The sequence below is a fragment of the Cervus elaphus genome, chromosome 26 (genome assembly GCF_910594005.1).
Source record: "Cervus elaphus chromosome 26, mCerEla1.1, whole genome shotgun sequence".
In the NCBI taxonomy this organism is placed as follows: domain Eukaryota; kingdom Metazoa; phylum Chordata; class Mammalia; order Artiodactyla; family Cervidae; genus Cervus; species Cervus elaphus.
Genome location: NC_057840.1, coordinates 27,704,879 through 28,858,311, shown reverse-complemented (window position 1 = coordinate 28,858,311; position 1,153,433 = coordinate 27,704,879). Strand labels below are relative to the sequence as shown.

General features: G+C 39.4%; 8 protein-coding genes and 4 non-coding genes across 41 annotated transcripts in view; 5 read left to right on the top strand and 7 right to left on the bottom strand.

Annotated features, from left to right (window-relative positions):
* The first annotated feature begins 32,933 nt into the window (after positions 1-32,933).
* On the top strand, positions 32,934-33,040 carry LOC122684544. Its single transcript, XR_006338086.1, has one exon. It is a non-coding gene; the product is annotated as a U6 spliceosomal RNA (small nuclear RNA).
* Positions 33,041-227,984: 194,944 nt separating this feature from the next.
* Positions 227,985-768,227, bottom strand: UTRN (utrophin). 7 transcript variants are annotated; one of them, XM_043888655.1, is made up of 75 exons: positions 768,093-768,227; positions 763,041-763,205; positions 662,579-662,640; positions 643,310-643,402; positions 641,971-642,048; positions 641,535-641,627; positions 637,894-638,066; positions 635,434-635,549; positions 634,554-634,720; positions 630,772-630,975; positions 629,155-629,336; positions 628,136-628,286; positions 626,536-626,655; positions 624,283-624,384; positions 620,925-621,032; positions 620,470-620,649; positions 619,104-619,273; positions 614,424-614,547; positions 610,800-610,887; positions 604,693-604,934; positions 603,865-604,045; positions 601,625-601,770; positions 600,250-600,462; positions 589,169-589,282; positions 588,249-588,404; positions 583,729-583,899; positions 582,465-582,644; positions 577,779-577,913; positions 575,460-575,609; positions 573,911-574,072; positions 573,214-573,342; positions 572,115-572,288; positions 570,110-570,265; positions 564,460-564,630; positions 559,576-559,755; positions 557,138-557,266; positions 554,561-554,731; positions 552,305-552,466; positions 551,745-551,882; positions 545,259-545,447; positions 544,183-544,355; positions 532,089-532,239; positions 530,687-530,862; positions 525,344-525,479; positions 523,726-523,875; positions 512,531-512,606; positions 503,204-503,418; positions 499,811-499,928; positions 497,437-497,642; positions 491,830-491,984; positions 474,880-475,069; positions 387,594-387,766; positions 373,642-373,798; positions 354,037-354,166; positions 339,142-339,410; positions 333,081-333,227; positions 329,967-330,045; positions 326,790-326,850; positions 304,975-305,036; positions 303,268-303,342; positions 295,518-295,719; positions 288,998-289,083; positions 283,018-283,175; positions 280,636-280,802; positions 279,603-279,714; positions 263,004-263,140; positions 256,870-256,908; positions 256,578-256,643; positions 254,650-254,715; positions 242,918-243,076; positions 242,292-242,532; positions 239,363-239,471; positions 237,794-237,892; positions 233,801-233,823; positions 227,985-229,997 (listed from the first exon to the last, which is right to left on the bottom strand). In XM_043888655.1, exons 2-75 carry the CDS (start codon positions 763,117-763,119, stop codon positions 229,989-229,991), a joined length of 10,311 nt encoding a protein of 3,436 aa, XP_043744590.1. In that variant the 5' UTR covers positions 763,120-763,205; positions 768,093-768,227; the 3' UTR covers positions 227,985-229,988. The 7 variants fall into 7 exon arrangements, with proteins under 7 accessions (XP_043744590.1, XP_043744589.1, XP_043744591.1 ...); XM_043888654.1 differs by lacking the exon at positions 768,093-768,227 and adding an exon at positions 767,420-767,599; XM_043888656.1 differs by lacking the exon at positions 768,093-768,227 and adding an exon at positions 767,420-767,598 and having other exon boundaries at positions 634,560-634,720.
* Positions 539,327-540,382, top strand: LOC122684516 (GTP-binding nuclear protein Ran-like). Its single transcript, XM_043888659.1, has one exon. The coding sequence runs from the start codon at positions 539,369-539,371 to the stop codon at positions 540,017-540,019; it is 651 nt and encodes a 216-aa protein (XP_043744594.1). The 5' UTR covers positions 539,327-539,368; the 3' UTR covers positions 540,020-540,382.
* A 56,117-nt stretch (positions 768,228-824,344) lies between the features above and the next one.
* TRNAL-UAA lies at positions 824,345-824,427 on the bottom strand. Its single transcript has one exon. It is a non-coding gene; the product is annotated as a tRNA-Leu (tRNA).
* A 16,037-nt stretch (positions 824,428-840,464) lies between these two features.
* On the bottom strand, positions 840,465-840,569 carry LOC122684569. Its single transcript, XR_006338105.1, has one exon. It is a non-coding gene; the product is annotated as a small nucleolar RNA U13 (small nucleolar RNA).
* Positions 840,570-841,269: 700 nt separating this feature from the next.
* TRNAW-CCA lies at positions 841,270-841,342 on the top strand. Its single transcript has one exon. It is a non-coding gene; the product is annotated as a tRNA-Trp (tRNA).
* Positions 841,343-843,456: 2,114 nt separating this feature from the next.
* STX11 (syntaxin 11) lies at positions 843,457-891,859 on the bottom strand. Of its 3 annotated transcripts, none has more exons than XM_043888480.1 (3): positions 891,759-891,859; positions 891,407-891,591; positions 843,457-845,501 (listed from the first exon to the last, which is right to left on the bottom strand). In XM_043888480.1, exons 2-3 carry the CDS (start codon positions 891,471-891,473, stop codon positions 844,633-844,635), a joined length of 936 nt encoding a protein of 311 aa, XP_043744415.1. In that variant the 5' UTR covers positions 891,474-891,591; positions 891,759-891,859; the 3' UTR covers positions 843,457-844,632. The 3 variants fall into 3 exon arrangements, with proteins under 3 accessions (XP_043744415.1, XP_043744417.1, XP_043744416.1); XM_043888482.1 differs by lacking the exons at positions 891,407-891,591; positions 891,759-891,859 and adding exons at positions 880,606-880,784; positions 881,303-881,547; XM_043888481.1 differs by lacking the exons at positions 891,407-891,591; positions 891,759-891,859 and adding an exon at positions 881,303-881,545.
* A 31,535-nt stretch (positions 891,860-923,394) lies between these two features.
* Positions 923,395-924,110, top strand: SF3B5 (splicing factor 3b subunit 5). 2 transcript variants are annotated; one of them, XM_043888532.1, is made up of 2 exons: positions 923,395-923,792; positions 923,899-924,110. In XM_043888532.1, the coding sequence occupies exon 1, from the start codon at positions 923,512-923,514 to the stop codon at positions 923,770-923,772; it is 261 nt and encodes an 86-aa protein (XP_043744467.1). In that variant the 5' UTR covers positions 923,395-923,511; the 3' UTR covers positions 923,773-923,792; positions 923,899-924,110. The 2 variants fall into 2 exon arrangements, with proteins under 2 accessions (XP_043744467.1, XP_043744468.1); XM_043888533.1 differs by having other exon boundaries at positions 923,404-923,796.
* Positions 924,111-962,057: 37,947 nt separating this feature from the next.
* PLAGL1 (PLAG1 like zinc finger 1) lies at positions 962,058-1,050,238 on the top strand. Of its 17 annotated transcripts, none has more exons than XM_043888044.1 (8): positions 962,058-962,183; positions 993,798-993,958; positions 998,912-998,981; positions 1,005,976-1,006,020; positions 1,019,748-1,019,821; positions 1,028,266-1,028,336; positions 1,043,756-1,044,236; positions 1,047,777-1,050,238. In XM_043888044.1, exons 7-8 carry the CDS (start codon positions 1,044,085-1,044,087, stop codon positions 1,049,005-1,049,007), a joined length of 1,383 nt encoding a protein of 460 aa, XP_043743979.1. In that variant the 5' UTR covers positions 962,058-962,183; positions 993,798-993,958; positions 998,912-998,981; positions 1,005,976-1,006,020; positions 1,019,748-1,019,821; positions 1,028,266-1,028,336; positions 1,043,756-1,044,084; the 3' UTR covers positions 1,049,008-1,050,238. The 17 variants fall into 17 exon arrangements, with proteins under 17 accessions (XP_043743979.1, XP_043743984.1, XP_043743982.1 ...); XM_043888049.1 differs by lacking the exons at positions 962,058-962,183; positions 993,798-993,958 and adding an exon at positions 994,419-994,619 and having other exon boundaries at positions 1,043,756-1,043,897; positions 1,044,039-1,044,236; XM_043888047.1 differs by lacking the exons at positions 962,058-962,183; positions 993,798-993,958 and adding an exon at positions 994,419-994,619 and having other exon boundaries at positions 1,043,756-1,043,930; positions 1,044,039-1,044,236.
* Positions 1,050,239-1,052,174: 1,936 nt separating this feature from the next.
* ZC2HC1B (zinc finger C2HC-type containing 1B) lies at positions 1,052,175-1,089,310 on the bottom strand. The gene is made up of 8 exons (XM_043888346.1): positions 1,089,064-1,089,310; positions 1,078,359-1,078,420; positions 1,075,860-1,075,979; positions 1,075,181-1,075,319; positions 1,064,953-1,065,092; positions 1,059,565-1,059,670; positions 1,052,857-1,052,941; positions 1,052,175-1,052,365 (listed from the first exon to the last, which is right to left on the bottom strand). The coding sequence occupies exons 1-7, from the start codon at positions 1,089,089-1,089,091 to the stop codon at positions 1,052,871-1,052,873; spliced, it is 666 nt and encodes a 221-aa protein (XP_043744281.1). The 5' UTR covers positions 1,089,092-1,089,310; the 3' UTR covers positions 1,052,175-1,052,365; positions 1,052,857-1,052,870.
* Positions 1,089,311-1,089,786: 476 nt separating this feature from the next.
* LTV1 (LTV1 ribosome biogenesis factor) lies at positions 1,089,787-1,105,794 on the bottom strand. The gene is made up of 11 exons (XM_043888345.1): positions 1,105,582-1,105,794; positions 1,104,512-1,104,643; positions 1,103,478-1,103,651; positions 1,097,934-1,098,021; positions 1,095,089-1,095,230; positions 1,094,476-1,094,731; positions 1,092,301-1,092,428; positions 1,091,259-1,091,398; positions 1,090,719-1,090,771; positions 1,090,330-1,090,530; positions 1,089,787-1,090,196 (listed from the first exon to the last, which is right to left on the bottom strand). The coding sequence occupies exons 1-11, from the start codon at positions 1,105,582-1,105,584 to the stop codon at positions 1,090,086-1,090,088; spliced, it is 1,428 nt and encodes a 475-aa protein (XP_043744280.1). The 5' UTR covers positions 1,105,585-1,105,794; the 3' UTR covers positions 1,089,787-1,090,085.
* Positions 1,105,795-1,112,294: 6,500 nt separating this feature from the next.
* The window catches only part of PHACTR2 (phosphatase and actin regulator 2), a 291,523-nt gene continuing 250,384 nt past the window's right edge, over positions 1,112,295-1,153,433 (bottom strand). For all 5 annotated transcript variants that reach the window (XM_043887982.1, XM_043887979.1, XM_043887981.1 and 2 more), the window contains 6 exons: positions 1,153,041-1,153,197; positions 1,148,037-1,148,092; positions 1,142,814-1,142,875; positions 1,139,862-1,139,999; positions 1,129,556-1,129,632; positions 1,112,295-1,118,955 (listed from right to left, as the gene is read on the bottom strand). In XM_043887982.1, the coding sequence (XP_043743917.1) occupies positions 1,118,940-1,118,955; positions 1,129,556-1,129,632; positions 1,139,862-1,139,999; positions 1,142,814-1,142,875; positions 1,148,037-1,148,092; positions 1,153,041-1,153,197 (506 nt within the window). In that variant the 3' untranslated portion in view covers positions 1,112,295-1,118,939. The remainder of the gene's footprint in view (positions 1,118,956-1,129,555; positions 1,129,633-1,139,861; positions 1,140,000-1,142,813; positions 1,142,876-1,148,036; positions 1,148,093-1,153,040; positions 1,153,198-1,153,433) is intronic.

Below are 1,153,433 nucleotides of genomic sequence, written 5' to 3'. Positions count from 1 at the left end.
GGGTTAAAGCCCAGTAGTTAGAGAAACATAACTCAGAGAGATGCACTTAAGATTGGCTCGTGAAACTTTGTACTTTTTAAGATAAAGAAGCTTTCAGTCAAAGTCTTGGATGTGATGAAATGAAATTACACTGAAAATACAATGATATGAGTATTTATATCACAGGGGAAACCTGGAAGGAATTCATAAGAAACAGAAAAAAAAAAAAAAAAGAAATGAATTTATGAAGTTTCTAGATGTACTTCCTAATTAAGATATATTATTAACTAAATTGTAGTTTGCAGTTGTTCCTTCCTACAGTTTCTGATTCATTTACTTCTGGTTCATTTGCTTGTCATAAATTCCAGAGTCCTAGAGTCACTGCAAATGCATCAATGAATTGCTTTTTGCCACAGTAACCTTTTATCTCACTGCTTGAGGCACACATTTCTAGGATGCAAGTTTATCTGGGATAGCACCAAGTAACTCAGATAGTACAGCCTCAATGGCAGCCAAAAAACTTTCAGCTTTTGTACAACAAATTTTGCACAATTGTACAACAAATCTTTGTACAATTCAGACAACTTCCTAGTCTGTAGCCCCAGATTTTCTCTAAATCTACCATCTACTCATTTTCTTTACCACCCTCACTGACCTTTTATTAATACTTACCCCTGACACTCAAACTCTTTGGAGACAATGGAACTTCACTTAAAATGTTCAACCAGAGAGAGAATCCTTTTTCCTTTGTTCTTTCCTCCCTTCCTTCCTTTTTCCTCCTTTCCATCAATACTCCCTTCTTTTGCATTCAATGAACATTGAGAATCAACCATATGACAGATTCTGTCTAATGGATATATATTTATAACTGTGACATAGTCTGTTGTTCAGTCGCTAAGTTGTATCCAACTCTTTGTGACCCCATGGACTATAGCATGCCAGGCTTCTCTGTTCTCCTCTATCTTCTAGAGTTTGCTCAAATTCATGTCCACTGAGTTGGTGATGATATCTAATCATCTCATCCTCTGCTGCCCCCGTCTCCTTTTGTCTTCCATCTTTCTTTCCCAGCATCAGGCTTCAGCTCTTTGCATCAGGGGGCCAAAGTACTGGAGCTTCAGCATCAGCATCAGTCCTTCCAACAAGTATTCAGTCTTGATTTCCTGAAGGATTGACTGGTTTGATCTCCTTGCAGTCCAAGGGACTCTCAAGAATCTTCTCCAACACCACAATTTGAAAGCCTCAATTCTTTGGCGCTCAGCCTTCATTATGGTCCAACTCTCACATCTATACATGACTACTGGAAAAACCATAGCTTTGACTATACAGACCATCATTGCAAAGTCTGGTCTCCACCATAAAAGATTTTACAGTTTGATGGAGAAGATAGACCCTTCAACATACTATGACATTGAAGTGAGAAGATGTGTGAACATGTTGTTTTAGGAGCAGTGACACAGATGGTCTCATAACTCTGTTAGAAACAAGAGGAACTGCTTCCAGAATGTGGAATGTTTAAGCCAGTAGAAGAAGCTGAAAAGGTAGGCAGGAGCAAGAGTAACTGTACCAAGGAGAGTAAACTTCATCCTCTGGACTGGTGATTGGCTAACACGGACGTTGGGCCAAGTCCCCATCCTGCCACCTATTTTTGTAGATAGTTTGGTTGCAATTAAGCCACTCAGTTTATTCAATTATTACCTGTGGCTGTTTTCATGTTACAATGTCAAAGTTTAGTTGAGACAGAGCTCATATGGCCCCAAAAGCCTAGGTATTCACTACCTGATCCGTTACAGTAAAAGTTTGCTGACCTCTATCACACAGCTGTGATTTGCAACTCCCCCTGCCACATCATGGTATGCAAGGAAAATGGTAACATTTGAACAGTAAGTTGGGTTAAACAGAGATGCTACTCATGACCAGAAACAACCAGTCTGGAACTCTGAGCTATGCAGAGCCCTCTGTGAACAGCTTTAAGTGGGCATGAATGTAGGTGTTTTATCAGGCTAGGACCTATTACTAGCACGTGGGTTGGGGGGAATAAAAATACCCTTTGTATTGAGAAGTCACTAGAGAATATTTTAAGCAAGAATGTATATATATATAATGTTTAGCCAGGGAAAAAAATGCAACGAGAAATTCAAAAATAACTTCCTTAGGGAAATCAGAGGTTCAAGGATTTACAGTTCTAACCAGCAAGTTGAAATCAATCAAGCAAAAAAGAAAAGCATATATTTAATAACTTTCATCTGAAAAAATATTCTATTAGGTTCCAAAGGGAGATAAAGACAGACGCCTGACATCAGCATGGAGCATGACTGTTAGCCCTGCTTCCCTCAGAGGACTGGAAATAAGGATGCCCCCTGTCTGCCTATTTATTCCGAAGCTGAGGAGAGATAGAAACCACTTCTTGGCAGCCTTTTGTGACTTGATGCTCCTGACTGAAAGAGAACCCAGAACTTTGAGAAATGCCAGGAGCTGTCTTCTGCTCACAAACAACAAGCATATTTGGGGATGACATCATCACAGCTCTGTAAGACTACCTGCTGACATTTGTGGCCCTGGATTATTCCATTTCCAGAAATTCTGTCATTAGGAATTCTAAGTTGAAGAATCCCTTATGAAATTGTAAAGATTTCAAACCCCAGAATTGGCTGAGATACTTTCATCTAAGAGCTTATTGAAGCTTCATTCACTCATGAAAGACATATTGGATACTTTCACTATTGCAGGTATTGTGCTAAACCCCAGATATCAGATAAGTCAATGGCTGCAGCTTAGTTGAGAAATAACTAGATCGGGTTCTGTAGGAAGAAGACCCAGGGGTGTGTGTGTCTGTGTGTGCATATGAGGGCATGCGAATATACTGGGTGCATGCTGGGGAGATAGCAAGGTCTTTAGACAAGAGGCAGAAACAGGGACAGAAAGCAGATATCCTAGAAACAACTTTCAGCCACTTCATACTTGGGCCTCAGGCTGTCTCTGTAAGATAATTTCTTTTTATAACACGTTACAGGAAGCAACACCACCCATGCCTCACCTGCCTGCATGAAGTATTTACATATTTTCATCAGTTTTGTTCTCAGATGCCCAATTACTAATATACCACTTTAAAAATCCAGCCATTCTGACAGCAAGCCAGGAAAGCAATAGACGCAAGAGAACGATTCTTATCAGAACCTACTGACACATGAAGTCAAAGTGGCATTTTGATCAATAGCTGCTGAGCAGCTGGGAGGTGCAATGGCCTTGGAGGTGCCACTCTACATCCCTGTGATTTTCATCATTCCTCTCCATCTTTATAGCTGCCCCTTTCCTAGTTTTAGGATGATGAAAAGGAACTAGCCAAAAAACTGATTCCTCAACAGGTAATATTTCAGTAGCTTTTGGACAACCATTTCAGGGACTATGAAAAATGATGTCATGAATTCTAGGGTGCACTTTACACCCTAGATCTTCTCAGTTTCATCCATTTGTAGTATCTCCATTGTCCTGAGACACATAAGATGCATTCTGATTCTCATCCTATTTCTTCGCTGGGAGTAAATCTGGTGTCCCAGTCCTCGTATTTGTGGACCATTAAGACTAGACTGTCTTCGAGATTATTTACCTGATAAATGGCTTACATCATACTCCAGCAATATAGCCAAGCCTTTATATAATTGCCTTGTTACAAAGGGAGCAATTTAAAGTCTTTGCCAGCATAGGGGATCATCCGGTTCAATGACTAAATTTATTCTATTAACAAGGCATAGAGTGATACTTAGAAATGTCATCTGGTGTTAAACTTTAGAAGATATGATTACATCTGATTAATTTGATGTGGTGCTTTACCATACACTCAAAAGATAATAGAGAAGTGTCATGGTATTTACCATTTTCTTGTTAATTGCTCTTTAGACTTCTACTCCCCAGAGCCAACTTACTAAACACTTGTTTCTCAGAATTTGCTTCTATAACATTCAAGCCACTTTAATAAGCATTCTTAGAGAATCTACTATAGCATGCACAAGGTATTGGGCTAGGTGCTAGGAACCCAGCAATTTACAAAATGCTCCTACTTTCTGCCCTGAAGAAGCTTGGCAGGAAAGAATGGGAAGTCGGTGGAATTGCTATCTACGTGGGTGGCAAAATATTCCCCCTTTGTATCCCAGCCCCACAGATACTATCTTGGATTTTCCCAGTCCTCTCTACCCCCAACGTCTAACCTACATGGATACTGTGATGGTTAGTTTTATGGATCAACTTGGGTAATAACACAGTGGCCGGCTGTTTGGTCAAATATCAGTCTAGCTGCCGCTTGTTGTTGTTCCGTCATTGTCATACCCAACTCTTTGTGACCCCACGGACTATGGCACGTTAGGCTTCCCTATCCTCCACTAATTCCTGGAGTTTGCTCACCTTCATGTCCATTGAGTCAGTGATGCTCTCTAACCATCTGATCTCTGCTGCTTGCTTCTCTTTTTGCCTTCAATCTTTCCCAGCATCAGGATCTTTTCCAATGAGTTGGGGGCTTTTCACATCAGGTAGCCAAAGTATCAGTGCCAGCAACAGTCCTTTCAATGAAAATGCAGGGTTGGTTTCCACTAGGATTGACTGGTTTGATCCCCATGCAGTCCAAGGGACTCTCAAGAATCTTCTCCAGCACCACAATTCAAAAGCCTCAATTCTTAGGCACACAGTCCTCTTTATGGTCCAACTTTCACATCTATATATGACTACTGGAAAAAACCATAGCTTTGACTAGATGGACCTTTGTCAGTAAAGTGATGTCTCTGCTTTCTAATACACTGTCTAGGTTTCTCATAGCTTTTCTTCCAAGGAGCAAGTGTCTTAATTTCATGACTGCAGTCACTGTCCACAGTGATTTTGGAGCCCAAGAAAAGAAAATCTGTCACTGCATCCACTTTTCCCCCATCTATTTGGCATGAAGTGATAGGACTGGATGCCATGATCTTTTTTGAATGTTGAGGTTTAAGCCAGCTTTTTCACTCTCATCTTTCAACTTCATAAGAGGCTCTTTAGTTCCTCTTTTCACTTTCTGCCATTACATTAGAAACGGTATTATTTGCATATCTGAGGTTGTTAATATTCCTCCCAGCAATCTTGATTCCAGCTTGTGATTGATCCAGCCTGGCATTTTGCATGATGTATTCTGCATATAAGTTAAATAAGCAGGGTGACAATATACAACCTTATCATACTCCTTTCCCAATTTTGAACAAGTTTATTGTTCCATGTCTGGTTCTAACTGTTGCTTCTTGACCTGCATACAAGTTTCTCAGGAGACAGGTAAGGTAGGTGGCCTGGTACTCCCATTTTTCAAGAATTTGTCACAGTTTGTCATAATCCACACAGTCAAAGGCTTTAATGTAGTCAATGAAGCAGAGTTTCTCTGAAACTCCCTTATTTTCTCCATGATTCAATAAATGCTGGCAATCTGATCTCTGGTTCCTCTGCAGTACATGAACCAAAGTTCCTAGTTCATGTACTGCTGAAGCCTACAGACATGGTCAAGTAAGATATGGCAAGATTGAACATCAACATCTTAGGAATCGGTGAACTAAAATAGATGGGAATAGGTGAATTTAATTCAAATGACCATTATATCTGTGGGCAAGAATTCCTTAGAAGAAATGGAGTAGACACTACTATGAAAGTATTTTTAACATGTGGTGAGCATTTAAATTAATGTACTTTGAGTAAATCAGATTATTCTCCATAACATGGGTGGGTCAAGCAATAAGCTGAAGACCTAAGAGAAAAGACTGAGGTCTCCTGATAAGGATAGAAGTCTACTTTTAGAACCCCCCTACCATCTCAAGATTGCAGAGAACTCTTCCCTTGTTCTCCAGTCTGCTAGGCTACTCTGTAAATTTCAGAGTTTCCATGCCCTACAGTCAATAACACTCCTTAAAATAAATCTGTCTGTCTCTTTCTCTGTATGTCTCGGTCTTCTCTCTTCATATATATATATATCCATGGGTGCTGTATTCTTTGGCTTTGGATTTGCTTTGGTCAACTGGAGGCGTAGACAAGGAGATTAGAGGGAAAGGAGAGAGTGAGGTATTCCTTGGCTCCCTTCTTGTAGGGCCCTTGGTTAGCAATGACTTTGTCCTAGTTATGGCTGTGGCACCTGCCCAGTGTTTTTTTCCTATTTTAATGTTCTACATCTCTCTTTTTCTGGGTTATGATAACTACTCTGTCCTCTCCCTTCTTCAGGCGTTGGTGCAGCTATAGTTTATTATCATTATTTACCTGGGATATTCACCACACCTTGTCAGGTGTCCTTCAATCCCATTTATACCTGTGTAAATAGTTATTTCACCTAAATTATCCTAAATGTGTACATTTGAGTGTGCCAGTTATTTCCTGTTGAGATGGTGACTCTGATTCACAAACATTCGACAAAATCTCCTCTCAAACTTTAATAAAAATAGTTTTGTAATATAGAGTATACTGGGATCCAATGAGTGGATCATTATTTCACAGTGTCTATTAACTCTTTATAGGCAAATTCTCTTCAGTGTCAGCCTATTTACAAGCAAAGGATTTTGCTCAGAAAGTTCTACAGCAAGAAGGAAATTGATTAATTGTCCAGTTCAACCATGATTCAGCACAATTTTCACACTGAGAAAACTAAATGTGGAGAGCTAAAAAGACCACTTAGGATTACACAGTTGGCATTGGGACTGATTCTAAAAACCATGTTAAACTTTAAATTGTAAAATGAAATTTTTAAGTCTTAAAATCTATGATTTCAAAAATATCTCAGATGACAAGATTTGTGCTAAACAGACTGCAGAAGAACTGCTAGAAAGTCATTGTGCAGATAAAAGGCGATCTCACTGGTGAACTCCTGCTCACGGGATGAGCCGATAGTGTGTCTTATGCTCAGTCTGCTCCGGTTACAAGCTGTTCATCCCAAAGTATTGACAGCACACCCTCTTAGCCTAAGTATTTTTGCACAAAGAACTATAACTGCTCATACACAGAGACCTCCTCCCAGCAATGATAAAGTACAGTGAACAGATAATGTCATTGATGCCTTGGCTGGTAATCAAGGTTTGGTGAATTATTAATAATAAAATTGCACTACCGGTTTCCATCTTTTCTTATTTCAAATATTGTCTGTCAATATCTGAGACCATATTAACATTTATAATTTCTGGTAAATTGGACAATTTACTAACTGTTATGGACTGAATGTTTGTGTCCCTCCCCTGAAATTCATATGTTGAAACCCTAATTCCAAATGTGATGGTATTAGGAAGTGGGGCCTTTGGGAGGTCATTAGGGTGATGAGGATGGAGTCCTCATGAATGGTACTAGTGCCTTACAAGGGGCAGAAGAGACCAGAGTTCTCCCCTTCTGCCAGGTGAGGACATAGGTGAGAACCAGGAAGGAGGGCCTCATCAGACACCAAATCTCTTGGTGTCTTGATCTTGGACTTCCCAACCACTATAACTTTGAGAAATCAATGTTTGTTATTAAACCACCTAATCTATGGTGTTTTTGTCATAGTATGTTGACTGAACTGAGACACCTATCTAAAGTAGACATTATTTCTGAATATCTTAATGTAGCTATAATACTTTACACCTGCGCAATTCTCTCTTATTAACATTTTCAGAAATTTGGAGTAGACGTATACAAAACTACATCATATATAGTCAAGAACTCAGAGTAGACTTTTTCGAAGGCCTATAAAATATTTGTGCAAAGGAACACAGCAGCTACCCCCACTGAATTCTCATAACCACTGAACAGCGGACGGGGCTCCCTGACACACCCCTACCTGTCTTACCTGGATCAAAACCACTGAAGCTGAAGCTGCTGTACTTCACTTGCTAATCCCCGAACCAGGCAGCCCTCCCTCACTGTAAGAAAGAGATGCAGGCTCGAGGGGAAAAGAGTTCATTTAGATTTAGATAAGGCTGAGAATCCATCTGAGCCCCAAAGCCACGGGAGGCTCTTCCCAGCTGAGGGCCCAGGCGCCTACATCTCTGCCCCGGAGAAAAGGGGCCACGGCTCCCGCTGAGCGGGAAATATTGCTCCTCTTCATCCCTCCCTCCTCCAGGGCCTTGTCATGCCTGCCACACACTTTTTCAATATAGATTAAACACTTGTAATTCCATTTTTAGTTAAACTGTATTTTGTCAGCTCCCAGGTGTTTCCTCCCAGACACCAGTGTGGAGATGAGCTTGTGATTTATCTTCTGAGTTCTGCACAGGATAACAGGAAAAAAGAGCTGTGTGTTGAGGGGTTTGGGGGGGAGAAATGCATGATCATTTAATATAAAGGAAATGGCCCCTGGCCTTTGCTTCTTTATCCTCAGGCTGCGCAAAAATCCACCTCCACAGGAATATGATACCTGCATTGTGTGAAGTCCAACACATGTTCCAAAGGGTCAAGAACCACACCCTTGTAGTTTCAGGTGCTCTAAACAGGTAGGAAGAAAGAAAAAAAGATGAAATAAAGGAAGGGGGAAAAAAAGGGAGGGAAGGAGAGAAAAATGGAGGAAAGAAGGAATCAAAGAGGAATAAGGAGTTCACATTTTCATACAGTTCATTTATCTGACATTTATCAACATTATTGAGCACTGTGATAGGACCAAGCCAACTTGCCGCTACCTCTCCACCCTATTGGAAGGGAAGGAAGCTAGTACACACTGCATGCTTGCTATGTGCTGGGTGTCTCGCATATTCTGTAATAAAAATAAGAGCATACATTTATTCAGCTCTATGTCATGCATTTTGGGGACACAATTTATGTACTTTCATTTAATGCTTACAACCTTAAACAGGTAGTATTATTATCCCTGTTTAAAAAGAGGAAAATGGAGGATGCCCTGGGACTTCACTAAGTGTCAGAACAAAACTTTGAAACTGGGACACTACAAAGTCAATCATCTTTATTTTTTTTTATCTTTTGATGTTTTTATTTGAAATCGACATATGTGCTGTGCTACAGATTTTATTTCTTTCCTTCTACTTGCTGAATATTATATTTTTGAAAATTCAGTCACCTTTCTTTGTATGAACCCAGAGCATCTTGTCTCTGGAATCTAGTTTTCCAGCATGAGCCCCCACCTTCTGACTGCCTTAAGAATGTTTTAGTCCTGTTTTAAAACAGAACTAAACAAACAAAAAAAACTGAGATTGGACCTAAGTTATCTAACTTATAGAAAATCAAACTTCCATTGAGTGGGAACAGGATCTGAACCCAGTTCTATATGATGCCCAAAGCCCAAGTTCCATCTGTGGTACCATCTTAACTACTTGATTTCTGACTGAAATCACTGTGTTTGTAATCGAAAAGTGCTGGGTGATGGAGACTGAACTGCAGTGCTCTCATCCCACCCCTCCTGCCCTCTCCCATACACAAGTCTTCTAAGAAGTTGAACTTTGAGTTCACCTACACGGCCTCCTCATGGCCACAACTCACCTTGCCTGTATTCTGGCTCTCAGCCTCAAGACCATGAAGTCCAGGATCCAAGAAAAGAGGGTTCCAATAGTCATTCAGCAGTTTTGTCCTACAGTAGACCCAGACATGCAGCACTCCTGACATTCCTCAAGCATCCATTCCACAAACATTTATTGATTATCCCAGTATGAACTATGATAAGTCTTAAAGCTACAGAAATGTGTGTAGTGCAGTGAGAACTGCCCACAAGAAAAGCCAACATCCAGTATAGAAACAGACATGCTAACCAAACATTTACAAATAAATAAATTCCTGGGGGCTTTAAGTCAAGTCTAGATTCTATAAATTAGATCTAAATGGAGGTAGACCAAGAAAAGGACAGTAGATGTCCTAGAGGTCTCAGAGAAGTTCCTTCAAGACAGGAAGTAGCCTATCTTGAAGGAAAAGAAATAGTTTCCCAGATCTAAAAGCAGAAGCTTTTGGCAGGGACCCTTCACATGTGCAAAGGCAGTAAAAGGACACACGAAATTCTAGAAACAACCATAGTTCCATGATGGGAGTGGGATGTAGGGAGACAGGCAGGATGATGTCCTGTAAACACTTCTTGACTGTATTTTATAGGTCACAGAGTCAGTAAACAACCTAAATCCCTGGTTGCAACTCGAGCGTACTAAATCCATCACTAGCTCTGCTTGGGGGTGGTAGGTAGGCTCCAGGAAGCGGGGTGTTCCACAGATGCGTCTGCACCATCTCCCTTAGATCTGGACGGAGGGACCGGAACTAGGCTTCCCAGGGCCTCTTGTCCCTCTGATACGCTACAGTCTCCCAGCCAAAGTGCTGACTGGCCATCACAGCTTCCCTGGCTCAACTCTCCTCTCTCCCTTCCTCCTGGCAACACTTTGAATCTAAAATAAAATCAGCTTCTGCCCATAGTGAGTAATTACAATAATAATGGCATTTCTAAGAGCTTTTTGTCTCCCTCCCCCTTTCTGTCCTGTGGCGGCCCCAGGGGATGGATAAACTCAGCGAATTTTACATGATGTGAAAACCAAATCATTTACCCAAAAGCTGCCTAACGAGGTTACTTTGGAAAGGAACACTACTCATAAAACAGAAATCAAAATGCCAAAAGGCAGAGGAAGAAATGTTTCAATAGTTGCATTCCTGACACCCACAGGCAAAGAAAATACAGAAGGACAAGAGATACTTAAAAGTAATCAAAAAGCCATGATATTATTTTAAGGCAGATCATCTCACAGGTGAGAATATAAATAAGAATAATTCTTTACATCTCCAGAGCGGCATAGCTCTTAGCTTTTCCAAAAATGTTTTCACAAATACCATCTCAGTTGAGACACACAACTATTTTGTAGAGAATTCATACTCAGAAAAACTAGGGGTCAAGTGTTTAAAGAATTACCCAAGGTCATGTGACCCATAGTGCTAAAACCCATATGAAAAACACGACTTTCGCCTCACGGTCAGCATTCTTGTGATAAGCTGAATTTTCCCCTGGAAGAAGCTTTTATTATTCCACAGACATATGATAGTGCTGATTATGTGCCAGTCAATATTCTAAGTGTTTAGGAATATTGACATATTTAACACTGATAACAATCTTGAGGCTTGGAGAGATTTAGTAACTTGTCTAAGCTGCCACAGCAGAGCCAGGACTTGAGTTCCTAAGGTCGGATTTCAGAAAGACACCTTGTAACCACTAGGTTTTGCTGCTACTCTGAGTTCACATTCATAATTTCCAAACAAAGAAAAATGTTTCATCTCTAATCTATTGTTTACTTACTTTCTAAAGACTTTTTAGAGGTTCACTCTTGAAAGTTCTTCAAAGTCAGTGCATTTTAATGTCTTAGACCACAGGATCCTCAAGGCCCTATCATGGGATCTTTGAGGTTAAAACTACCTTTATAATAATACCAGAACATTATTTCCCTTTTCACTTTCATTCTGTAGACAAGTGTACAGTGAAGGTGTCCAGAGGTTACCTAATGTATGATATTGAAGTAAGTTGCATACAGAAACAGATAGGATAATGCAGCTTTCATCTATTAAACCAGACATTAAAGTCATCGGCAAAAATGTAAAACAATTCCACTCTTCTCACTAATTGTCTTTCTTTGGAAAAGCAGTGATTTTTTTTTCATTAAAAATATGTAAACATGTAATGGGTTTATTGTTGCTTTTCAAATAAGTTTATTTAAAATTTTTCATTTTTAATTTCCAGTAATGTAAATATCAAAAGATAATTCACATGGGGTCTTCGATGATTGAAAAAGTTTAAATGGCTCCTGAGACCAAAATGTGAGAATTCATCATTCAGTACAGTCATGCACCTCAGAGAATCTAACATGTCCATTGTTTTCCTGTTTGAGATTCCTCCTAGAGCTTTGGCCCTTCTGATCCAGTATGTGTGAAGTAGTTGCTCTGTCTCTCTGATACATGGGACTTTCTCTAATGTGTGCTCAGTCATTCAGTCATGTCTGACTCATTATAATCCCACAGATTATAGCCCACCAGCCTCCTCTGTCCATGGAGTTTTCCAGGCAAGGATACTGGAGTGGGTTACTGTTTCCTTCTCCAGGAGATCTTCCCGACCCGGGGATCAAACCTGCATCTCTTGCATCTCCTACATTGGCAGGCAGTTTCTTTACCACTGTGCCACGTGGAAAGCCCTCCTCCTTCCTTTAATAATTAACTCCTTTTCCTTCCTCCTGTGTTGAATGATCTGTTTCATGGATAATATGTCTTCCTCTTTATTGAGTAGTTGTTCCATTAGCTGGACAGGAAGAGCTGTAAGAGATGTAAAAATTTTTTGAGAACTTGCCCATATAAAAATGAATTTATGTGACATTTACATTAGTTTTTCTTGATAAAAAATTCTAAATCAAAATTTCCCTTTGGTGTTTTTAAAATCACTGTCCCATTATCTTCCAGCTTCAATGCATTGTTGAAAATCTAGTGTCAATCTGATGCTCAGTCCTTTTTGGGATATCTAGTTTCTCTCCTCCTTAGCTGTATGCAGACACTGTGTGATGACAGAAGTCTTTTCTTATTCACTGTGCTGGGCACACAATGGATCCTTTCAATGTGGAATCATAGTCTGTATTACTTCTTGGACAATTACCACCCCCCACCACTATCATTTTATGATTTGTTTTTGAAATTTCTACTAATCAAATATTGTGCCTTCTTGATTGCTCCTATAAATTCCTCTTTCCCTAATTTCCATCTCTATATTTTAGCCCTACTTTCTGGGAGTATTGATCAATTTTTGCATTCCATTCTTCTATAGATCTCTCTGAAATGTTTACCACCATGTTTTTACTTTCTAAAAGTTCTTTCTTATTTTCATTACTTTTTTTTTTACAGTATTCTCTTTTCAATTAATGGAAACAACATCTTCTGTGAGAATGATCAATTATAGGTTTTTAGATGACAAGAGTTTCCTGGGGTTTTTTCCATTTATTCTTCTAAAATTTCTTTTTGTTTATTTTAGTTTATTTCATGTTGGAAGCTTTTCTCAAGTGTCCAGTACACTTGGTTTGTCACTCATATTTAAGAATGGGGTATTACAGATTACAGATTTAACACCTGCTTTTTTTTTTTTTTTTTTTTTTTTTGAGAACATATTTTTTTTTTTTTTTTGGTCATACATTGATATGAATCAGCCATAGATTTGCACGTGCTTTTCTGTGTGGTGAGAGGAATGACGTGCTTTTGCAAGGGTGCCACCAAAGTAGACATATCAATTGCTCTTTTTAGCTAGTAAAGAAAAGCTGGAGGTCATAAACTTGGTAGGCAGTACTCTGGGAACAAGGTGGAGAGAAGATGATATGGCAGAGCAATTAATGTCTCTATTGTAGACTTTATTTAATCCTTTGATTTTTTAGAAGTTGACTCCTGCTTTTCAGTTTTCCAGGTGCTATATACTGTTATATTGAGTTTGGAGTCTTATTTTATTCTTTGTTTTTATTTGTTTGGGTCTTGGTTTTATTTTTTAGATAAAATACACAGCTAGTCTTGTAATCCAACTGTAAAAAGTTTAAAGTTATGCCAATTTAATGCACAGCAGTAGTAGAGATGGGAATATGGTTGAATGGACAAAACCACTGATCTTGCACCTGAATGAGGCTGTCATGAAGCTATAATGATATAGAATCAAACTATTAATAATAATACAAATTTTTTTTTGGAAAATGGTACTTACTGTTTTTCACTATAATAAATGCCACAGAGGAGGAGATGGATGATATAAACATGAAAGCTTTCTGATGGCACTAGTTTAAATGGATGAGAAATATAGTAGTCACAAGGGATCTTCCCAACAAAGACTTACCTCAATCCAGCAGCTGAACTGTGGTCTTTGGCTTTATTAAATATTGTAATTATTTCCTCACTAAGGTGAAAGTGATGCCATCCAACCATCTCATCCTCTGTCGTCCCCTTCTCCTCCAGCCCTCAAGCCTTCCCAGCATCAGGGTTTTTTCAAATGAGTCAGCTCTTTGCATCAGGTGGCTAAAGTATTGGAGTTTCAACTTCAACATCAGTCCTTCTAATGAACACCCAGGACTGATCTCCTTTAGGATGGACTGGTTGGATCTCCTTGCAGTCCAAGGGACTCTCAAGAGTCTTCTCCAACACCACAGTTCAAAAGTATCAATTCTTTGGCACTCAGCTTTCTTTATAGTCCAACTCTCACATCCATACATGACCACTGGAGAAACCATAGCCTTGACTAGACGGACCTTTGTTGACAAAGTGATGTCTCTGCTTTTCAATATGCTGTCTAGGTTGGTGATAACTTTCCTTCCAAGGAGTAAGCGTCTTTTAATTTCATGGCTGCAATCACCATCTGCAGTGATTTTGGAGCCCTAAAGAATAAAGTCTGTCCCTGTTTCCACTGTTTCCCCATCTATTTGCCATGAAGTGATGGGACCAGATGCCATGATCTTAGTTTTCTGAATGTTGAGCTTCAAGCCAACTTTTTCACTCTCCTCTTTCACTTTCATCAAGAGGCTGTTTAGTTCTTCACTTTCTGCCATAAGGGTGGTGTCATCTGCATGTCTGAGGTTATTGATATTTCTCCCAACAATCTTGATTCCAGCTTGTGCTTCCTCCAGCCCAGCATTTCTAATGATGTACTCTGCATATAGGTTAAATAAGCAGGGTGACAATATATAGCCTTGATGTACTCCTTTTCCTATTTGGAACCAGTCTGTTGTTCCATGTCCAGTTCTAACTGTTGCTTCCTGACCTGCATACAGGTTTCTCAAGAGGCAGGTCAGGTGGTCTGGTATTCCCATCTGTTTCAGAATTTTCCACAGTTTATTGTGATCCATGTAGTCAAAGGCTTTGGCATAGTCAATAAAGCAGAAATAGATGTTTTTCTGGAACTCTCTTGCTTTTTCGATGATCCATCGGATGTTGGCAATTTGACCTCTGGTTCCTCTGCCTTTTCTAAAACCAGCTTGAACATCTGGAAGTTCATGGTTCATGTATTGCTGAAGCCTGGCTTGGAGAATTTTAAGCAAATACTCACTGGACATGGGTTTGGGTGAACTCTGGGAGTTGATGATGGACAGGGAGGCCTGGTGTGCTGCAGTTCATGGGGTCGCAAAGAGTTGGACACAACTGAGTGACTGAACTGAACTGAAGGTGAAAGTATCCAGTTGAGAAGTGAGAGAAAAAAAAGAGAGGTACAATGAAATATTATTTTTTCCTCTGAATACTGACTTTATGATGAATTTTTTAAATTGTGTGTTTTGGTTTTTTGTGTGTGGTTTTTTGTTTTTTGGTTTTTTTTTGGTCATGCCACATGGCTTGTAGAAACTCAGTTCCCTGATCAGGAATCAAACCTGGGCCCTTGGCAGTTAAAGTGCTGAGTCTTAACCACTGGACCACCAGGGAATTCCCTTTAAAATTGTTTTATTGCACTAATTAGGTTAGATTTAGATTACACTGAGTGTACAATTCGATGAACATTTCATGTGTGTATACTTACGGAACCAATATCTTGTTAAGACAGAAAACATTCCCAGAATTCCAGAAATTTGTCATGTGCTCTTTTCTAGTCAAATCTTCATTCAGGAGTAATTACTGTACTGATTTCTAAATCTATAGCTTAGCTTTGCTTATTCATGGACTTCATAAGAATATAATCACAGTTTGTACTCTTTTGCTTCTGGCTTCTTTCACTTTTGCATTTTATTTATGTTATTTTATCTATGTTATTGTGTGTATCTGGAATTTCTCCCTCTTGTTGTTTTTTTCTTTCTATTTAATGTTCCATTATATGAATATTCCACAATTTATTTCCATTCCTATTGATGGAGAATTTTCTTACTGTTTCCAGTGAGGTTATTATGAATAAAACTGCTATAAATACTGTTGCACATGTGTTTTTATGGGTACATGCATTCATTCTCTTGAGCATATCTATAAGAGTAGCATTGCTGAGTCATAGGTTAGGTATATGTTAATTTTGGTAGATACTGCCAAACTGTATTCTAAATATAATTGACTCTCGTCAACAATGTAAGAAAATTTCAGTTACTCCACATCTTCTCTAATAGCTCTTCAAACATATACATTTATTCATATGTTCCAAAATTATCCTATCAGTTGATTTCATTCCATCAAATTTAAATTAATACCAATTCACTGAAACATCCTGATTGCAATGATTAGCTTAGGATGAGTTTGCCATAATAGTACCTACCATCCACTCTCTAATAGCTAGAGTTGCATACAACACTTCTATTAATGAATGACTTCTGGGACTTTTTTAGTCTGGCACTTTTTACACCCTATGTTACTGTTAATTCCTTGAAGTGTCCTTCAACACTTTCACTTTATGCTTTTCATAGAAGAAACTTTTCAGACTGAATCACAATTATCAAATCTAAATTACTGTTTCTCAACAAGCAGCTTTTTATTTCTTGGTCACCAAGCTGATTTTTTAAATTGATTCAATTACTTGAAAGAATATGGAAGAAACTGTGATATATCTACCAAATGAGAAAATATAGATCAGGTACAAAGAGTCCTATAACACTCAATAGGCTTTTTTTTAATGCCAAAGGGGAATTATTCCTGTAAGAAGAATTCTGCCGAGTGAAGATCTTTTCTATCATCTGGAGGAGATTATTCCATGTTTCAATCGACTTTTTTCCATTGCTCCTCTTTCCCACTTTACATGTAAAACTGCAAACTTGAATTTAATTCCAATAAATCAATTCTTAATTTCTTATTCAGATTGAATGAGCTCATGAAGAGGGGCAGCTACTTGGTTTAACTTAAAATTTTAACACATGATTTAGAAAATTCTGTTATAGGTGAGCTGTTCTTTTTTAAAAGTATATTGTATTAACATGTTTAACATGTCCAAAAATGGTCACATAAGTCATTCTTGAATCTTTATGAATAACTATAAATAATAAAAGGGAAGTCTTGTGGCAATATCAAAGGGTCACAAGAAATGGGCTTGCTTGTGTCTTTACAAGAGGTCAACTAAGTTAAAAAATATGTAACTAGATTCAGTTTGTGATCCTAGCTTTTAGGTTTGGCAATTTGACTTTGTCAGCACACAGAGAATAAATTTATCTCTTACGTCTAATTCATTCTAAGTCAAACTCACAGAAGGCTTGTCCAAAAACCAGAATTATAATTTATGAATTAAAAATGAGAAGTGTAATGGTTTTAGTGCTTAGAACACATCAGCATTTTCATTGCATTTTCCCCCAGTAGACACAAAAGATAATCATGAAGCTGTCTCATGAGCAAGGGAGTTATAGTTAAATGTTTCCATAGCATCAGACTCTGTAAACTCAATGCCTGCATTTCCACCTGGAAAATAGTGAAGGATACTTTGCCCAGGGCACCCCTTCCTCTAGTTGTGCAAATTGGCTAAGATCAAGGGTAAGCAGCAAAATTACTTATTAAAGAGCATTAATCAGTTTATAGAACCTTGAAAGGGCCAGAGACTTGGAGTCTATGAGCCCGGGGCAACACCAAATGACACGTGCAAGGATCTTGACGATGTCACGGCTTCAGACCACACAGAGCACAGACACGGCTGCTGATACCAGGCCTGGGGGTCTTACCTACTGACTCCTGAGAAAACGAACCCACTGCTTCTCACACCAGAAAATGAAACCTACTTTGAGCACCTGCTTCCTCATGTTACTTTCTTCTGATGCAAGCTTTCACTAACATGCCTTTAACTGGTGAAGCCAAGGTCCCATGACTGCTGCAAAGAAGACTGAGAGAGTGAATTGTGGCTTATTCCTTGGGTAGATGAGAATCAGGATGTGGGAAGTTCCCAAAGATCAGCAGGTTTTCAGTAGAAGTTGAGTTAGCCACAAAACATGGCAAGTACCTGTAGAGGACATTGGCAAAGTTTGGTTAATTCTGTAACTCTTTCCTCTGATGTCCAAAAATTTACTCTTTCCATCAGGGACGTGGTTATGAATATGGCTGTATAAAAAGATAAATTTTGATGAATTTTGGATTTAAGATTGGTGTACTTTATATATGTTACAGCTCAATTTTAGAATGACAAGTGATAAGCAAGGAAAAGATATGCTTTAATGTATAAGGACTAGATATTTCACCATGATCCTTCATTAATTTATTCCCTAAGTATTTAATATTTCTTTTTCCATATTTTTCTAATTATACAAGCAAAGTAAGCCCTGGTACACCTTTGGGTGTATGGCTTATTCCATGGGAGACATTATTAGAAGTGAAATAACTGGTGAGACATGATGAAATATTTTTAATCTCTTATCACATATTGCTGAATTATCAGAAAAGTTGCGCCACTATGCCTGCCACCATCAATATGTGGGTGTATTTTTTTCATTCCCCTCGGAAGTTTTATGAGTTACCACCTAGCCTATCTTTATAAAATTAATTAACAAAAAAGTTTTCTTGTTTTAATCTATACCTCTTTGATAACCAGTGCTATAAACATCTTTGAATTAATATGAAATCATTTTCTTTACTGTCAACACATGCTACCCAGTAAGCAGAGTACAGTCACACTTAGGTCATTCATTCTATTCTCATGAGATGGCTTATATAAATCTTAATAAGAGAAAGAAAGGGATAGTGCAATCTGTTCTTTAGGCTTCATTGTATCATAAAAATGTGCAAGTCTGTGCAATTTTATATCGCTCTTAGAGGACTGTTGAAACCTATTTCCAGTGCCTCAAAAAACAAAACAAAACAAAATAAAAAATGGAAAGTTGTGTTTGATGACATCATTGTCTATTTTGGTCCTTTAAGAGGGAAGCAAGTCCCTCTGGAGGAAAAACTGTGACCACAGTCTCATATGGGATAGAAGAATAAAGCCTAAGATTTCCTTAGGCATTTAATAGAATTTCAGGAAAAAGTTACCATCAACAGGGCTGTGAAATTGATTCAAGTGATATTTTATTTTAACTTAATTTTGTATTGGGGAGAAAATCAAATAACTTTATTGAATAACCCTTCAAACTAATGTCTGTCTCAGAGTTCTTACCCTTTCATCTAATCTTCTGTTAAAAAAAAAAAGAAGAAGAAGAACTAATTTGGGGCTTGGAAAGAAAAAGAGACACTTTTTGCTATTTGAACAAAAATAAAAATTCCTGAAACATCTGTTCTCATCTGTAAATTTTTCCTAAAACTTTACTCTCATTTGTCAAGTTCAAAAAAAGTTATACAAATTTAAACTGTTGTAGAGTTATAACATTAATTGAGACAGATTTTTTACCTTTAGAATAGTGAATCTTTTGATCTAGCTAGAAAGCCAGTCTTCTCTCATATCTTCCTTAAGTTTTCATAATTTTCTTCATATGAGACATACACATCTCTTTTTTCATTGCTTCATAATTAGTTAATGGGATTGGGGCTGTATTGCAAATGGAATTTTCCCCCATTATTTGCTTACCAGTCATTGCTGGTATAGAGAAGTATTGACTTTTGTGCATTTCTCCTGAATCAGATGCTCTTTGAACTTCCATTAATTTAAAATCTTTCAGCTGATTCACTTGGATTTTCCAAGACAATTTTAGACGCATTGACACTTAAGGCAAGTCATTCTACTGCAATAAGGGGGCTTCGCCTCACCCAGTTCTGAGCCTTTCATCCTCATTTTATAATAGTCTCATTTCAAAGTTGGTTGGCCCCACCCACAATGAATACACATGTGCATGTACACACACGCACAAAATCTTGCCCAAACAATACCTAAGAGATTTATAACAGTACCAGGAATAGTCCCTATCCCCATGGGGCCAGCTTCAGGTAAAACTTGTCCCAGTAGCCCTGACACTGTCGCCAAGGGCCTGGGTTCTCTGTCTCCCAGCTCCACATCATGTCTGTGTTACCCCACCCTGAGACACCCATTCCATCTTCTAAGAGCTCCAGGTTTTCCACCTGTGGAAGCCAAAGCCTAAAGTAAATTAAAGCAAATTAAAATTTAAAAATGATTAAATACCAATAGTAAAAGACACAGTATCAGTTTTGGAACTTACTTTCTTCCATTATCCAAAGAAGAATGACAGAGAAGGAGTGTTTTTTTTTTTTTTCTTCTAGAAACTTCTCCTTCATGTCTGCCTCAGCAAACATCTCACATCTAATTCTGTCCACGGGTGTGACATGAATGCCCCTGATTCAGTCACTCTACTGAGACACACGGATAGATTCAAGACAGTCAAGACAGCAGTGAGGTCAAAACCACACCCATGATGACTGAGAACGGGCATAGTGGCCAAAGGAAAGTGAGGAACAGGGATGGAAGCTGGGCAGCAAAGAACAGATATTCAGCACAGATAGCAGGTGCTAGCTACAAGCCTTTTCATCCCGTACCTTGTAAATCTATGCTTATCCAGTCCACATTTGTCTTAAGGCTGCGTCCCTTGCAAGAGTTAAAATCCCCAGATCAGTGTTCAACCGGCATGAATTCATCATTACTATGATTTCACCCTGAACAGAACCAAGGTACCAGGATGTGTTTATGATTTCCCAACTCCCGTCTCCCCTTATCTGAGGAAGTATAGGCAGAAAGCTTTATGACCAGAGGGTCTTTGGATTCGCTGTCCACTAAAGCCTCAGACTGAAGCACTATTCCCGGTTTGCCGCAGTTCCCAAAGAGTCCGAGAGGGAGAACACCAATAACTCAATGGAAAGCCACCACCTGCCACTGGAAAGCCAATTCACACTCTCCCTGCTGTTCCCCGTGGGAATACTGCTTGTTGTAAAGGATAAATTTGCTTTTAAGTAAGGGTGTGGTCTTGCTCACGCTCACGTTTGATTTCTGCCTTTACCCTGGAGGACACCACCAGGTTCTTCCAGATGCAGCTACTTCCTCTGTGACCCAGGCTCCTACTCCTCTGGACTCTGCACCTTGCTCTCAGATCCGATCATTTCCCACCAGGTCGAGTAGCTGATTCTGAACAGGCCTTATTTATCTCAGTATCCTTGCCTGGTTTGTCTGTCTCCTCTACATTACTGTTGACAATGCTATAAACATTCTATGTTCTCAAAAAATATCTTTAATGACTTGAGAACTTTATTCCCTTGGAAGAACTACATACTCCCTGAAGTGGAACAAAGCGAGCTGAGACTGTACACATTACCATGGAAGACAACCCATATTAGTCATTTCTCAGTAAACTTCCTCTTAGATTTTAATATGCACACTTCATAAAACACATGTATCTTTTTTTAACTTTTATCACTTTTTTAATTTATTGGGATATAGTTGCCTTATAATGCTGTGTTAGTTTCTGCTATACAATGAAGTGAATCAGCTTATATATATATATATATATATATATCCCCTCCCTCTTTGACCTCCCTCCCACCCTCCCACCATCCTACCCATCTAGGTCATCACAAAGCACCAAGCTGTTTTCCCTCTGCTACACCACAGCCTCCTGCTAGCTAGCTATTTCACATATGGTAGTGTATATATGCCTACAAAGCCATAGCAAACAAGATAGTACTAGCACAAAAACAGAAATACAGAACAATGGAACAGGATAAAAAGCCCAGAGATAAAAATCATGTACCTGTGGCCACCTGCTGCTGCTGCTGCTGCTAAGTCACTGCAGTCGTGTCCGACTCTGTGCGACCCCATAGACGGCAGCCCACCAGGCTCCCCCATCCCTGGGATTCTCCAGGCAAGGACAGTGGAGTGGGTTGCCATTTCCTTCTCCAATATATGAAAGGGAAAAGTGGAAGTGAAGTCGCTCAGTCGTGGCCACCTAATCTATGATAAAGGAGTCAAGAATATACAATGGAGAAAAGGCAGTCTCTTCAACAAGTGCTGCTGGGAAAACTGGACAGCTACATGCAAAACAATAAAATTAGAACAATCCCTCACACCATACACAAAAGTAAACTCAAAATGAATTAAAGATCTAAGTGTAAGACAGGACACTATAAAACTCTTATAGGAAAATGTAGGAAGAACACTCTTTGACATAAATCCCAGGAAGATCTCTTTTGACCCACCTCCTAGAGTAATGAAAATAAAACAAAAATAAACAAATGGAACCCAATTAAACTTAAAATCATATGTATCTTTAAACACAATGTTTTCCTGTCAATAATGATAAAGGGAAAAATTCATGTCACCACAAAGGATTAATCTCAAAAATATACAAGCAACTCCTGCAGCTCAATTCCAGAAAAATAAATGACCCAATCAAAAAATGGGCCAAAGAACTAAACAGACATTTCTCCAAAGAAGACATACAGATGGCTAACAAACACATGAAAAGATGCTCAACATCACTCATTATCAGAGAAATGCAAATCAAAACCACAATGAGGTACCATTACACGCCAGTCAGGATGGCTGCTATCCAAAAGTCTACAAGCAATAAATGCTGGAGAGGGTGTGGAGAAAAGGGAACCCTCTTACACTGTTGGTGGGAAGGCAAACTAGTACAGCTGCTGTGGAGAACAGTGTGGAGATTTCTTAAAAAACTGGAAATAGAACTGCCATATGACCCAGCAATCCCACTTCTGGGCATACACACTGAGGAAACCAGATCTGAAAGAGACACGTGCACCCCAATGTTCATTGCAGCACTGTTTATAATAGCCAGGACATAGAAGCAACCTAGATGCCCATCAGCAGATGAATGGATAAGGAAGCTGTGGTACATATACACCATGGAATATTACTCAGCCATTAAAAAGAATTCATTTGAATCAGTCCTAATGAGATGGTTGAAACTGGAGCCCATTATACAGAGTGAAGTAAGCCAGAAAGATAAAGACCATTACAGTATACTAACACATACATATGGAATTTAGAAAGATGGTAATGATAACCCTATATGCAAAACAGAAAAAGAGACACAGATGTACAGAACAGACTTTTGAACTCTGTGGGAGAAGGCGAGGGTGGGATGTTTCGAGAGAACAGCATCGAAACATGTATATTATCTATAGTGAAACAGATCACCAGCCCAGGCTGGATGCATGAGACAAGTGCTCGGGCCTGGTGCACTGGGAAGACCCAGAGGGATTGGGTAGAGAGGGAGGTGGGAGGGGGGATCGGGATGGGGAACACATGTAAATCCATGGCTGATTCATGTCAATGTATGACAAAAACCACTACAATATTGTAAAGTAATTAGCCTCCAACTAATAAAAATAAATGAAAAAAAAAAAATTCATGTCACCAAACCTCAGTGCAACATTATTAAGAACCTGACGTGCAGATAAAAATCTCAGTAAAAGTGAAGGTGAAAGAGTTAGTGGCTCAGTCATGCCTGACTCTTTGTGACCCCGTGGACTGTAGTCCACCAGGCTCCTCTGTCTCTGGAATTCTCCAGCCAAAAATACTGGAGTGGATAGCCATTCCCTTCTTCAGAGGATGGAATCTGGGTTGCAGGCAGGCAGATTCTTTACCATCTGAGCTACCAGGGAAGCCCTAAAATCTTAAGTTACATTCAAAATACAGCATCACACAAAATACAAAAGGTGTGGGCCTATCCCAGCTATTGCTGGTGTAAGAAAGTGGATCCTAAGAGTGGACTGTAGCACAAGGGATCCTGCAGATGCAATGACAGAGATTATCCTGGAACACATTGGTGATATGACAAGACTGTGGTAAAAAACTTTAAAAAAAAAATACAAAGTTGGTTGTTTTTAGTGTTTCTGCGTCCAACAGCCTCAACCAGCTCCCTGAAGATTGACCAGTCTTCTGTTCAGGAGCCTTTAGAGAAGCCTCAGAACTTCAAAACTGTTCCTCTGATTCTGATAGTTGCCTGAAATTGCCCTTTTTTCACCCAGTCATGCCAACTTCTTACATCACCTCTTTCCATAATCCTTGACAAACAATGGCTTCAACCCTTCTCCCCAATTCCATTCTCAATATTTTTCAACCTACAAATGACAAATAATTCATCACAAGAAATGAACTTTTTATTGTAAATTTTTATTAGCTTTTTCCCCTAACAGCTATATTTATTGCTATGTATCCATTTCTATGCCCTATCATAAACACAATATTTATGACATGGAATAAAAAGTGTACATGTTACTGCATAAAATGCATTATTAATAGTCTTACTAAGAGTTTGCTGATCAGGAAGGAATGGTTAATCTTTTTACTTCCCAACTTGTCAGCTACTTCTGCCTAGATCTTTTACTGGGTTGCAGTTATATTTGAGGAAATTGGTTGGTTGTTGTGTGTTGACATGTAATAGATGATAATTTTTCTCCTTTTAAATGGTGAGTCATATGATTTGGTTAGCATTTTTATGCAACATATCTTATTTTCAGGAACAGATTCTTATCATTTCATTATTTTATTCTGAACACTATTATATTATAATATTATTCTGGACATATTTTTTCAGCATTTTTGAAGTTTCTACTGTACTCAAAGCACTAGGCTAAGTAATACAGAGAAATCAAGGTGATTATTATGTGATTCTTTCACCCTCAAATAGCCCCAGAATAGTAGGGGAGATAGATATCTACTCATCAAATGACAATACATGTCTAATTGTAGGAAGCAACAAAACTGAGGCAGAAACAAAGCTCTGTGTAAGCAGGGAGATGCATTTATTCCAATCAGAACAAAGGATAGAGATTTGACAATAAAGCTTAAAACTATCAAGTTTAAAAAAACAAAGAAAGAGCTTACAAGCATTAACAAATGTGTTTGTGCATATTCATCACAGCTCTAGGACACTAAAGAGAATGGCAAATATGTCCAAATTCTCACTTATCCCCTCAGTAGTAGGGATGAGGTACAATTTTGCAATGTTGGTGAAAAGGGAAGTCTATTAAGAAAACAAATAGGGTAAGCAAGAATATAAATGAAATATCTACTTCCTAAGCAAATAAGTGCTTGGATTATTTTAAAATTATACATTAGTCATATGACCTTGAGCACTTAACTCTGTTGGCTTCATTTTTTGCATCTGTAAAACTGGGACATGAATTAAATGATTTCTGGATGTCTCATAAGGTAAAAATGCTATAATTATATCATTCGCACACAATTCAAATTTTTATTAAGTGCCTGCCATGTATATAGTACCATACGCACTGGAAAATATTGAATAAACATAATGCACAATACATAATGCATAATGACTTCAGAAACTTATAATCTTTTTGGAGAGCTCCATCAGTGTCAGGATCCATGTGCCCAAGTGCCAAAAGACAGTGTCTAAATAATACACAATTTGGGAATTGAGAGAACAAGAGGATGTTGGAACCACAGGAAGCATCCTGGGGAGGAAAAAAGGGACTTAAAATATTTCACAAAAGAAGTTAGTATTTGAGGATAAAATCAAGAGGAAGAAGACACCCAAATCCCCTAACTAAGGTACCCCCAAAGGGAGTGTACAGGAATCCTTAGAGCTCCAGATTGGTTTCTGGAAAATACTACCTTAAAAATTACTCACTAAAAGTAAATATCTAGGCTATGCTTCAGTGCAATTAGCAAAAACTGGTTTTCAAGTCCTTTATAATATGTTAACTTACATTTTGTTTTCTGTGAGTGCTGTTCTTAGTTTTATGGGATCATCAATTCAACCTTTGAAAGTAAATCTACAGTCTGAGGAATAACAATAATGATGAAAACCTTATGATACCTTATACCTTATTTCTAGTGTGTATTATTAATGATGGTAGGATCCGTTCGATGATTCATACACCTTCCTCCTTGAATGTTCAAGGCTGCTATTAGCTCATTGTTATAGGCATTGTCACTGGGCATACTATTCTATGAAGTGTAATGGTCTTCTGATTATTACATTCTAGCATGTGAATAAAGTACTCCATCATTTCATACATAGTCTTGAATGAGAATATATTATTATTTAAGATTTCTTAGGAAATGAGGATGAAATTTTAATATCAGAGATGCTTCAGTTAAACACAGTGACTTGTTCCCAACACAATAATCATAGATATTCATTGTACATAACAAGTTGGGAAAACTGAAAAAAACTGAAGTGACTTAGCACGCATGCACTCAGTAATGTATTTTTTTAACTCACTGACTTCATTATCTTCCTCTATCAACCTTCCTAATGAACTGTGTCCACTTAAGACTATTTATTTCCTGTCAGTCTGTCTTTTCTTCTAACTCCATAAATCAGCATCATTACAAATACCTCTGGAGACTGTAAAAGCAGGTGGATTTTTTATCAGTTTATAAGGAGTCTGAGAGCACTCAGCTGCTCATGTAAACATATTACCAAGTACTGTATAGATTCAGTGAAGTTGAACAAATTCTACCTTGAGGGAATATGAACCATGAGGAAGGTCTGGCTAATGGCTGGATCACACTAAATATCATGACAGTTTCCCTTTGAGTTCCAAATTTAAATCAAGACTTGTTCCTGATTTTTAACCTCCAAACCATGAATCCACCTTTGAGAGGCTAAATGGGAATGGAAAACCAAGATTTCAGAGGGAGCAACAGCTATAGCCAAAGACATTTAAAACCTCAATACATCAAGTCCTTCAATATCATCCTTTGCCATCACGTCTAAGGAGGCTGTGTCTCATAATTTCTAATTTGACAAGAAGCGCCAAAATCCCTTTTCCTGGATCAAGAGACAAGCTTAAGGATAAGAAAGAAATTTGGAAACTAGGTGCCATTTATCTGGACTCTAGAAGCATTGTCAATTAACATAGAGCTTCAATGAGATGTGAAGTGCAGGAACGCCTGAAAAACAAAGAAACTGTGTGCTTTTGTACATTGAAAAGGCAAGGTTTTTCATTTCATAAAAGGCATGACTAAAATTCGTTACAAGGAGGAATTACACATTTCTTATGAAAACTAGACTTGGCCGAATTTTGAGAAAAAGAATTAATTCTCATGGTCACCACATTGTTTATGCCAAAAACTTAAGCAGAAAATCAAATCACAGCTCTGTTACTGGGCAAAGATAGAACAAGAGCTGAAGCAACTGTCATTCCCTCAACCCCATCTTGCCCAGGACCAGTGGGCCCCCTTCAGCCACAAGGAGACTTTTAGAGCTGAGGAAGCTCCACTGACATCCAGCCAAGATACCTGGGGATGAGACTGGAAAGACACATGGTCCTGGGGAAGGTCTCTGAACAGTTGGGTGTGGAGACACAAAGGGTTAAAGACAGCTGCATGGGAGGAGTTAAAACATTGCCAAGGAGAAGGCTCAGCCACGTGGAAGTAATTTCGAAGGAAGATTTACCAAAGGAGCCCTTGTAGTATATGTTGTGCTGTGCTTAGCTGCTCAGTCGTGTCCGACTCTTTGTGAGCCCCGCGGACTGTAGTCCACCAGGCTCCTCTGTCCATGGGATTCTCCAGGCAAGAATACTGGAGTGGGTTGCCATGCCCTCCTCCAGGGGATCTTCCCAACCCAGGGATCGAACCCAGGTCTCCTGCATTACAGGCAGACTCTTTACTGTCTGAGCCACCAGGGAAGCCACATCCCCGTGTTGTATCAGGGCTTAATTCCATGTGATTTTATTTTGAGGAAAACAGGCAAGGAGGTAGCACCAGGAGGGCACTGGTCAAGTCCAGGAAGTGTGCAAACCTGCATTCACACCCAGACTGCGGGACTTACCTATGAGGTCCCAGAGGCTTCACCATTCCCCTGCAGAGAGGATCACTAGGAACCATGTTTTAAATCTCATAAGTCTTCTGCAAGAACATAGATTCAGTCTGTCTGACAGTGCTTAAGCAAATTTTAAATCATGTCTTGCGATGTTTTAGAATAAATTCACACATGGTAGGGGTTTGAACTGGATCATTTCTTTGTTTGCATAACTATTCTATAACTTCATTGGCAATTGTTCTAAAACTTCACTGGGTAAAAGCAGGGTCCTCTTGATTTTATTTTGTAGGACACAAAGAAGAAGAAGTGGGAGGAGGAGGAGGAATCAAATAAAGAGAAGAAGGGAGAGGAAAACACAGCACAACCACATCAGAGTACTTTATTTAGCCTTAAAAATCCCAGTGCTCCAAAGTCTATAAAAATTAGGTTGCTTTCTTTCTCTAGGCAAGATGGTACTCTGCCGCTTATCTCACTGGGCTTGAAAACTCAGAGCACGATGAGACAGCCCAAAGGGTTCCACTGAGGCTTTATTTCCTCACAAATGTAGAAACAATATCCAGAAATAACTTTCACTGCCTCCTTCTGCCTGAAGATTGGATTTTCTAATTATCCAAACCATCTTGAACACATTTAGAGAGATTTTCCAATGAACTTCTTGACATCAGGGACAGTGACACTGCAGCAGTTTCTTTCCAGAAACCTTTCCTAAATATAGCAAGTCCTTTCTGACCTGGTTTTGATGGCTGGAAGATCACCATAGTGGTTCTTTCTTCTCCTCTATGCCACCCTTGACTAAGGTCCTGGCAAGTCATTTTAAAAAGAGCTGCCATATCTGGGTGCTGATAGGCTTCCACAAAATGGGAAATGAGAAGGTCTGGAACTGTCTATCATGCAAAAGTGAAAAGAAGTGAAAGTGAAATCACTCAGTCATGTCCGACTCTTTGCGACCCAGTGGACTGTAGCCTACCAGGCTCCTCTATCCGTGGGATTCTCCAGGCAAGAATACTGGAGTGGGTTGTGATTTCCTTCTCCAGGGAATCTTCCTGAACCAGGGATCGAACCCAGGTCTCCTGCATTGCAGGCAGACACTTTAACCTCTGAGCCACCACTTCACAGTGTCCATCATGCAAAGATGAGCTCAATAAAGGACAGACGTTATGTGGACCTAACAGAAGCAGAAGATAGTAAGAAAAGGTGGCAAGGATACACAGAAGAATTATACAAAAAAGATCTTAATGACCCAGATAACCACAATGGTGTGCTCACTCACCTAGAGCCAGACATCCTGGAATGTGAAGTCAAGTGGGCCTTAGGAAGCATCACTATGAACAAAGCTAGTGGAGGTGATGGAATTCCAGTTGAACTATTTCAAGTCCTAAAAGTTGATGCTGTGAAAGTGCTGCACTCAATATGCCAGCAAATTTGGAAAACTCAGCAGTGGCCACAGGGCTGGAAAAGAACAGTTTTCATTCCAATCCCAAAGAAAGGCAATGCCAAAGAATATTCAAACTATCGCACAACTGCACTCATCTAACACACTAGCAAAGTAATGCTCAAAATTCTCCAAGTACATGAACCAAGAACTTCCAGGTGTTCAAGCTGGATTTAGAAAATGCAGAGGAACCAGAGATAAAATTGCCAACATCTGCTGGATCACCAAAAGAGCAAGAGAGTTCGAGAAAAACATCTACTTCTGCTTTATTGACTATGCCAAAGCCTTTGACTGTGTGGATCACAACAAACTGGAAAATTCTTAAAGAGATGGGAATATCAGACCACCTGACCTGCCTCCTGAGAAATCTCTATGCAGGTCAGGAAGCAACAGTTAGAACCGGACATGAAACAATGGACTGGTTCCAAACTGGGAGAGGAGTACGTCATCTAACTTATATGCAGAGTAAATCACGCAAAAAATGCCAGGCTGGATGAAGCTGAAACTGGAATCAAGATTGCTGGGAGAAATACCAACAACCTCAGATATGCAGATGACACCACCCTTATGGCAGAAAGTGATGAGAAACTGAAAAGCCTCTTGAAGAAAATGAAAGAGGAGGGTGAAAAAGATGGCTTAAAACTCAACATCCAAAAAACTAAGATCATGGCATCCAGTCCCATCACTTCATGGCAAATAGATGGGGAAACAATGGAGACAGTAGAGACTTTATTCTCTTGGGCTCCAAAATCACTGCAGATGGTGACTGCAGCCATGAAATTAAAAGATGTTTGCTCCTTGGAAGAAAAGCTATGACCAACATAGACAGCATATTAAAAAGCAGAGACATTACTTTGCCAACAAAGATCCATCTAGTCAAAGGCATGGTTTTTCCAGTAGTTATGTGTGGATGTGAGAGTTGAACCATAAAGAAAGCTGAACATCAAAGAATTGATGCTTTTGAACTGTGGTGTTGGAGAAGACTCTTGAGAATCCCTTGGACTGCAAGGAGTTCAAACCTGCCAATCCTACAGGAAATCAGTCCTGAATATTCATTGGAAGGACAGATGCTGAAGCTGAAATTCTAATACTTTGGCCACCTAATGCAAAGAACTGACTCATTGGAAAAGACCCTGATGCTGGAAAAGATTGAAGTCAGGAGGAGAAGGGGACGACAGAGGACAAGACAGTTGGATGGCATCACCAACTCAATGGACATGAGTTTGAGTAAGCTCTGGGAGTTGGTGATGGACAGGGAAGCCTGGTTTGCTTCAGTTTATGGGGTCGCAAGGAGTTAGACACACTGAGCAACTGAATTGAACTGAACTGGAACTGTCTACACCATGGCAGCCCAATACCATACATTTAGAAGTAACATACTTCCTAAAGTAAGTGGCTCTGCTACTCAGTTTCCTGTGGTCATTACTGTCTAACACTCTTACATCAATGAATTCAATGCAGGTTTTCATACTAAAGTCTCCAATCGGTTTTCCTATACTAACTCCATTTAGGGTCATGATGCTTGACTTTGTTATGAATATGTTTAAATGATCCATCTCTCTGTATAGAAAAAAATTGAACAGATACACAAATATACAATATTTTGGAGTGTTTCTGGGCCCCCTGAAGCCCATGAACTGATTCCCTAGGTGTCCATGGACATTTAGTTACTAAATCCTATGCAACCACATTGCTTCTAGAAATACTTATAACATTTAAGTTGTCTACAGTTGTAAAAATTAGCAGCTCTAAGTCATTTAAAAAGGCTCAGTCGCTTTGGTTCAAATGTGTCTTTAAGATGAGGAGATGACATTCTCTTAAAGAATGGAAGAAAATTGCCCTAAATGCCAATAACTAGACTTTAAGCATTACACATAGCACCACAGAAAACTGAATGATAGACTGTAAGAGGACAGGACACATGTCAAAGATACTTAAGAATACATTTAGATAAAGTCTCTTGCCTACATTTGGACTGAGAGTTTCTATACACTTGCCATCATTGGAATACTCAAGAATTACAAATATTTGTCATATTTTATAAACTACCAATCTGTCTTATTATACAGTCAATGTAGATAAGATCTTAATGGAATTTTATTACTTTAATACTAAATCTCACTTTATAATAAGAACATGCAGATCAACCCCAATGGCAGAGTTTTAACTATAATCTTGTATTATGTTGACATGAAGCAACGAAGCCAATAGCATATCTTAAGACAGCAAAGAGCAAAAACATACATAATCAGTAGGAAAAGAAAGGACAGTGAACCCAGAAAGAGAAAAACATCGGAGGCAGAGAAATATGAAACTTTAATCCTTTAGACATAAACTCTAATCCTAGAAAAATACAGAAAGCAAGACATGAAGGAAGATTTTAACACATAGATTTACATAATATAAAAGAAACATTTTAAAGACAGCATGTACTTATTCCAAAACCAGGAAGGTATAATATATATATACAAGGACAGCACCAGCTTAATCCCCTAAAACAAACCTCGAAATCATCATAAAGCACTTAGAATTTTCTCAGAGAATCAATTTAACTTGCAATTTAAGGTAAAGTTTAGAACTGAGAAAAAGCTGACAACCAAAATTCTCTCCGCTTGTTGGTATCAGATTTCATATCTTTCTAATGAAGAAGACCATCTGGCTTTCTTTCTTTATGTATGCTGTCTCTTCAGAAGTGGCACTATTTGCTTCTGCTTAATTTTGTAATATTCTCTCTTCTTCCTTTACAGCTTTCTTCTCAAGCATGCCTTAGAGAACAACAGTCTCTAGAATACTGCTGAATTGCATGACTTCAGAGATTCTTGGGGAAGCATTTCATTCTTTATGCTATGAGAAAAATCTTTGAGGAAAGTTATTAGTATAGTACATTAAAAACAATAAATATTTATTAGCCCAAGAGAGTAGGAAGTTGGTCTAGATTTTTTTTCCCTTCCGATTTTATTGAGCTATAGTTGACATACAGAATTGTGTGAGTTTAAGATACAGCATAATGATGTGACTTACATACATTATGAAGTGAATATCCATCATCTCATGTAGATACAACATTAAAGAAATAAAAAAAAATGCTTTCCACTTGATGAGAAGTCTTAGGATTTTCTCTTTCATGTATAATGTTGAGCTGTGACTATAGATATTTTTTGCTAATTTTAATATTATTTTAAATTTAATTTTAATATTATTTTAATGCTAATTTTGTTTTTAAAATTACGTAAAGTATTTACAAGTTTCAAAGTCAAGTCTCTGAAGATTGGTTTGGTTTTTTCTTTTTAAACTTTTTTTAGGTCCATTTTATTTATTTTTCATAAGTTTATTTATTTTTAATTGGAGGATAACTGCATTGGTCTCTTTCAGATATAGAGAGTGAAGTAAGTCAGAACGAGAAAAACAAATATCATATATTAACGTATATATATATGGAATCTAGAAAGATGGGGCTGATGAACCTATCTGCAGGACAGCAATGGAGACACAGACATAGAGAACAGACTTGAGAACATAGTGGGGATGGGAGAGGGTGGGATGAGTAGAGAGAGTAGCATGGGAAATATACATTACCATACGTAGAGAGGCAGTGGAAATTTGCCATATGATGCAGGGAACTCAGATCAGATGCTCTTTGATAACCTAGAGGGGTGAGATGGAGCTGGGGGAGGGAAGTTCAAGGGCAGGGGGTGACAAATGTAGACCTGTGGCTGATTCTTATTGATGTATGGTTTAGAATTTTATATGAGAATATTTCATATAAGGATCTATGACTTTCTCACATGTAGGTTAGAAAATATTGTTCCTGGGCTCAGAGAGCTTGCAATCTAGTCTTCAGACAGATCAAAAAGATACGAAATTTCAGGCAGTAGATGATCAATGTCAAATAAGGGGTACATACTAGTGTTCGGAGAAAGCAGGGGCTCAGGCAGGTTGGGGTAATCATGAAAAGTTTCAAGGACCAGGTAGGAACTGATTGCTCTCCACATGGATATCTGAGTATAAGATAAAGTGGATGAGTGCTCGCTTCGGCAGCACATATACTAAAATTGGAACGATACAGAGAAGATTAGCATGGCCCCTGTGCAAGGATGACACGCAAATTCGTGAGGCGTTCCATATTTAAAAAAAAAAAAAAGATACAGTGGATGAAATATTATGATAATGATTACGGAGACCTTGAACCTCACGTCTTACTCATTTTCCTGGACAAACCAGCTTACAGTCTTTGTGGCAAGTTCTACATGTCTACCCAGAGAACCAAGTTCTAATAAAAGCCCAGGGATTGAAAAATCAAAGTTATATTAAAATCAGTCTTACACTTGCTCACTCACTTTATATAATAAACACAAGAAAGAAGAAAAAAAGACTGTGGGAAAAACATAAAGTAGTAAATGGTGTATATTTAATTAGCCATTTTTCTCTTCTCAGGTGAAGTTCAGTGGCTCCCAGAAGAGATTATCATGTTTTCGTTTTTTGGTTTTATTTTTTTAAAGCTTAGTAAATTTGGTGATTCGTTACCATGCTATCTAACTGTTGGAGTACTAGTGTTTTGAAACTCAATGAAAAATGGTTTCACCACTTATTTTATGGTACCAGATGCTAGCATTTAATGCCAATCTTTCTCACACAGTGTTGGATCATCTAATGGATGTGTAATAACTAGGAATGACCCTGGATAGAGGAATTTAGGAAAAACAAAAAATACTTATGAATACTTGAAGAAGATGATAGAAGAAACATACACATCCTCTGGGCCCTGCTACTCTCTTTTGAAATTTAAATTCTGTTTGATGATTTTTGCTTTTGGGCCAGATTGAATGGAGCTGGTCTAATGAGCAGAAAAAAATGGATTCACTCATCTCAATAAAATCATAAAGTCAGAAAGATACACAGACTCCTCGCATACCCTAGATAATTTCTAATAGGAAAGTATTTAAAAAATAAATTTGGTTAAAAGACTGTATAGTTATACAATTAAAACATTTTTCCTAAAAATGTCTTTTACTATTATCAAGTAAAATTTACTAGGTTTCCAGGGCACAGATGGATAAACTAGGGGGTAATAGCATAAAGTAAGATTCTAACTCACATTTCAAACTCCACATCTCCTTTCCCCCTTCTCATTTCCTACCATCTGGCCCATAGGGAGTAGCCCTGGCAGTGAGAACCTTAACTGATACCATAAAGCACAGACTACCTGCTGTTGAAGCATTGAGGCTCCAGGGTCCTGAAATCGACAGGCACAGAATTTATCATCTCTATTCCTAAGATCTGAGGCAAACAGTAGCTCTTCTCACCCAGCTACATCAACCTGGGAAAAGCAAATCAAACCACCTCAGCATCTGACATCCAAAGACAGTGGGATTCATTCACAGGAGACTATTTTCAGTAGGCTAGGATTTAGGGCATCCCCCAGAGCAGGGATGGGGAGGTGGGCATTTCCAACAAGTTCCCAGATGCTGCTGCTGCTGTTTCTCAGGAGACCTCACTTTGAAAACCACTGGTGCATCAATAAACTCCCTTCTTTCATTATCTCTACCCACATGGCCATTTCCAGGCATGCTGAAATCATATAGAATGCCAGACTTCCTTTCTGTGGGGGCAGACTCTTACACAGTGGCACAGCATTCTCCATATCTATTTTGAAAATAGTACAGTATCATTCCACAAATGTCATTATGGCATGCATCTGTGTCTGCATGAGAGTAGATGAGAACAGAAATTGGCTGATTTCAGCAATCTGTATTGTTGTGAAGTGCCTCTTCCATGGCGGATACACTCTCGTGGGTATTAATATGCAATAGAAAGATCTTTACACTTTTTATTCATACCATCTGCCCATCAGTGTGCCTCTCCCCAACATCTCCATGTCCCCAATCTTCTCATTGCCAATCTTCTCATCTTTCTTCTTCTAGACTAGCCGACCAAACCATTCACTATTGCCCAAGTGTTTTTTTTTTTTTTTTTTTAATGTGGACCATTTTTTTTAAGTCTTTCTTGAATTTGTTACAATATTGCTTCTGTTTTATATTTTGTCTTTCTGATCATGAGGCATGTGGGATTTTAGCTCCCTGAACAGAGATCGAAACTGCATCCCTTGCATTGGAAGGCGAAGTCTCTTGCCAGGGAAGTCTATGTGTTTTATGTTTCATCCTTGAGGGACAAAGTAAAAGACCAGATGCACTGCCTGGACACTACCCATTGGGAGGGCTTTTATTATCATCTTTTTTCAAGAATATGCCTGAATGGTATCATAGTGCAACCCCTGATCATTTTCAGCTGCTCCTCTTATTAACAGTGCTTAGTCTTTTTCCTCTTCCATTAGTTGGTATGAAGGATGACTCATGTTACCAAAGATGTAGACTGAAAGAGAGCCACTAAGACAATAGTGGTGAAGAAAATGGATATCTGCTCTACATGCTAGCTCTGATTGTTTGTGCCCTTAGCTCTGTTTATGATCCCAGATGAACATCTTCCACCCTGTGAATGATTAGTTGATATACCTGATCTTACCATGTAGTAACTCTGATAAAATCCATCTCATAATGGACAGTTCTGCCCAAATGAGCACGTGGTGTCCTATGGTCAGGTGTCTGTCTCTTCTAGGGCCAGTAATATGACAGGAGTTATTATTTAGAAGATGTACGATTCTCTGCACATAATGGCATAGCCTTTCTCCAAAACCTTGTGAACATGTGCTGTCGCTTTTCCCAGAAGAACTTGGCATAAATTCCACATGCTGCATTTTTCCACCACAAATATCTACTACACCACTGTATGGCCTGACAGATCACACAGCTCAATGGCAAGGCATTCACACTGCAGACTGGACTTGGTACAAGGCTTTTGCTTGCTGTGGGCCTAACTCAAAACTGGCAACTTTTTGTGTCACTCAATATAGGTCAGAGTGTTATTCTCAAGTGTGGGATATGCTGCACCTAATACTTAAAAAGTCTACCAAGCACTGGATATTCTTCTTTATGGGAGAAGTTGCAAAATTAATAACCTATCCTTTACTTTGAGGTGATGTACTAATGTGGAGGATGTGAAGAGTCCCTGAATGTTTAGTCCCATTTCTCTAGAACACATGCGTCCTCACAAAGTTCTCCAACATACTACCCATTTCTTGCTTATCCTTGCTGTTTTACATGATATTATCAATATAGCAAACCAGTGTCATGTTCTGTAGGATGTTCATCTGATCCATATTATGACAGCTAAAGAGAGAGTTGACATAATACCGGAAAACATGGTAAATACTACCATACAAAGTGAATAAAACTTTCTGTTGGATAGAAAAGAATGCTAAGGAAAAATTCCTAAGGAAGACTGATGGCTAATGGACATCTTCTGTCAGCCCTTCTATCAGCTGGGAATAATAGTTCTGGAGAGAGATTCTGAGCAGGGCCATAAAACATGTGCACTACACAAAAATTAATATTCTAAGAATTATGAGTATTATTAAAACCAATTTTAATAAAATAATGTGACTATAGGACACTTTACTATTCATGAAGTATCTTGAAAAATTACATTTTTCTTTACAACTATGTGAGAATATTGGGTTGGGTACTATTATCTTTAATTTATAGATTTTTAAAACCCTGAGGCTCAGAGAACTTAAACTAATTCCGTATGTTAGAAAAACTATCACTTGATGTTTGATGTTTTCACAAATATCAAACATTTGATATTCATATAATTATCAAATGATAAAACGCCCCCATAACCTGACTTCAAGTTAAGAGCGTTTCCCACTTGCCTACTGAGGATTTTTGTATGATAAATAAGACGAAAGATGCAATAATAAGAGTATAACATCACGCTTTCCCTCTAGAATATGAGTGAATTCTTTTTAAACTTCTCATTAGAGCTCTGTTCTTTTACACTAAGAAATAATTATAAGGACTGACACTCAAGAAGCAGGTCAATCAGTGAATTAAGAATAGGATTATTTTTAAAGTAAGAGTACTTGACAGTTCTTGCGAGCTGGAGGGAGGCAGCTCTTCAAACTCTGAAATAAAATAAATATCTTCTCAGAGAGTTAAAAAAAAAAATCAATGCTTAAAGGATTAGAAAAGAATTAAGCAAACTCATCTTTGAAAGAAAGACTAGTACCTATACCCACGAATTTCAGCTCCAATAAGAATGAAAATCTAAAGAACAATAGTAAGCCATATGAAAGGACTTGGTTAACCATGGAAGGAGAGAACGGGTAGCTCCAGTGGCAATATTGACATTACCAAGTCAGCCCTGTTCCTATTAGAGTGTGTCCAGCCAAGAACTGACCACCAAGGCCCAGTGGGAAGCAGATTCAAAAGAGGAAAATAGATGTGAGCTTCCCTGGTAGCTCAGTGGTAAAGAATCTGTCTGCCAATGCAGGAGACAAGGGTTCGATCCCTGATCCAGGAAGATCCCACATGTCTCAGAGCAACTAAGCTCATGCACCACAACTAATGAAGCTGCTCTATTGAGCTACAACTATTGAGACCACACGCCACAGTTATTGAAGCCTGTGTGCCTTAGAGCCTGTGCCCTGCAACAAGAGAAGCCACTACAGTGAGAAGCCTGTGCACCATAACTAGAGAGTAGCCCTCACTCACCACTACTAGGGAAAAGTCTGCGTGCAGTGGCAAAGACCGAGCACAACCAAAAGTAAATAAATTAATTAAATTATAAAAAACAACAACAAAAAGAAGAAGCTGGATGTATTAGGCCATCTTTGGTTGAAATCACCAAACATCTTTGTGAAAATAACCCCTATGCTGATGTTGGCAATGATTTCTATCAATTAGTTCATTAATTTCATTGAATTCATTAATTAGCAACAGTAGTTTTCTGGCGGCATCTTTAGGATTTTCTATGTATAATATCATGCCCTCTGCAAACAATGACAGTTTTACTTCTTCTTTTCTAATTTGTATTCCTTTTATTTCTCTTCTTCTCTGATGAGGCATGGATGGACCTAGAGTCTATTGCACAGTGAGGTAAGATAGAAAGAGAAAAACAAATATCATATATTAATGCATATACATGGACTCTAGAAAAATAGTACAGATAAACCTATGTGCAGGGCAGAAACAGAGACACAGATGTAGAGAATGGACATATGGACACAGAGCAGGAAGGGGAGGATGGAACGAACTGAAAGAGCAGCACTGACGTGTATATTCTCCCAGGCTTCAGCTGGTAAAGACTCCTCCTGCAATGCAGGGGACCTGGGTTTGATCCCTGGGTTGGGAAGATCCCCTGGAGGAGGGCATGGCAACCCACTCCAGTATTCTTGCCTGGAGAATCCCCATGGACAGAGGAGCCTGGTGGGCTACAGTCCATGGGGTCGCAAAGAGTCGGACATGACTGAGCGATTAAGCACACGTATACACTACCGTGTGTAAAACAGCTGGTGTAAGCTCCCGTATAGCGCAGGGAGCTCAGCTCGGCGCCCTGTGATGACCTAGAGGGGTAGGGTGGGAGGTGGGGGTAGGAGGGAGGCTCAAGGGTGAGAGTATATACGTACACATGTATGTGACTCACACGGCTATACAGCAGAAACTAACACAACATTGTAAAGCAATTATATGCCAATAAAAATAAATTAACTTAAAAAATTCAAAACAAAAACAAGTGCTAGTAGTAAAATTCCACTACTAAAATACTACTGTCCAAGCTCCTTATGCCCACCCTCCACCAAAAAAGAAAAGGTTATCAAGCCACCATGCCTTTCTTGCATGGCAGCCAAAACATTTCATGGACACTCCCCAGCCGCTGGAATTTTTAGACTCCTAATTTTTCACTCAGTTTGTCCTTGGCACCGAGAGAGGACGAGCAATAAGTATCACAAGACCCATATGGCGGGAGAAGGCCATTTGCTCCTCACAGGCTGATGGATAGGCTGACTCCAGAAAGCTTCAATTTCCAGGAGGAATGACAAGCCAGAATCTGTGCTCTTCTCTTCTGAGGCAGCCAGGATTTCTTGAGCAGTGCTCAACCATCACAACAACCTTAGAGTAGGAAGATCACTAGAAGGAACTGGACCCAGGAAGAACGCCTCTCTCTCAGAAGGCTCTCCTTTCATTGCAACCCTGCCAATGATGCTCCTCACTAGAATCATGACTGTGAAACATCCTAACTGTACAACTCCTCCTCCAGATCAGCCTCCAGTCACGGCCAAGCTCAATAATCAGCCAGGCTCTGGCAAGGAGTACCCTACATGAGCTGGACATAATTTGTTTCAGTGTCTTGCAGAGATAGACATCCTGGGGCCTATAATGTCCTTTACTGCTTTGTAGGTGTAGGTCGAGAAGAATCAGGGGCTGTGCTCCAGAGGCAGCGGCTCCATCTAATGATGACTGAGTGCCATCTACATTCCTTGGTCTCCTCAGCTACAGCTGAACACCAGTTTTCCAAAGAATCCTCAGGCCACTTCAACATTCCTCACCAAAAGTCAGTGAAGTGATACAATAAAATAAGTTTATCAAGGAAAAATAGGAAATGTCTATTATTCCCTTCTTTCTGCCTCCTCTATACCTTTTAGTATATAACTTGATTGCTTTGCATATAGTAATGTTAAGATAATTACATGGCTAATACTCTCTCTCCCCACAAGACTGTGAGTTTCTTAAGGAGCTGTAAAAATAAACAACTCCACCCAAATGAAAAAAAAAAAAAAAAGCAAAGGTTATATCTATTCAGAACTCACTATAACAAGGGAGTCAGCAACCATCATTTGTACTTGGTAGAAACACAAATGCAGGCAAGAGAAAGCTTTATAACTGCCAAAACTGGAAGGCTTCAGGTATGCTCTGATTGGAAGCTGTTGGCATGAGCGAGCGTAGGTAGGCTAAACAGAAGTGGTGTGTCTTGTGTGATTAGTTTGGAGAACATGTTTGGCTTTCTGACTGGTCTTGATTTGGAAACAGAGGCAAAAAATAGGGATGCTGGCACTCATAGACCAAGTCTTGACCGTCCTGGGCTGATGATGCTACAGACTGTGAGTCAGATTTCTCTTGTCATAAATAATCTGATCACTGTCCTTTGTGTGTCATTCTCTCAGTCTCCCCATTTCATCCATGACACTTTTGCAGAAAGTTGACCAGTTCAGGAAAGGGTAGATATAAGGGCAGATAGATACTTTACTGCTTGAGGATTCTCTAGTTGTCTCCATATTCAATAATATTACAAAATCTTCTTGACCTTTTTGTTGCTATATCATTCTGACAATCATCTGAGTAGGCTGTGCAAATGCATTTAAGAATCTGGATAAAATACAACAAACCAGCATCGTGACCACTATGACAGAAACAAGAATAATGAGTAGCCCCCATAAGATGATTCAGAATCAGGAACTCTGGTTGCTTAACCCAGGTCAGGAGAATAAATCTTATATGCTATGAAGGTCAGCCTTAGAGAACAAATAGATTTTTTTCCTTAAGATTTTTTCCTTAAGCTTGTTCTACTTTCCTTGCACCCATTTCATTGATCCAAGTATAGCAAGAAGTATTGACAGCGTCATAGATGACACCAGAGCTAGCCAATAAGAAACAGTGTTAGAAGCTTGCATCACTACTCATGCCAACCAGTTCAAACTGATATGTTTTCCATCTAAGGCAGAGGTGATATTGTTAAAAAGCAATTTGTCTCTTTGTCTCATTACCAACACTGTGGATACTTCTCTGTTTGCATAAAGGAGTCAGTAATTCTTCCAGGGAGAGTGTTTGAATAATTAGCAGTGCCTTCATATAGGAACTTACATCTGATTTACGGAATTATAAATAAGATTTCATTAATTACAAACTTGTATTAATAAAATATCTTCTCTCAAGCTTTGGTAACTTAAAAAATTAAGTTCTCTCCATACAGAGAATTGTCAGAATACCTTTCCTGAAGTAAACAAGATATTAGTGTAAAGCAAACAGGACCAGTGTGCTGGTCACAAAGGAAGCAGCATCGTATAGGGGCACATGGAGATCCAGGGAAAAAGGAGTCATTTATGACATAAAGTTGGAACCAAGCCATTACATTATCTGGGTTACACATTTGGATCTCCATTAGTCATTTCCAAATGACAAAATGTTTGGTCATTGCCCTTCAAAGGTTGTTGAATTAAAATTTAGAATTATCGAGGATCTGATCAAGAGATTATAATAATTGGCTCTTTTTCTGGAAAAGAAGGTCACTAGCAAAGTCACAGGTTGATTTTTTTTTTTTTAAGGTCATCTGTTCTTGCAGATGCAAGTGGAAATATCACCCTATGGTCTCATTTGATGAAACCAGAATTGCCCAGAGGTTTTGATGATAGGATCTGTTGATAGATGGCATTTCTAGCAATCAGTGAGATTGAGGGGAGTGGATAGCATTTAGGATGACCTAAGAATGAAATTAGCATATACTCTAACAAATGTTATTAGGAAGGAAGGGAAAAAAATAACTGCAGGTAGGCAAAAACCAGTGATCTTTAGAAAATGATGAAAAGGGTGAATATACACAAGCATATCAAAAATAAAGCAAGAATTAGGCAGGTGTTTTAGTCCAGTGTCTTGGGGGAATCTATACATTATGTGAGGTCATTTGTTTATTTTAATGTTCTTGGGTTACAGTTTATTTCAGAAAATATGCTGTTTGGAAGGATTTCTGAGAATTCTCAGTTTGAGGTCACCTATTGGAGTAGTCTTTCAATTATGTAGAATTTCAAATTACCTCTTTAGTTGTGAAAGGTGAACCCAAAGATTGACTCCCTGGAGTTTCACTGCTGTATTTGTTGTTAACGTTATCAGATAAGGTTACTTCCAGAGAGGTTCAAGGACAGTTTTTCTTTGATGTCTCTTCCAATAGATGAAAACTCTTGGTTATCATACAGAGGCTCTTTGGGAAGATGCTGTAGGAAGGTGGCAATAGGGAACGGATATAGCACATAAGTCCCCTGTAATATTTTGTCCTATCTGCATGCAGTAGGGAAGATGAAATCACTAAATGCATGAGCCTTCCAGTCACCAACGTGTCCTCCAGGGAGTGGACCATAGGGCCACAAGACCTAGTGAGAGTACTTTGGCCAGGGAGACTCAGAGTTTCTGAGATTTTTCCTAATTTTAAGTTAAGGAAGATTTTGCTTCTTTCAACCTTTCCAGAAGATCATAGGCAGTAAGGAGACTAAAGGTCTTGAGAAACCTAGAGTTATTATTCCCCATATAGCCTGTGCCTTGTTCACTGACACAAAAGTTGATATGCCAGAGGTTGGAAACACACATTTAAGCAGATTTTTAGCATCTCCAGGGGTTGTAGATTTCAGCAAGGAAATGCTTCAACCTTTTCTGGAAACAGAAAGGCAATAACTAAAATATAGTCAAATCACATGGAGGTGGAAGCTGGATAAGATGCATTTCATGGTTTTCAAAAAGCCCTTGAGGTTTTGGTTTCTGGCTACGTCCTACCTTTATCATTTTTTCAGCAGTATGTTGTTGACAGGTGAGGCATGACCGCCAAATAATCTCAGCTTTGTTTTTTAAATTTCCCCACCAAAATTAACTTAAGATAATAACCAATTTGTCTATACCATAATGAATAGCTTCAGGCCAAAGAATAGTTTCAGCATTGGAGTGAAGAGTGCAACCAGAATTTTCCCATTCTTCCATTTACAAGCCAGAGGCTAAATGTGGGTATTTTATAATGGCTTCTTTGCATCCCTCTGGGACTTATCCTTTCAGGGATTAGACAGGATGATAATCTGCTTGTTTGACATACTGATCTGCTAGAGCACTTCCTTTATTTTCTATATTATGTCTTTTTACACAGGCCTCAACTTTTATAATAGTCACCTCTCTAGGAAAGTTGGAATGTTTTTAAAAGTTCCTTAACTGGCTTTTCGGTTCCAATGGGGGTTCTAGTAGCAGTGAGAGTCTTCTTTTGTTTCCAAAGCACTCCAAAGCCAAACGCATATCTGCTGTCTGTATATATGTTTATTCTCTGGCCTTTGGTTAATTGACAAGGTCCAGTATGTACAGCAAGTTCTCCATTAGGCTTATTTTACATACTGCAAGGTCTTCCCTGATGGTTCAGCAGAAAGTATCTGCCTGCAATGCAGGAGATGCAGGTTCTATTCCTGGGTTGGGAAGATCCCCTGGAGGAGGAAATGGCAACCCACTCCAATATTCTTGCCTGGAAAACCCCATGGACAGAGGAGCCTGGAAGGCTACAGTCCATAAGGTCGCAAAGAGTCAGACATGACTGAGCAACTGAGCATACAAGACTATATCTACCTATGGAAGAGGAGTATATTCCAAAGGGGAGTTTGAATTAGTGATAGCATGTCCTGTTTGATAACCTTCAGTTTGTTTTGAGGCATAATCCATTAACAATCAGGTCAGAGTTCTCAATAAGAGTCTCCAGTAAACACAAGCAGAGTACAGAGTTCCCCAACTGAGGCATGAGGCTCCCCTTCTAGCTGTAATGGGAAAGCGGGGGGATTCAGGGTATTGCAGTGGAGAATAATATGAGAGGGAGACAGTGAAAGAATTTCATGAAAAGTTAACTGACCAGCTGAAAAGTGCTGTGTGTTCTCAGGCAGCAGGGATGTTTGTACGTATGAAAAGCCATGAGGTCAAGCAGGGAACCCAGCTCTCGTTCAGCAGAAGTGCCCACAAGCTGTAGAGCGGCAGCTATCCTATCAGGAGTGAGGTTATAGCAAGCAGTGAGTTTCTGGTGATTCCCATGAAATTGAGTAACAACTGCAAAATCTTGTCCAGGTTGCACAAATGGACAAAAGGGCTTGTTGTAGTTCATGATATTGAAGTAAGGATGTTGAAGAACTAACTCTCTCTTGTTAGAGAAGGCCTGTTAATGCTTGGACTCTCTGAAAACAGAGTTTCTTTACTGTAGCCTTAGTAAAGTCTTAAATGCTGTTGCAATTTCAGTGAAGTCTGGCACCCATCGTCTAGAATATCCAGTTAAACTTAGAAATTCTTTTAGTAGCTATTTTTTTTGAAGGGTCTAGGATAAGTTTAGATTGTTTTTAGTCTATCAGGAAATAGTGTTCTGTCCCTCATTATATAGGTCATATCCTAAATAATGAACGGTATTCTAGCAAATTTGTCTTTTGAAACTATATGTTCATTTTCTGCTAAGGTTGAGAGAATGTAAACTGAATACTTTTTATGAGTTTCCTTGTTCTCTGAAGAAAATAGGAGGTCATATATATTTCACAGTTGACTCACAAGGGAAATTTAATCTTTAAGTATTGATTTGAGGAAACAAAGAAAAAAACCTGGGGTGTGATTGTCCGGGTATATTGTTGTCTTACTCAGGTAAAGGCAAAAAGATACTGTCTATTCTGTTCTAAAGCCACACTGAAAAAGACAATGATCTAATGTGGTAAAGCAAGTGGCTTCAGGCGGAGTTAATGACAGGGTGCTATTTACATTAAATACTATCAGGAACCAAAGGATAACAATTTTACTAATGGCCCTGAGGTCTGAATAAATTGATATCCTCATCTGTCTAGTTTTTTTACTAGCAGGACAGGAGTATTATGAAGGTTATTGAGTAATAGCCTTGCGATATAAAGCTTTCAACTATAGGTTTAATCCCTTTTTTGGCTCCTGGCTTCAACAGCTATTGGGGAAGTTTGTATAAGCTTGGTAGGATATGCCTGAATTTTGCTGTTTTGCTTCTGTTATTTTTCCTTTGTCAACTGCAACTTTAGCTCATAGTGTCAGATATGATGTAAAGATCTTCATCTGGGCTACGTACCAAATATAATGGAGAAGATAAAGGACCAGCCAGAGAAGATACAACTTGATTATGAATAAGAGTACCCTTAAGAAACTGTCCCTCTGGTGTGTATTTAATGTTATAGTTTCATTTACAAAGTATTTAATAAATCCTTCGCTATTACGTTTGCAGGGGTGGTATCACAGAGCAGGAAGGAATGTTTTTAGTCAAGGGCCCACAGGTTACAGTTAAGGACTAGGAGACAGGGAACACCTACGGTTATTTGAAATACCTACCATCTGAGTGGTGTGTTTAACTCTTAGAGAGCTGAGCAAACATAGTAAAGCTTAACATAGATAAACAGGAGGGTCTATGTCTACCAGTAATTGATGAGGCTAACCATTTATATTTATATTTAATTCACACTGAATGTTTAAAGTTGAAAATACGAAGCTCTTTTTCTTTCCTTGCATCATTCCTTATTCTTCTAAATAAAAGAATTTTTCTTCACCTTGGTTTCTCTTTGGATGAGACTACCTTTTTTTTTCCCCGGTGCCAATTCAATTTACAAACATCTACAACTCATCCTTGGCAACAGGTGGTTAGTTTGGAAGTGAGCTACCTAACAATGTGATCTATAGGACCTTAAGATTATTTGGGTTCTATCTTGTTTTTTGTTCTAAAGCATTTTAAAGATGTTCTGTCAGGTGTAATCCAGGTAAAGGGACTATTTAAGATTCCAATTTCATCTTTATTTCCAGTTCCATGTTTAACTCCATGGTCAAAATGAGATGAAAGGACTGCCCCTTCTTGAACTTCCAGATATATCTTTTTAGAAAGTATTTTATAATCTTTCTAAAAATTTCCTGTTATTTCATCTCTCTTCTGTTTGCATGATTAAACTATGGTGCAACCAAATTTTTAAATGTTTAAAATTTTTTTAAATATGAAATTATGGTTTAAAAGCATGTAATGTAAAATTTTAAATCCTTAGCTACTTTTAAGAGTACAGTTTAGTAGTGTTGGGCTTCCCCGGTAGCTTGGACAGTAAAGAATCCACCTGCAATGCAGGAGATGTGGATTCAGTTCCTGGATTGAAAATATCCCTTCGAGAAGGGAATGGTTACCCACTTCACGATTGCCTTGAGAATTCCATGGACAGAGGAGCCTGGTGGGCTACAGTCCATGAGGTTGAAAAGAGTCAGACACCACTGAGTGACTAATAGTAGTGTTAACTACATTCACATTATCATGCAACAGATCTTCAACTGATTTTTACTGGAAATATTTTGGGTATGACTTTTAGGAGACTTTGCTCTATTGGCAGGTGCATTTTTTTTGACTTTCAAGTTTACTGAGGAAGGAAGGATCCTGCAGTTCCCTTTCTGGGTCAGTTCAATCACCTTTTGCAATTCAGAATTTAGCATCTGAGATTCCAACCAACATGTATATAACTTAACATAGATCAGGTAACCATGGGTCTCACCTGCAATGCAGGAGACCTGGGTTCGATCACTGGGTTGGGAAGATCCCCTGGAGGAGGGCATGGCAACCCACTCCAGTATTCTTGCCTGGAGAATCCCCATGGACAGAGGAGCCTAGCAGGCTAAGCGTCCATGGGGTCGCAGAGTCAGACATGACTTAGTGACTGAGCTCAGCACAACCATGGGTCTAATGCACCCCAAAGAATTTTAAATTGTTCTATGAATATTTGTTGGTCTTGTCTGCATTTAAAGATACCTTAGTTATAGCTCATGATTTAGCTTGGTTCCAAAGTTTAAATTCTACAGTTGCCTACACACTTGATTCATGGGAGGGATGGATCTTAAGACAAAACTGGAGTTTCAATTCTTAAAAAAATTAGGTGATCTGAACAAGAGAGACAAAAGGGAGGAGTCCACAGAGGTATAAACAGAGAGATTATAAAGGAAAAAAGAAGAGGAATATTTGATAGTGGGAGGCAACTGGAAGACAAGCCTGGGGAGGAATTACCTCAGAAATGCGTCTTATCTTTTGATATACGAGCTTGTCAAATTGTTCATTGTCATTGGCCAAAGAGTCTTCTAGTGAAGAAATTGTTGATGAGAATTTTATTTGGAGGCCTCTGCTACCAATAAAAAATGCTGCTTATTGGACTTGAAAAATATTATTCTCTTTCCTTCTAGGGTGCCTCTAAAAACGATCAATTAAAGATTGGAGACAAGATGGCAGAGTAGAAGGACCTTGAGTTCACCTCCTTTCAGAAGACCAAAATCACAACTAAATGATGAACAAGCATCAATAAAAAAGACTGGAACCTATCAAAAATAATTGCACATTCAAAGACACAAAGAAGAAAGCCAATAAGTGGGTAGAAGTCACACTTGTAAGATAATAAAATCCCTTACCCTCTGGGTGGGTGACCAGTTCTCCCACAGGACTAAACGTTCTAGACCCACATCAGAAGCTAGATCAGGAGTCCCCAGAGCATTTGGCTTTGAAGGCCAGTGGGGCTTGATTGCTTGGGGAAAACCAGAGATTCTACTTTTGGAGGTCACACAAAAGGTCTGGCACATGCCAGAACCCAGGGCACAAGCAGTGACTTCAGAGAAGCCTGGGCCAGAGCTACCAGCTAGTATTGGAGGGTCTCCTGGGGAGGCAGGGAGTGGCTGTGCCTCTCTGGGGTCATAAAAAGCTGGTGGCAGAAATATCAAATGAACAATTGTGCTCAAGTCAAACGTTCTCCAGGTGGCAATATCAAACGAACAATCATGTTCAAGTCAAATGTTTCCCAGAATGGCCACTAAAAGCCAAATCACCCTCAGTGAAGTTATGCCATTAGAGAAATAGGTGCAAGATTTAAGAGAGCATTCATAAGAAGCGGAACTTTTTTTAACAAAAAGAGGTGATTTAGACTTAGACAAACCCGTAGCAATGGTCACTGAAAAGTGATGATTAACTACCTCATGCCTTGGGCCCCAACTAACATTTATTTGCCTCCAAACACAGACCTGACAGTCCGCACCTCCCAATAAACACCAAGCTCTCAGAACACTCAAAGTCAAGCTCTCAAATCAGGAATTAAAGATGGAAGGAGACCTCTATCCAGTTTTGTTGTTGACACATTTCTTTTTTTCTAAACGGACACTGGCTTCAGAAACCATAAACTCAATGGTTAATGAAGCTGGCTTTTGCACAATGGGCTTATACCCTATAAAGGTCTTAAACCCTATAAGTGTCTATGCCTATGTTCTATTCAGTAAGTCTCCTTATCATGACACATTTACAGACACAACCAAACATGGAAGCACAAAAGGGGATGAAAAGGAGTGGCTTGATTCCACCAAGGATGCCAAACAAATGGAAACCAATAACAAAACCCCGGTACCAAACTGAGAATAAATAGCCAAGTAACACAAAAGCAGTCAAGTTGAGGCCTAGTGCTGACTTACCTCAGCAGTGTGGATTCAACGAGCATCAAGCAGCAAAATGCAGGGGCCTCCAAGAGCATCAGACATCAAAGTGACAGGCAGTGCAGAGTGGATCTCAGTGGAACCTTCAGGAAAACTGGGGAAATAAACAAAGACCATTCAAATGAGAACAAACAGGCCTACTTACGGAGAACTTTCTATAGCATGGGAGTCAGTCACCACCACTTACATTTGACAGAGACTCAAAAGCAGGCAAGGGAGTGGAAAACTTCATAGTGCAAAAAGGAAGACTCCAGGTGTGCCTTGATTAGAGATTTGTTAACACGGGGAAGCAGGAGGTGGGCTAACAGGAAGCCAGGTATTCTACGTGATTGGTTTGGAGAACACATTTGGTTCTCTCTTGTTGGTCCTGAGCTGGAAGTAGAGACAAATAAATAGGGATCCTGGCACTCATAGACCAAGTCCTGACCATCCTTGCCTGATTGCTGCAGAAGTGTTGGTTTAACTTTCCAGGCTGGTTGCTGCAGAGATGATAGATCAAAGTTCTACTGTTATATATGGTTTATCCGTTTGTAAAAGTAGTGTCTAAGGGAAAATCCTATGACTTGTATTAACTTTTCTCAATGAGTTCTAGCCCCAATCCTGGTAAAGAACATAAGTTCAATAAATATTTGTGAAGAAGGAAGGTAATGAGAGAGATAAAAAGTCCAAACAGCAGTGAACCCTAATTAAGGATGATAAACTAAAGGAAATGTCAGTGCAATGAAGCCATTTGAGAAGATCATAGGAAACATGCCTTCAGGTGGTGTTGTTTAGCTGTGATCCACAGAAAGAGTAGTACAGAATCCTTCAACATGATATGCAACATTCTGAAAAGATGTCACTTAATCAGAGAGAAGTTACAGGATATCATGTGAAAATGAAAAGAGCCACAATGACTGGCAAAAAATATTGTCCTCCCAGGCAAAAGGGATGGTCTTTGAGGTAGTGTCTGGTGGGACTACCTGTTCAAGTAAATAAGTGTCTTTTCAACCTCTTGCCTTTGAGGAGAGAGCACTATCAGAAACTTCTGAAACATAATAATAAATAAGAAGTGGCTGTTTACTTCCAGACGGAATCTTATATTGCTCCCACAGGTACCTGAGGTAGACAGGACATTAATCCAATGCCTTTGCTTCACACAGACACCTGCATGCATGTACACCACCCACACCCCACCGCTACCCCCACGCCCACATACACACAAGAGACAGAGAGAATTTAAATAGATCCCAACATTACCTGGAGAAAAATAGTTATGGGCTCTTTAAAAAGGAAGTATCAATAAATCAGTGCCTAAGGTATCTGTGAGAGGTCAAGGTAAGAAGCTGGCAGTAAACCAGGGGAGGTTAGCAAAGAAATAAATTGTATGTTAATTTCAAATTAGCATTTACACTGGTTCCAAGCTTCAAAGGGCAAGGATCTGAGAGAGAGAAAGTAGTCAGAGGAGGAAAATTATTCATCCTAATTGAAAAAGGACTGTCTTGAGGGATTCATACTAGGGAGGAAGGCTCTTGGGATTATTGTAATCTGTCCCCTGTATCTGGCTGAACAGTATGGAAGTAAAAGCCATCTCCCCCGGGCTGAGAAGCTGGGTACCCCATCAAATCAAGTGATGGCCTAGGGCATCAAGAGATATTTGATTTTAACTCAGAGCTAAAAGGAAACCAAGGAGATTTTAATACCTTGAATGGCCAATAGCTATCTCAAAGAGTTAGAACTATAGCAATAACTTCAAAAAGTCTAAAATGATATGACAGTAGAAGAGGAAAAATAATTTTCCCTCTACTCTTGGTTGAGACCCCTGTAATAGAAGAGATTAACAAGAGAAAAACAAGTAAGTTTTTTAATATGTATACCTCATGTATGAATGGGAGACACCCAAGGAAAATTGAGTAACTCAAAGTGAAGTCTTAAAACTCCAGCTTATACATAACATCTTCAATAAAGAACTATAAACTCATGGAGAAATGACAAGAGAAAAGAAAGCTTTTTTTGACTTTCAAACGTGGCAAAATGTGGGAAGGTAGATCTATGGGAGGAAGCTAGGAGCAGACAAAGGCTAGTTAGTCATTTGTTATGTAGATTTCTCTAGGGCCTTCTACAACCTGAAGCTGTTTAGGCACTGAGGATTAAACACTAGGGATTAACTTTTGTCCTTGCTGGTGGAGAGGAGAAGGGGGACACATTTATGTGCTGCAATATCTATTTAGGCAAATAGGAGGAGGGCAGGGAATGTTCCTTGTACCTGCTTCTTCTCAGTCGCTGCAGCTCAAAACAATTCTTATTGGGCTTCCCTGGTGGCTCAGATGGTCAAGAATCTACCTGCAATGTACAAGACCTGGGTTCAATCCTTGGGTTGGCAGGCTACGAGTCTATGGGGTCTCAAAGAGTTGGACACTACTGAGCAATTAACACTATTCTATTCCTCCTCCAGGGTGACGGATTCTTTATGCCTTATACTGGGTTAAACAGTGATCTCCCCCACCCCCCACCCCAGTTTGTGTCTACCTAGGAATTATGACGGCTTCCCTGGTAGTCAGAAAGTAAAGAATCTGCCTGCAATGCAGGAGACTCAGGTTCGATCCCTGGGTCAGGAAGATCCCCAGAAGGGAATGTCTATCCGCTCCAGTATTCCTGCCTGAGAAATCCCATGGACAGAGGAGCCTGATGGGCTACAGTCCATGGGGTCACAAAGAGTTGGATACAACTAAACAACTAACAAGAATTGACTGACTAGGACATTTGACTGTGGCCTTCTTTGGAAAAAGGTTCTTTGCAGATATAATCAACATATGACCCAGCAATCCCACTTTTGGGCATACACACTGAGGAAACCAGATCTGAAAGAGACACGTGCACCCCAATGTTCATTGCAGCACTGTTTATAATAGCCAGGACATGGAAGCAACCTAGATGCCCATCAGCAGATGAATGGATAAGGAAGCTGTGGTACATATACACCATGGAATATTACTCAGCTGTCAAAAAGAATTCATTTGAATCAGTCCTAATGAGATGGATGAAACTGGAGCCCATTATACAGAGTGAAGTAAGCCAGAAAGATAAAGAACATTACAGCATACTAACACATATATATGGAATTTAGAAAGATGGTAATGATAACCCTATATGCAAAACAGAAAAAGAGACACAGAAATACAGAACAGACTTTTGAACTCTGTGGGAGAATGTGAGGGTGGGATGTTTCAAAAGAACAGCATGTATACTATCTATGGTGAAACAGATCACCAGCCCAGGTGGGATGCATGAGACAAGTGCTCGGGCCTGGTGCACTGGGAAGACCCAGAGGAGTCGGGTGAAGAGGGAGGTGGGAGGGGGGATCGGGATGGGGAATAAGTGTAAATCTATGGCTGATTCATATCAATGTATGACAAAACCCACTGAAATGTTGTGAAGTAATTAGCCTCCAACTAATAAAAAAATTAAAAAAAATAAAAAAAATAAAAAGCCTGCTCAAAAAAAAAAAAAAAAAAAAAGCCTGCTCAGACAAAAAAAAATAAAATAAAATAAAATTAAGTCATACTGGATAAGGGTGGGCCTTACTGTAATGACTGGGTATCTTATGAAGAAGAAGGAATCTGACACAAACACAGGGGAGCAGGACAGAGGCAGAGGGACTGTAGTGATATAAGCCAAGGAACTGCAAGGATTTCAGCAAGCACCAAAATCTAGGCAGGTCAAAGGAGGGATTCTCCTCTGGGGCCCTCTGAGAGAGTGTGGCCCTACCAACATCTTGATTTGGGACATCTAGCCTCCAGAACTATGAGAAAATAAAATTTTGTTGTAGTAATTTGTTACAGCAGCCCTGGAAAACTAGTACAGCCCTGAGAAGAAAACTGGATGGAATATTCAAAAATGGATGACAAATCTCAATACCTATTTATTGTGCACTAACTATGCCCCAGATTGGGTCTGCAGAGAACACAGATACATCTGACCAGATCCTGCTTTGGAAGAACTTATAATCAAAACTGTCACTGACTTTCATAGGGGAAAAAAAAAAAAATTTTTTTTTTCTCTTTTCCTTTCAATGACCCTGTCAGGTTAGCAACATAGTGGGAGAAAGATACAAGAGGATCAGGGCTGTGAGTACTCAGCACTTAGGCCACACTGCAAATGACTTGTAAACCACCGCAGAGTAAAAATAATAATAACAATATATAATAATAACTTCAGGACAAAGTGGTACAATGCAAATCAAATGGTTTCTTAAGCAGTTCTGCAGAGAAAAGGAAACTTTTTGAACCACTTTTTTCCCCCTTCCCCCAGGATTCTTTTCCATAATTAAGAAGGCCAACATGAAGCAGCGGGAAGCAAAGTGTTGGTGGGGAGGGAATTACTAATAGCAACATCAGTGCTGACACACACTTGCTAGGAAAAAACCTCTGGCATTTTTACCTATAACAAACCTGTCATCAGTGAAGGCACTTAAGAAAGCTTCCTTGCTAGTCTTCCAAACACTAGAAAAAATAATTATGGTAATATAAGGCATTTAACAAACACTTCATGAGTGAAAAATTCTTCTGCCCTGTTCCTTCTCAAATGATTAGTTCTTAGGGATGGAAATTAACTTCTCTTTGCCCCCAGAGGATCAAATTAGAGCAACTGTGTCTAGTTTTAATCCCTGAAATTAAAAAATAATAATAATTTATAAAGCCTGGAACTTACTATAGTGTTAGCATTAGTTGTTCAGTCATGTCCAACTCTTGGTGACCCCATAGACTGTAGCCCACCAGACTCCTCTGTCCATGGAATTCTCCAGGCAAGAATACTTGAGTAGATAGCCATTCTCTTCTTCAGGGGATCTTACTGACCCAGGGATGGCAGGTCAAAGGATACAGGTGTCCTATATCACAGGCAGATTGTTTACCGTCTGAGCCACCAGGGAAGATCAACTGACTATGACCATTACTAGAGTTAATTCCTCATGTGACTTTCCACATCTTCTTATATCTTATATCTTCTTATATCTTCCCTGGGTTGGGAAGATCCCCTGGAGAAGGAAATGGCAACCCACACCAGTCCTCTTGCCTGGAAAATTCCATGGATTAAGGAGGCTGGTAGGCTATAGTCCATGGGATCGCAGAGTCGGACACGACTGAGCAATTAATTTAATTAATTTATATGTTTCCAACACAGTGTAGGTTTGAGATACATCAAAGAAAAATTGCACTGCACACAGTAAAATAAATGAGGACTTTATTCAAGACCATCTCAGTAGAGGTCATTGTTGCTCAGTTGGTAAATCATGTCTCACTCTTTGGGACCCCACGGACTGCAGCACGCCAAGAACCTCTGTCCTCCACTATCTCCTGGAGTGTGTTCAAATTCATGTCAATTGAAGTCGGTGATACTATCTAACCATCTCATTCTCATCCTCGGCCACCCTCTTCTCCTTTTGCCGTCAATTTTCCCAGCATCAAAGTCTTTTCCAATGGGATGGCTCTTCCCATCTGGTGGCCAAAGTATTGGAGGTTCAGTAACAGAGAGAGATTGAACATAACTCTGGAAACCACCAAAAGCAGCTGGGTATTTGTAGCCAATGTGCAGGGTGAGGAAGTAGAAAGAAAGTTATGAGGAATTTGGTTTGGTGTCAAGGATAGAGGGACTCCCTACTAAACTGGTTTGGCAGGATTCTTGCTGAACTAGGCTGACAGGCCAAGGATAAGGCCTAGTAGAGAAGAGGGCTCAGAGAAGCCCAGCTAAAATGTAGTCAGGGAGTGAGAGTCCTTTAAGATGATACACTCAGCCAGTCTTCACGCTAACAGCGGTGTGATAGCCCAGGGTCCAAGAACTGGACCACGTTTAACTACATGTTTGATGGTGTTTGTTTTACTTTCCCTTGGTTCATTGGCCAACTGTTCAAAATAATCTAAAAATTATTTTGAAGGCGTAATTTAGAAATCACCTGAGTCATTTTTAACTAACTGGTATTTGTGAATTTATAGAAAGGCTACAATTCAAATAACTCATATGCTTATATATCAATAAAAACCATCAGGGGACTTCCGTGGTGATCCAGTGGTAAGACTCCAATGCGAGGGGCCCAGGCTCAATGCCTGGTCAGGGAATTAGACCCCACATGCTGCAACTAAGGATTTGCATGCCACAGTAAAGGACCCTGCATGCCACAATGAAGGTTGAGGATCCCACATGTAGCAACTAAGACTTGGAGCAGCCAAATAAATACATAAACTATTTTATAAAAAATTAAAAATAGCTTTCATGGTAAATTTGCTTTGTTTCTTGTTCAACAGTTGTAACACATAATGGAGAAAAGAAAGACAGAGTAGACATAAGTCAGGATGTGGATAGCCATTCTCTTCTCCAAGGTACCTTACTGACCCAGGGATCGAACCTGGGTTGAACCCCCAGGGACCTCCTGAGGGCCTCCCAGTTCTCCCCATTAGGAGAACTCCAGACTCACTGTCTGAGTTGCTCAAGGTCACATGCAGAAGCCAGGATTTGAAGCCCGGCCTGTCTGACTCCAAGATAAGATTCTTTCCATTATGCCAGCACTTCCCAAACACCAGGCCTTGGACCTGGGCCAGCTCAAAATTAAGTTATAAGCTGTCACAAGCAAAATACAAGGACAATGTAGCGGGTTGGTTTTTTTTTTTTTAAATAAAACGAATTCAATTTAAAGCATTGTTCTTTTTCTGAGATTATGGCCACTTCTAGTGTTGAAAATGTTCTTTCTGTTATGAAATGATAGTGGTTATGATGGTGATTACTTGTGTTTGTTTTTGCTTTTCAATATCCTTACCAAACAAAATTTAAAACTTGGCCAAGTTGTAAATGACACCTGAATGTCTTTGATATTTTGTCACTCATGGAATTTTAGAATCTGGAAAAAAAAATCAGCTCTGCCAAAAGGTAAGTTCCCATGAAACACAGGAAATAAGCAGCTTGGCATGTTCCTTTAGTGTTTTCCCCTCCTCCATGTTCACATCAACCTCTGAAATTTAGAGGTCACTCCAATTAAAAGAAAAATTAACATCTCTAATTGTTTCGGTTTTCTGATTTTTCTTTTTTAAAATTTTTATTGGAGTTTAGTTGCTTTCCAATGTTGTGTTAGTTCCTGCTGTACAGCGAAACGAATCAGCGATACGTATATACACACTGCTGCTGCTGCCGCTGAGTCGCTTCAGTCGTGTCCGACTCTGTGCGACCCCAGAGACGGCAGCCCACCAGGCTCCCCCGTCCCTGGGATTCTCCAGCAAGAATACTGGAGTAGGTTGCCATTTCCCTCTCCAGTGCATGAAAGTGAAAAGTGAAAGTGAAGTCGCTTAGTCATGTCCAACTCTTCCCGACCCCATGGACTGCAGCCTACCAGGCTCCTCTGTCCATGGGATTTTCCAGGCAAGAGTACTGGAGTGGGGTGCCATTGCCTTCTCCGACGTATACATATAGCCCCTCTTTTTTGGCCTTCCTTCCCACTTAGGTCACCATAGAGCACTAAGTAGAGTTCCCTGTGCTATAGAGTAGGTTCTCATTCATTTCAGTCTAGTCCCTCAGTCGTGTCTGACTCTTGGTGACCCTGGCTCTTTGCGACCCCATGAACTGAAGCACACCAGGCTTCCTTGTCCATCACCAACTCCCAGAGCTTGCTCAAACTCATGTCCATCGAGTTGGTGATGCCATCCAACTATCTCATCCTCTGTCTTCCCATTCTCTTCCTGCCTTCAACCTTGCTCAGCTTCAGGGCCTTTTCCAATGAGTTAGTTCTTCACAACAAGTGGCCAAAGTATTGGAGCTTTAGCTTCAGCATCAGTCCTTCCAATAAATATTCAGGACTAGTTTCCTTTAGGATTGACTGGTTTGATCTCCCTGAAGTCCAAGGAACTCTCAGAGTCTTTTCCAACATCAAAGCATCAATTCTTCAGCACTCAGCTTTCTTTATGGTCCAGCTCTCACATCCATACATGACTACTGGAGACTTCTGACAAAAAGTGGTCCACTGGAGAAGAGGATGGCAGATTGCCTCAGTATCCTTGCCTTAAGATCCCCATGAACAGTATGAAAATATTCTTATTAGTTATCTGCTTTATACATAGTAGTGCATATATGTCAACCACAATCTCCCAATTCATCCCGCCCTTCTTCTTCCTCCTTGGTGTCCATACGTTTGTTTTCTACATCTGTGTCTCTATTTCTGCTTTGCAAATAGGTTCACATTTGTACCATTTTTCTGGATTCCACGTATATGCAATAGTACACAATATCATGGAACACGAACAGACACCGAGGCATAGCTAGACAGGATGAGAATCAAGACAATTCTAAGGAGTAGGAGAAAATCAGCCATTGGAGGGTCTAATGGCAGGAGGAGAAACCAAAGGATATTGCTCAGACTGAGAGGCAGTATGTACGCTATTTCTTCTGCCGAGAGCACAGGCAGAATCATTATTCTCTGTGGAATCCACCTTGTTTTTTACCTCTCCAGGGCTCCACCCCCTGGAGGGATGCTCACCTTCACCCATGAGGATGCACGTTCCTCAGTGAACAGGAAGCAGAAGTACAGACAGATGAGCATTCCTGTACGTGCAAGAAGGTTTTAGTTCCCAGGTTCCTCATTTTCAAGGGCTACTATTTTTAGATGACCATTTCTGAAGATGACCAGACATCTCTGACATAACAGGAGGTGTTCTATTTTTCACTTTTGCCCGCTTGCTTACTGGATGTAATAGAAAAAAAAGAAGAAGGTCTCATTTCCTACTGAACCAAAAGAGACACTATGTCATGTTTAAGAGCCTTACAGTCAAGAACACTGGGTGTGTAATGGTCCACATTCAGTGGGTAATTCAGCTCTCTAATCTCTTGGGGCCTCTGTTTCCTTGCTTATAAAATGTGAATAATAATATTCCCCACTTAATATTGAGTCGCTGTAAGAATTGAAAACTGTATGTTCAGTACTACATAGACCTCCAGGTATATCCAATAAAGGTCAACTATTATTATACGGATTATATCTACTGTAAGTCAGATAGTTGAGCATGTCCTAACACACAATAGATAATAAACATGCACTACTAAAGAGAGTTGATTGCCTAAACTTGAAGTAAAAAATTCAAGGGGGCCTAACAAGCACGTCTAGCTGTTGTTCCACTCTCCCACTGATTGGCATCTACAGAGGATGAGGAATGATACCCACCCCACCCCATTCTCCTCACTCAAGAGACTCCACCTTTAATACAGCCCCCCGGGGTTTCCACATTGGAGTGGAGTGGAGTGTGCAGTGTTAGCTATCTGCGGCAAGAACCCTAATGATGTTGGTCCATTCTAGCCAGTAAAAATCACAGTCAAAAGGTCAATAACTCTGCCCTTAGATTGACTCAGACACTGAGAGAAGAAACACCATGACGGAATGAAGGCTAGGGCATAGGTATTATTCCTGAGCCTGGTCAGCTACTTCTATCCTTGTTCTAGGTTTTGGGTGGGAATCCATTTTCCAAAGCTCTTTCAAATTCTGGATAGTTCTCCCAAGTTTATTTCTAAGTATTGGTGTCCTTTCTTATTGCTTCCAGATTATCTCATACACAAACTTTATTTCTCTTTAAGCTATCATCAGAGTTCATTTTAAACCAAGTCTTCTTTTTCATATTAATTTTTTTCATTGTAAAGCTGATAATCTTACTAGTGTTAAGAGATTTGTGAAACATAGTTGAATTACTATGAGTGCCATCTGAAGCCAGATTCCGGAAGTCAGGGGTTGCTGAACTACAGCCAGCTGGCCAAGTGGCCCTGCAGCCTGATTTTGTAAATATGTTTTTATTGGAACACGGTCACATCCATCCATTTACATATATTCTCTATTGCTGCCTTCTTGCTACAAGAGTGGAGTTAACTAACTGGGACAGAGATTGTATGGCCTGCAAAACTGAAAGTATTTACTATCTGGTCCTTAACAGAAAAATGTACTGTTTCCATGCCTTATTTGGTCACTTGTTCTATGCATTTCTCCTTTTTGTGGGTTGTGTACAGCTGGGTCATATACATTCTGAAGGATGTTTAGCTTTCACTGACTTTCCTTAATTCAATCACCCATGAAATTTGCCTCCCAGTTAAAATCGTTACATCTCTTGTGGAAAGCGATTTGAGGGAAACATTTTAGGAGACACAGAGTGTTCACAGCCTTTGACCTAGTTATCCCACTGCTGGGAATTTATCTTAAGGAAATAATTCCAAAGAAGGAAAAAAACTTCTTATTAACTAAAGAATTATTTATAATGGCAAAAAAACCCTTTACATCCAAAAATAAGAGAATAATTAAGTGAATTATAATAATCAACTAGAAGAACTGTTAGTTATACAGTCATTAAAATGATTATGGAAACTATGCAACAATACTGAAAGTATTTATGGAATAATGTGAAGGAAGGGAAGTAGAATGTAAAATTGTATCTGCATTATGATTACAATATGAAAAACGATGTCTGCATAAGAACTAGGACTGGAAGGAACACAAAAATGATTTTTTTGATGAACTGAAATACAGGATTACTTAGGGTGGTAGAATGAAGGCTATATTTCTTTCTTCAATAAATGTTTGTTTTTATGATGTTGTTTATAAGCTTAAAAACAGAGAACAACTCATTTTTCCCCTTCCCTTTAATATTTAAAATAATTTAAGAACTGTATCAGTCATGGTCCAGTTACAAAGAAAAGAAACCATTCCAACTAGATTAAGCCGGATGGCATTTATTCCTGGACTGAGGCAATAGTTGAGGAAACGGACTCTGGACTGAGTTTCCAGAGATGTCTTGAAGCTGTCACATAGAACTGGACACCCAAAATGCTGCTTCTCCTTCCATGACCAGCAAGCAGCTTGCAAAACTAGAAAAGGAACACTGCCTCTGTATGCACTGCACCAAGGAGATGGAGCTTCATGCTTTCTTCTCTGACTGTGTAACTCAGTTCTGAATATACGTTTTGAACAAGAGCATCAGATTAACAGTACCTAAATCACATGCAAAAGCTTCCCTGGTACACTAACGAACTAAATAGAGGCTGAATAGTTGGTAAACAAGCCAGTCTCTAGTATCTACCCCACAAACAATTGCCAGGTAAAATTTGAGACACCCAGTTAAACTAGAATTTCAGATAAACAACAAATAATTCTTAGAATTTTCCAAATATTGCAAGGGACACATTGATACTAAAAAAAAAATATTCATAATCTACCTGAAAGTCAGACTTATTTGGGCATTTTCCATTTTTATTTGCTAAATATTACAATCCTACTGCCATGGAAACTGATAGAAAGTGACATCATTCCCAATTCATACGAAGTTTTGGTAATATTTATTCTCAGTTAAGGATTCCTGCAGTAGAGTACCCACAGATTTCTAATGGAAGCACTTTCTTCTTTTAAATTAATAGACATTCTCTCGCTTCTTTATAATTTCTCCCAAAAAAGGGAGCAAACAGATGTTTCTATGTTGGTTAGATTCTCGAAACCAGTCAGAAGATATCAGTGCTGGATGGCTCCCCGGAGAGAATGCATTCCTTGGAGGGAACTTTTCTAATCTACTGCTTTCTTTTAACAGATAAGTTAGAACAGAGTCAGAGCCCAGGACTCTCAGACTTGATCCTTTCAGTCAGGTGCCTCTGAAAAGAATAAACCTCCTTTATCAGTTGTGGTAGGTGCAAACTTAAGTTGCTGAGACAAAAACATGGAATCCTGATTAGCCTCTCATGATCACTGTGTGCCAGGGAAAGCATGCGCTGCCACTCAAGAACTGTGGGAGGCAGACTTCCATGGTGGTCCGGTGGTTAAGAATCCACCTTCCAGTGCAAGCAATGTGGGTTTGATCACTGGTCAGGGAGCAAAGATCCCACAGGCCATGGGCAACTAAGCGTGAACACCACAACTACCAAGAGCCCCCAAGCTCTAGAGCCCATGCTCCTCAACAAGAGAAATCCGAGTGCTGCTACAAAGATCCAGCACGGCCAAAATTAATAAAAAATAAATGAGTAAAATACTTTTTAAAAAAGCTGTGGTCAGAAAATCTCTGAACCAGGATGGCCTGGATTTTAGCCCTGAATATATTACCACCCTGCTCAATAAGCTTGAGCATGTGATCATTCTTCTGAGTCACAGTTCCCTCATCTTTAAAATGAGGTCATTAATACTTTTCCTGTTCCCTGTACAAGTTTGCCATAAGGACTGAATAAGGACACATCTGCAAAGTTTTCTGAAATGCAAGAGGTGCCATATAAGGAAGCTTTATATAGTCTCATGACTGAGAAGTACTAAAGTTTAAAATATTCAATATTCCAACCATCGTCCATCTGTGGTGGGATCATTAGACACAACACTTTCAATTCTTGCTTATCTTACCCTTGAACAAAGTAAGCCTGGGGCTTCCCAGGGGGTGCAGTGGTGAAGAATCTGCCTGCCAGTGTAGAAGACGCTCATTATGTGAGTTTGATCCCTGGGTCAGGAAGATCCCCTGGAATGGGAAATGGCAACTCACTCCAGTATCCTTGCCTGGAAAATTCCAGGGACAGAGGAGTCTGGCAAGCTAAGTCCATGGAGTTGCAAAGAGTCAGACACGACTGAAAACACATGCAATGCAGGCTTAAGCAGTGACAGAAGTCCCAACATAGAAACGGCTTAAACAAGATAAACAATTATTTATTGCTGAAGTAAATGAATTTTGGAGGTAAATGGGACTTCATGATCCTTAGGGACTCTAATTTCCTCTATTTTGTTCCTCTGTCATTCTCATCATCTGAATTTCACCTGATTTCCCAAGATCCTGATCAACCTCTAACCATCACATCTGTATTTCAGCCATCAGAGGGGAAAGTTTTGAAGAAGGCATACACCTTCATTTTGAGTTGAACATACTTTCTGGAAAGTAAACACCATTTTCACTTACATCCTGTTGCCATAATTTCTTCAAGTGGTTATATCTAATCATAGGAAGCTGTAATTTGAGATAGCCACTTGCTCACCCATAAACTGAGATCTCTATAGCTGTCAGTCAAGATTGCCTGCCACAGTAGGTAAAAACCAAGAATCTTTCCACGTGCATTAGAGAGAGACTTAGTTTGAGCTTTTATAAGAAAGCACCATAGACTGGGTGGCATATAAACAATAAAAATTTATTTCTCACAATCTTGGAAGCCAAAGTCTAAGGCCAGGGTGTCATGTCTGGTTCTCATAAGAGTCCTCTTCCAGATTGCAGACTATTCTTCCACAATGAAAAGAAACTGAAAGCTCTCTGGGGTCCCTTTTATAAAGGCATTAATCTCATTCATGAAGGCGCCACCCTTATGACCTAATTACTTCCCAAAGGCCACACTTCCTAATAACATCAACATTGGGAATTAGAATTTCAACATATGAACTGAGGGGAGGGTGGGAGTGGGACAGACAGATACTCAGTTCATTTCAGAGTAATTAAAGATTAGAATTTTTTTGTTTGAAGATCTAATTGACTTTATTAAATGACTCATGAATCAGGCAATGTCTCATCTGGCATACACAGAGGTGCTCCAAGGAGTTACACATAATAGGTTTTTGGGACAAGCAAGTCATCAGTAAGGGGAAAAAAAAAAAGAAAGCTCGCTGAAGAAAAGTAAAAGTTCAGGTGAAGACGGCTCTTCATTGGCTAAGCTGAGGTGTTTTTCACTGACTGCATTTGTTGCTGGGCAAGAAAGAGGTCTTCCTCCTGTTGGAGGAGTAAAGTAGTTGCACTTCCTGCTTGGGAGTGAAAGGTACCACTCTTCCTGTTGAGGTCAGTAGCTGACATTTTCCTGTTGGGGTAACTGAAATCTTCCAGTGAATAAAGTCAGTTAGATCTTAAAAATTATTCAGTTATGCCTTCTAGTTCAAGATGGCGGAGTTGAAGGACTTGTGCTCATCTCCTCCTGCTAGTGTTGGAGGGTCTCCTGTGGAGGCATGAGCTGGCAGTGGCTAGCTGTGAGGATGGGGGCACTGGCAGCAGCCTAGAATCTTATTTTAATCCACACACGGACTGGAAAAGCCAAATCACATTTGCTTTAATCATATAATTAAGTCATTGTCTAGCTAGATTATAAGTTCCATGTAACAATAGTACAGTGTCTGCCATGTATCTGATAATTTATAAATACTTGAAGAAAAAAAAACAACTGTTAGCAGCAAAGAGGGAGGAATCACAAATTTTATCTTTGTAGAATCAAGGCTGCCAAAAATGAAATCATTTTGTTATTGAGAAGTGAAGTACAATAACAACTTGAAAAACTGTCTAACTCACAAAACAGGTAAGCTATACTAAACTGTGACATGCAAACAAATTATTTAAGCTCAAATTTCTCACTTCATTCAGACCCATATGTTCCAAGACAAACTAGAAACTGATTTAACTTTGCCTAGATTCATAAAATCTCTAATTGGAAAGCTCCCTAGTTTACAAATTCTGACTAGTTCTTGAGAAGCCTCGCCCATATGATCAACTCTAGCCTGCAAGTACATTTCCCTAACTCCATCTTTCACAAAACACTCTACAGCTACGTTGGTATGTATCAATAATAATATTAACAGATTTAACTTTGATAAAGGTGTATTTCTGATGTTCTTTGGTCAAGAGTGATAGACTGTGTGCATGAATGCTAAGTAGTTTCAGTAGTGTCCAACTCTTTGTAATCCCATGGACTGTAGCCCACCTGGCTCCTCTGTCCATGGGATTCTCCAGGCAAGAATATTGGAGTGGGTTGCCATTTCCTCCTCCAGAGGATCTTCCCAACCCATGGATTGAACCCATGTCTCTTATGCCTTCTGCATTTGCAGGCGGGTTCTTTAACACTAGTGCCATTTGGGAAGCCCAGTGATAGGCCGTGTTTTATTAAATATCACACCTATTTTTAAAGTTTGTTTTCACAAAATTTTCTTGAGCAGTAAATATATCACTGTATTAAGAATTTTTTTCTAACACAAATTATATGTTATTTAAATCCTCCCTGGAAAAAGAGAAAAGAAATGAGCTGAAACATGGAATCAGTTCAAATAGACAATGTCAGGAGAGGGAGCAAGCACAAGAAAATAAATACTTTACAATCACTAAACGAATCAACAAATATCAACACACAAGTCAGATGAATTTTATCCTTTTGAAAAGTATTACACGCCAATATATTTGGTCTTTTCTACAAGCTTTAAATTCTCATAACTTTAAGTTTACACTCAGAATAAATATAAGTACACAATTTAATTTTGTTTCTTATAATGTATGATGGGGCATATATTATCTGAGTTTTAATTATCTCATTTGTAGAGATATTATATTACATTTAACTTTGACGAGTCAACCAAATGGCTCTCCTTTACATAATTAAAGACACTATAAAATTATATTTTATATCTGCATACTTCATTATATATAATCATTCTGCATACATTATATACTGGTGACATTCACTTTACTATGTGTAATTGTACACACAAAATCATGTTTATTACACTTTCTGAGCAATTCAAACAATTTTTCTCATGAAGTTTTGACTATATACAGTATTTGCCTGATGTGCTGATTCTAGAAATGAATCATCAAGTCATTTTTTATTCCACTGCAATACCTACAACACAGATGGGTTGATATGAACACATCAAAAGAAAAAAATGGCAAAACTGTCAACATGCAGTCAGTTCTCCATTTTGTTGACCAAATCTGAATTTTTATTCCTGAAGCCTAAGACAAGCATATTTAAACGATATAAATAGTCATAGAGTCATCTGTAGTGCAAAGAAAGTGACTATGTTAATGACAGCACACAGAAGGCCACCAGAAGATGGCAGTCTCATTTCTTTAAGGAATAGGGTGACGCTGAGACAAGTGGTTGGGACACAAGATGACAGAGAGGCGGAAGATGAAATTGTTCAGGTCACTGCTGGCTACTGCCTGTCGGCATAATTCTTTCCCCAGGTAAGGCCAATGAACTCTTGCAGAAAGTGCCAGAAACTAAAAAGCCTGACTTTCAATGCTATGGATTACACCACAAACGATTACATAAGAGAGAAAGAAAGAGTCCACAGTTCATTGGAAACTTTCTCACCACTGCCTTTTTCTCATCTTTCCTGGTGCATTCCTCTTTCATGCTGCGTCAGCACACGCGCATGCTGGGATAAAACTGAGTGCATTCCTCTGCCGTTCTTTCTAGACTCACCAATTCAAAGAGAAGACAGACTTACTGTGGTCAAGAAGAGACTTTGAGGCCAATAACCCAGTCATATCCACATTCTTCAAAGAAGATATTCCAACCTGAAATACACCTAAATCCAAAATATATATGTATTGATCAACCTCCTTCTCAGCTCTGAGGAGTCAGGCATTAAGGCACCAGATTAGGCCTTCATGCTGTGTGTCTTCAAAAACCCTCTCATTGATTTTTGTGACTTTCAGATGCACTACCATGAGCTATAGGCTGAACACAAAGAAATCAAAAATTCTAAATTGAAGTTCTATAATAGTTACCCTGCTCTTTTATTTCCTGCTTTTTTGATAAGCTGCTTCTCTCCAACCTATGCATATAGAACAGAAACAATTTGGTTTGCCCTTGAAGAATCCCTCCCCTACCAAAAAAGAACACTGACATTATTCACATTTCCCCAATATGGATTTATGTAATGTCTTTTTTTTTTTTTTTGAAGTTCCAATTTGAAGGCTTGGAGAGTGGTGAAAGCTCATATTATTAAGCACACCCATTTAATTTCCAAAGTTAATGAGTGGAGCTCAACAGATTGAGTGCATTGTATCAGAATAACTTTGATTTCTTTGGAATTGCTCTGAAACTCAGAGAGGGTATGATGACCAAATGGTGCTAAACTAATGATCTTTTCATATTAGGATCTGAAAAGAGAGAAACAAATATTGTAGCATGCATAGCAATATTGTTTCAATTTGTCGATGACAAAAGGCATTTCATCTCAATTAGCAAGTAGACTTTGTTATGAATTGCTAGCCAGATTGCTAATAATTAAAGACTCAATATGTCTTCAGTCATTATAATTGGGCAGTGATGAGAGGCTGTAAAAAGTATTTGAACTCTGTTTGCTCTATTTATTTGGGGAAAGGAAAAAAATCCTGATCTTCATAATGATGAATTAAGAAATAGAGCATATGATTATTCTGGATCTTCTGGAAAAGATATCATTTCACGGTGTTTGCCAGTAATGATACCCCAGTACAGAAATGGTCCCCAGAGGACCCCAGGCAAGTTCAAACAAGTAACTTTCCCAAACAAGTAACTCCCTGGCCCTTGTTCCAAATTCCTGTCTCCCTCATATTTTTAAAATAGGCTCACTTTTTTAAAAGTTAGCAGTTGAGAGCTTAATACATGTATGCTTTCCCATACTTCTTATACTCTCACATAACTCACCTACATGGCCAGTTTTAGTGTTTGTTTTGATTTGAGCAAACTAACTGCTTTACCATTTTGTGTTGACATTACCTTAGTCACCCATTTCTTTCTTTTCCTGCAATTTAGGTATGTGGGCATGATTTCATGCATGCAGATTATCACTAACATCAATTCTTAAAACCCAAATCAGTTTAAGACATCCATTTCCTATATATTTTATGCTGAAACCAATTGGTAATGATCTTCAGTATTTATTGATGACTTTTCCCCCTAAGATTTTTAAATAATGAGCTTTTGCCCTTGCAGCAATTTGCTATTTCAAAGTCCATGTCATGCTGAGGCTTCTTCATATCTTCTGAAAGGGCTCTTATTCACCATTATCACTGTAACAAAGAAAATGGACCCTCCTCCACACGTGGCCAACTATGCCAGGTGCTATACACAAAAAGTCAAAAGAAGCACTCTTCGGCTAGTCAGGGCTTTGTTTTAGAGATGAATTAGATCTCAAGTAGTATTATGATATGATCATTCCTGGCTGAAAATCCAGACTTAATTTTCTGGCACAAATATTACTGTTTTATGCTGATCCAGAGCTCATTCTCCAACAACAACAAAAAAAAGAGATCAGCAAGTGTTAGGGTATTTTTTGTCAGAGTTAGACAACCATTGTATTTAATTTTCTTTCACATTATACAGACTGCGTTTCCCATTTAATCCCAAACACAAAAAATTTGCCCATGTGTGACTCTAACTGACAAGTATGGCAAGACTGGGTTTTATATACTCTTACTGGTATTTAGTACAGTTGGGTTAAGAAATGATTCAGATTATAACATTTAAATCTATGATAATCACAGTTCAATTCCTATGGAGTTTCACTTAAAAGGTCAAAAGTCTATCCCTATGTTCTAGTTTATTTATTTCTCCAATCTCCTAGAATTTTAGAAAGGAAAGTATAATTTTTTTTTTAATTTTCATTTTTCTTACTGCCCTTGTGTGGTACAAATTAGTTGACTCGCAGTGGTCATTCATTCACAACGATCTGGTTCTGCTGCTGCTTAGTTGCTCAGTCGTGTCCAACTCTTTGTGACCCTGTGCACTGCAGCCCATCAGGCTCCTCTGTCCATGGAATTTTCCAGCCAAGAATACTGGAAAGGGGTTGCCATTTCCTACTCCAGGGAATCTTCCCAAACCAGGGATCGAACCAGTGTCTCCTGCATCTCCTGTATTGCAGGCAGATTATTCACCATTAGGGAAGCCAGATGAATATTTATTGAGCACCTATTTCATGCCAGGGACTATGCTACATGCTGGGGAAAGAATAGTACTCAGAGCAGACACAGTCCCTACTCCTGAGGAGCTTTCAGACACTTTAATAGACAAATTCTGGAAATAAACTCTAACAGTTCCTTAATTTTCTGATCATTTCTTTAGTAAGATATGATTACCCAATAAATTAATTATTGCATATCTAATATTTCCTCAACTCTCAGTAGAGTATTTTGGTGGAAATATTAATGATATCTGATACTTTCATATATCATTAATTCAGTAGCAAAAATGTTACAAACTGTGATCACGTCCTGAAGGTAGAATTCTTAATCTTACTTACCAAGCTGACTATTTTTTATTTTCTCTTAACTGAACAAATAAAAATGAGAAAATTTTAATTTTCTTACAGGAAAATTGAGAAAATATTTTGGCTTGAAAACTTTTTAACCTGGAGATGTCTTTTAAGAAATATCTTGTGCATTATAGTTAGGTAGTGAATGGCTTTATGAATGAATGCAATCCAGGAAAACAGAATCTTTGCTAGTTTCTTTCACTTGTCTGTTTCCAGCACATAAAACTGAGTGCCTACTATGTGTTGGCAATAGAGAAGTGAATTTATTTATATTTATATCAGTGAACTAAAATGGACTGGAGTAGGTGAATTTAACTCAGATGACCATTATATCTACTACCGTGGGCAGGAATCCCTTAGAAGAAACAGAGTAGCCATCATAGTCAACAAAAGAGCCTGAAATGCAGTACTTGGATGCAGTCTCAAAAATGACAGAATGATCTCTGTTTGTTTCTAAGGCAAACCATTCAGTATCACGGTAATCCAAATCTACGCCCCGATCAGTAACGCTGAAGAAGTTGAAGTTGAATGGTTCTATGAAGACCTACAAGATTTTCTAGAACTAGCATCCAAAAAAGATGTCCTTTTCACTATAGGGGACTTGAATGCAAAAGTAGGAAGTCAAGAAACATCTGGAGTAACAGGCAAATTTGGTCTTGGAGTACAGAATGAAGCAGGGCAAAGAATAATAGAGTTTTGCCAAGAGAACTCACTGGTCAGAGCAAACATCCTCTTTCAACAACACAAGAGAAGACTTTACACATGGACATCACCAAATAGCCAACACCAAAATCAGACTGATTATATTCTTTGCAGCCAAAGATGGAGAAGCTCTATACAGTCAGCATAAAAAAGACCTGGAGCTGACTGTGGCTCAGATCATGAACACACTGCCAAATTCAGACTTAAAGTGAAGAAAGTGGGGAAAACCACTAGACCATTCAGGTATGACCTAAATCAAATCCCTAACGTGCTAGTAAAGTGATGCTCAAAATTCTTCAAGTCAGGCTTCAGCAATACGCGAACCATGAAATTCCAGATGTTCTAGCTGGTTTTAGAAAAGGCAGAGGAACTAGAGATCAAATTGCCAATGTCTGTTAGATCATCGAAAAAGCAAGAGAGTTCCAGAAAAACACCTATTTCTGCTTTATTGACTATGCCAAAGCCTTTGACTGTGTGGATCACAATAAACTGTGAAAAATTCTAAAAGAGATGGGAATACTGGACCACCTGACCTGCCTCTTGAGAAACCTGTATGCAGGTCAGGAAGCAACAGTTAGAACTGGACATGGAACAACAGACTGGTTCCAAATAGGAAAAGGAGTACGTCAAGGCTGTATATTGTCACCCTGCTTATTTAACTTATATGCAGAGTACATCATGAGAAACGCTGGGCTGGAAGAAGCACAAGCCGGAATCAAGATTGCCAGGAGAAATATTAATAACCTCAGATATGCAGATGACACCACCCTTATGGCAGAAAGTGAAGAAGAACTAACGAGCTGCTTGATGAAAGTGAAAGAGGAGAGTGAAAAAGTTGGCTTAAAGCCCAACATTCAGAAAACTAAGATCATGGCATCCGGTCCCATCATTTCATGGCAAATAGATGGGGAAACACTGGAAGCAGTGGCTGACTTTATTTTTCTGGGCTCAAGAATCACTGAAGATGATGATTGCACACATGAAATAAAAAGACATTTACTCCTTGGAAGGGAAGTTACGACCAATCTAGATAGCATATTAAAAAGCAGAGACATTACTTTGCCAACATAGGTCCGTCTAGTCAAGGCTATGGTTTTGCCAGTAGTCATGTATAGATGTGACAGTTGGACTATAAAGAAAGCGGAGGGCCGAAGAATTGATGCTTTTGAACTGTGGTGATGGAGAAGACTCTTGAGAGTCCCTTGGACTGCAAGGAGATCCAACCAGTCCATCCTAAAGGAGATCAGTCCTGGGTGTTCATCGGAAGAACTGATGCTGAAGCTGAAACTCCAGTACTTTGGCCACCTGATGTGAAGAGCTGACTTATCTGAAAAGATCCTGATGCTGGGACAGATTGAGGGCAGGAGGAGAAGGGGATGACAGAGGATGAGATGCTTGGATGGCATCACTGACTTGATGGACATGAGTTTGGGTAAACTCCGGGAGTTGGTGATGGAGAGGGAGGCCTGGTGTGCTGTGGTTCATAGGGTCACAAAGAGTTGGACAAGGCTGAGCGACTGAACTGAACTGAACTGCATGAATGAATGTGGCCTCAGTGATAGCACAAGACTAATTCTTACTATTTATCTGGAAAAGAAAAAAAAAATCACATGAAAATCCTCAGTGAAGTAAAATTTTGTGATAGTTTAGTAACTTTTATTGTAAATACTGACTTATTTGGATTTATCTCAACCAGTTAATTTGAGGACTCTATTCCGTTTTTAAATTTCAAGCATCTCCCCTCCCCTTTAGTTTTTGTGAAATCTGTTAGTATAAGAGTGGCTTTGTTGTAAGTAATCTGTCTTTCATTTTGGCTGCTTTAAGGTGTTTGGTGTTCTACAGTTTCATTACAATGTGTTCTACAGTTTCATTACAATGTGTTTACCGGGGGATTTTTTTTTTTTTTTTTTTTAATGTATCCTGCTTAGGACTATCTTTGTTTTGTAGAATCATATCTCTCTTCAATTCTGGAAAGTTCTCCCTCATTTCTCATTGAATATTGCTTCTCCCTTTTTCAGCCTTCTCTCTCTGGGTGCATGCTAAATGTATGTGAGATCTCCTTATTCTCTTCTCCATCTTTTAATCTCCCTCACAGTTTATCTTTTTTCTAATTTTGCTGTTTCCTGATGGATTTTGCTATGTCTAGCTTTTAGTTCAAAAATTCTTTCTTTACTGTGTCTAATCTACTCAACTTATTAAATGATTCATTGAAACAGCTGTATTTTTCATTTTTGAAACTGTATTTCAGTTCTTTCCTAAACCTGTCTGCTTCATTCTAATAGTTTATTAATTTATCATGTTTTTATTTCATTTCTTCTTTTTATAACAATTTGTACTACATTTTTAAATAAAAAATATGAAACTTGATTTCTCATTATTTTAAGTTCCTAAATTTGCTTTGACATTTGATCTTGGCCCAGTGCAGAGATCATGGCCCTACAGAAATGATTCACTTTTGCATTAGTGTAGTGTGTCCTGGGGACAATGCTAATATGCATTATCATCTCAAGTATTCAAGAGGCAAACATCTTTTCAAAACAGTGAATGAAATGAGGCCAGACCTAGGGTTACAAATTCTCAGGAGTGACTTTTTTTTTTTTCCTTCTATCTACCATGGAAATAGATACTTTTTCTCACAGTCTATCTCTGCTGGCATATATATATATATATATATATATTTTTTTTTTTTCTTAGCCCATCCTTTCACCAACTGTTAGGATTCTGGTTTTATATGGAGTTAAAGTTAATTAATGTCCCATCTTACAGAGCACAAGTCTGTCTCCCATTCCAAGGGGAAGTTAAAGCCTGGTCACTAAATCCAGCAAGTGACTAAGACAGTTCAGCTCCTTGATTTTCACCTTCCTCTCATGGGAGTTCTCCCTTTCTGTCTTTAAAACTAAACCATGCAATCAAAATGTTTTGTTAAATTTTGCCTACCAACGTTTGGGAGGGGTAGTACTGCTTGTGGGTCATATTGCCGAAAAGAAGTTTTACCAGGTATTTTTAACCCTCTTTGTTATTTTACTTTTGGTCCTGACACACATTAATCGAAAGCTACCATTTTCATCTGAGTTGAAGGTAAAGAAAAGATGATAGGCAAACATTTCTCCAGTGCTGGGACATCTGTACTCCTGCCAGAAAAGATGTGAACTTCCAGGCTCCCTTCCTAATGGTACTGCTGCCTGGGCTGCAGGGTACGAAAGACGTGAAGACTGCACACGTATGAATTAACACTGCAGATCAGTCCTTGTGAATGTTACTGAATCTTTATTTCTTCCCTTGTTAACATTTCTGTCTTCCTTTCTGGTTTCCCCTTGACTTGCAATTCTCTTTGAGTCAAGGACTTTTTCTTGAGAAAAAGAATCAGATCTCATTCGATCTGAGCAACGTAGAAACATTCATTACAGGACCATACCCACAGACTCGGAGCACAGGTTCCCAAGTCACTGAGAGAGAGACAATCCGTTCCTGTTTTCAAGCACCTGTTTTTCCTTCAACCAATTTCCAGGTAAAGAGCATACTTTGTTGTTTAAAAGGAAGTTTTGTGCTGTAAAGATAGGAATAGCAATGAAAAAGGAGAAAAAAACAGTCCTTAAAAACTTCTTCCAGAATGGAGAGCTCCCAGCATGTGGAAGTCATCCAGCGCTCCTGACAAGCTAAATCAGTGGCCTAATTATTTTTGCACAGGAAAGGTGACTCAGGAAGAATATGAAGAATGTCTTATAGAAATCTGCATATTTATCTCATTCTTAAACCTACTCTTTTCAACTCCTACTCTCATATTTATGGACAAAGGAAAGGGTGGAAAAAATTTTTTAAGGCTGCATGATGTGCAGGCTGATTAAAAGTAAAAGCCAGATCTGCTGACAATTGACAAAAGATCAGGCAGTCATTTATTTAATTGGACTCCAAGTGACAGGAAGGTGAGATGATTATTGAAGAGATTAGTCCTTTGTTCCAGCCTCACTGTTTAAGTCATTTCAAATGGAAAAGGAACTTTTTCAATTTCTCTAGGACACCAGCCTGAAGAGATTTTTCAATATTCATCCAGGTAATCAGGATCAAGAATACCATTTGCCTCCCTCACAGAAAGAAGGGATGATGGGCCACTGAAATGGAAGGGCTAGGAATGTTGGCTGTATTACCTCAGCTGCATGTCAGTCAGACACAGGGAAGTGAATACTCAGTCTGTGCAGTTTGGTTCTTTGTTCAATGGCCTAAAAATATGGTTCAAAAGAGAAACACCCAACTTCCTCCCTATCGTCTTTGACCTACAGAAGAATTTAATTTCTACTTTACAACTGCTAGAATTCTGACCCAGGAGCATCAGGCTTTTGGTACAGAAAAACTGGATACTGGAAGCAAGCATATAAATATATTTTGTATCTTATTATTATTAGATTGATGAGAGAGAAAAGAATTAAAACTTGCTGAGTACCCAGTAAGTGCCAAGTAATGTGCAAGACACATTACATATTTTATTACATTCTCACAATAACTTCATATAATAATACTTCATAGGGCTAAAAATAGTTTGAAAACACTATCATTCATGTCTCCAACACTTAGGGGTTTGATTTAAAGATAAAAAATAAGAGTCGACTCCAAGTTAGAGAGCTGTGATGGTCATTGTTGTAAAGCTCAAGTGCTGGTCACTCTGATAAAAAAAATTTCTGCTCTCAAGAGAATGTTAAACATTTGCAAGGCAAACTGAATCCCTAGGAATTCTTAGCAGCTAAAGGGGCACCTTTAAGAAAGGGGGAGTAGTAACCCGTACTATAATCCTTTCATGAGAGATGACATGGTAGCATCCCACAATGCTTGATGAGTTAATTTCCACAGTATGGGGCTGGAATACATCTCGGTAGGCTAGCTCAGAATGGAAGCAAAAAAAAATCTTGGAAAGCACTGCTATCGTCAAATTAAATTTTAGTTATTAGTAATACAGGAATTCAGGCTACTCTGGAAAGGTGGATGAGAATGCCGTCATCAGGCCTTGGGACATAAGAGTGGCACTCTACAGGCTGAGTGGAAGAGTCTGGAGCTTGGAAGCCGCCTGTCCATTCACCAGTTCTCCTGTCCCAGACGAACACAGCTCTAGGAAGTTGTGGGTCCCACAAGGTTAACCCAGGAGACCTATGTCACCAGGAGAGGGGGAATTACCAGATGGTGGCCACACTGAGGTGAAGGTAGGAAGAACCTCTTTTCCCTCTTCTTTATAAGTTGACTATTAGACCACCTGCAGAAGGAGAGGATCAGGTGACCCTTGCCAGTGGTATGTATCTCTATCACTGCACAGGGTTTTATGTTTACACCCATAAAGCAAGATCACCCATTGAGCAGAGACATGAACTCTGAGCACGAATTGTCTAGATGATGGGAGAGCGTCTTCTTCTCTTGATCTTAAAATATCTCTTTCTATGTAGTGTATTAATACAGGATTCCTGAAGGGCAAGGATGAAACCAACAAGCTACTTTCAACAGAAAAATAGCAAGTGTGGTACACGGATTTTTGAAGAGATAAAATTCTCAACAGGCTGAACCGTAAAGAACACAGGCAACAGCCTTAGGGGGACAACACGGGCCACAGCTCAGCAAGGATCAGGGCAGCAAGTTGACTGATCATTTCTCTCTTTTTCCCAGGGTGCAGAAGTCTTTGCAGTAACTAGGAAGTAGCTTTACATAAAAGTCTGCCAATCTCCAAAGGATGCAGACACAACATATCTGGTCAGTTCATGTCCCAGTGCCGTCCTGAGGCCATCTTTGAATCAGATCTAGCCATGGTCACTGCTAAACTAGATTGTAAAGTCTTGTGATCTTTCACTTAATAGGTCCCACCTCCTAACAGAGTAAGCAAGCATTTCTCAAACTATACTCGATGGAGATAAAGATATAGATACATAGATATAGATATACTGAGAAACCCAAAGGAATCAGATTAAGTTTATTTAAGTCAATGATTGCCAAATGTATCCAACCATACAACTCTTTAAAAAATAACAAATATAGTCTCTTGGGACTTCACTGATCATATTTAATAAACAGTGGTCAAATGGGTAAGTGTATCATTTATATTCTCTGGGATAACTGAAAATTCAGCCTTATCTCATTGCCTTTGAGTTTTATTCATTCATTTATTCATCAAAAATTTATTCAGAACAAACTACTTGTCCATGTTATAACAATTGTTACATAATACACAGGTAAACAAAACAGATATAGTTCCTGTCATTTGGGAATAAAAAGCAGGCAACAAAAAACATCAAATGATTACTAGCAGTATCAAATGCCATGACGAAAATAATCAGGATGCCTAAAGAAATATGGTCAGAGAAGGACTGGAATGGGGCCAATCCTTAAAGAATGAGATGGAGCCAACCATGAGAAAGCTGGGAGCAGAGGCATATGGCAAGACAACTAAAGCCAGATGAGCTTGAGTGAGATGCTACTTTATTTTCCATACTGAAATCATAAATTATATTTCTGTCTATTTTAGGAACTTTCATCAATGAAAGAAACTTTGAAATTCAAGAAGTTGTCTTCTTGTTATTCTGAAAGCAAAAGTTGGGATATTACATTTAAGTTCCTTACATTATCCTGTGTTTCTTTTTAAATTAATCATCAAATTTATTTCTTGTTTCATATCCACCTACCTTGATGAAGTCTCTGTTAATGGAGAGTAAAGATCACGCCTATCTTATCACTTGATGTATCATAAATATTCAAGTATCATTTTTATATGGTTAATATAACTTATTTTTATGAATAAGTATCTTGATTCTCAGGAATCTGGGAAAAACACTACAGTATCTATGACAAATACCATCTTTTTGGTTGATATAACCTTCATCATATCCAGGTCATTGCATTTGTTTCACTTTGTTTTTATATATGAATCATTTATGTATAATTGACTTGGGACACAATTTTTAAATTATTCAATATCTTAAAATATTCTTTAAAACATGTAATAAAACTCATGGGTATATTTTTTTAGTTAGAAAAATATTTAAAGTGATTAATGTGCATCAACCATCTTTAGCAAAGGATTATCATAGCATATATATTATGAGCTATATTTTCTATAAGTAAGACTATATAAGTTTTCAAAGAATGACAATGATTGAATAAACATCATTTACATTTCTGAGTGAAAGGAAGGATGACATAAAAATAACATTTATTTTAAAAAGCAGACACATTACTTTGCCAACAAAGGTCCATCTAGTCAAGGCTATGGTTTTTCCAGTAGTCATGTATGGATGTGAGAGTTGGACTATAAAGAAAGCTGAGCACCAAAGAATTGATGCTTTTGAACTGTGGTGTTGGAGAAGACTCTTGAGAGTCCCTTGGACTGCAAGGAGATCCAACTAGTCCATTCTAAAGGAAATCAGTCCTGAATATTCATTGGAAGGATGAATGCTGAAGCTGAAACTCCAATACTTTGGGCACCTGATGCAAAGAACTGACTCATTTGAAAAGACCCTGATGCTGGGAAAGATTGAAGGCAGGAGGAGAAGGGGACAACAGAGGATGAGATGGTTGGATGGCATTACCGACTCAATGGACATGAGTTTGAGTAGACTCCAGGAGTTGGTGATGGACAGGGAAGCCTGGCGTGCTATAGTCCATGGGGTTGCAATGAGTCAGACATGACTGAGCAACTGAACTGACTGACTGATTGTTTAGTCGCTCAGTTGTGTCCAACTCTTTACGACCCTATGGACTGTAGGCCACCAGGCTCCTCTGTCCCTGGAATTTCCTAGGCAAGAATACTGGAGTGGACTGCCATTTCCTAGTCCAGGGGATCTTCCTGACTCAGGAATCAAACCCACATCTCCTGCATTGGCAGGCATATTCTTTACCACTGAGCCACCAAGGAAGCAAAAAATAACCTAAGTCTGGCTGATTGAAGAATCTAATACAATATATTCTTGAATTTCAAGGGAAACTAAGACAAAGGCAAAAGAGAACAATGGAGGAGGAAATTTAATAATGATAGATAACAATAAGATAGGAAAGCTCCAACTGGACTATTGAGCTCTTCGGTTCAATGGATTCCTGATAGAAGAAGTGCTTCTGAGATGTGGTCAGTCTATGCTGCACCATCATTGAACAAAACACTTTTTAAGATGCATTTGTTTGACCTTCACCTCATAGAGAGTAGCCCTCTCAGATCCTCTGGATAAAAGAAACTTGAGAAGGTCTTTTTGACTCCCTTAAACAGACTGCCATTTCCCCAGAGTGGTGTTCTACAACAAACCCACCATCCCCAAATCTTTAACAGCCTCCTGGGTAAGGCAGATTCAGGAAAGTGAGGCCAACGGGCAATGCATTTAAGCATGGATCCACCTGGGCTCTGAACAGGAGAGGTTGAGAAGCTTTGGTGCATTTGGTATTTTTGTCATTGTTGCCTTCTCTTTTAGATTTCCACAAAATTCACCATAACTCACAAGGAAGGAAAGCAAACAGGGATTTGGAGCCAGGAATAAAGTATATGCAGACTACTACACCTAAGCATAAGCAGCTGGTAGGATGTGGCATGGACAGAGGTCAAGGGAAAGGGAAACACTGTCAGTGTTCATGTTGCCTTTAAAACTAAGCTAAGAAATCCACTGTGGTGTTGGAGAAGACTCGCTGGACTGCAAGGAGATCAAACCAGTCTATCCTAAAGGAAATCAGACCTGAAAATTCATTGGAAAGACTGATGTTGAAGCTGAAGCGCCGATACTTTGGCCACCTGATGCGAAGAACTGACTCATTAGAAAAGACCCTGATCCTGGGAAAGATTGAAGGCAGGAGGAGAAGGGGACGACAGAGGATGAGATGATAGGATGGCATCACTGATACCATGGGCATGAGTTTGAGTAGGCTCCAGGAGTTGGTGACGAACAGGGAAGCCTCGTGTGCTGCAGTCCATGGGGTCGCAAAGAGTTGGACATGACTGAGCGACTGAACTGAACTGAAGAAATCTACATTCAGTTACTGTGACATTTCTCCTCAGCCAAGCAACTGAGTGACTAACAAGAAAATGAATGAACACTTAGGAGGAAAGATGTCTAATAACTGATAAGCCACTCTTCCATATTAGAATTAAAATATATCAGCTGATTAAAAATGCTATAATTTCAAAAAATCAAACAGAAGTAAAGCAAATATATTTGGGATTTTCAAAATTGCCATGAAATAAACAGAAATAATTCTGACAAATATCTTACTTCTAGAACTTACTTTTTGATGATGATGAAATATGTGTATGTGCCTGCATGCAAATGTATGTATGTGTATGTGTGTTTTATATATATATGTATGTATGTATGTATGTACATATATCAATTTAGTTCAGTTCAGTTGCTCAGTCATGTCCAACTCATGGCAACCCCATGAACTGAAGCACTCCAGGCTTCCCTGTCCATCACCAACTCCTGGAGTCTACTCAAACTCATGTCCAGTGAGTTGGTGATGTCATGCAACCATCTCATCCTCTATCGTCCCCTTCTCCTCCCACGTTCAATCCTTCCCAGCATCAGGGTCTTTTCAAATGAGTCAGTTCTTTGCATCAGATGGCCAAAGTATTAGAGCTTCAGCTTCAGCATCAGTCCTTCCAAAGAATATTCAGGACTGATTTCCTCTAGGACGGACTGGTTGGATCTCCTTGCTGTCCAAGGGACTCTCAAGAGTCTTCTCCAACACCACAGTGCAAAAGCATCATTCTTTGGTGCTCAGCTTTCTTTATAGTCCAACTCTCACATCCATACATGACTGCTGGAAAACATAGCCTTGACTAGATGGACCTTTGTTGGCAAAGTAATGTCTCTGCTTTTTAATATGCTGTCTAGGTTGGTCATAGCTTTTCTTCCAAGGAGCAAGCATGTTTTAATTTCATGGATGCAGTCACCATCTGCAGTGATTTTGGAGCCCCCAAAGAATAAAGTCAGCCACTGTTTCCACTGTTTCCCCATCTATTTGCCATGAAGTGATGGGACTGGATGCCGTGATCTTAGTTTTTTGAATGTTAAGTTTTAAGCCAAATTTTTCACTCTCCTCTTTCACTTTCATCAGGAGGCTCTTTAGTTCTTCTTTGCTTTCTGCCATAAGGGTGGTGTCACCTGCGTATCTGAGGTTATTGATATTTCTCCCAGCAATCTTGATTCCAGCTTGTGCTTAATCCATCCTGGCATTTTGCATGATGTACTCTGCATATAAGTTAAATAAGCAGGGTGACAATATACAGTCTTGACATACTCCTTTCTCGATTGGAACAGTCTGTTGTTCCATGTCCAGTTCTAACTGTTGTTTCTTGACCTGCATACAGATTTCTCGGGAGGCAGGTCAGGTGATCTGGTATTCCCATCTCTTTAAGAATTTTCCAGTTTGTTGTGACCCACACAGTCAAAGGCTTTGGCATATATAGGCTTCCCTATACATATATAGGCTCCCCTCATATCTCATTTGGTAAAGAATCTTCCTGTAATGCAGGAGGCCTTGGCTCGACTTCTGGGTTAGGAAGATCCCCTGGAGAAGGAAATGGCAACCCACTCCAGTATTCTTGCCTGGAGAATCCCATGAACAGAGGAGCCTGGCAGGCTACTGTCCATGGGGTTGCAAGAGTTGGACACAGCTTAGCAACTAAATCAGGATGAATCAGGTACATATATGGGGCTTCCCTGGTGACTCAGTGGTAAGGAATACACCTGTCATGCAGGAGCACAGAGGATGTGGGTTTGATCCCTAGGACGGGAAGATCTCTTGGAGGAGGGCATGGCAACCCACTCCAGTATTCTTGCCTGGAGGATCCCATGGACAGAGGAGCCTGTCAAGCTTAGTCCATGGGGTCGCAGAGTCAGACACAACTGAAGTGACTTAGCACACACACATGCATGCATGCATATATATAAACTATATATGTGTGTTTTATGTGTATGTATATATATACAAATATATTTATAAAAGGATCCCTCAGTTGATATTGTAGTATTCCATGTGGCCAAACATATGGTCTGTATACACATTTGTTACCACTTTATCCCTTAATCTTATGAGATGCACAGTGTTAGTTAGAACTTAGATGTGTCAAATGCATTGATGTCCTGGAAACACAGAATGTGAAAAGTGATAGTCTCTCAGTCATTTCCAACTCTTTTTGACCCCATGGACTGTAGCCTACAGGGCTCCTCTGTCCATGAAATTCTCCAGCCAGAATACTGGAGTCAGTAGCCATTTCCTTCTCCAGGGGATCTTCCCAGCTCAGGAATTGAACCCAGGTCTCCTTCTTTGCAGGAGAATTCCTTACCATTGAGCCACCAGAGAAGCCCAAGAATACTGGAGTGGGTAGCCTATTCCTTCTCCAGGGGATTTTCCCTACCCCAGGAATCAAACCGGGGTCTCCTGCATTGCAGGCAGATTCTTTACCAGCAGAACTACCAGGGAATGCCTGAGTACTTGCTTGACAGTGATGTGTCCTTCCCACGTATCTCTATAGAGGTCTATATATAAGAAAATGAGTCTGATTCACAGTATGACTCATCCATTCCAGCAGTTGAGTTAAAAACTGCCAGTAGTTCAATAATATCCCCTACAGCAAGACTGCTGTTTAAAAAACATTGTTGAGCACAAAGCTGAGGCCTTGAGGACCAAATGTGGTCTTTCACTTTCTCCAGATCTGACTCTTAAAGCTACCAAGTTAATTTATTTCTAGAAAGACAGAGAGAGAGAGAATAGCTGGCCTGCCCAAGGTGAGTCTGGCTCTGACTAGTCCTCAACCTCTTAAAGTGTGGAAGCAGGAGGTGAAGGTCCTGGAGAGAACCAGAAAACCGTCATGCATTTTTTTGAACACATAATTACTCTGATTACCAGTTACAAGGTGATTTAGAAAGCTAACCTTTGGCATATCTAATGTTTTTATCCATTAGGAAAGCTGGTAAAATGCATGTGCCTTCCCAGAAAAAGAACAGAAAAGATTTACAAATAAAATATTAAAAGTGGCTCTCTCTTGGTGGTGAGATACTTACATTTTATATTTTTTGTGTTCTTCTGTGTTTTTCCCAGTGGAACTACATTTCTGTAATCAGGAAAACATATTTTTTTAATTCTGTTGTTTCATATTAGCTTTGACTTTTAGTTTATGGTCATGTTAGAATGATATTCTAAGTATCTTATAAAAAAATAATACAGTTTTTTAATTGTAGTTGATCACACAGGGAAACAATGATTGATGAATTCTTTAGTGCCATATTGTTAATATAAATCTTTCATAGGAACAGGAGTGCTGATTTTCCAGTTCTGTCAGCAGTCTCTGGTTATGTTAACCGAAAATAGTCCATTTAAAACATGTTTTTTTGGAAAGAGCAAAACATATTCAGAATTCATTATTTCCCTTATTCCGTGTTTGAATTCATTGATTGACTGCTATACATGGGGTTTATACAAATGAACAAAATATAGTCCCCGACATCGAGGAATTCACAGTCTAGTGGGAGAGATTAATAAATTGACAATCACAAACAGTTATATACATATACATATACATATGCTACCAAGCCAGATTCACCTTGCCTAACACACAGAAGCCAGAAAGCTGAGACACCAAGGTTTGTAGAAAAGGGAAGACTTCTTTATAATGTAGCTGAGCAAGAAGACAGGAGAACAAATCTCAAATCCACCTCCTGAAAGGAAGGGGCTCAGGGTATTTACGTGATCAAGAATAAAGGAGAAGGGAGCTCTGAGGAGTAGGGACCATGGGAGAAAATGACTGGGAAAAGATGTGCAGGCATAACTAAACTACACATCTCTGCATGCTCCAAAGGTCACAGAGTTGACTCTTGCACGTGCCCAGTTAAAGTGTAGGTGGCCCCATCCAGTCTTAACCAGCTCAGCTGGAATTAGATGAAGCTGACTCTGGAAGACAACTCAAGCAGATGTCTTATTCTTTAGACTACCTATCACTTAGAAGATATGCAAGTCTTAAAACAACCTTAATTAGTAAGGCAGTTGAAATAGATTTGACTAATTATCCATGGTTTCATATACAATACACGGATATGTGTGTGTGTGTGTGTGTGTGTGTGTGTACATGGGCTTCCCAGGTGGCTCAGTGGTAAAGAATCCACTTGCCAATGCTGGAGATGCAGGAGATGTAACTTCAGTCCCCCGGAGGAGGAAATGGCAACTTGCTCCAGTGTTTTTGCCTGGAGAATTCCAGGCAAGAGGAGTCCAGTGGGCTATATCCATGGGGTCACAAGAGTCAGATATGACTGAGTGAGCATGCAAGTATGTATGTACACAGATACATACACACACACATACACACACTATATATATATATATATACATAGAGTTAAACTAAAAGGAATTCTTTTAAAGGAAACGTGAAAGTGAAAGTTGCTCAGTTGTGTCTGACTCTTTGTGACCCCATGGACTTTACAGTTCATGGAATTCTCCAGGCCAGAATACTGGAGTGGGTAGCCTTTGCCTTCTCCAGGGGAATCTTTCCAACCCAGGGATCAAACCCAGGTCTCCCACATTGCAGGCAGATTCTTTACTAGTTGAACCACAAGAGAAGCCTTTCTAGAGGAGATGATGCTTAAGTTGAGTACAATAGTTAACTTGGCATTCTAGAAGGGAGCAGAGGGAAAGATCTGTCCAGCAAAAGTAACAGTATTTGCAAAGCTATCAAATTACAAAATACTTTGGGGCATTCAGGAAATTTGCACTGATTCAGAATGGCTGAAATAAGGACCATATGTGAGTATGACAGAAGATAAGCCTGGAATTAGATCACAAGGATTTTATAAAACCCTTCTGAAGAAATTTGATTGAACTCTTTGGCAATGGGAAGCCATTAAGCTTGTTTATTAGTAAACCCAGAAATCTCAACATCACTTTAAATTCAATTCATCCAAACTTAACACATCTAGTTTCTCTCCAAAACTAGCTCTCATGTGGAGTTCCATATTTCAGGGAATGTCACCACTATCTGGGCTTCCCTGATAGCTCAGTGGTAAAGAATCCACCGGCAGTGCAGGAGACACAGGAGATGCAGTTTCGATCCCTGGGTCACAAAGATCCCCTCGAGGAGGAAATGGCAATCCACTCCAGTATTCTTGCCCGGAGAATCCCATGGACAGAGGAGCCTGGAAGGCTATAGTCCAAAGGGTCACAAACAGTCGGACACAACTGAGCGACTAAACACACACACCATTATCTGTGCTGTTTCATAAACCAGAGATAAATGCAGTACCCTTGATACTAAACCTCTTCGTCCCCATCTTCATCATGTTACCAAACCACTACTAAAATGCCTTTCTCTAATCATCATGCTATCTCTTCATCCACCATTGCCATCCAAATCAAAGTTACCACTATCTCTCCAGTCTCCCCCATCTCCTGCAATCTGATATTCACATCAAAGCCAGATCTGTTCAAAATGCAAATCTAATACCATCTTTACATGTTTAAAACCTTCACACTTAAAGCTTATAAGAACCTGCATAGTTAGGCTCTTGCTACCTTACCCATCTCTTCTCACCTCTCTCTGTGAACTACAGCCATTGCAGCCTCCTCTCAGCTCTTCAGATGTACCTTGTCCCCCCCTCCTCCTGCTCCGATTGCACGTTCTGCTTCCTGGTCTAGATTAATCTCCCTTTCCCCCCTCTCTCGCTTCTCTTCCATTGTCACTATAACATTCCTGACATCCCTGTGTCAGTCACATGTTCTTTGGTGTAATTACTTCATTATATGTCTTTCCCACTTGAACTCTCTGACAATATTGTATTTCTAGCATCTAATAAAGTATCTGACAAATAGTCAGTGCTCAGTCAATCTTTTTTAACACATGAAGGAATAATGTTAACAATTTGTGATATTAAAGCTTATTCTGATAGCAATATGAAAATTTCTTTGCATGAATAAGATTAAAGGTAAGGAGAGGATTAAGAGCTAAATTTCATCATCAGACTAGAGTTGATAGTTGCGTGAGTCACACATGGCTTTGAGAATGGAGGGGAGAGGGCAAATCTGAGCTGTATCGAGAAGCTGGAATCATGCTGTGTGGCTAAGATTTCATTCTAAAATCGGGAAATACCTATACGCTTACAGGAATTTCTAGATGACTGTCATAGAAATGTTTAGATGCTTCTCGGTCCTTGAATCAGGACTATCTCCTCAAAGCAGAAAGCTTAATTCATTATTAATGTATAAGTTTTTTTTTTTAATAATGACAAGATGGACTTCCCTGATGGCCCAGTGGTTAAAAATCCACGTGCCAATTGAAAGGGCACAAGTTCCATCCCTGGTCTGAGAAGATGCCATAGAGCAACTAAGCCCACGCATCACAACTAGTGAGCCCACACTCTAGAGCCCGTGAGCGGCAACTCCTGACCCCTGCAGCTGGAGCCAGAGTCCCACAGCTACCGACGTCCACACACCCTGGAACCAGTGCTCCGCAACAAGAGAGGCCACTGCAATGAGAAGTCTGTGCATCACAACTAGAGAATAGACCCTGCTCACCGCAACTAGAGAAAGCCCACTCACAGCAACCAAGACCCAGCACAACCAGAAAAATGTTTAAATAGATAAATAGTAAAATTAATTTCAAAAAAACAACGACAAGAATTATCCTAAAGTAAATTCAAGTTGGTGATATTTTGGAAGGGATGCAGTTGGGAGAGAAGAGAGCTCTCAGAACATGTGTATTTCAATGGGTTTCTTATGCAATACTGATATAACCCCACCCCTACTTCCACTTCCCCTTATTGTCCCTCTGATAAGCAATTTGGCTTTAATCCACTGGGGGTCAGAGACGACTGTTACCAGGATGCTACCTGTAGCTTCAGGAACATGTCACCTCTGAAGAGTTTTGTGGGTTTTTTTAGAGTTTTTTTTTTTTTTGTAAAGTTCATTTTAGATGAATAGAATAATATCCTGTCTCATGTATGTTAAAATGTATGTATCAGATGTCTTAGACAAGACTAAGCCACCATAGTGTAGTCTTAGGCCACAGTGAATTCCTGAGAAAATCTGACATTGTAGTAATCTATTTCAAAGGACTTAGAACAAATCTGAAGACTTGACTATGATAACTCCATGTTCTCACTATCAAATATTAAAAAACAAAATTCAGCCAAGTAAAGAATTGACTTCATTTAATGATTCATGAGGCAGGCAGCATCCCACTTACTAAAGAAAATGGTGCTTCCAGGGGTTGTACAAATGGGAAGTTTTTTAGGAAGAAGAGTAGGGCAAGGGAGTAAATACTAAAAGGAAAAAAGGATGATTTCTAGGCCAGCACATGTTTTAGGGGGGATGGCAAGGGTTTTATAATGCAGATTATCTCTTCTTCCTGTGGCGGAGGGGGGAATGGAAAGGATCCACAGGACGGATCACTTTATTGGTGTGTACCAGAAAATTCCAGACTGCTTCATTAACATTACATTTCTGATGAAGGTCAAAACTGCAGTCAGGTTAGTTGTTGCATGTAGGTTTGGTATCATGAACTTTCGAACAAGTGACATCATTTTGGACCTGTGGTTTCTTTCCTTTAACACAACAAACACAAACATCAATTCAGCTCCCACACATACATCTCTAGGAATTTTCAGTGTGTTTGCAACCCATGAATGTGCCTATTACAAGTCATTTGCAGAGATTTCTCTTTCAGTTGGTGTGCTTCTCTGTGAATGGGCTCATCTTCTTAAATGTGGAGAAACATTACAGTCATTCAAAGAGATCTGCAAGATGTCTATTAGGGATGCAAATGTGCAGAATATGGACAAAACCAGTATAGCTCCTCTTGTGAAACATTTGGATTATGGAAATTTAACTTACAGAGAAGGCACTGCCACTTTCCACTTGAGAAAAGGTTTTTAATTTTAATTTCTGCATATTTCCTCTCTTATCCCCAGATGTGGTTATGCATTTAGTCCTTGGCATTCTAATCTTCTTGTTCTATTCTATGTACGTCAGAGCTCTCATTTACTTTCTTTGCCTCACTATCAAATCTTTGCTTTTTGACTTCAAATTTACATCTGCTTCTCAGAAATTTAGTCCAGCATCTCCCACTGCAAACTGGGACATTTTCAACTCAAACTTAAGATGTCATGTATACACCAAGTACATCATTTTTCCTGTCCCACTCAGAGAAACATTTTCTATCAGTGGTAATAAACTTGGTGTCAGCCTTCAGTTAACACTTCCTATGTTGACTCATTCAGATGGGTGATCAAGTGCTCGAACTTTCTTACCATATCCTATTACTTCCCAAACCCACCCTTATCCACGGGCATTCCCTCCACCTTGCTCACCAATCACTTTCTCTGTTGACAAGCCAGGTATGGATTTCTTGCTCTCTGACTTTCATCCATCTCTCAGAAATGCTTGTCAACATCTTACCTCCCTCACTCTCAACAGATATTCAGGCTGTCTATCACAAGCTCCTTAAGCTTCTCTACTCTCCATCTCCAAATCTGTTTCTCTACTTATAAATATCTGTTCTTTTCTATTTCAAAATAAATATTTTACATTTTCAGTAGTATATCCACTTCCCTGTGTCCCAAACTCTGTTTCTGCTCACTTTTCCCAGCCTTTAATTCTATCATTTATCTCTGTAGTTCCTTCACTTTCATTCATTCAGTATCCATTAGTATTTTTTTCCTCTGTTTATAAATGTGTTTAAAAAATAAATGTGTTGAGATTTTACATTACCCAAAAAAAATTTTTTTTAAACTGACTATATCCCTTCTAGCTACTGTTCTAGCTGTCTTTCACTTCTGGGAAAAAAATATACAATCAAATTATCACTGTATAATTTATCCTCAGTGTTTTCTTCACCTAAGTAACCATTTGCCAACACATGATCAGCCATTGCACTACTAATGAAATCACACTTTCAAGATCGTCAAAAAAAATCTCCTAATCACCAAACTCAATAACCTTTTTCAGTCTCCTTTTTTCCTGACTACCCTGTATTACATACCACTTAACTGTTTTTCCCTTCTCTATCTCTTTTACCTGGTTTCCATGACATTGCCCTCACTGCTAAGCAGATCTTTCCCTAACTTTGACTAATATTTTATTGGTTCCCCAAAGTCTGTCTCTATGGCTATGTAAATTTTTCTCCATGACCTTTTATTTTCCTTCAACTGCTCCACATTCTCACTTGTTAATTTTTCTTTTCCTACTGCTTCTACTCCAGGGTTCATTTCTATGGAAACAGATCTCAAGTTTCATGTATCCAGTCCCAAACCTCTTCCCATACCTCAGGCAATGATTCATTATCACTGCATTTCCCCAAATTCTACATGCCTAAAACCAAACTTACTATCTTCATCAAATGTCTCCTTGTTTGTAATGGACCAAGGAAGTTTCCAGTTCCACATTTACTAAGTGTATTTATTCACCAAATATTTACTAAGTTCATACCTGTCCATCTGAAGATCCAAACACAAAATCAGAAACTGCTCAAAATGCTCTGTGCAAACAAAAGTTAATACAGGAAATGGGTTACAAAAGTGATGGAAGTCAAACAGGGGATGATGAGGTAACACATAGATTAGCAAAAGCGAATCTTGGCTAAAAGAATGAGGAGAGGAGATTTTAGTACAAAGTTCAAGGTTTAAGATCACCCAGAAGAAACTACAATCATTGGGAGAAGCTACAACAACAAAAAAGACACAGCTGTTGCCAGAGATGCTGCTCAAGTAGGAAGAGAGAGTGAGGAATAAGCTGAATTCTCACTTCGTTTTGTCCTCCAACGTCTGCTGATGCCTCTTTCTGGACAAACCAATCCAGAAGCCAGTGGTCATTATAACCCAGAAAATGCAGTCCACAAAAGTCACCCCCTCCCCACAACCGCAAGGGAGATTATACAGAGCAGAATCAAAGAAGAGTGAAGAATGGATCTGAGAGCAAAACAAGCCAAAGATGGGTCATGTTACATCTCTTCTTGGTTTTCCACCATATTCTATTCTCCATACATCATACCATCAGGCTTCCACCCAATATGCTGCAAGTCTTCTTTGTAGAAAGTTATTCTCATACTTTCCTCAAAAAAAGGAGACACAAAGCTACATCAGTATTTTTGTCTTAATAATTCATGAACTTCAGGTGATATGCCGTCATTCACATCTATTTTGGATGTGGTTCCTCATTGGTCTAGTGACTTGTGCACCAGATTATAAATTTTAACACTACCAGTTTCCCTTTATAAATATATATATATATATAGAAAGAGAGAGAGAGAGAAAGGAAAAGGCAAAGAGGAGAGAATATCCAGAGCTCCTGCCAGACCCATTTCCGTAACTGCTGCCAAGACCATAGCTGATTTTTTTTAAAAAGCAGTTTTATTGAGATATAATTCACATGCTATACAATTCACTTATTGGAAATATGTAATTAAATGGCTTTTAATATTGACATCAATAATGTGTAACTGTCAGCACAATTGATTTTAGAACATTTTCACTATTGCCCCCAAAAAGAAACCCTATATTCATTAACAGTCACTCCCTATTTCCTCCTACCCCTTGTTGAAGATCACCCCATTTCTCTGAAGATCCATTTTAAATCCAGTCACTCCAGCTTTCAGGCACTACTCCAGACTCTTAAATTGGAAACATTTACTGTCTGGCCTATTCATTTGGATTCCCCATAGTGCTATTCATCTTTTTATGTATATGCTCTGTTTCCCCAATTAGATTATAAGTCTCTCAAGAACAAGACCCTTGTCTTGATTGAAGAGATGGAAAACATATTTAGAAATGTAGCTGCCTCATTGAATTTAATCCTCTTTTATTTGTTCTTTGATTAACTCATATTACTGAGAACTTTTCCCCTAATGGAGATTTTCTTCCTTAATCATTTCCCCCAAGAAAATAATTCAAAACTGATGGAATAGATTTAACGAGCAAATTTAAGGAGTTCGTTAAAACACAAAAATGGAACTGTTAAGAAAAACACATCAGAAATTATTTGTGATTCTCATCTATTGCCAATATGCATTTAAGATGTGCTGGAAATGCTAATGTTTCTTTTGTTCCAGCATGACAACAGTGTCCCTTCACTGTGGTAGATAACAAAGTGTGATACTAACACAAGAAGGGGAATGAAACAGATTCATTTCCTCTAATAAATGTTAAATTTACAAGTTAAATATGGTGTTAGATCTAGTGTACTTTTAATCAATTCTTTCAAGTGTATACATAATTATATGTGGTTTTAAATATGTAAAGAAACTTTTCAGTCTATTTCTTGAGATGAAACGCTTGAATAATTAACACTTTTTAAAATGTCCTTATTTTTTTTTAATAAATGTCAGCGTTTTGGATAAGCAAAAGTTCCTTTCTATATCTGTATTTCTTTTCCTTTCTCTTCTGCTTCCTCAGTCTTTCTTCATTCTTTCCTTTTCTCTCTTCTGTTCTTACTTCCTTCTCTTTTCATTCCTCTTAGGGAAACATTAAGATAACTTCTTATATTTGTTAGGAACAACCTTGAAAAGCTAAGAGAATTTAACTGTGGAAGAGGAAGACAGTTTGTATAAAATTAGTATCAATTTCTCTCTATTTCTACATCTTACAGTCATAATGAAAATAACAGGTCATATATCCTGCTTTATATTAAGCTCTGAAATAAATCTTCACCTTATAGATTCTTACCTTAAACAGTACTTTGAAACAAATAATTTCCAAATTCGACAGCACCAGGTAACATGTCTATAGTACTTATTTTGTGTCTAGACTTGTGTAAATGTTGGAGATGTTTCACAATCTAGTAGAGAAAGACATATAAATGATAGGACTTCTTCGGTGGCCCAATGGTAAAGAATCACTTGCCAAATGCAGGGGACACAAGTTTGATTCCTGGTCCAGGAAGATCCCACAAGCCATGGGGCAGCTAAGCCCATGCAACACAGCTACTCAGCCCACATGCCCAAAGCCCATGCTCCACCAGAGAGAAGCCCAAGCACCACAAGAGTAGATCTTGCTCACTGCAACCAGAGAAGCCTGCACATAGCACCAAAAGCCCTGTGCAGCCAAAAACGAATTATTATTTTTTAAAAAGACATATAAATGAAATAATGACAGTGCAGTGATAAAAAAACACTGTCTGAAGAGCCATGGGAGCGCTCAGCACAGTGTCTCCCTTCAGCAGTATTTCTGAACACCATGCTTTCGCCGGCTACTATTCTAGATGTTGGGAATACAGTTATTTTCCTTCAAGCAAATCACAGTTAATACAAAATTACCCCACAGTATAATAACCAATTGCCAAGTTAAAACTGAGTCCAGAATGTCATGGAAACCAGAGGATGGAAGTAGGACAGAGGGAGAGATTTCAGGAGTGCCACAAAAACTGTTGAAAAGAATTCAGTGCAGAGTGGAATCTTATATGATGAGTAGGAGTAGAAAATACTGAATCTCATAAGAAAAGGGGTATGTGGAGATAGGAAGGATAAAAAGGACCATGCCGTGCAGCAAAGTTCTTCATAGAGATGTAAACAATGTGCTGCCTTAAAGGACGAAGACTTGGAATCTCTGAATTCCAAGATGCTCCTGAAGAATTTGTAAGAGACTAAACTGCAAGTAAGGATGAGAACCATGAAAGAAGCAGGTCATGAAAATCTTCTGTTCTGTGATTAAGGACCATGGATTTTATCCTGAAGACAACAGGAAGCCACTGAAGAATTAAAAGAGGAATAAGATGATCAGCTCTGTTCTTTAGAAGACTCAGTCTACTTCCTCAGTGACAGGATAGATTAGTGGATTGAGGGTTGCGGAAAAGGTCAGGAAGACAAAGAAACTCAGAAAGAATTTTTCTTGTCACTCCCCAGGTGAGAAATGCTACGCACCTGAATTAAGGCAGTGACAATGGGTATGGAGAAGAGAGTAAAAAGCTAGAGAGAACTCAGAAACAATAGTGCTTGTTTCTAATTATATAAGAAGGGAATAGAAGAGAGGAAACTCAAGAGTAATTACATCTCTGGCTTGTAGAACTTGTAAGGAACTGAGCAGAGGAATAACTGGGGTGAGAGCGGGGAGAAATGTTGAATTTTGAACATAGTATATGTGAACCAAGAGCTTCCAGATATACAAGCTTGATTTAGAAAAGGCAGAGGAACAAGAGATCAAATTGCCAACATCTGCTGGATCATAGAAAAAGCAAAGGAATTCCAGAAAAACATCTACTTCTGCTTTGTTGAATATGCTAAATCCTTTGACCATGTGGATCACAACAAATTGTGGGAAATTCTTCAAGAGATGGGAATATCAGGCCGCCTTACCTGACTCCGGTGAAACCTGTATGTGGGTCAAAAAGCAACAGCTGGAACCAGACATGGAGCAACTGATTGGTTCAAAGTAAGGAAAGGGGTCCATCAGGCTGTAAATACTCGCCCTGCTTGTTTAACTTCTATGCAGAGTCATCATGAGAAACGCTGGGCTGGATGACTCACAAGCTGGAATCAAGATTGCTGGGAGAAATATCAACAACCTCAGATATGCAGACGATACCACCCTGGTGGCAGAAGTGAAGAGGAACTCAAGAGCCTGTTGATGAAGGTGAAAGAGGAGAGTGAAAGAGCTGGCTTAAAATCCAACATTTAAAAAACTAAGATGATGGCATCCAGTCCTGTCACTTCATGACAAATAGAAGGGGAAAGAGTGGAAACAGTGACAGACTTTATTTTCTTGGGCTCCAAAATTGGTGGACAGTGACTGCAGACATGAAATTAAAAGACGCTTTCTTCTTGGAAGAAAAGTTATGACAAACCTAGACAGCATATTAAAAAGCAGAGATATCACTTTGCCGACAAAGGTCCGTATAGTCAAAGCTAAGGGCTTTCCACTAATCATGCATGGACCATTCCAACTCTCACCAAAGAATTGATGCTTTTGAACTATGGTGATGGAGAAGACTCTTGAGAGTTCTTTGGACAGCATGAAGATCAAACCAGTCAATCCTAAACAAAATCAACCCTAAATATTCATTGGAAGGACATATGCTAAAGCTGAAGCTCCAATACTTTGGCCACCTGATGTGAAGAGCCAACTCATAGGAGAAGACCCTGATGCTGGGCAAAATGAAGGGCAGGAGGAGAAAGGGGCAACGGAGGGTGAGAATGTTGGATGGCATCACCGATTCAATAAACGTGAGTTTTGGCGAACTCTGGGAGATAGTGAAGGACAGGGAAGCCTGGCATGCTGCAGTCCATGGAGTCGCAAAGAGTCAGAGATGACTGAACAGCTAAACAACAACAATACCTAACCCTGTAAGAGAACATAATGAAAGAGGTTGGTGCTGGATGTGTGTGTGATAAGGTCTTCATGGATGAGACCCTGAAGACAAGTGGAGAGACTATACAGAGTAAAAGAATGAGAGGAGACCAGAACCAAAACAGAACCCCAAGACCCCTGCAGAGGAAGAAAGAATTGACTGATAAAGGGTGGATAAGCAGTTCTGGAGAGAGTACTAGGGCCACATGAATAGTTTCAAGAAGGAGTAAATGAACATGTCAGATTCCACAAGGAGATATGCATTTATCCCTTTTTACTTTTCTATTTTTTACATTTTTTTCTACTTCCAGCCTATATGTTAACATATAAAAACTCTCATATATAACCACCAGTGCTCCATCTTTAACCTATCCTGCAAATTATTTTATTAGAAAAAAAAATCTATTTTTAAAGCCATGTGGGATGACAGAATTTGTGCTTTAGAAGGTCAGGCTAGCTGAGAGCAGTTTGGAGGTTCTAATAATAGTTCCAGAGAAGATGGAGGGAAGGGCATGCCGTCAGTAAATATCACACCTATTGAATTGATAGAATGCTATATTTAAGTAAGAGTGAAAATTAGAGGGAAAGAGTAAACGAGATGAAGGAGCACAGACATTTAGGGATATAAGGCTTGACCATCCGGAAAAGTGAGATTTGAAAAACAATGCAGGCATTGGGCTGGGGAGAAGAAAGGCAAAGGATAATGAAAAGCAATCCAGTGTGTTCTCCTGAGTGTATTCTATTTGCTTTTCACCCCAGACAGAGTCTGGTAGTTCTGGGTGCTACTCATCACATATTCCTGCCTCCCCACTTCCCGAGCATACAGTAGAACTGCACTTCTTGCCTGGAGCACCTTGTGATAAGCCTTAACCAACCTGCTGTGAGCAGGAGGAACCAGAGCACTTTCTTGCTTGTGTGAGACTCCCCAGAGCTCCCTTCCTCCTGACCCTACCTGCCCACCGTTAACTCGGCAGCTATTCAGGCAGCCTCAGTAACTGAATGATAACAATGAGCTGCTAACCCACAATCAACACAAATGCTGAATGAGAACTGGACTTCTGTTGCTCAAAGCCACTAAATTTTGGTGATACCCTAGCCTATCCTGATGGACACACACTCCCCGGGTGATTTGATAAACTTCCATAACTTCTGCTATGCACTGATGAAATCAGGTCAACAACTATAGCTTGATCCTTATTTCTAGCTGCTTTTTTTTTTTAAACTTTTTATTTTGTATTGAGGTTATAGCCAGTTAACAATGTTGTGACAGTTTCAAGTGAACAGCGAATGGACTCAGCCATACACATATATGTACCCAAACTCCCCTCCCATCCAGGCTGCCACATAACATTGAACAGACTTAGATGTGCTATACCGTAGGTCCTTGTTGGTTATCCACTTTAAACATAGCAGTGTGTACATGTCCACCCCTAACTTTAGGATGCTACAAACATTTCAAATTGAACATTCTAAAACCAAACTCATTGAGTGACTACAGTATTTTCCAAGCAGTTACCCTGTCCCAAGTGCTTATCATACCTTTTATGTAGACTATATCATTTCATTCATAGAACAATCAAGGGCAAAATATCATCATATCCCAGCTTTAGACTAAAAACTCTAAGAACAGAAAGTGGTGAAGGAGATGAAGTAAGTGCTACTAGAGCAGTAGAAGGAAAACCAAGAGAGTCAAAAGAAAGAGGAGTGATAACTAATGCTAAATATCACAGATAAGACAAAGGAGGTAGAAATAAAGTGACTCCAATGCTTTGCAATCAGGAACTTACAGGTGACTTTTAAGGAGATATGAGGAGGTGGAGAGAGTGAATCCTGAAAACTCAAGAACCTTTAAGTGAACAGAGGAGATAAGGTATCAGCTGGGAAAAGGTTGAAAGTTTCACTCTGGGGATTGTTTATAAAGAGATGCAAGCATGTTTACAGGCTAAGATGAGAATTTAAACATATAGGAGAGAGAATGAGAGAATAGTTGATGATGCAAACTTTAGGAAGAACTAGATGGAAAATGGTACCTTGAGTGCAGGTGAAGGATTTAGAGTTAGGCAAGAAGGGGGATTTGTTCTTCTGAAGTTAGGTAAGGGTAAGGGCAAGGCTACAGGCAGGTTTAGGGGAAGGAGTCAGGGTTTAAAATGATTCATAATGGTCTCCAGAATCCTTGTTAATGTGGCAAGGCCATCTGCTCAGAGTTCCAGGAGGACGGAGCAGAGGGTACACTTAAAATATTTATTTGAGCTTAGAAAGATAATGAGGTTAAAAACAAAACATTAAAGATTCAAACTGGAAAATGTTTTTTTAGAAAATAGCAAACCCCACAATGAGTGAAGAGTGAATGCTGATTCTCAGTCATAACCACCTTCTATTTAATCATTCATGAAGCTATGTATGGCAAGATGATTGGAGCTTACAAGTAATCTTGAACTTCACTGTTGTCAATAGTTTTAATTTCCTCCAGGAATAAGCTTTTTATCAGAGCTACTGATGTGTCCCTGATGTGCGATTTAAGTGATTTCCCAAGTGGGAAGAAGACCAGTCGGGTGGAAAGATCATTGAACAGAGACTTAACAGACCTCACCCCTACACCTAGCTCTATCACCAGCTAGTCAACATCTCCTGAAAGCTGCCTCACTTCTCTGTCTATGTAATTATCCACAAGAACATTCCAGTTCAAGTACTCACTTCTACTCTAGCACCTCATCCACCCATCTCCACATATATAATATAGTATAGCAACTATATTTCAGTTAAAAGAAAAAAGAAAGTATTGTGATGTAAGTGCATATGCAGCTGTGAGTAGTGTAGTATTTTACTGTAAAAGTCTTTTTTTTCTCCTTCATGCAACAACCCAATGCAGGCACTTCTGGTTGGTGAATGCTTCTCCCTTGTGCCATAGGGAGTCCAGAGACCTTCAGTCTTATGACTCTACCATTGCCTAAGGTTTCAGAGCTCACTGCATCAAGGAAGAAGCAGCAATAGACGGTTGAGAAGGCATTTCTTAAACAAAGAATGATACACATCACCTCCTTAGTGAAGTACTGATCACATGGCCTCAGCTTGAAGGAGGTGAGGCTGGTTAACGGTGGCCCTTCACAAGGCACCGTATCCCATCAACAATGCTGAAGGTGAAGCATCAGTATTTATGGCCAGGAAGCCATCTCTGCACAGCTGGTCCCTCCAGTCCAGCCCTCTTCCCATATAGAATACCCTCACTGCCTCCCCAAAGATGTCAACCCCAAGTCCCATCCAGTCACTGTATCCGGGACCACACCCAGGATCCCTTGGTGGTGGGTGTATGGTGTTCTTCATCAGGGACAGGTGAGTCTCCTTGTGGGCCAGTGACTCATAGTCCAGTGAAAACTTCCTTTGTATAAAGGGAAGAATGGTTATACTTAGCAGCCATGGCCCACAGCAATAGGGAATCTTTCCAGGAAGAAATAAGAAAGACCCTCAGCCTGAGCAATGGAAGAAATTCCAAGCTTTACTCTGCTTTTGCTTTTTCTGAGAAACTCCCTTGTCCATAGCTCTCCAGAGCCTCAGGTTCTGTTCCCTGGGAGTTTCCTTTTGTCTATTATCCTCCCTGGTCACCTCTGAACTGGGCATTGTGTTCCCTCTGTGGAGGCTACACACTGTCTTCAGCTCATGTCCTAATGGTACCTTCAGGCTGATTTATAAGCACAAGCCTTTTTCCATCCAGGCTTGTGATGGCTTTGGCAGTACAATTCCCTTAAAAGCTCACTAACCTTCTGATACAACCGTTTCTATTCAGCCTCATGTGCCAAGAACGTGTGACATTATTACCCAACATTGCTGAATACATAACTTTCCTGCTCTTTTGTCTTTCTTCTTAATGGTAGCTCCTTGAGGACACCTAAAAAATAGACTCGGGTGAGAAAGAAACATCCTTAATAAATTCTTTGTTGCCAGAGCATGGTTTCTATTTAACTACAAAAATCCTAACACATCTTTGTTCAAATTTCTTTTCATTCTCATTACTTGGCACTTTGAGTCCAGAAACTAGATTTTCCAATCCTGAAAGTCCCCAAATTTTGAGACTGTCCTCTATTACTTCTGTTCAGAGTCTCTTGCCTCTGCTCATCTTCTAGCTTCTGATGACTGTGACATTCCTTGGTTTATGGCCACCTCACTCCAGTCTCTCTCTTTAGTCACATTGCTGCCTCCTCTTATGTGTGTGTGTGTGTGTGTGTGTGTGTGTGTGTGTATCAGAGTTCTTAGAGCCTCCCATCAATATTTTTTTCACTATCATCACGACTAATATTTGACACCAAAATCCTATCCAATTCAGATTTGGTCATAACCAAAACTCACAGCTTAATAAAAGGAGGAGCATATTCAGGGCTTCCAGCTATGAGGCTCTCTGTCCCAGAATCTGCATTAATTATTAGCACGGTTTTCTATTTTCTTAAGCTACAGATGAGATCTCCATGCCTCGATGTCTCCTTGAGGGCTTGAGAATTTATTAGATAAAATTGCTCACTCTGGCCTCCTACTAAGAACTCAGAGTGAGAAGAGTTCTAGGGGCAAAAACTCTGAACCATGTCCTTGAGTAAAACAGTTAAAGTCATCCCAACCCTGCAGTTGTCTTAATAAGGAGGAAAGCGAAGGCGTGGGAGGGGGCTCTGAAAGGAGGGGGAATAAGGAGAACACCTGTTTCTTGCTCTGTTGTTTCTACTTTGGTGAAGCAAACAAAAGCCCAAGATTTTCATGTACATGAGGTTGTCTTTGTTGAGATACCTTGTCAAATAAATTGAGTCTTTAATGTGCAGAATGTTTCCCACCCCCTCCCAGACTTTCACCATCAAGAAGACACACTATCAAAGGGCTGCACACACTCAATTTCACGAACCAATAAACACAGCTTTTGCATTTATTATCATTTTCAGCTCCTTGGAAAAGAGTGACAAGAGTTATCAGGAAGATGTTCATTATTGCCAGGCTTTATCTGATGGTAATGGATGTCTGGCTAGTCACAAATTGAAGATTCCCAAATGAGGATTGGCTCTCAATTGAGAGAATGGGACTGGCTGTTCCCAGATAGTGCCTTGCACATTTTATTAGCAAGAACAGCTATAGGTAAAATTTCTTCTTTATGCAGCTTTCTCTCCTTTGATTGCCTGACTCAACAGGACACCAGCACTTCTGGTTTTGGCCCTGATACCCAGTTCATGAGAAACGCTGGGCTGGAGGAAGAACAAGCTGGAATCAAGATTGCTGGGAGAAATATCAATAACCTCAGATATGCAAATGACACCAGCCTTATGGCAGAAAATGAAGAAGAGCTAAAGAGCCTCTTGATGAAAGTGAAAGAGGAGAGTGAAAAAGTTGGCTTAAAGCTCAACATTCAGAAAACTAAGATCATGGCATCCAGTCCCATCACTTCATGGCAAATAGATGGGGAAACAGTGGAAACAGTGACTGACTTTATTTTGGGGCTCCAAAATCACTTCAGATGGTGATTGTAGCCATGAAATTAAAAGACTCTTACTCCATGGAAGGAAAGTTATGACCAGCCTAGACAGCATATTAAAAAGCAGAGACATTACTTTGTCAACAAAGGTCTGTCTAGGCAAGGCTGTGGTTTTTCCTGTAGTCATGTATGGATGTGAGAGTTGGACTATAAAGAAAGCTGAGTGCCAAAAAAAATTGATGCTTTTGAACTGTGGTGTTGGAGAAGACTCTTGAGAGTCCCTTGGACTGCAAGGAGATCCAACCAGTCCATCCTAAAGGAGATCAGTCCTGGGTGTTCACTGGAAGGGCTAATGTTGAAGCTGAAACTCCAATACGTTGGCCACCTGATGTGAAGAGCTGACTCATTTGAAGAGACCCTGATGCTGGGAAAGATTGAGGGCAGGAGGAGAAGGGGACGACAGAGGATGAGATGGTTGGATGTCATCACCCACTCAATGGACATGGGTTTGGATAAACTCCAAGCATTGGTGATGGACAGGGAGGCCTGGCGTGCTGCAGTTCACAAAGAGTCGGACACGACTGAGCAACTGAACTGAACTGAACCCAGTTCAGATGTCTGTTGGTCAAGCCATACTCTGTGATTTGTGACCTGGGCCATCACTAGAAGATCCAGGTAAGGGCTCACTCTCACCCAAACTAGATCAGTCATAGGCTGCCTCCTACACTTGGGGAGTGACATTTACTGGAGCTGAGTTGAGGTGATGCCAAGAGTTGAAGACATGCGTGCATAGTCATTCAGTCGTGTCCCAATTTTTGTGACCTCATGGACTGTAGCCTGGGGGTCTTGTATCCTGTATTCATGGGATTCTCCAGGCAAGAACATTGGAGCAGGTTGCTATTTCCTTTTCCAGGGGATCTTCCCAACTCAGGGATTGAACCCGCATTTCCTGTGTTTCCTGCATGGCAGGCAGATTCTTTACTGGCTAAGCCATCAGGGAAGAAGTTGAAGAAAGGACATTAATTTCTGCATCTGTGACTCCAAGGGATCTCCCTTCCAAACTCCAGGATCTTCTACTTTTTCTTTAATTTCATGAGCTTCCCTAATATCTTTCCAATGAATTCCTTTTCTTCTTTAAGCTAGAAAGGATTGGTTTCTGTTTCTTGCAACTTAAAGAAATCAAATTAATATTTCCTTGGGGATGTAGCTTAGAAACCACCAAGCTCATTATATTTTCAGTATATTGCTGAAAATGAGTTCTAAATCCTCCTGGAGAAGGGCCTCAACATTTTCAGTATATATATATTACCCTCCTAACTCTCTCCTCACTTCCCCTGACTCTTAAAAGCAAATTTCAGGAGACTTGAAAATTTATCACACTCTTCCTACAGACTTGGCCTGTTTTATATCAGAGTGCAGTTGGAGTCAGAGCCCCCTGACAGAAGACAGAATATTAACTAAAGCGCAGGGTTAGAGAGAATCCTGTGTTCTGGATGCTAATCCAGAAATCTCCCTTGATACCCCTTCCCACCTCCCACCCAAGGCAGCAAAGTCCCCGGGAACCCCAGACAGTGGATTTCCAATGAAAGTCACAAGCATGAGCCACAGCGATTTCTGTGCCATCCAGGGAGCCATAGGCAGGTGCTCTTCAATGAGGTCTGGATCTCAGTGCTGGAGGGGTCATTTTTCCGGGGCTCTGCCAGTCCCCTGGACAGTGGCTGCTCCTTACCTTTACCATTTTTGTACCCTAAGGTTTTCTTCCTCCTGTTAGTCAACCCTTCATTATATCGTTCTTCTGTTTACAATTTTTATGCTAAACTTTTAATAGTCTCTATGTAGCTTTTGTCTCCCAAATAGACATTGACTGACTGATATAATTAATATCATATACCATAAGTACCCAACATATGAGTCCTGTTCTGAGAGCACATTCATAAGTCCAGTTTGTTCACAAGTCCAACAAAGTTAGCCTAGGTACCGAACCAACACAATCAGTTATATAGTACTGTACTCTAATAGTCATATAATACTTTTCACACAAATAATACATTAAAAAAAACACAAAATATAGACACTTTTAATTTTACAGTGCAGTACTTTGAAAAGTACAGTAATACCAGCTATATCATCTCTGCTTTTGCACATGCTTCTGGACATCCTGGGCTTGAAATGAAGACACTGCACTACTGCACTGCATAGACTACTGCACAATAGGGTACACGAAAGCCTAACCGTTTGTAGGGCATGCACACACATGACAATGTATGCCAGACAGTGAACTAACGCACATGATTGGACATACAAGCACACGTTTGCATTTTTAAAGGTTCATAACTTGAAGGTTTATATGTAGAGGACTTACTCTATTAACATGATGGTTAATATTATGTGTCCACTAGACTGAGCTGTAAGATTCCCAGGTACTGGTTAAGCATTATTTCTGAGTGTGCCTATGAGGGTATTTTCAAAAGAGATTAGCATTTACTTTGTTTAATTAAAGTAGATGGTGGTCCCCAGTGTCAGCGGGCACCATCCAATCTGTTGAGGGCTTGACTAGAACAAAAATGCACAGGAAGGTTGAATTCACTCTCTATCTACCCTTGGCACTCCTGGTTCTCAGACTTTCAGGCTCAAACTGGAACCTATATCGTTGGCTGTCTGGCTCTCAGTTCTTCAAACTAGACTGTTGGATTCCTGGGACTCCAGCTTGTAGATGGTAGGCTGTCGGAAGTATCAGCCTACATAATCAGGTGAGCCAATTCTTCATAATAAATCTCATTATGTCTAGATATAGATGTAAACCTCTATATGTCTCAGGTAGGCATGTAGATATATAATAAATGTCATAATGAAAATAAATATATCATTGCTTCTGTATCTCTGGAGAATTGATGAATATACCTCATTTTAGAAGTGAATAAACTGAGGCTCAAAGAAGGTAAAAAAGATACCTATGGTCACACAACCACTAAGTAGAAGAGACCGAACAAGAATACCAGTTCTGTCTAATTACCAAGGCTCTCCTTCATGACCTGGAGATTCCTGTGGCCCACATAATTCTGGACACGTTCAGTAATTTAGTGGGACAATGGCAGATAATGCCTTTGGGCTTAATGTCTTCTAAACCAGTGCTCCTCAGGGTTGTCTGTGGACCTATGCCAGTTTGCAAATTGTTTGCTACCAGTTTGTAATGAGATAAATTGAATAACAGACTGATCATGTAGAGTGTTTCATATTGCTACAACATTTGTATTGGATTTTACAAAAGTATTAGGTCCATGATAAATTAATAATTTTGAGAAATAGCTAATTCCTTTCCCATAGATAGTTTTCTAAACTTTGGGCTCATTATTAAGTATAAATATACCTCTGCAGTTCTTGCTGCTCTTTGAATCAAATATTGAAAATCTATTATCAGGTATAATATAACAGGTGTATTATAGCTCATATAACTGTTACAGAATATAGATGTGTAATAGATAAAAGGTGATTATAGCTGGCATAACTGTTACACACCTATATTTGATTCAAAGAGCAGCAACAACTGCACAAAGCTACCCAGATGTAGAAATACTTTAAACCAAGATAATGTCTCAAAAATTACCATGGGGCAGCTCATGCATAGTACAGTTTGGAAGACCAGAGTCCAGTTGATCACCACCTGTCGCACAAAAATACCTTTCCTTAGATTCTAATGGATGTCACCATAGAAAGGAGAATGAGTGTCCCAGGTTTTCTTCTGCAGAAAATATAAAAGGCTTCCAGCTTCGGTCTGGTAACTGTTTCTTTGTTTGATTCTCCTTGATGATGTAATAGAAATATAATTTTAAGGGTGCAGGAAAAAGTTTTTTGGAGAGGGTTAAGATAAATTTACTAATTATAATCCTGCCTCCCTTACAAACATGTTGCATTTAACAGAATTCCCTGGTTAAACAAATGAACTAGCCACATAATGATAGCTTCCTCTTAAATGTTTTCTTAAACATGTTTAAAGGGAAAAAATATTTAAACACATTATATATATTCCTGTCTTCTTAATTAAAAGGCATTAAATATAATGTTAGTTTAAAGGGAAATAGAATCAAAGAACACAAAGACCATGCCCCTATACTCAATGGAATGGACTGGAATTTTTTTATGTTTGTTTAGATTTAGAATATTTGCCATTCTTGCTGTCAGGCTCTATTTTTTCTTAAATTATAATTAGTGTCTTTGCTTATTGTAACTGCAAGTTCTTTACCATTTGTCATTTACTTCTTTTCCACTGATATGAACTAATAAAACAAATAACCAAACACACTAGAATTGTGTCTAGAATAAGGTTTTGAATGAAAATGTGAAGTACTCTTCAAGAACTTTAGGTCTTTGACATATATCACTTGACCTTTTATTTGGAAAGGCATGTTAACCCTCTCTCAGAGATAATAAAAATAATTTATTTATTACAGCAAACTGAAATCATTAAAATAGAAAGTTTAAATGATCATTATGCCACTTCCTGGAGACAATTTCTTTCCTATATCCCAAAGAACCTGAGCAGGATTCCGGATCATCCCAGTGTGTCTGTAATTGTTCACCCAAGATAGGCCTTAAGAAGACTTTCTGATTCCTAGGAGGACCTCTCTGGTGACTCAGGGGTAAAGAATCCACCTGCCAATGAAGGAGATGTGTCTTCAATCCCCAGGTCAGGAAGATGCCTTGGAGTAGGAAATGGCAACCCACTCCAGTATTCTTGCCTGTGAAAATTCCGTGGACAGAGGAGACTTGGTAGGCTGCAGTCCATGGGGTTGCAGAGTCAGACATGACTGAGCACGCACACACGCACATACACGGATTCCCAGGAGACGTGGCTTTTCATCCCTGCTGTCTACAATGTGATGTCTTCCAAAAAAAAAAAAATCTACCCCACTCATCAGTCTCCCATCCCCAGAGAATCCAAGTTTATGAGGACAACCACAAGGCAGATGGGCACACCTCTTCAGTCTGTTGTTCCCACACTGATGTGCTGTCCATCAAATGCTGGCACTTCTCAAAACTACAAAATCATCCCCTTTTTGATAAATGTACCATATTCTACATAAAGAAATGTTATTTTCAATCTTAAGAAATCAGTTGGATTACAGTCAGTTTTTGATCAGAGGTCCTGGTAAAAATAAAACTATTAAGAAAAAAAAAAACTGTTCAGTCTTGGTTAAAATTAAGAGACAGTGTAGCACCCAATGGTATCTAATAAGCCTTGGAAGGAAGCATTCTGCTGACATACGTCTATTATAGCTGTCTGCTGGAAAGATAAAGTATAAAAGGTTTAAAAAAAAAAAAAAAGTAATGTTCCTTGAAAACAGGATCACAGTGAACAAAGGGCATTGATAAAAGATGATCCTGTGGGGAAAAAAAGTCTCTCCGTTTACACCCTTACAGGTCCTGTCTCATTATCTCTACTAAGAGCAAGCAGAGTGCTTCTGATATGTTTAACTGTTAACCATGCAGCTTCTGCTTAAACTCTCAGGAATATAACCTTCAGCCACAAAGCATGTAAAGATCACAAAGCTCATAGAACATTTTGATTTATGAAATAAAACTCACTCCTATAATTTACAGAAGAGCTCTCCAAGCCTTATCCTTGATAACTCTTTTTATTTGGATATCATTCACTACCTTCTATTAGTCAGATGTACCTCTGCGTCTAGTTTTCTCCTTGAAGATGCATGAGGTAAAAAGTGTCTGCAGATTCTAATCTAAATGCACAACCAGAAGGCCATTTTCTTCCAAGTTCCTTAAAACTAGTCTGCAAACAAAGTTTCGCTGGTCTACACATTCATTCACCAAATGATGATGGAATACCTATTCTGAGCCAGGTAAACACAGTCAGGTCTTTTTCCCCAACACAACATGTATTTAAATTTATAGACGACCTGTTGTGATGTTATGTTCTTCCTCCTCTTTGGGGGTTGAAATACAGTGATGCAAAATGAAATTGCCTCTTTTTAACATCCTCACTTGGCAAAGTAAAATGTTAACAACCCAGTGCCAGTCTCCACATTCCTATTTGCAATATTATTGCTCCATGAGGTCCAAAACGGCTACAACCACTGATCTTGCTCCTTCCCATCATCCCCAGACTGTCTATTTGTCACTATATTTTCAGCATCTAAGTCCGTGACTTCCAATTTATGTTTATTGAATAAATGATTACTGGATGGATGAATACACGTATCCATCATTCTGAGGCAGACAACTTACTGCTTAAAAAGACGCAAGTTGGACCAAACCAGGGAACCAAGGTGTGCCAGGCATGTCTAAATAGATCACATCTTTCAGTAATAATAATGATGATAGTCAACCACCATTACTACTAATTGCTTAGCATATGCTGTATTGCTGTAAGTACTTTGTGTATGCTAAATCATTTAAACCCCAAAATGAACCTCTACAGAAAAGAGTTGCAGAACCCCCTTTTACAGAGAAGAAATGGAATTCAGGGAGAAGATAAGAAATGTGCTTAAATGGAGGAGTCCCAGAGTCCACTCTGAATGACTACATTATGCTGCCTTACTTTTACAAAGAGAATGGTAAAAAATAAATAAATAAACGGAAAACAGGGACTTCCACCCAGTCCTCATCAAGCTCCCTCTCATGCGGCCTGAGCTGCAAATTCTAACTGATAGCAATGCCACTCTGTTAAATTAATCATAACATCAAGCAGCAGCTATGTTTATTTCCAAATGTTATTTGTCATAACATCAAGCAACATTTATTTCCAAGTTTTCTGCTGTGTTTTTCTAAGACACATCCCTCAGAATCTCTTCTATCCATCACAGGGCCTAGCATTATGTCATGTTCACAGTAGGTACCCAAAAATACTTTTTGGATTCAATTAAATTATTTGGGGGCTACACTAAAGCCTTTGACTATGTGGATCACAACAAATTGTGAAAAATTTGTGAAGAGATGGGGGTACCAGACCACCTTACCTGTCTGTTGAGAAAACTGCATGCGGGCCAAGAAGCACCAGTTAGAACCAGATACGGAAGAAATGCCTGGTTCAAAACTGGGAAAGGAGTAAGACAAGGCTATGTATATTGTCACCGTGCTTATTTAACTTCTATGCAGAGTACATCATGAGAAATGCTGGGCTGGAGGAAGCACAAGCTGGAATCAAGATTGCTGGCAGAAATATCAATAACCTCAGATATGCAGATGACACTGCTTATGGCAGAAAGTAAAGAACTAAAGAGCCTCTAGAGGAGAGTGAAAAAGTTGGCTTAAAGCTCAACAGTCAGAAAAATAAGATCATGGCATCTGGTCCTATTACTTCATGGAAAATAGATGGGGAAACAGTGGAAACAGTGGCTGACTTTATTTTGGGGGGCTCCAAAATCACTGCAGTGATGACTGCAGCCGTGAAATTAAAAGATGCTTACTCTTTGGAAGAAAAGTTATGACCAACATAGAAAGCATATTAAAAAGCAGAGACATTACTTTGCTAACAAAGTTCCCTCTAGCCAAAGCTATGGTTTTTCCAGTAGTCATGTATGGATGTGAGAGTTGAACTATAAAGAAAGCTGAGCACCAAAGAACCGATGCTTTTGAACTGTGGTGTTGGAGAAGATCTTGAGAGTCCCTTGGACTACAAGGAGATCCAACCAGTCCATCCCAAAGGAAATCAGTCCTGTATATTCATTGGAAGGACTGATGCTCAAGCTGAAACTCTAATACTTTGCCCACCTGATGTGAAGAACTGGCTCATTTGAAAAGACCCTGGTGCTGGGAAAGACTGAAGGCAGAGGAGAAGGGGACGACAGAGGATGAGGTGGTTAGATGGCACCACTGACTCAAAGGACATAAATTTGAGCAAACTTCGGGAGATAGTGGGGGACAGAGGAGCCTGGCGTGCTACAGTCCGTGGGGTCGCAAAGAGTTGAACATGACTTAGTGCCTGAGGAACAACAACAACAACAAAGTTATTTTGGAGTTGCTAAGATTTGAGTCTCATGCTTGACTTCTATAAACCCACATGATTGAAGGGATAAGATTAAAGCACACAGAAGCAGAGGGACAATTCCTGACATAAAGGAACATCTTGAGGGATTAAAATAAATGTGTATAAAAAAATAATAAATAAAAAAAACATGTACAGAAATCACCTGAGGCTCTGAAAACTTGATTAATTGTTTCAGGAAAATCTGGAAAATATACCAGCCTCAATAGAGCACTAAGTAAAAGCTTTATTAGGCAGTACTTTCTTGGTATACTGAAAGTGCACCATTAACAGTACTTCTTAACCACTGGCTGCTCAAAGTTACATAAATTATTGCCATGACAACTATTTCTTTAGCAATAAAATTATGAAAACTGCAATTTCCCCTACAGATAACAAAGACTTATCATTTGCTATTCACAATGAGCTTAATGTTTGCCCCTCAGCAGTCATCACAGACAAAGCATCTGTGTAGCAACACAGACCCTACCAACTTGGAAAGGAGGTGCTCTGAAAGAATTCAGGAAGAGGGCTATTTCAATTGCAAGAAGCTTTGTCCCCAGAGGCAAACACATAATAAGTGTTGGTTGGAGTTCCACACACATCCACAAAGACCTAAATTAGTCATAATTTGGTTAAAACGCACAATATTGAGGAGGGGGAAGAAAATAGTGCGCCTATATTCACAATTAAACAGCAGGAACAGTAGTAAAACTGAGGAATGAAACTCAGTCTGAAAAAGAACCCTTGGACAGTGTCAAGAGCTTCAAGGCTGAACACAGTTTTCTTACTTCACTTTGTCAATGAGCTTCATCTCTAGCCCTCTCTGCTCCTTCCTCACAGACTTTTCTTTTTTCTTCAATCTTTGCAGGCTCCTCTGAGCTCAGGGTCTCTGACATGATGCTCATTCTGTCCTTGAGGCTCTCCCCATCCACCCAGCTTCCTCATGTCACCTGGCTACCACTTACTCATCCTCAGATCTCAGACTAGGGGGCCATTCAGATGAGATCTGGCCCTCCTTACAACACAACATAGCATCCTGGGCTGAGAATCCATGCACTTCATCTCTATCATAATTATGAGGAATTAGTACAATTTCTTGTGCTTAGTATTTCTTTAACCTTGTCTTCCAACTAGAGACAAGCTCCATGATATCAGGGACACTGTCTGTTCTTGTCACCTTTATGTCCACATTACATAGCACAGCCTGTGCTCAATAAGTATTTGTTGTATTCTTGTGTTTTTAAAGCAGCCCTCCCTTTTCTTTATAAAAATGTAATATTACAAGATTTTTACACCATGATGTGGTTTGAGGATATTGTTTAAGAAATGAAACAAAGGAACAGAAAAGAGATCTTGCCTGAAAGGAAGGGAGGTTAGAATAAGCACAGTAGAATAAGCTTTAGGAGAAAAAAAAAAGGTCAAAAGAAATGGGCTAATATAACTTTTGAATTCTCTCATTTCAAAGGGAAGAAGCAATTGGTAGAGAAGAAACCACAGCATCATACAATGTCTAGATCTGACTAGAAGGAAGTATCATGCAGATAGCATAAGGCTGTCTGCATCAGCAAAGGGGAGGGGGTAGAATGAAGCCAAGACATATCTGGCAATTCCTTTGTTTAGTATGAACACAAATGTTTGTATTAATAGCTCAGGTAATGGTTTTTCAGGGAAGTATTCTTTTGACTTGACAAACATAGCTTAGTGTACCTTATTTTTTAACTCTTCATTCATTTAATAGTTTTTTTGTTTGTTTTTGTTTTTTTTCTGAGCACCCATTATGTTACCAAGTCCTGAGCTAGGTCTCAAAGATAAAAGATTAACAAGATAAAACTCACAATGAGCCAACTGGACAAATAATTATGAGACAGTGTGTCAAAGTCCTAGGCTGAAATTGATCCAAGTAAATAAATCATCCTGTGGGCTTGGCCAGAGGGAAAGGGAAAAATGTGAATGGGGTCAAGAGAGCTGTGACTGGGCAGAGGAGGCTTGAAACTGAGACTGAGTGAGTTTGTCTCTCCAACAGAGAAGGAAAAATGCTCCCAGAGAAAGAGGAATGTGTGCAAGGCGTGGGGAAAGTCTTTGGCTTGTTTGAGAGAAGAGCAGTGGTTCTCCGTGACTGGAATAAACAATGCATATCCTGGGCAGGCAATGAGCTTGGACAAGAGTGGCTAGATCTTGAAGGGCCTTGCAAGTCATGAGTTTAAAATTCCAAGACTAATGACATTCAAAACTCTTCTAAATACAGGCAAATTCTTTGAGAAAATCTTATACCAAAGCCTATAAAGTAGATAAGACCTTAGCTGCTCTGGGCTGCTGAGTGGCCAGCTGACCCCTTTCCTCCATCTCCACACACAGCCTAAGGTCCTTCCTTGAAGACCACAGACCTTTCGACACTCTGCTTGTGGACACCACGAGTTGTTAGGGCAGAAAAGGTGCTCAATAAATAAACTAGCTAGAGTCATGTGATCAAAGGAGACTTTCATTTGTAGCTCTAATTTTTGCTTTTGAGTTTACTCTGACTGCAGTGGGGAATGAACAGGAGAAGGGAAGCTAACTCAGCATGGGACAGGCATTCATTGAGCAATCCAAGGGTGGCAGGAGGCTAAATGGTGGGACAGTCTTATTTCAGGCTCACAATATTTTCCCACCCTCCCTGACATTCCCCCTTTCTGTTGGGTCTAGAGCTGCAGGGGAAAATTATGTGATTACTCCCACAAAATAAGTTGTCTGTGACCTTATCAGCCTAAGTGCAGCTGATTCCAGGAAGAAGAGAGGTCCAAAGACCAAATAAGAAGAGATCTTCCCAAAGTGGAAGGAAGACTAAGATGAGAACAGACCAGACCAAAGGCATGGGTCTGAAGCTTATACAGTTTGAGAGATCTTCTTCTAAAAAAATGAAGTTATGAACACAAACTTAGATTTTAAAATAAATTTAGAAAGATAAATCACAAATTACAAATTTTAAAGATACTTAAAAACAGAAAACATCACAAATCCATAAATACATTTTTATTGATGAACTGCCCCACACACCCATATGATAATGCTTTTGCTTACACTTTCCAGCTGCATACTCTTCTATTATTTCTTCATACGATAACCATATATTTTCTATAGAAAAGGTAGATAATTCACTATTTGTTCTATCATGGTCAGTTGCATTTTGATATATTATCATCTTTGATTATTTACTTAAAGTTTAGAAAATTTTCCTTCAGCTTACTCCTTTTTGGCAATTTGTAAATTTTAAGAATAGTCAAATTCAGGAAACTTCTATCAAGTCTATTTTATTTATGAAGTGGAAGACTTCGGGTCATTTCAAGCTTTCTTTTCCTGTGACAAATCTTACTCTTTCAATCGATGACACCAAGAGACGTTTGTCACTGTCTTCACTGTAGTGTTGCATTGTGCATCTATAAAACAATCACTGAAGTCACTTTTATGTCAAAACAACAAAGTTTAAATTGTTTTCCAATGTGTCCATGTGAGTCACTCCTCTTCATTAATTAGATTATTAAGCAATCCAAAGGCAAATTTGCTATCTTTTTGTATCAAGTCCTCTCTCATACAGAGAAAATGTTTGGCTGGCAAAAGAATTTAAAATTATTCATAGGATTTCAGTAAGAAGAGTATCATATGCTAGTCAACCAATCGAATTTGGCAAAGACAACAATCAGGTGGGGCTTCCCTGGTGGCTCAGTGGTAAAGAACCACCTGTAATACAGGAGATGTGGGTTCGATCCCTGGGTTAAGAAGATCCCCTGGAGAGATGGAAATGGCAACCCACTTCAGTATTCTTGCCTAGAGAATCTCATGGACAAAAGAGCCTGGTGAGTCCATGGGGTTGCAGAGTCAGGACATGACTGAGAGACTAAACAATGACAGTAAAGTAGTAATGTTTGGCATCTGTTTTATTTACCTAACACTTCATTTTTACACTCTTCCCATTATTTAATTCTGAAAAATGATTTGGGATAATTAAGTCACATTTCCTTTTCATTTTGACATTTTTCAATGTGATCATACAAAACTGAATCAAATGTAGTGATCTGTTCAATAAGTCTTATTTCAATAATTATTTCAATAATTATCATTATTTAAAGAACACCACTTTTCATTGTACCCTCTGAAAGACAAATCCCATTCACTTGAAAATTTAATTGGCATAAGTACTCAATTAAATGCTTAAAAATAACTCTAAATATTGTCAATAAACCTGTTCTCTCTCCTTGGTTCTTCAAGGTGTTCATTTAGTGCATTTGTATTTGATTGATGTGTAATTCAAGAATCTTCTTGTCTGTGAAGTCCTCCTGACTTTCAGGAAGTTCTGTCTAATTTACTGAAAATATTTTATAAATTATATAATAATACAGTATATACAATGTCTTATCTTGGACTCAGTAGCTGGAATCTTTTAACAGTTGGAACACTGGTTTTTTGCTGTTGCTCATAATATCTACTTGAAAAATATTTCTAACGTCTGTTGTACGTTCTGTTTAATTCTCTGTAAATGTTACTGCCATCATGATTTTAGGGGGGGAAAACAGCTATCTTCTATTAAATAGTACTATCAGGACAAATATGGTACATATCAAAGTCAGTGAATTTTCTCAATAAAGTTGTTGAAAGCCCCTCATGCTCTTGTGATTATACAAGCTTTAGTTTCAGTTGCAATAAGAGTTTTTGGTGTGCCAAATTCTGTCTTTTTGTGTCAAACTGTCTTTTACCAAAATTACCCATTATATTTTTTGGTTTCCACTAGAGTACTCTCTTTACATAGTACCTGAATTTGTGTGTAACTAATAATTCTGGGTAATCATGTATTTAACTTATCTGAAATTAAGGCATATAAAATTCATATTTATTTTTAGTCTTCTGCCACTGTAGGGACCTACATAGTTGTATAGTAATATTTCTCTAAATTAAATACAGTGGCATATCAACAAATATGAGTAGGAACTTTGTCACTGGACCACTTGTTTCTTAATGATGTTTTGCTCTGCTAGTGGTAATTTGGCATCCCAATTCATCTGGGACCCACAGACTACTTCAGGACATGTGTATGCAAGCTTAGTCACTCAGTCATGTCCGACTCTTCGTGACCCTATGGACTGTAGCCCGCCAGGCTTCTCTGTGCATAGCATTCTCCAGGCAAGAATACTAGAGTGGGTTACCATGCCCTTCTCCAGGGGATCTTCTTGACCCAGGGATCGAGCCTGGTTCTCTTAAGTATCCTGCCTTGGCAGGCAGGTTCTTTACAACTAGCACTACCTGGGAAGGTTCAAATACACTAAGATGTGAGCTAATGTGTTAGGTTTTTTTTTTTAAATGTGATTTCACACACAAAAACACCAATATTTAAAGTACTGTTATAGATTTATGCTCCACAAATATAGAAATTCTGACAGATAATGGATTTTTTTATAACTTTCATTTTACAAAGAAAATTCATGTTACATTTATGATTGTATATAATGAATCATCAAGTGTATTTCCTTATGGAAAATGTTCTGACTAGGCATCAGTAGGAACTGCTTTAACACTAATATCTGATAACTGGAAGAATTTTCCATAAAATAGCTTCTGGCTCCAAACTTTTCAAAACTCATCCTTTCTCCACTGCCTCCACATATTTCCAGTGCCTTGTTGTTATTGTTGTTTAGCCGCTCAGTCATGTCTGACTCTCTGCCACCCCATGGACTGTAGGCCGCCAGGCTCCCCTGTCCATGGGATTCTTCAGGCAAGAATACTGGAGTGGGTTGCCATTTCCTTCTCCTTTCTAGTGCCTTAGGATATATTTATATCACAATGGTCCTGCACCATTGTTTCATGGTGCTGAATGAGTCCTGGGAGGATTTCCAGAAGCCAGTCCTACACTACACCTACCATTGGCAATAACATAATCACAACCCGAAGGCATTGAGCATGATCTAAACCAACTAAACATTTCCTCAACTCACCTTCCATGCAGTGTGACTTCCAGCATGCCAGTAAATACCAAAGCCATTCAACATGAGATGGAATCAGAGTGAAGACAATAATCCTCATTGATGGTAGTCAAAATACACGATCGTATGAATACAATGTAGAGTCCTTCCAATAACCTCAGAATGGTCCCTGAAATGAGGCGCTTTGAAGCTAGTTTTAATGAGCTTTCTAATAAATCCCTGATCACGCAGTTGGTAAAGAACTGGCCTGCAACGCAGGAGACCCTAGTTTGATCCCTCGATCAGGAAGATCTGCTGGAGAAGGGATAGGTTACCCACTCCAGTATTCTTGGAGTTCCTTTGTGGCTCAGCTGGTGAAGAATCTGCCTGCAATGTGGGAGACCAGGGTCCAGTCCCTGGGTTGGGAAGAATCCCTGGAGAAGGGAAAGGCTACCCACTCCAGTATTCTGGTCTGGAGAATTCCAGACCATGGAATTCCAGATTATGGACTATACAGTCGATGGGGTCGCAAAGAGTCTGACATGACTTGAGCGACTTTCACTTTCACTTTGTTTCTAGTAAATCCACATCCTGTCAGAGGAATACAGCATCAGGATCAGAAAGCAAAGGGGTCATGGCTTGCCCAAGAACACCTCCAAGGAGAAGGGTTAAGAAGCGCTCCTGCCAAGGCTGAATTCTTGGCATCAAAACAACCCCTTGCCAAAATGAGACATGGAAGCCACATGGTCACTAACTTTCAAGGACCTCAAAAACTTGAACAGCTGCATTCTAGCAGAGAACTAGAGGGAACACTTTGAAGTTAGGTATTTTATTGCAGTTATTCTTGTCATTTCTACTGCCATTGTTGTTTTTTAATAAACTGGAAACTCCCTCGTTCCCAGTAATGACCAGCTTCTCACCAGTCTAATTAATAGGATAGGGGCTCAGAATAGACTTGATTTGACAACAAAAAAATATAATACAACTTACATATCTATGTTGAGATTATGGTTACAAATCCAGGCCCATTATTATCTCAATATTTCACATGAGATACTTGTTATTTCTAACACCATCTCAATAAACAGAGAGGTTAATAACAAACGTATATCATTATAAATACAAGTGTGACACTAGTTGAGAAAAGTATTAAGACATTATTTTTCACTGACTATAATTTCAAAGGACAGTCCATGACACCCTAAAGAGATTTATTCATGTTCTTATTTTCAGAAACAGTTTAAAAAGTGACTGCCTTTCAATTCTTTAGTTTTATTTTCTTAATTGTTTGGGACAAAAATTAAGGTAAAAATATTTCACTACCAAAAAACAGTGTTCTGCCTTGCACCTGCTTTTTCCCACGACCCCCTTCTGCTTAGTAATCAGAGACCCTAATCTGCTCTTATACCTCCATGAAAATTTCTCGATAAAATCACTATGTTTGCAAAGCTCCCCTGGTTTCTGACCAGCACTTAGAAGACAGTGAGGGTTGTAATTGTGACTTCTGCAAAGAATATTGTACGCTGCTGTTACAGAAACTGATACCTGACAAATAATCAGTTCCCAGGAAATGACCTCCCCGCATGGAGCTCCTAGTACTGAATAAAATAGAAATTATATATTGGGTGGCCAATCTGAAATGTGAAATATGTTGAGTTATTCCAGTGGGTGACATGCAAAATCATTTCAACCTGTGACTAGTACTATGCTGTGAATGTGTATCATTGGGTGGGAAGTCAAAGAATGAAAAAGGGGGTGGGATGCCACTCCAACTTCCTGGGGGAAGGAAAAACAAATTACAAGTGTCCGAGTCAAAGTAAACCATGCATAGGACAGGCTGTCAGAGATGTTTATTTTGAAACATAAGTCCCAGTTCTATTCTGCCACAGGGTAAAAATATGTAGATTTTTTTCATTCAAATTAAAAGGAAAACTATGAGTGCTTTAGCAAAATTTAAAGAAGAATAACACTGCAATCTTTTCATTTCCCAGGGAGACCTCCCACTAGCACCTCCAAGAAGTTTATGTCCTTGCAAATGTTTTGGCCACTCTGAACCTATAATATTATGTGCAGAAACTCATGTCTGGAATTAACTGCATATCCTCAGCAACTGAGGTAGCTCCACTCCGTGCTTGCTCTCGCTTCGTATCACAGATGCCTCAGGCTGGGGCCTGAAAACATATGGCTCCACTGGAACGTTGTTTCCAAAACTTAGCATTACTCACTTCCATGTTTGGCTCACTGATTTGAGGTCAAGCCCAAGGAAGTAGGAGTATCCAGGGATGGAGCTGTGCTAATGCTATGCCATGGCTCCAAGCGCACTGCTTCTCACTAGGCACAGCGGTTAAGATAGGCTTAGGCTGACACCACACCAGAGCTCACACCTGACCTCTTGTTGCTCTGTGACTTTGTTTGTTTGTTCCTCTGGGTCTCAATTTCTTCAGTATTACAAGGAGATCCAGATAGTCCATCCTAAAGGAAATCAGTCCTGAATATTCATTGGAAGGACTGATGCTGAAGCTGAAACTCCAATCCTTTGGCCACCTGATGCAAAGAACTGAATCATTGGGAAAGACCCTGATGCTGGGAAAGATTGAAGGTGGGAGGAGAAGGGAACAACAGAGGATGAGATGGTTGGATGACATCACTGACCCGAAGGACGTGAGTTTGAGTAGGCTCCAGGAGTTGGTGATGGACAGGGAAGCCTGGCGTGCTGCTGTCCATGGGGTCGCAAAGAGTTGGACATGACTGAGCAACTGAACCGAACAGAGATGATGCTAGTGCTTACCTCTTATACTAGACAAAATAATATATGTAAAATGCCTGGCTCATGATCAATGCTCAAACACTGGGGCCAATATTATTTTGGAACTCCAGATAGGTTTTCAGCTTTGATTCATCCATTCAGCCATTCTAAATAGTAGTTACAACTTATTCATGAAATATGCATCGAGCACCAGTTCTGAGCCCAGGTGCTGTCCTGGGCACTGGAGATGCAGCCATGGGCAAGACACAGCCCATGCTTTCTGTCCTGCCAGAGTCAACTCAGGGCATGTCTGAGAAGGACACGCCCTTGAAAGGGTGTGCGTTCTTCTCCTAGCCACAGAGAAATCCTCACAGAGACTGAAAAGGCATACATCAGAAACAAAGCATCCCCTTGCAATGTTTTAGAACCAAATGGAGCAAACGGCTTTATGGATTTTTTAACACTAAAGGCCATAATTCAAATAAATAAATAAATTCCGTTTTTAAAATCTTGAGACATTTCTTCAGGAATCCACATTATAAGGTACAATCTCTGCCTCCAGGCACTCCTCTCCCTCACATTTCAGAAGCCCCACTAACATGCATATACCATGATGCCTATAAACACCTAATTTTTTAAAACAACTCCAAATTCTGAGCCAATGCTTCTTATTGTTGCTCACTTTCCCATGAGGCTTAGCCACAGATGGAGAATTAACTCTTCATGCAGATCTGAACATGGCAGGCAGCACGAAGAAATGAAATTTCTCACCACAAATTAATAACATCGTTATATTACTTACATATGTACATCAGTCCCTCGTTCAACAGATTTTATTGAGTTCCTACAGTGTACCAGGTTATGCTGCAGATGTTAAACACAGAAGAGTGAATCTGTGTATGGGTTCATGCTCAGTTCAGTTCAGTCACTCAGTCGTGTCCAACTCTTTGTGACCCCATGAACCACAGCACACCAGGCCTCCCTGTCCATCACCAACTGTTGGGGTTTACTGAAACTCATGTCCATTGAGTTGGTGATGCCATCCAACCATCTCATCCTCTGTAGCCCCCTTCTCCTCCTGCCCTCAATCTTTCCCAGCATCAGGGTCTTTTCCAATGAGTCAGCTCCTCGCATCAGGTGGCCAAAGTACTGGAGTTTCAGCTTCAACATCAGTCCTAATGAACACCCAGGACTGATCTCCTTTAGGATAGACTGGTTGGATCTCTTTGCAGTCCAAGGGACTCTCAAGAGTCTTCTCCAATACCACAGTTCAAAAGCATCAATTCTTCCACACTCAGCTTTCTTTATAGTCCAACTCTCACGTCCATACATGACTACTGGAAATACCATAGCCTTGACTAGATGGACTTTGTTGACAAGGTAATGTTTCTGCTTTTAAATATGCTATCTAGATTGGTCATAACTTTCCTTCCAAGGAGTAAGTGTCTTTTAATTTCATGGCTACAATCACCATCTGCAGTGATTTTGGAGCCCAAAAAAATAAAGTCTGACGCTATTTCCACTGTCTCCCCATCTATTTGCCATGAAATGATGGGACCAGATGCCATGATCTCAGTTTTCTGAATGTTGAGTTTTAAGCATACTTTTTCACTCCCCTCTTTCACTTTCATCAAGAGGCCCTTTAGTTCTTCTTCACTTTCTGCCATAAGGGTGGTGTCATCTGCATATCTGAGGTTATTGATATTTCTCCCAGCAATCTTGATTCCAGCTTGTGCTTCTTCCAGCCCAGCGTTTCTCATGATGTACTCTGCATAAAAGTTAAATAAGCAGGGTGACAATATACAGCCTTGATGTACTCCTTTTCCTATTTGGAACCAGTCTGTTGTTCCACGTCCATTTCTAACTGTTGCTTCCTGACCTGCATATAGGTTTCTCAAGGGGCAGGTCAGGTGGTCTGTTATTCCCATCTCTTTGAGAATTTTCCACAGTCTATTGTGATCCACACAGTCAAAAGCTTTGGCATAGTCAATAAAGCAGAACTAGATGTTTTTCTGGAACTCTCTTGCTTTTTCGATGATCCAGCGGATGTTGGCAATTTCATCTCTGGCTCCTCTGCCTTCTCTCAGTTGTATGCTCAGTTGCATCCAACTCTTTGTGACCCCATGGACTGTAGTTTGCCAGGGTCCTCTCTCCATGGAATTTCCCAGGCAAGAATACTGGAATGGGTTGCCATTTCCTTCTCCAGGGATCTTCCCCACCCAGGGATCGATCTCTCAACTCTTGAGTCTCCTGCTTTGGCAAGTCTCCTGCTTTACCACTAGTGCCACCTGGGAAGAGTAAATAAAGCAGATAAATGTTAAGCCCTTTTGGAGCCTACATTGTGAGCATCAGGAATAGCAGTTTCTCCATTCTTCAAGGCACTGGCTATAGAACTCAGACAATGGTATGAACAAATCCACATTGGAACATAGACTGTCTTATTCCATCCATTCTAAGATGCACAGATGCATTTATTTCACCTGTTAACATCTCTGAAGCCAAATTGCATCCTACAGTGGGCAGACTCTTATAGTTACTGCCATTAGTGACATAGTTTGTGGGGACAGGGGGAATCAAAGCTTGATTATTCTGATAGATCAAGAAAGCACCAGTACACTAACAATAACTAATAATAATAGCAGGCAAACCTCAAATCTTACTGACTAAAGATAATAAAAGATTATTTCCCTCTCAATCTGATGCTAATGTTCCATTTTGGAGCACTCTCCTCCAAGCACTAATTTGGAAACCAGATTCACAGTGAAAATTCTCCAATCCAGGACTCTCAGTGTTTCCCTGCGGGTCTTTTCCATCTGGCCAGGCAGAAGGGAAAGAGTATGGAAGATCACGTGGGGGAGATACGTGCCAGGCAGGAAACAGCCTGGGTCACATCTGCCAACACTCCACTGGACAGCACCCAGTCACTGCACACGCCCACCTACCCTCTCACTCAGCAGGCTGGGCCTTGATAGAAAGAACAGCAATTGCACCGGAGAGTGAGAACCAGGCTCAGCCAAGAGAAACTACGGATCCTGGACTTTGCTAACCCCACGGCACAAGTACGAAAAATAGGACGCTCATCAAATGTGTTTCACTTGCTCAGTACATTGGGTTTTTAAAAGCTATTTCATGTTTTCACTCTCACTTACTCCACAAAATAACTTTGCGGGATGGGTATTTTTAGACAAATGAGGGATGAAGACAAAAGAGTTACTTATTGGCCTGATTCTATATGATATTTACTGGAGTGACCATATCGTTTATCTTTTAAACCAGAAGGAGAAGGAAACAGGGCACTCTTACTAACTGCACTGGAGAGCAGGCATAAGTTGGATAACCCTGGGTGAACTGGGATGTTTTGTTCCCTACTTATGGGGGGCAGTGTATGGATCAAATCACAAAGCTCCAGACCCTGAATCTGATGTTCTTTTCTCTACACTCTAGCTGGCCTTTCAGTCTAATTGAATCTAAGAAACACTTATGGGAAACAGTACTTAGTCCATTCTAGAGAACTATGCTAAAACTGAGCTTTTAATGGTTTCAAATAAATTTATTTGCAAAATGTAAACCAACCCCAAAAGATGTGCCATAAAAGTCATAGGTGTTTAGTCCACACAAATGAGACAAACAGAGCTTTAATTGTAGGTAATTTGGTTTTATCTTGAAAAGCCAGGGGCACGTGGGCTTCCCTGCTGGCTCAGACAGTAAAGAGTCTGCCTGCAATGCTGGAGACCTGGGTTTGATCCCTGGGTTGGGAAGATCCCCTGGAAGAGGGCATGGAAACCCACTCCAACAATCTTGCCTGGAGAATATCCACGGACAGAGGAGCCTGGCGGGCTGCAGTCTAGGGGGATGCAAAGCGTCGGACAAGACTGAGTGACTAAGCACACAGGAGAGGGCATATGGATTTAATGGATCTGCTTTAAACATGATGGAAGAAACTGGACACAACATTCCATGCTGTGGCCAGTGATTCAAATGAAAAGGAACCTGCCAGCAAGTGTATGCATGTGTGCTACAGAGATTTCCCCTGGACTTGTGAACAGAGAGACCGTTTAACTTATCATCCAAATCACAACACTTTTAAGAGTGAAGGTGTTCTAGTATTAATGTCAGGGGAACAGATATCAATTTGGACTGCCTAGGGCAAACTGGAATATATGGTCATCCTTTACAAGGGGAGGGGGCCATTACGCTCTGATGTATTTTCACCCTCACCTAGCCTAGACAGGCTCTAAGTGTGGGGCCCAGTTACCATTCATTGCTACTTCACTGGATAACATTCATTGCTACTTCACTGGTCTACCTTTTAAGAAGTGGGGCAAGAGAACGCTTCTAAAGTGGCATTTTCATTCACAAGTCTGGTGCCCAGGCTGAGATGACTTAAAGTCTGAGATGACCTCAGGATTTCCCTGGTGGTGCGGCAGATAGGAATCTGCCTGCCAATGCAGGAGACACAGGTTGGATCCTTGGTCCAAGAAGATTGCATATGCCGTGGAACAACTAAGCCCGAGCACTGCAACTGCTAAGCCTGTGCTCTAAAGCCCAGGAGCTGCAACCACTGAGGCTCGCACATCTAGAGCCTGTGCTCCACGACCAGAGAAGCCACCACACCATACGAGCAGCCCCTGTTCACCACAGCTAGAGAAAGCCCACATGCAACAGTGAAGACCCAAATGCAGCCAAAAACAAATAGATAACAAGAAAATAAACAATTTTGTAAAAGGACTGGTTCAACTAGGACTGCTGAACAGAGCATATACAAGCCGTTCTCCATATGATTTGAGCTTCTCCTAGCATGGAGACTGGGTTCTGAGTGGAATTTCCTAAAAAGAGAGAGCTGCAAGCCCAGGAAGAAACTACATTGCCTTTTCTGCCGTAGCCTCAGATATCATCACCTGACCTATAATTATTGTGATAAATGCATCCAAATTCACACTGGAAGGGTCCATTTTTAAAACTGTGATGTATTGGGTTTGCCAAAAATTTCATTTGGTTCTTTCCACTATTGTTCAGTTGCTCAGTTGTGTCTGACTCTTTGTGACCCCATGAAGGGCAGAACACCAGGCTTCCCCGTCCTTCAGCATCTCCTAGAGTTTGCTCAAACTCATGTCCATTGAGTCCTTGATGCCACCCAACCATCTCATCCTCTATTTCCCACTTCTCCTCCTGCCGTTAATCTTTCCCAACATCAGGGTCTTTTCCAGTAATAATGTGCTTTCTGTAACAATGCAGAAATTCCAAAAGAACTTTTTGGCTAACCCAATATGATGTCTCAAGCATGTCCCTTTTTCTTTCATTATATTCAGACTTGCGTTTGGGGCTAGCCAGTAAAACCACCACAGTAACAGCCACAAATTAAGCTTCATTTTTAAGTATTAAGCAAGCAAAGAGAAGACTTGTGTAGGAGAAAAAATATTGTTGCCAAAACTTAGAAGATGGTAAATAGGGCTGAGTATACATGGAGTCGAGAAAATATTGAATCCAAATCATCAACTCAGGACAACGATGGGACAGAACCCATGCAAGACCTGCCATGGGCCACTGTCAGACAAAGGTTTTACCCTCTTTCTACTCCACAAGTAGCGTAGATTCAGTCACAGCCCACTGAGACATCATTCCATAACCATGGATGGATATCACCACTGCTTCTTAATTAATCCCTATCTTCAGTCTGACAGCCAGCATGCATTTGCCTCTGTTCCTCTCAGACTAGTTTTTGAGTAAAATTAACATTCTATGACAACAAATAATTAAGTAGAACAGGGGCTTGAAATGAGGGAGCTATTATTACAGGTTTCATTCTAGGTGTCTAGGACCCTGGAACTTGATAATCCTTTGATATCAAGGACTTGATAATTCATTGTTAGTATTGGTAGTGGTGATGGTAGTATTTGACCAGGGTTTTAATGGTGATAGGGTTTCCCAGGTGGCACTAGTGGTAAAGAACACAGCTGCCAGTGCAGGAGAGGGGACTTTGATCCCTGGGTCGGGATGATCCTTTGAAGAAGGGCATGGCAACCTACTCCAGTATTCTTGCCTGGAGAATTCCATGCACAGAGGAGCCTGACAGGCTATAGTGCATGGGGTCTCACAAAGTCGGACACAACTGAGCATGCACGCTCCTTAATGGTGATAGAAATAATTGGGTTTATCCTCTTTTTCATTCTGGTCATAGAAAAGTATTCCAAAGAACCAAAAACAACACTTTTCCTCTCCTCTTGCTTGATTTTCTATCCCATCTAACAAGTAAAATACAACCCTGTTCTCCTTAGTCCCAATACATGGGAAACTGATAGAAAAATTCAAATGACTGTGTGTGTTCAAGATTCAAAGGTTTGCGTTTTCTATGAATTCCAGCTCTGCCCTTTTCTACCTATATTACCTTGTGCAACTAATCTCAACCAGTTTTCCTATCTGAAAAATGATAAGAAAAATAATATCTATTTTAAATGGTTGTGGTGAAGTTAAACGAAACTCCGCATGTAAACTGTTTAGCATATGATAAATATGCAGTAAATCAGTAAATGTTAACTGTTCTTAGCTATTATGTTTCTAGTCCCAGCTGGAGTTGATGATTTTAACTTTTTCCTCCTCCATTCTGCATAATCGCAGTTTTGAAACTTCATTTATCTCCAAAACTTTACCATTTCCATGCTCAGCCTCAGCTGATTGCTTCTATACAGAGAAAATCTTCCTCTGAGGGGAACCCAGACATTCTCAAAGCCCCTGATTGCCCAAGGGTTTAGAGTCCTGGGTGCTAGAATGCAAACTCCTGACAAGTCCCTTTTTCTCTGCCCCACCTTCCTCCACATACATGTACATTACACAGAGCATGGCAGACACAGAAGTTGGCCTGGTCTTCATCACAAGCAGCCATTCCTTGGCCAAGCTTCCCCTTGAAATGGGCCAATATATAAAAGGGATGCTTTCTCGGTGATTCAAACCACTGGGAATCTGGGAACCAGACCAAAACTTATTCTGTCAATAGTTTCCTGTGCAAACCACAACATGTCAGTGTCCACATTTTTACCAGGCACAATGGACAGGATCCATTCCAACTCTAATTTCTCATCATTATGATGTTTTAATACTTCTGAGCTGTGGCCAGTGGTGTTTTGGAGCCCACTTAGGCTGGCTTACAAGAGTTGATTAATAACTTTTTAAGAAATCTTGTAAGCAGTTGGTATACATAGCCATTATTTAAAATTACATTATGCAAACTTACATATTAAAGGAATAATATTAAAAATAAAGACAATAAACACTTAAAATGCATCACATCCTTATCATTATACTACATTTTTTCTGTTATCTCTGCCTTTGAGGTTGTTTACACCTACTCTATCTGTGTGTTATGAAAAATTTATGACTGTATGCTACTGCGTATCTCCTCCCAGCTCTGCAATAAGTGACGCTATGTTTGTAGCTTTAAATTGATCGTGGTGGCCACCAATGAGAGATTGATTTATTTTTCTGTTGATTGTCTTGACATGAGAAGTAATGAAGAAAATGCTAACAATGCAGATTAAACCTGTAAATGTCTGTAGCCATTACAGTGTGAGTAGCACAAAAAATTGAGGGCTACTGCCCCAGTATTTGAAGCAAAGAAATTGCTCACGTCACTCACACACTAATGAAGTTCTGATAAACATCTTCATTGTTTTGCTTTCAATTTAGTCTTACTTATTAATATAAACAGTATCAACTAACATTCACATCAGAACTGTACTCATTCATCAATTACAGCCATAGGTTGGCTAGATATAAACAGAGTTCAGCAAAAGTCATTCTATGAGAATCAATTGGCTATATGGCATTAGAGATAAAGAGTACTTTATGTTTTATTATTATTTGTCAGCTGTGCTACACATCCTTTCTATCACTAAGGTTTGTAATATACTTATGTACATCCATGTGTGCACGCTAAGTTCCCTCCGTCTTGTCCGGCTCTTGGCCACCCCATGGACTGTAGGTCCCCTGGCTCCTCTGTCCATGGAATTCTCCAGGCAAGAACACTGGCGGGGGTTGCCATGCCCTCCTCAGTGGGATCTTCGGGACTCAGGAATCAAACCCGCAACTCTTACGTCTCCTGCATTGGCAGCTGGGTTCTTCACCACTAGTGCCACCTGGGAAGCCCATTTATGTACATATATACGCACAGATTTTTTTCAGAGAACTTGTCATTAAACATTTACTAGAACACTACTGGTGCTATGACTGTTTCTATTGATTTCTTATAGAAGGGTCAGACAGAGCTCAGAGAAGTTTTATCTATTTTCAAATGCCATATGTAAGGAGTTCCAAAATTCTCACATTATTGATTTTTGTTTCTTCAATACTCATATGGCATCTTTTCCTTATTTACAGAACGACTATGATGTAATGAGGCTGATCTGATAATAAGCAGACCAGAGAAGCCCAATAAACAGACCGGTGCATGGTAAGTCACTTCAGTTGTGTCCAGCCTTTTGCAACCCTATGGACTATAGCCCACCAGCTCCTCTATCCATGGGATTCTCCAGACAAGAATACTGGATCGGGTTGCCATGCCCTCCTCCAGGGGATCTTCCTGACCCAGAGATAGAGCCTGCATCTCTTTCATCTCCTGCATTGACAGGTGGGTCTTTACCACTAGCACCACCTGGGAAGCCCAGTCAGTTCAGTCGCTCAGTCGTGTCTGACTCTTTGCGACCCCACGGACTGCAGCACGCCAGGCTTCCCTGTCCATCACAACTCCTGGAGCTTGCTCAAACTCATGTCCATTGAGACGGTGATGCCATTCAACCAACTCATCCTCTGTCGTCCCCTTCTCCTCCCACCTTCAATCTTTCCCAGCATCAGCATCTTTTCAAATGAGTCAATTCTTCCCATCAGGTGGCTAAAGTATTAGAGTTTCAGCTTCAGTATCAGTCCTTCCAATGAATATTCAGGATTGATTTCCTTTAGGATTGACTGGTTTAATCTCCTTCCAGTCCAAGAGTCTTCTCCAGCACCACAGTTCAAAAGCATCAGTTCTTCAGTACTCAGCTTTCTTTATAGTCCAACTCTCACATCCATACATGACTACTGGAGAAACCACAGCCTTGACTAGACAGAGCTTTGTTGGCAAAGTAATGTCTTTGCTTTTTGGTATGCTGTCTAGGTTGGTCTTAGCTTTTCTTCCAAGGGAAGCCCAGAGCCTTCCACTAATCTAAGGAAGTAGCTCTGGATTTAGGATACATCTAAAGCCAGTATCTGCTTTTTGCTTGATTATCAGTGAAGTATTAGGAGAAGGCAGCAAAATTTCCGTGTGATGCCAGAGTGAAAGAAGGCATAGGATATGCTCCTTCTCTGGATTGTTCTCCCACCAGCTTATTGAGCCAAAACCTGTGGTACACGTAGCTCTTCCTGCCCCCGCCCTACTAGGAAGATGCACAGCGCCTCTGCCTAAATTTGAGAAGGAATCTGATTTAAGCCCTGGGTATAGGAGGAGATTGGCTTCCCTGGTGACTCTGTGGTAAGAATCCATCTGCCAGTACAGGAGATGTGCATTTCATTCCCGGGTGGGGAAGGTTCCCTGGAGAAGGAAATGGCTTGGCGGGCTACAGTCCATGGGGTCTCAAGAGTTGGACACAACTGAGTGACTGAACAATGACATAGGAAGAGATGCACTGGGATGGATTGTACACAGGATCTCATATGCACCTCAGCTCCCAACAACTTGGCCAACACATATAATAGCAACAGCCCAGAAAGATTCAGCAGTCAGATGGGACAACATATTGAGAACCTAGTAGAGGTAAATTGTATATAATAGAAAAGACAAGACTCAGTGGAACATAGTTAAAGACTATAAATTCTTTCAAGGTAACAATGAAAATGCAAGAAGAGAATTGTTGGTAGCATAGGTCAGTATGAGGAAATGGAGATGCTATGATACAAAATAAGAAAAGCTTTGCCTTTAATTATAGAAAATATTTTTAAAATAAGCAATTCTATAATTTTTCCCAAGGTGAATAACAAGATTCCTTTTTTAATAGGTATTAAGTAATACAATAAGTACTGGATAACACTAAGAAAATTACAATGAGGAACTTTCAAAATGAATGATGCTTCCCTCAAGTATGTTTATTATGATTTTATGCCAATAGATTTTATAAATAGGTAGGCTAACATTGAAATTTTAACTTTTTTCCATAGGTTCATTCCATCTGTGATCATATTTTTCCTAAGAATTTCCCTTGCATAGTAGTAATAGAAACTTGAATTTTTCTGCTGTGTATTTCTCATGATAACAAGCTCATTATGTGTGATTTCACTGAATCACTTAACTGCAAGTACAGATTAAATTTCACTATAATTGAGTTTCAAGTTGTTAGATTTTTACCTACTAACCCCACAACTTAATAGGAACACCCTATTTAATAACATGTACTTTTGCAGCTTCTAAAAGGGTAGGCTCCAGGAGAATCTGGAAAGGGTATGCCTATCTTTAAGTGGTTTTTTGTTTTTGCAAATAGGTCTGTTATTCTCAAATGGAAATGAGTGAAATGTTTGATGGTTTTTAAATAGTTGGTTATAAATAAGCCTCTTGATTTTAATTTTGAATGTCAAAGTTATCATGATTTTTTTTTAGGAAAAGAAGTTTAGTTTGAAAACACTTAAACTTAGGTTCTAATGTAAAGTGAAAGATTTGTTTGATCCTCTGGAAGCCCACAGGTGGAAGGCAGTGTAAGAGGAGCCGAACACACCACAGACCTCTGTATACCCCAGACTGAAACTCTTGGTGGAGTATGGACATATGGGGAAGAGTTAAAGAGTGCTGGGTCAACTGCTGGGGCCCAGTTGTTTGCCCTGAGTGACATAATCCCAACGTCAAAATCAGGTGCTGCCTTCCCTGTACAACTGGCCCAAAAGACCCCACGCTCTCAGCAATCCTTATTTGCATGTTTTATGTCATCTAATCTAAATTTTAGATGCTGTATTTTATACTTGATTTTTTGGCTTTACCATATGAGATATGAAAAGAAAGAAGAAGCAAATTACCCTTCACTTATTCTTTTCTTCCTATTTCTGGAGATCACCAAAATAATCTCTTCTGGAGAGGAAAACCAGCCAGTTCTTGGCAACTGCATGGGATGGGCCTAATATTCTCTGTGTGTGCACTTCATGATGTTTTCATCAGTTTTACTGAAGCCCTAAGGTTTTCTTGCTTGGGGGCTTAATTTATCACATGTGAGCCCAATATACTTCATGTCACTATAGACTAGAGCTTTGGACCATCTCAGAATCAGTCCCCAAACAGTGATAGAAAAAACTTTTTATAATTGCAAAAAATTAAATATCCATCCCCAAGAAATTATTCAATTCATCACAGTAGAATTTTCTCTATGCTCCTGTGTATTATCGACACTTGGGCACATAGCCAAGCTAAAGTTTAGCTAGATTAAGAGACCACTACACTTCATCTAATGTAACACTTGAAATAAATAGTTCTCCCACACTCCTATTCAAAGGAAGATAATGAACTTCTTTGTTAATTCCCAATGATGTGCAATGTTACGTAAAGAAAGATTCTAGCAAGGATCAGGCCATGAGCCATTATCTGAATTGCTCCAAGCTATATTTCCAGTCTCAGAGAGCATTTTTATTTGAAATATTGCCTAACCAAAAGGAACTCATGAACATCTTGAGCAAACGCTAGAAAAACGTGCAGTGGGTATTCACATCTTTATTCTACAACAATACGTTCCCACCCAAGTCATTTAGAATCCTTTTTGTTCACTGAAGCTTAATACACTGAAGGGAGTCTGGCCACAGGAGCTTTTCATCAGAAATGTAATAAATTGATATAGAGTTTTACCAAACATTTATTTATAGAACATATGACTGATTTATGGAATAAGTTGGGCACAGCAGAGTATGAAGACAGAAAAGAAATCTTTATTCTTTCTCATGTCTATCTTTTTCTCTCTGGGCAATTGCTTACACAGCTTTATCGCTTCTCCACTGTCTTTTGGATAATAATAAACAGTATCATCTTTAGGTATAAAAAACGTCTGTGTTTGTGTTAGTCACTCAGTCATGTCCGACTCTCTGCCACCCTGTGGACTGTAGCCCGCCAGGCTCCTCTGTCCATGGGATTCTCCAGGCAAGAATACTGGAGTGGGTTGCCATGCCCTTCTCCAGGGGATCTTCCCAACCCAGGGACTGAACCCAGGTCTTCCACATTGCAGGTAGATTCTCTACTGTCTGAGCCACCAGGGCTCAGTTCTGTCTCATATTAAGTTTCACCTTCTCAATTGATTTCAAGTTTTTTTGACTCCTCTGACCTGAGCCTAACCCAGGCTCAAAACCCCCAGAAGAGGAGGAGTAGGCTGTTCCTGGCCCCTGTCTCTTCGTCCTCCTCTTTTACTCCCTCCATCTCACTGTGCTGCCCTTGGACTTGGGGACTTGCATTGGCAGAGGGGCTTCATAAGGGGAATGGATAAAAAGGCTCCCTGACTGTGGTAGCATCTCATCACAGTCCTCTCCTCTAATGTTGGTTCTTTCTTTCATGGGACACTTCTGAAGACTCTTTCACCCATGCCCACAGAGACTACTCCCCAGATAATCCCTCTTCTGGCCCATGTGATCTCTGGCTGAACACCAAGAAGCACTCCGCAGTCTTGCTCCCATTGCTGCTGTCTCTGCTGGGTTCTGTCTGGTATCAGGCAGCCCTTTGGAGGGGGACCCTTTTAAGGACGAAAGGCAAAACACTCAGTACCTTTTCCTGCCAAACCTGAAAGGATCGGTGGCTCTTTCTTTTTTTAAAATTCTCTTTAAATTCTTTTCATTCCCTAAGTCTGTGAGTCTGCTTCTGCTTTGTAGATTAGTTCATGTGTATCATTTTTTAGATTCCACATGTAAATGATATCATATGATATTTCTCTATGTCTTACTTTACTTATAATATCTAGGTCCATCCATATTGCTGCAAATGGTATTATTTCATTATTTTCATGGCTGAGTAATATTCCATTGTATATATGTACCATATCTTCTTTATCTATCATCTATTGATCACCTGCCATCTTTCTCTTTCTGCTGCCATCAGAGGCAATGCCAGCCAGCCTGTTGCCTTCGGACCTTCCAGGTGAGAACCAGACACAGTCTCTGGTACCCCAAAGTCTAGGAGGCACAGGTCAAGTTCTCCAAGAACTTTCCCTTCATGCTTTGCTCTCATCTGGGGTAGTCCCTCAGTGACACAGGACCACGTCTTAACGTCTATGTCATGAGAACAAGATCGAAATGGCAGTTTTCTTCCTAGCTGATATCCCAGCCAACTTTGAGATGGTTTCTTGAGCCCCTCTGGTTTTCTCTTGATATCCTAGGAAGCGCCCCTATCAGCTCCCCAGTGTAAAGAGAAGGCCGCTGCACAGTCATCCATTTGTTTACTTCAAGGACACCCTTATCTTCTGGGCATAATAGCGCATCCTTTTCAGGATGTGGGGAACTTGCCACCACTGTTAGCTTTGAGGCCTCAGCCATGAGTGAAACAGCAAGAAGAATCTTACCTAACATCCTGTTACACACACGTGCTCTATTCAGACCCCATTCTGCAAAAGTCTTTGTGGGCTTCTTTGCCTTCCTTTGTCCGTCCATCTAGGTATCTACTCAGGGTATGCATTCCTGCTGTGTGGCTCACCTTGCTCTACAATTACCTAGACTGAAAGTAATACTTTTGAATGCCAGTCATATCCCCTCATGGGCTTCCCAGGTGACGCTAGTGGTAAAGAACCTGTCTACCAATGCAGAGATATAGAAGACATGGGTTTGATCCCTGGGTTGGGAAGATCCCCTGGAGGAGGAAATGGCAGCCCACTCCAGTATTCTTGCCTGGAGAATTCCGGGGACAGAGGAGCCTGGTGGGCTACAGTCCATGGGGTTGCAAAGAGTCAGACAGGACTAACACAACTTAGCACACACATATTTCCTCAGGGCTGCTGGGAAGACTACAGGTCACACCCAGCCTGTGGCACGCTCACCAATCTGAAAAAATGGGCCCATTAGCCCAAGCTGGAAAACTGGGCTTCTTTCCTTGAAAATCTGGAAATATGTCCCACGGATGCTTAGGCTGCTGGCAGAGGAAAGAAAATAAGATCGCAGCACATAAAAATGGTTGTTAAAACAAATATAATAAGCATTCACCGAGGGAAATTCCACTCTGCAGGTGTGTATTAAATACAGGAGAGAGAGGTAATCAAGAGAAAGAGCACAGTTGGGGGGTAGGGGGTGGTGAGGTAGCAGTAAGGCTGGTGAAATGAGAGTTTTAGAGGGAGGTAAAGTGAGGATGAGAGGATTTGGCAAGGGGAGGGGCTTGCGATGCTTTGCTTTATTTCGTTTTGTTTGAAAACTCTGTGGTCTTTAGGCTTGACCAGAAAAACTGAGTGAGGAAGGAAAGGAGATGCATGTCTCCTTAGACGAAGCACTGCTTAGAAAATAATGAGCCAGAATTTTTTTCTGCCACAATTGGAAGTCCTCAAAAATAAAGAGAAAAAGCTTTCCTAGACCTTTCCACTTCAGGAAACACATTAACTTTCACATAATTTTCTTCTAAAAAATAATCTCCACGTCAGAGCAGAATTGGTTGGTAGGGAATTGACCCAGCCTAATATTATTGGCAAGGTCCAGATTCTGAGACGATGTTATTTAAACATTCTCAATAGAAGCATACATAGAATTGTAACAGTGATTTTGTTGAATTCCTACTATGTGCAAGGCACAGTGTTGGCTAAAGAGATAATTTAAGTAGAATATGTATGCCACGAGCATTAACTCTGGGTGAGCTGTAAAGAAGTAATTTCTTGAAGAAAACTTACCTCTACATTACTGTCTTCAGAAATTTCCATGTTGCATATTTAAGAGACAAAACTTCACCTCTTGATCATTCTAAATCAAGAATTTTGAATACATTTAACACTTAAAAAAAAAAAAAAAAGAGGGTGCTGGAAAGGAAAAGAAGGAAATGTAGAAAATGATATCAACAAACAGATTCGATAATTTACCATCAGAAGTTTCCTCACAGCTGCCAGTAAATCTTTTGCAGAGTACATAATTAATATTTATGAGTGAGGCACTGTAGGGCCTACATCTGCCATTGCTTGGTAATTCACTTAAGTTTCTCTAAGATTCCATTTCCTTAGTGCTGAGGTAGAATCAATTGACCCCAGTCCTTTGGGTAAGGGAGATTGGTTTGGTGTGGAAGAAAATATTTGAAACTGAAACTCTAGAAAGGTAATCAGAGGCAGTTCATTCTTCTTGGATGGCAAAAAGAAACAGATCTGCACCTGGTAGAGATTCTGGTAATTTGATCCAAGTCCAGGAAAAAGTCAAAGGCCCTCACAATAATGCCATAGTTTATTGTTCTCAAGAAGCAGGCTGACTATTCTTTCTGCCTCAGACAATAGATCTCCTTGCTGTCCAAGAGACTCTCAAGAGTCTTTTCCAGTACCACAATTTCAAAGCATCAATTCTTCTCAAACTAGTCAATCCTAAAGGAAATCAACCCTAAATATTCATTGGGAGGACTTGATGTGAAGATCCAAATCATTGGAAAAGACCCTGATGCTGGGAAAGGTTGACAGCAGGAGGAGAAGGGGTTGACAGAGGATGAGATGGTTGGATGACATCACCAACTCAATGAACGTGAGTTTGAGCAAATTCCAGGAGCTAGTGAAGGACAGGGAAGCCTGGTATGCTGCAGTCATGCAGACATAACTTAGCGGCTAAACAACAGACATTTGACTGTATTATCCCAGAGAAAGTAATTTGGGCTGTAACAATATGTGCCAGCATCCCAGGTAAACTTGTGAGGAAATTGTCTTGGTTCATCTCTGGGAAGGAGGCTGAGAGGATCTGAAGTTCCTGTCTCCATCAGCACTGGCAGGACCATGGCCCCCGTCTTGCCTCTAAACAACGAATGCCTGTGCAGACAAGAGCACAGTTTTGAATTAATAATTGGGCTAAGACTTAGGAAGGTAAAAAGGATGCTGGATGCATCTTCATGTAGAAGGTAATGGACACTCTCAAGGAAAGGTGTAGGAGACTGGAGAAAAGATTGACGGGAGAGGCAACAGAGATGAAAGAGATCAAAGAGAGAGAGAGAGTTTTGAATGGTTCGCCCTCCTTTTGAAGACCAAGTTCTTAGATAGAGATCACTCTCTTCTGAAATCTGAGCCATTAGAAATCTTCAACCTCCATCATAGTCGAGTAAGTGATGGGTTGGAGAAGATAGCAGGAAGGTGGCAAGAAGGAGGGTGATGCCCAGGGGGAAAGGACCACCTTCCCCCTCATTAGAAGAGGCTTGGTCACAGAGGGAATTGATGAGGAACTCCTCCATCCCAGCCCCAATCCCACCCCCCATCCTGGTGTTTTCTAAGCAGAACGCCCTGTGACCTACAGAGTAGAAAATCCCATGGAACTACAGAAAGAGAGAAGGCACTGCTGGCCTACATGGCTACCCACCAGCGTTTAGTAAGGAAAAGTCTTCAAGACCAGAGTAATAAATTTTCAAAGGTATACTGTGAGTATCAAATGAGACCATTTCAGTAAACATGCTTTTCACACCATAAAGTGCTACACAAAAATACTATTGTAAACCAATATCAATCACATACATCTTGATACAAAGTTATTGGTCTGGTTTCCTGTCTCTAATTCCAAAGTAATCTTTTCTTTTTTAATGCCTACAGATTATCATTCTTAGCTGAAAGTCATGTGGATTAAGTATATATTCTTTTCCTTTTCTTTCTCCCCCCCCCCCTTTGGTATGTATTCTTTATTAATCAGTTGGCTTGTTCCCAAGGTAGGCTAGGACAGAAGACATTGGAAGCCCAGAGCATAAATAAGAAGGCACTGTGTTCATTTATTGAGCTGTTTTGGAGCATCTGCTTTGTCCCAGACAGCATGAGAAGTACCAGAGACAAAAATAAATAAATAAAAGAACAATCTGTACTCTCAGGAGACCTCAGTCTGGAGGAGGAGACACAACAATTCCACTGAGTTCAGGACAGGATGTGCTAAGACAGACAATCACTCTTCTTAGGAATGGGTCAGAGACAAACACTGTATCCCAAGGAGCTGGCCTTGCTTATGTGGACAACAGGGTCAGCATAACACCCACGTCTATGAAGAGGGAGCTAAAGTTGGTTGCCTAGTGACTGAGACTGGCAGGCCTGCTGTTGCCCAGAACGAGATTACATAATTTGGAACTCCAGGTTGTGAGGAACACAAACCCCATCTAGAATATGGTGTGTGAGGAAGTGAGCAGCAAAATAATACTAAACATAAGAAAAAACAAATGTCAACCATGCAGAGTGGTTTTGTATGGTCGGTTAGAGTTTGGGCTTTCAATCATGCCACCTGTGTTTGAATTTCAAGTTTTATTCCTACTCACTGTGTGATGTTGGGCAAGTTATTTAACATTCCATGCCTTGGTTTTCCCATATTTTAAGTGGGGTTAAAGAAAGTACTTCAAAAAATTGTATTGTGGCTTGAAAAGGAAATCCCTGAAAAACTTTTTAAACTGTTCTGGCAAAAAGTGAGAGCTCCGTAAATGTTATCATTCATCAGTGTTATGTTTCTATGCTTCAGGGAAAGCTAAATGGTAAGAATTCTTGGGAAGGAAAATCCATCTCAGGCAGGCAGGCCTCATGAGGTCTGGAATATCATGAATTGGTAAGTCATTGAGAATCCATGTAGTGCTAATGACCAAGTTATTTTATTTCCTCCCCCACCTAAACCCACCTCAGCTATAGATCTATTTGTTTTCACCCATCTTCACCACAAATATGACTCAACTTTTTCCCCTGAACCTGTGTCTACTGCCTCTTTCCTTGACTTTATAGCTTCTGCCTTTCCAGCTTCTGCTTATTCTTGATGTCCCCCTCCTGCTTTCTCTCTATATGGCACTGAACTTCTCCCCCAGTACCAACCCCACTTCTCTCTGTATTTTACATTCAGATTTCCTTCGATAGGATCAAATTAGTCCCAATGTCCCTGCCAAGCAAAACAGTCCTATTAGACACTTAATAGGTGCTTGGCAAATCAGTCTCCCTTGAGCCGGGCATATGCTCCTGGGGCTTTCAGTAGTGGCCAGCAGAGGGCACTGGAGAGCATAGAGCATGGCCACTTGAGTGTAAGGACGCTCTTACGAATGCCTCCTATGGGAGGGCTTAGGCCAGAACCTCCCAGAACTGGGCACTGGCTTCCTGAAGGAATGTGAGGCTTGAACTCTACCTCACCAGTACCTCCAACCATCCTCTGTCAGGAAAAGGGAAACAAAAACTTTTTTAAGTGAACAAAATACCCATATCTTCTGAATTTCAAACACAATAATTAACATGGTTGAAGTCATTTGTAGCCGTCATATCACCTGTATTATAGAACTTGTGTCCTCTTTCATCAAAGAATCTATAATGCTGTTCTGTTAAATTTCTGCCAAACTCTAAAGGACCTAATTTTCCTTCTCAGTAAAATGAGATGATTGCACTCTGTTGATCATGACAATTGCCAGCTCTGACGCTCTATAATCTATGACTTTTTATAACATGTCCTGCACTGCAGACTACATCTAACATCTGTAGGGTCCATAGTGAGAATATCAATGGAATCACACACACATAACACAGCATAATATCATAGCACAGAAGTTCTATAAATCAAAGGGAAAAGCAGCTAAATGAAATATGCTTGATAACATACCTTTAAAAAGCCCTGGGGGGCTAAATTTGAATTCAGAATTCCTGGACTCCTTAAGAGTTCTGGAATGTGGTAGCACTGGGAAGGCCAGCCCCTGCCTGCCCAGGCCCCCAGCTTACAGCCTGTTTCCTCTTTGCTTCTCATCCCAGGCTGTTTCCCACATGATGGGGGGCTCGTGCACACACATAGCCTCCCGCTCTAGTCCATATATGCAACTCCTCCACTCCATCCCCCAGACCTCTGCTCCTCGGCCATGCCTGGGACTTAGGGTTGTGCATGCAGCCGGAGGTCTGCTTAAAATGGAGAGACTTGGGGGAGGGGGTGGCCATTTGAGCAGGGAATTTGGGGATCCCAGGAAAAAATTCACCTGTAGTCCAGAAAGGAAGGTGGGGGCTCTATGTGGGCACATCCTCTTGGCCTCCCAAACTCCTCATCTGATGAGGGGGGCCAACCAGAGTAGGGCCAGAGTAGGACCCTCTAAATCGTGGGTCCCTGGGCAAGAGCCACCCTTACCTGTGTCTTAGAGAAGGGTACTTCTTGCCAAGACTCCCTGGCCCACACCTACCAAATAAACTACCAGGTAACTGTTTTGTCCCTAATTCATTCTTCTGACCTTAGAATTCTACACAACTAACCTAATAAAAGGATAAATAGAAACACTTTAGGGAATAATGGACTTATTTGATAAACTTTTGTTTGCATTCTACTGTGTTCAAAAATGCCAGAAAGAAACTTCCTTTGTCTCTACAGTGATAAAGGATTCTTTAAGTTCCCAATCTAATCCCCCTTAAGTCTGACCTTGTAGATTTCATGAGACACCCTCACTTTATAGATTTCTGAGTCACAAATTTCAGAAATACAGCACAATGAGACAAAAAGAGGTGACATGGTTTGACCACAGTAGTTTGGAAGTCATCACACGGGGCTCAAACGAACTCTGACCAACTCCAAAGTCCAGATCCCCGGCTATTCTCAATTCCCATGAAATGAAATATGTTCAAATGACCCCTGGCCACATTCCACATTATTGGCATAAGTAAAATCATCTGAAAACATTTTAATTTTGCAAAGTAATATGTTTTATGCACAACTGAATTCCTGTGTCATGCATGAATGCAGAATGAAAAGAACTATGTCTTTAAATTCAAATCAATGGAGACTGCTCCAGGACAATAAATCCATTTATTATAGAGTAAAGTGAAAATCAGTGGAGCCAAGGGAGCAAATAAAGCCTGCTCTCTCTCAGTACAACCTTAAAATCTAACTAAGTCCAACCAAATATACATACACATACACCCACACACCCACCACACACGCACACACACACACACACACACACAGAGTACTTTCCTCCATCATGGTGCAGGCTATTGTTGAATTTCTCTTCTCTGAAATAAACAATGGAATTTCTACTTCTAAAAAATTAACTGCCCATTAAAAGAGAAAATTTTATATTCACTAATGCCACCCCTGGATAAAAAAACAATTTTTTTCTAATCACCAGAATTACAGCAATTTTGAAATTCTTCAGAAGTTCTGCAATGGCAAGGCTGCTTTGCTTTCTGGGCAAGGTTACAGATGAGCCCTGTCCCCACCTGGCTATAAGCCACTCTCTCAGCAGGCCTTCAGGTCCCCTTGTCAGGGAGCTTGGTCCCCTCTCCAGTGGATGCTTGCCCTCTCCTTTGACAACAGTAATTTAAACCCTCAATATATAGATTTCAAAAAGAGGTTTGTTAAAATATATTTAATAAATATCTATTGTGTGCCTTTCTTGTGATTAGCACTATTCTGGCTCTGAGAACAAAGCAATGAAAAAAACAGACAAAAACCTTACCCTCATGGAATGTACATTCTGATGATGGGACACAAAGAATAATAAAATAAATAAGATAGATGAGTGGTAGATGGTGAGAAGTGCTATGAAGAGAATCTGCTTATAATGCCCTAGTTATTAATACAAGTTATAATAGAACAGCTTTATCTTTCTAGAATTACAGTTCCTACATCAGGCTAGGTAGCCAGTAAAAGTAAAGTATTAATAAAATAAAAGTTATTCTTCCATAGGGAGTTGTTTGGGATGAGAGAATAACACACACAGGTATATATACACACACACAGGTACACACACACACACCCCTATTACAACTTGCATCTCAGGCTCTATAAAAACCCTTGATTCTTAGATATGAAAAAAAAAACAGTGAATTTGATTATGGGGTTTTTCTCTCCTAAGTTTACAACAAACAAACCTCATCACTGTGGAATACCATAGGAGACATGATTAAAAATTTGGGTATTATTACATCTCTTAAATTTATGACAAGTATTCCAACAAATGGAACTCCTGATATCAGATAACTTACTTTGTTGGAATATTTTGGCATTTAATTTAAGAGGAAAGAAATAAGAGAAAATAAAGGTATACCAGTAATTAAGGACCCCCAAAAAAGTGAAATTTTCAGATGATGTCCTTGGGTCTGTAAACATGTATTCCAATCTTTCATGGTTTCTGTACTTGTAACCATAATTTTAGAAAATGAAAATAAATATTCATGGCATGGAGGCATGGAAAAATCCCCCAATGTTCAAGAGAAATAGGATTATTTACACAGTATTGAATTTACTAAATACGGAGACTGCTCAGTTTCAGCTCAGTTCAGTTGCTCGGTCATGTCCAACTTTGCAACCCCATGGACTGCAGCACACCAGGCCTCCCTATCCATCACCAACTCCTGGAGCCTACTCAAACTCATGTCCATTGAGTCAGTGATGCCATCCAACCATCTCATCCTCTGTTGTACCCTTCTCCTCCCGCCTTCAATCTTTCCCAGCATCAGGGTCTTTTCTAAGGAGTCAGTTCTTCACATCAGGTGGCCAAAGAATTGTAGTTTCAGCTTCAGCATCAGTCCTTCCAATGAATATTCAGGTCTGACTTCTTTTAGGATGGACTGGTTTGATCTCCTTGCAGTCCAAGAGACTCTCAAGAGTCTTCTCCAACACCACAGTTCAAAACCATCAATTCTTTGGTGCTCAGCTTTCTTTAGAGTCCAACTCTTACATCCATACATGACCACTGGAAAAACAATAGCTTTGACTAGATGGACCTTTGTCGGCAAAGCAATGTCTCTGCTTTTTAATATGCTGTTTAGGTTGGTCTTAGCTTTTCTTCCAAGGAGTAAACGTCTTTTAATTTCATGGCTGCAGTCACCATCTGCAGTGATTTTGGAGCCCAAAAAAATAAAGTCTCTCACTGTTTGCATTGTTTCCCCATGAAGTGACGGGACCGGATGCCATGATCTCAGTTTTCTGAATGTTGAGTTTTAAGCTTACTTTTTCACCCTCCTCTTTCACCTTCATCAAGAGGCTCTTTCATTCTTCTTCACTTTCTGCCATAAGGGCAGTGTCGTCTGTGTATTTGAGGTTATTGATATTTCTCCTGGCAATCTTGATTCCAGCTGTTTTTCATCCAGCCCAGCATTCCTCATGATGTACTCTGCATATAAGTTAAATAAGCAGGGTGACAATATACAGCCTTGACGTACTCCTTTCCCAATTTGGAACCAGTCTGTGGTTTCATTTCAGTTCTAACTTGACCTGCATACAGATCTCTCAGGAAGCAGTCAGGTGGTCTGGTATTCCCATTTCTTTAAGAATTTTCCAGAGTCTGTTGTGATCCACACAGTCAAAGGCTTTGGCATAGTCACTAAAGCAGAATGGAGACTGTACATGTTCATATTAGAAAGAGCTCTACCTAATGTTAATACATCAACAAACACTCATATTTATACACTTATAAGCATATAAATTATCATAATCTGTATTATATGTCTTCATTCCAACTCAAGTATAAAAAGAGCACTTCACAAATATTGTAGAGGTCCTGAACTCTAAGACGGTAATAGAGTGCTCTCTTCACAAAAGGGAGCCTTGAATCTCTGAGCAGTGAGATGCAACACATCCCTGAGACTTTCTCTGCCTGGAGCTAGAATAGTTCTGTATTTATTGAACTTAGGAATGGATGCTCTTCCTCCCAGAATTCTAAAAGGCTGAGCAACCAGAGCACTAGGTATGAACCTAAACGAATTAGCCCTGTCACAAGCATCCTTCAATGACCAGGAGTACTAAGCCCAAACCTCCTTCGAGAAAGTGGTAGCTTTTAAACATCTGTCTTTCATACTGTGTTGTGGACAAGGAACAGATCTGCTTTGGGAATATTCTGATGCTCTGTCCTTTGTAGTGTCACTGAGAAATGTACCAGAGCACATCCAAGACCACTCAGAGGAAGAAAAGTGAATTCATAAAGAGGTCTGCCAACTGCAATACTCTGATGGACGAGGCAAGAGGGAAACATCGTTCAACTTTCCCTGAAATGGTGATTGGTTTACTCTCTGAAGCGTGAGAGCTGAGTTCCTTATGCTAGTATTTCTGCTAGAACTCTGCTGTTGCCTTTTTACATCCAAAAAGTTCCCTTTGTTAAACTTAAAATATTTGTCTTAAAAGTATCTGCCAGCAATGCAGGTTCATTATACAAGAATCCCAGCATGAGACTGAAATGATTAAGGTCATGGTTATAAACCATTTAAGGTCGTGGTTATAAACCATTCAATCTCCAAAAAGTATTTCTTGACCACTTACTTTGTGCCAGACCCTGCACAGGAATTGAACAGAGCGGTGTCTGCAGTAGAAATAGCTCCTGGCGTCATGGAGTCTGGAGTCTAACAAAAAAGGAGATAGCTGAATAATTACCACTCAAATGATGGTTATAAAAAATACATAAGATACAGTGGGCTTCCCTGGTGGCTCAGCGGGAAAGAGTCCACCTGCAATGCAGATATGGGCTCAATCCTTGGGTCCAAAAGATCCCCTGGAGAAGGAAATGGCAACCACTCTAGTATTCTTACCTGGAAAATCCCATGGACAGAAGAGTCTGGCAGGCTACAGTCCACGGGGTCGCAAGAGTTGGACATGACTTAGCAATTAAATAACACGACAACAACACATAAGGTGCAAATAACAGAATTTGGGGCACCCTACCTTTGGAAATATCAGGCAAAATGTTTCCTCCCAAAGTGACATTTAAGCTGAAATGTGAAGGAGTGAAAATTGGTCCTATGAGTACAAAGGAAAGGGTGTTTCAGGGAGAGAAACTCCAGAAAGAGGGGTGGGCAGCCTTGCAATTCACAGAACATCGAGGTCAGCGTGCCTGGTGCACTATGAGCAAAGTGTGGTGGCAGAAAACGACCAATGGACAGAAGTCAGACTCTTTATGACCCCGGTGGCTATTAAAATATTGACCATTTCCTCAGGGGCACTAGGAGACTTTGAAGGGTTTAAGAAAGAGAATTAAATGACTAGATTTTAATATTTTAAAAAGGTTGCTCTTGGGGAGGGAGGTGGGAGGGAGGTTCAGAAGGGAGGGGACATGGGTGTACCTATGGCTGATTCTTGTTGATGTTTGACAGAAAACAACAAAATTCTGTAAAGCAATTATCCTTCAGTTAAAAAGCAAATCAATTTAAAAAAATTGCTCTGTGCTCAGTCTGAGGTTTGTCCTCAAATGTGTAGAAAGAACACACAAGTCTCTTCTCTGGGCAGAAAATGCAGGTTAAATGCCAACCTATAAGGATACATTGGGCAAATGTGCTTACAGCAGGGCAACCCACCGTCACTGTTAGAACAACTTCCAAACACATGCTCCCATGACCATACACAGACTCATGGCCTGGCACATCTGTTTCTCACAAGAACAGAAATCTTAATGTGCCCTTCATTGACACTGACCAAACTATACGTGTAATAAAGTTCTCCTTGAAGGTTTTAACGGCCCATCCTGTAACTCAGGTCATAGCCTAATGTGCAAATAACTCTGTCAAAACTCAGACACCAATACATCGTCAAAGAGACTCTATTCCTCTGCCTCAGTATTTGTACCAGGAAATCAACTGATCTTTGGTTTACATCCCAATCTAGGATTGCTGATTTTTCCCAACTTCAGAGGTTGGTGTTTAGTTCTAGCATTAATTACAAAGTGTGTTCAGGAAAATCATGTTAGGCTAAGGAAGGAGATGATCTTCATTTCCTTCCTTTGACTCTCTGCATACTTTCTCATCCTTTTTTCTGGAGTCAATAGCTTAGGAAAGGGTCTCAAGCCATTCCAGGTTTTGGTTACTACCTCCATGCTCCATCATCGGTCTCAAATGTGTGGTTGTCAATCTACAACGGCCACATGTGAGCATGTTGGATTCCATCTAGAACCAACCAGCACAACTTCCTGAACACCTGAGAACAAAGGGCCGTGTTATGTCTTTAGAAGCGTAAAAGTCCTAAAAGAGTGGTTCATCAAGTGTGAGGTCCTCATGTTCTCTTGGATCCTAAGATCAAGGTGATGAGACAGAGGTTTGCTGAGCTCTGAGTTCAAGTAGTTGCCTCTGTATCATCAAGGGCCATAGGGAGACCAAGTCTAAAATCTCTTCTGGCTCCAGGATTCGGCCAGCCTCCTGCTTTAGACATTTTTATCTTATCGGATAAGAGAAAACTTTGAGTGGATGGTTTGTGAGACATCAGAACTTTGGAACTGATATTCATCAGAGTTTCACATGTTTGAACAGTGAGAAAGCCATTGCATATGAAGAGGAGTGAACAAGAAGAGTAGTAGGATTTTAAGAGAAATTTAGTGAGAAGCCAGATTATTCAGATCTTGGAGGCCATTGTAAGGACTTCAGCTTTTACTGAAGATGAAATAAGGAATCATTGCAGGCTCTTGAGCAAAGGAGTGACATGATCAGGATGATGTTAAAACTGGCCACTTGTGGACTGAGAAGGAAAAAAGGGACGAGGTAAGAACAATAGAAACAACTGAAGTAACTGTAATGAGAATGGATGGTGACTTAGGTCAGAGAGATGGCTGTGAAGAAATAAGAAATGACTGAATACTTTTCAGTCTTTCTGTGTCTATCAATCCAGTGTAGATATTACCTCAGGTTAGCAAATGATAAAATTATAAAATAAAGCAAAATAGAATTATAAGATGTTTGCTGATAGCTCGAGGCCATGATGATGTAAAATTCTGAATAACATAGTCAAAGGTTCACTCCACAGAGTGTCTAAGATTCAAACTTAATGGTGTGATCACCTGTCAGATCCTTTGACCCTTTCAGTTGAGGAAGTAAGAGTTTGGGGAGACACAACAGAGAAAGAGAGAGACAGATGGACAGACAGACAGGCAGACACAAACAAAGACTGCAGAAGTTGTGAGACTTCAGTGTAAATGTCTAATGGCCATTCGCTTCCCACAATTTGACTGTCCTTCATGGCCACCAGGCGCTCTCCTAGTCCACAGTGATGTTATTGCTCTACGTATAAACCAGAGACAGAGCAAAGGACAGAGGCACAATGCAGGTACCATTGATCTGGGCCTAGCCACGCTCCACATGAGGTCGAGAATCCTGAGAGAAAATGTAGGATTGAGAGAACCCAGCACCATGTTCTACTCCCTGGAGGAGTGCATTGTCTGGCTCCTGAGAAGAACCAGGCATATTGTTTTTCATTTCTTTCTCCAGAGTATGACAAAGGCCTCTGCTCTCTGTGGAGTCAATTTTCTTTGTGCCTATTCTCCTGGAAAACATACTCCTTCAATCATTCCCACTTTTAAAAAGCCTCTTCTGAAAGTCAAAGGGTGTTTCTCTCAACTAGCTCAGACAGAGTTCACACGCACTGCAGCTCTGACGAGATGGGAGGACTTTTCTCCCGTGTGCTCGGTCACCGGACACCCTCTCTGGTGGATTTAATCTAATTCGGTCCACCGAGGCCCCTAAACTGGCCAGTTGGTTGTCATTGCTAATTAAAGGGAACATTTTAAAGTCATTCCATGAATGATTCACAGACATATCTCAGTGTCCTTTGTGTTTGCAATGGCATTCGCAAAAGCAAATGTACTTGAAAAATGTCCCACAGCTACCAGGGACTACTTCAATCAATATTTGTTGTTTTTTTTTTGCTTGTCCTTAGCCCCGTCAGGTCACCTTCTCCTTGAATTCTGGAAGATTTTTCTCCTTTTTCTCACAATTTACTTCTAAGTTAGTCATCCCTTCACCATTTCCCCCCTAAATTCCATGATTTCTGTTCTATTATTTCTATGCCCCTTAATCCTTCGCATCATTCCAAACCATTTACCTGAGGTGACTGTGTCATAGTTGGCCATCGTTAATGTCTTTCACAAAATGATCTCCAAAATTATTTTAAATCTCCCATCACCAACTCTAAAGCCAATGAACCAAGCCCATGAAAAGCTATTAATCAACTGAAGACACGTTTCTGAAAACCATCACCAACTGGGGTGCCACAAGTTTTTCTCGGTCATAATCCAGAAGGCAAAACAATCATTTGGCATCAAGGTTAACATTTTATTACTGCACTGTCCCCCAAGGATTCTCTTAAGATTCCAGCCTGCTCATATTAAATGCTGGAAGACAGTAGCAGTCAGAAGGAAGCTTCCATTGCTTGCTTAGAATCCCATGTCTCCCAATAGGTGGCTTTCACAATAGTGTGAGAAAGAGTGCATCATCTCCTCTCGTGATGCTGCCTCTTGACTCACTTCTGCTTGGACTGACAGAGATCGGTGCCCTGGGCCGCCCCTTTCACTGACCCAGTTTTCCCCATGGCTGAGAAGAAATAGCACAGTGCTTTGGCACCCAAATTGTACCTCAAATAAAGGGAATTAAGGCTTTCTGGTTTGCCTCTTGATGTTTGGGGAAGATGCCAAGGCCAGGTACAGAATTGTCCATGCAAGGGAAGCTCAAATGCTTTGCTAAAAAGACATACCTCATCGGCATTATGTGTGTTGACAGTATATCTGTGTCTTCACAGTTTCAAAAGAACGGTGGGACAGGAAAAAAAGGAATGACCACATGGAAAGGACTTAACCTTCAGAAGGCTGTTTTATTATCAATGATGCATATTAAAAACATAAACTATCCTGAGTTGTCAGTTCTTTAAAAGAGTACCTGACATCCCTACTTTAGATTACACCTCTAACAAATCTACAAAATCAGTAAGAGAGACTAACATAATAACAAATGGCTTTTTCCCTGCATCAGCCAAGGATTTTTCTGTCCCAGAATTAGATCTTTAGATTTCTAGAGCTTTGGGCTATGGCCTTATCAACCAGACCAATGAGATTTCTAGGTTCTAAAGAAGGAGCAGGTAGAAAATAAGCCTACATGACAGGCTAATAGTTTGTGGAAGAATAAGCACCAGATAAAAGGCATGGGTTACAGGAGGACAGTCACCAGAGAAAGAGGCAATGGAGGCAAACAAGTGAGGATGAGAAGCTAATTACGGAAGGCAATTTCTCCTTCCGTTACTGAGCCAAGAAGGCCCTTCAAGTTTACTAAAAAAAAAAAAATCAATGGCTCTTTATCAGCAAAGTACACATTCACCATTCTGACCAGTCCCTGTTTTCTGCATTCTACTTCATGCTGAACTGAAGTCTAGAAACTCTTTCCTCGTGCTGTGGCACCATTGGTCTGTGGCGTACAGTGCATACGTATCCAGTTAAAGAACAAATCTTCAGGGTCAGAAGCAATCATGTCACTTATATACTCCAAATGCATTCTATTGCTGAGAAACTTAAGGGGGTTAGTAATTGGTCCAAGATCACACAGTCGCTAGGCAGAAGGGTGAGATTTAGGACCAGCTCTAGATGGTTGCAAGTCTGTAGTGTAGTACCATGCCTCATGTAAAAGGTGATCAGTCAATATCCTTTGACGGACTAGATGGTAAGAGAGCAAATAAAGTTAAAAAAATTTTTTTAATCTAAAAATGCCACCAACTTGAGAAGAATATTTCCATATTTCATTTTCTAGTTTCCTTAAAAGGATATAGGGATTCCACAACTGGATATAAGGGGAGCAAGCACTTCTTTCTAATTCATCAGAAATTAGAAATTTCCTTTTATAAGAAATTTCAATGCAAGTCATTGAAACTCGCATGCTTTTGTTTCTCTGAAAAAAAGGAAGACATAACACTAAACATTAGGTTATGCTTCTTAATTAGTTTAGAACCTTAGATGACAATACTATGCCAAACATGAGAAGAATTAACTAGAATTTTAGGACATATATTCCAAAATTCTTGATTATTTATTTTAAAAATAAATAAATAGGGAAAACAATTATGGGTGTGGTCTCTCCCACTTGAACTGGCTCTCTTGAGGTTCACTGAAGAGTCTCAACACAAAGATCCAGAGAAAAATCTAGGCGCTCCACCTATAACCTGCTCCTCCCCCAGTTACCTCAAGAGATGAAACTGGGGCTTCTTTAAGTGTGGGCTGTCAATCTTGACCCCCACACAAAATTTGAGAGAGTAAGGCTGGAAAGAGGAAGAAATGTGTTCTCTAGACACAGAGCAATGTATTATTGTTACATTAATTCTACTGAAAGAAACATTGATCACCTACTATGTGCTCTGTGTTGCATATATAATAATAAGCAGTATGAGGTTCTGCCCCCCAAGAACCTGACAAAAACCCTAATTAAATTCCAAGGTGACACTAAGGTGTTTTCATAGAATAAGGTGAAGGCAGAAATAAGGGCGGGATCCATTCTACTAGAGAAAAAGAGTTCTGAGAGTAACAAGTAGGGAAGGGCAGAGAAGCAGTGGGAATAGCAAACACAAAAGGACAATGGCATGACCCACGGAGTAGAAGTGAAGAAAAACAAATAATTTAGTGACGATACAAAGAGCTGGGCGGTGCTGGAGAGGAAGGGGACATAGTAGTGTTTGGGAAGGAGGCAGAGACTGTAGCATAAAAGACCTACAAGCCTGGTAAGAAATTTAGGTTTTAGCTTGAAACTGTGAGATTTTAAGAGATGTAAGCAGGAAAGTGCATTTTAAAAGACTTAAGTCCAACAGAGTTGCAGAAACAAAGAGAGTATAGGAAAAATCCATGAAAGTTTTGAGGGCCTACCCTGAGACTTTAACAGAAGAGAATGAAAACTATAGGCTAGATATCAAGGTGGCGAAATTGACGTGGTTTGAAAATCAATTCGATGTAAGAAGATAAAAGTCAATTAAATAGGTGATACTTCAATTCAGATGTCTGGCTTGGATAGCAAGATGATGGGTGATGCCATTTCACCATGACAGGCCAGATCTGTGTGCTGGGATAAGGTAATAATGTGAGTGTTCCACACACTGAGTTTGTGGTGTCTGGGGAATGGAAATCTGAGTGAAGGTGTCCAAGGTCTTGAATAGACAGAGATTCAGTCCATGGATCCAGATTATCATGTGTCTGCAGTTAAAACTTTGAGATCAGATGTCATCATTTAGGGATGAAAACTAAAATCTAAGGACAGAGTCTCAGAAATAGAGAAGGAATAGGCAAACGGAGGAAAGAAGAAAACCATGGAGAGTCATGTCCTAAAAGTCAAGGAAGGAGAGGCGTCTGCAGGAGGAGGGGGCATCACCACTGTCAAACCTCACAGGGCAGATGAGAAAGTATTAACAGCATCATACTGGTCAAACAGAAGATATATATATATATATATATATATATATATATATATATATATATATACACACTCATTTCTAGAAGCAGAGTGAATGGGTCCTGAAAAAGTGAAGATGAAAAATAGAAACTACTTCTCCATATGCCTGGTTGTGAAGGGGTGCCCTGATACAGGGCTCTAAGAGAAGGAATATAAGGGACTTACACAGAGGTTAATTTCTAAATGAGAACAACTTTAGCATGTTTCCGAGGTGTTGAGAAGCTAGTGAAGAGGATAAGTTTAAAAATACAGAAGAGGGGTAAATATAGAAGAGAGGAGAGAAGATGAATGAGCTTAAGATCAGCTTAAATAGAAGTGTCTTCCCCTAAGGCTGCAGGGAAAGAAGTGAAGATGTGAGTGAGCATAAAGTTTATCCCACTTCAACTTCAATTATCTTTGGGATGCAGACAGCAGCTTTACCAACTGGAAGAGGAAAAGGCAAGTGCAGAAAAAGGAGCTTGAATAGAGGAGTTAAAATCTGTGATAAACATGGGGACAGGGAGAGGAAACTGACCAGAGGCAGACAGGAATCTTGATGAGTCATGTAAATGGGTCATCTGAGACTCGAGACCATAAAAAAATCCTGATACTGAGAACTCAGGTGTGCGGTGTTCTCTAAAGGTTAGATTTATTACAAGATTTGCATGATGGAAAAACAAGGATAATCATTAAAAACTCAGAAAAGAATTTGGTTGAAGCAACAAATTGTGGGGTCTGTTCTGAATAGATAAGAATGACAAATCATGAGAATCAACAGGGAAGAAAAGACGAAAGGTTAAGGGACTAAAAATCTCAGTGGTAGTGAAGAATGAGCAAGCCTACTAGATATTTAACATGTGGGAAAGATGTGATGGATTCATAAAGGAAATTTACATATTGGCCCCACTGTCCTTTAAACCTGTCGGGTAAGGGGATGGGGTAGAATGTTCTCTGCCTCTAGAAGAGCCTGACCCCTCTTAGGTAGTGAATGGTTCTACAGCTCCTTTAATTCGCCAACATTCCAATAATCAAAATTGGCCAGTACAATACCAATCACAATTCAACCCTCATTGAAAGATGAAGCTTATCTTCTTCTTCTCCTTGAGCTAGGACTAGTTATAGCTGAGCTGCCCACCACTTGGGAAGGTACATTTCTAGTTGTTTTCTTCTCTCTTTCTCCCCACAGACCAAGCTATTTTAAATCTTGTGAGAACTAAAGCAGAGCCAAGCTGAGGGAGAGTAAGGGGGACTGGAATGTTCTTATTTGACTATAACAGTTTAAAGAAAGCTTCATGCTCTCTGAATATGGCCAGGATTTAAAGCTTATTCTTCACCCCAGTCGCTTTTGTGCCTTCTTCACAGATTCCCCTTGCGGGCCCCTCTGACTGCAATTATCATCATGGATACAATCTTCTCATTCACCTAACTACTCCCGATTCCCTCCAAATTTCTGTCCTGGCTTTTTACTGCTTGACCCCTCACCTGGCAAGGCAACAACTTTATAAAAGAAGAAAAGGAGAAAAAAATACACACACAAGATTATATATACTTACATATTTATTTCACTTCATCCTGTGAATTTAAATTACTGTCAATATTATTTCATTTCAACCTGAAGTTCCTTGAGTATTTCTAGTAAGACAGGTCAGCTAGCAACAAATTCCCCAAGTTTTTGTGTACCTGGGAATATCTTTATTTCATCTTCACTTTTGAAAGAGAGGTTCATTGTATATGAGACTTTTGAAGGACAGTTTTTTCTTTCTTTCAACATTTTGGGTATATCATTCCACTGCCTTCTGGACTCCATTGTTTTGGATGAGAAGTCAACCATTCATTGTATTGACATTCCCCCATATGTAATGAGTCACTTTTTTCTTGCTGCTTTCAATTTTTTCTCTTTGTGTTTTGGATTTCATCAACTTCACTATTATGACCTAGAAGTGAGCCTTTTGTGTTTATCTTAATTGGTGTCTATTGAGCTTCTTGGATTTGTAAATTAATGCTTTCATCAAATTTGGGAAGTTTTCAGCCATTATTTTCGCAAATATTTTTTCCTGCTTTCCTCTCTTTCCTCTTTTCCCTCTTTCCTCTCCTTTTGGGAGGCCCATTACACATATACTGCTACACTGACATTATCCCACAGGACTCTGCTTGTTTTTCTTCCATCTGTTTTCCCTATGTTCTTGAGTTTTCTCTAACTTCAAGTTCACTAATTACTTCTTTTGCCATCTCAAATCTGTTCTTGAGTTCACCTATCGAATTTCTCATTACAGTTTTTAGAATTTTTAATTCAAGAATTTTATTTGGTTGTTAGAGCCTTTTCTCTCTTAAATTTCCCTGTTTGTTGAGTCATTGTCATAATATCTTTTTTTACTTCTTTGCACATATTTGAAGTCTTAGTCTTCAAGCCTACACTTGAACCTACTCAGGGTCAGTTTCTATTAATTGCTTTTTTCCTTGAGTATAGGGTCATATTTTTCTATTTCTGTGCACGTCTCATAATTTTTAGTTGGAAAATGGACATTTTAGTTAACCTATTATAGAAACTATAAATTCTGTTTTATTTTTCTGAGGGTTGTTTTCATTTGCCTGGATATAACTGCAATGCTTAAGTGCCCACAGTGTGCACTGAACAGAACTGTTCATTTTTCTTATTATTATATATCAGCCTGTCTTTTTAGAAGTCATCCTTGTGGCTACATAGTTTTGTGATTAGCCAATAATTTGTGTTGATGATGGAATATTACTCAGCCATTAAAAAGAATACATTTGAATCAGTTCTAATGAGATGGATGAAACTGGAGCCCATTATACAGAGTGAAGTAAGCCAGAAAGATAAACACCAATACAGTATACTAACGCATATATATGGAATTTAGAAAGATGGTAACGATAACCCTATATGCAAGACAGAGAAAGAGACACAGATGTATAGAACAGACCTTTGGACTCTATGGGAGAAGGTGAGGGTGGGATGATCTGAGAGAACAGCATCGAAACATGTATATTATCAAGTGTGAAACAGATCTCCAGTCCAGGTTGGATGCATGAGACAAGTGCTCAGGGCTGGTGCACTGGGATGACCCAGAGGGATGGGATGGGGAGTGAGGTGGGAGGGGGGTTCAGGATGCGGAACACATGTAAATCCATGGCTGATTCATGTCAATGTATGGCAAAAACCACTACAATAGTAAAGTAATCAGCCTCCAACTAATAAAAATAAATGAAAAAAAAAATGACACCCCACTCCAGTATTCTTGTCTGGAGACTTCCATGGACAGAGGAACCTGGCAGGCTACAGTCCATGAGGTCGCAAAGAGTCAGATATGACTGAACGCCTAAACCACCACCATGAGGGTTAGATTACATTTGTGTATATAAAAGTAACAGTAAATTGAAAACAGAGATGCAATTATTAGTAGCTATTATAAATTGTTATTTCCATTAAGCATTTATCTAATAATAAAAGGATCTTAACATCGAAAAAAATAAATAATTTGTGTTGAGACCTTCTGACTATTGATTTATACATGCACCAGGAAGTATACTCCAAGTCTCCCTTCACTTATACTTTATGCTGCAAAAAAAAAAAAAAAAACTTGGATAAATGTAGTTTCCCAGTAGGACAAGTGTTAAGGACAGCTTATTTACTCAGCCCTTTTAGAGTTATCTCTTTTCCAGAACTGCTTTATTAAATTTCTTGCTAGTCCACTGCTTATCCTAACCTGGACCACAAACTTGGGCAAGTCTATAAGTTTTCACCAATTATTTCCTACCAAGTTCTTTACTTTTAGTAGACAGGGTTATAGATTTCTCCTCCTTCCCCAAATGGACTCTGCTCACTCTGGCAATAATGCTACCAAGTTTTGCAGCCAGCTCTAAGCTGGTAAAACTATACTTCTTGCCAATTGTGCTGAGGTGGGACAGAAGATGAGAGCAGTCCAAGCAAAAAAGCCATAGACTCCTGCTGTTCTTACCCAAAGCATTCCAATTTTGTTTAAGAATATACGCTTTTCAGGCTTCCCCGGTGGTCTAGTGATTAAGAATCTGCCTTGCAATGCAGGGCACACCAGTACAATCCTTTGCCCAGGAAGATCCCACATGCCATGGGGGACACCTTAGAGCCTGCGCTTCACAATAAGAGAAACCACTGCAATGAGAAGCCCTTGTACTTCAACTAGAGAGAAGTCCCCACTCACTACAACTAGAGAAAGTCTGTGCACAGCAACAAAAACCCAGCACAGAGAGATAAAAATAAGTAAATTAAAGAATATATGCTTCCTAAATTGTGATCTACACAATGTGGACTCTGTGGTCCAGAGCCCTGAAATATATTTCTTTTTAAAATTTTGCCTAGTTTGTCGGAAGAGATTTACCAATTTCTTCATAGTACCCTAAATGGAAGTTCCTCTAGGCTGGTCTCTTTTACAATTACTTCAAGCTGACGTGAACTGTTTGGGTACCACATTTGTTCCCTATAGTTTATGCCCTGTGATCTGCATTGGATGGGAGGCAGTACTTTTCCAAACACAGCCCACTTCCATGCCACAAGATACTTTAAGCTTTCTCAAGCATGAATCTAGCCTTAGTAATCTGTGTCCTATACCTGTAGAGATTCCATAGCAAGCTTTTAATGTGACTTTGTTACAGTTTCTTTTATGAAACATGAGATTTTCCTCCTGTAAACACACACTTCTCTCTTTTGATGGAGTGAACTCAACAAGATGTGTGTGCTAAGGACTTCTCAGGTGGTGCTAGTGATAAAGAATCCTCCTGCTAATGCGGGAGACACAAGAAATGCAGGTTGGATCCGTGGGTTGGGAAGATCCCCTGGAGTAGGAGGTGGCAACTCACTCCATGGGCAGAGGAACCTCGTGGGCTACGGTCCATGGGGCCTTAAATAGCAGTGACTAAGTGACTGAGCATACAGACTCAATAGGGTAAGTTTCTCCAAAGAAATCTAATTTTCTTTAGGCCCAATAATTTAACACTTCTTACACCTTCAATATGGTTTATGTATGAATTAAACCATGGTGACTTGACTTAGAATTCACCTTAGAAGTATCCTCCTATTGTTTTTGACCTCAACTAAAATTGAAACAGGAAGAGTCCCATTTTAACATCCTGGGTCAAGAATAATCTGATGAAAGATTTGCAAATTCATAAGTGAGGTTAGATGACACAAAAAATACTGTAACACAGGGTCTTATATATTGAGGGCTTACTTAGAACCCCAAAGTGATTATTTTTCTAATTTAGGAACTTTCAATTTAGTCCATCTTTAGAAATGGATAATATTCTTCTATTTTGAGGAAGGAAGCAACTCTCTTCATGTGCTATTCATGCAGACAGCTGATTAAATGAAACAAAACTGTCCACAAACACAGAAAGTTTCATCCAGAGACCCCTGTGGCTAGTTCACTTAATTATGCCTGTCAAGGGAAGATGCTATAGAAGGATGTTATGTTCAGAGAGCACACAGTATTATTAGTGTTAAATTTTGGCAGCCTGAGACATGATATCTTAGACTTGATATCCCTTAATGTATCACTACCTTTAAGAAGATCAAAGGAGAAGAAACCTCTCTGCCTGCCTATTTCAGAAGTTAAAAGGGATTTAGGAATGGAAGAGCTCAGCTGAAATGTAGTGAGTTAACAATGGGTTACAAGAATCTAATAATTCCTGTCTTACTTTTATTTTACTTAAGTAGGTCAGTTTTCACTCCAATCCCAAAGAAAGGCAATGCCAAAGAATGCTCAAACTACTGCACAATTGCACTCATCTCACACATTAGTAAAGTAATGCTCAAAATTCTCCAAGCCAGGCTTCAGCAATACGTGAACCGTGAAATTTCCAGATGTTCAAGCTGGTTTTAGAAAAGCCAGAGGAACCAAAGGTCAAATTGCCAACATTCGCTGGATCATCGAAAAAGCAAGAGAGTTCCAGAATAACATCTATTTCTGCTTTATTGACTACACCAAAGCCTTTGACTGTGTGGATCACAATAAACTGGAAAATTCTGAAAGAGATGGGAATACCAGACCACCTCACCTGACTCTTGAGAAACCTATATGCAGGTCAGGAAGCAACAGTTAGAAATGGACATGGAACAACAGACTGGTTCCAAACAGGAAAAGGAGTACATCAAGGCTGTATATTGTCACCCTGCTTATTTAACTTATATGCAGAGTACATCATGAGAAACACTGGGCTGGATGAAGCACAAGCTGGAATCAAGATTGCCAGGAGAAATATCAATAACCTCAGATATGCAGATGACACTACCCTTATGGCAGAAAGTGAAGAAGAACTAAAGAGCCTCTTGATGAAAGTGAAAGAGGAGAGTGAAAAAGTTGGCTTAAAGCTCAACATTCAGAAAACTAAGATCATGGCATCCAGTCCCATCATTTCATGGTAAATAGATAGGGAAACAGTGGAAATAGTGACTGACTTTATTTTGGGGGACTCCAAAATCACTGCAGATGGTGACTGCAGCCACGAAATTAAAAGATGCTTACTCCTTAGAAGGAAAGTTATCACCAAACTAGACAGCATATTAAAAAGCAGAGACATTACTTTGTCAACAAAGGTCCGTCTAGTCAAGACTATGGTTTTTCCAGTGGTCATGTATGGATGTGAGAGTTGGACTATAAAGAAAGCTGAGTGCCGAAGAGTTGATGCTTTTGAACTGTGGTGTTGGAAAAGACTCTTGAGAGTCCCTTGGATTGCAAGGAAATCCAACCAGTCCATCCTAAAGGAGATCAATCCTAGGTGTTCATTAGAAGGACTGATGTTGAAGCTGAAACTCCAATACTTTGGACACCTGATGTGAAGAGATGACTCATCTAAAAAGTCCCTGATGTGGGGACAGATTGAGGGCAGGAGGAGAAGGGGATGCCAGAGGATAAGATGGCTAGATGGCATCACCGGCTCAATGGACATGAGTTTGGGTGAATTCCGGGAGTTGGTGATGGACAGGGAGGCCTGGCATGCTGTGGTTCATGGCATCGCAAAGAGATGAACACAACTGAGCGACTGAACTGAAACTGAAAGTAGGCAAAAGGCAAGATTCATATCTCTCAGAAGACAGTGCTTCAATACTGCTAATGTTGGACCAGAAAGATTTGTTGAATGAGCATCCCAACTTCCCTAGCAATGTCTTCAATCAGAAAAGAAGACTTAAGTGAACAATCATCTATATGGTTGGGGGGAGGCGTGGGGGTAGGGGTGGATGATGAGATATGGCACACACATGCCTAATAAGCACATTTATTTTACACATATAGGAATACAGCTGTCTACTTAAATAGTTTTTGCATCTCCTGGAAACAATAAACACACTGTTAGGCAAATTCTTTCTCATGGTTTCAGTTTCTTCATCTGTGTAATAAGAGAATTTAACTAAAATCACAGATAGGAAATAAAATTTGTCCACCAAAGCAGAATGGTACTTGTTATACGAGTGCTATAAAAAAAAGAATTTTTGAGGCTATACAGAAGCCTAGGAGAAAAGTGCACTATGATGGATAAGAAATGCTTTCTATGGTCAAAGGATAGGAGAATGGTGATTTAAGCTGCAACTTTGCCATCCTTGGAAATATATCTAAGGATTCTTTAACATTCTATGATTTTATAACTCTATGTTATAGTCTGTATTATATCTTCTAGAACAAGACAGTCTGGTTTGTAAACAGAAATAGATCCACTCCACAGAGAACTGAGGATGAAACTGGTTTCATTTGTGGGCAGATCAGTCACTCATTTTTCTGATGAGATTTGGGAAAGCAGAGTGGATAGAGTTCTCTTGTAGCACTAATTCTAGACATGCTTTTCATGGGTCAAATTTTTTTCTACAGATTATATATAATCACCCCTATGAAAATAACTCACCACACTAAAATGAAATTGAATAATACCAATGATCTCATATATTTTAATTGATTTTTTAACTTTATAAAATGCTTTCACATTCATTTTTCTCCTGCATCATTGTCATTTCACAATAACCCTGTAAGACAAATATCCTTATTCTTATTTTAGGAGAGGAGTCTGATGCCAAGTAAGGTTAAGTGAATTGGTTGCCAAGACTCCCTGACTAGAGATGGTAAGTGTTAGAGGTGGCACATCAATGCAGTGCATTTAACACCATGTCCAGAGATATTTACATCACAGCTGATCCTTTTCAGGAAGTAGTTTTCAGTGGGAAGGTGAGAAAGGGCATAAAAGCAGTAGGTGCTGGAGAAGGCGGGAAGGGAGGCTGGCGGTGATGGTGGTCAGATGTTTGGAGAAGAAAAGGGAAATCAAAATCTCTGAGCCACACATCACTGACTCCCACATTTGTTTCTCAACATCCTTTACTATGTATCAACCATCACATCTACATCTCCAAGAGAACTCTTGATTTTCAGCCCACCCTTCTACCCCACCAAATCTACTCCTTCCACAGTTTTCTATATACTATTACATGGTATATTAGCCTGCTGGGGCTGCCATAACAGAATACCACAGACTGAGTGGCTTAAACAACTGAAATTTATATGCTCACAGTTCTGGAGGCCAGGGTCACGATCAAGGTGCCAGCGGGGTTGGTTTTGGTGAGAGGTCTCTTCTTGGCCTGTCAACAGTAGACTCCTAGCTTTGTCTTCACATGGCCTTTCCTCTGTGGATACAGAAAGGGTCTTCGGTGAACACCATCCTATCAGATCAGGTCCCTGATTTTATGGCCTCATGCTGCATGCTCAGTTGTGTCTCTTTGTGACCCCACAGACTGTAGCCCACCAGGCTCCTCTGTCCATGGAATTTTCCAGGTAAGAATAATGCAGTGGGTTGACATTTATGGCTTCATATAACTCTAATTTTACCACTCTAATGGCCCTATCTCCAAATACAGTCACATTGGAGTTAGGACTTCAACATATGAATTGGGGGTCGGGGGGGGACACAATTCAGACTATAGCACATGGCATACAAACTTTCACCTACTGTTCAAGCCAAAATAGTAGGCATTATCCTTGATCCCTCTTCTTCTCTCATATCGCACATCCAATCAATCTACTTTTACTATTTTTTAAAATTAATTTATTTCGTTGCTCCATATTTTAGCTGTGGCATATGGGATCTTTGATCTTCTTTGAGACAAGCAGTATCTTTAGTTGTGGCTTGTCAGATCTAGTTCCCAGACCAAAGATCAAATCCAGGCCCCCTGCATTGGGCCACCGGGGAGGTCCCAATCTACCTTTAAAGCAGACCTCTACTTCAGGGACATCTCATCACCTCCCCGGCTATAGCCGAAGACAAAATCATTTGAGCCTTCACCCAGACCACTGAGATAGCATTCTGTCTGGTCTCCCTGCAAAGCTGTCCTTTAACCCTATAAATCAGATTATTCCTCTTTGAAAGCCATTAATGTTTCCCATATCACTTAGAATTCAGTCCAACCCCTTCCTTAGGGCTAGGAAGGTCCTGAATAACCTGGTTCCTGATTGTCTCTCCAAAGTAATTTCTCCCCAGAATGTACTAGGCTCCCCCGCCACCCTGATTCTCTTGCTGGTCCTTGCACACTCCACATTATTCCCATCTCAGGGGCTTGGCCCTTTTCCCTTCCTCCTACCTGGAATGTTCTTTTCAAGAACTGCCTATGACTCACCCTTCACATCAGTGGTCATCAACATGACCAAACTAACTGAAATAGCCCCCAGACCTCTAACTATCAACCACATAGCTCACTGTTTTCAGCAACAGGACTTCACCATCCTAGGAAACTCTTGCCAAGGAAGACTGATGTGCAGATAATGATATTGCTTATTTCAGAAACTTTTCAATATTCATTTATCCAAATAACACTAGACTTCATTCAAGTAAATTAGCTGGGTTAATCACTTTCCTCTTCAATTTCAAATCCAAGGTGTGTTCAACAATCTCCATCTGGACTGACACTGAAAAGACTGCCTTAAACTAGAACTTCCAAAATTCACCAATATCCCATGTTTTCTTTCCCGACCTGGGGCACATCTAAGACTGTCAAGGCACTGTTCTTCCTTTCAGCACTGAAACTGCAGTAGTGATTAGCTCAGCTTTGCTTACTCAGTGGGTTATTTTGATGACTTGGGAGAGGAGTTGGCACTTGACTCTGCCCACCTTTCTACTTACCCTGTTTAATTTGTATTCATACCATTTATTACTAACAGATATATACATAATCATTTACTTGTTACTCATTTATTTGTTTTCCTGGAATAAAATATAAGATCCATAATGGCAGGGATATTTTTTGTCTCATCCTTGGCAGAAATCCTGGTGAAAATAGGACAATGCCCGGCACATAGTAGGCTCTCATTAAAATTGTTAATAAATGAGTGAGCTCTGTAGGTTGGCTGAGCCAGGATCAAGGAGACAAGGCACATATAGAAGCCTCCTCATATGCAGTGAGATGAAATGAATGAGCCAAGCATCTCTGGAAAGATCACAGAGGCTACAGACTTTCCCTTTGAATCCTGAGCAGCACTGAACCTGGGCACAGATGCCACAGGTGCCCCCAGGCTGGTCTCCTGTCCATTCTGGTGCCCCTGCCCCACCAGAGCAAACACAATCATCACCACTTTTCTGCTCTGCTTTCCTCAATCACCTTTATTCTAACTTTTTCCTTCCATCCAAGGAAAAAGGGACATGACAGAGCAGGGTATCTAGAAACATTTCTGGTCCTCCCTGCCCTTTCTCCTGAAGTTTGAGCCCTATATAAAACCTGGCCAGGGTGAGGCTATGTAAGAGACATATTCACATACTGGGAGGAGCATATATACTAGGGCTGCTGGGTAAAATGTAAGATGCCAGCTTAATTTTGAATTTCAGGTAAACAGTGAATCATATTTTAGCATAACAGAACCAATATTGCATGGGATGTACTTAAACAAAAAAATTAATGTGTTGTTTATTCATATTTAATTGAGTGTCCTATATTTTTGGTTGCTAATTCTGGCAACCTCAATCAATTAACTTATAAATGAAAGTGAAAGTGAAGTGGCTCAGTCGTGTCCGACTCTTTGCAACCCCGTGGACTATAGCCTACTAGGCTCCTCGCTCCATGGGATTTTACAGGCAAGAGTACTGCAGTGGGTTGCCATTTCCTTCTCCAACTTATAAATAGGCACAGGTAATAAACATAAGCAGACAACTGAATGCATGTCCCCATATATTAAGGATGATTGGAACTTTTGTCAATTATTTTTTAAAATATAAATCCCTATGAAACAGTGATTTCCCATTGAAATATAATGAAAGTACTGCAGTAAGGAACACACGCCAAGCCAATTAAGCGCATGGCCATCTCTAAGTCTTTGGCATATCTTGAGATTCATACAGGAACAAATTGTACACACTAAATAAATGCTATGGAGAAATAAAGACCACACAAAGAGAACAAGGAAAGCCTATATTCAGAGTTGCTATAGCACAGGAGTCAGCCTCTGACGCTTACATTGTGGCAGAGACTCAAATGCAGATAGCAGAATGGGAAAGCATTCTAGTTGACAAAGAGAAGGCTTTGGATGCGCCCTGACTGTAGGCTGCTGGCACAGGGAGTTGTGTGAACTAGAGCAGGAATCCTACGTGATTGACTAGGATCGTGTATTTGGCTTTCTCTGCTTGGTCCTGAGTTGGAAGCAGGGACAAAAATTAGTGAAGCTGTCAGTTATTAATCAAGCCCTGGCCATCTGTGGTTGAACGTTAGGGGTGATAGTTTGGCTTCCTAGTTGTTCCCAGACATAGTAGTCTGGCTTCCTACCAACCTGAGGTATAGCAGGGTGGCCTCCTGGATTGGTTTCCCGGGCAGCTTACTGCAGCTTGTGGGTAAGAGTTCTATTTTCTGTGGTATGGCCATTGTCTGTGTGTATATTCAGTCCCTCAGTATGAGGCTGCACTATTCAGTCCGGTAGCCACTCGACACATGCAGCTATTCAAATTTAAATTAATGAAAACATAACATTTTAAATTCAGCTCTTCATTCACATTAGCTACATTCCAAGCATTCACTAGTCCTATGCGGCTGACGAGCTACCACGCTGGACTGCAGATATAGATAGTTTAATAGAAGAGATGACAAAACACTTCTACAACTTTGTTTGTTAGACTTCCAAACTCTAGGAAAATGCAAGCACCATTATCATCCTACTGGAAAATTTCCACCTTCTCCCTTCTCCCTCTGAGTCTCATTGACGCTGTTTTTCCACAACTTTAAATCTCCATTCTCTACTTTAATCACCAGACTGTGCCTCTGCCCTCTTTTATGCTTTCCCCGTTTGCTGGGTTGATGCTTTCCTTTATTCACAAATTGTTTTGAAAAGTCACTCCAGTGAGCACTTACTGAATCATCTCACTAACTCTGGTTTTCTAGAAATTACCTTCTTTTTAGCTAGCCACAGGGTTATTTCAGAAGCTGACACATTGCTATGCGTGTCACCCCACACCAACATCCTCTGGTCCCACTGATTGGGTACCTGACCCAGCTGGGTAATCAGTCTGTCCCCTGGGAATTGGAAACCACTTCTTTAACCAGAGCAAGCAGGAGATCTTTTCCCTAGTGGGCCACTGGTCTGCAGTAAGCAACTGTTACTTGGAAGCAGGAGGTACCAGCCATTTTCTACCAGGCCATGCAGCTAATAGGAAAGTAGCAAGAGAGAGCAATGAAACAGATGAACAGAGAGAGAGAGGCAGAAATGAGAGCTGGAGAGAGGGCTTTCTGGGTCCCCTGCAGCACTGCAAGCTATTGTTCCTAAGGTTCAGCCGCTTCATTGCCCTCAAATTCAATGACATAGTCCATTATCCCGCCAATAAATTTTCTTTTTTGTTCAGAGTAGTTTGAATTGATTTTCTGTTATTTGCAAGCAAAGAGTCCTAATCAATATAAACTGTAATCAAGGGAATTTGGAACTTGCCTACTTAGACCCTTTTTCCTTCTCAAAGCAACACGAACGTGATCAGCAAGCCCTCCTTTACTGCAAGCTAGAACAGGACATATATGGTTCATTTCTTGAGAAGAAACAAGACAACACAGGAGATAATGTGCAAAGTAGGATAGGTCTGGGGGACTTCCCAGGTGACTCAGTGGTAAAGAATCTGCCTGCCAATAAAGAAGACATGAGTTTGATTCCTGGGTGGGGAAGACCCCCTGGAGGGGGAAATGGCAATCAGCTCCAATATTCTTGCCTGGAAAAGCTCATGGACAGAAGGGCCTGGTGGGCTACAGTCTCTAGGTTTGCAGAGTCAGACACAACTGAGCATGCAGGCATGCAGGATAGGTTTACTCTTAGAATAAAGTAGCTCAATTAATAATGTTTACTTCAGAAATCCTACCAGTAAAAACTGGAAAAGGGAAGGAAGAGGTGGGCATTTTCTGTAATGTTATTTAAATCATTAAAAATCTCATAATCAGTTTTTGAAAAAGGAAAAAACTAAATTCTTACTTTTTATTAATGTATTATGTATTTATTCAGTAAACATTCATTGAATATCTTTTAGGTGGTGGGGACTATAAAAGACAGAGGGATTCCTACAGTGTAATTGTCAAAAAGCTGAAATTCTTACTTTTGTATAATTATAAAATGAATGCATGTCAAAGATTTTATCCAACTCATTAACAAAGGGACTGTTGGAAGCCAGTCCTCTCTTTATTACTCCACATTCCCACACAGTGTGAGTCTCCTGAGCACTGAAAGTGACTCGCTAGAATGATAGGGAATGTCTTCTCTACCCCCAGAACCATCTGCTCTTCACAGTTGAAAGGTATTCCTCATGAAGCTGCTTGACTCCTTCAAGGCAGAGGCATCTGCTCCCATTCAATGATTCATAACTTTGTTCCTATCCCTCCCCAAGCCAAATGTGTCCATCCAGGGTAAAGATCTTCCCTCCTCCCAGAGAGGATTTGTTTACACTCTGAATAAAAACATAATCTTTTCTCTTTCCCTAGAAGGGAGGAAGGGTGAATATACCAGCTCCTATGTAAGCTCTGAGATTCATAATTTGGGGGTTTTTCATCTGTGATGCAACCTCCTACAAAAACAGGTGTAACCATCTGGCTCTCATCACTTCACCTAGAAAGGTGCTAGGCATGAGGAACCAGTGCTACACTCTTATTGCTATGAATAACGAAGGTGTGACATCCTATTCAGAGTCTAGTGTTTCTGTGAGCAAAGGAATATCTCAGATCCTTCACTTTTGACTTAATAGGAAGGAGTAAAATGTTAAAAATAGTTCAAAGAAGAATTTGAATAATGAATAGAAATATATTGATAATACTAATATTAATTATTATTGATTATATGTATATAATCAGAATAAAAAACTGCTGAAATTAACAGATAGAAAACTGGTTAATATTCTATATGGCAGTAAAACATAATATTTGTGGTATTATTTCTTTTCTTTTTTTTTTTAGAATTTTCTTTTTTTTTTTTTCTCATCTATTTTTATTAGTTGGAGGCTAATTACTTTACAATATTGTAGTGGTTTTCGCCATACATTGACATGAATCAGCCATGGATTTACATGTATTCCCCATCCCGACCCCCCCTCCCACCTCCCTCTCCACCCAATTTCTCTGGGTCTTCCCAGTGCACCAGGCCCGAGCACTTGTCTCATGCATCCAGCCTGGGCTGGTGATCTGTTTCACCCTAGATAATATACATGTTTCAGTGCTGTTCTCTTGAAACATCCCACCCTCGCCTTCTCCCACAGAGTCCAAAATTCTGTTCTGTACATCTGTGTCTCTTTTTCTGTTTTGCATATAGGGTTATCATTACCATCTTTCTAAATTCCATATATTTGCATTAGTATACTGTATTGGTCTTTATCTTTCTGGCTTACTTCACTCTGTATAATGGGCTCCAGTTTCATCCATCTCATTAGAACTGATTCAAATGAATTCTTTTTAATGGCTGAGTAATATTCCATGGTGTATATGTACCAGAGCTTCCTTATCCATTCGTCTGCTGATGGGCATCTAGGTTGCTTCCATGTCCTGGCTATTATAAATAGTTCTGCAATGAACATTGGGGTGCACGTGTCTCTTTCAGATCTGGTTTCCTCAGTGTGTATGCCCAGAAGTGGGATTGCTGGGTCATATGGCAGTTCTATTTCCAATTTTTTAAGGATTATCCACACTGTTCTCCATAGCGGCTGTACTAGTTTGCATTCCCACCAACAGTGTAAGAGGGTTCCCTTTTCTCCACACCCTCTCCAGCATTTATTGCTTGTAGACTTTTGGATAGCAGCCATCCTGACTGGCATGTAATGGTACCTCATTGTGGTTTTGAGCATTTCTCTGATAATGAGTGATGTTGAGCATCTTTTCATGTGTTTGTTAGCCATCTGTATGTCTTCTTTGGAGAAATATCTGTTTAGTTCTTTGGCCCATTTTTTGATTGGGTCATTTATTTTTCTGGAATTGAGCTGCAGGAGTTGCTTGTATATTTTTGAGATTAATCCTTTGTCTGCTGCTTCATTTGCTATTATTTTCTCCCAATCTGAGGGCTGTCTTTTCACCTTGCTTATAGTTTCCTTTGTTGTGCAAAAGCTTTTAAGTTTCATTAGGTCCCATTTGTTTATTTTTGCTTTTATTTCCAATATTCTGGGAGGTGGGTCATAGAGGATCCTGCTGTGATTCATGTCGGAGAGTGTTTTGCCTATGTTCTCCTCTAGGAGTTTTATAGTTTCTGGTCTTACATTTAGATCTTTAATCCATTTTGAGTTTATTTTTGTGTATGGTGTTAGAAAGTGTTCTAGTTTCATTCTTTTGCAAGTGGTTGACCAGTTTTCCCAGCACCACTTGTTAAAGAGGTTGTCTTTTTTCCATTGTATATTCCTGCCTCCTTTGTCGAAGATAAGGTGTCCATAGGTTTATGGATTTATCTCTGGGCTTTCTATTCTGTTCCATTGATCTATATTTCTGTTTTGTGCCAGTACCATACTGTCTTGATGACTGTGGCTTTGTAGTAGAGTCTGAAGTCAGGTAGGTTGATTCCTCCAGTTCCATTCTTCTTTCTCAAGATTACTATGGCTATTCGAGGTTTTTTGCATTTCCATACAAATTGTGAAATTATTTGTTCTAGTTCTGTGAAAAATACCGTTGGTAGCTTGATAGGGATTGCATTGAATCTATAGATTGCTTTGGGTAGAATAGCCATTTTGACAATATTGATTCTTCCAATCCATTAACACGGTATATTTCTCCATCTGTTTGTGTCCTCTTTGATTTCTTTCATCAGTGTTTTATAGTTTCAAAAAGACATAAGCTATCAGACAAATTCTTTGCCTTGCTATAGATGGGAATCATTTGTGTAACTATCAGTTTTCTGTAACTTCCACACACAGAATTCAACAATAACTTTGTAGAAAGATAAAGGTGTAAATCCATAGAGTCAGAGATAATCTTTGGAGGGTCCAGTTCAGTTCAGTTCAGTCGCTCAATTGTGTCCAACTCTTTGCGACCCCATGAACCACAGCACATCAGGCCTCCCTGTCCATCACCAACTCCCGGATTTCACCCAAACCCATGTCTATTGAGTCGATGATGCCATCCAACCATCTCATTCTCTGGCGTCCCCTTCTTCTTCTTCCCTCAATCTTTTCCAACATCAGGATCTTTTCCAATGAGTCAGCTCTTTGCATCAGGTGGCCAAAGTATTGGTGTTTCGGCTTCAACATCAGTCCTTCCAATGAACACCCAGAACTGATCTCCTTTAGGATGGACTGGTTGGATCTCCTTGCAGTCCAAGGGACTCTCAAGAGTCTTCTCCAATACCACAGTTCAAAAGCATCAACTCTTCGGCACTCAGCTTTCTTTATCGTCCAACTCTCACATCCATACATGACCACTGGAAAAACCATAGCCTTGACTAGATGGATCTTTATGGACAAAGTAATGTCTCTGCTTTTCAATATGCTGTCTAGGTTGGTGATAACTTTCCTTCCAAGAAGTAAGCTTCTTTTAATTTCATGGCTGCAATCACCATCCGCAGTGATTTTGGAGCCCAAAAAAATAAAGTCTGACACTGTTTCCACTGTTTCTCCATCTATTTGCCATGAAGTGATGGGACTGGATGCCATGATCTCAGTTTTCTGAATGATGAGCTTTAAGCCAATTTTTTCACTCTCCTCTTTCACTTTCATCAAGAGGCTCTTTAGCTCTTCTTCACTTTCTGCCATAAGGGTGGTGTCATCTGCACATCTGAGGTTATTGATACTTCTCCCGGCAATCTTGATTCCAGCTTGTGCTTCATCCAGCCCAGCATTTCTCATGATGTACTCTGCATATAAGTTAAATAAGCAGGGTGACAATATACAGCCTTGACGTACTCCTTTTCCTATTTGGAACCAGTCTGTTGTTCCATGTCCAGTTCTAACTGTTGCTTCCTAACCTGCATACAGGTTTCTCAAGAGGCAGGTCAGGTGATCTGGTATTCCCATCTCTTTCAGAATTTTCCATAGTTTATTGTGATCCATGCAGTCAAAGGCTTTGGCATAGTCAATAAAGCACTAGACAACAAAATGACATCCAGCAACTTCTTTTGCCCATGTTCAAGTCTTAGACAATTTTTCCTGAGAGTTTAAAAGAGCAAAGACAGAGATGGCTCTGACTTTCTGGAGCTTAGTCTTGTGAAAGATTGATATTAATCAACTAATTACAAAACAGGTAAATAATTGCAAATTGGTAAATAAAGATATATAGTGACATGAGAATATATCTGGGGAAACTGATATGGCTGAGGGTCAGAAAGTGGCCCTTAGTAAAAAAAATATTGTCATAGACCAAGCTTTTATATCAACTAATTACTTTTTAATTGTGGTTAAATTCAGGTGGTACAAGTCAAATGTACTGGTGATATAAGATGAAGGATAATTCTCCTCATCCCCAGTCACCCTGTTTCACTCCTGGAAAGAATTGGTATCAACAGTTTCTGGTGCATTTTTGCATTCTACTCTAAATATACACATTGTTGTTGTTTATTCACTCTGTCCTGTCCAACTCTTTGTGACCTCGTGGACTGCAGCACTCCAGGCTCCCTGTCCTTCACTATCTCCCGGATTTTGCTCAAACTCATGTCCATTGAGTCGATGATGCCATCCAACCATCTCCTCCTCCTCTGTCATCCCCTTCTCCTCCTGCCCTCAATCTTTCCCAGCATCAGAGTATTTTCCTATGAGTCAGCTCTTCACATCAGTTGGCCAAAGTATTGGCGCTTCAGCATCAGTCCTTCCAATGAATATTCAGGTTTGATGTCCTTTAGGATTGATCTGGTTTGATCTCCTTGCAGTCCAAGGGACTCTCAAGAGTCTTCTCCAGCACAATTCAAAAGCATCAGTTTTTCAGGCTCAGATTTCTTTATCGTCAGACTCTCACATCTGTACATGATTACTGGAAAAACCATACCTTTGACTATACGGAACTTTGTCAATAAAGTCACACCTCTGCTTTTTAATACTCTATCTAGGTTTGTCATATACATATGCATAAAGGCATACAAGTATTTTTACACACATTTTTACACTAAAAACTATATACCACCCAGTGCTCTGTCTTGCTTCATTTTTTATTTAACAGTTAAGTTATTTTATATCAGTACATATAGAGTGCCTTATTCTTTTTAACAACCACAAAACTGTCCATTGAAAGGATGTATTAATATCACCATTTATTTAACCAACTGGATATATTTTTAGTTGAAGAAAAATATGAGTATGACAATTTTAACTAGAATGTATGCAGTGTTACTCTTTTCATACATAAGATTCATTTTGCCCAGGTTTTCTGGGCAAAACTCATTGTGAAGACTACTACTGCTCCTTTGAATAGATATCAACCCCAGTCATCACTCTGTTAATTACTAGGGACAAGATCTTGGGCAAATTGCTTAAATTTATTTACCTAGAAAATGTGGATTATAACGCCTGCCCAATCTGGTTTGAATGAGGTAGTAATACATGTCAGTGGTTTTGAAATTTGATCCATGCAGCCCTAAGAGGTAGAAATCTTAGGACTCTGAGACACACCTTCCCTCCCACTCTCTACTACACTCTTATCAACTGAGCATCTCAGCCATTTAATCTGGTTATCTACTTTAAGCTTCTAAGTAATATTTTATCTGAAGACAGAAGGGGGGATTTTTTTTAATTTGAAGAAAACCTGGAAAATTATTAACTGTACAGTCAGTCAGTGTTAATTGCTCAGTCGTGTCCAACTGTTTGTGATCTCCTGGACTGTAGCCCACCAGGCTCTTCTGTCCATGGGATTCTCCAGGCAAGAACACTGGATTGGGTTGCCATTCCCCCTTCCCAACCCACGGATCAAACTGAAGTCTTCTGCATTGCAGGCAGGTTCTTTACTATCTGAGCCACCAGGGAAGCCTCGATTTATATTTATTTATATTTATACAGCAAAGCATAAGTATAAGGTGTCATTGTTATTATCTCTATTGGAATTGAAAAGGAATCATAAAGAAAATGGGCAATGCAATCAGGAGACCAGCAAAGCCACGGGTGCAGTAGGGATGGCGTGAGAGGTGCAACTGAACCCTCTCCCCTGCAGTGTCCCTCCCTGAGATGAGGCAGCCTTTCAAAGGCGGTCTTCTATCAGAAGCAACTGAAAAGGGCCATTTAGGGAAGAAAGCAGGAGAAGGAAACTCAATGCTGGTTTGATTACTTGAGAACAAAAGCCTGAGAGCAGAAAACTCCAAATGAATGACTAAGCAGGTACTTCACAACCAGAGTGTTAAGGGCATAACAGAATCCTAAATTGAGGTATTTTCAGTAGCCTGGGGGCCTGATGTTTTTCTGAAGGACCACCCTACTCAGCCCTTTCCTGAGAAAAGTGCATTTCATCACAAACATACACAGTATCCTAGGCTTAAAACTTCTGTAGTCTCTCTTGAATGCTATAAATTATCTTGTTTTTAAGACACAATATCATTAGTTACTGTTAGTTGCTTAGTCATGTCCAACTCTTTGCCACCCCATGGACTGTAGCCTGCCAGGCTCCTTTGTCCATGGGATTCTCCAGGCAAGAACATATATATACATGGCAAATCTTTTTCTTCCAAGTGCAGTCCATTCAACAAAGATATGCTATGCCTTCTCTTACATGGCAAATGCTGCACTAGGCATCAAAGATACAGAGGTGAAGGAGACACAGTCAGACCCGCAAGGAGCTCAGTGTTCGGCGAAGTAACCCAACAAATGACTAGGAAGGGCATAACAATTAGAAGAACATTTTGGTGAGAATTATTAGAATTAACAGGACTGAACTGCTACAAAAGTAGGAGTTTAGAACATAGACTAATAGTTAATGTGTGTGTGTGTGCTCATTTGCGTCCGACTCTTTGTGACCCCATAGACTGTAGCCCACCAGTCTCTTATGTCCATGACATTTTTCCAGGGAAGAATACTGGAGTGGGTTGCCATTTCCTACCTACAGGGGGTCTTCCCAACCCAGGAATCAAACCCATACCTCTTGCATCTCCTGCATTGGCAGGTGGATTCTTTACCACTAGCACCACCTGGGAAGCCCTCCAAGTAACTGAAAACATTACAGTGTTTGACTCAAATCTCTTCTGGTTCCACTTTCCTCTTATGGTGAAGTTTATCTTTCTAAATGCTCCACCTAGTCAATACTTACAGATTAGCTCTTGAAAAGGATTTACATGTTATTTATAGTTTTGAAACCAGTGTTACTTTTCCTAGTAAATTTTTCATTTATTAATGGTGTAATGAAACATTATTGAATTTTCTATAATGGTGAGCTCTCTTTTAGCCTAAAATGTTTGCCCATTTATCTTCTTGATCTGTTTCTTGAGATGATAATACTCTCAAGCAATGACAGTTTTAACTTCTTCTTTCTGATCTTTATACCTTTCTTTTCTTTCTCTTACTAGAAGGACTAGGACCTACACACTTTGATGGTAATCAATAGTAGGAAGAGCAGGCGTCCTGTCTTATTCATGAATTTAATGGAAATACATTCTGACAGTTGATCATTAAACATCATGTTTACCTCTGATATTTTATATCCTTTACCAAGTTAAGAGAAGCTCCCTCGGCTGTTAGTTTGCTAAGAGTTTGCATAGCTAACAGATTTACCGTGAGTTGATGTTGAATTTTATCAAATGTGGTTTTTTTTTTCTGCATATGCTTCTTCTTTATTAATCTCCAGGTATTGTGGAGCATTAATTCTAATGTTGAACTATCATTTCATTCTGCAATAGACCAACTTGTTTATGATGGTTATTTGTTATATGCTGTTAGATTCAATTTCCTGGCCTACAATTTTATTTTTTTTGTACTGTCTTTTTCTAGTTTTTATAACAAGGTAATAAAAGTGAATCACACAGCTTTAGCTCTTTTTATAGTTTCAGGTATACTTTTTATAACACATTGCTTAACTAAGAAAATTTGCAAAAATTTGCCTATAAATTTGGCCTAGTATATTTTTTGGTTGAATAGGTAAGGAAAAAATTTTTATTAGAATTTTATTTCTCTAGTGGTTAATAATCTATGCAGTTTTTTTTTTTAGTATGCAAATTTATCATTTTCCTTTAAAAATGTCTGGTCATTTCATCTATTTTCAATTTTCCCACAAATAATATTCTTTCTTAACTGATGATAAATCTGATGATTTCTTAATGTTTTTTTCTCAAGTTCTTAGCAGATACTAATTTTGACAACTAACCTGTCCAGTTTTCTCCTTGTCAAGGCCTAATATTAATCAGTCTGTGCTTTGACACACTAGCTCCTTCCAAGAATATCAGATGTTGGTGTCATTCAGTCACTAAGTTGTGTCTGACTCTTTGTGACCCCATGGACTGCAGCATGCCAAGCTTCCCTGTCCTTCACTATCTCCTGGAGTCTGAGCAAGTGGAGTCTGTCCACTGAATCGGTGATGCCGTCCAACCAAGATCTCCTCCTCTGCCGCCCCCTTCTCCTTTTGCCTTCCATCTTTCCCAGCATCACACTATCAGTGGATATTGCATAACCCAACTGTTGTCCTGTGACTTGTGACCATAAAAGCTTCTTTAAGGAGATTGTTTGTGTCCCAACTACTTAAAGAAGTAATGTAGCTTCAGCCCAGAGGAAAAATTATTTCTCCCTATTTGAATATTTTGCATTTGCAATGGCTTATTTATTCTTGTGAAGCAGGTCAAAAGCAAAGCCACATTTTACAAACAACAGGAAGACATGCAGGTAGACTATGTCATCTCTGCTTTATTTTGAATTTTAGTTTGAATTTTATGAAGGACAGGGAGCTCTTAGCTAACTTTTCAGGAGCTATTTGGGGGCATAAGGAGAGCACTCCTTTGTATGACACAGTTAAAAGTATCATGACCCTAAAGACAAGGTAATCAACAAGGAGACAGTGTAAAAGTTCTAAATGGACCCAGAGAGATGCGTTTCATTTAGAATGTTTAGTTCATGGAAGCATTCAACCAACAACACACAATAAATGTTTGCTGTCTAGAGGTTGTCAGGCAACAGTGTCTTTTTTCTTCTTGGAAACAAAAAACAAAAATCCCCTCCTCTCCCTTGAAGTGCAAGTCAACTGACTTCAAAATCCTAGATCACTCCCATTTACTTCAAATATGGTCCCTTAATCATTCTCCCTTACTCACCAATGACTTCAGCAACTCTCTACCGCACACACTCCAGCATAATTTACTGTGATTTCAACATCCACTTCTGACACTTCTCAGGTTCTGGATGTTTTTAGTTCCTATTATTCTTCTCTCAATCCCACCTGAGCCATGCAACTGATGGCCATACCTTGTCAAGAGGAAAGACTGCACTGAACTATCCTTTCACAACTTCACTCTTGCTGATTCTCAGGTTCTGTGTTCCAGTGTACTCTAACATTTCCATTCCAGTAATATTTTGACATCACTGAGCCTATGTGTGTGCAATACCTTCACTAAATAATGTGACACTAATGTGCTCACTTCTCCCTGTGGCTGTTTAGGATTCAATGCAGAGCAAACACATTTAATGTCCTTTTCCCACTCTCCCTCCTCTGAATTCCCTCAGCAACACCCAATTCAAGTAGTGCCACCTACTCCTCACCTGCACCAAATCAGTTGGATGAGCCTGCAGAAAACCACACAACTGTGGTGAATGGACTCACCTTAGTTAATTTAAATTAAATTAAATTTTATTTTACCATAAATTACAACTGGACCATTAATTTGGCAAAATAGTGCTACTGTATATTCTTCAGTTCATTCAGTTGCTCAGTCATGTTTGACTCTGTGACCCCATGGACTGCAGCACGCCGGGCTTCCCTGTCCATCACCAACTCCCAGAGTTTGCTCAAATTCATCAAGTTTGATGATGTTCATTGAATTGATGATACCATCCAACAATCTCATCCTCTATCCTCCCCTTCTCCTCCTGCCTGCAAACCTTCCCAGCATCAGGGTCTTTTCTAATGAATCTGTTCATATCTGGTGGTCATATTGGAGCTTCAGTTTCAGCATCAATGAAAAAGTGAAAGTGAAGTCGCTCTGTCGTGTCCTACTCTTTGTGACCCCGTGATATGTAGCCTGCCAGGCTCCTCCACCCATGGGATTTTCCAGGCAAGAATACTGTAGTGGGTTGCCATTTCCTTCTTCAGGAGATCTTCCTGACCCAGGGATCAAACCTGGGTCTCCAGCATTGCAGGCTGACTCCTTGTCTGAGCCATGAGGGAATCCCAGCATCTGTACTTCCAATGAATATTCAGGACTGATTTCCTTTAGGATTGACTAGTTTGATCTCCTTACAGTCCAAGGGACTTAAGAGTCATCTCCAACATCAGCATCAGTTCTTCGGTGCTCAGCCTTCTTTATGGTCCAACTCTCACATCCATACATGACCACTGGAAAAACCATAGCTTAGACTAGACAGACTTTTGCTGGCAAAGTAATGTCTCTGCTTTTTAATATGCTGTCTAGGCTGGTCATAACTTTCCTTCCAAGGAGTAAGAGTCTTTTAATTTCATGGCTGCAATCACCATCTGCAGTGATTTTGGAGCCCAAGAAAATAAAGTCTGTCACTGCTTCCACTGTTCCCCATCTATTTGCCATGAAGTAATGGGACTGGATGCCATGATAATAATTTTTTGCATGTTGAGTTTTAAGCCAGCTTTTTCACTCTCTTCTTTCACCTTTTCAAGAGGCTCTTTAGCTCCTCTTCACTTTCTGCCATTAGCGTGGTGTCATCTGCATATCTGAGGTTGTTGGTATTTCTCCTGGCAATCTTGATTCTAGGTTGTGATTCATCTAGCCTGGTATCTTGCACGACATAATCTGCATAGAAGTTAAATAATCATGGTGACAATATACAGCCTCAATGTACTCCTTTTCCAATTTTGAACCAGTCCATTGTTCCATGTCTGGTTCTAACTACTGCTTCTTGACCTGCACAGAGGTTTCTCAGGAGTCAGGTAAGGCGATCTGATATTTCCAGCTCTTTAAGAATTTTCCAGTTTGCTGTGATCCACACAGTTAAAGGCTTTAGCATAGTCAATGAAGCAGAAGTAGACATTTTCCTGGAAGTCCCTTGCTTTTTCAGTGATCCAATAGATGTTGGCAATTAATTTGGCCTCTTGTTCCTCTGCCTTTTTGAAATCCAGTTTTTACATCAGGAAGTTTTCGGTTCATGAATTATTGAAGTCTAGCTTGAAGGATTTTGAGCATTACCTTGCTAGCATGTGAAATGAGCACAATTTTACAGTAGTTTGAACATTCTTTGGCCTTGCTTTCTTTGGGATTGGAATAAACACTGACCTTTTTCAAAACTATGAATTTAGTTGGCTATATCTTTCCTTTTCTCCTTTGCCTTTTGCTTCTCTTTTCTCAGTTATTTGTAAGGTTTCCCCAGACAGCACTTTGCCTTCTTGCATTTCTTTTTCTTTAGGATGGTTTTGGCCACTACTACCTGTACAAGGTTATGAACCTCTGTACATAGTTCTTCAGGCACTCTGTCTATCAGATCTAGTCCCTTGAATCTATTCATTACCTCCACTGTACAGTCATATGGGATTTTATTTAGGTCATACCTGAATGGTCTAGTGGTTTTCCCTACTTTCTACAATTTAAGTCTGAATTTTGCAATAAGGAGTTCATGATCTGAGCCACAGTCAGCTCCTGGTCTTGTTTTTGCTGACTGTATACAGCTTCTCCATCTTCAGCTGCAAAGAATATAATCAGTCTGATTTTTGTATTGACCATCTGGTGATGTTCATGTGTAGAGTCATCGCTCATGTTGTTGGAAGAGGGTGTTTGCTATAACCAGTGCGTTCTCTTGGCAAAACTCTGTTCGCCTTTGCCTTGCTTCATTTTGTACTCCAAGGCCAAACTTGGAAGTCTCCATAAATATCCCCAAAGTAAAGTGTTCATAGAGCTTCCAGAATGCTGAATGTGGAGAGATACTGGGAGAGTGGAGCACCCAAAGGAAACATGGAAATTCCAGGCCCCTTCCCACATACCCTGCTCATCTCTTCCATCTAGATGTTCACCTGTATCCTCCAGCATATTCTTTCATTTTTATTATTATTATATGTTTCAGGTGTACATCATTTTAGTCCAACATCTGTATATATCACATACTTTTACAATAAACTGCTTCACAGTGAGTAAATTGTTTTCCTGAGTTCTGTGAACTACTTTAGAAAATTAATTATATCTGAGAAGGGAATTGGGAAACCTATTTATAAGCCATTGGTCAGAAGCCCAGGTAACAACCTGAACTAACAACTGGCAACTAAAATGGGGTTGGAGGCAGTCTTGTGGGATTGAGCCTTTGACCTGTGAGATCAGAATTGAGTTAAATTGTAGGGCATCCAGCTAGTCTTGCAGAATTTCTTGCTGCTGGGGGAGAAATAAAAACACATCTAGTATCAGAAATGTTGTACTGTTGTGTGTGTGAGAGTGAAAAAGAAACATGTAGAAGTATAGGTTCTCTTTTAAAGTAAGTTTTCTTTAACCTACCCATCTTGGGGTATCTGTCTAGGACCTTGTAAATTAAACTAATAAAATATAGAATAACAAGAGAAACACAAACAGAAGTTTATTAACATGTACATCATCAATGCACATAGGAGCACTCAGCAATAAGTAACTCAAAGGTGTGGTCAGAACTAGAGCTTATATAGCGTCTTAACAAAAGAACAATAAATTTTTAGAAAAGTGACAAGACAAAGAAAAATGAGGGACTCTGAACTTCTGGCAGTGGAAAATTGTGGGAAGGCAAATATATGGGGAAACTAATTGTAGATAGGGGCTATATGATCTTGTGGTATATAATAAATATATATTTGATCATCCTCATTTCTGGCAAACAGTGCCCAAGACCCTAGGAATTTCCTAGGCAATAAGAGCAATGGGAGAATCTTCTATTAGAAAGTTTGGTTTCTTGTCTTCAGTTCCTGAAACTGCTTCAGAGTCATAAAGGCAAAATGGGTGTCTTGTTATTCACAACAAGCCCCTTCCCACCACAACTTAGTTTATACTAACTAGGTGACTTTGGGAAATTCCCCATAGATGGAGGTGAGGGAAGGGGGAAGGGAGGTGAGGGGAATACTGGTGGCCTCACACTGGGGAGCCAGTCATGTGATTAGAGGGTTGGGACTGTTAGTTTCCCCTCCTAATTCCTGGGAGGGGAGAGGGGCTGGAAGCTGAATCAATTAGCAATGGCCAATGATTTAATCATTCATGTGTATGTAATGAAGCTCCGATAAAATCCCAAAAGAAGAGGTTCGGAGAGTTTTCAGGCTAGTGGACACATGGAGACTGGGTGAGAAGGGCACAGCTGGATATGGCATGGAAGGCCTGTGCCCATTCCCCATGCCATGCTGTATGCATTTCTTCCAGTTGACTGTTCCTGGGTTAGGTTCCTGTATAATAAGCCAATGATATTGTAAGTAAAATGCTTCTCACAAGTTTTATGAGCTTCTCTAGCAAATTAATGGAACCCAACATGGAGGTTCAAAATTGGGAAAGGAGTTATGTCAAGGCCGTATACTGTCACGTTGCTTATTTAACTTATATGCAGAGTACATCAAGTGAAATGCCAGGCTAGATAAAGCACAAGCTGGAATCAAGATTTTTGGGAGAAATACCAACAACCTCAGATATGAAGATGACACCACCCTAATGGCAGAAAGTGACAAGGAACTAAAGAGCCTCTTGATGAAGGTGAAAGAGGAGAGTGAAAAAGTTGGTTTAAAGCTCAACATTCAAAAAACTAAGATCATGGCATCCAGGTCCCATCACTTCATGGCAAATAGATGGGGAAACAGTGGAAATAGTGACAGACTTTATTTTCTTTGGCTCAAAATTCACTGCAGATGGTGATTGCAGCCATGAAATTTAAAGATGCTTGCTCCTAGGAAGAAAAGATATGACCAACCTAGATAGTGTATTAAAAAGCAGAAACATTCCTTTGCAAGCAAAGGTCCATCTAGTCCAAGCTACAGTTTTTCCAGTAGTCATGTATGGATGTGAGAGTTGGACCATAAAGAAGGCGGAGCGCTGAAGAATTGATGTTTTTGAACTGTGGTGTGGAAGAAGACTCTTGAGAGTCCTTTGGACCATAAGGAAATCAAACTAGTCAATCCTAAAGGAAATCAGTCCTGAATATTCATTGGAAGGACTGATGCTGAAGCTGAAGCTCCAATACTTTGGCCACCTGATGCCAAGAGCCAGCTCATTAGAAAAGACCCTAATGCTGGGAAAGATTGAAGGCAGAAGGGGACAACAGACGACAAGATGGTTGGATGGCATTACCGACTCAATGTACATGATTTTGAGCAAGCTCTGGGAGATGGTGAGGGACAGGGAAGCCTGGCCTGCTGCAGTCCATGGGGTTACAAAGAGTTTGGACATGACTGAGCAACTGGATAAAGCAGAATAAACAACGTGGAGGTGATTGAACCTTGAATCTATAGCTAGTTGGTCAGAAGTACAGGTGATAACCTGGGCTTGCAAATGGTATCGGAAGTTGTGGGAGGAGCAGGTAAGGCAAGCTTAGATGGTTGAATCCTTAAACTGTGGGATTAATCCTACCTGAGATGCTATCTCCAGGTACACAGTGTCAAAATTGGGTTAAATTGCAGGACACCCAGCTAGTGTCTGTAGCATTGTAACACTGCCTAATTGTAGCACTCAGCTCCTCATATGTTGGAATTGGGTGCCCAAGACCCTTGGGCTAGCTTAAGTAAAGTTTGTTACTGTTATGTAGATTCCTCTGGTGCCCTCTCTGGAACAATCAGAGTTTAGAATTACGTCCAGTGATTAACTTCTCTCTTTCCTAACAGAGAGCTGAGAGGGGAAATCTTCAAAAATTTATATCTTGCTTTTAGGCAAATAGGGAAGAGGGCAGAAATATTTTCTTGTATCTGCTTATTCTTAAACACACTCAGCTCAAAATAATTCTATGCTACAGTAGCATATTTGGGGATGACATATTCTGCTACCTATCATTTATGTGTATATGTTTCTGTGTGCACAAAGAGGAAGGTACAGGCAAACATCAAATATGGCAAAAATGTTAACAAATGTGGACAAAAGATAAATGGTTGCTCACTGAAATATTTCTTTTTACTAGAAGGTTTAAAATTTTTCAGAATAAAAAATTGGGGAAAATGTATCATGACCAGTTTAGATTAATCCCAAAAGTAAAAATATGTTTCAACTTCAGAAAAACTATACTGTGATTCTCAAAATCTAGAGATTGATGGATGGAAAAAATAATGATTTTACCAGATGTAGGAAAAGCATATATAAAATTTGATTCCACTTATGATTAAATTTTTTTTAATCTTAGGAAATTGGTATTAGAAGAGAACTTTCTTCATTTGATTAAAGATCTCTACTTAAAATCTATAGCCAGTATCATTCTGAATGGTGAAAATACCATTAAGGTAAAAATTGAAGGTCCTGGCAAATTAAACAAGGAGGAAAAAAATACATATTTTTGAAAGGAAGAAATAAAATTGTCATTTGATGCAGAATATGACTATCTACATAGAAAACCCAGTAGACACATCAGTTTCTGTCAATGTAGTGTGCTACCAATAACTAGAAATACACTTTTTCCAAAATATATATATAAATTTTGGAAAATATAATAAATATATCTAAAGAACTATAAATTCTTAAGGGTCAAAACAAAGAGGAGAGTTAAAGACAAGCAGCAGCTGAAGTGATGCTGTACCTGTATGGAACTGAGGTACATTTCTTGATTATCAAGCAGCTTGGGTTTTAAAAGACAAGGAAAAGATATGAGGCTTTGAGTTCATATGAAGGAAAAGGTTAGAACTAACAGCCTTCTTGTGAAGCCTAGACTCTTAAAGGGCTATAACCCGCATAAAAGGGTGTATTATAAAACATTATCCATGAGATCAGGGAATGACGGGTCTCTTGTCTTCCTAGAGCTAGCATCTAGGTGAAAAAATAATTCTCCCTAGAGAGCAGATACCTGTGTTCACACAAATTTGGAGTTTGAATTTATACCAGCTATGTCATCAGAGAACCAGTAGAGTGAGAAATCAACATAAAAATTATCCAAGATGGTGGTTATGTAAGCATAAAGAAATACACATATTGACTGGGAGAATATACCACTTTAAAAATACACAGGGTTCTACAAATTATGCCCTGCCAAACAGGAGTTCACCTACAGGGATACAATTCTTGATAAGCAGAAGCCACCAGGCCCAATCAAAAACAAACTTAATGCCCTAAAAACTTGAGATAATAGAATCATCAAATACAGGTTCAAAATTAAAATGATTAAATACTTATAGTAAGAATTTATACTGATTCATAAAATTAAAATCTCAGTTGACAAGTTAATAGTAATTAGGCACCAATAAAGAGATCATTTATAAAATGGAAGATTGAGCTCAAGAAATTAACTCAAAGTCATCAAAATATTTAAGTAGTTAGAAAGAGAAGTAATGAGACAGAAAGAATGAGAAGATGAAACATACACCTTTTTTATTTAAACATGGTTTGGAATGGAAGATTAGAGAATTGGGACTAGCCAAGAACTCTCTAGAGTTGACAAAAAGATATGAGTCACCAGAATAAAGAACTTTTGGATTTGTTAATCCAAGGGAAGATAAATAAAAAGAAATCCACAACTAGCATTATGAATATGTGGTGGTGGTGGTTTACTTGCTGTCATATCTGACTCTTTTTCAAACCCATGGACTGTAGCTTGCCAGCCTCTTCTGTCCATGGGATTCTCCAGGCAAGAATACTGGAGTGGGTTGCCATTTCCTTCTCCAGGGGATCTTGCCGACTCAGGGATCAAACCCGAATTTCCTGCATTGCAGGTTGATAGCTTACCTCTGTGTCACCAAGGAAACCCTCATAATGAATATATGTAGAATAGCAAAAACCTTAAAGGAAATATAAAGAAAGTACTGTGTTTTAAGATAGAATTAATTAGACTAACTCCAGATATATCAATGTCAACAACTGAAAGCTGAAAATAATTGAATAATATCTTCAGATCCAGCAAAGAATGATGAAGGTGAACAAAAAACCATTCAGATGGAAATAATCTAAATGAGTTCACTTTTCACACTCCTGGAAAAAATAAAAAACAAACCTAATCTTCAGATGGAACAAAGAATGAAGGTTGAACAAAAAAATCACAGATAGATATAATCTAAATGAGTTTATTTTTAACACTCCAGGAAACAAAAGCAAACCTAGGAGTAAGTGTTGAGATTCATAAAAGAATTACAAGTGAGATCTCAGGCAATGAAGATAAATCTACATAAAGATTAAAAACATAAACAAATAGTATCAATAATTTTGGCAATGATGAATTTTGATGGTAAAATTAAAATTATGAAAAATGACATGTAAGATAGGAAAAAAAATATCAGAATTGAAAAGCTCTATCACTTATAATTAAGGGCTTTCTAGGTAAAGAACCCATTTGCCAGTGTAGGAGATGCAAGAGATATGGGTTTGAGCACTGAGACAGGAAGTTTCCCTGAAGTAGGAAATGGCAACCTGCTCCAGTATTCTTGCCTAGAAAATTCCATGGACAGAGGAGCCTGGCAGGCTACAGTCCATGTGTTGCAAAGAGTCAGACACAACTGAGCAACTGAACACATTACCTGAATAATATCTTCAGATCAAATGAAGAATGATGAAGGTGAAAAAAAAATTAAGATAGACATAATCTAAATAAGTTCACTTTTAACACTCCAGGAAAAAAATAAAAATAAAAAGCAAGAGTTAGGAATTCACACAAGAGTTAAGAATATTAACTTTAGATTTTATGTAAATATACACATAAAATTTTTGAAGGAAACACCAAAAATAACTTTTGGTAAACCAATTTCTGAAGCATTTTTTAGAATATATAAATCCTACAACCACCCTACAAATCTAATTTTTAAGATGAGTAATAACTGTGATCAAATTACAACAGAATAAATCCAAATGGATCATAAACAAAACAAATGACGCTGAATTTCATCAGTAATCGAAGGAATTTAGATGGAATCAGGACAGTCTGACCCTTTCAAAGGTGGAAAAGACATGCAGATATGGAAATATTTGGAAAGCAGTTTACTAGTATATAATAAAATAGAAAATGAACATAGCCTGTGATGAGCAGTCCTAGTTATGGTATATAGTTTGGAGAAACTCTCGTGAATGTGCACAAGGATGTACAGTGTAGAAGGACTTGTACAAGTCAAAATTTGAAAACAACACAAACGAGAACAGTGTTGGAATGCCCTATAATGGAGCACTACAGAGACACTAATGAGACAGCAGGAGCCATGTGACACATCCACACAGATAAAGCTCAGAATACTGGGTGGAGAAATAAAATCACTATACAGCTCAATGCATACCATATTATGGCATTTATCCAAATTAAAATGTATGTTCACAAACATGTATGTGGATATATATAATAGCAGCAATTGGTTCTCTAGTATATGAAGGGAAAGCGGACAATGGTGCAGGTGCCATTAGCAAAGGACCTTAGCTGTATTTGTAATGCTTCTTTATCCTATCTTTTTTAAAACAAGCAAATATAATTAAATGTTAAACATTGCTATTTCAGGATGGTGGGAATATAGGCATTTGGTGTTTTCATTCAACTGTTCTAAATTTTTTTAATTTCTCTAATTAATTAATTTTATTTTCCTGGTTCAAGATGGTGGAGTAGAAGGATGTGTGTTCAGCTCCTCCTGTGAAAGCACCAAAATCACAACTAGCTGTTTAACAGTCACCAACAGGAGAATGCAGGAACCCACCAAAAAATGATACCCCACATCCAAAGACAAAGAAGAAGCTGCAGCAAGATGGTAGGAGGGGGCACAATCATAATAAAACCAAATCCCATATCCAATGGGTGGGTGACCCACAAACTGGAAAACACTAATACCAAAGAAGTTATCCCACTGTTGTGAAGAAGTCTTCCCACTGTTGTAAAAAATAACACTAAAGATCGTCCCAGCCTGGGGATTGACAAAAGGACTAGGAATCCTGAGGGAATCGGACCATGAAGGCCAGCAGAAATTGATTATAGGACTTCCACAGGACCTGACCAGAGACCCCAGCCTTAGAGCGCACAAACAACATCTTGCTTTCACCAAGACCCAGAGGAAAGGAGCAGGGCCCCACAGGTTGTTGTTCAATTGATAATTTGCACCAGACTCTGCGATCCCATGGACTGCAGCATGCCAGACATCCCTGCCCTGCACTATATCCCAGTTTGCTAAAACTCATGTCCATTGAGTCAGTGATGCCATCCAACCATCTCATCTTCTGTCACCCCCTTCTCCTCCTGCCCTCAATCTTTCCCCAGCATCAGTGTCTTCTCCTATGAGTCGGCTCTTTGCATCAGGTGGCCAAACTATTAGAGTTTTTGCTTCAGCATCAGTCCTTCCAATGATCATTCAGGACTGACTTCCTTTAGGATTGACTGGTTTGATTTCTTTGTTTGCTTTCCAAGGGACTCTCAAGAGTCTGCTCTAGCACCACAGTTCAAAAGCATCAATTCTTTGGTACCCAGACTTCTTTATTAGACTCTCACATTAGTATGACTACTGCAAAAGCCATTGTTTTGAGTATATGAACCTTTGTTGGCAAAGTGTTGTCTCTCCTTTTTAATACACTGTCTAGGCTTGTCATAGCTTTTTTTCCAAGGAGCAAGCATCTTTTAATTTCATGGCTGCAGTCACCATCCACAGTGATTTTTGAACCCCAGAAAATAAAGTTTGTCACTGTTTTCACTGTTTCCCCGTCTATTTCCCATGAAGTGATGGGACCAGATGCCATGATCTTACTTTTTTGAATGTTGAGTTTCAAGCCAGTATTTTCACTCTCCTCTTTCACCTTCATCAAAAGGCTCTTTAGTTCCTCTTCACTTTCTGCCATTATGGTGGTGGTGTCTGCATATCTAAGAGTGTTGATATTTCTCTTGATTCCAGCATGTGATTCATCCAGCCAGGCATTTGGCATGGGGTACTCTGCATATAACTTAAATTAGCAGGGTGACAACATACAGCCTTGATGTACTCCTTTCCCAATATTGAACCAGTCCATTGTTCCATTTCTATTTCTAATGGTTGCTTCTTGACCTACATATAGGTTTCTCAGAGGCAGGTAAGGTGTTCTGGTAGTCCCATCTCTTTAAGAATTTTCCACAGTTCATTGTGATTCATACAGCCAAAGGCTTTAGCATAGTCAATGAAGCAAAAGTAGATGTTTTTCTGGAATTCTCTTGCTTTTTCTATGGTCCAACAGATGCTGGCAATTTGCTCTCTTGTTCCTCTGCCTTATCTAAATCCAGCTTGTACATCTGGAAGTTCTAGGTTCATGTACTATTGAAGCCTAGTTTGAAGAATTTTTAGCATTACGTTGGTAGCATGTGAGATGAGCTCAACTGTATGGTAGTTTGAGCATTCTTTGGCATTGCCTTTCTTTGTGATTGGGATGAAAATTGACCTTTTCCAGTCCTATGGGCACTTCTGTTTTTCCAAATTTGCTGGCATGCTGAGTGCAGCACTTTAACAACATCATCTTTTAGGATTTGAAATAGCTCAACTGGAATTCCATCACCTCCACTAGCTTTGTTCTTAGTAATGCTTTGTAAGGCCCACTTGACTTCACACCACCAGATGTCTGGCTCTAGGTTGGTGACCCCACAGAGACCAAACCAAAACTACCTGCTAGTGTCAGAGTGTCTCTGCGGAAGCATGGGTTGGCAGGGGCTAACCACATGGACAGAGAAACTGGAAGCAGCAGTCCTGGAAGGTCCCCCTGGGCTTAAGCCCTCTTGGAGTTCTCCACTAACCCTACAATAGAACCCACAGACTCCAGGGCTGGGTCGCCTCAGACCAAACAACTAAAAGGGAGGGAGCACAACCTCACCCGTTAGCAGATAATTGGACTAAATAAAGATTTGCTGAGCAAGGCCCTGCCCATCAGAGCAAGACCCAATTTTTCCCACCACCAGTCTCTCACATCAGGAAGTTTACATAAGCCTCTCAGCTTCATCCATCAAAGGGGAGACATAAGAAGCAAGAAGAACTACAACTCCAGTGGTTAGGACAGAAACCACATTATAGAAAGTTAATCAAGATGAAAATGCAGCAAGTTATGTCCCAGATGAAGGGACAAGATAAAACCCCAGAAAAAAACTAAATGGAGATAGACAACCTTCTGGAAAAAGAATTGAGAATAATGATAGTGAACATGATCCAGGATCTTAAGAAAACAATGGAGAAGATGCAAGAAATGTTTATCAAATACCTAGAAGAACTAAAGAACAAACAAATAGAGATGAATAATATGTTAGAAGGAATCAATAATAGAATAACTGAGGCAGGAAAAAGAATAAATAGCCTGGAGATCAGAATGGTGGAAGTCACTGCCACAGAACAGAATATAGAAAAAAGAATGAAAATAAAAATGAAGACAGCCAAAGAGACCTCTGAAAGTGAAAGTGAGAGTAGCTCAGTCGTGCCCGACTCTCTGCAATCCCATAGACTATATAGACCATGAAATTCTCCAGGCCAGAATACTGGAGAGGGCAGCCTTTCCCTTCTTCAGGGGATCTTCCCAACCCAGGTAACTGAACCCAGGTCTCCTGAATTGCTGGCAGATTCTTTACCAGCTGAGCCATAAGGGAAGCCCAAGAATACTGAAGTGGGTAGCCTATCCCTTCTCCAGCAGATCTTCTCGATGCATGAATTGAACTGGGGTCTCCTGCATTGCAGGTGGATCCTTTACCAACTGAGCTATCAGGGAAGCTGGGACAACATTAAATGCACCAACATTTGCATTACAGGGGTCCCAGAAGGAGGAGAAAAAGAGAAAGGAACTGAGAAAATATTTGAAGAGTTAAGAGCTGAAAACATCCCTAAGATGGGAAAGGAAATAGTCAATCAAATCCAGGAAGCACAAAGAGTCCCAGGCAGGATAAATCCAAGGAGGAACACACCAAGACACATAATAATCAAACTGCCAAAAACTAAAGACAAAGATAAAATATTAAAGGCAACAAGAGAAAAACAGCAAATAACATACAAGGGGACTCTCATCAGGCTATCTGGTGATTTCTCAATAGGAGCTCTACAAGCCAGAAAGGAATGGCATGATATATTTAAAGTGATAAAAGAGAATAACGTACAACCAAGAATACTCTATCTAGCAAAACTCTCATTCAGATTTGATGGAGAAATCAAAAGCTTTCCAGACAAGAAAATAGAATTTAGCACCACCAAACCAACTTTACAACAAATCCTAAAGGAGCTTCTCAAAGCAGGAAACACAAGACAAGGAAAGGACCTACAGAAAATAAACCCAAATCAATAAAGAAAATGGTAATAGGATCATATACATCAATAATCACCTTAAATGTAAATGGATGCAATGTACCAACCAAAAGACATAGTCTGGCTGATTGGATAAAAACATGGGCACTATGCACTTCCACTTACCACATCACTCTGCTTGACCCCCTCTCCAATTGTATGTAATTATTTTGTATTGTTAGGTTAACCATGTTTCCATTATGGTTTGCAACTGTAATGATCTTTTTTTTTTTTGTCTGGCTATTGATTGTGAAAAATGATAAATGTACTATTGTAATTTTTGCTTAATACAATAATTGTACTGTAATTGGTCAACAGAAACTATTAGAATTCTATATCATTAAAACTACCATTTAATAAAAAAAAAACCTTTAATCACTTTTTAAAAAGTTCAGACACATATCAGAATTACCTTGGAACTTTCTGAAAAATATAAATATAAATGGTCATTTGTCATCCAAAGCTCCGGTTATGTTTCTAATGAGCAGCCATATTTAAAAACAACTGGACTATATGATTGGAGAAGGAAATGGCAACCTACTCCAGTATTCTTGCCTGGAGAATCCCAGGGAAAGAGGAGCCTGGCAGGCCATGGTCCGTGGGGTCATGGAGAGTTGGACACGACTGAAGCAAGTAAGCATGCATGGACTATATGATGATCTTTCACTTTTTTCCTGTTTGTTTCACCTTTTCTACTTCATATAGTTGTGATAACTAATTTTTGTTGATGCTGTTCATACCTTTGAAATTGTAAACTCTTGTATTATTTTGGACTTTATGTGCTAAATCAAATTACATATGGTTCTCATTAGATAAATAGATAATGTGAAATATGAGTAGGAGAAATATAATGATGGCTATTGAGAGTTTCCTATTGGCAATGGTAGTGTCTCTTAGAATACTTAGGGCCAACACCTGCTCCCTACAGGCAGGTGGTAAGGAGGTTAACATGTCATCACAAGAACTAACCTACAAGTAACAGAAGTTCATCATATCCTACATTTTCAAGACATAGGTCCCTCAGACTGGTAATTGGATCTCAGCACTTATTCAGTGTAGTTGTTTAGTCCAAACAACTTCTACTTCCTGTTTGAAACCCTCAGAGTCATGAAGACAAGTCTTTTTACTTATCAATCAATTTCAGAGTCAAGTAATCATTTGGAGACATCTATATTAAGGTAACCAGTTAAAAGCTGAAGCCAAACTATCACTCAGGCACTAAATGAAAAAAAGAAACAAGGAACTTCTGCTTTGGACACAATGCAGTAACAAATACCAAAATTCTGACCATGTTAAACAACTTAAAAACTGGATGAAATATATGAAAGAATTACCTTTAAGCACTAGACAGTAAGCAATATCAGAGTGTGATCTCTGAGAAAAGGAATCAAACATGGTGAGCACTTAATTGCTCAGGATATCTGCTTAGAAAGCACTATCTGAAGCACTAAGAGAGAAAACAAAGAATAACATGGTAGAATTGCCATTTGAGAAGATTAAATGCTTTTGAAGAAAATATCAGTGACTTGAAAACAGTAATATAGATTGTGCAAACTAAACACAGAGAGAAAAAAGCAAAAAAAATTGTCTTTAAAAAAATTTTAAAAGAACAGCTTCTTTGTGACTTCTGAGACAATATCCTTGTCTGATACACTGTAATTGAGGTCCTGGAAAAAGGAAATGGCTAAGAAAAACATATGAATATATTATAAAGAAAAACTTTCCAATTGTAATGGAGATTATAAATTCATAGTTTCAAGAAAATTAACAAAACTCAAGCAGAAGAAACAAAGAAAAACATCAAGGTGCATAATAATAAAACTGCTAAAAAACCAACGATAGAGAAACTTAAAACAACTGGAGAAAAAGAAATGATTAAAGACCTCATGTCAGAAAAAAAGAAGGAAGCTAAAAAAATAGTGTATAACATTTTCATTTCCAAAAGAAAACACTGCCAATCTAGAATACTATATTCAACAATAATATCCTTCTAAAGTAAAGGTGAATTGTACGAGATTTATCTCAGGAATGCAAGAGTAGTTAAGTACACAAAAATCAATCAATACAATATTTACACATTAATAAAATTCAAGGGGATGAAGCCACATGATCATCTCGAGGGACAGGCAAAAAGCACTGACACATGATAAAAACACTAACAGATGGAGAATAAAAGGGAAATTGCTCAGCCTGATAAATGACATCTGGGAAAATCCATAGCTCGTATGACACTCAATGATGAAAAACTGAAAGCTTTCTTCTCAAGCTCAGGAATAAGTCAAGGATGCCTACTTTCACCACTTAAATTCAACATTTTACTAGAAGTTCTATAAAACTATAAAACAATTTTGAAAGAAACTAAGGAATACCTAAATAAACAAAAAACATCGTATGTCCTTGGATTGAAATAATACTATTAAGATAACAATACTTCCCAAAGGGATCTGTAGTCAATGCAGTCCCTATGAAAATGCAGTGGCTTTTTTTCAAACCATTATAAATGCAAATACAATGAGGCATTTCCTCATTGAGGTATTTCCTTCAAAAATACAATGAGACAACACTTCAAACCCACTAGAATGGTTATACTTTTTAAAAAGGAAAGTAACAGGTGTTAGCAAGGTAATGGAAAAATGAGAACCCTCATGTATTCCTAGTGTGAATATAAAACAGTGCAGTCACTATGGAAAACAGTTTGGTGGTTCCTGAAAACATTAAACATAGTATTAGCATATGATCCAGCAATTCACTCTTAGGTATACATTCAAAAGAACTGAATGTATAGAGACTCAAATGAATACTTGTACATGAATGCTTATAGCAGCACTACTTACAATAGCCAAAAGATGGAAACAACCCAAGTTTCCATCAATGAATGAATGGATAAACAAATCACAGTATATCCATACAATAGAGCATTAGCTATAAAAAAGAATCATGTACTGATAATGTGCCTCAATAATGTACTGATATGTACTGATGTACAATAATATACTGATATGACAGACTCAAAAATGTCATGCTACATGAAAGTTAAACAAAAAAATGTCACATTTTGTATGATTCTATTTACATGAAATAATCAGAATAGGTAAGTATGTGGCCACAGATTAGTGGTTGCTAGGGGCTAGGGCATAAGAAATGAGTTATTGCTTAACGGGTCTTCTCTGGGGGAGATGAAAATGTTCTGGAAGAGGAGATAGAGATGGTTGGATAACACTGTGACTATACTAAATGCTACTGAATAGTACACTATTAAATGGTTAATTTTATGTGTTTTATCTCAGTTCAGTCGCTCAGTCATGTCCGACTCTTTGCGACCCCATGAATCACAGCATGCCAGGCCTCCCTGTCCATCACCAACTCCCCGAGCTTACTCAAACTCGTGTCCATCGAGTCGGTGATGCCATCCAGCCAGCTCATCCTCTGTTGTCCCCTTCTCTTCCTGCCCCTAATCCCTCCCAGCATCAGGGTTTTTTTCCAATGAGTCAACTCTTCGCATGAGGTGGCCAAAGTATTGAAGTTTCAGCTTCAGCGTCAGTGAAGCCCAGGACTGATCTCCTTTAGGATGGACTGGTTGGATCTCCTTGCAGTCCAAGGGACTCTCAAGAGTCTTCTCCAACACCACAGTCCCAAAGCGTCAATTCTTCGGTGCTCAGCTTTCTTCACAGTCCAGCTCTCACATCCATACATGACCACTGGAAAAACCATAGCCTTGACTAGACAGACCTTTATAGTGACAAACAAATAAATAAAACTTTTCCCAATTGCAAAAAAGGTGAGAATTCTATCAAACAAAATCTGAGAGAATTTACATCACTATAAAATCTCTGTAAACCAGTAATGGAAAGCCTGCTCAACCTCATAAAGAATGTGTATGTTTGTGTGTGTGTGTGCATGTGCAAGTCAAAAAACCCTACAACTAGTTTCATACTTAAGAGATGAAACCTAAACTCCACTTAAAATCAGGAATGAAGTAAGGCTTCTACTTTCTCTGCTTCTAATTCAACATAATTCTGAAGAGCCTACTCAGTGGAATAAGGTTTATAAAAGAAGAAGAAATAAAAAGCATATGGATTGGGGGGGGGGGGAAATCTGTCTTTTTTTGTGGATATGTAATCATGTATGTAGCAAATTCTAAAGAAACCACAAGTTACAAAAACTAATGAGTGAATTTAGCAACATCCTAAGATACAGGATAAATCAGTTTATCCTAGTATTTATCCAAATACTAACAAAATTTAATTATATTTCTAAATACTAACAAAAAACAATTGGGAAATGAAAATTTTAATATCAAAGTTTATTTCAGAAAATTATTAATAACATGGAATAGTTGGGAATAAATTTAATGAACTATGTGCAAGTCCTGTAAAATAAAATATGAAAACACTGCTGAGAAAAAAGATTTGAAAACATAAATAGATATACCAGGGTTATGAATTGGAAGACTCCATATTAAGATATCCATTTTCCCCAAATTAATCATCAGTATATCACAACCTCATTCAAAACCCCAGCAACTTCTTTTTGTCGAAATTGATAAGTATATTCTAAAATTTTATACAAATGCAAAAGTTTCAGTAAAATAACTCTAAAATGGAAGAACAAAGTTGTAGAATTTACCCTACTTGGTTTTTAAGACATTATATTAATAATACAAAAGTCAGCAAGACAATATTGGTGTAAGGATAGAAATATAAATCAATGATAACAGAATAAAGTCCAGAAAAAGACATACATATGCAGTCAACTGATTTTCTGGAATGCTGAGAAAGAAAAGCCTTTTCAACAAATGGTACTTGCATAAGTGGACAATCATATTTTTAAAAGTTAATAAAGAGCAACAACCCCTTATCTCACAAAGAAAGGCTAAAACTTTTAGGAATAAAATGCAGGAACCTTGGGTTCCCACTCTTGGGTTAGACAAAACTTTCTTAGCGAGAACACAAAAAACATAAAACATAAAAGAAAAATTGATAAATTAGACTTCCTCAAAATTTGAAACTTCTGCTATTTGAAAGATAGCATTAAGAACATGAAAAGGCAAGCTACATTCTAGGAAAAAAGATTTGCAATACATACATTGACAAAGGACTTATATCCAGAATTGATAAAGAAATTTTACACTGTAATTATAAGCCAACCTAATAAAAAGGAGCAAAATATTTTAGCAAACTAATGATGTTATTAAACATATGACTCATAAGCACATAAATGACTTATAAGAACATGAAAATGCTCTCAAATAACTTAAAAATAACTAATAAGCACATGAAAATATGCTCAACATCATTAGCCATCAGGAAAATAAGATTTTAAAGTAGAGACACCACTAGCAACTCACAAAATTAAAAAGACAACGGACATTCTCGGAGGTCCAGTCATTAATACTCCATGCTCCCAATGCAGGGGGCACAGTTCAATCTCTAATCAGGGAATTAACATCCCTGCATTCCACAGGGAGATCCTAAAAAAAAGACTATCAATACCAAGTGTTGGAGTATCACTAAGGATATAGAACAATTGCAACTCTCATTTCACTGCTGGTAAGGGTGTAAAATGGTACAATTATTTTGGAAAATAGTTTGCAGTTTCTTACAAAGTTAACTTATTCTTAAAATACAAGCCACTAATTCCACTCTTAAGTATTAACACAAGAAAAAAGAAAACAAAGATTTGTATGAAACATCTTGATTTAAAATTGCCCCTAACTGGAAACAACCCCAATATTTATTAACATGTAAATGTGCAAGATAATGGGAGCAATATACATCCAAATAATGTAATATTACTCCCTAATAAAAAGCAATAACCTAAAAAAAAAAGCAATAACCTTTCATTACATAGAATATCATGCATGAATCACACACATACACACACATACACAATGCTGAGCAAAAGAATATAGGCACAAAAGTACACACTGCTTAATTCTATTTATATGAAGTTCCAAAACAGGCAAAACTATAACTCTTTCTGTAAAACTATACAGAGAGAAGATTAGTTTCTGGAGGCTAGTACTGGGTGCTGAGATTAATTATAAAGGGCAAGAAGAAATTTGGGAGATAATGGAAAGATTTACTTTCATGAAGTTTACACAGATCTACACATTTGTTGAAACTCATTAAACTCTTCTCTTACAATTGTGTATTTTATCTTAAGTAAAGTTGTTTTAAAAAGTAAGAAAAGCAAAGGACATATATATTTAACACTACTTATGGAGTTAGGGCCCCCAAAAATGATTGAATATTTAACAACTGCAGGGGATTTTTTTCCATGCTGTCTTTGCCATTTCAGAAAATCCAGGGCATATTTCTTCCTGGCAGACAATCTGGAGCAAGAGGGAGGAAGCCATTCCTTGTCATAAAACTTTACATCATCTGATTTCCAATTACCTCATCAATTAGAGAGGAACTTTCAGGAAACCCTCAAGAGCAGAGATCAAAATCAAATCCAAGAGAAACTTTTAATTCATCATGAAAGAAAATCTCAGAAAATCAACTTGGCTGTGAACAAAAAAGAGTGCACAGGGCCCTACATCATGCTTTTAATAACCAGACACACTAGAAGTATCTTTTTTGAACATTACAAATCAAAGGTGAGGGCTGTGGCATTTCAGAAAGAAAACTCTAAATCACCTGTGGATAAGAGACTCTTACAACAATCTTTGACCTTTACCAATCCTCAGAAATCTCAACCACTGAACCCCAAGGGGCTTACAGGACAACACTGAGTCAACAGAAACACAACTGTCAGGATAAAAACAGAATTCCTCCCTTATGCTGCTTCTTGCAGGAGGTGAGGAATTTCTCTCGCCAGAGAAATTAGAAATTATTCTATCTCCAATTGGCAAATTAGTTGATTTAACAGACTTAAAGCCTATGTACCTATTTACTTAAGAGTATGATTTCAGGGTTTGATGAAAGTCTTGAGGATTATAAGCAGAGATGCCAATTATCTCGAAACTAGAGGGAAGAGGGCAGGACACAGCCTATAAAAAAATGGCAGAGCCATAGGATGTGATGAAACCCAGTAAGAGCCAAACAGGCTCAAGATGGCACACAAGTCATATCCCACCAAACCTTGAGCCTCACTACACGCTCTTGCTTTTTATCACACATCAGCAAACTAAGTGGCACAGCCGCCAGCACTAACACAGTCCCAAGGCCAAGCATCAGAGACCAGAGAGTGGGTGGCGGCCCAATTCCTGGAAATCCCTGCTCTCTTTCCCCACATAGTTGGAATAATCCTCTCACTTATTAGTCTACGCAATGTCAGCCCATAACAACTATCACACCTTATTTTGGGGTCTCTCGCCCTCTGAGATGGCTGAGACCCACCTATGAAGTGTTCAGTTCACTTCAGTCACTCAGTCGTGTCCGACTCTTTGTGACCCCATGAAGTGCAGCACTCCAGGCCTCCCTGTCCATCACCAACTCCCGGAGTTTACTCAAATTAATGTTCATCGAGTCGGTGAGGCCATCCAGCCATCTCATCCTCTGTCGTCCCCTTCTCCTTCTGCCCACAATCCCTCCCAGCATCAGGGTCTTTTTCCAGTGAGTCAACTCTTCACATCAGGTGGCCATAGTGTTTGAGTTTCAGCCTCAGCATCAGTCCTTCCAATGAACACCCAGGACTGATCTCCTTTAGGATGGACTGGTTGGATCTCCTTGCAGTCCAAGGGACTCTCAAGAGTCTTCTCCAACACCACAGTTCAAAAGCATCAATTCTTTGGTGCTCAGTTTTCTTTATAGTCCAACTCTCACATCCATACATGACCACTGGAAAAACCATAGCCTTGACTAGACGGACCTTTGTTGGCAAAGTAATGTCTCTGCTTTTTAATATGCTATCTAGGTTGGTTATAACTTTCCTTCCAAGGAGTAAGCGTCTTTTAATTTCATGGCTGTAATCACCATCTGTAGTGATTTTGGAGCCCCCAAAAATAAAGTCTGACACTGTTTCCACTGTTTCCCCATCTATTTCCCATGAAGTGATGGGACCAGATGCCATGATCTTAGTTTTCTTAATGTTGAGCTTTAAGTCAACTTTTTCACTCTCCTCCTTCACTTTCATCAAGAGGCTTTTTAGTTCCTCTTCACTTTCTGCCATTAGGGTGGTGTCATCTGCATATCTGAGGTTATTGATACTTCTCCCGGCAATCCTGATTCCAGCTTGTGCTTCTTCCAGCCCAGCATTTCTCATCATGTACTCTGCATATAAGTTAAATAAGCAGGGTGACAATATACAGCCTTGACATACTCCTTTTCCTATTTGGAACCAGTCTGTTGTCCCATGTCCAGTTCTAACTGCTGCTTCCTGACCTGCATATAGGTTTCTCAAGAGGCAGATCAGGTGGTCTGGTATTCTCATCTCTTTCAGAATTTCCCACAGTTTATTGTGATCCACACAGTCAAAGGCTTTGGCATAGTCAATAAGGCAGAAATAGATGTTTTTCTGGAACTCTCTTAATTTTTTGATGATCCAGCAGATGCTGGCAATTTGATCTCTGGTTCCTCTGCCTTTTCTAAAACCAGCTTGAACATCTGGAATTTCACGGTTCACATATTGCTGAAGCCTGGCTTGGAGAATTTTGAGCATTACTTCACTAGCATGTGAGATGAGTGCAATTGTTCAGTAGTTCATGCATTCTTTGGCATTGCCTTTCTTTGGGACTGGAATGAAAACTGACCTTTTCCAGTCCTGTGGCCATTGCTGAGTTTTCCAAATTTGCTGGCATATTGAGTGCAGCACTTTCACAGCATCATCTTTCAGGATTTGAAATAGCACAACTGGAATTCCATCACATCCACTAGCTTTGTTCGTAGCAATGCTTTCTAAGGCCCACTTGACTTCGCATTCCAGGATGTGTTTCTCTCTAAATAAATCTACTTCTTACCTATCACTTTGTCTCTTACTGAATTCTTTCCACACTGAGACACAAAGAACCTGAGCCTCAGTAAGTCCAGATGCCAGGTGAGTGATTAAAATTAAAAGACCATGCGGTCAAGTCCCAATCTAGATTTAGGTTCAGTTCAAGTCCCAGCTCATGGGTTCAAGTCTCAATCAGAAGAGCATGATCTCAATTTCAATTGGCTCCCATCACTGACTGGGGACTGTGTGGGGCAAAAAGAGTGGGGCTGGACTGGAGTCAGAGATCAGAATGATGGCTGTGTCACATGCTGAAGTATACCTGCGGAAGTCACTTGACTTCTTGTATTTCATTTTCCTCATTTGCAAAATATGTCTTCCTGGACCAGGTTCTGTAGAAAAGGAACTAGAACCTGCACACCCAGAACACACAGCATGTAGCAGGGCTGAGTGTGTGGACCTTGAGGTCATGGGTGAAGTCAGGGCTGCAGTACTACAGGGATGAAGTAAGGAATGTAGCTCAGAAATGAGGTCCCTTGCCAGGAAATTTCTACAGATAATCCTGTAAATAATCTGTAGATGAGTGTGGCTGCCTTAAAGGATCTGACCAGGTAAACAATCAATACAACAATTCAGGATCATGGTGAGGAACAAACAAGAGCATAAATGCCTATCACACTGGCTGGCACAAAAGAGCACTCAGAAAAAAACTTCAGGTGTTTGTTATGGGCTGAATTGTGTCCCTCCACCCTCCATCCTGCTTATTTAACTTATATGCAGAGTACATCATGAGAAATGCTGGGCTGGATGAAGCACAAGCTGGAATCAAGATTGCCAGGAGAAATATCAATAACCTCAGATATGCAGATGACACCACCCTAATGGCAGAAAGCGAAGAAGAACTAAAGAGCCTCTTGATGAAAGTGAAAGAGGAGAGTGAAAAAGTTGGCTTAAAGCTCATCATTCAGAAAACTAAGATCATGGCATCCGGTCCCATCACTTCATGGCAAATAGATGAGGAAACAATGGAAACAGTGACAGACTTAATTATTTTGGGCTCCAAAATCACTGCAGATGGTGACTGCAACCATGAAGTTAAAAGACACCTGCTCCTTGGAAGAAAAGCTATGACCAACCGAGACAGAATATTAAAAAGCAGAGACATTACTTTGCCAACAAAGGTCTGTCTAGTCAAAGCTATGGTTTTTCCAGTAGTCATGTATGGATGTGAGAGTTGGACTATAAAGAAAGCTGAGTGCCAAAGAACTGATGCTTTTGAACTGTGATGTTGGAGAAGATCTTGAGAGTCCCTTGGACCGCAAGGAGATCCAACCAGTCAATCCTAAAGGAAATCGGTCCTAAATATTCATTGGAAGGACTGATGCTGAAGCTGAAACTCCAATACTTTGGCCACCTGAAGCACTCATTGGAAAAGACCCTAATGCTGGGAAAGATTGAAGGCAGGAGGAGAAGAGGATGACAGAGGATGAGATGGTTGGATAGCATCACCGACTCAATGGACACAAGTTTGAACCAGCTCCGGGAGTTGGGGATGGGCAGGGAAGTCTGGTGTCCTGCAGTCTATGGAGTCACAAAGAGTCAGACATGACTGAGCAACTGAACTGAACCCTCCACCCCAAAAATTCATATGCTGAAGAGACAATCCTAGTATTTACCTCAGAATATGACTGCTTTAGGAGATTAAGCTGTTAAGGAGGATTTAAATTAAAATGAGACCATTAGGGTGGGCCCCAATCCTATCTGACTGTGTCCTTATAAGAGAGAATTTCGACACTCAGAGACACCAAGGATTTGCAAGAAGAAAGGGAAGGCCACATGGGGACACCATGACAAGACAGGTGTATGCTGTGAGGCTGCCAGGGCTAACGCCATGACAGGTAGCCTAGATTAGGAGTAGGCCTGGTTTTCTGGGGGTAACATGATTATCAAGCCACCTGGAGCCAGCCAATCAACATGCGCCTAGTAAGAAAAAGGGAACCTATCAGGGGAAAGCTGAGAAGCCCGCGAACGCCCAAGTTTGAAAAAAAGCCCGCGAAGGTTTGGGCCAATAAGATTGCCTTGCAAATTTGTAACCAACCCGCTTAAGCCAGCTACCAACTGCTCATGCACACCCTATAAATTTGGGTAACAGCTTGGTCTCAGCGCTTTCTGATCCTGCACCACTGCGTTGGATGCGGCAGAAGCCCTGGCTCGAGTCAGTAATAAACTTCCCTTTTTGCGAATTGCATTGTCTTGGAAGCCTTCTCTCTTCCCGCTCTGGGATTCGGACATCGGGCAAAACATATGCAAGCCACGGGGACAGGCCTCAGGAGAACCAGACCTGATGGCGTCTTGATCATGGGCTGCTCGGTCTCTGGAGCTATGAGAAAATTAATTTCTGTTGTATAAGCCATCCGGTCTCTGCTGTTTTGTTACGAGCGCTCTAGCAAACTAATACAGTGTTAACATGAACTGAGTCAAAAAGATGAGCTATCGGTTCAAGTAATGGGGAGTATGTATCTGTAAACAAAAATATGAGAACCAAAAAAAGCCACTTTCTCACTCACACGTGGATTCTGTAACAATAACAACAACAACAAAACAATGGAAAGAATATTTGCTAATGTTCCTATCAATAATATGCTAAATGACACATAAATATTCTTTAGAGTGTTCCTAATACTTGAAAGTCTGCTCTCTAGGGAGTAGTCTAAGGCACGAAAAGATAAGGATGGAGGATGAAATCCAAGTATTTCCCTATGATAAACTGATGATATTCTAGAACTTTCTGGGAGTTGGAGTGCAAGCATGTCCCCCTGAGCCAAATTGCTACATCCTCCACAGTGCCCCCACTGCCCTCAACAGGTTTGCCTAATGGTCCAAAGATACATGCTAGATGGCTTTAGGGGAAATCTGAATGTCCTCTTCATTTTAATCAATAGAACAATGAACACAGGTTGTTCTGCCTGATGAATCAAGAAAAAAGAACACAAAGCAACAAATGTCCTGCTTTTACTTAGAAGAATAAGGTGAATTTTGGAATTCAAAACTGGGTAGATTTCATGCTGGCAGCATCCTAGAACAGAATTCTTTCTGCTTTGAATGGCAGGCTTTTAAAAGGGAACAGGGAAAGAAGATGGGACAATTAGGCAAAGAAAGACCCCACTGAGAAAAGGGAAGATAAACAGCAGGTGGCCTCCTTGCTCCAAGGCTGCAACTCCTTCAGCTTTCTCTCCGGGGAGGGATTAGGGAGGGGTGGGGAGTAGGAAAGACGTCACAGATTGTCCCAGTGCAATGGCAGTCCTGGGTCGCTTGAGACAGCTCCCTTGGGGGAGAAACGTCTGCTTCTTGTGCTCCTGCTCTGACTGTGCCCCCGGCTCTCTGATCATGCGCATCAACATAGGCAGAACTGCGAAGGCATCTGGCATTTTCCAAACCAAGTGGGGCCAGTGAAAAAGCCACCTATCTATCATCTGTCCAGCCTGCAGGATAACTTATTTCTGTGAACCTAAGGGATATTCCTTCAGAGTAACGCAGGTGACAGAAGAATACAAATGACCTGTTTACAGATGTCAGGGCTGAACAGAGCAGCTGGCTAGGTGGACAGCATGAAATGTTGACAGATTTTAATATCTTGCTGTCTAGCCATGGGAGTGTGTACACTGACTTGAGACTCACCCACGACCTTGGAGGGGCATCTTGTCTCTCAGTCTACAAACAAAATAAACTTTAGTTAGCTATGTACAATAGAATGTATCTACCACTTATATTTTCATTCCTCAACAAGTGATTGTGGAGAGGCAACTGTGCCAAGCACTGGACTAAGTGCAAAGGAATAAATCATGAATAATTCCAGCCACTCCCCTCTGCCCATCCTCTTGCAGTGACTAAGAAACAAGCCAACATTCCTGAGGACCCTAGGTCTTAGAGATACAGTAGGAGCATCTTCCCTTGTCGAGGAGGAGAGTGGAGCAGGTTTAATGTATCTGAAACACTCTAGAAAGGGAGACTTTTTCAATATGCATTTATTTATTTTGTTGCAATTAGTTGTGGCACATAAGATCTTCAGTCTTCGTTGAGGCAGGTGGAATTTTCAGTTGTGGCCTGCCAACTCTTAGTTACAGCATGCGGGACCTAGTTCCCTGACCAGGGATCGAACCCAGGCCCTCTGCATTGGGAATGTGGGGTCACAGCCACTGGACCACCAGGGAAGTCCTACGGCTGCTTAAAGTATTGAATCAGCAAAAAGATGGTCACCAATCTGTTCAGGGTTGGCAGAATTTCAAGATTTTTTTCTTCCTTTTTTCCTTTTATATACTGTTTGGATTTTCTACAATGGGCTTGAATTATTTATTTAACTAGAAAGATATTCTGTGTTTATTCATCTTAAAATTATTGGATTGGACTAATCAGTTCTTGCCACCATCATCCTCCCCCAGCCCCCAAACACACACACCTATACACAGCTTCTCTCTTCTGTTATCTCAAAATGATCAGTAACACAGGGAGAATAAAGTTACATTTTCCTTGAAGTCTCAGTTTAGGGTGAATAAATTTGCCACCAAGTCTCTATCCCAGAGCCACACCTGTAACTCCAGAGCCTGCGCTGCTTGTTGACTCACCACACCTTTTGTCCCTCAGAGACAAACAATCCTGTGCTTCTTAATTTCCCACAGGTTTGACATGCTCTTCTATCTGGTCCTTATTTATCTTTCCCACTGTTAACTTGTTCTCTTTATTGAGATAAAGATTCATAATGTCTTAAAAGAGAGGGTGCAGATTCAACAACGGTTTCCTTTGTTTCTTTTGTAATTTCTACATGAATTCAGTCAAAGTCGGTTCCTACTCAACATGCTTAGCAACCTTTAACTAAGTTGCCGATGACATTCAATAAGCCAAAGGCAGGACTCCAAACAAAGAGGTGGAGCTAATTAAACAAAGAGGGTCTCATTTAATAGTCTCTCCATAGACTCACTGGCAGCAGTAAGTCAGTCCCTCGGGAACAAAGTTTAAACAAATCAAAGAGAGTTCTCAAAATACAAATGACAGTAAGAAGAAATGGAAGAAGAAGATGAACTTTCCCTCTGGAGAGGCAGGATGGAGTGGGAGATACCAGAAACCAGCACAGCAGTTGGGCCCTGACTTCCAGGGGCTGAAGGCTGAGTCCCATCCCATCAGGCAATGAATGGTAGCCACCCCACCTCCAGGCTGATGAGCCCTTCTTTACAGGGCCGCTGTCATGGTTCTTTAATCACCTCCCCCAGTTTTCCAGGGCTGGAACGGCAGAGACCTGTGACACTCAGGCTCAAGACCATAAGCAGCCAATTTTGGCTGGAGAATGCTGTTCTTCTAGATTCTCATTAGAAATTACTTCTTCCACACCCCAAATCACAACTTGCCTCTTTGCCACCCATTTTATGTTACTGTGGCTTTTCTCCTTTGACTCCAAATGTTACTTACCTGTAAGAACACAAAGCCTCAAAAGCTTCTCAGACAGGAGTGCTTTTACCTCCCAGAAATGTATGGCTATGTCTGGAGACATTTTGGTTGCCACTAGCATCTTGTGGGTAGAAACCAGAGACACTACTAAACATACTACAGTGAGTGCTCGGGACTACCCCACAAGCAGAGAATTATTCAGCCCCAAATGTCCACAGAGCCAAGGTTGAGGGATCTGCTCTGGAGGAAGATCAGCTTTGGGGGGCCCTTTTAGGCTCCTTGAGAGGAGGCATTCTAGAACCCAGCCTTCCATTCCAATAGCCAGACATCCTCCTCTTTAAAAAATAAAATTATGGAATTGAAGAACATAAATATTAAAATGGCCTCATTACACAGATGAGGAAGTTGAGGGCCCAAGGGAAGATGCAGCTTTCTCAAGATCAAACAATGAGGCTGGGTTGTCTGGAAACTAATGTCCTATTACAGCAAAACTTGCCATTACTCTGTCTGGCAGGCATTTTATTTTGAAAAGGAAACTAGGTTAGCCTGACCATACCCTCTGCACAGTTCTGCCCTGTGTCCTTCTGTTGTCTTCAACAGACAATTCAACTTCATTCTTCAGGCAGATTTCTGAATTATTTTAATTGATTTGATGCCTGTATCTTCCTCTACTATAGAAAACACAGCTGTCATCCCTTGTATACCTGTATTATACTACTTCATTTAATTGTTTATTACCTCCCAAGGCAACATTTTCACTAGACTGATTCTTGCACAATAAGATATCCAGTGACATGGTATAGCACTGTGTCTTTGAGCTTCAGTTTGGGAGTGACACAAATTTGGGTTCAGCATTTTGCCAGTCAATCTCCTTTTCAGTTGTTGTGATAGAAGCTCACACTATCTTATCTAAAAAATGGAATTGTCTGACTCATTTATTTGGGAAGTTCATGGTTATCACTGGCTTCGGGAAAGGATGGATTTGAGGATTCAAACAATGTCTCAGAATTTGTTTTCCCTTTCTCTGTTTTCTTCTATGGACTTTATTTAAACTAAGACTCTCTCCCCATGTAATAAAGATGACCTCCAAACCTTAGTTTCAGGCACTCAGAGTCCATACCTATGGCCTCTTTGTTCCAGCATCCAAATCAGTCAACAGAAAGGTCTCATTTAACCTCACCTGGCAAAGGAGTTGGGGAGCTCCTTTGTTCGTCAGGTTTATAACAATCACTTCAAGTGGGGAAAGGGGACCTTAAAGAAAGGAAGCATTCAGAAGCAGAGAAAATATTAATAGTTTATTCAATTTAATAAATGTTGACATCTCTCTCTCTGTTTGTCCCTGCCTCTCTGACTCTCTGTCTCTCTCTCCCTCACTCTCTCTCTATATATATATACACACACATATAAAGAGATGCTGGTTCAATCCCTGAGTAGGGAAGATCCCCTCAGGAGGGCATGACAACCGACTCCAATATTCTTGCCTCGAGAATCCCATGGACAGGATTGCACAGAGTCAGACACAACTGAAGCAACTTAGCATGCACGCATATATTTATACACACACATGCTGTGAAACTATCACTTCACTCAAGATAATGAACATATCCTTTCTCTCCAAATAAGTTCCTTCATGTCCCTTTGCAATTCCCTGTCTCACTTCTTCCCACTTTATTCCATCCCTCTCCCCAGGCAACAAATAATCAGCTTTCTGTCACTATAGATTATCATTTCCAATTGCTAAATTTTAAATAAATTGAATTATACGGTATGTCTTCTCTTCTGTCTGGCCTCTTTCACTCAGCATAATTATTTTGAAATGTATCCCTATCATGGCACACATGAATACTTCCTTTTTATAAGTAAGTAGTATTCCATTGTAAGAATGTCCTACAAGTTGTTTATCCACTCCCTACTGATAAAAGTTTTGGTTGTTTTTAGTTTGGGGCTGTACTGGATTAAATTGAGTTCCCCAAGACAAGCTTGGGTCCTAAGCCCCAGTACATGTGAATATGAACTTATCTGGAAATAGGGTCTTTGCAGACGTAATCAAGCTAAGGATTTGGGAATGCCATCTTCCTGGATTCAGAGTGGATCCTAAATCCAAAAACTGGTGTCATAAGAGAAAAGACATTTGAGACATACAGCGAAGAAGGTCATGTAAACATAGAAGAGAGCTGAGTTATGCAGTTACAAGGCAAGGAATATCAGCAGCCATCAGATGCTGGAAGAGGTAAGGAAGGATTCTCCTCTCAAGGCTTTAGAGGGTGTGACTCTGCCAATATCTTGATTTCAGGACTCTGGCCTCCAGTACTATAGAAGAGTGTATTTCTGTTGTTTTTAGCCACCAGGTGCATTGTAACGTGTTGTGGCAGGCCTAAGAAACTAACATGGGGCTCTTACAAATAAAGCTGCTAAAATTCTTGAACAATCTTTTGGGTCATTATACGCTTTCATTTCTCTTTAGTAAATACCAAGGAGTTGAATGCTAGGTGATATGGTAAGTATATATTTAATATTCTTAGAAACTGCCAAACTGTTTTCCCAAGTGGTTGTACCATTTTACATTCTACTCAATAGCATATAAGAGTTTCAGTTACTCCATACCCCTAAAGACACTTAGCATGGTTAGTCTTTTTAATTTTAGTAATAAATAGGTCCATATTATTGTGGTTTAGGTTTGCATTCCCTTAATTATTAATGATATTTAGCATTTTTCATGGACTTTTATCCATGCCACACTTTTTTTGATGAAGCACTATTTCAAATCTTCTGTCCGTTTTTGCTGCAATTTTTTATGTTCTTGGAATTTTCATATCTCTAGATATAGGTTCTTTATCAGATATGTGACTTACAAGATTGTGTTCCATTTTGTGGCTACTCTTATCATCCACGGTATCTTTATATAAACAGTAGGTTCTAATTTTGATAAAGTTTAAATTCCCAATATTTTCTTTCATGGATTGTATTATTAGTGTCATGTCTAAAAGAAATATCCCTAACTCAATGTCACAAATATTTCTTTCTTGCATGTTTTTTTTAGTTTTCTAGTTTGTGGTTTTATAGTATGTGCTATATTTTTATACAGTTCAGGGTTCATCTGTTTTGCAAATGCATATCCAATTTTCCCCATACCAGGTGCTGAAAGCCTATCCCTTCACCATTGACTTTCAAAGTGACCACATATGTAGGAGGCCATTTCTAAATTCTATCCAGTTTCATTGATTTATTGGTCTACCATCATGTAATATCACACTATCTCGATTATTATACATTTTAATAAGATTTGGAGTCAAGAAGAAGCTCTCTCACTCTCTTTTTTGACTATTCTAGATATCTGCATTGCATTTCTACATTAATTTTAGAAACAACTTGTCAGTTACTACAGAAAAATTGTGCTGATATTTTGAATGAGATTGCATTGAACCTACAGACTGATTTTAGGAGAATGGCCATCTTAAAAAAAATTGTATCTTTTTATTCGTAAACACGGTATATCTCTCAATTTGTTTAGATCTTTTTAAAATTTCTCTCAGTGATGTCTTGTAGTTTTCCACACACAGATCTTATACAACCTTTGTCAATGTGATCCCTAAGCATTTTATATCTGTCATGCAATGTTGAGTGGTATTTTTTTTTAAGTGTTAACTTACATTTTTTCCATGTATTAATGTATTTACAGTAATACAGTTAATTTCCATAAATTGATTTTAGATTGTACAACCTTGTTAAACTCACTTTTTACTTCTAGTAGCTTTTTTGGGATTTCATAGTTTCCTTATTAGAAGATCATGCCATCTGTGAATAAAGACAGTTTTTACCTGGTGGTTCAACTGGGAAAGAATTTGCTTTCAAGCACATTCAGGCTGTTGGAAGAATTCGTTTAGTGGTCACCTTTAGCTGTAAGAGGTCACTTCTAATTCCTTACTCCATGGGCTTCCTCAACATGATTTCTTACTTTATCCGGTCAACAAGAATAGCCACAGTGAGTCTTTTTGGAAAAGAGGCTTATATCATTTAACATAACAAGACTGACATCCTGAAACCTCAGGGGAAGCAGGTTATACAAAAATATAAACACTAGAAAGCAGATCACACAGGGTCTGCCTACCACAGATTGTGACATGGGATAGTAGTACCCTGGCTAAGTGTTCTGTGCTTGGGCAGAGGGCAGGTATGGGGTGTCTGTGTGTGTGTGTGTGTGTGTGTGTGTGTGTGTGTGTGCATTTGTTCCTTTCTTTCTTAAGCAGAAGGAGAATAATCAGGCCCTCTGCACAATCGTCAATTCTGTTTACAATTTTCACCTCCCTGTTTCATAAGTCAACATACGCGATGGTTAGTTTCATAGGTCGACTTGGCTAGGCTATCAGACCCAGTTATTTAATCAAACACTAATCTCAGTGATGCTGAGAAAGTATTTTGTAGATGTGGTTAACATTTATAAATCAGCTGACCCTATATTAAATGAGATTACCTTCCATAACGTGGGTGAACTTCATCCAACCAGTTGAAAGTCTTAAGAACAAAAACAAATTCCAAAATAAGAAATTCAGCATCAACTCCTGTCTGATTTTCAGCCTCCCAGTCTTCTCTACAGATTTCAAACTTTACAGACTTCACAACTACATGAACCAATTCCTTAAAATAAACCTTTCAATATATATAATCAGTTCAGTTCAGTTCAGTCACTCAGTCATGTCCAACTCTTTGCGACTCCATGAATCACAACACACCAGGCCTCCCTCCCATCACCAGCTCCCGGAGTTTACCCAAACTCATGTCCTTCGAGTCACTGATGCCATCCAGCCATCTCATCCTCTGTCGTCCCCTTCTCCTCCTGCCCCCAATCCCTCCGAGCATCAGGGTCTTTTCCAGGGAGTCAACTCTTCGCATGAGGTGGCCAAAGTATTGGAGTTTCAGCTTCAGCATCAGTCCTTTCAATGAACAACCAGGACTGATCTCCTTTAGGATGGACTGGTTGGATCTCCTTGCAGTCCAAGGGACTCTCAAGAGTCTTCTCCAACACCACAGTTCAAAAGCATTAATTCTTTGGCGCTCAGCTTTCTTATATACCCTATTGGTTTTGTTTCTCCGGAGAACTTTAACACAGCATACATTGGTTGACAATTTTCATCTACTGTTAGCTTCCTCTTCATTCTTTTCACTTTTGTGGATTTGCAATTCTCTAATGCCCCTTTACTATTGTTTTAATGGAATCTTACACGGAAAACTATAATACAACTCTGTGCTCAATCTTAAAGTGGATGTCAAGATATATTTCACTTGGTTAGGTAAAATTTGAACCTCTAATGCAAATGGGTTACATACATGCTTTTTAAAAATATGTCTCTTTAGAGTTTTCTTAAAATAATGCTATTTATATGTAAAACATAAAGGAAAAAGGAAAAGATTCATACAAGTTGTGGAATTCCAATTTCCAAATAAATTTCTTTAATATTTATGTAGGAAAACCAAGAGAGAGAAGCATAGATAGTTCTTAGGTACCATAATTCATTCAAAGAGGTCAGCTATAATCAGGCAGAAGCAGATGGCTACTTTGGTCTGTTCTGATGAGATACCCTGAGGAAATTTCATTTTCTTAACTCTTCATACAAAAAGCCAAGAAATTTGCAGCAGTTTTTCTACCTGCACAATGTATTTACACGTGAGCATGAGAGTGTTAAAAAGCAAGCCATCAACTAGACTAGGCAATTAACCCAGCCACTGTGGCTAGTGTGCATGTGGAGACAGGAAAGCATTTGGTGGTCAACAGAGAAAAGTGAACATTACTAAATAACTGCAAGATGACTTTACTATTATAAGCAGGCATGGCTTTTCTCTACCTGTTGAAGTGTAAAAATTAACATATATATAAGCTCTTTCACTGCATTAACACAGAAAAAAGAAAGCTGCATATCTATAACAGCTGTGACAGGTATGTTGGCAGGCACAGAAGAAAATCACACTTCTATTTCAAGATTATATGGCTCTGGGTAGGAAAAAAGAAAAGAAGTAACAACCCAAGTACTTGGGTACATGTTCATAAAAATTTTAAGTCTCAAAATCCAGTAATTATTGAGACACTGAAATTTTGTGCAATATTAATAACACTAGTATTAAGTTTCTTCTATATGCTTCTAAGTGATTTTCATGTACCATCATGGCGACTTCTTATCTCTAATCTCTTTTGCTGCAGACTCTCCCTAGCGTAAAAGGTCTCAATAGAGTATGCTTATCAGACCAAACCAAGTCCCATTTTATTGGTCCTGTTTCATTCCTGCTTCAACTCTACAGACATCATAATATGACTGCCATTCTCCCATTGTACTTTATTTTACCTTAAACTTCCATTAATTCTATCCACTTGAGTTCACACACATATACCTTTAACTCTTCCCCCTATTTGGCTTCAGTCTTTCCTAGCCTTCATTACAGTCCTTTCCAGACTGATCCTTTCACATCAACTTAAGCCTGAGCTTTCCGCGGCAACAGTTACTCTTTTGGTTCCCCATAAGGGAACGGTGACTTTATTTACTATTAAAGCACAGCTGATTTACAGTGTTGTGTTACTTCAGGTATACAGCAAAGTGATTCAGTTGTGTGTGTTCTTCTCCAGATTCTTCCCCCTCATGCTGTTCTTGTTGTTCAGTCTCTAAGTCATGTCTGACTCTCTGTGACCCTATGGACTGCGACATGCCAAGCTTCCCAGTCCTTCACTGTCTTCCAGAGTTTGCTCAAACACAAGTCCATTGAGTTGGTGATGTCAACCAACCATTTCATCTTCTTTCACCCACTTCTCCTCCTGCCCTCAATCTTTCCCAGCATCAGCATCTTTTCTAATGACTCAGCTCTTCACATCAGGCGACCAAAGTACTGGAACCTCAGCTTCAGCATTAATCCTTCCAATGAATATTCAACGTTGATTTCCTTTAGGATTGACTAGCTTGATTTCCTTGCTGTCTAAGGGATGCACAAGAGTCTTCTCCAGCACCACAATTCGAAAGCATCAATTCTTTGGTGCTCAGCCTTCCTTATGGTCCACCTGTCACATTGATACCTGACTACTGGAAAAACCATAGCTTTGAGTACAGGGACCTTTGTGGGCAAAGTGATGTGTCTGCTTTTTAATATGCTGTCTAGTTTTGTCATAGCTTTTCCTCCAAGGAGCAAGCCTCTTGTAATTTCATGGCTGCAGTCCCTGTCTGCAGTGATTCTGGATTCCAAGAAAACAAAATCTGTCACTGTTTCCATTGTTTCCCCATCTATTTGCCATGAAGTGATGGGACCAGATGCCATGAACTTAGTTTTTTGAATGCTGGGTTTTAATGTTGAGCTGGTATGTGTCAATGCTAGTTGTTCAGTTGTGTCCAGCTCTTTGTGACCCCGTGGACTGTAGCCTGACAGGCTCTTCTGTCCATGGAATTCACCAGGCGAAAATACTGGAGTGGGTAGTCTTTCCCTTCTCAGGGAATCTTCCCAACCCAGGGGTTGAACCCAAGTCTCCAGCACTGCAGGCAGAATCTTTACCTTCTGAGCCACAAGGGAAGTCCTCTTTTCCCTCATTGGTTAATATAAAATATTGAATATATTTCCCTGTGCTATACACTAGGTCCTTGCTGGTTATCTAGGTCCTTGTGTGTTACCTACACACAGCAACATATATCTGTTAATCCCAACATTCTAATTTATCCCACTCTCCCTTACCCCACTGGTAACCACAAGTTTGTTTTCTCTGTCTGTAGGACTAATTCTGATTTGTTTGTATTAATAAGTTCATTTATATCATTCATTTTTTTTAGATTACACATATAAGTGATATCATATGATATCTGTCTTTGTCTAGCTTACTTCACTTAGCATGATAATCTTTAGGTCCACTCATGTTGCTGCAAATGGCATTATTTTATTTTCTCACAGCTGAGTAAAATTTCATTGTGCATGTGTGTGTCTCTGTGTGTGTGTGTGTGTGTATATATATAGATATATATATACATACCACATTTTCTTTATCCATTCATACATCAACGGCCATTTAGGTTGCTTTCATGTCTTGGCTATTCAAATAGTGCTGCTATGAACACTGGCGTGAATATCTCTCTTTGAATTATGGTTTTATCTGGATATATCCCATCACTTCATGGCAAACAGATGGGGAGACAGTGGTTGACTTTATTTTTGGGGGGGCCCCAAAATCACTGCAGATGGTGGCTGCAGCCATGAAATTAAAAGACGCTTACTCCTTGGAAGGAAAGTTATGACCAACCTAGACAGCATATTAAAAAGCAGAGACATTACTTTGCTAACAAAGGTCCGTCTAGTCAAGGCTATGGTTTTTCCAGTGGTCATGTATGGATGTGAGAGTTGGACTACAAAGAAAGTTGAGCGCCGAAGAGTTGATGCTTGAACTGTGGTGTTGGAGAAGACTCTTGAGAGTCCCTTGGACTGCAAGGAGATCCAACCAGTCCATCCTAAAGGAGATCAGTCCTGGGTGTTCATTGGAAGGACTGATGCTGAGGCTGAAACTCAAATACTATGGCCACCTGATGTGAAGAGCTGACTCCTTAGAAAAGACCCTGAGTCTGGGAAGAATTGAAGGCAGGCAGAGAAGGGGATGACAGTGCATAAATTTCAGGAGTTGGTGACGGACAGAGAAGCCTAGCGTGATGTAGTCCATGGGGTCGCAAAGAGTCGGACATAACTGAGAAACTGAATTGAACTGATGCCCAAACAATTACTCTTAATAGTTACAACTGAACTGATTACTATAATAAGCATCCTTATAATTTGGATTACGGTGGTTCACACCTATTTCTTTATTGGTGAATCTGACAAGGATTCCTTGATTGCCCAGAATATTACTAGCAAATTATATTCATGTGTAAGGCTTGTCTCTGTTAATAAGCCAGCCAGTGAGAAGACACATGAGACAATCAGAGAAAGTCATAAAACAATAAGATGTGCTGAGTTTAATATAATTTTCCCTTTGAAAATCTTCTACTACCACCTGTACTCATACCTGCTCCTGAATTCCTATAGACTACTTTTCTCCTCTTGTTCCATTCTTATATATGTCAATTTTTCTGTAGATACTTCCTTTACCTTCTATTTATTCTGTCTAGTTAAGCGAGGTATAAGATCTCATCAAAGTGGATCAGCACTACACTGCTCACCCAGTAATAGACCCTCAGTGAATATGCTGGGAAATCAGCAGATATATATGAAGGATGATGGAGTTATGTCTTTAGTTCCTGTTTCTTTTTTGGATGTTTTCAGGAGGCAGAAAGAGAGAGAGAAGGTGCCAATTCTGGTCCTGGCTCTGAGCAAAATGTAAGCCCACATGTATGGTGACTGAGTATTTTACAGAACAGTATGTAGATTGGGATTTTTAAAAGTCCTGTGTCATTATTTCCTTCTATACTCCATGGTGGAATTTGTAAGAACATCACTCAGATAACAGTGAAAATAAAGGACTTGGGGACTCAAACCATATCTTTAAATATCCCAGTACGACTTACTATTGTAGCAACTAAAATTCTGGGCCTCCCTGGTGCCTCAGTGGTAAAGAATCCAGCTGCCAATGCAGGAGACTCGGCTTCAAACCCTGGTCAGGAAAATACCCTGGAGAAGAAAATGGCAACCCACTCCAGTATTTTTGCAGGGAAAAATCCTAGAACAGAGGAGTCTGGCAGGCTACAGTCCATGGGGTCCCAAAAAGTCGGACACGACTTAGTGACTGAGCATGAGCACCTAAAATTCTAATTAAAGTCTAACAAGTTAAAAAAAGAAACAAAACATAAATAACTATAGTCCCTGCCTTTCTCTGTTTTTTCCTTTTTACACACTGTAGGAAATACACCATGTTACTTAAAAACATTATGACACTAGACTTTTATTTTTGATTTGGACCATTAAATCCTTTTCTGTTTTGGTGTTACCACAGTTAAGAACATTTAAATACAGACTTGCTCTTGGAGTTTATAAGAGAGAGGTGTGATGACTGCAAATATGCCAATATTCCTGCTCTGGCTTGAGATTTCTGGTGATGGAATCAAACCTAGCCCCCCGTGGCCTAAGGTCAACCTGGTTATAAGCTAGGAATGCCCAGGATAGTGCTCAAGAGCAAAAGGTGCTGTCGGGCAGGCCATGCAGACTGTCTCTGGGTGGAATCTGGATAGGGAAATTAGAGAGATAGCCAAGGGGTGGGTAGTGAAAAGAACAGAAATATAAAAAGACAAGCAGAAACCAAAGAAAGGACCATAGTCACACATACACAAAGTCACATAGTCGCTGGACCACAGAACAACTGTGGATCTTCAAACACAACTGTTCCTGTTCTGTGTTTCTTGGACAGTTCAATCACTCTTCATGCCACTCATCTCATTGTAACCCCATTGCTGGAGGTGGCTATAATCTCCTGACCAGCGCAGGGCTTAAACCAACACACTCTTTCCTATTGTCATTCAGTGTTGTTCTTGACTCTCAGATCTAATAAAAACTTACAAGTGCCCTGCAGTGGATACGGTTAGTCACTACTTGACATCTATTCCCATCTGCAGCCTTCTTTATTTATAGAAAACCAAGATGTGAAAAGGAATTGCCTAGGAGGCTTCCAAGTTTTCTGGTTCCTAAGAAAAAGCTACAGAAAGATACATTCTCCTTTTCTTCTGGTTGCTGGCTTGTCTGAGAATGAAGTTGACACTGAGGGAAGCAAAAACGAGGGAGGACAGACCGGGTGCCTGGTGACATGCCTAAGCCATTAAATCAAGGTAAAGCCAACTCTCCTCCTAGACTTGCCAATATTCAAGATAAAAAATCCTTTATGTTTAAACCCTTTTGAGTTGGATTTCTATTACCATGTAAAATACGTAGTTGGAGTTTGGCATTTCTCCTTTTTATCAGTTGAAGATTTCTTAAAAATAAGATGATGGGAACATTTGGGGTAGGGGGAAGGGTACCACTGGATTTTTCCTACGATGGAGAAAATTCTCAACAGTTGACCCTGGCATCCTATCTCCAGACCTGAAACTTCATCCCCACTGTGCCAAGAAAGAAAAGTCAGTCCTCTGGTCCATAGCATGTCCTTCGGCCTGAGGCTCCAGGGCAAGCACCAGAGTTGGAGGCCTAAAGTACAAGAAGCCCTCAAGAGGACCAATGTCCACCCATCACATCTCTCCTGGTTCCTGGTCATCCACTTAGACCTTCAACCCTGGGACTCAAAGTAGGGATGTTAAATTCAAGTGACATGAGAGCCCAGAGAAAGGGGACATTTCAAGGTCTCTTTGTCATGTACACTTCAGTGTGAATGATTTTGTGATGTTTTCTTCAAATTGAGTTTTCCTATGGGAGAGAGAAAAACCAAAAAGGAGAAGGGGAAGGAAATAAACTTTCTGGTAAAGGCAAAGTTTTAGTCTAATAGGGGCAACATAAAAAAAAAAAAAATGCACAGATTGAGTGGCTTCAGTTCAGTTCAGTCACTCAGTCGTGTCCGACTCTGCGACCCCATGAATCGCAGCACGCCAGGCCTCCCTGTCCATCACCAACTCCCGGGGTTCACTCAAACTCATGGCCATCTAGTCAATGATGCCATCCAGCCATCTCAGCCTCTGTCGTACCCTTCTCCTCCTGCCCCCAATCCCTCCCAGCATCAGGGTCTTTTCCAATGAGTCAACTCTTCGCATGAGGTGGCCAAAGTATTAGAGTTTCAGCTCCAGCATCAGTCATTCCAATGAACACCCAGGACTGATCTCCTGTAGGATGAACTGGTTGGATCTCCTTGCGTGGCTTAGACATCTTAAATTTAATTTGTCACAGTTCTGGAGGCAAGAAGTCAGTAGGTTTCCTTTCTTATGAGGCCTCTCTCCTTGCCTGGCAGATACCTGCCTTTTCCTGCGTCCACACATGGTTGTTACTCTGTGCGTGTGGCCCCTCTTGTCTCTTTACATATCCAAATTTTCTCTTCCTCCAAGGACACCAATCACATTGGATTAGGGCCCACCCTAAGGGCCTCATTTTAATTTACTTGCCTCTTTAAAGGTCCAGTCTCTAAACACAGTCGCATGCTGAGGTTGTGGAAGCTACAGCTTCAACACATGAAAGGGTTGGGGGTGAGGTGGGCACAGTGCAGCCCACAGCAGGGATGGGGTTTGTGATACCAGTGAAAAAATCCTTCCTGGGCACCGAGAGACCACTGGCTCCCTGCAACATTTAGGAAATCTGTGCACATGTGGTAGGTGAGAGCGCAGGGGAGCTGGCCCAAGGACCCTGAGTGGTGGCCTTGCCCAGGCTGAGCTCAAAGGGCTGTGCTTTTCTCACTGTCCGTGCTGTTCCCTGCATGCCCATCTCCCTGGTCCTTCCAAAATGGAATCAGCCTCCTGGTTCAGAACCACATGAGTTACTATAAATTCATGGTTTTTAACAACAGACACCGACAGGCCTGCTGGATTTTCACACATGTTTAAAAGCCATGGGCTTATTCCCCGACTGGCCAGAATGCTGAATGCCATTAAAAATATCAGAGTCTGAGGACGCCTGTGGTCAAAGTCAAACAGGTTTTATCTCCACCTGCTGGGCAGTGCTGCTTCCCTGAATATTTATCAAAGCAGACGAGCGACATTCAATCACATGGATCTCCTCATCTGAAAATCTCTCTTCTGTGCCAGCAACCAGGTGGGATTTCTACCAAAGATTCCTCTTGCACAACAGGCTGACCTTGAACTCCACGCATTTTAGGAAAAGCAGTGGGGTGTTTCTTGCTGACCAACCAAAGTAAACATTTCCAAAACCCATCGCCGTCTGTCACACTGGGACTCCAGGTGCTGTCTCGTGGAAAACTGGCAATTAGTCATACGTGAAAACAGAGCAGGAGGAGAGCTGTGTTTCTAGTGATTATTTTCCAATTTCGGAACACTTAATGTTATCATCTATATTATATTTGCTGAGCTGCATTTTTTCCTCTTGTGTTTCCCATTGTGTTTACTTCCTAGCCTAACTGGGCTTGGTACACACAGGAAATCTCTGCCTGTCAGCCTCAGGTGGTAGACAGGAGGAGATGCCCTCAAGAGCAGCAGGGAGCTGGGCTCGAGGCAGGCAGCCATTCGTGGGCTTCCTCCAGGCTCTGTCTTCCTCTTCTCCAACTCTGCTTCACACAGTCTTTTTGCAGGTCCGTCTGACACTATACTGTGAGCCACATATATAGCCCCCTGGCAGCACCCTCCCCCTGTCCCAATCCCAGCTTCTTTGCCATCATGAGATGTTTGAACACCTGGTGACAAATTTACCATGATGCTGGGCTTTCAAAATGATCCGCAACTTCATCTGCAAGGAGCCAGTTTTCAGAATGCTTCTTTCTGGCAAGCTCCACATTAACGTCTCCAGAGGTTTCTCTGTCTATTCCCAGTGCACGTGCTGGCAGGGAAGATAAAGCCTGAATGTATCCCTGCGCCTCCAGGGACGCATTCTGTCTCCCCTAGCCTCTCTAGCTTTCTGTGAGTGAGCAATGGGATAAGGACGTTCCAACTGATGGCTCTAGATGGGGAGAAAGAGCACCCTCACCCCCAGGCTGGAAATTCTAATTTTCAATTACGTAATCAGCAAATTCAGTAGAGTGGAGGTCAGAATGTCGCAAAACAAGCAGGGTCCCTGGGTACCTCTTGTCTACTGAAAGTGAATCATGACACTTCTGTGGCAATGAACCTGAATTGCCTGATATTCATTTCTGTCACAACTAGCCTTGGGTTTCTGCCTCCAAGGGCATGTGTTCATTACAGTTAAGAGAAATGTGAAACAGTGAAGGAGAAGTGACATTCTTATCCAACCCCATGTTGTGCTCCATCAAGTTTTCACTTTTTTCCCCCACACCTGATTTTTATGGAAAACTGGTAAGAGCTATAATACTATTAGAAAGAAATAGGTCAGAACTACTCTTCTGCTTGCATGGAGGGCCTCAGCGGCAAAGAAGAGGAACCTGAACAGAGACACTACTTGCCACTCTGTCTTCCTGTTATGGGTTAAAACCTGGTCAGTACCATCCACCAAGATGGTGGATGAAAAATGAAATCAACCCCTCATCTGTCACGAGTCAGAGACAGGGAGTCTATCCTTGTTGGTAGCTTGGTGCAAAACTGTCAGTCTGACACCTTCTCATTCCTTTCTATTTTCCCAAAGTGTAAAATGATGGAACCATTTTAAATGTGTGCCATATTATACAAAGGAAGAAGCTGAGCTCAAGCCTCAGAAAAATTGCTAATAGCAAAGAAATGAAGGGAAGTTCTGTAGAACTATTCAGGAAAACGCTGGTCATCTTAGATACACACCTCTAGCCAGTTGGCTCCCCAAGTGTCTGACAAGTTGCTTGATTACAAGCTCACCACAGCCATGGGGCAGAATTAAGAAATCATTTGCTTGCCACTGAGGAACCAGAAGAGCTTCAAGAGTGTTTCTGACTTACCAGCTGATGGTCACCTCAGCCTAGCTCTACAGCTGCCTCCTGCAACTCAGGCTGCCACAGTCTCTGTGACTGTCTTACTTTCCCTCTCTGCATCCTGACATGGTTCTTGTTCCTCATTTTGCCTCTTCCTAGGAAAGCCAGTTCAGTGGAAGCATGAGTCTGAGGGAGCTGCAGTGCAGATATTTTGGTAGACGGTTCAGTTCAGTTCAGTCACTCAGTTGTGTCCGACTCTGCGCGACCCCAAAGACTGCAGCACGCCAAGCTTCCCTGTCCATCAGCAGCTCCCAAGGCAAGCTCAAACTCATGTCCATTGAGTTGGTGATGCCATTCAACCATCTCATCCTCTGTTGTCCCCTTCTCCTCTTGCCTTCAATCTTTCCCAGCATCAGGCTCCTTCCCAATAAGTCAGGCCAAAGTATTGGAGTTTCAGCTTCAGCATCAGTCCTTCCAATGAATATTCAGGACTGATTTCCTTGAGGAGTGACTGGTTGGATCTCCTTGCAGTCCAAGAGACTCTCAAGAGTCTTCTCCAACACCACAATTCAAAAGTATCAATTCTTCAGCACTCAGCTTTCCTTATCGTCCAACTCTCACATCCATACATTTTGGTAGACACATTCCTCCAAATTCCATCCAAGTGCTCAAAAAATTCATGGCAACGTTGTGTTCTCCTTGTATTTATGTGGTTTCAATGTCCACAAGGGTCATGTAGGTCAGTTTGACTCAAATAGTGAATTTTAAGGCCTGTTGGAACCTGCACGTGATTTCTCCTGATTCTTGATAGTTAGTATAAGATAGTTATACTTAGTCACAGGGTGACTAAGATCTCCACCCTGTGTCCATCTGCATTGCCTCAGTCACTGCCAAGCGACAAGCCTCACCTTTGGCTGGTAAGGGGCCGAGCTGGGACTAGAGTTTGCAGCCTTTGCCTCATTGGTAGGGGGAGTAGAAAGGGAGGTGGATAGTGGTGGTAAAAGGGGATAACCAGATAGATAAACAGGAGAGGGATCTGACACTGAGTGGGCCAACAGAGTGACATGAACTAGAGGCTCAATGCCCAGAATGTGAAGGCATTGGGGACAACATCGACCTGGCTTATCTATCACCTTGTGATACACATGAAGGAAAATTTGGAGTTCTACAAAATAAGCTGTCATTCCTAAACCTTATTTCAAGATGTCGTTGCCTCACTAGAGTTTTAACCTGACTGATGTTGAATTATGTGTGGCACTCTTGCTCTTTTAAATGGCTGCTTTTTGAGGTAAGAACACACTTTTGGAGTACGGCATATCTAGGTTCAGAGCCCAGGCTCTCTTGTGACCTTTTAAGGAAGCCACCTTGCTGAACGGGCTCTCTTGTCTGTAAGAAGGCACCAAATTACCCATCTTCAGGGTGTTCTCAGGACTGGAGCAATGTGTGTACTGAACCTAGCACAAGTGTCCAACAACATAGAAAGTGCTCAATAAAGGAAGGATATTTCAATTTCTGGTAAAGTGCCAGGGAAGAATGGATTCAGGAACCTAGAGGCAATTGAATGCATCTTCCCAATACCTGGGCTTCCCTTGTGGCTCAGCTGGTAAAGAATCTGCCTGCAATGTGGGAGACCTGAGTTTGATCCCTGCATTGGGAAGATCCCCCTGGAGAAGGGAAAGGCTACCCTCTCCAGTATTCTGGAGTATATCGTCCATGGGGTCACAAAGAGTCGGACTTTCACTTTTACTTTCTTTCCCAATACCTAGAAGCATTTAACAAGTAACCAGACTTAGAGACACATTTTTCACTGGGGAAATCATTTATGTACACATGAAGGCCTGAGCACATTTTAAACACATTTGCAAAAGTTCAGCAGAAACAGCACATGTTCTTTCTTAGCATTTTCAGAAATTATGTTGTGAAAGGAATTGCCATGATCCCTGAAGAAAACACCTAGTTCTTGTTAATCGCAGAGAAAACTGCGACCTCAAACTGAGAAATGGTCTCTCTCGCACTGCTCAGTGGTGCCTTGCTATTTTTAAAATGGATAAATAGGAAAGTTTCCTGTTCAAAGGATCACAAAGTGTTCCTTGTTGCAAACAGAAAAACTTATATTTAAAGCAAAATCACTTTCTCAGTATTAGAAAACATCATTTTTTCCCTCCTGCTTTCCATAAGGCTTAAAGGTAAATGGAGACCAGATTGGGATGATTACAGACAAATGAGCATTATAATTTCTAAGTGGAGGGGTTTTTTGTTTGTTTTTTGGTCAGAGAATTAGATCCCCTTTGCCTCTGAATTTTGACTGTGTGTGTGAGAGAGACTCAGAGACAGACTATTACTCATAAAATGGATACAGGTTTACTCTACTAAAGAGAAGATCTAGGTCCCCAAAGTGAAGTTTCAGAGATGCTTCCTTGTTAACTGAAAAATAAGCAGATACAGAGCTTTCTTAAATTCATATTCTTCTTGGGGATTATATAGATGAACTGAAAAAGAATACACTAAAATTACAGATGTGGTCTCTCATGGTGTGAGTTTAGCTCCTTCTCCCTTATCTTGACATTTGGCCCTGGCAAACCAAAATCCTCTGAAATGGAGATCCCATCTTAAAATTATATGTCTCCACTGCTACTCAATGCTTCATATTATATTCCTCATTCCCTTTTACAGTTACATTTCTTAAATGAGTGAATACAGATTATTTCCAAGGACCCCCTTACTCAATTAACCCCCTGTGATCTACATATACCTCCAGTACCCCATTAAAAATGGACTCAAAGTTTCTAATGATCTCCTAATCAATGTTCACATCTTTCCTTGACCTATAAGTCCTTTAAATGTACTGGATATCCACTCTTTCATTTTCTATACTTTTTCCTTCAAAAAATTTGATTACCTGCATTACTTTTCAACTGCGAATCCCTAGTCTTAACCTTGTTGCTTTTGCTTCAGTTTGAAATATTCAGCAATATGGTTTTAATATCTTTGGTTTTCTTGTTGATTTAGTGAGCTATATAAAATTATTGAAATGTGTTCATTTTATATTTGTATGAGAGTCATGATTTTAACATTTTAATAAAATTAAAACAATTGTTTTCTAATTCTGTGGCTTCCCAGGTGGTGCTAGTGGTAAAGAACCCACCTGCCAATGCAGGAGATATAAGAGATGCAGGTTCAATCCCTGAGTAAGGAAGATCCCCTGGAGAAGGAACTGGCAACCCATTCCAGTATTCCTGTCTAGAGAATCCCATGGACAAAGGAATCTGGAGGGCTACAGTCCATAGGGTTGCAAAGAGTTGGACATGACTAAAGCGAAATAGCACACACAAAATAATTACTTTCTAACGCTATGGGCCCTCACAGATCTCTAAAAATACAATTTGTTAATACTACTATATTTGCTAAAATTTGTTAATATAGCTCTCTGAACCTCAACTGATTTTACTAAAGAAGTTTCAAAGTAAAAAAAAAAAAAAAGAAGTTTCAGAGTAATATTTGGGGCTCAAAACATTCAGAAGAAGCATGGCAATCTATGCTTCAGCACAATTTGACTGTGTCCTACAGTAGGGGCTGTCAAACTTGAACCTGTATCAGAATCATCTCTAGGGCTCATTGAAACAAGATTTCCAGGCCCAATCCCAGAGTTTCGAGTCACTCAGTCTGAGGTGGGGCCCAAGAATTTGTGTTCTAACAAGCTCCCAGTGACAGTGATGCTGGTGGTCCAGGGACATCACTTTAAGATCCACTATGTGTAAGTAAATCTAAATTTATTGATTATATTGCTTAGAAAGATCATCCAATATTGGTCTACCCCCTTCATGGATCACTGCCTTGTCAAGACAAAAGGGCTTGCGTAACTCAGTGAAGCTATGAGCTGTGCCCTGCAGGGCCATCCAAGACAGATGGGTCCAAGTGAAGAGTTCTGACTAAATGTGGTCCACTGGAGGAGGACATGGCAGCCCACTCCAGTATTCTTTTCAGGAGAACTCCATGAGTAGTTTGGCAAGGCAGAAAGATATAACATCAGAAGATGAGCCCCCCAGGTGAGAATATGTTACTGGGGAAGAGCAGAGAGCAATTATTAAAGAGTCAGACACGACTTAGTGACTGAGCAAAACAACACTGGTCTAAAGATTCCACTTTATCAATAATAGCTCTTTTCTTTCCCATAAATTTGACAACCATTTTCTCATTTAATTAAAGTTTACTGGGATTTTTCTTAAATAGCCCATCTCCTTCACTAAATTTTACTTATATTCAAAAGTAAGTCAAACATTTGTATATTGTTTTTAGTTTGATTTGGCAAAATAAAACTACCCTTCCCACTCCCCATCCCACCTCTCATCCCTGGCAAAATAAATTACCTATTCTGGTTTTTTCTCTTAACATGAGGCTTTCTTGGACTCAAAGTACAAAAATCCCAGCATAATTTGAATAAAGTTTGTTATGTAAGATGAAAATATGTTATTTAAAACCTATTAATTGTATGCTCACTGGCTGACTTTAATAATGCTAAGTTTGCAGGCCATTTTTATCAATGATATGACAACTGCACATGCAATTGGGGTATTGACATTTTGCATATATGCAATGCTTTGAGAAGTATGAAAATATCACTACAAAATCTATGCCTACACAGCTTACTGCTTCTGTTAATGCAATTTTTACCATTAGGCCATCTTCACTAACATTAACTTTAGCATTTCACTATCTTTGTCAACATGCTTTTACTATTCCAAGAATCTCTTGCCCAGGAAGATAAAAGTTGCAAATAACTTCATTGCTTATTCCAGGAACTTCCCAAAACACCATTTAAATGAATATCACACTGTTCAACTCTTCAACAAATAGCATCAAACATCTGTTTACTCATCACAGCTCTTTAAAACCTTTGCCTTAAAATCCTTTCCTTCTTGGATCTATTTAGATTTCATCTAAACTAAAATCCTAAACTATTCTATCATGATACTTATCCAATCCTAATCAAATACCTGTACTAAAAGATCTACCTTAAACCAGACTCCAAAAGCTCATATACATCCCCATCCAAGACTCTATTAAGCAGTGCTCTCTTTCTCCATGGTGAAAAAAAAAAAAAAAAAAACTCAGCTTTGTCTTATCAAGAGGTTATTTTAATGTCTTGGGTTTTTTCCAGGAGCAAGTATTTGACAATCTTGCAATTCCTACCAACATCCAATGTAGCTCTCCTTACTATAGTAAGCCAAGACCCTTGACTAGGACTTTGCTACTCTAAGTCCCCTTGACATCCTGCCAGGGAAACTTGTTAGAAATGCACATTCTTAATCCTGCCCCACCCCAAAATTACTCAACCAAAAAACTCTGCTGATGAGTTCCCAAAATGCTGAGATTAACTTCTAGGGAAAAGGAACCCATTTTAGGAATTCTTTATTGTCTGCTCATATCTGAAAATGAACAGAGGTCCCAATATGTCCCTTTATCAAACTGGCCCTAGGAAACTGAGAAATTCGCTAGTTTCTTACCTGTCCTGGTCTCTAACCAAATCTAAGAGGACTTCCCTAAGTCTTGATTTGTTTTGTCCACAGGAGTCCAGGTTGGGAAAGATTTCTCCAAGTTCTTCCAACCTCTGAGATTAATCAGATATGGCCAAGCCATTAGGCGGGAGGATTACAGTCATGAGGTGCACAAACCACACTCTCTGACTAACCACTCCCAGACTCCTGTGGGTTTATGTTCATCCATATATACATCTGCATTCCCTCTGAGCCAGATGTCTAATTCTCATATTTTTAACACTACAACTGCAAATCATGAGCTTAACTGTCTAAATGACATAATTCACCAAGGATAATTTAGAATTACAGTAGTCACTGCAGGGGAACTTTATGATATAACCAAAAGTGTTCATTTGAGAGTGACCTTAGACCCAAAAGGGGAACAAAATTTTAAATATCCAATTTTTTTTGTAGATTTTGATTAGCGTAGGGAAGTGGCTAAAAGAAATTCAGATCCAAAGTTGCTTCCTTAAAAAAAATTCTCCAAAGCATGGTGTGAAAAATATAAAGCAATCTCTCCTTTTGATTCTCTCAAATTACAAAATGAACCTATTAGTCTTTATTGTATCCTTCTTTTCCACCAGACTATATACCTTCATTTCTCTCTACTCTAGCTCTCTCTCTGGCACTCTCTCTCTCACTCCTAGTTAGCCAGAAACCCTCGAACCTCAATTAACTCTTTATACTGCCCTCAGAACAGGAAAAAATCTCCTATGGTTGGTTTTAAGCTGAGGTCTCACTATGAGTTGAAAGCCACTGTCAAATCGTTTCCAAAGTCTATATAAGATAGAAAGAAATTTGCAGAGGAATGTAGAATAACTTTAGAAAGCAATAATCCAGGGCTTCCAGGTTTATACCAATTAATTAATACATTAGTGGAAATTCAGGTGCAGAAAATTAGAAGAATACGGCAGAATGAGAAGATCTCAAGGGTAACTGAATCAAGTCCTAATTAAAAAGGGATCTAGAGAGGCTTAGAAAAGCTCGAAATGTTGAGCACAGTCTTTTGGTGATTATCCCCAAAGACTTTTCTACAAAAATAGATTGGACTATGATATAGTCTTGTAGCAAACCAAGGCTATGTTTATTTGATATTTCAAGGACAGGCTCTTTACTATTTAGGCAAAATTTAGGAGTAGATCCTGAGGCAAATGGAACCCCAGTTTTCTTCTCGTTTTCTATCAGTGGTCTTTAGGGTTTCATATGAAAGCAAAAACTAGATTGGTAAATAGTCTTTACCAGGCCTTAAATACTATTTTGAAAAAGGCTTAGAACAAAAATAGAGTAAGATTCAGGGTAAATTATGCCTTTACAGAAAACAAAAACAAAAAAAAACAGCCAGATACTTCCATCTATATGGAAATGGCAACCCACTCCAGTGTTCTTGCCTGGAGAATCCCAGGGACAGCAGAGCCTGGTGGGCTGCCGTCTATGGGGTCGCACAGAGTCGGACACCACTGAAGCGACTTAGCATGTGGGATCCTATATGGGAAAGCAGTCATTCTATATGGGAAAAGGCCATCTACTGACGAAGCCATGAGTAGTTACTGTAAGCAGAACTGCATTGGAAAAAAATTACCTTGTGTTAGCCCAGAAACTACAGTGACAAAATGAGGTGAAAAATCAGTAAAGGTGCTCCAAGGGGGAACCCAATGTCCTGTTTCACTTTTAAACTTACAAGGAGACATTTCTCCAAGTATTCAAGGAAAGCCATGCAAAATGTTTAGTGATACAGGTGCTGTAATATCCACCTGAAATCCTACCACTGTTACACAACCTCATTGAGGAATGAACTTTGAGAATACATTCAAACAAAGCACGGAACTATTAGAATACTCAGTGGTAGGTGTCCCTAACAACCTGGCACTCCCCCATGTTCCAGCCATAACCATCAACCTCGGATCTTTAACCAAGCAACTTGTTTTCCACCTTAGTGATCGCACACACCTGCTCACTCACATGCAGTGGTTTACTGCGCAAACTGAATTGCCAAACAAAACATGCTCCTAGTGCCTTTCTTGAAGTCCCCGAGGGCCTCCTATTCATCACAACGGCAGAGCTAATCTGGACAGTGACCTGCTAATATCAGTATATCTAACCCAAGCTCACGGGCAAATCTCGAGGTACCAGACTTCTCGTGGGAAACATTCTAGGATGCGTTACTGGGGCTGGACCGCTCCAGGTTAAGACTGCCCCACAAAAGTGACAACTCAAAGTTTCACAACAGCCTCTTAGCCAGAGTTAGAGACAGACTACAATCAACAAACATACCTTGTCGCATTCCCTGTAACACTGGTAACATTCCCGTTAATAATCCACAGGACTCAATACACATCCCGCCTACCCCGGTTCCGTCGAGCCTGGGTTTCCGCCTAGACCGGAATCTGCTGAGGTTGGTTCCGCTTAGCCTGGGTTCCACCTAGCGTGGGTTCCACCTAACCCGGCTCCTAGCGTGAGTTCCGCCTAGCTCTGTTCCACCTGCTGCTGCTGCAAAGTCGCGTCAGTCGTGTCTGACTCTGTGCGACCCCATGGACGGCACCCCACCAGGCTCCCCCGTCCCTGGGATTCTCCAGGCAAGAACACTGCAGTGGGTTGCCATGTCCTTCTCCAATGCATGAAAGTTAAAAGTGAAAGTGAAGTCGCTCAGTCGTGTCTGACTCTTAGCGACCCCATGGACTGCAGCCTACCAGGCTCCCCTGTCCATGGGATTTTCCAGGCAAGAGTACTGGAGTGGGTTGCCATTGCTAGGACGGGTCAAAAATACTTGGGAAAAGAAAAGTTCATAAAGTTCCAAAACCCGAAACTTGAATTTTTCAGTTGCTGGCAACTATTTTTACAGCATTTGCATTGTATTAGATATTGTACCTGGGTTCAATCCCTGGGTCAGGAAAATCCTCTGGAGAAGGAAATGGCAACCCACTCCAGTACTCTTGCCTGGAAAATTCCATGGACAAAGGAGCCTGGTAGGCTACAGTCCGTGGGGTCGAAAAGAGTTGGACAAGACTTTCACTTTCAAAGATGATTTAAAGTATATAAGTAAATATGTGTAGGTTATTTGCAAGTACTATGCTATTTTGTATAAGAAACTTGAATGTGAATTTTGATATCCACAGGGGTCCTAGAACCAGTACTTGCAGGATTACCCATTGACAATTTTATGTGCTTGTCCGGAACATGAGGACAATTTGTTCCCTGCTTCCCTGTAGTACCAAACTCAAATATTGTTTTCTTTTAGGTGGCTCCTGAGGCTCAAATTCTACAATAATATGTCTGTGTTCCTGTTTTAGTGATCCTTTAGGTCAAAATTATCAATACTTGTTTGCCTTCTCCTGGAAAAATCAACAGTCTACCTTGACTACTGTGGCCAAAAGTGTTATTGATGCACCCTCCTTCTCTTCATAGATCTTCAACCACAACCTCAAGGATCCAAATTTCTTTGTGATTCTATTCTTATCTAATATGTGGATGACCTTTTGTTGTGTTCTTAAAATGAAGTGAACTCTAAGATTGATTCCATCTACCTGCTTATTGTTTTAGCTCAGAAAGGGCACAGGGGTCTCAAATAAACAATTTTGTCAAAGTAATACAAACTAAGTTTTGTCTAGGTGACAGAACATGACTTCTCCTGTGAAGTACATTTCTTTCTCTTAACAGATTTGGTTTTTCAAAACTTCACCAGGCCATTAATTGAGAGACAATTAAGAAGATTCCTAGATCTCACTAGCTGCTGCAGTTCCCAGCTTTTTGAAGTCTCTACATCACTGTAGGACTCAATCACATCTTCTGAATCAACCTTTTCGAAAATCTAAACACAAACACTCCTTTCATGAATTAACACTAACTTGAAAAACCTCCCACTTTATGTCTAATTATCAAGTACTTGTCTAATTGTATATATAATGAGAGATTTGAATAAGCCCTGAGTATTCCGACTCAACTTTTGTGAATCATTTAAAAGGAAATAGCTTACTATAGTTTCTATCTTGACCCAGTGGCAAAAGTCTACTCATCTTGATAAGGGCATAAGCCACAGCAGCCAAACTAATGAAGGCTCTATTAACTTGTTTTTTAGGGTCTCATTTAAACTTGACAATTCCTCATGTTGCACATTCTTTATTACTCTTTGAAAATAAACAATGCTTCTCCACAATTAGACTTACTTTCTACGAAATCCTATTCTTTTCTATCTCTATGCATCATTGTAATGTTTTGAATCCTGCTACTCTTTTACTATCATCTTTAAGAGACACTTGGGCCTCCCTGTTAGTAAAGAATCCACCTGCAATGCAGGAGACCCTGGTTCGATTCCTGGGTGGGAAGATCTGCTGGAGAAGGGATAGGCTACCCACTCCAGTATTCTTGGGCTTCTCTTGTGGCTCAGCTGGTAAAGAATCCGCCTGCAATGCGAGAGACCTGGGTTCGATCCCTGGGTTAGGAATATCTCCTGGAGAAGGGAAAGGCTACCCACTGCAGTATTCTGCCCTGGAGAATTTCATGGACTGTATAGTCCATGGAGTCTCAGGGAGTCAGACGTGACTGAGCGACTTTCACTTAACCTTTGCAAACTGTCTAGGCTCTTCAATAGGCTAGAAACTAGTTTAGAAAATCAAGACTTAGTTTTCATTATTGATAGGACATAGCTTAAAACTGGGAGTTTCCCCAGTGGCTCAGCAGTAAAGTATCTGCCTGCCTGCAGGAGACGCGGGTTCAGTCCCTGGGTTGGGAAGATCCCAGGAGGAGGCGTGGCAACCAACTCCAGTATTCCTGCCGGGAAAATACCATGGATGTAGGAGCCTAGGGCTACGGTCCATGGGCTCACAAAGAGTCAGACACAATTGAAGCAACTGACCACATTTGAACACCGAAACAGGAAAATAGGCGATTCAGAATATAGCTGCCATGTAATATGGCTCTCTAAAGGGAACAGGTGCTATTTTAGAAGGATGTTGTAATTACATCTCTCTAGACCTCTCTGGTATCTAAAATATTACTGAGATCCAGGATGCAAACAAAGAAGTTATAAATTTGAAGATTTTTGCTGATAACCCCATTGTTAATTCTGCAGGCTCTTCAGATGGGTGACTGTATTTATTCTCTTGGTTTAGGTTGTGGCTCTTGAGAAGTGGAACGCAGATTCTTATCGTTAACCTTTACTTGCTGTTTGTGTTGCAGTGTTCAGATCTGTGATCCCCAGAGTTTTGCATATTATGTGTATAGCTGCTGTCTCGTTTAATGACCCAACAAATGATTCTCCAACAAAAAGAACAGGAAAACTTGATGCTTAGGGCAGTTGAAACAGTCACCCCAGAAATATGATACTTAATTGTAACAAATTGCCCTGAAGTTGTGACTTGATCACACTTCCAGATATTAATGACCTAAGCTTTAGCTAATGCTAGAGAAGCTTAGAATTGAAAGCATCTATACCCACGCAACTCTGTCTACAATGTCATGAGTTTAGAACTCTATTTTCTTCACTAATATAGCTTTGGTATTCCTCTATCTTTATCATGGCTTTATTATAACTTCATTGTTCCAGAAACTTCCTGAAGAAAAATTGTATATGAACATGAGACTGTTCGGTTCTTTTTCCAACAGATAGCATCAGACCACTTTATTTTCCCAAATTCTTCAAAACTTTTGCTTCTAAACCTTCATCTTACTGTGCCTTTCAATCATAAACTGTTATATTCCCTGTCTGCAATCCTAATCAAACCCTTTCCTCTGACATGTTACAAAAACATCCATCAAATAGTGTTTTTTCTTTAATACTTTTACCAATAAACTCAACTTTCTCTTACAACAGGTAATTTGGGGTCTGGGGAACCAGTAGACTGGTATAACAGGGATTCCTAAGCACGGCCTATGGACCTTCACTCACTAGGTCAGGAAAAGGCCTAATCAGACTCTGGGTGATTCTGAGGATGGTGACACAAGAATCTCAAAACTCTGTGTCAACAGCATTTATCTTTTTAAATGCTGGCTTAGATTAAATTAATTAACTAATTACTCTTTGATGCTAGGCCAATTGTAGTAGCATAAATTCTGGTCCCTCTTGTTTATGAGTTTGGTTCTAAACTGTTCTGATTCAGGAACTCCACTTAAATAATTTATCTATGGGAGTTAAAACCCAAGAGCACTGACATTCGATAACTAATCTTGAGAGGATCTGTTACATTCGCAGTGCTCATTTCCAAAAATTCCTGTCTTCAATTCCTTTGTTTGTTACCAATAGTATGTGGGAAATGAATTTAATAATCTGTAGATATTTTCTCCAAACACGAAAGGAATAGATTTAGAAAATAATTCAAACAGACTGTGATGATCTAGAACATTGTTTTGCTATTTTAAAAATATGAATAGATCTGGAGGAAAATATGACTGAGTTTTTACCTGCATGCAAAAGAGCCAGATTACAAAAGAAAGGGGTTTTTGGAAGAGAGAAACTATATGCTATTTATAGCTCCACTTAACATGGCAATCATGGTGGGTTTTTTTTGTTTTGTTTTGTTTTTTACTTTTTGACTGCAAGGCCTGTGGGATCTTAGTTCCCTGACCAGGGATCAAACCTGTGTCCCCTGCCTCAGAAGTACAGACTCTTAACCACTGGACCACCAGGGAAATCCCAGTAATCTTATTGTGATTGGATAATGTTTGGGTCATTTTTAGCAGACACAAGAAATTCCAATTATTAGTTAATCAAAGAAATTTTTTTAAAAATGGTTTTAGGACACAAATTTTGGATACTCCAGCCATTCCTAGATCCTGTGATTTTTATAATACATGCCTGGTTTAGTAACACCTGCTATGCATGGCTTGTCTAGGAAGACATAGATTTTAGAAATAGAAATTATTTTTCTCTAGAAATATAAATGCTTCCTGAACTGAGAACAGAGACAAACCGTGTTGATTCCTACCCATGCTTTAGCGTAACTCATTAACAAAAGGAATATATTGGTTGTCATGCAAGATTACTTTCCATTTTAAAATCCTGAATTAATGCTGATAATTGTTTTACTTTTGTCACTTTTCTAGATTTCATGAGCTCACCACCTATGTATATTTGCAAGATTAAGACCTATGATATTAGTTTAGCATCCAAAGTATACACTGCAGAAAGTTTATGGGTTAGCAGAAAAAGAATTCTGTTGCTTAAAGCTTTAGAAATGTAGAGTGATACACAGTTAGACAGGTTTCTTTAAGGATTTCTCAAAGCTTTTATGTTCATGTGCATTGCAAATCTCCAAAGTGCCTTAGAGCATGCATTGTTTCTCAAAACTATTTGGCCAGAGAATCCCTTTATTGGTGAAATACTGCTACATGCATTGCATTTTAGAGATCGTTATCTTTGGACTACTAACGTCACCAACAAGCACATTGAAACATCACAGTGAAATTACTGCGATGTGGTTCCATAGGAAGCTGTTAATTCCACATATTTTTTCATGAGATGTAGCCCTATTTTTGGATACACAACTTGTGGGGATCTAGAATGCACTACATGTTCGTATGTGCTCTGCTTAGTCTCTCAGTCATGTCTGACTCTTTGCAACCCCATGGACTGTAAGGCTACAGTCCAGGCTCCTCTGTCTATGGGGATTCTCCAGACCAGAATACTAAAGTGGGTTGCCGTGCCCTTCTCCAGGGAATCTTCCCAACCCAGGGATCAAACCCAGGTCTCCTGCACTGCAGGTGACAAGTTCTTATAAGGGCCTGCTAATCCTCCTTCCAGCTTCCATTTCTATTATCAATATTATACCCTCTTGTTTATGTTTGGGCCAATCTACTAGATTAGGCAAGTAGAGATTTGTTCCCTAACTCTTTTCAGCAACTTGAATAAATGCTTTGCCCATTGCAGGCACTTAGATACTTTGTTTCCAATTCAGTTATAACCACTAAATTTCAAGTCAAGGAAGAATTCTGATTCATGGTTAACATCCTCTAATCAGAAAATTCCTCTTTACTTTTAAAATTGTATTACTTCATCAATATTTTGGGGATATAGTATCCAGCATGCATTTTGTTTTGCATTAAGCAGCATCTTTTCATACTGTTCATGGGGTTCTCAAGGCAAGAATACTGAAGTGGTTTGCCATTTCCTTCTCCAGTGGGCCACATTTTGTCAGAACTCTCCATCATGACCTGTCTGCCTTGGGTGGCCCTACACGGCATGGCTCATAGTTTCATTGAGTTAGACAAGGCTGTGGTCCATGTGATTAGACCATAAACAGTATGAAGAGGCAAAAAGACAGGACACTGAAAGATGAACTCCCCAGGTTGATAGGTGCCCAATATGCTACTGGAGATCAGTGGAGAAACAACTCCAGAAAGAATGAAGAGATGGAGCCAAAGCAAAAACAACACCCAGTTGTGAATGTGACTAGTGACGGAAGCAAGGTCAAATGTTGTAAAGAGTAATATTGCATAGGAACCTGGAATCTTAGGTCCATGAATCAAAGCAAATTGGAAGTGGTCAAACAGGAGATGGCAAGAGTGAGCATCAACATTTTAGAAATCAGAGAACTAAAACAGATTGAATGGGCGAATTTAATTCAGATGCCCTTTATATCTACTACTGTGGGCAAGAATCCCTTAGAAGAAATGGAGTAGCCATCATAGTCAACAAAAGAGTCTGAAATGCAGTACTTGGATACAATCTCAAAAACAACAGAATGATCTCTTCATTTCCAAGGCAAATCATTCAGTATCACGGTAATCCAAGTCTATGCTCCAACCAGTAATGCTGAAGAAGCTGAACAGTTCTATGAAGACCTACAAGACCTTCTAAACTAACACTCAAAAAAGATGTCCTTTTCATTATAGGGGAATGGAATGCAAAAGTAGGAAGTCAAGAAACACCTAGAGTAACAGGCAAATTTGGCCTTGGAGTACAGAATGAAGCAGAGCAAAGGCTAACAGAGTTTTGCCAAGAGAACGCACTGGTCATAGCAAACACCTTCTTCCAACAAGACAAGAGAAGACTCTACACATGGACATCACCAGATGGTCAACACCGAAATCAGATTGATTATATTCTTTGAAGCCAAAGGTGGAGGTTCTATATGGTCAACAAAAACAAGACTGGGAGCTGACTGTGGCTCAGATCATGAACTTCTTATTGCCAAATTCAGACTTAAATTGATGGATAGGGAAACCACTAGACCATTCAGGCATGACCTAAATCAAATCCCTAACGATTATACAGTGGAAGTGAGAAATAGATTTAAGGGACTAGATCTGATAGACAGTGCGTGATGAACTATGGACAGAGGTTCGTGACATTGTACAGGAGACAGGGATCAAGACCATCCCCAAGAAAAAGAAATGCAATAAAGCAATATGGCTGTCTGAGGAGGCCTTACAAATACCTGTGAAAAGAAGAGAAGCAAAAAGCAAAGGAGAAAAGGAAAGATATACCCATTTGAATGCAGAGTTCCAAAGAATAGCAAGGAGAGATAAGAAAGCCTTCCTCAATGATCAGTGCAAAGAAATAGAGGAAAACAACAGAATGGGAAAGACTAGAGATCTCTTCAAGAAAATTAGAGATATCAAGGGAACATTTTATGCAAAGATGGGCTCAATAAGGGACAGAAATGGTATAGACCTAAGAGAAACAGAAGATATTAAGAAGAGCTGGCAAAAATACACAGAACAACTGTACAAAAGAGATCTTCTTGACCCAGATAATCATGATGGTGTGATCACTCATCTAGAGCCAGACATTCTGGAATGTGAAGTCAAGTGGGCCTTAGGAAGCATCACTATGAAAAAGCTAGTGGAGGTGATGGGATTCCAGTTGAGCTATTTCAAATACTAAAAGATGATGCTGTGAAAGTGCTGCACTCAATATGCCAACAAATTTGGAAAACTCAGCAGTGGCCACAGGACTGGAAAAGATCAGTTTTCATCCCAATCCCAAAGAAAGGCAATGCAAAAGAATATTCAAACTACAGCACAATTGCACTCATCTCACACGCTAGTAAAGTAATACTCAAAATTCTCCAAGCCAGGCTTCAGCAATACATGAACTGTGAACTTCCAGATGTTCAAGCTGGTTTTAGAAAAGGCAGAGGAACTACAGATCAAATTGCCAACATCCACTGGATCATCAAAAAGCAAGAGAGTTCCAGAAAAACATCTATTTCTGCTTTATTGACTATGCCAAAGCCTTTGACTGTGTGGATCACAATCAACTGTGGAAAATTCTAAAAGACATGGGAATACCAGACCACCTGACGAGCCTCTTGAGAAACCTGTGTGCAGGTCAGGAAGCAATAGTTAGAACTGGACATAAGACAACAGACTGGTTCCAAATAGGAAAAGGAGTATGTCAAGGCTGTATATTGTCACCCTGCTTATTTAACTTATATGCAGAGTACATGATGAGAAATGCTGGGCTGGATGAAGCACAAGCTGGATTCAAGATTGCCGGGAGAAGTATCAATAACCTCAGATATGCAGATGACACCACCCTTATGGAAGAAAATGAAGACGAACTAAAAAGCCTCTTGGTGAAAGTGAAAGAGGAGAGTGAAAAAGTTGGCTTAAAGCTCAACATTCAGAAAACTAAAATCATGGCATCTGGTCCCATCACTTCATGGCAAGTAGATGGAGAAACAGTGGAAACAGTGGCAAACTTTATTTTGGGGGGCTCCAAAATCACTGCAGATGGTGACTGCAAACATGAAATTTAAAAGATGCTTGCTCCTTGGAAGAAAAGTTATGACAGACCTAGTTCAGTTCAGTTCAATTCAGCAGAGACATTACTTTGCCAACAAAGGTCCCTGTAGTCAAGTCTACAGTTTTTCCAATTCATGTATGGATGCGAGAGTTGGGCTATAAAGAAAGCTGAGTGCTGAAGAATTGATACTTTTGAACTATGGTGTTGGAGAAGACTCTTGAGAGTCCCTTGGACTGCAAGGAGATCCAACCAGTCCATCCTCAAGGAAATCAGTCCTGAATATTCATTGGAAGGACTGATGCTGAACCTGAAACTCCAATACTTTGCCCACCTGATGTGAGGAGCTGACTCCTTAGAAAAGACCCTGATGCTGGGAAAGATTGAAGGCAGGAGGAGAAGGCGACAACAGATGATGAGATGGTTGAATGGCATCGTGGACTCAGTGGACACAAGTTTGAGTAAACTCCGGGAGCTGGTGACGGACAGGGAGGCCTGGCGTGCTGCAGTCCAACAGGATGCAAAGAGTTGGACACAACTGAGCGACTGAAATGAACTGAAGTAGCATCGTATATTGGATATCATTGTCAATATATAAATCTGCATGGTGGGAGTGGAAGTGGGTAGAAAACAGGATACATGAGGATTGTTTGGGAAGGGCTGAGCCTTTGAAACTGTCTTCGGGCACATCCCAAGCAGCATACACAGCTGTCCTCAGTTTGCTAAGGGGTAAGCATGGTTCATATAAACAAGACTATTCTAGATTTTGATAGGCTCACTTGGGTCAGATTTAAGTTAGAATGACTTGATTCTTTCTAATGGTTTTATAATGTCATTTTATCTAAATTTAAAAAACTCGAAGTAAAAATTAAAAAATCAGTATTTTGATAATTTTCAAAATGGTTCTTAAAAAATAATGTCAGGAATTAATTGTAATTACATCTCATGGCAGCCTGGGAACTCTTCTCATTTAATTACAAATTCAACATTTGTGCTTTCTGGGTTGACAACAGGGCAAGGCTGCGGGCAAATCATCTATTAACTTTTTCTAATTAATCAAGTACAAAATTCAAAATAGTACCAAAAATAAGCTATCTGTAAAAGAATAGTTGAATCCAAGCATACACTGTAAATATTCCCAAATTATGAAAAATACATCACCAATTGGAATGGCTTCACAATACAAGATTAGTGCCACATTTGTAAGCTTAAACAAAACACAAATAAATTGCATATTTCTAAACAAATGCTTGCCAGGGCACAATGTCACATGTACCTACTCCTTTGTTCAATGTGAAGAACTTCCTATGCATTGTGTGTTTTTCCAGCTAAAAATCAACAATTTAATTGAAACACAGCTTCTGAGCAGTTGATAATAATATCCTTTTTATTCCATTTGTCATCTGGATTTTTTTTCTTTTTTCTTTTCTAATTTTACTGCCAATTCTTTTCTAACACGTCTTCTGCTTCTCCTAGGATTTGGGGCAGTGACTTGCTAAGTCTTCATGCTTGCTTTTCCCCTGAAACTGGATTGATAGCCTGGGGCAGAGGGGCTGATCTTCTTGACCTTTGTTTTAGAAGAAAAGTGAAAGTTAAAGTGGCTCAGTCTTGTCCGACCCTTCGCGACCCTTTGTGTCTGACCCACTTACTATACAGTCCATGGAATTCTCCAGGCCAGGATACTGGAGTGGGTAGCCTTTCCCTTCTCCAGGGATCTTGCCAACCCAGGGATCAAACCTAGGTCTCCCACATTGCAGGTGAATTCTTTACCAGCTGAGCTACAAGGGTTTTAGAAGGCCTTGTGAAAAGTCTACTTACTTCCCACTCCATTGAGGCAGCTGACATCATACCCAAGGGAAGGGACACTTCAGTGTTTTAGCCCAAGTCCTCTGCTTTGCCTCCCTCTAAGTTTATAAGGTGAAATTTGATGGCTCCTCCCCAACTTAGCTATACCCTTTGTTCTGTGGCTCTGCAATTTCTCTCACAACAGAAGTGGATTCTATTCCTCATCCTGAGCCTTGTAATTTGCTTTGACCAACAGAATTCAGTAGAAGTGATAATGCACCAGGTCTCAGCAAAGCCCATCTACATTCCAACACTTCCGTCATTGCACAATAAGACACCCAGTTAATTAGCTCGCTAGTGGATGAAAGAACTCAGCCCAATAGCCCCAGTCTTCCCAGTCTAGCCATCCCACACCATTCAACAGCCAGTCAAATCCAGATAAGTCCAGATGGAATCAGAATAGTCCTGTCCAGATCAGCTGACCCTCACATCCCAAAAACTAAATAAAGGTTTTATGACTGCTGTGTCACACTGTGGCGAGCAGTAACTAAGGCCACAGGCAGTGAACGTAATGTGATTGTGATTGCACCCTGGCCTCCATCGAAGGCTTGCTTTTGTTAATGAACCTCAAAAAACACAAGCTGATATCATGTCAATGAACTTGGGGATACAACGTATAGTGTTAGGTGGTGTGGTATTAGTGGCTTCAGCTCTATTCAATTCTCAACGAGTGAATTAAGAAATGACCCTGAAAAAGTTGGTCAATTGAAACAGTGGAATGGTGGTGGGGGAAGAACCAAAGGCAAACTATATTCTTTAAAAAAAAAAAAAAAAATTCTATATTGTTGTTTGTTGTTTAGTCACTAAGTTGTGTCTGACTCCTTGTGACCCCATGGACTGTAGCCCACAAGGCTTTTCTGTACATGGGACACTCTTCTTTAAAAAAAAAAAATATATATATATATATATATATATGTATGTGTGTGTCTGTGTGTGTGTTTATGTGTGTGCATGTGCATGCATGCTAAGTCACTTCAGTGGTGTCCAACTCTTTGCCACCCCATGGACTGTAGCCCACCAGGCTCCTCTGTCCATGGAATTTCCAAGGCAAGAAGAGTGGGTTGCCATGCCCTCCTCCAGGGGATCTTCTGCACCCAGGGATTGAATCCACATCTCCTGCATTGGAGGCAGATACTTCACTGCTGAGCCATTGGGGAAACCTAGATTTTCATCTACTCACCTCTGTTTTCAACTACCTACTCAATAGTTTGCTGGAAACCAACAATTGGTTCTTTAGGAATGCTTAATGTGAATATTACTTTGAAGTAGACAGGATGTTTAAAATGTATGTTCATTAGAGTGGGTCGATTTTCTTTAACAAACTATAAATAAGGGGACTTTTCTATTTCATAGACAGCTTTTACTTTCAGAATCAAGAAACATGATTCTCAGCACTAGTTCCCATGGGGTAGCTTTGAAATGGATTAAACTTCTACTAGAGTGGTAAAATCCAATGCATATATAAAAAGTACATTATTTAAGAGCTTGAAGCGGAAAGTAGATTTGAAAGAGTAATTGGCAGGTTTAACTTATTTCTTGATATACTAAGACATTAAAGAAAGGTATACTTAATACAAATGAGTGAAATAAACAATTAAATGAGAAAAAAAAAAGAAAGAATAATTGACTAAATACGAATAGCATCTAAGATATTAAAACAAAAGCTAAATAGGTTTCACATGCATGTTTTTAACATCCAATATTATTTTTTCCTAACCTTCTATCTGTAAGGAAAATTGAGAATTATATATATAAGAGAAAAGAGAGAAATATAGAGAAAGAGAAAGTGAGACAGTGAGAGTGAGAAAGAATGTATTAGGGTGCATGAGAGAAGCTGCAGGAACATATGTAGATTACCAGGATACAGGCTCTCTTTATATTTTATTTTCATAAACATACATTCAAAGTTCTAAGTCTATCAGTGAACACCACTGAAGAATATCAAAGTCATTTTGTGTTAAAATTACGTTTATTCAGGATGAAAAATACAACATGTAACCAGATTAGATGATAGTCTATGATTAGTTCTTTACCACATTTTTCAAAAGAACTACATACTTATTTCCCCTTGTTGTTACTGCAATATATTTCTTTATATTTACCATTACTTAAAATGTTACAATGTAGTGTTTTATGTAGCTTTTCCTTAATAGCAGATAGAGAACATGTTGCACACAATTACAGGCAGAAAAAAAATTAATACATAACTTTTCAAAATAAGGACAAGGAAGACACCAAATCTACAACTTGTAGTTCAGAGTTCAGGGAATTTTTTTTTTCTTTAAATAGGTATTTTTACTGGGTATGATGTGATCTGATAGAAGCTCTAGATTTTTCAAACTGCAGCGGCATAAAGCTATTTCCAACACGATGGATGAAGATGGATCTGAGGTAGAAAGGTGGTCATGGCTTTCCTCTTATATAAAACAATTTTCTTCTTCTCAAAATATCTTTACTGCAAATAGACACCCTTGCCCCCCAACCCACCCAACCTATTCTAAAAGAATAGGAATTTCTAACTTTAAGCCTCCTTCTGGCCAGATCCCAGTTAAAGAGAACTCAAAGTTAAAATGTCCTGATGTTTTAAAGCACATATGCTTCAATCAAAACACATTACTTTCACTTTTTTTTTTTTGGTTTCTTTACATTTGGTAAATGACATGGCATGTTTAAACTGAACCAAATAAATGTTGAATCAGGAGCTGAACAAAATACCTAACTGAATGCACTCAAAGGTATAAGCCAGGATTCCACCATCTAAGCATTAATTTCATTCTTCAATAGAAGCAGTGATATAGGCTTTTGATAAACATCGTTCCCAAATGCATTGGTCAAATAAAGGGTAATATAATAGCTATTCCTTCAAAAAGTAAAATGAGAGATTCATTAAATTTGCATCTGCTTTCAGAAGGAAAATAACTGGAGGTTTTAAGACTCATAGAGGGCTTGAAAATATTAGAGACATAAACAACCATCAAACTTTCTTCAAAGGGAACTTAAGACAACCACATATTTTGGTATCACAATTAGGTACAGGTCTGCTGTGTACTGAATGATGAAAATCAAGACCTGGGAACTAGGAAAAGTTGGACCAAGCCTTGTTTGTGTGTCAAAATGAAAATATGCTTAAATGGGCAACCTTTGGTAAAATAATCTTTGAGATTATTATAATTCTGTCATACAGATTGGAACATGAAATAAATAAAGAAATCAACACCTACTTATATAGAGCGGGGAGATAAAAGACAAGGGGGGAAAAAATCCCAATAGAAATGCCTGTTAGGCCCACAGGATTTTTATTGCGGTTATCCAAGTGGTCACTAAAGAAATAAGTGTATGATGTGAAGTAAAGTTACAGCATACACAGAGCTGTAGCCTAATCCATAAACATATAATATTTGATTGACATATATGATATTATTAATTTGGCCAAATCATGGAAACAAATAAAATCTATTTGGTCATGTGGCTGATGCATTATAAATAACCAAAATATAATGGTAAAAGAGTCAAAGAAACAAATGAAGTTATTGTACAAGGTTAATAAGAAGGAATGTAAAAATGTAAAATTGTCTTCTAATTCTTATGCATTTTTTCATGGTTATTAAAAAGAAGGTCTCACATTAGAAACCCCCCACCCACTTTCCCAATACTGTATACAGTATACAAATCAGTGACAAATGTATTTCCATTTCCAAATACCATTCTGTTCATTAATTTACAGTTGCATAGAAAGGGAAGAAGAAAACAATAATATATGATTATTATAAAAACAAAATATCCTTTCCTCTTTGGATAGTCAGTGTTTTACTCCTTCAGTAGAACACACAGTCAGCACTCAACAGCATAATTCAAACAGCCATGGAGCTTCTGATTAAATGGGACTTGACACTGGCATTTGCTGAAAAGGGCAACATTGTAAATCAAGAAATGTTGGTTGGCTAGATGAATACTTCACATTGCCTGTGGGAAGAGAAAATAGCACTGTCAGAACAACATTTACAGAAGGCATTACAGGTAGCAGAGACCCGTCAACTCTTAAAAAAATAAAAGTGCTTCTTTCAGTATAGACAAGCCCTCTTTTGCTATGTTTAACGGGGACACTTGACTCCCACGTGACTTTTGTTCCCGGAATGAAGTCCTTTGCTTTCATCCTAAGATTTCATAGACTGCTTTTCATAAACTCAGCTGATATAGAGAAAGTCTGGAAGACTTTTCTCTTGTTCAGGCTGGAAACCAAGTTAAAACTGAGACGATTTGTCTTTTTTTCCCCCCCTGGGAGATACTAATGTTGACTGAATTAGGTTGGTGCAAGCACTCTGTGCCCCCCTGAGGGTCTGTGGGAGGTCTCCCGCAGAACTGGTACCCTGGACAATTCCAGGGTACCAGCTGGATCCCAGCTGGGATCCAGACAATAAGAACTCAAGACAGGAATCACAGTCCAAGGGTGTGCGATGGTGCCTGTTAAAGACTCAGGGCTAATGTACAGAGGAAAAGGAAGATAGAAATTCAAGTCACACTCCGAGGAGTGGCATCAACCTTTCAGAGGTCAAATGGTTGGGTCCATCATCATTAAAACCTGTGTCTTCAAACTAAAGGCATCTTTCACTAGCTTGCTCTAATGGATATCTACATCTCCCTAAAGGCACAGCTTCCTCCATAGAAAGGAAGGACTTCTTCACATAGGACTGTTTTTCATCTCTCACCCTCCTCAGATATTGGATAGATTCATATTGTGTTTTTCAGGGCCTTTTCTCTCTCTCCTTTCCTAAAAGTACCCAGCTTTGAATCTCCTGTCATTAAACTATACCACCCACTATTCAGTCCTCTTCTGGTGTCTTAGCTCATGTCCCCTTACCTCTTGAAGAAAAAATCGCTGTCATTCACTGGTTTTAAATGTTCATGATTTCAATACATAGATGGTTTTTCCAAACCTGTGGCCTCTTAGCTCCTTGAGCTACTCTTCTCCCAGAATCTGTCCTTCACCCTTTCTTAGCCTTCCACTCAAAGTCTCAAATCTGGATGATTGCCAATACCTGCATCTCTTTCAATATTTCAATTTCAATCATCCCACTTTCTGACAACCTACCCGTACCTTTCCAGCTTACTTCCACTAGTACCCAAACTTCATTCATCCTTTGGTACTACAGCACATGGATTTTCTGTCTCCCACACCTATTGCATCCTCACTATTCTTCCTACCAGACTTGGGTTCAAGCATTATCATCACTCCTCTGCCTCTTCCCTTGAACTGTTGTACTCTCTTGGCCAAACAACTACTTCAACTTAAATGCAATACATTTCAAGTTAAATGCAATGCTCGGCCTACTCTGGTGCCTGTGCCCATGAACTTGAATGTGGCCGAAGGGCAACACATAGTCCTGGAGACAGGCCTCAAGTGAAATTCACAAGCAAGCAAGTGGTGGCCTTTAAGGCTACCTGGTAGTCACTCTATTTCCACATGCTCTCCCAAGCTCCAAGCAGCTACTGCACATCCTCCAGTCTCTCCTCATACCTCCAAGGCCTCCTCCCCATCCTCACTCTCTGCTAAAGCCCCTGCTTCTGATTCACTATGACAACAGAACAGTCACAAGACTTCTGCTCTCTGGGATGAGGTTCTTCCTTCTCACCGGCTCTCACACCACAGCCACTAATCTACTTCATATTCCCTTGTGTTCCCTTCGGTTACTAAAGATGAACCACCTGGGCTTCTCCTTAATATCTCAGCCTCTCATGCCATGAAGGCAGTAACACAATCAGAGGGTTCACGGTTTCAAAGAGATTCATAAACAAGTTCATGAGGAAAAATGTTCTCCAAAGATTTACTATGGTCTTGGGACACACTATTTCTAAGACTACCTGATAAGGAAAATACTGAAAAATACATGGGCTATATCTGCTAACAGTTCTCAGCAAATTCTTAAATGAAAAATCAAAATCTTTTCCCTTCAGAGTAACAAAAGCAGCTTTGTGTAATGCCCCAGGCATGGCTTTCAAGTCTATGTTCTGTGGTAGCTATCTGAAGTAGATGTTTGGTAGAACCCTGTCAGTTAAACCTATCTGGGTTACAGATAGTACATAGTACATAGAACTATTAAAGGCTTGAGTCGACTAAGTGACTTTCACTTTGGGCTTCCCTGGTAGCTCAAATGTTAAAGAATCCATTTGCAATGTGGAGACCCTGGTTTGATTCCTGGGTCAGAAGATCCCCTGGAGAAGGGAACGGCTACCCACTCCAGTATCCTGGCCTGGAAAATTCCATGGACTGTATAGTTCACGGGGTCACAAAGAGTTGGACACAGCTGAGCAACTTTCACTAAAAAGCTGTTAGAACACAAAAGATTTGGCAATTGGGGCATCTGGAAAAACTGACTTGGGAGGGGTCCCCCTTCCCAGACCAACAAACTGTTGTACCAAATCAACTAACATGTCAAGCAAGTTTCCTTATTTACATGGGGAATAAATCAACAGTGCTGGGCTGTGCTCAGTCACTTCAGTCTGTCTGACTCTTTACGACCCCATGACTGTAGCCCACCAGGCTCCTCTGTCCTGGAGGAATCCTCCAGGCAAGAATGCTGGAGTGGGTTGCCGTACCCTCCTCCAGGAGATCTTCCCAACCCAGGAATCGAACCCGTATCGCCACTGTCTCCTGCATGGCAGGCAGGTTCTTTATCTCCTGAGCCACCTAGGAAGCCCGCTGCTGCTGCTGCTGCTGCTAAGTCGCTTCAGTCGTGTCCAACTCTGTGCAAACCCATAGACGGCAGTCCACCAGGCTCCCCCATCCTTGGGATTCTCCAGGCAGGAATACTGGGGTGGGTTGCCATTTCCTTCTCCAATGCATGAAAGTGAAAAGTGAAAGTGAAGTCGCTCAGTCGTGTCCGACTCCTAGCGACCCCATGGACTGCAGCCTACCAGGCTCCTCCATCCATGGGATTTCCCAGGCAAGACTGCTGGAGTGGGGTGCCATTGCCTTCTCTGGGGAAGCCCGAGACCTCCTACACCTTGTTCCCCTTAGCTCATGGTATCAGAATGCGGAGAAGCACACCTAAGATCTGTCTCCTGACTATCTTCATAAGGCATGTGACTGGTCTGTTATCAACTGCACACAGGCCTCCTGAACGCATGGCTTCTCCAGCCCTGCAGAGCCGTAAACTGCTGCTGTCCACGACATATGCAGTAAGCAAGGGCACAGGTACAAAGACAAACGCTGAATAGCGTCAGAGCAGCATTTCGTGTACTCTCATCAAGCACAGGATATGAAGTAAGTGAAGAGCAAACCCAGGAGAAATCCTGTCCTGGGGCAGGGCTGGAGGCACTGCGAGGGGGCTGTGCCGGAGCGCCCGGTGCACTAGCAGGAAGCCAGGGATAGACTCCATACCGTGGTCCTACCGAGAAATGGGAAGAAAGGGGTCTAACAGGAAAACATTCTGTCCCTAAATAAAAACAGAGCATGGTTCATGGACTCTGAATGCACATGTATAGCATAAAAGAATTTCAATTCTCTGATTTCATAAGGCGAAAATAAAGCAAAAATAAAAAATCAACAGTAGCTAATCACTTAAAGTTTTTATTTTTAAATAAAGAAAAACAAAACCAAAAACTGGCCATCCTGTAAAGCATGTGGAATCTTAGTTCCCTGAATAGGGATCAAACTCTGACTCTAAGCACAGAGTCTTAACCACTGGATCACCAGGGGAAGTCCCACTAATCGCTTACTCCAAGTCATAATCTGTAACACCTAAACCAATCAACCCATGAACTCTTACCTGTGGCCCTCTGGGGAGATTTGCTGAAAGAGAAAACAAAAGCAGTCAGTTGAAGGCAGTTCTGTGGTTCTCCCGTTTTATGCATGCAAAAGTGTGAACTGCACCATTCCCAGCTGTTAAATGGATATTAATAAGAAAAAGCTTTGAGGAAGTTTTTTTTTTTTTGGCCAGATGCTTCAACAGGGCTAGTTTCCCTACTTAGCTTCTCATATCCCATGTGCTTTAAGAAATAAAAATTCCACCAAAATATGCAAAAGATATGCCAGCTCTCTCAAATCAGTACATGCTAAAGCATTCAGTGAATAATTAGTTTTGCAAAAAAAAAATCCCAAAATTTCCCACTGAAATCATGCCATATATTTGGTTTATGCATTAGAACAGAGAAAATTCTGTATATTCTCCTGAATAGTACAAATTCTGACCAAGAGGCCATTAAGGAAATGCCAGGGCCAGAGTCTTTAGTTTCTGCCACCCTTACCCCAAAGACCAGGAAGATGGTGGCCATGTGTTCGCATCAAGGAAAGAGCTAGCCTAGTCCTCAGCACTCAGAAGTCTTGTAGGAACTTCGGTTAATACTTTGCCTTCCATGGGCCGAGTTAAGAGCACGAGAGAAGTTAGAATATGGTGTCTAATTTGCCTCTGCACGAAGCAGCTCAGTTCCTTCCTGGCGGCAGAGCGCATGGTGCGGTGAAGCTGACCCAGCACTACCTGGGAGGACAGCCACCAGCACCGCTCCTCTCCAAGGCCGCTGAGGTTGCATCTCCCCCTTTCTCTGTGACACCCCACAATTTCTGAACTGACACTCAGCCCTGGGAGAGAGAGGAGCTCCACTGCTTATGGTGGGAGCATCTGTTCTGGGTCATTAAGGATTGTCCCTAATTAAACAGCATGTGACTACTTTCATCATTCTTTTCTTCCCCCCCTTTTTGAAGGGAAACAAAAAAACAAACAAACAAATCTGTGACCACACAGTAGGTGCTTCATGAGAAAAAGACAGAGCAAGAAGCAGAAGCTTCTTAAGATGCCCTGGAGGGAAAGTGTGCACCCCAGTAGTATTGGGGGGAATAATCAAGTCCTACCAATTATGTAAGTTATATCAGGGGAAAAAAGAGTAGACTTGCTTACATATGGGAATTACACTTGCACAGAACTACACCCTCTTGAGGGAAAGCTTAGTTGCATGAGCATGAAGTATATCATAGGTAGAGTTAGGCTTCTCTTCTCAGTAACAAACAGCCAAATCCAAACAGAAATCAAATCCGTTTTGCTGCAAATCAACATTTTAACCCTGTGAAAGTGAAAGTGAAGTCGCTCAGTCGTGTCCAACTCTTTGCGACCCCATGGACTGCGGCCTACCAGGCTCCTCCATCCACGGGATTTTCCAGGCAAGAGTACTGGAGTGGGTTGCCATTTCCTTCTCCCTGTAGCCTCTTAGTAAATAAAGGCTACAAGTAGCGTCTTGAACAAATCATACAAATACATATTTTAAAGAAATCAGGAAACTTTATATTTTAGTAGGTCTTAAAGTTGAGATGAATGTCGATCAAGCTCAATAAATATAGGCAATTCACAGTGAGAATATGCCTGCAGATAAAAAAAATAATTTAAAAAGCATTTGTTGGTCTATTGGTGAAAATAATATTCAGCTTACTACTAGCATCCTATATATTTGGATGACATAAAAGAAAAAAACAACAACAAAATGATGCTACACTGAAAAAATTAGTTGCAGCAGTCAGTGAAAATTTTAGTACGTCAGTTAATAGGCAACATGATTACAATTCCCTTCATTAACTCCTTGCCAGGAAGAGATGGACATGCTTGACTTTCTGCTCTGAAACTCAACGTAAATAATTAAAAGAAAACTTTAAAAGGCCATAATTCAAGGATGCTATCAGGACCAACTGGGATATTAATCCAAGATAGAGGAATTCTAAAGTGTTATGTGCAACAATATAGAGACACAGTAAGAAAAAAAAGTCATGTTTAAGTAGGCAATTCATGCAATTAGGATTTACGAATACAGTTTCATTTTAATTCCAAAAGTGCCAGGAGTGGAAATTCACTTGTGACCATGCTAATTTTTCATTCACAAAGGATCAAAAGTCAAGATTAACATGCAGATCAATTCACTGTATGCTGGTGACCAGCAATTTTAAAGTTCTCATTAGTTACAGGGGCTCAAGGGATTGGCTTGGCATTGGGAGGATGCCAATCCGATTTGTTTTCAAAAATTCTCCAAGGATGGTCAGTAAGCTTTGGGAGTTTGTGATGGACAGGGAAGCCTGGCATGCTGCAGTCCATGGGGTCGCAAAGAGTCGGACATGACTGAGCGACTGAACTGAACTGAAGCTTTGGAAATGCTAAGGCTTATTAAAGAATTTGCTAACTTGTGCAACTTACAAGGGGCAACAAAGCAAAGTAATCCGACAGAACCTTCTAAGTACTATCCAGTACTGTCAATTAAACCTTCCTTCCCAATGGGAACATTTAATCATTCATTCATTCACTCATTCAATTCAGAAATATATTGGGCACCAAATCTATGACAGGTGCTCATTTCTATTCTGCATCCATTTTTTTTTAAAGTTTAATAAATCTAGGCAGAATTTTAAAAAGTATATATTAATTTCACAAATAAATCAATTGTTTTTATTTTTATGAAAAGCTATCCCTATCTTGGGAGATTTTTATATTATCAAAGTATAAAGACTCCTTACCATCACTTAAAATGGTATTTTCTGAGGAGAGGATGGAAATGGGTGCAATGTCAGGCTGTTTTATACATACTACATATATATGATGAATAGCATATAATAGTGTGGTTCTGTGCTAAATCACCTGAGTCCTGTCCAACTCTTTGCTACCCCATGGACCAGAGCTTGCCAGATTCCTCTTTTCATGGGATTCTCCAAGCAAGAATCCTGGAGTGGGCTGCCATTTCCTATTCCAGGGGATCTTCCCAATCCAGGAGTCGAGCCTGAGTCTATTATGTCTCCTGCCTTGGCACGTGGTTATTCTTTACCACTAGGGCCACCTGATATGTAATACTAAAATCTTAGTGCAGGCTGAGTACAGTTAATCACCCCAAAATTATGAATATATTTTTAAATAATATATTCTGATTTCCTTAAAATATTATTTAAAATATAACTGTAGCATCAAGTAGTATGTATATATGTGCAGTAAACTGTTTGTTTGAAACAGCAGAAATGTTTTTGCTGACAGCTCAGCAGAAACTACAAGGTGCCAAGGTGCTGAAGACAAAATGTTTGGGGAAAAAAATCAATAAATAACAATCATATAGTTTCCTTTGGGATTTGAACTGTTTTTATTTGGTTATTTTCTGGCTCTTGGTTGTTCCTATGGAAAATTCACAGGGTCATAATCTTCCATGCTTTAAATTGTTTGGCCTTTATACAGTGACTATTTTATTCCTTGAGAAAAGAACCCCCTAACCAAAAGAAAAAAAGAAAAAAACAAAACAAAACTCACACCAAAACAAAAAAAAAGGGGGGGGAGTGAAATTGAAAATAATCCCTTTTTACATTGGAACTTCATGACATCAGAAGACAGTATCTGAAGAAAAGAGAAGAGATGACTTAGAAAAAGCTATTTTCAGAACTTGTCTGGCACACCACAAAAAACACTCTTTTGGAGAAATGCACCTTTCTTACTATGGCCTGCACTGAAGAGGATAATTTCTCCTTAAAGACAGGCTTGTTTGACGTGCCCCATGTTGCTGCCTACAGGGCAGATCAAAGGCTCTCAAAGAGCAGGGTGGCTCTGGCCCTCCACCCGGGATGTGATGGCATCCAGGTTGGGTTTTGTTTGCCTTGCCGACATATGGAAAGCCTGATTTATCTTCAAATAATGTTCAATCTCGCTTGCAATATTGCTGTTATCTCACCAAAGAAGACAAAGGGCCTCACACAGAAAAGAAGAAATGGAAGGAAAAAGCCTAGCAGTGGGGCTACGATCTTTCATACTCACGGCAGCAGGGTGGGAACGTGCTGTTGATCTGCTCCATGACCTCTGTCAGGTCCGCGCTGGTGTCGTGCGGGGGTGCCAGCAGCTCCTCTGCCGCCGTGCCTGCAGACACAAGGAACAACGGATGCTCTCAGATTCACGTCCGGTCTTCCACTAAAACCCAACTACAGGGGGAAGAAGGTCAGCACTGGCCTCTAGACACCAGTGTGAAAATCATCTCCTTGCAAAGAATCACTTTAGGGGAAAATTCCAAAATCATTTTTGCATTAATTTCTGGTAACAGAATTTTTACATAATTAAAATATATTAGATGTTTCTATAGAAAGAATTCAAGTGCCAGGGGAAAATTCACGAGTGAAAAATAAGTAATGGGGCCATATTATTTCTTAGTTAGAAATCCACTATTTTGCACAGCTATTTTTAAAATAACTTTATTTATTTTTGGCTGTGCATGTGGGCTTTTCTCTAGTTGCGGAGCACAGGCTCCAGGGCGGTGCAGATTTCAGTAGTTGCAGCACACCGGCTCAGTAGTTGCCGCTCCCAGGCTTCAGAACACAGGTTCAATAGTTGTGGTGCAAGGGCTTATTAGTTTCTCTGTGGCATATGGGACCTTCCCAGACCAGGGATTGAACCTGTGTCTCTTGCATTGACAAGAGGATTATTTACCACTGAGCCACCATGGAAACCCAAAAGTATATTTTCATAAGAGAAATATATTCCATCAACTTTTTTCCTTCCTTCTTTAAGGAGACTTCAGCGTAGGCTAGCTCACACTGCTAAAAAGTTAGAGGTATTTTATAAGATACTTTCTACTTTGATGTTTATTTTGTCTTCAATCAACAGCAAAATAATTATCTTACTTAATTTAAAATAATTTCACTATTTTAGGTTTTCCTCGGATATATGCAGCAAAAGATATCCCATTAACAAATTAATTTGGTTAAAGTATGGGGTTCTCAGTAGGATTTTAGAACTTAATTTCATCAATAACAAAATGTCATTCCAGAATTCCTGGTTGACAGAGGCCATCCTCACAGCAGTGACAGGTCCCCATTGTGACCAAGGACAGGCTAGGTGGGACTTCAGCCTTAGATGGGGTGGGTGAGGCAGAAATGCCTGGCGGAAATAGGATGGAGAAGGTAGAATACTGAGTCCCCGACCCTGGGCAGAAAAACTATATTTGGTGTGATATTTGTTAGTCGTTTATTCTGAATGTGTACAACTATGAAATTTCAGAGTCAGAAGTTTATTGAAAAAAAAAATCATTCCTAAGTCAAAAGACAAAATAAACTGTTGCTCATCCCAAAAGGAAGGAGCTCTTTTTTCTCTCCCATCAAAATTCAATTCACTACTACACCTTACACAGACAAGTGCATTATGGTTTATTATTATAAAATGCTTGCTTTTTTGGTATTGTTAAAATGGCCTTATACTCAGCTGAGATGAAAGAGAATACAAATTCCCTCATGCTTAAGGCACGTATGTGCAAGAATGTTATTTAAAATGAAAAGACAAACGGCAAAGCCGGGGGTAGACCACAGGAGAGAGAAGCCGAGTCTTGGGGACACAGACCTGCCTGGTGGAACTGTGGGCCCGGGTCTGGATCCAGCGAATAGTTCAGTGCCGACTGCTGAGGGGAAGCCCAAGGGGAGACGCCATTGATTTGCGAATCAGATTCAGGCTGGAATCACATTCAGAGGTTAGAATTGAAGAGATTCAAAAAATGATTAAAGAAAACATTTCTAACTTCCCTTCCCCAACTATGGATAATTAAATCACACAACATCCTTCACCCTCAGTTATTTTCAAATACGCTTTAACATCAGTTGGTGGACTCACTAGTGTTCAGCTGAAGACCAAACAGTCCTTCCCTTTGGATCTGAGAACTTTGAAGAATTCACTTGGTTATATGGCAGGATTTACCTATCAATGTCAGGGTCATTCCCTCGATTGTTCTATTAGTTTTATGTCAATCAAGCAATTTTGGAAAGATGTTTCATTCATCTTCAAAATTAACACTGCTTCTCATCCAGTAAATTTATCTAATTTAAAAATTATGCTAATTTTTAATTTAAATCAATATTTAAGAGCAATATTGGAGAGCGGTAAAGGGTACGATTTTGGGGTTTTTTTGTTTTTTCAATTGAAGTTGCTTTATGATGTGTTAGTTCCTGTTGTATGGCAAAGTGAGTCCTTTATACATATATACAGATATCCACTCTTCGTAAATTCCCATATAGATCATTACAGAGTACTGAATAAAGTTCCCTGTGCTTGAAGAGCATGACTTTGGATTCAGCTGCTTGGATACAGACTTGGTCACTCAGAGCTGTCTCATTCTGAGGAAATTTTATAACTATCTGCTTTTTATTTATAAAAACCTAGATTTTTTTTTTTTTTTTTTAAACTAGGGTTGATGATAACAGCATCAGCATCAGAGGGTTTTATGAAGGAGGTGATCAATTAGTATTTCTGCTGTGATTAGAAAGGAGTCTGACACACCTAATAAATACTTCACAAAGGCAGGAAATTTGAAATAGTGATGGATACACTGACAGGTACATGGTCAGATGAGAAAAGCGTGATTCATGGTAAAGGCAACGCAGAAGTTCCATTGATTTTGATGTTGTTTGTTTCCATTAAATCCATATTAGCTGAAGTCTGGCGGTTTTGCTAGTTTTTACTATCAGAGTTGAATTTTCCATCAACTTTTGGCATTCATGCTAGGTCATTAAGAAGAGATAAGAGCCTTATAGTCTAGAATAGACAGAGCTATTTAGATATCCGATATCTTGTAAAGCATTACTGTGCAATTCTGAAGGCTCATGAGCCATTAGGCAGCTCAGTCTAATGGGAGGAAGAGAGTAGGGGGAGGCGGGCGGTGAGCAGGAGAGCCTTGGCTCTCTCTTCAGAGTATCACCAGGCTAAGCAAACAAAACTTTCAAGCACAGCTGCCTTCCACAACAACTCTACCTGTGCACTAAGTCCTTAATACTCACACTTCATATTCTGAATAAGAGAGTTCGAGGAAAAAGCCATCCTTTGTCCAGGCACCAATCAGAAACATCATATTTACAATATTGACAATACAGTTTTTCTGCTGTAGGGGAGTGACATCAAGGTAAGAACCTAATATTCAAAGGATAAGAGAAAGCCTGCCAGGCCTTGGGGAAGGTCTAAATGATGCACAGTTTCTAAGTAAAGCCTCTCCCAAACAGTCTCTCACAAAGTCTGAAACAGTGACAGACATTCAGAAAGTATAAGGGGTGTTCTGTGGCCCGCTGTATAGGTAATGCAAAAATTACACTGTTTTGAATGATTCTGACAAGTTAAAAGATACTGCAAGCAACTGTGAAAAGATGGTTTTCTAAAATTTGAGAAAATCACTGGAGAGAAAGTTGTTTCTGCCTTTGATAAACACATCATTTCTGGAGAAAAGCATTCCTATTCACTGTCTAGGGGGCCCCACACTGCATGGGCCAGAGAAGAAAGCAAAAGATAGCATGAATGTTGATGTCAGAGATTCTCCAAGAGAGGGAAGTTCCAGGCCCATCGTCTGGGATTCTTCACAATAAACACCTGCTGCAAAGATATCTTCACTACTAGCTCTGTGACATGATCCCCACTCTTCAGCTGCTAGATGTAATCAGTTACTTAACTCTCTAAAGTGTGTATGTCTTTATAGATGATACTATCTTGTTATATATCATACTGTCTTATTATGGTCCCTAACAAGATTGCAGAAACTATATCTGATGCTTCTTTTATATCCCAAAGAACAGTGTGTTTCAAAATTGCAGGCTATTATCCACTGATGAGTCATAAAATTGGGTCTGACCAACACTAAGAAAGATAGAAGAAAAATGAAAGGCAAGAGGGGAAGGAGGGGGAAGGAAGGAAGAAGGGAGGAGGGGGGAAGAAAAATAGAAAGAGGCAGCATTTTTTAATAACAGCAATTAGTATTTTGTATTCACCATACTTGTATGCATTCATCATAATGCAAATTGTATTTTTATTGTCGAGAAAGTTTGCAAACAACTGCCATAAAACATGGTGCTATGTGAGGAAATAATAGCTGAAAATTAATAAACATCTGTTACTTAATTTCTTGAAAATAGTTTATGGGAAGGAGATTTTAGCATGAAGAGTTCAGGTCACTTCCTCTCCCTTAATATCCACAGATGTTTCCCAAATGTAATTTATGCAGATGTATGTGACAGGATCTTTTCCTTTAACCTATTCAGAGCTGAAACAGATTTCAGTGTTAAAGAAGAATGAGCAATTCCATTTTAAGCTGGGAAAATGCATTTTTTTTTTTTTTGGTGCCAGTGAGGATTTAATGCTTATGTTTGTAGAGGGATTTCTAAGCCAGTTGAAATCAACTATGGAGAGGAGAAACCAGAAATGAATCTTCCTACTGACTCTGGGACTGAGCCCCATGGAACGTGGGACTGGGGCAGATGGCGTGGGGACCGGGGATGCCAGGTTCCGCACACTCTACCTGCTCTAGCAGCTGCCGAAGTCGGTGGAGCTGAGACTCCAGCTGCTTGTTGTGATCTTCTAAAATCTGCATCCTAGCCTCCAGCCGACCTTTGTGCTGCCTGAGGAGTTTCGCCTCTGCTATAAGTTCTGAATCCTCAGACGTGTGATGAGGGGACACAACAGAGTCTGGAGGGGAGCCGACAGGCAGGCCCCTTCTCAAGTGCTGCTCTTTCAGCTGCTCGTATTCCACCTGCAGATTTCTAGTGGAGGGAAAACTGGAATTAGTATTGGACATAGCACCTTCTCTCCAAAACAGCTCATGAACTCCAAATGTAGCCCAGGCTATCTACTTCCTCATAGGTAAAAACATTTATTAATGAGACAAGCAAGCATGAATAAAACCGTAGCTTTAAATAAATAGATGTTCTAACAGACAGCACCCCTGAACCCTGAAATGTAGCTGTAATCTGCACCCAGCTGCCCAGTGTGCTAATGTCCTCTGAAACTTTGCCTCCACGGTGCTTCCTAGAGAGTAGTCCTGAAAAAAGAATGGGTAAGAGCATGTGGAAGTGCATACAAAAGGATTTCCCATGAGAAGTCTTCCCAGGGTGAAAGACTTCTTGATTCCTCCAAAGTCTAGCACACCTTTGTTCTTCCTCCAGGTCGGCAATGATCCGCTCCAGTTCTCCGCGTTCTTCCCTTTCTACCGACTTCAGGATCTGAGCTGGACTCTGGGGCTGGCTCACCGGGGACTCCCCTCCGAGCGTCTGGCAGTACTGCTGGATGAGAGCGTGCTCGTCCTCCCTGAGGTGACAGAGGAGACACGCACAAAGGCTCATTGGAGGTGGGTGTCGCTGGACACCGAGGAAGGAGAAACAAGGACAGTCAGGCCGGCTGCTGAGCCTCGACCGCCTTAAAACTCACCGTCCCCATGACCTTCCTTTAAAACTCTGGGAAGATAGTTTACCTGAGAGTGTATGTACACTACCCACACACACACCAACATTTCATGCTTGGCCTTGGTCTAGCATGTATATCTCACAAAACTTAGAAGAGATATTTTACTCAGCAAAGTATATAAAGTACAACACTTGAATAGTTAATATAAAAGACTTTATAGGCAAAATAAAAAAACTGAATGCCAAAAGAGTAAGTTAAAAGACTGTTAACTAAAATTAAACTGCTATAGGAACTTCTCTAGTGGTCCAGTGGTTAAGGCTCCATGCTTTCAATTCAGGGGGCGTGGGTTCCGATCCCTGGTCAGAGAACTAGATCTCACATGCCTCACATTGAGTGGCCAAAAAATAAAAAAAAAAAAATTCCTATAGTCTGAGTGTTTATTTCTCCTCCCTGAAATTCACATGTTGAAACCTAACCCCCAGTGTAAAGATGAGTGGAGGTGCGGTCTTCGGGGTGATTAGGTTATGAGAGTGGGGTCTCCATGAATATGATTAGTGCCCTTATGAAAGAGATCCCAGAGAGCTCCCTTCCCCCTATTCCCTGTGAGGGAACTACAAGGTGACAGCTATTAGCCAGGAAGGGGGTCCTCATCAGACACTAAATCCACCAGCTCCTTGACCCTGGACTTCTCAGGCTCCAGAACTATGAGAGAAAACACTTGTCATTTATAAACCATCCAGTTTAAAGTCTTTTGCAATCACTGTCCCAATGAAGTACCTGATTTCACTATCTTTAGCATGTAGTTGAAAGCAATTGTATAATGCTTTGTAACCCAAAGGGTGGTAGAAGCTGTCACATTCTTTCATTTAAATAACTTAGTATAAATTATAATTGTAGATATTTTTAAAACATCTATATTTATTTTATTTGACATTATCAGCACATCATTTCTAGGATCAATCATTCTGCATTAAACAAGAAATTCCATTTAATTCACTCTGGTTCTCCCACTTTTCTAACTACTTGTCTAATGGACTAGATGTATTAATAATGTGGTCAAATCTAATAACTGACAGAAACAGAAGCATAAGAACGTAGACAGAGTTGACATGTTTATGGGAAAGAAATGCTTACCAGCAAGCTTGGAATCCCTTCCCTTCTTTTACCAGAGATGTCACTGACTGTCAGTCGCTCAGTGTATCTGACTCTTTGCACCCCATGGACTGTGGGAACTCCAGGCTCCTCTGTCCATCGGATTCTCCAGGCAAGAAGACTAGAGTGGGTTGCCACTCCCTTCTCCAGGGGTTTTCCTGACCAGGGATTGAACCTGGGTCTTCAGCATTGCATGCAGATTCTTTACTATCTGAGCCACCAGGGAAGCCCAGAGATCCAGTCAGATCTCCTTGTAAATGTACAAATGATAGATTTCCTGGTTAATGCTAGCAGGAGAGTGCCGCTACAGAATCTCTTGGGCAGATTGTACCTGATATGGTTTTTACGGCCTTTGGTAAACAAATCCTGGAATCTACGGATGTATAGGGTGCATGCGTGCATGCTGTCGCCTTAGTCGTGTCTGACTCTCTGTGACCCTACGGACTGTAGCCTGCCAGGCTCCTCTGTCCATGGGATTATTCTCCAGGCAAGAATACTGGAGTGGATTGCCATGCCCTCCTCCAGGGAATCTTCGCAACCCAGAGATCGAACCTGTGCATCTCATGTCTCCCGTATTTTCAGGTGGGCTCTTTACCACCAGAGTCACCTGGGAAGCATGTATAGGGTAGGGCTTCAGAAAAACATCTTGTAAGTTATGTAGCAATTAGAGTATAAAATCGAGCTATCCCATGCCTGAACCCGCTCCCTCCTGTGTAATGATGTGACTATAAATAGTCCTTAAAGAGCTTGTCTGTTACCCTGGGGTCAGGCACATCCTAACGCAGCCAGAAGGAAGGTGAGTGGCACGGGCAGCCCTGGACCTTTTACTTATGTCCTGGAGATGATGAACATGCTTGATATTGGGTAAGATCTGTGACCCTGAGTCTAGCTTGAAAAATCTTACCTTGTGTTATCACAGTTTACTCTGATAAAGAGGGGACATGAAATTGCATCTGATAGGTAGTGCATTCTTAGAAAAGTTGTGTCCTGATCATTGAGATCAGAGTGATATAAAGAAGCAAATGAAAATAATGAATGTTAGGGCTGCGAAACAGCCAAAGCAAAGGTTCAAATGAGCCTCTTGTTGGTTTACATTGCTCCTTTATCAGTAAATTTCCCTAACCTCACCTTCCTTCTATTATCAAATGAATAAAAAAGGAGTAAACTGGAAATAAGAAACATAGATGGGAAGGATTGAAATAAGCTATGGCATCATCCTTTGATGACCAGTCTTGCAAAAACGCGGTATCACTGTGAAATAAATAAGGGAGCCTTGAGAAGAATCTCACACTTGCTCCTAAATTTAGAAGGATGAGCAGAAGAGGAGAGAATGGCCCCTGCATTGCTGCGGGGCAGCAGGGTTTGGAAGCGGAACGCAAAGCTCTCAGGATGCCCAGCTGGCGGAGTCAAACAGAAACGTGATGCGTGAGACAAGTGCCTGGGCCTGGGGCACTGGGAAGACCCAGAGGGATCGGGTAGAGAGGGAGGTGGGAGGGGGGATCGGGATGGGGAATACACGTAAATCCATGGCTGATTCATGTCAGTGTATGACAGGACCCACTGCAATGTTGTGGAGTGATTAGCCTCCAACTAGTAAAAATAAATGAAAAAAAAGAAAAGACAAGAAACGTGGCAAGGAGGTATGTGCATGTGTATTTTGAGGAGGGAGAGGGTATTTTCTTGATAGAGAATAAATGGGTAATTTATTACTGTACCCTAAACCTAACTGTATTATGAAGGAGCAGAGAAGGCTATGAGGCTAATGGAGCAACACCACAGGGACACCAATTAGCTGCTAAAGATGACAAGACCCTAATTCAGTAATGCTTGGAGTCACTTCACCCAATTTAAATGATGAGAAAGACTGTAATGAGAGGGGATTATAAAGTACAGATCTGATATATGGACAGAACAAATGAACAAATTAGAAAGATACAGTGTGCATTAAACAAACAATAAAATAATTAAAAAGTAGGAGTAAAGCAGAACATTTAAAATATTTCTTAGGCCAAAAACAATGAGTATAGAAACCAAAAAGACTGAGTGGGCAAAAAAGAAATAGTAACAAAAGAAAAATGCTCATATATATCTCAGTGAAAATTTTATCTCATCAGAATAAAGCATCACAAGCAATCAGCCAGAAATCGAAACAAAACAGTAAATCATATATAAAGAAGAAAAAGGTTTAGCCTCCCATTCTCCATAATATTTAGTGTCCAAAGATACCAGTCAATGCCTATAGTCCTAACCTAGCCATTCTTCTGACCAGCCAGGTTACATAAATGTACAGCAAAGCACGTTGTCCATAAGGCAAAGGAAAGAAAGAGCGACAATAATGCAAAACAGAACCAAATTAGGTGGTGATCTCAGGGACTGGAGTAAATAAGAGTGATAAACTGAAGCTCACATTGGTTTAAAAAACAATTAATTATATGATGCCTATGAGTAACTCACCTAAAAGAAAATCAAAGACCAGAGTAAAAGTTAAAAAAAAAAAATACTATAAGGATAAGATGAGTTAGAGGAAAGCCTGGTCCCTATAAGCTCTCTGGCAGACCTATGATTGGATCGTAGACCCCCACATGGTTCCTCTCCCATTTCCCCGACATTAATCCATTTATGTCCTTGGAGCACTTATGCCTTCAGGCACCTGACCTCAGGAATTATACTTAATGCTCAATATTAACACCAACTAAATATCTATTTTAGATATCTGGGGACTATCTACAGTGAAACAAATACAAACAGCTGAGTCAAAATTTGACTTGAGATGCATCTTGCTGTCGACATTTATATAGATTCACTTCTTTTGGGAAGTGTATGGGGCTTTAACATAATATTATTATTTTAAAAAATATAATTACCATCATCATCTCTATCATTATATTCTTTCAATAAGGTGTCTGGAAGAAAATTAAGACAATTTTTCCAAAACTAAGAATTTAAATATCATTCGTATATAACATATAATTTTAGTCTTAAGTGGTTTTCACAGACTGTTAGTCCTAAAAGTTCGATATAAAAATAGATATATTTGAGTTCTTAATTATAGAGTCATGAGGTACCAGATTAGAGTCATTCAACATCAATAGTGTGCCCAGTGCTAAAACAGAAAATGCCACCAACATGTGGAACTGTACCAATGAAATACAATTAGACAGAACACCATTACACTGTATTTAAGTCATGCATAGTAAATTGTCTGGATTACAAAATTAGTACTTATCCAGTGACAAAAGAACTGTGATTCATTGAATGACCTTTTGCAAGTAAGACATAAACAAAAATAACAATAATTTCCTTCCTTTAAAGATTTGTTTTGTTCCAGGCTCCAGAGTTGAAAACAGCAACACCAGTGCAAATCATGTCAGCTCCCCAGTTTGATCCTTCCACACACTACAGGTTCACTCAAGAGGGGAGGTGGAGTGAGACACCCTGATGGCAATGGCCTAAGGCAATGTCCTTGGGTTTCAGCTACTCAGATTTCCCCGGACTATCCTGGGTCCTGTCTCTTTTTGAGACGGGCCTGGTTCATTCTCTGAAATGAAAGAAAATTAAGTCGTGTCTGACTTGCAATCCCAAGAACCGTAGCCCGCCAGGCTCCTCTGTCCATGGGATTCTCCAGGCAGGAATACTGGAGTGGGTTGTCATTTCCTTCTCCAGGGGAACTTCCCAACCCAGGAATTGAACATTGCAGGCAGATGCTTTACCAACTGAGCTACTCAGGAAGCCCTGAAAGAAAATTAGTATCCTTAAAATGAATGCCTTTACAATTTCCAAGTTAGACTTTCAGAAGAAAAGGGATTAGGTTTTGTGGATTAGGTTTATGTGAGGCAAAATGCCATGAGACTGATTCAGGTCTAGGCTGAAGAAGTAGCAGCCCATGATGCATGAGGGGTCAACAACTCTTAATAATTAACCAGCTTCACCAGGTGGCACTAGTGATAAAGAACTCGCCTGCCAATGCAGGAGACATAAGAGCCGCCGGTTTGATCCCTGTGTTGGGAAGATCCCCTGGAAGAGGACATGGAAACCCACTCTAGTATTCTTGCCAGGAGAATTCCATGGACAGAGGAGCCTGGCAGTGTACAATCCATGGGGTCGCAAGAGTCAGACACAACTGAGTGACTAACACTTTCACGGAAGATGAATGCTGTGAGGAGCCAGGGAACTGGTTCCATAGACCAATTTGAGGGACAGAGAATGGCCCAAATTGCAGGATAGGATGATTGCTTCTAAAGATACAAATGACTAAAAGGGCCTGGGGTAACTTAGAATTACAAGTTCAAGTCTCAAAATCCATACCTCAAGGCAGGGGCTTTCTTTTACTGTCGACAGCTGAGACCACCTAAAAACCAAATTTGGGAGGTTGGGCCCAGCAGATGGTGAATTACAAAATCTTCTCCTTGGGTCCAGACTGTGAAGCTGGAGCACAGATGGACATGAGCAGAAGCAGAACAAGGACAGAGGGGCCTGGAAGGATCTGTGGATGCTCTGACCCTCCCACCTCCCTCACTGCAGGAAGCCCTCCCTTCCCACACCAGCTGAGGCAGCGAAGTGAGGCAGTCAGGCATGGTCAGGGGTCCCTGTGCCTGCAGCCAGGATGCCTGAGTCTGAATCCCAGCTCCACCACTGACTACGAGACCCTGGGCGTCCTCCTTCACCTTGTGGGGTCCTGATTTCCTCCTCTATAAAGTGGTGTAACAAGAGCATCATGAACAACTGAATAAGCAACGGTGGGCAAAGTGCTTAGAACAGTGGCTGCCTGGCTCTTGCATGCATGCCCAGTTGCTTCACTTGTGTCCAACTATTTAAGACTTTATGGACTGTAACTCACAAGGCTCCTCTGTCCATGGGGATTCTCCAGGCAAGAATACTGGAGTAGGTTGCCATTTCCTCCTCCAGGGGATCTTCCCAACCTAGGGATCAAACCCATGTCTCCTGCATTTCCTGTATTGCAGGCAGATTCTTGACCACTGAGTCAGCAGGAAAGCCCTGCCCGGCTCTTAGAGGAGTCTCTATCTATATCAAGGAGGAGATGGTGGTTGTTTTTGCACCATCACCATTATTATTCAAGAGATATTTAGTAATATTTCTACAGCCTTGATTGGAATAACAAAAAACCTCAACTCAAGAGGGCCTAGGGGTAAGGTGGAGAATTCAAGAGAGAAAAAATTGCAAAATTATTGTAGAAGTTCACTAACATACAATTTTTGGCTTAAGGCACTCTGAGCTGTTTTTTTTTTTAACCCTTCCCAACAACAATAAAAATTACTAATACCTTGGGATTTAAATTGCTAATACCGATGTTGGTTGCCTCAAGATAGATCTGAGGGTGATGCAGAAGAGCCAAGTCTGCCTTAGAAAGCCACTGATCCCTCATTCAAAAGTTGTTGAATTGTTAGGTGGCACTGAATACTGTCATCTTTTGTCTTTGGGGATTGTATCAGGATCCTACCAATGCCAGAGCCTTAAGAGACTTCCAGGAAAAGGCCAGGGTTAGACTATATTGCATACGTGTGTGTGCTAAGTAGCTTCAGTGTGCTCGACTCTTTGCGACGCTATGGACTGTAGCCCGCCAGTCTCCTCTGTCCATGGAATTTTTCAGGCAAGATTACTGGAGTGGGTTGCCGTGCCCTCTTCCAGGGGATCTTCCTGACCCAGAGACTGAATCTGCATCTCTTAAGTCTCTTGCATTGGCAGGCAGGTTCTTTACCACTAGCGCCACCTGGGAAGCTCATATTGCGCATATACTTCCTGCTACTACAATAAGGTCCCATAAGAAACAGATAAGCTTTGATCTAAGCTAAAAGCAAAGAAAGAACAACACCATGTCTTGATAAGGGCAGCAAACATTTCTTGCTGTATCCTATGATCCAAGATGCTAAATTATTAGATGGGAAACTTAGCAGGAGAGGCAGGGAAATAGTAGGTTTCATTCTTAACCCTGCTTTCAGGAGGAGCACTGTCAATTCAAAGGAGGGAATCAATTCAGTTCAGTTCAATTCTCAGTCGTGTCCGACTCTTTGCGACGCCATGGACTGCAGCACGCCAGGCCTCCCTGTCCAACACCAACTCCCATAGTTTACTCAGACTCATGTCCATTGAGTTGGTGATGCCATCCAACCATCTCATCCTCTGTCATCCCCTTTTCCTCCCGCCTTCAATCTTTCCCAGCATGAGTCTTTTCCAATGAGTCAGCTCTTCACATCAGGTGGCCAAAGTATTGGAGTTTCACCTTCAACATCAGTCCTTCCAATGAACACCCAGGACTGATTTCCTTTAGGATAGACTGGTTGGATCTCCTTGCAGTCCAAGGGACTCTGAAGAGTCTTCTCCAACACCACAGTTCAAAAGCATCAAGTCTTCAGTGCTCAGCTTTCTTTATAGTCCAACTGTCATATCTATACATGACTACTGGAAAAACCATAGCCTTGACTAGACGGACCTTTGTTGGCAAAGTAATGTCTCTGCTTTTTAATATGCTGTCTAGGTTGGTCATAACTTTTCTTCCAAGGAGTAAACGTCTTTTTATTTCATGGCTGCAGTCACCATCTGCAGTGATTTTGGAGCTCCCCAAAAGAAAGTCTGCCACTGTTTCCACTGTTTCTCCATCTATTTGCCATGAAGTGATGGGACCGGATGCCATGATCTTTGTTTTCTGAATGTTGAGCTTTAAGCCAACTTTTTTACTCTCCTCTTTCACTTTCATCAAGAGGCTCTTTAGTGCTTCTTCACTTTCTTGCCATAAGGGTGGTGTCATCTGCATATCTGAGGTTATTGATATTTCTCCTGGCAATCTTGATTCCAGGTTGTGCTTCATCCAGCCTAGTGTTTCTCATGATGTACTCTGCATATAAGTTAAATAAGCAGGGTGACAATATACAGCCTTGACGTACTCCTTTTCCTATTTGGAACCAGTCTGTTGTTCCATGTCCAGTTCTAACTGTTGCTTCCTGACCTGCAAATAGATTTCTCAGGAGGCAGGTCAGGTGGTCTAGTATTTCCGTCTCTTTCAGAATTTTCCACAGTTTATCCACACAGTCAAAGGCTTTGGCATAGTCAATAAAGCAGAAGTAGATGTTTTCTGGAACTCTCTTGCTTTTTCAATGATCCAGCAGATGTTAGCAATCTGATCTCTGGTTCCTCTGTCTTTTCTAAATCCAGCTTGAACATCTGGAAGTTCATGGTTCACATACTGTTGAAGCCTGGCTTGGAGAATTTTGAGCATTACTTTGCTAGTGTGTGAGATGAGTGCAATTGTGCAGTAATTTGAGCATTCTTTGTAGGAGGGAAAAGTCACCCTCATTGGGATGAGCTATCCACTGGGAGAAAAGATATTTGTTATTGTAATACTTATTCACTTTGTCAAGTCAATAATGCCAATTAAAATGAAAATATTTGGGGCTTCCCTGGTGGCAAAATTGTAAAGAATCCGCCTGTAATTCAGGAGACACAGGTTCGATTGCTGGGTTGGGAAGATCCCCTGGAGAAGAAAAAGGCAACCTACTCCAGGGTTCTTGCCTGGGAAATCGCATGGACAGAGGAGCCTGGTGGGCTACACAGTTCATGGGGTTACAAAAGATTTGGACATGACTTAGTGACTAAAAAACAACAACAAATTTTGTCAAACCACCAGACTTTAGGTCCAAAGTAGGACTTCGAAGGTTGAGTCCTTGCTAATGTTCTCACTTGAATGATCTCTGCATGTTCACAGGAAAAGACCCCCAAAACACTCAGTAGTTTAAAGTGTGGGAGAGCAAAGGACTTCCAGATTGGCTTTATCAAAGTAAGATTTATTAAAATATTCATTAAAAATATTAATGTATCAGTAACTAGACAACAATTTCTCTTTAGTGGTTTCTACATTCTTAACACTAGTCATCTAATCTCCCACAAAAGGGAAAATTTGCTTCTTGCCTTTTCCAGTATCCCAAGGCCATCATACTCCTTCACTTTCAAAGCCAGCAGTGCAGCACCTCTAAAGTCTCTTTGATTCTCACCTCTGCTCCCATGGTTACCTCTCTCTCCCAAACTCTGACTCTCCTCCGTCTTATCAAGACCTGTGCGGCTACACTGGGCCCACCCAGATAACCCAGGCTAACCTCCCCATCTCAAAATCCTTAATTTAGTCACTTGTGCAAAGTCCCTGTTGCCATGTAAAGTCACAGCCATAGGTTTCAGGGATTAGGATGTGGGCTTCTTTGGGTCCCATTATTCTGTCTACTTTAAATGCCCTCACCATGTTCCTCCTCTGTGGGACCACTTATCCATCTCCCCGCTAGCCTGTAAGATTCCTGAAGACGGCATCGGCCTTTACAGAACTGGGAGCATGTCAGGGGTGTGCTGCTGAGTGTTCACCAGCAGGTTCTCTACAAGATCAATAAACAAAAAGGCTCTGCTTTGTAGCATTTTTAATTTTTATGGTTTAAATACTTTTATTATGGCCAATTTAAGCTAATGACTTCACTGAATATAGAGCTGAAAAAAGATACATAGCTGCACAGCCCCTGACACCCCAAGAGCATAGGTAAGAGTAAAATGAGGTAAAATAGCTAAGATGTAATGAGTTCTGAGTATTACTTTTGTTACTATTTTAATCTAATCTGCTGGTTTGTAAGTATATACATGGGCTTCCCAGGTGGCCCTAGTGGTAAAGAACCCGCTAGCCAATGCAGGAGATGTAAGAGACACGGGTTCAATTCTTGGGTCGGGAAGATCCCCTGGAGGAGGGCATGGCAATCCACTCCAGTATTCTTGCCTGGAGAATTACATGGACAGAGAAGCCTGGTGGGCTTCAGTCCATAAGTATATACAAACTAATTTTAAAAATGTGTTTGTTTAACAAGCAGCTTACAAACTTCTTAAAAATTTAACAACCAGCTCTTATAACTGCCTCCAGAACACCACTGCAAGGTAGGCATGCAATAAGTAATTTTTTGGATGGAAGAATGAGTTAATATATCTCTTGACAGTATATTAAAATGTATTCAGCTGTTAGTCATATGATTATTTTGTCATTTCTCAGACATTAGTGCTAAACTTAAAAATAAAACGGTGTCTATTCTAATTTGAAAACAGGAAATACTAAATTTGATTATTGCCTTTACTTGGATCTCAAGGTGTGAAAAACACATTTAAAGAATTTAAGTTTGGTTTTAATTCGTATTTTTAAATTTTGTTTAATTCTTTAGCTATTTCTCAACCTTGATGGAAAATATGTCGATTTAGGATATTCAAGATACTTAACTGCTTTATAAGAAATACATACTAGGAGTTTAAATATGAAACAAGCATTATGAATATGCTATTACCTTGGTTTGGGAATTGTTCCAAGCACACAGTACATTAATAATAATGTATAAGTCACTACTGTATTGTTATAAAGTACTAACTTACTATTTTTTGAAATTGAAAATTGAAAAATCTCCTGAGAACTTCTATTTATAAGCTTAATGATAGTAAAACAATTTTTTAAAAATATTGACCAGGAGACATTTCATGTTAGAGTATCTTAGGTATTTCAACTTGGCTGTCTCTATAATCTTATTTAGTATAAAATACCTAAGAACCAAGTTCGACAACTTTCCTGGCAACCTTAGAGCTTCCCACCAGATCCAAACCACAATGACTGGGTGAGTCAACTAAACTCGACACTGCTGAAACCACAGACACCATTCAGAATTGAAAATGTTAATTCCAAGGTGGTGGAGGGTGGGAAAAGCTATAAAAGCAAGATGGCACATGACAGTGGAATAATCAGAGATAAAATATCTGCCAAGAAAGGTTCCTAAAAAGCATTCTAAAGTTAATGAGGCTTTTCCTAGTTGCTAATAAAATCAAATTATTGGCAGAGGAGTTAACACTTTCCAGTGAAGGGTAAGGAGTAGATGTCCAAGCCTGTGTAGGTCATAACTATTAAGTGGCAGAGATTATGGAGAAAATATGAGCATGCAGAAGGAAAAGAATTTTACAGAATGGCACATATTCTATAGAATTACATCTGTTAAATTAACAAGAAATATCAGATAAATGGAATGAATATCTATACCTGTATTTATAAATAAATAATATGATTTTCCTAGGGCAGACGAGTAGCCAAATATAGGATTTTCAGTAACTTATATGAAACTAAATAAATAAACATATCCAATTTATACTATCATGGCTTGAAACCATAAAATCTATGTAGACATTTTTATAACCACACTTATCAATTTTGATTTGGATCAAAATTCAGAGCCACAGTCAATGAAGATTACTTCCGACAGCCATAATATAAGAACCAGCTTTCCAAGGCAGCATTAATTTCATGATTTACTTACACACTTCCTGTGGTAGAGCTGCTATCAGTGAGGAAAGATCCATTAGTCCTTTCCATTTGGGCCAGTCTGAAAAACGAAAATGAAGAGGTTAGAGAATGTGGCCACATAGGGTACAGTTGATTGGTTACAGCCTCAGTGTTTCTTAAACTGTCCTAATTCCCACAAAATCCAGAACAGCTCAAATTCCCTAACAAGACGTTGAAATGAGAACAACATCTAATGTTGAGTTCTATTTCTATTACCACCGCCTTCAGGCCTAAAGACTTTTATTTTACATCATGTTATGTAGTTTCCTAGTGAACCATCTCTCAGACTCTTAAGTCAGTCTTCACTCTCTCACACATCTGATTATGTCCCTCTCCCTCTCATCTTTAAAGATTCTCCTTAACTCCTCTTTACCAAAGGACAGAATCTTACTCCTTAGCAAGTGAAAGTGAAAGTCGTTCAGTCGTGTCCAACTCTTTGCAACCGCATGGATGATACAGTCCCTGGGATTCTCCAGGCCAGAATACTGGAGTGGGTAGCCTTTCCCTTCTCCAGGGGATCTTCCCAACCCAGGTATCGTACCCAGGTCTTCTGCATTGCGGGCAGACTCTTTACCAGCTGAGCCTCGAGGGAAGCTCAGGAATACTGGAGTGGGTAGCCTTTCCCTTCTCCAGGGGATCTTCCCAACCCAGGTATCGTACCCAGATCTTCTGCATTGCAGGCAGACTCTTTACCAGCTGAGCCTCGAGGGAAGCTCAGGAATACTGGAGTGGGCAGCCTTTCCCTTCTCCAGTGGATCTTCCTGACCCAGGAATCGAACCAGGGTCTCCTGCACTGCAGGTGGATTCTTTACCAACTGAGCTGTTAGGGAAGCCCATCCTTAGCAAGTGGGCCCCACAGTACTGGACTTTAGCTTCCGTCCCTTCACTGTGACTGTCTTGTCCTTGCCCCTTTCTCTACTTGCCATTCTTTAAATAAACTGTATTCTTTCCGAGCTCAATGCTTTTAAGCATGTTTTTCCACTTTTTCCTAAAATTTCTACTTGGCCTAGACTCAGTTCAAATGTGACTGTTTTTATTATGTTGCTTAAACTATAGCCTTTTATTTATTTATTTTTTCAGGTGTTATATTTGTCCTTAAGATTTTTCACACCTTTTTAAAAAAACTTTTCATTTTATTTTGAAGTGTAGCTGATTAACAATATTGTGATAGCTTCAGGTGGTCAGCAAAGGGACTCAGACATACATATACACGTATCCATCCTCCTCCAAACTCTCCTCCCATCCCGGCTGCCACGTAACATTGAGTCGAGTTCCCTGTGCTATACAGGAGGTCCTTGTTGGTTATCCATTTTAAATCCAGTAGTGTGTACATGTTTATCCTAAACTCTCTGACTGTCCCATCCCATCATCCTTCCCCTCAGCAACCATAGGCTGAACTATAACCTTTTAAAGCATAGCCAGTTACTAGCACTGTCAATGCCTAGTACATATTTGTTAAAAGTTTGTACAATCCAATAAGACCAGCTTATACTTTTATATTGTTTGGGAACTCCAAAATAAACCTCTGTGGTAAAGTATTAGCATACATTTAATTACATATTGTAATTCATACGTACACCATCTCTTGAGAACACTTTCAGTACTTTCATTCATTGAAACTGGGTTACATTATCTAAATCCTGTTTGTACAGTGTTTGCATTCTCATGAGCTCACTAATCACATCCCATGGAGATTTACTCAGTAGAATATATTGCAAGTGTTTGGTAAAGTGCAAATTACAGTATAGAAAGATGAAAGCCCAGATTTCAAATATAATAGAATCATCACTCCTGCAAAACTACATCTCTTAAATCAAGGCATGTGAATGATATAAGATTAATACAGAAAGAAATACATTCTGGGTGGCAGTATGGTGGAGGGATCCCAGCAGAGTTTCTCACCGTGTAGCATACTGTTCTATTCTTGAATGGGTATCATCATGAAACAGCTGAGGAGACTGCGAAGGGCTGGAAGAGAGAAAGCAAAGAAACAGATTTATGCCCAAATATTGACAGATGTTACTATTACGAATGTTAGCTTAGTTAAATCATGAATTTGACATGCAAACAAACCACTAGGATTGTTACCCAGGAGGCAGAACTATTATTTTAGGATAAGAGTTTAGTAATCACCCCATGCTAGTAAAACTGATCAGAACATCCGTCTTGCGCATACGGAGCAGTGGATACTCACTCATACTGCTCCGGCCACATACTGATGAGTGTGATAGGGCTGCAAAGAGGGCAGAAGGAGACAAAAGTCATAGAACAAACACTTTAGAGCAATTTAAGATAAAAGCGGTCAGTCGGAGGGTGGGGGGTGGGGTACAGTCTCAATCATCTTCCACGCCTGCATTTGGTTGCCCTGAGGTCCACCATGAAAGAAGTCAAAACAAACAGAAATGACTGTTTATTCTAGAAAAGCTGCTATGTATCCAAGTGCCTGCAGGGGCCTTTTCACAGATATTATAGGATATTTGTTATAGACAGCAAACACATTTAAATAGTCTGATTGGAAAAAGAAAGAGAATGCTCTAAAATAGCTCAAAATTATGGGATAATTTAAAAAGTAATGTTTCATAATGTACTGGACAGAGGTGCAATCATATTTTTGTTTTTCCTGCAGAAGAAACTTGATCAGAAAGGTAAAGTTAAATACCAAGGACTACATTATATATTGATGGCAGAGTTGCAATAAAATGGAAATGTTCTGAATCTCTGCTCAATTTTATTTATCTTTCAAAAACATATTTTCCTGGCTGCAGCACATGGCATGTGGGATCTTAGTTCCCTGACTAGGAATGGAACCTGCGCCACTTGCATTGGACACTCGAAGTCTTAACCACTGAATTGCCAGGGGAGTCCCCTTTCCCCAATTTTAAATAAAATCCAAATAAAGGTGTACACGGAGTATCTCAACCTCACAGATACACTGAAAAAAGATACAGCCTAGATGCTCTCCTCTACACCTGGCCAAAATTCTCGATTATCCATAAAACTGAAAGTAATGTTGCTAGATCATGATACACTTTTATCAAACAAAATTTTATCCAGAAATTCTATCTAAGAAACTGATAAAAGGAACACTGTCTACTAGAGTCAGAGCTTGAGACTGGAACTTAATTATTCATTATCATTCCTAGCCCTGGAGATACACTCCAATCTCACAGCACTGCCTAGAAAACCCCAATTCTGTAAGAAATGTTTGAAAACAAATGATCCTAATAAAAAGTTAGTTCAAACCCTAACCCTTTTTTATTGGGGGTGTGGGGAGGTGTGGGGGAATACTGATGAATGTGGAAATTTACAAGCCTAAAGAAAATTAGTTGTCTAATTAAATAAAGTCTCCTGCAAAAGCTAATGCTGGTTGAAACAAAGAAGAAGAGAAATTTAAATTATTCTAGATCTACTTGATTCTCCTATTTCTATTATAGATACCTACTTAAGAAAAAGTTAATGATCTCATTATCTCCCACTGAAAAGCAAAAGTTGATGTCTACAAAGCAAAGATTAAAAGGACGGAAAGTCATCTTACTGGTGTGGAAAACTGAGATTCTTAGGACTTATTTCAAAAAAAGGCATTTATTTGGTCTGTGTTTGTCAGAACATTTATACTGTAAATAGACTTAATAACCCATGTATAAAATAGACATAACAATGAAAGAAAACAGTATTATTCAATAGTTTTTTTCACATCACTAGAAGTGAAGTGAAGTTGCTCAGTTGTGTCCGACTTTTTGCAACCCCATGGACCGTAGCCTACCAGGTTCCTCCCATGGGATTTTCCAGGCAAGAGTACTGGAGTGGGTTGCCATTTCCTTCTCCAGAGGATCTTCCCCATCCAGGGATTGAACCCGGGTCTCCCGCATTATAGGCAGACGCTTTACCGTCCGAGCCACCAGGAAAGTCTTTCACATCACTACTTTTCATTAACTCTGAAATACAGATGTTAAGTGTCAGATAAATGATTTTCTATACACTTTCCCTGGTGGCTCAGATGGTAAAGAATCTGCCTGCAATGCAGGAGACCTGGGTTCTCACTTTCAACACTTTCTAAAAAACACAGGAACTGCCCCAGAGATCATTTCTAAAATTCAACTATACAACGTTTGCTGTGAGCTTTAAATGTAAGAAAAATACGTGTGTGTGTGTGTGTGTGTGTGTATATATATATATATATTTAAATCTTAATTGAACTCAGAAAAGCTTTGTGAAACTGCTTGACTGGTTCTGATAAAGTTAATTCAGTTAGTACAATAGTGATTCATTGAACTAAGATAAGAATGGCAGAGGCAAAAAGCTGAACCGAAGAGTGTCTCAAAAGAAAGCTTCTTTATATATTGTGAAAATTTCTGAGAAAAGAAAATGATTAAAAATAAATAAAACTTTAGGCTTTATTGACTTCAAAGCACTTTGATTTGTAGAAAATATATTAACTGATAAGCTTTTTCATTTAATTCCAGAAGAAGAAAACTGGGCAATATTCTCCCTGAATTGTTAGAATCCATGATTAAAGGGGGTTAAGAAAAGACCAATCTCTATGTTAACCCAGACTTCATAATGCTGCCTCTCAACTGTGTTCCAGAGTGGTGTCTCAACAGGGTGTTTTGGCTAATCACACACTAATACATGAGACTCTACTAAATATACCTAATGTTATAGGAAATGCAATCCAGACTTTCTTTGATGAATTTAGAGACTTTTCAGCACCTTAAGTTCTCAGCAGACTTCTCACACTTCCCCTCTGTTTGTCTTCAGAAGTCCATCTGTCCCATAGCAGGGGTCCCAGCGGCTCTAACAGATGAAGCTTCAATGCCTTCTTCCCTTCTGCTCTTGCAGACTACAAACATCTTCACCTGCTTTATAAGACTGATCATGATCTGCTTCCTGCTTTCCTTTCCATTCTCATTTCTCCTCACAGTTCTCAACTTCTCATTCCAGTTTCCAAAACAGGGTTGTCTTTCACCTTTTGAAAATGTTTGCCTTGCTGGGAAACTCTCCCTCTCCTCCCCGGGGTAGCAAACACTGAGTTTTGGGTCCTACTGATCTTTCAGTTTGGGGATGAACTGTCACTTCGTCCCAGTCCAATGCTCCCACAACCATAATTCCACTTACTATGAGATGGTTCTTGCTACAGTACGAACTTAAAAAACCAAGAAACTCATCTATTCCACCTTAACCAATACACGCGGTAGCGGTGGTTCAGTCGCTAAGTCGTGTCTGACTATTGTGACCTCAGGCACTGAGGCCCACCAGGCTCCTCTGTCCATGGAATTTCCCAGGCAAAAACACCAGAGTGGGTTGCCATTTCCTTCTCCAAGGGACCTTCCCAACCCAGGGATCCAACCTAGGTCTTCTGCATTGCAGGCGAATTCATTACCAATTGAGCCACCAGGGAAGCCCAACCAATACCAGGGAGACGTGCCTATTTTATTCCTTTTAATTTTCAGGGAAACTAAGCTACCTTTTTAGGCAATAAATCTCACTCAATTCTCAAATTACTTTGTCACCCTTTGAGCTTGTTTCCCAGGTTTATTTTCAATGGTAATAACTCTTTCATCAAGCTCTACTCATTTATTTTGATTTATTTTTTGTGAAAAAAATCTTGCATAGTTATAAAATTAATTGAATAAACCTAAGCATGGGTTTGTTTACCTCCTTTTAGTAATAACTAATTTTCCCATAAATCCCCTCCATGCATGCATGTAAAATTACTGGATAGGGGATAAGACATTACATTTTGCAGGGATGAAAGAGAAAGAAGCAAAAGGAAATTCTAATCAGCTTCATAAATAACTTCAACACATTTACCACTTCACTGGTTTTTCTCCAATGTTCTCCTCCCACAAACAGAATAAGTGAAATCAAAATTTTTACTACCTACTCACATAAATTGTTACACCAGAAGATTAAGTGGCCCTGTACTAGAAAGGGCTCAGTAGAAAAATGAACTATACCGACTCTAAGAATACGTTCTAGGATTAAAAAAGGGAGAAAATCTGCCCAATGTATCCAGTAGCTCATAAATCTTTTTCAAAAAAGGATCTCATGACATCTGATTTAATCTTACACTCCTTTTCTTTCTCTCATTTTCCTCTCACTGAAATGCTGGTACATTCATCTTTGATGAAATGAAGCATCTTCAGCGTTACAGCCCAAAATCAGCACAGAATTACTTGGCACACACTTTTCTGTTCCCTTTTCCTTTAAGTGAATCACTCAGAATTATTAACGTCAGTCATTATTTTAACAGTGAAAGGCAAATTATCAAAACTGCTTAAAAGCAACTTAAAAGATCTATCTATCCGCATGACTCATGCAAGGGATGTAGCTATTTGGAACATAAAATGCCAATGGTTTATCCAAAGAGTCAAAAGCACATCACTATTTCAAACCTATCAAATTATCTTGTAAATAAAACCACTGTGTGATAATTCTATGCTTCAGGCACTTACTCTAAAGATTATTTAGATCTGATACCAAGATAAGCAACACTTTATCTTTATTAGGTATTCAGCATAGTTAAACTATATGTTAGATACTAAAACAAATAGGAATGTATTATTATATACCTTTCGAAAGAAAGGGAAAATAATCTATCCGCAAAACAAAGACAGGATCAAAAATATACCTTTCTTTACAGATTTTAAGTGTTGCAGGCATTTTCTTTACCAGCTGAGCCACTAGGGAAGCCCAAGTATATTCGAGTGGGTAGCCTATCCCTTCTCCAGTGGATCTTCCCGATCCAGGAATCGAACTGGGGTCTCCTGCATTGCAGGTGGATTCTTTACCAACCAAGCTATCAGGGAATCCCAAGTATTTCAATAGTGTGCCTTAAAATAAAATCATTTCAATAAAATTTCTTCTAAAACGTACTGTGGAAAAAAATGACTGGGAGGCATATATCTTAATTGTATGGAATTTGATATCAAGCAAAGTTATCAAAAAGTTTGAAGTTTTTGGTATGCTTTAAATGAGTATGTGGTATTTTTGGACCTATCTACATATATAGCCGTGTTGTATTTCTTTCTTCATGTACATCCATAATATTACCTATGGAGGGATAAAAATACCCACTTTACTTTGTCTGTAGTCTTTTTATTTCTTAGTAGTTCAACAAACTAAAAAAAAAATTGCATATAAATGTAGTAAAGCCCGTGGTCCAAAGGGTTTTATATGGAAAAAAAAACTGAACTAAATAGTCTATCCCTCTATTTTGACATCTTTGAGACGTGGACTGTCATAATACACTGGACTGCTACTGTTCTCTGATTATCTCTCATATACACAAATAAATTAACTATGAGTTTTGAAGGTTAAATGTCAACACATTTTTATAGTTCTTACTTCAGTTTTCTTTACTTTATAATGTAGAAAACTCCACCCTTCAGAGCTTCTCTTCTATAGTTACTTGAGAAGGAATATTTCTGTAACTAGAACTCCACTATTCTTTATGACTAGGAACTCTGGTGATGATTAGCAATAAAACTTAATTTTCCCCAAGATTCAAGCATAAGAAAATTGCCTTGGCAGGCATATTTATGCTGATATTTCAAAAAAAAAGTAATTCAAAGATTTAAAATCATATTTATTTTGATCTTGACATATAATTGCTTAGTAATTTAAATTTTGTTCTTGAATTTATTCTGGCTCATTTTAAAATTTCTTTTCATTTCAGGCTATAAACTATTATCCTTCATTTTATAATCCCAAAGTAATTTTGCAATCTGAAACTTTGTTTCATTTATGTTTGTAAACTCAAATGATATACTTTTAAGAAAACTTTGTCTATTACAGGTTCTATTTAAAGCTATCTCATTTCACTTCCATGTTCAAGAAAAAAGGAAATTAGAAACGCAATGTGAGATTTTGATGAGATTTCATATAGGTATATATCTGAAGCAAGGAATTAAGCATTATTAACAAACATATTAAAATAAGTAAAATGAGTGCAAAACATATAAGAAATAGTAAAAAAAAAATCCCACAAAGAGAGGAAAATGGAAAATAAAGTAATGAAAGAGCATAAATACAATAATTTGCTTTAAGTATTTTTAAAAGAGATGACCAGTGCAAAGGCGGACATATTATTACATATTTCAAAAGTTCAGGAAAACATGCAAAATTAAACCTGTGCTGACAAAAACAAACAGTCAAAATTCATGTTGCAAAGACTGATTCCAAGTTTATTTTACCTCTTTGTAGATGAAACATTTTACCAAAACACAACTTCTTTTTTGGTATCAGATTTATCTTTTGTCACTAATATAAAAGTATCAGGTATAAGAGCATATACAGATACAAGTTTAATAGTAAAATTGAACTTACGTCTCTAAGTTGTCACCTTCAAGAACTGTCTGGACAGGCAGATAGCCAAGCCGAGGATGTTTGGCAAAGTATTTCTTCGATCTGAACTTATTCTTCAGCACCTTTGTGAAGTCCCGTACATCTTCCCCAGATGTTGTCTATGCAGTTGAAAAAAATTACACTTTTCTCATTAAAATGGAAGGAGAAAACTATCTACAATCAAATTAGAGCAGATGTAAATTGATGCAATTAAATGACAACACCTTCAGTAGTTTTATGTATTTTTGGAATAGCACACAAGGTCATGAGAACACATGGCAATCAAGACTCATCATTAAATATTCCCAGCAATCCAGCAATTAGCTTATAATTTTTAATATTCTGTTGAGAATAAACAATAAGTAGATCATTTCCCCAATATGTTAAAATCAATTTTGGCAATGTTATTCATTGATTCCTGTCACTAAAAAAGCTGCAATTTGCTATTAAACACTTGATGATGATGTACTCTAGATATTATATGATTTTAGCTAAGTAATGAGGCACACACATCCTCATAATTCACAGAAGCCAGCACAAATTGTTATCTAGAAAAAGAGAAAACAGTACACACGAGAGAAAGAACAGGGCCACGTTGGTTCTCTGTACTGCACGGAATACTCTCAGATTCTTTGTTCTTTCCTGTCCATACAAACGTATAATTATTTGACATGGGACTTTCCAGGTGGTACAGTGGTAAAGAATCTGCCTGCAATGCAGGAGATGTGGGTTCAATCCCTGGGTCCTGAAGATCCCCTGGAGTAGGAAACACCAACCCACTCAATATTCTTGCCTGGGAAATTTCATGGATACAGGAACCTGGCAGGCTACAGTCCATGGGGTCGCAAAGCGTCAGATATGACCAAGTGACTGGAGCGTGCACACACGTACACATGCAGAGCATGCATTTGACATGGGCTAAATTACTAATTGTGACTTTTTTAAAAAGCATTTCAATATGACTAGTTAATATAATCATTTAGGGTGAGGTGGGCTGAAATCAACCCCCATCCATTCATCTCATTTCATAAACTGTTCTCTGAGCCCCAGTTTTCTACTCTCTTATCATTGATTCTACTTTTTATTTAGAATATGTTAAACAGACATCAACTTTGGACCTTCTGAAAATATATTCAAAAATACTGATCTGCTCAGAAACGAACAGGAACCTTGATCAGCTGACTCCTAGTTGACTATCTCTTCTACAACTAGACGGACCTCACTTGCTACAAAACAAAACCAGAGAACTTTTCTACATTAACAAACTGAGTGCTCAACAGACTGACCTACCTGCCACCTGCTCCCCCATCCTTTGCACCCTCCTCAGTCTGTCTTTTCCCTCCTGACAAGCATGCCCTGGATTCATACAAACTTGTTTTGAAAACAGAAGCTTAACAAAATATTATTTTTTGAAACAACTGAATTGAGTCAATCCTTACATGGTTTTGTTACTTCCTATTTGCTCTCATGCCACCTAAATATGTTTTCTTCTAGTAAACAATTAAGGGAACTTTTGATTCTCTATGGAAAAGGTAATGGCAACCCAACTCCAGTATTCTTGCCTGGAGAATCCCATGGACAGAGGAGCCTGGTGGGCTACAGTCCATGGGGTTGCAAAGAGTCGGATACAACTGAGCGACTAAACTACTACTACTACTTGATTCTCTAACCTTGCAGAGCAGAGAGAAAACATAAATCAGCCCAAGCTATGTATATATCAGTTTTATCTTTATTTAAAAGAATATGTATAGCAAGCAAAGCCCACATTATCGCTGGACCTTGCTATCAGACCCACAATGTCAAATCTTTTTCTGAATAACAAAGAATAAACTATATAATACCTGCATTATATAGATACAGACCCTCCCAAAGATAAAGTGTAGAAGATAAGCTACTAATGGAAAAAAAGAAAAAAAAAGAATCCAAGGCACTCTACACAGGGAAGAAGGTTGCTATGAGATGCTGGTTTGGGGGTATTTATGTCTAACCAGGCAGAACAGGGGAGAGGCGCAGATCACAGTTGGGAATAAAGAAGGCAATATTTAGAGACATAGTGCCTGGTCCTGAGAATAAAGCCAAAAGGATATAAAGGACTGCTATAAAGGACATTTGGACTTTCAGCAATGGGTATCACAGCCGCAGATCATTAAGTTTATAGATATGTTTATCCTGAATGTTTTGGTAAAAAAAAAAAAAAAGGGAAGAGGCTTTCCACGATAGAAATACAAAAAGAAAGAAGGCCCCATGCAAGAATAAGCATTTATGACCCAATTTATTTCTATGTCTGCTCTTAACACATTGTTAATATACAAGGAGATAAGGAAGTAATGGCCTCCAGCTTTTACTTGGTCTATTTTCATCAGGCAATAAAAGAGTTTATATTGCTCGGATGAGTGATTTTCAAGCCACATCCAGGTCTCTAACTCAGGCAACCCTGAGTGGGCGGGTGGGAGAAAGGTCAGGTGGGCAGGGCACCTCCTCCAGGACAGCCTACAATACAGGACCCTTAGGTATATTCTCGGTGGTGTGCAACCATCATCACCATCTAATTCTAGGATAGCATCATCACCTCCAAAAGAGAGCAAGCCTGTACCCATTAGCAATCATTCCCGCCCCCACTGCCACCCCCATCTCCTCCCCTCAGCCCCTGGCAACTGCTAATCTACTTTCTGTTTCTATGGATGTGTCTATTCTGGACATTTCTTATAAATGGAATCATATAATATATGGTTTTCTGTGACCGGCTTCTTTCACTAAGCATAATGTTCTTCTAGCTTATCTCTATTTGGGTTTCAGCGTGAACTCTTGATGGGGAAAAAAATGACATATCATCTAAAAGTACAAGTCCCGTTCCACATCACACATTCTTTAGGTAAAGACATTCACGATATGGAAGAAGAAAGCAAAACCAGCCAAGCAATAAAAACCCTTCTCTCTCCCACCAAAAAACAAACAAAAAACAATTACCTGCCTCCCAAAAAGTTATAGAAGGGGTTTCTGATAACGCTCAAGTTTTAGTTTTAGAAAAAAATCAGTGCATTCTCATATAGAGACTGCTAATGAGGAGAAAGTGCCCTCGTTATCTAAGGGCACTAAATTTGCTATCACCGTAAACTTTGCGCAATATTAAAAGAAAAAGTGAAAAGTAATTCATCCCACAGGAATGTGATTCCTTAGTTGAGATAGAACCAAGAAAATGAATTATGCCTATTTTCTCACCAAAAAAGGTTAAAATTTATTTGTACATATATGGTCTAATTTGCTATCTAATGATAGTACCTAATATTTCTCTGTTTGAAGGTGCTTGAGCAACAGTCTGGTAAAAAGGTCAAACAGAGGACCAGCCACCTAGCATAATCAATATCATCAAACTCAACTCCGTCTCCATGCTAGAATGGAGAGTTGCTCTTTTTTAAGCAAACAGCTATGGATAATATGATGTGAAGATGAAATTGAAAGGACCATTCATTACTACACAAATTATCCAGCGTTTTAACTTATCCATGCATTTCCTGAAAGACTAGGTTTTCATTTATTGCTCTAAGCAAAGAAATAAAAAGAACACAAGATTTTGTAGAGCTCAGTAGATGTAATGAGGGTGATGTGTTAGCACAGAAGTCTCACCTTACAAACAGCTTTCCTTGAATTTCTTTTTACTATCAAGTGTGATGAGACCGTCACCCCTTTTTTGACCCAAAAGGAAAGTGACACTAAGGCTTAGAGGGATTCGGATCAAGAAGGTCAGGAAAATTTGCAAACCTGCATCTGTTCACCAGACTGGCACTGTGTCACCTCTCTAAGAAAAACTAAACAGTTTTAAGTTTTGTAAGAAAAAGAAGTCACAGCCATTGATTAAAATATTATAATATTCTGAATTTCCCCTTTATTTTAAATAAAGTCCTACCAAGATACTCTGTGGCTGATTTTTACAAAATTTATATTGAAATGTCACTTTCTAATTTTAAATTGCATATCTCAGAAATGTTCAGTGTAAGTACAATTAGAAAAAAATACACATGAAAGAGAAAAAGAAACATTAAAATTACCAGTTCTTCTGTCACCCAGAGATAATCAGTCTTAAAACGTTTGGTACTGTTTTGAGTTATTTTTATTCCTTTTTATGGCAAAATAGAACACACATATAAAACTATATACAACAGACATATGGTTTAATAAAATAAATTATATGGTAAATGCCATCAAGTCAGGAAATTGAACTTTGTTGGATATTCCAGAAGACTTGTTCCAGTTACAACCCCTCCCCACCTCCATAAAACCATCATCCTCATTTTTGTGACAATAATTTCCTTGTGTTTTAAAAGTAGTTTTATCATTCCAATGTCCGTCCTTAGATACTATAGTCTAGTTTAGCTCATTTAAAAAAATATGATATATTTAAAGTCACTTATAACCTACCAGAGTTCTTCTTCATAGTGTGCATTTTCTTACAACTTATCTGTTGGAAACACAGGCAATTCGACTGGTAGCGTTTTTTCTATTGCCTAGATTTTGCTGGTTGCACATTTTTGGTGCAGTTTAGCATGTTCCTTCCAATTGGCAGCTGGATCCAGAGAATACATGAAACTCAGGTTTGCACTTCTGGCAAGATTATTGGTGGTGTTTCATAGGATTATAGGAGACACATGATGTCTGGTCATCTCGATTATGTACTCCTAGCACCTCTCATGGGCTTCCCTGGTGGCTCAGACTGTAAAGTGTCTGCCTGCAACGCGGGAGACCTGGGTTCAATCCCTGGGTCAGGAAGAAACCCTGGAGAAGGAGATGCAACCCACTCCAGCACTCTTGCCTGAAAAATTCCATGGACTGAGGAGCCTGGTAGGCTACAGTCCACAGGGTCCCAAAGAGTTGGACACGACTGAGCGAATTCACTTCACTTCACTTCAGTACCTTTCATGCTAAATGCCTATATCCATCCAATGAGGACTTTTAAATGGTGATATTCTATCATTCATTTTTAGTTTAAAAAATTAAAGACATCCTCCCCATCTGTTTAGTTACTCAGTGGTGCAGTTCAAGAAAGCAAATTACATGTTTGATTTTCTCTTTTATTGACCACTTTGCTCTGTAACGGATTGGTTTCGTATCATCTTCCAAAGATGACCAATTTTTAAATTGTTTCAAAATATCATTATGAACTCATAGATTAATATATTTATGGTTTTCATCTATTGATGAAAGGGTCAATTACAGTTGACCCTTGCACAACATGGGTTTGAACTACGTGGGTCCACTCATATACTATTTTTTTCACTGAATACGCAGGATAGCACTACACAAACTATGAATAAAGAGGACCCACTGTAATGGATTTTCCACTGTTCAGAGGGTTGGTACTCTGAACCCCTGAGCTGTTCAAGGGTTAACTATATTATCATTACTGAAGCTCAAAGTGTCCCATCTTTGGCCTGTAGGGGCCTCTTCCTGGTTGTCCTGTTTAAGTTCTAGTAAGCTGTGTATATGTTAGTCGCTCAATTGTGTCCAATTCTTTATGACCCCATGGACTGCAGCCCGTCAGGTTCCTCAGTCCATGGAATTCTCCAGGCAAGAATACTGGAGTGGGTAGCCATTCCCTTCTCCAGGGGATCTTCCTGACCCAGGGATCAAACCCAGGTCTCATGCTTTGCAGGCAGACTCTTTACCATCTGTAACAATGTATTTAATGTTGTTAATCCATCAGTCCCTAGGATGTTATTTCTCTAGTTACTTTAGTTATCTGAAGTCTGGTCTCTAAAAAATTCCCCAAGAAGTGTTCATAGGACCAATATTACCTGAGTTCTTACATGTTGATGACAGATGTCCTGTGTTCTTTGCTAGTTACTAGAAAGTTGGTTTTTCTAGATATAAAATCCTTGGTTCATATATTTTTCCCTTGAGTTTCTTAAGTATGTTCCTCCATTTTCATTTATATAAAGCATTGGTATTGAAAAGTCTGATGGTTATTTAATTTTCTTTCTTTTCTAGTTCAGTTTTTCCTTTTGTTTAAATGACCAAAAGACTTCATTTTACTTCAAAGACCAGTAATTTTACCAGGATATTCCACAGTGTTGGACACCTCAGGCATAATATACTCTTTCAGTATAGAGATTCACTTTTTCTTTTTTTTGGTAAATGGAAAGATTTTTCTCTAAGAAATAATTTTGGAAGTAGAATTGATTAGTTTTCCTTATTTTCTGGCATTTTTATTACTAGTGCTTGTTCTACTTTACCTTGGGTTTCTTCTTCATGGACTCATATTTGTCCATATTTTCCATTTTTTCTTTTCTTTCATGACTATCTTCAGTAGTTGTCATTTTCTCTTGATCCTTTATGTTGCTTTCTTCACTTCTCTTAGAGGTTTTTTATTTTTGCTATACAGTATATTCTCACTAGTTATGTTTTATACACAGTATCAACAGTATATATGTGTCAATCCCAATCTCACAATTCAACCCCTTCCACCGCCCCCCACCCCCTGCTTTCCCCTCGGTATCCTTACGTTTGTTTTCTACCTCTGTGCCTCTATTAACTTTTCTTTGAGCTTTAAAGTTCGCCTCTTATTTACCTTCTATTTTTTTATGGTATTTATGTGTTCTGTTTATTAAGACTAAAATTAATTAGTTTTAACTTTCAAAATTATTTTTCTTTTATTTCTAATTTTTTCCTGAGTTCTATCACCCCAAATATGACAAAAGGGCATACCAATCAGTTGTTAAAGTTACTTGAAAACAGCCAGTGCTACTGTTTATAATAGCCAGGACATGGAAGCAACCTAGATGCCCATCAGCAGATGAATGGATAAGGAAGCTGTGGTACATATACACCATGGAATATTACTCAGCCATTAAAAAGAATTCATTTGAATCAGTTCTAATGAGATGGATGAAACTGGAGCCCATTATACAGAGTGAAGTAAGCCAGAAAGATAAAGACCAATACAGCATACTAACACATATATATGGAATTTAGAAAGATGGTAACGATAACCCTATATGCAAAACAGAAAAAGAGACACAGATGTACAGAACAGACTTTGGGACTCTGTGGGAGAAGGCGAGGGTGGGATGTTTCGAGAGAACAGCATCAAAACATGTATATGATCTAGGGTGAAACAGATCACCAGCCCAGGTGGGATGCATGAGACAAGTGCTTGGGCATGGTGCACTGGGAAGACCCAGAGGAATCGGGTGGAGAGGGAGGTGGGAGGGGGGATCGGGATGGGGAATATATGTAAATCCATGGCTGATTCATGTCAATGTATGACAAAACCCACTACAATATTGTAAAGTAATTAGCCTCCAACTAATAAAAATAAATGGAAAAAAAAAAAAAAAAGAAAACAGCCAGTGCTAGAACACTCTGACCCCCCTCCTCTTTGTTCCCCTGAAAGCAGGAAATCACTTCCCATGTAAAACGTAGTCTCGCTGCAACAGGAGGGACAGAGACATCCTTATCAATGGAAAGAGGGACTTCAAGGCTGAGAAAGCTGTGTAAACCATCTGCTTAGATGTGTCACTAATTGGTACCCAAGCCTAAATTTCTTTGCATTATCAGTTCTTCACAAAGTTATTTTGCTGGTGTTTGCTTGTCTTAAAGGTACAGAAGCTGCTGGCTCTGGTCACTTCTTTGAGTCTCTCGTATGCACAAAATTAACATTAGATTTTCTCCTGTTAATCTATCTCATGTTAATTTAATTATTAGACCAGCCAGAAGAATCTAGAAAAGGAAGAGGTAAATTTTTTTTCCTCCCTGACAATATCTTGCAAGTTTTGTGACTGGTATGGCTTGTTACCACCTAAATTTATTTGGGGGATATCTCACTACCTAGTTTTGTTGTAAATATTATCCAGAGGTTTGGTATTGCTGTCTATCTGCTATGTATCTTTTTACATAACCACTTTACTAATGGGAGGAAAATGGCAAAGGCAAATAGACTGAAAAACTCTGAAGCCATTGCTACCACCATCTCCCCCAAATCCTTCTGGATTGATTTGTAACAATTATGTAAGAACTCACATATTCAAACAAGGACTGTCATTCAAACTGTCATTTTTGGAAATCTAATGAAGGTGAGTCACTGCGAAAAACATTTTAAAACTGAACCTACACAGACAAGTGAGCACTTACGTTTTCTTTCACTACTATGCAGCTATTAAGTAGCAGTGAGATAATAATGAAAACTTATTTGGATAATAGCAAGTAATTAGTTCTTGACTTGGTCCCTACCAACTAGTACAAATCAATTATTTAAAATGTGTTACTGAATTATAAAAGGTAGCCTGCAGTAAGTCTCTACCAAAACCCCAAAAACTCCTGTGTAAGCTGGTATGAGATGATTTTTAACTCTTGAATTCTACTTCAAAAACCAAAACTATATTCATTTTAAATCTTCTAAAAATTCCTTTGGTCAATTCATAACTAGGGATAGCAGTATTATCTAATTCTTTACCAAATACTCCCAACATCATATTTTTAACTTAACTACATATATGCATGAACAGGCTAACAGAGGAAAACAGGCTAGAACAAGGAGGAAAATCAAGGTTACATAAGAAACAATATGATCTTTGGCACATGAATAGAATAATTAAATAATATTATCTAGGTCATTCACAAGTACAAAAACCACTGTTGAACAAGATTCTCATTAGCAGGATTTACTTCTTAAATATATAGTCAATAGTCTCAAATGACAGATGCAAAGTGTAAAAAGTACACTGCATTATCATAGAGCTAATCTTCAAGACATTCCAATAGTTTTTTAAAAAATGAAAAACAACCTCTCAGCTTCGCTTTAAGTTTCAATGATTTCAACAAGTTGAAATTCTGATACACCGAATTCTATAGGTAGGATGAAATTAGTAAGACAAGCTTCAGAGCATTCTCAGTTCTAATGGAAAAATATGAAACTAAAACATTAGCATTAAAAAAATCATCAAGGGGTCAAGAATAAGTAGGGTAAATGAGTCATCCAAACAATAGATTTCGTTCAAATGTCACCTTAAAAGTGAACAACGCAATCTAAATGCACTCAACTTACTGGGAAAACAAAGGAGACTGGGCAAGAACTAAAAAAACCACTTAGGATGCTGAGGACAGAGAAATAGCAATGATGGTGCATTTTTAGCCTATTGGCAACACCCCAAGTCTCATCCGAAGAAGTAAGACTGCCAGAAACAAACTACACTAACTCAGTGGAGAGCTTCCCAAAGGATGAATCTGCATTTTCTATATTTGATGTTTACAGTCCTACGAATACATTGATGTTGGCAGGAGTAGGGAGGGGTCGACAAAACAACTATTTCTGTTTTTTCCCCTTTGTTCTTCTTGTTTATTTCTTGCCAGTGACATATTGTTTGTAAAGAAAAGAGTGATTTCACTTTTAGCTTTAAAAAGAAAACTTTTTCTGTTTTTTTCAGTAGGAAACTGATTTTTCTATACCTCTAAAAACACTGAAAATATGAAATTTAGTTTTTCCCTATATGATAACCAATAGTGAGAAGAACATTCTTGAACCTGTTGCTTTAAAAGTAACATACACTTTCTAAAAAATGCAATACGTTCTAAGTGTTGCTAACTTTTAATAGACGGTTACCTATCCTCCTCTCTTCTCACCAGGAACTCAACATGACTACCAGAACAAACTAGTCCTGTCCAAACCCAGCATGTAAGCGAGAATTTTGCCTTGATTCCGCTCCCAACAATTTGAATGCTGGAAGTAGCTGATGTTGCTGACTTTGCTAGAAATAAAATTTTACAAATATCTCATCCCTTCTCCCTAAGCTAACATGACTCTCAAAATATCTTCCTATCTGGGCTACTGCTTCAGTTCCTGATATCTGTATTTACCAATGAGCAAGCACTCTATTCACTTTCCCCACTTTCCCAACGTGGATCAGGCCACTGTCCACAGATGCACACAGCCTCTATCTTTTATTTACTTTTTCCCTTTTAGCTGTTAGTGTGGATTCTGTATTTTACTTATGAACACATTCCCCTACATCTTGTTCATAACTGCAATTTCATTCTTTCTCTTTCAGTAAATACTGATGCTCCCATGACAATACCATCTCCCCTACAATCCTTTCCATCAAGGACTTATACAATCAAACAACAAGAACAAAGGAGGTCTGTGCCATTTCCCCCTTAGCCTCAGCCTTAGTACCTATGACCAATATGCCTATCTGTTCCCCGTTGACTGCTCTTGGCCAGATGCGGCTACCATCGGCCACTTTTCTAGAGACATACTTATGATCTTCTAAATGCCATCTCATCTCTAAAACCTCCTATATCGCACTTCTATCATACACTGGGGGCTGGCCCCACCTCGGGCTTCATTCTAACTCAAAACATCTTTCAAACCTGAATTTTTAATTCATAAAAACCTTTCAGTAACTCAAACCTTCTGACTCTTGCTCCTAACTTCTTGGCCTCATTATCTTGATCTAGAGCCTTTGGTTTCTTCAGCATGAGGTTAGCCCAGATCAATTCTAGTATCATTAATACCTTTGAATCACACACTCCCTTGGCCTTCAATTCTACCTGCCATCTTTTAATTCCAAACTCACTAAGCAGTGATGGAATCACAGACTGCAAATCCTTGCCAACCAACCTCAGCTGCACTCTGTAGCAACAGAGCAATTTACTCATCTCTCGGTGACTCATGCTGGCCTCCAGTAGCGTTTCCAAATGTTTTGCTTTCTCATTCATATTTAACGCTATCCAGCTTCTCTCACTGTCAGTTATGGCACGAACTCTTATAAGTCATACATGAAATACATCATCCCCCTCTCTAATTTAAAGAACTATCTACTGTGTGGCCTAACATAAAAATGTTTCTAATTGGAATTAAATTTGGTTACTTACAACAGAGAACATAGACTTTTTTAAAAAAAATCAAATTACGGTAATTTTCACTGTGAAATTAAATGATCATTAACTCATTCCAATAAACAAGAAACTTAAAATTTGAGTATCTTGCATATAAAATGTAACTATTTTTAAAAATAAATGTTAATCCAGAATTCAAACATACAGTACACAGGTAACAAGAAAAACATGTATTATCTTAGTCTATAAGCTTATTCTTTCTTAAAAAAATATTATATATAGTCCTGTTGAATTTATCTACATAAAAGCCTTTTTTCTCTCTTTGGTTATATTTTTTCTGTATCTCTAGTAACAAGCAAAATGCCTGGTATACTCAACAAATATAATATTCCACCAAGCATACAGAAAACACTGTTTGTTAATGAGCTAACCTGTATATATATTTCCCAAATGTGGATAAATCACTAAATCCATGCACTGACTTTAAACAAATCACTTACTTTCTCTAAGACTTAGTCTCTTTTTTTTCAACTTAGTCTTTTTTAAAAACTGAGGATGAGTTAGGTATTTTCTTAGACTCTTTCCAGCTTTAATACTCTATAAATAGTATTTATGATATCAGGTATAAGCACATTCAGTTTTTGTGTACCAGAATTAACTACGCATATTAGGAAAAGTATGAATCATCCATGTCCCAAGGAGTGAAAAAGATAGTTGAAGAGGCAAAAACACCAACAGAGAAAACAATTCAAGATAACACAGAATCAAATACCAAATAGTAAAGCAAGGGCTAGTAGTCAAAACCACAGAATGACCTGTTTTGTTGAGCAGAAGGCAACAAAATTTGGGAAGATTTCACAAAGAAAATTAGAGTCATGTTTTTGTGAAAAAGTGGGATTTTCAAATGAATGGAGAGATAATGGTAACAAGCATTAAATATAGTTTATGTCATGCTGTCTATTTTAGATGAACTCTTTTTGGGCCTCATGAAAGAACTTTAAATGTACAAATCTGGATTATAGAATGGTGGAGAGGAAATAAGAGTTTTAAAAAGTCATTTCCTAGCAAAAGAAAAATTCTATTTCATTTCTGTAGATAAATGCTTTAACTATCAATTTCATAAAATATCTTCATAAATTAGGATAGCTAATTCATACACTATTAGTCATTCTACATCTAAAGACAAACACTGTCATAGATAATACAGTGTTTTTTCAAGATACATTTGAAAAAATATTTTTTGAGCTTTGAGGGTTTAAAATAAAGCTTATAAGCTTTGGAAAGCTTTTACCAACAGAAACATTCAGATTCAGTTGAAAAACAAACTTGAATGGGAAAGAAATCAAGTCAGTAATGTGATTAGGGCATTTTCCTAACCATAAGTGGAGATGTACTATAAGAAATGCCAACATCAGGATTTATACAGAAAGGTCTAATCCATTTAACATTTAAGCAGTGCTTACTATGACTGTATTGAAAAATTCACATTTGAGTTCATTTTATAAGCAGACATCAGATGAGTTGACGGAACACTGGATAACAGATACCATAAATGAATAAAGCTCACTGAAAGAGAAAAGAAATTTTGGAAAGCAGTTATATCAAGTAATTCATTACTACTTGAATTTAACAGTAGGTCTTTCAAAGATTCAATTTATGTATATTTTTAGTCATTTTTATCAAAAGTTGTGGGGTCAAATGCAGAAAATAACCTGCCCTAAGAGGTGACTGATGAGGAGGCTGCTGATTAATATTGCTATGCAAACTTCAGAAAGGGGCAAAAAACCCTTCCAGGACACATCTTCAAAAAGGAAGCCATTCTATATAATGCAGGGCAAGCTGTACTCTTAAGCATGGTAACAGTGATTTTGCAAAGACTAGCAAGCTTTGGGTAACAGATTTTATCCTAAAATGATAGCCAGAGAGTAAAATTCATCAGTGTATCCGTGATTCTCAGGTTCACCCCACTGACCACAGATTGATGCTGAAGAGCTGTAGATTTCAAATTGTGGGTGTTTGTCAAAATCTTTATGAGTTATTATTAAGAATCACTATGAAGGCCAAGAAAAATAGTAATTTTAAACACCTTTATTGAATTCATTGTTGTTGTTTAGTCTCTAAGTCATGTCTGACTCTTTTGTGACTCCATGGATTGTAGCCCACCAGGATCCTCTGTCGATGGGATTCTCCAGGCAAGAACACGGGAGTGGGTTGTCATTTCCTTCTCCAGGGGATCTTCCTGACCCAGGGATCGAACCTGGGTCTCCTGTGTTGGCAGGCAGCTTCTTTACCGCCGAGCCACTGGGGAAGCCCTGCTGACTTTGCTGTTGTTGTTCAGTCGCTCAGTCATGTCTGACTCTTTGCAACCCCATGGACTGCAGCACCCCAGGCTTCCCTGTCCTTCACCATCTCCTGGAGCTTGATCAAATTCATGTCCACTGAGTTGATGATGCCATCAGATCCTCTCTCATCCCCTTCTCCTCCTGCCTTCAATCTTTCCCAGCATCAGGGTCTTTTACAATGAGTCAGCTCTGCATCAGGTGGCCAAGTATTGGAGCTTCAGCTTCAGCATCAGTGCTTCCAATGAATACTCAGGACTGATTTCCTTTCGAATTGATTGGTTTGATTTGCTTGCCATCCAAGGGACTCTCAAGAGTCTTCTCCAACACTACAGTTCAAAAGAATCTATTCTTCCATGCTCAGCCTTCTTTATGGTCCAACTCTCACATCCATACATGACTACAGGAAAAACCACAGCTTTGACTGTACAGATCTTTGTTGGCAAAGTAATGTCTCTGCTTTTCAAAATGCTGTCTAATGACTTTATACATCTTAAAATGTGTAGTCACTTTTATACATTTTAATGTGTATTTACTTTATGATTTTCCCCATGTTGACATTAGTCCTTTATAATCAGTTTCCTAAATTTCTAACTGTAATTATGCGAATTTCAATATTTGTGATGTGCTGCCCTTAGCTGCTTCAGTCATGTCCGACTCTTTGCGATCCTACGGACTGTAGCCCTCCAGACTACGCTGTTCATGGAATTCCCCAGGCAAGAATACTGGAGTGGGTTGCCATGCCCTCCTCCAGGGGATCTTCCCAACCCAGGGATCGAACCCAGGTCTCCCACATTGCAAGTGGATTCTTCTTTTTTTTTTTTTTAGTTCTACCACTTTATTGCTACCAACCATCTCCCTCCACCCTCGTGCACACATGCTCAGTCATGTGACCCCATGGACTGCAGCCCACCAGGCTCCTCTGTCCATGGACTTTTCCAGGCAAGAATACTGGAGTGGGTTGCCATTTCCTTCTCCATGCACGTGGATTCTTTACCATCTGAGCCACAAAGGAAACCCAAGAACACTAGGTTGGGTAGACTATCCCTTCTTCAGCAAATCTTCCTGACCCAGGAATCGAACTGGGGTCTCCTGCATTGCAAGTGGATTCTTTACCAACTGAGCCACCAGGCAAGTCCTTCAATATATACTTCTCCCCGATCCAGAGACCTCGTAGTGATCAGCAGGGGTCTGCACAGCCTGATAGCTGCATTTCTCTTTAATCTCATCTCTTACCTTTCTCATTGTCTCTTTTGTGAAGGGAGAAATTCACTCTTCGTGAAACTCACAGTTTCTTTCTGTTCCTAGCCTTGCTGGTCTCACCTCCTTCCCAACCCTAGGGCCAGCTCTGTGGTGGTGTGACCTGTGCAGCTACAAAGGGGTGCACGCTCAGAGTCTCCCTGAGCTTGGCTTAATGCTCTGCTGTTACCATCTTGAAAGTCTTAGCAAATTTTTAGCAAGGGGCCCCATGTGTTTACTTTGCTCTGGGCACTTCAAATAGCCAGTGCTACCTACCACACTCCCGTTGTGCAATAATACACTCCATTTTCTTCTATGCTCCAGTCATGCCAACCTCTTCCCCACCTCTGGTTCCTCTTTCCAAAATACCCTTTGATACCAGTTCTTTACACATCCAATTCTTTCTCATCCTTCAAGCTCAACTAAAATGTTAATTTCTCCAAAAGACCGTCTGTGATTTCTTTATCTAAAGTGCCTCCTCTAATCTTCTACCTCATTATCCATTTATTTCTTTCGAGGCACTTACTGCAATCTGTAATGATCTCATTTATTTGTTTCCTTGTTCTCTGTCACATATCTCCTCCTCCCAAAAAGAAAGGAGTAAGAGAGTCAGTGATCTTGTCTATCTTAGTAGTACACTGAAGAATTACCAGAGCCAAAAATAGCATCTGACACATGGCAAGTCCTCAATATTTATTTGCTGAGTGAATGAGCATGCTAATCATAGTAATAAATGGTGCTTCACAGATTCTCTTGGCATTTTTTTCCTAAAGTTATTATGCACTGCATTCCGTCTATTATAATTCAGCAGCATTCTAGAGATTTTTTTCCTCCACATATATGGTACTTATTTATTTGACATCAGATACCTAAGAATGTCAGTGAGATTTATGTGTGTATTTTCTAAGTATTGCTGCCTTTCTGTCAATTTATGACCCAAAAAGTAACTCAATTCCCTAAGCCAAAGAAAATGTACAGCTCTACGAATAAATTTTGGTTCACTATTTGGAAAGAAGTTGAGAAATAGTTATTGACAGAAAAAGAAGATAATGTCAGAAAAAAATATTTCAGATCAAAGGAACAACAGGAATCAGTATCCAATACTAGGTGAAGCATTAACAAAGTGTTATAACAATGCAAAGTGGTGAAAATATTAGTTGCTCAGTTGTGTCTGACTCTTTGTGACCCCATGAACCCACCAGGCTCCTCCACCATGGGATTCTCCAGGCAAGAATTCTGGAGTGGGTTGCCATGCCCTTCTCCAGGAGATCTTCCCAACCTAGGGATTGAATGTGGGTCTCCCACACTGCAGGCAGATTCTTCAGCACCTGAACCACCAGGGAAGTCCAATGTAAAGTTGCATAAACCTCTTCTGAAAAATAACTTGACATGAAGTATTTTGGCCACTGACTCAGATCATCTACTTCTAAGTGCTTTATTCTATAGAAATGTAATTTATGTAATATATGGAAAGTTATTTTCACAATGATATTTATGAATGTTGCTTATAATATCAGAAAATTGAAAACAAACTAAAGGTTGAAACCTAACGGAATGGTAAAATAAATTATAATAATTCACTCCCACATTCTGTAACTAGGAAAAATGATACTGCATGACAACATGTGGGAATACTTATTATATAAGATGTTCAGTGAAAAAGCAGTATCAAAATCACAGAAATATGAAAATAAAGCCTTAAAATCAGAGATATAGAAGAATATTGCAAGGTAGTTTATTCAGCAGCTAGATTTATGACGTTTTTACTTTCTCAAGTTGTCTAAATTTTGTTAATGTAAATACAATGTTTAGTCACGTAAACTATTTTAAGTATGTCTAAAAAAAAACAACTTCTCATCACAGTATCATTTTTAATGTAGGTCAGTGTGAGCTCTTAAAAGAGTTAGCTACTAAGAATGTTAAGTTCAAAGTCAAAACATGGATGTAAATAAAATTTAATAAGTTAATTTTTCTAAAAAAAGAGTATAATTATTCTGTGCTAAAAATTTCAACACAGATGTATTTGCCTAAAAAAAAACAAGAAAAAATTATGGTTAAGCAATTTTGAAATGGACTTTTTTTCAGACAATATTAAAACTGAATAATTTTAGACACTAATGAATGAAACAGCAGTATGTTAAAAAAAAAAATAAGCAAACAATGGTTCAGTACTCACAGGTATACAATATTCCACCATTGGATAATGCAATTTGTGACCTTTTGCTGTTCGACCCGAAAAAAAGCAACTCTGGCAAACATCATAGTTAAAATGCTTCAAGCTTCTATACCTAGAGAGAGAAAAAGAAAATTCTTTGCTTTGCAAGCTTATTATATAGCCTAAAACACTCACTTGTGGTAAGGAATTTCACTCATCTGAATCACAGTGAAACTAAAAGTTATATTGGCCAGAAATGTATAGAATTTGCTTTTATAGTATTTTAGCTCCAAATTAGGACAGAAAGAATCTTAAATTTCACAAAAGAAATTAAAGAAACCATCTCCTAAGTGAGGAGGAAAAGGCAAATTTTTGTAGATGAAGTCTCTAAATCATGTTTTCATCTGTTTCAACATAATGAGATGACAAATATCCATGTCAAAAGATTTTCTATAATGTTGAATGTGAATGCAAAATGACAAAGAAAAAAGTTACGTTTATTAGCTTGACACATCAAAATTTAAAATATCACCTTTACCATCAATAAAAAATGAATCTCAAAATTCCCTGTCAAAGACTCCTTGTGTGAAAGTTGGGTTAATCTCCATCATATCAAACTCAGCAGAAGTAACATGAAGTAATCTGATTACTTCTCAGTTAGTATTTAAATGCTACTTCTTGTTTACCAAGTTTGATCTCAATGGTCTTAGAACATCACCAAATTCCATCAGGGTCATTATATACATAAAGAGTCATGCAAAATATTATGCACATGGACACTTCTGTGACCTATGTAAATATAAATTCAGAAAGATCTCTGCTTCTGGAGCCAAACAATATAAATAAGAACGATAAAAAAATAAGCTTCATGTACTGGCTAGTCGAGGGAATGCTATTTTCAGACAGATGGTACATATCAAGCATACCACTTCTTTAGGAGGCAACCCCCCCCCCAAATGGGAACAAGTGGGAAGGAATAATGGACAAACACTGAAACGACACAAATGGAACAGAAAAAAAGCCTCCTGGCACCACTGGTAGTGGAGCACCCTACCTGAATCCAACAATTGGACATTCTTTACAGATGTTGCATTTGGCCTGATGCTTTGCAGTCTCAGCTGCTGCCACGCGATGTAGAACCGGCAGCCAAACCATGGACTGTGGCTCCAGACGCATCCAATCTATAAACTCTTTCACACTTATCTCTGGCTTGTTGTTATTCTGGGCAAGAAACAAGTACATTAAAAGTGAAGAAAATGTCTCCATTTAAACTGCAGCAACTGTTGCTGCTTCAAACTCTTCTGAAAATCTGTATAGAAGTAAAAGGAGAATTACAGAACTCTTTCCAGGTCACTTAAATCACAAAATATTTAAGGTTCATCAGGGAAAAAAAAAAATTCTAGAATTGGAAAAGAGAAAAAGAAGAAATTGTCATATACGAAGAAGAAAAAAAGTCTCAATATCTTAATAGACTCAGATTAAAAAAAAAAAAACCCAAACTCATATAATTCTAGGTGCTCTTCACACAGACACTTTAAAACTATAAAACTCATTCATCTAAGACTGCAAACACTGAGAAAGTAGACTCACTGATAAGTTCCCAAACTTGAAAGCCATTGTGAACGCTAAATAAAAGCTGTTATTTCTACAGTTCTCCAGTTTTTCTTATAATTCTTTGATTGTTTTTATGTGATAGAAACAAAACACTACAGATAAAGTTGAAGACCTAATTTTTACTTGCCACTCTCCTCACCGCATTCACTTTCCTTTTTCTGTAGAAGAAACCGCTATCATACATTTGTATATACTTTTTTGGTCTTTTTATAAATTTTACTTCACATAAACAAATCCATGACCCCCAAAACTGTTATTTCTCTGTTCTTTTTCAGTCCTGGTATAACATCACACCAGGAGCACATTACCATGAATATATTTTGCAGGATTTCCAAATGTATTGTGATAAATTGTATGAAATGTCTTGGTGTCTTTTTAAATCCTAAGACTAAGTAATGTTCACATGTGCAAAATTTAATTTGTACCAACATCCATCTCCTGCTGTTGTCAAGGTCATTCTATGAACCAGCACATATGAGAATCATATTTAGAATTTTCATTTGGTATTTTTTGTTATCTCTAAAACAACAAATGGGGCTATTATAAAATGTAATAACCCATAACATCAATTCTCCTTAAAGAGATGGTGTGAGCATTTTTTCCTCAGCAGTGATAAATCACTGGATATGGAAAAAATATCTACAGGCTTTTACTTTATGCATATGCATAACATCAGTAGTAACGTTCCTAAAATGCTTTTCTATACAATAAGCATCAGAAAGAAACAAACATGCTTTTCCTGTTTAATAACACTAACTTAGATCAGTATAAAATTTTGTATATCATTCTCCTTTTGTACATATGTCTCAAAGAAAACAATGCAATTTTAACACATCTTAATATTTTTAAAAAATCTTGCCTATAAGGAGCTCAGGGCAATTTCATTCATTTATTTAATAAACAACTATTAAGCAGCTATGATGTTCAAGACACTGTAGATAGTGATACAACAGCAAAAAGAAACAGCCCTTGGTCATGGAGGTTTGTTGTTGTTCATTTGCTAAGTTGTGTCTGACACTTTGAGATCCCATGGACTGCAGCCCGCCAGGCTTATCTGTTCATGGATTTTTCTAGGCTAGAATCCTGAAATGAGTTGCCATTTCCTTCTTTGCTGATCCAGGGATCAAACCTGTGTCTCCAGCACTGGCAAGTAGATTCTCTAACACTGAAGCACCAGGGAAGCCCTCATGGATCTTAGGTTTATACAAAAGAAGAATAACCCACTAAATCACTAAACAGATAATTATATAATTCAGTATGTAATTATCAATTTTAATGAGCATGTGAAGAAGGCAGAGGAGATTCAGGTGAATATAGCAGGCATACACAGCTTCATCTGAAGGAGTCAGAGGTTTTTCAGAGGATGTGAGATTTAAGGGAAGATCTAAAGAATGAATAAGGATTAGCAATGAGAAGAGAGTTTGTGGGTAGAGGGTAAAGAACATTCTGAACAGAGGGCACATGTCCAAAGAGATGAGCACCAGAACGAAGGAACTAAAACAGCATGACTGGACAACAGACAGTTAGGGGACCAGTGGTACAAGGTGAGGCTGGGGCAAAGGCTGGGCCTAATCATAGCAATCTAGTGGTGCGTGGTCAGGATTTGAGGTTTTATCCATTGAGGGACAGTGAGTCTCCTTGAAAGGGTTGCTGTTTCTTGAATCAAATGTGCTTTAAGAACTAAAATATACACTTCCTGGGATGGTACCCAGCATCTTCCACCACCTGGGTCCAGCCCAAGACCCCTGTTTCATTTCTCAGAGCATCCTCAGTACCACTCCCCACACACTCTATACACCAACGATCCTTCCAAAACGTTCACCTGTTGGAAGCAGCTGCGAACACTGGGCTCAATATTACTGCCCCCGAAAGCTGCTACCTCCCCCAGCTGCCGAGGGATCTGGATCGCATCGTGCAGTAACAGGCCGAGCTGTCTCTGGTCACACATTTCCGTGGGCCCCGCCACTTCCTTAAAGAGATCTACAAGGAAGAGAGGCAAGCGGTGAACCTCCCATACTGATCTTTTAAGTAAAATATACCTTTGGTTGTGTGGGATGAACGATGCAGACTGAAAAGAAAACTCATGGGGACGTGCATTACATTACTTGTCTCCTGCACTCTGACAACTCTGATATTCTGTATGTTTGTAATCAGGAACTGGTTAAGTACATGTTTCCTAGAACACTCTACTGTAGTATATGAGTAAATATGAACAGACCAATAAATACAAATTTCCTTTTTAAATGGCCAATGTATGCACATGGATTCATTCAACGGTTTCAAATAGGTTTCCCTTCTGACTGAAAAAGAGAGAGCTAAAACCAAGTTTTCTCTATGACTTGTCAAAGGAATGAATGTACCTGAAGCAGTAAATCTTTAAATTTTAAAAGATTTGTTCATCAACTTTTTGTGTTCACTTCTAAATTCAGTATTTATTAAACATATGTATTTTAATTTCTTTTAAAGTTTCTAGACTCACATCTACTTTGCAAAAGAAACATTAAACAGTACAAGGAACTGTCTTTTTTTTTTTAGGGTTTTTTTTTTTTTTTTTTTTTTGCCCAGTCTCTCATTCCTTATCAATGATAAAAATTATTTTTGTTTTACTTCACTTTATGCAACAAACTACATTAATTCCAAGGTAAAAGACTTAAGAAAAATACATACTTTCATAGTTCTTAGGCTTTGCTATTCATTTAAAAATGTTTAAAAATTGTTAACATATTTCCAGCAACAAGGTTAACATACTTAAACAAGTTACTTTTGGAGTAGGGAGAAATTTCACATAAAAACAATCCACTTCATTATAGAAATGAATACTTTTTGGAAAGAAAATTTCAAGTTCTAAAAATTCAAAATTGTACAGATTCTAACGGGTTTTCATATGAGGTTTTCTAAAAATAGAAGAAAGGAGACTAAATATTTTTTGGATCCTAAAAACCATTTTCAAACACCTGATAAATGAGTATCAGATCAAAATGTATCATTCCTCTGCCCTCCCCCCCTTTTCAAAGAGAATAAGACTAGATTTAACACTGTCAACAGTAAATTTTCAAGCAAACAAACCAAGCTCAGTGATATTGACACAGTAATTATAATGAAATATGACTTTAATTAAAAGCATACATAGGGAAAGCAAATTCAATTAAAATAAATTTAATTTTTATCATTTGTTCACTTAGATTTGGTTAGAGTTTACATGTTTCTTCTCATTTGTTAAAAATAAGACCATTCTAGCCAAAATTATTTATCCAGAGTTCTTATGTTTTAATTAATTTATTTTTAATCAAAAGATAATTGCTGTACAGAATTGTCTTGGCTTCTGCCAAACATCAACATGAAACTCTCACTGTTTGCAGATGACATGATACAATACACAGAAAACCCTAAACATACTATCAGAAAATTACTAGAGTGAATCAGTGAATTTAGCAAAGCTGTAGGATACAAAATCAATACACAGAAATCACTTGCATTTTATATGCTAACAATGAAAAATCAGAAAGAGAAATTAAGGAATCAATCCCATTCATAATTGCAATAAAAACAACAAAATATTTAGAAATAAATTTACCTAAGCAGAGAAAAGAACTGCATACAGAAAACTATAAGACACTGATGAAAGAAATCAAAGACAACATAAACAGATGGACAGATATTTCATGCTCCTGAGTTGGGAGAATCAATACTGTAGAAACAGCTATACTACCAAATGTAACCTACAGATTCAATATGATCCCTATCAAATTACCAATGGCACTTCTCACAGAACTACAACAAAAAATTTCACAATTCATATGAAAACACAAAAGATCCCAAATGGCCAACCCTGAGAAAAAAGAATGGAGCTGGAGCAACCAACCTTCCTAACCTCAGACTATACTACAAAGCGACCGTCATCAAGACGGTATGGTACTGGAACAAAAACAGAAATACATAGACCAATGGAACAAGATAGAAAGCCCAGAGATAAACTCATGCACCCATCGGCACCTTAGTTTTGACAAAGGAGGCAAGGATCAGCCTCTTTAGTAAGTGGTCCTAGAAAAACATGTAGCTGGACAGCTACATATAAAAGAATGACATTAGAACACTTCCTAATACCATACACAAAGATAAACTCAAAATGGATTAAAGACCTAAATGTAAGGTCATAAATTACAAAACTGTTAAGAGGAAAACATAGACAGAACACTCGATGACATAAATCAAAACAAGATCCTCTGTGACCCACCTCCTAGAGTAACGGAAATAAAAACAAAAATAAACAAGCGGGACCTCATAGAACTTTAGAGCTTGTGCACAGCAAAGGAAACCATAAACAAGGTAAAAAGACAACCCTCAGAATGGAAGGAAACAATAGCAAATGAAACAACTGACAAAGGATTACTTTCCAAGATATACAAGCAGCTCAAAAAAGTCAATATCAGAAAAACAAACAGCCCAATCGAAAAGTGGGGAAAAGACCTAAACAGACATTTCTCCAAAGAATACATACAATGGCTAACACACACATGAAAAGATACTCAACACTGCTCATCATTAGAGAAATGCAAATCAAAACTACAATGAGATATCATCACACACTGATCAGAATGGCCATCATCAAAAAGTCCATAAACAATAAATGCTGGAGAGGGTGTGGAGAAAAGGGAACACTCTTGCACTGTTGGGAGTGTAAACTGATACAGCCACTGTGGAAAACAGTATGAAGATTCCTTAAAAAAATAGGAGTAAAACTACCATATGACTCAAAATTCTTATGATTCTCAGAGTAAACCTGTTCCTGGGATGAGGCCTCTGAAATCAATAGAGTTGATGCATACATGTAATAATAATCTCTAGAGACAGTGCACATGTTCAGCAAGATCCATCCTGCCCACCTTTCCCCTTTAGAGGAAGACAGCTACACTACTATGCCACTAGTAAGGTAAAACTACACGCAAAACAGAAACAATTTCCTAACATTCCGACATATTTCTGAAGTCTTATAGAAGTTCACATTTTGATGTTACAGTCAGATACAATAAGGAGTGTCAGGATGTGGCGATGGATCATAGGAAAGTCTCAATCTAAATATAAATAAGCAAAAAAGAGATGCAAAAGGCCATTTGAAAGCATCTTTGTAAATGTGCTCTGATGAGGCCAGGAAACCACTGAGCTATATAGCAGGAAGGCCATGGTGCTGTTAGAACCTAATCAAGCGACATTCCCAGGAAGTCACAAAGAGAAAGAGGGTGTCACAGGGTAAACACACTGACATGACCATTGCAAAATCAATGTTTAGATGGATACCAATTCACCCAGAAGAGCAGCTCTGCCCCTGAGTGTGGAGAACAAATTGTCCTGAATATTAATTCCAACAAAGAAAATAATAATGAGAAAGTGTTCTGATACCACCGGGGAAATCACAACTGGAATCAGAGATACTAAGGACCTCAAAGTAAAAAACAAGCAAAAAAACAGAGAATATTCTGAGTCTCAACACTCTCAAGAAAGATTTAAAGATTTCAACCCAAAGATTTCTTATTTAATTTCTAAATGGCATGTGTGTGCACGCTGTGTGTCCTCAGTTGTGTCCAGCTCTTTGTGACCCCATGGACTGTAGCCCACCAGGCTCCTCTGTCCATGGGATTCTCCAGGCAAGAATACTGCAGTGGATTGCCATGCTCCCCACCAGGGGACTTCCTGACCCAGAGATTGAACCCGCGTCTCTTATCTCTCATGCATTGACAAGTGGGTTCTTTACGACTAGTGCCACCTGGGACGCCCCCTAAACGGCACACTTCATGGATTAAATTAAATATCAGAGGTTTTCATTGCAGGGCTTCCTCTTCCCCTGCCACAATCTGAAACTTTAACGTTGAATTATACAGAGTATTAAGTTCAACGATATTTGTGGAAAGTGTGTCCACTGTAGTTCGACTGTATCACTACACATATGCTGAAATACCTCCTCAATTGAAAGATTATACATTTCAGAAGTATGTGTGAAGGTATGTGTGTAGATAAGAGATTTTTTTTTTATATATTGCATAGAATTTGGTTTCTGCTCTAAACCTACAGCCACCATGTTGTAACTCTTTTGGCTTTAGATGACTCTCATAATCAGCTTAAAAAATAAAAGGAGGAGGAGGAACTATTGATCTAGAAAAATAGATCACCATTACATTTTAATAGTATTCATGATAAACTCTGCAGTTGTATTTACACTATTTTCAGAGTAGGTTAAGCCCCATGACATAACTGTAACTTTTCAACAAACCCTAAATTCTTTCAGGAACACATGAAAACAGCAAATCACAGTTGATTTTAAAAAGTCCTTTTCTAATCTGATACACTGATGATTTCATTAACATTTTTCTTTCTCACTCATTATAGTAACAACATTTTTAGCTTTGAAAATGATATCTTCTGACAATTATGATGCTGAAGACAATTTAAATTCTAGATAAAGTGCCACCACGCAAAAGTCTGGGTAAAGATTTTTTCTGCATGGTTTACTGAGTTCTGACTCCATCAAGGCACCTCACCTCCTGATCCTACAATCAGCTTTTCAATTCATACAGATCCACGTCTCTTTTCATTGGCATTCTTTCCAAACTGTGTAAGAACAAGCCATCATGATTTAGCCCTGGAATTCAAAATCAAACCACCTCACAGCCGTCCCAGAAAATAAATGCATTTTAAAATGTATTCATGTTCAGAGAAGATGCAAAACTAAAATTTATAGAAGCTGAGGTCAAATAGTCTCTTGTCTGTGGTATCTTCCATTCATGAAATATCCCCCTCTCCCTGTCCCTCGAAAGTATGGATAGACGTATCTATACAGAATCACATGAGGCTATGCAAGACATAATCAAGTAACTCATATTTTATGGATATAATTAAATCAAAAATTTTACAGTAATTTGGAGACATACAGAGTTTGGAGACATAGCAGTATTTACTACCATTTATTCAACAACTGCTATTTTAGGTAATTATTTTCAAAGCAAGAATTATTAGTTTCACTCTTCAGTTGAAGATTTGCTAAGTTTCAGCTTCCTGAAATGTGAAATGGGAGTATTCTTACTACCTCTTAGCTGTTGGTATTCAGTGGAAATACCCAGCCACTAAGTGGTAGAGCTGAGATTTGAAGGCAGGTCTTCCTGGCTCCTAAGCCTGTTTGTTTCCAAATGCCAAGATGCTGACCTTTATTAACTGATGGTTAAAAGGTCACCACTGACTTATTTGCTGAATAAAAACAAATAAAACAAAAAAATTTTTTAATGTACTACTTTTAATTTTTCCACACTATAAAATACAATTATTTGTCTCACTATAACAGTTGTAGTCATCCCAATTTTCTTAAGCATTGGAAATATATGGAAATAGAAAAGGCTGTAGGTTTAGAGTCAGAAAAATCTACAATCTAATTCTAGCTCCACAATTACTGTCTCTGCAGCCTTAACTAGATTCTTAACCCAACCCCAGCATTTTTTTTTTCCAGCTGGAAGATGGACATCACAATGCCTATATTATGGGACAATCATTCTAAGAATTAAATGAGATATAGTCTGTAGTTGGTTCTTACTTCATCAAGGCACCTCACATCTTGATCCTATAAATCAGTTTTCCATTTCACACAAGTCCACATCACTTCGCACCAATACCCTTTGTCTAGCCTAGTACATGTATAGTCAAGGTTTTTTAAAAAATGGGAACCATTATTACTAGCAAATCACAAAAGTAAGTATCCAATAAGTTGTTATTATTATTATTACTAAAAACAGTACTGGTAAAGGAAAAGTCTTACATACATCTGTATTTTTCTTCTAACAGGCCTTTGGAGAGAGCGATCAATCCAATCTTCAGACTCTGCACTCTTATTTTTCCAGTCCGGCCCCTGAAATTGTAAGAATCTCAGTGTGTTAGATGCCTTTAAAACTTTATAGAGTATGTTAATTATTTCTGGATGTCTATTTTCTTGAGGGTAAACCATAAAAAAGCTGCATCTTAATGCAACTTTCTATTCAACTTTATTAATTAATGTGAAGCCCATACCATAAGTTCATGACAAATTTTAACAGTATATTTGACTTAGTCTGGAAGAATATACAGCCTAAAATCACTTTACACAACATAGGAACTAGAAAGAACAAAATAAAACAAAATGAAAGTGCTAATTATAAAGCTAAAAAGATTTTATTTTTATAAACACTGAATTAAAATTTGTTAATAATTATATATGCAATATACAAAATAGCTACTGATATATATAATATGTATGTGACAATACAGCAAGAAAGGGATAATGATGTATCTAAAAACAGATGTAAGGAAATTGACTGGAAAATTAGCTCTATATTGAGGGTTTATAACTTGCTGAATACTTAAAACACTTGGTCTTCATTGATTTTTTTTTAGCTCTGTCAATGCAGTTTCTATAAATTACTACTGCAGTTATAATAGTCAATGATCTTAAACACACAGGTGTGCAATCTTTATTTGGGAAAGTATCAAATTACAATTAAACACAAAATGTATTTAATTAACACTAGGAAATAGCTTCATATTATGCCAATGAGAGATCATTTCAATTTCACATATACTTTGGCTAGAAGAATAACTTTATGTTTAAAAGCACAGAGTTTTATTTATTTTTTTGTTAAAGAATTTTAACAAAAGTTAAAATCTTTCGTTAAAGTTGTATTTATTCTTTTGTTAAAGAACAAATGAGTTGTTTTATCAGATGTCACACTGCACTGGATCTTGGGGCTGTGGAAAGGAAAATGCAGAAGCTACAAACATTAATAACACATGATCCTTGCTGTGAAATAACACACAGTCTCAAAAAAATAAAGATAATAAAGACTGCTATCTTTACTATTTCACATAAGCAGGATCAGTTCTCAATTTCAGTTTTGGTTGTGAATTTTCTTGTTTTCCATACACAAATACAACACATTCAAAACCTGTAACTAAATGTTTACATAATTATACGAGTGCATAAAATTCAGTAATTCATAACATTTAAAAACATATAAATATTTGTCTCATTTAATTTTAGATAGTTTATTGTCAAACTGGACTTAAGTCTGACTTATTGATATTTTTATTATTAATGCTAATTGATATCTTTCATTCTCAAATTATAAATACTCAAGTAAGTTTCTGTATTCACACAATGACATATAAAGTATAAAATAAATTTATAAAAAGGAAAACATGCTTAGGAATTAGTAAAATGTATTTTCAAATAGTCCCTTGTGGAAATTCCTTGACTGTCCAGTGGTTAGGACTCTGTCCTTTCACAGACGAGGACTCAGATTCAATCCCTGGTTAGGGAACTTAGAGTCTGCAAACTGTAGGGCACAGCAAAGAAAAAAAAGTCCCCTGATAGCCTAGAGTTTATAACCTGTATTAAATCATACCCAACAAACATACTGAACCCTTGCTATGTATGTGTACAACATTCAGAACTGACCTATGAAATAACTAATACTTAAATTTTAAAATAAATAAACCCATTATAAGCAGAAATCTAAACTTTACATGCACATTCCAGTTTCTCACAATTATAGAAGTACAGGTTTCAAATTAGCCTTAAACTAAGCCATGCTATGAAGAGTGTTTCTACTTCATATTTTTAAGGTCTTTCCTAATTATCACATGAAAAGAAGACCGTGTCTGTTTTTTACCCTCCAAAACTCAGGATATTATATTCTCTGGACAATAGACTTGCAGAAAATAACAAAAGGCCGTGCAAATGGACTAGCACTTGAATATGGCTAAGGACAAAGTAAGCCCTTAAGGGGAAAAAAAAAAGATCAAACTCATACATACTGGAGGCTGACCTCCAGTCAATGGTGACAGAACAACAAAGCAACACCATCAGGAAGACTATTGAAAATGTCAATCACCCATTCATCGCACCACCAATGCTTAGGAAGGCTTACTGAGATCCCAGCACTGTTCTGTGTACCGTAAGACACGGTTCCTACCCATGCCTAGCTGGACAGGTGAGACAAGAAAACAGATAGAGAATCATAAGGAAATACAAGACCGATCTTACGCATGGAAATAATCAGGTACAAGATCACTGTGGCTGACTAGTCGTTAATGATTGGTGTTTAGCCTAAGTCGTTATTAGCCTCACAGCATTTGATAGAGAAGTCTAAAATCAGACATTGAAGACATGACATGGCTAGACCACCCTGACTAGGAGAAAGCAAATTACCATAGGAAAAGCCCAGACAAGGGAGGGGACAGAGGAAGGGGATGTGAGCACTAGAGTCGAGACCCATCAGGTACAGCAAGAACGTGCATCAAGGGTAAATGACTGATAATGTTGCCCAGGTTATATGGAGCCAGATGATAGAGGGCTTTGATATTAAATATGTTACAGAATTTGAAAGAGAATAGGGAGGCAATAAAATTTTTTAGTGAGTGACTATATTTCAGTATTTAGTTCCCTGCTAGTTTTCATAAGTTCTCCTGAAATTAATTCAGCCAGAAAGATATGTATTATACCTTATAAATAAAATTATATGCACCTTGGATAGTGGGGAAAATGCATCAAATGAGATTAATATTTTCTGCAGGGACAAAAATATTTAAACCAAATAATCCAGACTACTGCTTTAAATCTTGATTTAAATAAATTTGATTTCCATTAAATTTAAAAGGAAGATTGTAGAATTAAGACTTTTTAGCCCAGGAAGATTAAGACTGAGTGAGGCTGTGAACACATAAATGGAATCAATCTTATCTTTATATTTTCTAAGGTACTTTCTAAATATACTAGATCATTTGCCCTTCACAATCACTTATATATGAGAAGCAGAGGAGATATTTTTATCTCAGCTTTTCATCTGAAAAATTGAGATGCCAAAAATTAAGTGGTTCCCAAGTTGTAAAGCAACCAGAACCAAAAATTTGAATTCTTATCCTCCACAACAGAAGAAAATAGACTTTTTTCAGACAATTCAGAATATTAGAAGGTGGCACATGTTAAAAGCTGAAAGAAACAGTAAACAATATAATTTATAAAGTCCCATTTTTCTTAGATATGGCAGTATAGTAGGAAAAATCAAGTGATCATCAAAAAACCTGAATACTAGTTACATATCTACCACTAAAAATATACAATAGGTAGCTGTGGATAAATTGTCTTATCTCATTGGTTCAGTTTCTCAATCAGTAAAAAAAGGACAGAATGGAAGATCCTTGAAGTCCTTCTGCTTCCAGAATTCTAGGACCTTCGGTCTGTGCATCATTTGTTATTTCAAGAGCTGGCTGAATATATTTCAATAGCTGAAAATACCAGGTCTTGTTGCAACATGCTACACAAAGCAATGCAGTTTAAATAAATATATAGAAGAATGTCAGATTAACTGAATGAATAGAAGAATTTGGTCATGATACCATTTCCAAGGTTCAGAGACTTCTTAGGGGTCCATAATATCCTGGTGCATTGGATGGAGTAGATCACAGTTCTATTAGTTTCTCAAAGGAAACTAATGACTTGAAAACAGCTAATAACTCTTGTTTGAAGTGAAGTGAAAGTCACTTAGTCGTGTCTGACTCTTTGCGACCCCATGAACTACACAGTCCATGGAATTCTTCAGGCCAGAATACTGCAGTGGGCAGCCGTTCCCTTCTTCAGGGGATCTTCTCAACCCAGGGATTGAACCCAGGTCTTCAGCATTGCAGGAGGATTCTTTACCAGCTGAACCACAAGGGAAGCCTGATATCTCTTGTTTAGATAAATGAATAAGTCATAGTTGCTACAGAAATTTGGGTAATTAACTCTGGCCATCTGAGACTACCATCAGAGGAGTAACTGTTTTTTCCTTAGCTGAATTAGTGGTGCTTCTCTTCAAAATGGAAAACTCAAATGGATGGCCACTGCTCTAACCCAGCATGGTTGTTGCTGTTTCTTTGGCATGCTGTTGCTGTTCAGTCACTAAGTCATGTCCAACTCTTTAATGTCTCCTGGAGTTTGCTCAAACTCATGCCCATTGAGTCGGTGATGCCATCAACCATCTCATCCTCTGTCGAGCCCCCTTCTCCTTCTGCCTTCAATCTTTCCCAGCATCAGGGTCTTTCCCAATGAGTCAGCTCTTCGCATCAGGTGGCCAAAGTATTGGAGTTTCAGCTTTAGCATCAGTCCTTCCAATGAATATTCAGTTGATTTTCTTTAGGATTGACTGGTTTGATCTCCTTGCTGTCCAAGGGACTCTCTTTGGCATGGAAAGGGGATAAATCCTAAAAGCTCTTTTCTTTTAAAACGGAGAATTTCAAAATACTGTCTTTCTAAATAAGAAACACTTATCTCTGTGTTGCATTTCTCATGTGTTCACATTTGACGGTAGAAAATGATAATATGCCAAAATTTAACTCCCTGGAATATGAATCACAACATTTCACACACTGCTTCCTTCCCAATTAATGGCACTATTCCCTTTGGGCGGTCCAGTGAAAACAGCATATGTACATGTTACGGGCTGAGCTGCATTCCCCTAAAATTGATATGTTTCAGTCCTAACTCCCAGTACTTCAAGATGCAACTATATATGGAGAGCCTTAAAACTGGCAATTAAGTTAAAATGAAGCATATAGGGTGGGCTCTAATCCACTATGACTAGAGTTCTTAAAGAACATTAGGACACAGACAGACACAGAAGGAAAACCATGTGAGGACACAAGGAGAAGAAAGCCATCTAAAAGCCAAGGAAAGAGGCCTCAGAAGAAATGAGCCCTGTGAGTTTGGACTTTCAGCCTCCAGGACTGCGAGAAATAAATTTCTGTTGTTTAAGCTACCTAGGCTGTGCTGTGATACTTTGTTACGGCAGCCCAAGCTGACTAATACAGTGTGTTAGAGTCATAGATGATGCCGAAAAGAGGGCAATTTAACATATTCCCCAGTTCTTCCTTACAATATAGACCAAAATGCACACCTCTATCATACTCCATAGAGCTAAGGAAGTTCTTAACTATAGCTTTCTGGGACATAAAATTAAGTGAAACGTTTTGTAGATAAAACACCTAATTGATCAGTTATTTTAGTGAATTTACTACAGAAAATGTCTCTTATAGGTTTAAAAAAATTGAAGATCAACTTAACAGTGAATTAATGCTAACAGGCATGTTTTATCCAGGAAGCATAAAAATTGGAGTTAAAATGAAATGCATTAAAATGTATTAGACAAGGAGAGAGCAAAGCCCATGTTCATCATGGTAATGGAGATTCATGCTACCTGTTCTTCAGGGAGTTTCTTAAGAGCTCTCAACCACACAATGGCAATTTGATTATTAAAAAAGGCTTTGCTATGATATTCGTAAGTAATGAAAGATAAAAGATTTTTCTAACCCAAAGAATAAATGAAATGTTAATTAAATCATCCTGAAAGCTATTGTAACTATCATTTACTTCTTATATAGAATCAATCAGCTGCTTGCATTTATGAACTATCATCTATTTCCTTTCACTCTAAATCAAATAAAAAACTGACAAGCACAAATTTTCATATAGCTAATTAATGGAAAATAACTTTCAGAGTCTGAGAGAAAAACAAAAGTTCTAATTTTCTTATTTCATCTTTGCATACTTTAACCCCCTACCAGAAGAATGAATAATTCCTAATATTTCAGAAATGTCAGCCCACAGCAGGGCTTTCTAGAATTGATTATTTCACAAATGCATTGTCACATTCAAGAAAGTCAAATTAATGGCAAATGAGTCATGCTGGAAGTAGGGAGTGCTCTCTATGTAACATTAAGTATCTAATTAAATTACAGATATTAGAGTGGCCTAAAGCATATGTTATTTAAAACACAATATATACACATAACCACAATTGCAATAAATAAAGGCAATACCAAAAGAGAAATTAAATCCTTTTAACTGCCATCCAAATTGCTCTTAAGTAGTCATACAAAAAAATGCAGAGTGGATTATTATGAACCAATAAATTTTTAAACTCAAAACAATAAATATGAAATTTCATCTTTTGAAAAAATACTCTAAAAAACTGAGGAAGGAAATCAGACTTTTTTCATTAGGTTTCCTCTAGCACAGAGACTAAAAACACTACAAATCTGAAACTGAAGCAAGATCTTAAAATCATAGATGGACATTCTTTTTTGTTCCATTGTTGGTTAAGAACTCAATTTTTGGAAAGTCATTCCTTCTCAACAATTAACGTAAATATTTCCACTGGGAAAAGTACTTTGAAAGTACTTTCTTAAAAATTCACTTACAAAAATTCAGATATTTTACATTGTCAAAAAATTTCATCAAATGATTATATTTTAATGGAAAAAATGCAAACTTACGTATCATATACATTGAGTAGCCAGTTGAGACACATATCCACACAGAGAGGAACGTTGACCAGATTCTTATGCATTTGTTCAAGGCCATCATAAGTTGTTGTCAGACAGTTGATGACATCTGGAACACTAAGAAGCTGATCATTTTGGTTCAGTTTGTGCTGTTCGAAAACTTCGTTTGTTGTATTCAACTCTAAGAGATCCACTAATCAGGTGAGAAAAAGGAATATGTACAGTCACTACATTACAGAACAACATTGAAACAAAGTCCTTACAGTCTTAGTTTTTAGCTTGATTCTTCAATTTAAGAATCTATCCTTTTTAGCTAATTCCAGTTTTTAAAGAAATAAATAGCATTTCCATTTGTACATCTCTAAACTCTTCTTTTATCCACATCTCTTACATTCACACTTTTGAATCTATATTCTTGACACTTCTCAATATGACCTCATTTTTCACTCTATAGAATATTAGTTTTTCCTACTTTATTTTTCTGGTTTTCCTCTTTTCAGCCTCTTTGTACTTTTGAATGTAGGAAAGCATAAATCTCTAAGTCTATTCCTTATGGGGGATGTGTGTGTGTGTGTGTGTGTGTGTGTGTGAGTGTGTGTGTGAGAGTGTGTGTGTGTACTCAGTCGCTCAGTCAAGTCTGACTCTTTGTGACCCCATGGACTGTAGCCCACCAGGCCTCTCTACCCATGGTATTTTCTAGGCAAGAAAACTGGAACGGATTGCCATTTCCTAACCGTAACAGATACAGAGATCTTCCTGACCCAGAGACCTAACGTGAGTCTCTTGCATCTCCTGCATTGCCAGGCAGATTCTTCACCACAGTACCACATGGGAAGCTCTATTCCTTATGGTAGAACACCTAGAATATGACACTGCTCTTTTTCAAACTCCTGAGAACAGCCCACTCACCACTCTCCCATTCATTCTTTATATCACTGTGAACCTGATCATTCTTAAATAGTTTCTCCACATGCACATCATTAAATAAAAAGTTCACTGAAGATATTTAGTGCCTAAAATAGGTTCTGTAGAAAAATAATAGCTCTCCACTGCCTACTGAGTCAAGTCTTATCTATGTTCTAAGTCGCTTCAGTTGTGTCCAATTCTTTGTGATCCTATGGACAGTAGCCTGCCAGACACTTCTGTCCATGGGATTCTCCAGGCAAGAATACTGGAGTGGGTTGCTGTGCCTTCCTCCTGGAGATCTTCCCAACCCAGGGATCAAACCCATGTCTCTTATGTCTCCTGCATTGGCAAGTGGGTTCTTTATCACTAGCACCACCTGGGAAGCCCAAGCCTAATTTATAAGGCCCTCAAAATCTGGTGCCAAAGTGGTTTGCTTTCCATGACACTTTGGCAAATAAGTAACTTGTAACTAGGTAGGGATAAAAGAGGCTCACAGGCCAGGACCCCCAGCCATGACTCTCATGTATTTCCTTCCATGGCTTACTCTTCATGGATGGAAACTCTACATGGGCATGGCTGGTGCTAGAGCATGCAGAGTGGGCACAGAGCAGAAAGGAGAAGAGCCCTGCTCTCAAAAATCACCAGTCTGAGAAGGAGGATAAGCATTCTGATGACTTAACTGAAAATGCCCTAAGAGAAGACATGGATTTCTACAAGAGCTATTACTGCCAGGGGAGGAGAAGCAGCCTAGAGAAAGCTCCCTGGGAAGGTGGGATTTGAAATGGACCTTAAACAATAGATAAGACACAAGAGATCCATGTACAACAAGGAAAGAATTCCAGGAAGAGAAAATTGCTTGAGAAAAGAAAAGAATTCAAAGAAGTCTAGGCAGCTCCAAGAAATGATGACGGCAGTATGATGGTGTGTGGTCACACACGGGGCGGCATATGGTTACTGTGAGGCAGACACACAGATGGCAGGCCATGTTGGCCCAGGCGAGGCCTTCCAAGGCCAAGAGGAAGAGTTTGGACAAATAGAAGAACTTTAATCTTTTCTTTTAATTCACTTTGAGTCAATCAGTAGCTAACCGAAAACAGGAAAGCATGTTAGATTATCAAACCACCACATATCTATACATCTATTGAGTATGGAGATGACATCTAAATATAAACCTGTAGGTTTGGAAAATTACAGAACCCATGTGAACTTAAGGTTTGCTCAGGGAAACTACTGTGTTATAAAATTCTTCCCCAATCGCCATACTTAACTTTTTTTTTTTTCATACTTAACTTTTTAACATTAAAAAATAAGCTTCAGAAAAGTTTTTTTATATGTAAATAACATTTTCTTTTTGCATAATACAAAATTGTTCCCTCAAAAATATGACCTATTTTGACAGTTTAATAAAATAAACAAACAGCTTCCTTTGTATTTTTTTAACCATTGAATAACCAGTAATTTTTGACTTTTAAAGACATTTATGAAATGTGTCTACTTTAGCTGCTTAAATACCATAGAATGATTTATTTTTTTTTTCCTAAGCTATCTACGGTGGTAAAGAACAGCTTTAAAATTGTACAGATTAAAATGATTTCTAAATCAACAGAGAAGTCATTTCTTTCAACAGAGAGAGAGAATATAAAACACACACATCTAGATAAAAGATGAATCCATTTCCTTCAGATAGTAAAATTTCAGCTATTACAAAAGTAACCTGTGTAAGCATTCTAGATGGTGTCAGAAAAAAACATAAAGAACCATCTAGAATTTTCATCGTCGTTTTTACCCCATTTCTTGGCACGGTACATTATTTTCAATTATAACCTTGAAGAGGACAGGAGTAAAATTCAAATTTGTTCTTCAGAATGCTTGACAAAGAGAAGTGCGTAATAAATGACAGAGCCATAGAACTATAATTCCATACAGATATAGAGAAACGTATTCAAATGCTGCCAAAATGTTCTAAGTTTTCTGAATTCCAACACTGATTCTGCCAGCAACACAGCACCGCTATTACATTCCCACATGGCATGAAGTGACAAAAGACCGAATTCCAAAAAGACCATTTCCTGGATCAGGCTGTCCTTGAATTTCTTCTAGAAAAGTCTCCTTTGTGATACACTTTGTAGCTGTGACAGTGATTTGCCACATCCCACAGACTACCATGTCTTCAATTTTTAGTGATTTATTCTGACACTTTACCTTCGTGCCTAAGCCAGGAATACATCTCCCTGAAGTATGTCACATTTAGGTACCTTTAACGACAGACTACATTTTAATCACAGAAAATGATGCTTTTCTCTTTTCAAGGAGAGACAAATGACGGCTCAGTCATGCAGCAAATGAAATAAACAGAAGAATCATTTTCTACCAACTTTAAGGCTCTTCTTTAAACCCACAATGAAGCAGAGGGGGTTGAATGGAACTGGATCACCTTTCTTCGGTTCTGCAGAAACACACACTTTAGCATCCGACCTTGGGCTTCTATGACTCTCCAACTCTTGAAATGTTTATCCCTTCATAGCACCTTTCCTAGCTCCTCTTCCCCAGACATCTCAGGTGCTCAAGGTCTCATGTCTGCCCTTTCCCTCTATAAGCCTGATGCTCTCATTCACCTTCATTACTGTGGTTATTACTTCTCTCTGGAAGACTCTAGATTCTCTTCCTCATCTCCTGCTTGAATATCCGATCCACATTCCTGCTGCTTTGTTCCCAATCAGAGCTATACTATCTTCTTCCAGGAATCTCCACCTTAATGCACGCAAATAAAGGTCTTGCCTTTTCATGACATAGAAATCCAGAGATGGTTAGATAGGAACACTGACTTAATGGGCATGAATTTGAGCAAACTCTGGGAGATAGTGGAGGACAGAGGAGTCTGCCGTGCTACAGTCCATGGGGTTGCAAAGAGTTTGACATGACACGAATTAGTGACTGAACAACAAGGCTGTTACTACCGTCCATAGATCATTAGTCTGTAACTCTCGAGACACCCTAACACTTTCTTTTCACTCTCTGCAATCTATCAAGTACCAAGTCCACCAGTCCTTAGTTCTCCCTCCTGCTCACAGATCTGTGTTCTCATCTCCCCTCCAACAATCAGCTTTCATCGTCTTTCACCTGAGCGCTTACTTGTCCTCTGTTCCCTTGGTACTTTGATCTCAGACATCGCCTAACACGTACACCCACGAGTGGCTCTATCTCCTAACTTACGCAAAACAGAAAGCATTCTATAGTATCTTAATCTATAAAGAAAATATCCAAATATCAAATATAACACTGTGAGAGTCTGAAGAACAAACAAGTGTCACATTAGAAAAGAACTGAATCTATGAGATGCAAAATCAGGAGTGACCTAATTTGGAGTAGAGTAGCCAAGAAAGCCTGCTTAGAGATGCATGACAGTTAAACTAGGACCTAAAAAGAAAGGGAATGAGCTCTTCAGGCAGGAGGAGCAGAAAACAGAGCTTGCCCTTTCAGCATCCTCTCGAACTACAAGGGTCCACTGTGGGCCATGATGAATGAGGAGGATGGAGAGACTGGCCGTGGTAAAGGCCATTCCATGCGGAGGGCAGCAAGGCTGTTGGAAGCAGGGGGGTTGTGTCTGAATTGACATTCCTTGAGTGTGGGAACAAAGTCTCTACTGTTTTATCCCCTGCCCAATCTGGAAGCCCAATAAATGAAAGAACAATGTTAGCAACGACAGCATGCCCTCTTGGTGAGGACACTATGATGCGCGGAGATTTACACAGAGAGAGACAACTGTTGATTCAAAGCAGGTGTTGATGCAGACGGCGCAATCCTCCTCACATTATCTGTCACACAAAGGCACGCGAGGGGCGCTTGATGGGAGAGAAAGTCGTTACAGGCCATCATAAAGTTCTGGAAAAGCTGGAGGCAGGTGGGATTAGCTTGTAAATGTTTCCAAAAGAAGTAAATTTTTAACAGCATTGGAAGGGAATAAAGGGTTGCAGACAACTGCAGAGGAAGGGTCAAGGCATTTCGAGTAAACGGAAAAGATGGGAGAGGAAGGAGCAGATTAATCATAAACAGGTGAGCTGGACCAGGAGTGCCAAGGACTCACTAGGAGCTCAATGGGGGCTGAGAAAGTGGAGGCCAGGTGGCCCTGAGGACATCACCTCGAACATTCGCAATCAAACACAACCCAGCCCATTTCTAAGTGAGCACCACTAAAGGTCATTTAGTTTAGAGGTGGGAGGCATGTCTCTTCTGCTCCTCTCCAGTTTGAAGGGATGAGTTGAAGGAGAGAGTTTTTTCTTTAGGACTCAGAGAACCCACAGAAGAAAACAAGTAAATGTGTTTAATCTGTTTATCTGCCCACAAGTATTACTGAAAACTGGACCCATGTTCACAGTGATACAAAGCCATCTCCTGTCAATGGAGAGGCTTCCCTGATAGCTCAGTTGGTAAAGAATCCGTCTGCAATGCAGGAGACCCTGGTTCAATTCCTGGGTCGGGAAGATCCCCTGGAGAAGGGAAAGGCTGCCCACTCCAGTATTCTTGGGCTTCCCTTGTGGCTCAGCTGGTAAAGAATTCACTCGCAATGCGGGAGACCTGGGTTCACTCCCTGGGTTGGAAAGATCCCCTGGAGAAGGGAAAGGCTGCCCACTGCAGTATTGTGGCTGAGTCATCTGCCCTCATTCTACAGCTCATCCGGCCTGAGAAGTCCTTCCAGGTCTGTCAGCTGGACACCAGACCTGCAGCTGAGCCTTTTTCAAAACTGCTGGTACCCTGGCCCGACTGAGCTCCCTGAAATCCCTTCTGCTTGCTCCCAATTCACTTCCTCTTCCCTTCCGGCTGAACATACAGATCACCAGAGTGCACAGGCTTTTTATTTGGGAACTGGTCATTCTGCCATCCTTGCTGTGACCGCTACAATCTGCCAATCATCGTTGGCGCTCTGAGGATGATGGGCTTCCAGGCCATGTCAGCCTCTTGTCCACTCCCTCACTTGGAGGTTTTTTTCAGCCCTTCAGACAGCTCTTCCACATGTAGCTTCCACCACATTAGTCACTCAGCTGGGTCCAACTCTTTGCGACCAGACTTGCGACCAGACTTGCCAGACTCCTTTGTTCATGGGACTGCATGGGACTGCATTGTCATTCCCTTCTCCGGGAGATCTTCCCAACCCAGGGACTGAAACTACATCTCTTGCATATCCTGCATTGGCAGGTGGGTTCTTTACCAGCTGAGCCACCAGGGAAGCCCAAACATAGCTTAAGTGTTTCTTATTCTAAAGCTTTGCCTTGCTATATTTTCTTGGAATGGTTCTACACATCTCTTTCCTCAACTCTCCTCATATAACCAGCTTAAACTGTACTTTTAATTTTTACTGACCTAGCAGATTTTTAACCTTAATATATCATTTCTAAGGGTAACCTGCAAAGCTTCACTGAATGGCCTAGACATACAACAACTGTTAACAAAAGGTAGCAACAAGAATATTTGGAATTATTCAAGTTATGCTGTTATAAGCATTAAGGCACATGTCACTTTCCATATTAACTACCTGATGAGGCCCAAAAGTTCTCTAAGTAGACTCAATCATTAAAGCAAAAGAATAGAAGCTATAGATAGAATCCAGGTAGCATGAATCTATACTCTGTTGCAAAGCATTCATATTGATACTTAAATTTAGGTTATGGGAGAAGGAATAATCCTTTAGTAAAACTATCATGTGTGTGTGTTAGTCCCTCAGTAGTGGCCGCCTCTTCACGACCCCATGGATTGCAGCCCACCAGGCTTCTCTGTCCATGAGATTTTCCAGACAAGGATACTGGAATGGGTTGCCATTTCCTTCTCCAGGGAATCTTCCCAACCCGGGTCTCCTGCACTGCAGGCAGATTCTTTACCAACTGAGCTAAAAGGGGAACCCAAAACTATCATAGATTACCATTATGAACATACACTCTACAGGTTAAAGTTCATATTGATAATATTAATTGTCTCAAGACACTGTGTTACATGAACACAGAGCTCTAAATGCACACAGAATTAGGGTGCTGGAGAAGACTCTTGAGAGCCCCTTGGACAGAAGGAGATCAAACCAGTCAATCCTAAAGGAAATCAACCCTGAATATTCATGGGAAGGACTGAAGCTGAAGCTCCAATACTTTGGCCACCTGATGTGAAGAGCTGACTTACTGGAAAAGACACTGATGCTGGTAAAGACGGAAGGCAAAAGAAGGGGGTGTCAGAAGATGAGATTGTTAGATAACATCACTGACTCAATGAACATGAATCTGAGCAAACTCTGGGAGACGGTGAAGGACAGGGAAGCCTGGTGTGCTGCAGTCAGCGGGGTCACAAAGAGTCAGACAAGACTTAGCGACTGAACGACAACAATGGTCAATTCAAATTTGGATCAGGAATATAATTTTTCAGTATTTCTTTATTATATGATTGCTCTGAATTAAACTGTTCCGAACCCCATGCTCCAAATGAATCCTACAGATGAATACAAAGTACTAAAAAGGCAATGATCTACTACTTCAATTCCTTGATTTAATCCTTTTAAATTGGGTGGCAGCATAATTTTTGAAAAAGCTTTTTATGTGACTCCTGTATTTTGGTTAATTTTGTTCTCCAACTGAGAATGGCGTATGTTCATTTGTTTTACTACTGCATGTTTGCTGATGGGGCGAATAGAGCATTCACAGAAACACAGCCAACTCCTTGAGTGAGGTACACTGAAAATCAGATTAACTCGACAAACACATCACCCTCTTCATTTATCTTTGTCTTAAAAGAAAAAAAAAAAACAAGAAAGGCAATCCAAACAACAGAGTGATTAAATCTGGCAGAATAAACTCACAACATAGTGCTTTTTGGAGTCTTCGGATTTTGATGGCTGTACGGTAGGCAGAGAAGCGTACGTTATTCAGGTCAGCTGAAATGGAAAATGGAACACATTCAAAAAGCGTGCTTAGGATTATTTAACTTACACTGAATGGCAAGAATATATCTGTTCACTTCAATGATGGAAAATCATTATGTCTTTTCACATGAAAAGGTCTTTTCCTAAAATCCACAGCGTTTACAAGAAAATAATCAAATGTTCATTAGAACCATGGTGAGATACTTTCCAAAGCAATGCTCTATTGATCTCAAGAAAGCATTTTCAAACAGGAAAAGGAGGGAAATGAGGAAAGGGAAACATGGCTTGTTGACTTTCCATGACTTAATAAATACATCACACCACAGGCTGCCTTCTCTACTGCTAAGAGGGATTCTCTTCCAGGGCATTTCCCCACAAGGGCAATCGGTTTTCTGCCACCTAGGCGTCCATCTCACTACTCACAAAGCACATCTTATGTCTGTGCTCCTTCTGTCCTGCTCTATTTGCTTCTTCCACCCTTTAATCAATCTGGTTAAAATTATACAATAATCAATATTCCAATCTTTAGAAATGATAGATTAACTCCAGTTAATAATACCATATTGCCTATTCAAAAGTTGCTAAATGAATAAATCTTATAATTCTCATCACAAGAAAAAGAATTATGTAACTATGTTTGATGATGGATGTTAACTAGACTTATCATGGTGATCATTTCACAATATATACAAATATCAAATCATTATGCCGTACACCTGAAATTAATGTAATGTTATATATTATCTTAATTTAAAAAAACCTGAAAGATTTAGCATCAAGTTGAGAAAAAAAGACACTGGGATTTCTTTCTTTGTCTCCTAGAGTATCCATAAGAGAAATTAGAAGAGTTAGTCTCTAATTCTTGACATTGGCGTGCTCATTTTACAAACTAAAACAATCCAATGGTTTGTCTTTTGCTTGTTCAACCTTTGCAACTGTCCTCACTCATCCAAGAGAAAGCTCACACAGAAGCCTGATATATAGAGAGATAAAAGGAGTGCCCCCTCCTTGCTGAAATGGCAGTGTGAATGAGAGCCTTGGGGTGCCACTCCCCTTCTCCAGTGGCACTTTAGATCCCCTATAAGGAAACTCTTTCAAAGCCACTGGAACGACCTAAGAGAAGCAGTAATAATAATCAGCTCACAGCCATAGTCTACTAGAAATCTACAATGTTAGGATTCTCATCTCATGTGTTCTCATGCATTTTTATTAAAGTGAATTTAGCTTTTAATGACTAGTTAGAATGAAATTAGACAAACTAATTTAATAATATTTACTAAATAAACAGTGAGCAAAAAGTAAATATGAAGCAGTGGATTACAGGCTGCTGTACTCTATTGTTTTGTTTTTACACAAAGCTGAAGCTTAAGATGATACAATATGAGGGAGGTAAAACCAATTACACTTCTTTTAAAATCAACCTTCTTGAATTCATGCTATTGTGAACCATACGTTCTCTTAAGAAAAGTAAAATCTGTTTACTGCATTGCCCTTAGAAATTCAACTGCTTTTACATGCCCATGACATGGTCCTTTAAACATAATATGCCACGTACGGAAAACTGGTGACTAGAGTCCATTTAAGAATATACAATTCTCAAGTTGTTGAAGTCAATTAATTACTATTAACTAAAATAACACTCACCAAGGGATTGAAAGAGTTCGGTCATTTTAGGATGATCCCAACAGGTTGTCTGTGTTTGATGACTAGGAAAAAATAATAATACATTTAAATAAAAGACTGTATAAAATAGTAATTGCTATACAGAAAATATGCAAACAGAATTCTTATTCAAATTTTTAAGAATACATACAAAATTATCCCCTTGATGGGTCACTCAGGCTTATTAATGTTTTGGCCAAAAAGCTTGTTTGGGTTTTTCCAGTTATTATTTAGCCCAGTTATTATTGTTCTGGCCAAAAAGCTCATCTGGGTTTTTCTGTAACATCTTATGGTAACCTGAATGAACACTTTGGCCAACCCAATACTTAGTATATGAAACAACATTAGATTTTTGCTTGAGCAATTATATATATAGATTATATATATGTAATTATATATATATATACAGACAGTATAGATGTATAAATATGTTTTATCTGTTTCAAAAAGAATTGCAACTAAAGATTAAAACCTAGGTATAAAATGTGACTGTCACAGACCCTGGAGCCTCAGGCTTGATGTAGCCAGACAGATGTAGGCTCCAAAATAACTGTACCTGTGTCCGGCTGATGTAGATTCTCATTTAGAATAAATTCTCTGAGAGCAGAAGTGCTCTGAAGAGCCGCTTAACTTTAGGAGTCCTAATCAAATTCCCAGAGAGGGAAATGAGGAGAACTGTGAATAACACCTGCATCACACAATCCACTGAGTCTTCCTCCTCTTTAACCTCGTCTAACCCTGTGGGGATCCACTCAGACCTCACACCCTTAGAGTACAAAGATTAGTACAAAGATGATCTTAAGTTGAAGACATCTGAGAGTCAACAAATGGAGAAAGAAGCTTTGTCAGAGCTTCCTTTATCTGACTTAAAGTAGTATCTTCTAGGAAACAAGGCTCTCCAAGAAAGTCTCTCCAAGAGAGTTTCAGGGCTATGAAAAAAACAGAAAAAAACACTCACACCTGCACAAACAAATACTGTCACAGACGTTCTTATCTCATGTTTGTTCTCCTCAAGAAACACGTGTGTTTCCTAAAGAAACCTGCTGGGTCTTCTCACAGGAGCCTTTCTCTACCCAATTCTTTTTCCCTACTGCACTGGGTACATAAGCCCTAAATGCCAACCACTTTTTTGAGTTACTCATCACTGTATGCAGACTGCATTCATAAATAAACTCTTTTCTCCTGCAAATTTGCCCTTTGTCACCTCAATTCACAGGCCTCCAATAACTGAACCTGAGAGAGTGGAGAAAAAGTTGTTTCTCTTCCCTGATACGCTCTTCATGAACATCTATATTCTTCACTCCCCTTACATATGCATTTCTCTTTTGCTATTTTAATTTCATACTCTTCTTTCAGCCTCCTCCAGTTAGCCAGTATTTTTTATAAGTATTGAGCAGTTTTTTCTCATGATCCTTATCCTTTACTTTAAAAGCAAGTTTTTGTACTTCCTCTTTTTCAGTAACTTCCAAAACTAATTAGAAGTTTGGGGGAATAAGGTGAGGGTAATAGAGATCAATGCAGTGCTTAAATTAGGTTCCTTCTTTGTGTATATATGTGGTGAACAGCTCTTCAGTGGGTCAGTGGCCTTATTTAAAATAGTTTACTGTTCATTATCTAGGTCAGAATAGAGTAATAACATTTAATAGTACTCAAAAGACTTCGTAGATAACACTCAGTTCTTATAAAACTGTTTAGTAGGCTAAGTAAAATCGCACAGTACGCAAGAGACAGTGATATTAAAATACTCATACAATCAAATGTCAGGGAAATTATTTTTAAAGCTTAAGTAATATATCAAGAAGTGAGGCATGTCACTGGAAAAAGAACATAATCAATGCTTTTGTACACAAGTAATAGAACTCCCAAATAACTCATACTTTGCTTCGAAAAAACATTTCAAGTTTAGATTTGAAATTGGGTATGTAAAATGTCCTAGAAATTTCAAAATCTCAAACAAAATAACATATGTTCAATGTGAAGGTCTATCTTAGGAAGAGTTAGAAAGTTGTCTGACTCCTCTACCTGGTTCCTGATACCAACGTGAAGGCAAATATCTCCAAATACTTTGCTACTAAACACCAACCAAATCATTCTACTCTTTGACTATCTAAATTATTCCAAAGGCCATGGAAAAAGTACCAAAGTTATGTGCCCTGAGGCTTTTTTTTACTGTTCATAGTGTGGCCTGTACTGAATTGAAATGCAAAATCTCAGATTCCTAAATCGACTGAATCAGAATCTTCATCTCATCAAAATCTCAAGTAATTCATATGCACATTCAAGAGAAGTACTGACCTAAAAGACTCCTAATACAAATGAAAGTAAAACATGAAAAAGATACCTCCAAATTTTGCTAATAAAACAACTTCCTCCCTATTACCAATAAGACTTTTAAAAGAAAAGGGAAGAAAAAGAATTAAAGAAGGATTTGCTGAAAATAGAGTGCAATCCAAAGAAATTCATCACAGGTTCCCAGTTTTTAAGAGAGCCTACTAGGATTCACTGGAGCTCTTGTCTCCTCCTTGGAGTAATTTCAATCCCCATGGCAACACTACTGCTTAGAGACAGACACCCCATCGTGAAGGACCAAACCAAGGCTCAAGAACCAAACTAAAACTATGAGTAATGCAGAGCCAAACTTTATACCTAAACAACAAACAGACACACACTTTCTCTAGAATCACAAGTGTGGTGCTTTGGCAAACAACCTCTATGGAACCACAAGGGAAAAATACCAGCAAGCAGTCAGACAGAGGACTGAGAAATCAGTGAGAACACCCGCCTGCTAATGGCTCTTTTTAGTGAAGCCACCACTAAGAGTTGAGGGAACACACACATTTGGCAAACAGATGGAGGGCGGGAAACGGCACCTCCCCTTGTGAATTCAATACCAGTTGATTCATTAGGCAGAACTGCCAACGCTGAATATAAACACAGCCTCTGGTTACAAAAGTAAAACTGCAGCTTACCAAACAACAGTTTTTTTAAAAAAGTAGTAGATGCAATTGACTGTTGGATTTTCTTTCATTCTTTTTTTTAAGTGGGGGGAGGGTTTTAAAGCAAAATCCACAATCAATCCAAAGGCTCAAAGTATTTGAACAGCTGCAGACTGCTCAGTTCATCCTGCCAAAATGCTCCCAGTCCTCCCAGAGGAGGCAACCAAAACAGAATAAAAGTAGCATTTTCCCCCCAAAATAACAACAGTTTAGGTTCTGGCCAATCTCAAATATGAAAGAGGAGTAGAATTTAATATTGTACAACTTGACAAACAATGAAACAAAATTCCAATTTTGTTACTAAAAATCCTCTTTTTAAGAGGGAACCAACACAGGGTCTAAGAATAAATGAAAAATAAAAAAAATCCACCAAAGCAGCAATTAGGAGTTAAGTTCAGATCATGTGATGCAAACAACAACGAGAATATGTGACATATAACTAAGCGGTGCCTAGCCTGCTCGCGTCAGGGAAAACTGTGAAGGCCTTTGATGTGGGTCAGAAATTAGTGAGTTATACACCTGTGTGGCTGCGATTATTTTTAAGCTATTTTAAACTCTACAAAATGAAGAAAACCGATAGTAATGCAAATGATTTTTTGTCCACAGAAATGCAAATTGTGTCCACTCGAATGCAACTGATTATTTTCCTGATGGATACTGACCAGTTTCTCAGCTTTGCATCCATTGTTAGTTCATTTCAGCATGCCTTACTTAACTATAAAGACTAATATTTAGTATTCTCCTTGGAACCTGCTAGAACTTTTTATCCATTCCCTTATTATTTAGTGAATGCTCTTTTTATATTTGTACAAGTCAAGATTTTCCACAGTTTAAATTTTTTTTCTATATTTAAATTTTAAAATTTTAAAATTTTTAATTTTTTAATTGAGATACAATTCGTGGTGACTCAAGGATGAAAGAGCAGATAAAATCAAGGAGGTTCTTGGAATGCAAGAATGGAAAGACCAGACCGTTATCGCCTCCCCCCCATGTTGTAACTATTAATGGATTTCAGGTCTTCCTGAGCAGTATAACCTGTCTCCCCTCCTGCCCCATAGGGAGAAGGTATTTGTCTTACTCTTCCCCAACCCAGTACACATGCCTCATCCAGTTAGCAAATGACTTACAAGACCCCCATCCCACTCCTTGTACCCTGGGTATAAAAGTAGATTAAGGACCCCCACTCAATGTCGGTTCTCCCTAGAGTTGGCCCGCTGTTCTAACAGCATCTCCCATTCTAATAAACTTTATTTCCCTCTCATTCTGTCTCATATCTGGAAATTCTTCTCCAACCCACACCTGGACCATGACATAACGGACAAACAACACTTTGTAAGTTTAAGGTATACAGCATGTTGGTTTGATATATTTGTATACTGGAATATGATTACCACTATAGCATTATCTAACACCATTATCAGATCACACAATCATCATTTCCTTTTTTTGTGGTAAGAACATTTAAAGTCTAGTCTCAGCAACTTTCAAGTTTATCATACAGTGAAAGTGAAGTCGCTCAGTCATGTCTGACTCTTTGCGACCCCATGGACTATAGCCTACCAGGCTCTCTGTCCATGGAATTTTCCAGGCAAGAGTACTGGAGTGGGCTGCCATTTCCTTCTCCAGGGGATCTTGCCGACCCAGGGATCGAACCTGGGTCTCCTGCATTGCAGGCAGACACTTTACCGAGCCATCTGGAAAGCCCTTATCATACAGGATCAGTGTCTATAAATCCTGTACTGTGCATTAAATCTCCATTACCTAATTTTTAAAATCATCCTTCAAAACCTGGGACAGTCCTGGATTATACCTGCTGCTGCATATAATTATTAAAGTGTCCCTGTATCCATAAGTGTTCCAGTTGGGAAAACATATGACTCTATATTTTATGGACTTTGATGAAATATTAAACCAGTATGGTTAATAAGTAGCATATGCTTCTAGCTATTATTATTCATAATGTGTTCTCACAAGCCACAGAAAGGTAAACACAAATAAGACTGTGCACCAATGAAGAGAACACAAAAACTGTTGGGCCACAACACTTGCCCAGTAGATAATATAGTGAATCAATAGCACTTTACACATAATGTCAATATGATTCTGATTTCTAGGCAAAGACTGCTCTGGGGAAGATATCTGTTGAACCCATTTGTTCTCATTAGAGTGGTCTCATTTTTTTCATCAAAACATGATAAGACGGGATGCTGGATATTCAAAACCCAACACACAAACACTTTCTTGTTACTTATCTATCCAATTTAATGTTTGAAACTGGATTTTGTGGGTTTGCTATTTATCATTCCATTCCAATTTTAATTATAAAGGCTTATAAGAGAAAAAGCTTCCCAAGTGGTGCAGTGGTAAAGAATTCACCTGCCAATGCAGGAGATGTAGGTTTGATCCCTGGGTTGGGAAGATCTCCTGGAGAAGGAAATGGCACCCCACTCCAGTATTCTTGGCCTGGAAAATTCTATGGACAGAGCAGCCTGGCGGGCTATAGTCCATGGGGTTGCAAAAAGTCAGACATGACTGAGTAACTAAGCACATACATAAGAGAAAAGAATTATCTTTAGGTGAGTTAGTTAACTAAAAATATAAAAGTAAAATATAAATATGTGTGAGAATATAACGCTCTGGCTAAGACAATCGCAGAAAGAGAAATACCCCGTCTTTGCGGTACATGTGTACATGTGTGCTCAGTTGTGTCTGACTCCTTGCAGCTCCATGGACTGCAGCCTGCCAGGCTCCTTTATCTATGGAATTTCCCAGGCAAGAATACTGGAGTGGGTTGCCATTTCCCACTGCAGGGTATCTTCCCAACACAGAGATCAAACCGGCGTCACTTGTGTCCCTTGCATTGGCAGGGAGATTCTTCAAGACTGCGACACTTGGGAAGCCCAATTGCTACACAAAGTGAAACTTAATACACTAGGTGAGGATATGTAACATTCATTACAGTAATGGCCTATTATTTGAATGTGCAATTTATACCAAGTACTCTCCTAAACTCTTTCTATATGTAAACTCAAAACCAAATAATAATTCTATGAGTTTGGGGCCAATATTATCCCCACTTTACAAATAAATGAACCCAGGAAAAACTTAGATAACTTGTTCAAGGTCATAGTTTGTAAATAGTAGAAAGGGAATTTGAACCCAGATGGTCTGATTTTAAGCCTGAGTTCTTAATATGGATGTGTACTTGCACATTGAGGTTTTAAAATATTTCTGATGAAGCTGTCTAAATTTGAGTCCGAGGTCCATCATTATAATCATTACAAACAACCTCATCTCCCTTGCTTCTCTCACTCCTGGCAAAACCCAAGCATGGATCAGCTCAATTACTTGCCTTCTCTGGACCAGAGCAGCTGTGCATGAATACAGCTGGAGAAAATCACTCAACAGACTGATTTTACTTTAAATGTTTAACTTCAAACCTCAAATGTCCAAGTGCTGGCAAATGCACTGCATTCCCTAATAAAGTGCTTCCCAGAGCCCAAGGCAACAATTACCACCGCCATCTCACTCCCCAAACCTAAGTAATTTCCCTGCCTGTCTTAGTATCATTTAACTCGATCTCACACTTTATTGAAAAAACTAAAAACCATCACACTAGAATTTCTTCATCTTCCCACCTCTAAATCAATAAGCTTCCCTCCATCTGCCATATTATCTGCTTTCCCCTTTTTTAAAATGAGGAGTGACCCCTTCTCCTATGAAAGGCCAATTCTTCCCAAAGATTTCTAAATAACTCTTGTGCTGATTATCAACTCCTCTCAGCAAGACTAGGTTCAGAATGCAGATGCAGAAGGGTTGGCCATCCTTATTCTCAACCTCTCTCTCTCTCTCTCTCTCTCTCTCTCTCACACACACACACACACACACACACACTCACTCACTCATAACCCTATCTTGAATCTGCATTTTCTGCCACCTAGGACCCCTTTTGTCTTCTTTACAGATGAAGTTTTCAAATGAATAGTCCACATCCTCCGGATTCATTCAGGACTTAAGTCACTTTATTTGGATTTTAACCTCACTCCACCCAAACTGGTCCTGTCAGAATTATCAAGGCACTCCATGTTGTCGAGTGGAATGCCTGCTTTTCTGTCTTCAGCTCATTAGACCTCTCCTCATAAGCAAAGAGAAATAGGGTAGAGGCTTCAGAAGTAAGTTATCCAGTGTAGTAAACACTGAGAGAAGCTATGTAAAAAACAGAATATCCTGAATGAAGTTGATGTAGGCAAAATGTACGCTATTTGGACACCTTCTTTACATATACAAGTTATATGTAGGGATCAAGCAGAGCTCCCAAGTAATCAAATTTGCATTCAGGTGACAAAAGCATAAATACTAAAACACATTTTGGCAACCTCATGTGATATCATTTATCTGAGTAATATCTTTTTAAAGATCAAAGAGGTGACATTTTGGAATTTATAATCCCCTCAATCTTGGTTTCATCATGCATGAATATACGAAGAATATGGAATACACCTGTCATAACGTTGATTCATACTTTGTGTGCATGCTTGTGCGTTTGTGTGTGCTTGTGTGTGTGACTAGGGTTGAGCGGACTTGGGAGGAGACAGGACAGTAGATTAGGATGCTGTGTGAGGGTAAACATATTTGTTTCTCTAGTTACATCTAACTTCTTAAATCTTCACTGATACTTTCTACCATTCTCTAAGCTTTTAAAGGCATAAAATCCAGGATTATAGTTTTGGAAATCTAAGAATAAATCTAAGGGGAAAAAAGTATGAATGTCAACATTTCAAGAAAAAAAAAGAAAGCCTTTCTGTTCAAAATCCAAATAAGATATATGATCCCATGGATGTCATACAACCATAAAAAATGCCATTTGTTTGTCATGATAATGAAGACATAGCTGTAAACAATGGATAAGCTCTTGAATTCAATTATAAAATGCTATTACAAAGAAACAATAAACTCAAAATGGAGTCACTTGTGCTAAACCCCACCAAGACTTAATACCTAACCCAACTGCAGTTTCACCCTCTCCCAGGAGTGGAATAAACCATTAGTCTGAAATGTCCTGGTCAGCACTTGTGAGGGAATCTATATAAGAAGACTCTTACATTCCCTTCCCCATAAAATAAGATGACCTGGCCTGAAACAATCCTTTCTTTTCTTTGGCTAATAACTTCCTTGTTATCAGCTCCTTCCTTTCCCTCCAGTTTCTATAAAAGCCTTCCATTTTGTACAGTTCCTTGAAGCTGCTTTCTATTTACTAAATGGGATGCTGTCCACTTCATAAATTGTTGAATAAAGCCAATTACATGTGTACATTTACCTAGTTGAATTTTATTTTTTTAAAATGCACTTAAAAGTTCTCTCACGCATAGGAGTAGGCTCAAAGACACCAGCAGGTAAAGAGCTATACAGAAGCAGAGGCTACAGAATACCCCAAAATACACGTGTCAGCACCCCACGCATGGATGATGGAACAGTAAGACAAGGTTTGTTTGCATGTGTTTAAGTAAAGTAGTAGGATTAATGACCAAAGTGGATGTGCCTGGGTGTGAGGGGAGATACAGGAGAGACAGGTGACAATGGTCTTAAGGCAGTGGAAGACTGACTGCAAGAATAAAACACTTGACAAATGCAAGAGAGCCTCCGCTCTGGTGATATCTCTACGTCAGCCCAGAACTCAAAGGAAGCCCCGACCTCACCCAACTCTACCCTCCTGTCTCTTTAAGCCCTCAAACTAGGGAGAATCAGACCATCAACCAACACATAACCAACAGAAGACCCACAGGTCATCTGGGGGGCACTGGCCCTGCTGTGTCTGCCCTTGCCTGAGGATGTTAACCTCAGGTTTCTGCTCCTACCAGAGTTCAATTTATTGTTGTATCCTTTAAGTTCTGTTTTTCAAAGCTGAACGTGTATCATTTGGTTTTTTAAACAGAACTATTTTTTCTCTTTCACATTTATTTTTATTTTTTCAAAGATTTTTTTTTTAATGTGGACCATTTTTAAAGTTTTTATTGAATCTGTTACCATATGGCTTCTGTTTTACGTTTTGGTTTTTTAGCCCCGAGGCATATGGCATCTTAGCTCCCAAGGACCCATACCCCCTGCACTGGGAGGCAAAGCCTTAACCACTGGACCACGAAGATAGTCCCATTTCACATATATCTTAAATGAGAAATTAATTCTAATTTTTACTATAGGGTTGTACTGAATCTTTTACTGTTATCATTTCAGGTTATAATCAGTACAGATAAAGATACTCTATTTATTTCAGTTTATTTGATCATTATTACTTCTGCATCTTTGCTAATTGTAGTGACTATTTAAAAAATTGAATCATTACAAATTCAAGTTCAATATCATTTTTTTTTCCTTCCCTTAATGATCCCTCAGTGATCCTTCCTATGCTATATGGTAAGCCTTTATTAATTGCTTCCCTGACCCTAAAAATCAAAATGTACAGTACAACTGATGGTGCTGTTATAAATCAATGAAGCTGAGTAATCCAGAAGATTCCAAGCCAAAATTCCACTTCATGGTTATAATATCTCTGGCACCAGCAACGCATGGATGAATGACAGGAAAGATATCTTCTCAAGTCCTGAACTAGTCAATATATTTCTAAGACAATGTCAATTCCACCTAAATCATCTCAAGAAACTACTTACACTGGTAAGTACTCCAGAAGGTGCCCATTTGGGGCTGCTGCGGAGCAGGCAGTCTGCTGCTTAGTTTTCGAGTGAGCTAAGCTTCACTCCTTTGTCTGAAGCTGCCCCCAAGCCCAGGAGGTTAAGTGATCCCAAGGTACTTCATTCTCTCATAAAGCAAATTCATTCTTACCTCCTCATCAGCAGATTTGGCCCAGTGAGTTTTAAATATTTTATTTTCAATAAAAATAAAGTCACAGATCATTTCTTGTAAAACCAGACTCTCTAGGACATTCTCTTATATTTCTATTTCATTTATTTCTTTATCATCAAAATCAAAAACACAAGCCCCATTTCTGGAAAGAGACTCAAAGCATGTCCCAAGATTTCTCCACTTAAAATTCTGGAACCAAAAAGACACCCTTTCCCATCCTGATGAAGGAGGAGAGAGATGAAGGCTGCTTTGGGAAGCCTTTCAGAGAGAATTGTATCTTTCATTGTTAGAAATATCTTTGTTGTGGATTTATTTTGCTTTGGGATGAGCTTCCTTAACCTTTAAAGATAAAACGTTTTATGTTAATTTCTTTTTTGATGTTATACCTTTGTTAGCTGTGAGTTCCTGGTGAGGCTGGATATTTGAATCTCCCAAGCTGCCACTCCTCTCTGCTCTTATTAAAGGGAGAAATATTTCACCTACATCATCTAAGCAGGGTTCACAATTCCTTTAAAGAAATAAGCATTAATTCTCTCCTTTAGACTGTACATACATAATGAGACAAGTATATACAGTTTATGCAAATAAATTGCATGACTGCTATAAAGAACAACTACTTGCTCTCCAAGATTTCATTTACAACTATAAACTTCACCTTTTTTTCTAGGAATTGATGAATTAGGGCAGCAGAGGGTGCCCTTGGGAGGCAAGAAAGGGGTCCAAAACAGTACTGCAGGATTACCCATAATGAACACAAGGATGGAAAAGGAAAACATAAAAGAGGTGTAATAAATGGAGGGAAATCTTGATTTAGACCTATTCATAAGGAGGCTTTAGAAAAGGCAGAGACTGCAAGGTAGTGGTATTTGTAGCTAAGATTCATTTGTTCTGGTGAATACATTGTAAGATTAAGGAATGTCAGCTGTAGGGAAGGTGACAGGTATTATCTACATAATCAGAGATGACTAAAGTCTTCATGTTAAAGTTGGGTGTGACTACATTAGAAAGAATTAAACTTTGTACTTTAGATTCTAATGGGGAAAATAAAGCTATAGAACTGAGCTGTGAGCTTGAAGCTGTCATAAAGAGCAGAATCATCATCATCTGTACCAAGACTAAGGCTTACATGTGGGGTGTAGAGAAGCCACTGCAGAGAGAGAGGAAAGCTCTATTTCCTAACTACCCCTCGTGAAATTCTACGAACCAGGATGGCTTACTTAACAAGCTAAATAAGGTGGAGCAGCAGCTATGCTAAAAGCCCCAGGGGACCTACAAGCCAGCTTTGCTGGCCATGCTCCTCACAGATGGAAATCACCCCAGTGTCAGAAACCTCCAGACCCTGTGCATGAGAAAAAGTAGAGGAGGGCCAGACAGTCTTCTCCCCACCACCTCCGAACAGTCCCCATCCCACTGGCAGGGCCGTGGCGAACGACATTCGCTGCCTACAGAAGAGCACCTTAGTCTATTGTCAGACCACAGTGTGAACTTTCCTTAATCATATATTGTTGCTGAATTGTGTTCAGCACTTTTGCGACGCCACGGACTGTAGCCCTCGGGGCTCCTCTGTCTGTGGGATTTCCCAGGCAAGAATACTGGAGTGGGTTGCCATTTCCTTCTCCAAGAGATCTTCATGACCCAGGGATTGAGCTTAGAGGATGCCAGTTCAATCAACAGGCGGATTCCTTACTACTGAACCCCTAGGGAAGCCCTAATCATACATCAGGCCTACTGAAAATAGCTTATGGAGAATCCTATGGAAAAGGCAAAGTGCAGCCTGGAAGAAAGCAAGGCCTTACGCTAAGACAGCCCTGAACTTCACTGTTGACACATAGCAAGTGCACAATAGATGGTAACCAGTCTACAGTATTTAAGAAAGGATGTTTGCTCCTAATTTCTCCACTTGACTGCATTCCCTAAATATAATCTTTCATCCCACCCCAATTTTCAATGTACTAAAAATTTCTGTTCTCTCCCTCTTCTAATACAGAGAATAAGAGGCAGTAAATGCATACCTGTCAAGGATTCAGGCACTGGAGTTTGAATGGCAGCTCTGACATTTACCAGTTATGTGATCTCAAGCAAGTTATGTGTGTACTTAGGATTTAAGCCTTGTCTATAAATGGGGGTAATGATAGTACCTATGGGCTTCCCATAGCTCAGCTGGTAAAGAATTTGCCTGCAATGCCGGATACCTGGGTTAGATTCCTGGGTCGGGAAGATCCCCTGGAGAACCTGGAAAATCCCATGGACAGAGGAGCCTGGTGGGCTAGAGTCCATGGGGTCGCAAGAGTCGGATACAACTAAGTGACTAAACCACCACCATAGTACCTATACTTCACTGGGCTACTGTGAGAATTAAAAGAGATAACCCAGGCACAGGCATTGGCTAGCAAGTTAATATTCAAAACATATCATTTATTACAATGATCATTATTATCACCCTCTATGACTATGAATTAATATTATTACTTCTGCATCAAAAAGAGAAGAAATGAGTTTTACATGATAATTATGACATATTAAGAAAATTCAACTCAAGGCTTTTATTCATCGTTCCCTTTATACCTGAAACTCTGTGGATGTTAACTTTTAGTTGAGGAAATGAACAACTTGTACAAAGCACAATGCAGAGCCAAAAATTCACAAAGAAAGAGATCTTGATTTTACAGTATTATTGTACACTGTGAAGGCAGCAAGAGCCATTTCAAATTTTCTTAAATTGATGAGTTGGCATTGGACTATAGTAGAAAAGAAAAATAATTAGATCAGCTCTGGAAAGTCTACCTTATAAGCAGCAAGTATCATTTAAAGATATGAGCTTCAACTTAAGATATGAACAGAGGGATTTATACTATACAGATTCTTACAGTTCAGATCTATATCCTATCTTTTTCTAGAAACAAATAAGTCTTGGAACCATGGCAGTTCACCTCAAAATATTAATAGAGAGAAAGAAATGCATTGAGGAACCATCCAAGGATGTTTTAACTAACCTATAAAATTAAAATACAAAATAAAAACAACTTGTCCCTCGTATTCTCTGCCAACTTTCTTACTCTAGCATTAGAATACATAAAACTGTATACTTAAATACTGAAAATATTTAATATTTCTACTGGAATATTACTTTCTTGTTGGTCAAATTAATATATTTTAGTATGTTCCAGGAAGCTCTAGTTGCGTGACAATCATGTAAAACATGTTTCTAACATTTTTCTTCTACTTACTTGTGCAACCATGCAAAGGGAAGTATATATTAAAATCCTTTTCATTCATCATTTACTTATTAATTTATATGGGAAATAAATTTTGTTTTCATAATAATTTTTCATCTGGAAACACTGGCCTACATAACTTTATCTCTAGTGATTGATGTTCCTTCTTTATGAGGTCTAAATAAACTGTTAGGTTTCACAACAGAGCAAGTAATGGGGAACAGTCTGGTTGAACAAGTTTTCTAAATATAAGAGAATTCATTCTATATACACAGGCAGAGTTTGAAATATTTGAAAATTCTAAGACATTTAACACTAAAAATTTAAAATACTTAAGAAAACACAATCTTTCACTAACGGCATTCAAAATATTTCAGGATGCTACAATCCTACAGGCCACATTAAAAATATGGGCCATCAATGTGTTATACTTATTTTGAAATGCTAGTTATGCACCCTAGCCAATAAAATGCCAGAGAAACCAGCCTTCACTTTACCTGCCTGCCCTGTAAGAACTTGTAGACTGGGCAAGGAAACGATTCTGCTAGATTCTCCCCAAATTATAAAAATATTGATCTAGTGAAATTCTGACTTAGACAATGTAATGCTCAGGCACATTTAATTGACATGAACATACAAAAATTCCTTTTCATTTAAAACATTTTTATTCTTATTTGCTGCAAAAGTCAAAGAAAGGGGATGTGCTCTCAGAGCCTTCTGAGAGAAACACAGCCCTGCAAACCTTGATTCCAGCTCAGGGAGACATGCATGAAAATTTGTTACAGTAGCAATAGAAAACTAACACATGTACCATACAAAATCTAGAAGTCCATACAAATACAGTCCATACAGTCCATGCTGTAACAAATTCTCATCCATGTCTCCCTGAGTTGGAATCAAGGTTTGCAGGGCTGTGTTCCCCTTGGAAGGTTCCGAGAGCATATTGCCTTTCACAGCTTCTAGAAGCTGCCTGAATCCCTGGATCATGCCCACTTCTACATCCTTATATGACCTAACCTATTCTCTTCCAGGGGTCAGGAAGTGGGCATCTGTATATGGCCAGATTCTGCCTACTTCAGTATGTCACATTTATATCAAGACCTGTAATATTCAAGTCAATATTCACCAAGCAAATTAAAATTCTCTAATACTATAACTATCATTATTATCATGTGGAATAAAAACTAAAATGACACATTTGAATTAGATGATCACATTTTCTCTTTTTTTAATTGGAGCAAAACTGCTTGACAATGTTGTGTTAGTATCTGTTATACAATGATGTGAATCAGCTATATATACACACATATGTCCCCTCCCTCTTGGACCTCTCTCCCATCCCCTCGCCACCCCACCCATCTAGGTCATCACAGAGCACACATCTGAGCCTCCCAACCTAAACATCCAGACAGAAAAATGAATATAGAAAATATGGTACAGAGGAAGAGGATGGGGAGACCACTTTCTCCCCAACAAATTCATCAAAAGATCATTTAAACGCTGAGCAAATACCACAAAACAACTTCTGAACCCTGGCGGGGGACACCAGGCACCCAGAAAGGCAGCCCATTGTCTTCAAAAGGAGGTAGGATAAAATATAAAAGATAAAAAGAGAGACAAAAGAGTTAGGGACGGAGACCATCCCAGGGAAGGAGTCATAAAAGAGGTTAAGTTTCCAAACACCAGGAAACCCTCTCACTGGCGGGTTTGTGGAAAGTTTTGGAATCACAGAGGGCAGCATAACTGGGAGGAAAAAGTAAACAAATAAAACCCACAGATTATCCGCCTAACTGCAACTCCCAGCGGAAAAGTAGCCCAGGGGCGTTGAACAGGGAGGTGCAGGCCGCATTGCTCAGGGTAAGGACCGGGCCTGAATGCCCTAAGGACAATCTGAGGGAGCTAATGTGAGATAGCAACCCAAACTGTGGGAGAGCCAGAGAGATAGAGACAAAAAAAAAAAAAAAAGGAAAGAGAGAGAGAGAGAACTTTCCTGCAAAAAGCTCTAACCTAAGGCATTGTTGGTCTGCTCACAGAACAAAGGACTGAGTGAATACCAGAGGAGAGCTAGCCAGCAGCAAACCAGCCCATCCCCTACTGGAGGCAGGGAGGCAGCCAGAGCCCGAAGGCAAGGGGCAACTCGGCCCTAGAGACGGCATCCTCTACCAAACTGCGAGCAGGCTCCCAGTTGCTAACTGAGTCTTCCTGGGATCCTGGATGGTTGACATCTGCCAGGAGGATCACAGCCAGAGATCAGCTACCCAGAGGAGAAGCAGGACACACCTGAGATGGCGCTCCCACTGCGCCCCCGGGAAACCGAGAGGCTGGGACCAGGGAGGTGATAAGATGCTCCACTCCACCTGGGGAGTGTGCGCTCACCAAGCACCTGGTCACCTGAGCTGCTCGGACCTGGGGAGGGCACAAAACGCAGGCCTAACCGAGTCTGTGCCTTTGTGGAGTACCCGAGAACCTGAACCTGAGCAGCTTAGACCTGGGAAGTGCACGCAATGCAGGGCCTGATTTAGACAGTTTCTGCAGAGCAACCTGGAGCCTGAGCAGTGTAGACTGGGAAAGCACACAAACCATGAGCAGGGGCAAACCCAGTGTGGCCCAGACACCTCAAGCACTCCCCACACATGCCAGTGATATTTGTTTGCAGTGCTTCTCCACCCCACAGCACAATTGAACAAGTGAGCCTAAATAAATGACCACCTTCGCCCCCTTGTGTCAGGGTGGAAGTTAGATACTGAAGAGACTTGCAAACAGAGGAAGCCAAAATAAACAAAGAAGAGAGAACCGCTTTGTAAGTGACAGGTGCAACAGATTAAAACCCCTGTAGTTAGCATTGATTCCATTGGAAGGGACCTATAGACCTTGAGAAGAAGTATAAGCTGGAACAAGGAACTATCTGAAACGGAACTGACCCCACACTGCCCTCAACAGCTCCAGAGAAATTCCTAGATATAATTTACTATTATAATTTTTAATTTTTTTTTAAAAATTTTAAGTTCTTTATTACTCCTTTAATTTTCATTTTTAACCTACTATTACCTTGCAAAAAAAAGGCCCTATTTTTAAAGCAAATTTCATATTTTTTTAATAACTTTTGCAATTTTGTTTTGTTTTTTGAATATTATATTTTTGAGAGTCTAAACTCTACTCTAGATTTTTAATCTTGGCTTTTTGGTATTTTTAATCAATTTTGTACCTTTAAGAATCCAATCTTTAGTACCCATTTTTACTTAGGAGTGTGATTACTGACTTGATTACTCTCTCCCCTTTTGACTCTCCTTTTTCTCCGCCAGATCACCTCTATCTCCTCCCTCCCGCTTCTCTTCTCTACTTAACTCTGTGAATCTCTTTGGGTGTTCCAGGCTGTGGAGACCACTTAGGGAACTGATCACTGGCTAGATTGGTTTCTCTCCTTTTGACTGCCCCTCCTATCCTCCTGGTCACCTCTACCTCCTCCCTCCCTCTTCTCTTCTCTATGGAACTCCGTAAACATCTCTGAGTGTTCCAGACTGTGGAGAGCAAACAGGTAATTGATTACTGACTAGACTGCTCTCTCCCCTTTTGATTCTCCCTCTTTTCCTCCTGGTCACCTCTATCTCCCTCCTCCCTCTTCTCCTCTCCATGTAACTATGTGAACCTAGATCAAGGGCAGGAGGAGAAGGGACAACAGAGGATGAGATGGCTGGATGGCATCACCCACTCAATGGACATGAGTTTGGGTAAATTTCGGGAGTTGGTGATGGACAGGGAGACCTGGCGTGCTGCGGTTCATGGGGCTGCAAAGAGTCGGACATGACTGAGTGACTGAACTGAACAGGAAGAAAAACTATTAAAAATACAAACATATGGAGGCTAAACAACACACTTCTGAATAACCAACAAATCACAGAAGAAATCAAAAAAGAAATCAAGATATGCATAGAAACGAATGAAAATGAAAACACAACAATCAAAAGCCTGTGGGATAGAGTAAAAGCAGTGCTAAGGGGAAGGTTCATAGCAATACAAGCCTACTTCAAGAAATAGGAGAAAAATCAAAGAAATAACCTAACTCTACACCTAAAGCAACTAGAAAAAGAAGAAATGAAGAACCCAAGGGTTGGTAGAAGGAAAGAAATCATAAAAATTAGAGCAGAAATAAATGAAAAAGAAACAAAGGAGACCATAGCCAAAATCAACAAAGCTAAAAGCTGGTTCTTCGAGAAGATAAATAAAATAGACAAATCATTCACCAGACTCATCAAGAAAAAAGGGGAGAAGAATCAAATCAACAAAATTAGAAGTGAAAATGGAGAAATCACAACAGACAACACAGAAATACAAAGGATCATAAGAGACTACCATCAGCAACTATATGCCAATAAAATGGACAACTTGGAAGAAATGGACAAATTCTTAGAAAAGTATAACTTTCAAAAACTGAACCAGGAAGAAATAGAAAATCTTAACAGACCCATCACAAGTACAGTAATCGAAACTATAATCAGAAATCTTCCAACAAACAAAAGCCCAGGACCAGATGTCTTCACAGCTGAATTCTACCAAAAATTTAGAGAAGAGCTAATACATATCCTACTCAAACTCTTCCATAAAGTTGCAGAGGAAGGAAAACTTCCAAACTCATTCTATGAGGCCTCCATCACCCTAATACAAAACCAGACAAGGATGCCACAAAAAAGAAAACTACAGGCCAATATCACTGATGAACATAGATGCAAAAATCCTTAACAAAATTCTAGCAAACAGAATCCAACAACATATTAAAAAGATCATACATCATGACCAAGTGGGCTTTATCCCAAGGAAGCAAGGATTCTGCAATATTCACAAATCAATCAATGTGATACACCACACTAAAAAATTGAAAGATAAAAACCATATGATTATCTCAATAGACGCAGAAAAAGCCTTTGACAAAATTCAACACTCATTTATGATTAAAACTCTCCAGAAAGCAGGAATAGAAGGAACATACCTCAACATAAAAAAAGCTATATATGACAAACCCACAGCAAGCATTACCCTCAATGGTGAAAAATTGAAAGCATTTCCCCTAAAGTCAGGAACAAGACAAGGGTGCCCACTCTCACCACTACTATTCAACATAGTTTTGGAAGTTTTAGCCACAGCAATCAGAGCAGAAAAAGAAATAAAAGGAATCCAGATTGGAAAAGAAGAAGTAAAACTCTCACTGTTTGCAGATGACATGATCCTCTACACAGAAAACCCTAAAGACTCCACCAGAAAATTACTAGAGCTAATCAATGAATATAGTAAAGTTGCAGGATATAAAATTACCACACAGAAATCCCTTGCATTCCTATACACTAATAATAAGAAAACAGAAGGAGAAATTAAGGAAACAATTTCCTTCACCACTGCAACGAAAAGAATAAAGTACTTAGGAATAAATCTACCTAAAGAAATAAAAGACCTATATATAGAAAACTATAAAACACTGATGAAAGAAATCAAAGAAGACACAAATAGATGGAGAAATATACCATATTCATGGATTGGAAGAATCAATGTAGTGAAAATGAGTATACTACCCAAAGCAATCTATAGATTCAATGCAATCCCTATCAAGCTACCAAAGGTATTTTTCAGAGAATAGAACAAATAATTTCACAATTTCTATGGAAATACAAAAAACCTCGAATAGCCAAAGCAATCTTGAGAAAGAAGAATGGAACTGGAGGAATCAACCTGCCTGACTTCAGGCTATACTACAAAGCTACAGTCATCAAGACAGTGTCGTACTGGCCCAAAGACAGAAACATAGATCAATGGAACAAAATAGAAAGCCCAGAGATAAATCCATGCACCTATGGACACCTTATCTTTGACAAAGGAGGCAAGAATATACAATGGAGAAAAGACAATCTCTTTAACAAGTGGTGCTGGGAAAACTGGTCAACCACTTGTAAAAGAATGAAAATAGAACACTTTCTAACACCATACACAAAAATAAACTCAAAATGGATTAAAGATCTAAATGGAAGGCCAGAAACTATAAAACTCCTAGAGGGAAACATAGGCAAAACATTCTCTGACATAAATCACAGCAGGATCCTCTATGACCCACCTCCCAGCGTAATGGAAATAAAAGCAAAAATAAACATATGGGACCTAATTAAACTTAAAAGCATTTGCACAATGAAAGAAACTATAAGCAAGGTGAAAAGACAGCCTTCAGAATGGGAGAAAATAATAGCAAATGAAGCAACTGACAAAGAATTAATCTCAAAAATATACCAGCAACTCCTATAGCTCAATTCCAGAAAAATAAGCAACCCAATAAAAAAAATGGACCAAAGAACTAAACAGACATTTCTCCAAAGAAGACATACAGATGGCTAACAAACACATGAAAAGATGCTCAACATCACTCATCATCAGAGAAATGCAAATCAAAACCACAGTAAGGTATCTCACACCGGCCAGAATGGCTGCTATCAACAAGTCTACAAACAATAAATGTTGGAGAGGGTGCAGAGAAAAGGGAACTCTCTTACACTGTTGGTGGGAATGCAAACTAGTACAGCCACTATGGAGAACAGTGTGGAGATTCCTTTAAAAACTGGAAATAGAACTGCCATATGACCCAGCAGTCCCACTGGTGGGCATACACACTGAGGAAACCAGAATTGAAAGAGACACATGTATCCCAATGTTCATCACAGCACTGTTTACAATAGCCAGGACATGGAAGCAACCTAGATGTCCATCGGCAGATGAATGTATAAGAAAGCTGTGGTACATATACACAATGGAATATTACTAAGCTATTAAAAAGAACACATTTGAATCAGTTCTAATGAGGTGGATGAAACTGGAGCCTATTATACAGAGAGAATTAAGTCAGAAAGAAAAACACCAATACAATATATTAACGCATATACATGGAATTTAGAAAGATGGTAATGATGACCCCTATATGTGAGACAGAGAAAGAGACACAGATGTATGGAACAGACTTTTGGACTCTGTGGGAGAAGGCGAGGGTGGGATGATTTGAGAGAATAGCATTGAAACATGTATATTATCATATGTGAAAAAGACTGCCAGTATAGGTTCAATGCATGAGACAGGGTGCTCAGGGCTGGTAGACTGGGATGACCCTGAGGGATGGGATGGGGAGGGAGGTGGGAGGGGGATTCAGAATGGGGAACAAATGTACACCCATGGCTGATTCATGTGAATGTATGGCAAAAACCATCACAATATTGTAAAGTAATTAGCCTCCAATTAAATAAATTTTAAAAAAAGAAAATATGGCACATATATACAGTGGAATACTACTCAGCCATAAAAGGAACAAAAGTGGGTCATATGTAGAGACATGGATACACTTAGAATTTGTCACACAGAATGAAGTAAGTCAAAAAGAGAAAAACAGATACTGTATATTACCGCATACATATGGACTCTAGAAAAATGGTACAGATGAACTTATTTCCAGAGCATCTTCTCTTAATAAAGATGTCAGTTTGTTGACCCTGTGACTTCTTTCCCTTCATGCCTGCATACATTTGATACCAATCCACCACTTTGCTACCTTATACTAAATTTATCACAACTCAGTACATGGTAGATTATACACTGATAAAAGTATTAAGTTGTCTCAAGACAATGTAACATATATTGCTTATTATATTTGCTATGACTATGGCAAAATTATTTGTTTTTTTAAATATGAGGATATATTTCAGACCACAATAAAACCTTCATAGTTAAATGGCATTTTGTAAGCATTTTGATTTCACACACACAGTTTTTAGGAAGAGGGATACTGGAAAAATAGACTATTAGCCTTGGCACAAGTTTTGGAGATACCACATGACACTTTAGGAAAGATATAAAAGAAACTTGGCCGAGAGATCTTCACCTGACTTACCTATGGTCATAGGACTAATCTGAGACACAGTTAACTCTGGACAATAGTGAACTTTTTCTCTCAAAACGAAGCCACCATTCACCTTATATATAAAATACATTCAACTATGACTATAATCACCTTTATCACACTGTAAATCAATAACTTACACTTCAAGGGATTTCAGAAGATGTATTTTACCATTCTGCCCAATGACAACACACAGACAGGCAAGGATCATATCCTATGCAGACCTTGTGTAACTCATACAAAATTTATATAATATTACATAATATGGAAAAAACTATGTAAAAAAGGAGAAATTGTCAAGTTGACAAGAAAAGTGTGAGATAATAAACTTAAACTAATTGCAGATAATTTCTACAAGTTGAGAAAAAACTTGAAAATATTGAACTTTTTAATGATAAAACCCTGTTTCTTTTTGGTGGACTAAAATGAGAAGAGTACAAAGTACTTTTTAGATGAATTTTCTGGAAGACAAAAATGGCTTAGAAGCAATACAGTTGGAGAAACTGTATTCATTATGTCAAGAATACTTAGGAATTTTGTCCTTCTCCCTGAATATATTAATATCTGCTTTACAAAAATATCACCTATATTACCTATTGCCTAATATAATGAATTACAAATATCAGTCTTATTTTTAAACTAATTTTTTCAAATATTAAATATATATTCTTTATATCCATATAAACATATAAATTCCTTCCTATAATAGGTTTGAAATCCGGTTTTTAAAGTTACGTGGGAAAAGCCTCTTAAGTTATTAACACAATTTTATTGTCTTGGTATCATAAAGGAGAATTAAAATCAACTTACTTGATGTAATAGGGCACTTTATTATGTGAAATGGATCTTTGCCACGGCAGCTGGACTGAAGCTGGAGAAACAAACCGAGGTTATTGGAAACACTTCTAACTCTTATGTCTTACGCCTTAATGCAAAACAACTGAACATGTTTATAGCAAATTCAATGAGAACTGCTGGATTCCTATAATTATGAAATATGCTAGGCCAAACAAAGAGTGGCTTTAGAGATTCATTTAAAGCTTGGAAATATGAAACAGTACAGTCTCAATTTCTAATGCCAACTCTAATCGAACCTGTTGATATAAATATTTTTAAAAATCACATTTTATTGTTTCTAACAATCAACATTTAAAACTTATTAGAAAATACATACGCTGTATAAATTTTGATTAAGCTTAAACCAAAGTTAATTTTACCTAGGCAAAATCTAGGTATAATCTACAATCTAGGTATACCAAGATTGTAAATAGATTTCTTAAGATTGAATTTTCCAGGTCACTAATAATACTCTTCACTTTGCTTCATAGGCACAGAATAACTAGTACAAATGTCATTTAAACAAAGTCAATTATATGGATTTTAAAAGAGGAAAATTAAACATAGCCCAAAGGTTTTAAAGAACTAAGGCAATTATCTAGATAGAATAATTCTGAATACTTATTTTCATCTGAAATGCACAGGAAATACAGTTCTCTACTTTTATACACTATGATTGAGATTTTATGTTTTGTTTTACTGAGGTACAAATTTTTTACAATTCCATTTACTATTTACAAAAATTTTATTCTACATTAAACTAATTATTTTAAGACTTATTTAAGTAGAATTGTACCTATGCATCTAGAACCTTTAAGGAATTTTGGTACATAAACTAAAAAACAAGCAAATCCATCTAAAGTGTTGCAAATATCACTAGATTCTCATATAACCAGTTGTCGCTAATGTGTTTTTTTTTTTTTCTCCTGAATAGGGTGTCATAATCCTACTTACTAATATTTAGCCTTTTAAACTTTGCAAAGCATTTTCAATATGTCTGTTAACAAGGAAGCCAACAATGAGGAACTAAATATTAGACGTGAAATAACTCGCCCCAAAATAAATGGCTGAATCCAAACATGATTTCAGGATTTCGGACCACCAGTCAGCAATATTTCTATTCGACAACCCTTCCTCTCTTTCTAAAGTGTGAGCATTTCCTTCTTGAACTATGTCCATGAAAGACTAAAAGGAGGATGACAATGTGGAACTAGGTATATTAAATTTCTCATTAGAGCCAACCTCTTTTCAGCACTGGCACCAAGCTAATAGGTCAGTCTTTATTTTGTGCCTAACTAAACAGGCTCCTTTCATAACCATGGCTAAAGTTCAAGAAATTTAATAAAGCCAAAGATTTCAAGCAGCAGTGGATAACAATTACTAAATTTATTAATTGGGATTTTTTTTTGTACAATTCTCCATTCATTTTAATGATTGTTTTGATTTGAATAACTTTGACCTCCTGGACTGTCCATGCCAGGCAATGAAGGGCAATGTGCTGGAGTTTCACAATTTTTACAATGTTTCACTTGCTAAAGAGCACGAGCTTGATTTTTATTATGAAAGAATGGTTACTAGGTGAAAGTGTTCAGTTTCGTCAATACTAATAAATACATACACTGTAGAACTATACAGTCTCAAAGATTTGTTAAATTTCTCTTTACTTTGGTCTCAGCATATAGCTCTATGTTCCATAAAATTAAGTGCAAGCAATCTGGGGTAATTCATAGCTAATGAATAATGAAGCAAACCTATTTACTCATGAACATGGAGAGCATCCAAACTTTGGAAATGCACTATGGCATCCAGGTAGACAGCATATTCCAGGAAGGACTCAACATTTCAAAGATAAGCTACCTAAGAGCTCAGGTGTGTGAAACAGATATGGGAGTGATGGGGTGAGAGGGACCAGGGAGAGACAGGGAGAGATGAAACAGAGACACAGACACACACTCAGGAGAGCTGGCTTCAGCACTAGAGCCGCGTAGGATAGAAGGATCAGGAACGACTGATTAGGATTCTTGAAATTGTGAGAGTAAGAAAAGCCTGACCTTGAATTGAGGCAAAGCAAATTATCAAGCATGGCAAATATTAAAAGAAAACATAAATGCAATAAATTTAGTTGGAAGACACGATATTATTTCAGTTTTCTCTATGACTGTAGATACACAGGTACCATAATTGGAAAAATTAGCTTCACATTAAGTTTCAACCTTCACTTATTAAATTAAACTAAGTGTTTGCTTACACATGTTTTCCAGAGACAAGGAAAGGAAAGGAGTAACATTTAGAGAAAACCCTGGTGCCAAGAACTGTGCTAGGTGTTTTGTGTAACTTGGTATGTTTTCTTATTTAAATCTCAAGGCAATCAGAGAAAATAAGTATTATTTTAGTAACTTTAAGATAAAAAAATGAACCTTCAGGACTTCACAGTCCTGGTAAAAGGGAAAATTAATATTTTAATCTCAATCTGGGTGACTCTGAATCTTATATTCTTTAATTTCCTTAGCAGTGAGTGATAAAGAGCTCAAATTACTTATTAAAGATCTCATGAACAGTCAGTTCATAAGATGAAAAACTTCAGTTGAAGACTATTGCATAAAACTCTACATATGTGCTTTGGCTAAATCTGCAATATTTAATTAGAAGAAAAGCTAAGTATGATTGCAGTGAGCCTAATAGACCAGAATCTTCTCAAAGATTTATGGGGAATTTTTTTTTTTTTTTTGCTTTTTAAGTCTCCAGGTGCATTGAAAATAAACATGCATTTTTTAAGTAGGAAAATTAATTTAAAATTTTTAAATATAAAAATGATTTCTTTACTGTGAAAAAGTTCAAAATCTTTGCATATGGCATAGCAATAGGATACTATATTAGTTATTACAACAGATGGTTCAGTGAAAAACTCTAGCTAAAGATGAATTAATTTTTGCTTCACTTCAAAGACTTACCATGACCAGATGATGGAAATAGTAACCAATAAGCACTGGGTATTGATTGGTCACTGATGTTGAGATCTTCTTTATTTATATTCATCTAATAAAGCACACATAGTTATAGCAAAGGATATAGTTCCTTGAGTGAAAGTGAAATAATATGCTGATTCATTCAATTAATGAATTAACTGGAAATCAGCTTATTGGTACTTACTAGAGAGAAAATGCTGAGAGGATGGTCCAAAATCTCTATGGGCTTCCTGAAGCTGTTTAAGGCGATCATCTACAGAAACCTGCATATATACATACAAGAAATAATTTGATTTCAGAACAATGACCTTAATAATAACCTTGATTTAAGTACTATAACAAATGGTACTATAACCCAAGATATGATTACTGGTACAGACTCTTCTAAATTTGGAATCAAAGTATGGATATGAAAATAGACTCCTGACATCAAGTAACAGTAAATAGTGCCAGGTACTCTTCTAAGTACTTTATGTGAATTCTTTTAATTCTCACAAAACTCACACTGAATAAGTATTACTCCTTATAATCATTGTTTTACAGATAAAGATATGGAGACCTAAAGATGTGTTCAAGGAGATAAAGTTATTAGTATGTGGCAATGTTAGTATTCACACTCAATCCATCTGATGTCAGAATCTATGTCTTGACATTATTCAACACTTTAGTCAAAAGCAGTAACACTCTAAAGCATCTAAAGTAAAGATGCGGCCATGGGGTCAGTGGCTACTCATCTCTCTTTTGTAAAGAAGGTGGTAAAAGGGCTGTAAAAAGAAGTTTAAAATATTCCAAGGGAAAAAAATAGATGATAATGATGATAAGACATATGACAGATATAGAGGGAGAGTGAAAGGACATATAAATATGGAAAGACTTATATTCCTCCAAGTTCATGTTTATCATCTTGACTTGGGAGTATTCAAGTAGACACCAGGTGAATAATACACTCTATATATCTGTTTACACACAGTCTTAGCTCTCTACATTTTGAAAATGCGGATTTGGTACCCTGAGAAATTAACTGCAAATCATTAACAATGGCACACAGCCTCCTGACATTTCCATTTCCTTTTCCTGGTCTTTGTCTAGTAGTGCTAGTCAGGTGTTTCACTTAGATTGCCAATCTTATTTTCAGCTGCCTTTAAATGGAACGTGTGTCTCTGGCTCACTGGATACCTCCATTTTTTTCCTGGTTAGCTATCAAAATTACATTAGCAGGTACTTGGTTTGTTGTGACCAAAAGCATTCAAATGCCACACATTTACGTTCCGGAGAACACAAGGTGCTATTCTTGAAATTTAACACCACGCTCGGCCAGCATAAATCGATCTCCTCATATTTCATCAGCAGCTAACAGCTGAGCAGCCCACTCCAGTATTCTGCCTAGAGAATACTGTGGACAGAGGAGCCTGGTGGGCTGCTGTCCACGGGGTCACACAGAGTCAGACACGACCGAAGCAACTTAGCATTCATGCATGCATTGGAGAAGGAAATGGCAACCCGCTCCAGTATTATTGCCTGGAGAATCCCAGGGATGGAAGGGCCTGATGGGCTGCTGTCCTGTGGGGTTGTACAGAGTCGGACACGACTGAAGTGACTTAGCAGCAGCAGCAACATCTGAGCTATAGTGGTTACCAAGCTCAGAGATCAGGATGAAAGAATAACTTTTTCATGCATAACGTTTTCCTTGACTTCTAATCTTTGCAGATGGTAACAAAAGAAGCAGAGTGACAAGGGAATCAAGATGGACACAGCAATACCAGTATGAAGATAACGAATTGGAGAAATGAAGCAGAATCAAAGGAAATAGAGTAAAGGTCAAATGCTTCTCTGTCTTACTCAGTAGAAAAGCATGTATGAGTTTAACAGATCCTGCTTTACTCATCCCAGATTAATATTCTTTTCAAAGACAGAAAAGACTTTAATACTATATACTCATTTATAACCTCTTCCATCTCATGAAGAAAATATAAACCACTAGGTGTTTCAACAGCTGAATTAATTCAGGACCTATCATGGGGCTTTCCTGGTGGCCCAGACGATAAAGAATCTGCCTGCAATGCAGGAGACTCGGGTTCAATCCCTGGGTCGGGAAGATTCCCTGGAGAAGGGAATGGCTACCCACTCCAGTATTCTTGCCTGGAGAATTCCATGGACAGAGGAGCCTGGTGGATTACAGTCCATGAGGTCACAAAGAGACGGACATGACTGAGCAACTAAAAACACTTCACGGGCCACAGGACTTATTCAGGACCTACCATGCTATAAAATATTATACCTCTAAAATAAAATGGTTTTATGTGCTACCTCAAAATTGCATATTTATCTTGTCAAATATCACTTCAATTTAGATCCAAAACATATAAAGAGACTAGTAAGCATTATTTTTTTTCAATCTTCCACTTAAACTGGGGCTTCCCTGGTGGCTCAGAGGGTAAAGCATCTGCCTGCAATGCGGGAGACCTGGGTTTGATCCCTGGGTTGGGAAGATCCCCTGGAGAAGGGAATGGCAACCCACTCCAGTACTCTTGCCTGGACCTACAGTCCTTGAGGTCCCAAAGAGTCAGACCTGACTGAGCGACTTCACTTTCACTTTTCACTTAAACTATCCTGCTCCTTTTCAGAGGAAAAAATTACTATTATGACTCCTAGAAACTAGATACTCAATGTGTCTACAAAGACTGAGCCAAAAATTACTGACTGGAACATGTAGTGACTTACAGATACTTAGTAACACTCAACAATATTCTTCCTGGTTTGACTCTTTTAAAACTGAAATGCTCAACTACATTAAAACAACTACATTAGAGCAACTAAGATCTAAGAGCTAAAGGTAAATACCATTATACTAAAGTCTGCTAGCTGCAAAAAATGAGCAAGATACATGAAAAGCAAGCAACGGAAAAAGGATGGAGACTTTCTTAACTTTTCAAAAGAAAAAAAAAAAAACACGATTCAAGTAAGAAAAATGACTCCTTTATGAGCCATCATGGAAAGAATGTTTCTGTGACCTACCATAGGTTTCAATTACTGTGATTTATTTGACCTTTTGCAATTTTCTACAAAAATCCTATGAAGAGAATGCTATAAAATTACATTAAAATCTATATTCAAAAGTAAATGAGGCCTTTGGTTTCAAGGTACAGAAAGACAAATAACTAATGTCATCATATGCTAGAAATCCATTATTAAATACAACCCATAAAGACAGAGAAAAGGATGGTGAGTGGAGGAACAGTGAGGTAGGGCTTAAAGACCAAGGTGTAAGCCTGCATTACGAAGAGGAATCGGCTGACACCTGCAAAAGTTTCCATCGCATATTAAGGTCATCGAGCTGGCGAGACATCTTTAGAGACGGGTGTAAGTCAAGAGGAGACAGTTGACTGGATAAATCATTCATTGTTTTAACCTTTAAGTTGATTGGTGCAATTTCTTCTCTAAATGCCTAGGAGAAAAGATAAGAATAATGTCATCAGAAAAGAGTAACACAAAAGCTAGTATTCCGTATTTTCTAAATAAGTAAATAAATAAAACACCAAGATCAGCCGAGAAGTCATCTATGACACCTGCTCACTCAACAACTGACTTGACTGAGGTCTTGAGCAACCAGGACCACAGCCAGAGCCCCCCTTTATAAGCCAGAGAATATAAACAGACGCATGAAGAGAAAACTTGTTACACAAACTCATTTAAATGATTATGTACTTCCTTCAAATTTTTCATTTATACTATTTAGTCTGGAAAACATTATTATCCATTTTACTAATTTCTAGGCTGGATTTTATCTTTAACTTTCTTTCATGTTTTCCATTTTTTCATATGGATACTTTAATATTTTTTCTCTTGATGCAACAGCTTGATTTGAAATGTCTCTATTTAAAATTAAGTTAGAAAGTGGCCAGTACAAAAAGCTTTCCTAACCATAAAATCCATGCCTATTATATACTCAAGAGGTAAGTGTTCTCTCTTTCAAAGTCATTTCTGACCTTTCTTTGTGGTTAGAGGTAGGGAAGGAAGAGCAGGGTCTATCAGAAAAGAGGCAAATGAAGCTTAGAACTGACAAATGACAGTTTTGGGCAGAGTAAGAGGCCTCGTACAGGTGGAGGTTGAAGGGATATATGTCAAGAGGGAAAAATAAAACAAACAAAAAATATTTGGGTTCAGTGACTGTGATATGTCCTGTAAGAACGAACAACAAAACAATGAAAAACCAAGTTTTTCCCTTCTCTCCACATAATTTCAACCCCCTCTATGTTTATGTATCTTTTTTCCCATAAGGTTTTGCTTAGATTCCATCCATCCCTTGAAAGACTCACTGGAGTGCCCCACCTGTTGAGAAGACTTCCCAGACGCCTTTCCTATTCCAGTCCTGAAGGCCCTGCCCCTGTGTTCACCAGCTTTCTAGCCCTCATCTCTAACTCAGCCAGGGTTTCCAAGCTGCACATCTCTGGACACACAAATCAGATTTTACAGTGGAGGCATTTTTTATTGTTTTATGCCATTTGAACCACTGATTATAGATTTTACATACTATTTCTTATCAGAGCTCTTAGGTTCCTGGTCATGTAAGCATTCATATTTTAATATCTCCCTCCATATAATGGAAGCTTCTTGAGAACAGACACTCTCCAGTACTCAGCACAAAGTTAGTAATCAAAGAGGGGCAGGGTTCATTTCTAATGATGAAGGTTCAAAAATGGTATCTGAGGCAAGATTAAGTCAGTAGAGAATCTGCCTGCAATGTGGAAGACCGGGGTACAGTCCCTGCGTTAGAAAGATCCCCTGGTGAAGGGAATGGCTACCCACTCCAGTACTCTTGCCTGGAGAATCCCATGGACAGAGGAGTCTAGTGGGCTACACTCCACGGGGTCACAAAGAGTCAGACACAACTGAGCAACCAACACACAAGCCAATATAGCACCAGGAACAGAAGTGGGATATTAAAAGACAACTGAATATTTTTAATTCTTTGTTATGCTAAATATTAACTGTGTACCAAGCATACAGGTATTAAGTGTTGTGAACATGCTATTAGAATAAGCTCTCAAGTGTCATCGTTTCTGCAGTCTCCACCCCTTAAGAGAGTAGGCATACGTCTCTCAGTCCCATTTCTTCTGCTCTTTCATCACCCCAAGTTTAGCTAATGAATAATAGATGTCCAAGTGCTTTTGAATGCTATAAAGTTTTATTAAAACACTACAATATTAATTTGACTTCGTCCTCAAGCTTATAAAAAGGAAACCTTTAGCTGCTTCCCAGTTCCTCTTTTTATAACATGAAAAGGCTGAAAATAATCATTATGGTTGGTAAACATCAAAATAACATTACTAATATAATTTTGTTTTTAAAAAGAATCAGAGAATACATTTTAATATTTCAAAATTCTTGAACATGTCCAAAAGCCACATGAAGAAGTACAAGCTGGAGAGTCAGAAGAACAGATCTGGAGCCCAGACAGGATGAAAGATATAGACCTTGGAGGCAACTGTGTAAATGACACCTGATACAGTGAGCACAGAAGTCAACATACAGAAGGAAATATCACCAGAACCTTGAAGACACTAGCATTTCAAAGTCAGGCTTTGGGTGGACATTTGATTTCAGCTGTAAATAAATGATTGAAGTGGTGGGGTTAAATAAATTACTCTGTAATCAGGCATAAAGTAAAAAAGAAAAAAATCAAAATCAGAAGAACAGAAGTCCATGAAGATGTGAGAATTGCTGCTGCATGGAAGAATTCAGGTTGTGATAGTTTTTCTCCACGACTGCAGATGTTGATCATTCATGGGTTACAGAATGTATACAAATAAACAGATTCACAAATACAGGTCAATGACAAAAGAAGATGTATGATAACAGAGACATTATAGGTCTAAAGAATTCATATTTAATAAAGAAGCATGGAACATAGAAAGGGGTGGGAAAAGAGAATTTTTTAGTCTGGACTTTGAAAAGGCCCAAGTTCCCTCAGATTCAGTTAGAGAATAATTACAGAACTCAAATCTTTCAAGCTTTCTTCAGTGATGACCTTATATCACACACTAATAATCAGCTTTTAAAATCAATATCTTTGTATTTTGAAGGGCTTAAAGATGAACAATAAACTGCTAGAAAATATTTTCAGATTTATATAATTTTAAATAATAACCAGTTTTATTTCAAACGATGGTGAAAGTTCTTTAAAAATTATAACTTCAAGACAGATCTTTTTTGATCTTAGAGATGAGAAGAGTTTTATCCTTGCTACATAAAAATAATGCTTTTTTCTTGCAAGCCACAGGTAAAAACATTAAAAGCCCTTAGACAAATAATGCATTTCAGGCTTAATTTTGTTTTTGTGGTCCAGTATTTTATGGTAACAAGGAATCTTTCCATTAAGAAAGTTTATCTTTTGGGTTTTAAGAGCTCCAAACTAAGGGGCTTTCTGAAATAAAGCAAATTGTAAAATGGTTTCAGATCTGCTATGTGTTCTGATATAAAGAACCAATTTATCATGATTTGGCTGCATTTTCCCATGGGAGAATAAAATTCTATGTAGTTTTCTTTGGTATAAAAACAAAAACATCTGCGTGTGTTAAAGGTGCTGACCAGCAGCCTGTGGGCAGATGGGAAACTCAGCTCTTCTCCTGTCAGAGGTGTGTACTCCAACAGATAAGAGCGATTAAGTATAATTTAGGAACTTGAAATTATTCGATCACCCTAAAATATTTGTTTCCAGTTGCTTTGGTATATTTAATAATATTTAGCAATAATCAGAACTTATTTTCACCTGCCTATAACTTCAGGAGTATTCTTTGAGCACATATGAAACATGCCGAACTTTGAATATATTTATTTGGTTTAAAGAGACCTAGGTTTTATTTTCTTTTCTTCCTAGTAAGATGTTAAAATATTTTAATCCTTGGTCTTAAATATTAACTGTATTTTTCCTAGCTTTCCCACATAAGCAGAAATGTAAACAGAAGGATTTGGATGCAAAGATGGGTAATTTCTTCAGTCAAATGGGATTAACAAGGCCCAAATTTTTAGGCCAGATATAACTTCATTTTTCCCTCAACACTAATCATCCCATATTAAAAAAAAAACTGATGCTTTCAAATTCAAATAGGTAAATTCTTACTCAATCAAGAGGCAGTTTTGCAAACCAACAGAAAATAGTTTCTGTAATCTATTGGCTTAAAGATTTTTCAGTGTTTGAAAATCATCTTTTAAAACACAAGACGTGTGCACCTTCCAAAGAACTTATCCTATCCTAAAAAGTTGCATTTACAGTTTGCTATCTTAACTCAGATTTGTGGATACTACAGTTACATGAAGAACCTTACTTAATTCATAGGGTCACTGGAAACATGTATATTTACCATGAAAGATGGCAAGATGGCAGACCCCAATACTTTTCAATAATAAATAATTTGCTTAAAATATAATATGTAACCTTTAAAGATTCAAATTCAAATAGTTGATCAAAGTTGAGCTTAATGACAGTATTATCAATGAGGTCTCTACAATGAAAGAGAAGAGCAAGAAAGTAATCATGAAACCCTACCATTTACTAGCTGTGTGGGCATGAAGCAATATCTATAGTTTTATCATATGTAAAATAATAATACTTAGCTTGCTTGGTTGGTGTGGGAGTTAAAAAGGATACCAATGCAAACTGGCTAAAGAACAGCTCTTGGCACATACTAAGCATCAGTAAATGCTATTATTATTCCTATGTCTATACACACATATATATTTACTTATGCAATTTGCATGAGTAGGATTCAGTTTATTTCCTAGACCTTTCTTCTCTTTCTTCTCTTTCCTATTCAGCCACATGCAAAACAAAAAGGAAACTATTACCCAAAGTCTGTGCACAAAAGATGTATATCTTTTGCAATAAAAATCCCATTCACAATATGATATTTTCAGTCTGATTTTTCATCCATTTATTCTTTGTTTCATGACTACCTACTGTATAGTTTACTGCATGCTAAGCTGCTTTTGTGATGTCTCTTTGCGGCCCTATGGACTGTAGCCCTCCAGGCTCCTCTGTCCATTGGATTTTCCAGACAATAATACTGGAGTGGATTGCCATTTCCTCCTCCAGAGGATCTTCCCAACCCAGGGATCGAACCCTTGAGCCTCCCACATTGACAGGCAGTTTCTTTACCACTAGCATCATCTGGGAAACCCATATAGTTTACTATGCTATTATAAACCTCAATGGCTTCCCTGGTGGCTCAGATGTTAAAGAATCTGCCTGCAATGTAGAAGACCTGGGTTCAGTCCCTGGGTTGGGAAGACCGCCTGGAGAAGAGAATGGCAGCTCACTCCAGTATTTTTTCCTGGAGAATTTCATGGACAGAGGAGTCTGGTAGGCTACAGTCCATGCAGTCACAAAGAGTCAGACACGACTGAGAGACAAAGACTTTCACTTTTTCACAAATCCCAATACATTCTAAATCTGTTACTTGTGTCTTTTACTGCCTAAACTCCACTAATCTCTTTTCTGGATATGTTCTAGAATACAAGAGCCAAAGGGAATCTAGACCAGAAGTCTAACATCCTTAACTCTGGGAAATATGTGATCACAAACAGAATTTATAGCTAAAATAATTCTTCATTATATACTCCGACAATAAGATATAGTTGGTAAAGAATGCCCAGTGAAACAGTACACTTTTGATTAAACCTCTAAATCCAATCACCAATTTAAAAAGCAACCTGCCAGACTACATCATGTAGATGCCATTCTGTAAGATTCAGGTTGTGAAAAACACTATAAAGGAAACAATTCAGGTTCTTCAACAAATACCTTGCAGAGAAAATAAAAGATAGAGGGGAAATCTAGAGATTCAAAGGGAAGTCTATACTGCTTAGGGATTCACAGCTGGGTGAAAATGTATAACACAAAATAAAAGTAAAGTATTGTAAAAGTCACCTTAGTTGCTGTTTTGGTGGGAAGGGGAGTTCTGATGGTGAAGGGCATATGGAAAACATCTGTTGTGTCTAGAAAAGTTCTATAACCTGATTTTGGTGGATGTTGTAACAGTGTTGGCCCTGTAACAATCCTTTGTAACAGTTTATGTAATGTATGTGGCTCTCCTTATTTGTGTTATATTTAACAATAAAGTGAAGTCGCTCAGTAGTGTCTGACTCTTCCTGACCCCACGGACTGTAGCCCGCCAGGCTCCTCTGTCCACAGTGATTCTCCAAGCAAGAATACTAGAGTGGGGTGCCATTTCCTTCTCCAGGGGATCTTCCTGACCCAGGGATCGAACCTGGGTCTCCCGCATTGCAGGCAGACTCTTTACCCTCTGAGTCACCAGGGAAAGGATTTCTTAAAACCCCTTATCTAAGGCAGGGATGCTGACCATGGTTTTCTCAATGTGGTCCTGAAGTGAGTCGATGAGTAAGTCTCCTACAGGCTTCCAGCCATTCCGCACGGCCTCCGCCTCCTTGAGGTCAGCATCCAAGTCATCCATCGCTCCCTGGAGGTCTCTGAGCTTTTCCAACGCCTTGTCCACTTGCTTTTGCCAATTGCTAGTAATAGCATTTAGACTTTCCCACTTCTCTTTGACTTCAGAGGACTGCTTGCGCATGGCTTTGGCAATCTTTTGGGCTTTCTCCTCAGGAGTCAATTCTGTAATTTAGGAAAAAAAAAAGAATATTTGGATGACTGATCAACTCAACTTTCTTATAGTCAAGTGTAAATACCACCTTTCAAAGGATAGCACCTAAGCTACATTAGCCAGAATAAGAAAAACTGTCTCCATACTGCTTCTACTTATCCCTACTCTTCTCCAAAATAGACAAGAGTCACTCAGAGTAATAAGCGGCCCTGTGGTTTTGGTGACTTTTGAATTTTAATATATTTGCAAACCTTGAAATGTAGCAACTCAAGAAATAAAGCAATTTTTCTTTAGTAAAAATTTAGTTAAGTAAAATCCAAAGACAGCTTTTCGTTAGTTTTTCATTGTCCTCTATAGAAATGGGAAAAATAATTGGGAGAGAAACAGCTTTAAGTCATGAGGGAAACTTTGAGAAAATACGATTAGTTTATCCTGTTACCAAAAAAAATATAACTGACATATCAAATAACATATAACAAACACAAATAACATATCATAGATACTTCATCATCGCTGAATCTGTTTGGCAGTTAGTTCATCTTTAATACAAGGCATTCTCTGTAGCCTAGAAGTATAACACAGCCACACATACTTCAATAAAAACACAGCAAGACTTCAAGGACCACCCTAAATATTTACTAGACCAACAGAACTGGGGCTTCCCCAAGTGGTAAAGAACTAGTGGTAAAGAACCCACCTGCCACTGCAGGAGACAAAAGAGAAGCAGATTTGACCCCTGGGTTGGGAAGATCCCCTAGAGGAGGACACGTCAACCCACTCCAGGATTCTTGCCTGGAGAATCCCTTGAACAGAGGAGCCTGGTGAGCTACAGTCCCTGGGGCTGCAGAGTCAGACTAAAGTGACTTAGCATTATCATCAGTGGGACTTGCAAATTTCTGAAATAGAGTACACTTTTCAGACAGGAAAGGGCAGGCATAATGCAAGATGCTGCCATAGGACGGGGCGGTAAGACAGGGTAAGAGTCCAGAAGACAAGCAAAGGAAATAGAAATCAAAGTCAGGTTGAAAGCCAAGAGTCAGAAACAGCGATGAGAAGCTGGCAAGACAAGAACAGGGGAACTTGATGGTCGTAGAACAGACACTCTTGAAGCAGGCAGAGATCTCCATCTAAACACTCCTGAGCCTCACTACCCTTAACACCCCAGGGTGCCTCCTTTCCTTCCTAGCAGCTAGTTTGATGGTTCTCATGCTTGTCCCCTGGAAACAGAGAGGCAAGTCAGAAACATACAATCAAGGTAAATAAACTATATATTACTTTAGGATAGAAGTGCATATTCTCCTTTGTGACAGCAGCCCATCTTTCGGTATGAATCACATTAGCAACATCCACTTCACCTCAAAACATTCCACACCACTCACAAAATGCACTGAAGTTCATCAAAACTTCTGATAAGATGCACCGAAGCAAGCCCTTCTAAACTGTAACTTTTCTTCGCCACACAAATCTGTCTGCCTGTCTTTATTTAAATATTATTTAAAAGCTGAGACAAAACGGACAAAACACTTATTTTTATCTAAGTTTCCAGAAGAGCCAATTCACTGGGAAAGACCCTGATGCTGGGAAAGACTGAGGGCAAGAGGAGAAGGCAGCGACAGAGGATAAGATGGTTGGATGGCATCACCGACTCAATGGACATGAGTTTGAGCAAACTCAGGGAGATCTTGAAAGAGAGGGAAGCCTGGTGTGCTGCAGATCGTGGGGTCACAGAGAGTCAGACACAACCTGGGTAGTGAACAGTAACAACCAGTTTCCAGAAATTTCTAGACCTCAATATTTAGATGCAAACAGCTATAATAAATCTCCAGGAATGACATGGATGATGAGGCGCTTAGAAACCCAAGAACTTCTAGTGTGCTGCTGAAGGCTCTGAGGCTACGCAGAAACTGACCAATCCCTTAGCAGATGAACTGATTATAAGAAGAGACAATGTTATGATAGACAGACTGAGTATACTAGTAAAAGATAAATAAGGAAAATAAGTGAATTAGAGCTCAGCTTTAAGGACTGCTTAGAATTAGATACACAATCCAGTACAAAGGTGAGGGGAGGGAGTTAAGAATCCTGGAGAAAAAAATTTTCAAACTTGTTACAGGTCAGGGTATCAAGGTTCTTGATTAAAAAAAAAAAACTGTGAGGATAGGTACATCATTAAAAAGGCAACTTTATTTAAATCCTTAAACCTTCAAGGTTTTTTATAAATCAAAAAATATTATCAATACTATTCATATTTTGTATAAATATAATATGCTATGGATAAGAGAAAAATATCATTTTTAGCCTGATGAGAAAGGGAGTTAATAATTTTTATGATGGCAACAGCTGTACTTGTTAATAAATCACTTGAGTTTTTTTAAAGATATATTTTAAACACTCTTGTTTTATTGACTTTTGTAAAAAACACAATACAGTGCCAATTTCAGAAGAGACAACTTAATTATGATTATTCTCTCTAGATAAAGTAAAAACTGTTTCTAAGTCAGCCACTGAATAACCTGGTAGGGAGACACACAGCTTCTTTGTCCTGTGACAAAATAGCCAACTCTGGCTGTGACTTTCTGTCTTCATTTAACGTAAAATCTTTTGATTGAGCAGTCCTTCTGTGGTATTTATAATAAAATCCCCACTCAAGCAGCTACTCAAAAGAAAATTCTACATTCAATTCACCATCTGTTTGCCAGAAAGAAAGCATATTAACTAATCACAGAATCAGAATTGTTGCTCCTGTTGCAGCAACAATCTCAGTTTAATACATACTTTAAACCAAGAACAGAGCGAAGTACAAAGCCAAACAAAACCTTCCAGAACTTCTGTAAAATAGGTAATAAGAAGCAACATGTGAAATCTCAAATTATGACAATTTGTGCTAAGAGAATAAATCAAATCAAAACAGAAAGAAAGCATAAAAGATGAAAATAATAAAAGGATATCCAGACTTTTTAAAAAAACAAAAAACCTCCTGTTACTTGAAAATCAAAGGACAAAGCTTGCTTCAAAATTTACAAGTAGATATTTTGCAGTAAATTTCAAGACCCTCATGCAAGAGTGGAGAATCTCTTTGACCAGGGGTTTGGAATTCTGGTAACCTATTAGAAACCTCCCGGAGACAGTCTGTCTGTTTACTTGTTTGTTTTTAAATGCTGATCCCCAAGGACCAAGTATTAAAAGATTCTGGCTTAGTTGGTCAAGGGTGAAGGGAGGCATGGATATATTTTAAAAAGTTCCCCAAGTAACAGCAATTGTTGCCAGGATGGAGCCGCGTCAGTCTACTGGATTATAAGTTGATTTCTCTGGTCACTGCTGCTGAAGTTGGACAGAGTGTTTCCACCCCATTGAGCTGCTGTGTCATTCCCACGCAGAGCAGGGTGCCAACTACATAAGGTGGGAAAGCAAATGAAGCTTGGTGATAAGAGGGGAATCTAATTTGCATTTGAAAAGGCAGTAATAGAGGCTAAGAGACAGAGGAAACAGTAGGATAAAACCAAGTAAATTTATTGACAATTCACAGACCGAAAGCACTTTTCCTAGGTCACTTTCCTACTCCCTGGTGTGTGTGTGTCTATGTTTTCGGGAGGGAGTACTCTGCTTCACTCTCCATTCTCCTGTTCTTCTCCCTTCAAGCCTTGCAATTTATCTCTGAGGATGGGACTGTATTCATTTTTATATTTATAATTGTATTATAGGCTCAGAAGGAAAGAAACTGCCTACAATGCAGGAGACCCACGTTTCATCCCTGGGTTGGGAAGATTCCCTGAAGAAGGGAATGGCAACCCACTCCAGCATTTTTGCCTAGAGAATTCCATGGACGGGGAGCCTGGTGGGCTACAGTCCAAACAGTCAGACGAGCAACTTTTACTTTATGACTATATATTATATATAGTATAACGTGTTATAAAGTATTACAAATATTAACATATTTACTTTATATTTATATAATTAAAACAGAAACTCATTTATTGTGTTACAAAACATTTAATAAAGAGTAGATAACTGTCTTTTAGGAAGGAGAAACAGGGAAAGAGCGGAGAAAGGAATGACCAACCCTGAAGCTTTCTTTCAAGTCCAGTGACCTTTATTCTTCAAGTATGCAAATTAATTGGATGGCACTTACACCACTCTCTTCTTTCTACCCTGTATTCTACGCTTCACTGGAATACAGACGGAAAAGGAACCTGGGCCGGAAGCAGGGACTAAGACTTGCAGTCAGCACTGCTCCCATCCTGCCCTGGGCTCCCAGGTGAGCTAGATGACCTGCTTGATCAGTGGGAACTCTATGTCCTCATGCTGGAAAAAGATTTTACACAGGGCCCCTTTTACCTCTGAAATTCAATTATATAAGGAAAACAAAGCCACTGTGTGTCTCAAAGAAGTCTCACATTAGAGGGAAAAACATTTTCTTTTCCCTCTTTTTGTGTGCTTATAAATTTTATTTTACATTTAAAAACATTCAAATATATGTTTCCCCAATGAAATACCATAGAAACCTGTAGAAATTAGAATCAGTTCAGTTATTTTAAACAAAGATTCTCCACATTTGTCTTATTTTCTTTCTCAATTTTGGAATTAACACATAATCTCCATAGTGACTTCTTATTCTTAGAATTTAAAGCTTTATGTCATGCATGTTTGTTTCTTCTCATCTTGGTTTTACAGTATTCGGTCTAGAGACTAGTATGTCTTCAATATGTATATAATTACTGAATTGAAATTTTCAATTTTCTGAATGGAATTTGCAACTTTACTCTTTATTGAGAATATTCAACTTCATAATTTTAAATGGAAATCTTTCCACTTATTTTTTCTTCCTTCACCCTAAACCCATTAAAGCATTTCTATTAATTATTATTATTATTATTACTTTTTTACTGTGAAAGAGAAGGATAAAGCTTATGAAGTCATTTAAAGTATGGTAATTTCATCTCATTTGTACTGTTTGCTTACGTTTTGCATGTATCTATAATCTTGTTATATTTCATTGAGAGATAAAGAGGACATGTTAAGACAAACAAGTAGAGAACAAAAATTCTCCAGAGTAGCCTTTTCACCCCGTGGACAATTTGGTGCAAGGAAGGATTAGTTTGTATGCCAATCCAATGCTAACTAGTCATATGTTCATAGCATAGATATATTCCTTACGTCTTTGAAATTCAGTTAATATCTATAAGGCTACTGACACATGCCTGACAGAAAAGCTTCAGCAAAGGTTAATTTCTTTCTTTTTTAAAATGATTTTGTTACTATATCTGGGAGGTTTAGCTATCTCTAGAGATTTTTCACATAAGCAAACTAAGCTAATTAGCCAACAAGAATTCACAGGAAAAAAAACAAAGCTTCCTCATATATCTAGAGACCAGACTTCACTCTGTCCCTCTCTTTAGCCCATTCTGTTTTTCTGTCTCAGATGATGTTTCTGATTAAGATAATGGAAAATATGTTCTCAAAGTCTCTGATTACATGATTAAGATCAATTTAATCTCTCTGAAATGATCAGTGTTGAAGACGACCCTGCCCATTTCCTTTTCTGCATGCTGACTGGTGACAATTCATTAGTAACCAGATTACAAGTGCACCATCAAGTGCTATCATCTGATTACTGTAGTATTTCTAATTATATTCATTTAATACATTATAAGGATGACAACAGTAAGATGATAACCAGAGCAGATTAACCTGATAATATATAGCCTAAGTCTTTCAGTAGGTATATGATAAACATGATAAGGATCCATCATGCTGCCAAGGAATTTGTCAAATCCTTAAGGGAAAGAAGACAGTGAACAGAAACATTTAGGTCAAGAACTCTACAGTAAAGAGATTTAGGGAAAATCTTTCACAAATACCAAAATACAAGCTATGAATGAGAGTCAGGGGTGGAGGTGGGGTGGATGGAGAGAACAGGAACACAGACCACACGGTGGAGAGGGATAAACAGCACTTCAGAGCAGAAATCAATGAAGGTAGAGCTAGAGTCTGAATACTTTAATGTTCTACCCTTCTCTCAAAGTGGGCCAAAGTAAATAAACCTAGCATAGGGCTAAGGATGAAAAATTAAGAGACCATTAAGAAGGTTAACTGCCAAGGAAAAAGGTAGAAATAGCAGAATGGCCCTGGAACAGATCTAGCTAAGACACTTGAGACCCAGCTTTCAATTTTCTGTAATGGAATATTCCCTGAATTTCCTCATACCAATGGCAATTTTATAACTTATTCAAGTCAGTTTTGAGTGCTAGACAGCTATAAACAGGTCACTGGGAACAGGAGAGTGGTCCTGAGAGGGGCAGAAGAGAAGCTGTGAATGTATGTTCCAGGAAGGCAAGGATGTGTTTTGTTCACTGCTGTTTCCCCAGGATCTAGAACACTACAAGGTGGACACAAGGTGGGCATTCAATAAGTACTGGTCAAGGGAATAAAAAGATGTATGTACGTATTTCTTTGTTTTGGAAAATTCACTTTTAAGATCAGAGGACAGGAATCTTCAATTAAAAGTCTTGCATTTCTTGCTACACTGCTGCCCGTCTCTCCCCAGGCTGCTTCCCTGAAGAATATAGCAGCTAATGATCCATCAACTTACAAAAGAAGTCCCGGGCTTTCTATTCAAGCTTAGTGATTCTCACTAAAGAAGTTAGGCATGTCCTAGGTTAACGTACTGTCAAAATGAGAAGTTTAAAGTGGAGAATTTATTCCTTGGCTAGGATTACACTTTTCAAAAGATAGCAAAGCTTTCAATTAACTCTTGAAGATACCAGCTTTCAAGATGAGCAGCAACAACAGGAAGAAAAAAACACACTGCACTGAAAGCATTTAGTCTCCTCATATTCTTTAAGTTTAAATCAGAGAGTGACACCCCAGATGTTAATTTTAATAAAGTACATATGTGTAAATTATTGCCATCTTTTTTTATAAGGCACATGTGATTTATGCATAGCGATAATGGTGATGAAAGACCATAACAAATGGTAAACAATTAATTTAAAATCCTACGTCCATCAAACTAACCTTTGTTCTCATGTAAGTCTTCATCAAGAATTTGATAGATTTAAATTGAATTTCACTATGATGGTATTCATTAGCATGCAAAAAAGTTTTTGAAATTTTTATCCAATCAATAGGGTTACTCAACTAGTTCATTATATTTTAAAGAAAGTTGAAGAGTGGATTCAGTACAACCATCCATACATTATAGAACCTTAAAATGGGAAGGATCACGTTGCTGCTCTGAAGTTAACACTGAAAATGGAAGTAACATTATATGTTTCTGTGCTTTTTCATGCATGACAACTTTACTAATCTAATTTGGACTTAAGAAGCTAATTAAATTATTGCCTTGGTCTATAGACCTGAAAGCAATTATTTATCCTTCAAGTTTTTATACGAAAATTAAAAAGACAAAGTCTAATATTGCCTAAACACCCTCTGCCTTGGTGCTAGGAAATCAGTGAACTGGTATGTCATTCCATTAAGCAGCCTAATAGTTCAGTAAAGGAAAAGTAATAGTGAAGGAAAAAGCATTTTAACTGTTGTACTAATTTTTTAGAAGTAGACAAATATAGTTAAGATAGGTTGCTATGATAGTTAAGGCCAACAAGGGATGTGGCAAGCCTGAGTTGGTGTTTCAGCTCTGTCACATGGGTGATAGTATGCATCCAAATATCACAAAGCCTCAGTTTCTCCATCTGTCAAATGGGTGGTAAAGGACGCACACCTCAAAGAGTTGTTATGAGAATTTCAGGAAACAGTGCCTGGCAGGTTTATAATTTATTCAAGGATAAGTGTCGGTTTGTGGTGAACACTCATGTGGACTAACATTTTTCTCTTCTTCCTTCCTTTCTGGGCATTGATTCCTCTTCCATCTGACATGATGCTTATAAAGTGGGGGTGGGGGGGTGGGGGTGTCTGCCAATCCCACAAGACTCCAAGCTCCATGTTACTCAAGGTGAGTCAGTTGCTGCTCTCTCTTGAAACGTGCTAGATCTAAAGCAGGGCTTTCCCTCCCTGATATGTGATTGTGAGGTACAAGGTCACAGGAAAGTGAAGAAAATGAAGACTTGTGGAGAGAGGTAGAAAGGGCCAGCTGGGAGCTTGGTTTCTGTGACCGGCTGTGTCCTTGTGTTCAATGTAATTTTGTTATGGGGTTTAATGTGGATAAATTCCCCTCTGTGTCTATGCTTATGGAAGCTGGGTGTCTGTCACTTCCAATGAGTGAGGTTCTAATTAATAAACTGGTTATTAGGAAAACAAGAAATTCCCTGGGGAAAAACACCCATGAGTTTTACTGCCTCATTACTTAGGTTAGGTTATGTATAACTTGGTCTCATTTTATGAGACACAAGGAAATAATTACTGCCATTGTTTTTATGTGATCTTATGTTATACTGAGAATCAATATAAGAGTTACTTCTAAACTCTATGATAATTTCACTTTTTCACTCATTTAATGGTCATGAAACTTTATTTGTACAAGTTTGCTAATACTGGCACAAAACAGACTGACATAGTAGACTGAAAAACGTCATTTATTATTTCTTTGTTATATCGTAAAATATATGAGATCTCACAGAGGTGAAAAATACTCCTAATTGGCTTTCTAAAATAATATGAAGCATTTAATAATTAAAAGAAAATAGCATATTCTGAGTTAAAATATTAAACATTACTAAATATACACACAGTTGTTAAAGGTCAAAGAGGAAAAACAGTAATCCATACGTACTTTTTATCTGAAAAGTTTTTTATTAGCCATTAATTCCTGGTGGCTCAAATGGTAAAGAATCTGTCTGCCATGCGGGAGACTTGGGTTCGATCTCTGGGTTGGGAAGATCCCCTGGAGAAGGGAACGGCTTCCCACTCCAGTATTCTGGCCTGGAGAATTCCATGGACTGTATACTATATATACTATAAAATGTTTTTTTTTTCTTCTATCATTTAACATGAAACACCAGGGTGAAAAAGAAACAATGTTCAAACAGCCTTCAGTAAAGTAATAGTTGTAGTAATAGTAATGTCTTGACAGGAATAAATTTTAAAGAAGACTCAAAGGGAAATTTATGAGCAAAATAATGCAATCTTTTTTTGTCTTAAAATCAGAACCTGAGTAGAGGAAAATAGCTTTTCCACACCCACATTGACAATCATTTGTATAATTTTCTAAACACTTTCAGAGGTGAACTACACTGTTAAAAGTGTTAACTGTTTTGTTTAATAATTGCTACCATAGCTTCAACTCATAAAATACGTATGTGTGTGTGGGTGGGGGTGTGCGTGCATGCCTGCATCTGCATACACATGAGCCTGCATCTGTTTTGGGGGTAGACAGGGGAACGCAGACATAAGGCTCTAATTCCCTGTGCAATTTTGACTTTTAACCTGAACTCTAGATAACGGATAGGTGAGAAGTTATGTATATTCCCTGACTACCTCAAGAGGTGTAGGGGCAAGAGTGGGCTAAAGCCCCACAGCTGTCCTTCCCGTCTACTTAAATCTGGGACTGAGAACCGCAAAGGAGGTTGGGTGAACAAGAAAGAAGCCAAGAAACATTTGCGCAGGGTTAAGAGGCTCTAGACACTGAGAGTCAAGAAAGAGCTAGGAGGTCAGTGGCCAACGAGCAGAGGCAAAGAGAAAGGAGAGGAGAATGAAGGGATGAGCTGAAAACAAGCCCCCAAACCCAAGGTTAAGGAAGGTTACCAACACACAAGGTTGGTTGTTCATCTACTCACAAGGTAGTCCTTCATCTACTCCATAATAGCTGATGACCTTGGTCAGCACCACAGTATTTTCTTGGCCTTTGTGTTTTAACCTAATTTTTTTTAGAGGCATACTATACCATCTGCTCAATTCATTAGGCCAACTACAAAAGTGGTTTGAAGAGTACACATAGGAAGATCAGTATGAATGACAATGAAATTTTTGCTGTCTCATTGTTCTACTTTCTAAAGATATAAACCAGGTGGTTAAAATCAAACGAAAAACAATTCAGTTCAGTTCAGTTCAGTCGCTCAGTCGTGTCTGACTCTTTGCGACCCCATGGACTGCAGCATGCCAGGCCTCCTTGTCCATCACCAACTCCTGGAGTTTACCCAAACTCAGGTCCATTGAGTTGGTGAGAGCATACAACTACCTCATCCTCTGTCATCCCCTTCTCCTCCTGCCCTCAATCTTTCCCAGCATCAGGGTCTTTTCAATTCAACCTCACTAAAAGGAAATGATACAATTCAAGTCAAATTAAGTAGCTCCCTCTCACTCAAGAGAAGCAAACTATTGACAAAGCTGTGAACTTTGTTAAATTTCTATAATCATTCAGATAATTTTAGATCAAGTAAAAATTATATTGACTTAATAACCTTTCATAGGCAGAATGAGTAATTCTGGGAAGCTGAGTGGTCCAGATGGCTATATTTCATTCATTTAGCCCTATTTTTGTATGGTTGCCATTTTGGAAGGAAATTTACTAAAATATAGTATAAACTACTATGCCTTCTCTTAACTGATTTATAGTCTATCTTCAAAAATAAACAAACCACAGCTCATTGCTTCAGCTTTTCTTTTATTGTAAAAATCCCCAAAGACTACTCTGGTTTGTTTTATTTTAGAATTCTCATGTATCCTTTTTATAATTTTCTTTTTCCTCATAGCTGTCAGGCTGCCAGACATCATTTCTCACTGCCACCCTTTCCCCTGCCGTATCATTTCCATCTTGCTACATGACCATAATTCACTGGAAAACAAGTGAAACTAGTCACAACAGTGTCTAAAGTAAGAGTTAATACCTCTGAGAGAGTGGCTTTTCTATGATCTTCACTATATTTTCAACGTAATACTCTCTTGACTGCTCAGATAATTTCTCACACTCTTTCAGATTCTCAGTAAATGGGAGAGGTCACTAAGAAAGGGCAGGGCTGAGCTTCAGACACAGATATTAGTATATAGTCAGAGAGGTGACCAGGTGCCAGGGAGCAAGGAGAAGAGCTGGAGAGGAATGGATTCAGGTTGACACACAGCCTCAGTGAGTGGGACAGAATGAGCAAGGGCTGGGTAGGCGAAGGAAGAAGGAGTTGGAGATCAGGTAGAAGAGACCAATAGGCAGAAAAAAAATAGAATGGGCAATGAAGATCATTACCTGCACACCATCAGGAGAAGTTGGTGTTAAATGACATTAGTTTGGAGCAGAGAGAGGCATGAGATGCTACTAAAAAGAAAAGTGAAGTGAAAGTGTTAGTTGCTTACTTGAGTCCGATTCTTTGCAACCCTGAGGACTGTAGTCTGCCAGGGTCTTCTGTCCAAAGAATTCTCCAGGCAAGAATACTGGAGTAAGTTGCCATTTCCTTCTCCAGGGGATCTTCCCAACCCAGGAATTAAACCTGGTTCCCCTGCATCGCAGGCAGATTCTTTACTGTCTGAGCCACCAGGGAAACTGAGGCCAAATCACTGTGCAGCTTTGCATGAAGGTAAAGGAGTGCAGATTCTACTGCAGAGGCTACTACTGGTTTTAAACCAGGGTAGCAAATGCTAGCTCTGTGTTTTAAATACATCATGGTAGCATCTACCTTGATGCAGAGATACCAATTAAGAAAGTATTGCAACAGTCCTATCAAAAGATGGTAAGGACCTGAAATAGCGCAATTAATGTCAGTAGTGATTTTCAGTGTTTAAAATATAAATACTTGAAAGTTGTTAGGAGACTAGATTTTAAAAGTTCTCAAAACAAGGGAAAAAGTTGGAACTATGTGAGATGACAGATGTTCCTAGTCTTATGTGGTGACCATTTAACAATACATACAAATATTAAATCATTATGTTGTACATTTTAAACTTGCACAATGTTATGTGAATTATATCTCAATAAAACTGGGGGGAGGGGGAATTTTTAGCAGAGCGTACCTGATAAGATTCTTTTGTTAACAACTGATTATTTGGTTGAAATAATTAGTTTGCTTGTTTTTTTAACAGCATTTATTAAAAGATGCCTAAGAGCAACTCATCCAGTGTTACTCAGTAAGAAAATGAAACTCAATAAGCTATCATAAAATGCACATATACACATATGACTCTATGAGATACTAATTGGTAATAGGAGAAAAAAAAAAGGAGCTAGGAGAAAAGGTTTCAGGAGAGAAAAATCATGGAGAGAAGTATTTTCTGAAATAGTTATTCAAAAATAAAGACACAGATTCACCTTGGTTGTGTCCTTTGGTACATTACACATAGCATACTCAATAAATGCTTATTAAATAGAACCAAAAAAAAATCATACAGGTTCTCTCCGCTCTATTTCCTTCAACACTGAGCACTTTGAGTAGCATCAAAAAAGATAACTAATGTTCAAACACTCTCTGTTTCTGACAGCAGAGGTTCATAAGTCACAGTAAACAACAAAGTATAAAAGCTATTATGGGTAATTTTCTTTCATTTACTTCTAACAACAGGTAAAATCAGCCAACGTTATACAAAATAATATCAGGAGAAAGCACGGGAATGACTAATTGTAAAAAAAAACAAAACAAAAAATATCATAAAGCTACACTGATATGACTTTTTTTCCTTGCCTCCCAAATACAGTATATGAAAATGGACCTTAAAAATTCCCAATATAAGGGCTCAAAAAGCAGTATGTTTTTACGCTTTAAAGTGACTAACCACTGAGGAAGAAAATTGATAGCAAAGTGAAATTCAAGTGATGTAGCACTTTTCTACTGCTATGAAGTAACTGATTATAAAAATCTTCCCTCTATTCTCTGAAAAATATTGAGGAAACAAGGAGACGAGGTTGCAGGCAGATTTAAGGTAGCCTTTAAATTGGATAAAGTAAGACAAGTGAACTTATTTTTCTTCCAAGCTTAAAAAAACAGGCGACTGGGAAGACCCAGAGGAATGGGGTGGAGAGGGAGGTGGGAGGGGGGATCGGGATGGGGAATACTTGTAAATCCATGGCTGATTCATGTCAATGTATGACAAAAACCACTACAATATTGTAAAGTAATTAGCCTCCAACTAATAAAAATAAATGAAAAGAAAAAAAAAAACCAGGCGAAATAGCACCTTCTTCTTGCTGTATCTAAGTTGAAACGTGCTGTCCACCTTCCCAGGGCCTCATAACCTGCACCATTCAGCACGCGCGATCTCCTCACTCGTACCTCCCGCGCAGGCACAGTCCCTGCCCAGCCCCTCCACCACCCCCTGCCCCTCTCTGAGCTCCGCCGACTTGCCCTGACACACAGCTGCTCTGCTCCTCACGCTGGGCTGCGGCTTCCAATGGTTCTATCCTGACTAATCACTTCAATCCACACCCGAGCCTGCTCAGTACCCAATCCACACCCAAGCGTGCTCAGCGTCCAAGCCATTCAACCACCTACTTCGTAGCTGTGTGCGTGGTGTGTGTGCATACCTTATGTCCGTGTGTGTATGTGACACACACATAATTACATCTATAACAGAGTACCCAGAAGGCATAGTCCTCCAAAGATAGAAATAACCATCATGAACGATTTGCAGACGGTGAGAGGTGGAGACTCAACAATGATTTAGGTCCCCCGGTAGGCGGACTGGAAAAACAGCGATACTGCCAGGAGAGAGTAGTAAAGCAAAGCTTCGAGAGATGATAAGCGTGCTGTGTGTGTCTCTGTATGTACACACACACACACATACACACACACATTCCCCCAAAGGGTCAAGAAGAGAGGTATGATCCTGATGGGAAATGTATTCACATTGAAGTAGAGCTTCTCTGACCAAGGCTGAGAAGGAAAATGGCTACTTTCCAAATATCTGATCCGGTTCCAAGTACAGTCAAAGCATTTTCCAACCCTACATCCCTTACAAGTAATAAATGCTCATGAATTACACTTCTTCTAGACACAGCATGAGAAATCTTCCAGGTCTGCTTTTACTATGGAAAGTGAATGATGAGAAAATATTCTGAATGGCATGTTTATTTCTTAAAATGCATCAGCATGCTTTTATGCCAAAAGTGAAAAATCAAAATAAAGATATATGTTGGCCCCCAAGTTCATCTCTTAAATCTACTATGTAATTTATTACTGGTTGCTAGTAAGGTAGATACCATTTCAGTTTTAAGCCAAAGTACATAAACAATATAAGTTGTTAGCATCTAAATTAAATAAATTCTGTGGTCTGCTTATAAAAGAAAGGCACTTCAGTGTCTTATTTAAATTTGTAATCTTGAAAAAGAGAAGTTAAAAAACATTACTTTATAGATATTTAAATAATTTATATGTTTACTCTTATATTCTAAATACCATTCTTCTATATATAATTATTTATCATGTAGTTTAAATGTAAGAAATGTAATTTATTTCTTAAAGAAATTATTTGTAGTTACAGTATGTGTTCTAATAAATTAATTTTTCTGTAGTTAATTCCCTTTTAAACTAATGATACTGAATATACAGTCATTTCATTTTTTAATTTAAGAATCTAGGTATTTATTAATGACATATTTGACTGAAGTAATACTTAGAAGAAAAATTTTAACACGAGGTCCTGAGATTCTGTAAGGAATTTAAAGATATCAGGTCCTAAAATGCTGCAAAAAAATTCTCTACATGATTTTGGTGTTTTGTTCTTCTCATATGTATTTTTATGACATACTAAAGAAACCAGGCTCACCTGTTTTTGATTGTAGGTTTCTTCTTGGTTCTTCAGGGGCCTCAATTGGCTGATCAGCCAGGAAAACGCGAGCTTGGTCTATAGCGTTCAGGACAGAATACTCTTTCTCCTTCAACTCACGTCTCAGTGCCTTTGCAAAGAGAAGGAAAAGTTGAATTTGTAACCCAATGTGTTTACCAAGTCATGGAACATCTTCAATTAGACCACATCTGTTCACACTTGTCAAGGCAATGGCTAATCACCAGCGTGTAAGCGAGGTTACAAAATGAAAATGTAAATTCTACACACTGGAATGATGAAACATGAACAAAAGCAAAAAGATGATTCCTGTAGAAGTAACATGCAAAAACCCACCAAACCCCCCTAAATTTACAATATTCACCTGAGGGAAATTGCTAGAGTATATCTGAACTTACACAAAATGTACTTTAGGGTTATCAGATTGCTAAAATATAAGAGCCTGATCTAAGACACTTTTCTCTTATGAGACTGACTGACCAAAAAGATCACATCCAATGATACAGAAAGAGGCAATTTCACAAGTAGTAATGAGATCCTCAGAAGTGTTTTACATCCTTTGGAATATATTAAGAAAAAAAAAATTAAGAGATAGAAACAAATTAAAGTATATGAAATCAAAACTAAACCAAAGAGAACACATAAAAGACAGTCTCCAATTATCTTAAAATATATTCTATTTCTCATGCTGAGGCAATTACAGTTTTTCCCTTGTGACATTTTTCATGCAAATCTACAAGTCTCAGAACAGTTTATCTACAGTACTTTGACTGTTTTCAGTAGGGTTGAACTTTCACCTCCGCTCCTATAAATGTTTGGTGAGTAAGACTAATTGACTAGGGTTTAAAAACAACAAAACTCATCCAGTGTCTACTGCAAGATAAGAGTAAAAGAAGACTTTCTCATGTGCTATTTCAATACTGTAGCTAGATCAAAATTACTGTTATCCTGTTAAATTATGTACGTAAACACCTACTGGCTCTAATATTTTGTTTTTAATACAGTTCCTTGGCAATGCATTATGAAAACTCAACTCTGTATTTTCTAAAATATTACCCTCTAAATTGTATGTTACAATCAACCAAGTCCTTCTAAACCTAAGTATTTTTAACAGCATTTGATTTGGAGGCCATACTGGAGGATATGTATTTGGAGGCCATATCCTCATCATCCACAGTAAATAAAAACCAAAAATTCTAAATATCTAGAAGGAGAAGGAAATAACAACCCACTCCAGTGTTCTTGCCTGGAGAATCCCAGAGACAGAGGAGCCTGGTGGGCTGCTGTCTATGGGGTTTCACAGAGTCAGACACAACTGAAGTGGCTTAGCAGCAGCAGCAGCAAAAATATCAGAATAATCTTATGTAAAAAAAACCTGAACCTGAGCACCAGAAAAACACTGGTAACGAAGTTGAAAGAACCATCACAGGTGGGGAGGTGTGAGAAGAGCAGGCAAGGAGTAGAGAGAAATGGAGCTGACAGTGTTGGGTTTTGTGATAAGCATTGTAAATATTATTTGACTTATAAATTGTATACAATTATATTTTAATAAAAATTTCAAATTAAAAGAATAACAGTACACAACAACAACAACAAAAATATCAACCCATAATTTGTTGTTGTTGTTTAGTAGCTAAGTCCCATCCAACTCTTTTGCAACCCCAAGGACTGTAGCCTGCCAGGCTCCTCTTGTACATGGGATTTCCCAGGCACAGGGCGTTGGCAGGGAATGTCTCCTGAACTCCTCGGATGCGCCAAGAAAGGGAAGTAGAGGAGGCAAGGGTGGGCAGGTGGGAACCATGCCGAGTACATAAATATAAGGGGTTCAAGCTCTAATGCCAACTCACCACTCAAATATCCCAGGGAACAGCATACATTCAATATCTTTTCATATTCTATTTCGCAAATTTAATTTTGTTATTCAATTTGTTCTATTCCAATTATATTTAATTGCATGTCAGAAATGGGTTTAACTTTCAACAGCACTATACATATAATCATTCTACCGCCCTTTACCTCTCAATTAGACATAAAAGAAAACCAGCATTTCCTAACCACCTGGTGCACATTAATGATAAGATAATTAGACTCCAACAGAGTTGTTTTGTACACAGAGCTACAAAGTGGCATTCAGCTTTAGGTTCTAATATCACATGACATATATGAACTATCTTAAATGAGCATAACACTATCTAATTGGAATTTCTTCTATTTTAATGACTTTATATTTTCATTCAAAACAATCCTGTTCTCAGGCAATAACAAGTATTAGCAAGGATGTGAAGAAGTTGGAACCTTCATAAACTGATGCTGGAATGTTTAAAATAGTGCATCAACTTTGGAAAACAATTTGGAAATCCCTAAAAATGTTAAACATCGTTAACATATGATCCAGGAATACCACTCCTAAGTATATACCTAAGATAACTGAAAGCATACATCCCCATAAAAACTCACACATGAACATTCATAGCAATGTTATTCATAATAGCCAAAATGTGGGCACAACCAAAACATCCATCAACTGGTGAATGTATAAACAAAATGTTGTATATCCATATAATAACATCTCATTAGGCAACAGAAATGAATGAAATAGTGATACATGTTACAACATGGATGAGTCTAGAAAACATAACACGAAGTGAAAAAAGACAGACACAAAAGCCCATTACTATGAAATGCCCAAAGAGGTAAGCGTATATATAGAGAGAGTAGATTGGTGGCAGCTTAGGACTTCAAGGTTGAGGGAAGAATGGGTGAGTTAACTGCTCATGGGCATCAGGTTTCTTGGGGCCGGGAGTAACAAAAATGTTCTAAAACTAGATAGTGATGATGCCACTGACCATCTGGTCCCATCACTTCATGGCAGATAGATGGGGAGAGATAGAAACAGTAGCAGATTTTACTTTCTTGGGCTCCAAAATCATTGCGAATGGTGACTACAGCCATGAAACTGAAAGATGCTTGCTCCTTGGAAGAAAAATTATGACAAACCCAGACAGGGTATTAAAAAGCTTAGACATCACTTTGCTGACAATGGTCCATACAGTCAAAGGTAAGGTCTTTCCAGTAGTCATATACAGATGTGAGAGTTGGACCAAAAAGAAGGCTAAGTGCCGAAGAACTGATGCTTTTCAACTGTGATGCTGGAGAAGACTCTTGAGAATCCCTTGGACAACAAGGAGATCAAACCAGTCAATCCTAAAGGAAATCAACTCTGAATATTCATTGGAAGGACTGACAACTCATTAGAAAAGACCCTAATGCTAGGAAAGATTAAGGGCAGCAGGAGAAGGGAATGACAGACAATGAGATGGCTGTATGACATCACCAACTCAATGGACATGAGTTTGAGCAAACTCTGGGAGATAGTGAAGGATAAGGAAGCCTAGCATGCTGAAGTCCATGGGGTTGCAAATGGTCAGAAACGACTTAGCAACTGAACAACTAAATTGTTCACTTTAATAGAGTGAATTTTAATGCTATGTGAATAATGTCTCAATAAAGTAATTAAAATAAAATAATCCGTTCTTTCCCCCCCAAAAAGCCCCCTAGGTAATCTCTTTATTTATGAACCTCCATTCATACCCATCTGCAAGGTAACTGCTCATCCTGTATATTAAGTATGTTCCCACCTCAGCATTTCCAGGGACAGCTCATCCTCATGTATTGTAACCATGCATCTCTCCCCTCCATTATACTACTAGTCTTTCCAGGTAGGACTCACCTTTTAATTATTCAAATTTTCAGTGCCTGTCTAGGTATATACAGAATATATATATGCATATGTGTGTGTGTGTGTGTGTGTGTGTGTGAGTGTGCATGCTTAGTCGCTCAGTCATGTCTGATTCTTTGCAACCCCATAGCCCGCCAGGATACTCGGTCTATGGGGATTCTCTAGGCAAGAATACTAGAGTGGGTTGTCATGCCCTCCTTCAGGGGATCTTCTCAACCCAGGGATCAAACCCTGGTCTCCCATATTGCAGGCAGATTATTTACCAGCTGAGCCACCAGAGAAGCCCAGCAATACTGGAGAGGGTAGCCTGTCCCTCCTCCAGGGGATCTCCCTGACCCAGAAATCGAACCGGGGTCTCCTGCATTGCAGATGGATTCTTTACCAGCTAAGCTATCAGGGAAGCCCATATATATACTTATATATATATATATATATTTATATATATATATATATAAAATATATCCTATGTTTTATATATATAATACTTTATTAAAATTCAATGGGGTAAATAGCATACTTGCCTAATACATTATTGGGCTTCCATTGTGGCTCAGCTGGTAAAGAATCTGCCTGCAATGCAGGAGACCTGGGTTTGATCCCTGGGTTGGGAAGATCCCTTGGAGAAAAAAAAGGCTACCCACTCCAATATTCTGGCCTGGAGAATTCCATGGCCTGTATAGACCATGGGGTCGCAAAGAGTCGGACACGACTGAGTGACTTTCACTTCACATATATCCTATATATATCTCCATTTATTTCCCCAATAAATGCTTGGGGAACAATGAATAAAAGAAGGCATGATTTCAGAATTAAATTTTAAAATTTAATACACCAGAGTCCCCCAACTCTGACTATCCTAAAACACAATAATTATTGGATTCCAGTTAGCTCTGGATTATTTGAACAATCTACTTTGAAAATTACTGGTAAATAATTTTGGATGCAAAGTTAATTTTCTCTTATCATTTTGTAAGTAGCTAGATAATCTAGTAACTCAGCGATTAACTAGTATTTCACTTTGCCGTTGGTCATTGTTTTATTAATAGCAAATATCCTTTTCTCTCTCTAACCAAAGAACTTATCTCACTGAAAGAAGTGAAATAAGCTCACTTCATCTTGCTTCTTCTTTCCACATCCTAATTCATGAGGTAAGTGCATATGGTAATAGTTCCAAAGCTAGTGCAGTCATTAGACTGAAAGTAGCACCTGTTATTACCATCATATTAAATTCATCTAAACAGACTGACTTAAAACAATGACAACTTACTTGTCATGATTCTATGGATTGCTAACCTATTAGCTCTTCTGCTGCTGTCACAGAGGATTGCTCATGAGGCTGTAATCATCTGTGGTTGAATGGGATTGGAAGCCCAAAATGGTCTCATTCACATATCTGGAATTACTGCTGGCTATTGGCTGGAACACCATGGTTTCCCTCTATGTGATCTCTAATTGCCCAATAGGCTGGACCAGGCTTCTTCAACATAATGACTGGTGTCCCCAGAGGGCAGAATGAAAACTGCAAGATCTTTTAAGGTCTTAGCTTTAGAATAGCTCTATCCAACACAACTTCCTACAATGATGGAAATGCTCTAAAACTATGCAGGCCAATAAGGCAACACTAGCCGTGCATGGCTACTTGGTACGCACTTGAAATATGACAGGTACAGTGGAGGAACTGAACTTTAAACTGTATTTAATTGTAATTGATTTAAATCAAATAGTAATGGTGACACATGGCAAGGGTTACCATGTTAGACAGCATGCAAACCAGGTAGAAGGAGCTATAATTGCCAAGGTCCTAGGGAAGTGTTTGCCTGGCTTGGCAGGCTGGCACTGTCAGGACTGAATGAGTGACAGATGAGGGTAACTACTTCTGCAAAATTATTTTATATCATGAAAGTTAGAGGGAAAAACATGCTTTGTTGTTGTTACGAGAGGTATCTGTATCCTTCTTCATACAACAGAATCTGGCTATGTTGCTGACTCTGGCTTGGCTATCAGCCTAACAGTTCTCCGTTTCACAAAGCTTGTGCATTTTCTATTCTAGTACATAGGCAGAAAGACCCTAATCCCCCTCTCAGAAAAACACATGCAAAATGAAGCTTGAGCTTAAAAGCAGTAGACCACGATCAGCTGTAATAAGAGGAAGATATGGAATAATTTCAAAAAATACAATTGAAATTATATTTTAAATTATACAATTGAAATTATATTGCATGCTCCTAGGTGTTTACTTTAAGGGGATAGAGACTCAGCTACCTCAAGTCAAAAATAAATGGAGGGCACAAGGACTGTCCCATGCCCATAAGAAAGATTCAACGTCTCTGCCATCCCAAGGTGGCATGGGAATGTACAATAGAATTTTCCAACAAATATTTCCACCAACATTAAAATTTCAAAACACATATTACATTCACATAGTCTACAAAGAAGGGCTTCCCTGATGGCTCAGTGGTACAGAATCTGCCTGCAATGCAGGAGCTACAGGAGAGGCGGGTTCAATCCTTGGGTCGGGAAGATCTGGAGGAGGAAATGACAATCCTCTCCAGTATTCTTGTGTAGAGAATCCCATGGACAGAGGAGCCTGGTGGGCTGCTGTCCATAGGGCCGCAGAGTCGGACACAACTGAAGCGACTTAGCATGCATGCATGCACTGGAGAAGCAAATGGCAACCCGCTCCAGTATTCTTGCCTGGAGAATCCCAGGGACGGGGGAGCCTGGTGGGCTGCCGTCTATGGGGTCACACAGAGTTGGACACGACGGAAGCGACTTAGCAGCAGCAGCAGCCGCCAGCATTCTTGCTTGGAAAAAATTCCATGGACAGAGGAGGCTGGTGGGCTACAGTCCATGGGGTTGCAAAGAGTTGGACATGACTGAGTGACTTAGCATGAGCACAGATCTATAAAGAAATATGCCAGGCAACAAGAGAAGACCGCAATTAATAAGCCCATGATCCAAACTATTAAGGAACTTAGAGTCTAAAGAGAACACAGTACAAGTGAGAAGATGTTGGTGCCACCAATTTTTAGAGATGTATAAATAGGGCGCTGAGAAAACAAAGAGGAGCGGGGAGGCAGAGGCAGTTACAAGCAACCTCCTCAAAAATGTGTAAACTCTGTATTGAAAAAGAAATTGGAATCAGATTAAATGTAATTAGGGGGAAAGCAATTCAAGAAAACAGAATAAACCAGTAAGCTAATTTAGTCTCTCATTGTTTTCCTATTAGGTAGCTTCTGTATGCTCATTTAAACAAAATGAAGCCCCAGAACGTCAGATGGATGAAGACCTGATGCGCATATCAGAATTTAACTACTAAAATCCCAGAGTTTTCATCCTCAGCAATTTCTGTGAACCAAATACCCCTTCAGCGGAGCTCTCCTTTCCTCCCACTTCTCTTCAGTGGCTCCTGCTGTTTTCCCATGAGTGTCTGGCAGCTGAGTAAATCAATTGCTTCTTAGTCAACTTAAAATGCCTAAGGAGAGATTCTCAATGATCCTTCTGAATGGTCGGGGAACATTTCTCCACACCCACTACTAGTTCATGGGAAGGCAGGGGATTAAGGGATAAGGTGGTATAAAGAAATGACCCATGTGGCTTAAGTTAGAAAATCTCATGAATCAATCAGTTGCTCTTCATTGTCATCATGAAAGAGGCATCACTCACTGAGACAGCTGAATCACTGCCAAGGAAAGGGCAGTATTATTAGTTGTTTCTGGCACCATTGACATGGATGAGGACAGGATCCTGCAAGCTCCTTAATATGAACACAGAGTCTGAGGGAACCTAGAGGGAGAAGGGAAATCCCGCCATCTTCTCTGTCCTCAACTGGCAACTTGGTCACACTGGACTGAGAAGACGAGAATGACAAATCTGTGGGTGTGAGCTAAATCCTGGTGTCATCCCCTCCTCTATAAATAAAAAAACTCTCCCCTCTCCTCTCTTTAATCTAAAGGCATTAATCACCCACACTGTCTGTATGTGTGTGCCTGCTAAGTCACTTCAGTTGTGTCCGACTCTTTGTGACCCTGTGGACTGTAGCCAACCAGGCTCCTCTGTCAATGGAATTCTCCAAGGCAAGAATACTGGAGTGGGTAGCCATGCCCTTCTCCGGGGGATCTTCCCAAACCCGGTATTGAACCCAGGTCTCCTGCATTGCAGGCAGACTCTTTACCATCTGAGCCACCAGGCCAATCTAAAGTCCTACCCATAAATCTCGGCTCTTCTCTGAGACCAAGTTTCCTTCCTCAACTTCCATTACTGTTATTTGTGGGGGACGTACTAGTATTCTTGCCTGGAGAATTCCATGGATGGAGGAGCCTGGTGGACTACAGTCCATGGGATCGCAAAGAGTCAGATACAACTGACAGACTAACACACACACACAAGACTCTTATGTTGCTTCAGATTCTTAGAAGGCAAACAACTGTAGTGGCTATTTGTGAACCAGTGGCTATTTGTGAACCACTTGTTCCAGAATGAAACAGCAATGTAAACCTCTGTGGTGGTAAAAATGGTTAGCCAGGTTACATCACTCATCCTAACTTGGTAGAAATATCAAATTTCTTCAACTGTTCAGTCCAACAAATGGAGACTTTTTTCCTGTCCTTCTAGAAACAACAAAGTCAAACATAGCCACCCGTTCTCCCTCTTTCTTCTTTTTGGGAGAGAACTTAAGCCAGACATTAAATTCCCATGCTGACACGGAACACCAGTGTTTTAATTCTAACAATACAAGATGTTCAAGAAAAGGGGATAAAAATGAGAAGTCACAAGCAAGATTGCCATGAAACTTTTCTTCCATGCTTTGGTGGAAGCAGAAAATTGGTCCAATCAGTTGTATAGTAAGTTGGCAATCTATCAAGAGTCATTACTATGATCGTATTGTGTGAAACAAGAATTTCACCTTTGAGACTATATCCTAAGAAAATGATCCAGAAAGAGCTACAAACACAAAAGTATTCATTATAACATTATTTATGATTTAATAAATGAAAGCAACTTAAATATCTAACACGTGGAAAATATTTAGATTCACTACAGTATAGCTACTCTAGGGATCATTAAGGAAGTAACCTTGAAATATGATCTTGAAAATGACTGCATAGCAATGTGAAGAAATAGGTATAACACGTATCTCAGTGAAAAAGATAGGAAAAAACTATGGACCCTATTAAAACTGTGTGAAAGGTGAATATGTGAAAATAAAATAACCCAAAATGAAAATGGTTATATTAGAGTAGTAAAATTATGGCTAATATTTTGCCCTTTATTTTATAAGATGTGCAATAAATTATTTTCTTTTAAAAATTATGCTTTTAAGAAAAGACTGCCAAAAGGAATCAAGTTCATTTATAATGGAACAAATTACTATTTTTGAACAGCATTATTAAGAATTTCAAATGTGTTTTAGAAGCAAACTTTTCGTATCTACAGCAATCATAAAACTTTTCCATTATGTTTTATATCAATGAGAATCTAGATTTACTTATAAAATGCAATTCAGGACATCTCTGAAGCTAGAGTTACTTATAAAATTAACATGACAACATAGTTACCAAATGAGAGACTTCACATGTTTATGCCACTCCCTGTTTGGTAGGGATCTTAACTCATCTAGTTTTTTTTTTCTTCCCTATGTTTATAGCAACTTTATTCACAATTGTTTCAAACTGGAAAAAAACTCAATTATCTATCTACTGGAGAATGGGCAGAAAAATTGCATGTCAATATAATGGAACATTACTCAGCAATAAAGAGGAAGAAAATCTTTTAAGAAAAATGTTTTTATAGCCACCATGCTGTATATTATATCCCCAAAACTTATTTATCTTATAACTAGAAGTCTGTATCTTTTGACTGCTTTCACCCATTTCTACCAGTCTCTTCCCTCACTTCTGACAACCACCAATCTGTTCTCTTTATAGGTGTCAAATTTCTACACAATAGTGAGACCCAAGCACTGGGAGAATCTAGTGGTACTCAGCGCAAGAGGGTAAAATAATAAGCTATATTTTAAAATCTACCTCAACAATCAAAGATATTCCAAATCTTTTCCTCTCATAAAAAAATCTTTCCCACTCTTGTTTTAAATAATTTAAGCAGTATCAAGACAGGAAGAAGGTAACCTCTTAACTGACTACAATATTAAGGCACAAAGAAGTATAATGGTATTGATAAATTTTCTTACAACTTCAAGCATGTTATTTCCAGCTCTTGAAGAAAGATTGTTGCTTACGTTTCTGTCAGCTTTACCTTTATTAAAGATTCAGCTATATAAAGTAGAAATATCTTAAAAATATATTTCTTTTTTTTAAAAAAAAAGGGATTATAGAGAGATAAAGAGGAAAAAGGAACACTCATACCAAAGGACCTTTATTTCTGGGTATTTTCATTCACTCAGCATTCAATAAATATTGACTTAGCATCTAGAGAGCCAGAAGTAGACAAAGACACAATAGAAAATGAATAATTGAATGATTATAAATGCTATGGAAAAAGAGAAAAGCAGATGGGAATTAGAGAGTTTAGGAGTATTGGGATGGGAATTACAATTCAAGTAGAGAAGTCTAGGCTTCATTAAGAAGGTGCCATAGAGCAAACATTTGAAAGCAGTGGAGAATTAACCACATAAATATCAGGGAAAAGGCATTCCAGGCATAGAAGTCAGCATGGAGCTGTGGCTGAAGGCACAGCATGGCTGAAATCAGCATGTAAGAGAAAAACTAGTAAAATGAGGCGAGCAAGGTGTAGTGGAGGTAGGTCAGATCATGCAGGGTTTGGAAGACCATTATCAGAACTGTAGCTTTCATTCTGAATGAGACAGGAAGTCACTAGAGACTTCTGACTGATTTGAATATGAACACTCTGGCTGTTGTGCTGAGAACAACAGAGATGTACTTGGAGCTCTGAACAACTGCCAAGAAGTAACAGATTCAAATTCTATGTTCTGAACATACAGCCAACAAGATTTCCAAAAGATTTCCAACAAGAGTAACAGACTGAGTATGCAAGAAAGGCAGGATTGAAGGTGATTATTTTTTTAGCTAGCAGTCAGAATAGAATTCTATCAACTGAAATGAGGGAGACTCGTTAGATCAAGTTTTGAGGGGCAGGTTCAGGAATTCAGCTCGGACATACTAATTTGGAGATGTCTGTTAGATTCCCAGATGGGAGGTGGTATGAAAACATATAACATTTGAGAGTGACCGTATAGATGACACGTAAAACTCATCAGGAGGTCAGACAAATGAACGAACTCATTAGGAGTTCAGGAAGGAGTGAATATAGAGAAGCTGGCATGGCCTGAAACACGATGCATCTCAATTTTAGAAGGCTGGGGAAAGAAGGAGCAACTAGCAAAGGAAACTGAGAAGGAGCTACAAAATAAGGTGAAAAGAAAATCATGATATAGTAGTATCTTAGGAGCCAGGTAGAGAGACAGAAGTACTGTTCGTGAGCCAACAGGAGAGAACCAAAAATGTCACAAGTCCGCCAACATTAACAAACAGAGACGTAAGTTACGATGAGGGACATATAACTCAAGAGTCGGGGCTCAGGGTGGCTTACTTGAGAAAAGAGATGCTTGTGGTAAGTTTAAGAGGCTTTTGTTCCTGTAAAAGTGTTATTTTATGTATGTCAAAACATACATTAATGTTTTCCTTTTGGATGCAAGCAGCTCTGGCTATAAAATTTGCAGAGCCCAGTGTAAAGTGAAATTGCAAGGCCCCTTTTCCAAATATTACTAAGAATTTCAAGATGGAGGCAGCAGAGCATTAAATCAAGTGCAGAGCCCTTCAAAGAACAAAACCTTATGTGATGGTGACTGCATGGGACACACACCCATGACACAAGGCATCTCAACTATAGTAAATAGAAGTATTGCTGGTATAGCAGGCTTTCTGAGCTTCTGGTTTCAAAAAAGCACTTAACTGCTCACTAGAGAATGCAAGCAGAAAAAAAAAAATGATACAAACATAAGGAGAATCTGTTAGAACGTAATTTACTTTTCTCCCCAACTTGCTTTCAAAGCTAAATCAGCATATATGGATCTGAAGTCATTATAGTATGACAGCAAAAAAGGGCAGAAGAGTCGTTAAATTTGATAGCACTAATAAAATGACATGAAAAAAGGCAAAGAAAACAAGCTTACTTGTCATTGATATGCAGACAATTTTTTTTTTTTTTAAAGAATCTCCATAGTGTTTTAAGAGTTTTGGTTAACATCCCTGAATGAACATTTAATATATAAATTCATTTTGGTTCCACCCCATTGACATAAAAAAATGATGCTTGAATCAGAAGACTAAGTATGAATGCTAAAACTAAGATAGGAATCCTCAAGCTTCTCATAGTAATAAAACAGTAGTCTTTCCTACATTTAAAAAATATGTGCATATATAAATGTATCCCTTCACCTAGCAAATATATTTAGTGTTTACTATTACCAGGCACACTATTAGGTCCTACACTTGTGTTGTCTCTCCTTCAGCCCTGTCCTAAATATAATCAGAAAGAGAATGAGCAACATCTCTTGCTCTGTTGCATACCCCAAGTCATGCCCTGGTCAGTTTGGAGGATTTTCCCTCCAAGAGTTTTGATAACACTCTTTAGTGAATTTTTATTCCAAGGTCTCTTTCCAGCTCAAAAGCTACATACTTGCTCTATGGAGCTTTTCCAATCTTCTCAAGTACAAACAGCCTTGATTCATCTGTATCTTCCTGGCTGCACACACATACTCACATGACAGCACTTTTGATATCTACAGTAGTCACTTGTTTTTGAGCCTGTTTCTGTCCTTAGATGATGAAGTCTGTGACAGCAAAAACAGTCTTAGGAACTGAGGCATGCTCAGCACCTAGCAAGGAATGTAGCAAACATCAGGTGCAATTTGGAAGTTTCCTGAAGGAATAAATGAACTGTTATCCCTCAGCTAAATATGACCAGAGGCAGTTCACTAGGAAAGGGCTGAATGAAAGGGAGAACCGTATTGCTTGGTTTCACGGACCTTAACTTGCCTACATCTGTGGTCGACTCTTCAATTTCACCACTAGGCAGTGATAATTATTAGGTTGCTTCGCCTTTCCCTCTAAACTTAGATATTCTATGACCCTTTGAGGTGAGGTTCTCAATACCCATGTCAGGCTTGGGAGGCAAGTCAACTGCAGTCAGCTGAATGGGTGGGTAGGTGCAGACTCACTTACAGAACTGCTGTTTTTTAGGTCTTTTCACACAGTCTTTGTTTACAGACTTTAGATGGCTGTGCTTTTGATAAAAAGGAAGTCAACACAGGTGGCAAAGGCTGAAGGGGAACTTGGGAAATAATTTAATCAATTTTAGAAAAAGACTGACTTTTCACATTAGGTAACATTATAACAGAGCAAGACCTTGAAATTACAGGTTTTCAGGCAAAGAGTAGCAAGGAGAATAACATATTTAATAGGGAGAATAACCATACACACACACACACACACACACACACACACACACTGAATTTAAAGGTGGCATGTTATTGTTTTAAAGACAAAGTTCAAATGTGTTATTTTAATGAGTAAACTTGCAAATATATCTTGGCAATTCAGTTTAAGGCCCAAATGTCCTGATTTTTATATAACGAGGTTTGAATATAGGAATTAAATTGAATTAAGCAAAGGACAGAGTAGCCCTGAAGGAATGGAAAAACTCATAAGATCTTGCACCTGAATCATACACTTTCAATTATTCTTGGCGATTTCCTTCTCTAAAATCAAACATTCATTATATTGCAGAAAGAGCATTAGAGCTCTGATAACTGCCCCTATATAACTTAATATATACATTGTTATGAAAATGAAGTGCAAATACGAAAAACTGAATCTGCAATTTTATCCCAATCTTCAAGTATCTGACTGAAGTAATTTCATAACATTACAAATGAATGCTATATATATTATAGGTGTTTTCTAAGTAATTGCTGATTGAACAATAATCTCACACTTTTGAAAGTGAAACGACATATAAGGGACTTTATTTCTCAAAAAACTTTTAAAATTATACTAAGTAGAAAAATTAAACTTTATCAATTTATTCTAAAAGTTGTTAGAAATATTATATATTTTATAGTAGTAATTTATTTCAACATTGAAGGGGATTAACTTGTACCTGCATGAGAAAAAAAAGATAATATGATTGCATTGTTTGCCAAACAGAAACCTAAAATGTTTAGAGCGTGATTTCTGCTTAATGTAACAGGTTGACCCTAGATTGTAATGGGAGGCTAGTTCTGCTGGACAGTAAATAACAGATATTAATATGATTTTATTTAATTAGCTAAAACAACTCATACAGCCTATGACAGTTTTAAACAAAATAAAAATAATCAAAACTATCAAGACAGATTCTCAGCAGTTATGGGAGATGAGACCAGCCACCACTTACTGAGTATTTACTGTGGACCAGGTGCCATGCCAAACACTTTACCATCAAGGCACTTTGACTTATGATTATGATTTAACAAGTTGGCCTATGATGGGCTGTTAAAACATTGAACAAAGTATTTATTAGAATTATTGCTGAAAAAAAAAACACAAAGAATTATTGCTGAAAATCTATCAGTGTTCTAAGTCACTGGTTAAAACATCCAAGAAAGTATAGATATTTAATTAAGGGTTCAAAATATATTGATGTTTCATAATATCAGTTCCTGGGACATTTACATAACAGAAGGAAAAGATGCCAATCCATGAGTCATGCATTTCCCTGTATAAGACAGATTTTTGAGCTGAGCCTTTGCTATGGGGCTTTCTGCTTGCTCATTGCCTAGGACTGCTACATTTTTCCAGAAGCATCAACCCTACTAGCTTCTTTGCTTTTCTGCTTTGTTTCTGATCCACAGAATGTTTGTTGTATTTTGGAGCCCAATTTTGCCATGTTTAATTTTTCTGTTTTTTACATTTTATCTGTAATTGTTAGCCATTTGAGTAGATGAGGTGCTTTGAAATATGACCTTACAGTATCATTCTAACTGAAGTCTCAGAGCCATCACCTAAATATTTAAATGTATATTTCTTCTGGATACAGTCACAAGCATAGAGCATTTAGGTATAAGAATAACTAAAATATGTTACTGAAGTAGTGGCTGTGTCTTACTGCCCTCTGTATATTCAGCATCAATTTCAACATATAAGTCATTCTGTGAATAGTGGAGGTGGATAGATTGATGGATGGATGGATGGATGGATGGATGGATGGATAGAAGGATGGATGATGAAGTGACTAGCACTGCCATTATCAAAGAACAGTTATAAAAAAGTGTCATTAAATCACTGATATACATGTAAAGTACTAGAGTATAAAAATATATGTGGGACGCAGAAAACTTTGAGAATATATGAGTTCCCATAAATCAACCTCTTTGTATCTGAGGTGACTGAATACATACATCTGAGATAAGACAGTCTCTTACCATCTGCAACATTGAAAGTAGACTGGACCCAGGGTAAAGAGATGTACATATAAAATAATGCATATTTTATATTTTACGCATTTGTGTTCTTTTACTTACAAGCACTCAAATATTGCCTTTCAAGGTAATTAGATTCATGGTTAAATATATATAATTTGCCTATTACCTTTAAATAAGTTAATTAAAGGCAGTGTACGCACATTAGTTTTATGGGTTTGGCCTTTCCATGATAAGTTGTATCTTTAGTATGAACAAGAAATAAATCACCTTCCAGTTTCTAAGCTCATATCTTATCCCATATAAATTCTCAAAAATATTGTTGTTTCAATGGCTTCATCCAATTTTTTGAGGAGTCTAAGTTTGCTTAAGGAACCAATAGGCTAAAACAATAAGTGTAGGTTATGATATTAAAACTTAGAGCACTCAGACATAATGAATCTGAGGAAAAATACAAAATGTAGACACAGAGCAACTAATATTAAAAATATACTATAAAATATAAGCTTAAGTCCTAGTTTAAAGAATAACTACAACATCTGATGCTTTACTTACTATTTGTACCCTGCTACATGGTCAAATATAGTGATGATTAGAGAATATGCCCCAAAGCATATCCTGGGATTACAGGGCTTGTGTGTGTGTGTTGGGGTGGGGGGAGGGGTGGTAACTGAAACCAGGTCTACCTAAGACCATGTGCTAGGTTCAATAACTCTGTATAGTCAGGTCCAACATAAGGTGTCTCAGAATAGAGAATAATACACCACTATCCAAGTGAGATGAGCCAAAGAAAGTTTTCGGTGAACTTGAATACATACACTGCTGAGGATATGGGTTAAATCATCAGATGCCTACTTATAATTATTTTCTCCAAATTCTTATAAATCTTTGACATCATATTTTGACCTTATTGGAAGAAATTTTGAGTCACCTAACAGTTTTTTGCATGTAGTGACTCTACATCCACCTAAGGTACTGAGACACAGGTTTGTTTTTCACTTTGTATATAATAATGCCACTGGAAATTTTAATGTAAAACTTAAGTGCTAATTAAGTGTAACACCAGCACAGGTGGTTATTTGGGGCATCTGTCGGATGTGTATTTTTGTCTTGTCCATAACGTAACATATGGTGTCACTTTCTAAATTGATTTTTAAAAGACTTCTGTGCAATGACATTCAAGACTTGCATTTATGTGATCATATCTCCTGGAATAATTAACAAATCAGAGTAAATTTCTTTGTCTCTTACTTAAAAAAATCCATCTAGTAATCTCTAGATATTCTAAATGAGCATGCAGAGATTATATCAAATTTATTCAGCTTCTCTAAATAGTACTGTGTGATTCAAAATAAAGTAATTCAGACAGCCACCTACAAAATGAGTGTGAGTTTGAAATCAAATACAAGATCTCCCCTCTTTCTAAGGGAACATTTCAGAGAATAAAATATCTTGCCTAATAGTAATATCAAACCACTCAACGGTTGAATTTCATTGTTCTAGCTAGGCAAGTCAAAAGGCAAGAGTTCTTTGAAGTTAAAAAGATTTTTTAAACTTTATTATGACAATTAAAGACCTAAAATAGCAAGTCGGTAAAATATATATATGGAGAGAGAGTTTTTAATAATAGGAAAAAACTAAGAGACTAAATGCTAAATTTAATGCTAAGCATATCTGTAAAAAATTAATTTAAAAATTATTTTGTGTTATGTTTAAAGCTACACCATAATGTTATAATTGAAGAGAACTCTACAACCCATTAAGGAAAAAAAACTGGTAATAAATGTGTATATGAACTGAAACCATGCATAGATTATAACCAAGGGACCAAAGTTGGGGGTTCGAGAAATGGGTGACTAGGCAGACAACCAGAGATCTGGGACAGCAATATGCAGTTCACAGCTGAGCTACAAACCTCGTTGGCCATGATTTCTCACAGCACAGAGAAGACAGAGGAACTCCAAGGTGGAGAAGGACAAACGTAAGTTCCCCCTGACTGCCAGGCCCATGTCTGTTTTCTGTACCAGTGTCCTACTGTGTTACAAACTGCCAGATGCACATGAAGTAAATGTTAAGTATTTGATAGAAGTGAAGGAAGGAGGAAGGCAAACTCAGATATGAGATCATATGCTTCTTATAAATAAGGCGACTGGACTAAATTATTTCTTGGGTTCCTTTCAGTCCTAACAATTGATAATTCTAAGTTGTACACATACACACACACACACACACACAATTTCCTTGATAAAAAGCATCTGAAGGCCGGGGGAAAAGATATCTCCAAGTACCCAGGAAAGAAAAATCTTGCCTGAAACATAGAGCTACCACAGGTACATCCAAATGGATTTTGATTTTAAGAAAAGACTGAGGAGAGAACTCTGGCAAGGCTGAGGTTTCACTACACTTGGACTATTCTATGTCTATAGCTGACAAAGTTCAGTAAGAAAAGTAAACTAATATTACATGTAGGTGTCATATCTTTAAATATTGCCTTGTTTGTACTAACACACGGTGATTCACCCTCCTTGTAATAATTTATGTCAATTAGAAACATTACTCTTGGCAGTTAGGAAAGAAGGTTACTTTTGACCAAATGTGACAGTATTTGTAGACAGGGCTTTTAAAGAGCTAACCAAATTTAAATAAGGCCATTCATTAGGATAGGCCCTAATCCAGTATAACAGGGGTCCTAATAAAAGGAGGGCATTTTGACCAGTTTTAAGACACAAATACCCACAAAGTGGACATCATGTAAAGACAAAGGGAGAAGACAACCATCTACAACCCAAGGAGAGGGGCCTCAGAAGAAATCCACCCTGCTTGCATCTTGATTTCAGACTTCTAGACTCTAGAAAGATGAGAAAATAAATTTCTGATGTTTAAAACACCTATTTAGGAACTTTGCTATGGTGGACCTAGCAAACTAATACATCGCCACAAACGTCACTCTAAAATCTACTGCCTAAGTTATTTCTCCTAACATCTCCACCTCAGTTCTTAAAGTAAAATATGAAGTTTTCATCAAAACATTAATAATATATAATATTAAGAGAACTTGTAGTTTTGGATCATTGATAAATTTAGAAGGTAGACTATGATAAAACATGCTCTACAATCTAGAATCAACATGAACCTGTACAAAGGAAAAATCATTTCCTACCTCAAGATTTCAGTTTTAATCAAAATGGTAGTGCAGTCACAAACACATTTTATTCCTTAACAAAAACAATTCTATTAGAAGAGCTTTGTATTATTTCATTTCATCACTAATACCTGAATCTTCAAAATGGGTATATGAATAATCAATAGAAGACAAAGCTGAAAAAAGTAAGGAGACATCGATTTTTTAAATCAGTAATTTTTAACTCTTCTATCATTATTATTACAATTATCTTCCTTTTTATCTCAATCTTAGAGCTATTTCTATACTATATTCTCTTTTCAAGTACAAAGAGAAAATTTACCCAAATGGTGACTTGAATAACCTGATCACAAGCATTTGAAATATAATAAATTTCAGGATCTTATCATTTTGCATTGAAGCAACTTATAACATAGAGGACATCTTCCTTTAGAAGAAGCATATGTTAGTGTTTGTCATTTTTTAAAATGGGAACAGAGTTCTAACATCACAGTAAAATGCACAGATTTAGAATAAGAACTTGTGTTGCATGTGAAGAGTAAAACAATATAACAAAACAAGGTGATTTGCAATACATGAGAAAATGGGTATAAGGAGATATAAAATAAATGAATGGAAAGTTAATGAGGCAAACAATTTAAATAATTCAAGGACATAAGAGTCAATGTGTCACTTGATAATATTCAGTATATCTGCTTTTCAAAGTAAAAGTACAAATTTGCATAGAGATAGATATTTGAACAGAACAGAAATGCAACAAAGAGTTTAAAATCAAACCAATAAAAAAAGAGAAAGAAAACCCCACAAACCTGTAAAACCGTTTTAAATACAATGGGCTTCATTCAAGTCCTTACTTTTCTCCACTATCATTTAGTAACACAAAATAGTTTGTAATTCTTTATGACTCTGTAACTTGTCTAAGGTTAACTTAGAGTAAATATTTCCTCAATATAATATATTAACATTTTAAAATCTATAAGGAATAGATAAATTTCATGATCGGCTAAGAATAATATTAAGCTTTAGATACCTGAAAGATTTGAAAAACTATTCAGTTAAATATGAAGAGAAAACTTAATCTGAAACAAAAGGGAGCAAGGCATGCAATTTCAATAAGATGCCTAAATACTAGTAATTAGAAACAGAGGGAGGAAAAAAAAATCCTGTCATAATTGGTTCCACTAACATATTTATCTTATTTGGAATATTCGCTTCACAAAATAAAAATGAACAAAGAAAGGTACCCACTGTATGTGGTCAACTTACTTTACAATGATCATATTGGAGTTGTAAGGCTGGGACATCCCCTCCAATAGGCATTTGTTTCTTAAGCTCTTCATCTTTCATATTCAGCCATTTGATCAGTTCTTCTAAAGACGTCAGCAATCTGTTCCATTTCTCAGCACTGGCCTCCAAATGAGCCCTGTTGAGAGATAATACTGACCACATTTAGACATTTGAAATGCATCTGAAAAATTATATTCCCTCCTTTGACCTAATAATCTTGTATAACCAACTAATGCTCACATCTAAGAAAGAGACTGACACTTTATAAAAAGAATATATATTTCCTGTAAGAAATAGTTCTTTTGAATAATCTAGACTAGTCAGGATGTGTTTGCAATATTTGTCAAAAGTTAAAACATACACTTCCATGCCACAAAGGCATCTGTGAGGCTTTCAAGAAGAATGTCCATGATATAATGCAAAATTAAGCAAGTTTCAATAGTTTATGTATAGTGTATATACATATTCAAATGTAACTTTTTTCATTTCTTCTATCTATATACAAAGAGAGGGATACAAGAAATTATATGTATATAAAATGTTTAGAAAGACACATAACAGATGTAGTTACTACGGAGAGCAAAATAACCACTTAATTTTTATATATTTTGGTACTAATTGAGTATATGCAACAGGCTTATGTGATTTTTCTTTCCAAAAAAGCTAATTTTCAGAGGGATTACTAACGTCTTAATTTCTCTCATAGTGAAATAAGCTACTGAAAGCAGAATATCACCAATATTTATCTCAGAATATTGAAAAACAATAAGACATTACTTGGACAGAACACTATTTGGTTTATGGATGACTGATGTCCAGTGATATACATCCACTGTGCAAAGAAAATAATTGATCAAAAACCATTGATTGAAGTATTTATACTCTGAATCAAAGATAAGGTCTTTGTTTCAGTAAAAATTTCTGTTTTTAACACAAAGTACCTTCAGATTCTTAAATTGTGAACTTATAATTAGGGAACTTTATTTAGGAAATATATTTTTATGTGATGAATATTTAAATAAGAGGAAAGCCTTTGAAAATAGAAGTGTAAACAAAAGACAAATTTGCTAGTTACTCCTGTTAGAACCTTGGAGAAAGTCCAGTTATACAGCCTCAAGCCCACACCACATGGGTTTAAAAGGATGAATCAGTCAAAAGCAATTCAAAAGACTCAAGGAATCAGTGTTTCCTCATTCTTGCAGCAGACAGACCATGAACGTGGACTTACAAGCTAAACTGCATGAAATGGAATTACCTTGACTGTCCATGACCTTTCAGAAAGAGAGAGGCAAGGCTAATGGAGACAGACATAAGCCTTGTTACATAACAGCTTCCAAAGACTAAAGATTTACAATAGATAAAGATGACTCATTTGGGGGCAAACCCAGGTACATGAAACCTTTGTTCACCAGGCTTCACATCCTTTCATACACAACTTTTACCATAACACTGGCTTATGGTCCACACTTCCACAAAACTGCTGCTTTACTGAATAGTATGAAACAAATCGACCAAGCACAACTACTGTCTCTCAGACTAAGATTCCTTTGTGAATCTTCCCTTTTGGGAAGGGAAATCTGAACCTTTGTCTCAAAGCTAATAATAGCTTGCTCTAGAAAAAAGCAAATCACATTAGGTGATCTCAGCAGTGGATACTGAACAACATCATAAGTCTTGTTTAAAAGTTCATAATGTTTTCAGAAGAACAACTACGGATCTCTGATTTCTAGTTCATCTCTAATTCCTAACACAATGGCCACAGTCTATCACCCAATATTCTTGGATAAAAGAAAAAAAAAAGGTAGTTCTGCCATCTCTAAAATACCAATATCTGCATTCAGTCAAACACAAAAGACCAACTGTCCTGCAATCTATTTATAGTTCCATTGTCAGCTGGTTAATATAAAACAAACTCTTCAAACAACAAAATTCTATGTCTTATAAAACCAAGATATGAAATATTTTTAAAAAAATTATAAATACAGAAAGAACTTTGACATATCTTATAATTTAAAATTTTATCTTATTCTCTTGTATTTAAACTCTTTTCTGTTCATTCTACGGGTGCTAAGATTGACCTCACATTACAAACTTGCGCTGTAATGAGATCCCAGTTCTGTTCTGAGGGCCAACTTTTCTGTGTTCACATTGATTAATTTTAAGCCAAATATGTAATTACCTATCCCTGATAAATACTAATTTTATCTGGCACAGAACAGAACTAAATAATTTCAATTATGAAAGTGAAAGTCACTCAGTCATGTCCAACTCTTTGCAACCCCATGAACTATACAGTCCATGGAATTCTCTAGACCAGAATACTGGAGTGGGTAGCCTTTCCATTCTCCAGGAGATCTTCCCAACCCAGGGATTGAACCCAGGTGTCCCACATTGCAGGTGGATTCTTTACCAGCTGAGCTACAAGGTAAGCCCAAGAACACTGGAGTGGATAGCCTATCCCTTCTCCAGGAAATCTCCCCAACCCAAGAATCAAACCAGGGTCTCCTGCATTGCAGGCAGATTCTTTAGCAACTGAGCTATCAGGGAAGATATTAACTGATATTCTCTCTGCCAGTTACAAAGCATTTTGTCAAGTATATTTGCCAGTTGGTGCAATTTCTTTCCAATATTTTTAAATCCAGCTAAATAAATAAATAACAGATAAATAAATAACAGCTAGAAATCAGAAGTCCTTAGTCAATCAATAAATGCTTGAGTGTTTTGAGTGTCTTTGTGTGCAAAACACTTATGCACATACCCTGACCTCTTTATTTTAGATTATTTGATCCTGCATCTTCAATGTCTATAGTTTAATGCTTTAATCAATAACCAAACCAGACATTACATCCCTTTGAAACCCAGTTACATACTCATTGTACTGAAGAGCATGCAAAAGTCTTTTCCACTGCAATTAACTTTCTGACTGCACAGGGATAATGAAATTGATCACTGAAATCTATGGCATACAGGACCTGAATAACTCTTTAAAAAGATGGAGGAAATACATTTTTAAGAGAGATACTGAAGTAACTTTGAAATAAATAAAGATAACATTTGTGTATGTGCCTCTCAGACTCTTTCCTTTTCCATAGTAAAAAACAAGCTGATCTGACAGAATCTTTGCCTGGAAAATCTGTTCTGGTTATTCTCTGATAGATTATAAATATGTGTTTAGTGGATTACTACCATATGTCCAAATAAATGTATGCTTCTGTAGTAGCCTTCAGTGTCCTAGTTTCAATTTAATTCTTTCATCTTTCAAGATGAAAGCCTTTTCTTGGGCACTGGGTTGAATGGGTTTACAAAAAGAAACCTTACATTTGTGTTTGGTGTAGTTGTACTTCTTTAATTTTACTTTAAACATTCTGAAGCTTGTATTTTCCCAAGACTACAGATAACCAGTCATCAATCATGCTTTCAGAATCATCACTTAAAACATTTCTTTATCCCACACATATCTGCGGGCACTCACATTTTGGATAATAGACTTATTACACCCTCACCTGCTTCAGTTCATTCTTTGGGTACCTAACATGTGCAAAGCAACAGATACTTTCATTGTGCTATTAACTCAGAGTGATGTCTACTACAGAAAATGCTTCTTCTACTACAGAAAGTTACTTCTTCTAGGTTGAATCACTTATTTTACAACTCAGTAAACAATTTTAAGTGATCAGTTATTTTTGAAACTATAACATGAAAACATTTTAGAAGGTAAATAATCATTAAAAAAGGTACCTCATCATTTAAATATAGCATAAAAGGAACTATGGACAAAACTATGTATTAGTATATATTCTAAACCACTTATTCTAAACCCAAAAAGCTATTTATTATGTTTCTCAAAGAAGTATTTATTCCTTTTCCCAACATACAGATACAAAAAAAGAAAGAAATAAACAGTATAAGAGGGACATCTATTAAAATAAAATACAGTTTTCTATTTTTTTCAATAAAAGCAAACATCTATGGAGCACTTGCTCTGATATCAGGCACTACACTGTTTCAGAAATATAAAGTTCTAGGGTCAAGTTAGGAGAAAGAGAAGTAAACCAAATATACTCTGAGATAGGAACCCTAAGAACTCTCTGCAGCAACAGCTCAGAGAAGGAAGAAATTTGCTCAAGAAGCCGTGGTGAGAATTTGGAATATTCATACTTAGTTCCAAATCCTTTATACTATGTTGCTTTCATCAGGAGAACACTCAAGAGGGCAGATAGAAACTGCCCAGATATATATGTAGACAAGGAAAGATACATTTGGAAAGTAGTAGGTCTGCCAAAGAATTTGATGATTCAGATTAAGTGGAGTAAAGATATACTATCCCTTATTGTGTAAAGAAGGAATCGTGCTTGTGTTTGTGCTCACTTGCTCAGTTCCATCCGACTCTTTGCAACCCTATGGACTGTACCCACCAGGCTCCTCTGTCCATGGGATTCCCCAGGCAAGAATCCTGGAGTGGGTTGTCATTTCCTACTTCAAGGGATCTTCCAAACCCAGGAATCGAACCCACGTACCTCATGTCTCCTGCACTGGCAGGCGGATTCTTTACCACTGGTCACCAGGGAAGGCACAAAATTAAATATCCACTTTGGCATTCTTACTACACATAAACTTTTATTTCGTGGTAAAACCCACAGATTATAAATTGAGTTATAATGAAAAAAAAAACCAACCCTTCATTAGTGCAAAAATCACCAGTAACATTAAATGTGAGTTATTCCTGCTCCCAGAAAAGGAATTAAGACTGACTACGAGAAAAAAGTGGCGTTCTCAGAACTCAGACTGTTCTGAAAAGAACACCAGAGCTGTGCTTCCAACATTGTAGCCACCAGCAACATGTGGCTATTTCAGTTTAAAGCTTAAGGGGGACTTCCTTGGTGATCCAGTGGCTAAGACTCTGAGCTCCCAGCACAGGGGGCCCAGGCTCGATCCCTGATTAGGGAACTAGATCCCATATGCCGCAACTAAGAGTTCTCATGCTGCAACTAAAGATCCTGCATGCTGCCACTAAGAAAAGAAAGAAAGAAAAGGAAAAAAAATTCCATGTGCCACAATTAAGACCCAATGCTGTCAAGGAGTCAAATAAGTATTAAATCTTAAGGTAACTAAAATAAATAAAATGGGGAATTCGGTTCACCAGTTGCACTTGCCACATTGGAAAGTTGCTCAACTTTCCACACATAGCTGATGGCTACTGTAGAGAACGTGTCCATCACTGCAGAAAGTTCTACAGAAAAGCACTCAGCCAGAGGGAAAAATAAATAAAGCTGCAGAATCTTCTTCTATGAGATTTGAGAGAAGAAAATTTTAGTAGTTTTACAACATGGCTAGCAAAATCAACTAGCTTAAGTTAAAAGTGGTGTCGATGACACTGCAAAAGTGTGGTAACATCAGATGTAATGATGATGTTAAAGGTTAATCTTCTCTAAGGGCTTTAAAAAAGGTGCTCTCAATCTTTAGGAGGCTCATAAAGGGAAGGGAAGATAGAATTTTATCTTTGAACTCTGTTTTCATTAGATTTGACAATTTCACTGGCCTTTGAAACCATATGTTAATAAGGATCCATATTAAACATCATTAAGCTGATAAGTGAGGATTTAATTAACGTAATTCTAAATGACACAAATGTAACATAAAAGTTTAAGCTGTGGCATTCACATTACTGAATTTATTAGTAATTTCCAATTCACATTTTTTCCCGGAGGTAAAATATTGAATACACCATCAAAGTTCTTAACCACCTATCTTCTAGCTCAAGTTTCAAGTTACTAGATAATTTTATATCCATCTAAGTGGAATATATATTTGTAAACATTGTTTTTTGATTGCAAAAGAATAGTTGGCAAATTAGATGTCACTATTTTAAAGGTATAGTTGAAGTTATCTCCAAAGACTTGAAAATAATATTTAAGATATTAACCCAAGGCGTTGAGCCACATATAATTCCATAGTTCTAATGACCACATCGTGGTCAAAGGAGGTAATATCAAGCATTTCTTATAGGCATGTGGAATGTTCAATAAATATTGACTGTCATGATCTTTGACAGATATTCTCTTTTCTAAAAATGACGATAAATTGCAGCAAATACTTTCTGCCATGACAATATTGACTTCAGCACAATTACAAAACAATTTGAAAAAAGAATGTACAGAAAGGACACCTATCTGATAGCCTTATTTTCAGAAAAGAATGAGGCAAGGCTGCATATCACAAAGGAGATTTGGAGAGGTTTTGGGAGCTAAAGAGGAATTAAAATCTTCAAAAGTTAGAGATAGTGGTGAATATGATAGAAAATCATTCAGAATCACAATACCAATTCTAAGTAGAAACTGTCAAATTATAGTTAAAGAAATTTTGACTGATTTTCACTTTCCACTGCAACACTAGGCAGTCCAGAATTTAGATCAGGGGATAGGGAAGGTGTAGTTGACAGAGCAGCAGAGGCTGGAAAAGCAGACAGGAAGTTCAAGGAGGACAGTAATTTCAAAGTCCTGATGTTACTGAAATGGCTTATCATGAAATCCAAGCTCAGTAGAAGGGGCTGATGAAGTCTGAAAAGAGGAAAGATTTTAGCAACTAAAGATAAGGAGAAAGATGGACAAGTTGGGGAAGAAGAAGGAAAAATAAAAAGAAAGCTAGGAATTCCACAGTTGAAAATATTGGCAGATGTGCATTTTTAAACAATCTAGATGAAATATTGTAGATTCACTATATATACAGATTAAAATGATAAAGTTGGAGGACAATATATGGTAGGATGGTCCTGGTATATAAGAAGCTAACGGAGAAAGGTCCCCTTCATAAAATTCATAACTTTCATGTGAAAGACATTTGTTTTACTGATGATGTTCTAAACAAATCCTGATTTGCTACAACAGAGGGTTCTTCTGCAACTAACATGGTAAAATCAATGGCACTCAGATGCTCATGGCCTGATGGGATGTAATAAAATAAAATGTGTGTTTTGAAAACAATTTGCTCTTGCTCTCTTAAGACTGATCATCCCAGGGATGCCAAGAAAACATGGGGTGTTAACTGAGTCCCAGGCATGGCCAGATCTATGGGGCTTAGAAACAAAATGGGAATAAAAGCATTTACAGATAAAGTAAAAAGCAACAGAAGTCAAAATATAGCAAGTTATCAAGAGAGATATCAATACCAAGGATGACAGTTGAAGAAAGGATGGAGAATAAAAAGGAAGTCAGATGCTCAAATCAATGAGTGAAGTAGAAGAGTGCCCTCCAGATCAGGAAGAAGCAGGAATAAGACAGTGAGAGGGTAGAATAATGGATGTATTGATTTCTAAGGACAAGTTGTTGAGAGGTGCAAAAGCAATGCTTAAGAAACCAATGAGGCTGCCAACCTTCTCTCTTATCCCTGGGCAGGAGGGCTCTTGTTCAGCCAGTGTCTGCTGGCGCCATATTGAGAGTTTATGACTGGTATTCTAATTGTTTGCTGTCCACAGTAGTTGTTATATATTAGATTCTTCTTGTTGACTGCTGGTGAGGAAAATGGGAAAACTGAACTCTATTAGAGTGTTTTAAGTAAAGCAGGCAATTAAGAGGACAACGCTCAACTTTGGAGAAAAGTGATGAGAGAGTTTACAGAAATACAGAGGAGAATGGGCCAGTGCAAGGGTAGATGATACTTTAAAAGGAATGAGAATCAAGAACACAGAAACAAATTCATAGCGCACTCAGCACACATTATCTTCAGTAAGGACTGAAGCAGGCAGTTGGTTGGGGGTGTTGTAGATTACTCTACACGTTTGTTAATGACTTTTGTTAATGAGAGACTTCCCTGGTGGCTCAGATGGTAAAGCATCTGCCTACAATGCGGGAGACCTGGGTTCAATTCCTGGGTCAGGAAGATCTCCTGGAGAAGGAAATGGCAACCCACTTCAGTATGAGAACACCTCCCCGCCCCAACTCTTTGGGAAGGGTTTTTCCTCACTAACTAAGCACACGCTTGGATGCTTCTCCATCCCTGTAGTGGAGGGAGAGTGAGGAATCTGATTTGTAGATTTGGGGAATAACCGGACACACTTAGGTCAGCCCAATCTTCCCTTTTGAGAACAAACCTGCAGAGACTGAGTTCTTTTCTATCCTTCCATGGAGGGTTTCCCACATGGGAGACCATACTCTCCAGTAACTGCTGGTGATTCTGCCTGCTTCTGGAGCCCAGTTACCAGTTTCACTTAGCTCCCACTCTAAGCCACCTCTTATATAGCCTGGCTTCTGTCAGTAATTAACATGACACTGCTGTTCTCACTTGTTCTTACTTTTGTTTACTTTTTCTTCTGAATGCAGCCAGGAGAGAAGGATGTTAGTTCTCAGAAATTCCTAGTATTAGTGACCGAGAAAAAAGATGAGGTAGGGAGAATTTCTATGTCGTTTGAATTAATTAGTTCCAAACATAATGGTAATCAATGAGAAAAATAATAATGAAAAAAAGTAAATGAAAGTGTTAATCACTCAGTCATGTCCAACTCATTATGACCCCATAGACTGTAGCCCGCCAGGCTCCTCTTATCATGGGACTTTCCAGGCAAGAACACTGGAGTGAGTAGTCATTCCCTTCTCCAGGGGATCTTCCAGACCCAGAGCTCAAACCCGGGTCTCCTGAATTGCAGGCAGAGTCTTTACTATCTGAGCCACCCAGGGAATAGTTAACAATTATTCAGTGCTTACCATGTGTTTTAGGCACTTTATAAAGGCTAATTAAATCAATTATTCATGATGACTCTATAATGAAGTTATTCTTCATATCCTTATTTTGCACATGAGGAAATACATATTGGGTTACTAACCTCCTCCACAGTGTCACAGCTGCCAAAGACAAAACCAGTGTTTAAATTTAGGTGGTCTAGCTCCAGAGTATTAAAGCATCCTATACTTCTCTCTGAGGTGCGCTTCCTATATGAGGGCCCATTACTAAGAATAATGAACCATTCTATCTTTTTTTAATTGAGATATAATTGACATGTAACATTAGTGTCAGATGTACAACATAATGATTCAATATTTTTATTGATTACATGCCATAGTCATGATAAAATACTGACTATATTTCCTGCTTTGTACATTATATCCTTGAAACTTATCTATTGTATACCTTAATTCTCTTTACTGTCTTTAATATCATAATTCTCTTTATCCCCAACTTCCCTCTGATAATCACCAGTTTGTTCTCAGTAGTGAGTCTGTTTCTATTTTGTTATATTTATCCAATTGTTTAATTTTTTAGATTCCACATGTAAGTGAAAACATACAATATTTGTCAGTATATGTCTTTGTCTTATTTACGTAAGGATGACATCACCGACTCGATGGACATGAGTTTGAGTAAACTCCGGGAGTTGGTGATGGACAGGGAGGCCTGGCATGCTGCGATTCATTGGGTCGCAAAGAGTTGGACATGACTGAGCGACTGAAGTGAACCAAATACTTTTCTGGTCATATATATATATATCGTGGTGATGGTTTAGTTGCTAAGTCATGTCTGACTCTTGCAACCCCACAGACTATAGCCTGCCAGGCTCCTCTGTCCATGGGATTCTCCAGGCAACCATACTGGAGTAGGTTGCCATTTCCTTCTCCAGGGGCTCTTCCCAATCCAGGGATCAAACCAGGGTCTCCTGCATGGCAGACAGATTCTTTACCGACTGAGCTATGAGGGAAGCTATATATTTATATATATATATATGTTATATATGTCAGGTCATATACATGTATATTCCACAATATGTGTGTGTATAGTGGATCAGTGGTAAAGAATCCACCTGCAATGCAGGAGCCACAGGAGACATGGGTTCAATCCCTGGGTTGGGAAGATCCCCTGGAGGAGATGTGATAACTCCCTCCAATGTTCTTGTCTGGAGAATCCCCATGGACAGAGGAGCTTGGTGGGCTACAGTCCATAGGGTTGCAAAGAGTCAGACATGATTGAAGCGATTTAGCATGCGTGTGTACACACACACACACACACACACACACACACACAGTGGAATATTACTCAGCCCTAAAAAAGAATGAAATTTTACCACTTGTGACAACACAGATGGACCTTCCCAGATGGCGCTACTGGTCAATCTGCCTGACAATGAAGGAGAAGCAAGAGACGTGGGTTTGATCTTGGGTCAGGAAGATCCCCTGGAGTAGGAAATGACATGACATCCCATGCTAGTATTCTTGCCTGGAAAATTCCATAGATAGAGGAGCCTGATGGGCTACAGTCCTTTAGCTACTCTTTACAGGGCTGCAAAGAGTCAGAAGCAACTGAGCAACTGAGCACATGCACACATACACAATTATATGAATATTTATAAAAATATTATTTTATATGTGTATACATACACATATATATAATCTTCTTTATGCATTTAACAGTTGATGAACATGTAGGCTGTTTCCTATATCATGGCTATTGTAAAAAAATGCTCCTATGAACACTGGAGTGCATGTATCTTTTTGAAGTGGTGTTTTCACTTTCTTTGGCTCTATATCTAAAGTGACTGTAATCAAAATAGTATGGCACTGTCACAAAAACAGAAACGTATTTCAGTGGGACATAATAGCCAGAAATAAGCCCGTGCACAAAAGGTCAATTAATCTATAACAAAAGGCGAGACTATACAGTGGGGAAAAGACAGTCTCTTCAATAAGTAGTGTTGGGAAAACTGGACACTACCCAGGAAAAATGAAACTAGACCACTTTCTCACATAGCATCTAAAAGCAAACTCAAAATGGATTAAAGATTTAAAGGTAAGACCTGAAACCATAAAACTTCTAGAAGAAAACATCTATGCAGTATATTCTTTGTTGGTCTTAGCAATATTTTTTGTGGGTGATTTGTCTTTTTAGGCAAAGGCAACAAAAGCAAAATTGAATGACTGGGATCTCATTAAATTAAAAAAGCTTTTGCACAGAGAAGGAATCCATCAACAAAATGGGAGAAGATATTTGCTAATATGTCCCATAAAGGGTTAATATCCAAAATAGATAAAGAACCCATATAATTCAGTATAAAAACAGTCCAATTTTAAAATGGGAAGAGAAGCTGAATAGGCATTTTTTTCTAAAGAAGACTTACAGATGTCCAACAAGCACATGAAATATATCCCACATCACTAATCATCAGGAAAATGCAAATGAAAACCACAATGATATCTCACTTCACACCTGTCTGAATGGCCATAGTCAAAAACAACTAAATAACAAGTGCTGGTGAGGACATGGAGAAGAAGGAATCCTTATCCACTATTGTGGGAATGTAAATAGGTACAGCCACTAGGGGAACAGTATATCAATACTTCAAAAAATTAAAAATAGAACTACCATACGATCCAGCAATTCCACTCTTGTATTTGTCTGACAAGGTCTCTTAGCAGCTCTCCTTGTCTTTAGAACTTTGCTTGCCTAATAATGCATCCTCCATAGTTGTGTGCGAGGGATCTTTCCAAAGCTTATTTTTCAAATTTTATAATGCAGCACACTATATACAGGTGTCCCAAGATTCTCTCTTACCTCGCCCTTCACCCTTCTCTCTACTCACAATCTTTCCTCTCTGCATCATCAGCAAATGCTGTTCTCACTCACATTGAACTTCTTAACTGTTCGGTGAAAACACAGTGTTATTTCCAGCCTCCTATTTAGAATTCTTTCTCTAGTCCTCAACCAGTCCATCTGGGGAAAGCTATACATCTTTCAAGGCTCAGCTTAGCCATCACCTCTTTTTTGAAGCCTCTGATAATCATCTGAAGGGAAAGTAACCACCTCCTCCTTTGGACCCATCTTATCCTAAACAGAACGGTGAAACCTCTATGAGTAGGGGCCATAACTTAATTATGATTAGCAATGCCTCAAACTTAGAAGTTCTCATTAAATGCTTGAATCTCCAGAGATGGGTAATGAGGCTGAAAATTATTTTAACTCATTATCACATTAATAACACATTTTACTGCAATGTATGATTTGTCTTGATGCAGAAGTCCACTGACAAAAGCTTATTCTCCCATCTTCTAAAAATAACATCATTTATTAGGTAATATTCCAACAATAATTTATGAATTCTTCCTTTCCAGGTTAGGAAAAAAAAATGTGACTTGACAGGCTTAGTCAATAAAGGCCATGAGGAGTCCAAAAGAAGGTTTTTTGTCTTCATTAAATTCTCCTTTCTGAAGAACTCATCCTCCAAACTCTCAAAATTTCAGCACCACATGCACAATCTTCATCAGGGCCATCCCTGTGGCTTTCAGCTTGTTAGACTTGTTGGTTTTTCTAGAACCTCAGTGAACGTTTTTCACTGTGTTAACACTTTAAATCTTTTTATTTTTTTATATTTATGGAGAACAGAAAAGGAAAAACCAATGGGATCTGACTAGTCGAAAATTCAATTTTAAGCAAGCATAAGCATACTCTCTCAGTGTATAACACTCCCTAATTTTTCTCTCTTACTGGAAAAGAGCAGTGGGTGGATAAAGTCCAATAGGATCTTTATACAGACGCTTCCACAATCATACTACATTACCTCCTTCTTTAAGCGTAAAAAGAGGTGCAAATCTCCCTTCATGAGTCTTGAAGAATAAAAAACCTTTCAGGATTTCTCTTTCTCAGAAAGAATTTTTTTTTTTTTTTCAGAAAGAAAATTTTAATTAAAAAAAAAAATTCATTCATGATAAATAGCCACTGAAAGATTTCTGCTCTCCATGAAGTAGTCTATGAAATGCAGAAACCAGTTGAAGCAGATTCCCTGAGCCCCTTTATGTAAGAAAAAATAAAACCAGATGCTACAAAGACTTAATATAGATTAAGGAACTATGAGATTACCACATTCAATCCTCACAGTAATCATGTGGGCTAAATATTTATATTTTGATATTTAAATGAGAAAACCAAGGCTCAGAGAGACTAAGTGACTTGCTCAAGATCAGTAAGTAAATAGTAAAGTCAAATTCAAGATCATTTGGCTGAAGGTTGTACGTTTTTCAAGACATCATACTGTTTCTGAACTTTAAAATTTAAGAAACCAATCCAGGTGCAACATCCAGGTCTTTATACCAACATTCATCTTTTGTACCTTTGCTCAATAACATATTCTGTCACTTTCCACTGAACTCATATCTAGTTAGGTATTATCCACCATTCAGCAAACATAATTTTTAAATGTTCTTAACTCCCAATAATATTAATAGTTGCCACAAAGGTCATTTTTCAAGGTCCTTTCTTAGTCAACATTCTGGTTGTCAAATTCATCCTTATTTAATTTTGAAAGTGAAAGTGAAAGTCACTCAGTCATGTCCGACTCTATGCGACCTCACGGACTATATAGTCCATGGAATTCTCCAGGCCAGAATACTGGAGTGGGTAGCCTTTCCCTTCTCCAGGGGATATTCCCAACCCAGGGATCGAACCCAGATCTCCTCTTTCTCCAAATGGAGACATGTCATCAATTTTACATTTTAGTATCCATAAGTGACATGTAATTTCTAAAAGTATACCTTCAAATTGGACATACAAATAGCACAAAGAACGAAAACACATTCATTGCCAAAAGTCAAAAAGATCTAGATTCAAATCCTGGTATGAAACTAGTTAGCTCAAAAACTTGTCAAGTACTTTATATTTAGTAAGCCTCAGATACCTCATGTAAGAAAGGATTTTACTATTCACTTTACAAGGACTTTTTGAATACTAAATCAATCAATATTTGTAAAGACAGTACTTGGTCAAGGTGAACTGTCAACAATTACCAGGTACTGGTAACATCATTAGCATTACTAAGTTTAAAACGTGATATGCAAATTTATAAATAGGAACAGCCGACAAAGGCATTGGACAGTGGTAAGGCCTCTTGTTCTCTTCCTGATATGCAAAAATCATGAAAATCCTGCCCCCTTGTTATTTTTGACACTGACATCACTGACCTGATGCTGGCAGATTTTGCTTTTAAGTCATTCCACCTTTGGTTCATGTCGTCCAGTCGATGCTGAAGCATAGTTGCCTCTTCGGAATTTCCCAAAGCTTTTACCATCTTCTGCCTGTTTCCATCAATGCTTTTAAATATGTCATTGTGGGCATCAATTTCTGCCTGGATGTCCTGAACAAAAAAAGGCAAAGAGATAATACAAATATTAGATATTAGTGTCAACACTACTTGGGATTGCTGTACAGAACTGTATTCTTTTATATTCCACAGATGAACTTTTTAAAAGCAAAATAGCTAATTTTACCTTATATGATAACAAATTGAGGTGTTTTCACAATTTATACATTGAAAATAATAATCTTTAAATCTTTACAGCACTGATTTCCCCATTCTTAAAAATACAATGTATTAAAATCTACATTTCAAGTACCAACTAGTTAGATGTTCAAATTCAATGAGAAATTTTTGAAATCTTGTACAATTGTGATTGCCAAATCACTCAACTTTGCTTAATACCCAAACAAATTCTTTCTCCCCTTTCCACACAAACAAAACTTCCCTCAAAATATGAAGTTTTACAGAGGTCACTATGATATTACATATTTGAAAGTTTTTGTTACATTTAGACAAAGTTACTAATAGTTCATTCTTCCAATCCAATAAAATTCATTTCTAAATTTACAAAAGCATTTCACAAAAGTGTTTATCCTATTAAGAAATAAAAAACAATGACAAAATAGTATTTCTCCTATTAAAAAGGAAAATATTTGGTTCACTTTTATGAAGTAAATTTGAGTATAGTTTAAGTAAAATAAGAATTACTATAAATTAATAATACAAATTGGTTCAGACTTTGAGAAAGCATTTTGGCAATTTGTACCAAAAGTCTTAAAGCTGTTCAAATTACCTATCCTAAGAAAATTTATGTATAAACACATTAATCACATTGATTGTTTTTAAAGTAAAAAAGTAAAAACCATCATAATACATTAATGCTGACATACTACTGGGTTTTTAAATGGAGGATACTGTGATGTCAATTTAATTTTTAAAGTAGGTGTTTAAATTAACATATGTATTTGTAAATCATTGAACACACATACTTTAGAAAACTGTAAGAAATAAATCAGAATAGTGTAATCTCTGTATAAGAGGATTAAAGGTGATTTTAGTTTTCTTCTTTACATTTCTCTGAGCTTCCAAGTTTCTATAAAAAACAGGATTTCTTTCTGTAATTAAATAAATATAACAAATTTAAACTTTAAAATACATCCAGTCTTATGAATTTTTTAGTATTCCCCTGTTACAAAGTTGTCAACACAATTTTTTGTATTAATTTGGCAATTACCTTTCCTTCAAAATAAATGGGACATGTGGCTAACTCTAGTGTGATAGTCATTACCATGCAACTACCAAGCATGAACTTACAAATGGAAAAGCAGACACCAGAGGGGCCCTGAATTTGTGGGGTAAGTCTCCAAGGCATTAATTAGTAATGAATATTAAGGCAATGTACTGCAGAAATAAAAATTGTATTTCTGGTAATGAATGAGAATTAGTAAAAGGAGAGCAAACTCTTAAACATTATAGTTTTGTTATATGTCTCATCTTTAATTTCCCTTATAAACCTCATTCTTAAGTTTCTCCAATTCTAAATGAGCATGGTAAAAAATTAAACAGAATTTTTTCCAATACTCAGAAACCTGTTACTAGTTGAGAACTCACTCCTGATAAGCGATTCAGGTATTCCATTATGAATCAAGGCTTAGAGGACTTCCCCGCTGTCCAGTGGTTAGGCCTCAGCACTTCCACTACAGAAAGCCCAGGGTCAATTCCTCTTCAGGGAACTAAGATCCCACAAAGCACAAGGCACAGCCAAAAGGAAAAAAAAAAGCAAGAGAGGGAAACAGTCCCTCCCACCACCCAAAGAAGAACCAAGGCTTAGTGGCCAGCATCACAGTAATTGTTTTTCAAGCATCTACAGACCTAGGACACATGGAAAGCCCTTTTGTGCCTCATTACTCCAATCAGCATGGTAAAAAGATAACACTTACATGAGGCTAAGGGATAGAACTGTCGTATTACAACTTCTGAGAAAATCTGAGATATCTAGCATGACATTAATGGAGTCATATTTGAGAGGTGGAAGAGGTGGACACAAAGCTTGATGGATAGCTTCTGCAAAATTTATGCTCCAAATTTGCAAACCCATTGGTCTCTGGGTTATCTAATGACAAAGCCAAGCCAGGTCTCCCTGCAAAGTGTAATCTGAGTACACCCAGAATTAGCATTAAGCACTAAACAAAAACGCTAAGACTGTTGACTCTTCACTCTACTAGCATCTCCATCCCAGACAGTACAGAGCAGACACTGATGGGGAAGCAGTGCAACACAGCCAGACACTGATTCAAGGTTTTCAGGTTGGGCAACATTATGCATGCAAATGGAAATCTGGTTATAGTCTTAGCTTGGGATGTTTCAAATAGAAATTCTCAGTAAAAAGAGAAAGAAAAGTAAAGTTCTGCTGGAAGAGTCTTTCATGACATCTCCTGAACAACACAGTCCTATCCTTTAGAATAGAAATGTTCTGTTTTTGTATCCTGAAGTGCATTTGAAGACATCCAAAGAGATACATTAAAAGCCAAGTTTTAAAACTTAGGCTGTAAATATGTATGACAGCCATTTTTCTCAAGAAGCTCAGTGACAGAGTAAATAAGCTCTGCGTTGCGAAGGAGAAACTGGCCTCAAATTTCCTGTGCAGGTTCCTAAATATCATTATCAGTGGACCACACCAAAAATCACAAGGCAATTTCAAAACACAGTTTCCTGAAGCAGCCTATTTGCTTCTTTTCATATTAAAGAGACATAGAAAGGCATAGACATAAGATTCATAAACAGTTGTGTTTCACAAGAGCATTCCACAACATGAGGAAATTTGGATACCAACAGCATGAAGCAAATTTGGCTCCTCACATCAGATCAAGTGATGGGTTTTCCAATCTGGCCACAATTACAAATGGAGTAAAACAGAACTATGTCACTGGCCCAGTCAATGATTATAAGCATTTCTATAAAGTTGTGATTAACGGCACCAGCAGTGATCATATACTCATGTTGGAACGTAAGTTTCAATATGTGGAAAACCCTTCCACACATGAGCCTCATCAAAACTGAGGAAGAAAATCCAACAACCAGAAAATGATCAAAGAAGAAGAAACCAGCATACATTATTTTTTTAATTTAACAGTCGGTGGCATATTTATTTGGTCAAATGTATTAAGAGCTCCTAAAAACAGATAATCATCATAATATTCCTTCTATATCCTACACAGTTTCTGTTACACAGAAAAACAGATGTAGATAGACAGATAGGTATAAATAGATGGTTGTAAAACGCATAAATGAATGTTTGTATAAGTTCATCTGATTGACTAGCATATTAACCACTGCAATGCCAAGAAAACTCAGACAAATAATTAGAAGAAAATATAGCAATCATTTTGGTTAATCTCTTCATTTCAAAAATATAACATGGAGAGTCTAAAATTACTTACAAGCTTGCATTGCAAAGCCTTGCCTCAGCTTCTCACTGGAAATTGAGAATTACACATGGTTAATGAATCATGCTCCTTCATATATCCCTGTGTAACGATGCACTGGTTTTTAAAATCAAGATGCCAGCATGGGAGGCTGTCAGATCATGACCTTGATGTAACATCAAATGCCAAAATAAATTAAAGTTCTATGACAGAGGGTTGAGTCTCACTGCATAGCGGCCAGCTTGCCCTACTAATGTTCACCTCTGTCACCTGAAAGCCTCTGACCATTAAAGAAACATTAAAGCTCGAAATGCTTATTGATAATTAGTTATGGGAATGTAATCCCTCTCGAAGCACAAAGCAATGCTCCTCCAAGCATTTAACCTAAGCCAGTCATGTGCACAGAGGGGCCTTAGCAACATATTCAAGCAGTTAAACTAAGATTTGAAAACAGAATACTTCAGGAATTCATGTGAAAGGCTTGCAATGAACCTTCAAATAACATAAGCATCATGCAGAAGGTTACAGAAAGCAAAGGGTTAGAATAAAGGGATTACATATTACTCTCTAAGTAAAATAGCGGCACAGTGGTAAATCCTCCTGCCAATGCAAGAAATGCAGGTTCGCTCTCTGGGTTGGGAGGATCCCCTGGAGGAGGAAATGGCAACCCACTCCAGTATTCTTGCCTGCAAAATTCCATGGGCAGAGGAGCCGGGTGGGCTACAGCCCATGGGGTCGCAGAGTTGGACACAATCAAGTGATTGAACACACACACACACTCTAAGAAAAATACCATCAAAAGCCTTAGATGCACACTTACAGAAGAACTTTGCAGAAAACAGTTACAAGAATTCACAGAGGTTCACTGGATGAACAATTACTCTTTTTGTACACAACACCCATTACCCAGGTCAAAATAAACAACACAAATAAAGAAAAAGCATTTATTTATTTTCTTACTCAATAGTTGATATTTTAATACCAGCTTTACACTAACTGAACATTTCTCTAATGATATAACCCCTAGAGATATTATATGCAAACACTTTATACTGTAAATCACATACATTTTATTTCTTCATAAGGATCAAATAGTGGCTGTAACTATATAAGAAAAAATGTTTCCTTAGACTACAGTAAACAGAACTGTTTTAGCTCTCTGATAAGAAAAAGAAATTCAGAACAGTACCACTAGGAAGTCTTCAACAACTAAGATGGTGTTAGGATAGATTCATCCCCTTTGTTGACATAATTTTGGTTTATTCTTGCACGGCATATTTACCTAACCCTACATGGCCATTGCAATGTTTTCTCTGAAGGAGTTCTGACCCCTTTCCTGAAGGCAAAGAAGTGAGGTTAGCAAAAACTTCCCAACTACATCCCAAGGCTCAGGCTAAATCAACAAAGTTAAGCATTAGTGAAAAAGAAATCTACTGTTCCTTTCAAAAGTAAGACCAGAAATCAGAGACCATTTAGGATGGATTGTCGAGAGCCCAGTAGTATCACTACCAAAATTTCACGTTTTGAAAATGAGGGATCATGAGTATCTTTAAAATTAGGCAGGTGTTACCTAAAAAATACACAACCAAACAATATCCTCAAAGGTCATTATGTGCTATGTAAATATGCTTTGAGACAGTTTGTGAGACTTCTGGAATGGTGAGCAATTGCAGTTAGTCAGTTAATTATTACAATTAATTTGTTGATGTCAACAAAGCATTCAATTAATTATTTATAAATTATCTTTTCTTTCAATAGCTAATTTCATAAGTTTTAACCACTCTACTGATAATTATGGAAGCACATTTTGACACACAAAAGAAAGTGGTATCCCCTGGTATATAGGAGCATTTAAAAAGTAAAAAATCAATGCCAGTAATGTTTTTTTCCCATTATCTGTGATTATAAATACATGTTAGACAATAAAGTAGGAAAAAAGTTAAATTACCAAGTGGAACAAATTTACAATTAACTGCACTTGCAAGACAATTTGAAGAAGCCAACTTGAAATGATAGAGAATCAATAAACAAACTACATTTTAAATTCCAACAGAGCAAACACTGCTATCAAGAAAGATATCTTTCACAACAACAAAAAAAGGTGTTCAAAATCCTTGACTCTAAACCAACTGCTACTAAAACATACTAACATCCTAGTGAGTTAACACATAGTGGCTTTCCTTCTGAGGTGCACTTTCTACAAGCAGGCTTGATCTGCACAGGAACATGAGTTTAAGAATAGTTATCAACCAATGTTTTTATGTAATCAAACTACCATAATTCCCAAAATCAGACTGTATAAATAAAATCGAACAAGTTTGAAAACTCAAAGGCTTTTGTATTTTAAATATTTTAAACTACAGTCCTGGGGCACCCAACTTTTCAACTCCTGATCTGTGAAAAGCAGTTCTATTGCTCAGAAAGCTCTCAATTTCTTCCCCAACACAACCCTCACCATCCGCATATCAGCACACAACCTCAGTTCCTTCCTTAATTTTAAAGTCATCTTAAGTCCCAGCTTAAATGTCATTTCTCCAGAAGAAACTTCACTGCACTCAGATTAGATTATGTCTACCTCTTACACTTACTTACAGCTTCCTCCTTTTGCTCAATTACAGACTTACATAATACACCTTTGTTTAAGGTCTATTTTCTCCTACTAGGCTACAAGCTCAAAGAAGGGAGGTCTTCCCTGTTATCCATCCCATCTTTGAACTCATCCCAGTATCTGGTATATAGTGTTCACTTCTCAAATATTTACTAAATATACATTAAAGAAAGAGTAGATCTTGAAATTGGATACTGTGTCTTTCTAGAAAAAATTTTTGTAACTAGATACTACAAATGGAGCAGCAAAGTATAGCTTCAAATTATATTTTTAAATAGTGATCATCCTAAAGGATATCAAAATCATAAAGGAAATTTAGCACTGAATGCTTTCTGTCTGTGTTGTCATTATAAGAAACATCATTCCCAAAGGATTCACCAAGAGGGTGGACTTACAGAAACACACACACACACATCCTTAGAGAACTACTATTATTGTTAATCATTGAGTAGCAGAACTGCATAAATTAAAGGCAACAGTCACTCAAAACGCCACTAAGCTAAAATTGTCCATTATTCTGTCCTCTGTGACTACTATATAAAGAAATGGAACACACAGTGCATAATATAGGTGGCTCAAGTATGACAATATTAACAGCCACTAAGTCCGTCACATACTTTCTTTATGAAGTAATTTCAAGGAGAAAATTAATTCATTAAAATCAAAGTGGCAATAAAACAACTCACAGGCTAGACTTCAGAAATGTCCTTTAGCGGATCAGCTTACTGTGCCAAGTCAACTGTGAGTGTGAACTCTTTGTTTACACCCTGGTACAAATGCTCACCCCTCATCACCTGGTTGAGTGATTAGGACCTGCTTGCTGACTGGTACTTCTTGCCATAAGGTCATCCTCCCCTGATGAGAAGTTTCTGTTTCGATCTCCTCTTTAAGACTACTCTGGAGAACATGTGGTTCCCTTCAGCTGGGGTTTCCTGATCCCTGGTGAGCTGTCACCATGAGGAAATACTACAGAACACTTCCTGCAACCTGGGTCCCCAGGAACCCTGGGGACCAGGTACAATCTGCCCATCCCGCTTATGGTGGGAAACCACAATTCTGGCATCACACACTTTGGGACTAGCTAACCAAACTACAGATCCCAACCACATGCCAAACATCTATGTGTGAACAGATACCCAATGTAAGTCACAAACCACTCGATTTCTCTAAAATTCAAAAACATAAACTAGATATCCCCTTTCAATTTATAAACTGCTATCCTGAAGTTATGCTGAAGATCGGCTATCACCTGGAAATTTCACTTATCTGACCAATCTGCAACTTTTCAGGAAACCCACGACTATTGCAAGCTTGGACTCTAGCTTTCTTAAAGCCTGAAATGGCTTCAGGACTCCAGCAAAATACCTTTTTGCTCTGAGAACTCAAGCATAAGCCGTAACTATTACAGTTAATAGTTGAAGCACAGGCTGGATGAAGCACAAACTGGAATCCAGATTGTAGGGAAAATACCAATAACCTCAGATATGCAGATGACACCACCCTTATGGCAGAAAGCGAACAGGAACTAGATTAGAGTCTCTTAATGAAAGTGAAAGAGAAAAGTGAAAAAGTTGGCTTAAAATTCAGCATTCAAAAAACTAAGATCATGGCATCCAGTCCTATCACTTCATGGCAAACAGACGGGGAAACAACAAAAAACAGTGTCAGACTTTATTTTTTGGGGCTCCAAAATCACTGCAGATGGTGACTGCAGCCATGAAATTAAAAGACGCTTATTCCTTGGAAGAAAAGCTATGATCAACTTAGACAGCATATTAAAAAGCAAAGACATTACTTTGCCGACAAAGGTCCTTCTAGTCAAAGTTATGGTTTTTCCAGTGGTCATGTGTGGGTGTGAGAGTTGGACCATAAAGAAAGCTGAGCGCCAAAGAATTGATGCTTTTGAACTGTGGTGTTGGAGAAGACTCTTGAGTGTCCCTTGGACCAAAAGGAGATCAAATTAGTCAATCCTCAAGGAAATCAGTCCTGGAATATTCACTGGAAGGACTGATGCTAAAGCTGAAGTTCCAACACCTTGGCCACCTGATGTGAAGAACTGATTCATTGGAAAAGACCCGAATGCTGGGAAAGATTGAAGGCAAGAGGAGAAGGAGACGACAGAGGAGGATATGGTTGGATGGTCCAACACCAACTTAATGGACATAAGTTTGAGCAAGCTCCAGGAGTTGGTGATGGACAGGGAAGCCTGGCATGCTGCAGTCCATGGTGTCCCAAAGAGTCAGACATGACTGAGGGACTGAACTGAACTGATTACAGTTCCTGATAAGAAAAGAAAAGTGTTAAATCACCAATATTAGTATTCTCTCTAGAAGCAGATCACTAAGACTAAGGAAAAGATAAGACTAGAAACTAAGAATAAAGGGACTAAGGGAAGACTGTTACTCAGTTTCCAAAGGTATCATGTGCCTTTTGCTTTAGAGCAGTAAGCCTTAGCCTTTCCCTAGAAATGACATTTTTCCTTCCAGAGCTGGGGGGAAAATAGCTGTATTTGAGAGCTGTGAGGTAGTGGTACCTTTCCATAATATAGTTTTCCTGGCAAGGGATCAATGTAGCATAGGCTAAAAATATGAGATAGCTTTTGTGAAAATACACAAAGGATTTTTTTCAGAGAGACTTAAGTTGGAGAAAAATACACTTACGTATGACAACTTCCTAAAAATGAAATATGGCAAAGAGATTAACTTTCACATAGATTTTTATAAAGGCATCTAAAACAAAAATAAATATATATGGAGAACTTCAGATGATGAATGGCAACAAGATTGTTTCTTTGAATTTGCTCTGTCTCAAAAAAAAAAAAAAAAAAACCCTAAATCAAGCCTTAGACAGGACTAAGTCACGCTTCTTTTACTGTCAATTTAACTACTAAAATAGAAACATGCAGGTACTTAAGTTTGGGAGTTAAAGAAAGAAACAAAGGAATATGACCAGAGCTTGTAACTTCGTCAAAAAAAATGGCCAAAAGGCTGAGTCAGGTTACTAACCTTGGGGATCTGACCCAGGCTTTGGAGACTAAGGCCAGCAATTACAATACAAAAGTCCAGCTATCGCCCACAATTACTGCTTCCCAGGGGGTCTAAGTAATGAATTATTTATGTAACATATGCCCTATACCTTTTTAGGAAGAAACAGAAAAATCTATGCAAACCAAGCCAACAGACTTCTTTATGGTCATAAAGTTTGTCACCTGCTGTTACCAGCTGCCATAAAGAAAGTTTCTCTAATCTCCTCCACCCCTTCTAAATGGTGGGTGAGTTAACCAGGAACCATCCTTTATCCTCAGGAATGTAGGTGCTTAATAACATATTAAAGGGAGAGGTCAAAGTGAATCCTGAGTTAACAACTCTTCCTAGGACAGTTGGAGTGCAAGGAGAGAAGCCAGGAGGAGGGATCATTTGACCAGCAGAAGTTGAATTCTTCCATCCTCTTTTCACTGCGCTGTTTCTACCATCAGGAGGCAAGCAATGACTGCAACTGTTTTGGAAAAGCTTTCAAACTTTTCATAAAATGACGTGGTTTTATGCCCTTTTTCTCCGGCAATTGTGGGTTTGTAAGAAAAAGCCCATTATTCTTTCAGTGACTCAATACAGTCTTGCTTATGTTTGTACATTCAATGAACCATAGGGTATTCCGTGGTGAAAGCCCCTGAGTACATCTTTAACAACTGATAAGTAATTGATTTATGCACAGCAGATCCTCTGCCCCTTTTCTTTCCTTTAAACATGGGAAGTTGAAAGAAGATAGGTGTTTGGTATCCAAAAGCTGAGGAAGGCAGGAGCCCATGAGCAGCACGCTGGGGGTTTCTGTTTTGTTTAACTATAAATGTAAGGTAGCATTTGGCAGGCTAGACTCAATCCTAGAGTGTGCCAAGAACTTTCCTATGGAAAAAAAGAACTAAATGCAAAAATAAAGATCCAAGCATGAAAGCTCCACGGTGCACACAAGCACTCCGCATTTAAGACAGACCCAGCCAGAAAGAAAGAGGAAAAGTCTAGGATCAAATGGGCCATCATCCCTGGGAGGCATCCTCCCCCAACTCTCAGAACTGAAACTTCAGAAATGAGGCTAGAAAAGTCAGTGCTTGGCCACTGCAGGGAGAGAAACCTGAGGGGTATGGAAAATAAAACCCACGCCTGATGAAGTCAGACTCTGGCATGAAAACAGAGTGTTGTTACTGTTTTTTTTTTTTTTTTCCAAAATAACTTTCAATTAAATTACCAGCCGACCTGACTACAAAGGATCTCTTCTGATGTGAAATTCTAAAACTGACAGGCATCATGACAAGCCCTCCAGACCAAAGGAAAGTGCTAACTCAATCTTTAGTTGAAAAAAAAAAAATTTAGAGGATATCAAATCAAATGCCTTAGAAATTATATTAAATAATCAGAATTGATAGAGTATCTGCCATTCAAATGAAATGCATAGTAGAAAGAAGAAGACAAGGAAAGAAAGGAGAGAGAGGGGAAAAAAGTACCTTTATGAAGTCTACTTTCTGCATACCTTTTCAAATTTTGTCAGCAATTCCCGTAAGCTGAAGTTCAGACCAATCATTGTCCAGTAGCCCTTGAAGCCTACATCTTTCCGGCAAACTTCCTTCAGACAACAGCATTTAACTTCTAAAAACCGTATCTTTTCTGGCTATACTTTAAAATCCTTTGTAAAATCCTTTACAAGCCTTGCCCTTGAGCTATGGTCCATGAGCAGCAGCAGCTTGCGTTGGGACATTTTAGCCACTTCACTGAGGCTCCGGGACTTCATGGACTTCGGAGTTCACAAGGAAAAGACCTGTCGGTATGTTCTCTGCTAGCTGCGTTCCACGAGGCTGGCATGGTCTCCTTTTTCTCTGGGAAGCTTAGGAGTCCCTTCTGTTCACCTCACTAATGACCTGCAGCCCACAACTGTTCTCTCCTGGGCCCCAAGCTTAGAGTTTGGTCTCAATTACGCACAGCAAAAAAAGAAGTTATATCCTGGAAACTTGCATGAGAGAAGGCCAAAAAAAGAAAGAAAGAAAAAAAAAAGAATAAAAATAAAGAGCCAAGCATTACCAACTTCCTCCATTCACACTGGTTTCAGGAAGAAAAAGGAAAAAAAAAAAATCCTGGGTAAGGAGCCAGTTTTCAAAAAGCATGACTTATGTGGAGTTCGAACAGCAAGGAGGGCACTCGTGTCTGAAGAAACACCCGAACTCGGGACAAGAGGCCACCGGCTTGCACTCGCAGAGACACCGGCAGCCTGTGTTGCTATGGTAACCACCAAGCTAGTTTCAATCCATTTCCCTAAGTCAGGCTGTGCCTAAGGGATGCTGTGTCAGTGCAAAAGAACTAAGTTATTTAAAAAGTGGTTCTATGCACCCAGAGAAAAGTTTAAGCCGCAGGTCTCATGGTCCCCCTTGCAGAATGTGCAACAGGGCAGGCAGCCTCATCAGCTTTGGCAGCTCCCCGGGCCAATCTGACAGGAGTGTGGTAATCCACTTCTCTTTCAAGCAGTTGTTTATTATTTTAATCACCATCCTCCCTTCCACCACCCCTCACACACAGTTTGAAGTGAAGCTCACTCCCACTTCCTGGAGGTCTCCCCGCCCCAATCTGCAGTACTAGAACCTCTCAAATTGTCTCAATCCTGAATAATCACAGGACCCATATTCCAGTTCAGAGCCCACCCATGAAAACATGAGGGACTGGGAGCACAGCACCATACAAATCATCAAACAAAATAAGTGTGATCAGTCACATTATTTCTAAAACAATATTTTAACAGCAAAATGGATGGGAAAGTCTTTTTAAAAGGACAGTTTTTTTTTAATCTCATTGACTGTTTTCATGGAGGGAATCTACTTGTTTCTGAAATAAAACTTAAGTGAAATTACTCAAAATGTGAGCAATAATCAGTTACATTTAAATGTGCCCTCTATTTTGATGTTAAATTATTCCTCATACTGAAAGAAACACTATCTTCTACAAAGTTTTAAGAGTTTAAATGCTTTCAAGGAAAAAGTTGAATCCAAATGATATATTCTTTGCACTGCTCTTAGGGACATCATTCCAAGGCAAAAATGTGAATTTGTTTTTGCATTACATAGCTATTTAGTATACCAATAAAAATATAACAGATATGATCATATGAAACATACTTCTTTAATTGTGTGCAGAATTTCATCATAAATATGTAATGCTCTTAAAAGTGGCACTATCACAAATGGAAAGAATTTAATCTTAACATAACTAAGTTTGTTTTTTGCATCAGTACTTACAGCAAAGGAAAAATAACCCTGAAATTAGAATATGTATCTCCTAAAAAGCTATTTGAATTACTTAAACATCAAAATTACTAGCACCCATTTAACCATATGGAGAAAGAGATTCCAAACAAAAAGAAAAAACAAATGCTATAGGGGAACACTATACAATGTAATTACTATTTTTTGGATTTGCAAACAATTTTTCTTTCCAAGTCATTCCCAACTTATTCATATCAGTATTGAAGTAGCATGTGTTTTACATATGCAGATCTATACAAAATTTAACAGGTTTTAATAAATATTTTCATCATTTATTCATAAAAATCAACATGTCCCCAGAGGCAAGCTGGCTTTATGAGATCTCTAGTGGAATGTGTTTTCAAAGTGCCCATTTCAGATTTATACACAGACACTACAATTTCAAACACAAGTGTAGTACACTGATTATCCAGAAATTTAGAAATGAAATTAGTCTGTGCAGGGTACATCCAGAAGAAAAAAAAAAGCACTGACATCAGCATGGAGACCAATCATCAAAAACGGAGTGAAGAAACTTACATAGAAACTCACCAGGGCAGTCCTGACCTGGGAGGGCTCGGGGGCCACATGCTGAGAGCTCTCAGCAGCCACAGATAAACTTTCTACATAAATACCAGACAAAAGGAACCACCAGCATGGACACCACCTCCAGCACCATCACCACAAAAAACAAATAAAGGGGAGAGTGAGAGAAAAAAAGAACCATCTTTCTCAGCTGGGCAAACGTCCAGCTACCACCCAGGATGCTGGGTGACTGTGATCAGAGACGTGCGCAAACATGAACCCCGCCCCCCCCCAACCCAACCCCGTTCCACGCACTTATCAGAAGAGTGAATTAAATAAAAACTCTCTGTAACAGACAGGAGGAACACAGTCTTTCCCTGAAGTAGAGCCTTATGTTTAACGGGGTTTTATACCAAGACAAGAATGGTATGATTCAGTTGGAGCTCCAAATGCAAAGTTAATCTTTATGAGGGAAAGGAAGCCGCACTCTGCAGGTTAGGGTACCTTCCCAAGAAAAGAGCAGAGGGAACTTTATCAGCATGACTAAAGCTGGCATTTGAGTACTAGAAGAGATAAAGACAGACAAACCAGTCCATCCTAAAGGAAATCAGTCCTGAATATTCACTGGAAAGACTGATGCCGAAGCTCCAACACTTTGGCCACCTGATGCGAAGAGCTGACTCATTGGAAAAGACCCTGATGCTGGGAAAGATTTGAAGGCAAAAGGAGAAGGGGGATGCAGAGGAAGAGATGGTTAGATAGCTTCACCGATTCGATGGACACAAATTTCAGCAAACTCCAAACTCTGGGAGATGGTTAAGGATGGGGAAGCCTGGTGTGCTGCAGTTCATGGGGTCGCAAAGAGTTAGACACAACTTAGTGACCGAACAACAAGGGAAGAGAAGAATTCCCACGTGGAATTCAAGAGTGGGGTGTCCAGAAGTCAGAGGCTCTACCAACCATTCACCGCCCTGATGTTCCCTGCAAATGTTTGATGCTCATTCTCAGAACTGACATCCTCTGCTTGGGCAGAAAAGGGAATACTTAAACAAAGCTCCCTACTCCCAATTTCCATCCCTGGGGTACAGCAACCCGCTCAGAATTCTTGCCTGGAGGGGAGCCTGACAGGACAGAGGAGTCTGTAAGGTCGGTAGGATCACAAAGAGTGTGTCATGATGAAGCAACTTAATATGCATGTATGCATGCACTCACAATTATAAAATACCAAAAACTAAGATAGTGATGAACCTAGCTATGATGACATCCTCTTTCGGAGAAAAATGGATCACATGGAACCATTCAAAAAAAAATTTTTAATTCTCATCTAATTTTAACAAGACTGTGACTGTATCTTCACTAAAACACTGTAAAGTAACTAAAAGTTACTTTTTAATTAGTTACTTTTTAAAAGTTAGTTTTTAATTGAGGCAGAAGTGACATTAACAATTTTATTTTTAAAGGGTTAAAGACAAATTATTTTATGTAAAGTCCAAAGACACTCCATAAATTTCAAATAGCTAAATATTTAGTATATTACTCAAAAGGACTGTGCCCTATGTAACTGAGTGACACATTAGAAGTAAAACCTGTAAAATGTGACTGAATTGTTTTTAGAGCTGTGAGCACATTTTACTATGTGTTTGTTTTTGGCATCTATAAATAAGAATATTTTCTCAGTTTAAACTCTGTACACAAAATAACCTCTTGGTAATATTCCTTACATCTCCATAGTCCTTTCTGTTTTTAACCAAGCACCTCTTTGATAAATTATCTTCTGTAATCCTGTAATTATTAAAACACACGCACACACAAAAACAGGCCCCCAGTGAAAGCAATATATCACCACAGACACTTAGTAAACTGGATGGTGAAATCTGAAGCAACTGACATTTTGCCAGTCCAAACTAGTGTGCAAAGTAATTGTGCACTGAATCTTCAAGTGGAATAAACATAATTCTACTAATCTGTTTGTAACAGATCAAAAAAACACTGACTGTTCTAAGATTCTCCAGTTAAATAAATCATGTCTCAAATGCAGACAACATAGTTCCATGAGAAAGTGAAGGTTACAGAACCAGAGAGAAGAACAGGAAAAGTCAATAATGGAATCAATAAAATCTAAACCTACACTGCTTAATAAAAATGACATTCCACTGCCAAAATGAAGAGAGCTACATGTATATATGGCTTTGACAAAAACTTTCAAAGGATAAGCTAATTTTAAAATTTTTTACACTTCAAAACAGTATTTTATTTAGTTTTTTAAAAGATGACTTACTTTTTAGCAATTTCATCAAGGCAAGAAAACATTCCTTAGGGTTTGGTCAAATATAAACAAAAGGAGAAGTCTAAATGCTTTACTGAAAAACAATTTATGCCATACCCAAATAGTGGATCTTAAAGTACCCTTCCCACTAAACATAAACTTCACATTTATAAACACTGTAAAGACAAAAGTATGCTTCCTATGCAAAACCTAACAGGTTTCTCTTTACATTGATCAAGATAACAAAAAGAAAAGAAAGCCGCCTTGGGAGTTTCTAAAGCAAAGCATATGGAGGTCAATAGGTGATTACAAATAAATCAGTACATCATGGCTTTATTCAAATGAAGAGCTTCAGGCGTGGGTAGAAAAATTTACTTATTACAAAGCCATTCAGACTTAAGGAAAGATCCCGATTGTAATGGCTTTGAAAGGACTATACACAATTATCTTTTCTCACAACCTTTCTAACTTGGGGTTTATGTCAAAAATAAAATAGCTTCTAGACCCTAATCATGATCTGAAATTTCCATTCATTGTCTACTGCCTCTGCAGTTCTCTTGAGGGAAGACTACTCAATACATTACTGCCTTCTAGTTAACGGCAGCCAGCAACCCAGTCTGTCAGCTGGTAGCTATTTAAAATAATATACAGCCCTAAAGGGCAGAAGGTTCATTCTAAAATGGAGGCCTGAGCCCCCTGATGAAAGGCGGAACTCTCCTTTTATCCCAGGAAGTTTAGGCAATATGCTTGGTGCACAGAGAGTTATTTTGCACATTCATCTCTTCAATAATGTCATCTATTTTGATAATTACGCAGGTAGCAATTGGGAAATAGAAATTACAAATTGTAAAATAAAAGATTCTATATAAGATTTTCATAACCTTCAGGCAGAAGACTCTCCTGACATTTTTAAAAGCACAAAGAGCTTTTTCTTCTTGTGGGAAGTGGATGGGTGCGGTGGGGTCTGAGGAAGAAAAACGTCAGCTGATTTGCTTATGAGTTAGTCAACCAGGTGCAGCGGTCAGCCTTTAGCAACCTTCTCAATATTTAATGATTCAGAGAGTACCTTGTTAGGTGAGTAAAATAATGCCAAGATAAGTTAATGCTTCAAAACCATATCCTATATTACTCAGCCGTTAAAAAGAATTCATTTGAACCAGTTCTAATGAGACGGATGAAACTAGAGCCCATTATACAGAGTGAAGTAAGCCAGAAAGATAAAGAACATTACAGCATACTAACACATATATATGGAATTTAGAAAGATGGTAACGACAACCCTATATGCAAAACAGAAAAAGAGACACAGAAGTACAGAACAGACTTTTGAACTCTGTGGGAGAAGGTGAGGGTGGGATGTTGCGAAAGAACAGCATGTATATTATCTATGGTGAAACAGGTCACCAGCCCAGGTTGGATGCATGAGACAAGTGCTCGGGCCTGGTGCACTGGGAAGACCCAGAGGGATCGGGTGGAGAGGGAGGGGGGGGGGGGATCGGGATGGGGAATACGTGTAAATCTATTCCTGATTCATGTCAATGTATGACAAAACCCACTGAAAAAAATAAATAAATAAATTAAAAAAAAAAAACCACATCCTTCCTAAAAACTATGCAGCATCAGACAAGAGTGAAACCATCCCAGATGGCTGAACCTCACAATTCCAGATGTGTACTGATAGCGGAATAAGCAACTAAATTGCAAGGGCTTTGAAGAAGGTCCTTAAAGATTTTTAAAGAGCTTTTCCAACTTTCTGCAGACATTTCTGAGACATTTAAAGCCAAAATTAAAATACAAATTTTAATAATAAGAATGAATGTGTCAGGATAAGTCAAACTTGAAGGTGCTGTTTTCACTCCCGAGTGAAACACTGGTACTCTTCCCAGGAGAGCAGTGTTCCTACAATCTGGGTATGGATTTGAAGAACTGGACATTCAGGGAACCATGAAGAAGTTCAGACTAACCTAGTGAGATCAGAGAGGCTTCCGTGGACAATAAGAGGTGGGGCTTTTGTGAGGCTTGTAGGCCAATCCATTCAAAGCTGAGTTACTGCTTCAGCTCTGATCCATGCTCCTGCCATCTTCTTGCTTAGCATCTCACCTGCAATTCTCTGCAAAATCACGCCCCAAGCCTACTTTGACTCCTTAAGTGTAACTCACCCTCACTAGTCTCAACAATAACCAATCAATACACATACCACACAAACCTCTTATACTTACAAATATGGCTCTCTACAAAGAGTATTTTGTAGTATTCCTTTTTCTCCCTGAGGATATTTCATTTTATTTACTATCTGTATCTTTATCTCCAACCCTAGTCTGTTTACACTAAGCAACAAGTTCTACATTATGTCTTTATTTCCTCCCCAAAAAGTTTCAATAAAGTACTCTATAGACAGTGAACCCAGACAATCCATTATGCAGCTCATAATAAAACCTGATTATGGAATGAGGAATTCCTATGTTTGATAGCATTAAGTTAAGCCATTACATTTCCTGAAGATTATTAAAAGCAGCAGAGTTGACTTTTAAAAATCCGCCTAACTTGGGGCTGGGGATCATTTAGCAAAATTCATCAAACATTAAAATGCATATAAACTTTGAGTCAGAAATTCTATCCCTAGGAATTTAATTTTCAAACATGTGAACAGACATATGTACAAGGATGCACAGTAAGTCATATGTGACATGGCAAAAAGCTGAAAACAATCTAAATGTCTGTCAATAGATAACTATGTAAATAAATTATGGTGGACTCCTATAATGGAATGTTGCACAGTTTTGGAAATGACGGAGATGATTGCTATGTGCAGATAAGAAATAATCTCTAATTACATATATGTACATGGGATATATATGTATACACTAAAAAAGCAGAGATAATTGATACAGTTACATAAAGGAACAATATATGAAATACAGCAGTATTTCTGGAAAAAGATAAGACAGATACCTCTAAGAGGGGGCTGGAGATATGAGTGCCTAGAATGAGACACTTTATTTTGTCTTTTATTCTGTGTGAAAATTTTACTACAGAGCCATGTTACTTTTTCCACACAAAATTAAGTCAAGAAATAGATGAAAAATTCCCAAGTAAAACAAAATTATATTAAAAAAAATTATCTTTCGAGGTAGATCCTATTTAAAAACAGTAGCCTCATTAGACCTGAAAGTAAATGCCACTGCAGACAATCATTTTTGTCTCTGAAAGTTTCAGAAACTTTGAGGTGCCAGATGGTCAGACATTCTAGCAAATCAAACCTCAATAGAAACAAGCCTTCCACAGCAGTGGGTTGGTCAATGGTAAACTTTTCTAAAAGAGATGGAGACAAAGCCTTTTTGTTCTCATAAGTTACTCTATAACTAGTAGCTCCAACTTATTTAAGTAATAACTTTGTGTCTAAATAGGCATTGTACAATTCAAGCTATTCTTTTTCTAAGGAAACCAGTATTCCTATTGTCATCTAATACTGTGATATTCTACCCTATAAAAAATGAGGAATGCTTATAAAACCCATTGATATACACCCCAAAAAGAATATCTAGCCTGATTTGTTCAAGGCAATTGAAGTATGGCTTCACCTTTCAAACTGGGCTATGTGATCTGACCTGGTGGGTTGGCAGAGAGAGTTGGGTACCAGAGTCCACTAATGGCTTAAGAGATGCTGCAAATACAAACAGCGATTTCTTTCACGCATCTAAGTTACAAGAGTGAGAGAGAAAAGGCCGTGGACTCTGCTTTGATTGCCATGTTTGGAGTGGGTGTCTTTAACAAAATACTGCAGGAAATGTACAACTACAGCTTAAGCAACCACGGGACACCGAGATCTGGCAATTTCTTGTTTAAGGCTATATCAAATAGTAGGAGGAGGTCTATAATGTCTGTGTTGTTGCTTAGTCGCTGACTTGTATTCAACTCTTTTGCAACCCACATGGACTGTAGCCCACCAAGCTCCTCTGTCTGTGGGATTTTCCAGGCAAGAATACTGGGGTGGGTTGCCATTTCATTCTCTAGTTATCTTCCCAACACAGGGATTGAACCCATGTGTCCTGTATGGGCAGGAGGATTTTTTTTACCACTGAACCACTAGCTCTACATTAAATATTGTCAAGCCAAGGCTTTAGAGCACTATTTAAATGCAAAATTTGATCTGGCAGGTGTTTTAACTTTAAAATAAAGCTATGAGATGATTGCAGTAATAGAGCCTTTGAGAGCACAACATTGAATCTAGTATTTAGGCTTATAAAAGGAATACTGGCATCATAATTATAACCTTGGGAGGCTAAACAAATACCCAAGCAACGTTGCTACTGCACGAAACCTGTTTGGAACATTGCTTCAGAGACCCTTTTATAATTAACCAGAGAGCCAAATAATAGAACTTATCTCAGTTTTTAAAGCACACTGCCACTTTTACCAGAAGTTCTTAATACTATCATATCAGCCCTTCTATCTTTAATGATTCTTCACATCCCAACCCCAAAATATCAAAACTGTAATATAGCATTGTCCAGTAGAACTTTCTGCAATGGTGGAAATATTCTCTATTTTTGATGTATCTAAGAGCAGAATGGCCCTTACGTGGCTAATGTGACTGAGGAACTATATTTTGATTTTGTTTAATTTTAGTTCATTTTAATTTAAATGTAATAGTCACATGTGACTGGTGACCCTGCCATACAATTCCAGGTGTGATCTCCACACAATATTTTCAAGGACATGTTTTTCTAACTTTCTGCAATACAACTTTTTCTCTAGTGATAGGATCTTTTCCTCTCAAATAATAGCCTCCCTTTTCTCTATCTGTTCAAGTTTTACCCAGCCATTAAGTTCCAATTCAGTGGCCACCCTCTACTTAAAGCCCTGTATTATATAGCTTTAACGCAACAATTTTCTTTCCTCGTTGGCTATCTCCATCATGCTGCACTACCACCCTGTCTTTTACCTACAGGCATTAATAGCATGTTTTGTTTAGAGGTTGTCTTGTGAATTTGTTTTCACTTTCCTTTCACCTCATTAGATATTAGGCTCTTTGAAGAAAAAAGAGGGAGAAAAAGTTAATTTGTGCCTCAAATGCCCTGTAGACTGCTTAACATGCAGCCACTGTCCAATAAATAGTTTTTAATTGACAAGAGTAAAACAACCAGAATTTACTAAAATGATACACCCTTAATGTGATTTTAAAATTGAAGAGACAGCCATGATCTTATTAAACTCTTACATAATGTAAAAGTTACTAAAGTAGTTCATCTCACAACTTTAAAGTGAAAAATTCTAGGGGTTATTATAATTCATCTTTTCATTTCCTGAAAGGATCCCAAGTTACTCTGAAATTTTGCACTTATCTTACTCTTAAATTTCCCCAAAGAAAGATAGGTGCTAGTCCTTCGGTAAACCACTCAAGCTTAACTTCAAGACAGAAAAAGTTAATGTGACTATATTTTTAAGAGTCATACTTTAAATTTTAAAAGAAAGTGCTGCCCTCTTGTGAAATGAGGTAGAAGATTTGTCATTTTACTGACAGTTGAGTAAATACTTCAACAGGATTGAAAGTTAAAATTTAACATTGAAACAAAATGGAGTTCCTCTCCAAACTGTGTTTCCCCTGAGGTATCTTCCTCCTGCTCTTGGTTAATTTTCCAAATAAAGGAAGGATGGATCATCATGGTAAATTCACACTTATAGTATAAACTGTGATACAATGAAGGAGTGACTGGTATCATTTCACAATAATAAGGATAAAAGATTGCCGCTTTTAATTTGGAAGTACTCTTGCCTGGAAAAGCCCATGGACAGAGGAGCCTGGTAGGCTACAGTCCATGGGGTCGCAAAGAGTCGGACACGACTGAGCGACTGAATTGAATTGATTGATTGAGGGGAGAAAGGGAGTAACAGCTGGTGAAGGAACAGATGAGCCCATGACAACATGACAAGTCTGAAGTCCACTCGCTGTCTGACCCTGGGAAAGAGCTGTCTTTGAGCCTGAGGGAGGAGAAGAACAGGCTGAGCTGACTCCATCTTGAAAAAGAAGGAAACTCCACCTTGCACTTTCAGGGAGCTTTGGACTATGTAGCCATGGGGATAACATACCTATAGCCGAACTGGCCTCCCAGACTGATAAACACCGGATTCCATACCAGATTTCCCATCGCCAAAAAGAATGCAATAATCCCCTATGGAGTCAATCACCTTTGTAATCTTTATGGCAACCACTGGTGTAGGCGACAATGTATAACCAGCTGACCCTTCTGATTATGAATCATGGCTGTAACCTGATTGTATCTCCCTTTAACACTTTCCAGGCTAGGTTTACGGAATTTGGGGATGTGGGCTTCAGCAGTACACTTAGGTATATAAGGTTTTCACAAAAGTTGGCCAGGGTCCTTGGCTAAGAGGAAACTCTGCCTTGGGGCCCACCAGTGTAATAAACTGCACTCCACTATCTGCATTGTCCTTCTGAGTGAGTTTGTTTCCGGAACGCATGGCTATAGCAAGTCCACCTAGTCTTACATATAAGGTGAGTAGTACTCTAATAATGCCCCAGTTGCACAGATTTGTGTTGAGATTAAGTGAAATAGCAGAGGTAAAATAAAGTTAAACACTTGTCCAATATATGTTGTCCTTTAGTTACGCATCCATTATGTAGTACTATTAGGGGCCCACACTGATTGAAACCACCCACCCTGGCCAGGCACCATAGTAACCGTTTGCATGAGTTGTTTTATGACAGGAGATCCTGATAAGGAATACGGAACTAATAAGCCACCACCAACCAGAAGAGTTCAGGAAAGGTCAAAAGGAGACACCGCGTGTCCGTCCACTTCCCAGAATCCCTCTTGCTGGCATCCATCTTGGCTGAGCGATGCGTGCGCCACCAGGAAAGACTCTGAATTAGAATGATTGGCCAAAGACCACCCGGAAACTAATCCCATCACCATAAAACCCAAGACTGCGAGCCAGACGGAGAGCAGTTCTCCTGGGTTCCCTCACCCTCCTGCTCTCCACCCGGGTGCCCTTCCCAATAAAATCTCTTGCTTTGTCAGCACGTGTCTCCTCGGACAATTCATTTCTGAGTGTTAGACAAGAGCCCAGTTTCCCCCTTCCTGCAACAGTACTAGGTACAAAGTACCAGGTACAGTTACTAGGGACCATTTTAAAAAGCCATGAAAGTGTTATTTTGAAGGAGTTCACACTCAAAGCTATTCATGAAAATACATGAAAAATCCTTTCACAGTTTCATGAACAACAAATGTGAGCAGATTCACAATTCACAGAAATGAGCACTATAAATACTATGGACTTTAAGGATTCAATTAAATTAGATCAATTTACTAAAAGCATACTTGAGTGACAAATTTGAAGTATTTTGATCTAAGGGTACTAAGAACTACAATAGGAGGGTAAAACTTATTTAACATTACCTAATTTAGTATTATCTAATAATTTCCTCTCTTTTCACAGAGCGTGTTTCCTTTTTAATATTTCAAGATTCTAAGTTTTTTTTTTCCTTTTTAAAATATTTTTATTGGAGTATAACACAGAGGATGCCTCCTTGAGTGAAATTTCACTTTATCTCCAACACTCTCCTCTGGGACTGGGATGAAAGGATGAGAGGTTAGCAGGACAAAATAGTATATGGCAAAAGTAGACTAAGGCATCATGACTGTTTTTTCAACATTGGCAATTTACAAACCATTTTTCACTTACCCACCCCCCCACGCTGGGACACACATGCAAACAGCATACATTTACATATGAATATTAGGAACAGGTGTGCCCATAAAAGAAAGTGTTTAAAACTTGGAACATTCTTTGATTGGATTCTCAGCACACTAAGGGACTTGTCTATTTAAAGTAATCTTCAGGAAATTCTTTTGTAATGGAGAAGATCTGTCAAAAACCACCTCCTGATAAATTTGTTTTAGCAGTTTGAGTTTTTATGCATGAAAGCTTTTCTTTTTTTTAACTTGGGAAAACATTCCATTTTTTTGGTTGGTATTATGATAGAAAATAAAAGAATGTCTAGATAATGAGGTGAAAAAGTGCCTTAAGAAAGAGTGTGGATCTTATATTTAGTAATATAATACATTTTTTGGCACAGCTTCCTTTAAAAAATCTCCATTTAAAAAAAAAAACGTATAAAAATGCAGGAATGACAGTCATGCTGTTCTGTTATTCTAATTAGTTGCCTCTCTGTTCAAATACCAGACAGACACAGAGGAACCTAGTAACATTTTAGTGAGCTAATTGAGAAAAAGTCTCCAATTAAATGTTAAGAAAAGAACATTAACATGCACATGATTTATAACGTTTTAAATTAAATAATGCTTTGATTTTATTGGACTTAGGCAAAAGAAATGTTGACTCATCATACACTTCAGGGAATGCTTCTAACAAATAAATGATGGTTAAGAAGGTGGGAAAATATATGCCTCAGTAACTTTTCAAGCTGAATAAATTACATTACCTTGTAACCACTAATTTCCTTAATCTTGTAGAGGAGGTAGAAATTTGACAAAGTGAACTGTTGAGTAAGTACAGTAAAATAGAAGAAGTCGACCTAAGTCTTGTTACCATTTATCTAATCAGGTAAAACAGAATCTGTTCAATGACCCATATTAAAGATCAACAAGAAAAGGTTTTCAAGTTCAAAGACCAAGAGAAATGTGCCCCCCTAGGGTGTGCTAAATAATGTTCTCCATAAAGGTGTGTTGATTCAATGTGATGGACCACTGAACACCATTTTGACATAAATTTTTTTAAAGAGGTGCTTGCTTTCTCCCTCCTCCGCTCCCTAGCAGTCAAACCATGAGCATCTCCCACTTGCTGCCAGTCAGAACCTTGCTCCCAGCAGCTCAGAACACTCACCAACAAGGCTTTCTACCTCTTTCCCTCCCCTGACTTTTTTTTTTTGCGTCTGTAAGCCCCAACAACTCCTCTATTCAGCACAAATTTCTTAATTACCACCTTTAAGGCTGCTTTCTCTGGTTCATTTTACTTTCTCCAGATTTTCACATATTTCCCCTAACCCTTAATATTTTGTCTCCTGTTATCAACCTACCTTACTGACTTGTATTAACTATTTTGTTAGTGTTGCAAAGCACCACTCTATCATGTGGATCATATTTGTGTCATTCACCTAAATTCTTGTGTTTTCTCTATTTTCAAATTGAACTAGGTGCAAGGTCCAAGTTGGAATACAAAAATTGTCTTTAGAGCCATTAAATTTAAACACATCTTGCAAACAAAATACTTTATAATTAAACAGTGTCTAATAAGTTCTGTAACTTTTTAAAATTGAACTACAATTCTATTACATTAGATAAACAAAATTATGCAGAATAATAGGACAGACAAAATGATTCTTTTCAGCTTACTTAACTTATATTCAGAGTACATCATGCAAAATGCTTGCTGGAAGAAGCACAAGCTGGAATCAAGATTGCCAGGAGAAATATCAACAACCTCAGATATGCAGATGACACCACCCTCATGGCAGAAGACAACGAAGAACTAAATTTAAAACCCAACATTCAAAAAACTAAGATCATGGCATCTGGTTTCATCACTTCATGGCAAATAGATGGGGAAACAATGCAAACAGTGACAGATTTTATTTTCTTGGACTCCAAAATTACTGTGGATGATGACTGCAGCCATGAAACTGAAAGACGCTTACTCCCTGGAAGAAAAACTATGACAAACCTAGAAAATGTATTAAAAAGCAGAAACATCACTTTACTGACAAAGGTTTATATAGTCAAAGCTATGGTTCTTCCAGTAATCATGTACAGATGTGAGAGATGGACCGCAGAGAAGGTTGAGTGCTGAAAAATCAATGTTTTTGAACTGTGGTATTAGAGAAGCCTCTTGAGAGTCCCTTGGATGGCAGGGAGATCAAACCAGTCAATTCAAAAGGAAATCAACCCTGAATATTCATTGGAAGGGCTGTGCTGAAGCTGAAGCTCCAATACTTTGGCTACTTGATGAGAAGAGCCAACTCACTAGAAAAGACCCTGATGCTGTGAAAGATTGAAGGCCGGAGAAGAAAGGGGTGACAGAGGAAGAGAAGGTCGGATGGCATCACCGACTCGATGGACATGAGTTTGAGCAAACTCAGGGAGGTAGTGAAGGACAGGGAGCCTGGAGGGCTACAGTCCATGGGGCTGCAAAGAGTCAAACATGACTGAGTGACTGAACAAGAAAGAAAAAAATTATATAAGAATTCAATTTCATAACTGGTATGGATATACTTCTAAGACTTCAGAGAATCTATGCCGACTAGACTTGAATTCATTAGCACTATTTATTAAAAATGAGATAAAGCTGGTTTCTCTGATAAACTAAGAATTATGAAATGATAGCTACTTTTAAAAAACAAGAAAAATAAAAGACCCAATCAAAAAGGGGGCCAAAGAACTAAACAGACATTTCTCCAAAGAAGACATACAGATGGCTAACAAACACATGAAAAGATGCTCAACATCACTCATTATCAGAGAAATGCAAATCAAAACCACAACGAGGTACCATTACACGCCAGTCAGGATGGCTGCTATCCAAAAGTCTACAAGCAATAAATGCTGGAGAGGGTGTGGAGGAAAGGGAACTCTCTTACACTGTTGGTGGGAATGCAAACTAGTACAGCCGCTATGGAGAACAGTGTGGAGATTCCTTAAAAAACTGGAAATAGAGTTGCCATATGACCCAGCAATCCCGCTGCTGGGCATACACACTGAGGAAACCAGATCTGAAAGAGACACGTGCACCCCAATGTTCATCGCAGCGCTGCTTATAATAGCCAGGACATGGAAGCAACCTAGATGCCCATCAGCAGATGAATGGATAAGAAAGCTGTGGTACATATACACAATGGAATATTACTCAGCCATTAAAAAGAATACATTGGAATCAGTTCTAATGAGATGGATGAAACTGGAGCCTATTATACAGAGTGAAGTAAGTCAGAAAGAAAAACACCAATACAGTATACTAATGCATATATATGGAATTTAGAAAGATGGTAATGATAACCCTGTATGCGAGACAGCAAGAGAGACACAGATGTATTGAACAGTCTTTTGGACTCTGTGGGAGAGAGCGAGGGCAGGATGATATGGGAGAATGGCATTGAAACATGTAAATTATCATATGTGAAATGAATCGCCAGTCCAGGTTCGATGCATGATACAGGATGCTCGGGGCTGGTGCACTGGGATGACCAGGAGAGATGGGATGGGGAGGGAGGTGGGAGGGGGATTCAGGATGGGGAACACATGTACACCCATGGCAGATTCAAGTCAATGTATGGCAAAACCAATACAATGTTGTAAAGTAAAATTAATTAATTAATTAAAATTAAATTAAAAAAACACTACAGAAAAATATAACTAAAAAACTGCTGGGGGGAAAAATAGACATTAGGCCTCCAAAAATAAATGTATTCAAATATATAACTAAACATGTACCTAGCTATCATAATTTCCTCTTTATTATAAAGCTCTTAGATTTATTATTAGGTTATTAACAGTTTATAAAACTAAATAATAGCACATGTGTTATGAATTTTTTTCTTTTAATTCTTAATCACTTGGATGAGTGGTCATTATACCCTGAATACTCTGGTACTTTATACCAGAAGCTTAATTCAGTTTAGAAAATGATTGTACCTCTGTATGAAACTCTATATTTTGGATATCTGGATCAAAAATGACACAAACATCAGTCATTTGAACTAGTCAGAGAGACTTTTCCAATACTAATTTTCAAGTTCATTTAAAACAGCATAAGAGGATAATGAAAGTCGTATGGACCCACATAAAGGCCATCCCAGTATCCCAGCTCAGGTCACAAAGCAGAACCTAAGTCAGCCTGCACTTCTGGGAAATACCCCTTGTCCAGGAAACAGCATCATCCACCAATCATAATCAACCACAGCTGGCTTATCTTACCCTAGAAAACAGGACCTCGCAGCCTTATAAGAAAGTCCGACTTCTTAGCCAGTCATGTCCTTGTTTCCACACTGCCTCTTCTAAACGCAATAAAACCCACTCTTGAAGGACTTCCCTGGTGGCCCAGTGGCCCCTTGCAATGCAGGCAATACCAATTCCATCCCTGATCTGGGAAAGAGCAGCTAAGCCCCTGTGCCACAACTAGAGAATCCTAACACCTCAGCGAAAGATCCAGCATAATGCAGAGAAGATCCCACATGCTGCAATGGAGACCCAATATAGCCAAATAAATTTATACTGGGGGAAAAAAAAACCCTCACTCTTGCCCCAAATCCCTTGGGAAGAGTACCCTACTGCTTGTGAGGTACCGCACTCACTTTGTTTGACTTGAATAAAGGACATTAAACTTTAAATGGTATTATCTCTGCCCTTTGACAAAGATGACGATTAGGAATTTTTTCTTAATAAACACTGAGTTTCGTATATGTTTCTATAGGGTTTTGCTTTTCCTACATGATACTGATTCACTTCCACAATTAAAGAGCCATGCTTTTATTCACATATATATCCCTCTTTTGCAAATGTAAAAGTAAACTTACAATCGTATGTGACATATTAAAGAGAAAAATGTCCTACTGGTTTTTCTCTTTTCAGGAAGATGATGAAAACAATAACCTAATCACCAATACGGCAAGCCATGTAAAAAGTGTTAGTGGCGCTGTCGTGTCCAACTCTTTGCAATCCCATGGACGGTAGCCCTCCAGGCTCCTCAGTCCATGGAATTCTGCAGGCAAGAATGGAGTGGGTAGCCACTCCCTTCTCCAGGGGATCTTCCGAACCTGGTCCTCCTGCATTGCAGGCAGAATCTTTACCATCTGAGCCACCAAGGAAGCCCCATGGCAAGCCATAGACACTGGGGACTCAACTGTACATTCAAAACATTTTGAAAAGTGAACACGTCTACGTATGTAGAAGTATACAGCAAAAAAAAAAAAAAAGAAGTATACAGCAGTACAATTTCTGACCCAGTCTCAGTGTTGCTTCAGCATAATTGACATAAATCTTTAATAAAGCCCAATTATTTATAAAAATAAACAGGAATTTGCATATTTCCATTGAAACTATCCAATCCAACCTGCTCTTCATTGGACAAAGCTAAACTCATTGTCTTGTTTTTCCTGCATGCAATATTCGCACCTGAACCTAGACTTTGGGTATATTTGTAGTTCCCTTAAAATACATTATATTCTAGTTCTTTCTGATAAATCCAAATTTAAACTTCCACCTTTAAAATCCCCTCCCCACTTCTTCCATGAAACTCTAATTCTAAAACGATGACCACTCATCTTTTAAAATTTTTTAAATTGAAAGATAATTGCTTTATAGAATTTTGTTGTTTTCTGTCAAACATCAACAAGTATCAACCATAGGTATACATATGTCCCCTCCCTTTTGAACCTCCCTCCCATTTCCCTCCCCATCCCACCCTCTAGATTGTCACAAAGCCCCTGTTTGAGTTCCCTGGGCCATACAGCAAATTCCCACTGGCTGTCTATCTTACATATGGTAATGTGAGTTTCCATGTTATTCTCCCCATACTTCTCACCCTCTCCCTTCTCCCCTCCCTCCGTGTCCATAAAGTTTGTTCTCTGTGTCTGTTTCTTCATTGCTGCCCTGCAAATAAATTCATCAGTACCATCTTTCTAGCTTCCATATATATGCATCAGTATACGATACTTATCTTTCTCTTTCTGATTCACTTCACTCTGTATAATAGGCTCTAAGTTCATCCACCTCATTAGACTTCATCATTTTCTAGACTTTATCACTTTCTGAGAGAGACAAGAATCTTTTTTTTTTTTTTTCTTAGTATTTTTATGTGGCTGTGCCGGGTCTTAGTTGCAGAACACAGGATCTTTAATCACAGCATGTGGGATCTAGTTCCCTGACCAGGGATCCAACCCAGGCCCTCTGCATTGCAAGCCCACCTGCATTGGAAGCATGGAATATTAGCCATTAGACCACAAGGGAAGTCCTGAGACAAGAGTCTTTGATGATAGTACCTTTAACTTTTGCCTTATACTTTACCCCTTGCATCAACAAATTTTCTAGGACAATGTACTTCAACTTTCACTAATGCTGTGTGATTATTTTGAATGAAAGAGCAACTGATAAAGAGTGCTTTGGGTTCTGAGAGACTCCATGGGAAAATCAAAAGTTTATCTATGTTAATTCAGGAGGAGAAAAAAGTATTTAACTAGGCCCAGGGTTAAAATCTTCTTGATTATAGGACATCTATTTAAGAAACACGGGATTCTTGGGTGGCTCGGTGGTAAAGAATCCAACTGTCAATGCAGGAGACGTAGGTTTGATCCCTGGGTAGGGAAGATCCCATGGAGGAGGAAATAGCAACCCACTCCAGTATTCTTGCCTGGGAAATCCCATGGACTGAGGAGCCTGGAGGGCTACAGTCCATGCGGATTCAGAGTCAGGCACAACTAAGCAACTAAGAACACATGCACATATCTAAGAAGCACATCCATAACACACTGCACAGTTATAAACAATTTATGCAGGGAAGTCAACATAATAAAGTCATACTTATTTATTCCCCTAATTCTCAGGTGACCACCCTTTACACTCAGAATAAAACAACTACCCTATTAGAGAAAGATCTCCTCTTTCATGGGTTGGTGATATTGTGTCAGTGTCTTTAAAAATTTCCCAAAAAAAAAAAAAAAATTTCCCAAGATAAAGCATTTCCAATGTAAAAAGCCAAAAAAATGGGAATTTATAGAGCTCCTTGAGATGGTGGAGGAAGTTGGTAGATTTGTGACATTTTATCTCTAAAATGACCTTCTGTCGCTGCTTCATAAAGCAGCTGGAATTGAGCCTTCAGCATTGCAACTTGCTTGAGGGGAGAAAAGGAAACACAGAATACAAAAATTTAAAAGTATCCCTCCCTAAACCTTCAAAATATATTAATTTTTCCACTTGGGATTAAGAATAGAAAAAACAAAAGATCATATGAAAAAAAGAAATTGATTATGGGGTAAGTGATGTTGGATTAGCAGGAAGTTAAAGAGCAATGACTGGAAAAATCTTAATTTGACTCGGCCAACTAAGGAAAAAGAACCGAACATTTATACAATATGTACAACCTCTGCGGACTCACACAACAAATTAAATCCACACCTGTGAAATTTCCTGGCTCATAATACAGGGTATTTGTACAAGTAGTATAAATTTAAAGGAAAATTGGCCATAATAAAAAAAAAAAGTTTAGACCATGTTTTTGCAGGTTTGTAGCTAAGTCAAAATTAGCTAATCCATACACAGACACTCATTAAGAAAATATCATCACCTTTGCAAAAAGGGACATACACTCTATGCCTTGTTAAGATCTCATTAACTTGGAATAAGTTATAGTCAAAGACAAACAGATTTTACATACCACACTAGATTTTAATTACAGCTAAATATAGTTGCTAATTTTATATTCATGTAAACACCTGCATTGCCCGTGTCAAGATTCGTGAGCAATAAGATTTCTGTGAACCTAAAAGCATCAAATGAACCAATCACAAATCAATTACCTTATTCATGGAAATATTATTCAGGTCTCAAGTATTTTTTCCTTAGGAACTGAGTCCTGCTCAACTGAATTTACTGAAGGCAAGGCAAGTTGAAACTGTAAAATTAGTATTTTGTTACATTGCTTAATCTACATTGCTTAATGATATCCAGAATTCATGACTACCTTAGGACCAATGAACAATTTCAATAATGAGTTGCTATCATTGATGAGAATGTGTTAGGATCACTAGGATACTAACATTTAAGGGTGTTAATTTTTATTAATTCTCACCCTCCTCTGTTCCAGAAAAAAATTCTCTCATTTTTCTTATCAGTCTGAGATAGAAATTCTTTGTCCAAGAACTTCTGGTCTTTAAATAAAAGAGGGAAAAAAGACTGGCAATAGAAACTATTTCAACTGTATGAAATGAAAACAACTCCAGTACATTTTGGATTTCAAAAACAACAAAGATCACAGTTGAGAAGCAGCTCTTTTCAAAACATTTTGATCTATTAATATAAATATTGAGACCATGTTGGCAGACTTTCATACAAACCCCTAATAATAACAGTTGTTGAAACAACTATACATATAGCAATTTTCATGAGACCAGAGCTTTGAACAAATAAATATAAACTGTCTCATGATTATATGTCTCCCCACCTCAAATCTGGATGTTGCAAGATGCTCTTTAAAGAATACAAAAATAAAGTAAAACATTTCTTTTCTGGCAATGTCTCAGGAAATTGTAAGCTAATAATCTTAGTTGAGAATAAATAGATAAATTTTATTTATGATACCTGTTCAGAAAATAGATACAAAAGAAAGTTCAGACTTTGTCTATTAAGTAGTTTATTCTTGCAAACGCTTTCAAGCTTAACAGTAAACCATTAAGTCTCTGAAGTTCTTTAGTATCAAAGCAAAGGATGTTTGAAGTGGACTTTAGAGGGCCCTCTAAGCTACATTTATATAATGATTCAGTTAATATAATGATTTCCCATAATTGTATTATTAGCAGTATGAACATTGTAACAATCAGTATGATGATTCCACCTACAATATACTTGATAAGTATTTTCCAGTTTCTATACAAACATCTGGAACAGTGAAGATTGCCTCTCAATGCAGCAGACCCTAAATTTTCTCCTTTCTATTAAAGCAGGGGGAAATGGTACACTTGAGCTATGGTCCTACCTTCTTCCCCTCCGTTGATATCACAAAACAAACACATTTTCAAAAGATGATCCTTCCTCTACCTGAATGTAATGATCATGTCTCTTAGTTTCTCTCTTTTTTTTTCCTTAGCCTAGAAGTTTCTTTGCCAAACCATTTTTCCTAAACTCCTTTTTAATGTTAGATTTTTATAACTTTGTCTTAATGTTACCTGCCTGGTTTCTGACACATGCTGGAGCCTTTGCTGGGAATATACCCTCTCTCTCATTCCCGTGATAAGGCCTCATGTCCCTTTGGCCAGGATAATGCTAATACATTCTTCTATCTGCAGATGGCAACTTCTAAGTTTTGAGATCTCAAGGCTTGGTTAAGTGCCTCCTTCCTCAACCTAGCAACTTCCATAGCAGCTTCCTGCAGACAACCCTAATATAACCTATTACCTTACCTTCTCTGTTTACATGGCTTTGTGATTCAAGAAATAATGGCAGTAAAAGCAGTAAGACAAGAAAAAAGTAAGAAGCAATAGGGCTTGGTATTAGATTGCCTGTATGTGACAAATGATGGAGAGAAAATCTTCAAGGAGGATGCCTAAATTTCTGTCTTGGGTAACTGAGCAAGATTAAGGGGAAAAAAGGAATACAGTGAGAGACATGGATGTGGGTTTTAAAAGATCTGTGAATTCACCAACTGAAATATCTAGTAAGCAGTTAGACAAAAGAATTTAGAGCTCAAGAAAGTCAAGGTCTAGAGATAAAGATTTGAAAGTCATCAGCAAATAGAGACAGAGGCCAGAGAAGAGTGTACCAAGTGAAAATAAAATATGTTTGAGGACAAAATTCTGGAAAATTAGCTAAATATTGAACAAAGGAAAGAAAGCCAACAAAGAATAAAGGGAAGGGATAGCCAACTACAGCAATAAAAGTAAGAGTATGTGATATGCCAAGAGATGAGAACACTTGGAGAGTATTTCCATGTAAAATGGTACAGAAAGACAAAATTAGGTAAGACTTGGGAAAATGTAAGCAATAAAGTCATTGATGATCCTGGCAACCACAGCACTGATGTGGTTGAAGCAAAAGCTCGACTGCATTATATTGACAGCAAATGGGAAGAGACGATGTCAAGACTGTGAGTAGAAACTGTTTCAAGATGTTTGACTCAGAGAAATGATGAATGAATGAATGTTACAGAACAGCTTATCCTGATGATTCATAAAAACACTGAAAAACAATCTTGGCTAAGCTAACCACTAACAGATGCAAGAATATATGAATAGTAGTAATTCTAGTCCTAGTTCTTTTAATTAAATAATTGGAGTCCTACCAATAAAGTCACTGGACAGTGATTGACCAGTTCATCTCACTGCCCTCTAGAAAAGGATCAAAACCAAGAGCCACAATTTAATACATGGACATTAAGTTACATAAGAAAAAGACAATAAACCACCCACCCACCCACACACACTTCCAAAAATAACTTTTAATACTACTCTTAATCTGGAGCACTAATTAGTAACCCCAACTGAAAATCAATTCTAATCTAATTTTCCAAACAGACATATTTTAGGCCTAATTCCCTTGCTAAGAAAATGACACTGAGCTCCTAAGAATTCTATATATAAAGGCAAATGAGGACAGACCTATGTGAAATGACTTCTTTCACTGAAACAAAAATTCTAGCAATTTACCACCTGTGAATCCATGTTCAAGGAAATCACCTAGGGTCCAGAGAAAAGCGGTCCCCAAGGGTAATAAAATCCATGTTTACTACAGTCAAACCATAATACTGCAGACTCAGAGAACAACAAAATTCCATGAAATACATTTCCTATTTAAATATGTTGCCAAAGAATACAGTGTAACTATATCAACAAGGATGATAACAGATGCACAAGAGTTTATCTTAAGGATGAAACAGTTGCTACCTTTAAAAAAAAAAGAATCATCCTCTATTTCAAAATTTTTTTAAATGTTTCAAATAGAAAATCATTAGTGTCTTTTTTTTAAAAAATAATGCTCTCATTAGATTAAAAAAAAAACTTTCCTGAGTTTGTTAACTATATTAAAGTAGTTTATTTGGAGTATTTCAGCACCAACTACAATACTGAAAAAGTAGTTTCCCAAATATTATCTTGATGTTTAGAACTTCCAAAGTCATAAATTATACACAATAGCATCGAACAATAACTGGTGCATAAGGTCAAATAGACCTCTTATTTTAATAATAACTTTTCAATTCTCCCATTTACTAAAACTGCTTACATGGCTCATGTAAAGAAGATATAATAACCCACCTCCCACCAAAAAAAAAAAAAAACAAGAAGACAGAAGACAAATTAAACCAGAAAACTGGTCTTAGAATAGGCAACTGTAATTGGACAGAAGGTTCTTGGCAACTGTGAGCCCAGAGCCCCCGGCTGCCAAAGCAGACATGAAAGTAGAAATTAGTTATAGCACCCCTCAGTGTCGATTCTAAATGGGATGGGGGAAAGGAAGTCAAGATATTGAAGCATATGTAATGTATAAAATAACAACATTTCCTTAAAAGAATGTATGTGAATATAAGTGTGTGAAGTGTATGTATGTATAATAACATTTTCTGGAAAGCCACATTCAAAACTGGTTGTTCTGGGTTGCGGTACTTGGGAGATAAAGAATCACAGTGTAGGAGATATTTCACTGTATAATTTATAAGCTTTATATTTATGTTTTTCTTAAAAGAAACATATTTTATATCTCAAAATTTAATATAAATAAAAGCAGAATAATAAAGAAGAGAGTGGGTGTCAATATAATTTAAGGGCCAAATGATGCTTTTGATTCTGAACATAACATGATGAAAATAAAGATGCATGATTTCAACCACATGATTGCAAAACAGTTATCATAAAAAAAACTCAATGTTCTATTATGGTGTGAAATCAAATTTAAAGATAGCTTAAAGCAGAAATCCAACCATGTTATTTCACAGGACCAGTGAGAGATGAGAGAAAGGGCGTGTGAGAGGAAGAGAGAGGATGAATAAATAGGAAAAAAACAAGAGTTGCTCTCAGAATGACTCATAAGAAGAAAATAAAAATCCAAACACATAAAATTCATACTGTAAACGACTATATTCTCAAGTTATGGTCCTGGAGTAAACCATAAAGACGACTATGAAAATGTCTAGAAAAATAGAGAAAAGAATATTTCTGCTGGTCTAGTCTATCTTTATTATCTTCATCATTAAAGGAAAACTTCGCTGGAGAACCCGGTTAAAAATAATTAATCTCATTACAGGCATAATGAAGTGACAAATCAAATCATAGGAGTTTGCATTTCAGTGTAAGTAAAGTCGCTCAACTGTGTCCGACTCTTTGCGACCCCATGGACTGTAGCCTACCAGGCTCCTCTGTCCATGGGATTTTCCAGGCAAGAGTACTGGAGTGTTGCCACTTCCTTCTCCAGGGGATCTTCCCGACCCAGGGAACGAACCCGGGTCTCCAGCATTGCAGACAGATACTTTACCATCTGAGCCACCAGGTAAGCCCATTTCAGTGTAAGGAAACCATTAACTTGTAACATATTATACCTTAGAATTTTCTGTTTTAAAAAGTCAACATACATATATTACCATTCTTAAGACACTTAAAATTCATGTATATAAATTATAAGCAAGAACCCTTATATGGTGCCAAAAGTCATCACATTCTTATAAAAAAGTAACAGAATAACTGCCAAAGAGCCCACAAGCCAAAGAAATTCAGAATAGGCTTAAATATTTTAAAAATCTGGATAGAAAAGAAGGGCTAGCTACTAACAGTTCAGAAAACTTGACTGTACTCAAAGCAAAAAGCCTTTTAATGACAACCACAAATAATTTGAGGTTTTATGTTATTGATAAGATATTCACATTAGTTGATAATGGCCCCAAATACATACAAAAAATTACAACATATTAACCAGCCTAGCAATTTTACTCCTACATGAAATACCCAAGATAAATTACATGGTCACATTAAAAAAAAACTGTATAGGAATACTCATAGCAGCATTGTTCATAACAGCCAAAAAGAAGACATAAAGCAAATATCCATCAGCTGATGAATGAATATATAAAAAATGGTATATCCATACAATGGAATATTACTTAGCCATAAAATAAATACCGATAACAAACTACACCATGGACAATTCTTGAAAACATGATGCTTAGTGAAAAAAGCCAGTCAAAGAGCACCACAAGCCATATGAAATCATATGAAATATGCAGAATGGCAAATTTATAGAAATGGAATATAGATTCGAGGTTGCCAGGGGGCTGGAGATTAGAAAACACTGGGCACATATATATGGAATTTAGAAAGATGGTAACGATAACCCTATATGCAAAACAGAAAAAGAGACACAGAAATACAGAACAGACTTTTGAACTCTGTGGGAGAAGGTGAGGGTGGGATGTTTCGAAAGAACAGCATGTATATTATCTAGGGTGAAACAGATCACCAGCCCAGGTGGGATGCACGAGACAAGCGCTCGGGCCTGGTGCACTGGGAAGACCCAGAGGAATCGGGTGGAGAGGGAGGTGGGAGGGGGGATCGGGATGGGGAATACGTGTAACTCCATGGCTGATTCATGTCAATGTATGACAAAACCCACTGCAATGTTGTGAAGTAATTAGCCTCCAACTAATAAAAAAAATAATAATAATTAAAAAAAAAAAGAGGAAAAAAAAAAAGAAAACACTGGGAAGGCGTTAGGGGACTTCCTTTCAGAGTGATAAAAATGGTTTAAAATAGACTGTAGTAATGGGTGTGCAACTCCATGGATAAACTCAATACCACTGAACTATACAATTTAAAAGGGTTAAGTTACATGGTGTGAGAATTAAATCTCAATAAAGCTGTTAAAAATTCTTAAAAATATATTAACAAATCAAGTCCTTCCCCCATTGTACTCATTGATCCCAACCTTATAAACCCTGTATCTGAACCAACTCTGCCAGAGGCAGAATCTAAGCCACTCCAGCCATGAATCATGGGTAATTACTGTAAAGGCTTCTTGTCACCCACACGGCAGCTCTAACCAGGGACGACCAGCCCTCAGCGGATAGTCAGAAATTGATAGGCAACTGTTAACCAGGTTTGCAACAGATCACAGAGCTTCTATGCCCAAATTCTTCAATCCAAGATACTTCTTGGTGTCCTACTATCAGAATTTTTTGACACCCTTGCCCTCATGGCCTATTCACCCTACTTGTGTGTGGGCACAAGTCATTTCAGTCATGTCTGACGTTTTGTGACCCTATGGATTGTAGCCCACCAGGCTCCTCTGTTGGAGAAGGCAATGTCAACCCACTCCAGTACTCTTGCCTGGAAAATCCCATGGACAGAGGAGCCTAGTAAGCTGCAGTCCATGGGGTCACGAAGAGTTGGACACAACTGAAGCGACTTAGCAGCAGCAGGCTCCTCTGTCCATGGGATTCTCCAGGCAAGAATATTGGAGCAGGCTGCCAAGCTCTCCTCCAGGGGACCTTCCCAACCCAGGGACTGGACTCACATCTCTTCTGTCTCCTGCATTGTCAGGCATTTGTTTACCACTGGCACCACTTAGGAGAGCTCTAAATTCTCAAGTTCTTGACCACTGGGAAGACTGCACATCCACAAATCCCAAGCCTGGGTTTGTCCTCGCTGTGCTTCACCCACCAGCTTGCACACCCATCTGCAGGTGGCTGACAGCAGGAATTCCCCTGCGCAGCCTGATCTGACTGCCAGCTTATACAGATGGGCGTCTGCGGCCAACAGAATACCTATCACTGCCCATCAAACTCCAGAACCTTCCACCTCCTAAGCAGATACTAATCAGACAATATGTGAGATTACTGAACAGTTAAGTATTGATGAAACATTTTCTGAGAAAGTGCAAAATAAGATTTTTTTCATTTATTTTCAGTTTCCTGGGGTTGAATAAAATCATTTGGAAAGAATGTATCATACTGCAGGGAAGATAAAGAATGAAAATTATCCTAACAGATCACTAAAAATATCCAGTCAATCTCTCAAACAGAACTTAAGAGAATATTTGTGTATTATTGCACATTAAATGGTAGGTGTTTCTTTTTGATGATTATTCCGGTGACTATCTCAAAGAAACTGTGCATTCACTGAGAAAATGTCCTCACTGCAAAACAATGGATAATTCAACACCACAGTCCTGAGAAATAATGTATTTCTGTTTTCAAAATGGAGAAGTAGGAGATTATATTTCAAGTTTCTTAACTCCTTAAAAACTATATTATCTGACTGAGTAGGTGAAAGAATGATAAATCTACACTCCCAATTCATTCTCTTAAATGCCTCTTTGCAAATAAGCAATGAAGTATTGGCAAAGTACTAAATTATGCCATTTATTAATTGCCTAAAAGCATACTGAAAGAAAGGTAAAAGTTTAAAATGGTGTATACTGTTACACAGTATCTCAAACATTTGTGAAAGCTAATCTTTGGTATGTTCTCATTATTATCACAGAATGAAAATGAACACGTAAGTCTAAATATTAGCAGCCATTTGAGAAGTGAGTTTTCATGGTTCAATACTGAAAACAATATTTTATAAAACTGCATATCTCTGCTGTTAAGAAAGACAATATAAAGGTCTGAGGACACGGAAGCCATATTTGCTAATACTTTAGTCCTCATACTTCTGGAATTTCCCAGGGAAAAAGTAGTTAAGATAAAAACCTTTCCTTAATCTCGCTGTAAGTTTCTGATACAGTCAGCTCTCCATATCTGTGGGTTCAGCTTCCTCAGATTCAACAAACCTCAAATCAAAAATGTTTAAAAACAAAAAAATTCCAAAAAGTCCCACAAAACAAAATTTGAATGTTCTGTGTGCTAGCAACTAATTACATAGCATTTACACAGTATTAGGTATTATAAGAAAGCTAGAGATGATTTAATGTACATAGGAAGATATGCATAGGTCATAGCAAATACTCAACTATTTTATGTATATGGATCTTTGGGTTTTGGTATTTGCAGGAGGTCCTGGAGTCAATCCCCTGAAGACACCTGAGAAAACTGTACTTGGTGGGGCCAGGCGGGAGGGGAAATGCCCAGAGAATCTGTATCTGTGTGCATAAATGTTTCTCAATTCAATTTCCTTTTTTGTTTCCATGTATTTAGAAAAGACTTCTTTATTGGATACAGTTGTCATGCAGAATACAGACAAATAACTAGAAATCCCAATTTTTAAAAAGGATTTTCATATCCTTTAGAGCAGCTGGGACTTAAGTTGCTTTCTAATAGGACTGAGTCAAGAGAAAATTGAGTTTTTCCTTGCCAGAACTTTCTCTCTCAAGATACTCTGAAGGCTGGATGAGCCTCAGGGAACTCAGAAAGCTTACAGAGATGTGGTTACTAATAAATTTCCTTACGTCTTGATGTACCCTGGGGCCTCCTCAGGTCCCTCAGAAGCCAACACATCAGAAGGACTTTTCCCTTAACATCTGAATGTCAGTCCTCCAGATTTCTCAGAAAAGTTCAGTATTACTTTACCATGAAAAATTTAGCTTTTCTTCCTTCTTTTCCTTGCTTTTCTTTGCTTTTCAGAGCATTAGTATGCCATAGTGAAGTACAAGACATTATTGCCTTCCCAATGTCAACTGGAATTTCAACAAAATTTTAAACAAAATGAAAGACTTTACAAAAGGAAAAAAAAAAAGAGCTTGAAGCCCTCACAAACAAGAAATGGGAGAAGCAGCAAACTCAAGGAGAACTGACCCACAGCAGATGAAATGAAAGAAAATATTCTATATTTCCTTGAAATCGTGACAAGCCCTGCTCTCAACATCTTTGATTACCTGCTAAATTACCGTCATTTTCCAGTATCTACGCCCAACTCTCTGTTCTGCCTGCTCCTCCTTTCCAACACAAAACCAGTTTTTCCCTTAATTATTTGTTCCCACAAATTACCCTGTCGTTTCTGAATTTTAAAGAATGACGAATCATGAACCATGAATATTTTACAAGTTCTGTAAAATGAAATTTCTTTACAAGCTTCCTCTCTTTGTTCCAACACTTGGAACACAAGCTGTATGGTAAAAATATCCAAGGACCAGCAGAGCTAGAGTTTGCCAGGTGAAAGGAGTGAATTCCAGGCGGGAAGTTACTCACTCAGGAGCAGGCCCAGAACATCTTAAAATGAAGAGTTACAAATGCACATACACACATGGGTTTTTACTTCCAGTTAAGCAATCGCAGAAGTGTGTCTTCCATTCTTAGCCTGGGAGAGGGTGTCAGTTAATCAGGCTCAGCAGCAGACCAGGATTGAGAAGAGTCTTCTCAATATAGTTGGTCTGACAGTCTCTGCTCCATCGCGACCAGTGGACATCATTTCTAACACACTACATGGACAAAGTGACGAGAGAGCCAAAAGTGAAACCATAAAAGTATCTTCTTCTTCCTTTTCTCACTCAGATCAGAAGAAACCTGAAAAGTCTTCTTAGGATGCTTATTGTAAAAGATGGGGAGCTGAGTGACAGACAAGGAAGGGTGAAAATTAAAGCAAAAGACAAGAGCAGGTAGCCAAATACTGTCCTCAAGTCACTAAACAGAGGAAAAAGTATTAGTGATGTGCAGAATGACTGAAGAACACCTATGACAAATGAACCGTTCAGTTCAAAACTATTCAATAAACATTGATTAACAACCTGCTATGCATAAGCACCCTGAAGACCATCAAAACAAGACTAAGCTCCCTTTTTGCATGTTAGTCCTTCTCACAATAAAAATTTACTAATTCCCAAATGCCATTTTTGTATGCTCTACAATTTTTAAAACTGTCTTCCATTTTCCAAAGCGCCATGCTACATTAGCAGGTGTGCAATATGTCTAAAAGAACATGAATATATTAAATTCTGAAGTGCTCTTATAGGTGGGATTACTTTTCAAATATCTAAATCACGTGATAAGGGGAGCAAAGTTTCAGCTCAGGAGTGCTATAATTACACGGAAACATCTATAATGTAGTTAAAAAAGAAAGATGAAGAATTCATCAGTGCTTTAGAGACTCAGTCTCTGTATCTGAAAAATGCACGTTAGCAAGGGCTTTTAGGATTCAGTGTTGCTGCTTCTTTGCTGGACACACAGAACGGTCATCAGAGAAGTCAGAATTGTGGTCAACGCTTAAGAGAAAGGAGGCGGGTCCAACCAGAGAGGCACACACAGACAGCTTTAAAGGACTGGCAACAACTTTCTCCTGAGGGTTTGGTTCTTTTTATTATTTTTTTAAAATTTAAAAAATGTTCCATTAATTTATTTTTGGCTGTGCTGGGTCTTCGCTGCACAGGCTTTTCCTCTGAGTTGCGGAGGGTGGGGGCTGCTCTCCAGCTGCTGTGTGTGGCTGCTCAACGTGGTGGCTCCTCTCTTTGTGGAGCACAGGCTTTAAGGCATGCGGGCTTCAGTGGTTGTGGCTTCTGGGCTCCAGAGAAAAGGCTCAAGAGCTGTGGTGCATGGACTTAGCTTCTCCACAGCATGTGGGATCCTCCTAGATCAGGAATTGAACCTGCCATGACAGGCAGATTCTTTACCACTGAGCCACCAGGAAAGCCCCAGGGCTTGTTCTTATTATGATTCTTTATACTGAACATATATGCTTTATATACCATTATATATATATATATGTTGTACTGCACAATAAGAAATACACTGAGTGTTCTTAGAACACACAAAAAAACTGGTATCAGTGAGTTGTCTCATGGGAGAAAAATACTCACTACACATCCTCTCCACTTTTTAAAAAACTAAATATATGCAGTACTTTTTGAAAACTCACTAAAAGCCAATATGTTAAAACTTCACCCATACATCACATTAACATTAAGGGTAGGTCATGAAGATTTGCATTCACAGTTAAAGGGAAAGATCTCAAATATGAGAGTTAGTGTTTCTAATGCCCACATTCAAAACAAAAAGTTTTTTTTAAAAAAAGAGCTGCAAATGTAGTAACCAATTTTCCATACACACGACGATGGTGGTGGTGTAGTCGCTAAGTTGTGTTCGACTCTCGTGACCCCATGGTCTATAGCCCACCAGGCTTCTCTGTCCATGGGATTTCCCAGGCAAGAATATTGGAGTGGGTTGCCATTTCCTTCTTCACACACATGGTAATCATCAAATTTAACAGCTGTAGAGCTTTATCTCTACAGCTCAAACATTCAAGATGTATTATAGGTACAGGTTAAGTGCTCTGATTAGTTAAACCAGTCCTATCCCAGATCCTCCCACCTGCCAGGGCAGGTTGTTCTTCTCCACAATGACAGCTGATATATCCCAAGAAGATATGGATTGTGAATCAGCCAATCTCTAACCCTAGGTCTCAGAATGGAAATTAAGATTCATAGAATAAGAAACTCTCTATCTCAAAGCACCAACCAAAATAAAATCAACTGTTTCCAAGTCCTCTAATTAGATGAATCAATTTAGATAATCAGTAAGCTAAAAAATCCAGTTCAGACAGCAACCAATAAATGAAAGTTTTACCTAAGTAATATGAAGTAATATCTACTAAAGAAAAAGTCAAAGAAACGCTACAAATATTGGAAGTTCTAAAGAAGCATGGTTTCAGCAGAGCTTCTAAAGAGCAGAGCTTCAGTGGAATTCTTGTGAGATAAGAACCAATGGTTTCAGAGGGAAGTTTCAAGCACTGGAGTCCTGTATAAATTTCAAAGAAAGGGTTACCACATTCCTCTCAGGAATGCAATAATGAAAGCATAGAGATATTTAGATATCAAAAAGCATTTAGATAACAAAGGAAATATAGATTGGGACAAAAACTGTAAGAGATGAATAAAACACCTGATTAAAGTCATGTTTATATATACACCCCAAAGAATTGAATGCAGGGACTCGGGTACTGTACACCCATGTTCACAGCATTATTCACAAAACCAAAAGATGGAAGCAACCCAAATGTCCATCAAAAGAAAAAGGGATAAGCAAAGTGTCTTATCCAACATCCAATGGAATAGTGTCCACCCTTAAAAAGGAAGGATACTGACAAACGGGCAACATGGATGAATCTTGAGGACACGATGCAAAGCAAAATAAGCCAGTCATCGAAATAAATATACAGTATGATTCTTCTTTTATGAGGTACCTAGAGTATTCAAAATCAGAGACACCAAGTAGAATGGTGGTTGCCAGGGTCTTAGGGAAAAGGGGAATGAAAAGCTATTGTTTAATAGGCAGAGTTTCAGTTTTGCAAAAGGAAAAGAGTTCTGGAGATGAATGATGACCATGGTTGCACAATAATGGAAATGTATTTAATGTTGAACTGTATAGCTAAAAATTATTAAGATAGTAATTTTATATTTATGTGTGTATTATACCGCAACTTTTAAAAGAAAGTAAAAATCAGCCCATATGGTGCTGAAACAATTATTTTATAGCATACCTGTTACCAAAATTACACATATATATAATTTCATACATTTGTATACATATATAAAACCTATAATGGTTGTATATTCCCCTGATTCCTCCATGAACTACAGGCAAAATAAATGTTAATATATCCTATGTTTATGTAAAAAAACAGGAATGAAATTTTGATACACGATAAAACATTAATGAATCCTGAAAACATTATACTAAGTGAAATGTCAGACACAAAAAGGACAAGCATCGCATAACTCCACTTATATGAGATACCTAGAGAGTCAAATTCACAGAGACAAAAGCAGAACTATCAGGATGCAGGGAACGGGGAGTACTAATTCATGGGTACAGAGACTCAGCTTGAGATAATGCAAGAGAGCTGGAGATGGACAATGGTGTGGTTGCACAAAACTGTGAATGTACCTAATGTTCCTGAGCTGAACACTTACAAATGGTTAAAACGGTTACCAAATGGGGCCTGATCTGCTCAGACACAAGCCATTCCCCAGAGCTGCAAACTGAAGTGCTGGTAGCATAAATGCACAAAGTGAACAGTGGGTAAGAAAAATAACAGCACAAACTTGATGTCAGATGGGTGACACCCTCAATACTGGAGAAGACACAGCGGTGGGCCGGGCTAGTGTGGAGCAACAGAACAAAGGAGCATCCGCTCGCTTCCAGACAGCTGCTGCCATGTACAAGTCCAAGGTTACCACAACAACCAATTCTCCAAGAGAAACCATTTTGAACTAATGGAAATGAAGCGTCTCATAAAATATAGCTCTGGGGTTGTATCTTGAAGGTGGAGTACAGCTACTGAATGAGGGACTTCCCTGGTGATTCAGTGAATAAGATTTCACACTCCCGATGCAGGGGACATGGGTTCAGTCCCGGGTCAGGGAACCAAGCCTGTGCGTTGCAACTACTGAGCCCTCATGTCATAACTAGTAAGCCTGTGCATCACAATGAAGATCCTTCACAACCAAAACAAATATTTTTATTTTTAATTGCAGGATGAGAGTAGAAACCATTTCAGGTACCTATAAAACTTGGTCCTTAATCTAGTAGAAGACCTAGCATTAGAAAAGAGGTACTTTAAACTCACTGTGCAATTTTTGCTACTTGTCTGTAAAGTCTAAAATCATTTCAAAATTAAAAGAGTTTCTAAAATTTAAAAAAAAAAGGAAAAGAGGTACTTGGTGAACAGAAAATCTGCAGATAGCCATGCTAAGTAAGAATTATGGACTATTTATTACTGATGCATAAGCAAGAGCTTTTCAGATTTGTTGAAATAGTTTTTGTAGTACCTGAAAAACAAATAGAAAAGGTTAGAGATTATAGGGGGACTGGTTGAAAATTTTAAATCAGCAGTCTCATTAATTCTCTAAATAAATATCAATTACTTAATATATGTATACATATTTTTCACTGAAGTATAGCTGATTTACCATACTCTGTTACTTTCAGGTAAAGAACATACTAATTTGTCTTCTGTGTTTTTTTGCAGGTTATATTCCATGATAGGCTATTAAAAGATATTGGGCAGCATAGATAATTCTCCATGCTATATAGTAAATCCTTGTTCCTTATCTACATACATTTTAATCAAGAACTTTACAAATCTACATTCTCTTTCTTTAAAAGTTTGAGGCAGTGAAACTTTACTGGCCACTGTCAGGCCTTGATTTCTGAGATACAGCTACAGAAATATTGTCTCAAAAGAAAACTATTTACTTGGCCCAGTGTCAACGGAAAGATTTTCAGCTGGAAATTGATTTTTCCCATTTCAGTCTTAGAACTAAGGTTTATAAATCTCAAATTTTGTTTCTATTTTCAAAATAATTAAGCATCATTCAATGTTTCCTGATCATTTTTGACATATATACAGGCACAAAAGGAAGGTAAAATTTATTCAATTGATCCAAAGAAATCATTTATGCTTTGTTCCACATTGCACAGAATTGATTCTAATAAGTAACAGACGTCTGAAAGGCACTAGGAAAAATATTCAGACCAAATCAATTCACAAGTATTTTTATTATTACATTTCCTCATAAACTTGGTAGCTTTTCTCTGAACAAAGCATACCAATTTTTTCCCTTGAATCCTCAAGCTTCTAAGCCACTTCCTTTGAAAAATCTAAGGGAATTCTAACTGTAGTGGTTTTATGTCAGATATTGTTTATAAACCAAAAACAGACAAAACGCTTTCCTAACAAAGTTCAAGTTTTCAATTCTGAGAATTAACAGAGTCGAAAAGTAACAAGTATCAAATGTACACAGGAATCAAATATACAAACACCTTATCAACAAATGACCCTATCAAATTTCTCCATGGAAAACGTACACCATAAAAACACAACTCAGAATTATGTAAGTACACAGATTTTCATATGCCAGGTAGCCTGTGTGGGTATTTGAAATATCTGATGGAGGTAGAAGAGACATTTTTGTAAGAATCTATCTGGTACTGGGGGCTTCCCCGATGGCTCGGCAAGTAAAGAAGCCACCTGCAATGCAGGAGACACAAGGAGATGCAGGTTCCATCCGTGGGTTGGGAAGATCCCCTGGAGAAGGAAATGATAACCCACTCCAGTATTCTTACCTGGAAAATCCCATGGACAGAGGAGCCTGGCTACAGTCCAAAAGATCACAAAGACTTGGACACAACTGAGCGACTAAGCACACACACCCAGTATCAGTAAATTCATTTTGTTGTTCATTCACTGCTGACCTAATATTAGGATGTTTACTGTGTCTGCTCTGTATTTGAAACTTAGCTTTCTTGAGTGCTCGAATTATATCCATTGGTTTCTTTCCAGTAGCATCTCATCATTTCCTCCGTGTATATCATCTAACTGGATACAAGTCTCTCGGCCTCATGAATCTCTCGGCCTACTCATGGCATTTGGTTTAATTCCACTGCCAAAATAAATAAATAAATAAATAAATAAATAAATAACTATACTCATTGTCTCATGAAGTATTGACTTTTAAACTAAGTTCCTAACTACTCAAATGCTTTCTTAAAAGTCTTTCTATACTAGCCTAGTACTATCTTGCCAAGAGCCTGCTGGACATCTCTAGCTGGTGAGCTGACACATGTCAAAATCTCAGTGAATTGAGAGCACAACTCTTCATCCCCTCCCACTGTCCCTTCTGTCCAGTCTCAACCAACCTTAGCCTCACTTCACTCTTTCTGGTAATGGTGCTCCCGATCACGCCTCTGGTCCTCTTAGCCGAAATCTTGGAAAGCATCTCCAACTCTTCCCTCTTCTTCTCTTATATACCCCTGATAACCAGATATCGGTGACTATTTTCTACTAACTCTAACTGCCCAAATCACCTATTGCTTGTTGACTTTCACTGACATTTCCGTTCTTGTTTATTGTCTTGCCTACAGTATTAATAACGTCACCATACCTGGTTCTTCCCATTCCTTCCACCTAACCATGTTACATACTGTGGCTGGATTAATCTTTCTAAGATACAGTGAGGCTCTCTCCTTTGCTCAAAAACCTTTAACAACTTCTTTGAATCTAGAAAGCATCACATTCAAAAATTTTTACAAGAAATCCAAATTCTCTGACCTAATTCTACCCTTTTCTTTTTAATAAGTACTACTTGGTGATACTGCCTTAATCCCTTTTCTAAAACACAACCCAAACTGTCCCTTCCAACACTGGTGCCCTTTTCCTCTTTTCTACCATTCTTGCATTCCCCAGATTACCAGTTTTCCCAACTAGAAGCAGTGTCTCTCAAGTCGGAATTACTATAACACTTTGTGCCTCTCTTTCAATGATAACTTCACCCTACTTGTCTTCTTTGATTGCTACAGTGATACAGTTTTATCTGCCCTCTAAAATTCCAGTGTTTTTTTAAAGGCATCACCATCTTTCATCTTTATGTCTTTCTTTCTTCTACCAAGGAAGGATAATTTCCCTAAGATGTGCTCTACAACCTGTTGTTGAATGACAGGAACAAATTTCATAAATCTTCATTAAAAAAAGAAAAAAAAAGCCGTGAAATCTGTAAAACACTGACACAGCAAAGAATGAATTCGGAACATTAAAGCAAATATATTTCCTCTTTCTACAGCTTGCAGGGCCCTAGGACCTTTTACACCAAGAATTTCAAACAGCTGACTTAGTCATCTATTCCAAAGGGGGCTATTCTTTTTCTTCACTAAATTCTGTGTGTACCATAATGAAATTGAAAGAAACCCTCCTCAGTGTCCTAAGCAAGATCCATTTCCATCTATGAATGAAATACAAATACAACACTTTGTAAAGAATTTCAAAGATGCATTTTACATCTAAGTTCCTTAAATGATTAAAATACTTTGCAGATGTAAACTTTACTGATGGCAGTAATATTTCTATTAAGATTTATAAAATGTAGTGCCTTGGACTGAAAGGAGATCCAAACAGTCCATCCTGAAGGAAATCAGCCCGGAATATTCATTGGAAGGGCTGATGCTGAAGCTGAAACTCCAATACTTTGGCCACCTGATGCGAAGAACTGACTCTTTGGAAAAGACCCTGTTGCTGGGAAAGATTGAAGGCAGGAGGAGAAGGGGATGACAGAGGATGAGATGGTTGGATGGCATCACTGACTCGATGGACATGAGTTTGAATAAGCTCCAGGAGTTGGTGATGGACAGGGAAGCCTGGCATGCTGCAGCCCATGGGGTCGCAAAGAGTCAGACACAACTGAGCAACTGAACAGAACAATGGCAAATCAATTATTTCAACCTTTCTCACGTCACAGATGAGGAAACTGAAGGTCAGAGAACTTAAATGACTTGATTCAACTCATGCAGCTCATAAAGTCGCAAAGTCAGGACCCACACTGTATTCAGTCCTTAAGTCAAGAGAGCCACTCTGCTGAGTGATAAAATACAGCCAGTAAAAAAGTAAGTTTATATGAGAGATTCTTCTGTAATTTTCTGAAAGAAACCTGGTTGATAGGAAGCACTGTCATGGCATGTCTTTATAACACCTCTCCTACAGTCAGCCTTCTGCAGCCACAGGTTCCATATCCACTGATTCAACCAACCTCATATCAAAAGTATTGGGTGCTAAGTGGCTTCAGTTCTGTCGGACTCTGCAACCCTATGGACAGTAGCTGGCAGGTTCCTCTGTTCATAGGATTCTCCAGGCAAGAACACTGGAATGGGTTGCCATTTTCTACTCCAGGAAATCTTTCTGACTCAAGGATTGAACCTGTGTCTTCTCTCTCCTACATTGGCAGGCAGGTTCTTTACCACTAGCTCCACCCGGGAAGCCCTCAAAAGTATTAGAGAAAAGAAAATTCCACGTCGTTCCAAAAAGCAAAACTTGAATTTGCCACACACCCAGCCATTATTTACATAGCACTGACTTTGTATTTACAATGATTTACATAGTATACCCAGTATATTAGGTATTATAATTAATCTAGAGGTGGTTTAAGGTATATGGGATGATATGTATAGGCTAATATGTGCAAATAATAAGCCATTTTATATAAAGGACTTGATTTTGTTGTCCTAGGGTCATGGGTGGACCAAGGGACAACTTATATTTTGTGCTCTAAACATACCTTCCCAGTTGGTACTGTCGTTATACTAATATTATAAAATTACTAATAATATCACTCATATTAATTAGTCTTCTCCAATTTTTAAATAGAGGTGGTTCAGAATGAAATAGATATCATTTGCAACAATCATTGGCCCAGCATGAGAAAAGCCACTTTCCAAAGCAGATGGGAGTTTCTACAATCCTTTCCTGTTTTCTAGAGTGAAACTTCCTCTTTTGGAGGAAACATGTGTGGAAGATCCACTTATAAATAAAATTCTATAAATGTTCATGCTTTATTTCCCCCTGGATTAGATGATACAGCATTATAATACAGATGATTTCTAAAATACCTGTGAAGATATCAGAACAAAATACCTATTATTAATCCCATTTAAAAATAATAAACCAGCATATCTCTCTTATCAGCTGATCCCACAAATTTGTATATGGCTATTGTTCTTAAATCTGGTGTCATAATTCTACTATTTTTTTTTAATTATAGAACACCACCCTTTGTAAGACCAAAAAACAAAAAAAAAAAACCAGATTGGGGTTGGATATTGTATTTATATAAATAGCTTATACACAGAAAATAATCAACCAGTTATTAATTAAAATTTCATTAAAATGTAATAAAACACTTCATAAACAGGACGAAAATCTATTTATACCAAGATTAAGTAAATCTCTAAATGGATGTGCAAAAATAAACAGTGACTTTAAGTAAAGTAACTATACCCCCCCCCAAAAAAAAGAAGTAGGGATAAAGAAAGAAGAGGAACAAGGAGGAAAAAGAAAAGAAAATGGAAATGGGGAAGAGGAGGAAGAAAGAAAATAAACATTTCTTTTCCAGAACGATCCAGATCACCTTACCAGTTCCCTTGAGCATTTCCTGGGAAATGAAGCAATGTTTATTACACTCTCAAAATGGGATCTTTATAAGCAGGATAAAAGGCATCGCGGTGTCTCAGGTATGAAGAGAATCTTACCTATGAACACTAGGCGAATCCTATACCTTCCCTAACCAAGTATTAGTGACATTCACCTGTTTCATATACACAGATGGCCCATGTTGATTACTAAAATTTACAAGATTCTGCGTTTGCTAATAAGGAGGGAATACACAAATGTAAGAAGATAGTTTCATTATAATGAGATAAGTGCCATATTAAAGATATTAACTTTATAAGCACCATGGGAGTCCCTGGGAGAGGGTAAACTAATTCTGCCTGAAGGCACTCATAGGGAATTCTCTGAGAAGACAGCATCTGAGAGGAGCCCTGAAAGATCAGTAAATATTTCTTTCTAGAAGGCATTCTGGGCAAAGGAAGGGCACAAAATCAAAATAATGTGTGGTTCCTTTGAAGACCCATGACAAAACTGATGTACCATGTGGTCTATTCACATTAGCGATAACATAAATATTGCTCTCTAAAGTAGAACTCAGATTTCTATTCCCACTCCAGCTAATAATTATTAAATAAGAAGATAACAATTAAATAAGCATTGTCTACGCACTTTGTCTATAATAGCTCATTTAATCCTCACAACCCTAAGAGGCATGAGCTCCTATTACTCTCCCCATTTTATAGATGAAAATACTGAGGCCCAGAGAGGTTAACAAAGTCACACAATCTGATTTCAGGATGTCCTTAGAGCCATGTTCTAACCCATATACTGAAACATCAGTCCTCATGATACTACACCAGGGCAGCCCTTACTCTTCAAGCATCTCCTCATGCCTGCCTAATATACTCTGTACAAAAAGAAGGAAGGTCCGAGACCTCACACTCACCTCCCAATTCTAGTTAGAACCCTTTTCCACTTCTCTCCTTTTCCTTCTTTCCTCTCATTATTTCAGACTTCAAGACTTTTCATTTCACTCTCTGAGAATCCCTCATTCCCCCTCATTCTCATGCTAATGTCACCAACACAGCAGGAGGATTAAAAGCAAAGAGGACTGTGTCTGTGTGAGACAGAGAAATCCCTGGGCTACTTGCCTCCAGCTCCCCACGCCTCTGCAAGAGAAGGCAGATTTTCATGAAATATACAAACAAAGATGCACAATGGATGGGAAAAAGCAGTAAAAAAAAAAAAAAAAAAAAAAAGGAAAGTATTATTTGTGATGCTATTTCTCCTTCATTACAATTCAACAGGTCAACAGCAAAAATTGACTGTCTCTTAAATGATGCATTTTAAAGTGTCCTGGTTCTTCTTGCCCTTTACGAACTATGCTTCTTCAAATTGACTTTTAAAATATGAAAGGGCTATATGTTTACCAATTTAGCAGATGGTACCTTCATTAGAGCAAGAACAAAAGCTAAAAGGGTGATGGCCCAGACACACAGATTCACTTACTTACACATAGGAGTTGAAGGAACCAGAACTGGAGCAAAAACACATTAGCCAATAAAATTCAAATGGAGAGTTCAGCAGCACAGGTGGGTACTTAAAAATGACTTAAATGAACTGGCACGTAGCAGCGACATTTTCCATTCTGCAATCATGGCCATCACAATGTGTTATGATCTCTTTAAATTCACAAACCAACCCCAAATAAGTCAGGCTTGATAGAAGCAGACAGTAACTAAACTAATCATACAAAAGGTATACAATAGATTACATTGCTTTTGTATTCTCAGCAACAAGGAGAAAGAAAGGGAGACAGACAGACAGACAGACTCATATATACATACAGGATACCTGGCTTAGGGCTATGGCTCACACTTACACAATATACGTGGTGAGTTATTCCAGAGTTAAAGACCTTTTTTGTAGACACCAAATGCATTTTCTGGGTGGTCTGGATTTAATCACTCACGTGGTTTTAAAACACTTCTTTATTTCTAACTCAACTGTAATATAAACATTAATTCACAAAAGTCACACTATCAGAATTGGGAGAGATTTTAAGAGAGCATTTAAATTCTCTTCTTTCCTATGGAGTCAGTCAAACTTTGTCTTCTCCAGATTATGTGCTTCAAGTCACAGAGGCAAGATACTTTATGTTTTTGGTATATTGGCAAACTCAACCAAATTCCAAGGCAACTTTAGAAAGATGAAAGGAACTCTCCAAAAATAAAGCACATAGAACAATAAATGTATTCACCATTGGGTACTTCCTGAGAAATTTAACATGGCACATTATCACCTTTTTCCATGCAGACACCAAAACGTTTGAAGGGTAAATTGGACCTCTTCCATATTCTGGTTTAAGAGGTCGTAGAGCTATATTCTGCTCCATTTGTTAGTTATTCTACTTAATCCCATAATGGACTACATTTCTAGACTGGATAGGTATATTCTCAAATGATAATGGCATCATTTAAAGTAGAAAGTACTGCTTAAATGGCAATATTCCTGATGGCTTAAAAGCAGTTGTACTTGGCTAATGAATATGAAGTTGGTCATACTTCTATTTATTGATTGAAAAAGTTAATGTTAACTTAAAAGCCAACTGGAGAAGGAAATGGCAACCCACTCCACTATTCTTGCCTGGAAAATCTCATGAACAGAGGAACCTGGTAAGCTACCATCCATGGGGTGGCAAAGAGTTGGACATGACTGAGAGACTTTACTTACTTTACTAAAAGCCAACTAGTCTACCTGCACAATAATAAAATGTGTATATTGATCAATTTGATCTGAATTTGCTGTGTTCATTTAGTCACATAAATACCAAATTTGTAATATGCTACCAAAACTTTGAATCATTTATTATTTTAAACTTACTATGATCACAAAGCAATTATATCTAATATAACGGGCTCTTTGCTAAGTGTCAAAATGCACTGATTCCATTTTAAAAGACTAAATAGTTTAATTTCATCAAGAATTGCACATGGTCAGTTTAACTCTCCTCTTACAAATAATTCTTCTTGAAAAAAGTATAAATTCTGATGGAACATGAAGCTTATTAAACACAACATCTAAGAATGTCATACTAAATCTCTGAGTATAAATAAAATATATTTGGTGCATCCTGACTTTATTGGCCGTTACTACTGTGTTTGGTGACACACCTTCATGAATAGCTCTAACAAATAAAGCATGTAACTGTAATGTATTTTAATCTCCAAAAATTAATAATGACGGAGAAAAAGAACTGAGCAAAGGTTTTCATAGGGCCAGGTATATATATAGTAGGGGCTTCCCAGGTGGCACAGTGGTAAAGAATCTGCCTGCCAATGCAGGAGACACAGGTTCAATCCCTGGGTGGGAAAGACACCCTGGAATAGGAAATGGCAACCCATACCAGTGTTCCTGCCTAGAAAATTCCACGGACAGAGGAGCTTCACGGGCTAGTCCATAGGGCCGCAGAGAGTCGGACATGACTGAGCAACTAAGCATAGCACAAATAATTGTTTGTTAAATGAATGAATAGCTGGACAGATAAAACCAGAATGGGCTCCATTGTTTTAAATTTCATGATTAACTACTAAAATTAGTATTAAAATTATTTGAAACAAACGGATTTTGAAAATTAACTCTAAAGCTTTTTAGTCCGTGACTAAAACACAGTTAGCAATTTTCTATGTTTTGTACTTACCTAGTTTATACAGAAGTATAAATTCAAACTGAGGATTAGCTGTGTCAGAGTAGTCATATATGTTGAAGAAATATCATTAAGAAATATCACGTGCAATGAAATATTGTGCCTCACAGCATTAAGAATTAAAAAATAAGTATAATTTTAAAATTGAAAAATATTCAGCTGGCTATATTTCCAACTTTTAAAATACTGTAACATTACTGAGGAGGGGGGAGAACCTCAAATTTATGTCCCAACTCTTTTGTTTTCCAACACACGACAGTTACATTAAAAATTATTATCCTAATTCTGACTTTCAAATAGTGACATATGACTTCTCTGAATGGTCACTGTACCTTTTAATTTAGTTTGCAAAATAACCCATCTTCTGAATTACAATGTAAGTGCATTAACACTCATATGTACTCTCTTTTTAAAACATCAAGGTGCAATTTAATTAAAGTAAGCTTTTAGAGAACCAATACAATACAATCAAAGTAAGGGAATTCCCAAAGGTCCGCTAAATCTAGGGATAGATTTTGATGATCTGGAGGAATGACTGAATCGCATATTTCAGGTAATCCTCCCTAAGTTCTCAGGCCAGGGCTGAATGAATCTGAGTGGGTGGCAATAAATTTGAGATTATGCTCCCTGCAACTATACTTCCCAGTAGAATTGTTAGTCTATCTACATAGCTTATTAAATGCAAAGTGATCATGCTTAACAATCTGGCCATGAAGAACAGGGCTGATGGATATTTATAAGCAGCCAAATTTTAAAAACCACATTTCTCAAGAAAAGTCCAATTCAACTCTCCTAACATGAAGTACAGGGGCTAAGATCACTCTAATGCAAACCCAAGGACAATCAAATTCCTACAATTCATCCACAGAGAATGGTCACAACAACTTTAAACTGGAGGCTGTTCAAAGCAAATATAACCCAACACTCACATGAACTTCATGAACATAACCTCAGCATATCTAGCTTTAACACATGTGCTCTTCTGATAATGTTAAAAGGAATTAGCTGCGAAACACCTGGCACCCAGGATTCCAGGTTTGGAACCAGGGGACCAAATTGACACAACTTGCTTTTTCATACTTCTAATCATACTATTTTAAACTTAGGGACTATCAAGTGAGATTTAAAATGATGGTTTTAAAATAATGAACCAATGGTAAGGACTGAATAGCTGAATCAATGGATGGTTTAAAATATTCTCAGTTCCTGTTACTAAACATGTTATCTGCATTCTAGAGACTGCTTCTCTATTTGCCATGTAAGGTTATAATGAATACAACTCATCCCAAACTGGTATTGAAGCATTAAGAACTTAAAAGATGTGGGCAGATGGAAGACAAGAACACACTCCTATCTAATATCAACAAAAACTGCCTTCTGATTTCTCAAGAGATCACTCCCGTTGACCCTGAATGTAACCAACAGTATGACAATATTATAGCACTAGCTCTGCTTGAAAATCAATAATACAGTGTCTGAGTTGAATTCATGGTGCTTTATTCAATAGTGGATTTCTGCTCACAGATTCAAAGGCAAAGGAACAGTCAATAAAAGCCACAAGCAGTCTTCTCACACTCCTGACAGATTTCTTCACCAGTGGTGGAGCACCACGGCAGGTTGGCTGGGCTAGGGCCCACCTGCGTCTGCAGCAGAAGGTGGCACAAGAAATGCAGGCTCCCAATTCACAGAGCAGAACTGGCGTACATTTCAGAGAGACCATCCAATGAGCCACTGGGCATGTGATTTGGAGAGACGAGAGAATTCTTTTCAAATACTGGAAAAACATTCTGGGTCTTAGGAAATAGTAAGTAACTCCAACAACATAGATGGAAAGCAGAGTTTAAAATCTATTCAATATGTTCACAAGGGTCAATTTTATGCTACGTGAAATTCACCTCAATTTTTCAAATCCAAATATAAAAAGGCTATCAGTGAAAAATCTGCTAGGGAAAACGCAAATTTCCAAAGCAACCACTGATCCATGACTGAAAAAGGAAACAAATATAACTGACTCACAATTGTGATTAGCATCACAAGGCTCGCTGCTGCAGATTATCACAGTTTGGTGCTTAATCCAAAGAGATCAGCTAACAATTATTTCCTTTCATCTGTGTGAATCGTCTTTATTATTTGAAGATATCTAATAAATTCCCTTCAGATTGCAACCCCAAGCGTCACTTTATTAAGTAGTTCTTAAGCAACAATGCTAATTATAGTTAACTGTGAGAATTATCCAACAGTTCAGAGTCAGTAATTTCTTAAATGTTTCAAGATTTCACCCTGATATACTGTATGGGCCTCTATTTATCTCGCTCAGAGTAACTGAACGAAACATAGGATTAAACATGCATATCCTTAGAGCCCAATGCTACTGCTAATGAGAGGTAACCACATGGAGATCTATGAAAATTGTTGCAAGATAAGGGAACAGTGATGCAAAGGCTTTGTGGGAGGAAAGAGTTTGATGTGTACAAAAAGAGAGGTCAGTGTGGCTCAAGTGTAGTTGGCCAAGGGGACCAGAGTGATTTTTTTTAAAACAGAAAGGCCGGAAAGACAAATGGATCCCTGATCATGCAGGACCTGGTAGGGCATGTTGTAGTTTTAGCCGCTCAATCATGTCCAACTCTTTTGTGACCCCATGGACTGTGTAGCCTCCCAGGCTCCTTTGTCAATGAGATATTCTGGGCAAGAACACTGGAGTGAGTTTCCATTTCCTTCTCCAGGTGATTTTCCCAACCCAGAGATCGAACAAGCATCTCCTGCATCACATACGGATTCTTTATCATTAAGCCCAGGGAAGCCCAGGACAGATTAAAGGGTTTGAAATTTACTCAGAGTGTGATGGGAAGCCTTTAGGGTTTGAAGCAGAGACCTGGTAGCTCAGTTGTAAAGAATCTGCTTGCAGTGCAGGAGACTCGGGTTCAATCCCTGGGTGGGGAAGATCCCCTGGAGAAGGAAATGGCAAACCACTCCAGAATCCTTGCCTGGAAAATCCCGTAGACAAAGGAGCCTGGTGGGCTGCAGTCCATGGAGTCGCAAAGAGTCGGGCACGACTGAGCAACAAACAAACAAGGGGCTGCTGATCAGACTGCAGGGAAGTAATAACAGAAGCCAAGAGAACACTTAGGTGGCTACTACATCTGTCTACTTAAAACGGCATGGCTTTGACTGATTAGCAGTGAAGATGAAGAGGATGGTCTGATTGAGAACCTACTCTGAAGACAGACCGACACGCTCCCTGATGTGGACCAAATAGGGATGGAGCAAAAGACAGGTGAAAAATGAGCAAAGCAGCATTACTTTCAGGGCTTTTTTTCAAGCTAAAAAAATCAGAAACTAATCAGGATGAAGATAACAAGGTGGGATAGGGTACCACATAAGTAGAGAGATACCTACTAGGCCAGGTATCTGAAGGAGGAAGCAGTCAGGTGGGCTTTCAAGAGCTGAACGAATTAGAAGACTCCTAAAAAGAAGACTCCACATAGTCAGAAGGAATAATACTTGGTAAGGATCAGAATCAAAAGATTAGGTCCATACATTTGAGAAGCTGAATTATGGTCAAAGAGCAAAGGAAAGGACTTTTGGAAGTGAGCTGTTAAGAAGTGGGCAACTGCGAAGACCCAGAGGGATCGGGTAGAGAGGGAGGTGGGAGAGGAGATCGGGATGGGGAATACATGTAAATCCATGGCTGATTCATGTCAATGTATGACAAAAACCACTACAATACTGAAATTAGCCTCCAACTAATAAAAATAAATGAAAAAAAAGATAAAAACAAATAAATAAATAAAGTACACAATTCAATTAAAAAAAAAAGTGGGCAACTGTTCATGATATACACACTGACTGTCTCCTCACTGAAATTGATCCTCATCCAAACAGATCCAGCAGTTTGGGACGGTGGGTCAATAAAAGTATTTCTGAACAATTATAAGTTTTTCATATACTGAAACACAATAGATTTTAACACTATTTTAAACAATTTCACCATTTTTTCTGACCTTAATTTCGCCATCAATATTTTTTATCCTGCAAAGGAACACCAGGAAAAAGGGACCTCTTACGTATACTACCCAAGGTGAAACTTTCGATAAAGGAAATAAAGTGCTCTAATTTGGAACACCTTTGGAATACTTAGAATTTCTTAAAGACCCATATATTGGGATAGATGTTATTTTTGTTTAGCACCAGAACTTCTTCTAAGCTCTTGTGATTATCATACAATATAATACTTCACTGGGAAGGAAAACAATTTAGGAAGAGGTTATATTTCCAACCTTATACTGACTGCATAGCTCAAAGCACTGAAAGGAATTTATCCTTCTTCACATTTCATACCACTGTGCACAACATTCAACCACTTCATTTTTAAGTTAAATGTAACTACCTAACCCACGCTGGTAATGGAAGCTCCACCGTAGGTCAGAGGAATCTGACAACCAGGTCCCTTACATTCATTCATCTGTTCATTCATTTTGCCAGCAGAATATGCAACTGACACAGAATTCATATTATACATCTAAGAAAATATGACATTTGTATACAATTTGTACTTTTCACTCATTTTTCTCCTTCATCTGCTCTTCTAGAATCTGCCGTATCTTTTTCCTTGCTTTACTGTTTCTGTTTTAAGGTAACATTTGAATTTATGTTCTTGTTTACCACTAAGAATCACACTCAACACATCTGAAAACAGCACATTTTGGAAGCAGGCAGAGAGCATTAAACACCGGCACTGTACTGCATAATATATCATATATATTTTATTCCACTAAATGATTAATGATGGACAAACCAGGTGGCTGAGAGCACTTCTAGTGCTAAGAAATAATTGAAAATTCAGAAAAAAAGAAAAAGGATGTTGTTCCTAATAGGAGAATTCCTTCTTTCCTATAGTAATGAGGTGGGGAAAGGCAGGAGAAATGAGTAACAGTCTGAACTTTTAGTAGCAGTGGTCGATATAAAGAAAAGTGTGATGTTAAATATGTATGTATATATATATATACGCATCTTAACATGTATATATACTTTCTATTTCACAAAATATAATTAAATCAACAATTTTTTTAAGGTTCCTTTCTCAGTTTTCTGCCTCTTACACTCAATTGAGGACCCTGAAAGCTCATAAAATAATCCACAACTCAAACTCATCATCCTATCAACAAATACAAAATTTAGGTGAAACAACATAGCTAGGGACATTTCTTTGGAAAATACATGCTATCCTCATTTACTCATTAAACCTTTCCAAAAAGTCACAAATGGTGGTGATACTGTTTTGTTTTGTTTTTTTCTTTTAACTTAAACTTAGCATTTTCCATAGAGACCTTTCAATCCATTTATTGTCCACTAGGGAAAAGTACAGTATATAAAGCAGAAGGAAGTCACTCTTGTTACTGTTGTGACTATGAAAGATGTCATTTCTGAACACTTCAGACTGCCCTTACAACTTTAAAGAATCTCTCATCTTATGAATTTTTTTGCTAAAGTTCTAGTATTACTTTGGCAAAAGTTCTCTACAAACCTACTTTATTCAATATTTATTCAATTTACTTAAACATTGTTTATTCAATATTCATATTGCATGGGAAACTGACGTGGCTGTATTCCATATGCATAGCAAAGATAGTTCCCAAAGCAGATTTTGCTACTTTGCTATTTTTTCAAACACAGCTGAGGTTAACTAGAATGAATCAATGGTGAACTGTGCTACTAGGGAAAATCTGTCCTCCCAGGACTCCTGAATGGTGCTCCCCTACCATCACAGCACTTGCCTAACTCCCCTGCGAGAATGTGAGTACCAGGAGGGCAGGGCCTTTGTGGTCGAATTTGTCCATTACTGTATCCCCAGCCATAAAATGTTGCCTGACCATAGCAGGCAATGCTTTGCGAGTAAGTCTGGGAATGGATGAATAAATAAACAAAGAAGATATGCATCAGCCACCCTCAAGCAGAACCACCCAGAGATATTTTAATAGAGCAGGGTTGTTTACTAATATTAACTTTAAAAAGCCATTTTTATTTTCTTATTCTGCAAATAACCCAGCCTAATGGCCTTGCAGTGTTGTTATGAAACACAAAGGAGAGTCATCTGAAGGGCCACTCTAGTAACAACATCATTCTCAAATTCTTCCCTCCCTGAAAAACATGTTTATATCATCTATTCGTCTACCTGTCTTCCCGAGAAGGCAAGGAAACCCAAATTTTGACCTTTAAAACACTAATGTACCTCTCCTTGGATGGGGGGAGGGAAGAGAAAAGGATGAGGCTCCACTGAAAAGGCATCATCATCTTTAACTTCGCTCAATTAAGCCAAAACAGAAAAAGTTAAATATTTTCTCAAAATTTGCCTTATACTATGTTCTATGGACTCTTCAGTTGAAACGAGCAACAGTTAATGAATTTCCTCTATCGCATAACTCTGCACTTCATATTCTTTTTTTAACTTTTTATTTTATATTGGAGTATAGGTGGCGCTAGTGGTTGAGAACCTGCCTGCCAACTCAGGAGACTTAAGCAAGGCGGGTTTGATCCCTGGGTTGGGAAGATCCCCTGAGGAGGGCATGGCAACCCACTCTCCTACTCTTGCCTAGAGGATCCCATGGTCAGAGGAGCCTGGCAGGCTACAGTCCACGGGGTCACAAAGAGTTGGACACGGCTGAGCAACTGAACACACATAACTAATTAACAACGTGTGATCGTTTCTACTGCACAGCAAAGGGACTCAGCCACATGTACCCATTTCCCCCTAAACTGCCCTCCTCTCCAGGCTGCCACATAAGCAGAGTTCCCTAGCACTTCATATTCTTAAAAGAGTGCAGGAACTCACTTAAATCTGTGCTAACTTGACTCTCATTGGAACTGAATAAGATTTGGAATTCCAGAGACTATAGCCATCTTTGTGGCTTTCCACATGCAATGTAATTGCCCTTTTCAGCTTCATGTCCTCCAGAACGGAAATGACTTGGATATCTGGGCTTACTACTTACAAAAGAAAAAGAGATCTTTAAGCAAAAAATAATGAGTTCAATTACAAGATGGCTTAGATTCTGACAAAGAAAAAATATTTGAGAATAAAATTGACACCAGGACAGGCTAACAAACAGAGCTGCACAAATCATTCATCTTGAACATTATTTAAAAAAAAAAAAAAATTTTTTTTAAGTTACTGTCTTCTTTCTTTGGAAGACTCTGACCTTGTGGAATGTCTCCTAAAGTTAGAGTCTGTAAGAACACTATTGAGTATCATGACAGATAACAATTAAACATCATAAATCCTTTTCTGTAGGCAAAATCTGGTTACATTCACTGTTGTGGCTTTCAGTATTAAAACACTGTTATACACTGTGACAAAAGATATTTTTCCCAGGAACACTATCCTCAAAGTAATATTAATTAAATTGGTACCATAGTAAGAAGACGGTGAATTCCTGTCCTTGGGTCTGGTGAAGTGGCAGTAGCTTAATCAAGTTTTCTAATGTCTCTAAAGAAAGCTGAGAGCTGAAGAATTGATGCTTTTGAACTGTGGTGTTGGAGAAGACTCTTGAGAGTCCCTTGGACTGCAAGGAGATCCAACCAGTCCATCCTAAAGGAAATCAGTCCTGAATATCCATTGGAAGGACTGATGCTGAAACTGAAACTCCAATACTTTGGCCACCTTTTGCAAAGAGCTGACTCACTTGAAAAGACTCTGATGTTGGAAAGATTGATGGCAGGAGAAGGGGACGACAGAGGATGAGGTGGTTGGATAACATCACTGACTCAATGGACATGAGTTTGAGTAAACTCCGGGAATTGGTGATGGACAGGGAGGCCTGTTGTGCTGCAGTCCATGGGGTTGCAAAGAGTTGGACACAACTGAGTGACTGAACTGATCTGAATGTCTCTAAGAAAACAAATGCCTCAAAAAAAAAAAGAAAGAAAAGAAAACAAATGCCTCAGAAAAAAATGGTGCCCAACAGAGAAAAACACAGAGGAGAAGAACAAAATCTGGTAACAAATCTTTGACAAGGTTCTAGAGGAAAAAAAAAAAAAAAAATATATATATATATATATATATATAAAATTTACTTTTGTATATATATACACATACATACAAATATGTATATACATATTTAAACAGAAAGGCTCTAAAAGGAGATCAAGGCCACCACATGGTATAGTAGAAGCCCCTCACTTTGGGTTCACTAGAGGCTTGGTGGGCGATACATCCTTCTACCAGTCGGGATTCATGGGTCAGGAATCAATGGGATACATGTCAAATTAATCTAATTGACTTCACAAGAGCCAATTAAGTTTTTAAGTTTATATTGACACTAAATCTCATATATGAACTGCAGGATAAATGATCAAGATAAGAGAATATGATCAGGGGAAAATTGTGTGTTGAAGGTTGCGGGGGGCGGTGTGGATTGTTAACTGGGAGGGGATCTAAATTGAGTAGGCTCAACAACACAAAGATCCAATTCAAGGGTGCTGGATAACATGTTTATGACAATTTGGATCAGTGCTAGTTTGATCCACTGGAGAGACAAACTTTAGGACCAGATCAATTTGGAGATAAGGTCTGAAGACTATTTTAAATATAATACAATGCATTCATACAAAAATGCATATTTATTGAAATAAGAAAACAGAAAACTAGTAAAAATATTGAAAATGTCAGTACATTGCATGGCACTTAAACTGAGCATTAGCTAATTTTAAATGATTGCTTTCTCCTCCAAAGCTGCCAATATTGCCAGCAACAGATGTTGTTACTGAAAATGCTAATTATTATATGCCCTAGCCGCCATCTAGCTCTCTCTCTCTGTCTCTCTCTTTTTTGTTTTGTATTAGCAACTACATCTGTGCATGTATAAACTGCGTATGATTTGAAATTGTGTTTTGTATAGGATGACATCACAAAACCAATATAGCAAAGAGATCACTTATTTTATTTCCCAATATTAAATACTGTTTTATAAGTAGTACTGAATAAAATGAAGTTCATCTATAATCTCTGACTTTGTCACATTTCAGGTCAGTGGGTTATAATCAGAATTTATTTCCATTAAGTTCTAGTAAACAAATATCCTCAAAATACCAATGAAATGTTAAGACATGGAAAAAGGTCACAAAATACATTCCATGTTTAACTTTCCAAGAAAGAGTCACTTCAGTATGAACTTAAATATCATTAAAACAGGTATACACCTTAAATATTACTCTTTTCAGCAACTCAGAAAGGCAAACATTTACAAAGAAAAGGGAGATCCAAAATGAGACTAGACAGCTGTCTGAAACCCTAAAATAATTTCTCCTGCTTCATTTGTAAATATCTTAGATACCAAAAAACTTAACTTAACCTGCATTTATACTAATGAAATCTGAAAATGAAAATGTATCACTTTATGCCTAGTATTAAATTCAGTTGTTAGATATAAAAGATGGAAGGTTTTAAAAAACACTGCACACACTAAAGTTAAAAGATTCTGAGATTAGATACCAAAACACGGGCCTGTAGCCTTTTAAAGTAGAGGTGACACAATTAATAGAATATTGATTCATTTCTAAGTAATTTTCTACAAGTAATTGACAGGTTATTTCTTGCCAAAGTGGTGATAAGGGAAAAGTTATTCAATCATAATGAAAGAAGAGTGGGAACAGATCTGGAATTGAAGTTTAACAATGATATTGCAGGGGAAGTTCTATTATCAATGCCCTGCCTAGCAACTGATATTCTATCCTAATTTATTCCAAATACTTTTGAATATCTATTATGTGCCAATGCTGGCTATCAAGGCTGTGATTTTCTGTGCACAGCAAACCTTTGACAGATGCACTATAGAATTTTGATGCACAGAAAGTCTATTTTTGTTACAAATTTTGTACCCTGCTATTTTGAATATAACTGTCAGAAATAAGTGATGAATTGAGTAAGTCCTATGAGTTGGTACAAAGGCAATTCAATCAAGTCTAAGACCCAAGAGATAATATCAAGCTCTTGCCAAAGAGAGATCCGTGTTTACTGTGAACTTGGAAGAACTTTTTCAGTAGAATTTTATCGGGCAGTAGAATTTTACTCGATGGCAACAGAGCTGTAGGGGAGCTGAGGATAGACAATGATGCACGGATCCTTCCATAAAGAGCGCAAGAGACTAGGCTCAGATCAAATACTCGCAGACTTTAATGAGTTTTCATCTCTCTCTCTCTTTTTTTGGACTACAATTGCTTTACAATGTTGTGTTAGTTTCTGCTAAACAACAAAGTGAATCAGCTGTATGTTTACATATATCGCCTCTCTCTTGATGTATGCATACATATATCCCCTCTCTCTTCTACTTCCCTTCTTCCTTCTTTCATAATTATAATGATCTTTCTGAAGACCATTAGTGGAGAGACAACTACAACATTTTTGAGAGAGCTCCTACATTTGCTTGTTATGTAGGACTTTCGCCATGCAGAGTCTGTCTTATGGACAACTCTCAGAGACATGAATTACTACATCCCCATCCCACATCTCTGTAATCTAGGTCATTACAGAGCACCGAGCCGAGCTCCCTGTGCAGGTTCCCACTAGCTAACTATGTTGCCCACTGTCATCTACATATGTCAATCTTATTGTCCCAGTTCATCCCACCCTCCCCCCACCCCATGTCCACATGTCCATTTGCTACATCTGAGTCGTTATTCCTGCCCTGCTAGAGTTTGACATATAGAGAGAAGTCAGAAAGAGAAAAACAAATAGTTTATACCTTTTTAAAGCCATCAAAACATACTACCAAACTGTAATATTTAGAATTAAGCAACAACTACAAAATGCCCCCATCCATTACACTGGAGAGAGATGATGGAAGAAGGACAAAAGAATTTATCTTTTATGGAACTCATAGAAATAGAAAAGTACAGTGGTGGTTGGCAGAGGCTGGGAGTGGGGGGAATGGGGAGATGTTGGTCAGAGGGAACAAGCTTTCAGTAATAAGAGGAATAAGTTCCAGGCATCTATGGTATAGCATGGTGACTAAAATTAACAAATACCATATTATCAGTACATGTTATATGTCAATTATATCTTAACATGAGCCTATAATTTTATGAAGTGTTAAAATAACACTATAAATAACACTAAATTGTTTAAACTCTTAAAATCAGATCATTGATTTCTTAAGACTAGATCATTCATAGTGCGGTAGAAGTTACACCTACCTCCCACTCTTTGTTTTCTCTCATAATCCTGTGATCTTTCAGAAGACCATTAGGGGAGGGGCAACTAAAACATTTTTGAGAGAGCTCCTACATTTGTATGTTATGATGGACTCTTGTCATGCAGAGTCTGTCTACTGGACAACTCTTAGAGATATGAATTACTGTGCATACCACATAGATGTGGAAACAGGGTTCAGACAGCTTGAAAGTGACAAAAGAGAGTGTGATCAAAGGCTGTGGAATTACATGGAAAGAGAAGTAGAGATAAAGATGCAGAGGTGGACAAAAATCTATTTTCTAGAAGGCCTTATAGTTCAACCATACCTAAAATCATTTAATTCAAACATTTTGTTTATTATGAGAATATGAACATTGATACCCTATTCCTGTGTCAGGAGTGGACTAGACCCTTTCAGAATTAATTTAAAATATATGTAAATTCCCAAGAAAATATTAATTGCTTAAATAAAGCTAAGACTATGCTTGTAACTTCTGCTTTTATTTTGAGGACTAACAGATACATCTCCAAGTCAGCATCTTTAGCAAACAGTGGAATATCTGATCTTTTTCATAGATGTCAAAACGTTTTACTGTAGAAACTGAGGCATGATATTTTGTTCTCAAATACCTAGGAAACTGCTTCATAACTTCAGTGATGGAATTGCTTTCTAAGAAATTTGAATCCCATAACATCAACTAGATGTTGGCCAGGTATTGATATATCAAACATATAAAACAGCTCAAAGGAAATTGAAATTTTTTCATAGGCAAAGGGCTAGATAAATATAAGAAAAAATTCTTACAGGTAGTCAGTGATTTCAATGTAAAACTATCAAATCAACATGTATCTTAAATTATAAAATTCGTGGTTCACATGAGTATGATGAAATCAATAGTCTCATACATTCAGTCCGTTCAGTTCAGGAGCTCAGTCATGTCCAACTCTTTACGACCCATCAACTGCAGCACATAAGGCTGCCCTGTCCATCACCAACTTCCGGAGCCTACTCAAACTTATGCTCATTAAGTCGATGATGTCATCCAACCATCTCATCCTCTGTCATCCCCTTCTCCTCCCGCCTTCAATCTTTCCTAGCATCAGGGTCTTTTCCAACGAGTCAGTTCTTCACATCAGGTGGCCAAAGTATTGGAGTTTCAGCTTCAGCATTAGTCCTTCCAATGAATATTCAGGACTGATCTCCTTTAGGATGGACTGGTTGGATCTCCTTGCAGTCCAAGGGACTCTCAAGAGTCTTCTCCAACACCACAGTTCAAAAGCATCAATTCTTTGGCACTCAACTTTCTTTATAGTCCAACTCTCACATCCATACATGACTACTGGAAAAACTAGAGCTTTGACTAGATGGACCTCTCATACATTATAGGAGTATATCTGAGAACAGTTCTTGAAAGCCAACTGCCAGTGTACAACTTTTGATCCAGCAGAACTACTTATATGAATTCATCCTAACAAAAAATTACAGTCCACTAGAGTCAAATCTTTACATAGAAAGAATCCACTGCAACATTATAAGGTCAAACAGAAAAAAGTCATTTTTCCAGTTTACAAAGTACAACAGAATATCTAATATTACCATAAAAATCATGATTTTTTAATATAAAGAAATGTAAAAAAGCTTATAAATCACTATTATGAGAGGAAGAAAGAAATCAGTATTCAAAAAGACAAAAGGATGATATAAAATATGATTCCAAATTTGTATAAATATGCTTTACACAAATACATTTATACAAAGAAAAGTAAAATTAAATAGAGAAAGACAATAACTTTCCCTCCTGAGCAGCAGAATTAACTGGTAAGTTTTATTTTCTTCTTCCTTTCTTTCTGCATTTTACAAGAAAAGCACTTTCTCTTTAATATATTCAAGAGTAAAAATGTAAATGCTATCTTTAAAACTAATGAAATCTGTTTCAATTTGCCAAACAATTTTCAAGGTGGTTTGCTATATATATGCACATGTGTGTTTAAAAGCTGACTGTCATTACTGTCTTTGATGACAGTATAATTCACAGATTTTTCTGAAGAACAATTTTTATACCAACTTTTTCAAGATGAAAAACCAAGGCTCAGAAAGGTAACTGCTGTGAGCAAGGTAAGACCATTTCACTCAACACAACACAACTTTTGAGTCCAGAAAGAAAATCTCTTCACTCCCCTTCCAGGGTCCCCTCTACCATCTCTTGCTGCTTCAAAAGTAGTCATTCCACTGTATATGGGGGTGAATGGCTCCAGGACCATTAGAGTTAATAAAATCCATGGATGCTCAAGTCTCTTACATAAAAAGGCACAGTATCTACACACATCCTCTCATCTTCCCACATACTTTAAATCACCTCTAGATTATTTATAAGACATACTGTAATGTAAATTCTATGTACACACTTGTAAGTACAATGTAAATACTATGTAAATGGTTGCTGTGTGTGTGTTAGTAGCTCAGTCATGTCTGACTCTTTGCAACCCCATGGACCTTAGTCCATCAGGCTCCTCTGTTCATGGAATTCTCCAGGCAAGAATACTGCAGTGGGTAGCCATTCCCTCCTATAGGGGCTCTTCCTGACCTAGGAATCGAACCCTCATCTCCCATATTGGAAGGCTGGGGACATCACAAATTCAAGGTATGATTTTTGGAAATTTCTGGAATTTTTTTCTTTTCAAATATTTTTGAGCTGTGGTTGGTAGAATCCAGGGATGCAGAACCTGCAGATAACAAGGATCAACTATACCGTAATTCTTTATTTAACCTCCCAAAAGATGTTTTCAATGCAAAATAACATGGAGAACTATTTAAATGAGTACCTCCTCAATTCCTTCCAGCCCTAATCTACCACCCTATTTCCTGATACACACTTGTCCTAAATAGGTATACATCGGGAAATGGGGTGGTGGATTCCCAATCTTCAATTTCTGGTTTGTATTAAGGCAACACTCTACTATTTTATGTCACTTTGAGCCGCAAATGAGATTTCTCCAAGATTGCAATAAATATTTGCTAATTTTGATTTAATTGAAAGAGCAGGGAGGTTAATCAAGAGCAGTTAATCAAGAGCACAGACTACATGTTACAAATAAATAAATATGTTTTGAAATCTCCCAACAACTCTTCCAGTTATTTATAGTCTCAGAATATGCCATTCCAATTCAGTCTTAGAAAACAGTATAAAATGTGTTCCATACAATTTTCAGTAAATAAGGAGCAAGTCTAAGTTTCAAATATTACAATTTCTATCATTTCTTCACCAGATGAGAAATTTCAGTTTATCTGGCAATGCGAAAAGTATTCTGGATGTTGAGTTATAAAAGACAAAAAGCTTAAAGATAATAGCACATGTCCTGACAGAGACCACACCATATGTGATTAAGTCATATTGTATGGAAGCAGCTTTAAACGTCAACTCGTAAGAAATGGGAAAACTTAAAACAAAAAGATGTAAATATAAACAATTTTTATAAGAATCTACCAGGAGTAAATTGCTTTTGTGATAAAGTTTGTATGTCTTTCCCAAGACAGGATTAAGAAATTAAGAATTTCATCTTGATAAACTTCTACCAACTGAGAAAAATGTGAACGTCAAAGACATTAAGTCAATACCCAAAATGAAAAGGCCCTCCTCAACAGAAGTTATCAGTTCCAAACAGGATTTGGAAAATCTTATTAAATAGGGGTGCAAACCAAACTTTCCTATTAGACTGAACTTTTTAAAATAAATGCTTTCATAAAAGACAATCTTCTTTCTAATCTCTATAGGAATTACTAAACTATAACAAATGAGGGTGTCAACATTACAAATTTCCTGCCTTGGGAAGTCACAAACTTTAGCTGTAGACATGTGCAGCTTTTGTAAAAGGAAAAATGAGAATTTTAAAATGCCTTTTGTTCAAATTGAAATGACCTAAAAGAATGAAAAGCTACAGAGCAAATATTGACCACCAGGTAAAAAGTCAAGACACTTTTAAACTAGTTTGTATTTGTCACAGTCTCAAGTTAACAAAATGGGAAAAAAGCACAAAGAGGGCAGTTGCATTTTTTTTTAAAGATCCTCAACAGTTATGTCTGCAGAGTTTCAAGTAATCTCTTCAACCATTATCAGAGTAGAGTTGCTGTAACTTTTGAAACATTTATCATGAAAATATCCAAGCATACAGAATAGTTGAAAGAATGGTATACTGCCATATACTGACAACCAGACTTAACAACTGGTAAGATGTTACCACATGGATTCTAGCTGAAGAGATATATTTTATTTATTTATTTTGGGGAATCATTTCCAGATAAATCATTCATACCAACTACTTGATTCATCTGATGTCTATCCATCTCTGGAATCTATAAAATATACTTTTATAATACAGTCCCATAAAACCCCAAAATAGAATATACCCTTATCAAAACAGTTCAACCACTGCCACTATTAATCAGTGCTGGGACAAATCACTTAACCTCTCCAAGCCTCTGTCTTCTCACCTTTAAAAAATGAGGGCGCTAAACTTGAACATATCCAATGTCACCTTTGGTTATGGGCTTCCTTGGTGGCTCAGACGGTAAAGAATCCGCCTACAATGTGGGAGACCTGGGTTCGATCCCTAGGTTGGGAAGATCCCCTGGAGGAGAGCATGGCAACCCACTCCAGTATCCTTGCCAGGAGAATCCCATGGACAGAGGAGCCTGGCGGGGTACAGTCCTTGGGGTCGCAAAGAGTCGGACACGACTAAGTGACTAAGCACACAAGCACCTTTGGACATAATATTTATCATCTCAACACCACAACAAAACTGCTCTCACTGGTTTCTTCAATCTTGACATGGAACTCAGATAAATCTTAAAAAACCTAAAAGGTACAAGACACCTGGTCAGAAGCAGTCCTCTCCTCAACTCTCAGCACTGTGGATGCATTTCTGGAAACCACTCCAGCTTTAAACCAAGGATGACATATGGTACCAGTAAATTATTGAACTATTTAATTGTCATAAAGTATTGATTCTCAACTACATGAGATTTCCCGAGATTTTGGTTTATATTATAATTTCTCCAAGCATTCATTAGCTTCCTATCAAGATTCACTGCTCAGCTTTTATAAATAAGCATAACAGGTCATTAGACTTCCATTAGAAGCAATTACTTCAAAAAGAGCAAATGTTCCCTTTTCTTTCCCACCACATCACCTATTTTCCACAACGATAGGCTATGTAATAAAGCAACCTAGGATTTGCTTCAAATATTAATGCAGAACAGCAATCAGTCATTACAGTCATTAATTCAAGTTATTCACTACCTATCAAAAACCTCACTCACAAAATAGAGATTAGGCCAAAATCATCTGAGAATCATCAGAAGGTTTAATTATTGAAATTTAAGAAAGATCTTCCCCTGAGTCTCCCCAAATCTAACATGTGGCCACCAGCGTCTGAGATAAAAAGTACATAGATTATAAAAATTATGGCTGCCCTAATTTTTTTTTTTTTTTGCCATGCTGCATGACTTGCAAGATCTTAGCTCCCTGACCACAGACTGAACTCATGCCCTTAGCAGTGAAAGCACGAAGTCCTAACCACTGGACATCCAGGGAATTCCCAATGCCCTAATTGTAGATTGAACAAAAATGTCAGAATATTTCTTTTCACCAGATACTGCTGCTTCAGGGGCCATTAGTCACACTCAGAAGACATGGTCCCTTTCATGTAGCCCCAGTGGGAATCTAAGTTGTTTGGAAATAGTATGATTTTGCTGGCAGAGAATGTACCTTAAAATGGACGTTGGTTTCGTGCCCTACGAAAGAAGAAAAATGAAATGACCCTGCATTGCAGAAAGATAAGAGGTGGTTGGTATACAACATTTTGCCACCTGAGTTGAGACAAACAGAAACTTTCAGCTAACATGTTCTTCCATTATTTCAAAAATTAATCCAGCAGTCAACAGTAGTAACCCATGTGGATAATTACTGTCATGGCTTTTGTTTGCTTGGAGAATAAAAAATTACAGAAAATCTACTATTTCATTTAGTAATACTCTAGCCCTACATACGGAGAAGGCAATGGCAACCCACTCCAGTGTTCTTGCCTGGAGAATCCCAGGGACAGCGGGGCCTGGTGGGCTGCTGTCTGTGGGGTCACACAGAGTCGGACACGACTGAAGTGCCTTAGCAGCAGCATCCCTACGTAGCGAATTCATGAACATTAACTTATCAATCCTATACTATCTTTCTAAAATAAATAGAATGCATATTACTCTCACTATCTAGAAACTGAGAATGGATATACCACTTGAATATTGCAATAGATCAGACAGCAAATAAGACAATCAAATGGAGGTCTTCAGATCCCAAATTCAGCATTTTCCCCGTGATATTTCACTTTTAATATACTCTAAAGAACTAACATGAAAAACAAATTATACATTTTGTAGTTTACAAATTATTTAGCAAAGAGTGCTGGGCGTGACAACCCACTACAGCATTGCCTGGAGAATCCCTATAGACAAAAGAGCCTGGCAGGCTACAGTCCATGGGGTCACAAAGAGGCGGACACAACTGAAGCAACTTAGCACGCACTGTACAATATAAAGTTTATAAACTGTTTAACCAAAGCTACCCTAATTATTATTAACAGTTAACACATTCCAAAACTATCAGATTCTGTAAGATAAAGTCATAAATTTATCACAATAAATTTGAAAAAATTTTCCACTCTTTTAAACCAAACATTTACAGTTTCAAACTCTTACTCCCAATCTAATGCTAAAAAGTAGAAAAGGCAGAAATCAGATTAGTGGTTGCCTAGGAATAGAAGGATATGGTTTTTCCAATAGTCATGTATAGATGTGAGAAATGGACTATAAAGAAAGCTGAGCACTGAAGAATTGATGCTTTTGAACTGTGGTGTTGGAGAAGACTCTTGAGAGTCCCTTGGTGAGAGAGTTCCAGAAAAACAACTACTTCTGCTTTACTGACTACACCAAAGCCTTTGACTGTGTGGATCACAACTGCGGAAAATTCTTAAAGAGACGGGAATACCAGACCACATGACCTGCCTCCTGAGAAATCTGTATGCAGGTCAAGAAGTAACAGTTAGAACTGGACATGGAACAACAGAACGGTTCCAAATAGGAAAAGGAGTACGTCAAGGCTGTATATTGTCACCCTGCTTATTTAACTTCTATGCAGAGTACATCATGAGAAATGCAGGGCTGGAGGAAGCACAAGCTGGAATCAAGATTGCCGGGAGAAATATCAATAACCTCAGATATGCAGATGACACCACCCTAACGGCAGAAGAAAAACTAAAGAGCTTCTTGATGAAAGTGAAAGAGGAGAGTGAAAAGTTGGCTTAAAATTCAACATTCAGAAAACTAAGCTCATGGCATCTTGCCCCATCACTTCATGGCAAATAGATGAGGAAATGGTGGAAACAGTGGCTGACTTTATTTTTTTGGGCTCCAAAATCACTGCAGATGGTGACTGCAGCCATGAAATTAAAAGACAGTTACTCCTTAGAAGAAAAGTTATGACCAACCTAGACAGCATATTAAAAAGCAGAGGCATTACTTTGCCAACAAAGGTCTGCCTTGTCAAAGCTATGGTTTTTCCAGTAGTCATGTATGGATGTGAGAGTTGGACTATAAATAAAGCTGAGCGCTGAAGAATTGGTGCTTTTGAACTTTGGTGTTGGAGAAGACTCTTGAGAGTCCCTTGGACAGCAAGGAGATCCAACCAGTCTATCCTAAAGGAGATCAGTCCTGAATATTCATTTTAAGGACTGATGTTGAAGCTGAAACTCCAATACTTTGGCCACCTGATGCAAAGAACTGACTTATTAGAAAAGACTCTGATGCTGGGCAAGATTGAAGGCAGGAGGAGAAGGGGAAAACAGAGGATGAGATGGTTTGACGTCATCACCGATGGACATGAGTTTGAACAAGCTCCGGGAGTTGGTGATGGACAGGGAAGCCTGGTGTCCCTGGACCGAAAAGAGTCAGACACGACTGAGCGACTGAACTGAACTGAACTGAACTGAGGGCTAGAAGGATGGAGGAGAGGAAATAAAGAATCCTCATGAGTAGTGGGTTTCTTTTTTTGGGGGGAGCACAAAAACTTTTCAAAATTTGATTTGTAGCAATAATTGCACAGTCCCATGAATATGCTAAAAAACACTGAATTATTTACTTTAAGTGAATTGTATTGTATTGTGAATTACATCTCAATAAAGCTATTTTAAACAGGAAAATAAGGAGTCAAAGTAGAGCATTTTTACTTATCATAATAACATTACAAATCTAAAGACAAATTGAAATTTGGATTATTTATTCAACATTTATGAATACTTGCTCTATTCTAAACACTTTTAAAATAAGATATGACCCCAAATTCAAGAAATTGACAATACTTTAGAAAACAAAATGGAGAAATAGACAGTGAATTTTAATACCAGAGAAAGTTAAATATAAACTATATAAAAATTAAGTACACATAAAATGTAATGGATACTAGAATAATCCCCTGGAAATTTAAATATGTAGCCAAGTATCACTTGGCTGTGTGATCTTGGGCAGCATAAAGTAATATATTAAGGCACATTAAGAACAAAGCTCTACATAAATGTAAATGCACTGTTTCCTCCTAAATAAAATGAGAAAAATGGTAAAATAACTTCTACAATTTTATATACTCCAAAGTTTTATAAGTCTACAATTTAGATTAATGCTAGACAAACTGATTTCTATCATGAATTATTTTTCATCTTTTCTTGAAAAATTGTGTCAATCTCTCATCAACAGAGTATAACTATTTTTGTCATTATCATACTGAAATGACTCACATCCAAAGGAAGGTCATTCCATTTAAGGGAGACATTCAGAAGAACTGTTTTCTTATTTCAAAGATATGAATATTGAATAATTTCAATATTATTCAATAATTTTTCATTTTAGAATGCTATCTTGGAAATGCTCTCGATGTTTGAATATCTCCAATATTCACAAACATTTTTTCTTTAAAACTGGTCTAAATTTTGGAAAAAGTCAAAAGTCAATGACATTTGACTGGCATTCAAAAGAGTAATAAAAGTAATGAAAATATTGATAAATGAACTTCATCGCCACTTCTGATAAACAAGTACCCAATGTTCTCTGAATACAGTGAGCACACTTCTATTGCCTATGTCTTCACTCATTGAGGGGTTTATTTCCAGAATGCTCTATTCAACTCTACCTACTCTCAAGATCTCTATTAAGTATTACCTTTCTCTAAGCTCTTCTCTTACATTTTCAAGTCAAAATATACTCTCTCCTATGTTCAAACAGGTTTGAACTTTATTGAATGCTTTTGTCACATTCCATTTAGACAGTGTTTGGGTTCCCAGCACAGCATCTGGAATTCAGATAGTTTGGAATAGACTATTTGGTCCCAAAATTCAGTAAATCAGTTAACATCACTATATTTTGGTTTATATTATACAACATGGTTTCATTTTTCTTCTGAAAATTTCATAAAATAGTTTTAAATGATATCATAGAAGAAATAGAAATAGAGAAATAGAAAAGGAGAATTCAAGCTGCCAGTAGGCATGTAAATAGTTTTGCCAGGGGAAAATTTTGCAATATATTGCAAATGTCATTAAATGCAAATTTGATCCAGTTATCCTATTCTATAATGAAAATATATCCAGGAGATAATCAGGATGGTCTCAATCATTTATGATGATGTTCACCACAGAATTATCATGAGAACATTGGTAATAACCTAATTATCTAACCATAATGGATCCCTTAAATAAATTATCCTTCAATAGAATTTATATTTACCCCATTAAAAAATCACAATATAACAAAATGTTTAATGACATGGAGAAAAATTAATGGTGTGTAATGTTTAAAAAGAAGGTTATAGAATTCCAGAGAAAACCTAATCATAAACAACAATTCCTTTGCTTTTATATCACAATCACACAGGCATGAGGGTTGCCAATTGCCCAGAAGCTCCATGCTAGGTAGGCGCACACCCACCTTCATTTTTTTAAAATTCTGAATTCTGAGTAAATATGATTTCAGATAATGTTTTCAAGCAAAAAGATTCAATACTTTTGGTACAGAAACTTTAAATTATGAATTAAAAACCAAAATCAACTGTATTAATTTGTATTAAAATGAACCAATCCATCTTCTTAGACCCACAAAATGAGTCTATTAAAAAAGCATCCAATGAACAAATTTCAATAAGAACAAAGTCTTTATCCTCTTTAGAGTTATATAGCCAGAACTCAAATATCAAAATATCTTTGAAAAGAACATATTTCACTTTGCTTAAACTTCTAGGAGAAAACAACTACATCTGCACCTCACAAAACTAGCAGCAATAAAGCGTCCATTATAGATGATCTGTTTCCTCATCTGTAAATTGAAATGGTTGAACTCAGTGGTTTCCAACATCCCCTCTTGCTCCAGGATTCTCTAGCTCATGTCTTAAAGGATACTAGCAGAAATTTATATAACTGAAAATGAAATGTACATAAATTTAGAAATAATACTATTACTTAGTTAATATGACTTATCTTTCTATATCTTCAATAATGCATGGTTCATTTTAGTCCAGTATAATTCCTAAAACTATCTGAAATTAAGTGTAAAGAGACACTGAATCTGGAATCAGAAAGCCTGTGTTTAGTTTAGTTTGTACCACATATAAGTTGAGCAATTACTGACATATTTCTTAACCTGCCAATTTATAAAATCTGTTTCTCCACTTGCTAAATGGGAATAGTGACAAATTTCCTTCCTACCTAGCTCTTAAGGAAAAATAATCATGTAGTAGTTAATTAATGCCATATGTATTAATGATGAAATATATGAGAAAATACACTGTAAATTCTCACACACTCTAAAAATAAAAATAAACTGCACCAGTAGTAACAAGACTTTTTTCAGTCATGGAAGCTTGAAGTTATTTTATTGCTGTGTTTGACCACTTTTCTTTCAATTTTCTTAAAGCAAAAGTAAAATAGTCTATTGTGGAAACAATTCAATGTCTTCTTCCATTTGATGCTTTTCCAAAATTCTTACTTAAGCTTTATCTAGCCATACATTCATATTGGCCTATTATTTATTAAGAATTTAAAGGTTCTTTCTGCTTTTATAAATGAGCTTTGTTATAAATTAATCTAGAATTCCACAGAACTGAACAAACTAGAAGAAGAAAAATGAAAAGAAATCCTCTGATGCACTTCATATGCTTTCCAATTTCAATTATTTGGATTCATTTACCTTGCCCAGAAATGAATATACTTTGTGAAACTGAGCAAGCTACCATAGCATGAAATTTTCTCTATTCTTCTATCTCTACGGTAGGAGTTCTACTAATTGCCTATTTTAGAGGGCTAAAAATAAACTACCAAATATACCAAGAGAAGCAGGAAGTGCTCACAGTCACTACTAAGGGGAGTGGATAATGTCTGTACATTTAAAATCTATCAGTGCATTCCTCTTGGAAATTTCCCCTTGAAATTTAATAAACTCTATCCCTAGGTTAAACACAAATCACCAATATTTTAGTTTAAATTTTCAATACTCTAAAGGAGATCTTTTATCCGTAGTCATAATGCTATACCAATGCTGTCAAAATGGCTGTTTGTCCCCGATTTCTAGATTACAAATCTAGACTAAAGCAAATAATAATATCCTGGCTGTTAAAAAACAATTTAGAAGGCAATCCTGTAGAATGGTTTCAATTATTTTTTAGTTAATTAGAAAACCATTACCTCATATCTGATTACACTGCTTTAGCTAAAAGTCACTGATAGCATGAGTTTTCTGATTAACAAAATGTTAATTTGATAATTTTTTAAAAAGTATTTTGAGATACACGTTGACTTGAGGAGCTATGTAAAATACAGATCAGGAAGTCATATAAATAATGTTGCTGCTTTTGGAGGCCAGAAGAAAATATCTGATGACAAATAGGGAGGTAGATACTGTCTTTCTTGACCCGCCACGCTTTAAGCTGTAATCTGAACCCACTGAGAAAGAAGAAATACAGTGAGAATAAGGGAAATAAACTTCCCAGGTGTCCACACAACCTTGAGGCAACATCCCCAGCACACTGATGGAGATGGGTAAGCTATAAGTAAGTCCTTCCACATTTGGCATTTTTCTTCCATTAAATACCTCAGGCTTCACAAATTTTTTGAACTATCCGAAATGCGTTTATCATACAACCAAGAAGAGACAGTATTCATGTGATCAACTGGAGTTCTACCTCCAGGCGAGAGACCACGAGTCTGACCATTCTTGGAGTTCAAACAATATGTGTGTGATTCAATTATGGAAAGAAACTGACGGAATCTCAGGGATGACCATCAAATATCTACATCTCAACACTCAAATAAAGACAAAGTAAAGTTCTATGACCCTAGAACACTGGAGGATTTAATTATTCAACGAATGCAAATTTTCCACCTGCAAAACAGGACATTCAAGGGAGTAAAAAATATAAAATTTAGCTATATGGAGTGTAATCATTTGAAGATATGCCATTCCACTCTCTATATTCTGTAAAAATGCATAATCAGTCTTAAACATGTCATCGCTCAGTCATGTCCAACTCTTCGTGACCCCATGGACTGTAGCCTACGAGGCTCCTCCGTCCATGGGATTTTCCAGGCAAGAGTACTGCAGTGGGTTGCCATCTCCTTCTCCAGGGGATCTTCCCGATCCAGGGATTGAACCCGGGTCTCCTGCATTGCAGGCAGATGCTTTACCCTCTAAGCCACCAGGGAAGCCCAAAATCAACCTTAACTACCTCTAAATAAAGGGGGCCCCCATATGTAGATGAGAAGTGGTACATAAACTTAACTCATCAGTGAATCTGAAACTCTCTTCAGAGATTATGCACCTCTGTCATCATACACCCTTATTTTTTGGCACCATAAGCTTCCACATAGCTCTCTGTTGCCTACATGCAAACACATACACTACACACAATGCAAGACATTTGTAGACATCACCTAACAATCCCAGTTTCTGGGTGGAATCTTCCCATCTCTATTGTTCACAAAGTACTCAGAGGCAGCTGCTCTGGTACCACAGAAGACATGGTTTTTCAGAGATGACTGAGATCAGTACAGTTCTGAAAATCTGAGTCCTCCAGAAGACTAAGCTAAGAATAGTCAGTTTCACTGTAAGGATGAATCAGTAGTTACCAAAATGGTGTGTGTATATATCACATAGGAAGAAAAAGACAACCAACTGGGTTGCAAGAAGAGAACAGTAGAAAGTATACTCTACTAATATTTAATAATAAAATATACTCTACTAATATTATAATGCCATATATGTATAATTTTTAAATGAAAAAATATATGCACACATATATTTAAAATATTTTTACAGGTAGCACTACATGATCAAAAAAGTTTGGAGCTGATCAAAACCGTGTAAGCTAAAGTGAGTTATACACACACACACACACACACATATATATATCTGCAGGCAAACAAGTTACATTACATAAATAGAATTTTTTAAATGCTTAAATCATGAGGAATCCAATTTATAACACTAATTTTATATTTTTCTTATTTTTCTATAATGGTTAATATCTCATTCTACTTTACAAATAGTTGCTTTTAGCATGTCCTCAAATATTTTCATAACAAATATTTTATGAAAATTGGCACTAAGGAAAAGAATGGCACTAGTAAAACGTAAATTTATTCAGCTTCTAGTGCAAAGATTTAGTGATGAAATATCCCCAAGTAATCAGATAACAATGAAAACAAATAAAAGTCCATTTTATTTTTTAATCATTTACATTCACCTTTGCTTTTACTGTATTCTATTAGGAGAAAAAATATCTTTATAGTCATTAATATTTTAAAGGAACTAAGCAATCAAAACCAAATCTGGAAAAATTAGCATCCAGCATAAGGTGATTTTAGGTCATCAGGGCAATTTCAATGCTGTTAATTATACCTTCAAGTAAGCATCACTTATTTTTCAGTTTCCTGTCTAAATTTTATGTATGACCAGAAAGAAATATTTTAAGTGCCAAAAATACTAGTGAAAGTGTAAATAGGTTAAGAAAAGGAAAAAAGTATATTTTAACTCCAAGAGTTATAAATTCCAAGTACTTCTTTTCACTCCTTCCTAATCTTCAAAACATACAGAAAAAAAAATGAGAATATTCAACACAAATTTCTAGTTCTGTCATACATAAGCTATTTTCTTATAGATAAAAGGTATATAAATATAAGCAAAGAAAGAGATGGTATCAGAGAGGAAAAGGCCTGATGAAAGGCTGAATTTCCACTTAATATGTAAAAACAGAGATCCTAAATGAAAATTTAAAAGAGGGATAAACTGGATTTCAAAACACAAATATGAATTTAAAAGTCATTTTCTCAACACTATTTCCAATTCATTTCAGTCTGTAAATGTACTTACAATAGACTGCCTCTATTTTTTATGAAGAAACACTGCAACTTAGAACATTTCCTTTCTAAGAAACTAAATTTAGAGAATGTAGGAGGTATAGGAAGCGATAGTCATGATAGCATTTAAAATGTAAGGGGAAAAAAATATACAGTGTCTTAAAGTAAACAAACACCAAACTTATTCAAACTTTTAAGTATTATACACAGAACACTACTGATAATTAAAATACAATAAAGTACTTTTGGTTGGTATAGATATTTCACTTATGTCAGTATTTCAGATGGCAATTGTTTATAGGCAATTCTGCAACCAAAATTTTTACTTACATTATATGAGCTAATATAGTTCAGTAATTAAGATCAGTTTTCAAAATATAACCAAGCAAATAAAATATATCCATTACTAAGTGATTTATTTCCTAGTAATTTGCCACTTCCTATAAATTTCATATATCACTGACTTACATTGACACCTGCTGGAAAGTACTGGAATTGTTTATTTCTCATTTCATTATCTGGACAGTTGTTAATTTTACTTTTGAGAAAAAAAAATGTGAAAGATAAACATCTTAACTGAGAATAATGCAAATTTTAATTTTTTAAGAGAAAAAAGTAACATCTAATTCTAAACATTAAAATTGTAATGGTTTCTTTAGGAAATTAAAATCTTAAGAAGTCAGGCCAAAGAGTATTTCAGTTGGGAACTAAGTTATACAAGGACTTTATTAATTTAAGTTGTACTAATTTGGGAAGTAATTATGAAACTAAGCAAACTTCTCCAGTATTTGAACTTCTGCCTTTCATCTTAAGACCATCTTAATACCTTGATCACATGACTTAAGGAAACTATCTAATTTTGTGAAAATACATATACAAATAGATGAGAAAAAAGATCCAGTTAATGAAACAGGATGTTTTATATATTCATACTTACAGATAAAATGATAAAATAACAAGTTAGTGAGTGAGCTTTTCTTCTCTATTATCAAAACTGCCTATTTATGAACTACATAAACATTTCACCAGGATAAATTTATTATCTGAAGTGAACCAAAACACAAAACATTTGAATAAATAATATATGAATTTTTACAAGCTGTATTAAGTTTTAATGAACTTCAAATGAAAATGCTTCTATTTCTGCAAGGAATGCCCATCACCATAATCTGTCTCCTGAAACTTTTCAAAAAAAAAAAAAAATTCCAGACAGAAATACATTTAATTGGCCAAAATGTAAGAAACAACAATATATGATAAAGTTAATAGAATTTTGCTTTCCCCTGTCTAATCCACTGCCATATAATAAGCACGATTTAGGTGCTCAGACATGTCATAACGTCAGAAAAATAACACTGTCCTAGAGACAGCTGTTTGAATTATAAATGATTTTGGCTAACAGGGCAACAAGATACATTCTCAGGAATGGTACTAAGAACATGATATGAAGGAAGAATATTGTACTGCGGTGCTGGATAAATTTCTTCAGCATTCCAGTTATAACTCCCTCCTTCCTTTCTCATATCAAATCACTCCAATTTCTGACCAAAGTAATAAGAAAGTATGAACATAGTTTACATAAAACAAAACAATAGTAAAAAATATAATAGCTAACTTAACAAATACACAGAAGCTCATTCAATGGTTTATGTTTAGGATGACGTAGTATTTGAAATTTGCAACTGTCAAACAAGTTGCCTTCTCAAAGTGTACTTAAATCCACCTGTCCAAACAAAATTCAGTTCTTCATGTTTAACTATAGTATATGAAGATTCAGGAATATGGGGGATATTTTACCATGAGATGTGTTTCTCAAGATAGTTTCTAAAATGTGTTTTAATTTTTTAATTGATAAACAATGAACTATAGAGAGATGGACAGTTTTTAATGAATCTTCTCAAAGATTATTTTAAACTTTTTAAAAATCTACTGACATTTATGTAAAATTAATTGCCCATTTAGTATTAAGAACACAAGTACCTCATAGGTAACAGGTCTTAATGAATGTAGTTTTTGCTATTATTTTCTCCAAACAGTTCACTAGTCCTTTACAAAAAACAAGATTTTGTCAATTACAAAATAAAATATGCACTAAAATAGTACTTGCTCCTGATTCTGAAACAAAATGTAATTAAGCAATTCACTTTAACAGCTTCTACAGTTAGTCACTAAGAAAAGGAATCTTTCCTTGATAAGAACCCTGAAAGACTAGGTTTTAGAGCCCGAGAAACAGTAGAATTGTCTGACACCAGAGATCCTCATTTTCAATCACTCAGTTACCTTACAGAGCTTCTGATACCGAGGAGAAGAAACTGCCATCCTTTGTAAACGATGTAACAAAACCACAACTTTCTGCAGAGACGTTCTCACCACAGCCATCATTTTAAGTTTACCACACTTCTGCAGACACCTCAGAATTTGCATTATAAATGAAGAGCAATGATCATTTCCTCCCGGTCACTGGACAATGATTTGCCAGTTCTCTGAGCATGCTCGTTTCCAGGAAAGCATTTGAAAAATACAGGGGACTTAGGTGCTAGGCAGAAGGAGGCTGGTATTCCTTCAACTTCTTCTCAATTTAAAAAACACACACAAACGCCACCCAGAAAGCCCCCAGCAGATGCACACAGCCAGGACTTGCTCAGCCCAGCACGGCCAGACAATGAAGCAAGTTGCTGGGCAGGCAAACGCTGCCTGCTGCTGGGAGAGGAGAGCGCTCAGTAGCCAAAAAGGATATTAAGTGAAACATTAAAGCTGCAGATACAACGCAGATATCCCCGGGGAACAGAGATTCAACACATCACCAAGATGCATGCCTTGTAGCAGGTTTATATTAAGCGATCCAGTGGCATTCACTCTCTCACTTTAAAGAGAGATGCGTTCGCTGCCCGACTAAACACAGCTCTGGCTGTGTTCTATGGGATGAGTGAATAGAATAGAGCCCATGACAAACCTCGAGCAGAACAGAAGGGGATCTGACTCTAAGGATATCAGCCCAGACGTTAAGTGTTAATAAATTCCCTCCATGCTGGTCTCAGAACAGGACCATCTGAAACAAAACAAAAAATACATGCAGGGGACTTTACCTAACATACCCTAAAAGCAGAGTCGTCCACAGGCTCTCAGATGCCTGCTTAGCTAAGAGGAAAGCCATCAGAAATCAAATTTCGAATGTCAGGTTAAGACTCCCCTAATTATACGGTAAGGTTAATTTAAAAAAAAAGTCTGTAATTGACATTCCAAATTACCACATTTCTCCTTAGTATCTTCATGATCTTGTTTTATTTGCCATAAAGCTGTTTTAATTTTAGAAGTAAGAAATGTAAGACATGATCTATATGCCACATAGACAGAAGAACCCAGGACAGAATTTTGAGGTTTTATGTTTATGTGTATATATTTCAGACGCATTTTCTAAATACTTCAGCTTTTGAATACCACAGTAAATATCCACTGAAGTAAAGTACTGTTAGGTAATAAGCAAAATAACCCAGAATGATTCCATAACCAGGTTAAAGGGCACAGCCAGAAACAGAAGCCAGAAGTTTCTCATTATGTCCTGCTCAAATTAATAACCTGGGTAAGTCTGCATTTTCACCTTTCTGCATCATTGTCATGATTCTTTAAAAGAAATACAGCATTTAAAAATATTCGTTTCTCTTCTTTTACTTTGTCTGCCTTCTTAGTCCTTCATTTTAGCATGACTTAAAGCCCTAAAGTGGGTCTTAGAGGGTTGCGTTTATCAAGCAGCATTTTTGTGTTTCTGTTTGTCTATTTTTTTCCCCGGCAGCTGTATACTGAGAACCTATACTGCCTCCTTCTGGAGAGTCTAACAACATCAAAATATCTATACAAAGCCCAACTCGGAAGAGTTCATCAAAGAACGAGGTGATTAAAACTAGCAATTTTTTAGGCAAATATATAGAAACAGGAAGTAGATTAGTAACTATTTGAGGGTCAGAGAATTGGAAACAGAGGATTGACAGCCAAGGGTTACAGGGTTTCTTTCTGAGGTGATGAAAATATTCTAATTTGATTATAATAAAGGTTGCACAGCTCTGTGAATACAGTAAAAACAATTCAATTGTACAACTTAAAGGGATGAAATGGAAGGATTGTAGGGTATGTGGAATGTTAATAAGGCTGTTCTACAAACTGAAGTTGTAATTCCTGTCCCTGAATCAACAGGTGAAGCTTCCACAGTACAGGCTGCTGCTAAGTCGCTTCAGTCGTGTCCGACTCTGTGCGACCCCATAGACGGCAGCCCACCAGGCTCCGCCGTCCCTGGGATTCTCCAGGCAAGAACACTGGAGTGGGTTGCCATTTCCTTCTCCAATGCATGAAAGTGTAAAGTGAAAGGGAAGTCGCTCAGTCGTGTCTGACACTTAGCGACCCCATGGACTGCAGTCTACCAGGCTCCTCCGTCCATGGGATTTTCCAGGCAAGGGTACTGGAGTGGGGTGCCATTGCTACCCACTAAACACCAGAGATCTGGGTAACAGACAAGATCTGAAACAATTTAAACAACCCAAGTCTATGCCTATGGCAAAGAGGATACAAATTAGGCTGAAAGAGAACACAGGAGATAAAAACAGAATAATCCCAAAGCACATATTATTAGAGAGTAAAAACAGCAACCCCAGAAAGGCAACAGGGCAACAGAATTTTATTCAGGAAAGAATTAAAACATGTTAATTAATTGGTACTGATAAAATTTAAAGCTTATATTTTGAAATATAATTAAGGTGATGATAATAATATCTTAGAATACAGGCAGGAAAATTAAAGAGTAAATGCATTTGAATTAATAAACTGACTGGGAAATCAATAACAGACTTTCATTCAAAAACAAAACAACAACAAAAAAAGTTTGTGCATCTCTGGTCAAGTTCTCGCATTTGAATACAGATCCACAGTGACCACTGTGTGCCAGGCATCTTCTCCTGGACCCTCCTCAGATGCCTCATTTCCACACAGTCCAAATGGAATTTACCATCATACTCTGCACTAACTTGCACGGCTGCCCTGACTTTTTCTTTTCCGGTTGTCCCCGATCTCAGATTCCGACACCACCTATCAGTCTTCTTTGTCAATAACCCTTCTCCCGCCCTGAGTCTACTCAAACTATCAAGTCATTAGGTCTCTTTACCCATACTCCCTCATTTCTAGTCATTTTCATCCCTGACCAGATGGCTGGAGTATCCTGTTTGGCTGTCAGTTTTGCCCAATTCAAACACATTCTCCATAAAGTCATCAGTTAGATTCCTACAAGATCAAGTCCCACTGTATCACGCTCTTGCTTAATATTCTTAAAAGACTTCTCTTCATTGCCACCAGGTTAAAATATGAAATACCTGGCAAGTCATGTAAGACTCTCTATGATCTGGACCACTCAGCTCTCCAAGAGCTTTCGTCTCCAAAAAGATCAGGTTTTCTCTTGCCAACAGTTCTCTGCTGAGGAGAAAAACCTAACTGCCGTGCAGCAGGGCAATGAGACATAAATTCATACATCCATGTGATCATTTATTCTTATCAGAAGTGGTATGTATCATGGCATACTCCAAGAAATTAATCATCTTCCCATGTGCTTCCAAACTATGCTTTATCAAAAGTTACCCAAATTCACCTTAAACCAAACAGAATAAATTTCTTCACCTTCATGAAATATTCCCATGGCCCTGCATCCCACTGGGTTAAGATACAAAGCAAGTACAACTAGAGAATGTGTCGTGTAAGCAGTCTACACACACCCCTGGTACACAGAGCACATGCTTGCCGAGGTCCTTATTCCATCGTTTTGTGCACACATGTCCTCCACCACCATCACCACACCAACAGAACATGTGTTTTATAATTCCAAGTGCTTTTCCTCATTCTTTTTCTTCAACAAATATCTTTCCATTTCCAAATGATTTTTCATTTTTAACTGTCTGTTCACTCACACAAAACGAGAGTCATTAAAACAAAAATCCAGAAGAAAATTAAAATTCTGTTGCATCAGAAATACTAAGCAAATGGTACTAAAGCCTAAAAATCATCTACCCATAAGGTGCCCAAAGCAAAGCCACTGATTTTCTTTTTTTAATAAAGTGAAGAGAATGCTTTAAAATTAAGAGCAATTAACAAAGAAGCAAGAGAGTGAAAACTCAGGCAAACTATCATAATGTGAAACATCCAAACCATAAATAAATGAATGTGCTTATCTTTAGGTAGAGAGATGTTAATAAGCTTTTAATAAATACCCTCTTTATTATATCTTATGAGACAAAATAAATTATTTTAGCAACATTAAATTAGTTTCAAGAAGCATTTACCATTCATGTTATAATGAACTTTAGTCAGTAACCTCTTTTTCCTGATGCTGGTTGCCATAAGACAAGTAGTCCCGTCTTAGCTATTTCTATTCAGAAAGATTTTAAACATCTCTATTTACATGTATTTTTTCCACAGTTTGAATAATTCATTAAATATTGAGAAGAGTTTTTGGCTATGTAAAAATATATCCCAGGATAAGATGTATTTACAGACATTATTAAACTCCAAAATAGGTCTGTGTTTTACTGGTGCTCACCATCAAGGTTCACGTCAAGCCTCCTTTGTTCATTGTCTAAAAGTGTTACCTTCTCAAATGCACAACCTGCGTATGTTTGAGTTTAACATCATTAAATAAACTGAGTATCCGTGAGCATTACTGGGTCAGACTGATCATTAAATCATAAAAAATAATATATTCTAGCATATAGCCACATTTAGAGCTCTCCATAAGCCTGTAAACATGAGATGATAGCTAAATATCTTATCAATTAACATGTATAGTGACCTCATAGGACTCCAGAGGGTAATACAAAACACACACAAAAAGAACAGATTTATCTTCAACATTTGGCTGCTCATTCTCATTATCAAGACACAAGGGTATTATGTAATGAATCAATGAATAAAAAATAAGAAGTAATGTAAGTAAACAGATTTTTGTTGAATTAATCTTGAGAATTCAACCATCAAACACTCTAATAGTCAATAGGCAAGGGAATAAGTTATTAATAAGTCTATTCCAAAAGAGTCTTTTTAAAAAATTTATAACTTTTTAATGATAATAATTTCAAACAGAGAAAATCTGTAAGAATCGGAACTGTTCCAAGAAAGTTTCTGGACCCTTCATCCAGACCCACATATCTGTTAACATTCTGATGTTTTGAGGGAAAAGATTTTCTAAGAAAGGATTCAAAAAAGGTCATCATGCTGAATTTCATAACGATGATGTTTTAGGACCCAAGGGCAGCAGTCAGTATTTGCTTAGAATTTCCACACAGAGCTCTGCATAGGCAACAGTACGGAATAATGTGATCTCTGCCCTTGAAGAACCACATGATCAACTAGGAGAGGAGGAGACAGGCATCAGATGACAATGGATCATGAGTTCAGAAGCATCAGAAATAATACCTGTCAAAATGTTTTGAGAATGACACAGCATAAAGAAGTAATCAGATGTAAAACTCTGGTAAACAAGACTTCTCCAATGAAGTTGGTTTAAGACCGAATTCTAAGTGAGAAGGCCTGTGATTGGCAAGAATAGGTCATTCTGCACAAAGAAAATGGGAAATTCAAGGGCACTGAAGCAGTTGCAGTTGGGGCAGAAAAAAGATTCAGACATGCTTCATAAGATTCCTCATAAATTCTTTTAAAGGAAAGATTTTGTATTATCATATTTCATGTGGAAGAAAATTTGAACCTCAGACTGCATTCACAATCGTAGTTATCAAGCTAAAGACATAAAAGCAATACCCTCAAGCCTGATATTCTTAGTTGCAAACTAAGCCACAGGGCCTTTGCAGCTTTTATATTAAGTATTTATAATAAATGAACAAAGAAACAACTTCATATTAAAAGGAACTGCCCTGATAAATCAGGTTTCAATAAGGCTAACTGTAATAGGGCTTAAGATGACAGAAAATGGAGTAGTTATGAGCCTATAAGTCTAAATAAATAATTATCACTTCCATAAAACAAGGTGCTTTTTTTCCTTAATTATTAACTAAGAGTATTTTATAGACCTCATTTCTGGAAACCAATTATTCACAGAGAAGCATGGATTTCATAACTGAATAAGGTGATAGCCTCACCTTTGAACTGTAATAAATTTTGCATGTAGATGGATCAAAAGAGGATGACAAATATTAAAATAGAAGGCCCAGTTTCCCATGCACTTGCCTGCATCTGCTGTGTGAGTTCTCTGGCCAGGACAGTGTCCTGAAGAGCATTCTCCCGCTGAGAGGCATCCGCAAGCACATTAACTGTGGTTTCTGCTTCTTGTATCCACTTTAGGAAGTTCTCCAGATCCTTGCGAGAGCTTTGCACTGTCCTTAGCTCAGCCTCCAAGGCACTCTGTCTATCAGCAATGCTGCAAGTAACAAAATGACAGGCACACCTCCATTACTTACAGTGTGACAGGACACAGTAAGCGCACCCTAAAGAAAAATTAACACACAGCCTCCAAGCAACCTTTATTTAAGTACCTAAGGTAACTAGGAAATGTGTTTCTATGTGTCTTGAATAATCCTTAATAGTAATGGAATTTTGAAAGGAAGGAGTGGGTGAGAGATATAAATATTAACAAAATCATATCCATATCATAAAATAATCATCACGTTTTACAAATCGAAATTGCACATTAAGTTATTCCCCGTACATTTTATTCTTCCCTGGTGGTAAAGAATCCACCTGCAATGTGGGAGACCTGGGTTTGATCCCTGGGTTGAGAAGAGCCCCTGGAGAAGGGAAATGCTACCCACTTCAGTATTCTGGCGTAGAGAACTCCATGGACTGTATAGTCCATGAGGTCACAAAGAGTCAGACACGACAGAGTGACTTCCACCAACACTCAGAAGGTAATATCAATAAATATTCATACACGTGAATTCTAGAAAGAAGTAACATCTGAGTAAATGATTAAGATACAATCAAATAATTTAAAGGACTTACTTTATATATTTTAAACACTTCAGATCAATGCAAATTGGTTCTTTAAGATGAAATAATAATATTCAGAAGACACCAGACAATTAAGTTTTTATAAAGCATTCATTAAATCTACACCAAAAACTAAAGCATATATCTTGAAGTTGCATGATTTAAGAGATACATACACCTGTAAACTCAATCTGTAAAACTTCATGTATCTCAAAGTTCCAAAAAAGAAAACAACTTAATTTATGAATGGACACCAACAAGTTCACTCCTAAGTATTTAAACTCAAGAGAACTGAAAATATATATCCACACAAAAACTTGTACACAAATGCAGCATTACTTATTTAGAAAAGTCAAATAATAGAATTGACCATCCATCAACTGAGAGAGGATATGCTAAACAAAATGTAGTATATTCATCCACGAAATATTATCACATCATAAAAAGGAATGATATACTGATACATGCTCAATATGGATGGACCATGAAAGCATTCTGCCAAGTGAAAAACACAGATGCAAAAGGCCATATATTTTGTGATTTCATGTATATGAAATATTTAAGAGGACCAAATCCATAGAAGGAGAAAGTAGATTAGTTGTTGAGTAGGACTGGAAGGTAGAAGAAAATGGGGACTGACTTGCTAATGGTTGTGGGTTTCTTCGGGGAGTGATTAAATGTTCTGAAATTAAGAGTGTTGTGATGAAGCACAACAGGGAAAAGATACTAAAAGCCACTTGGTTGTACACTTTAAAAGGGTAAATTTCATGAACTATACCACAATTTAAAAACCAGCACATGTAATAAGATCTCATGTACATATTTTTTCTAACTGTCCATCCACTCATTCATCCATTCATCATCAACCATCCATTTGTATATACAGATAGATGGAGAAAGGTCTGGAACACTAACTTAATATTAAATTAGTTCCAGGTGCTGGATTCTAGTGTGGTTTACTTTCCTATTAGTACTTTTCTGCATTCTTTGAATTTACAATAAACAAGCATCTTATGTATCAATAAATGCATTCATTTAAAAAATGGATGAAAAATTTAAATACACATACCATCCTAGAAGATAAATGGATAGCAAAAAGAAGCACATGAAAAGATACTCAGCATCATTAATCACCAGAAAAATGTAAACTCAAACCACAATGTGATATCACTACATATTAGAATGGCTTTAAGAAAATGACCAAACCAAGTTCTGGTAACATTACAAAGGGCAATGACTGCAACTCTCACAGTTGATGGTGGGAGTATAATATGGTACAGCCATCCTGAAAAACAGTTTGGCCGATTTTAATAAAGTTAACCATGCACTTAAAGATATAAGCCAGGGATCCTATTCCCAAGTATTTACCCAAGAGAAACGAAAACACATGTCCACACAAAACTTAAATGCAAATGTTCATAGCAGCTTTATTCATAATGGTCTAAAGCTGATGATAACTCAAATATCATCAACCCATAAATAGATAAATTGGGGCATATGCATAAAATGGAATACTACTGAGCAATAAAAATCTAAATGCTAATGAAGGATGCAACAACATGGGTGGAACCTCAAATGCATTTTGCTAAGTGGAAGAAGCCAGACATAAAAGCTGCATACTGTGATCCCATTTACATAACATTCTGGAATGTCATCAACCTCATCTCAACATTTACTTTTGAAAAATCTCCAACAGTGTTTGGCTGCCTACAGAACAAATTGAAATTGCTTTCCTGGAACTCAATAATAATTCTCCATAATCTATCACTAACTTACCTCCTAGTTCATTCCAATGATTCAAATCAAAGTGGGAGGTTCCTTTTCCTTTAAAATATTCTTAATACCACGTCCACATAAAAATTTTATACTCACATAAAAATGTCCTTCTGCACAGATGAAAGAAATCAAAGATGACACAAATAGATGGAGAACTATACCATGTTCATGGATTGGAAGAAGCAATATAGTGAAAATGAGTATATACTACCCAAAGCAATCTATAGATCCAATGCAATCCCTATCAAGCTACCAATGGTATTTTTCACAGAACTAAAACACATAATTTCACAATCTGTATGGAAATACAAAACCTCAAATAGTCAAAGCAATCTTGAGAAAGAAGAATGGAACTGGAGGAATCAGCCTGCCAGATTTCAGACATACTACAAAGCTGCAGTCATCAAGACAGTATGGTATTGGCACAAAGGCAGAAATATAGATCAATGGAACAAAATAGGAAGCCCAGAGATAAATAAATCCATGCATATATGGACACCTTATCTTTGACAAAGGAGGCAAGGATATACAATGGAGAAAAGATAATCTCTTTAACAAGTGGTGCTGGGAAAACTGGTCAACCACCTGTAAAAGAATGAAACTAGAACACTTTCTAATGCCATACATAAAAATAAACTAAAAATGGATTAAAGATCTAAATGGAAGGCCAGAAACTATAAAACTCCTAGAGGAAAACATAGGCAAAACACTTCCTGACATAAATCACAGCAGGATCCTCTATGACCCACCTCCCAGAGTAATGGAAATAAAAGCAAAATGGAAACTAATTAAACTTAACAACTTTTGCACAACAAAGGAAACTATACGCAAGGTGAAAAGACAGCCTTCAGAATGGGAGAAAATAATAGCAAATGAAGCAACTGACAAAGAATTAATCTTAAAAATATACAAGCAGCTCATGCCGCTCAATACCAGAAAAATAAACAGCCCAATCAAAAAATGGGCCAAAAAACTAAACAGACATTTCTCCAAAGAAGACATACAGATGGCTAACAAACACATGAAAAGATGCTCAACATCACTCATTATCAGAGAAATGTAAATCAAAACCACAATGAGGTACCATCCCACGCTGGTCAGAATGGCTGCTATCAAAAAGTCTACAAACAATAAATGCTGGAGAAGGTGTGGAGAAAAGGAAATTACACTGTTGGTGGGAATGCAAACTAGTACAGCCACTATGGAAAACAGTGTGGAGATTCCTTAAGGAACTGGAAATAGAACTGCCATCTGATCCAGCAATCCAACTGCTGGGCATACACACCAAGGAAACCAGAATTGACTGATACACATATGCCTCAATGTTCATTGCAGCACTGCTTACAATAGCTAAGATGTGGAAGCAACCCTAGGTGTCCATCAGCAGACGAATGGATAAGAAAGCTGTGGTTTTACATACACACAATGGAATATTATTCAGCTATTAAAAAGAATGCATTTGAATGAGTTCTAATGAGGTGGATGAAACTGGAGCCTATTAAACAGAGTGAAGTAAGTTAGAAAGAAAAACACCAATACACTACATTAACGCATACATATGGAATTTAGAAAGATGGTAACAACGACCCTATATGCAATACAGCCAAAAGAGACACAAATATAAAGAACAGACTTTTGGACTCTGTGGGAGAAGGCAAGGGGGAGATGATTTGAGAGAAAAGCACTGAAACATGTATATTACTATATGTAAAACAAATCACCAGTCCAAGTTCGATGCATGAAACAGGGCACTCAAAGTCAGTGCACTGGGACAACCCTGAGGGATGGGATGGGGAGGGATGTGGGAAGGGGTTCAGGATGGGGTACACATGTACACCCATGTACGCCTGATTCATATCAATGTATGGCAAAAACCACCACAATACTGTAAAGTAATTAGCCTCAAATTAAAATAAATCAACTAATTTTTAAAAAATATGTCCTTCTGACCATCTTCACCTACCAAAATCCTTCCAGTCCTTTAAGGGTTAAGGACTACCTCCTCCCAAACCTCTCAGTCTAATTAGGTTTCCTTGCCCAGAGTTCATAAAAGGTCAAAACTCCTCTTCAGAAATTTATCACATGTATCCTGAAAAAACCCTTAGACTGTGATCTTATCTCTCTTACATTTTACTTTAACTATATCATAGAGATTTCTTGTCTTTCTCCCAGTTCTATAAACACACAATAGGCAAAAGCAGTCTTTTGCATCTCCATATTTCTCAGAGTCTTTATTATAGCATTCTGTGTAAGCTGTTCAGTCATGTCTGACTCTTTGTGATCCCATGGACTGTAGTCCACCAGGCACCTCTGTCCATGGAATTCTCCAGGCAAGAATACTGGAGTGGGTAGCCATTTCCTTCTCCAGGGGATCTTCCAGACACAGAGATCAAACAAAAGTCTCCTGCATTGCAGGAAAAGTCTCTACCATCTAAGCTACAAGGAAGTCACCATTATAGCATTATAATAGCATTTATAAAATAATGAAAATCTTTTTATAACAGGACTTTAAAATTAGCTCCCAATTACTACTTTTCAAGAAGCTACAGAGTGAAGGCCTCTAGAATATTCAGTTTGTGAATCCAGAAAGAAGACAATACATTAGGAAGCATAAAAACAAGAAATCCAACACATGGAGAAGCAAACAGGTTCTCATGTTAATGGTGAAAGGAGATCTCAGACAAAGGGTTATGTATTCAAATCGGATCTTATGAGGCCTGTCTTCATCATACCAACTGCTCTGTTTCTTGTTTCAATTTGACAAAATTAACAAGGAAGAAAGTGAAAGTGAAAGTGAAGCCACTCAGTCGTGTCTGACTCTTTGCGACCCCATGGACTGTAGCCTACCAGGCTCCTCCGTCCACGGGATTTTCCAGGCAAGAATACTGGAGTGGGTTGTCATTTCCTTCTCCAGGAGATCTTCCCAACCCAGGGATTGAACCCAGGTCTCCTGCATTGTAGGCAGATGCTTTACCATCTGAGCAAAACAGAATCTTAAAAAGTGGACAAACCCAGGTGTTGTTATTACGGATACAGTTAAGCTTGTAAAAAGTACTGTAATTTTAACTTATGTGTCATATGTCAAATATGCTGAGGTCTGCCCTCTCTTTAACATTAGTATGACATTAAAATCAACTTCTCATCGTAACAGAAAAAAAAAAAAGAACAAAAACAAATAAACAAAAAACTCCATGAGATCCTAGGAGGAGAGCTCAGAAAATCCCTAGGATAATGCCTGTGTACCAGGCTTTGAAAACTGTCTCCAGAAGAGATGTCTGCAAGAAAAATTATTAGAAGTGATAGACTGCTTAATGTGATTGACCTTGTAGGAAATTGTACTGTCAGGCCATGGAAAATGTGGGAAGAATTAGCAATAGGTGCAAGGAAAACTAAGCATATAAAAACAAGGCAATTATTAATTTCAGGTAAAATAAATAGAGAAGAAACAAAATTATAGTAAATGTCAGTGCTTGGCTGTTAATGATGCTTAGACAGACACAATACCGTCAACATTGAGTATCTGCTTCTCTAAAAATTCAATGATAAGATGATACAGACACTATGGAAAACAATATGGCAAGTCCTCAAAAAATTAAAAATAGAATTAACATGATCAAGCAAGGAATGAAAAATGTTGCCCCTAGGGAGAGGGCTGTGATGAGCAGTGAGAGAACCACTATAAGTCCCCTACACATGAACCTCAGGTTGCAAACTTTCAAAGATGCAAATGTGTGTTTCCATGTCTAGTCACAAAAGCTAGTTCACATGTCTGGCATCCATTGTATGTGCGTGCGTGTATCCTCTACAAGTCGTTTATTTTATGTACTTTACTACACAGTACTGTGTAGAGTATGGTAGTGTGGTACCTTTATTTCAAGCCCAGAATGACTGGAAACAAGCATAAAAGCAGCAGTGCTGAACCTTGGACTACTGAACTTTTCAAAGTACTGTACTGTAATTAAAAGTGTCTATTCTTTGTGCTTGCTTTTTTTTATGTATTATTTGTGGGAAAAGTATTATAAACCTGTTACAATACAGTACTATATAGCTGACTGGGTTAGTTAGGTACCTACACTAACTTCGTTGGAAGTAACAAGCAAACTGGGCTTATGAACATGCTCTCAGAACAGAACTCATTTGTTTGGAAGGGATTACTGTATTATAAATCTTTCAATTTTTAAAACATTTTTAATCATATGCATATATTTCTTTTTAATATTTACAAGTTATCCACCAGAATTTGCATGGTTGGTGGTGATGGTGTTTAGTCTTCCACCTAACCCTACCCATATTTTCAATTATTAAAACATCAACTAAAAAAAAAATATTAAGAATAGCCAAATAAAGCCTGCACCAAAAAGAGTATCAGAATTAAAGGACACATATGCACAAGTAATCAACCATGAGCAAATGATTCTAATTTTAAGAACATTCATACAAAATTTAGTAATCATAAATTTAGTAGACTATTCTTATTTTAAGAACACATAAAATTTAGTAGTTATAAAATTTAGTGAAGTAAAACACTTTCATTTTACATAATAAGTGCCCTATATTCTTAAGAATAAAGATGTACATAACATGTACATAACAGGTTATGTGGCAAACAGCTAATGTAAAACCACATCATTAGAGATCAGCTCTATTAAACCCTAAGAATGCCCAGACTAGGGAAGAAGGAAGAGGACACAAACATCTAAGAACCTCATGGGTGAAGTCAGAGAGTTATTCTATATAAGAGTCATTTATATACTTAACAAGCATGAAGGACTAGCCTAGCAGGGGAGGTGAAAAGTCTAAAATGATGCTTCAAAGGAAAAGGGAGGTAAGAGGATCATGAGCACTTGACCTTAGACAGTACTGGATCCACTGAGCTGCATTAATACCAGCAGCACACTCTGGTAACCAGCAGAATATTCTGAATTCAGAATTCAGGGCATTCACTGTAAATCTGTCAAATTATCTACTAGTCATCAGTGGGAAAAGAGATTGTCCCTTAAAAATATTCACTTTGTAGGAAACTGCTGCAAAATAACTTCTAGGCAATGGTTAAGAGACGTCTACTTTGTTGGTTACTAAAGCAAAAAGAACTGAACTGAACTGATAGTAAAAAGAATACAGGTTTTGAATTAAGGCAGATATGGCTCCACCACTGACCAGCTGTAAAAGCTAGGCAGTGCCCACCTCCTCCCACATAATTTTCATCATCCTTAAACTCCACTTGGCACCTAGGTTTTCCATGGTCTGAGCCTTGCTTATCTCTCCTAAGAGTATTTAATCACTCTAAGCCTCATGCTTTATCTACCTACAAAAATGAACCAATGACTAACCCTCAAAGTGGTCACTATTTCACATTTAGAGCTTTATTTTTTACTTTAAATATCCTTCTTCATTCCTCCCTCCTCCCACTGACTTTTCCCTTTCCGCCTGGTTAATTTCTACTTCCCTTACAGAACTGGGTGCAGACACCTTCCAAACCTATGGTAACTCATTCCACAGCATCCCATAATTTCTCTTATAGTGGCTATTAGCAGGTCATTGCTGCTGTAATGATAAATCACCACAAATACAGTGGCTTAAAACTTTTTCCCTAATTTGGTGAAATACTAAGAAATTAATTTTATTTGTAGGATGCAAATGTGCACTTTAATAATAAATGTCCTGGGGAACTTTTTTTTACCATGATCATAATCAACTAAAAAATAGTGAACATACAGAAAACCAAATTCTGTGTACAGAAGTCCAAATTATCTTCATGTTATTATAATAAATATACATTTTAAAAGCACAATCACAGTATTTATATTATGGTCTTATTTTTGAAACTAATATAAGTTCATATGATATTTCTAATAGAGGGAGTATAGCTCAAAGATATCAGTTCCCCACATCACTCATTTCATTCTTTTTTTAAAAAGTCTAGAATAGTAACACTGGACACTACAAGATAGTATAAGAATCTTTTTTTTTTATTTTCAAGGAATTTTGATTTATCATAATGCCACAAAGCAAAAAAAGTCACTAAAATTAGAGCCTCAGGAGTATGTATGCACTACATGACACCGGCTAACAAGTCACTTTTACTGCCATTTGCACACTGCTCTCAGAAGGAAACCTAATTTTACCACCTCCGCCATTTACTGGATATACGCCTTGGGGTAAACCATTCAAATCTCCAATTTTCTATTTCCATCCTTAAAATAAGGAGCTTGGACTAGCTGAGTAAAGGGCCCGTGTCAGAATCAGAATCTCTAGCGGTCCTTTGAAAACTACAGAATCCACCACAGAGATTATAAAACCTACTGGAAGAGTTTATCCAGTCTCACTTCACCCCTAGTTTCAAATTCAGCTTCATGAAGAATCACTGCACGTAAATAAAATGTTACTGATGGGAATGGATATGTGGTGCAGACAGCAAAGAGGTCAGGAAGCACTAATGTGGAAGATTCAGTCCTAACAGCACATCCAGCGCTGAATTTACACTAGTCCATAATTCTCAATGCAGAGCTCCTATCTGGCAGTCCTGGTTGCTACATCTCAAGAAAGATCAGAACAGAGCGGGAGGAAGTTCTGAGAAATGTAAATGAGAGGGTATAGCAGAAGGAACACTGGCAATGAATCGGAAATGGTTTTATGTTCAGGAAATTGTGGCTACTAGACAAAGATACAGAAGATTTTTTTTTAATCTTTTAAAATCCACAAATCATAAAGCATAAAGATAGGCTGAAAATCTAAAAGACATAAGTTTTGATGTTTAGAAGGATAATTTTAGCAGAAATAAAAAGTTTTTCTTCATACAGAAGTAACAGATTATAGAATTCTTTAGAGCAAGAAATGGTAGAGAACAAAAATATAAATAACTTCTCATAAAAGATTTAAGGAATGCATGGGTGACAAATTTATAATAGTTCATATTAAAAGGAACTGGGATTTTTAAAATGCAAATGCTTATTTTTTAAAGAGAAGTCTATTATACAAGCAACTAGCTGATAGGCTACAAAATAGCGTACAGTAATTTTGTAGCGTTACAAAACATGGTCACCCACATAACTGACATTTTTAAAATGTGATTTTACATGTTAAATAATACTTCATTTTTTAATCTATAATATATAATATTGTTTAATATGCATGTGCTTATCATTAGTCAAAAGAGTGTCTGAATGTAAATAGGTGAATCTTTTTTTTTTTTTAAAGACTTCAATGGAAAAGAATGTCTTAGCAAATCTAGAGATGTGTCTTGCTAAATTTTGGTATACTTTAAAGGTGACCTTTACAGTCACATGAGATTTAAATACATTTTTCTCTTCTAGAGTGGAAAATAGTAGCATCAGTAGTTTGAGTGGCATGTAGAAAACTTGCAATGAAACAATTCCTTAAGCTTTCCAATGAGTACCTTCACAAGGTAATTTGTCCTTTGGTGTACAAAATATCATTTAACTAGGAAATATATTAAAAGCACGCTTTAATGCAGTGAGGAAATGCAGTGGATTTGATGATGAATTAGTCACTGAAGACATTCCCAACCCTCTATGGTATTTTGTGACTAATCTTTGTTACACAGATATTGGGTTCTCATCAAGCACTTAAAAACTCACTCCATTGAATTTAAGGAGATTGTTCTAAGCTGCCAACCACATCACTTGGAAGCTTAAGAGAAGTTCCCCACCCCCACTGTATAAATATTCAAGACAGAACTATTTCCCTGTGAGGATTCAGCACACCACATCCTATTTCCCTTTTCACTAAGTCACTACAAGATATTTGATCTTCATTAGCCAACCAATACCAAACCACACCCCAACACTACACACCTTCCCCAACCTACCCTCAAAACCCTTCTTCCATTAAACCTGGAAACCTATCCTACCACTGGCAGACTCCTCAGATCAATCCCTTCACCTTGTGAAGTGAAATTGGTTTCCATAGGGCCATGAATTTATCTGCGAACTTTTAACAAAGCTTTTTTCTTTTTTCTTTCGGACCGTATATGTTTGGGGTGAAGCACTCACAAGAGAGTCTGCCTCCTTCGCATCGCTGCTTTCTAAGCCATTGTTCCCCATCTTCCAGACAAAATCCCACTCCTTCAAAACAGGAGACATTCTCCACTGTGTTCATACGCTAACCTCCATGTCCATGGAAATGGCACATAGACACTGCTCGCTGCCCCAACAATGAAGTAGAGTCTGAAATCGAACTCAAGATCTGCTTGACAAGCCACAGGCTCCAGTGAGGGACTTCGCCCCACAGGGAAAGGGACATGATAGACACCATTATCGACTAAAAGTGTCCCAGTCTCCACTCCCTTACAAATACCTTCCTCTCCCCGACTCCCTCTCGGTCTGTGTTTCATCTGCATTCTTTTGACCTACCTCCAAGTAGATACACACTGCTAAAGGGCACTACAACAGGACTATCTTCCCTTGACAGATATTAGAGATCACAAATAGGCACCCAGCACTGCCCCGCACTGAAGTTCCCCTAGGAAGCTATCTGTCCCACCCACCTAGACTCTGATTTTACAAACAATCCTCTTTCTTCAAACTTCTCACAGTCCCACCTCCAACCTCACCAAGAGGATGCCTCATGGATCATAAAGAAAGCAGACGTCATTGCACTGAGAATCTTTCAACTTCCCACCACTAAAGCGCCAGGCCACGTGTATCTACATTCATCTTCTCACTGCCTTTCTGTCATAATGGAAAAAGCATCCCAGCTCTTACCAAACTCAGTTCTATAGATCCTGCCTTCTTATCAACAGAAGGACCTCCTTCCTCTTCCTTTTTCCCCTCAGTCTTGAATCATAACTCTACTAGATCAACCCCATGAGCACATTCACAGGCTTTATTTTTGTCCATTTTAAAGAAAAGTTATTCACTTCTTTCTACCCTTCATTGCCTTCCAGGTACTACCTAATCTCTCTGTCCCTCTTAACAACAAACTTCTCTACAGATGGTCCCATAAATTGTTTCTACTTCCTCAACTTGATCTAACTCTCTAGCTTCTACTCCATCACTCCTTGAAATTGTTCTTTTCAAACAAACAACAATCTCCAAGATGTGGAATTCCAGGAATAGTGTTACATCATCTTTTTGGATTTCTCAGTTTAATGAAATACAATGGATCATTCCTTCCTAGAAACATTTTCTTCTCTCCATTCTTTCTTTAAATATTCTCTTTGCTACACTGCTAGGCTTCCCTGGTGGCTCAGACAGTAAAGAATCCACTTGCAATGAGGGAGACCTGGGTTCGATCCCTGGGATGGGAAGATCCCCTGGAGGAGGCCACTCCAGTATCCTTGCCTTAAGAATCCCCATGGTTAGAGGAGCCTGGTGGGCTACAGTCCATGGGGTTGCAAAGAGTCAGACACAACTGAGCAACTGAACTGAACTGAACTGAGGGCTTTGAGAGGCAATTAGGTCATGAGGGCAGAGCCACCATGAATGAGATTAATGGTCTTATAAAAGAAGCCTGAGAGAGCTCTCTTCTCCCTTCTGCCACGTGGGGGAACAGGAAGTCTGTCCAGAGGAGGGTCCCCACCCAACCATGCTCACACCCTGATCTCAGACTTCCATTTCTGTAGTTTATAAGCCACCCAATCCGTGGTGTCTGTTATAGCAGACTGAATAGACAAGAACACAAACCAAGAAAGTTGGCATTTTCTAAAAGTTCCATCTGTTAATAAACATTTAGAAAATGTATACTGTACTCAGTAAATCAGATCACCAACTATTTTGTCACTAATTGAAGCAGAGACTATTCAAATTGACTACAGACAAACAACTGATGATGACTCAGCCTTCCGCTCATTTAACCACAGACAGTACTGTCAAACAGACTGAAGGTCAACGGATTTATAAGGAAGACACAGTACGACAGACCAGATGATAATAATTTGGGGTAATCTTTTGTTGAGCATGTACCATGTACAAAGAACTTTCATACATAATTTTTGATCTTCACAATAGTCTCACTCATTAGATATTATGTTCTGTACAAGTGGGGGCTTACTTGGTGGCTCAGTGGTAAAGAACCTACCTGCCAGTGCAGTAGATGCAGGTTTGATATCTGAGTTGGGAAGATTCCCTGGAGAAGGAACCCACTCCAGTATTCTTGCCTGGAAAATCCCATGGACAGAGGAGGCTGGTGGGCTTCAGAGGAGTCCATGGGGACACCAAGAGTCAGATATAACTTAGTGACTAAAACAACGAACAAGAAGCAGCAGCAAGGAACTGAGACTCAGTGAATTGAAATAACTTGGTCAAAGTTCACGCAAATAAGTGAATAAAGTACAGATGTTAATCAAGGACTATTAGGTATCATAGTCAGTGTACTTTCTGTCCTGCCTATACAAACCAAGAAATGCCTTAAAGTAGGTAGCAAAAGCTGGCTTCCAGGGAATGAGGACAAAGAGAAAAATATCCAGTAATTAATGATCTATAGGATCATTTATTCTTTATAACATAAAGTTATATTGTCTCATTTCCCTCACAATATTTCAGGATAAATAACTGTGTACATGTATGTGTGCAAGTATGTGTGTATGTGTATATACATACACATATACATGAATATATGCACTCCAGGGTTAAAATAACATTTCAGATCCAACTGAGGCATCTACACTCCAAAAGTTATCATTAGTAAATTTCAACTATCATTATCTCAATGTGCACTACAGAATCTGTTAACGGGCATTAAGAAATGTAAAAAAAAAAAAAAAAAAAAATTCATTGGTGAAAAGAATGGTAGTCAAGATATGTCCTAGGCTTCCCAGGTGGCCCTAAGTGGTAAAGAATCCACCTGCCGATGCAGGAGACACAGGTCAGATCCCTGAGTAGGGAAGATCCCCTAGAGTAGGAAGTGGCAACCCACTCCAGTATTCTTGCCTGGGAAACTGCATGAGCAGAGGAGCCTGGCAGGCTACAGTCCACGGGGTCACAAAGAGTCAGACACAACTAAACACAAGGTATTTCAATTAGTTTAAAATGTCAGACACAGACCTGTTGGTTACAGAATCCAAAATATCGAGAGCCAGTAATGTTTAAGAACTAAGAATTTTTTGTACATTAGGAAACCATTATGAATGTATCTAAATGGCATATTAACCCCAACTACAGTCTGAAGTAGCAAGCACATTAATATTTCTGCAGCTAGGAACAAAGTTATTTGCACTAAGCAGGATAAATAAAAACTATAATAAATAGCCTCATGTCAATTCAAAGCATTCGGTTATCAGAGCCTATTGGATTTTGGTATGACAGATAAGGGACTGTGGACCTGTAACTATGAATGGCCAAATTACTTAGTCAAACTGCAATTCAGCCAAAACATTTCCTCTGAAAGCTGATATTAAACATCACACGTTATGCTGCAATAACAGTGTTCCAAGGCAATCTAATAACCCTTCACCCCTCCAGAATCTGGCTGCTGACAACGATGTACATTCAGAATGTGGCTGGACGATAAGGGAAAAACCACAGTATAAGGCTGTTCCATGGCCACTACAACAGGCACAATGGCCACGTTCTGGAAGAGAGTTACATTTATTCATAGCAGATGCTCCCGTATCTTTAATCAGATCAGGTTTCTAAACTCAACACAGATAAGAACCAGCACTGGAATGACAAAGATCCAAGAGGTGGGTACACAGAGACGTCATCAGCAACAGCTAAAGTTCTGATAACAAAGAAGAAAAAGAAAACTATTTTTAAAGGAAGGTAAGAGCCTGGTAGCAGGCAAAAAGATTTGGATTCCAGTCTCAGCTCTGTCTATACGAGCTGTGTGATCTTATGTCTTGCTTAACTTCTCTCTGCTTCAGTTTATTCATTGACAATGTTGATGAAAATTCTGCCTATCTCTTATGGTTGTTGTAAGGATAAAATAATACAAGGGAAGAGCTTAGCACACAGCCTGACCATGAGGAGATGGCAAATAAAATTTATACACTAAAAACAAAGCATAGAATCTCACAAAGCATAGCAACCTGAATAAATTTGCTACCAATTCTTCAGAACATGGAGAGCACCGTCACAATTCAGGTTAGAAAAATGTCATCTTGGCTGTGTGCTGTGCCTTTGAACATGTCATTTAACTTCTCTGAGCCTAAGAACATTACAGTAAACCAAATATTCTCAACGGAAGAGATAAACGGTTTTTTGGTGGGGTGAGGTGGTAGAGTAAGTGAGAAAAACTGGCTCTTTTTATGAAGAAATCATATACCTATAAAGTACCAAGAGAGATCACAGTATTACAATGTCCTGGGAGCAGGAAACTGAAAGTGTTCTTTAAGGGGGATGATAATGTCAAAAAGGTTAAGAAACACCAGTTTAAGTGAACTATAAGGTTCATGTACAGCTCTTACAGTTCCTTAATTCTATCTTCATAACAATAATGCCAGGAATTCAAAAAATGTTTAATATAGGTTCACGTACTATACTTAAGAAGGTAAGGAAAGATTTCTATATTCTAGAAATATCTCCAATTAAACAGTTAAAAATTGTAAATATCATTCTGTTTAAAATAAAAAATCCTAGCAATAGAGCTATTATTCATGCTGGGATTCTGTGAGCCACAATTTTGTTGTATTTTCTCTGCTTTATAGATAATAATATATCTAAATCATGTCTAAATATTAACATGTTTATTCATTTCCCCCTGAAATGCAGAAAGAAAAATAGAGTAAAGAGAATGACTTGTTAACTACTATGAAAATGGAACACTGTGGTCGTCTCAGCTTTGATAAATGAAAGATCACCTTGGAATATAATTCATTTTTAATTGCTTCTTCCATCTAATCTAACTACTGCTGTAGGCTGCCTTAAAATATTTACAAAGTAAAAGCAAAAAAAAGAACTGGAGTTGCTAAATAAAGCAGGCCACACATTCCAAAGTGATCAATTTTTCCAGTATTGTTTACAATATAAACAAAGTCATAATTCTTACAGATGGAATATCTGGAAACACAGGCGAAGTACGCTTAAGGATGATCTCTCTCATCCTTACGTTTGGGGTTTCTAACTGAGATACAATCGACATATGTGACTATATTAGCTTACCATGATCTGATACATGTATATACTGCAAAATGATTTGCACAGCAAGTTTAGTTAACATCCATGACCACACATGGTTACAGATTTTTCTTGTGATGGGAAATTTTAAGATTTAGTAACTTTCAAATACACAATACAGTATTGTTAACCATAATTACCATGCTTTACATTACATCCCCAGAATGTAAGTTTGTACTTTAAAGATGCTTTTAATTCCCCTTCTTCCCCGCCTTAGTTTTAGAATCCTTACTATGCCCAAATTATCTGTCACAACAAAACAAAAGCAGTTGTTCTAAAATGATAGAAAGATCAATATTACAACTATATTCTGCTTTAACCACTTCAGAGTTTTGTATTTCCTACACTTGTTTTTATCTTCTCCAGAATCCAAGGGAGACAGGGCAACATATTCATGTTCATGAACTGCCTCATAATTTTGAGCTTCCCAAAATTTACAATATAGATTCTAACTAAAAGTGACATTTTAAAAATGTACAAAATACATCCAGATCAAACTGTTACTAAACATTTGGCTTTAATTCATTACTAGTAATATGTATAATAAGTGTTCCATTTTATTCACTGCAAAATAAATGTGGTTTTGATATCAAATTAGCTTTCAGGCATTTGCATCTGAATATATAAGATGCGTGTGAAGTCATAATTTCATTTAGACACAGGTATTCCCAGTACTGTGCAGGAAGTACACACTTTCTTTTACTGAAGATGAATATAAATACACAGCCTTAAAGAGATGCTAACCACTGTTAACACTGCCTCAAATTCTAGATGTTCAAGTGACAGAAAAATTTCTCTTATAAACACATGCTATTTTAGACTGTTCCAAACATACTGACAAGACAGAGTAATGGAAAGAAAAGATAATAAATGAGTTGAAGCCCAATATACACTTAGTATATTTCAGGAGTCTAGTGTGGATCCATGTGTTCACATCCTCAAATGAGGATAACCTGGCCAAATAGCACATGTTTCACTATTAGGGATAATGTTACCCTGAGGCGCCATAATACCAAAGTGTTCCTTAACATCAGAGTACCACAAAATGTATTCTAGGCAATGCTGAGAGGCATAAGAAAATCAGAACTCATAAAATGACCACTGTCAAGGTTTAGACTTACTCAAGGAAAAACTCCATAGTAGAAATTCAATTAGCTAACGTATCACACTCTATATGAAGTGTGATAATATGAACTCAGCACAGCATAATATTTTTAAAAAATAATAATAAAATATGCATCTAGTAGGCACATCTTCTACATGCTTCCATGAGAAAGTCAAAGCAATCAAATTCTCAACTTGACAATATACACACATACACCTGCCAAGGCCTCAGCAATACCTTTGTTTTAGATTGATCCATGATGTTTTTAAGTACTCCGTGGTTTCTTTCACATTTCTCGTGTCATCACTACCATATTCTTCTAGCAGTTTCTGCAGGACATTATCGAATGCCATTACAACACCATCTCCAGGAGCCAGTTCTTGAAGCAACATCTAAGGTGTAATTTCAGATGTAATCATTAACACTGGATCATTCAGTTACAAATATGACCGAATCACTAGGTCCTTTCACAATAGGTTTTAATATGTTTCAGACACAGATATCAAAAGAAAGGAACACATTATAAGACAAATTCTCACATGTAAGCTCAAACAAAAATAATTCTGGAAGTGAAAAGTGATCAAGTACATAGCAAGTACATAGCAGATGGTGTTAAAAGATTACTATCTTTTCCTCTCTGATATATTTTAATTCCTCAAACCATTTGTCTTGTTCATTACAAATGCTATGCATCTGATCAAAACAGGAATATGCATCTCATAGGAATGAATTTACTACAGAGTTAGTTCCTCTATATGCACTTGGAGATACAGAAAGGTCTACAATATGGAAATCTTCCTGCCCCTGGATCACTATGCCTGCTTACAAAGTTAACTGTTGGGTGGATCCAGTAGTGAAGCAAGGGTTACTGAGAGTTGCCTGAGTACACTGTATTGATGCTGTGTGTCCATAGGCATTGGCTGTATGATACATGTTTTTTTTTTATCCCTGAGAGCCCCTGCATCAAGATACTCCCCATGAAACCTAAATGACTAATGAATGTTCCCATAATTTTTGTAGCAACTCGCAGAAAAATCCACCCTAGAGTACCAGAAGAACAGAACCATGCTGCTAATTCAGTTCAGTCGCTCAGTCGTGTCTGACTCTTTGCAACCTCATGAACTACAGCATGCCAGGCTCAAACTCAAGTCCATCGAGTCAGTGATGCCATTCAACCATCGCATCCTCTGTCATCCCTTTCTCCTCCTGCCTTCAATCTTTCCCAGCATCAGGGTCTCTTCCAAGGAGTCAGTTTTTCATATCAGGTGGCCAAAGTATTGGAGTTTCAGCTTTAGCATCAGTCCTTCCAATGAACAATCAGGACAAATTTCCTTTACAATTGATTGGTATGATTTCCTTGCAGTCCAAGGGACTCTCAAGTGTCTTCTCCATCACCCAGTTCAAAAGCATCAATTCTTCAGTGCTCAGCTTTCTTTATGGTCCAACTCTCACATCCATACATGACTACTGGAAAAACCATAGCTTTGACTAGATGGACTTTTGTTGACAAAGTAATGTCTATGCTTTTTAATATACTGTCTAGGTTGGTCATAGATTTCCTCCCAAAGAGGAAGCATCTTTTAATTTCATGGCTGCAGTCACTGTTTGCAGTGATTTTGGAGCCCAAGAAAATAAAGTCTTTTACTGTTTCCATTGTTTCTCATCTATTTGCAATGAAGTGATAGGATTGGATACCATGATCTTTGCTTTTTGAACGCTGCGTTTCAAAACAGCTTTTTCACTCTCCTCTTTTACTTTCATCAAGAGGCTCTTTAGTTCTTCTTTGCTTTCTGCCATAAGGGTAGTGTCATCTGCGTATCTGAGGTTATTGATATCTCTCCCAGCTATCTTGATTCCAGCTTGTGCTTCGTCCAGCCCAGCATTTCTCATGATGTACTCTGTAAATGAGTTAAATAAGCAGGATGACAATACACAGCCTCGATGTACTCCTTTCCTGATTTGGAACCAGTCTGTTGCTTCATCTCCAGTTCTAACTGTTGCTTCTTGACCTGAATACAGATGTCTAAGGAGGCAGGTAAAGGGTCTGGTATTCCCATCTCTTTCAGAATTTTCCACAGTTTAATGTGATCCACACAGTCAAAGGCTTTGGCATAGTCAATAAAGCAGAAGTAGATATTTTTCTGGAACCCTCTTGCTTTTTTGATGATTGAACAAATGTTGGCAATTTGATCTCTGATTCCTCTGCCTTTTCTAAATCCAACTTGAACATCTGGAAGTTCACAGTTCACATACTGTTGAAGCCTAGCTTGGAGAATTTTGAGCATTACTTTGCTAGCGTGTGAGATGAGTGCAATTGTGCTGTAGTCTGAGCATTCTTTGGCATTGCCTTTCTTTGGGATTGGAATGAAAACTGACCTTTTCCAGTCCTGTGGCCACTGCTGAGCTTTCCAAATTTGCTGGCATATTGAATGCAGCACTTTCACAGCATCATCTTTTAAGATTTGAAATAGCTCAACTGGAATTCCATCACCTCCACTAGCTTCGTTCATAGTGATGCTTCCTAAGGCCCACTTGACTTCACATTCCAGGATGTCTGGCTCTAGGTGAGTGATCATACCATCGTGGTTATCTGGGTCATGAAGATCTTTTTTGTATAGTTCTTCTATGTATTCTTGCCACCTCTTAATATCTTCTGCTTCTGTTAGGTCTATACCATTTCTGTCCTTTATTTGTCCATCTTTGCGTGAAATGTTCCCTTGGTGTCTCTAATTTTCTTGAAGAGATCTCTAGTCTTTCCCATTCTATTGCTTTCCTCTATTTCTTTGCACTGATCGCTGAGGAAGGCTTTCTTATCTCTCCTTGCTATTCTTTGGAACTCTGCATTCAAATGGGTATATCTTTCCTTTTCACCTTTGCTTTTCACTTCTCTTTTCTCAGCTATCTGTCCCTCCTCAGACAACCATTTTGCCTTTTTGCATTTCTTTTTCTTGGTGATGGTCTTGATCACTGCCTCCTGTACAATGTCACAAACCTCTGTCCATAGTTCTTCAGGGACTCTGTTGATCAGATCTAATCCCTTGAATCTGTTTGTCACTTTCACTGTTTAACCGTAAGGGATTTGATTTAGGTCATACCTGAGGGGTCTAGTGGTTGTCCCTATATTCTTCAATTTAAGGCTGAATTTGGCAATAAGGAGCTCATGATCTAATCCACAGTCAGCTCCCAGTCTTCTTTCTCTGACTGTACAGAGCTTCTCTATCTTTGGCTGCAAAGAATATAATCAATCTTATTTCGATATTGACCATCTGGTGATGTCCATGTGTAGAGTCTTCTCTTGTGTTGTTGGAACAGGGTGTTTGCTATGACCAGTGCATTCTTTTTTTTTCTTTTTTTTTTTTTTTTATTAGTTGGAGGCTAATTACTTCACAACATTTCAGTGGGTTTTGTCATACATTGATATGAATCAGCCATAGATTTACATGTATTCCCCATCCCAATCCCCCCTCCCACCTCCCTCTCCACCCGATTCCTCTGGGTCTTCCCAGTGCACCAGGCCCGAGCACTTGTCTCATGCATCCCACCTGGGCTGGTGATCTGTTTCACCATAGATAGTATACATGCTGTTCTTTTGAAACATCCCACCCTCACCTTCTCCCACAGAGTTCAAAAGTCTGTTCTGTATTTCTGTGTCTCTTTTTCTGTTTTGCATATAGGGTTATCGTTACCATCTTTCTAAATTCCATATATATGTGTTAGTATGCTGTAATGTTCTTTATCTTTCTGGCTTACTTCACTCTGTATAATGGGCTCCAGTTTCATCCATCTCATTAGGACTGAGTCAAATGAATTCTTTTTAACGGCTGAGTAATATTCCATGGTGTATATGTAACACAGCTTCCTTATCCATTCATCTGCTGATGGGCATCTAGGTTGCTTCCATGTCCTGGCTATTATAAACAGTGCTGCGATGAACATTTGGGTGCACGTGTCTCTTTCAGATCTTGACCAGTGCATTCTCTTGGCAAAACTCTGTAAGCCTTTGCCCTGCTTCGTTTTGTACTCCAAGGCCAAACTTGCCTGTTACTCCAGGTATCCCTTGACTTCCTACTTTTGCATTCCAGTCCCCTATGATGAAAAGGACATCTTTTTTGGATGTTAATTCTAGAAGTTCTTGTAAGTCTTCATAGAACTGTTTAACTTCGCTTCTTGAGCAATACTGGTTGGGGCATAGATGTGGATTACTGAGATATGGCAAGTTTTGCATTTTTGAGATTGCACCCAAGCACTGCATTTCAGACTCTTTTCTTGACTATGATGGCTACACCATTTCTTCTAAGGGATTCTTACCTACAGTAGTAGATATAATTATCGTCTGAATTAAATTCACCCATTCCAGTCCACTTTAGTTCACTGATTCTGAAAATGTCGATGTTCACAGTTTCTAACTCCTTTTTGACCACTTCCAATTTACCTTGATTCATGGATTCCAATTTACCTTGATTCATGGACCTAACATTCTACAGCATTTTACTTCCATCACCAGTCACATGCATAATTGGGCACTGTTTTTGCTTTGGCTCCATCTCTTCATTCTTTCTGGAGTTGTTTCTCCACTCTTCTCCAGTAGCATATTGGGCACCTACCGAACTGGGGAGTTCATCTTTCAGTGTCATATCTTTTTCCCTTTTCATAATGCTGCTATTTAGAAAAGAATATTCTGAATATAATGATTGAAATACTGATATCGTTTTCAATTGCATTCCTCTGGTTGAGTCCAAGGGCTTTGCTGATTATTATTTTTTGAGTCATTTGGTGAAAACAAATCAGCAGATAGCATAGAGAATGATAATGATAGCATAGCATAGAGATAGATAGAGAATGATCCAGAAAACCAGGATACCTGGCCACTTGATTTTTAAATTGCAATCATGAAAAGTCTACAGGTCTGAAGAATAAAAACATGCTGCCCTGTTTGAGATTTTGCTTCCTGTATATTCTATATTATATCCTTCACAAGCATACACCTTCATCTAGGCTATCTGAAGGGTAAATCAATGTTATACCAAAATATAACCTAACAACCATAACCTCCAATTCAAGAATATTTTCTATGATTGTAGAGAGGTTTAAAACAGCACTTTGAAGTACCATAAGTGTTCAATAACATCAACGCTATAATCAAACTAATCATAAAAAAGGTACTTGCTCTGATGATATTGATAAAACAGTTTGGTTATAAAGGTATTAAAAGAAACGAAACTTAATACTTGATTTGTTCACTACATGTCTGCTAAGTCTCTTCAGTCATGTCTGACTCTTTGTGACCCTGTGGACTGTAGCCTGCCAGGCACTTCTGTCCATGGGATTTCCCAGGCATGAACACTGGAGTGGGCTGCCACGCCCTCCTCCAGGGGATCTTCCTGATCCAGGGATCAAACCCACATCTCTTAAGCCTCCTGCATTGAAAGGAGGGTTCTTTACCACTAGTGTCACCTGGGAAGCCCTTGTTCACTGAGTCCTCATGAAAACTTTGGGAGATTTCATAAATAAAAATGACCTTCAACGTAAATACAGAAGGGAGCAAAAGGAGGATTCCTGAGATTCTGAAGGTGTTTTCTTTCTAGATTTTGGTTCATGGGTGTGTTTCCATCTGCAAAGAATCAGCGGGCTGTAATTCTGGAATACATGTACATTTCTACTCCTTATTATTCTGGAAATTTTCCAAAAAACCTTTCTGGTAAAATTCTTTATATAAATTTCAGTGTACATTCTAAGCACTTGGGAAAACTTTATGATAAGGGTTCTAAAAATTATGGTTAACAATAGACTAAAAAAGCATATCCCACAAATTGGTAATGCCAGTAACTAATGAGCCTTACTTACTTGATTATCAGAAATCTGTTTGACAAGTGGATCCCTTCGAGCCTGTTGAAGAATGTAGAGGCGCGCCTCATACTTTCTCATGAGCTCTTCAGTCTCCTCCCTGTGATCATCCCACTGGAGACTGTCAATAATCATGTCCTCCAGCTGCTGCCGTCTTAGCTCCACACCATGCTGAGTGTTATCCCACTGGTTCTTGACCTTTTCCACTGGAGGAGGCATTACATTAAAAAATAAAAAATCCCAGAAAGCAGCCATTAGGAAAAGGAAAAAATACATGACACCAAATTCATCATAAATAAGGTCATATGGAAAAGAGAAAGGTAGCCAAATGGTACATACATTTTAAAGGAATTTTATTATGTCTGCCACACTATATGACTGATACATTTCTGAAATCATCCTTGAAGAAAAAAATGTTGAATTAAACTCTATTCTGATCACATTAAAATATCTCACAATAAAGATATTTACTATTTTAAACTGATAAACAAAAAATTATTTTAAAAATTAATTCTTACCTAGTTTATATTTATAGAACCCAGTCTGAAGAAGGGAGATTTTGACAGTACTTTATGATATAATTTTATGACCACAGACACAGTCACTTGTCATCCTCTAAGGAAATGCTCCAAGGTAGCATTGATTTTAAGAGAAAACAAAATATTTAAGAGTTCTTTTCACATTTGTTTTTCTGTAGCATGAAACCTCTCTAAAAGGAAGTGTTTTTATATATTTAAGAGAAGCACTAAAAGTAAATGAGATTCAAGTTCTATGTATCAACAGTTTCTATTATAAAAAATCCATATTGACTCTTCCTCTCTCTTTTTTTTACTCTTTCTTTTTATTTTTCTTTCTTTGATTTTCTTTTTCTGTCCCTTGCTCTTCTCGTTTCCTCTCTCCTACTTTCCTTCCTCTTCTATTTTCAAGAGGGAGTTATGAAAAAGAAGGGACTTCCAAGATGGCACTAGTGGTAAAGAAGTCTCCAACTGGGTTCAGTCCATGGGTCAGGAAGATCTCCTGGAAGAGCAAATGGTAACCTCAGCTGCCTGGAGAATCCCTTGGACAGAAGAGCCTGGTCGGCTACAGTCCACAGGGTTGCAAAGAGTCAGACAAAACTGAACACACACACACAATCTACCAATTAATTTAAAAAGAAATAAAATGGCTCACTTAGTAAAAACACACCAACACTGTGAGATACTAAAAGTTCTCTGCTAACTCATCTCTTCTAATAACTTTGCTGGCGCCACATTCATGTTGAAATCAAAACATGTTTAAGATGGGGAACAGTTGACTTTCCTTGAGAAATATTAGGCAAGGTAAGAAAATACCTTCCAGTTTATATTCTGCCACAAATATTTATTAAGTTCCTAATTGGTCCTGGGCAGTGTGGGAAATCTTGGGGCCAAAGAGGTGAATATTTACAACTTATAGAAGGGAGAAAGAATTAATTTTGAGATATACAATGAAATTATGCAGGGGGGGAGGGCCATGGCAGGAACTAAAGATAGAAAATACAGTTCACCAGGGACTAAAAGAGGGTGGGAAAGACTTTGCAGAGTGGGTGACATTTTATCTGCTGAGTAGAATTTCACCTGGGGAGAGAAGGCCAAGAAGAAGAAAACATAATGTGAATAAAGGTAAGAAGCCTAGGAAATGTCAGGACATTATAAAGAACAGATATCGTTCAGAACAGCTACAGACAGTGCTGAGGGCTAGAGAGAGGAAGGGAATGATGCAAGCAGACAGTGATTGCCCCTACATGACATTCTTAAGAATCCTGACTGTTTTGTATGTCATACAGATTTAACAGAAGCCTTTAGGCCAGAAAGCCAATTTGAAACAGGGAACTTTGTAGCTGCTGAGTTGTACTTAATTTTTGTTTTGTTTCATGTTGTATTTAACTAAAGTATTCTCAAATTAGAGCCAGGTACAGAGGTATACAGTAGCTACTCAATATATTTTTGGAATGAATTCTGAAAAGAGGAGTTAAAAGACTTGGTAAGACTTGATTTCAGTGAATATAAAAGGAGAATGGATTTGCATTCCCATGAGTTTCTCTAATTTTTGTCTTTTTGGTTTCTTTAAAAGAAATTCTAACCTAAATGGAAAAAAAAAAAAAAGAAAACTTCAATGTATTACTAATTACTTAAAAAGTAATGTTATTCATAGTTTAAGGAACTCATAAGGGAATTAATGACAATCTTCACAAAAAATTAAAAAAACAAGGGAAAGCTATTTTATTAATAGAGATTATCAAATATCAAATTATCAAATAATATTAATTTCTGGCTGAATAATCTTCAAAAATGTGCATGTTACCATTTTCAAGGAAAGTGAATGATGCTGTATAATTTTATCTTTTAAATCTTACATTTTTCAGTGATTGCTGTTCTCACATCTGAACTGGAAGCTTTATTTTTCAGATTCTGTGCCAATGTAAAGACATAATCGAGCTGAGGATGGCGCTGTTCTAAGTCGGCCTTTGTGATCTGTCAAGACAAAATGATGGTTAAGATAGGTTAATAAGCCATACGATAAAAACACTATCAAAGCATAACTGGTGGGCTGCCATCCAAGCTGTTGTTTTCCTCCTGAAAGGAGCAGTGAGGTATCAGTGATATAGAGGAGAAAGTACAGGATCTGGAGTCAGAGGTCCCAGGTTCAAATCTTAGCTCTCCCACTTATTATCTGGATCACCAGGCACTGTAATTTACCTCTCTTGTTTCCACAAAAAGAAATAATAAAAGCACTTGCAGTTCAGCTATATCAAGTCTGAGGAGATTAAATGAAGAAAATCCTTTTGAAAACTAAAAATTATGTTCAAAACATTAGCAATGGGACTTCCCTGGTGGTCTCTGGTTAAGAATCCACCTCCCACTGCAAGGGATTCAGGTTCAGTCATTTCTCTGGGAGCTAAGAGCCCACATGCCTTGGAGCAACTAAGCCCGCAGAGCCCGTGTGTCTCAACTAGAGAAGCCCATGCCCTGCAACAAAGACTTAGTACAACCAAAAACCAAAAACATTGGCAGTGATTTCTGGAGCTGATGCTCTGCACATCTGTCCTACAACGGAAATGAAACATAAACCAATGGCACCTACAGGGTGCAGATGAGGAGTTGGAAAAATTCGAACTGGAAGAACTGCAAATTAAATAACCCTAAACACAAAGAGTCGGACACAACTGAGCGATTAAGCACAGCACAGCAAAGACATAAAAAACTGCTGCTTGAGAAAGTTTGAGTTTCTTAGGAGGGAAAAGTTAGCAATATTAGGAAAACAGTGTGTTTTAGGTATAGAACTCCCACAGAGCCATAAAGATTAAAATATACAACTTCCAAAAAGAATCCACAGCTCTTCCTCCATGAATTCACTAACTTTTCAGATTTCAATTATTCCTATAGTGTCAAGTATTATTTCTAAATGGCTTATTCACAACTTCTAATCCTAAATCACACAGAGACAGTTCAATGAATGCTGATCATTTCCTTGTAAGTGGCATAAGGACCTCTCAACACAATGTATCTGAAACTAAATCAATCAAACCCTTATCCACATTCCATTTCTTCTGTTCCTGATTTCCATTAATTGCAATGACATCATCTCAGCCACTCAGAAGGGCTTTTTTCCTTGTTTTAAGCATCTCTTGCACTATTCCCAGTCTTCTTACTCAAACAGATCATTGTTATGATCAGTCTCCAGCCACAGTTTTAAAAAGAAAATTGGAAAAAAAGATGCTTACCGATGGCTTACAGAATAAAAGTCCTGAGAGCTTTTCTTGGTCCACAAGCTCCTTCAGAAAGTGAATTGATCCGACTTCACTGTCTTCCCACTACACCTCCTTATTGCACAACTGTTGAAACATCCCTCATGCTCCCCACCGCAAATCTTTATGCACTCTGGTCCCTATACCAGGAATGTCATTTATTTTGTCTCTAAGCATCAAAATTCCACATAGTCTGCATTCCTTCACTGGGGATGTAACCCCTTCTTCATCCTGGTTCCTCTGCCACCTGGCCTGTACCTGCCCAGTGGCTTTTATTAGACTGTGCCTGGTCACATATATCTTTAATATGGGAATAAAACTGGTACCTACTTCACAAGATTGCTAAAGTGAATGAGATAATACATGTTAAATACTTAGAAAGACACCTAGCATACACTAAGCACTTTATAAGAGTTAGTGATAGCTATTATTTTATTATTTTTCATAGTTCATTCTTAGTTTCTATCTGATATATTCTTTTCAGCATCCCTAGACAACACATAACCCAGGACCAAAAATACATTGAATATGGAGAAAGAACTTTAAAATTGATATCAAATGGCATATGTACAGAAATAAAATTATAGTCAGGAGAGTCTCACTGATGATGTCAACAATTAAAAAAGCTCATTATGAAATACAGGTTGAAAAGGCACTTCAACAAATGCCTATAGGACACTAGGGACTAAATTAACACCAGTTTACATTTATACTGATAAACGGCCAGATTTGGGACGTCAGTTTTAGCTCGTAAAAAGAGAGGCTACAGCTCACATTCTTAAGCAAACAACACAAATGCAAGAAAAGCTTTATTCATCAGAGCTAGCCAGCATGGCTGACAGATTAAGAATTTTGTAAGAGGGACGTGGACTCGGCTCTGAGGGCCCGGGGGCGGACGGGCGGTCCATGTCGTGAGCGTCTTGGAGGCGACCCAGTAGGGCCGGGCCGCCTCACACCTATTGCCTCTCCAGTCAGTGAATCGGCAGCTGAGCTTCTGCGGTGTCAGCGGGACCTAGGAGTGGACGGAGACGATAACCTCGCTGAGGAAGGGCTCGCCGCTGTTCACTGCCACGCAGAGTCCCCCTAATTAATCATTTTCGAGGTCCCGCTTTCCAGACACAAGCACAGTTGCTTTCCTTGTGAAAGTGAAGTCGCTCAGTCATGTCCGACTCTTTGCAACCCCATGGACTGCTGCCCACAAGGCTCCTCCGTCCATGGAACTCTCCAGGCAAGAATACTGGAGTGAGTTGCCATTTCCTTCTCCAGCGGATCTTCCCAACCCAGGGATCGAACCCAGGTCTCCCGCATTGCAGGCAGATGTTTTACCATCTGGGCCACCAGGGAAGCCCCCAAAGCGGTTTATTAACAGAAGAGTACTGAAAATTGCAGGGGGAGGGAAGCTGTTGGGGCCATGTACTGTGAGAGGCTGGGTGACCTGCTTCAGCGGTCGGACTCTGTGATGGCTGTGAGCCTGACGCCCCAGACCCAGGGCCTGATCAGGAGGCGGGAACTGAGGTTAATGAAGCCCACCGCCATCCTCACCAACATCCGCAGAGGTCTACTAGTTGATCAAGACGCCCTGGTGGAAGCCCTTCAGACCGGGCTCACTAAGGCAGCAGCGCTGAATGCGACATACCCAGAGTCCCTGCCCAGAGATCATCCTTTGTTGGAGCTGAAGAACGTCATGCTGACACCTCACAGGGGAAGTGCAACTCATCCCGCAAGACGGACAGATGATGGAAAATTTGGTTGAAAGCATCCTGGATTCTTTCAGTGGCCCTCCTGTTCCTAAGGAAGTGCTGCTTAAATAATTTATGTAAGTTAAGAATTCAGTGGGATGAAAACACAGCAGATTAAATGGGAAAGAAACACTTTTAAAAAAAAAGAATTTTTTAAAGCTCATTCTCGCAGAGTTTAAGATAAACACAAGCGATCCAAACAGATCTTGTCTACTCCTGTGCTGTGGTGTTTCCATGACAAACCTTTAAACTAGGTACCTACTTTCATTCGCGAAATTGTCTTATTGATCTCTTCTACATCCCCGACGGTGACAATGTTGGACTTCAGCATCTGGTCGATCAATACCAGCCAGTCGGCTAGTTCTGTTATCGTCTTATCCAGATCAGCAGGAACTGAAATTTCTGAAGTACGAGGAGACGGGACAGGAATATCTGATGCAGATGATGCTAGCACCACCTTTTGGACACTGGGATGAGCTGAAATTAAAAATGAAGCAAAGTGTTAATAACACAGCAGGATAATCTGATATTGGTGATATAATGGAGATGTATGTATATGTGTATTTATGTAAATTTTAGTTTAAGTAAGTAAAATGATTGAAAGAGGTTTTTTTAAATTTTTAATTGAAGGATAATTGCTGTACAATGTTGTGTTGGTTTCTGCCATACAACAAGAATCAGCCATAAGTACACATACATACCCTCCCTCATTTTTTTTTTTTAATAATCAAAGGGCAATGTTATTTCCTGAAGTATCTATAGGACTTATGGTTGCAATAAAGCTAATTAAAGACAGTCTCACCATATTTTGGGCTTCTCAGGTGGCACTCATGGTAAAGAACCCAGCTGCCAATGCAGGAGACAAAAAAAAAAAGCAGGTTCAATCCCTGGGTTGGGAAGATCCCCTGGAGGAGGGCATGGCAACCCAGTCCAGTATTCTTGCCTGGAGAATCCCATGGACAGAGGAGCCTGTCAGGCTATGGTCCATACGGTCACACAGAGTTGGGCATGACTGTCGCAACTTAGCATGCACACAGCCTATTCAAGGGCAGCAATAACTCAAAAGCAACTAACAGGGACTAAGACTGACATCAAGAGAAAATTTTTAAAAATACATCAATCATGAGAAAGTTAGGAGTGTTATTTTATTTTATCAAGATGTTTTTGCTTTAATTATAAAGTCAATTTATCTGTAATTTTCTGTCCTTTTTTTTACTTAACTCTATAACATGAGTATTAGTCATTCTTAATAAACATCATTGTGAATACCTAGGTAATAATCTTTATTTATAGTCACTAACTTTTAGTTACCCCTTTTCTTACAGCTGGATACTTAGACTCCTCTTGAACCTTTACTTTAAAAAAGATTTGCAGATACAGTCAACTAATATTTGACAAGGGAGCCAAGAATATACAATGGAGAAAAGATAGTCTTTTCAATACATGATGCTAAGGTAATTGGACATTCACATGTAAAAGAGTAAATTTGGAACTATGTCTTATACCACTTGCAAAAACTAACTCAAAATAGGTTAAAGACTTAAATGTAAAACCTGAAACTACGAAACTCCTAGAAGAAAACATAGGAAATGAAGCTCCTTGACACAGGTCATGGTATTGACTCTTTGAATATAACACCTGAAGAATATAACTGAACAAGTGGGACTACCATCAAACTAAAAAGCTTCTACATAGCAAAGGAAACCATCAACGCAACAAAGTGAAAAGATGACATACACAGAACAGGAAAGAATATCTGCAAACCACATCTCTGTTAAGGGGTTAATACTGAAATATATATGTATTCATATAACTCATATTAAAAAATGAGAAAAATCCTATCATTTGAGACAACATGGATGGACCTTGGTATTATGCTAAGTAAGTCAGCTAGATAAAGACAAATACTGTATGATCTCACTTATATGTGGTATCCAAATAAGAAAAAAAAAAATTTCATAGGAAAAGAGATCAATCAGACCTGTGGTTACCAGAAGTGAATGGGAAGGGGGAGGGGAAATTAGAAAAGGTGGTCAAAAGGTACAAACTTCCAGTTACAAGATCAACACTAGGGATGTAATGTACAACATGAAGGCTATAGTTAACCCTGCTGTATAAGAAACAGAAAAGTTAAGAGTAAATCGTATGAGGTCTCCCTATAAGAAGAAAATTTTTTTCTCTTTTCTTTTGTTAATTATGTATATATAGAAAAGATGATCCATTTATGATAATCATTTCACAATACATGTAAATCAGACCATCATGCTATACACCTCAAACTTATACAGTGATATATGTCAGTTATTTCTCAATAAAACTGGGGGAAAAAACTAGGTTTGAAGATGCAAAGTAATAGGGTATGAAACTCAAAGTTAGTCATAATAAGCTAAAAAAAGACTTTGCAATTCTAATGTTTCCATTAGTGCCAGATGCTGAGCACAGCCTCTCACAGGCTGTCTTTGTAGAAGGGTGGAGGATGTAAGCACCTCACAAAAAAGTAGCACTAGACTAGGAAACACCTGCTGGCAGAATCCCACTCAGTTCACTTAATGGACAGGTCCTGGATATTCCTGTTCTTAGTTGCCTTTCTTGATCTTCACAGGTTCCAACACAAGACTGTCATTTTGCGCTGTCCATCTGCCATATTTTCCACTTAGACTTATGACACACACTTAAAGACACAGACTTTAGTCTTTCTTCTCTGTGAGTGAAGCGTTTAGATGACTGACTCAGTCCATTCCTGCTCACTGATTTTCAGTACAGATTTTATAAGCTCAGAAAGGCACAAGCCCTTGGTTTTGCTTTTAGAAAACCTTGCCAGGCTGGGCCCCCAGATTTGATGTGGCACATAAGCTAACTCTGCCAATGTAGGTCAAAGCTGATGAATACTTGGCACAAGGGCTGTCTCTTTGTCCTCTTTCTGTGCATCGCAGACATTTCTAACAAATTACAATTTTTCTCAATGACTTAAGATGTACCTTCTCAACACAACATTCCATAGAGCCACTGCCAATCAAAAGAAATCAGTAAATACATTAAAATCTAGCTTCCATTCATGGCTCTAAGGGACCTGAAAATTAAGATATCTTCTGGTCATCCATCAAAGTCAATTCAGACCATCTATATTAACCCTTTCCTTCCCTAAATAGTCAAGTTTTGACCTAAACTGTGTATGTGATTACTTTGCTTTTCTTCTGTCCATATGTAGGGGCTGATCAGCCATATATAAATGTTTAGATATAATATTCCAAGTTCAAAGAAAAGCTTGATAAATCAGGATCCCTCCCATCAATAAACTTAATTAACAGCATTATAGAGTGGTTAGTAATACTTTTAACGGTTTGTTTTTCAAAAGAACAAAAAGAGCTTAAAAATCATTATTCTGAAAGCTTTAAAACAAACTTTATACCTAGGTGGTTAACATTTGTCAGTTTTCAGGTAAGCTATTATCAACAGAACTTAACACAGGTACAGTTTTATCTATCAAGGATACTTTTAAATTCCTATCGCAACACTGAAAGTCAGAGAACATAAGGATACTCTTTATATTAAGGAATATTAAAGAAATTCAACAAAAGCGATTTTGCTCTTAGTCTTTGCTTACTTGTCATCTTCTAAATGAGGTCTCATGCCACTCTTTTTAAAATCTCAATATTCTCTCAGCACACCTGATTTCTTCAAGTGTTCCAGAGCCAACTCAGTGGCGCAGTCTCTGTTACACATCTCTGCTTCTCTTCTAACATACCATGTATTTCATTCATTTATGTGTATTTACTGATGAATCCCTGACACCTAGAACTATACCTGGCACATAGTAGATGCCCAATAAATATTTGCTGAATTAAAAAAAAAAAAAAAAAAGAACTTGCAAAAACAAAGCTACAACAAAACTAGAAGAATAACAACTTGTAAGATGTATCTTTTTGTATCCTTACATTTCTTTGTAATTCTGTATCTTTACATTTCTGATTGCCATCTTAGCAGATAATTCCCAAAACAGAATCACTGGAGTAAAAAATATGAAAACATTTAATGTATTAACTATTAATTGCCAAGTCTTTTTCCTTAAAAGTTGGAAATGTTTAGAAAAACCGCGACAGGTTTGTAACTTGACAAAATTATATATTCGAACTCCGATTTTAAAATTAATTTGGAAAGAAAAGGGTCAAGAATAGTCAAAACAATTTTTTTTGGATAGAGGGTTATGCCCTACCACATATTTAGTTGTATTTCTCAGCTAATAATGAATGATTAACTTTGAGTATTACAGATCCAAACATTCAAATAGACCACAAGAAAAGAGGAACCACAGAACATAGGTGGCAGAGAAACCTGACCTTGGCAGAGACTACACTGTAGATCAATGAAGAAGAATTCACTGGTCAATAAGTGGTGCTGGGAAAAGTCATGACCCATGGCTGCAGTAGGAAGGTAATAGGACAGATTTTGATCTCATATGCACCTTAGGAAAGCTAATTCTCTGTGGAATGAAAGACCTGAATATGAAAACTAAAATTGTAAAATATAGAAGAATATCTTTATGATTTCAGAGGACTAAAGGAGCTCTAAAATAAATCACAAAAAAGAAAGCTATTAATAGATCACTAATTTATAAGAATTCTGAAACTAGTACTACAAACAAAAATTTTAAAAGCCACAGATTAAGGGAGAAGGTAGGACTTCCCTGATAGCTCAGTTGGTAAAGAATCCTCCTGCAATGCAAGAGACCCTGGTTTGATTCCTGGGTCGGGAAAATCTGCTGGAGAAAGGATAGGCTACCCACTCTAATATTCTTGGGCTTCCCTTGTGGCTCAGCTGGTAAAGAATTGCCTGCAACGCGGGAGACCTGGGTTCAATCCCTGGGTGGGAAAGATCCCCCTGGAAAACGGAAAGGCTATCCACTCCAGTATTCTGGCCTGGAGAATTTCATGAACTGTATAGTCCATGGGGTCACAAGGGGTCGCAAAGAGCTGGACATGACTGAGCAACTTTCACTCACTCACTCATCATTTGCAATGCACATTCCAAACAAGGAATTAGTAACTTAAGTATTTTTTTAAAACTCAAAAGACATCAACCAAAAAAAAAAAAAAGACATCAACCAACAATCCACAGAAGAGGAAATAAGAAAGACAATAAACATATTTTTAAAGGCTAAAGCACACAGGTAACTGAGAAAAGACAAATTAAAATCAAGCTCCCTATCTCCACAGATCACATGTTCCAAATGTGATGTCTGGGGATCTCTGGGTCCTGAGAGATCTTCCAAGGAATGTGGATGCCTAAACCATAAGCATCATCATCATAAGTTATTTGCCTCTTCCTGCTCACTCTTTCTCAAATGTAAAGTGTCATTTTACTCAAGGCTACGAGACATATGATATCACAACTAAGCAAATGCAGAGGCCAATACAAGAATCCAAGCGTCTTCACTTATGCCAGAAATTTAAAGATTTTCAAAAATGTGATGCTGTCTCTTTTCTGATTTTTTCTGTTTTGGAAGATACACTTTCTTATGTTAATACCTTATAAAATATTTTATTGATAGAATGTATTTTTATTATTGTCATTTGAACAAATTAACAAACAAATAGTCTTTGAAATTTCTCAGTTTTACTTTCTAATTAGGTAAACATTGATAAACATAACACACAAACAAAAGGTCTTTGGGGGTAATCAATAATTTTTAAAAGCATACAGTAGTTCTGGGGATAAAATGTTGGAGTGCTGAGAACAACGTAGAACAATGAATGGAAAGGTTCATATTCAGCAAGTGGATAGATAATCTGGAACAACTAGTCTAGACTATAGTTAGTGAAGTAAAGTTGCCAATATTCACCATGGTCACCCCAGTAATTCACCATGATATACCATGGAGAATAACTCACCCATCATTCTGCCTGATCCTCACTGTTACTGTTTGTAGTTTTAAAAAATTGAAAACAACCTACATTATCCATCCATTGCTTCATCAACATCTATTAAGAACCTACTATATGCAAGGCACTTGACTAGATGCTACAGGTATGGGAATGTATATGACTTCCCTGGTGGCTCAGATGGTAATAAAGCGTCTGCCTACAATGCGGGAGACCTGGTTCGATCCCTGGGTCGGGAAGATCCTCTGGAGAAGGAAATGGCAACCCACTCCAGTCTTCTTGCCTGGAAAATCCCATGGATGGAGGAGCATGGTAGGCTACAATCCACGGGATTGCAAAGAGTCGGACACAACTGAGCGACTTCACTTCACTTCACTTCAAGACAAAGGCCTTGACCTCGTGGAGGTTGCATTCTGGTGGGGGTGGATGGATATATGAAAGTGAAAATGTTAGTTGCTCAGTCATGTCCAACTCTTTGCGTTCCCATGGACTGTAGTCTGCCAGACTTCTCTGTTCATGGAATTCTCCAGGCAAGAATAGTGGAGTGGGCTGTCATTCCCTTCTGCAGAGGATCTTCCTGATCCAGGGATCAAACCTGGGTCTCCCTCATTGCAGGCAGATTCTTCACCATCTGAGCCACTAGAGATGGATATATGGCATACAGTAAATCTAATGCAAGAAGTTGGAGAGAGACAGGATGGATCTTGAAGAGGGGATGTAACTGAGTTATGGTGCTCAGGTCAGGAAGGGCCCATCTAAAAAGGGAATATATGAGAACTAAGTGAAGTGAGTATGTGAAACGTAATAACTGAGGGAAGGACATGTGGATAAGAAAGAAAGAAGAAATAGCAATGATGCAAGGGCCATAAATGGAAATGTTTTTGACATATTAGAAACAGCAAGAAGACCAGTATGTTTGAAGCAGAATGAACAAAGGAAAAAGTGGTAGAAATGGGATTACAGAGGTAGGTAGCAGACAGATCATACCTGGTCTTCTGGACCATGGTAAGGGAGCAGAAATCACTTATGTATAGTGGAAGTGATTAAAAGACTGAAATCAAAGGAATAACACATCAAACTTGTTTTCTAGAGCTATTGCTTGGCTGCTATCAGAATAATTGATGAGGGGTAAGATGGCAACCCACTCCAGTACTTTTGCCTAGAGAATTCTGTGGACAGAGGAGCCTGGTGGGCTGCCGTCCATGGGGTCACAAAGAGTCGGACATGACTGAAGCGACTTAGCATTAGCATAGCAAGATAAGAACAGAATCTGAACAGTAAGTTAGGAGAATATTCCAACAATCTATATGAAAGATAAATAGTTTAAGATCAGGGAAGTAGTTGGGATGGGCCATGGAACTGGCACAAGGTGGCAATGGATTGGATATGAAACCCAGAGAAGAGTCAAGGGTGACTCCAAATCCACTGGCCTAAGAATTGGCCAAATTACCTAAGGTTATAAAGTGTCTAAAGTCATGGGACTGGTGAACAAAGCTAGAGAAGAAAGTTCTGAGGATTGAGGTATACCCATGCCACAAAATACTATACATCAGTTTAAATGACTATACTAGAGCTACAAGCATCAAGATGTATGCTAATGAGAATGATCCAGTAGAAAGGAGACAAAGAGGACCAGTTAAACTCAAGAGAAGATGTGATCCATAGCATAAGTGGAGGAGGGGATGGTCTTCGAAATGGAGATAAGTCTTCCACAGAATAGGAAGAAAGCATGTAGTTTGTGGGTACACAGGTAGGTAGGTGGAGGGAGTCGGTGATGGGAAAAAGAAGACCTCATTGAACAAACAGTACTTTCGTTTTTAAAAAATGAGATGAGGTCATTAGTAGAGAAATGAGGAGCAAAGGGCACTCAGAAGAAAGTGCAATAGGTTTGTCTTCAGTGTTGAGTGCCTATCCGAGTGTAGTCAGCAAGAAGCTAGCATGTATAGACCTCAAAGACAATACACAGGTGAAAGAAGCACTGTATGATCCCATTTACAGGAAATATCCAGAGCAGATAAATCCACCAGACAGAACACAGATTGGTGGTTGCCAGGGGTTGGGGCAAGAAGGGAAGGGGGACAAACTGCTGAGGAAGAGTTTTTACTCTGGAGTGATGGAAATATTTTCAAACTAGATAGAGGCGGTGGCTACACAACACGAGAATGCCCTTGAATTGTCCACTTTAAAACAGTTAACTTTATTTTTTAATATAATTTTTAAAAGAATAATAAAAAAAACGGAATTAAAATACTGTATAGGAGGAGCGGAATACACTGGAATTAGCTTCAGGTTTCACACTTCAGGGAGGAATATCTTATGAAGAATAAACTGCCCACCACATGGAAGGTGTAGTTTTGCTGGCAGCTTTTTGTACTTTATTTTTTATTTTTATTGTTTCGATACGTATTTTTAAATTTTTATTGGAGCATAGTTGATTTACAACGTAATGCTCTTTGTACTTTTAAATATGCATTCAAATTTTCCCTGCTCCTTTGCCATAATGATGATACATAATGATGCAAGTCACTGGCACTTCTCTGCATATCTACAGCATCAGGGCAAACAGAAAGAGAAGAATAGTATATGGGTACGGATGATGGTATTCTCAAAAGAGAAAGTGTTCTTCTAAATGATAACCTAATGTGCTTTTGCAAAATGCATCAGGCCTCTTCCCTATGGTTACGGAGTTGAACTTGAGGTGACAAAGCAGCAGGACCCAAGTGCTAATCCAACTGTTTTGGACCTTGATTGACAAAACCAGTCAGGTGCCAGGTATTTCCAGTACAAGGTATTGGGAAATACAATTAAAAACTGAATACAAACTTGGCCCTGGACAAGCTTCCCATCTCAATTGAAAAAAAAAAAAAAAAAGTCTTGTCACTCATCACTTTCTGACTCCAAAAGCGGAACAGGAGAAAGAAGGGGGGAGTAGTGAGAAGAGGGGGGAGGGGAGTAGGAGCAGGAGGAAGAGGAGGACAGAGGAGGACGGGGAGAGGCAGCAGCTGGCACACAGGAAGCAGACAGGGTTAACCACATCTGAGGCTCTGCCCGGTGACTCAACAGCAGGAGAGCCGGCCAAGGTGGTTCAGAGAGCTTGCAAAGCAGTGATTAATTAGCAGAGGTCACAGTGGCTCTGGGGCAGTAGATTGCACTCTAGTCTCAGCAAAGAGAAGGAAATGAACAGTGAGAAAACGCTCTTCATTCCCCTAAGTGATCAGCATTTGTCCACAAACAGCCTCCCTGAGATGGACACCTCTTCCGAATCCCCAACTCCTGCTCCCAGGGGTATCCAAACTTTCTTCTTTCAGTCATCATCAATGCCTAGTTACACATCTCCAGAACATGCTAACACAATGACTTACCGTTGAGTTGCTGAAAAGCTGCATGTCCCTAGAAAACTATTCCCCCAACGTCCCCACCTTACCTCTCCCCTTGCCTTCAGCAAGCTCTTTTGGAGCTCAGGTTCCACGCTGGCCTCAAGAAAGGCTAAAACTCTTACTTCCTGTGAGAGGAAATGCCTTGCACACACTAGGCAGTGAAATACATCTTGTGTTTAGAGAGGACATTCTTTTCAAACGGTTGAAAGCAGAATGATAAGTCATAACTGCATTGTGTTTTTAAATGTTTTCCTAATTCACATACAACGCTCATAATCCTAAAATTCTGCTACGTTTATAAAAAATTTTGTGAAGGAATAAACTGTATCTTACCAGCAATTCTCGTCTGAGCAACAGAACAGGGATCCTGGAAGCGTTCCTTCAGCACACCAGGCACTTCTCTGCATATCTACAGCATCAGGCCAAACAGAAAGAGAAGAATAATATATAAATACAAATGATGATATTTTCAGAAGAGAAAGCGTTCTTCTAAATGATCTCGCTGCCGTTTTCCTGACCCTCCTCAATGCCTAAGCTTCTGTGTCCACTTTCACTATCCACTGCGGTCTTGCCTGACCCCCAGCTGACATCAAGAACATCATCCAGTCCTCAGCTGGCCTGCTCTTGTACAACATTTAATGCTGCCGCTCCATCTCCCTTGATTCTCTTAGTATTTTACAATCCTGATATCACTCCCACCTCTGTGACAGATATTCTATGCTTGTCCCTGGCCTCTCTCCCTGGGTCCTGGTCTCTAATTGTTTCATTTATCAAATGGAGTTTTAAGAGACTGATGACTTTCCAAAGCAGATCTTCAGTCATACTCTTCCTGTCAACTGTATATTCAGATATGTCCAAGTGTGTATTCATCACCTGTCTCCCTGACATGCTCTTCACTCTCTGTCTTCTCTAGCTCCTGTCATTTATGCTTCTTTTCCCTGCAATGTCTTTCCCTCCAATCCTCCACCTGACTAATATTCATTCATCTTTAATAAATTAGCTTGGATATGAACTCCACAAAACTTTCCACAGCTACCACCCAAAGTTAGGTAGGTTCTCCACTTATATATTCCCACAGATACCTCCTTGTTATAATTGTTTATCTACCTGTCTCACCCACAGTGAGCTCTTTGGGTTAAGAAGCATTTTCATACTCTTGGCTACATTTCCAGTTCTTAAAATGGTACCTGGCATAAAATGAGAACCCAGCAAAATCCTACTGAGCAAATAAAAGCATGAGTGAATGAAAACTTCCAGATTAGTATTTCCTAAAATGTGTCTGTTGAAATTCTTTACATGATAAGCCTTGCTTTTGCTTGGTCTTAGATTCTCATAATTCACATAATTAGTGTAGAATCTACGTAAAGTCCTGTGATAAAGGAAGGTCTGTCTGATACTGTGCTCCCAAAGTGACCACTATGCCCTATTCTACACAAAACCCGTTGACATCCTCTGTGTTAAATAAATACATGTGCTCCCACTGAATATGCACAAGCTGAGTCTGGCATATTGGACACGGGGCCAACATGTCTGAAAAACAGCAAGGAGAGAGGGTAACAGACGAAGTCAGAGAGATAACAGGAAGCCAGAACACGATCAGCCTCATAAGCCACCTTAAGGACTTTGGCCATTACTCTGAATGAGAGGGAATACTATTAGTGGGTTTTTCTCGGGAGATTTACTTGACCTGAACAATTCTTAACAAATACTTTGGTTGCTTTGTTAAGAAGAGACGGACAGAGGGGGAACTAAGATGGCAGAGGAATAGGACGGGGAGACCACTTTCTCCCCTACAAATTCACCGAAAGAACATATGAACGCTGAGCAAACTCCACAAAACAACTTCTGACCGCTAGCAGAGGACATCAGACACCCAGAAAAGCAGCCCATCGTCTTCGAAAGGAGGTAGGACAAAATATAAAAGATAAAAAGAGAGACAACAGAGTTAGGGATGGAGACCCATCCTGGGAAGGGAGTCTTAATAGAGAAAGTTTCCAAACACCAGGAAACCCTCTCACTGGCAGGTCTGGGGGAAGTTTTCGAATCTCGGAGGGCAACCTAACTGGAGGGAAAATAAATAAAACCCACAGATTACATGCCTAAAAGCAACTCCCAGCAGAAAAGTACCCCAGGCGCCCGCATCCGCCACCAGCAAGTGGGGGCGGAACATAGAGGAGCAGGTGGCATTGCTTAGGGTAAGGACTGGGCCTGAGTGCCCTGAGGGCAATCAGAGGGAGCCAAGGTGAGATAGCAACTTAAACTGGGGGATAGCAAGAGAGAATTAAGTTGGGAAAAGCCCTAAACTTAGGCACTACCCGCCCATTTTTGCTTGGTCTTAGATTCTCATAATTCACATAATTAGTGTAGAATCTACATAAAGTCCTGTGATAAAGGAAGGTCTGTCTGATACTGTGCTCCCAAAGTGGCCAGAACGAAGGACTGAGCAAATACCAGAGAAGAGGAGCCAGCGGCAGACCGGCCCATCCCCCGCCGGAGGCAGGAGGCGGGGGGGGGGGGGGGGGGGGGGGGGGGGGGGGGAGGGGAAAGGGGCAAACTCGGCCCCAGAGACGGCACCCCTACCAAACTGCAAACAGGCTTCCAGCTTCTAACCAAAGACTTCCTGAGATTCTGGATGGTCGACATCCACCGGGAGGGTCGCAGCTAGAGTCCAGCTCCCCAGAACTGACACAAGGCGCACCCGACCGGCGTGCACGGAAACTGAGGCTGGGGCCGCGGAGGGGAGAAGGCGCACCGCACCCGGGGAGAGTGCGCCCGTCAAGCGCCTGGCTGCCTGAGCTGCTCCGGCCGGGGAAGGCACAAAACGCAGGCCCAACCGAGTCTGCGCCTTTGTGGAGGACCCGAAAACCTGAATCTGAGCAGCTTAGGCCTGGGAAGTCCACACAAAGCAGGGCCAGCTCCCTGGAGAGCAGCCTGGAGCCTGAGCAGTGTAGACAGGGAGAGCACACACACCCGCCCCGAGCGGGGGCAAACCCAATGCGGCCAGAAAACCGCGAGTGCTCCCCACACAGGCCGGTGATATTTGTCTGCAGGGCCCCTCCCTCCCCACAGCACGACTGAGCAAGCGGACCTAAACAAGAGACCACCTCCGCCAGCCTGTGTCAGGGCGGAAATTAGACACTGAAGAGACCTGCAAACAGAAGCCAAAGAAACAAAGGGAACGCTTCAGAAGGGACCAGTGCAACAGATTAAAATCCCTGTAGGTAACACCGACTACACCGTAAGGGGCCTATAGATAGAGAGAAGTGTAAGCTCAAACAAGGAGCTATCTGCAACTGGACCGAACCCACACTGCCTGCAACAGCTCCAGAGGAATTCCTAGATATATTTTTACTACTATTTTTTTTTTAATTTTTAAAAAAAGTTTTTTTTCCTCTTTCTTTACTTTTTCTTTTTTTTTTTTTAAGTCCTCTATTACTCCTCTATTACTCCTTAATTTTCATTTTTATAACCCCCCTATAACCTGGCAAAAAAAAAAAAAGGACCCTATTTTTAAAGTGAACTCCATATATATTTCTTAAATTTTTTTGTGTTTTTGTGGTTTTTTACTATTGTATTTTTAAGAGTCTAACCTCTACTCTAGATTTTTAATCTTTGTTTTTCAGTATTTGATATCAATTTTAGACATTTAAGAATCTAACCTTCAGTACCCATTTTTACTCAGGAGTCTGATTACTGGTTTGATCACTCTCTCCCCCTTTTGATTCTCCTTTTTCTCCCCCAGATCACCTCTATTTCCTCCCCCCCCCCCCCCCCCCCGCCTTCTCTTCTCAATCCAATTCTGTGAATCTCTGTGGGTATTCTGGGCTGTGGAGAACACTTAGGGAATAGAGTACAACCTAGATCTGTCTCTCCTCTCTTGAATCCCCCCTTTTCTCCTCCTGCTCGCCTCTATCTCCTTCCTCCCTCTCCTCTTCTTCATGTAACTCTGTGAACCTCTCTGGGTGTCCCTCACTGTGGAGAATCCTTTCACCATTAACCTAGAAGTTTTATTATCAGTGCTGTATGGAGGGATAAGTCTTGAGGCTACTGAAAAAATAAGACTGAAACCCAGAGGCAAGAGGCTTAAGCCCAAAACCTGAGAACACCAGAGAACTCCTGACTACAGGGAACATTAATTAATAAGAGATCATCCAAAAGCCTCCATACCTACACTGAAACCAACCACCACCCAAGAGCCAATAAGTTCCAGAGCAAAACATACCTTGCAAATTCTCCAGCAATGCAGGAATATAGCCCTGAGCGTCAATATACAGGCTGCCCAAAGTCACACCAAACCCATAGACCCATCTCAAAACTCACTACTGGACACTCCATTGCACTCCAGAGAGAAGAAATCTAGCTCCACCCATGAGAACACCGACACAAGCTTCTCTAACCAGCAAACCTCGACAAGCCAAACACCCAGCCCCACCCACTAGGAGAAACTTCCACAATAAAAAGGAACCACAGATTACCAGAATACAAAAAGGCCACCCCAAACCCAGCAATCTAAATAAGATGAAAAGGCAGAGAAATACCCAGCAGGTAAAGGAACATGAAAAATGCCCACCAAGCCAAACAAAAGAGGAGGAGATAGGGAATCTACCTGAAAAAGAGTTTAGAATAATGATAATAAAAATGATCCAAAATCTTGAAAACAAAATGGAGTTACAGATAAATAACCTGGAGACAAGGATTGAGAAGATGCAAGAAATGTTTAACAAGGACTAGAAGAAATAAAAAAGAGTCAATTAAAAATGAATAATGCAATAAATGAGATCAAAGACACTCTGGAGGGAACCAACAGTAGAATAACAGAGGCAGAAGATAGGATAAGTGAGGTAGAAGATAAAATGGTGGAAATAAATGAAGCAGAGAGGAAAAAAGAAAAAAGAATTAAAAGAAATGAGGACAATCTCAGGAACCTCTGGGACAATGTGAAATGCCCCAACATTTGAATCATAGGAGTCCCAGAAGAAGACAAAAAGAAAGGCCATGAGAAGATCCTCAAGGAGATAATAGCTGAAAACTTCCCTAAAATGGGGAAGGAAATAGCCACCCAAGTCCAAGAAACCCAGAGAGTCCCAAACAGGATAAACCCAAGGGAAACACCCCAAGACACATATGAGTCAAATTAACAAAGATCAAACACAAAGGACAAATATTAAAAGCAGCAAGGGAGAAACAACAAATAACACACAAGGAGATTCCCATAAGGATAATAGCTGATCTTTCAATAGAAACTCTTCAGGCCAGAAGGGAATGGCAGGACATACTTAAAGTTATGAAAGAGAATAACCTACAACCCAGATTACTGTACCCAGCAAAGATTTCATTCAGATATGAAGGAGAATTTGAAAGCTTTACAGACAAGCAAAAGCTGAGAGAATTCAGCACCACCAAACCAGCTCTTCAACAAATGCTAAAGGATCTTCTCTAGACAGGAAACACAGAAAGTTTGTATGAACGTGAACCCAAAACAACAAAGCAAATGGCAACAGGACCATTCTTATCAATAATCACCTTAAATGTAAATGGGTTGAATGCCCCAACCAAAAGACAAAGACTGGCTGAATGGATACAAAAGCAAGACCCCTATATATGCTGTCTATAAGAGACCCACCTCAAAGCAAGGGACACATACAGACTGAAAGTGAAGGGCTGGAAAAAAATATTCCATGCAAATGGAGACCAAAAGAAAGCAGGAGTCGCAATACTTATACCAGATAAAATAGACTTCAAAATAAAGGCTGTGAAAAGAGACAAAGAAGGACACTACATAATGATCAAAGGATCAATCCAAGAAGAAGATAAAACAACTATAAATATATATGCATCCAACATAGGAATACCACAATATGTAAGGCAAATGCTAACAAGAATGAAGCGAGAAATTAACAATAACACAATAATAGTGGGAGACTTTAATACCCCACTCACATCTATGGACAGATCAACTAAACAGAAAATTAACAAGGAAACACAAACCTTAAATGACACAATGGTCCAGCTAGACCTAATTGATATCTATAGGACATTTCACCCCAAAACAATCAATTTTACCTTTTCTCAAGTGCACATGGAACCTTCTCCAGAATAGATCACATCCTGGGCCATAAATCTAGCCTTGGTAAATTCAAAAAAATTGAAATCATTCCAGTCATCTTTTCTGACCACAGTGCAGTAACATTAGATCTCAATTACAGGGAAAAAACTATTAAAAATTCCAACATATGGAGGCTAAATAACACGCTTCTGAATAACAAAGAAATCATAGAAGAAATCAAAAAAGAAATCAAAATATGCATAGAAACGAATGAAAATGAAAATACAACAACCCCAAACCTATGGGACACTGTAAAAGCAGTGCTAAGGGGAAGGTTCATAGCATTACAGGCTTACCTCAAGAAACAAGAAAAATGTCAAATAAATAGCCTAACTCTACACCTAAAGCAACTAGAGAAGGAAGAAATGAAGAACCCCAGGGTTAGTAGAAGGAAAGAAATCTTAAAAATCAGGGCAGAAATAAATGCAAAAGAAACAAAAGAGACCATAGCAAAAATCAACAAAGCTAAAAGTTGGTTTTTTGAAAAGGTAAATAAAATTGACAAGCCGTTAGCCAGACTCATCAAGAAACAAAGGGAGAAGAACCAAATCCACAAAATTAGAAATGAAAATGGAGAGATCACAACAGACAACACTGAAATACGAAGGATCATAAGAGACTACTACCAGCAGCTCTATGCCAATAAAATGGACAACTTGGAAGAAAGGGACAAGTTCTTAGAAAAGTATAACTTTCCAAAACTGAACCAGGAAGAAATAGAAGATCTTAGCAGACCCATCAAAGCACAGAAATCGAAACTGTAATCAGAAATCTTCCAGCAAAAAAAAGCTCAGGACCAGATGGCTTCACAGCTGAATTCTACCAAAGATTTAGAGAAGAGCTAACACCTACCTTACTCAAACTCTTCCAGAAAATTGTAGAAGGCAAACTTCCAAACTCATTCTATGAGGCCACCATCACCCTAATACCAAAACAAGACAAGGATGCCACAAAAAAGAAAACTACAGGCCAATATCACTGATGAACATAGATGCAAAAATCCTTAACAAAATTCTAGAAAACAGAATCCAACAACATATTAAAAAGATCATACATTATGACCAAGTGGGCTTTATCCCAGGAATGCAAGGATTCTTTAATATCCGCAAATCAATCAATGTAATACACCACATTAACAAATTGAAAGATAAAAACCATATGATTATCTCAATAGATGCAGAAAAAGCCTTTGACAAAATTCAGCATCCATTTATGATAAAAACTCTCCAGAAAGCAGGCATAGAAGGAACATGCCTCAACATATATATGACAAACCCACAGTAAACATTATCCTCAATGGTGAAAAATTGAAAGCATTTCCCTTAAAGTCAGGAACAAGACAAGGGTGTCCACTCTCACAACTACTATTCAACATAGTTTTGGAAGTGTGGCCACAGCAATCAGAGCAGAAAAAGAAATAAAAGGAATCCAGATTGGAAAAGAAGAAGTGAAACTCTTGCTGTTTGCAGATGACATGATCCTCTACATAGAAAACCCTGAAGACTCTACCAGAAAATTATTACAGCTAATCAATGAATACAGTAATGTTGCAGGACCTAAAATTACCACACAGAAATCCCTTACATTCCTATACTCTAACAATGAGAAAACAGAAAGAGAAATTAAGGAAACAATATCATTCACCATTGCAACAAAAAGAATAAAATAATTAGGAGTATATCTACCTAAAGAAACAAAAGACCTATATATTAAAAACTATAAAACACTGATGAAAGAAATCAAAGAGGACACAAATAGATGGAGAAATATACCGTGTTCATGGATTGGAAGACTCAATATTGTGAAAATGGCTATACTACCCAAAGCAATCTATAGATTAAATGCAATCCCTATCAAGCTACCAATGGTATTTTTCACAGAACTAGAACAAATAATTTCACAATTTGTATGGAAATACAAAAAACCTCGAATAGCCAAAGCAATCTTGAGAAAGAAGAATGGAACTGGAGGAATCAACCTGCCTGACTTCAGGTTCTACTACAAAGCCACAGTCATCAAGACAGTATGGTACTGGCACAAAGACAGAAATATAGATCAATGGAACAGAATAGAAAGCCCAGAGATAAATCCACGAACCTATGGACACCTTATCTTCGACAAAGGAGGCAAGGATATACAATGGAAAAAAGACAACCTCTTTAACAAGTGGTGCTGGGAAAACTGGTCAACCACTTGTAGAAGAATGAAACTAGAACACTTTCTAACACCATACACAAAAATAAACTCAAAATGGATTAAAGATCTAAATGTAAGACCAGAAACTATAAAACTCCTAGAGGAGAACATAGGCAAAACACTCTCTGATATAAATCACAGCAGGATCCTCTATGACCCACCTCCCAGAATATTGGAAAGAAAAGCAAAAATACACAAATGGGACCTAATGAAACTTAAAAGCTTTTGCACAACAAAGGAAACTATAAGCAAGGTGAAAAGACAGCCTTCAGAATGGGAGAAAATAATAGCAAACGAAGCAACAGACAAAGGATTAATCTCAAAAATATACAAGCAGCTCCTGCAGCTCAATTCCAGAAAAATAAATGACCCAATCAAAAAATGGGCCAAAGATCTAAACAGACATTTCTCCAAAGAAGACATGTAGATGGCTAACAAACACATGAAAAGATGCTCAACATCACTCATTATCAGAGAAATGCAAATCAAAACCACAATGAGGTACCATTACACGCCAGTCAGGATGGCTGCTATCCAAAAGTCTACAAGAAATAAATGCTGGAGAGGGTGTGGAGAAAAGGGAACCCTCCTACACTGTTGGTGGGAATGCAAACTAGTACAGCTGCTATGGAGAACGGTGTGGAGATTCCTTAAAAAACTGGAAATAGAACTGCCATATGACCCAGCAATCCCACTCCTGGGCATACACACCAAGGAAACTAGGTCTGAAAGAGACACGTGCACCCCAATGTTCATCGCAGTGCTGTTTATAATTACCAGGACATGGAAGCAACCTAGATGCCCATCAGCAGACGAATGGATAAGGAAGCTGTGGTACATATACATTATGGAATATTACTCAGCCATTAAAAAGAATTCATTTGAATCAGTTCTAATGAGATGGATGAAACTGGAGCCCATTATACAGAGTGAAGTAAGCCAGAAAGATAAAGACCAATACAGTATACTAACGCATATATACGGAATTTAAAAAGATGGTAACAATAACCCAATAAGGAAAACAGAAAAAGAGACACAGATGTACAGAACAGACTTTGGGACTCTGTGGGAGAAGGCGAGGGTGGGATATTCTGAGAGAATAGCATTGAAACAAGTATACTATCAGGGTGAAACAGACCACCAGCCCAGGTTGGATGCATAAGACAAGTGCTCAGGGCTGGTGCACTGGGAAGACCCAGAAGGATGGGATAGGGAAGAAGGCGGGAGGGGGGATCGGGATGGGGATCACATGTAAATCCATGGCTGATTCATGTCAGTGTATGGCAAAAACCACTACAATATTGTAAAGTAATTAGCCTCCAACTAATAAAAATAAATGAAAAAAAAATTTTAATTCGAAAAAAAAAAAGAGAGACGGACAAAGGGAAAAGGGAGGCAAAAGGGAGGCTAATGAAGTGGCCATGGCAGGAATCACGCAAGAGAAGACGGCAATGATGATCACACAGGAACAACTCAGTGGCCATGGAGGCAGTGAGAAGTGGCCAAGTTTATGAAATTTTGCAAACCTAAGAAAAGATGAAAGAATTGCCCAGGGAATACCCACATGCCACTCAGTATCGACAAGTGTTAAAATTGCTCCCAGTGCCTTATTGTGTATCTACTCATGTAGCCTTCCATTCAAACCGTCCATCAAGGAGACAGGAATTTTGAAAGAGAAGCTGATGATGGTGACTACCGTGTTTATTCGTTTGTTTGCTTTTCACTGAGATATAATTCACATGTCGTAAAACTGAGTCCAGAGTCTTGGCACAAAACCATAAAAAGGATTCGATTACCAGTAACTGAGGTGGGAAAAGTAAACTAAGACCCCAGAGGGAGGTGGAGTCAGATACTCAGTCTTACATGTTAGTATCAGTTGCCTATTCAGTTCAGTTCAGTCGCTCAGTCGTGTCCGACTCTTTGCAACCCCATGAACCGCAGCACGCCAGGCCTCCCTGTCCATCACCAACTCCCAGAGTTTACTTAAACTCATGTCCATCAAGTCAGTGATGCCATCCAGCCATCTCATCCTCTGACATCCCCTTCTCGTCCTGCCCCCAATCCCTCCCAGCATCAGGGTCTTTTCCAATGAGTCAACTCTTCGCATGAGGTGGCCAAAGTACTGGAGTTTCAGCTTCAGCATCAGCCCTTCCAGTGAACACCCAGAACTCATCTCCTTTAGATATCGTAGATATCTAAGTACAGATGCTCAGCAAGCAGCCGTGATGAAGTCTGAGTGTGTAGAGAGGTCGAAGTCAGAGATGCAGCTGTGTGAGTCATCAGTAACAGTGACCCATCAAGATAGTAGTTCTCAAGCAGAGAGGCTAGATCAATAAAGCACCTAAATCATTAGATATAGAAGGATGGCTATCATTTTAAAAGGATGGAGAGAAAGAAAAATGACTGATATGGGTCCTGTCCAAACTAAGACAGAAACATATCTGTTCAATGTCCCAGGCAGACTTCTTACTGAGTATGTGCTCAGCTGCTCAGTCATGTCCGACTCTTTGCAACACCACAAACCACAGCCCGCCAGGCTCCTCTGTCCGCGGGCTTTTCCAGGTAAGAATACTGGAGTGGGTTGCCATTTCCTGCTCCAGGGGATCTTCCCAACCCAGGGATCAAACCTGGGTCTCTTGCATCTCCTGCATTGGCAGGTGGGTTCTTTACCACTGTGCCACTTGGGAAGCCCCGTTATGCTATGTGCCCAAGCCAAAATAAATAGAAACCTATTACTTTACCTCTGATTCAATTGCAAAAGAAGTGATGGTATGAGAAAAAGGACTTTATCTTAGTCATATTGGTAGCCACATACCACTACAACCTACTTGGAACCTAGTAAATACATGTTGAATGAATAAAACCATTTAAAATAAATCTATATATATGAAAAGTCACATGCAACATCACAAAGTTATTTTAATGCTTTCATTTTTCAGAGCATAGTTATTAGCATTTTATGCCTAATTCTAATATATATTCATTATTTAATATAGTATATAACATATAAATCTTCTATGCCAAAAAATCCCAAGTGAAGTAAGTATTCTTTGAGAACATAAGTTTCCATCTATGACAGATGAAAAAAACATAATTACCAATATGAGTAAGCATTAGTAAAATGTGCCTATATTTGGGGATACTTAAGACAGTTCCATAGTCCCACTTCTTTGAGAACAAAATCAATAAACATGAGAAAGGTATCAGAGTAATTCTTAATGCACACCTTATTCCATGATGAATTTACAGTTCTTAAACTCTCTGAAACTTTTTCTCTTTCATGTAAACTCAGACTTTTATCTGAAAGCATTTCCAATTCAGTTCTATTCAGCCACTTGAGTTTCTCAGCTTGTACTTCCATCTCCTGGGTTAAGTCCTAAAGGAATCAGAAGAGAGGTATGGTTAAAAGGTTGTCATACCAGCGAAAGATCAAGAACTGTTAGAAACCTCTATGGGAAATAGTCCTATAAATGTAGACGTTTAATTTCTTAAATGGAAAATAAACTCCTAAGAAGCCTGAATTGACATTGCTGCCGCTGCTAAGTCACATCAGTCGTGTCCGATTCTGTGAGTCCCCATAGACAGCAGCCCACCAGGCAGGCTCCCCCGTCCCTGGGATTCTCCAGGCAAGAACACTGGAGTGGGTTGCCATTAACAAACTGTAATTAATCTGGGAATGAACTCCCACTTTCAGTATGCACTGTATGAACATGAATTACTACTCCAAACTCTGCACTTCTTAACAGGGTCATATAAAATCATATTTACATTGACAACTTAATATTCTGTTCTGAGAAAAATAATAAAAATGATTATTCTAATGAAAGGCCAAAAAACCCCAGAAACAACAGAAGCCATTTTATGCGTGCATGTCTACCTATCCCAATATACTATCCTAACCCTTGAGACTGACTCCAAATTGTTTACAAAAGGCATATTCCAAGAAAACTACTGAAAGTTTTATAAAAAACACAAACAAGCTTGTTAGATACTTGTCAGATTTTGAAATGAAAACTTCATAACCACTTGCCATGTATTTTTCATCGGTATTAAAATTTTCTTTTCCGAAACACCTCAATCATATTCCTTTAGACAAAATCTCTAATCAGATTAGTGGGTATCACTTTAGGTATTCTTTGTTGCATGCATGGGTATGTATCTATACTCACACACAATTTCTTTTGTTTAATAAAAATGTGAGCACATATTTCTTATTGCTCTACAAGTACTTTAATTCTTAACACAAAAAATATAAAGTTTGTGGATATAAAAATATGGATATTTGGGTATATTATTAATAACATACCTATATACCTTTATGTATTTTTATATGTTGTATACCTATACAATTTTAAACAATTCTTGCTGGTTGCAGATCAACAAAGAAAATTTAAATAATACAACTGTGAAACAAAGTCCATAATAAGCTTCAGTAATTCTCAAGTCACTTGGAGTCTTCTTGTAGAACTCATTTTATAGATAGTAATCAGTAATTAATAATCTTCTGAACCCCAAATGAAAAAACTATACTTCACAGCATTATTATATTCTAAAATGATGATGTCTGTTGAAAACATTCCAAAATCCTTTGGTTCAATACTTAGGCCCACATGACATCACTTTTACATGAGTGAAGCCTTACCTCTGCAATGATGAAATAACAGTTGCTCCTTAAAATTAAAAAAAAAAAAAAAAAGATATTCCTCTTTAAAGTTCACCACTCTTACCACAAATACAAAACTTCTTCCCCTTTTCTTCTTTAATCATGCAACATATTATTTTTAGTGTAAATGTTCACGCATCAAAAAAGCATCAGCAAATATAGAGACAAATATATCACTTACTGTTAATTCTTGCAGGTTTTCTTCCAGTTCAGTAGTTGATCTTTTTTGTACAGCATTCTCAGCCTTTGTTAACCAACAGATAATTTCATCTAGTCTTTTTCTATAGTCCATCACCTGCTTACTTTCTCCTTTTAACCTAAAAGGACATATTATTTAAAAATACAGTCCATCACCTGCTTACTTTCTCCTTTTAACCTAAAAGGACATATTATTTAAAAATATTGAGAAAACTAACCAATTAACTAGAACATTATATATCTACATTGGATATTCTGACTAAATATGCCACACACAAAAAAATAATTATCTTAATATGTATCAATTATTTTAACATGCATTTCTAAATGAGTATTAATAGTAATGCATACATTTTGCAAGGTTATATGCAAATATAAGAATAAGATTTCTTCCTTCATTAAATTAAAAAACACTGAAACTAAAGAATGTTGTCTTCTTTCATCATAAAAACTATGTAGAAATTTAATACAAAGAACTTTTTAAAGCTAGACACCACCATACAGCATAATGGAGGCTTTAAGAAGAAAACATGAAAAATGTCTTAATCTAAAATAATAAGGAAAAATACATAATTCTCTTTGAGTACTCCATGGAGATAGAAAGGCATCATTATATGACATTCACATTAGGGGGCAACTATTATTCTACTTTATTCATAGGAAAGAAAGAGCAAGAACAAGGCAAGATACCAAAAGTGGGAAATTTTTAGAAATATTAGGAAAGACAAGAAAAATGGGAATTTGATGAGCTCATTAAAATGAGTATTATATTTGAATATAGCACCAAGTTACAAAAAAAGGGTCTAGAAAAAAACAAAGCCAAAGTTTTAAAGGACATAAGGAAACAGTCATATGAATATAAAAAAGAAACTGCCTTAATTACATCTTTTAATGTTATAAGAATAACATTTATAATTATATAAACCATCTGTCAAAAGATGAGAATATGATTAGAACTCATTTGACAAACAAGATCATGTATTTTTAAGAAAGAGTTTGAAAGCTATTTAGAACTTGGTGGCGGTATCACTTCTATAGCTCCTGCTATTAGCTGCTGGCTTAAAAATAGAATGCAATTTTTTAAATGAATTACATTATGTCATCCCTAATAAGAATTTACATTTTTATGGCTATAATTTTTTCTTTTTGATCACAAATACACCTAACACAATGATGCAATACATATAGAATAAAATGCTAAATAAATCTTATATATTTAATAGAGAGTCAGTGATATTTGAAGGAGAGTATTTTAATGTTTAAAAATCTACTAAGGGAAAGGGGGAGGAATAAATTAGGTGTTTGGGATTAACATATACACACTACCATATATAAAATAAACAACCAACAAGGACCTACTCTATAGCACAGGGAACTATATTCAGTATTTTATAATAACCTATAAGAGACAAGAATCTAAAAAGAATAGACATATATATATGTATATGTATAACTGAATCACTTTTGTGAAACTAACACAACATTGTAAATAAACTTTAATTTAAAAAAATTAATGATAATCACTACAGAATCATATCTTTCCCCAGCAGCTCAGTCGGTAAAGAATCTGCCTACAGTGCAGGAGACCAGGGTTCGATCGCTGGGTTGGGAAGATCCCCTGGTGAAGGAAATGGCAACCCACTCCAGTATTCTTGCCTGGAAAATCTCATGGACAGAGGAGCCTAGCGGGCTAGGCTAAGAGGTTGCAAGTGTCGGACACAACTTACAGACTAAACTCCACAGTATCATAAGTTTTCATTTTTCAGTATTCATCAGGAGAGAACACTGCTTCAAGATTTAAATAAATAAATAAAGCAAGCTAAATATGAATTGTTTAGACTACCACAACCCAAACAGGTAATTCACCCTCTGTATCAAAGAGTCTTTAAACAACAACTGGGGAAACAATGAAAATACTACTATTGACCTTGTGTTTCAAAAAAAAGTAGCAGTTTAAATTTCCAGTGTTTCATAATCACAACTGATGTAGTATTTTGAAAATATATGTATGAGGAAAACTAACATTATCAAGTAATTTCAATAAGACATATTTGAGTCACACAAAATTTTTATCTGCAAACTAGCTAAATATAATCTACATTTTGAATGTTATCACTAAGTAAAAACAAGTTATAAATTCATGTTCTAACAGTAGATAACAATTGCTCATTAAGGAATAACACCATAAGTTGCTGAACTGTGCAAATATTTAACAACAGACACTCAATACAAAAATAAATTGAGCTATTTCTCAGTGAGTAATAACAGTACACATAATAAGCCCATAAAATTGCAAGGTGACCCCAATTTAAGACAAATTCAAACCTAAAGTTAAACATGAATTTATGAAAACAAATACTGTTTTAGTTAAAATACAAGATGCTAGAGAAGAGGTTCATTATTCTTTCCTCTTCTCAAAAAAATGAGTGGAGCATCTTTTAGCTTCACCATGTCAGTCCCAGAAGCAATAATTACCACATTCCACAGAGATCCATTTGAAATTGATTAGGGAAATTTCTACAGTTATTGCTAATACCATACCAGCAAGTACATCATTTTCCTTAAGAAGACCTGGAATAGATCATTCTCAAGCTAGAGGGACTCTCCCTGCCCACTCATTCAGTTTAGTTGAGTTGCTCAGTCGTGTCCGACTATTTGTGACCCCCATAGACTACAGCATGCCAGGCTTCCCTGTCCATCACCAACTCCCAGAGCTTGCTCAAACTCATGTCCATTGAGTCGGTGATGCCATCCCACCATCTCATCTTCTGTCGTCCCCTTCTCCTCCTGCCTTCAATCCTTCCCAGCATCAGGGTCTTTTCTAAGGAGTCAGTTCTTCGCATCAGGTGACCAAAGTATTGGAGTTTTAGCTTCAGCATCAGTCCTACCGATGAATATTCAGGACCGATTTCCTTTAGGATGGACTGGTTGGATCTCCTGGCAGTGCCGACTCATTAGCATGACACATAAAATCCTATGGGACTCCCCACCCTGGCCCTGGTCCCCCAAGCCCTTCTCACCATCTAACCTTCACAGATTTCTTACTCAGTCCCACTATTTCATGCCTCCCACCTTGCCTATTCTGTACCTTTTCCCTACAAGACCATCCCTAAAAAGAATTTATAGGAAATTGCTATAAATTCTTCAAAACCAGCTTCAGGATCCCTCCCCTGGATGGCTAAATTCCACAGCCCATCATCCCTGAGTCTATGACAACACACTATCTTCTTATAATAATAATGTGCCCTTTAATCACATCAGATTACTTTTTCCTTTAAACATTTTCTTCACCATGGTCCCTCTGAGTTCCTTAGTCATACTTGTATCCCCTGTGCTAAATACAAAGTTCATGAATACTGATCAAATCATTCAATCAATCATTGGCAAAACTCAGCAATATCATGCTTGGAGAATAAGTCATAGGATAGCTTACAATAACAGAACTAGATATTTTAAGTGTTTAGTATCAACAGATAGGGCATAAGCTTTTTACAAAAAGTGTCTCCTTTAATCCTCATGGCACTCCTCTGAGAAGATACCCCAGTTCTCATTCACAGAGGAGGAAACTTAGCCAGAGAGCTCTGAGGTCCACCCACCTTTTACACACACAGTATTCAAGAGATTAAGCACTGTCACTAACTTTCTATGAGACCCTGGACAGTTATTAATACTTCACTTCTCCACTCTGAGCCTCAGTTTCCAAAGCTGTACAATGGATCTAAATAGCCCCCTCACAGGGCAGCTGTGAGGATTAAATGAGGCCAAATGCTGTCTTTGTCACATGGAAACCTCTCAATCAAGACACACAAACTATGATTTGACTTTTTAACAAACCACACAAAATAAAAGATGATGTTAGTCTATAAAGTTGCCAGAACTGCCCTGGTGGTCCAGTAGTAAAGAATCCACCTGCCAATGCAGGGAACATGAGTTCCATCCCTGGTCCAGGAAGATCCCACGTGCCATGGAGCAGTTAAGCACATGTGCCACAAATACTGAGCTCTCCCTCTGAAGCCCACGAGCCACAAATACTGAAGCTCGTGTGTCCTTAGAGCCTGTGCTCCGCAACAAGAGAAGCCACCACAATAAAAAGCCTGCACATTGCAAGTAGAGAGTAGCCCCTGCTTGCTGCAACTAGAGAAAAGTTGACCAAGGAACACCAAAGACCCAGCACAGCCAAAAATTTTAAATAAATAAACAAAAAATTTTTCTAAAGTAGGCAAAAGCTCTTTTTGCAACAAGCATGTATTATTTTTACAATAAAAGAGAATAAATCTTTAAAAAGTAGCCACAAGCCAAATATTCAAAGTTCAATATTTTGTGTTATGCTATAATACTGAACTTGATAAAGTATTAGATTGGCCTTTAACAAAACAATAGTTTATCACTAAAATAATATATCATCTACAGTTAAAATTATCAGAAAAAAATATCGCAGAGATTTTAAACCAAAACTATCATTAACTCACCCTCTCAAGATGAAATGCATTAAACAAAATAGGAATCATCCATTAAATCCTGACTGTCTCAAACATAATTTCAAATAATGGTAAAGCAATACATGAAATAATATATACAATGTTGAGTATTATATTCACTGGTAATCAAACATGTTTGCAACCAGAAGACACCCTAGTATGAATAATATGTGGGGCAGTGCAACATAATCTGACATAAAAACACAATAATAAATTATATTTACTATGTCATATAGATGAGGAACTATATTATGTACACAGCACTGACCTAGAAAGACATGGGGCACCCTTAGACACCAAGAATTCCTCAGTGAGACAGATTCCTCCTCAGGACCCAGAGACCCTGTCGGGAAGCAAGGGAGGGAGAAGCCCGCCCTGAAACCCCCATCTTCAGCCAGAGAGTCCAGCGTGTTTCCCCACCTACTTCAAGTTTCTATCTCAAAGTCATTGTGTCATAATAAACAGTCAGAAAAAAAGAGGAATGAAGATTTTTTTTGACATACCTGAGTAGAAAAGTTAGACTACAGATGGCCTTTTAAACATAGAAAAACACAAAAATACAGAACGTGGACAGTGGAGGTCTTAAACGTCAACAAAACTCTTGTAATGTGAGAGCAAAAAGTAAAAGTGTTAGTCACTCAGTCGTGTCTGACTCTCTGCAACCCCAAGGACTGTAGCCCGCCAGGATCCTCGGTCCATGGGATGCTGCAGACAAGAATACTGGAGTAGCCATACCCTCCCCCTAATAGCAGATGATAAAAAGAACTTGGAACTCATCATCTTGCATCTCAAAAGGTTCTGCCCAAATACCTTCACCCCGTGCCCTTGAGTTGTCACGGCTTAATCACCTTGGCCGCCGATCCTTCACTTCTGCAGCGATTGCACCCCAGCGTTGGTTTAAACCTGCCAGCTTGTCCTTCAAGAAGCTTCCATCTGTCGGGGAGAGTTTCTGTATAATCCCATCCCCCGTCCTGTTTAGTGCTGCAAAACTGGGCTGGTGGCTGCTGATCCCCTCCTCGAGTTCCTGTAACAGAGAACCACTCAAGATTAACTCCACTGCTAAATTAAACTGTTCTGAGGTAGTGAATCCATTTAGGTACCACAGCGTGGTGTCAATATAAGTGTTAGAGAAACAAAGCCTTGGAAAGATATTTTATGTATATGAAAAAGGCATTTTTAACACTTTAATTACATTTCTATCAACAGATTAAATGAAATCTATTTCGAAATCTAACCCACTCTTATGAATGTCGTCAGGCAAAATACAGTGAAAGAGAACAGCCTAATAACATAAAATAAATAACAGCTTTTTATATGGACACATAAGCATCAATCATGCTTGATTAAAGTGGATTCCTTATCCTCTAAACACGGGCTTTCAAGAGTCTCTTAAAAAAACTGTTTAAACCCTCTACTCCCATATATTATTATGTCCTACCATATGTAAGTAAACTTCAATGTGCATTTTATTGAGACATTGCTTCACTGGTCTGTAAATTTTTAAGCAATGGATTAAGGAAGGACATTTTAAAGTCAAATTTAAGTACTTCTCTATGACTCTAAAAATAAGAAAAATGTGTTAACATATTTATGAGAAAATAAAAGCATTCTCTAACTCCTCATAAACCTTCTACACTGAATATATTTTTAAAAATTAATAAAAGAGAAAATATTCTCAACAAGGGTAAATTGAAATTTTGACCATTATTTCTAACGACCTATTACTATCAGCAGAACTGACTTAGCTATTGTGTTCTATTTTCCCAAGACTGAATTAGATTTACATGAGCAGCTGCCCTGATATAACTCAAAAATAATTTACTTTTATAATAATGATCAATGATACAAAGAAAATAAGATCTCTAAGTGTTTAACTATAGAAAATAAAGGTGAGGTATACAGATATCTTTTTGTCCTTGATAGAGTCTTGAGTATAAAATTTTATAAGTTCTGAAAAAAAAAAATTTATAAGTTCTGAATATAAAATTTGTAAAATAAAATTGTTTTCATATTATTCACTAAAGAGTATTTTTATTTAAATTTCTTTAAATTCCTAATTAAAATTGAAAGACTATTTTTTCTTAGACCTTTAAAACTGAAAACTAGAACTGGAACAAAAATGACAGATTATTGGTATACCCCTGAAAAATTAATATTGTAGGCCCCTCTTTTTAAAACCTGTCTTAAATGGTGCATACTAAATAAGTCAAGTGTTCAGCAGATCCCCAGCCTCTTACAGAAAGCACTCACCTGCTGGTGTATCTTGGCCTTCTCTAAGTCCAGGCCACCATCCGGAGCAAAAGTACCAGCCAGTAACTCTTCAGCTTCTGTTATCCAGTGTGTGAGGTCATTAAGGTCACAGTGGAACTGTCTCCATTCTTCCATAGCCCTATCAAAATAACTAAGAGACAACAAACCAAATAAAATAGGTTTCCAAACTTTCCAGGACCATCTAGAAGTGATTTTCTAAAAAAGAAATTCAAATCTCATTTAAACTGAAAGCCTCAAAATGAGTGAATTCACAGCTCACTGCTCTATAAGACCAGTTTTTGTAATGGATTACTGTTAATGATTCCTCTTAGAGAAACATACATCATACCAAGAGTAAAGCAATCTGCATACACCCCTCCCCCCCTCACATTCATGCACACAGACACACACACACACACTAGGCAGCTTTCTAACTGAATAGACAGGCATCTCTGGCTGCAAAAATCAAGATAGATTAGCTGCAGGCATGTTAACCCACCCAACTTTGAACACAACAGTTCAGATATCGTGAAATGTAAAATATGATTAATTACTTTATTCTCTTAGAAAAAAAATAGGGTATTTTATTTCCAGAACACTTAGTTCCCAGATAGAACAAAACCTAAAGGCCAAAACACTTCAAAATTTCCTTGCAGTCTATTAACTCTGTGCTACAGACTGAATTGTGTCCCCCCCCAGAATCCATATGTTGAAGCCCTAACCCCTAACATGACTATATTTGGAGACAGGGTGTTTAGGGAGGTAATTAAGGTTAAATGAGATCATAAGGGTTAGTTGCTCAGTCATGTCCGACTCCTTGTGACCCCAGGGACTGTGGCCCAGCAGGCTCTTCTGGCCATGGGATTTCCCAGGCAAGAATACTTGGGGGGGGGGGGGTGGGTTGCCATTTGCTTCTCCAGGGGATCTTCCTGACCCAGGGACTGAACCCACAGCTCCTGCACTGCCGGTGTATTGTTTACCATCTGAGCCACAGGGGAAGTCCAAACCAGGTCGTATCAGTAACTAATCCCATAGGACTGTTGTCCTAATAAGAGAAAGAAACATCAGAAAGTTCTCTGTGTGTGTCTCTTTCTGTCTCTCTGCTGTCTGTCTGTCTCTCTCTCTCCAAGAGCACAGAGCAAAGACATGTAAGGACACAGCAAGAAGGTGGCCATCTGCAAGCCAGGAAGAGAAGCCTCACCAGAAGCTGAGTTCTGCTGGTACCTTGATCTTGGACCTCCAGCCTCCAGAACCGAGAGAAAATAAATGTCTGTTGTTTAGGCCATCTGCAGTATCTTGTGATGACTGCCTTAGCAGACTAACGTATACTCTGTGTGGTCACTAACCTGGTGTGTCTTACTGATCGGAACACACAGCAGGATGGGAGTAGCTGCAAAGTTCAGGTTAGGCAATGAGACAAAGACTACTAAGACTTCTATTCAAACCTAACTCATTAGAAACGAGATAAAGTCAGACTCCGGTGCTTGCCGTATCTGGAACAAAATAAAGTATGAGGAGGAAAAGCCTTCTTGGCTTGGGATCCTATGTCATTTCTGACTGCCTTTTTATTTAGAGTAGTGGTACCAGGAGAAGCTTAGAAGAGATCTCAGAAATGTTAGTGATAATACAAAATAGTTTGTAATAAAAAGGTAATATTAGTATTTTCAAAAAGCTATAAAATGGTCCCTAACATTGCTAACTCCTAAATAATGTTTATGTTTCCTTCTTCCATGAAAATCACTTTGAAAATTCAGTTAATATTTGCTGAGTGCCCACAAGGAAGCAACATTCTATTGGGCATGACAAAAATAAGAGCACTTCAAACAAAACATGATGAGAAGATATTAAGATAATCTTCACTATCATTTGTAAAAACATAGCAAACATAAATTCTGACTTCTGAGATGGTGCAGTGTGAATAGAAAATATTGCTAGAAAGGCTGCTCCAAAGATCTAAAGACTGAGAATAGAAATGTTAAACTTAGTAAAGATCATTACCATCAAAACAGAACATAAATTCCAAATAAATCTAAGCATCATACTTATAGATTTTATATTAAAAGAAAAAAAAAATGACAGAGAGATCCATGTTCAGATGGGATTCAAAGAACTGTCTCATCCTCTCTAATCCAGCCAGCTTATACGGGAGGCAGCAGGGAACTGCGAAAGACTATGGACTTCCAGAGACTCATAGGACTCAAAATGCAAGTCTTATCCCATCTATGGTTTGTATTTGAAACAGAAGCATATAAGTTTACTGTCTCTAATATTCCAACTTGATATATTCCCTCCCAAACTAATCTTACTGCAAAGAAGGCATAAAGGAGTTCTCAAAGAAAGATGTCTGTTTATTTTCAAGGTATTTATCTTTGAATAAATAACACACCAATAATAACACACCACAGACCAATAACACTTATAAAAAATTCATAGGCAAAACAGCATAGACACCTCATGTAGACAAATGGACTTGGTGATCAGCAGGTGTAATTATCACCTATAACTGACACCATGTAAGCACAGGATATTTGCCATTGCCTTGATATTCTATGAAAAACAGAATAGAAAGGACTACTCAAGTATTGCTGTAAAACTAGATATACAGGAAAGGGGGAAAATAAACATTTTAGGATAGATTACCAAGGTTGGAAGAGGAAAGCAAAACAAAAATTAGAAGTATGAATAAGAACATAAACAACTAATGCAACCAAGTCCTGGGCCAAACCAAATACAAGAGACAACCTCCCAGCAAATGAAATCTAGTAAGCATGGGAAACAAAATAATAAAATTAAAATGTGATAGAGAAGAATTTTCTAACATAAGAAAACACTATTCTTGCTCGGGCCTGGTGCACTGGGAAGACCCAGAGGAATTGGGTGGAGAGGGAGGTGGGAGGGGGGATCAGGATGGAGAATACATGTAAATCCATGGCTGATTCATGTCAATGTACGACAAAAACCACTACACTATTGTAAAATAATTAGCCTCCAACTAATAAAAACAAATGAAAAGTAAAAAAAAAAAAGAAAGAAAGAAAAAAAAAGAAAACACTGTTCTGTTCTCATCTCAATTAAAAAAAATCTAGGAAAAAACTATTTGCTAAAATTTTTATAATCACAAAAATGGCATGAATATTGGCAATCAACATAATCCACAACATCCTTGAAATTCTGCCACATTAGCCAGATGCATGTATGCAAATAGAATAACTGAAAAAAGAAGAAACATATTCACATATATAACAGATGTGTCATAAGAAAGGCTAAGAAAATAAATGTTATACCCACAGACCGAGGTGTAGACACACACACACAAATACACATAGTGCAAAAGATGCAGAAGAAAGTTACCATACATCAATTCTACAAAACGAACAAAAAAAGCACAAAACTACCAAGCAATAGTCCTAGAGAGAAAGATGTAGACAAATCTTCAAAACCTTACTGAAGACACAGAAAGGATCCAAATGAATGAAAGACTGCATTTCAAATTGACTGTTTTTTCTAACTGATTGAAATGACTAAAATTTTACTGAAAGAATAAATATAGAAAAAGAATATGAATTTTAATTTTAGAATAACTAGGGAAAATTTACTGTGGTGGATTAATAAAATGTGTAACACTTTAAAAATGAAAATACTATGGTATTAGATTAAAACTGATGGTGTAAGAAGGTGGAATTAGCAAAATTAAATAAATATAAAGTAGAAATGCCTTTAAGTGTATGACAAAGGAAATATCACCAACAATAGTGGAGAGCTGGATTATTCAGCAAAATGTATGGAGAAAATTGGCTGTTCATTTAAGAAAAATAAAGCAAAATAGAACAGATGAGTGTTTCTTAACTCAGGCTCCACAAAAAAAGTCAGCTGGGAAGTGTTCAAGACGTAGATAAGCAGGGTCTCTACTCTTGCTACTAAAGAGTTGGTGTATACAGACATAGAGAACAGACATGTGGTTGCCAAGGAGGAGGAGAGATGGTGGAGAGACAGACTAAGAGTTTGGGATTAGCAGAGGCAAACTACCATACACAGAATGGATAATCAACAAGGTCCTACTTTATAAGGAACCATAATGATAATGGCAAAGAATTTTTAAAAAGAGTTGGTGTGTAGAAACACCAAACCTGTTCTGTGAAAAAAGGCATGGGTGTTATGATAGTTCAGTTCAGTTCAGTCGCTCAGTAATGTCCAACTCCTAGCGACCCCATGAACTGCAGAGGCCCAGGCTTCCCTGTACATCACCAAATCCCGGAGCTTCTCAAATTCATGTCCATTGAGTTGATGATGCCATCCAACCATCTCATCTTCTGTTGTCCCCTTCACCTCCTCCCTTCAATCTTTCCCAGTATCAGGGTCTTTTCCAAGGAGTCAGTTCGTCACACCAGGGGGACAAAGAATTGGAGCTTCAGCTTCAACATCAGTCCTTCCAATGAATATTCAGGACTGATGTCCTTTAGGATGGACTGGTTGGATCTCCTTGCAGTCCAAGGGACTCTCAAGAGTCTTCTCCAACACCACAGTTCAAAAGTATCAATTCTTCACCACTCAGCCTTCTTTATATTACAATTCTCACATCTATACATGACTACCGGAAAAACCATAGCTTTGACTAGATGGACCTTTGTTGGCAAAATAACGTCTCTGCTTTTTGATATGCTGTCTAGGTTGGTCATAGCTTTTCTTCCAAGGAGGAAGTATCTTTTAATTTCATGGCTGCAATCACCATCTGCAGTAATTCTGGAGCCCAAGAAAATAAAGTCTCTCACTGTTTACATTGTTTCCCCATCTATTTGCCATGAAATGATGGGACCAAATGCCATGATCTTGGTTTTCTGAATGTTGAGTTTTAAGCCAACATTTCACTCTCCTCTTTCACTTTCATCAAGAGGCTCTTTAGTTCTTCTTTGCTATCTGCCACATGTGTGGTATCATCTGTGTATCTCAGGTTATTGATATTTCTCCTGGCAATCATGATTCCAACTTGTGCTTCATCCAGCCTGGCATTTCACATGATGTACTCTGCATATAAGTTAAATAAGGAGGGTGACAATATACACCCTTGACATACTCCTTTCCTGATTTGGAACCAGTCTGCTGTTCCATGTCCAGTTTTACTGTTGCTTCTTGATCTGCACACAGATTTCTCAGGAGGCAGTTAAGGTGATCTGGTATTCCCGTCTTTTTAAGCATTTTCCACAGTTTGCTGTGATCCACACAGTCAAAGTTATTGGTGTAGTCAATAAAGCAGAAGTAGATATTTTTCTGGAACTCTCTTGCTTTTTTGATGATCCAATGGATGTTGGCAATTTGATCTCTGGTTCCTCTGCCTTTTTCAAATCCAGCTTAAACATCTGGAAGTTCTCCGTTCATGAACTGTTGAAGCCTGGCTTGGAGGATTTTCAGCATTACTTTGCTAGCCTGTGAGATGAGTGCAATTGTGCGGTAGTTTGAACATTCTTTGGCATTGCCTTTCTTTGGGATTGGAATGAAAACTGACCATTTCCAGTCCTGTGGCCATTCCTGAGTTTTCCAAATTTGTTGGCATATTGAGTGCAGCACTTTTACAGCATCATCTTTTAGGATTTGAAATAGCTCAACTGGAATTCCATCACCTCCACTAGCTTTGTTTGTAGTGATGCTTCCTAAGGCCCACTTGACTTCGCATTCCAGGATGTCTGGCTCTAGGTGAGTGATCACACCATTGTGGTTATCTGGGTCACAAAGATCTTTTTTTGTATAGTTCTGTGTATTCTTGTCACCTCTTCTTAATATATTCTGCTTCTGTTAGGTCTATCCTGTTTCTGTTCTTTATTGTGCCCACCTTTGCATGAAATGTTCCCTTGGTATCTCTAATTTCTTTGACGAGATCTCTAGTCTTTCCCATTCTATTGTCTTCCTCTGTTTCTTTGTACTGATCACTGAGGAAGGCTTTCTTACCTCTCCTTGCTATTCTTTGGCACTTTGATTCAAATGGGTACATCTTTCCCTTTCTCCGTTGCGTTTCACTTCTCTTCTTTTCTTGGCTATTTGTAAGACCTCCTCAGACAACCATTTTGCTTTTTTGCATTTCTTTTTCTTGGGGGTGGTCATGATCACTGCCTCCTGTACAATATCATGAACCTTCGCCCATAGTTCTTCAGGGATTCTGTCTATCAGATCTAATCCCTTGAATCTGTTTTTCACTTCCACTGTTTAATAGTAAGGGATTTGATTTAGGTCATACCTAAGGGGTCTAGTGGTTTTCCCTACTTTCTTCAATTTAAGTCTGAATTTGGCAATAAGGAGTTCATGATCTGAGCCACAGTCAGCTCCCAGTCTTGTTTTTACTGACTGTATAGAGCTTCTCCATCTTTGGCTGCAAATAATATAATCAATCTGAATTTCATATTGACCATCTGGTGATGTCCATGTGTAGAGTCTTCTCTTCTGTTGTTGGAAGAGGGTGTTTGCTATTCTCTTGGCAAAACTCTGTTAGCCTTCACCCTGCTCACTCTGTACTCCAAGGCCAAACTTGCCTGTTACACCAGGTGTTTCTTGACTTTCTACTTTTGCATTCCAGTCCCCTATAATGAAAAGGAAATCCTTTTTGGGTGTTAGTTTAAGAAGTTCTTGTAGGTTTTCATAGAACTATTCAACTTCAGCTTCTTCAGCATTACTGGCTGGGGCATAGACTTGGATTATTGTGATATTGAACAGTTTGCCTTGGAAATGAACAGAGATCATTCTGTTGTTTTTGAGATTGCATCCAAGAACTGCATTTTGGACTCTTTTGTTGACTATGAGGGCTACTCCATTTCTTCTAAGGGATTCTTGCTCATAGTAGTAGATATAATGGTCATCTGAGTTAAATTCACCCATTCCAGTCCATTTTAGTTCACTAATTGCTAAAATGTCAGTGTTCACTCTTGCCATCTCCTGTTTGACCACTTCTAATTTACCTTGATTCATGGAACTAACATTCCAGGTTCCTATGCAAAATTGTTCTTTACAGCTCTCCACAAGATGGTGGAGTAGAAGGACATGCACTCATCTTCTTTTTCAAGAACTCCAAAATTACAACTCACTGCTGAACAACCATCGGCAGGAGAATGTTGGATCCCACCAAAAAAGGATACCCCAGAACCAACGGCAAAGGAGAAACCCCAGAAAGATGGTAGGAGGGGCAAAATTATGTTTCGAATCAAACTCCATACCCGCCAGAGATGCTTGGAGAGCTCAAATAAAACTTATGTGCAGAGTCAGACGGGCGCGGAGACGCTTCTGGAAGTAACATCGCGATGGCTGCCCAAGGAGAACCCCAAGTTCAGTTCAAACTTGTTTTGGTTGGTGATGGTGGTACTGGAAAAACTACATTCGTGAAGCGTCATCTGACTGGTGAATTTGAGAAGAAGTATGTAGCTACCTTGGGTGTTGAGGTCCATCCTCTTGTGTTCCATACCAACAGAGGACCTATTAAGTTCAATGTATGGGATACAGCTGGTCAGGAGAAATTTGGTGGACTGAGAGATGGCTATTATATACAAGCTCAGTGTGCCATTATAATGTTTGACGTAACATCAAGAGTTACTTACAAGAATGTGCCTAACTGGCATAGAGATCTGGTACGAGTGTGTGAGAACATCCCAATTGTGTTGTGTGGCAACAAAGTGGATATTAAGGACAGAAAGGTTAAGGCAAAGTCAATTGTCTTCCACCGAAAGAAGAATCTTCAGTACTATGACATTTCTGCCAAAAGTAACTACAACTTTGAAAAGCCCTTCCTCTGGCTTGCTAGAAAATTGATTGGAGACCCTAACTTGGAGTTTGTCGCCATGCCTGCTCTTGCCCCGCCAGAGGTGGTCATGGACCCAGCCTTGGCAGCACAGTACGAGCACGATTTAGAGGTTGCTCAGACAACTGCTCTCCCGGATGGAGATGATGACCTGTGAGAAAGTGAAGCTGGGGCCCAGCGTCAGAAGTCTAGTTTTATAGGCAACTGTCCTGTGATGTCAGTGGTGCAGCGTGTTTGCCACTTTATTGTATAGCTAAGCAGAACATGTGCTTAATCTTCGGATGCTGAAGGAGATGGATGGGCTTTGGAGTGAATGTGGCAGTTTAAAAAAAAAAAAATACCTTCATTTTTTGGACCTGCATATTTAGGTGTTTTGGAACACAGTTGTTTCCTCCTTGAGTTTCAAATATAAGACTGCTATAGTCACATGACAATATTGAGAGGTGGAATCTTGTTTGTTACTGTCATTCCCATTCCTTTTCGTTTAGAATCAGAATAAAGTTGTATTTCAAATATCTAAGCAAGTGAACTCATCCCTTGTTTAAATGAGCATTTTAAAACCGCTAACAGGGAAAGTTGTGCCATGTTACTATTTGAATTGCCTTTGCTATTACCACTTAACTTGATGTCATTGGGTTAAATGCTCCTAATTTTTTGTATACTTGAATCATTTCACATAACGTAATGACAAGTGAACAGTATTGTATTTGATAAGAGGTGTAAGTACTATCAATAGTTAGGCTAAAATAACACCAACCCCACCTGCCTTTGGGCTTAGGTAGTGTCACCTAGGGATGAGATTTATGTGACCTGTCAAAGGTGGTACCTGTTTCAGATGTTTCAAACAGATATCTTAATTATATTTGCATCTTATGGCAGAAGTAACCATTTTCTAATGTAGAGCTTGTCAAAGTCCAATGAAATCATACAAATGGTTGCAGGAACTTGAGGGACATCTCGTCTGTTAAATATGAATATAATTGTGCATTTACTTTTGTTTTTTGATGTTACATGTTTAATGTAAAGTTGGCATTCTAGGAAGATGTTCCATGTTTACCTGCTGTTAAGTACTCCCCAGCTTTAAAGGTTATCAAAGATTAAGGATTTCAATGGATATATCACAGCTTTGGTGATTTTTCTCTCCCCAAAGAATTTTTCTGGGTGGTGCAAGAACACCACAGGATGCTGCAGCATAAAAGTAGGTCTTAGGTAAGCCTCTTAGTGATGTGAACAGACTGCCAAACTTTCAGTAGATTAACCACTTAACGTTGTATGGTTTCCACATGTAAACATGAATTGGGTCTGTCTTGCCTGAGTTTGATCTCACTGACACCATACTGTAGCAATTAGAAATCAAGACGAGCTATTTTCCTCTTGTAAGTACTACTGTACTATAGTTCAGTTTACCAAAGTTCTTTAGATGTCCAATTATCCTTAAATGATTACTTTCCTACCTAGAAGTAGGGAAGGATCCCATTTAAGTATATGGAAAAATCGACTGTAAAGGGTAAAATTGGATACATTTTAATTTGTTAAAATATTGAATAAATATTAATAGATTCAAAAAAAAAACTTATGTGCACCAGGAGACCCCACAGAGACTGAGCCAGACCTGCCTTTGAGTGTTTGAGTGTCTCCTGCAGAGGTACGGGTCAGCAGTGGCCTACCGCAAGGGTTAGCGCTCTGGGTGCAGCAGACCTGGGTGTGGGTTAAGCCCTCTTGGAGAAGGTCACCATTAACCCCACCAGAGAGCCACCAGAACTTACATAGGAGGGCACAAACAAAAGCTTGTGCACACCAGGGCCCAGGAAAAAGGAGCAGTGACCTCTCAAGAGACTGACCTACACTTGCCCATGAGTGTCCCGGAGTCTCTGATGGAGGCATGGATCCGTGGTGGCCTGCTGCAGGGTCAGGGGCACGGAGTGTGGCAGTGTGTGCACTGGACATTTTGAAGGAGATCACTATTATCTTCATTACCTTCACCATAGTTTGGTCTCAGGTCAAACAACAGGGAGGGATCACAAGCCAGACCATCAACAGCAAATTGGATTAAAGATTTACTAAGCCCTGCCCATCAGAACAAGACCCAGTTTCCCCCACAGTCAGTCTCTCCCATCAGGAAGCTTCCATAAGCCTCTTATCCTTACCCCTCAGAGGGCAGAGAAAATGAAAACCACAATCACAGAAAACTAATCAAACTGATCACACGGGCCACAGCCTTGTCTGACTCAAGGAAACTATAAGACATGCCATGTAGGGTGACCCAAGACAACAGGTCATGGTGGAGAGTTCTGAGAAAATGTGGTCCACTGGAGAAGGGAATGGCAAGCCAATTCTTGCCTTGAGAACCCCATGAACAGTATGAAAAGGCAAAAAGACAGGACACTAAACGATGAACTCACCAGGTTGGTAGGTGCCCAATGTGCTACTGGAGAAGAATAGAGAAATAACTCCAGAAAGAATGAAGAGATGGAGCCAAAGCAGAAACAATGCCCAGGTGTGGATGTGACTGGTGAGGAAGCTTTGATAGGGATTATATTGAATCTGTAGATTTCCGTGGTTAGTATATATACTTTAATAATATTAACTCTTCCAATCCATGAGCACAATATCTTTCCACTTATTTGTTGTCTTCAATTTCTTTTATCAGTGTCATATAGTTTCCAGAGTATAAGTCTTTTACACCTCCTTGGTTAAATTTACACTTGGGTCTTTTACTCACTTTGATGCAACTGTAAATAGGATTTTTTTCTGAAAGTTCTCTTTCTGAGAGTTTGTTATTAGTGCAGAGAAATGCAACCAATTTCTGGATATTAAATTTTGTATCCTGCAACTTTACTAAATGTGTTAGTTCTAGTAGTTTTTGATGGAGGTTTTAGAATTTTCCATATATAGTATCAATCTCTTCAATAAGCAGTGTTGAGGAAACTGGACAGCTACATGTAAAAAAGAAACTAGACTATTTTCTCACACTATGTTCAAAAGTAAACTCAAAATGGATTAAAGACTTAAGTGCAAGACCTGAAGCTATAAAGCTCCTAGAAGAAAATATAAGCAATATGCTTTTTGACATAGGCCTTAGCAGTATTTGGGGGGATGTGTCTCCTCAGACAAGGACCACAAAAGCAAAACCATACAAATGGGACTACATCAAACTAAACAGCTTTTGCACAGCAAAGGAAACTATCAACAAAATGAAAGGGCAATCTGCCACCTGAGAGGAAGTTACTTGCAAATGACGTCTGACAAGGGGTTAATAGCCAAAATATGTAAAAAACTCACACAACTCAATATCAAAAAATCAAACAATCCAATTAAAAAATGGGCAGAGGCTGAAGAGACATTTCTCCAAAGAGCATATACAAAAGGCCAACAGGTTCACGAAAAGATACCCAACTAGTGTCATTAGAGAAATGCAAATTAAAACCACAATGAAATATCACCTCACACCTGTTAGGAAGACCATTGTCAAAAAGATAAGAAATAGCAAGTGCTGGTTTGGATATGGAGAAAAGAGGATCCTTGTCCACTAGTGGTAGGAATGTAAATTTGTACCACCACTATGGAAAACAGGAAAGAGGATCCTCAAAAAATTAAAAATATATCTACACTATAATCAAGCAATTTCACCTCTGGGAATACATCCAAAGAAAATGAAAACTAACTTGAAAAGATATCTGCACCTTCATGTTCACAACAGTTTTACTTACAATAGCCAAGATAGAGAAAAAACTTAAATGTCCATCAACACACGAATGGATAAAGGTGTGTGTGTGTATATATATATATATTATATATATATATATGCACTTAGCTGTAGAAAGAATGAAACCTTGTCATTAGCAACAACATGGATAAACCAAAAGGGTATATGCTAAGTGAAATAGGTCAGACAGAGAAAGACAAATACTGTATGTTTTTACTTATATGTAGAATATAAAAACAAAAGAAACAAACATAATAAAACAGAAAAAGACAGATACAGAGAACAAACTAGTTATCACTAGAGGAGAAAAGGGTAAGGGGAAGGGGCGACACAGGTAAGGAAGGATTAAGGGAAACAAACTACTAGTATAAAATAAACATGTAAAAATAAATAAATAAATAAACATGTTACAGAGATTTAACACACAGCACAGGGAATATAGTCTATAATATTGTAATAATTTGTATCTTACATAATATGTAAAAATATTGAATCACCATGTTGTTCACCTGAAACATATAATACTGTAACTGAACTATGCTTCAATAAAAATAAAGTACATATGAATTTACAGGTCTTTTAAACAATTAAATATTAATTTAATTTGCACATACCTTTTACGATCATTGTACAGTCTATTAATTCTGTCCCACTTTGCATTCAACTGAGTAAGTGTATCCCGAATCTGAATGGCTTCAGGTCCGGAAGCTTCGAGGATAACATCCGGTTGTTTTTCATGAATGACTGCAATCTGCTCTCCGAGTTTGTCCAGTTGGTCTTTGATATTCTGCAAAGATATTTTCATAAATTAACAAAAGCCAGCAAAGAGATATAAGAATGGAATCACGAGAGACCAAAAATTTATATTGAACAAGTTACTTAAAAATAATGAGACATAATTGTTGCTCATCAAAACTGGAAACTTTAAAAAAAATAATATCCAGTACAGGCCAAAGCATGAGCTATGCTACCTAATAGCTTAATAGCGGGGAAAAAATCCTCAGTGATGTTCAAATTAGCATTTGTCCAGGACATACAAAAAGCTTTAATAACAGTCTGTAAAGCTAATGAAATGTTTTTTTTTTTTAATGAAGTGTTTTAAAGCTAGAAATTACATATACTTTCAAACAACTAATAATGTTAATATTTAAGTTGTCATTTAAGACAAAACTGAGTTATCAGATAAACCTATCAACTCTATCAGCAAGTTTATTATGACATGATACAAAAATGCAATCAAAATATATGAGTCTTGATGATATCAAATAGTTTTCACAAATTACCTGAAAACTTTCAGATCCCTAATTAACTTACAATCAACATGCCATTCCAAATCTAATCACTAGACAATCAAATCGTTCTAGGTGGTAAGATAAATGCTCACATTTTACATCAAATGACAATCAAGTTTATAAGATAGGAATATGATTTGTGCATGTGTTTGATTTTAAAATATCTGTTGCAAAAAAAAAACTGTGGACACTTAAAAATCCATACCTACTATTAACAAATTAAAATTTCTGACAGCATTTCATTGGCAATATAGGAAAAGTTTGTTTTTCATACATATTATTATTTCCTTGGCACAAATATAAAAGGCTAAAGACCATTTAAGTAGGCACAGTGACAAATTCCTTGCTTTATTTCTATATTAACTGCAGGTATTCAAATGTACTGCCTGGATATTTACCTTGAGAGAATCTTCCTGAAACGAGAAGTCTTCATAGACAACAGAGCTTAGCTCTGGAGTATTAAGTGATAATTCAACATCATCCATGGAAAGTAAAACTTTGTTAATTTCAACCAGATAATCTGTAGGAAGGGGTGGTGATCTAATTCCAGGAGCGAGCTGACTTGTTCTCTGTTGAATAGGGACTGCCTGTATAGACATCAATAATAGCAATACACATCTCTTAGAATATACCCACAATGAACTGCAATAAATAAAAAACTTTTTAAAGAATCAACATTATTTTGTGGAGAAATTCAATACCATAAGCAGAAATTTTAAAACTTGCTTTAATTTTTTAAAAGTTTCCCTGCACTGCTATGGAAACCATTAACAATCTCTCTGTAGCCTGCTGTTAAAAGGCTTAAATAAGCTGTTAATGCTTGAAAGGTTTGTTTTTTTAAGACTTACACCACTAAACTCATTTAGAAAATAGGAAAGCACAACAACTCCTTTGCAAAGTTATTGAAGAAATGAGAATATGCTGCAAATCATGAAATTCTGTATGAAATAAAAATTTTAATACCATTGTTATTACTAATAATAATATACAATATTACACTCCATTTTTTAAAATTTCACAATTAGATTAAACACTTCTGGGCCTTGCTGGTGAAAAAGTAAATAAGGGTAAAACATGTATTTGTAACATAACATAGCAAATGCAATGGGAGATTCAATTAAAATAATATCCAGGCAATTCAGTATATAATCTTAATCTTTGAGAACAATAAAACACAATATGAATGCCCTACATAAGACGATAGGTCCTACCATGCTAAATTCGGACAGGTTCTAACTTAGGTGGACAATTATTTATCCTAGTGTAGCATTTTCTGTATCCCCTAATCAGAGCTTTCTAAACAGTAAAGTGTCTCTGGGATAGGCCATGAGTCCCTGGGTTCAAGTCCTTTACTCTTTGACAGCTACCATTTAATAATTGCTGTCTACTACCTGCCAATGGTCAAAGAGCATCCGACTCATGAATTACAGTAGTTTCCTTGACACTTGCATCAGATTTCTATATCGAACTTCTGAAAAACGGTCCTCCTCTGTAAACTCAAAGATGACACTGAAAGGGCTTTCCTGGTGGCTCAGTGGTAAAGAGTCCGCCTGCCAGTGCAGCAGACACGAGTTTGATCCCCGATCCAGGAAAACCCCACATGCTACGGAGCTGCTCAGCCCGAGTGCCACAGATGCTGAAACTGTGCGCTACAGCCCGAAGGTGCAACTCCTGAGCCCGTGTGCCCAAACCACCGAAGCTTGTGTGCTATAGAGCCTGCGCTCTGCAACAAGAGAAACCACTGCAACGAGAAGCCCACACAGCACAGCTAGAGAAAAAGGCTGTGCAGCAAAAAAGACCCAGTACTACCCAAAATAAATAAATACATAAATAGTTCTTAAAAAAGATGACAGTGAACACGGTCATAACTGAAAACAGTTATAATTCCTAAACAAGACCTAAAACCAAGGTTTAAAAGAGTGAATGATTAGGATGGTGGTGACTCTTGCAGTCTGCATTTACCTGTCTCCTACAATTTGATAAACTACGACTTTCACCAGTTGTTAGGCAGTCCTGGATAGCCAGGTGAGAAGCAAGTCCACTGATTTCTTAACTGTATCCACAGGTTTGTTTCTACCTGACACTAACATTAATTTTATTAGACTAATGCCACACATTCAAATTTCAGTCAGAAAACATGTCTAGGTATCTACTTGTACATCTAAGATGGCAAACTATACATTTTAAGTAAATATAAAAGAAGGCTGAAAAAAATGTGTACACTCAGGAACCAATTTTAATAAACAGATGTGAAATATTTCTTAATAATATCTTTCTTCAGATTTTAACTTTAAACAGGCCAATTTTTTGGCACATCATAAAAGGAAACTCAGTTCTTCCTCTTCTTAACTTTAAGGAAAAAGAAAAAAGACACAAAGAAAGTACTTAACAGGTTGAGTAATCATAGCAAAGGAGTGAAAAAACTGGAACCTGTTCTCCTACTTGGCTTTCGCATCTATCAATCAATGTCTTGCTCAGAGAGCCTCTGTTTTTTCAAGATCAAAAACTACTCCAGGCCTCCAGCTATATTCGATCTGTGCTTGTAGGACATTCAACTTTATAGTACTTTCCTCATTAGCACCACTAAACATCCTAGGGCAGATTGTCTTTTTCAGTCTGCAATGACTGGTGAGAGTCACGTATATACCTTAACCACCACTACAAGGCAAGGAATTCTGTGCTGTTTCTTCATTTATACAACAGGTTGTGATTCTGCAAGGTCACATGTATCCGCGTCAAGGTGAACTGGGCAGGTCAATCAGTATTGTAAATAGAAAATTCGAAGGGTTTTTCTTTTAAAAAAAAAAAACAACTATGTTCATTAAATACTGTATTCTTCTATTAATGCATACATGTATGCTCAGTCGCTTCGGTCATGTCCCACTCTTTGTGACCCCCTGGACTATAGCCCACCAGGCTCCTCTGTCCATGGGATACTCCAGGCAAAAATACTGGAGTGGGTTGCCATGTCCCCCTCCAGTGAATCTTCCCAACCCAGGGATCAAAACTAAGTCTCCTGCATCTCCTGCATTGCTGGCAGATTTTTTACCCACTGAGCCACCTGGAAGGCCTTTCTATTAATACTATACACATAATCTAGGATTTCCTGAGTGAGCCTCCATACCCTTGCAGAAGCAGCAAGGCCATTCAAGATTCAAATAAAAGCTTACTATATTCCCGAAATAGGTGTTATTCCAAGAGAGTGATCAATCAAAACACCCGAGGAGAAAAATAAGATCCTCAAGATCTAACCTAGACTTTACTTCTCGATATTTTTATTTTTAAAGAATTCAGCTAGAATACAAAAGTACAGATAAATACAGTGTAGCACTAAAATTAGACAATACTACATGATACACCTCATGTCATACAACAACCTAAATTCCAGACACATTAAAAAACTGATTTTAAATGACACTTTACAAACATTTCCCATGGGCAGTGGAGCCTGGCAGGGGCCCAAGAGTCCAACATACCTTAGCAACTAAACCATTACCACTATTACAAACATTTTCTAAGTTTTGTTTTTATCCAACCATAGGGAAAACTTGGGGCTTCCCTAGTGGTTCAGACAGTAAAGAATCTGCCTGCAATGCAGGAGATCTGGGTTTGATCCCTGGGTCCGAAAGATCCGCTGGAGAAGAGAATGGCAACCTACTCCAGTATTCTTGCTTAAAGAATTCCATGGACAGAGCAGCCTGGCGAGCTACAGTCCATGGGGTTGCAGAGACAGACATGACTGAGAACTAACACTAACATACTTATAGGGAGAACTTGGAACTAAACAGAGTTGAACATTCGTCAACTCTCTGGAGGATAAGGACATTTTTTTAAAAAACTCAAAAAGGAAAAACCTAGTCATGTGTGGCCTAAACAAAAATTTTAAATGGTTGTATATTAAAAGTAGAATAATTAAAAGATAAAAATCAATAAGATACTTTTAAAGCAAATATGACAAGGTTAACAGCTTTAGTTTATGAAGAGTTAACACATAATTTAAAATAGCAATACCCTATTAAACAAATGAGAAAAGGTCATTCAATATATATTTCAAATAAGAAAATGAGTCTTTTTTTCAGTTTACATTCAGAATTATTTAAAAGCCACCTATATTACTTTGTAGTAGAAACCATGTGAAAGGCAGTAGATGAAAAGGAAAATGATAGACAGGAGCCGCTCTGTGCTCTCAGGGGAGACTCTGGAGGTCTCTGACCTGAGGTACTATTTATATTATAAATATGGATGGAAGAGAAGGAGACACTGAGGATGAGCGTGATCTTGACTGAAAGCTTAATGTCCCTTCCCTGACAGAAACAAAGGACTCTGACTATGATGTGTCCATGTAGATTTATCAGTTGTAACACACATACCTCTCTGGGTGGGATGTTGATAAAGGAGGAGGCTGTGTGTGTATTGGGGGTGAGGGGACAGGGTATATGCAGAAACTCTTTGCTGTGAACCCCAAGCTGCTATAAAAAATAAAGTCTATTTTAAAAAAACAAACAAGAAATTTAACATCCCTTCACAATAGGCTCTGGTTCCCCACTGCCTGGCACCTCCTTCCGTTTTCTCTCTTCATCAACCTCCACCCAATTCTCCTCTCACTCCTTTTCCCATTTCCAGCCTGAATTCACAAGGAGGTTGAAGTGAAAAGTGAAGAGAAAGTGTTAGTAGCTCAGTCATGTCCGACTCTACGACCCCATGGACTGTAGCCCGCCAGGCTCCTCGGTCCAAGGGATTCTCCAGACAAGAATACTGGAGTGGGTAGCCATTCCGTTCTCCAGGGGATCTTCCCAACCCAGGGATCAAACCCAGATCTCACTGCAGGCAGATTCTTTACCATCTGAGTCACCAGGGAAGCCGAATAATGAGGTTAATCCAAATGAAAACTCACTGAGGGGAAAGTGAAAGAATTTTTTCGGCTAAAATCCTTCTCATGTTCCAGCTTTTTGTAGGTGCATACATCACACAATCCTTTCTAGGCCCTTTCTCCACCTCCTCTCATCCACATAAACTTTTTCTAATCATTTAACCGGGGGTAAAATACTGCCCACAGCATGCAGTGGGTCACTGCTCACTCAAAAAAAGAGAAAAGAAAGACAAGGAAGAAAACAAGTCCTGTAAACTGGTGGTCCTCAGTGCTGACTGAACCTTAGACTCATCTATAAAGTTTTCTTCTTGAAGTCTCCACACCTAGGCACAACCTGAAAGAATTTGATTTAACTGGTTTGAGGCTTGACTTTATTTAAGCTACTCAAGGGATTCTAATGTTCACAGTTAACAGTTTTAAAAACTATAGATTTGTAGAAGTATATAGGTTAATGTAAGAAGGATAAAAATGCTTTAATGTCTTAAAATCATTTTATTTACAATAACTAATGCTAGTGAAACCAAAATGAAGCCACTCTGTAATAGTATACATTAGTACTTTCAAAAAGCAAACGTATTTATGTGTTAAAAGTCTAAAAATTGTCTCTATTTGGGGCCCAAAGATGAAGTTCCAGAGACGAAAGATAGTTTTAAAAGCAACAATTAAACAAAGTACTATAATATAATCTTAAAAATGTTAGAAATAAAAATGGAAACAAGTATTAAGAGACAACATATTTTTCAGATAAAATAAGAAGATAAAACTCACACCAGAGAATAACAATAAAATTAGCAAGATTCAAGAGGTACTAAGGCACCAGTATATTGAGAAAAGGTAGAAAAAACCAGTATAGCTATACGATATGGGGAATGACAGTGAATCAGAGGTGGCAGAGGTCAAACCAAAGCCTCTATATATCATTACAGTGACAAATTTTGCACTTAAAGCTTTTTATGCGTTTTACAATATTCCTACACAAGTTCTTGGAATAGGAAATCATATGATCAGCCATGACTTAGGGGATGAGGAATAATCCTGAGAAAAATAACAGAAGATGGGCTGGAGTTATGAGAAGCTTAGGGAATAACTAATAGGTAAAAATCACAGAAGTCTGAATTATGGAAGGGATAGAGGATTTAGGAAGTTACTTTCCCAAGTTCATAAAACAAGTAACTGATAGAACTGGATTCAACTGCTGGTTCAGTCCCGTATCTTATTTCATTTGGACCTAATGGTTTTAATCCTTCCTCAATGTGGTGTAAGGAACAAAGCCTATGTGGAAAAGGAAATGACTGAGAAGATTTTGAGGTTTCTACCTTGAGAATAGGTAGTTTTGAAAGTAATTAACTAAGTAAGATAGGGAACAAAGTAGGAAACAGGTTGGGGGTGGGGGGAGGTAGTGAGAGGGCTAGTTCAACCTGGAACCTGTTATAAGGCAGCAGTATAAACAGATGGAGACATCCAATAGACAGCAAGCCGAGAAACCTGAATCTTCTAGTAGATTCCAACATCATCAACGAAAACTGGTTCTAGGATTACTTAACAGACCTCTAAGGAACACAGCACATTTACAACATAGCTGCAAAGATGGCCATTGAAAAGGGAGCTGGTGGTGAATCTTTTTCTAGAACATAAATCATATTTTATCAATGTCATGAATTTACTTACTAGAATTTTTTTTTTTAATGTGGTCAAGACCTCTACACATAAAATACAAAACTGAAGGAGGAAGTCACACCCCAAAGGTTTAAAACATTATCAGAAATCCAAAAGGGATGTCCTATAATAAAATTTTATGTTTCTATTTTCTTAATATTGCCTCATCCAAAAATATAAACCTATCTAGCAATACACACTAGAAAGGAGAAGGAAATACCATTCCAATTGGTTTCAGACATCACTGATTTGACGTCTCATTGATTTGAGAAATCATTTGATTTGCAACATCAAACATCTGAATGGCAAGAGCTGAAAAAGTTATTTAAGTGGAAAAGAATCTCCCCCATGACAATACCTTAGTTTTGTTGTATCTTGTGTGCAAAAGTAGTAACTGCAAACGGATCTTTTCTTTTTTAGTATCTTCCATAGGTTGATGCAACATTTGTTCTCCTCTTTGTAGAACTTCCTCGATCTGGGCTCTCTCCTCATCCATCTGGATGTTTGAAAAATATAAATTACTCAAAAGAAAAAAGCACAAGGTCAATTACTATCAGTTCCCAAGCAGAACCAACCTACAAAGTATATTATAGTCACCATATGTTTATCTGAATGATACACAACAAATGTGTGTGTTTCTCTTAAAATATTTATATATGAAGCTAAAATAGCTCATAAAGACTGCTAGTTTAGAAGTTAAATAGCACTAAGATAACACTATCATCAGAAAATGTCTATTTTTTAAGATATTATGTAAATCACATGACAAATCTTACATTGACACTTCGCAGAAAATCACATTTAAATCTGTTCTATCATGTTTGGCAGATATCTGGGTAAACATCATTAGTGTAAAGATGTAATTAACAAACAACAAAAGTGACAACACCATGGTTTTGAAAATCTCCTTGAACCAACCTTTTCATCTTCATCACTGGATTCCAAGTGTTTTTCCATAACTTTTAACATATTATCTATGTCACTTTCTAATTTTTCCAAGTCAGAGAAAGGTACACCAACTTCAAATGCTTCACTGGTGACCAGACACGGGTATGATAATGGTTCCTGGCCAATTAGCAACTGTGGAGGGAAAAACGCTCTTTAAAAAGACGGTCTTAACTTGACCTTTCACCATTAATCAGTGTCAAGAAAGAACTAGCATGTGTTTGAATTGACTTTAGTTTATTCATTCACACAGTAATAATTTTTACCAACTTGGGCATCTCTGATTACCACATTCTCCAAATTCCAGCCACAGATGTGAACTAGTGTGCAAGGGACCCTGACTGCCTGGAGTGTGTGAGGGGCATTCTGGGACCACAAACAAAACATCAGGAAACAGTGCCATGATGCAGAAGCCACCCCTGCCTTGGCCAGAGAGGAAGAAAGACCACCTCCGAATACAGAAACGTGACAAAGAATGACTCCCAATTAATGTTCTCCAGTACAGTGCCCCCTGGATTGTGATATCCAAACTTCAGAAAAGTGTATCCTTCTCAATGCAGTATTTTCAGACAATATCTATATAGAAATAGTTTCTATGGACGTGCCTAAAATCAATGTGTGTGCATGCTCAGTCGCTTCAGTCATGTCTGACTATTCGTGACCCCACGGACTGCAGCCTGCCAGGCTCCTCGGTCCATGGGGTTCTCCAGGCCAGAATACTGTGGTGGGTTGCCATGACCTGTCTCCAACAGATCTTCCCAACCCAGGGATAGAAGCCATGTCACCTAAATCTCCTGCAATGCAGGCAGATTCTTTACCAGTGAGCCACTGGAGAAGTCCAAAATCAATGTAACAGCTTTAATAAAATGAAATGCAGGAAAACTAGCAGTGTTGACTGAACACGGGGAAGCTAGCAACCTCTCTGGAAAAATCTATTTAACAGCATTTGTATGTACAACTTTCACAACAATTTCAAGGAATTCTATGAAGTGATCCTAAGGGCATATTAAGAGACAAGCAAAAAGACACAGGTAAGAGAATTTTAACAAGACAATATTTATAAAAGCACAATAAAAGTGGAAAACTGACTTAAAAACCACAACAGATCATACAATTGAATAGCTGTTAAAAACCTTGTCAAAGGAGAATAAACAAAACAATATAAAAATTTTGATACTTTAATTTCACATACATATAAGAACAGAAATACATGTCAAAATGTTAACAGAAATTATTTATGGGAAAAATAATCATTTTCTTCGTACTTTCTTTCAATCCACCTCCTATGTCTCCTATACTACTTTTTTACATTTGTAGAAAAATCTCCCATAGAGCTACTGAAAAGACTAAAGTAAGCTTAGGTCACAAGGTAAGGAAGGCAAGAGTTAAAGCAAGATTTTTGTTTGTTTTCTTTAAGTTGTAAATAATCTAAGTATATTCTTAGGCTATGAGAGATAGTTTGGCCTATTTTATCAGATATTTTGGGATTCCCTGGTGGCTCAGTGGTAAGAATCTGCCTGCAAATGCAGGAGACCCAGATTTGATTCCTGGGGCAGGAAGATCCCCTGTAGAAGGAAATGGTAATCCATTCTGGTATCCTTGCCTGGAAAATCCCATGGACAGAGGTGCCTGGTGGGCTGTAGTCCATTGGGTCACAAAGAGTCAGACAGGACTTAGCAACTAAACAATAACAACATCAGATATTTCAAAATAAAGCAAAGTTAGAGAATAGTTACTTCCTACAAAAATGAGGACCCTTCCTCTTAGATAATTTCAATACTTGAAACCTCTTCTCAAATGGGTTATTTTCTTTAATACTAATTTCTTAGATTCTCTCCTTTATTTGCACAATCATAAATAAGAACAAATGCTCCAATCAAAGAAAAGTGATAAAACCATTTTCATTTAATTTTTTGTTGTATGTATCATATAATTGGGGCTTCCCAGATGGCACTAGTGGTAAAGAACCTGCTTGCCAATACAGGTAGATGTAAGAGACGTGGGTTCAATCCCTGGGTGGGGAAGATCCCCTGGAGAAAGGCATGGCAACCCACTCCAGTATTCTTACCTGGAGAATCCCATGGACAGAGGAGCCTGGCAGATTACATTCCATAGGGTCGCAAACAGTCAGACAAAACTGAAGCGACTTAGCACTAGCACCGTATAACTATCTACCATTCAGCTACATGTGTACAAGAAAATAGCTTCATATTAAAATATAACACTTACTTTGGCACTTCTGATGTGTTGAGAGACCTTTTCAAAATTTCTGTTCAATTCCGCTAATTTTGGTTCTACAAGCTCCCGGCTTGAGCCTCCACGTGCACTCATCAAAACAACAGCTTGATCTCGGACATTCTGTACTTGGAGGTTGACATCATCCATCTCAGAGAGTAAACGCTAATTGTAAGAAAGCATGAAATTATCACACGGGAAAAATCAAAACCAAACATGGGTGCAGTGGTAACTGGGAAGTAAAGGGAGCTTAAATAAATGTCTGAGATTCCTAGTAAGACATTTCAATACCATCAATTTGAATAAGAGCTACTCATATATTTTAATATTTATTTTATTTATTTGGCTGCACTGAGTCTTGGTTGCCGCACGTGGGATCTTTAGTTGTGGCATGTGGGATCCTGTTCCCTGACCAGGTATCGAACCCAGGCCCCCTGCATTGGCAGTGTGGAGTCTTAGCCACTGGGCCACCAGGGAAGTCCCTACTCATATATTTTAAAAAAGAGAGAGAGACTTGTTCATGCTATATGGGAAGCATTTTAAACTACTCCCAGTTTATATAAAACTTTACTTCATAACTGCATAGTCTATAAGATTTATTGTGTCATTTCTTCAACCATCTTATTCTAAGAGTTGTAAAGCTTCTTGAGGCTGATAAAAGATTAAGTAGCAAGGAACAGACTTTAACTTCTTTTCCCCCTAGAAATCTTGTTTACCACCATCCTCCTTTCCTTGGTGAAGGTAAACTGATTTGGAAGTGAGTTGAATATTATCATTTAGTTTTTAACTAAAATGTACAACAACATTATGCAGTTTCCTCTGGCTAATTTCATAATGGTCATTAAATTCATTTTCAGGCCTAAGAAAGGAATGCAAATACCTGCCTCGATTTCTACTTCATTCATAAGTTTTTGAAGAGTGCTGGAAATCTCTCAGGAGTATGGCTATAGGTACATTTTGAATGAAGTATTAGCTTATCTGTACGTATCTATAAATTCTGCAGATGTTTTCTTGGTGATTTACAAGAATGAAAGATACCGCAAGGTACTCAATGATCTCAGACGTGGAGCCTAATCCACTGCTCTGAAGAATCTAAGCTTACTTGTTATGGTGGCTGAGAGAAAATAAGTAGTTTGAGGAAGTAGTTTTTAAATTAGTATATGTAGATAGAAACAGAAGAATATCAACTTAACTATGGAACTTTTCATATGTGTTCTCTTGCATCTAAATCTTATTGTCATATTAAAAAAAAAAAACAGCCACTGCTTGTCTCAAATTTTGCTAGTTGTGTACAGATTCTTGAAATTCTCTTTAAGAAAAATCAAGTGGAAAGAAATAAACACTTTGCAAATAGGTCTTGACTTTCATGAAAAATTGTTTAAAGGTTATGTTAAACGTATGTTAGTAATTTAATAAATGTAATAAATTTAATAAATTCACTAAAAGTGTAGTCCTGGAAATAAGGAAAATGTAGTAAAGAAAGGAAACTAATTCATGCTTTAAAGGTTTTACAGACGAATAATTAAACACTCTAAAATGGTTTTGTTTCACATGAACCATCTGGTGTGAAAAAGCTCTGTAACGTCTAAAGGACCTGAAATAATTGTTATTTTGCTGGCAACAGACACATTCTTTATTGTTTGCAGGTTCCTCATCAAATCTTTAATTATGCAGTGTTTCCTGTCATCAATAAACAACGTGAAGGGGAAAAAAAAGATTCATTCAGTGATGTCTGCAAAATGTTGTAAGAGTATATTTGTAACCCAGAATTCAATTGTTCATCCACATCTGATGTGTCAGAGAGTTCCAAAGAAGGATTGGTGGGGCCTGAGCAGTAGATAGAAAAGATTTCCCAGGGGAAATTCTTAAAAGTTAGGTCTGACCTTCAACTTTGAAACAAAATGTAAAAACACAGGAAAGAATAAGGGGTACTCTTGGCACTTTTCTGAGACTCTGAAGTCCCCAGAACAACAATTTCTTCTTTGCTTATCACCAATGAGTAAGGGTATAAAGCAGCTGAGCAAAGTGAAGAAGTCTGCACTTCTGAAAAAGCGTACTATCTTTTTTTTCACAGCTGATCCCTCTGAAAAGCTGGGTTGGTGGGGAATATGCAGCAAGAAATGAAAGCCAAATGCTCATTATGAAGTCAGTTTTGCTCCGACTTTCTGTAATGCCACCAAATTTTGCAAGTCATGAAAAAAATAACTAAGAATGCACTTTCACTGTTAACTAACAACGCAGCATTCAACTATGCAGCATGACAAAATGAAGACGTATTTTCTGTTTTCCTAGCTTATCAAATTACAATGGAAAAATTATGTTAACATTCCCATAATGTGGCACTTTTAGATGCCAATTCTTACCTCAGAGGAATGGAACAAAAATTTAGCTAAGACAAAAACCAAAAAAAAAAAAAGACTCATTCTCATGTTTGTCCCACCAACATAAAAGTTAATAAATCTAATGCACAAGAAACACATGTGTACAAGTAACTTGGAGTATTCCTCAAGAGAAAGGCAACAGCAAAACCTTCCATTCTCAGATTTGTTACTGATCCTCCATGTCTGCTACCTTCACAATTTCTTCTCGTTTGCTTGCTGGCTTTTTTTCGATCTCATCCAACAGTGCTTCAGCTTGATAAAGCCAGGTGCTTATGTGAGCAACATTTCCATCAAATATTTCCAACTGGTTCTGATGGTTCTAGAAAGGAATTAATAAAACACTGATACGACTATATGAAATAATTAAGACAATAATCTTCAAAGACATTTAAAACGTCTTCAAAGACCTAAGTAATGCTGAATTTCAAGAACTTCGACCTTCCTGCAAAGCTCCTCCCCAATGGATAAATCTCACTCCAAAAATTGAACAACTGTAAAAGTGAAAGTGTTAGTCACTCAGCCGTGTCCGACTCTGCAGTCCCATGGACTGTAGCCCGCCAGGCTCCTCTGTCCATGGGATTCTCCAGGCAAGAATACTGGAGTGGGTAGCCATTCCCTTCTCCAGGGGATCTTCCCAACCCAGGGATCAAACCTGGGTCTCCCACATTGCCAGCAGATTCTTTACTGTCTGAGCCACCACGGAAGCACAGCTATGGTTGGGCACTTTTTTCATTTTAATTTAGACCTCAACACAATGAAAAGTGGAAGAATAAATGGCGAAAAGTTCCTTTATAAATTTCATTTCATTTTAATCCCTATTTCTCATTCATATACTACAAATAATCTTACTGGTCCTGCCTTGATCATATTTGTTAAGAACTCATTTAAGGAACTACTAGTATAAAAAGCAATTCACATACGCTTGAATAAGATTTGGCCTATTCAAAGTTTGAGTGCTTGAGGCAGGGCCCATGTCTTTTCACCTCAGTACCATTAGCACTTAACATGACACTTGGCATAGACCTCAGTGATATTTCCTGAAGCACGATATAACATGTGATTGAGAGTATAAATTTGAAAACAGAAGCAAACACTTAAGCCAGTTAAAACAGGGCAGAATTCCTGAGGCAAAAGCAAGAATTTAGAATTTGATCAAAAAGAGTGCAGGAGCCTTATGATGAAATTAACAACTTTTAGGAAATATATTTTATAGGATGAAGTAAGTTTTAAAATAAGCAAATTATTAATGTATAATATGAAAAAATCATTGAAAAATGAGAATAAATGACATAAGAAAAGTTTTGACAATGGTCTGGATTCTAATTAAGAATTGATAAACATCAGACCAAAGTAGGTAAATCAAATGCTCTAATAGAAATAGATATTATTTGAAAGGAGAATTTAGAAGGTACAGACTGCAGAAAACAGAAGTAAGGACTATGAGAATGTGGAATAAAACTAGTTACAATGTAAATGAACATATAAAATAGTTATAGAACATATTCTATGAGCCAAGATTTCACATTTGTTATTCAACACTTAACAACTTTGCTGAGTATGTTCTTTTAACTCCATTTTATATATAGGGAAATTAAAACTTAGTGAAATTAAGTAATTCACACAAGGTTATGAAGACAGTAAGTTGTAGATGAACTCTGAATATCAATCTGACAGGTCAAGACGTAAGCCCACCAACTTCAATGCCCTATACATTCTGATTGATTTCAATAAATATTGAAACACATGATAATTTATTTTTCTCTGTTTCTATCCATTACCCAGTAACTCCATGAATTTGGAAAAAGTCCTATTTCAGGTATATCAGAAGAAATAATAATTTATAGATGAGAACTCTTTTTAAGGGAGGAGATGGTAATGCTGCCATATAGTATTCATTGTTAGTATTAATATAAGAGAAACAGAAAGCATTATGAAAGTAGAGGGTCACTATTTCATGAAATACTAGTTAGTTGTGTAGTGGTATAACCAAAGATTAATAGCATATAACATTTAATAATTACCATAATTATCATAATATCTAATATTGATTGTTTTTAGTTATAAGAACCCTACATGTTTTCCACTATATAATCACAAAAACTGTATGAGGTAAAAATTATAATAATGTCCATTTTACATATGAGAAAACTGAGATTTAGAAAATGCTTAAGTAACTTGACCAAGGTCCTCCAGTTTATAGTCAAAACTTTAACTTGGGCTATCCAGTATTAGAACCTGTGCCCTTAACTAGTAAACCAATTTTAGAACATTAAAAACATTATACATAAAAAAAAACATTATACATATAGCCTATAATAGTATGAAAATTAAATACAATATTAAGTCATTTAAAATGTTGCAGATAAGCTACATTTAGTAAGATGTTCAAGTACACATTTCTATGTATATCACAAATGGTTTATTACTTAATAGAAATACTTTGAACTCTTTCTAGTTATTATCTTTTCAAAGAAAAAGACAAACTGTAGTCTAAATGAAATTAATTCACGAGCAAAACATTATTGTGACAAACAGAAAATACGACTTGGAATTCCAATCAAAGCTGTATTGGTTTTTACGTATTGATAGGAGAAAGAGTTTCACCATGAAATCCTTCCTGAAACTTACCATCAAGGTGTTGCACCAATCCTCAGTCCAGGTACGCACCCGGCTCCACCCGGCATTCAGGACACAGAGCTTCTCTTCTAAAACAGCCTCGCTGCCCTCGATCAGGTTCTGGAGCGCAGCACTGCTCTCTGTGATGGTACTTAAATCGGCTTTTCTTTTTTCCAGATCCTTCAGAATATTCTAGAAAATAAAAATCCCAAGACCCACTTCATCTTGCAGAACATTACAAAAGTTTACACAACCTTCATTTTAAAAATATTTTTCTTCCATATATATATATATATATATATATATATATATACAACTCCCTAGATTGATTACACACGTCAGAAGTGCACAAGATTCCACAACTTGCTAACATGAGAGTTTTTAAGCTTCAAAGAAAAATTAAATATTTAATTACACAAATACCAAAGAATGTAACAATTTTAGATGTGGAAAGGTAATAATATCATTTTTTTTTTAATTTTTTTATTAGTTGGAGGCTAATTACTTCACAACATTTCAGTGGGTTTTGTCATACATTGATATGAATCAGCCATAGATTTACACTTATTCCCCAATTTAATTTATTACACATCAACAATTATCTGCATCATAACTTTAGATATAAAGAATGAATTTCATTTTCAGTAACTACAAGTGGGCAAAGCAGGACTACCCCAGAACTCAAAATTCTAAAATATTCATAGTGAATTTATCTCCTTGACTACTACAGGAAACAACTGATGTACACTATATTTATTTGCAAGGACTACAACCTGATGCAAAGAGCTGAGTCATTTGAAAAGACCCTGATGCTGGAAAAGATTGAAGGTGGGAGGAGAAGGGGATGACAGAGGATGAGATGGGTGGATGGCATCACTGACTCAATGGACATGAGTTTGGGTAAACTCCAGGAGTTGGTGATGGACAGGGAGGCCTGGCATGCTGCAGTTCATGGGGTCACAGAGTCAGACACGACTGAGCGACTGAACTGAATTGAACTGAACAACCCTGTAACTAGGTAACTTAACATATATTCTGTTTATAAACATTACAAAAAATATTTCATCTTAAGTACATCACAGGAGAAGTAGCACGTCTAAGCTTTGGTTCTGCGATTGTCATATTATGTAAAGGTAATACCCTGGATGGCATTATGATAACTTGATTCTCACATTTATAAGTTTGACCAGAGAATTATAAAGAGAATGTTGGGTTCCAAAATCAAAACTGCAAAGTTCTTTCAATCAAAAAGTAACATGCACATATCTACCCTACTGCTGTTGTACCTTGGAATAATATTTAAACAAATCATTTCAAGGAGCTCAAGTCCACATTCAGTCTCACATCATTAAATCACATTTTGAAAGATAAAAATCACAAGTTAGTCAAGATGTAAGACTCATTTGGCCTCATTAATTACTGGTATATTTATAAAGACATCAAAACACTTCTCTCAAGTAAGTGTTCTTCTCCAGCAAAGAGGGAAACAAGCAGAAAAACAGAATACCCACAGCCATACTCTCCGCAGTTATTAATTTTCTACATTCCTTCAGTGGCTATGGACTGATTGGCTACAGTAGTCTTTAAAAACTATAAGGAATAATTAACTATATGCAACTAAATTTAAACAGTACACAAACGATGTTAATAGACTTTACTGTAAAGAAAATGGCTACACTGAAAATACTGATTTTTAAGCTATGGAATAAAAACATTACATTTTGGAATGAAGATGCTATTCAAATTTTGCATTGGAAAATAATTTTACATAATTTTATAGTGTGGAAATACACTGAAGTGTTGTGAAATATGCATGGTTGTTAAATCTGACAATACAATGTTGAAAAAAATGAGTGATTATGTTACATACTGATGTTTCATTTGGTTTACTCTAATGATACGAATGTACTGTGAATTTGTGACTTGTATATACCATCTTCATTATTTCAAATCTGAAATAAGATTAAGTGGGAATTTAAGAGTGAATGGTTCCAGAAGAAATAAACATCATTACTTACTATCTTTGCCTTAAAAATGATGAGAATCAACTGAAAAACTAATTGAATTTATGTGAGTGCACAAAGATGATTAAAAATTAAATATGCAAAAATTGATATTGCCTGTGTACCAGCTATAAGAAATTGGTTTAAAATAAAAAGAAAAGTATACTTTTTACATACCAATAAAATAAATACACAAGAATAAACTTTTTGGCATATATGCGTAATGTTTACAAAGTATTATGTAGGGATGTAAGGGAATTTGGAGAGGAAATGAGACATTTACATGTTACTAAAAAGACTTAATTTAGTAAAGATGTCAATTCCCCTCAAAACAAATTTATAAATTTAAGGCAATTCAACCAAAGTTTCTAAAAGAATTTTTTTAAGAATTTAAGTGTAATAATTTTAAAATTCATATGAATATATACAAAAGAAGGAACAGAAAGTCAAGAAATCCTGTCATTAACTACATGCTAAAGTATATTATAGAACCACATATTAAATAGTTGAAGAAATTTTCAGAGGGTCAGATCAGCGAAGCAGAAAATAAGGCAAAGTAACAGACAAAAAGAATACATGAATTGAGCAGGTCAAATCAGTGAGGAAAGGATAATTACTCAACAAATAGTGCTGAGATAACTGGTAAATTATTTGGGGAAAAAAGAGTTAGAGCCTTACCTCATTACATACACCAAACTAAATTCCAGAAGGATTAAAGCATTAAAGGTAAAAAAGATGAAACTATAAACGAGCTAGAAGAGAATATAAGTAAATAATGATGTAATTTTGTTGTAAAGTTGGCCTTTCTAAACACTAAAGGCAGAAATAATTAGGGGAAAAAATTTATTCTTTAAAAAAGAAAGTATAATAAGTGTTTTAAAAATATACAGAACAGAAAGGAAACTAGAGTGGCAAAAAATTGCATCAATACAAAACATATTAAGCATTAATAATTATAACAGGTAAAGATCTCTAAATTACAACATCAAATGGTGACAGAAGCTACAAATGGCCTATACACTAAAGGAAAATGTTCTAATTAAATAACTGAGACATGTTATTTGCCTGCCCTTGTCAAAAGTTTAGTTAAAACAAGCAAGTAGAAATTCTCACTCACAGCTGTTGGGTAAAACATTTCTGAAGGACAATTTCATAACCAGTATAGACTTTTAAAATGGATACATCCCTTGACCCAATATTTTTAGAGCTAAGAATTTATCCTCAGAAAACTAATTACAAATATATGCTAAGATTTAATTACAAATATATGCTAAGATTTAACCACAAGTATACTCATCACAGCAGTTTTTACAATAGTGAAAACTGGTAATAATTTAAACGGACATGAACGGAGGAATGGGACAATAAGAAATAAAATATACAATGAAATACTATCTATCTCCAATGTGTGACACAAAATACTTGTAGATAAAAGAAAATGTTAAAGACACAACCTGCTTTTCAAAAAGGTCATGAAACACTAAATATAATTCTTCTTAAAGTATATGCTTGTGCTTGCATGTCTATATGGGCCTACAAAAAACTGAAATGATAACAGGGTATTCTTTGATTAAAGATCACTTTTGCTCCTGTCTCTTTTTTTGTATTACACTATGCAAATATCATCCAATGAGCTTATAGGACTCAAGGGACTAGTAAAAAATAATAACTTTCAAAGTGTATTGTAGAAAAAAGATGATATTTCCTTGAAAAACTTTAATTCAAAAAAATAAAGTTTAGCGCCTTTGTCAGTCATCCACTGTAACCCATGAATTCCAGTGTGTTTCACTTCCTCCATATATCCCTTTTACTCCACACAGCAATTATACATTCCACAGGCTATTAAACTGAGAACATTCTTTCTAGTGACTAACATCTTGACTTTCTTACAACAGCTAACTCCAAAGAGCATTCAAATTAAGGGATTGTATCACCCCACAACCTCAGAGCACCTCCTCCTCACACCCCAAAAGTCGACGCCTATAGAAGAAGTCAAAACTGACACCTGGGGTTTTATATAAAGCTCTGTCACAGTGCTGATCCTTTATTTTCAGCAGTTATCTCTAGTATACATGCTTCTTAGAAAATGAATTGAGAAAAAGAGAATGCCTTGGTTAAAAAAAAGAAAAACTACTTTGTGTTTCATTCAATTCTTGGTCCACCTCAAAAGAGAGAACTGGCAAATCAACTCTCTAATCTATGTGATTGCTAAGTAAATATAGGACTAGAGAAAATTCTTTGATCTTTTATTGATTTTTTTTTTTTAATTCTGTCTCTCTGCTCTCTACACCAGTTAGCTTGCAATATAAAGATTAGTTACTGGTACAAAACTTACTATAGAAGAATTAATAAATTCAGCACAATACTTTGTGAAGAATGAATACTCAAAAAATGTCACTGATTCTGAAGGTGATAGTTATACTGTGTTCAAGTACCACGTAAGTGTAATGACTACAAAAACCTTGCTGATAAGCCATGTGAGTTTAACTCTTTCAGAATCAAGATAAAAATATCTTCTGGGGAATTCCTTTCCAGTTGTTTGGACTCTGCACTTTCACTGTCAAGGACCCGGGTTCAATCCCTGGTGGGGAACCAAGATCCCACAAGCTGAGAGGTATGGCCAAAATCAATCAACAAATCTTTCCCCTATCTTAACACATGTATATGTATATGTTATTTGTATATATACGCATGCGTGTGTGTGTGTGTGTGTCTTCTGAAGATAGTTGCTTTTAAAATATTCTTAGGACAGAGATGTGGAAAAAAGAACGGAAAAAGGAAAAGAAGATATTTAGTATGAAATGGAGACAAATGACATCTACCCAGATTTCTCTGATCAAAATGCCACAGATTACACTGATAATCTTCGTGGTTCACCTGAACTACAACTTACTTTAGCCCAGGAAATTTCTGTATCCAAATCACCAAGCAAAGTTTCTGAAGTGGATTTCTGTACCAATTCGGTTTCGGTAACAGAAAGCCATTCAGAGAGAGCAGCAGCCTCTTTCTTCATTTTCCGAGCCAACTGGGATGCTCTTTCCAGATCCTGTTTTCCCTCTGTCACCTTAAAAAAAAGCGCAAGAGAGATGAACATGGGTGGAAACAAACATGGACTAAAGATCCACACAGATTCATAACCCCCAAGACATACCTAACCTTTATCTCTGGCACCTAGAATCACTTCATTCTTGCATTTCTGCAGGAAGACAATATACTGTAGTGGTTAAGTTTCAGGCAACCCTGAATTTTCATCTTAGTTCTACCACTTAACTTCCTAAGTGGCCCTGGTAGAGATAGAGCCCTCAGAAGGTTGTTACAAGTTTTTAGTGAGGAAAATATATACACAAAGGTCTTGCCCCAGTCCCTTCAACAAGGTTAAGGAATCAAAGAATAGCATCTTTCATCATTTTGAGCAGAAGATGTCTTAAACCCTCTCAATGAGGGATTCTGTTTAAAAAACAAACACATCAACATGAGGGAGAAATGGCAAGATTTTTTACAATCATACGTTTCACAATTAACCGCTTAATTTAAAATACATTAAATGGCTATGGAATACAAACTTTTATTACTATTTTGTTCTGACTGTTGTTGACAGAAAGGAAAATGAACTTAACTGACATTTGCCAGCCTCTCATATTATACTAATAAATCTACACATGTTATACAATAAAACCCTGTGATCAGAACTATTTTTTTCCACTTAACAGAACAGGACAGTGAAGCTTAAAAAGGTTACGGTCATGAGCAGAGCGGCATGACCATGAGACTGAGCCTGGTCTGACCACTGGCATTACACAGTGGTAGTCTCAGACTAAAATGATTCACAGCCTAATGCTGAGCTGACACTTTAAAGGATGTCAAACACAATATATACACAAAAACATGTTCCTGCTTTTATGTGCATGTATGTATAGACAATAATATTATAAGTAGTAGAGTGAAATGTGATGTATGGGATGAAATTTTTTAGATGATATAAAATAATATAAACTTTCTTAGATATAGAAATCAAATTTTTCTGAGTAAGTAAAATGGGATTGCACTTCTTACTCATCCTGTAAGTTTATTTTTACTCTTGCATGTCTCAAAGATTGATTATTATTCAATTCCTTCTTAGAAGCGAAATTTTTTTCCTATGGAGTTTAATTAAAATTCATGACTCTAAATTAATAGCACCTCAAGGCAGACTTCAGGAGAAAAATATTTGAATTATATTAAAAGATATTACGATACTTATCTGACTGACATGCCCAGGCAACTACACAATCATCATAAAACTTAATGCTACCAAAGATTTTGGTATACCAGGAAGAAAATAATTTACAGTTCAACTTATAACAATTTACACTCTCTTCAGCTGATCTAATCAATGCATTTTAAGATGTACTGCATATTAAATTAGGCAGTATCAAGTTGTAAATCTTTTACCTAACCATTTATCCCTTCTCCCTCCTGGAGATGCAAGCATTCCTTCTCAATAGGATCATTCCCACCAAGGATGAAACATACTCAAGCATTTGTCTGTCTCTCTCTCTCTCACACACGCACACATACACACACACACACACACACATACACACACAAGTTTCCTCCTCTGGCCCCACCTTCCCTCCCTCTCTCCTGCCTTTCCCATACAAATTCTCAAAACCATCTGTCATCCCCCATACAGTGTTCAAGCCATGACATTCTGGCTTCTACCTCCATCATTCCACAGAAATCATCTTTGCTAAGCTCAGTGATGACCCCAATGGCAAAAGATCTAAAGTATGCTTTTAAGTGGATGCCTTGTTTTTACTATTTCAGTAATATTCAGAACAAAAACCTACACTCATTCTCCAAATCCCCTCTGTCCTTCAGCTTCCCAGACCTAGCACATTCCTGGGGTACTACCACTTCTTACCACTTTTTTATATGTAGTTTCTCATGCATATAAAATACATGGTTGCACAATATGTGTTTTTAAGGTGTATACTGTAATCATTTTATACACATATATATTGTGAAATGAGTCCCACAGTTAATTAACACGTCCATCATCACACAGTTACCTTTTTCTGTGGTGAGAACACCTAAGATCTACTTTCTGAGCAGATGTCAAGTTTGCAGTTATGGAAAACAACATGGAGGGCCCTCAAAAAATTTAAAAAAGAACTACTGCTCTATCATCCAGCAACCCTACTTCTGGTATATAACAAAGGAAATGAAATCATTATTTTAAAGAGATATCTGCATTCCCATATTCACTGCAGCATTATTCACAATAGCCACTGACAAATAAATGAAGAAATGTGATATACATAAATACATACACACACACACACTTACATATATACTTTAGTTTCTCTATAAGCTCATCTTCTTCAAATATCCTCCTAAGTGATGCAATCCCTCAAAACTTACTTAATTCAGGAACTTTTCTTTTTTCACTATTGATATATCCTCTCCCTAGTCAATCTCATCATCACTGAAAATTTTAATTATCACCTCTATGCATATGACTCATAAAATTTATATCTTCATCCCAGATATAGTCTCCAGACTTGAATAACCATGAATATCTGACATATGCAATTAACTCTCTCAAAGACACTTAAAATGTCAACATATCCCAAACATGTTTATGATTTTCCATGCTTCTGCCTTTAAGTGTCCCATCCCAATGATGACACTGTGATCTTCCACATAATCAAGCCCGAAACCCAGGAGTCTCCTTCATCTCTCTCCTGCATCTCCACATCAAAGCCTCCACCAAGACCTGCTCACTTTATATCCTAAATATCTATTTAAAAAATCTGTTCATACTATCTCCAATGTCCCACCCTAGTTCAAGCACCATCATTTCTCACTAAGAGCATGACAATGACTTCCTAACTGGTCTTCTTACATCCATGCTTGCCTGTATGCAATGTACGCTCCAAACTGCAGTGAGTGACCTTTTAGAAAAACATACATCTGAGCATGTTCTCTCCCTGCTAAAGCCCTGCAATAATTACTCATTACTCCAGAGACAGAGATTAAAATATTTATCACAAACTCAAAGACACTGGTAGGATCTGGTATCATCACATCTCTCCAAAATCTTGTTCCCACACTTGTTCTCTCTGCTTTAGCCACACAAACGTACCACGCTGCCTTTTGCCACAGACCTTTACACATGATGTTGCATCAGCCTCAAAAATTCTTCCACTGATTTTGCCCTGGCTACTACGACTCATCCTTCAGATCTCAGCTTATGCACCACTTGCTCAGGGAAGCTTTCCTAACCCAGACTGGATCAAATCCCTCTTTACACATACTCCTACAGTGCTACATATATTCCTTCATAACACTTTAGGCTGATAATTTGACATTACTTTGTATGACTGCTTGATTAAAGCTTTCTTCTTTTATTTCTCACAGTTCCACTTGGCAGAGATAACATGTTTTTGCTCATCACTGTATCTCTAACTGCCTGTGTAACTTCTCATACACATTAAAGTTTAGTTGTATTGAGTGAGAAAATGACTTAACTCTAAAGCCATAATCACAGAAATTTGGTGTAAAAACCAGCCACACTGTTACCATTTATAAAATGCCCTGTCAATTAATAAATACAGTGAAAGTGAAAGTCGCTCAGTCTTGTCCAATTCTTTGTGACCCCTTGGACTATACAGTCCATAGAATTCTCCAGAATACTGGGGTGGGTAGCTGTTCCCTTCTCCAGGGGATCTTCCCAACCCAGAAACTGAACCCAGGCCTCTCGTATTGCAGGCAGATTCTTTACCATCTGAGCTACCAGGGAAGCCCAAATAATACAGTAATATTTCACCAGCCGTATAATATAAAAAGAAGCTCTTACCATATGTGTTCCAGATGTGAAATGTATCAAAAATGGTATACAGTATATCACATCAGTAATCTAATCTTGCAGAAGTGAAATCCAAATTGCCCAGGAAATGTATGACTGTTAGTAATCTCAGAGTGATCACAAAATTTCAGCTTGTATTCTCTGGGCTTGTGTAGAAACTTGGTTAATATTTAATAACCACAGAAGGGTCTAATATATTATCTAACACAGCTTTTCAATATTAATGAGAATGTTTCACTTCATTTGTTTCTGTGTTTTATCTTGTTTTTGCTTGTCTGGTTTCAGGGCAGAGATTCTCAATAAGAGAAGACGTGAAGCTTAATGGATCCAGTCAGTCATTCACAATAAAGGGCCTAACAACTTCCTCACAAATTCACTAAAATGTTCAAATTATAGATGTTTCTGGATAAGATTTTAAATCCTGCTGGATTAATGTGAAGTTCCTGATACTATTAGAGTCCTAATGTTTTTAACATTTCTCAATGGATTGTTCAATCTAGAAACCCAAGGACCAATAACCTGTGTTTACACAGAGACTATTACTTGTGGAGTTTCTTCACAATAACTTATGAAATGTCTGTAGCCTTTGAAAATATAGAAATTAGTCTGGATTACACATTAAAATACATTTCTATGTAACTATTCATCATTTTAATAGTAACATACTCTGTGAAAAGGCAGAAAGATATGATACTGAAAGATGAACCCCACAGGTCAGTAGGCGTCTATATGGTCTATAAGGTGTCTATAAGGTCAATATGCTACCGGAGGAGAGTGGAGAAATAGCTCCAGAAGGAATGAAGAGGCTGAGCCAAAGCGAAAACAACAGTCAGTTGTGGATGTGACTGGTGGTGAAAGGAAAGTCCAATACTGTAAAGAAAATCATTGCATAGGAACCTGGAATGTTAGGTCCATGAATCAAAGTAAATTGGAAGTGATCAAACAGAAGATGGCAAGAGTGAAAATCGACATTTCAGGAATCAGTGAACTAAAATGGATAGGAATGGGTGAATTTAATTCAGATGATTATTATAACTACTACAAAGCTATGGTTTTCCCAGCAGTCACGTATGGATGTGAGAGTTGGACTATAAAGAAAACTGAGCACCAAAGAATTGATGCTTTCGAACTGTGGTGTTGGAGAAGACTCTTGAGAGTCCCTAGGACTGCAAGGAGATCCAACCAGTCCATCCCCAAGGAAATCAGTCCTGAATATTCATTAGAAGGACTGATGCTGAACCTGAAACTCCAATACTTTGGCCACCTGATGCGAAGAATTGACTCATTTGAAAAGCCCTGATGCTGGGAAAGATTGAAGGTGGGAGGAGAAGGAGATGACAGAGGATGAGACGGTTAGAAGGCATCACCGACTCAATGGACATGAGTTTGAGCAAGCTCTGGGAGTTGGTGATGGACAGGGAGGCCTGGCGTGCTACAGTCCATGGGGTCACAAAGAGTCAGACACGACGGAGCAACTGAACTGAAATGAACTGTGGGCAAGAATCCCTTAGAAGAAATGGAGTGGCCCTCATGGACAACACACACTTTTAAAGATATGTAATAAAAATTATTGGAATAAATTAAAACATGTATTATTGATGCCATAAAATTCAAATAAGCATTCCTCTCCCAGAAGTAAAATTTCAGAATACACAGATGAGAGAGACAGAGGGGAGTACACCCGCCCGCTCACCTGGGCGCCCAGGTCGTTGTAGAGAACCTTCAGAGAGGTCAGCTGCTCATCCATCCCCTTAGGATTGTCGGTTTGCTGCTTCTGGACAATGTGCCTTCCTGTTTTGATTACAGTCTCCACTTCAAGCTTGACTTCACTCAAAATTTTATAGAGTTTCTTAAAAATAAAGCCAGACAAATTTTACATATTAGTGAAAATGTGGTAACTGGAACCATTTCAGAACATGGATGGCAAAGATTGACAGCCAAGAATTAACCATGGAGATCAAAGGATTTTATCTCTCTCAGATCTGGTTCAAAGAAAGAGTAAGATGAGATCAAGGTTGTAATAATTTTTTAAATTCAGATAAGAAAATACACTCATAGAGATTATACTTGTCTTATTAAAAAAGACTCAAACCTATATCTTAAAGGCTTAGGAAAGTACTTGATAATATGAACATTTTTCCTACATAAAATGGGAAAACATGAGGACTAAAAATTGAACGTCCAACATTTTTTAAAATTACATTTTTCAAAATCCTAAATGCTGTGACTAGAAAAAAGCTAATGCTGGCTATTTCTGGCTGTGGGAATTTGGAAGTATTAAGATTCAATTTTTTCTTACAGTTCTCTGAAGTACAAAGTCTGCCACAAAGAGCAGCACATGTTAGTTACATAATGAAAAGACATATAAAAGTTCCATACATCAATATGTATATGACCATAGGAAGTTGAAGTTATACAGGTCAAATTCAGAGATGCCCTCATCCTCATTGCTTTAAAGCTGAAAAGCTTTATCCTGGGCAGGTTCTCTTATCTCCATTCATCATAGTGTTGACCTGAAACACCTCATGTGGCGCGGTCACATAGTAACAGACCACTGGACTAGATGGCTCAAGGTCAAGGACAGTGCTTGCTTTGTTGATCTCTGTATCTCAGTAAATATACATGTACACTCATTCATGCATATGCACACATATTATGTATAAAAATTCATCCTATTTGTTCATCCTTCCATTCATTCCAGTTTTTAAGTAATCAAACAATCTTCAGTATGCAACAGACATGTGGAGACTGCAATTTTGAAAAGCACAAAGAACTCTTCCCAGACTTTTCTAAACACATGTCATCTTCAGTTTTCTCATGATTCTTCTCAAACAGAACACTAATTCTAAGACTGTGAATACTCAGGCACATGATCTTTAAATTCCTGGGCAACTGAATTTTAAAGTTCAAAACTAAAAGAGTAATAAGGTCTTTTAAATAATTTTTTCTTTTACATCTTAAGTTTAGACTTTGACTTAAAATTTTATTTTCCTAGAGAATGATTTTTATGCTACCATATCACTGACATCTATTCTAAGTATAATTTTTTCTTTCACACTTTAGGCTTAAACTTTATAAATTAAAATTTAAAATTTTACTTTCTTTGAGAATAAATTTGCTGTACATTGCAATATTCCTGACATTCACTCTAAGTACGGTTCTTCTGGTGGTAGTTTAGTTACTAAGTTGTGTCCGACTCTTGCGACCTCATGGACTATAGCCTACGAGACTCCTCTGTCCACGGGATTCTCCAGGCAGGAATACTGGAGTGGGTTGCCATTTCCTGGTTCCTCTAGCTACCTCAAATTGATCCTTTAAAATTTAGCTGGTTAGTCACATTCTGTCAAAGTCTTCCCTAACTTCATACTGTGATTAAGATATGTTTTCCTCTTGTTTTTAAATCACATTATATGCATGTCTATTCTAGTTTCCTTATCTCATTACACTGTACTAATTGATTTTACTCTCTGCTGGTTTTACTGATTTTTTCTGATTTTACTCTCTCTCCTATCTCTCCTAATTTCCTAGGAGGAAAGAATCACACTTCTAATTTCCTAACCTGTTTTTCATCATTTATCCCTATTCTTAGCACATTTTAGACTAACAACTATTGTACAAAACATATATATAAGCACTAGATGAAGCCATATTAGCAACAGGAAAACCCATTGGACACATTAGCCACCCAGTGGCCTCACCATACACTTGTCCAGGTGGGTCTGTATGACATCAGGGTCCACATCCCTCACGTCCAGGACATGAAGCTCTGCTTTCACACCATCAAGCACACGCTTGCAGTCAAGCATGCGCTGTTCAAAGTTAGCAGGCTTCTGGAAAAGCTGGAACTTTGTGGACACCTCTCGAAGTTTCCTCTGTTGGCACAAATGAAAATAATAATTCACATTAGAATGATCATCTCTCTCAGCAGAGAATATCAGCATAACACATACTTCAAAAAGGGGTAGAATAAAGGAACAATAAAAACATTCCTTAACAGAAATCTGTGAGGTTGCCTGATCATCTTAGGGAACCGTACAGCCCAGTGTCATGAATTCCTTGACATTCAGGGTCTCAATCTGAAATATAATGAAAGGCTAAGCTAGCCTCACTGGAATGAAAACCACGTTAATTTTCTCACCTGTCTGAAAAACACAGTTCAGAAACCTAGAATTCATAATGCCCTTCAACACAAGCTCAAAGTGCAAGTCAGTCTGCTTCTTCCATCACAGGCTGTCGTACTGTGTCCCACGCACTCAGCCGGCCCAGTGTACCAGCCACACCAGTCGTGATGGAGTGCATGCATATAGTCGTGTTCAGCTCTCTGCAACCCCATGGACTGTAGCCCACCAGGCTCCTCTGTCCATGAAATTTTCCAGGCAAGAATACTAGAGTGGGTTGCCATTTCCTTCTCCAGGGTATCTTCCCAACCCAGGGATCACACCCATGTCTCCTACGTCTCCTGTATTGGCAGGCGGATTCTTTACCACCGAGCCTTCAGGGAAGCCTGTACTGATGGAGGTTCTAGTCAGTGGGAAGACCTATACAAAGCGAACTTCCAAATCGAGATTGCTCTGTCTTCTCAACTCAACTAGAAAATTCAGATCCAACAGTTTCCACCCAGACAACAATTTGTTTCTGCTGCCCACCTGAGGATGCAGGGTTCCTTCAACACATCACTCCCAGCCCCCTCTTCACATCACAGAGAAGACCAAAGGCATCCAAGTCATCAGCTCTTTCTCATTTTCTTTTTATGCCCAACACACTGAGAAGTAAAAGGAAGCTGCTCCCCCTCCTCACCTGCAGCACATCCATCTGACTTCCTCCCCTGGCAGTCCGGCCCTCTGGGGAGGTCTGGGGTGAAGACCTTGTACTTCTTCTCAACTCCTCTAGAGTCAGCTCATGGGCTGAGATCTCTGCTTGGATTTTCTACAGAGAGATTAGAAAAGGGAGAGAATATCTTTTTTAAGTTTCATCGAGTCATACAACAGGTAAAATACAAGCTTTAATCAGCGTGCAGCATAATAATAATGTGTGTGTATGCTCAGTCGCTCAGTGGTGTCCAGCTCTTTGTGACCCTATGGACTGTAACCTGGCAGGTTCTGCTGTCCATGGGATTTTCCAGGCAAGAATACTGGAGTGGGCTGTCATTTCCTCCTCCAGGATAATAACAATATGGCCACCCATATTGCAGGACTCTGTGCATGGTGCACGGTCTTTGCACTGGTCATTTCAAATGCTCACCACTTATTTACAAAGACAGAATTTTCCCAATTTCATAGCTAAGAAAATTAGAATTTTTAAATGGTGGCCATTCACTAGGACCTCATATAAAAACTATGAGAACCCCCAAGCCCACATGCTGCCCTGTAAGTAAGGTCAGCCTCTCTCATTGATTCTGGGTTGAACGGTGGGCGGGGCTGGAGACCCTGCAGGTGAGGAAATGATTACAGACGCTCCCTTTATGACCAGAACCCCCTCACATCCATGGCAGTACCTGAGCTTCCTGCGGAACTTGGAAGGCATCTACCCTGTCAGTCAAGTACGTTGTGAGCTGCTTGTCCAGCTCCCCTAAGCTCTCCTGCAAGACCTGAAGCATGTGGTCAGTTTCCCGCAGGACCTGGAGTTGTTTTTCCAAAGAAATCTGCTTGCTCTCTGCCTACAGGAGGGGAAATGTAATCATTAGTCTCTCAGCACAAACAGAAATGGCTGAATATAAGAAAACCCTTATGTTCTAACCACCAAGAAAAAGAGCAAACTATAAAAGCACTACTTCAAGACTTTGGCCTGCACTATAAATAATAATTAGCAGTAACAGTGAAATTGTCCTTCTAATACCTTATGCATCTTGCAGGAAATTACTTCATTCTATATACGTAACATAACAAAATAGGAAAATGCTCCTGCAGGCACTATGTTAAGTGAAACAAGTCAGAGGGTAAAGGACAAATATGGTATGAACTCACTTATATGGAGAATCTAAAAAATAACAAAAACAAGAAAAAGACAAAAAGGAACACCAAGTTAACAGAAACAGAGAATTGGTGGTTGCTACAGGCTAGGGGCTGGGAGTGGGCAAAGTAGGTGATGAGGGTCAAAAGTTACAAGCTTCTAGTTATAGATTAAATATATAAATCATGCAGAAGTGATGTAAGGCATGATGGTTATAGTTAACGATACTGTGCTGAGAGATTAGATCTCAGAAGTCCCCATCACAAGAAAAAAAACTGTAACTGTGTATCATACCAGAGGTTAACTAGTCTTCTAGTGGTAATTATTTTCTAATGTATGTAAAATTCAGATCATTATTTGTATGCCTGAAACTAATAAATGTCATATATCAATTATACCTCAATAAAAAAGGGGAAAATGTAAAGACTTCTTACATAACATACTAAAATAAAGAATAAAAATATGTCATTTATTACAAATTTAGGGCAATTTTAGGACTCAATAATAAGCCTATAAACAAAAATATAAAATATAACAGAATGTATATAAATAGAGTGGATACATAAATCTCTATTTTTCCAAAGTTTAAAAAAGTTCTAAAGATGTACATGGTATTGAACCACTATTTATTGCACTTTGGGGTTAAGTTTGAAGCTATTCATGATCTAATCATCAACAGTTATTTTTTAAGATGTGTCTAAAAACTTCTAATACCCACTTATCCCTTCTATAAAAACAGTCTCCTTTCTCTGCTTACTGATATGAACAGGCATGTTTGATACATTCTGAGTATATATCTAAGAGACAATGAATGGCTCTAATGTCTACTAGGATAATATGAGTTATTATTTTTATATACAACTGTAGTATGATCCTTAAAGAAAATTAAATAGTTCACAGATAGCAACAATCTCAAAAATAAAAACCTTTTAATCATCAAGTTCTGCCTGCCTGATAAAGTCTGCTCCTGCCCACTTAGTATTTCAATGTCCTCAACATCCCCACTGGTTACCAACTTTTCCCCTTGTAAGTTTTTGAGGTCAGCTCCATGTCATAAACATTTAACCAACACTCAAGCATGGCTCAATTCTTACCAGGTGACTGAGGTCTTCATATCGACTGTTGAAAGCTTCCAGTTTCTCACTGATTATGTCATCAAGGATTCCTCCATCAATCAGAGTTTGGCCAAGTTCCCGAATCTGGGTGCGATTGTCTGCTGGATGTCGCAAAACAGATTCTAAAGACTGGACAGAGAAAAAAAAATAATGAATTTACCAAGGCAAAATGTATCAAGGATCCTAAAATTGTTCACTTTTTTAAGACAAACACTGTATGATGTCACATATATGTAGAATCTTAAAAAAGTCAAATTCATGGAAACAGAGTAGATTGGTTAACAGGCACTGGTGGCGGGGGGGGGGGGGGGGGTCATGGAAGAAATGGGAAGAAGTTGGCCAAAGGGTAAATATCTCCAACTATAAAATGAATAAATTCTGGGTGTGTAATATATAACATGGTGATTATAGTTAACAATACTATATAATACTATAACAATACTATATAATGTATTTAACAATTATCTACTGAGACAGTAGATCTTAAAGGTTTTCACCACAAAAAATAAATGGTAATTATGTAAAGCAATAGAGATTTAACTAACCCTGTTGTGGTAATCATTTTTCAACATATGAGTGTATCAAATCAATACACTGTACATCTTAAACTTACACAATATTATATGCCAATTGTATCTCAATAAAATTGGAAGAAAAAACAAAATTGCTCATTTTTTTAAACAAATAATTCTGCCTTCTAGAAATCTATCAAAGGAACAAGATCATAAATAATTAGACAAAATAAATAACATTGAGAATTCCACATGAATGATGATATAATTCCATAAAAATAATTTCCATAATTATTAATTACATAAAGAAATGTTCATGGTATGATTCAAAGTTTAAAAACAAAAAGCAATTATTATACAAATAGCATTATTTCAAATAATTACATTATTAAAAATAGGTTCTTATTTTTCTACAACATATATAAAATGCAAGGCACTGTTTTATACACACACACACAATATATATATATACACGTGTGTGTGTCAGTCACTCAGTTGTGTCCGACTCTTTGCAACCCCGTGGACTGTAGCCCAACAGACTCCTCTGTCCATGGGATTCTCCAGGCGAGGATACTGGAGTGGGTTGCCATTTCACCTCCAATTTATACACATACACACACACATACACACATAAATCTAATCATCGGACCAAAAACTATTTTCATACTACAGATGGGAAAACTAAAGCTCAGATATATTAAGTAATTTGCCAACATACACACAGTAAAATGAAGAGCCAAGATTCCAACTTGGCTCCTAAGCTCCAAAGCCTTTGATCCTGTCACTAAAAGCACTACCTTTCAGCACGTAGATGTAAAAATAATAAGAAAAATAATTCTAAAGAAGTACACTAAAATGTTTTAAAGTGTTAGCTTAGACTTGACTTTATACTTTTCTCCATGTTCCATATTTTTAGAATGGAACTAAATGTTTTAAGTCTCATGTTAGGATAGTATGTGTTTTTAAAATAAGCTTTGATATTTTTCTTAATACATTCAATCTCTGACCTCTACTATTTTATCTGAGAAATGACACCTTCTCTCCAGCAGAGCATGTGGTTCCTAGAATTCAGATACCACATCTGACCTATTTCTGACCTTGAATCTAGTCATCTTCTTAATCACTTCATCACTTTCCGTTCTTACAGTTTTAAAAGCATAGCTACAATCTTCTAAGAAAATCTATTCTCTCCACACTTTATTTCACCTAAGAAAGAGCTACTAAGTTATCATGTGCCACAGGCTATGCTGGTAACTGGGGAACAACAGGAAATTCAGGCACATTTCTTGGCCTCAAGGAGCTCATGTCCAGGCATGGGGACAGGATCCCAGGCCTCTAACACTGCCGTTTTCAATCTGTCCTCCAACTTTTCACATCTGAAGAAAACAGAATAGGAGTCACTGTAAACACAGTGGCTCCTTGCCATGTCTAAGGAGCAAAAATAACTTTATGAAGAAACAAGAGAGCAATTGTCCTAATAACATAAGGCAGAGTTTTATCCAGGGACTGGTAAAAACAATCTGGAGAATCACTAGAGTACTTTATGGTGTCTAAAACGTACTAATCAGAAAACAACTAACCATCTCATGAGGCTGAGTTAGTGGGTCACCAATAATCTAAATATATGATGGTATAAATATTTCAGGCAATGCAAGAAAACACAAGTTACACCGAAAACCACGGAGGAAGCAAAAGCGTTTGCTGGCATAAGGCATTATGTTCCTCATTTGAATTCTCTTTCAGCCTCACTGCAACAAAAAGCTCCACTCAGAACGCAGGCCCCTACCTCCAGGGCTTCGCTGACAGCTTCTGTCTTCTCAGGCAGGGCTTCTGTGCTTTTCATGCGCTCTTCCAAAGTGTTTAGCCAGGTGGTCTCAAGATCCAAATAGTGAAGCAGTTCAATCCAACAAGACCATACCTCCTAAAACAGGTGGGGAAAAGTTAGACAAGACACAGAGCCATTTAGAGATACCGTGCATCTCTACGACTGCACATTCTCTCTAATCAAGAATAACTTCATTTAGATACGAGTACAAATGGGCGCTGAGAAACTGATGAAGCTAGAATTTCAAATAAGTGGAACAAAATCAAATTCTTCAATTAATTCTATTAGACCAGTTAGAGGGAAAGTAAGTCAGTCCCTCAGATGTGTCTGACTCTTTGTGACTGCATGGACTGTAGCGTGCCAGGCTCTTCTGTCCATGGAACGCTCCAGGCAAGAAGAGTGGAGAGGGTAGCCCTTTCCTATTCCAGGGAATCTTCCAGACCCAGGGATCAAACCCGAGTCTCCTGCATTGCTGGTAGATTCTTTACCATCTGAGTCACAAGATGAGCCCAAATGGAGGAAGGTGGCAGGCAAAGAGCAATAAGCTGCCTCATCTTTTTACCCTAAGATAAATTCCAAGGGTCTGTTTAAATGCCAAAAATAAAATTAGGTAATTAGTAGAAGAAGCCAGGAAGGTAACATTATTATTATGTTTTTTTAATAGAAAGTTTAAAAAAAAATACTCAGACTTGTAACTCTTTTTCACAACAATATAGGAAATTGGAATTCCCTGGGTACTACCCTGCTCCTATACAGACTTTTTCCAACTTTTTTCTAAATTCATATGAATGTGTCTGTATATGCAGAGAACCATATTTATCCAAATATTATTTTGGATATCCAAATATATCCAAAAATATTTTATCCAAAATATGCTTACTATATTAGCTGCTTCCCAGGTGCCTCAGTGGTAAAGAATCCACCTGCCAATGCATGGACCCAAGAGACATGGGTTTGATCCCTGGGTCGGGAAGATTCCCTAGAGAAGGAAATGGCAACCCACTCCAGTATTCTTGCCTGGGAAACCCCCTGGACAGGGGAGCCAGGTGAGCTATACTCCATGGGGTCACAAGAGTTGGAAACAACTTAGTTACTAAACAACAAGAGCAATTCTATTAGTTGGGATCGACTTACTCCCTATTCCTATGGGGAGCTGGGTGTTAGAGCGTGAATTTATCCTCCAGTTCCTAAGAGTAAAATTATGGGAGGAACATGCCCCTTGGAAGAGCCTGTCTGACTGATAAATTTAGGAAATAGAGCTCAGCATGGAGCCTCCTGCATCGGTCCTCTTTCAGACCCACTGAGAGAGGACATTTCAGCGTGGACTCCATATGAGATATACTTACCAGGTCAGGGGTCAGCCAATTTCCCTATAAAAGGCCAGATAGTAAATATTCTAGGTTTTACAGACCACATTTGGTCTCTGTCACAGATTCTCCTTTGTTAATTCTTTCTGTGTGTGTTGTTTTGTTTTTAACAACACTTTAAAAATATACAAACAATTTTTAGCTCCTGGGCCATACAAAAACAGCCACAAAGCAGATTTGACCTTTAGGCTATAATCTGCCAACTCCTGGCTAAGACTGGAAGGGAAAAGAGGTATCTTGTCCCCCAAATTTCTATAGGCAGGAAGCAGGCTGAGAGATCTACTCAGCTGAGGGACTTCCCTGGTGGTCCGTTGGCTAAAACTCTGTGCTCCCAATGCAAGGGTGCTGGGTTCGATCCCTGGTCAGGGAACTAGATCCCACATGCAGCAATTAAGAATTCTCATGCCACAACTAAAGACCCCGCATGATGTAACGAAGACCTGGCACAGCCAAATAAATAAATATTTAAAAAGAAAGAAAGAAATCTGCTGTAGAAAAGTCATAAAACTGGTGGAGAGAGACCTGGAGGAGGAGTTCCAGCTGAGCTCCCACTTGAACGCAGCAGCAACCCGAATGGAATATCCATAAACCACATGGAGCAGAAGAGCCACCCAGCTCAGCCAAATCATCCCACAAAACCATAAAAATTGATAAATTGTTGCTTTTGCAACCTATTACATTTGGGGGAGCTTTGTTATACAGCCATGAATAACTGAAACACAAGAGTATACACTAAAAATATAAAAACATGTTTGGAAGATTAAATACCATCTTCTGGATAACAGTTACTTCAAGAGAGGGATCAAGAGATGGGATGGGATGGGAAAGAAGGGAACAGGTTCTGTAATGCCAGTGGATTCTATTTTAAAAACAAGATCTGGAAAAATATGGGAAAATGTTAACATTAGCTATATCTGAGGGACATATTTATGGGTGTTAGTAATATCATCTATACTCTTCAAGAAGTTTGTAATACTTCATAATTTAAAACACTTTAAAGGCATATAGAAATAATCAAGGTAACAAAGTTGGACTCTTCAGAAGAAAAGCATCCTTACTCTAATTTAGAAGTTTGGGCTGTTTCTTCTACCCAAGGTCCATAATTCTGAGTGCTTGCATTCAAATCTCTTTGTTCTTGCCACTTTTCTGTTCAAAGATACCAAGGTGTCATCTTTTCTCTTTTATCTATATTGCTTTCTTACACTTTTCCTTTATTCTCTTAAACTAATTCTCTCAAATTAATTCCAAAATAATTCTAAAAGTATTTCTCAAAACAATACTAAAACCTTGAAATATTTTCATTCTTCATTCTCAAACTGTCACCTCTGGGTGATAAAGACACCGTGAAGAAATGACACAGAATTTATTGTGGTCTTTCATTAGCTTGGGATACCCTGGGACCCTATTATTTAAACATAATAGCTATGAGTAGCTATTTTGGCTATAAATAAACAGGAAAACAAAGAAATAAAAGCAAAATCATGGGTGGTTGGGACAGAAAAGACAAGACTGTGGTAGAATTCAATTCCAGGATCATCTACTGGGACTTAAGATTAGCCATACATAATGTTATATACATGTTCACAGAATTTTAGATTCGCAGCTGAGTAACCTCAGGTGTTTCATGTTAGATAATCTCTTCATACTAAAGAATGAGTTAGCGTTTGACTTGCAGCTTCCTTAGTGTGACTTGTAATCCAAATTATACACAGTTTATCTTAGCACAGGTCTTCCCTGCTGGCTCAGACAGTAAAGAATCTGCCTGCAATGTGGGAGACCTGGGTTCATTCCCTGGGTTTGGAAGATCCTCTGGAGGAGGGCATGGCAACCCATTCCAGTATTCTTGCCTGGAGAATTCCATGGACAGAGGAGACTGGCAGGCTACAGTCCATGGGGTCCCAAAGAGCCAGACACCAGTGAGCAACAAAGCGCGCAGCACACATCTTAGCCCAAAGGAGATTCAGAACGAATGACTAATGAGTGAATTTACTTTATAGTTTGCAATCGTCAGTGACATTTTAGGATTTATCACAATATAATCATTTGTTTTAGGTTGAACTGAATTTAAATTAAATTGCTATAAATTGAAGAGCTTCTTCAATCTTTTCAATGAGATGTAACAAAAGCCACACATATAAAAACAAACGAGCAAACACTTAATATTAAAAAAAAAAAAAACCCTCACAGAATCATCTACATCTTAAACCCAATGGCCAGGATACAGGAAATGGTCCAGCAAAATACCAGCACATTCAAGTTAGTATTTCCTTCACTCTAAGTAAAACCTATAATTTCAGTGCTTAGTTACTCAGTCACATCCAACTCTTTGAGACCCCATGGACTGCAGCCTGCTAGGCTCCTCTGTCCATGGAATTTTCCAGTCAAAACTGGAGTGGGTTGCTTTTTCCTACTCCAGGGGATCTTCCCGACCCAGGGATTGAACCAGCATCTCCTAAACTGACAGGTAGATTCTTAACCGCTGTGCCATCTGGAAAGCCAAGGTCATCACCACCTATCTATAATTTCTTTTAATACAATATAAGTGGGAAGGTATAACATTAAGTATTACACTATCATTCTGGAATTTTAAAATGACACATGTATACCTTTTTAACAATTACACATATTAAGCAGATACAAACTGTAATTTCCAAAAAGTATTTTAAAAATTAACCTCTGAAATCTTTGGCTCATAAAAATAACCTTGAATGCAGGATGTCAAGAAGTTTAAATAACTATTATGATGGTCAGCCACATATAAGGCACATTTCTTTCAAGTTTAAAGTACTTCTCCTAAGAACTAGGCTAATGGTTGATTCTTCATTTATAAATTTAGACACCATTGTAAAAAAGAAACCTCAGTTCATCTCTGTGTATTACCAGGCAAGAAAAGAAGTACTCACTGTACCTTCTTTTAGCATTTCAGAAGGGGAACAGACCCTACGGATCATCGGTATTATGAAAACCTTGATTTCACATTTAGTCAATGCCTAAAGCTAAGAAGCAACTTTTCCAAGAACCTTCCACCAACTGCAGTCAGATCCTTATATCCAATTTTCTTTTCTCTCTGTTTCATTCTTATCAACCTATTACCTAAATTATCATCTAATAATATATTGTAACTATTATTATCTCCAATCATTATCTCAATCATTAAAGAACTACTTTAATGATACAGTCTTTGAAAAGAAAAAAGGAGCGTTTTTTTCCCCAAGATATGGAAACAGCCAGTACAGCACAGAGTTTGAATCTCAGAAAGGCATCAGAGAAAAGATCCTACCTCCAGGGTGTGGCACTTTCCTCGAATTCTGTTACAGAGAAGTTGGTAATTCTCCAGCACGACATTCAGCGCAGATGTCAGCTCCTGGCCACCAGAGGGCACTTTTGCAGCTAATAACTTGATGCTGTCCTTGAGAATCTTCACCCGCACCTCCTTCTGCAGCACGTCCTCTTTCGCCCTCTGCTCCAACACAGAATGAACTGAAAAATCAGCTCCCTGTCTCAGTAACCAATTTCTTCTTCAAAAAATAACCAAACCCAAGCTAAAACGTCCAGATGATTCTAACTACCTAGTTGGAACAGAGAGTACTTTGTGAAATAAGAGGGCTAACTACAACAGTAGAAATGAATACAACATTGTAAAGCAATTATGTGAAGTGAAGTGAAAGTTGCTCAGTCGTGTCCGACTCTTTGCTACCCCATGGATTATACAGTCCATGGAATTCTCCAGGCCAGAATACTGGAGTGGGTAGCCTTTCCTTTGCATTGGTAAAATACAATCCTTTTAAAAACTCTCTGCATAGAGACTTTTTGCTTTTGTTATACTTATAGGCAAGTTGCAACACATTTTTTTTAAAAAGTAGCTTTCAAGACACTTTGTCCTTTGGCTTCAACACTAAAGGACAGTAAAAACATGTGGGAATGATATCCAGTTCTTTTCATATAAATAAAAAAGAGACTGTGCAAGACCATTGACACAGGAATAAAAGTTAACAAGAAATACATCTTGTGGACCCAACTGACATTGAATCCCTTGACAATATTCCTATGACTACTCTTACCTGCCCCAGTAAAATGGTTGGTATTCGTGTGTGCCCTATGTATTAGCTGGAAGAATACAGCTGGTGAAATAAAGATAGCTCCCAACCGAAATGGGTAATTCTCGGTTGTTCTTTATGAAAAATAATTCTTCCTGAAAATATTTGGAAATAAACAGTGGTGATGGTTGTACAACATTGTGAATGTAAAACTGATGCTGATAAATGAGTCATTCCCCGCAGCTCCTCAAAATTCTTATACAGAAGACTTTCTCAGGGGCCCTCATGGACTCAACTCATGGCCTAAGTCCAACACATGAGTCTCAGCTTCCTATCCCTACCCAAATCATTAGGTAGCTGCCCTTCTACTTGTTTTAAATTGAAATTTTCCTGTGAGAGATTTTATGTACATACTACCCTTTAAAGCTAGGTAGATGACTGACTGACTGGTTTTAAACAGAGGAGATGAGATATAAAGCCCCTTGACCCTAACTGTCCCAGGCTCACCTTCATTTCTTCCACAGCACTCTCAAGTTCTTCTGGTGACTTGTATTCAAAGTCCCTCTCCAGGTAGTCCTCTTCTGCCTGGGTCATCCATTCCTGCATCTCTGCCAAGTCTTTTTTCAGGTTCACCACTTTTTCCTGACTTTCAGACAACCTATTTTTTTTAATAACGATCTACAAAGGAAAAGTCATTTGCTCGAATAAACAAATATTAATACATTAAATGTCAACTTCTAGTTTTTAATATCTAAAGACAGAGTAATAACTTGCCACCAAGAATCTCAAGATTTAAAAGTCAGATGAAACCCTTAAAAATTTGGTCCTGATGCTGTGGAATATAAGCAATAATGAAAACAATTATAACTGGGATTCAGTATTACATTTTGGACATTAATATGGAGATATCTAGTATAATTTTGGAAATGCATAACAGAGTAATGCTCTAACTTACATCAATAAAAGCATATATCTCAAGGAAATCTATTAACTGAAGCAGCCAAAATGTCCATTTTCTCCTTCTTAACAGGATTCCCCACTAAAAGTGCATTTTTAGAAAAAAGAGAAGAGGGAATTCACTGGTGCTCCAGTGGTTAAGAATGTGCCTGCTAATGCAGGAGTCACAGGATCCACTCCTAGTCTGGGAAAATCCCACATGCCGCAGGGCAACTAAGCCCATGTGCCCCATCTACTGAGGGCTAACATGCACGTGCCATAAGCACTAAAGTCCACATCACTACAGCCCGTGCTCTGCAACAAGAGAAGCCACTGCAATGAAAAGCCCACGCACTGCAGCTAGAGAGAAGTCGCTGCTCTCCGCAACTAGAGAAAACCTGCAGCCACGAAGATCCAGCACTGCCAAAACTCAATGAGTAAAAAAATAATTTAAAAAACAGAGAAGAGGAGACTACTACTAAAGATATTCATAAAACACTGCTTTACAAAACTTTGGTTTTGATAACCTCCTCTACTGGTATATTCCACGCAGCTACAAAAAAGTTACGTTAGAAAATAGGTATTTGTCTGAATCTGGTTCAATAACTTTGTCAACTATTTCAGGGAGCCTGAAAACACCCTTCAGAGAGATCCTTCCTCTAACCACACACTGACTTCTACTGTGAAAGAAGATATACCATGTAGATCATCCAGGGCTCACTTCACTATTCAACCTCCCGCTCAAATGAAATCTCACGGTATGGTCACCTTGCCAGGGCTTGCTTGGCTGTGAAACTGATGGTGATGAAAGGGCAGTACAGGAATACGATGGCTCTCATGAGAATAAGTGGGAATACTTACTGGCCTTCCTGTTCCACTGTCCAAACAGGGTCATGGTCATAAAAATAGACGGGCACTAAACAGGGGCTTGGATTTCACTGCCCAACATGGAACTCAGAAAGCCTACTGCCAGCAAGCCACACAGCCCTGCTGATCAACACTTCAACCTGGTGAGCTTTAAAAAAAGGAAACACAGATTTCGGGGACCCACATTCCCCAAATTCTTTTCACAAGTAGTTTCTAAACACTACTCAGTTATATACAATTCTCATGGAGCCTCAGAGAAGTAAGAAAGATAAAGACACTGCAGGAAACTTCTCAAAAAAAGAAAAGCTCAAAGTTATCATTAATTATTTTGAGATTACATACTTCCTATATTTTGGTATTAAGATGCTTTTTCCTTTCATGAGATTGAGACTATAACAGACTGTTTTTATTTGTTGATTTTCTATGTCTGTCTTTCCTTAGAAGAATAAAAATTTCACAACATGATGTTTGTCCAAAATTTCTTCAACCTTTTTACTACTCAATGAAATACAATAGCTTAGAACTGCTTCACATAATTACTCACATAGCACGTGGTTGCCTCCTTGCTGGAGACACTTAAAAAATTTTCCTGTGCTTTTATTCCCATACTTTGAGTCAATAACAATTCACAATTAATTCCATGTTGTCATTTGTGTATGTATGTATATATGTAGACAGATGTTGTTGCTATTAAGTCACACAGTCATGTCTGACTCTTTTGAGACCCCATGGACTGCAGCATGCCAGGCCTCTGTCCCTCACCATCTCCCAAAGTTTGCCCAAGTTCATGTCCATTGCATCGGTGATGCCATCCAGCCATCTCATCCTCTGATGCCCTCTTCTCCTTCTGCCCTCATAGATACATAGATAGATACATATCTATCTATCAGTAGATTAATAGATCTAAATATCTACATGTATCTAAGGCTCTATCAATCTATCCATCTATCTCTTGTCTTCCTTGCTCCTCATCATCACTTCCAAATCATTTTCCTTATTTACTTCTCCAAAATACCCCAGCTCTTTTTAAGCACATATCATCAAATTATAACACATTTAGAGGAGTCTGAATTTGACTAGAATACAAGATGATATTATGAAAGCATTTTCTTAAGTGTGACAATGATACTACACTTTTGTAGAAGACTGTCCTCATTCATGGAAGAAGTGTGCTGAAGTATTTAAGAATGAAGTGTCAAAATACTTTCAACTTCCTGTCAAAACTACATGTGGAAAAAAAAAAAAGGCATATGTGTGGGTGGTGCGTACATATATAGATGTAAAGAGGTGGGGGAGAAAGAGAATAGGCAAACATGGTAAAACACTAACAACTGTCAAATTTAGGAATGGTTTATGGCTGTTCCCTCAACCATAATTTTAACTTTTCTTTAAAATTCAACTTGTTCAAAATAAGGAAATTGTGGGAAAACAAAATACTCAGGGATGTAAATACAAAGTTTTCTTGTATAAACATTAAATAAAAAAACACTGTATTGAGAGATATATACTACCTATGTGACTGTCTATAGAGTATTCCTGCATTTCACATTTTCTCTTCTCATTCTTTTATCCCTTCTCACTCACTTCAGCTCTATGCAACCTCACTATTATTTCACTAACAAAATAGAACAATCAAAAGAAAACTACTACACCGTATTCCTACAGTACCCATAGTTGCTGCCCCATCCATTACCACAGAGGGACCTCCTCACAGGAGCTCTTTCACTTAAAGGGTGGATCTCATCCACTCTTGCCTAACCACAGACTTTGTTTCCGTCATTATCTCTCTCAGTCTTCTGTATCATCTCCTCTTTCTAAGGGAAATCTTTTTTGGCATGCAAACTTTCAATAATATCTTTAAAAAAAAATAATTACAAAAGCAGTTCTTTGGATCCCCATGTCCCTTCTAGTATACAAATCTCATTTCTCTGTTCCCCTGAATAGAGAAATTCTCAAAGCTGGTTACCCTTGCCCCAGGACCTCATCTCCTTTCCACTCCTCAACATTCTGCAGTGTGACTTTCTTTCCCACCACTCCATTGGAACCACTTTTCTCAAGGTCATCAAAAGTTTCCATCTAATGTGCTTTCCAGTTTTGGCTGGGCTCAGCTCAGCATCGAGCTGTGAAAAATTTTCTCCACCCAGCCTTTGGGGTCTTACTCCTCGGGCATTTCCCCTGGGGCAAACCTTTCCTTCTTAGCATCCTTGGCCAGTGATTAGAGCTGGAAACCCCATTTACATGTACTGTAATTTTGAATTTAGTCCCAGGATGAGCAGCATCACTTGACCTATTCCCACTAAAGCTTCTCCTTGAGTTTTTCACCATTTCAGTAAATGGCACCACAATTTACACAAACTGGAAGCTTCGCAAAAATCCAGAACAGTTCCTAACTATACACTTTTTCCCATATCACATTAACTAATCTATTACTACACTCCCATCTCCACTTTCAAAATTTAGTCCAAACCTAACATTTCTCATGACCTCCACCACTATCTCCCTAGTCCAAGGGGCCATCTTCTTTCTCTAAGACTGCAATAACCTTTTAAGTATTCTCCCCATTTTTATTCTTGCTTTCCCAGAGCAAATTATCCACATGGAAGCAAGAGTGATCGTGTCCAACTCTTTGGGACCCCATGGACTGCAGCCTCCCAGGCTCCTCCGTCCATGGGATTTTCCAGGCAAGAGTACTGGAGTGGGTTGCCATTTCCTTCTCCAGGGGATCTTCCCAACCCAGGGATCAAAACCTGGGTCTCCCGCATTGCAGGCAGACGCTTTACCCTCTAAGTCACCAGGGAAGCCTTAACGGATCTATCATATGTCAATTCATTGCTCAAAACCCTCTGCTTTCTAAGTGAAATCATACTTGAAATAAAATTCAAAACCTACGCCTCAAAAGCAATACACAACCCATCTCTACCTACCTCCTGACCCCAAATCCTTCCCTCCAACCTGCTAACTCTTCCCTTCACTCTATTCCAGCTACAATGACTTTCTTATTCTTTATTGCACACATCAAGCTCATTCCCATCCAGGGGCAGAGTGGACAACAGTACCCACCCTTCACTAAAAAAGTTACCCAATTCTTGCCCCAACCTGCCACCCATGCTATAGTTATTCTAGATCACTGGTTTTCAGTCTGGATGGGATATAAAATTATTCAGTCAAGAGAAGCCATTATCTACCTCTTGAAATTCATATGCAGGTTAAGCTGAAAATCTTACCTCCTTGCTAAATTTCTCCAGTTGTGATTGGCAGTCAACTAGTTTTGTTTGCATCCAGGCTTTGATTCCAGCAACTGGACAGCTTCGAAGGTTAGCCTCTATTTCTTTCATGTCTTTCAGAGACGATTCGATTGTTTCTATTTCATTAACAAATGCCTGAACACATAAAATAAGCCCTTGTTGAGTCCATTCCGACATAAGTGGATGCCATTATTATAGTTTGTCTGCCTCTATCCCTGCAAATATTTTAAGAACAGACTGCTTGGGAGTCAAGACGTTTAACGACTTAAGAAATATTGTGTCTTAAGAAATTCATTTCACCTGAGTGATTCAAATAGCCACCTGCCAAATTAGACTGCAAATACTTGACTCTCAGCAGGGAATAGTACTTTTGATTAATTTACAAAAGCCTAATGATTCCACCAAATATAAAATGTATGAAGTATTACTGGCAAACTTCATTTGTAAAAAGTGTTTTTCTTTTTACAAAGTGATAACGATATACAATTGGTAATTATGACACTGAGACTGTCACTGCAACATAAAACAGCAGCTACTAATGAACTAAAATTGCTCTTGTGTTCTCCATTCAAAATTTATTCTGCAATAACCTATGTGGGAAAAGAATCTGAAAAAGAAACAGATACATGTGTAACTGAATCACTTTGCTGCAACTATGTTCCAATATAAAATAAATAATTTTTTTAAAACTTTATAATCACAGCCAAAAATAGAAATGTGAATTATAAGTCATTCTTTGACTAGTTATAAAGTCAAAAAACAGGTTTATATTGAAACATGTTTTATCTAGGTTTATTGTCATGCCATATTCTTACAATTTTAATAAAAGCAGCAAATAATAAAGAGGAAGAAGAAAATTTTATTTATTATAGCAGATTCCCCAGATCAGCAGAACTCACAGAGCATTGGTCAAGCTGTCTTTGTAGCCCTTCGGCATCTCCTTGGACAGCCTGCTCTTTCATTAAGAAGTCTTTCACGCCATCCATCCACTTCTCAATGACTTTTGAATCAGCCTAGATCGAACACAATAACAAAGAGGGATATTACTCTGTGACATTCAACCTACTACATCTCAAGATCTATTGCTACAGGAGAAAAGGCAACTTTTCAAAACTTTGATAGCATCATTTTCATTTATTTTATTTCTTTAAAAAAAAAAAACCAAAAACGTCCAACATTGAAAATAATTATTTCTTCCATTGTCACCCTAAAATCTTCATGAGATGATATCTTGGTGATCATTCTAAAAATTTCAAAATGTTCTCCAGTGAACAAAGCTATCTTGCTTAATATGAGCTATATCTATGATTAAAAATTCAAATTAAAGGGAGAGATGCTTTTCTAGGTATAATCAGCTTAAAAAATCGTTTATTCTTATATAATTTAGAACAGTTTTCTCCTTAAGTTAGCTACTCAAGGCAGGATTTGAAAAACAGCACAATGGAGGGAATACAGTAGACTGTTCTCAGTTCTGTGATTGGGTGCTTTGTTATCTGAGAACCCAGTACGGTCCACTACCCAGCCCCATTCCTTCACCCAGCACTTACTAAGCACCCACTGTTACCCAGTTCCTGTATGTGGTGCTGGGGAAATGAGATAGGAAACATTTTGCAGAAAGAATGAGACTTCAGAGAGGCAGTAACATTGGAACTGGAGCTTAAAGAACGCAAATAACTAGATCCAACTTCAGCTCCAAAACTACATTAAAGTGATGAACATTTCTTTCCAGGTGCCCATTCATCATTGGTCAGTGTGACTTGTTCCTTTCCTTGTACCTTCCTCAATTATTTGTTTCTTCTTCCTCCCTAGGAATGGAGATAAATTAACTATCTTATTCAAAAATAACCTTCAGACTGGAAAGCAGCCACTATGTCTTCCCTTAGTCTTTTAGTGGTTATAAAATCACAATTCATGCCGTGATGTCTCTAGAACACGATACCCAGATACTGTTCTCCACACTCCGATCAACTTGCTCTGGTAATTACGTCAACTTTTTAATGTACTTAAAATATGCCACCAAGAACCAATTACTCTTATCCTTAAAATGCTGGAATGAATGACAAAGAGGGAACCTAAGTGGTATTTCAGATATAGACAGTATATTCAGAAAATGTCATCTGAATTTCTTTTGTTTTATTTTGCTTATTGTAGAGTTGCATTTTGTTTCCTTTTCAAAAATTTTTATAGATATATATTATTCATAATATTATGGTTAGCTAAAAGTCCAAAAATTCCATAACAACCTCAAAAGGATATTTTCCCTACCATACCTATATTGTTTAATTGATTTTGGTAATAAATTCAGAACTTGAAATTACAAATATTAACAATATTTAACAATACTACTTAGTAATAAAACAATAAAAAGCCAACAGAATGATTCGAATTTTTAGTCTCTCCACTTTCTTATCAGCTGCTCTTCCCAGCTTTCTCTTATCTGCAATCTGACAGTGAGGCATCCTTCTCCTGTTGAGTTGGGTTTTTTGTTGTTGTTGTTGTTGTTTGGTTGGGCTTGGGGGTTCTTTCCCAGGTGAAAAATAAGGCCAATTACAGTCCCTTCCTGAGCATCCCCACACGAGGACATCACCTCATTCATTAGCCAACAAACTTTTCGGCTTAGTTTTCAAAACATGGGATAGCATCTAAGTAGCATTTCACTTAGGTTTTAAGGGATATTCCCAAATACTTTACTGGAATCAAGCCTTACCCAAAATGATAGTCTGTGAGCACTATTTAAGCTAAATGAGCACACATGAAATGTGAGACTATGAATTTGTATATCTAATAATCTAGTATCCTGCTCCAAAAAATTAAATAAAAGAAAGCAGTACTTAAAGAAATGAGGTCTGGACAAGGCTTCTGAGTGGTGTCCACGCTGATTTCTGGGGACCACCACACTCTTTCCTAAGCACAGGTAAGGTCTCTGGTCAATCATTTATCTACAGCTTTGCCAGGAACTGACACCAAGCTTAGTGCAGGTCCTTAGCTTCTAGAAAAGAATGTTCCCCCTTATTTAAGACATTCACTCATCTCCCTCTTATTTAAGACATTCACCCATCTCCAATGTCCTGGTAATTTCCTCACAAGTCGCATAATGCGACCTTGAGATCATGGGTAAAACACCACATTACTGGGGATGTAGATTTCGGCATCAGAAGGATCGCGTGGTTTTTCCATCTAACTCATAATTCAGGCTCTAATGCACTCTCAGTAATGACCATTCTCCACTTTCCAGCTCGCAAGGTCATTCTCTGATGAAGATGGGAAGCAAAGAGGGCTTATGTGGCCGAGCCTTTCTGTCTCCTCTATTCATATTACACCACCCGAAGCAGGCATTTCTCATTCTCCTTGTCCCAAGAACAGCTTTGAAAGCCCTTTCAGTCACACTGAGCTCTTTCCCCAAGCTTCCCTTCCCTCTGCTCTTCAGCCTGTTTCTGCCACTCTTCTCATACATCCATGCTACTCTGATAATATTTTCAATTGGTGACATCTCTCTTCTTTTAGACTTGCTTCAGCATTCACAGGCCTTATCCAAGAAGACTGCTTAGGAAGACATAGTCAGGGCAGGGGAGGGTGGGGTGTGCAAAAGATAAAAAATGCAAAAGGAAAGAACAAATACAACTGTAGAGTTCATGAGGGCCTTTTTAAACTGTTCACTTAACTTGTTACCACTTCTTGCACTGTTAATCTCTAGTCTGAACTTTTTCAGAATTCAAGGCAGCATTACTGCTGTGTAACAGGGCAATTCATTTAATCAGGTTTGGAGTAAGAAAAATTGACAGTCTCCTGGGCCAAGAATTTTTGAAATTTATATGGAGGTTTTAACCACAATCAGCCTTGACTGAAGTGAGCAGCCTGAGGGATCCCTGTCTTTGGTACAGAAAAGGAAGTCCTGTGCCATCAACCTCCTCCCTCTCTCCCTCCTTCAGACACACACAGACACTTGTGAGCACACACATTCACACACACACACCCGTTCCTCCTCCTGCAGTTGCATATGTGCATGCTTAATCACTCAGTCGTGTCGGACTCTTTGATGGACTTTAGTCCACCAAGCTCCTCTGTCCATGGTATTATTCTCCAAGCAAGAATAATGGAGTGGGTTTGCATGCCCTTCTCCAGCAGATCTTCCTGACCCAGGGATCAAACCAGCATCTCCTGTGGCTCCTGCATTGGCATGCAGATGCTTTACCACTGAGCCACCTCGGAAGCCCTCTCCTCCTACAGTGAAACATGAGAAAAAAGGAAGAGGGAAGCAACAGACACAGACAACCCAGGAGACCAATGGATCATCCCAATGATAACAAAGGGAACAGAGAGGAATCTGAAAAGCTGTTTTCACTACTAAAAGTCCTGCAGGGTAATCCTGACCGCGCTCAGTTCTAAGACAGGCAGCATGACCTTTGAAAAGAAAGACCAAGGTCTGAATACCTAGCTCAGCACCTAACCAGCCACGAGACCTTGAGAAACTTCTCAGTTTCTCTTCTGGGAGCTTCCATAGCTCACCTATAAAACAGGAATAATAACAACTACTCTGCCTGACTATTCTGAAAAACAGAGATGGTTTAGATTGGCTCTGGTACAGAGTAGGTTTGCAGTAAATGGTAGATACTATTACTCAGACCCACAAAATCAAGTGTCTTATTACCAAGATTAAGCCCACAAAAGACTTACCACTTTGGGTTCTGGTGTCTGTTCCCAACAGACACTTCACTGAACCATCAGCAAGGGTGAGGACATATCTGCATAAGCATCAGTGTAAAGTGTCCCACTGCTGTCAACATCAATGCTAGTTCCATCCTATAACTGCTCAAAGTGACTGTGATCTCAAAGTGCTTATGATCTTTCTCACCAGACCTGGCTGAATTCAGCTCAGCAGAAGGAACCCAAGTACATGAGAGAAGGCCCAAAAGAAAGGGGCCTGAAAACAGCAGCTGCTCAAGGCCTCTCTACCCTGCGGCTGTGCGGTGTGGGAAAGGTTACTAGGTCACTACGATCACTACAACAGCCACTTGTGGGCAGGTTAAATGTGAAAGATGGAGAGGCTTTCTAATATCTCCTCTTCCCCTAGAAGAAAAATAATTGTCTTAGTCCACTCGTAGTAGATGTTTCCCGTGCTTTTAAAAAATACCGAAATCTGCTCATCTTTAAGTGAACGGTATAGCTAAGAGGTCACAAAGAAAGTGAAAAAGTTCACATGAAGAGTGTTTCTCTGTCCATTTAACAATCACTCAGCTGATGCCTTTATGAGTTTCTAATGTACACTAATGTGTATTTAATTTTTTTTTACCTTCTCCGTTCACTTGCAGAATGAATATAGGGATAGAGATACACAGAGATACTTAAAGGGGCAATTTCTCCCTCATTGCAGGCGGATTCTTTACCAGCTGAGCCTCCAGGGAAGCCCTAAAGGGGCAATTTCTAATGTTCTGTCTTCATTGGAAGGACTTCAGTTCTTTTAAAGCACAACAACAAAAAAAAAATTGTTTAAATCCTAGTAAATTTCTAAAATGAATGTTATTATTTCACAGGCAGAAACACCCTATACATACTAATCGAAGGTAACCATTTCTCATTCGTATTTATACTCATAAATTCTCAATGAAATATAAAATGACTAACATGGAACTTTTTAAAACCAAAGTATCAAATACTCCAGTTTGGAGGGATCAAAATGTTGCACTGACCACTATGGCTCAAAAGCACTGATTTGTAAGCACTTTGGATGAGCAACACCTGCTGCTGGGTCACAGAAAAGGAATGTGAGGTCATAGAAACAATTCCATTAAGCCTACACGTCCATCTCCACCCCCCAGCCCCTGAACCAGGGATGGAGGAAATCTGAAGCCTGGTATCTCTGGATGGACGACAGTAAGATTCCAAGGTACACAACTACCACCCAAGATTTTATTTACAGCGAAATTCTTGGCATTTTATCTTGTTCCTCCCCCATCTGCTGGAATGTCCACAGCTTTTTAAATAGCCAATATCTAACCCAAGACACAGGCAAGAAGAGTTGTGAAACCAACTTTAAAACAGTAACTTAAGGCCGTATGTTTCTATTTTCTTTGATTTATATTCATTAACCTCAAAACACTCTCAGTGTTCCCTCACTTAGTAGAGAAGGCCAGCAGTAACACTGCTACAGCATTTATTAATCTGAAACCAATAGCATTCTGAAATTTAAGATCCAAAAAGCACCAATATTTCCTGTATTAAAGTAAAACACATTCACAATGAGGAAGAGGGAAAAAAAAAGAAACCTATGAGATCATTCTATCAGTTATGTGTTACCTAGAAAGAATTAAATCAGTTACAAGGCACATTACTTTTAGAAAATGTTTACCCTTGGGTTTCTACCCTGAAATGTGTTCCAAAGTAATTTCTCAACCTGGTTCTGCTTGTTTCAGAGCTCCAGCATGTTCCCTTCCACACTCCAGGTGAGAACACAGAGGGTTCAGTGTGTGTCTTTGTCCATCAGTTGAATGGAGAGGTGTGACTACATGGGTGTCCAGCCAAGGACACCCAGGCATTTAGACTTTATAACAGATCCAACCTCACTAGAGAGGTACGAACGCGTACTATGCCTGCAAGGCCCCTGCAAAGCGGAGACATTCACTTCCACTCGCCTGCTATATGCCAGACAAGGTCTCTATGCTCAAAGAGCTCACGCCCTGGCGAAGGACAGACATACAGGTCTCAGCCTTAATAAAAGGTGGCCTGAGATCGGGTAACTGTGAAGGTATAAACAACATGTAGTGGAGGAAGGAATAATTAGCTCTGAGTGTAATGGTGAATAAGACCAAAGACTGCTCGGAGAAGCAGTTTCTTCTTTAAGGATGAACCGAGAAAAGGAGGCTGTAAATTCCTGGCAAGTAAGTGACTTTTCCGGAAAAGGGCAATTGTCTGATGTGTTCTTTGTGACCAACCACACTGTCTCCCCATCCGAGACAGCTCACAGGAGAAGATGCAGGCAGGGCTCGAGAGCAAGGAGAAGGCAGGAGACACGAGATGTTTGTGAGAGCACTTTGTATTATTTTGACAAAAACAACCAGCTGCCTTCCAGAAATACAACTCTGGTATTAGTGCAGACAGTGAATCCAAGAGAGAAGAGCTGCAAGCAAGAGTCAGATTTAAACGGTAATGGGATTATCAGGGCAACAGGTTACATAATAGTCTGAAAACAGAAGGAAGGGGCTAAAGAGAAGGTTCAGAGGAAGGAGGTAAATATTGGTAAATATGAGAGTTTGTGTGAGCCTTGAGGACAGTTTCATGACATGGAGGTGCTGTGTCCAACCCTGTGCGACTCTATTAGACTGTAGCCACAAGGCTCCTCTGTCCATTGGATTTCCCAGGCAAGAATACTGGAGTGGGGTGCCATGCCTTCCTCCAGGGGATCTTCCTGACCCAGGGATCAAAACCACATCTCTAAGTCACCTATATTGGCAGGTGGGTTCTTTACCAACTAGCGCCACCAGGGAAGCCCATGACAAGCTACAGGGGATCTTGAACAGGGTAAAGGAAACCATAGGAAATACACTTGCAGCCCCTGAACTCAAAGATATTACTGCTGGTGATAGCAGTGTCTTAAGATTTTATAATATTTAATCCCCATAATTCATAAGAAAGTCGTGACAGTAAAATCAATAGTGAAATTTTTCATATGTTTTAAAATATTTTGTTTCCTGGAAAGAGTGGTAGGACTTTCTGTAAGAGTTCTTTTAAAGCACCAGCAACATCTTAAGAACAAGAATTGAGATCAATAATTTGGCAAAAATAGATTTAAAGAATTTACAAACATATTTGAACATAACATTATGAATAACAATGCAGGCCCCACCACTGTCTATATAAAAGAAACCAGCCATGTAGATACGGGAAAGGCAGGCACATAAGAAAAACACTATTTACCAACAAATAACGGAAAACTAAAATTTGCACATAAAAAGATACCAAGATCACCTTTCAAGTATTATAGGATGGTAGGGAAATTCTAAGTACACAGCTTTGAAAATACTCTCAAAGTTTAAATGTGCTGTGTCAATAAAAAGCATTATTATTTTGAGTAGTAAAATTGATATTCTCATCCATATTCATGCATTTGTGTACCATCTATTTAAGAAGACGTGATACTGGGATACAAGTAATACTGGGAGTATCAATGGACTCCCTCATGGAGTCCCAGTATCACTTGGTTCTGTTAGTAAGGGGGGAAAATGATTAGAATTAGTCATATTCATGAACTTCCTTAGAGTATGTGTATCTCCAGCAAAAATCACTGTTACTGTTAGCTACTCCCAGGAACGGAAATGGTATTGGGGAAGAAAAGTCACAGTTGGTTGCTCATTCATGTCCAACTCATTGCAATCCCATGAACTGTAACCTGTCAGGCTTTTCTGTCCAAGGAATTCTCCACACAAGAGTGCTAGAGTGGGTTGCCAATTCATTCTCCAGGAGATCTTCCCAACACAGGGGTTGAACCTGGGTCTCCTGCATCGCAGGCAGATTCGTTACCATTTGAGCCCCCAGGGAAGCGCGTTGGGAAAGAAAGGGAACTTCTCAGTGCTCATTCTCAGTAAGTCTCCATTACTCAATGTCTTCAACGAGCAGTATGTATGTATTTCTTACACAGTTTAAAATGCATTTGAAAAATAAACAAGTCAACCACTTTGTTCCTAAGAAACATCATCATAAATTGGCACTGAACCGAAAACCTACAGTACTTCATGCCTTAAAGACAAAATAGAACTTGAATGCCTAGAAAAAGACACCAGGTCATTAAAAAAGGAAAAAACAATTTTAATCTACAAATGAATATTGACTGCAATTATCTTCAGGGGAAAAAGTAAAAGTTTTCCTAAGTGAATTGTGAGTAGTTAAGTCACAAGCAATTCATTCAAAGCAAATATAGGAGCAAAATGTTCTTTAGAATTGAAGAAATATATATTTCAATAAAGAAGCTGCATGACTAGGGAATACAGACAACGCCAACAGTCTTATAGTTAGGACACAAAAAGTAAATTTAAAAATTGTAATTCACATTAAAATCTGTTAATGTAATTAAAAAACAAAACATCTAAATATGCAGACACATGTGCTTGAAGTGAGATATTTTTAATGGAAATAAAGTTGGCGTATGCTCCAGCTGGGCGTCCCTGGTGGCTCAGATGGTAAAGAATCCACTTGCAATGCAGAAGACCTGGGTTAGATCCCTATGCTGAGAAGATCCCCTGGAGAAAGGAACAGCTACTCACTCCAGTATTCTTGCCTGGAGAATTCCATGGATAGAGGAGCCTGGCAGGCTGCAGTCCATGGGGTCACAAAGAGTCAGACATGACTGAACAACTTAAGAAAAAGAAAAGTTGGCATATGCTCCAACTGGCCTGGATTTGCTACATTAGTAACAACCACAGAATTCTCTTTTGTGTTCCACAGGAATACTTATTCACTTTAAATTCCATATTAAAATATTGGCACCCATTTAGCTAACCCTAAAATAACACATCACGAAGCCAGAAGAGATTAACCCTTGGGTTAATCTTCACCCGTAAATTTTCCTAATTATATCTCAGAATTTATGAAAATAAAGCAATGATCTTTTGAAAAGATAGGAAATACTTTAACCAGCATTGCTCAACATTGGCCCTGATGACATCTGGACCAGGAAATTCTTCTGTTGTGTGAGCTATCCTGTGCATCAGCTGTAACCTTGGCCTCTACCCACTAAGTTGCCAACAGAATCCACCCTTTCCCTATAGTTGTGATAACAAAAAATGTCTCCAAACATTAAAAAATGTCCTTCTGGGGGCAAATTTACCCATGGTTGAGAACCACTGATAATCCAATACTTGGAACATAACAAAAATTTTAAATCACAAATAAGATTAATTGTGGTTTTTAATGTTAGAAAGAATGACAATTGAAGACTGTTGGCTCAGACAGTAAAGAATTCGCCTGCAAAGCAGGAGACCTGGGTTCAATCCCTGGTTCTGGAAGATCTCCTGGAGAAAGGAATGGCTACCCACTCTAGTATCCTTGCTTGGAGAACTGCACGGACAGTGGAGACTGGAGGGCTGCAATGAGGTTGCCAAGAGTCTAACACTACTGAGTTACTAACATGCACACGCACGCACACACACGCACACACACAAAGGGAAGTGGATCCACTCACAAATTTAAGCCAAAAAACTACAGAAAAACACACTCCTCTTCAAAATTAATGGTTTGCTCGAACGAGATCTCAGTGTAGAACTGCAGCTTACACTTCAAGAAAACTAACTCCTTCCACTACGACTACACATACACACACAGAACCCCTGCCATCCTTATTCTCCCGTCATGACTTGGAACTGTTGGTTTCTATGTCAAACAGCTTCCCTCATATTTCAGTGATCCCCTCTCTTGCTCATCTTCCTGGATCCTTTCCTAGACTGTATAGCCTACCAGCTTCTACCACATGCTTTAATTTTAATTTTTAAAACATCATTTTCATAAGTTTTGTCTTCATTTCAGTATTTCCACTTTCTTAGAAACAACTTTTATAAAAATCCTCATATATATAAGCATGTATATATATAAAACATCTCTAAATATATATATATATGTGCACATCTAAATCTCATATTACTAATCTCATTTCATTCACTGAAAAATATCATTGCGTGTCTTCTCTGTGCCAGGCACCATATGAGAAGTATACCCTGGATACGTAAGTAGAGAAAATAAACCACAAAAGGCCAAGGTAAGGAGGCACTGAAAGTGAAAGTGAAAATCGCTCAGTCGTGTCCGACTCTTTGTGACCCCATGAACTATACGGTCCATGGAATTCTAGCCAAGAATACTGGAGTGGGTAGCCTTTCCCTTACTCCAGGGGATCTTCCCGGCCCAGAGATCGAACCCAGGTCTCCTGCATTATAGACAGATTCTTTACAAGCTGAGCCACAAGGGAAGCAAGGAGGCACTCGTGGGTTACAAAGAGAGTGTAATCAGTTCATCCTTCATCTGGACCTTCTCTACCAGGTGACTCAGAAACTTCATCACTTCCTTTCTTCATCCTCCTTGCAGGTGAAACGTTAAATCCTGGCTGTCCCGTCTGACATGGACCTTGACCACTTTCTCCTTACATCCTCACATTATCCTTTCTTCTGGAACTCTCTGTCAACATTTTCAGATGGAACAAAGGATCCTGCTTCTGAATAGCTCAGTTGGTAAAGACCCAGCCTGCAATGCAGGAGACTCCGGTTTGATTCCTGGGTCAGGAAGATCCCCTGGTGAGTGGATAGGCTATTCACTCCAGTATTCTTGGGTTTCCCTTGCAACTCAGCTGGCAAAGAATCCGCCTGCAATGTGGGAGACCTGGGTTCGATCCCTGGGTTGTGAAGATCCCCTAGAGAAGGGACAGGCTACCCACTCTAGTATTCTGGCCTGGAGAATTCCATGGACTGTATAGTCCATGGGGTAGCAAAGAGTCAGCTTTCACTTTCACTTTTCTGAATTTTCATGTCCCTCGAATTACCTGCTTTCCCAATCTGATACTGGTTGTTAGTAGCCTAGTTCAGGTTTTTCAAAGGTCTAAAAATGCCTGAAATTTTAAGGAAACAGCTTCAAGAACTCGGCTATCTGCTACTATCCAGGCAACTTCTACCACTCTAACCGAGTCACCACTGCAATCTAACCACCAACCAATATTTCATGCGAGCTCATCTCTGAAACATTATTTTGACAATTTTAAGCAATTTTCTCTTATCTGCAAGGTCCAGTTTACTGCTACCAACAAGCCTTTTTGCTAGGCAAAAGGAGATAAATGTGGTTTCCAGTACCATTAAAAGTATATCTTTGGTTGAAAATATATATCCCATCTTAAGTACATTAACAAACATGGGACCAGAAAGAATGCAAACTACTCAAATAATAGATATTTAATGACAATTACTACTTTAGTCTGTAATAAACTTAACCTCCTAGTGGCCTTTAGATTTACCTCAAAAGTTCTGAGCTTGGGGGTAATTTCTTCAAGCAAATGCAAATCTTTGGAAACCTTGACCTTCAGTTTGTTCCACTTTCCTTGAACATCATCAAATTCTTGCTTATATGTTTTTTCTGTATCTGGAGAAACATTTTTCTCCAAAGCCTTTGTTTCTTCTGCAAGTTTATGTAACACAGGTTTTTGATTCACCAGGATTTCATCAAGAGCCTAGAAAACAGATTTCAAGATTAAAAATACACATAATAATCTATCTGTGAAGATGTATTCAATAATAATGTATAAACAGTCAAAATCACTTTTTAAACAGAATTTGATCAAAAAAGAATTGTGAAAAACTCATGAAAAAAGAATGTGCCCAGTCGCCTCAGTCATGTCCAACTCTTTGCGACCCCATGGACTGAATCCCTATGGCCTTGGGATTTCCCAGGCAAGAATACTGGAGTGACCTGTCATTCCCTCCTCCAAAGGATCTTCCAGACTGGGGGATCAAATCCACATCTGTTGCATCTGCATTGCTGGCGGATTCCTTAGCGCTGAAACACCAGGGAAGTCCCATGAAAAACCAATAAGGATAATCAAAAAAGTCATAGCTTTCCCTATATGAGTTGTGTATGGTTTCAAGACAATATATTGGATTGGCCAAAAGTTCATTTGGGTTTTCCTGTAATATCTTATGGAACACCTGAACAAACTTTTTGGCCAACCCAACATTCTCTACACTAAAAACCAGCAGAACAACAGGCCCAATGAGGGCCCGGTGTGCAAGGCTCAATGGGGGATCACTTGTATCTGATGAAATAGTGCAGACACATACTTTAAGTGACCAGAGAAGCATTTTCATTCAACACAGAAAAAGAAGAACACAATCGATATTCTTCATTTCATTAAAGACATTTTATCCAGTTGAGAATTTTAAGCTAGTCACAATAGAAGGAGGAAATATGCTTTTATTCTATTAGAGGGTTTCCCAGGTGGCACTACTGGTAAAGAACCCACCTGCCAATGTAGGAGACATAAGAGCCACAGGCTCGATCTCTGAGTCAGGAAGATCCCTAGAGGAGGAAATGGCAACCAGCTCCAGTATTCTTGCCTGGAGAATCCCATGGACAGAGAAGCCTGGCGGGTTATGGTCCATGGGGTCGCAAAGAGTTGGACACAACAGAAGTGACTTAGCAAATTCTATTAAAAACATTTAATAACCACCTTGTATCTGAGATCTTAAATTATAGTAATTAACTCTCAAATTATAAGAAATATAAGCAATGTTTGACCAATTTTGACCAAAACAAATACATCTTTAAAAAACATTTCAAAATATATGATATGTTAGAAATGAACCTAGACCACTTAGGCCTAAATTATATATTACCTTTTTTTCTTGGAGGGCCTTCTCCACCTTTGCAAGATCATTCAAGACATTCAAAGACATCTGGGCCTTATTTTCAGAGTCATTTAGCAGATCTGTCAGTGTTTTCAATGTTTCCAAATACGCACGTCCAGGTCGGCTCTTCAGTTCTGTTCATGGAAAAGTACTCACTTTGAGAAACTATTGTTAGGAAATTAATATTGTTACATATATTGTTAATCTTTATATATAATAGGTGAATTCTATTACACAAGAAATTAAACTCCATAATTAAAATTACATAGGGTCTCTCTTAGAGATCAAATAAATCACTCCACTGGCATTTCTGAGAGTCAGACAGTGGTGACTTCATTCCTGCGGATGTTGATGCTTGAAATATTAAGTAACCCACCATCATTTTTCTTCATCATGATGAAATGTCTCTCTGAAGATAGTACTACAATGATCCTTTTGTCTCATATAATCTCCTTTGCCCCAGTAGCTACACAAAGAATAAAAGGAGACAAGATCCCCTCCAGCCAGTCATCCTCTAAATTCAAGTGTGTAGACAGGCCGCCATCCGCAGAGGGGTGGACGCTGTACAGAACACCACAGCTAGGTGCACAGGTACCCTGGGAAATAATGGCTGCCCCAGCCAGCTGGAGGGATGGGTACTTCAGCCACTGATGGCAAATTTACAGACAAGCAATGCTAGAGTGGAGAGGAAGCCAGCTCCTATGAAGCACAAAGAGCTGAGACCAACCAGCAGCAAAAGTTAAGAAACCAGAAGTATTAGTCACAATAGCCGAAGGGCGGAAACTAACCAAACGCCCATCTACTAATGAATAGATAAGCAAAACATGAAGTCTACATAAAATAGAATACTATTCAGCCTCAAAAAGGAAGGAAATTCTGACATACCCAACCCACACAAAGGAACTCTGAGGATAAGTGAGATGAACCAGTCAACAAAAAAGAAAAACCGTCTGATTCCACTTAGGAGAGGTTTCTAGAATAGTCAACCTCAGGGAAACAGAGAGTAGAATGGTGGCTGCCAGGGGCTGGGGGGAGGAGGAAATGAAGAGCTGCTGCTGAACGGGTATATAGTTTCGATTTTACAAAGTGAAAAAGTTCTGGGGCTGGGTTGCACGATAATGTGAATATATTTTACACTCCTGGACTCTACACTTTAAAATGGCTAAAATGGTAAGTTTTATGTTATGTATATGTTACCACAATCAAAAACAAAAATAAATAAATTTACCAATTGTTTTAAAGGAAAGAATAAACATTTAAACTGCTCTTGTCAAAAATGAAAGCCGATTTCATAACGGCAAATTGAAAAGGAGGTCCTCTCAAACCCTTCACGGTCTAGATTAACTGAGTTCAGTCAACAGAAGTATGGTGTCCAAATGCCTTTCCAAAATAAAGGAAACATGACAAATTGCTCACCATAGAGTCTTATACGCCATTACATAACCTACAGTTGCCTCAAGGAAGGGTATGGTTAAATGTGTAGCTTTTTAGCATGCCTTCCCCATAGTATTACATAATGCAACGCAATTTCTGACTTCAAAGCCAAGGAGAAAATAATATATGAGGAATGAGTTTTAAAGATCTATAGGAATTAACTTTCCCAGACCAGTCTTAATCCAAATGTAAAAATTCTTCAAAATGTTTCCAACATTGAAAGAGGAACACTATTTCTTTGAAAAGAAGAGATGGCACTGCTAAAACTTTAGCCATTTGGAGCAAACAGAAGCAAGCGATCATTCCTTTTAGCCCTGTTAGTAATGATATCAGCTGGCCTCCTTCAGTGAAAGGGAGAAACAACACCCTAAAAAAAAAAAAAACCTCTTTAAAAATCATTATATCCCATTAACACAGTCTGAATAGCATGTGAAAGATGTCTGCATTTTTACAAACAAGTGTAAATCCAGGAAATAGTCTGAATATACTTTAAGAAGTGGAACAGTGGCAGGCCCAGAGGAAAATACAGGGAGGCTGGTGTAAAACAAGCAAGTGTACTAAAGGTCTAAACACATGCTATGCTGTCTTTTTAGTCACATCCAACTCTTTGCGACCCCATGGACTATAGCCTGCCAGGTTCCTCTGTCTATGGGATTTCCCAGGCAAGAATATTGGAGTGGGTTGCCATTTCCTTCTCCAGGTTTAAATATTGGAAGTAATTTTTAAGTTAAGTCAAACTGAGAAAGCAAGATGGTGGAATCATCTAAGAGAAAAATTCAAGAGAGTGGGTTTACCGTTCTGGAGCTGTTGGTGGCGCTCTTCTAAACCCTGCTGCACGGCTTGGTAGCGGCCCACCAAGCTCTCGAAATCCTGCTGGACAAAGTCTGGGGCGAAAGGCCGAGACTTCAAGGCTGAGCAGCTTGCACGCAGCATTTCAATTCTGGGGTGGAGGCTACGCAGGTTTGCCAGCTCCCGCTACGAAGAGAAAACGTGATCACACAACTCGCTGAAGATGAACATCCCCACAGAAAATCAATCAGAGCAGAGCTCACCGAAAGCATGGGATACAAGGAGCATCTTCTGCTTTTTTTTAAACGTATACATGTGTTCCCTCCCTGTGAGCCTCTCTCCAACTCACCCCACCCCATCCCTCTTGGTCATCTCAGAGCACCCAGCTGGGCTTCCTGTTCTATACTCAGGTAGCTATTGTGAAACTGCTAGTTGATCAGTTGGGTCCGACTCTTTGTGTCCGACACTATGGATGACAGCCTGCCAGGTTTCTCTGTCATAGGGATTCTCCAGGCAAGAATACTGGGGTCAGTTGCCATTCCCTCTTGCAGGGGATCTTCCCGACCCAGGGATTGAACCCAGGTCTCCCGCATTGCGGGCAGATTCTTTACCAACTGAGCCGCCAGGGAACGAGCTATTTTACACACAGCAGTGTATATACGTCAGTGCTACTATCTCAATTCACCCAGCCCTTTCCTACCCTCCTTGTGTTCACAAGTCCATTCCCTGTGTTTCTGTTCTTCAGTACTATTTTTCTTGATTCCTTATAATAGCGAGCATCTTCTTTAAATACAGAACTGGACACAGAGTCCTTTCATGTGCTGTGTCTTTACCTGATAGGAGTCCTTCAAGCTTGGCACGGACTCCTGGGGAGATTCTGAAGAGGCAGTGTGTTTTACCCAGTCTTCTTTTGTCTTTACGGTCTTTTCAAGCTCATCAAGGTGCTTGAAATAAGCATTAATATCTTCCTGCAGCTGTATTTTTCTCGCCTGATCTTCCAAACGCTGTGATATATTCTTCCATTCAGATAATACCTTCTCTAAAATATTTTTTACTTCTTCAGTAGGCAGACCTTCTACATAGACATAAAAAATAAGCAGATACTTTAGATATTATTACAAAATTAGTTTTCAATTTGCTGTAAACATTATAACATATTGAAAATAATGAGGCAGTATCATGTTTACTGATCACTCTCTTAAGTTCCTTTTTACACAACAAAAATTAAAATGATGCTCTCAAAAATAATTATGCTTAATTCCCTGATAAAACAGGAGAGGGGGAGCTTGTAATAGCAGTTCAGGAGTGGGGTGACCATCACAAAAAGCTAACAGTGGAGTGTCAGCCACTGCCTTCTCTATAGGTATGTGTTTCTGTCCTTAGCAACCTACTGCTCTATTAGTTTCTAGTCTGAGTCTGAGAAATAAAATGAAGTGTTTGGATTTGTCTGGGGCTGTGACATCAGAAGGTAGGCCCTCTGTCACCAGGAAAAAGGGAGAAAAACGAGGAGAAAGATTGAGACTTTGGTGACCAAACCCACATGTCATAGGAATTGCAAAACAAATGTCAAGAGTCCCGAGTGCTGGGAGCAACCTGGTGAGTGCAGGAATAGGAAGCCAGCAGGCAGGATTCAGCAAGAAGCATTAGCAAGCCTATTGGAATGTTACACATAGACCAGGAAATGCCAAAATATCAATGCAGTGTTAAGATTATCTACTTCAGAAACATATAAGAAAGAAAAAAAAACCACCATTATGTTTATTGTTGACATCTTATAATTTTGTTTGTCTCATATTTTTGAGAGGTAGAGAATGTTCATAAAAATAAGAGTTATATATAACAGACTTTATCATAGTCTTTCCCTTAATATAAAATACCATCAAGTCATAAAATTACTATGAAAAATTATGGGAAATCTGCAAAAAAAAAATGTTATCTCCTGAGGAGGGCATGCATGTTGAAAAGATGGGCTTAACATCTTTATTATTTAAGCAGGAGGGCCAAAAACTTTGTAAATATATGCCATCAAAATCCAGGGTAATGAGAGCTCTATGGGGGAAAAATGGCATGTAAGACAAAAGATCACTTAGGATCCAGAGATGATGCAATTTTGAAAATTTTTGTAACACACCACATCCACTGAAAATTAAAAATGCAAATGTGACATTACATAATGTGCATATATCACCCATGTCAATTGCTGAAGTAAACTGTCCATCATTACACAAGTAATACAATATCACACCTAGACAAAACATTCATACCACAGTTCAAGTTCAATTATCCCTATTAATTCAGGTCATAAACTAAATAAATTACTAAAAAAAAAAAAAAATAGTTTTTTCTGACAACTACCTGAGCAATGGAAATCTAGCCTGTGCTTCTGCCTGGCCATTTCTATTTTAAGTGGACAAAGAAATAACATCAGCCACTTCAAATTTACATGTCAGGGTAATTTATGATAAACAAGAAAGGAAATTAAGCTGGCAAATAAAATTCCTGAGATGGAAAATTGTCACCACAAATCCAGAAAATAGGTAAGAGATAGTTATTTTAGGTTCTAGGCAATTCTGGAAAATCTTCAAATATTTTTTTTATTCACTGACGATATTTCACCATCCATCCACTTTGCCCTTTCAAACCAGTTCTCGAAATTTAAATCTCCCTCCTCTAAGATTGATACTATTATAGTTTGGACAAGTATCAAAGTAATAAATAAAGTGCAGTTTACATCTTTAAAAAGGAAAACCATACACTGTCTTTTAAAACAATTGTTTTGCTCCTAGAGGTCCAGAGTAATAGCTTTTCTATTTCTATAGAACATCCAACTCTTAGATGATTGACCTAAAGCCAAAATCAATATCCCATCATTGTATCAATTTTCCAGAAGGGATAAAATATAACATATTCTGGCTACTTACTCTCACTTGACTTTAGCTTTTCAATCTATCACTATTAAAATCTAGGGAAATGTTTGCAAAACACTTCATCATTATCAAATTCCTTAGGCTTATGTGTGTTAGTCACTCAGTCAGGTCTGACTCTTTGCAACCCCATGAACTATAGCTCACCAGGCTCCTCTGTCCATGGAATTCTCCAGACAAGAATACTGGAGTGGGTTGCCATTTCCTTCTCCAGGGGATCTTCCCAACCCAGGGGTCAAACCCGGCTCTCCCATATTGCAGGCAGACTCTTTACCATCTGAGCCACAAGGACTTTGCCAATTAGGAGTCAGTTCTTAAAGCCACATCATCCAAGTGACCCACTTTTCTGTTATAGTAATTAACAATCTTTTGGAATAAAATAAGAAAACCAAGAAAAACCAAGAAAACCAGGTTTGGTATGGCAGTTGTGAAAGTCAAACAAAACAAATTATTTCACTTTTTAAAAACATTTTTGCGCTACAAGAGATGTCACAAAACGTAATTCACGCGTGTTAGGTAGAAAGGTCCTATCAGACTGCACTGTACTGGAATGTTTTGATGAAACTAGTTTGAGAAAACCAGTGATGCCATTATTTGAACATCTGTCTACTGAAGAATTTGATGTGTTTTTCTAACTGAACTGAATCATGTATCTGCATCCTTACATAGGCAGACTCTGGGTAAATTTACTCTGGGTAAAGTTAAAAAAACTTCTACATTAATTATCCAAGGTCTAGGATTTATTTCAAATGTATTGAGGAGGAGGAAGGGCAGGGAGGATCACCCAGTTGTTCTTTCATCTCTGTTCAACATTTCTGGTTTTAAAACAGCAGGAGGATTAACAGCACTAACGACATGTTAAGAAGGAAAATGCAACAACCATAAAATTAGAATAATGGATAAAATGGAATGACAGTGGGAAATTTTTAAATCACTTTTATTCTCTCACTAACAAAAGGCACACACTCCCCAAAAAAGGGAAAATTAAACCCAGAATATATAGACTCTTTTCTGATCGATGTCCCCATTTCTAAGCTTCACATCCCATCTTAAAAAATTTTAACGACAGATGTTTTTTAAAATAAACAGAATTGGGGCCCTGTAGGGAATGAATGAATTTCCACTCCTACCAAAGCTCAAAAAAAAAAAAAAAAAAAGGTAACGCAAAATATCAAAGGTTCACTATAAAATTAAACAAGTATACATGAGGTCACAAAATTCACCCCTTTATAAAATATCATATATTCCCTGATATTTGTACTTGATCTTTCGCAAATAGCACTTCCACATGAACTCAGTTTTCAGAGTATATATTATAGAAAATGCCTATTCACAGTAAGATTTTATCAAGCAAAAGGTGTAATCACCTATCAAAACTTCTTCACTTTCTAGACAAAGGAGCAAAGTAACAAAAAAGTTACTTGATTTGCCCAATGACACAAAACTAGGAAAAGACAGGAGACACCAAGGTCTCCCATTCATTCCCCAATTCAGTGTTATTCTTGCTTTAACATATCACCTCTCACCACCTCCCTCCCTATGTATTCTTCCTATGAGTCTCTGAACTCTATATCTGCCATACCCACCAAAACCTGAGACAGACAAGAAGTTAATTCAGTTCACAGACTAATGAAATTACCCCCTCATCACCCAGATAAAGTCTGGTTTCCAAGCTCAAATGTTGATGTAGAAGTGAAGAAACTATGATTGTTAACTAACATGAACTTAACACACAATTTATTGTAATTATTGAAGTATCTTAAAAGGAAATTACATTCTCTGTCTCTAGGTCCCTTCAAGTAAATACTTAAAAGTGTAATCTTCAAGTGGGGTGCCCACACCCAGTAATAAGACACTTACGGTGGACTGTGAATGAAAATACTATTCTACATGGAAGGAAGGGGAAGTAGAGAGACAGGAAGGGAAAGAGAGACAGAAGGAATGAGGGAGGGAGAAGGAAAGAAAGAAATTAAGCTGTATTAATAATTTATGACAGTGGTACATTTGCATAATTAATAAATAAATGTATATATACTGGACACATACATGTCTTTGTCTGTGTATGTGACCTCAGTACATATACAAAATAAATTGACATATTTTTCAAAAGGCAGAGGGAAAAACAATCTACAGTGTTTTAAAATGTGGTTTTCTGAGATGGAAGCAATTGATTGATCCATTACAGACACCAGGTATCTTTCTGGAAGGGTGGAAATAGTCTATATATTCATAAGTGTGTGTAGGTTTGTCAAAACAACACAGTTTCATATATTTCAATGTAACTATAAAAATGTGAAAATAGTAATAATGATTAAGTGGATGAGGAGTAGAAGTATAGATAATTCGAGAATGGTAGACTATCATTAATTACTGAAGGGATAATTGATACCGGAGGTTCACTGTACTATTCTATCTGCTTTGTGTATATTTCCATTTTCTATAGTAAGAAGTCAAAAAATAAAAAGGTTGAAAACTACATTGTTGAAGTACTAATACTCATAACTTGGCTTGGAGCATCTCTGGATTTTATCAAGGAGAATTGTAACAGACTTCCAAATCACTTATTGTTGGAATAAAGAATAGGGTTTATAAGAAGAGTCTTTCAAAGTAAGACCCAAAAAGAATCATATACAAAACTGTTTGGCAGAAATATTAATCTTTACATTCTCCAGAGCCACTGGGTCTATGGGGAAAAACAAGTTCTTTAATGTAGGTAAAAATTTCAAGTACAAGTAACACCTTGTCAAATTTAACTATAATGAAATACCTGTACTAAATCAACATAATGCACTGAAAGCTATCAAAAATCAAATAATCTCAATGAATTTACCCTAATATAACTTCGCATCCCTGATACCGCCAACATAACATTTTCTTTTACTGCCTCCCTCCAACATGTAACCCCAAGGATGAGATTTTAAAATCTCCCACACAACTGGATTTTAACTCCTGCTAAATCATGAGAGTTTTATTTGGGTTCTCTTATCCATATAAATATCCATATAAATCCTAAAGGAAATCAGTCCTGAATATTCATTGGAAGGACTGATGCTGAAGCTGAAACTCCAATACTTTGGCCACATGATGGGAAGAGCTGACTCATTTGAAAAGACCCTGATGCTGGGAAACATTGAAGGAGAAAGGAGAAGGGAATGACAGAGGATGAGATGTTGATCACTGACTCAATGGACATGAATTTGAATAAACTCCGGGAGTTGGTGATGGACAGGGAGGCCTGGCGTGCTGCAGTCCATGGGGTCGCAAAGAGTCAGACACAACTGAGTGATTGAACTGAACTGAACTGAACTGATCCATATAAAAGCAGAACAACTTTGCTATTATCTGTTTTATATAATCAGCTTCAGCATAAATTTTCATTTCTAAAATGATTCTGCTGCCTAGAAATTTTTATGAAAAACCATTTTTCTAGCAAAAAGAGGGCTAGAGTCTTACAAGTAAATATTTTATTTGTTAAACGGTAAATAGCATTATTTTGCCAACAAAGGTCTGTCTAGTCAAAGCAATGGTTTTTCCAGTAGTCATGTATGGATGTGAGAGTTGGACTATAAAGAAAGCTGAGCACCGATGAATTGATGCTTTTGAACTGTGGTATTGGAGAAGACTCTTGAGAATTCCTTGGACTGCAAGGAGATCCAACCAGTCCATCCTCAAGGAAATCAGTCCTGAATATTCACTGGAAGGACTGATGCTGAAGCTGAAACTCCAATCCTCTGGCCACCTGATGAGAAGAACTGACTCAGTAGAATGGACCCTGATGCCGGGGAAGATTGAAGGCGGGAGGAGAAGGGGACGACAGAGGATGAGATGGTTGGACGACATCACTGACTCGATGGACATGAGTTTGAGTAATCTCTGGGAGTTGGTGATGGACAGGGAGGCCTGGCATGCTGCAGTCCATGGAGTAGCAAAGAGTCAGACATGACTGAGTGACTGAACTGAAACAGCATTCAATGTCACCATCTAAGAAAATATTTTTTGAAAAGCAAAGTTCTCACCTTTTCCCATTTGCTCCAAAAGGATTTGTCCAGTTTGGTGTAATTCATCCAGTCGGGGTTTTATTTCCATCTGTTCTTTTTCTAATCCCTGAAAATAAAGTTCCAAATATAAGAATAGTTCAAACTTTCTTCTAGTATAATGCTGATGCTTCTTGACATTTTTATATTTTATGGCCCTTCCACATTCTCTTTAGGTGTTACAAAGTTTACCTAAGAAAATACTACAAGATAAAACTATGCCATTTCAGGCTGCCCTCCAGAGGGCAGAGGTTATTAAATGTCAAAAGGTAAATTCAAACAAACAGTATAAAACCTTCATTTCTTTTATAAGAGAAAAAGTTGTACACTACAGTTATGAGATTCTATCAGAGGAAATAATTAAAATTAGTATTTTAGATCCAGGATATCTAGTCACATATATGAACTCAGTAAAAATAAGTTTGAGTCAAATGAATGTGCTATGAAGACAGAGATTACCAAACATAAATTATTTAAGATTTAAGAAAGAAATAATTTGAGTCTCAATATCATTTGTTGGTTTCATATTAAGCATAGGGTATAATGCAAATTTTAACCACAAACATAATTCACACATAATTTTTAGACACTGACAATATGTTTCAGGACCAAACTAAAGAATTATATTCTTTATATTTGAAAAATGGCTGCTAATTTTCATATTTATGTCTCTATGGTTTGATATTCTCTATGTCCCTATATCTCAGAGACAGAAGAACACAAAATCTTCCAGAATCAGTAAGAAAAGGCTGAGCAAGATCATGGACACACACACACAGACACACACACACTCAAATTTTTGTGTACACAGTCAATATTAGAAATTTCTCCAATTGATAATTATCTTTGTTCTCCTACTTTTTATGGCAGTGGTAGATTGAACAAAGGATTCTCCACTCAGATATTGCATCAGAACAAGTTATTCCTTCATTAAAACAAAACTAGCTGATATTTCCCAAATTTGCAAGAAAAATTAGCAATGGTTAAATTTTCTTTATTTTACATATTTCCCATCCCACTGACACTATTTGTCTAAAACAACAAAATAAGGAAACTTATAAAGGAAAAACATAAGAACTGCAATCACGCCTTACATACACATGGTGTCCGACTCTCTGCGACCCCAGGGACTATACAGTCCACAGAATTCTCTAGGCCAGAATACTGGAGTGGGTAACCTTTCCCTTCTCCAGGGGATCTTCCCAACCCAGGGATCGAACCCAGGTCTCCCACATTGCAGGTGGATTCTTTTCCAGCTGAGCCACAAGGGAAGCCCAAGAACACTGGAGTGGGTAGCCTATCCCTTCCACAATTGTTATTTTTTTCCTCTCAAATATTACAATAACAATTTCTGTAAGTAAAATTGTGTCTAGATCACAGGACAGAACTTATCAATATTTTATGGGACTTGTTCCATAAAGATCACTATAACTTCCAAGTTCTCTGCCAGTTTACTGCCTTTGATTAATAGCCTCTATTGGTCTTTCAGAAGCACATGAAATCATGGAACACAGCTCTCCCATCTGGCTCTCTTGATCCCCTGTGCAGAGGGCTCTGATAATGGTGCTTCCACGTCCCCACTGTCCACAGTCATCATTCTCTCCTTCCACAAGCCTAGAACTTTACAGAGTGCTGAAAACACATGCTTCAGTGGAAAATCACCCTCACTTTCTAAGCACTGGCAGTAGACATATAAACAATGATGTAAGTGCAATAAGGGTTTTCACAGAGGTATGGTCAAAGCAATATGGAATCTGCCTATCGCGGCTAATGGAAGCTTTCTGAAATAGAGGGCATTTCAGCCACAAAGCATAAAGGCTTACTAAATGGCCATTTGGAGCCCGGAAAACAACACATGGAGAAGGCAAAGGATTGAGAAAAACACAGGAGTCAGGAGGGCTGGAGCTCTGAGGAGTGAATGAGAGCTGCAGAGGCTGTGCTGAGGGGTAGAGAAGACACAGGCCTGGGAGGCCTTGTATGCTGGGGCCTGGCATCATTTACATCATCTCCCCACAGCAAAGGGAAGTCATCAATTAATTGCAAGCACTGGAGCTGCATGATCAGACTGATGTCTTAGACTGACCACTGAGAATTTGAGAAGGGAAGGTCAACAGTGGCAAATGCTGCAGAGAAGGGAGATCTGAGGAAAACGGAAACCTATCCTTTTGAAAGCAATCGTCAGTGGTGACCTCTAGCTAAGAACAGTCACAGTGGAAATGATAAAGCAAAAATCAGTCTCAACTTCTCACACAAACATTCAAAGTCAGGTCTAACCCCAAACCACCTCTCTAGCCTTAATTCTCTACCACTTTTACACACACATCTAGCACAAAACAAAACAAATTCTCTGTTCCAAGCATTGCAGCATGATTGCCCCACTCTGAGCCTCTGCTCAAGGGCACTGCCTGCCAGGTTTGCCCTTGAGCCCAGCTCCAAGCCTTCACCAGTAGATAGAGACAGCTGCAATCCTGGCCTCCTCTCAATTCCCACAGTACCTACTACTTTCTAACTCACATTTCCAAATGTTCTCCAAACTCTTTTCCAACAAAGGTCTGTCTAGTCAAAGCTATGGTTTTTCTAGTAGTTGTGTATGGATGTGAGTTGGACCATAAAAAAAGCTGAGTGCGGAAGAATTGGTGCTTTTGAACTGTGGTGTTGGAGAAGACTCTTGAGAGTCTCTCGGACTGCAAGAAAATCAAATCAGTCAATCCTAAAGGAAATCAACCCTGAATATTCATTGGAAGGACTGATGCTGAAGCTGAAGCTCTAATACCTTGGCCACCTGATGTGAAGAGCTGACTCACTGGAAAAGACCCTGATGCTGGGAAAGATTGAAAGCAGGAGGAGAAGGGGATGACAGAGGATGAGATGGTTAGATGGCATCACTGACTCGATGGACATGAGTTTGAGTAAGCTCCAGGAGTTGGTGATGGACAGGGAAGCCTGGCACGCTGCAGTCCATGGGGTAACAAAGAGTTAGACATGACTGAGCAACTGAACTGAACTGAAACTCTTTACAAACTCCACTGGTGATGGAGATGGCAATATAGACCTGCTCAAAGTGCCCAAATAATTCATGCAAAGATGCACAGAGACTTCATGAACACCAACAACATAAATCACTACAACCTCCTGCTTCAATTTACAGTACTACACACGCAGTATAAAGTAGCACAGCTAAGATCCCATACATTTTATAGCTGTTTTTTAAAATACATCTCTTATCTAAAAAGAATGTATATAGAAGAAATCTGGAGATTCGAAATTGCTTGTTGTATTCAGAAGCCAAAACATCTTCAGCATAAATTCATATATTAGGTGTCAGACTACGATAGATCTAATCAAGCTAAAAGAGTTGTAACAACTGGACCATCTTAGCAAGTGTCCCTTCCTGCACATCTCAGTGGTTAAAGAAGGTAGAAAAAAGGGAATTGATGTCAGCTAGCTTGAACAGATTCAAAATGTAATAGAGAGTTCTAAAAGCTACCTTATGGCTACATTTATTTTACAGGAAAATTTTTGGATCCCATCACATCTTTATGCCAACAGCAGATCCATTCTGATGAAATATTTTATTCACTGCTATATTTTTGTTTTATCTTTTACCTTCAACTTCTTTTTCATTTCTGACGTTTCTTGCATCTTCTTATACTCTTTTATCTCTGTGGCTTGAATGGCAGTCTTTGATTTCAAGATCCAGTTCAACAGCTCAGCACTTATAGCATCAAACCTGATTTAAGATTCAGATGTTACCAATTGTCATTCATTTTCTACTATTGTTTCACTTGGCTCAAGAAAGAGAGCAACCACAACGCCGATAGGGCATGTGGTTTTAAACACGCCTCAAAAATAAAGGCAACCCAGAAATACAGTAACCACACAAAATCACATCATACATTTACAGTTTAAAGTATGAAAAGAGGAACAAAGTTGTAAAGTTAATAAATAAAAATTATTAAATAAAAATTTTTAAACATTATAAGAAACCCCTTGTATTTTTACAAGCTCTTTGTAGATCATGAAAAACAGATATGGTGAGATACTCACAGGTAACAAGTACAGACATTCCTAAACTAATGCCTTCTTTAATTCAACATGAAATTACTGAGCCTCATATATGCCAGGCACTGGACTGGGCTCTTAATATAAAGGTAAACCAGAAACGACCCCAGAAATTCACAGGATGCCTCCTAATTCAATCGGGGAGGGACGGCTTCCTGGAGAACAACAGCTTTATGTCCAGGAGTTATCCTTGCCAGAGGAGAACAAAGAAAGGGAGGCACACACTTTGAGCACTGTAAGCAGTTGAGCGCAATTGGAATAGCGAGCACTACCTAAGCAGGGAGGAGCAAGAGATGAGGCGGCAGAGAGCCTCTCGGACCAGGAGCTGGAAGGCCCTGCAGGCTAGCTGAAGGAGCCGGACCTTAACCGAAAGGCAACAGAAAGCCAGTGAGGGGCTTAAAGCATGGGACTGACATGATTATATTTATCCTTTTGGGTCCCTGAAAAGAAAGAAGAGCGGCAAGTCCAGAGAATAGACGGTGGTAGTCACAGGAGCCAGAACTAAGTAACAGTGGAAAAGGAAAAAAGGGAACAGACCCGGGAGGTGTTGAGAAGGTCAGTTAAAACCACAGTTGCCAGGAGCAAGACGAGAAACATTCCCTGGGTGCTGGCCATACGCCAGGCCCTTTTCGAAATGGTTTCTGTGTGTTATTAACTCCAGGAATCCTCACAACAACCCTGTGAGTATGCACTATGATTATCCCTTCTAATGATGATGGAATTGAGCTCACAGAGGTTTTAAATAACTTCTCCAGACCACAAAGCTAACAAAGGGTAGAGCTGCGATTTAAGCTGAGCAGGACTCCGCACCCAGAGCTCAAAGCAACTTCTGGGTATTTTTAGAGATTCTCAGGTAAGCACAGGTTGTCCTTGCTGATTCTTCTGGGAAACCTGGCTGAAAGTGAATTCTGAGTATTTGTCTTTTCACCAAGGTAAATTCTTCTCGTCATTTGAATGGGATTTTGTGACACCCTAGGTAAATATCCAAAGGTCACAGTATCAGTCAAACCACGGTACCCTCCTCATGTCATCTTCACAGCAGATTTCTATTTAATCTTTCAGGAGCACAAACCAAATGTTTTAAATGACCTTGGAGTCTCAGTCCATCTCTGCCCTCAATATGAGCAAGAACAATGTGAATGCATTAGAGCCTCCATGATCATCTCAGGTCATGTTAATAGATAGAAATCTAGATTATAGGAAATGACTGTTACTATGGTGTTAAAAGGAAAAAAAAAAAAAAAACAGCCACTAGCAGCACCAGGAGAGGAGAAGGGGAAATCAACTGTTACTTTTGAAGCATGTATTATAAGCTGTGCTATGCAGTTATTCAAGGTTCATACCTGTTCAGACAGCCCATTTTAAGATAAGCTAATAATGCTTTCTACATCAGACTAAAAATATTAAAGGATCTGAAAATCAAGTCTCACTAGGATGCTTAACAATATTCTGGACTTTAGGACAATGTAAATTAGAATATGAAACGTATCCTTAAATCCGGAAGAGGTACCATATTGAAGGGGGAGTGATGTGGTTGCATATCACTCCAAAATGCAAAACTAGCACCATGAGTAGACTGAGAAGGGTTTTAAAGTTTAAAAAAACACAATATTTGGGCAAATTTTCTAATAATGAAATTTCACTGCTATTATAACAAACTGAATATACTCAAGCCTCTATGTGTCTAAGAATGAACTGAAGCTATTTGTGCATCAATCAAATCGCAGACAGAAGACTATGGAACTCACAACTGGTTGCCCACCCAACAGACACCTCCCTCCCCACATTTCTTCCTAGCTGCCTGAGTACCCCCAGAACACAACTACAGAGATGGAAAACACACGATAGATTTAACCTCCCAGGAACCCAGGGCAGGGCAAATGTCTGAGTTTTGGCCAGTGAGACCAGAGTCAGGGAGTTAGCTAATATCTTCCAGAAAAGGCCTTTCTCCCTGATTAAAAAAAAGAAAAAAAAATTCTTTTAGAAGACAAATAAGGAAAAACTTCCCTGCCTGCGTGTAAAGCAGGTTATACAAAGTTGTTATGCCAAGTGCTACAGCAGCATCTTGGGACCACGAAAAGACAAGTTTTGCCTTTTACCTGGCTAACATGCTGACGATGGCAGAGACAAGATGCCACGATGCTGACCCCCACCATCCCATTCAAACTGCCCCACCTCCGGACCTCTTGCAACATGAGATAGTCGATGACCTCGCTGTATAAGTCACTTTGGGCACAGTATTCTGTTTCTTGCAACAGAACTCACCCTATACAACATGGACATGTGTGAGATTGTATAGTTAGGCACCGCGACATTGTGATTTACAGTAAGAAATAAATATTTGGTCTTCGGCCTTGCTTCTGACACAGGGTTCCCAAACTCTTGGAATTTCCAAAGTGATCAGGGCAACAAAGGTGTCATTTGTCATGTTAGTGAGATGACTTTTGAATCCCGTCTAAAAAGGTAGGCTGGTTGTCCGGAGACCGAACCTTGTGATTAGAGGGTTGGAACTTGTAGTCTCACCTTCCACCCCTGACCTCAGGGAAGAGGAGAGGGGCTGGAGGTTGAATCAATCGCCAGAGATCAAAGATCTAACCAATCATGACTTTGTAATTCAGCCTCCCTAAAAACCCACAAGCATAGGCATCAGAGAGCTTCGGGTAGGTGAGCACGTGGATGTTCAGGGCGAGCAGGGCACCTAGAGAGGCCATGGGAGCCCACACCCTCTCTCCCCATGTCTCGCCCTCTGCAGCTCCTCAGTCCAGCTCTCCCTGAATTGTATCCTTTTATAACAAATCAGTCATCTATTAAGCAAAATGTTTTCCTGAGTTCTGTAAGCTGCTCTACCAAGTTAACTGAAGCAGAGGAGGTGGTGTTAGAAATCTCTGAATTATAGCCAGTTGGTCAGAACTATAGGTAACCATCTGGATTTGTAACTGGCATCTGAAGTCCAAGGAAGAGGTGGTGGAACCCTCTAACCTGTAGCCAGTTGGTAAGAAGCATAGGTAATCTGGCATCTGATCTGCGATGGGGGAGGAGCAGGAGAAAGCAGACCTGGAGGAATAAACCCCTAACCTGTGAAGTTAGAACTGGTACCAGAACCTATTCATGCACCCTAGTCTTTCACAGCCTGCCCAGCTTCCAAACACACAAAGTCAGCACTGGAGACACACACTGCCTGATATACGGACAGAATATAAACACTCAGGAAATCAAAGGTCCACAGTAAGATCAGCATCACAAGCATCTCCCTCATCTGCTGCCTTGGCTCCAGAAGTAAAAGTCCCACAGCTGATGTTTGCAACTCAGAGGTCCAAGGCTTGGTCCTACAAGGAGATGCTGTTAGGAGGCAGGAACGCAGCCTTAATACCAAAACTAAAGTCAACAGGTAAAACTGCAATCCTGCTTTGTCTCACAAAAGCTAAATTGGGGAAATCATATCATTTTTATTCAGGCAAAAGTAACTGCCCATGTACCCAAGCACTGGAATTCTACTGTCAGAGGGCAAGAAAACAGCAGTATTCATGGGCTGCTCTGAGACTATCTGCTCCAGGGCCGGTGAGCATGGTCCCTGGCCCATAGTCCAACACTGGTGAAAGCTCAATGTATGCCAGACATGGCTGTTCCTCCTATGAAGATCCTAAGTTTCTTTTGAGTCAGAAAATGAAACAAATTTTACCAAAGATGGATCTTTGATAACATGAAGAATCTGTTACTAAGACAAAGGAATTAACAAAGAAAGAAAGAAGACATGAAGAGAGAAAGGGAAGGAAAAAAGAAAGATCCAAAGGAATTACTTCCCTGAATTAAGTATCTTTTAAAGGTAAGAAGAAGGAGAGTCACAAAGAATAAGGAGATAGATCTGAAGCAAAACTGTAGGAACTGTGACAGTGGAAGAAAGGATAAACAAAGGATCGTGGACAATTATATCCGCCCACAGGAAACAATGGGAAAGAAAGAACTCAGGAAACGATATATTCTGTCCATGAAGGCTGCGGGCACACAGTTCTCCCAATCGAACCAAAGATAAATAAAATCATCCAGATGACTTAGATGCTTAACCAGTATAAAGTGGAATATTCAGAAGACTCAGAGGTAGTGAGTGGTTCAGTAGTTGAATTTCCATTACAATAATTATGCTTAAATTTGCATATGATTAGTGATCAGTACAAAATAAGTACCAAGCACAAAATATTAATATATCATGTGCAAAATAGTTCTCACTTTTTTTTAGCTTCCAAATCCACAGGGATCTGTCTCTTCTTTGGGGGAGGAGGAGGAGGCAGCTCTTGCTTAGACCTTTTTGTAGTTACTTGTTCTCTTAGGCGAACCGTCTCTAACAGATCCTTCTGAGGAATCTGGGACATTCCCAGCTTTGCAACAGCCTGAGTCACCTGAAATAAAAATTAACCAGGTTTAATGTTTTACAACAGCTTTATTGGGATATAATTCACAAGCCATAAAATTCTCCCTTCGAAAATATATGATCCCAAGGTAATCAATATATTCAGAGATGTTGTGCAACCATGCCCACTTTCTAATTCCAGAGTAGGTTTATCATATCAAAAGGAAATCCCATACCCAGTAACAGTCACTCCCATCCTTCTCTCCCTCTTGCCCTCTGGAAATGACTAATCTACTTCCTGTCTCTACAGATTTGTGTATTCTGGATATGGCATGTATTAATAGACAGAATCAGTGCATTAACCTTGTGACGAGCTACTTAGCACAATGTTTTCAGGGGTTGATCTCTGTTGTATCATGTATTGGTACATTATTTCATTATTACTTAATAATATTCCCAGGTGGCGCTGGGGGTAAGGAGCTTGCCTGCCAATGCAGAAAATGTAAGAGATGCAGGTTTGATCCCTGGCTTGGGAAGATCCCCTGGAGTAGGAAATGGCAACCCACTCCAGTATTCTTGCCTAGAGAATCCCACGGACAGAGGAGCCTGGAAGGCTACAGTCCGTAGGGTTGCAAAGGGTAGAACACGACTGAAGTGACTTGGCAGACAGCACACAATAATATTCCATTGTATGAATAGACCACATTTTGTCCATCCACGTGTCTATTGATGGATATATGGGTTGTTTCACTTTTTGGCTATTGTGAATTTTGCTGCTATGGACATTCATGTACAGACCAAAGTGTTATTTTTTATCAAGGTGCTAAAATATTTTTCAAATTTATAAGATTATTTAAGAAGAAAAAATCATTTTGGAGAAAGAAATGGCAATCCACTCCAGTATTCTTGCTCGGTAAATCCCATGGACAGAGAAGCCTGGCGAGCTACAGTTCATGGGGTCACAACTGAGTGACTGAGCACAAAGATCATTTAATGGATTCATGTCTAAGTGTTATCAGTTACTAATGGTCGAATGACTGGATATCATAAGTTTTTTAAGGTCTATTAAAATTTACTTTAGAAAACTAAAGAAGATACATGTCAATTTTTCAATTTTACCGTTAACCAGGTATAAAAAAACAACTTTTTAGTTAAACTACTGCTCTTATTTCATAAACACTAAAACAAACCTGAATGTATAATTTCTACTTAATGGCACAAGGTATTACCCAAAGCAAAAGGTACCTGGTTGGAGGAATCTTCCAATCTCTGAACCAAAGAATCCCATCTCTGAGTCAGTTCCTCTGAGTCACTGTTGATCTTCTTGGATGTCTTAGGATTATCAAGTAACTGCCCCACATCCTGGCCAATCTCACTCAGCTGGTCCAATGCTTGGCGTTTCATTTCCATGTCTTCCTTCAAAATCTAGTATTTCAGATACTTATTAGATTACTGCATCACTTTAAACAGGAACTTATCTCCTTGTTCCCCAGTCAGAAAATGTAAACATGTTTATTTTATAGCAAAATTTACTTGCTTTAATTCCCTAAAGCTAAAACATAAGACTTCTGGTTCTAGATCATCACAGGGCAGCATTCTAGTGTTAGGGAAATGAATTCATTCACTAAATTGTATTAACCACCGACAATAAACACTAAGATATCAAGGGCTCACAGAGAGATGCTGACGACATCACTTACGGCCAGTCGTCGAACACTGACACTTAGTTCCTTTTGGTCTTTGAAGTTGCTCGTCTGGACTTTATTTAAAGATTCTTCTTTTTCAGTTAACCATGCTTTCAACAAGCACTGCAAATAATAACCAAAGTTAGAAATATATTTAGGGAATCATTTGGTAATTCAATTCAATCAAGTTCTAAAATCTCTCATTTTTACATTACTAGAGGCTTTATCCACATCTGAGAGAAGGATTTCAAACCCCTAAGCCTGAGGCATAAAAAAAGCTCAGAAAGATATCTTTGCTTAAGATATAACCCTTCACAGATTTGCAACTGATCAACCTAAAATTAGCCCCAAACCTGGAAAACTAAACCTAATTCTCAGGGAGTCTGATGGCTCTAAAAGGCTAAATCCAACTATCCAAGTCTCCAAAAGAATCACTTTATAACTCTCTAGATGCAGAGGGAAGGTCAGAGATTTTCTTTTCTCAGTCCCTCTGTTAGGGAGGAAAGAGAGAGAAGTCAAGTTACATGGCTTGTAAACTGCAGGGCCAGATCACAGACCCGCACCCCAAAGCCGATGGTTTTCCATGTATCTTGCAGGACAACCACACTAATGCTCCAGATTCAACAGCAGTTATGATTAGAAGGAGAAGCCTGAGGCTAGTCCAAAGCCAGTATGAGAGTTTTTAAACTTCACTGGCCAACAATGCATGTCTTTTAGACAGAAGATATTTAGTAAAGAGATAAATTTGAAGGAGGGATTAAAAAAAATGGCTGCCTTGGTATAATTTTTCCCAAAATGTAGTATTTACCACAGAAACCTTCTTTCATAGAGTTGAGGGGGGCAATTCTTGGTTCTGTGTTTGGAATCAACTCTTTCTCAAGTTTGATTTATCAGTTTACTTAACAACCATTCTCTGCCTTTATATTTCACCCAGAAAAGGACAAATATTAAGAAAATAATGTAAATATGAATTCTGTCCTCAATGTAGTAAGAGTTACCACAAAAATACCTGTGGCACCAGATAGAAAGTGCAGACACCACAAAGAGACTGCTTCCAGTTTTGAAACACTGGGGGAGGGGGAGGGAGTTCATAAATAACTTCATGGTCCCTGATGGATATCTCCCCTGCAAAGCCCACTGGGATACTGGGGAAAATAAGGTGGAATCTAAGTGACATGGTGTGACCTCTTTTGGGTTTAGTCTAGCTTCACTTGCTTACAGGGGGCAGTGTGCAAAGCCCTCGCACCTAACAGGATGGATTAGAGTTCCCAGAGAAGAATCACTGTGCCCAACACCTCAGCTGGGCAGCCTGTACGCAGAAGTGCTGTGTGGGATGCCTCAGACCAAGATGGCGGCCACAGGTATAGAGGCTGTGCCTGGCCCTGTGACCGGAAGCCACAAGAACGCTGTCCCCTCCCGCCAACAGGAACCCTCTAAATCAGCCCCACCAATGACTGACTGCCAGGGAGAGCACTGACTAGAGCGTAAGCTCACTCCTTTCCATTCTTTCATCAAAGAATAAAATTCTTTGCTTCTGAACCAGACAGTTTCATTCTATGGGCTCGAATATCACGAGGCAAGAGGACCCTTGGAGGAACCGGACTCAAAAGAGTTGGTAACTGGTGGGGAGAACTTAAAAACAGATAGGCAAAAAGGTATTTAAAGGCAGATGCCACACTTAAAAAAAAAACACAGAGACTAGAAAACTAGTCCGCTCTTTCAAAAAAAATGAAAACGATACAAAGACAAAAGCCATAAGGAATCCACCATGGGCCATGCGTTGAGAATACAGCACTGAGAAGAAACAACAAAACTCTTGTGGCCACGACAGTCTCGGAATGAGCTACAAAATGGGAATTCAGGATCTGAATGCTGAGAACAAGAAAGGACAGAGGGAAAGTTTGGAAAGGTAGGTCAAAGTCAATCACAGAATATCCCGCTGCCCACACTTGCCTCATGCTGGAGAAATTTTGAACTAATTCTCAGAACACATTTCTAACTATCTTAAAGCCTCTGCAACTAAGTGAAAAATAATCCCTTGAAAGACTGTTTAATTCAGACACAGTTGATTGGTCTTATTCTCTGTAACAACAAATTATCAATTAAGTACCAATGTTGGCTTCATTTCTACATTTTAACAAGATTCCTCCCATATCACTAACAGAAGGCCATTCAAAGGTCAGTTTTAAACCTAACATAATAAATGGTCAAAATCCTAGCCACTCTCTATTTTTAAATATTTTTAATTACCAAATTGTGATTCTTTCTGAATTTTAAATTATTTTAATTCTTTAATTATTTTAAGAAGAATAACACAGTGGTCCCCGAGCAATCAGTCTCCTTACAATCATTAATGAAGTTAAATTTCAATTATTCTATGTGACTTTTTAGCCTGAAGAAAAGATAAGTAAATTTAAATCTTTGTAAAGCAAAATGTAAATATTTCAAAAATCAGAATCAGGTCTATCATGCGATTCTTAAGAGGAAAATTCTGGTCAAAGATTGAGGGCAGGTGGCAGTAACTTACAATTTACATGGGGACAAATTTTGCAACCTGCTTTTCAAGAGTTCTCTCTGCCACCATATTTAGTAAATCACAAAACAGTATACATTTGTTTTTATCCCATGAAAAGAATATAGCTGCTTTTTGTGGATGGAAATAAAAGGCATTTAAAAGAATCACAGTGGACCCTGGGATGTGGGAACAGAGTATCTGTTTATTTTCTACACCACAACTCTGGCATTTTGAAGAAAAGTCTTGCTTATTTGTATTCTGTTTTGATGGTTGCTTTTCTGGAAGGATGGAGATGGGCAAAAGGCCACGAATTAGACTGAAAACATTAAGTGGCAGCTTTGCACCAAAGGTTCATTTTCTATGTTAATCCTTGGTGGAAAAAAATTAGCTACGTGTTCAATCATCGGTGTTGCTAAATAATATTTTTCTTGTTAATTTCAGCAGTTATTCTGATTAAAATTCACAGGTTTAAAGTTCACAAAGTACTGAGTGGATTCATTTATCATTATGTACTGAGCACAAATCATGCACTAGGTTGTGTGGCTACAAGTTCAAATACATTATCCAACACAAATGCAGTAAAAATTATGTCAAGTAAATCCTAAAATTAGCATATCTAAAAACTAACCTAACTAATCAACAAGATCAAATTGTTATTACAATGCAGCTAATTTATAATGCAATCTCTATGAAGGAACTGCATAATAAAATGGACAGAAATCTGACTTTTAACATAACAAATAATTATTTATAAATTTTCCTTCTAAAGAAAGGAAATATAAGTGATTTATTCAAAAGCAATAATTAATGATGGGTTACTTTTCACCACTTTTGCCCATTATGTATACAGCTTCATACCTGTTCTTCCAATAATTCCTGCCACAAAATGTTGATTTCCCGCAACCTATTCCAACGTTCTTCAGTCCATCGGCACACAGCCGTCCAGCGTTCACCAAGTTTCTAGAAAAGGAAAAACCGATCATTTGTCAACAAAGCCTTAAGGGATAGTTATCACAATCCTTACAGAAATTCCTGACATCCATTGTTCTTTATTACAGAGTAGTAATTATGAAAAATATTATGAAAGTTAAATAATACAGATGAATTTCATAAAATTATAGATAAGACAAACTAATTTCCATAGAATTTAACTATCTCATAGTACACAGCTAGAATATGGCACAACTTGAACTCTATCTTGTAACTTTTGACTCCAAACTCCAGCTCTTTTCTATTTTATTGTGGTTTTTATATGAGAATTTGACAGCTTCACATATACCTTCAAAATACATCAAACATATCTACTTTCAAGGCTTCCATTTTTTCAGACTATAATTATCTTTAAGACAAAATTCAGTGCGTGGCTAATTTCTTAACCATTCTTACATGCCAAGACAATCTTCATCAGTAGTACCAAAAATTAAGAAAAAAAAGTTTTTAACTTATAAAAACTGTTTTGATTTGTTCTGTTTATATTGCATGATCCACAGAAAATTCCACCAAACAGCAAGAGAATGTTATAAGTATTAGCCAGACTAAATAAATAAATTTGATACATTTAAAAAATCAATCTTAAAAAAAAAAAATCAATCTTCAGGATGACTTTCCCAACTAAATATTACCACTTTATAAATAATGATTAACAAATTATAAGTTTTATTTCTTCATTACTTACCTGTGAGCAAGAATTATTTAATGCATATTATCTTATTTCAATTTTTATTATCAAAATGGGCTTTGTATAGTGCAAAAGTAGAGAACATAGAGACAGAAGACAGGTCTCTTGTCTCCGCATGAAAACTCATTGCCTATTTAAACCTCAGGGCCTCCACACAACCACTATGAATATCCTCACTGTTAAATAGATAAGACATGAATGCCTACCTCTAAGATTACTGCAAAAACTAAATACTGTTGCACCAAAATCTCAAAACTACTACCCAGTTTTAAATGTTGCAAAAGAGAAAGAATTCCATATGATAATTTATAGTTACTGAAAATCATCAACTGAAAGTTACTGAAATCATCACCTGGCAACACCATATCAGTTAATCCAAGTTCAAATAAAATACAGCTGACCCTTGAACAATTGGGCGGGTCCACTCATACTTGGATTTTTTTCAATAAATACATAGGAAAAAATTTTGGAGATTTGTGACAATTTGAAATGAAGAGGAACCACAAAGCCTAGAAACATCAAAAAAAAAAAAATTAAGAAAAAGTTAAGCATTCAGGAATGCATAAAATACCTGTAGATATGTATATAACATACAAAATATGTGCTAATGGACTATTTGTTACCAGTACAACTTCCAGTCAACAACAGGCTATTGCTAGTTAAGTTTTGGGGAAGTAAAAAGTTATACTAGGATTTTCGACTGCTTGAGAGGTCAGTGCCCCAAACCCCATGTGTTTAAGGGTCAACTGTACCAAAAACTCTCTTTATAAAGACTTGTAAACAGACACTATAGTCATTGCAAAAAGAAGCAAGTTGTCAGGATTCCCAAAACTGATGCTCACATTTACACATTGATCTACTAAAGAAACAGGGATATTAAATCCTAATGACTGAAATTTTCAAACTTGACATTTTTTTCTTTTTTAGTTCTACCACTTTATTGCTACCAACCCATCTCCCTCCATCCTCGTGCACACACGCTCAGTCATGTAACCCCATGGACTGCAGCCCGCCAGGCTCCTCTGTCCATGGACTTTTCCAGGCAAGAATACTGGAGTGGGTTGCCATTTCCTTCTCCATCAAACTTGACATTTTTTTACATATTCACTGGGTTCCACTCCCAGTGAGGCCCAGAAATATGCATTTTAACAAATTTGTCAAGTGATCCTGAGCAAGAAGTCTGTGGATCATTTGTTGGGATCAGTTCTTCAGCTTCAAAATCTTGTTCATACGCCCAAAGGCTGAAGTAAATGAATGATACCCTGATTCTCCTATAAACCCCCATGCTGTGGAACCCCAGCTGGGAAGTGCAACCTAAAGAAGATGATTTTACTAACCTAAATAAACAGACTGAACATGAAGAATAGGAACAATGTTTGACTGGGGCTCAGACCCCAGGTGCCTTAGCACTATCCTCCTTTACAAGTCCTTACCTGTAATTGATCTTCCAAAACAGCTGTAGCGCTCTCGCCACTGTTTTCATCAACAATCACCACCATATGAGTCAGGGAATTCACTTTCACTTGTTCAGCCTCAAGATCATTCTGCAGACTCTAGAGAAAATATTCAGATTAACCATTATGTCTACTCTTTCCCATTTACATATTTAAAATCCACCCAGTTGTCAATAGTAATTAAGGACACTTAATGAGGCATCCTGTTTAAATTTCCAACCATTAGCCTAAGTGTTCTCCTAAGGAGACAAACCCATTACACATCTTTACATTTCATTATGAACCAAAGCAATTTGAAAATGCAATGTCATAAGAGACTGCAAATGTTATGTCATCACTTTTACTATTTTTATTCCAAGTTTTGGCTGAAAGAATAAGAGAAAAGGTGTCACTTAATCAACTTGAGTGCATACAGTAGGGATTAAGAATATAGAATCATTAAATCAAAAAAGTTCCAAATTTAAAACACAGAGTCAGAGATCATTTTATCTAGTACAACACTGTATAAAGTGACATAAGTCAAATGCGATTTGATAGTCAGAAGCTGTTCTGGTATGTTAGTCAGAAGCTGCTCTGGTTTGTTACCATGGAAAGCAACTGGGGTATACAGACAATTTTCTTCCTACCTCTTCCATGGGAAGAGAATGCCAGGTCACAAGACATATGTATATAGGTAATTTATTCAAATACTACCAATAGTGTTGTCAAATGCCTTGAGTTTTTGTCTTTAATGTATCCTTAAAGCTTTATTTACCATTATGTAGATATTTCATTGAGAAATAAAATTCTTCAAACATTTTGCAGAGAAGCTATTTTACTCTACCTTTCCTTGACTATGAAAAGTTACCTCTTAAATTTCTGACCTCCCTCATAGCTAAGTTGGTAAAGAATCTGCCTGCAATGCAGGAGACCCCAGCTGAATTCCTGGGTTGGGAAGATCCCCTGGAGAAGGGATAGGCTACCCACTGCAGTATTCTTGGACTTCCCTTGTGGCTCAGCTGGTAAAAAATCCGTCCACAATGCAGGAGACCTGGGTTCGATCTCTGGGTTGGGAAGATTCCCCGGAGAAGGGAAAGGCTACCCACTCCAGTATTCTGGCCTGGAGAATTTCATGGACTGTATAGTCCATGGGGTCGCAAAGAGTCGGACATGACTGAGCAACTTTCACTTTTCAGACCACTCACAAAACTCATGAATCCTCACCTAGGAAAAGCAGCAATAGCTTTCCTGGAAGGATTATGAACAGATCAATCTGAGGGTTTCCTTATTTCCCAACACTTTGGTTTCATGCAATAGACTAGGGTTCTTAACCACTCATGAGTCCAAAAAAAAAAAAAAAAAAAACCTTACAAACACTATGTACTTTCATAACAAACCTCTACATGCCCATATAAAATTTGACCTGCACTTTCATCCCTGGCTCAGAAAACCCCCATCCCTACGCACTCCACCCTGCAAGCAAGCTACTGAAGGAGTGTCCCAGCTCTGCGCTAATGATAGACGCCATCAGCCCCTGAGAATTCTAAGTGCTGCTTTTCCATATTTGATAAGGTATAAAAGAAATATGAGCCAGATTTACTTTATGATCTTCTAGCAGCTTTTGCAGGGATTTTAAGTCATCATCCAGGGGGCAAGTTTCCATCTTTTGAATGCGTTCTTCTGTGAGCGTCAACCAGGCAGACAGCTGCTGTAGCTGTTTCCTCTGGAGTTCCATGAGGACATCGTGCAGCCTGTCCAAGGGGAGCAAAGCGTTATCCCCACTCCTTCTTCCCTTTGCAAAGGCACACACACACTCCAGGCATCAGGGAAATGGGGCAGGGGACATACTCTTGTCTAACCTTTTAAAGCAACATTTAGTCTTTATATATAGAAACCAGCAAAAAAATTATTTTCTTCCTAAATGGAGTCAATTAAATGCACTCCAAGAATGCAAATAACAGCACCCTCTATTTGTATCAGAATCATTGTTTCTTTAATCAGGAATTCCTGCCTATTAAATAGGTGGAAATTGCAATGGAACAGTTTGCTCCTTAACATACAATACATGAAATAAAATGAACTGTGGAGGAAAACTACTCTTAAAAAATGTTACAAAATGAAATTCTAGATAAATATAACATAGCCCTATCTTCATGTCAGAGTTGATGGTTAGCCAATTTTAATACTGCAAAGTCCACATACAATGTCTTCACCCTTTTTTTTCGCTGATTTCTGTATGGCCACTTTTACCTTTCATTTGGTTAACATATCAAAGGGGAAATAAAGATCATAAAAATTCCAGCAATGCTACATACAGAAAAGAGTCAAAATGCGATAAGGCAAGTTCTCTGGTTATCTTGTTCCCACAAACATGTAGACTTTTACTTGTGCTAAAGTGGGCAAGAGAGACTTTCAGTGGTTAAGACTTCACTTCTAAAGCAGAAGGTAAGGGTTTGATCCCTGCTCAGGGAGCTAAGATCCCACAAGCATTGTGGACAAAAAACCAGAACATAAACAACAGAAGCAATATTATAACAAACTCAATAAAGACTTTTTAAAAATTTTTAAAACAACTGGGCGCCATCTTGCAGCAGTGTTCATTCCTGGGCTTCCACTCACCGGGACTGTCTGTCCATACTTTCGACTCTGAGCGCCTCCCATCTGGCATTCAGCAGGGACATTTGTTCCTGAATCTCAAACTCCTCTTCATCTGTCAGAGTTCCTTGTGTTATCAGTTGGTTTCCTGCCTGTAAGACGTTCCCCACACTGCTCTGGTGCGCTGTCAGCTCCATCATAAAAGCCTGGGAAGGTACATTATTATGATCTATGAGCTGCTCATTGAAGAAAAGCAAATCTTAATAAATTGTTAATGCCCAAATGTCAATGCTGTGGGGGAAAAAAAAGTGACCATGCAGACTTCAAATAAAGAAGACTTTGATCCATTTTTTTTTTAAGCTCTGAATATAGGAAATAAGCAGCTGACCTAAGGAAAAAGAAAAGATCAAAGAAGACCATGTTACATCTGATAACACCAGCTATTTTTATGTCAATGCTGATTATGCTACTGATAGATCATGAACATGGAGCTATGAGAAGATATAATAAATAAAATACCACGCTCGCCCAAAAGGACTTGCTTAAAGAAAATGACCATTTGTAGTATTTTCAAACCAAAACAGCAAATAAGACCTGTCAATTAATATAGCACCAAAAACTACTTTAATCAAAAAGAATTCTTCACATAAGCCAATCACTACAATGCAATATATTCCTGAAATGGTAGGAAATTTTCATTATATAAAAGTATACAAGAATACTGGATACAAGTTTGCTTAATCATATAACAAATAAAAATAACCACTTCCTAGGGAGCATTCAAAATTTAAAGACTTGATGCACTGATTAGCCATTTTATGTCTTAACTATAATAATACACTTCCAAAACGAGCAGTACTAAAGCGTTGATTTTTGTCAGTGGCTCCACTGAATCTACAAATTATGGTAAGATCAAAATTGAAAATTTAACTCCAACGTACAGTTAATCACCCATGCCAGTTTTATAATGAAGCCCTATTTAAAAATCTTAAGTCCTCAAAAAAAAAAAAGTGTAAAGCAGAGACATTACTTTGCCAGCAAAGGTCCACCTAGTCAAAGTTATGGTTTTTCCAGTGGTCACGTATGAATGTGCGAGTTGTACTATAAAAAAAGCTGAGTGCCAAAGAATTGATGTTTTTGAACTGTGGTGTTGCAGAAAACTCTTGAGTCTTCCTTGGACTGCAAGGAGATCCAACCAATTCATCCTAAAGGAAATCAGTCCTGAACATTCATTGGAAGAAGGACTGATGCTGAAGCTGAAGCTCCAATACTTTGGCCACCTAATTCGAACAATAAATCATTTGAAAAGACCCTGATGCTGGGAAAGATTGAAGGCAGGAGGAGAAGGGGATAACAGAGGATGAGATGTTTGGATGGCATCACCGACTCAATGGCCATGAGTTTGAGCAAGCTCCAGGAGTTGGTGACGGACAGGGAGGCCTGGCGTGCTGCAGGCCATGGGGTGGCAAAGAGTCAGACACGGCTGAGCAACTGAACTGAACTGCACTGAAGTCCTCAAATAATGCCATGAAATTTCTGTGGAGCAGAATTCAGTAAACAACATACATCAGGGTACATCTCCTGATTAAGACATAGGCACCATGGCACATATATCCTGCTCATCAGCCACAGACTACTTACTTCATGGGTTGCAAACTGGTCCTTGACTTCTTCCACATCATCAGAAATGTCATCCTGCTCCTGAAAAGTGTCCTCGGCAGAAAGCAACCAGGTCAGCACTTCCTCCAGTGCTATCTGATAGTTGTCCAGATCCATGTCAACCTCCGTGACAGTGCTGGGGGTTTCCGCTCGGGGACTCTCTTGCTCCTCCTCTGGTGCCGAGCTCTATAGAAACAAATCCAAGAAAATCCACAAGCATCGTGAAGACCAGAAGGTGTTCAACAAAGGCACACCAGATGGAGACCCAAGGTAAACACCACTGTGTCTTAAGGCATCCGTTGGATTCTCAGGAGCTGGGTGAGCAATGCTGTGAACTAGTCAGAAAGCATTTATTCATGCCAGGGTGGCAAAGAGTACAAAAGCTGGATCACTCGTGGATTCGATACTCAGATATACTCTAATATAGCTGCTGTTGCTCAGTCGCCAACTCCTGTCTGACTCTCTGCGACCCCATGGACTACAGCACACCAGGCTTCCCTGTCCTTCACTATCTCCCAGAGTATATAGTTGGGAAGAGACAAATAACCCACATGAATCACTTCTGAACAAAAATAAACAGGCTCTTAACAAAATTATAAATTCCATGGGTCTAACAAGGGATGCTATTTGAATTCATCAAGGGATAGAACAGGAAGTTTCACAGAGAATCTGGAACATGCTGGACCTTGAAAGGGTAGATGTCATTTAAAGAGAGCAATTAGAACCCTTGTTAAATTGCTTTTACTGAATAGCATTTTAGCATTGCATTTTAGACACTAAAAGACAGCCATACGTATACAGGCTATTGTACTGATGATATTTTTCTGAGGTAGTAACCTTCTAGTTTACTAGCTGGGTTTTTTTCTTTTTTTTTTTAAGAGCCTGTGGAATAAGTTATTCCAAGCTCCTTCTAAGCAATGGAGTATTTTCTTATATACTTCAGAATTGTATAACCAAACTAACCACCTATCTCATTTACAAGTTCCCTTCCAGAGCAAAGTTCTTTAAAATTTGCCTACAGCCTGTCTCTACCTTTTCACCTCTCATCCACAGTTTTCATGTATCTGAAACATACAAAATTGTATAGAAAACAACATAAGGAAAGCCCATGTATTTAACAACTAGGGCTGTTAACACTCCCTTTCATGCTGATCAGGTATTGGTCCCTCCCACACACCTGGAAAGTATTTTGCCACCATTAACAATAAACTTCTCAATGACAAATCCATTCTTCTAGCATCATCCTTAGGAGGATCATGTAATGAACACAAAACCAGAACATTTTTTATCATCACAGTGCTAGAACAACATACATAAACCAGAACTGTTTAAAGCAAAGCCAGAAGTCTGGTCACCTTCTGTTTCTTAAGCGCTCAGTGGCATTCTATACATCTGACCTGTCCCCGCCCTCTCGAAGTTCTCCTTCCGCTGCTTTAATAACACCACCTTGGTTTTTCTCCTAGTTCAAAAGCATTTGCCAACACGTAAGTAATGCAGCTCCTCAAAAGTAAGTCCCAGGCCCTTTTTTAACTCTCTTTATGTACTTTGTCTGGATGGCTTCATCCATTGCTATTAGATTTCAAGAACCATCTATTAACATATCCTATTACCTTTATATTTCTCGTCCCAAACTCCTATGTCCCACCTTCCTTAACATTTCCACTTCAATTTTTCATAGGCATATCAAACCTTGTCAGTATTTAAACCCTTCATTTTTTCCCCCCAAACCTCTCTTGGCTTCCCATCTCAGTAAATGGCTCCTCCATGCACTTAACTAACTCCTCCAGCTAAAAAATCCAGGAGGCCAGACATGATTCCTCTTTTCCTTTCCCCTCCTACATTTAATATGGATAAGCAATTCCTACCTTCAAAATTTACCTCAAACCCATCCAGGTCTTTGCATCTTCACAATTGTCATTTGACCTCAGGACTACAACAGCCTGATCACCAGTGTCTTCAGCTCCCTGTTACTATCCAAACTTCTACCTCCACCATCCACTTCTCACAGAGCAGCCAGAATGATGTTTGGAAAATGCAATTTATCCTAAGACTTCCCTGCTTAAAATCTTCCACTGCTTTCTCAATGCTCTTAAGATACAATTGAAAATTCTTAACATAGTTTATAAAAATACTGTGGCAGCAAGAAACAGAGTGAGTGAGTGTGTGTGTGTGTGTAGGGCCGGATTTCAATTAGGTTAATCAGGGAAGTCTTCTCTGAAAAAGTTCCACTGAAACTGGGGAAAGATGGGAAGCTTGCCATGCAAACAGTGGGTGGAGGAGCGTTTCATGGAGATCAGCCCACAGGTACAAGAATCTGGGGGAAGGAGAGGAGAAGTCTACCACGACTGGAGTGCACTGGCCTGAGATGAGTTGGGGCAGGGGGCTGGGCCTTGTAAACTACAAGAGGAGATGAGGTCTTTAATAAGTATGAGAGCTGGAACAGAAAGTAAACACACCCCAAGATATTTTGAAGGAAGAATCCAAAGGGACCCGGTAAATGACATGCAGGAGCTAAACACAATCAGTGAGCCCATAGATGAAACACTGGATAATTAGGAGAGAGATGATGCCAAAGAGAGAGAAGGAAAAATGAGTTAAGTTCTGGACCTAAAACTCTGAAACTGGGAAGCCAGAATAATCCTGGAGATCATTTAGTATCAAACCTTGATATTCTAATGAAGATATCTGAGAACTAGGAAAGTCAGTGACCAGCTAAAGGTTATTAAGACAGGCACTAGGGTCTATGAGGTGGAAAATGGAAGGCGTTATCTAAATGCCAAGTGTTCAGAAGGTATTCATTCAAATACAAGAGGAGATGTTTGACTGAGAGATCAATTTCAAGAGAAATTCAGGAATTATTTACTGATCACCTAATGCTCTAAGCACATATCTGTAGAAGGAGAAAGAGAGGAAGGCAGGCTATCAGCATTCTTTTAAAAGTAGAAGATAGCAAGATAGGTCAAAGAGTAGATGATTACAACTTGACCACATCATGTTCCTTCCATTAACTTAACTCAACTTCTAAGGCATTAATGAAAGCATGCAGATGAAGAGTTTAATGTCAATACACTGCTCTTTTTTATTATTCAGTTATCCATATACATGTATCTGGGCTTCCCTGGTAGCTCAGACAGTAAAAGAAGCCACCTGCAATGCAGGAAATCTGGGTTCAGTCCCTTGGTGGGGAACACGCCCTGGAGAAGGGAATGGGAATCCACTCCAGTATTCTTGCCTGGAGAACCCATGGACAGAGGAGCTTGGTGGGCTGCAGTCCACGGGGTCATAAAGAGTCAGACACGTCTGAGCAACTAACACATACACTCACATACAGACACACACATATATCTATAGTCTTTCTAAAATTCTTTTCCCAGTTAGATTATTAGTGAATATTGAGCAGAGTTCCCTGTGCTAGACAGTAGGTTATCCATTTTAAATACAGCAGTGTGGACATGTCAATCCCAAACTCCCTAATATACTTGCTGTTAATCAAACAGCATGTTATGCAAAAGCATGATTATCCTAGGCCCTAACTCCGGCCTTGCTATGTGAAACATATATTTTCCCTTTTAAAAAGTAAAATCAGTAAAGTTGTGGTTTTCCATTACATGCACATGATGGTGACAGATGCTAACTGATAAACTGAAGCTCTGATGCTGAGAAACCAAGATCCCCTCAGTCAAGAAAAAAACCCTCAGAATTATCTTACCTAGTACCTTACGAAAAACAAATACGGCAAGTCAAATATATTAGTAAAAATTTACCTGTACCTGTATGTTAATTTCTCCTTCTTCACATTCTTTCTTATATTTCCTTGGAAGTGTTTCTACCTCACGGATGGCATCTATAGTGACTTGCTGAGGGAGCACTTCAAACAAAGACGTTAAATACATGATTATGGATTTCTTGTCAGGAAGCTGGACTGCAACATCTAAAAGGGAAAGAAAATAAGAACCAGCTTAAATCAGATGTCCAAAGCATGTGAACTGCTCGATATCAGGTATAAAATAACTGTCCTTAGTGCCCATAAACAATACTAGTATACTATCTTTGCAATACCACAGCTTGGTAACTTTCATATAATATATGAGACACGGGTCAAGATGATTACCTATGGATTTTTGTGCAGTATCCCATTTCTTAAAAATCTTCCCTTACAGTTTCCCCCACAAGGCTAAAAGATAAGCTACCATTTAAGGTAATGGCACAGATTTCATTCATATTATGAAAATAAGTCTAGACTTCAGTCTTGCAACATACTTAAGTAGAGTTTTCACATCATATACAAGAAGCTCATTCACACAAAAAGCACATTTTAATGAAATGAACCAAACACTAAATTGTTTGTCTGATAATTTTGTTTTCCAAAAACGTTAAATCTTATGCTGGTATTTATTAACTATTCTCCAGTGATGTAATTAAATTTCCTCCTGAAGGATCCTAGAAATTGTTAAGCACAAAAGTATTATGTCTATAATAAGAAGTTTTGTACCATATTTCAAAAGGAAAAACCCTTCCTTAACTCTCACAATTCTTTCTACAAAGAGAAAAAACAACAACAACAACCAAACAAAAAAATACTGCTTTTCAAGTATTCAAAATTGTAAAGCAAAACCAAGGTTGAAATTAAACACTGAACAATACCTTCAGGATCTAATAGCTTTTCAATTCCCAAATAAGTTTGAGCCTTGCTGAAGGCATGTTCAAGTCTCTCAATTGGGGACATATTGACAACTCTATCCCAGCTGAAGAGATCAGGTCTGAAATTAGCATGCAAATAAAATTCAGTGATGATGAAATATGTGGTGAAAAAGTTGTTACTGTTATAATCATATACATTTCAGTTTTTTACTTTTTTATTTGTGAATATAAATTTAAAAATTTATCTTTTACATTCCCAAAGTTTGTCAAATATATAATACTTTATAAAATATAAATATGAACATGACAGGTAAAACATTCTAAGATTTCTGTATTGGTTAAATAGGCTGTTAAAATTTTGGAGTAGCCACTGAATGACTAGAAATGGTATAATATTTCCCAAATAGTGAAAGAAAAAAAAAAAGGAGGAAGAACCTACAAGAAGACAAGAAGAAAAAGTAAGAAAAATGAGCTCAAAATAAAGTTAAGAATGAACTTCTGTAAATACATCAGTTATAACAATAATGTTAATGGACTAGAATCTCTGATTAAAAGACCAAGATTAGCAGAATAGAAAATCCAGCTCTAATCCCTTCACAGGATATTTCTAAGGCGAAAATCCCTAAGAGAATTTCCATCCACCCTGCTCCATAGAGCTATTGTTTAGTATTTCATATCTATCATGATTTTCTTTTAATCCCACAAATTGGGCATGACTGTCACCCTAACTGCTTAAAAGTTGATCATTTTCTTTGAGCTCTATCTGCTCTTGGACCAGCCTACCCTTCTGAGATTTGCCTCGCTCACCCCCACCCCCAGTTCCCTCTCAGACGCCATCTCCTGTTACACCCCTTACTCACACCGCTGCACCCAGGGACCTCCCACATGCCAGGTAATTCCCCTCATCTTGCCTGATAGATTTTTCTTCAGCAATATTTACCACTTCTATAGGCTACACAACTCACATTTCCCTGTTTTAAAAATTGCCTGCTTCCCTCTATTTGAACATTAATTCCAAGGAGGAGGACTGGGATTTTTGTTTGCTTTTTATCTCTGTTCTACATCCTGTGGCCAGCACACAGAAGATACTCCATACATATTTGTTCAATCAAGCAATAGATAGAAAAATGTTTTAGCTACAATTCAAGTTTTCTGACAGCATCTCTTAACCAACTAGAAACAGAGGACAACCTCCTTAAACTGATAAAGGAGATGAAGAAGACTAGGTTTTTTTAATCAGATAAAAGGTATATGAAAAAGAAAAATACAGCAAATAGCAGAGCTATGGTAAAACATTAAAGAACAAGACATTCTGCCTCAGTACTACCAATTTAGATCAATATTGTATTGAAGGACAGGCATAAATGAAGGGGAAAGAGGAGAGGAGAGAAAGAGAGAGGAAGGGAGGGAAGGAGAAAATAAATGATTATAATTCATGGTCATGAAAAAAACCTACAGTAACAAAATAAAACCTACAATAACAAATTCAAAATTTATCAGAATTTAACAGTCTTCTAGATATAAGCCATAGAAAAGTCAACTGCATTTTTATATATCAATAAAGAACATAGAGGAAATAAAACTTGAGACAATAAATAATTTACAAGAGGGATAAAACACATAACAAATTTTGCTGTTCACAATTAAATTCTTGCTGCATCTGGAATTTATTTGGGATATGGTGATGCAGGGATCCAACTCATCCGTTTCCACTTATTCCACACCATCTATTAATCTGCAGGATAGGCTCAGCTGTAGACCAGAATGGAGCTATTTCTGAGCTGTTTATTCCCTTAGGTTGAACTACATGAAACTGCCATTCTTACGTGTCAAAAACAGTCAAATATTGGCAATTTCTTATGCTTCAGCTTATTATTACACTGTATTTTATTTGTAGTGCTACATAGTCTCAATTAATATAGCTTCATAACTAGTCTTGCTTTCTGTTTGGAAAGTACTTCAGCCTGTCTCTTCTTCAAGAATGAAGTGGCTCCTTTTGATCCTTTGGCCTTTTATTATAGAATCAGACTCTGATCACAAGTTTCATGAAAAAAAAAATCATTATTTTCAATTGGGGTTGCACTAAATTCATAGAGTTTTTTCCTTTAAGCTGAAGGCTTTGAAAAGTATCAACAATTCTTTGTGTATATTATTAGTGTAGCGCGGAATGAGTGGGCTTGAACTATGTGAATTATTTTACATTTTTTAACTTATAAATACGTACAAGAAATAAGGGCTGTTGTACACTGTGGCATTTAAGTCCTATGGAAACAAAATGTGATGTGTGGTTTTTTTTTTCCGTGATGTTTCTTTTTTTTTTTTTAATGTTTTCAGAAAGCATGTGCAGAGGAGAGAGGTGGTGGTTGGAAGGGACTTTAGGAAGGAGGAGACAGGAGTAGGGAGAGACAGGAAGGATGTACAAATGTGTACAAGTCTGCACAGCTAAGAAGAGTCACATCTCACTTATGCCGGTGGAGCACGGCATTGAAGGCGAGCCCGTCTGTCCAGCTGGTGGTGAAGTTGAGGACGTTGACCTGACTGTACGGCCTCGTGGACTGGCGCACCCAGCTCAGCAGGATCTTCTCGCTGTTCGTCTGCTGCAGGGCTGACATGATATCCTTCATGACATCTTTCACCTGTTTCAAAGGAAACAACGCCTGCCAATAACGTCACGTAGTAACGAGAATCAAGTCCCTGAATAAGGAATGCTATATTCATGAACCACTGGGCCAGGGCAATGGTATTCATTTTATTTCAAAACTTTCCTTTATACACTGGAAACATAAAAGCATTTTAACAGTGATGACTTTGATTCAGAGGTGGTTTTAACGTCACCTTCACGTATCATGGCATTTCCTATACCTTAGCAATACTTTTAATACATTTGGTTACAGTGAACATTAATTTCATAGCCACAAAAAATATTTTAAAACTATACAGTTACAAACATCTTTTAATAGGAGGAAAACTCAATTTTGATTTTCTACAGAAATCAGAAAGAAGGGAAGAATTTGGTTGACTATGAAATCCAAGACTGAATTGCATTTCCTGATGGCAGTAACAATTAAAATCTAGAAGTAATATTTTATGTTATTATTCTAAATTAATACATATGTTTGAAGGAAGTGTTCAAATAATGACGTGGACATAAAAAAAAAACACACAAGAGCCAACTTAAAGGGGTTTATAAAATAAATAATGATAGTGAAAGATCATAACCTACTAAAGAAGTAAAAATCCATCAGTGTGCACAGATATATAAATGAATAGACAGACAGATACAGAGAAACAAGACACAAGGGAAAGCTCTTCCTCACAAGTGGAAAGATAATTAACAAATGTAGAAGAAATGATGAAATGAGACAATCACTTTGCCAAGCACCATAATAATAACTGATGGCTCAGTGGTAAAGAATCGCTTGCCAATGCAGAAGACATTGGTTCAGTCTTTGGGTCAGAAGGATCCCCTAGAGAAGGAAATGGCAACCCACTCCAGTATTCTTGCCTTGGAAATCCTATAGACAGAGGAGCCTGGCAGGCTACGATCCATGGGGTCACAGAAGAGTTGGACATGACTTAGCAACTAAACAAAAATAATAAGAACTACGAATGGATCTTAAAAATAATGGACAAAAGTTTAATAAGTAGGTGAATATTTACAAAGTCTCAAAGTATATCTCCACAAGATACTTTTTAATAACAAAGGGCAGTCACCTTACAGTGGAGACACTGGCAGAGTTCAGCTTACCCAAACGATAAGTTAATACAGCCAGAAAAAAATACCAGACAGCATGTGCTTCGTGATATGGCGTATTAAGGAAAATTCAACATCATTTTTGTTACATTTATCCCACAAATGAATAACCTAAATCTAACCATGAGAAAATATCAGTCAAACCCACATGAAAGAACATTCTACAAAATAACTATTCAGTACTCTTCAAAAACGTCAATATCGTGAAGTGCAAAGAAATACTCAGAAATTATGCCTGAATAAAGATGACCAAAAAGACAAGACAAAAGAATGTAATGCATAATCCTGTATTCTTTTCTCTAAATGATATTATCGGGGCAATTGACAAAATTTCCATCAGATCTCTAGATCACATAATTGTTTTGTTTCAATACTATCTTCCTGATTTTAATAATTATATACTATTTGTTAAGGCATAGTATAATAATTGTATAATGATTAATATTAGCAACATAAATATTATAATAATATATAATATATAAATAATATATTTTTTGCTGGATCATCGAAAAGGCAAGAGAGTTCCAGAAAAATATCTATTTCTGCTTTATTGACTACACCAAAGCCTTCGACTGTGTGGATCACAATAAACTGTGGAAAATTCTGAAGGAGATGGGAATACTAGACCACCTGACCTGCCTCTTGAGAAACCTGTATGCAGGTCAGCAAGCAACAGTTAGAACTGGACATGGAACAACAGACTGGTTCCAAATAGGAAAAGGAGTACGTCAAGGCTGTATATTGTCACCCTGCTTATTTAACTTATATGTAGAGTACATCATGAGAAACGCTGGGCTGGAAGAAGCACAAGCTAGAATCAAGATTGCCGGGAGAAATATCAATAACCTCAGATATGCAGATGACACCACCCCTATGGCAGAAAGTGAAGAGGAACTAAAAAGCCTCTTGATGAAAGTAAAAGAGGAGAGTGAAAAAGTTGGCTTAAAGTTCAACATTCAGAAAACTAAGATCATGGCATCTGGTCCCATCACTTCATGGCAAATAGATGGGGAGACAGTGGAAACAGTGTCAGCCTTTATTTTGGGGGGCTCCAAAGTCACTGCAGATGGTGATTGCAGCCATGAAATGAAAAGACGCTTACTCCTTGGAAGGAAAGTTATGACCAATCTAGATAGCATATTAAAAAGAAGAGACATTACTTTGCCAACAAAGATCCGTCTGGTCAAGGCTATGGTTTTTCCAGTGGTCATGTATGGATGTGAGAGTTGGACTGTGAAGAAAGCTGAGCACCGAAAAATTGCTGCTTGTGAACTATGGTGTTGGAGAAGACTCTTGAGAGTCCCTTGGACTGCAAGGAGATCCAACCAGTCCATCCTAAAAGAAATCAGTCCTGGGTGTTCATTGGAAGGACTGATGCTGAAGCTGAAACTCCAATACTTTGGCCACCTCATGCGAGGTGTGTTGACTCATTGGAAAAGACCCTGAGGCTGGGAGGAATTGGGGGCAGGAGGAGAAGGGGACAACAGAGGATGAGATGACTGGATGGCATCACCGACTCGATGGGCATGAGTTTGAGTTGATAGACAAGGAGGCCTGGGGTGCTGCGATTCATTGGGTCGCAAAGAGTCGGACACAACTGAGCGACTGAACTGAACTGAAATATTATGTATTCAACATTTTATATTATTTTAATATACTGTAGTTATATGAGAGAACTTCTTGTTTTTAGAAAAATAATTTGCTTCTACAAAATACACACTTAACTATTTAGTGAAAGAGGGACAGAGAGAGAAAACACACAAATACAAATTGCTGTTAACATTTGGAAAATCTGAGTGAAAGGTATCCGGGAATTCTTTGAGTTATTTTTGCAATGCTTTGATAAGTCCAGTATTTTTAAAATTTAATATTTAAAAAATACTTTCTCTCTATGCCAGGAAAATAGAGCAGTTTGTCAGGCTTTTCATTCCAAATAAGTCGAATTATATCCTTTCTCCAAATTCGTATGTTGAAATCCTAACCCCCAGCACCTCACCATAGGGATGTATTTAGAAATAGAAATCTGTAAAGAAGTAGTTAAGGTAAAACGAGACCACATGGGTTAGCCCTAATCCAGTATGACTGGTATCTTGGAATAAGCAAAGGAGATTAGGACACAGATATACACAGACCACACGAGGAGACAAGAAGGGAGCCACCTGCCAATAAAGGAGAAGAAACCAACCTTGCTGACACCTGGATCTCCAATTTCTAGCCTCCAAAATTGTGAAAAAACAAATTTCTATTGTTGAAGCCACCCAGTTTGTGGCACCCTGTGGCAACTCTAAGAAACTAATACACCTATGATCCATTTCCATTCCTATTAAAAAGTAATTAAAAATTTCCCCACCTGCCAGTGCAAAATGATGCTCCAAAGTAATCCTAAAGTCAGTTTGTGATTTCCATCTACAATGTCCGTTCCTCCTATATTCACTAAATCCACCTAGTAAAACGAAAAAATAACTTTTAAGACAATTTTTCTACAGAAACCCAGGTTTTTGTTTTAGCACATTTGGACAACAATATAAGTAAATGGTTAAGAAAAATTTCACTTTAGAGAGTCAGGTAAACCTAAGTCACAACAACGTATTACTTAAACAATAGATCAATAAAGTAATCACAAAAAAGCACAACTATTCCTTCACTCATAGAAAAGGTTAAATACTTCTCATATGAAAAATGTTTCCAAAAATCAGTTGACACCAGTGCCCAGAGCAGGTGGCTGGTTTCATAATAAATCATCCCGATAGCATCAAAGGACCCCCGAAGTCACACGACAAACTTACATTATTCTGATGTAAAACCTGCAGCACTCTGTTGACATTATTTAAAGCGTGCACCCTTGTGGAGCCACGTTCTTTCGGCTGGAAAGCAAAACACAAAAGCAATGAGACAGAATCCCTCCATATTGCTGTCAACGATTGACACTGAGATGCACGTGAAACAGCAGCTCAGCCTACAGATCCTCTCTGCGCTAGAGCCCACGCTGGGTTCTCAGGCCACCACGGAGGCCAGCGTTGACAGAATGCAAATCCTCCCACAAATAGCATCTTGAGATAATAGTTCTTTAGCATGCCTGAACGCTGGAATTCCCTAGGGATCTTCCCAAGACACCAATGCTGTGTCCAATCCCAATCCCTATGATTGTGTTTTAGCGAGTCTTTAGTGTAGTCTGGTTTGGGAATTTGTACAAGATTTCCCTGGTGATTCTAAGGTACAAACAAGCTTGGGAACCAATGCTCCACCAGGGAAAAAGCTTCTTCTGTCTCAGTTGGGCTGAAGGCACAAAGATTTAGAGGTTATGTCACCTCCACCTGCACTAGTGTTGATTGAGCAGAGAGGATTCAGAGGTGCTATACCAGGATCCAGATAGCATTACGAGGGCCCGCTGGGAAGACTGGAATTACCAAGGAGACCTGGGAGGCTTCTTTCTGCCTCACTGGCCAGGGAATCTTATCTAAGAAAGGGATCAGCTTCTCCAGTAGGTGGCTACCCACCATCTGGTGCAAAAGGTACAGTGTAACACCCCACACTCTAGCAAGAAAGAAATTCATCTTCAGAAGTGCATCTCTCTATACCTTTCATAGTAATTCTACCTCTAGTGTCAAAGTCTGTACCCATAAAATGCATCCTCTTCACTGGCAGAGTTATTTCTTTGTGAGTATTAGCTACCGTGCACATAAAGTAATAGAGTTGGATTTGATGATGAAACAAACATGAAGATAATACTGAAAATCTGAATAAAAATAGACATCATGTTTTGATAACTTTTTTTAACTGTTTGTTAAATAACATTAAGCATATTTGTCTCTACTTTCCACTATTCAGAATATCATACCTTCTTAAATATCCATCCTTTTTTGTAATTCTCTACTGCCTGAGAGCAATAAAAATAAAAAGTAATTTTTTGGATAAAAATACAGTCTTTGATAAAGCCTAAACAGAGCTCCATCAAAAAATTCATTAAAAAAAATAAAATAAAAAATAAAAATAAATAAAAAACTCATTAAAACCCTTTTTTTATGTTCCTATATCAGCCTTTACATTGCAAGGACCCCCACAGGGTCTTCAAGTATCAGCAATAAGAGACACACCATTAGACTAGTTCTTGAAAACATCTCTCACCAGTGAGGTTCCCGTGAGGCCTTCTAGAAGATCCAATAGCTTCCTTCCATCCTTGAGGTCTGTGAACATATCACTGATGGGTGGTTTTCCACTCTATAAAAGAAAAGTACAATATCAGCAGCAGAAATTTCACACATAAATTGCATTTTTTTTTTTCCAGTTACAAGTCTGAGTGATCAGTGGACAATACAAATTTGCCTTGGATGGAAAAAAGTGCAAAGAACTTTGAATTCTATAACAAATGATGTGAGCTGAAAGATATAAACTGCATTATTTCTTAGAAAAGGAGCAAATAAAACTGTGGTTAATGTCAATATGCTTTGACTATGGTAAATATGGTTGACCACTGAACAACACGGTTTAAATCCTATAGGTCTACTTACAGGTGGATTTTTTTTTTTTTAGTAATAAATACTACAATATTATATGATCTGTGGTTGGTTGAGTTCACTGATGTGGAACTGGGACAGGAGAGCGATAATTAAATTATTTGTGGGTTTTCAACTCTGCAGCATCGGCAGCTATAATACCCCATGCTGTTCAAGAGTCCAGTGTATTCCTGAGAAGGAAGAGGTGTTAAAAATATAACTGAGCCTAGAGCACCTGGGTGCAGAGACCAAAGAAAACAGCGTATTCTTACTTCAGCTCTGCACTTTACATTCACAGTATAACCGTGGCGTTCGCTATTTCCATTATGGAAGCAGGTCATGTCGTCATCAATTTCAGCTCTCCAATTTCACTCTCAGGCGCCTGGTCTCTGCTTGGTCTGTATTTCTAGCTACTAACTTCTGAATGATTAGGATATTTTTGGCTCTGTGTCTAAACTCAGTATGAGTCCTATATTTTAAATGACAAAACTTACATAATTTCTAAACTCTTTGTTTCTGATATTGTTAGTTGCTCAGTCGTGTTAGACTCTTTGCAACCCCATGGACTGTAGCCTGCGAGGATCCTCTGCCCATGGGGTTTCCCAGGCAAGCATACTGGAGTGGGGTGCCATTTCCCACTCTCGGGGATCTTCCCCACCCAGGGATCAAAGCTGTCTCCTGCACTGAAGGCAGAGTCTTTACCATTGAGCCACCAGAGAAGCATGACGTTCCCCTGATGAATGCCTGATGCCAGAAAATCCAAACTCATTCACAAATAGACCTTGTCTGTGTGTGACATCATAGCTGTATGCAACAGGACAATTACTCATGGAAAATCTCAATATGATCATTAACTAAGTAGTGAACCTAAATCACCAACTTAACTGTCTTCTAAATCACGGGTTATTATAAAAAAAATTAAAAATTAATATTAGGTGAAAAAGTTATAAAGCACAGTATAATAAATGTTGCATAATTATGTTGAATCAAATTATTCTCTTCCAACATGAAATCCCCAGAGATTAACAGTCTTAGTTCCTATCAGTAATAAAGATATTTTATAACCATTAATTATTGTGTTTTCATTATTCTTCACTTTAAAAAACATGAAATCATATGAAACAGAATTATACTGAGCTTGAAATGGATAAGTGGGAAAAAAAACATTCTCAAGTTTCCTAAAACTTTCCATTTTCCCTTTTTTTCTTCTCCTCTTGATTTCTTATGATTTTGATTATATATAACATATACTCAACCAATGGTTTTTATCAGGTGGCTTTTCCATAGTTCACATATTCTAAATGAAGGGAAGTATGGTAAAGTCTTCACCACAGAATCAGTAAAGAATAAACTATCATTTATTTATATCTGAAACAAAGTTGCTTTTTTATTTCCAGCTACCACTGCGTTAGCAGCGATGATGTCAGAAACATCTATCTAGATGATCTCCATCTATCACATAATAAACAGATTTGCGTGATGCAGGAGACCAGATCCAGAGGCAATACCTTGAGGCAGATCAGGAAAGTTTCCTGCACATTAAAGACTTCTTGGGACGGTTCCATGTTTCCAATGTGGGGGTATGGGTTAGATCCCTGGCAAGGAAACTAGGATCCCACATGCCCCACAGTGTGGCCAAAAATTTTAAAAAGAAAAAAAAAATGTTTTAAAGACTCCTTACCTGCTGTCAATAAAAGCAAAGGGCAGAAAAGGCCCCAATCATCTGCTACCCCTACCTTCCTCCTCTCAAAACTCACCCAAGCACACTCGAGCTAAGTAGCCACCAAATACCCAGATTCCCTTTCAGGAAGAAGTGAACAACTCTGGTTTTAGAGCAAAGAGACAAGAATACAGGTGAGGTTCATGGAAGAAACAAATAGGGATATCCCAGCACAGAAAGGATCTTAAGAATACTGAGGACACAGGCAGCTAAATAATGTCTGGGCAGCGTTTGTGATTGTTGCTGTTTAGTCAATAAGTCATGTCCGACTCTATGCAACCCCATGGACTGCAGCCCACCAGGCTCCTCTGTCCATAGGATTTCCCAGGCAAGAATACTGGAGTGCGTTGCCATTTCCTTCTCCAGGGGATTTTCCCAACCCAGGGATCGAATGCACATCTCCTATATTGCCAGGTAGATTCTTTATCACTGAGGCACCAGGAAAGCCCCTGGGTGGCATTTATCCATTCTCAAATCCACTACATTATCCATTTTCCAAAAAAGAAATAAAGTAACACAGACCAGCATAGAATAAAATATAGTAAATATGTTAGTCAAGGACTTCCCTGGTGGTCCAGGGGTTAAGAATCTACCTTCCAATGCAGGGGTCCATGCTCTTTCTAACTTGCTGCTCAACCCCAGGTCAGGAAACTAAGATCCCACATGCCACAGGGCAACTAAGCCCTCACACCACAACTGGAGAGAGTCCACATGCCACAATGAAAAGCCTGTGCGCCGCAACAAAGAGCCAGTGCAGCCAGAAACAGAATAAACACATACATTGAAAAATATATAAATGCAAGTATTACTCCATATTACAAACAATTATGAATGCCCATTCAGAACCTAACTGTAGACCAGCCCCTTACCAGTCATGTAACTTTGGAAAAGTGGCCTTTCTACATCTATTGACTCATCTGACGATGACAGAGATTCAATTAATGTTTGGAATTATCATTCATATCAGAAGCATAACCTTCATGCTTTCTACTGTCATAAAAGTGCCATAAAATGTCAACAACAGCTGAAAGAAAGGATAAAACAAATAAGCACTTCATCTCAGGCAGGGATGTAAAAGCAAATTCGGAACCTGAGTATATGTTAGTGTCACTTCACAGAGAAAGATCTTCCAAGTCCCAAATTCACCAATTCGATGATGTGTACGGATACATCCCATTCAAAAACAATGAACAAGGTTATACAAGAGCACACCTGCACTTCACGCATGCACCGTGAGACAAGTATAACTCAGCAGCAAACCCAAAGGATTCTTTCCTAAGTGACATTGCTGCTCAGTGGTTAAAGCAGGAGGCATTCATCAAGAGGCAGCATTCATTTTCCTGCATCTGACACCCTTTTCCTCTCTCTTGTCCAGCTCATTCATTTGTTCACTGAGCAACACATCTTCAGAAAAACTCCTTGTGAAGCATTCTCTTGAAACAAAGGTAACTGAGACACAGTTCTATCCTTCTAGAAGTTAGTCACTCATCCAAGGTAAATCAATGCCTTTATATTGTTTAAAAACCAAAACAAATCCAACAGTAACAACTCAATTGCTTTATTCATTTCCCAAATTTCAGGAAAATACTGATGGCAATCAGTATGAAATATGCTTTGTGCTGTGTCCCTATTCTCCCAACTCCCCCACCCCACTCCCAGTGATGACACGATCACTGTGACTTCCACCCAGTACCTTCAGAAGGACCACATACACCTGCAGGAAGGAAAATACAGCCCATGGATCTCCTCAGTGGAGATTTTTTTTCCTTAAATTAGGTTTCAGTGAAATATAGATTATCCTAAGCTCAGGAGACCCTGGTTCGATTCCTGAGTCAGGAAGATCCACTGGAGAAGGGACAGGCTACCCACTCCTGTATTCTTGGACTTCCCTTGTGGATCAGCTGGTAAAGAATCACCTGCAATGTGGGAGACCTGGGTTTGATCCCTGGGTTGGGAAGATCCCCTGGAGAAGGGAAAGGTTACCCCACTCCAGTATTCTGGTGTGGAGAATTCCATGCACTGTATAGTCTATGGGGTCACAAAGAGTCGAGAGTCCAACACGACTGAGCGACTTTCACTTTCACTTTCATGAAAAGACAGTTAACATCCATCAGAGAGAGAGAAATTAAAATCACAATGAGAAACCACCTCACATCTAAGATAGCTAATTTAAAAAGCAGCCACAACAGAAAATAACAAGATTGGAGAGAATTAACAAGTGTTGGAGAGCAAGTGAAAATACTGGAAAAATGTACTTTGCTGGCAACAATGTAAAAAGATGCAGCCACTGTAGAAAACTGTTCTGTCTTTCCTCAAAATGTTAAATTACCATACAAACAGAAGGAAGGGGGGGACCAGGGCTCTTACAAATTCAAAACTGTGGTTCAGAATTTACATATAAAATACATATTCACACTCCCCACACCCCTGGCCAATCACTACAAAATACTGCATATTCCTGAAAAAATACAATTTAGGAATGTCCCACATACAGGTGGAAAGAACATGACCCCTTTCCACCTACAACTAGTAGAGTTACACCTCTAAGTATGGTGATTCAGTACTTTGTGTCTTGCAACAGAGGGCAGAGAATGTCTTTTGTAAGGGTTCAGATAGTATTTCATTTAGTCTTTGCTGGCCAGAAGGTCCCTACTGAAACTTCTCAAGCCTGCTGTCATGATGTCAAAGCAGCACAAGCAGTATATAAACAGATAAGCCGAAGGGAACAGTGACTGTGTTTCAACAAACTTGAATCTGTGGACATTGAAATCTGAATTTCATAGACTGTCCATGCACCTTGAAATCTTTTTTTGACTTTTTGCAACCACCTAGAAATGTGAAAACCATTCTTAGCTCATGGGCCATACAAAAACTGACAGTGGAAACATGAAAAGTTCTTAGACATAATAATAGCATGACTTACTATGTGTCAGTTATATTCTAAGAGATCAATACAGATTTAAATGCCTTCTTTGTTTCTTTAAATAGAACTTTAAGGTAAGAAAACTGAGACACAGAAGTGACATGACAGGTGAGAGGCAGAACCAGGCAATGATACCACAAAGTCTGACTCCAAACCCAGGTTCTCCAAGTCCATACTGAAGTGCAGCTAAAATTACGAGAGCACGGGGTCCTGACATATAGGGAAGGAAACACCACTAATTAACTAGTGGTGAGGTGGGAGGAGAAAAGGAGGGGCGTATTTATTTAATGACTTCCCAAAGAGAGCAAACAAGATATATACCACATGTAAATGAACTAAAAATGAAAATTCTGTTTCAAGTTCATGGCTTTAAAGCACCTCTGATCCTTTCAAATCACAGGCTCTAAGCGTGGGATCCACCCTGGGAAACAGCTGGAAATGTCAGAAGTCATTGCTGCATAAAAACAAAAGTTGGTTCAGCCCGACAGTTAAACTCTTATTTAGATTTTTAATTCTCTGCTGAGACTTATTTGCAGAAATTTCTCTGACAGAGAGAATGCAGTTTAATAACTCAATTGGACAAATACTTGGTGAATACCTCCTTTGTGACTGGCCCTGCAGAAATGCCAAACTCAAGTCACTCTCCCCATTTACAAGCAAGGGTTTCCATAGTTTTTCAATAAACACAAAATAGTACAAATGAATCATCCTGAATTTGAAAGACAAATAAGCCTTGAGCGGCATTTAGCCTTTTTTGTTGTTTAGTCACTAAGTTGTATCTGAATCTTCTGCAATCCCGTGGTCTGAACCCCGACAGGCTCCTCTGTCCACGGGATTTCCCAGGCAAGAATACTGGAGTAGGTTGCCATTTCCTTCTCCAAGGGATCTTCCCAACCCAGGAATCGAACCCTTGTCTCCTGCACTGGCAGGCGGGTTCTTTACCACTGAGCCACCAGGGAAGCGCATTTAGCTTTAAAAAAAAAAAAAAACGAAAAAGACAATATGATAGGAATCCAAACGACAGATGTTACAGATGACTCCCGTTGGCTGCCTCCTCTCATCCCCTGGTCCCCAACACGTCTTTGAATTTTCTTGACACCAGTTCTAACATCATCTTGACTTCAAGAGGGACCAGCACTAATACCTACATCTGAGCCACTGTAGCTCCCGACCCTAAAATGTCAGAGGACAGAAACAAACTGTCATGACAATGTGGGAGGTGTAAGCAGGGGTCTGACGGAGGGCAAGGGCTGCAAACACAGTCACGGAGATGTGATGGTTCAACTGAATGTGGCCAACGGGATGGACCCATCACCCCTGGTGAATCAGTCAGCCCTACAGGCTGAAGGTGACAGCTAGTGCTCAGTCCCAGCCATGTGGGAATCCCACCCACCGCTGGTAGGACTCCTGGTTTCTCCAGAGAGTGGGATCTCTGAATTTATGTGTATAATCTCCTGATATTTGTAACGTCCTAAACACTGTGCAAGATGAACCAACCTTGTCTACAGACATACTGGATCCCAGGACGACTGACTGGCAATCTCTCTCACAGGGCAAAATCACATACAGGTGAAACCTAAGACTGGTCAACAGTAAGTCCTCTGGGGAACTGATAAGCTCTGCGGATAGGACACAGAGACACACACACACACACACCCCACCATCCACGGACTAGGGAATATGACTGATTGCAAAATACCAGCAAAGTCTGGTATTCTGACTCAGACCAAAAAAAAAAACAAAGGAGTCACACCAGATTCTTTTCCTCACTCATGCCTCATCTCTAATCATAACAACCCTGTCATTTCTACATCCCAACAAACGTTCCAAAGGCGACCACTACTCCTTACTCTCATCCATGTCTCCAATAGCAAGCCATGCATTCTCCTTACTGCTGCCTGAGAGTCAGAATAACTAATTTTAAGGTGCACATCACATCACATCATGTCTCGGCTTTAACCTAATGGACTCCCATCACATAAATACAACTCAAACTCCAAATGAGAGATCCCACGTGATCCCTCCACTCTCCCTCTAATCTGATAATCTAATACTGGATTATTCTCCCCTTTCTTCAGTACGGGCAAATCACAATTATTTCCATCAGAGGTCAAGTTTTCCAGCAGCAGTCGTAGTAGTAATAGAAAAAAAAAATTTATAAAAGATTCAATAACAGTAATATTTAGGAAGTGCAGTTTGGAGTTCTTAAAAGGATGAAATGTTAATGCTTTGATGATACAATAAACAAACCAGAGGCAGAACTGAGACTTGGACTTTGGGGTCAGAAAACGGCTTTTTCTCTGTAATGTGCCATACTGACACCAACAAGTAGATGATGAGAAACACAGTCTGTGCCTTCACGGCACTCAGAATCTAAACTGAGTAAATAAAATCGGTACTAAAACAGCATGAGGAGCACAGTAAAAGGGATTTATGAACTAGCTTGATTCTGCCAAATTTGCACCAAATAAGAAATATACTAATAGTACAGAGGCTGATTCTATTCTGCAGTTTACCTAATCCCATCATAAATAATGAAGTTATAACTGTGAACAACACGGAGAAGAGTGAACAGATAACAGTTTCTAAATGGTTTCACCACTAACTTGTCTGATGATGGTATCTTGCAAACAAATAATAAATTTGAGCCCTTTGACACTGATTATTCTGCTACTTACTTACACCCTACATATTTTCAAGATGGGATTTGAAGCAGTCTATTCAATTCCGTGAATATCCCCACTGTTTACAGCATGTGTGTGTGAGTATATGAGTCTATGTATGTCTAATTCTGTGTGTATCATACATATTTATATTAATATATATGGCATCTTCTCTTGTGTGCCTGCTCAGATGTGTCCGACTCTTTGTGATGCTAAGGACTGTAGCCTGCCAGGATCCTCTGTCCATGGAATTTCCCAGGCAAGAATACTGCAGTGGGTTGCCATTTCCTTCTCCAGGGAACCATCCCGACCCAGGAATTGAACCCAAGTCTCTTGTGTCTTCCTGCATTGGCAGGCAGATTTCTTTATCACTGAGCCACCTGGGAAGCCCCCATATATATGGCATACCCCGCACCCCACCACACACACACACATACAGGTATATAGTGTGTATGTGCTATGCTCAGTCATGTCCAACTCTTTGCGATCCCATGGACATAGCCCACCAAGCTCTTCTGTCCGTGGGGTTTTTCCAGTCAAGAATACTGGAGTGCGGTGCCATTTCCTACTCTAGAGGATCTCCCCGACTCAGGGATCGAACCTGAGTCTCTCGTGTCTCCTGCATTGGCAGGCGGATTCTTTACCACTACAGTCACCTGGGAAGCCCATATAGTGTACATGCCATCATATTTCTGCATTCTTCTCAGGTCAGTCTGATGCCCCAATCAATTTTAAAATGATGCTCCAGCATCTGATAACATATTGTAAGTTTTACAGTCTCTCTCTCTTTTCCTTTGAGTCATTTTTTTGCAAGGAGTTATTTTAAAAACTCAAAAAGAAGTGAATGATTTAATTTAATACTTCTTTTAATATTTTAAAAACCAGAATCTTTAATTTATGAATCCCAAATCTCAGCACTAATAAAAATGTACCTCTTGTAATTCTTTTTTTCTTAAAAATCAATAATGTATCAGTGAGCACTATGTACAATGTCATTTTGGTTAATTATGTGTATGTGTAAAAGGATTTCTTTTAAGTATTTTACAACAAAAATGTACTTTTTCTCTTGACGGCGGAATTAAAAGTGGTTTTAAAAAGTCTCTTTGGATTTACTCTACCATCTAATGTTTGTAATGTGTATTACTGTATAAAATAAATATAGATTGTTTAAAAAGTGAGGTGAAGTGAAAGTCACTCAGCCGTGTCCAACTCTTTGTGACTCCATAGATTATGCAGTCCATGGAATTCTCTAGGCCAGAATACTGGAGTGTGTAGCCTTTCCCTTCTCCAGGGGATCTTCCCAATCCAGGGATTGAAACCAGGTCTCCCACATTGCAGGAGGATTCTTTACCAGCTAAGCTGCCAGGGAAGCCCAAGTCGTTTAAAAAGTGGTATCAAAGGGGCTTCCCTGGTGGCTCAGATGGTAAAGCGTCTGCCTGCAATGTGGGAGACCCAGGTTCAATCCCCGGGTTGGGAAGATCCCCTGGAGAAAGGAATGGCAACCCACTCCAGTACTCTTGCCTGGAAAATCCCACGGATGGAGGAGCCTGGAAGGCTATAATCCATGGGGCTACAAAGAGTCGGACACAACTTCACTTCATCAAAGGTCTGTCTGGTCAAAGCTATGGTTTTTTCCATATGTATGGAAAAACATATTCATGTATGAATATGAGAGTTGGACTGTAAAGAAAGCTGAGTGCCAGAGAACTGATGCTTTTGGACAGTGGTGTTGGAGAAGACTCTTGAGAGTCCCTTGGACTGCACGGAGATCCAACCAGTTCATCCTAAAGGAGATCAGTCCTGAATATTCATTGGAAGCACTGATCCTGAAGGTGAAGCTCCAACACTTTGGCCACCTGATGTGAAAAACTGACTCACTGAAAAAGACCCTGACACTGGGAAAGATTGAAGGCAGGAGGAGAAGAGGGTGACAGAGGATGAGTTGGTTGGATGGTATCACCAACTCGATGACATGAGTTGGAACAAACTTCGGGAGATAGTGAAGAACAGGGAAGTCTTGTGACCATGGGGTCACAAAGAGTTGGACACGACTGAGCGACTGAACTGACTGAGCTGATCTCTAGGAAAAATTAAGCAAACTGATGAAATTAGGTTCATAACAATTACAAAGCATACAGCTTACTGGATGAAACGAAGACTGCATAATCTTCAGTGCCTACTTTATGATTCAGTCCCATGGTGAAAGAGCAAAAGCTGCACTGCTTTCAATTGAAAAGCAAAACAGGAGCAATAAAGTGCCAAGGAGGTCAGTAAGCACCTTGACAAAGAAAAACCGGCAAAATGTGCCACAGTCAAAGAATGAGTGAGTGTATGGCTCTCGGCCAGTCTCTTTAAGAATTCGTAGTGGTCAGCACAAGTCCTTATGAGCTGGACAAGATTCCATTTAGAAGCTTGTTTGGAAGAAGGGAGGGCAAGAGGAAAATGAAGGAGAAAGATTCTGGAGAAGCAGATGGCTCAGGCAATCCAATTCACGTCACAGTAGCTACCCAGCGGTGATAACTGCTGTGCTCACAAAGGAGTCAAAGGAATGAAGGTGCATTTGCCTTAGAAATTATAGAATACCATAAAATACAAGTTAAATCTAATAGTATCTTTCAGAAAATCAAAAGTAATACAGAGTGAAGTAAGTCAGAAAGAGAAAAGCAAATGTCATATATTAACACATACATGTGGAATCTAGAAAAATGGTACAGATGAAACTATTGCGCAGGGCAGGAATAGAGACACAGACACAGAGAACAAACATGTGGACACAAGCGGGACAAGGGGGATAGGATGAACTGGGAGACCGGGATTGACAGGGATTGACATGTATACACGACCATGTGCAAAATAGACCGCTAGTGAGAAGCCGCTGTATACCACAGGGAACTCAGCTGGGTGCTCTGTGATGACCTAGATGGGTGGGATGCAGGGTGAGGGGGTCCAAACGGGAGGGAATATATCTATACATATAGCAGACTCACTTCTTGTAGAGCAGAAACTAACACAACATTGTACAGCAATTACACTCCAATAAAAATTTTTTAAAAGTCATACAACATGTAACAAGAAGTGGCTGAGAAGGTAAAGAACCTGCCTTCAATGCAGGAGACCAGGGTTCGATCCCTGTGTCAGGAAGGTCCCCTGGAGAAGGCAATGTCTACCCAATCCAGTATTCTTGCCTGGAGAATCCCATGGACAGAGGAGCCTGGAGGTCTATAGTTCATGGACAGGACTGAGCAACTAACACTTTCGGTAAAAACAGAAGTAACTGAGATAATACTGAGAAAACCGGGATGATAAGGAACACAATCCTAAAAGAAATCAATCCTGAATATTCACTGGAAGGACTGATGCTGAAGCTGAAGCTCCAATACTTTGGCCATCTGATGTGAAGAGCCGACTCACTGGAAAAGACCTGATGCTCAGAAAGATTGAAGGCAGGAGAAGGAGGGGACGACAGAAGATGAGATGGTTGGATGGCATCACTGACTCAACAGACCTGAGTTTGAACAAACTCCAGGAGATGGTGAAGGACAGGGAAGCCTGGCATGTTTCAGTCCATGGGGTCACAAAGAGTCAGACACAACTGAGCCACTGAACAATAAAAGGCTCCCACACCCAGTAGCCAGGGGCAAGGCCACTTGCACACTCCATGGACAAATAACTAGGTGAGGTCTATTGAATCAACAAACAATACAGCTCATTCCCTATATGCTCAACTACCAAAGCAGTGGAAATGGCAGCAGAATCCAGTGCCTCAACAGACAGGCTCCCATGGAAAAGGGCAAGGCATCAGTTAGGGCATTGATAGTGGTAATGGAAAGGTAAAGAAAAGATTTCTTTTGTTTAATAAAGGAGAGGCAGTCACCCTGCCCCTTCCTTCTCCTTAGGATTTCTCTTTAAAGACACAACAGGCCTAATTTGGGGGTCAGGAATTTGATAAATCCATCTTCAATTTTCCAGTGCAAAATAACTTCAAAATCATCTCAGAAGTCTCTCAGGAGATTGACAGGAGGCCAGCACAAGGAGCACCCATTTGTCTTTCCAGGAGAAACACACTTACTGTTCTTTGTTCTACTTTATTTTTTGTTTGTTTGTGTGAAATTCTGTCCAGATTTCTGGTCTTTTACCAACTGTCTGTGTGCACCTCATCTGATACAAACATTCAATAATAAATTGTGTTTTCTCTGTATTCTGTGTTGAATAAAGATCTTTAGCTTGACAGGATTTTTTTTTATCTCCCCAACAAATTATAAAAATAAAAACAGCAGTGTCAGCTCCCCCAACTTCCCACCCAGTCTGCTCCCATCAGGACTGGTCATTGTTGGAGAGTGACTATCAGTAGCCATTGGAGCTAAAAGCTTCCTAGGGCAAGTACAGTTGAAAATGGTTCCTAGATCTCCTAGGCCTCTTTAACAGAAGGAGCTTCTTTTCCCCCAAAACCACCACCTCTTTAAGAATCCTCTCATTATAAATCACTGGCCCACAATGTCTCAGATCTACACATCCACATGCCAATCAGAGCCCATTTCTGAAGGTGGAGATGGTGGGTCACATGGGCTGAATGCAAAAGCACAAGGTAGGTGGCTCTGCTCTCCCCTCTCTAGGTGAAGGCTGAAAAGCCATTTCCTATCAGCAAATCAATCTCAAAATTGATTATCAATGACAAAGGCTTAGCATATACTACCAAATGTCCAAACTTGTTTAACGATTACAAATACTAAAGTTCAGTCGCTAACTCATATCCAACTCTTTGCAGTGCCATGGACCGCAGCACACCAGGCTCCTCTGTCATCCAGTCATCCACTATCTCCCAAAGTTTGCTCAAATTCATGTCTATTGAGTCAGTAATGCTTTATTTAACCATCTCATCCTCTGCTGCCCACTTCTTCTTTTGCCTTCAGTCTTTTCCAGCATTAGGATCTTTTCCTGTGAGTCAGTTCTTCGCATTGGGTGGCCAAAGTACTGGAGCTTCAGCTTCAGCAATTGTCCTTCCAATGAATATTCAGGGTTGGTTTCCTTTAGAATTGGCTGGTTTGATCTCCTTGCCGCCCAAGGGACTCTCAAGAGTCTTCTCCAGCACCACAATTCAAAAGTATCAATACTAATAGGCTCAATCAAACTTATTTATTGAATCCTCAATCTGTACAAACACAGCATGTTAAATAATGTTTAATATATATATTTTAACTTAACCACAGTAACTAAGTGAAGGTCATGTTTGCAAGTATGTTTGGAACCAAACCAATCAAACTGAATGAAAACAACAACAACAAAAACCAAATATTTACATAATGTAACTAAAACATGTCAGGAAGCTGTTTAGGAATATGAAATGCACTGTACTGTCTGCTTTATAGGTACTGGTGGATAGACATAAGTTGAAACTTAAGGAACCATGTGAATGTTTACGGCCCCCTAAAATAATTAGTTGAGCCACCATACACATATTCATGAAAATAAGTCAATAGTAACCTCAGTGTGTAACTCCAACTCATATCTCTACTACAGATGTTATTTATGGTCAAACAAGGACGCCTGTCCAGTCTCCCTCATGACGCTAAGAAGAGGACGAAACACATACAGGCAGCTTTTGTTGCACTCTCCTACACATCCTTTCCCACTCCTATTTTTGTGACCTTCCACATCCAGTGTGAACAGAGTTGCAAACAATAGGACACTGAAAGCAATGTCCCACTGTCTCCAAATGGAACATACAGGAAAAGCTCTTCACATTGAAATGGTTTAAAAATGCTTCACAGATTTCCTTTCTGGTGTTCTATACATTTGAAGTTCAAGTTTGGAATAGTAACGAAATGAAAACTTGGCTCACCTTTGTCTTCGAAAAAGGAAAAGCAGAAATCTGCCCAAACTGAAGTTCAGCGTTTTTAAGTGGGCCTATTCTCTACCTAACCTTTATTCTTTAAACTTCTTTTGAGAACTGCCTCACCACACTGATAAAAGAGCTTCTGCAATTTGTACATCTCTGCTCTGACAGATGAGCAGCTCTGAAAGTCAGCCAAAGAAAATGCAGGCTTAAAGTCAGAACAAATTTCCCAACACTGAAAGAGTGAGGCCTTCGCTGCCTCCCTTGGGAGAAAAATCCGCTAATAAACGAGCCTCTTAAAATCAGAGTGAACAAAACACTCAAACTTCACCCACCAGACCGTGGAATAAAGTGGGCTTAATGAGCCAATGCCTTTTTCCATTTCTGCTTTAAAATATATGTAAAGCACAGATCAGGGGTACCACAAATTGGAAGGGTCCCTGATAGAGTTTTAATTTAGCGTTCCTGGGTAATTATAATCTCCTATAAAGTTTCACAATAATGCCTCAATATTTCTTAGCAATATGAGACAAGTAATTATGCGCCAGTGTGTTTTATAGCTAAAGGAGTAAAAACCAAGTGACCTGGCAAAAAAAAAAAAACAAAAAAAAAACTGGCTAATAATTTGCCCGAGGTCATAAATAAATGAGCAGCATACCCAGGAATAAGTGTTTAATTTCCAAATTCTCAACTCCTCTAGATAATCATTTTTTTCCTATGCTTTCCATAACTTCTCAAACCCAACAATCCTAAATTATTCTACACTGTGTGACTTCTCAGGATAACCAGACTCCAAAGTGGCATGTATTCTGTGACATACTAACAAGGACTTGCAGCAAAAAGAATATATATGTATAGTAAATTATGTCTTAGCTATGAAAGTATTACACAGTATTCTCAAACTCTTTACCAAATCCCCTATAGAGGAATGAACTGAGCAGATTTTAAGTTTTAAAGTTCATTTTTCATCACTGTGAATTCAGTAGGTGCATCCTATTTGAAGAAGCCTCTCCCATAAATAAGAGAATCATACGTATTAAATCCAAATGATGATCTAACAATCTTTCCAGCATATCTCCAAGACACCAGGTAAATGTTGAAACTTTGCATGGCTGGATTTGTTTTTGTGGATAAATGCAGCAAAAGCCCTAATGTTTGTTTCCATGAAATGAAGCAATTTATGCTATTCTGCACTCAATTCCAGATTCTACTCCATCTATTTCCAAGACAACCACATTCACCTGGTTTTTGGACATATATACTGTTAGGCATTTAAATGTATGTTTCTGTCACTGCCATTCATTTATTTATTAAGCCTACAGACACTCACTGAACGCTTACTAAATTCTAGAGGTTGTGCCAGTTAATAAAATAGACAATCCCTGCACCCATGGAACATACATATCACTGTCTACAAAAGGGAAGACAAGTATTTTGAGATGCAATTAGTGAAAAGACAATTATGGTAAGTGCTTCAAAGGTTAACACTTTAGTATACAGAGCATATCTGCCCAAATCTCGGAGCTCAGAAAAAGTGTCCTTGGGAAAATGACATTTACGCTCGGATAAGAAAAAGGAGTAGGAGTTGCCTAAAAAAAGATGGAGGAAGGAGAATGTGCTAAAGCCTTGAGAAGGTCCATTGCAGTGGCCAGAGTATAACGAGCTAGAGTAAAGTGAAATTAGAGTAGATGGGAGGGGCAACTTCTTAGGCTCTTAAAAGCCAAATAAAAACAAATAAACAGCCATTGAAAGATTTTACTGAAGAGAAAGAGGTATTTAGGCTTACACTTTAAGATACACTCCAGCTATTCTGTAGAAAATGGAAGGGAGGAGATGGATAAGGTGAACCATGAAAAGGAAGACCTAGTGGTAGATTATGATAATGGCCCACATATTCAGGGATAAATTTCCCAAATAGTAAAGTCATGACTCTCAAACAAATGTATTATCACAGTACATTAAAGGCTTTAACTCATTAAGCAATCAGGAAATCAGTAAGGTATTACAACTGGTTCAAAGAAAAGTTTTTAAAACCACATGGTAAATGCAATAAAGGAAAGTTGAAATAAATTGACAACAGATGCAAAACCTAGTCCATCCAAGGGGAAATACTCAATTGCATTCCAGCCACTCTGCATTTTTATGGATAAGAATCATTTCCATTACTATCCGTTTTCTACAACTCACTGAGCTGTACAGTAGCTCAAAGATGATGGAAGGCAGATACAGCATATGGCTGGGCTGACAGGATTCCCACAGATTTTCTGCCCATCATGAAGGCTTTTAATTATTCTTAACTCAGATAAAAATGACTTGGCAAAAGGGGGTGTCAAGTGTCAAGAAAGATGGAGAAAAATGGACAATGCTGAATGTACATGGTACTAGAATCAACAAGATTTGGCATTTGAGACTTTAGTTGAAGTGGGGGGATGCTCAAGAAGGAGATGTCCAGGGAAGGAATTTAAAACAAATTCCTAAATGGCAGAAGATGCCATAAGGGTCTACTTGGATTTCTCAACACAAGGACACTACTGCTCTGTAGAGAGACTCACATTGCACAGAAAAAGTAGACTTGATCAATAATTACATTTTAGAGTCCACCACAATATACCAAAGGACATGGATAAAAAAGAAATGAAATAAAATCCGCTCCCTTCAATAGTACTTTTTTTCCCCTTGCTAACCTCTGGATTACCTAGTGACACCATACCCAATTACAACCTGATCCCAACTCAGCAAGAATCTGTGGGGAGTTTATGGAAATCTTCCAGTTCAGAACTTTTATTCCCTTTTCTGATCATGAGCGTGGAAGCAGCCCGACTTACAGAATTAAAACAACCAGAAGAAAGGAAACAGTGTGCTTGAAATTTAGTGTGACAGTTATGAGCTCTCCTCTTTATATCCAAATAATCATAAATCCTTTGATAACTGTGTTCTAGGCTCCTCCAGATTTCCTTCTAGACTTTGATTTCTTACCAGAAGTAATCAGAAAGGAAATGTTTCCAGGGGTAGCTCTACTTTGATATTTTTCTCCAAACAATCTTTTAATAGTAGCTATAATAAAAAAAAAAACTGTTCTTGAAAAAAAAAAAAACCTAATAGTGGTCTTAACAAAAATTGTTCTTGAAAACGATAACAAGCTTTTAGCTTCCATGTCAGTCTACATAACTGGACCTTTTACTATAACTGATAATGTTACTTAATCATTTCATTGTCTTGCTAATAATTACAAGCTTCCTGGGGCAAAGAATTTACATGGGACTTAAAGCCTTCATTTAATATTACAAAATAATATATACATTATAAATGTATACATTTAATTATCAAGTTCACTAAATAAACTATTCTAGAACTACTGGACTTTGTGTTCAGATCTTTTTAAAGGCATCAATGCTGTGCTATGTTTAGTTGCTCAGTTGTATCCAACTCTTTGAGACCCCATGGACTGTAGCCCACCAGGTTCCTCTGTCCATGGGATTCTCCAGGCAAGAGTACTGGAGTGGGTTGCCATGGCCTCCTCTAGGGGATCTTCCCAATTCAGGGATCAAACCCAGGTCTCCAGCATTGCAGGAGGATTCTTTACCATCTAAGCCACCAGGGACGCCCAAAGATCAATGACCCATGATAAATACTGATTTACTTCTTGAAAGAATTCAGAGGGGTATATGACCCACATGATCAGTAAATACTGAGAACCATCCAGTGAAGAAGAAGTCCCAGGACAATAACAGAAGTGAGGATATTTTTAAAGCTCAGAATGAAGCAGTACTTGGGCAGCATGGGTTCAAGAGTGTAACCTTGCATGTATCAGCCACGGCTATGGACCTGGAAAGGACGTGAATCTGCCGCGTGATGCCCCAGTTCAATGATCTATCATGTGCCGTTAAGGGAATGTCTTGTCTGGGTCAGATTCGTGGCAATGATGATGAGGTTAAACATTTTCAGTTATTTTGCTCAACTGTCGGCTCTATTCTACTTTTCCTCTTTTTGCATCCTACCGTACTATCTACGTTTCTCTAGTCTCACTAACAGGAACAAAAGTAATTCACCTAGTTTCAAATGTTACCTAAATGCAAACCTATTTACACTACAAAGTTTTCAAATCAATCTTCAAAATCAGCTCTAAGGTGATTCTTCCACAATGATTCAAGATGCTAAAAACGAGGTCTGCTTAACTTGCTCTGTCTAGAAAAGGACCATATTAACCTCAGTAATAGTCAAAATAGAGAATCTCACACAACTGAGCACTCATGAGACCCTTGGGATCAAATATCTCCTGTATAGACTCTCTTCGTTCCTAAAACCAGAATCTGGCCCAGAATCTGGTCCTCGAAGATGATTACTTCAAAAGTTTTGAATAATGTTGAACCCAAAGCATTCAGACGTTAACTGTACCTCTTGAACTAAACAAATAAAATTTTACCAAAAAACACCTATGTCTGCTTCAGAGTAATCCTACACACAAAACCATCAATTATGGAGTAATTCTCTTCCTTGACCCTCTATCAAAGTCAGGCAGTTTGCACATTCCTTACATTCTCAGAAGCAAGATAAAATGTCCCTCAACAAAAACTTGGAAAACCTAAAAATACACTGCAATCAAATAATCAACTGTAAATAGTGGGAAGTGGAACAACTTTTTAAACTGCACTGCAACTCAAAGTAAACTTAAAACATTCTGATTTTGCTTCAAAGAAATGCCAATGTTTATTTTCCTGACCTTTGCAACATTCTCAAATGGAAAAATAAGAAATTTTAAAATTAAAAACCCCAAAACAGCATTTCTCTGAGAAACCTTCAGTTTTTTGCATGGTCCTATAATCGAAAAATCTAACAATTCTTCTCCCATCTCAGATTAAGAAGACAAAATTCCAACTCCAATGACCAATGAATAATTATATTAGAACTAGTTTAAAAAGAGTAATATCAATTTCTCTCTTCAGCATTCTTGCTCCTAAAAAAATATTAATCAAAACTTGATTATGATCCAAGGGTTAGAAATGTTGACAAAGAACAGATTTGGGGGAAATAAATCAGGAAGTTCACAAGAAAAGAACCACAGGGCAGTAAACATTATTAGCCAGACCCATCAGTATGACTATCCCCAAACACTGCACAGGTAGAAAAGACTACCTGAATGATAGCAAATTGATTTTAACCAGGCAAAAATTAAATCATCATATTTTTAGCTAAGTAAGCACAAAAATTTCCCAATGAGATATTATTTCCTAAATGCACCAAGAAGTCACAAAATCCGAAGCAGCAAGCTAGCAGCTTTGTATCTAGAGAATGCTGTTGTTATTTTTTTAGTCACTGAGTTCTGTCCGACTCTTTTGCAACCCCATGGACTGTAGCCCACCAGCCTCCTCCGTCCATGGGATCCTCCAGGCAAGAATGCTGGAGTGGGTTGCCATTTTCTTCTCCAGGGTATCTTCCTGACCCAGGGATTGAACCCGTGTCTCTTGCATCTCCTGCACTAGAAGGCGGATTCTTTACTGCTAAGCCACCGGGGAAGCCCCTAGAGAATGTTAGATAAAAACACAGAGCTTTTTACACCATGAATGTTTATATCATGACTTTTTTACACCAGAATTTCCGTTTAAACTTATTATAGAGAGTAAACGAAAAATAAATGTATCTGTATACTCTGAAGATTTCTGTTAGGTCACATTTCCTGGGGAAAATTCACTGCACCTCCAACCAAACTCTATCAACCAGAATGAGGCATCTGAATCATCAAAGTTTTTGAAAGTCTCCATTACCTTTGAAAATCGAGCATTTATCCATTTGGTAAAGGTTTTCTTCTGCACATCATTGTGTTCATCTGTGGGAGGGAAAAGTAGAGAGAAGGGAAAATATTAGAGTTTATAATTTTACTTAGGTGCTAAATAAGATTATCTCCATCCTGGAGAGTTTTACATTGTCTATTAGTAGAGTTCCTGAGGCACAATGATCCACAGTTAATGAAGAAGGGATGACTGATGAGTTCAATATGTATGGAGTCTGCTAACAAATACCCATAGCAGAGGAAGGCCCAGACACCTTTCCAGAGAAGCTGGCTTTCTCACCCCACATCTCAGCATATTGCCACCAACCATTAAATCCACGTTCATGAGAAAAGAATCAAGACCTTGCTTTCAAAGCACTATATACATATACACATAGACTTTCTGTTGCATTTTGTTTAAATACAGTTTCAGCATGACAAAAATGTTATAGCGTGTTCAAGACAAAAAATGGAAGTTCTCTTTTAAAAAAAACTAAGAAACTCATGATTCCCCCCTTTTCATACAATTCCTATAGAACAAAAACTACTATGAAGTTTATAGCTAATTCTGTAACCCGTTTTCCTGTATTAAGACCGACATGACAAAGTTTTAATGATCTTATCTTTGTGTTTTTTTTGTGTGAAATTTATTTATTTTTTTATTTTTTATTAGTTGGAGGCTAATTACTTCACAACATTTCAGTGGGTTTTGTCATACATTGATATGAATCAGCCATAGAGTTACACGCATTCCCCATCCCATGATCTTATCTTTGAAAGCAATCTACACCCACCACTGGGCACATAGCCTGAGGAAACCATAACTGAAAAAGATACCTGCACTTCAGTGTTCATTGCAGCACTATTTACAACAGCTAGGACAAGGAAGCAACCTAGATGTCCACAAGTGGATGAATGGATAAAAAAGTTCTGGTACATATATATACAGTGGAATATTACTCAGCCATAAAAAGGAACGCAACTGAGTTAGTGCCAATGAGGTGGATGAACTCAGAGCCTACTAGACGGAGTGAAGTAAGTCAGAAAGAGAAAGACAAATATCATATATCAACACATATATAAGGAATCTAGAAAAATGGTACTGATGAACATATCTGCAGGGCAGCAATGGAGATGCAGACGTAGAGAACACACTTGTGGACACAGGGTGGGAAGAATCGAGAGAGTGGCATTAAAACATATACATTACCATATGAAAAACAGACAGCCAGTGGAAACTTACACAGGGAGCTTAAATCCTACGCTCTGTGACAACCCAGAGGGGTGGGAGGGGATGGGAGATGGGAAGGAGGTTTAAGAGGGAGGGGACGCACATATACCTATGGCTGATTCACGCTGATATACGGCAGAAACCAACATAATACTGTAAAGCAATTATCCTCCAATTAAAAATAAACAACCTCCCTAAAAAAATAAAAAGGAATCTACACATTTTACAAGCAGAGAAATCACAGCAGTTTTTTGTTTTTGTTTTTGTTTTTTTTTTAATGACTAACTTTGGCTTGAATTACAAATTCATTTTTCAGGTCAAACAAAAAAAAAATTGACCTTAAAAAATCTAAAGCATCCTGAACTTCTTGAAGATGGGCAAAGTGATCTAGTTAGGTACAAGGAAGTCATGTAAAATGGGAGTTAATAATGCAAGGCCCTGTGAGGGCTGGTGGATACAAGTGGAAATACTTGGCAAAGAACTGACATTGAGCTCTTTGCTGTTATTCTAGTTATAATTATTATTATAGCATATGTGTGAACAAGACAAAAATATCCATGTTACCTACCCTTTCTGTTACTTCTAATCATACCTTCTTCAATTGTTCCTCAATTATCTGTTAAAATGAGCAACAGTCATTGTTGGCATAAATCCTATAAAGGAGCATGTTAACCATCTCTGAGTTGTTCTAAAAGCTGTGTAAGGAGTATCTGGAATAATGCAGAAAGCTTGTGGTACTATCTGACCGCCCCCCCAAACACACACACCTTATTCCACTACTGTCTATGTAAGGAATATTTGGAACAATGCAGAAACTTTGTGGTACTATCTGAACACACACACACACACACACACACACACCTTGTTCCACCACTGTCCATGTAAGGAATATTTGGAACAATGCAGAAACTCTGTGGTACTATCTGAACACACACACACACCTTGTTCCATTACTGTCCACTCTGCCAGGCTGCTTCCTACAGGAGAACAGTAAAATAGTAACGGAGAAGGCTCAAGTGCGCTCTGCCCTCAATGCATCAATTTCAAAGAACTGCCTTCAACACAGACCTCCTCACTCGTCTCTAATAGCATAATTACAAGTTTAACCACAACTTCACCAAGTTACTGGTATCTTTGGGCCTTATTCTGCTCTGGAAAGAGAGCTTGTAATTAAAAGGTCACTCCTGGAATAAATATAGCAACAGTTTCAGAAAAGAGTGCCCTTCTACAGATCCATAAAGGTAACTGGAGACTGACTCTGAAACACAAAGAGGGCAATGGATGAAAAAACTTCTAAGAAACTTCGTGTTGTCAACTGAGCTAAGACTTAGCCTTTCACAAAGGACAACACAGTCAGCATCAGCCTCAATTTCAGGCTTTCTACCATCTGATCAATGCCACATATGAGCCATTTATTAACCAAGAGGACTTGCTGACACACTCTGAATGTCCCAGCCTTGACCATCACATTGAAGAGAGACAGAGCTGGGATTATACACAGTATGTAAGGCAAGAGGAAGACACATCAGCCGGCACAGTGCTATACCAGCCCACCACTATGAATTTAATCTTAAATATCAGTGTTCAGAGTACTGGGCAAATTATTCTGCTGTGAACAAAAATATATATAACGGTCATAAATATTACATTTTCTCAGTTCCATAAAATTCATTGAATTTAATAATTTTTACCAAATTATTGGGAATTTGGGAAATTCTGAGAAGCAAGTTTTATTTCACATTTTATTTCTGTTTTATTTTTCTACATTTCTACATTTTTTAACCTCTTTGCTGAGCATTTAACCTTCTTACTTTCAAAAAAACATGTTAAAATAGCTAATAAATACTATATGGGTTCCTCTCCAGAGATAATGTAAACAAAGAAATGAGTACCTATCACCTTATCAAATGATGATTCTGCAGTACTAAGTCATTTCAGTCATGTCTGAGTCTTTGCAACCCCATGGACTATAGCTCACCAGGCTCCTTTGTCCATGTGATTCTCCAGGCAAGAGTACTGAAATGGGTTGCCATGCCCTCCTCCAGGGGATCTTCCCGACCCAGGGATCAAACCCTTGTCTCCTGAGTCTCCTCCATTGGCAGGCAGGTTCTTTATCACTAGTGCCACCTGGAGAGCCCCCAGATGATAACTAAGAACCTTCAATTGTATCACATATAGAATGAGATCAACTATTTAAAATAGGTTCCCATCATACAGAGATGTTTGTAAAAATTAGAAGTTAATGTTTCTATAATAGTCTTTATCTTTGGTTCAAATAAAAGTCTGAACATGTGCCTAATTAAGTAAATGATATGAAATGAAGTTATTGTTGTTTAGTTGTGAAGTCATGTCCAATTCTTTTACGACTCCATGGATTACAGCCCGCCAGGTTCCTCTGTTCACGGGATTTCCCAGGCAAGAGTACTGGAATGGGCTACCATTTCCTTCTCCAGGGTATCTTTCCACCCAGGGATCAAACCCACGTCTCCTGCATTGGCAGGCAGGTTCTTCACCCCTGAGCCATCAGAAATAAAGTAGTGCCTTGTAAAAGATAAAATGTCTTGCATTCAAACTTTTAAAAAATACTCCAAACTTTATAAACACTCTTCTTTATTCATTTTCCTGATACAGTTAAAGGGGAAAAGAGGGATTTACATCTCAATAAGCCTTGATTTCACATTTCCCTTTTCACATACACACACACACACACACACAAACACACAAACCTCTTGTTTTCTATCAGATATTAATTCAGTAAAGGAATAGGAATTAGCCTGCAGTTTTTCAATTATGAGTTTTTTTAATGTAACAAATTTGGAACACTTACTTACTAGTATAGAACTGCCCTCTACACCACAAAAAATTAAGCTAACAACCTTGGCCCAAGTCAGTGTTTCAGGGCGACAGAAATTTGCTGGCAAAGTTGGTAGCATGACAACTAAAATCCTAAATCACGCTATTATGATCAGCCATTTTGATCATATATATAGAAATTTATACCAAATTTCAAATCTCAAATTTGTTCAACTCTCCATTACAAGTAGTTATTTTAATGTTTCCAAAATAAAAATGTGTAAGCAGACAATACAAATTTACAGATAACTGGATTATTTATATGTGTATTAAGTGAGTATAATTTACATGCTAAATTTATTCTTTCAGGTTTTCAAACAAGTGTTTTCTTTACATTTGAATTTTAGAAAAAACATCTAACTTTTGAAAGGCCTTTCTTGGCTTAGTAAATCTTACCCATTAATGACCTTTCTCCATTAGGGGGACAAACACGGGACTGAATTAGGAGAAGAAAAATGTGTTAAATCCCTTAAGGCTGATTTTCCAAATTCTTCCTCTAAATATTTTGCTCTTCTTAAAATGCTTTTGACAAGCTCACACAGATCCAAGGGCCGCTGCCCAGCCTGGAATTTTATTTTTGTGATGGGTAAGAGAAGTGAAGCAAGAAACATCAACAAAATTGCCTGATAAATCTTCCAGGAAACTAGCTTAAATTTTTTTCTCACTTCACCAGCTCAAGGGCACATCAAAAATTCTTTTAGCAGAACCTAGAAATGAATCTCAATTTAAATCTTAATCTATAATGTTTCTGTAAAAAATAATAATAATAATCCAACACTACAACCATAAAACAAAATTCTGTATTTCCATAGGTCTATCTATATGTATATAGTATGAACACAAACTTCGGATAATTGCTGTAGAATATCATGTGGTTTCTCCCTTCACCCCGCTGGTTCACAAGTCTGTTCCCTATGTCTTTGTTTTCATGCTGCCCTGCAGATACATTCATCAGTACCATCTTTCTAGATTCCTCATAAATGAGTTAATATATATTTGTCTTTCTGACTTACTTCACTCTGTATAATAGGCTCTAGGTTCATCCACCTCATGAGAACTGACTCAAATGTGTCCCTTTTCATGGCTGAGTAATATTCCATTTTACCTATGTACCACAGCTTCTCTACTGATCCATCTGTTGGCAGACATCTAGGTTGCTTTCATGTCCTAGCTATTGAAAACAGTGCTGAGGTGAACACTGGGGAATCTGTGTCTTTTTCAGTTATGGTTTTCTCAGGATATATGTCCAGTAGTGGGACTGTTGGGTCACTGGGTAGCTTTAGTCCTAGTTTTTTAAGGAATCTCCATAGAGATTGCCTTTTTCTTTCTTTTTTTTTTTTGAGATTGCCTTTTTTAAAAAATATCTTTCTGCAGATATAATTCACATACCATACAAGTCAGCCATTTCAAGCATGCAATTTAATGAGTTTTGGTATATTAAAATGTCAATGTTTAAAATTGTGTAGAATATATATAACATAAAATCTGCTACTTTAATTTATTAAAGTACTCAATTTGGTAACATCAATTTCATTTACAATGTTGTGCAACCATTCTCATTACTTACAAAATTTTTCATCCACCAAAACAGAAATTCTGTAACCATTTAGCAACACTTCTGCCATTCCCCTATTTCCCAGGCCCTGGTAACCTCTAACCCACTTTCCAATTCTATGCATTTAACCCATCTTAATATTTCACAGACGTGAATTCACACAACATCTGTCCCTTGGTGTCTGACTTATTTCACTTAGCATAATGTTTTCAAGATTCATTCATGTTGTAGTATGTTTCAGAACCTCATTTCTTTTTTGTGGCTAGTTATAGTATATAGTAGTCATTGTATGTATATGCCACATTTTTTTACCCATTCATCTATTGATAGACACTTGGGTTGTTTCTATCTTTCAGCGATTATAAATAATGCTACAATGAAAACTGTACACTAGCGTCTGTTCCAATCCCTGCTTTCAGTTCCCCTGGATATACACCTAGGAGTGGAATTGCTGGGTCATATGGTAATTCTATCTTTAGATTTTTGAGGAACTACTAAAATGTTCTCCATAGCAGGTGCATTATTTTATACTCCCACTAGCAAAGAGTCCCTTATATAGCATGGTGTTGTATTTGCATATGACCGACATCCATCTTCCCATATACTCCAGGTCATCTTCAGGTTACTTAATAAAGTACCTAATAGAATGTACCTAAGAATAATAATAATACCTAATGATCTTCCTGGGTTGGGAATATCCCCCGGAGAAGGAAATGGCAACCCACTCCAGTATCCCTGCCTGGAAAATCCACGGACAGAGGAGCCTGGTGGGCTGCAGTCCACGGGGTCGCAAAGAGTCGGGCATGACTGAGCGACTAACGCTACTACACTACTAGCGATGTACATGGGTTTCAAATTCTCCACATCCTCACTAACACTTTCTTTTTTTAAATTATTATTATTATAGCCATCATAGTAAGTGTGAAGTGGTATGTAATGGTCTGTATTTGCATTTCTCTAATGACTTAGTGATGCTGACCATAAAAAGGCATTTTGGAAACTCAAAAATTACCAAGCAAAATGTCCTAAATTTTTAAATTTCCTGAAGACTCTAAACTAGCCCAAGTCCAAAAGCATGCTACTACAAAGTGGCTAGGATTCAGAGACAGCTCTTTTGCACTTAATCCACACAAGATTGCAGAACAACTCATTTATTCCTCGAAGAATTATTTTCAGAATTTGGTATAACCATTAATTCCTGTCCATCCTCTAATTCTAGAGTGTATTTACCTCTTACCTATTTTCTCCTTGATGAGTTCCTCATGCTTTTTAAATGAATGTATAGGAATACAGGAGGAAATGTTTTCCTACTTTCATTCTTTATAGCTGCTAATCTTAACTGAAGAGTGTCTGTAAGTCCTACAGGCACCGGGCATTGGCTGAAACCTTCATTGTGGAAGTATCCTTTGGAAAAACTCTTTACATCTTAGATATAAACATATTATATGTGTTGCTAATGCAGAAGAACAAGGAGAAAGAAACTGTAAACTGTACATACAAAACTCTTCACTTTGGACTTCTGTCCTGAGAGTAAGAGAGTTTTATTAAAATCACTGGAAATATAGCAGAATAAGGAGAGGTTATTTAGGAGGAGCTGAATGAGTCATAAAGATGATGAGTCACTGTCATGAAAAGTCTACAGAAAATTAATTTTTTCTTAATGACTGACAAAATTAGACTAATTAAATTTTTTTCTGCAAACTCTGATTCTTCACTTTATTCCAGCTAAATAAAGATCTGTTGTGTTTTAAAAACTGTCTTCAGTTCAGTTCAGTCGCTCAATTGTGTTTGACTCTTTGTGACCCCATGAACCGCAACATTACCAGGCCTCCCTGTCCATCACCAACTCCCGGAGTCTACCCAAACTCATGTCCATTAAGTCGGTGATGCCATCCAACCATCTCATCCTCTCATTCCCTTCGCCTCCTACCCTGTCTACGAACCCTCAAAAAACTATTTCCTAAAAATATATCTCAAGATGTAGAAAATCCATGCAAGTAAGTTTCCATGAAAATTCTCTTAAAGAATCCCCAGGCACATTTTTAAGTTGACAACTAATATTTATAGTCAGTTTAAATACTGAAACAGACAAAAGTCCTAGCACACTGTTAATGAGGTGCAAACCTAGATCATTCAATTATAGAAAATGCCTCCTCTATTCCCTAATTGGCAAAACTAACTCCTCATTGTCAAACTAATCAGCTAAATCAGACATAATTTCTGACATGGAAAGTCTGACTTTATTTTTCGATTTAAAGACACAGTTGGATTTTAAATATTCCATAATAAAGAACCTACAATTTTAAAAAATTAAAATGAAATAAAATAAAAACCACTTTCAGGGAATTCCCTTGTGGTCCAGTAATTAGGACTCAGGGTTTTCACTACCAGGGCCTGGATTCAATTCCTGGTTGGGGAACTAAGATCAGACAAGCCTCGCAGTGCGGTCAGATAAATAAATAAAATTTCAAAAAACTTTAAAAAATTAAAACTACTTTCACATGTACTCCAGGGCAACAACTCAATTCAGAATTCTGATTCTAAGGCGAGCGGATGGATAAACGGATGGATGAATGGATGGATGGGAGGACAGAAAGAGGCACAACACCTGGCCCCAGGTACAATAAGTCACTGACTATTTTAATAATTCTTAAGGAAGTGTTCTTTGCTTTGCATTCTTAAACTGCCCTGTGTTTGGAGCCTCACAATAATGCAGCCCAGTAAGATGGATGGAGGGTAAGAAGTATGCCCTCCTCTTGAAAACTTCAGGAGGAGAATCCTAGAAGGAAAGACAGGAAAGCAGAAAGCAGGTAGGTACCTAAGATGCCCCCTCACGTGGCTTAAACAGCTTGGAAAAGTTGGCCACAAGGGGACACACACATTCCAGTGGGCAAACCACTCTAGGGGCTTGCTCACAGTTGTCCCAACCGAAGATAACACTCCAGAGATGATGAGCTGTAATTTAATTAAAAGGCTAAACTCCAGAGGTGGCTGCTACAAAGGCATCAATTATCTTTGTTTCCATTAACACCAGAGCCTTTGCTAATTAATTTAATGAATGTGAGAAATGTGCTTTTTCTGTGGCTTGAGAACTGGCATAATTAGAAGGTTGGAAACAATCTCCCACTAGTGACTTTAGTGTTATTCAATGAATGTGAATGGGCCAAAATATTTTACAGACGTGTCCGAACATCAATCAAACAACTGAAATCTAACAAGTCTAGGAGGCCCTGCCCTCGGCCATGAGCTGGGAGGGTCCTAGTTATCCAGCGCTGTCTATAAGTCTACCTAAATTGTTTCTCTAAACCAGCACTGTCCAACAGAAAGACACATAATTTTAAATTTTCTAGTAGCCACATTAAAAAAAAAAAAGAGGTAAAAATAATTTTAGTAATGTTATTTAACCCAATATATCCAAAATAGTATCATTTCAACATATATTCAATATTTTTAAAACTATTATCTTAACATTCTTTTTTCTTACTGTCTTTGAAATTCAGTGTGTATCTCACACCTTTAGCATGTTTCAGCTTGGACCAGTCACAACGGGCTTCACACTGCATTGCACAGGTCTAGAATATTGCTGCATCTCTTGCAACTAAAACCTCATGTCCTTCAAAAGGAGAGGGCACCAAGCTCATGAAACAGGCTGAATGAACTTTGTTTGAGCCTGCTTGCTAATAATGATTGTTTAATGAATGCCAATGTGCACGCCAGTTATGGTCCAAAAGTTGCCTTCATTTTAACCCTGATGGTGGGACAATGGTTACCCTTCACACCCTATTTTAAGCACTTGGAGCTAGTATTATTGAGCAAAAATAAAGCAGAAATTTTCAGTTGGGCATGACCAAATTGGTCTTGTTCATTCTGTAAGACTTTTAGTCCAAGAAATAGACAGTAAGGATAGGAAATATTTCTAAGTTGTTCTTACATTCATCATTTAGTTTTAATATTTTCTTCTTTTTCAATGGAAATTAATTGTTCATCTATTTTGAGGAAAACATTGTACAAAGAAACAGATGGTGACACTTACTGAGCACCAGACAAATTCTATTGGTCCCAAAAAAGATCCAAGTGCTGATTTTAAGAAGCTATCAAGGGGAGGTGTGTCAAGAAGAATTGGGAGACGGGCGTGAGGCAAGTACATAAGTAACAGATGGACAATTATAACTAATATATTAGGTGTGTGTGTTAGTTGCTCAGTCATGTCCAACTCTTTGTGACCATAGCCCAACAGGCTCCTCTGTCCACAGGATTTCCCAGGCAAGAATATTGGAGTCGGTTACCATTCCCTTCTCCAGGGGATCTTCCCGACCCAGGGATCGAACCCAGATCTCCCACATTGCAAGCAGATTCTTTACCATCTGAGCCACCAGGGATGCCCATATATTAGGTACAAATATATTTATAAATTCAGAGGAAAATGTTTCTTCTTGGTGGAGGGGAGGAGGAGATCAGGGAAGAATTCAAGCGAAAAGATACATTTGAATTAGGCCTTGAATTGACATGTTAAAAGCATATATAAATGGTGGGGGGTGGGGGGGAGGGCATTCGTGGAAGACACCAGCTGAAGCAAACAAAGTCTTAGAGGCATGAAAAGAACAGGACAGGCAAATAAAAATGCAAGCCCTTTCTCTAGCTGGATGATTATGGACCAGAGGTGCAATGCTCCAGACTCCTCTGTCCATGGGATTCTCCAGGAAAGAATATTGGAGTGGGTTGCCATGCCCTCCTCCAAGGGATCTTCCTGACCCAGGGATCAAACCCACGTCTCATGTCTCCTGCATTGGCATGAGGGTTCTTTACCAGTAGCGCCACCTGGGAAGCCCAGAAGGTCAGTAGTGTCTCTATATTAATAGAGAAAAAAAAGCACCGGAAGAGAAATGGATTAGGAAAGGAAATTCTCTTCACCTAATGAGTTAGAGGTTAGCAGGATATTTGGGTGAAGATACCAAGCAGGATTAGGGCAAACGGGAGAGAGTCTTCACATAGAGGAGACCATCTCAGAAGCTCAAGTTTTCAGAAGACATATCCCACAGTTTGAAAGAAAGTTATCGGAACTGCTGGGGAAAATGAGGCCTGAAAAAAAGATAAGTGAACTTAACCCCTAAGACCAGCCGGCATACGATGCTATGAGGGAACAGGGAAGCTGGGCTGGCAGACCCGCAAATTATTACAAGTTTCCTGGTGCAATATGACAATATCTATATTAAAATATTTTTAAATTACATAACCATTGACCCAGAAATTCTGAGAATTCATCTTACGAAATCATTAGACACACAAATATTTAGATATCTTTAAAAGGATGTTTTTCAAAACATTCTTCATAATTGCAAAAAACATTAAAGTTATTCTAAATGTTCACCCTTGGGCATTATTTAGAAGTATATTTTCATACATAAATGCAAACATCAAAAGTGATACTAAAGAAGAATATATTAAGACCATGGGAAGATTTTTCACACTATATTAAGGAATAAAAGCGCAGGCCGAAGAGTACACACAATGAGTCATTTATATAATATGACCCAAAAGGCAAGAGCCAAAACATTAGCACTGTTTATTTCTCAGAAGAGCCTGAGAGACTCTTATAGTCTACTATATTTTTAATTTCTGAAATACATAATATTCTACACATAATACACATAATTTTCTTTAAAACACTGACCCTGCAAAAGGTATGTTTTTCTCCATTTCAATGTGCACAAGTAGAAAGGTTAGAGAATTTAGCAGCTATAAAAATAAACCAGGCTGGGAGGAGGCCTGCCTGCCTGTCGGTCTGCTTTGAACGGGGATGGTGAGAATAAAGAGACTTCCGTGTGTTTGTAATTACACGCAGACAGGAAGGATCTAGTGGGGAGGGAGAGATGGTAGATGCCAACACTCAGTACCCGAGAAGGGTTCCCTCAGGGAGCCAAACCCCAGAGGATGAATGAGAGAAATGTATCAGAAACCACACTTTCTAAATTAGATGTAGTTAAGGGCACATATTTCTAAAAATGAAATTCTCCAGGTTAAATTGCTTTTACTTGTATCTGCCTGTCCAGTGAGTTTTCCACTCCAGTCTGAAGAGATTATCAGACAGATGTAAAATAAAGGTGCTAAGTTGGTCCCTCTCTCCCCACCTTCTAGTCTATTCACTGTGGAAACACTGTTGAAGAGGAAGTTCCATCATTTAAAATACACCATTTGCAATAAATTCAAGTATATCTAAGCAAAATGATCAGTGTACTGATCAGTTAGGAAGATGAGAAGATAAAATGTAAGATTAAGCAAAACAGAATGTTAACCATAGTTCAGGGCTTCCCTCATAGCTCAGTTGGTAAAGGATCTGCCTGCAATGCAGGAGACCTAGGTTCAATTCCTGGGTCGGGAAGATCCCCTGGAGCAGGAAACAGCAACCCACTCCAGCATTCTTGCCTGGAGAATCCCATGGACAGAGGAGCCTGTCAGGCTACAGTCCATGGGGTCAAAAGAGTCAGACACAACTTAGAACTAAAGAGAAGAGAGATCCACAGTTCACACAAGCTACCTAGACTTTATAAAAAGCCTAATATTATACTCACTTTGAGAAAAAGAACATATACCTGGGAGAAAAAGAAGTATTTGTCCTTTGTTCATGTACTCTGATGAAATACCATGTAGTGCAAATGCAATTTTTAAATTAAAAAAAAAAAATCCAGTATATCAGAAGTAGCTTTTTGAACTTTTTTTCTCTATTTTAGAATGTTTTAACATTGAGCCACAACAAGTTAAAATCAAGATGTAAGATAATTTTTAAAAAAGGAAATCATTTTATTAAATTTTCAAAATGGCAAGTCCATTAAAATACAATCCTTTACCCAAGATAAATATTTATAATAAGCAGGAAGAAAATGCCAGAAAGGAACACTATGTTTCCCCTTAAAAACTCAGGGGTAAAGATTTTTCCCATGAACCTCAGAGTTAGGAAATCAGCCCGTGAAACACAGCACTCTTTGCTTAAAGGTATATAAATTGAAAGTTAATAAACAAAACAAATTAAATATAGCCTTATGTTGAAAAATGCATATTTCCTCATTTTCAGTTTACATAACTAGTTAAGTTCACAGGAGTTATTAACAATTTTTATTGAAAAGCTTGTTCAGGTAGGGTTAGACAAAGGAGCTAAAAGATAATATCTAGAGTATGAACAAGATAAGAAACCACTCCCCAGCACACTAAAGTTATCGTCTATGATCATTTATCCTCTAAAATCACTGTTGAAAATTAGGATCCTGCTTCAAATTAGCACTGTCTTTATTTAATAGTTATAATGTGGGTCTGATTTTTTTGCTGTTTATAAAAATTCAGTCTGGAATTGCAAACTTGGCAATTATTTCTGTATATCATAGCTCTTCCTTCTCTTTGTCTTAAATGTACCGCATTAAAGCATCAAAGTGGGCTTCCCTGGTGGCTCAGATAGTAAAGAATCTGCCTGCAATGTAGGAGGCCGGGGTTCGATCCCTGGGTTGGGAAGATCCCCTGGAGAAGGGAATGGTAACCCACTCCAGTATTCTTACTTGGAAAATCCCATACAGGGAGGAGCCTGGCAGACTACAGTCCATGGGGTTGCAAAGAGTCAGACACGACTGACTGACTAATAAAGCATCAATAAGTCTAGATCAATTTAACTTGAAGATTAATTTAATCAATTTAGTTGATGATTAGAAGAAAATCATGCTTGCTTTTCTGAAATAAATGATTTTATAGCTAGTAATTAGAATTATATCTTCTCTCCTCTTCCATCATTTTGGACTGAAAAGTCTTAATCATTTTAGTCAGTTTTATAAAAACACCAAAAGCATTTGCTCCAAGACTTGTGCTTCCTTACTAGATCTCTCTCACTCTAAAATCATTTCTAAAGTAGGAGACCAATAGTCCCTGCGCACAGTCAAAACAGCTTTGCAAAGAAAGGATAATGTTTTCTGCTTTCTCCCGTATTTCCTTCCTAATGACACCCTAACAACTAGGGTCCTTTGACCTTGCAGAAGCCCAATGACAGAGTCTTCTGAGAACACTGCAATTGCTACCTCTCTTCCATCATCCTAGACATTCTATTGGAAAACAGAATTCATGATGACAAAGTTCTTTTGGAATTAGCAAGAGAGTGAATCAAACAAAAAAGATTTGGACAGATAATCTTTCTTCAAAGCATTAGCACTTCCCTCAGGACAACAGTAAACTAGCAAACCTGACTGAACCTGAGTTTAAAGCACACACAATAATATGCCCAAAAGAATTGAAAACAGAACCTTGAAGAAACATCTGCACACCCATATTCATAGCAGTATTATTCACAATAGTTAAAAAAATGGAAGCAACCCAAGTTTCCACCCATGGATGAAATGGATAAACAAAACATGATATATACAGACAATGAAATATTACTCGCCCTTCAAAAAGGAGAAATTCTGCACTGTATGGCATGGATAAACCTTGAGGACATTTTTAAAACAAAGTCTCAAGAAGAAAAATACTGTGTGATTCCATTTATATGAGGTGCCTACAGTAGTCAGATTTATAAAAACAGAAAGTAGAATGGTGGTTTCCAGAGACTAGGGGAGAGTCAGGAATTGGGAGTCATTGTTTAATAGGTACAGAGTTTCCATTTTCCAAGATAAAAAGAGTTATAGAGGTGGATGGTGGTCATAGTTACACAACGTAAATGTACTTAATACCACTGAACTGTTCACTTAGAAGTGATCATGATGGTAAATTTTATGCTGAGTATTGCATCACACAGAAAAATCGGGGTGGGGAGCACATCAATAACCATTTTCATTTCTATTTTCAAATCAAAAACCTGATTTTCAAAGAAGAGATATTTAGTATGTCTCAATGCATATATTCCCCAACGAGACAAATGAAATTTTTCTTGGTTTCAATTTCATCTTTTGAAAGCCATATTTTTAACATAGTCCCTTGAATATAAAGGCAGGTATTCTGAATTCTAGAATCAGACTTGTTTTTCACTATGACCACACCTCTAGTCATCTTACTTCAGAGGGAAACACTGGTTCAAACCCAGGGTGGGAGATACCGCAGGCTTCCTACTCAGTCATCCTTTTCCCGTCCTTGCTTTCATGTCTAATTTCACTTTTTTTTTTTCCCTTGAAGCAAGTTAGTCATTTATAACACTCATCTCCCCCTGAAACTAAGGATAACCATATGGCCCAGTTTGGACTGATGGTGAGCCAAAAGCCATGAGCATAAATCATTCCAGGATCAGATCTTCCAGCCTCAGTCAGGCCTGCAACCCTGGCCAACACACTGCCTGCAACCTCATGAGAGATGCTGGGCCGCAACCACCAAGCAAAGCCACTCCCAAATTCCTGACCAAAGAAACGGTATGAGATAATAAATATTTGTTGTTTCAAACTGCTAAAGGCTGGGATGATTTGTTAGACAGCAATGGGTAACTAATATAGATTTGATGCTAAGTTTCAGAGTAATTTGTTATGCAGCAAGAGATAAATAACACAGCAGGTATCCAGCCATTGATCTGACACCTGCACAGACTCATTTCAAATTGAACACATCTGAAACTGAACTGCTGGTCTTCTCTGAAATCAATTCTGTCCAGTCTTTCTTAACTCAGAGCCTGACACCTTCATCCATTTGCTTTTTTATGCCAGGACCCTGAAACCAATCCCTGGCATTCCACAATCTATCTTATACCACAATCTATCACCAAATTTTGTTGGTCCCAATTCCTAAATATACTAACTCTAGCCACAATTCTTCATCTCCCAGCCATCTCCAGTTCAGGCTACTCTCATCTCCTGCTTGGAATCCACTAATCTAAAACCAACAATCTGGCACCATCTCTTAATTTCTATTCTTGTTCCTTTCCAATACACTTTATAAATGTAGCCAGCTTAAGAATGAACTTTGGAACAATCAAGTTAACATGGTTTACAAAGCTCTGGACCTTCTGACCCTTACCTATACAGAGTCTTATCTTGCATGCCTTCTCCTCCTCTCTGCAGCTCCAATCAGTGGCCTCTGTGTTTCTCAGATGTACCCAGCCCTTTCTTACCCCAGGTTATTTGATCATGCTGCTATGTCTACTGAGAGCCCATTTTCAACCTGCTGAACCCATATGGGTATTTCAGGTCTAATATTAAACATCTTTTCTTCAGAGCAGACTTCTAACTTCCCCAATCTTTCAAAGTATCCAGTTTTCTTTTGCACCCTATATCTATCTGAATTTGATTACATTTTGATTTGTGTAAGCCCATTAGGGCAACAAAAGTCTACTTTGATCACCATAGTATACCCAGCTCCCAATACAGGTTGTCAATTTTAAAACTTATTGAGTGGATGTATTTAATGTGTTCATTAAGTTCAAACAAACTATATTTTGACTATAATTTAATCTAGACTTAATAACTGTCCACTCCAATAAAATAACATGAATTTGTTATATCTATGGCCTTTCTATCTATCCATCTGCAAAATATTAAAACCATGATCACTGAGATGACCCAGATTCTCTTTCTCATTTCCTCTTATCCACGTGCTTAAAGATCATTTTATTATTGGCAAAGAATGAAAATGTGACTTCTAGAAACATTAAAAAGAAGAAGCGCAAGAATTAAAATAGCCCCTAAAGGCAGACAAGAAAAGTAATTCTAAAGCTCATTAGAAAACTAAATTGACCCCTGATTCATCTAAACAAGAACATTTTATCCTGGTGCTTAGAGTTTTGATGAACAATCATTTCCCTTTCCAAAGCTTGGCTGATTTGTAAAGGCAGGAGGCTCATGACTCTGCACAAGATGATTTTGTGATGAAGAAATCAGAGACCTGCTGATGGGAGAACCAAGAAATACTAATAAGGGCACGCCGGAGCACAGCATAAAGCAACCGTCCCCGTTACTCACTGCCAGTAAGTACTACCCTGACTTGCAACCAGAGAAGGAGCGGGTCTGGGAGCAGACACTGTGGGTTCCGAGGCCAAGCCACACACAGTGAGACAACAATGTCGGCAGCAACTAACCAGAGAAGAAACTGTGCAATGCTTTCCCCTGTAATCATACACACTGGCCATCAGCCCCGCTGCAGGACTAAACTCCAAGATCACATGGGTATATAATACAAAGGCATGATGGTGCCAAACTTTCACGAACAGCACACATATTTTGACTTAATAGATCTATATGAATACACATCAGTAGAATACAACCGCAATTAGACATACAGTGCATGGGGTTGCAAAGAGTCAGACATGACTGAGCGACTTTCACTTCACTTCATTTCATTCGTATAATACATGTTATGATATATTACACACATACACACAGAATGCGAAGTTTTTCACTTCACTAAAAGCGAAGTTTTAATAAAAGAATTTAATCAAAGACACCTATGGCAGTCGTATACATAATTTTTTAATGTATAAAGTACCAGAGCTCACTGATTAAACTATTTTTGCTTAATAATAATAAGAAGAAAAATAACATTTAGGATATTATTACAGAAATTCTCAAATCAAAACAATAACCATATAAAATGTATTCATACATAAATAAGATTTTAGTGTTAATACACATGTTAAACATACGACTTATAAAAAGGCTGCTACCCTTTGTTGGGAGGTTGGGAATCATGCCACAAAACTGCCATGCAAAAGGTGGTGACCGGCAGCTTGTGCATTAGAGCAAAAAAAAGGGACCCCCAGGCATGAGCCAGGCAGGAGACAGGAAACAAGGATACCAGTTTTTAAAGCCACCAGGGGATACACTTCAACCAGCAAGCAAGACCAAAGCACCCAACTGGCAGGGCAACCAGGTGGGTCCCCACTAGGAAAGAAAGAGTCAGTGTAGCAGCTCTATCAGAGGTCAAAGTGAAATAGCAAATTAATAGCCAGGCAAACCACACTGAGTAGAGATATATAATAATCAAAGACAAGTCAGGCAAGGTCACACATTCAAAGAGCCTGGCCAAAAAAAAAAAAAAGATAACATGACACCCAGCTACAAGGAAACTGAAATGATCTTGTGTTAATATGGATAGTAATGCAATTAGAACATCCCACAAGCTTGAAGGAGTAAATCTAGAAATGAAAGTTACAGCTCAGATCAATTTCATATCCTATAACAGGCAGATACTGTGCATTTCCCTAGCCATAAGCAAATATTCTAACATGTTATAAACTAGAATGTATTACAGTTTGTATACTTGCATAAATACCATTTAATCCTGAAAACCATGAAATGCTCTCAAGTTTCACCTATTACTAGTCCTAAAAGGATCAGTGTTGAGGATAAGGTAGACATATGCAAGATCTCCTGGAGAAGAGAATGGCTACCCACTCCAGTAGTCTTGCCTGGAGAATCCCACAGATAGAGGAACCTGGTGGGCTACAGTCCATGGAGTCGCAAAGTCAGACATGACTGAGTGACTAACACTTGTAACCTTGTAAGTGTTATTCCAGATAACTGACTACAGAAAGAAAAGACTCAATTTTTACAGATATTTTATTTTTAAAAATGTAAAAATAAATCCAAGTATGATTATGTTAGCATGTTGTACTACTACAAGTCCCATACTATGTAGCTACTGCCAGAAGGAGAAAAATTCCTAGTCTAAGAGTGGGAGGAAAAATATTGAAAGGAGATTTCATCAAGATTGAGGAATTCTAGATTATCTTATTCTTGATTTTTCTGCTTTCTATTCATTACAAGAGTGGACTTCATTACAAGTCCAATCAGAAAAATCAAATGAAAGAGAGTAAAAAGAAAAAAAAAAAATCTATCAATATAAATGTCATATGACTTGCCAAGAAGTACTCTATTTTATCTAAAAAGATGCAGTAGAAGCAAATGGAAAAAGACACGCCAACGGTAATCCAAAGGCTTTTCTTCACAGAACCTGTTCACAAATGCAAACCTTAAAAGACATTGTGCAAGCACCAAATTACTAGTATTTGTGTAGTTTGAAGAAAAGAACTAGAAATAATATAAGCACATTACAAGCAATTGCTCTTTTATAATAATGATGATAGCAATGGCAGAAGTAGTTAATATGTGCAGAGTTCTTACAATGTAAGGGAATGGTATCACTCCCCTGTATTATCTTACTTTTTGGTCAGCTGAGATATAATTCACAAGTCACAAATCCATCCATTTAAACTATATAATTCAGTGGGCTTTAGTATATTTACAAAGTTGTGCAACAGTCATCTAATTCCAGAACATTCTCATTATTCCCAAAACTCTGTACCCTTTATCAGTCACTCCCCATTCCCTCCCCTCCTGAAGCCCTAGGCAACCACTAGTCTACTTCCTACGGATATTCCTATTCTAGACAATTCATATAAATAGATCACATGGTATGTGATCTTTTGTGCCAGGCTTCCTTCATTTAGCATTATGTTCCTAAGGTTCATGTTTATATCAATACTACATTGCTTTTTATGGCTAAATAATGTTCAATTGTATGAATGCATGTATGCGCTCAGTCGTGTCCAACTCTTTGCGGCACCATGGATTGTTGCCCACCAGGCTCCTCTGTCCACGGGATTTTCCAGGCAAGAATACTGCAGTGAGGTGCCATTCCCTTCTCCACAGAATCTTCCCAACCCAGGGATCAAACCTGGGTCCCCTGCATTGCAGGCGGATTCTTTACCGGCTGAGCCACCAGGGAAGCTCATCACACTTCTTTCCTGTATTTTTTATCATACTCATTTTAGTAGAATCTCATTGTGGTTTTAATTTGCTTTTCCGTAAAGACTAAGGATGTTGAACATGTTTTCATGAGCTTACTGGCCATTTGTGTATATCTTTGCAGAAATGTCTATTTAAAAGTTAGCCCACTTTCCAACTGGACTATTTGTCCTTTTCTTGTTGAGCTGTAAGAATTCTTTACATATTCTGGACCCTAGGTCCTTATCAGAAATATGATTTCTAAATATTTTCTCCTGTTTGCTGCACTGTCTTTTCACTTGTGTTATCTTACTTAGTCTTCATAACAACCATGAGATCGTAATGTGATCCTGCATTTTATTGATGAGGAAATGGAGTTAATAAACTTGCCTGAGGTTTCATAGCTAATAAGAACTGAAGAAGAGATTCCAACCCAAGTCTGCCTCCACTAATCAGTAGGATGTACTGTCAGAAGCACTAAGTACTAAATAAATAAGCAGGATTAAAAATAATTAACTTTAAAAAAAAAAAACCCAGCATTACTGGTGCTTTGCATGGAAATACCAGAGGGCCCTCCTCTTGTTTATACCAGTCTTCTTGAGAAGAAAGAGTAGCATAAAGCACATTCAGCCTTTAAAAGGCAAAATTTGGCCTCTAAACAGTGTCTATTCTTTTCAATTGTAGGAAACTTTCTTACTGAGCTATGTAGTTGAAACAAAGGAATTCAGAATATAAGGGGTATTTTTGCTGAGATTTAAACATTGTAAATCATCACAGTGGGTGTTCTGTTAGGTGGAGGCCCATTTCTTGGCCAACAAGCCCCTCTGTTGGAAATGTATGCCTCCCCCAGCTCTACACAACCACACTTGGAGGAGATGAACAAAGCAGAGTTTTAGCAACTAAGATGTCATTCTGACAAGTTGCTCTTGACTCTCCTCTTATTTCTGCCACCAACCATATTAAATACAAAAGTCAATCTACAAATGATTTTATTGTTTCTGTAGAATGATGTTCATGCTAAATAAAGAGTGAAGCAGTGGTTTTAAAGGAATATACCACTACTGGCATGAAAAGGAATTCAATGTGTATAGGGGAAGCAAAAACAAAAAACCTGTAAAAAATATGATTTTGTATTTGTTAAAAATAGGAATTATGAATACATAATAACATAGTCTGTGAGCATATGCACACAAACAAACAAACAAAAAAATCTAATGATGAGGATTTCCCTCCCTAGGAGCAGGGCTTAATTTTTATGTAATGAAATGCTCAAATTTTTAAACATATATACAAAATATTTTCTTTTTTTTTAAGGGGAGCATTCTCTCCAGTAATTCCACAAACCTTAAAAGTCATGGAAATGAATGAATAAATATGAATAAATGAACAAAAGTTTATATTTTGTTCTTTATCTGGATAAGTTGTAGTGACTTTACAAACTTCTTGAAGCTGTGAGAAAAACTGTGTAATGGTATGTGATTTGGAGTGAGGGCAGAAATTCCACAGTTCTCATCAATTTTTAAATGACTTTTTGGCCCCAAAAATGTTTAAGCACATTATCTCAAAAGATTATTAAAGAGTCTCTGTTTATGAAAGGTTAAGACAGAAACTAAAGGATCAAATAACAAAACAAAATCCCTTAAGCCAAATATAGTACAGACATTTTCTAAATCATGAAAAAATAGTCACTAGATCTCATTTAGATCCTCTTCTAAAATTCTTAGGATGACACTAAGCCAATCTTACTTTTAAGCTTATAATTTATAGTTCTAAACATAAAAGATATGTTTCTCTTTCCTTTATTTACAACACAAACACCTTTCCCAAAGCAAAAAGAGAGGGAGGGAAAGAGGGAGTCCACTCTGTGAAAACTAACCGTAACCACATCTACGAAGCATTTGATTCTTTCCTTTAATCATTGTTTATCAAGCATCTACTACAAATCAGACTCACTGTTCTCTATTTAATGTCATTCTTACTGTGATAGCCCAGTAGCCTAGGGTCTTTCCTTCTTTCTTCTACTCACTACAGAATATAGAAACTGAAGGAATGAATATACAGAATCAGGCCACCTTAAACATCCACGTGATCATTCTCAACTGCCTGTACAAAAGATCTTTATTGGAAATGAAAAGGAAGAGTAGTGATAAACTTACCAATCCTTAGATCACTAAGGATTATCAAAATTCCCCTTATAAAGGGGCACAACATTCCTAGACTTTTTCTCTTGGCCTTCATCCAACAAATAATTATCTCTTTGAAGATAAGTTTCTCCTTGAAAATAAAAGCTAATCAAATTTATCACAGGAAAACAAAAGACTTAGGTAGTGTCTAAGCTAAGCTAGTAGGCTATTAAACTGACACCTATTTGTCTATGACAAAACCCTAGATGTTCAAGCTGGTTTTAGAAAAGGCAGAGGAACCAGAGATCAAATTGCCAACATCCGCTGGATCATCGAAAAAGCAAGAGAGTTCCAGAAAAACATCTATTTCTGCTTTATTGACTATGCCAAAGCCTTTGACTATGTGGATCACAATAAACTGTGGAAAAGTCTGAAAGAGATGGGAATACCAGACCACCTGACCTACCTCTTGAGAAACCTGTATGCAGGTCAGGAAGTAACAGTTAGAACTGGACTGGAAAAACAGACTGGTTCCAAATAGGAAAAGGAGTACGTCAAGGCTATATATTGTCACCATGCTTATTTAAGTTATATGCAGAATACATCATGAGAAACGCTGGGCTGGAAGAAGCACAAGCTAGAATCAAGACTGCCGGGAGAAATATCAATAACCTCAGATATGCAGATGACACCACCATTATGGGAGAAAGTGAAGAGGAACTAAAAAGCCTCTTGATGAAAGTGAAGGAGGAGAGTGAAAAAGTTGGCTTCAAGCTCAACATTCAGAAAACTAAGATCATGGCATCTGGTCCTATCACTTCATGGCAAAGAGATGGGGAAACAGTGGAAACAGTGTCAGACTTTATTTTTTGGGCTCCAAAATCACTGCAGATGGTGATTGCAGTCATGAAATTAAAAGACGCTTACTCCTTGGAAGGAAAGTGATGACCAACCTAGACAGCATATTAAAAAGCAGAGATATTACTTTGCCAACAAAGGCCTGTCTAGTCAAGGCTATGGTTTTTCCAGTGGTCATGTATGGATGTGAGAGTTGGACTGTGAGGAAAGCTGAACGCCAAAGAATTGACGCTTTTAACTGTGGTGTTGGAGAAGACTCTTGAGAGTCCCTTGGACAGCAAGGAGATCCAACCAGTCCATCCTAAAGGAGATCAGTCCTGGGTGTTCACTGGAAGAACTGATGCTGAAGTTGAAACTCCAATACTTTGGCCACCTCATGTGAAGAGCTGACTCATTTGAAAAGACCCTGATGCTGGGGGGGATTGAGGTCAGGAGGAGAAGGGGATGACAATGGATGAGATGGTTGGATGGTATCACCGACTCGATGGACATGGGTTTGGGTGGACTCCAGGAGTTGGTGATGGACAGGGAGGCCTGGCGTGCTGCGGTTCATGGGGTCAAAGAGTTGGACACAACTGAGTGACTGAACAGAGTATTTCTGAAATGTACACCTTCTAAAAATAATGCTAAATATTTGCTATTTTTAAAATTCTAAATATTAATCAGTGACAATTACATTATTTATATAATGATGAGTGGGATGGAGGTCAGAAAAAAATCATGATCTATAAAGTAATCAAGGAAGAAGCAACATGTTTAAATGACTCTTATGGTCTTGGAAGTATTTTCTTTTTTTCTGGAAATATTTTCTTAATAAATCCTTATTTCACATTTTTAAGTCCTTAAAAATGTACACAGAGATTTCTTGGAAGTGACATCCCCCCAAATATGCTCCTTAGTTCAAACTAAATTAACAGATTCAGTGGGTAAAGAATCCGCTTGCAATGCAGGAGACGGAAGAGACACGGGTTCGATCCCTGGATCGGGAAGATCCCCTGGAGGAGGATATGGCAACTCCAGTATTCTTGCATGGAGAATCCCATGGACAGAGGAGCATGGTGGGCTATGGTCCACGGGGTCTCAAAGAGTCGGACGCAACTAAAGCGACTGAGCATGTGCTTAACTATAACATATCAACTTTTATATTCATATGATAATTGTAATGTCCAAGTTCTTATACCAACAGTAGAATGCAATGAACATAAAATCTGGATCATCTGCCATAATAACACTGAATGACCTAAAATAAATTCCTTCCAAAGGGCAAACTGTCATCGAATTCACAGATGAACAAAGAAGCACCTTTTAACTAACCTCGACCTTCTTCACTTTTCATAAAATGAATTATTTAAATTTCACTTTTAATTTAGCTACTCACTTGTTTTGCTCCCAAATACACTTCAACACCATGTTGGATACTTCTCCTTAATAACATCCTGCCAAATGATACTGACAGAAACCCCTAAATCATAGTAACTGAAGTATATGGCTTCAGAATGAAGTGCCAGTGGTTTACATGTTTTTGTCAGAGCAAAGCTAAGTCTACTCTTCATTGTTCATTCCAGAATTGCAGTCCTATACTGTCCTTGCAGTTGAAAGTACAGGGGTCATTCCTTGCCTTTTCCCCATCATCAGATAAATATGCAGACCATAACACCATCACACACACACTCACACGCTTCTTCCAACATTTTAAAAAATTAATTATAAGTCAGCTTCCAAAAAAAAAAGTGCTGAAATTTATTTCAGACATGCAAGTAATGATTGGGGAATTAACCACCAAGCTAAATTGTTTGTGCAGAGGTTCTTTCCCCCCACCCTCCCCCCCAAAAGTGCAAATCAAGAGTTATTCACCACAGCATGAGAAGGACTTGACCCACCATTGCTGGCTTTGAAGATGGAAGGGAGTCATGAGCCAAAGAACATGGGCAGCCCCTTGAAGCCAGAAAAGACAAGAAAATTGATTCTCCCCTAGGGCTTTCAGGAGGAATGGAGGCCTGCCAACACCCTGATTTTAGTACAGTGAGAACTATGTCTGACTTCTGACCTCCAGGACTGTAAGATATAAATTTGTGGTTGTTTTAAGCCATCCAAAATGTTCACTGGAAGAACTGTCGCTGAAGCTGAGGCTCCAATACTTTGGCCACCTGATGTGAAGAGCCAACTCACTGGAAAGACTCTGATGCTGGGAAAAATTGAAGGCAAAAGGAGAAGGAGGCAGCAAAGGATGAGATGGTTAGAGAGCATCACTGACTCAATTGACATGAACTTGAACAAACTCTGGGAGATAGTTGAGGACAGAGGAGGCTGGCGTGCTGCAGTTCCTGGGGTTGCAAAGAGTCAGAGATGACTGACACTACACACATACAATGTGATACAGCAGCAAGAGGAAATGAACACATCTACTTATCTGCAACATTTCATAGTCATTCATCCTTGCCAGTGAATCACAAACTTGGAAATATAAAATCAGAAGTAATGATATCAACACAAAGCAGGGAGCGCAAAGCTATAGTTATCTAAGCTTCTAGCCCTCCTTGGGCAAAATATACTTGCCCAAGGAGATCAGCAGCTACCAACAAAGCCCACACAAACTGGATCAAAAGAATGAAATTTGGCCTCAGAGCCTCTTTTTATCTTTCAAGGGAAAAATTACTAGGAAAAAACACAAAAGAGAGCGCAAAGAAGACACAGATCACAATCGAAGCAGTTTCTGCAGGTATTGGCTGAGCTCCTAAACCAGAAACGGACACTGAACATGCAACATCAGGGAAAAGTCATTCACACACAAGTTCTTTCAATCACAGTCACACCCAGAAGAGCAAGCTCAGCTTTTGGCAGCAGAATCTTAAATACTTAAAACCATGAAGTGAGCTTTGCCATAACTCAAGTTAATTCTTCAGCAGAGCCAAGACATTCCCAAGCTACCAACTCCAGGGTCCAGATCCTCCATCCCTCTCTCGATGTACTACAAGTAGAACTATCCACCCTCCTGTTTGCATCCTAAAGATTTTTGAAAGATTTAAGTTCTTATGATCATAAGTCCTGCACACACAACATCTCCAGATATTACCCAATGCCTTCAAAGTCATGCATAGTTATCTCTATTAAACAATGTGAAGTAACCTACTTTGCATGGCATTTGGCACACAGGCCTATAGTCACCCCCTACTCATTGGTGCCCTCTGCCTGGGAATTCTCCTCCAGCCCAGTACCCCCATCAGTTTTCATATCAGCTGGTACCCTCTCTTTCAGGAAGCCTTTTGACAGATTTTCTCCCTCTATCCAGCTCTATCCTCCACCCCCACCTTTTGTTTTTTGAGTTTGTGCGGGTTTTTTCTTTCTTTTTGGTTGTGCTGTGTCTTCGTTGCTGCACCTGGGCTTTCTCTAGTTGTGGAGAGAGGGGTCTACTCTCTATTCTTGGTGCACAGACTTCTCGCTGCAGTGACTTCTCTCGTGGTGGAACACAGGATCTAGGCACGCAGACTTCAGTAGTTGCAGCACACGGGGCTCGCTGCTCCTCAGCATGGGGAATCCTCCTGGACCAGGGATCGAACCCATGTCCCCTGCACCCACCAAGTGGATTTCCATCCACTGTACCACCAGGGAAGTCCCACTCCCATCTTTTGAATTCACATTGTATTTTGTTCATTACTTACAACAAAACAATTGGGGGATTTTGAAAGTTAGTAATATTATGAAAGTGTTAGTCACTCAGCCATGTCCGACTCTTTGTGACCCCATGGACTGCAGCCCACCAATTTCCTCTGTGCATGGAATTCTCCAGGCAAAAATACTGGAGTCAGTTGCCATTCCCTTCTCCAGGGGATCCTCCCAACCCAGGGATCGAACCCGGGTCTCCCACATTGCAGGCAGATTATTTCCATCTGAGCCACCAAGGAATCCCTAATATATATACATATACACGGCCTATACACACACACACACACACATATTATATATCCATGCCTATGTTGATCTCCCCTCCTAATGAGATTCTTTATTCCCTGAAGGAAGAAATTTTCTTATTCCCTGGCCTCTCTACATAGTTGCTTATACACCATAAATATGCGATAAGAAATCACCCAATATACCCTTAGGGAAAGGAGAAAAGTCCTGATCATTAAGAAGAAATTAAGAGTTAGCCATGTAAGGAAATTTCTTTAACAGGGTTAATTCAATTCCAACAGAATAATAATGTTTGGGGTGATGGGAGCTTTGTTTTGTTCTGTTTGCTTGCTTTAAGCAGAGGAAAATTCTAATGGGAACTGTTGTAATAAGTAGTTTGTATCTCTGCCCATCTGCAGTTATTCCTAGCACACAATCAAATTCCTACCAGCTGAGTTACAGCCTAGAAGCTGTCCCGAAAGAGGAGATGTAAGACCGACTGGAAAGCAAGCAAGTAATAAGAGGAGGAACAGAATGAAACCAGGCCCACTCACCTCTCAACCATTTTACATCACACCAGTCTTGGGAAGGCCAGGCTCTCAATGCACTGCTTTTCAAATGAATCTGTCCCAAGTATGTAATGGTTATAGCTACGAGATCTTATGCCAGTTCACCATACTGATGGACATGTGTGCATAAACAAATAACTAAAGGCAGGGGCACTTCCATCTGCAATGGATGGAAGTAAAGATGGACTGACGAGAAGGCAATCTTTCCCTATCTTCTGACTCCAAAGCCCAGAAAACGCACAGAAAAGAAAATAAGCACAAAGCATAGTTCTGGATGATACTGGGTTTCATATCATACTATTTTGTCTGTCTTTAAATTAAAGTAGTAAATTAGTATGTGCTACTCTTAAATCATTATGTGTTATTCTTAAATTCTCCTGAAAACATAAAATTCAAAGTGCCAAGTACTAAGAAATGATTCAAAATCATATTTCAAATAGCAAACCAATACAATATCAAACTTCAAAATCAAGCAACTAACAAAGTAGACATACCTATAACTAACTCTTCACCATATTTCTATTCTGAACAACTTGCACACAGTAGGTCCTCAAATACATCTTTATTTCAAAGTGTTACAGTGCAAACTCAGCTTCATAAGTCATCATCTCTCCTAAGGATCCAATGATCAGTTCACCTAAATGAAATCAACTTTCACATCATATAAAGAACAATCTTTTATCTTTATTTTTTCTTTTTCCTTTTTTCTCTGCCTTGCTTCAAAAACTATCCAGGTGTTAATGTAGACCTATTCTCCGTATCTTGGCAAAGCTTACTTTGAACAAGCAGTTTCTCATGACCTTCAAGTCTGCATTCAACAATGAAATCATTTGGCACCACATCCTATTCAGTTATTAATCACAAACAACAAAGGAAGAACTTTCACATGAAAAATGTAAAACCTATGTGGGCCAACATTCACTGTGGGTCACTCTGGGTCACGTTCACAACTAAGGTCACTGAAGCCCTTGGAATGACCTCAGCCTTTTAGAATACATTCAACATTGTGCTGGCGAGGAAACAGCCCAGCTCTGGGACTTCTAGATAAGTGCTCCTCAAGGTCTGCATGGGGAAGAGGGTGTGCTGACGGACAGCGGCTGGGTGATGGGCAGACGGGAGGGTGTCGGGAGGGGCAGAGGTGCAGGTGCCTCTGTGTATGCTGAGCATCTTGCCTCCCTGGCTGGGCTCCTTCTAGGGGGAAAACTTCTACCCTATCTAGGGTACCCACACCAGGACCTCAGTATTCTGACCCCACCCATTTAAAGAAACAGAGTCATTACTTTCTGACCAAATTTGACTTTTTAAAAACCAGCTCCAGTGAGTTGATGTTTTTTTTTTAATTAATGAAGCTAATATTTTACTCCTTTTCTCTGTTTCCATTACTATTACTATCCCTATTATTAATTTGGACTTTGTTTTTAGACTTTAAATTTTAGTAAGGCAGTGGCAGCATAATGAGAAAAAAAAAAAATCCCTGGAATCAAGTTGAGCCTCTAATTGAAAAGGCACTTCTTTCTTCATCACCTGTCCCTTTTCGGATCTGTAAATAAACTCTTCTGGTTTTCCCCTCAATTTCTTGATGCTTTTAACTCAAACACAGCCCTCCAGACTAAGCCTGAAATGGAAATTAATATTGCCCCACCTGCAGCAGAGGAGATGCAGACACAGAGAACAGATTTGTGGACACAGTGGAGCAAGGAGAGTGTGGGACGAATTGAGAGGGTAGCATGGAAACATAGACACCACCGTATGTAAACAGACAGCCAGTGGGAATTTGCTATATGACTCAGGGACCTCAAACCAGTGCTCTATGACAACCCAGAGGTGTGGGATGGGGTGGGAGGTGGGAGGGGACAGATGCACACCTAGAGCTGATTCATGTGGATGTTTGGCAGAAAGCAACACAGTATTATAAAGCAAATATTTCCAAACTAAAAACTAATAATTTTTTCTTTTTTTAAATATTGCCCTGCCTGAGCCAGGACAGCTGCAGCTCTTCTTCAGAGAACCAGGGTGGTGGGCCTGGTTGGGCCCATTGGGCAGAGAGAGGCAGACATCTGTCCACCACACAAGCTCTAAATGATCTAAGCTGCTACTCTGTGTTTTGTGCGGAATGCTGGCCATCACTTAATGTCCTGAAAACTTGTAAAGAATGTATGCAAAGTTTTATGTAACAAAAAGTTTTAATTTTTACAAGTAAAAGTACATATGTTGGTTGACAAGAAAAACAAAAATGTTGTTAAGTCACTAAATCACCTCTGACTCTTTCTGCAACCCCCATGGACTGTGTAGCCCCCCAGGCTCCTCTGTCCATGGGATTTTCCAGGTAAGAATACTGGAGTGGGTTGCCGTTTCCTTCTCCAGGGGATCTTCACAATCCAGGGACTAAACCTGTGTCTCCTGCATTGGCAGGTGGATTCTTTACTGCTGAGCAACCAGGTTATGTTGCCCTGCCTGTCAAACGAGCAGAGCTGCAAGTTAAATGGCATTAATAATTAGCTCAAATTCAAGGACAAAATTCAGAGGACAGTAGATGAGGATTTTTTTTTTCTTTCTAACCTTAGTCTCTCGCTATATGGAGAAAGTCACAAACTGAAAACCAGCAAGCCCTGCAGTCACTCCATGGTGTGAGGTAAGTGGGCAGAAAGTTACATTAGGCAGGGACACTAAAAGCCAACCTACTGTGGCTTTAATCTCACCATGCAGCCCAGAGACTCTTTCCTAGCAGTGGCATAACTGGAATTTTTACTTGTCCAAACTGTGTCTTCAGTCACTGAAACTAAACTCATCTATCTCCTACACAGTCAGGTCTTTCAAAGAGTTCTATTTTCCTGGTCTGTTTTTTTCTCTTCTTTCACCAAGGTCAAAAGAAAAGCTGGCTAACATCTTAGTCCGCTTTACCCCAGAAGCAGCCCATGAGATAAGGATTCTAGTATAAGTAGTTTATTTTGGAGACGACCCCAGGAAACACTGGTAGGGAGTGACAAATTGAGTCAGGAAAGAAAAAGGAACCAACAAAAGAGTCGTTTCAATTTTCAGTGAATCTTAATTCAACAGGGAACTTGGGAGAACCCATGTAAAAGGCTCATCTCAAAGGTATCTTACCTGAGATTTGCAACAGAGCTGGGGACTTATCCTTTAGCAGTGACTGGCTGTGAGTTGCTGGGGGCTGGCACTTCCTACCAACCCTGGGTATGAGCTTTTCCAGGAAAGTGAAAGAATGCAGTTGCCTGAACTGGCAACCCCCCTGAGCAACAAAGTGTTGGAAGCAGGGGTTGCTAGAAGGGCACCCATGGCCTCTGCTACAGCTAGGATCCAGATTGTTTCCAAAAGGGTAAACCAGAGGCAACCACATTAGATGACACATATCACAGAATACAAGGTTGAGTGCTTTTCCACCAAAATATCCTTCAAAAAAAGAGGATGCCACCTTATATTTAAATCCAGAAAGTTCTCATATTATGGGACACTGTCAATTACTGTGTCTTAATCTGAAACAGTAAAGGACTATTTGGGTAAATCACAGTAATCTGAAAGGATCTCAACATTCAACTTGGATGCTATTAAAGGTCAAGCAAAGAGACTTGATGCAAACTTGTTTATTGAGGGTATGACTTTTTAACTTCATATGGTGGATGGCAAAACAGCTCAAAAACAGAAGTGTAGGGGGAACGGGGGTGTGAAGATGGATAAGCCAGAATCCTCAGATATGACAATACAAATAAAGAAACATAGGCAATGCTTGTCTGGACTAGTAATTGCAGGAACTGAAAATAAAACAATATGTGGTACTAACGATTGCATACTGGCTGGATCTCAGAGATACTGACATAATTACACACAGCTGATGGCATTTAACTTAACACAGTCCTTCTGGGGAGTGATATTTAGTCATACAAGTCAGAAACCCTAAAACTAAACCTCTTGTCCCAGAAATTCTGTTTCTAGGAATTTATCAGAAACAAGTCAACTGAAATGAAGAATGGTAGCAAAAAACAATAACAGTAATAACAAATATTTATATAGCACACATTAGAGCAGCACCCAGCTGTTCTAAATGTTTTATTTCAGGGTTTCCAACTGAGAGCCAATCTGCCTTCCAGGACACACTCGACAATGTCTGGAAACATTTTTGTTTATCGAAACTAGTGGGTAGTGGCCAGAGATGCTGTTAAACACCTACAGAGTACAAGGCAGACCCCCCAGCAAAGAATTTTTGTGTATTTGTGTGCTCAGTCACTAAGTGTGTCCAACTGTTTGTGACCCTTTAGACTGTAGCCCGCCAGGCACCTCGGTCCATAGAATTGTTTAGGCAAGAATACTGGAGTGGGCTGTCATTTCCTCCTCCAGGGGTTCTTCTTGACCCAAGAATCAAACTCGTATTTCCTGTGTCTCCTGCACTGCAGGTGGACTCTTTCCCACTGAGCCATCAGGGAACCTCCAGCAAAAACGTACCAGGCCCAAAATGGCAACAGTGCCATGGTTGATAAACCCTGCTTTATATCTACTCACTTATATAATCCACAAGACAATCCTATAGTACTTTCATTATCTTCATTTTACAGATCAATGAAGACTATTTTTCAATGCACTGTTACCCATAAGGCTGAAAAACTAGTAATAAACTAAATACCAAAAAAACAGGGAGTTAAATAAATTATATAAAGCTACCCAATGGAAACATGAAAATTACTTATGAAATATTATAAAACTAAAATAACCAAAACAAAGTGTTAGAAGAGTTGTGTAATTACAATCACTTTAAGATATGAAACACAAAGACTAAATGGGAAAAAAAGAGCTGGAAGGTACTAATGTTTTAAGATGGCAGATATAGGAATATTTTTCTTTTCTAACATTGTTTCATATTTCTGTAATTTATTTATTTTTTTATATTTCTGTAATTTATAAAAGAAAAATTACTCAACAATGTTAGTAAGAAATCTGGAATTTTCTTTAAAGAATGAAAGTGTTTATGAAATAAGACATTATCTTTTTTTTAACAACATAAAAATTAACAAGCTAAGAAGATAGTTAATATCAAGACATTTAGGAAGAAGGATTTCCATGGAATAGCACCAAATGTTAGTTCTTTAAATTCTGAAGTCATAATATTTCTGTTCAGTGTAAGAATAAAGAAGCTAGATTTTATATCTCTTTCTCTTCCCTGGTAACTCAGTTGGTAAAGAATTTGCCTACAGTACAGCAGACCCAGGTTCAGTCGCAAAGAGTCGGGCAGCACTGCGAGACTAACACACACACTGTACCTATTTTATGGCTCACTATCACCTAAAGGGCTCAGACAGCAAAGAATCTGGCTGCAATGCAGGAGACCTGGCTTCAATTCCTGGGTTGGAAAGATCACCTAAAGAGAATGGGCAAAAAGAATCAAATTTCAATTCAGCTAAGTTTGAGTCATATTAGCATCTCTAATACATAAGTGAAGTGAAAGTTTTAGTTGCTCGGGCCTCTCTGACTCTTTGTGACACCATGAACTGTAGCCTACCAAGTTCCTCTGTCTATGAAATTCTCCAGGCAAGAATACTGGAGTGGGTTGCCATGCCCTCCTCCAGGGGATCTTCCCGACCCAGGGACCAAACCCGCATCACCTGCACTGGCAGACACAATTCTTTACTTCTAAGCCATGTGGGAAGTCCCTAATACTAGTCTTAGTAGTAGTAGTAACATTATTATTGTTGCCATTATTAGTAACATGTATTTAATGCTTCCTTCCTGGGTTACTATGTAATGTAACCCCTATAACATCCATATGATGTAAATGCTTCTATGGTCCCCACTTTTCAGCAGAGCTCACAGACATCAAAAATTAAGGAACTTAAAAAAAAAAAAAAATTAAGGAACTTGCCCAGGGTGTAGAGAGGTAGTAAATGGAGGTACCTGGAGTGAAATTTAGGTAGTGACTCCTCTGAAGCCCAGCTGCTCCAATCAAAATATAAGTGTGCTTGGGACAAGGTGGGGGTCGGGGGGAGACAGGCTCTGTCCTTGTTCCTCTCCCTACAGCAATGAACTGACCGTATCTGATACATGGGATGTAAACCTGCCTTCTGAAGTACATATCCTGGGACCCCCCCGTCAGTCCAATGGTTACAACTTTGGCTTCCAACGCAGGGAGTACGTGTGTGATCCCTGGCTGGGGAGGTTAGATCCCTCATGCCTTGTGGCCAAAAAATCAAAACACAGGACAGAAACAATATGGTAACAAATTCAATAAATACTTTAGAAAATGGTTCACATCAAAATTTAAAAAAAAAAAACTAAAAAGAAAAAGAAGTATATTTCCTAATTTTTCTGTGTAGACCTAAAAATGAGTTAACCAACAGGATCTCACATTTTAAATAATTTTAAATCACTAAAATTAATTTTTATTATTTCAGATTTAAATACTGTAAATAATTATTTTTAAAATCAATCAATATTGACAAATAATTATTTGTGAGGATGCAAAGGAGAAAAAAACTAGGCTTTCAGAGTTTTCATAAGAAGTCCTACAGCCAACAATTCTCACTTGGGATTTCATCTGATCCTGGACCCCTATTGGGATATTCTCCCTCTCACAGATCTGAAGATTAAACTAATAAGTTTATCTATTTCCTGTCAATAGGAAAATGGATACCTAACACTAAGGAAGAAGAAATGTCTGTTTAGACAATTTAAGCATCTGTTTCTAGTACGCTAAAGAGGAATGGATAGGAAGATTAAATATAAAACACTATTTGTAGATATTAAATTATTGGGCTTACGCATCTCTAGTCGTCTCACCTCCCCAGAGTATTTATTACAAAATGAAGTGGCTGAAAACAAAATGCTGTGATCTTCTGAGATCCCTGAAGCAAAGATTAACTTAACAAATAACAGGGATAAGGACACTAATAACATATCATCATGGGAAACAAGGGGAATTTGGCATGAACCAAAGTGCAGGCTTCTGCCCAGGCTGAGCCACTATCGACTTAGCAGGCTACCGGCTGGCGTGAGGAGGGAGGAGGGACAACTGATCCCTACATTCCACACCTACAGAAACCTCCAAATTCCACACCTGTGAGCTGTCTTAGTCACAGGCCACAACCTCAGGAAGGAAACCGGCAGGTGAGGAAAGCAGAAAACCTCCTTTGTGAATAGAGCTGAGATTTCTTCCCACCATAGGTACGTGTCTGACAAACTGAGTAAACATTATAAAAAATACAGCCTTATTTACATGTCGAGATTTCACTATATAAAGAATCCTGATGTGTCTTTCTTAGTTAGCTGAATGTGTTTAACCATCAGCAGTAACTGAAATGAAGACACCAACAACAGCAGCAATAATAGCAAATATTTAGAAAGAATTCACAGAAGCAGTAATAGATGGCTCAAAAAGCTTTCTATCAGGGGTTTACGACCAGGAGCAATCATGCCCCATGGGAGACACTGACAATGTCTGGAGATATTTGGGGGAGATTTTAGACATAAGTAGGTGAGCTTCCCAGGTGGAACTAGTGATAAAGAACCTGCCTGCTAATGCAGGAGATGTAAGAGATGCAGGTTGGATCTCTGGATGGGGAAGATTCCCTGGAGGACAAAATGGCATCCGACTCCAGTATTCTTGCCTGGGAAATCCCATGGACAGAGAAGCCTGGCGAGCTTTAGCCCATGGGATCAAAAAGAGCTGGACCTGACTGAACATTTGAGTGCCAGGACTAACAAATACATTTGCCCGCCATTATTCCTTCCGATCATCTGGACTTCATTCTGACTGGTGGGGGCCCATGCCATACCAGTTGTGAAATACTTTTTTAATAGTATACCTCCACCTGAATACACTATAAATTGTTAAAACAAGCCTCACACCTAACAACACCTGAGAGGTCAATAAATATTTTCATTAACACAGAGTGCTTCAGATATATTAACTGAATGTTAGCCTTTGAAAATAACTTTCCCCTTTTCCAGGTCCCAAAAAAGCCAATGACACCTGAAAAATCTATTGCCTAATCTAATTATCATAGGAATTGGCCCACTCGCTTTGTGAATATACTTGCAACTATGACTGCGTGCAAGAATTCAAATACAAAAGCCTAACTTAAAGAAAAACTTGATAGAAGTTATAAATATTATTTCATCTGTAAATCTACAAACTTTTAATAATAACCCTTAGGGAGGCCTTTAGTTAATGCTATTAATAATGATTTAATGGATAATAATATATCATTATTATTCACTAATTGTGACATAGTAAGGGCTTCCCTGGTGATTCAAATGGTGAAGAATCTGCCTGCAATTCAGGAGACCTGGATTCAATCCCTGGGTTGGGAAGATCTCCTGGAGGAGGGCATGGCAACCCACTCTACTCAGTATTCTTGCCTGGAAGATGCCATGGACAGAGGAGCCTGGCAGGCTACAGTCCATGGGGTCACAAAGAGTTGGACATGACTGAGCACCTAAGCCCACACAAATATTACATAGTAATAAAAGATGTCAACAACAGAGGGAAGGGGACACAGAGATGGGTATATGGGAATTCCCTGTACCATCTTTGCATTTAATTTCTATAAATGTAGAACTATCCTAAAATAAAATTTGCTTCAAACAAGGTAAAAACACAAATAACAAAGTTACAGTATATTTTTCTGGGCAAGAAAATTTTTAAAAAGCTAATTCTCATATATCCATATTACATTTTCACTCTCAGACACTGTTGATTTACAAAACCATAAAGAAAAATGGTCAAGAATTATCCAGGTGGCTTCTGACTGTGCTGCTGTATTCCACATGCACACCTGCTCTCCAAACACTTCTGATTGGGACTCTATCTCATTCAATGGAGAGAAAAAAAAGAAAAGAGCAACTAAAATGTGCCAGGAGCTGTGGTAGGTCTGAGGATTCAAAGACAGGAACAAGCCCTGCCTCTAAACTCAAAGTCTAGAGTTGGGGTTCTCAAACAGGCAAAATCACTTGCAGAGATTTTAAAACGTGATAGAGCACACTTTCAGAAACACTGATCTATAACATCTGTAAATGGAAATCAAGAAGAAAAACAAATACCAAGGAGAGATAGGTAATTACGATTTCTAAATTTTAATAAGTCATCTTATCAAACCAAAATATAAATCCGTATGTTCAAATTATGTTTAAAAGCCACCTATTTTATGTGCATTGATTTGGAAAGTAGCATGCCCTCAATACATTTATATCATAAATATGGAGTTTATATGTAATCTATAATAAGATCTTGGGGCTTCCCTGGTGGTTCAAACAGTAACGAATCTGCCTGCAACGTGGGAGATCCAGGTTCAATGAGCAGAAGAGCTTGGCATGCCACAGTCCATGGCATTGCACAGAGTCAGACATAACTGAGCACGCACACGCATGTAAGATCTTGCCTACTGGAAACATATGCTGAGCTAAACACAGTGCAGTCGGTGGCTCAGTGGTAAAGAATCCACCTGCCAATGCAGGAGACATGAGTTCAATCCTGGGTCAGGAAGATCCCCTGGAGAAGGAAATGGCAACCCGCTCCAGTATTCTTGCCTGGGAAATCCTATGGGCAGAGAGCCTGGTGGGCTATATAGTCCATGGGGTCGCAGAGAGTCAGACACGACTTAAGTGACTGGGCACGATAACATCTGTCATAAATGCTGGAACAGATGAACACTCTAGGGTTGCTGACTTTGATCCTGGTGGGGAAGTTGTGGGAGAAGCAGAGGGGAGGGTAGCCAATCCATACCTGGAAGGCATCTTTTCTTAGAAAAGATGTACTTGACCAGCCATGAAGTAAACTGGTTTTACTCCAATAGCAGAACGAACTTGAGGGACTTCCCTGGTGGTCCGGTGTTTAAGAATCTGCCTGCCAATGCAGGGGACACAGGTTCGATCCCTGGTCGGGGAAGATTCCACATGGCATGGAGCAAGTGGGCCCCTGTGCTGCAACGACTAAGTCCACGCTCTAGAGCCTGTGCAATCAGAAGCCCACACACTGCAACTAGGGAGTAACCCGCTGCTTTAAAAAAATACAAATAAATAGTTTTAGGATGGGAGGAAAAAAAAAAAAAAGAATGAACTTGAGGACACACTGCTCAGAGCAGGGAAGGCTCCGTACCAAGAATATTTACAGCTTCCGGAAGTAAGTGAACACTGGCTGCAAAGTACCAATCCCTTGCAGCTGGAAATCAGCAGCACAGATGAGCCTAACTCAGGCCAACCAGGGTCAGAGAAGGGGGCTTTGTTCATTTGAATTCAGGTGGCTTCCCTGGTGGCTCAGAGGGTAAAGAATCTGCCTGCAAAGCAAGAGCCCTGGTTTGGATCCCTGAGTCGGGAAGATCCCCTGGAGAAGGGAATGGTTACCCACTCCAGTCTTCTCACCGGGAGAATTCCATGGACAGAGGAGCTTGGTGGGCTACACTCCGCGGAATCCCAAAGAGTCAGACACAACTGAGTGACTAACACTAACCCAGACAAAATATGCAAAGAGGACTTTAGAGCTTGAAAGGATGCTGCAGAAAACCATCCTGCCTTCTCTCACTTGCATGGTCATCTCACTGGGAGAGAGCTTTTTCACGTGCTAATAGTTTTCTCAACTTAACCTACTTGAGTAGCAAAATAATTGCGTCACACTGACTCTTGTTGCTTGGCTTTGACATTTCTTTGCTCTTTACTTTTTTGTCTTCGCTAGGATCAGCCTGCCAATAGGCCTGTCTCATGATTGTCAGTGTTTCCATTTTTAGCAGCCCTCAGGCCCCCTACCTTTCAAATTTACTTTCAAACTGAACATCTAAGTCTGAATTAAGGAAACAGTCACCAAAATGAGGGCCTAGGACCCAGCTGAGCACTGAAAAATTGATGCTTTTGAACTGTGGTGTTGGAGAAAACTCTTGAGAGTCCCTTGGACTGCAAAGAGATCAAACCAGTCAATCCTAAAAGAAATCAGTCCTGAATATTCATTGGAAGGACTGATGCTGAAGCTGAAGATCCGATACTTTGGCCACCTGAAGCAAGGAACTAACTCCTTGGAAAAGACTCTGATGCTGCAAAAGACTGAGGGAAGGAGAAGGGGAAGACAGAGGATGAGATGGTTGGATGGCATCACCAACTCCATGGACATGAGTTTGAGCAAGCTCCAGGAGTTATTGATGGACAGGGAAGCCTGGCGTGCTGCAATCCATGGGGTCGCAAAGAGTTGGACACGACTGAGCAACTGAACTGAACTGAAGACAGTTCACTGATGTCCCCATCTGCACAGTGATGTCCCCATTGATGTCCCTCAACATTTATGTGCAGCCTGCAGGGCACACAGCGGTCCTAGACTGCCAGTGAGCGGAATCATTTAGTTTAAAACCTGACTTAAAACACCCAGTGAGACTTCCCTAGTGGTCCAGAGGCTAAGACTCTGAGCTCTCAATGCAGGGGGCCCAGGTTCTAACCCTGGTCAGGGAAATAGATCCTGCATGTCACAACGAATATCCCACATATTGCAACTAAGACCTGGTACAGTCAAATAGATAAATTAATCAATCAAACAAAAGCACTCAGCAATTATGACAGGACTCAGAAAACAGCAGGTCTCTGTGAGTATTCTCTGAATCATTTATTTTTGGCTCTTTTTTTTTTTTCTTATCTTTTATTCTTAACCATGTGTAGCTGGGTTGAGGTTGACAGAAAACTGAGCACTACTCTAGGTAAGAACCAATGATGAGAAAAATAAAATTAGAAAGTTACAGGGAAATCAATGCTTACTTTCTTCCTAACACAAACCCAATATGATAAGAATTCTTCGTCATAAAACACCAGACAAATATTACCCACTGACTGACTTTCAAATTATGGGAAGTAAATGTCAATTCTTTATTACAGTAATCAAGAGGGAGATTTACCTTCAACACCATTCTTTTTTATTTAGATTTTATTACTTTGAGAAATTCTGCAGCATAAGGCCTAGCAACAAATTCAGTAAATACACAGGACATTTTTTAAGGGTGCTCAGTTAATTCAAGCACAGACAAATTCTCAACACAAAGCATAAGATTTTTCTTGTAACAGCAGAAGAAATGGATAGGAAATAGTTGGATGGATAAGAAGGATCCAGTGGGACACAGAGGAAAATGAGAACAGCTTTCTCAACCCACTTGCAAAATATCCATAACTTCTCAGCTTAAAGCCCATTACGATGAAATCCACCATGATTTTTTAAATGCATGTGAGTAAAGATGGAATGTAGTCTTTAAAGAATCCACATGGTCAGGGATAAAATATAGTAAGTATTTCATTTCACGATTTTTTTCCTTTCTCCAAATGTCCCATAAATCAGTGGACCTGCAAACACACACAAACTTTAATTTTCCTTTGCCTGCTATAATACTAGTTATTCAGAGTTCGACAATAAATATTTGTTAACAATTAACTAAACAGTTATTAGAGTACTGTCAGATACCAGACTGCATGGGTAGGTCAGGGTTATCTAGGGAGAAAATGCATCTGATAGGGAAATACATTTCTTCCATCAAACACAATCCAGGAGCTTCTAACACCAAAAAGAGAGTTAATGCCTAAAAGTCAAAGCAGAAATTAAAAGCAAAGAATCCAGGAGTCAAACAAGAAAACAGGCCAAGTCAAAAGCCTGGAGACTCGCTATGGCAGCAGGTACCTAGCTGGGGGCCGGAGGGCTGGGCCAGAAGTCTGCATTGGTGTGTCAGGAGGAGCTGTTTCTCAGAAGGTCACATGCACAGCTATCAGATGAGGCACTCCCACTGATGATATGCAAGTGACCGCGAAGACTTTGTGCAAGATACCTATCTTAAAACTGCAGTGGAACCCAGCCTCTAACAGTATCCCGATCAATGGCATTAAACTGAAATCTATCACGCTTCCAGACCATCATGACAGTTTTCCTCTCTCTACTTGGAGAATCAGTCCTCTCTACAGACTGTACAAAGCTTTTTCTATAAGGCACCAAAAGGCAAACAGGTCACACAGCATAGACTCCTGTGGGAAGCTGTGTACCCATTCCCTTCCTTGCTTGCCTGCAAACAATACAAATCTTTCTGAGCAAATGAAAGTGAACTTTGAAACTAGCAAAACATTTCAGGCATCCTGCCACAGATACTCTCCAAGCAACTGCAGGCCGTTTGCCACCCTGTATAGCTTGAAATTTCTTGCCACGTACTGGATCTGTGGTTAAATAAGCCCAGCAGAGAATTACAGCTTTGATGCTTTGAGGTGAAAAATCACTAACAGATCTTGATCGAAGGATGAGAAAAAACTGGTAAATTTTCAGTATGATGGTGCATGTGGGGCCTCACTGAAGCCAATATTATCCTCATTTAGCATCTAAAATGTATTTTTTTCCATTAACTTAAAAAAGCTCTACTATAATCTTTCCTGCGATTTACCAAGTAATGTGCAAGGGATCTTACATGCATACACTGTTTAAAAATTTTTTCATTATATATTTTTATTTTTGGGTCTTCACTGCTGCGTGGGCTTTTCTCCTGTTTCAGTGAATGGGGTTACTCTCTAGTTGCAGCATTTCTGCTTCAATTGCAGTGGCTTCTCCTTTTGCAGGCCATGGGCTCTAGGGCTCACAGGCTTCAGTAGTTGTGGCTCCCAGGCTCGAGAGCACAGGCTCAGTAGCTGGGGGCACAGGTTTAGTTGCTCGGAGGCACGTGGGATCTTCCCAGATCAGGGATCGAACCCATGTCTCTTGTATTGGCAGGCGGATTCTTTACCACTGAGTCACCAGGGAAGTCTTTTCATGCATACACTTTTAAAGACTTAGAACAGCTCCACTATCTCCATTCTGCAAAACAGGAAGCTAAGACTCGGGATGCAACATAGCTGGGATTCAACCATGCAATTCCAAGTCCAGATCCTTTCTGATAACTCTAACATGTTCCACAAATTACACAGAACATGGGCTATTCTAAAAATAATCCTGGGATTCACCATCACTATGAAAATACGTTATCAGGATGTGAAAATGTAATAAAATAGTGAAGGCACCTAAATAATTACCAGTCTTGAGGGCTCCTAAATAATTACCAGTCTCAGCACAGATTCGGATGATGACAGCTTCCACAGCTGAAAGAGAACAAGAAAACACAGAACCCAAGTCCAAAGACTCAAACTTCTGTCCCAGAGACCCAGAAGTCAGGTTGTCTTTTCGGTTGGAAGTTAAGCATCTTAAAACTCAAAATTCAAGTAAGTCATTCAAAATCTGCCATTTTGCATTAATTTCCTTTGAAATCAGTAGAGGTTTAAAAGTCAGAGATTCAAACACCATGGGGGTGGGGTTGGGGGCAGGGGGGAAGCAACATATAAAAAGGCAATTCATTGAAGAATTTGTCCAAAGAGCCAAAAAAATATATGCAGAGTTTAATTTCACACGCAAACGCACACAATGCAAGTCCAAACAAATATATACTAGTTTTCATCTCTCTCCCTTTTATAAATGGCAGTTTAATAGTAAAAGCATATTTGCCACAGAAATTACCCAAATGAACTAAATTATATGTACACAGGTCATTATTGTTAATATTTTTTAAATGGGATACACTATGGCCAGATGGTTTCAACTTCAGTTTAAAAAGAAAAACTGTGCTTGTGGGAATTTAGACCTAAAAGTATACATTTTATAATCACAAAAAAACAGTTGTGGCAGGACAAACAAAACATAACAATGATATGGAGGGAGAGAGGAATTGGAAATTTGCCACTCTGCATAATTTTAATTCTGTACTGAATTTTTTAAGGGACCTGACTATTTAAATATATCACTAAAAATGAGATTTAGGATCAAAAATGTACTTCAATATAGAAAGTGAGAAAGTGAAAGTCACTCAATTGTGTCCAAGTCTTTGTGACCCCATGGACTATAGCCTGCCAGGCTCCTCTGTCCATGGGATTCTCCAGGCAAGAACACTGGAGAGGGTTGCCATTTCCTTCTCCAGGGGATCTTCCCGACCCAGGGAGCGAACCCAGGTCTCCTGCTGCCTGCAGGCAAATTCTTTACCATCTGCCAATGCTTCATTAACTTAAGGGTAACCCCACAGAGAGGGCCACACTAATTCCCATCCAGCTCACAATCCAAGTTTCAATACTTTCTGGTTTAGACAGAAAGTTTCTAAGCTGTGTTCCTTTAGCCCTGGACTAAAATTTCACTTTGTCACAATGGTAGGACTGGGCTATGACTCATCTTCCTCTGCCAAACAATGAGAGTTCTAGTTCAGTGGGAAAAAACTACTTGAGCTGCCAGTTCATTGAACTGTTCAAATCAAGGTCAAAATATTGGGGCAGCGGGGAAGGAGTCACCAAGCCCAAATCCCACCTAATTCTCACACCAGTCTATCAGTGGCCCTCCAACCAAATCCTAAATTTGCCAACAATTAGAGAGGAAGCACCTGGTACCCTCTAACTAGGGTCAAAGAACTGTAGTGAAACATGAAACCAGGACCCGTGTCATAATCATGCCTTTCAAGTAATGCCAAGGAAAACCACAACCAAAAAGATGACAGAGTGCACAGCGTCAGCTTAAATACATTTTAAGTACCATTTTAAGCTTAAATACATTATAAGTGCCATACCAACACACAATATTTGATTTTCCATTCCTATACTGTAGATAGCAGGCAAAGTTTATTATCAACTGACTATATTTTTATAATTTTTACAGAACTTACTCTTCCTTTTATTTACCTGGAACTGTTATTACAGCTTGCAAGGTGCTTTAGAACATGTTACCTAATTATTCATGACCAAAATCACCTGGGGGATGCTACTGATTGGGGACCCGTCTCAGAAGTTCAGTGACTTACACATGGATGGCACAGGCAACTGAGACCCGGGTCCCCTCCCTCAAACAACTCATTACCATGTTAATTACACTTCTCATTTCCCCCCCAAAATTCTTCAGTTCCAAACAACTCATTGCATCTACCCTTCACCCAAATGAACGATTATTTTTCTCTCAAGCCTCAACAAATTACATTCCACCTGCTCTCCCTAACCACTAACTCATTTTCTTTATAAACATTAAGATCAGCTAAAATTTCACAAGCCCTGAGAAACTCCCTCAGACAAACCTCCCTGCACTCTGACCACTAAATACTCATACAGTCTTTATATTCATACAATGGGTGGGTCAGGCAGCCACTAATTCCTGGCAAAGATAATCACACCTCTTCCTTTCAAACTAACCCTGGCGCCCAGAACCTCTGGGGCAACCTCCCTGTAGTGTCCACAACGGGCCCCACCTCCATATTCAGACACAGGCACCTCCGCCCCTGATGAAATCCTTACTCCGAAGTTCTCCACTTGCCTTGCTTCACGAAGACACTACCATCTAGGAGCTCTGTCTCTTCAGAGTGGTCTGTTCAGTGCACCCCGAGCTGGCCTATTCCCCAGTGAGCTCTTCCAAGAGCTTCTTCCCAATGACAGCCATCTTCAGACAGACCGGAGTCTCATGGAACACACTCCTCTCCATCAGCTCAAACCAGAAACCAGGAGGTCTGGTCCTCACATAGCCTCCTCCAGCTCAGAGGAATTTGTTCATCCATCCAATCCAGAAGCAGAACCTGAGACTCCCCTGCTGACAGGCATGGGCTGAGTGTGGAAGGACAGCATAAGCTTCCTTCTTGCCCTTCTTCTGGAGCTTTCAGTCTAACAGGGAACCGTAACACTCCTCCATACGCTTCCATCTTGAATCCCTGTCAGAATCACTTGGACAGCTTTTGAACAGTTACAGAGTCAAGGCCTCAGTCTGATTACGTCAAGATTCCAAGTGTGGGGCTCCAGCACGCTGGTGACTCTAATGTGCAGCCAAGGTTGAGGACGTGTGAACCCACTCATCTAAAAAGGAAACAACTGACACAGGGTTCTGTCAGCCTGAAGAGAAAGAGGAAGGATGGCAAGAGCGAGGCCTCCCAGAAGTGGCTTCCTGAGCAGACCTAAAGCATCAGCGCGTTGGCAGATGCCTACAACTCCAATAATTTTTATTTCACACCTTCAAGCCTTTTCTTTTTAAACTTATTCTCCTTCAATTAGATTATTTGTTAACATTTAGGCATTTGTGTACACAGACATCAAGATTAAGAAAAAGAAAAGGAAATATTTTAAAATGTAATGATTCTATACCAGAGATAGATACAGATAATCAGATTTCAACTTACTGAGAGGCAAACGCACTAAATTAGAGTGCCACATTTTAGAAAACAACACAGGGCAAAAGGATGGGCATTTTCAAAAATAACACTGAAAGGCTTATTTTCAACAAACATATTTCAATTTATTCCATTTTATTACTTGTTTTATTACTCCCTTTAGGTTCTGCAAAAGTCATTTGAAACCTCAACCCCAGTAACGTCAACAGTTTAATGCAAAACACTTACAGTTTCACTCTTTCCACCTTACTTGAGGTCTGTAAATAAAAGATTCCCCCAAAGTTTAATCTATTATGGAGACTGCTTGAAGATCAAAAATAGCCACATATTGCAATGGAGTATGCCATCCATAAACATGTACTTTTTTTATACCTTTATTTACAACAAAATCACTAAAGAAAGCTATCCTGTATATATAAGAAAATAATAAATTAATAACAGCCAATAAGAAAAGCACCTAGGCCCTTACAAATCATATACACACTAATATTCTATTTTTATTAAAATAATGTGCCCTAAAATATATTTTTTTAAAAAATGCTTTCTACTGTCCTTAAGCCTTTGGACTGATCACAGAGTAGGAAAAAATGCTTTATTTGAATTTTTTCTTCTAATTATCTTCCTATTTCTGAGACCCTTGGTAGCAAGACATTACGGCACAAACTAGCAGACAATGAAGATTATTCATGCTGAGAAAAGGAAGAGAATTAAGTGAAAGTCAAGAGATATATTTGAAAGGCTACAAGCTGCAATGCTGCTCTTGTACCTGAGGTTTTAATTCAGGTTTCTGACAGATATTTTAATTTTCTGTTGAGACCACATGGTTCTTTAAATAAGAGAGAAAAGTAACAGCCAACAAAGTGAATTATAGCATGCTGATCTCTTATTACACTTGACCAAGAAGCCAAATTTGCTAAGAAAACATGGGCTGCTCCAATCATTCTAGTTGAGAATTCACTCCAGGGAGAGGATGCCTACCAGCATTTACCACCACATTCACATGGAGTTAGGAGGGAAAACTTAAGAGGGAAAGAGTAATTCCAAAAGAAAGAAAACCATTTTTTAAAAAATTCTAACCAGTCTAAAAGTTATTCCATGCTAACAACATTCAAGCATGATACGTAAGGTCAAATATCACACATCACTTAAGTTTTGGTTTGTTTTTTTTTTTTCTCAGAAAGCTTATTTGACCAGGACATGAATATATAGATCAAACAAGTTATGGACATCAGAACCAATGAGAAAAACTAGGTCCCCCTGGAAGTAAACTCCAGCGGCAGAAAAGTGCATCTAACATGAAGTTCCGCGTCTGAGTTCTGTACAAGACTGCCTAAACACAAAACCCCTCCATTTACAATCCGCCCAAAAGTACAATGTCTGATTCTCCCCTTAATCAGCTCTGAACCGTTTTAAAAGTAAAATACATTTTTAGTCAGCACAGTAAATCAAGTACAATCAACACTATCACTACACAACAGCAAAAAGGAAACTTTCTCTATAGGACAGAAAATAGTCAACACATAATAAGCTAGTTTGAAAATACATGAAGCACGTCTGTCACAACAAATATATGGTTCCTTGTGTACTTTTTTCCTAAGAAGCCAAGAACTGGAAAATCATCGCATTCTGAGGAAAAGAGGAAACCCCACAATGCTGGTCTCAACTCCTCAGACTCCACAACAGATGCGACACCAGGAGGAACATGCCGGGGCGCTCCCATCCCCGGCTTGGTCCTGCCTCCAACAGCTCAGTTACGTTAACACACTGGCTTCAGTAAGTGGCTGAGCCCTGTCTTTGCTGACATCCTCTTCAAAACCTCACGGGAGGGAGGGCAGGGAGGCAGGCAAGCTGACAGACTTACCTGGTAAATGCTTGCCAGACGGGCGAGCTACGTGTCCTAGCACATCAAATCTGTACTTTTTCCAACGAAACGCGGTGGCCACCGGGCCGCTCATCACCTACATTTGCTTAAGTGACGAGGAAAAAGATGCAGAGGAAGTGGATTTTAACAAAAGCAGCCTGCGAACTGCACACTGGGATGTCCTGTTTCAGGGTGGCTTTTATTTTTCCCATGAGAGGATCTGACTAAAACTTAACTGAATCTCCTCTAAATACCAGACAGGATGTTACACTTCGCACTTTGTGAAAACTCCTTAGGTCATTTTCTGTCACTGTTCTTTTAATTGTCACAGCTGAGGGCCTTTGAATGTTTCTGATCCACTACAAAGAGATTATAACTTTGCTTCCTGTTTTTGACAGCGTCAGCTGATAAGGACACCTCCACCCACCTCCTTACCCACATGTATATAAATAGAGGCGTTTGCCCTGGGTATGCAACTGGGCTGAAGAGTTTGGTTATATATTAACTCTACTTCAAAGCATAAATTCAACTTTTATTTTACTTCAATATGCATATACACCTTGGGAAAAATGGAACTCAAAAGAATTTGTTCTTAATTCCTTAGAGATTGCTATTATGGAAAAAAATACCTTCAACCATACAGAATCACAAGATCAGAGGTAACAGTTTTGACTCATATTTTCCAGCCTGTTCTATCTTGTGTATTTGCCTCGCTCTTTTATTATCACTTAACACAGATGTTAGGTGGCTCAGTGGTAAAGAATCAATGCAGGAGTCACAGTTTCAATCCCTGCGTCGGGAAGACCCCAGGGAGAAGAAAATGCCACCCCTCTCTACTATACTTGCCCAGAAAATCCCATGGACAGAGGAGCCTGATGGGCTTCAGTCCATGGGGTTGCAAAAGAGCTGGACACAACTTGGCAACGCAACAACAACAACATACAGATGTCATCCACACACATACAACAGCAAGGAAATTCATGACCCATATTGCCTCATGGGCTTCTTTATTCCTGTTTAACTCTTATTTCCTCTCCTGCTTCGAAACAGAAACTTTCGACGTATAAGCAAAGATTTTCATAATTTAGGTTCTCTTGTCAGGATACACACAGACTGAAATCAGAAGACATCTCTCTTCCTGCTACTGGCTGAGGTACAGTCAGTCCCCACTCTCCTCTTCCCTATCTCTGTATCTTCTAGACTAGAAACCATATGCCTGGCAAAACACCCTCTCTAAGCCTCAATATCCAAATCTGTAAGCTGTGAGTAGAGACCTCACCTGTCTCGTGGGATTGTGGTGAGGAGAGAGAGAAAAGCACAATGCTAAGGATTAGGTCACATGGTCAAAGCCTGATTTTTTTTTGGTAATAGCTTTATTGAGATATAATGCACATAGCATGCAATTAACACATTTAAAGTATATAATTCAGTGGTTATTAGTATATTCACAGAGTTACACATCCATCACACAATCAATTTTGGAACATTTTCATCACCCCAAAAAGCACTCATTCTCCATCCTCTGTCTGCACCCCCCCACCCCAATTCTAGTCAACCATGAAAATCTAATTTCAATCACTATAGATGTGCCTCTCCTGAGCATTTCACATAAATGAAATCATAGAATATGTAGTCCTTTATGACCGACTTGTTTTACTTAGCATAATGTTTTCAAAGTTTCATTCATGCTGTAGTATGTCAGCATATCATTTTGTTTTACAGCTGAATAATCTTCCTTGTATGAATATCCTACATTTTATTGATTCACTTATCAATTGGCGGACATTTGGGTTGTCTTTACCTTTCAGCTAACATGAATAATGCTGCTATAAGCATTCTGGTACAAATCATTATATCAACATAAGTTTTCATTTCTATTGAGTATAAATACCCAGAAGTAGCATTGCTTGATCATATAATAGGAATTCTACGGTTAACCTTTGTAAGAACTGCCAGTTTTCCAAAGTGGCTGTACCATCTTCCATTCCCTCACTAGCAGTACATGAAGGATAAAATTCTCTCCATCGTCACCAACACCTATTGTTATCTAGTTTTTGGTTTTTGTTTTTTGTTTTTATTATAGCCACCCTAGTGGGTATGAAGTGATATATCATCATGGCTTGATATACATTTCCCTGATGGTTGTCAAAGCCCAAATACAAAAATGTATTTCAACATTTTAATCTGGTATAACACGCCAGCTAAATACTGCTGGTGTTCAGATTATATCTCTAAGCAAGAGGCTGCTAAAGCAGTTGGCTTATCTTCCCCTACCCAAGGGCTGCTTATGAAAACTTACAAGAAAATTAAATTCTAAATCAGTTGTTTCCACATGTCTTTCTGTATTTGTCTTCTTCCTAAATAGAAACAGTCTCAATTAAAGCAGCCTTTTATAAGTGAATAATCATAATTATTTATAGGAAGAAATTTTAGACAAGATTTGATTTAAGATTAAGGTTATTACAAAATTTTAAGGACGCCAAGAGGAACAAGCCAGGATTCTAGACACTACCAATGTTTTCCCCTTTTCTCTAAAAAATGTGATATTAAGAGAAGGATAGTAATTATTCTAACTCAAAGGGATTAGCCAATAAAATTCAAAGAGATTATCTAATCCAAAATTAAAAAAATATAATCCAATCTAACTTGAGGGATTATCATATTTTCTAATTTGAAGTGTTTATCTAATCTAACTCAATCTCATTCAAAGAGATGTTCATTTTTTTCAGATTTTTGATGTTTGAAAAAATTCATGTACAATGAAGTGAATTATTTTATTCCTAAAACACTCTATTTTAAATTATTTTTAATGCCTTAAAAAATTAAAAAGAATAAAGTCTACACAAAACACAAGAAGGAAAATACGAAAAGGCTACAAGCTTTAAAAAAATAACAACTTTTTCCCCTGTTTTTCAATATAAGGCCTCAAGCCCCACAAGATGTATTAATAATATGATTCACTCATCTTCTAAGAAATTTTCCATGTCCCAAGGCTGCACTATGTAATCCATTGTTTTCGTTATTTCTTGGCATACAGCTGACTATGAAACTGACCGCTGAACTTTCCTATGTCAAACAGAACTTTCCATTGTGGGAAATTTCTAAAACAGTCATATTAAGCTAAGTGGAAATGTCATCAGAGTTCACGAGCAAGTACGGCTTATATCACCCAGTACAATTTCTAAACCAGATTTTACACAGGAAAGGCAAACCATTGAACGAAAACAAGTACAAAGGCTACATTGGAGTTTCTTAAATACTTGGTGAAGAAAATTAGAAGCAACAATCAGTTTATCAAGGTTATCTGAAAGTTCTTCCAAAAAAAAGTCTAAAAAAAGGGCACTTTTACAAACTGTTCTGTAACGTCTACCCACTGACCCTTTCTTCTGCTAGATTACACAGCGGCCTCATTTCTAGTTCTCATGAAATCAATAGACCATTTATGTCCCAAGTATCTATCTAGGGTATGCACTTTCTTATTCAATCTGGTGTTGACAGCAGTAATCAAATTGTGTACATACCACTAGCTCTATTATAGCTCAGTGGCTCCTGGCTGCCAGCCTAGGCCTACTCTCACCCAAAAGGAAGGAAAAGAGCAGAATGCAGAGAGAATTACAGAACGCATCAGCTGAAACCACAGAAGGTGGTGTGGAAGGGAGACGGCGAAGCTGAGGCCTTCAGACAAACCCTCCTCCCACCAGAGAGACCCACGCTGGGCACACCAGCACAGCCAAGCCCAAGTCAGCCAACCTTGACCATTAAAGGCAGGCATTTTCTTCATTCTCTCTGTAATCTGCAAACCTCTGGGTTTTGAACATCTTATTACAACTTTCCGTGCAAACCAATGAACCTACACCTAAGCCTGCAGAGCAGCAGACAAAAGCCAGAAATAAACCACACCCCCCAACACAAGGGAGATGAAAAGTGAGGGAACGCAAGTGACAACACTTCCATGAACTGTCCAGACACAGTTGGTTTCATGTTGTAACTCTTCTGTATGCATGTAAGCTAGGATCAAGGCTTTATCTTGGATCAAACATTTTTCAATTAATCTTCTGCGAAAACAAGGCCAGCTTTAGAAAAAAAAAAAGAAAGAAAGAAAAAATTGAGGCAAGACAGAAACCTGGAAGTCTACTTAACCTGCATTTTCAGAGTTCAAAATCTCTAAGAAAACCATACTCCTGCTAACAGATATTCTCTGCTTAAAGGGAGCATGGATGATACCACGTCTTGCTATCTAAGGTTGGCTAGAGCAACTATTTCCTCAGTTTTAATAACTTGAAATAATTTTAGATTTACCCAAAAAGTTGTAAAAAATTGTACAGGGTTTTCATAGTTCCTTCATTCAGCTTCCCCAAATGTTACCATCTTACAGAACCAGAGCAGTTCTGTCAAAACCAGAAAATCAGCACTGATGCAATACAATGAACTACTCCACAGATCTTATTTAAATGTCTCCAGTGGTTCCCTTTCTCTGTTTCATGACTGAACCCCAGGGCCTGCACACAAGCAACACTTCATAAATACATCCTTTCATTCACTCTCTAATGAATGTTTCTGATCCCCCACCAAAAGTCCTATTTTCTTTCATGTTGACGAGGTAGTTGCATTATTAACCATTGAGTGTTCCAGTCTAGAGATGCTTATTTCCTCCACAATTCTCTTCACAGCTAATCTGAGAGTCTTATCAGCCTCATCTTGTAAACACAGGTCAAACTGAGTTTCTCAATTCCTTGTCCAGAACCCTTAAAACATAGTGAAGTGAAGTGAAGTCACTCAGTCATGTCCAACTCTTTGTGACCCCACGGACTGTAGCCTACCAGGCTCCTCTGTCCATGGGATTTTCCAGGCAAGAATACTGGAGTGGGTAGCCATTTCCTTCTCCAGGGAATCTTCCCAACCCAGGGATCGAACTCAGGTCTCCTACATCACAGGCAGATGCTTTACCATCTGAGCCACCAGGGAAGCCCTTAGAACATAGAGGAGCTGCCAAATCAGAGCTTTTCCCACTTGAGAAGTTACATAGGCTATGCATTCTGCTGGAGGAGCTAGTGGTAAAGAACCTGCCTGCCAATGCAGGAGACATAAGAGACACGGGTACCATCCCTGGGTCAGGAAGATCCCCTGGAGAAGGAAATGGCAACCCACTTCAGTAATCATACCTGGAGAATCCCATGAACAGGGGAACCTGGAAGGCTACAGCCCATAGGATCGCACAGAGTCAGACACGACTGAATTGACTTAGCACAGCACACAAAACAAAAACGGCGAGATGGAGGGTAATTTCCCCCAATCAAATACACTAATACTTCTGCAGTAAATATGTTTGTTTTAGGAGGTAAGTGGGATAAGGAAAGATTTTAAAAGCATCCCAACACTTCTGGTCAAATTTTGCCCAAAAAATGAGCTCAGGTCAAGCTCAGGTTTTACTATCAAGTGAATTACAAAAACCTTCTCGTTTTCAGAGTTCTTTTAGCTATTATAACTGCAAATGAGAGTGTGGACCTCTACCAGTGAAATCTGTGGCTTCATGTGTCGCCCACCCACCTTCACACCACATCCTCTTTCACCTCCAGTGTTACCTCTGCCTCCAGGCTCTCTTCACTCAAATTAACCCTCCCACAGAGTCTCCAGGGTGACCTTTGTAAATTACTTGCAGCTCTCTAGCTTCAAAATCCTTCAAGATTTCCATGCAAAAAAAAAAAAAAAAGAGGTTGGAGTCTAATCTTATGAGGTATAGTTTACAAGGCTCAATGGCAACCCACTCCAGTACTCTTGCCTGGAAAATCCCATGGATGAAGGAGCCTTGTAGGGTGCAGTCCATGGGGTCGCTAAGAGTCAGACATGACTGAGCGAATTCACTTTCACTTTTCACTTTCATGCATTGGAGAAGGAAATGGCAACCCTCTCCAGTGTTCTTGCCTGGAGAATCCCAGGGACCGGGGAGCCTGGAGGGCTGCCATCTATGGGGTTGCACAGAGTCGGACACAACTGAAGCGACTTAGCAGCAGCCACCATCTAAGCCAACCCTCTTGACTATAACAGTGCTACACCCAAGAAGAAAACAGAAGTGAAAAAGGTGTAATCTCTGTCCTCAAGATGCTGCCAATCTAATTCAGTCTCTTGAATATTTTTATCAAACTGAAAATATAGAATGTAGCTTCTCCAACCATCAAAGGAATATGGGAAATTTTTTTTTAACTCATTCTTTTCTAGCTAGGAAATTCTACCTTAGTTCTTGATCACATTAAAGATTACTAGTAAAATCCCATATGTTGACATGAAAAGGATTTTTCACATGATTTTAACAACACATGTCTAAAAATACTTGCTATGCTACTGTTCCAAATACAAAGGGTGAAAGCCAGAAAAACTTTTCTAAAAACAAGCAAACCCAAAAAAGCAACGTCAAAGATGGTATTTAATGGGCTGAGTGAGTTCTCATGAGATTGTTTTTCCAAAGCACAAAGATATAAATAAAAGCTGAAACCATGTCTTGTTCCATATTAGTATATTAATGGAAGTGAATGACATTATAACCAGCAAAATCATGTTAGAGAGAGCTAAACAAAAATCCCCACCACCAAAGAGCTCAGAATTTATCCCCAACCACATAGAGACTTATCTCTGATGCAGACACCAAAGAAAGAGGAAAGAAATCACATTTTAAGTATTTTGGTTTTATTTTCTAATGTGCAAATAGTCAGACACACAGAATGGCAAAAGTTCCTAGATACTGTATTTGAAAATAAAATGATAACCTTTCTTACAATTATCTCAGGAAAAGTGCACAAACGCAGTGAGAGTGAGAGATAAAGAATAGTACCACTGAATCCCACAATGATGGGGGTAGAGAGAAGTGGTCGGTATATACCTGCTTCTCCCTACACCAAGAGAGGGGAGGAGGGTTCCCTCCCAGGGCTGTCTTCGTCTCACAGCAGACTGTGTGTGTGACTGTGTGTACGCACACGTGGCAGGATTTTCACTGGCAATGTTAAGTTACTTCCAAACAGAAGTGACAACTGCTATGATCCGACCGAGGTGAGGCATATGTGGCTGACAGCAGTCATGGTAGAACAGGCCAACACTGCATGGACATCAAGTGATACCACTCTGTAAAAGCCGGGATCCACTCTGCCAGGGCCCTGGTAGAATCCGGTAGTGCGTGCTGCTTCAGACAGGGATTCCTGGGACAGCCACTCATGTGGCAAACACCTCACTCCAGCAGAAGGAAGGAAGGTTATCACCAGGGTTCTTCAGGGAGCAGGAACGGGTATTTAAGGAGACATGAAAAGAGACGAATAAAACCCAGATGCTTTAAAAGAGGACTTTTAAAACATTACCAAACAAGAAAGAGGAAGGGAGTAATTTTCCTGAATTTTCTACATGTTCTATCAATCAGGCAAAAAATAAACATTGTCATTTTTCATTTACCTTTGTATTGTCATCCTTTAGCATGGAGCCTGAAATGTTGTAAGGACTTAGTAAAAGAGCATTTACTGAAAGAAGAGACACAAGCTGATGTGGAAGACAGCAGAACAAAAGTAAGAATGAACCAGGATAGTGAGAGGAACCTGGGCATCTCTCACACCCACAGAGCTTCCACAACAAGGCCATCTGATGCAGAAAGGAGGTACCACAGTCTATGACATGAGCAAAATAAAAAATAGCAGTTCTGGGGAAGACTCTGCTCTGGGGCAGACCACAGCATTGCAGAAAGGGATCAGGGAACTGGGACCAAGTGAGAAGGGTGCTTTCAGGAATGTAAAAAAGAAGGATACATTTGGAAATAAAAGTGCTGTAAAGATAGAGGCAATATCACTGGCAACCTGCTGGGCTGTGGAGCAAAGATCAGCCAGTGAGTTTTCTTGAAGTACATCTGCTGTCTGTGAGGAAAACTTCTCCAGGTTCTAAAAGGTTCCAGAACCCTCAAGCTTCATGGAAAAGTATGAAAAAAAGAAGCATGGGGATTATTCTTCATTGTTAGCTATAAAAACATCTGGTGGGAGAGGTGACTTAAGTATCCTGGTGACTTCAAAAACAGTCACAACCTAAAAGTTGAGAGTTGTTATATTTGGCGGGAATTTTTGGACTTCAAGGCCAGGAGACAGCATCTCAAGTGACCCTGAGAGAACTGCTCCGAGGATACAGGGGAAGGAGTCAGGTTATACAGATGCTTGCAACAAAGGGCAGGTAGTCTGAATAACAAGTTAAAGAAATTAAAGAAAACGAGGTTATCTCAAGTTAAGGAATTTAGTGCTTTTCTATGTATGGGAAGATGCAAGAGTCTGGGCTCACTGAAATCATTCCTTTCATATGCATCTCAGCTACCTGGGGCCAGTATCCCACGTTTTTTGTGTGTTTTTTTTTTTTCTCAGTGCTCACCAGAGGGAGTGGCTGCAGCCACTGGATCACAGGTATTCTTCTCCTTCTTAGTTGCCCTTGAGGGCTGGAATCACTGAAGACTGTGACATCTTAGTTTATTCACACATCAGGAAATACTCCATTTCTCACTCCCATAGGGCACAACACCCTATAAAGCTGGACATGTCATTCACAACACTTTTTCCTTTGGTCACCTGCAGTGACAATCTCAATTCAGTGTTTCCTGTGGAGCTCTTAGGCCCTTATGCAAATCTGAAGCTGTTGGCCACTCATTAGACATGGGTATTAACTTGCATGAGTCATCTGTATATTCAGCCTGCAGCTGATACCACACAAAGATAGTCCTGCCTACTCATGGCACACCCACCCCACTCCCATGTGGGAATGAAACATAATCACCTACTGAGGGCTGGGAGTGGGGAGAAAATGAAGGATCCAGGTAATGATGAGGCAGAACCAATGCCAAAGAACTGACCTTGGGTATTTTAAATCCGTTTCAGGATTTCTAGGATGATGAAGCTGCCAAGAGATATCCAGGTGCATGATACGGTGCTTCAGTCATGTCCAACTCTTTGTGACACTATGGACTACAGCCTTCCAGGCTCCTCTGTCCAAGGGATTCTCCAGGCAAGAATACTGGAGAGGGTTGCCATTTCCTTCTCCAGGGGATCTTCCCAACCCAGGAATCGAACCTGGGTCTCTTCTGTCTCCTGCATTGGCCAGCAGATTCTTTCTTTACCACTAGCACCACCTGGGAAGTCCAATAACCAGGTGAGGAACAGAGAATGCAAGTGATGGTTGTCAGCCCAGAACTTATGAGCCATGGGACTTATAAACAAGATCCCTGAGCCTTGGGCCCATGGGAGTCGGTCAGCTAATTGATTTGTTGACTTAGCACCTACTCTGTTCCATGCGGTGTAGACGAGAACTAGTTCCCAGGGCCGGCAAAGTGAGGCAACTGCAGAGAGAATGTGTGGTGCCCTCTGTCACTCCCTCAGGGATCAGCCCCAACACAGGCTGGGGCTTGCAAAAGGGAAAAGGAGAGGGCAGGGGCGGCCAAAGAAGGTGGGAGTGAACACGACAGAGGCAAGAAATGCACAAACAGCCTATGATTAAAGCATCTAAGGAGTGACAGAGAACAGGGAGGGTGGAGCTCGGAAACAATACCAGAAGGTTCAAAAGAGAAAACAGCGATCCAGAAAGAAGAGGAGAAGAAAGCCAGGCCCGTATTCCAGGGCTGCCCCTGACAGGAAGCAAGTCCTTCCACAGTTTGCAGGTTGGAACCACTTATGCGCCACTTCACACAAAGTTCCACTTTCCATAAAATCTCTCTCCTCCAGAGAATGTTCATGAGTAAATCAGTCTATCTATAAAAAGATTTTAAAATGCAGCCAATAGAACAAACCTGGTTTTAAATGAGGAACGTGACACTAAAAATAACTTCCCCGAGGCTGCCAATTCAGTAGAGGGTTGGAACGACCCATGTTTCTATTGGAACATCAGTCTGTAATTTGGTCAGTAAAAAGTGACCAATTTTAGGGACCTCTGAACTTCAGAGTCCTTTCACATTTATTTTCATGGATGCCTGCAAAATTCTTACAGGTTAAGCTGTGTCAGTATCTCAGCCTCTCTTTGAAAAATGGGGTAACTAGGGTTTCATAACACCAAGTTAGTGTTACTCGTTCAGTTGTGTCCAACTCTTTGCGACCACATGGACTATACAGCCTGCCAGGCTCCTCTGCTCATGGGATTCGCGGGTCAAGAATACTGGAGTGGGTTGCCATTTCCTTCTCCATTCATGACACCAAATTCATGCCGTGGGTGTTCTGAACCTCAGAACTAACTCCTTGCCCCCAAGTATTTCCTCCCATCCCATCGTGGGCCTTCGAGAAGCAGCTCACTGGCTGTCAACAGCACTGCCTGAATCATCATGAAGCCCAGAGGTTTCAAAGTTGTTTCTCTGAGGGTAAATAATACTATATATAATACTTCCTCTCTTCCTCAAAGTCACAGCCAAAAACCGTATGAAACCAAAAGGAAATGCATGTTCCTCAACAGCAGTTAGGTCCCAGGTATCAGGTAGCCGGCTCCACCCCCATCGCAGTCCCAAACTGGCATAAACACAAGCTGCAGAATCTTGAGGCCAGTCAATTGAGGTGAGCGTCTCTGCAAGAGAATTTCAAAAGGCCCCCCTACAATTCCACTCCCCAGGGCATTAAAACCATAGCCCCAAAGGAACAAGATGGTTACTCTTCATCTGAGTTACTAAACTGAGTCCCTCCACGCCGGAAAGAGGGGGCAGGAAAAGGAAATGAAAGCAAGTGACTCGAGGTTCTGGATTTCGTATGCAAGATTAGCCAGCAACAGGTGCAGCGTTCCGGTGAAATTAAGCGTCTCCAAACGCCTCTTGTCTGCACCGCACAAAGGGCCCAGGCACAGAAACCCAACATTAGCAGCACTGTCAGAAGTGCAAGCCATCATCATTTTCTAGCCAGTAGCAATTTTGGGAAAGAAAAAAAAATTTACCAGGCAGACCACAAAATATTTCTCTGCTGACATAAGACTTCTTTCACATTATCCTCTCCTGAAACACTGTAAAATAATTTCAATGTTGGTAATCGTAGTCATTTTTTAGTGCCTAGTGACCACCACAGTGCCTGGTACAGAGTACGTGGGCAGTAAACATTTACTGGATGAATGAATGAAACGAACAGGTAAATAAGACGTTGCCTTCACAAAGAAGGATAACCAAAATCTTACTTTCAAAATAGTATATAAATGTATTTTTCCCCATTTCTCCAAGAAGGGAACAAAAGGCTGGAATCAGAAGCCAGGGAAAGAGATATCAATAATGAAACATATCAGGAGGTGCCAATCACCCAGCCACTGACTAAAGCCGAGAAGTCCTGTCTGCCGCCCCTTGGGATTAACATATCTGCAGGGGCACTCTCATTTGGAGGAGAACAAATGGGGAAAACAATCATAACCATTGAAGCAATTCACTTTAGGATTTTCCTTTCACTCAACGTGCCATTTCACGTAACAGTTTCCACCTGCCACCACTATAGAACTTACAAAATAAATGCTGCTGCATAATCTTCCAATATGATGAAAATAATCTGCTAACGATATGTCAGGGAAAATATCTTGTGCTATATGTGACGTGTATAAGAAAAATATGAGTGTGGGTAAAATGAACTGGAAATGAAGACATTTTACGGACTCTAAGAACTGAAGAAAAAGTGGAGGGAAATGGCAATGAAAGTGAGTCCACAGATGGGGAATGTTATGTGAATACCGTATGAAATAAAAAGAATAATTATCAACATGAGAACATCACTGACTTACATAAGGGTTTAAATAATAATAATGATATTAATTATAAAAATAAGATTTCAGAGCACAGATAAGAATAAATCACCAAAATTATCAGGACAAGTCAGAGAACTAAGCAGTACAAATAGAAATGCATTATAATAAATAATTTTATAAAATGACTATAAAGAATGACTTAATGATGCAGTTCATTCAGCTTTCTTCAAATTCATAAATTTCTCTTGTTTATAACTTAGGCATTCTGAATAGAATTTATCTCACCCTTGCATATTCAATTTAAAGAATCCTTAGATTTTTTTTTAATGTCACTCCTTCTAAGTTCCTGGAGAAGGAAATGGCAACCCACTCCAGTATTCTTGCCTGGAGAATCCCATGGACGGAGGAGCCTGGTAGGCTACAGTCCATGGGGTTGCAGAGAGTCGGACACGACTGAGCGACCTCACTCACTTCTAAGATCCAGAGTAAACTCCCACTTTCTTTTACCTCAAGGTAACACCCAAAGGTCTTGAACAAAATTCTTCACTGAGATACTAAGTGCCTAGGTAAGAATTACCTCAAACTTCAAGGCATAAACTGGAATTACAAGTCCATTAAGAATGTGTTTGATGAACCTAGAGTCTATCATACAGAGTGAAGTAAGTCAGAAAGAGAACAAATATCGTGTACTAACGCATATCTATGGAATCTAGAAAGATGGTACTGATGAACCTATCTACAGGGCAGCAGTGGAGACGCAGACGTAGAGAACAGGCTTGTGGACACAACGGGGGGGAAAGAGAAGGTGGGATGAACTGAGAGAGTAGCATGTATTACCATATGTAAACATATGTAAACATATATTACCATATGTAAACAGACAGCCAGTGGGAATTTGTTGTATGACTCAGGGGACTCTGAGACAACCTAGAGGGGTCGGATGAGGTGGAAGGTGGGAGGAAGGTTCAAGAGGGAGGGGACATATGTATACCCATGGCTGATTCATATTTATGTATGGCAGAAATCAACATGATATTGTAAAGCAATCATCCTTCAATTAAAAATAAATACATTTTAAAATGTTTAAAAAATAAAAGGACAATCAAACTAAAAAAAAAAAAAAAAAGAATGTCTTTGGTTTTCAAGTGAGGCCTTTTCATTCATTCCTTCATCCATTCATTCCCTCATCCACAAGGATCTATCACCCCTACGGGTCAGGCGTTGGGCAAAGCACTATGGACACACCAGTAAACATGAAATGCCCTGGTGGAGATGACAGTCTGGGGACCTCTCAGCAAGAAAGTAAACAAGCAATCAGCATTGTGACAAGTAAGCTGAAGCAAGCAACACGATGGATGGTAGGAATAACAGGACGAATCTACTTCAGACGGGTAGTCAGGACGAGCATCTCGGAAAAGGTGCAATTTAATCCATCGCCCAATTATAGTCAAAGGGGCTAGCCAAGAGCCAGGGAAGGGATCCAGGCATAGGAAAGAGCCTGTACACAGGCTGTTTCCGGAGCTGCAAGCTGGCCACGGCTGAGGCGATTGGCAGCGACAGAGGAGGCTCATTAATAAATACACAAACGGCATCTGACCACATAATTCACCCAACATGCCTATGCCCTGACACACACTTTCCCTTCAGCCTGGAACCCCTGCCTTCCACACTCTCCTCTGCCATCTCGCAGGTGCTTCCTCTGGGAAACATCCCCTGATTCTCCAAGGAAGAGTCAAAGTCCAGAAATGAGTCCCTCCTAGTCCATGGCCCCACCACCCCTAGGACTCGCCACTATCACACTCCTCAGCAGCTGGCACTGAGTCATTGTTCAAAAGCCACTAACATAGGTCTTGCTTTATTTGTCTGTTTCTCAACAGCCTATCATGGAATTCAGCACCAGCAGACATGCAATAAATGACAAGTGAGTCAGCGAACAAATCGAGAGAGGAATGGCCAGATGAAGCAAACACAGGATGGCCACTCATGCCAATTCATTACTCAGCCTTGGAGCTTTGGAATAGCACCACACCACGGTTTTAGCTGATTAACCCATTTATAGCCTGGGGGTTGGGGGGGGGGGGGGGGCGGCGTGTAGATTTCTATCCCCTTATGATTTCCATACAACAAACACTTTGGGACAAATCTCCTGGCATCATAGACAAGTGATGGATAATTTTCAGAGTGTCATTAGATACAGACTCTAATCCAACCGTATCAACAAGCATGCGTGAAGTGCCAGGTTGGGTATTAGGCTCAAGGGCTGACAGCAATTCTGTTCTGCCCTGGAAGGTCTACAGCACTAGCAAGCAGAGCAAATCCTGTTTCCAAAATACTGTAAACTAACTTCTTTCATAATATTTTTACAAGAAAATGGTTTGCAAAAAATTCCAAGGTCAACCAAGAGACAAAATGATTTAGAATCTGTTGCTCAGTCATTTTTACACTAATTTTTGGCTTAATGAGTCCTGCTGAGGTTTCCTTTCTACAACCAACGCGCAAAAGTTTCAGGGCCATTGTATGTTCTTTACCTGCCTGTGACCCTCCATCGTCCCCATGTGTAGAAGCGGATGTCACTTCCATTTCCTGCTGGCTCAGCATGTCCTCCAAAGGTAGTTAAGGTTCACAAGCCAACCGTGCATGTTTCCTGAAGTCACAAAGATGTGTGTACCCCTCGGCTGGAGAGTGTGCTTTGCTGGAGTCAAATTTTAAAAGAGGGCCAAACAGTATGGGAATCGTGGGGAGAGGAGTCCCTCCCCAACTGGCCTGACCAGAATGGTTGCATTCCTGCCCCACGCTCCAATCCCCTTCTGCTCCGTCTGAGCCTCTGCCAGGCTGTGGAGCCTGTTGCCTTAAAACCCAGAAGAGTGAACAACACTTATTTGCCCAGGACTAGCCAGGTAAGGAAGGTGTGTATCTTTACAAACACGAAGGAGCGTAGCACCTCCTCAATTCTCTTTAGGTTTTTCTTACATTTGTGCCAAATGAAAATGTGGGTGAAGAATAACGTTTAGGAATTAAAGGATAACAAATGTTAAGGGTCCAGCTCTCTCAAGAAAGCTGGTTCTCATAAATTTTATAATCAATTTTTCAACCTATATACTCCAAATGAATTTCTAAAGCTTTTAGAGGTCGAGCCATTAATATACTAAATAATACATGCCATAAGCTAAAAGGTAAACTCGGCCTCTTCAACCAGACGTAAAAACACTACCGAGTAAAATACAAACTGCATCTTTTTGCCAACCTCACCACACGGTCTCAGCTCACTTCATTCCCCATCGCTGCCCTCATTCAGGTTTTCCGTGGGCCAAGTTCCACCCTCAGACAACACCCCAGCATCAACTTAAATGTGGCTTCCTTAAGGAGGCCTTCCCACCACTAGAGCCCTCCCAGGTCCAGTGAAGCCCCCTCATGACGCGCTATCACAGCATTGCAGGACATTTTTATGCCCTAGGCAATTACACAACCCTGTATATTCTGCAGTCTGGTGTCTGTTTCTTCTCCTCATCTACACACTGCAAAGGCCGGGCACCATCACTGTGTGTTCATCGGTTTCGTTGACCATGCCCAGTAGAGTGCCCAGCCTAGGGGGCACTCAACAAAGAGTTATTCCCATTCAAACTGTTGTCCCTGTAAAAATACTCAACATCAATATCATATGATACAGCTTATAGGTCGAATCTAAAAAAAATGGTACAAATGAACTTTCTTACAAAACAGAAGAAGAGTCACAGATGTAGAAACCAAACTTATGTTACCGAGGGGGACCGTGGGGGGAGAGATAAACTGGGAGACTTGGATTGACATATACACACTACTATATATAAAATAGGACCCATTGTATAGTGCAGGGAACTCTATTCAATACTCTGTAATGACTATGGGAAAAGAATCGAAAAAGGAGTGGACATACACATACATATAACTGATTCACTTTGCTGCACGGCAGAAACATTGTAAATCAACTATACTCCAATAAAAATTAAGTTAAAAAATACTCTTCATGACATACCGCTGTCACTGCCAAAGCTCTAAGGAAACAGATGTTCATCTGAAATAATCACCATCATCCAAGGTGATTACAATGCCAAGGATCCCTGAACTTGGACAGGAGGGAAAAAATGAGATATCTTCACCCACTTCTTCCATCCAAATACTAACCAGGCCCAACCCTACTTTGCTTTCAAGATCAGACGAGATCAGGCACGTTAGGGTGGTGTGGCCGTAGACTCTTCAACCCACTTCTAACAGAAATTTGCATCTCCTACGAAGAAGTTAAATCACAAAACACACTCTTAGGAGTATCTTTGGCAGGATCACCAACAAAAATCACAGCCATTTTCACATCACATTATAGCTGAAAATCATTTGTCTCATAATCACTTCAGAGCAGGCCAGACTAGACTAGAATAAAAGTTACTGAATCCACTGTTGGAACTTGTCATTGAATGCACTAATATAACAAAAAAAAATTACTCTATCACAGGTTTTTTCAGCATTTTGTAACTAAATTTTTCTTTGTAATGCCAAATACTTTATTCTATATGCATTTAAAAACACTTGCCTATATTCACCTAACTGCCAAAGGAGTCCAGAGATAAAACAGGAAAGGATGTGATGATAAACAATAAAAACCCTAATCTCTATCATTATCAAAAGATACAAACATTTGATGTACTGAGAAATGCTTCTTTTTTTGTTTTGTTTTGGTTTTGGCCACACCACACAGCTTGCAAGATAGCTCCTCAAGCCGGGATTGAACCTCACCCTTTGTAGTGAAAGCATGGAGTCTTAACCACTGGACTACCAGGGAATTCCCAGGAAACACTTATATTCTGTTTTCAATGGGTTCAACATATATTTACTCACTGGAGAAATGAATAAAACATTTCCAAAAGAAAGACAATTTAAAATTAGCAGAATTGTTAAACCAATAAGTTATTTTTTATGATAAATAAAAATATGTATTTCAATAGTTTAGTATAAAATAACTTTTAAACAGGTGGCACTAATGGTAAAGAACCTGCCTGTCAATGCAGGAGACATAAGAGGTACGGGTTCGATCCCTCAGTCTGGAAGATCCCCTGGAGGAAGAAATGGCAACCTACTCCAATATTTTTGCCTGGAGAATCCCATGGACAGAGGAGCCTGGAGAGTTATAGTCCAGGGAGTCACAAAAGTCAGACAGGACTGAAGCGACAGAGCACCCACACAACTTTTAAGGAAGGAATTCTCAGAGGACAGTCATAGGTTTTAATAGTTACTGTACAATTCAACTAACAGATATCTTCAACATATTATTTTGGGGTATATAACATTAGTTTTACATGTACAGCACAAATAATTGATATATGTATGCACTATAAAATGACCACCACAATAAGAAAATCAGTTAACATCCATCACCACACATAGTTACAATTCTTTTTCTTGTGATGAGAATTTCAAGATCTACTCTTTTACTAACTTTCAAATACTCATTATAGTATTGCTAACGATAGTCACTCCACTGTACATTAAATCACTAGAATTTATTTTTGTAGCTTTTAAACACCTTTACCCATCTGTCCCTCCTCCAACACCCTGCCCCTGTAATCACCAATCTGTTCTCTGTATCTATGAGTTCAGGTGGTTTTTTTTTTCTTTTTTTTAGATTCCACATTAAGTGAGACCATGCAACACCTGTCCCCCTTTGTATGGCTTATTTCATTTAGAATAATGCCTTCAAGGTTTACCCGTGCTGTGACAAGTGGCAGGATTGTGTGTGTGTGTGTGTGTGTGTGTGTGTGTATTTACATCTTCTGTGTGTGTCAGTAGACACTTAGTTGTTTCTGTATCTTGGCTATTGTCAAAAATAATACAAAGAACATGGAAGTGCAGATACCTCTTGGAGACAGAGATTTCACTTCCTTTGGATATATACCCAGAAGTGGAATTGCTAGATCACATTGTAGTTCTATTTTTAATTTTTTGAGGACCTTCCATACTGTTTTCCATAGTGGCTGTACCAATTTGCATTCCCACCAAGAGTGCAGAAGGGTTCCCTTTGCTCCACGTTATTGCCAGCACTTATTACTTGTTATTTTTGATAACAATCATTCCAATAGGTGTGAGATGATATCTCATTGTGGTTCTGATTTGCATTTCCCTGATAATTAGTGATGTTAGCACCTTTTTTTTTTTTTTAACATATTCTTGATAATGATGAAACTTCTCCAGATTTTTTCCAGAAAGACTCATTTTTGAGTCACTAAGCCTCTGGGGTTTGCAAAGCACAGATACTAGGCAGGTAGAACTACAAAGGCTTCCCTGATAGCTCAGTTGGTAAAGAATCCATCTGCAATGCAGGAGACCCTGGTTCGATTCCCGGGTCAGGAAGATCCACTGGAGAAGAGATAGGCTACCCTCTCCAGTATTCTTGGGCTTATGTTGTGGCTCAGCTGGTAAAGAATCTGCCTGCAATAGGCCCAAGGGATTGCAAAGAGTTGGACACAACTGAGCAACTTTCACTTTCACTTTTCAGGATTACAAAACATACCACATTCTAATTGCTACCAGGAGCTTCCATAGCAACAACTGAGGTTTACCCCATCTCGCTTCTGGAACAGCTCTGTGAGAATAGGCACATACCCTCCAGGAGAAGTAAAGAGTAATCATTAACACCCTTGCTGTGAGCTCCTTTAATCAGCCAACCATTAATACCCACAACACTCCAATAAAAAAGGAGCTCCAGGAGATGCCAAGCCTAGATGGAGTTAGAAGGCCAGTGAACAACATTTAGGGGCTGGATCAGAGGGGAAAAGTTCAGAGAAGGTACAAACATCCAATTTTGCACAAACCTTGATGGCAGCAAGCCGGTCTCTGCCGCATTGTAAAAACTGCTCTGGAAGACTTAATACCACAGCTTTTCTTTCACATAAACCAAAAGGAAAATAACAGGAAAGAACTGGTGATCGCACCTCTACTCTCTCCCCCGGCTCACATTTCCCCTATCTCTGTCTTTGCTACAACTGAAGACTTCAAGCCCGAGATCAGCCTGTCTCAATCCACAGGTGTATGTCACATCTGACATCCACAGGTGTATGTCACATCTCTTTCAGGAAATTAACAAAACCCCTGGGTTTCCCTGGTGGCTCAGACAGTAAAAGGATTTGCCTGCAATGCAGGAGACCTAGGTTTGATCCCTGGGTCAGGAAGATACCCTGGAAAGGGCATGGAAACCCACTCCAGTATTCTTGCCTGGAAAATCCCATGGACAAAGGAGCCTGGCGGGCAACAGTCCATGGGGTTGCAAGGAGTCAGACACGACTGAGTGACTAACACACACAACAGTAAATATAAACTTAGAATCCTTCGAGAAGTCCACAGACCCCACTCTTAAATGTATAAATATCTCCTGGAAAGCTGTCTCTTTTCAAATACAAACCCATAGACAACCATCAAGAACAGAATGAGATTTGAAGGAAAGTGAGCAAGACATTTTCCTGCAGTCCAGGCAGCCCAGGGAAACAGAAAGAATACTGCGTCTGGGGCCACTGTGTAACCCAAGGAAAGTCATTTCCTGGGTCCTTGAATGAATCTCAACAATCATCAGGCAACAGATGTGGACTAGGTGGCCCCTTAAAGCATCTTCCAGCTCTGACATTCCGTGGAGGCCCATGTTTTCACAATAGCCATCCACAGTTATTAAGCGAAGAGCTGAAGGAGGCCGTTTAACTCTAAAAAATGGTTTCTGAAAAAAAAAAAAAAAAAAATGGTTTCTAAGTCTCGAAATGCTGGAAAGAGTCCACTTTGGCTGGAAGGTCTGCAGGCTCTCACTGTTCATTTAAAATGTTCCGTTCCTCAACATTTGTACTCCATTACAGCCACAACTTGTGAAATATCTAACAGAAAATCTTCCCACCATCACTGGCAATATGGAAAGTTCATGGTGGTAACGTGAGGAGAAGCCTGTCTCAAAATAATCTGGATCTTTGCAGTTCATATGCACAATAAAGAATTTCAAAAGCCACGAAGCTTGCCAGGCCTGGCAGAAGGTATAGAGAATGGTAGGATAACCATACCTAACTTTGGCAAGAAATTGGGTGCTGAAAAAAGACAGCTACTAAAAAAATTTAGAGGACCATACTACTTCCGGGATTGCCAAAAAGTAATATCGTGCCACATTTCCTATCCTGTCAATAATTTTTTTCAACAAAATGATTTCTGAAGTAAATCTCTCGTTACATGTTTCTCCATTTTTACCAAGGTAATAAATGCACATAGTTTTTTAAATCACATAGGACTACAATAAAATGCAGTAGTCCTGCTTCAGTTTTACTTCCGTGAGGCTGACCCCTTTCGTCTGTTATCCATTTATTCTGACATTCATTTATGCATTTCTAAATACCGCATTTGAGACTTCCCTAGTGGTCCAAGCACTAAGACTCCACATTCCCAATCAGGGAGCCCGGGTTCAATCCCTGACCAGGGAACTAGATCCTATTCGCCACAACTTAAAAGATCCCATGCCGCAACTAAGACCTGATGCAGCCAAATGAATAAATCAATATTAAATAAAAAAAGAATAATGTTGAAGAGGTCTGATCCAGATAAAAACTTAAATGAAACATTCATTAAAAAAAAATACTATGCTTACACTACTATTTTCTGACTGTCAGACATTATTTACAGAGTTTCTATATAACTTGTTTCACTCTCCCAGTTTTTGATATCATACTTTTAATTTCCAAGGTCTCTTATTCTCTGAATCTGATTTTTTAATAGCATTTTCTTGCTTCAAAGATGTGATTATTTTCCCAAATCTCTGATAAATATAATATCAGGTATCATTTTTCTCTGTTTCCCCTAAGCTCCTTTTTCCTGTCGTTCGGGTGTGGCTGTAATGACAGGGGCTCCCCTCCAGCATGTGACTTCTGGCAGCCTCTCACATTTCAAAACAAGGCAATCGACCGCTCAAGTTCTATGAGCTTGGGTGTCACCGGCCAACTCCTGGGCTCAAAGTAGGTCATCCAATTCCATGCTGTGACTACACTATACTCCAAGGGCTTCCTTGGTGGCTCAAATGGGAAAAGAATCTGTCTGCAATGCGGGAGACCCAGGTTCGATCTCTGGATAAGGAAGATCCCCTGGACACAACTGAGTGATTAACACTTTCACACTTTCATACTATACTCCCAACAAAAGCATTCTCTGATTTGGACTGGGAGAGCTTCAAGAATTCTGACGTCCCTTCATTTTCCTGACGTCAGACGGGAACCTCATCATCCTCCATGAAATATATAAATCTCTGTTCTCCTGTGCGGGAGGGGCTGAAGGGGAAAGACCTGAGAGACAAAGTACACTGTTTACCGGTTTTAGTCCCAAACTCCCTCCACTTCCCCTGACCCACCTCCGACAGTACTGGTGACTCTGAGTCGGCGCCCGCCAAGTCTGGAGGCGCAGCAGGCCGCCTCTGGCTGCCAACACCCTGCCCTGGTCCCCTGGGCGGTCCCCACCATCTACCATCACTTTCCTCAAGCACACACAGCTCCCTTGTCTCCACTTCCCTTTGGCCATGTCAGTTTATTCCTTTTGGGGATTTTGCTCTAACTCGAGCGCTATGACAGCAACAGCAAAAATGGGCACACACGGACTCTTTCACTTTTAACTACAAGTTCTGCTTTCTGCAGTTCATCCTTAGGAAGGCTACTTACCCAGAGCTGGGCATCGGTGGCACATGGCAGTAGGAGGTTCCCGCAGGCTCAAATTCCAAAAGACAATCTTGCTGAATATTTTAAGGTCAAACCAGACTGTGTACAGTAACACCTGTGACATCAGATATAACTGTCCTCTACTCATTCTCTTCATGCTTGGGTCCAGTTTAGAACTGGAATTCAATATTTACAGTACAACACAGTGACTTCATATATAATGAAATCTAACAGTTATAGGAGAAGGGGATGACAGAGGATGAGATGGTTGGATGGCATTACCAACTCAATGGACACAAGTCTGAGCAAACTCTGGGAGATGGTGAAGGACAGGGAAGCCTGGTGTGCTACAGTCCACGGGGTCACAAAGAGTCAGACACGACTTAGCAACTGAACAACAACAAGCAGTTATAGTATAAAATTACATCTCTTTCTTTTATCTTCAAATGCGAAAATTTACGCTTAGTAATTCAATACAGCCAAATTATAGCTGCTATTTGCGGACCTCAAAGCAGGCTGACTGGTATGTACTGAAAGTACTAAATTGCCTTAACAAAAATTAAATAAAGTCAAATGAATTTTATGTCTTAAAAATGTATGCTAAAATAAACACAGAAATTCAAAGCCCATATTTACTAAAGAAAAAATTCTATAACCGTATCAAGTATATTATTAATACTGTAAGAAAAAACACCCAATGTAAGATGTTCCTATAACCCAGATGCTAACTGTCTCAAAGAACTGACTGTAAGCTTTAAAACACAGAAAGCATTTCCCATAATTTCTCAATACTTTACTTTTGGACTTGAAAGAACTTCACAGCTAGATGTCAATATTCCCCTATAAAGTCCAACAAAAAGAAGAAACTTCTCAAGCTAAGAAAGTAAAGATTTTCAGCATATTCATAAAATTGCAAACTTTTGCCCAAAATACTTTGTTTAGAAGCCAATCTGATTAAGCCACTGAAAGTCATGGAAGCTCACAGAAAATATTTTACCAACATTGTGATATATCTTTAATGTATCACAAAAAGTTAATAAGTGATGACAGAAAACAAGAAATGTAATAATAGGTTCTTTCCTTTATTCCCTTTAAACCTTTATGTGTTTCTGAGATAGATGAAGTTAAAAATTAAGGTAATTACTATTAAGTGACTTCAAACTTGAAAGCAAAACATGTATTAATATTGTGCTCCATGGATTCTGACCCAGGAATATTTAATAACTCTAACATTCAAAACAGAGTATCTCAAAAATACATTTCTTTGCTCTTTTCTATCATATCATTAGAGTGGGAGGATCATTTTGCTCTCATTCAAACAATAATAGTTATATCAATTATAATAATTACTCTTGAGTAAAGATGAAGATACTAAAATATTTACAAATACTATTTATAGTATTTAATCTTAAATTTGCCTGGTGGTCATGACAATTTAATGGCCTACTGAAGTAAGTATAATTGATCCAATCTCACCAAATTTAAGAATTACTAAGAATTACCTTCTTTGTGTCTTTGCTACATAAATGTGGAAATTAGTCCTTGAGTTTCTAAGCAAGCCAAAATAGTGCCACCCTCTATATCTAAACAGAATTCACCTTCTAAAAAATCAAAATCAAACACTCCCTACACATTTTCCTACAAACCTAAGGTATTCTACGTATTAATCCACTATATGAGTATCCAGTCCCTACATGTCGAGCATCATTCTAGGCAGTGACATAAAACGATCCATGAAATCCTTTTACTTTTTCTCCAACACTCAGCATACCGAAATATCAGTCTCACCTAATGGGTCTCTGTGTGGGAAACATTTCTGAGTTAGTTTTGTTAATTTCCAATACCTAATAAGGAAAGATAGAAGCCCTACATGATGAGTCATAACAACGTTTCTCGTGGCTGAAATAAATTCCTGGCCCACAAAGTTATCTGCAGGCCACTGTGAAAGGCCACTCACAGACTTTTGGGGGTCGGTTGATACAGGTTTCCAGATGAGTGACAGTAAATTCCATGGACACACTTGCTGGGTGCTCACTAATGCAGGACACAGTTCAGGAAGTCACAACGATGTTGGTCACAGAAACATCCAGACAATTAAACTCTCTACTTAAAGACAGAGAGCCAAATCCCAAACAAAGGCCCATTTTGTCCCATGCCACAGAATGAGGTTCCATTTTTCAAATTCCAGTTGACTGCTGAGCAAGGCAAGAGTTGATCCAAGTATAATCTACAGCTGCCTTGCCATGGCCACGGTTCCTCCTTAGGTCGGGATTCAACCAACCACGCAGTCAGGCAGCACTGTAGTATTCACTGGTGAAAATACCCGTGTATATACGTGGCCCCGCTCACACAGTTCAAACAAGCATGGTCCAAGGGTCAACCACATATCGTTTTTAGATTTTCTTGTAATAAAATAACTTTGGACGGACTTACTATATTATTATTTGCTTGGAGTTAAATACTAAGCTCTGAGAAGTTCTACAGGGTAGTGATGGGGACTGTGGCACAGCTACGTGGATTTAAATTCCAATTGTGCCTGTGCTACATTGGGTAAGTTACTTAACCCCTCTGTTCCTTGGTTTTGTCACTGTAAAATGGCGATGTTAAAGAAAGTGCCACTTTCATAGTGTTGTTGTCAGAAATAAATTCATGTGTGTGTGTGTCCATACGTAGATATACATACGTGGGTGTTTGAGTCAATAAATAATATTAAAACAGTTGAACAGTGGCTGGCAGAGGGAGCATGCAAAAACCATTAAGCTACTGTCCTTGTTACTGCAATGCTTCTTATTCAACAAACGTTTTCCATGGCATTTCAGGTTAAAGTTAAGCAACCACTAAGCATGTGCAAGTGTATTTAATATGATGAGGTAGAGATTATTTAAAATTATCAGCTGATTCCAAACATCTGTGCCCATATAACTGTTCCTACACAGCAAGCTCATGTGAGTGTTTTCAACCAGCACCTTCTCCCACTCCTCCCCATCAGCAGAAAGAGGCCATAAGAGAATGTGGTAAATAAAGCCGAAGTACCATCTATCTTGGAGTTGAGAAAGTACTTAACAGATTCTAAAAAGCTGACTCCAATGAATGTTCCCAGTATTAAATGAAGCTTTCGTGAGTCCAGCATCAACCTGAATGCTAATATTTCACACCCGGGCTGAAAGGAAGGGCTGAAAAACACAGTGATCACGCTAATTGTTTTGATGAACGTTTTTACACTAATTTGTTTTGATTAATGTTCTTGTCTCAGTAATCCTACGTATGAGAAACTGTCCTTTGCTCCAGAACACACCCTCTCACCTTACTTAATACACTTCCTCACTCTCTTGCTCTCCCCTCATTCCCTACATTGCAAAACCCAACCAGAAAGTCCCACTGTGTGAACATCAGGCATATGCCAACCAACATAGCGGCCGGAAACAGGGATCAGAGTCCATTTGGCCAGACCTGGGAAACCTGGATCGACAGAGGAGCCCCCGTCTCACTCCACAGCCTACCAAAAGTCAAGAGCAAGGACGCAGAGGAGAAGGGAGGGTGGGAATAAAGGCAGAAAATAACAATAATAATAACAACAACAGCAAAAGCAAGAGCCTCCAACAGAATTCACCACTCTTAACTCATTTAATCCTCACAGCAACTCTCCAGATTCACTAAAATTTAGTAGAATCATTCTTTTCCTTCTACTTAATCCCCAGATTTAACATTTTTAAATTTTCCTTTAAATAAAGTGGAAGTGTTATTCGCTCAGTCCTGTCTCTGCGACCCCATGGACTGTAGCCCGCCAGGCTCCTCCGTCCATGGGATTCTCCAGGCAAGAATACTGGCGTGGGTTGCCATTTCCTTCTCCAGGGGATCTTCCAGGCCCAGGGATCGAACACGGGTCTTCTGCACTGCAGGCAGTTTCTTTACCATCTGAGCCATTCGGGGAAGTTTCTTTAAATAACTTGGGACCAAAAATCGAAGACAGATACAATGTCTCAAATAAATCTCATGATATATAAAATCCTGCAGGAAAACCTACCAGGCTCCCTTACTTACAGAAATAATGACATGAAAACAAGAAGCCGGATACGAGTGACCCAAGTTACTCTTAAGGAACAATCATCTAAATCTCTAGGACCAAGTGAACGTCTCATAAAACAAACAACTAGAAGCATTTTATCAAGAAATCCTTAAGTGTCAAGGTCTCTGGCAAAGGGAACATGTAAGTGCAAAAGCTGTGGTCCACCCAGAACAAGCCCTCCCAAAGAAAAGACCTCATGGACAGGAACACCTTGGGCCATGACATCATATGGGTGAAAGACATGTGGCTTCATTTAGAAAATTACAAAAGAACAATGCAGGGGTGGGAGTCTAGTTAAATATTGTACAAATTCACTTCATTTCAAAAAGATACCAAGCAAGTCTGTCTTTTTACTATTTTTTTCAATAGAGATGATATAGGAATTAAACTAGCTAACCATGTATTTCTTGTATCTTCTAAAGAAACCTACAGGTGTGAGAAAGAAGGAATATCCTGAAGGAAGATAATTCCTCTAAGAACTAGGAGTGGCAAAGAAGTCCAGGGCATAGCATCATTAGCAGAGCTATTGCGTGGCCTTATGACAGTTGCCAAGTGTTTTCAGGATGTATTACAGAGCGATAAAATCCTAACAGCAGAATGCCTAAGCCAAAAATGAAACTCAGGAAAAAACAGGTAATAGGTCAAAAGATGGTAAAAATAAGGATTTGAGGTTTGTTTAAAAAAAAAAAAAATTAATTCCCATCTGGAAGCTATCTCCAGGAAAGGAAAGGAAGAAAGAACAAAACCCAGAAAGAAAGCTTATGCTTAAGAATTACTGACTGTGAGAGCAGAAATGTACACACAACTGTGGAAAAAGTTCCACACCACACGATCAAATATCAAAGGGTTTCTTGACAGGGAAGTCTGAGGACCACATTTTTTAAAAAAAAATCATTTATGAAAAGAAAGGTAAGAGTAGCTGTTATCCTCATATTACAACAATTTGATAACTGACCGAGGTAACAGGATCTTTTAAATGTGTTGCTGATTTGAGGCAAAACACCAGAGAACTTCTTCCCATATCTATTATTTTAAATGACTTTACAAATCTGTACCAGGTTTATAATAAAGGATGCCACAAGTCAGAGTCAGAGTCTATTTAGTCCAGATTTCATGTAGAGCTGGGGACACAGTTTTCTCCACATCATTCACTGCCCCATTACAAGGTACCAGGGAAAAGGTTTGGAAGGCTCAGGGCCATGAAAACAACTGTTTCAGATTAGTAAATGTCTTTTTGAAAATTTATGTATAATGCCAGTCTTCTAACTAACCCTTTTCCTCTTTGCATTGCCTAACAGACATTCTGAAACAAACCTGCATTCAAAGTTTAATAATAGCACAGGGCATTTTATGCAAAGCAAATAGAATGTCTCTGCACCAACTCCTCTTGGCCTTATCTTATTAACTGACTCATTTCTGCTTCTCTCTGCACTTTTGTTGATTTCCTCCCCGCCCCCACCCCCAAATCTACTTCTTATGTGACTTTCTGTAGTAATCTGCAATAAGATGGGGGGTAAGGGCTTCTTCGGCGGCTCAGGTGGTAAAGAATCTGTCTGTAAGGCGGGAGACCCAGGTTCTATCCCTGGGTCAGGAAGATCCCCTGGAGAAGGGAAAGGCAACCCACTCCAGTATTCTTGCCTGGAGAATTGCAAGGACAGAGAAGCCAGGCGGGCTACAGTCCATGGGGTCACAAAGAGTCGGATACGACTGAGCAACAAACACACATGCATCTTTTAAATATTACAAAAACTTACTGTAAGATCCAACTAATAACTCAAATGTATCCTGGTCTATAAAACAGAAATGATTATATCTTTCCCACAGAATTAGTTTGGGGAGCAAACGAAATAATGCATGTGAAAGGTCCCAGTACATAAGCTGACCTCTCTACCTCCTTCTCTTTTAGGAAATACTTTCTCAACCTATAATTAATTTTCCTTATGTTCTTCTGTTTAGCAAGCAATCAATTCATTCACACATTGCTAGCTTTTATGGTATAACTAACCAGTTACAATTATAAAAGGTTAATGTATATACAGATACTTCCCATTAAAAAAAATTGACTTTGGCTAAGACTCCTGAACCCATCTATTACATGAAGTAAAAGTTTAACAAACTAGGGTCATATAAATGAAGACACTGTAACAAAGGGATTGATATACTAACATATTTACCGAGACCTTCTGATTTCCGATATTTTCTTTTAACATGACTGCATTTCCCCACTCAGTGGCACACCAGTGAGCCCACTCTAACCCAAACTCAGGAGTGAGAGCTGTGAGATCAGTCCGAGCCAACAAGTGACAATTTTGCCAAATACTGGAGAAATAATATCTTCAATAATAATATCAGTTTATCCATTTTTAAACACAATAATGAAAGAGTTGTTGTTGTTCAGTCGCTCAGTCGTGTCCGACTCTTCGCGACCCCATGGACTGCAGCACACCAGGCTTCCCTGTCCTTCACCATCTGCTGAAGCTTTCTCAGACTCATGTCCATCGAGTTGGTGATGCCATCCAACCACCTCATCCTCTGTCATTCCCTTCTCCTCCCGCCTTCAATCTTTCCCAGCATCAGGGTCTTCTCCAAGGAGTCAGCTTTTCATTCACATCAGGTTGCCAAAGTATCAGAGCTTCAGCCTCAGCATCAGTCCTTCCAGTGAACATTCAGGACTGATTTCCTTTAGGATTGTCTGGTTTGATCTCCTTTCAGTACAAGAGGCAGCGGAGAGTGCAACATTGGGGGAAACAGATACTGAAATTCCAAAGCTGCATCTTCCACCTAAGAGGTGGGAATGGGCAGAAAATAGCCCTGACCAGGATGTCAGGGAGCCAGGAGTCACAGACTCCTGAGATGGGCTTAAACAGCCCCCAGAGCCACGGCACTCTCATCTGTCACCTGCTAGTCACATCTACTTCCTGTGTGTGTGTTAGTCACTCAGTCGTGCCCAACTCTTTTCAACTCCATGATCTGTAGGCCACCAGGCTCCTCTGTCCATGGAATTCTCCAGGCAAGAATACTGGAGTGGGTTGTCATTTCCTTTCTTCCCAACCCAGGGATCAAACCCAGGTCTCCTGCATTGCAGGCAGGTTCTTTACTGTCTGAGCTACCAGGGAAGCACCATCTAATCCCCAGTTCATCAAAAAACAATCCCTAGGATTCTAACATGAATACAGGGCTTTTCGGGCAGATCTCTACGAATGCCGAGCTACCACATTCAAATATGAATTCTGTACACAGCGTGAAGGTACCATGCAAGAGAACAGAGGGGCTGAAACCAGCCAGAACAATGACTCCAAGCAGAAGGAACACCTTTTTCTTTGCACAAAGGCACAGTCCACTAAGTGCGGCCATCAGACTGCGTCTCTCCAGAGGAGGTCGTGTTTGTCCGATGCCCACCTAGAAGGGATGCTTTGGCCTAATATTCATAGAGACAAAACGCTGCCAAGCAGCAGCCCTAACAGATCCACTGGACTCGCCAGGTCTCTGATCCCTCTTTCAGCAGCGCCCATGGCAACCACTAGGAAACAGTAACCAGCTCCTGGGGCTGGCCCTGACCACACAGTGTCAGAACCTCAGTCAATTTCCCCTTCCCTGACCTCTCCTATCACACCAAACACCCGAACCTTCCCCTCTCTGCCCTGCATTTTACCCACGTCCCGCCCGCACTCCCACCAGCCCTGGAAGAGTGTGCTGACCCACTGCCCCTACCAGGCCTGGAGGAGGAGCTGCTGGAAGGACGATCACTACAGACGAGCCCAGTCTCGGACCCTGCTCCTGCTCTGCGGATGAACCGAGAGGCGTTTTATCAAGAAACAATGTTATAAAGGATGATTATCTCCAATGACACTGTTAATGCTCTCGTGTCTTTCTGCACCATTCAACGTGACATAGGATTCTGTGGGCTAGCTTAGAGTTTAGAGTTTCAAACAAGCAAATCAGAAACTTTTTACAACACAGTAAGTGTCTTGGCCAGGGGTACGGGGCCCCTCTTGATGTCAAGCAAGTCACTCAGCCTCACAAAACTTCAGTTCCCCTATCTACAAAAAAGAAAGAAAGAAAAGAGATGGAGACAGTGGGAGGTGGGAGAGGAAGAAAAAGAGAGAGAGGGAAAAAGAGAACAAAAGAAAATAAAATATCTTCTGCCTCCCAGATCTTTTGTGAGCGCCACAAAACTCAATAGACAGGACTGTCTGGTCACTGAGAAAAACAGTGACCATCTCAGGCACACAATTCCTAATCCATGATGCCAGCATCCAAAAAGCTCTGAAAACCAAAGGTTTTCCCATAGCCCACTTGGCAGCAAAACATAACCTGAACTGACCTGAGGCTATTTATAACCTTGTTTATCTTCCATTTGTGCAAATATTCATACATTTTAATGCAGAAATATTCATCTACTTAATTATGGAACGCTGTCTCGAACAACCCCAGAGACAGTTTATCATATACAGCGGCGGTCCTCAACCTTTTTGGCACCAGGGACAGGTTTCATGAAAGACAATTTTTCCACGGACTGGGAAGGAGGGGGATGGTTTCAGAATGATTCAAGCACATTACATTTATTGTGCACTTTATTTCTAATCTAATGCCTCCCTGATCTGACAGGAGGTACTGGTCCATGACCTAGAGGTTGGGGACCCCTGATATAGAGCATATGTACCATAAATTCTCTGAAACCAAAAAATACGCGATTGAGGGTGTATCATAACACATCTCTCAATTGAAGGAGGTGGTGGTTTGCTGAATCAACCCAAGGGCAGTCTCATAGGTTGGATTTCGACTTTGTTTCCCATCAGGGAGTTGTCAGGCTGTCAGAGCAGCAGAGGCTGAGCCCTGGGACAGGTTGGGATCGGGGTCCTGGGTCTAAACAGGCCAGGCACAGGGTCAGAGGAGGGAACGCTGAAGGCTGAGCAGAGAGCGGACGAGGAGCTCAAGCCCGCTGAAGTAGCTCACTTGCTCTTAGAGGACACACGCCATCAAGCACATTCTTATTAGAACTTGTTTAGTCACTTTTTTTTTTCCTAAATTTTCAAAGTGAATCTAGTTTTCATTCCCAGCACTGGCTCCCACAAGTCTGGGCAAACTGCCATTGAATCACAAGGGCCACTCAAAGGGACTTTTTTTAAGCTGCTGACAACATTAAGCTAAATAAGTGAACATTCTCCAGCCTCTTCCACTGGTGTCCTTCCCCACCTCACCATCCATTAAAATGACACTCCATTCATTCCAAAGATACTCCACTCCTAGTGGATTAAATATATAACATGTATACTATGAATGATAAATATGAGTAAAGTGAAGCATAAAAAAGAAACATAGACAGGGAAAGTAGAAAAATTTAAGAACTAAATCAAGTTTATATTTCCCTTTATAATACAACCTCTGACCTAGAGGGGTGCTGCCTTCAACACTGCCCTTTTGAGGGGCTCTATTGTCTTCTACCAGCCTCATCCCTCCCCATGGGATGGAAAAAATACAGACCCAAGGGGCCAAGTGCACCCAGAGTCCATGTGACCTCTTCTGCCCAAACAAGCCCTGAGTTCACTTTCCAAGGGTGAGCCACACTACTCACTGCTTGCAAGTGAGATACGAAGAGAGACCATGGAGGTTTGGCCAGGTGACCACCAACTTGTGCACATGGCCCTTCCCAGTGCAAAACGGAGCAGACACAGGAAAACCAGGGAAAAGGCTAGTTCTCCTGGCTGCCATGTTCTGACACAGAGCTCCTCTACTTAGGAGGTAGAGAACTCCAAATTCAAACCTAGCCCACCAAGCTGCTATAAAAGTATACGTGGCATTATCCATTCCTCCCTTCTTCTTTTTGGTATCAGACACCCAGCCCTCTCCTGTTCTCCTGCAATTTTTGGCTCAGCACACAGCCACCCACCACAAATCACACTTTCCAACCTCCCTTGCCACTGGATGAGACCATGTGACCAAGCTGCAGCCAACAGGACAACAAAAGGAATCCTGGATGCAGTCTCTGGGTCATATCTCTCAAAAAGGACATTGCTTATTTTTTACTCCTCTCTCCCCTTTCCTCGGACTAGAACTTGGACGCAGTGCTGAGAGGCAGCCGCAAACAAGATGAGACAACACCGCAGAACGATGGGACGATAAGAAAGAAGGAACCAGGCTGCCTAAGAGACCATATGAGGCAGAGCCACAAGGCACCCAGCAACTCTGAACTGTAAGATGAGAGGGAAGACAACTTTGCTCTCGTCTGAGCCACTGCATTGGGGTTTCTTTGGTCTAGACTCTAAGTAAACATTTGCAAATGATCTAAATAAACCGGTTATAAATTTGATACTTGCAGATACACTAACACATTCAATATGTCAACTATAGTGACCCCAGACAAAAGACGACAGCACCATGCCTTAGCAAGAAAAATAAAATGCAGAGAAGGAGGAGGGATTTTGTATGCATGCAGAGCTTTTGTTTTTTTCCCTCAAAAATCCTACCAGAAAAATGTATCAAATATATAGCTAAACATACAAGAAAAAATAAAAAGCTCCAAATAAGAGTCAACCATAGTATCAAAAGGTCTATAGCATGACCTGAAAATGCTCAGTCCATACTAGAATGCTTTCTTATTGAACATAAAAAGGTAAAATTTTGGTTATACTTAAAAAATAAAAACACAAATTTTGCTCGCGTGATGACTGAAGCTATTGTTACATGCTTGTTTAGAAAGTCATGAAAGAATACAGCCACAAGTATAATAAGTTCTTATATGGCAGTAATAGCTAACATTTATTGAGTGCTTCTGTGTACCAAAGTACTTTTACATATTTAATTTAATTTTTGTAACAACACGAAGGAGAAGGTACTATTACTATGTCCACTTCATTGATAAGGAAACTGAGCTAAGCAATTTGCCCAAGTTGACACAGCCAATGGGTGGTCACGTTCAGATTCAAAACCATATCTTCTGATACGGTTTTGAACCAATCCCTATAGTACTGCTGCAAGAGAGTATTGATAAAATTTTTAAGTACTGCAGGATTTTCATACTCTGCTTTTCAAACTTGTATGAGATAATAATATGCTATAATTCATCCCTAATCCTATTGAGACATTAAATGCTTAGCCCAAATCCTTTCTATAATCCCAACAACAATACTGCCTATCAGAATCCAGGGATAGAGAATATTTGGGACAGTCACAAGATCAATGCAGACAAAACTGAAGTTCATTGAAAAATGGTAACAGAACGCACTGCTTCCCTAGCGCAGCTTAGATAATTGTTGATGTTATTTAATCGCTAAGGCATGTAGTGACCCCATGGACTGTATAGCCCACCAGGCTCTTACGTCCATGGTATTGGAGTGGGTTGCCAATCCCTTCTCCAGGGGATCTTCCCAACTCAGGGATCGAACCCTGGTCTCCTGCATAAGGAGGCAGGAACCCCCAGGGAAGCCCAATTCACTTACTTGAACAATTGGTTCTCTGGAGCTTCTAAAGCAATCTATGTAAGATCATCTAGCCCACAAACAAATTGGGTTAGAGCTGATTCTTACCCTACAAATGAATCAATTAACTGCGCAGAGAAACTGACTAGTTAATTCAAATAACATACCTGGTTATTTGAAGAACAAAACTAGATCCTTACTCCTCTCTGAGACTAAAGTAAGATCTTTCTTTTTAATAGAGTGCCCAGATTTTCTAGAATTTATCAACTAAAGCAGTGATTTTAAGTTCCCAAAACCATAAAGGACCCTCAGGGGCCTGAGGAGGGCTTCCCACCACTCCCATCCCCCAAAGCTACCCTCTACCTGTCAGCTTGCATTAAAGGGAACAGCAATGCATCGTCACAGTCCTAAAACGGGCCTCTAGCTAAGACTTGTTTTCAGAAAGACTTCCAAGACCAAAAAAAAAAAAAGGAAAGAAAGGAAAGAAGAATTGAGGGAGGAAAATTAACACAGTTAACAAAGTATGAGCATCCTTACTTTCAGGAACCCTATATCTGGATCCTTTTGGAGTGCTTAATCTGAAGAAAGTTTCCTACTGCCAAAATTCATCTCATAGAAAAATTATCATGATCATTTCATTAAATGGGCATTTTTGTACCAAATAAAAAGTTAATGTACTCTCAGAATAAATGACAGTCTTGGAAAAGAAAAGGCAGTTGACGACCTCACACTAACAAATATGTACATTACATTGGCCTTAGTCTTCTCATTTCATGTCTGAGCGTTAAAAACATAAAGCGGACTGCCAACCAGTAATTGGGAAACAGTCATAGGCTAACATGGAGCTACTCGATCACTACAATAAAGATACAATAAAGATCAAACTGATCTTTATCTCAGGGATTACACGTCTATTGAAAGCAACAGAAAGCCTTTATTTATTGAACACAAGGGCTTCCCTGGTGGCTTGGTGGTAAAGAATATGCCTGCAATGCAGGAGATGCAGGTTTGATCCCTGGGTCGGGAAGATCCCCTGGAGTCGGAAATGGCAAACCACCGCAGTATTCTTGCCTGGAGAACCCCACAGACAGAGGAACCTGGTGGGCTACAGTCCATAGGGTCACAAAGAGTCAGACATGACTGAGTGACTGAGCAGACACGTGCAGTGAACACATACTATGTGTCAGGTACTGTTCTAGACGCTAGCAACTGAACTCAGGGAAAAGACCTACCCTCATGGAGTTTACATTCTAGCGGAAAGAGACAACATGTCAGCATACCACACAAGTAAACTGCAGACTGTGCTAGTGGGTGAGAAGGGTTATGGGAAAAAATTAAGCCAGGTAAAGTGGGTGGAGAGTGCTTCAGAAACGAGGGTTTACAGTTCTAATCAGATAGTAACACAAGTCACAGAGAAAGGGGACGAGCACTCCAGACAGGGCCTCCAGGGCAAAGGTCCTGACCTGGGAGGGCACTGGCTGTGTACAAGGAGCAAGAGGCCAAGGGGACGTAAAGCCGGATCACCCAGGGCCTGTGGCTGCTGCCAGGTCTTTGGCTTTTTCAATAAGTAAAATGGGAAGTAGCTGCAGAACTGCGAATGCAGAATGACATAATCCTGTTTTTATGCCTTTAACAGAAGTTTAAAACTTCTGTTTTTAACAGGCTCACTCTGCTGCTGGTTCAGACCAGCCTCAGTGGGACAAGGAGGGAAGTGGGGAGACCATGGGGGGGGTGGGGGGGTGCTGCAGAAATTCAGGCACGTGTCACAGTGGCCTCGCCCACGCCGGTGGCAGTGGAGATGCTAACACTGGACTAGGATTCTGTAGGAACAGTATCAGGAAAATAGAGCCAACAGGGTTTCCTGATGGACTGGATGTGGTTACAAGAGAAAGAAGGGACCACAGAGATGACTCCAGAATTTTCAACCTTCAACCTGAGCAACTGGAAAAATCAGATTGCCTTTAGGAGAGATGGGCAAAACTGTGGGGTCAGGTTTGGGCTTGGGGGGAGATGAGGAGTTCAGATTTGAGCATGTAAGTGAAGATGCCAAGCAGGCATCTGTTAATGCAAGCATGCAGCTCAGGGGAAGATGTCGGAGCCAGAGATAGAAATGTGAGTCCAGTGTTCAGATGGTATTTAACACAAGACTGAAGAATGACAGAGGGAGTGAGTGGTGATAACGAAGAGGTCCAAGGACCATACGGTGGATCCTCCAATGCGAGGAAGAAGAATCAGCAAAGGAAAAGGAGAGGAAAACCAGGAAGAGTGTGGTGCATCCTGGAAGACGAGTGAAGGAAGTGCTTCATGGAGGAACAAACGATGGACTGTGTTGACACTGCTGAGAGATCAAGCAAAATGAGGACTGGAAACTGACTGCCAGATTTAGCAACAGGGAAGTCTCTAGTAACTTTGCCAAGTGCAGTTTCAGTTGCATGGTAGAAGCTATGCACTTACGTGCCATTAAAGTGGTTTAGGAAAGAATGAAAGGAGAGGACTTGCGACTGTGTATAAAAACCTCTTCAGAGGATGTCTTTTCATAAAGCGGAACAAAGAAGATGATAGGTGGAGAGAGGTGGAAGATCAAGAGTGAAGGATTTTTTTACAGAATAAAAGTAGTAGTTCATATGCTTATGGAAAAAATCCCAGAAAGGAAAATAATAAGAATGCAGAAAGTACAATGAAAATACCCTCAAATGAGCAAGAGAGGACGGGATACTATTATATGGTGGGGAGGGCCTTGGGCAGGAGCTGGTCAGAAGTAGATGTAGTGTCAAACCTTATGGATTCCTCTTCAGTTGACTTCAGTTTTCTTAGGACAAGAGTAGGCAAAGTCATCAGCTACGAGTCAGAATAGGAAGGAAGGGGCAAATATTTCAGGAAACAGCAGACGGTATGAAATAATCATGCAGAACAGTGGGAGATGAGTGCCAAGTAGCATCAAGGTCTCACGCATGATTTTAAATTACACTGAGATAAGGAATTAAGATCCCATGGATGGAGGAGCCTGGTAGGCTACAATCTGTGGGGTCGCGAAGAGTCAGACATGACTGAGCAACTTCACTTTCACTTTTCACTTTCATACATTGGAGAAGGAAATGGCAACCCACTCCAGTGTTCTTGCCTGGAGAATCCCAGGGACCGGGGAGCCTGGTGGGCTGCTCTCTATGGGGTCGCACAGAGTCAGACACAACTGAAGTGACTTAGCAGCAGCAGCAAGGAATGAAGGAATGTGTTTTCTCCAGCCATGGTCTCTGCATGGGGACTGGCAGAGAATAGGTAGAGACTTAGATTTAACCAGGGGTGGGGGTTGACAATTATGACAAAGTAAGAACGTCAAGGAAATTTAAGGCATGAGAAAGGAGTGATTTTGGTTGGCAATCTCAGTAAAGGGCAAAGGGATGGGCAACAGCATAATAGAGGGATGATGGATTCTAGACCCTGCCAGAGCAGAAACTGCTCAACTTATGATGCAAGAGGGAGTGAGCTAGAAGTCTAAGATGTGGTGGCCAGAAAGTGTGACACTTGACATTCAGACTGCGGAGGACCTGCCATCCTAAATGATGACATGGTTTAGCCAGGATATAAGCACTGAAGTGAAAGACAAGATCACTAGAAAAAGAAACTCAAAAACTGAGACAGCATAGTGTTGAAAGAATCATCTATGTTTACACTAAAATCACTAAAACAAGAGTATCTTTTTAAAATTTTTTTACTAAAGTATAGTTGGTTTACAGGATCATGTTAGTTTCAGGTGTATAGCACAGTGATTCAGATATATATTTTACTTTCTGATTCTTTCCCTTCTTCTGATTCTTTCCCTTATAGGTTATTACAAAATGTTGAGTAGAGTTCCCTGTGCAATCATTTGCTGTTTTTCAGTCGCGAAGTCATGTCCAGCTGTTTGTGACCCCATGGACTGCAGCACGTCAGGCTCCTCTGTCCTCCACTAATCTCCCAGAGTTTGCTCATATTCATGTCCATTGAGTCAGTGATGCTATCTAACCAACTCATCCTCTGCCACCCCCTTTTCCTTTTGTTTTCAATCTTTCCCAGCATCAGGGTCTTTTCCCAACAGTCGGCTCTTCATATCAGGGAGCCAAAGTATTGGAGATCCAGCTTCAGCAACAGTCCTCCCAGAGAATATTCAGGGTTGATTTCCTTTAGGATTAACTAGTTTGATCTCCCTGTGCCATATAGTAGGTCTTTGTTGGTCATCTATTTTATATAGAGTAGTTTATATATGTTAATCCCAACCTCCTAATTTATCCCTCCCTGATCCTTTCCTCTTCGGTAGCCATAAGTTTGTTTTAAAAAAGAGTGACTTTTAGAGAGAGTTAACAGTGAACCAAGAGGTAAAATGACCAAGAAATGAGAGGGAGTGATGGGGGGACAGAGTGCCATCCCAACAATGACATTTAGTGGGTGATGCAATTCACTGATATAAGATTTAAGCTGAGGCGGGGGGGGGGGGGGGGGGTTCTGGTCAGCACGTGGCATGAGAAGCAAAGGGTACATGACCTGATCTCTCAAAAGAAAAAAAAAAAGAGACAGAGTGGAAGAAAGGAGATATCAGAAAGGCCATCAGGAAGTGGGGTTCTCATGTGAGGACCACTACTCTTATTCCAAGACTACAAGAGAGACTGTTGGCCCATTTTCAAGTGACAGATATATCATTATTTGTGAAAAAATGTTTGATGTTAAAAAAAAATGAAACATTGTGATACCCACTCCACCTGAGCTTGATGAAGCACAAGTTCCACTTATTAAAAAAAAAGATCTGAGCCAGATTATTAATTAGCAATTTGTCTGATGATTTGCTACTTTTAGCAACAAAAGGGAAAGATTCATCAACAAATAAAAATTCATTATATGCAAAACTAGGGTCAAACATTATTAGAAATTTTGCCCTTCAAGCTTTGTGTCTACTCACCCTAATCCTGGCAATCAGGTCTTTTATTGGAATGGCTCTGAGAAAACAGAGGTGACATAGGCCCAGAATTTGATCTGGGGCAATAGTGTGGGTCCCCAAACTCATGTCAGAGTGTCAGACCACCAATTTAGTTCCCATCAGAAAAGACTGAAACCCTATAAGAGACTAATAAGACGTAACTTTCTGGTGGGTCATATGCCTTCTTTGAGAAAAAAATGAAAACTGTGGACAATTTTTTCCCAGAAAATGCACGGAGGCATCTCAGTAAAAACTCTGGACACATTACAACCATTTCTTAATAACCCTCTCCACTCCCTCCCCAAACTAACCAAGTCAGCTAGAATAATATCTGCAAATTGGTTTCCTATGACTCTTGGAGATAAATACAGTCAACTCCTAAGGGGTTAACTACCAATATCTGCTAAAAATATTAAAAATCAAAAATCAAAGATCACTTCTTAATTCCTCATTTTCCACTACCATCATCTACCATGTCTTAAATTACCCTTTCCAGATGCTCATTCTAGGGTCAGGCAAAAATATCAGACAATATGAAGAGAAATAAAACAGTTCTTAACAAAATTTGAAAATTTTTAAGGATGTGTTTTAAAGAGTTCCATGGATACTGAGGAAAATAGTCAAGACTCCAGCTGTCAATTTTCAAGGATGTGGTCCCAGTCTGGGCCACACTCCTAGGAGATGTAGATAATGGGTAGATAGGCAAACAGACAGACAGACAGACAGAAGGACAGAAAGAAAGAATACATCCCCTAATCATCTTTCTCCCCTAAAATGGCTCAGAAAGTAAAGAGTCTGCCTACAATGCAGAAGACCTGGGTTCAATCCCTGGGTCGGGAAGATCCCCTGGAGAAGAGAATGGCAATCCAATCTAGTCAGTATTCTTGCCTGGAGAATTCCATGGACAGAGGGGCCTGGAGGGCTACAGTCCATGGGGTCGCTAAAGAATCAGACATGACTGAGCAAATAACACTGACACTCAACCATCTCTCTCCCCCAAAACCTTAACAGAAAGGCTTCTCATGCCAGGAGTGGAAAGCAGAAAGCAGACTCCTTCCCCACCACTCCATCCCATTCTGTCTATCTCTTGCCTAAAGCTTTCCAACACCCCCCTCTTCTTATCCCAATCACCACTCCTTAGATCAGGCCAACAATACCCCTCATTCTTTATCTCTGACAGTCACACAGGGGTCCTCCAGGCCTCTAGCCGTGCCCATCCACCACCCCAACACAAGTCCTCTATTCTACAGAGCAAATCTCATCAGATCAGCCCTCTATTTAAAACCTCTCAGAGAAGCAAAACCTTCTAAAACCAGGAGTGAGAGACAGGAGGGCATCACCAACTGCCAGAGAAAAATAAATAGAGTGTGATCAGATACTTGAATTGAGGTTTATGTTGTAGTGTGTGTAATCTGTGTGTGTGTGTGTGTGTGTGTGTGTAGGAGTAATTTGGGAAATATCTGGAAACTGGACAATTTTTTTTTTAATGCTGAGGTTTGAAAAAATAGAACTATTTCAAACCCACAAACAGACAGTAGGAGAACGGCACCGTGTGTATCACTGAAGGGAGGCTAGGCTGTATGACACAGGAGACAACACACACCGTCACTCATTCCTCCAGCAGCTCAAAGTGCTGGCCCTGAGCATTCCTAGCTTGCATAGCTCCAGGAATGGCAGTTGGCCCAAGGTAGCTGACTGGGCCAGACTTTCACCTCACCTCCTTCCCACGGTCAGTCTAAAGCCTGTACACAGGCCAAGACACGGGCCCCAAAGCTCAACACCACGGTCTCACTTGGGGAAACCTCTGAAGAGCCACCCAGCTGCAGGACTCCCTAAGCAGTCAGATGGTGCCCCCGCTGTAACTGCACTGAAGTTCAGATTTTCCCTACACCCAAACCTTCTTCCCTTGTTTCTTTCAGGAACTGTTCTCATATCCGGTATATCATTTCTACATTTTTTTTGGTATGGACCACTTCATTATTTTTTTAAATAGTGTTAAGTTTTAAATTAAAAAAAAAAAATTACTTTCAGAGTTCCATGTGCTATATAGTAGGTCCTTGTTGGTTACCCATTTTAAATAAAGTAGTGTGCATACGTCCATCCGAAACTCTCTAACTATCCCTTCCCCTGTCCTCCCCACCCCCCAGGAACCGTAAGTTTGCTCTGGAAGTCTTTGAGTTTGTTTCTGTTCAGTAAGTAAGTTCATTTGCATCATTTCTTTTTAGATTCCACGAATAAGTGATGCCACACAATATTTCTCCTTCTCTGTTTGACTTGCTTCCCTAAGTATGACACTCTCTAGGTTCATCCATGTTACTGCAAATGGCATTATTTCATTCTTTTTAATAGCTGAGTAGTATTGAATGCAGGAGGAGAAGGGGATGACAGAGGATGAGATGGTTGGATGGCATCGCCGACTCGATGGACATGAGTTTGAGCAAGCTCTGGGAGTTCGTGATGGACAGGGAAGCCTAGCGTGCTGCAGTCCATGGGGTCACAAAGAGTCAAGCATGACTGAGCAACTGAATTGAACTGAAAATTCCATTGTATATACGTACCATGTCTTCTTTATCCATCCCTCTGTCGATGGACATTCAGGTTGCATCCATGTCTCTTGCTATTGTGAACAGCTCAATGTTCTGTGACAGCCTGGATGGGAGGGGACTTTGGGGAAGAATGGATACCTTTATGTGTATGGCTGAGTCCCTTCTCTATTCATCTGAAACTATCACAACCTTGTTTGTTAATCAGCTATACCCCAGTACAAAACTTAAAAAAAAATTTAAAATCCTTTCACAGTCACTCTTAGGATACAACCCAAACTCTCAATCATGGCTTATAAGACTCTTCAACAATTGGTCTCAGTTTAACTTCTCAGCCTTTACTTTTACTTCTCAACCCCACTTCAGCCACACTGAGTGATCTGCGGTTTTAACCTCCAAACCTCTGACATGTCATCGAGTCCCTTTATTTCAACAGCCCTCCTCATCTCCCTCTGCCCACTTTTTGTCTCACTTGTATTCACTCCTCTGATCTTAGTTTAAATATCTCTCCTAAGGAAAGAAACCTTTCCTGAGACCCCTAGACATCAGCTACCCTTCCGGGAAGCTCACACAGCAACCTGTGCTGTTTCATTTTTTAAAACTCTTAACTGTCTGTTCAATCTGTTTACTTAAAAGCTTGTGCAACCGCCCTCTCCAGGCAAAAGATTAACTGACCTCTGGAACTATGTCTTAGTCACCCTGTGCCAATCCAAGTGCTTGACATATAGTAGGCGACAACATGCTAGTCAAAATGTCTTTTACAGATAGGATGGATGGATGGTTAGTTAGAAGGACAGATGGATGAATAGATAGGTAGGTAGGTAGACAGAGACAGACAAATAAGTCCCTCCCTAACAATCTCCATAACAGAAAATTAAGCTGAATCTTGAAGTAAGATTCACCACCTCAAGAGACAATTAAACTGGCCAAGTCAAAACCTTAGAAACCACAATGTACAACCCAACAACACAGAATTTTCAAGCTAGCTCTTCTGTTTCTCCTTGAAGGTCAAGGAACCACCATTCTGAAATATCAGCTTCTTTATTAGAATTTAAAGTTAGCCCACTGAATATTAGGATTTGAAAGACGGAACGCAAAAGAAAAAACAATATGACAATAGTAACTTCTTCTTTCTTCTATTCCTCAAACCTCTGCAACAGAGCATCACATTAGGAAAAGCATCTGTTACCTGAATAATTATGATTTTTGAGCATCCCTGCTTTATTGACTGAACTCCAATGACCTTTCCACCACTTAATTACTTCCTAAATGAGAGGTATTTCTCATCATCTGCTCTTGATTTATTTTTAATTTGCATTTACTCTATGCTATCTGTTGAAAGTGAAATCAGTGATATAGGATGACACTATCCTCACATGAAACATCCTATTCTTCAATTAAGTTTCCTCTAAAATAATTTTCCAGGCTCTTTTCACACATAAATTTTCTTTCAGCTGTCCAAGACTATTCCCTTCAAGATAAAAATTAATATTACCTTTCTTTGCCTCCTTTTCAAAGAGCTTTTATATTATCTTTTTTCTTATTTTAATCAACCTACTTTTTCCCTAAACATGACATTTCTTTCAGAATATACATATAGAAAAAAATTACAAATGCTATTAAAACAGTTCAATTCAAAGTCACCTGAACAAGCCAACCAACAGCGCAATTTTAGAAAAACAGCAATTAATGTAATTAAGGAGTAAAAGCTACCTTTAAAATGTAGAAATTAATCAAGTTAAGAATATTAATTCTGGAGGAAGAGCAAATACTAAAAGGGCTGTAACATGATTTATAACATAATTTTTAGAACTATACATCTGATTGAAAAATATATATATGAATTATAATATAATGTGAAAAGCTCGAAGAACTGAAGAATATAAAACAAATCCCTTGAAGTGAAGTTTGCATTATAGCTTTATGCATGTTGTCACTAACTGCAAACCATCTTCCAAATCCTCTCCCCTACTCCTCCAATCTTGTGCCACTCTGGTCCAAGCTCCCATGATCTCTAACCTTAGTTATTTTCACAACTTATCTGCTCCCTTCCTCCCTTCAACTCTGCTCGCTTTGAAATTTATCATTCTTACTGTCCACCAAGTTACCTTTTTGAAAAACAATACTGAGCCCATCATTAACCCACTTAAAATCCCATAGTAGCTCCCAACAGGGAAAAGATCAAACCTCTTAGCCTGCTTTCAAAATCTGGTCCCAACCTCTCCCCTCATCTACAACACCCCAGCCACACTCACCTACCAGGTGCAGGCTCAAAATGCACTGTTCTTTCCCATCACCTTGGAATGCCCTCCCTTCACAGCCACACAACTACCTCCTATGCATCCCTCAAGGCACACCTCAGCTCCCTTCCTCTTAGGCCTCTCTCTTTCCCAATGAAGTAAGACCTTGCCCTTCCTCCTCCCCCGATTCCCCAGCTTTGGGTACACTACACAGGGTTTGTGCAGGGCTGTCTCCTTCCCAACCAGCCTGAGAACACCTGAATGAAGCAGAGACCAATGCCTTGCTCACCTCTGGGCCCATCACCTAGCTACACTGAATGAATGACAAGCATTTGCGGAGTGAATAAGGTGTGTATATCAGCAAGTCTGATTATTTTAAACCATTAAAGAGCGTGGCGAACCTTTATTGAGCACTTACTGTGTGTGGAGACTAAGCTAAAGGCTGCATCAGAAGGTCAAGTTAGGAAAGCATGTGCCCATGCACAAGCAAGAGGAGCCAAAAATAGAAATAAATGGTGAGCAAGAGGGAAGAAGATTGATTGTGGCTCTGTGATCGATCAAAGAATAGAATGCTTTGTGGCATTTATGCTGATGTTTGAAAGATGGAGGTTTTAAAACCAAGGGGTGGGGAGGGAAGAACAATCAAGCAGAGAAAACAAAGCAAGCCATGTCCCAAAGACAAGAAAAGGACCACGGGCCGTCCTCACAAGCACCGTGCGCCTCCCTCACAGGGTATTTTTTGGAGGGAGGGAGACATAAAAAGATAGGTCAGCATCAGACTTCCTTAAATGTTTCATTGAAACATGCATGCAAATGAGTTCCCCTCTCTGAGCAATCTGCCTTGATGCCAGGTCCCCAGAGTAAGATCTGTGCTACACCAAATGCTCCAAAAGGCCAGCCCCAGACAGACAGCAAGCATGTGCGTGCATTCTCCAAATACCAACGCCCTTCTAACAGGCCACAACTCTTGAAAAAGCACATGTAAGTTAGAATAATTCAAGTCACTCTGATTTTTTTTCCACAGACACAGTATTATAACAGGATTTAATACATGATTAAGGAGGAGAAGGGGACGACAGAGGATGAGATGGCTGGATGGCATCACTGACTCGATGGGCATGAGTTTGAGTAAACTCCAGGAGTTTGTGGTGGACAGGGAGGCCTGGCGTGCTGCAATTCATGGGGTGGCAGATAGTTGGACACAACTGAGCGACTGAACTGAACTGAACTGAAGGGACTGTTATGTTATAGAACTGACCACAGATACCCTAAGTAGAAGCACAAAAATAAATAGCTTTACATTCTGCAGTATAACATTTTCTAAACAACTTAAAAAGGGACTATAAGGATAACAAAGTAAATAGAATATAAAGTGAAAGTCGCTCCGTTGTGTCTGACTCTTTGTGACCCCATGGACTGTACAGACCATGGAATTTTCTAGGTCAGAATACTGGAGTGGGTAGCCTTTCCCTTCTCCAGAGCATCTTCCCAACCCAGGGATCGAACCCAGGTCTCCCACATTGCAGGCAATTCTTTACCAGTTGAGCCACAAGGGAAGCCCAAGAATACTGGAGTGGATAGCCTATTCCTTCTCCAGAGGATCTTCCCAACCCAGGAATTGAACCGGGGTCTCCTGCTTTGCAGGTGGATTCTTCACCAACTGAGCTATCAGGGAAGTATCAAATAGAGTATACCTGGAGTTTTATCTCAGAGCATCCCAGGAAGCAGCTTCTGGATATGGCCCAGAGCCTTCAACACCAAATAAGACTCAGTCACTCTCCCAGCTCTAAGTCAGACTTGCATTTTAAAAGACAGTATTTTGATAAGGGGTCATGTGTCTTGCAAACTTTAGAATTCCCTGAGTAAAACCTGAACATGGTCCCGTACACAAAAACTAAAGAGAGATGAAAGAATGAGACAGACCGTTCCACATGAACAGGAATCCATTTCACCGGTATCTCAGTTGGTAAAGAATCTGCCTGAAATGCAGGAGACCAGGGTTCAAACCCTGGGATGGGAAGATCCCCTGGAGAAGGAAATGGCAAGCCACTCCAGTACTCTTGCCTGGAAAAATCTCATGGACAGAGGAGCCTGGCAGGCTACAGTCTATGAGGTAGCAAGGGTCAGACACGACTTAGCGACTAAACCTCCCCACTGTATAGCACAGGGAACTCTACTTGGTGCTCTGTGGTCCCCTAAACTGGAAGGAAAGCCAAGAAAGAGGGGATATATGTGCATGCATGCTCACTCAATCGTGTCCGACTCTGCAACACTACGGACTGTAGCCCACTAGGCTCCTCTGTCCATGGGATTTCCCAGGCAAGAATACTGGAGTGGGTTGCCATTTCCTCCTCCAGGGGATCTTCCCGACCCAGGGATCAAACCTGTGTCTCCTGCATTGGCAGGAGGATTCTTTACCACTGAGCCACCTGGGAAGCCCAATGTAGGTATACATACGGATGGTTCTCTTGATTGTATAGCAGAAACCGGCACAGCAGGGTAAAGCAACTATCCTGCAATTTTTAGAAAAAGAGGCAGAAGTTGGAGGGATGCTGCCACAAGCCAGCAAAAGCCAGGAGCCACCAGAAGCCGAAAGAGGCAAGGAGAATTCTTTCCTAGAAACTTCAGAAGAACAAGGCCCTGCTGACACCTCTATCTTGGGCTTCTAGCCTCCAGAACTGGGAAACTATAGACTTCTATTGTTTTAAACTGTAAAACTTGTGGTCATTTGTTACAGAAGCCATAGAAACTAATACAGGGGGTTTGATCCTTGGTTTCCTTTACAAACTTAAACTCCTTTCAGCAGCTCAAACCACAGTTGACATATTTGATTATCTTTTAAGACAATTCAATTATCTGACAAGTAAACCTCAAAAGTACTTAAATTCTTGTAACTCTAATATTGGACTTGGAGGGCATTATGCTCCAAGGGAAATAAATGAGACGGAGAAAGACAAATACTGTATGGTATCACATGTGGAATCTAAAAAATACAACAAACTAGTGAATATGACAAAAAAGTAGCAGACTCATAGATATAAAAACAAACTGGTTACCAGTGGGGAGAGGGTGAGGGGAGAGGCAACATAAGGGTAGGGAAGTAAAAGGTACAAACTATTAAGTATAAAATAAGCTACAAGAATATATTTCACAACATGCAAAATATAGTTAATAATTTATAATAAGTATAAATGAAGTATAACCTTTAAAAATTGTGAGTTACTACATTGTACACCCATAACATATTGTATTATTGTACATCAAACAGGCCTCAATAAAAAATAAAGATTATTAAAAAAATAAGTACAATTACAAAAACAAGGAGGCAAATACAATTGTAATACCTTATTAACCTTAAAGAAGATAAGAAAACTACCATCAAGTTATTATGTTCTTGCACTTTATATCATATCTTAGAGACCATCCCATATCAATACAGAAAGAACTTGTGATTTTTCATTGCAAATAATTCCATTGTATGAATAAATTATAACTTAAGTAAAAAGAAAAAAAATCAACATAAAGGATGGATGTGGGATTTTTTCTCACCATGAGTCAAACCATATCTGTCTTGGAAATTTTTCTTAGAAAAAAACAGACAGTAAGTTTTTATGATAAATTCAGAGCATTCCATGAAAGAATTAAGGTTTTGACTAACCTTGCAGCAGGAAGAGGCTAAATGCACCAAACTGAAGACCAAGGTGATCCAAGAAGAAATATTTCAGGGCTGGATATTTTGGTAGGATCTTCCAGTTCAACAGTCCACAGTAAGAAATGCACCAAAGTTTCATCACTCTCCTGCTCTCTTTACACAACTATACCTTTGCTCAGCACAAGAATACAAGGCAAAAGAAAAAAAGTCCAATACCACAAAATCCATTACCTCTTAAAATTATTTAAAAAGAAGAGGTAGAAATAATCTTCAACATTGGACCATAGCTCTCCTTTCTCCTCTGAAATGCACAGACCACTTTCACTTTGGTTCCAAGGATCTTAAACCTGCTTCCTTTGTCCATAAATCAATGGCACTAAACAGTAACTGCAGAGCTTGTTAAAACTCCAGACGCCGGGACCCCACCCCACGTGACTGAGTGGGAATCCCAAAGGGTGGTTCTGACATGCAGCCAGAGTTAGGAACTCTGAGAGACTGCGCCCAAAACCCGACTTACAAAATAAAAGCATATGTGGACATCTATGTAATTACTGAACTAATGAAAATCATAAGACTCGCCCATAAGGAGCAAGAGAACCAATCAATTTATATTAAAGCCTTTTTGGACATAAATATCCTACACCAAAATCTTAATCAGAACATGGCCTGGGACAAATGTGCAAACATTAAAACAATGGAATTAGAGAAGATGATCTCAGCGGATAATATTTTTTTAATCATGGGATTCTTCTAAGTTGTGCCAGTCTAGAGACAGAAAGTCATATTTTTTACTAGATTTCTCTGCTCTATCAGAAATGTCATTATCAATGTGTCAACGTGCTTTGTCCTGATCTTCAGGAAAAAGAATGTTACATAATTCAATACTGAGATTGATGAGCCAGACAGAAATCATAATAATTAGCCTGCCACCCACCCACCAAAACAAAGTTCATTTGAAAATATTCACCTACAAAATGTTATTCTCCTGCTTTACACCTTGATTTTAATGACTGTGACAAACAAAACTGATTTTTTTGCTTTTTTAATTAAACAGATCTCAAAATCGGTATAAGATTGTACCAATGCAAACTTTAATCTTAACTGCCAAGAGGGCATACACACAAACAATTCCTATTATTGGCTAGGCTAGGAGAACAGCTTCTGACAGAGAAGGTTCACAGAATATAAATAAATCTCAGGTGTTTGGTTGTGAAAAGGCACGAATGTCAAGGCCAGAGAGCTACATGGAACCTGGGACTACCTGCCTCCCACACTTGACCTTTGTAAATCCAGGGGTAGAGCAAGGAAAAGTGAAAGAACTAGGTCCAGCTTAGATTTCTCAGTCCACAACCATCATTTCGACAGTAAATGTATATTAAAATCTCACACCGACTCACCTCTCAAATACTAAACTGACTGTATTTATTATTAAGCAATTAAGGCACACCAGAAAATAAAAAGAGTAAAACAGTAAATATCTATGCCTCCACACACACGCAGCTTAAAGAGGAAAAAAAAAAAATCTAACCAGTACATGTGAAACCACCTTTCGCAATAGAATTTTAACTAATATTTACAACTGCTTCGATGATCTTGCATGTTCCCTTGTTTCCTGAAAATCATCCTATCGACATCTAGTTCAAATCTGGGCTCAAATAAGGTTCAATAAAACTGAGTTTTCCATTCTGTCTAAAGACTTCTACTGCTTAGAACATTCTCCAAAATTTATGTTTTCCTGTGGAGAACAGATCACCTACACAGCTTTCCCAACCTTAGTTACAGGTCATGAGGATCACATGAATGCAGAAATCTTTTTTATGATGGCACTATTTCAGCCTAATGAGGTACCAACACAGAATATTTTATGTGCATGACAAGAATAGCTGCTCTCCTCTATTAGAGTTGAATTTCCACCAGGGTCACTGTCCCTCACCACAAATCCCCAGGGCTCACGGAAAAAAACAAACACACTCAAAGACTCCCTTCAAAGCACAGGCATTCTAGCCAAGTAATGCTTTGGAGGGGGAGGGAAAAAAAAAAATTATTTTTCACAGTCCCTTAAACTCTTTAGGAAAATCCCACACAGATATTTCTTTAAATGAAAGAGAAAGAAGAAGACCAATGGGAAATACAACGTAACCACTGTTTTTCCTAAAGAAAGGCCTCTAAAAGATAAACAAATAAGGTAACCTTCCTCCCAGCTTCATAAAACCACATCTTCTTAAGAAAGTTTAAACATAGTATCGTGCAAACACAGTATCATTGTTAGGCCTGTTATAAATTTAACCAGGTATAATATTCCATAGTAAAGAATTCATTTTATTTTTATTTCACTGGCCTCCCTTTTCTCCCCTCCCAGTCCCCTCCTCCCCAACCAACCCTTTCAATGCCATAGATACCCATCCAGGCATCAGACCAGGCCTCAAACTGTGCCAGATTGCAGTCCATCTGAAATCCACTACCTTTTTTTTCACCAGCCAGTTAAAAGCCTTGAGCAGCAGGCAAAGGAAAAGAGAAAGGGGAATTCACGTCAGAAAGATTATCGGTTTTTCTACCTTCCACCCAGAGGACTGCCAGTCCTCTGGTATTTTCCTTTGCTAACTTCTAAAAGAGAATGACAGAGACCAGAGCCAATAATCAGGGCTGAGAGCGGCAGGTTAGGTCTCCTGCGATCGGCCTTCCCATGGCTGGACAGGATGCCCGCCAGCGGCCCGGAGCAGCTCTATCTCACAGCCAAGGGCCCCAATTTTGTAACCACAAAGGCAGAAGCAGAGGGATGTAGCGAAACAATTAATACTCTGCAAAATTTCTAAGGAATCAATTTAGGCACAAAAAAAACAAAGGACCATCTGGCAGTAACAAAATAAACTACCTGGTAAATTAGGAAACTGGGTACTCTGTCCAGAGTTCGAAGGCACAGTTTCTGGGGTCAGATCACCTGAGTTCTCACCCCAGCTCTGACAGTTCTAGCTCTGTAGCCTTTTTCACTGACTAGACATTCATTGCTTACCTGCTATGAGCTAGGCCCTGGGCTGAGTCCCAGGGATGCATGGGTCCCTGCTCTTGTGGAATTAAGATGGGTAAGACATCGAAAGAAAAATTCAGGTGTCAGTTGCTCGGCTGTGTCTGACTCTTGACGACGTCATGGACTGTAAGGCTTCTATGTCCATGGACTTCTCCAGGCAAGAATACTGGGGTGGGTAGTCATGCTCTTCTCCAGGGGATCTTCCCCACCCAGGGATCAAACCTGGGTCTCCTGCATTCCAGGAAGATTCTTTACTATCTCAGCTACCAAGGAAGCTCACACACACACACACACACACACACACACACACACACGCACACAAAGAGAAACAAGAAAACTACCAGAGAGAGACAGAGCATAGGGGGAACTTCATATACTGATACAGTCAAAAGTGCCTGGGAGTGACCTTTCTCATGGTCTTCTGGCTAAGACTCTGCACTCCCAATGCAGGGGGCCCGGTTCGATCCCTAGTCGGAGAACTAGATCCCACATGTCACAACTAAAAGACTCTGCATGCCGCAACAAAGACTCAAGATCCCTGGTGCCACAACTAAGGCCTGGCACGGCCAAATAATTAAATATTTATTTCTTTGATGTGCCAGGTCTTCGTTGCATCACGTGGGATTTTTCATCGCACAGACTCTAGCTGTGGTGGTCGAGCTTAGCTGCTCCACAGCAGGTGGGATCTCAGTCCCCAGTGTTGTTGTTTGGTCACCAAGTCATGTCTGACTCTTTTGTGACACCACGGACTGTAGCCCGCTAGGCTCCTCTGTCCATGGGATTTCCCAGGCAAGAATACTAGAGCCGCTTGCCATTTCCTTCACCAGGAGATCCTCCCGACCCAGGGATCGAACCCACATCTCCTGCATCTCCTGCATTAGCAGGTGGATTCTTTACCACCAAGCCACCAGGGAAAACCCTGAGATCCTGAACCAGGGATCGAACCCACATTCCTGCACTGCAAGGCGGATTCTTAACCACAGGACAAGCAGGAAAGTCTTATAAATAAACAGTAACAACAACAAAAAGATGTCTGGGAGAGTTACTTCCTAAAGTCAGCAGGCAAGTTTTCTCAGAGGTGATACTAAAGCCCAGATCTACCTAAGAAGAGGAGCCCATCAGGCAAAGACAGGCAAAGAGGGATGTGCAAAGGCCCTCAGGCAGGCATGGCGGGGCCTCTGCAGAAATAGAAAGAAGGCCAGTTTGGCAAATTACTTCCGTGTGGCTCATGTCCGTCATCTGTAAAACAGTCATTGTGAGGGTGAAACTCTGAGCACCACATCTGCACACTGCATGTATTCAGTAAGTGTCAGTTGCTAGAATTACCATAATCAGTGAGATCCCATCACTAGAAGTGTGCAAGAAGAGGTTGGGTGCACGGGGGCATGGCCAGGCAACAGGACCTCTCAGGTTCCATCCACAATTAGGTCAGGATTACACAAGAAGAGAAAAAGTGAAGGAAGCAATGATAAAAATGTTACACTCGGGCTTCCTGCCTAAAGGCTGTTCAAGAATATTTTGAATCATACAACAATGTGGAGTTTTACCGACTAATTCATTCAACAAATGGCCCCTTCCCATGTGAGAATCTGTGATTCTAATCCCTACTAGTCAAAATCCGCACAAGGAGCTAGTTGGCAGTCTTTAGCCCTGAGGTCTACCCTCTTTATGGGGCTTTGAGCTAAAACTTACCAGAACAGCACTGAGAAGAACAGAAAAGGTTGACTTATTCTATGTTACTGGCATTAAAGTGTCACTATTGATAGAATAAAATAGCAGTGAGGCTATTCTTTGATTTTACACATATCTCAAACCATTTTTTTATTTCACGTTTAAAATGTTCCAAGCAGAAGTTTACGCACCACAGACTCCATTGATAACATATTTCACTTAAAAAAAAAAAAATCTTACTCTTGACCTACTCTTAACATACTTAATAAATTGTAAAACTTTCTGAAGCTCACTAATTCTGGCTATCATTAATGACAGGCAAATTTGACTTGAATGTCTTTAAGTTAAGGAAAGACTTACTTTTACCCAATCCCAAACCCTGGATCATTAAAGGTCATATTCTTTCAAGTTCTTTTCTGATTAATGACAGGCAAATTTGACTTGCATGTCCTTAAGTTAGGGAAAGACTTACTTTTACCCAATTCCAAATCTTGAATCATTAAAGGTCATATTCTTTCAAGTTCTTTTCTAAAATTCACTCAAATCCAAGACAAATGTATTACAATCATTAAGAAATATGTGATTTTTATATTCATGAAATATTTCATCACCTACTCTTGATATTTTAGATTTCTGTTTAGTTGGTGGAAATTACTTTAAAAATTATTAAACCTCATACACTGCATAAAGCAAATTAAAATTGAATGAGGGCAATATAAACGATCCTAATACCTTAACATAAAATGCACCAATACTTTTATGAAGCCAGGCTTTTAGACTGTCCAAACTTAAGGATTTGAGGAGGAACAAGAAAAATCTTCATGAACCAAGACAAAAGTTTATCAGTATAATCTCAACATCAGGTCTTCCCTACCCTAATCTCTATCCCCTCCGCCATAGCTAGACCCTCAAAAGGTAGAAACACAGAAATATATTTGAATCAAAATTCTCCTATAGGAGAATATGCATTATATGTATATGATTCCTTTGACTTTCAGAAAGCAAGATTGAAATTAACAGGCCCATTCAAATCCAAATTTATCTACTGCCTTTTGCAACATAATCCAGCCAAAAGAATGTGATTCAGATCTCAGCTATGCAACAGCTAAGTTTTCAATGCTTTTTGAAGTAGGAACCATCAAAACTAAAAAAGAAAGTAACAGTCATCACCTTGGCATCAAAACACTTGAAGCAATTTGAGATTTTTAAGAATACTTTAAAAATACTTTAAGAAGTAATACAGGCTCATTGAAAAGCTTTTAAAGTGCATATAAGTGAAAAAGAGAAAAATAATAATCCCCAAATGCCAGAATGACCAGCATTAACATTTTTGTGTACATTCCATTGAACTTTATTGGGAAAAAAAAATTTTTCACATAAATGATTTCATATTGCACATAATTTTTATATAACAACATCAAGAACATGTTTCTATGTTCATATATATACATATCATAACATTTTTATGAATGTATAATATTTACTTTATGAATACACATTAATTAGCTCCACTGAGATTCTATATGATTTGGTCAAGTGCCCTACACTAAAGGAACAGCATAGGTTAACCATTGTTTCCTAAAATTATTTGCCTGTGACATCCTTTTTCAACTTATACATTAGAACTTAGGCTTGTTTCAAATGCTTTGGGAAATTATGATTTAACCAATCCTCACTATTGGATTTTTATGGTATTTCTAATTTTTTTTTCTGTAATAAAAATGCTATGATCAACTTTTTGCTTGTATATTTCTGTGACTTCTAAACAAAACTCCAAAAATAGAGGTACTGGGCCAGTTGGAATGCATACGTTAAAAACGTAATAAGTTCCGCCCAACTGTCCCCAATAGTGTATGAGAATAGTCAGTCTTTTGAAATGATCATTTTTAATTTAAAGAGTAGTTTAAAAGTTATGTGTACTCATCATATATAACAAGTATTTTTAAACTTATATAATTACTTTTTTATGGACATGGCTAAAGTACACAGTTATAAATATCAAAGGTCTTACCGTAATGGTGGTTGACTCAGAAAACTATTTAAGAACATAACTCCTCACAATTTATAGAACATGACAAGCATGGATACATTAAATTGTCTCACTGTCATTTTCCTCCTTGGTACATCTATATTTTTCTAGACGTACATTCTGTACTGTTTAGAAGATATTAGTAATCCCTTACATCAACATAGTACTTTATACAACTAAAGCATTTAAATCAAGACAAACTTTAGGGGGCATTAAACTTTCTCAGAGCATACTTTAAAATAGGATGTTAAGCTGTACCCCCTAAAAGATCCTTCAAACTACACAGTAGAGGCTACACATTTAGAGCCAAGACTGTAATAACCAGTCTTTACCAATCAACCAACACTAGGGCCATGAAGGGAAATATACCTTAAATGTGCGTGTGTGTGTCAGTAGATCAGACATGTCCAACTCTTTGTGACCCCATGGACTGTAGCTCACCAGGCTCCTCTGTCCATGGAATTCTCCAAGCTAGAACACTGGAGTGGGTTGCCATTACCTTTTCCAGCGGATCTTCCTGACCCAGAGATCAAAACCAGGTCTCCCATATTGCAGGCAGATTCTTTACCATCTGAGCCACCAGGGAAACCCTCATCTCTATCAATTTAGAGCCTATTTTCAGTGCATATTTCTGCAGATTCATACAATAAAAAAACAACCTTCTAACATAATATAAAGATGGTTCACATAGCAAAAACAGACATGAGGTTCCTTTTTTGGTTTTAAAGTGACACTAGGTATTAAGTTTATAGCCCAAAGTAACTCTCAAAGTTACTTAAGTATAGTGTTCACACCCAGGGTCAAGTTCTGTGTAACTTTCACAACTCAGGTCCTGGCTGCTCAAAAATATCTCCCCATAGAGTCTATCTCAATCACATTTGATGCTTTTTAAAAATACTGAAATTTTTACTCAGTAGGTCTGGAGTGGAGCCAACATATCTATACTTAAAAAACCCTCCCCAGTTGATTCAGTTAATACAGCCAGAGTGGTAAAGTACTTGGTTATCTAAAAAGATTGGGGGAGGGAGTGGTATCCTTATGTCATCAATTTAAATCTTCAATGAAAACCATTCATCTGTCTTAATCTAGTTTACTAGATAACCTAGGTAAAAGTGTACCTTGAGAAGGTTTATAAGATGCTTCAAAAAGGGAAGCAGAGGTAGAAAGACACTGGCCTAGCACTGGTTAGAAACGGGATGGGGGAGAGGGTGTATGAAAGCAAATCTCAGGACTACCCACCTCATCAGAAACCACAGCATTTCCTACCTAAAGCATCATTTTTTAAGCTGAATTTTTATGTTCAAGAGGCTTCTTAAAAATGAACAGCTACCAGCTAACAGGCAGCAGTTTCACCAAGCAATGCCAATCAACATACCAGGAGACCAAGACGGATTGAGAAATTAAGACAGAATACACAGAGATATCAAGGAGGGCATGGCAACCCACTCCAGTGTTCTTGCCTGGAGAATGCCCATGGACAGAGGAGCCCGGCCGGCTACAGTCCAGGGGGCTGCAAAGAGTCAGACACGACTGAGCGACTAAGCAGGGCACACACAGAGATACTGCATTTCCTTTTACAGTGCAATCGTCATTTGTCAGATTTCTGCTTCTCACAAGAAGTTTGTCTCATAAGGACAGTGCAAAACAAACAAAATCCTATGTCTTCTCAGTAGCTTATGAACAAAAATCAGCCATCTTCTGAAGCTTCCATTACTTACCAGATCTGGACTTAATGATGTCGCTGAACTCATTCTGCCCATCATCAGCTCTGGCCTCATGTTCTCCATACTTGGCCATCTTAGTTGCACTTCAATACAATCCAAAGGCTTGACAAGATCCTCTTTTAAAGACTTTCAATTTTCTATAATTATCAACATCAATACCTAAAGAGAAAAGGGAAAACATGGATTTTAAAAAATATACAAGACTATATTAATATGTTGTAATATAGTAATATATGCTGACATATATATTATGTATAACATGTTACATATAGATGTAATATATAACCACAATATATATCATAGATGTATAATATATATGACTATAAATATTAAAATATATGTATATATATTACATGTGGGCTTCCTGGTGGCTCAGTGGTAAAGACGCCACATGCCACTGCAGGAGACAGGAGTCTAGGATTCAATCTGTAGGTCAGGAAGATCCCCTGGAGGAGGGCATGACAATCCACTCCAGTATCTTTGCCTGAAAAATCCCATAGACAGAGGAGCCTGGTGGGCTATAATCCATGGAGTCACAAAGAGTTGGACACTACTGAAGTGACTGTGCACATTCTATATGGTTTTATACAGTAATCCTTCATTCAACAAATATTTATTTGGGACCTATGGCAATCCACTCCAGTATTCTTGCCTGAAGAATCCCATGGACAAAGGAGCCTGCCAGGCTATACCGTCCATGGGGTTGCAAAGAGTCAGACATGACTGAGCAACTAACACTTTCACTTTCAAGTATAATGCACTGATCTGGGCAATGGAAATATGACTATCAAAGAGACAAAACCTATATTAGTTTGAAATCCACAGACACCAAGTAATTAATTATATAATGGAGTATTTCACTATACTACTAATAAGTTACAAAAGTACAAAGGAGATGCATAGAGTAATATGAGCATACTGCAGAGGAATCTGACCTGCTCTGGGCAATTAAAGAAGGCTTTCTTGAAGATGTGACATTTGAGCCAAGCCTTCAAGGATAAGAGATGAGAAGAGGAAAAGGTAAGAATCTCCCATGTAAAGTGACAGGAAGCATCAAAGAGCATTCAAAAACCTGAGCAAAGACAGGTGCTTTTGGAGCCTAAGAGGAGAGGGATTTGTTGAACTAGGTGAGGTAGACAGAACCAGGGGTAGGGCTGTAAAGACAGACTGTACAGGATTTTGTTATTTCTCCGAAGAGCAGTGGGAAAACAGCAGATGATTTTAAGCTGGGAAGCAACATATGATTGTGGCCTAAATAAGCTCAGATAGAAAGAAGTGGGTGGACATGAGGGCTATTAGATATTAAATGAAGGCCAATAGGATTTGGGAACTGACTGGATATGAGAGTTTCAGGATATTGAGGCACAAAATGACTGCCCAATTTTGGCCTGTGCAATTGAGACATTCAATGAGTTGGGAACACTGAAGCATGAGAATCTGAAGGACGAAATAAGGAGTGTGATTTGGATTGATGGAGTTTGAGATATACACGTGGAGATAACCAAAAAGTCTGATCTCAGGAATGGTCTGGATTATATGTAAATCTGGACAGTTACATGTTATATCCATTGACACAGATTTTATTTTGGAAAACCCATCACGTGAATTCTCCTGAGAATAGACATCACTCAAAATAATTTTAATCTTTTAGTAGTTAAAAGAGTCGAGGCATGATGAGAATTTACAGAATTGAGGATTCTACCCTGCAGTACCACTTTTCTTTTAAAATGTCATCAATTAGACATGCACTGTCCTAGAACTTTCTGGAACACAATGCCCGAGCAACCCAAATAGAATCAGAATTCAAGTTTAAGGTCAGCAACTTGGCTATACCCTAACATCCCCTTATGAGCACCTCAAATGCCAGCTAAATAAATCAATCATTTAATTGGGAAAATAACAGTCAAGACATCCAAATATTAATCTACAAATAATAGACATTAATTCACATATTATAATAGATATCAAAACCAGAGTTTATTGTTAGCTAGGCTTAGACAACTCAATTATTTAATTCAAGGACACATCATATGCATTAGTATTTTGTAATATAGTTCTTTTACATATCTATTCACTATTTAGAAGTTCTTACATAATGTTTATAATATGTAACATTCAAGGACACACCACCTTGTTTTATATTTCATAACAATATAAATACATAAAATATAAAATTTCTTTTCCTTAGTAGTTAGGAAAAGGGTATATTCTAATAATAAAGAAGTCAAGGTCACCTTAGAAACAGGTTTTAAATGTTAAAGTGTTTGAGGTAGATGAAAACTGATGAATTGCTAAAGCTTTAGGAACAATTTTCTCTCCAAAAGGGAGAAATATATGGGTTAGATCATCAGCCTGAATCTCCGAGATTTTGTGAGAGTATAAAAACATTTTTCACTTTTTATACTGTCCACTACTATTGTACTTTATGGATTATCATGTAATTAGGTTCCTTTTGGGGGGTAAATACCTGCCAAAGATTTGCTAAATTCTTAAAGGTATTTTATTACATTCGAGTACCAAAAATTTTGTTCAGAAGAATGCACATAAAATTTTACTATGAAAATCAGCTTTTCCCAGCAAAAAATTCTCTTTACTGGAAAGCAACTAATTATTTCCCTTGAAATACATTTCTAATTCTCTCTTTCATAAGTGGTCTTAGCCAACGTCTTCAAAAGATTTTTCCCATTCCACAAAAGAGAAAAGTAAATTGCTTGCACAGAACTGTGTTTCATTTGCACATTAATATTCCTTCATCATAAAGTTTTACTTTGCCAGCTCCTTAAGATAATCTCAGATTTTCTCTTGATAATCAAAATCCTTTACAGGCTACACAGATTCAGCAGTAAGGGAGATCAGAGGACAAGGAAAGACAAGGCAAATTGGGAGAACTGCAGATGACCAAAATGTTAACAGTAACATTGCCACTGACTGATACTTTATGCCACTAATTGGCAGGGGTCTCCAAGTTGAGTAACATTTGGCAGCAAGTCATTATTGGTTGCGGGAAGACAGGATCAAAGTTTCATCACAAGGCGCCTCCGTGCGACCCTCCACTTCCACATACATACTATGGAAACACCACCATCTTCCACACCAAGCTAGGTGACAAACCGAATAAAAGAATGAGATATTGCTTTATAATTATAATTTATTGTTACCTCTGCTCTAGGTTCTGTTTCCCCAAAATGAAGTTCTGCAAAGTTTAGCCAGCTCTTTCTCACTGAAACCAATACCCTCAACTCTACATCCAGTTCTTTCTTCAAAAGTTCTCTGGCTGTCAGAGGGAACCAGAAGCCACCACAATAAACCTGGGTTAAAAGGACGGGGGATGGCCTTACAGGCAAAACTCAAGCTTTAATTTTTTTTTTTAATTTGGAAATTACAAGAAGTAAAAATACAAGCATTTTCAACAATCTACAATTATGATGGAAATATGTTGTAGGTCCTTGGGCAAAAAGTACTCATTCGTTTACACAATCCTAAGAATGCTAGAGATAGTGGAAAGGAAAGCCCGGGGGCCAGAGTTTGAGGCTCCTTAGGAAACTTAGTAAAAGACACCGCCCAGTGTCAAGAATTGCCATTCATTCTCGGAAGCGCTCCAAGGGAAGTTCAAACAGTTGTGGTTAATACTTTTTACGGTGGCGATCAATTTCAGGTAAACACCTGAAGGAGAGTTAAAACGAAGTCTGCTGGGTCTCAGAAACTGGTCCAGGGGGCGGGGAATGACTCCGCGTAAACCATGGTCCTCGCCCCCCGGTGCTCTGGAAGCCGAAGCACCCAGGAGCTCCACATTCCTGCAGCTGTCGCCGGATTCCCGGGTCCCCCGGGTCCACTAGCAACCAGCCCAGAGGCGCCCACCCGACTCCCGAGGCCCATGCAAGTTACAAAGGAATAGATGCGGCTACTGCCGGGTTCCCAGGAGCAGCAAGCTCCCGCCCGGACCCGGGGATCCAGGCTTCCCAGAATTCGGTTCACTCGCCCACAAGGGGTTACAACCCGCGAGGCCCTGGTGACCCAGGTCACCTGGAGGCTGGCAAAGAGGAGACTCTCCCGGGCCATCCCGGGAGCGGGGGAGGGCAGTTAGACCCGGGTTAGACCCGGGCTCCCCAGTTCAGTGGAAAACAAAGTGTGAGTCCTCTGGCTCCTGCAAGTCGGGCACATTCTCTCCTCCCCTTGAAACAACCCTGGAATCAGTCCCTTTCGTAATCTGGGGCTTGGCTTTAAAAGAAAAAAAAAAAAAAAAAATCCAGTTTTAACAGCGTGCCTTCTAAAAGTTGCACTGCCTAAAATTTGTGCTGTGTCGGTTTCCTAAAGGGGCCTTGGGCAACCAGTGCCTCGGACCCCAAGCCACACAGGGACATGAATTACCTTACCAATTGCCGCAAGAGATGCCAAGGATCCGGGACCCCAGAAGAGGCAATCGCGCGGGACTACGCACCAACTCAGCGCTCCTTGTCACCTCTCCAAAGCCCCACCCTCGGGAGAAGCAACGGCCCGGAGGTCGAGCACGTTTCCTGCCAGGCGGATGGCTGGGAACGTCTCCCCACCCGGTCCTGGCGGACACCTCCGGGGCCCCGCCTTCCCGGGGCTGAGGTGTGTGTGTGTGTGTGTGTGTGTGTGTGTGTGTGACAGGCCCTCCTAGGAAGCCACGTCCCCTCTTGGGGATCACTGGCCCAGAGCGCACGGAGGCACGACCCTCTCACCCCAGCCAGGAGAAAGACTCAGGGAGGCAAGAAGCTGCCCAGAACCAGTCGAAGGAGTTCGGGTCGTTAGGAAATACTACACGGATTCCGAGGACTTCCGAGCCCGAGCTCTCCCCCACGTTTCTGGAATTCCCTGCCTCGGGGCGGGGAGCTGCACTGAGGTTCCAAGGAAAGTGCACGCAAAAGTTGGTTACATCTTAGGCTCAGCCTTGAGAAGGAGCTCGGGACGCTGATGCTGGGCACAGGAGTCGCAGAAAACTCCATCCTCCTCCATCCTACGTCCCATGTCCCCGAGGCTGTGGTCACACTGCCCGGCCCGAGGCTTAATAATGCACGGACTTACCTGCTCCCATGCCCCGCGGGCCGCCTCGCCAGCCCGCCGCCGCCGCCGAGTCCCAAGCCGGCCCGGGTCTCCTCGGAGGTGTTTCAGGCGCAGTAATCGCGGGTGTGTGTGCAAACGTGGGCTTTGTGGTGCGGTTTTTTGTGTTTTTTTTTTTTGCTTGTTTTGTTTTGTTTTGTTTAAGGAAATATGGAAAACCAGACCAGATCCGAAAGAAAAAAAAAATTTTTTTTGACACTCGATTGTAAACGCCCCTAACTTGTGCAATCTTCCTGCCCCGTAGTTCCGCCAAAAACAAAACAGTCCCAGTGCGAACCTGGAACGGGCGCGCAGGCACCAAGTTTGCCAAACACTGGAGAGTTTTCCGTCTGCAGAAATGACCCCGAAGGAGGGTGGCGGCGGGGAGGGCACCGCTCCCCGAGATTCCCCAATCGGCTTCGGGAGCCGGAGGCTCCTCCTCGCCCCTCGGCGGGAGAAAGCCCGCGGGCCGCCGCGGCCGCCCGCTCCCCTCCTCCGAGGAAAGGCGACTCCACAACTTGGTGCGCCGGCGGCTCGCGCCCCCGGCTCCTCCTCCTCCCCTCACCCGCCCGCCGGCCAGCCCCTTTGTTGAAGCGGGGAAAGGAGCGCCGGAGGCCGGGGAGGGCGCAGCACCGCGGGGTGCGCGCCGCCGCCCTCCTGGGAACCGGCTCCTGTCCGGGCACACGGGTTCGGCCTCCCCAGTAGAGGGGCGCCCGGCAGGTCCGGCTCCGCCTCGGCTCTCCCGCCCCGGCTGCCGCAGGGCCGGCAACTTTGTTCCGGGAGATCAGGTCCTCTCAGCTCCGGGTTCGGCCCCGGCCCGGCCCAGGCGGCCACCGCAGGCTGGGCTCCGGGAACGTGGCGCCCGGGGTCACCTGACCGCGCGCCCCGTCAATCAGCGCCCGCCCCGCGCTCCCTCCCCGCAGGCAGCAGCCGGGCTGGCGCTCGGCTGGCCTAGGGCGGCGCACCCGGAGCGGAGGGTGAGTGCCGGGAGCCCGGAGCTAGCATGGATGCCTGGTGCTGCCACGGTCCCGTTTATTCAGATTAACCGAAAATGTGAGTCACACCCACCCCAGGCCAACCCGCTCTCCAGTTTCCCTCCTTTGAGAAATGAATTCTCATTTACCCCTCCACTCGCCCCATCCCAGTGTGTTGACGTTGTCAAATTTTTGGTCCTAGTTCCAAGGGTATATATATTTTATATCATTTTCTTGGTGTCGTTTTTAATATTAAGAAAAACTTGACAATTTCGTTTTATATTCGTTCATACATATATACAAATAGTGTTTGCGCTGATCTTATTTTTCCATTTTTTTCAATATACATACGCACTAAAACATCTGTTGCAGAGTCTGTTTCAAGGCTGAGGTGTTGGTCAAAATAATATCTGATAAGAAATTATTACAGCTTTTGTAATACAGCTTTTGTGCTGTGTGTGCATTTTTTAATTTACATATTTCATTCCCAGTGTGGTCTGTGTTTCTCTTGCATGATCAATATACTTGGGAGGGGGGAAAATAAAACGGCAACCTAAATTCCTAGTTCCTATAAACAGTGAGAAAAGGAACTCTGGTTTGTTGCTGGTTTAATATTTGAGAGTTATCAACTTATGAGTTAGTACAGACAAACACTAGGGACCTTAAACAGTTTTTTCAGAAAGAACTCACTAGTCTTTTATTAGTTATAGAGTAAAAGGTCTGGGGGTGGGGTGGTGGGGTTTGCATTCTGAAAGATAGGATTCCTTATAAAATCTCTAGCTTAGACTCCTTCCTTTATGTGGATTTTCTTCACATAAGCCAAATAAAATCCAGAATATTAATAGGAAATAAGTATAATTAATCATCTGCTTTCATTCATTTTACAAACATCAATTTGGGGCCTGCCACTTTCACTGGTGCTGTGAAAAATAGACAGATAAATCTGACAGAGATGTTGCTTTAAAGAATTTCAAATCTACTAAGTGAGATAAGGCAAGTAAAAAAATAAGAATATGCAAGATCAGCAATAAATGCTTTAAGAAAAGAATAGATCAAATGCTTTCTGAGTTGGGCTATATCACAGGAGACTGGGGCTTCTTTTAACTGTTAATTCTAGAAACTCTTAAAGCTACTTGTCATGCACTGTGTCTTGGTGGGGTTAATGGAAACTGAAATCTCCTCCTTTAAAATAAAACCACTTGGGAATGTTTGAGGGTTTCATTACTCAAAATTATGTAAGTGAAAAGCACTTTGTAAATTGCAAAATGCTACACAAAGATTAATTTATTAAACTCAAAATTTTGGAGAAAAACAGTCATTTGGGAACCTAGAATTTCTGAGTTTTCAAGCTCTGAGGGATGTGTAGTTAAGTTTCCCGGAAAACCCTAAGAAAGGGGACACATGGACCATAGGCACCGTCTGTACGAGACCAACTCCAGCCACATCCGGCTAGAGGGCGGTTTCTGGGGGCTTCGCTGGGACCTGTGCCCTGTCTCTTTCTAGCCCTTCTCCTCTCACCCAGACACTGATATTCTCTGTGGGACATGAGCAAAAGAGGCCAAAGAACTTGTTGCTGATGGAATAACCAAGCAGTCCCACTCCGGTCCTGCTCCCTGTTTGCTCCGTAAGTAGAGAAGCCACAGTTAGCTGGAGACTTTGTCCCTAAGGACTGCCTCTCCATAGAGCGGCCAGTGTGACCTTGGGAATGGAGATGAGGGGAAAGTGAAGACAGACCACCAGGACGCGGATAGCAGTTAGTGCACCTACAATCCACATTATTCCAGCTGCAGTCCACGCAGCAGGGACAGTAGCCTATAATGGGATTTTGTCCCCTCAACCCCTGTCGGGAAAAGTCAGGAATGTGGCCTGGGTTTGTCATTAATCCAAACTCTGAATTGCCCCACAGTCACCAGAGAACATGAAAATTGAAGAAAACTGAACTGATGTCTCAGGGATAAAGTCCTTGACGTAGGAGAAAATATGATGATATGAGTAGTGGATAGATTTCTACATAAAGATATATGCATATGTAGGTGTATATAATATCAAGAGACATGATTCTACATAGATATGGTTCATATACAGGAAACTGTGTACTAACATAAGGGCCAAAAAGAAAACTTTCCAACTAAACTTTTTATGTAAAATTATATAAATGCAGATCCTCTCTGAACAATAGTGAAGTGAAGAAGTGAAGTCGCTCAGTCGTGTCTGACTCTTTGCGACCCCGTGGATTGTAGCCTACAAGGCTGCTCCGTCCATGGGATTCTCCAGGCAAGAATACTGGAGTGGGCTGCCATTTCCTAGAAGCATCGTGAAATACACAATGTATTAAAAAGGTGTGGACTGTTTATAATAGCCAGGACATGGAAGCAACCTAGATGCCCATCAGCAGACGAATGGATAAGGAAGCTGTGGTACATATACACCATGGAATATTGCTCAGCTGTTAAAAAAAAAATTCATTTGAATCAGTTCTAATGAGATGGATGAAACTGGAGCCCATTATACAGAGTGAAGTAAGCCAGAAAGATAAAGAACATTACAGCATACTAACATATATATATGGAATTTAGAAAGGTGGTAATGATAACCCTATATGCAAAACAGAAAAAGAGACACAGAAATACAGAACAGACTTTGGGACTCTGTGGGAGAAGGTGAGGGTGGGATGTTTTGAGAGAACAGCATGTATATTATCTATAGTGAAACAGATCACCAGCCCAGGCTGGATGCATGAGACAAGTGCTCGGGCCTGGTACACTGGGAAGACCCAGAGGAATCGGGTGGAGAGGGAGGTGGGAGGGAGGATCGGGATGGGGAATACATGTAACTCCATGGCTGATTCATGTCAATGTATGACAAAACCCACTGCAATGTTGTGAAGTAATTAGCCTCCAACTAATAAAAATAAATGAAAAAAAAAAAAAGGTGTTGAGTAATTTTCCATTATATATATATGTGGAATCTAGAAAGATGATACTGATGAACCTATTTTCTGGGCAGTAATGGATATGCAGGCATAATGTCCATGCAGACATCATGGACATGGGGGTGGCGGGAAAGAAGGGGGTGGGATGAATGGAAGAGAAGCATGAAATACATACACTAACATATGTAAAACAGCCAGTGGGAATTTGCTGTATGACGCAGGAAACTCAAACCAGGGCTCTGTGACAACCTAGAGGGGTGGGATGGGGTGGGAGGTGGGAGTGAGGTTCAAGAGGGAAGGGACTTGTATGTACCTATGGCTGATTCATGTTGATGTGTGGCAGAAACCAATACAGTATTATAAAGCAAATATCTTTAAAAATAAATAAAAAATTTTTTTAAAAAGCAAGGTGCTCCTTGTTGACTATGAATCACTCCCCCTACATGGAAGCATTTAAAAGAGGGACGTAGGTTGGAGAATTCACCTTATCTTTTTCAAGTCAAGAGAGTATAGCTCTATGGCTTATGTATAATAGATAGAATATTTGCTGAATATTGTTGCTAAATTCCTCAGCCTAATATCTAATATCTAACACTTGCACAAGTTAAAGGTACATATAAATAAAATTCTTTGTGATATAAAGAGGGAAAAATTATAGTGGGTTTTTAGAGGATAATGATTTTTAGATGATAATTAGCACAATGGCAGAGTTTCTCATAATTTAGTGAACTTAAAAATCGCCAAGGAGCATATTTTAAATTCAAATTGCCTGCCAGCTGTGAGAAATTCTGATTTACTAGTCTGGTGAGGCCCAGGAAGCTGCAGTTTTAATAAGCAACCCATGAGGTTAGATCACGATGGTTGGGGAATCACACTTTGAGCAACTGTTCCCTAAGGGACTGGCCTCAAATAGGCCATTCTGGATGACTAAATGGGTCTAGAAATTGCCCTACAAGGAAAAAAATCCATACTGGATCAATCATAATTTCAAAATACCCACAATTAGCCTTAACACTTCACATTCAAGTGTTTCATTCAGTTGTGGATCACTCTTGAGATTACCAGAGGTCATTCACATCTCAGGAGCCCTCTGGGCAATTCAACCTGCTCTGTGGTTTAAAGCCTGCCTGGATGATCTGCAAGGAAAAAGTCTGATGGTGTGAGGGCAGAGAGGAGAGGACCCTGGAGGGTACGCGTGCTGAAATGCCAGGTCCAGGGAAACTAAGGATAAAATAAAAAGACTAAGCTATTGGGGAGGAAAGAGCAACTGATACAAAAGGAGAGAATAAAGGAGGCTCCGAAGCAGAAGGAAGGGGAGCAGAGAGTGGAGGGTGTAAACCCACACCAGTTCCTTCTCCGTGTGCCTGCCTCCTGACAACCAGAAAACTGGAGTTATCATAAGTTCAGTTCAGTCGCTCAGTCGTGTCCAAATCTTTGGACTGCAGCACGCCAGCCTTCCCTGTGCTTCACCAACTCCTGGAGCTTACTCAAACTCATGTCCATCAAATCAGTGATGCCATCCAACCACCTCATCCTCTATCATCCTCTTCTCCTCCTGCCTTCAATCTTTCCCAGCATCAGGGTCTTCTCCAATGAGTCAGTTCTTCGCATCAGGTGGCCAAAGTGTTGGAGTTTCAGCTTCAGCATCAGTCCTTCCAATGAATATTCAGGACTGATTTCCTTTAGGATTGATTGGTTGGATCTCCTTGCAGTCCAAGGGACTCTCAAGAGTCTTCTCCAACACTGCAGTTCAAAAGCATCAATTCCTCGCACTCAGCTTTCTTGATGGAGTTCGCATACTTGTTACTTTTACTTGGTTTCACTTACTTTGTATAATTTTATAATGTTGCCACTGGCAGAGATTATACAGAGTCTCTCCTTCAACCCTTTAATTTCATGGATAAAGAAACAAATGGACCTTCCTACACTGTTGTTGGGAATGTAAATTGGTGCAGTCATTATGAAGAAGAGTATGGAGGTTTCTTAAATAGCTGAAAATAGAGTTACCATATGACTCTGCAGTCCTACCCTTGGGCATGTATCCAGAGAAAAACATGGTCCGAAAGGATACATGCACCCCAATGCTCATTGCAGCACTGTTTACAATAGCCAAGACATGGAACCAACTTACATGTCCCTCGACAGAGGAATGGATAAAGAAGATGTGGGATATATGTTCAATGGACTGTTACTCAGCCATTAAAAAGAATGAAATAAAACCATTTGCAGCAACATGGATGGACCTGGAGTTTGTCATACTGAGTGAAATAAGCCAGACAGAGAAAGAGAAATATTGTGTGATATCGCTTATATGCAGAATCTAAAAAGAAATGATACATACGAACTGATTCAAGAAACAGAAAAAGGACTCCCTGACTTAGAGAACAAAATTATGGTTACCAGGGGGTAAGGATGGGAGGAAGGGATAGTTAGGGAGTTTGGGATTGTCCGGTACACACCGCTATATTTAAAATGGGTAACTAACAAGGACCTATTTTGTAGCACAGGGAACTCTGCTCAATGTTACGTGACAGACTGGATGGGAGGAGAACAGATACATGTATATGTATGGCTGAGTGGCTCTGATGTGCATCTGAAACTATCACAACTCTCTTCATCGGCTATACTCCAATATAACATAAAAAAATTTTTTTAAGGATATAAACAAATGAAAGATGCAAAACTTACTAGGGAGTACCTTTAGGTAAAATAAAACAATCTTGGCAGGAAATGTTCAAATTACCAAGAAGGGAGAAGAGCACCACTAAGTTATATAAGTTCATTGTTAACCTGAAGGCGAGGGCAGAAGATAATGTAGCTGAAAGCCAACAGGCTGGTTTAAGTAACCTGTGTGCAGTGCGTGTGTGCTAAGTCGTGTCCCACTCTTTGTCACCCCATGGACTGTAGCCCACCAGGCTCCTCTGTTCACGGGATTCTCCTGGCAAGAATCCTGGAGTGGGTTGCCATGCCCTCCTCCAGGGGATCTTCCCAACCCAGGGATTGAACCCGTATCTCCTTTGTCTCCTGCACTGCAGAGTCTTTACCACTGAGCAAGTGGTAAAGTGCTTATTATTATATTGACACATCATTTGTATGAGGTTGTGGGACCTTGATCTGTAACCTCCTGTCTGTGAAATAAAAGAATACCTCCCTCAAATGCTGTTGTGAAAAATCAAATGAATCCCTTGTTATAAACCATTTATCACAATGTTTGATACTTTTAAGCTTTCATTTTGTTCTTTCCTCTCAATTCAAAAGGATTTGCTGCCATTTTGTAATAATCTTTAATTTTTTTTTAAACATTCCTGGAACACCCACTATCTGCTGAGGGGCTGGGTGTGCAAATGGGAATAAGCTACAGTAGCTCTCTTCAGAAAGCTTCTGTTTCTGAAGACCAACACACAGACAATTTTAAATTAATATGGATGCACATATAAATTAATATGGATTCAGTACAGCCAAGATGTAACATGAGCCCAGAAAAGGACATGAAACCCAATAGGATTACTTTGCCAACAAAGGTCTGTCTAGTCAAAGCTATGATTTTTCCAGTAGTCATGTATGAATGTGAGAGTTGGACTATAAAGAAAGCTGAGAACCAAAGAATTGATGCTTTTGAACTGTGGTGTTGGAGAAGACTCTTGAGAGTCCCTTGGACTACAAGGAGATCCAACCAGTCAATCCTGAAGGAAATCAGTCCTGAATATTTATTGGAAGGACTGATGCTGAAGCTGAAACTCCAGTACTTCGGCTACCTGATGCGAAGAACTGACTCATTGGAGAAGACCCTGATGCTGGGAAGGATTGAAGGCAGGAGGAGAAGGGGATGATAGAAGATGAGATGGTTGGATGGCATCACCGACTCGATGGACACGAGTTTGAATAAGCTTCAGGAGTTGGTGAAGGATGGGGAAGGCTGACGTGCTACAGTCCATGGGGTTGCAAAGAGTCAGACATGACTGAGTGACCAAACAGCTGAACTGAACTGAGGGCGTAAGGGGTACCAAGAAATGACACCCAAGCTGATCCTTAAGAGATCATAGAGATCATAAAGGACATCTATGGTCTTGACTCTGCCCAACATCTTTTCTCCCCTTTTGGAAGGAATGTTACCTCTTCCTTTAGGTAATTGCTCCTCTCTTGTGCCAATCAAATTTTGTGGAGCTGTCAATCACTTCTCTACCTTGCCTTGGGGTGGGCTTATGCCTCAAGAACAGCCAATCATAGGCTTCAAACCCTGTGATAATGATTAACCTAAAAGAGAAGAGGGGAGATCTAGGCTAGGCCCATCTGAGTCCTTCCAGAAGAGTTTTCACAATAACACTGGAAGGGAATCTTCTTTCTTCTCTTTGGAATTAGTTTGCTGGAGCAGCATAAAGTAGAATCTCTCCACACCCATCTCCTGCTCCTACTGCTAGCTTGAGTTCTATACCTATAGAGGAGAAAATAAAGTACCACATCTGGAGCTGAATAAATGCGGGAAAGGAGACTTGAGGATGTGAGAGTTCCTGGTTTCCACATACAAAAGAGTGCCCTTTCTATAGCTCCGTTCTTCTCAGTGTTAACCTAGGTGGGAATTCTATCACTTGTGACTGAACAAGCCCAGTATAATATAAACATTAACCAGGGACCTCCCAGGTGGTCCAGTGGCTGAGACTCTGCACTCCCAAGGCAGGAGGCCTAGGGTTCGATCCCTGGCCAGGGAACTAGATTTCACATGCCACTGAACTAAATATTCTGCATGTCGAACTTAAGACCTAGTGCAGCCAAATATATAAATAAATACTTTTTAAAATAATAATAAATAAATAATTATCTTCATGATAGGAAGTCAATAGATAAAATCTAAACCTTAAAAAAGGAAACAAGGAGCATTACAAGCTTGTTACTTAGAGATTTAGAGGTAATGTCAGAAGAGTAACTTAAAAGTACAAAGTGGATGCTTCTGAGAAAGAGAATATGGAGAAAAGCCATTGCAGACTGACATTTGTCTTTGCAAACTTTGTAGAACTAGCTGATCCTTAATTATGAGTATGTTTAACTTTAAAAGAAAATAATAGGCTGACAGAATTCTTAAGTGAATGCAGAACAGTTTGAAAAGCAGTGGTTTATGGTTAGAACTAGAGACCCAGATCTGAGTACAGAGGGCAGGTCACATTATGACTTTTGTGGACCCTATAGACACTTTTGACTCTGTGGGTCCCTCCCACTCTAATATCAATATTGTAAATTATTTTTTATGTAATTTATATGTTTCAACATTTTTTTTTCTTCTTAGACAAAATTTAATAAAATTTCATGGGCTTTTAAAAAATATCATGGTCCCCCCAAAAAATAATAATAATATCATGGTCCCTAAGCACTGTACCTACTGATTAGATCCATCCTACAGGACAAACATACAGAAAAATACAGAGTTCATTTACCCTATAGTTAATGCTTTTTCTGCTAAGTATCAAAATTTCTAGGTCAGAGTGATGGCAATTAAATAATTTTATAAACAATAAAACTTTCTTTTGTCTGATTCCAACACTGTTAGTACATTACACAGTATTTTCTCTTGATTTTTCTAAATTTGTTTCAGAGCAGTAACATCATGTTGAAATTCTTGAACCTAGCAGCTTAATACAAGCTTCCCTGGTGGCTCAGCAGTAAAGAATCTGCCTGGAATTCAGGAGATGCAGGTTCAATCCCTGGGTCAGGCAGAGTCCCTGGAGAAGGAAACGGCTACCCACTGCAGTATTCTTGCCTGGGAAATTCCATGGTCAGAGGAGCCTGGTGGGGCTACAGTGCATGGGGTCGCGAGAGTCAGACAGCACTTAGCAACTAAACCACCACCACAGATGCTTAATATAAACCAATATCAAACTTGCTGGATGTATTTGCAATTTTCAATAGGATTAGTCTCAACCGAATACAATATTAAAAGGCTTTCTGTCTCCAATTCTTTCTCCATTATTATAAAGTGAACTTGATATTTGCCATTGAGTTACAGTCCTTCTACTTCTGCATGAAGATTATGTCATACATTGTGATTAACTTAATCATTCCCATTTCAGTTAGTTGAGTTGAGGAGTTTAAGACTTTGTGCCAAAGATGCAAGTGAAAATAAAAAGAATTTCTTTAAAATGTGTTTGAATAGTAATCCCTGACCAGGGATTGAACCCACATCCCTTGCATTGGAAGGCAGAGCCTTACCCACTGGACCAGCAGGGAAGTCTTTCCATTTCAGCATATCTAAAACTGAACTTCCCTTTACTATTATCTCCCTCTCTTGACTTAATCCAGTCTTTGGTACCACAATACTGGTCACTCTAGCTTGAACCTAGGATTCTTGCCTCTCCTCCCCACTTTCAATATCTAATTGGTTAATAAGTTCTATTGATTCTCTCTTTGCAATATTTCACTTACCTATGGCACCACATCCCAACCCCACCGTTCTTTCTTTTCTCTGTACTCAAACTTTCATAATGGCCTCCTAATTACAGCTCTTTCTCTTTCAATCCATCCTACACATTTCATTGCAATGTGCTGTTAAAATCATGTTGTTCAAGAGTCTTCAACAGCTCCCAATAAAATGGCCTCTTTCATAGAACTGGCCATTTGAATCTGGTAGCAAGCTGCTCTTTGCTATTCTCAGACTTTTTAATTTACTTTTTGTCAAAAAGTCTTTTGCAGTGCACCTCCATGGCTTGGGTCGCTCTGTTCCTTCCTCTGGAGCATCCACTGGTGACTTCTGTTTTACTAATGTGGCTCAAGTCCTTCTTCTCTTTGAAGCTTTTCCTGACTACCCATCACACAACGAGGCTTTCCCAGGTGGTACAGTGGTGAAAAATTCGTCAGGCAGGAGACGCAGGTTCAATCCCCGGGTCAGGAAGATCCCCTGGAGAAGGGAATGGCAACCCACTCCAGTATTCCTGCCTGGGAAATCCCATGGACAGAGGATCCTGGGGGGTTGCAGTCCACGAGGTTGCAAAGAGTTGGACACAACTGAAGTGATTGAGCACACATGCACACATCTCATACATCTCACAAGGACAAGATTTTGTCCTTTGGATTCTACACACTTATTGTCATTATCATTCATTTAAAATGTATCATACTGCCTTTTGGAGTTCCCTGGTGGTCTAGTGGTTAGGATTTAGCACTTTCACTGTCATGGCCCAGGTTCAATTCTTGGTCAGGAAGCTGAGATCCCACAAGCTGTGTGACCAAAAAGAAAACGGCATCATACTTCCTTTTATGTTTAATTACAGCCTCCTATTTATGAATCTTGTTTCCTGAACAAGTTATAAACTCCTGAGTCCTAGAGTCTGTCAGATTCTAACATGGTAGACACAATAGGCCACGTTAAACATGGCCTAACATGGCCACATAGTAGGTTCCCATTCAATAATTGATTGAGAATAGTAAAATACTTTTGGCTGAACTTTTCCACTTCCATGCAGATAGTGGGCATTGTAAAATATATATTTGTATATGAATGTGAATGTACTTAATACCACTGAACTGTACACTTTAAAAATTTTGTTATATATATTTTACTACATTAAAATTATTATATGCATACTAAACCAAAGTCCGTGTTTTATATATCTTCAAATTATATCTGACAATTTTGATTACTACCTACTTGGTTTATTAGACATGAATGAGTTGGAAGAAGACACTGGGTCTGAGTCCCTGCTGTGTCAAGAGAACATCTATGTGATGACCTTGGACACTATTATTTTACATTTTGCGCCTCCATTGCATGTTCTGGAAAACAAATGGACAGATTCACCGAGTGATATCCGAAGGCCCATGTAACTTCACGTGTCTCTGGAGAGCACACATCATCCCCAGAATCACGGGAGAACTCTATCTGGCTCCCTTCCCAGATCCACAAACCAAATTGTGCAGAGCATAATCTATCCCACTCCCAACCCTGGAGATTCTAAAAACAGTTTGGGAAACTGATAGCAGCTGTGAATTTGGAGGCCTGTGCTTCTGCCCCACCCTGGCTGCACCTTTTTTTTGGGAATTCCAGCCAGGCGTATGCTCAACCAGCATGCAGTCCTAGTAGCACCCACTGTCTTTCAGGTTGGGGGAGGACTGGGGAAGGAGCCTTTTCTTTCCTCAACTACAACAGGAAGTGCTTGGGAAACCGGTCTCATTCATTATTTTAGCAAGATTTCTGAAGTTTATTAACCTCAAATTTTAAGTAGAGGAACTTTTGTCTGTTTTGCAGTTTGAAAAATCCTTTACTTTTTTTTTTTTTTTAATTTCCCACGTTGGGATAAAGAATATTGTTCTGATGGTTGTCCTTTGAAATTAAGTGTGGAGATTGAGTCTGTGGCTTGTTTTTTGTTTTTTTCAAAATAATAATAGGTTTTGTTTGAACTTGCAAAAACCTCTACATCTTTTAGCTCAGATTAGTTACCGTAACTACAAATCTGTCAACCAAAAAGGCAACAGTATTAATAGGGTTTTAGAGTGTTAGCACACTGCAAAATCCCAAAGCCTCCATTTGTACAGGCAAAGCATGGGGCAAAAGAGGAGGGAGCGGGGATGACATCTTAATTGTAGATTAAGATTGTAGACCACCCCAGCTTTCCAAGAGTCCTGAACAAAAGGCAGAGCTGAATATTTTAGGCCTGAGATCACTGCATTCTCAAAGAATCTTTGTATAAAGAAAAGAGAGGAGAGAAAGAGAGCTAGAGAGAAAGGAGGGAGAGAGAAATTTCTTGCTGTCATTGTCTTAATAAGTATTTAATTATTTAATGATTTCTACTGACTCTCCGTGGGATTTAAGGTTATTTATATAATGATTAAATAAAATTCAAGCTAAATGGCTGAGGAAAGCTGAACCAAATTAAAATTATAGGTTGGAAAGACAAGACGAGGTCAGAAACAAGGTTAAGACAGAAAAACACATGAATAAATTTTTGATTTCTTCTTGGTCTTGTGCCACAATGATTGTGAATAGCAATGCTTGTTTAATCGTCCCCAAATGTTAGGTGTTACCAGGTTGTTACTCATAGACCCTTCTTCAAGAGCTTATTCCCTGAAGTGGCTCAATGCGGATGTGCCAGAGCCCTACATACTTTGCTTATCTTCCTTCAGATAATGATATGGTCTGTCCAATATTAACGTGAGGGGTCACTGCATGACAGGGCCAAGATTCCTGGGGTTAACTTCTTCAAATTCTCGAGTCTCCTTATTCATCTTTCTGTCTTTGTGGTTGATTAATGGTCTTGTGTTGGCTGGATGAATACTGTAGTGTGGTTTCTCTGTGGCATCTTCTTGGACTTGACCGCCAGCTTCTCCAGTGGTTACCTTAAGTAGCTGAGTCTTCGGATCCTGCCAAATAAGAGATTCAGCGGTTAGATTCATTTTTCCGGTGATATGGGAAAAGAGGCTTTTCTGTCAGTGCTTTTGTTTCTAATACCAGTTGTGTGGTTTTGTGATTACAATGCAGTTTCTTCAGAACATTGCTATACTACTTCATATTTTCTCCATGAATTTCATAACCAACATATTTTAAAAATATTAAAATGATACTGCTATTTTTTTTAATCTAGAAATTTTTTCCTAAAAAGGAAACTCAATCCCAGTTTATTTATTGTTTCCTCTAAAACCCAAAGCTTTTCAATCTTTAACCTAGTTGTTCAGCCTGTAGGCTAGACTGGAGGTGAAAAGGTCACAGAAGAATTATTCCAAAGGAGAAAGTATTAAACATTTCCACACTCCATTGATGAATCAGAAACAGAGAAGGAGGAGGGGCTGGATGATGGCTCATACACTAAAGAATTCTAGAGCTAGAAAAGAACACTGCCCTTAGGCTAAAGATTTCACAGCTGTTTTTCTCCCCTTGAAGTTGGCCTCCGGTAATAGACATCAAGAGTTGGGGGCAGGGTGGGAGGAACTGGGAGATTGACATATATATATACACTATTGATGGGCTTCCCTATATGGGCTCAGCTGGTAAAGAATCCGCCTGCAATGCGGGAGACCTGGGTTCCATCCCTGGATTGGGAAGATCCCCTGGAAGAGGGAATGACTACCCACTCCAGTATTCTAGCCTAGTAAATCCCATGGACAGAGGAGCTTGGCAGGTTACAGTTGCAAAGAGTCAGACACGACTGTGTGACTTTCACTTTCACACTACTGATACTCTGTGTAAAACACATCACTAATGAGAACCTACTGTATAGCTCAGGGAACTCCACTCACTGCCCTGTGGTTACCTAAATGGGAAGGAAATCCCAAAAAGCGGGGATATAAGTACATGGAGAGCTGACTCACTTTGTTGTACCGCAGAAACTAACGCAACATTGCAAAACAAATATACTCCAATGGAAATTAATTTTAGAAAAAAAACAAAGAGGAGAGAGTGGGACAGGGGCAAAGCAGAGACTATGGCCACTGGATTCTTTTTAGGTCAGTTTGCTCCACTGTTTAAGTTCATGATTTGAGGAGGTAGGGGCCATACACTAAAAAGCTGTACATATTTAATGCATACATTTTGGTGAGTTTGAAAATAAAAGTATACACCATGAGACAATCACCATGTGTTAGCTGCTCGGGTGGCTCAGGAAAGAATCTGTCTGCAATGCAGGAGACCCTGGCTTGATCCCTGGGTCAGGAAGATCCTCTGAAGAAGGGAATGGCTACCCAACCTAGTATTCTTGCCTGGTAAATCCTATGGACAGAGGAGCCTGGCGAGTTACAGTCCACAGGGTCACAAAGAGACACAACTAAGAGACTGATATGTAATCAGTACGTAATCAATAAAAGTTTTGAACGTTTTACTTTGGCTTTATTATGGGACCGAGCTATGGCCTTATAAAAATCTTGCTTTGTCATTTTCAAGCCTTACAAATAGCTATGATATGTAACATGAAGATTTAAAAAAAATTGAAACTCAGTACGATGGACTGAATGGTGTGTGTTCTTGAAGTTCCTACATTAAGTTCTAACCTCCAATGTGATCGTGTTTGAAGGGGGGACTTGGGGAGATAATTAGGTTTGGATGAAGTCATGAGGGTGGATCCCCCATGATGGGATTAGTGCCCATATAAGAAGAAGGAAAGATCAGAGCCCTCTCTTTCTGAGTCACTTGAGCATACACCAAGAAGATGGCCTTCTGCAAACCAAGAAGAGGCCTCTCACCGGGAACGAAGTGGCTGGCATCTTGATCTTGGATTTCCCAGTCTTCAGATATGTGAGAAATAAATGTCTGTTCTTTAGCCACACAGTCTACAAGGTGCATTGGTAAAGAATCCACCTGCCAATGCAGGAGACACAAGAGATGTGGGTCGGGAAGATCCCCTGGAGAAGGAAATGGCAACCCACTCCAGTACTCTTGCTTGGGAAATCCTATGGACAGAGGAGTATGGCAGGCTACAGTCCCTGGGTTGCAAAGAGTTGGACATGACTTAGCAACTAAACAACAACTATGCTATTTTAGTAAGATCACTCAAGACCACACAAGCAGTGAGTAATTATACCAGAATTGAGTGTTTGAAACGAAAGCCTTGGCTTTTTCCAGACAACTATACTGCCTGCAAATGTCAGAGGGAAACTACTTGAATATCTCCAGACAGAATGTTCCTCTGGCCCAGCCTGAATCCAACAGGTTTATTTTGCTATCTGTGTTGCCATGTATAAGTTACTTGAGTTCTTCATGCCTTGGCTTCCTCATACATCAAATGGACTAATAGTAATACTCTATCTCATAGGGTTGTTGAGATAATTGTCTGAAGACCTATGAAGTGTTTAGGACAGTGCCTGGCATGTAGTTAAGTTTTAATATTATTGTTATCATTACTAGTGCTTATAACTTTGGGGTTAACTCAGATTAGTCTTTTGGAGATGGGAGGAAAGAGCAACAACTGCTGTATTTTTCAGCACATATTTTAATACTTTATATAGTACAATACTAGTGTATTCCTTGTTTAATATTAACTTTGTGGTTTTCTGAAATCATCTCTGAAAAATTTACAACAGAATGTGACAGGCTACCCAGCAGAGCCACCAGCAGAGCTTCTAGAAAACAGATTTCAACATACACTCTTACCCCTAACCCAGCTCCTATCCTCATGCCACCACTTATTCAAATCTGCAAGGAAGGGCCAGAAATACCTTTTTTTTTCCTTTTAATATTTTATTTGTTTGGCTGCACTGGCTGTTAGTTGCTGCATGTGAACTCTCAGCTGCGTTTTGTGGGATCTAGTTCCCTGACCAGGGATTGAACCCCCGCCCCCTTCGTTGGGAGTGCGGAGTCTTTGTCATTGGATCCCTAGGGAAGCCCCCAGAAATACCTACTTTTAATAAGTATCCCAGGTGATTCAGATGTGCAGTCTTCTAATCTAGTGCATTTTAAAACAAGGGGAAAATGAGACCCAGAGAGGTTATGCGATTTTAACCAAGACTTGGGGCTCTTTCCACCATAAGGTGCTAACATTCACACAGATGTGCTGCCTGATTATTCTAGGTCTATTGCCAGCAAAACCTTTTGTCCTCGTCAGCCAGAAGATTATAGACTCAATCAAAATGCGGAACTGGCCTCACAGATCCACCCATGCACACCAGGGATGTTAGGAAGCAGAGGGTTGGGGGAAGGTTTGAGTGGCAGGCACCCAAACTCTCCTCCCCTCCTCGGTAAACTGGGGTGACAAAGAGCGAAAACAACTCACTTAAGCAGGCCTGGACTCTGGGTCTGCACAAATATGATAGGATTCTGCAAGTAAACACGTCTTTTATCTTCTATTTGGTTTAGCCCTGGTTGAAAGATAATCCTAGGTTAGCCGTTTGAAAAGCATCTTATCTCTTTTGTATTTTTCACCAGGTGTGACTGTCTTTTTCTGTCTTTTTCAGTGTCTTTTTCAGCTGCTGTTGATATTGGGGTTGAGTTTGGACCTAATGATCTTTCAGAAGATGCCTAAGTTGTAGTTGTTCATTTACTTACCCTCTGACAAGCTTAACTGTGCTTGTAGAGCCACCAAACAGCTTTCATAGCAAAAATGTTTGAGCTATTCACTTGTAAACATGGCCTTAAAGTCAATAAAGTCTTTTCTCTGAGAGCCCCCAGGTATGTCAAGAAATCTAAGACTAAAGAAAACAAAAAAAAATCTCCTTAAGGCTCTCATGGAACCAATTTGTAGATATGGTCTAACAACTCTCTGAACTATTGTTTAAAAACATAGGAAAACAATCTTTTTCGGAGGGTGTTTCTTCTAAGTATCTCCCATGCAGTGATAACTTATAAAATGTGGGAAACAGCTGTAGCCACCAAGAGAAAACTTGGAGAATTGTTTTAAATACCTAGTCTTGCTCAGCCGGCAGCTAAACCAGAATGACTACTGTTAAGAAGGATGTTTTGACTTCCCTAAAAAGGGAAAAAAAAAAGTCATAAGGACTTGTTTCTACTTCTTGACACGATATTCCCTATGTGGAATCTCTCCTGTGAGTTGCCAGGAGCAGGGAGTTGGAAGAAATACATACCATTTTTTAAGCTAGTGGTTTTGCCCGTCAAAGCGCGAAGGAAAAAGAAATGCTTCCATAGCAAATATCTTGGTCTTACACTTCCTTTATTGTTACACTCATCAACCTTATAACTGCTTGTTCAAAATCTGTCTTCCAGTTAGACTACAAACTCCATGAGAGTGATTGTTTTTCCTTGTTCACAGCCATATCTCTGGTATAGAGACCTGGCACATAGTTTGACGTTCAATAAATATCTTTTGAATAAAATGCTGAATAAATTATGTTGAAGCCATAGCCTTCAAGAGAGATGATGGGAGCCAGTAGATTTACATTGCAGATAAAACCACTAGGTGGATTTGGAGTTGCTGTAAGTGTACAAAGTGATGCAGTATATGATGGAATCAATTATATGAAAAAGTAAGAATTTTCAAGTTTTGAAGACGAAAAAGGGAAGAATCTTGGGATTGCATTGAACCTGGTATGATTACATTGGTAATAACTAAAAATCAAAGAGAAAAATGTCAAATTGCCCCTAGGCCTACCTATCTTAAAACATCTTTCATCTATTATAGAGCACATATTAGTATTTTAGGTTCAGTTGCTTTAACAAAGAGGGGCTGTAGATTTTTCCAAGTACTAGTGTCAAAGGAGTCACATCTGTTATTAAAACTGTACAACGTCAGTGACACAATTAGCATCTTAAAGCCATCGGGAGTAGTGTAACATCATTGCCAGTTTTCATACTGGTAAATAAAGCTCTTGAAAAGTAAAACTCCAAAGTTAAATGTATAAAGTATCTGCAATCATGTCATAAATGCTATCTGCTTTTAAAAATTAAGAGAACAAGATTATTTCATAGGTGCAACCTCCTTTGATGAGATGAATATCAACCTGAAAATGCAATGATGAAAGAGTCTAACTGGAAAAAGGTTGAGAGAATATTTCTGTTGAACTTCTTTATAGTGATACCTCTACTCAAGAAGACTGAGAGTGATTGGCTCAGAGTTGAATAGCAGGTCAGTATCAAAACTGGAGATCCAGGAACAGGCAAAGCACAGGAGACAAATATACAAATATTGACTTTGTAGTGAAGGAATTTTGAATAGACTAAACTTAGAAAAAAAATCACTTGAAATAACGTATGCCTGCAAATTTTAAAATTTGACTTGTTTTTAGAAATCTGCTATTTGATAGCTTTATTAAGGTATAATTACATACAATAAACTGTACATTTGCAAAATGTACAATTTGATGAGTTTTGACATATGTTTATATCTGTGAAACCATGACCACAATCAAAATCCATCAATCTTGAAAAGTTTCCTCAGGACCCTTCTCATTCTTGTTCCCTCTCCCAGGGAAACTGACTTCCTTTTTAAAAGATGTTTAAAATTTTTTTTTAAATTATCATGAAAAACATAACATAAAAATTACTATTTTAAGGATATAATAAAGATTAGAACAGAAATTACTAAAATTGAGAATAGAAAAAGATTTTTTAAGTCAATAAAACTAACGGCTGCTTTATTTAAAAGACCGACAAAATTGAGAAACCTTTGGTTAGATTAAGAAAAAAATAACTAAAATCAGAAATGAAAAGGGGGGCATTTCAACCAATGCCACATAAATAAAAAGGATTATAAGAGAATACTATGAACAACTGTATGCCAACAAATTGGATAAAATTCCTAGAAACCTGCCAGAACTAAATTATAAAGAAAAAGAAAATCTGAACATACCAATAACTCGTAAGGAGATTGAATCAGTGAACGAAAACCTCCCAACAGATCTCTGAACTGTCAGACATCAGGGCTAGAGCATCAGAAAGACCACAATTGTAACCAAAAAATAAACCATGTTTCAAAAACCTGTATTACAGGTATTTCCTAGGTTGATGAGTCTCAAATAACTAGCAGTTTGGTTCTCAAAAGATCTCTTAATTGTGTGCAGTTATTTGGGAAGTGAGTCAGGACTCTGTCATGAGACAGGTGACACGGGAAAATCCAGCAACCGTGTTTTCTCCAGCAATAAATGAGATGTTGTGATCAGGGGAAACTGAGATATGGACGATGTCAGTCAAAAGACAACACGGCACAGAAAATCAGCTTTCTGGCCAGGCCTCAGAGACTTGGCAGAACAGTATGTGAAAAGGGGATCTTGAATTTATATGGAAGGGAAAGTAGGTGCAACTAAATGCACAAATGAAAAATAACTGGAAGTGACAAGCAAAAACCACTAGCTGATGTATTTCTGAGTGACCCAACAGAAGAGAAGACACAGAATGGATGATTCTTCTGCAGCCATTGTTTGGTACAGTCTCATTTCCAAATAGAATATAGTCTTTATCATTTCTAATGACAGGGAGATATATACAGAGAGAGACAGATGGATATATATCTCCCAACAAAGAAAAACTCAAGACCAGATATTACTGAAGAAGTCTACCAAACATTTAAAGAAGTAATTAACTACAGTTCTTCTCAAACGCTTGTGAAGAAATTGAACAGAAGGGAACACATCCAAATTCATTCTCTGAGGGTAGCATTACCCTGATACCAAAACCAGATAAAGAAACTACCAGAAAACTACAGATTAATTTCCCTGATGAATATTAATGCAAAAACCTTCAACGAAACACTAGCAAACTACATTGAAAAGCACATTTAAAAGGATTATACACCATGACTGAGCCGGATTTATTCCTGAGATGCAAGAATTGTTCAACATATGAAAATCAACATAATAGACCAAATTCACAAAATGAAGGACAAGAAATGCATGATCATCTCAACTTTTGCAGAAAAAATATTTGACAAGTTCTCTCATCCCTTCATGGTAAAAACAGCCAAATAGGAGTTGAAGGAAACTACCTTCATAATAAAGCCAATATATGAAAAGCCTGCAGCTAATATCATACTCAATGGTGAAAAGCTGAAAACTCTTCCTCTGAGATCAAGAATAAGACAAGGATGCCCACTTTAACCACTTCTCTTCAACACAGTGCTATCACTACTTGTCAGTACAATTAAATAAGAAAAAGAAGGAATAAAAGGCATCTAAATTGGAAGGGAAGAAGTAAAATTTTCTGTATGAAATTACTCATCACAAAAGGACAAATGGTGTGTGATTTCACTTATATGGGGGATCTAAAGTAGTAAAATTCATAGAGACAGAAAGTAAAATAGTAGTTGCCAGGGGTTAGGGAGAAGGGACAATGGGGACTTGTTTAATGGATATAGATTTTCAGTTTTGTAAGATTAAAATGTTCTGAACATGTTTCAAACAATGTAAATGTACTAAACACTAATGAACTATACACTAAAACTAGTCAAGACGGCAAATTTTATTTGTTTCACCACACAAGCAATTCTATAAATAAATAAACTGACTATCCCAAGTCTTAATAACAATGTGAAGGGCTGGAACTCTCACTCACTGTTAGTGGGAATACAAAATGGCACGACCACTTTGGAAAAGACTTTGGAGATTTTTTTTGTACTATTTTTATTGGAGTATGGTTGCTTTACAATGTTGCGGCGGTTTCTAGTGAACAGCAAAGTGCATCAGTTATATGTACACATATATCCTCTCTTTTTAAAGCTTCCTTCCCATTTAGGTCATGAGAGAGCACTGAGTCGAGCTTCCTGAGGTATACAGTAGGTGCTTATAGTTATCTGTTTTATATACAGCAGTGTATACATGTCAGTCCCAACCTCCCAATTCATCCCACCCACCTCCTTTCCCTCGGTACACTTTGGCAATCTTGTAAAAACTAAAAATACATCTCCTATTCCACGCTAGAAATGTACCCAAGAGAAATTAAAGCATAACTCTATACAAAAACATATAAGAATGTTCAAGTAGCTTTATTTGTAATAATCAAAAGCTGGTAACAACTCAAATATATATCAACAGTGAATAAATAAATTGTGTCTATTCATACAATGACATATTACATACAAAATAGGTGTACTTTTGATATATCTTTATGGAGTTTGGGTTATGTACCAAGAACTGTGCTAAAACATGTGCTTTAAACATGAAATCACAACTCTATGAGGTAGCAATAATTAGCCTTATTTTACAGATGATGAAACTGAGTTTGGAAAAGTTGAGTAGCACAAAGTTACACAGTTACACTATGCCAAAGCCAGAATTTGAACTTAGGAATAGAGTAATGCCAAAGATAGAATGAATAATCATTATAGTGTATTTCTTGACTTCAACAGGAGGAATACACTAATAAGCTAATAGCAAACCTCTCAGTTGAAGAATTCCTTAGAAAAAGGATGCTCTGGACCTCTGGCTATTCACCAGTGGTATTAACTGACATATATAACAATGGTTGAGTATGTGGACCATAATGATTATAAACATATTGTGAATTCTCACGGTTACTTCCCTAGTTGTGTGAGGTATTTAATCTCTGTTTCTTTTTCTTTAGGATGGAGATAATTGAGTCTACTTCTGTTTCTGATTGTATTTATAACAGTTCCCCGAAAGTAGAGTTTTACTTTAACTCCTTAAATTTAACTTTGAATGCTTCCAATCTCTGTTAAGGGAGATAAGCCACTTTTTTTAAAACTTCATTCAATTTAATGTATCAGAAACATGCTCTGTGCAATGCCCTGGGCTAGGCACTGTGTTGGGGATCAAAGCTGAGTCAGATGGCAGAATCTCTCTCCTTAGGAATTTTGCAGTCTATTAAACAAAATGCCCTGTTGGCCGATTCAATATTGTTAATATTTACATATCCTGTGCTTTGTGACTGATTGGACTTTAAAAGTTTGACTCTGTATCACTCTAACCTATTTTGCATTATGATGTACTTCCAGTGTGGGTTACTAAGTAGTAAAGAGTCTGCCTGCCAATGCAAGAGACTCCGGAGACATGGATTCTATCCCTGGGTCAGAAAGATATCCTGGAAGAAGGCATGGCAACCCACTCCAGTATTCTTGCCTGGAGAATCCCCTGGACAGAGGAGCCTGGTGGAATACAGTCCACGGGGCTGCAAAGAGCTGGACACGACTGAAGCACACAATTCACAGAGGTCTGCTCTTTGAAACTCAGGGAAGGTCTAGAAGGGTGAAGCCTTTTCCCTACAAACAAGAAATGAGGGACACTGAAAGGCTTTGTACCCAGGACGGCCCCACAGGGACCTGCTCTGTTTCAATATTTCATTTCCTTTTACTTCTGATACTAAGTGAAAGTTACTAAGTTAAATCCACTTTGAAATAAAGTTTAAGCATTTTAAGCATCATCAAACATAACTTCTAGATATTGTAATGTTATACGTAGAAACCAACACACCCCTTTAGTGAGGGTCAGAAGAAATCAAAGGTTATTGTGGCTTAAGGCAAGTTTTTGGAGTTATGTAGGTGACCTCGTCTGCTTATGAGAAAAACTTACTCACATTGGAGCTGGTGACTGTAGGACAGCTACATCTATTGAAGGTCGAAGCTAAAGCTAGGTTCAATTTTGGCACAGTGAAACTTCTCTAAATTGATCACTTGACCCCTCAGCAGTGTTGGCTTTGGGAAAGGGCAAATAGCACAACTATATCAGGTTCTGTAAGTTAGGGATCAGCATTGTGAGAAAAGCTATGTAGTAGAAATCTGTTATGGGTTATGTCGACTGAAAAACTTTCACAACCTAAAAGTTGAGAATTAGGGTTTATTCAGCAGACACACTGAGGCTGGGATACACTCTCTCATAGCTCCGAGGGGCTCTTCTGAAGAGGATATATAGGAGGATATAAGGGAGGATATATAGGAAATTTTGGGAAAAAAAAAAAACCCTCGTGGTCAGAACATCCAAAGACCACTGTTACTTGCATGGTGGTCCAGTGGCTAAGACTCTGCACCCCCAATGCAGGGGGCACAGGTTTGATCCCTGGTCAGGGAACTAGACCCCACAAGCTGCAACTTAGAGTTCACACACCACAACTAAAGATCCCATGTGCTGCAACTAAAACCTGTTGCAGCCAAATAAATAAATACACAAATATATATTTTTTTAAATGATTACTCTTACTTAAAAAACATATCTCAAGTTAATAAATTTAGTACTTTTCTATGTTTGGGAAGATGCAAGAATCTGGACTCTTTGAAATCATCCCTTTGACATGCACCTTAACTGTCTAGGGCCAGGGTTTAGTTTTCTTCATCCTGAATTCTCTGAGTGTGCCCCACAGTGGGGTGGCTGCAGTGGCTGATGGCTTTAGGACAAGGCAGTCAGTGACATTCTTTGTCCACAGCTGAAATGTGTCCCCCAGACGTTCATATGTGAAGCCTTAACCCGTGGTAGCTTAGAATGTGACCTTATGTGGAAATGGGATTGTTAACTTACATAATTAGTTAAGGTGAGGTCAGTAGGTTGGGTCCCTAATCCAATATGACTGGTGTCCTCATGAAAAGAGGAAATTTGGGGAAAGGGATTCACACACGGGGAGAATACCATGGAAGAGCAGAGTTATGCAGCCTTAAACCAAGGAACCAGCAGAAGCTGGGGGTGGAGGGAGACTGAGAACAAATATTTCCCTGCACATTCAGAGGGCTTTTGGCCCTGCTGACACCTTCATCTTAGCCTTCTAGCCTCTAGGGCTGTGAGATAGTAAGTTTCTGTTATTACAACCACTCAATATGTGTACTTTGTTACAGCACCATGGCAAACTAATACAAGACAGGAAGGGAATTCTGTTCTTTTTTTTTTTTTTCTTTCCTCTTTAATGTTACACTAATGTTAGAACTCTTCTGAAACACTCATGGTGAAAAAAAAACAAACAAACAGCATGAACCAAGGCATTGTGTCCCCAAAACACAAGTAGTGAGGCTTAGGCTGGAGGGTTCAATAAGAATTTTAGCCCAACTGTCTTCCTTAGAGAACACCCCTGACAACCTTGACTTAAATGGTTTCCCACCCCACCCATCCCTCTGTATCTCATCAGATTTATTTATTTCCCTCTTAACTATATCACAGACTGTAATTCTTCTGCTTATTTACCTATTTATTTGTCTATTGTCTGCAAAGGTAGTCTGTTATTCAGATATATATCCCAAGTGCAGGCTCAATAAATATTTGTTGGAGGGAAGGGAGAAAAAGATATAGAAGGGAAGTGTGTGTGTGTGTGTGTGTGTGTGTGTGTGTGTGTGTGTGTGTGTGTGTGTGTGTGTGTGTGTGTGTGTGTGTGTGTGTGTGTGTGTGTGTGTGTGTGCGCTCGCGTGCTCAGTCATGCTCTTTGAGACCCCATGGACTGCAGCCCACCAGGCTCCTCTGTCCTTGGGATTCTCCAGGTAAGAATACTGGAGTGGGTTGCCATTTCCTCCTCTAGGGGATCTTCCGAACCTGGGGACCACGTCTCCTGCATTGCAGGCAGATTCTTTTACCACTGAGCCACCTGGGAAGCCCCTGAAGGGAAGGAGGAAAATGAATGAAGGGAGGGTAGAGGAGTACCAGTAGATCAGGTCAGGATGTAGTGTGGAACCGTAGCATGAAGAGGTTCTTAGAATGGCAGACTAGAGACCCCAAAGGAGACCTCTGAATCACTGTTCCCGGGGAAAGATTTGGTATTTGTATATACAACAGTCACTTCTGATGAGCCTCAGGCAAATTCGGGAAAGACTACATCACAGTGGTTCTTAAAGTACGGTGCCTCGATCAGCAGCATCAGTATCATCTTGGAACTTGTTAGAAAGGCAATTTCTCAGTCCCCACTCCAGACCTACTGGCTCAGAATCTGCATTTTAACAAGGTCCTCAGATGATTGAAAACTGAGTCAAAATCCTGCCTCTTACTATACCATACACTCTTAATCCATTTGAGCTACTCTAACAAAAATACCATAAACTCAGTAGCTTGAGTAACAAGCATTTGTTTCTTAAAATTCTGGAGACTGAAAAGTTTAAGATCATGGTGCCGGCAAATTTGGTGTCTGGCTTATAAATACCTGTCTTTTGGCTATATCTTCACAGGGCCAAAGTGGGAAGGGATCTCTCTGGGGTCTTTTTTTATAAGGCACTAATCCCTTTCTTAAGGGCTCCACCCTCATGACCTAATTACCTCCCAGAGACCCCCCCCATCTCCAAATATCATCACACTGGCAATTAGGTTTCAGCTTATTGGTTTTGGGGACATAAGAAATTGAGTCTATAGCATACTTTGATGTCCTTTTACTGCTTTGCTTCTTCTAGGCCTGAGTAGAGAATTGGGCTAAATGTACTCTGAAGTAATGGGAGTCTTAGCACAGAAATCAGAGATATAAATATTCCCACCCTATTTGGGACCTATAGATAGATCTCGGGCCTCAATCATGAGAGTTCCTTAAAATTGCAACACACAAGTAGTCTTTTAAACAGCAGTTATTCTGGGACATTCCAGTCTGAAGCCAAAAATGATCTCCCACCCAAGAAAGGAACTCAAAAGAAAAACACCAGTGACAGTAAATCACCACAATTAGGAAAAAAAGACAAGGAAAAAATAAATCACACAAATAAACTCAGAGAAATAATCTGTCCATTTAGGAAAATGCTGAAATCTGTTTGTGGGGAAATCTTTAGGATAAAGACAGGGCACTAAAGGAGTAGAAACAGACCAAAATCCTTTAATGAATCATGGAATCTGTAAACTGGTATCAGATGTTCTCTATCAGTCATAGAGCCACAGGGAGCGTTAGCAACATTTCAGATTCTTCCAAATAAGGTAACCCCAGTCAAAAGCTATGCTCTTAAAGACAACAGTTTCCTCTTACCTGCTCATCTACTTGGTTTAGAATGAACCAATTGTTTTCAGAACTAAAGTACCTTTATACATGTAAGATTAGAAGAATTGTAAAGATTTCTTCACACACACACACATCCCCCCACACACCCCACATTTTTACTGAGTCAGACTTTCCAATGTCAGTTGGAGAGAAGGATTTATAATCCAAGAAGAGAAGCTGTCTGTGGTTTCATCTGGTGGCTAGGGAGCAAGGAGGATGTGTTTTCTCATTGTAACATAGCAACTTGATTTCATTGCTGCTCCTCTGTCATATGTACGAAGGGAGATGCCAAATATCCCCAAAGAGAATATTCCAGAAGGTGCAGAGACGGTCTTTAGTTAGCCTATGAGTTTGCAGACCCAGAGACAAAAAAGTAACTACTTCACGTTTTATGGGAGTTGTGTCTAAAACTTGATTAGATTTAGGTTAAACGATTTTGGCAAGAATACTTCATGACACCATGTGTTTTATTTGCATCCCATCAGGAGACAGTGTATCACCAGAGGTGTAGAGGGCCCCCAGTGCTCACTGGAGTCTTCATTCATTGCTATTCTCTGCAACAGCATTGGAGAGCTAACAAAGCAGAAAAATCATTTTATTTGACGGGTTACTGTAACATAAACTGTATTAATTGATGTGAACTGTTTACTATTCTTTCCTAATCAGAGAACAGATTATGAAAATGTGAAGTAAAACTCACTCCGTCGAGTCCAACTCTTTGCCACCCCATGGACTATAACCCGCCAGGATCCTCTGTCCATGGAATTCTCCAGGCAAGAATACTGGAGTGGGTTGCCATTTCCTCCTCCAGGGGATCTTCCCGACCCAGGGATCAAAACTGAGTCTCCTGCATTGCAGGCAGACTCTTTACTGTTGAGGCACCAGGGAAACCCCTATTAATGATTATATATATATATTTCATTAACTCCTGAGCCTAAATCATTTTGTGATAAGTTCTATTTACTCAGACTGGAAAACCTTACACATGTAATCTTCATAGATTGCTCTTGGGCCAAATAAACAAATAAACATTTTTTAAAAAGAGAAATAAAGGGGACTTCCCTGGTGGTTCAGTGGCTAAGACTCTCTGCTTCCAATGCAGGGGGCCCGGGTTCATACCCTGGTCAGGGAACAAGATCCCATGTGCTGTAACTAAGTCTCTGTAACTAAGACCTCATGCAGTCAAATAAATAAATAAATATATATTAAAAAAAAAAAAAGAGAGAAATAAAGTGAGAATCTATTTATTTAGGATTTACTAAGAAATTTGTCTATTTGATAAGGAAAATGAATGCAGGTGGGAAATCCTTGCATCTTTTTATCCCATCCTTATTATTCAATATAGTTAGAGGAAGACTCTCATTTGTTTCCCAATTGTTTATTGTTCCTCGGAGTGTCCCTCCCCTCCATCTACTGCTCCTTATAATACCGATAAGAAAAATTCAGATATTTCCCTTGGGCTACCATCTTGATTTTCTTCTATAGTGATGTAAACATTAGTCATTTCACTGCTATTTGATTCTTATGTTACTTTTTTATTGTCCTGGGTTATTTTCCCTGATCATAAGAAAGTAGAAGAGTCATCTATTTTCACATCAAGCAATCTTGATGTTTACATGATTATACTTGCATGTTCCTCTCCTTCTTTCTTCCACCTGCTGCTCCATCACTTCTAAGTTTTTATACTGTTAATTTGTTTGCTATTGAAAAGGCAACATATATTCTATTATTTGCTCTATGTATAATTCTATTTTCTTTAATCTGGGGTAGATATGAATGTTTTGGGGCAGCTTTTCCTTCTGTTTCTAGACCTCCTTTGTATATAATTTTTAAAGTGGATACTAGAAAGTCAACTGTGTGCACAGTGAAGAAGAGTTTGGAGAATTTAAGTAACTTCGGCTTTTATTTAATTTGCTCTTATGGGCTTCCCGGGTAGCTCAGTGGTAAAGAATCCGCATGCCAATGCTGGAGATAAAGGAGCCTGGGAGGTTGGGGGTTCAGTCCCTGGGTCAGGAAGATCCCCTGGAGGAGGAAATGGCAACCTGCTCCAGTTTTGTGCAGAGGAACCTGGAGAATCCCATAGACAGAGGAACCTGGTGGGCTGCAGTCCATGGGGTCACAGAGTCAGACATGACTGAGCACATATGCACACATGCACTGCTTTAATCTCACTTGTTCTTATGGTCCTCTAAACATATTTTATGACTTTTCAAGTTTTGGTATCTCAGTAGGCTTTTCTAGTTTTTGTTATGTTGTCTTTATAAAACGTTTATAAGATGAATAAATTTGCAGTCAACCCTCCAAAAAAAAAAAAAGGAGTAACTACTTCAAACTGAATTTTGGATTTCATAAATGTAAAAAGTAAGTAGTATAGCATTGTAGACTTCTAGAAAGAAATCTTGGGACTTCCTTGGTCATCCAGTGGTTAAGAATCTACCTGCTACTTCATGACTTTAGACTATACTACAAAGCTATAGTCATCAAGATAGTATGGTACTGGCACAAAACCAGTAAAGACCATATTCAAACGACCAAAGTTCAGAAAACACCATCTATTGAATTCACTCTATAATATCTCTGATAAGTGATTTAAAATGCTTTTAGACTTAGCAAGTGTATTATCAACAAAATTTATTTGATTTTCAGACACATTAAATTGTTAAAATTGTAACACTTTGAGTTGAAATTTGTTTCCCAGGTTCTTGCTATCATGAATTCTAACTAAATATTTGAAGGTATTTTCTTTGTTATCCTGCTCCATACTTTTAACATCCTTCTTTTCCTGGAACACATACACACCAGACTGTCTTTCCTCAAGTCAAACTCTCTTTGATTTCTCCCCTTTTAACATAATTCTGATCACACTCACCCCCAATGGCAATTCTCTAGGCTTATTCTAATTTATCAATGTCTCTCTTAAAACGAATTAGTAAAAACTATTTTTGTTGCATATGGCAGAAAACTCAGTTTAAGCTAGTTTAGGCAAAAAAAGAGGTTTATTGGCTCGCATAATTTAAAATTCCAAAGTCAGTTTCATTTAAGACATGGTTTGAAACCAGGGTTCATAGAAGATCCCCAGAACCAGGATTTGCTGTCTCTTTCATTTCCCAGCTCTCATCTTTCTAAGAAAGATTTTCAGGCAGGCTTTTCCCTCAGGACAGCAAGATGGTTAAAGAATTCCAGTCTTATCTTCTTACAGTCTCAAGTCTAACAGAGAAGAGTGGGAATCTTTCAGGAATTCCAGACAAAGTTTCACTGCATATTAGTAGCTCTGCATGTGTCAAATGCCAAATGCTTTCCCCTGAGCACGCCTCTGTCACCAAAAGAATGTCATATGCTGACTGGTCAAGAGTAAGGAATAAAGACATCTTTATTGGAAATGCATGCACTTAAGTGGGGAAACAAGTGGTGTCTCAGAGGGAAAGCAAGCTGTATTTACTAGAAGAACTTACCTTGTGATGTCCAGATATGAACTCAGTATCCTGGGTGAGGTAAGTCCAGAGAATACAGCAGGACAATCACCTCCTTTGTAATGAATGTTATATATCAATATAGGAGGGACTGAGAGTGTCTTCTCCATTCTGAAACTATACCTCTTTCTTTGGGATTCGCTCGTGGCTCAGATGGTAAAGAATCCGCCTGCAATGTGGGAGACCTGGGTTTGATCCCTGGATTGGGAAGATCCCCTGGAGAACGGCATGGCAACCAACTCTAGCATTCTTGCCTGGAGAATCCCCGTGGACAGAGGAGCCTGGCAGGCTATAGTCAATGGGATCGCAAAGAGTCAGACGTGACTGAGCAAGTAAGCACAGCACACATAATAACTGGAGCTGTTATTTTCCAGTCCTCTTTCTACGCTGGTAACTCACACATGATGTGGGAAATATAAAGCACTACATCAACACACGACAATGTTCTTTGGTTTCCAGACCTAACTATATGATTAAAATGAGCTGGTGGAAAAAAGAAAAAAAAGAAGAGAGAGGAAAAGAAGGAGAAGAGAAAAAGGGAGTCCTAGTATTAGATACCATGATAGCAACCGGATATGGGAAATGACAAGAAAGGAAATAGAATAAACATACCAAGTGATGGCTATAGCTCAAAGAGCAGAGCAGAACTGCCAAAAAGAAAAACAGAGATACTAATTTCAAAATTCAACATTAAACTACAGTAATCAAGATAGTGTGGTACTGATTTAAAAAAAAAAAATCAACAGAATTTATAGCTCAGAAACACTTATGGTCATTAGATTTTTTAAAGGGGGGGCCAAGACAATTCAATGTGACTTATCTTTTCAACAAATGGTTTTAGAATAATTAAATATCCACATGCACAAAGACGAATTTAGATTCTTACCTCACATTATACTCCAGAAATATTGAAAACAGATCATAGAGCAAGGTGCAAATCATGCTAAATTAGACTCCATCAAAATTAAAACATTTTGTGCTTCAAAGGATATCTTCAAGAAAATGAAAAGATAAGATGTAGAAAAAGAAAAAAAATTTGCAAATCATATATCTGATAAATTACTAAGGAAATGGCAACCCACTCCAGTGTTCTTGCCTGGAGAATCCTAGGGACAGGGGAGCCTGGTGGGCTGCCATCTATGGGGTCGCACAGAGTCAGACATGACTGAAGCGACTTAGCAGCCGCAGCAGCAGAACATATAAGGGTTTTCCTTGTGGCTCAGATGGCAAAGAATCTGCCTGCAATGCAAGACACCCGGCTTCAATCCCTGAGTCAGGAAGATCCTCTGGAGAAGGGAATGGTAACACACTCCAGTATTCCTGCCTGGAAAATCTCACGGAAGACTTCTTTCAAATCAATAGTAAGAAGACATCATATTAGGAAAATGCAAGTTGAAACCATAATGAGATACTGCTTCACATGTATTAGAATACAATAAAAAAAATCAGGCAATACAAAGTGCTGGCAATAATGTGAAAAAATTGGAAAAGTCGTACATGGCTGGTGGGAATTTTAAATGGTGCAACCACTTTAAAAAGAGTTAGACAGTTTCTTAAAATGTTAAACATAAATTTACCATATGGTACAGCAGTTTCACTTCTAGGTATCTACTCAAGAGGAAGGGAAACATACGTCCACACAAAGATATGCACATACATGTTCACAGGATCATTATTCATTAATAGTCAAAAAGTGGAAACCATCCAAACTTCTCTCAAGTAGTGAATGGTTAAGTTAGGTGTGGTATATCCATAATGGAAGACTATTCTACAATAAAAAGGAACAATACATGCTACAACATAGATGAGCCTCAAAAACTTTACTGTCTGAGTGAAAGAAGACAGTAACAAAAAATCAAATATTATACGATCCATTTCTAGGAAATGTCCAGATAGGCAAATCTAAGGACACAAGTGGATTAGTGGTTGACAAAGGTGGAGGTAGGAATGGGCTCCAGCCAATGCGCATGAGAGATTGATTTGAACTGATGTAAATGTTCTAAAATTGGATTGTGATGATGCTTACACAGTTCCATATATTTACTAACAATCATTGAAATGGGTGAATTTTACATATAAATTTTATATCAATAGAATTATTTTAAAAAAGCAGTTCTATTGATAGAACATTCACAGTAATGCAGAAACAAACTGTAATTAAAAAATATGTTTCAACCAAATGGTGGAATTACAAATTATCTTTATATTTTTCTGAATTTTCCAATAAAAAGTGCATTTTTAGAGGAGATCGGGCACATTCAGGGTGCTATGACCAGAGACTTAAAAGTGTATTTTTAAATCAAAAGAAAACAATAAAGATAATTTTTAAAGCTATTGTCTGAAAATTACACATAAACTCACTACATGACAGACCAGAGGAGAGTTATGTAAAGTCACCTTGATAAAGAGACAGAATGGCTTTCAGACCTGGAAGATTTGATAGCAACCTGATTAAAGTTAACACATTTGAAAAAAGAAGCAGCAATCAGCAGAGAACACGGATCAATAAAGAAAGCAAAGCAAAGGGGCAGAGGGAGAGGCGGGTGTGGCAGGCCTTACCTGCGCCAGGCAGAGAGTCTGCAGGCTGAGCAACGCGGGTGTGCACAGTCCCAAGGTGGAGATGGGGGCCGTACATCTGACGGAGCTTCAGGCCATTAGGCATTCGAAACATACCGCATGCTCACCACAAAGGACTTTCTGACATTTTTTTTTTCCCCAAGTAGTCTTCTGTATAGAGAAGCCCTAGTCATATTGATATATTGTGAATTAACACATATTTGGGTTTACATATGTCAGGCTCCTGATGTTTACGCAGCGTGAGTTGGCTTGTCCAAATTGAATCGACTCTAGAGTGATGGCAAGCTGGAAATTACGCATCTGGAAAACTGTGATAGTCATTAAGATAAATGCCACCTTGTGAGACCTCTTGGAAGCCAGACCATCAGTCCTTTCTCAGTGACAACCCAACCTTGACGAGAGTTTCTCATTCAGACGTCAATATCAAGAAATCCAAGATACCAAGACATACTGAAATAATCACATGTTCAACCTACTTTTTTAAGAAGCCACTTATGGGAAGGATTTAAATTATTTAAATCTCGTACTTGCTGACTCCAGATCCATCCAGTCCCAGCAATGAGAACTCTAGCACCCACCGGTTCAACTGTACCCTAGTCATAGAATGAGTCCTGGATAAATAGAGAGCTTCCTTTCAATACAGGATCTTAGTTTCCTGACCAGGGATTGAACCTGTGCCCCCTGCATTGGGAGTCTGGAGTCTTAACCCCTGGATCACCAGGGAAGTCCCTATCAGCTTTCACTTTTAATTTTGAATGTAAAACTGTCTAAAATAAGTCAGAAATTACCTAAAACAATCTTATATATTAAGAAAAAAGTAAGAGCTGAAAGATTTCCACATGAAATGCTAACATTTTGTTAAATCAAACATTTTGCAAAGGAAAATAGTGAATTTTGTAAATTCATAAAAATGTGACATATTAGCCTACAGATTAGCTTTCAAAAAACTGGCCTTCAATGAATTGGAACCTGCATGTTATTTTCCTGGCTTTTGCTTATTACTAGCTTCCATCATCGAAAATGAAAGGGAGAAGAGGTTGGATGGCATCACCAACTCAGTGGACATGAGTTTGAGCAAACTCTGGGAGATGCGGAAGGACAGGATAGCCTGACGTGCTGCAGTCTATGGGGTCACAAAGAGCTGGACACGACTTAGCAATTGAACAACAAATCATATACAAAATTTTACTTATGTGAAAATGATTTATAAATAAAATGGGTTAAACCCAAATATTTTCCACTAATATTTCTTAAGAGATAACATTTTTAAAGTGTTTAAAATTAAAAGGCAGGAGTAGGGAGAAGGAAATCATGAGCCACTTCTAATCCACCCAGCTTTTTCCCAAAGGCCTGGGAGGTACTCTTAAACAATGAACCAAGACATTTTTGCCGCAGAAAATAAACATTTTTAAAGCAGAACTTGGCAACTGTGTTGGGGTAAGAGGTCATATTTGACATTAAGGCCCTGACACTGGCATATTTTCTCAAGAAAACAGTAATCATCTTTGTGCATTATCCTTGCAAAGCCAGTTCAAGGTACATATGTGGGCCATATTTTGGTCTATCCATCTAAAGAAAAAATTCTCCATAAAACTTCTCTTTCTACCTCAGACTGGAATAGGAAATATATTTTTAAAATTTATTTATTTATGACTGCATCAGGTCTTAGTTGTGGTGTGTAGGCTTAGTTGCCCCATGGCATGTGGGATCTTAGTTCCCCAACCAGAGATCAAACCCAAGTTCCCTGCATTGCAAGACAGATTCTTAACCACTGGACCACCAGGGAAGTCCAGGAAATAATTGTTTAAAAACTTCTTTTTCTGCCACTGTGAAGGGAAGGGAATTTGAATTTGTGAGTATAATCGCATTTTAAGTTATCTAAGAAAAATGTTGATGCTGAAGCTAAAGCTCCAATACTTTGGCCACCTGATGGGAATACTTGGGCCACTGACTCATTGGAAAAGACCCTGATGCTGGGAAAGATTGGGGGCAGGAGGAGAAGAGGGTGACAGAGGATGAAATGGTTGGATGGCATTACCAACTTAATGGACAAGAATTTGAGCAAGCTCTGGAGATAGTGAAGGACAGGGAAGCCTGGCAGGCTGCAGTCCGTGGGGTCACAAAGAGTTGGACATGACCTAGCGACTAAACAACAAAGAAGAATGATACTGAGAAAAAAAAAATGGTCTCCTAGAAATAAACCATAGCAACTGAATAAAAACTTTGCTAGTCCTAGCACTGAAAGCTCATCCTGAATTCCAAACCTCTAGTTGTCAGTTTATCTTTGAGTTTTTGATGAATTTACCAGCCCTGAGAGCTGACACCGTAGGGCTCATAAAAACCCTAATAAATAGGGACTTGCCTGGTGGTCCAGCAGGTAAGACTCCAGACTTTCACTGCAGGTTCTCTGGTTCTGGGGACACTAAGACCCCACATGCTGCCTGGTGTGGCCAAAAAAAGAAATCCTAATAAATATGTAGCTATGGTTGGTAGTCTTTGAAAGATAAGTAAAATTTCCCAACTTGTTCTATGAACCTCAATTATCTCAGACTATTAGAGGATCTGGAAATAGGGAGCCAAAAGTTAGGAGTTCAGAGCAATCAGAGCAGACAGCTTCCAAAGTGTCATTTGGGTGGGCTAAAAGGTGCATATTAGTTTGGCTTTTACACCTCCTGCTCCTTTTCAGGAGAATAAATAATTACAGTGATTTATCTTTGAAATGTGCAGCTTCGAGTTGGATGTGGAAAAGTCACATAATGGTGTCAGCGCTTCAGCCCGAAGTAAATAAAATGGTGAAGTATATTTAGCACACGATAAGGCGAGGCACTGAGAAACAGAGATAAAAAGAAGAAACTGTCTCTACATGATTAGGGAACTTTACCAAATACTCAGCGTGTGCAGAAGGAACGTGATTTTTAAAAAAACAATCAGTGTGAAAAAAAACAGTCCAAGTTCCAGATTTCCATCCTAATTCTAGCTCCCAAAAGGCAGGGCAGTTTCTCAGGCACTTCTGGTTCCTTCTCTCCCAGTTTTCAGCCTCCCTCCCCATGTGAAGTGCCTGATTTTGGATACAGGGGAGTTATTTAGATAGCTAATGCCTTTCAAGGCTGATGTGAAGATTCTACCTAGCAATGGCCATTAGGGCTTCCCTGCCATTTCCACATGCTCCAACCAGGCACTTCGGCAGTGCTATGGTGCCTGCCACTAGCTTCCGTGGTGGCTCAGACAGTAAAGAATCTGCCTGCATTGCAGGGGATGCAGGTTCTATCTCTGGATCAGGAAGATCCCGTGCAGAAGGGAATGGCTACCCACTCCAGTATTCTTGCCTGGAGAAATTCTATGGACAGAGAAGCCCGGCAGGCTACAGTCCATGGGATCGCAAAGGGTCGCACACGACTGAGTGATTAACACATGTAACCAGAGGGTGCCTGCCAACCATAAATATTTTACCCTCCAAGAAAAGCTGCTTTCCAGTTGTTCTCCTTCCTCTAACAGAGGCTGGGTTTGCACACACATGCTAAGATGTGTCAAAGGACTTGAAAAGTCCAGTCAACTGACTTTTAAACTGATTTTGCCCTTGAATGCAAAAAAGAAAAAAAAGCAGCCCAGCAGTTTGGGTGTTGGATGTAGCCTTGAATATATCTATACACAGAATCTCAGTCCTTCTCCAGTCTGAACGTCTCCCCATCCCCAGTCCTGCCACCTGAAACTGCTCCTTGCATCCGTCCTCACTGATGACCTTCTAGTTGCTAGATCCAAAGAACCATCCATCAATTCGTATCTTATTTCCCAGGTCACAAGAAGTTGATACTGTTCACCAATTAGTCAACAAAAGGCATGGTAATGTCTTTTTCTTTTTGTCAGCCAGGGATCTTAGCTTCCCAGCCAGGGATGGAACCCACACACCCTGCCATGGAAGCAGGGGGTCCTAACCACTGGACCACCAGGGAAATCCCAGATAATGTCTTTTTTTGTTGTTTTTCTACCTCTGACCACTTCTTCATGGTCTTCATTGTGCTACTGATGCCCTTTCTGTACCCATTACTTCGATGTGAACTTTCTACAGAACTTCATCCGAGACTGTCTTTTCACTGATCTCTTTATTCTTGAACAATTGGATTCAGCCCTATGTTTTCATTGCCACCTGTAGCTTGGCAACTCTCATCTGATGCCTCTAACCTGCCTCTCTCCTGAGTTTTAATATCATATATCTGAAGGTCCTCGGGCAAGCAGAGAATGGGAGGATCCAGAAGGGAGGGACACAATCACGAGACCAGAAGCAAAAAAAATTGAAGCATGTGAGTATTTCTCTAAGTCAATATTCAGGTAGAGAAATTGAAATTCTAACAATTTTTTTTTAGATTCTATAGCATTATTTCAGAGAAGGATTGAGAGGACACGTGATAAAAAAGAAAAAGCTAGGGTATTATGGGGAGATGGTTAGTGACTTCTTTCTTGTATTTCTTATGCTAATAGTTACACTAATTTGTACTAATATCAGGTAGGTCTAGCATTGGCTGCAGATGAAAGAAATCTTCTCCAAATAACAGCTTATTTCAGCCTTCATGAAAGTCTGAAGGTTGGTAGTCCAGAGTTGGGATAGAGACTTGACTAAGGCGTCAGGAAAAAAAACTAGCTCACTTCTCTGCCAATTCTGGGCTGTGACCTCCATCCTTGTGGTCCAATACAATGGCTGAACTATCAGTCATCGAATTGGTGTTCCCAGGAGCAGACAAAGGGCACACTGACACAATCTTTTAAGTATGTTTTCCTGGAAGCTTTCCAGGGCCACTTATAAGTCACTGGCCAATTATTCACATTACAGCTTGCAGTTAAGAGAAAACTGGACAATGTGGCCTTTATTCAAGGCAGCTCTGGGTGCCCTCGAACACAGCTTCAATTACTACCGATGACGTGAAGAGTACATGTGGGGAGGGGCACAACATGCAGTCTAGCAATACTATTCTCTGAACAATGGATAAGACCTTGAGAAAATACCTAGATATTTGATCATGAAAGGGAACGCTACTTTTTTTTTTTGGCCACATGGCATGTGGGATCTTGGTTCCCCAATCAGGGATCAAAGCCATGACCCCTGCATTGGAAGTTCAGAGTGGCCCACCAGGGAACATGCCAGGAATGTTACTTTTGTATTTGTAGAGAAAAAATAAAGATATTCACATGGATAAAGTCAATGAGCTCATAAGATGTTTTCCAAGGCTCCTCCTGCTTGTTCAGTTCCAGGTGCAATCCAGCATGGTGGGAATCACTTGAGCCAGGACTTAGAGGCCTGCAGGCCATCTTCCTGAGAGGCTGTAGGCAGGGAACTCTTCCACAGAAACGGAGAGAGCCCTAGAGCCATCATTGACTCTGGTCCTGGTGGGTGGACTTGTCTGAGCAACTGCCAGCTTGGGCTCTTTCCCACAGAAGGGCCTCTGTTATTTCGTGCAGTTCATCTCCGAGTATTCCAGCGGGAGCTCCCACCACTGCTTTTGAATTTACAGACTCCTCTGTGGGGATTTTTCTCCCTGCCAGTCAACTTAAATCTTCCTTTGTACAGACTCTTTCCTCGTCCTCTGTTCTGACCCCTTCAACACGACCACAACCTCAAGAATGTGATCTTTGCACAAAACATTCTATCAAATCCAGCAAAAAGCCTCAATAGACCACTTCTAGTACTTGAGATGTTTGTTTGTTCCTCCATTTTTTTTTTGGCTAGCAATGCCACCTTCATCAGGTTCTTGGATATGGGTATGTCTTCCGTGGCTTCTGTGGCATTTCTAAGCTGTAGATTTAGATTTAAAGACATTATAAAAAATTTGTAACTTTCTTGAACTAAAAAGCTGCATAGAAATCCATATTTGAAATATTGATATTCTGAGAGATAAAACAATGTTGACTAAATATTTCATATGTATGAATAATTCAATTTCATATTTGTGTTTTAGAAATGCTTGGATCTTGAAGAAACACACATGCTTTTGTATGTTAGGTTTCTATCTATATATGTCCATGGAATTCTCCAAGCAAGAATACTGGGGTGGGTTGCCATGTCCTCCTCCAGGGGATCTTCCCGACCCAGAGATCAAACCCAAGTCTCTTACGTCTTCTGAACAAGCAGGCCGGTTCTTTACCAGTAGCACCACCTGGGAAGCCCCAGGGTACCCAATGGCAAAACAAAGGTTAATCTGATAAGACTTAGGAGTTACCACTGTCTCAGGTCCCTGAGGATGGGATTGGGGGGGAGGGGAACAGAGGTATACAGGGAACTGTTATTTACAGCTTTTTGAGCCCTTTCCCAAGATGTCCTTGGCTGCAGATGGGGAAAGAGGAGATCCCTTCCCCATCTCCATGTAAACTGATGGAGGTGTTGTAAAAAGAGCAAGGCTCTAGAGACACACCAGCCTGAATTCAAATTCCAGGATTTCATTTAGTAGCAATACTTTGAGCAAGTTACTTAACCTCTCTGATAAGAAAGCCATGAGCAGTAGTAGAAGCCAGTGTAGATTCATTAATAACATCTTAGGTCAAACTAACATAATTCTTATCTTTTACAAGGTCACTACTATGCATAGACAGAGTGCATTTTAATTTTGGCACACCATTGGAAAAAATATCTTAAGATATTCTTGTGGTCACAATAAATAAAAGTAAACTGGATAATTATTGAAAGTAAGTCTGGAAATAGTTGAACAATGACATACACAGATGTGTATTAATGTATCAATTCTCCTAGAAAGAATATCTCTAATAGCAGGAAAGTCTCACTCTGTTATGTTCGAGATTTTATCAGCAACTTGAATATAAAATGTATTAAATGCTTGGGTGGTTCAACAGTATGAGAGAGAGTGGATGACAGAATCAAAATTCAAAATGATCTCAATAATCTTAAAAAAAAATAGCTTAAAAAAAGGCTATTAAAAGACCTGTGTCAAGTTCAGTATTTAGATTCATAACTGCTTGGGATCTGGGTATGGATGGCCCAGAATTGGGAAGGGTGTCAGCTCAACATGACCACAGCAAGTGAGCTGGGTCTACTTGGTTGGCAAGTGTGGACAGAGTCAAGGAGAAGATGACCCAACTTGAAGGCACTCCCAGAGACCAAATCTTAAAAAATCTGAGCAGTGAAATTTTAGTTGTTGATTGTATAGATTATAATTAATTGAGTAAAATAGGAATCCATGAGCCTACATTGATAACAAATAAGTAAATGAATTAATATGTAAGGGAGAAGAGAAAAGTCTGTCTTATAGAAGAAGGCCAACTAAGAAATATAGAAAGAATGATGGACATAGGAAAAAAAAATCATAGTAATTTTTTCAAACAAAATCAACAGAGGCTAGTACGAGTGGGTGAAAGTATAAAATACTTAGTAAGTAACTTTACAGTGGAGAACCTGTCCAATACCATCTTATCTAAATTATAAGACCAGAGAGGCCTTTTTGATTTTTTAAATTTTTATTATTTTTAACATGTATTTATTTTTAATTGAGGATAATTGCTTTACAGTGTTGCGTTGGTTTCCGCCATACATCAACATGAATCAGCCATGGGTATATGTATGTTCCCTCTCTCTTGAATGTCCCTCCCACCTCCCACCCTATCCTACCCCTCTAGGTTGTCACAGAGGACTGACCGGAGTTCCCTGAATCATAACAGCAAATTCCCACTGGCTATCTGTTTTACATATGATAATGCATATGTTTCATGCTACTCCCTATTCGTCCCACGCTCTTCTTCCCCCACTGTGTCCACAAGTCTATTCTCTACGTCTGTGTCTCTATTGCACACTAAGTTGTTTCAGTCGTGTCCGACTCTTTGCAACCCATGGACTGTAGCCCACCAAGCTCCTCTGTCCATGGGATTCTCCAGGCCAGAATACTGGAGTGGGTTACCATGCCCTCCTCCAGGAGATCTTCCCGCCCCAGGGATTGAACCCGTGTCTCTTACATCTCCTGCACTGGCAGGCATGTTCTTTACCACTAGCACCACCTGGGAAGCCCCCCTGTGTCTCTATTGCTTCTCTGCAAATAGGTTCATCAGTATCATTTTTCTAGATTCCATATATACATATTAATATGTGATATTTGTTTTTCTCTTTCTGACTTACGTCACTCTGTATAACAGGCTCTAGGTTCATACACCTCACTAGAATGGACTCAAATCCATTCCTTTTTATGGCTGAGTAGTATTCCATCACATATATATACCACAACTTCTTTTATCCATTCATCTGTTGATGTTCATTGCAGCACTATTTACAATGGCTGGGACACAGAAAGGCCTATCTTGATGAGTGAGAAGGTTGAAGACTTCTGGTTCTAAATTATATCTCAATATGTAAGTGTTAGAGCATGATTATAGAAGACAGGGGCTTCCCTGGTGGCTCAGAGGTTAAAGCCTCTGCCTGCAATGTGGGAGACCTGGGTTCAATCCCTGGGTCGGGAAGATTCCCTGGAGAAGGACATGGCAACCCACTCCAGTATTCTTGCCTGGAGAATCCCATGGACGGAGGAGCCTGGTGGGCTACAGTCCACGGGGTTGCAAAGAGTCGGAAACGACTGAGCGACTTCACTTCACATGGAAGACAGAGCCAGTTGAACCAGGAGGAATACAACAGCTATGAATGCACACTGAAGCAGGTGTGTTGAATCAATGACTCAAATGCCACCAGTGCTTTTGCTGTGAGTGAAGTGAGTTTTCCAACATGGAAACAAACTCTTGATGAAATTCTATATAAAACAAAATACAGTGTTCCCTTGATTTACATGGTAGTGGTATACTTTGAAAATCCACTGCATATTGAAAGCTTGCAAAAACATTTTATGTTTAATATGAAAAATCGATTTAGTTTGTAGTTTCAGGTAAACAGGCTTTTAACCTACAGGGATACCCTGCTGGACATTTCAAAATCTTGCAGGATGAAGGGTAATTCTCTAATGTGTGGGACACCCATACATTGCAGTATGCCCAACATCTCTGCTCTCTCCCTAATGGCAGTAGACTCCAAAAATTATGATGACAAGCTCAAAGAGCCCTACTTTCTTCTCGAATGTCCCCCAGGACCAGTGTTAAGGACCACTGATTTAGAAACAAGTTTGCATCTGGCAGGAGTTGTTGGTGGGTTATTTCTGCCTTATTGGAAGCTTTGTCTAAGTAAAACTCTAATCAAACTTCAAACTCTAATCTTCAATAAGCCCACAATAATATCTCATGAAGCCATTACTTGTTTGCCTTCTGAAATACTATATTTTTCTGCTTCTTTGATATTCAAAAAGATACTCAATTTATATGAATATTAGTTATTTCAGTCAGAACTCTTAGCTTCAAATAACAAGAAACCAACGCAAACTTGTGTCCATCCACATACAAAAGAAGGCTTTACTGTCTTAACCGGATGGCTCAGTGGGTCAAGAATCTGCCTGTAATGCAGGAGACGCAGGCAACGCGGGATCCATCTCTCGGTTGGGAAGATCCCCTGGAGGAGGAAACGGCGACCCATTCCAGTATTCTTGCCTGAAAATTCCACGAACAGAGGAGCCTGACAGACGATAGTCCAGGGGATCGCAGAGTCAGACACGACTGAGTGCGCGCACGCGCACGCGCAAGAACATACACACACACAAACTTGGAACCAAGAGTGTGCAGCTGGTTCTGAAATAACTGGATTCAGGAAGTCAAATGAGGGATTTGCCTGGCGGCACAGTGGATAAGAATCCACACACCAGAGCAGGGGATACGGGTTCCATCCCTGGTCCCGGAAGATTCCACATGTGGCGGAGCAAGTAAGTCCAGTCGCCATAACTACTCAGCCCATGCACTGCAACTACTGAAAGCCCGGGTGCCCTAGAACCCACGCTCTGCAGCAAGAGGAGCCGCCACAAGAGAAGTCCACACTCCGCAACGAGGAGCAGCCCCTGCTCACCACAAATAGAGACCGCTGGCACAAAGCAGCGAAGACCCAGTCTTAAAAAAAGAAGTCAAGTGAGGTCATGCCCTCATCTTCCTTCCTCTTTTCCTTCCTCTCTCTCTCTCTCCCCCTTTCTATCCTTCCTCCCCTCCTCTGTCCCTCCTTTCCCCTCTCTCTCCCCGCCCTCTCCTTTTCCTCTTTCTTTCTGTAGGCTGAATCCAGGCTATCTCCCGGTGATTATGCCCAGATGGTTATGGGCATCACTCACATTCTGTCTGCTCTCTGGAAGGTCTCTGCTTCTCTTCTCCTGCTCCGAACTGTGTCCCACGGTTCAAGAAAGACACTGTGAGGATGAAAAAGTTGATGCTCCAAGTAGTTGTTTAACACTTGCGTTCCCTAATAAAATGTAAGCTCTATTGACAGGACCTGGTCTTTCTTATGCATTGCTGTATCCCAGCAGCCAGCATAGCATTGCTCATTCCGGTCACTTAAAAAATACTCACAGAGGACTTCCTTGGTGGCTCAACGGTAAAGAATCCACCTGCCAATGCAGGAGATATGGGTTCGATCCCTGATTCAGGAAGATCCCACCGGGAGCAATTAAGCCTGTGCGCCACAGCTGCTGAGTCTGTGTTCCAGAGCCTGCGAGTGCTGGATCCTAGAGCATGTGCTCCACCACAAGAAAAGCCACCAGAGTGAGGAGCCTGGGTTCCGCAACAAGAGAGTAGCCCCCACTTATCCCAACTAGAGAAAAACCTGTGCAGCAACAAAGACCCAGCCCAGCCCAAAATAAATAAATAAAATTCTTTTAAAAATACTTACAGAATGAGTGACTCACCCTGTTGAAACTAGAGGTTGCCCAGTCCTGATATTTTGCCACAAGAATTTCCTAGACATTTGAAAATACGGGCAAAAGGCAGCAGTAGCTGTGTGTTCTAGAAGCAGGCAGTGGGCTGACTCATGGTTCTGAGATGTAGAAGCAAAATAGAGAAATCCAATGGGAGGGATCCTCTTCATCCTGATTCACCTAAGGGGCTTCTCCATCCAGAATTATCCAAAGTCACCCCCATTTCACTTTAGTCCGAGAATTACTCATAGGAGACCAAAATCAGCATGAAAGAAGTTGACTGATTCAATTAGTATATTGCTGTGGTAATTTCGATTCTTTAGGCCACTGTAAAATTTCATTCTATGTATACTTATCCAAACTGGGAAAGGAGTACGTCAAGGCTGTATATTGTCACCCTGCTTATTTAACTTCTATGCAGACTACATCATACAAAATGCCAGGATGGATGAAGCACAAGCTGGAATCAAGATTGCAGGGAGAAATATCAATAACCTCAGACACACAGATGACACCACCCTTATGGCAGAAAGTGAAGAACTAAAGAGCCTCTTGATGAGACTGAAAAACTTGGCTTAAAACTCAACATTCAAAAAACTAAGATCATGACATCCAGTCCCACCACTTCATGGCAAATAGATGGAGAGACAATAGAAACAGTCACAGACTTTATTTTGGGGGGCTCCAAAATCACTGCAGCCACGAAATTAAAAGACACTTGCTCCTTAGAAGAAAAGCTATGACCAGTCTAGATGGCATATTAAAAAGCAGAGACATTACTTTGCTGACAAAGGTCTATCTACTCAAAGCTATGGTTTTCCCAGTAGTCATGTATGGATGTGAGAGTTGGACTATAAAGAAAGCTGAGCGCCCAAGAATTAATGCCTTTGAACTGTGGTGTTGGAGAAGACTCTTGAGTCCCTTGGACTACAAGGAGATCCAACCAGTCAATCCTAAAGGAAATCAGTCCTGAATATTCATTGAAAGGACTGATACTGAAGCTCTAATACTTTGGCCACCTGATGTGAAGAACTGACTCATTTGAAAAGACCCTGATGCTAGGAAAGATTGAAGGCAGAAGGAGAAGGGGATGACAGAGGATGAGATGGTTGGATGGCATCACCAACTCCATGAACATGAGTTTGAACAAACTCTAGGAATTGGTGATGGATAGGGAAGCCTGGTGTGCTGCAGTCCATAGGGTCTCCCAATGCAGGAGCCCTGGGAGGCACAGGTTCAATCCCTAGGTGGAGAAGATCCCCTGGAGGAAGGCATGGCAACCCATTCTCGCCTGGAGAATACCCATGGACAAAGGAGCCTGGTAGGTTACAGTCCATAGGGTCCCAAAGAGTCAGACACAAAGTCAGACAGGATTGAAGGGATTTAGCATACATGGACATACTTTTCCCTGTTCTTTGTAATGCACTAATAAAATTAGGCATTCCACTGAATCACTATAAAAGAGTTTTCCTGCATAATAATAGAATTCAATGCCAGTCTATAGTGTAAGAAGCACTTTTCCATACTTAAAAGCATTACATTATATATTATTTTGCATATGTTCCAATGACAGGCATTTCTTATGTTTTCTTATGTGAAATTAAAAAAAAAAAAAGTCAGGTTGCTCTTAAAATTGAAGCTAAACTGGGTGGGTCAGAATTGCTAGTGTTTAAAAAAATGTGAACAACATCCTTAATATAGCTATTTGTGACTAACCCAGTGGGTGTAACACCCAAAGGAAAACAATAAGTTCACTTATAATGAATTTGAAAACTTGGAGTTTAGAACTCTGTGCTATTTTTTAAGATACAAATTATTAAAGGACTTATGGAAGTTTTTTTACAAAGAGAATGTTGATTATGGAATATTAACATTTAAAGACTTTTAAATGGAAAAATAAAGTTTAATGAACAAATCAGAAGAATGAAATCTAAGTCCTTCTTCCGAATATTCATGTCTTTTAAAAACTGTGTCTTTTGTTGCAGTTTCTATGGCAAATATAATGTATCTCCTACAGCAGAATCAATTCCATGAACAACTTTTACCATTTTAACAAATCTGGTCTCATACTGGATTTTTTAAATGTACTTTACAAAATAGGTACATTTTATAAGAATCAGAAAGTATCAGCCAGTCAGTCAGTTCAGTTGTTCAGTCGTGTCTGACTCTTTGTAACCCCATGGACTGCAGGATGCCAGGCTTCCCTGTCCATCACCAACTCCTGGAGCTTACTCAAACTCCTCTCCATTGAATCAGTGATGCCATTCAACCGTCTTATCCTCTGTTGTCCCCTTCTCCTCCTGCCTTCAGTCTTTCCCAGCATCAGGGTTTTTTCCAGTGAGTCAGTTCTTCACATCAGGTGGCCAAGGTGTTGGAGTTTAAGCTTCAGCATCAGTCCTTCCAATGAACATTCAGGACTGATCTCCTCTAGGAGTGACTGGTTTGATCTCCTTGTATGCCAAGGGACCCTCAAGAGTCTTCTCCAACACCACAGTCCAAAACCATCAATTCTTTGTTGCTCAGGTTTCTTTATAGTCCAGCTCTCACATCCATACATGACTACTGGGAAAACCGTAGCTTTGATTATACAGCTCTTTGTCACAAAATGTAACAACAGATTAATCTCCTGGTCTTTCTACAGGCCACTACTTTCTAAGCACTTTACCAACATTGACTTAATTCTCACAACAAGCTGTTTGATAGGTACCTTTGTTATCACCCAGTTTACTTGTGAGAAATTGAAGTCTTGGAAATAGTAAATAATTAGTCTAAAGTCTCATGTGCTAAGTTGCTTTAGTCATGTCTGATTCTTTGCAACCCTATGGACTGTAGCCCGCCCGGCTCCTCTGTCAGTGGGATTCTCCAAGCAATACTGAAGTAGGTTGTCATGCCCTCCTCCAGGGGATCTTCTTGACCCAGAGATCGAGCTTGCATCTCCTAAAGTCACACAGCTATTAATAATAAAATGTGGAGATGGGATTAAAACTTGGAATGGCCATGGACAGGCCCTGCAGCCAGTCCAGGTCCAGTCCATCCCACCAGCATGCCACAACAGTAGTCACAACAAGAAAGTGTATGTAGCCCATATTCAGGACACCCCTTGAGCTCCTTCTCTTGTGGCTAGGCAGGATTTTGACTCTGAGCCCCACAGAACATCTCCTTGAAGACCAGGAGAGCTGATTTGCTTAATATAGAAAAACAAATACAGAAAATTAGGCAAAATAAGGAGACAATATATTCCAACCAAAAGAACAAGACAAAAAATTCAGAAAAAAGAACTAAATGAAACAGGGATAAACAAACTGATTTTTCTTGGAATGGCCATGGCCAGGGACGACAGAGGATGAGATGGTTGGATGGCATCACCGACTCCATGGACATGATTTTGAGCAAGCTCTGGGAGTTGGTGATGGTCAGGGAAGCCTGGCGTGCTGCAGTCCATGGGGTCACAAACAGTTGGACACGACTGAGTGACTGAACTGAAACTCACTAATAAAGAGTTCAAAGTATGGTCATAAAAATGCTCACTGAACTCAGGAGAAGAATGGATGAACACAGTGAGAACTTCAACAAAGAAATAAAAACATAAGCAAGTTCACCACAAAATTATAATTGAATTGAAAAATACATAAAGAGGTTCAATAGCAGACCGGATAAGGTAGAAGAACAAATCAATGAGATGGAAGACAAAGCACTGGAACTCACTCAAACAGAGCAGCAAAATTTTAAAAGAATTAAGCAAAGTAAATGTACTTTAATAGAGCTTTGGGACAAGAAGAAGAGGAGTAACATTCACATTACAGAGGGTAAAAAGATAAAGCTTTGGAAAGTATTCAAATTAAAGTTGTTACCAGCTTAAAAAAAAACAGGCAACTATTGACACAGTATGTTACATGTGAACCTCATGGAAATCACAAGTAAAAAAACCTATAAAAAAATAACTTATAGCAAATAACCAAAAGAAAATGAGAAAGGAATCAAAATATAACACTAAAGGAAACCACCAAAACACAAGGGAAGAGAGAAGGAAAAGAAACAACAGAGAGGGGATACAAAAACAGAAAACAACAAAATTTGTGTCAATAAGACCTATATGAAAATGGACCATATTTGACAATAAAAATATATAGTGGCTGTATGGGCTAAAAAAACCAAGACCCATTTATGTACTGTGTGTGAGAGACTCACTTACAACAAAGACACACAGACTTAAAGTGAAGGAATGGAAAAATATATTCAAGTATATGAAGATGCAAAGAAAGCTGAAGTAGTTATAACTCGTATCACACAAAATACATTTTAAAACAGAGACTGTAATAAAAGATGAATAAGGGCATTACATAATAATAAACAAGTCAACCTAGCAAGGAGATATAATATTTATAAATGTACATGAACCAAACAGAGGAGCCAACATACATAAAGTAAGTATTAATGGACTTAAAGGGAAAAAATGAAAGCAATACAACAGTAGCATGGAACTTTTAACACCCCACTTACACCAATGGAAAGTTCAACTAGACAGAAAATCAATAAGGAAAGCTCAGAAATAAATTAAGTAGAGACTAAGAAAGCAACAGAAAAGATCAATGAAACTAAGAGGGGATTCTTTGAAAAGATAAACAAAATCAACAAACCTTTAGCTAGACTCACCAAGAAAATGAGAAAGGACTCAAATAAATAAAATCAGAATGAAAAAGAAGTTACAAACTGAAACAGAAGGAACACAAAGGATCATAAGAAACCATTATGAATAATTACACATCATCAAATTGAACAATCTAGAAGAGATGGATGAGTTCCTAGAAATATACAATCTAATACTGAATTGTAAAGAAATAGAAAATCTGAACAGACCAATTAGAAGTAAGCAGAATGAAACAGTAATAAAAAATTTGGATCTGATTCCCCAGGCAACGGAAACAAAAGCAAAAATAAATAAATGGGACTACACCAAATTAAAACGTTTCTGCATAGCAAAAGAAACCATTATCAAAATGAAAAGGCAACCTACTGAGTGGGAGAAAATACTTGCAAATCATATATCTAATAAGGGTTTAATATCCAAAATACATAAAGAACTTGTATAACTCAACAACAACAAACCTCAAACAACTTAATTTTAAAATGGGCAGAGGATCTGAATAAACATTTTTCTAAAGAAGACATACGGAGAAGGCAATGGCTACCCGCTCCAGTACTCTTTCCTGGAAAATCCCATGGACAGAGGAGCCTGGTAGGCTACAGTCCATGGGGTCACGAAGAGTCGGACACGACTGAGCGACTTCACTTTCACTTTTCACTTTCATGCATTGGAGAAGGAAATGGCAACCCACTCCAGTGTTCTTGCCTGGAGAATCCCAGGGACGGGGGAGCCTGGTTGCCTGCTGTCTATGGGGTCGCACAGAGTCGGGCACGACTGAAGTGACTTAGCAGCAGCAGCAGCAAAGAAGACATAGGTACAAGAAAAGATGCTAAACATCACTAATTGTTAGGGAAATGAAAATCGAAATCAAATGAGAAATCACCTCACACCTGTTAAAATGGCTATTATAGAAAAGACCAGAAACAGCAAATCTTGGAGAGGATGTGGAGAAAAGGGAGCCTCTGAATACTATTGGTGGAACTGTAAATTGCTGCGGACGTGATAGAAAACAGCATGGAGATACGTCAAAAAATTAAAAATACAACTGTTGTTTCTGTTGTTGTTCAGTCACCAAGTCGTGTCTGACTCTTCACAACCCCATAGACTGCAGCACACCAGGCTTCCCTGTCCCTCACCATCTCCTGGAGTTTGCCCAAGTTCATGTCCATTGAATCAGTGATGCCATCCAACCATCTCATCCTCTGTCACCCTTTTCTCCTCTGCCTTCAACCTTTCCCAGCATCAGGGTTTTTTCCAATGAGTCAGCTATTCACATCAGGTGGCCAAAGTTTTGGAGCTTCATCATCAGTCCTTCCAAGGAGTATTCAGGGCTGATTTCCTTTAAGGTTGACTGGTTTGATCTCCCTGCTTTCCAAGGGACTCTCAAGAGTCTTCTCCAATACCACAGTTCAAAAGCATCAGTTCTTCAGTGCTCTGCCTTTACTGTCTAGCTCTTAACATCTGTACATGTCTGCTGGAAAGACTATAGCCTTGACTATATGGATCTTTGTCGGCAGAGTGATGTCTTTGCCTTTTACCACAGTCTAGGTTTGTCATAGTGTTCCTGCCAAGAAGCAGGAAAGTGTAATCATCTTCTAATTTCATGGCTGCAGATATTTGAGAGCCCAAGAAGAGGACATCTGTCACTGCTTTCATCTTTTCTCCTTCTGTGTGCCATGAAGTCATGGGGCCGGATGCCATGATCTTAGTTCTTTCAATATTTAAGCCATCTCTTTCACTCTTTTCCTTCACCCTCATCAAGAGGCTCTTAGTTTCTCTTCGCTTTCTGCCATTACAGCGGTATCATCTGAGGTTCTTGATATTTCTCCCTGCAATTTTGATTCTAGCTTGTAACTCATTCAGTCCGGCATTTCACATGATGTGCCCTGCTTATAAGTTAAATAAACAGGGTGACAATAAACAACCTTGTCATACTCCTTTCTCAATCCTGAACCAGTCAGTTGTTCCATACAGAGTTCTAACTGTTGCTTCTTGACCCACATACAGGTTTCACAATTCCACATTGGCTATTTATCCAAAAAACACAAAAACACTAATTCAAAATGATGTATGCAACTGTATGTTCATTGCAGCAGTTTTTACAACAGTCAAAATGTGGAAACAACCTAAGTTTTCCATGATGGATGGATAAAGAAGCTATGGTATCCATATCCATATATACAATGGACTATTACCCAGCCAGTAAAAAAAGAAAAAAATTCTACACTTTGCAACAACATAGATGAACTTTGGAGATATTATGCTAAATGAAATGTCAGAAGAAAGACAAATACTGTATGATTTCACATATGTGGAGTCAAAAAACAAACAAAATAAACAAAGACAAACTCACAGATGCAGAGATCAGCTTAGGGTTATCAGGGTGGAGGCAGGAAAGGGGATGGGTGAAATGAATAAGGAGGTCAACTGTATGGTGATCAATGGTAACTACACATGTGGTAGATATAACTTCATAGTGCATACATATGTCAAAGTATAATGGTATGCACACCTGAAACTAAAAACTTGGGTCATCTTCCTGCTAATCACAGTTCTATGTTGCTACTTAGGACCTATGATGCGTATTTCACAAATATATATATTCCTACATTTATATATAAAGAAGATTGTGGAATTGAGATAGATATGCAACACTCTTTTTAGTAATCCATCTTTCCAATGCCATTTTAAAAATTAACTTATTCAGTAACTGCTAGCCTCATTATTCTATAGTAATGAACAAAATGACTGAAAATACAATCTAAACCCAAAGATATATCTGAGAGTTGAATTGCACAGGTATATTGTATAGCTAATCCAGATAGAAATGATTTTAAAAGCTCCCAATATTTAAGTGCTTGTCTCTTTGGGCTTCTGAATCTTGATTCTCCTAATGAGTAGGGTCTACCCTAGATGAAGATGGAGAAGGAAGAAGGGGAAAAAAGTGTGAGAATGTGTGACCTACTATACTAACTCTACTTTCTTACTTTCTGTATTCTTGATGTGCTGGCGTCTGGGGCCTTGCTGACCAGGGAGGGACTGCTCCTCCAAGGGTTAGGTAATTCCTAAAAATATCAGAAAACTCAGGGCAACCCCAACACTCCAGAGCCTGCTGAAATTATTCAAACTAGCCAATCCTCAGCCTGTTTACTCTGCCTTGCTCATTCCTTCCTGTAAAAACTGAAATGAAGGTTTTCCCAGATGACTCAGTGGTAAAGAATTTACCTGCTGAGGAGACACGGGTTTAATTCCTGGGTGGGGAAGATCCCCTGGAGAAGGAAATGGCAACCCACTCCAGTATTCTTGCCTGGAGAATCCCATGGACAGAGGGCTTGGCGGGCTACAGTCCATGGGGTCGCAAAGAGTAGGACACTCAGCAACTAAACAAAACAACACAACAACAAAACCACAATAAAAGTTCTTGCCCTCGCTTTCTCCTTGTTCCCTCTGCCTCCTGATCCTCATTCGTCCCTAGGCAGCCCTGCGTGGTGTGCCATGGCTCTTGCTTCCAGGGATCTGTGAATATACAAAATTCTTCCTGACAGTCATTTCCGTATCTTAACATGCCTGATTGAAGAAAACCCTGGGGACATTTTAAAACACATATCCTAAATGAAAATTAGTGTGTGTACAATAAATAGAATGAACTGTGAAATATACTCAATGGACTTCAAGGCTGTTCATTTATTCAACAAGCATTTATAGAGTGCATACCACGTATAGAAGAGACACTCTGTTAAGCAGTTCCCATCTCACTTTAGTAAAGACCCAGTGCAATCACTGCTTCTTTGCCAAGCACTGATAAGTGGTCCAGAAACACCAAAACCTATATGAATAAAAATGAAACCAAGTGGTTCACTAATGAACCAAGTTCTTCACGATGGCCCTCTCTTCAATAAATAATAGGGTGGATGCAAAGGACCTAGGATTATGTCTCTGATTCCTACATGGCATCTTCATAATTGGACACATTCGTTAAAACTTGGGGCATTACCATTTACATCATTTGAACAGTTAGCAAACAAAAGTTAGTCACTCCGTCATGTCCAACTCTTTGTGACCCCATGGACTGTAGCCCACCAGACTCCTCTGTCCATGGAATTTTCCAGGCAAGAATACTGGCGTGGGCTGTCATTTCCTCCTCTTGGGGATCTTCCTGACATAGTGACTGAATCCATGTCTCCAGCATTGGCAGGTGGAGTCTTTACCACGGAGCCCACCAGGGAAGCCCAATTTGTTCATGAAATTGCTGCAATTGTATTAAAAGCAAAATGTAAAAGAAAGGGCATAATTAAGCTCTCCAGGGAAAGCTTCTTGTTCAGGATTTCTCAAATTGGGTCTGACTTCTGTAAAGCACATGACTAATCCAAACCTCTATTTCCTTCAACTTCATAGTGAGTTTTGGAAGAAAAATATTATATTGGAAGAACCAAAGATGATGGATATGATGAGATAAAAGCCCTATTCATACAATTAAAATAATAGATCATGCGAGTGGTGTCAGTGATTTGAGATTCTCTTCAATGGCAGCTTTATCATTAATGATAGAAAGAGAGAAAAATTCAATTTGCTGGTTGGATTACACATAGCCTTAATGTACTCCTAAATACAGTAACTGTGGAGTAACTATCAGGATTTTACAGAGTAAAGCAGACAGAATTTAGCAAACATTTTACCTCAAATGAACCAGTAGATGTCACTATTTAAATACATTGGCAACACTTCTCCTATGTTCTGTGTAAAGTCCCATAGAAAAAGATCAATTTTTTAATAACTTAAAGTATGGCATCACTGACTCGATGGACATGAGTTTGAGCAAGCTCCAGGAGCTGGTGATGGACCAGGAAGCCTGGCGTGCTGCAGTCCACGGGGTCTCAAAGAGTCAGACTCGACTGAGCAACTGAACTGAACTGAACCGAAAATATGCTCATAAATCTACACTCATATTTATAGCTCAACTTAATGACTTAATTTCTTATTGCTAAAATAATCACTGGAAAATCATCCTAAATTTAGGTGTAGTATACCTACAAATGATTCAAATTTAAATTCAAAATATTTTAAGAATTTTTAAAAATAAATAGTCAAATATAACACGTCTACTTCTCAAGGAAAAGTAAAAATTCTGCTACATTTTAGGAGAGAGTTTCCATTTTTAAAGAACTAATGCTATCCTCTAGCTCTATCTATGTGTGATAGATATCTATATCTATCTACAGATAGATATAGATATCTATCTATCTTTGAGTGAAAGAAAACATTATTCTTTACATTTATTAAGGGAAATTGTGTCTAATCATATCTACCACCTAGGTACAATTAGTCTACGTATATGATATTGTCTGTCAAAGAAGGATATGAATGTAAAAGTGTTTGGGAAAACTGCAAAGTGGTCTATACAGGCAAGGTAAGCTTCCTTCCTACTTGCACTGCTGGTTTCTACTGTACTTTCCACAAAAGATTGCTCCAGAAAAGGGAAGTGAACTCAGTTACAAAACACCCACATTTATGAGAAGAATATTACAGCCTCACAAGCATTTTGTGTGGGTAAAATATTATTTTCCTATTTGCAAATGAAGAAAGAAGGCTGATAACCTGGGAAAGTTGTTACGTTCTGTCTGACCCCAAAGCCTGGATTCTTCCTACCGAGTCACTCTGTGCTATGTACTTCATAAACTGAATCATAGTCTTAGAGTTTGCCGTACTAAATTGAAATTCACTTAGAGAATTCTTCTAATCAGAGGAAATCAATGATAGAACATTTCATAGAGAAGGATACAGTAAAGCAGAAAATTCCGTCTAAATTGCCATGTGAAGATTGCGGTTAAATGGGCCAACTATACTGATCAATCACAGTGCCCTAGGATTCATCTAATAAATTCTCTTGTTTCCAGACCAGCAGCTTTCAGACATCATTTCACTCCTTTTCATGGAATCTCAGGGATCTGTGAGAATTTTAACAAGCACAAGAAAGAATACTAGCTGACTTTTACCATCTTTGCTATAGCACAGTAACTGGTTACTACTGACTAGAAGCTTGAGATACAATATACTTTTAAAGGAACAAAGTACAATTCTACACTGTACAATTGTACAAAGTACAGTTCTACAAAGTACAATTCTATTCTGCCTCTTCTTGGAAGGTTTGTTCCATTTTTGCACATGAACATATTAATAAAAACAAATAAAAATTAAAAAAAAAAAACAAAAACAAATCAGCAAGAACCCCTGGGTTCAGACTGGGAAGGCTTCAAGTCAATATTGTTTTTCTCCTTGCTCAACTTTTAAGGAGGAAGAGAGGCATAGAGTTTAGTCTAACTGGCTACTGACTGCATTCAGCTTTTTCCCTAAGAAATATTTCCTGCCAATTCAACATGTCCCCTGTCCTGAGCATAAAGAGACCCATTGAGTTTGTACATCAAGAGTTTGCACATCAATAGACAAGAGATACTTTCAAATGCAACACTGATCAGGCTGCTTCTTGTTCTGGATCCTTCAGTGGACTTCAGGCACCATATTTAGGATGGTTTCAAGATGTTTTCCCCGACATGTACCCCTCTTCCTCCCTGCCCTTCTCTACTCCTACCCTACTCCTCTTCCTTCAGTTCTCATCTAAAGCTGACTCTCTGGGAAAGAGGGCTTTCAGCACTGCTCCTTTAGCATCTGGGTCTCTCACTATCTAAGCTCCTTTAAGGAAAGGCTGGCTTATTTATCTGCACATCTGAAAGGTCTAACAGTGACTGGTTTATAGCCAGTTCTAGGTGCTGGCAGGATGCTTATTTCTAACCTGTTTAGACCCTCTTTCTTTTCCTCTTCCCTTCTTCTTGAACAATTCCATTCTAAATCCATTAGATGGGCCCAAAGAAGGTAGATAGTACACTGGGGCAGGGGACCAGGGGGCAATTTTGGGAATTACAAATATGGATAGAAAAACTAGAACAAGATTTATAGTGTTGTATCAGAATTAGAGTATTGGTATGAACTCCTAAATATAAATAGATAGATAGATAGATAGATACTATCTAGGTGTACTAGGTGTGTACACACATATCTCTTTCTGTCCACTGAGAGGGCCTGGGAACAGTAACACAACAAAACCAAGGAGCACATCTACTACTGAGATCTTGGTTTCTAATTACCATTCTCCACTAAAGGAAACTTTAGGTTTCCTAAAGAACTAAAGGTTCTTTTCAAAATGTCTGATCCTGCATTGTCTGGATCAAGAGCAATACAAGGTAAGCATGGATCATCTTGGACTAGGAAGTAAAGACATGCTAAAAAATTCAGGCATGTCAAAAGTCAGTTTGAACAGATTCCCACTGGGGCCAAATCTGGGACACTTGCAGCATCAAAAGAAATAAAATAGATTGTAACCATTAATTAAAAATAGGACACTATGAATGCATACTTGCCTAACTTGTGATTCTATAATGATTGAATAAAACAGAAAGTTTAATGAGTAATGGGATGTTTACATAGCTTCAAAGCACTTCACCTCAAAATATGCATCAATCACAAAGGGTTAAGTATAGTCGGGGAAACTGGCAGAAAAGCCTAATCAAGTGAATTCAGATTAGTAACAGGACACATCAAAACCATGCCACCTGAGAGGCCAGAAAGCAAGCACAACGTCAATTCTGGGATAGCCCTGGGCTTTATAAGTACAACCTGAATCGAATCACGAGAAAACATTAGACAAACCCAAACTGACAAAGAGATATTCTGCAAAATGACGAGCTTGTCATCTTCAGAAGTTTCAAGATATGAAAGTCAGGAAACAGTGAGGAATTATTTCAGATTGCAGAAGCCTAAAGCAATGTGACCAGTAAATGCAACGCATTATTCTGAACAGGAGGAGCCTTTTACTTTAAGGGACGACTGGTGATTAAATGGGGCCTGGGGATTAGATGGTAGTAAATTATCAACGTTAATTTACTGATTTTTAACGGTTGTACTGGAGCATCTATTTGGTATCTTACTCTCAAATGATTTTTTTTGGAGGGGGGAGTAATTTTCATTGTACTTGCAACTCCGCCCCTCTAGATTGTAATTACTTTCACTTTTTAAAAGTATTTTCAAAACAACAAAGACAAAAAATAAAAAACCTAGACTGTGTATCTTATTTTAAAATTCTTAGCGATTACCGATTAGAGTCCATTTTGTAGCTGTGATGCATATTGTCTCCATCTTCATGGATTTAACGAAAGAATTCTGGGCACACAATTAATTTTGCGAAAAATTATGAAAAGGGAGAGATGCATTCTTGACTTTTTCTGCACTTTTCTAACTACGCTGCCTGCCATTATCACAGGCGGCCTTCCTGCCCAGCTAGCGAGGGAGGTGCGCCCCGCAGCGCGGCCGCCTCCCGAGTCCCGACCCCGCCGGGGCCCCCCGAGGCAGTTGAGCGCGTGCGACGCCCACCCCACCCGACCCCGCCGCCCCGACCGGGGGTCAGCGCCGGCGCGCGAGCCCCACGCCCGGCCCACTCGCTGGGTTGCCTCTGGCCTGTGGGAAGCGGAGCCGCGTGTTGTGGGACTTAACTCCTCTCTCAACTAGGAGACAGAATTCCTGAGTTTAAGGCATAATGTGCTCAGTGAAAATGTATATATGTTTTAAAAAAAAAAAAAAATTTAATATGAGGAAAAAAACCTAGCTACCAGGAGTGGGGTTCGAACCCACGCGGACATACGTCCATTGGATCTTAAGTCCAACGCCTTAACCACTCGGCCATCCTGGTGTCTCACTCGCTCACCCTACAAGCGGTACTACACCGTCTCGCTCTTCGCCGCCGTCCCTTTTTTTTTTTTTTTTTCCCCCGAGCTGGAGCTGCAGCTGCCCGCCAGCCAGAGCCTGCTTTTTCTGCCGCTGCAACTCACTGTTGCTGTCGGCCGGCCGCGGCCGCCAAGGCAACTGCAGCCGAGCTCGGCGCGCTTTGGGCGGCGGCGGCGGCGGGCCAGGCCGCTCGCTCAGGCGGGCTTCGGGCCCAGCCACTCTGCTTTCGGTTTCGAGGTGCGCGGGCGCGGGAAACAAACACGCCAGTGAACCTCCGGATTTCGCAGACCGCGTTTGGGCGCGGCGCCGCGACGCCGCCCAGAGGGTGGCGGTGTGTTTGTTTTATTCCAGGTGGGATAAACTTCAAGGAGTGGGTTGCACGGGCAGCAGCAGAGTTCGGGGACCCTCCCCACCCCGCCCCGTCCCTGTGGGCCGCTTTTCTCCTCGACAGGTCACACGGGCAGGGAGTGTTGCAGCCACGTGAGTCTACACAGAGCCGGCAAGTGCAGGGAGCGCAGCACTATTCGCCCGCCCGGCTGGCTGCGGACACGGCCTCCTCTCGGGTCGCTGACCCGCCTGTGCACCTAGATGTTTACGTTCTTATCTTAACTTTTCTGCAATGCTCTCCTTCCTTTCGGGGCACCAGAGCTTGCACATGGTCCTTTCACTTCGCTTCCTTTTCCAGGGCTTTCGCTCCATTCTCCACCACCCAGGACCTGGAATCCAGCACACAGCCAAGGCTTCTGCGTTCTGGAGCGTCAGGGAGCCACCATCTGGCAGCCAGGCCCTTGTCCAGGGTGTGCAGGCTGGCTGTCTTGGACCGAGAGCTTCCATCGTCCTGGAGTCTGTACACACATTCACATCACCAACTGGCTCATCACCCACTGGGTCACACGGAGAAGCCCATTGCCCTGGCGCCTCCTGGACGCCTGTGCTCCCCGGGAACATTGCCATGACCCCGGGAGGCCTTGGCCCAGCCTGTTGCCCTGGTTCTCTGAGTACCAGTCAACAGTACGGACCACCCCTGAGAAAGCTCCCCGGGAGAGGAATGGGTGGAACTGCCCCCTACCCACTTGGCCACGTAACATCGTGGGGGATCAGTGGCCTGTGTGTACATTCCAGCCTGAACACTGTCCCACCTGCTGGCCGTCAGCCTGGCCCTCCCAGAGCCTGCAGAGGACAGAGCCAGAACATCCCCCAGGCCGGCCCTGCCCTGCTGAGACGAGATGAACGTGGACTCTTGCCAGGGTCTATAGGCACCAATGTGGTGATGACACCACCCACTACTCGCCACCTGCATCTCGGAGGCCGAGTGCTGGCTTGTACCTTAGGAAGTCGGCCTCAAAATAGAGGAGATTGCCCAAATGTCAGAATGTGTTCAAAAGATGCTAGCAACCACAAGACATGACAGATATCCACCTGAAAGCTAGAACAAAATATGAAAAGCACCATGCAATGACATTTGTTATAACTGACACTACTAGAGCGCAAAAGATAGTATTAAAATGGATTTTTTAAGGTTGAAATGGCCTCATGTTCAGGAAATTGCATTTAACATAATTCTCATGGGGAAATGATTTACTCTATTTAAACTACTTTTCGCTGTGTATGTGTTTATTTAAGACGTGACATTCTTTATGCACTCTATAGTGGTTTGGAAAATATGTCCATAACTGCTTTGATACTCCTCCCTTCAAGACTGTGCTCAGTGGCTTCAGCCATGTCTGACTCTTCGCGACCCCATGGATCATGGCCCACCAGGCTCCTCTGTCCATGGGATTCTCCAGGCAAGAATACTGGAGTGGGTTGCCATGCCCTCCTCCAGGGGATCTTCACCTGCATTGGCAGGTGGGTTCTTTACTGTTAGGACCGCCTGGGAAGCCCCCCTCTGTTTAAGATATGGAGGCTAATTACCTTCTCCTTCAATGTAGGTTGGATCCTGTTTCTTTAGTTTTTAAAGGCTTATTTACTTATTTGGCTGCTTGGGGTCCTAGCTGTGGTGTGTGGGATCTAATTCCCTGACCCGGGATCACACCCCGGGTCCCCAGAGTGGGGAGTATGGATGGATCTTGTTTCCAGTGAGAAGAATAAAACAGAAGAGACAGTGTGCAACCTGGGAGACCAGGTCATCAAAAGGCAGTGCTGCTATCAGCCTGGATTCTCTCTGTTGGACAATTCCCACTGAAGGAAACCAGCTGCCACCTCCTGGGCAGCTTTCTGGATGCCCGTGTGGTAAAGAACAGCCTGCAAGGAACGGAGGCCTCAGTCCAGTCAAGCCTTTGAATGACTGTAGCCTTGGCCAGTATCTCAACTACAACCTCTTGAGCGGTCCTGAATCAGAACCACCCGGAGAAACCCTGATTTCCTGCCCCTCAGAAACAATGCAAGATGATAAATCCTTTTGTGATTATTTTTATGCAGCTATAGATAACTAATAGACATACTAAGTGGAAGTGAAGTCGCTCAGTCGTGTCCGACTCTTTGCAACCCCAGGGATTGTAGCCTACCAGGCTTCTCCGTCCATGGGATTTTCCTGGCAAGGGTACTGGAGTGGGTCGCCATCTCTAGCTTTGACAGTGTATTCACAGGCGTATATTTTTTCTATACGTATATCTTTAAAATTTTTTTTTATTGGAGTATAGTTGCTGTACAATGTTCTATTACTTTCTGCTGTAACCAAGGTGAATCGGCTATGTGCACATCTATCCCCTCTTTGTTGTGTTTCCTTCCAGTTGAGCTCACCGCGGAGCATTGAGTAGAGTTCCCTGGGCTATGCAGTAGGTTCTTATTAGTTATCTATTCTATACATAGAATCAATAGTGTGTATATGTTAATACCAATCTCCCGTTCACCCCACACCCCTTTCCCCCCCTTGGTATCTGTATGTTTGTTCTCTATGTCTGTCCATACATACATCTTAAAAGAATAATCCTGCTGACCCTTTTGCTAAAATTGAACTTTCCCTCCTCCATTTGTTTTCAAACTCTTAGATGGAGTTGCCCACACTTCCCAAGTCCTCTCGTTTACTTTCACTTTTCTCCAGAATCCTCTACTGTGGGGCTTCTACCCTTTTCTATCTTTTCAGAATGAAAACATCTTTATTAAAACAGATTCAGAGTGAAAAAGTTGTATGAAGTTCAAACAATATAGAAATGAATGAAGTAGAGTGCATAACCCTTTTCCACAGCCCTGTCATTCCAGTCATATTGAATTGGGACCCTTGTCCCTTAGAAATGCTGGGCATTTTCTGTCTCTCTCCTCCTGCTTCTTTCTGCCCAACTGTCTTCCAAGGCTCAGCATAAACCCTACCTCCCCACTACACATTGAATTGTAAGGTGATATGAGTGTCAGTTACATTAACCTGCAAATATGAGTGTACAAAACTTAGGAAGTTCCAAATTAGATTTTAGAAGCATCCTTATCACTCTGCTTGATCTTGTTTACTGTAATAATTAAGGTATGTGATAACATTAGTGTGTGTGATAACAATGTGTGATAACATATTATTGTTAGTAACATAATTTCCTTAGGTACAGAGTTTAAATTTTTGTCTCAAAACTCATGAAATGTAGAATACACATTTTCTATATATTAAGCAGCATATAAATTAGTCATTTTGTCTAAGGGTTGTTGTTATGACCGCAGTGATTTTTCTACAGATGAAACACAAGGAAGCAGGATGTCATAATATAAAGACATTATTTAGGCTGTGGAGTCAATAGATCTAGTTCGAATTCTGATTTTTCCCAAGCTGTGTGGGCAATATACTTAACGTCTGCAAGTCTCAATTTCCTCATCTGTAAAGTGGGACTAATAATACCTGTCTTAGAGAAATGTTGTGAGAATTAAGTGAAAAACCACATGGAAAGCATCTAGCAGGCTGCTTGGTTGGAAGGGGACTCCTGTGATAGTCACTGCTTGTTGCTCTTCAAATGGTCATTCCCAGTTTGATTTCAAGGAAGGAAGATTTTACCCCCTCCCCCATGAGGTAAATTATTGTTGGCCTCTTGCCAATAATTGGCCTGGGGCTGGAAATAAGGGGGAGAGTGGACCAGTGATCTGGATCTGGCTAGTAGGAGATAAGGAAAGTTGGCTAGAGCTTCTGAGAAAGGTATTCTTTCAGAATTTAAAAAAAAAGGGGGGCAGGGGGAGTCTTGGGAAGTGAAAATTTGTGCTATGCCTTCCCCTTTTCTTCCTGCCTTCAACGACATGGTGTGAGACGAAATTCTTGGAACTGTGTTAACATCCTGTGGCCACAAGAGGACGAGCCTGTGGCTGAGGAGCTAACACCCGATGATGTCAGAAAGATGTGTTTGAAAGAAACTTTGCTCTTAATGACCTTTAAGAGCCACTGCTAGCCAGAAACTACCTACCCTCAATCTGTCTGTGATATGGGATAATTAGCATGTCTTGAAATACATGCCAATGGGTCTCAGAACACCAGGATCATCGGGAAATTTGTTGGAAACACCGATTCTCAGGCCCCAGCCCAACTTCCTGAATCTATGTCTCAGAACTGGGGGGTTGTGAGGCATGCTCAGGTTTTGTTTGTTTTAATTTATTTATTTTTAATTGGAGGATAATTGCTTTATAATGTTGTGTTGGTTTCTGCCATACATCAACATGAATCAGACATAGGTAAACATATGTTCCCTCCCTCCTGAATCCCCTCCCACCTCCCACCCCATCCCACCCCTCTAGATTGTCACAGAGCCCAGGTTTGAGCCCCCTGCGTCTCACAGCAAATTCCCACTGGCTGTCTGTTTTACATATGGTAATGTATGAGTTTGCATGCTACTCTCTCAGTTCATCCCACCTTCCCTTTCCCCCACTGTGTCCATAAGTTTGTTCTCTATGTCTGCGTCTTCACTGTTGCCCTGTAGATAGGTTCATCAGTACAATCTTTCTAGATTCCACATGTATGCATTCATACAGTAGCACTGTTTTCACCGTAGGGTTTCTGCCAAAACCTTCCTAAGGGCTAGACAGTACATGTAGAACACTTGAAGGGTTCTACAGTATTCCCCCAAGGTCAAGAATCCATCCTTGACTGATTCCCCATTACAAGCATGACTCTTATCATTTATCTTTTTTCCCCTGAGACTGTCTCCTGAGAAAGCACTTGCTATCTTTCAGTATTTAAATAAATATATAAATTACTGTGTAGAGCCCCGAAGCTGCCTTCTCTCTAGCTGTGTCTTGCCTTGGATAGAATCTTCACTTTCACCTTCCCCGAAATCTCTCATTTCCTGACTTCATTCTAACACCCTTTTATTTCAACATCAGTTAAACACTTCAACTTCCAGCTTCCTTTAAACCCCTTCTTTATCTCTATAATGAAGAAATATGACCACATCATAGATTTTTAGAATATTATTGTGACACGCATGGACAGACATCTCAGTAACAGGATACAAAGAAACTGTAAGGGACTAAATATAAGTGTGTATACAGGCAGTTGGTATGATAAGATCAAAAACCCAACTGCCACTTCTGAGGTGTCAGGAGCTAAAGCAGGTTACTTCCCATGATCCCTGCACACAGCACCATCAAGGGGGTGGGTAGACCACCTAAGCCACCCCTCTCCCAACGCCTGAATCTGGCCCTACCCTCACCCCGTTTAAGGGACAACCTCACTCTGCCAAGGGAGCAAGCAAGGGAATCTATTATTTGCTTTCACTCCCTTGAGCTTGCAGCCCAAGTCCCAGTAAAACTTTGCATGAATTTCTTGTCTGGCCTGTTACCAATTTCTATTGATTAAAGAGACCAAGAACCAGACTGGATAACATTATCACTAAACGGCATTAACACCAGGACATATTTTTTCATCTGAAGGTGAGAAAGAGAAGCATTCTGTTTGCTTGCAGTGGGGATTACCAAATACTTCTCAGGCACTTTCAGATACTTCGGTGTGCCTTTCTTGTGTTGGTGACTGAGCAAGCGTGAGGTCAACCAGCTCTGACTGCTGAAATTGTGATGAGGTTCTTTCAGAAAGCTAAGGGCTAGAGGTATCACAAAGGGATGCAAGGTTGCTGGGACACGAGACAAGGGACGGAAGGGGAGGGAGGTTTGTGTTGCCTGGTGCCCTCTGCCTCCCGGCAATTCAGGACTCAGCTACAGAGAAGCACATTCGGAGTTTTGCAAAGGACTTTTAGCCTGCCTTCAACAGGGCTGTTTACTCCCTTCTCTCCTTCCTTCCCCCTCATCTTTTGTTTTCCAATTTTATCAAAGACAAATTTTGTTTTTTGGGGCAGTGTCTTCAGATCACTTTACTGTGAGAAGCACTTTACACTATTATCTCATTTTATCTAATTTTCCCTATATGTGTGTATATATATATATTTTTTAATGTTTATTTTTAAAAATTTACTTATTTATTTGGTTGTGCTGGGTCTTAGTTGTGGTGCATGGGCTCTTTGGTTGTAGCATGCGGGAGCTAGTTCTTTGACCAGGGTTTGAATCTGAATCCCCTGTTTTGGGAGCTCAGAGTCTTAACCACCAGACCACCAGGGATGTGTCCCATTTATATTTTAGTTCTTTATTATTTAAGTGTTATGCCTCTATCTTGTTTTCCTTACTTTACCTTTATTTGCATTTCCTTTAAAAGTATTATTACTTTTATATCTGATTGAAATTATATTTAGTCTTAGTTTAGATTTTTACTTAATCTATATTTATGCTTTGATTTTATTTTATTTAGCTTTTAATTTTTATTTTATAGTTAAATCTAGTTATTTTATCTTGCTGTAGTTCACTTTTCATGATATTTCTATTTTAACCTGTATTTGGATTTTAACATTTTAGTTTTTCTTAATTTTCTCTCTTCTTTGCATTATTATACTTAATTTTTTTTAGGGGTATTTATTTTACTTTCTGTTTTTAGCAAGTAGGAAATACAGCCTCGGGAAGTGGCAATGAGAAAGGCCATATCCTCTGTCCCCAGGGGAGGAGAGGGACAGTCTAACAAAGGGTAGGGTCTTCCTGCAGCCAGTCACAATGGGGACTCAGACTATATTGGCTAGATATTAAAGGGCACAGTGAACTTAGAAAATGTCATACAAAGTGACACCAAAATTATACATCAGATATATGTTGGGTGACCATACAATTTATCATCTATACTCAGACACTTGTGAAAGTGAAAGGAGAAGCTATTAAAAGTCATGCTGGACGACAGATCTGCAAGAAGCTGGTGCTAAGCAACTTATGTATTTGAAAGAAATGGGTATGCAAGTTTAGACCGGAATTAAATAATATCAGCTCTGCACTTAAAGGATATTTACTGAATGAACAACTACATTGATAGTTATATAAACATAAAATGTTAGTCACTCAGTCGTGTCTAACTTTTTGTGACCCCAGAGACTATAGTCCACCAGGCTCCTTTGTCATTGGACTATAGCCCACCAGGCTCCTTTGTCCTTGGAATTCTCCAGGCAAGAATACTAGAGTGGGTTGCCAGCCCCTTCTCCAGGGGATTCCCCAAGCCAGGGATGGAACCTGGGTCTCTTGCCTTGCGTTCAGATTCTTTACAGTCTAAGCAGCAAGGGAAGCCCCTATACAAACGTAAGTGTAAATCAAAACACAATTCCTGAGATGTGAAACTTTCTTGTTGTGTCACTTAGAAAAATCCAGACAGAAAATTGTAGCTGCCTTTACAGTTCAAGTTTCTCCTGTGCATTTTGGATTAAATTAACCACATGTGCGTGTGTGTGTGTGTGTGTGTGTGTGTGTGTGTGTGGTTAGTCACTCAGTCATGTCGGACTCTTTGGAACCCTATGGACTGCAGCCCGTCAGGCTCCTCTGTCCATGGGGATTTTCCAGGCAAGAATACTGGGGTGGTTTGCCATGCCCTCTTCCAGGAGATCTTCCCAACCCAGGGATCAAACCCAGGTCTCCCACATTGTAGGCAGATTCTTTACCAACTGAGCCACCAGGAAAGCCCACATTAACCACATAGTAACCCAAAAATATTCATCTTTTTTCAAAAAGTATAAACAGCAATTCTTTACTTTCTTTTTTTGTTGTGGACAGAATTGAATGAAGGCAATTCTGATGTTTTGCCTCTAGATATCTGGGAGGGTGATGATTCCATTAACTGAAGGAGGTCCATTGGAGGAGGAAGAACGAGCTGAGTTTGAGGAACCATGGGACATTCAGGAAGGGAATTCAAGTAGACAGTAGGATATAAAAGTCTGCAGTTCAGGCGACAAGTCCAGGCTTAAGATAGGGATTATTGAGTGAATGGCTCAGGCAAATGTCTGAGTGTCCCACGGTGCAGGCAGAACCACAGGCTGGCGGGAGGGAGGTACCGTGGTGTGATGTCTAGTGATCCCAGGATATCCTTGAGCAGGACCCAGTGCAGTCGTTAGGAGTTCACCCTTGCTACTCAAAACCAGTATTTCCCACAGGTGAGCACAGGAGCGGTCTTGCAACCAGAAGAAAAAGACTAACTTGGGGGCCGCCTGCTCAGGGGAGGTGGCCCACTCATGCTGAGGGCACCAGGATGCCTCGAATGCACTGAAAACTGTTTGCTGCCTCCTCATCAGGCAGACTCAAGGGAGAGGCTGGAGTCATCAGTGAGCAGCCTTCTCTCCACAGAGGTTTGAGAATCATCACCATAAGGCAGCGAAGCCATGGGACAGATGAGGTCACTTATAAAGAATGTACAGAGAGGAGAGAGTCAAGGGTAGACCCCCTTGGCCATTTCACATGATGGTGTGTAGGCAAACTCATCTGACCCACTACTCTGAAAAATATATGTGGTACCTCTGTGTTCTTACGCTGCCAAGCCCTGGGGAGCAGTCACTTCCCTCCCCCTTTATTCTTAGTTGCCTTACTCATTTGACAATTTAGCTGTGTAGTGTAGCTATGGAGAAGGCAAACTCTGTCAGCTAAGCCCACAAGAGCATGGCATTGGCAGATCACAGCCTCTTTTTCCAGTCAAATAAATCAGACGAAATGGTAATATAAATCTGAATGCATAAATATTTCCTTTTATTTTGTTTTATTTTAGCAATATTTTTTAAGAAGGTAATTCAGTTGTTCAGTTGCTACATCATGTACCTTTAATCCCAGGAGTTACTGTTTTAGGTGTAAACTGTAGTATCTATTTTAAGTGTTGCAAAAATTTTGAAAAGGGAAATATATATATATGTATATATTATACATTTTATTACATATATACATACATATAAATTTTCTTCTGAATAAAAAAGCAGACCAGGTGAAGAAACAATAGACTAAATGGAATTAATGGCATCAGCCTCTCCCAGTTTTATTTATTGTTAAAGAATAATGTAATAGTAGGATGAAGAGAGTAGTGACAATCATATTATATCAAACTTCGAGGCACAGTTTTTTCATTTTTGTTTTACAAAAAATGTGAAAGGAAAATAAATGAATATGCAAGTGAGTATAAAGACTCTGAGTTATCAGAAATTTATGAAAGCCTTTAGGAGTTAAGAGAAATTTCCAAAATTTTCAAAGCACTTACTACACTGAATTTAGGTTAGGTCCAAACAAAATTATATTCTAGAATGTTATAGTACATAATTTAACCAAATTATACTCACAGGGCATACACAGAGGAGAAAAAAAGAAGTTAACCTACCAACTTCTAGTTGAAACCATTACCCCTGTTGACACATCAGCCAAGTAAGTCGTTTGCTCAGAATTTCTATTTCTTAGCACACAGATGAAAATCAATCAGATTAATTCACTGAAAAGTCTATGTTTGTACTTTCATCTTCCCCTTTCAACTTCTTTCCACTTCAGCCATGTCCCCTAATCCTCCTCCCTTTAGGGTGTTCAGGGTTATCTTGCTTTCTGATTCTAGGAACAGGTCATCCTTCCTTCTTCCTATTTTAAATATCAAATTCATTCATACCATTCCTTCCAAAAATATTGATTTTAAGCCTCTTGTCTCTTATCAAGAAGGAAAGGATTTCTCATCACCGTTTTTATATTCCCCGGTGTGTTCTGCCAGTCATATCTAATATAACAGTGAAATTCTTATCAGTGAGAAGGGATGCAACTTTTGCTAATAAAGCTGTGGTTTCTTTTTGGAAATGAACACTTGTTGCAAAGTTATTCATGTATTGATAACACCCAAGGCAGGGTGCCAAACCCAAGAAGCTCCCCTGCTGAGGAGTCCCAGGATTGAAAAAACAGGCACTTCGTTTCATTTGCCAGTGTTACTTTCTCCTGGGCTGGTGCCTGTTTTAACATCTTGCCGTCCAGTGACATTTCTTGTTTGACAGGTTTCTTCCATGAACCGGATTACCAAGTGTAATGAAAATCGCGAAAGAGAGGCTCTGTAACCTCATCTGTTCCCTTTTAAGGGTGCTTTAGACCAGGGTAAACCACAGGGCAGGGCGAAAGAATGAACTGGTTAAACATTCCTCGCTGCAAGAGAAATTCCTGTTCTGTCACATGCAGGCTGAATCATTTCTTTTTGTCTAGGGGTGACATTCCTCCTATATCCTCTCTACCCGCTGGAGATTCTTTCCTTGATTTTGTCCCAAACCATCTTTTGAAAGTGTTGGAGCACCAGCTGCTGGCAGCTGGGAGAACATTAACAGTAGTTCTGCCAGGATGGTTTCCAAAGGCGGAGAGTGAGGCCTTGTAGCCCAGACGAGCTCACAGCTCAAAGGATGGGCGGTTTGGGGTCCTCCAATCTCTCCTTGATCTTCAACTCCTACTGCAAAAGGAATGGCCTTGCCAGTTATTTCTCTGCTCAGTCCTCCTGCAGGTGAACATTTTTGCACTGGACAAGTATTATGGATCCCTAAGGAATCTGTATTGGGGTGTGGATGTAGCCTGACATACTTAGGAAAATGAACTGATGCATCTCAGGGCAGCCTCATAAAAAGACCTCAGTGACTGGGGACAGTTTAGGACTGATGCCCAAAGCCACTGCCCTGAAACACAGCCTTTTATGACCAGATTTTTACACTAGTATTGAGAGAGTCATTTCCTTGGGAGGTTGGTAAGAAGTGTAGGGGTCCCCAAGGAGAGAGGGGCCTGGAATTCTCAAGGATGAAGAAAGGACAAACTTTTTTTCCTCTACATTCCTTAGGATTATATAACAATAATGTATCCTGCCTGAGGACAGTCTCTGGATTAAACCTTCTGGCTAATCCTGTTATCTTAAAATGTAAATTATGGGAGTAGGTCTGGTGAAAGTGAAAGTGAAGTCACTCAGTCTGTCCTACTCTTTGCGACCCCATGGACTGGGGCCCACCAGGCTCCTCCGTCCATGGGATTCTCCAGGCAAGACACTGGAGTGGGTTGCCATTTCCTTCTCCAGGGGATCTTCCTGATCCAGGGATGGAACCCAGGTCTCCCACATTGCAGGCAGATGCTTTAACCTCTGAGCCCCCAGGGAAGCCCAAGGTCTGGTGAGGTCTTTACAACCTCCAGACATTCTTTGGATTCATTGGAGAGTATAAAACTCCATTGCTAACACTAGCAAGTGGGTACTCTTTCTACCCCCTTCTGATGTCTATGTCAGAAGCTTCCTCTATCTCCTTTATATTTTAATAAAACTTTATTACACAAAAGCTCTGAGTGATCAAGCCTCGTCTCTGGCCCCGGATTGAATTCTTCTCTTCCGGAGGCCAAGAATCCCGGCGTCTTTTTGAGGGTCAGGAACAACCTTTCAGTATCTTATGTAAATGATCCCACTAGATGCCATCTGAAAGAGGAATATGTATAGCTGAAACCTGAGCCAACATATTTTGTCCACAATTAAAAAAACATTTAAAAATTTATTTTATTGACTTTTGGCTGTGCTGGGTGTTTGTTGCTGTGTGGGCTTTTCTCAAGCTGCAGCAAGCAGGGGCTCCTCTCTAACTGCAGTGCGTGGGCTTCTCATTGAGTGGCTTCTCTTGTTGGGGAGCTCGGGCCCGAGGGTACAGGCTTCAGTAGTTGCAGCATCTGGGCTCAGTAGTTGTGGCTCACGAATTTAGTGGCTCTGCAGCACGTGGAATCTTCCTGGACCAGGAGGTGAACCCGTGTCCCCTGCATTGGCAGGTGGGTTTTTAATCCCTGGACCACCAGGTCAGCCCTTGTGTGCCATTTTAAAAATAATCTTTGTTTGGCTGAAAGAATAAAAAAGAAAACAAAAAAAGTCCCTTCTTAAAACTGAAATTTAAAACTTAAGTTTTACAACTTTCTTTGCAGCCCACCTTAGTCTGTACCTTTAAAAAGGTACAGAGTCTTCCTGGTCTCAATTTGACCCCAATTCTGCCGACTTCAGTCCCCTGAGACAGACTTTTATTCTCTCTCCATTAAGTCTTTTTGGACTGACCATTCTCTTGGATGATCTGCTTCTCCCTAAGTAGTTTTTTCTCCAGTCTTATTTGTCTTCCTCTCACCAAGACCCACCCCTGCTCCCAGGACACTGCCCCTACTCTGGGCCCAGCACCCAGCATAGGACTGCTTCTTAGTTTCCACCAAAAAAAAAAAAGAGAGAGAGAGAGAGAGAGAAGGTAATATTACTTCACAGAATTCTCGTGAAAATAATGAAATCAAAGCATTTTATAGGGGAGTTTCCTGGTGGCCTACTGGTTAGGATTCTGGGCTTTCACTGCTAGGGCCTGTGTTTGATCCCTGATTGAGGAATTGATAACCCCCCATGTGCACAGCCAAAAATAAGTGTTATGCCAACAGATACTGTTATGGGCTTTCCTGATGGCTCAGATGGTAAAGAATCCACCTGCAATGCGGGAGACCTGGGTTCGATCCCTGGGTTGGGAAGATCCCCTGGAAGAGGGTATGGAAACCCACTCCAGTATTTTTGCCTGGAGAATCCCATGAACAGAGGAGCCTGGTGGGCTACAGCCCATGGGGTCCCAAAGAGTTGGACATGAATGAGCGACTACACACAGCACATTGTTGTGTGTATAAAGACATCTTGTTCACTCTTCATAACACATGTTGCTAATCAGTTCAGTTCAGTCTCTCAGTCGTGTCCGACTCTTTGCGACCCCATGAATCGCAGCATGCCAGGCCCCCCTGTCCATCACCAACTCCCGGAGTTTACCCAAACTCAAGTCCATCGAGTTGGTGATGCCATCCAGCCATCTCATCCTCTGTCGTCCCCTTCTCCTCCTGCCCCTAATCCCTCCCAGCATCAGGGTCTTTTCCAATGAGTCAACTCTTCGCATGAGGTGGCCAAAATACTGGAGTTTCAGCTTCAGCATCAGTCCTTCCAATGAATACCTAGGACTGATCTCCTTTAGGATGGGCTGGTTGGATTTCCTTGCAGTCCAAGGGACTCTCAAGAGTCTTCTCCAACACCACAGTTCAAAAGCATCAATTTTTCGGCACTCAGCTTTCTTCACAGTCCAACTCTCACATCCATACATGACCACTGGAAAAACCATAGCCTTGACTAGATGGACCTTTGTTGGCAAAGTAATGTCTCTGCTTTTTAATATGCTATCTAGGTTGGTCATAACTTTCCTTCCAAGGAGAAAGCGTCTTTTAATTTCATGGCTGCAATCACCATCTGCAGTGATTTTGGAGCCCCCAAAAATAAAGTCTGACACTGTTTCCACTGTCTCCCCATCTATTTCCCATGAGGTGATGGGACCAGATGCCATGATCTTCGTTTTCTGAATGTTAAGCTTTAAGCCAACTTTTTCACTCTCCTCTTTCACTTTCATCAAGAGGCTTTTTAGTTCCTCTTCACTTTCTGCCATAAGGGTGGTGTCATCTGCATATCTGAGGTTATTGATATTTCTCCCGGCAATCTTGATCCCAGCTTGTGCATGATGTACTCTGCATATAAGTTAAATAAGCAGGGTGACAATATACAGCCTTGACGTACTCCTTTTCCTATTTGGAATCAGTCTGTTGTTCCATGTCCAGTTCTAACTGTTGCTTCCTGACCTGGGAAACAACAGTTTCTCAAGAGGCAGGTTTCTTAAGAGGCTGGTCAGGTGGTCTGGTATGCCCATATCTTTCAGAATTTTCCACAGTTTATTGTGATCCACACAGTCGAAGGCTTTGGCATAGTCAATAAAGCAGAAATAGATGTTTTTCTGGAACTCTCTTGCTTTTTCGATGATCCAATGGATGTTGGCAATTTGATCTCTGGTTCCTCTGCCTTTTCTAAAACCAGCTTTAACATCTGGAAGTTCACAGTTCACGTATTGCTGAAGCCTGGCTTGGAGAATTTTGAGCATTACTTTACTAGCGTGTGAGATGAGTGCAATTGTGCGGTAGTTTGAGCATTCTTTGGGATTGCCTTTCTTTGGGATTGGAATGAAAACTGACCTTTTCCAGTCCTGTGGCCACTAATGGGTTTTCCAAATTTGCTGGCATATTGAGTGCAGCACCTTAACAGCATCATCTTTCAGGATTTGAAATAGCTCAACTGGAATTCCATCACATCCACTAGCTTTGTTCGTAGTGATGCTTTCTAAAGCCCACTTGACTTCACATTCCAGGATGTCTGGCTCTAGGTCAGTGATCACACCATTGTGATTATCTGGGTCGTGAAGATCTTTTTTGTACAGTTCTTCTGTGTATTCTTGCCACCTCTTCTTAATACCTTCTGCTTCTGTTAGGTCCATACCATTTCGGTCCTTTATTGAACCCATCTTTGCCTGAAATGTTCCCTTGATATCTCTAATTTTCTGGAAGAGATCTCTAGTCTTTCCCATTCTGTTGTTTTCCTCTATTTCTTTGCATTGATCACTGAGGAAGGCTTTCTTATCTCTCCTGGCTATTCTTTGGAACTGTGCATTCAAATGGGAATATCTTTCCTTTTCTCCTTTGCTTTTTGCTTCTCTTCTTTTCACAGCTATTTGTAATGCCTCCTCAGACAACCATTTTGCCTTTTTGCATTTCTTTTCCTTGGGGATGGTCTTGATCCCTGTCTCCTGTACAATGTCACGAACCTCCATCCATAGTTCATCAGGCTCTCTGTCTATCAGATCTAGTCCCTTAAATCTATTTCTCACTTCCACTGTATAGTCATAAGGGATTTGATTTAGGTCATACCTGAATGGTCTAGTGGTTTTCCCTACTTTCTTCAATTTAAGTCTGAATTTGGCAATCAGGTGTTCATGATCTCAGCCACAGTCAGCTCCTGGTCTTGTTTTTGCTGACTGTATAGAGCTTCTCCATCTTTGGCTGCAAAGAATATAATCAGTCTGATTTCGGTGTTGACCATCTGGTGATGTCCATGTGTAGAGTCTTCTCTTGTGTTGTTGGAAGAGGGTGTTTGCTATGACCAGTGCGTTCTCTTGGCAAAACTCTATTAGCCTTTGCCCTGCTTCATTCCGTACCCCAAGGCCAAATTTGCCTGTTACTCCAGGTGTTTCTTGACTTCCTACTTTTGCATTCCAGTCCCCTATAATGAAAATGTTGCTAATAAAGAGGCTCAATTTTTATATGATGGTGCAGTTACATTCTAGATCCTATTTATTTTCCATTTCTAATAGTCCTATTTTATTAAGGCCAATCATTTTTAATTCTGCTATCAAAAGTCAGTCAACTGTTACTCTGATTATAAACGCATGTTCAAACTATCACCTTGATTACAAATGGGAGACTTGCATGCTGCAGTTTGAAATACGTTACATATTTTTTTAAATCAGAGTAGAGTTGTTTACAGCAACACTGCTGTTAGTTTCTGCAGTAGTGCAAAGTGGATCAGTCACATATACATGTATCCGCTTTTTTGGACTTCCTCTCTATCTAGGTCATCATAGATCACTGAGTCGAGTTTCCTCTGCTATGCATAGGTTCTCATTTTATCCATTAATACTTACCTTTCATATTTTGAAGAGAGAGTTCTGATAGTATTAATAGAAAGTAGAATGGCAGAATTTATATAGAGAAACCAAGACTACGGGTACCCTATTTTATTACTTTTAAGCTCTGCACAATATTCAGTAGTTGCCTGTCAAGATAGAAAGTTTATACTGTTTACTGTATAAGTTTAAACTGTACAAGTTTATTTTATTTATTTATTTTTTCTTTTTACGTCAGACAGGTAATGTGCCGATGTCGTAACAAGGTTTGGAGGGAGGCACATGTCACGCAGCAGCGTGAGCACCCAATCATCATGCTCATGAACTACAAAAGGATCTAAACTGTACAAGTTTAAACTGTTATACTGTTTATAGCAAGTTTATACTGAGCCTGAAAAATCTTTGCATGTGACATTTAACTACAAAGCATTGGAACTGTTTTTAAGTATTAAAGCATTGACACAAGAAGAAACCCTATTTTCTTTCCAAGTGGTTATCTTGAAAGACTATAAACTGACTCTTGTGATGTCACAGTTCAAACATTTTAATGTTATTGATCAGCTTTTTAAAAATTCTAACTCTTTTTATCCTGGATACTGATGCATCCAAGGTGAGCATCTTTCCTATTATTTACATTTCTGGGTTGTCATCAGCTAGAGTCTGCGGCTGTGACTGTGGTATTTGGCTAGTTAGGAGTCACTTCATATGTTAAAATAGCTTTAAGCTGGCGGGGGTGGGGCACGGTGGGGGGAAGAAGAGGATGGGATGATGAGAGAATAGCGTTGAAACCTATACATTACATGTAAAACTGATAGCCAGTGGAAGTTCAATATATGTTGCAGGGAACCCAAAGCCAGTGTTGTGACAACCTTGCGGGGATGGAATGGGAAGGGCAATGGAAGGGAAGTTCAAGAGGGAGGGGACATGTGTATACCTATGACTGATTCATGTTGATGTATGACAAAAGCCATCATAATATTGTAATTATCCTCTAATTTTAAAAAGTAAAATTTAAAAAAAAATAGCTTTAAGGGACTTCCCTGGTGGTCCAGTGGCTAAGACTTTGCACTCCAAATGCAGGGGGCCTGGGTTCAATCCCTGGTCAGGGAACTAGATCCTGTATGCTGCCACTAAAGATCCTGTGTGCGGCAACCAAGGCCTGGTGCAGCCAAGTGTTTTAAAGGAAAAAAGTTTTTAAAAATAGCTTTAAAAGATTTTTACCTTCAGCCCCTGAAGGATCTATTGTTCTTTGTGATTGGTTCTTCAATTTAGTACCAAAGTGACGCAGTGCATGAAGTTTCCAGGTTTGCCTCAAAGTCTGCTTCTTACCCACAGGCAACTTTCAGAGTTTACCAAGTGAGCATCACAGGATGAGGGAAACCCCACTCTCAGCACCTGCTCATAGCACTAGAGCCCCCTTTCTTAAGGAAAAAACCAGCATTCCACCCACCCCAAGGCAGGGCAGTCAGAGCCGGGAAGGGCTTTGAGGAAATAGGGTGGGATGTGGGAAGAGTCTTTGGTCTATAGTGACCTGGCCTCCACAGCTGAACTTCTGGGACTTTCTGACTCATAGTTGGAAGGATCAGGGGAAAGCACTTGTCACATGGAGCAGAACAGCTGCTTCCTGCTTAACATTTTTTGAGTGGAACATCTAATTTCATCTTTGTAACATACTTGAATATAAGAAGGCATGAAATGCCACTAAGAAAACAGCTCTTTCATTGTAAAAAAAAAAAAAAATGTAAACCCTAATATTCAAAGAAGATAAGGTCTTGGTTTCTTTCTTCTATTTTATTAAAGATTACTAACAGAAGAATGGAAGTTTAAGTGTTATTTGCTCAGTCGTGTCTAACTCTTCACGACACCATGGTTTGTAGTCCACCAAGCTCCTCTGTCCATGGAATCCTCCAGGCAAGAATATTGGAGTGGGTAGCCATTCCTTTCTCCAGGGAATCTTCCCAACCCAGGGATTGAACCCAAGTCTCCTGCATTGCAGGCAGATTCTTTACCGGCTGAGCCCCCAGGGAAGCCCTTATAAGCATGTATTTTTTCTCAGAAGTTAATAGCTATTAATTAATAGCAGCTCTATCAGTCTACAAGAAAGTTATGCAGTAACAATAATGAATATAGTACTTAGCATGTGCCAAGCACTATCCTAAGTACTTTTACATATTTAGTCATTTACTTCTTCCAACAACTCTAGGAGGTGGGTCCTATCATATCCATTTTACAGATAAGGAAACAGGCACAAGTCATATGGCTGGTATGTGGCAAAGTCATGATTTAAACCCAGAGAGTGCAGTCCTGAATCTGTGTTCTTTTCTGGTATGCCACAGTTGGATAGTTACTGAAGAGCAGGAAAAAAAATTCTTGCTTTTTCAATAAGCAACAGTTCACAAATCTCTGAGTATATTAAAGTGAAATTTTTACCTAACTTTCCAATGTGAAAAATTTTTAAATATACAGAACCAGCAAACTCCTTGACTTTCAGCAATGGTTCCAAACAAAGAAAATGCATTATGGGGTAAACTCAGGAAGTATTCTCTCTTATGGAAACTAGTAATAGCTCGTGTCCTGTATTCCCAGTATCTCTTCACTACCATGGAAGACTTAGTAATGGAGCTGTGTGAACTTTTTTTTTTAGAGAAAGGGAATTAGGTCAAAGGTGAAACATATCATCCCTAGAATTAGCTGAGAAAGAATTGGGAGAAGTCTAAGAATCCAGTGGGACTTGGTTTCTACAATTCTCATATTTAACCATGAAATTAAAATTAGGAGCAGGGCTAGATTTCATGGTCATAAGCAGATTAGTTAGTGAGTTCCAAAGAGTTCAGATATTCTTTCTACTGCTTTTAAAATTTCACTGTCTGAAGCACCCGTGGATAATGACCACTGAATAAACCCTCTCATCTATTAAACAATGAGTAGAAAGAGCTCAGAGTTGATTCATAAAAAAGACAGGAAACATGGTGAGTGTAGGTAAGGATATTACAAAGTTTGCAAATGAAACCAAATCTCCAAAACATGATGACTTTGCTAAATTATTACTAATAACACAGGAGAGAAAGCAACACAACCCGTTGTAAATTCTTTTTCATTCTCCCCTCCCCTATTCAGAGGTCCATTCACCTGTTGCAGCCTCAAACAAGGTGGTAGAATTTTTAAGACAATAATTGAAAAGTTAGACTACGATTTAAATGGTCAGGACACAAATACATAAAAAGCATGCTTATAATGTAATGTTTATTTCACTTGAAAAACAAGATTTATTTTAAATTACTACATTTCAATGCACAAAAGGAATGGGTCACAGTAAAACAAAAGTAATTATTTCTCAGATTTTTTTTTTTTAATATTTCTAACTCTGTATGCATTTTCAGCATTTGATATCTGTTCTTTACCACCATAACCAACCAACTCAAAATAAACTTGGGTGGTTTTGATCCAGACTGAACTATGGAGATGCAGACAGGAGCAAGATAAACTCAAAACAAGCAAACCAACATCAACACAGTAAAAATGTTTTTCTTGATATTTATATATCATATTTACAAAGGTAAAGCTAAACCAACTGGTCATTATGTACATACATTAGTAAATATTGGCACTTTACATTAACATATAAGTGTATTCATAATTATCAAGTAAAAAGATAAATTTTAAATTATTTTTATTTATGAAAAATATATATAATGTGATACACATACTTCAATTTGAGTGCTTGTTCAATAGTGAGTGCTCAAAAAACTTTGGGGAAAAAAAAAATCCCATAATGTATTCTGATGGAAGACACTGAAAGTAAAGAGGTAAGGAAATAGTAAGTGTTAAATGTGATTTTAGTAAGTAGAGGACGTGAGCAGAAGATATTCATTCAGATGGGGATCGCATAGCATAAACCAGAGGAAGACTCAGAAATGGAAGATGTGCAGTTTTTCCCAAGGTCAGTTTCACTCGAAAAGGAACAGAACCGAGGTACTTTCAGGATAAGGTAATCGAACTGGAATTTTGATAACAAGTTCATACTGTGAGCCGATCCAGAATTGACTTCCGGCTAGAGGTTCATGTACAAACATGCCTTGGACATCTACTGACACAACGTCAGTTCCTTATTTGGCTTCCTTTAAGAGGCAAGGGTGCTATGTGCCCTTTAAACGACCTCAGAAAACTTCAGCCGGCATCTGTCGTGACTGAAGAATCAGCGGGTGAGATCCACCCTTGTTCCAAGTACGAGCTGGGCTGGAATTCTTGCACCTTGTGTTTTTTGTTCCCTTTCTCTAAGGCTCAGGTCCACAGTGATTAGCGCAACTCACCCCAGGACAGATGGCCTCAAAATCTACCCCCAGAGCGCTTACCTGTCCATCCCGCTCGGGGATGCGGGTGTGGCGGTCCGGGGCCACCTGCTAGTTGAGGCTGGGGCAGCAGAAACAGCAGATCGTCCGGCAGGGGTTCTTCTTCTTGTACTGCACAGCCTTGCGCACCTGCACCTTGGCCTGCCCGGTGTATTCGACGGTCTTCTGCACGTTGAGCTCGATGACATCCAGGGTGTCCGCCTGCTGCTCCACGAGCAGGGCCATCTGCAGAAAGAGGTCGTGCAGGTCGCGGATGCGGCCCTCCAGCCGCAGCAGCTCGCGATGGCGGCTCTCGATCTCGTTGAGGGCCGCCCGCGCGCCCTTCACGTCGGCCAGCAGGTTCTCGGAGAACACGTCCCACTTGCCCTGTTCGAACATGTCCTCGATCTGGTCGCCCGACACGTCCTTGCCCATGATCTCCAGCTGACGCTGGATGCGGATCTTGCAGTTCTCGCGTTGCTTCATCTCGGCGCAGTTGTACTCGTGCATGGCGGCCTGGAAGGTACGGGCCAGCGCGCTGTACTGCGCACGCGCGATGCGCGCCACGGCCGAGTGCGCGCCGTGCTGGACTTCCGCCTGCTCGCTCAGCGCCTTCATGGCGCCCAGCTTGCGGTTAATGCTCTCGCCCCGGGCCTTGATGTCCTTGCCGATCGAGTTGGTGTCCCGCTTGATGCTGCTGAGGCGCCGCATGGACGTGAGGAAGCGGGTGTTCTGCTTTCCCAGGCGCCTCACATCGGCAATCAGCTGCTGGTTTTCCGCCTGAAGGTCTTGGATGTCTCGGTACAAGGATTCCAGGATGTGGTCGGTCTCGAACACGATGTCCTCGTGAGGCGAGTCAAAATCATCGTCGTCGTCCGGGAACTGCTGGTCATACTGCTTGGTTAATTCCGCGAGTTCTCCTAGTCGGTCCTTCATTTTGCCTGCAAATAGAAACATGGAGGTTCAACTCCTCTAGCGAGAGTCAAAATATTTGCATTGAGAGAATTAGACATTAAAATAGAGAAACATTCTGCTCACTGTTCATCACTCTCAATTCTTAACACCCGAGTGTAGGTAACAAATGCACTACAGGAGCTAAATGGTTCACGACATTTGGCTTATGAGTGAAGGACTGATGTGACTGGGAGTCACGACACCTTTGTGTTTTATAGCTTGTAGGTATCTGCAGTTCTTCTGCAACATTGTTCTTTACAGCTTGGGACTTTACTTTCACCACCAGACACACCCACAGCGGAGGGTGCTTCTCGCTTTGGCCCAGCTACTTCATTCTTCCTTGTTTTAGCCCCTAAGTCATTGCCTGCCAGGCTTCTCTGTCCATGGGATTTCCCAGGCAAGAATACTGGAGTGGGTTGCCATTTCCTCCTCCAGGGGATCCTGCCCACACAGGGAGGTATGAACCGGCATCTCCTGCATTGGCAGGCGGATTCGTTACCACTGAGACACTAGGGAAGCCCTGTCTATATGCATGCATGAGTGCATGCGTGCGTGCTAACTCACTTGAATCGTGTGGGACTCTGCGAACCTATGGACTGTGGCCCACCAGGTTCCTCTGTCCATGGGATTCTCCAGGCAAGAATACTGGAGTGGGTTGCCATGCCCTCCTCCAGGGGATCTTCCCGACCCATGGATTGATCCCACATCTCTTATGTCTCCTGCATTGGCAGGTGGGTTCTTTATCACTAGCGCCACCTGAGATGCCCTTAGCAAAGATAAAGATTGTTAAATAAGTAAAATACATACTTTAAAAAAAATACATTGACACATTAATGACGAATTTCTGCCTTGATTTTCAGATTTTTTTGGATCTTTTTCTGCATTTTATTTTTAAAATTTATTTTTTAAGAATAATTGCTGTATTTTACTATTTACTGTTGAGACATCTAACAGTTTTTATTTACCACTATTTATTGTTATTTCTTGATTTACACCTATAGCATATGTAGTATCCATCACCTGAAAATGTTGCTTTACATATCAAAGTTCAACCACTCAGATAGCCTCAGTCTACTTGTAGAAAAATAAAGGCCAATAAGAAGCAAAAAAAAAAAAAGATTGTTAAATAAGGATAGTCAATTTATAGGCTTTGAGTCCAACTCTAAGTGTTGTCTATTCTGTGTCTATTTCAGTACTGGTGAGCATCTTCAGTCTTGTACATCATAATGGTTTTTTAATGATATAAATCATGGTTTAATTTTTTATCTTAAAAACATAAAAATTGAACCTGCTTAAAGTAAAACAACAAAATGAACAAAGATGAAAATCTAATAAGGAAGTATAAAATTTGGAAGTTGAAATTTCCTTGCTCTTACGACCATATCACCAATACATACTTTAACTTGAATGTCTGAGACTCAGTGCTTAAAAATATTTTGGGGGAAAATCCCAAAATACAAGCTAATGAATGATACTGAGTAAAAGAAATTAGGAAATAGTTAAGTGTGGCTCAGCTGGTAAAGAATCCGCCTGCAATTTGGGAGACCTGGGTTCGATCCCTGGGTTGAGAAGATCCTCTGGAGAAGGGAAAGACTACCCACTCCAGTATTCTGGCCTGGAGAGTTCCATGGACTGTCCACATCCATGTCCATGAGTGGCAAAGAGTCGGACATGACTGAGCGACTTTCACTGACTGACTGATGTGATTTTAATAAGTAGGAGAGGTGAGCAGAAAGAAGATGTTTATGCGGGAATCACATGGCAAAAGCCAGGGGAAGAATCAGAAGCAAAAGACATTCAAATTTTCCCAATATCTCTAGTGGTAAATGTTAACAAAACTGCTTTTTTAAAAAAGCTTTATATGGAAATTTTCAATCATACACACGCCTACTAGAAATAATATAACACACTCCCATATACCCATCACACAGCAGCAATATTTGCCCATTTTTAATAGCTTTTTGAAATAAGTTGGCAGCTCAAGCAGAATTTCCATGCTTTTATAAGGGTGGTTCTGATCAATTCCCTGCTTAGCAAGGCAAAATAATGTTCTCTGTGTCCATATTTTTTTCCAGTGAAGTGAAAAACTTTCATTTTTAATACTGTATATATGCCAAAATAATGAACATTTTGCCATTTTATACAAGATTTTGTGGCTAGAATCTTTCTATTATATAATTTGCAGGAAACGGGGAAAGTAGTCGCATTTAATGGCTACTCAATCTATCAGGGATCTTGATCTCAAATTAAAAGCCTCCCTCAAGTTGAAGTAATTAATTTCACAACACCACTAATGGAATGCTGACAACTTGGGTTCAGTGATAAATAGAAAATGGTGAAATATTAACCATGGATTCCCATCTGCCATGACCATTAGTTACATAAATTAGGCAAAGTTTTATTCCTTAGTGGTGATTTTTAATACAACAAATTATCCTGCTTAAAATGCCATTTCTGCTTTCTGATGACAAAGATCAATACCAGACCTTCTCACTGAGGAGAAAGTGACTCTAGGAAGCACAGTTGAAAGGCAGAAAAAAGAACCAGGCTGGACCAAAACTATGCCTTCCCTGGCCTGAATTGCCTGATACCTAAATATTTCCTCATTTTGAATAAAATTTAAAGATAAAGCACAAGTTGGTGGGGGTGAGGGATTGCAATATATAGTAGATAATGAGTTAACATACTGTATTAAAAACTCTTGCCCCTCCAAACCAAAAACACAGAAAAACCACTTGCCCTAGCAAAGACAATGAAAAGGCAATTCATATAAGAAGAAATATAAGTGCCAGAGAACATGGAGATAGTAGGTATCAGGTGTTTACTGTAATTCCAGGAAGCATGTTCTAAGTACTTCTCATGTGATACTGTCTTTAATCTTCATACGGACTTCATGAAGTAGGTACTGTCATTATCAGAGTTGGTAAGTGAGTTTAGGGAGATGAAGGAACATACCCCAGGTCACCAGTAAGTGACTAGTCCAGCTCTAGAGTGGCCCTGCTTAATCACTACCTTCAATTATTTCCAGCAAGTGTAAAAAAGTGAGGCATGAGGGACTTCACTATCAAAACAAGGAAATGCAAGTTAAGCCACTGAATTTTTTTTTTTTTTTTTTGGTCATCAAGCTGGCAAGAATTTTTAAAAATAATAATTTAGGGACTTCCCTGGCAGTCCAGTGGTTGAGATTTGAACTCCCAGTGCAGGGGGCTTGGGTTCAGTCTTTGGTTGGAGAACTAAGATCCTGCATGCCACAGGCTGTGGCCAAAACAATAAAAATAATTTAAAAGAGAATTCTAGGAACTCTGAAAAAAATACTTGTAGGAGGGCAAATGGATAAAAACCCTTGTAGGAGGGCAGTTGAATAATATGTATTAAAAGCTTTTAAAATGTGTATTTGTTTTAGGTACATTTATTCTAAGCATATATTCAGAGTTATGTGAAGCTCATCGTTGTAAATATTTTCATCACCACAGTTTTCACAGGCATTCAAAAATAATTTAAAGGTGCAAAAATGAGATAGTGATGGCTACATAATCACAGAATTTAGAAGGCTATCTAATGGGATGAAAAGCATAAATATCGTTTTAGGTAGAAAAAAATCTATGAAGGGAAGAGAATGAGCAGTGCTGTCATGCAAATATCTTGAAATAAAGACTTGAATAATACACATCAAAATGTAGTTTTCTTCAAATTGTAGAATAATAAATCACTTTAATTACTTCCTTGTGCTTTTCTCTATTTTCCAACATTTTTATAATGTCCTGTAGATTTATCAATTAGACAAAACCCCACAAAACCGTAAGTATTTGTTTAAAAGGCTAACTCCTTTAAGATGTGCAGGGAGCCGGCCTGAACGTACAGGCCCCTTACGGCCCTAAGAGAGAACAAAGAGTCTCTCTTTGTCCTGCCACCCCTTCTTGTTAAAGTATAGACTGGCATTTGTCTCCTTCAGGGAAAAAACACACCGGTGACCTTTTTGCCTGTTTTTCTGGTGCTGATAAGCTCATCATGCCTGAAACCTGTTTTCCATCTAATGTTCTATTGATGAAGCCTGTTTTCTATCTAATGTTCTAATGATCTTAATCATGTTGGGCGCTAGGGTAATTAATGCTTTACTGATCTTAAGTGTGGGAATTTAAAACATCTGTAGCTCTGCACGTATGCAAAACCCTCGATCTATTCTTAGTAACTCCTGTTAGCATATATATAGGCGTGGTATTCTTCAATAAAGTTGGCGGAGTCAGACGCAAGCGGATTCTGTCCCTCTCAACCCCATTTTTCTCTTTCTGAGTCTTCTTTCTGAGTCTTATTTTTCCTAGGTACTCTGGTAATTGCATTCTTGACCAGTTCGTTTGCCGGCAGGCTCCGGCAAATATGTATGCATTACAATCAGGTTACCACCTTATGTGACATGAGGAAAGTACATGAGTTGGCTAGTATGGAGTTGAGCTTTATTTATCTGCTTAAGTTAGCAGCCAACATATGCTACTCTGCAAGTGTAGAATTAATAATTTTTGAAGATAGATACAGATAGAATAAATATAAACTTTTTTTTAATGTAAATAGAACAGAGAATGAAAAATTTTTGAAGGACAAGAAATGGTGATGGATGCAAGGAAGGCTTTGGGAAGCACTACCACAGAAGGTAAGGGGGTAGTTAAAGGGGAGCATCATGCACCAGAACGTTAGGGACCTGCTTGTTGGTCTCTGCTAGTCGTAGACAGGTCCCAGGCCCGCTACTGCTCTCCTGGAGCCCTGAAAAAGCTATTCAAGGGAATCATTTCATTCACAATAGGATGAGCAAAGTGCGCTGCAATTATATAGAAAGTGGCCTTCGAAGAAGGTATTCAGAGACAGTCATTCCTTCCCAATACCTACCAACGTGAAGCCATGGGTCCTAAATGAGATGAAGGTCTAAATTCACTTGAAGACTCAGGTCTACAAACCAGTCAGGAGAGAGGCAGGATGTGGGAGCTCCAGATTCTCTAGGAGGTGTACACACGGAAGTGGCCTTCACTGCCTTCCTGCCCACCTTTTTTGGCCCAGCTCAGCCCCAAATGAGCTGGTCCCACTGATCTAGAAGGTTTCCTGGTTGCCAAGGTGCAAACATTGGGAAAACTACAACAGAAGGTCAACCAAGAGGCTGCTACTTCTAACAATATTCCCTAAATGGTTTAAATATACTCCTTACTGTAGTTATACCAAAATACAGAAGTAGGCACAGCAAGAAAATCAATATAAGCCACATACCCAATAGCTTGGTTCTCTACTGTGACAGCTGAAAAAGGGAACCATAGTAAATGAGAAAGAAAAGTCAAACAATTCTATTGACCCTCCTGTCTCATTATGATAAAGGATAATGTAATAAACTTTGGTAAACTTCATAAAATTGTTCAAATCAGTTCAGTTCAGTTTAGTTGCTCAGTCATGTCTGGCTCTTTGACCCCATGGACTGAAGCACACCAGGCTTCCCTGTCCATCACCAACTCCTGGAGCTTACTCAAACTCATGTCCTTCGAGTCGGTGATGTCATCTAAGCATCTCATCCTCTGTCGTCCCCTTCGCCTCCTGCCTTCAATCTTTCCCAGCTTCAGGGTCTTTTCCAATGAGTCAGTTCTTTGCATCAAGTGGTAAAAGTATTGGAGCTTCAGCATCAGTCCTTCCAGTGAATATTCAGGACTGATTTCCTTTAGGATTGACGGTTTGATCTCCCTGCATTTTTTTTTTTTTTTTTTTAAGGCACAGCAAGGTTTATTTGGCTCAGGAGTTGAAAAGCAGAAGCAGTAGTACAACAGATCTCTGGAAACACTTAGCTGTGCCATGCTGGTCATCACAGCTTTGCTTTTGCATTTTTGGACAAGAAGTTCATGATGACAATCATGCACTTGTCTGACAGCCACCTCTCCCTCAGGACACTGCTTTCCTCCACGTTAACTGCATGTGACTTTTCTTTCTCCTTGTTTCTGATGATCTGCTTGGAAATTCTCATGGCATTTGAGGGGAGCTTTGAATATGCTTTCAGCCTGCCCCAAATTTCTTTCTGAAAAGTGCTGTCAGGAAAAACTTCAGTAACAAGTCCTTTATTACTTCAGTAACAAGTCCAGGAGACTTTCAAGAGTCTTCTCCAACACTGCAGTTCAAAAGCATCAGTTCTTTGGTGCTCAGCTCTCTTTCCGGTCCAACTCTCACATCCATACATGACTATTGGAGAAACAATAGCTTTGACTAGATGGACCTTTGTTGGCAAAGTAATGTCTCTGCTTTTTAATATGCTGTCTAAGTTTGTCATAGCTTTTCTTCCAAGGAGCAAGAGTCTTTTAATAAATCCTGCTTTTTTGATTCTCATGGAGATGAAGAATTCAAAAGAAAATTTACAACCAGCTACCAGAAATCTGCTTCTAATTTTCTTTTCAGGCACGCAGGTCATCTGTTCTGAGACCTGGATTCCACAGGGAAGTTCAGGGAAATTCTGTCAGCCTTCTTTCATGGGGCAATGTGATTCAATGTAAGAGAAAATAGATGATGGTAGCTCAGTGACTCTCGGACTTTAGAAGGCAACAGCATCTTCTGAAAAGCTGAAAACATGAAGTACTGATGCCTGGGACCCTGGAGGTTCTGACTCAGAGGATCTAGGATTCCCTCTGGGTGATTTTAATGCACACTCAAATTTCGGACCAACTCCACAGGTACTTATGGCATTTTTTTATTCATGCTGTCCTGGACAACTTATAATAGCTCCCAGGTTGGGGCATCTTGATAAACAAGCAACTGCTAGGGAAGGATTCAGAAAGATGGGGAAAGGAAGATTCAGAAAGTAGGTTTCTACCTACCTCAGAAGATCAATGAATAGGGGTGATAACTGCGTAAGTAACCCAATATGCAGGACGCTACAGAGAATAACCTAGGCTTCCCTAGTGGCTCAGTGCTAAAGAATCTGCCTACCCATGCAGGAGATGTGGGTTCGATCCCTGAGTCAGGATGATTCCCTGGAGAAGGAAATGGCGACCCATTCTAATACTCTCGCCTGGGAAATCCCATGGACTGCGGAGCCTGGCAGGCTACAATCCTGTGGGGTTGCAAAAGAGTCAGACAGACTCATTGACTAACAAAACAACCAACCAACCAAGAATACCCATGAAAGCATTATTCCCTAGTTGCTTCTAAGTGAATCAGTTATAAACACAATACATAGTCATGTCTCTGATCATAAGAGATGTTATCTTTCATGTGCCTACTTACTCTAAGGGGAACAAAACCTACAAAGTTATGGGCTGAATTGTCTTACCTCCTCCCAGCCCCTTTACAAATTCATATGTTGAAGCCCTAACCCCAGTACTTCAGAATATAATTCTACCTGGAGATAAGTCCCTTGGACTGCAAGGAGATCCAACCCGTCCATCCTAAAGCAGATCAGTCCTGGGTGTTCATTGGAAGGACTAATGCTGAAGCTGAAACTCCAGTACTTTGGCCACCTCATGCGAAGAGTTGACTCATTGGAAAAGACCCTGATGCTGGGAGGGATTGGGGGCAGAAGGAGAAGGGGGTGACAGAGGATGAGATGGTTAGATGGCATCACCAACTTGATGGACATGGGTTTGAGTAAACTCCGGGAGTTGGTGATGGACAGGGAGGCCTGGCATGCTGTGATTCATGGGGTCGCAAAGAGTCAGACACCACTGAGCGACTGAACTGAACTGAACTGCCTACTAGCAGGGGTAAAAACATTTCCCTGCTTCGCAGCACTATGTGAAAAACTCAGACACAGGAAGATACAATGCAGAGTAGCAGGGCAACACACAAATCATGTGAGGCTTATTATGGAGATTAATTTATAGATTACAGGAGGAGAACCAATCCAAAAGCATGGAAGAGCCTTCCTTTCGGTATTTACGCCAAAGAGATGCTTTAGAATCTCTTATGTGATGTGTTTATGTGATGTGAGTTCATAAAGTTTAGGACTCTTCTTTCAACAGGAACTGAAGTGCACATTTAGACACACACACAGGGCTTGGTTATTAATAAAACTAAAAAGATCTTGCAGATATATACTCCAAATGAGCACTTTTGAGCAGGAACTTGAAATGTAGCACCCACGTTCTGCTTTTCAGATTTTATAATCTGTATCTCCTAAGTCCAGACTTTATACCAATTATTAAAATTCTGTTAAAAAAAAAATAAGATGATTCCAAATCAGAATGTGTCTTTATGCTGAGGTCCACCACTGGTCCAGACAGTCCCTCTGTGAGCACTTGTGTAGGACCGTATGACATCTGACGTCTCTGGGTGGATGCAGCCCTGCGCCAGGGCACAGGACCGATGAACTGGGCGTGGGGTGGGTTTCTAGCCCCCTCACCCTGGTGCTGAACACCACCTGCACAGCCGTATGTGATCATCCTTTCTCGACCACCTCACCCAGTCCCTCCTGCCCACCATCACCACAGACATGCAGTAAGAACCAGGAAACCCTATAGGGCCTGTGTCACAGTAACTTGGGAGTTACTTTTAGGACACACCATAGCAACATGGGCTTCCCCGGTGGCTCAGCTGGTAAAGAATCCACAGGCAATGCAGGAGGCCTGGGTTCGATCCCTGGGTTGGGAAGATCCCCTGGAGAAGGGAAAGGTTGCCCACTCCAGTATTCTGGCCTGGAGAATTCCACGGACTGTATAGTTCATGGGGTCGCAAAGAGTCAGACATGACTGAGCAACTTTCACTTTCACTAGTAACACCACCCTTAAAGAACAAGGAGTGTACTTTCCCAGTGTGTTGATTCAGATCCATAAATAATCATTTTATTTCAGTGAGTGAAATCTGGTGTTTTAAGCAATTTGCCTAAAGCCATAAATGTTAATAAATATGAAACTGAGATCTGAATCCAGAAAATCTGACTTGAGAGCCCTTCTGTAAACCACAAAGCTACGCTAGCGTCTTTTTCCTGAGCCTTGCCCTAAAAGGGTTTCTGAAATTGTTCATCTTATAGGGAACTTATTCTGAACTTATTCTGAATATATTGGCTGGCTTATAAACAACAGAAATTTTTTTGTAAGCAATGGAAATGTAATTCTCACAGTTCTGGTGGCTGGAAGTGTGAGATCAGACTTGCCAGCATGGTCAGGTTCTGTGTCTGATAAAGGCCTGCTTCCTCATTCATAGATGGCCTTCTCACGGTAACCACACAGGGCAGAGCGGCAAGCAAGCTCTCTCTGGTCTGTTGATGGGGGCACCTTTTCAATTCACAAGGGCTCCACACTCATGACCCAGTCACCTCCCAAAGACCCCACCTCCCAATAGCATCACCCTGGGGGCTAGGATTTCAACCTATCAATTTCGGGGGAACACAAGCATCCAGACTGGAGCATTCCCTAAGTGAGGTTTTTTATTTAGAGCAACTGTTAGCTCCTAATAACCTAGCTCTGGATGAACACATGAAAAGATTTTTCACTATTACAACCATTACCTTCTTTCCCACAATCATGTCTTCATATCAGAGTTTTCCCAACACAGTCATGTTTCAATTATTAGAGCACTCAGTCAGGTTGTCACTCATCATAACTGTCCAAAGCCCACAAAACTATTAACAAACACAGATAATTCTAACAAAGATCCACTGTGGTTATGACTGACTCAAGATTGGTGAAAGACCAAAGTACTGATACTTGGAGGGAGAAGTTTTACAGTTGCGGGTGTAGAAGTGACAAGTGAGGAAATGCTAGAGATGACCTTGTAAGGGAGAGAGTAAGGGAGGACCACTCCAGATTCAAGGGTCGAGTCATCCATACAAGTTCTCCCACTGTTATCTGTATCAACACCTACAAACACACAGTTGTTGTTGCTGCGTCTTACACCTGATCTGGTTTGGCCCTAGGATGTGAAGCAAAACTCTGTCTGAAAAACAACAGCAGAAATCTATGTAGAAAGAAAGAGTGATGGGGAATAAATCGAGTCTAGTTTGATTAAACTTTTTATTTCATACCTATTCCGTAGAGTATTTTTTTAAAACAAGAGAAATCAGGGACTTCCTTGGTGGTCCAGTGGTTAAGACCCCATGCTTTCAATGCAAGTGATGTAGGTTTAATCCCTGGTCGAGGAACTAAGATCCCACACACCGCATGTGGTGTGGCCAAAATTATTTTTTAAACTTTTGAAAAAGAGACACCAATAGTGTTTCCAGAATTATTAATTATCTTTTCTATTCCAATTCATAATACTAGTTAAGGACAATCTCACAGAATTTTTACGTTTCTTTCTCTGTCCCTCTTCCTCTTAAACAAAGTCCTATAAACAAGTGATCCTAATACTGTTGGCTGGTTCTTCCTCTTTCATTCCCCAAGGAAACAAATAATTATTTTGGCTGACTTTTTTGGGGAGAGGAGGCCACGAACCAGGGATCCAACCCATGCTCCCTGCAAGTGGAAGCAAGGAAGTCTCTTGGCTGACATTTTTTTACACAAGTGCAGAAAAATCTGTTATTCAACATCATCAGTGCATGAGGTTTTTTTGTATAAGTGACTTTTACCTAACTGAAGTTTCTTCCTTCAAATGTGAAAAATATCACTCCTTTTTTGTTGGAAATCCTCTTCTAAACTGCATTGATATATTTCACTGCTTCCTTAAAGACAGGGCATTGAATACGATTTATTGGTGACTCAGATTATCATTACTAAAATCCTTAAACTGTGTAATGATGCACTTTTCTTTGTTTTAAAATGTTTCCCTTTCCACACGGTTATGATGTCAGACTTCACCTCAGTTATTTCTGTATACTGCTACTGACATTCCTCTCCCTCCCCATACAGGTTGTATCAGGCCAAGAAATTATATAAAAACCAAGCATTTAACAATGTAAGCTATGAGTGGGTCAGTAGCCCTCTAGCGTCAAACCTAAGCACAGTAGGAAAGGAGAAAAGCTAGTGTCAGTGTGAGCCTGCCTTTGTACTGGACAACTGAAATATAACCCATCAACAAGATTCACAATAACTATGAAAGCATCAAATTGTTAGGTTATTTCCATGATGTGATGACTGTCAATTCATAATCTACTTTCTTAACCTGACTTCCTACAGGGCCCAATTTTCCCCTCCCAAATATGGACATACTCTTTGTGGAAGGTTGAAAAAAATTTGCTATACATTCTTTGCATGTCCTCTAATCAACAAGTACAGACTACTTCTCAACTCCTTGAATTTGAGGTGTGGCCATGAGACTGGAATTTGGTCTGGCTAACGAGCCAGTAGTAAACACAATGCAAGCAGAAGCTTGAAAAGCACATTTGCAAAAGAGCTTGTTACTGGGGGCCCTTATATCAAACATATGAAGAAGCCTGGATTCCCCCTGCAGGAGAATAAGACCCAGGAGTCTTAGTAATCCTGGCTGAACACAGCCCCCAGCTAATCCATCAGCTGACTGCAGCTACACAAATGATCCAGGAGACAACCAACAGAAGACTGATGAGCCAACTGATAGAATTGTAAGAAATAACTAATTGTTGCTGCTTAAAAGTGAACGTGAAAGTCATGTCCGGCTCTTTGTGACCCCATGGACTATCTACAAGGCTTCTCTGTCCATGGGATTTTTCCAGGTAAGAGTACCAGAGTGGGTTGCCATTTCCTTCTCCAGGGGATCTTCCCGACGCAGGGATCGAATCCAGGTCTCCCGCATTGCTGGCAGACTCTGAGCGACCAGGGAAGCCCATTGCTGCTTAAGCAATTAAGATTTGTAGCAGTTTCTTTAGCCACAAAACTAACTGATAGAGAAATTGTTACCTAGAAGCAGCAGGATGCCATGAAAGGCTTAAGACACTCAACATCAGCTTTGGGAGCAAACAGCAGGTGAAAAGCAGAGAGGTAGCTATTAGCAAAACCCAGGAAAATGGCAGACAAACTCTTGGTGGAGGCTGGAGTAGTGATGAGGAAACCGTACAGCTGTCGGGCAAAAATGCAACCCACATTCTTCAGCAGCAAAACAACTGGTGAAAGTGGTGCCTGTGGCAACATAAAAGACAAAAAATGTACACAGTGAAGTTTGAATGTAGCTCCCAGGCACTCCAGGCAGAAGCTTGGAGGTGTTCGTTGAGTGTTTCTAGCTGCATGTAAGGTTCTGCAAAGGACGGATGGGCTGCAAAATGATTTTCCAGTTAATAAGCATTATTTAGAGAAAATAGAGAAGAAGAAGAACTCACGATATTGGAAAAGAAAATTTTTTATATCTCCAGTCTCTTCAGCTGGAAGACAAGCTTCTTAGAGCAAGAAATGGCCTCGGAGGGAAGACTTTTGTAAAATTTAATGTGATGCCTTGTGGCCCTTGTCTGCTGGACAAGAGGGCCTCTGAGACTCCTAGAAGCACTGTCTCATAGCAGTCTGACGCTCAGCTCAGAGTCAAGGGAGGTCTGTCAGACTTGGAAAAAACAAACTGTGGCTGTGGATTTTAGGGGCATGGGCTCCTAAGGAAATCCTCAAAGTTTTTAAGCGAGTTTTACTGACAAGCATGCGCTTCCTAGGTGGCGCTAGTGGTAAAGAACCTGCCGGTCAATGCAGGAAGTACAAGAAAAGGTGGGTCGGGAAGATCCCCTGGAGGAGGGCATGGCAACCCGATCCAGTGTTCTTGCCTGGAGAATCCCACGGGCAGATCCTGGCAGGCTATGGTCCACAGCGTCACACAGAGTCGGACACAACTGAAGCAACTTCGCATGCATGCCTGCACTGGCAAGCGCAGAAGTGTGACCTAAAAGAGACAGAGACCATTCAAAGGAAAAGAGGCGTCTGGATGCTTGGGCTTTTACAATAACGAGGCCACAGAAATTATTTAGAAGCAAATATAAGCCATTTCTTATGGAAAAAGGAAGAATGTTTCAGAGGATAGAGCCGAGGGCAGCAGAGAGACACCAGTGAACCATTCCCGGGGAAGAGAACTGGGTCCTAAGCAAAGAACCTCCGCTGGCCCGGGAGTGGGGGGCAGCTAACCACACGGGCCTGGATAGACTGGCTGTGGACTGCTGAGCGCTGCCTGTATTCTGTTTCTGTAGTTTTGAGGGGTTATCTTTTGCCTTTTCACCATTATGTGTTGGGTGTGTATAAGGAGATAATTTGTCCATGATAAGTAAAAACTATGATAACTATTGATACATAACTAAAATATATGTTGTCATATATATTGTGTATATATCATATCTATATGCAATATAGATACAATATATGATCGTAAAAAGTTATCTAGTTATCGGATCCACATCTAGATCCACAGATCCAACTAGATCCACAGATCCAACTAGATCAAGAGGATCCATATCTGACGTGCTGTATCTGAGGGGGCTCATCTATACCCAGAAGTGATGCAGATCACGGATAAGCCTCTGGACTTCAGAGGCTGATGCCTTAATGCGATAAGGCTTCTTCAAATCCTATGATAGGAGTGAATGTATCTTTCTTATAGCAGAAATGTGAGTAATTTTTACCAAAGGCAGATGATATGTGATTGCACCAAAAAAGGCCACAAATTCTTAGCAGTACCTCCTGATCAAGAAGCGGTGCTGATGGAAAAGACATGCCCTGTTAATAAAAGTTCATCACCCTCGGTATTCTGGAGGAGTGAGGTGAAGCTTCATTGAGAGTAATCAGCTGCTTTCTCAGCAGTCACAACTCACAGGGAGGGCAGAGGGCTAGGAAACTCACAGCCCTGGCAGTAAGTGGGGTCTGCAGAGAAGAGCAGGTACAACAGAACCGAGAGAGCATGTGGAAGAAGAGGGGACCAGCCTGTGTTGAGCAGAGGTCAACACATCAACTGGACCTGTCTGACACAGTGTTTTCAACAGTTCTTTAGTGAGAGGGCACCAAAAGCTGGCAATCTATGTACTTGTATGTACACATGCTTATAGTATTTGTATAAAAACAGAAAGTATCATTCTCAAAAAAAACAAAAACAAAAAAAACGGAGTGTCAATTTCCCTACACTTTCAATCTGGGTTTGGCCATGAGACTTTTACAGACGGGACAATAGAAAGCATGATGCAAGCAGATCCTTGAACAGCACTAGCAGATTGGGGCATGTGCCCTGTTACTACCAAGAACACCAAAACCTCATGTCAGGAAGCTCAGACTAGCCTCCTAGAAGATAATGACCACAAGGAGAGAGAGGCCAGCGCACCCCAGGTGACCCACCCCTACATCTGTATGACTGACCTCAAAGTGAACCCATTGGAAGAACTAATCAGAATTTACTTTCTGCCAGGTGCCACTGTAGAAGCTTTACATATTGTAGATTATCTCATTTAATCTTCACAATGATGAGAAATAACAATGGTGACTTGGGAGTATTTTGATATACTCACAGAGCTAACTGATACACCACTCTTTGGGTTTCTCTATACCCCCATATTTGTGTTCTTCTTAAAGAGCACCTAGGTGGATGATGTGACTCATGGATAAATCATAATTCTTTGAAAGTAAAGGCTGCTGCATTTAAACCAAAGTTCATTGCTACAATTTAAACACACAAACATAAGAAACGTGTACCAAATCATTGTCCTGATGATCATGGCCTAATTACACACCTGGGTTTTGACAGTCTACATTTACAACTTCCTGTTCATACTGTATACAGACATTAATGTAAAGCATACAAATAAAAGGAGCATGTGTTTCTTAACAAGTCTGAGGACAGCCTTCCTTTCCTTTTGAGGATTGTGGTCATAAGCATAGTAAGGGGGAAAAAAACGATGCTAAAAAAAGACTATCTCACACACAAGCAGCCTCCACAAGAAAGGCTGCAGAAGCGGTTTGATAATGCAGTATGCTAAATCGAGATTCTCGAGCCGTGGGGGCAGGGCAGCACAGACAGGCGAGGCAGCTTTAACTCTGGCTGAGTTTCAGTCTGATAAGAGGTTCTAAGAACTTGAAAAGCCAGTTTTGAAATGGAAGTAGATAGTTTAAATGTATCATCAGTCTATTGTTCAAATCAGTAAAGAACACCAGCTAGGCAAAATGCAACTTCCAAACATGATTCTCCTGCCATGTTCCAACCCTCCATCACCCAAGACTGAACCAGAGACATTTCTTGCTGACTTAAAGGAACAAAAATTAATGTGATGTGAACCAGGGTCCTCAGGAGCACTGAATTAAGACCTTACTAGTCTTTCTGAGTGTTTAAGGCAATCAGGATACTGCTTCCCAGTTGTAGAATCTGCTTAGAATTCCACACCCAGTCAGGGCAGTGGAAGAGTGTGGCAAAGTGTCCAGCCTGGGGAGAGAACTCTGCTGACACTGGGAGTAGCCTGGGCTTCCTCACTGGTTTCAGGGTTCCTGGCAGTAAGAGAGGGCAATTCCTAACAGGTAAGTGCTTTGCAAATGTCTGCTGATGTCACGTTTCCTTACATTCACCTCCTCTCTGTCTTATCTTCCACATGTATAAATACCGACTGCAGAAGATGAGGAAGAGAATTAAATGAGATAATCCAAGCTGAGTAGGAGAGGGTGGGACGAATTGAGAGAGTAGCAATGGTGGCTCAGATGTTAGGGAGTCTGCCTGTAACGTGGGAGACCCCGGTTCAATCCCTGGTCCGGGAAGATCCCCTGGAGAAGGAAATGGCAACCCACTCCAGTATTCTTGCCTGGAAAATCCAAAGGATGGAGGAGCCTGGCAGGCCACAGTCCATGGGGTCACAAAGAGTCAGACACAACTGAGTGACTTCACTTCACTATTGACATACACACACTGTCATGTGTAAAATAAACAGCTAGTGGGAAACTGCTGTGTAATACAGGGAGCTCAGCCCAGTGCTCTGGGATGACCCAGAGGGGTGGGATGAGGAGGTGGTGAGAGAGAGGCTCTAGAGGGTGGGATGTATGTATACTAATGGCTGATTCACTTACTGTATGGCAGAAACCAACACGACATTGTAAAGTAATTATCTTCCAATAAAAAAAAAGGTCTTAGAACTGAGTGTCCGGCAGAGAGCAAGCACTCTGTATACGTGCTCTATTATCATCTATTCTGTGATTTTAATTCACTCAAAAAACTAATGCAGATTCAGTAACTAGCAGTATAAATAGTGCATTGGCTGATATACCACTAACAGTTTATTACTAACATCTTGTTACTCATATCATAATCATAAGTGAACTCTAATACCCATGGGTCAGCAGATTATTTAAGATTTTCTTTGTAAAAGTCTCTCTCCTTTTCTCTGATTATGAAAGCAACCCTTGCTCTTTGAAAAGATGAAGAAGAAATAATCCAATGACACAGAATTTTTTTACATAGAAAGTAAAAATGTCTCATCATTTAATACCACTATATATAATAACTAGGACTTCGCTGGTAGCTCAGTGGTAAAGAATCTACCTGCCAATGCAGAAGACACAGGTTCAATCCCTGGTCCAGGAAGATCCCCTGGAGAAGGAAACGGCAACCCACTCTAGTATTCTTGACTGGAGAACCTCACAGAAAGAGAAACCTGGAGGGCTATAGTCTATGGGGTTGCAAAGTAGGACACGACTTAGCAAATGAACAACAACATATAACAACTATAAAATAACCAATGATTAAAGTCTAATACATAGTCTTCCAGACTCTTTTCTATTCAAGAAGGCTGTGAATACTTAACAGTATCCAGAAGAGCTGACCCTGATTACAAACTATGGGACATTTTTCTGGTAAACTGCAAGAGTTCTCTAGGGGTTTATTCCTGCCAGGGGACCACTGTACTTTCCACCACCACCATTTTTGTGCAGGTGATATCAGCTAAAAAAGGAACACTGAAGAGCAATCTGGAAAAGGAAAGGAAATTCTTTTTAAAAAGAGAGGGGACTTCCTTGGCGGTTCAGTGGTTAAGACTTCACCTTCCAACACAGGGGTGCAGGTTCAATCCTTGGTGGGGAGGATAAGATCCCACATGCCTCGAGGCAAAAGAAAAAAAAAAAAACACCATAAAACAGAAGCAGTATTTTAACAAATTCAATAAAGACTTAATTATTTTAAGAAAAAGAATGAGACAGTCCTTGTGTTTTACTTTCATGTTCAAGAATCCCAAAGCGGGAGAATGAGGACTGGTATCTTCAGGATTCAGTGTTTATAAAGTCAGTGACCAGGCTTTCTTTCAGGAACAGATGAACAATTTTAATTCAGTAAACATCCTCCAAACACCTCCCTCATAAATGTCTATAAAGATAAGCCCTATTCCCCACCCCACTCCACAAGGTTTTGTTGTTGGTCAGGGAGGAGTTTGTTTTACTTTTCAAGAGCATTCACAGAAGAGTCTAGCTCATCAGCTAACTGCCTCGAGTCCTGAAAATAAATGAGGTGTGGGAGAATGAATGCTCCCCTAGGTGTCAGAGGCCTTCCTGTTTCTAACTCTAGCTGTATAAAGTGGATGGAGACATTTCATACGTCTGAGTGTCAGTTTCTCCATTGGTACAATGGTAATGACACTACCTATAAGGGCTTCTTTTTCTGATAATTAAATGAGGTTTAAAATGTATATAAAAGCACTCTGTAAATTTTTAAGTATTTTACGATCATGATATCGCATGCTCAGTCGCTTCAGTCATGTCCAACTCTTTGCAACCCCATGGACTGTAGCCCGCCAGGTTCCTCTATCCACAGGATTCTCCAGGCAAGAATACTGGAGGGGGTTGCCATGCCCTCCTCCAGGGGAATCTTCCCCACCCAAGAATCAAACTCTTGTCTCTTCCGTCTCCAGCAGTGCCAGACGGTGTTCTTTACCACTAGCATCACCTGGGAAACCCACAACATGATATTAGGAGTTGCGGCTTTGCATATTTTCCATCCATAATCAGTTTATTTCACGAGGTAGTTTATTCAAAATACTTCAAGTACTATTCCTTAAGAAACCCATACAGACCAAGTGATTTTAAACGATCCTATAAAACCAAACAACTATTCTGATATCAGTTTCTGTATTATTCCTAAAACTCAGGTGACAGATTATTAATGCCCTAAGTTCAGTTCAGTCGCTCAGTCGTGTCCAACTCTTTACGACCCCATGAATCGCAGCACGCCAGGCCTCCCTGTCCATCACCAACTCCCGGAGTCTACTCAAACTCATGTCCATTGAGTCGGTGATGTCATCCAGCCATCTCATCCTCTGTAGTCCCCTTCTCCTCCTGCCCCCAATCCCTCCCAGCTTCAGGGTCTTTTCCCAATGAGTCAACTCTTCGCATGAGGTGGCCAAAGTATTGGGGTTTCAGCTTCAGCATCAGTCCTTCCAATGAACACCCAGGACTGATCTCCTTCAGGATGGACTGGTTGGATCTCCTTGCAGTCCAAGGGACTCTCAAGAGTCTTCTCCAACACCACAGTTCAAAAGCATCAATTTTTTGGCGCTCAGCTTTCTTCACAGTCCAACTCTCACATCCATACATGACTACTGGAAAGACCATAGCCTTGACTAGATGGATCTTTGTTGGCAAAATAATGTCTCTGCTTTTTAATATGCTATCTAGGTTGGTCATAACTTTCCTTCCAAGGAGAAAGCGTCTTTTAATTTCATGGCTGCAATCACCATCTGCAGTGATTTTGGAGCCCCAAAAAATAAAGTCTGACACTGTTTCCCCATCTATTTCCCATGAAGTGATGGGACCAGATGCCATGATCTTCGTTTTCTGAATGTTGAGCTTTAAGCCAACTTTTTCACTCTCCTCTTTCACTTTCATCAAGAGGCTTTTTAGTTCCTCTTCACTTTCTGCCATAAGGGTGGTGTCATCTGCATATCTGAGGTTATTGATATTTCTCCTGGCAATCTTGATCCCAGCTTGTGCTTCTCCCACCCCAGCGTTTCTCATGATGTACTCTGCATATAAGTTAAATAAGCAGGGTGACAATATACAGCCTTGACGTACTCCTTTTCCTATTTGGAATCAGTCTGTTGTTCCATGTCCAGTTCTAACTGTTGCTTCCTGACCTGGGAAGCAACAGTTTCTCAAGAGGCAGGTTTCTCAAGAGGCAGGTCCGGTGGTCTGGTATGCCCATCTCTTTCAGAATTTTCCACAGTTTATTGTGATCCACATAGTCAAAGGCTTTGGCATAGTCAATAAAGCAGAAATAGATGTTTTTCTGGAACTCTCTTGCTTTTTCGATGATCCAATGGATGTTGGCAATTTGATCTCTGGTTCCTCTGCCTTTTCTAAAACCAGCTTGAACATCTGGACATTCACAGTTCACGTATTGCTGAAGCCTGGCTTGGAGAATTTTGAGCATTACTTTACTAGCGTGTGAGATGAGAGCAATTGTGCAGTAGCTTGAGCATTCTTTGGGATTGCCTTTCTTTGGGATTGGAATGAAAACTGATCTTTTCCAGTCCTGTGGCCACTGCTGAGTTTTCCAAATTTGCTGGCATATTGCGTCTAGCACTTTCACAACATCATCTTTTAGGATTTGAAATAGCTCAACTGGAATTCCATCACCTCCACTAGCTTTGTTTGCAGTGATGCTTTCTAAAGCCCACCTGACTTCACATTCCAGGATGTCTGGCTCTAGGTGAGTGGTCACACCATCATGATTATCTGGGTCATGAAGATCTTTTTTGTACAGTTCTTCTGTGTATTCTTGCCACGTCTTAATATCTTCTGCTTCTGTTAGGTCCATACCATTTCTGTCCTTTATCAAACCCATCTTTGCATGAAATGTTCCCTTGGTTCCCTTTATATCTCTAATTTTCTTGAAGAGATTTCTAGTCTTTCCCATTCTGTTGTTTTCCTCTATTTCTCTGCATTGATCGGTGAGGAAGGCTTTCTCTCTCTCTCTTTTTTTGATTAATTTATTTGGTTGTGCCAGTCTTAGTTGCAACATGTAAGTTCTTAATGGCAGCATGTGGGATCCAGTTCCCCAACCAGGGATCAAACCCATACGCTCTGCATTGGGAGCATGTAGTCTTAGCCACTGGACCACCAGGGAAGTCCCAGGAAGGCTTTCTTATCTCTCCTTGCTATGCCCTAGATTCAACATTAAAAAAACTAAGATCATGGTATCTGGTGCCATTACTTCATGGCAAATAGAAGGGGAAAAAGTGGAAACAGTGACAGACTTTATTTTGGGGGGCTCCAAAATCATTGCAGATGAAGACTACAGCATGAAATTAAGATGCTTGCTCCTTGGAAGGAAAGCTATGAGAAACGTAGATAGTGTATTAAAAAGCAGAAACCACTTTGCTGACAAAGGTCGATACAGTCAAAGCTGTGGTTTTTCCAGTAGTCATGTATGGATGTGATAGCTGAACCATAAAGAAGGCTGAGGGCCAAAAAACTGATGGTTTCAAATTATGGTGAGAGATCAAACCAGTCAATCCGAAAGGAAATCAACCCTGAGTATTCACTGGAAGGACTGATGCTGAAGCTGAAGCTCCGATACACTGGCCACCTGGGTGGAGAGGTGACTCATTTTAAAAGACTTTGCTGCTGGGAAAGACTGAAGGCAAAAGGAGAAGGGGGCAGCAGAAGATGAGATGGTTAGACAGCATCACCGACTCAATGGACATGAAACACCAAACTCCAGGAGATGGTGAGGGACAGGGAAGCCTGTTGTTCTGCAGCCCATGGGATGGCAGAGAGTCGGATATGACTGAGTGACTCACAGACACACACACATTTAAAGAAGATCTATATTCTGGGTAAAATGGCAAACTGAACATTACTTTTGCTTTCTTCCAAAATTCCACTAAAGGAACTTTCGAAGGCATACACCCACAAGGTAAAGAACAAGACAGAAGAAAGCAGCAACAAAATTTCAGAATTTGTAAAGCAAATGGGCCAATGGTAACTAACTCAGCAGATTCAAGAAAGTCAAACCCTAAGCAAAAATTGGAGAAGACCAAGAAATGATTACACCATAAACAGGTACTCAAAGGCTTAGGAACCAGAACTGAAAGCTGAGGACAGAAAAGGAGGTAGTGGCGGTGAGGTAATAACAGATATGTTTGGTTAGAAGCCTTCTTAAAAAGTGAGTGTAGGGATTCCTCTGGTGGTTCAGCGGCTAAAACAGCACACTCCCAGTGCGGGAGGCTTGGTCAAGGAACTAGATCCCACATGCCACACCAAGAATTTGCATGCTGCAACTAAAAGATTTCACATGCTGTAATTAAGACCCAGCACAACCAAAGAAATAAAAATATTTATAAAAATATTTTTTTAAAAAGAAGTGAGTGTATCCTACTGTGGCAGGAGAGAAGGCTAGAATCTGAACCAAGACTGGGTTACAGATGCCCACCTAAAGAGAAGATGTTTAAGTGAATGTCTTCACTCACCTAACGTCCAGCACACTGACCTGCAGTCGATAGGGAGGAGAATGGAAGACCCTTTTCCATAAAGCAGAAAGAAAGAAAAAGAAGCAAAAAATAACAGAATAGATGGGACTTTAGGGGTCCAATCGTTTAAGTTCAAATTCCAAATACCAGGAATTCCACAGAGAAAGATCGCCTAAAAAGCTTTAAAGGTCAAAACAACTTAAAACTAATGGAACAACACCTTTTAAACTTTTGAGGAAGACGTATTTTTAACCCAGACTTTAGTCAAACCATCAATCAAAGGTGAAGATAGAATAAAGACATTTTCAGATTGACAAAGTCTCAAAAAAGTTATCTCCTCTGTTCTCCTTTTCAGGAAGAAGCTGAGGAATATGTTCCAACAAAAGAAAGAAATGAAGCAGAAAAATAACACAGAATAAAGACTCCTAACAAGTTCGAACAGAGGAGAAAGGCAAAGGCATCCCAGGATGATGGCAAAGGAGACAAAGATGACGGCTAGGAACCTGGCTGAGAGGATCCTCTGTCTAGATGAGGTGAGCAGGCGGCCAGAGTGGTTTCTGCAGGAAGGTGAAACTGATAGAATTTCTGAGGAGTCAAAATATCTTGAGAGGAGATTTAGACCATGTGGGGTTGAGTACGTTGTAAGTGTAAATAAAACTAACAACAACAATTAAAAAACACCAATAACTTCTAGAAAAGCAAAAAGAAATATGTAGTTATGGGAAGGTAATCATGGCTCAGCTGTGATTAGCATTTTCATAATCATAAAAATATGATCATAGAAGACTGACCTAACAACGTATAATGCAATTGTGTTGGAAGAATGGGAGAAGGGGACAGGAAGGGTGTGTGTCTATGGAAAAGAGGTGTCAAAGTGAACTAAAACACCATCTTCCACACAGAGAAGTCAATACACCATGCTTAAAACAAAACAGAAAGCAATCAAGAAATAGTAATAGAAGTGTGTTATTTAGAGACATGAATATACATCCTAAAGGAAACAGCAAAAATAGTCGAAAGTAGCTGCCTTTGGGAAGGGGAAGTGAAATAGACATTTTTGTCATTAGACTTTTCATTAAATCTTTTATAGAACTAGTTCATTCTAATTATCTACATGTAAGTTTGATGAAATTAAAAATGAGAGAGAAAGAGACAGAAAGAAGAAGGAAGTGGGGGCAGGAAGGGAGGGCGCAGAGGAGGGTGGGAGGGGAGAAAGCAGGAAGGAAGAAAGAAGGCTTTCTAGAAATCCACACCACCAATCCAAGGGCAATGATATGAATTTAAGGGTTTGGCTTGGGGTTAACCAGAAGCTCTCTAGGAACCAACCCTCCGTCTTGTCTGCTCATTTCCTTCTCATGCCAACATTTCTTTACAGGTTCTGCTATAGCACTGACACTTAGACACAGTTATAAGTGAAATCGGGAACTCTCCTCAAGTTAATATTTTGACTGAACTAAATCCAAAATTCCTGACAGAGTTAAAAAATAAATCTGAAAACCAAAGTGATCCTAAAACAAAACTCAAATAATAAATGGTTAATTATTTTAGAAATTGGAAAGAACACAACACTGGTAAAGCAGAGGAAGCCCGGCAGATAGGAACGCCTATTATAAGACAATCATTCAAAGCGTGATCCCTGGAGAAGGAAACGGCAACCCACTCCAGTATTCTTGCTAGGAGAACCCCATGGACAGAGGAGCCTGGTGGGCTACTGTTCATGGAGTCAGAGTCAGACACGACTGAGTGAATAAGCACACAAAGGTGTGATACTTTTGCAAACATGAAAAGTAGATAAATGGACATGAATGAAACACGGAGAACTAAGCCAGTTATATATAAAATGTTAGTTTATGAAGAAGCAGCCACTGAAAAATAATAGGAAAGAATTTAAGCAACTAGAATGACGAGCAAGAATTTATTAAAAAAAAGAATTTATTTCTCTCTAATCCTTATCACAGACCCCATAATATACCTCAGAAACATGAGAGAGTTAAAAATGCAAACATCAATAATAGTAACATTAATAGAAAATAAAATGGAGTATTTATCAGTACTCTGGGATAATGATAACTTTAAACTGGATTGGAGGTTGTAGGGGAACTCGCAAAGAAAAAGATAACCAAATGTGACTACACAAAATTTGAAAATTCTGTGAAACAAAAATAATAATAAATACTAAAAATCAAAGCAAGAGACCAGAAGAAAATATTTATGCAAAACATAATAGACATTAGGTAGACATACAATGTTATGTGAATACACAATCTTAACCAGAAAGAAAATAACATGACAAAATATATTGAGGAAAACATATAAAAAGACAATCACAGGAAATAAAATATTCTCAATAAAAATATGAAATGACAAGATCTGCTCTTTAGCAAATAAATACAAATTAAAAATAAGATACTACTTTAGACTAACAGATAGAAATAAGACAGAAAAAAACCACAAGGTTTATTGATGCCTTAGTTACCACATGGAAAGAACAAAATTGAAAATGTTTATTGTGTGTTTATGTTGCTATCAGTGGTAGGTGTAGGGGTCTAGATGTCAACAGAAAGGAGAAAAACTCTATGAACTCAGCTTCAGCAAAGGGCAGTTAATATCTTGAGAAATTTTCTAATTAAACAAAAACAAAATAATGCTGACTACATGGAATTTTCTTCCACCAACTGTTAATCTTTTCAGATGGGTTGGCACTACTATAATTTTGACTCTTTAAGGAAAAAGCTTCATCCTCTCAAGAGTTCTACATTTTCAAAAGAGAAAAATATTTCAGCTCACCTGCAGGAACAGAAAAAAGGTCTCCTCTCACAGTATAGTATTCCCTTTTATGTGGAATCCAAAAAGAAATGACACAAATGAACTTGTTTACAAATCAGTAACAGACTCCCGGAGAACTAGCATATGGTTGCCAGGAGGAAGGACAGAAGGAAAAGGATAGTTAGGGAGTTTGGGATGGACATGTACACACTGCTTTATTTAAAATGGATAACCAACAAGGACTTACTGTATAGCGCAGGGAACTCTGCTCAGTATAATGTGGCAGTCTGGATGGGAGGGGAACTTGGGGGAGAATGGATTCATGTACAAGTATGGCTGAGTCCCTCTGCTGTCCACTGAAACTATCACAACATTGTCCATCGGCTATACTGCAATATAAAATAAAAAATTAAACATAGGGACTTCCCTTCTGGTCCAGTGACTAAGAATCTTCCTTGTAATGCAGGGGGCATGGGTTCGATCCCAGGTCTGGGAACTAAAATCCCACATGCCCTGGAGCAACTACCTCACACTCTGGAGCTCACAGGCCGCAACGAAAGATCCCTCACGCTGCAACTGAGACCTGATACAGCCATCAATAAATAATTTTTAAGTCAACTATATTTTAGAAATCTCATGGAAATTTCTCATTGGAAAAAACTCTCAATGAAAATATAAAAGCTGAACTAATTTACAAAAGTATTCAATTGGATTCACCATGGTTAAACTTGTCACCCACCTACACTCAGCGATAAACCAAGCTTGAACTATGAAAAATAGAAAGTATAAGAACTGATGCAATGATTTCCTCATCGTTCATATACTCCCTGTATATCAATACAATATTTATAGCAGAAGCAAGAAAAAAATTAGAACATAAAGTACATTTGCAATACTAAGGAAAATGCCAAACATGGGCAGAAAGATGAGAGAAAACATGGCTTATGGTCATCACAGGACATCACTTGTCCATTCATTTAAAATCACACTTCAAATCTGAGTTATATTTTCACTTGCACTGTAGTCTTTAATTCCACTTTTGTTTTGAGATGTAGTTGTTTTGAGATGCTAGATGGTGGACAGTGCAGCTGTGTTTAAGTTGACAGAAATGAGACACAGCGGAGCATTCTACACTTCCATCTACATCTAGTAAACACCGTTCTATAATGACTTAACCCTCCCTTCCCCGAAATCAGCCAAACAGACTTTTTTTTTTTTTGGTCACACCATGAGGCTTGTGGGATCTTAGTTGCCTGACCAGATATTGAATCTGGCTTTGTCAGTGAAAGTGCCCAAGTCCTAACGACTGGACCACCAGGGCATTCCCCAATGGATGGTATTCTTAGTAAAGGAGACATTCACAGGTTAACTGTGCACATATTTGCTTTGTGATGTCTGGTTAAACAGGAAATCGATTCTTAGTAGAGAAGCAATCTGGTTACTTTCTCAACCCCAAGACTCTTAATTCAAATACTATATTTATTTATTTAATGTAATCAGTTCAGTTCAGTCGCTCAGTCATGTCTGACTCTTTGCGACTCCATGGACTGCAGCACGCCAGCCTTCCCTATCACCAACTCCCAGAGCTTACTCACACTCATGTCTATCAAGTTGGTGATGCCATCCAACCAACTCATCCTCTGTCACCCCCTTCTCCTCCCGCCTTCGATCTTTCCCAGCATTAGGGTCTTTTCAAATGAGTCAGTTCTTCCCACCAGGTGGCCAAAGTATTGGCGTCTCCGCTTCAGCATCAGTCCTTCCAATGAATATGCAGGACTGATTTCCTTTAGGATTGATCTCCAAGGGACCCACAAGAGTCTACTCCACCACAGTTCAAAAGCATCTATTCTTTGGCACTCAGCTTTCTTTATAGTCCAACTCTCACATCCATACATGATTACTGGAAAAACCATAGCTTTGACTAGATGGACTTTTGTTGGACATAAATAAATTGCAGCAGAAGAGATGTAGGAGATTCAAAGATTAAAAAATCAAGAAGTCACAATCACTGCCCTCAACTAAGTTTTTTAAAATGTATAGTGAGAAATAGGCAGGTACAGAAATAATCAAAGAGCAAGAACTGGCCATAAAAGGAATAAAAGGACTCAGCAGGAGCTGCTAAGCCAGGTAGAGCTACAACACCAGTGCCAGGTCCTCCCACAGCAGGGCCAAGAAAACGAAGTGGAAAGACGAGAAGTCAGAGCAGATACTGACCTCTGAGCACAGGTGCCTCTACCTTGATCTAAAACAAGATCCAAAGGCAAATCTGTCAAGCACCCTCCTAGGCTGTAATCATCAGATTTTTAAAGTTAACCCTTAAAAAGCTGTAACATAAGCTCATGATTGTCAGCTTTAAGTTTATGTTCCTTCACTGTATATTACATATTAAAATATGTATACATTAGCTTCTAGCAATGGCACATTGAAAGAGATGAATAGAAACTTTCTTCTCAGTTCCTTGCTATCTATTTTATTCATTAAATAAAGGAGTTGAGGACTTTCCTGGTGGTACAGTGGTTAAGATTTCACACTTCCAATGCAGGGGGTGCAGGTTCAATCCCTGGTTAGGGAACTAAGACCCTACATGCCATGCAGCCAAAAAAGAAAAAAAAAAAAAAACTGGAGTCACTTTCTTGTTCTATCTTTGCCAGTGTGTGTGCTCGCAAACACACATGTGTGTGAAGGACTGGTCAATTCTGAACTAGACAGAACAAAAGATCTTTCTTTATTTAAAAAGAGGTCCCTTATCTTAGAACCAGAGCCAGGTTCACAGGTTCTGTTTTTTATATAAACTGTATTCCATAAGAATGGGAAACTTTCTCTGACCCGAGACTAAGCTGGGTTGCTGGTTCCATGATACTTCCTCTTTCCTGACATTCATTATTTTCTATTGTTACTTGTTTCATTGCTTATCTTCTCTGTTGGCCAATAAGCTCCACGGGGTCAAGGGCTGTACTTACTGTGTTTGCCACGTGCCCTCGAGGGTCGAGCTCATAGCAGAACCTCAGTAAATATCTGTTGAATAACTATGCTTGCCAGACTGGTTATTTCTTTCAACCATTTCTGATGAAGCTAGGTCTCTTGTACACAAAGAGGAAGTGACACTCCTTATCTTCAAGATGAAGAAGACAAGAGACTTTCCCAGTAGTCCAGTGGTTATGACTCGACCCTTCCAATTCAGGGAAGTAGGTTCAATCCCTGTTGGGGGAACTAATATCCCATATACTACGCTTCAAGTTACAGCCAAAAAAAAAAAAGAGGACAGGCTGGTAGAAGGATAATAATAAATGTAAGAATAGAGGAATAGATGGGTGTACTTTCTGAACTCACTGGAAGATGGAGAACTCAACTGCGGCTGCTGCTACTAAGTCACTTCAGTTGTGTCCGACTCTGTGCGACCCCAGAGACGGCAGCCCACCAGGCTCCCTCGTCCCTGGGATTCTCCAGGCAAGAACACTGGAGTGGGTTGCCATTTCCTTCTCCAATGCATGAAAGTGAAAAGTGAAAGTGAAGTCGCTCAGTCGTGTCCGACTCTTAGCGACCCCATGGACTGCAGCCTACCAGGCTCCTCTGTCCATGGGATTTTCCAGGCAAGAGTACTGGAGTGGGCTGCCAGTGCCTTCTCCAGAGAACTCAACTGGATGCTTCTAAGTGGTTTATCAGGAGTTTGCTGAGCCAGGAAAAGGGGAAGGGACCAGGCAGAGACAACCCAGACCATTGAAGCTATAGGAACTAGAGCAATTAGGTGCTGCAAAGATGAACAAAACATATCAAAATTTGCTAGGAGTTTATCAGACTACTCTTTAGGTGACTAATATTTCCTGCAATGACCAGACTCAAAATCCATGCTTTTCCCTTTGAAGAAAAATGTGCTGTGCTGTGCTTAATCACTCAGTTGTGTCCAACTCCTTGCGACCTCATGAACTACAGCATGACAGGCCCCTCTGTCCATGGCGATTCTCCAGGCAAGAATACTGGAGTGGGTTGCCATTCCCCGTTCCAGGGGATCTTCCCAACCCAGGGATCAAACCCAGGTCTCCCACATTGCAGGTGGATTCTTTACCGTCTGAGCCACCAGGGAAATAATTATTCCCTATTTCAATGAATCAGGTAATATATTTTCCTATCATAGTTATCTATCTTATTCTATTAGATGGTCATTTAAAGCTTTAAGACAGCACCTCAAAGTTTCATTTGGCATAAGATTTTCTGGAACCTCCTTATTCTCCTAGAAATTACTGATTCCTATAAATTCACTGATTTACTCTCCACCCCCAAGCTTTTTATCTACAACTATTCCAGGAATTTGGCATCTCTCCCCCAGTTATCAAGATAGTAAAAGGCCAAGCTAGAAACTCCTCTCTCAAGCAATCCCAGCTGGAAGCCAGCCAGGGAATTTGGGCCAGGCTCTTTGGTGGCCAAGCCAGGAATATGCTATAAAGGACAAACAGTGAATATCACTAATTCTATCCTGCTGGGATTAAGGTTCAGGTGCTCCTCTGCTCCACAGTTCCTGTGACTTTTTGCTAATCTGAAAAATCCCAATAGGCTTGGTCACCATCAAGGGCATAAGAGTTCCAGGCAATGGTACTTGAACTATAGCACAGATGAAAATCATCTGTGGAAAATGGGTTGAAAATGTCAATTCATGGTTTCCACTGTTAAAGATCCTACTCTAGTAAATCTTGAATGTAAACCCGGACTTCCTTTTCTGTTTTCTTTTTATTGCTTGTTTGTGGGGCATGTTTTAAAATATCCCAGGCAATTCTGATCTTATAATCTACAGGCTACACATTGAGGTTCACTGGACTGATTTGGGGCCTTTCAAAGGCTTTTAAAAAAGGGAGAGGGGAGGAGGGAGAGAAGGGAGAGAAAATGTTGCCTAATAAATGTATGTGTTAGTCACTCAGTCGTGTCCAACTCTTTGCGACCCCATGGACTGTAGCCCTCCAGACAGCCTAATAAATAGAGCCTAATAACACTGTTTACCATTTAACAATGGTAAAGCCTTGTTGCTGCCCTTGCTCAGTCGCTAACTGGTTCTGACTCTTTGGGATCTCACGGACTGCAGCACACCACTCCCTTGTCCTTCACCATCTCAGGAGTTTGCTCAAACTCATGTCCATTGAATCCGTGATGCCATCCAACCATCTCACTCTCTTCCATCCCCTTCTCCTGCCTTCAATCTTTCCCACCTTCAGGGTCTTTTCCAATGAGTCAGCTCTTCACATCAGGTGGCCAATACTTGAATTAGTAAATACTAATTCAAATACAGTAAAGTCTTGAATTACAGGAAAGACCAGCTCTTCTGTCCATTGTTTGAACAGCCTGCGTGTTTGGTTAGCCTTCTCTGTGATGCACCCTTCTCTACTCATCCTGGCCGACCCTCACCTGACTCTTCTGCTCATAATCTTCCCAGGATTAAGACTACTATCTTCTTGATCTCTGATCAGCTCTTCCATATCCTCCAGGGTCTTGGACAAAACCTCAGCTTTCTGGGCTTCACTTAGCAGGGCAAGTCTGGCTCAGAAGGACATGACAAAGCCCTCATGGAGGAGAACGCTGCCTTCTGGAGAAATGCAGTGATTAATGGGATACTCACATCCCCAAGGCCCTTGCTCCTCGGCTGCCAGGAACGTTGACTGTAGAAGGGTCACAGCTCCAGGAACTGCCTTTGACTAAATAAAGGGAGTTGTTTGGCCCAAGACTACACACTTCTGCCTGGATACAGCCCACATCGAATGACGAGTTGATGCCAGGGATACAATGACCAGCCCCCATGCTTCAGGGTGGCATTACAATTCTGAAGGGCCATCCCACCTCCAAGGTTTCCCACTGTGAAGACCACCCTTGTACCTGCACTGCAGTTCATTCTTCCATCTGCACATTCCTGCTCTCCTCTCCCCCGGCCCAGGCCTCTCAGAGCACCTCCCAATCAGTTTCTCATGTGCAAATCTCAGAGTCTGTTCCCAGGAAGCTTGACCTAACGTCAGAAGAGGAAACTTGCCTCTTTTAATCAAGTAATAACATCACAGTGCACGGGGCCTCTGCACCTTACTTCTCAGGTAATGCTGGGTGGTCACTTAATCTCTCCCGTGGTCTCCTTCCTCATCTACACAATTTAAATACAGGAAACAATAATACGTGTTATATCTGTTTTGCCAGAGTTTTACGAGAATTAAAAGAGAAAATATCTATGAGATTACTTTGTAAGTAACGAAGAACTGTATAATTCTGTCAACTGACATCACTGTAGGTTGGTTTAGCCACGTAATAATCGGGTAAGAGGGGAAAAAGAAGGGGGATATCTACTAATATTATAGAATTCCGCTTACACAATGTGCTTGACTTTATCTCAAATCAACAGATTTGTGTCACTAATCAGTACACCCAGGCACATAACAGAAATTAAAAGCAAAACCAGGAATGAGACATGCATTGATGCAACTCTGAAACAAAAGTGAGAACAATCCTTGTTCCCTCTTTTTCCATGTGAAGATAGCAACTGAGCCATTTCCACTACTGTAAAAAGTCAGAATTTACATTATTACCCAACAAGTTATGCAATGAGCATGAAATGTCCTTTATCTTTGAATAGAGAAATGAGTGAAACAATTGCGTATACAAAATGGGGAACACTTTACTAAGCAACTTGTACTTTCTATATTACCTTGATATTGTATCCACTAGAAAGAAAAAAAGTATATAAACTAACTGAAAACATTCAATTAGCTCAAGAAAGATAAATGAAAATTACTAATCCTAAAACTTCTTCCTACTAAAAATAATCAAATTATTGAGTTTTACAAAGAACTTGAGTGAGATACACAAATAGTGTCTGGTATCCAGAAACTCAGAAGGAGTGACCAGCAAACTTACTCTGACAGATGGTTTCATGATCAGCAAAAGTCACAGAATAGTTAGAACTCAGAGGAGGCTGAGACCTACAAGAGCCGTTAACTCTGGCAATTCTCTGCACTCAGGAAAACCACAGTGGAAATGAGAAGGCCAGACAAACCCACATGAAATATTAACCAAAACCCTTCCCTTTCTTATTCTCTGAACACTGAATGAGTAACAGGCAGGCATATAGGAATTTAGACCAAGGGGTAAACACATGGACTGGATTATCTCAGAAGGCTTTATGTCAGTTTCATATAATGGAAAACTATAAATATCGAGATTTCCTGGTAAATCTAAAGCAATGCTGAATGAAACATTTTGTTCATGCATGGAGAAAACATTTCAAAGCTTCAAGTGTTAAAATACTTGAGCATTTTATAACTTCAAACTTAAGTGAGTTTGCTGATTCATTTAAGTAAGTAAGTAAGTAAAGTCGCTCAGTCGTGTCCGACTCTTTGCGACCCCATGGACTGTAGCCTACCAGGCTCCTCAGTCCACGGGATTTTCCAGGCAAGGGTACTGGAGTGGGTTGCCATTCATTTAGGAACAACATTAATTCAATGTCTATAAACCTTACATGGTCCAAAGGAGAGGCTCTTGAGGAAAAAGGGATTTAGACCTTGCTTGCTGGACAAAAATCAGAGAATTGTTCCAAGTCAAAAGAGAGTGAATCATGAGCCGATGAGAATAGTGAAGAGGTGGGGTCAGATTTCGGGGTTTGATAATGAAAAATATATTTATCAGGACCAAACGAATGGACCTGTAAATAAAAATGACAGCCCAAACCCAGGAAACTTGAATCATTTTGCCTAGCTTAAATCAAGAAAACGGGAACCAGTGGCGCCAGCTTCAACTTACCAAGATTCTGAAAAGTTAGAAGCAGGAGGGATTTTGGTAATTACCTGGTTTCGGATAAAACCAAAGCAAAACAGGCCTCAGTAAACAGATGATAAACCAAGACTGTAAGATCTGGAGCTGTTATGGACCTGCGTGCATCTGTTAGTAAATCTTCTACGATCAGACCCTGCTCAGTAGATGATGTATATCCCCTGGCCAGCCTTTCTGCTTCCCCATGGGAGGCATACTACACATCTTAGCTACAAAACATTGAGCATCTAAGAAACACAAGCAGCTTCCCAGGTGGCTCAGTGGTAAAGAATCTGTCTGCCAATACAGGAGCCATAGGAGATGCGAGTTTGATCCCTGGGTCAGGAAGATCCCCTGGAGGAGGAAATGGAAACTCCCTTCAGTATTGCGTGGAGAATTCTGTGGACAGAGGAGCCTGGTGGGCTATGGTCCCTGGGGCTGCAAAGAGTCGGACACGACCAAAGTGACTTAGCATGCATGCACAAGCAGGAAACACAATATTGTACATCTAAGGCTTTGGGAAGGGCAATAACTGAGGTGCCTCTGAGGACACAGCTGTGGAAGCTCTGGGAACCTTCAGACATGTTAAATCTCCATTAAAATATTTTAAATTCTCAGGAGAAATGCTCTGATTAAGCTAAGCTTATTCTTAGACCAACCAGGTACTTCTTGGGGTAACAGGAGGGGCAGAGGTGCCACAGCACAGTGGAACCCCTGGGAGCCATCTCATGTACTGGGCTATTCCTGGCTGCGAGAGGATTGTCAGAATCAGGAGAATGACTCCAATTTGAGTTTACCACAGTGTCTAAAACATCACTCATTCATTCACAAAGACAGCCTATCAGAGCAGAGTGGCAAGAACACAAGCAAGGAAAAGAAAACAAAACAAAACCCAAACAAACAAAAAGGATACAAGCAAGCTCTGCTTTCTGATGCATAGCTTTCTAAACTGCTTCATAAATATACATGTACATATGAACATTTTTTAGAGTTAAGAGCATGCTATTCATACTGAGTTATAAAACTCAGTAACAGACTGTTAATATTTAGTTATGTCAGTAAACATTCTAAACATAAAAAATGATAAAAGAATACAAGCAAGTTCTGGAGTCAAAGATGCTCAGGATCAATTCCTGGCTCTGACAATTACTAACACTGCACTTTTTGCACGAGTCAAACATAGTTAACAACAGTACCTATCTCAGAGGATTGCAATAAGGAGTGAAAGACTTGATTCACATAATGAGCCTAGAATAGTGCCTAGAACATAATATGCACTCAATAAATGTTAGCTGTTATTAGTATTCCTTCAAAAATGTTTTATGAGTACTGACTATATGCCAAACCCTTTATGAGGTCCTCATTATCCTTGAAACCAAGCCTACTCTTCTGTTTATCTTCCTATCTTAGTCATTAACTAGAAATGCGGGAGTCATCCCAACCTCCTCCGTCCCTCTCACTGCCATTTCTGGGTTCCGGGCCAGATTCCACCTACTAAACACCTCTTAGCTCTTTCCCTCTTTTCCGTTCCTCACTGTCACTGCTTGACTCAAGGCTTCTTTAATTTCTCATCTTGAATATTACAACAATCTCCTCCATGTCACCCAAAGGCCAGTGCCCCGCTCATCCAACCTATTCTCTATCTTGAGTCAAAGTTGGCTTTTCCAAACACAGATGAATCTGATAATATCATTCACATGATTAAAGTCCTTTATAGGATAAACTCAAAGCTCTTACATGACATATGGGCCTATGTGATCTGACCCAGTCTGTCTCTCGATCCCTCTCCCCAGCCAGTGTCCACCTTGAACAGGTTGATTCTTCTGCTGGGTCATCTATCCCTCCATTGGATGACAAATCCTCCTCTTACATTAAGGTTCATTATTTAATCGATACCTACTCCCTAAAACTTATCATGACAGAAGCCTGTGCCAAATTCAAGGAGTACAATGATGAAGATCACACTCAACATTTTCTCATAGAAAAAGTAATTTTGAGGCTCTTGAAAGAGAAATAAAGTGTGGAAACTAAGAAAAATTTGTGTCAAATTTAACACTGTTTCCCTCAGTGGGTGGATAGCTTATGGAATTGAAGAAACTGGATCTATTTTGGCATTAGGTTCAAAAAGCACCTCAGTAGATTTCAGTCCCAACAGTGGATTTACTCATGTTGAGTTACACAGCTATAACGTGTTAGAAAAGATTGACCTGAACTGTAAAAACAATGATCAGAAAGTTGTTTCACTATGGTGTTGTCATGTTATTAGCCATTAATTAGTCACTTTTAAAATGCCTGTGGTTATCTAGGGGTAATAACAGACTGGACTTATTTTTACATGGTTACTAGATAATTTGAAATGTGGTTAATTAAAAAAAACTCTAAAAAGCATGTCTTTCTAATGAACATATTTTTAAATCACGTATGGAATAAAACACTGACCGAATAAGCTCAACAGGCTGCCTACAAAGACAAGTAGATGATTAAACTCAAACCCTCATCATTCTTCCAGCAATGATAACCTACTTCATTCAGAATCCCAGAGCTAAAAAAAAAAAAAAAAAAAAAAAATCCCAGAGCTGCAGGAACTTCAGTCATATTGGGACAGAGGCTCAACTGTGGGCATAGATCTGTCATTGCACTCAACTCCTTCTACTGGATTTTCTAGTGGATTTGCCAGCCTTCTACTCTGGTCTTTAGGGTCCTTGTCAGCAAGATCCTGTCTTATTCTCAATTGTATAACCAGAGCTCGATAAAGAGACTGGCACAGAGAAAGTGCCCAATAACTGTTTGCTGGGCTGAATTCAACTCAACTCCAACAGTGATGCTGTCCACATCTCGACTGTGTCTCTATCCAGCTGCAATAGGGCTTATCAGCTTGAACATTTTAGTTTCTCAACCCCAAGGGGTATCCACCATCTTCACAACTTTTACATGGCACTAATTTATAAAGACAAACTGTCTAAAAGATTTCGATTCAGCGTGACCTACAATCACTATGTAACATGACATGTTTCCACCACACCATCCCAGCAAAAGCAATAACAAACCAGTTATTGAATAACGAAATTACATTTCTCTTGGGCCTCTGTGGCAAAGCACATGATTTTAATGGTTATCTTACATCAGCCTGGTGAGCCTAGCTGGTATGGGGTACCACCCAGGCGCTCTTGGAAACAAAACTTTAAACTATGACTTCCTATACAACCAGTTCCAGTTTATCAGCCCCTGCATTTCACATCTTAGTCTTATTTTAAATACAGCCAGAGCAAACCTCACTTTTCAAAAGTTCATTAACAAAGTCTCACATGTAAGAGAGCAGCTCTGTGACTCATTTTTGGATACCCGAAATAACGACTCCTCCCTTTGCTGAGAAACGGCTTCAACAAGTGCGTGAGAACCACCGGAAGTAATAGAGATCGCGGGCACTGGGAGCCGAGCCTAGAATTCCCTCTCTGGACGGTGTGGAGCACCTAGGCGCTGCATTCTACTGAAAACAAAAAAGGAAAGAAAAAAAGTCTTCTGTGGGCTGGGAAGGAACGATTTCAAGGCGGTACGACTTCTCTGTATTTCTTGGCTCCTGAGTCATACTACGAAAGTGCAACCTAATAGGAAGTGAAGAGGTGATCGAAGTCATGCCCCTTCTAATTCAAAAAACAAACACAATCCCCCCAAACTTCAGCCTTTCGACTGCAAAAACAAAAGCAGTCTTGGGTAGATACCGTATAAAGGAAGCCTACCAACAGATGTCCGTGAAATAATTTCTAAGAAGCCCTAAATGCGCAGACCTCGTCCATTACGTGGAAAAAACAATCACTCCTCTCCGAATTAGAGACCCAAAGGCCGCGTCCCCCGACGTGAACAGGCAGCGAGGGACCCGAGGTGCCCCCTCCCCGAAGGCATCCCTCTGTCCCCGAGCGAGCGAGTACCCCTGCGGCCGCACGCCTACAGCGCTCAGCCTCTCCTGGAAGAGAGAAAAGCAGCCCCAAGGAGAGAAAGACGAACCAGGAACGGGGCCGCGCGGGCGACCCCAGGGGCCGTCTCCAGTGGGCGCGCGTCCCAGCGGGGATGGAAACCTGCGGCTCGACTCCCAGTCGACGGGCTCCCGGCGCCTCCCGCGGCTCCTCCCGGGCCGCCCGAGCTCCGCGCCGCCGCCGCCGCATCTGGGCGCCCGCCCGGGCCCCGGGGCGTCGGAAGCACCCACAGCTGGGGGTCAGGCCCCGCCCCCGGGCGCCGGCTCCCCGCCCCGCCCCTCCCCGCCCGGAGCCTGTGCTTTCCGGACCCCGGCAGCCGGGCCGACCCGCTCCAGCCTCCTCTCCCTCGCGTGCACCCCGGATGTTCTGCGCGTGGGAGACGAGGACCAGCCGCGAAGCGTGCCGCCCGGGGCACTTCACCGCGTTCCCTAGCCTCCTCTTCCTTGGAGGCCCCCCTAGAAGCCGGGGGGCGGGGGTGGCCCAAAGGCGCTGGACTTTCCCCGGGGATCCCCCTGCGCTGGTGACGTTTGCTGGCCGTGCAGGTGTGTTTCCCGCGCCGTTCTCAGTGCGGGGGGACTGTGGCCGGCCCTGCACCTGTGCCTACCCCGTAGGCGGCCGGCAGGGAGGCTGCGAGTCACCCCGAGGCTGAGTATCTTCTTCCCAGAACCCACTCCAATTCACCCCTTTCCAGTGAGCTTTTAAACACCAGTCCGGTTCGTTCATTCATTCATTCATTCATTCAGTACCAACCCAGGGTCCACACAGGCGATGAGGATGCTGTGTGGTCTAAAGCACCGCCAAGACATTACCCGCAAAGACCTGGAATTCCAGTGAGGAAAGATGGACAGATAAAGTGCTTGTCATGGGAGGTTAGTGGTATCTTGAATAAACCTGAGGCTTAAAAGTTAGAAAGTGCTCAAGAAGGGGGATGAAAATGATCTGCGTTGATGGGGAATAACAAAGAAATGCAGGAGTCAACCGAAAGAGCTCCCACAGCCAGAGGAGAAGCAATTTGAACAAGATAAAGTAGTATTAGATTACAAACTATGCTGAAGCTGAAACTCCAATACTTTGGCCAACTGATGTGGAGAACTGACTCATTTGAAAAGACCCTGATGCTGGGAAAGATTGAAGGCAGAAGAAGGGGATGACAGAGGATGAGATGGTTGGATGGCATTACCGACTGGATGGACATGAGTGTGAGTAAGCTCTGGAAGTTGGTGATGGACAGGGAAGCCTGGCACGCTGCAGTCCATGGGGTCACAAAGAGTCGGACTCGCCTGAGCGACTGAACTTAACTGAACTGAATATTTCTGAAAGATATGAGTACCATAAAAAACAAAGAAAGTGTGAAAAACTGCTATAGCCTAGAGCATCCTAAGGAAAGCTGACAACTAAATGTATGTGGACAGGAAAAGGCTTTTCAGTAAAAACTAAGGAAATATGAATAAAGTATGGACTTCTGTTACAATATTAAGATTAGTACATGAGTTACGATGATGTACCATATTTAATTGTACAACGATAATAATAGGGGGAAATGGGAACAAGATTTATAGAAACTCTCTTATTATCTTTGTAATTTTTTTCTGTAAATCTAAAACCATTTGAAAAAAATTAAGTTTAGGGACTTCCCTGGTGGTCCAGTGGTTTAGAATGTGCCTTCTACATGGAAGCAACCTAGATGTCCATCAGCAGACAAATGGATAAGAAAGTTGTTGTACATATACACAATGGAATACTACTCAGCTATTAAAAAGAACACATTTGAGTCAGTTCTAATAAGGTGGATGAACTGGAGCCTATTATACAGAGTGAAGTAAGTCAGAAAGAAAAGCACCAATATACACATATGGAATTTAGGAAGATGGTAACAAGGACCCTATATGCAAGACAGCAAAAGAGACACAGATGTAAAGAACAGACTTTTGGACTCTGTGGGAGAAGGTGAGGGTGGGATGCTTTGAGAGAATAGCACTGAAACATGTATATTACCATATGTGAAATAGATGACCAGTCCAAGTTCGATGAAGGAAACAGGGCACTCAAAAGCCAGTGCACTGGGACAGCCTGGAGGGATGGGGTGGGGAGGGAGGAGAGGGGGGTGTTCAGGACAGGGAGACACATCTACACCCATGGCTGATTAGACTGAGATGAGGAGACTGCCTGGGAAGCAACATGTGGGGATTGAGGGAGGGGAGGGGAGGTTTGTGGGGACTAACAGCTCCATTTCGGACACTTGACGTTTGGAGTGTTAAGTTGTCAAAAGTATCAGTTGGATTGGTGAGTCTGGGATGTTGGTTTCAATCTGGAAGTCTTCAGGACACAGAATTTAGATGTCTGAAGTCTGAGTCATAGGGTACTCCAAAGTTTAGAGGTCAGGAAGATGAAGAACAAGAAAGGAGGATGAGAAGGTGTAATCAATGGGAGAGGAGGTAAAGTGATGCAGAAAGTTCCAGACGCCAAATGAAATAAAATATTTCAAGAGTGGTCAATCTTATCAAATGCTGCTAAAGTGGATAAAATTAGGATTGAAAACTGAGCAATGGGCTTAGCCATATGGAGGTTGATGGTGAAATTGATAAGGGTTCCGTGGTGTGTGATGATCAATGTTTCTGTGGAGCCCAGAGAGAATAACAAGAAAGTAAATGGAGACAGAGAAATGGGGCAATAGCTGGAAGGAAATGTATGGTCAAGGGAGAATTTTTTTAAATTAGAAAATCTACATATTTGTATGCTCACAGGCATGAGCCAGAAGACAAGTAAAAGGTGACAAGACAGAAAAGGGATAATTGCCAAAACAGTGCTCTTGAGTAGATGAGCAGATATGGAATCCAGTGCACAGATGGAAAGCTGGGATTAAAAAGAGAAGATAGGTTTCTCCCCTCATGGCAGAGGAGGAGGCAGAATGTACAGGCACAGATGCTACTGAATGTGGAAATAGGAACAAGTATTATCAATGAAGAAGGAAAGTCATCAGCTGAGAGTGAGGAGTAAGAGGAAGTTCGAGAAGAGAGGAGAAAGTAGGAAATAGCACCTTGGAACAGGGAGAGAGCTAATGGATTTTGAAAATCTAGTCAGATGGTTAAGTGGTACTAAGAGTTCATTTGAAATCGGGGATCATGAATGTGAAGGGAGACCAGTTGGTACAGTTGTGTTTTCACGAACCTCGTGTGTCTACTTGGGCACCAGTAAAATTAGGCGGAGGTCCCGAGATAATCAGAGTTTGGAGCTGCCAGATGAATATGATAGAGGCAACAGGGACCAGAGTGTTGAGGGTCTATGCCAGGGAATAACCATAATTCAGGACCATGGCATCTAAACCGAGTAAGAAGAGAAGAGAGGACATGAATAATAGTGATGGGGCCATGTGAAAAGATATTAGGTCCATGGATCAGAAGATCCAGGGTATCAAGAAATTGCTGCAGTTGGGAGGGGGGTGGTTAGAGAGATTCAGTTGAAAAAAAAAAAAGTTGGTTGTCAGAGAGCAGACTATGAAGAGATGCAGATATTGATAATGGCAAAATCTAGACTGACCTGGTTCTCTGCACTTGGCCTGACCACCCGGCTAGGCTCCCAGATAGGTCTTCTACATTTATAGACATTTTTCTGGAGATGTTGGCTCTCACCTCCAGTCTGGACTTTTTTTTTAATTCTTCTTTATTTGTCTTTTGGCTGTACTGCACCGCAAGGGGGTATCTTAATTCCCTGACCAAGGATTCCCTGACCAGGGAACCCGAATCCCCTGCAATGACAGCATGGTGCCTTAACCACTGGATCACCAGGGAAGTCTCCCTCCAGTCTGGATTCTCTGAGCCAGTACTTTAGGGTAAAGCTCAGATAAAGCAGGGCACGCACTTGAAGAGGGGCACATCTGCCACATAAAGGCTCACCCCCTGGATACTGCATACATCATCCTGTGTACCACGATCCCTCACTGGAAGGGCTCATAAACCCATTCAGTCTCAGTGTTAGAAGATCATCTATAAATAGTCATTCTATTTTACTTTTTAAAACTAAAGTACAGTTGATTTAGGGCATTCTGCCAGTCTCTGCTATAGAGCAATCTCTCCTTTCATACAACATTTTAAATAGCCATTTTATATCCCTACACCATGTAACAATCACCAGCTCCCGTTTCTCTTTTCTATGCTAATTTTCAAATTACTTGAGGACAGGTGTTTAACCTATCTTTTTAAAACTGCGATTAAAATATATGTGACATAACATGTACCACGGTGGTCATTTAAAAAATGAGAAGTTCGGTTACATTAAGTACATTCACGTTGTTATGCAACCACCACCATCCATTTCCAGCACTTTTTCATTTTCCCTAACTGACAACTCTGTAGCCAGTAAACACCAACTCCTCATTCCCCCTCTCCCTAGCCCCTGGCACCCACCACTTTACTTTCTGTCTCTGACTACTCTAGAGACCACAAATAAGTAAAACCGTGCAATATTTGTCCTTTTATAACTGGCTTATTTCAGTCTGTATAATGGCTTCAAGGTTTATGCATGTTATAACATCTGTCAAAATCTTCCTTTTAAAGACTGAATACTTAAAAAAAAATAAAGACTGAATATTTTTTTTTCAGTCTCTGCCTTCATTTTTCTGAGGTAGAGACCCAGAAGTGGAATTGCTGGATCATATGGTCATTCTCCCCTTCATGGATCACAGCCTTGTCGTGGCAAACGAGCTTGCATAGCTCAATGAAGCTATGAGTCATGCTGTGTTGGGCCACCCAGGATGGATGGGTCCTAGAGGAACGTTCTGGCAAAGCGTGGTCCATTGGAGGAGGGAATGGCAAACCACTGCAGCAGTCTTGCCTCCAGAACCCCATGAACAGCATGAAAAGGCAAAAATGATATAATGTAGCAAGATGAGCCCCCAGGTCAGAAGCTGTCCAATATGCAAGCAGGGGAGAGCGGAGGGCAATTACTAAGAGCTCCAGAAAGAATGAAGCTGCTGGACGGAAGCAGAAATGATGATGCTCAGTTGTGGACGTGTCAGTGGACATGAATCTGAGCAAACTCCGGGAGATATTGAGGGACCGGGAGGCCTGGCATGCTGCAGTCCACGGGATCTCAAAGAGCTGGACACAACTTCGTGACTGAACAACAAAAAATGGTAATTCTATTTCTTCTGGGATCATGATACTGTTTTCCACAACAGCTGCACTACTTTACATTCACACAGCAGCGCATAAGTGTTCCAAATTTTCCACTTCTTTGTTAACACTTGTAATTTTCATATAACCTATCTTTAATTTCCTCTCTATTAGATATCCTGCTGGGCCCATGATGCTGCATGAGTAAATAAATAACTGTTATTAACTCTGTAGAAAAGGGAAATGAGATTAAATGAATCAACTTGTATTCAGCAAGCCCCACCTCGTACATCTTGTTCTTATTGTAGCCACATGTGGCTCTTTAAATTTAAATTAATTAAAATTAAGCAGATTTTAAAATTCAGTTCATCAGTCTCATTACCGACATGTCACCATAATAACTAGCGCTTATTAGTATCTAATGTATCAGTCAGTACAGAATAGAACATTTCCATTATTGCAGACAACTCTTTAGCTACTGTGTTGGACAGCACTTTCTAGATCCTGGTAGCCACTTATTCTTTGTCTCACTAATTATATTTGGATAAGTTTTCCCAGAGCTGGATAACTAAAGTTTAAGATAAAAATCCTTCTTTAATAAGAGAGGAAGTTGTTGTTCAGTCGCCCAGTCTTGTCCAACTCTTTGCAACCCAATGGACTGCAGCACTCCAGGCTTCCCTGTCCCTCACCAGCTCCCGAAATGAGCCCAAGTTCTTGTCCATTCCATCGGTGATGTCTTCCAGCCATCTCATCCTCTGATGCCCTCTTCTCCTCTGCCCTCAACCTTTCCCAGCATCAGGGACTTTTCCAATGAGTCAAATTTTTCACATCAAATGAACAAAATACTGGAGCTTCAGCTTCAGCATCAGTCCTTCCAAGGAATATTCAGGATTGATTTCCCTCGAGACTGACTGGTTTGATCTCCTTCAGAAGGGGGGATGTACACTGTCTAAAATGTCTGTGGCTCTTTAATACATAAATGGCTACTCTGTGAATTCCCCCAAATTTTATGTTTAGATATTAATTTGGACTTTTGGTGAGCATATGGTTCTGTTATTCTGGATGATTACCTTTGTGAACACAGACTTATAAATTATTTAGGCTTTTTAAGTCTTTTTTTGTTTGTTTTTTTGGCCACACCACGCAGCATGCAGGATCTTAGTTCACTGACCAGGGATAGAACCAGTGGACCCTGCATTGGAAGACAGACTCTTAACCACTGGACCACCAGGAAAATCCCTATAAACTATTTAAATCTTTCTTTACATCCTTTAAACTACTTACCTACTAAACCATAAACTTTGAAAACATTCTCAGATTCACAGTGGAGATTGTGTCCATTCTACTTATTACTATTTACCCAAAGTCTAGCAAAATACCTTGGAGACTCTCAATAAATATCTGTTACATAATGAATGAATAAATGACCAATGTAAGCCCCAAGTGGAACTTGGGGGAGCTCAGGTCATGGAGAGAACATTTTAGAGGGTGACGCGGGGTATAACAAGATTTTGGAATTTGTCTCTAGCACTGATGTAGCTTTAAAAGACTTTTTTTAAAAAACAGAACATGGAAAAAAAAAAAACAGAACATGGAATTTAAGCTTTGTTCTTTTATCCTACTGTTGAAAAAGTTGCTTTAAAATTCCTGCAAGGATTCTGTCTATTGCATGTTTATAAAGCTTTAACTCTATTTATGAATAGTTCTAGTTGCTCAGTCATGTCTGACCCTTTGCAACTCCACGGACTGTAGCCCCGCCAGACCACTCTTTCCAGAATTCTCCAGGCAAGAATACTGGAGTGGGTAGCCAAGTCCTTCTCCAGGGGATCTTCCTGACCCAGGGATCAAACCCGGGTCTCCTGCATTGCAGGCAGATTCTTCACCATCTGAGCCACCAAACACTTGCCACCAATGAATAAAACAAGAAAAAAATGAATTCTAGATTTTATGATGTCAGCATGTGTGTAATCTTCTGTTTGCTCCTTAAGATCCACTTTCTATCTCCCTCTGTTCTGCTCTCAACCCTGGGAGGTTGATGACTCTCAAGAGGGACTATTCTTTTTTTTTTTTTTTTTTTTAATTGGAGGCTAAGAATGAACTATTCTAACAGGCTCCTGTGCCCTTTGGCTTTCCTTGGGTTTGGCCAGAAGGGAAGTCCTGCAGGAGAGCAGAAGCAGGGATGAGGTCAGGGAATTTATTCTAGACAGAAGGGCTATCTGTGTCTGTGTCCCTCAGCATAAGCTCACGCTTCCTCTAAGGTGGTCTGGTCTACGTGATTCCCTCTCCCTCAGTTCTGGGTACCTCTCTCTACTCATGGTTCTCAGGCCTGGGATATGACAACCCAGAGGTCCGTTTCAGTTCCCTCTCTGCTCACACTTTTACAATAGTACCCTTATTTACAAACCTTCCTTGAATTATTTTAATTTGAATGCGCCGTCTCTTTCACATTGAGACCCTAACTGCCACAGCATCCTTAAATGGTAGCTAGAGCATAGGGATTGTTGTTTAGTTGCTAAGTAGTGTCCAGCCATTTTTGACCCCATGGGCTGTAGCCTGCCAGGCTCCTCTGTTCATGGGATTTCCCAAAGAACACTGCAGTGGACTGCCATTTGCTTCTCTAAGAGATCTTCCTGACCCAGTGATCGAATCAAGGTCTCTTGAACTGGCAGGCAGGTTCTTTACCACTGAGCCACCAGAGCGTAGAACCTGAATCTGCTCTGAAATGTTTATACCCACAGTCTATGAAAAATGTTCCCTGATGATATTTTCATCTTCTTATTTAAATCCACTGGTCAGCTTTTCAAAGAAACAATGTTGTATGTCATATGATATAAATTTTTCCCTAATACACTCGGACTAGAAAAATATTCTCAGATTCACATCCAAATCTTTTTGCATATAGATTATCTATATAAAATGCAATTTATGGAAATACAGAAATAAGATTTTATAAACAGGTAACTTTTTAAGGTTTCATTTATCCAGTATCTAATAAGCTTTTTTTTAAATATATTTATTTATTTTTCCCAAATAAGCCTTTTAAAGGTATATGAGGAAATTGGTAGATCAGTACTTCAAACAAGCCATTGTTATTCAACATACACAGCATATAGGAGAACAGAGTTTCTAACCCTTTCCTATACACTGAATGTTTCTGCCCCTCTAAAATTCATATGTTAAAACTCAATCCCTATGTGATGGTATTGGGAGGTGGAACCTTGGGAGGTGATGAAGTCATGAATATAGAAACCTTAAGAACATGATTAGTACCCTTAGAAAAGAAGCCCCAGGAAACTCTCTCACCCCTTCTGCTGTGAGAGGATATAGCAACAAGATAGCCATCTATGAACCAGGAAGCAAGCTCTCATCAAACACCAAATTCGTAACTACCATGATGTAACACTTCACAGCCTCCAAAACTGTGAGAAATAAATTTCTGTCATTTATAAGACACTCAGTCTGAGTATTTTTGTATACCGTTTAGTCCAAACAGATTAAGACATCTTGGAAACTCAAGATTTAAACTTACGAATATTAGCAAACAACAGATCATTTAAAAAAAATAATAAACCCCATAATACTAATATATCAAAGTCGCTCAGTCATGTCCAACTGTTTGTGACCCCATGGACTATATGTAGCCCCCAGGCTCTTCTGTCCATGGAATTCTCCAGGCAAGAATAATGGAGTGGGTGACCATTCCCTTCTCCAGGGGATCTCCCTGACCCGGGGATTGAACCTGGGTCTCCCACGTTGAGGGCAGGTTCATATCAAAGATGACCAACATTTATCATTTGCATCACAAGGTATGAGGTATGCACAACTCAACCTCATCTGACCGAGGAGGAAAAGAGCCTTCAAATCTTCTGCCCACTGTCTCGGGACCAGCAAGCAAAGGAACCTGGATCCAAATCTTAGCGTCCAACATAAAAGGTTATGTTCTTAACTACAAAAAAGTGTCCAAGAGCAACTCAAAGACCACAGATAAAACAGAAAAGAAAAGTTTTCCAACGCAAATGATTTATTTCATCCTGTTATATCAAACTCAAGGTAAGCTTAGAAAAACTACTAAAAAAAGAAAAGAAACAAGAATGCACATATGCACACTACTATATGTAAAATAGATAACTAATAAGGAGAACTCTTTTCAATACTCTGTAATGGACCATATGGGAAAAGAATCTAAAAAAGTGTGGCCGTGTGTATAACTGATTCACTCTGCCATGAGCCTGAAACTAGCACAACATTGTGTTAATAAATCAACTCTACTCCAATAACAATTTTAAAAATTAAAAAATAAATACAAATATACAAAAAATAAAAAATGCAACAGACATCGCTCTTAGAAAAGCAATTTCTTGTTTAATAAACTTATTTTTCTGTGCATGGTACACAAGAAGGGGTAGAAAGTGAGGGTGCAAATTGTACTATTTTGGTATTAGTTACATGTTATCTTTGCTTATAGTTCCTGAAATGACACCATTGTATTTTCAATTTAACAGAAATTGCAAATAAGTAAAAACTTTCCTCTGATATACTGGCATACTTGTTGTAAGAGGCCTGAAGTTTAGCATGTGTTGGCTACTCTGCATACAAACAGAACATTCTCTGTGAAAGAGAACGGGCTAAAAAAATCTGGACTAGAGATAGCATAATTGATCTGTTTAATACCTCAATTTTTCTGCAACTGTGATTTTGCATAACAACTTGAAAAAGTATTTTAAGATGAGGCTGTTGATCAATGCTCACTTCTGGTAAATCCCTTTTGCACCATAGCCCTGTCCTGAGGAACTGATAAAAGTGAAACAAACAAACAAAAAAACACCAACAGAAGGTAACAAATAAGCCATGCCTTTTACAGGCTGTTTAGCCAATGCTGCTTTCGAATTTGAATAACTAAATTAGTTCTCAAAGGTGTAGTGTTCACAAATAGACTAAACATTTTTACATCTATAGTTTGTTCATTTAGAAGAATTTGTGCCATCCATTTAGAAACTGTAAGCTTCTACAGCAAAAAGCCTTACTTTGTGGTTGAGACGTGGTCTTCGTTTTTTCCTCGTCATCCATTTCATCCCCTTGCGGCAGCTCCATGTCTTTATTTGTCTTATTTTTCCTTTTAACACACACTTCAATTGGATAGATTCCTTCATCAAAGGTGGTCTATAATTTCTATGAGTTCATAGACCACAACCAGCATTCCTTCGTGATGCTAAAGAAAACATAAAAGTATAATATTGGCACCACAAAAAAAAAGTGTGTTTTAAATGATGAGTATTTTAAAGATGAGCTTAGTACAAAAGAGTGACGCAATGAAAATAGACTGAAGTCCGAGCAGAGAAGTCACAGATTCAGTGGACAGTCTTTCCTTGAGGATACCTGCTCTTGGAATGATGAGCTTGTTGAGGAGACCGTGTAGAAGCTGACAGATGTTCCTCTCAAGTCCCCAGCTCCTCACCTTCCTATGTGTCCCAGGGTGAGCAGGAATCCTTCCTAGCAGCTGGCACGGTCTTACATCACTAGTTCTGGGTGTTGAAAGCAGGCCACCCCACCTGATTTCTTAAAACCCTCTTTTCTATAGGCTGATGACAGCAAAGGTCAATTATGAAACAGGAACTTTTGACACAACTCAACATCCCTAGTCACAAAGAAACATTTACAAAACAAATGCCCCCCTGCAAATTGAAATTCCTAATTGATTACAATGTAGATATGAGCGCTGGACATAATCTATTCACTCCTTATTTCTTTTACGGTCCTAGTACATCATCTTTCCAGCTTAAGGAAGGAGTACACTGCTCTTCAAGGAAAAAGAATAAATGGGGACTTCCCTGGTGGTCCAGTGGCTAAGAACTCTCCCGCCAACGCAGGAGACACGGGTTCGATCCCTGACCCAGGAAGATTCCACGTGATGTGGGGCAACTGAGCCCTCATGCCACAACTGCTGAAGCCCACGCGCCTAGAGTCCATGCTATGTCAATGGGCTTCTCTAACAAGAGAAGTCACCACAGTGAAAAGCCTGTCGAGGAAGAATAACCACTGCTCATTGCAGCTGGAGAAAACCCGCACGCAACAAAGAAGACTCAGGGCAGACAAAAGTATAAATAAATAAATTGTTTTTTAAAAAAAAAAAAAAAAGAATAAATGGCACCTAATATTGAAAAATTACTTGAACATAATATAAATACAATGTAGCTTATATAAATATGACATAAATTCTGTATGACTACAAGTTCTTTAAAAAACTATAAAATTTAACCAAATCCACACACTACAAGTATAAAGTTAATAATATTAAAATAAACAGCATTGATTTAATGTTTTTTTTGATGAAGCAAAACCAAATGTCTATTCCAAATGTGCATTGGGGTAATTTGTATTTCATTTATCTATATGAGTCTCTTTATTTTGAAGATAACACTCATTTGAATGATTCTCCTTATTATTGCTATGATTTTCCCTTTTAAACTACACATTCATCTTGAATCATCAAGCCACAATTTTTTTCAGTTTTATTGAGATATAATTGATAAATAGAAATGTAAGAAACTTAAAGTATACGTGGTGGTGATTTGATACATGTTTGCATTGTGAAAAGATTCCCACCACCTAATTAATTAACATATCCATCACCTCACATACTGATCTTTCTTTTTTTGGGGTGAGAACATTAAAGTTCTATTCTCTTAGCAAATTTCAATTATATAATACAGTTGACCCTTGAACAATATGGTAGTTAGGGGCATCAGCCTCCCACACAGTAGAAAATCAAAGTATAATTTTAATAGGCTACTGTATCCACAGTTTCACAGCCAGTCAACTAACCACAGATTGTGTAATATGCATTTAATTTAATATATATATATATGTGTATGTGGACCCATGCAGTTCAAACCTGTGTTGTACAAGGATCAACTGTACAGTGCTATCAACTATAGTCACCACGTTTTACACCGTGTTTACACAGGTTTTAGTGTAAACTTATTTATCTCATAGCTGAAAGTTTGTAGCCTTTTACCAACCTTTGCTTATTTCCCCCAACCTGCAGGTTCTGACAACCACTTTTCTAATCTCTGTTTCTATGAGATTCCACATATAAGTGACACAGTGTAGTAATAGCCTTTCCGTGTCCGGCTTGCTTCACTTAATATAATGCCCTCAAGGTCCATCCATGTTGTTGCAAATGGCAGGATTTCCTTCTTTCTCATGGCTAAATCATATTACAAATTTAATTTATGTATTATTTATATTTATTATGTTTACTCAGTCATGTCTTACTCTTGAAACCCATTGGATTTTAGCCCTCCAGGCTCCTCTGTCCATGGGATTTTTCAGGCAAGAATACTGGAGAGGGTTGCCATTTCAGAGAAACATGCACTTATGTATAACATATCTCCCTTATCCATTTATCTGTTGATGGGCACTTAGATTGTTTCCATAATCTGGATATTGTGAATAGTACTGCAATAAACATGGGGGTGCAGATATATCTTCAGTATCTTTTTTTAAATATCTTCAGTATCTTGCTTTTTCATTTCTTTTGGATTTATATCCAGAATTGGGATTGTTGGATCATATAATTGTTCTCTTTAATTTGGAGGGAAACTTCCATACTCTCTTCCATAGTGGCTGCACCAATTTATATTCCCACCAACAGGGTACGAGGGTTCTCTTTTCTCCACATTCTCACCAACAGTTTTTATCTCTTGTCCCTCTGATGCTAGCCATTCTAGCAGATATGAGCAGATAACTCATTACTCATTAATCCTTGATGATTAGTCACGTTGAGCACTTTTTCTTGTACTGATGGCCATTTGCATGTCCTTTTTTGAAGAAATGTCTACACAGTTCCTCTGTCCATTTTAAAATCCAATTGCATGGTTTTTTGCTTTTGACTTGTATGAGACCTTCACATATTTTGGACATTAACTCCTTATCAAGATATATGATTTGCAAACATATTCTCTCATTCAGTAAACTAACTTTGCATCTTGTTGATGGTTTCCTTTGCTATGCAGAAGTTTTTTATTGATGTAGTCCCATTTCTTTATTTTTGCCTTTGTTGCGTTTGCTATGGCATCCAATCCAAAAAAATCACTGCCAATGTCAAGGAGTTTACCCCTGTGTTTTCTTCTAGGAGTTTTATAGTTTCAGGTCTTTTTTTTTTTTTTTTATAGTTTCAGGTCTTATGCTCAAGTATTTAATCCATTTTGAGTTGGTTATGGGGTAGGGTGTAGGAGAGAAATCCAGTTTCTTTCTTTTGCATTTGGCTGTCCTGTTTTCCCAACACCATTTGTTGAAAATATTGTCCTTTTCCCATTATATTCTTGGTGCCTTTGTGGAAAATTAATTGACTATATATGCATGAGTTTATTTCTGGGCTCTTTATTCTAACCCATTGATCTATATGCCTGTATTTACATCAGCTACCATTCTTTGCCTATGAAAATGATATTGGAACTTTGATAGAGATTGCATTAAATACTTATCAAAATGCTTTGGGTAGTATGGATATTTTAACAACATTAATCCTACTGGTTCATGAGCACAGATTACCTTTGCGTTTATTTTTATCTTCTTCAATTTCTTTCACTTCTATCTTATAGTTTTCAGTGTATAGATCTTTCACCTATTTGGTTAAATTTATTTATAGTTATGCTATTCTTTTTGATGCAATTGTAAATAGGATTGTTTTCTTAACTTCTCTTTCTGGTAGTCCATTGTTAGTGTGTAGAAACACAACTGATTTCTGTGTATTAAATTTGGATCCTCCACCTTTACTGAATTCATTTGTTAGCTCTAACAGTATTTTTGGTGGTGCATTTATAGTTTTCTATTTACAAAATACCACCCACAAATAGAGAAAATTTTACTTCTTTCTTTCCAAGTTGGATACCTTTTACTTCTTTTCCTTGCCTAATTTCTCTGGCTAGGACTTGCAGTAGTATATCAAAAGTGACACGGGTATCTTCATCTTGTTCCTGATTTTAGAAGAAGAGTTTTCAACTTTTCACCACTGAGCATGATGTCCACTGTGGGCTTGTTTTTTGTGGCTTTTACTGTACTGAGGTATATTTTCTCTATACTCAGTTTGCTGAAAGATTTTATCATGAATGGATGGTAAAGTGAAAAGTGAAAGTCATTCAGTCATGCCCAACTCTTTGTGACCCCTTGAACTATACAGTCCATGGAATTCTCCAAGCCAGAATACTGGAGTGGGTATCCATTCCCTTCTCCAGTGGATCTGTTGAATTTTGTCAAATGCTTTTTCTGCATCTATTGAGATAATTATATGATTTTTATCCTCCATTATGTTATTGTGATGTATTGCATTGACTGATTTGCAGATGTTGAACCATCCTTGCATCGCTGGAATAAATCCCACTTAACTGTGTATGATCCTTTTACTGTACTATTGAATTTGGTTTGCTAGCATTTTGTTGAGGATTTCTGCATTTATGCTTATCAGAAAAATTGGCCTGTAATTTCCTTTTCTTGTGGTGTCCTTGCCTGGATTTCATATTAGGGTAATGCTGGCCTCATAAGATGAGTTCAGAAGTGTTCCCTCCTCTTCCACTTTTTGGAAGGGTTAGACAAGGATTGGCATTAATTCTTCTTTAGTAAATGTTTGGTAGAACTCATCAGTTAAGCCATCTGATCCTGGACTATTGTTTGTTGGGAGGTTTTTAAATTACTAATTCAGTCTTTTTTTTTTCCTAATTCAGTCTTTTTATCAGTAATGGAACTGTTCAGATTTTCCCGAATGGGAAGGAAATCTAAAAGAGCGGATATGTGTGTACATATAACTGACTCACTTTGTTATACAGCAGAAGCTAACACATTTTAAAGCAACTATATTCCAATAAAAAAATTAGTAAAAGTGTTATATTGTGAATGGAGGGTGAGTAGTGAGTAAGAGTAGATTTTTCTGAAAATATGAGCTGAAAAACCCTACCCTGCATTCTCCAAAGCTTGTTGAAGAAGATTAAATAGACAGATTTTTAGCAAGCCTTCTCTTTTAAGTTGATTTAGGAGCTGATTATATATGTGTCAGGTGCATTTGATAACTTCTGGTCCTACAGCCAATTTATTATCTCTTGACCTGGAGTGACTTTTAATTTTAATTTTTATTTATTTTTAACTTTTTTAAAATGTGACTTCCCTGGCAGTCCAGTAGTTAAGACTTTGCCTTCCAATGCAGGGGGTGCGGGTTAAATCCCTGGTCAGGGAACTAAGATCCCCATGCCTTATGGCCAAAAACCCCATAAAACAGAAGCAATATTGTAACAAATTTAATAAAGAATTTGAAATAGTCTACACCAAAAAAAAAAATCTTTAAAAAAAAATGTGGGGGGCAGCACACATGCATGCAGTATGTGGGATCCTAGTTCCCCAGCCAGGGATGGAACCCACACCCCTGCATTAGGAGTGTGGAGTCTTAACCACGGGACTGCCAGAGAAGTCCCGTACTTGTAAAGGTCACTGCTGCTGCTAAGTCACTTCAGTCGTGTCTGACTCTGTGCGACCCCAAAGACCACAGCCCACCAGGCTCCCCCGTCCCTGGGATTCTCCAGGCAAGAACACTGGAGTGGGTTGCCATTTCCTTCTCCAATGCATGAAAGTGAAAAGTGAAAGTGAAGTCGCTCAGTCGTGTCCGACTCTTAGTGACCCCATGGACTGCAGCCCACCAGGCTCCTCCGTCCATGGGATTTTCCAGGCAAGAGTACTGGAGTGGGGTGCCATTGCCTTCTCCATTAAAGGTCACTACTACACTTGAATTTTTTTTTTTTCTAAGTCACTGTGGAACTGATACGTTTACCAAGAAGTTAAAAAAATTTTTTTAAGCTCTTTTGTAAGGCTATATTAACACAGCCCTCTAGCAAGGCAGGGTAATCATAGAAATGAAGCTGGAAGACTGATTTTTAAGATGATAGTTCACAGAAAGTATCGGTTACAGAGTCAGCAGGCAGGACAATGGCCTTTTAAAACATTAGAAAGTGTTTTAATTGAAGTAGGGAGTTCCAGTAAGCAAATGATCCACCTTCAATTTGAGGTTGTACTTTTCCTAGCTGGATGCTATTCAAAGTTCCTGAGCCTTGGTTTCATCATCTGCGTTATGGGATAATATCTCTATTCAGAATTAAATAAGACAGGGCACATAAAAGTGCTTGAAAATAGAGACAGGAAGGAGGGAGTGAAGGAAGGATGATGGAAAGAAGGGGAAAAGGAAGAAAGAGAGAATACCAACTGTATTCCAAAGAAAGAGCCAGAGATTTACACTGGACTTTTTAAATTTAAATCTAAGGTAAGAGTGTACCTGAGAAGCGTTTTGTTGTAACCCTGACTTCCATCCACCACTTCTTGAACTAAGTGCACTGGGTGCTGTGATTTTGTTGAGCTGCTTGCTTTCTTGTATTATTACTCGAATGACATATTAACCCATCATACATTTCACCTTTGGAACAGTTGAATTGCATTTCAGTGCCTGACCATGAGTTATTGTGGCTCAGAATACTTAAGAAAGTTGACTACATGCATAAAATTTATGAGTAGCAGAGTGAAGACATGGCAGAATCCTATAAATCACTTTTATTGAGAGTTGAGTCACTCTTTACTATGAAAATAATTTATAGGGCAATGTTCCATTGGAGGGAAAATGAAAATTAATGGTATTTGTCAAGATCATGATGAATAAAGTTGCAACACCAGTGGAAAAGAACCAGTTTCACAGAAAATGTAAACTTTCTACTATATTATTTATCATTATAAATATTTCAGGCTCTTTGGTAAAATGTTAGGAAGTTTGGCTGAATGGGATATTATTCACAGTGCTAGCTAGTCTCTGTGTATTCTCCCAGGTTCATTTTCAGCCCTTCTGTCTGCTGCTCTGAGTCCCACGAGTTCCTAAGGCAGAATGACAATCAGCAGAATATTTCCTCTTCACTCCCTTCCAGGCTCGACACCGAAGTTCTGACAGTAGCTGTGTCCCTGATCACAGCAGCTGCTATGGAGCTCTGGTCTGCTTATAAATCTGGGGAAGGAAAGCCTTCTGCCGGCACTTGTTCTGGAACATTCCAGAACATAAATTATCATATGAAACATATGGTTTTATATGGAACATTCATACCATATGAAACCTGCCTCAGGTCTTTTTCTTGGTTCCTTTCACCTGTCCTCACCTGTGTAAACTTAGTTAGTGCTAAGTCGCTTCAGTTGTATCTGACTTTTTTTGCGACTCTATGGGCTGTAGCCCGCCAGACTTCTCTGTCCATAGGATTCTCCAGGTAAGAATACTGGAGTGGATTGCCATTTCCTCCTCCGGGGAATCTTCCCAACCCAGGGAGCAAACCCACTCTATATCTCCTGCACTGGCAGATGGGTTCTTTACCACCAGCGCCACCTGGGAAGCCGATTCTTATCCAAATCCTGCCTGGAGGGACTTGTTTTTTGCTGGGGCCTAACTGGATGTATTCTCCATAAACACAGTGTTTGAAACCCTTCTGGGGCATGTTCTGGGGTGCCCTTTCTTGGTTCCCCCCATTTTCTGCCCATCTTCCTTTCCTGCCTGCTGTTCTGGACTTCAATCTCCAGTATCAGCCTTGCAGAGTCTGCTGAACAAGTAATCCAGTTGTGTAAGATCAACTGCCTGTATGTATGTATATGTGTACACACACATTCATATATGCATTCACAAAATTAAAATTAAAATATCAATAATTCATTTTGTACCTTTTCTTTCAGCACTTTAAAGTCTATATTTAATGTACCTTTTTTCTTAGTTTCTTTTCAGGTTTTTCTCCATATTGTTGAGATTCAGGAGGTTGATTATGATGTGCCTTTGTTTTTGTTTTTGTATATTTTTGAAACAGGGATAAGCAAGTTCTTAGACATGAACTAAAAGTATGATCACTAAGGAGGACATTAATAAATTTCCATAATTAAAAACTTTTGTGCTATGAACAATCTTGCAAAGAAGATGAAAAGACAAACTACAGAATTGGGGAGGATTTGCAAGCTGTATATAATATCTGACAAAGGCCTTATATCTTGAATATCTAAAAAACCTCCAAAACTCAATAGTAAACAATTTAGTTACAGTGTAAACAAAAGGCATGAAGAAATTTTCACCACAAAGAAATAAGGATGACATATAAGCAAGTGAAAAGATTTTCAGCATGATTAGCCATTAAGGAAATAAAAATTAAAACTGCATTGAGATATCGCTACACGTCTATTAGACCTACTAAAATTAAAATTTCTGTTAACACAAAAGACCACATATGATTACATCTATATGAAACATCTAGAATAGGCAAGTCTATAGAAACACAAAGTAGATTGGTGGTTGCCAGGGGCTGGGAGGAGGAGTGGGGAGTGAGGAATAACTGCTAATGTGTGCAAGCTTTCTTTAGGGTATGATCAAAATGTTCTGCTGTTACGTAGTGGTGATGGTGCATATGCTAAAACCCACTGAATCATATGTTTTAAAAGGGTGAGTTTCATGGTATTTGAATTGTATCACAATTAAGAAAATGGAAAAAAATAGTGATAATACTAAATGTTGGCAAGGATATAGAGAAATTGCGTTACTCATACATTGCTGGTGGGAATGTAAAATGGTATAGGTACTCTGGAAAATAATTTGGCAATTTTTTGCAAAACAAAATATGCATTTACCATATAATTGAGCAGCCACATTCTTTAATCTCGGAGAAATGAAAACTTATATTCACACCAAGAAATCTCTACATGGATGTTCACAGCAGCTTTATTCATGATAACGAAGTACTACAAACAGCCCAAATGTTCCTTTATGGGTGAATGGTTTAAAGAATGTACATCCATACCACGTAATACTCCTCAGTAATGAAAAGAAGTGAACTGTTGATACAATTATCTACCTGGTTAGACCTCAAGAGCATTATGCTCAGTGAAAAATGGCCCTCCCAAAAGATTACCCACAGTGAGATTCCATTTATAAAGCATTCTCAAAATGGTAACATGATAGTGATGGAGACAGAACAGCGCTTGCCAGGGAACAGGGATGAGAATCAAGAAGTGGAGGAGGTGAGAGGTGGGTACAAATACAAAGAGGTAAATAATGGAATCACTCTATATCTGTTACACTGGTGGTAACATGAATCTATACATGGAATAAAATTGCACAGAATTACACACACAGAGGCTTCCCTGGTGGCTCAGTGATTAAAAAAAAAAAATCCACCTGCTAATGCAGGAGACATGGGTTCAATTCCTGGGTTGGGAAGATCCCCTGGAGAATGGAATGACTACCCACTCCAGCATGCAGTCCATGGGGTCACTAAGAGTCGGAGACAACTGAGCGACTTTCACTTTCACTTTGTCTGTGCAGGATAACTAGGAGAGAGGGGCTGCTTTGCTGAGTGTGGGGGCATGTTCTTTGAGACAGTCTGCTCTGTTCATAGAAATGTATTGAGAATTACCTGAGATCATGCACATAAAGGGTTTAATACACTGCCTGGCACATAGTAAGCACTCCATGATTGCTATCTCCTCAAAAGCCTTGTCTTTTGAGCCTTGTAGAGCCAGATGTTAAGGACTTGGGGTACTTCTAACTTGCTGCAAGGCTAAGGAGTTGCAACAAGAAACCATCAGGTTTATGTATGTGTTTGAAAGAGCACTATTAGCATGAATTAAATGAATGCGCAAACTTTTATGGAAAAGAGAAATACTGAGAATGTTGAAGACAATGTCACCGGACTAGGTCTTGAAGGGGAAGTCTTTCTAATGAGAAGGCATAGCAAGAGCCAAAATGTGGGACTTGTGAGAGGGCTGGGGGTATCTTCACAGAATAACTTCACATAGTCTTTCATTCCCGCTAACCCACTGTAGCCCAGGACCTTCTCAAACCAGACTGGCTGCCATATCATTCCAAGTTGTGTCTTTGCCTATTGATTTTCATTTCTCCATTTCTTTCAAGATACAGTGAGTAAGCTTCTACAATTGATTATATTCATTTTTTCATTCCTCTGCTTAAAACTTTTTGTGGCTCTTCATAGCTCACAGATAGGGTCAGTTATGAATGACAGAAAGCCCAACAACAATGGCTAAAACCAGACCGAAGTTCATTTCTCTCAGATGAAGTTGCAGAGATAAGTATTCCAGGTCTCATCTGTAGAGCCAGATGTTAAGGACTTGGGGTGCTTCTAAGTTGTTGCTCTACCATGAGTGGCTACCATGTTTGAGCTTACCTCATGGCCCAAGAGCATGGCTGTTCCATTTCTAGTCATTTTGTCCCTATTTCTTAGTCTATCCAGGTTGCTATAACAAAAGTACCATAGACTGGGTGGCTTATAAACAACAGAAATTTATTTCTCATGGTTCTGGAGGCCAGGAAGTACATAATTAAGGTGCTGGTAAATTTGGTGTCTGGTGAAAGCCTGATTTCTGACTCACAGATGTTTGCCTTTTTTCTGTGTCTTTACATTGGAAAAGGGTCGAGAGATCTCTTTTATAAGGGCATTAATCCATACACTGAAGCTGCACCCTCATGATCTAATCACCTCACTAGGCCCCACGTCCAAATACCGTCACACTGGAATTACGATTTGACATGTGTATTTGAGGGTAGGGGGCAGGGACAAAGGTTTAGTTTATATTCTAACCATCAGGAAGGAGAAAAGTTGACTATAATACCTATTCTTTAATACCACTCCACAGAAGTTACACAGGCTATTTCCACTTACACCCATTTACCAGACCTTAGACACATGGCCCATGTAACTGCAAGGGAGGCAGGGATTAATCTCTATTCCAAATGAACATATGTTTGGCTAAAATGGGGTGATTTGTAAGTAAAGGAAGAAGAGGAAAATCGACCTTGGAGACAACACGCTGTCCTCGTCTCAGGTGCCTAACATTTCAAGGCTCTCCAAAATTTGACCTTGTTTCCCACCTAGAGTATAATCACACCACCTCACCAATCTATCTGCCTCCACTTTCAGATTCTTCTAGGTTACTGTCATTGGCCATCAATTCAAAGTACCGGCTTACATGTGTAAAATATTAATAGTTACCTAGTGGAAAGTTGCTATATAACCCAGGGAACTCAGCCCAGTGCTCTGTGATGATCTAGGGGGTGGGATGGAGGTGGGGATGGGAGGGAGATTCAAGAGGAAAGAGCTATGTATATACTTATGTCTGATTCGTGTTGTTGTATGGCAGAAACCAACACAACGTTTTAAAGCAATTATCCTCCAATTAAAAATAAATAATTAAAATTTTAAAGTACAGTAAGCTATTCTCTTGTCCCATAATCTTCAATAGGTCCCTATTACTTACATAGAAGTTTAAACACTTTTACTGAATGCACTATTAAAATCCTCCATAATACCATCTCAATACTTGGTCACCCTCTTCTTTCCTACCCTTCTTTATTCCTCTCAACTGGCCATTCTCTGAATACACCATGATTTTTCTCATGACAGACCTTCTACCAGGATGATCTTCTAAAAGCCCATCACCACCTTTTGTGCTGCACAGATGTCCAAGCCTCTCCCGGATGATATTTCTTTTGTAAAGTCATTTTCCATCACTTCCATTAAAAATAGCCTACCTGTTCTCTGAATAGTTGCTGTTTTTATACTGCATTCCTTTATAATAAATTGGAAAATATTCATATTTGTAACAACAATTATATTGTAAATTACATAGTACTACATCTTACCTTTGTAGGGCTGGGAGCACCTAATCTCTGAATTTTTACCTAAGAGCTACATAATACATGTTTATTAAATGAAATTGGTATATAAGTGCTAAATTTATACAAGGTAAGAGAAAAATCTCAAGCCAGCTCACTTTTTATGAGGCGCTCGTTTAAATTGGATTAAAGGCTTTATCAACAATCTAGTGTTACTTACTGCATAATTCTCTCTAAGTCTATATGTGCTCATTTGGAATTGTTTTGAGTGATTTGTGTTTGTAATACAAAGCTTAATATGGATTTGCATCAGGAAGAACAATTGGTAAGAGCTATTTTCAGCTTTAACAAGGAAGTGACAGTTTTTCAGTTTTTAGCATAAGTGTTATAACTTATCTCTGTCAAACACTTGCTAGGTCATTTAGTATGTCACTTATGTTACTTCACTTTCTATTTTAACCTCACAGGCCTATTCAGAAATGTGAAGAAAAGAAAATTATAGTTTTGACTGCTACTAAATTTTTTGTGACAGAGTAGAAATGAAAATAGTTGCAGTATTAAATTGTGTGTTACAATAGGACTACAATTTCTACTTCATATGAATGATTTGTCCATGTTGGCCAATTTCATTAGCTTGTTGTTAGAATGAGACAGGAAAAATATGGCTATATTTGTTGAAATAAACAAACTCTAAGTTTAAGGTGAATAAATTATTTGAAAGTAGATCCCATATTGGCCTTATAAGGACACCTCTTCCTAAGAAACAGGATTTCATATTAACCCTTTTGTAATTTCATGTTATTGGCCTCTCTGTCTATTCTACATGTGACCTCTTTTTTGGTCCATAGTTCTTGTTTCTGATCTGATTTAAACTATATCATGCACTTTGTATTAATCCTGGTGGTATGGGAAGAATTGGGACACCCATCAGAACTCAGGACCACACACCACTCAAGCAGAATCCTAAGCCAGAGGAAGACAGAAAAGTATACGGTAGGATGAAAATAAACCATAAGACTAATACTTCTAGTTCTAACTCTATGTCGAAGGTTGAGTCATTTTTGATATAAGGAAAATCAGTTACCTTTCTAGGGCAGTGAAAAACAAAAGAAAAGACAAGTCATTTAGTCAGTGACTCATGAAATCATCTGGGTACAGAGCAAGCGTCACAAAAACAACAAACCAGTGTGTATGCTCAGTCGCTAAGCTGTGTCCGACTCTGCGAGCCCATGGACTGTAGCCTGCCAGGCTTCCCTGTCCATGGGATTTTTCCAGGCAAGAATACTGGAGTGGCACTACAATATTGTAAAGTAATTAGCCTCCAAAAAAAAAAAAAAAATACTGGAGTGAGTTGCCATTTCCTCCTCCAAGGGGTCTTCCTGACCCAAGGATCAAACCCAGGTATCCTGTGTCTCCTGAATGGGCGGGCAGATTCTTTACCACTGTGCCACCTGAGAAAAAACCAGTATCTTTTTGGAAAGGTTAACTTTGAGCCCTAGATTTTCTAGGTTATTGGTTCCTTCTACCCACATTGAATAAATAGTTGCCATTTTGGAATTTAATAAAAAGATCGTTAACAAAGACTTTATCATTAAATGAAAGAATTTGGGAGGGTGTGTCTGGGAGTTAGAATGTTCCTTAAACTGACAGTAATTAAAATGTGTATTTAGGGTGCCTGCTTGGTGACCTAAGGGCAGCAAGGTAAAGGCACTGAATTGAGGAAGGACCAATGGAATAATGAGTTGAGTAAAGAGAGTAAAGCTTTGCACACCCTGCTGAGAGTTCTAGACAGGCTAGAGCTGGAAGCAAGCTTCCTTAGGCTTCATCAGACAGATGCTGAGGAGGGCCTGGGGAGTTTCTGACAGTGCCCAGAGGGCTCACACATGTAGTCATGTACTCACAGATGTCCGTGTCTGCCTCCTACTGCTATAGTCCCGCAGAGTCACCGTGCTTTCTGCTGACAAGTCTTCCTAGCACAGTGCTCTCCCATCACAGTCTCAGTGAACTTGATGACAAAGCTCTTGATGTTCTGCTGTGAAGTGAGAAGTCGTTGCCCCACTCCCTGCCCCCATTCGTGTCCAAGACTTTGTCAGATGAGTTCCTAAGCTGTGCTCCTCGTTTCCACTACAGTAGAGATCTTAATAAAATATTCTTTTTGTTTTTCCTTATTGCCCTCAGTCTTCTCAGGCCTCAGGCTCGGTCAGGCTCATCACGCCTGATCCATGTTTCAATGTGTCTCAGCTCCAAGACAGAGAGGAAGGGACTCCTGATGGATCACCTCCCCCACTTCCACACATTTAATCCAGTCAGACATTCACAGCCTAATAGAGGGCAGGCACATGAACGAAGAGCACTCAGCATTTGCCAGGGAGTGAAGGAATGAATCAATCTTAACAATCACAATTTGAATCTTCTCCCACATTGCTTCTTACTCCACATCCAAACAGGCTCTTGGGAGGCTTAGTCAAGATTTTTCTGCAGACATTCTATTGTGGCTTGTCCAAATTCCACTTAGATTCAAGCCACCTATCGTTTAATTTCCTTTACTTCCAAATAAATCTGTGAACTAAATATTGATATCCATATTTTATAGATAAAGGAAACTAATGCACAGAAGTTTCAGGATCTGCCCCACCCAGATCACTTTTATCACATTCTTGTATCCATCCCCAACTGCTCTAGACACTGGCTGCTATCAGCTTTTGAAGAAGTACCTTCTTCTCCAAGGAATTGCCCCTGATTGAATAGGAGCCACCTTATCCTTGGTGCAGATCACAGTTAGTGACGAACACTGGGAAATTAAATACTGAGTCCCTTGTCTCAGTAGCACCAACTCTGAGATGCAATTAATGCTCCAGAACACCCACTGAATCAGTGTCTTTCAGAAGCTCAGTGGTGGCTCTCCTCTAAGTTAGAATTGATAAAATGATTCTATTACAGAACTAGGGTCCCTAATAGCCATGGAGATGATGGGATCCCAGAAGAGCAGAAGTCATATGGTAGCACTTAACTACCAGAATCAATATGGGTATAATGTTTTTAATGGGCAACACATTTGGAATGCAGTGAATAGGGGGCTGATCTTTAGGAATCTATGGAGATATTTAATAGAATAAGATTTCTAAGGAATAAGATAGATGTGCATCCACCAAGGATATAGCTTAATATATCTAATAAAAAAAGATCAAGAACAGATGAGTAGAAGACTGTGAATCAGCTGCCTCAGAGGAAAGTCATGATCCCTTGCCTGTTTTTCAAACCTGAGCCAGTTTTCAAACTTACCACAGAACATCTCCATTGACTGAAAAAAAAGACTTGGTCCACATAGAGAAGGACCCTGCAGTACCATGGCAGGGTGTAAAGAAAGAAAGTGAAGTCACTCAGTCATGTCTGACTTTTTGCAACCCCGTGGACTGTAGCCTGCCAGGCTCCTCTGTCCATGGGATTCTCCAGGCAAGAATACTGGAGTGGGTTGCCATTTCCTTCTCCAGGGGATCTTCCCAACCCAGGGATCAAACCCGGCTCTCCCATATTGCAGGCAGACGCTTTATCCTCTGAGCCACCAGGAAAGCCGTGGTACTTGAATATTCCTCTGGTTCTTCCCCAAAGGGTCTTATGGCTGTGTACTCGAGTAGCCATGAACTGGAGATAGGGGAATATATGGCTCCTTTAAGGACTACTAGATACAGAGTCTGAGTTGATGTTAATATCCAGAGACCCAAAGCACCTTCTGACACCCTTGTTAGAGTAGGAGCATGTGAGGGTCACCGTATTAATGGAGATCTAGCCAGGTATACATGACCACTCATCCACAGATCCAAACAGATCATTTCCTCGGTTTTTTAAAGTATAATTGGAACAGACATTAGAATTTTACAGGATCTTCATACTAGTTCCTTGACTTGTAGACTAAAAGTTATTGTAGTAGGAAGGGCAAGTAGAAGTCCCCAAAACTACACCCTCACCTCTCAGCAAAGATTGTAAATCAAAAAGAGAATTACATCCCAGGAGAGGAAAAGCAGAGTTGAGTGTCATCCTCGAGAATTTAAAGGATGCAGGGACAATGAGTCTCATTTTATCCTCCATTTAATTTACTCCTCTGGCCAAACTAAACTGGGTGAATCACCTTTTTTCTCTGCATGTGCAGAGAAAAAATATATCTTGATTCCTAATAATAAATAAAATAAAGGCTTTCATGCATGAGTAAATTTTTAAATTCTCCTATTCCACCCCCTCAATAAAATTTTTGCATTCCTTCTCCGGTCTTCAACAAAGGGGTGCCTCTTTTTTCCTCAATTAACACCCCCATTTAGATCTTATCATCTTCAACTTATTCCATCAAATTTTTCTCTTCTCTTTTAACTGGAGGCTTTTGCCTTGACTTGTTCTCAACCCTCAGTATATAAAGATGCTTCAGTTAGCCGCTAGTTAAAAATGAATTTATCATTCTGCTAGCAATGGGGATTTGGGTTTTTTCCATTTGGGAATCTGCTATAAACTTTCTTGTTTACATGTTGTTGTGTCTGCAGGAACAGAATAATCTCTAAGTCAGTGGTTCTCAACTTTAGTTTTCATCAGAATCACCTAGAGGACTTGTTAAAACAGATTTCTGGGCCCCATTTCCCAAGTTTTTGATTGAGTAGATCTGATGTAGGGACGAAGAATCCGCATTGCTCACATGTTGCCAGGTGATACTAATACTGCTAATCCAGGGAATCTACTTTGAAAAAACATTCAGGAGAGGCACTGCTTGGACATAGGATATGGATATCATCAATTTAGATAATACCAAACTGTTTTCCAAAGTGCCTGTATAATTTATAGTACATTTCCACCCAAAGTTAGATTTCCTCACCAATATGTGATGTTATAAAACTTTTGAAAGCTTGCTAATAATAGTGGGCATATCTTCTTTACTAACCATGTTAAAAACACTTTTTAATGTTTATTAGCCATTTGGATTTCCTCTATTGTATACTGCATAATCAAGTCACTTATTTTTCTATTGGATTTTCTGCCTTTTTTAAGACTCAAACTGTAAAAATTCCTTATATATTTAAAAACAAAATATTTATTGTTGTTATTGATTGGTTACATAGGCTGCAAATACCTTCTTCCAATCTGTGGTTTGTATTTTTTGCTTTTAAAGTGAATTTTTGATAAACAGAGTGCGTTCCTTTAATGTAATTGATATACAAATCTTTGCTTTAAAAAAATACATGATTGCTACTTTAATTCAATTGCTATATTGAATCCTGCCTGATGAAAATAGCAAAATGGTCCTGTCAAAATTACATTGAAATGTTAGTACAGGTTTGATGTTTTGCTTTTGATACAACTCTAGAAAAACATTTGGCATCAAATGCACTTTTAGAAAGTTTTAGGCTTAATAGAGTCTACAATTTCTCAGCGCAGCCTAGAAGTTGAGAAAAAGAATGCTAAGAATTTTTGAATCTTCCAAGTACAGGCAGTCCTCAATATACAGAATTTCTTCCTAATACGAATCACCACCCCGATCAAGCACAGAAACCCCTCTTGTGCTTCTTACGGTGACCAGACTACCCAGGCACTATAAACCCATGCTTACAGCCTCATGGAGGAAAAGAAATGATGAGAAGAAAGTTCAAAGAGTTCTGTCACTGCCACCCAGAGGCTTATGCTATAGTTCATGCTTTTCTCTTTCCTCCAGGTCTGTATTCCCATCTCTGGCTTCCCCCATCTCCCCTCCGCAAATCCCTGCCTTTGATGGAATTGGAGAGCTTTTCCTCTCATTTGGCCGACAGCAGCGAGTGGTGGGAGCGGGGTGGGCCACAAGGTCAGCACTACAATGTTAGGTTTCTTCTTGGCAATCCAGTTTTGAATTCACAAATCATTTTCTTCTCTATTAAAACAAAAACAAAACCACAGACAAAAATGGTAGCTCATTTCTACAACTATTCCATTACACTGTAAGTTAAACAAGTTAGCATGTTTGGGCCTAAAAAGCTAACCACCGTTTATGACATTTTTTAATGGGATAAAAATGCTCTGAATTCCAATCAACTCTGTTATAACCACTTTTGAGCTGCAAACCATTTAAAGGATGGAGATAGGAAGTGCTCCATAGAGTCATGCGGGGTGAGCATTTCTTGGCTCCAAAGTCAGAAGGGCAATTGAAAGAGGGAAAACTGGTTGACAAAGCCGTGAGCAGATCCCCTTGATGTGCCAAGTACGTGAAGCGGAGCTTGGCAGGTAGCTCTTGCAGGCACTTAACCAGTGAGGCCGAAGGGAGTGTAGTGACTAAACACACTTTGGGCTTTTCTAAACTTTAATAATGATGAAGATATTTCTGGCACTTGGTGTCAGCTTTGTAGACACTCATACGAGTCACTCCACCACCCAGACTCTCTCCTCTGGTAACAGTTGGTCCAACAAGAGTGAAGGGTGGGAATTGAGACTGTAGCCTTACACAAACTGACTGGGAGAGACTTTCACCTGTCAGATTATAGCAATAAGACTCGTGTGTGTGCGCGCTCAGTCCTGTCTGACTCTTTGCAACCCCATGGGCTATAGCCCGCATGGCTCCTCTGTCCATGGGATTCTCCAGATAAGACTACTGGGCTGGGTTGCCATTTCCTTCTCCAGAGGATCTTCCCAACCCAGGGATCGAACATGGGTCTCTTGTGTCTCCTGCACCGGCAGGCAGATTCTTTACTACTGCACCACCTGGAAAGCCAACGTAACTCTTGCCAGCCCATGATCTTTGGGCAAATACCATGAATTTAGCCAGTTGACACTTCTCTGCTAAACTGCTTAACCTCCTGGCCTAAGGTCTCCAAGTCCTTTCTGGAAATTGTTTGTAAATATGATCTAGAGCTTCTGGAAAGCTTTATAAAGTAGCCTAATTGGTGTACCTGAATAACTGACTTTTTCCCTGGAAAGGTATCAGAAATAGGCCAGAATCAGTATTCATTTATGGGAAGCAGATTTTTTAAATCACTTTTTAGTTATTACTAAAGAATTCAAATTTCAGGGCCTATGGTTCTTGAGCATCTCTTCTTCTCACGATTAACAGGAATAAAGAACTATTAAGGTTTTACATAACCCCATTACCTAAATACTTCTGAATAGATTAAAGTCTTACAGAAGTCAGTGGCCCCAGAGAGAGGAAGAGTTGTAGCTTGTGAAGGAAATTGTCCATGACACTGATGAAGGATAAAGGTTGACCTTTAAGGCTGGTGAGAGAACAAAAGAACAATTAATTCATAACAAAACCACCTGTGAAGAGGCCAAAACCAGTCCCTCCTGAAGGAAGAGCAACATTTTGGTTTTTGTTGACAGCTAGCAGCAGAGAAGAAAAGTAATAAAGATCATTCAAGAAAAGACTGAAGAACAATAGCTAGGGATGAAATAAAATGTATGCATTTGGGATTTAGCAGCAGGAGTCTCAGAACAGGAAGCAGAATCCCCAAAGGGTAAATGGCTTTGAGATCTAAACAAGGTTGTAACCAGAGACGCCCCACGACCTTTAGTGTCCCTGCTTATGCCTTCCTTCTCTATCCCACAGCAGTGAAGAAGTTGGCTTTGTTTTTCTTACAGTGGCTTTAAACTCTGCTACTATTTTAGTCGTTTCAAGATACTCAATTAGTTGACAGAATCGCTGATGCAACAAGGACTCGAATAATCCCACTTCATCAAGCCTCATGTGGCCTTGCATCTTATAAACTCCACCTTGGGGGAGCTGTCATCATTTTAGATGTGTTCTGAGGTTCTTCCATTGATCACATATTTTAGGTGCCAGCCTATGGGGAGGAACAGCTTCTTCTGCACTTACAAAAGGACTGTTCAATCCTTCTCCTGGAGGCATCATGATCTGGAACTGGCCAGTCACCCTCTCTGGACCTTAAACCTGTTGCCTCCAGCTCAGAGTTTCCTTTAGCCCTCCTAATCTGTACCTTAGGGTTAGTGCATTTGTGTCTCTTTTAAGAAACCCTTCACTACCCCCAAGGTCATGAAGATACTCTCCTGTATTAATCATTGAACAACTTTATAATTTGTCTCATATTAGATTTCATATCCACCTGAGGTTGATTTTTATGCATAGTGTGAATTAGGAGTCCAATTTTATTTTTCTCCCACATGGTACACAACTGTCCAACCTCCACTTATTGGAAAGATTGTCTTTTTTTCTCACTTTCCTGTAATATACCACTGTCATTTATCAAGAATCCTTTTTTTATAGTGGCTGTTTCTTTCTCTTCTTTTTTTTTGCTGCTGCAATATGGAAATACTATTACTTTTTTGTATTGATTTTTGTATCCAGCAATGTCACTTAAATATTTTAAACTATATTAATGAGTTTAATATGTTCAAATTACTTTTAAGCATTTCAAATGTCTGACCAATCTAGTACATGATGCTTGTAAGAGAAACCATCCAAATCATTTCAGACTGTTGTAAATCTTATTTACCTTACAAATTTGGTAAGCCTATTTCTCTTAAATATTAGAATACAACTTACAAAAAAAACTTGCTCACATTCTTCTTTTAATTAGAAATTATAAGTCAATGACATGTTTTACATAAACAGTCATATTTATCTATCAGATAGTTTACAATGCCAAAGTCTCTTAAGTATTACAAATACTGTAAATAATATACATAAGCAGATCATTTCTAAACCTAACATGAAAATATTGAAGAAAAGCTATGATAAACCTAGACAGCATATTCAAAAGCAGAGACATTACTTTGCTGACAAAGGTCCATCTTGTCAGAGCTATGGTTTTATCAGTAGTCATGTATGGATGTGAGAGTTGGACCATAAAGAAAGTTGAGCACGGGAGAACTGATGCTTTTGAACTGTGGTGTTGGAGAAGACTTTTGAGAGTCCCTTGGACTGCAAGAAGACCCAAGCAGTCCATCCGAAAGGAAATCAGTCCTGAATATTCACTTGAAAGATCGATGCTGAAGTTGAAGCTCCAATACTTTGGCCACCTGATGTGAAGAACTGACTCATTGGAAAAGACCCTGATGTTGGGAAAGATTGAAGACAGGAGGAGAAGGGGACGACAGAGGAGAGATGGTTGGATGGCATCACCGACTCAATGGACATGAGTTTGAGAAGCTCCGGGAGTTGGTGATGGACAGGGAGGCCTGATGTGCTGCAGTCCATTGGGTCTCAAAGAGCTGGACACGATTCAGCGACTGAACTGATAAATTCTCCTCTGTTTAAAAAGTCATTTACCTACTTAATAAAGCAATAGCTTTAACACTGAAGATGATCAGAGAAGTTCCATTTTAGGAGAACTGAGGTTACCACCTAGCACACGTCGTTGTTACTTATTCTACAATAAATAACCAGAAGATTACTTACCTATAAGAAATTTGAGAATGGGAAGGGAACCTGGAGGAAGTTTAGGTTCAGGGTAATCTTTTCTGAGGGCTTCTCAGGTGGCTCGGTGGTAAAGAATCCGCCTGCCAATGCAGGAGACACAATTTCAATCCCTGGGTGGGGAAGATATACTGGAAAAGGAAATGGCAACCCATTACAGTATTCTTGCCTGGGAAATCCCATGGATAGAGGAACCTGCTGGGCTACAGTCCAGGGGGTCACAAAAGAGTCAGCCATGACTTAGCAACTAAACAACAACAACCTTTTCTGAATTATGGGTAGAACTGTGAGTCCTAAAAATCATCTCTAAGAGTGGCCTCCAAGCCCAACCCCTTCAAGTGAAATGCCTCAATTTGCCTCTTTGAGTTCATAAAGTGAACACCCCAGCCAGTAGCCATTCTTTGGGCCCTTTGCAAGCCAAGGGGTGTGCACACCAGCCACAAGGTCAGCCTTTAGGAGGACAGAGCAGGCAGGAAGCCTGTGCAAGTTCTGTAGTCCTTGGAATTTGTGTTTCAAAACTTTGTCTGTGTGTGTAAGCCAGGGGTTAAAGGGAGTATCAACAGGGATAGGTATGTCTGTTGACCCATGGACTTCTCAGCTTATGGGGGGGTGCAGCTAGAGGGGAGCTATGGCAGGACCCTCTAAACTGATGGGGGCCCAGTTCAAGGCCCACTCTTGTCTTGATCTAGGGGCAGAACTGCACCTAGACTAAACAAAACTTCGGGCACTTTTCTGACGTTTTAAAGCTAAACTACTAAGCCGAACATAAAGATTATCCTAACAAATCAGGAGACACAAAAGTAGAGACAAAAGGCTAAACCAACAGCATTTTGCTCTCTCAAGGGCCCCACAGATGAGGCAGTAACTGGAGATTTGTCTATATTTCTATAGAGCAAACCAGTTCCTCACTCAATAGAAACAGTTCACTCCCTAAAACTTTTTATTAGAGCAGTCCTCAGTAGCTGTAATGCTAGAATTCCTTTGTAAGAGAGGCTTAGAGGCAGAGGTCTAGTTGGAAGTGGGGAGACTTGAAACTTCATTTGTAGAGTGGTTTACATAAGCTGAAAAAAATGCAAAAGGAACAGGTGGGGATAGGGCACTGTTGGTACTTTGCCATGACTGTGTGTGCCAATCTCTCCCATCCTCCAAATTCCTTTTTGGCCTTAAGCTACCATAAATAAATCAACAGCATTAAAAGTATTAGGCTTGCTTCTGCGTCATTTTCTTTCTGGGCCACTGTACACAGCATATTAACATAGAACCTTTCGGGAATGCTGTTAGAAAACACTCATAAGTGACATGCGAAGGAGAAATAAAACAAAAGAAAAAAGATCACAAAAACACACATGCAGACTTTGAAATAGGTTTCTGTTTTATGAAATCAAGTGCAACTTGTGAAGAGTGAAAAACACCATACCTTGATAGGCCCAAAGTCTTCTCTTCTACACATACACTTGTTCTAAAAATTCAAGATGAAACAACTGCCCATGTTGATTCAAAACTGCAGGCATTAAACCTCCACTAGAGGGGCTTCCCTGGGGGCTCAGTGGTAAAGAATCCGCTAACCAATGCAGGAGACACGGTTTTGATCCCTGGACCGGGAAAATCCCACATGCTGCAGAGTAACTAAGCCCATGGGCCGCAACTACTGAGCCCGGGATCTGCAACTAGTGAACCCTGCACACTCCAGAGCCTGTGCTCCAAAGAGAAGCCACCACGAGAAGCCCGAGCACTGCAACTAGAGAAAAAGCCCATGCAGCCGCGAAGACTCAGCACAGCCATAAATTAATTAAAATTAAAACAAACCCCAAACCTTACACTTGCTCAGATGCAAATCTGAAGAAAGGTATAAACTCAACTCCTTTCCTCCAGGTTCATCTCTGACTTTTACTGCATGTAGACAAGAATGAATCTTATGTTTAATTGGATATCTGCAATGTTGCATATGTCAATCCTATCCATTTCATTTCTTGTTCTTAGATTCTGTATCCTAAGTTCTGATTACCAATGTTCACAGAGCTCACTTGAATTGGCTCAGCTATGAAAAACTATTCCTTGCAATCTTTTTAGATAACTGAGTGAAGCAATTCTAAAACAGTTAAAATGTAGTATATTCATAATTTTGTAAAGCCTTGGCATGGGTCTTTTTCTCTGACATTAACTCCATAGAAAAAAGTATTCCCCCAAAACCCATGTCTCTTATAAAGGATGGTTGTGATTTTGAGGTGGACAGTCCCAATTCCTGGGGGATGTTGTGTGATTTGGCGCTATCCATGCCTAACCCAGTGTGAGAAAAATATTGTAATTCAAGGAATATTTATTGAGCACTGACAATGGGTAAATCACCATGCTAATATAATGGAGAAAAAAGTCACACATTTCAGAGGAGCTTATATTCAAATGAGATATGCTATGTGTACTCAGTTTAAAGCACAATTTATGCAATTATTTCTGTATTTTTGGCACCAAGCTTGTTTCCAATCATTTGTTGTCACTTAAGATGCTGTCATGAACATTCATTCACTGATATATTCATTGAATATTGGTTCAGCACCTATGATATATAAATCATTAATCTTAATGCTACAAGATTTCATATTAAGCAACAAATGGAAAATATGCATAATACTTCAAAGTTCCTTTGTGCAACTTTTCCTATGAGAAATTTTTGTTCAAAAATTATACCAGTATGTCATTGACTATTGTTACTAAACAGAGAAGGACCAGCCTGTAAAATCTCAAATGAAAAGTTATTGAATACAAACCCATGGCAATCATATCTGCCCAAGGAGAACTTTTAAAGTACAGAACATTTTACACTTTTGAAGTATGTGCCCAACTAGAAGTAAAACCCTACAAAAATTGAGAGTTCTAGATCTGCTCCAATATATGAAACCTATGTTAGCTGGAAGAAGAAAAGCTGGAGTTAAAGACATTTTTAACCACAGCAACGTAAGATCATGTCCAGCAAACTTCTTTTTAAAAGTTCCATAAATTCCATATTACCTAAATTCCACATCATCACTTATTCCAACTAAACATAAAACCCTAAAGTAAAATCTTTATGATGATAAAGAAAAGATAGCTTAGTTTTCTCCTATGTTATAAAAGCCTTAGTTGCCATTGAAAATACAGCAAACCAAAGTTTTGTCTTCAACATTTCAGTCATAATGTACCTTTCCTGCTTCCCATAGTTGAGATACTCAAGGTGCCTAATAATAAAATGTTCTCAACTACAGGATTATATCTGATAGATAGAGTCCCTGAAGAACTATGGACAGAGGTTTGTGACATTGTACAGGAGGCAGTGATTGAGACCATCCCCAAGAAAAAGAAATACAAAAAGGCACAATGGTTGTGCCTCAGACAATGGTTGTCTGAGGAGGCCTTACAAATGGCTGAGAAAAGAAGAGAAGGAAAAGGCAAAGGAGAAAAGGAAAGATATTCCCATCTGAAGGCAGAGTTCCTAAGAACAGCAAGGAGAGATAAGAAAGTCTTCCTCAGTGATCAATGCAAAGAAATAGAGGAAAACAATAGAATGGTAAAGACTAGAGATCTCTTCAAGAAAATTAGAGATACCAAGGGAAACATTTCACGCAAAGATGGGCACAACAAAGGACAGAAATGGTATGGACCTAACAGAAGCAGAAGATATTAAGAAGAGGTGGCAAGAATACACAGAAGAACTGTACAAAAAAATCTTCATGACCCAGATAACCACGATGGTGTGATCACCCACCAAGAGCCAGACATCCTGGAATGCAAAGTCAAGTGGGCCTTAGGAAGCACCACTATGAACAAAGCTAGTGGAGGTGATGGAATTCCAGTTGAGCTATTTCAAATCCTAAAAGATGATGCTGTGAAAGTGCTTCACTCAGTATGTCAGCAAATGTGGAAAACTCAGCAATGGCCACAGGACTGGAAAAGGTCAGTTTTCATTCCAGTCCCAAAGAAATGTCAAAGAATGTTTCATTCCAATGCCAAAGAATGTTCAAACTACCGCACAATTGCACTCATCTCACATGCTAGCAAAGTAATGCTCAAAATTCTCCAAGCCATGCTTCAACAGGACGTGAACTGTGAACCTCCAGATGTTCAAGCTGGATTTAGAAAAGGCAGAGGAACCAGAGATCAAGTTGCCAACATCTGTTGGATCATCGAAAAAGTGAGAGAATTCCAAAAAAGCATCTACATCTGCTTTATTGACTATGCCAAGGCCTTTGACTATGTGGATGACAACAAACTGTGGAAAATTCTGAAAGAGATGGGAATACCAGACCACCTGACCTGACTCCTGAGAAATCTGTATGCAGGTCAAGAAGCAACAGTTAGAATCAGACATGGAACAAACAGACTGGTCCCAAATTGGGAAAGGAGTACATCAAGGCTGTTTATTGTCACCCTGCTTATTTAATTTATATGCACAGTACATCATGCGAAATGCCAGGCTGGATGAAGCACAAGCTGAAATCAAGATTGCCAGGAGAAATATCAGTGACCTCAGATATGCAGAAGACTCCACCCTTACAGCAGAAAGCGAAAAAGAACTAAAGAGTCTCTGATGAAAGTGAAAAGAGGAGAGTGAAAAGTTTGGCTTAAAACTCAACATTCAGAAAACTAAGATCATGGCATCTGGTCCCATCACTTCATGGCAAATAGATAGAGAAACAGTGGTAACAGTGACAAACTACGTTTTTTGGCTCCAAAATGGTGCTGATGGCGCAGATGGTGATTGCAGCCATGAAATTAAAAGATGCTTGCTCCTTGGAAGAAAAGCTATGACCAGCCTAGACAGCATATTAAAAAGCAGACATCACTTTGCTAACAAAGGTCCATCTAGTCAAAGCTATTGTTTTTCCAATAGTCATGTATAGATGTGAGAGTTGGACTATAAAGAAAGCTGAGCACAAAAGAATTGATGCTTTTGAACTGTGATGTTGGAGAAGACTCTTGAGAGTCCCTTGGACTGCAAAGAGATCCAACCAGTCCATCCTAAAGGAAATCAGTCCTGAAGATTCATTGGAAGGACTGATGCTGAAACTGCAACTCCAATACTTTGGCCAGCTGATGTGAAGAACTGACTCATTTGAAAAGACCCTGATGCTGGGAAACATTGAGGGCAGGAGGAGAAGGGGACAACAGAGGATGAGATGGTTGGATAGCATCACCAACTCGATGGACATGAGCTTGAGTAAACTCTGGGAGTTGGTGATGGACAGGGAGGCCTGGCGTCTTGCAGTCCATGGGGTCTGGAAGTCTGACACTGAACTGAACTGAACTGAACCACTGGCCTGTTTGTTAGCTTTAAATACTGTTTTGGCGACCCCTAGTGTGAAACATGATATCAACACCTGGACATAGAGAAAATCCTTTTGCTATTTTAAGATTTGCTTAGAGAAAAAGGATATCTAAAATAATTATTTCACCAAAGGAGATGTGATTTTCGTTCATTTCAATTTGAACTTTGTATTTTTATTCAATATTAATAAAACTTAAATATAATTTCTGGATACACAAGACATTTGATCATCAATAAGAGGGTGCTTATTTATAGAGCATAATACACCCATACAATGGAATATTATGCAGCTTTAAAACAAGACCAGAAATCAAAAAGGATGAGGAAGTTTTTTATGTACTCATATGAGATGATCACCACGATATGTCCAAGAAAATAAAACAAAAAGCAAACAAAAAGTCAAAGTAGAGAACTATAGCGAGCATTTTACTACCATCTACATTTTAAAAGGGGTTAAATATCAAATATATCCGTAGGCACTTAAATAAGTATATCATATATATTTGTGCTTTCATTTTTAAAATCTCTGGAAGGATAAACAAGATACACATAGCAGTCGTTACTTACTGAGGATGGGAAATGGGTAGATGTTGAAAAATGCATTCTGTTGGTCTTGAACGAAACCTTGACCATTTAAAATATTAAATGACTTTAAAAAAAATTTTAAAGCCAGCAGCTACAAAGATAGACCAAGAGAAGATGAAAAGAGAAAAATGTTGCCTTGCATTACTGGACTTTAGAAATGGATTAAAGTATAATTTTCCACCTAAAACAGATATCTTTTCTTTTCCTTATACATTTTTTATTCTATATCCTTTATTGGAAACTTGTCTTGCTTATTTTCTTTACTTAAATGCCAAAATACAAGATGGCATTTGATCGCTATATTGACGTAACCTAATAGGCAGGACTGACTTAAGGTAATATCTTCGGACAGGAAATAGTAACAGTTTTTCTGATATATCTCACCAACAAGACCACTGGTTCCAGACCAAAACTCTTTATTAGCAAGAAATGTAAGAAAATGTGATACTCTTTACAAGGTGACAATTTAAGACTCATAAGGAACATCTTTAAATATATATAGCATATACCCAGGGATAAATCTGATAGAAGACATGAAAGATCCATCTGGAGAAAATTACATAAGCTTTATTTAAAGTCAAAAAATTAGACTTAAATAAATGGAAATATTTACCATGTGCCAGATGAGAAAATTCAATATAGTTAAGATGACAATTCTCCCCAAATAATCTATCAATTCAGGGTAACTACAATTAAAAGTGAAGCAGGGTTTTTGTGTTATCTGTATGCTGATCTTGATACATGGAAGGCTTTCTTGGTGACTTTGAGGATCTTTTGTACAAAATAATATTCAGAGGTTAATTTAGATTTTTAAAGCTAATGTTCAATTTATTAAAGCCATAAATCGAAGAACCTCCTCTTTCCTTAAACTTTTTTTTTTTTTTTTTGGCTGTGCCGGGTCTTCATTGTATGAGCTTTTCTCTAGTTGTGGCAAGCAGGGCATACTCTCAAGTTGTGGTGAGCGGACTTCTCTTTGGTTTCTCTCGTTGCAGAGCATGGACTCTAGGGCACGTGGGATTCAGTAGTTGTGGCTCCAGAACACAGGCTCAATAGTTGTGGTGCTTGGGCTTAGCTGTCCCACAGCACGTGGGATCTTCTCAGATCAGAGATCGAACCCATGTCTCCTGCATTGACAGGAGGATTCTTTACTACTGAGCCAGCAAGGAAGCCCTCCTTAAACTTTCAAGCTCAGCAAAAAATCCTAAACTATTTACTAGTCTATCAAATTTTCACAGTCATTTTTAAGAGGCTTTGAGATAAAATTGAGTTTCATTCCAAATTTTTACTCTCAAATATTTTATACCATAACTTTCAACATAACTCTTCAGTTTTCCTTTTAAGTATTGCAATTGTTTGACAACAAATACAAGTTCCCATGTACTTATATTATTTTCACAAATTATAAATGTTTTCAAAAGTTCTCATATATTCCACATCACTGTATGTGGAATGATGAACCTCACTACAGTGATGAACCTCACTACCCCTCACCCTAGTTCAAACAAACACTGGAGTCCTCACCCCTTGTAACTTACGGGTGACTGCATTTAGCGACAGGGCCTTTACATGAAATGAGGTGTTATAACCAGACTCTAACTCAGTATGACTTCTGACTTTCTAAGAAGAGGAGATTAGGACACAGAAATACGAGGAAAACCATGTGAAGACAGAGAGAAGACGAGATCTGTGAGACAATGAGAGAGTCCTCAGAATGAAACCAATCTTGCCAACATGTTGATCTTGGGACTTCCAGACTACAGAACTGGAAGGAAATACATTTCTATTGTTTAAATCATCCAGTTTGTGGCACTTTGTTTTGGCAGCCGTAGCAAACTTATACACCTTGGGTCTTAATTAATACATATAAATATTTTCTATCTAGCTCCAAAGGTCTTAGAATTTGAGGTTTTTCTCTCATATCCTTAGAATCATTCTTAATGATATGCAAATAATATTAACTTTCATGGCTTTATTTAACTACTCAATCACAATTTCCATGAGGATTTTACTGACAGTCTAAATTCATGTGGAAGAGTAAAGGATCAAGAATTGTGAAGACATTTATGAAAGCAGGAAATTCTACAGATTTTCATGCTGTCAGATATCAAGACTTATTATAAAGATACAATAATTAAGATCTTGTGTTACTGGTATGGGCACAGCAAAGAGACTAATAGAACGTAATGCCCAGAAACAGACCTACATGTACAACAGAAGCATTAAAGGTGAGTAGGGAAAGGATGTACTATTTAGTGAGTGACTGGTTATCACTGTTAGCCATATAGAAACATATTTAACTATTTAGCCATATGAGTTGAGTTGAGTTTATGTGCTCAATCATGTCCTACTCTTTGTGACCCCGTGAACTGTATAGCCTGCCAGGCTCCTCTGCCTACAGGATTTTCCAGGCAAGAATACTGGAGTCGATTGCCATTTCCTTCTAATTAGATCCCTAAAGAAACAAAACCTTCCAGGTGAATTAAGTTTCTAAATATGAAAAAGCAAAATTCTAAAACTTTTACAAGAAAATTAAGAAAACTATTTTTTATGGTCCTGGAGTAGAAAAGAGTTTGTTTGTTTGTTTTTATTTCATTTTTCAAACCAAATGCAAAAAGGACAAACCATAAAGGAAGGTTGATACATCTGACTACTTTAAAATTAACTTTTGTATAACAAAACATACCATAAATAAAGAGTAAAGATGAACCCTAGACTGGAAAAAAATTTTTTTCATTGCATGCAAGTGGCAAGCCTAGTATCCTGAATATTTAAAGATCTCCTTAAAAATTAGTAAGAAAAAGTCAAACATCCCTATACGAAAATGGGCAAAGGATAAGAAGCAGGAATACAATAGGTTAATAAACACATTTTTTTAAATGCTAAATAAAACACATAGCTATAGCTATATATATCAACAAGGATGCTGACAAGGAAAAAAAACAACTTTCATAACAGTACACACATTTATCTGTGTCATTTATTATCATTGTTTAGTCGCTAAGTGGTGTCCGACTCTTTGCAACCCCATGGACTGTAGCCCGCCAGGCTTCTCTGTCCATGAGATTTATGAAGCTTTAAAACATGCATAACAAAGACATCTATTGTTTATGGATATACAAACTTGCAGCAGTCAAAAGCATGGGCTCAGGAATGATTAATTCTAAACTCAAGATAGGATCCTAAAGTGAGTAAGTTAGGGACATCAATACAGAGAATTTTTCGAGTTTATTTCTTTAAAAAAACAAAGCCAAAACAAAATAATGAAGTTGGAAGCAAAAATGGCAAAAGGCCAAGTTTGATACATCTGGATGGTAAATCCACAAGCATGCCTTATATTAGTTTCTAGGTTTTAGGAAGGAAACATTTGTTGTAACAAAGTTTGAACTGAAGGGGTAACATTTTTTTTTTTCATTATTGATACACTTATTTGATGCTTTAAGAATATTTGTGTCATTTTCTTTTTTCAACCTTTCTTTAAAAAAAACCACTGCGTGTATCTAAGGGGTGCAAAAAGATTTCATATACATATACACAGTGAAACGTTATTTACTACTGTCAAGCTAATTAACATATGCATCTCCTCGCATTAGAGTTGTTGAGCCGCTCAGTCCTCTTTGCAACCCCATAGAGGGCACCACGCCAGGCTTCCTGTCCATCACCATCTCCTGTGCTTACTCAAACTCATGACAGCACCTGAAATTTACTCTCTGGAAAATTTCGACATTCACTATAGCATTAACTATAATCATCATGCTGTACCTCTCTAGACTTACTGGTACTAGGTAACTGCCATTTTGCACCAGAATAGAAGTATTTTAAAGTTGTCTTTCACCCCGTGAAGAGTTCTTTCTATATGGCTACCATACAGTTGTTCACCCATTCATCAAAAGTTTTTAGAGAAACATTCTCTGCCAGGCTATGAGGATATCATAAAAGAAGCATATGATACATCATCAATAGACGCAAACAATTTTTCTTAAGTAGTTTGTATTCGTGTGAAGAAGTTCTTTAAACCAAAAATTGGATTTAAAGTGATAATAACATAGAGATGTAAAGAGGAAGAATTTCCATCTGTCTGGAGTAGCCAAAGTCAATTTCAAGGAGATACTTCCGAGGTGACTTAAAGAGAAAAGTGTTTGCCAGGGGGAACAAAACATTCCAAGCAGCGGGAACAGCAGGAACGGAGATCTGGGGAGGCGAGCAGCACGGAACGTTGAGAAAGATTTATAGGCTGAGGGCGTGTAGGCCGGGGTGAGAAGTTGAAGGGAGAATATCAAAATTAGAAGCTCAAGAGGAAGGAGAGGCTTGATGAAGGCGCCAGAACCTGTCGTAACTGGTGCTGTACTTTGGTGACCAGGCAGGAAATGGCAGCCCTGCAAGCGATGAAATAACTTTCCACACAACTTGTAAAAGGTGGCTGGGACCAGAACTTACGTCTCCTGATTTCAAGGTGACCCATCCACGGTTGTGAACGGGCTATCACTGCGCCTCGTTAGCTCCGAAAGCGGTGTCATACCAAGAGTTCATATTCCCAGTTCCACCTGAGGATGCCTCTTGCCTCCCAGACACCTCCCTCCATTAAGCCGCCAACATCCTTTTAAACATCTCTCCATTTCTTGTTGTGTCGCTAAATTTTGTCTGACTCTTTTTGAGACCCCATAGATTGTAGCCGGCCAGGCTTCTCTGTCCATGGGATTTCCCAGGCAAGAATACTGGAGTGGGTTGCCATTTTCTTCTTCAAGGGGATCTTCCCGACCCAAGGCTAGAACCCATGTCTCCTGAATTGGCAGGCGGTTTCTTTACCACTGAGCCACCAGGGAAATCCTTTAAACATTTCTCAGGGTTCCTAAAAAGCCTGCGAAACCAGCCCTCAGAGACCACAAGTCCCAGCATGCAAAGCTCCTTTTAGGAAAGGGCCACTAAAAGGACCAGCATGCAACGCTCTGCGAAGGGGGCGGGACTCTCTACAGGGGCGGCCCACTTGTAGCGTCGCCTAGGCAACTCCAATTCGGTGACAGACTACACTTCCGCTTCCGCCTCTGAGTCCTGGGACCGCGAATCTGCGCGGCTTCGTCGCTGTGACGCCATCCGCCTGCGACCGCGTGGTTTCGGAAGTTCCGCAGTCCCTCTTGAAGTCCCAGAGCGCCTTCCTGTAGTCGGCTGCCTCTCACCTGGGCGCAAAGGGAAAAGCGGTGAGATGACTGACCGCTACACCATTCACAGCCAGCTAGAGCATCTGCAGTCCAAGTACATCGGCACCGGCCACGCGGACACCACGAAGTGGGAATGGCTGGTGAACCAGCACCGCGACTCCTACTGCTCCTACATGGGCCACTTCGATCTTCTCAACTACTTCGCCATTGCCGAGAATGAGAGCAAAGCGCGAGTCCGCTTCAACTTGATGGAGAAGATGCTGCAGCCTTGCGGCCCGCCAGCTGACAAGCCGGAGGAGAACTGAGTCCCCGCGGTATCACCGCTGTACGTGAGTACCTGTCCCTGAGTCCCCCGGGTTTGCCTGCATTCTCGCTTATTCTTAAGTGAACTGATTCTCCATGTCTCTCCTTCTCGTGCTTTCCTTCTACAGAGGTGCTTACCCAGGGCGTCCCGCATGACCTGCCTTCCTGTGGACCGTTTTCCTGTGGAACACAGCGTTGGGAGACCGTCAGGACCCCTGAGAACTGTGACTGGACCGTGGAGCAAACTTTAGAGAAGACGGCACTGGAGTGAGACTGGATTTAGAGGCTCGTTTTCGGCTAGTTGATTGTTGCTTTTTACATAAAGTTTAGAAATGTTTCAGTCTCTTGGTGTGGACTACTTATGTTCTGGTGGAGGGGTCCAGGGAGGGCTTTGGGACTATGGCTTTGGGGGAGGCGGGAGAATAGGAGGGATAAAGAAGGGGAGAGTTAGGAAGGGGTTGGGTAGGTAGTTCAGGGCCAGCGTTCATTGCCAGACACTTAAATGCACCCTGCATAACCTTTATAACATTCCCCAACCCAGACTTTTCCCAAGAGCTTTTTTCAGGCCCATAACGCTTTCAGTATGGAAAAATGTGATCATGGTATCCCTTCTTTTTCTTTCATTCAAAAAAAAAAGAAAAGAAAATCTTTGCTGGCGTTGTCCTCTCTCTGCAGATTGCATTCTCTCTTTCTTTGGGGACTTTATGGATGTGTCTTGAGACTTGACAAGCTGTCAGACGAATTCTTTCATTCATTCAACATTCAACAAGTATTTGTTGAGTCCTATGTGGCAGGCATTTTCCATGCTTTGGGGGCTTATATTAACACTAGTTGGGGGAGCAGCACACTGCATCAATTGTAGATAACAAGCAAATGTTAGAAGGAACTGTGGAGAATGGAGTAACAGTAGCATTGCAGTTTTAAATAGGCTGCCTCGTATTAGACTATTGAGGAGGTGACATTTGCACAGAGATTTTAAGGAAGTGAGGGAAATAGCCATACAGAAAACGGGGGAAATTACTCTCCAGGCCAAGAAAACTTCCAGTGAAAAGTACCTAAGACGGATTGTGTATGGCTTATTGGATGAAGAGTAAAGAAACAAGTATGGCTGAAGGGAATGAGCCAGGGGAGAGTGGAGGTATAGCTTATGGAGAGGGAACAGATAAGAGTAGAGCCTGGTGGGCCTATGTAAGGACTTGTGGCTTTTATCCTGAGTATATGGGGAGCCATTGGAAGACTATTAGGTGATAGGGTCTGACACAATTTAGGTCAGTGAGTCTCAAGCATATTGGCCTTGGAATACCATTACATTCTTAAAAATTCTTGAAGACTCCCACAGAGCCTTTGTTTTTGGTTATAGCTGTTGATAGTCACCAAATTAAAAATTAAAACTGAGAAATATTTAAAATACCTGGTAATTCATTTTAAAATAACAATAAGAGGACTTCCCTGGTGGGCCAGCTTTTAAGAGTCTGCCTGCCAATGTAGCGGACATAGGTTTGATCCCTGGTCCAGGAAGATTGCACGTGCTATGGGGCAACTAAACCTGGGCGCTGCAACTACCGAAGCTCATCTGCTCTAGAGCCTGTGCTCCACTAGAAGAGAGGCCACCACAATGAGAAACCCATACTCCACAACTGGAGAAAGCCTACACGCTGCAACAAAGACCCAGTGCAACCATACATAAATCAATAAAATAACAATAAAAAGACCATTACATGTTAACGAGAATATTTTTCATGAAAAATAACTTTTCCAAAACAATTTAGTGAAAAAGATAGTGTCTTTTTTTTTAAAAACAACTTTGCATATGACTTCAGTGTCCGTATATAAAGGTGTTAATTGCTCAGTTGTGTCTGACTCTGCGACCCCATGGACTGTATGCCGCCAGGCTTCTCTAATTGACGGAATTCTCCAGGCAAGAATACTGGAGTGGGTTGCCGTTTCCTTCTCCAGGGGATCTTCCTGACCCAGGGATCAAACCTGTGTCTCCTGCGTTGCAGGCAGATTCTTTGCCACCTCACTCACCAGGGAAGCCCCCCTTCTTCAATGTCCAGCTTAATATAAGACAGCTGTATTCTTTTATCTGCTTCTGCATTCAAACTCCTAGAATATGAAGTTTTGGCTGAAGTATGAAAAAACCCACTTCGGGACTTCCCTGGTGGTACCTCCTGCCAATGCAGGAGACAAGGGTTGGATCCCTGGTCTGGGAACATTCCACATGCTGCAGAGCATCTAAGCCTGTGTGCCATAGCTACTGAAGCTTGTGCACCCTAGAACCCACAGGCCACAACTACTGAGCCTGTGCACCTAAAGCCTCTGCTTCACAGCAAGGAAGCCGCTGCAGTGAGAAATCCATGGGCTGTGTAACAAAGTAGCCCCCACTTGCCACTACTAGAGAAAACCCTTGTGCGTCAGTGAAGACCCAGCACAACCAAAAAACAAAGTTTTTTTTTAAGTCATCTTAAAAAAAACCCACTTCACATAAATATATAGTAAGGGAGAAATACTTCAATAGCCTTTTCAAATATCTTAGAAGTTAGATAGAAGGTAGGATATGATCAACTTTTCATTCTCTATTATATTAAAATTCATTAATCTATGTTGAGCATTGAATGGACCTTTTACCCATATGTGATTTTATAATATCTTGAATTGCTCATTTGGAAAGTGTTGGCTCACTGAATTATACAGGCCCTCTAAGTGTTGACACATTTCATTGTATGTACCAAAATAATGTTCTTTGTACATGTTGTTAGTATCATCGCTGATCTCTTGAGAAAAGTCTTACAGCGTTAGTAAGCTGAAAAACTAACAGTGATGGTATAAGTTTTCCACAATTTGAAGTTTTTACTTGAGAGCCTAAATTTGCTTACTGGTGGCAAATCAAGTCTCTTTTTTCCCTTAAAGTGACAAGCCTACTTGGTTCATTTTCAAGAAAATATCTGTCAAACACCAAATTCTGAATAATTACAGTTTGTCAGTCTTCCAAGTAAAGAATGATGTTCCTTGAGAGAGAAAGAAAAAAAGAGTCCATTTAGTCTGCAACTCAAATAATAACAAGTGCTTTTTCTTAAAAAAAACCCACTGTGCTTTGGTGGCAGCAGAAATGGTTTATGCATACTACCAATTTTGATCATTTGAGAAGATGTGTCCTTGTGGGCTAAGATTTCATAAAATCAGTTTTATTTCATCAAGGACATTCTTTTTAAAAATAATTTTATTTATTTTTGGCTGCGCTGGGTCTTGGTTGCTGCGTGGGCGTTTCTCTAGTTGTGGCAAGCAGGGGCTACTCTTTATTGCAACGCACGGGCTTCTCATTGTGGGCGGGCTTTTCTTGTTGTGGAGCTCAGGCTCCAGGGCACACGGGCTTCCGTAGTTGTGGCACGTGGGCTCTAGAGCACAGGCCCAGTAGTTGTGGCACATGGGCTATGCTGCTCCAAGGCAAGTGGGATCTTCCCAGATCAGGGATTGAACCTGTGTCCCCTGATTTGGCAGGCAGATTCTTTAGCACTAAGCCACCAGGGAAGCCCTAATCAAGGACATTCTTTTTTTTTTTTTTTCTTTTCTTTTTAGTGAAAGTGAAGCCGCTAAGTCGTGTCCGACTCCCAGCAACCCCATGGACTGCAGCCCACCAGGCTCCTCCATCCATGGGATTTTCCAGGCAAGAGTACTGGAGTGGGTTGCCATTGCCTTCTCCCCTAATCAAGGACATTCTTAAGTGAGACGGAGTCGATTTTTTATTTTGTTTATTTTTGTTGAGAGTATATGGCAGTGAAGAATACAATGACTACTAGTAGTCTGGTGTCACTATCTTGATTGATGTTAAGTGCTAGTAGTTTTATTCACGATTGCTTTTATATCAAGATAACGCAGTGAAAATGGCAAGTAAAATCTAAGTATTATTAAGTATTATTAAAATAGTGTCAACTTCACAGATTCTCTGAAATTCCTACCATTTTCACTTGAACAAAAACTTATAGAATGATAGATTAAACTATATTATTTAGACTTGGTTGGATGGCATCACCGACTCAATGGACATGAGTTTGAGCAAGCACTGGGAGATGGTGAAGGACAGGGATGCCTGGCATGCTGCAGTCCACCGGGTCGCAAAGAGTCGGACACGACTAAGCAACTGAACAACAGCAAGACTTAAGTATTTAGCAGATATTTTCTCAGAAAATGAATGAAATGGGCCATCATTTCCAGGAAAACAACTGAACCACTTTTTAAAGGGGTCTTTCTGGCTGTTGTGTTGAGAATAGATATAGGTGATGTAACAGAGAACAGACCGTAATTGTCAGCAGTTAAATAAAAGTATCAATACTGATGCTTTTCCCCCCATAAAGAATAGGAGAGAGTCAAGCTGTAAATCCTCATCCTTACGAAACTGGAATGAGAGGGAGCCCTTGTCTCTGATTGGAGTGTGTAGCAGTAGACCAGGAGAGATGACAACCCACGTTGCAAATAGAGAGGAAGGGACTGAATATTTAGTATAGGGTAATTTATATAAAGAATCAAATGAAAATGTGGACAATAAAGAACTGCAGGAATTCAGAAGGAAGTTAGTAACCTAGAGACTTACATGAACTGGCTTGAATTTATACTATCAGGATTCACAGGGACAAGGATTTGGGTTTGTTTTATTGCCTGATAAATCGCAAGTGTCTCAAATGGTGCCAGCATATCACAAGTGTTCAACAAATATTGTGTTGAATGTGAAAAGATAAGGCTTAATTTAGACACTATACTAATTTATGTTTTAGGCAGTCTTTAAGTTCACCAGAGTAGGTCAGAGCAAAGGAAAGAGATATTTGAAAATATGCTTCTCAGATAGTAATAATAGCTAACATATCGATAGCTTTTATGGTGTACTGAGTGTTTTATCTGATGTGATCTCTGGGAGGTATTATCTTTGTTTTACAGATGAAACAGTTTCAGAAAAGCTATTTGCCCAAGGTCACCCAGATGCTATGTGGCTAAGCCAGGATTTGAACCAGGTCTTTCTAGTTCCAAAGTACAAAGTCTTAAACATACTGTTGCCCAAACAGGTAGAAAATCATATTAGAATAATTGGAAATAAGTTACTGTCTCAGATGAAAAATGGAAATATTAAAAGTTTAGTAGATTATAATGAAAGACTATCAGACCAATGTGAAAGTTCTTATATAACACTTAAAAAATATAATGTGAAATGTATTGAAGAAAGATTATTTTAATGGAAATATTCACTTATGTAGGAAAAATCCATTCAAGGGTTTGAAAGTAAATAAAATGCGGTCCAAATACCTTTAATTGAACCTGTAACTCTGTACTGGTGTGAAATAATTTTTGAATCAAACACAGGAGGGCAGCAGATGATGCTCTTTGGAAGGAGTTTTTGGAAGGAGCTCTAAACTTGTAGATTTCTGCTAATGGGAGAAAACCAGTTCTTTTTATTTCAGTGGTATAATGAGAAAGCCACTTTGTGAACCATAAAATAATAAACATGTTTCTCTTTGACAGATATGTAGTGAATACTGCAGATCACGGTATCACACTTACAAGGATGGGACAAATTAAGGACGCTACCCTTAAAAGGTTACTTGTCAGGGAAATAAATACAGTACCACATAAATATCTCTGATCTGTAATGGCATGAGTTGAGTGCTAGAAGAAAGGTATGGGGAAAAAGGTGAGAGAGTTTACAAGAAAAATTTACAAACTGCCTGTGAAGGAATGGAAGAGGGCATTGTTGAGAAAGAGGCTTTTGAGAAGGATCTTGAGTGGTAAGTAGGACTTATATGTGTAAAACAAGGGCAAGGCATGACCATGCTCTGGAGATGTGAATAAGCTGCCCTAGGAAGGGTAGGAGAATTCACCTTACTCTTATTTAAAACCTTACCATGACTTCCAATAACTTATGGCCCTTCACTCTCCGGTCCTCATTCTTTTCAGAAGGCTGGAAAAACAGGTTGAGGCCTAAATCCAAGGATAACAATGTTATCTCAGTTAATCTTCACAATGGCCCTGCAAAGGTGGTTATCCCATTCTACCAAAAAGCAAACGGAAATAGGAAAAATTAAGTTGTTAGCATAATATCACTCAGCTACTGAGTGGTTGAGCGGGGACTTACACCCAGGTCTGATTTTAGCATCCAGGCTTTTCATGAGGTTGTTCAAGATTTTCAAACTATGTCTCACAGAATTCTAATTCCACGAAAAGTTATAGATGGTTTTTGAAGGGCAGAGGTTTGGGAGGGAATAAGGGCAAGGGAATATTTTGGTTAAATAAGTTTCAAAGTTGCTCTACACCATGCAGTTTCATGCTTCAGTTTAATTTTTTAAAGTTCTGCAGTAAGAAATTTTGCTTATCGTTTTCTAAACTTATTTGAACTAGGAGTTCCTTTTCTCAAGAAATACCAAGATAACTTTGAGAAATTTTTTGGGGGGGGTTATTGCTTTTGTCAGCGAGAGAAATTTGAATAGAGAAATGATGTATTCAGCCCTGAGCTTGAGGAAAATGAATTTGCTGGCAGTGTGTAGGTGGAACTCATAACCACAGATAACTTTCCTTTCCTTCTTAGATTTTTCTAATTTCCTCAGCTGAAAATAAGTACATTTGTGAGTGAAGGGTTCTTTGTTCTCAGCCCTGATACTGTTCGTGTCTCTAAAACTAGCAACTTAAAGACATTAGAAACAAGAGACTTAATTATTTTGCACAAATTAGTTATGAAGCAATCTTTTTCCATGGCTAGGATGTGAAAAAAGAAATGTTATTGAGGAATTTGGAAGTTTTTGTTTACTAATTTTGTTAGCGTCTGGAAGATGTATCTGACAAAGCGTCGGCTTTGAATGATCTGACAGCCAACAGTTGGTCTACTTCAGAGAGATGACAGTTTGTTCTTAATTTAACTGGCTTTTTATCTCACATCCCACATTGCTTCCAGGCTCCTCGTGTCCTTCGTTTTCCTTACCTGCAATACACACATTGCACATACCTGCCCTCTCAGTCACTTAGCACCAAGATAGTGAAACCTGGGAAGAGGTCAGGGGTGCTGGTAGGAAATCAAGACTTGGGAAAATCCATCTCCTCTTCACTGGCACAAATGGCCTGCTGCAAATGGCCCTTTGAAGCTCTTTGACTTTGATCTGTGTTACCTCAGAATCCTTCCTTTCCTCCACTTTGCTCATTTCCTATCAACTGTTCTCAGTTGTTATCTTGTCCCCCAGCCTTGCCTCTTGTTGCTATATTCTCCTGAACCTCATCCTTTCTTCCTCCATGTTACCTTACTAAAGCAGCGAACTTCAAAACAGAAATGTCTTCATACCATCAAAAATGGGGAACAAATAAGCAATTTTAGGGGTTTTGGCACACAGCATCAAAGAATTTAGGGTGTTCACCTCTTCAGCCCCACTTTCCTCTTCAAGCCCTCCACCAGCAGACCAGAGCCCTACTCCTGGTTCTGGCCCACGACTATTTCAGAGCTCTGCCTTTTACAGTAAGGATAATGTTATATCATGATCCTATCTCCTTCACCAATTTTTATATAGATCAAGTAATTTTTTTTTTTAGAAAAAAATCATTTTCTCTAATTAAAAAAAAAGAAAGGTATAAAGAATAGTATAACATGGATATTCCTTCTACCTCAAATTGACAACTGTTTATATTCTATCAAATTTACGTCCCTCTTTCCCACTTTTAAAATAATTTTGCAAATAACATACGTGAGTGTGGCCCTTCTAAAAAATGAAAGGAAGCACTACAGATAAAACTAATGTTTCCTTTGATCACTCCTAGCCTAATTTTTCCTCTCTCCTCATATCAATTCCATCCCCACCACCGAAATGACTTCTATGAGTGTTTTTTCAGTTTATCCATTACACCAAACATCTGTCTCTCTCAGTCTGTTTATCTACCTACCTATCCACCCATCTGACATAGAAGTATTTTGTGTTTTAAAAAATATACAAGTGAAGCTGTTTGTCAGTTCCTCAAAAAACTAAACATATAATTTGTTTTTTTTTAAACTAAACATATAATTTAAAGAGGATAAAAATAGAGTCATAGTTAATGGGGAAAACATAGTACATAAGTGAATCTCCCAATTCTAGAATATCAGGTACTCAATAACTTCATTTGCTGAATCACAAATAAGTGGATAAATAAATAAATGAGTAAACAAGTACATAAGAAGCAATGGAGATTGGGTGAAGTTGAGAGGGTCATTGAAAATGCTGAACATATGTTGCCTGTCACTTGGTATATGAGTAAGCAATGTAAAAATCATCAAGTACTCAGATAACTTGACAATTTCACATGAAATGAAAACCTTAAGCTAAGTTGATCTCAGAATATATTTTTGATTTAATAAGCAATTTCACAATATTCATTTTTATAGGCTCACGTGAGAATTCTTTTTCGTAGTTTCTTGGGGAAAGGATATTTTACCAAACACAAAACATCTCCCGTAGGTAGTAGAAGATAATTATCAGGACTTCCTTGGTGGTCCAGTGCTCAAGACTCTGCTTCCACTGTTGGGGGACTGGTTCCATCCCTGGTGGGAGAAGTTCCACATGCCACGTGGTATGAAAAAGTAAAAATCAATTTTTTCATTTTGAAAAAATACAATTTTGAAATTAGAATGAAAAAATAAAAATAATTAAATAAAAAGAAATAAAAACAACAAGGATCATGCAATGCCATTAACAATCATATACCAACAAATTAGACAACCTAAAAGAAATGGATATACTCCTAGAAACATAAAATTTATCAACATATGGAAAACAAAATCTGGGATTAGTACATCTTTGGGGATGCTGAGTATAATATGCTTACACAGGACTAAATATGTACCTTGTTTTCCAGTTAAATAGGCCTGTAATTATTACAGTCTGGATTGTGAAAACATGTTTGTCCTCCTGCGGTTGTGAGCAGATTAGACATTCATTTTTTCTTGGTCTTTAGTGTTCCCTCTGGTTTGGGTTTTATCTCCCTCCTCGTTTATCTCTTGATTCTTGCTGTTCTGTCATAAGAAACTCAACAGATGACTAGTGTAATGATGCCAATACATCAATAACCTTTTCTCTCAGCCCTAGAACTTTTTTAGAATTCACCTTAGTAAGACATGTAGTGTTAATTTCACATACTCTGAAGTTCATGTCATAGAAAATGAATTTTTAATGTATTTTTTAATTGGAAGATAACAGCTCTCCAGTGTTATCTTGGTTTCTGCATACAACAACGTGAATCAGCCAGAAGTGTACATGGGTCCCCTCCCTCTTGAACCTTCCTCCCAGCCCCCATCCCATCCCTCCCCGCCAGGTTGTCAGAGAGCCCCAGGTTGAGCTCCCTGTGTTATCCAGCAACTTCCCACTAGCTATCTGTCTTACACATGGTAACGTATTAATATATGTCTCAGTGCTCCTCTCGGTTTCTCTTACCCTCTCCTTCCCTTGCATAGAGATGAATTTTTAAGGTAGCAAGTAAGATGTATTTATGTGAAGGATTCTATAGTTTGATAACACACTTTATTTTTATAAAAAGAACATTATTAATGAGAAATTAAATGCATTCTAAATAATATTTACATATCTTTATGGGTGGTTACAGTAGAAGGGGCTTGTTGGGGTTATTCATATGTATTTGGAACACTTAAGTATGTTTAATGTATTAATTATATTTAAGCTGGCTGTTCATGCTTCTGTATCCCATCTCTTTTTAAAAAATTTAAGCGTGGTGAATTTATTTAAGAGAAGTATTTTTTGAACGAGACCATAAATGCAGGCTTATTCACTATTTAAGTCAGTAATTTGTCTCACTACAAACTCTATAATGAGATTAAAAACTGCAACCCTACGTAGGCCAGGACTATTGGAAATGTTTCTAGTGAGGAGGTGAAAGTGTCTGAATGCTATTACCAGAGAGCTAGCCAAAGGGCGTGTCTTTTTAAAATCGGTATAAGTTTATCCATTTGTTTAGTTTTGGCTGTGCGGGGTCTCCGTTTTGTGCGGACTCGTCTTTAGTTGCGGCGAGCAGGGGCCCCTCCAGTGCAGGGCACAGGCTTCTCTTGTGGAGCGCAGGCTCTGGGGCCCCGGGGCTTCAGTGGTTGCAGCGCATGGGCTAGTACTTGTGGCTCCCAGGCTCAGTAGGTGTGGACCTGGGGCTGAGCTGCTCCTCGGCAGGTGAGATCTTCCCTCACCAGGGCTTGAACCCGTGTCCCCGGCACTAGCAGGTGGGTTCTCTAGCACTGAGCCACCAGGGAAGCCTCAAAGGGCATCAGTCAGTGCCTTCTCCTGTCCAAGTACTAACCAGGCCCAACCCTGCTTAGCTTCCGAGATGAGATGAGATTGGGAACGTTCAGGGTGGTATGGCCGTAGACTTGCGTAGAACATTCTGTGGGCTGTAAAATGCCAGCATTGCCTCCTAACAGTGCTCTTCAGAGAGTCAAAGTTTGGGCATAGTGGTTATTGATTTTGTATTGCGGGAAGGATTATTTTAATTTTTAGACTATATATATATATATATATATTTATACATATTTCTAGATATATGGATAGAAATAGATATAGATATCACCATACAGAAAGTTTCTTTGATACTCAAAGTCTGTAAAATTACCTCAAATTTGTTCTATGTCAGAGTAGGGCTGCCTCGTGCCTTTATGAAAATCATATTTGTATGTATTCAATTGACTCTTCCTCTACAAACGAGGAGTTTGTCCTACATCTAGGTAATCTTACAGATCATTAAGGTCTCTTTTCATCCTAATGTATCATTACTAACTTACATGAAAGCTCACTTTTGCCTCTGACTCAAGGTTCTGGGCAATTAATAGGGTAAAGTTTGAGTCTCATTGTGTCTACGTGTCCTTTTTTAAGTTTCAAATAATATTATATATGAACAGATTTCTACTGAAACTCTGTGTTTCACTTAGCCTTTGATTTTTAAAATTCCAATTAGTATCAATAATAACTGGCTCACTTTTTCAAGTATGAATGTAATAATACTGATTTTTATGAGCTTTTTATGAGCTTTATGACTGGCTCTAAATTGCTGAAATCTTTCAGTGTCAGACTATCTGTGGGATTACTAAAATGCAGTTTTATACGCCTAGCATGCTAATAATCAGCATCAGTTGGCTTATCTGTCACATTAAGCACTGAAATAAATATGGCATTGATTTGTCCAGCAAGTGCTGTACCCAGAATGGCCCTTTCTTTCTTTGTTCTTCAGCCTAATCTGCTAAATATTTTCTGTTCCAGATTTCCACCAAGTAACTGAACCTTAAATATCAGAAGTGCACAGCACATAAATCTAAAAAGGGTTTAATTCAACCTACCCTCTAATTTTTATGTGGTATCTTTAATAAACAGCTCGCTTAAAACAGCACTGCTGCTTTTAAAAGATAGTGTTAAATCTATGCTCTAAATTGGTATCATGTCTTAATTTTTTGTAATGAGAGATTATGGTTTTCTAAGGATAGAGTTTACCACAAATATGTGGTTACTAAAAGTCCAAATTGTGTCTGTTATAGTACTACTTTCAGAAATTCCTCCTGACATAGCCACTTACATGAAATTCTATTTATCCGGTTCAGGGTGTACAAAGGAGTCAAGGTAGAATGCCAGACTGACCTGGGCAAAGCTGCTGGAAGATTTTCCTTTCCTACCTAAAAGGAGCTTGACCAGAGAGACTATTTTATTCATTTTTATGTACTCATTAATTATATGCCTCCAACACAGATTTTCTCAAAACTGGTACATAGTAGACTTGCAATAAATATTTACTGAGTGTGTCTTTATGCCTAGGGACTTGTCTTCTCTATTCTAAGTCAGGATTATTTTAGTTGCAAAAGAAAGACATTGAGATCCACACTGTCTGAAGCGAAAGGGAACTTTGGGGCTTGTGTTACTAACCAGTCCAAGTGCTCTCCTTGGTGCATCATGATCCAGGATCCAATTACACGACCAGAACTTTGTTTTTCTCTTTCTTAATTTCTTTATTTCTGGTTCCTCAGTGCTGCATCATTTTCCTGAAAGCGGCCAATAGCTCCAGGAGCTATATACTTCCAGGTTCAAATCCAAAACCCTTCCTGAACCAATCATATTGGCTAGGGGCAACAATATATTGATTAACTTGGACTTGGGCATGTGTTCCTCCCCTGGATTACAGTGGAGTTAATGCCTCAAGAGGTACCTGACCCCACAGCAGGAAGTGGACCCATTGAGAGAAATACGGAAACAGTTATTAGGAGAAGATTGAATGGATGCTGGAAAAAAATACACCAGAGTTGACCCCGATAAATATGTAGTCTCTTAAACCTTCAGTCAGCTTCATGCTACATATTGCATTTAATTTATTTGAAAATGCACATTCCCCTCCCCTGCCCCATTTTTATATCTCTGAAATCATGTCACATCATATAAGCAGGGACTCTCTTCTGAAAGAAGTGTGTATTGAACTTGGCATTTTAGAAAGCATGTGACTCAGATAAAGGCTTCCCAGGTAGCTCAGTGATAAAGAATCTGCCTGCCAATGCAGGAACTGCAGGAGACATGGACTGGATTACATCCCTGGGTTGGGAAGATCCCCTGAAAGAGGAAATGGCAACCTGCTCCAGTATTCTTGCCTGGAAAATCCCATAGACAGAGGAGCCTGACGGGGTACAGTTTATGGGGTCTGAAAGAGTTGGACACTATTGAGCAAGGAGCAAAGAGTGACTCAGGTAAACAAAAAGGAGGAAGAGAGAGGAGTTCTAGAAGGAATAGAATAGATAATAAGAAAAAAAAATGGATGTAAAATTATGTACTTTAAGAAGAAAGATGCCCCTGGCCAGAATGGGTAGTTCAGAGAAAGTTAAGAGTGGAAGGTTTTTGAGAAAATCTATGTTGGAGGCCATATTGTGAAAGATCTCTAAATGCCAAATGAAGGAGCCTGGACTCAATAATATGAGTGATGGGGTAATGGGGATATCCAAGCAGAAATTTGCTTATTCAAAATGTTAGGCTGTTCGAAGATTAACTTGGAGTAAATACCAGGAAAGGAGTAATAGAAGAATAACTTAGAAGATTAACCTGGAATCAATACCAAGAAAGGATTAGATAGAGAGCGAAGAGTGAAAGAGATGGAAGGGGCTGAAGGAGATGGAAGGGGCAGGATACAGAATGAAGAAGGAGAAAGTTCTGACATCTGTCATTGGAAAATGAATATGGGACAAATAATCTGAGAAATAAATAGAAGTGGAAATAAGAGCAGATCCATGCCGAGATGGCGATTTAGGAGGATTCTGAACTCACTGCCTCCCACTGACACACCAAATCTATAGCTACATCTGGAACAATTTTCTCTGAAAAAATAAACAAGAAAACCTAGAAACTACCTAAGTAACTCCTACAGATTAGATGAATGAGAAAGCACACACAGACATGGAAGAGGGTAGGAGAGGCTGAGAAACAGTCTCACCATAAACCCCAGCCTCAGGGCACCAACCCGCAACCAGGAAAGAACTCAGATTCTGAGCTTCTTCTTTAGGAGTGAAGGGTTTGACTTATACCTGGCACTCCAACTTTTAAGACCTGCCCCTGAGAATGAGCCCACAAAACATGTCGCTTTGAAAGCCAAAGGGCTCACATTCATGAGACCCATAAGATTATAGCAAACTGAGAAACAGTTCTTTGAGGGCTCCCATAGACACACCCAGGCTCGGCACAGAGGCAGCTGACTGAAAAGTCACCAGTAAGACTCTGAAAGGGACTTCTCTGGTGGTCCAGTGGTTCAGAATCCGCCTGCTAATGCAGGGGACATGGGTTTGATCCCTGGTCTGGGAAGATCCCACGTGCCAAGGAGTGGCTAGGTCCAAGCACCACAACTACTGAGATGGTGTTCTAGAGCCTGCAAGCCCGCAGCTACTGTAGCCTGCCTGCCTAGCACCCGTGCTCTGCACCAAGAAAAGCCACCGCTACGAGAAGCCGACCTACCACAGCTAGAGTAGCTTCTCACTGCAACTAGGAAAGACCCTCATGCAGTAACAAAGACCCAGCCACAAAAAGTAATTAATTAAAAAAGACTTCTGGGAGAGCTTATTTGCTTGTCTTAAAGCTCCCACCTGAGAGGCAGGCATCTAATTGAACACACATATAGGGGCCATTGTTGTCTCCAAAAAATGAGCTTGTGTACGTATCTGGCACCCTGGGTTTTGTGTCTGCCACTCAAAGGACACATCCCATGATTGCTTAGCTCTGGCGCATGTGGGACTTGTGTTCAGTAGCAAAGAAAGAAACAGTTCTTAACTGTCTATTACCCCAGGGCTAAGTGAAGAGGGAACAGGCAGAAACACTATTCTCCCAGTCTTCCTCTGAAAAATGAATATGTGCATACTTTAAAAGTTGCTGGCTGAGGGTCTGGATTCCAAGCAGCTTGAATCTAGGTGGGAGTCAGATTCTCACTTTTGAGACATTGACAGGTCTTGGAATATCCTCAACTACTGGGAACCCCTTAAAATAATGTAGGCTGCTTGGGCGATCACGAAGATTTGAAAGACAAACCAAGAGCTAGGGCAAGTTTGAATGAAAAGCTTTAACTCCTACATAAGGCCACTCCTTCAAGACTGTAATAAGAGACAAATAAGTTCATATAATGATAATAGGATCAATCAAACAAGAGGATATAATGTTTGTTGACATTTATGTACATAACATAGGAACACCTAAAAACATAAAGCAAATACTAACATATCTAAAGAAAGAAATAGAAAGCCACAGATATAACAGCAGATTCCTCAAGCGAGTTCTCAGAAGAAACTGGGGCTTCTAAAGGTACCAGGAAAAGGAAGCAACCACATAAACGCAAGAAAAAATCCAGGAAAAAGTCTCTCAAGAAATCTCCTTTATTCTTAGAGGCAGAAAGTGACACTTCCCCATCAGATGATTCTGCATCCAGCAGTTCTGAGGAAAGTGAGGAAAGAGACACTAAGAAAACCAAAAGGAAAAAGAGAGAAAAAAGCTCATATCCCTGTAGTTAACAATGAAACACAGGAGAGGACAAACAAACGCACAAATTGGAAAGTGGCTACAGATGAAAGGTCTGCTGAGAGTTCAGAGGATGACTAAATGAGAAAGAAGCATTCTTGTTTTCTGCATGACTCTGGATATTTACAGTTCTTACACCTTGGGGTTTGCCAGTGACGCTACTGCTCAGCACAGGGCCTGAGGTTAGAGCTGTCCTGTGCCATCTATATGTGTTCTGACAGACGTCTTGTCTATTTTGGCCTGTTAAACTTGATCCTCTTATTGTTAATAGGGAATCTGTTATTTTGTTATGAAGGTTTCTTGAAGAGATTATTTTTTGTGATTAATCACATTTAGGGTAGAGTGCATATGCAGCAAATTAAAGGACCCAGAAAACAATCCAGTAAAGACCTGGGTATACCAGTTGCAGTGTTGAATTTGGGGAAAGCAAGGGCTGGGGTCAAGAGATGGATTGAGCTAGTACTATATAGAATGGTATGATGAGGGAATATCGTGTTGCTCTTGTCTATTATATAATAGGTGCCACAACTTGACTCTGTCTTTAGCCTTGGTGCTTTGATCTTTTCTGTATTTTGGCCCCATCAGATGTGGTCCAGTTTACGTAATAAGGAAATGAGCATAAGAACATTTTTAATTCATGATTAACATCCTTAGAGAGCTGTTATTGGTAGAAACTAGGGGGTTTTGTCAAATTTCCCTGCTGGACAGGGTCTGTGGCTATACTCAGTATACCCCTAAACATGGATAATTGGATAGTAAAAGGTTTTCCAGTTCCACTGTTTATTACCTAAATGTACTTGTATTCAAAATTAAAAAAAAAAAGAAATAGAAAGCAAAACAATAGTGGTAGGAGATCTATCAATGGACAGATAATTGAGACAGAAAATCAATAAGGAAACATTAGTTATAACCGAAATATTAAACAAAAGAGACTCAACAGATATATGCAGAACATTCCAACCCAAAACAACAGAATACATATTTTCTCAGTGTGTATGGAACATTTTCCAGGATAGATCATATGTTAAGCTACAAAACAAGTAATAAATTTAAGCCAATTGAATCATATCAAGCATCTTTTCCAGTCACAATGCTATGAAACTCAAAATCAATTACAAGAAGAAAGCTATCAAATTCACAAATATGGGGAGATTAAACAATGCTACTGAATAATTGGTGGGTCAAAAAAGAAATCAAAAGAGAGATTTAAAAATGTCTTAAGATAAATGAAAATGGAAGCACAATATCCCCAAAGGTATGTAGTACAGCAAAAGAAACTGAGAGAAGTCCATAGCAATAAATGCCTACATTAAGAAAAAAGAATTACTAAAAAACATAACTTTACATCTCAAAGACTAGAGAAAAAAGAATAAATGAAGCCCAAAGTTAGTAGGAGGAAGGGAATAAAAATCAGAGAGAAAATGAATGATAGAGACTAAAATGACAATAAAAAAGATAAATGAAACTATGAATTGATTAAAAAAAAATAAACAAAATTGACAAAACTTTGTCAAAAGGTCCATCTAGTCAAAGCTATGGTTTTTCCAGTAGTCATGTATGGATGTGAGAGTTGGACTATAAAGAAAGCTGAGTGCCAAAGAATTGATGCTTTTAATCTGTGGTGTTGGAGAAGACTCTTGAGAGTCCCTTAGACTGCGAGGAGATCCAACTGGTCCATCCTAAAGGAAATTAGTCCTGAATATTCACTGGAAGGACTTATGCTGAAGCTGAAACTCCAATACTTTGGCCACCTGATGTGAAGTGACTCATTGGAAAAGACCCTGATGCTGGAAAAGATTGAAGGTGGGAGGAGAAGGGGACAATAGAAGATGAGGTGGTTGGATGGCATCACCAACTCGATGGACATGAGTCTGAGCAAGCTTGGGGAGTTGGTGTTTGACAGGGAAGCCTGGCATGCTGCAGTCCATGGGGTCACAAAGAGTCAGACACGACTGAACAGCTGAGCTGACAAACCTTTAGCTAGATTTACCAAGAAAAAAAGAGAGAGCACAAGCATGTGAAATAAAAAATGAAAGAGGAGTAAAGTAATTGTTCTTCAATTAAAAATAAATAAATTTATTTTTTAAAAAATGAAAAAGGAGACATTACAACTGATACCACAGAGATGCAAAGGGGCATAAGAAACTATGATGAACAATTATACAACAACAAATTGAGCAACTTAGTAGATATGGAAAATTCTAGAAGTATAAAACCAACCAATACTAAATCATGAAGAAACAGAAAATCTGAACAAAACAACTATTTCTAAGAAAATTGAATCCATAATAAAAAAACCTCCCAACAACAACAAAAATGTCTAGAACCAAAGAGCTTCACTGGTAAATTCCACCAAACATTTAAAGAATTAAAACAATCCTTCTCACATTTTTCATAAAAATAGAAGAGGAGGGAACACTTCCAAAATCATTTTATGATGCAATCATTGTCCTGATACATATCCAGACAGAGATATGACAAGAAAAGAAAATTATAGACCAATATTCCTGATGAACATAGATGGCAATATCCTCAATGAATTATTTTATTAGCAGGTGGAATTAAAAGATACACTAATAATGAATGACCAGAATGAGAATTTCAGAAAACAATTCCATTTACAACTGCATCAAAAAAGAACAAAGTACCTAGGGATAGATCTGACCAAAGAGGTGAAAGACTTGTACACTGAAAACTGTGACATTGATAAGAGAAGTTGAAGACTCAAGTAAATGGAAAGTTATTCCTTGCTCATGGATTGGAAGAATTAGTATTGTTAAAATGTCCATATTATCCAAAACAATCTACAGATTCAATACTATACCTAACAAAATCCCAATGGTATTTTCACCTGTTTATTTTTAGAAAAAACAATCCTAACATTTTTAAGAACCACAATAAACCCCAAACAGTCAAAGCAATCTTGAGAAAGAAGAAAGGTGGAGGTATCAAAATTCCTGATTTTCAGCTACACTACATGGCTTCAGTAATCAAAACAGTATGGTATTGGCATAAAAACAGACATGTAGGTCAATAAACCAAAATGGAGAGCCCAGGAATAAATCCAAATGGATATATTCAGCTAATTTATGATTAAGGAGCCAAAAATGTACAGTGGAAAAAGAACAATCTCTTCAGTAAATGATACTGGGAAAACTGAAGCACCACATGCAAAAGTGGACTACTGTCTTATACCTCATCCATTAAAGACTTGAACATAAGACCTGAAACCATAAATTCCTAGAAGAAAACACAGGAGGTAAGCTTCTTGACCTTTGTCTTTTCAAGGACTTTATGAGTTTGACACGAAGGCAAAGGCAACAAAAGCAAAAATAAACTAGTGGGATTACATCAAACAAAAAGCTTCTGCACCGCATAGTGGGCCATTGACAGAGTGAAATGGCAACCTACAGAATGAGAGGAAAGATTTGCAAATCATAGATCTGATACAGGGTTAATATTCAAAATATATAAAGAACTCATAAAACTCAATAGCAAAAAACCAAACATGGGCAGAGGGTCTAAACAGACATTCCTCCAAAGACATACAGATGGCAAACAGGTACGTGAATAGATGGCCAACCTCATTAACCATCAGGAAAATGCAAATCAAAACCACAACAAGGACTTCCTGGTGACAGAGTGGATGAGACTCTGCCTCCCAATGTAGGAGACATGGGTCCAATTTCTGGTCCGGGAAGATTCTGCACGCCACGGAGCAACTAAGCCCACACGCCACAATTACTTAGCCTGAGCTCTAGAGCCCGTGTACTGCCAATTCTGAAGCCTGTACAACCCTAGAGCCTGTGTTCTGCAACAAGAGAAGTCACGGCAATGAGAAGCCCACGCTCCACAACAAAGAGTAGCCCCTGCTCGCTGCTCACACCTGTTAGAATGGCTATTTTCAAAAAGACTAGAAATAACAAGTGTTGGTAAGGATGCGGAGAAAAGAGAACCCTTGTGCACTGTTGGTGGGAATGTAAATTGTATAGCCACTATGGAAAACATTATAACAATTTTTCAAAAAATTAAGGATAGAAAAAGTTTTGTGGTGTAAGTCACCCAATTTGTTGTACTTTGTTATAGCAACCCTAAGAAACTGATATATATATATAGTCAAAACAAGTTTTAACACCAATTTTCCAGGTGCTGTAATGTAGATACGTAGAGGGGTTTTACAATAGCACAAAGCTCAACCAGTCCAATTGCAACTTCTTGTCTTTTTATTCTAGACAGGTTTTCTTTGCTGTAGTCTTTGAAGATCTAAAGTGACGTATTCAGCACTGGGACTTCTGAGGTGGTGCAGTGATAAAGAATCCACCTGCCAATGCAGGAGACGCAAGCGATCCTTGGGTTGGGAAGATCTTTGAAGTAGGAAATGGCAACACACTCCAATATTCTTGCCTAGAAAATTCCACAGACAGAAGCAGCCTGGCAGGCTTACAGGCCATAGGGCCACAAAGAGTCGGACTCAACTGAACACACACACACATTCAGCATGAAGGATTAAAAAGGCATGTGTGACAAGCAGTTTATCACCAAGTCAGTTCTATCAAAACTAATCTCCAAAATGCAAACTCCTCTATCCTCAGTGTTCTTGGAAGGCTTGGTGGAGCTAGCCAGTATGGCCTGACACAGATTAGATCCACACTCCTTCAAAGGCACCAATACCCACTTCTTTCTTGACCTACTGCAGTCTCTACAAACTAACTCTGACTAGTTCTGTCAGAAGAGACAGGAAGGGAAATGGCTAGATTCTTTCAAGTCTCTCAATGACTGGGGCTTTCCGCTTCTCATCAGCAGTATTCTCGGATCCATCCAACACAGCCTTATTTGGATGGGGATTCCCTGAATCCCCTCTGAAACTGGAGAAGTCCCCCCGGAGCCACGGGGGAAGTGGGCACTGGCCAGCACAGGCTGAGAACCAATTAGTGACTTCCGCCTCCCCCGGGCTTAGACCACTTTAATACAGGCTTTGCACAGCATAGAAGTTGAGGATCTAAGGCTCAAGATCAGGCCTCTAAGGATCAGGGGGTTAAGCTGCCTAGATGCAAAGCTTGTCTCTGCTACTTACCGGCTGTAAGAAAAAACTTGGAACCTAATCGATTTATGACTCTCTGACTCCTCACCTATTAAATAGGAAAAATTCTAGAATATTTTTAGGTTTATTATGAAGTTTAAATGCTTTATGAGATATAAAGAGTATAAACTAATACCTGCAAAATCGTAGGTACCTAATAAATGTAAGTAATTATAATTGTGCCATATCCTTCATGAAATTTCCATACCATTGAGAAATTATCAAGTCTTGAAAGAATATTTAGAAACTACATACTTATGAAAAAGTTGTATATATGATAAAATATATAAGCATGATATCTCTATATACTTGGGAAAGACACTTCATCTTATATAGTTTCAGTTTTTAATCTACAAACACAAGATTCTGCATGTACATTGCAAAGAATAGTGCGCATGCACACACATAAGCTAAATCCCTCCAGTTATTTAAAAATAATTGCCTCTATACATCTAAAAACTTCAAAATCCGGCCCTCATAATCAGGAAAAGTAATTGGCGTGTGGGAGTATTTTGTTTCTTTTTAAATGAGTAAATTTTAAAAGAGAGAATATTCTTATAGTAGAGCATACTGAATCATAGAACAGAGTCACATAAAACAATGATCATTTCCTGAATTTCTTCTAAAATAATTTTACTTGACTCATGTTTATGTGTCTTCAGATCCTACACTATGTCATTATTCTGCTTAGGGAAACCATTAGAATATGACTAATTCATCACAATTGGTACCTATTAAAAGACTAAGAACCAACTGAGATGAATTCAGAAGAAAAAAGGCGTCACTGAAAGGCATGTTTTTATGAGTGACCCATAAGGTAGAGGGAGTAAAACAAAACATAGAAAACAAACCAAATAGCACAAATTTATAGGAAGCATGAGGCTAGAGGAATAAGTACCACAGGAATGAAGTAAACAGACAAATGCAGAATGTGGACATTATGGACCTGGTTTCTTCCACAAATCAATGGCATAGAAAATAAAAAACATTTTAAAAAACTAAGGAAACATAACAGTCAAATGCCCCGGATAGAACTTTTGTGGGTCTTGATTGAAACAAAACAAGACAGTATAAAAATCTGTTGTAAAAACACATTTTTAGACAGTAAAGAGTTTGAATATGGATGAGTGAAGTGAAAGTCACTCAATTGTGTCGGACTCTTTGCGACCCCATCAACTATACAGTCCATGGAATTCTCCAGGCCAGAATACTGGAGTGGGTAGCCTTTCCCTTCTCCAGGGGATCTTCCCAACCCAGGGACTAGGTTTTATACAATTCCAAGTTATTGTTAATTTTGTTAGTGTGACAGTGGCTTTGATGTTGTATACGAGGTGCACAGTGAAGGAAGGTAGGGTGAAATAAACTGATGTCTAGGGTTTTCTTTAAATGCAAGGAATGAAATGAATGAATAAAATGAAAGGAAGAAAATGATATACATGTGGCAAGATCTTGGTATAGTTGTCCCTCAGTATCCATAGTGGGTTTGTTCCAGAACCCCTCAGATACTCAAATTTGTGGATGTTCAAAAGCCTTATATAAAATAGTATAATATTATATTTGCATATAACCTAGGTACATCCTCCTGTATCCTTCAAACCATCTCTAGAATACTTTTAATAACTAATACAATGTAAATGCAATGTAAATATTATATAAATTCTTGTCCACACATGGCAAATTTCAAGTTTTGCTTTTTAGAGCTCTCCAAAATTTTAAAAATATACATATTTCCAAACTGAGGGCACAGAACCTATAAATCCAGTGGTTCAACTGTAATTATTAAATTTGAGCAATGGTTATATGGGGGCTTATTTGACTATATTCTCTTCTTGTATAGTTAGATTTTTCATAATGTATTAGACTGCTGCCATAAGAAAAAAAATCAGAGACAGGCTGACTCAAACAACAGAAATTTGTTTTCTCACTGTTCTGGAGGCTGAAAATCTACGATCAAGGTGTCAACAGGACCGGTTTCAGGTGAGGATCTCTTCCTGGCTTACAGATAGTTGTTCTTTCCCTTCCCTATGTCATCACATAGCCTTTCCTCTGTACATGTGCATTTCTGGTGTCTCTCCCTCTTCTTATAAGGACACAGCCATGTTAGGTTAGGGCCCAACCCTTATTACTTCTTTTTACTTTCCTTCTTTAAAGGCCCTATCTCTGAATGCAGTCACTTGGGTAGTTAAGGCTTCAACACATGAATTTGGGGGGAACATAATTCCATCCATAACATAATGAAATCAATTACTTTAAAAATGTAGTTTAAATATTATTAATTTTTTTCTAGTAAGTACAAATATAATTGCATGTAATTTTAGCCTATTAAAATTGTAAAGTAGAGGTTGAGTTTTACATCTTGTTCTTGCCATAAAGAACATTTTTACAGAGTGAATAATAATATCATTGATATTAAAGTATCTAAAAAAAAGGTATCTAAATAGTAAGGTTTAAATTTCCTTTTACAGAATTTTTCTCTTAAAATTGTCACATATTGTAATTCAAGACAAGGTAAGATAGGTATCCTAAGAATATACATGCCAAGCATATTCCCAGTACACTTATGATGAAATTTAGGGAGTATGGTGTGGGAGAAATGGGACTGAGAAAAAACTAAAAAAGCACAAAGTTTTCAAGTAGGGTATGTAGGAGAATGGCAGTGGTGATACAATTATGAAAATTGAAATATGAAACTAGTTAGAGTGACAAGATACTGCATTCAGGTTGGAATGCTGAGTTTACAGGGCTGGTGGGAAGCCCAGGGGAAGATGACTCACAATCTTTCAGTGCTAGAAATTCACGATTTGTATGCCTGCAGGTGATTCATAACAGGCTTATTAACGACATGAGTGGAAAGGAGAATGAGAGAAGATAGGAAAAGGAAAAGGTCTGACGCCAGAACACTGAAGAACCACCCCCACATTTAGGAAAGGGGAAGAGGAAAGGATGGAGATAAAGAGTGTTTCCAGTGTGTTTGAAGGATCAGGCAATACAGAATCACAGAGGCTAAATGAGAAATTGTTTACTGCCAGAGCTGACATTATTTCCTCAATTCAGAGATAATAGCTTTGAATGGACAGATAATTTCATGTAGGATTTCCTTCAGCTTCTTGATAATTGCTTTGCCTCTACTTAGAGATGTTAGATGGGCCTCCTGGTGGCTCAGACGGTAGAGAATCTGCCTGCAGTGCAGGAGACTTGGATTCGATCCCTGGGTTGGGAAGATCCCCTGGAGGAGGGCATGGCAACCCACTGCAATATTCCTGCCTGGAGAAAGAACCCCCATGGACTGCGGAGCCTGGCGGGCTATCGTCCACGGAGTCGCAAAGAGTGGGACACTACCGAGAGACCACGCGCAGCACAGAGACGTTAGGTATTTCCTTGGGGCTCTCCCAAGACTTTCTCTGTCTCCCCAGCAAGTTTATAGGTAGAAAGTATTGAAAGAGTATATAAAATGTAGGTATGTGAAGTCCACATAATTTTGGATTATTGAGGGATGACACGGAATGTCCAGGAATCTGGCTTGTTTTGAAGTGTGCAAACTGATCGGTTACCAAAGGAACCTCTAATAAGGGTAATATCAGGTAGATGTCATGTAGCCAATTTTTTAAAATACATTCATTTTCCTTTAAAAAAAGAAAAATCCCTGGGAGCAGAGTGAGAAGGAGGGGCAGGTCAACCTGGTAAATGGTTCAGAGACGTCAAGGATGATGAAGACTGAGCCCAGTGTACCAGCAATTAGGACATGACTATTGACTGCTAGGTGGCTCAGGGGTAAAGAAGCTGCCTGCCAATGCAGGAGACACAAGAGATGCAGGTTCAATCCCTGGGTCCGGACGATTCCCTAGAGAAGGAACATTGCAGTATTCTTGCATGAGAGATTCCCATGGACAGAAGAGCCTGGCGGTCTACAGTCCATGGGGTCACAAAGGAGTTGGACACAACTTAGAGACTAAACAACAACAACATTTGTTGGTAAGGAAGGAGGTAAAGTAGAATGGTTGGGAAGCCCAGATTCCAAAGAGGATGGATTCTAAGATGTTTGGCAGAGAGTAAAGGCCAGTATTTGAGGCAATGGTAATAGACATTCATTGACAAAGTTTGATGGTAAAGGAACACTATCTATAGGTAAATAGTTTGAGGAAATAGCAGAGATGTTGAACAATTTTATATTAATAATTTTTATTTAAAGAATAATAAAGACTGGGCTTGAAGGCAGAGCCCTAGAGCCCACAAAGTGGAGGACTTTGAAAACACAAGTTAAAGGTGACAAAATGGTAGGGAGTCTAATCCCTGGAGGAAGCTTCACTGGTGGCTCAAAGAGTAAAGAATCTGCCTGCAAAGCAGAAGACCTGAGTTCGATCCCTGGGTTGGGAAGATCTCCTGGAGAAGGGAATAGCTTACCCACTCCAGTATTCCTGCCTGGAGAATTCCATGGACAGAGGAGCCTGGCAGGCTACAGGGCTACAGCCCACAGAGTCGCAAAGAATCGGACACGACTGAGCGACTAACACTTTGACTATTACTACTACTAATCCTGGAGAAATTGGGGGTTTAAGGCCAAAGGATTAGCTTTTGCACGGAGTAACAGTTTCTCAGAGAGAAGAAAGAAAGATAAACAATGGAAAGGTGAAAAATTATTTGTGGAAACTCCTGGGGGTAGGAAGTACTTCTACTTGAAGTAGAAAGTAGCCCCATTGGTTGACAGTGAGAAGAAGCGTCAGTTAAGGTCTTGGATGGAAAAGGTTTAGAATTGTAGAGATGGAACATGCAATGGAGAGAGGATGAAAATGATATTGAAAATTCATAAATGCTGTTAGATTATATGAATTCACAGTGGATCCTATTAACATATTCCTCTGCTATTTCAGCAACATGCAAAAATTTGGGAAAGAACTATAAAAGAGTAAGGGACATAGATTCCTGACCCAGAAGGGAATGAAGATTTTCATGGTGGTAAGGAAATATATGCATTAAAAATAATTACTGACCTATACTGGGTAGGCGGATAAAGGAAGTTAGAATGGAGGTAATGGACTGAGAAAATAGGAAGGGGGTCCAGGGATTAAAGGTCATTGAGGAGTTTTTTTATAATAGGAAGCAAGAGAGAACAGAGCAGAATGGAAGGCTGTGGTGCGAGAAGAGAGTTCTATAAACTTGGAGTAATGTATTCACTAAGGCAGTCCTTACATTGGTAACTAATGAGCTCCCGGAAATGTGTCCAAAAGGCAAATGTATAAGGAAAGAAAACCCATAAATGTTATAAACGGTTCTCATTACTACAACAAAGAAATGATTGCAGAATTCCTCATTACGGTTTCTGTAAGCTCTGGCTCCTTCAGGCTTGAGCAGACTGGGGAGCAAATGAGAGTTATAACCTCCCTGCCCCCACCCTGGAACCCCAAGAAGAAAGATGGACAGATGCTGGCATCAGGCTACTCCTGTCCCAGGCACCTAGAGAGACTAAACTTGGTGGTTCAGTGGGTAAAGAACCCACCTACCAGTTCAGGAGACATAAGAGATGTGGCTTCAATCCCTGGGTCGGGAAGAGGAGGGCATGGCAACCCACTCCAGCATTCTCGCCTGGAGAATCCCATGGACAAAGGAGCCTGGCAGGCTACAGTCCATGGGGTGGCAAAGAGTAGGACATGACTAAAGTGACTTAGTATGCACTCCAGGGTCATGCCAGGCTATCTAGCTGGAACAGGGAAGGGGACAGGGCTCGAAGCTGTCATTAAGGGTTAGAAGCTGTCTGCTGAAACGACCGTGAACTCCCCACCACCCACTGGGTGGAGCATGTTCTAGCCTCTGGGACATGACCCCCCCTGCCCCCCTGCCCAGCCTCCTTCAGATGCCGTCTGAGGGGCAGCAGAGGTTGAAGAGCACTGTCATTCGGTATGGGGCACTGTGCGTTGGGGGTCACAAGCCCTCAGCATACTCAGGCTCTCCCAGGAGTCTGACCTGTTGGTGAGCGGTTGATAACACCACCCATCACTTGGTAGCTCGTGTCATCTCTCAGCAGATGATGACCCAGATGGAACTGGTAGCTGGGGGATGTGGGGAGTGGGGGGGGGGTGCGATTAATGTAGAATGTACAACTGTGCAGTATATTCACAACTGAGATACTGCATTCACAAGCTGAGGTCTGCTGGACATAACCAGTGAAACCTGGCCATCAGGGTTGTCCTAACTAGATACATAACTAAGGAGAACAGTATTCTCAATCTGAGGTTGGGGAACAAATTTTGCTTTATTTTATTTTTATATATGTCTGGTAGATCAAACTTGTTATGTATGTTTTTCAAACTTCCCGTATCCTTACTATTTTTGTCTGCTTAACCCAACAGTAATGTAGAGAGATTCTGCTGAAACCTCCTGCTACAGTACTGTTGGTTCTTAAACTGGTCCCTGTATACTGAGGGCAAGGAGAGACATAGTAAGAGGCAGACCACTCCAGATTGGCAGGTGGCAGGTTTAATAAGCAAGCAAACTTTCATATGAGGCTTGTCTTCGGCAGCTGAAAGGTAGGTAGAACTCTGCACCTACCAATCTTAAAAGTTTATATAGAGGACTTAATTGGGTTCAGTTCCATACACCAGGGGAGGGGTCAGGGACCTCTGATTGCCCAGGTTCAACTCTCAAGTCTACCAGTGGTCATGTCCTCTCCATTATCTCCTCCAACAAGTAGTGGATTTGTCAACTTTTCCTTGAATTTCCACTATTTTTTGCCTTTTATATTTTTATTTAATTTTAATAGGGGGCTTCCCTGGTGGCTCAGAGGTAAAGAATCAGTCTGCCAATGCAGGAGACACAAGAGAGATGGGTTCTATCCTTGGGTCAGGAAGATCCCCTGAAGAAGAAAATGGCAACCCACTCCGTATTCTTGCTGGGACAGAGCCTGTCAGGTTATAGTCTGTGAGGTCACAAGAGTTGGACATGACTTTGAGACTAAACAACAACAGCAAAATTTTAATAGAGGTACTCCATGTTGTGCTGCAATAAAAAAAGTTTTAACATTTCAGGGTGTAAGTGTTAGTTGGTCAGTCGTGTCTGACTGCAACCCCATGGACTCCTCTGTCCATGAGATTCTCCAGGCAAGAATACAGAAGTGGGTTGCCAGTCCCTTCTCCAGGGGATCTTCCCAACCCAGGTCTCCTTCATTGCAGATTCTTTACTGTCTGAGCCATCAGGGAAGCCAATATTTCAGGGTATACTGTCTTATAACCTTACACTTAAAATCTGCTCAGTTCAGTTCAGTTGCTCAGTCGTGTCTGACTCTTTGCGACCCCATGAACTGCAGCACGCCAGGCCTCCCTGTCCATCACCAACTCCTGGAGCCTACCCAAACTCATGTCCATTGAGTCGGTGATGCCATCCAACCATCTCATCCTCTGTCGTTCCCTTCTCCTCCTGCCTCCAATCTTTCCCAACATCAGGGTCTTTTCAAATGAGTCAGCACTTTGCATCAGGTGGCCAAAATATTGGAGTTTCAGTTTCAACATCAGTCCTTCCAGTGAACACCCAGGACTGATTTTCTTTAGGATGGACTGGTTGGATCTCCTTGCAGTCCAAGGGACTCTCAAGAGTCTTCTACACCACAGTTCAAAAGCATCAATTCTTCGGCGCTCAGCTTTCTTTACAGTCCAACTCTCACATCCATACATGACTACTGGAAAAACCATAGCCTTGACTAGACGGACCTTTGTTGACAAAGTAATGTCTCTGCTTTTCAACATGCTGTCTAGGTTAGTCATAACTTTCCTTCCAAGGAATAAATGTCTTTTAATTTCATTGCTGCAATCACCATCTGCAGTGATTTTGGAGCCCCCCAAAATAAAGTCAGCCACTGTTTCCACTGTTTCCCCGTCTATTTGCCATGAAGTGATGGGACCAGACGAAATCTGTGAGTAGAGACAAATATCCTTTTTAATCCTTGTATGTATTTATTGGTAAAAACATTTACTTTTTTGGTCTTGTTAGATAATTATACAGTAAGTGATTTGCTCTTCAAATATTAAAAATACAGAGGGGTAATTGAAAAAAAAATTTCAATTGCTGAACATCAAAACTGATGTTGTGCTCAATGAAAAAAATGCAGAGTTGAAGTTTTCATTTTGTCTCAGTATGCTTAACTTTGATGTTTATTCATCCATGAGTTACATGTGTACATTGTGATAAAACTAAAAATACCAAATATTTATTGAATGAAAGTGTAAATGAGTAAAGTCAATTCTGTATTCTTGTTTTTTATAAGAAATGACTCAGATTGCAGTTTGGCCAACATATTTATTCATTTAACAGATGTTCTTTGTGTTTTTGTTTTTGACCTTTTGACCCCCTTCACCTGTTTCTTTAAACTCTGCTTTAAACTTCAGGCTCCAGAAACTCACATCTTCTGCAGGTCATTTAGAGTTCCTTTCCCCCTCCCTTTCTGCTCTCTAGCCTGCCCTATCTACATCAGGTGGTCTAGCGTGAGTGCTTAATAGCATGGGCTAAAGAGCACGGACCCTGAGTCAGCTAGCCTGGGTAAACATTAAAATGTTAGCTTCATTAGAGCTACCATTTCATCCTGAGAATTTCTGAAAAAATTACCTATTCCTTGAAAGTTGCCTGTAGGCCCCCTCTCTCACTTCCTTTATTGAATTCGTTTCTGAAAGTCTTTGAAAGTTCACTTCCTGCATGATTGCTTCCCTGCCTGAGGGAGAGGTAGTGAACTTGACTTTCTTATCTAAAAGCGTACCTCCCATCCCCTACCCCCTCCAAAGCCACTGCAGGACTAACAAATTTGTGGGGGAGGCACCAACAAGTTGCTTAGAGGCAGGTTTTCTTTTCTGCCTCAACAAAATATTGCCTTTTGTTATATTAATGCAATAAAAACAAAGCTATGGCTTCAGTCTCACAATTTAGAGGATTTAATGTCTTTGAACATTAAATTTTTGAACACTGAATTTTTTTTTTCGTATTTCTTAGGTATAAAATCTTTTCCTGAGAAACAGGCAAGGAAAAGGATGTCTTCATTCTTCCCCCTCATCGCGCCCACCTCTTGCTTCTTGTTGTTTAGTCACTAAATCGCGTCCCATTCTTTGTGACCCCATGGAGTGTAGTCTGCCAGGCTCCTCTGTCCATGGGATTTCCCAGGCAAGAATACTGGAGTGGGTTGCCATTTTTTTCTCCACACCTCTTGCTTATGGTCCTTTTTCCTATGTTCTTTCCTTTTTGCTTTTGCTCCCTCTTAACATTTTGATTTGCACATTTTATTGGCCAATGGTGACTGAAGAGTGAAGGCACAGAGAAAAAAAAATAGAGGGAAAAGGAAAATCTCTCTACTGTTGCGTCATTTTTACAAGAATCACACTTATTGTCTTAATAGACACTGCCAAGTACCACATCACTAATTCTTTGCGGAATTCATTCATTCATTCAACAAATATATGGTTATATGTGTGGCACTATACTAGGCACTTTTCTCATTCTACAAAAACAAGCTGTGGATCTAGGCTTTATGTTTGGTTCTTCTGCTATAGAAACTTAATTTAAGAAAATAACTACTAGAATTTGATATCTTCTTTCCTCCCACTTGCAAGACATCTGACTTAATGTATTTTTGTTAGTGTTTTTTCTTCTCCCTGAAGTGTAGGGAAAAGAACCAAGGTTTAGGATCCAAGCAAAACTGGTTCAAATCCCCATTATCTGTGTGAAAGTACACAAATTTACATAGTTTTGAGATTTCATCTGATAATGGAGGGTAACTACAATTAGAGCAAAGAGATGTGGTGATTCAATGAGATTCAAAAGTTTGTAAATTTTTTAATAAGTGCCTTATACAAGGAGACTTCCTTTCATTATACTATTGTTAATCTTACTTTATAAGCCCTTTGGAGATAGTTTATAAACTCATTAATCTGAATTGCAGTAGTATTAATAATCGATAGAAAAAGTAAACATGTAATGCTAGCAGAGCAAGCAAATGTGTAATCCGAACACTTTTAAGTAAAGCTGTTTATTGATTTTCCAACAAGGTACTTCACAGGCAGGCCCTGTAGTTTCAAGGGCAATCCATTTGCTGTTGTACTTAGCTGGGGAAATTTTGCAATGAAAATTCAGAAATACAGGTATTTCTGAGGCACTTTGCTCTCTCATGGAGGGAATTTCTTCTTTTCCTGCCCAACCGACAGCTTATAGTGATATATTTACATATTACTACCTGTGAGGTGGAATTGTGGAAAAACCGGCGACTTGCAAGATGGCAGAATTGGACTGTGTGTGACCATGGGCCACGAGCAGGTTACATGGCTTTTCTGCGCTTGAAACTTTTGAGCTGTGAAATTGGCCTAACGTTTGTGCATTAAGCACATGTGTACTTAAAACATCTGTCACATAATTGACAATCAGTGTCATTTCCTCCCCTCTCAGATCCACCTGACCGATTACAGAGAAATCATCCCGACAAACAACACCTGTTGAGCGTTCCAGGCCCCATTCCAGGCGTTTCTCACCGTTTGCCTCATTTAATTCTTGCAACAACCTAAGCATTTGACACGTTGAGTTAATGAGGCTTCAGCAGCAGGCCCTCACTTCCATGAGTCCCTCGCGAGGTCCTGAATCTAACAGAACACTCCTCCTCTCCCTGTTTTAAGTTTCAGGCTCCACAAAGTCTGAATTCGCCCTGGACGGGGACCGTTTTCCTAATTTTGCAAAGACGGGTAAAGTAAACTGCCTAATAAGTGTTCATGCGCCCTCAGTCGTGTCCGACTCTGCCGCCCATGCAGCCCTGCAGGCTCCTGTCTCCATGGGATTTCCCAGGCAGGAATCCTGAAGTGGATTGTCATTTCCAATTCCAGGGGAATCTTCTAGACCTAGGGATCCAACCCACGTCTCCTGCATTGGCAGGCGGGTTCTTCACCACTGAGCCAAAGGGCATGCAGTTTTACAAAGAGGGGTAAAGTAAGTTGTCTAAGATAACACACTTTTAAGTAGTGGAGCAAGAATTGAACCGGAGTGGCCTGACCCCAGAGCCCGAGCTCTTAGCCCACTGGGGGTGGTGAGAATGTGTCGTTGGGAGAGGGGCAGTGTGGCCAAGGCCCCGGGCGGAAAACCAGCGCCCGCGTCCCCCGGTGCGGCTACGCGGGGCAGGCCGGGGTCGGAGGGGACCACCCCGCTGAGGCTCCCCGCCCCTTCTTCCCCTTCCCCTTTTCCGCGCCGCCGAGCCGGAGCCGCGCCGCTCGCCCCGCGGCCGCCGGGCCCAACCCGGCCCGCTTCCCCCCAGGCTGCCGGCGCCAGGCCGCGGGGTCCGGCTCGAGAACTTTGCAGGGAAGAGAAACTTGGCAGCCAGTCGGGAGGACAGGAAAGTGGGGCGCGGGGCGGGGGAGCGGCGCTCAGGTGGGCGCGCGGGGCGGCCGGTGCCCGGCGCCGGGTGCAGGCCGCCCCGGGGAGGCGGCTCCCACGTGCTGCGGGCCGCCCGGGCCGCGGGCGGCCGCCCCGGTGCAGCTCCGGGCGGTCTTCCCCTTCGCCTCTAGCCCGCGGCTCCTCGCTCGGGCGCGGGGCCGGGCGGGCGACGTTGACCCGGGAGCCGATGGCGCTGCCACCTCCCGCCCGGCCCCGCGGGGGAACGTTTTTGGCGGGATCCAAGTTCAGGGTGCGCGGGGGCTGGGGGGCGGTGGGTGCGGCAGGTCTGCGTTACCGCAGGGGAATCATTTCTGAACCACCCCAAACGTGAGAACCTCAAGTTCAAGCGTAGCCCTTCCCCCGAGAGACCGAGCTGTTGGCAAGAAAATGACCGAGTGAAGGCGAGGGAAGTCCCCTTAGACTTCGGGAGAAAAGGGACCGGGGGCCGTGGCACCCCCCGGGACCCTCGGCGACGCAGGGAGCGGAATGATGGGGGCGGGGTGACCTTGGTGGGTGGCGGGCGGGACCCGCTGCCCGTGGCGACAGTGGCCGTAGGCTTTGCGGGTGCCCAGCTGAGTTGTTGGTATCAGCGACTGGCGCCGGACGTGTGTGTGTGTGTGTGTGTGTATTGGGGCGATGAGGGGGGGCGGGGTATGAAAGGAAAACGACCCCCGGTGCTCGTTTCGTTTACCAAATGTGAGGAGGTCCACACATTTGAGAAACGGGTCAAGTGACAACTCTTGCAGCTGCTTCACTGGGATTGCGCGTCTGTTTGGCCACTTCGATGGAAAGAAGTCACGCCGAAGTGTTCAAGGGAGTACATGCTGACCCAAGATTTACGTTGTCTGCTGCGGGGCTGCCTAACCGCAGGTGCTTCTCCTAAGCACCTGGAGCGTTTTTCAAATTTTATCCCTCTTGGGCCCACCGCAGAGGTCCTGAATCGCAAGTGATGAGGCTGAAGTCCTGACCTGGGCATTTTTGTAAAAGTTTCCCCGGGGGATTTTGCTGGGGGTGCCTGCTTAGGAATCAGGAGGTAGAAGAACTGGACTCTACCATGTGGCGGGTTGAAGAAATTTTAGGCACGGTGTTTCTTCGTCTGTATAGTGGCCCCTAATAATTTATTCTAAAGATAAGTTAGTATAAGATGTGTGGGAGTGTGTTGAAAAGGGAGAAGTCAGGATAATACAAAATTCTGGTGCAGTGGGAAGGAAAGATGCATGCCCGTTTCCACAAGTAATGTGCAGACTGAGAGGGGAGTGGAAGAATCACAAATGGCTATACCTGGAGAGGAAAGGAGGGGTTTTGTTTTTAGGTAATCAGACAGGGTAACAGTTGGTGTAAATTGTAATTCAAAATCAGTACCACCTGGATGAAAGCAAGCAAGCTCCAGCCTGCTTCATCTGTGAAGGATGGTTTGAAAAACACACCACGTATCTTGCCTCTTCTCCAAACCCAAAGACTTTAGATTATTTTCATTTGGGCCAATCAAGAGTCAGTAATCAATGTGTCCTGTCTTGTGATAACCCCTACTGGCCGAGGCTGCATGTTTTTCTACTGCATGTGAGTTTCTGTTCCATTGCTCAACAAATTTGTGTTGAGGACCTTCCTGCTCAAAATACAAAAATGAGTAAAATGCTGTTTTTTGCCCTAGCCGTCTGTCTAGTGGAGGTGACTGATGTAAAAACAGGCCACAATATAACCTGGTTATGATGATAATACGGTTGTAGAATGAGCAAAGTGTCCTGTGGCCCATAGGAAAGAGAAGCTCCATTAGCCTTGGATAAGAGGCAACACTGAAATTGGTAAACAGCCCCCTTTTGCCAAAGCTTGAGAATTTAGGATTCTGTGTAGAGTCAAATCTGTGTTCTTATTTTTCAATCTGATGAAATTCTCGTGTAATCATATGCTGACAGTCTAAAGCAGAAATGACTTTTGGTTTCATGATGACTCTTAAAATTTTACTAGGTTTTCTGTTATTTCACCTTTGTAAAAGTCTCAACTATGTCTAAAGTTAATTCAAGAAAGAGGTGGTTAAACGAAAAGAAAAAATGTAAATGTGTCCTACATTCTTACTGAATATTTAGTTCCACTTACATATTCAGATAAGGTCTTTTAATTACATGCACTTTTAAAGGGTATGCTTTTTTTTTAGTGATTCTCATTGTGTTCATTAGGAAAGCTTAAAAATGATCTAATAGAGGAGAGGGGCACAAAAGCAAAACTATGAAGAAAAGGAAAAGCTAGAAGGTGGAGGAGAAAGCAGTTTAACAAAATTGGAAGGAGACAGCAGTAAGCACTTACTGGGTAAAGAGTCAAAAAGAAATGGATGAATCAAACATGGCTGCCAGCTTCTCTGGGGATCTGCTTTCTTACACATTTTGTTTATAGACCCTTACTTTTCAATGTTATTTCAAAAACAAGGGGGAGGCAGTCTAATGTGGTAGTTAAAGCACAGGCGAAAGAGCCCCGAACTTGAATAATATATTAGGTAGTGACCTTGGGCAAGGGCCTTAACTGGCTGTGTCTGCTCATCTGTAGAATGAAGATGTTAATGTGAGCTCCAAGAGGCTTGTGCGGATTAAAGCTACGATGCTGTTAATCTGGACACCTGGCTGTGATAAAGCCTTGATCAGGAGTGGCCTCTGCTCTTGTTTCTCTCGTGAAAGAGAGCCTCGTGAAAGCCTCATGAAAGCCCTGGGAAACTGGGTAGATAGCTTTGTTCACCTTTGCAGTTGAAGACACTGAAATTGGGAGAGGCTGACTTGCTAAAAGCATAGAAGCTAATGGGTAGATGGGCTGAAGTGAAGTTGTGTCTTTTGCAATTTAGTCCTGTGCTTTCATTCCTGCTCCACGCTGGTGCTGATTTTGATGATGGCTAAGGTTGATGCTCCCTGGAGTTTAAAGGGGTAGAGGCTGGAATCATTTCAGCTGTCCATGCACACTGTCACCCAGTGACTTTCCTGTGGTTGCTGATTTCTATTGTCGATTACGTTTTTCTTTAGGGTTTATCGGTGGGAGCCCACTCCTGCATGGTGGTAAGGGGAGACAGTGGAAAGGCCATAAACAAGTCACATGTGGAAGAGCTTTCAAAAGGGGAACCCTTGTCTCCAATTTCCAGTAGTATGTATATTACTAGAAAAAAGTCAGCTTTATTGTTCAGTGACTTAACTGCTTTCATCTGCAACTGGGGGTTCTCGTGCAGAAATATATTTCCTATCATATCCCCTTTCACATACATATCTGGTCCCTGAAGAGGTGGGGAGAAGGGATGGTAGCTCTGTACAGAAAACTCATACATGTGGGTCAGATTTTAATTAGAATGTTAAATTAGTAATTTGCAGTGGTAAAGAATCTGCCTGCCAATACAGAAGATACAGGAGACAGCAGGTTCGATCTCTGGGTTGGGAAGATCCCCTGGAGGAGGAAATGGTAACCCACTCTAGTATTCTTGCCTGGAAAATTCCATGGACAGAGGCACCTGGAGGGCTACAGTCCATGGGGTTGCAAAGAGTTGGACATTGCTGGGCGACTGAGCACACACATGGTGGAAAAAGTATCACCAAGAATATATTATACAAGGATCCAGAAAAGTATAAAGGAAGAATGTTTTTAAGACTAGCCCCTCATTGTTGGTTCAGTTTTTCTTATAAAGAAGCGGACTTAATCTTCATAGATGACTTTTCCCTTTCAGGTACAGATGGCCCCCAATTTCATATCTTTCAATTCAGCATGGTTAACCTTCTCAATCGAGCAGTTTAAAATATATGTGCCCAGGATGGTGTTGGATGCTTACAGGTGATCCTGGAAGGTAGAAAGTCAACATTCAGCCTGGGGTGCAATTAATATAAATGCGGAGTAGGTGTGGTGCAGTTTCTTGAAGAGATGGGAAAGCGCTCAGAGTTTGAGAAATCTTCCTGAGGAGGGAGAGGAGACATATCCTTGCTGTAGGGTGTGAATGGCCTTTCAAATCCCCTTCACCCGAGGAATGCATAGACAGTGGGTGGCATTGGGGATACAGAGATGAAAGAGTTAAGGTACAAATACCTGACCCCCCAGAAGCTGACCCCCCAGAACCACCCTAGGTATCCCCAAAGGCACTTACTTGCTGGGCAGCCTTCAGGACAGAAGAACATTAGTGGCAAAGCAAAGCTTTCTCTGCCAGGTCTCTGGAAATTCACAAAGCATGAGAGATGATTTCTTGAGTGGCTATGATAGGCAGTAACTATATGTTGAAAAGTGTAGTCGCTCAGTCGTGTCTGACTCTTTACGACCCCATGGACTCTGTAGCCTGCTAGTCTTCTCGGTCCATGGAATTCTCCAGGCAAGAATATTGAAGTGGGTTGCCATTTCCTTCTCCAAGGGATCTTCCTGACCCAGGGATTGAACCTGACTTTTGTGCATTGTGAGCAGATTCTGCATGGTCTGAGCCACCAGGGCAGACCCACGTGTTGAATACATTTGCTAAATATATCCAAAATGCCTGGGAAAGTTAGGGAGGGCTTCCCTGGTGGCTCAGACAGTAAAGCGTCTGCCTGCAATGCAGGAGACCCGGGTTCGATCCCTGGGTCAGGAATATCCCCTGGAGAAGGAAATGGCAACCTACTTTGGTACTCTTGCCTAGACAATTCCATGGACTGAGGAGACTGGTAGGCTATAGTCCATGCGGTTGCAAAGAGTCAGACACGACTGAGCTTTCTTTCTCAGAATTAGGATTAGGGATATTGGAGGGAAAGAGCAATTGGCCAAGATGGTGGTAGTTAGGCTCTGTCGCCCCATAGCCTCTTGCTCTTGCCCCACATTTTGTAAATACATGGTTATGTAACAGCTGAGATCATTTATAGCACTGTGTATGTGCAATGCTCTGTATAAGCACCACCTGAAAAGCTCTAGTAGGCGAGTAGTCCGGTTGAGTAGGGTTCAGTAGCCTTGAGTTGGGCTGCATTATGACTATATCTGCTGGGTCAACCACCAGAGAATACATTGTGAACAGTGAGATAGAGCAAGACAGATGTGAATGCATGCATGCTAAGTCACTTCAGTCATGTCTGACTTGTGACCCCATGTACTGTAGCCCACCAGGCTCCTCTGTCCATGGGATTCTCCAGGCAAGAATACTGGAGTAGGTTGCCATGCCCTCCTCCAGGGGATCTTCCTGACCCAGGGATTGAACCCACCTCTCTTATGTGTCCTGATTTGGCAGGTTGGTTCTTTACCACTAATGCACCTGGGAAGCCCAGGGATGTGAATAGTTTTATCAAAATATTAATATACACAATTCTGTATTATCGGGAATGGGGTTAAAAATCAGGAAGTCACAGGGTCTCTGGAAAAGGGAATGGGGTAGGGGAAGTATCAGAAAAGAACTTTGATTGAGACCTTTATCTTTAGACACAAAGGCCCTTGAGTCTTGTCTGAAGTTTGGACGCATCTTAGCAGGACCTGTGGGTTTGAGTTGCACTAAGTTAACTCATGAGAATCTTAACACATCCCATTTTCAGATTATTAAGTTACATCTGAAAGATGAAAATGCCTAGCAGGTCCAATTACTTTTTTCTGCCAGGTTTAGGCGTTTTCATCATGGCAGGGGAAACCAATTAAAGGCTGGAGGGCTGCTTGTTGAGAAAAGAGAACAAAAGAGCTGACCGATTCAGTGCCAGTGTCACAGAGCCACTGAAGCCTGTGATATGCCCTTCACTTGTCCATGAACAGGGACTTCCTCGCTGGCAGGCCGGTCAGCCAACTTCCCCGTTGCACGTGGTAGAGACGCCTCACTTGATGAAATGCTCAAGTTCCCTAGACTTGCAGATATCACCACCAGCCTTTGCTGGTATGTATTAACCACTTGTTAAATAAATATGATTTATTTAACATTTATTTAACATTTAAATATGTTAAAAAATATGATTTTTATTTATCTCATTATGATCACCTCTCCCAAATTGGAGATCATTTCTCTTCGGAGAAAGTCTAGTATTGATACTGTTTTGGCAGCTACACCAGTTTTAGCTTCAGTAGAGGTGTTTGAATTTGGAGTCACTCTTCTCTAAGATAATCAAGTATTGGCTTGGTGTCAGCTTGGATCAACATCTGGCTGAAGGTACAACTGCAGTAATAATGGTTCCTTCGGGCGTCAATTTGTGTGAGTCCACGAACCTGAGGACTTTGAGCTGGATGAAGGGAGAAGATGCATGTAGAGGTAAGAGGAATGGAGGGGAAAGGTGGGGTGGGAAAGGAATGTGACGGTATTTGGCAAACACCTGTTCTCCCCCGCCCCCCAAAAAAAACACCTTTATTCCAGGAACACTATTACCTAGCCTGGGCTTTTGGGGAGAGGGGCTAAAAGCATGAGCTGATGAAGCTAATTTTTGTGGAGTTTTTTTGGGAGGAGGACCAAAGGGAAAATAGTATCCTCAGCAGCTTGAAGGTTTGGAATTTGGGGAGTTTGTTGAATTTGGGGAGTTTGTTGAGAGGTGGCACCTGGGTCAGGAAAGGGTACAGTTCTCTGGGTAGCATACCTGAGGATCTGGTGCTGGCGTGTGCCCTCCTCCTGCCATGGATGAGATAGACCTTGGCCAGGAATACAGGTGGGCTGCATCTGTGATAAGGGGAAAAAAATTGTTTTTAATATGCATATTACCCCATATAGAACAAGGTATTAGGTTGGTGAAAAAGCAATTGCAGTTTGAGACGATGAATTTTAAATCTTATAAATAGGCTCAGACATATCTTTATGAATCAAAATAGGAACTGTTACAATCAACACATTTTTGCCAATGAGAAATAAATATCTTTATTCCTGTAGCATCAAAATCCATGCTTCAGGATTCAACCAACTCTTGGAAAGCATTTTCTGCCTCCTGCTGGCTGTGGAAGCGTTTTCCCTGCAAAAAGTTTTCAAGATGCTTGAAGAAGTGGCAGCTGGTTGCCGAGAGGTTGGGTGAGTATGGCAGATGAGGCAAAACTTCGTAGCCCAATATGTTCAACTTTTGAAGTCTTGGCTGTGTGTCTTGTGGTCAGGTGTTGCCATGGAGAAAAACTGGGCTCTTTCTGTTGATCAGAGATGGGTGCAAGCATTGCAGTTTCCGGTGCATCTCATCAATTTGTTGAGCATGCTTCTCAGATGTAATGGTTTCACTAGGATTCAGAAAGCTGTAGTAGATCATTCTGGCAGCAGACCACCAGACAGTGACCATGACTGTTTTTTGGTGCAAGTTGGGCTTTGGGAAGTGCTTTGCAGCTTCTTCTTGGTCCAACTACTGAGCTGGTCAACACCGGTTGTCGTATAATATCCACTTGTCGTCACATGTCACAGTCTGATGGAGAAATGGTTCCTTGTTGTTGTGTAAAATAAGAGAAGATGACACTTTATAATGAGGATTTTTTGGATTTGTGGTCAGCTCGTGAGGCACCCACTTATCGAGCTTTTTCACCTTTCAAATTTGTTTCAAATGCCGAACGACCACAGAATGGTCGATGTTGAGTTCTTTGGCAACTGCTCATGTAGTTATTGGTGGTTGTCAGTTTCTGATGGCTGGCCACTCTGTTCCTCATCTTCAAGGCTCTCATCTCCTTTGCAAAACTTCTTGAACCACCAATGAACTGTACGTTCGTTAGCTGTTCCTGGGCCAAAAGTGTTGATGTTGTGAGTTGTCTCTACTGCTTTATGACCCATTTTGAATTTGAATAAGAAAATTGCTTGAGTTCGCTTTTTGTAGAACATTTCCCTAGTCTAAAATAAACATGAAATAAGAAATAATAAGTCATTAGCAAAAGAACATAAAGTGAGAAATGTGCATTAAAATGATGAATAGCAACCACATTTATTTAAGAATGTATTCTAATGTCAAACAGCAGAGTTCAACAATGCAAAACCTTAATTACTTTTGTACCAACATAATATTTATAAATAGTTCATTAATGTTTGGGGAAAAGAGCATGAAGTTTTCAGCCACAAGGTAAATAGAACATTTTCCATTCTTATCAATTTACAGTGTTTTTACACACGTCATTTACCCTGCCTTATGTAGGTGTTGACATTGCTTAATGAAGGTGAATGTGTCAAAAGATACTAAGGTGGTGGTTCTCAAACTGGTTCGCTGAATTCTAGGTTGTTCCAGAGAGCTCAAAGGTGGGTGTGGATCAGGAGAAGAGATGAGGGAAAAGTAAAACAAATAGTCTTTTACCACGTTGCTTCTTTGACTTTAAATTCTGTTGAATTTTTGTCTGTTTTCTTTGTTGAGCTTTTGATATATTGTTATGAAAAGGAGTTAGCTGTTTTCAGTGCCAGTATTATGTAAATTTTCAAAGGTTAAATGTTAGCCTTTGAAATTATAGGGCTGCCCCATATTTGGGGGTATTTGAGTCAAGACATTGCCTGGGTAATTGTGAGGATCAGATTCTCTCTCCTAGGCCTGATTATCCTTATCCTTAATAAAAGAACTGTACATTTAGTTTTCCTAGAGCCACTTAGAATTTCTCTGACAATTGTGGCCCCCAATCTGGAGATGTGTACATCTACATTTCTTATTTTTGAGCCTCAAGACTTTGCTAAGGGTGAATGTGAAGGGCAGGGCTCTGGACAGAGTGCAGACAGACCAGCAAAGGTAGGCGGAGCGCTAATGGAAGAGACTGTAGAATCCAGCTTGGAGTGGGGAGGAAAGAATTGTAGGCTCGGGGGCAGCTGGGGGTCCTAAGATAGAGGCACCCAGGATGCTAAGAAGCCAGACTTGGAAACAAAGGCAGTTGTGTTTAAACCATTAAAAAAAAAAAAAAACATAACAGAAAAACCCCACTGTCATCTACATAAGACAATTCCTCACGTTAGTGAATGCCGAGGCAGCACAGGTTTTCTACAGCAAGAGACGGTGGGTTGCGGTTCTGGTCTGCCTGTGTTCTTGGCTTTGTGACCTTTGAGTCTGCTTCCTTATATGTAAAATGAAAGTGTTAAACTAAGCTCTTACCAAGCTTCCTTCTCTGCTGAACAACCTGTGCTTTAGGGCAAGTGTGTTTTCATGAATATCTACTGATGTGCCTCTCAGTGCACGTTTCTCAAATTTCGCATTTCTCATATAAACACAAATTAGATATTTCTTTTTCAATCTATGTGGTACCACCATCTGTTCAGGATGTTTTTCAATTGAAAATTCCATCTTTTTGAGCTTTGACAAGATTTGGGTGGAATCTTTCATTATGAAAGATGAAATATGTATTTGGGACATCTTTCATGTTGAAAAAGCACTGGGTTTAATGCATTTTTCCCATGTTTCATTGGGACTCTAATCTGTGTTAGATATGAAATGGCACTAAAACAAAATTAAATGTCTTTAAAGTTTGCATTATCAGTCATCTATTATTTAAATACTATATTTCATTTTCAAATTAAATTTGCCAGGAATATTTTGTAGAGAAAGTAGCTCTAGTATATCTCATAAATAAAGAAGCTTGAAGAACATACACCAAACTTAATCATGGCTACCTCTAGGGACTGAACTATAAGAAGGGTCAGTAAATTTGTAATTTCTACTTTAGGTACTTTTGTATTGTTTAATGAACACATTAATTTTCATAATTTCATGTATATTATTTGTTATGGAATGAGCCTTTATGATTATAAAATATCTTTATTGGATTTATAGATATAATCACCATTTGACATAAGTAATTTAAGACTTAAAACTAATATCATTTTGTTAGACCATGTAGAGAAATGAATGCCCCTTCTTTGATGGATTTAGAAGTTGATGGTGTTCTTTTGGTGTGTAGTTGGACAGGGTTCATGTGATAGATAATGTAAGCAAATACTTTTCTCTAGCCCTTTCAAGGCCTGAGCCTAGAGATGAAAAATAAGTTTCATCATCTTTGATTGTGGCTAGAGAGATGTGTTGAGAAAGGTCATACCTAAGTTCCAATAATTAGCCTGACATGGGTACTAGAGGATGAAGAAAATGGCTAATCACTTGCCATTTATTTGCTGTCCCTGAAATCTGGACTTTTAGATAATAAGTTATGAAGGTAAACATTTTTCTGTCCAGATCTCTTAAACTCTGCTGTATGGTGTGTGTGCTCAGTTGTATCCTACTTTTTGCCACCCCATGGACTGTAGCCCACAGGCTCCCCTGTCCATGGAATTTTCCAGGCAAGAACACTGGAGTGGGTTGCCATTTCCTACTCCAATAATATGTGTGTGTGCTAGTCGGTCAGTCATGTCTGACTGTTTGAGACCCCATGGACTATAGCCTGCTAGGCTCCTCTGTCCATGGAGTTCTCCGGGCAAGAACACCGGAGTGGATTGCCATTCCCTTCACCAGGGTATCTTTCCAACCCAGGGATCAAACCCAGATCTCCTGCATTGCAGGCATATTCCTTACCATCTGAGCCACCAGGGAAGATTATACTTAATCAGATAATATTTTATTTTTTTAATATAGTTAGTGGATAGTTTCATAATAAGTCATGTTGAGATTGCAAGGACTGGAATCTTTTGTATTTCTCATAGAAGCTGGCATGATACCATACTTGAAAGAACCGAGGAATTAATGACTAATGAAATGAAGGACTGATTTGTTTATTTGGGCAATGTGAGGTTATAGATAATAAGGATAATTCAATCTGATTGAGCATCAGTTAAAATAATTTCATCCTTCTTTATAGAAATATTTACCAGGATTGATGTTAAGCTGAAAAATTGACTACTATGACTTAGAATTTCTTTATGTGACCCTCTTTAATCCTTTTAATTTTTGACACCTAGAGAGTTAAATGACTTACATGCATGACGGTGGGTAGCTCGATTTTTACATTTGTAGTTTAAAAAGGTACCAGTGTTGCACATATATGCATGTAGAGAGAGGGGTACACATACCATTTATATTCATAAGGAATAGCAGGTGGAGAAGAAAAAATACAGAACATGTCATTCCAACCCTCCGCTGACCCCACTTTTTTTCTTGGAAAAAGAGGGACGTGCTTAATTAATCAGAGTAATGAGAAGCTGCCAGCATACTGTTTCTCCAATTATTTCAGACTGAATTTAAAAACAAAATCACGTATTTGGATGACATCCTGCTCACAACCAGATGAACAAGATATTTATTCATGCATTCATTCATTTAATAATATCTACCGTGCACCTACCACCTGCCAAGCACTGTTCTAGACTCTAGGAGTGGAGTTATGGGCATGAGACTGGGCCCCTACCCTATGTTATTTAATATGGATGAGAAAATTAAATCTCTCCAAAGTGTCTTGCCTGATGTGGTAGATTTGGGACTTGATTCTAAGTTTTCTGTTCTAACCTTTGCACCACACTGTCTCATGTAATTTGGGGGACCCTGATTGTCGATCAGCAGGGCAGTTCTGTCTGCCTTTCCTTTGTTCTCCCCTTGTTTGTGGTCCATTGCTTTCGATCCTATGTGGAATGGTGTGGATGCTGAGAGATACTCTGTCCATGAGAGTGTCCTAGGGCCTTGGGCAAGTCGTATTCATTTTTTGAACAGAACCTAGGCTCATGCTGTTAAAAATAAACATGAGTGAAATAAAGAAATTGAAGCAGTATTTTTCCAAATCTCAGGGTTTTAATTTGGTAGAATGAAACCAATATTAAGAAAACTTTTTTTTTTAATCTTAGAGTACATCACAACTAGTCCGCTAAATATTCCATGATTATATGTTTCTATTAGGTTGCAACATGAAATTTTTTCCTTGCCATTGGTTGTGGTCAAAAACATTTGAAACAATGGTTTAAAGGGCATCAGGTGAGATCGTGTTTGTGACAAAAATGAAGTTTATGAAAAAAGATGTATGGTTATCCTTAGCTATCATTTGAATGTGGGTGTTGTTTACTTAAAGCATTCATAGCAATAAAGTAGAATTTGTGTGATGAAAGTAGTAGTGGAAATTATCTGGCACCTGAGTATATGCCTGAACAGATTTTTTTCTTTAAACACACACGTTGCAGTTACTGGTTACCCTGTGTCCTATACTTTTATTGCAGTTTCCAGTATTGAGTGGTTTCATTATTTTTTGAAACATATTTGCTTTGTAATTTAATTGCATGGCACATAGAGAAATTTGAGGAAATAAATACTTGAGGCAATCTCCTATACATTATCTGATTATGATAAAGTCTACGGTTGATTAGACTTTAATAGAGTTGTTAAATATTACATAGTAATTTGAGAACTGATTTAATATTTTATTTTTTTCATTTAGTTTCTAAATGTTAGTGGATTTTACCTGAAGATATTATTTGTTAAAAAGAAAAAAGTAACACATACAGTTCCCTAAATTGAGGTTTTTCTTAGGCAGTAGTGGTAAAGAATCTGCCTGACAATGCAGGAGATGCAAGAGATGTGGGTTCAATCCTGGGATATCCCCTGGAGAAAGAAATGGCAACCCACTCTGGTATTCTTTCCTGGGAAATTCCATACACAGAGGAGCCTGGTGGGCTACAGTTCATGGGGTTGCAAAGAACTGGACACATCTGAGTGTGTGCACACACACCTACATATATGAGCACACACACACCCCCATCAGATCACAGTTATTTGTTCTTCAAGAAAGTGTTTGTGGTAGGCCTTGGACAAAAAATAGCCTCACCCACTTGAAATCACTTGAAGACTACAATTTATTTTTTTATACACTTATGTAGATTATAGGAAACAGTACTAACTTGAAATTTGCAATAATTTGGGTAGGGATTAGACTTTATCTTTGGAAAGATAAAAGCTTATTGCTAAAAAAAAAAAAAAGCTGCAAATTTTTAGAGTTTTAATTATGTTTATAAATACATCCTTGGAGGCACATTAGGAAAAAAAAAACTCTATCTTTCTATATGGTCATTTATTTTAGAGATATGTGTAGAATTTTCATTATTGAGATGACCAAGACAGAGATGTATTGAAATATTATTTGCTTATTCTTTGCAAGGCATGAACTTATTCCCTAGAGTAAGCTTATAATCTAATTATGGAGACAGAAGCACAGAAGAAAGGCTGCGCTTAAAAGAGTATAGAGATGTTTTTCTCTCCTCAGGCAGAGGACAGGAGAGCAACATACAAAAGAAAATTTCTTTGAGGACAGTTCTGGGCAGGAAAGCTGAGCAAGCCCTTTTTGTTGGTATTAGATACCTTCCAGTGGGATTGCATTATGGGCACTTTGAATGTACCTGAGTTCAACTAGTCAAGGTCAAGAGAAAGCAAAAGCAGAACTAACTAATAATTAGTGCAGGAGGTTGTATCTAGCATTTCCTACAATGGAATGTTCTAGAATAGTGTATCATAAGGATGTGAATGTCTTCTTCCTTGAATGGTCTCAGTGCCATTCATTCTTCCAGTACATAAGTATTTTTAGTTCACCCCACCTATACCGCACTCACCCCCAGCAAACAACCTGACCGCCTACTTTATTATAGAAAAAAAAAAGTCTATAGATTGTGAAGTGCTTTTTCCCCTTTCCTGCTTCTCCCCACCCCTGCTATTTATTCATCTCTTCTCCAGCCTCAGGGGCTTCCCTGATAGCTCAGTTGGTAAAGAATCTGCCTGCAATGCGAGAGCCCAGGTTCAATTCCTGAGTTGGGAAGATCCGCTGGAGAAGGGATAGGCTACCCTCTCCAGTATTCTTGGGCTTCCTTGGTGGCTCAGCTGGTAAAGAATCTGCCTGCAGTGTGGGAGACCTGGGTTTGATCCCTGGGTTGGGAAGATCCCCTGGAGAAGGGAAAGGCTACACACTCCAGTATTGGTTAAGGCCTGACTTCTCTCCTCCAGGACTTTGTTCCCTCAGTTACACCTTCTCCTTCATAAAAATCCCGGCTCTGGAGGCAAAGTCTACCAGTTTGAAATATGGTTTTGTACTTTCTAAATGTGGGGGCATGGACATACTGCTTATCTTCTATGTGCATCCATTTGAAAAATGGGGCTAGAAATAAGCGCTTATCTTATTGCGAGCACACCATAAGTGAAGGCAGTTAAGGGGCTTTGCCTCGGTACAAGCTCTCAGTGAATGTTAGTTTCTGCCATTCCTACTGTTACTACTGCCACCATTAACCTACTAATCTCTAAATCTCTTTGCTTTTCATTCCTTAAACCATATGTTTGCTGAACCATTTCTTCTTCTGGAAAAGAAGGAAGCCAAACATTCTCTTGACCCTGGTCCCTTTTTAACTACTGTATTCTCTTTCCTCTTCCCTCTCAAATATTTTAAAGATTATTCAAGGTTAGCTCTCTGTACTTCTTCCTCTTCTATTTGCTTTTATTGTCTTTGTAGAAATTGTTTTTTTTTTTTAATGAGATATTCACTAGATACAAAATTATAAACTGTTTTCTATTTTGACTTCTCTGAAACCTGAGGTAGTGAGTACTTTTTGACTTGAGTCCCATGTAGGTTGAGTTGCTTCAGTTCTGTCCAATTCTTTGCAACCCCATGGACTGTAGCCTGCCAGGCTTCTCTGTTCATGGGACTTTCCCAGCAATAATACTGTAGTGGGCTGCCATGCCCTCCTTCAGGGGATCTTCCATATCCAGGAATCAAACCCAAGTCTCCTGAATTATAAGCAGATTCTTGACCTGCTGAGCCATCTGGGAAATCTTCTTGTCCTTCCCTAAATCCTTCTCTCCTCACTTCTCTCTGAGCGTTGTCACTATACAGCTTTTTATGTTGATCATTCTTTTACTTTTCTTCATAGATTTACTTAATATTTGTACATATTTACTTTTGTATATTGTTGAACTTTGTAAGTGGAATTATACAATATAAATTATAGAGAGGCTTGCTTTTTTGAACCAAACTATGGTTTCATCCATTTTTATTGGCATAAAGAATGTCATTATATGCTATAATTTATTCATTTTCCTGTTGACAAATATTTGGACCTTTTGCTATTCTAAACGGGTTTGCTCTAAGCATTCTTGTATGTATATCCTGGCATACATATACACAAGGTTTTCTAGGATTCTAGAAAAATAAATTCAGACTTTTATATTTAGGGATGTGAAGTGGTATCTGATATTTTATTTTATTTGGCTGTGCCATGCAACTTATAAGATCTCAATTTCCCAACCAGGGATTGAACCCAGGCCACTGCAGTGAAAGCGCCAAGTCCTAACCACTTGACTGCCAGGGAATTCCCAGTATCTGACATTTTAAATTACATTATCAGATAACTGATGAGGTCAACCATCTTTTCACTTATTTCTGGATTATATTGGTTTATTTTTCAGTGAAATGCCCATTAAATGTTTTGCTGGGTTTTGTTTTGGATTGTCTATTTCATTTATTTATAGTAGTCCTTTATAATTCTGAGACAATAAGCCAATTTCCAAATTTGTGTTTTGTCTTTTCATTTTCTTTATGTCTTTTCTCCCTCCTTTAGCTGCTTTTGAAAATTTTTTGTTTCTGATTTCCAGCAATTTGATTATGATGTGTGTAGTCTTGATGTGGTTTTCTTTTTCTGTTTTTTTTTTTAAAACAACTTAGATATAATTTGTATGCCATACAGTTCACTTATTTATAGTGTACATTTTCGACTTTCAGTATATTCATAGGGTTGTAGATCTATCACCTTAATCATTTTCATTACCTAAAAATGAAACCTCATACCCCTTAGTCATCACCTTCAATCCTTCTACCCCTCCAGCCCTATGCAATTACTAATCTATTTTGTCTCGCTATACTTGCTTATTCTAAGAATTTCAAATAAATGGAATCATACACGATGTAATTTTTGTGACTGATTTTTTTTTTTACATAGCTTAATGTTTTCAAAGGTCATCCCTGCTGTAGCATGCATTAGTACCTCATTTTTTATTCCCAAATAATATTTCTTTACATTGGTATGTCATATTTTATTTTTCCATTTGTTGGGAAAAAAAACTCTTTTTTTTCCCTCCAGTTAATTGACTTGGTACTCTTTAAAAAAAAAAACAAGGCCAACTGGCCATAGACACATGGATTTATGTTTGGACCTTCAGTTCTATTCTGTTGGTCTTTGTCTAGGTCTTTTGTGAGTACCACCTTGTCTTGATTGCTGTACCTTTATAGTAAGTTTTGAAATTGGGACCAGTGATCCCTCAAACTTTGATCTTGTTTTGCAAGATTGTTTTGATAGTTCCAGTTCCCTTGAATTTCCACATGAATTTTAGGAACTGCTTCTCAATTTCTGCATTGAAATTAGCTGGGATTTGATAGGCTGTGTTGTACTCATGGATCAATTTCAGGTGTTACTTTCTGTATTTCTAGTAACGTGTTCCTCATTTCCTTCTGAGTCCTCACCAGTGGCACCTTTAGTGACTGTATTCTTACCAACAGTCTAAGGCTGTCTAGGTTTCTTCTATCATTATTTTTCAAAATTCTTTCAGCCTGCACCAACTGCCTGATTCCAAGGCTATCCCATATTTTTAGGTATTTTCTATAATAGCATACCCCTTCTAGGCACCAAAGTTGATACTAGTTTCTATTGCTGCTGTACCAAATTCACATAAATTTAGTGGTTTAAGACATTTATTACTTCACAGTTCCATAGGTCTCAAGTCTGGGCTGATCCCTCAGTTGCTCTTTAGCATTATCTCTCGCCAGTTTTCATGTATTTCGGGTTTAGCGATAACAAACTGAATAGTTCCCTGTAGATATCATGTCACATACATATCTCTGCACTTCTTATGGTGTTCCTTTTACCTGATGTGTAGTGTGGGCTGTTATAACAGATTACTATGGGCTGGTGGCTTAAACAGCAAACTATTTTCCACTGTTCTGGAGGCTGGAAATCCAAGATGAGTCCAAGTGCCAGCACGTTTGTGTTTTTGATGAGGACTCTCTTCTTGATCATGTCTTCACATAGTCTCTGCTTAGTGCTTACACCCAGAGAATGAGCCGTGGTCTCCTTGCTGTTGTTGTTTAGTTGCTAAGACGTGTCCGACTCTTGCGACCCCATGGATTGCAGCCCACCAGGCTCCCCTGTCCATGGGATTTCCCAGGCAAGAGTACTGGAGTGGGTTGCCATTTCCTTTTTCAAGGGGGTCTTCCTGACCCAGAGATTGAACCTATGTCTCCTGCATTAGCAGGAGGATTCTTTACCACTGAGCCTCCAGAGCTCTCATTATCCTCTTAAATTTTTTTGATAATCCTATATCATAAGTGCTCTACCCTCATGAGCCCATGTAAATAATTCTCTCCGCAAACCTCCAAATATCACATTTGAAAGTTTAAGAGTTAGTCACTCAGTTGTGTCCGATTCTTTGTGACCCCATGGACTGTAGCCCAACAGGCTCTCCTGTCCGTGAATTTTCCAGGCAAGACTACTGGAGTAGGTAGCCATTCCCTTCTCCAGGAAATCTTCCCAACCTGGGGATCAAACCTGGGTCTCCTGTATTGCAGGTAGATTCCTTACCATCTGAGCCACCAGGGAAGCCCCTATTTGGAGGTTAGACCTTCAATATATGAATTTCAGGAAGACACAAACATTCAATCCATAGCATTCTGCCTCTGTGTGCCTGCTGTGTGCTAAGTTGCTCTAGTCATGTCTGACTCTCTGTGACCCTACGGACTGCAGCCTGCCAGACTACCCCATCTGTGGGATATCTGCCTCTGCCCACCCCCAAATTAATATACTTCTTACATGCAAAATATATTTATTCCATCCCAAGAGCTCCAAAAGTCTTACCTATTTCAGCATTAGCTCTAAAATCCGGAGTCTTATGTAAATATCATCTGAATCTACTGTGGATGAGACCTGAAATATGATTCAGTCTGAGGTAAAAATGCCTCTCCAGCCACGAACCAACAAGTTTTGTGCCCCCAAACTACCATGGTGAGACAGATGTAAGATGTACTTTCCCATCCCCAAAGGGAGACATCAGAAAGAAGGAGGGAAAGTGGGTCTCAAGGAAGCTCATAACCTACTAAGGCTTACTCCCTGGACCTTGCGTTGTTGTGTTTATAGTCGCTGAGTCATGTCTGACTCTTTCGAGACCTCATGGACTATAGCATGCCAGGTCCCTACGTCCATGGGCTTTTGCAGGCAAGAATACTGGAGTGGGTTTCCATTTCCTTCTCCACCATTGGACCTTAAGGTTTGAGAATAGTCCTTTAAGAGTGGGTGTGGCATCAGCTGAACCCCCCTGGAGCAATAGTCCTGACTCTGCTGCTATGCTAGTTTGGAACTGTGTCCCTGCCATTCTGGGCCAGCCTCACCCACACAGCTCTGCTAGGCAGTGGGCCCACCCTTTGAAACCTAGGTGGGGGCAGCCTGGCCCTCTCTGGGCCCACGTACTCTAGGTCTGTGGTGGGAATGGCAGCCCTGATAATCTCTTAATCTTGTTGAAGTGTCCTTCTTTCTCTCTTGTCTTAGAGAAGAGTGTGTGATTACAACGAACGAACTCTACAGTCAGGTCCTATGGGAGCTGAGTCTGACAGCCTGCCTTTATTTTGTCCCATCTCTTCCCCCTTCAGTTCAAACTGGCAGTGATCCTGCTGGGGTGGCTGATTAGGTGAGGTCCATGGTTCACACCCATACGAATCTCCTTATCAAACGGTCAGCCAGAAACAGTGTTCTCTCCAAACATACTTTCTCTCTCTTTTTTTTTTTTCAATATGGATAGGCTGAGACTCTTCCAAATCTTTAAATTCTTTGTTCCTTTTTGCTTAACATTTTTTTTTCTTAAATTCGTTTATCTCTTTTCATGTTTTACTGTAAGGCATCAGCAGTAACCCAGCAGATCCTTCAAAATTTTGCTTTGAAACCTTTTCAGCTAAATATTCAGTTTCATCACTTGCAAATTCTACCTTCTGCAAAACACAGAAACAGGAACACAATTCAGCCAAGCTCTTTGTTACTTTATAACAAGGATTGCCTTCTTCCTTGGTCCAATAGCTAGTTCTTCCCCTCTGAGACCTCATCAGAAAGGCTTTTGCCACTTACATTTCCACCAGCATCTGTTGTGATTACTTACATATTTTCTAAGAAGCTAGAAGCTTTCTCTGCAGCTCTTTGTTTTCTGAGCTCTCACTAGAATCTTCTTCAAAAGTCTCTTCATAGCAATATTGGTTTTTTCTAGCATTGCACCTCAGAACTCTTCCAACCTCCATCCATTGCCCAGTCCCAATGCCCCTTCCATATTTTTAGGTGTTTGTTACAGCAGCACCCAACTTCTTGATACCAGTTTCCATCTTAGCTGCTTTGGGGTGCTGTAACAGATTACTATAGACTGGGTGGCCTAACCAACAGTTATTTCTCACAGTTCTGGGGACTGGAAGTCCAAGCTCAGGGTGCCAGAATGGATGGGTTACTGGTGAGGGCCCTCTTCCTGGTTTTATCTTCACATAGAGTTTCCTCTATGTGTGTGCATGCAGAGAGAGTGAGCTCTGGTCTCATCACCCTCTTGCAAGAGCATTAATCCCATCATTGGTGGCTCTTCTTTCATGGCTTCATCAAAACCTAATTCTCTCCCCAGAGCCCTACCTCCAAATGCCATCATAGTGGGGATGAGGACTTCAACATGTGAATTTGGGGTGAGGGCACAGGAGCTTCCCTGGTAAAGATGGTAAAGAATCCGCCTGCAATGCAGGAGAACTGGGTTGGGAAGCTCTCCTGGAGAAGGGAATGGCTACCCACTCCAATATTCTTGCCTGGAGCATTCCATGGACAGAGGAGCCTGGCGGGCTATAGTCCATGGGGTCACAAAGAGTCAGACACTACTGAGTGACTAACACTTTCACAAACATTCAGTCCGTAGCACCTTTATGCTCATCCCTGTATTAGCTGATGTCTTTATTTTCTACTTAATCTATACAGTAATCTCTTCTAGAAAATTTGACTCTGCTTCTGAGCTGAGCTAAGTGACCCAGTTCTGTGTTCCCATAATAGCACGTGGTCCTTCACTTCCTGTGTTGTATCAGAATTATCTTTCACATGTTGGTCATTCATGGATGTATGGAAACGTGTCCTGTATGATCAGACTTTTGGTTTTGTAAGCCTTGCTTTATTGTCTTGTCTTGTTCATATATCATATAGCGTGTTAGTCTAGCTACAGGATGTATTCTTGGAACTGGAATTGTGAGATCAAAGGGTATACACATTTATACTTTTTTTTTTTTTAAATTTGGCTGCTTTGGGTCTTAGTAGGGGCATGTGGGATCTGGTTCCTTGATCAAGGACCAAACCCAGGACCCCTGCATCTGGAGTGTGGAGTCTTAGCCACTGGACCACCAGGGAAGTCCCCACATTTATACTTTTGATTGATACTGTCCAGTTGCTTTCCACAAAGGCAGTGTAAACTCTCACCAGTAATACATGAGGAATGACAGTGCCTTCCTCCAAACCCTTGACAACATCGTGTGTGTTAAAGTCTTGGAATCTTTGCCAATCTGATAAGTGGGAAAATCTCGGCATAGTTTTACTTGACATTTCTCTTATGATGAGAAGCATGTTTTAGTAGATTTAAGAGCTGTCTCTGTATTCTTCACTAAATGAACTGTGTCTGTTCATATGCTCTGCTTGCCTTTCTATGGAGTCGTAGTCTTTTCCGTACTGATCTGTAGAAGCTCTCTCTACATGAAGGAAATCAGTCCTTTGTCATGAGTCATGGTGCCCCCGTGCCCCTGTTCCAGCTTGTCTTTTAACTCTGCTTATCGTGTGTTTTGTCATGCAGAAAATTTGATTTTACTATATGGTTGAGTTTATCAATTTCTTTTTCATGGCTTTTGGCATTTGTGTCAAACTTTGGCTTGACCTTCCAAAGGAAGTCATTTTAAGTATGTTGAAAGCTTTATATGTAAAGGCATTTATTGCATTCTTGGCAATTTTACAAGCTGATAACAATATAGAAGTTCAATAATTGGGGAATGATGGCTTTCACTGTGATATAGCTACATAATGGGTTATTATGTAACCTGTGTAAATAATGTTTAGAGGAAGTTCCTCATATATTTACAGATGAATGACAGGGCAAGATGCTTATGTTCAGGTTGAGACCAGAATCAAGACCATTTCTATTCCAGATTATCTCCATGATATAAAAAATGGAAAAGAATCAGTGGGAGGCAAATTAATAGTTGTAATTGGGTGGTGAGATTATTTTATTATTTAAAATGTCTTTTGGTTCTTTGCCAACTTCTAAAGCCAGAACATTTTTTTTTTTTTAATGGAGGGAAAACAGCCCCGCGTGGCTGGCCCTGCACTTGTGTGGGCATCGTATGCTGTGTGCTCTGTAGGATCTGCTCCCTTCAACTGCTTGACACTCTCCACACCTTTAGCAGCCCAGCAGAGGGACGAGGCAAACCGATAATTGTTTGTCCAGAATAGAGCTAGTTTATCCAGATGTTCTTCTTTTCTTTTTCTATTGTCAGGTATCAGGATCTCAGGGAACATTCATTGTGTATTTCACTAGAATAGGTGCAGCTCAAATTACAATGGTAACCTAAAGTCAGCATGGACTAGTCATTGTTTTTCTAATTTCTCTTTGAAATTGTTAATAGTGGATTTTATTTTGAAATTAAGCCCCCTCCTTCTTTTTTTTTTCTTTTTGGCTCTGTACACCCTCATAATACTTGGTAGAGTTATTTCTTCTGGATCCTGTTCAGTTTTAATTTTCAAACAAATGTAGCCAATCTCAATGCTTGAATTTTGACAAATATATTTATCCTTAGAGCTGCCACCACAGTTGAGAGAACATTTGCATCAGAAGACTACAGAGACCTGACTTTATATATAATTTTAAAGGTATAATGTATTTTACACTAATATACTCTGGAATTACCTACAAGAGTGACAGTTAATTTTAGGTAGAGTTTTTGAAAGAGGTATAAACGTTTGATAAGTTAATGGTTTATATAGTAACTGTATATAGTTAAATAATTAACTTCACAAGGAACTCTGCTTTGGTTATAGCATAAAATTATAATAAGTAAACACGATAAAGAACCGTATGAGCCATTAGTTGAATTCTTTGAGGTGCTGGGACTTCAAAGGGCCAGTATTGTGCATTTTGGGTATTTTGATTTCTTTGCATTTCCTAGTCATCTTTTTGTCTTAATCCTGAAAGGTATTTTGTTTATGCTCAAATCAAAATGAATGATATTCTTGAGGCAACTGGGGAGCATTAGCAAAAATCCCTTCTTTTGGATCTTATATGTGAGTCTGTAAACATATTAGCCAGACTAGAGAAACTGAGATAATTAGGATAGATATAAAATAGCAAGTTAGGCAAACATGATTAAGATTTCCCCACAGGACAGTGTTTTCCCGGTAAAGAGATTATTTTAAATATCAAACCTCATTTCAAAAGAGAAGCACTTAAAGATGCTTTCATCTGTTGGAGCAAGAGCCTCTGTTTGTGTAAATCAAACCATTGCACAATCTCCAGAATCCGAATGTGGAAATTTCACAGATTCTTTGTAATGTGGAACAGTTAATGCTTGCGGGAGGTGGGTGGCGATGGGGACCAGTGCTGTCATTGGGGCGGCTTAGGTTTTATTCCCTCACAGTTGGCTGAGTGGTTTAGGTACCCTCCTGTTTGTTCTGTCCTTAAACAACTTGTCCCCTACTCTTCTTCTGTCCTGTTTTCTCTTCCTCCCTAGGCTCTTTTCTTGGAATTGTAAAAGAAACAAAAAGAAGGACCTCACTTGCAATTTCACTTTTTATTCTGACTACTATAGATTTAACTTCTCAAAAACTTCGTGCTTTAGATAAAGCAACATTAAGGCTAAGTTTTAGTAGCCAGTTTCATTTGTATTTGAGGACCCTGGGATGAATTGATCCAACCTGGAAATCTACATTGAAATTTGCTTTTTCAGTCTTTATATATATTTTTTCCATCTGTTTGCCAGTAGTTACAATGGTTTGCAGGGCAGCCAAAGGATGAACTACTCATTGATCTTAAGCATCATTGTGTGCTTATAGATTGATCGAGAGATTAGAAATGAATGTATATCCCAACTCAAAAATAACAGCTAAACAGATTTAGTAAACAATTCAGAGTCTTGAGTGATACTATTGGAAAATCATGGCCATAAGGATTTCTCTAAAAATATGCTATCAGACATTTGTTGGGCCTTTTGTCAAGAAAAGAAACTTTGTCGAGCAGATGAGTGGTAGGTCTCTAAATTTCATAGCCTGGATGACTATCTTAGCTAGTTAGCCACATTAAATTCCTTTGTGGGGAGGATACAGTAGTATATTTGTCTACTAGAGTTGCCCTAATGAAATACCATGGACTGGGTGGCTTAAACAACAGAAATTTATTCTCTTACGGTTCTGGAGGCTGGAAGTCCAAGATCACAGTGTCATCAGGGTCAGTGTCTGACGAGACCTCTTTTCTTGGCTCATAGTTGCCTTCTCTCTTTGTCTTCACATGGGCTCTTCTCTGTGGGTGTGGGAGAGATCTTCAGTGTTTCTTCCTCTTCTTACAAGAGTATCAGATCTATCGGATTAGAGTCCCACTATAGGACCTCATTTAGCCATCATTATCTCTCTAAAGGCCCTGTTTCCAAATATAGTCACATTTGGGGTTAAAGCTTCAGCATATGAATTTGGGTGGGGGGACATAATGCAGTCTATAATAGGTAGAATAAATTATAAGTAAATAAATAAGATACAGCGATATTACTTAAGCTGAGAGAGTGTGAACTAGTTAGCATTGTGCTCTTTTTTTGTGTGTATGAATCGTATAAAATAGTTCGTTATGTTACAGTTAAAAAAAGAATTTCTGTCACTATTTACTTAGTTCTCTTCTCCTGCTAAACTTAATCTCCTCAAGGCCAGGGATGAACCTATTGAGTAGCTTTCAAATTCTTTTGATTTTAATCTAAATTAAGAAATGCATTTTACATCATAATCCAGGACAAACACACACATACTGAAAATAACTTCTCAAACAAAACCTTTTTTATGGAAACTGATTTTTTTTTTATCCTTTCATTTCAGTAGAGAGAAAATGGTGATTGTGACCCATTAGACTGATTTCATGACCCACTAGTAATTTGTGACTCACTGTTTCAAAAACAGTAGCTTATTAGGTTTTGGTTGATAGTATTGAATTGGCCACAAAGTTCATTTGGATCTTCCCGTAACATCTCACAGCTCCTGGAACATAGTAGGCCTTCTACAGATGTTTATCAAATATATGAATGAATGATTCAGTTGAATAAGTAAGAAGGAGCTGGAGTAAACTAGAGAAATTCTTTAGAGGCCAGTTTTGTCCATTTAGAGGCCAATATTGTCCTTTATTACTTAGTATTCCTGTTGGCTTCTGTTTGGAGTTTTCCAAGACTGACTGAATTCAAATCTCTTTAGGTGGCAGTTGGGTTTTTCATTTTTTTAATATTTTTTATTTTAGAATAGTTCTAGATTTACAAAAAAGAAAAGCTGCAAAGGTATCCAAGAGAGCTCCCGGTTACCCAGCACCCAGTTTCCCCCATTATTAATGTCTTTCGTTTCTGTGGTACATTTGTCATGACTGTGGTTGTTCAGTCACTAAGTCATGTCTGAGACAGCAGCACACCAGGCTTCCCTGTCCTTCACTACCTCCTGGAGTTCACTCACACTCTTGATTAGTGAGCCAATAATGAGATGTTATTAGTAACTAAATTCCATACTTTCTTCAGATTTCATTAGTATTTCTCCAGTGTCCTGTTTCTGCCCCAGAATCCCATCTAGGATAGCACATACATTTAGTCCTCTCATCTCCCTAGGGACCCCTTTGTGGTGACATTATCTCACATTTTCCTTCTTTTGATGACTTTGACAGTTTTCAGAAGTACTGGTCAGGAATTTTGTGCAGAGTTCCTTAATTTGGGTTTGTCTAAGTTTGTTTTCTTCACAATTAACTCGGGTTTGGGGGAAGAAGACCATAGTGTATATGACTTATTCTGCCGATGTTGACCTTGATCACCTGACTGACATGGTATATTTCAGATTTCTCCACTGCATACGTGCTACGTCACTTCAATTGTGTCTGACTCTTTTCAACCCCATGGACTATATCCTGCCAGGCTCCTCTGTCCATGGGATTCTCCAGGCAAGAATACTGGAGTGGGTTGCCATTTCCCTCTCCAGGGGATTTTCCCGATACAGGGATCGAACCTGCCTCTCTGAAGGTCTCCTGCATTGGCGGGCAGGTTCTTCACCACGAACGCCACCTGGGAAGCCCACTGCAGTGTTACCGTTTATTCCCCCCTTCCATACTGTACACTTTTAAAAATTAATTCATTTTAAAATTGAAGTATAATTGCCTTACAGTGTTGTGTTTCTGCGGTACAACAACATGGATCAGCTCTATGTATCATGTATCCTCACCCTCTTGGACCTCCATCCAGCCCTCCTCCCACCCCCGTCCAACCCTCCCCACCATCACGGGGCAATGAGCTGAGCTCTCTGTGTGACGCTGCAGCTTCCCTCTGCTAGCTGCGTTACACACGGTAGTGTACACGTGTCAATGCTACCCTCTCAATCCATCCCACCCTCTCCTTCCTCGCTCTGTGTATCCACAAGTCCATTCCCTATGTCCACATCTCTCTCCCCGCCCTTCTAAATAGGTTCATCAGTACCACTTTTCTAGATTCCATGTATGTGTGTTAATATATTTATTTTTCTCTTTCTGACTTGCTTTACTCTGTATGACAGACTCCAGGTTCATCCACGTCACTATAAACGACTCAGTTCCATTCCATACTGTACACTCTGGAAGAAAGTCGCCGTGTGTGGGCTTCCCAGGTGGTGCCGTGGTGAAGAACCCGCCTGCCAACGTATTAGACACAGGTTCGATCCCTGGGTTGGGAAAAATCCCCTGGAGAAGGAAATGGCAACCCATTCCAGTATTCTTGCCTGGAAAAAGCCCATGGACAGAGGAGTCTGGCTGGCTACAGTCCAAGGGGTCGCAAAGAGTCGGACACAACTGAGCATGCAGGTGTGTGGCCCACACCTAAGCAGGGGGTTGGGGGGTATGCTCTACCTTCTTGAGGGCAGAGTGGCTACACAGATTGTTTGGGATTCTCCTGCACAGAATCTGCTTATTCTCCCTCATGTACTTACTTATTTATATCAGTATGGGGTCATACCGATGTACATGGATGTTTATTTTATATGTTGGCTTGTAATTCAACACAGTGTGAATTATTTTGTTTGTTCAAATGATCCCAGTGTTGGTTATTGGGAACTGTCTTAGGTTGACTCCTGTGTCCCTTTGAGATATCGCCATCCTCATTTTGTTTTTAGCACTTCCCTACTTACTGGCAGTACAAGATGCCCTGGGTTTATCTTGTTTACTCCCTATCCCAGGCCTAGAATCAGCAGCTTCTCAAAGTGGGCCAATTCCTTTTATCGGAGGATGTCACTAGGAAAGAGAGATCTAAGCGCTGGGTGTGTTCTTGGCTTTGGTGTGTCACTGCATCTGGGTCTTCTCAGAGATAGGCTATATGAACCTGCGTATTAAACATATCTCTAACTATTTCAATATCCATCTGTATCTTTGTGAAGCTAAACATGAGCTTATAATGATATCTCTGACTCTAATCCAGTATGACATGGCTTATTCTCTCCTTCCCCTCTTTCTCATCAACACTGGGAGAAACTTGGTTCCCACAGCCCACCATCTGTTTACCAGCTTTTCATTCCAGCGTATGATCTCAGAACTTTTAATTTGTTGTTGTTCAGTCGCTAACTTATGTCTGATTCTTGGCAACTCCATGGACTCTAGCCCGCTAGGCTCCTCTGTCCGTGGGATTTCCCAGGCAACAGTATTGGAGTGGGTTGCCATTTACTTCTCCAGAGGATCTTCCCAATCCAGGGATCGAACCCATGTCTCTTGCTTGACAGGCAAATTCTTTACCAGTGAGCCTCTAGGGAAGTCCTTTTAGTTTGTACCCCATGGGAAACAACTTTACCAACTGGAGTTCAATGTTTATGTGCAGTTCCTTTTGTCTTTAGTCCTCTTCAAAGTCACTTAGGTCCTCACCCTTTTTCTCCAACCCCCTTCAGCGAATTTATGCCGTACATTAGTAGTAGATTCTTTTCACAGTCTGCATTCCATTCTGGGACTGCTTGACCTCCTGGTTGATTATTTTTTAAGTTTGCATACATTAAGGCTTACTTTTTAATGCCACATAATTTTATGGGTTTTATCAAATGCATAGTGTTACGTATCCACGACTACATTACTATCCAGAGTAGCTTCACTGTCCTTCTCTGCTTTACTGAGTCAGTACTCTGCCCTCCCCAAACTGGTGAATTCAATCTGGTTTTCATCTTTACAGTGTTCCCTTTTTTTCAGAATATTATATGAGTGCAATCATAACAGTAGGTAGTCTTTTGAAACTGGATCCTTTTATTTAGCAATATGAGGTAAGAGTCTTCTATGTTGTTGCATGACTTAGTAGCTCATTCCTTTTGACTGTTGAATAATATTCCATACTGTGAATGCATCATACTTTATCCATTCATCTGCTGAAGGATATCTTGCTCCCAGTTTTTGGTGATTGTGAATGAAGTTGCTATAAACTTTCATCTCCATTTTTTTTGGCAGCTATAAATTTTCCCATCAGTTGGGTAAATACCAAAGAGGACAGTGGCTGGATGCTATGGTATGTCTATACTTAGTTTTGTAATAAACTGTCAAACTGTCTTCTAAAGTGGCCGTGCCATTCTGCATTCCCACTAGCAATGATGGATTCTTGCTCTGCAACCTTGTCAGAATTTGGTGTTGTCAGGTTTTTGGATTTTAGCTGTTCCAATAAATGAGCAGTCGCATCTTATCTTCATTTGCATTTCCCTAATGACAAATGGGCTTCCTAGGTGGTGCTAGTGGTAAAGAACCTGCCTGCCAATGCAGGAGATGCGGGTTTGATCCCTGGATTGGAAAGATCCTCTGCAGAAGGAAATGGCAACCCACTCTGGTATTCTTGCCTGGAGAATCCCATGGACAGAGGAGCCTGGTGAGGTTGCAAAGAGATAGACACAACTGAAGCAACTTAGCAGCCACAATGACCAGTGATGCTGAGCACCGTTTCATAGGCTTAGATGCCCTCTGTGTATCTCCTTCAGTGAAGGAGATCTTTTGCCCATCTTTTTAATTTACTGGTGTTCTTGTTTAGTTTTAAGTACTCTTTTTATATATCTGAGTATAAGTCACTTATTAGCTATGTGATTTGCATATGTTTTCTCATAGTCTGTGTCTTGTCCTGGGACTGTGCATTTTTACAAAGTTCTCTGGGTGATTCTGAATCTCTAGTCCAAAGCCCCAGCTCTGATTAAAATAGGAGAGCTGGATCACCTCTTCAGCTCCCTTCACCCCTTCCTTTGCATTTCTCATTAGTCAGCCTCTCTGGGCCTTGATGGCCTCATTCGTAGAATATTAAGTTACCTTTGGGAGAGTAGGTATCTTTCAGTTTTCAGTTCTATGATTCCGTGATCACCTGACCTTTTGAAACCCTCCTGGAATGCTACCAGTATACAGTTAGATCTCCTTACCTTTCTAATTGCTTTCACAAAGGAAAAGACCTGCCTGATCTAGACATTGAGAGTCTTTTATTTCATTGTGGAATTTTATTACTCCCACTGCCTAAAACTCAACTGTTATGGTGGCATACCAGAGTGAAATAAATCTGTCAGTAACTTTAAAATTACAATAGGACAAAAATCTACTGGATCATGTCTCAAAGGTACTGCTCACAGAAATGGCCTCCATGTTTACCATGTATTATAAACTTTGTACACTTGTAGGCAGGTGAGAAAACAATTTGGCAGTTTAGAATTTCTCTCTATCCTTCCTCCACATAGCTAGTCCATCATTAAAAAGCAGACCCTATTTCTCTGAAAGTTGGGTTTTCTTTTCCTGCAAATATGTCTCCTGAAAGGCAGAACAGAGAAACTGCAAGTTATTAGACTCACAGAGAGGAAGCATACAGTATCTTGAAGGTTATCTATAGATGGAATACTTTCAGGTATTAATTAAACCTTAGAACAGTAACACAGAAAGTATAGTAATAGTTGCTAAAATTTCCTAACAAAATTGAACTTGTGGAGGCTCTTACCCCATCACGTGGTGTTATTTTAAATGTGGGATGTGGAGAACCCTGTTCAACTTCAATATTAGCTCAGTGCATTATAAACTTCAACCTCAGAGTCAGAAAGCCTTGTTACTCATTTAGTTTCTGTCCCTGGCCTCTGCCACTATGCCCATGTTGTCTTATCTTAATGATTTTGTGGGAGTAGCATAGCACAGACTCTGGAATTAGAGAGTTTTGAACTTCATTACTTATTAGCTGAGAGATTTTTGGCAAGTTCCTTCGCCTCCCTAAACTGTTTCCTCATGTGTATTATAATAATAACAGTGCCTACTTGAATTGCTGTGTCAAAGAAACTAATATAACCTACAGGGTGTTTGGTGCAGTGCCTGGCGTACATTTGCTGCTGCTACTGCTGGCTTCCATGAAGTTACCTAGGTATTGTACTTTGAGTGAGAAGATCAGAAGGCCAAAGACATTTCAGGAACCTGTGGAAGAGACGATATTTTAAATTATCTGGCAAAATCACCCTTCCCTTCTGAAGAGACTCAGAAATAATGGTGAGAGCATTAGCAGAAAAGCCCGGAGAGAAGGATACCACTGACACTGATGGAAAGGGTCATGCCAAGCAGGAAGGACTGGGGAGCTGCACCAGAGGCTGCAGAGAGATCCCAGACAACAGGCTTGCCATTGGCTTAGGAGTACAGAAGGGCGTCAGTGGAGGGAAAGGATAGGAGGCAAGGATTGCTGACAGGTGGGCATTCAAAAGTGAGGCATGAAGGATGCTAAAAAGGTAGAGAGCCCATGTGGAAGCTATCCTCAAGAAGCTTGAAGGGGAAATGGGATTATAAAATGTGTCCAGAGGAGATCTGGGATCTGAGTTTTAATTTTTTTGTAAGTTGGGTTAAATTTTAAGAAGTTTGGAGAGGAGATAGAGCAAATGGAGAGTTAAAAATGGGAGTTTGAGGAGATACAGAGTGCTGACTAATTGAAGACTTTTTTTTTAAAAGACAAGTGATATTGACAAGCTTATAGGTAGTAGGAAGGCAAGGAAGGGGAGAGTTTGTGCTTGATAATCTCAGATTTCCAGGAAGTAGGAAAACGGTGGTGGGGGGGATTTTGAGACAGTTTGCAGAGGGGGATGAAAGGTTAGACAAGCTACCCATCAAATGAGATTGAGCTGATCAGGCAATATCCATCTTCATGAATGTCTTCATTTGTGGGAGTTTTCCCAGTATTTCTCAACAGAATATGGGCATATCACAATCAGGTGGTTGAATCTGGCCTTGTGTTTTTAATAATTTTTTGTGGTTTTAAAGCTTTTCAAAGTTAAAAAAAAAAAGTGAATTCCCCCTATACCCTTGGCATGGATTCACCAATTGTTAACATTTTTCCACATTTGCTTTATCACTTTCATATATAATAATTATGTTGCTGAACTGTTTGAGAGTTAGACTTTATGACTGCCTAATCTTAAACACTCCAGCATTTATCTTCTAGGAACAATGACATTCTTCATAACCACATAACAATGATTACACTCAAGAAGTTTAACATATTCACAGTACAGTTATTCAATGAATAGTCCATATCTAGGTTTCTTCAAATATCTTTATAACTTAAAAAAATCCAGAATTTTTAGATCCAAGTGTTGCATTCAGTGTAGTGTTTTTCATCTCATTTAATCTGGAAAAGTTTTTAAGCCTTACTCTGTCTTTCATAACATTGATTTTTTGAAGCATACAGTCTAGTCGTTTATTTTTGAAGATCCATCAATTTTGGTTTGTCTGTTTTTCTCATTGCAAAACTTGGGTCTTGTGTTTTTAACAAGAATACTATGTAAGTGATGTGTTCTTACCCAGTGTGTTTCATCAAGAGGCCCACTCAGCTTGTTCTATTATTGGTGATACTAAATTTGATAACTTGAGTTGGTATCTGTTAGGTTCCTTTGCTGAAAAGTTACTGTTTTTACCCTTTAAATGAAGAAGTAATTTGTAGAGAGAGAGACGCTTGGAAACTATGTAGACTATGGAAATATCCTGTTTTTAAATTTTTACTCACTAGGTAAAGGTATAGGAGTTTATGGGTTAAAGCAGAAGCTTAGGAGTCACTTTGGGGACATTCTGGGAGGAGAAGGAAAATATATCTTCTGATGATGCTGTTGTTTAGTTGCAAAGTCGTGTCCGACTCTCTTGAGACACCATGAATTGAAGGCTGCCGGTCTCCTCTATCTGTGGGATTTCCCAGGCAAAAATATTGGAGTGAGTTGCCATTTCCTTCCTCAGGGGATCTTCCCCACCCAGAGCCTAAACTTGCATCTCCTGCATTGGCAGGTGATTCTTTACCACTGAGCCACCTGGGAAGCACATGTAATTACTGGTGAAGTTCAAGGACTAAGAGTTCAAGGGATCAGACTGCTAATTCTGAAAAGGAAAATTTTAAATAAGATGGAGAGTAAAGAATATGATGAAGCAGTTATGCAATTAATGCAAGGCAGTTCATTGTTGTAATCTTTAAGTGTTTTTTAAAAGTTTTAATGAAAAGTATATGATAGATTTAAAGTGAAATAAATATATGGGCCCCCAGTTCAGTCTTTTGATGTTCAGTAATTCTCCTCTTTTAATCCTCTTCCTTTATGGGTCTCTGAGTCTGCATCTTTCTCAGTTCAGTTTATCCGGTTATTATCCAGATAATAAATAACTTTCTGGTTCCCTCTAGGGTGGAGATGGCATGTTTTTCTGACTACAGAGGGACCGGTCACCCAGTTGCTCTGTATGCAAAGTAAAAACATTCAACCAACACTTTCCTGACAGCCTCATATCTTGACTTATTCTCTGGCATTGCTGTGTGTCCAGCCCCTGGGGGGGCCCTTCTCCATTCCTAAGTCTGTTATTGCTGTTACATTTGCTTTTGGTCTTTCAAAATCCATTGAACTCTCTCCAAGACAGCTCATGTCTCTCCTCTGATGTCCTTGTTTTCAAGGAGGTCTGGAAAAGAGATAAGATAAATAGATAGAGCCATCACCCCCATATTCTTTTACTTTAAAATTAGTGGTTAGTACTCGTCAATTATGAAAAGCCTCTACCACCTTCCCTATTTCTTGTGTCATCTTGCTTATTGCTGTTGAATTCTGTGATGCAATTTTAATTATAGTAAAGAGAAAAACAGAATAACTATCAATATTTGGTATTTGTATACTGCTTTTATTTCTTTGCTCCCAAGGCCAGCCTTTGGTCATTCATTGTCAGCTTTCTTTTTTTTTTTTTTTCATGCCACAAGAAACAGGAATGAAAATTGATGCCATGGATTCTACTTTAAATCACTTCTGACCAGTTCCGGTTGCTTATTAATAAAAGGTGAAAGTTTGGGGCTGTATCTTCATTTGATGTTGTATTTTCATTTCATTTTAAAATTCACTGAATTTTCCTACTTATAACTTTAAAATTCATATCCACATTTTGTATAACTTGAATTATATCGGTACATTTTTCTATAGAAATAGAAATCACATAGCTGCTTAAATCAGTGGGGCATCCTTACTAAGTTCTTTGAGAGCCACAACTAGCCATATTCTTCTATCTCATGTACCGTCTTGGTCTTTGGTATGTAGCTAAGAACCATGATTAATTTGTTGCTCTGTCCAGCATGTATGTAACACAAAATCTTTGCCACATAATGTAAAAAATATGGACATTTATCAGACATTGCCTTGTGAGCATCCTGTGCTCATCAATTACCAGTCAGTTGAAGAAAGAAATGGACATGAGTCAGTGTGGCTCTGGGAAATATAAAAAGATGTTCTCATGGAGGCCTGTTTAAGGAAGTGATACCTGGTTGGAGAAGTCACTGCAAATATCGACAAGAGTAGGGAAGGGGGAAGAAATCCCATGAGCCAAGAGTTACAGTCTCTCAAAAAAGAGAAGTGACTTAAAGGTTTAGAGGGAGTAGCATATGGCCAGGGAGAGGTTGTCTGGCCAGAAGCCATGGGCCTCAGAAGAACTATGTTTATATGGATTTGAGGGTTATATTTCATTTAGAGAAAATTAAATCTAGCAGCACCTATTGAATATTTGTTAAGTTGAATTTACTAGAAGATAAAGTTGTTATGATTTAAATGTTAAACATAATGCAAACTGTGTAATGAAAGAACAATGGATTAGGAGTCAGAGGATTTGAGTTTCATCTCTGTCGTCTAAATCCTCCAGGTGAGAAAATGAATTGAAAAAGTACAAGGCAGTACTAATGAAAAAGTCAGCAAAAGCAGGTGATTTCTAATTCAAACTGCTATGGATGAAGAGAAAAACAGTCTCCTATAATTTCTTTTCTCCCCATTCCATTCAAGGAAGAATAGGAACGTTTCTTTTAAACTTTGCTGAGTTCAATGTACATCTATAACAAAATCCAGCTATTTTAAGTGTATCATTTGGGGAGGTATGATTGATATATATATATATAAATATATATATATATATATATTCAGGTAATAATCTTACTGATCAAGATATAGAACATTCCTATCCTACAAAGTTCTTTCATGTTCCTCCTCCATCCACTCTGGGAAACCATTGGTCTGCTTTTTGTTACTCTGTTAGACTTTCTACCTAAAATTTCATATAAATGGAATCATATAGTATGTATATCTTTTATATGTGTAGCTTCTTTTACTCAGCATAATTTTTTTTTTTAGATTTACTTATGAGGTTATCATCTGTTTGCTCATTTTCCTACTGCCATTGGGGTTGTCTTCAGTTTGGGGCTAACACAAATATTTGTGTATAAGTCTGTGTAGACATATTATTAATTCTCTTGGATAAATACCTAGAAATAGGATTGCAGGGTCAAGTAGTAAATGCATGTTTAACATTAAATGAAACTCAAACAGTTTTCCAGAGTGGTTGTACCGTTTTATATTCCCACCAACAATGTCTGAGAATTCTAGTTTTCTCGCTTATTGGCAGCACTTGATATTGTTAGTCTTCTAAGCTTTAGCCATTCCAGTTGGTATGTATGATATTTCACAATGGTTTTAATTTACACTAGTCATGGAGGAAATGATGTCAAGTATCATTTATGTGCTAATTGGCCATTTGTATATCTTCTTTGGTGAAGTGTGTTTTTAAGTCTGGAGCCAGTGATAAAAACCCACCTGCCAATGCAGGGGACATAAGAGAGACAGTTTCGATCCCTGGGTTGGGAAATCCCCTGGAGGAGGGCATGGCAACCCACTCCAGTATTCTTGCCTAGAGAATCCCATGAGCAGAGGAGCTCCCATAGGGTTGCAAAGAGTCGGCCATGACTAAAGCGACTTGCATGTATGCCCAGTTTTATTACATTGTTTATCTTTGTATTGTAAGAGTTCTTCAAATACTCTAAGTTCTGTATGATGTTAAGTGTAAGTTTTTTTCTCCATACAGATAACCAGTTCCCATATCATTTCTCTTTTTACAGAGGAATTATGTTGTATCTCTGTCCAAAATCAATAGACCATATACGTATAGGTCTATTTCTGGACTCAATGTATGGTTCCATTTATCCTTATGCCATCCAGACTTAATTATTGTAGCTTTGTAGTAGGCCTTAAAATCAGGTAGTGTTAAGTCTTCCAACTTTATTCTGCTTTTTCATTTTCACTCTTGTAGGTTCATTCCCATGTAAAGTTTAAAGTCAGCTTGTCAATTTCCACAACAAAGGTACTGTGATTTTGCATATTATAAGAGGGTTGAAAGATGAATTCTCAAAATAGATATCTATATCCTAATCCTGGAAGCTGTGAATGTTACCTTATTTGGGGGAAAAATAGGAGGGTGTCTTTGCAGATGTAATAATTTAAAGATCCTGAGATGAAGAGAGATCATCCTGGCTTATTCATGTGCATCCTACATCCACTGATAAGTATTCTTATAAGATAGACACACACGGGATAAAACACAGGACACTCACAGAGGAGAAGGCAATGCGAAAACAGATGCACAGGCTGGAGTGATGTGGCCAGAAGCCAAGGAAGCCAGAGAATGCCAGCTGCTACCAAAATCTGGAAGAGGCGAGGGACGGATTCACATCTAGAGCCACTAGAGGGAGTGAAGCCTCGTTGACACCATGATTTCGGACTTCTGGCCTCCAGCACTGTGAGAGAATCCATTTCTCATTTTAGCCACAAATTTGTGATAGTTTATTGTAGCACCCATAGGAAACAAATACATCTATTATCAGGTTGAGGAACTTTCCTTCCTTTTCTGAGCTTTTTTTTTGCCCCACAAGAATGGGTTTTGGATTTTTTCAAATACCTTTTCTGCATCAATTGAAAAATATTTTTTCCTGTTGTTTTGTTACTGTGGTCATGATCTATATAGACTCTCTGCTCTCATGACATTAATTGTAGTATGATCAAAGCTGTTACCCCAGTAACACCTATTTGTGAAAGTGTTGGGTATTGACACGCTGTTTCGAACTGTAAATATATCAGCATAGATCTTTTAGCTTTATGTTTGCTAAAGACATTTTAGGAAGTCATTGAAGAATCAGAATAAAACTGTATCTCAAAATACTTAGAGACAAATGGTGATTGTAAGATTTATCCTGAATAGTTCTCTATAAAAGGGACCACACTGGCGACCCACTGGTTCAGTTTGGCCTTGAGATAAATTTAGTTAGCTTCCATAGTGCTTCCAAAATTAAGGAATTTGATATTGAAATACTATATATCATGGTTGAAAATGGCATACATTTGGTAATGCTGGCCTGAGCTGGTATACGCTTTGTATAAGCATCTGTCCCTTATATAAAAAATGTTCTTTTTACTTTAACATAGTCTCGCTCTTTTTTGTTTTAAACTTCATATCGATTTGAGTTGACAGCCTTTGCTCTAGAAGTTTTCTTGGGGCACATTGTAATGCCAAGGCATGTGTCATTCAGGGAAAACCTAGAGAAAAGGAGGGTATCACAGTTGCCAGCTCACAATATTCATGTTCAAAGAGAACTTTGTGGAAATAACCAAAAGAGAAAAAAGGATTTTTCATATATTTCATTACTAACAAGAGAGACAAGCTGATCAACTGACTTGGGGATAGAGATGGGACAAAGAAGCACTAAAATAAATAAATAAAAACCCTAGACCACACAAAGAAAAGAAAGCAAAAAACAAAACAAAATCCCTCACCTATAGCAACCAAAGAAAGAAGTACAAACTTATGATGTAAAATGTGAGGAGTGATGGCAAAGCAAAGATACCAAATACTCTGTGATAGATGTGTGGTGTCTCTCCTTCCACTCCCCGGCAAGACATACTGAGGAAAAAGATGATCAAAGTCTGAGAATCTTCACAGACATCCTCCAATTGGGAAAGTGGCATCCTTGTGACAAAACATCAGGGAAACTTTACAGACCACTGTTGGATCTTGCCCAAAGCAAGAAAGTTTGCCACCCTCTGGAGTACTGTGCTGAATTGGGCAAATGAATTGATGCTTATAGACATGGAATATTCCCTTAAGTGGCTTGAAAATGGGCTGGTGAGGACTTAAAGGAGCCTCAGAAGTGATGTCTGACTTTCCCACAGAAGGCTCTGTATTCACCTTCAATCTGAGTTCTGCAGTCCCCTGTCTTCCTGAGACCCTCAGGTCCCAGAAATGATGGATAGAAATAACGCTCAGCCCTAAAACTGAAGCTCTGGATAGGGAAGACAAACACATCTCAGGTGAAGAGGAAAGTGAACCAGGAATTCACTCTGTTAGTGCAAACACAAGGTCTGTTGTTAACTTTTAAGGATAAGCAAGATAAAAGATATGACATGGCTATTATGTAAACATGTTCTAAATGGGAAGCAAGGGAAATAGTGTGCAGACTGGAAGAAAACACAACCAAGGAACAGAAATTTATATTCCTTATATACGTTTGACTCACCAGAGAAAAAGAGTATGATTTCATGAAGTAGCTCAAGGATAAGACAAGAATGTGATGAAAAAGGAAATTGCATAACTAAGAAAATCAATTTTTCAAAAGAACATGATTTTAAAATCCAACAAGCTAGAAAAACCAAAGACCAGAATTGTTTAGAGAATCAGAATGAATGCAAATCAAAAGATGGATATAGAAAATAAAAATCAAATATAAGACTAATGGGTGACTCTGAAGTAGAAAAGCCAACTAATGAAAGATAAATTTATTCTGATATATAATATGAATGGGATACTACACTAAGAATGAAATCCATAAGTTGAAAGATCATACTATATATTGGGGGGAAATTGATACAGAAAAGTTGACACTAAGATATAGCCCAATTAAGGATATACAGCTGCTTTAATGATGAATTCTTTTCTTTATCCAAGCAGAAAAATCAAATCACTTCCGAGGGAAAATCGCACAGGATTCAGCTCTTTCCACAGAAATCTATAATGTCAAAAATCAGTGAAGTATCTTCTCTTCAACCACCCTCTGTTTTTTTCAGTCTTTTAACTTCATTGAGGATTTCAATGGTTAAGTCTCTTGGTAAATGTCACATTGCACTTGAGAATATGTGAATTATTTTCAAATATCTTTTGATACTGATTTCTAACATGATTCCACAGTGATAAGAGAATAGACTCTGTATGATTTCAATATCTTTAAGCCATGAGATTTTTGTACCTTGTTTTCTGTTCCTGGATATGTTCCAGTGTCTTCTGGTTTAGAGTCTATGGGAATAGAATTTATATCTTGTTGCTGTGTGAAAATTATATAAATCTTAATTATGTTGAATTGGTTCATAGTGCTTTTCAGGTCTACTGTATCCTCCTACTTTTCTATCTTTTCGTTCTATTAATTTTTGAGAGTTTGATATTAAAACGCCAACTAAAAATCTTAATTTATCTGCTTAAAAATGATTATAATATATTGTGGAACTATATGTAACTTTGTTCCTGTATTTTCCAAGTCTCCTATGAATGTGTTATCATACTTTCCTAATTAAAAAAATCAGTGAAGCAATTGCCTTCTTTTTCTGCTAGGTTTTGAAGAGAGGTGTGAATCCAAAATATTTACCCTACTCTGAATTTTTGGTTTGTTTGTTTGTTTAATGTGTAGAGATAAACAGATAAAACATTAAAGTACTCTATAAGTGCTCCTTAAGAAAACAGCTTGAAAAAAGAGAGCAGTCCCTCAAGAAATAAAATAATTCAGGAACGGATATGTTAGGATGAACACGGAATTCATTTAAATATAGACTTAAAAGTGAACATCTGGAAGAAGAAGATGGTCGAGCACTTGTAAATGTGCTGAGTGCTTAAAGCCGAAAGTAACACAAGCGATGGAAATCCGGAGACTGCGGAGAAGATGGATAGACGTGGACGATGTTGTTAACATATTTCGGAGCTACCAGAGTCTGAAATACGTAGTGAACCGCCTCTCTTAAGTCGTTTTACTTAATGCTTATAGGCCTCTTTTAGCAATGTGTATCTTGCAGGGAAGAAAGCAACCGCTGGAGGTTAGCTTGTTTCTCCAATCCAAAGACCATTTTTAAATGACTTCAAGTACACCCAGTATGATTCCATAACTGTAAAATAATTTCCTTCTAATCTTTTCTGTGCCTTAGAGTCTCCAGCTGTGAGACCGGGAGGAGGCGTATTTCTCTGCCGGGAGGGGGGTCGTGAGGCCTCCGTGTGTTTACCTGTGAAGTGCTTAGCACACTGCCTGAGTCAAGACGAGTGGGCACAGTTAGGCTGCCATGATTTCCACGCGGCACGGGGAGAAGGGGTAAGTCTGGCCTCTGGCAGCCTATTCTCCTAGCATCTGTCGTGTTTCTCGTTTCTGATTTGGCTCCGGGCAGTTCATCCTGGTGGTGACTTGAGTGAACCATCCCCGCTACGGTGTGGGGCTCCGGGCTGGTTCGAGTCTACCTGCGCCAGCTCTGCACCTGGGCGACCTTGGCTTAGCCCCACACAGATGACTCCATCGGCCAGGCGTCTGGGCGCCGGTCCTCTTCCTCCGCCCAGGCCGCCGACCCCCTGGCTCCCCAGCGGGGCCTCCTCCTGCCACGTGACGCCCCCGCCAGGGGCCCCAGCGCCCTCCTCGCGGCCGCGCCGTTCCGGCTCCCGGGCTCCGCCTGTGCGCGGCCTCCTCGGCGCAGCCATCCTCGCGGCCGCGGAGGGCGGCAAAAGCCCACGGCATCTGCCATTTGTCATTCAGCCTGTCGGTACCGCCCCAAGCCTTGATTTAAGCCCGGGTGGGGCGGACTCTGGCCTCACTCTCCTGGAGAGCGGACAGACGGACGGGCGGACGGGGCGGCTCTCCTTGCAGCCGCTCGGACCGCGGGGCCTTGGCACACGGGGCGCTTCCCCAGGTCGCAGTCATGGCCGCGGAGGCGGCACGCCCGAGCTGCCGCGCTTGAGTTCCGGGGGGCTCCGGACCCCGCAGGGTAGGTGGCGGGGAGGCTCGCAGCCGCGCTCGGGGCGAGTTGAGAGGGGGAGCCGAGGGGCCGCGGCCGGCCTGGGGCGGCGGGGCGGCAACCTGGCCGCAGAACCGGCACCGCGCCGGGCTCCGTGCCGCGCGCCAGAGGGTGTGCCGGTGCCGCCGCGCCGCGTCCGTGCGGGGGTCCGGGTCCGCGGGACCCAGCGCGAAACTCTGACAAATTGTCTCCGGGCAAGCCAGCTCGGCTCCGACAACGACTTCTTCCCCCACCCCGGGGTTCTTCATGCCACTTTTTGAAACGCTCGCGTGTAGTTGATCTGCGGTAAATAGATTCGGTTTTTGAAACCTTGCTAAAAGGCTGGGGTGGGGTGGGGTTGGGGCGGCGGGGCAGAAAGTCTGTTCAAAGTAATACTGTGACTGCCTACACATGAAATGTTTGCGTTTACATCCATGATGGAAAATGTGATTCGATTCATGCTTTTAGACCTATGGACCCTATCAGGTAGGCACCGAAGACGATTCTAAAATGCGGGCTCTTGAAAATTTCCTAGATTAGGATAACTGATGGTGTAACTTTGGTTATTTACGCTCAGCATCAAACTTTCAGGGCAGAGCCGGGGATTTTTACTTCTTAATACATATACTCCTGTAATTTTGATTCCTTTTTTTTTTTTTTTCCCTTCTTCTTCTTCAACAAATGTGTTACTTTTATGTTTTAGGAAACCAATAAAAATTAAAAATAGAAACACTCAGCGTAGGTCCTCCTTCTTCCAGGAATCCTTCTCTAACCCCTCCCTCCCCAGGCAGGATCGGAGGCCCCTCCTGTGAGCTTTCTGGGGCCTCACTGAGGTCCTGGTCCCTTCTGTCCTCCCCCTACCCCCTCCCGTGTGTTAACCCATCAGTCTCGCTCGGAGCCCGGTGGCTACTTAGCACATGGTAAGTGATTAATACTGTTTAACGACCAAAGGAAAAGATAAAACGAGCTGATGTTTCACAGTTTTAGCCCTGAAATTATAGAGTGGTAAATTAGATAAGAACGTTTACTTAAAGTTAAGGATCTAGAAAAGTTGACAACATCCGATGTCCGGGCTACACGTCCCAGCAGTTCCACTCCTAGGTATTTAGCCTGTAGACGTGATGTTTTTCCAAGATTGAAACCCATTTAGTGGGTCATGAAACCAATTAAGTGGCGAGTGATCGGAATTTATAAAACGCGAACTAACAGAGAATAGAAAATAATCAGAATGTGTCTCAGGTCATAGGGTATTTGCTTCATGAAACTTTTTTTTTTTTCTTCTCTCTGTTTTATACACACACAGATGTGTGTCATGATGTAAAACGTCATTCCTTAGGATGAGTCATGGTCGAAAAAGTTTGAAAGCCACTGCCCTAGATAAATTTTCATACATATACACAAGCAGACGTGTACAAGAAGGTTGGCTATGGTGGTGTTTGTAAAACTCAGAAGCTGGAAGCAACCTCCCTGTTCATCTGAAGGGGGAATATAAATTATACTCCAGTCATAAAATGGAACCCACCCGGTTCAGTGGTGAATGAAGTAGTTTTGTGTCTTAGCACAAATGCGTCTTAATAACGTTGAGAGAAAAAAAAAAATTGCTGAAGAAGACTGTATGATATCATCTATGTGAAATTCAGAACCTGGTGAAATAAAGGTGTGGTTTGGGGGTGCATATGTAGACATTAAAAACTGTATAGAAAAATTGTAAAGCAATTAACAGCATAAAAATCAAGTTAGTGGTCATCTCTTAGGGGTGAATGTGAAGGAACACACTATGAGGTTTTGGCTGGGGGCAGGTTTTGAGACGCTGAAAATGCTATATCTCCTGACCTCGGCAGTAGTTACGTTGGTGTTTGCTTTATAACTCTTCGTTAAATGCTACATATAATGTCTGTAAGTTAAATTTTCCTGAAAGTATATTAAAACATGGGCTTCACAAAATGAAGAAACCTGAAGCTTCCCAGCTTTCCTGTAAAGAAGTCCTGACCAGGGAGAGGTACTTAGGGAATTTAAACAATATTAATAATATTTTATTTCATAAACTGTGGATACATCAGTGTTCATTAAATTCTTTATATGTTTTATATCTTTAATAATTTGTTAGTATTTAGAAGAAAATAAAAATCATTCACAGATAATACTGTGAACATTTTAGTGTGCTTTCTAAAAAGCAACTTTTATGTATTTTTACAAACTTGAAGTTATAATTTATATAGTAATGAAAGCTAAAATCAAATTCTTTATACAAAAAAGTTGAATACTGAAAAGCATTTGAAAATGTAACGTCTTCTACAAGGAGTTTAAAATGCTAACATGCTGTTTGTTATATTTACTTCAACAATTTTCAGTTCCTCAGTCACTCTAGGCCACATTTCAAGTGCTCAGTAACTACATGTGACTAGTGGCTCTTATATTTTATTATGCTGTATTACTTTATATTATGCTGTATTATATAACAGAACATTTCCATCACTGCAGAAATTTCTGTTGGAAAACAGTTCAAGATACAGGTCCTTTGGTTGCATAAACTGCAGGCAATTTCTTTGTGCTTTTGTGTCTTAAGATGTTCTTTGTTATTAAGGAAATACATGTTGAAAATTTTTTCTAAAAGTTTTAAAGTTTGCATTTTTCACATTTCTTTAATTTATCTGGTAAGTATATGTATACATAAATGAACATATTTATGTTATGAGGTCAAGATTAATTTGTTTGCTTTTTCCATGCGCAGTACCAATGGTTTACGGTGCCGCCTCTCTCATATACATATTTCCAGAAATACTTGGGCTCATTTCTGGATTCTCTGGTCATTTATTTGTCTCTTCTTGCAAAGACTACAGATTTTTTCCTTACTTTTGTCTTATGTGTAGTATATTTTTTCAGTTCTAAGAATTAAAAACGTTTTTCATTATTTTTTTTCTTTTTCCTATGAGATTTTTAGAAGTATTTTCAATTTTCAAAAGTGGAAAGTTTTGTGAGTTATCCTTTTGTTATTGATTTTTTTAAAGCTTGCAGTGTAGTCAGCAAATTAGGGTTCTGTGCTACCAGTTCTTTGAAATTTAAGAATTGTTTTATGGCCTCACGGGTTAGCTTTTCAACAGCTCCTTGAATGATTGAGAAGAATATATATTCACAGACTTTTGGGGCAAGGTAGGTATATAAGTAAATGAACACACACGTATATATGTCTTAGATCAGGCATAAAAATTGTAATGTTTAAATCTTTTTTAATCTTGCTAATTTTTGGCTTAATTACTGAGATAGGTATAATAAAAATGTCACAATGAAATAATGAATTTTCTTGGTTTCTTTTTGTAATTCTGTCAACTTTGCTTTATAAAAGTTGGACATACATACAAGTTACGTGCATACAAAAAGAGTGCGTACTGCTTTTTCTTCTCTGTGTATTGGATCTTTTGTCATTCTGTAGTGGGGTTCTAGGCCTCCTCACCCAAATGCCTGTTACCTTAAGATCCATTTTGTTTTATAATATCCTAGTCACACCTCTCTCTTAGTTAGCATTTGCTTAGAATATCTCTTTCATAGGTAAAACCTGATAGTTTTTTCTAATCCACTCTGACAATCTGTCCTTTAACTGGATCCTCAGTCCAGTTGAATTTAATATAGTAACTGATGCACTTAAGATGAAAGTTAGCATTATCTTTTGTGGTTCTTTTTGTCCTGTCTTTTTTTTTTCCCCTCTTCTATGCTACCTTTTGGATTTTTTTTCTATTCCATTTTCTTCCCTCTCCACTAGTATGAAAATAACATATTTTATTTATTTAGTGGTGTCATTCAAAATTTTAATGTACCAACTTAATCTGAAGTTTATAAATTTTTTTCCTTTTACAAATAATTCAAGAAGCATAAGTTGCCTTGATAAGCATTTAATCTCCCAGCTTAAATGTTGTTGTCTTCCAGAGTTTAGTTCCATCTTGATTTTTTTTCTCCTATAAATTTGACATCACTTTTTTTTTCATGATTTGTCATTCCTTCTTGCACCTCAGATCTTTCTCTTCTTCCTAAAATATATATTTTAGAAGCTTGTTTATTAAGGGACAGTTGATGGCAAACTTTATCTGAAAATGGCTTTATTTTGCATTCATTTTTGAATGATAGTTTTGTTAGACATACATTTCCCGGCCAGCAGTATCTTTCTCAGCCCTTTGAAGGTGACATTCCAGTGACTTCTACTTTCAGTGTTACAGTTAGTTCAAATAACTGTTATTTGTTGGTAATTTGTTTGTTTTGCCTGATTTTAAGATCTCTTTTGTTCTCTACAGCTTTGTGACAGAACGTGTCTCGGTGTGGACCTTTCATTGATCCTGGATTGATTGTGTTCCTGTCTCTAAGGTTTGTTTTTCATCACTTCTTGAAAATTTTACCTTTTTTGTCTTTCAGTATTGCTTTTCTCCATTTTTTCCCATTCTTTCCTTTAAGAACTCCAATTAGACTTCTATTAGACTTTGTCATTCTGTCATCCATCTCTTTTTATATAGCTTTTATATATTATACATTTTTGTTCATGTTGAATTCTAGGTAATTTCTTCAGATCTGCTTTCTGAACTTTGTCTAATTTTTTTTTCTTCTTCAAATTGAGCTGTAATTTACAAACAATGATGACATAAGAATAAAGTATATGGCTTGCATGTAAAAGTTGCATGAGCCAGCTCCAACCCGTAATATATTTTCATATATGATATTTTGTTGAACATAGCCATGTCCATTGAGCAGAGTTGGGTAGTTATAACAGAGACCATATCGCCCACAAAGCTTAGCCTATATTTTATATGACCCTTTGCAGAGAAAGTTTGGTGATTCCTCTTCTATAATATTGCATATACTACAATTTATTTACCTTTTTTCTTGTTGATAAGCATAGGAGTTGTTTTCAGATTTCAGCCATTATAAATAAAATTGCCATAGATGTTCTTGAAACTGCCATTGGTGAATATATATACTCTTATCCCTTGGATATGTACCAGGGAGCTGAATTGATGGTCTTTGGGTAAGTTGGTTGCATTTCCAAGAATAATAATAATGTTGAACATCCTTTTATATCTTTTTTGGCCATTCCGATTTCTTTTATGAAGTATCTATGTAAGTCTTTTGCCCACTTATTTTAATTAGGTTATCTTTTGTTAGTGATTTTTAACTCCTTATGTGTTTTGAATAGGAAACCTTTATCAGGTACATGTTTGCATATATTTTCTACCTGTCTTATTCCCTTAATAGTGCCTTTGGATGAGCAGATCTGTTTTTTTGAAGTCCAGTCTGTCAGTGTTTTTTGGGGAGTGGGAGGGTAGAAGATTAGTGCTTTTTTTGTACCCTGTCCACAGAATTTTCTTCCACCTTCATTGTTGCCCTCCATCAAGATCCTGAAGACATTTGCTGATTGTTTCCTGTAGAAGCTTTATACTTCTAGTCCTCACTGTTGGATCTTGCTAAATTCACTTTTCAGTTCTGATAGTTTGTAGATGCTTTTTATCCCCCTTATTTCTTAGCTCTGCCATATAGTATGCAGAATCTTAATGCCCTGACCAGGGATAGAATCCATGCCCCCTGCAGTGAAAGCTCAGAGTCTTAACACTGAACCACCAGGGAAGTCCTAGTTTGTAGATTGTTGCAAATTTTCTAAATGTACCATCATGTCGTCTGTTAAAAAAAAAAAGTTTAAATTTGTCTTTCTAATCTCTGTTCCTTTTTAAAAAAATATTTTTCTTGCCTTATTGCACTGGCTAGAAACATTGGAACAGACTTAAAGAAAAGTGTTAGAAATGGACATCCTTGCTTTTTCCTAATCCTAGAGGAGAATATCTCTCTTTTAAGGATGATGTTTACTGGACATTCTCTTGTAGATATTCTTTACCAAAGTAAGAAATTTTTTATTTCTAGTTTACTGAAATTTGTTTTCACAAATGTGTATCAAAATTTTAAAACCCTTTTTATTATGAAATAATTTTAGATTTACAGAAAAGTTGTAAAAATAGTGTAGAGTGTTCCTGTATATGCATCACCTAGCTTCCTCTAATGTTAACAGTTTACATAGCCATGATGCATTTACCAAAATTAAGCATTTAATGTTGACACAATACTATTAATTATAGACGTTATTCATATTTTTCCAGTTTTTCCACCAGTCTGTTCCAGGATATAATCCATGTACCACATTACCAGGATATAATCCATATACATTACATTTAGTTGCCATGTCTCCCTAATCTACTCTAATCCATGACAGGTTTTGAGTCTTTTCTTGTATTTCATTACCTTGCCATTTTTGAAGAGTACTGGTCAAGTATTTTGTACAGGGTTCATCAGTTTGGGTTTGTTTGATGTTTTCTCACAATTAGACTGAGGTTATGGACTTCAAAGGAAGCATACCAAAGAAATATTGTATCCTTATTGCATCACATCCGAGGGCACATGACACCCATATCAACACGTTAATCTTGAACACATACTTTAAGTAGCATCTCCCAGGCTTCTCCATTGTAACATTTCTGTTTTTCATCTTTTACACTCTTTCTGTTAGAAGCAATTTAACATTCAAGGGAAGGAGAAGGTAAACTATCAAATGATTTGTGAGTATATATTAAAACTTCCACAATAATTAATAAATACATTGAGGGATTTATTTTGAGATTGTGTAAATGCCCTGTTTCTCTTTAAAAGCTTTGTCCACTGTTTTAGTATTTAACTGACCTTACCTGTAGCAGTTATTATTGTGGTATTCTAGTGGTGATTTTCCATTTCTTTTATTCTTTCTATTTTTATTGGAATTCTGACTCAGGAGCCAGACTGCCTGAGTTCGGTTCCTAGTTCTTCTCTTTCTTTGCTGTACAGTTTAATATTGAACAATTACTTACCCTCCCTTCCCTATCATGTGTAATAACCACTGGGGTCATTCCCTTGGGATTTTCTTTCAGTACATCCGAGGGCTTCAGGAAAAAAATAGGTTCTTGACTTCTTAACCTGACAGTGGTCATTTATTTAGTTCCAAGTTGCTTTTCTAGCCTTATAGTCTTGCTCCTCAGATTTAGACCAGTGACACAACTGATATTAACTGCTCATTAAAATCTGAAGTCACTGCACTGTATATGAGGCAATGCTTTATCTTTGTGCAGTTTCCTCGGCCTTCAGTGAATTTTCTGAAAAATTTCAGGCTCTATTCAGAGAATACTCACTCCACAATCCTACTAGCTAGATAGGAACCCTGTAATTTGTAATCCATAGCTCTTGTTAAATTCTTCCCTTTCATCATTAATCTTTATATCTCAACGTCACTTCCAGTTGGTCAGGTTCTTAGAGATAGGGTTCTTGTACCTGCCGTGATACTTACATACAAAGAGCTATTGCTAAATAGCTACCACTGTTAAATGCCTACTATAATTGTGCTACAGTTTTGCAAAGTAAGTATTATTGTCTCAGTTTTAAATTGAGAAGAAACTCAGTATCAAAGAGATTAAGAAACTTGTCCAACAACAGTATAGTTAGTAAGTGGCAAAACTGGTTTGTCTGATTCAAAAGTTATTGCTATTTCTTCTATGGCATCCCACCTTGATACTAAAAATAAATAGTTAAGTAAAATTATTAAGCAGATGTGTTTTTTTTTATAAAACACAACATTGAAATTGCTTCACTTACATTAACAGTATGCTTCTTTTTCTGCTGAGGTATGAAATACATGGATAGGGGAAGCATATAAAGTGTGTCAATCTTAATAATACAGCTTGATGATTTTTTAAAATATATATCACCTGTATAATCACTGCATGAAGATAGACAATATTACATCCATCCAGAAAGAGAAAATTCTCTCACCTCCTAGCCAGTACCTCCCCTAGAAGTAACACTCTTGATTTCCATCACTGTAGATTAGTTTTGTCTGTTTTTGAACTTTAGGGGTAACCAAGTAGTATGTACTTCTTCGTGAGTGACTTCTTGTTACCATGTAACAGGAGCAACTAAGAGACTCAGATTTAACCAACATGAAGGGCAGTCAGCTTGGGGTGCAGAATCCGGGTAATGAGGTCAAATGTTAGCTCTACTGCTTAATAAACTGTCTGATACTGGAAAAGTTTTTATTCTTTCTGAGCCAAAATTCTCTTACTCATATAAAAGGGATAAAACCACCTATTCTCAGATTGTTGTGACCAATGTAATATACACTAAGTGGCGTACACTGAACATATTCACAGGTTAAGCAAAGACTTTTTCTCAATTAAAGTGATGAAATGCAATGGGGTATTTCAAGGAATAAATCAGAGATTTAATACAGGGAAGGTGACATGAGGAAGGAAAGAGGTGGGAGTCCCTGGACGATAAAGACCTTAGTCTAATATCCTGTAAAGGGTGCTTTGGGGCAGCCCTGGGCTCTTGCTTATCTCCAGGGGAAGGTAAGTATCTTTACTATCTCAACTTAATAATCTCTCTTGAGCTTCAGTGTCCTGATTTTTTAAATGAGGATAATAAGAATTGGCTTTGGTGACCTTGATAAGGATCCTTTGATAGAGTGGTGGAGATAAGAGCCAAGATGGAATGGGTTGGAAAGTGAACGGGAGGTGAGGAAATGGGGATTACCGGTTTTCAATTCTTTTCCGTTAAGTTGATCTGAGAAAGTTAGTTTGGAAACCCAGTGGAAGCTAGAAGGCAATGCAAGGTCAGTGAAAATTTTGTTTATTAAATACCAGAGCATGATTGTATGTTGGCAAAAAGCACCTCTAGTAGAAATGGAGAGGATAATCATGGAGAGGAAGCTTTGGATGGAGAGCTGGGATTGGTCTTTGTGCTAGGAAGGGTAATTTGTAGATTTAGCATTGGGAAGATAAGATGCTCTATCCAGTACTTTTTCCTTTTCTCTCTCAGTGAAGCATGATGTAGGGATGTTAGCAGAGAGAGCTGTATCTACAAGTGTGGGAAATGAGATTTCATTTGGAAGGTAGTAGCAAAAGTGGGAAATAATAAGACGTGGGGAATGTTCTGGAGGCTGTGGAACTCAGCTGAGTCTGAATTGACAGAATTAGAGTGATGTCACTCTCTCTAGCTGTGAGACCCCACTTCTCCTGCAGTAGCCTTTCCACTGTGTTGTTTTGCTGCCTTTTTAATATTACCTGAGCACTCTCCAGTTTCACTGAGCTGCCTACTGTGGCTGTCTAAGTTAAGTCAAGTTATCCATAATTATTTGGTTAGCTCTCTGATTACTAAGTTGTATAGGGTTCGAGTAGTCTACCCAGCTTTCTCCCCCAGCTCTTGTTTTTGGTGTGAGATTTTGTAGAGAGAGAGGTCTTTCAGAAATGACTAAATTGTCTTCATGTATATAAAAGGTCATTACAATGGACCAAATGTTTATATCCACTCAAAATTTATATGTTGAATTTCTAACACCCAATGTGGGGATATTTGAAGATGGGGCTTTGGGAGGTATTTAGATCATGAGGGGTTGAGCCTTCATGAGTGGGATTAGTACCCTTATGAGAAGAGGCCAGAGAACTAGCCAGCTTTTTTTTTTCTTCTGCCATGTGAGACTATAAGAAGTCATCAGTCTGCAACCTTGAATAGGATTATTACCTGAAAAGGACACTGGCATTGTTCTCAAACTCACATAGAACATTTATCAAGATAGACCACATTTGGGGCCATAAAACCCGTCTTAACAAAGTTAATAGAAATCACATGGTGTCTGCTCTCAGACCATAATGAAATTACAATAGAAATAATAGACATCTGGAAAATCCTCAAAACACATGGAGATTAAATAACATACATATAAATAACACATATGTCAAAGGAAAAAGTCTCAAGGGGCATTTTAAAATATTGTAAACTAAATGAAAATACAACTTATCAAAATGTGTTGGTTGCAGAGAAAGCAGTGCTTAGAAGGAAATGGATATGTTAGGAAAGAAGAACCATTAATCTGTGTTCCCACCTTAAAAAACTAGACAAAAGCAAACTAAATCTAAAGTAAGCAGAAGAAAAGAATAAGAATTAAAGCAGAAAAATCAATGAAATTGAGAATAGGATGTCAATAGAAAAAAATCAGTGACATCAAAATTGGTTTTGTTTGAGAGATCAGTAAAATTGATGTCTCTAATGAGACTAAGAAGAGGGAGGATACAGATGACTAATATCAGAAATGAAGGGACATCACTTCAGATCCCTTGGACATTAAAAGGATAATAAAGGAATACAGTGAACTACTCAGTGCCCACAGATTTGATAGCCTAGATGCAATGGACCAACTCTTTAAAGAGAAACGGTCTGCCAAAACACAGAAGAAGAAATAGATAATTGAAGATGATTTCTCAATTAAATAATTCAAATAAATAATTACCTTCCAAAACAGAAAGCACCAGGCTCAGGTGGTTTTACTGGTGAATTCTTCCAAACATTTAAGGAAGAAATTATGCCACTTCTCTATGATTACTTTCAAAAGATAGAAGCAGAGGGAATACTTTTTAACTCGTTCTGTGAGGCTAGCATTACCCTACTACCAAAACCAATAAACAATTACAGCAACATTGTAGGATACAAATTCATTATACAAAAGCCAGTTGCTTTTCTGTATACTAGCAATAGACAAATAGAATTTGAAATTAAAAACACCTTTGCATCATTTTTACCGTGAACCTAGAACTGCTGTAAAAAATACTTTAAATATTGAAATTGTGGAATCTTTGAATGCAGACCCTACTTTAGCTTACCTTTTACCTTTTGATTTTTGAAATGAATAGTGTATGTTAAGGTAACGAGGAAAAAAACATCTCTCCAGAGAATTTGTTCCTTAAACTGAAACTTATTCTTTAATGCAGAAGGAATTCTTTATTTATGATTTGACATTATAACTACATAGTAGACTCAACACACAATGAGTGAAATGATTATTCACAAATGAATGTTATTTTATTGTTAGGGACAGAGGGAGGTTGTGGGAAAAAAGACAGGTGTGCTTATGAAAGGATGACCCAAGAGAAACTTGTGTTGATGAACTGTTCAGTGTCTAGGCTGTAGAGGGGGGGGGTCACTGATCTCACAGGTGATAAAATGCTATAGAACTAAATACACTACAAATAGGTAAAGTGAGTCTGGGGAAATCTCAAGAGACCAGTATATTGTATAATACATATATACACACACACATATTGATTGTGACACAGTACTTTAGTTTTGTGAAATGTTACCCCTTGAGAAACTGAGTAAAGGACACTTAAGATCTCTCTTAAAACTTCATGTGAAAAAAAAAAAAAAACTTCATGTGGAATTTGCAGTTATCTCAGTAAAGGTACAATTTAAAATGTGCACACAACTACTATATAGAACTAATAATTTTTATTTTTGTTTCTAGGTTTTTCCCTGCCTAATTGAGGGAACATAGTCGTCATTGGCTTTTGTAAGTTGGTATTTTAATTTTTTCTGTTCTTCACCTCCAACCTTTTATAGTTTCTAATTACATGAAAATATTTTTCTAGAGAACTTTTAGAGGAAAACTTTTTTTTATTATTGGTTTGTATTTTAAGGATGGTTTCACTTTTCCTGATACTGTTAGGTGATAATTGTTTTGAGAAAGTTTGAATTACACATCTTGGGCTAGGGCCATCTGTTTCTTTGGAGTGACTTCCTATCAGGGTTATGATTAGCAGGAGCAAAGTGCCATCCGTGGATCTGAGGTTGTACATACATCCATCCTGTTGGGCATCACAGTCTTCATATCATTGTGGCAGATGGTAAGAGGGGCACAGCACCCCAGGAGAAAGCCACTAATGTGAATGGTTTGACTAATGAGGTATAACAAATTCTATTTCATTTATCTGTGAAAATCTGTCCAATAGATGAAATGAATGGAGAATTGCAGATTGGGAGAATTTAGCTTTATTCTCATTTTATCATTTGGAGTAGCTGTATTTCTGTTCGATAACTTTTTCTTTGTAGCACATGGAAGAAAAACAGGAAGATCTCCTGTTTCATGGTAGTTTTATTTTTTTTTTTTAATTCAGTGAAATCTCAACATTCGAAATAGATTCAAATAAATATTTTTAACCTGGGAAATGAATTATTCCCTCTATCACTGAAAACATTTACAGTATTAAATGGCTAATACTGTCTACTTCAGCCAAACTTTCTTCATTAGTTTTCCTCGTCTCAGTATATGGCAACTACATTTCTCCAGTTGCTCACATAATCTTTGTGACACTATCATCACATCTTTTGGTCATCCCCTGTATCAGGAAGTACTGTCAACTCTACCTAAAATATATCCAGAAGATGACTGCTTCTTGCCACATCTTTTACTACCATACTGGTTCAAGCCTTCATCTTTTTATTAAAATAGCCTCCTAACTGGCTTCCCTGCTTTTATGCTTTCCCCCTATAATCCATTCTTCAAATGACAGCCAGATAAATTATTTAAAACTCCTAAGTCTGATCACATTACTTTTCTGCTCCAGTGTTCACAGAGGCTTATCAACTTTTACATGATATGGGCCCCCATTACCTCTGATCTAACCAAGCCTGTCACTGCTTGTCCTCACTCACTGCTTCAGCCACACCAGTATTCTTGTTCCTTCATTGGGGTTTTGCAGGTACTGTTCCCACAAGTAGCCACATGACTTGCTTTCTTATCTCCAAATCTTCACATAACTGTCATCGCCTCATCGAGGCCTTCTCTGACTAGCTTATTTCAAATTAGCCCTGTTTCTCCCTGCCTCACACCCCTAGTACTTCCCCTCCCTACAGTACTTTATTTTTCCTAACCACTTGCTTGTATATATTTTACTTGTCAATCTCCCTTTCACTTGAACTCCATGAGGGTGGGCATTTTTGTGTGTTCTGTTTACAAAGATGGGAAAGTGGGATGGGAAAATGGATTGTGTGGTAGTTACTGACTTTGCCCAGTACAACCTTCTCTTGTTGCCTCCTGACCTTGACAAAGATAGGTAAGTTAAAAAAAAAAAAAGTAATGAAAATGTCAATCATCTATATTTCTAAGGATTACTGGGAGAAAAACTAGGTATGAAATTTGTTCCGAGAATATGCTTCACTTTCTTTTCAGTGCTTATTTGATTAGACATTCTTTGGTAAAAATGAATAGATCTTGATAATTTTAGTAAATGATTCCTAATGTCATGTTGTTGCTGAAGATTTAGTGTTCTATCAGAATTTAGTTCCATAAGTGCTCTTTTTAAGAGCTGTAGATTAGAGAGCAGACAGCATGGTGGATAGCACAAGTTTTCCAACCAGGCATAGCCTGGCTTGAATTCTGGCTGTGATTCCAATGAGTATGCTATAACAAACCTAATGAAGCTTTCTTAGCCACAGTTTGTCTTTTGTAAAATTGCAATAATAATAGCTATGAGGCTTATGAAGATTAATTGAGGTGATAGACCTAGCCATTAGCAGCATTCAGTAACTATTAATTCTTTAATCCAATTTTGCTGGTATTATAAGAGTGAGATGCTCATAATAAATCATTTTATAGTATACTTTGTACAGAAGACAATCTTTTATTATTTACATCATTACACATAGTAAATTTTGAAAAATTATATATATATATTTATGGAAGAGAAAATAACTAGGAGACATGGACTGCACTATAATATGACCCCAGACAATTTTTTGCATTTTTTGTAATCTCTACATTTTAGCAGTGTAAAGAGGATGAAATGAGATAATTTAGATTTGTCAGTACTTATCTGTAAATATAAAGCACTAATGCAAATGTAAGGAGTTGAAACTTCTTACTGAGGGTACTTTTCACCATGACTTCCAGCCATGATAATAGTAACAGGAACTGAATTTATTGTCCTGCCTTATCAAAGCAAACAAAACTGCATAAAATGTGTGAAACAAAGATTTTTAGACTTCGGATGACAAATGGCATAAGACAGCTAACCATGAGATAAAGGAAACAAATGCTGTGCCCAAGGACACAGTGTGAGAGGAGAACCCAAACACAGCTCGGTAGTCAGAATTGAGATGCTAGAGCTGGGAACTCAGGGGATCGAGGCAGCTAGAATTTGCAGGACAGAGGATGAGAGAGAAGAGAGTTGCACAGAGAGCGCTCTGGAGATCTGTAGAGGGTTCCCCTGGAGTTTTGAGTTAAGTACTGATTAGTATATGCTTAGGAGAGAACTCCCCAAGTCTTGGGGAAAAAAGAAAAAAAAAAAAAACAACAACAACACTGGAAATGGAAAGGTAGCTCATGTTAGCTGGGAAGTGGACATCCTCACCATTCAGAGCAGAAAAACTTTGTGATGTAAGTGACATTAGATTGACTGCTCAGAAGGGTACTGCCTCAGTGGTGAGGCAAAACTAGTCCTAGACAAAAGGCTGTTCTGATCCTACTTGAAAAATCTTAAAAGTAAGCCATTAAAGAGGAATCATAAAACTTTTTTAGTAAAGGGCCAAATGAAAATACTTTGGGTTTTGCAGGCATATATGACCCTCCTGCAACTACTTAGCTCTGCCATTGTAATGATAAAGCAGCCATAGGGAATATGTAAATGAATTGGGGTGGTTGAATTCTAAAATAAAACTTTATAAATAGACTGTCAGCCAGATTTGACTTGTGGACCATAATTTGCGGACTCCTGGTTTAAAGGGTCAAATTGTGGAGCTTCCCTGGTGGTCCACTGATTAAGACTCTGTGCTTCAATTGCAGGGGGGCATGGGTTTGAACCCTGGTCAGCTTTAGATCCCATATACTACATTGTGTGGCCAAAACATTAAATAAATGAAGGGTCAGATTGTTTCTAGTTGCTCAAATGCAGCCCAGAACAAAGCTCAAGAATATTTAAAGAAACACATAAATCCAGTACTAACAAGATAAAGTATACAGTATCTAGCATCCAATCAATATTTACCAGCTATGCAAAGAAACAGGAAATTTCAGTAGTTAGGAGAAAATTCAGTCAACAAAATGGACTCATAAATGAAACAGATTTAATAAACAGATATTAATAAACAAATTTAATGAACAGATTTTTATTAAGATTTTAATAAACATATTCACTAAAGGAAGATATTAGAACTATGATTAAAGCTAGTTTTGTATGTTCAAGATAATAGAGGAAGCATCAATTTGTTAAGGAGAGACATGAAAGCTATAAAACTGTCCAAATTGATCTTCTAGAGACAACAAACGTCTGAAAAGTACAATGGACAGGATTAACAGCAGACTAGACACTGAACTTGAAGACCCAGCAATAGAAATTATATAAAATAAAACAGTCACACACACACACACACAATGCCTGGGGGATAAAGGCCATCAGTAAGCTGTGGGATAACTTTACACAGCCAAATATATGTATAATTAGAGTATCCGAGGGAAAGAGGGAGCAGAAGAAAGATATTTTTAAAAATAATGGCTGAAAGTTTGCTAAATTGATGAAAACCATAAGTCCATGAATCTCAGTGGTTCAATAAATATCTAGAAGTTATCCAAAGAATAAAAAGATGAAGAAAATTATACCAAGGCACAATATAATCAGATAATTTAAAACCAGTAATAAAGAGAAAGATTTTAAAATGAGAACAAAGAAACTATAAATTTAGAGGAACAGAGAGTGACAGTAGACTTTTCACCAAAAGCAATGCAAGCCAGAAGGTAGTGGAACAATGTCTCAAAGAAAAAACTGTTAACTTAGAAAAATCTATTAATTAGTGAAAATATTTTTCAAAAAAGATAGTGAAATATTTTCAGACATGCAAAAGCTTAAAGAATTAATATCTATTAGACCTACACTACAAGAAATGTTAAAAGTCCTCAGGAAGAGGAAAATAATACCAAGGGGAAATAAGGAGCACCAGAAATGGTAGCCACCTGCGAAAAGGTGTAAGTTCTTTCTAATTTAAATCTCTTTAAAAAGATAGTTATTTAAGTAAAAATAATAACAATGGAGTTGGGGTTTGTAAGATATATACCCCAAGTAAAAAACAAACCAATAAAGATGTGGAAGGCTTAAACAGCAGTATCAACCAGCTTGACCTAATTGATACTTATAGAACACTATATGGAGAAGGAATGGCAACCCACTCCAGTATTCTTGCCTGGAAAAGTCCATGGGAAAGCCTGGTGGGCTATGGTCCATGGGTTCACAGAGTCAGACACGACTGAGTGACTAACACACACACACATAACACTATATATATGTGTGTGTGTGTGTATAACACTATAGAACCCAACAAAAGCAGAATACATATTCTTTTCAAGCATGCCCAGGTCAGTTATTAAGGTAGACCATATTCTGGGTAAGAAAACAAGTCAGTTAATTTAAAAGGGTTGGAAATCATACAAAGAATGTTCTTGATCATAATGGAATTAAATTACAGCAAATATATTTGGAAAAATATATTGTAACTGAATAACACACTTCTAAATAACCCAGGGGCACATTCTAGGCCATACTTTACATTTAAAAGAATTGGCAGTCATACAAAATACATTCTCAGACAACAGTGGAATTAAAATAGAAATTAATAACAAAAAGATAGTGTGAAAATTCTCAAATATTTGGAAAATAACAGACTTCAAATAATGCATACATCAAAGAAGTCTCATGAAAAATTTAAAAATACTTTTTTAAACAAAATGTGAAAATATAGTCTATAAAAATGTGTGAAAGTGTTAGTCACTCAGTCATGTTGGACTCTTTGTGACTCCATGGACTGTAGCCCTCCAGGCTCCTCTGTCCATGGAATTCTCCAGGCAAGAATACTGGAGTGGGTAGCTATTCCCTTCTCCAGGGGATCTTCCCAACCCAGAGATTGAACCTGCGTCACCTGCATTGGAGGTAGATTCTTTATTGACTGAGTCACCAGGAATGTGTGGGATGCAGCTAAAATAATGGCTGGAAGGAAATTTATTGCATTAAATGTTTATGTTAGGAATAAACCTAAAATCAATAACTGAAGTTTCTACCTTATGAAACTAGAAAAGAGCAAATTAAACTTCAAGCAGGCAGAAGAAAGTAGTAAAAATTAGAGAAGTAAAAAAAAAAATGAAAATAGGAAAATGATAAAGAAAAATCAACAAAATGAAAAGTTTCTGAACATGATTAATAAAATTATAAACTTATAGCAAGGCTAACCAAGGAAAAAAGACATAAATTATCAGGATCAAAAAGGAAGGGAGGAGCCCATGACTGCTGACCTCATGGATTTTACAGGGCTTGTGAGAGAATGCTACAAACAGCTTCTGCCCATAAATTGGAGAACTTAGATGAAATGGACCAATTCCTAGGAAGACATTAACTCCCAGAACTCATGCAGGGAGAAATAGATGACCTGAACAGCCCTATATCTATTAAAGACATCAAATTAATAGTATACATTCAAAACAAACAATATCATCACCACCAACAAAAACTTTCCAGAAAAGAAAACACCCAGACCCAAATGGTCACACTGGTGAATTTTGCCAAATAACCCACGTGACAGAAATGAAAAGAATAATTGGGAAGTATTTTCAACCAAATAGAAATGAAATGTGTTTCCACATAGGATGCAAGTATAGCAGTGCTTAGAGGCAAACTTATAGCACTAGGTACCTATACTAGGAAAGAACAGCATCAAATTTAACGACTCAAGGTAAAGGATTGTTAAAATTGTCTTTGAATATCTGAATGTCTTTTGTTTAAAAATATGTTTGTTTCATATGGTTGGAAAAGACAGTTAAAGGTGGCTATAAAAAGGCAATTCTTAGCCCATCATAGGAAAGAAATAGCTATCAAACTTCCACAGCTATGGACTCAGTTTCTTTGTGAGACATATGTCTGTAAACATTCTTATGAGTTCTTCTGAACTATTAGTTTTTGAGATAAGTGGTAGTGAAGGAAAAAAAAATTTCTCAGTGTTAGTAGGCTATAGATTAACAAACACATTTAAACTGATGTGTTATATAGTAGGTAATGCAATGAGCAGTAATTTTTAAAATCATAGAACTCTAGAATTAGAAGGAGCCTTAAGTGATATTTAGTCAAACAATAGTAGCCTCAGTTCCCTGCCTTTTAAAATATCAAAGCCTTGAATTAAAAAACAACAACAAAAAAAAGTGACTTCGCTTGTGGTCCAGTGGCTAAGACTCCATACTCCCAGTGCAGGAAGCCTCGGTTCGATCCCTGGTCAGGGAACTAGATCCCACATGCCTCAACTAAGAGTTTGTGTGCCTCAACTAAAAGATACTGCATGGCACAACTAAGACTCTGGGCAGCCAAATAAATAAATATTTAAAAAAAAATTAAGCGGGGGGGGGGGGGTCCATCTAAGTTTGCACATCAGCAAAAGCAGCGAAGGACAGTTGAATCCCTAAATGACATATTTAGAATTCAGAGAAAATCCCCTGAAGCTCAAGGACAATCAGGAATATTCTAGACATGCTTACATACTTGGTAAGAGTTGGATAAATCCATCTCCTTTCCAAAGCCTCTTCTGACTCTCTAGGACTTATGGGCCTGTCTGTCTTCCCATAGTATTTTGTGTTCTCTGCACTGTAGCATCCACATACCACCATCTATCAATAAAGGGTTACGAAAAATGAGACAAAGAGGAAAAAGTAAGATTTGCCGTTTACCATTGGCAGTCTTTCTCCGTTCTAGGAAGTCAACCCGTTTTCTCCTAATGATAAGTGTGAGGGTCAAATCTTTACTAAAGCACTAGCTACATAAAGCAAATATTCCTATTAGGTATTTTTCTCTTTGTGTGGCAATAGTCTGTGAATTCCTGCCTATCACCAGTACATTTCTACTTAAAATGGTTAAATGGCAAGAAGTAAAACTTGCATTTTTCTATAAAATTTTACAGAAAAACCACATCGTTGCTTTATAGCAACCAGACACTTATCTCAGTTATTATTTTTTCAAGACAACTCAATTAGTGTCTCTGTTTTGAATAGGAGCTTATCTTTTATGACAGTGTGATCTGGTTTTAAAATTACTTGGCCCCATAAAAACACAGACTTGAGTGCTATATTTTTAGTGCTGGAGGGAATCATGTAATCTGGATGCTAAAAGTTAAATTTTGTGTCTTTTATTGAAAATAAGCATTTTTTCCCACTTTTAACAAATTTTATATTGGTTTGATTTTCAACATCAATGATAACAGCTACCAATCCTGAGCATTTCTTATATGCTAATACTGCTTTAGGTGCTTCCTGTAGGTTATTTACCTATAGAAAGGTCGTCTTAAAGTAGACACTTCAAAATATTGGTTAGTCAATAAATAGCTTAATTTATGTCCTACTGGCAATTTGATCCTTTGCAAACCCTGTGAAAGAAGGTGTATGCGTGTGTGCTAAGTCACTTCAGTCACGTCCAACTCTGTGACACTATTAACTAGCTCACCAGGCTCCCTGTCCGTGGGATTCTACAGGCAAGAATTCTGGGGTGGGTTGCCATTTCCTTCTCCCGGAATCTTCCCAACCCAGGGATCAAACCCGCATCTCTTACATCTTGTGCATTGCAGGCAGATTCTTTACCACTGAACCACCAGGGAAGCTCATGAAAGAAGGTACTATTCCTCTCTTACAGATGGGGGAATTGAGCTTCTGGAAATACTATTAATTGCTTAATTTACAAAACTACTAAAAGTTGACATTAAAACTTAAATGTGAACCTGACAGCAGAATCCATACTCTTAAAGACTGCCTCCTTGAATGAGCAGCACAATGCATTGAGCTTACAAATAGATTCTGAGGACTTATTTAATAAAATTACGAAGAATGTCAGTGAATAATTATATGCAGAGGTGGTAACTAGGTGCAATGGAAATAGCATGAGATTTAGAAGAAGTATTTAAAGTTGTGACTCATCTACTTATTCTGTGACTTTGGCAAATCAATTTATTACCTCTCTTGAGGCTGTTTTCCTCGTACAAAAATAGAAATTCATAAAACCATCTATCTCAGTAGGTTATAGTGAAGAGCAAGTTGATGTTTCTAAGTGCTTTGTAAATGCTTTTGAAAGGTATGTAAATGAATTGATGAGTGTATTTCGTCATTTGCTGTAGCCTTCAAGTAGCAACTTTTCTGAGTGCTTTTAAAAAGTGATTTGATTTATAGAGACACAGGAGTTTCCAGAGCAGCTCTATTGAATTAGAGTGATCTGTTATAAAATGAGATCTGTTATAGATTGCATTCTATAGATCTATTACAGAATAACTCATAAGACCAGCTTTCTTCGATGAGGTACCTCGTTTTTGAGGAACGGTTATTTCACAATACTTTGTAAAGAAATTCTTCACAGATGTTTCTGTCTCCATTTTGGAAGAGAAGGGAGGCAGGGAGGCCAAAGGGAGTTAGTGCCAGAGTCAGCTTTGAGGTTCCAAGAATTCCACCACCTCTCGCGCACCGTTGGGAGTTCTGTGTTCTCTTAAGTTTATGTATCTGTCCCAATTTGAGAAAAGTCGAAAGTCTTTACTTTGAGGGCTGTTTAGTACCCTACACAAAATGGCCTCTTTGGCAGACAAATGAATAATCAGTGAAGGGACCCCCCCTCCCCCACTTCCTTCCCGAAGCTCCTAAGACGGACACGTGGGAAGGTCGCGTTCTGTGTCAAGGAATGAGTTCTCCATACCTTTCATTCCAATCTTGTTTATTTTCTTTTTAGTTTAGGAATTTTGAAAACTTAACATGTACTCCCCTGTTTACTCAGGATTAGCGGCAGAAATGGAGCGGACCACAGTAAAAGGAACGCATTTTGTTCCAGGCTTTCATGAACGTGGTAGCCAGTCAACGCAGGCGTTCAGGATTCAGTGGGGACTTTGGAAATCTTTTAATTCTGTGATCAGTGTAGGGAACCAGTCAGGATAATCCACTTTCTTTGCTAGTTCCTCCCTCTGGCTCCCCTCTCCCCCTCACTAACCTTCGTCACTCCCCACACACACACACCCCTCATTCACACACAGACCGCCACTTAAGAGCTTGGGTTACTAGTTTCCGTGACTACCTAGCTCCCGTCAAAAAGCTAGCTGTTCTGTCTCTGTCTGGGTGTGTGTTTTGCAGACAGGAGTTTATGCAGCCGAGAGTCTCTCTTTAGGTCGCGTGGCCGCGGCTGGAGATGAAGACCTGAGGGAAGCCCCGGGGATCACAGCTCCCAGTTCCTCTGGGAGTAGTTTCCTGGGTGCGAATGAAGAAGGGCCGCGCGTGTGGCCGCCCTCCTGTCATCAGCAGCCCCACTCCGCTGAGAACAGTGTCCCAGTAGATTGGGTACGGTGACACGAAAGAAATCGCAGATTAAGTGAGACCATTGCTTGTAGGATCGCAGGGTGGAGAAAGCAAGGGAGAGTGAGCGGGCGCAGTTTATTTATGGAACGTCGGGGGGCCATGGCAGCTCCGCGGGTCCTGGAGGCAGAGGACTTCCCTCCCTTCGTGTTTTCTCCCTCTGACCTTGGATGAACTGGCGAGCAGTATATTATGCCGGGTGATCGTGCTGGTTTGTCATGGTTAGCATTCTGGACTGTCACTGGAATGTAGGAAACGGATGAATTTGAATTGAACCATGAGGTGGTCCGCCGGGCCCTCTGCTTGTCTCGGGGAAACCTGTCGCTGTTTGTCTGGGCCCGGCCTAATGAAAGCAATGGAGGGAAAGAGAGGTGGGCCTTTGATCTCTTTGTTGCAGCTGCTCCCTGGGAACTCGCTGAAATCAATGCCCTGTTTTCCTGAAGGAATGAATGGCTCTGCCTAACTAGCTTTGTGAAGCGGTGGGGGAATTCACTGCCTCTGTTTATTGACAGCTGAAAAGGAGCACATGGGGTGGAATGGACCTTCATGTGAAAACCAGGCACAGGGAAAATTAGACCTCAATTTAACACAGAGGAATTTGGAAATTCACCCCAAAGGAGACGGTGGTTTCTCATGCTTACATTAGAATTACTCAAGTTTGGGGCTGGTGTGTAATGAACAATGGAGGTTCTGTCACAACTATGTTATAAGTAGGAATATGGTATGCATAATAAATGATGTTAAGTAGAAGTTGATTCAACACCCTCCTTGTTTTTCTAAACACAGAAGTAGAGAAAGGCAGATGTTAGCCATGATATATAATCAGGTGGTTCTTTTATTTTTGCTTTCAGAAGAAGAGAAAAAAATTGATACTGAAAATAAGCATTGTTAATATATTACTAAGTTTCTAGAATGTGACTTTTTTTTTTTTTAACTTACATTTTGAAACATCTTTGAACTTTGTATCTAAGTTTCATTCATGGGAACTATTCAAACTATTCCTGCTGTTCTGGATTGTGTGTGTTGAGTGGGAATACAACAAATCATAGTTATTTTTAAAAATGTATATTAGGATATTGTAACCGGAAGTCTCTGTCAAACATAAATAAAACTCTAGACCAATTTAGCATTTGCTATGAGAACGGTTCATAAATCCTAAAATTACTGCCTTACTTTTGACAACACAGTAAAGAAAAAGTCGAGTTTATCGCAAGGAAACATCACCAGACCTTCTTTTATATCTCCCCTCACTGGCTTGATTTCCCAGGAAGAATTTATAGCTTCTTCCTTTGGCCCTCAGCCCTTTGTGCACACCTCTATTATAGCACTTAACACATTGCCCTGTAGCTCTTTGTTTAGGTGTATTCTTTTAGCTGGAAGTAAAGCAGCTGTGTCGTATTCATTTTTATATCTCCAAGCCCAGCAAAGCTCTTGGCTCAGTGAATGCATGCTGAGTGAATGGGGATTGATAGCTCCCCGTACATTACTTTGAATGTAATTACTTATGCAGGCTTCAACGGCAAATACTACATTTTAGGAAAACCTGATTGATCTATTGTTACCTGATTGGTGCTATATATAGCTTTTTAAAATCTTTCCATTATGGAGAATTATTAAACAGTTTTTCAACGTGGCAAGTTGGTTGGGCAGTCCATCAGCCTGCGAACAGGAGGCATAGAGAGTGTACGGTGTTGTCCTTTTCAAATCCAAGCCCTCTCCTGTAATATTCTTTTTAAAAATTATGTCTCAGCATAGTGTTTAGATAGTTTCAGTAAGAAGATGAAAAAAATTTTAGAGTTTTGTAGACTTTCACCTGACCAGATTTAGTGATTGAGATGGACAGACTTCCATTTACATGATTTAATTCTATGGTGGCATGTTAAATAATGCAAAACACAACCTTTGACAGTTTCTGTAACTAGCTTTACTACTACTGTATTTTATGAACCCCTGACTCTCAGTGAAAAATGTAAAGGAAATTTTGATCCTAGAGGACTAACTCCCGTGATTTCACAGGAGTCTAAGACAAGCCCAGTTCTGAATCAGTCTCAAGTTAAACCCAACTTCTTTTTAAACCAGAGCTATAAGTGGGAAATAGTTGTCAATATTCTTTGGGGGAAAAAAATGACATCTTAAAATCATAATGGAAAACTTTAGAAAATGTGGGGGGTGGGGTGGTTAAGTAAGCACACAAGTATAGGAACTGGCTCATATTTTATTCTCCGTGTTATTTTTGTTTTATTTTTATTCCAAGATTATGTCCAAAGACATCTATTTGATTTTCTGTCTTGATTAAAAGTAGGAATGAGGTTTAAAAACAGTTTTACATATTGGTGAGTCGTGGGAGCGTCCTGTGTAGGGTTAGGCGCTTGCGTGGGCCGCACGAATGTGATCGAGTCAGCAGATTGTATTTCTGCTGAGATTTTAGATTTCTTACGAAACAGGAAAATTACCGTGGCCTTGATCATTGATAGACTCTCGCCCCCAGAAGTATTAACTTGTAGATAAGAAAGCTGTAAGCCTCGTACTTAGGTTTTATAACTTGGCTGCTCTGTCCTCCCAGTTTCTGGAAGTAATTTTGTGTGACATCATACCTAAGTGGGGGGGGGGGAATGGAGGGTGGAAGGAGAAGTGGGGAGTCCAACAATACTTTTGCATTGGATATTTCAGCTTAAAAGCAATGAGGCATATCTTGTCCCGAATGATAGAAGGACATGCACGCCCCAGGGGGTGACTGCAGTTAAAAGTTGTGTTCTTGCTGTGTTTATAGAACCAGTTAATGTCAACTGCATGATCCTTCATAAAAAGAGCCCTTTTCTTAGGCCTGAAGTCTGTTGTCATATATAGGAAGAAGAATGTCAAGTAATTTAATAAGAGTCAAGCCCTCAAAATAAGTTTGGGAATCGGCATATATGAGGTCTTCATGTTTTTGTGTGTGTCTGTCTCCATCGGCAAACTTCCTAGCAGAAAGATACCAGGTCCTCCCTCTCAGATGGTTTTCATCCATCTAACAAAGTAGACCTGTTGGGGGCTTACCTAGTCATTGGAAGGAGACATCCTCCTATGGGTTAGGTTGAATGACAGGAAAGACGGGTACACTTACTGTCAACAAGTTTTGCCCTTCAGGCCTCTCCCCTGAGTAGTAACCTTGTCTTTGAAGGAAAAAAAAAAAAATGGAGTTCAGCAAAGGTTCCTTTTGGTCTTAGGTTTTTGTTTTGTTCTTTGTTTGGCTGTTTGTTTTTTGCCTTTTAATGGTCTTTCCTTGCTCTTTGACCTGTCTTCCCCTCTTGCCCCTTCAAGCCCTGCTCCCGTGGGTCCACACTCCCATTTCCTAGAGGATAATGTTCTTAGTTGACCCTTTTACAAAAGGTTCTGATTACCATCTGATTGCTTCCTGAAGCTCCGAGACAGTCTCCCTTGAGTTGGGGTCTCTGGAAAAGAATTGCAAATATACCAGTACAGCTTGCTTCCTGGGTGCAGTGTTCGGCACTTCACTCACACTGACTCCTTTAATCCTCAGGAGGCCCTTGGGCTGTAGGGACGGTTATCACCTCCACATTACAGGTGAGAAGCCGAGGCAGAGAGCTGTTCCACAAGCGGTGAGAGGTTTCTAGTGTCTCCCGGTGACACCTGGGTCTGAACGTGGGCCTCCTGGCACCGTGGCTGCAGCTCTTCACGTCACCGCATTGCGTGTCTCAAACTAAAACTTCTGTAAGAACTGAGATGTGTCTCTGGAAGGTTGGAATATGGCATGATGGTATACCGACAAAGTTTTTGATCTGGCATTCCTGAGCTTACGTCCTATGTGTGAATGTCTCCTTACACAGTATTCAGTGTGATTTTCCTCAGTGCCTTTCTTGTTTTAACCTTTTGATTTTTTTTTTTTCCTCCTCTTCTAGGATTGCTCTCACATCTGGTGTGGCCTCTGTTTCAGGTCACATCTGAAAGTCCTCTGGACCTCAAGCTTAGAAAGGTAAGTGTGTCTCCACTACACCCTCTGACTTCTGTCCAGGCCGTGTGCCGTGGCCAGTGTGAGTCTCTGTTCTCTTTCTCCTACTTTGGAGCACACACCACAGCCTTCCACAGTAGAGGGGCTTCTGTCCCAGAGAACACTCACTCTCTGAGATTTCTCATTTGAGGAACTGTAGGCCTTGAGGGAAAAAAATAGGGTTGGGGAATACAAAAGCCTGTTTTTCACTCTTTAGAAAAATCAAGAGAACATGCTAAGAACTGTCATTGATGTTTATTCATTCATGTAACTTTAGAAATAAGGGGCTTTATACAAACTGACTTTTATTGATCATGACTTGTTGACTAGAAACTTGTGACCTCCCTCCCTGACATTTAAAACGATGTTTTCAAATGAAAACAGATTAATACTAGGGGAACTTGAAGGGGGGGCATTATCCTCCATTTAGAACCGTGTTTAGACTGTTGCATATGTTACAACTCAGCCTCTAAATCATGCTCCAGCGTCGTAACATGAGGTGATTTTCAGTTGCATATGTCCTGTCCAAATTTCCTAAGATTATGAAATAAGTATGCTGCTAAATCCAGTGGCGGTAAATTGGTGGGAACTCCTGGTTGACGGGATCCCTGATATTTATCGGAAGTTTTTATTTTTCTCCACCAAACATGTGGAGATTATGATTTGTTTTAAACACCCATTTCAAAATAATGACACCTAGTTCGAGCCTTAAATTTCATACCCTGTACTCTGGTTGTTTTTCTCCTGTAACATGTATTAGTTCTCTGTTTAAGCCCGTTGCCTTCTTCACCCTTCAGGAACCCTCCTCCTGTTTGCAGCCCTGGTGCTAACGGTATTGCTTAACCATAACTGTTGGCCTCTCTCTCCCCACAGATTTTTTTTGCAAAATGTCCTTGACTGTAATATGCCATATTTTTTTATTCCAATCTTCTTTGTAAGTTTCCTTATATCACATTTTATACTTAAGGTTTTCTTTTTCCCCTCTCAAACTAGATAAACCACTTCCAATTTCATTTTACTCTTGGGACTGACTTCTAGAAAGGCTGCTCACAGCTGCTCCAGGGGAAAGGCCAAAGTCAAGAGAATATTAGATATGTGTGTTTAAGTTCCTGTTCTCCAAATGGTTCCAATTGAAATTAGTCCACGTCCCCACCCACACATTCAAAAGAAAAATTCTAGCAAAATCTAGAGATGCCAGAATCGCTTCTATATGTCATTTGTGTAGCTTCATGATATGTGTAAGATCAGTTCATGCAACGTCCAATTGTAATTGTTTTCTCTAGTTACATGTGACATTGCCATTAAAAGCCCAGCTAATAATATTATGCTACTTAAGAATTTAGGAGTCTTTAGGCTACATGACATACAAAACTTTGAGGCAGGCAAGACATAATTAGAAATTTCTTTTACAAGAACATGTTAGAAAAGAATTGTGTCATGGTGGTCCAAATCAAAGAAAGATTATTGAACTTAATCAAAAACTTACATTCTTTCTGTTAGATGTACTGTATCTTGACACAGTTATTAATATTTCCCAATTGTGAGCTTATCCAGTGTGTAAAAGCACTCTTGATACTTATTAACAGGGCACATCTACTTTGTACATAAACTTCAGACTCTGCCCCAATCACTGTGCCTCAGTGTGTACATCTGTAATGTGTAATCTCATAACAGCTCTGCCAGGTAGAGAGATGTCAGCATAAAGAGAAGTTAGGGAACTCGCCTGAGGTTACATACGTGGCAAGTAGCAGAGCCAGTGTTTAGACCCAGAGCCGTCTGATCCATAGCCGGTCCTCTCTGTACCCAATCCGTCCTTCATAGACTGTGTCTAGCAGAATACTATCATTTGCTTACTGTTTTTTTTTTAACTAACTGTAGGAACCACAACCTTAGTATTAGGTAGAGTATGCTTTTAGTAAAAGAATAAGGGAGAGTAAAACTCATTATCATACACCACTTTTAGGTAAGGAAAGTTGCTATCTAAGAAATAGTATTAACTTTTTTTTTTTTTTAACTTTCTTGACTCCCCAAAAAGAACGTAGTCAAGGCCTGAGGGGAACCGAGGCATGATATAGGAGAGTATTAAATATTATTGCTACAATGAATAAATAAAGCACATTTCTCTATCAGAGTGTTTAAAATAGCGCTGGGAATTATGTGTGTTTATACTATAACAAAGTGTACTTTATTTGGGGAATAACTTAATTGATCCATTATGTGGCATTACCAAGGTAATTTTTTCTTTTTTGTTTGAGCACAGGAATTAAAAAGTGATTCATAAAAACACACACACTTACAACCAGCATGTAAATTAGAACCACATTAGGGTGATCATCATCTTTTGTTGTTTTCCTAAACTGGTTCCCGTTTGCCTTGTATATTCAACTTAAAGTATGCAAAAATGTTGCAAGTTCTGACTCAGGAGAAATCTAGAGCTCCCTGTGAACACTCAGTTTTATAGAGAAACTTCAGTGTTCAATAACAGCAGTTAGTCTTTTTGTGTGCAGTTTTTTAAAACAAAATTGTTGGCTGTGTTTCTTCCCAAGAAATTACTGTTTGACTGGTTTGAATGTATAGAGTGGACACATGCAGAGGCTGCTCTGTCCGTCTGCTGTCTGAGGTCTCTTTCTATAACTGGAGCCTGAGCATATTGCTGTCTTGATTAAAAACTTGCAGTGCATCAGTCAGGACTCTTGGTTGCAACTGACAGAAGTTAATGGGACCACTGAACAATTCCAAACGGCCAAGTGACGGGAGCGTATTTGCATGTTAGAAGAATCGCTCTGACAGCAGCATTGTGACTAGGATGAAGGGGGGCCAGTCTGAGAACGGAAAGACTGAGGAGTCCGTAGGGATCTCGGTCTCCAGTACATAGAAATGTCCCTTTCCTGATGAGCTCTTTATTTGCCAGGCTGGTAAGTCGTTTGAAGGAAGCCACATGAAAATTGAGTTTTGGCCACTAGAGCAGACTGGGCCCCCATTTTGCAGTGTACCCTCATCCCCGCTCAGTTTTGGGGTGCCACAGATTGGAAAGTGGGTGGTGAGGGTTTGGGCCTGGGCCTGTGTTTGTTGACTGCCCCCTCCAATCTTCCCTCACCACCCCGCCCCCCAGTGTGAGAAGGGAAGCGAGATCAACAGAGGCCGGACCCTGGTGAGACCCCTGGCCCCGTGCTCTGGTTTTCCAAACGTCTGTCTGCTTGCTCAACCCACCCTGACTTCCAAGTTCCCCATTTGTGGGTTCACTTCGTGGGTAGCATTTAATAGAAAATACTCGTTTTCCTAGTAACCAGAGCAGGGAGTGGGGACTGGCTTGGCCTCCCAGCCTCTGTGATGGGGCACGTGCTCCCCAGATGGCCCCTTCTGTCTGAGGTCTGTCTGCCCTCTGGGCATGCCCTGCATGCCAGGCACACCTAATGGGTGTCTGTGCGCCAGGCAGATGGGGTCCCCTGTTTGCTGGTCCTTGTACATCTGACATTCTGCCAACCAGAGCTCCCTGTTCTATAAGATCTAATCTCAGTGTCCTGGCCGATACATCTCCGCTTATCTCGAATCCTCTCTGGTTTTCATCAGGGACTTTATGAGCCTCATCCAAAGTCTCAGATGTTCAGCCACAGGATTTAAGTGAAATTTGTTTTGAGGACGTGACTGACCTCAGGGTCCAAATCCCTGTAGACATTTGGTGCCACAAGGACCTACCATTACCTCAGTGTCTTTGAATCAATAGATTTGTCACATTTATGTGGTTTCTCCTCTCTGACACCTCAGTTTCCAGCACACTCTCCCTTCCATCTTCTGGGAACCAACAGTCCCACTCTGTCCCCAGTGGGCTGGTCTAGGGGGGCATGTCCAGGCTCAGAAGCAGGGCTGTTCTGGGCCTCAAGGAGTCTAGCAGCATCAGCCTCTCACTTTCTAATCCCTGGTAGACTTATGTTTTCTCTTTTGGTTTTTAAGCAATTCAGAGTTTAAGATAAAGGCCTTAAAGATAACTTTCTCTGCCTCTCCCTCTCTAGTTATTTGCATAGGAATCAGAGGCGTTAATCTTGTGAGTAAACTCCTAACATCTGCCCTTATTTCCTTCCTTCCTTCCTTCTCTATCAGCCCCAGGACCAAAGCACAGACCCCAGTGCCTCTGCAGAGTCCCTTTGCCTCTGCAGCAGAGGGGTAGCATTTTTTTTTTTTTTTGAGAAATAACCTGGCTCTGCGTGGTCGCCGTGGAAGCTAGTCTGTAGCACAGATGGGCATGACCCTGAGGGTGTTGCACTGTAGGCGCCCTCATAAGTCTGACTCTGACTCCCCTCCCGTGCCAAACATGCAGGAAGTGTACTCCCTTTTGTATTCATCATTCCGTCAACCTAGAGAGAAATTTCATTGCAGTCATTCTTCGGTGTCTCCCTCTCCCCCATGGCATGTGTCCTAGAGCCTGAAGGTTTCCATGGCCCCTGGTAGGTGAGGTCTGGCCTTTGGTGTATGATGAGAATAGTTAGGGTATGATGAGAGTAGCTGAGTGGGCTTTTGAAGCCCTACGCTCTTGCCCCAGGCCTGGGCTCCCTGAGCACAGCCGCCACTGTCTTCTAGAAGGTTCTGTCCTGCCTTGGGGACAAAGCTGTGCAAAGCGCCCCCCACCTTCCTTTAGGGGAGAGTTATCTTTTTCTCACCCTCTTAACCTCCTTCCAACCCTGAAGTTGGGCAGAACCTCGTCACTGGGTTTAGACATTAAGAAGGATAGACTGCTTCTACCGTCATCTGGGCTAAAACACAAGCAATTACAAAGCCTGCACCTGTTTTAAATGAGCTAGACAGGAAAACTGTTGGGAGGACAAACAAAGTAAAATTCCAGAGTTGTCCTGCCGCACTGATTTGGACTCTGTCATGAAGGCAAAACACCACCCAAACACTGGTAACTATGGAAACGAAGAGAAGGAAACACATCTGAGAGACAATAAGCCCGAAGACTGTGCAGCTTAGTCAGTGAGAAAAATCTAGTATGCCTCCAGGGTTTCTGACTTGGGAGCAGCCAGAAAGCAGCACGGTGAAGAGAGTGACCTGGTACTAATGTGGACTCTCAAAGCCCACGCTTGGGATGCAAAGCCCAGCTCAGCGGCTCACTGACCATGCCACCATAGGCCAATTGACAGAGCTCCTCAGCCTCAGTTTCCCCATAAGTAAGGTGGGGCTAATGCTCCCTACTCATTTGGCTGTTTGGAGCATTAAGTAAAGCCATGAAAACAACGGCCATGACCTGGTGAGCATCCACTAAATGTTAGCTCTAATTACATAGCAGTGCCAGTAGCTAAAGTGGGTGATGCTGGAGAGTGAGCTGTGCAGAGCCCCCGCTTAGAACAGGGGGCCTTCAGGGCCACTGACAGTATCTAAGCTGAGAGATGCAGGAGGGAGGTACGTGGATTTGTCTGAAATGTGAAAGAAATTGACGGCTGAAGACTGTAGTAGATGGATTGATAGTTGAAGAAGATAGATAGTAGATGGTCAGGACTGAAGACCCCAAGAAGTAGCTGAAACCTTGGGCTGTGACTGAAGCCCCGCAGGGATTGTGTTAGAAGGGAGGGGCCAGGTGCCAGGCTCACGGATCTGTTCACGCTCCCAGTTACCCTTTCACAGCATGGGCCTCTGGGGTCATCTTCAGAACGACTCGGTTGTTGTGAGATGAATATAGATATCCAGTTTACAGCCTCCACTCCAGAGGTATAATCTCAGTTGTAGTGATCAGCTCACTGAAGTAAACTTTACTTGTCTAGAATCTACCAAATCGGCTGGGCTCCTTTCCATCAGGAATTATAGTCCTTGGATTGGCGGGGGGGGGGGTGGGGGGGGGGGGCGGCGGGAAGAACTTATTTGAGAGACTTTTCAAAAACAGGGCTTGCACATCCTCCACCCAGTGGACTCCTTCGCTGAAAGCCGGGACAGGCCTCCCGGTGTCAGGGCTTGCCCGGTTCTTCCCCACTCAAATCATTTGGGGGGAAAAAAAAGTCAGCTTGAAGAATTTACTTGAGTGAAATCGGGAGTAGCTTGAAGTGAATGAGCTGAAACTGGAGGGAAATCCCTTTGTTCAATTCGGGTTTCAGTGAATGCTCAGCAGGCAGCTAAACCAGTTCATTAACAGAGAAGAAGCCGTGTTTCTCAAAATGCAGCCCTCAGCAGCTAATGCCTAGAAAAACAGACTATGACAGCCAAGAATGCATTCTAGAAATCCGAATGCTCTAGATTCAGGAAACCTTAGTTTTTGTCATCACTGAATAAACAAATCACTTCCCCCTGAATATCTCCCCTTTATTTAAGACAATTCACCATACATGATCTGTTTACTGTGCACCCATCCCATTTTCTAGAAAAATGTGATTTTTCCTGCTTCTCTGGAGCTCAGAAATGAATATACTTAGAAATATTTTATGTTACAGGTTCATTAAAAAAAACTATTATTTTAAATAGAACCGACCTATTAGAAGCTTTTTCTCTGATTTTTGAAATCTAAACTTCAGATCTGAAAAACAGCCTGCAAGTGGCATACTGTCAAATGTCTACGTGTTATTTTTCCTGTCTCCTCTGCGCTTTATTAAATTGTTGTAGTCTGCACATGGATTTTCCCCGGGGCCATGCATGCGTTCGGGTTCTCTGTTGCATTGTTAACTATTTAAGCCTTAGACCCGGCTGAGATGGCAGGGGGGAAAGGCCGAGGGACTTGATCTCCTCCCTGCCAGAGTTCTCCGCTTTCACTGGCGCTGCTTACATTGAACAGCTTAAGAATAAGCTCCTGTGTGAGCCCTCGGAGTCCGAGGGGCATTGTTGAATTCAGAAAGGAATCGCTTTCTTTTAGTGATAATTTGAATATTTTGACAATGCTGCCTGGTTTGCGAACTTCGTGTCATGTGCGCCCTTTCTAGCGCAGCTGAGGAGAGCCCCTGCTTCTCTGAATTTGTAAATTGGCATTGTCCATGGGTGAGATGGGTAGGAGCAAAGGAGGAATCATCCAGAAGAATTCTACTCTCTTGCTTTCATGTTTTTTTCAAGCTCTTAAAATAATTAATATTGGCCTTTGGAGACCACCCAGTTAAACTACCACAATAAATGCTGAGCATTTTGAGATGAAAGATGGACCATGAAGACAATTTGTGACATGTTTATACATGCAAAGCAAGGAATACATTTAAAACAAATATTCTGGATGATTCAGAGAACCTACTCGCCTCCAGCTTTTTCCCTAAATTGTGGTGGCTTATTTTTAGACTTTTGTTGTCTGAAAATGGCCCTAATATTTCCATTTGTAACTTACAAGGAGGTTACTCATAATAAATGGACATTGCCTTTTTGATCAAATTAAGCAAACAGGCAACCCAGTGAATAAATCCCTTAGGTGAGATATAATTGGCTGTTACATAATAGATTTGCCTTTGTACTGGTAAAGAAAATCCCGAAAAGCTTTGCCCCTAAGAGTATCGACTGGCTGGAATAGTCTTAGCTGGAAGAAGCCGACTTTTATAATTAATTGGTGAACAGAGATACCTGTTTCCAAATGCTCATCAGGGATCGTGGTGTGAAGCCGGCTGTAGACTTTTTCTGGAGACTTCATGAAAACCTAAGTTCCCAGGGCCCCAGCGCTGCTGACAGTCTGTGTTTAGTTTGTTCTGTGGCCTGGGAATGTGTATTTCTAAAAGATTGCCCTGGTGATTCTAACATAGTCGGGTTTGGTAACCATTAAATCGTGTATGCAAATTGAAGACTTCAGCCTTTTCACCCTGCACATTTGATAAATCTGTATGAAGATAGGAAGCTTTTGTTGAAAATGAGTGCCTATTGGTTGTTGCTGATTTTTTTCAATTCTTAATTTGCTTTAGGCTCTGTTATTGCATGGATTTGCATACCTGTTTTATGGTATTCTAATACTGTTGGTTTAAAAAAAATGCCATTTCCTCTGAGTGCTCTTTTGAATATTTTATGTAAGCAATTTCTTGTGTTTTCTCTACTTGCAGAAGGCAGGGAGAAACATCAGGGTTTTTCTAATCCACTTGCAAGTAGGACAAAGATTATAATATAAATACTTAAAGATCTTCTTGGGCAAGATTATATGAGCTATTGAGAATCTTTTATGTTAACAATATTATGAACTTTAGCACACCTTTTAAATATATCAGATGGTCTCAATATTTAAGACTTTTACCATGTGGTATATCTGTGACATTTTAAGATTAAGGGTGGTGGGTCTATTGAAGTATTATACCCGAGGATTTTAAAATTTGAAATTGATCTGTCATCTATTAAAGTACCTAAAAAGCAGTAGAGAATGTCCTCTGTACATTCACAGTTTGTGTGTGCACGCATGTATGCTTTTGAAGTAAGCAAGCTCAAGTTGCCACATTGGGGGGGGGACTGTTTTTCTTGCTTCACTCACTGAAGGTGTGCAAGATCTCTTCTTACAGGTTTGAGGCCTCAAACCTTCTGGGAGGACTCCCTGACTGCCTTGGAGCTGACATTTCCTGTCACCGAGTAGGTACGCAAGCTCTGATTGCTTTTAAAAATTATTTCTATCTGAGCATGTGTATTAGTAACTGCTTGGAAGCACATAGTAAAGTAAGTCAAGGATGTGCAGGAGGTTCAAGGCACTTCAAAAAGGCTAAATACTTTTCCCCCTCAAACTGTGAAGTACCTTAGAATGGCATTGTTTTAACCTTTTCTTTTTAAAAAGCATTAGGATCCTCTGTGTTTCAGGGAATCAGATCCTGCAATTAGCAACTTCTCATATCCTCTGCTCTCCCCCACCCACAGCCCTGATAATACCTGCAAATCTCTGGAATTTTCTGCTGTCAACCCGTCAGTTCAAAAGCTTTAAAGCTGCCCTTTCTCCACTCCCAACTTGTGTACATAAGAAGAGGTGTAAAGGTTGCCTCCCATTTGTGGAAGATGTTGACTGATAAGCCTACGGAAGATGCTAGTCACGTACAAGTTGCCCTAGGGACTCCAGCTCCAGCCTCCTAGGCTTTGCTCTAAAAGCTACTGCCAAAGTCGGAGGCTGTGGAGACAGCTTAGCCGGGGGCAACGGCAAGGTGGAACTGGGGGATGCTCCGCTTAGCTCAAGACACCCAGGTTAGGCCTCTGGTTACATGACCTTAAGGGAAGTTAACCCTGTGCATTATTAGGTGCTTTGTTTGGTGTAGTTCATTACCTGTTGTATCTTTTTCTTACCGCGTATGCACAAAGAACTTAATTCTCTGGACCTCAGTTTCCTCGTCTGTTAAGTGGGGCTAAAGATGCCTTTCTAGCCTATCTAACCAGGCTGTTAGATGGATGTTAGTAGACAAAGGAGCCTGAGAGGACTTTGAATTCAACTGAAATGTAATATTGTTTTACTAAATGTTATTTTGGTTCTGTTTGAAGTAGAATTATCTTACTAAATAGTATTTTGATTTATTGGCCGAGAATTTGAAATCCATCCCATCGTGGCTAACATATCTACTAGGAACTGAGAAAGGCAGTTCTAATTAGTTGGGGGAGGGGGTCGGGTCTTGCCATTTTATCTTCTGGTCACGGTGCGATTGACGTTGAAAGACTGTATGATACCCAGCCAGATCCTGGAATGTGACTGCCAGTATTGGGTGGTGAGTCCGTGGGCTGAAGACAGAGGGTGGAGAACAGCCTAGGCCCTGTGCATCTCTGCAGCTGAGTGGGACAAGCCCAGGCGGCCTGGATGGGGCAGTTCGCTCTCAGCAGGCAGGGAGGGAAGTGAGGCATCGCTCTAGGCTACTGGGAAGGAGCAGCAAGCATGTGGCGGGAAATTGGGCCTTATTGTAAGGAAGGTGCCTGGCCCCCGGGGCGACAGGAGCACAGACCAGCACAGAATCGGGATGGGCTGGGGATGGACCACACATGTGGATTGCCAGGACAGCTACTTAGAGAGGTTCGCATTCCTCCCTATTGAACCAGCTATGATTGTAATGGTTTGTTAAACAAACAAAGGACCTAAAGCTGTGAATGGGGGAGAGAAAAGACTTAAGGTGAAAAGGAGAGGAGGCCCTGTTTGTTAGTGTTCCACTCTTTTTAAGCTCTCTCCCCCATTTCCTCAACATTCCTTTCTCCCTTTCAGAGAAGGCAGCGCGGTAACTTGCAAAAGTTACCGCCTCGTGTCTCCAGCCCTGTTTCCTTTTAAACTGGAAACGGGAGGAAATGTCTATCCCTTTACAAAGGCAAAATGAGAAACCGGGGTGTCTTAAAGGAATAGGGATACATATTTTTATATTTCTAACCAAGTGTTTCTGGGTGAACAATTGGCTTGGCATTCTTTGAATTTATGGGATGTGCTGTGGAAAGGCAAAGAGAAAGTTCTGAGTCAAGCACTGTCCCATAAATAAGGCAGGTGGCCGCAGAGGTGGGCAGCCCTCTGCTCCTGGAGGGAGGGGAGTGAGCGTTGGCGTGGGTGCAGCAGTTTTACTTTTTTATCCCTTGACTGTGTACACAGTTTATGGTCAGGTGAGTTCTGGATGTTCATCCATTGAAAATGCTTGGGGGTGGGGGGCGGGAAGCTGTAAATTGTCTTTTAAAACTGCCAGTTACATTTATGTCCATTCAGTTAATCAGATTAGGTCTCAGGACTTCCTTGTGGGGAAGAAAAAGGAACTATTTAGATTTTGCGAACAGTATTGTTACATGTGCTATGCATTATCCCTAGGGGAGGGATAGGTCCTCACTTGTAACTTTTGTGCACAGCAGTTTGTCTCTGCAACACCTTCCCTTTCTCTGGCTCCCAAGTTCCTCTGCCTGGCGCACCAGCCCCCGCAGTGTGTTCAGGGCACTGTCTCCTTTAGAGGCCCCTCTTCTGCTCCTCTTCTTACGCTCACACCTGCCTTCCAGCCAAACTAGACCACGGGATCACACTGCCCTGTCCTGCTCCAGGCCTCTCTGCTTTTTACATGGTCTTCCCTCGGCCTGAAAGAGACTGTCTCCCTTTTCTCCACCTGCTTTGCTCTAAGCCCAGTGTAGGTATCAAAATTATGAAAACTTAGAAAGTACAGATATTCGGAGAGAAAAAACAAAGTCCCCTCTAATTTGGCCCCCCAGCAACCCTTTGCTGACACTTTGTTTTCTGTACTTTCAGTCCTTTTTCATTTTTTTAATTTAGAGACTGTTGTTTTAGGACAAAACAGTCCACTCAAGTCTTGAGCATCCTTTCCTGATCACACATTGTAACTTTCAGGGTTCTGTCAAGAGATGTGAACTCAGGAATCTGGCTTCCCATCACCCCTGTGACTTGTGAGCTTTTCTTGTTTCTTTTCTCAGCGTGAGCCTTTGCCCTCACGCACTTCCTGGGAAGGAATTGGCCTTTTCTTTTTCCTAGAATAGTCACCGTATTAGGACAATAGACCCGGCTGATAATTAGGTAAGTTTGGTTCCTTGGTGCCCTACTCTTAGAGTCCTAGGAAAGATCACCACTGTCAGCTATAGAAACACACCCCAAAGGGCGTAAAGGGGATCGTCGCAGCTTTGTTGGGAGGGAGGAGGGGGATATGTTTCCAGCTGTCACAAAGGAGTATCCCTGCCACTGACTTTAATGACTAGAAAATCTTCTCCTAATACCAGAGGCTCTCGTCTGGATTTCAAGTCTGCGCTCACCCCTCCCCCCACCTCCCCCAGCGTGCTACCTAGAGTTCATTAACAGTCTTCCTGAAACATTCCGTCCCATCTCAGCTGAGAACCAGGCCTGGGCGTCGCGCTTGCCTCTCAGGATGCACATACCTATTTTGCTTGCTTGGCGACCTTTGTCTGTTTCTTCCTAAATGTTCATGTTTAAAAACACCGTGTAAGAGGTGGGTTGGGGAGGCATGGGGAGGATTTCAGACTCTGTAAGGATATTTCCTTTCCCTCCCCACAGCCTGATGGATATTAAGCTGAGTGACCATCCCGTTGAGGTGCTTTGGCCCTGTCTGGGGGCCCATGAGCTGTGTAAGCCCCCCTGCTTCCATTCCATACAGGTGCGGGAGGCAGTGGGGTCCTTACAGGCTGCTTTCAGGTGACGCCTCTGGGAGCCTGGCTCCCGGTCAGCAGTCCCCTTTGGCCCTTGGAGGTTTGGTTTTTCTCAGTCTTCCGCAGCTCGTTGAGGCTCATACTCCTGGGCTTGTGCTGTTTGCAGTGCTTCCTCCCCTCCCAGTCAAGACAGAGCTATGGGCGTTATCTCTCTGTCTGCCTGTGCCTCTCCCCAGCTTTGTGTAGAGTGGCTGGTCTTGACAAATTCAGTTACGTGTTATCGTCCATCTGCTAAACACATTATAACAACAACAGGCTCGCATCTGTTTAAAAAAGAAAGAGGCCTACCTCTCCTAATAGGAGAAAGTGGGCAACCAGACAGCATCTTTGAACTGTTAGGGTCTTCGTTTCTGCTATCACCATCTAGAAATTATTTGGAACATCTTATCAAGTTTTTTAAAATGCAGACTGAATTCTCATTTTGCTTCTTTTTATCACCATGGACTTGTCACTGCACTGTCTTACCTAAGAGGAACTGAGGGAGTTTAAAGACAGAAGGCTTCTTCTGTTCTTAAAGCCTCCAAGAATTACATGCCCCCACAAGCCTGCTTCCCTCAGGCTCCACGATGCAGAGAAGATCTCCTAAGAGGGGGTCCGTCTAGCTGCAACCTGTTGCAGAGAAAACAAACCCCACCCTACCCCCAGGACACCCCACTGTACACGCCAAACCGCTCCGGGGAAGACCAACACAGGTGATCAAGGCTGAGCACACCCACGCAGAGCCCAGGGTAGTTTATAAAGTCATTTATAGAAGCCAGACTCCACTTCCCTGCAGCCTCGGGTACCATGCACTGTTACTTAGTTGGAGATAACCTCAGCACCTCCTCCGTGCTGGAGATCTCCTTGCTGGCCTGAATGCCCATTGCTGCTGCTGCTGCCGTTTAATCATTCAGTCGTGTCTGACTCTCTTTGTGACCCCATGGACTCTAGCTCTCCAGGCTTCTCTGTCCATGGGATTTCCCAGGCAGGAATACTGGAGTGGGTTGCCATTTCCTTCTCCAGGGGATCTTCCCAACCCAGGGATCTAACCTGGGTCTCCTGTATTGGAAGGTGGGTTCTTTACCACCGAGCCACCAGGGAAGCCCCGAATACCCATTAGGTACCATTAAACTCAACACAGCTAAAACCAAACTCCAAATTCCTGGTTTTGCTAGGTTTTTCTTCTGGGTCTTGCTCTTTCTTTCCCTCTTCACCATCACTCTCCCCCTCTTGCCTTTAAACTTTTCTAAATTCTTATTTGACTACAGTGGTCCCTCCTTGTCTGAGATTTCCCTTTCCATGATTTCAGTTACCCATGGTCAACCTTGGTCTCAAAATGGAAGATTCCAGAATAAATAATTCATCAGTTTTAAATTGCACACCATTCTGAGTAGCATGATGAAGTGGTCGTGCCAGCCTGTTCATCCCACCCGGGACATGAATCTTTTCCTCTCCCAGCATATCCTGCCTGGTGGTCATTAGTTGCCAGCTCAGTTATCAGACCGACTGTGGGTATCACAGGGTTACCTGTGTTCAGGTAACCCTTGTTTTACTTAATAAGTGCAAAAGTGATGATGCTGGCAATTTGGATGAGCCAACGAGAAGCCATAAAGTGCTTCCTTTAAGTGAAAAGATGAAACAACTTCATAAAGAGAAAAATCATATGCTTAGGTTACTAAGATGGAATCTTCTATCTGAAATTGGGAAGAAGGAAAAAAATTTGCTAGTTTTGCTGTTGCACTTCAAACCACAAGCATTACGGCTTCGGTTCATGATAAGTGCTTAGAAAAAGACATTACATTTGTACAATAAGATATTTTTGGAAAAATATTTTGAAAGAGAGGGGAACCCCATTTATGCAACTTTGAGCACAGTATGTTGCTATAATGGTTCCATTTTACCATTGTTGTTAATTCCTAGTTGTGCCTAATTTCTAAATCAAGCTTTGTCATGGGTATGTATGTATAGGGAAAAACACAAGGTTTGGTGGTGGTCTCAGGCATCTGCTGAGGGTCTTGAACGTATCCCCTGTGGATAAGGGGGCCGGCTGTAATAGATGCCTGTTGTCCCACTCCCTGGTCACTGGTCCTGGGATGCCCCGCCCCTTGCAGTCTGGCTCCTGTGGTCTTTGTCACTCTGGGAGGCTTAGATTCTTGTGCCGTTTATGCCTTTCCCGTCACTGCCTCCTGTTCCTGTTGAGACAGTGTTTCACTGGCGTTTTTCTACTTGTTTCTACTCCTCCTCTGTCTACCTCTTAGCTCCACACGAACCTGGAGTTAGTGGCTGCCCTTGACTAAACAGGTTAGTCAGTCTGCTGAAATGTTACAGCAAAAAAGCCCACCTTCTCCAGTGCCACAGAGCAAGTGCGTCACTGACACGTCCTGATTGGGTCTCTCTCCCCAGCCTGCCTGTCCCTGGTGCCTGCGTGTTTGCCTTCATGTCCAGTCATATTGAAGTCGTTACTTTCACGTACCTTGTCTTGATTCATTCCCTTGGCCTGAAATAGACCACTTCCCCCTTGAATACCAGGTAAAGTTGCCGGCTCAGCTTAAATTTTGGCTTCTCCATGAAACCTCTCCTCATCCCCCAAGTAAGAGAAGTTATTCCTTCAACAAGCATAGGGTAAATGCATAGGGCGAATTATTTTAATGGTGAACCAGTAGATGAAATCTGGATAAATTCTTATCCATTCTGAGTTTCAATGATTGTTTTCACCTTTTTTTCCATGTGTGAGTCTTTATAGAGCAGTTTAATTGCATCATATCTTAAATCCTAAGGAAAAGAGCATCTTAGAATGCAAAAAGCCTCACTCCAGTCTTGGGTGTTGTCTCTTTCCCTTCCACTGGGCATTACTTGGTTTTGCCTGACTTTCTGGTTTTTGCCAGTCTAATTGGGGGTGTGTGTGTTAAGAAATAAAACAAAAAATGTCAGATGTGATAAGTGCATGACACAAGAAAAGAAAAAGGCAGGAGACAGGCATAAGGTGTGCCAAGGGTAGGGTGGAGTTGGTCCCAGATTAATCAGGATTGAAGTTTTGCCAGTCAAGAAGAGGGAAGACCCGAAAGAATAAAATATGTAAGGGAAATGATTTTAATGGTGGAACAAGAGATGAAACCTGGATAACATATTTTCATCTGTTTTATTGACTACTTGAGTTTCTCTGTGAAATACCTTTTTATTTTTTCTTCTGAAGGTTTAAAGGTTTAAAGTTTCGTTTTAAACATTAAGTCTGTAATCTTTCTGGGATTAATTTTATATAGGTGTATGGTAGGAATCCAGTTTCCTTATTTTCCACATGGATAACCAAGTATTAAGTAGTCCATGCTTTCCCCAGGGATTGTGGTGCCAACCCTGTTGTATATTAAGTTTCCATATAAAGGGGATCTGTTTCTAGACTACTCATTCTACTCCCATAGGTCCACTTGTCTAACCCTGTGCCTACATCATACTGCCTTAAATACTGTAGCTTTTTAAAACATGTTTTTATCTGTTGTCTTTCACCATTTCCTTTCTGATCAATTTATAGGATGATGAGCATGATCCAGTCGAATGGGGAAAGTCTTGACTACTCTTGACTTTTCCTCCTCAATATAAAAGTTTAGAATGATCTTGTCAAGTTCCAACAAAGAACCTTGTTGAATTTTTATTAGAACTTCACTGAATCAGTATATTAACATGAAGATAACTAGATAACTGAATATTACAATAATACTATCTGTATTTCTCTATTCATGAACATGGTATGTTTCTCAGTTTATTTAGGTTTTCTTTTATGTCTTTCAGTAGAATTTTATAGTTTCTCCATAACTATTTTATTTATCTTTGGTTAGACTTACTTTAGATATCTTTGCTTTGTGGCTAATTAATTTTAAATTATATTCTGTTTGCTGGCATTTAGAAATGCAGTTGATTTTGTATTTTGACTTTTGTAACCAAATACCTTGTCAGACTTCCTAATTCTCACATTCTATGCATGGATTCTTTGGGGTTTTCTGTATAGATAGTCATCTGTAAACATCAAAATATTTATTCTATTCTAATTTTAAGTCTTGTTATTGCTTTATTGTATGAACCACAACTTCTAATACAAATCTTTAACAAGAAACGGTGATGATAAGCACCTTTTTCATAAAGCAAAGATGGTAAACTGTTTCATTAACTTAAATGTTATCTTTTCTTTCCTGCTTCTTAGTCTAATGATATATATTTTAACTATTTAACTTATGGATGATTTTACTGTTAATTAGTCTCTGAGTTATATTAGCTGTGTTATGAAAGGTTGTTTCATGGTGCTAAATCTAGTTTCAGGTGATCACTAGAACTAACAAAGATGTAAAAATAGCAGGTACCCTCAAAAGAAGCCACAGTGGCGAACATAAAGGCGCCTTAGAGTCATCAGGGGAGTTTATTCAAATGGCAGATTCTCAGATGTTCCCCCGGCAAGTCCGACTCAAATGCCTGCCCCTGCCCCTGGGGTCTTACACTTGTCACTGCCCTTTTTGTTATTGTTTGTTGTTTTCTTTTTTTAAAATCCTGTTCTTCATTTAGGGATCTCTTGGTTCTCTCTAGAATATTAATGCTAGTTGTTTCTGAAGCTTTCTTTTTCCTCCATACAGTTTTTTTCTTCTTCTTCTTTAACCTAGCTGCTTTTTTCTGTTTCTTCTGTGTTGGTTTTTCCTAGTAGGTGCTGGCTTCTGATTTCTGGTGATGCTCAGCTGCCTGACTTGTGAGTGGAGCCATAAAAAAGCTGATGGGAGCTTTGTGTACTTAGATAGGCTTTGTCAACAAGGGCTTCGTTGTAGGGTAATACGGGTAAACCCTTCAGGACTGCCATTTGTCCTTGTCGTGAGCTCTTTTCTCTTGGGCTAGTCAGCTTTCCCAGAGAAGACTCTTTCAGTCTCCCGTCTTGGAGAGTATAATAGGCCTGGCTGCCATTGTTCTGATCACCGAATAGGGGGAAGTATGCAAACTTCCACTTAATTCACCCTGTTTCAGCACAGTGCCCACTGCTCATACCCTCTGTCGGGAGGGGGTCAGAGGGCTGAATGCACTGCCAGACTTGAAACCACTCTTTCTGTTTCTATGCCCACATGCATCCCTACTTCCAGAAGTTCCTAGTGCCTAAATTTGAGCCTTTTGATGGTTGCTTCATAGCTTTTCATCATTGCCTTAGAATTCAGCTTTCTGAGGATGGCTAAGTCCGTTCCTGCTTGTTTACGTACTTTCCAGTTTCCAAAACGTTGTTACTGTTTTCTCCTTTCCTGTTATCTTAGGCTGTGTTTTTTGCTGGGGGGCGGGGGGGTGGTGGTGAAATCTCATTAATACTGTTTTTTTAAATGTATTTATTTTAAATGAAACAAAGATGGATATTTTTAATGGTAAAAGGTACAATTCACAGAGAAGATAGACATCATAAACCATTAGACACTTTGATTAACACTGTTTTACTAGAGTTTCAGGAGAGACTGGAGCTGCATACTTCCATTCAGTTTGCCGTCTTTAACTTGACATTACTCCCACTACTTGTGACTAGAAGGTCAGCACCCTGTCCTTTTTCCTATTTTTCTTAGTGTGTAGATTTGATGTTCTGAAGCTGCGGTATAATTTTCTCTCTAAATATGTTATAAACAACTCACTTCAGCCTTCTGGCTTATTTTAGGCCTCATTTCTAAGAAAATAAGAGTTTAGTCACGGGTTAACAAAATGAAGTCTCTCCAGGTGACAGTTTAGAAGAGTCAGTAGGCAGCAGAGCCGATGGTTTGGCAGGCCAGGGAGGTGGGGCCTTGCTGTGCGGCGCTTCCCACAGCAGGATGGGCAGGGGCGGAAGGGGGCCAGAGCCAGTGCCTCCCACCACCAAGCGCAGATTGTTTCAAACACTTAAAGTGGACGTGTGTACCCAGTGTTGAACGGTCCTGGAGGGAACACAGAGGAACCCCCTGTGGAGGTAGTTTCTCACCAAGCCAGTCTTCCCTTTCTGAGCCTGGGTTATCCATGCTTGGTACCTCCACCGTGGCCCCCGTAGCCCGAGTCCCTGTGGGCTCACCTGGACTTCCGTAATTGCTTCCTCAGTGGTCTCCCCGTTTCACCATCTCACCATGTGGAAGAGGTGCCCATTCCTCTGCCCAGGAATGACGAGGGAAGCAGCAGTTGGCCAGGTAGATCCTGGGTGGCAGGAGAGTCCAGGAAGGGGCATAGTGTGGAAAAGACAGAAGCATGAGGGATGTCAAGCATGTTGAGCAAATAGCCAATGGGTTGATCTGCAGCCTCAGTTGCCTTTGGGCCGCTGTGGGGCAGAGGTCTGCAGACAAGGCAGGGTGACAGGCTTTGAGGCTCCAGCCTGGAATGCAACCTACCCAGGAAGCTTCTACAAGTGGTGTGTCAACTCAGGTGTTGTGGATTTTAATGATGGTCTGTTAGTACTTTATTGAGGATCCACACACGCATACACACTTTAATAACAGATTTTTAAAGATGCTGACAAATGAATCCCTGTGATTTGGAAGGCATCCTGCCCTCTAGTCAAAAGGAAAGCCTGTCTTCCATGATTGGATCTATTACATTATCATCTGTACCCCTATTTGAAATGAAATTTGTACAAATTGTTTATTGCTTGAATTTCCAAAGAACATTGTCATAGAGCCCTCCCCTCCCCTCCTTTTTTTAACCTTCACCTGATAAAATGCAGGGATTGAGGCATAAAATATATGGCCCATGGCTTAGGAATTGTCAGTGACTTTGTGAAGTCAAACTGAACTGATGGCACAAAGGGGGGTTTTTCTCTTTTTTCATCTAAGTCAGGCAGTGCCCTTTAATCTGTTTAAATATAGAATCCCTTAGAAAATCTGAAGAAAGCTATGGTCCCTCTCCTTGCAAGAACTGCAATACACATGCCTCCTAATTTTCCATAGAATTTTGGAGAATTCAGAGTCATGGGCCCTGGAAGCTCTGCCATGGGCCCCACGTAAAAACCTCTGTTCTCAGTGGAGGCTGAAAAGCCAGCCACAGCCATCTGGTAGGGGACTCAACAGGCCTCGCATCTATAATCCTCAACCAAGTTATGAGTCCAGCCCCGGGAGGTCCTCTTTTACTGATTAGACATATAATGAGCCCCAACTCTTCTAGCATCTACATGCTCAGGTACAAGACCTATCACATGTGCATAATAGAAAATTAGCAGTAGCAGCCACCTGGAGTTTCTGAGAATCTTCTTCCTCCTGCTGATATTTCTGGATGGCTTTTTCATGATAGAGACTTGCTACAAGTCCTTCAAGGACTACTAGTAGTCCTTGCTACTAGTCCTTCTAGTCCTTGCTAGAGTCCTTCAAATATGGAGGGGAGCACCTCTCTAGAAGCCGCCTGGAGCCAGATAAACAGGGAATTTCCACCTGCCCTGCTCCATGGTTGGCTGTTTCATATTGTGTGAGTATAAGAAGAAACCGAACTTTTAAAACTGACCTTAACACATTTATATAAAAGCCATCCTAGGTTTCAGGAGTATGAGAGGAAAAGAAATGTTTAGAACAGAACCTTCTTATCCACAAGGAGCGGTGATGAATGGAGTCAAAAAAAAAAAAAAAAAAACCAACTTAAGAGTACCCATGTTGGAAGACTAAAAATGGAAATTCAATTTCCTCCCAGAAATGGGCCTTGCATTGTGTCACTGGGGACAATGGAAATAGAAGCCAGAAGTCATGGTTTATTTTGAGGATGCTGTAAAACACTTGTGCCCCATTAGCTGATTGTGTTACGCAGCACGGGGGACGTCCTGGAGCGGCGCTTGTGTTCTGACCTCTCCCTGCACCGCCGTATACCACCAGCCCTCAGGGAACACAGTCCTTCCTGGCTGTTGCCATATATATATGTTCTTATTCCAATCTGATCCTCTCTCATCCCCAAAATAATCAGCACGAACAGAATGAAGCAGATGGCACAAGCCTTCTTTGGCACACGGGCAGATCTGTATCACTCACTCAGTATTTTTAGAATCAAGGGGATTGAAAATTATGTCCTGAGATGTTTTGGGGGAAGACTTACTCTCTTTTCCAGGGTGACAGGTGCTGAAATATTACCATATTTAAAGACTCAAATGCAATCTGTATGTCAGGTCACAGGGCAGACTGATGATCATCGGGACCATCCCTTTGTTAGTTCTCTGTTTCGGATTGTTGGCAGTTGGCCAAATAATAGAAAGTTCATCACAAGTCTGTTTTAAGGGTGTGGCCAGAGCTTATCAGGTTTCAAGGAAAGATTGGAATCAGCAGCAGCCAGCCAGTTCTGATCAAGTACATGGTGATGGGAGATGTTGTATTACCCACACAGCTTATTTTTTAAAAATAGCTGGGCTTTGATCCTCGGCCACAATGAATTTATAATCTGTTGGGAAAGGCTATGTTTATAGAAGTTTGTGATTATATCATTAAAACAGTGTAAATATTTATATTTGAAGATCCATATTAATGAAATACACAGTTACGGTGAATGAAATGTTATAACTATTAGTTAATTTGAATACATCATTTTAAAAAAAGCCTTCCTGAAGAAACTAAGGAATGCTTACTGTCATAAAATAATTGAGTTCAACATGTGAGGACCAATTTTGCACGTAGGGTTGGACTGGGTGTATTTAACACAGAGACCTAAAACTAAAAAAGATAAGAAAAGTCTTGGGCAAAGACATTAATGCAATAAGTAAAATAAGTGTAAAAATGTTTATGTGACTTAATGTTTTGTTGTTCTCTGCAAGTTTAATGGGGAAAGAGTTGGAGGAAATGTCTCACATTTAAATACAGTATAGTCATGTCTAAAATGCCTTGATTGTATACCCACCATCTTTGAAGGCCCGAGGGAAATGTAGTGATGTCAACAACTTGTTGGACTTTTGAATCTAGGGAAGTGACTGGAAAGTGGATTTGGGAAGCTTTATTCAATGCTAACAGGCAGGTACTTTTTCTTTACTTGAAAAAATCTGATTTTTCCTTTGTATTCTTGGTGTGTTGGTGAGCAAACGTTGGTATCTGTTGAGAAACAAAGACCTTGGGCCAGTTTTTACTTGCAACTTCGTATGTCCTGTGTGTGTGGAGCATGTGTATTATCCAGGCTCCTGGCTCCTCCAACTCTGAGTAACGGGTGATAAAGTATATGCGGGGAGAGAATGTGTTTCTCTTTTCCATTACATCCATAGCTGAGTGGTTCAAACTGTGTGCCAGTTTGCAGCTGATGGTTTCTACTTTTAATCCCAGTGTTTATAAATACTACCATATATTTGTATGGAGTGTTTTTAGATTACAGAGTGCTTTTAAGATTCATCTTGTTTCAGTTGGTTGTCCCCACTGGCTCATTTACATGCATCAAGTAAATATTACAAATGAGGAAACTGAAACTTAGGCGCTAACAAATGGATGAGCTGGAATTTGAACCAGGGAATCTGTCTACTATATTCATAAAACAAATGACTGGAGCTGGATATACACTTGCTGTGCTTCAGGGAAATGCATGAGGGTGAGTCAGAGCTTAGCTGTGTCTGGAGAAAAGCGTTAGCCTTACTTTCACTTCTTGTGGCTCCTGTGTTTTCCAGCACAGGAGCCAGTAGCCTTGTGTGGCGACTTAAATGACAATGTCAGTTTCTCAGCATCACATTTTGAATGTTCAGTAGCCATTCATTTCCATCACAGAAAGTTCTGTTGGACACTGGTCATTTCTCATAAATGCAGGAGTTAGGGAGAATCAATTTAGAGTGTATATGCAGGGGGATTGGTGTAGATGAGAAAACGTTTAAAATCTCACCACCAGACCAGCTCCTTCTCTTGAGTGACTAATGCTATTTTGAGTTCAGCTATAAAGAGAACAAGAAAAAAAAAATGAATTTCAAGCTTCATATTGTGTATACATTTTAATCTCTTAAAATAGACCTGGAAAACAGCAATCTCAAGTGAATGAGTATATTTAATGATGATGATAAATTCTGTGCCTTTTATGGATGGGCCAGTGTTATGGCCAGACTCAGGCTGGATGGAAAAGTAGGACACACCATGAATCCTGGCAGCAGAAACTCGGCCACACAGGATAGAATTCCTGGAAGGAATTACTTTGTCTGTGGCCAGGGTGCTTGGGATGCCTCGAGGCTGGGCCATGGGGTGAACTGGCACACGATGAGGGAACGGGGAGTTGGAGGGAGAGGGGTTTGGACGGGGCCGGGACAGGGGCTCAGTTCAAATCGTACTTGGTCCCAGAGGAGTCTCTGTGTGCTGCCATCAGAATGGAGGTTTGGTGCCAAGATGCTGGCTGAGAACGCTGGCGTCCCCGGCTTTGGATCAGTGCTTGGAGCTTCAGGTCAAAGTGCACACGTCAGCTCTGAAGGTTCCAAGCAGGTGGGGCAGGACAGCCAGGGGTATCTGCCTGGTGCCGGCTCCTTGTGAACTCTGACCAGACACTAAAAACATCTGAGCTAGTTGATGAGGAACATGAAAAGTTTCCTGCAGTTTTTACCCCTTAAAAAAGGAATGTGTGTTTGTCTGTGTGCATGTGCCCGGTGCTGATATAAAGATGCTTGAACTATTACTATAGTAAAACTTCATCTAGCTAGACTCCAGCTTTCTGATCTGAAAATAACTCCAGAGGTAAGTAAAAATTAACTGAATAGTAAAGATCTCTAAAAGAGTTGGCAATAAATGAATGATGCAGGGACTAGACGCCTCGAAGGCCTGCCGAGATTGGTCAGGTTCACACACATGCCTTGCTCACTTGCAAAGTTCAGAAAAGGCTGGCCTGTGCGCAGAAGTTACCCCAATGTGTTTAATGTAAGCAGACGGTATGCTTTTTTTTTTTTTTTTAAAGTATCGGCACTTGAAAGGTTAACATCCGTTGCGTGAGAATTCTCTCTCGCTAGAATGGCACGGGGTTCTGGGTAGCCAGGCTTTTCCTGTGTTGTTGATGCTGTGTTCATGATGCTGTTTTGGACTCGTAAGGCTCCCAAGTGACAGGTCTGTTGGCAGAAAAAGAAAAGCCTGGACTTGGGTGATCTGCCTGGGTTGCAAGGATGGTAAGAACTGGGATTGGAGGCAGGCTAGGGCGGCAAGCCCGTCTCCTAGGAGTGGCCTTCCAGCAGGTAGCTCCCCTCCCCCCTGCCCCCTGCCCCCGCTGGGTGGGGCTGGGGAATGAGGAAGTGTTCCCACAGACTAAAGGGAAAAAGAGGAGTGGACAGTTTCCTGGAAGATGGTGCCTGCATACCAGAATGTGCTGACCTGTGCCCCAGCCGGCGTCACTCTTGTCTTTGTGTGAATCTCGTCTCCCCTTCAAAGGCAACACCTCAGTGAATGAGACTAGCTTTGTTTCCACTTTGTTTACGCCGTAGACTTGAGTCCTTCTGCACGGTAACCTCACAAACAAATCAACTTAGATACATACAAATGATTTCGTCTCATCCCCTGGAAGTTTAAACAGGTGTGATAAACAACTTATGTTCTGCCAACAGTGAGTGACGAGGACTAGCCAATGGTTTGAATAAGCGAGGATGCCTCTCTTTTCTCTACCAATAAGACACTCGAGCACACTGGGGGTGTGTGCGGGTGTTTTATTTTCCCCTTTGAATTGGCAGACTGAACTTCACACTGACCTGAGCTCGTGGCTTGAAGTAGATGATACCAAGTCTGTGGAAATAGCTGTCTCTATCACAAGGGGAAGTGTGTTTCCTCCGCCATCAGAGCACTGTGCAGTGACTCCTGCCCCTGTGAAGAAGCACAGACAGGAGCGTCCGCATGCAGAAGGACCTCTTAAAGTGCAGGGAAGATGGAGAGGTGTGCCACATTAGAGCCATTGAAAGGAACACGTTGAGTCCAGGTAGTCGATGCTGAACGGGTGGACGAGAAGCGTGGTTTGCCGACGGCTAATGCGCAGAAACTCTTCCTCTTCTCTCCACAGTCTGGTGACCCAGGACGTGCCCCAGCTCTAGTGACGCAGTCTGCCTTTCTGCTCGGGAACATCATCTGTGCCTCAGACTTGCTCCTCTCAGCCTGAGACCGCGTGGAAACTGGGATGTAGGATACAGGAAGCAGAGATAGTGGTAACCGAGAGGCCCATGTCTGGGTAGATCCAGGTCGGGGACCACAACGCTGCCTCCCCCTGGGCCTGGCGGTTGGCTGCTGGGGCTCTGCTGACGTGCTCAGCACAGTCCTGTCCTTCTGTTTGCACTTAAATGGCACAGCATTTGGTCAGCGCATCTGAAAAGGAAAGTGTGTGAGACAAAGCCCATGGCTACCTACCCCTGCCAGTTATGTGGCAAGACCTTCCTCACCCTGGAGAAGTTCACTATCCACAGTTATTCCCACTCCAGGGAGCGACCTTACAAGTGCTTGCAGCCAGACTGTGGCAAAGCCTTCATTTCCAGATATAAATTGATGAGGTGAGAGGCTTCAGAAAAGGTATGTGCTTTTCCACATACCTTTCAAAGGCTTTGCTAGCCCTCAGACCAAACGCTGCAGGGGAAAGCGGATGCCCTTTAGCCTTTAAGGCTGTATCTCCAGTGATTACTATAGTTTTTATACGACAGTTGTGCTCTGCAGTGTTCAGTTCACTTTTTCAACAAGTATGTCTTGTGTTCCTACAATAAGCCAGGCCTAAGAACAGAAAGATGAGAAGACCTATGGCCGGGGAGATAGTCATGGGAACACCATTAAAATGTCATCCACGGGCTTTAATCCCAGAGCTGTGGAAGTGGTGGAAGTTGTTCTCCACTGCTGGGTGAGACCTGGGGAGGCTCGTCAGAGTGGTACAGTCTTTAGCTGTGATGTGAAGAATGAATGGGAGGCGGGCAGAGAGGAGGTTCTGGGGAAGCCCTGAGCCTTGGCCTGGAGGCACATGTGGACAGAGGGTCGCGCTGGAAGAGGATCGGAGTGAGGCTCAAACTGGAGGCAAGAGGGTAGCAGCTCAGAGCAGGCTGTGTCTACTGTCCTAAAAGGCTTGTTTTCTTCTGAGGAGTGTAAGAACTGAACAACATGATTTGATCAGGATGTTAGAAAGATGGCCCTGGCAGTAATTTGGAGAAGAGGGAAGAGGCAAGTAGACTGATGTACAATCTGTTGTAACAGTCCAGGTATGAAATATGGAGAGCCTCTCCAGGCCCCAACAGTGAGGATGGAGGGGAGGGACTCAACAAAGGGTAAAAACTACTTTGCGGAGATAGGTCCTTTCTTAAAAACAGTAACATTTAGTCTGAATTGTTTCTTGAGCGTCTTACTTCCATGAGAGAAATGGTATATGAGATGTAGTTTCTGCCTGTAAGGGACTTTTATATCATAGAAAGATAGTACTCAAAATACACTCACAGTGAGTATGTTGCACGGTCGGCTGATTGACAGTGAACGCTGTGCGTGCGCTATGTATACCATACACTCAGAGCTCCCACGAACGGATGCCTGTCTGGATACCGGGGTGAGGGAAATGCGTCTTTGGCCTCTAGTCTTCATGTGATGAACTGTAACTGTCAGACCAGCGGATAAGTGCATGAGTGAGAGTGAGGACTGAGAGACAACTTCCATCTGATATGCTATGAGCACAGACCACCTTATGGTTAAATTTGGGAGTGCTCCTGGAGGAAGGCCCTGGCGAGAGTTAAATAAGTTATGTTCCTGGCCCCTATCAATAGCCCTGGTACAGATCATTGATAAGCTGATTTGTTCAAATAAGCCTACGAGTGCTTAAAATTCAAATGCGTTCTGTACATCGGCCAATCTCTAGTTGCTGTAAATATAAGTATTGAGTGCCTACTGTATGCACCAGTTTGGTTGCAAAGGCTTCCTGTTTTGCAGCACGCTTCTTATGTGTACACAGTAATTATCCTTGCCCAAACACCAAAGGCAGGGTTAGCTGCAGTTAAGCCACAGTGAGGATATTATAACTGTGGGTAAAGACCAAAATACATATAGGAGATAAATATTTGGAACAGACAGTGGCGCCGACAGATTACTGGAATGACAGGAATTAGGTGGGATTACTGTGGTAAACCGCACTGAAGGAGATGTCTTAAGCAATATTTAGGAGCTGGTAGTTCAGAGCAAGGGAGACAACTTGTTCAGCTAAGGGTGTGAAGAGAGGCAAAAAAGGGAAGCAGTGTACTTTCTGCAAGGACGGCCTTCCCTGCCATAGCCACCAGCATGTCTTGCCCCTCTGGCCTGAAGCAAGGGAGGGAAAGGGGCAGGGTGCCTTATTTATTTTTAAAAGGGCAGCATTTCATCCTGTGTCTCAGTTGCCACATAAAAGTTCCACTTCATAAGCAAAGGTTGAAGAAGAAAGTAACTGACTCGCTTAATTAGAAAAGAGCACATGGGACCTAATATAGCGAAGGACGAAAGCAGTTAGACAGCCAAAGGCAGGAACAGAGGATTTGGCAAGGCAGACGGAAGTCCCAGGGTCAGCAGTTAACCCCGGAAGCATTCTAAGATCACTGACATGGCCCAGGTGACACCCGAAGATGGTGTTTTTTTTGGAAACTACAGGACAGACCGAAAGTGGTGGTTTCCTGGGTTGTGAGGTGAGAAGAGAAGCTAGGGAGGGCAGCAAGACGTGGGAGTCGTTTTAGCTCTAAGGTGATCATGGTCTAGACTGGGATTGTTGCGTGAGCAAGTGAGGAGTCAATTAGATGGAGAAGAACTGGATGCCAGGCAAAGGAAAAAGTAAAAAACAACAACAAAAAAAAACCAGGGGTTGGAAGGTCGTGGGATGTGATGTGACAAGTGGTGTTACTGCTAAAGTGTGACTTGTGTCCCCCTGAACCTTTCTCATAGGTAGGACAGGAGCAGGACAGGAAATACCAGGTCCAGAGCTGCTCCCGTGGCACTGATCTACACATGACTGATAAATGAGATCTAATCAGATAAAAGTCCACAGAGGGAAAAGGAGAGAGAGGCAAGATCTATCACAGAGCTTTAGGTTCCCGAACACTAGTGTTGGCCCAGAGAGAAAATTGCTTAAATGCCAAGTTTGTTATTTGCCCTCTAGCCGGCTCCAGAAACCCTTTCTGCAACCTGTGAATGTATTTAAATACATCTGGAACTCAGAGAGACCAGCGTCACCTCAGACCCCAAGTACCTGTTGTGCTGGCCCCTGTTGCCCAGCGTTGTTTGTGCCGCAGTCGGAGTCTGGGTCCCTCTCAGTGTCCATGGGCAGCAGCCTGGTGCTTCTAGAGACAGTCCTCTTGAGTTTTGTCAGTGAAATTACCAGTGACCTTTAGGAAGTGAGTTGGAAGCGTCTAAGAGGGATCTGGAGACAGGGGTTCATGCATCTGACATGAGAGCCCACGGGAAGGTATTAAACAGCAGAAACTGAAGACCTCACTGTAACGTTCTCCTGGGAGGCATGAGGGTGAAGCTCAGAGGACACATGGTGGGGGGTTGCCATTCTGGGGCCGTAACTCGTAATAGACACTTTCTCTGATGTTAAGGATAGTCTTTTTAGCATTAATGTCTAAGGCCTGAACTTTCTATCAAGATAAAGCAGAGGTTGTATTAGAAACAGTAATGGTGGGGGGGGGGCAGTGTAGAGTTCTGTGTAGAAGGCAAATTGGATCATTTTTGGAAATTCAGAAATTTTGGTATAGAATAGTCATTTAAACCCCTTCCTGAAAACTATTTCTTCATGATCCTATATTTTAAAATACTTGAATATACTTGTGTTTAGAAATCTCTGTGTATAGATTAGGAAATACGTTCTCAATGCATGTTCTTTACAGGTGTGACGGCCACATCGCATCACGTAGTACTTGTTTTTTTTTTTTATTATAAAGTTTATGTGTAGAAATCTGGAAAATATAGAAAAGTATTTTAACAACTAAAATGTATATACCACCACCTGGAGAAAACTACTAACATTTTAATATTGTTTCTGTATGTTTCTTTGGCTCTTAAAAAACTGTTGTCTGTTGTGAATTTTCTCCCTCCGTCCCTAGGCATATGGCTACACATTCACCCCAGAAATCTCACCAGTGTGCTTATTGTGAGAAGACGTTCAACCGGAAGGACCACCTGAAGAACCACCTCCAGACGCACGACCCCAACAAGATGGCCTTTGGGTGCGAGGAGTGTGGGAAGAAGTACCACACGATGCTGGGCTACAAGAGGCACCTGGCCCTCCACGCGGCCAGCAGTGGCGACCTCACCTGTGGGGTCTGTGCCCTGGAGCTGGCGAGCACCGAGGTGCTGCTCGACCACCTCAAAGCCCATGCCGAAGAGAAGCCCTCGACGGGCACCAAGGAGAAGAAGCACCAGTGCGACCACTGCGAGCGGTGCTTCTACACCCGCAAGGATGTGCGGCGCCACCTGGTGGTCCACACGGGCTGCAAGGACTTCCTGTGCCAGTTCTGCGCCCAGAGATTCGGCCGCAAAGACCACCTCACGCGCCACACCAAGAAGACCCACCCGCAGGAGCTGCTGAAGGAGAGCCTGCAGTCTGCAGACCTTCTGAATACTCTGCACTCTCTCTCTCCCCAGTTCCAACTGAAGGCTGCCCCACTGTCTCCTTTTCCGATAGGGGCCCCTATACAGAATGGGCTTGCCGGTAGCCTGCCAGCTGAGGTACACACCCTCAATGCCTTGGAGCAGCCCACCCAGCCGATACCGGTGCTGTCAGAGCTCCTGGCCCCCCTGCACCCCATGGCCACCCCCAGCTCCCCCCCCGCACCCCCCCAGAACCACAAGTACAACACCGGTTCTACCTCATACCCCCCACTTGCAGGCCTGCCAGTCAAAACAGAAACTAAAGGGTATTGCAGTGCCAATTTGCTTGAGGACTTGCCTCTGCAAGAGCCTCAGTCACCTCACAGGCTCAATGCAGGTTTTGACCTGGCTAAGGGAGGTGCAGGCAAAGTAAACCTGCCCAAAGAGATAGCCGCAGATGCTGTGAACCTGTTGCCTGCCTCTCTGGACCTCTCCCCTCTGTTGGGCTTCTGGCAGCTGCCCCCTCCTGCTACCCAGAATGCCTTTGGGAGTAGTGGTCTTGCCCTGGGGGCTGCGGAGCCTCTGCCGCATAGGCTGAGCTGTCTGGGGCAGCAGCCCCAAGACCCCTCACTCGCCATGAGCACTATGAGCCTGGGCCAGCTCCCCCTCCCTCACATCCCCCATGTTTTCCCACCTGGCACTGGTTCGGCTATCCTGCCTCATTTCCACCATGCATTCAGATGAATGGTTTTTGGTTTTTTTTTAAGCATACTTTTCTTACTCTGAAAGATATTTTGAGAAGCATTGATATCAGCTATGATAAGATATTTTGAGAAGCATTGATATCAGTTATGATAAGATATTTTGAGAAGCATTGATATCAGCTATGATAATATCATCAGCTATGATAATACAAGGAAAGATTTAGGAAGCAGCACTAGAATATGGCTTATTCAGTGATGACTGGCTTGAGAGAAGAGAGTTCTCGAACTGCATGTATTGTGCCAATCTGTCCTGAGTGTGTTCACGCTTTGTACCAAGTTTAATAAGCAAATACTCTTCAATGGAACTGCAACCATTATCATAACCGACATCCATATGAGGGCTGCTATATATTGGTGTAGCTATATATTGGTGTTTGTCAACTTAATCGTAAGCCATGATCATCATAATGTTAGCTAAATAACTTTATGTGGCACTGCCTAGGAAGGGAACTATGGAAAGGTTTGGATTTCTCCAAAATGGCAGGATTTTTAAAATAAGAAAGTAATCTTTATATCGCATATTATCACTAGGCTGTGTATTTCTTTTCAGGGAATTTTCTACCTTCAGGGTTGGATGTAGTTTAGTTACTATTGCCATAGCCAACCTGTAGTTTTACAGAAACAATTTCTTGTGGAATAATAGACGTCTTCATTTTAAAGCATTTAAATGTAGTTTGAATATTTTCCACAGGATGCTACAATGTGAGTTATCACTTCATTTATCTTAAAGACTAAACTGTCAGTTATATCTGACAGAAAAAAAAAAAATCACTGTGTAACCAGGTTAAGTGGTAAAATAATCCAGGCGTCAGTCAAAATAAGCATTTTACTGACTTTAATATTGATTATATTTTTAACAGGAATTTAAGAATATTACTGGAATTTTAAAGTATATATATATATCTATTAAGCAAGAATTTCTTTTGCTCTGCTCTGTCTGGCTTAAAATACTACTCTGCTTAAGTATTTTTAATCACCAATAAGTAAATGCATTTTAAAATTCATCATTTAAGTCAATATTAGTTTTATTCAAGAAATATAACGTTTTACAATGTGTAACTATAATCTATCTCTGGAATTTGGTATCTAATGAGTTTTTGAACTATAAAACCTAACCTTCTTTTTTTAAAGCTCCTCTGTCTTTTGTGTTTAGAGGCTTTCAATATGAAGATATATCTTACATATAATAAATAAAGTACAAATTCAGCAAATGGCTTGATTCATTTTTAGATGCAACCACACCCCCACTCTCCACACAGACGGAAAACATTTCCAGCTCCTCAGCTGCTCTGTCATGCCCCCTCTGGGTCATCACATCCCCTACAGAAACAACTGTTCTGACCTCTATTCAGCATCGATTAGAAACTATCTTTTTAAAACAATAATTTTAAGGTTGACACTTGTATGCTTCATTAAATTAACAGTGCAAAGAACTTATTTCTAAACTTACTGTATGACATTGTGAATTCTTCCAGAATGCTGTGTAATTTATTTCTGATGTATAGGTCAGAATACTAGCTTCTGAAGTTTCATCTATACTGGGCTACCATGATCCAGTTTTACAGTGGTGTTTACCATTAGTTTCCAGTACAAATTATAAATTATTTCTTACTGGGATGTCTTCAAAAAGTATTATGGCCCATAATACTGTTTAGGTTTGCTTGTTTGACCTCTAAATAGGGTGGGGGTGGGTAGAGAAAGGGGAACCTTGAGTTCATTTGTCTCGTTAAAGCAGCATATTAGCCAAATGTGAGAAACCATGGTTCAACACAGTCCTTTGGAGTGAGCTGGTGACCATCAAAGAGATGATACAATGGAACACAGGTTACCTGGTCAGTAGGACTCCACCGCTCTGGGATGTCTAAGCTCCTATGTCCACTCTTACCTCTCGCTAAGGGAAGGCAGTCTCCCAGAGCAAGTGGAGAGGGGCAGAGAGGCAGCTCACTCTGGCTAAAGCTTCCATTTTCCATTTATAGAAGCTTCCACAAACACTTTTACATGTCTTCAGTCAGTTCCAGAACACATACCTGATTTACCTAAGCATAAAACATAGCAATTGGTCCCCAAAATACAGATTGTAATACTTCCAGATGTTGTGTTTGCTGTACCTGGAGGCTGGTACTCTTATTTAGAAAAAAATGACTTATTCCTAAATAAAGTTCCCTGACCTTAATAAAAATTCTTATTAAAAAGCATAAATTAAGTATAAATAACTACAAAAAAAGTTTACCAACCCTTAGGATGATCAAGAGAAAAAAATAGTTGAGACACCACCTCCCAACAGAGCTACATGAAATGAAAGTGTACTGAACAGTTGACTTCCAAGTTGGCCATGATAAGTAGATGGCCTGAGTTCACTTAGAGGATCCTTTCTACAGGGTGGAAAGGTTATTGTAACCTGTTCCTTTCACTGTAGTGTTCCCCCAAAACACTGGTGTATTTGAGGCAATTCTACACGGCATACAGATGGACGTTTAAAATAGGAGTAGCTACTAATGACAGTTTAATGTTCATTAGAAGCAAACATCAAAGTTTATCCAAGCTGAGATTTCATGCCTATTATGTAGAATAAACTAGGTAAAGATTTTCCTAGGAAGTAATAAAGACTGTTTTACCAAAAGTTTCTAATATCAAAGCAACATTTTCTTTAAAAAGACTAAAAAGTGTCCAGTTTTAAAAAAGTTTCTTAACACATATATATGGAATCTCAAAAAATGGTACAGATGAGCCTATTTGCAAAGCAGAAATAGGGACACAGACATAGAGAACAAACGTGTGGACACCAAGCGGGGGAAGGGGGATGGTGGGATGGGATGAACTGGGAGACTGGGATTGACATTACACTATGGCGCGTAAAATGGGCTTCCCCGGTGACTCAGCTGGGAAAGAATCCACTGCAGTGCAGGAGACACAGGCTCAATCCCTGGGTCAGGAAGATCCCTGGAAGAGGACATGGCAACCCATTCCAGTATTCTTGCCTAGAGAATCCCATGGAGAGAGGAGTCTGGCAGGCTACAGTCCAAAGGGTCAGACACGACTGAGCCACTAAGCAGGTATGTATAGAACAGATAACTAATGAGAACCGACTGGATAGCACAGGGGAAAAAAGCTTCAAGCGAATCTTTAAATCAAGAGTTATCATACAGGTTGATGCGTAGTTTAATGATTTGAGGGGAAAAATTTGAAGGGAGTAGATAAAATTTTAATGTAGTTTTTACTTGTTCTACATGATGTCTCCAAAGAAATTGCAGGCGTGTAAACAGATGCCTCCCGTTCCCTCACCTTAGGTGGAGTTCCTGGGTACAACCATCCAGGTCAAGGACGGTTAGGGAGCCAGGCTGAAAACAGAAAGGGAAGGCACTTACTTTGGAACTTTGTTGTTCCCACATTAAGAATGTTAATACAGGCCTCTTTTAATTGTTCATTGTTTTTAACAATTCACAATATCAAAAATTCTCCAGCTTCATAGCAGTGTCTATTCAGTGTCAACCTCAGGGACCTGTCTTTGTTTGGTAAAAGGGACAGGGCAGTAACCTTCCTGGTCAAAATGAAGAATCATTTCCCTTTCCTGTTAAATCCAAGAAACAAAATGAAAAATTATTCCTGCTTCCTGTCAAATTCGAGAAGCAAAAACCGAGCGTCATTTCAAATTATATGTTTAACCAAAGAGTAAGTTTCAAGAGCATACATTTTAGTAACCTAAATCAGGATCTGCCCAAAGTCCTCTTTGGCCTGCTATGGATTCATCCTCTTAAAGGCTCATTAACTGTGTCTTGCCCATTAGATGATTGGCAACACATAGACATTAAAAAAATTTTTTTTTCCTTACCTGGCCTCTAGGAGTTAATCTTTTTTAGAAGATTTAGTAAATCCTTGTCTGAGTTTTGCTCCAGAAGCAGGGTCCACTGCTGATCCTTTGCAGACATAAACAGATTTGTTATTATGTAAAAGCAAACATTAGCAACAACAGAAAAAAGGGATGATTATGAAATTCTCACATTGGACTCAAAAGTCTCTATTCTTCCTTTTTGTTTTGGAGCTATAGACAAGTTCACAGTCCCTATCCTGGGCCAGATAATAAGGAAAACACAATCTGTGTTAGAAACCCTCTGTCTTCTACCCTTAAGCCTTCACTTACCCATGGATGGGCCCGTTGGCCCACCACCTCAATGACCGCCCCCCCCATTTATACAAATTGACCCTCAACACCTGATCCCACTATAGCCCCACCTTTCAAAATGTACCCAGAGAATGTTCCACATCTTCACAAAATTCTTTGCCTGCTCTCGTGTTAGAAAGGGTTTGATAAACCTCATGGAAGCATGAGAGGCCTTCCCTCCCAGCGGTTATCTGCACAGTGATGGACTCACTTCCCAAACAGGACTCTCTTCCTCTGTGTTCAGCCCCACTGCTAGGAATGGAGATAGAGGAATCTATGGGCAAAACACGCCACAGTTTGTGCTGGATCACATGGAATGGGACAGGATTCTCAGAGAAATCATTAAAAAAGAAAAAAGAATAGTACTCTCTGTCCTAGAGGCCTCTTTTCTAATCAGTGTTTTACAAAGAAAGAATGACCGAACAACCCCAGGAAACTGTGAATCAATATCAAAGGACACAGGATAAAACTCAGTGATAGTATTACCCAAAGATTTACAAGTTTTGTTTTTCCCAAGGAATCAGTAACTGACCCTTCAATACTCATTACATTTGCTACACAATTAAATGAGGTAAGGAGGGGAGTATTCTTGCCTGAAAAACCCCATGGACAGCGGAGCCTGGCAGGCAACAGTCCATGAGGTCACAAAGAGTCAGACATGACTGAGCAACGGACCACACAAGCCCCAAGGCAGGTCAGTGCAGGCAGGATGCTCAACTTGATCAAACCCACTGGCTCCAGAAACCAAAGCAGAAACCAGAGCTACAACTCCACAGTGGTCTTAGTCTCTCTGTATAAAGGTGCCTGAGAAGCTGCTGCCCAGAGGTGCCTTCCCTGTAAATCCGTCACTCCTGTATCAAATCCCTTGAGAAAAGAGCCATGTAGATATTTGCTGACCAGGCTATAAACTCAGTTCTCATCTGAACATTAGAATCTTTGTGAGAAAAAAGAGCCATATCCTTTTCTAAAATAATTTCCTAAACATATATCTACTAAGTAATATACATATTTCTCCAGGGGATCTTCTTGACTCAGGGATCGAACCTGGGTCTCCTGCATTGCAGGCAGATTCTTTACCGTCTGTGCCACCAGGGAAGTCTAATATATATACTAGTATATGTTGTTCAGTCGCCCAGTCGTGTCCAACTCTTTGTGACCCCATGGACTGCAGCATACTAGGCCTCCCTGTCCCTCACCATCTCCTGAAGTTTGTGCAAGTTTATGCCCATTGCATTGGTGATGCCATCCAGCCATCTCATCCTCTGATGCCCTTTTCTCCTTCTGGCCTCAATCTTTTCCAGCATCAGGGACTCTTCCAATGAGTCAGGTGTTCACATCAGATGACCAAAATACTGGAGTTTCAGCATCAGTCCTTCCAATGAGTACTCAGGGTTGATTTCCCTTAAAACTGACTGGTTTGAGTTCCATGCTGTCCAAGGGACCTTCAAGAGTCTTCTCCAGCACCACAGTTCAAAGGCATCAGTTCTTTGGCATTCTGCCTTCTTTACGGTCCAGCTCAATTGTGAGGTACTAGTATATAATATATGCTAAATAATATATAATATTTATATAATTATCTCCTTAATGTTTTTTGACCCAGTTTTCCCAAAGTAGATGAAGATTTGCTTGGCTCTACCATTTTCTATTAAAAACTCCTTTTGCAAGTTGCTTCCCCTCTCTGCTTTCCTCACCTGAAAACTAGGGCTATGAATAGTATGTCTACCCCTTTGTGTTACTGTGAGGATTAAATAAGGATTAATGAAGATTCATATTTGAAGAGCTTAAAAAGCATACAATTAAGCATGGGCTTAATTCACTGTCTATTAAGAAGGGAAATATTCGGTACAGCAAAAAAAGCAGAGACAACCTACCTATTCAACATCAAGAAAATAGACAAGTTATATTGTCTTTTTGTGATATCATTTGTATCTTTGAAAACATATGATATTATGTTTTTAAAGAAACTCTTTGCCATAGGGAAATGTTGAAAGTCTGTGGGGAAAAAAATCAGGATGTGTTCATGGACTACAATCCTAATTTAGATCAAAAGAAAACAAAAGAGGCAGCGAATAAAGAGAAAAAGTGAAGAGGTATCAATATTAACGGTAGACATGTCAGGGAGTGGAATTATGGATGATTTTTATTTTCTTCATACTTTCTCTCCATTTTCTAAGATCTTCTACAGTAAGCATTAATTTCTCCCATGTCAACTTTTTAAAAAATGCCCTTTCTCAAGAGACATTTTGGCAGGCTAACTTAAAATCTGTAGAACCAAAAAGTTCCTAGGTCATCATAAGAGCCTCACCTTCACAGACACATGTGTTAGGGCAGTGACACCAGCATTGGCATTAATCACACATAGTCTGGACACCCTGCTGAGCATTTACGGCCCTCCTTGCTCTAGTGCCAGCCTTCCATTCTAACTTTAACCCCAGTTCTTCTCCACGCTTTGGCCAAATGGACCATTCCCTCCCCCCCACCCCAGAGTATGTGTTGTGTTCTTATTTTCATATCTCTGTTGCTTCCGCAACTTTTCTCCATTGGTCAAAATCTAGCTCATCCCCAAAGCCTCCACCTCTTATGAAACTTTCTCTGACCATTACCTCCTCCATAAAACCTCCTGGGAAAAATAGATCTCTTTCTTGTAGTCCCTTAAGGCTTTTATATCCCACTGTTAAACATTAGATATAATGATTACTGACTGCGGATTGTGCCTAACACATGTCTTCCCTCACTGTGAATTTAAAACAAAAGGTTATAAATGGGAGATTTTAAACGTTTGTTTTACTCAAGAGAGTCAAAGAATGAAAGCCAGGGTTTTAGAGGGCTAACTACCAGCTAGATGAAAGACAATAATAGGATTCCAAGTGGAAGGCAAGTGACATCAAGTGGCCTAAACGACAGATTGTCAATCTAAAGATAGCTAGACCACCACCAACAGTTTTTAAAAAGATCCTCTTATTACACATAGATTAGTACTGACCAGATTGAAAACAAGGGCCAGTAGATGAGAATCTGATTCATACATGGGCCTATTCACATTAGTAAAAATACTCAGGCTTTTCTCCAAGCCTTAAACAGTTTTGAAAATTCACCTCCCCTCAATATACTTCTGCTTTCTCTCCAGAATGGCTTCAAATGAAATGTGACTAATTTAAAAGCACACTAACCTTGGTGATTTTATTTTTAAATGTTAACAGGTGAGGCCACAGGTAAGAACAGAAACTAAATTGAAAAAGCATCTTGAACCAGAAATTTTTTAAAAAAGCTATCTCTTAAAGCTAATTAACATGACAATTCTATTCATATTTGAGAAATTATACTCAAGATACCCACTTTGTCCAATATATTTCATTCAAAAAGTATTTACTGAGCATTTCATAAATGCCATGAACAATTCTAACAAGTAGAGATGTGTATGTGCTAAGTCACTTCAGCCGTGTCTAACTCTTTGCGACCCCATGGACTGTAGACCGCCAGGCTCCTCTGTCCATGAGATTCTCCGGTAAGAATACTGGAGTGGGTTACCATGCCCTCCTCCAAGGAATCTTCCCAATCGAGGGATCAAACCTGAGCAGTACAATAGAAAATAAACCAAGTAGACAGATTCCTGCCTTCTTGAAGCTTATATCCCCTTTTCTGGCATAGTGGGTGGGACAGGAAGAAAATAAACATGTATTGAATATATTAGATGATGGTAACTGCTATTTTGGAAAACTACAAAGAGAATTATAGTGGGCTTGATTACTCTGAAACACAGAGGTTGGGCGGGTGCGGGGCCCACTGGGAAGACACTCTGCTAAGAGCTGGAGGGAGGGAAGGAGGGAGACGGCAGGGTAGATCACTGAGGCGTGTTCTGGTTTTCAGCAGAGGGGGCGGCCAGTGCAAAGTCCCTGAGCCAGGAGTGAGCAGGAGCAAGAGAGGCTGCTCGAGCCGGATGGAAAGGAGACAGTGGATGGTGCGGTCAGCTGGTGGCACAGAACCTAGAGCAGACTATGCTGGATTCGGCCTTTTACTTAACAACATCACAGTGATTACAAACCACCGCTGACGAGTTAACAACAAGTATGATATACTTTGCTTAGATCTGCTGGCCTGCTCATCTATTTCCTAGAGTATCAGAACGGTGTCTGTATATCGTCCTGCTCACCGCCACATACCGGGACACAGGACTGCTGCCCTGATTCAGGACCTCTCCACTTGTACCTTGCTGCTGCTTTAACTGCTGAGTTCAAGGAAGGGAACTCTGTTCCTCTTTTCAATACTAGGCCTGTCTTCCCTCATTCCCAGTCTCTTTCCTGGTCTACTAACCCGGGGAATAAAGGTCCTAGACTCCGAGGCTGTACTTGCATTTGACTTGGCACCCTGTCAGAGTTGTCTAATCCCAATGAATTAAGAAATACTCCCTCTTCACAAACAAACTCAAAAGGATGTTTTTCACTGAAAGGGAAGCATTATAATATATTCTTTGAAAAAATAAGAAGAAACTATAATATAAAGAAATTGTCTTTTCTCAAGGACACTAGTCATTTTACACTTTGGAAAAAAAAAGTTTGTTAGTGGAAGTTTTACCAGAAGAATACATAAATGATTTGAATTACTTTTTTCCTTAGTAAAAACTAAAACCTGCCTCATGGTTAAATTCCTACAGAAAGTGAAGAAAAAAAAAAACTAGTGGTTTGAGTTTAGATGGCTATGAATTTTTAAAATAACAATTCAATTTTTCACCCATATAAGCAACTCAGGAGGAATTTAAAAACTAATGATAAAGATTTCTGGTGCTGTTACCTTATGGACTATCAGACTGGCACTTCTTATTCTGGTTCTGATAATACCTTCATAATAAGACTCCTGACCAGAGGTGCCGATATGGTCATGATTTCATTCACTTCATTCATTGCCTTCATAGTGATGCTGACCATAAAGAAGAATGTCCATTACTAGCAATGCAGCTCAATGAAGAGAAAAAGGAGATATCTAATCCAGCTCTGTCTTACCAGTTGTGTGTCTCAAACAACTTGCCCTCTCTGAGCCTCAGTTCCCATTCCATAGGTTAAAACATTTGGAGGATTATTGTGAAGATTAAAAAGAAATGGGTCAAGCATAAAGTAAGTACTAAAATGGTGGGCATTCCTTTTTCTTACTTTGAAGACATTATTTCATCCTAGGAAGGAAATTCTTCCCCGTTTTCTTTTTTTCCAGCCTTATTGTGACCTAATTGAATATAATGTACAAGTTTAGGGTGTACAATGTGATGATTTATCACATGTATGTATTGCAAAATGATTACCACAGTAAGATTGGTTAACACACTCATCACCTTACATAGTTACTTTTGTGTGTGTGTGTGTGTGTCTGTGGTGAGAATATTTAAGATTTATTCTCTCAGCAACTTTTAAGGAGGTAATACAGTACTGTTAACTACAGTCACCCTGCTGAACATTAGATTCCCCGAACTCATTCATCTTCTTACTGGAAGCTTGTACCCTTTGACTAACATCTCCCCATTTCTCCCACCCTACCCTCCACCCCTGGCAACCATCATTCTACTCTCTGTTTTCATGAGTTTAACATTTTAAGGTTCCACACACGGCTTCCCAGGTGGTGCACCGGTAAAGAATCCACCTGCCAAGGCAGGAGACGCAAGAGATTCAGGTTTGATCCCTGGGTTGGGAAGATGCCCTGGAGAAGGGAATGGCAACCCACTCCAGTATTCTTGCCTGGAAAATTCCACAGAGGACATCGTGGGCTGCAGTCGATGGGATGGCAAAGAGTCGGACACAACTGAGCATGCACATAACCTAGATCATACAGTATTTGTCCTCCTTCTGACTTATTTCACCTCAAGGTTTATCCATGAAGTTGAAAATGGAAGGATTTCCTTCTCTTTTTATTGCTGAATAATATTCCATTGTGTATATATACCCCGTCTTTATCCATTCTTCCATCAATGAATATGAAGGGTGTTTCTGTATCTTGGCTATTTGAAACATGCTGTAATGAACATGGGCGTACAGATATCCCTCTGAGACCACAATTTCATTTTCTTCCCTTATTTTCAACACAAAACCTGACACACTGCCATCTCCCACCCTGAATCTCTTCTTAATTTTACCAGACCTGGGAACAACGGGTCTAGCTCCGGCTATTGTCATCAGATCTGATTTTGTATACTGTCAAGAGTTGTCTAATCTTGGAAAATTAGGAAATGTCCTTTCTTGCCAAATAAGCTCTAAACCTCAAACAAACTCACATATCTTTATATCCCAAAGCAACTTTGGATGTCATAGCTTTTGCTGACCGCCAGCAAATCCCAAAGCCAACAGTGGTCTCCTGTGACCCCGTCATTCGATAGTTGAGATGCTCATTCCAACTCACCTGGCCTGGTTGGCGCTGCACTGGCCTCCAGGGCCCTGTTCTGCAGCAGAGCTCCCACAGCACTGGTTACAGTCGGTTCCTTTTTTGGACTCATTTGAGCTCTACCCTGGAGAGGGAGACAGAGGGAGAGGAAGACCAGCGGGGAGGCGGGGGGTTGGGGAGGAGAAGGGAAGAGCTCTGTCAGCTCGGGAAGCATACAAGGAGGTGATGTGGCCTCCCGTGCACCAGCAGCAGGGTGGAGTCATGTGCGGGACCTGTGACACCCAGGGGAGAGGGACCCACACACCCTGCACCTCAGTAACCTGGCTCCTGTCCTTCCTGCTGGGGTTCAAAACCATGTCTGGGTTTTGGAGCGTTCGTTCCACCATCAAGCCCTTTGGGGGAACGGTGATGTGTTAATCCTGTTCGATCAGTTGTGTGGAGACATAAGAAATCACTTAATGTCAATAAGGATAGTTAGGGAACATTTGGGCTTTTCATTACACTTGAAGATGATTTTGTGTTTAAATACATGTACAGAGAAGAAAAACAGACACTGGCAGGCACCAAATGTTTTAAACATGGAATTCCACCATCCCTACGCCACTCCCCACCCTCCTGAGTGGCAGTAGCAGAAGAGTCGTATTAACAGGGAAGAAGGACCGAAAGGTTCCTCGGGAGTTCCTTTGTGCCCTCCCATTTACCTTGCCACAGATCCCTCCACATTTCCATGGCAACTCGGGTACAAAGATAACCTGTTCCTCGAAGTGAGAATCCTCACTTGGGCAGGGCCTGCTGCGAGGCGATGGCATGCAGCTCATCCCCAGGCAAACAAAGCAAGCTATTTTCAGAGAACCCATCCTGGTCTCTTTTGGTGAAGGGTATAACACATTTTTTAGAGCTGATTATGTTTAAAATAGAAACACATTTCAGCTGTGCTGTTAACAGCCCTTCCACACGGAGACAACACCTCCCTTTTTGTTCTCCCTCTGAATAAGCTCCACTATGAGGCAGGGCCCCAGAGTGGCGAAGCTGGCATGGGGGATACAGCACTGCTGTTCAGATACACTCGACAGCGAGTTTACTCAGAAAGCAAGCAACTCAGAAAGCAAGCAATTTTTCTTCTGTGTTCCCAATCACCACTTCGCTCTGGAAGACAAGGAGAGGAACCAGGCCAAGTTGCTGGTTACGCTCAGGACAGCCAGCTGGCCTTCTTCAGGAATAAAAAGCACTTCCGTCCGCTGCTTCCCCCCTGCTCCCCTTGGCCCCACGAACACCGACTTACTTCACGGACTGCTTAGAAGAAGCGTTCGAAGAAACATAATGCACCCTTTACTTCTTTAGAAAGTCTAGGTAGAGTTGTACATTTCTTCCCCCCCCCCCCCCAAATTAAGCTGAATTCAGGTGGCCCAGATGGTAAAGAATCTGCCTGCAGTGCGGGAGACCAGGGTTCAGTCCCTGGGTTGAGAAGATCCCTTGGAGAAGGGAATGGCAACTCACTCCAGTATTCTTGCCTGGAGAATCCCATGGACAGAGGAGCCTGGTGGGCTGCCGTTCATGGGGTCGCAAAGAGTCGGACACGACTCAGTGGCTAACATTTTCACTCTCACAAGTCCAAAGCAGTCATATGTCCCCCCAGATTGTGGTGCCTGCTGTATTCAAGGAGAGGACTGTCAGAGAGGGGAAGGGGGTCGGGGGCAGTGTTGAGAGGTTAAAGGCAGGGGGCCTGTGTGGTACTGCTGTTACTTATGATCCTCCTAACAGCTCAGCCAAACACAGGCTAAAGTGAGTCTCAGAGAATTCAAGGAACTTGTCCAAACTAACCTACAGATACTATATTATAAAACTGAAGGTCAGACCCTGACTGCTGATTGTAGAATCCAAGTTCTTCCGACACTGCACTGATTCCCATGCTATTTCAGGCGTAAAGATTGAATCTCTACAACTATAGTTACCATAGGCTCCTTGCCTGCCCCACCAAAGTGACTACCTCCTCACCTCTGCATTCCGTGTTCTTTCATCTAGATGTGTGGTGTTATCTGCTCTGGAGTTAAACGCCTCTTTGCCAACCCTGATACTCTTTTACCTTATATTCCAATCAGCTTCTCAGTTCCAACAATTCTCTCTTAAATCCATACCCTTCACACACACACACACCGCCCCCCCACACCCCCGCATTAGTCCTGACTCTGGGCCCTCATTTCCTTTTTCGGTTGGTGTGGCTATAACTGGTTTCTCACCAGTCCATCTTGAACACTAACTGCCAGGGTGATCTAAGAAACCAATTCCATGTTACTCTAGTCGGCATTATGCAACCAGTCAACATTGCATAAAGAATGATGTGTGAGGCCAGTGAGGGGCAATTGCACAGAAAGGCCGAGTTTTGCAGAGAGAAGCTGAAGCAGCAGCAGAGGAGGAAGAAGAGACAAGAAGGAAAGATGGACAGGACTTCTGGGTTTCCTGGAGACTTTCAATTCCTGCTTCCAGGCCCTCAGGTTGGTCAGCCTCAGATTGAAGGCATCTATCCACATAACCCCTTCTCCTCCTCTCTGAGCCCACGTGGGTTGAAGCCCTCCTGACTCCGACGCTCACCTGGCCTGTCCCACCCCGTCACTCGCCCACAGGCTCTCTGTCCTTCAGCTGTACACGGTGGGCCCCTCAGGTCACGGGCTGGACATTTAGTGCATAATGTCCTTTCCAACTCCAAATCTAGACTGGTCAACTCCTCTGATATTGTGGGGAAAGTATTTGCTCCTCCTTGAAGCTTCCCATGAATCACAAATGGCCTCTGCCTCCACCATGCTCCTGCATATGTCAACCACTACACTTTCCTACTGCATTGCTTCCAAGGGTGCCGCCGCCTCTGAATCACAAATCCTTGATCAACCAGTACCTGATGCAGCAGCAGGTACAGCGCAGATATTCAGTAATTGTCTAGTATATGCGGAGGTCAGAATCCATAGTCTGTAGGGTGTGCTATTGTTAGAGAGGGTCCCATTCCTATGACATGTTGGATATCATGGAAATCTTCCTAAACATGCTTCTACTGTTAAGTAGTCAGACCCACTTAATCTTTTCTTTGGTATCTCTAATTGTCTTGAAGAGATCTCTAGTCTTTCCTATTCTATTGTTTTCCTCTGCTTCAATGCACTGTTCACTTAAGAAGGCTTTCTTTTTTTTAAAATTAATTTATTTTAATTGGAGGCTAATTACTTTACAATATTGTAGTGGTTTTTGCCATACATTGACATGAATCAGCCATGGGTGTACATGTGTTCCCCATCCTGAACCCCCTCCCACCTCCGTCCCCATTCCTTCCCTCTGGGTCCTCCCAGTGCACCAGCCCTGAGCCCCCTGTCTCGTGCATCGAACCTGGACTGGCGGTCTATTTCACATATGATAATATACATGTTTCAAAGCTATTCTCTCAAATCATCCCACCCTCGGCTTCTCCCACAGAGTCCAAAAGTCTGTTCTGTACATCTGTGTCTCTTTTACTGTCTCGAATATAGGGTCAAGGTTAACATCTTTCTAAATTCCATATATATGCATTAATATACTGTATTAGTGTTTTTCTTTCTGACTTACTTCACTCTGTATAATAGGCTCCAGTTTCACCCACCTCATTAGAACTCATTCAAATGCGTTCTTTTTGATATCTGAGTAATATTCCATTGTGTTTATGTACCACAGCTTTCTTATCCATTTGCCTGCTGATGGGCATCTAGGTTGCTTCCATGCCCTGGCTATTATAAACAGTGCTATGATGAACATTGGGGTGCACGTGTCTCTTTCAGATCTGGTTTCCTCAGTGTGTATGCCCAGAAGTGGGATTGCTGGTCATATGGCAGTTCTATTTCCAGTTTTTTAAGGAATCTCCATACTGTTCTCCATAGTGACTGTACTAGTTTGCATTCCCACCAACAGTGTCAGAGGGTTCCCTTTTCTCCGCACTCTCTTCAGCATTTATTGTTTGTAGACTTTTTGATAGCAGCCATTTAAGAAGGCTTTCTTATCTCTCCTTGCTATTCTTTGGAAATGAAAAGACACTTGCTCCTTGGAAGAAAAGCTATGACACACGTAGACAGTGTATTAAAAAGCAGAGATATCACTTTGCCAACAAAGGTCTGTATAGTCAAAGCTATGGCTTTTCCAGTAGTCATATATGGATGTGAGAGTTGGACCATAAAGAAGGCTGAGTGCCAAAGAATTGATGCTTTCGAATTGTGGTGCTGGAGAAGACTCCTGAGAATCCCTTGGACAGCAAGGAGATCAAACCAGTCAATCCTAAAGGAAATCAAACCTGAGTATTCATTGGAAGGACTGATGCTGAAGTTCCAATACTTTGGCCACCTGATGAGAAGAGCTGACTCTCTGGAAAAGACCCTGATGCTGGGAAAGATTGAGGGCAGAAGGAGAAGGGGACAACAGAAGATGAGACAGTTAAACTGCATCACTGACTCAATGGACATGAGTTTGGCAAACTCTGGGAGACAGTGAAAGGCAAGGAAGCCTGGCGTGCTACAGTCCATGGAAGTTGCAAAGAGCCCAGACATGACTTAGTGCCTGAACAATATAACAATCTTTTCTTGGTATCTAAGACATGTACATGAAACTAACGGTTTTCACAGTATACTGTAAGCTATGTCTCCAAAACCTTTGATGTGTATGGAGCTGTTTGCTGTTTCCAGTTGTTTTTATAAATCTATTGTCTTCTTGGTCCAGCTGTCATTTTACTTATTTGTTCAGTTCAGTTGCTCAGTCACGTCTGACTCTTTGCGACCCCATGGACTGCAGCACACCAGGCTTCCCTGTCCATCACCAACTCCCGGAGCCTACTCAAACTCACATCCATTCCGTCAGTGATGCCATCCAACCATCTCATCCTCTGTGGTCCCCTTCTCCTGCATTCAATCTTTCCCAGCATCAGGGTCTTTTCCAATTTACAATGGCTGTTTTATTTATTTACTTTACACTGATGATTCTGGGGCTTTGAACAGGCTGAAGACCCTTCTCCACAGAGCAAACACAAACCTGTAGAACAGGCTCCGTGTGACAGTTTCCTCCACTTAAGCCAGTTTCACTTCAGGTCCTAAACACTACTGGGGGTGGTTAAAGCTGATGACAATCACCACTGGTTACAGTCTCACCATACCACCACAGAAACAATACTTAGATAGCTAAGTCTTCAACCTAAGAACCTTCAGACCCTGTAGAGAATTTTGTCTACAACATCCAACAGTGCTGTTTAGCTGGAAAGTGTTGCTCAAAAGTAGCCAAGTCCCATGAAGACTGGCTGTCCTGATCCTTACAGTTCTCAGGATGGGTGATTTAGGTTCCCTTGCAAATTCTACCTGCTTTCCCCGGGGAGACAAGGGCGCAGGAGGCAACACCTGGGGTGAGACTTACCTGTGCTCTGGATGCCAATCTGGCTGCTGTCTGGGCTGGATCAAAGACTCGGCGAGACTCTTGATCCTTGCAGAAATTAATATGTCGACTGGCTGCAGTTTCATTAAATCTCCTCTTACAATATGGACACTGAATATAATCTGAAAATAAAGATAACAATGAAAAGGCAATTAACATTTCAAAAACAATTCTGGAAGGGAGGGACTATACGAAATGAAATAAATAAATAGAATATGAACTCTTCTCCAACGTGAAAGAGTGAGGTACCAAACTCTGGTTTGAGACAGCCTGTTCCAGAGGGGGAGACATACAAGGGTGCAGATAAAGGACAAGGTGGAGGAAAATTTTTCTACCTATGTACTTATTTCAATTATGAGTGTTCCCTTAAAATGTTACATGCTACGCTTTTTTAGAAAGTAGATTAATTATATATGTGGTACTGATGAAATTTGGCATTGATGACTGAGAAAGTGAAAGTTGCTCAGTTGTGTCCAGCTCTTTGTGACCCCATGGGCTATACAGTCCATGGGGTTTTCTAGGCCAGAATATTGGAGTCGGTAGCCTATCCCTTCTCCAGGTGATCTTCCCAACCCAGGGATGGAACCCAGGTCTCCCGCATTGCAGGCGGATTCTTTACCAAATGAACTATAAGGAAACCCCAAACGTCTGGGGGAGGGGGGTGGAATTTGAAACCAACATCACACTCCTCCAGCAGTAACTAGATTTTCCTACTGAATTCCTAAGTGAGGAGACATAAATATGTTCAGAAAGCAGGGAAGGAAAAGGGAACAGGTGAGGGTTCCAAAAGACAAACAGGAAATAAGGGATGCTAGAACTCCGGCTTCCAGTGTCAGAACTTCTCTGGCAGCTGCTGGGGCTTGGAACCCTCTGAGGTTCTGGGCAGGACTCGGCTGTCTCAGTCAGTCCAATCTGCAATTACCAGATAGTGGGAGGGGCTTCCCCGGCGGCTCAGTGGTAGAGAATCTGCGTGCAATGCAGGAGATACGGGTTCGATTCCTGAGTTGGGAAAAATACCTGGGGCGGGAAATGACAACACACTCCAGTATTCTTGCCAGGATAATCACATGGACAGAGGGACCTGGTGGGCTGCAGTCCATGGGGTTGCAGAGTCGGACACGACTGAACGACCGAGCATGCGCACACACAGACAATGGGAGAAAGAAGTGCGGAAGATCCCCAGTCTTCTCAGACCAGGGAGATGATAACACGTTCTGAAGCCAGGTTGGAGCCTCTTCCTCCACAGCAAGGGGGCTGGCGGGGGGTTGTGTTGTTTTGTTTTGCTTTAGGCACCTTGAAGGGATGACAAAGTGGATATTCAAGAGGTAGAATAACTCTCTCTCTTCCCTGGAAGGACATGAGATAGTACCATCTTAAGCCCTGCATAGAAGTTTGGTTTAGTGTATAGTCAAAACCCCTACAGGTGTGAATAGATATTTAAAGCGGTGATATGTTCAAAGCTAAAGATTTTTTTTGAAGGCATCTTTTTAAGCAGTTTGGGGAGTTTTCTTTTTCAATAGATCATTTCCTAAAATGAATACTCATAAAATGAAAGAATTTGAATATATAAGAAACTGAAATAAAAGAAATGGTTAACTCTTAACTTTTACTTCACACTCTGGCAGCTGCTGTTCAGTTGCTCAGTCATGTCTAACTCTTTGTTACCCCATGGACTGCAGCAAGCCAGGCTTCCCTGTCCTTCACTGTCTCCTGGAGTTTGCTCAGATTTATGTCCACTGAATCAGTGATGCCATCCAACCATCTCATTCCCTGTTGCTCCCTTTTCCTCCTGCCCTCAATCTTTCCCAGCATCAGGGTCTTTTCCAGTGAGCTGGCTCTTTGCATTAGGTGACGAAACTATGGGAGATTTAGCTTCAGCATCAGTCCTTCCAGTGAATATTCAGGACTGGTTTCCTTTAGGATTGACTGGTTTGATCTCCTTGCTGTCCAAGGGACTCTCAGGAGTCTTCTCTAGCACCACAATTCAAAGCATCAGTTCTTTTCACTCGCCTTCTTTATGGTCCAACTCTCACATCCATATATGAATACTGGAAAAACCATAGCTTTGACTAGACAGAACTTTGTTGGCAAAGTGATGTCTCTGCTTTTTAATACAGTATCTAGGTTTGTCATAGCTTTTCATCCAAGAAATAAGTGTCTTTTAATTTCATGGCTGCAGTCATCATCTGCAGTGATTTTGGAGCCCAAGAAAATAAGATCAGTCATTGTTTCCACTTTTTCTCCATCTACTTGCCATGAAGTGATGGGACTGGATGTCATGATCTTAGTTTTTTGAATGTTGAGTTTTAAGCCAGCTTTTTTTTTGGGGGGGGGTATTTATTCTTCAGTGTATGTCATGTAAGGGTTAAGTCAGCTTTTTCACACTCCTCCTTCATCCTTATTGAGAGGATCTTTGGTTCTTCTTTACTTTCTGTCATTAGGGTAGTATCATCTGCATTATCTGAGGTTGTTGATATTTCTCCCAACAATCTTGATTCCAGCTTGTGATTTATCCAGCCTGGTATTTTGTACTCTGCACAGAAGTTAAATAAGCAGGGTGACAATATACAGCCTTGATGTACGCCTTTCCCACTTTGGAACCAGTCTGTTTTTCTATGTCTGGTTCTAAATGTTTATTATTAACCTGCATACAGGTTTATGAGGAGGCAGATAAGGTGGTCTGGTATTTCCATCTCTTGGAGAATTTTCCACAGTTTGTGTGATCCACACAGTCAAAGGCTTTAGCATAGTCAATGAAGCAGATGTTTTTCTGCAATTCTCTTGTTTTTTCTATGATCCAATGGATGTTGGCAATTTGGTCTCTGGTTCCTCTGCCTTTCCTAAATTCAGTTTGTACATCTGGAATTTCTTGGTTCACATACTTTTGAAGACTAGCTTGAAGGATTTTGAGCATTACCTTGCTAGCATGTGAAATGAGCACAATTGTACAGTAGTTTGAACATTCCTTGGCATTTCCTTTCTTTGGAATTGGAATGAAAACTGACCTTTTCCCATCCTGTGGCTACTGTTGAGTTTTCCAAATTTGCTGGTATAGTGAGGGCAGCACTTTAACAGCATCATCTTTTAGGATTTGAAATAGCTCAGCTGGAATTTCATCATCTCCACTAGCTTTGTTTATAGTAATGCTTCCTAAATCCCACTTGACTTCACACTTCAGGATGTCTGGCTCTGGGTGAGTGACCACACCATTGTGGTTATCCAGATCATTAAGACCTTTTTTGTATAGTTCTTCTGTGCATTTTTACCACCTCTTCTTAATCTCTTCTGCTTCCATTAGGTCCTTACCGTTTCTGTCCTTTATTGGGCCTATCTTTGCATGAAACTTTCCCTTGTTGCTGTTCAGTTGCTCCGTCATGTCTGACTCTTTGCGACCCCATGGATTGCAGCACGCCAGGCTTCCCTGTCCATCATCATCTCCCTGAGTTTGCTAAAACTCATGTCCATTGAGTTGGTGATGCCATCCAACCATCTCACCCTCTGCTGCCCTGTTCTCCTTTTGCCTCCAGTCTCTCCCAGCATCAGGGTCTTTTCTCAATGAGCTGGCTGTTCGCTGATGGTGGACAAAGCATTGGAGCTTCAGCTTCAGCCTGAGTCCTTGCAGTGAACGTTCGGGGTTGATTTCCTTTGGAACTGACTGGTCTTAACTGCTTGCTTTCCAGTAGTCGTACCGTTAGTCACTCAGTCGTGTCTGACTCTTTTCCACCCCACAGACTGTAGCTCGCCAGATTCCTCTGTCCATGGGATTCTCCAGGCAAGAGTGCTGGGGTGGGTTGCCATTCCCTTCTCCAAGGGATCTTTCTGACCCAGGGATCAAACCCAGGTCTCCTGCATGGCAGGCAGATTCTTTACCATCTGAACTACAGAGCTCTCACTCTGAAAAGTCTTCTCCAGCACCACAGTTCAAAGGCATCAATTCTTCGGCACTCAGCCTCTTCTGCGGTCCACTCTCACATCCATACATGACTACTAGAAAAACCACAGGTTTGACTATATGGACCTTTCATCATTAATTCCATACTTACTGAACACCTATCACACTCCAAGTAACTTGAGGACACAGTGTCTCTGCAATCATGGACTAAGCATTCTAATACAGAAACAAAAATTTTCCCATGGTGACCAATTCCTTGAGCAAAATGAAAGAAGGCAGCATTGGGAAATGGTGAAGGCTCTACAGCCTGCCTGACTGGTTTTGAGCCATAGCTCTTCACCTGCTGCGCGTGTGCACTTGGGCACGTTACTTAACCTCCTTAAGCTTCAATTTCCCCAGCACCTACATATCACCTATTTCATTGAGGTGTTGTGAAAATTACCTATGATAATCCTCAGTGGGGCGTGTCACAGTGGGCGAGTGGAACATGCTGTTACTATAGGGAAACAGGCCCAGCCAGCTTGTGTTCCAACTATCTAACAAGGGAGAAACTGCTTATGAAAAGTAAAATAGAAAGTGCCATTAGCATGCAGAACTCATTTACGATAGTGTAGAAAACCATCTCGGACTGAGCTCGTGGTTCAGTGGTTATTTCTTTAGTTTTACCAACTGCAAAGTTACAATTTACACGATTTATATCAGAGATACTGCTACCATAAGCGAGACAGTTTGGTCAAAGGCAATGATTACTGCAGTGACCATGTTGCTTCCTTAATCTGACTTGTTCACTCATTGATTGCACCTTTCTAGGGATTTGGCACTCACTATATCCTGCCATGGTGACAGCCAAGCTGAAGTGTATTTTCCTGCTGACAAAAATCTCAGAGATGGCTAGAGGACTAGGCAGACAATTACCACTCTGAGGAATAAGCTCCCAAAGGAGGAAGCTCTAGGTCCTCCAGGAGACCACAGGAGGAGCCTGAAGCCCAGGCTTAAGAGGGCAGAGGAAGGGACTTCCCTGGTGGTCCAGTGGCTAAGAGTCTGTGCTCCCAATGCAGGTGGCCCAGTCTCAAGCCCTGGTCAGAGAACTAGATCCCACATGCCGCAACTAAGACCCAGCAACCCAGCACAGCCAAATAAATAAAAAAAAAAAAAAAAAAAAGAGGGCAGAGGAAGAGAAGATCAAACACACTGAGAATGGAAGAGGTTTTTTTTCCCTGCAACAATAATTTGAACACAGCATGACTGAGCTACACATTCTACCCTCATCTCAATCCAGTCTCCTCTTCCTCTGCCAATAATGTCATAAAATCATGATGTGCTATTTCAACAGATAATGATTTTTAAAGTCTTACTCCAGATCTCATGAAAGATTAAAGTGGAAAATTAAGCGTCATTTGAAAATGCAAGCATTTTGTTGAATACCCATGTTTCAACATGTAGCCCTGTGAAACAGTGAGCAAATAACAGGACTCACTGAAAATCCCAATTGTAAATATTCTATATCACTGCCCTATAAGCTGTCACATAATCTTGGAAAGTTGAATGACTGCAAACTCACTTAAGTCATAAGAATTAGAATATATGCATGTCAAAAAATTGGGCCACGAAATAGGGAATCATGCTGGGGAAAAAAAAAGGAAATTACTTCCAAACTCATATATACTAGCCCATATGATTAATAACTCTAGTTATGTCTGTATAAATTTTCTAAGTATTTAAGCTGGAGGATATATGGGCTAATATAAAATCCCTGTGCAATCAAAATAATTGGATCATAATGAAAATGTGCTATTGGAGGTAATCATTTTGCTTGGTGCATAAAATTATAATAAGGGCATGGGGAAGAATTTAATTATAAAACTATATTTTAGCATAAAAATTTAAAGGGCAGGAAAATAAACTGTACACTTGATGAGGCCTTACAAAGGGAATTATTTATTTTAAAGAAACAATAATCCCACATTTTAAATCCAACGTGGAAATTAGAGAAATTCACACAGTGGGACATCTGACATGTTTTCACTATTCAACTACAGAACTAGAAGGTAGCCATCAACCCTGCAGCTTCTGCTATAAAATGAAGCAGTTCTCATAAAAGATGCTTTTATTATACAAAGCTTGTTGCCAAAGTCTTATCAAAATTACAGCCATAGATCTTTCTATGGAACATCTTAAGACAACAGACTATTCCAAGTCATATTTTCATTAGCACCTAGCAAAAATGTAGCAGTTATTAAGAGTATTTTCTGGTATTGAGGTTCTGATAATTTTTTGGATGGTTTTTATAGTATTACACTGTGACTTTATTTTACTTATTTAATTGTTTTTTGCTGTGCTGTGTGGCTTGCACAATCTTAGTACTCCAATCAGGGACTGAACCCGTACCCCTGGTAGCAAAAGTGTGGAGTTCTAACCAGTGGACTGCCAAGGGAATTTTCTTTTTTCTTTACTTTTAAAAATGAATTTTGAGGAATAATTTACATACAATAAAATGCACCTATGTGAGTTCTGACAAATACATTCAATTGTGTAACCAACCCAATTAAAATGTGGAACAAATGTATTACCTCCAAAAGTCCCCTCATGCCCCTGTTTCAGTCAATATTCTTCCAAACCCAGACTCCTATTTTCCTGTCACTAAAGACGAGTGTTACCCCTTGTATATCTTACTGTAAGAGAGCATCCACGGTGCTACATGTACAGTTACACTTTCTTCTTACTGTTCAGTTGTATTCCATTTTGTAGATATTCCACAATTTGCTTATCCATCTACTTGCTGATGGTCATTTTCAGTTGTTCCTAGTTTATGCTTTATATTTAAAGGAAGCTGCTATGACCATTAATGTGTAAGTCTGTTTTAAGGACATATTTTCCATTTTTTGCATAAACAGTTAGGAATGGAATTGTTGTATAGGTAAGTGTATGTTTAACTTAAGAGAATACCAGTGCAAAGTGACTATACTATTTTAGACTCCCAGTAGCAGCATATAAGAGTTCCAGCTGTTCTATATCCTAGCCATCACTTGTATTGTCAGTCTTCACTTTTAGCCATTCAAGTGGGTGTGTACTAGTGTCTCACTGTGGTTTTAATTTACATGTCCCTATTAAAAATGATGTTGAGTATCTTTTCATGTGCTTATTGACCATTATTTTGTGACATTCTGTTCAAAGACATCTCTTGCCTTTTCCTTATTGGGTTGTTGTCCTATTAAGTCATAAGACTTCTTTAAATATTCTTGATATTTGACCTTCCTCAGATACATGTGTTATAAATATTTTCTCTTGCCCTATACATCTTTGCGTTCTCCTAATGGTGTCTCTCACAACTGAAGTTTTTAATGTTGGCGAAGCCCAGTTTACCAATTTCCTTTGAAAAAAAATTGTTACTGTATCTTGTATCCAGCTTAAAAAGTCTTTGTTGACTCTTAGGTCAAAGATGTTTGTTTTTTCTAGAAATCTTACAGTTACAGCACTTATGTTAGGTCAATTATTCATTTTGAATTTTTGTGTATGTATAAGGATCAAAATTCATTTTTGCCACTTTGATATCCAGTTGTCTCAGCATCAATTGTTAATAAGACTCTCTTTTCCCACTCTGAACTACTTTTGTTAAAAATCAATTAACAAATTGATTGGGGGGAGGTCTACATTCTCTTTTCTGTTCAGTTGATATTCTAATACCAAATTGTCATGATTACTGTAATATTATTGTAAGTCTTGACATCAGATAGGTAAGTCCTCTGATTTTATTCTTTTTTTCAAAACTATCCTGGCTTTGAATTTCTGTGTAATTTTAATATCAGCTGGTCAATTCCCATTTGGCAAGAAAACTCGCAGGGATCTTCACTGGAATTACATTTTGTCCACAGATCAATCTGGGGATAACCGACTTTGTAACATAACACACAAGTCTTCCAAACCACAAAAATTGTAAATATCTCCATTTATTTTGGTCCTCTTTAATTTCTCTAAGGAATGTGTTGCGGTTTTCATTTTACAAGTCTTACACATATTTTGTTAAATATATACATAAGTATTTCATGTTTTTTACATGATTGTAATGTCATTTTTCATTTTTTTCAACTGTTTATGCCTAGTATCTGGAGAAGGAAATGGCAACCCACTCCAGTGTTCTAGCCTGGAGAATTCCATGGACGGAGGAGCCTGGTGGGCTGTGGTCCATGGGGTTGCAAAGAGTTGGACACAACTGAGCAACTAACCCACTCATGCCTAGTATACAGAAATACAACTCACCTGAGTATATTGACGTTATATCCTGAAAGCCTGTTAAATTAACTTGTAATTTCAGTAGCATTTTTTGTAGTTTTGTAAGATTTTCTACATTTACTCCTTCATGCTCACATTGTCTGTAGGTAAGGACAGTTTTACTTCTTCCTCTCCAACCTTTAAATTTATGTGTGTGTATAAAATATGTAACTTTTTCCTTATTACACTGGGTACTATGTCCGGGATAGTGCTGAACAGAAGTGGTCAGAAAGGACATACTTGCTTCTGTCCTGAACTCAGTGGGAAAGTGTTCAGCTTTTCACCTTTAAGTTGATGTTAGCTGTAGGTTTTTCAGAGATGTGCTTTATTAAGGAAGTTCCCTTTTATTTCTACCTTTCTAAGAGCTTTTTCTTTTTTAAACATGTATAGGTACTGTATTTTGTACAGGCTTTTCCTGTATCTACTGAGATGACCATACACTTGAAAAAAATATTTTGTTAATATGATGAATTATATTTACTATTTTCTTCCTTCTACTTAATTTAAGTGTAATTTGTTCTTCTTTTTCTAACTTTAAAGAGGAAGTTTAAGGCAATTGATGTAAACCTTTTTCTCCCTTTTCTAATGCAAGCATTTAAAGCTATAAACTTTCCTTTAAGCACTGCTTTAGCTGAAATCTCACAAATTTTGGTATGTTTTCATTACCATTCAGTTCAAAACATTTTCTAATTTTTCTTGTAATTTCTTCTTAGATCCATAGGGTATTTAGAAATTATTTGTTAATTTCAAAATATTCAAGAGTTTTCTTGATATATTTTCATCATTAATTTCTAATTTAATTCTACTGTACTCAAATAACATAGTCTGTATGATTTCAATCCTTTCAGATTTATTGAGATCCACTTTGTGGTCCTGCACATGGTCTATCTTGGATGAATGTTCCATGTGTACTTGATAACAATTATATTCTGCTGTCACTGTGTATCACGTTATAGCTACAGATGTCAATTGGATCAAAATGATACAAGCCAAGGAGCAGCTGTCCCTCAGGGAAGGTGTGGCCTCTCTAGACCCGCCTGGCTCACCTCCCCATCTTGTTACCTCCTGGCTCACCTATTTGTGTCTTTAAAGTGTTTCTTGTGGAAAGCATATAATTGGACCCTGCTTTAGTACATGGGGTCACAAGAGTCAGACACGACTTAGTGACTAAGCCACCACCAGATATGCAGATGATACCAATCTAATGGCAGAAACATCAAGAGGAACTTGATGAGAGTGAAAAAGGACAGTGAAAAATCTGACTTTCACCATTTAAAAAAACCAAGATCATGGCGTCTGGTCCCATCACTTCAGGGCAAAGAGAAAGGGAAAAAGTGGAAGCAGGGACAGATTTTATTTTCCTCAGCTCCAAAATCACTGTGGACGGTGACTGTAGCCAGGAAATTAAAAGACCCAAGTTCCTTGGAAGGTAAACTATGACAAACCTAGACAGTGTATTAAAAAGCAGAGGCATCACTTTGCCGACAAAGGTCCATATTGTCAAAACTATGTTTTTCCCAGTAGTCATGTACGGATGTGAGAGTTGGACCCAAGGAAGGCTGAGTGCTGAAGAAATATCAAATTGTGGTGCTGGAGAAGACTCTCGAGAGTCCCCTGGACAGCACGGAGATCAAACCAGTCAATCCTAAAGGAAATCAACCCTGAATATTCACTGGAAGGACTGATGCTGAAGCTGAAGCTCCAATACTTCGGCCACCAGACGCAAAGAGCCAACTCACTGGAAAAGACCCTGATGCTGGGAAAGTGAAAGTCGCCCAATTATCGGACTCTTCGTGACCCCATGGACTGTAGCCCACCAGGCTCCTCTGTCCATGGAATTCTCCAGACAAGAATACTGGAGTGGGTTGCCTTTCCCTTCTCCAGGGGATCTTCCCAACCCAGGGATCGAACCCAGGTCTCCCACCTTGCAAGCAGATTAGTATTTATGCTTTAGGAGGAAGCAAAGTATAATGACTAGGCCAAAAAATCAAGCATAGCCTCAACTGGTTAAGAGTAAAATGTCAAAAGCAAACCAAACTGTCCACACACCTGGGTTGATGGTCGGAGGGGGTGGAGGTGGGAGAGGCCGGCCTTCTTTAATGGCTAGTGTACACTGCTTTGCTGACTGAATCGAATTAATGAAGTCTTCATGCTGTTGTCTCCAGTTAGATTTTCTCACGGGTTGTGGCTGTAAAAAAAAATTAAACCAACATATACTAATCTAGGCTATATATCTCACTGTTATAATCTTTTTTTTTTAAGCTGGGATTTGAATTTATAAGAAACGGAACTGTGAAATTTGGAGGAAAAAAGAGAGTTTGCTTTCCAAAAGCACTAAAAGAGGTTTGGAAAACACAGTAATAAAATTTTCAAGTCACAGTGGTGAGGGAAAATACAAAACAACAATCACAAAAAATAAAGAAATCACAAAACTTTAAAGGAAGACCTAAATGTAACCTTAAAGTGACTGTCTTCCAAGTTAATTGCTGGATTTAATGCTACTCTAATGAAAATATAAACGAGATTTGTTTTCTGCCACATCTGGAAAGTATCTGAAATACATTTGGAAATCTAAGTGTGCATGATTAAAAAGAAAACAGTAAAGGTGGATTATACTTACATGACATTACATTGCCCTATCAAGCAAAAATGAAAGCAGAGAGCCAGAAAGAGGCTTTCATGTACTGAAGGACATAATCAAGAACAGCAAGGAAGATATCGATAGTACCTTGGACTGAGGCGCATTCCCCACAGTGGGAATGTCAGTGCCCTGCAATCTTTGTTTTAAGGAATTGAAAGGTTTACGTTTTTTGTTGAAGAGTTTTCTACAAATTGGTCCATGTCTTTCCTAGAAAAGAAGGAGTGGGGATTAAAATTTTTAACATGTACAATCACAGAGTTCGTAACGGCTCAGTGTACTCAAGCAGCCCCCACTGCAGGGACTGGGTTGCACCTTCAGAGCCAAGTTCATTCTCTAACTCTCAAATCACAGCAGAGCAAATCCATCTGGCTCTCTTCACCCATGTTACACATAACTAGATGTTGTGTTTGGGCAAGGTCAAGAAAAGGCCTCTACAGCTAAAGAAACTGACTTAAAATTTGGTCTTACATATTTAACTTAACCACTTGGGCTCAGTGAGTAGTTCCAAGCATTAAACAATGTTGAAAAGACTCAGTTTCTAGTTTAAATTGAAATAAATTATTTCTGATATTCGGCTAGGTACTCACTGAAGCCAAGGAAATTTTCTTTACTTCTATTCTGTTTTCTGCCTTCACTGTTTCTAAATTCCAAAAGCAAGTCATCCAGGAATTGAGTCCCAACAACCTTGTTTTTCCATTCTTTTGAAGTAATTCTCTGCATACAAAAGTATGCAAAGCAAGGGGAAACTTAGCTTCTTATACAAGTGGAACCTTTTCAGAAAAACTCTTACCACTCAACATTTCAAAACTGGATTTAACTGGGTTGCTTTTCTACATACAGCAAATCAAACCACTTAACTCCTGAAAAAAATGAGTGGAGAGGTTTCAAAGAAATATTTGAGAACATCTGCAAGAAACAACTGGGACAACCATATGACAAATGAAAAATACATCAATTCCATTTAAGTTATGAAGACATTTTCCCTTAGTGTGTCCAAACATTTTTCATGAAGTCATTTATTTTAGAGCAAACCTAAGCTTATAATATTAAACTTTAAAATATTACAATACTTACAAGACCATTGGCAGAGAAAATGACTCCAGCCAGTAGACCAGTAAAAACTCAGCATTTCTGGTACAAAAACCAGGGAACCAGCACATAGAGCTTTGCCTGTGTTGTTCGTAGTTGTGATTTAGTCACTAAGTCATGTCTGACTCTTTTGCAACCCCATGGACAGTAGTCCGCCAGGCTCCACTGTCCATGGGATTTCCCAGGCAAGAATACTGCCCGTGTACCACCTTTATAAAGTTATTGCACCACTAAAGGATTATGCCAATCTTTGCCTTCCACTCTAAGCCCTCTTCATTCATGGTCATGTAACTCGTAACAGCTATCGGTTACTTTGTCCAGACCCAAAAAATACAGGATCCATGAAAATCACAGCACGTGGTGATAAACACGCCATACCATTTTAAAACTGAAGGGGAGAAGAGAAAGAGCAGATCGCTTGATCAACTGCTCTTTGCAGCCCAGAAATGGGTCAACGAAGTAAAACTCAAGAGGACTCAAGAATACTTAGCATTTAGTGATCTCTCTTCAAAGGTACCTCCCTAGGTCTCAAATCCAGTCTCATGGGGTGCAGTCTTGGGTTAGCAAAGGCAGCTCCCTGGGGGATTATTGGGCCACAATAGGCCTTGTGAGTTCCCCTTCTAGATCCAGGAAACTCTAGCTGCAGTTAACTAGAACAGATATTCTATTTTTAAATTCCCCAGAGAAATAAAACCTACAACCTCATTTGGTAGTCTTTTGCCCCAAATGTAGTCAGGATTATAGTCCAAATTCTTTTAAGTTTGAAAACAAGTCTCTTTGATCTAAATGTCCCAGCTAATAGTTCATTATCTTAGATTTTTTAAAAAAAATCATTTTTCTTGGGAACTCCTTCATAATATGGTATGTTTGTTTCCCTAATTTTGAAATAAATCAAGCCTTTATTCAACTTTATGGGCATCAATCAGGGGACTTGACATGCAGTTAGCTTAAATCTAATTAACAATTAGGTCCTGGAACAGGACTAACACCCATTTTGTTCAAATTACATTAAATCCCTGAAACTGGAGAGTTCTGTCTTCATACGTGGCAAAGCAGAAAACAGAGGGAGGTTAAAGGACTTGTCAGAGTTAGTGACAAATTTGAGGCTAAAAGCCAAGTTTCCAGATGCTCCAAATTCAATGTTCATTCCTCTTGACTAGCTAATTTCCCTGGTGCTTTGGCCTTAAAATTTGAATTTTTGATGCTTATAGAAAAGGCGAAAGAGCCAAAACCTCTCAAGAGACGATCAGCTGTGCCAAGACACTTTTATCTGGCTTCCTTTCAGGAACAGGACCAGATTTAAAAAGCTCCCTTTTCAAGGGGGCAGCATCAACCTACCTAAGTGTCCTCGGGGCCTGCCAGCCACAGGTTATGTACTTTTCTCTCCTTGCTTTCCCTCCACATCTGTCTTTAATCTTTGCCACTGCGGCCTCCTCACTAACTTGACAGTTCATTTAACTCCAATGAAACACATCTACAAAATGTCTTTATGTTTACCAGAACATCTGCTGCAAAGCGTCTTCCACAGACTTCACAGGGAAATAACTCCTGATTGCCATCTGTATAAGATCCAAGAGCACATTATGTTAGTTTCATGGACTTGCCTGCCCAAGAAGAAATGACTAAGTGGGGGAGCTCTCAATAGCTTGATATCCTTCCTCTCCCCCCATCATCCAGTGACTTCCTTCTCTTAGGAAGATCCTTTGTAAAACTCACCCATGTTTTCCTAACATAGACTTCTCACTTCACTAAACAGATACATTCCATATGCTTCAGGCAACCAGAGTACAATTATTTAATATATCCTTAAACTAATGTCTAAAGAAAGCTATCAGGCACTAAGTACAAAGCTGATTTGTTGTTGTTTAGTGTTAGGTCGTGTCCGACTCTCTTGTGTCCCCATGAACTGTAGCCCGCCAGGCTCCTCTGTCCATAGGATTTCCCAGGGAAGAATACTGGAGTGGGTTGCCATTTCTTTCTCCTGGGGATTGAACCCATGCCTCCTGCTTGGCAGGCGGATTCTTTACCACTGAGCCACCAAAGAATCCACCTGCCAATGCAGAAGTGGGTTCGATCCCTGCATTGGGAAGATCCCCTAGAGAAGGAAATGGCAACCCACTCCAGTATTCTTGCCTGGGAAATCCCATGGACAGAGGACCCTGGCGGGCTACAGTCCATGGGGTCACAAAAGAGTCGGACGTGACTACCTGACTAAACAACAAACAAAGCTGATACTCTAGTATAAAGTCACAAATAATCCAATGGTAACATCTTTAAGATTGCTACTAGAATGAGTGTGCTAAATGAAGACATGCCAATGTATCATGGACTGTATGAAATGGGTTGCCTAGGCACTGAATTTAAGGTAAACTTTCCTGAGAAGCTGAAACTCCAAAACTTTGGCCACCTGATTCGAAGAACTGACTCATTGGAAAAGACCCTGATGCTGGGAAAGACTGAAGGCAGGAGGACAACAGAAGTTGAGATGGTTGGATGGCATCACTGACTCGATGGACATGAGTTTGAGCAAGCTCTGGGAGTTGGTGATGGACAGGGAAGCCTGGCGTGCTGCAGTCCACGGGGTCACAGTCAGACATGACTGAGCAACTGAACTTTTTCCTGAGAATGGCTTTCTCAACGATTCTCTGCTAGGAAGCTACCCAAGAGGAAGGAAGTAGAAGAGGATGAAATGGACCAAGTAGAACCGGTGGGCTTTGCTCCAAATCAGGAAAGGCAGAGCCATTACAATGAAGCAGCACACGAGAATGATGAACGTCACCCCGGGCGTGGTGCTCTGTGTCAGAGCTCTTCACGGGGCCTGTGAAGCGGACTCACTGAAAACATTTTATAGGTAGTAGAGAATAAGTGAAGGACTACAATAATAATATATTAACTACTTGCTATTATTTTTCTAAAAAATATTCAATTATTTTGAAAGTGTTTTCAAAATTAAATGAAGAATAAACTCAAATATCTAAAAAAAAAAAAAAAAAAAAAGACAAAACTGTGCCCACTCTGTCCCAATGCCTCAAAGTGCCTAACACACAATAAGTTTCTCAATAATTGCTTGTTGGATGTATGGGTTAAATGAGAATTGAGTTTCTATCATAGGACCAATTATTCATTCAATAAATAAACACCTGTTATATGCAACTCTGTGGGGATATTGAGAGAAACTATACATGGGTCCAGCATAGAAAAGGAGAGAAGGTATGCCCATAAATTATTTTAAATGAAGTTGGAAAAGCAAACCATTGTGGAATTCTGGAAAAAAAGTTTTGTTTCATATTACTGCCTTTCAGTTCATCTGGAGTTGAGCATAAAGACTAAAAAAGCAGGGACTTCCCTGGTGGCCCAGCAGTTAAGACTCTGTGCTCCCAATGCAGGGGGCTCAGGTTCGATCCCAGACCAAGGAACTAAGATCAATTAAAAAGAAGATCCTGCATGCCTCAATTAAGACCTGGTGCAGCCAAATCAATAAATTCATAAAACATAAGCAAATATTTAAAATATAAAGATAATAAAAAAGCAGTTTGATCATGGGGAATATTCTATATTAGACTAACCATCTGGCTAATCTCTATTATACAAATAAGGGGAGCAATCGAGGACATTGAGCAGAACCTGGATGATGCTGTAGAAGATTCATGTGACAAAGCTGAGGAGGGATGAACAGAGGGCAGTGGGGATGGAAAGTGGGATTTGAGTTAAAAAGCTAACAGTGTAGACTGGAAAGGAAAGGAAAGAGGGAATGAGAGAAACTGTGGTCAAAGAATCAATAAGATGACTGGATCTGGGGGATACTAGGAGGTGACAGAGGGAAGAATGCTGAGGGACTGAAAAGACAGTAGGACTATGGAGACAAAGAAATAATTCACAAAGAAGGGACATCTTGTAAGAAAAATGACCTCAGCTTTGGAAATACTGAGTCTGAGAGTCATCCAGCCAGCAGGATGGAAAGGAGGGAGGTCAGGGCTAGAGACACAGATGTAGGCTTTGTTTGGAGAGTGATGTAAAGGCATGATATTGCCAGGGAAGAGGTCATGGAAAGAGAAGTACAGGGATGATCCCTAGGGAACTCCATATTTAAGGGCCAAGAAGATGATGGTGATAAGCCAGGAGAAAGCAGGAGAGAACAGGGTCATGGAAACCATGGGAAGACGGTTTGAGAAAGGAAGTCTTGATTAACAGGAATCAGATGGTAGCTCATTACAGATTGTTGATTTAAATGATTTCTTCTCACATCTGCCAGATGGTATTGTATTAGAACACAGGTCATCCACTGCAGCCATACAGAAATACCATTCTTCCTCTCTGTTCTTTTGGCCTTCTAACTCTGTAAAAACTAGGTCATGATTTTCTTTCTTCAGCAAGGATGTCCCATTCCTCCACATACTTACCCATTAATAAAAACTATTCATCCTAATTATAAAACTTTTTTCTAAAACACTAATGAAGGATGCTTTACTTTTATATTGCAGTAACATTCGTAGGGTGATTTCCTGCTTCCCAAATACTTTTCCTACATAATCTCACTTAATCCTCACAACAATCCTATGAGATAGGGTTGTTCCTTTTTTTCTTTTTCCTTAAGAGATAAGAAAATGAAGGTTCAAGATTAGGTGACTTCTTGAGGACAACAGGTAGTAAGTGTTAACAGTGAGACTCAAACTTGAGTCTCTGTCTCCACAAGTATTAAGACTATTTACTCAATCATCTCCATAAACAAACTGTATCAGTACTAACCTGCAAAGTAAATGGATGGAAGCCCCTGGAAGATCAATGGCCTTTGGTTTGAATCAGTTGAGTTTTGAGTTCAGTGAGTTTGAAATAATGACAAACACAGTATGATTCAACTGCACTGCTGAAACACACCACCACGTTCTCAAACACATTCGACTTGGAAGCTTGACAACAAGGAGAAAAGGTAATACGCAGAACCAAACGTGGAGATCAATAGAACCTTACAAGAATCCTGTGAAACAACCAAGATGCCCTTCAATATGCAAATCATTAAACAAACTGTGATACATTCACACCCTGGAACACTGCTGAGCAACAGAAAGGAACTCTGATATACTGCTAACATCCGCTGGGTCATAGGAAAAAGGGGCTTCCAGAAAAACAACTGCTTCTGCTTCACGGACTATGTTAACGCTTTTGACTATATGGATCACAACCAACTGTGGAAAATTCAAGAGATGGGTATACCAGACCACCTCACCTGCCTCCTGAGAAACCTATATGCAGGTAAAGAAGCAACAGAACTGGACATGGAACAACAGGATGGTTCCAAATAGGAGAAGGAGTACGTCAAGGCTGTATATTGTCACCCTGCTTATTTAACTTCTATGCAGAGTACATCTTGCTGGGCTGGATAGCTCACAAGCTGGAATCAAGATTGCTAGGAGAAATACCAACAACTTCAGATATGTGATGCTATTTTTCTAACAGCAGAAAGCAAAGAGGAACTAAAGAGCCTGTTGATGAGGGTAAAAGAGGAGAGTGAAAATGCTGGCTTAAAACTCAATATTCAAAAAACCAAGATCATGGCACCTGGTCCCAACATTTCATAGCAAATAGATGGGGAAACAGTGGAAACAGTGGCAGATTTTATTTTCTTGAGCTCCAGAATCACTGTGGATGGTGACCTCAGCCACAAAATTAAAAGACACTTGCTCCTCGGAAGAAGGGCTATGACGAACCTAGACAGTGTATTAGAAAGCAGAGACATCACTTTGCTGACAAAGGTCCGGATAGTCAAAGCTATGGTTCTTCCAGTAGTCATGTATGGATGTGAGAGTTGGACTATAAAGAAAGCAGAGTGCGGAAGAATTGATGCTTTTGAACTGTGGTGTTGGAGAAGACTCTTGAGACCCCCTTTGACAGCAAGGAGATCAAACCAGTCAATCTTAAAGGAAATCAACCCTGAATATTTACTGAAGGGACTGATGCTGAAGCTCCAGTACTTTGGCCACTTGATGGGAAGAGTTGCCTCATTGAGAGAGACTCTGATGCTGGGAAAGATTGAGGGCAAGAGGAGAAGGGGGCAACAAAGGATATGGTTGGGTGACAATATTGACTCAACGGATATGAGTCTACGCAAACTCCAGGAGATAGCGAAGGATAGGGAAGCCTGGCATGCTCCAGACTGTAAGGTCGCAAAGAATTGGACACAGCTTGAGAATGAACAACTACTGATACATAAAACATGATTCAATCTCACTGCTGAGTGAAAGTTGTTCTCAAAAGGTCACATATGATTCTATTTGTAAAACATTCTTGAAATGACAGAAGTTGAGATGGAAAAGAGATCAGTGATTGCCAAGAGGTAGGGATGGTCAGTGAGGGAGGTGGAATGAGGAAGACCTTTGGGTGACGGGCTAGTTCTCTATCTTTATTGTGGTGTTGATGGTTATGCATGTGGTAACATGGCAGGGAACTACACTTGATCTTAGTTCCATGCCAAGATGTGATGGCATGGAACTACAAACACTCATTGTACCAGTGTATACTTTCTGGATTTAACGTTGGGTTTAACATCTGTAGTTAAGATGTAACTTGGTGGAAACTAGATAAAGAGCGCAGGAATCTCTACAACTTTTTATGAACTGCATCAAAATTATAAGTTTAAATACCTTTGGGTTGGCAACTCATGGCCATTGGGCCCAATCTGACGCTGCATGATCTTTATAAATAAAGTTTTAATAGTACCCAGTCAGGCCCATTTGTTTATATAAAATCTATTGCTATTTTCAAAATACGGAGGTAGAGTTGTGTGGTAGTTCTAACCAAGACCATATGGCCTGCAAAGCCAAAAGTTATAAATACTTTTTGGCCTTTACACAAGTAGGTTGCCAATGAGTGAATGAAAATGCAGTAATTAAAAATGATTTGTGGGAGAATAACATGGAAAATTTTAAGATGCATTTTTATTCAGGTATCTACAAATAGACTGGAAGGATATATATACATATATATGTGGTACACACACAACACATATAATTACCTAGAGTGCTAAGAAAAAAGGTGAAACTTGAGTTTCCTAAATTTTCAATTTTTCTATATACATTATGCATTGCTGTTTAAAAGAAAGAATGACATTAAAAAAACTCTTTTGATAGAAAATATTCTAAAACAATGACATTAACTTACTTATTTCTAACTTTACCCTAACTTGAGTCTCAGCAGACTATTAAAGTGGCTATTGTTTTTATACATTGGTTCACAATCTTAAGACAATTTTTAAAATGAGGAAACTGATCTGGAAGTGATCAACAGTTTTGTCTAGCATGTTAACAATGATAAATAAGCATTACAAAATTTCAGTTCAAAAATTTTACAAGAAACCTGGAGAGGATTACGGCCGTAATGAAGTTGGAAAAAATTCTACTTGAGACTAGACATTCTCCTTCTGAGCTGGAAGGTAAGAATGCTTTGTAGAGACACTTATCAATCCACATTACTTATATTGCACCTTATAAAGACATTGCAAAGAAGGAAAAAGATATTCTCTTACCTAGCTGTCAGTGAATCAAAAAAACTCTTCAGTCCTTTGCAATCTAGAACGTGCAAATATGAGCAATACTGACATCTTTCAGGGCCCTACAGCAAAGGGGCTGGCATACTAGCCAAAACTTATTATCTCAGGAACACGAGTTACAAAATAATAGGAACTGAGACTAAGGAAATTAGGATGACAGAGAATATGCCATTTTCTTTTTGTTTTCTCCCCAAATCCTATGGTAAAGGGACTCAGAAACATGGAGAACCCTGAGGACAGGGAGGAAAGAGGAGAAGAAAAAAAAAACTAGAATCCGGAAAGCTGAAAGACATGGTAACCAACTTGGAGGACATAAAACTCCATCAAAATCCACTTTCCAAGCTGATGGCAGAAAAAAATAAATAAATAAATCTGATTCACACACAGAACCAGAAATTTACAGAATCTGTAAATCCAGATTTATACACAGAACCCTTCAAAACTTCTGAAGCAGGAGATGCCTCTGACACAGGGACAGGATACGTGAGGAAGAAGAGATTGCAAACGTGGAGAATCAGGGGGAAAGTCTTCTAAAAATGAGGTGGAGATTCCTAGACTCTTCCCCCTTCATCCCCCAGCCCCGGGGTGACTGCCTTTCTCCAACTCTAGCAGAAGACTACTCTTCAGAAAGGATAAGACAGAAGACCTCTGTACGGGTCAACAGCTGAAGGCATGGGTAGGTAGATACCATTCACATATACATAGTTGGTTCTAAATATTTGTGCTAGTAACATTCCATACATCCCTGCAAGCACTAAATGTGCAAATACTGACACTACTCCTGGGGGAAATACAAAGTTAAGCTGCTCTGAGCCTCTGGGTCACATTTTAACCTTCCTTTTTCTATCTGTTGTAAGACACCTTAAATATAGTTGATTCAACAACATTGAACTCATAGCCAACCACACACTTCAAGCTGGCATGAAGCTTATCTAACATATTTTAGATAATATTTTAGGCATATTTTCTCCATAAGGCACATGACAGTCCTGGCAACACTATGCTTGGGAGCCTTTTAAACAGTGAGACCATCAAGAAAGAGTCCATCATTATGAAAAGCAGGGCATGAAGTAGACCATAAAATGTTCCCTTGTTTACAGTGGGGACAGCTGAAACAAGGAGGCAGAGCACATCATGCTACCCCACCTGGGAGCATGGGTGTTAGATGACTCAACTTTTAAACTGCTATGTACAAGCCTGTGAACGACTGTGAAAGCACCTTTGACTATTGATTGAAGGTTACAAATTTTATCGAGTAGGTGAATTTGCAAAGAGGAACTCCATGGTTAATGAGGATTAACTGTATATGCGACATGTGTGTACATAATCTAGTGATTAATCTCATTTACAGTGATGTTGAAAGCAGAAAATATCCCACACCCACCTTCCTCTACTTGGCTCACAGAACTCTGCCTGCCAGACCCTTACTCTCAAGGCAGAATGCAAGCTTTCTGGAGAATATAATCATTCCATGGAGAAAGAGCTAAAGATACTGATGCTGGGAAGATTCAAGAAACATCTCACCCCAGACCACCCTACAATAAAAGCTCAAAATCATCTGATGCTACCCATCCATTCAGTCTCCAGTGTCTTCTTCCTCCAATCTTAACTATGAGCAAAAGACAGGAACTTCCTAAGATCTGAGGGAAGTCTCCAGCATGTAAGCCCATAGTAAACGTTATAAAGGAGAATTAAAGCTCTTAGAAATTAAAAGCCTTACATGAGAAATACTCAACAGCAGGCTGGCAGGTAGAATTAGGGGAATCTCTCCAAAAGTAGAGTAAAACGACAGAAATACAGAAACAAGCAAATTACAGTACCTGTCCAGAAGGTCCTACTCCAAAACAGAAATTCAGGAGAGAAAGGAGAAAATACAAGGAAGAAAATAAAAATAATTTTAAACTATTTCCAGAAGTGAAAGGACATCAGTCTCCTGATTGAGAGGATCCAGCACAAATGAAACAAATCTACACCAATAAATATTATTGCAAAATTTTATAACACTGGAGACAGATTCTATTGACTTAGAAAAAAGTTAACTTACAAAATATCAGGAGTCAGAATGGCTTCAGATTCACAAACAATAAAAACAAAAATAAGCAGGGAAAATTTTTCTAAACTTCTGATGGAAAATAATCTGTAATCTAGAGTTTTATACCCAACCAATCTACCAATCAAACATGGGGGTAGAACACATTTCCAGACATGTAAGCTTTCAAGACTACATCCTATGTTCTCTGTCTCAAGAATTACTGGAGGACATATACTCCACATGGTGAGTAAAAGATACAGCAAACAGGCATTCAACACAAGGGGGAGAGAAGGATGACAGCTGGGCCCCAGAACTAGAGAAGCAACCAGTTCAGACTGGAGGAGAGTGACTAAAGACACAGATATGCTGAAGGCGGTCATAACCTAGGCATTCACAGCCTTTGTAATCTAAGGATACTATTTCCTATATATATATATATCTGGCTCTCATTCTGTTCTGTACTTGGTTTACTTGACTAAATCCCAGAAAAGTGCCTACTTTCTCTTCATGCTGATGTCTATGATCAGCATGATCAGCTGAGGAGACTCATCTCACTCCACAGGAAGGCTCTGCACTCATCTCTTCAGAGACGGAGAGAGGTCATGCTAAGTGGAGAAGCAGAAAAAAGAAAACGACTAAGCAGACAACCACTAAGCCTATTTTGGCAGGAGGTCCAGGATGCTCCAACTGTGGTGAGTTGTGTTCCCAGGACTCACTCATCACCCAGTTCAGACATCTACACATGGGGTTCCTTAAAACTCTAGGAGCTGAAGTAAGACTCAGACTACTCAGCTATCTTCTCAAGGATGCCTTGATCAAACAGTCACTGAACTAGACTTGTGCTTCTCAGCTGTTCAAAGCTAAACAAGATATTGTGTTCACAGGGACGCCATGCAGATGTTGATTAATATAAAAGTCTAGATGGTTTGTAAGAGTTACCAAAGGGAAGAATAAATTGAATAAAAACCCACAGGTGGTTTCTGTGTTCTATTTAACTTGAATAACTTGTTCTACTTAACTTGAATAACTGGAATGTTTATTATACATTCTCCTGTAAATTTTACAAGTAAAAATCAAGGCCATTAGAATTTTTCCCTTCTTCTGACCTTTAACTGGAACAAGCTGAATAAAATATACTAATGGCAACACACAAGAAGGAACATAAAAGTATTGATAATTCAAAGTTACTGACAATCTTTATAAAGTTCTGTACTTCACCTGAAGTGATCTGATGACATCACAATGGAGGTGTGGATACATCACAGGTAGCATAAATTGTAATAGCTCTCGATACTTTGACTTGTAAAAATAAGTTCTAAAGTATCCAAAAAAAGTGACTTTACACCAATTACAGTGTTTAAACAAAATAGGTCCTTAAGATACAGCAGGCAAATTCTTAAGTAATTTTTGCCCACTGTCTGGGATGCCTGAGGCCTTCTTTCTGGCTAAGACTGAATCTAGGCCCTTTTAAGTTTAAGCAATTCTTTTCTGAAATATCTGTCCAAATAGCCATTCATTTTATATTACTTAGTAATCACTTATTGAATGCCAGGCTCTGTTCTTGACGCGGGGATAACTCTGTAAAGAAACACACTCTGCCCTCAGTGAGCTCTAGTGAGGGGCTGAAAAGATACATCTCAGAAGCCAAAGGACGTTACAGAGAACATAAAGAATGCAGAGGAAGGTTTGAGCTATTTTGAAAAACATGGTCAGGGAAAAGTTGATAGGGTAGGTGACAACCGAGCACCACCCTTAAGGAAGATTTATTTACAGTTAAGGGCACTTCAGAGGGAACAGCAAGTACCAAGATTCTCATTTCAAGTGACACTTATCGCAGTGACTTGACACTGCTGGTCACATTTTGCTGCACACACCCTGCCTCCTTGGACAATGCTGTCCTTGAAGGTAAAACTCCCTTATCACTTAGGACACCATACATTTAAACAAAGAGCTGAAGTTTCCAACCACTGTTTATATGTGACTCACATCATAAATATTCCAAAAAGTTATGAACTTAAGAACTTTTTTCCTGATTAAAATCAAGATCTTTATATTTGGAGGATAATCTGCCAAAATCACAATGTTTCTCACCAAGACTAGTGGCTTTTAGTCACATTCTCCTAACTGCAAAATATATAACATGTTGACTTAAACCATTTGAGTCAGGTGTGGTAAAATTAGAAGTTCCACAGATGGAGTGTGAACAACACCAAGTCAAAGTAACATTCCACATCTTGTTAAGATTCTTGTGGTTTAAAAAACCTTCAAATGAGACAGCTACCAAAATATGTGGTCATCTCTTTAGGATTTAGTATATTCCCAATACAAATATAAATCATCATCTGGCCCTTTGCTTCCACAGGTTGGCATTTAAATTCATGCTTTCCAGTTTTCTACTTCTGTAAGGACAAGCTCTTCAGCCAGTTTTTTTTTTTTTTTGGTATCAATGTCAGTAGAGCACCTAATGCTACTGTTTTCCACAACTCTTTTTAAATTCCACAGTAATTACTTAAGATTTAGAATACATAACATAGAGAGAAAGATAACATCTATCAGCTTAGGAAAAGCCACAATCAAATTATAGATGAAGGCACTTCCTAACAATTTAGATATCAAATATAGCTCACCTGCTGAGAATGGTTGTGCCCCAGCCATTCTGTACCCTGCTCAGACCAACACTGTCCAGAATTTTTTTTTTTTCCCAGAACAGTCCAGATAACAAAGCATTAGTCACAGACACATGAACAAGGGTCACTAACAACTTGTTTGTTGCAAGAAAGTCACAGCTTACCAAATAATTAACAATTGTGATGGTGTCATTGCTTGAGCCTTGAAAAAGTTAAAAAAATCTCACCAAAAGACAGGGAGTTTTTTCAACTATGTATTTTAATCAGTATGAATGGTTCCAAGCATTAAATAACACTGAAAAGACAAGCTTTCTAGTTTGAACTTAATATTTCTGATTTTGAGCCAGGTACTCACTGAAGCCAAGGAAGTTTTCTTGATTATTTCTTCTGTTTCCTGTCTTCACTGTTCCTAAATTCCAAAAACAAATCAGCCAGTAATTGCGTTCCAATGACCTTGATATTGTTTTACCACCCTTTTGAAATAACCCTTTGCACACAGCAATGGGAAATTTAGCTTCCAACCAGTGGAAACTTCTCAGGGAAGCTCTTCTTGCCACTCTTGTTTCAAATTTGAATTTTTAACTGGGTTACTTTTCAACATACAGGAAATCAAACCACTTAAGTCCTGAAAAGGAGTGGAAAGCTTTCAAAGAAATATTTGAGAACATCTGCGAAAGGCAACTGGGACAACTGTACAAATAAATGAAGAACAAATCAATTCCATTTAAGTTATGAAGGCATTTTTCCTTTAATTTATCCAAACATTTCATGTCCATTGTCATTTATTTAAGCAAATTTAAGCCCATAATATTAAATTCTAAAATATTACAATATTTACAAGACAGCTGGCAGAGAAAACTTGATGATATAAATACAAATACTGTACTGTTTTTTTTTTTTAAAATACCTGCCAATAAAAATGGCAGACTGAACAGTTTTCTCTCTTTGAAGATCCTCGTTCATTTTTTAACGTAACAAGAAGTCCCTAACAGGGAAAGCACCTTATCTTAAATGTTCCACTATCACAGCTTTAGACCCTCAACATTCTTCTTCAAGTTCAGCAGCTCTTTTTCCTGCCTTCTTTTCTCCAGTTTGAAGGCTAATTTGTTAGCTTTCTTCTCCACTCTCCGTTCCTGTGCAAGAAAATGTTCATGTTATTCAAATCTTCACGCTGATGTAGACTAACTTTACAAAAGAAACTTCCCATGACCATACCTGCCCCGCTCCAGCTCTTTCTAAATCTCACATCTGAGAAGATTATTTTACCTTGCGCTCTTCTTTGATAGCTTGCTTTCGTGCTCTTTTATCTTCTTTGCTTTCACTTTTAGAACGTGGTTGGGTTGATATTTTAGGGAGATCACTGTTATTAATCATCTGCATTCGTTCAACTTGCTTTGCTGTGAGTCCTTTCTTAGGTAAGACATTGAGAGGTATTCCTGTTTTAGAAGATAGTCGGATTTGTTTGGGCTGAAAGAAAGATAAAATGGAATTGGGCTATTTTCCACTCCTACTAAAAAACAGCTCACTAATGGCCCATTTAGTTGCTTTTCATAATGGCTTTGAAAGCCACAAAGAGGTAAAGCCCAGAGAAAATAATCTGTACACTCCATTTCCTACACTGCATACTTCAAATTGCTCAGAACACTATGCCTTACCTTTGGTTGATATTTGATAAGCTGTGGATGGTTATATAAATTTGAGTATGTACCTTAAAAAAAAACACAAACACAAAAAATCATGTATTAACAAGTTCACTTTCAGTTCAGCAAAAACATTACTGAGTTCCTCCTATATTCTTTAGTGTTTTCACAGTTCAAAATAACAATAGCATCTGCTGCATGTTTAAGTATTTCGATTTACAACTAAGTAAGTGAAATGAATATTCACTGAAAGGACTGATGTTGAAGCTCCGAATCTGTGGCCACCTGATGTGAAGAGCTGATTCACTAGAACAGATCCTGATGCTGGGAAACAGAGGACAGGAGTGTGAGCAAACTGCGGGAGGCAGTGAGGGCTCAGGGCAGCCTGGTGTGCCGCAGCTCCACGGGGTCGCAGAGTCGGACACCACTGAGTGACTGAACAAAAACAAACAACTATTTTCCCAAAATGTGTACTTTTCCAAAGAGTCAATGTACTCAATACTTTAAAATCACTATCATACTTTCAGCAGTAAAACAGACACTTAAGATACTTACTACAAACAGATTCACAATCCCACTTCTCTTTGGCTTCTTCAAGAACTACCGTAACAATCTCCTCCTCCTCAGACCCATCCAGCTCCTTCACTGGCAGGTCCTGGTCCTCGAAGGGTTCAAGAGTGTTCAGTTTTACACAACTTTTGGTTGAGTTTTCCAAAATGAAGATAGAGGAGGGGGGAAAAATACCACTTATTATTACACTATATGTTACTGAAACTGCACTGAAGAGCTAAAGAAACAACAGCCTTTTTTCAAATGCACAAACTCATTTGCCCCATCTGTCACTTCCTGTCACAATTAGCTCTATCCAGCCTTGCCTTTCCCCTGTCATTCTGCTGACAGAAAGGAAAAACCTATCTGTATCTTTACACAGTTTTAGCACATTAAACAAGATAGAAGTTTTCCTATATAACATTATCTTTTTTAAAGCCTTGAAAAGCATTAGCCCATCTGTCTCATGAAAGTATTCAAATAACTTAAAAAATGTAACCCTTGTCCTGCACTGGGTTCTACATGTGACAGTCATCAGGCAACACAGACCTTTTGAGCAGATGTAAACACCTCATTAGTTTCTCTCAGGGAAATCACCTTGATACAGATGATGATTTACCAAACGTTCAGCTAGAAAGTTATGCTAAATCAGGCTGAAGATTTAGCCTGATTTAGTAAATTCTGATTTACTTCTCAGAACACCTTTTCATGAAAATGAAGAGTATATATACTGAGAAGTCAGAATGATTCTTTAGCCGAAGAGGCTAAAAGCACCATGTCCCCTAAGTGTGCGTGACCTTGTACCTTAATCCTGTTATTCCATCATGATTCTCAGGTCAAAGCTACAAAAAGTTGGCTCTCAGTGTTTCCACTTACTATTATATTCGCCTTCAGGACTCTTAGTAGCAAAATATGAGCAAAGGTTAGGGAAAATGTATTATTTTCAAAATATGGATTCTGACTGAGTAATTTTTGAGATTCTGCTGTGTGATTACAGACTTTATTTGAAAATGAAAACAAGCAAAAAGCCAAGGAAAAGTCACCATACTTCTCTGCCTTCTCTTTATAGTAGTCATTCAAAACTTCCTCTAAGCGATTGCTGTCTACTTGAATGGAACCTTCCAATTCAGCATTATCCAGAGCTCCAATTTCATCATCATCATATTGCTCATAAAACTTGGATGTAAAGAGAAAACATAACATGAAAAGGGAATGTAAAGATTACAGCATTTAAATGTTAATTTTACATTTTACTCCTGTACAATATTCAAGCACCACCATGAGATCACAACTACTAATAAAGTATTAGGAGAGATTTAGCACCATAATAATATGATGTGGAAGACATTCTACTCAGCATTCTAAAACTGACATGAAGACTGAAAATAGGCTTCCATTTAACATGAAAATGACCACTGATATAAGAGAAAACCCCTACGCAATGGGAGAAAATATTTGCAAATGTCAATACCGTTAAGAGGTTAATACTCAACATACACAAACAGCTCATAAAACTCAACATAAAAAAAAAAAAAAAAACCCCAAACCCAAATAATCTGACTAAAAATGGGCAGAAGACATAAACAGACATTATTCCAAAGAGGAAATGCAGATGGTCAACAGGCCAACAGGTCATAAAAGATGTTCAAAATTGCCAGTTAGCAGGGAAATGCAAACCAAAACCACAATGTGGTGTCACCTCAAACCTGTTTGAATGGCTATCAGAAACAATAAAAATAACAAATACTGGTGAGGATGTGGAGAAAAGGCAATTCTCGTACACTGTTGGTAGGAATGCAAACAGGTGTATCCAACGTAGAAAACACTATGGAAGCTTCTCAAAAAACTAAAAGAGAATTACCACATGACCCAGCAGTTCCACCTCAGGGTATATATTTGAAAGAAACAAAAACACTAATTTGGAAAGATATGTGTATCCCAATGTTCACAGAAGCACTGTAATAGCTAAGCACTATAATAGCTAAGGCATAGAAGGAACCTAAGCACCCATCAACAGATGAATAAAGATGTGGTATGTGTATACGCATGTATGAACACACACACACAATACTACTACTCAGTCATAAAAAAGAATGAAATTTTGCCATCTGCAGCAACATGGATGGACTTAAGGGAATTATGCTAAGTGAAAGACAAATAGTGTATGATATTGCTCATATGCAGAACCTAAGAAAATGCAATCAACTAGTGAATACAAAAAAGACTCAACATGGAGTACAAACTAGTGGTTACCAGTGGAGAGGGAAGGGACAAGGGACAAAACAGGGGCAGATTAAGATGCATAAACTATCAGGTGTAAAATAAGGACATACTGTACAACATGGGAGAATGCAGCCAATGTTTTATAATAACTATATTTTATAATAACTATAAATGGAATATAATCTTTAAAATTGTGAATCACTATACTGTACGCCTGTTATTTATATAACATTGTACATCAACTATACTTTAATTTTTAAAATGAAAGGCAGTTATTGTGTTCAGCTTGAACAAATCCTAGGCAGAAATCTTTACCTCAGAATATTTCAGATACTTCCATATTCACTGATTATGCAAGCTAATAGATCATGTAAATAAAAGGTGTTAATGCACAAATTTCACTCTTTGTTTAGATGTTTACTGTATTATTCAAAGGCTGTAAACATTGTCAGGCTTTGTAAAAGAATTAAGCAAGGGGTAATGTAACTCCTGTAAAGTGAGGTTATTAGTAACAATTTTCCTATTTCTTGGAGAAAAGAGAGAAATGAATACTCACTGAAAAGGCAAAGTTAGAACCTTTATCTTAGGTATTCCTTGAAGGAATTTATTCATTATTTACGTAACAGTCTGAACTCCTGCCATATGCCAGACACTATATTAGGTATTGGGATATAACAGTAAGAAAAACACTCAAAAAAAAAAACAGACAAAAAGAAAAGGGAAAGCCCAGGCCAATATTTGAAGATAGCATACTCTTAGAGATTGGGATCAGAGAGGTTCAGAATCAAATTATCAGATTCTATTGAGGAATGTCAAGAGGTTTGATCAGTCACTTTCTGACTTAAGCACATTCTTTCCAGAATGAAATCTGGGGCCATTTTATGATCTGTTTTTAAAAGACACAGTCTGTTTCTAACACTGAAAATTCTAGCTTTGGGTTCCAATGTCATAATGTGTACTAGGAACTGGTATTAAAAGGCTCCCCATATGGAGACCTTACCTTTTCAAACCTCTCATCATGTAGTGTCAGCTGTTCATTCCTCCTCATGACTGAGGACGTCAAGGAATACTCAGTAAAGCGACTTTTTGTTTCCTCTTCCCAGAAGAAGTGATTTTCTACAGCCCCAAGAGGTTTTCCAGGGGTAGACATATCCTCATCTGACGAGCCTGCAGGGTCATATCTATCGTCATTACTACCTCCTTCCTTCTCATCATCCACATCTTCCCACTCACTGTCATCTTCAGCCTCAGATTTCCTAAAGTCAGAGCCGTAAATTAACTGTCAAAACAACTTGAAAAACAACAGAACCAAATGACTTTACACAAGTAAAATTTGAGGGTATTTCAGGCAGGATGCTTGTTTAGGCAAGAACAGCTGTGCTGCTTGACCTGTATGATTTCGTTGGAAAAGTAATGAACTAGCAATCAAGCGACTTGGACTTTAGCCCCATCTATTGATGGCTTGTAAGGACCTCAAGTCTTAAATTTTCTACCCTAAAATGAGAAGACTCAAACTAAATGCTCTCAAAGGTCTCTCCCAGCTATAACTAATGGTTATAGTCCTATGGAAGCAACAGTCAGGGCATTCCTGCTTCAAAACAAACCACACATACTGTATCTCCATTCCCTCTTCCTCTTCTGTTGGCTTATTGGCCTGAAGAATGAAATCATCTTCAAGTAAATTATCCGGATTATCAAAATCAAAATCATCATCAAGAGCTGCAACAATGTCAGGATCAAAATCTAACCGAGGTCCTAGAAGGAAAACAAAAATTGAGAATTCCCAAGAAAGCATGATTCGTTCACTTAACTAACATAATTCTCAGCTATTACATGCCTGACTCTATATACTGAGGATAAAACAGTGATTAAAATTTTTAGAAGTTCAGGAATAAAAACAAAACTGCAAGAAAATTTAAAAAAGAAACAGTCCCTCTGGTTCAAATACCCACTGGTAAAACACAGATCTAAAATATTAAGCTGTGTCTATTTAGCAAAATTCAAAGCTTTTACCCGCAGGAAAAAATTGGGCTTTAAATTCACCTGTTAAAAGCAACTCTCACCTGTTAGAAGAAACAAATTATTAGGCTGGTACAAAAGTAGTTGTGGTTTTGGACTGTGAATTTTAAATCATTATAACTAGGCTCAAACACATCTTTATTAATCAAGGTAGGAACCATTACAATCAACACATTTTTGCTAATGAGAAATAAGCTTATTCCTATAGTGTAAAAATCCATGCTTCAGGATTCGATGGAACTCTTAGAAAGCATTTTCTGCATCCTATTGGTTGTGGTAGTATTTTCCCTGCAAAGTTGTTGAAACGCTTGAAGAAGTGGTAGTCAGTTAGTGAGAGGTCAAGCGAATAAGGCATATGAAGTACAACTTTGTAGCCCAATTCATTCAACTTCTGAAGTGTTGGTTGTGTGACATGTGATCAAGTGTTGCTGTGGAGAACTAGAGCCATTCTGTGACCAATACTGGCTGTAGGCTTTGTGGGTTTTGGTGCATCTCATTGATTTGCTGAGCACACTTCTCAGTTGTAATGGTTTTGCTGGGATTCAGTAAGCTGCAGTGGATCAGGCCAGCAGCAGACCACCAAACATTGATCGTGACCTTTTTTTGTGTGCAAGTTTGACTTTGGGAAGTGCTTTGGAGCTTCTTCTCCATTCAACCACAGAGCTGGTCATCCCCAGCTGTTGTATCAAATCCACTTTTTCACTGTATGTCACAATCTGATCAAGAAATGGTTTACTGCTGCATACAATAAAGACGACACTTCAAAATGATTTGAGTTTCAGTCAGCTCACAAGGCACCCACTTATCAAGCCTTTTCACCTTTCCAATTTGCTTCAAATGTCGAATGACAGTAGAATGGTCAACACCGACCATTCTTGGCAACTTCTCATGTAGCTGTAAGAGGATCAGCTTTGATGGTTGCTCTCAATTGGCCACGATCAACTTCCTCTCATCAGCCACTATGCTCCCTCATCTTCAAGGCTCTTGTCGTCTTTGCACAACTTCTTGAACTACTACTGCACTGTAAGTTTCTTAGCAGTTCCTGGGCCTAATGCGTTGCTGAGGTTGTGAATTGTCTCCACTGCTTTATGACCATGACCCAGTTTTGAACTCAAAAAAAAAAAAAAAAAAATCGCTTAAATTTGCTTTTTGTCTAACATTATTTCTACAGTCTAAAATAAACATGAAATGAACAGCAAGTAATAAGTCATTAGTAGTAAAAAACACATAAAGCAGGAAATGCACATTAAAATGATGTATAACATAATCACTTTTGCTAAAGAATGGATTCCCGTATCAAAGGGCAAAGTTCAACAATGCAAACCACAATTACTTTTGCACCAACCTAACAAATATCTGTAGCCTGTGAAACTCCTGTCTTTTCAGACGTTTTGTCTTTTCAGACTATGAGATTTTAACAAACGCTAATCTGTTTCTTTAGCTGTGTTCTTCTATATGTAAAAATAGTAGAGTCCTAGAAACACTTTCAAGTTCAAACCTGTAAACTGACATGGCTTTCAACACCCTTCACAGAGTGGCCATTGCTTGACCTCCAGCCTTGTTTCCCATTAACCCTTACCCTTCATTCCAGACCTACTACAGATAAGAGGTGTGCAGATTCCTATGTTCATGCCTTTTCTTGGAATATCCTCTCTTCCCCACCCCACCTCCATCTACCTACTTAAGTTCTACCTAAGACATCAACCATGACATCTTTGGTGCTTCACAATAATTCATTCATTTGTACTATGATTGTAATTTCCCATTCTTTGTCTATCTTTCCCAGCTGATGATAATTAAGAGGTCAGAGACAATTTTTTTTCTGATTTAACCCAAACTCGGTCATAGTACAACTAAAAAATTTGCAGAATGGATTAAATGAATGAGTGACACATGGCAAGTGTTAGTCAATAATTAACGCAGTTTAGCAGGAAATATCAAACACCACATCTGTGGACTTCTGTTTGTTCATTTTAGTCCTGGTACTGCAAAAAAGAACCCAAACATTATTAATTTTTGGTGTATCTAGGATAGATAGTGAGATGGACTTCTATAAAATACTTCTCTACACTCTTGGGAGAAATTCTGAAAGCGAACAGATAAAGTATTTTCATGACTGCACCACATGAATGTAAGACTGAGTATCACTGTTTCCTTTGTGAGAAGTTAGGACAAGGCTAAAATTCCCCTACTAGATCACCAAAAATAATTTTCCCACTTTCCTCTCCAAATAGGGACTTTAAAGATTAAGAATTTGATGGCAATAAAGAGACGCTGATCACAGTTACCCTTCCTAACTTAATGATCTCTAATCTAAATTCAAACACTCCTCAGTTGTTGCAACACTTTTATCAGGGAAAGAAAAACTCTGTATCATTACTATATGTTGCTTTTTTGTAAAATACAGCTCTGTCCACTTGAAGTTAAAATTATACATACCTGAAACAGGGGCTGCTTTATTTAACAATCCAACATCTTCCTCAAATTCTGATGCAAACACTGAGGAAGGCAACTTAATTCCACTGGTCTTGAAAAATAAATTATGCAATGGTTAGATTTATTTAGAAATACTTTTCAGCTACTAAGAGTTGAAGTGCCCCCCAAATTCATGTCCACCGAGTTCAGAAAGTGACCTGGTTTGGAAACAGGTTCCTCACAGATGTAATTAGTTAAGATGAGATGGTACTGGATGATGGTGTGTCCTTATAAGGAGGCCACACAAAGACAATAAGACACATGAGGGAGAACGCCATATGAAGATGGAGGAAGACTGGAGTGCTATCCTACGAGCAACAGAAAACTAAGGATTGCTGGCAACTACCAGAAACTAGGAGACAGGCACAAAAAGATTCTTCCTGTGAGGCCCCGAGAAGCAACAACCTTCCGAAAGCTTGCTTTCGGACTTCTGGGCTCCACAACTGTGACAGAATACATCCCCGTTGTTTTAAGCCACCCAGTGGTAATATGTGGTAATTTGTTACCGCAATTCTAACACAACCGTATTCTGCATTGTCTCACTTGTACTCCAGTTACCAGTTTTGAACATGTATATCCCCATCATCTCAAAAGCAAGTTCCTTGTAATACTTCACAAAACTTAATCTAGTACATCACTTCACTTAATTCTATCGACCCCGTGAGTTGTTAGCATGTTTTAGTCAAACACAAGCTAAGAAAGGTTAAATGGCATGACTGCCTGAGATTAGTTAAGTGAGGTTTGGGGGATTCAAATCCTGGTCTCACAACTCCACTCTCTTCAAATTTCAAAACAAAATTAATCTTTTCCTACCTAAACCAGAGGTAACATCCTCATCTTTGGTATTGGCACAACTTTTCTTTTTTTTTTCCATTTATTTTTATTAGTTGGAGGCTAATTACTTTACCATATTGTAGTGGGTTTTGTCATACATTGACATAAATCAGCCATGGAGTTACATGTATTCCCCATCCCGATCCCCCCTCCCACCTCCCTCTCTACCCGATCCCTCTGGGTCTTCCCAGTGCACCAGGTCGGAGCACTTGTCTCACGCATCCAACCTCGGCTGGTGATCTGTTTCACCATAGATAATATACATGTTTCGATGCTGTTCTCTCGAAACATCCCACCCTCGCCTTCTCCCACAGAGTCCAAAAGTCTGTTCTATACATCTGTGTCTCTTTTTCTGTTTTGCATATAGGGTTATCATTACCATCTTTCTAAATTCCATATATATGTGTTAGTATGCTGTATTGGTCTTTATCTTTCTGGCTTACTTCACTCTGTATAATGGGCTCCAGTTTCATCCATCTCATTAGAACTGATTCAAATGAATTCTCTTTAATGGCTGAGTAATATTCCATGGTGTATATGTACCACAGCTTCCTTATCCATTCGTCTGCTGATGGGCATCTAGGTTGCTTCCATGTCCTGGCTATTATAAACAGTGCTGCGATGAACATTGGGGTGCACGTGTCTCTTTCAGATCTGGTTTCCTTGGTGTGTATGCCCAGAAGTGGGATTGCTGGGTCATATGGCAGTTCTATTTCCAGTTTTTTAAGGAATCTCTACACTGTTCTCCATAGTGGCTGTACCAGTTTGCATTTCCACCAACAGTGTAAGAGGGTTCCCTTTTCTCCACACCCTCTCCAGCATTTATTGCTTGTAGACTTTTGGATAGCAGCCATCCTGACTGGTGTGTAATAGTACCTCATTGTGGTTTTGATTTGCATTTCTCTGATGATGAGTGATGTTGAGCATCTTTTCATGTGTTTGTTAGCCACCTGTATGTCTTCTTTGGAGAAATGTCTGTTTAGTTCTTTGGCCCATTTTTTGATTGGGTCATTTATTTTTCTGGAATTGAGCTGCAGGAGTTGCTTGTATATTTTTGAGATTAATCCTTTGTCTGTTGCTTCATTTGCTATTATTTTCTCCCAATCTGAGGGCTGTCTTTTCACCTTGCTTATAGTTTCCTTTGTGGCACAACTTTTCTGAGTTGGCTGCTTAAATGCTATAAGATCATAAATCATTGTGACCCACTCATTGTTTTGAACTCCTGCATACAGTTACTTCACATCTATTTTCTGGGCACCATCTTACTCATGGCTAATCAGGGCACAGATGACAGTTAGATGTTGCTTAATCTACATCTAGTCCAATGTTTTATTCAGTTTAGTTGCTCAGTTGTGTCTGACTCTTTGAGACCCCATGAACTGCAGCATGCCAGGCTTCCCTGTCCATCACCAACTCCCCGAGTTTACTCAAACTCATGTCCATTGCATCAGTGATGTCATCCAATCATCTCATCCTCTGTTGTCCCCTTCTCCCGCCTTCAACCTTTCCCAGCATCAGGGTCTTTTCAAATGAGTCAGTTCTTCACATCAGGTGGCCAAAGTATTGGAATTTCACCTTTAGCATCAGTCCCTCCAATGAACATTCAGGACTGATTTCCTTTAGGATGGACTGGTTGGATCTCCTTGCAGTCCAAGGGACTCTCAAGAGTCTCCAACACCACAGTTCAAAAGCATCAATTCTTTGGCACTCAGCTTTCTTTATAGTCCAACTCTCATATCCATATGTGACTACTGGAAAAGCCATAGCTTTGACTAGTCAGACTTTTGTTGGCAAAGCAATGTCTCTGCTTTTTAATATGCTGTCTAGGTTGGTCATAACTTTCCTTCCAAGAAGGAAGAGTCTTTTAATTTCATGGCTGCAGTCACCATGTGCAGTGATTTTGGAACCCAAAAAAATAAAGTCTGTCACTGTTTCCCCATCTATTTCCCATGAAGTGATGGGATCAGATGCCATGATCATAAGTTTTCTGAATGCTGAGTTTTAATCCAACTTTTTCACTCTCCTCTTTCACTTTCATCAAGAGGCTCTTTAGTTCTTCTTTGCTTTCTGCCATATTGGTCATGTCATCTGCGTACCTGAGGTTATTGATATTTCTCCCAACAATCTTGATTCCAGCTTGTGCTTCATCTAGCCCAGCGTTTCTCATGATGTACTCTGCATATAAGTTAAATAAGCAGGGTGACAATATACAGCCTTGACGTACTCCTTTTCCTATTTGGAACCAGTCTGTTGTTCCATGTCCAGTTCCAACTGTTGCTTCCTGACCTGCATACAGGTTTCTCAAAGGGCAGGTCAGGTGGTCTGGTATTCCCATCTCTTTCAGAATTTTCCACAGTTTATTGTAATCCACACAGTCAAAGGCTTTGTCATAGTCAGTAGAGCAGAAATAGATGTTATTCTGGAACTCTCTTGCTTTTCCAATGATCCAGCAGATGTTGGCAATTTGATCTCTGGTTCCTCTGCCTTTTCTAAAATCAGCTTGAACATCTCGAAGTTCACAGTTCATGTATTGCTGAAGCCTGGCGTGGAGAATTACTTTACTAGTGTGTGGAACTGGACATGGAACAACAGTCAAATGCTATTACTGCCAGATTAAAACTCCTTGTCTATTCTGTGTGTCCAGACTCCTTACTGTTACTCAGTAATGGAACCTCCCCATAAAATCAATTACATCATGGAATAATTCAAAGCAATTTATGGAGCACACATGTGCTAGCCACAATGACCCACAATACTACCTCATGTCCCTTCCTTCTGACTGGAATGATCCTTCTCTCTTCAACAGAATCCACCCTTTTCAGCGGCCAGCTCAGTTTCTTCCTTCTCCATGAAGCTCTTCTTGATTACTGTTCTGGAGCTTTCCTCAGTGTCAACTCTCTCATTCTGCACAGCATACAATCCACTTCAACGTGGGCTGGCACATATCTTCTGACTGGTCCCTAAGCTTTAGTCTCGTCTTTTCAGCCACACAGTTGGTAATGTCAGAGTCACCACAACGTGTTCTCTGTCTATGGACCTCAAAACTGTCCATCCTCAGTCAAGGAGCCGGCAGGAAGCCAAGCTGCGCATTCTCACTGGCTCACAGAGCCTGCTGGAAGCCACTGAAGAGCACGAGGGCCTATCCAGTAAGCTGTTATGGCTTCTAAAGAGTTTTTCAGGTGCGAAGCATGGGCAAAGATCTGGCTTTCTGCTGTGGAATCCTATTTCTTAAAAGATTTACTGAGATATAGTTCATATATTACACAATTCAGCCATTTAAAGTGCATAATTTCATAATTTTGCCACATATTACAATAACTTTTTAAAAACTGTGGTAAACTAAGTACTTTTAAGACATTTTGTGATTATCTATCCTTGGACTCTGGGGTTAGAAAGAGAAGGATCAGCTTGGGCTTAATGAATCAACTTTGGAGAAAAGAATCATACATATAGAGTTTAGACAGTAATTACATTTTGGATAAAGGCCTGTGACTTTTTTAGTGGTTGCAATGATTCTGAATTGCTCTCTGCTGTGACAGTACCTGCTTTGCTTCATGAAAAAATCAGGGACTGATCACACTTTACTAATTTACTTTCTGTACTGCTTTACTTTCTGTTTTTAGGGCATATTCAATACTCCTGGTTTACTCACTTTGGTGGTTTGTTATACGTTACAGTTGAAGAAACATACGGGACTCATCCATATTTTTGCATCATGCTACAAAAAACCAATGGCACTTGTTTTTCAAACATAATCCACATATCCTTGTAAACATCACTGAAGTGCCCTTTAATAGTCTTACTCTGTTAGAAGAGTTAATTAATTAGATAGTGGTTACTTTTACCCAAAATGAATTAAACAGTCTTTTACTGGCCAATACAATTTAGCCAGAAGGATGTTAGGAATTCACTAAAACATTTATTACTTAGGATAAAGAAACTGAGCCACTTTCCCTTCTTCAATGGGTCACTGGAAGGAAATGAGTCAATAAGATACATATCCTACTTCGGATGTAACAGGTTTGGGGAAGAAGGTGTAGAGAAATAGGTTCTGGTAAAGATGTGGTAATGGGGTGTGTGGCCTCCCAAGAGAGCTACAACCTAGTGAGTGAATGAACAGGCAAACAGTTATTATTAATACCTCTCTGGTATAATATGCTGACACCTAACCCTTTTGACTTATCTTAAGCAACAAGTATGGACTGGAGGAGCTTAAGATCACATCTTCCCCAAGGAAAAGAATGTCTAGACCATGGCAGGACTGGAGATGAGAAGCAGGGGAAATTGATGCTCTTTGCATCTCTCCTTTCTGTCTATAAATCCAATATATTCATCTTTTTTAAGTGCCAAAAGTGATATAAAAGTTTCACAGGAAAATTTACTACACACTAATACGAAACTAAAAATAAGGACTTCCCTGGTAGTATAGTGGCTAAGAATCTGCCTGCCAATGCAGAGGACATGGGTTTGATTCCAGGTCTGGGAAGATCCCACCTATCGTGGGATCAGCTAAGCCTGTGCTCAGAGGCCACGAGCGGCAACTACTGGGCTCAGTTTCAGCTCTCCAGCTGACACCACTGCTTGCCTCAAACAATTACGTTGATTTAAAAGTGGTGGTTTACTCACTCACAGCCCCTCACACACACTCACACTCAAACTGCTAAAAAGCCTTACTGAAGTTACTAAAGGCTCTTCTCGCCCATCTCCCCTGTAAGGTGCACCGAAGGTACTTGTGGGAATCAGCTCCGATGGCCCAGAGGGTTCCTTCAGGTGCTGCAGGTAGTCATAGTCGTCGTCAAAGAACACTCCATACTTCCTCTGCTCCGCTCGCCTCTCTTCATCTTTTATCTAGGATAATAAACAACATGGACACAGTGCCTGTTCCAAGGATAAGACCCAGGAACCTTCCAATGAGCACAGCTTTCAGAACATGGGGCAGATGACCCACGAACACTCTGGCTGATAGGAATGAGACAAAGACTTAAACTCAGGAAACACAGGATGCCACATAAAATGAAAATGGAATAAAAACAGTTCTTCCTTCCATTAGACACTTCTGTGCAACAAGTCAAGCCAAGAAACACACACACACTATTTTACTATGTTATGTGGAGAATTAAAAGACTAGGGCGCACTGAAAGGTAAGTACAATTTCCTGAATGTATATGCAAAGAAACTTCTCAATGCATAACACCAATTGGCTTTACAAAAAAGCTAAATATGCCTGGGTTCCCCAATACTTCCTTCCACATTACCCACACTTAACAAGAATACTCTGACTGATAATTACCAAATCAACCTCTTAAAAGCTCCCTTGCATTTTCTAAAGCTAACTCATGAGTTTTACATTTCATGAGATGACCAGGAGGCAAAAATGCAATTTGTGGTTATGAAATGCCAATATCTCATGGAAAGCAAAGACTGAGCATATGGTTATGTCCTAAATAACAGAATAAAGCATTGTGGCCGATGGTTTAGTAAATATTTTTCCATTACTCTATAAGACTGCTCACTTAAACATCTCCAATAAAAATAGGCTCTCAATCAAAATAAACATGTATGATGTAAAAATGAACATATTTACTGAGAATTAAATCACATATTTTGTTTCCAAGAAGATCAGTTATCTGAGAACAGCAGCTGACTAATATAATTAAAAACTATCAACAATCCACCTACAAACTTACTGGTTTTAGAACAGGACCTACCTTCTGTGTAGGCAACAGAACCCTCTGGGGTGCAGTCTCGTCTGCCGCTAAAGGATCTCTTTGGCTCCGGTGGACCAGGTGAAAAGATACAGCTTTCTTCTTCTCTATAAAGGGCTTTTTCTTCCTGTGAGGCTTCAAAGAAACAGAATCACAGTAATTAATAAGAACAGCAAAAAACACTGATTATACCCCACACAGGCATCTTCAATAAGTTATGGGAAGGATCAACAGATTGCCAAAACCTGCAGTTTAAAAAAAAGAAAAAACCACTATCTTCCTTCAACAAACCTTTGTTGGGAGGTACTCCGTGCCAAACCTAGTTACAGGTGCTGGGAATGTAGCAATGGTAAAGTTAAAGTTTCTGTTCACAAGCAAATCACCGAGAACGGGGTTTCAGGTGAAGGCAAGCAAAACGAAACACAGGGATGGGTACTGACTCAACAGTTACTTTCAAGTGGGGGCTCAGAGAAGGTCCCTGAGAGTCTGAACCAGAATAGGGGTCCAACGCAGGAAAATCTGAGGAAGAGTTACAAGCAGGAGAAACAGTTCCTGTATCAACTATTAAAACCATAACACAACTGAAGTTGAAGTACAAGATTCACCATCGTTCTACCTTCTCGTTTCACTACACACCCTCGAGTTTCTAAACTGAAAGATCATTCCAGTTGAGTAGGCCCAATCTTAGAAGCTCCTCTTCCCCAGAGTAGACAGATGAGCAGACACCTGCCACTGCAACGTCTGGAGAGGCGAGCAAACCCCTCTCCGCCTGACGCCACGAAGCACTGGGTGTCGCATCTGTGTGCCTTGTTATAGGTTTTTAGGCCTCTAGGAGGGTAAAGGGTAGGCCATCCTCTTCTGTCTACTCCACAGGCACGCTAGGCCGTGGAAGCCCCATTCTAAACTGCAAACTACGCCCGCAGTGGTGAGGGTGGCCCAAACCGGGACAATGGGCCAAAAGCCGCCTGGCTTCACCTTCGGACGTGCGATCCCAGTTCCAGGATGCAGAAGCCACTGGCTTAGGGGACCCAGCCTGGCCTCTGCCAAAACAGGGCGCCCCAACTCCTACTTACCATGCTTGCAGCCGCGCGGCGCTCACGCCAAACAGGGACGACAGCACTCTCCTAGTCGGACGGAAGGTGACACGGTACCTCCCGAACGCCTCTGAGAATCAGCTCACTGCCCGGTCTTTACTCCACTCCACACGTGCGGCTCCGGGAACTGGCTGGAAACCACTCAGCAGGCCGTGGAAATGGACCAATCCCCGAAAGGCTGAAGGATCACAACCGGAAATTACGCAAAGCTCACGCCGGCTCAAGGATCGCGAGAAGCTACTGGTGGGTGGGACTGTTTCCTCTCTCGGAGGGCGGGGCTTTTCTGTCCGTAATTAAATCAGCTGGGGACGGGAGTCGTGGTCGCCTGTGCGAGATGAGGCGCGAAAGGGGGTCGCTGTTTATTGGCGAACTGGCTTTTTATATCGCCCTCTGCTGAGAACAGAAGCCACGGAGCTAGCATCCCCATTGACAGTTGTATTTCCTGCCTATTCCTCGCCGTAAACAAGACAAACAGAACATACAAATAAACTACACAAAAGGAAGGTGGCCACTCTCCTGGGTCCCTGACGTTTCAAGTTCCCTATTTGGGTGGGACTCAGAGCTAGTTGCCTTAGCAACGGAGGATCCTTGGTTCAGTTCAGTCGCTCAGTCGTGTCCGACTCTTTGCGAGCCCATGGACTGCAGCATGCCAGGCTTCCCTGTCCATCACCAATTCCCAGAGCTTACTCAAACTCATGTCCGTTGAGTCGGTGATGCCATCCAACCATCTCATCCTCTGTCATCCTTTTCTCCTCCTGCCTTCAGTCATTCCCAGCATCAGGGTCTTTTCAAATGAGTCAGTTCTTCACATCAGGTGGCCAAAGTATTGAAGTTTCAACTTCAGCATCAGTCCGTCCAGTGAATATTCAGGACTGGTTTCCTTTAGGATGGACTGGTTGAATCTCCTTGCAGTCCAAGGGACTCTCAAGAGTCTTCTCCAACACCACAGTTCAAAGCATCAGTTGTTCGGTGCTCAGCTTTCTCTATGGTCCAACTCTCACATCTATACTTGACTACTGGAAAAAACAAATCTTTGACTAGACAGACCTTTGTCTGCAAAGTAATGTCTCTGCTTTTTAATATGCTGTCTAGGTTGGTCATAACTTTTCCTCCAAGGAGTAAGCATCTTTTAATTTCATGGCTGCAGTTACCATCTGCAGTGATTTTGGAGCCCAAGAAAATAGTCTCTCACTGTTTCCCTTGTTTCCCCATCTATTTGCCATGAAGTGATGGGAGAAGATTCCATAATATCAGTTTTACGAATGTTGAGCTTTAAGCCAACATTTTCACTCTCCTCTTTCACTTTCATCAAGAGGCTCTTTAGTTCTTCACTTTCTGCCATATGGGTGGTGTCATCTGCATATCTGAGGTTATTGATATTTTCTCCTGGCAATCTTGAGTCCAGCTTGTGCTTCATCCAGTCCAACATTTCTCATGAAATGGGGCCTTGCTATTCTAGGCAGCACTTAGGCTTAATCAGGTCTTTATTTTCTGCTTAATGAACTGTGTTCAAACATCCAGTTAATAACCCTTCCCCCCAACTGTGTTGACAGTCGAGGAATTCTGACTAATATATTCAGAATCTCTTTGGTGTTTGCATACCTTAGCTTGGGAGGTGGAAACTAATGTTTAGTCTTTTTCAAGCTATCCCTCAAACATTTGGTCATAGTTTAAGTAAAGGCTATAAGCATATCTACTTAGGGCTTCCCTCATAGCTCAGTTGGTAAAGAATCCACCTGCAATGCAGGAGACCAGGGTTTGATTCCTGGGTCAGGAAGATCGCCTGGAGAAAGAAACGGCAACCCACTCCAGTATTCATGCTTGGAGAATCCCATGAACAGAGGAGCTTGGCAGACTACAGTCCATGCGGTCGCAAGAGTCAGGTACAACTTAGCAACTAAACCACCACCACCACATCTACCTATTACCACCACAAGATTTCAGATGGGTGCTGGCCCACTCTCAGAGCTTTTCCTGGGCAAAAGGGGGTGGTAGTGTAGTCAAGTTTTATCAGCAGGCCTTTCTTCAAATTTGTGTTTCCTCTTCCCAATTTCTGGTGTCTTTCCAAAGTCTAAGTTTCCCTGAATTGTGTCTTTATGTCCTACCTATGGTGGTGTAGTGGTAAAGAATTGGCAATATAGGAGGTGCAAGAGACATGGGTTCCATCCCTGGGTCAGGAATATATCCTGGAGGAGGAAATGGCAACCCACTCCAGTATTCTTGCCTGGAAAATTTCATGGACAGTGGAGCCTGGCAGGCTACAGTCCATGGGGTCGCAAAGAGTTAGACATGCATTACTATTATAAATTTCTATGGAATATTATACTTTTGTTACAGTGAAAATTATAGACAATTTAGGATCACAGAACTTGTGTTGGAATAATGCTTTGTAATAGGGATACTGTCAATACAGAACACTCCTATGTGCTACACATTCAGTATAATTAAGCTTCATGAGTGCAGGTTTTGTTTTGATCTGTTTTGTTTACTACCTTATCTAGCTTCAGGATCTAAAATAGTGCCTGGCGGGTACACTCAATAAATACTTGTTTAAATGAAGTAACATTCTGACATTTTACCTGAATTATCTTAGATCTTCCTGACCATAGCACTATGAGAGAGGTAGTGTTATAAACACTGAGAGTCAAAGCAAGTCAGATCAGAATTGGATGGGTTTGTTTATCTAAAAACATGCATCATTTTCCACTGAAACACAAATTTCCCTCTATAATATTGAATAATAATAGTAATATACTTGGTATACTAGCTGAAATTGGTTTCTGGCCTTTGTTTTACTCTTATTGTGTAACCTGGGGCAAGACACCTTCAGTTTACTGACCTGAATGTAGAATGGGATGAGAATATTATTAACAGTTACCTCATGGGATTGTTGTTGGGTTAAGTGAGAAACCACATGTGAAATGTCTGGACCTGTGCATGGCTTGTGATCAGTGCTCCATGAAGGTGGAGCCATTGTTCTCATCTCAGCTAAGTGCAGTTATTTACCTATCATTGTTGCCTTAGAATCACCAGCTCCTGAAACTAGGGCCTTCAGCATCTGAGACCTGTTGGTGAGTATGTGCTCTGCCTCACATCACATTCACATCATAGGAATCTGTAAGCTTGCATCTTGACCCAAGCTATCAGCTTCCTGGAATCCTAAACCTTTTGCTTTCCTTTCATTTCTGGCACCTTTCATGTCACTTAAATTACATGCATAGATTTTTTACTTGCTTCTAGTCCATAGTACAGAGAAGGCAATAGCAACCCACTCCAGTACTCTTGCCTGGAAAATCCCATGGACGGAGGAGCCTGGTGGGCTGCAGTCCATGGGGTCGCTAAGAATCGGATATGACTGAACGACTTCCCTTTCACTTTTCACTTTCATGCCTTGGAGAAGGAAATGGCAACCCACTCCAGTGTTCTTGCCTGCAGAATCCCAGGGACGGGGGAGCCTGGTGGGCTTCCGTCTATGGGGCCGCACAGAGTCGGACACGACTGAAGTGATTTAGCAGCAGCAGCAGCAGTCCATTGTAGTTGTATGTTCTTTAAAATTCTTTTTAACTGCACAGTGATATTGCTTGGCTTTCTGCTGACTGACTCCTGTTCTTAGAGTCACAAGTACATACATTTCATTGGTGAATACACTTTGGAAATACTGATCCAAATTAATTTTCTTTACTGTCTTTCCAATTATAAAATGACTTTTTAGTGTTCTTTGGTACATTTCAGTTGTGTTCAAAGCATTCAGATGATGTGTAAATGAAATGATTTTACAGTCTTGGAGACAAAGTCAGGTGATGAAGAAGTAGTTTATTAAAATTTCATTGTAGTACTTTCTTCATAGTCTTAGGCCACATTGTCTATGGGGGTGTTTTTATCCTTTTCCACAACTTCCGTTACATGTTCTGATGATTCTCATCTTCCTCTCTATAGCCCAGACCTTTTCCCTGACTTTCAGAGTCACGTATCCAACTGTACATCTATTGGCATATAGCTGTAGATACTAACTTTTCATAATTGAATAATTACTCTAGGGAGAAAAAAACTGGCATTTTCAGTGCTCATTGACCTAATGGTGTGTTCCTGGATGAACTTCTGACTTTGGTTGGCCCAAGTCAGACAATCTGGAATAGGGAGTCCTCAACACAGAAAATAATTTGCCCCTAATTGTTCTTGTAGGTATACTCAGCAGTTCAAATTCAAGCCATAAATGATCCTTTCCCACAGTTTAATAAGTCTGTTGCCTCTTTAGTCCCTGATTCCTTTGAAATCTTGGTCATTGCCTCACTGAGTCTTCTCCAACCTTTATTAATCTTGCTACCATATTATTCTTTCTTAAAGACAACTCTTGTATTATTCAGATTCAGAATTTTCCAATGAGTTCCGCTGCCTATTCAGTACCTCCCAGGGGCCTCAGTCAGCCCTCAAGATCTTCTGCAGTTTCACCACAGACCATGGTTTCACACTACCTTCGTTTTATTTTTCACTCAAATTGAATGAGACCAACTTTCCCCCAAATACAGTATGGACTCTTTCAGCATTACTTTGCTTACATCATTCTCTCCAACTGGAATTTTCTTCTATTTTGTAACATCCCACTCATCCTTTTAGGAGGGATTGAAATTTTTCTCCCACTGTTTGGTTCCTAGAAAAGGCTCTTACAGCAAAAGAGCAAAAAACCTTTACACAAACATTGCATTTTAAACCTTTCTCTAGAGTGTTATGCATTCTACTACTAGTGTCCACTTTTTACAGGACAGACTTCAAAGTTCACAAACTGGACAAGGACTTGGGTTGTCTGGACAGCAGTGCTGGTGGCAGCAACTCCATGCCACGTCTAAGTTGAGGTCCCATGAAGAGTTTAGTCAAATTTAATAAAATTTCATAAATTTGATGCTATGAAAGCACTGCAGAAAATGAGAAAATTGTCTCTTACCTCCATTAAGTTTTATCTTATTTATTTATTGGCTGTGATGCACAGCATGTGGGATCTTAGTTCCCAGATCAGGGACTGAACCCACACCCCCTGCACTGGAAGTACAGAGTCTTAACCACTGGGGAAGTCCCTCTCTTAGGTTTCACAGAGTAATGTTTCCATGACTGATTCTTTTGGCTCTTTTCCCTTACCCTACAAACCTACAATAAAACATTTTGGTTACAAGGAAAAAAGAAAGTAATGGTTCCATGTAGAACCTGGTTTTGTGTGAGAAAAATGGAAAGTGGTTGTTGAACTACTATATCTACCTTGGAGATGCACCCCTGAGTTTTAATAGCATACTTGGGTCCAGTTTTTAAACCTACTCTATTTTTTTGGTCCCGATTTATTCTCTTACAAGTCCTCCCTCTAGGGTTGTTTTTCTTCAGTTGCTTAGTCGTGTCAACTCTTCGTGACCCCATGGAACTGTATCACACCAGGCTTCCCTGTCCTTCACCATCTCCCAGAGCTTGCTGAAACTCATGTCTATTTGTCGGTGGTGCCATCCAACCATCTCGCCCTCTGCCATCCCCTTCTCCTCCTGCCTTCATTCTTTCCCAGCATCAGGGTCTTTTCTAATGAGATGGCTCTTTGCATCAGGTGGCCAAAGTATGGGAACTTCCACTTCAGCACCAGTCCTTCCAATGAATATTCAGGGGTGATTTCCTTTAGAATTAACTGGTTTGATCTCCTTGCAGTCCAAGGGACTCTCAAGAGTCTTCTCCAGCACCACAGTTCAAAAGCATCAATTCTTTGGTGCTCAGCCTTTTTTATGGTCCAACTCTCACATCCCTACATGACTACTGGAAAAACCATGGCTTTGACTTGACGGACGTTTGTCATAAAGTTTGCTTTATGACACAAAATAGCTTTTCAACTTCCATCTCATACCTTTGCCCTTGTCTTAGAGCATGAGGGAGGTTCACACATAATTTTTAACCACGGCTGAAAAACAGGAAAAGTATATGGCAATTCCTTTTCTAGTCAAAATATGTTCCCAAGATCTCTCCTTGGTTGTAAACATATTAAATAGTAGGCATAATGAGGATGTCTGTTTATTTTCTATATTACTAACTCTAAAGGGACTATCTTTATTTTTTACACATTATAATGTGAATGAAAATAGCAATTTCAAATCTCAGATGTAAAAAAGACACATAAAAAGATAGCTTATAAAAAAAAGACAGCTTATTTGTAAAAATAAACTGTAAGTTGCTGTTTAAAGCAGTAACTCTTTAGACGGTTATTTTTTTATTTATTTTAAATATTTATTTATTATGTGGTTGTGTTGGGTGTGAGCTGTGGCACTTGGGATCTTCCTTGTGTCATGGGGGAATCTTTCATTACGGCACACAGATTCTCTACTTGTGGTGCAAGGGCTCAGTAGTTGTAGCCACAGGCTGAGTTGCTCTGTGGCATGCCGGATCTTAGTTCCCTGACCAGGGATCGAACCCATGTCCTTTGCATTGCAAGGCAGATTCTTAACCACTGGATCATCAGGGAAGTCTCCAGACAGATATTTTAAATTAAAGGTACAAACCGTGAGGACTTGCATACAAAAAGTTTTAAGTCAGGTGGAGTTGAAATTACAGGGATTTAGAAAAGCTATCTTATTCTTGCTTTACAGGTATGGACTCTGAGTTTTTAATTTAGAAATACTGAGCCCTGTCTGAATACAACAGAAATAACAGAATACAACAGAACAAACTAAAGCTGGGATTTCCCAATGATTTTATTGAGGTAACTTTTCCCAATTTTATACATATATGCATTTATATATACTTAAGAAAGCTAAACAATGTTCTAAGGCACTTGGAATTGTGCACGGCAAAGCATACTATAATATCATACAACTACACAGAGCATATTCTTGCTTTTTAAATAACACAAACACCAATACGGAATAAAAAAGATAATACATAGTCTTTCTTTCAGGTTACAATAGTGGAATTACATATATATATGTGTGTATACTTGTAGATATTTATACCCACATACTATAATACAGTACAGGTTTCAGAACAACACACAAAAAAGAGAAACTGTCATGTTAATCAGTATACAGTTCCAGTTATTTACAGTCACAGATATTATACCTGTGTAATATGTAGGATAAGATCACTAACTGGAAATTAGAAATCAGTCAGCCTAATAACAATCACAGCTTACCATTCTTATCACTTTCACCAAAGCTTGAAATAACAGAAGAATGCATATAGTTCTTTATTTAAACCTCACTGTTACATAGGAAAAAAAAAATGACTAGGGTGAATTTTTAGTAGGTACTCAATCTGGTGAAATTGGTGCAGAATGTTGTGAACGCATTGGCACATCTCTAAGCCACAGAAGAAATATTTTTAAAAATAAAAATTAGTGCCTATATTTTTAGTGATGAAAGTGGTTTGACCCTAGATTCATTCAGGTTGTTTATGAATGCTAGTTAGCACTGCCATGGTGACGTCTTCATGTAGAAGCTCTGTAAGCAATGTAATACATAGTCAAACTATAACAAAACATCCAGTAAGGGAAAAGCCCCCCAAACTGGCAAGTGGCACAAATGTTATTGGCATTTTAACACAGCACAAAATTGACCTGAGGGCGGAGTGGCGTTCTGCCTCATTTACTCCCTTCAATTTATTCTTAAAAAAAAAATTGGTATTTAACAAGAATTCTTAAGCACCATCTTAAAGTTCACAATATAACCATTTTTATTGACTGAGTTACTCTGCTTCAAAAAAGATTTTAGAAATTTTAACATTGAAAAAAAATTATAGTGGCTAACTTAATTTGACCCTTTAGTCACAATTCACCCAAATCATTTCAAGACACATTTATCATTCAATTTTGATGATAAAAAGTTACAAAGAGAATAAGTATGTTTATGTATAGTTAAGATAAAAATATTTCACCCAGGTAAAACTCATCTGGTTTTATGAATGACCGTCATTGAAGTATGAACAATATGCATGCAATCCACAGCTCACCCTTCTTTCCTTCATAATTTAGTATTCACAAATCTAAGAAAAGTTGAACTGCATGAAAGTCTCTGCAGGGGAAATGCAAGTATTTGCACTGTAGATGAAATGCTTCTTTAACAGGATAAATGAGATTGTTTAGGAACTCATGGGATGCAGTTTACTAGGCAAAACCTAATGGTGATTTTCATAGACCACCAGTTTTGTTTATGTGTGGACAGTTAGCAGTCGTGTTTGTGGTTAAGCCATGCAGTGATCCTCATGACACTGCCTAGGGCTACGACTAACAGTGTAGTTGTGAAGTCAGATTGTGAGGCAAAAAAAAAGTGTGTTTCACGTGAACTCTGTCCTCTGCATACAGGGACTAATCAAGGGATGATGCCTGCTGGAACTGCCGAGACTACCCAGTAACCTCCTCCATGGAGAACTGGAAAACTAAAGCTGCCATCAGAAGAACTAGATGCGGAAGGCAAGAAAAATGACAGAGGAAGAAATGATTCAGAGCCCAAAGAAATGCAAGGCAGTCGAGATGAGGTTTTGAGACAGACACTTTTTCCTGTGTCCTCAAATTGCAGTAGTCAGCGGTATTTAAGGGAGGTGGCTCTCCTCTCAGGAGGGCATTTGAACACAGGGGAGGGCTTTTTACTTTTAGTATTTACAACAGTTGGGCATCCTACTGGCATTTAGCCAGCCAGGGCCTGGGAGAGTAAACATCTTGCAACGCGTGAGACATTTCTGTGTAACAAAGAATTGCCCAGCTCAAATGCCAGCACTAGCCCCACTGAGAGGCATGGATGGAGTGCTCCGCTTACGTGCACCGCTCTGCCAGCTAAATGGCATTGTTTCTGTAGTAAATCCTAGCATGGCTAAAAAATGACCCTTGCCTAGAGGGCTGGCTTCCAGTGCGAATAGCTGCTATAGGATTCTCTCTTTCTCTTTTTTTTTTTTTATGCCAGAAATCTTACAGTGTATACAATAGGGTTTCTTAATTTGGGATGACCCTGTCTTCAAAAAAGCATAAGTGAGCTATTTTGGGGTTGTTTTCTAGAAATGCTAATGGTGGTTTGCCATTTCCACAAAGAGTTTAAGCTTAATGGTTACAAAAAGTAAACGGAAAGTGAAAATGAGAACGGTTTGGGAGTATTCCACCCTATTTCTACCACCCTTTGATCACTAACAAATTATAATAGCGCCTCAGGCTGCTCTTCGAAAATTCGGTGTCCTCTATCTGGAGATGTGCTTTCTCCTCGGAAAGATGGTCCTATTAATTTGACGATTACTTTTGCTGTTGCAGTCTCCTCTAGGAAATAGTTCAGCTGGAAAAGTTCATTCTGCTTTGGCAAGTGAAATACTGTGACAGACACTTAGACACGCAACAGTGGAACTAGCCAGTTCAAGTGGCCACGGGAATATTTTGTAAATAAGTCGTTATCTTAGTGGTTCCTTAGTGCTTGTAACATTCTCTAACCATGTGAAGAAATTAATTCTTGTCTCAAAATATATATACTTTCATTAGTAAGGTTAGGCTTCATAATATGATTGTATCTAGGAATGTTTAAGGCTACCATACTGATGAAATGACATAAATTTATATGTCTTATACTAGCTTGATTCCATCTTACATCCTTTGAAGATTTCTCATTAGGTGTAAAATGTGCTGCTGGAACCACTTAAAGAAGTATTCTGACACTTCTGAAGAGCTTTCACTGTTTAAATGTGGAGACACTGTTATGTGATAGACAAGGTTGCTTTTTTCTATTGTGAATGCAGTATAATTTGTGACAGTTGTGTCTGATTCTATTAAGGATAAATACAATGCCTGTTTTGTGTTAAAATGTGGTACACATTAGGATATGCAGTGTTAGTGCAGATTTTTCTATTTTAGGTGTAAGCTATTGTATTTTTTTTTAAGTGCCAATGCAGCACTGAATTAACTGCAGGTTGTAAAACTTGAGTTATGAGTTTTAAGGACTTGTCTCTCATTTTCAATATTTGATGATTATTAAGGAGTGTATTTAATTCCTCTATTTCCTTAAAAAGACTTTCACTGACATTTCAGAAGTTTCTCCTAACACAATATATTTACTAATGTAAGAGAAAGGTAAATGATTACAATCAATATGCTAATACAGGACATGAAAATGAAAGCAGAAAGTCAATTTTTCTGGATAAATCAGATAGAATGTGTTTTTTCCCCCTCAATTTGAAACAGCTGTTCAAATACCCAAACTAGTTCTCTACTATAGATTTAATTTTAGGAATTATCATAAAGGTAAACTATATTGAACAACAACAAAAAAAATGCAAGCTATTTCACACATATAGGAAATTACCAGGCAAGGCTGCCTAAAATTAATGCTAATCATCAGAGAACTAATTTTGTCATAACATGAAGATAATGCTAAAGCTCATGGCATCTTCATATTACCTTAACATTAAGGTTCTTTTTCTCCATTTTAAAAAATATGGAAATGACTTTGGTTTTTACAAAATCAAACTAGTCTGTCTAGTTCTTTCGTGCCTGAACTTTTCTGGAGATGGACTTGTTTTTCTTCCTTAATCATATCTTAGGGACTCAGAAAAACCACTTACTTGTATGTCAGCCTAATGTCGCACATTAAATAGCAAAAACCCTGATTTTGTACTGGAAGAACCCAACTCACACACACATTTATTTTTACAGAACCGCAGCTTACTGGCTGGATTGCAGAAATGCTGGCACGAGGCAGATACATAATTCTATGGCGGCTGGTCCACATCCTCGTATCCTTTCAGAGCTGCTTTGCAAGAGACCTCTGGATGGGCTGCTGATATGGATATGCAGTGTTTCTGCCTTTTAAAATTAGCTATTAAAACAGAGCTTCATTCTGTGAATGTAGCTTAGCTCATAATCCTTTCATTCTTTTTATTTAAAGGCTCATTCCAATGAAATAATTCATGGTTCCAATTCTTAAACTAGTAGTGGTTAATTATTTTTTTTTAAATTTTCTTAAAAAAAAAAAAGTTAAGTTTAAAACTTTTCCCTAGACACATCAATCAGTAGAAGAGAAAGTGTGGGCAGTTCATAAATCTGGCATATCATAGCAAGAAAACAATATATTGAGGACCCAGAATCTCATTTTCCTTTTCAGAGTCTTATTTTTTTGTACTAAGTGCATCTCACTATAGGGAATTAAAAATTATATCACATGTACTGCTAGGGGGAAAAAGATTGTTCCTTTTATCAACCAAATAGAGACTTTCTATGACATGCATCTTGAGTGACAAATCAGTGATAAATGTCTTATATTTGCCATTTTTATAGGAGCCTTGTGACTAGAAATTAAAACAATGTTCTGAGATTATAAGTATAGAAAATTAAAATAACATTACATGCCTTGGTATTTTTCCTAAGACACTAAAATGACAATAAAACAATACCAAAAGGAAAAACATGACTTCAGCAAAAAAACCTGGAACATAGTTAGTATCTATGGCTGGATTTAAACACTATGAAATGAACAAAATTTCAACCAGATTAAAGACACTAGGGCATGCAGAAAAATTTTTTCAAAGCAAAAATAAGTTATTCTATCAAAGAAATAACAATAGTGCAAAATTCTAGATTTATTGTATTAATGCACACAGCTGTGTACAGCAGGAGAGGCAACGATGCCATCTACTTTTCTTAGTTATAAAATGGTCCTGGCTTTTTTGTAATAGGCCAAGTGGGACGACATTTTTTATTTCTTATAAATCCAATTTTAAGTGGTTCTTTAAAATATAAATGAATGGCAGGACCCAAATTTACCCATTAGATTAAATGTCTGCTTTTGGTTGAAATAGAAAATTACAGTTTTCCATACAATGAACCAGAATTACTTCAGAAAATCCTAGTCCAAACTCTGAGAATAAAATAGTCTCTTTAGGTCTTGTTGTGTTGGTCTACATCACATGTGTTTTTAATAAAAGGGGCACAAAATAATTGTGAAAGAACAATTAGATGCAAGGTAGTATTTACACGTGGTCATAGGTACTTGGGAGCGGAAGCCACGCTATGCCCATGACTCCATGGAAAATAGCAAGATGACAATAATGGCTTCTTAATGTAAACAATATTGACTGTAGGCTCATGGGGAAATCTTTTGTAACTTTAATTCACTTTTGTACTGAAAGTCAGTTCTGTGTTTATGGATGCAATTTACAGACTCTTAAAATACCAAATGAAGTTCTCCTTACTTAACAACTTAGCAGAAATTTTCTGTTCTTTTAAGCCTTTGGGTGAGTTTTTTTTTTTTTTTAATCCATGTGCTTTATTTTTTTTAATAGCAGCAATCCAACTTAATGCAGCATGAAAACTAAGTAGTTCTTTCCGTTCCCATTCAGAGCCAACTGCTGGCAGAACACCTGTATTTTGCTTAAGTTTAACTTCGGATTCAGACTTTTTTAAAAGGTGCCATGATTGTAGATAGTATCTTCCTTAAATCAAGTAGGACTGTTTCAACTTTGGAGATAATTAAGCTAGGGAAAGACCAAAAGATTCATTTCTAAAGCTTGCTACAGATTTATAGGGTCGCATTACCTCTTTATTCCCAGTCCTGTTATCCTTGTGGAAGATTGGTATGTTAGGTAAGGAGTATTTAAAAGAATGTAAAGTGTGTATAGCTATGCTACTTGAAGCATGCAACAAAATTTGGGTAAGCATGCTTATTAAGAGTCAGTAAAAGCCTCTTGCATTTAAGAAAAAGATACATGAAAACACTCAGACTTATTTCTGGCAACTGGATTCACTGGCACAATGACAAGAAAATAATGGTACTATGCTGTACCAATATAATGGTGAAACAAGAATATTCTTCTAGGATCAGGTCTAAGAAATCCACATTGAGTGATTAAACTCCCAAACTCCTTAATAAGTTCTCAATTACCCAAAGCCTCTTCAAAAATACATTTATGTTTCTATTTCCTTTTTTCATTAACATAATGAAGTATTTCTCTTGCTTTCTGATTTTCACCGCCCTCCCCCCTTCGCCCCCCACAACCCTTTCCAGTGCTCAGAAATTCCATTCCCCATTCTTTAACCCACGCTCTCAAAGGTGGCTTTCTGGCAACAGCGATTGTCTTCTGCTCATCTTCTTTGATTAAAACTCCTGATGAAGAATAACTGGTGTAAACATGGTGTCCCTTACCATCAGACCACATGCTGGACAGCAGGGTCGCTGAACTATCCCCTTTGCTTGTTGGCCCACCCGGGCTGCACAAGTAGGGAGCAATTTCCACACGCGTCCTTCACCACAAGTTAAACAGAAACACACACATTCAAATCCCAGTGCAATATCAGGTTTTCAGGAAGTGAGGCTTCCGCCCAAGATGATCAGTCTGTTTCCCAAGAGTCTAATGCTTCATTATGGACGATGAAACCTGAAATACGAAACAGAAACTCTGTGATGTGGTAGAGAAACACAACTCTATTCAGTGACATGAATGTGGTACAGTCATGTTTATGATCAAAGGCGGCTCTAGCATCCCCAACTGAATTACTGGTCTCTTAATACTGTCATAACAGAAGATCGTTATAAATGTCATGTGGGAAAACAGACAGCTCTGCAAAAGATGCTGGTTTTATCATCTGAGATAGAGAGCAATCAATACACAAAACATCACTATCTTGAGGGTCATGTTCTAACCCATATTGAACAAAGTGAGACATTTCATAAAGGATTTGGTTACACCTGATTTGTCATTACAAAAAGGAAAACACCATCATGGAGTCACTATTTCATTAGCTTCAGCCTCTCTTCACTTGCCGCTGAAGACTCCAAATGTATTTTCTTTTCTTTTCTTTTTTTTTCAAATGTATTTTCTATACCTGAATTTTCAAACACCTCCCAGGCATTACCTTACAAATGTTCCACAGGCAACATACTAAGCATGAATACAGATACACAAATTATCTTTCCTTGTGAACCTGCCTTTATGCTTTCTATCTTGTTAAATGTTCTACCTTTTAAAATACTTTCAGTCTAGAAGCCTAAGATTGCAACTTTCTCCCTTTCACCCTCCACGTCTCATCAGTCACCAAGTCCTGCCCCGACTGCCTGTCTCTGGATTCATTCAAGCCTTTGCCACCTTTTGCTGAAACTACTAATGATACTAACAGCATGCTAGCTAGCTGGCTGGATTCATGCCCCTCCATGAACAGTCCTTGTGATTTTGTAGCCCTCTGCTTTTGAACATGTTCCTCTCTAATATTGCAATCACTCCTTTCATTTTCCATATATGTTTTCATATCTAAGATCAAGGTCAAAAGCCATCTTCTCCAGAAGCCCTTATCTGATTCACTTCTTCAGCCTACTTCTGTGATTTCAAAATTATGCAATTCTACTTGGTATTTCATTTATCTTGCCTACTCTCATGTTCATTTGTTCAAGTAAAATCTAATGTTCATCTGCCCAGACTCCAAATTAATTTCCCTGTCTCAGGCTCATAGATTGGGAGATCAAATCTATGCTCCACACTGTCACTGGCATTATTACCATAAATACTGATCCAATCATCCTAGATCTTTCATTGCACTGTTCCCCACTATTGATAAAATTTAAATTTCTTAGAGTGATGGCTGAGGCTTTTCAGGCTGTGGCCCAACCCATTTTCTAACTTCACAACCACTCCCTAAATACCCTAAATTCCAATCATGTGCCCTCCTAAAGGCTCTCCACTTTCCTTTACCCTTATCTTTCCTCCCATCTCTATCTCCTACAATCTTCCTCTGTGAGTTCCCCAAAATCCTTTTTCCTCCACCTCTCAGAAAAGCAATAATTGCTTCTATTCTGTGTACCCACAATATTTGGTTTATACCAGTTACTGATCATTGTGTGTGTGTGTGTATATGTATGTATGTATGTATATATGTGTGTGTGTGTATGGGTGTATCTCCTTTTACATCATGAGATGCTAAGAAAAGACTTGGACTTACTCACTTTCATATACTCATAGAATACAATATCTAGCATATGGTATTACTTAATAAATGTTGCTATGTTGAATCAAGCATTAAAAACAAAAAATTAAAGACAGAAGAACAGATGAAACAAGATTGGCTATCAGTTGATAATTGGAGCTATATGAAGGATGTATGGAGCCTGTGACATGACATTACTTCAGCATGTTCGACCAGAAGTCAAAATAAAGTAGGTTATACCAAGTTTTCCAAAACGAGCAAACACGTTGTGATTCAAGTAGGGATGTGTCCACTATGAGTTCAATTCTTGACTCTGTTCTGTCCACACCCTTGGGCAGGTGTGTGAACCTCCATGTTCTACACTGTTACGCAGGGATAACATGACTGCTTCCGTCACCTGAGCTTTATTCCTGCCCTCTGATCATGCAAAACCCTTCCCACCTCAGGCCTCTGCAGCAGCTCTCCCCACTACATTAGCTGATACCCTTGGGGGAAGTGTTTTTCTCTCCCCAAACAGTGCTGACAGCTTCCTCTTGTCATTTAAATCACAGAGTAAGTTTAATTTCCTCCAGAGACTCCGTTCTTAGCCATTCTACCCATCGCCACCCTCGCTCTTGGCACAGCGTCCTGTTATCTTTTTTTTCATAGCACTTAGCACTGTCTGAAATGATCATATCTAGGGACTTCCTGAGTGGTCCCACAGCTAAGACTCCGTTCTAAATGCAGGGGGCTCAGGTTCGACCGCTGGTCAGGGAACTAGATCCCATGTGCCGCAACTAAGACCCAACATAGCCAAGTAAATAAATATTTAAAATAAAAAAGAGCACCCACTCTTTTAAAAAGAAAAGAAGTGATTATCGTCTATTTGTTCATTTACTTGCTAACTGTCTGTCTCCCTCACTAGAACACAAGCATGTGAGCGTGAGGACTTAGACATGTTCTAAACTCCTGGGGTCCAGAAGAGTATGATTCACTCTCTGTGCTCCGTAAATACTTGCTAACACATGAACGACTGAGTACATATTTATAGGTGCACTTGGTTATTTGATTACTTGTTCTATAAGTAACTCTATGTAACTGAGGAGTTTAATCATGAGATCCACTTAACACAATTGCACCTGAGTATATACTGATCCATGATAACCCATTTGATATGATATTCCATCATGCTTTCTAGGAAGAGTCAACTATAACCTGAAGAAAAACTATGTAAGTTGTATAAAAATATTTCAATAGTAATTGAAAACCTCTTAAAATCAAACATATAAAACGTGAAAGAAAGAGAGGCAGATAATACCTAACTATTAAATTTGGTGGCACTAGTGGTAAAGAATCTGCCTGCCAATGCAGGAGACATGAGATGAGGGTTCTAGCCCTGGGTCGGGAAGATCCTCTGGAGGAGAAAGTGGCAACCCACTCCAGTATTCTCGCCTGGAAAATTTCCATGGACAGAGGAGCCTGGCAGCCTACAGTCCATGGGGTTGCAAAGAGTCACACATGACTGAGCACACACATTAAATTCTACTATGTGCCTAGCACAATTCCAAGTGCTATATATATACTACCTCATTTAATCTTCAAAATAATCCTATGAGGTAAGTACTCTTGTATCCTTTTTGTACAGATTTAGAAACTGAGGCACAGGGATGCTCAGTCATGTACTCAAGGCAGAGAGCTTGAAGGCCAGGCTCTAGACTCTGTGTTCCTAACCTATGTGAGACTATGAGATTAAAACATGTCTATCTATGCGTGCGTGCATGCTAAGTCACTTCAGTTGTCATCCATGCTTTCATTCAAAGGGTACTTTTGTTGCCTTCTGGGTAGAACGGAATGGAAAACGTAATCAACTGGATTTCTACACCCACCAGTTTTGATCAATTCTGACCAGAGAAAAATCTTGGTCCACATTTCCAGGTTACACTTTGATTGCTACAGTTGTCTCAAACACATCTGCCTTTTGCCGCCACAAAGAGAACTAGATGAAAATGGGCTCAGCACAAACTTTTCTCAATTACCAGAAAAAGCCAGGCCAGTGATGTCCTGGGGTGCGGGGGGGGCGGGGCAGGGAGAGTGAAACAAGAAGCAGGACAGAGGAGCACCACCCACACCACGTGGAGGGAGGAGGAATAGCCCTGGGAGCTTTGACAACACAAACATACTGCACCTGCAGAATCTTTACACCCTGACCTATCAAAGATCCCTCTTTGTAGCAATTTTTTAAGGTCTCTCCAAATTTGCAGGACCAATCATTCCACAGTGTCCTAATCTTCACTTGGTCTTGGGTTCCAAGGACACAAGAGGCTTTCTCTTCAATCAGTAATGTCTCTGGGATGAAGAAGGTAAATTAAGAATAGGGTTGGGTGGGACCTCCCAATGCAAGGGTCCTGGCTTTGATCCCTAGTCAGGGAACTAGATCCCGCATGCTGCCACTAAGATCCAGTGCAGCCAAATAATAAATAAGTAAATATTTAAAAAGAAATTGGGTTGGGCAACAATGGGAGTAGCCAGTGGACCAGATAAGATTTAGAACCTTTTAAAACCTAGTATTTTCTTGGAACGTGTCCTGCTTTTAATTTCCAAAAATTAGCAGGACACTACAAAATTTTTTGTGTTTTTCTGCAGACACTATTTGCCCATGGATCCCATTACAGAATGAGTTTACAGACTGGATTTTGTTGGAAAGTCAGGCCATCAGCATAGTGTCTAGACTGGCAAGGAGAAGATGACGACTAACCAATCCTCTGAATGTGGTAATATGCTGACAAAGCTGGGGGGTCAGAACTGTAACCTCTCCTTATAAGCACTGCCCAGATCTGGTCAAAATACATATATTTTGATCAATTCTGACCTTATCCAATCAGAAAGGAACATTTATATCCTGTTTAAATTAGGCATCTTATCTTCAAAATCAACTCCAACATTTTATGGTGAGAGGTGCTGAAAATGCAAATTTTTCTTAAGTTTGGTACCCACTCGGTGGCTTGCATTCATTTTGAGGTACATGAAGTTCAGCTTTACCTCTGGGGAAGTTTGCCTATCTGACAGAATGACAGTTTGGCTTTAGGCTTCAAGTTGATGAAGCAGTAAATAGAATTACTGTGCCCTCACGATCCTTAAGCTTCTCGTCTACCCTTTTGTCAGAACTTTCCTGAAACTCAAACTTGGAAGCTATCTATATTTTCTTCTTGTTAAAAACATCAATAATTTTTTTCTTATATTCATACTTTTGAGAGAGAGTGAATAGAAGCAAAACACCAAGTCATGGAATTCAGGTAAAGACAACTCTTTCCCATAATGGTTCCTACACAAATACATAAAAATTTTCACCTTCCTATAAATTCATTTCTGATAATATAAAATATGAAATGACTCACTAAATGTAAAATGTTACTTTCCTATACTTCCCCAGTTGATATATTCAGAAATCCTGAGTTAATTAATTTCCTCTTTATTTAAAAGGGTTTAATGATCAAGGCACATACAATTATGTTAAACAAATGAGGAGGTTCTCCTAGACCACTGCTCCTTGTTCAACTGAAGTCAGATCACAGGCTGGATGGGAATTCGTGAGTCTGAATACGAAGCCATGCTTGCAACTCTGGTTGTCTAAGTGACATTTTGCAATTCTTTTCAGTTTCTGTCCAGGTAGCAAGGAAATGGAGCCCTCGAGAGAGTATCCCTACAGAAGCAGCCTTCTCATTCTCTGTGGTGGTAGTGGTTTAGTTGCTAAATCGTGTCCGACTCTTGTGACCCATGGACTGTAGCCTGCCAGGATCCTCTGTCCATGGGATTCTCCAGGCAAGAATACTGGAGTGGTTTGCCATTTCCTTCTCATTCTCTGTGGAGGGCCCCTAATTAATGTTTTTTTTTTTGTTTTTTTTTTGTTTTTAATTTTTGGCCACACTGCATGGCATGTGAGACCTTAGTTCCCTGACCAGGTATCGAACCCTTGCTGCCTGAGTGGAAGCACAGAGTCTTAACCACTGGACCACGATGGAAGTCACTGAATTAATGTTTATTGAGGTCACAAGTATAGTTCCCGCCATGTTGCATTTTGATAAGCCTGTGTAGAAGCTCAAAGGGTAGTTTAATTTATCTGTAAATCTACATAGGCTATAATAGCTCAAGATGGCACAGAATGAGATAATTACTGTATTTTTAAAAAATAGTTATTTATCTGGCTGGGCCAGGTCTTAGTTGCAGCATGCAGTATTATTTCAGTTGTGGCATGTGGGATCCAGTTCCTCTACCAGGGACTGAACCCGATTTCCCTGCATTAGGAGTACAGAGTCTTAACCACTGGACCACCAGGGAAGTCCCTAGATAATTAAACACACACACATACACAAGCACACTTCTCAACATAACTACATTAGGGAAACTTGAAAAGTAGAGGAAAAAACCCCCATAGCTCCACTCTATGACACACCATTAAGAGTTTTTCTTTTCCTTAAGACTTGGCATTACTTACTTTTATGTGTCTATTCATTTATTTATTTTTATTGAAGTAGAGTTGATTTATAATATTGAGTGAGTTTCAGGTGTACAACAAATTGATTGAATCATATAAAGAGTTTTTTTCAGACTATTTTCCATTATAGGTTATTTAAAGATACTGAATATAATTCCTTATGTTATATAGTAAATTCTTGTTGCTTATCTAGTTTATGTATAGTAGTTTATAGATGTTAATTCCACACTCCTAATTTGTCCTTTCTACCCTTTTTTCCCCTTTGGTAACTACATGTTCGTTTTCTATGTCTGAGTTTGTTTCTGTTTTGTATATAGGTTCATTTGTGTTTTTTAGATTTTGCATATAAGTGATATCAGATAATATTTGTCTTTCTCTGTCTGACTTACTTTACTTAATATGATATTCTCTAGGGCCATCCATGTTGCTATGAATGGCAATATTTCATTCTTTTTGTGGCTGTTTTAATGTTATTTCCCAATCTTTTTCCTATGCATCTGAATTTTAAAACAAACCACTGCTATATACGTATACTTTAGTCAGTATCTGGATTTTTCCACTTAACATTATGCCAGTAATCTCTTGAGGCCCATTTTGATTCTAAAAGTTATCAATTTAATGATTCTTTGCTTAATATATTAAGCAAATAATATAGAAACTGATAAAATTATATAAGGGGCTTCCCAGATGCCTCAGTGGTAAAAGAAACCTCCTGCAATGCAGGAGATGTGGGTTTGATCCCTGGGTCAGGAAGATCCCCTGGAGGAGGAAATGGCAACCAACTCCAGTATTCTTGCTGGCAAAATCTCATGAACAGAGGAGGCTGGCAAGCTACCATCCCAAAGAGTCAGACACAGTGAGCAACTGAGGACCCACGCATACACACATGCACCCACAGAGAATTATATGTATGAATGTATTATTTTGCATACTCTAAAAATGTTCTTGTTTACAAAATTCGAAGTTTATTTTTAAAAGCAATATTCTCTCTTGATTATAAGTCTGATATATGTTGACATTTAAAAAAATTTGGAAAACAGAATAATCAAAGGCTACAACGAGTCATAGATCTTACCATTCAGCTGTAACCATTTTCAAGTTTAGTTTTTTATGTAAAGTCTTTTCAAACAATTGACATGTCTTTATAATTTAAAGAATTACTTTAAATTGTAGAAATCCCATTTACTTTGGAAAGGGAAGTGAGTTTTCTTTGCCATGGTGATTTCTTTCCAGAATGCACTGGCCCTATTTAACAGTACAGTGCTCTTCAAATAGTCTTCTGGGTTTTGGACAGTGAACCAGGTGGGCAGCTGCTGGGGCGGGGAGAAAAACCAGTATGTGGCTGGACAAGCTGAAAATGTTCTAAAGAATAGAAGTTAGAGCTTGGTATCTTGCAAGCCAAAGGATGAACTCTTATACGGACCACTAATCCTCATGCTTCTCAGATGGCCCTAGGATGCATTTCAATTTCAAGAGGTATCTGGAGAAACTGGGAGAAGCAGATGAAAGAGTGGATCTTTCCACTCTAGATGGATGGATGGGCTACAATCCATCTTCAGGTCAAACGTTCAGAGAACATATACTCATGATGGAGCTTTTAGAGGTGTCTTCTCGGTACACCCATAGCAGGCATGTCGTGGTATTAGTACCAGCATACTACTCATGAAAAGCCACCATGCTGGAAACCTCATTGACAGAAAGACAACTTTGGAAATGGATCCTTCATTTTTCTAAATTTAAAAACATTTTCAACAAGGTGATACATTCTTATGTTTCAAAAATCCAAAAGGTTCAGAAGGGTAAGTTGTGTCATCTCCCCACCCTGCCTGGTCCCTAGTCATCCAGTTTCCCTCCCAGAGACAACCAATGTCACCAGCTTTTTATGACTCTCTCTGGAGATCAGAGCCAAGGAAGGGAATGGGAATGTGGGAATGGGTGCTCCCAGAGTTGACTAACACATTACTGTGTGGGAGATTATTTCTGGATAAAGAGGTGCCTGGGCAGACGAAGCAGTGCTGTCTCAACCCTTGTATTAACCACCCTAAATCCGCAGGCAGCTAATAGGTTTAGATTTTGAAGGGAAGGCTTACTTGATATAAGCAGATAACGCCTGGCGCTAATGAGAAAGGCTAATAATTGAGTTGCTCTATGTCAGGTTCCATTTAAAGAGCCAGGTCATGATTCATGGCGTGTTTATTCCCTCTAAGGATGGCTGGGGCTAAGAGCACCATAATCTTCCATATGAGCAATTTTCTAAATGTAAAACATTATCATATGTTTGTATTATTTTGATAAGACTCAGCGGCATTTACCAAACCTCTTAGCGTTTAAAGAAATACTGAAAACAATTTCAAAATCATAAGTATTATTTTTATAAGTCTCAGAGCCTAAATATATCTTGACCATAATGCAACACTAATGATGTAATATAAATTAATGGAAAAATACCAGGAGACATTTGCTTTACTGCCAAGTTTTAAAGAACACCTAAGCAAGGAATATTTATCTCAGTGATATGAACACTTTTTCCTTCTCTGGAAATTTAATTTTCTAGAAAATGGAACTGTAATTGACTTGTGTGTGCTTAATTGCTCAGTCATGTCCGACTCTTTTCAACCCCATGGACTGTAGCTTGCCAGGCTCCTCTGTCCATGGGGATTCTCCAGGCTAGAATACTGGAGTGGGTTGCCATGTCCTCCTCCAGGGGATCTTGCCAACCCAGGGATTGAACCCAAGTCTCCAACATTGCAGGCGAATTCATTACAGTCTGTGTCACCAGGGAAGCCCAAGATTACTGGAGTGGGTAGCCTATTCCTTTTCCAGGGGATCTTCCCAACCCAGGAATCAAGCGGGGGTGGGGGGGGGGGTGTCTCCTGCATTGCAGGCAGATTCTTTACCAGCTGACTTACCTGGGAATTATATTTGTTTCAGTTATACAACATTAAGTGATTCAGTATTTTTATACATTATGAAGTGATCACTATGATAAGTCTGTTACCATATGTCACTATAGAAAGTTATTACAATATTATTGACTATATTTCCTGTGCTGTACATTACTTTGTTGTACATTACTGGTATTTTGTACCTCTTAATCCCCTTCATCTAATTCACCCACTCCCCCACCAATGTCTTCAAAGACATTTTAAAGAGTGTTAACCAGTATATCGTGGGAAAAACCTTTAAAGCTTACCTTCCTATCAGTTGTTACCAAGAAAACAAAACAAAACCCACTGCAGATACCATCACACCCTGATGTAAGGCTGCCCTACAAAGGCTGTTTCTAGTTTGGGGATCAGTATTTGCTTTCCAGAAAGATCTACCATGGTATTCTTCATGCAGTCATCTGTCCCAGTATGTTTTTTTTTTTTTAAACAATTTAAGTTTCAAAGTAAGGAGATCAAGCCAGTCAATCCTAAAGAAAATCAACCCTGAATACTCATTGGAAGGACTGATGCTGAAGCTCCAATACTTTGGCCACCTGATCACTGGAAAAGACCCTACTGCTGGGAAAGACTAAAGGCAAAAGGAGAAGAGGGCAGCAGAAGATGATATGGTTGGATAGCATCACTGACTCAAAACATGAACTTGGGCAAACTCTGGGAGATAGTGAAGGACAGGGAGGCCTGGCATGCTGTAGTCCATGGGGTTGCAAAGAGTAGGACACCACTTAGTAACTGAACAACAACAGGCTTCAAAGATTTGACTGACATGCAAATTCTTTGAAAAATCTTATATAACGTCTGTTCTGTATAGCAAAGGGGCTTCCCAGGTGGCTCAGTGGTAAAGAATCTGCCTGCCAAAGCAGGAGATGCAAGAGACGGGTTTGATCCCTGGGTTGGAAGAGCCTCTGGAGTAGGAAATGGCAACCCACTCCAAGGTTCTTGTAGTGGAAAAGAAGCTTGCCTGGAAAATTTCACGGACAGAGGAGCCTGGCGGGCTCTAGTCCATGGGGTCGCAAAAGAGTCAGAGATGACTGAGCACACACACACACATATAACAAAGCACTTAAACCCATGAGAGAGAAACACAGAACAACACCTATGAAGTATGTGGTTCAGACTATATGATCACTCAAGCCTCTTCCAGTTTTAGCAGCCTGTGAAACTGAAGTGTGTTGGCAGAAGAAATGGTAGGACGATAGTGAACTTCTGTGGCATCAGTAAACATCAGATTCCTTTCTAAGCTATGCCTTCTAAAAACTGAGCTTCTACCCTTTCTAAGCTATGTCTACTGTGAGTCCAAAGTAGACATGTCTGTGCCCACACTCACTTTCACCAGCATCTGTTCTGGGCATAAAACTTCAACTGAGTCTCTTTAAGAGCAGAATAAATGATGCTAATGCTTGTTTTTTGGACCAGAATATAAAACCAAAAAAGAAACCAAAACACAGCCCTCTAGAATGATTTAGACTTCTTTGGAAGAAAACAAACAAACAAAAAAGGACTTAATTTCAGAAATGTTCACTAGATGGTGTTGTGCTAAACTATATTAAAAAAAATTTAAATTGTGGTGAAATACATGTAACATAAAATTTACCATCTTACCCACTTTTACTTTGCCCAACTGCATCTTTCTTGTTTACCTACCTGGTAAACTGTCGACTCTCTTCATGAACTTCCATTTCTGTGCTTTTAAATTCATTTAGTTCTTTCCTTATCGCTGCCTAAGTAAGAAACAATAGATAAACAGAATTACTAGTTAGAGCACACATTTCCTCAGCATATATAGAATCAATGAAGCAGACATTCTTTTATGAAGTATCTTGAAGAAAGGAATTTCGAGTTCCTACCTCTAAAGATGGGATAAATGTAGTATCAATACTGCAGCCAAACAAAAACCAGGACAGATCGCCTGCAAGTGTCACTGACGAGGCAAGAGAGGAAGGGGGCTTTTGCCAAACCCACCCTGGGGCCTGATCTATGAGTCACACACCCACCGCATCCTCGATGACCACAAGGCAAGCACAGGTCATGAGTTTTTCTGAGAAACAGTATAATTTTCCTACGAAAGTTCTGCATTTCATACCACCCACAGCAACATGGCTTTGACAAGCTGCCACAGAGCTACAGAGAAGGCAATTGCTATTTATTCTTTGGTATTGAAAGTTTAGACAATTAGAATGAAACATTTCAGCACAGCACTCAAAGCCACTCAAAGAAAATATCGAGGAGAATGCTGTTTCCATTATTATTTATTGAACACATAATCCAGGCTGTGTACATGCTGGGGTTGGAAGAGATGCTTACAGGTTGAAAAGCTGAGATATTCATCCAAATGTTAACACTGGTTATCATTAACAATACTGGCTAGATCATGGATGGTTTTGTGGTTTCAATTTTATGTTTATCTTTATTTTCTAATTTTTCTATGAAGAAGTTTTTTTGGGGGGGGCTGCTTGAGATCTTTGTTGCTGGGAGTGGGCAGGTTGCTCTAGCTGCAGCAAGAAGGGGCTACTCTCTAGTTGTGTATACAGGCTTCTCATTGTGGTGGCTCCTCTTGTTATGGAGCATGGGTCCTAGAATGCACGGGCCAGTAGTTGCAGCTCACAGGCTTAGTTGCCCTGAACCATGCGGAGTCTTCCTGCAACAGGGATCGAACCTGAGTCCCCTGTATTGGTAGGCAGATTCTTTACCACTGAACCACCAGGGAAGTCCTTATGAAGATGTTTTGTAAATGAAAAAATACTCATAAAAAGCATCCTCAGAACCTCTGAGAAACGGACTTCTCAGCTGAAACACAGAATGAAGTTACAAACCACAGTGATAAGAAAATCTACTTTGTGATTGTGGGGCTTCCCCGATGACTCAGCAGGTAAAGAATCCACCTACAACGCAGGAGACACAGGAGATGCACGTTTGATCCCTGGGTCAGAAGGATCCCCTGGAGGAGGAAATGGCAACCCACTCCAGTACTCATGCCTGAGAAATCCCATGGAGCCTGGCTGGCTACAATCCAAAGTGTCAAAAGGAGTTGGACACGACTGAGCAGAGCATACACACTTTGTGGTTGGAAAATGATGTATTTTAGAAAAGGAAAAAAACAGAAGAAATCCCTGAGGCTTCTCTCTGGCTTTGTCCCATCACTAGCGATCACTCTGCAATATATAAGCTTTTCCCCAATGCTGCTTTCAATCTTATGTTTAAATCCTGTAGTCGCAGATTGTTTTTCTCTCCAAATCTATTCCTCAGAACCTGTAGTTTCTATGAGGAACCTGAGGCTGGGAACTGTGGCAATGGTTCTTGCCACTGGCTTTTGAAAGAGGATGAATCCAGTAGAGATATATTTCAGGGCCCAAGTCCCCTGTGATAAGAGTACATATCTTGTTTCACAAATGAGATCAACAGTAAGGACACTCTTCTTTACTCAGTGTAAAAAACTGATACCCGGAACCAGGAGCTAAAATAGTGAAGAATGGGGCTTCCCTGATGGTCCATTGGCTAAGAATCTGCCTCACAATGCTGGGGACATCGGTTCGATACCTAGTCTGGGAAGATCCCAAATGCTGAGGGGCATCTAAGCCTGCATGCCATAGCTGCTGAAGCCCATGCTTAAGAGCCTGTGCTCTGAAACAGAAGCCACCACAATGAGAAGCTTGTGCACTGCAAGGAAAAACAGACCCCACTCACTGCAACTAAAGAAAGGCTGAGCGCAACAACAAAAACCCAACCAAAAAAGAAACAGGTATGAAAACGAGCAAAGACTCTCTACTCATCACCAATTAACATCTATCAAAAAGCTTTCCTTCATCTACTCAAGTGTCCACTGATAGATGAATGGATAAAGAAGATGTGGTATATGCACATACACACACACACACACACACACACAATGGAGTATTACTCAGCCATAAAAATAATGAAATCTTGCCATTTGCAACAACATGGATAGACCTAGAGGGTACTATGTTAAGTGAACTAAGTCAGACAGAGAAAAATAAATACCATATGATTTAATTTATATGTGGAATCTAAAAAAACAAAGGAACAAACACAACAAACCAGAAACAGATGCATAGATACAAAGAATAAACTGGTGGTTGCCAGGGGTGAGAGGGGTAGGGAGAAGGATGAGTAAAATAGGAGAGAGAGATTAAGAGGTACAAACTTTCAGTTATAAAATAAATGAGTCATAGGGATGTAATGTATAGCACAGAGATACAGTCAATAATATTGTGACGACTCTGCATGGTGACAGATAGGCCCTTCAAGTCTCACACTCTTTCTAATAAAATGAACTTCAGGGCCTATGTCATCCACATAATTGTCTCAGATTTCCATGCTGTGTGTGTTGGTTGTAATTAGAAATGATGAGTCAATTATAGGCAACGAATATGATGTGAAATTACAGGGGCTGGTTGTTTGAAAATATACATCAGGAGGATGTGACTCTAGGAAGTTAAAGGAGTGCAATACTCATTTTAAAAATCTACCAAACAAAGACCACAGCTTTATTCCATAAGTTACTTCCTCTTACCATTTGAAGAGAAAGTTTCCTGAAAGAGTTTTGAAAGGGAAAAAAAAAGTAATTAAATGCCCTTTATGTCAGGGAAATTCACGGACAATAAATAATCTTAAATCTTTTCTATACAAATAAGACCAGAATTGAAGTCTAATAACTATTCACGTAAGTGTAAATGAGACTGATATTTTTTTGAGTTGTTTTTATGTGTGTGTTTTTGTCTGTTTTTGGCCTCACCCTGAAGCATATGGGATCTTAATTCCCTGACCAGGGATTGAACTCGTGCCCCCTGCATTGAAAGCATGGAGTCTCAACCACGGGACCACCGGGAAAGTCCTGGGGCTGATAGTTTTTTGAAAGATAATGCGACAGGAAGAGGTAGGCAGAGTTAGTGGGACTGGAGCCTGAATGGTGCTAAGTTCTATCAACCACAGGAAGTCATTCAGCCCAAACTAGGTATTTCTAAGATTGAAACAAATCAAGCCCACAGAAGACAGTACTGGCATCGAGGAGTAATTTTGGTACCATGAGAATTATAGAAAGGACAAAGAAAAATTTAAAAAAGACTGGAACTAGGTTTAAAACTGACTTGTGATGATGGTAACAGAACATCTACATATCACTCCCAGTCCACTCAAGGGTCAGCCTGGCCAGAGGCAACAGGTGATTTGCTGAATACACGGACCTTGCTGCCTTCTCAAATAACATAATCTGTGAAGCCAGGAAGAACTAGAACTCCCATCATTTTCATGTCTTTTATTTATTTCTTTAGTAAAAATCTGATATTTAACATGGAGAGGATTTCTTGACTACTCATAAAGATCAATGCCATGGGTAGGTACGTATACTCAGCTGTCTGGAAAAGCACAAAGAAGATCTCTGTATGGAATTAAAATCTCAGTCTTTCCTAGGACCTGTTTAGATACTATCCCTGAAAGGGTGGTATGTTCTATTCATTCTTATGTTCCCAGCATCTAAGATAATATATTCAGTTCAGTTCAGTTCAGTCACTCAGTCATGTCCGACTCTTTGCAACCATTAGGAGGTTTTTAATAAATGACTATTGGGTAACTTGTTGGACAAACCCATGTATCATCTGAAAAATGTTGGATTCTCTTTCATTGGATAAATTTAGACTAGACTGTAAACTGAGGCTTCAATGAGTAGTGAAAATGTCACTAATGGGGAACAAAGCTTAAATTATCAAGCCTGACCATGAATGTAATACTGGTAAGAGTTACCATTTATTGATGAGCTGAAACTTCACAAATAACCTACCTGATTCTCAAGATAGATATAATTTGAGGAAACCCAAGTTAAATGACTTGGCCAAGGTCAAACATCTATCAAGTGGCCAAGCAGGAATCAAATCCATAAGCACCCAGCTCTAGAGCCTGCCTTTCCCACCCCTGGAGCTTCCATGGCCGACCCCAGGGAGATGACAACTGCTGTGTGAGCCTTGGTCTTCAAGCCAAGTTGATGGCCTTCTCTGGCTCTACTTGTCACCTTAGGGTTCATCTACCTCAGCACAGACACTGATATAGGCCACATGTAGGTTATATAGGCCACATGTATCTTACCATATGTGTATTTGTTTCTAGTGCTCTACCCAAGCACCGGCTCAACGGATATGAGTTTTGAGCAAACTCCAGGAGATGATGAAGGGCAGGGAAGCTTGGCATGCCGCAGGCCATGGGGTCACCAAAAGTCGGACACGACTAAGTGACTGAAAAACCCACCCGAGCAAAGATATTCTAAAATAAAAAATTTTACCTTAAAGGTGACTTAAGCTCAATCGAGTTTACAATTAACAAGGCATTTCCCCCACCACTTCTCTTTCCCATTGTGGGCAGTTTAACGCGACTTCCAGATTTGAGGGTTTCTCTGGTGGCTCAGATAGTAAAGATCCGCCAGTAATGCAGGAGACCCAGGTTCAATCCCCGGGCTGGGAAAATCCCCTTGGAGAAGGGAATGGCTACCTGCTCCGGTATGCATGCCTGTAGAATTCCATGGACAGAGGAGTCTGGTGTGCTATAAAGTCCATGGGGTTGCAAAGAGTGACTAACACACACCAGATTTATGACATTTCCCAGAGCGCCTGACAAGTGTTTTCATAGACTGGGCATTGATTGGTTATTGACTAATTGACACTGATTCCTTTTCTTTACATGTGAAGTTCAAAGAAATTTTAAATGCAAAGTGGTATCTTAGTGGGACTAAGAAAATAGCACTAACAAAAGAGAAAAGATGGCTTCTTTAGCCTGGCAGGAAGTTCAGTGTTTATTTGAAAGCAGAGGTAGAAATATTTACTTTCAATAGTTTTTTTTTTTCCTTAAATGGGATATATAGTTCAAAAGCAAAACATTTTAATATGAAAGGTAAATACAAGTTTTTATTATCAATGAACTAAAACTATATTATTATAAATCTTATTATATATTATGAAATGTTTTAAGGTAAAAAGCAACAGAAACCCAGAAATGATTTTTATAATAGTGGTGATTAGCATACGTTTTCATTCTAAAATAAAATATATCCTAAGACTGTTGATACTTTTAGTATCTCTGGGCAATAAGTAACATTTCACTATACATATCTTTTAACATCAAGAGAAAATAAACTTTTTCCAGTGTTAGGTTAAAAACAATATTTTTAGAAGCTCTTAAAAATATCATGCATTGATGTGCACTGCAATTGTTATTTCCTCGCCTTGTATTTTTGAATATTCTGATTTCTGCCAATGAACACATTCACCTGTGTGTATACAAAGTACTATATATTAAAAGCATTTTTATTTTATTTAAAAAAATTTTTGAGGTATAGTTGATTTACAATGTGTTATATAGCAAAAGAAGTATTTTAAATTCTTTTTTTCTATTTTCTATCTTTAAAAAGTATACAACATTTTTTTCTATCCAAAAAGAAACTGTTCTTATTTTCCTTTAAGGAAGAAAAAAAAACCCTACAGTACAAATCCAGTTCTAAAAATGCAGTCATTGAGACCTTCAGAATCTCAGGGTTAAGGGGAGAGAAAATGCGAAAGGGAGAAAATGAGTCTCGTGTATGGGTAGAGAGGCCCCTGGCTTAGCTCTGCTGCTCAGGGTTTAATCGGCAGGGGAGACATGAATGTCATGTGCTTACAAGTTACTCATGAACAGACATTAAGCCTGCAGAATAAAACTTGACCAAATACATCTCCCCTGCAGCCTACAAGTTCAGCACAAAAATCTACTTTTGTTTCAATAACAAAATTTAAAAGAAAAACCCTCTCTGTTATTATAGCTCGAGGTGGATAAACTTTACCTTCCAATAACAGACAAGGGTTAAGAAGGACTATTTCGAGCATATGGGAAAATGCAGTTCCCATAAGAGGGTGGTTAATCATTTAGACTCTCACTGTTTGTACACTGTGCACTTGCACGTGATTTCTACTCATTTACCTGGCCACCCTCTACCTGCCTTTCTGAAGTTCAACGTTTGAGTAACATAATAACTGGGAATGGTGGGAATGGCAAACTGTGTTTTCCAAAGATGGCAGCAATAATAATTCCAGCTCACACACTCTTCTGCAATATGACCTTGCCACCATTCCCCCACTGAAAGGTAGAGCTAATTACCCTCCCCTTGAATCTGAGCTGACCTTATGACTTGCTTAGAACTAACAGAATGTTGGGAAAGCGAGGCTGGGTGCCTTCTAAAGCTGGGTCAGAAAAATCCATGCAGCTTTTACCTGGTTTTCTCTGGGCACGTGCTCTGGGACAAGCCGGCCACCATGTAAGAAATCTGACAACAACTCTGAGGCCACCATGCTGAAAAAGCCACCTGTCGGTGGTTTGGTAGACAGCCCCAGCTGAGCCCAGGGCTACGCCGAGCCTCTGAGACATCGTCAGATGGTAAAAAATCTGCCTGCAATGCAGGAGACCTGGGTTTGATCCCTGGGTCAGGAAGATCCCCTGGAGAAGGGAAAGGCTACCACTCCAGTATTCTTGCCTGGAGAATCCCATGGACAGAGAAGCTTGGGGGGCTACAGTTCATGGGGTCCCAAATAGTCAGACATAGCTGAGTTACTAACACTTTCTTTTCACTTTTCACCAAGACACCAGACATGTAAACAAGCCACTTCAGACCCTCCACAGAAGCCCATCTGTCAGCTGAGTAACAGTCAATGACCTGAATCTCTCTTGCCTAAGGGCAAGAGACCACATTAAGTAGTTTATAGGCAATTCTTGGAAACCCATAAACTTGACTAATTCCTTCAGGAAACATGGTAGTGATTGATGGTGGGCTTGACCCAGGGCCTGAGTATCACAGTCTCCTTCACGCCCCCGTGGCTGCCCTCAATCCGCATGATTCCACCTGCCTGGGAAAGCCTCCTCTTTTGGTGCACCCTCCTCCGCCTCGCTGACCATCCCACCCTCAAGGGTTTTCCCCTCACCTTTTCTGCATAAGCAGTGACTTGCTGCTCCATTGATTATGCGCCACTCTATCACTTACTGACTTTTTCTCCCAGAGGCAACCTTTCCCTTTCTTGTGGCTCCTTTCTCATGGCATAAAAGATTGCTCGGGTATTTCCCACAGGTTAGGTAAAAATCATTCTCTTGATATTCTTATTTTCCAAATCTACTCACTCAAGCTTGCAGCATCCACAATCATTCTCCCTCAAGTGACCACCTTATACCTCTTCTTCACAGCAAGACTCTTGGACTGTGTTTTATTCTCAGGGTTCCCAGTACAGTCAGGCTTCCACCTGTCAGTCTGTTAAAATGCCTCCTCTCACTACGTAACCAACCACTTGTGAGCTGACACTCCCCTCCCCAGGCTGCTGGGCTAACTCTTCTCTTTCCCCACCTCAGAGACATTTCATTTCAGTGTTTTTTAATGGCCCTTCATGTTGGCTTCAGTTCAGTTCAGTCGCTCATTCGTGTCCAACTCTTTGCGACCCCATGGACTGCAGCACACCAGGCGTCCCTGTCCATCACCAACTCTCGAAGCTTGCTCAAACTCATGTCCATCGAGTTGGTGATGCCATCCAACTGTCTCATCCTCTGTCATCCCCTTCTCCTCCTGCCATCAATCTTTCCCAGCACCGGAGTCTTTCCCAATGAGTCAGTTCTTTGAATCAGATGGCCAAAGTACTGGAGTTTCAGCTTCAGCATCAGTCCTTCCAATGAGGGACTGATTGGCTTTCTTGGGCGCTATTCCCAGCCTCCAGAATTCCCTTTTCATTCTTCCTTTGTAACCTTACTCCTTCCTAGTTTTCACTTCTTATGAGCTAAGAATTACTGACTCTATATTTCCAATATGAGCCTGACACATACTAGGTGCTTTACAGAATGAATTCAATTAAATGGTGTCAGCATAGAGTGTAACTAAATGCCTAGTTCTAATATTAAGACTGTGTATGGCATGAGTTTATTTGATACCAAATTTTGTTCAGAGACAAAAATTAGAAACCATTATTTGGGAAATCAGGAAAACTGTAAAATGAAAAATGTAAAAGCAAACAACTGATTGGCAAAATTCTTTAACTATGTAACCATAATACTCATAAAACTGTCTTTCTTCATGATGGAACCCTCTATATATTGCAGTTTTTCTGAACTGTGAGGCATGAAAGAGATTGAGGGTTGGTAAACCACGACACACAGGCCAAATGTGGTCCACCGTCTGCTTTTTTTAAAGTTTTTAATTGAAAGATAATTGCTTTACAGGGTTTTGTGGCTTTCTGTTATACATCAAGGAGAATCAGCCATAGATACACCCGTGTCCCCTTCCTCCTGGACCTCCCACCCATCTCCCTCCCCATCTCAACCTTCAGCCTGTCACAGAGCCCGTTTGAGTTCCTTGAGCCATACAGCAAATTCCCATTAGCTATCTATTTTACATATGGTATTGTAAATTTCTATGTTACTCTCTCCATAAATCTCCCCTTCTCCCTTCTCCCCTCCCACCATGTCCATAGATCTGTTCCCTATGTCAGTTTCTCCACTGCTGCCCTGAAAATAAATTCATCAGTGCCATCTCTTCAGATTTCATATATATGTGTCAGAATACGATATTCATATTTCTCTTTCTGACTTACTTCACTCTATATAATAGGCTCTAGTTTCATCCACCTCATTAGAACAGATTCAAATGAGTTCCTTTTTATGGCTGAGTAGTATTCCAATATCTATATGTACCACAGCTTCTATATCCATTCATCTGTTGATGGACATCTAGGTTGCTTCCATGTTCTAGCTATTGTAAATAGTGCTGCAATGAACACTGGAGTACATGTGTCTTTTTCAGTTTTGATTTACTCAGGGTATATGCCTAGGAGTGGGATTGCTGGGTCATATGGTGGTTTTATTCCTAGGTTTTTAAGGAGTGTCCATACCATCTTCCACAGTGGCTGTATCAGTTTACATTCCCACCAGCAATGCAAGAGTGTTCCCTTTTCTCCATACCCTCTCCAGCATTTATTGTTTGTAGACTTTGTGATGATGGCCATTCTGACTGGTGTGAAGTGGTATCTCACTGTAGTTTTGATTTGCATTTCTCTAATAATGCATGATGCTGAGCATCTTCTCATGTGCCTGTTAACCATCTGAATGTCTTCTTTGGAGAAATGTCTCTTCGGGTCCCTTTCCCACTTTTTGATTAGGTTGTTTGCTTTTCTGGTATTGAATTGTATGAGCTGCTTGTATATTTTGGAAATTAATTCTTTATCAGTTGTTTCCTTTGCTATTATTTTCTCCCATTTCTGAAGGCTGTCTTTTCACCTTGTTTGTAGTTTCCTTTGCTGTGCAAAAGCTTTTAAGTTTAATTAGGCCTCACTTGTTTATTTTTGTTTTTATTTCCATTACTCTAGGAGGTGGGTCATAGAAGATCTTGCTTTGATTTATGTCATCGAGTGTTCTGTCTCATCATCTGTTTTTATACAGCTTTATTGGGCCACATATAGATCCACTCATTTACATACTGTCTATGGCTGCTTCCCTGCTACAAAGGCAGAGTTGAGCCATTGTAATAAAGACTGGATGGCCCACAAAGCCTAAAATATTGACTTGCTGAACATTTATAGAAAATGTGTGCCAGCCTTGATACACATCAATACCTTTTCCAAGAATAACTTGTATATTTTCTAAGAGTAAAGATAAATAATGGTTGTGGGAAAGCACTCTCCCGCCCCAATTCGGATTTGTTTGCAGGTAGGTTACCTGGTAACTAAGAATAAGCTTTTTTTTCTGAAACTCAGTTGAAAGAACTATGTGGATATTAAATATATCACTTAAGTGGCTTAAATAATCAAAGGCAGAAAAGTATTAGGATATTTGGTAATACTTAATCTCCTAAAATGACTAAGTAGAGGGTAAGTAGGTACTGGCAATTTCAGAAAAGCAATAAAATCATAAATAAATAAAATCATGGCTCATGCCACTGAAGTCTTGCCTTGTCTGCAGGTGTTAGCCTGGCCCAGGGCTTGTCTGCCCGGCGATCATAGTCGGGTGAATCGGTCACTTCCACATACTCGTTAAACCGCAGGATCCTTCGAGCTTGCAGCTCTGCCACTGTGGGTCTCAGGCTGAGCTGCAGGAGGATAAAGAAAAAAGGATAGTTCAATAAACCATTTACAGCCTCATGGTGGCATGTTTTTCTATAGAGAACTTCAAAGTTATAAGGTCACTTTCAGATATAAAAAAAAAAAAAAAAGGCAGCAGCATCTTGGGAGTTTCGAATGAGAACTAGAAAGCAGTGTGCCCTAATTTTGAGGCTATAAAAATCATCCTTGTGAGACAGGTCACAGTCTTTGGCAACTGGCTGCATTACGCTATCTTCCCCACCTTGCCTGGCATCTCTGACATGGGGAACAGGAAGAAGTTCAGACACAATAGTAATCCAGATATGGAATGGCTGGCTTAAAGATTGAATTATCAAGACAGAAGCCCTACAAACTGTAGAAATGAGAATAAAAATCTCTGTTCCTTCTACATTATACCTGCATATTCACAGATACACAAAGTTATAACAAAGAAATAGTCCAGTGAAGGGTGAGCCTACAACAGTCTTCTGTGACAGTCTAAGGACCCTGACCAAGATTTGACATTTACCTTTGGCGCCAGAGAAACTGATGTGCAGGAATGAGGATGGAGGACTTGCTGGAAAACTGCACTTTAGGGAGGTCACAACTGCTTAAAACCAGCTGCAACCTTTAGGACGCTTCCAGTTAGGTGGATTCTGTCTGTGGTCTTTGTGAAATTCAAATTTACAGTTTTATTTAATCTACCATACCCTGCGTGCATTTGCTTTCCTCTCTTGGACCCTTCTCAAGCCCAAGAATAAGACAGAAATGGTTCTTAAGAGACTAAAGAAACTTAGCCCCTGGTTGACAGGTATCATCCACTCCCAATATAAAGATTCATGATTTTGCAAGCTTTCTCAGTTGGGAGGTGTCACAGTATTGTCAGTTAGGTAGACTCAGTCCTCTGTTTTTTAGAAAAGGTCCATTTTCACCCTCTCTCTCTATATATATATATACAGCCAGACTATCTATGATCTAAGTGGACCTCTTTGGAAGCATTCCTTATTTGCATGGGCTCAAGTTTTGGAAAAATTAAGCACGCTCACCAAAAAATGGATGCTTTTGTAGTCAAAAGTATTCCCTTTCCTCAGCTTCCTCTTGAGTAAAACCAGAGGCTAAACTGTCAGTGCGCTAACATTCAAGGCATTCAGGGATTCTTAGACAGTCTGGGTCTACACACTGAGCCCGCTTGACCTGGGATATGGCAACGTGGCTTCTTCTATATTCATAAAGCCCTGGTAGGTGATGGACAAAGGAAGGAATAATCTAAGTGGTTTTGTTATCATCTCAGTTACTGTCCTATATATATATTGCTAGCTTTTTGCTGCCTTTCCAGGGTGGATATGGTTAAGGAAGTAGAGAAACCCTTGCCTCTGGCGACTTCCCCAAAGGCAAGTAACCAACGGCCACACAGGTCAGAAATTCTCCATCCGGTCCTGTCCTTCAGGGCTGTATCAGTCCCAGGGTGGCCATTAGGTCTCTGGAATGTTTCACACCTGGAGGAGGGAGCTCTGGGCAGTACAGGCAATTGGGGGTAGGGCAGCTCTGTTGTCTCCTGGAAGCCCCCAAGCGGACTGAGAAAAGATTGTATGTATGACAGGCGTGGACTGAGCAAGGGGGAGGGGTCACTGCTTATCCGCAGTTGGTAACGTGCGCGCTAAGTTGCCTTAGTCGTGTCCGACTCTTTGAGACCCCATGGACTGTAGCCCTCCAGGCTCCTCTATCCATGGAATTCTCCAGGCAAGAACACTGGAGTGGGTTGCCATGCCCTCCCTCCGAGGGAGCTGGTAACTTAATGGCCGTGAATTGCTAGAAGAGCCATCTCAAGAATGGCTTACAGCATCTTTCTCAGCTTGGTTATTATTTGATGTTTAGGCTCTTTGAGGGAAAAAAGAGATGAATTGAGGATCTTTTCCCCTAAAACTCAAAACCAAAACCTCTCGAAATAGTCTCCACCCTTCCAATGGGAATGGAGTGCTTCTTCTACCTGCCTGCAAATGCTTTTGCTGTGAACTCCACAGCCAGCCCAGATTAAATGTGGGTCAGGTCACACACTTTGCTGCAGATATAATATTTTACTCTTCCTGTCTTATTCAGGTGTGAAAGGTTTATCTGAAGAATGTCTGAACAAGGTGCTTATAATGAAATGAAACCTATGATAGTGCTTAATTTTTCTGAAGACTACTACTATTTTAATACTTAAAGAAAAAAGCTATGGTCTTAGTATCAGATTTTTATTTTCATAAATGAGTAGAAACCACTGTCTGAGTTTTGGAGCAAAACCATTTGCCAACTTGGGTAGCACTGCAGCAGGCAAGCTGGATGATTAAGTTCAGTTTATAAATTATTCACTCAGCTCAGAATCTTCAATAATAACCAAATATTTATCCAGTATTTCAAAGACCACGTGGAAAGTGTGAGCATTTTTTAAAACTATAGATTGAAATGTTAATAATGGCTATCTGTGAATGGGAGATATTTGCATGATTTTCCAGTCTTTTCTGTTTCTTATGGTGTTTAAATTTTTTCACACAGATTATGCTATTTTCATAATTGGCAAATGTAATTTAGAACTTTTGATTGTCAACTTTTCAAAATTAGAATAATATGCAATTATTAGTTATAAACATAATTCACATTGTAAGTATTACATTTATTTTAATGTCAGTGATTAGTTAGCAGACTAATATGAACGTTTATGGCTAGTAAGTTAATAAGAATATTCCTAAATATCAGATTTACATGTAGAGCACTGATCTACATTTTAAAAATGAAGTATATCTCAAAATACACATGTTCATTAACAGTCACAGTTTCATTACCTTTCTGCTGAGTCTGCGTTTAAGTTCCATTTTTGCTTCTTGCTCTTCTTCTTCATTCTTTTCTGTTTATTAATTGGGTGGGACAGGGAAGGAAAGGCATGAAGATTTAGTTACTCTAAAAGATAATATAATCAGAAAAATAGATCAGGCCAGTTATTTGACTTTACATTGATCAAAAATTCCACCAACATCTTTAAAAAGCTGTTCAAGATTCTGCAGAAAGATTGATCATTAATTTATAGACATATTATTTTTTTCCTTATAGCATTGGTTTATTTACTAACAGTAAACCTTTTTGCTTCCTGATTTCTTGTTTTATTCTGAAAAAACCCCAATAATGCCCATACTCTGGTGAAAGCCTCTCACTGTTGATCATCTCATAGGCTTATAAGAACAATCTATCTGAATTCAGATAAAAATTTATTACTGGATCTGGCCTTCATGTGAAAATCTGAATCACATCAAAAGAATAAATTAAAACCATCTGATGCATGTCTGAGTTGCTGATTTCCATTCAAATCCAAGCAAAATACTTGAATTTTTTGCTTTGATTTCCATAGAAGCAGAATGTAATCATTTCTTTGGATTTTGCTTTCAAACCAGAATGTTCTGAATGGGGTTATGGTGTTCGGTTGATGTGGATGATTTATTTTCTTGTGACTCTAACTTTCCAAAGTCTTCTCTTTATCCAGTGCTTCACCAAGTAGTACAATTTAATGGCCAACTCAAATGAATGCTGTCCAACAGATGGGATTAAGAAAAAAATGTCCAGAACTTTAAAAGAAATAAACACTGCTCAGGATTTAATGCTTGCTACTTGATGAACTTCTCTTGGTTGCTTCCTGAAGCTCATTATTTGTTTGGTAAGTGAGCACAGATTTTTGGATACCAACGTTTATGAAAGATTATCTTTTAGAAAGTGCCGTAATGAATTCTACTGAAGGAAAGTCACACTTAGTATAAAGGCTCAACCAAAGAACTGAAAAAGTCTCTTCTACAATTTAAAAAATTCAAATAGACTTTACTGTTAAGACTGTTTTTACTGTGAATATAATATCAGTATTCAATATTTGCAACATTTGTATTTGCTTGCTGAGCATGCTAAATTCTCTATTAATTTTCCTTATTTGGACAAGGAAAAGTTTTGACATTCTTCTGAAATACTAGTTTTAATTCATAAGAAAGAGGACAATCTGTCTGGTTATTTAGACAGAGAGAACATAAACTGAAATCACCTTGTAAGACAAGAAATGACTAGTTAGTATGTTTTCATTAAGTGTCTGTGAGAGCCAAATAAAATTTGATTATAATTCAGATTTTTTCTGAAAATACTGTAGGTTTTTCTAATTGCTTCACAAAATATATATCCTTTGATATCCTTAAAATACATTCTTAGAGTCAAATACTTTATATGAGTTGGATAAGGCATGTGGGTTGTAAACTACTTGTGAGACAAACACCAAACTCGTGGTTGATGTGATTCAAATGAGGGCTTTACAAGGTTAGGCATTTGATGATTTTAAGAAAAAAAATCATTAAAACCTTTTTAGTCATTCTTTCTACACAATGATTATGCTACAGTTTTCAAAAGTACTTTTCAAAGACAAAATACTGGATATCTAATATGACTCAAAGCTAACAAATGCCCTAATTTTCATGAAATATATAAAATTTCATTTCCTTGAAGAGACTATTACCTAATTTTGCCCTATGAAGCACACTGCACGTCTAGGTGTCAGCCAGTGATATTTTTTAAAAAAGAAGGGCCAACTGTAGTTAATTAAATACACAGGACTTTATATACCAATTGGGAATTCCTTTCTAACATCAGGAACTGACTTCCTTACATTTCCCATTATTGAAATTATGTTTCTAAAGAAATTAGAGGGAGAGGGTGAGATGTGGAAGAAGGCTAATGTGACTCTTCCTCTGAATGTGTTAAATAGTCATTGTTAAATCTTTTACTAAGAGTCAAAATTAAACCTTAAACTCAGTTTGAAAAAATTCACCAAGTTTCTAGAAATTAAAAAAAAAATTGGGAGGGGGGGTTGGGATGGGGAATACATGTAAATCCATGGCTCATTCATGTCAATGTATGACAAAAACCACTACAATATTGTAAAGTAATTAGCCTCCAACTAATAAAAATAAATGGAAAGAAAAATTATTAGAGGGTTCATTATAAAGTAGGATGTAAATCTGTCATTTTAAACAGACTGGAAGAATGCTCATGAAGGAAGCTGCTGGCTCACTGACAAACCTTGCCCTCAGTAGCTCATCAGAGTAGAAAGGGGCAGATGTCAGAACAGCCACAGAAAGCGCGTGCCATAAACACACCAACAATACATGCAACTGAACAGCAGTGTGCACTGCAGGAAACCAGCCCTCCAAGTGCTGCCCAGAACCTCATATGGATGAGCTGAAAGGAGAAACAGAAAAGCAGTGAAGTACCAGCAACTGGAGTGTGAGCATACTCTTCACCAACTCAGACAAGATGGGTTCAAAAAGAGCTAAACATTCTTTTGTGAGATTGTTTTCACTTTGTGCTGTTTTACATGTTTATATATGGGTTTTGTTAACAAATGAGAATGCAGAAATAAACCTACTTTGAAATACATCCAAAAACAAAATGACTCCATAGATGGATAGATGTGTGACAAAGTAAGATGTTAATGGTAGAATATGGATAGTAGATACACAGATATTACTGTAAAATTGTTTCAACTTTTCTGTATGCTTAAAAAATTTCATAACAAAATGCCGGGGAAAAACACATGTAGAACTCAGTGACTTAACACATGTTTTTTCTATGGAAGATTTAGCTGGAATTATAGTCATAACTAAATAGTATAAGAAGATCTGAATATTTTATCCCTACCCTGTCCAAGGTGTCCCATGAACATCTCTTTTCCTGATAAGTAAAAGGTGACCTTTTAAGCACCATAAGTTGCTTTCTATTTTAACAATATTAAGAAACTAGTACTAAAATCTAACTTAAATATATGTATATTAAAAAAAACCCTAGATGCACTAAAATAAGAAAGAGATCAAATTAGGTGTGATACTGGGCACGATACTAAGAAATAAAATTTGTCCTGTGGTCTCCGATTAAAGCCATCAGTGTTGTGTGCCATTTGATTCATGTTTATGAAACTAGTGACAGGCTTGGATTTGAGAACTGTTGAATGTTTTATGCTGTGAATTAGTTTCCTAATCTGTCAAGAAAGGATGACCCAGTTGAGTATGTATCCTTAAAAACCACACCACACACACACTTCTTCAAATAGACAGTCATATTTCTTTTGAACAAAAAGCTGTAGATGAAACAAACAAGAGCAGTCTGCATGGAAGAACATAAACATGACCCGACTGATGAGTAAAAAGTAAAGTCAAGGAAAGTAGAGGGGGAAAGAGAATGGGAAAATGAAGCCATCCGGTTCCCTGGGACTGCTCAGAAGAATGTTCTGGGCGACCTCCACCAGTTCTCTTTTCTGCTTCCCTTGGCCATACAATATTGTGTCAGGGGATCATAAGCCATTTATCAGCCTCTATAGACTGGAAACGTGTCTTTTGTTTCCAGAATAAGCATGCATAGACAAACTAAGAAGGAAGTTAAAAAAAGTGGGCTGGAGTCAAATCTGAAGTTGACTTTGGCGTTTCACTCTTTCCTGAACCTCCAGGAAAATGGAGTATAAACGCCAAGACAGCACTTAAGATCAATGTGTGATAAATTTCTAGATCTATGAAACAGTTCCTCAAATAACCAAACACCAATGTGGTCTGGCACAGTCTGTCTCCCAGGAACAGAAAAGAATTACCCAGAATTCACTCTTTAGTTTTTTCCTAGGTATTGCATCAGGCAGCCAATAAGACATACTCTGTGTTTTGGGAGCTTATGGACTACATTTGAGCTTATCTACAATTTAATTCAATCAATATTTCCCAGGAACCTATTATCAAAAGCCGTTAAGTCTTTTTGGTTTAGGTTTGTTGTCAAAATTAGTCGTTGCTTTCATTCTTCTTGCTCAGAAAGCTAAACACAATTTTTTTTTTCTTATCTAGCCGTGACTTTTTCCATCTCCAAACTTGGTCCTCTACACACTGATGGTCACTTAAGTCCTTGGGTTCCATTTCAGTTATGCTCACAGCCAGAAAGAAACCTTCCCAAGGAAAGAACCCATAGACAGTCTTCATAGTTGGGTTTTCTTAGCAAAAGCAACTGTAGAATACATACACTGTTAAAAAATCTTTCTTTTCCTTTGGGAAAGAAAACAACTCATTTGAAGAATGGGGATCATCCAGACAGGCCAACTTGACTCTAAAAGCCTGGTTGAAAAAGATTTCCCACACACTGGCGACTCATTACTATTACAGTACTCTCTGGAGTTCTGCCCAGCCCTACTCTTTGATATTTCATACAATAAAAAGCTCTTTTGAAACTGGGCTAATAATATATAAAACTACAGCTAGGCTCAATTTAAAAATATCCATTACTTAACTCACTGTGGTTAGTAACCACATCGATCCACTACAGCAGGACAAGCTGCTTCTATTTGTTTTATAGCTTCAACATATGAACTCCAGTAACGTAAATACGACCAGACTGATGAGTAAAAAGTGAAGTCAAAGAAAATAAAGGGGGAAAGAGAATGGGAAAATGAAGTAGGAAAATGAATGGAGAACTCCTTAGGAGCTGAGAAATTATAAATAACTCAGGAGGGAAATAAGTGTTATCATAACAAAGGAAAATGAAATGGATTGAAAAATTCCTTTTCCCAAAATTCTGTGTTAAATGGAGTCATTTGTTAAACCTGGCAACAAACTGTATTATTAATAATAATATAGGAACGTTTGATTTATTTCCTTGTGGATTCTTAGGCCTTTTCTTTGACATTTAGTAGCAAGCACACTAAAGCGTTTTCTTCTATTTAGTATCTGGGTGAAAGAATACGTGGAATATATTTCATGCTTTTTAAAAACAAATGTCACAACCACAATTGCTGTGGGGGATATCAGGCTTCAAGCCATAAAATTAAATTCAAACTTCAAGAAATTATTTTTAAAATGACAAAGAAATAATTGTATTAAAATGTGATCTAAATGGGTCATTTCAATCGTTTGTGAATAAATGTAGTAAGGTTCCCTGTTGATAAATGGACAGTCTCTAGAGGGAGCTTGTTCATGGTTACACAAGGAATTCACTGTGTAGTACATGATACTCACGCTTCAGGATATTTCTCTGTTCTAATTCTTCAGTGGTGGGCCTCTGGCTAAGTCTCCTGTGATGACAAAACATACAAGCCAGGTTACAAACAAGGTCCCCTTAGCGGGAGATGCAAAATAAAGCAATAAGCAAAGCTTCTTTATGTTTTGAGAAACAAAAATCCATTTTAAAACTATTTATTTACTTGGTTGTGTCAGCTCTTAGTTGTGGCACATGGGATGTTAATTTAGTCATGGCGGATTTTTTTTTTTTTTTTGCTGTGGCGTGCAGGCTTAGCTGCTCCACAGTATGTGGGATCTTAGTTCCCTGACCAAGGATTGAACAAGTCCCCTCACTGCAAGGCAGATTTTTTACCAGTGGATCACCAGAAACGTTACACAAAAATCCATTTTTAAGCCTACAAAATAAAAGCCGCCTTGCATTACTTTGGAGACTAGAGATTGTGGCTAAGACTGCTAACTACACATCCTCCCTTCCTTTGTCTGGAAGCAGAACTCCCAGAGTTTTAGCTAAACACACAACTATAAATTTCTGCCTCCCCAGTGGCAAGCTACAGTCATGTGACTGAGCTCTTGTGATTTGGGATGTGAGCAGAAGTGGTGTTTGTAACGTCTGCTTTTTACCCTTAAAATGACTGGGAGTGTATTCCTTTCTCTCTCTTTCCTTCTTCCACAGGCCAGCACTTGAACATGGCCATGTGAGCCAGCTCGGATTATACAGATGAGGATATCATGGAGACGGAAGAGCAACAAGACGAAGGAACCCGGGAACCTGTGTGACTGCCAGGAGCTGCGTACCCCACCCACACTGGACAGCCCACCTCCTTCCACGCTGTGATGTGAAAAAGAAACAAACCCCGAAAGTGTCTTGCTTGGACCACGGCACGTTTTGGTCTCTGTTAAGGGGCTTCCTCGGTGGTTCAGATGGTAAAGAATCTGCCTACAGTGCAGGAGACTCGGTCAGGAAGATGCCCTGGAGAAGGAAGTCGCTACCCACTCCAGTGTTTCTGCCTGGGAAATCCCATGGACAGAGGAGCCTGGCAGGCTATGGTCCAAAGAGTCACAGAGTCGGACGTGACTGAGTAACTAACAGTTTCTTTCAGAGCAGCTTAGCCTGTACCCTAATTAACATACAGATCATTAGAATCTAAGAAAAGCCTGCTGCTCAAGAGTTCATATCAACTCATGACATGCTCAATCTATATTGTACAGTGTTTTCAGGAAAACACTGCTTTGGGATCTCAAATAAATTTACAATGCATATAAAGTTATCTTAGGTTACATAAGCCCTTCCCATCTGCCTTCGAGAAAAGCCAGGCTCAGTTGGGATTAGTACCTAACCATTTATACACAAGAGCTCAATGGCCTTATATCCCTTGGTCTTGGTCTTACTTACATTATTAATTTGTTGTTAATCACTGACAAAAACTTCCTCGGGATATAGACTGAATTTGTGCAAATTAAATTAGTATACATGAAAGGCAATCTTAATACAAGATGGTGTCAACTCTGTTTATGGCTGTATAGAAATGGTGTGAAGAATTAAAATCAATGATATTTTGAATAGCTCATTCAAAAGTTTAACATTAATCTTCATTAGAGCTATCCTGAAATTCACTTAATATGTGAGCCCACAGAAAGCCCCAGTGAACATCTATGCCAGCCAAATTTTGTGCCATTCATGTATCTTATATTACATCTCTGTACTATATTATCCTCCAAAGACACTGTTCTTCTTTTGCTTATGGACTATCTTTATCTGGAATGCCCTTCTCTCCCTCTTCACCTACTGAAATCTCATAAATTATTAAAGGCTCCTGGTTCTTGATCCCTCTAGAATGGTTCTAAATAAATTATGAAAGTGAAAAAGTAAAAGCTAGTCACACAGTCGTGTCCGACTCTTTGTGATACGGCGGACTGTGGCCCGCCAGGCTCCTCTGTCCATGGAATTCTCCAGGCAAGAGTACCGGAGTGGGTTGCCATTTCCTTCTCCATGGGATCTTCCCGACCCATGGATTGAATCTGGGTTTCCTGCATTGCAGGCAGATTATTTACCTACTGTGCTACTAGGGAATCCCCCGCAAAAGTGAAAGTTGCTCTTGTTGTGTCTGACTCTTTGTGATAGTCCATGGAATTCTCCAGGCCTGAATACTGGAATGGGCAGCCTTTCCCTTTTCCAGGGGATCTTCTCAACCCAGGGATTGAACCCAGGTCTCCCACATTACAGAGTCTTTACCAGCTGAGCCACAAGAGAAGCCCAAGAATACTGGAGTGGGTAGCCTATCCCTTCTCCAGGGGATCTTCCCAACCCAGGAATCGAACTGGGGTCTCCTGCATTGTATGTGGATTCTTTACCAACTGAGCTATGAGAGCAGCCCCACATAAATTATACATCTATTAAACATCTATTAAAGAACTTATCGTTATTATAAAGATAATAATCACTGTGTACGGTGACAGCAGCCATGAAATCAGAAGACGATTGCTCCTTGGCAGGAAAGCTATGACAAAACCTAGGCAGTGTGTTGAAAAGCAGAGACATTACTCTGCCAGCAAAGGTCCATATAGTGAAGGTTACAGTCTTCCCAGTGGTCATATATGGTTGTGAGAGCTGGACCATAAAGAAGGCAGAATGCCAAAGAATCGATGCCTTAGAACTATGGTGCTGGAGAAGATCCTGCAAGTCCCTTGGACCGCAAGGAGATCAAACCAGTCAATCTTAAGGGAAATCAACCCTAACTACTCTTTGGAAGAACTGATGCTGAAGCTGAAGCTCCAGTATTTTGGTCGTCTGATGCGAACAGTCAACTCACTGGAAAAGTCCCTGATGCTGGGAAAGATTGAGGGCAGAAGGAAAAGAGGGTGTCAGAGTATGAGATGGCTGGATGGCAACACTGGCACAATGGGCATGAACTTGGGCAAACTTCAGGAGATGATGGGGTCAGGGAGGGCTGGTGTGCTGCAGTCCACGGGGCTGCAAAGAGTCGGACACGACTGGGCAACTGAACAACATGGTTGTTTCATGGTGTCAGCTTCTCACAATGTTCTTCATCAGTCCCTGTCTTGGAGTGTTTGGGGTTTGTTTTAATTTCTTATTGCTATAAATACCCTTGAAATAAATATCTTTGTAAAATACAGTGGTTTTTTTTTTTCTCCCCCTGTTGGATTATTTCCTTCTTGTATAACCTTCCAGATAGTATTATCATGTAAAGAAATACTGCTTTAGAATGATTTTCTCATTTTAAGTCGCTCTTCAGAAACACTGAACTAGAGCAAGGTAGTCTTTCCTGTCTATTTTTTCATAAAGTTGCTGACATTGGGTTTAATGTTTAAAAGTGTTTTACCGATGTAAGGGATACATAATAATTTAAATTAATTAAAAATACTTAATTGTATTAAGTGCTCGCTAGGATCCACGGCTTCGGTGTACCGTCTGTTTTACCAGCATAAGTGCTGGGCTTGGCCTCAATCTGTGAAACAGATAATGGCTTCTGGAACGTTCATGGCCAACCCTGCAGGTACACCACAGTCACAGAAATCTCCGACACCCAAGCCAGGGAGGACTTCTCTCCTACCTCCAAATCTTGTTCTGGTGGTTCAGACTGTTCCCTTCTCCCTAACTGATAGAACCTGTTTTTTAATGCAGCATGAGGGACGGTAGCAAAATAATACTTAAATAAAAGCTTATATCGATAATAAAAAGGAGAGCTTCAGCACTCACGTCTATTAAAACTGCCCGTTACGCATATACGTGGCATCTGGAAAAATAGTACAGATGAGTCTATTTCCAGGGCAGGAATAGAGATGCAGATGTAGAGAACAGACATGTGGACACAGGAGGAGAAGGGGAGGGTGGGACGAGTTGGGAGACCAGGATATATACACTAATATGTGTAAAATAGCTAGTGGGAATCTGCTCTATAGCACGGGGAGCTCAGATTGGTGCTGTGATGACCTAGAGGGGTGGGACGGGGGGAATGGAGTGGAAAGAAGGTCCAAGAGGGAGGGGATATATGTATTCATAGGGCTGGTTCACTTTATTGTACAGCAGAAACCAACAGAACATTGCAAAGCAATTATAAAATAAATAAACTCCAATACAATACCTCCAATAAATAACTCCAATAAAAATAATAATTAAAAAAACCCCTGCCAATTACATGGGCTCCCAAAGACACAAGTGGCAAAGTAGACATCCTACAATGGCTAAAAGCAGGAAGTGCAGTCAGAGACCATTTATTTGGAGTAAAAAGTGGGAAGTTTTCATTTAGGGGCTATGGTTCCCCGACTTGGATGTAATTGGCCACTGACACTAACTAATGTTTCTATCGTCTCACAGCCCCCAGGGCAGAACCTTGCGGCAATCTCAGGAATGTTAGGGAGTCCGTGAATCAGACCAGGAGATGGGCAAGCTATGGGTGGCAGGTCAAATGTGGCCTGTTGCCTGTTTTGGTGAAGAACGTTTTCTTGGAATGTAGCCGCACTCATCCGTTTCTGCATTGTTTATGGCTGCTTCCATGCTACCACAGCAGAGTCCAGCAGCTGCAACAGGGACTGTCTGGCCAACAAAGCCTAAAATATTCACTAACTGGTCCTTTATAGAAAGAGCCTGTCCCTACTTGGATCAGGCTTTGGCGACCTCAAAGCCAACTGGCTAGATGGACCAATAAGCAGGTGCTTTGGACTTCCTCGGTGGTTCAGTGGTTAAGACCCCAAGCTTCCACTGCAGGAGGCATGGGTTTGATCCCTGGTTAGGGAACTAAGATCCCACATGTTACAGGGCATGGCCCAAAAAAATAAAAAAATAAAAACCAGTATATATATATTTTTTTTAATAAAGGCAGGCTCATTGAGTGATTTACCATCGAAGACCAACTTTAAAAGATCAGAGAGGCCAAGTATGCCCTTCCGGGAGGAATTCACGGTGATCTCAGTTAGGAAGGGAACTGCAGGAGAGGGAAAAGCAAGAACTCATCAGCACTCTTCCCAAACGTCAGCAATTACCTGACGAGCTTGGTTCCAATCTGCTGTCGGATTTCCTGCCTCTCTTCTTCAGATGTGCGCTGCAAGATGTTTTTGTCCTCTAATTCCTTCTTAGATGGTCTGTTGCCAAGTTTGATAGCAAGTGTGTCCCTTCGTCGTATCTTGCTTGCCAAAGCACCTGAGGATTAGAAAAAGCAGAAGCGCAGAGAAAGGCTTTTAACAAGTGGCCCTCAGGTTACACACGGCAGAGGCTTTTTAAACAGAGCCAGACCAAATTCTTTATCCACATACAAGAGCAGAATTGCAATTAACCTAAAGTAAAAAAAAAAGTTTCACGTTAGATGCAATTCATGTTGAAAAACTGTTTGTTTTTTAATGTTCTGAAAAATGTTGGGAAACTGAAAAAACCTGCAA

Bases quoted from the DNA above. Each gene is read 5' to 3' on its own strand.
- LOC122684516 (XM_043888659.1), top strand. From the start codon at position 539,369: ATGGCTGCCCAAGGAGAACCCCAAGTTCAGTTCAAACTTGTTTTGGTT.
- UTRN (XM_043888652.1), bottom strand. From the start codon at position 708,435: ATGAGCGGCCCGGTGGCCACCGCGTTTCGTTGGAAAAAGTACAGATTT. The intron at 557,267-559,575 runs GTAAGTTTCAGG...ATTCCTTTCTAG, and splicing joins ATTGGTGCAACACCTTGATG to AACCATCAGAACCAGTTGGA. The intron at 305,037-326,789 runs GTAAGTTGATTT...ATTTTTTCCTAG, and splicing joins AAAGTGCCCTATTACATCAA to TCATCAAACACAGACAACCT.
- STX11 (XM_043888480.1), bottom strand. From the start codon at position 891,473: ATGGAGCTGCCGCAAGGGGATGAAATGGATGACGAGGAAAAAACGAAG. The intron at 845,502-891,406 runs GTAAGGCTTTTT...TTCTATTTGCAG, and splicing joins GACCACGTCTCAACCACAAA to GCAAAATGAAGGACCGACTA.
- SF3B5 (XM_043888532.1), top strand. From the start codon at position 923,512: ATGACTGACCGCTACACCATTCACAGCCAGCTAGAGCATCTGCAGTCC.
- PLAGL1 (XM_043888044.1), top strand. From the start codon at position 1,044,085: ATGGCTACCTACCCCTGCCAGTTATGTGGCAAGACCTTCCTCACCCTG. The intron at 1,044,237-1,047,776 runs GTGAGAGGCTTC...CTCCGTCCCTAG, and splicing joins TCCAGATATAAATTGATGAG to GCATATGGCTACACATTCAC.
- ZC2HC1B (XM_043888346.1), bottom strand. From the start codon at position 1,089,091: ATGGCTGGGGCACAACCATTCTCAGCAG. The intron at 1,059,671-1,064,952 runs GTAAGTCTCACC...CTCCCTCTCCAG, and splicing joins GATTGGCATCCAGAGCACAG to GGTAGAGCTCAAATGAGTCC. The intron at 1,052,942-1,059,564 runs GTGAGTTGGAAT...ATGTCTGCAAAG, and splicing joins TGCAGCGCCAACCAGGCCAG to GATCAGCAGTGGACCCTGCT.
- LTV1 (XM_043888345.1), bottom strand. The intron at 1,103,652-1,104,511 runs GTAGGTCCTGTT...TTATTATCCTAG, and splicing joins TTCTGTTGCCTACACAGAAG to ATAAAAGATGAAGAGAGGCG. The intron at 1,090,772-1,091,258 runs GTAAGTATCTTA...TTTTTTTTTAAG, and splicing joins GGATTGTGAATCTGTTTGTA to GTACATACTCAAATTTATAT.